Genomic DNA, 1066785 nt, shown 5'->3' with positions numbered 1-1066785 from the left:
AAGTTACGTAATATATCTTGATAGGATTGTGACCGAATCCCAAAGGATTGTGACATCAGGATTCTGATCGAATCGAAAGTGGATTCTTATCTAATTCCGAAAGAGGATTTTGTCAATCCGAAAGGGATTCTGGCCGATTCCTAAAGAGGATTTTAACCGCATCCCGAAGGAAATTTTAACCGAATCGAAAGCGGAATCTAACCGAATCCTGAAAGGATTCTGACCAACCTGAAAGAGGATTCTGAGTTTTGACCGAATTCCGGAAGGAGTTCTGATTGAATTCGAAAGGGATTCTGATCGAATCTCGAAGGGATTCTGACCGAATCCCAAAGAAGATTCTGACGAATCCAAAGGGATTCTGGCCGAATCCCAAAGGAGATTAATTCTGACCGATCCCGGAATTCTCGAATGAGAGGATCTTGACGAATCCGTAAGATTCTGATCGAATCCGAGATTCTAACCGAATCCGAAAGAGGATCTGACCGAACTCGAAGGGATTCTGACCGAATCCAGAAAGGATTTTGACCAAACCGAAAGGGATTCTGACCGGATCTCTGACCGAATTCCGAAATGGGATTCTTATGAAAGAGATTCTAACCGAATCTCGAGGGATTCTAATCAATCTTGAAAGGGATTTTGACGAACCTGAAATAAAATTCTAACCAAATCCCGAAAGGAGATTCTGATTCGAATCTGAAAGGGATTCTGACCGAATCGAAAGGATTCTGACCGAATCCGAAAGGGGATTCTGACCGAATCCCGAAAGGCGATTCTGATCGAATCCCGAAAAGGGATTCTGACTGAATCACGGAGGTGATTCCGACCGAATTCCGGAGGGGATTCTGACCGACTACGAAGAGGATTCTGACCGTATATCGGAGAGGATTTTGGCCGAATCCCGGAGAGGATTCTGACCGAATCCCGGAGAGGATTCTGAGCGATCCGGAGGATTCTGACCGAATCCGGAGAGCATTCTGATCGAAACCCGGAGAGGAGTCTGACCGAATCCCGAAAAGGGTTCTGACCCTATCCTGTAGGGGATTCTGACCGAATCTCGAAAGCGGATTCTGACCGAATCTTGAAAGGGGATTCTAACTGAATCCCGAAAGGGGATTTTGACCGAATCCGAAAGAGGATTCTGACCGAATCCCGAAATGGATTCTGACCGAAACCGAAAGGCATTCTGACCGAATCGAGAGTCTGACGAATCCCTAAAGGATTTGACCGAATCCCGAGAGGATTCTGACCGAATCTCGAGGGATTCTGACCGAATCACGAAAGGGATTATGGATCCCGAAAGGGATTGACGAACTCGAAAGGGATTCTGACGATCCCGAAAGGGAATTCTGACCGAATATCGATAGGATTCTGACCGAATCCGAACCTGAATATCCTGATTAAAGTTGCATATCAATAAAAGCCGGCATTGGTGTTGAGCCTTTATGGTTTTGATTTAAGTTGTTTGGTGTTGGCTACGCTAAAATTACCTCTTAGCATGGTTCTGAGTCTTCGAATCCCGCACAGGATTCTGTTCGAATCCTGGATAGAATTGCTGCATACCCAATGAGATTCTACTCAAATTGTCCTAGGATCCCGATGATTGCTCCAATCCCAAATTGGGCTTATGTTCGAATCCAAATGGGAAAATTCCATCTAGAATTCAAGCAAACCCCATCCGGAATTCGGGCAGAATCGCATATGGAATTCGAGTAAATCCAGTGCGGATTTGGAGAAGAATACTATCCAAGATTCTGATGGGATTTTGATCGGATCCCGGATAGATGTTTGATTATGGATGGATTCTGCTCGAATCCTCGATGATATTCTGCCTGAATCCGATGAGATTTTCTCGTATCCTTGATGGGTTTCTGCTCAAATCTCAGATTGGATTCTGCTCGATTCCTGAATAAGATTCTGCTCGAATGCTGATGAGATTGGACTGGAATTCGAGTGGGTTTATTTCAGATAGGTTTCATGGTTTATTCTGGATGGATTCTGCTCTAATCCCGGATGGAGTTCTGACAAATTCCGGTTGGGATTCTGCACAAATTACTATTAAGATTCTGCTCGAACCGGTTGGATTTTGCTCAAATCCGCTTGTCGTTCGAATCCTGGATTAGATTTTACTCTCGAATTAGATTACTCTCAGGAACTTACCAAATTCCCCATTGAGAATTTCTGGAAAGTTTCAAATTTACCTTCTGGGAAGGGGATCTTCAACAATTTCCTGGGAACTTTTAAAATTTACATCTGGGATCTTTCAAAGCTGTCCTTTGAGAACTTTTAAAATTTTCATCTGGGAACTTTCAAAATTCACTGGCATGACGAAATTCCTTTTCAGAATTTGTTAATGCTCGGCTGGAATTCAAATTCAAGGAACTTATTTTTATTTTATTGTTTAGTGTTACTAAATTTGCTAAAACTAATTCTAAACTGTCTTTCCTGTATCCCATTCCAGCTCGAAGAGAAAACCATCGAACTGAGGGTACCAAGGCGCAACTGCGGGCTTGAGTCCACAACAGCAGCAGATAGTCCGGTAAGTCTGTCGTCTGGTTTCAGTCCGGAGCACCATCCATCATCATCATTCTTCGAGCGCCGGATACCGTCATCGACCGGTGGCACCACCGGTTCCAAAGGTCCCTCGGTGGTCAGCACTTCGGCCGGTGGATCGTTAGCCATCAGCATCGATCCGTTCTACCCTGAACTCCAACTTTCCCCAGTTCATCACCACCAGCTACATCACCATCAGCAGCAGCAGCGTGAGCTGACACTAAGGCTATCCCAGAGTCAGGTTCAACGCCCAGCCGAAGGCAATGACCCGCTAGCCATGGATGAGATCCTGCATCATCTGAGAAATGACGCAGGACCAGGCCGAACGGACTTGAGTGGCAGCAGGATGGTGTCCGGAAACGCCAAGACGAAGAGCCAAGATACCACTTCCGAACTAAGGGTTACGTGGGCCAAAACCTCCAACGGAAGAAATTTCCTGGCCTCGCAGCAACGTGGGGAGAAGAGCTCTTCTTCCCCATCGGCGTCGCTAACAAGCAAGTCGCTGAACAAGAGCACCGGAAGTTTGAACATGAAATCGACCGGTCCGAGCTCGATCACAAGCAAAGACAAGAAAGACGCGAGTCTTAACTGACCCGATTCGGCCTGAGCTGGCGCTGGATACATCTCTCTCGAAAAAGCCGCAGTTCCTCTATTCCATCTTGCTGGGGCTGGCTCGCCAACGGTGCTAAAAGCGACCATGGCCACAGCAGTAAGCAGCCTGCCGCTTCCGAAAGCGAAACGGGACCTTACCGACAACGCGGAGTGAAGAATCTGGACTCACTCTCCCGGTTCCAGTCGGGGGCTTCCGCCTCGACGGGTAATCTGAGTAAGTCCAGCTCGAAGAAGGATTTGAGCTCGAGCTTTACGACCGGGCAGTTGCGCGACCGGAAACAGAGTGCTAGCGCTATCCGGCGCGTCAGTAGTGCTTCCATCGGGCGGAATCGTCGTTTGCGGGTGCCGGAGAGCAGAACATCAGCACAGTAACGGTCCCTCCGGTGGGGGAACGACCGATAGCGGGTCAAGTGGTTCCGGGGAAAACGGCAAGGTACGAAACATTCGTTCGACGTTCTGGAATTGGTTGAAGATCTAAATTATTTTGTTGACGTTTTACGTTTATTGATGTGAGTCTTCTCATCTCAAAGCTGAATATTTTCTTGAAAAATTGTGTTCCTTTTCTAAAACATAGTTCGTGAGTAGATCAGATCAGTTTTCGATAGTGCTTGGTGATATTTTTCCCCATAACTTGTTTCGTATCGTATCTCTGAACTGAAACGTGAAATATTGATTTCTTACTAAAAAGAATAAATCGAGTGCGTGCAGGGTGTAAATTTAAGGCAAATAGGAGCTGTTATCAAAAATAAAGTGATTTCATTGGTTTCCGATAGAAGCGAAACGAACCGAATTTAGCGCATCTAGCATAGATACACTCGAAGTGAAGAAGAAGAAAAATGATGGCCTTATGCACGATCAGTGTTGTTGTTCTACCATTACTACTTCCGGTTTCTAAAACTGGACATTCGTGTGTGTTTCTAAAAGCTTCTCTGTTCTACTCTGTTCTACTGTCCTAACTGATGAAAGTTGAACCCCCTCATTCGTTAGTTTTTATGTTTTCCACTAACATTTTCCTACTACTTAATTACTCGAAATATTTAAGTATTTTAAATATTAAAAAAACACATTGAAACACAAACGGAGAAAACACACCCGGCCAAAAGTATCGGTGTGATTGGCGAATCGCACTTTAGCACACAAATACTTCACTAACTCATCCTAAATGAAAACGGCGCTGCCATCATCATCGGGTAGACCCTTCAAGACCACTCATCGAGCTCCAACAACCCTCGAGACCTCAACGGGTCGAGCCGGCATAGGCGATTAACGGCGGGTAACTCATAAATATCTATCGGATGGCATGAATCCTTTGGTTCCAAAACTTGAACGACGACATCAAAAGCCTGCATTCGAAGGATTTTTACATACCCAAACTAAAATACAAAACTCTGTTAATAGTCACATACACACATAATTACACAGCAGATTAGAGCAGACACTCAGACTCACTAAAAGAACATTGCAGCGCGCAAACTCACCCAAAAATAGGTGCCACGAACAAAATGTAACATTTTAGTCCAGAGCACCCTCCGCGGACGGGAGGCACAAGCGTTGGTTGGGTTGGTACACACTGCTAGGCTACAAGAGTTCCGACGAACTTTCCCCCACAATTTCTTCCGTCGACGACCGTTTGCCGGATTTTTGTGGTTCTACTGTTTCTTCTTGTTTCGTAAGTCATGTTATATTTTTTTACGTTTTTTTTAGTTTCTATTTTCATACATACACCTCATCGTTCTTTTTAGTTCTTGTTTTTATCCTTCTCATCTTCTCATCGACACACCATGCTTCTTTTCTCTGGCGGTTTGTAGTGGCGTAGTTTGCCTTATTATTTGCGGGTGCTTTTTTTGGTTTCGTTTCAAAATTCAGTCAAAATTTTAGAATTTAGGTCACCTAAGCTTGAGGTAGATGGGTAGCGTTTGTGCTTGAGCAGTATTTCTTCACGGCTTCCGTTATATAGTTGTAGCTTAGAATTATTGTTCTCATTTTAGTGGTTTCATGCTGTGCATATGTAATTGTCAGTTTTATCCGAAAAATAAATTTAGATATACGGTTTCATGAAACAGTGAGTATTTAATCCTTTTCTTAAAACGTTAGCACGTTTATATTGTTATAATGTAATGATATTGAAAACAAGTTCAAACTTTTTCATCCATTATAAAGCTATTGGTTTACTTTAGCGACATAATTACAAATCCAACTATTGAAGATTTGCCTTCACTTTTTGCGCAACTCTATATAATGGATTCTGGCTCAACAATGTTGGATTGCAACTGAGCCTAGTCTTTAAGAAACTAGCATGTGTCGGTCAACTGTCAGTAAACAAGTTTCTACGTGTTTTAAGCTGGCTTACTGCCAGAATAAAACCATAGGAGAGGTTTATCTTTATAACGTGTATAGCTTTCCAATTTTATGGAGATCGAATGTATCGAAGCTAGAATCGAACAATTTCAATAAATCTTCTTTGGGAAAAGGCATCTCTTAAAAACGCGGTGAATTTCTCTCGCTCATCTTGGGAGGCTGTTCGCTTTAGCCTTGATCTGGTCAGATTCCTATAGACTTAGTGTAAGCGTGCTAGCAAAGTAGGCAATTGCCACTAACGCCCAAACTGGTTACGCCCCTTGGTGACCGACACCGTTATTTTTTCCTTAACAATAACTCCAATCCAACATGAAAACCTTGAGTCGTACAGACGTGGGCTTCAATAAAGCTGTTAGTTTTGTTCACTTGTTAAACTGCCTTCGTTATTCGAGTCATTGACTATTAAAAGGTTATGGGCACCATTACATGCGAGAGTCGACACAGGAATACCATATTAATATTTTAATTTTTCAATTTCCAAGATATCTGCTCTTTCAGGTAATCCCGCTATTACTTTTCATTTTCAAGTCAGTACATTCCAAGATAAATTTCTAGATAATATCATTTGGCTTTCCAAACAGCTTCGAACAGAACAGCATTGATATACGGCTCCATTTCTCTCCGATTTCGTTATATCATAGCTCAACTGGTCAGTCTCAAGTGCGTACATCGCCAAAGTGGCTTCATGAAATCTCAACATGTTTTAATCAAAATCAATGCTCGCTGGACTTAGAAATTTTCAGATCGTAAACCATATTTTCCCGTTAGTCTTCCATACGCATCTTGTAGTTTCACAAACTACAAAACATAATTTTCGGTCATTATTTTCAGACATTTCCACCGATCTTCCAGACGCGCATTGTAATTTTGCAAACCACAAACCACTTTCTTACTGTCTTCCACGGCGAGGCTTTTTTCGGATGTTCTTCAAACCACAAATCATCTTTTTCCAGCGGTCTTTCAGATGCAATTCACCATTAAACCATTTTTCGACGCAGTCATCGAGACGCGTCTTGTGATTTTGCAAAACCACAAACTATTTTCCGACGGTCTTCGAGATCGTTCTTGTGATTTAGCAAACCACAAATCATTTTCCTGACGGTCTTCGAGACGCGTCTTGTGATTTCAGTAAACTCACAAACCATTTTCCGACGGTCTTCGAGGACGCGTCTTTGTGATTTCAGTAAAACTTCACAAAACCATTTTCCGACAGTCTTCGAGACGCGTCTTGTGGATTTAGCAAAACTATTAAACCATTTTCCCGACGGTCTTCGAGACGCGCGTCTTGTGTGATTTTGCAAACTGAAAATATACTTCAATTGTCAAGCAATTTAACCACTTGAATTCTAACTCACCCTCATGAAATCAGGCGACAGGATCAAAAAATAGGACTGGCAGGATCGCCAAAATGTGTAGCCCCTAAATGACCGGAACGAAAGCAGTGACAGCGACTCTCCGTGGATGCGTGTGCACGTCATGGAGGGTCTGACTAGAGAGAGAAAAGCTATGCGCTTGTTGCTCGCCGATTGACACACTGATGATGTGAATCTATTAACACACGCTGAAGGCACTCTTTACTCAAACCCCACACTCAGCAAAAGAGATGTGGAAGGCGCTTGAAAATATAATCGCGAAAAAGTTCATTGGCACTCTGTGAATTTAGCCTCCGGAAGCAGTTAAATCGATTGAAGCTAGAAGAAGGAAATCCATGGCGCGAGCCCATTTATTAAGTTTTCGAAGATCTCCATTAGGCAGTTGAAAAGACCGCAGGTGCAAAAGATCGATAAAGCAGATGCAGTAATCTCTTTATTTCAAACTCTTCCGGATTCATATGGACCCATTAGGTAATTTGCTTTAGAAAATCTCGCTGAGGAATATCTTTACCCTGCACAATGGCTTTCAAGCAACGTTTATTATTGGCGGAGGAAATGGAAGCAAAACTGAGCGTCAGGTAGATGGTAGGGAAGACTTTAGCACAGCAGCAGTTCTTTCGGGACAAAAATTTGTCAAGTTCCCAAGTATGATCCCAAGAAGTTTCAGGAAAATGCCACAGATGCGGAAAGCGTGGACATTTCAAGAGAGACTGCATGTCAAACGGGACAATGAAGCAAATGTTGCAACAGAAGAACGCGTATTGGATACAGTAATCGAGGTACACCCCTTCACATGGAAGACGCACTTCTGGTCACGGAGCTACGAGACAATTCCTATGAGTAGCTTGCTAATGCAGGTGTGGACGTAATGTTTTCCGGTCCAGTAGCAGTGCTCAAGAAAGAAGGACAAGTGATAGCAATCGCGAAGATGAAAGGTGGACTGTACGAACTTGAAGTAGATTTGACGAAACCTTCTGCGAACGTCTGCGCATCAAGTTCGAACAATTTGTGGCATCGGAGATTAGGACACCTGAGCCAACATGGTATGGAAGTGATGATACGCAATGATCTGGTCAAGGGCATTGAATACAAACCAGAAAAGTTAGGTTTCTGTGACGTGTGTGTCTGGTTGAAGCAGTATTATGATCCATTCACAGTAGGCTTCCTGGCCTTCTCTTGAAAGTAGGCTTCCTGGCCTTCTCTCTGAAAGTTGGCTTCGGGCCTCTTGAAAGGAGGTTTCCGGCCTCTTGAAAGGAGGTTTCCGGGTTTCTGAAAGAATGCTTCCGGGCCTCTTGAAAGGAAGCCTGGCCTCCTTGAAAGGAGGCTTCTGCCTCTTGAAAGGGGAAGCTTGGCCTCTTGAAAGGAGGCTTCCGGGCCTCTTGAAAGGAGGCTTCTGGGCCTCTTGAAAGGAGGCTTCTGGGCCTCTTGAAAGGAGGCTTCTGGGTCTCTTGAAAGGAGGCTTCTGGGCCTCTTAAAAGGTTGCTTCTGGGCCCCTTGAAAGGAGCCGACCCTTTTGAAAGGAGGCTTCCGGGCCTCTTGAAAGGTGGCTTCCGAGCTTCTTTGAAGGCTTCTGGGCCTCTTGAAAGGAGGCTTTCGGGCCTCTTAAAAGAAGCCTTGCGGGCCCCTTGAAAGGAGGCCTGGCCTCCTTGAAAGGAGGCCTGGCCTCTTGAAAGGAGGCTTCCTGGCCTCTTGAAAGGAGGCTTCTGGGCCTCTTGAAAGGGGGCCCTGGCCTCTTGAAGGAGGCCTGGGCCTCTTGAAAGGAGGCCTGGCCTCTTGAAAGGAGGCTTCCGGGCTTCTTGAAAGGGAGGCCTGGCCTCTTGAAAGGAGGCTTCGGGCCCTTGAAAGGAGGCTCTGGCTTGAAAGGAGGCTTCCGGGCCCTTGAAAGGAGACTTCCGGGCCTCTTGAAAAGTGGATTCCGGGCCTCTTGAAAAGAGGCTTCCGGACCTCTTGAAAGGAGGCTTCCGGGCCTCTTGAAAGCAGGCTTCCGGAGCTCTTGAAAGGAGGCTTCCGGGCCTCTTGAAATGAGGCTTTCGGACCTCTTGAAAGGAGGCTTTCCGGCCTCTTGAAAGGAGGCTTCTGGGCCTCTTGAAAGGAGGCTTCCGGGCCTCTTCAAAATAGGCTTCCGGGCCTCTTGAAAGGAGGCCTCCGGGCTTCTTGAAAGGAAGCTTCCGGGCCTCTTGAAGGAGGCTTCTGGGCATTTTGAAAGGAAGCTTCCGGGCCCCTTGAAAAAAGGCTACAGGGCCTCTTGAAAGGCTTCCGGGCCTCTTGAAAAGGAAGCTTCCGGGAATCTTGAAAGGAGGCTTCCAGGCCTCTTGAAAGGCTTCCGGGCCTCTTGAAAGGCGTCCGGGCCTCTTAAAAGGAAGCTTCTGGGCCACTTGAAAGGAAGCCTCCTGGCCTCTTGAAATAAGGCTGGGCCTCTTGAAAGAAGGCTTTCGGGCCTCCTGACAGGGGGCTTGGGGCCCATTGAAGGGAGGCTCGAGTCTCTTGAAAGGAGGCCCTGGCCTCTTGAAAGAAGGCTCTGGCCTCTTAAAAGGAGGCTTCCTGGCCTCTTGAAAGAAGCCTTCCAGGCCTCTTGAAAGGAGGCTTCCAGGTCTCTTAAAAGGAGGCTCTGGGGCTCCTGAAAGGAGGCTCCCTGAGCCTCTTTGAAAGGAGGCTCACGGGCCTCTTGAAAGGAGGCTCCTGGGCCTCTTGAAATGAGGCCCTGGCCTCTTGAAAGGAGGCTTTCCTGGCCTCTTGAAAGGAGGCTTCCGGGCCTCTTGAAAGCGAGGCTTCCGGGCCTCTTGAAAGGAGGCCTGGCCTCTTGAAAGGAGGCCTGGGCCTCTTTGAAAAAAGGCTTCTGGCTTTTAGAAAGGAGGCTTCCTGGGCCTCTTGAAAAGAGGCTCCTGGTCTCTTGAAAGGAGGCTTCCGGGCCTCTTGAAAGGCTTTTTGAAAGGAGGCTTCCGCCTCTTTAAAGGCTTCCTGGACCTCTGAAAGGGGCCTGGGCCTCAAAGAAGGATTCTGGCCTCTTGAAAGGAGGCCTGGCCTCTTTAAAGGCTTCCTGGACCTCTTGAAAGGGGGCCTGAGTCTCTTGAAAGGAGGCTCTGGCCTCTTGAAAGGCTTTTGAAAGGAGGCTCTGGGCCCTTTTAAAGGCTTCCTGGACCTCTTGAAAGGGGCTTCCGGGCCTCTTGAAAGAAGGATTCCGGCTTGCAAGGAGGCTTCCGGGCCTCTGAAAGGAGGCTTCCGGGCCTCTTGAAAGGGGCCTGGCCTCTCGAAAGGGGCCTGGCCTCTTGAAAGGAGGCCTGGCCCTTGAAAGGCTTGCGGGCCTCTTAAAAGGAGGCTTCCGGGCCTGTTGAAAGGAGGCTCTGGCCTCTTGAAAGAAGGCCCAGGCCTCTTGAAAGGAGGCTTCTGTTCCTCTTGAAAGGGAGGCTTCCGGGCCTCTTGAAAGGCTTCCGGCCTGTGCAAGGAGGCTTTTTCGGCTGCTTGCAAGGAGGCTTCCTGGCCTCTTGAAAAGAGGCCTGGGCCTCCTGAACAGAGGCGTCTGGGCCTCTTGAAAGGAGGCTTCCGGGCCTCTCGAAAGGGGGCTTCTGGCCTCTGGAAAGGAGGCTCTGGGCTCTTTGAAAGGAGGCTTCTGAGCCTCATGAAAGAAGGCCTGGAGCCTCTTGAAAGGAGGCTTCCTGGGCCTCTTGAAAGGAAGCTTCCTATTAAAAAGAGTCTCCTGGGCTCTTGAAAGGAGGCTCTGGGCCTCTTGAAAGGGGGGCTTCCGGGCCTCGAAAGGGGGGCCTGGCCCTCTTGAAAGGAGGCTCTGAGCCTCTTGAAAGAAGGCTCTGAGCCTCTTGAAAGGAGGCCTGGGCCTCTTGAAAGGAAGCTTCCTATTAAAAAGAGGCTTCCGGGTCTCTAGAAAGAAGGCTTGCCTCTTGAAAGAAGGCTGGGCCTCTTGAAAGAAGGCTTCCGGGCCCTTGAAAGAAGGCTCGGGCATCTTAAAAGGAGACTTCCTGGCCTCTTGAAAGGCTTCAGGGCCTCTAAAAGGAGGCTTCCTGGCCTCTTGAAAGGAGGCTCTGGGCCTCTTGAAAGAAGGCTTCCCAGGCCTCTTGAAAGGAGGCCTGTTCCTCTTGAAAGGAGGCTTCCGGCCTCTTGAAAAAGGCTTCCGGGCCTCGTGCAAGGAGGCTTGGTTGCTTGCAAGGAGGCTTCCTGGCCTCTTGAAAAGAGGCCTGGCCTCCTGAACAGAGGCGTCCGGGCCTCTTGAAAGGAGGCTTCCTGGGCCTCTTTGAAAGGAAGCTCCATTAAAAAAGAGTCTCCTGGGTTCTCTGAAAGGAGGCCTGGGCCTCTTGAAAGGGGCTTCCGGGCCTCTTGAAATGAGGCGTCCTGGCATCTTGAAAGGAGGCTCTGGCCTCTTGAAAGGGGGCCTGGCCCCTTGAAATGAGGCGTCTGGCTTCTTGAAAGAGGCTTCCTGGGCCACTTGAAAGGAGGCTCTGGCCTCTTGAAAGGAGGCTTCTGGCCTCTTGAAAGGAGGCCTGGGCCTCTTGAAAGGAGCCTGGTCCTTGAAAAAAGGCCTGGCCTCTTGAAAGGAGGCTTCCGGGCCTCTTAAAAGGAAGCTTCAGGGCCTTTTGAAACCTCCTTCTGAGCCTTTGAAAGGAGGTTTCCAGGCTTTTGAAAAGAGGCCTCCGGCCTCTTTGAAGGGGCTTCTGCCTCTCAAAAGGAGACTTCTGCCTCTTGAAAGGAGGCTCTGAGCTCTTGAAAGGAGGCTTGGCCTCTTGAAAGGAGGCTCTGCCTCTTGAAAGGAAGCCTGGACCTCTTGAAAAGAGGCTTTCGGGCCTCTTGAAAGGAAGCCTGGACCTCTTAAAAAGAAGCCTGGCCTCTTGAAAAGAGACTTCCTGGTCTCTTTGAAAGGAGGCTTCCGGCTCTTGAAAGGAAGGTTCCGGGCCTCTTGGAAAGGAGGCTTCTGGACCTCTTGAAAGGAGGCTTCCGGGCCTCTTGAAAGGAGGCTTCCGGGTCTCTTGAAAGGAGGCTTCAGGGCCTAAAAGTAGTCTTCGAACCTTTTGAAAGAATGCTTCCGAGCCTCTTGAAAAGAGACTTCTGAACCTTTTTGAAAAAAGGCTTCCGAACCTCTTGAAAAGAGACTTCTGAGCCTTTTGAAAAATTATTTCGAACCTCTTGAAAGAAGGCTTCCAAACCTCTTGAAAGGAGTCCCCAGAACCTCTTGGAAAGAGGCTGCCGATTTTCTTGAAGGGAGCTTCTGAGCTGCTTATGGTTCTTCCAACCCGAGCAGCACACAAGTTGCATATAGATCACAGTAACTTATATGTGACCAGATTCAGTCACAATTAGGTTGCTGCAATCATTTTCACTTGACTTGTGTTGCTGGGGAAATAGTTTTTAAAATTCAACGACGTGTAAAATTGCATTCGATATTCAATTAAGTTTGACTGAATTTTACAAGCAAGAGCAATTTATATTTATTTCGATTTAAAAGAACAGTAAGATCGATTGATTGTTACGCTTATTTATGTGCATTAAAATACATTTAAAACCACAACATATTTTTATCTGTGAATGCTTCCGAGCTACTTGGAAGAAGGCTTTCCGAGAAACATAGGATGATACTCCCAATCCTCTTGCAACGTGGCAACCAAGCTATTCGAAAAAAGCCCTCATGCCTAGATTTTAGTTCAGAAGCATATTCTTAACATATTATTGAGTAATTCTCGCTGAAACCGGGCCACTATTTACACGAGGTTCTTAAAAATGCCTATATTTATATTCTTTCGAAAACTTTTGGCGAGTATATTAAGGATCCGAGCTAAATTCTTCAGAAAGATGAGCCCCTCGTTAGTTATACACGAAATCATTTTAATGGATCCCTTGATTTTTGTCAATTCTTGACTCACCAAAACGGTCATAACTCCAACATTTCTCAACCGATCGTAGAGATCAGCATATCGTTGGAAAGAGGAAGAGTGTATCCTCAATTTGCAATAGAAGCAGCCATATTGAATTTAACTGCCATCTTGGATTTATTTTTGAAAACTATTTTCCGCTAGGTTCTCAGCCACCGATTTTGAATATTCATACATCGATGGAGAGTTTAGCTTATATTATGCTTTGTGTTAAAAAAATTTAAGGTGCATGTTTTTTCTATCAAATGTTATGTACGATTTACCGTGAGTCAAGAATTGACAAAATCAAGGATCCATTAAAATTATTTCGTGTATAACTAACGAGGGGTTCATCTTCTGAAGAATTTAGCTCGATCCTTAATATACTCGCCGAAAGCTTGAAAAAATATAAATTTAGGGAATTTTTAAGAACCTCGTAAATAGTGGCCTGGTTTCAGCGAGAATTACTCTCATTCAACATTTTTTTCGATCAAGAAGATTAAATTGAAGAGTTTTTTTAATATGTTAATTGAAGTATTATCCTTTGACCTTTTGCTCCTCAGCCATTCGTACACTGTGCTGGTTGTTGAAGGCAGGATTCAATTGACTTTGATTTATTGATCGCCATGCATATTATCTATTAATGCAAAGTAATGAAATAAAAAAATACACAAGTATCAAAACTTTATAAATAAGTTTTGATTGGAATTGTAATTCGTCCGCCATTACGGAGTTTTGTCCGAGGTACCCCCTGGGGCCACGAGACACTGAAGACGACCACACAGTTGTGGTCGAAATACGTATTTGCAAGGATATCGAAATAATTGGTAGAATTAAATGAAAAATACTTAACTCGTCTTAGACGGTTAAATAATTCATGCTTTACGTAATCCTATGTCCAACTGGCGGTTGTCTAGGATAGAACCTTCTACTTTTAAAAAATATCTGAGATTGCGAAATATTTTCTGAATAACTTTTTGTAGAACCAACATAAGCGTCTGGAAAAACATTTGTGGGAATTTCTGAAATAACGTGTCTGAAGAACTAGAAAACTTTCAAGATCATTTAATGCACAAGTCTATTTTGACACTGAACCGCAATCAACTAAAAAATAACCGAAATTACACCGCATGTGAAACAGCGAACCACGTGATCACGTTGACAGGAAAACGAGCACTGCAGTACTGGCGGCTGCGAATGTCCGCCACATTTGCTGCCTTATCGGCCGTGTTCGGATAGAACTTCAACGCCACCCGGAATAAATCCTTCTGACGCGCAACATATTTCTTGGTCAGAAAATCATTGTTCACCGTCCAGCAGAGCAGACTCACCAGCTCGTGTTTCCCATTTTCTCGATTCTCGTTGCTGTCCAGCGGGTTATCTTCCAGTCGCTTCAAAATTCCATCGAACACCTTGTCGATCAGATTTTGATCGTTCAGTTGATTCAGAAATCGTAACGCTCCTAGGAAAACCTTGAAGTTCTTCTCCAGCTTGGTCAGCAGCTCGTCCAGCTTCTGGTCCATCATGTGCTTGGTGTAGTTCCGGATGCTGTCGGTGCTGTTCATCTGCAAACGCTCGAATATCAGTTCCGCCACATCCTCGTACATACGACGGGTCCGTTCGGCGATTTGTCGCTCCAACTCGGCCACTTTGACCTGGAGCGCCGTCATCCGGTCGATCATTTCACCTTGCATCTTTGTCAGTTCGGTTCCGGATTGTTTCTCGAAAATGTCTCGACTCTTGACGATTTCGTTGAGCTGCTGCTCGAAGGATTGCTTCAGCTCGGAAACCTGATCCTCGTGGATGGCGGATTCTTTCATCTGAAGGATTTCTGTGGCCACTGTCTGCAGGCTGTGGGTGACGTCTCGCAGCACGGGGCATTTGGCGAGGGTTTCCTCCGGGAGGATCTCATCCAGCGTTGTTTTGGCAGCCTTTTGGATGGCGATTTTGATCGAGTCGAGATCGTCATCGGTGACGGAGCATGATCCCGGGTTTGAGTGGGAGTGTGCTCCAGTAATAAGAATTATAAGAGGAACCACGATTGCAAGCGATGCTTCCATAATGGTCTTCTAATGTGTATAGACTGGATGTTTCTGCCGGTTGAAATGCTGCTCTGAGAGATATGTTTGATTTTTTTCTCTGGCCGATTGTAACAAGTGTTTTGTATTTGCTTACTAACAATTAACTTATCTTTCCTCTACTCGCAATGTGAATAAATAGATCTTTTCCATACTTGAGATTCTCTTGTCAACAGCTTTGATATTTTTGTAGAGGCGTGTGACAATGTTTTCTGAGATCCAAAAACTACAAATGTTTCGGGAGAGTAGAAGTATACCTCGTTAGTAATGCCATTAACGTATACTAATACCTAACGTATGTATGCCTACGACACGCACTCGTATTTCAAATATGTAGCTTCTTTCGGAAAAGAGAGCAAACAGAGCGGAAAAGAGAGAAACATGCGAATACCTTCAGAGGTGTGCACCTGGTCCAAAAAACGTCGGCGTTTTCCGGGAAATTGTTTACGGAAATTCTTCAAAACATTAGAACACATTTCTACAACGTCATACTCAATTTATTTATCGTCCGCCTATCCAAAAGCCTTCGCGATACTTTTCGGGTAGCTATTGCTGCACAAGGTGCGGCTCTTAACGTCCGCGCAGTCCTTGCAGCCCTTCTCCATCGGGAAGAACAACTTCATCAGGTTGAATATCCTCTGATCCTCGGCCACCGTCCCGTAGATCGTATCGGCGGTGAACTTCCAGCACAGCAGATTTACCAGCGAGTCCTTGCCGATCTCCACCTCTTCCGGTACGGCCAGCTTCAGTCTGGTCACCTGATCGATAATCGTGTTGAGCACCCTTCGGCCCAATATTTTATTCTTTGTTTTCTCCACGTAGTTCACCATCTTCCACAGTACCCAGCGATCGGTTTTCAGCTTCATGAAAAGATCGTGCATTTTGGTTTTGAACATTATTTGTGCATAACTGTCAATCGCCTCCGTGTCGTTCATCTTCAACCGTTCGAATATGTACTCCGTCATGTCGGCGTACATCTGCTTGGTTTGCTCTTCGATGTCCTGCTGCAGTTTGGCCATCTCGACTCGCAGCATGTTAATCTTGTCAACCATTTCCCCTTCGGCCTTGACGCTGTCCTGGTTGGTCTGTCTCTCGAAAATGTCCTTATTTTTCGCGATTTCGTTAAGCTTCTCTTCGAAGGACTCTCGGAGCAGATCCACCTCCGCATTGGAGACGCCTTGCGACTTCAGGACTTCCATGTCGGTGGCTACGGTTTTCAGCATCTCGGTGAAGTTCGTCAACATCGGACACTCGGCAAGGGTTTCGTTGGACAGTATGGGATCTTCGGAAGATTTGGCACTCGCAGCGCTAGAGATGGCTGCCTTTAGTTTGCCGAGGTCTTCTTCCGTTAGAGAGCACTTGTTGGTTACATCTGAATCTCCCTCGGGAACTGGATGGGAGGTGATCAGAAGAACTGGCGAAACCAGAAAGAAAATCAAGTTGTACAAGAGAATCATGGTTAGAAGGTTATCCACTACACGGCAAACTTCTAATGGCTTTTCGCTTATATGTGATGGGTTTTAACACGTTTGAAAGTCTGAACCACAATACATAAAATGATTGCTGTTTTGCAAACGTAGAAGAAGTCGTTATACAACCTGTTAGTTGTAGATTCAAGCTCAAATGAATCAAACCATGAGCAAATAAAAGACAGTTGTACAATCATATTACATTCGTTAAACACTGCCAGCCATATAATTTCGAACATTTACAATATATTAGGGATTTCATAATCGTTTCTCTGATTCTAGTAGAACACTTACAATCTGTGCCCACAGTTTGGAGTAAATTAAATTCGCATTAAGCTGGCTTGTACCAAAAATATATATCTCATTCCTGGGACAGTTGTGGAACCACAGGGGCATACTTATGAAGTATACATGAAAATTTTCTCAACTGAATTTTATGACGATTAGTACAGATATGTAGTTATACAAAACCCAATATCCAGCCCACTATAGTCTTCCACTGCTTTTGTTCGTTTATTTATGATCATTGAGAAAATTACAATCTTTGTTATTCTTGTTTTGATTCCATTATATTCTTGGAAGCTTTCTAATGTATCAGAATAAATCCACATTTTTGCCCCATGCGCGTGCAGTTATGACCGTTACCGGGAAGCTTTCTTTACACGGCTTTCGTGCTTCTATTTCTCTCGTCGTAATGGCATTGTCCCTAGCTTCGGGATAAATCACTTTAGCAAGCTCGTAAACCTGTTTATGCTTCTCCCTGTAGATTTGCTCCAGCAATCTGTTATTTATCACCCAACAGAGCAGTGTTGTCAAGTCGTACCGGCCAACGTCCTTCTGGTGTTCGTCTTCAACGTCCAGTCGCTTCAACCGCTCCAGAATGGCATCAAAAGTCTGATTGATAAGTTTTCCCTCCATAGTATTGTTTATGTGTCGTAGCGTGAAGAAATACAAACGATTGATTGTGTTATTTTTCGAACTATTCTCCATCGGCTGTTCAACAGTTGCACTTTCCAGATACACATTTGATGCGAACAGGAGAAATACTACCGCACTGAGGTACAATCCCAATGCAACCATTGCTGAGTAATGACAAGAAGCAGTATGGGTTACGAAGCCTTCCATGGTTGGTTTTTATGCCGCTAGCGGAAAACTATACTGTGCCGGTCGTTATCGAACGATGCTCATTAATCTTTCGACAAGTATATGTCAGCCTATGTACACATCTGGTGCCTTGTTCTAAGAGGTGATGCAATTCTATAACATTAATCAGATCTTCCGGAGCAGAAAGATGTTCATCGTTAAGCTACAGAGAAATAGACGTCTCACTTAGAACAAAATGCAATCATAATCATCGTAACGGAAGCATTATCGCCCATTATTTACTAAGTGCAGTGTGTGTGGCCAAGCAGCAACCAGATGGCGATAGTGTGCAAACGTCAAACACAAGCAAATTCGAAAAAAAGCGCCATCGGAGGCCGATTGAGCACCTACAAAAAAGGAATCAACCGTTAAAATGGTGAACGATGGAACATGTGTTGAGTGAGACGTCTGTTTCTCCGTGGTTAAGCTGTAAGCGCTTCTAGATTCTACAATTGTTTCTGTACTGATAAAAAAATCAAACTTTAACGGATGCTGTTCATTTGGTGACTGCTGTTGACAGTTTTGTGAAAGCCTTTTGTTGGAAACTGTACAAATTCTGCTAGCTGACGTACGGCTGCTACTGAAAAATGTTCCGTTTGGCAATCGCTTGAAGATAGCGAAAGGATCATTGTTGTGAAAAACTCAGCCCAAATGCGACTGTCAAACGCATTAGCTGCGTTCGAGAGTTGCTAATCAGTTGCGTCCGTTATGATCGTTACCGGGAAGAAGAAGGCTTCCGAACCTTTTAAAAGTAGGCTTTTGAGCCTCCTGAAAAGAGGCTTCGGAGCCTCTTAAAAGAAGTTTCCGAGCTTCTTGAAACAAGGCTTCTAAGCCTCTTGAAAGAAGGTTTCCGAGACTCTTGAAAAGATCTCTCCGAGCAGCTTGAAAGCAGACTGTCGAGCCTCTTGAACGAAGAATTTCTTAAATTTGGCATCTGAGTATCTTTAAAGGAGGCTTCCAGGTCTCTTGTAGGGAGACTCCCAAGCCTCTTAAAGAGAGCCTCTTGAAAATAGGCTTCTGAGCTTTTTGAAAGGAGGCTTACGAACCTCTTGAAGAAGGCTTCCGAGCCTTTTGAAAGGAGACTTCCAAGCCTCTTGAAAGAAGAATTAATAGCCTTTTGAAAGAAGGCTTCCGAGCCACTTAAAAGGAGGTCTCCGTGCTTCTACAAACAAGGCTTCCGAACCTGTTCAAAGAAGGTTTCCAAGCCTCTTGAAAGGAGCTCTCCGAGCCTTGAAAGCTGACTTCCGAGCCTTTTGAAAGGAGGTTTCTGAGCATTTTAAAAGAGGCTTCAAAGTCTCTTGAGGAGATACTCCCAAGCCTCTTAAAGAGAGCCTCTTGAAAGAAGGCTTCCCAGCTCTTTAAAGTAGGCTTCCGAGCTTTTTGAAAGGAGGTTTGCGAGCCTCTTGAAAGGAGACTTCCAAGCCTTTTAAAAGAAGAATTCTAAGCCTCTTGAAGTGAAACTTCCGAGCCTCTTGAAAGTAGGCTTGCGAGACTTTTGAAAGTAGGTTTACGAGCCTCTTGAAAGGAGCCTTCCGACCCTCTTGAAAGGAAGCTTGCAAGCCTTCTTGAAAGAAGCTCTGAGCCTCTTGAAAGGAGACTTCAGAGCTTCTTGAAAGGAGGCTTCCGAACATCTTGAAACAATGCTTCCAAGCCTCTTGAATGTAGGAACTTGAGCCTCTTGCAAGGAGGCTTCCGAGCCTTTTGAAAAGAGGCTTCCGAGCCCATTGAAGAGAGGCTTCCGAGTCTTTTGAAAAGAGGCTTCCGAGCCTCTTGAAAGGAGGCTCCCAAGCCTTTTGAAAGGAGGCTCCTAAACCTCGTGAAAGGAGGCTTCCAAGTCTCCTGAAAGGAGGCTCCCAAGCCTCTTGAAAAAAGGCTTCCAAGTCTCTTAAAAGAAGTCTTCCAAACCTCTTGCAACGAAGCTACTGAGCTTTCCAGAAAAAAAAAAGCCTTCACGTCTCTCAAATGGAGGCTTTCGATTATTGTTTTAGTTCAGAAATATATTCTTAACATATTATTCAACATTTTGTCTCGATCAGGTAGATTGCATTGAAGATTTTTAAAATTTGTTTATTCGACGTTTTGTGCCTTTGATCTTTTGTCCCACAGCTCTTTATACACTGTGCCGCTTGGGATAATCAGGATTCAAAAGTCTTTGATTTACTGAACGCCATGCATATTATGTACAATACAAAGTCTTAGAATCAAAAATTATCAGAACTTTATCAAAAAGTTTTTATTGAAATTTTTACACATCCGCCATTACGCATTTTTGGTTTCAAGTACCCCCTAGGGCCAGCGAAGGTACCCCCAAGAATACGTACACCCTAGGTTGAGAACCGCTGCTATAAACTATCGAAGATATTGCTATAACTGTTCAAGTTTTTGCTGAAAATAATCAAGCTTCTAGTTTTGGGAAAATAAAAGCACGTCTGGTTTCTGCTGGAAACTGTTAAAGCATAGATATAATTATCAAGATGTTGGGGTCAGTGCAAATTAGTACTCATTTTATGGTTCCAATGTACTAAGCTTTCCAGTACCCAGCGGTACCCAATGAAACAAAGCAACCTCACCTTTCAATTAGAATTAGTTATAATTTCCTGTCGTCATAGTTTCAGAATGAATTGTTTATTTATTTTAATTGGTGAAATGCGTATCGTCTCCTGATTTGAATTTCTGATTTTATTTAACATTTTTATTTCATTTTAAATCAACAATAAGACGATATAAATGGGGCGCGACTGACTTATAATCTGTAGCATATATTTCACTGGGAAGTTCAGTAGATAACCAAATTTAGGCGGAGAATGTGGCTTGATTACTGGCTTTTCGGGTACGGAAAATTAATATAATCAAATCCGGCTTTTTATGAAACGAACACATGCTTACATTCTAGCTATTTATTCGCCAATTTGGACATTCAGTATAGAGACGCGATGCGATACATTTAGGATTTACTTGTGCTCGGTGATCCTGTTTATCTTGGTGCCTAGTTTGGTGTGTAATGGCATCGTCGAGTGGACCCGTGTTTTTTTCATCTACCTACTGGGTTCATTTACCGATCCAGTGTCCGGGTCCGCAACTCGTTCACCGGGTCGTCGGTAAGATTACCTGCGAGTGGAACTCGTCACCAACCGACATTGAATTCGCTGTTTTAGGGCGACGGTGGATGTTTCCGGCGAACAGTGCCGCGTTTGAAGGCCTAAAGAGCTAACGTGTTGACGAACTTGCTGCTCGATTCGCTTTTTCGGCAACAACCTATAATGTTGGCAAATAAAACCCATTATGGATAGGGATTTGCGGGACTCGCGGCTCGGTATACCGGGTTCGACGGAGATTGGGCTTTCGATAGTATACGACAGAAAATATGCTTTCTTTGCACTGGAATGGTCATGATAGTGTCAACTTCTGTCCGCATAGAGCAGAAGACGCTCTTCATTGGCGGGTTTGAATCGTATGGTTGCAGGATTGTCAAGCTTGTCTAGGACTGATTCAGGTCTCGGACACGTCTCTCCAACGATCAACCGAGATAAGGCTTAAGGTGGAACCAACAAGCTACTAAAATGTATGTCTGCAGTTGAAAACTAGGCAAAAAATACAGAAAAAGTTTTTGATAATTGGCAGGAATTACAACCAAGGAATCTTTATCTCAATCAATCACTGGTGGTCTACTCAGCCATATATCGGGAATGATGTCTTTGGCATGTGTATTTTATAACCATGTTCTCTAGATGTACAAAGAATCAAACAATAAAAAGCAGATAGATTCCTCTTTGCTTTCCCATGCTGTTCTTCATTATACTTTTATTATTATAACCTGCAGAAAATTCCCAATAATTTGATTATTCGTTACATTCCCTTACGGATCTGCTCATGATATCAGGAGCATTTCGTGTACCTGCATCCACTCATTCGGAGTAGGACAAATAAATGATATTTATCTTAATCTATACTGCCGTGAATCGCATATTTGTCCCATCTTGCTGGGTTTCCTATTCATATGAAACAAATATACGATTTACGGCAGTATAATGCTAACAGCTAATAATAATCAATTGTTCGCTTGTATGATTATATTCTCAATCCAGTTGAAAACCGGAATTGGGGGATAGCGAAGTTGGATTTTCTCACAATCCGTACGTTAAACCTAACTTCGAAGTGGTGCGCTGTTTTCATATCGCGAAGAGCTATTGTAAACGGCTTTGAAATCAAAATTTTGATCCGTGATTCTACCACACTAAGCGAGTCCAAGACCGTATTTTTTTTTATCAGCATGCTTGAGGAAAATTTTATTTTGTTGGAGATATTATTGAGCTGAAATAAATAAAAATAACTATTAATAGTTCAATTTCAAGCCAGAGTTGGATATTCAATGGACACTTCTGTTGAAAAACGGCTTTAATTTTTGAATGTTGTTTTTGTTTGATGAAAAATATATCTGGTCTACTGGCTATGACGCCAGTTCTAAATCGCGTGCTAAAGGGGTTGTAAAAAACTACGTATTGGGTACCGAGGATTGCCCATAGCTTACGAAACTGGAACCATAAAATATTCACCAGTTTCATATTGATTGTTGGTTAAAGCTTCTGCTGAATGGTCTTCAACCTTATATGTATGATGTTGGACTTGTATCAAGCTATTGCTGGAAAGTAGTTCAGCTTCTGTTGAAACCTCTGCAAAATACCGCAAGCAGTTTCTGTGAAAAGCTTCTGTTGAACTATTCAAGCTACTACACTAATCTGATCAAGTTGATTGTTTTAACTCTTTGCTTGTAAGTTAATCAACATATGTACTCTAAATGAATATAGTCTCAAAGTAGGATCCCAGTTCAAAACCTGTTCGTAATTGCCTATGCGTATTGCCCGTAAAAGCCTATTCTAAGAAGAAAAATATATTTTTTTAAATGGGGAAAGCCTAAAAAATTTGTTCAGCCGTTCGAGAGTGTCAATAATTTTAGTCTAGTTCTAAGTGGTGGGATGTGTGATGACTTTGTTCGATCGAATTAATCAGCCATATAGGACTCCCAAAATGCTACTTCCAAAGAGCTACTCGAGAAACCTACGCAAATTGCGAAGTCCGTGTGTTCGCTGCTACTATTTGCGTCATTCTATCATCCAATCAAATAAAAATCAAGTTACAAAACTCCTGTTTCATCTGTACCATCAACAATACAGTTACGGCAATTCAGAAACGGTAGTACATGAGGTCCGTCAACTTTACTCTAAACCGAAGCTTGGTCCAGCTTCTCAGAAGAAAGCGGATTGTAGTTGCTGTTCCTGTAAAATCCGCTGTCACCACTAACGAGCATTTACACATACAGACGTGAACTACTTCGGACAGTTGTTATAGTGAAAGGGGGAAGATCTAACGTGAAACCGTGGCAACACGCGTGATTCACCTAGGAGTCGCCTACACACTGCCTACGGAGTCTTGTGTGCGTCGCTGGACATCGCCAGTCGATTTATTCATTGATAACGATACAAATTTTCAAGGAGTCGATCAAGTACTTCAATACCAAATAATCCACAAATGCACCAATGCCAATAAGAAATGGAATATCATACCCCGGAAGCACCGCACATGGACGGAGGTATGAGAACGCTTGGTACAAACTGTCAAAAAAGCTTTGAACGGAGCGTACCCCGAAAGAAAAACTGGACAACGAGGAGTTGCATACATTGGTCATGGATGCTAAAAGCATCGTGAACTCAAGGCCTCTGACGTACCTACCGCTCGAGGCCGATGAAACAGAGGCGCTCACCCGTAAGGTGTCGTACGTTCCATATAAATAAAAAATGATTTGTATAGGAAAAATCTTACATGGAGGGAGGGAGGGTTGAAACACCCAGAAAAATTGCTTACGTAATTAGTGTACGGCCCCTAACCATTTCTTGCTATTAGTATTGGTATTGAAGATAAAGTATACGAGTTAATCCAGCTCCTGCTTTAGGTATGCTGGATGCGACGGTTGACGGAATACTTGCCGGTGATACGTCGGCAATCGAAATGGTTTGAAACACGGCCGTTCAACTACGCTTAATTAAGAGCAGAGTGTAAAATAATAAAATAAAATAATGTTACTAAGGAGATGACGTTTGCTGATATTGATTTCGGTGTTGTTTTGGTTGGAACTACTGTTCGCCAGACGGTTGTACAGACTGAATTGGTCAGACTAACTTGGGGCGAAGTCAAAGTTGTACAATAGGTTGGAGCGTGTGTGGGGCCCCACAGAACGAAGGTTGAAAACCACCCCATCAGTGTGGTGGAGACGCATGGTCGTCAATGCGACCAATCAGTGACTTGCGTGGAGGTAGTGAGACGAACCATTTCGTACGGGTGGTAGGGGTCGTCATTGTGACCCAAGCAATGACTTGCACGGTTGGAATGTGACGAACTTTTTTCGTCGGTGCGGTGGAAACGCACAGTCGTTAGTGTGATTTTTTCAGAGTTTTGGGACCAAACCCGGAAGCATCATTTCGCAAAGCACACGTCAATTTTCATCCGTGCCGTTTGATGGTGCGTGCGGGTAAATGTGGAGGTGACCTTGGGCCACCCCTTCCGCCTAGGGGCCCCAGGTATGGCAATTTAACAAGCAGAATCGATGGACATTTCACCGGACGCAGACTCCCGCGCTTCATGGATCCAGACAACACGTCCGGATCTCTGCAGGTCCTGCGAATGCGGATACGGATAATGGATTCAATAAACGATTTCCGGCACTGTCATCCCGGAGTTCGTTAATTTTGGATGTCAAGATGTTCCACAAGGCACTTTAATCCGAATCCGATGAGGTGTTACAAGTGCTGGCACTTCGGACACACCAGTAAGCGATGCCCAAGGAACGAACAAATCTCGCTTAACTTTTCAAAAAGACCTAAGTAACATTTTTTTTCATGAATTAATTTAAATATTGCCGTCAATAGACCAATATGAAAACTTTTGATTGCAGTACTCAACCTCATAAAAAATGTTACTTAGACAAAAAGTACTTTCGCCAAGATCATCAGAGCTGGTAAAGATCAAGAAGTCTACAAGCTGAAAAAGATCATCGCCAAGCTGCAAGAAGGAAAGAGTGCCGGCAAACCATCCGTGAATTCCTTGATGGTATGAAGTCTGAAGTCTCCGTTCAAGTTGCTCGGAAGCTTCCTTTCAAGAGGCTCGGAGAGTGTAAAATAATCGATTTTTTTTGATGATGTCCACCTTTCTTCACTTGTCAGCTCACTTCCAGACACATTCATAGTCGGCTCTGGACTGTCAATATTCAGTTGAATATTTATGCACATTTTACAAATTGATAAATTATCTGAAATCTGAACACGTTTCAAATGATTAAATCATTAAATTAATGTATCACATAGAACTGAATCCGATTTTCATCCGCGAGGCACTTTCAATGATAAACAACAACATAAACAATGCTAATTATGTTTTTTTCTACACACAGTAAGCACACTCAGTGACAGTCAAATGAATGAGTTTGTGGAGTAGTCATCTGACTATGTCATTCTATGTTTTGAATAATCATGCGATGTTTGTCCAAATTAGGACTGAAGTTGCTTCATGAAGGTGAATATTTTATCAAATATATTGTATTAACAATATAGGTCACGTCGCTCTTCCCCATACATCGAAATAGAGTCAGCCTTATACTAATGACACACTGGTGGTATAAGTACCATGGTACAAGAATCTTGAAATGAGTACCGTATCGATTATTGTCTTTATCAAAGATAGTCTTGGAATAATTTTCTTGTCCTCTTGTACCATGGTACAAGTACCACAGGTGTGTCCTTAGGGTCTGTCTCATTTGGAGAATTAAACTGAAATTAAACTTAAAAGTGACACTTCAATAATTATCGAATAACCCTGCTGGCAGAGCAAGATTACTTTTGACAGATATAGAATCATTTTGCATCGATGTCTTATTGGAATTGCTGGGTAGCAGCAGCCATTCTTATAACCGGGTTATTTGCTTATTTTCGAACTGTCACTTTTAAGTTTAATTCTCCAAATGAGACAGACCCTTAGTATTACTAGTGAGTACAGCACCATCTGGTATCTGAAATGGTCGATAAACTTGTTTTGGCCATAATCTTTTAAGCGTTTAGATGTGACGTTTCTCCTGAAAAAGTTTGTTGACACTGGTACAGGCTATTCTCATTCTACTCATTTTTGAGTAAAAAGTAATTAAGTCAAAAAAAAAACAGTTACCTATTTTAGGGTAAACATGCTTCTACGGGTCTAAAAGTCAGACTAGAATTCGCCCAGATATTTTTGACCTTGGGTTTTGTAAAATGGTTGGAAATTGAAAGATAAATCCAATTTTCTGACGGCATTTTATCCATTTAGTAAGGTACAATGAAATCTTTTATTTTTTAGAACTGTAAAACAAGTTATGGGTACAAAAAATCCAAAAATAATTTGTAGCTTTTTGACCTAGCTATCATATTGATGCGATGCGTAGTTGATGAGAACGGATGATTTGGCCATACAAGGAAATTCATTTTACTTTTAATGTTGTGGCACCTTCTCGTTCAAACAGCACCTTTGTCTTTGCCTTATTGCTTTAGGTATTGTCGGCGTAGCACCAAATTAGAATTCGGAAGTCGGGACTTCCGAATCGAACTTTCTTCCGAAGTTTTATCTATCAAACTAATTGATGCGTTGTTTATCGCATCTTTGGGCGAATCCAGCGCAATACTTCCGGAGTTAGGTAAATTGCCTGTATCTGTATAAAAAGCGTACTAAATTTGTTCCGGATATACAATATTGAATCCCACATGGTGTACTGTTTTGATTTGCAATGAACCCCGCTCCTGGAGGAACTGGTCGCAGTGGCACACCATAATAGAAATAAAAAATACCATCTGCTGGATGGAAGTGTCCAAACTCCAGAAATCAAGTTTACTTACCCTTCCTGTCAATTGCCCATGATCGTCGAAAAATGATCGATAAAAATCTCAAACTAACTAGTAAAAAAAATCGATTCCACAGTTTTGCCATTCCGTCCTTTTCATGAAGGACTCGTGCTATTCAGATTTGACACCACTTGCGTCATTTAGGGTGCGTGAAATTTTAGCGTGTAGTAGTTGCATTTGTGCCACGGGTGGCGCCACATACGCCAAAGCATGGGTCGCCAGTATTACATGAGAGTGAGCTATATTGTTAATATAATATATTGCAGTTTGCGTTGAGTTCGCCAAATGCACGAAGTTGCAGCAAACATGCAAAAGATCTTGCATACAGTGTTGCTGGCTATATTATCTTTTAAGAAGATTATGTTATAATCGAAATCGTAATGATTTGTCATTCCATTTAAGCAAAATATAATGAGCTCTTACTCCACATTTAATATATTGTGATAGAAAGTTATTTTTTTACAGGAAAGTATCATAAAACTAATAAATAAATTGGCACTTTCTCCTGAAAAGTAAGTAAAATATGATAGCACCACTGCTCTGATGTACACATCAAACTAAAACTAACGTGAATCCAATGAATAACACGCCTAAAACAGACGAATCAGCATGAATTTTGACAGCTCGTTCCTGTGCAAGTTGCTTGCAGGTTGTCTGCAATGCTAATTTTATTTGCAAATTGCAATATTTGATTTTATGCTCTGATTAAAGGCTACACTGCCAAAAATATCTATATAAGATATATGTGTCGCCGTTATAAATTTTTGCAATAGCTCCACCCTAATATAATCGATATAAAACCACATATAAATTAAATAATTGCTAATATGAGACCACACATAAAGTTTATTTGGATATATATTTACTATATTAGTAGTTCGCGTGGAGAACGGTTATGTGTGCACTGATATACATCATAAGTTAAATCTATGGATTTTTGCCAATAAATATGTGTGGATTTTTAGTAGTGTACTTTACACCTCGGGAAAATTTTCCGCCGGATTTTTGCCCCCGTGTATTTTAAAGGGGGCCGGGATTTTTATTTTCCGTGCCCAAATTCCGAAAACATCGCATATGCAAAAACACATGGGGAAAAAATCCGCGGACCAAATTCCCGAGGTGTGAGGCTACCTCCGGCGGAAAATTTTCCCGAGGTGTAAAGGTAGCCTCACACCTCGGGAATTTGGTCCGCGGATTTTTCCCCATGCATTTTTGCATATGCGATGTTCTCGGGATTTGGGCACGGAAAATCAAAATCCCGGCCCCATTTAAAATACACGGGAACCAAAATTCGGCGGAAAATTTTCCCGAGGTGTGAGGCAGCCTTAAGGTATTGTACTTCCAGTTGAAAACCGAAGTGAGCTCTCGCGACGATTGAGTTTTCCCTTATTTCCTGATGTCGCAACTGCATCGCGACTAGTGCGCATCTATGCCATCGCTGTGCGCCATCATGCGCACTAGTCGCGACGCAGTTGCGACAAAAGGAAATGGGAAAAAACTCGATTGTCGCGAGAGCTCACTTCGGTTTTCAACTGGAACTACAATAGCCTTAAGAGAGAGGATCATTCGCGCTATACAAAATCCTGATGGTCGACATCGACAGGCGGTGATGAAGGCTCTGCTCTGGTGAGACCGGTAGCAACGTTGGCGCTTCTTGACCTGATAGAGAGAAGTGATATTGCCTGATTTTCTCAAAATTGCACGCGGCGAACCCTTCAGGAAAGGTACCGTCGTGCTTTATGCACCCCGTTTACTTGATTCTTATGGGTGAAAAGCATTGCGGTGTATCGTTTGGCGCGGCCGTATTGTCAGATTTTCTGGATATGATACACTGCGCGGCGTTTGTAATGTTCCCAAATGGGTACTTGCACAAAACTTCACGCGGCGAATGACTGTCGAAAGGTACGGCCGCGCCAAACGATACACCGCAATGCTATTCACCCATAAGAATCAAGTAAACGGGGTGCAGAAAGCGCAGCGGTACCTTTCATGAAGGGTTCGCCGCGTGCAATTTTGAGAAAATCAGGCAATACCTTTCGACAGTCATTCGCCGCGTGAAGTTTTGTGCAAGTACCCATTTGGGAACATAACAATAGTCGCGCAGTGTATTATATTCAGAAAATCTGACAATACTCAGGAGTGGGGGAAACTCCCAATACGCTCTCCTTGCCTATAGCGGATGAGGCGTCAAATCGTCCCCGCAGAACACGCCAAACACCTGACGTGTTGAAAAAAATGAATTGACAGCTAGACAACGTTTGATGGCAGGCAGACCGACATTCCCTTTGAAGTCATATTCGGAACAATCTACACATGTAAAAGTTATTGCATTATTGCAAAGTGTTGGTATTATTCAATTTGATCAACAACTAAACAAGTGAATTTGAAGTTATATTAAGGAACGTATTGGTAACAGTACAGAGCAGAATACTGTGCAGCGTGGTTTGAAGGTAGGGGAAGGGGGGGCAATATGCCCTAGCTAAGCAATTACTGCTCTGTTGTCTTATTTGTAACGTTATTCATGGGTATTTTTACATTATGCATCAGTTAAACAAGATAGCTAGTTGATGCCATTCAAAAATTGTCAAAAATCTCAATCATATTGATAATATTCACATTTCAAAAAAGTGGTGATATTTTGTTGCCGGAAAACTTATGAGGCAAAACGCCTTTCAGCTGGCGGCTCCTAGGGAACAAAGTACCACGCGTCGGCGAATCAGCATTCTAGTATGGATAGTCCGTGGAGACGCAAGTACTTTGTAGGTTATTGCCACTAGGGCGTTTTGCCTCGCCATTATGTTAGATGTTTCTTCAAAATGTGGAAATTTTCGGTTTTTCCGACCTTCCCATGCACTATTTTGAAACTTTCTTCGCCTATCCTACATAATTTTAGATCTAGTTTTGTTACGGACATATTAATGACGGTAAATATGAGGGAAACCACAAAAGGCGTTTTGCATCGGGGGGCGTTTTGGGGCCTCTTCCCCTAATAGAAACGTAATCTACAATTGTGTTACGGATTCTGATGGCTTTTCCGCAAACGTGACCTTTAAGTGGTCTTGTTGTGTAGGGGTTATCACGCCTATCTAGAGAGTAGGAGGTTGAGGGTTCGAGTCCCTCCAAGACACGTGGATTCTTTTTCGCAAATTTCATATCAATTTGTCCATTTCGAAACATATGCTGTGCATATGCACAGCCAAGATATTTAACAAAAAAATGGTTTTCGTACGGCCGAGTTGCCGAATAATATGCAATTAATTGCAAATATAAGCATTTCGAAAACCTGGCTGTTCTAAATAAGCATTCTCAAAGCAATCATGTGAGGCATAGTCTTATAATAGCATTTTGAATGCACAATGTTGTTTTTCGTTAAGTGCAATGAAGCAGCTACATTAGTGCCAGTTTAAAGCCTGTAGTGTTCATACGTCGAACGTTGTCCAATATGGAACCATATAGCGGGGACTGTTTGTCCAATGAACTTACATTTGAGAATAGAAATCGGTACGTGCAGAATGTTTTTTTCCATTCCGACCATTGACAGGAGTACTTGTCGTTAACCTAACCCTATCACTAATTACATAGTTTAGCTACATTTTATTATTCCATTGCACTATTTTCGATGGATGCATTAAAGCAGCACTACTGTAGCTGTTTCATTGCACCTGGGTATGACGTTTGTGATGGTTGCATTCTGAGATGAGTTAGATTAAGTTTCAATGTTCCTGAAGGGGCGTAATGTTTATTTTGGGCAAAATTATTCCCACTACCATCTATCTCTTATGGGCCAGCTGGTAAGGGCGATGACAACTACAGCAGTGGGTGGCAAGAGCGCGAGTTCGAATCCCTCTCGAAAAAAAAGGGTTCCATTTCAAAAATGAAAATACAATAACGATATAATATGAAAAAAAAACTGTATAAAAAAATAATTAGAAAAAAATGCCATCAAAAAACCTTTTTCTTGTTATTAAAATTAAGCATTTATTCAGCATTTCGGATGCTGAGTAAATGCTACTTAGCAAAATCTCTACTTTATCGATAAAGTAGGATTAAGCACTTAAGAAGCCATATATTGGGCCAAAACCTGCATTAAAATAGCATTAAAGGCGACTAAAGGGCTTATTGGCATTTAATGTTTTGCAGTAAAGGCGCATATAATGCCACTTAAATGCTTTATATAATGCTTACTGGTTACCTGGGCAGTCTTTCTGCACACCGGCCGCACGCATATCTTCGCGCATAAATATCTTAGTCGATTGCACACAGCCAGCGAGTGCGAGATCTACCCCGGAGCCGACGCGACGTCCTCTTCCAGGTTCTCTGTTAAACATCACTTTTACTGGACTCTTCCGACATAAGCACTAAGTTTACGGCAAATTGTAATCTGCCGTATTTTATCAGCCTGTGGGCGCTGATAAATGGCGCTTATTCAGATGAAAAAAGTGTTCTGTAGCTAAAAAAAAAACTGGCTTATCCAGCTTAAATTTTTAGTTGGATACAACTCGTGATGATGCATCGACTCACCATTTTTCACCACGCCGCAAAGTAGTGTATGTATTTTTTGTATTTTTCGCTCAAAAACTCCACGAATTCCATACTTTGCACTATTTAACGTCCATGCTTGTGGGCTTCGTGACCGTGTGGTTAGCGACGTCAATCGTCTAGACACAAGGGCTATGGAGCGTGGGTTCGATTCCCGCCCCGGTAAGGAGGACACTTTTCGTAATCGAAAAATTCTCCACCGGTCCACTGGGTGTTATGCGTCCTGCCCGTTGTCTAGGTGTTAAGTGTTCAGTCTGTACGATGGTGTTTCTGTCTTTTTTTCATGCGGCCATGTAACCGCATATCTGTTCCATATGAATAAGAAATCCAGCAAATATGGGGCAAATATGCGGTTAGAGGTACTATACGGCGACTGGACAAATCAACGATATCTACAGAGCAAGTTTTGACCGTGTCTGTAGCTGCGAGACTTTGGCTGGCTAGTGGCTACGCAAACCGTAGAGAGCCCTACTTGCAGCCGCAACACGTCTTTCACAACACTATCAGACATAACGAGTTTTCCAAAATATTTGAATTCGTCGATAACCTCAAATCGCATCCCATCCATTTCCACCTCAGGGCCAACACGGTTTGGACGGCCCCGTTCCCTGTCAGCCGCCAGCATACAAGAATTTTTGATGATGGTTCCGTTTCTTCGCACACCAGATGTTCGAATTATACCTTCCAAAGCTATGTTGAATTGCAGATTAGCGTATCGTCCTGTTTCAATCCATTCAACGTCGCAAACGAATCGGATGTCTCACCAGGTATTTTGACGCTCGATTCGGACCCTTCCAGCGCCGAACAAATCAACCTAATAAACATTGCTGGAAAGCCATGTTCTAACATTATCCGCCACAGTTCGTTCCGTTATACTGAGTCGTACCCCTAGTAGCACAGTTTAGATTGATTTTGTTGCAGCAACTCCAATGTGACTAGACTTGGTTGCATATGAGGCGCAGTGACTGGTAAGGTCCACAATCAGATAATGAGTCCGCAAGTTGAATTCCCGGAATTTATCAAGGATAGTCGACCCGGCATACGTTGTCCTGCATAGTAGGCAATAAAGAGCGTTGTGAACTGCATATGCAAAATTTCCATACAAATCATTATTTTAGTTTTTCACTCTTTTCTCAAGTTTTCCCGTGATTTTCGCATGAGGAAACATCGTATAAACTCGTCGGAAACGATAACCGTTTTCCAACCGTTTTCGAGTTATGCGGATACGAACACAGACTATTTCATTTTTATTATATAGAAGATTTGTCACTTCTGGTCGGTTGTTGATCCTGCTCAAAAACCGCTTTAGTGTTTGTCGACAAAAATCTCCGCAAAAGGGCGACGTCTGCTGAACAGCCTTTCTCATTTCGTCTAGCGTGGGTGGCTCCACTGCTGATTCTGTGTGTGCCCTCTTTGTCCGATTGTCCATTCAGCAACAATTCAAAGTGCTCCTTCCACCTAGCGGCTACCCCTGCTCAGTCGCTGAACAGATTTTTTGGAGCTGTCATTGATAATGACGAGCTCCGGTGAGCATTTCTTGCGTATGTTGTTGATCGCCCCACGTTGGGCGCCAGTGTAACAAAAACATTCAAACAAGCCTTACAACTTCGAGCGTCGTTTCTGGCAAAACTTCCTGCTGCCTCTCTCTGTTTGGCGTAGAAAACTGCCCGTCGTATCATGTGGTTTTTCCATGACCTGCTTGAGTATAATTCGAATTTCAATAAATCGTACCGTTGCGTATGTCGACTCACTTGTTGCGTATGATCGACTAAGTAGATTATTTATCATTTGACATCATACTACAGACTTCCAAACGACGAACAATAGCATCAATAAAAACGATTAATTCACCCCACACATCTCAAGTAACAATTTCCATGCTGGTTGGATTTATTTAATTCTTATAACGGTCTTATGAAAGCAATCACCATGGCTAGTTGCTTAGTTTTATTGGCGATCTTATTGCTATTAATAAACCATTCATAAATCCGCTGAAAAAACTTCAAACGTCAAATGCCGATTGATCTTATAAGCAGCTCTGCTATTAGGTTCTGCAGCGTCTGTATCCAACCTCAAACTGATGACAGATTAGTAGTACTTCGCGTTGGACTCGGGGGCAGCCAACCAATCACGAACTCGAACCTTGTCGGAGTCCTCGTCGGAGTCAGTGGAAAGTACTACTGAACTGTCAAAAAAGTTCATTTGACGAGGACCGAATTCATTCGTGACGTCATGCTGCAGAACCTAATTGTAATGAAAGGCTTAATAAATCCTATTTTCAAAGCACGATCAAAGCTACAATTTTTAGTCATAATGTGGTCAAATGAACAACCCCAATAAGTATATTTGCATTGCAAAGAGTTAATAACGGTGTAAAATAAGAGCAATATTTTTCTGATCGAAATTCATGATGGCCATGTTGAAAATGGAGAAGCATTTTCAAGTCGGTGAAATTTTATCACTGGAATTCATGATTAAACGATATTTTCACTGCATTGAGCACTTTCTAGTTAATTGATTTAAATTACAAATATTTTGTGGTGAAATATTAATAGTTTTAGTAAACTTGTATAATATTGTTATTGTAATTATTTTCAATTCATTGCCCAGAACTATATAATTTCGCTGGCGCGTGGTGTTTATGCAAATTTTTCAGCTTTCACCATGAAATCGAACGCGCACTTCTTTTCGATTGAAGTACATCGAAAAACAAACCTGATAAAATAATATTTTGTAGTCATTCTTATCATGATTGGCATCAACAATTCATTTTGTTATTATTTTTCTGCAAATCTATTTCTCTTTTTTCAAGGCACATTTTTGACAGCTGCCGCAGCCAAATTCCCTTTTTACGGGTGGTTTAAAAAGGGTTTCAATTTACTCTTATAGAAGGCTTATAGTGGCTATCTAGAGAGGGCCACTTGGCCATATCATACTCTTATAGTGGTCATCAAAAGGTTGTCGTTTAAAAGCTGGTTTTATTAGTAGATCTTTTAATTTGATCTTGAAAACCATCCCTAGAGCGGAATAAAACTTGAAATGTTACTTGGGATGCCTTCGTAACTCGATATCATCTCTAAATCGATTAAAGGTTCCCCCAAACACACGCGACGCGACAGTCGCGACGCGATTTTATCACTTGGCGACAGCGATTCTGTCGCCGTTGGTATGGAAGCGTAAATAGAACATTGCCTGCAGCGACCCAACGATAGAATCGCTGCGACTAGTTGTCGCCGTCGCGGCGATGAAATCGCTTAGGTCTGGGGGAGCCTTAAAGGCTGCCTCACACCTCGGGAAAATTTTCCAGCGGATTTTGAGCCCCGTGTATTTTAAATGGGGCCGGGATTTTGATTTTCCGTGTCCAAATTCCGAAAACATCGCATATGCAAAAATGCATGGGGAAAAAATCCGCGAACCAAATTCCCGAGGTGTGAGGCTACCTTAAAGCTCTTCCATACGAAGAACGCTGCTGATCAACTTCAAGCGTGTATAACGCTGACGGGGCGACGATGGGGATGCAAGATGCTAGTATCTAGTCGATAAATGTGTTTTGAAAAACGAAGAAGATGTGTTTTGAAGCTCGTGCAAGCAAACTTTTGCTCTTTCTACTACTAAAGTTGAACCAATATGGCGCATTCGACTGTAATTCAGGAAACTCGGTGGATGGTAAACTGTGACAATCGAAGTGCCATCAGTCTAGCGGAGACGAAGATTGTTACATTAGTCTAGCGGAGACGATTGGTTGTTACACTAAGAGTAAACAATTGGGTCCTAAGGCACTACTTCTTTGTGGTTGCAAACAATAGCGCATCGGTCAAGAATACATGAACCGATGTTATATAAATTCTGAAAATAATCTAAGTCAATAAAAATGATATTTTCGTGTTTGAGACTTTTTAAGACTGTTTTGGGCTGAGCAACGTCTGTTGTTGCAAAAGCAACATATAAAAAAAATAACCATCAGCCCAAAACGTCAGGCCCATATATTAACTGTCAAAGGTTGAGTCAAGTGCCCTGCGATGTTTTGCTAGTACGTTTGAATCACATTATTTCGTACGTCAAACAAGACCGAAAATGTCAAGAAAGTATTTTTAATTTATTTTTTAAGTTCAAATTAAACAATGTTCCTTTCGACGTTCCGTGAAAGAAAATCAAATATCGATTCTTCATTTTAGGACCTAAATAAACATGTAGACAAAATTATGTCTTGGGCTAAAGGAAACATATGGCATCGAGTGATAAATTTACTGTACGCGGTCCCAAAGTTACTGAAAGCATCTTCAGGAGTTATTAAATTATAGGTTTTCAAAAACCCAATAAACCTTTTTATTTGTTCAAACCTGTTCACAATTACAAAAATAACCAAGCAGCTAAATATGTTATGGGTGGGAAGTATAAAATAATTCCATCGTATCTGTTAACAAAATTGTAGAGTTTATTGTATGATAAGAAATGTATTGTATTTCAGTTATTTATGTTTATGCGTTCGTTTATCTAATGATTGTAAATATGGTGGTCAGCAAAATTAATCAATACACTACACTCTTCTTGATTATTTTTTTCTAGTTTGTACATAATTAACACATAGCTAATTAACGCACTCAGCTTAGCATCATAACACGCATTTTCAGCAAACCTAAGTTTATCTTTCCTTTAGTCACTCGCTTCGTACGAATTTTCGTGGTTCCGTAGCGTTAACCTGTCAATAGCCTAGTGGTCCAGTCCCGTGAAGCCTGTAAATGTCCCTGCCTGAATGTGTAGTCAAATGCTGTAGTTATTTTACTTACCATTAGATATTGTTTTTCTTTTCAGTTGCACCCACTTGCAAAAATCCCTCGAATGAAAGGCTAAGTAATGATTTCCAAAGAGTAAAATCGATCTATGATGTATGAAAAAAGAAAAGCTATCACACACATTTCACAGAACGTAAATTTAAAAAAGCGGATCAAATTTTGAGGTTAGGATTTGTCTTCCATGTTTGGAATTGTGTGATGTCCTTTGTGTCCGTAGTCTAACGCCTCGCCTTGAGTAACTGTTGAGTAGAACCTTGGTTGTTCATCGAAGAATCATCCACATTGAGTAGTTCTATGAAGAACCGTTGAGATGTCAAACCTGATAGGAAATCGAGCGCAAATCAGAACAGTACAAACGTAGTTAACGATCTTGTGGTAGAAAGCATGCGTACTACACAAAGCCAAAAAAAGCTACAGGAAATTCGTACCGAGCCCGCGTTGGTGATGGGGCACGCTAATATAATATTGCATTGCAAAATCCTCGAAAAACCAAAAAAAAAATGCATCGCACTTTAGACTCTTCACCATCCTTTACTTTACCCTTTATTCCCCTTAGTTGAGCTCATATTTCGTTTGAAGTATTTTGTTGTTGCACAACTATTTAATTTATTCATCTAATTCGTTGCCAGTTACGCTGCTCTCACTCACTCATCTATAGTTTTCTTTTTGAATTAGTCGTAATTTTTTCCTCCAAATCAAACTACAAATTCTCTTTTCTCTGTTTCCGTTTTTTTTCTCTCCTACAAACCCATACAAACAACCAATAGGCCCGAAGAACAAACACTTTCCGCCTGGCCAAACCAACGCTGGTGCCACCGCTGGAAATCCGCAGCGCCAACTTGACGCCACCACGCGGTCGCTACCCCAGCAACCTTCCAACTCTGGTATCTCCCCGGACGCGAACCGCTCCCGCATTAATCATAACCTCGTCCTCCCCGGCCACCACGTCAACCTCTCGTCAACTAAACTCCCCTTCGGTGTCTTCATCATCATCGGCAGGATCATCACCTTCGTCCGAAACCACTATTACGACGATCGAGTCGCATTCCTCGTCCACCGCCGCAACTACCACCACCACCACCACCGAAGACGCAACTCCCTCGCGGGACCTGATCGCGGAATACCTCGCTGCCAAATGTCGAAGCCAGCAGGCGCCAGCCATCCTCGTTCCCAAGCTCCCACCATCCGGTTCTCGCGAGGAACGTCAACAGTTGGCACTGGCCTACAAACATCCCATCCTTCTGATGGACGAAGAGGAGAACGTCACCTTCTGCAGTGCCGTGTCCAGCGTCGGAAACGAGCGCAACCGCGAAGTTGAAGTTCGATACGTGGACGACAACTCGATTGAACTGTTGGACGCCAAGGAGGAGATCGGCGAAGGTGAGACGGAATCGCTGATCGTACCAAAACCAAAGATGATTGCATTTCATTCGCCGAAGGTAAGTCCCGTTAAGGCTTCGGATGAAACCGATAGCAAATGCCGACTCGTTGGCAAGGTCAATCCCAACATCCTGAAGACCTGGGAACAGCTGAGCAGTGGGACGAGTGAGAAGAACTTCTTCCATCACCGGCGGAAAAACTCCAAGAACAGTCTGATCACGGTGACGTCGTCGGAGAACAGCGAAAAGCAGAGCTGCTTGATTTTCTACCGGAATCAGTACGACGGGATGGACGTGGGGGAAGAAGCGAACGATTTCCGCGTGATGAAGATTCGACACCACCACGGCGAGTCAATGAGCGAGAGTTCCATGACCATTGCCGATCTGGACGGGGAGGAGGATGAGGAAGATGAAGAGGCGGATATCGAGCAAGTGGTACCAACGGCGACGATTTCGATCACGACATCGACGGCAACGGCAACGACGGCGACGACCACGGCCACTGCGACGGATACGGCCAGTTCCGAGGGCTGTTACGATTTCTACGACAGCATCGACGACAGCAGCGCCGCCAATCGGGTGGGATGCGATCGAGAGACGGAGGATGAGGACGAGTACGCGCTGGCGGCCGGCGAAGGCCTGGCCGATTTTAACTCGCTGGACCGCAAGCGGCTGATGTGGTCGATCGACGTGGAATGAGGGTGGAGGGGTAACCGGATAAGTATCACGAGGGGAAAATAATCAGTATTGTTGAAAGTACGTGTTTGTTTTAGAGCTACTATTTATGAATCTGTTCGTGTGTATTTGTTTCCTAAAATAAAGGCGCAAGAGTTGTCAGTTGAAAGATGTTTGGGGAAAATCCAGGCGGGTGCTAAGCTGTCAAATTTTTGTTGCCACCAATCGAGCGAATGCCGACGGCACTAACACCAAGCCGTAGTCTATGAAAAATAAACACTGCAGTGAGTGAGAATGTTCTGAAACGCACAAAGTTTGGATAATGCAAGAAACAACTGTTTCTGCTCACCACAGAGTTTCTTCTACCAACATAATTATTTATCTGCATATTTCGCGTAAGGAATAAAGTGAAAACACTACATATTCACGGGTTTGGTGTATTTTTGTTCGTTGCGATCTTTAATTTAATATGTGCTTTCGACACCACTCTCTCTTGTAAAAACGGTAAACAATACAAATTTTTACAAATACCACCACAATTTATAATAGTACTAGTCGACCCGGCAGACGTTGTCCTGCGTAGTAGGCGAAAGTTCCCATGTGAAATTTCCATACGAATCCTAATTTTAGTTTTTTACGATTTGCACAACCTTACGCGTAATTTTCGCATGAGGAAATATCATATAAACCCGTCGGAAACGGTAACGAACATATCTGCTGAAGAAATGAAGAAAATCCATCCAGCCGTTTTCGAGTTATGCGGATACGAACACAGACCATTTCATTTTTATATATATAGATATGAGCATTTTGACATTGGAGTATAAATTTATGCGCCAAAAAAGAGGGTACTGTCATACTTGCCAAACTCCATATAAAAAAAAATCCGTTGTCCCCCCTCTGGGAAAATCAAGATCGAAAAAAAATAAATCTTGTTGGTCGCTTACCTCTGTTGAACTTTGACCACCGTACGCTTTTTTTGTCATTTGTGAGACCAATTTGAAATTCTTTTGGACTTCTGAACTAAATTGGTTCGGACTTCCAAACGGAATCCCTTTTGGGCGTTTTAACGGAATCCTTTTGTGATTGATTTCGGAAGCTCAACATGATTGCGTTAAAGCCCAAAAGAATTCCATTTGGAAGCCCGAAAGGATTCAGTTCAAAATCTCAAAAGGGTTAAATCCGAAAGTCCAAAAGAATTCCACTTGGAAGCCTTCAAAGATTTTTTTCTTTCGTAAAAAAGTACTTTCCGTTCGTTTTGGTTTGCGAACAAAATTGTTTTGGCTTCTTAATAGAATCCTTCTGGGCCTTCGAACGAAAAGGTTTTTTTGGGCTTTCGAACGAAACTCTTTAGAGTTTCTTAGTAGAATTATTTTGGGTTTCCGAACGGAATCGTTTTAAGCATCGGAAGGGAATCTTTTTGGACTTTCTAAAGGAATCATTTAGGGCTTCTGAACGGGATTCTTTCTGGCTTCCAAACAAAATCCTTTTAAGATCTCCGTTCGTAAACATTCTCTTCTTCTTCCTCCAATTATTCTGATCCCTTTTTACCCCACAAAGCCGAGCTCGAAGCATCCACCCCTAGTTTTCAAAGCGACAGTAATGCCGAGTACAACCATGATTTTTCATATGATGAGTTTGAATGGGCCCTAAATAAAGTCCAAGATTCGTCAGCTGGCCCCGACGAAGTCGGGTATCCACTCTCCAAGAATCTTCCTCTGATTGGCAAATCATTTCTCCTAACCATCAATAACGGAATTTGGAACGAAGGTGATATACCTGACTCCTGGAAAGAAGGCGTTATAGTCCCCATATTAAAACCTGACAATGACTGTCAGAGGGCCGACAGTTTCCGTCCCATAATTATGGTTAAGAGAGTTAACTCTCCTTAACTGCATCGGGAAGATTCTTGAAAAGATGGCTAACAGGCGGCTTATTTCTCTCTTGGAATCTCAGGGTTTGCTCGACAATAGCTTTTCGCCCCTATAAAAGTACCGATGACTACCTCACAGAACTTGAGGATATCATTGACTCACATCTGGAGGCAGACATGGCGGCATTGTCTCTCTGGATCATCTCCTATTAAAAGCCTACGACCGTGCGTGGCGTTTTCCCATCCTCAAATCTCTTGAGGAATGGGGAATCAAATGTCGCATGGGTCGCTATGTACAAAGCTTTCTGGGGGGACAGAAGATTCAGGGTCGCTATTGGAAACAACCGCTCCGAGGTGAGAAGTCAAGAGAATGGAATTCCTGAAGGTTCTGTTATAGCACCCACCCTCTTTCTCATCTGTATGCAATCGCTATTGAAAAACATTCCCCCTAATGTCCATATTCTGGTTTATGCTGACGACATAGTCATCCTCTCCTTTCATAATTTCAAATCCATCGCCAGAAAACGAATGCAATTCGCTGTAAATTTTGTCTCTGAATGGGCAGACCATCACGGCAGGCCCTGGAATCAACCCTCCCCTAAAATCGATCTTTCTCTTCTTTAACAGGGTAAAGCTGGCGACCCTAATCTAAAGTTCAGGCTTCTTTTCATGAACTCATTTCCAACAAGTACTCTAAACATAAACATACCTATACAAATGGCTCAGTGTCTAATGGAAAAGTCGGATATGGTGTTGTACGTTCAATAAGTTCGAATACACTTTCAAAAAATGTTTAAAAATTGAAATTACATTAATCCCCCGGGTTGCATTTCACTGAAAGTATTGTTTATAAGGAACGTTTGTAACATTTCTTTTGGAATGACCTCTATATTGTACTTCTTCACGAGCTTTAAACGTTTCTAAAACCCATCGCAAGCGGCACGCACGGTCTGCATGGGCATTTCGTTCCGGATTTTGAGAACTACGTCTTGAACTGGTCCAAGTTACTGACCTTGTATTCGTACAGCTTTAACATAATAAAGGACCACACAAAAAAGTTAAGAGGGTTCAAATCCGGGAAACTGTGAGGTCGCAAAGTTTTGCCCAAAAAGTCGATGAAATTGTCCCCATATTAGGCTAAAATATCAATTTCCGTGTATAAAGGGTTATCGTCCTATTGGAACACGTAGGGCTCATCTCCGTCTAAGCACCGGGCCACAGGGGGCATCAATCGTCCCCAAAACCTGTTTTGTAGTACGCCGCAATGATTTTGAAATTCAAAAATGGCTATTTATGATGCCCAATCCATTTTCACCGCGCGTAATAAACAAACAACAAGTGACAGAATGTCAACACCACACACATCCGTTAGCGTATATCTGGGACGGGACTTGCAAAGAGGAAAAAATGTAACTTTACCTGCAACCAGCAAGCGCTGTCACGAATTGTCAGATGCAACCAGCACCTTTTTGTGTAAAAGTATTGGTATCCCTCGAAAAGTATTCCGAATGATTTTGTTTTACGAGTACTTTTTCACTTTGAAAAGTATTCTAGAAAAGCCGGACAGCTTAATATTGAACTGTTATGAATACGTGTTTTATTTCCGATAGGAAAATCTTTATAAAAATAAGTTTACAAATCCGTAAATCACAAACACTTTTATTGTGCTCAGAAGATTCTACCCGGGATTTAGGTGAAACACTCAAGGAAACAGTTGAGAATCGATGATCAACTGTGATGAAAAGAAGAACAAGTGTCAAAACAAGGAAAAAGAAGCCGTCTTTGCAGGTCTCGTCTCAGGGGTATATATACCGCTAACACTGACACCAATACTAATACAGAATATGTACATTGGGCTTACAAACACAATGATCAAACATTTGTATTCGAACTTATTGAACACCCTGTAAACCATTCAACAAATATCAGTTCTTTCCTTCCCTTCCTTCCCCCAACCTGCTACATTTTTAGTGCAGAGGCCTATGCCTTGATGATATCCTCTATCCCAAACCCCACTCAAAACAATAGACCCACTGTAATTTTTAGTGACTCTGCTAGCTGTCTCCGGGAAATGAGTTCCTCCTCCCTGAGGCATCCATGGTTACATGTGGCTAAAAGGCGAGCTTTAGCCAACAATATTGTCTTCTGTTGGATCCCAGGTCACTCTGGCATCCAATGCAATGAGAAGGCTTACGAAAAGAGACACTGCACTCCGGAGAATAAAACCTTCCACCCTGCCTTGGATTGATAATAACAACTTTAAATACCGTAGAGCCCTCTCCCGATTACGAATTGGCCACACCCGTCTCACCCATAGTTACCGGATCACAAAAGAAGACCCCCCAATCTGCACCAATTGTGGTATCCCCCTGACAATCAACCACGTCCTAGTCCAATGCAATAGTTGTAATGAACAACGCTTGACCTTCAATTTGAGCGGCACACGTGAAGAGATTTTGTCACCTCCATGTGAAGAAATATTGATCCAATTTTTGGTCGGAACTAAACTGCTACGCCAACTTTGATCGACACCATCGGGGATGAATGATCCAAAGGATTCAAATCCCGTCACCAACAACAACAACAACGTTCGTAAACGTTAAAGAACTCCGTTCTATTATGTCTGAGGTTTCCGAACGGAATCATTTTGGAATTTCGTTAGGAGTACTCTTTTCGGAAGTCCAAATGATCTCCGCTCGTAAACATAAAAGAAGTGCGTTATACTTTTTTGGATTTCCAAACGGAATTAATTGTGCTTCTAAACGGAGTCCTTTAGGATTGTGAACGAAAGTATTTCGGGCTTTCGAATGAAACTATTTTGAGCTTCTGAACTGATTCCTTTTGTGATTGTTTTAAGAAGCCGAAACTGATTCCGTTCAGCCCAAAAGGAATCAGATTGAAGGCCTAAAAGAAATTCGTTCTAAAGCCTTCGAAGATTCTGTTGGAAAGTCTAAAAGATCTTCTTAAGTAAACGTGAAAAAAGTCCGTTCCGTTCTTTTGGATTTCTGAACAAAATTATGAACAAATCCGTTCGGAATCTACTTTTCATAAGTATTCGGTTTGGAAGCTCAAAGAATTCCATTCGGAAGCCTCTTTTCGGAAGTCCAAAGGAATTCCATTCGTAGACCCCAGAGATCTCCGTTCGCAAACGTTAAAGAAGTCCGTTCCGTTCTGTTGGGGTTTCCAAGGGAATCATTTTGGGATTTCGTTAGGATTCCTCTTTTCGGAAGCCTTAATGATCTCCGCTCGTAAACATAAAAGAAGTTCATTATACTCTTTTGGATTTCTGAACGGAATTAATTGTGCTTCCTAACGGAATCCTTTTGTGTTTGTTTTAAGAAGCGTAAAATGATTCCATTAAGCCTAAAAATATTCAGATTGACGGCCAAATCAATTACGTGCGATAGCCTAAAAGATCTTCTCATGTAAACGTGAAAAAAATCCATACCGTTCTTTTGGGTTTCTGAACGAAATCTTTTTAGGATTCCGTTCGGAATCTACTTTCCATAAGAATTCGGTTTGAAAGCTCAAAGAATTCCATTCGGAATCCTCTTTTCGGAAGCCCAAAGGAATTTCGTTCGACGACCCAAGAGATCTCCGTTCGTAAAGTCCGTTCCGTTCTTTTGGGTTATTCCAGCGGAATTTCATGGGCTTCCGAAGGAAATCTTTTTGGAATTTCTAATGGAATCCTTTTGGGCTTCTGAATCCTTTTGAGATCTCTGTTCGTAAACTTTAAAGAAGTCCGTTCTGTTCTGTTGGGGTTTCCAACGGAATTTTTGGGCTTTCTTACGGAATCCTTTTGAGGTTCCCGAACGGAATTATTTTGGGATTTCGTAAGGAGTTCTCTTTTCGGAAGCCTAAATGATCTCTGGTTATAAACATAAAAGAAGTTCGTTATACTCTTTTAGATTTCCGAACGGAAATAATTGTGCTTCCTAATGGAATCCTTTTGGGCTTGTGAACGAAATTCTTTTGGGCTTTCGAATGAAACTACTTTGGGCTTCTGAACTGAATCTTTTTGGATTGTTTTAAGAAGCTGAAAATGATTCCGGTAAGCCAAAAAAAGTCTATTCGGAAGCCTAAAAATATTCAGATTGAAAGCCTAAAGAAATAACGTTAAAGATCTTCTTATATAAACGTGAAAAAAGTGCATACCGTTCTTTTGGGTTTCTGAACGAAATTGTTTAGGCTTCCTAACTCTTTTTGGGCTTCCGAACGAAATCTTTTTGAGATTCCGTTCGGAATCTACTTTCCATAAGTATTCGGTTTGAAAGCTCAAAGAATTCCATTCGGAATCCTCTTTTCGGAAGCCCATTCCGTTCGTAGACCCAAGAGATCTCCGTTCGTAAACGTTAAAGAAGTCCGTTCCGTTCTTTTGGGTTATTCCAGCGGAATTTCATGGGCTTCCGAAGGGAATCTTTTTGTGATTGTTTTAAAAAGCCGAAAATGATTCCGTTAAGCCCAAAAAATTCTATTCGGAAGCCCAAAAGGATTTATTTTCAAAGCTCAAAAGAGATACGTTTAAAAACCTTCAACGATTCTGTTGGAAAGCCTAAAAGATCTTCTTATGTAAACGTGAAAAAAGTCCGTTCCGTTATTTTGGGTTTCTGAACGAAATTGTTTGGGCTCCATAACAGAATTCTGTTTGGGCTTCCGAACAAAATCTTTCTGGGATTCCGTTCGAAATCTACTTTCCATAAGTATTCGGTTTGAAAGCTCAAAGAATTCCATTCGGAATCCTCTTTTCGGAAGCCCATTCCGTTCGTAGACCCAAGAGATCTCCGTTCGTAAACGTTAAAGAAGTCCGTTCCGTTCCTCTTTTCGGAAGCCCAAAGGAATTTCGTTCAAAGGTCCAAGAGATGTGCGTTTGTAAACGTTAAAGAAGCCCATTCCGTTCTTTTGGGTTTTCCAACGTAATTTCTTGGGCTTTCGAAGGGAATCTTTTTAAGTTTTCAGATTAGACCTTTTGGGATTCCTTTCGGAAGCCTAAAATGATTGCGGTTCAAGCCTTAACGAATTTAATTTGGAAGCCCTAAATATCTCTTTTTGTGAACGTAAAAGAAGCCCGTTCTGTTCGTTTGGATTTCAGAACGAAATTATTTTAAGATTCTGAACGGGATTCCTTTGGCTTTCAAGCGGAATTAATTTGGGCCTACGAATAGAATTCGTTTGGACTTTCGAATGGAATCCATTTAGGCTTCTTTCGCAATCCTCTTTTCGGAAGCCCCAAAGATCGGAACGGAATCCTTTTGGGCTTCTGAATAAAATCCTTTTGGAATTCCGTTCGGAATCCTTTTTTCGGAATCCCAAAGGAATTCCGCTCGAAAGCTCCAAAGATTCCGTTCGGAAGCCCAAGAGATCTCCGTTCGTAAACGATAATGTAGTCCTTTTTGTTCTTTTGGGTTTCTTAACGATTTTTTTTCGTGCTTCTGAACGGAATCAATTTGGGCTTTCTGACGGAATTCTTTATGGGATTTTGAACGGAATTTTCTATTGCTTCCGATTAGAATCCTGCTAGGATTCCATATGGAAGCCCAAAAAGATTGCGTTTGGAATCGCAAAAAGTTGCCTTCCGGAAATCCTAAAGATTCCGTTTTAAAGTCAAAAATATTTTCGTTCGTAAACGTAAAAGAAGTCCGTTCTGTTCGTTTGGATTCCAGAACGTAATTCTTTTAAGATTCCGAACGGGATTCCTTTGGCTTTCAAGCGGAATTAATTTGGGCCTACGAATAGAATTCGTTTGGACTTTCGAATGGAATCCTTTTGTGTTCTTTTTGAAATCCTCGTTTTGGACGCCCCAAAGATCTCCGTTCGTAAATCCAAAAGAAGTTCGTTCCAATCTTTTGAAATTTTAATCTTAATCATGTTAGGCTTCAGGAACGGAATCAATCTGGCCCTTCGAACGAAAGGAATCCTTTTGGGCTTCTGAACAAAATCCTTTGGGGATTCCGTTCGGTACTTTTTTTTAATCCCAAAGGAATTCCGCTCGAAAGCTCCAAAGATTCCGTTCGGAGGCCCAAGAGATCTCCGTTCGTAAACGATAAAGTAGTCCTTTTTGTTCTTTTGGGTTTCCGACCGGAATTATTTGGGTTTCATTACGGAATCTCTTTGGGCCTCCGTATGAATTTCTTTTGGGTTTCCCAACAAATTTTATGTGCTTCTGAACGGAATCAATTTGGGCTTTCTGACGGAATTCTTTATGGGATTCTGAAGGGAATTTTTTATCGCCTCCGATCAGGATCCTTCTGGGATTCCGAACGAAAGCCCAAAAAGATTGCGTATGGAATCGCAAAAAGATGCTTTCCGGAAATCCAAAAGTATTCCGTTTCAAAGCCAAAAATATTTCCGTTCGTAAACGTAAAACAAGTTTGATCCGTTCTTTTGGGTTTCCGAATGGATTTATTTGAGCTTCCTAACAGAATACTGTGAGCTTTTAAAAGAAATTATTTTGAGATTCTGCACGGATTTTTTTGGGTTTTCAAACGGAATCAATTTTGGCTTCCGAACGGAATCCTTTTGGGCTTACGAAAATTTTTTTTTCGGTTTAGCAACGAAATTATTTTGAGATTCTGAACAGAATTCTTTTGCTTTTCGAGCGAAATCATGTTGGGCTTCCGAAACGGATTAAATTTGGGCTTCTGTACGGCAAACGGCATTCCGTCCGGAATCCTCTTTTTGGAAGCTTAAAAGTATTCTGTTCGAAAGCCTAAAATTATTCCGCTCGGAAGCCCAAAAGATCTTCGTTCGTAGGCGCAAAAGAAGTCCGTTCCATTTTTTGGGTTTCCGAACGAAATTATTTTGGCTTTTTAATGGAATCCTTCTGTTTCTGGTTCCGTAAATTTGTCACAAGGCCGGTTAAGAAAGCGACCTTTACATCAAATTGATAAAGATGCATTGAGAATCGCTATTGCTAGAAGAAGTCGTAATGTTGACAGTCCTGCAATAAAGGCGTCGATATTGTCATGATAGAACCCCTGTGTTGCAAAAATCCTCTTGTTTATGAATTGCGCTGGACCCGCTGGATCTTGAAAATCCATTTATTATTGAGAAGGCTCTTTTCTGAGGGCAGCGAAGTCAGAGTCCATATCGTTCTCTTGGTGAGCGAGACCATTTCCTCCGAAATGGCGGCTTTCCACTGGGGCCAATCACTCAGCGGTTTAAGCCATTTTATAACAAACAAACCACGCTGACTGTCGCGATGCTTGTTCACTTCCACTCGATGTTGTTGGTTGCTGATTATCCACACGGTCTGTATCTGAACTTAATTCAGGAGCGATGGCTTCAGCTGGAACTTATGCATTTTGACTCAGCTTATCATTAACCATTAGCTCAACTGCATTTTACAATCACAGAATAGAAAGTTTTCATCAAACACTATGTCTCTTCCGGGAGTTTTCCTTAAAAAATCATCTTATTTTGGCATCCCAAAGCCGGTAGCCATTTACAAAGTGAGTATCTCACAAGATAAAGTCAACTTCTGTCCATTTGCCATCATAATTACAATGGGAGGGTCGAGCTTTCGTATCGACGGAAAGTAATTTGTACCTCACAACATATGCTCGGTTGCCCGGAACCTTCGGCTAATTTAATTTATTTTATTCCTTTCTTTATTTATTAGGCACTCTGTGTTACTTAACCGCTACTGTGCCGATATCTACTGTGGTATTCTGCTGCACAGAACCCACATAGAATCTATTTTTAGATTTCCATTATCATCATCGTTGTCGTTGCCAGTCCATCTCATCGTGAGTCCATTGTGTTCGTTTGTCCATGTCGTACATCCAATGATCGTTGCATTGTTCGGTTGCCATTTTTCCGGGTAACGTTGGAGGAATGCCTCCAAGAAGAACAAGTAGTCAGTCGTCATCAGGTAGCCGTGACGGTAAGGCGCGCACCCCAAACGCCTCCGTATGAGCTGCGCATCCGGCGACTGACGAGGGTTTGTTGCAGGGGCTGGAATCGAACCCATGACCATTCGCTTGTAAGGCGAACGTGTAGCCAACTATGCTACGGGACCCCCCCCCCCATTTAATTTATTTTATTTAATAAAAATAGGAATTAATTTCCATTTGTTCTTCCTCGGCACCGACGTTTTTCCTTTGACTGTTCACATCTCTCTTTGTCTTCCGCTTGTTTTGATGATTCACATTTGGTGGCCCAACTTTCAGCACTAAAACATCTTTGTGAAATCCGTATTAAGCACGCACTGTCGTCCAGCACACAACGTGCTCACCCGGCAGTTCGAACACCAAAGAGGAAGACTCTTTATCGTTCAAAGCAACGCCTGCTTTGATGCGCGAAGATCAGGGATGTATCGAGGAGTGCATAATTACTATGCATTACGCATGTACGATAGGGTTATCAAGCAGCCTCTCACAATCTTGTTTTTCTTTTCCTGTATTTCCTTGCCATTTTCTCCAAAAGCTTCATCCACTGCATCCAAAATTTCCGCTTAAAATATCAACACCCAACAGACGCTTCCTCACGATGTTAATTGTTATGTCACACGAAAGCGTCTCAATCGCCGTCACTAAGGAATATTGAATGATGGCGACTGAGTCACAAGTAAATGAATGGCATGCTGTGTTCTCCTCTTCTGCTATAGACCCGCTACCTTTCGTTTTCTATTAAAAAGGAAATTTGCAAAATTAGGTACTACGAGAAATTCTTTTGATTCTTATCGGAGAGCATTCATTTCTTAAACATCTTTCAACTCACAAAAATTGCCAAATAGTATTTTTCCCTGTCACCACCAACCAACAACACAAATGCGCAAACCAACGAATTATCGAATCAGCTAAGATGGAAATGATTAAAATAATGCCGTCCAAACTAAAACCATAAGAATTGTCCTCAAGTGCACATTAGTTGCTCCAAAAGTGATTTGATTCCAGGCAAATCACCGATTTGAAGCGTTGATATGTCTTTATAAAGTCTCAAATTGTACCGAAACGGTGAAATCACATTTATTTTTGATACCGGAGTGGAACAAACTTGAGGATCGTTGATCAAATCTTTTCATAACTCAACAGAAATTGAAATTATACATTCCAAGAGTCACTAAAACAAACAAACAAATAATAATTAATGAAACAACAACGGGAAAGTGGGAACACCACCTTTTATGCAGACGTATGTATATTTTTCTAGAAAACATCAATCAAATTTCCTACCCTACCAAGACTCGATAGTGAACAAGAAGTACTACTACCGCTACTACTTATTGCTACTATACAAACACACACACTAAACTATACCAACTACTCTTACATTTTAATCGCTTCCCTAGATGCGTACATTATATTCAAACTTAAAAGTGAGAAAGATTGCAGCAAAATGCTGCAGAATCGTTGCCTACTCATCCTAAGGGGACAAAGAGCATGTCCCAATCGGAAAATGTCCTCCTCCGACAACAACGTTGGAGTATCGGTTGTTAACCGGCAAACCAGAATCAACCCACCTTTCGCAAATTCGCACCCTTATTCGACCCAACAACGGTGCGTGCTAATTGGTTCTGTGATAAGAAAACAAAACACTGAAACTATCGAAATTGTACCAAAAATTGTTTCCTACTTCTCGAGACTTAATCAAAAACGTGGATCTGATTGTGTTGTTTTATTTAGCGGAGTTGATTCTGGTTTGAACAGTGGGACTCATTTTATTTCAAAGTATCAAACTCACCACAGCATACACCACATGATATACGACTTAGTGAATAAATATCATTCTCCATTGGCAGTAGGACGCATCATAGGAAGAACAGCAAAACAAAAAAAGAAAACGTTAAATCAAAGAAGCATTCGTATAATTATCAATTTTGAGAAGGATTTTATTGAATACATCCACGGAATGGAGTCCGTCACTATGATGGTACAGTACTAGAAGCTAGTTTGAAAAACTCTTTGCGGGAAAGCAGTTTGCAACTAAAAACTACAATCACGGAGAGGAAAAAAAATAATAACGTAACTATTCAAATTTCATTTCATGTTATATATAGATATGGTGTAAATATTACAAGGCAAACAATTCAAGACAAGACAAGTTTTCGCGAGAGATAGAGAGAAAAAAAGAAGCGAACATGCTGCCCGAAATGTATAAATTTGCAGCGAAACAGTGAAGTAGAATTGAAGGTAATTGAAGCATGTTTGGTTGAGAGATGTAATGATAATAGTAACTATTATTATGATTATTAAATTTATTATTTGAAAATACAAAAAAGTGGAAAAAATGTTATATATTTCAATTAAATTAAACAAATAAAATGATAAAATAAATGGGTTACAGTGGTTTTGTTTCATGTTGTGGAATATCACAGACTTTTCTGTTTTGTTTTAACTACAGTCGCCTCTCCACATCTCGATATTGAAGGGACCATCGAGATAAGGAGAGATCGAGGAATGGAAGGAAAATTGAAATGGGTACTAGATCCAAAAAAGATCGTTGCTATGAAAAACGACAACAAAACAAATGTCGTTTCCTGTTGTTGATGTGTTTGTTATTGTCCAAAGATGGTCTAGTAGCCTAAAAATTAGAACATATCGACATAAGGAGAGTGAATCCTGAACAAAATATGATCAGAACACATCGAGATAGAGAGATATCGAGATAGGGGAGTTATCGAGATGTAGAAAGCCCAAATGTATGTAGATTGAAGGGACTGATGAAACCATCGACATAGGGAGAGATATCGAGATATAGAACATCGAGATGTAGAGAGTCGACTGTAATTTTATTTGCTAATTATCTAATACATGCATTCATCTCTTAGACTAGGTGTTCCGTGTTTTCGGTTTTTACTTATTATTTATTTATTCAGGCTAAGCTCGAAGTGGCCTTTGCAGTAACAGTCGTCGCCATTCAGCTCGGTCCACCTGTTTAACCGTATCCGTATCGTCAACCGCATCAGTTTATCCGGAAATCCGTTTTCGTGCATTAGCAGCCAAAACTGATCTCGATCTATTGTATCATATGCGGCTTTGAAGTCGATGAATAGATGATGTGTGGGCACATTGTATTCGCAGCATTTCTGCAATACCTGACGTACGGTGAACACCTGGTCTGTGGTAGAGCGTTCAACCATAAATCCTGCCTGGTACTGCCTCACTAACTCTCTTTCAATTGGTGTTAGTCGGCGGCATAAGATTTGGGAGAGTATCTTGTAGGCGGCGTGATTGCACGGTAGTTGCTACAATCCAGCTTATCGCCCTTAAGCCCCAAACGCAAAACAACGGAACGGCGACGGAAACGGAAAATTTGACAGTTAGTCCATATATTTTCTGTCAAATTTGCCGTTTCCGTAGCCGTTCCGTTGTATTGCGTTTGGGGCTTTATAGATGGGACACACGACACCTTCCATTCACTCCTACGACAGAACCAAACATGAACGTCTTAATTAGTCTTTGGCAGAACCTCATCTTCCCAAACCTTGGTAATTATCCAGTGCAGCGCTCTGGCCACTGCCCCACCCCCGTGTTTAAACCGCATGAGTACGTTAGGCATAATGGACGTTTGGCATAATTCTGCCTTCTTTATGTAATGGGCTGTACTTTGGAGGTGCTTCGTAGCTTAGTTGGTTAAAGCACCAGTCTAGCGTACTGTAGGGTCATGGGTTCGAGTCCCATCGAAAGGAAAATGGTTGCCTCCAATACATTTTCCAAATCAATTATTATTATTTATTATTTAATCAGACTAAGGCCGAAGTGGCCTGTGCGGTACATAAGAGTCTTCTCCATTCGGCTCGGTCCATGGCTACACGTCGCCAACCACGCAGTCTACGGAGGGTCCGCAAGTCATCTTCCACCTGATCGATCCACCTTGCCCGCTTGTCGAGAACCATTTTCACCGGGTTACTGTCCGACATTCTGGCTACGGGCCTGGCCCACCGCAGTCGTCCGATTTTCGTGGTGTGAACGGGATGGTTCTCCAGCAGCTCATGCAACTCGTGGTTCATTCGCCTCCTTCACGTACCGTCCGCCATCTGCAACCCACCATAGATGGTACGCAGCACTTTCCTTTCGAAAACTACAAGTGCACGTTGGTCCTCCACGAGCATCGTCCAGGTCTCGTGTCCGTAGAGGACTACCGGTCTAATTAGCGTTTTGTAGATTGTCAGTTTGGTACGGCGGCGAACTCTATTCGATCGGAGCGTCTTGCGGAGCCCAAAGTACGTACGATTTCCAGCCACTATGCGTCTCCGAATTTCTCTGCTGGTGTCATTTTCGGCAGTCACCAGTGAGCCCAAGTACACAAATTCTTCTACCACCTCGATTTCGTCACCACCGATGCAATCTCGCGATGGGTGGCTCACATTGTCTTCTCTTGAACCTCTTCCTATCATGTGCTTCGTCTTCGACGTGTTGATGACTGGTCGAATCCGCTTAGCTTCCCTCTTCAGTCTGATGTAGGCTTCCTCCATCTTCTCAAAGTTACGTGGCACTATAGGTAGTAGAATCTATAGATGAGCGAAAGCATGGCTGAGTCGATTTTTTTGACCGTTCACGCGAGCATATGACGCCACAGCCCTTAAGATTTCCATTGAAATCGTGACGTCATGCTCGTTTGGAGACACGTTTGACAGTTCGTTTGGAGACAGAGGATTTATCTTCGCTCATCTATATATTCCACTATCTATACGTGCCACTATATCTATGTCGTCGGCGAAGCCAAATAGCTGGACGGACTTTTTGAAAATTGTACCACTCATGTTAATCCCTGCTCTTCGTATTACCCCTTCCAAAGCGATGTTGAATAGCAGACACGAAAGACCATCACCTTGCCGTAACCCTCTGCGGGTTTCGAAGGGACTCGAGAATGCCCCTGAAACTCGAATTACGCACATCACCCGATCCATCGTCGCTTTGATCAACCGTGTCAGTTTATCCGGAAAACCGTGTACGTGCATTAGTTGCCATAGCTGGTCCCGATCGATTGTATCATATGCGGCTTTGAAGTCGATGAATAGATGATGTGTGGGCACGTTGTATTCGCGGCATTTCTGCAGTACTTGGCGAATGGCGAACACCTGGTCCGTGGTGGAGCGTTCGCCCATAAAACCCGCCTGGTACTGCCCCACGAACTCCCTTGCAGTTGGTGCTAGTCGACGGCATAAAATTTGGGAGAGTACCTTGTAGGCGGCGTTCAGCAATGTGATTGCGCGGTAGTTGCTACAATCCAGCTTATCGCCCTTTTTGTAGATGGGACACACGACACCTTCCATCCATTCCTGCGGCAAATTTCCTCCTCCCAAATCTTGGTAATGAACCAATGGCTCTATCAAGTGCCTCTCTACCGTGTTTAAATTGCTCTCCTGGTAGTTGGTCAACCCCAGGTGCTTTGTTGCTCTTCAGCCGGCCAATCTTCTCCTGGATTTCCTGGAGATCCGAAGCCGGTAGAATTATGTCCTGCGCGCGTTCTTCTACTTCACCATACCGCCAGCTTCGTCTGCCACATCGCCATTCAGGTGCTCTTCGTAGTGCTGCCGCCACCTTTGGATCACCTCACGCTCGTTCGTAAGAAGGTTCCCGTTTATGTCCTTACACATATCAGGCTGTGGCACGTGGCCCTTACGTGAACGGTTTAACTTCTCATAGAACTTTCCTGTGTTATTAGCGCGGTACAGTTGCTCCGTCTCTTCACGGTCTCGATCTTCCTGCTGGCGCTTTTTCCTCCGGAAAATTGCCCTCGTGCGGTGTTGCAGCAATCTCGCCCATGCTGCATTCTTCTCTTCTACTAACTGCTCACATTCGCCGTCATACCAGTCATTTCTCTGATCCGGGGGCACCGTGCCAAGTGCAGCGGTTGCGGTGCTTCCAATGGCGGATCGAATATCTCTCCAGCCATCTTCAAAAGACGCTGCGCCTAGCTTTCCAATTCAATATCTACCACATAATGTACTCACATATGAGTTTTCACAACATTGTAAATTAATGTTTGATCCCCGGAAATAGGCAATTAACTTTGTTTGAACTGTCTTTGGGTCATTTTATGCCAATCGTACTTATGCCTAACGTCTTTATGCCTAACATCGTTATGCCTTATGGATATTCTTACGGGAGAAGAAAGTGCTTCGGACTACCATTCTGCGGGAGGTTGCAAAGTAAATGCATCGCTGGCATTGTCGTTCGATACGGTATGCAGACTATCCGGTCCGATGACCGGTCTACACATTTTCTCCCTCCCTACCTGAGCGTTCATGTCTCCGATGACGATTTTGACGTCCCGTAGTGGGCATCCATCATATGTCTGCTCCAGCTATGCATAGAATGATTCTTTCTCGTCATCGGGTCTCCCTTCATGTGGGCAGTGATGATATTTACTATAGTTGAAGAAAAGGCCTTTTATCCTCAGCTTGCAAATCCTTGCGTTGATTTGCTGCCACCCAATGGTGCATATTGTCCAACACTATGAGACCGGTTCCCAGCTCGTTGGTGGTGCCACAGCTTTGGAAGAAGGTAGCCGCTCGATGTCCGCTTCTCCACACTTTCTGTCCTGTCCAGCAGATTTCCTGCAGCGCTCCGACGTCGAAATTGCGGGGATGTAATTCATCTAAACTACGAAGAAAAGTCCAACCCCGCACTGCTTACCGTTTTTAATTTAATTGCTTCTAGAATTTTTGGAAGAGTTTTAAAAACTTCTTCGTAGGCTTTCCCGTGGACATTTTTTCGATTATCATCTTTCTGCTTCTTCTTCATGCAACATCAAAGCGCTAATACAGCTGAAAAAGTAAATTGTTTACATTTTCCGTCGAATTTTTGTCCCCGTGCATATTAAAGGCTATAAGCCATTTTATATAGACCAATGCAAGATCTTGATCTAACCTCACTTATTTGACAGTTTACAGAGCTTGTTTACAAGGTGTTAGAAGATAAATCGATGAGGAGAAAATTAAAATTCATATTTCTAGTCTAAAATTGCTGCGATCCGAATATTTCAATGATATTCTTTGCATTCAACATGAAATCAATCGCAAAGGACATCTACATGCGAATAAAATGACGAAACAATTTTATCGGAAGCTTCGCCAGAGGCTAAGTCCCGGTGAAAAAGCTCTGTGAACTGTCAACCTACGTCATCATGCACTGGTCTATAGAAAGCTCAAATGACAGGAGACCAAATACTACACCCAACCAGCGGATGGCAGATTTTAATACAGTTATGCATAAGAACCTTACAGAAACTGTATAATAATTGGGCATATACAATGAATTATTGGCAGTGGCTGATTTTCTACCCGCCGCAGCCACATCCAGGCGCTATAGTATATGCACAAAATAGCCAGCAAGAGTTAATCGCCAGAAATTTGTATGGCGAAAGATATCTAACGCTGGTTTTCTCAAAATTAGGAACTTTTCATGAAAAACTATTTGGTACCGGTTATGAGGGATGGTGTCCGCTACTACGCCTACCAAATATTTTTTCGATTAAAGTGCTTAATTTTGAGAAATCGAACCTTAGATGCCTTTCGCCATACTGATTTCAGAAAGTTAACTCCTAGTGTGCCGCTGTAAGCACGCTCAAAGCAGGCGATTCATTGGGTCCTAAAATGAAGAATCGATATTCGATTTTCTTTCAGGGAACGACGAAGTTAATCATCCTGAACATGGAAATGCTAATATCATCTTCCAAACTTGGACGTACATGTTCATGATAGCATTAGAGGCGAAAGTATAGAATTGATAGTTCCGTTAGGATACGGCAGGCATGAAGAATGTTTTTATAGAAGTCGATTTGAAAGCGAGCGGAGGGCAATATTTGTGATGGCACATATCACACGACCTTCCTTCTGCCAAGCTCCCGTATGAAGGGGGAGGGAAGAATATCAGTGTGGATGCTGATTTATATCCCTTGGCAACAGGAAGGTAGTTTGACTTGCTCATATGCCATCGCGTGCGGAAGGATTTGCTATCGACGAGTACTGTCTCCTAATTGCTAATATGACATCAGCATTTAGTCGAATAGGATTTTTATTGCACAGTTCTGTTTTCTCATTGCGTCCGTCTCGTCGCAACCAACATGGCTGCCTCGGAGAGAACAAAGCACGTCAAAGGCACTTCATGCCTGCCGTATCCTAACGGAACTATCAATTCTATACTTTCGCCTCTAATGCTATCATGAACATGTACGTCCAAGTTTGGAAGATGATATTAGCATTTCCATATCATTGTAAATCGTTTAACTTCACGTAGAAGTAACACACACGAAATCATTAATTTAGTATCCTGAACATGTCAGTTTTTCTTTCGACTCAAAAATCGAAAGGAACATTGTTCAATTTGAAATTCAAAAATAGATGAAAAATGCTTCCTCGACATTTTCGGTCTTGTTTGACGTACGGATTAGGAATGGGCGATACCGATACGATATATCGGGAATCGATATTTTCGCTCCGATTAATCGATATTTCGTATCGATTTTTTTTAAGTTCGATATTTGACTGTATCGATTTTTTCTAGCGGATATCGGATTTCGATTTTTTGAATTCCAAAAATATAGCACATTAGGCACAATCTGTTAAAAACTGCGAAACAGCGAAACTTTGATGTGCGATTCGATGACCTGAAATGAAAAATCTAAACTAACCCTGTTTTTTTTTTTTTTTTGCTCTTGCTTTTAATTTTTCGGGCGTATCGATATATCGGAATATCGATGTTTCAACGCCGATATTTTTCGGCATCGATTTTTCGACAATAAAAACATCGATTCGGCAGTATCGATATTTTTCCGAAAAACGCCCATTCCTAGTACGGATTCAAACGCACTAGCAAAACACCGCAGGGCATTTGACTCAACCTTTGACAGTTAATATATGGAGCTGACGTTTTGGGCTGATGGTTCATTCGTTCTGAAATGTTGCACAGTCCAAAATTTGCCTTAAAATGTCTTAAACACAAAAATATTATTTTTACTGATTTAGAATAGCATAGCATAGCATAGCATAGCATATGTGATTGTACAAATCGTGGGTGGCTATACAATGCTCAATTCAAGCTCCATCCGGAATAAGGGCGAATGTCGCAAGAGAAGACTCTCCTGTCGACCCCTCCCTTAAACAAAAGTGACAAGCAGCAGATCTCTCTGTGGTTTATCACTTCAGAACGAAAGAAAACAATGCGAACTTGCATTCTGAGGTGATAAACTGCAAAGAAACTCCCTGCCTGTCACTTTCATTCAAATGAGGGGAAGTCGACGAAGAGAACCCTCTCCCGCGACACCCGCCTCCCCACCAGACAGAGCTTGAATTGAGCAATCTACTGTATATTGTCGCAAATTGGTACTTGGGATTAGTACCTTTTCCTATACAGTAGCAGTTGTATACCTGGCCACGTCCTTACAATCACGGAAGGAAGAGAAGGAATGTTAGTTCAACATCTACTAGTGAAGATGCAGGGAACCCATACTACCTTCATAGATGTCTCGGGAAGGAAAATTTGTGTTAGTGGGAAAGGTGAATAATAGGGAGCTCTATTCGACAATATAGAGTGTTTGTCAATAACAGTATATGCTGTAAAAATAATAAAATATATTTATCAATTTACTTACGAACCGTCCTAAGGGAAAAACAAAACAAAACACAAAATTTCTGCAAATCGCGCGATCGTTCTGCCGTCCGAAACAAGAGCTAACACGCACTGAACTAATTAACTTTATTACCGGCCGCGCAATGCAAAACACAAAATTTCGGCAAATCGCGCGATCGAACTGCCGTCCGAAACAAGAGCCAACACGCACTGAACTAATTAACTTTATTACCGGCCGCGCAATGCAAAACACAAAATTTCGGCAAATCGCACGGTCGTTCTGCCGTCCGAAACAAGAGCCAACACGCACTGAACTATTATTTTTACTGATTTAGAATTTACTAAAATTATTATAACAACGGTTCAAGTATTCTTGACCGATGCACTATCGTTTGCAACCATAAACGAGGTAGGGCTTTAGAACCCAATTGTTGAATTGAAATAATACAAATTTGTATTATTTTAATACAATATTTGTATAAAAAGCTTACAGAATTGTATATGCCCAGATTGTGTAATATTTACATTTTACAAGGAATATTTGCGAAAATGAAATGAAATGATGAAATGAAATTTCGATCAGCTGTTCGAATCTGTCTCATAAAATGGTTTATAGCCCGGCCCCATTTAAAATGCACTGGGACCAAAATCCGGCGGAAGAATTTCCCGAAGTGTATAAGGTCTACCTTAAAGACGAATCCAAGTAAAAATAAGAAGAAGACACACGACGGTGTTAACTTTGACAGATCCTACAGCACAGCATAGGAAGATCATTTTAAAATGCTTATGATAAATTCTAGACAAATTGTAATTAAAATCTGATTGATGTACGGTACGGAAAAAGTTCTGAATTACATATCTGAAAGCTTATCTCAATTTTTGGAATATTTTTCAAAAATGTATTTATCATACAGTTCGGAACTTTTTCCGTATCATACATCAATCAGATTTTTATTACATTTTGTCTATAATTTATTATAAGCATTTTAAAATGATCTTCCTATGCTGTGCTGTAGGATCTGTCAAAGTTAACACCGTCGTGTGTCTTCTTATTTTTACTTGGATTCGTCTATACACGGTTAGAAAAAAGTACCTGATTTTAGGTACTTTTTTTCTCTTGCATCTCTCTCCCTCTTCCCTTTGTTGTCATTGGCCCTGATGAAAGCGAGAAAACAAAATGGGGGCCGGCTGATGCTTTTTTATTTCACCTAGCAAGGGATATAGGACGTCAATTTGAAAATGCTTATTAAAGCGTTAAAACACATTTTAGCCTAAAATTGTTCACTTTTTTGGGTTAGAAATTCAATTTACTTTCATATAGGTAACACGAAAGTTGAATTATTTTGATTAAAAAAACATGTGTAGATGAGGAGCTTAACAAGTAGTTTTTCAAAATTCTAACCCTACGTATTTAAAAGTTTTCAACATATCACTGTCAATAACAAAAGCATTTTAAAATATACTTCCTATACTTCACCATGTTGAAAAACAGTGATTTCACGCACACGTTCGTCGCCGCTAGATGGCAACAGCGCGGCTGCGTCAAAGCGAATAAAATGAAGAGCTAAACCACTCAACAAGGGCATTAAAGTGTGGGAACCCAACGTTGAGTAATCTCATGTTTACAAGAGTTGATTGAAATTTACCTAACTTTTGATTAGTTTCTACACAGAAAGAAAAATCATTAATAAAATTAAAAAACCATTGGTAAAAATAAAAAAGTTGCGTTGGTTCTTTTCGTAGAAAGTCAGATATGTTCAAAATAAAAGTACGACAACTTTTAAGAATCGTCGATCAAAAGCTGCATTCCACTCTAAAATTAAAAGTAAGAAATTTCAAAACAAAGTTGTAGAACTGTCAAATCGAGAGTTGAATATTTTCTATTGAAAACAATTTTCATTAACAAAAAAGTTTAAACCATTCCACTTCCCTTCCTTTTCATCTCTTCCATCATTTCATCATTTCAATTTCAAACACTTGTTTGTAAATCATGTTACTTTAAGTTTATTGAATAATTTATTTAATATACATTGCATTCTATACACTATTGACACTAGAACCTTTAGTAGATAAATACCAATCAGATCCGAGCAGCACAAATGAACCAGACCAGGTGGAATAGCTGTGTGCGGCATTCTACGATGAATCACTAGAAACATAAATATATCTGTTAAGAAGAAAATCAATATTTGCGTTAGTTTCAATGTTATAATATGCACCACCCAACTACAAGTTTCACGTTTTACAAAGCTAGAAAACAAAAGTGTAATATTTCATTAAATTCCGCCACTTTAATTGAAGTGGTTGAATTATATGGAGTATTACAAATTTGTCTTATATACGTGTAACATCTTTTAATTTAATTGAAAACACCTACCTTTTGGTTGCTCCCGCTTGACGACATCGTTTCTTCCGACGCCTATGTTACTCAACCCTTACCATCTGAACTGTTAACACACAATTTATTATTATTTAAATCGGAGTCGATCCGCACTGCAGCGAAAAATTTCGCTAGCGGCTAGCTGACTGTTATATTTATCTTCGTCACTGTCATCTGTCTGTTTTACTCAAATATTTTTCGTTGGATATATTGACAGGATTACAGTTTTTTTCTTGAAAAGATGAACTTTTAAAATTACACTCAGAAAACATTAATAATACTACAGAACAAATAAAAACTGTTCTATAAAAAATTACGCACTTTCAATCAAAAAAGTCACAAATTTTCTTAAAAATAAAAGTTAAATATTTTCAAACAAAAGTTATTATTTCTTTCGAAAGTATTATTAATGTTTTCTGAGTGTAATTTTAAAAGTTCATCTTTTCAAGAAAAAAACTGTAATCCTGTCAATATATCCAACGAAAAATATTTGAGTAAAACAGACAGATGACAGTGACGAAGATAAATATAACAGTCAATAGCCAGCTAGCGAAAATTTTTCGCTGCAGTGCGGATCGACTCGATTTAAATAATAATAAATTGTGTGTTAACAGTTCAGATGGTAAGGGTTGAGTAACATAGGCGTCGGAAGAAACGATGTCGTCAAGCGGAGCAAACAAAAGGTAGGTGTTTTCAATTAAATTAAAAGATGTTCCACGTATATAAGATAAATTTGTAATACTCCATATATAATTCAACCACTTCAATTAAAGTGGCGGAATTTAATGAAATATTACACTTTTGTTTTCTAGCTTTGTAAAACGTGAAACTTGTAGTTGGGTGGTGCATATTATAACATTGAAACTAACGCAAATATTGATTTTTCTTCTTAACAGATATATTTATGTTTCTAGTGATTCATCGTAGAATGCTGCACACAGCTATTCCACCTGGTCTGGTTCATTTGTGCTGCTCGGATCTGATTGGTATTTATCTACTAAAGGTTCTAGTGTCAATAGTGTATGAATGCAATGTATATTAAATAAATTATTCAATAAAACTTAAAGTAACATGAAATGAGTGTTTGAAATTTAAAATGATGAAATGATGGAAAGAGAAGGGGAAGGGGAGGCGGGAATGGTTTACACTGTTTTTCTTAATTAAATTGTTTTCAATACAAAAATATTCAACTCTCGATTTGACAGTTCTACAACTTTGTTTTGAAATTTCTTACTTTTAATTTTAGAGTGGAATGCAGCTTTGATCGACGATTCTTACAAAAGTTGTCGTACTTTTATTTTGAACATATCTGACTTTCTACGAAAAAGAACCAACGCAACTTTTTATTTTTACCAATGGTTTTTTTAATTTTATTAATGATTTTTCTTTCTGTGTACTTTCGAAAGAAATAATAACTTTTGTTTGAAAATATTTAACTTTTATTTTTAAGAAAATTTGTGACTTTTTCGATTGAAAGTGCGTAATTTTTGATAGAACAGTTTTAATTTTTTCTGTGTATTTAAAATTAAGTATATTTTACTAAATATTAAGTGGATTTAACTTAATTTCAAGATAAAAATACTTAATTTTGGGTTCCCACACTGAACCCCCGATTTTAGTGAAAAGTACCTAAAATTTGGTACTTTTTTCTAACCGTGTACACTTCGAGAAATTTTTCCGCCGGATTTTGGTTCCAGTGCATTTTACATGGGGCCGGGATTTTGTTTTTCCGTGCCAAATCCTGAAAATATCGCATATGTAAAAATACACGGGGAAAAAATCCGCGGATCAAATTCCCGAGGTGTAAGGTATAGCCAGGGGGGGAGTAAGCCTGTCATCCACGAACAAATCAAGCCTACCTAAGATGTATTATCCGGGCCAAAAGATATTTTAGTTACTAGATAAAGATTGTCGCTTCGGTTCCCTTTGTTCTGCTGTCCGAAACATGTGTGGTACATACCTGTCAAATCGTATGGATTTTCCTTCCTTGACATTTAGCTCCCTATCCTCACCAGCAAAAGATGTTTCGGACAGCGACGACAGCGACAATCTTTATCTAGTAACTAAAATATCCTTTTCCGGCCTCGCTGCTTGGGAAAGGCGGGCCACCCTGGGCCACCCTGCTTGGCAAGTGTAACATTTTTCGAACTGGAATCTTGTAGGATATTGGTTAACCTACACCAGAGTGTATGTAAATGAGAGTGGCGACATTGTCAGAATTGGAACAAAATTCATCTGTCATTCCCATAGAAAATCGTGTTCCAAACGAGCAGGAGACCTGTCAAATGCGGCACATGTAGCCACTCTTAATTACATACACTCTGACCTACACTACTGCTGACTAACGAAAAACTTGTGGGATTGTTTATTTACATTTGCTTCATACTACATGCAGACGAGGCGCGATGCACCGCATATTACCCCCCTGGGTATAGCCTTAGGCCCGATGCCCACGTTGCGTATTTTCGACGCTGCATGCACATGGCGTTAAAAGGACGCATGTGTGCATCGAGAAAAAGCGGTAACGCAGCGTCGCCGCACCGATGCACACCTGCGTTTTTTTCAACGCCACGTGCACGCAGCGTTGGAAAAACGCTACGTGGGCATCGGCCCTAAGGTAGCCTCACACCTCGGGAATTTGGTCCACGGATTTTTTCCCCAAGCATTTTTGCATATGCGATGTTTTTGGAATTCGGACGCGGAAAATCAAAATCCCGCCCCATTTAAAATGCATGGGGTTCAAAATTCGGCGGAAAATTTTCCCGAGGTGTAAGGTAGCCTTTAAGCCCGCATAATTACAAACTGTACATGGATATTTTCCCGTGCGGTCGACAACAGTATCCTTTACTGTTGACAACTGTAAATGAACAATCTCATATAAAGTTTTAACAGTTTGTGGTACGGTTATTTGATAAATAACAATATGTTGAATGGGTTGTTAAGTTATGTCACCATAAAAAATCGTCTGTTTTCGCGTGCAAAATTTTCGCTCAACAGTATGATAAAATGTTGACATATAATGCAGGAAATAAAGAACATTTTGGAGACAGCATGTTATATGTTGACATTTAGTGATGTTGTCGAGCAGTTATGGTTTGATCGATCGAAAAGTATTCGATAACCGCAACGTAAACTGTGAAGCTATATCTTACATCGTAATAATGATTCTGACCATATAACATGCTGTTTTTTTATTATGCGGGAGGTCACTCCTGACGGAATCCAATTTTCAAAGTACAGTGATCGTTCGCTAATTGGGGCACGACCTCACCCCAACTAGCGAATGCCGTTCGCTAATTGGGGCGGTTTGACAAGCGTCAATGTTGTTTACTTTTTGCATTGAACAAAAGAAAATTTTACGCGCCAGAAAATATCGATCCCGCCAAACACGGAATCAAAACGTCAACGCGTTTTTGACATCACATTCTGACGTTTAGCTGCTTTTTAATTGGGTTTCGCCCCAATTAGCGAACCCCCAACTAAAAAGCGCCCCAACTAGAAAAACCCCAATTAGCGAACGTTCACTGTACTCGCGATTTCAAGGGCACACCATTCGATACGGAAGCAACGCACAATCGTCATTTTTATTTTTTCACGCATGCTGCGACGCAGCAAAGATGAAAAAATAAAAATGACAGTGTGATCAGAAACCGTATTGCTTTTTACACTATAGTCTTAAGGCTACCTTTAACCTCGGGAAAATTTTCCGCCGGATTTTGGTTCCCGTGCATTTGAAATGGGGGTGGTATTTTGATTTTCCGTGCCGAAATTCCGAAAACATCGCATCATGTAAAAATGCATGGGGAAAAATTTTGCGAACGAAATTCCTGAAGTGTGAGGCTACCTTAAAGGTAGCTAAGGGAATTTGGTTCGCGGATTTTTTCCCCATGCCTTTTTGCATATGCGATGTTTTCGGAATTTGGACACGGAAAATCAAAATCCTGGCCCCATTTAAAATACACGGGGCTCAAAATCCGCTGGAAAATTTTCCTGAGGTGTGAGGCAGTTTTTAAAGGTAGCCTCACACCTCGGAATTTGGTTCATGGATTTTTTCCCATGCAATTTTGCATATGCGATGTTTTTGGAATTCGGACACGGAAAATCAAAATCCCGGCCCCATTTAAAATGCACGGGGTTCAAAATCCGGCGGAAAATTTTCCCGAGGTGTAAGGTAGCCTTACACGCTTAGTTCACTTTACCTATTTATGGGTACTTGATTCACCCATATTTGGGTACACCATAGTTATGGGTGAAGTATACCAATAAAGTCAGTAAAATTCACTTATAATGTTGGTGAAGCAGCATTACCTATATATGGGTGAATTGATTTACCCATATTTGGATGAAAATCGAAACATTTTCGATCAGTCGAGATCATCATGGAGAGCAGTGTGCTCCTCCTCTCAATAGATTATTATTATAGGAATGCTTGCATTTGAAGCTGTATATCTCATTTATCGGTGAGTATTCAACTGAATAATTAATATTTATGGCCAGAAGTACTTTATTTTCACCTTCCACGTACATATTTTTTTCATAATTTCAGATGGTTTCCGGCCGGCTTTGACCACTCGGAAACTTCAGTCTGCAGTAGTGGAAGCAACCATGAGAGGAAATTCGTCCTACTGCATTGATATATGAAATTTCGATGAAAGGTGAAATTGCGACGGTCATAATAAACCGAGAGATGTTAAATCTAATCAACGGTCGGTCCAATCATCAACAATCAACAATTGTCAACTGGTTGTCGACTATTGAAATATCAGCTTGAGATGTCCAGAATAATACGCAACATTAGCTAAATTACCAGTAGATCGCTAGCAAGGACCACATCATTCTGTTTCAACAAACATAATCCGCTTCAGCTTCTTCGGTTCTGCGGTTTTACATCGGAACATCTCCCGGTGTTATATATCAGTAATTCCTGAGATAATTCTTAATTATAGTTCATTACCCCATGCATTGTAATGCACCATTAATAGTTTTTTTTTATAAATAAAAATGATTTTCATCACGTATTCTTTTAAACATTTTTGCTTGATATTAACAAAAATCCGAACAATTAATATGTAATTCTGAATCTCTCAAAAGACCCCGCGTGGAAGCTCAAAAAAGTACCTAAATTTGGGTAATATTCACCTATAAACTGTTCTTATACTGAAACACCCAAATATGGGTAAACGGTGATTCACCCAAATCTAGGTATGTGCACTTTTTGGCGATTTTAGGTACTCTTCACCCATATTTGGGTGAATTGAAGTAAGCGTGTACACCTCGGGAAAATTTTCCATGGATTTTTGGTGTGCATTTTAAATGGGGCGATTTTGATTTTCCGTGCCCAAATCCGAAAACATCGCATATGCAAAAATGCATGGGGAAAAAATCCGCGGACCAAATTCCCGAGGTGTGAGGCTACCTTAAGGTAGCCTCACATCTCGGGAATTGGGTCCGCGGAATTTTTCCCCATGCATTTTTACATATGCGATGTTTTCGGAATGTTGGCACGGAAAATCATAATCCCGGCCCCATTTAAAATGCACGGGGACCAAAATCCGGAAGAAAATTTTCCCGAGGTGTAAGGTAGCCTTTAACCCTAAAAAGTTAAATCCTCGTGTGCCGCTGTAAATAAAGCGTAAATAAGTGTGTCACGTAAATAAATTTGTTTGGCCGCACTGCATTGAACATTTTAAACTGACGTTTCTCTCTCTTTGTGCGTTTCTCTTTCTCTCACTTTAGGTAAAACACAAACAAACACAACAAAAAGCTTGCCAAAAGTGCGGCGTCTCTTCGTTTATTTTCCTTGATTTGCAGGAAAAAATGTGCTAAAATTTAGAAAATACAGTGAATCATCGTGCTAAGAAAATATACAATTAAAACTGTAGATATTAGTTATATCGGGTAGCTATTTACCTGATTGCAGCAGAGTCAACTGAGTAACAAACATGGAAACACCGCTGAAGAACAAAGTGCTGATCAAACTGCAGCAGCCGGATGGCTTTATGACCCCGGCGGCCAGTTCCTCCGCCCTAGGAACCAGTGATCGTTCCAGCCGGCATATGACCAGCGTGACCAAGCTGCCGTCGTCACCATTCCTGACGAAGCTTGGCTTCGGAACGGGTAAGTGAAGTTGACCTTGCCAAGCGTGAGTAAACGGTGCGATAGAATTCCAGGGCTGTTTGCGGGTTCTCTTTTTCATTACTATAATACCGAATTCAAGTAGTCCGTGTATTTTGACGTAGAACTACGTCTGTCTTTTCTATATTGGGGTACACTTTACGATTGCAAAAAATTGAAAATCGTCACGAAAATATGATAGACTGTTATCGTTAATATCTCAGCCGTTTCTCGATGGATTTTCAATTTTCTTGGACCATTCGATCAAGGAAGAGTCAACGCTTCATACCCGATGTACACTGAAGTCGTTTGTTACGCGGTTGTTTTTACAGAAATCGTTTTTTTGCGATTTTTTAATCATGCAAGTTTTCGGATTTCCCCGGTTCCTTCATACATACTTTGGGATTTACGCGGTTGTTTACGTTGTTTTAATTTACGCGGCCCATATCTTCCGCGTAAAAACCGACTCTAGTGTGTTACAATATCTATGTATGATAATATTTACTATTAAAAACTTGCTTGGTTTCGGTCAATCATCCAATCTCGTAAGTGCATCGCAAGCTTCTTCTTCCATAGCACTACATTCTAACTAGAACTTGCCCTGCTTTTCAACTTAGTAATTTATCAGCATTTCTTTAGTTATTCATTGACATTTTTTTTATGTCCGCCATTGCAGGGCTTTAAGCTGGTGCAGTTCGTTTATGCTAACTTTTCCTTGAAAGCTTGGGGCATTTGACGATAGCTTATTGCCTCCGTCTGCTGATGCAGTAGAGTGGCTCGGAATCTTCTTCTCTGCTGCAGTGAATTCCATCTGGTAAACTTTCTTTCTCGTTTTTGCTGATTCGTAGGTGTCTGCCGGAGTAAACGCTAAGTCCGACGCAATTCACGTGAAGGAATATTTATTATTATTAATAACGCCGTTGAAATGAGCCACCAGGGGCTAAGACTGACTTAGCGATGGGTGGTAAGTCTCTGTAGCAGTTTGCGTCGGTGATGGTTGCAGCTGTACACTATCAGCCAGGCTTGTGCTTTTCAAATTGTGTAATCGATTATCATTTAAAATAATATAAACCTAATTAATACCAATTTAATGTCAACAATGAAGTTCATTCGGATGTTTGGCATTGTTACCAATGCTTCGAATCGAGATACAATTATCGAACGATTCTTACACTCTAGCAAGTTTTCATCAATTGGTAATTTGGATATGTGAACGCTTGAGAGTGTTGTTCAACCTCAAATATTTGAAAATTTTATTTTTATCTACGTTTTCAAATGTTGGTCCAAAAATTATATACATCACATCGAAAGCAGATTTAGGCTGGGCTTGAAAAACGCTTGCTTTGGTCCCATCGCACAGAATAGTCGAAAACCTGTAGATTACATACAGCTACGTAGTTCAACGTCACCTTTGCGTACAACCCGATTGGGCTGAACCAGGGCTGAACCTTTGAGTTTTTTTTATATCAACGTGAATTAAATTTTAGGTTCGCGTACTACATAACAGTCCTCGTTCTTCTATTTGGTCCATACCGGAAAATCAGAAATCTAAATATTTGCTCGCTACTATTTTCCTCATTTCTGCGAGTAATCATAAAATATTTTGAAGTATCTGAACCTAAATTATGTCAAGATGCAGTCTTCATCAACTAGTTTCATTACATACTTTATCGTAAAGGCAGGGATACATTGTATTTGATTTACTCAATAAAAGTTTATCTTTTCCGTTGATTGATTACGCTAAACCTCTCTAATTCCAGGTGTGGAAGTACTCCGAATAAAGAGATCCCCCTCGAAGAACTCGACCCGCTCGCCGTGGGCCATCAAGATGCTATCGCGACGGAACGATCCGGAAAACGCTAAACTGTTCGGAGATCGCCTGACGGAGGAAGCCGGTATTCTGAAAAAGTTGGATCACCCGAACATCGTCGGCTATCGCGGTTTTGACTCTCTGGAAGCCGGAAAGGAATACATCGCGATGGAGTACTGCAACACTTCGCTGGGGGATTTGCTGCAGACGCGATACGACGAAGGGCGGCCATCGCTGGAGGCCGCTAAGATTCAGCGTATGTCGCTGGACATTTTGAATGCCTTGGACTACCTGCATACGGATGCGCTGATTCTACATGGCGATTTGAAATCCTTCAACATCCTGGTGAAGAATGACTTCGAGGCTTGCAAGCTGTGTGATTTCGGTGTCAGTTTGCCGTTGACGAACGAGGGTTTCCTCGACACAGAAAAAAAGAAAGACGCTCAGTACGTGGGCACGGGGATTTGGTCCGCCCCGGAAGTGCTGGAAGAAGATGTCACTCTGATCAGCTCCAAGGCGGACATTTTTAGTTTTGGACTGGTGATTTACGAAACGATCGCTTTGGTACCGCCGCACACCTTCCCGGGAATGATGGACGAAAGCATTGCCAGTTCGGCAGACTACGCAGTCATGAAATCAATAATCCGTGGGAACTCCACAGGTAAGTCTACCAACCGGAAGTTGGATGTCAGCGATGTGATCGTTCTGGATGAAGAAACCGAAGACGAGAAGGATACTTCAGTGGCCGGTTCGGGCAAAAAAAGAAAGATTCTCAAACCCCTTGTGGGTGCGCAACCAGCGAAGAAACTGGTAACGGAACCGGATTCTACGACGGACAAACAAGTAATAACCGTGGCAGATGACAGTATTACGACGGTGAATGATAGTGCGACCACCGTCGAGGACGAAGAGGGTGATGAGGAGGGCGATGAAGAGGAGGAAGCGATCGAAGATGAAGAAGAAGAGGAATATGATGAGGACGAAGAGGGCGATTACCTGGATTATGGCAGATTGGGAACGCGACCAGCCATTCCCGATGGTATCAGTCTCTCCGAGGAGTACAATTTTATTCTGGAGATGTTTTTCGTCTGTACGCAGGAGGACTATGAGGCAAGACCTTCGGCAAAGACACTGCTCGACGCTTGGCATAAGAAAACGGGAAATGGGGAACGGGTGGCAGCGACTGATGCTAAAGATCTGAACAAAGCGGACGAGAATAAGAATGAGACGACGAAGGAGCAGTAAGGTATGGCATTATTGTGGGAGTTTGTTAGCGAGTAATTTCAAAAATCAAGTTTCCAACGTTTACCCACATGAAGTGGTTAGAATATATTTTCGACAGTTCTGGACATTATTGAAATAACTGTGTCTTCGATTGTATGTTTGATAATATCACTTCAAAATCCAAAACAAACGATTTTTGACAGTGTTTGTTCCATTTTAATCTTTTGTGTAGATATTTTAAGTTTGACGCTTTAACGAAGTCTCATTTACTATCAATGAAAGGCCGGAGGGCACGGCAAATGCTGGGTAAGCGTACCATTGGTACTGCGCGTGCCTGAAGGAATAAAATAGACCCCATCTCGCGGTCCTTAGCCTCTTACCCAGCAACTCCTATCCCTACCTCCCCGCGGTGCTGGCCGGGATACGAGCAACCTTAGGGAAGATCGGGTAACCAACCCCGGTGGGAACTATGGTCGTATGCTGACAGGGAAGGGGGGATTTGCTCCTCTCCGGAGGTGCAAATCTTATTGTGCGTCTGTTCTCCATGTTAAGGCTGGTTTACAGTTTGGAAAACGTGTCCGCGGGATTTGTTACGGGATTCTGCTACGGGTATTGCCAGGGAAAATTTTCCGCCGATAAGTCTCCACTGTCAATACATTTTCCGTAATTGGGTTTTCACTTCAGAATTTTGCTTCGGGTTTTGAGAATCTGCGTATTCGCGCCCGTGCTTGAGTTTACACTTCTGGGTTTTGGTTCGGATTTCTTTATACAAACACATACGAGCGAGAAGAGGGAAAGATAGCTAGAAGGGGGAGAAATAGCGAGAAAAAGGGAGAGAGTGAGGGAGAGAGATTGAGTGGGAGAGTGAGGAAGAGAAAATGATTGAGCGTGTGAGTGAGAGTAAGTAAATGAGCGAGGGTGACTTAGTGGGAGAGTGAGAGTGAATGAGTGAACGAGAGTAAATGAGAGAGTGGAAGTGAGTGAGTGGGTGAGAACTAGTGAGTGAATGAGAATGTGTGTGTTTATGTGAGATCGAGTGAGTGAGAATGAGTGGGTGTGAAATTGAGTGTGTAAGAGTGAGTGATTGAGTGGGAGTGAGTGATTGAGTGGGAGTGAGTGAGAGTTAGTGATTGTGTGGGAGTGAGTGAGTGAGAATGAGTGAGTGAGTGAACGAGAGAATGAGAATGAGTGTGCGTGTGAGATTGAGTGAGTGAGTAAGACAGAGTTAATGAGTGAGAGTTGGTGAGTGAGTGATAGTGAGTGAGTGAGAATGAGTTAGAGTGAGTGAAAGAGAATGAGTTAGAGTGAGTGAGTATGTAAGCGAGTGAGTCAGAGAGAAAGTGAGTGAGAGAGGATGAGTGAGCGAAAGTGAGTGAGTGAAAGAGATTCAAACTTCTCAATTTTCACTGCTCACTTTTCACTTCTCACTTCTTACTACTCATTTCTCACTTTACTCTTCTTACTTCTCAATTTCCACTTCCCACTTCTCACTATTCATTTCTTCATTTCTCACAACTCGTTTCTCACTTCTCCTTTTTCATTTCTCGCGTCTCATTCTCACTACTCACTACACTACTAATTTCTCACTTCTCACTGCTCAACTCTCACTTCTCAATTCTAATTTTACACTTCTTACTTCTTATTCTCACTGCTCACTTCTCACTACTTATACTCACTTCTCACTTATCACTATTCACTTCTTCACTTTCTCACAACTCATTTCTCACTTCTCATTTTTCACTTCTAATTAGTCACTTTTCACTTTTCTTTTCTCACTCCACATAACTCACTTCACACTTTTCACTTCTCACGTCTCATTCTCAATACTCACTACATTACTCATTTCTCACATTTTGACTCTAATTTTACACTTTTTATTTCTTATTCTCACTACTTACTTCTGACTACTCATTGCTCACTTGTCACTTCTCATTTCTCGCTTCTCATTACTAAATTTCCTCTTTACACTTCTCACATTGGTTATTTTTCACTACCCACTGTAGTGATAGCAATAGGGTTATTAAAAAAAAATTAGGAAATTAAAGTTAAACAAAAAAACCCAGATTAATCCACTTAGCGTTGGTGATGCCTTTCTCGCATTTAGTTAAGACACCAACCTTATATGGAGTTTATATGGTCCGATGTACCATTTTCTTCATAACTTTTAAACGCAATGACCGATCGTTATAAAATTCAATACAGGTAAACTTCAATATAACGTACATATCGATTTCAAGTTTGTACGTCATATCGAATTGTACGTTATATCGAAGCATGAGTAATCATCCTTATTTTACACAACATAAATGTTGTACTATCATGTACCTTATGGGCGAATTTTATTTATTTTTATATATGGCTCAGCTAGAAGTGTGATACAGCTTTTCTTGTGAACAGTTCCTACAAACTTGTTCGTTGCTAAGAAAAATGACCCGAAGAATTGTATTCGTCATTTTTTTTCTATATAAAGTACAAGAAATAAGAGGCTGAGAGGCACCGGAAACACAAGGCTTGCTTTTCGTTGCACCGTTTGTTTGATTTATTGAGTATCAGCGATCTTTAGTGGATTTAAACTAGGGGGCATACGATGTGGCACGTGACTCGCCAAATTGAATATTTTCATAATTATAATTTTTTATCAATTTTAATCGAAATTTCTGATGGAATTTTCTAGAGAAGTTCCTGAATAAAAGTCTGGAGAATTTTATGATTTTTTCATCGGGAATTCCTTTGATATTTTTTTCAGAGATTTTTTTTAGGAATTCTTCTCTTCAATTAAATCATACAAAATACCTGAATTCTATCCGATACTATGTTGGATGTATTCTTCCAGAAATTTTAATGCTTCCTTGAAGGAATTTTCAACAAAATGTTTGAAGGAAGTCAAGAAAGAAAAAGTCAAATATTTCCTAAAGGGATATGCCAAGAAATTCCAAACGGCATTTCCAAACTATTTCCCAAAGAATGCCTAAAAAATCAAAAGAATTCTCCGAAGCATTTTCCGCTGGTATTACCGGAAAACATTCCTGAGAAATGTTTAAAGAAATTCTGGGAATTCTGAATAAAATTCCAGAGGAAATTCCGAAGAAACTTTTGAAAGAATTGCTGAAAAAACTGAGGAATATGAAAAATAATTTCCTGCAGAAAGATCTGAAATATTTGCTGAAGAAAGTTCTAAACGAATTTCTGGAGGACTTTTTAGAAAATCCTGATTTTTTAATTTTTTTATTAATGTCTTTTTTAATTTAGAAATTAAGTTCTACGCTAACAGGAATTTCTGAAGAAATTTCCTAAGGTATTTGCGAAAGAATCTCCATAGGGATTTCCGGTGGAATTCCTGAAGGAACTCTTAAATGAATTCCTAAAAAAAATCTAAAGCAACTTCCGAAGAAATTCCTAAGCGAATTTTCAAAACCTTAATAATTTTCCGAAGGAATTTGTAAAGGAATTCCAGAACGAATCTCCAAAGGAATTTTTGAAGGAATATCCGAAAGAATTACCAAAATATTTTCCGTAGATCTTTCTAAAGGAGTTTCGGAAGGTTTTTCCGGATAATGTTTAAAAGGAATTCGTGAATATATTTCTAAATGAATGATTCGAAGAATTTCCTAAAGAATTCCAGGAAGAAGTTTTAGGAAGATTTTGAAGTAATTCTTAAAATTCATTCTTTTCGAAAAAAAACATTGAGGAGGAATTTAAAAATGATTTTTAGATAAGAAAATTATTTTGAGCTTTTAGTGGAGTACAGAGACACTGAAGACGGACTTACTGTTGAGGTCGAAATACGTATCTGTCAAGATACAATTAAGTGGTGGAATTCAATGGGATTGTATAAACTCGTCTTATGACAGGTGATTTTTAGATTTATTTCCGAAGTTGTTTCCGGATGATTTTTCAAAGAAATCCCAGCTAGTTAACCTGTCTTTAGAGCCCCGGCCTTCCTCGCAGCACTGCACCACTCTTTCCTTCCTTCATTCTGTGACTGAGTGGGCTTACCGGTTGTATCGCCGGGTGGCTTGGAGATCTTCCTCGCTTCTTGCTTCCTTACTACTTGACCAATAAGAAGGGCGATCGACTTTCAGCAGATTGGGATTGGGCCGGATGGGGCCGACTACGGAACCAGGGTATTACGGCGGTTCTTGCTGGGGTTTTCAACGTAAAGACCGTGGGGTTGTTCTCAACGCCTTGTCTTGTCCCAAGTTCTTTCTCTCTACTCTTCAACTTCCAACTTTGGTAACATTGTTACTTTGTAACATCCGTTCGCTTCAAAATATTTTGGAATAGTGACCGCATCCCAGGGTCATGACCTCCTTTTTCAAGTCAGTGACCTCGTCTCATAGTATCGACCCAATTACGCCACCCCTTAATGGCTACTTAACGAAGGTACTTCTGGCCTTCTGGTGTTGGGTTGGAGGACTATGGTGAGTGGTTGGATGCGGTCTTATAGGGTGGTGGAGGCTAATCAAAGTACTGGGAAAACCGAGACGAGTTTTACCTGCCATTCACAAACAATTAACGCATTAGACTACATTGTCAAGAATTTCTCGGAAACACTAATCACTTTTATTTTAGATTTTTAGAAAAATCCTGGGATGATTTCTAAAAGTGTTGCTCAAGGAGCTTCTGAAGGGGTCCGGAGGTCTTAGGATTTTCTTGAAAGAAATTAAAGAAAGAATGCGATGTGAAAGTATTGACCTAATGTCTAAGGGAAATTCCGAAAGAATTCCTGGAAGAATTTTAGAAGGAATTACTGGATTCATTTCGGGATGATGTTTTGAATAAATCCCTCAGGGAATTACCAGAGTTCCTGAAGGAATTTCCGAAGGAATTCCTGTAGAAATCTAGGAATTACTTCGCAAATTCTATTCCGAGTTTCTTCCTAAATACCTAAATATTGCTTGAAAATATATTCAGGAAACTCCTTCGGAGATTCTTTTAAGAATTCTTTCAAAAATACCATTGAACATTCTTTAAAATATTCTTCCAGAAATTACTTTACAAATTAGTTTCGAAAATTTATTCAGTTTCTTTTAACCCCTTCATGAATTTAAACAGATTTTTTTAAAGAATTAATTCGGAGATTCTTTTTGGAACTATTTTAGAATTTCCTACAGGAATTTCTCAACAAAAATCACCAGAAATTATTTTAAGCGCTTCTCCAGGAATATCCTCTAGGATTAACTTTAAATAAATCTGGTACGCATTTCAAGCCTGGATCTACAATACCATTACTTCACTCTACATTAGCTGACTTAGACCTGAAAACAACCCGTCATCAATAACTTTGACTAATATCAACTGGACATGCCTAAAACCTCATTAACTCAATATCATCCAATACCTCGGGAGAATTCTGAGGATAGTGCAAAGTGGGGAAAACAGTAATTAATGCCTCTAGCTGATAAAATTAGACTCCATACAATAATGTCATCCCTACATGAATGATCATAACAATTTAGTAAATTATTTTGTAAGAACTACCCAAATTAAAATTATTTTTAAAAGTGTACGTTATAACGGGGAAAAATGTACGCTATATCGAGTGACTTTACATCGAGTATACCTTATATCGGGGGTACGTTATATCGAAGATTACCTGTAGTGATCAACGAGGCTTTGTCCCCTGTCGAATGAAACTTGTTGCGAGAAAATCTGCACCACTCTTTCCTTCCTTCATTCTGAGACTGAGTGGGCTTACCGGTTGTATCGCCGGGTGGCTTGGAGATCTTCCTCGCTTCTTGCTTCGTTACAACTTGACCAATAAGAAGGGCGATCGACTTTCAGCAGATTGGGATTGGGCCGGATGGGGCCGACTTCGGAACCAGGGAATTACGGCGGTTCTTTCTGGGGTTTTCAACGTAAAGACCGTGGGGTTGTCCTCAACGCCTTCTCTTGTCCCAAGTACTTTCTCTCTACTCTTCAACTTCCAACTTTGGTAACATTGTTACTTTGTAACATCCGTTCGCTTCAAAATATTTTGGAATAGTGACCGCATCCCAGGGTCATGACCTCCTTTTTCAAGTCAGTGACCTCGTCTCATAGTATCGACCCAATTACGCCACCCCTTAATGGCTACTTAACGAAGGTACTTCTGGCCTTCTGGTGTTGGGTTGGAGGACTATGGTGAGTGGTTGGATGCGGTCTTATAGGGTGGTGGAGGCTAATCAAAGTACTGGGAAAACCGAGACGAGTTTTACCTGCCATTCACAAACAATTAACGCATTAGACTACATTGTCAAGAATTTCTCGGAAACACTAATCACTTTTATTCTAGATTTTTTTAGAAAAAATCCTGGGATGATTTCTAAAAGTGTTGCTCAAGGAGCTTCCGAAGGGGGTCCGGAGGTCTTAGGATTTTCTTGAAAGAAATTAAAGAAAGAATACGATGTGAAAGTATTGACCTAATGTCTAAGGGAAATTCCGAAAGAATTCCTGGAAGAATATTTGAAGGAATTACTGGATCCATTTCGGGATGATGTTTTGAATAAATCCTCCGGGAATTACCAGAGTTCCTGAAGGAATTTCCGAAGGAATTCCTGTAGAAATCTAGGAATTACTTCGCAAATTCTATTCCGAGTTTCTTCCTAAATACCTAAATATTGCTTGAAAATATATTCAGGAAACTCCTTCGGAGATTCTTTTAAGAATTCTTTCAAAATACCATTGAACATTCTTTAAAATATTTTTCCAGAAATTACTTTACAAATTAGTTTCGAAAATTTATTCAGTTTCTTTCAATCCCTTCATGAATTCAAACAGATTTTTTTAAAGAATTAATTCGGAGATTCTTTTTGGAACTATTTTAGAATTTCCTACAGGAATTTCTCTACAAAATTCACCAGAAATTATTTTAAGCGCTTCTCCAGGAATATCGTCTAGCTCTAGGATTAATTTTAAATAAATCTGGTACGCATTTCAAGCCTGGATCTACAATACCATTACTTCACTCTGCATTAGCTGACTTAGACCTGAAAACAACCCGTCATCAATAACTTTGACTAATATCAACTGGACATGCCTAAAACCTCATTAACTCAATATCATCCAATACCTCGGGAGAATTCTGAGGATAGTGCAAAGTGGGGAAAACAGTAATTAATGCCTCTAGCTGATAAAATTAGACTCCATACAATTATACCATCCCTACATGAATGATCATAACGATTTAGTAAATTAATTTGTAATAACTACCAAAATTAAAATTATTTTTCAAAGTGTACGTTATAACGGGGAAAATGTACGCTATATCGAGTGACGTTACATCGAGTGTACGTTATATCCGGGGTACGTTATATCGAAGATTACCTGTAGTGATCAACGAGGCTTTGTCCCCTGTCGAATGAAACTTGTTGCGAGAAAATCGGTTAAGGATTACTATACGAAAAGTTGCCTAATGTTTTTTATAGCTTTTGTTCACACACATACACACACATACACACACATAAACACATACATACACATGGACAGACAAACATGTGTTCAAATCGTCGAGCTGAGTCGATTGGTATACAGTCCCTTCCCGATTTTGGCAACACGACCGGATTTTAATGTTGCCAAAATGGGGATGTTGCCAAAAACGGGAAAAAAATTTCATACAAAATTTCAATTTTTTTTTTGTTTCATGATTGAAGCTAAATACTTAGAATATGTACTACAAGGTATGCGGAGTGTGTTTAAGTGATGCACGTGCATCATAATTGTCATTTTTGCGATAATATTCATAACTCGAAAATTGTAGCTCAAACAAAATTGAAACAAACTCAAGAATAGTAATCAAACGTTAATGTAAATAATTAGTCAATTTTATAATACAAATTTAATAATAAATAATATTTGAAATTATTAATAGCGTCGGCCATGTCCTTACAAAAAAATGTAGTGATAAAAAAAACGTTTATATAGTAGTCCATTGAAGTGCTGCTTCAATCTGACATCTCATATAAATTTTAGTCCACCGAAAATGTTTGTTTTTATCATAATTCACTATATAAATCAAATAGCCATCCGACGGATACAAGATGACTAAATGTGCTACAAATTTCGGATTCATATATAATGGATTTTGATAGAGGCAAACTTTCTTGTGGTCGGTGTGATTGAGAGTAAAGTTCTGTGCACAATTTTTGCTGACATTATGGAAAAAAGAACGCAAGGCATAAGACGTTCCATTGTTTTAGAAAATGGTAACGGAAATCTGCATTCTGGACATTGGTCAAGCGTAGTGCGAGTATGGGTTAACTACACTCGACTCATTAAAACCAAATCCCTTTGCACAAGTCGGTCTCCTAGCACTCAAACCAGGAATATTTCAGGCGGCAATGATTGATCCATGAGCACTATGTGCACCTCGCACTACGAGTGATAGTGTGGCCAAGTGGAAGCTGGAGGACCATTTGCGGCATGCCACCTCTGACACTCGATAGCAGTCAACCTACTGGTGCTCGCTGCAGGTCATCGCACTCCAGTTCTCCATGCACTACTTTCATTATTATAACTTTTAAAAGATGGAAGAATCCTACATCAGACTGAAGAAGGAAGCAAAGCAGATCGGACTAGTGATTAATACATTGAAGACGAAGTAGGCTCAAGAGAAGACAACGGCTATTCGACAAAATCAAGGTGGTTGAAGAATTCGTGTACTTGGGCTCACTTGACCTCCGATAACGATATCAGCAGACAAATTCGAAGACGCAACGTGGCAGGAAAGCGTAAGTACGAGATCTGTACTATGCTTGTGGAGGACCAACGCGCACTTGGAGTAAAAATGGTTCTCTACAACGATCCGACAGGCACAAGAAAGCGAGGTGTGCAGCGATCAAGGTGGATCGATCAGGTGGAAAACGATTTACGGACCCTCCTTACGGATGCCAAAAAACGAGTAGGAGCGATCGTTGGCTCCAATGCACAGTGTTTTATTTCGTCATTTTCACGATCGAAATTCAAAAACTAGAAAAGTGTTGATTTTGGATATAGAGTTTGTTCACAGATGTTTCAAGATATTTAGGAGCGCATATTTCGATAAAAACAGTTTGATGATTAATCCACCTAAAAGTGAGTTGAGAAAATTATTTTTCAACCAGAATGAGATAGACACGTAGTGTCTTCCGCAAAGTTGTAGTAAATGTTAATACGAGCAACTTTGCTGAACATCAGTTTCTATCTCTTATATATAACAAACTTAAGTCGTTTTATGTAAAAACCCCATGAAAATCTTATTTTTCATTCCAACTCTTTCCAATGATTTTTCCCATTTTCCGTCTCTTCTACAAAGTTGTTAAACAAGCAAAACTACATGTTTTTGCTGAACATTGTAACATTCCATCTCACATACAACAAAAGTTATCTTTAAATTATACATATTTTTAGAGGTATTTCCACCTGTGATTACTCCTTTAATTGCAAAAAGTCGCAAATTTCTTTACGATATGCTGAAAATCGCTTATTTCATTTTCATACTGACATTGAAAACTTTTGTCGACAAGAGTCTTCTCGAATGCTGTGTTAAAAATTTGTAAACCTATGAAAAATCATAATATTTGAACAACTTTTGTTTTATAAGAGATAGATAAAACATGTAATTTTGCTGGTTTGACAACTTTGTAGAAGAGACGGAAAATGTGAAAAATTATTAGAGTTAGTTTAAGTTAAGAGAATAATTTTAAGAGGATTTCCACATAAATCATGTTAAGTTTGTTATACCAATAATATAAAAATATGTATAAGTTGAAGGTAATTTTTGTTGTACGTGAGATGGAATGCTACAATGTTCAGCAATAAAAACATGTTGCTTTGTTTGTTTAACAACTTTGTAGAAGAAACGGAAAATGGTAAAAATCATTGGAAAGAGTTAGAGTAAAAAAGGGGTTTTTACATAAAACGACTTAAGTTTGTTATATATAAGAGATAGAAACTCGCGATGTTCAGCAAAGTTGCTCGTATTAACATTTACTACAACTTTGCGGAAGACACTACGTGTCTATCTCATTCTGGTGAAAAAATAATTTTGTCAACTCACTTTTAGGGGGATTAATCATCCTGTTTTTATCGAAAGATGCGCTCCTGAATATCGTGAAACTTCTGTGAACAAACCCTATATCCATAATCAACACTTTTCGAGTTTTTGAATTTTGATCGTGAAAATGACGAAATAAAACACTGCCCCAACAAACATTCACTAGTTTAACTAACATCAATGTGATGATTTAGTTCAGCACTGTGTTGAATTATGTCTGTACTATTTCTTATCGCAACTTCTGTTCAGGCTTTGTTCACACAATTTTGGAGAAGTTATACAGCTACAACATCTCATTTTGAAAAACAACTTTATTACCTAATTCGTTAAACCTTTAATAAGCATTTTACTTAGCCTTAATTCAGCTACATGTAAATTCTTCGAAAATAATAACGCATTGAGAGTAACATGATCAAGATCTCCATTAAACGTATTGCAATTGCTATTTTCATATATGTAATCATTTTAAAATTTTCCTAAAGCGGGTCTCGAACTGCTGACATTTGATCATCCGTCGGTAACGTTGCCATCCGCGCCATCCTTGATTTGTAAGTTATGGCTTACTCAATGCAAAACATAAATAATCGTATGGCTGAATATAAATCATAATTGGACTCTTAATCAACAAGTCAATCTGTCAAACTACAGTTTGTTAATAACTATACAAGATTTTTATTTCAACCATTGTTCGGCCAGTCATAACCATTCAACACTGGGAAAAAATATAAGAAAATAATGTCAAAACGATAAAATAAAATTCGTCTCCAATGATGGGGTTTATGAAAATTTAATGAATTTACCGACCTTTCTCGGATACTCTGAATAACCGGTTGCGATATTATTCTGCCATCAATACCACACATGCAGCGAGTAAATAACTACACATATTGTATTGACATTTATTTACATATCAAAAACAACTAGTATATAGGAAATCTGTAACAAAAACAAATAAATTAAATTATTATATCATCAATTTAAGCCATCACGGTTTCTTTCAAACGGAAAAAGCATAAACATGATAATATGTTTTCTCCCACTGTGCGATAGTTCCGGTAAAGGTGAAATCCAATGGATAAGAAGGACAACGGTTAAGAAGGATGTCTAATGCTTGCTTATTAATCTACTACTCAAACTCAATTCGACCAACCTTTTAGAGCAACACATCATAGTCGAACAGAGAATTTTGAAAATCATTAGTTCAGCACATTGATGAACTTCCCCAATGTGCTGAAATGTGATAAAACTAAAACGTTAATTCGACCTCAAATAAAGGTGGTAAACAAATAAATAGGCCAAGTCGAATATTAGTTGGATTAAATGCTGAAATGAAATCTGTCTAGCGAATTATTCAGCATCCAATTTATTAAGCTATGAAGATTACAAATCAACAGTAATTCGACTTAGATGCTTATTTATAGCTTGTCGTTGTTTGTTGGGTGTGCATTGGTGAGTGTTAAAGACCATTAAACTGTTAATCATCTAACGTCCAATTTCAAAGATCTTAGGAAGCTCATAACTTGCCCCGCGGAAGAGCATCAAGTTGGCTTAGATTAACCCGATCTTTTCTCATGATCTGATCTTTTTTCAATGCCTGCTTGAGAGCCTTACGATTCCATATTACCAAACTCTTACAACTACTGTTGAACTGTTGGCAAGCATACTGGAATCAAAAGGCTCGTTATGCAATTGACACATTAGGAAAATGGATAAGCCAACAGTGTTCTGATATTAACCGCTAGATAAATTTGTGTAAATTTTAAACAATAAAATTCTTTGAAATAAAATTGTTGCTTATTTTCTATATGGAAATTCAGCAGAAAGACGGATAAAATGATAAAATGACAGTTTCTCGGCGCGTAATGAGCAAAACGACTTGATGGCTAAACAGCGCACTTGGAAAATCGAATGTGCCAATCACTAGCAATTAAACCTACTGGGATTGCTTGTTCCTGGATCACTCATGCAGTATCGGTTGCATTGTGATGTAAACAGCGGGCTTCGCTTAATAGATGGTGTACTATGTATAACGGTGTGAGTCAGCTTATCGATGACATAATCAGTGAGGAAGCCAAAAAATACGACATTCTACGGTGTGCTGGTTAGATTAGGGTAGTGTGAATAAAACGTGAATAAAAAGAGCAGAAAAGTTTCAATAGACATTGTTTGCAATGAGCGGTAATACGAGTGGTGGTTCATTATTTCAGTGGAAGTGCCCACTATCCAGCTTTCCACGCTCGGTAATGGCGGCTTGTCGGTATGTAAAAATCAATCGGTCACTGTACTGTTTGACACTAGCTGGAGGAAAGCCCACTGGCGTTCCTGGGTGAGGGGAAGGGAAAAAAGGCCTTTTCGCCAGTGAGTTTTCCTCCAGCTAGTGTCAAAAAGTACAGTGACTGATTGATTTTTGCACACCGAGAAGCCGCCATTACCGAGCGTGGAAAGCTGGATTCGTACAGAGCCCATAATACGCATATAAGCCCTAGTGACATTCACTTTTGGTTTTGTTTATCCTATTAGATATTAATAAAAAGGTTTTAGCTCTAAAAATTAATAAAAAAAATATTTTCGATGCTGTTGCCAAAATCGGGAAGAAAATGTTGCCAAAAACGGGTGTTGCCAAAATCGGGGGTAGACAAAAACGGGTGTTGCCAAAATCGGGATGGGACTGTATAATACTATGGGTCTCAGAGGCTTCTATAAAAAGTTCGTTTTCGGAGTGAAATGATAGCCTTTCGGTACAACTTTGTTGTACGAGAAAGGCAAAAATAATATTATTTAAATGTACTGACAAAAAAAAGTACATACAAGGCACTTATTATAAATCTGCCCATATCACAAATTCTTGAACATGCGATGTAACCAAGTTATGAAAGCTCAATGCGTATTACTGATAATTCGCCATAAAGTAGGCAATTATATTGCACCTAATGAACTTGAAGGCATTAATGGTAAAACATGAATGCCACGAATGGAGTGTTAACTCATCACTAGCGAACCATGTCTCATATGTCCATAGATATAAGTAAAATGGTTCAAATGATTCGGAATTTTTGGCCGATGTGTTGAAGTACATCCAGCAGCGGGACCATCGACGGGTCAAGGCGGCCCATCCCAGGATCCACAGAAGTGAATCCGAAGGAGTTCGATGACATTCCGATGGTGAGTGAGCGGATGGCACCGCCCTCTACCAATATCGGAATGTCTCATCGGAGGAAGCAGCGAGCATCCACTCCGATGCCGAGTAGTGGGTGGTGCCCTACTCGGCTAATCGAGCGCGATGAACATCAACAACATTTATGTTGTTGATGCAACGGTTAGTGACAAGGACCGGTCACGACTCCCACCTCACTAGGTGCGGAATAAATTCAAACGGAATTGTTTCCCCGCAGGATTTACATCTCTACACATGGGATTTTAAGCCATACACTTTTCCCGCGATTGGGTTTACACTTCGGAAAATTATTTTTTCATGTAGACTTCTTCTCCTGTCACGGGAAACGCAAATCCCGCACCCATTTAAATTACATGGGAGACCAAATCCCGGGACACGTTTTCCGAACTGTAAATCAGCCTTTAGGGGCGGCTGATCATCGTCCGAGTGCCAGCGAGGGACTCTAAGTGAAACTGTGCACCATGGTCCACCGGAAATAAGGAGGAATGGTCCTCCGGAAATTTAGGGGGTTTGGTGTCAGGCCCTGCAAGCCAGCCAAAAAAACTCACGCAACGAACAATCAACAAGAGAGTACGGACCGGAACCATCGGCGAAGACCACTGCGACGAAAAGGGACTAGCGATTGGAAACTCGGTTCATGGAACTGCAAATCTCTCAACTTCATCGGGAGCACACGCATACTCGCCGATGTGCTCAAGGACCGTGGATTCGGCATCGTAGCGCTGCAGGAGGTTTGTTGGAAGAGATCAATGGTGCGAACGTTTAGAGGTAATCATACCATCTACCAGAGCTGCGGCAACACACACGAGCTGGGAACAGCTTTCATAGTGATGGGCGATATGCAAAGGCGCGTGATCGGGTGGTGGCCGATCAATGAAAGAATGTGCAGGTTGAGGATCAAAGGCCGGTTCTTCAACTTCACCATAATCAACGTCCATAGCCCACACTCTGGAAGCACTGATGATGATAAGGACGCATTCTACGCGCAGCTGGAACGTGAGTACGACAGCTGCCCAAGCCACGACGGCAAAATCATCTTAGGAGATTTGAACGCTCAGGTTGGCCAAGAGGAGGAGTTTAGACCGACTATTGGAAAGTTCAGCGCTCACCGGCTGACGAACGAAAACGGCCTATGACTAATTGATTTCGCCGCCTCCAAGAATATGGCCATTCGCAGCACCTACTTCCAACACAGCCTCCCGTATCGGTACACCTGGAGATCACCACTGCAGACAGAATCACAAATCGACCACGTTCTGATTGATGGACGGCACTTCTCCGACATTATCGACGTCAGGACATACCGTGGCGCTAACATCGACTCTGACCACTATCTGGTGATGGTTAAACGGCGCCCAAAACTATCCATCATCAACAATGTTCGGTACCGACGACCGCCGCGGTACGACCTAGAGCGACTGAAGCAACCTGATGTCGCCACTGCATACGCGCAGCATCTCGAGTTTCGGAAGAGGGTGAGCTCGATGGGGCCCCTCTTGAGGACTGCTGGAATACAGTCAAAGCAGCCATTAACGACGCAGCGCAGAACAACGTCCGGTATATGGGTCGAAGTCGACGGAACGATTGGTTCGACGAAGAGTGCAGACAGATTCTGGAGGAGAAGGACGCAGCGCGGGCGGTCGCGCTGCAGCAAGGTACCCGGCAGAACGTGGAACGTTATAGACGGAAGCGGAGACAGCAGACCCGCCTTTTTCAGGAGAAGAAACGCCGCCTGGAAGAAGCGGAGTGCGAGGAGATGGAACAGCTGTGCCGTTCTCAAGAAACACGCAAGTTCTACCAGAAGCTCAACGCATCCCGCAAAGGCTTCGTGCAGCGGATGATGGAAGCCAACCAGCCCCGCCTTGAGAGTTAGGATGCTTGAAGTTAAGGATGCCATCCAACAGCTAAAGACCAATAAAGCAGCTGGTAAGGATGATATCGGAGCTGAGCTCATCAAGATGGGCCCGGAAAAGCTAGCCACTTGCCTGCACAAATTGATAGTCAGAATCTGGGAAACTGAACAGCTACCGGAGGAGTGGAAGGGAGTAGAGATGGGCAAAACAGCTCATTGCAGTGAGCGGATCTGATCCGTTCAGCTCATTGAAAAGAGTCAGCTCCTTAGATCAGCTCTTCAGTTCTTTAATGCTACATATATTAAAAAATAATTGTTAATTATATTATTTTAATTTTAATTATTGTTCAAAAATTTGAAAAATTTGTGTCATTCATTTATTTATTCATTCATTCATCATTCATCTATTTACCTCACTTTGAAATTTTTAAAATGTTAAGCTATAGTGAGGTAATAATTTCTATTGAAAAACAGACAATTTTAAACTAATAACATTTATTACGCCTTTCCTGACCGTCTAGTTTTGAAGTCTAGGAGTTAATTTAGAATCATTACATTTATTTCTATATAAAAACTAACTCAACATTATTTCCTATTCATTGTTCTAATTTACATTTTTTCAATTCAATCTTTTGTATCTGATATGTATATGAACCATATCACGTGTCATAAGTTTTCTCTTCATACTGGGTGCAGTAAATCGATGCCTTGTTTGCGCGCGCTTTTAACCATGCGTAGTTGACATTTCCATACAAGCGAGCCCATGGTTCCCGAAATGCGAGAGAACTAAAAACAAGAGAGTAACAAATACAGAGCACGGTGCTACAAACAGAGTGCACATGTAGCAGTATGCTGGCGGGAAAACCTGTTGCAAGCAAACGATCCGCTCCGTGCAAGACACAGCTCCCAGTTCGGTTCGTTTGAACCACACGGCTTGCTAGAATCGGTCGCGACTGGGGTTCTTTAAAAAAGATCCATGGTTTATCAGCTCAATGTGAGGAAGCGAATCTTTCGAACAGCTCCTGAGCGGAACGCCCATCTCTAGAAGGAATAGAGCAAAAGATCCAATAGTGGAGGAACTAAGCACGTTCCAACACTAATTTCTCTATAACACATAATCCATACTTCATTTCCCTTACCTTGAGAGTGCATCCGAAAGCTCATTATCTCTACTTTATCCGAACCGTGCCATAGTTTCTTAAAAATCCTTTATTGTTACCTAAAATCAATCCTCCAATTATTGGTACAGTGTTCCAATAGTTGCGGTATTTTGTTATTCGTGTTCCTATAGTTGCGAATCCCATAGGATTTATACGGGATTCGCAACTATTGGAACACTACCGCAACTATTGGTGCAAGGGAAAGAAAAAAATTAAGTAATTTAAAGATAATTTACCAGTTTAAATGAAATTTGAATGTTATTTTTGTTTCCATCGTGTTATGACCAGACATCATGCACGCGTACAAAAAAGGATGAGATTGAGCAGCGACTACTACGCGCACATAAAATTTAGCGCACGCGAGTCTCACGAGGCTTGTGTACCACACATTAACATTGGTGAGTCGCATTGAGACATCTCAATGCGATCAGCTCATGCGCTGCTTGCCATGGCAAACCTTTACAAACAACAGCGAAAGTGCGTAAAACAGCTTGGGCGGGAAATTTTCATTCAATAATATCGTCGCCTTAGTAACGCCAGCTATGCATTCCTAGCGCATGAGATGAGTCTCATGAGACGTACATTGAGACACGCTCACTTAGTTATTTTATGCGCGCGCTAGCTTCTCTCGTCGCACAGAATCGGTGCTACGTGAGCTTTTGTAGCTCATGGCACACTGTCTCATCTATGTATACACGAGAATTAAGAGACTCTGGTTATGACAGGTCGATTTGGGTTACTGCGTTTCATTTCTAAATTCCCTGCAAACCGTACTACCGCAACTATAGGAACACCCACGACTATTGGAACTGTTACCTTATATGTTCCATCTTCAAGAAAGGCAACAAGCCGGAGTGTGAGAACTTTCGAGCGATCAGCATCCTTAATGCCGCCTACAAAGTGATATCCCAGATCATCTTCCGTCGTCTGTCACCATTAGTGAATGAGTTATCAAGCCGGCTTCATTGACGGCCGTTCGACAACGGACCAGATCTTTACTGTACGGCAAATCCTTCAAAAATGGCGTGAATACCAGGTCCCAACGCACCATCTGTTCATTGATTTCAAGGCGGTATACAACAGTACAGACCGCGTAGAGCTATGGAAAATTATGGACGAGAACAGCTTCCCTGGGAAGCTTACCAGACTGATCAAAGCAACGATGGATGGTGTGCAAAACTGTGTGAAGATTTCGGACGAACACTCCAGTTCGTTCGAATCACGCCAGGGACTAAGCCAAGGTGATGGACTTTCGTGCCTGTTGTTCAACATTGCGCTAGAAGGTGTCATGCGGAAAGCCGGGTGTAACAGCCGGGGTACGATTTTCAACAGATCCAGTCAATTTATTTGTTTCGCGGATGACATGGACATTGTCGGCCGAACATTTGCAAAGGTGGCAGAACTGTACACCCGCCTGAAACGTGAAGCAACAAAAGTTGGACTGGTGGTGAATGCGTCAAAGACAAAGTACATGCTGGTGGGCGGAACCGAGCGCGACAGGGCCCGCCTGGGAAGCAGTGTTACGATAGACGGGGATACCTTCGAGGTGGTCGAGGAATTCGTCTACCTCGGATCCTTGCTAACGGCTGACAACAACGTTAGTCGTGAAATACGAAGGCGCATCATCTGTGGAAGTGGGGCCTACTACGGGCTCCAGAAGAAACTGCGGTCAAAAAAGATTCGCCACCGCACCAAATGTGTCATGTACAAGACGCTAATAAGACCGGTTGTCCTCTACGGACATGAAACATGGACAATGCTCGAGGAGGACTTGCAAGCACTCGAAGTATTCGAGAGACGGGTGCTTAGGACCATCTTTGGCGTTGTACAAGAAGACGGTGTGTGGCGGCGAAGAATGAACCATGAGCTCGCCCAACTCTACAGCGAACCCAGTATCCAGAAGGTAGCTAAAGCCGGAAGAGTACGATGGGCAGGACATGTTGCAAGAATGCCGGACAGCAACCCTGCAAAGATGGTGTTCGCTTCCGATCCGGCAGGTACGAGACGGCGTGGAGCGCAGCGAGCGAGATGGGCAGACCAGGTGCAAAATGACTTGGCGAGCATGGGGCGTATTCGAGGATGGAGAGATGCGGCCTCGAACCGTGTATTGTGGCGTCAAATTGTTGATTCAGTGTTATCTGTTTAGATGTATGAATATTACAAAACTATTACAATATTACAAGGTGGGTGGCGATAAGGGTAGTCGGGCGATTGTGCTGCCCACCATAGAGCACGCGGTGAGGTGATCGGCGGGCTGCCGAACGAAAATGATGCCAGAATCAGTGCTATTGAACCGAATTAGGAGTAGAAATTTGCAACATAATAATTCTGCTTTATATCTAATACTAAGTTCTGCATCTCCTCTTCACGATACATACATTAAACACTCAAATGCACGACGTTATTCGTTGAAATTAACATTTTAAAGTCTGACTGAATTCGCCCTATAGTAGACCCCCTGGGGGTCCATAATAGGAAATTGCTTCCCTATAGTAGACACTTCATTTGATTTTTATGTTCCGTTTCGGGACGTTCTTCTTCCCTATTTTGGACCCCCCAAAATATTCCTATAATGGACACTCTCGTATTTATTTTTTTATCCAGCTTCTTATGAGACGGTGTCATAATGCTTTGAATCACCCCTTTTGACATATGCTGTGTCTGTGTCTGTGTACTATAATTTTCCTAAATGTATCCTAGCAATCTGTGACTTGTTCTGTTTTCGAAAATAATATGCAAATGTCATAATATTACTCGCAATGCCTCTGGAACATGGTTCAATATTTCATCGCAAAAATTTCTCTAAAATACATATTTATAATTTTTATTTCTTTTAGGTTTGCACGACAATAAAAGCCTGCCAGGTATGTGCAGTATTCATGTGAATTAGATCCACGGTTTTGGGATACTGACCTTCCCGGCATCGTTTTTCATGGAACAAAGACACGCATGTTTCATAATACACCCAGGTTTTTTTACACGGTTTGGTTTTGGTCGTTTAAGACCTTCAGCGTCAATGAAGCACTGAGTTAACCCCACGAAAAAAATCACAAAAAATCAAAGAAAATTCAGGGGGTATTTACAAAGCTGTGAAAGTTCAGGTTAACCGAGAAATTAATGAATTCCAACCGTGTAAAAAAAACCTGGGTGTAGAATATTTTTGCGGCATCATTTTGATAAATTTATCAGTTTCGATTGATCATTATGTGTTTCTTCGGACCTCCGAAGAAGAAATCTTGTGTTAAATTATTGCTGACCATCGAATGTTTATCGATAAATATGATTAATAAAGATCGATGAAAAGATTCGAAAGATCCGTCTACTCCTGGGTAATGTACTGTATAATTCTCGCGCTTAGTTTCATAGGGGCGTAACTGTATTGATCGATTTTATATTTTGTTAATAACTCAATTGTTTTAAAAGCTACAACCGTGATTATTGATTCTGGAGCAAAATACAATCATCATTTCTCACACCAAACCATTAAATCATCGACAAACTAGCGCAATTCGGTACAATAATAAAAAGTAAACATCGACGAAGAGAAATCGATCAATACAGTTACGCCCCTATGAAACTAAGCGCGAGAATTGTTCCCAAATGTTGCTAGGGAGAAAGGCCATTGAGAAACGGTATAATCTTTAGAATTTTAGCATCAAATCCAATATACATAAATTACCGAAGGGCGGTCAGACATTTTCCTAAAATCCATTAAAAAATGTATGGAGAAATTGTACTATGAGGGTAGATGGGAACCCGCATAATCATGAACCATTAGTAGACCATTCCCCAAACTGTTAATAACGTTAAACAACATTATTCTTACTATTTGGGTTACGTCAGATACAAACGATAAACTAACCTCATCATAGACAATGTTAACAGTATGATATACAGTGCCCGTTCGATTATTGCAAAATATTTACATTGCATTTAACGAATGGCATTCGATAATTGCAACAACTGACAGATACCAAATCGAATGTCAAAAAACGAAGGGCACATCAATGTTTATTTTTATCAGTGCCCATCGAAGTGGTTTCAACGAGTCGACGGATTGCAGGTATGTAAATAATAGATTGCCTAATCCTTAATGATTCACGATTTCTTAGGCTTAGATAGCAAAAATGGCAAACGATCAGCAATAATAAGATGTGGTTCTCTTTCAGCTCAATTGAAAATGGATGCAAACGACAAAGCATCCGGCACTGCTTCATTCGGAACAGTGGCATCCGGAACAGCCTCAAATCATGTGTCCAGCGCAGCTTCGGCCCCAGTATCTGAAATTATAGATTCATCTCGCAGCTCAACCCCGGTTGTGCGTCCAGACCGGATAACAGAGACCGAGTCAAAAACATCATCCGAATCGGCGTTTTGCTCGTCATCTAAAACGGCATCCACTTTTACACCAAAACTCGTATTTGCTTCAACTTCCGGATCAGTCGCTAGTTCAACTTCCAGTTCCACGTCATTGTTTAATAAAAAATAACAGATGTCTCTATATTTCTTTAATTTAGGGATCATGTTTGTGTCGGAAAAGATATACATACATATGTACATTGTACATATCTAATAATTGAAGTAAAGTTTAATCTAATAATAAGCTAATAATTGAAGTAAAGTGTTAAAAGTTTTCCTTGTAGTTATCGCATTGCTCCAACTATTGCTTACAACATTACCGGAGATTCAAAACTGTTGGTATCCTTAATTAGTTGATTTTTGAATCTATTTTTGATGGCTTTTGTGATTATTAATGCAAAATTTTTAGAAAAATAAAAAAATATGTTTTTTCAACTAGCTTTTAAATTCTTTTATGCATTACCATTAGAAAACCCCCCGCTTAAAATGACAGACCGATATTTGACATCTGAAAGTGACGGTTATCCGCTTTTTAATTGCAACACGTTGCAATAATCGAACTTGCAATTAAAAAGCGTTGCAATAACCGGTCTTGCAATAATCGAACGGGCACTGTAATAGGCGGTTAAGTATAATTAACATATAGAAATGGAAATTTTCCAGTACATTTTTTTCGGCGAACACCTTGTGATATGGTCTGATTACAATCCACGGTTTCAGATAAAATTATACGAGGCGGAATACGGGGTATAATATGAAAACAGTTGAACCATATGCGATTTAAATCTGTTGTACCGTATATCTTACTGTTTATTAATAAGAGTATTATTTGGATAAATTTAATCAAATAAAAAAAAAATTAGCGTTTAATTTCGTTTCATATTTTATTTAAAGAACATAAATATTACTTTTATATTTAAAAACTAATGGATATTGAAAAAGTAATTAACATTTGTTAGCATATACTTGGTAGAATTTTTCTAGCGTGCAGCTATGTAGCCTGCCAGACCGCCGCAAGCCAAACAAATTTCCAGAAGAATTTAATGTCGCCTGTAAGAAGGATGAAGCGTGAAAAAATACACCATATTGCGGAGAGTGTATTAAAAATAACTTACTATTAAATCAGCCATGGCCAACATTATTGCACAGACGGCACACCGAGCATGAATCTCTTATTTCCATAGATGGTCAATCTGTGAATCAAGCATATATTTGTATTAATGGTATTGATTTATATTTATTATGATATTCAATCACTTACCTTCAAGTTTTACGCATGCATGGAAACTTCATTAAATAAAAACTGAGCACAAACAAATCAAGTAAAACAATCTGGTCTAACGAAACCATTGTTTGTCACTGCGAATCAAACATGGCTGGATGCTTGAGAAAAAATGCAAATGATAAATACGCACACTCATTCCTCAACCACAACACTTATCATATATTTAGCATGGGATAATTTGATTGATGCGTGTGTGTGATATCATGAAGAAACACTATGAGCTGTTGAGATGATACATGTATATCTCATAACCGTATTCCATGTCGTTACTATTACTCTTATTAGTCGATATTAGTTTTTTATAATTGTTTCTCATAAATCAATCAGACGTGGAATGCAAAACATTATAAGCAAACAATAAGCCGTATGTTCATCTCATATGGTAGCGTAGATCAAACATGTTGTATAGTGCTATTTCAAGATTAATTAAAAGTCGGACTGCAAGTCGACGGTAATCCAAACTGTAACAATATAGCTTGATTCGAGTTAATTGTATCTACAGTCCTGCAGATCGTTTTTAATTATGCGGGAATGGAAAACCGAAAAAAACATCAAAATAAACCGAGCCTTCATCGTGGGTATTCCCGAAAGTTTTCAAATCTCCCCGTATTGTTCTTATCTGCGTTCTGCAATGCACCTAATTCCTAAAAAGAATAAAAATAAAATCATAGGTGTTTTTTAAAAACCAGAAGCAAAGGAATCCTCGAAAGTGTGTTCTACTTTTTTCAAGTAAACATATTTTGATGACAGATACGACCGATCTGTAGGTATACAAAAGATATTTTAGTTACTAGATAAAGATTGTCGCTTCGGTTCCCTTTGTTCTGCTGTCCGAAACATGTGTGGTACACACCTGTCAAATCGTATGGATTTTCCCTCTTTGACATTTAGCTCCCCTATCCTCACCAGCAAAAGATGTTCCGGACAGCGACGACAGCGACAATATTTATCTAGTAACTAAAATATCTTTTAGGTAGACTCTAATTCATGGCTACCAAGATATTATTAAAAATTATGTACACAGCACATGTCAAATTCAATTCACCCCTTGTATATTTATGGCTAGCGTAAAAAGCTGGATAGAATTGTCCAAAATCATCTAAATTTGCTTTCCATGGCATTTCCAATGCATGTAATCAAATCATAGGACTGTAAGGTAGGTTCTCCCGATGGCATTTCATAGCAAAATGTTCACATTGTGTTGTAACAATGCAAAAATGTCTAGAGGGTCCACTATTGGTTGGGGATCCGCTATTGGACTATTGGGTTTGTTACTCTATGTAACAAACAAAAATCTAAAATAAATGTGTGTGTGAGTGTCATCCTCTACCCCTCACCCAGCTGGGGGTGTTGGTCAAGTAGTACTTCGAATAATTTGATCATATCTCATGCTCCGTGATGGTGCCCTTATTGTTACGAAGACTAGTACTAAAAAAAGGATTCACTCCTGAAGCAAAAAAAAATTCTTCAGGAAGTGTATAGGGTACGGGATGTACTAGTTGTTAATAACAGGTACATCAAAACTTCACAAGGACGCCCTTATTCGCACTAACTACTCAGGGAATAGAAGGTCGAGAAGAGCCACCGTTGCTAACTAAAGCGTGAACCGAATACCTGGGACTCCCACAATATTCGCGGCAATAGCAGCAAACGATGCCCTGTACGTATTTAGTGTTCCATTTTCAAGTTTTTAAATTTATAAAGCAATTCAAAAAGAAAGGAAAGAATTGGAACGTGCTCACCAGTTGAGTTTATCCACTATCAAAACAGATCCAGTCTGGCCGCAATTCCAACTTGGCTGATTTGGAGATTCTCGTGGTGTTCGTAGTTTAGTAAGTACCGGTAGCTGTTAATTTTGAGGCTGTCGCTATCGCTGCCGCAGTTATGTTTTATCCATCCTAGCAAAAAATCCAGTGCGTTCATCTTCATCTTGATTCTAGCATTTTTGATTTACTCCTTGGTGAAATTCCACCATACGAAATAACGTTCTCTATAAGTAAATGAAAATTCTAGCTTAACAGTGATTTTAAAATACCGTGCACCCCCGGTAATATGACCGCTTTTAATCTGAACACTTTTTAATTTGAACCCCGTTGGTTTGAACATCGTTCAAATTAAAAATGGTTCAAACGTCATTTAGCACGTGGAAATGAGAGAAGAAAAATGAAACATCGTGAAACGGAACGCAGAATCAAAACAAACCAGCAAAGAGAGCGGCCAGAAACCAGTTTTTCTGATGCAAATAGAGTAACCAGAAGTTCAAATTAAAAATGAAGGTGAATGAAAATAGGTTTCGGCTGATGCGATTCGATAAAAAAACCCAAAAATACACAAATCAGCTCCTAATAAATCAGCCGAAAATTATATAAAAGTTCATTTAATCATCATGCAATGTTCTGTGAAATTGTTCTGTAGCATACCAACTGCCGTTTTTGCAGTTCTGAGGTCAATCGAGCAATCAGAACCAATTTCCAGGTCGAATGAGTGACGGAGGTGTATTTTCCTATACATTTTGGCTGAAATCCCCATACAAACTTCAAATCAAATGCGCCAGCTTATGCAACAAGCGATTGAGCTGAAATTTTCAGAGATTGATTTTCTCACCCAAAGACACAATTCTGGGGGGTGCCCCGTGGAATTCGACAGCATTTTTTCTCCCTATAGTAATCTGGGCCAGTCTATTGTGCACCAACAACTTGCTGTGAAGCGCAACTTGGTTTATTTCAACTACAAAGATTTGCAGATCAACAAAACAACAAAATAGTATTGTAACTGTGTATTGTGCATGGGTTCAATAAAATAGTATTTTAGGATTCTGTGTGTTTGGATCTCATAATTTTAAAAACGTGTACGTGCCAATCGGACCGTGGACTGCGATGAGAGGATAATACGGGTAGTCCATCACGAAACAAGTTAAAATTTCCGTCATCAAAAATAATGTTAAGAATAAAGTAATACTCACCTGTATTTCCAGAACTTCCAGAACTACTATCGTTCTACCAGTTCAAACTCACCTCACTATTTCTGCATGCGTACCTTCGTGAATCTCCAATGACATATAGTCAATAAAGAGACTACCAGGCCGATATAGACTCCTGAAACTTATCAAACAACATCCCTATTTTCTATGTTCAGTATCCTGTTCACTATCGCCACTATCCAGGTACTTTTTCAGGGTTTTTTGAGGTAATTTCCGGATACACTTTTCAGCATCGTTTCCCAGTGTTATATTTAGGAGTGGTACAAAAGAGGCCGACCGAAAGTATATGTCGTTCGTTTTGAGCTTGAGTACTCGATCTCTTGCTTGATCCACGTATCGGCAGACCAACGATTCATATTTTATTGAAGCTTTTTTCATTTGAATTTTGATAAAATAATAAATTAGATTCTTCAAACTTATTTGTCGTCATCTCATCATCTTCGAAGGTTCCATGAGGATTAACTACTGGTTCATTTTTGAAGCGTTTCTTAGACGAAGCATAGCATTGCGAAGCTTTGGCCAGTTTTCCAATATGGTAAGGTTTGATATTTGCTTTCAGAACTTGATCTAACTTTTGAAAGTCGCTGAAATTTGGAGATTTTGCTTGATTTTTAGTTTATTCGCTCATTTTGTTTCAGCGTAAAATCAAAAAAAAAATTTTGGTGGATTTGAATTATTTTTGGAATGCGAAAAAATCGGGCGTCATGAAAACACGTCTGATGGTCGCGATGACTACTACGATTCAACCACAAACAAAAATCAAAAATAAATGAATTTAAAGTCGCGAAAAAAGTCCGTCCAATGATGCAGCCGACGGTAGGTCCGACGATTATGACCCCTGCAGGCCGCGTACGGAAGCGGATTTCGATGTCGTTCATTGGTGGCAGGACGGTGGTGATCGCAGCAAGCCATGCGCGCAGATGGTTGGTTTTAAATTTGCTGTCACGGTTTTTGTTCGTTTCCGCAAGAAAAAGATTCGGCTGATGTGTATTTTTGCATATGTACTAGAAGAAAAAAGTTTAAGTTATCTGAAGTTTGAGATTTACGAGTTTGGTGACTTTTTCTCAAGTATATTATTATTTGAGTGCGCGAAATCGTTTGTGTAGTTTGAATACGGGGATGATTTTGGTGAAAACATGTATGAATTTGTGAAAATACCAGGAAAATATGGATCAATAAAGAATTGCTCGGAAGTCGGAAAAGCGCTGGAAGAGTAGTGGTTTATTCGTGGACACTCGTAATCTGCTCTTCCTCAGTTCATTTGTACGGAATTGGATCAATTTGGTGAGATTGTTACAATATGTTTTAATATGATTCAAAAACTAAATACGCGCTGGATGTAAAAATCCGGAAGTTTGTTTATGGATCCATTATCCAATTGATAATGGTAGCATAAACAGGCGGGGCTTATTGCAAGTGAAAGTGACCTCGGACTGGACGTGAGTTACCAGGCAGTCTGAAATGGGTCACTGGAGCTGCAGTAGAGCTAACACCTTCTAACTCCCGGGCTAAAGCTGACTTTATTAAAGACAGCTTTCTTCCATAATACCACTGCCGGACAGTGGGGGTTAGATTGAAGATACACACACACGTTCATTGGTGGCAGGACGGTGATTCAGTCAAAGGCGGTTCCGGAGCCACAAAATCAGAGTCTCATACCTTGCTTAGTGGATTATGAATGAAGATTAACCCTGATGATTTTAGGTTTGATGAAAACCGTTGAATCACCATATTTGATGCAGGTCCAAACTTGGCGCACTTTCATATCAATTGATTCATAAAACTTATTTATTTGCTTTATTTGCTCTTCTTCTTCTTGCGAGCGACCATCCAACCACATCCAACCGTAGGGGCAAACGAAAGGATAGTTCAAATACCGGTGGGCGATACCGTGTACCATGCGCCCCCATCGCACTCACGGAAAAAGGTTCGTCATTACACTACCGCGCAAGTCTTTTCAAGAATCCGGCAGTGACAAGTGAAACAGTGAGTGGTTTCCTCCGTTCCAAAAATGTGTTCATACAATTATATTTTATACCGTATGATCGATTTTTGTTGGGAAATATTCATTATTTCTCAATTTATAGTTAGAACTAAGGAATCAGTATCCAGCAGCTACTAGCACACTTCCAGTCCAAGACTTTGAGCCACAGGTGATTCAATACAAATATGTTCTATTTGCGCTGCGTACGGGTTGAAATAAGAAAAAAATCATGCGAATGGCGTGAAACGAACGTCACGCGAGACACGAGTGAGCAAACAGTCTTCTGAAGAAGAAGTATTTAAAACGCTTAAAAATATTTGTGACATTGTTCGCGAACTTGATAACTTATTACATGTTTGTAAAGTAATAACAGTTTTTCGTGGTATTTTTTCCAACCCTGCAGTAAAACGGTGAAACAAGTTCCCGATAAATGAACCGACGGTTACAAAAGTGGATAAATCCGACGGAGGAGTTCAGAAACCGAGTTCAACAAATAATTCTCCGTTCAGTGGACGTTGGATCGTTCGGATTACTAACGACAACCACGCAGCTAATTTTAGTTAATTTATTTTACAATAAATTGGGCTTAGTAACAATGTTTCTTTGATTTTCTTCATCTGTTGTTTATTTTGTTTTGCTTAGTTTGCAGCAGTTGTCTTTTAGTGTTGCCTTTTTTCGGTTATCCCTCTGGGTGTTACTTTCTTTAAGTACCTTTGCTTTTTAAATGCAAAACAGTGTTGCTTCGTCTTTTCATTTTGTGTGCTGCTTATGTATTTGTGTCTGTGTGTCTGTGTATTTATTTTATCTACGTCTTCTGTGTGACTGTACTCTATATGTATGCTTTCTTCTTTATCTAGTTTTAATTTTTCTTCCAATAGACTTATGTTTGTGTGTTTTGTTTTCTTATTTGCGTTTATCAATAATGTTTCACAAAATATATTCTTATTACTTTCTTAGCATCGTTTGTTATTTTCATTTTGCAATAAATTTAAGTGTGTATGTATGTTATTCTCCCTTTCTTTTCTGTTTTAGAACTGCTGTTAGCGCACCTGTATGTGTGTGTGAGAATGCGGGTTTCTGTGTTTGTGTTTATATTTATGTAAATGCTCGGTGTCTTTTTGTTTTGCTTCAATATTTTTTAATTTCTATCAGAATAATAATTCACAAAACTATGACTGGCTGTTTTTGCTTATTGCTAGTTAAAATTAGGGTAAAGATTTATTTTCTTTTTTAGCTTACACAAGTTGAATTGCTGGGCGGGAAAAGTGTAATTTGCGTGTTCTGTTATTACTTTGCTACGTTCGTTATAAAAAGTAGTTTTTGTTGGAAACATCGCGCAATCGGATACCCTTAATTTGAAGCGTTTGTTCTCTGAAGCGTTTGTTTTGTTTTTAAGTTATCTAAAACGCTCAACTAGATGTTTTTCTGTTTAAAACACATTTTTTAATGATAGTCGGTAAAATGATGCCCGGTTTTATATTTCGCGTTTGTTCTTATTAAACAACTTGAGAGAAAACGGGAGTAAAGTGGCTATCTCGTATTTTCTTTGCTAGAATTCTAAGTTTATAACTAGTTTGTTCTCTCAAAAGCATATCATTAACTACTACTTGCCTGTGCTTGCAGCGCGGTGCAAAGTGTAATGCTTTGATTCTAGAACTGGCTTTGCGATCACTTGCAGTGCGGTGCGATTAAGCAGCTGATTATTAACGCATTTTTCTCAAATATATGAAAAAACCGAGAGTAATGCCTAATGCCTGTGTACACTTTTTCTAGGAAGTACCCAGCATCAAAAGCGTGCACGTGGCTACAAAAAAAAAACGCTACGTGAGCATCAGCTCAAATTTTCTTTCAATAGTCTAGCTAAATTGCCACTTCGAAAACGCTTGCCGTTTTTCTTCAGTTTCTGCATTCTAATCTACTAAGGATATAGTAAAAGATATTTTAGTTACTAGATAAAGATTGTCGCTGTCGTCGCTGTCCGGAACATCTTTTGCTGGCGAGGATAGGGGAGCTAAATGTCAAAGAAGGAAAATCCATACGATTTGACAGGTATGTACCACACATGTTTCGGACAGCAGAACAAAGGGAACAGTAGCGACAATCTTCATCTAGTAACTAAAATATCTTTTGATATAGTCTACACCAACACCAACTTAGGGACTAAAATCGTGCGACTAAAGTGAAGAAATAAAAAAACACGTTTTTTTAAGTACTGGTTTCCAAAATAATTAGAATCATTTTTATCTCACTATCAACAATGGAATGGTTCCACGACAGAATTCCACTTTTAGTTTTTACTCAGCTTCGGTTCAAATTCAGTCTAAGTCAAGTGTTTCCTATCGAAAGAGAAAAACAAATGTTCCGTATAGGAAGGAATTGGAATGAGCAATATCTTCGGACACAAATAACAGGAGTTTTTTTTTCGCTTAAAACAAGCAAGGAGAAATTTTGGACGAAATCTGTTTGTCGATAATACGTTGTAAAGGGTTGCGACTAGTCTTTCAGGTTCACTATTCTCATTAAGTACTCGGGATTTGTTTTCCCAGAAGTAGAACTGTCTCGCCGAAAATTGACTGCGACGGTGCAAACCAGTGCTGGAGAAAGTCACTGAAGTTTGCTCTCGCCAGGGCGTTCGTCGAAATCGAAGCGCGTATGCGTACGAATGGGTTTGGCCGCCTACTTTGGATTTTTTTTGCATTCGTTGACCTTTTCCATGATAAAATGCAAACAAACGATCGCGTGGTGTTTGTGTTGATTGACTCAAAATTACTTCTATGAGCGTTTTTTTTGTTTGCGATAATGATTTTTCGTATCTGTGCAGTGGTGGGCGCGTGTTCGTGTGTTACATCTATAACAAAAAGCAAGCTAGTTGGACGGAAATTTACGCTTTTTCTATTTCCGCGGGCCTATCTTTGGGTTGCTTTTGTGCAGCTGTTGTCAGCGCTGCCAGTTGTTCCGTCCATTGTGTACTGCGTGACGATTTGCCAATCGAAACAAGAATAAGCCAAAAGCCCACAATGCTGTAGCAGCTATAGTTCGCTTGTATTAATGACATTCGTTACGTTTGTTGTTACTTTTGCTACATGTTAAATCTGGGCAGGAATTTTTCAAAAAATGCTTGGCACGTGAATAGTTTATGTTTTCTTGATGTCATCTTAGTTTTTCAACCTTATGTGTATACAAAGTTTTGACTGAGCCATATCTGCAGCTTTGCATCTGCATGCCGCCGTATTTGTTTGGGTCAATGCAAAAATCTAGCGCTTCAGGAGATGCATTTTAAAACGATCCAGTGCTGCAAGTTCTATGCATAATGTTCGTATCAAGGTTTGATGTAAATAATTGCGGACGGATAACCTCAGAAGAATGTTTTATTTTCACTCACACCTACATCATATTACACGCTTAAAACTTGCTGCCGACGTTTCCACCCTAACGTTACTTCTTTCTCTGGGTCGATTCGATCCGCATTGCGCCATGTGCTGATTTAAAATTGTTCTCTTGATCAGTTTGATTTAAATATACATTTGGCATTCGATGGGTGCCATCTTGGGCGCGCTTCTTCCCGTCGTCTCACAGATTTCAATGCGATTAAAACAGTGTGTCTTTGTGTGTTTCTGCAGTTGTGAATACATCAAATTTGGCATTGTTTTCCACCTATCGGCTCATATTCAGCCGAACATCTCAATCTCTGTCGGTGTAATAGGATTCTGCTTATAATCTAAAACTGTTTGAATGATCTTTTTTCAATGAACTTCTGATTTTCGGTTTTCATAATTTGTAGCAGCGCCATATGAACTATTAAAAGCTTCTCTTCGTCTAAACCTATGCTTAGAATACTTTCCAGTAATTAGCGTTAGCCCTTTCTTCCTTAATATTTACCTACTAAATAAGTAACAATTGCTTACCTCTCAACTTTTGCATCCGAACCATTTAAACAAAGAAAATATTCATATTTTGGCCTCTTTCTGTTTTTTTTTCTTTTTACATGTGAACAGTGCGTTTGCATCGCTTCGCTCGCCCTAGAACACGACAACCAATGAGTCTCGATCGGTGCCGTCGCTGTTGCCAGTTTGGCGACGCTCGGAGTGCCTCGGGAACGGCTGTTGGTATTGCAGTTCGGCTTCCCCTTGGCTCGTGATCGAGACGTACCGGAGGGACGAATTTCAGTAGCGCTGCTGGTACTCGTGGTGCCAACGGTTGAAGTCGATGTGGAACACGATGATGGAACCGGTGGCCAGACCCGCCAGGAGGTATCTGAAAGGAAGCAAAAAAAAAGTAAGTTGGTGAGCAGTCGGATTTTATGCATGTATTTTATATTTTATAATTCCCTCCCGGAATTCCTCTAGAATTTTCTCCCAGAAGTTCTTCCGGAAGCTCCTCCGGGAACTCCTCCGGAAGTTCCTCCGGAAAAATTCCTTGTTCTGTGAGACGGTCGGCATTTCTCAGATGTTATCGATATGCGGCTTCCGGAGGAATTTCCCAAGGAACTTTCGAAGGAATACCCAGAGGAGCTTTCGGAGGAACTTCCGGAGGAATTCCCGGAGGAACTTCCGGAGGAATTCCCGGAGGAACTTCCGGAGGAATTCCCGGAGGAACTTCCGGAGGAATTCCCGGAGGAACTTCCGGAGGAATTCACGGAGGAACTTCCGGAGGAATTCGGAGGAACTTCCGGAGGAATTCCCGGAGGAACTTCGGAGGAATTCCCGGAGGAACTTCCGGAGGAACTTCGGAGGAATTCGGAGGAACTTCGGAGGAATTCGGAGGAACTTCGGAGGAATTCGGAGGAACTTCCGGAGGAATTCGGAGGAACTTCCGGAGGAATTCCCGGAGGAACTTCCGGAGGAATTCCCGGAGGAACTTCCGGAGGAATTCCCGGAGGAACTTCGGAGGAATTCCCGGAGGAACTTCGGAGGAATTCACGGAGGAACTTCCGGAGGAATTCCCGGAGGAACTTCGGAGGAATTCCCGGAGGAACTTCCGGAGGAATTGGAGGAACTTCCGGAGGAATTCCCGGAGGAACTTCGGAGGAATTCGGAGGAACTTCCGGAGGAATTCGGAGGAACTTCCGGAGGAATTCGGAGGAACTTCGGAGGAATTCCCGGAGGAACTTCCGGAGGAATTCCCGGAGGAACTTCGGAGGAATTCCCGGAGGAACTTCCGGAGGAATTCGGAGGAACTTCGGAGGAATTCCCGGAGGAACTTCCGGAGGAATTCCGGAGGAACTTCCGGAGGAATTCCCGGAGGAACTTCGGAGGAACTTCCGGAGGAATTCCCGGAGGAACTTCCGGAGGAATTCGGAGGAACTTCCGGAGGAATTCGGAGGAACTTCCGGAGGAACTTCCGGAGGAATTCCCGGAGGAACTTCGGAGGAATTCGGAGGAACTTCCGGAGGAATTCCCGGAGGAACTTCGCTACGTGAGCATCAGCTCAAATTTTCTTTCAATAGTCTAGCTAAATTGCCACTTTGAAAACGCTTGCCGTTTTTCTTCAGTTTCTGCATTCTAATCTACTAAGGATATAGTCTACACCAACACCAACTTAGGGACTAAAATCGTTGACTAAAGTGAAGAAATAAAAAAACACGTTTCTTTAAGTACTGCTTTCCAAAATAATTAGAATCATTTTTATCTCACTATCAACAATGGAATGGTTCCACGACAGAATTCCCTTTTTAGTTTTTACTCAGCTTCGGTTCAAATTCAGTCTAAGTCAAGTGTTTCCTATCGAAAGAGAAAACAAATGTTCCGTATAGGAAGGAATTGGAATGAGCAATATCTTCGGACACAAATAACAGGAGTTTTTTCGCTTAAAACAAGCAAGGAGAAATTTTGGACGAAATCTGTTTGTCGATAATACGTTGTAAAGGGTTGCGACTAGTCTTTCAGGTTCACTATTCTCATTAAGTACTCGGGATTTGTTTTCCCAGAAGTAGAACTGTCTTGCCGAAACTTCCGGAGGAATTCCCGGAGGAACTTCCGGAGGAATTCCCGGAGGGACTTCCGGAGGAATTCCCGGAGGAACTTCCGGAGGAATTCCCGGAGGAACTTCCGGAGGAATTCGGAGGAACTTCCGGAGGAATTCCCGGAGGAACTTCCGGAGGAATTCGGAGGAACTTCCGGAGGAATTCGGAGGAACTTCGGAGGAATTCGGAGGAACTTCGGAGGAATTCCCGGAGGAACTTCCGGAGGAACTTCCGGAGGAACTTCCGGAGGAATTCCCGGAGGAACTTCCGGAGGAATTCCCGGAGGAACTTCCGGAGGAATTCCCGGAGGAACTTCCGGAGGAATTCTCGGAGGAATTCCCGGAGGAACTTCCGGAGGAATTCCAGAAGGAACTTCCGGGAATTCCTCCGGAAGTTGCCTTGAGTTACGTCTGAGCCCTTTGGCTCCCTTGTTGGTGCCAGCAAGCACACAAAAGCGTTGAGCCCTTGAGCACTTTATTTTTCCCTTGTGCCATTCAGCACCACATCTATTTTCTTCTTATTTTTAGAGCCATTTAGCTCTCAACGTACTCGCTAGCTACTCAGCTGGTCCCCGGCGGTGGGCCTACCCTACTCCGATAACCGAGTTTCGATTGCCTTGAGCCATTCAGCTCTCACCTTATTCGTTGAGCCATTTAGCTCCCGCCCCGGTCACGATCGCGAACGACTCGGATAGTCCCCGACGGCGGATCTAACCTACTCCGACGAGAAGTTCCCCGAAAGCGGGAGCTCCTCCGAAACCGCCCGTTTCGTCTCGTTCTGAGGCTACGCGCGGTAGCTGGCGCTGGCGTTCCCATTCAATATCGACATATATATTCACGACTTCCGCGGCGGAGTACTCATGGTCCGCTATCCGTAAAGGCAGCCTGCTGCTGCTCTATTCGCCAACTTCGTTGTAGGATGTTGGCTATCCTGGACGTCGCTCTTGCGACCGCTCTCCATTGTCCTGGGTTCGGGCACATTTTTCTGACGATGTTATCGGTGGTAGTGTCCGTTCCACATGCTTCCAACATCGCACGCCTCTCCGTTTCGAACCGGGGGCACACTCAACGCCATACCCAGGCTGGACCTCCGTATCGTAGTATTGAAACCGCCACGCTTGCCAGCAACCTTCGTTTGCTGGAGCACACCCTACAGAGCTGTTCGCCATCATCTTTGATAGTGCCGCTATCGCCGTCGACGCGCGCTTGCAAGCGTAGTCAACGTGACTTTTAAAGCTCAACTTATCTTCGAGCATCACCCCCAATTGTTTCAGAGATCTCTTGGAGGTGATGTCGCAGCCGCTGACTCTGATTGTCGCCTCTTGAACCGATTACCGGTTGTTAACGACTATCATCCCCGTTTTATGATGCGCCAGCTGGAGCTTCTTGCTGCGCAACCATTCCTCCACTAGACTGATCGAATATGCTGCAGTCAATTCGATCTCCTCGATGGATTCTCCGTACACGGTCATGGTTACGTCATCGGCGAATCCCATTAACTTGACTCCTGGTGGGAGCTTTAACCTCAGCACGCCATCGTACATCACGTTCCACGTTCCACAGCAATGGGCCCAAAATTGAAGCCTTCGTCTGTCTCGTAGATCAATACTCGATTCTGAAAGTAACTTCCCAGAATCTTGTACAGCCCTACCGGTACTCCCAGCCGAAGCAACGAGTTCACGATCGTTGGAGACGAGCCAGCCTCGGGCTGAAAGTCTCCTTAATAAAGATACAAAAGAGTTCACGATCTCCATCCAGCACGCACTGTTGAATGCATTCCGCACATCGAGTGTTATTATTGCGCAGTAACGTATACCACGCCGCTTACATTCGATGGCGACTTTTGCAGTGTCAACCACCGATTCAATGGCACCCAGAGTAGATCTTCCTCTCCGAAAGCCGAATTGCTCACTCGATAATCCTCCTGCCTCCTCCACGTACGGCGACGGCCTGTTCAGGATCAACTTCTCCAGTAGCTACCCTACAGTGTCTATTATGTATCTACATGGCTAACCTAAACATGTCCGGATTAGTCATTATGGCTGCCTTCAACACCATGTTCGGGATCCCGTCCGGACCAGGTACTTTACTCGGGTCGAGAGACTTTTCCACCGTCATTAGCTCCTCTACCGTCACCCTAGCCACTGCTTCGTCATTTGCTCCTACCCTCGCTGCTGGCGGCCAATGGGTTGAGCCACGATGCGGGATTAGTGCTTCGATTATCGTCTTCAGCCTCGTTGGACATCGCTCGGGAGGTGCCAGTGCTCCTCTTGTTTTGGCCATCACCACCCTATAGGCGTCTCCAAATGGGTTCAAATTATAGACACTATAGGTTCCATAGACGAGCTGAGGCGAAGGCGAGTGTAGCCAAACGAACTGTCAGTTAGTGTAGCCAAACGAGCATGACGTCACTATTGCAACCCAAGCAACGCAGCGTGTGACGTCAAATTCGCGTGGTACACTGTGAAAAAGTGGAAAAACACACTTAATCGAAATAACCCAACCGTGCCTGCGCTCGTCTATGGAACCTATAGTGTCTATAGTTCAAATTGGCGCTCTGGCACAATCTGTCGAAGCAGGCTTTTTTGCTTTCTTTTATGGACTTGTTTAGAGTCAGAGTCGCTGCTTTGAATTGCTCGATGTGTTCCTCCCTCACTTCCGCCGAGTGTGTCTGTTGCGTTTTTCTTCTAGCCCGTAGGCAGGCTGCTCGAAGGGCTGCAATATGCTCGCTCCACCAGTATACCTGTGGTCGACAATTCCGCGGTCGTGCCTTCCTCGGCATGGTTGCGTCGCGCGCTCGTGACAGGACCGCAGTGTTTTCCTCCAGGCGCAAAGCTTCACTGAAGGTTCTTCTGTCAAAGTGGGCGACCTTCCACGCTCTGGTTGTAGCAGGAGTGGCTTCCCGACTTCCTCTCTTTGGCTCGCTGCTTATCCTGTACCGGATAGCCAGATGGTCACTATAGGTATAGCCGTCGTCGACCCTCCACTGCAGGACACCGGCCAAACTTGGACCGCAGAATGTTACATCTATTATCGATTCCACTCGGTTTCGCTAGAAGGGTGAATTGCTCTATCGGCCACCTTGGCGGCGCATAGCAGCTGCAGTAGTACCTTCCATTTATCTTAGCTATAACTGCACCCTCCGCTTTTGTGTTTACCACTTCCTGGATCGGAAATCTTTCCGTCGTACAAATCGCCGCTGATCTGGATCCGTCTGCTACCCAGTTACCGTTATCTGCGGGGATGCGGTACGGGTCCGCCAGGATAGCTACGTCTGTTCTCGCTTCTGCTGCCGACTGCCACAGCAATTCACCCAGGGCGGCCGCACAATGGTTGAGATTGAGCTGCGTTACTTGCACGGCTTCCTCGTACTAACAATGTGTGCGCATTATGACCCTCATCGCCGCATCGCATAGAGTAGAGTGGGGCAAGAGTGCGCGTGGGGTAAGAGTACGTTTTCGATTTTTTGAAGTAATAAAAAAGATAAACTAGCAGCACTGCATCAGTTTGACAGGTATTCTGGCCAACTATTATCATGTGTAATTGTAAACGATTTGAATAAACAACAAGGGAGATATGGAGTTAGATAACTTTTTGGTCATTTTGCTAAAAATAATTGGATTTCCGCAACCAGTATTTCATTACCATATATACGTTCAATCAGGTGAACATTATACCATTTCGATAACCTATTGTATAAAGTACTTTATGGTACAGAACACCAATCTGGTTGGTTTTCCAAGAAGTCAAAACCATTACTTGAATCATTTTTGGGACTGTGGGGTAAAAGTACGCAGGAATTGGTGGGGCAAGAGTACGCATATGAATATTCAAGTTATGATGTCAAACCCGTATCTCCGGCCGAAATAAGAATTCTTCCAAAGCGTAAAGATCCACAACTAAGAAAAAAGGGACAGAATTTGAAATTATCATAAGTTTTTAGGATAAGTTGAAGTAATTCGGTGTTAGAAAGGACTTAGCGAACAAAGCACTGAAGCGAAATAATGAAATTGTATTAGGACTTGTTGTACACCTAAACATAGTACGAAAACACAATTTCATCTAAATGATAATTTCATTTTATCAAAAGAAACATCCATTAATTACGCAACGTTTAGCTGGGAGGGGTTGTGAGATGTGTGACGATCCATATAATTTTTAGAGGATTCATACAAATAGTGTAAGATAGGGGGGGGGGGGGGGGAGGAAAAAGCCAAATTTTACGTTACTTTAAGGAAAATTCATTTGTATACGCCACGCGAAACGTGATATATATTTTTACCTCTGTAGTTTTTTGTATATATAAAAAACAATGGTTTTTAGTATGAAAATGCACATTTTTAGGATTCCCTCCCCCTTTAAGAGTTACGTAATCTTTAAACATTCCCTAATATATGCTCATTAAACATCAATTAAATGTTATTAACTTTTGTTTGTGTTAATATATACAGTCCATTCCCGATTTTGGCAACACGACCGGATTTTAATGTTGCCAAAATGGGGATGTTATAAAAACAGGAAAAAATTTCATACAAAATTTCAATTTTTTTTATTTACATGATTGAAGCTAAATACTTAGAATATGTACTACAAAGTATGCGGAGTGTGTTTAAGTGATGCACGTGCATCATAATTGTCATTTTTGCGATAATATTCATAACTCGAAAATTGTAGCTCAAACAAAATTGAAACAAACTCAAGAATGGTAATCAAACGTTAATGTAAATAATTAGCCAATTTTATAATACAAATTTAATAATAAATAATATTTGAAATTAATAATAGCGTCGGCCATGCCCTTACAAAAAATGTAATGATAAAAAAACGTTTATATAGTAGTCCATTGAAGTGCTGACTTCCATCTGACATCTCATATAAATTTTAGTCCACCATGTTTGTTTTTATCATAATTCACTATATAAATCAAATAGCCATCCGACGGATACAAGATGACTAAATGTGCTACAAATTTCGAATTTATATATAATGGATTTTGATAGAGGCAAACTTTCTTGTGGTCGGTGTGATTGAGAGTAAAGTTCTGTGCACAATTTTTGCTGACATTATGGAAAAAAGAACGCAAGGCATAAGACGTTCCATTGTTTTAGAAAATGGTAACGGAAATCTGCATTCTGGACATTGGTCAAGCGTAGTGCGAGTATGGGTTAACTACACTCGACTCATTAAAACCAAATCCCTTTGCACAAATCGGTCTCCTAGCACTCAAACCAGGAATATTTCAGGCGGCAATGATTGACCCATGAGCACTATGTGCACCTCGCACTACGAGTGATAGTGTGGCCAAGTGGAAGCTGGAGGAACATTTGCGGCATGCCACCTCTGACACTGGATAGCAGTCAACCTACTGGTGCTCGCTACAGGTCATCGCACTCCAGTTCTCCATACACTACTTTCATTATTATAACTTTTAAAAGATGGAAGAATCCTACATCAGACTGAAGAAGGAAGCAAAGCAGATCGGACTAGTGATTAATACATTGAAGACGAAGTAGGCTCAAGAGAAGACAACGGCTATTCGACAAAATCAAGGTGGTTGAAGAATTCGTGTACTTGGGCTCACTTGACCTCCGATAACGATATCAGCAGACAAATTCGAAGACGCAATGTGGCAGGAAAGCGTAAGTACGAGATCTGTACTATGCTTGTGGAGGACCAACGCGTACTTGGAGTAAAAATGGTTCTCTACAACGATCCGACAGGCACAAGGAAGCGAGGTTTGCAGCGATCAAGGTGGATCGATCAGGTGGAAGACGATTTACGGACCCTCCGTAGACTGCGTGACAGGTAACGTACAGCAGTGGACGGAGACGACTGTTATGTACCGTAGAGGCCACTCCGGCCTTAGGCTGAATACATAATAATAAATCCAAATGTGACGCATCACTCGCCTATCGAAGCAGCTAGAATTACACCAGCGATCTCATGGGAACTTCACAGGAGCCCCTTCTGATACTTCGCCTTCTGATACTTCGCCACCACAAACAAAACACTCGAGAGCAGAAATTGGAAATGTGAGTGAGCATTGTGAGCATTGATCTATTGCAATCTATGCTACATCCATAGCCAATGAGTGAACTGCCTCACTCAAATGGATGTCAAAAAACGAGTAGGAGCGATCGTTGGCTCCATTGCATTGGTGAGTGTTAAAGACCATTAAACGGTTAATCATCTAACGTCCAATTTCAAAGATCTTAGGAAGCTCATAACTTGCCCCGCGGAGAAGGATCAAGTTGGTTTAAGTTTAACCCGATCTTTTCTCATGATCTGATTTTTTTAATGCCTGCTGAGAGCCTTACGATTACATGTTACCAAACTCTTACAATTACTGTTGAACTGTTGGCAAGCATGCTGGAATCAAAAGGCTCGTTATGCAATTGACACATTAGGAAAATGGAAAAGCCAACAGTGTTCTGATATTAACCGCTAGATAAATTTGTGTAAATTTTAAACAATAAAATTCTTTGAAATAAAATTGTTGCTTATTTTCTATATGGAAATTCAGCAGAAAGACGGATAAAATGATAAAATGACAGTTTCTCGGCGCGTAATGAATAAAACGACTTGATGGCTAGACAGTGCATTTGGAAAATCGAATGTGCCAATCACTAGCAATTAAACCTACTGGGATTGCTTGTTCCTGGATCACTCATGCAGTATCGGTTGCATTGTGATGTAAACAGCGGGCTTCGCTTAATAGATGTTGTACTATGTACAACGGTGTGAGTCAGCTTATCGACGACATAATCAGTGAGAAGCCAAAAAATACGACATTCTACGGTGGGCTGGTTAGATTAGGGTAGTGTGAATAGGGACATGGAAAACGTGAATAAAAAGAGCAGAAAAGTTTCAATAGACATTGTTTGTAATGAGCGGTAATACGAGTGGTGGTTCATTAATTCAGTGGAAGTGCCCACTATTCGTACAGAGCCCATAATACGCATATAAACCCTAATGACATTCACTTTTGGTTTTGTTTATCCTATTAGATATTAATGAAAAGGTTTTAGCTCTAAAAAGTAATAAAAAAAATATTTTCGATGTTGTTGCCAAAATCGGGAAGAAAATGTTGCCAAAAACGGGTGTTGCCAAAATCGGGGGTAGACAAAAACGGGTGTTGCCAAAATCGGGATGGGACTGTACTTAAAGCACATGATTGGATAAATGCGTACTCTTACCCCACCCGATGCGCACTTTTACCCCACCGGTGGGGTAAGAGTGCGTTTTTCACTTGTCTTGCAATAAGGGTTCTACTAAAACGAATCTCAATAATTTCAACATTTTTTCCACTGGGTAACATAAAGGAAGAGTATATGAATCATCGACACTGATTTGATATGCAGAAGCTTGCTTCATAAGGGCCACATGATCGATTGAAAACTAAGTGCGTACTCTTGCCCCACTCTACTCTACATAGGTTACTACTATCCGGCCATTTGCACACCCACGATTTGTGTCTCGCTTCGAGGCAGCGGAAGTACTTATCGACTACCTGTGGTTGGTAGAGGCATACTGACCAGCCAACTTTCAGCTTACCAACTTTGATTACCTTGTTAGCGTCGGTGGCCGGTAACTTCACCGTGGCAATCTGCGTCCCCTGCGGTCCTCTTCGCAGGCGGATAGACACCTTTGCTACCACCACTCCACCTTGGTCCATGATGGCCGAGGCGATCTCTTCCGATGTCGTGACCTAGTCTAGCTGCTTACATTAGAGAGTCACTTCAACACTCTCGCCTAGGACTTCCTGGGCTAGCGCTCCATATGAGGTACCGTTCGCCTGTGAGCCCTTTCTTAAGACAAGGATCATCTCGCCCGCTCTCGTCCGCCTTATGCTGCGAACCTCTTTACCCAGGTCCGCCAGTTTCTCGGAGCTGCGCATCGCCTTGAACACGTCGGCGTAGCGCTCTTTCTCCGTTTCAATTAGCAGTGCTTCACCTTTCTCCCTGGCTCTCGCCGGGCACGTTTGTCGCTTTCATCTTGGGTTTTCTCAGTAACGTTCGCCAGGGACCGTCCGACCACTGGTTGTCTTGGTCGGGTTGGCTTCCCTCCTCCGGTGGCCGACTGACTCGTTTCGTCCTTGTTTTCTTCTTACGCAGTTCGCCCATGTTTGCAGCTTAGGGGTCGTACACTTATTACGTAAGCAATTTTTTTAGGTTTTTCAACCCCCCCTCCCCCCATGTAAGATTTTTTTCATACAAATGTTTTTTTTATTTATATGGACCGTAAGATATTGACCGACCCCCCCCCCCCATGAGTGCTTACGTAATATGTGTACGGCCCCTTACATGGGCCCGCTCTCCTAATTTGCGCTCTCCCGATGCCTTTTTGCGTTCTGTTTATGGCACTTAATGCCAGGCGAGTCCCTGGCTCGCTTGTATGCCCTCCTTTCTGCCGCTCTGTCGCTGAGTGCAAAGTCTAACGCATTATGTGGCATTGTTTGTGGTACTATGGAAGGTGAAGGCAGCAGTCTGTGTGCTCTTCTCCGCTTTACCACAGCCTTCCAGCCTAGCCGCAAGCACTTCCTGTTCCTGCTTTGCAGCAAGAACCAAATTGCGAAGCTTGAGCAAGTTCAGCTTCAGATCCCTCGACATATTGCCCCGTTCATTGGTGAAGTCGATAATGTCATCGAGTTGCACCATGACTACGGTCAAGCTCGGCAGGACGCCACTCGACCCTATCTCCACTGTATTGTGCTGCTGCTTGTCAACTATTGGCATATCGTTATCGCTCTCCACGACAACTACTTCGCTACTCGTGTCCTTCTGCTCCATCTCTCTCGCACCCGATGCGTTGGGTGGAGATCTCTACAAACCTTTCCTTGCGAAGGGGTTCACTTTAGGGCTGCTCTCGAACCCAACTGGAATAGTCGCCTTCTTGATCCCATGGTTATTTTTGCTGATGCAGTGAGGTCATGCAGGGGTTGACACCTCGATGTTCAGAGCCGGATCGACGTTAGCGTTAGCGTTAGCGTTAGCGTTGTTACGGTATACTTCGTAGATTGGACACTAGTGATACTCATGTTTCTTATGGAATCCTTATCCAGATTGCTATCGGAAATCAAGGTGGGGAGTTACCCTTGATTCCAATCTAAGATAAAAATGGCATAAGCATGAGGATTACTACTCCCGGCCACGCCCATCTTTACCGTAACTAGGGATAGAAAAGGAAATGTTGATGTAGAACTTACTTAACGAGAGATGTTCAGAGCCGGATCGACGTAACCCAGAAAGGAATCAACTGGTCCTACTCCTATCTGGTTGGTTAAGCCAGACGGCTGGATTGGGACGGCGTGCACCAAAAGGCCTGTCACGGTTTTACGGGACGGACGGCAGCTGTGACCCGGCTTTACTCAAGGAGTGGAATGACACATCTGTCAACCCTAAGATTCGTTGTATATCTCGATTTCCGCTCGTGTCCGTTGACGTTGCCGTTATCGATGCTCCTGGGCTGGGCTAGTGTACTTTGAGCGGCGCACGGTCGCTTTGACAGGACCTGCTTACGGATATATGCAGTTTTTGTAGAGGTTTAACAGAGCCCATTGTCAAACCCCATCACATCCTAGGCAGGCCCCCTAACTCGCAGTGGCCATAAGGAGAGGTCGTCAAGCCCTTAGACACAGTCCCTGCTGCCTAGAGCATGGTCTATCTGGTTGGAATAGTCTCTCTAGGTGTTCTTTCGGATATTTTTTTTGTGTGCAAAGTTGGTGCTACTGATGGCCATCCCTCTGGCAGCAGCGAAATTTACTATCCGTAGGCCGTTGTCCTCTTAGATCAGCTACATGAGCAGATCAGCTAGTCGAGTCCGCATTCGATAGGTTTAAGAAGATTTTGTCATTGGTGCTACTTCCAACGCACTACAAACATGTTATGGGGACTTTTTTTTTAAATAAAAGTGATCCCGCATGCATCGAGAGCGCTAACTTCTGTTATTTTAGCGTTAACGAAGTTCTACCGCATCGCTACAGAGCGAAAAACACCAGAGAAGACAGAGTTTAGCCCATCAACGATACTTGACGCTAGAGAAACCCCAACAAACAATTACATCAATATAAAAAGTCTTGTGATATGTCGAAAGACATGCTTCATAAGTTCAATATTTTTCACTTACTTTTGATCGTGCGTTAGAGCCAGCGATCGAATTCCGCTGTTGCAAGCCGGGAAGGCATACAGCGGAGCCAGGTTGAATGTCCTCCAAACCTCTACGATTCCTTTGTTGCCGGCCGTCATTAGATACTCTCCGTCTCGTGAAAGCAGCATGCACTGCAAATCGTTTCAAATTATAAAAATGGGTCCCGTGGATCGTGAAGAGTCAACGTTTTAACATACCTGCAGATTGTCGTTGTGGGACTCGTGTCGTAGCAACTTGCCGTTGATCGTGTACGCGGCTACGTTTCCTTCATCGTAGTTAACGACGATGAAACCTTCCCGCGAAAGGGTGATGTTCTCCGGTGAGATGAAATCCGTTGGAGCCTCTAGCGAACGCAGCAGATCTCCGAAGGTCGTGTGAACAAGGACAGGTCCATCTGCGGTTGAGAATTAGGAAACCGTTAAATATCTGCAAAGTCCTCCCCAATTGCCCCAAAAGATACTCACTGATTGACCCGGAAACCACCAGTCCCAACTCTGCACTAATCACAACCGATGTCACAGACGTTTCATGTCCGGTAAGTGTTGCCCGAGGCGTTGGAATCTGCAAAAAAAGACCAACATAAATAATTTTGCCTCAAAACCATTCCGACCGTCACTCACCTCTCCTTCGCCTACGATGCTCTGCGTTCGGGCGTTCCAGTGCCACAGCAGAATGGTACAGTCGGCCGATCCGGACGCAATGTAACAATCCGATGTGATATTGCACTCGGACCGGGACAGACACGTTACCACGTCAAAGTGACCGAAGATGATTTGGACGATTTTTGCCGTCTCGGTTGAAAACACGCGGAAACTGTTGTCCCAAAAGCCACACGCAATCAGGAACCGGCTGTCCACCGTGGTCACGTAGCAGTTCGACTTGATGCGCAGCTTTTGACTGAAGTTGTCCCCTAAATGGCGACGGTTCTGCTGTTGGCTGTTGTTGTGGCCGTTGATTTGGGCTGTGGAATAAATCGGAGCTTACTTGACGATCTTCATTGGAAACACGACAAAGATACTCACAAAGTAAAGGATCCATCGTCAGCGGCAGGTTGGCATTGACGTTCTGGGACGATTCGGCATAGCTGGGGCTCTGGATGCTGGCGGTGTACTGGCAGTTCCAGCGGTTGACGGCGAACTGATGACCCGCCGTGACGGTCACAACCGAAGGCAGTGGCAGCTGTGGGTACGTGTTGGCCGATATGTGGATGATCGGCGAGTTCAGGTGGAACTTGAGCGACATGCAGACGTCGTCGGGCATTGTGTTGAACATCATCGGCGACAGGTGCATGGCTGAACTTCGCGGAGGATGCGGTTCCATCAGCAGAAGGCTCGGAGTTTGGCCAAAGTTTCTGATTTGATTTTCTATGGCTTCACGGGTAACTGGATCGGTTATCGTGTCCAGATCGACGCTGCCCTCGTATGTCAGATAGTAGAATACGTTGGTGGCACGCATCGCTTCCGGTCCTCGTTGCTTGTAGCCGAAGATCAGATCGATCCATTGGTGTAATTGACAGGATACGAATTCAGACTCCAGAGCCATCCGGTTGATGCGAACGAACTCTTCTGGGGTTTTGGACCATGGAGGTAGTTCAACATCGCTGACCAGATTGCCGTCTTCACGTTGACCAAGTCGGTAGTCGGATGAGTTGTAGAACATCTCCGGCAGGAAGTACCATTCGGGAATGAGTTCTTTGACGTCAGAGGTGTCTCGCTGACAGTTTTTCCACGAGAGTGCGATCGAGGAGAATAGTCGATCGGGGTGATCGAATTTACCGCCCTGTAGCGCTAGGAACATGGTTGTGAAGGGTTCCATCCGGATCAACCAGTTCAGCACGAACGCTGATGTGGAATAGTGGGTACCGTAATGGAACGGAGGGATTCCAGGAGTGTCCCAACCCTCGTATCGCTCCTCAAAGTACTCACGCCTAGAAGGATTAAGTGCTCCGATCGGTTTCGACAGATCTCGATAGTTGGATGGTTGGCTGAGATCCAGTTCCCGAGATTCGTAGTTGGTGAGCACCCAAGGGAACACCGGGTACTGATTTAGGTCATTGTAGGTTCGACCGGCGATCGTGTTCAGGAACATCAGATACTCAAAGTTGGAAATTTCTCGCCGTTGCCACTTTTGGGTCATATTGGAGTTGCGCATCAGCTGCCTTGGAGACATCATTGATGCGCGGCGCGTTTGCGGAATGCCGTACTTGATACCGACGCCAACGCGTGGTAGAGCTTTGATTACTTTTTTAACCGTGTGTTGATCGGGGAAGGCAAACAGGATTGAGGTCCTGCTGGCAAGGAATATTTCTAAAGCCACATTTTGTAACAAATATCGACGGGAGAAGATCGCTCGAATTTCGGAGAAGTACCACTTGCCGTGTAGATGATCACAGTATTTAAGGACCTCTTGGTCGATACCCTGGAACTCAGGGTTTTCTTCGTCGACTTCGAAATACATTTCTGTCGAGGTAATTGACATCGTTCCGGGTGCCACCAAACCAGGCGCAATCAGCTTCGCTTTGGTGCTTATGTTAACCGGACCAGTAAGATCCAGGTCCAGTTCGCGATCTTCGATCAACAGTTCAGAATCGTCCAGTAGATCGGGCTGCTGCGAACGGGGTACCGCTATTTGCGAGTAGATTTCATCTCGCGAAGACTCTCTACCTTCCTCGCTTGCGCCGTTTTCCAGAGACGCTTTGAGGGTTGCCTGTGGATGACTCGACCCCCGCGGATTCTGCACCATTCGTTTCCTTCGCCGTGCGTCATCTTCCCAGGCGTCCAGTTTCCAGAAGATCTGCTTCTGGTAAGCCCCACTGCTGTCACCCCACGCTCCGTGCCGGTTACCCATAATGTTCCTAACTTTCTCAAGCAGCCGGCTGGCGATCACGTTGTCGCGCCTCCGGGCAGCCGTGATCAAGTGATCACACATTCGTTCTTCTTCGCGTCGCTCCAGGAGGGTTTGAGCGCACTGGGATTCAAAGTCCGCGTGTTTTAGAACATCGTCGGCACGCATTCGATTGAGAATGAACTCCGCTTCGTTGGCGACTCGGACGATGTGGTCCTTCATCGCGTGCGACAGTAGTCGGCCTTCGTTGATCAGCTCAATGAACGCCAATCCGGCATGCTTCTGCAAGCTGTTTTGCCACTCTTGCGAGCACAGTAACATAACGAGCTCAACAACGGAGTGACTATTTTTGAAGGTGGTCAGTCCTTTGCCTTCCATTAGCAGTTCTTGGCCGTGCGATCCGACTAGGGTCTTGGACAGGAACGGGGCGAAGTCTACCATGATTTCGCGTAGTAACGGACAGACCGGTCCTAGCGCGATCTCCAACTTTTGGGTCAAACTGGCTTCCCTAGAGGGGATGGCCATCGGGATCTGTCCGACAAATGGGGCTTTCAGGTTCAGATCTTCTGGACGACCGCGAGTCGCCGACGCCGATGATTGGTAGTTATCGGGAACGCGAACAACCGAAATGTCCGACTCGAGTTTGCTCGTGTGGTCTCCCGGCCCGATGCCGGACAGCTGTCCACCTGAGTTGTTCTGGCCGGAAATATCGGCACCGCGCATCAGTGACTTGCTACCGGGTGGCACAATCGTCGTCTCCGTTGGTCCTTCGTCGTTTAGGTTGACGTCGGTCCAGCTCTCGTCGTTGGAGTTGGTCGGCTTGTTGTCGTCGGCCATGATCTCGCTGGAGGTTTCCACCTCCGGCGCATCATTCTCCGTGGAGTTGAGATTGAGGGACGCAGCATCCGAATCAACGCTCTGTGAATAGAAATTGAGAACTCGTTAGTGGATTCCAAATATGGCACACTGTTGAGGAAGAAATGGTACACGCAGGTGGTTTTGTGGATCCAAACGGTAATCGAGGTGAACGAACGATGATGCGTGATCGGATGAGGAAGCTGTGAGTAAGACAAAATATGGATACGGTGGTTGCAAGCGACAACGATAAACTACGTGGCAACAAGCGAACGTGAAGAATCAACGGGAACAATCAAAGCATCGCATACCTTGGGCTGGGCTTGTTGCTTCGAAGGGGATTTCGTCGGCGATAGAGGTTGAGCGCCGATCGTACTTATGCTAGAGGTTGTGACTGTGGTAGTAGTGGCCGGATACCTTGTGTTAGTGGGAGTATTGTTGTTGATGTTGTTACCATTGTCGTTACCATGGAGGCTGCCCTTTGGCGATGTCGGAGACCCATAAACCGATGATGCACGACGGGAGGTCGTGGCCTTCGTTAGGTTGTCGTAGGAAATTATTTTGTTTATACAAACCCGTCACAGTTAGAAGACGTTGAAAGAAAATTAAAAGTAATCATGCAGTTACAAATAGCAAATCAAGTTAAATGAACAGTTAAAAGTTGTTTAAACTAATGTTAACGGTAGAACATATTTAAGAATGAAACTTATTTTTATGAATTGAGTTGTTTAACAATTCTAACTTTGCGGTATAGAGATTAGTTAGTCATTGTACAAGAATCAATAGTAGGTAGTTTGAAGAGCAAGCAACAGGCATGTTTGAGATTATAAACTACAGAGAAAAATGATTAAAGTCCGGAACTTTTTTTGCTGGCTGGGAGCAAAATGTCAATGCAAAATCCAAAGTGTTGAACTTTTTTTCCTTAAAAAAATCACTATAATAAACAAACACAACAACATATAAGCTGGGACCTATTGCTTTTCTTTATTTCTTGTCCGTCCTAAGGAAGGCGTGATCAGACATTTTTCGTCTTAGAAAATGCAAACGGCTAACGGATCACTGCCATGCTCACTGGAGCTCATTAAGCTCAAAGCGGGAGGGGGCGTTTACCCATAGAAATGAAACGCCTATTCGCGAATACGAAAGTAATGCCTCTACTCACTCTTATGGGAAAATCTCATTGCTATCTGTCAGACTGTGCGTGAAACATGGCCGCCAATCACCCATTCTTGTTCCTCCACAGTAAAATCCCATAAGGAACTGTCAGACTGTGCGTGAAGCATTTACCTTCGTAGTCGCGAATCATACATGGTATAATGTGACAGCACCGAAAATTTTAAATGAAAATCAAACAACGATTGTTATTGCCGGGCACCGTTTGGAGGCAAATTCCAAACATGACTCATATCATATTACGAACAGTCGCATTTCAACATTATTCGCGTAGTTCATTCCATAGGATCTTGAATTCGTTTATAATATTGGTCCTCCATACGGAAAACCGATGAAAGTTTTAAATTTTAGTACCTAGAAAAACGCTAAAACGCCAGTGTTCGGAATATGAGTCATGTTGGGGATTTGAGTCAAAATGGTAGATGGAATCCTCTAAGATCTCCTCTGCCTGGGCCCTGTAGCATAATCAGACTAATAATATTAGCTACAAGTTACAAGTTACAAGTCAACAAATTACAAGTACTTGTAATTTGCGTCGCATAATAATGTTTTGCCAACTAATAATATTAGTACTTGTATTATTAGTAAGGTTGAAATTACAAGTCCGTCAGGTTCATTTACCTGTCAAAATTCATCCGACAGTTCACTGTCAATGCGGAGGTAAACGATTTGTTTACGTTTGTTTGAAAATTTGTGGATAGAATATATATTTTGACTGCGATAGGTATCCACGGAACACTCTGTAAATTTATTGATTCCGTGGTTTAAGCCGGCTTCGTGGTATTGGCATTTAACGAAGCTAATGTAATGCACACTGGAGTCGATTTTACGTGGTCTTTGGGATTGACTTAAGTTTTAATTAAGGCGATTTGTAAGTTACGCGAACGTATGCTCCATGACAAATGGAATCCCGCTAGACTTGTTTGTTGTGGGTTTTTGAAGAGGGTTTAATTTACGTGTATTGTGAGACTTATGCGGGTTTAGGTTTTGCTTCTAATTCGATTATGAAATTTGGACGATTTCTTTTTTAGTTCAAATTACTAACTGATGAAAATATCGTAATAAATTCTACTCAGAATTTAGGTAGTTTTTCCGTTTTTCTTTTGTTTCCCATGATTGTTGTTAAACATAAATCAATATGCATGGTCTTAAATGAGATTATTTAGTATTATAATACAATAATACTACAATAAAACAATAATATAAATTTCAGTAAATTAATATATTCTCAATTTTGAGATGAATAAAGTCAACTTTGGGTAAACTAAACTCAGCTTTGGTTAATATGTTTTAAGTGGATTAAGTTAAACTACTAAGTGTTAGGAAACTCATTTCACTTAAAATTGGGTTATTGGTCCAAAGTACAAATTTGAGCTAAAAAAAAAACACTTTTGAGTAGTTTTGTTTTATAATTCTCAGTGTTATATCGGAACGAGAAATTTATTCTTATTGCACAGTATTTCATTATATGATAATTTGAAGCAACTAGAATAATAGTTTCTTTCTCTGTTAAGTCGTTAAAAACAATAAAACGATGCATAATTACTTTGCACGGCTAAAATAATAAAATAAAAGCTACTTGTAAATTAAATTACAGCACCATTCATACTTGTAAAAGAAACTACAAGCCAACGCTAATAATTTGTACTTGTATTTTCTTTATGCAACAGTTACTTGTAAATTCCACTAATATTATTAGTGCGGTTTACTTGTAATATTAGTCTTGTAAATTCATACTTGTAGATTCATTATGCAACAGAAAAATACAAGTTACAAGCTACTCTACTAATATTATTAGTAAAATTTCGATTATGCTACAGGCCCCTGGTAGTATCGCAGAACAATCTTCTTGGAAGCAAACAGTTCGTGCACGAACCGTTGGTTTGTGACTATGTACTTGGACCGTTGCCTTTAAAGTTTGTCTTTTTTCTCCGCGAGAAGGTGAGAGGCAGAGGGTCTTCCATAATCATCGTTGGCTTCACTTGTCGTTTCCCTAACTCCTGCAGCAGCTGCCTTTTCACAGGCCTCGCTTGGCACCGCCTACTCCGTCTACACTAGATTGCCGTCTGCTAGTCCAAGATACTAGTCCGGCTCTGCAGCGAGGGTCAAAAAGGACCATCACCAGTTTTTCGAGGTCCAAATCCACAAGTATGAGTTTTTCACTCATGACCTCCTCGGCACGAAGCTGCTCAAAGCTAACACAGCTTGGGCTCCACGACATGGACGAGAAGAAGCTCACCGCTGAGCTGGAGGATTGTGGCTTCAAACCTGTCGCCGTCAACAAAATCGCTCACCACGATAGGGCACGAACATATTGAGACCAGCTTTACCTGGTCCATCTACAGGGCTGGTAGCAAGTCACTTTTTAGTGACTTGGTCACTATTTTTAACCCTAGTCACTAAAAAGTCACTATTTGCATCCAAAAGTCACTAAAGTCACTATTTTTCGGAAAATGGTCACTAAAGTCACTATTTTCGCATCACCGTTTGTAAAAAAACATTCAAAATAAAAATCATTTGTACCTACCATTATCAACATCAACCAAACCAAATGTAAATCTGTTAGCAAAATATATAAAGTTTGAAAAATTGCTCCAAGGCCGTCTTATGAAAGGCAGAGTGGGTTCGAACCATGGGCTTCGGGATAGAGAGACACACAGACAGACCACACAGCGAAGCTTGGGCGCAGTTTTTGCTATTCTCGCGGATTTGATGCGGATTTACATAACGGTTGAGGCTTCGCGCGGATTTAGTTTTGGGTGGAAATTTAATAAATAAGGAGCGTAGGGTTTTGTTTTCGATAGCAAAATGTCGTTGAGAAGGGACTCCACATTTGAAGTCTATGCTTACCCATTTTTTTTATATTTCCAAGCCATTATTGAATGCATTATACTCTTGAGCACTCGTTTAACAAGCATTATAAGGGTAAGAACTTCACTTGTTGTCATTTTTCATCGTTTCTGAATATCCATTTTTTGGTTACGTCAATTTTGACATAATTCCGAGATATTTCTTAGTTTGTGATGGATTAACCCCTCTACGACGAACCACACAGCATGATATTGTCGGCGTAGCACCACATTAGAATTCGGACATCGGGACTTCCGAACCAAACTTTCTTCCGAAGTTTTATCTGTCAAACTAATTGATGCGTTGTTTAGCGCATCTTTAGGCAAATCCAGCGCACTACTTCCTAAGTTGGGTAAGTTGCCTGTATCTAGAGAATAATCCACCTTCGTTTTAAAAAGCTTCCTAACTTTGTTTCTCTTAGAGGAACTTTCACTGTAATTTCTGTAAATTCCGTAAAAATTCCGCCTTGAATTTGGGAAATAATTTTCGGAAGGTTTTTCTTAGGACATCACCAAAAAATATCTACAGAAATTCTCAAAAAGATTTCTACCGTAATTCATGAAAAAATTCGCTTGTATTTGAAGGAGTTTTCTTTTTCACAGATTCGCGGAGAAGTTTTTATAGTAATTGACGTGCAGTTTCCGCGGAAATTCCTGAAAGACAGCAGGAATGTCTACAAAATATTCTGCCTTGAATTTATGGTATGAAAGAATTTCCGGAAGTTTTTGTGCTGACATTCGCCATCGGATTTCTGTTGGAATTTCCGTTTGAACTCCTGGAGAAAGATTTCACAAGGATTGAAGTATTTTCTGCACAATTTCTGAAAAAAATCCTAGAAATTTTCACAAGGTTTTCCACAGAAAATCAACTTCCGCTGAAATTTCTGAAAAAAATTCAGAGTTTTCCAAAGCAATTTCTGCATCTAATTCAAGATTTTGGATCACATTTTACGAAACTTGAAACTTAGGAAACTTAGGTTCGGTAAAATTCATGTTATATATGAGTTAATGTTTTTAATGAAACCGAGATCAGGGTCTCGAAAAAAGCAAATGGCAAATGGACTCTATATGTATTTAAATTTGTTTCAATTAAAAATGTTATTTTTAATTATTAAAAATCGTATTTTAAAAATGTCATCATAATATTGGATTCTTTAAGTTTTTTTATCAACAATTTTTCCTTATAAAGATTCATAAGTTTTGTGATTCCAAATAATTCTCTGTCTAGTAATTGATTAGATCATTTTATTTCTTTTTTGCCGAAAAACTACTGCCGTCTAACTACATAAAAATTAGCGAAAGCTCAATCCAAAACATCGTTCTAGAACTTTTCATACTGCCTTTCAGCTGAATCATCTATATATGGTGAAACTTTTGGGAATATATTTTGACGAGGCAATATTTTTTGATCGATAGTAAAAGACAGTGCAATTTTTTTTATACTTCATTCTGCCTTTTTCATACACAAACTGCAGTTTCACGAAAAACTTCGAGCTCATGTTAAACTTTATTACCACAATGCTGTAGAACTTGCTTCAAAATCGTTGTTGAAATTATAAGCATGGTTTAGTGTAACAACTTGTAACTCGTTACCTGCTCCCGTGTGTTACGGAATAAGGTTTACCATGGTCATATTCAGTGTTGTAAAATGTCATTTGCATTCGTTTGTATAATTTTCCCAGAATTTGTTTCAGAAGGTAGCTATCAATTCATGTTGTATGACGAACTTATAGCGGTTAAATGGGCCTACAACTTTGTCTAACGAGACTTTGCTGTAAATATGTAATCTGGGGCGTGGGAGGCAAAATGTCATTCAAATGACATTATGTCAAATGACACGTGACATTTTGGAGAGTTTTCACTCTCCAGCCTTTGATGTTATACTTAGAGCAATGTACCCTTGGACAAAATATAACCCTACTCAAGCGTTATGAGTACATTCAAAATTATGGAAGAAATTTTGCTTCCAAAGAAAGTTATGAGCAAATTAGTCAAATGACATGCAGATGACATTTTACAAGCCTGGTCATATTGCTAGCCTCTTGATGTCCCAACGAATACCTTCCTCAATATCCAACTCTGTGGTATTTATGCTGGTGTCGCCAAGTCGGTTGTCCCCTGCTAAGATCCATCCTCTCCCTAGTTACGATGAAGATGCACACGACGAGCAGTAGTAATCCTCATGATTTTGTAATTTTTGTCTTCTCTTGATTTCTGATAGCATTCTAATACGGATTTGAAAAAAACATGATATCCCTAGTTTCCGATCTACTACGAGTTACACATTAACAATACGAATGCAACTCAGCTCACTACCTGGTTAGTACTTCATACAAAAGTCACTAATTGGTCACTTTTTCTGCTTCTGAAAGTCACTATTTGGTCACTTTTCGTCATCGTTGGTCACTAACTCTCTATTTTGAACGGCATTTACCGCTACCAGCCCTGCATCTAGAGCAAGGGTCCACCACCTTCAAGGACTTGAAGCTGGTCGGGATAATTCATCAGATCGTCGTCGGCTGGAAGCAGTGTAGGCCTGTATACACCGCGATGTAAGGTGCATAAACTGCTATAATTTTGGGTGTGGCACCCGGAATGGCCATATGACTCGACGTTACAATAAGTGTGGCGACCAGGGGACTGAAGAGAAGGCTAATACGCCTACCCACCATTCGTTCAATATGGCGTACAATGTTTTTGTTTTAATTTCGTTGATTGCATAATAACAAAGCTTCGGAAGTATCGACGGGCTTCTTTTCGACATAAAAAAAAGCCATACAAACACAAAAGGCTCGATATACCTTAGTTAATACTAAAGTTAATTGCCGATAATAAGTACTAACTGCGAACGAACCAATCACCCAAAATGAGCAGCTGAATTCGGGTATACCACCCAGAAACTGGGTACCAAAAACAGAAGTACCAAAAACGATGTTGGGTAGAATGCCATTGTACTGCGGATGACAGGCGCTTCACCCTCCTGGTGGCGACCCCCATCTCACCGACCAGTGCGACAAGATGGAGGTAGCCGTCCGCAAGTGCGCCAACTGTGGTGGCAATCATAGATCCACCACCTAGGGCTGCCCGAAGCTGGTGGAGTTTCTGGAAATCAGGAAGAAGGCTTGCTACCAAATAACCGTGTTCCTGCATTCAACGGGGTGAACTATCCGGCCAACCCGGTTCCCGGTCGAGCGATTTCAATCCACCCATCGTTACAAATGCACAAGTGACTGGCAACGTCAGCTGTGTCGGTTCAAGCTCCAGCACCACCGGCACCAGTGAATGGAGCAACTGATGCCAATGTCACCCTTCTCGTAGCTTGCCACTCGACTGCGTAGTCGCAAAACCCAGTTCGACCAGGCCTTCACTCCTGGCTTGTTCATCATTGAAATTGGCTGCTAGGGTGGGCCTGGTCAATTGGAACGCTTGCTCGCCTGAGAGTAAAACAATCTAACTGAAGGATTTCCTTGAGGAGAATGAAATAGACGTGGCGTACATGATCAAAACTCATCTAAAACACAGAGAACAGACTTTGAAGCTCACTGAAGTACTCAATATGTTGTGAAAGTTTTTACTGATCATTTTGAAATTACTTGCAATGTCGTCGTTATTCTGGGCAGAATCAGCACTAGCGTCATAAAAAAATGTCACAGTGCGCCATCATGTTGTCAAAATGAGATTGTGAGTTGCAATGTCGTCGTCAATGGCATTGTGATTTGGTTTGATTGTTTACACATGTTTTGCAAGAAATTTGGTTCGAACCACCATGTCTGTTCTCTGTGCCTAAAACCAGATGACAGAATCGGCCGACCAGCAGGTATGGGAAAAATCGGTTCATTTAGCGTTAATCTTTCACTCACCTCTACACACAATCGCAAATTAGACAAAGGTACACGAGCCCTTCCAATATATTCGATTTCGATTGTCTACCGTTTGGCATCAGTTAGTAGCGAATCGTGCCAAAAACAAACAGACAAAATTCATCACCGAATCTTTCCCACAGATAGCAAATAATGCATAGGCGAGTATTTGTTTACATTCGGTTCGTAAACGAATGAAATCGCAATTGAGTGGTGAGAGAGGATTTGGCAGAAAGATTCAACCCGCAAAACGAATCATTGAGTCTAAATTGAATCAATCTTCTGAGTCCAACTCAGTATTTTCTGCTGCACTCACTACACATCAATTTACCCTCATCTCTCGGTTTTCTTTCGCACTATCTTTGGTTTCACTTATTCCTGCTGGGGAGGCACTCAGTAGGTATGAATCGTTTGTTGGTTCGCTGTTGGGTTGAGTAGCATTCATTTTGCAGTCGTGTGTTCGCTGATGGATAGGGATTTGAAATCTGCGTGGTTCGTGTGAGTGAGTGAGTTTTCCCATAGCTGCCGACCAGGGGAGGTGGTGTGGCCATCGCTATTCGCTACAACATCAACTGCCTCCAGCCAACTGTTATTGACGCAGTAGGTGTCGAAGTTACCACTTCTGTAGTCACAATAACGCGCATTGCAGCGTACTGCTCAACTTAAGCCAAAGCCAGCGATGGATCCTCAGCCGCCCTTCGGAAGGACATCATCAAGCTAACACGTAGGCATAAGGTTAGTATATCATTGTCGGATATCATTACCTGAACGCAAAGCTTCAAGCCTGGGCCAACAGTCGCGGCAATCGAAACAAGATCCTGAGCACTGATTCCTTCACTCGACTGAGTTGGTCCGGAGTCCATTCAACAATCGACTGGTACATACAAACATGAACGATCATATCTCGAAGCTGGTCGTCTACCAGGAGCTCAGCTCAGAGCATTGTCCAGTGGTGGTGAAAGGGGGCTCCGTGGTTATTCGGCATTGGCTGTCCCAGCGAAACTATCATCGATTCGCCTGGGGCCGGTTCCAAAGGTGCTTGGAAGACAATATTAGGTTCTGCAGCGTCTGTACGTAACCTCAATCTGGTGACAAATTAGTAGTACTTCTTGTTGGACTCGGGGGCAGCCAACCAATCACGAACTCGACCCTTGTCGGAGTTCTCGTCGGAGTCAGTGGAAAGTACTACTGAACTGTCAAAAAAGTTCATTTTACGCGAGGACCGAATTCATTCGTGACGTCATGCTGCAGAACCTAATTGACTGCCGGCGACCGTGAACAGCCCGTGAACAACATGTGCCAATGTCTTGACAGGGAAGCAACACCCTGTGTTAAGCCATTCTGGAAAGTAATCAAAGTTTTAAAATACAAGCCACTGCCATCCATAACATAACATCCATTAGACTCCCAACGACTTTTCGGAGGAGTTGGAGATCTTAGCTGATGGGGAATTGATGGCCTATATAAAATCATCAAAAAATATGATGCCACCCGGTTTCGATAATAACATGAATCTCGAACTCAAAAGCATGAGGGACTGTTCACAAATTACGTAATAAGTAGTTAATACTTTGAAAAATTCCACTACTATATCTAGATTGTTTTGAGAATAGGTCATATGTGCAAAAGAGAGGCGCTCTTTGTTCACGCTCTCTTTCACTAAAAAATAGGCTAGTTATGGATGTTTTGTTGCTTTTTACTTCAGCACGCTATTCCAAGCTATTGTCTGTGAATATCTGCCAAGAAATCCGAAGTAAACTTTAGTATAGTGTTGTAGTAATAGAAAGAGAAAGTAAGCAAAGAGAGACTTTCTTTTGCACATACAACCCATTCTCAAAGCACTCTCGTAGAAAGATAAGATACGAGGCACTTTACAAAGGGAATAAAATAAAGCCACCCTCAGGTCCAAGCTAGGGAGCTCCATAGACAAGAATTTTCATAATTGTAAAACAATACAGGGAGACAGCAGGGATTATGTCCGAGGGCTTGACGATTCCTTCCCAGGCCATCTGCGAGTTGTGGGCCTAGGATGTGGTGGGGTTTGACAGGGGGCCCTGTTAAACTCCTATAAAAAGCTGCATATATCCGCAAGGAGGCCCCACCAAAACCACCGTGTGCCGCTCAAAGTGTACAAGCCCAAGTCCGGGTGTTAGGTGGGACACTAAACAGACCTGACACGACGGCGCTCCGAAGATAATACGACTCGATACAATCGGCAACGACCTAGGCGACGAATAAAGGATCACGATTGGAAGCTTGGAACATGGAACTGTAAGTCGCTAGGCTCCGCAAGTTGCGGCAGGATGATCTACGATGAATTACATTCCCGCAACTTCGACGTTGTAGCAGAAAATCTGCTGGACAGGACAGAAAGTGTGGAAAAGCGGGCATCGAGCGGCTACGTTCTACCAAAGTTGTGACACCACCAACGAGCTGGGAACCGGTCTCATAGTTTTGGGCAAGATGCGCCAATGCGTGGTTGGGTGGCAGCCATCGTCAACGTGCACTGCCCACACGAAGGGAGACCCGACGACGAGAAAAAAGGCGTCCTATGCGCAGCTGGATCAGACATACGATGGATGCCCACTGCGGGACGTCATAATCGTCATCGGCGACATTAACGCTCAGGTAGGAAGGGAGGAAATGTATAGACCGGTCATCGGACTGGATAGTTTGCATACTGTATCGAACGACAATGGCCAACGATGCATACACTTTGCAGCCTTCCGCGGAATGGTAGTCTGAACCACTTTCTTCCCCCGCAAGAATATCCCCAATGGCCACGTTCTAATTGACGGTAAATTCTTCTACAACATCACTAACGTATGCGTTTAGCAGTGCGAATATCGAATCCGACCTTATTGCGGTATGTCTGCGCTCAAATTTCTCGACGTGTACAACAAGATGGAGGAAGCCTAGGTATATCAGACTGAAAAGCGAAGCTAAAGGGATTGGACTAGTCATCAACACGTCAAAGACGAAGTACATGATAGGAAGAGTCTCAATAGAAGACAACGTAAGCCATCCACCATGATTTTGTATTGGTGGTGACGAAATCGAGGTGGTTGAATAATTCGGTTACTTGGGCTCATTTGTGACCTCCGATAACGATACCAGTAGAAAAGTTTTGAGACGCATTATTGCAGGAAGTCGTACGAACTTTTGACTCCACAAAACGCTCCGATCGAATAGAGTTCGCCGCCGTACCAAACTGACTATCTACAAAACGCTTATTAGACCGGTAGTTTTCCTGGACGATGCTCGTGGAGGACCAACGCGCAATTGGAGTTTTCGAAAGGAAAGTGCTGCGTACCATCTATGGTGGGGTGCAGATGGCGGATGGTACGTGGAGGAGGCGAATGAACCACGAGTTGCATGAGCTGCTGGGAGAACCATTCATCGCTCACACCGCAAAAATCGGAAGACTGTGGTGGGCCGGGCACGTAGCCAGATTGTCGGACAGAAATCCAGTGAAAATGGTTCTCGACAACGATCCGACGGGAACAAGATGGCGAGGTGCGCAGCGGGCAAGGTGGATCGATCAGGTGGAAGATGACTTGCGGACCCTCCGTAGACTGCGTGGTTGGCGACGTGTAGCCATGGACCGAGCCGAATGGAGAAGACTCTTATATACCGCACAGGCCACTTCGGCCTTAGTCTGAATAAATAAATAAAAAATAATACGACACGGAGGCGGGTCGGAAGTGCGTTGACATAACCTCAGGGGTTCCGCAAGGTTCCATACTGGGTCCGGTGTTATGGAACGTCATGTACGACGGTGTCTTGAGGTTGAAGTTCCCGGTGGACGTGGTAATCGTCGGCTTCGCTGACGAGGTCTACGGCGAATCGAAGAGGTGGAAGAGGAAGAGGTGGAGTTGACTGCAGCTCACTCGATCGCAATTCTGGAGGAGTGGATGAGTTCCAGGAAGTTAGAACTGGCTCACCACAAGACTGAGGTGGTTGTTGTTAACAACCGAAAGTCGGAGCATCAAACGGTGATAAGGGCAGGCAACTGCGCGGTCACCTCTGAACGCTTCATCAAGCTCTTGGGGGTAATGATCGACGATAAGCTCACCTTTGGTAGCCACTCCAATTACGCCTGCAAGCGTGCCTCCACAGCTATAGTGGCATTGTCTCGGAAGATGTCCAATAGCTCTGCGGTTTATGCAAGCAAGCACAAACTTCTGGCTAGTGTCGCTCTGTTCATACTGTTCATACTGTTCGCTCTGTTCATACTCATAGCTTGGGGCACGGCCCTGTGTATTAAAAGCTACAGAACGAAGTTAGAAAGTACGTTTAGGCTCATGTGCCTAAGAGTTGCGAGCGCATACCGTACAGTGTCGCACGATGCACTTTGCGTCATCACCGGCATGATGCCTATTAAAATCGTTATCGGTGAAGACATATAGTGCTTCGAAATGCGCGGACGAGAGGCATCCGTAGGACTGTCAGGTTGGCCTCAATGGTCAAATGACAGCGTGCATAGGACAGTTCCACTAAGGGAAGATGGACACATTTGTTGATACCGGAGATAGGTACGTGGGTCAAGAGGCGCCATGGTGAAATAACTTTCCACCTGACCCTGGTCCTTACAGGCCATGGTTGCTTAAGGCAGTATCTACACCGGTTCGGACACTCGGCCTCGCCTGAGTGTCCGGTGTGCGTTCAGAGGAAACGGTCTGGATGTGGTCTGGACACTACCCCGGACAACCTAGTTCGGAGGATGTGTAAAGATGAAGTCGGCTGGAACGCCGTTTTATCGGCAATCGTCCAAATCGTCTCGGAGGTACACAGAAGGTGGCGCGTGGACTCGAGGAATGGCTAGTTCAGGTGCAAAAAAGAGGTGGTCCAAGGGTTCGGAGTCGGCTGCATGGGTCATGCCGGTGCCCTGTGGTCGAACTCGATCCTTTTATCAAACAAGTGGCCGCGCGAAGATCAACATGATATCGTCGCTTTCGCGGCGTCGGTCAACCGGGCGGGTTCCGAGTCCGAGGACGGAAAGGGGTCCTCGTCAAGGCTGGGGCAGGCACCGCGTCGGCAAGTCCCTCTGTGGGTTTCCGAATAGGCCCTATCGCAGAGAGGTCATTTTGGGGTGCACGCGTCATCATCATTCTTGATACCAGTCGTGCAGAGGGAAGCAGGCGTGAAGTCTACCCTTCCCAACTTCCGAGGACAAAGGGCGTGGTAAGGCCACCTGGAAAGCCGGCAATGCGCTAGCACGATACCATGGTGTTTTTCTAAGAAAGCGAGTCATAATGTTCGGTGCTGCAAGGACACGCAGCTAGCCTCGAGGGTGCGTTGTGCACTGCCCCCCATTTGAAGCATTACTTTATGGTTGTACCGAAGGGACGATGGGCTTGGCGGCAATGGAAACGGTTTAGCGGGTCGGGGATGTAGTCCTGCCTCTCTCGTTTGCTGATGGAGGTGGTGGTGCCTGATAGACATAGTTAGGAAACTTCTGGAGAGGATTATCCTCAATAGGCTGACGAAGTGTATGGAGGGTGAGCGTGGACTGTCAAACATGCAGTTTGGATTCCGCAAAGAAGTATCGACAGTGGATGCAATCCGAACAGTGCTCGAGAGTGCTGAGAAAGCGTCCAAACAGAAGAGGAAGATCGATACTATATTGTTGATAATGGTCAGGAAATAATGCAGATAGTCTGCGCTGCTGTCTGGAGTTAAAATGAGCTCCAAATACGTCGAATTCTTACCCTCTGGTCAAAAATATACATACCAAATTTATTCGCATGTAACAACGATAATTGTCTTAGCGTGACATCGTCTGCTACCAACATCAACTTAATCTGAGCGCTGTAGTCAGGTATGCGAATGGACAAAGGAGGGGGGCATATCTGCCCTCAAACGCATACAACCAACCCTAGCCAGGTCATAAGCGCGCGTGCTTCAATAATGCAAACACTTAAACGCACACCGTCTCTAATAATAGAGACGGATGCAGAAAGAGACACCCACAATAGTCACACTCCCAGCACAAACCACTGAACATACACTGTCAAAACACACCAATGCCCACGTAAGGCATTCCCTATCAGAAAAGGCAGTCGGTATATATCCTGGCGATTCCAAGCCTAATACGGTCATACATAACAATAAAGGTTCCTGATTTATCCCACCATACTGAAGTGGCCTCACAACACAAAACTACAAATATGAAATGGGATCCAGGAAATGTTAGGCTGCTTGCTTTAGAACGCAGAAATTACGCTGGATGATTCGGTCAGTCTTAGGATCGGTTCACTTGATGGGTATGTAGTGGCGATAAAGGCCACAGCAGCTTCGAGAAAATGAAAGGCTCCAGGTCTGCCGTCTCGAATGATTTCAGAGGAGCAATGCTCGCTTAACTTATCAAAAGGACCTAAGTAACATTTTTCATGAGCTTTTGATTGCAGAACTCAAATTAAATCATGAAAAAAAAAGTTATTTAGGTCCTTCTGAAAAGTTAAGCGAGAATGCCTCGGAAGTCCGACCTGGAAGTGTTCCAGACCAGGATGTCCCTAAAGAGGATAAGGAAAAGCGAATCGTTGATAATGATACCCATCTTTCTTTTGATGCCCGGTTGCGAGCCGTAGGGTACGTAAACGTTTACCACACTGACTGGAAAGCTACCGCGGAGACGGACTCTGACAACTGTGAGCGTACGCCATACGGGTTTTCCTGAAGGACCCGATCGCCGCGGAATGCCGGATAATCGAGCCTACATTTGTGACCCAACAATAATTTTCTACGAGAGAGCGGTCCGTGGAGTCCAGAGAGATTCGATTGACCCCCTGAAGGTATAACAATAACTGTTAATGGGTTGTTCTGTTTGGCTGATTCGTTGCACCTCGATAACTTGAACCCCTTGCCGTCCGTCGGGGAAAAAATGGGTGTCCCGTTTACACCCTTGAACCAAAGGGCCCAAGCAGCACAAGTTAGACAAAAATGGTTGCATCAACTTAATTGCGACTAAATCTGGTCACATGTGAGTTGCAATAACATATACGTAGTATGTGTGCTGGGCTCTCCTTGGCCGTGTGGTAAGACGCGCGGCTACAAAGCAAGACCATGCTGAGGACGGGTTCAATTCCCGGTGCCGGTCTAGGTAATTTTCGGATTGGAAATTGTCTCGACTTCCATGGGCATAAAAGTATCATCGTGATAGCCTCATGATATACGAATGCAAAAATGGTAACCTGGCTTAGAAACCTCGCAGTTAATAACTGTGGAAGTGCTTAATGAATACTAAGCTGCGAGGCGGCTCTGTCCCAGTGTGGGGACGTAATGCCAATAAGAAGAAGAAGAAGTATGTGCTGCTAGGGGGTGTTCCTCAGACCCAGTATGGTGAGAGGGGATTCTCGATCTTTGGGGGATCTGGACTTGTTTGGTGAATCCTCGTCCACTCAGTGCCGGGGTCGACCCGGTCGTATCGGTGAGGTCATCAAGTTCATTCTACCGGTACTCCGACTACCCAGGGAATAGTGGATGCTTTGTTCGTTCGTTATCATCCTTAGACGCCAGGGTTAATCCATCAGTGGCGATTTTGGCAGGGGTTAGTTGAATATCTTGGGTTGTGGCGAATAGAAAACGTCTTGACCTGGAGAAATCTTGGACGAGTTGGCATTTTCAGTTTGTAAGATCGGGATAGTAGGGAAACAATCTATTAGATCCTACTAGTCCCTTATTCCGGTTTTCAACTTAATTCAGTCGATTCAAGTACGAGATAATGAAGACGACCTTATTGTTGAGGTCGAAATACGTATCTGTCAAGGTGCAATTAAGTGGTGGAATTAAATGGGATTGTACAAACAAGTGAACTTAATTCAGTTTATGTTTAATGCACAAACTGTGAGAATAATCCAAACTCTCAACTTAGGGCTCAGGATATACTTCCACAGTTGTTAATTGAGAGCTTTCAATGTGAACCAAACTTATGGATTTGTATTATGATACTCTTTACCCATTTATTTATTTATTACCAGACTAAGGCCGGAGTGGCCTGTGCTGCACATAAAAGTCTTCGCCATTCAGCTCGGTCCCTGGCTGCACTTCGTCAACCACGCAGTCTGCGGAGGGTCCGCAAATCGTCCTCCACCTGATCGATCCACCTTGCCCGCTGTGCACCTCGCTTTCTTGTTCCCGTCGGATCGTTGTCGAGAACCATTTGCACCGGGTTACTGTCTGACATTCTGGCTACGTGCCCGGCCTACCGAAGTCTACCGATTTTCGCGGTGTGAACGATAGTTGGTTGCTTTGGTTGGTTCTCCCAGCAGCTCATGCAACTCGTGGTTCATTCGCCTCCTCCACGTACCGTCCGCCATCTGCACCCAGCCATAAATAGTACGCAGCACTTTCCTTTCGAAAACTCCTAGTGTGCGTTGGTCCTCCACGAACATCGTCCAGATTTCGTGTCCGTAGAGAACTACCGGTCTAGTAATCGTTTTGTAGATAGGTAGTCAGTTTGGAACGGCGACGAACTCTATTCGATCGGAGCGTTTTGCGGGGTTCAAAATACGTACGATTTCCAGCCATTATGCGTCTCTTTCTCTCTGCTGGTATCGTTATCGGCGGTCACCAGTGAGCCCAAGTACACGAATTCTTCAACCACCTTGATTTCGTCACCAACGATAGAAACTCGTGGTGGGTGGCTTACATTGACCTCTCTTGAGCCTCTTCCTATCATGTACTTCGTCTTCGACGTGTTGATGACTAGTCCAATCCGTTGAGCTTCGCTGTCGTCGGCGAAACCAAATAACTGGACGGACTCCATGAAAATCGTACCACTCTTGTCAATCCCTGCCCTTCGTATTACTCCCTCCAAAGCGATGTTGAATAGCAGACACGAAAGGCCATCACCTTGCCGTCAAACTTTACGCGTTTCGAAGGGACTCGAGAATGCCCCTGAAGCTCGAACTACGCACATCACCCGATCCATCGTCGCCTTGATCAACCGTGTCAGTTTATCCGGAAATCCGTGTTCGTGCATTAGCTGCCATAGCTGGTCCCGATCGATTGTATCATATGCGGCTTTGAAGTCGATAAATAGATGATGTGTGGGCACGATGTATTCGCGGCACTTCTGCAATACCTGACGTATGGCAAACACCTGGTCTGTGGTAGAGCGTTCACCCATAAATTCCGCCTGTTACTGCCCCACGAACTCTCTTGCAATTGGTTTTAGTCGGCGGCATAACATTTGGGAGAGTACCTTGTAGGCGCGTTCAGCAATGTGATTGCGCGGTAGTTGCTACAATCATGCTTATCGCCCTTTTTGTAGATGGGACACACGACACCTTCCATCCACTCCTGCGGCAGAACCTCATCCTCTCAAACCTTGGTAATCACCCAGTGCAGCGCTCTAGCCAGTGCCTCGCCACCGTGTTTAAACAGCTCTCCTGGTAGTTGGTCAACTCCAGGGGCTTTGTTGTTTTACAGCCGGCCGATCTCCTTATGGATTTCGTTTGTATCGTGCCTCGTTGGCCCTCGTGCGGTGTTGCAGCAATCTCGCCCATTCTGCATTCTTCTCCTCAACTAACTGCTCACATTCGCCGTCATACCAGTCCAGTCGTCTCTCTGATTCGGTGGCACCGTGCCTAGGTACAGCCAATGGTGGATCGAATATCTCTCTAGCCATCTTCAAGAGAAGCTGCGCCTATCTGCCCCTCCGTTGGAAGTGCCACTTCCAGCTTCTGTGCGTAGTTTTGGGCTAGTCTACCGTCTTGTAGCCGCCCATTGTTTAGCCGCGGCGGACGACTCCGACGCGTGTTGTACACCGTCGAGAGTTTTGAGCGCAGACATACTGCAACGAGGTAGTGGTCGGATTCAATATTCGCACTGCGGTAAGTGCGTACCTTCGTGATATTGGAGAAGAATTTACCGTCGATTAAAACGTTGTCGATTTGGTTTTCCGTTACTTGATTAGGTGATTTACATGTTGCCTTGTAGATATTCTTGCGGGGGAAGAAAGTGCTTCGGACTACCATTCCGCGGGAGGCTGCAAAGTTGATGCAGCGTTGGCCGTTGTCGTTCGATACGGTATGCAGACTATCCGGTCCGATGACCGGTCTATACATTTCCTCCCTTTCTACCTGAGCGTTCATGTCACCGATGACGATTTTGACGTCTCGCAGTGGGCATCCATCGTATGTCTGTTCCAGCTGTGCATAGAACGCTTCTTTCTCGTCGTCAGGTCTCCCTTCGTGTGGGCAGTGCACGTTGATGATGCAGTTGAAGAAATGGTCTTGTATCCTCAGCTTGCACATCCTTGCGTTGATTGGCTGCCACCCAATCACGTGTTGGCGCATCTTTCCCAGCACTATGAAGCCGGTTTCCAGCTCGTTGGTGGTGCCACAGCTTTGGTAGAAGGTAGCCGCTCGATGCCCACTTTTCCACACTTTCTGTCCTGTCCAGCAGATTTCCTGCAGCGCTACGACATCGAAGTTGCGGGGATGTAATTCATCGTAGAATATCCTGTCGCAACCTGCGAAGCCTAGCGACTTGCAGTTCCATGGTCCAAGCTTCCAATTGTGATCCTGTATTTGTCGCCTAGGTCTTTGCCGATTATATCGAGTCGCATTATCTCTTATATTGTTCGTAATTATTGGTTTTCCAGGCGGCTTATTGGGCCTGCGCAAACCTCCTGTCTCGTCGGAGGGCCGTCGTGTCAGGGCTGTTTAGCGTTCCACCCAACACCAGGACTTGGGCTGCTGCGCTTTGAGCGGCACACAGTCGCTTTGGCGGAGCCTACTTGCGGATACATGCAGCTTTTTATAGAGGTTTAACAAGGCCCACTGTCAAACCCCACCACATCCTAGGCAGGCGCCACAACTCGCAGATGGCCTGGGGAGGGATCGTCAAGCCCTTGGACACAGGTTGCATTCGATTGCAGACGATTTGTTTGTGTATTGACATGATTTCAAGACTATACAAACTTAATTATGACATCGAATGGGTACCTAACCCGTTTGATGCCGATTAGAAGAATAAATTCTGTGAACGCACCTGCTAGAAAACTATTAGCGTGAGTTCTAACAGCAACAGCATATGAACCATACGTTTATATGTAGTGTAGAGTATTTCCAAATTTCTCTCACTTGCAATTATAACTCTCGATAATGTGATTATAGCAATGTACGTACATATATCTCGTCATAATTAAAGAACCAGTAGTCAGTATAAACGCTGTGTGATCGGTTGCAAACCAAAATTCGTCGCGTCAAATAAATCATTTAAGTTTCGTTAATAAAACGCTCTTGTTTTTAAAGTAATCGCGATTTCGTTATTCGATCAAAATGAAAATGATCCAGTGATAATTTAAATCCTCAACACCGTTCAAGAAAACAAAGCAGAATCTTTATTTATTGTAGCATAGACATAAAAAACTATGTCGTTAATAGAAGTTTGTAATGTTGTTTTGTTGCTTCTAAGATATAATTTTTTGACTTTTGACAGGTACTGGTCCTGTTGTTTACAGACCATTACATTTCAATTTTGAGATTTTTCTGTTCTTCTTTGGATTATCTGATCGATAATTATATAAACGTGTTTGTATTTAAATGCGGAATATGCATAAAGTCTTCAGCATCATGAAATATGGAGATTTCATTTGGATCAAAACATTTCTAAGTCCGAAACGTAAACAACAGGACCAGGACCTGTCAGAATTGTGAGGTTAGGTTTGCCGCGCGCAACGACCTATACTCACATACAAGGGGAACGGTTCGACACCTCATCCCACAGCTCCTATTTCCATCCCATCAAAAACAAAGCAATGAAAAGGAATTTAGTTTATTTCTTATTTTTATGATTTTTTCACCAGTGAGCACGCGTGTTAACAAAAAGGAGCGACGAGATTGGTGCTGTATTTCTTTGTTTTGCGATGAGATGAATATATGTTCAGTGAGATGGAAAACGTAACAATTTCCCTAGTTTTTATATTTGACAATCGTTATAAATAAGATTGAAATTTGGAATTGATTATTGAAAACTGAAATTCTGTTATGCCTTCACTGCTTGGGATACAATGAAACAACAATTATTTCATCCTTCGTTTCGTAAAATGGTTCTGCAAACTACTCTTAAAGCCCTGAATGTTATTCGTCCTTAAACGTCCGAGAGATAATCGAATCTACAGTTTAATTTACATGCAATTTATAAACATTTCGAACGTTAATAACTACAGAATTTTAAACATTTATTAGAAACGGAGCTGTTATTGATATATGAGAGAAAACCAAGTTTGTCTTCGCCTGCAATATCACTCACCTTGATCGACAGCGGGCCACTGGAGTGCGAATCGTTGTCCGCTATCACGGAAGAATTGTTCTCGTCCACCACAATCACCTCGTAGTCGCCATCTTGGAGCGAGCGGTTTCCTACAAAAACAATGGGTAACAAGAACAGTTTTAATCCATGTGCTTCTTGCAATTCTCAAAGGTTTGTAAATATTAACAAATTTAACGACGAAAAAATAAGTTTTAATCAAAATAAGAAATACTACTCAAATAAGGACTTTGTGCGAAAGGGAGTGCCCGTATGTGAGTGTGCGCTTCAAGCGTTTCCGTGTTAGACGTCTATCGTGTGCACCGTTGTGCGTGGGAGTGGCAAAGAACAATAGGAGACGTGACTTCGGTGTACGAGTGCTTGTGGTTATAAATTCCAGTGTTTCATGTTGAGGTGTGTTGCTAAAATTCGAATCAACCCAAAAGAAAACGAAACAAAAAACGAAGAGCGCACGCAAACAAAACACAAAACTGAATGCCATCGGGATCCATCGAAACGCAAATCCAAATTCGGAAAACAAAAGACAGTCAACGCATGAACGAAACAAAATGGCGACGAAACAGTACTCTGTTTTGGGGGTTGGTTCCCGCACAGCACAATCATAATCGACATACATCACAAACGCATAACAAATTAGGAAAAAAAACAGAAGTCACAGAAGAATAAATTGTCAAAATTTTAGTTGGTTTTGAAGGTGCCCAGAACAAAACACGATACCTGTCATACCGTTACAATGATAGATATGGTTATCACCGTTATTGAGTCCTTTCCCCAGCTTGCCTCCGAGGGCACTGTGGGCGACGAGACCGTTGTTGAGGCCCCCGGTTCGACCGCGCAGATGAGCCTGACCGTACGGGCCGGAGCTGAGCGCTGTCAGCGAGTTGTTATTGGTTAGGTTATGTTGGGCCACCTGCTGCTGATGGTGATGATGCCCTGTTACCGAGGTGTAGCAACCGACCACATCGCTGGGGTAACCGTTGCTGTTGCCATTGTATGCCACCATCGAACCAATGGGTCCATTCATCGTGGGGCCTGACAGACCGCCACTGTTGTTGTTATTGTTGGTGCCGTTCATCAGCCCGATCGACGACGAAGACGAAGAGGACGTCGTCTGCGAGGACGACGAAGTGATTGTATTGTTACTGCCGTGGTGCATCATCTGTAGGTTGGCCGTGTTCGGGACCGGCCCTCCACCGTGCACTGCCGAAGAGGAGGAGCTCATCAGTTGCGGTGCTTGGCCGGCGGCTGCGGCGGCAGCAGCAGCAGCCGCTGCAGTGGCCACCAGCGACGACGACGAAGACGACGGGGCCACGGCGGTCATCGCGGCCGTTTGGTGGCTGGGATGCGATCCCGGTAGGAACTGTGGATAGACGTGGTGCGACCATTGCGGGAACAGTGGACGATTGCTCGAGTCTGCATGGCGGGAGCGGCAGCAGCAACAGCGGCGGCGGCGTGTTTGTGTGTGGGGGTGTTTTGGGGTGGTTGTAATCGTGGCGGTGTGTTGGTGAGTTTTTTTTTATTAGTAGCGATACGCAAAGGAGCACGAGAAGGTTATGGTTCGTTAGCGATGGATTTGGTTTTGCCCGTTGACCAATGCGTTGATGGTGTTTGTTAACATAGGTGGTGCGGTGAGAGGGGGGTAAGCGCGCGCAGCGGTAGAGATAAAACCATTGGGAATAAAAGACGAAAAGAAAAAGAACGAGAAGGGAAGAGGAATTTGCATTTATTCTCGATTAGGTACATGTTTAGCAGTATAAGAATACGTATTGAGCAGTTTTGGGAGTGGAAGTAGAAACAAAAACAAACATTCACACAAACACATATACATTTATCTAAGCATAGTTTTGGAACAGAACATTGAATTACTAACAGAAAATACAATTAAGAAGCATATTAAGCATACAGTCTGGTATTATCTTTCTTTGCAATTCTCAGCGTTGTAAGAATTTGTGTAGTAGGAGAGCCGCCATTGTTCATCCTGGTACACACCCGGAAATAAAATGTTTGAGGATCAATATTTCGATTGAATTAGCTTGTTAATCATATTAGTCACATACATGCATATTGCATACATGCATACCAAGAAAAAAAGAAACCAAAATGAGCCACTTCCTAGTGCTATTCAGCTCTCAGCATGGTTCCGAAATTCGTAGCCAGTTCCTCTGACACCGACGACCCAGATACCACTGAGAATCTCAACATGAATGCGACAGACACTTGCCTTGCTGCGTTGTTGGGTGGACTGCTGCAAGTTTGGTCGAAATGATTATTAGTCCGAAAACGGTTCGCTGAAAAAGTTGTTTGACTGAAAGCGACATACGGCGGAACAGATAATTTGGTCGAAGAAATTGTTTACCATTACAGGTCGTTTGGCAGAAAAGGCCATTTTACCAAACAGGTAATGCGACCAGAAATGTCGTTTAGTCGAACAGGTCATTTAGCCGAAAAGGCCGTTTGGGAGAAATGATAGTTTTGCAGAAACAGCCATTTAGCCGAATTAGTCAAGTGGTCGAATGTATTGTTTGGCTCAAAAATAGTGAATGTGAAAAGTGTGAAGTGATTCATGATAGTTGAGAAATTAGAAGTAAGAAATAAGAAATGAGAAGTACAAAATTACCTGCCTCACTTCTTACACCTTAGTTATAACTTCTACATTACTTCTAGCAATAAACTTTTCATTTATCATTTCTCATTTTTCACTTCGCATTTATCACTTAGCACAGTGAGAAGTTTAAGACGTTAGAATTTGGGACGGGACTTGTAAAGAGGTAAAAAATGCAACTTTATCTGCTGCCAGTCAACTGCTGTCACGAACTGTCAGACGTAGTCAGCAGCTTTTTGTGTGAAAATATTGGTATCCTAAATAAAATATACCGCATGATTTTTGTTTTACGAAGACTTTTTCACATTAACGAGTATTCCAAATCATTCGATTAGCTTATTATTAATCAGTTATAAACGTGTGTTTTGTTCTTGGTATAAAAATCTTTATTAAAATTAGTTTACTAATTCGCGAATTGTATACACTTATATTGTGCTCAGAAGAGTCAACCCGGGGCTTAGGTGAAACATTTGAAACTCGACGGTCAACTGTGATGACAAGAAGAACAAGTGTCAAAACAAGGGGAAAGAAAGCAGCGTCTCTGCAAGTCTTGCCTCAGGTTAGAATTAACGAGCCTGGATTAAAAACAAAGAGGCGCAATACTCCTACCTTTAACAACCTTGTGCTCGATTGGAACAACCGATTTGACAGCAAATGCGTTGTTCCAATTTTGACACTTCATCTCTTTGTTATGAGTGCAGGTTCTTTAGTTAGAATCAAGAAGTGAAACTTCTCAATTCTCACTCATTATTTCTCACATCTCACTCCTTATTTCTCACTGCGAAAAGTTAGTAACACGTAGTAAAAGCTGAGCCACAAAAAGTTAGAAATGAGTCCTCATTTCTCACTTTAAGGCTCTGTCTCATTTGGAGAATTAAACTTAAAAGTGACAGTTCGAAAATTAGCAAATAACCCAGTCATAAGAATGGCTGGTGCTACCCAGCAATTCCAATAAGACATCGATGCAAAATGATTCGATATCTGTCAAAAGTAATCTTGCTCTGCGAGCAGGGTTATTTGATAATTATTGAAATGTCACTTTTAAGTTTAATTTCAGTTTAATTCTCCAAATGAGACAGACCCTAAACAGTAAGACGTGAGCAATAAGGAGTGAAAAGTAAGAAGTTTGACTTTCTTGACACTTCGAGCTGAGAAAAGTGTGAAGAACGAAGTGAAAAGTGAGCAGTGATGGAAATACTCTCTTCACGAATAAGAAAAAAGTGTAATTGACCCTACCAAAAATTCCACACTTGCGCGAACCTGCTGCCTGTATTTTTGGCACTTGCTTTGTTTGCTAGTACGGGCAGAGCAAAGACAAAAAAACAGGGCAGTATTTGGTTTGCGAGTAAAAAATATTATAAATAAATTTCACTTGAGATAAACACAATAACAATAAACAAATGTGTTCTTGCTCGAACATCCATGAGAAACATGTTCCGATGTTGCTTTCTGACATTTTGCAAATTACCCGAATGACTCGCGAAGCTTCACGAACATTTTTTTTGTGTTCACGAGTATTTTGCATTGGCTATTTCTCGTTTTATGAACAAGGGTCACAGATTTCCACCACTGAAAGTGAGACGTCGGCATTTTTTGACAAAAACTACGTGTAAGGGGAAGCCTTGGATACAGGCTGCAAAATAAAAAAATCCAAATTGGGGACCGTTACGAAATCATGTAAGATTTTAAACGATAATAGTGACATTATCTTTCGATAGAATTTAAGGATTTATATATCAATTGTGGTGGATGCGGCCCTGTATTTGATATCAACTGTTTACTGTTGATATAACCATAAAAAGTAAAATAATCAATTCAGCATATCCGCGATCACGCCACCCGGACGATGAACGCGGTTATGCTGAGTGAGCGAAAAGGGTCACGTACCCACCACCGTATGAGGCCACATAGTTAGGAATATGAAAATGAATAAATCAGTCTTGGACTAGAATTTACCAAATCCAGAAGTGTCTCAGTTATTTAAGAAAGAGTGATAATCACCACCCCGTGGGGTTAACTGGACTAAAGAAAACCACTGTGTCTGAGGGCATAACATGGCGATCCTGCCAGGAGCAGGCTTGAGTTTTGAAAAGTTGAAGTGAAGCACTTATAGTAAAGTCCAAAATGAGTGAATAATTATATGGTGTGAGAAGAACCACGGAACAGTCGCGCGGTTCAGTAATTGATTTTATGAACCGCCGCTAGTAGAATAAGCGGATACCAGACGGTTGACTGGTCAGTGCTCCGCGCGGATGGGCGAGTGAAATTGTGTTATGAACAAAATAAAACTGAGTGAGCACAGCAACAAAACCCCGGAGTGCCAAATCAGGAGGAAGAAATTTGTACCAGTGCGCGGAAAGTTGCCTAGACCCAAGAGTGCAGAAAAATAGTCAGTCGATAGTGCCGAGAAAAAATACAATCAAAATGGGATGGTTTTCTTCTGATGAGAACCTAGCCATCAACACCAGCAATTCCGCGGATGGACACCAAACTGCGCAATCGTTGGCGCTATGCGGAATGGCCCTACTGGCGGTGATCTACATCGTAGCAAAAGGAGTCATCCAACTACACAAACGAAGCACGGAAAGGCTGGCGGAGCGTGCAGCACGGCGTGCGACAGCGTTACCGTAGGACAAGGTGCAAGTCGTAATCGATCAGCAAAGAAAATGTAAGTTTTATTTCTTTGTCAAGTGCATAATTTGTAAAGTTGTTCGTTTTGTTTCACCAATTGTGTAATCCCGATATCATTTAAACTGTTTCTTGGTCGAAGTGGTGTTCAACTATGGTAGCCAAATGAGTGATGAACTAAGTAACATACAGGAGCTTTTGACATATTTAGTGAGAAACAAAGTTAATCTAGAAAAAACCCTTATCGAACATTTTGGAAAGTACTCTTAAGACTAAGAAGGAGTTTTGTACCGTAACATATATAAAGGCTCGCGAAAAACTTGATAGTATAAAGGAAAAATTAGACCCAACGCAGTATTCCGAACATTTATGCAAATTGGAGGCTGTTTATGCTGAAGTAATCAATCTTATACAAACGAAATTGCTCGCGATGGCTACAACGCTCGATATTGCATTAGCTTTGAAAATTATCGATAAGTTTGCAGGGATAGTCTTGAATTGGGACACTTCCTGGAGACTATTGATTGATTAAAGGCATATTCAGCGTCCGTTCCGGATGCCACCATAATAACCTTCTTAAAAACAAGGTTGGTTGTTGCTGCCAATGGTTCTATCGAGGGAGCTGCAACGCGAGCTGACTGGAAACAAAACTTACTACAAGATTCGCAGTAAAATTAACTCCAACAGCATGCGAGGCAGAGTTAAAGCAATCTAGACAGAAACAAAGGTCAGTTACAGAATTTGGTAAGGAAGTGGAGCAGCTGGCAGCTAAGCTAGCCACTGCTTACGTTTCGAACAAGACATTCGCCAATGAGGCCGCAGCAGATGCGATAGTTCAACCTATCGCAACAAATGCGTTTATTGCCGGACTTAATAATAACCAAACGGCTTTCTTTGTCAAGGCCAGAAATCCACCGAATTTAAACAGAGCGATTTCTGATGCACTGGAAGTAGTACCAATTACCAAAGAGGAGGTCAACTGGTACCAACCCCCAGGCGCAGGAAAGAATAGCTCACGAAATTATCGGGGTCAACAACAAAATGGAAACTATAACCGTGGTCGACGTTTCCAAGGAAGAGGTTTTAGCAACAACTACCAGAGCCAGAGAGGCTATCATTCTGGTAGAGGAAGAAGTGAAAGAGGTCATTTTCAAGGAAATCGACATAACAACCATAGTGGTAACAATCGCAATCATGATAACAATCATCGTGAAAACCAAGCACGTCACCAATGTAATTGTGTTCACAATGAAGAAGGTCGAGAACGAGAGAATAATACACGCCCAGAAGGTCAAGCTCGAGAAGAAGTTAACGTGATGCAGGAGTTATTTCGTGAATAACCCTGTAACGGCTTCTCGTGCTAATTTCCGATTGCATGGATATGACACATCTATACCTTTTGTAATAGACACAGGTGCATCTTGTTGTATAATAAAAAGAGAAGTATTATGCTATTGGAACAGTAACATTAATAATTTCTTTAAAAAGAATTAAATTTTCTTGCAGATTCCATGTTGTCGATGGATTGAAACTACTTTCGACGGAAGGCATTTTAGGAAACGATTTTTTAATGAAATATGGAGCGTACATTGATTTTGAGTCGAGTACACTGTCTTTGGGAAATACACAAGGAAGAGTGTCCACAGTTTTACAAAACACATCTAAAATGATTTCAATACCTTCGAGAAGTGAATTCATCACTTTTGTGTCAACAAATGTCGAAGACGACTATGTAATTTTTCCAAGGGAAATAGCGAAAGATGTTTTTATAGCGTCGACTATAGTTCGACCGAAGAATGGAAAAATTCCAGTAAGAATTTTAAATATTCGGGAAGAAGTGGTAAATATTAAACAATTCACGCCGCTCATGAAGCCATTATCTGAGTTCAACTTATTAGAAAAAACTGAATTTGAATCGAACCCGTCAGAAAGGGAAAAGTTGTTATTTGAGAATTTAAATCTAGAACATCTGAAAGGTAGGGAAAAAGTTAGTGTGGAGCAAATTTGTAGAAAATTTTCTGATTTGTTTCTACTACCGGGCGACAAGCTAACTTATTCTAACGTTTTTGAGCAGAGCATTCCTTTGAAGTCAGGAGTAGCTCCTATTTACAAAAAGCCATATAGGATACCTCATAGTCAACAACAGGTTGTCGAAGAGGAAATTCAAAAAATGTTAGATAATGACATAATTGAAGAGGCATCATCGCCTTGGTCCTCACCAGTCCTTTTAGTACCGAAAAAGGCTGATGAGAATGGCCAAAAGAAATGGAGACTAGTAGTGGATTATCGGGCTATAAACGATAGTTTAATAGACGATAAGTTTCCGCTACCGAACATTACGGATATTCTAGACTCATTATCTGGGGCGGTCTATTTTACGCATCTGGATTTGAATCAAGGATATTACCAAATGCTGATTGATCCGAAAGATAGGGATTGTACTTCATTCTCTACTAACAAAGGTCAATACCGAATGAAGAGATTGCCGATGGGATTAAAAATAAGTCCTTCAGCTTTCTCAAGATTAATGACGATTGCTATGGCTGGATTGAACTATTCTCAGTGTTTTGTTTATTTGGACGATCTAATTGTTTTCGGGAAACATCTTGAAGATCACAATAAAAATTTGCATGATGTGTTTCTAAGACTGCGTGAAGCGAATCTAAAATTAAATGCGAAAAGTGTGAATTTCTTAAAACACAAATGTTGTATTTAGGATTCGTAGTGTCAGATCAAGGGATATCTCCAGATCCTGCAAAATCGATGTGGTAAAGAATTTTCCAAAACCAATGTCCGTCAATGAATGTAAACGTTTTGTAGCGTTTGCAAATTACTATCGAAGACATATAAGAAATTTTTCACAAATTGCAAGTCCGTTAAACAAATTGACTCGAAAGGGAGTTCAATTTAAATGGGAAGAAGAACAGGAAAAGGCATTTGAAACACTCAAACAAAAGTTGATAGGATCAGAAGTGCTAGATTTTCCTAATTTTACACGTTGTAATATTTTCGAAGTGACTACTGATGCATCTAAATATGGTTTAGGAGCAGTGCTACACAATGGCAATGGTAAACCGGTAGCATATGCAAGCAGAATGTTAAACTCGGCAGAGCAGAACTATTCAACGATTGAAAAAGAGCTGCTAGGAGTCGTATGGGCAGTTCGCCATTTTAGACCATATTTATATGGCAGAAAATTCAAAATATTTACCGATCATAGACCACTCGTTTATTTGTTCAGTATGACTGATCCATCTAGTAGGCTAACTAAATTTCGATTAGCATTAGAGGATTACTCATTTGAAGTGTTTTATAAGAAGGGAACGGATAATGCAGCTGCAGACGCATTATCGAGAATCTCTTCTGATGAATTAAAACAAATAAGCAAAATACACGAAGACGAATGCTTAGTCACCACAAGATACCAAGAACGTCAAAATTTACTGAAAGCCGGCGAGATAATAATGAAGCTCCTATCGAAAGGATTGATCACCCTTCGATAGTCGAACTACTTAAAAACCACGAGATTCATTAGAGCTAGAGTTTCGAAAAATCCTAAACAAGGAGAAAGTAGAACCAAAGATTGCATTGGAACCGAATTCTGCTACTATGTCCCGAAAATTAATAAAATAATATTTAATTGCGCAAAATTCGTACAGAAAAAAAGTTCTTCTACGGACAGAAAAGAAAGGCTAGACATCATGTTCAGGCGGTTGTCAGCGGATTTGAAGTCCTTATGTGGAAGAATAAAACAAACCGCGGTGGTTATCGTACTTAGCGACGATAATCAAATATCAAAACTGTACGTTGAATATGTGAAGAAACACAAAATAAGGGATCCCAAAATAATAATTATTAAACGCGCACAAATTATAAAGAATCCAGAGGAAAAGGATAAGATTTTGAATAATTTCCATATTGGAAAAACAGCGGGTCACATAGGTATGCAGCGAATGTTCAAAACTATACGCCAATATTACTATTGGAATGGTTTAAAAGCGGACGTGGAAAATTTTGTTAACAAATGTATCTTGTGTAAAAGACGAAACATCATAAAACGACACGGCAACCTCTTGAGGTAACTACCACAGCTAGCCAATCAATGGAAAAGCTTTATTTGGATTTGGTAGGCCCATTACCAAAGGATAATCACGGGAAGGAATATATTTTGACTATACAATGTGAGCTAACTAAGTTCATTATCGCTAAACCTATTGAAGACAAACGAACTAGAACTGTAGCACAAGCATTTATGGAAGCTGTAATCCTACAGTTTGGAGTTCCAAAAACCATTGCAACGGATAGAGGAACTGAGTTTATGTCACAGGTTATGAAGGATATGGCAGAGTTGCTAGGTATTGAAAAACTAAGTAGCACCGCATACCATCATGAAACCATTGGGGCACTAGAAAACTCGCACAAGACTTTGGGAAATTTTTTGAGAGTTAATTCACATGGTCAATATTTTACTTGGTCGGAATGGATACCATTTTGGACCTTTATGTATAATACAACAGTTCACTCTAGCCATAACTACACTCCATTTGAATTGTTGTTCGGAAGAAAATGCGTTGTTCCATCTCTGATTCACACCGAAGTACAGCCTATTTATAACTTTGATGATTATGCTAAAGAACTTAAGTACAGATTACAAATGTCATACAATGATGCGAGACAAACATTAATGCAAAACAAAATTCGACAATGCGAAGAATCCAACAAAGAGGTAAAAAAGATTGTGTTCCAGAATAGTCAGAAAGTTTTTATTAAGAGATGTGATGTTTCTAAACTTGAGGATATTAATGAAGGTCCATTTGATGTAGTGCAAGATTTAGGGCCAAATATTTTGATAAAAAGGAATGGAAAATTTGAAACTATACATAAAAACAGAACAATCCTATTCAAGGATTGATGGTAGTGGACGTGTGGTGGATAATGTTTAAAAATAAATACATAAATATATAAATAAGTTTATAAATAAATAATAAATTACTACAAATAATTAACATATTTCGCGAAATATATTAATTCATTAAATATTCAAATATATTTACTCAAAGTATATAAGGTATATGTCATCGACTTAAAAATGAAAAATGTATGTTTATAATCAGTTTATTTCAACTACAAAGCTTAAATTACAATATGTATCTATTCAGTGAAAATGCATAAGAAAAGGTAAAAAAAAAATGTAAGTTAAAAAACTTAATTTTTTATTAAATAAGTTAGGGCGTGTGGTGGATGCGGCCCTGTATTTGATATCAACTGTTTACTGTTGATATAACCATAAAAAGTAAAATAATCAATTCAGCATATCCGCGATCACGCCACCCGGACGATGAACGCGGTTATGCTGAGTGAGCGAAAAGGGTCACGTACCCACCACCGTATGAGGCCACATAGTTAGGAATATGAAAATGAATAAATCAGTCTTGGACTAGAATTTACCAAATCCAGAAGTGTCTCAGTTATTTAAGAAAGAGTGATAATCACCACCCCGTGGGGTTAACTGGACTAAAGAAAACCACTGTGTCTGAGGGCATAACACAATGAATGTGCAAACTTTCCACAAATTTGCTAATTGTATTGAAACTATTGATTATCAACGTCAAACTATTGAAAGTTTTAGTTCTTTCACTCCTGGTAAAAATTTCAGAACCAACCAATTCCGTTCATGTACCCCCAACACGGACATCAGATTGATGTAAGGTACGCACCTTTTGGCCCACCACTACATAGGGGAACGGTTCGCCACTTCATCTCATAGCTCCTATTTCCATCTCATCAAAAACAAAGCAATGGAAAGGAATTTGGTTTGTTTATTATTTTTGTGATTTTTTCAGCAGTAAGCACGCATGTTGACAAAAAGAAGCGACGAATTTGGTGCCGTATTTCTTTGTTTAGCGATGAGATGGAAATATGTACAGTGAGATGGAGATCGAAACATTTCCCCTATTCTCTGTGCTTAAAAAAAGCCGTGTCTTGCGCGCGCGCGACATTTTCGTTCGGGTTTTCACTGGACCATTTGGTAGCGGTCTAGTAACATCGGCTCGGTGGCGATCGTGGCAGCAGCGCGTCATTTACGTGTCAACGAATCATCGGATGGCGGTCGTGGTACATTTAAAATCAATTGGTCCTTTGTTAGGACCACCTTTATACACAGAAGAGAATATGTCCAGAAAATTCACCCAACAATGGCGGCTATCGGCGGTGGTTGCTGCAAAAACGCGTCGTCAGTAGAAACATCTTCTTCTTCTTCTATGGCTCTCAACTCAGTGTTCTATTAGCATTTCCTCAGTTATTAATTGAAAGCTTTTCTATACCTGCCATTGCATGAGTATGTATCTTGTGTGACAAGTACAATGGATACACTATGCCCAGGGAGTCGAGAATGTTTCCAACCCGAAAACCCCCTAGACCGGACCGAGAATCAAACTCGCCATTTCCGGATTGGCAATTCTACGCCTTTGCTCGCAAGGCTAACTGGAGACCATAGGAACATCACTCAAGTGAAATCGTTGCTCGCATGCTGTTAGTAATTGCAAGGCGCACAATTTTGAAAATCGGTCCTTTGTCAGGTCCATTACTATACAAAGAGAAGGGTTTGATTTGGCGTGTTTGGATGTAATGCTTAAAGTTGTGAAAAGATTTATCTTTATACTGCTGAATGGTTACAGACGCTAGCGCGGCATTTTTTTTGCAGCAACCACCGCCGACGGACGGCTCTGATGTCACTACAGACGTCATAATAGCCACCACCTTAATAGCCACTGACAACAACAAAATTATTATCCGAATCTGAAGAGAAAATTTCACTACGTTTCGACGCCCAGAACGAAATGGTTCGGAGTCAAAGCTTCTTCCACATCTAACTCCAGGGGCACGTACGTCAGCACCAGGCGAATCGAAAATTGTGAATCCGTAAACTCATCCTCTTATCGTGCCTTGTTTGCTCCTTGGAAGTTTATATCGTTGTCGGAATAAAAGTCCAACAGTTCTCCTCAGCGGCATACGAACCTCCGAAAGGTTATCAATCATGCTTGAGTCGTCATACGATCGATCACACGATTTTCCAAGTCGCGTTCTTCACTGCTACTGTAGCTGGAAGTGCTTCGATCTTCCGTCCGTCTTTTTTCTTTCAACAATTCGGCGTGAACCGATAGACGCATGCTACCCTCCACTTCGAGAATCGTTGGGGACATGATCATGGCAATATCGTGGAAATCAACACATGGTCGATCTTCTTCGATAGAGGAATCGAGAGCGTTGCACTTGATCGGCTTGGTTTTATAATTATTTCCTACTAAAACAGCCAACTGCTCACCGGACAAGAAGACGCTTAGTCGAAAATGAAAATTTGTCATACGGTGAACTACTCACGCTCGGATTCGGGCTGCTTTTCCTCACCGAAAAGTACGCATTTGCTTTCGTTCTCCCACGGCCTCTAGGAACTCTCTGGAATTGGAAACCCAGTTTCGCAACTAGAAACCGCCCTTGGAATGAATGTATCGTACCTCCTTCGTCAGCGCTACCGCTTTGTCGAACAGCTCATTTCAAACCGGCCAATATAGCTAGGGGGAAGGGCCGTTTGGCCGAATACCGTTTGGCCGAATGCCATTTGGCGGAAGGCCACTAGGCCGAAAGATGTTTGGCCGAATATACCATTTGGGTCATATAGTCAAATAGGATACTTAGGAATAAGACATTTGACCGAATAGATTATTTTGCCAGAACAGATCATTTGGCTGAATGAGTCATTTGGCCGAATAAGTCATTTGAAAAGTGAGAAACGAGGTGTGAAAATTGAGACGTCACACTTCTCTACTTATTTCGGCTTCTTACTGTGAAAAGTGTGTAGTGCAAAGTGTGAAGTGAGACGTCACGCTACTCACTTTTCATTTCTCATTTTTTACAGTAAGAAGTGAGAAATGATTAGTGAGAAGTAAGACGTCTCACTTCTCACTCCTCACTTCTCACTTCTTACTGTAAAAAGTGAGTAGTGCGAAGTGAGACGTCTTACTACTCACTTCTCACTTTTGACAGTGTGCAGTGAAAAATGTGTAGTGGGAAGCCTTACTTCTCACTCCTCATGAGTAGTGAGTAATGAGTCACTTCGGGCTTCTCACTTTTTACAGTGAGAGCTGAGAATTGCTCACTGCAAACAGTGAGAGAAGAGAAGTGAATAGTGAGACGTCTCACTTCTCACTTTGTACTACTCACTTCTCACAGTGAAAAGTGAGACGTCTCAATACTCACTTCTCGCTTCTCATTGTTTATAGTGAGAAGTGAGAAATGAGTAGTGAGACGTCTCATGTCTTACTTCACGCTACTCACTTTTCACAGTGAGAAGTGGAAAAAAGACGTCTAACTTTTCTCACTTTTCAAATGACCTATCCGTCAAATGTCCTGCTCGGCCAAATGACATGTTCGTTCAAATGACCTATTCGGTCAAATGTCCTTTTTGGCCAAATGTCCTATCCGGCCAAACGTCCTATTCAGCCAAATATTCTATTCGCCCAAATGACCCATTCGGCCAAATAACCTATTCGACCAAATGACTTTCGGCCAGATGGGTTTCGGCCTAATGGTTCGTTCGCCATACTGGAATTCGGCCAAATGGGTTTCGGCCAAACGACTCTTCCTCAAGCAAAAATGGATTGTGACGCTTCTTGCACCTTGCAGCTAGCTTTCCCATGCTCGTTCAGTCAAACTTCTCCCAGTCTCGAATTCGGTGATCAACTCTGCCATATAGATTATGTACAGCCTAATCTCCTTAGCCGGCGGACTCGAATTTCTGCTCTCCGCCGCGTCGTGTGCGTGTAGCTACCCTTCACTCACTCGGCTTCTCGGATTCACTTTCTTCAAACAAACCATTAGGCCAAAACCCCATATTCTCACGTTTGATTTCGTATTTCTAACGTTATTTTCGGCCAAACGACCATATCGGCCAAGTATCTATTCCAAGTGTCATTTTTTCATAATGTCATTTGACTAAATGTCATTTAACGAAATGTGCTAAAGCCACCGGCGAAACGTCATTTTCGGCCGTATATCCATTTCGGTCAAATGACATTTTCAGCCTAATAACTGTTTCGGCCAAAGTATGTTTTCGGCCTAATAACTGTTTCGGCTAGCGGATTGAGGACTTTCGGTTTAACGTGTTAACTATTCGAGCAGGTGACAATCGGTCGAATGGTTTTCAGCGAACTGATTTTCGGCCAAACGACGCTTCTCCGTCGAAATTTAGAAATCGCATGTGCCTGTTTATATAAATCAAGCCCTAGTAGGTGCAGTAGTAGATATTGATCGTGGTAAACAGTATATGTACTGTAGGAGTAACAGCAGCCAGTTCAATTTATTGCAGGTTTAAAAATATGTAACACAAAAAAACGAATAAATTGCATAGCCTTCCCAATACTACACTGAAAAAAACTTTGTAGTAGAAATTACAATTTTGTGGTAAAATTAAGAACAGTACCGACGTTCTTCAACCGAAGGGACAAATCGCTTAATTTCATCATAAATGTAGTAAATCTGACTAATATTATTTTCAATTTTACCACAAAAATTGTTATTTAGCATAGACTCAAACAAAATAGTTAATTTTATCACACATTTTTACTATATTTTTAGTAAAAATAACCATGTAAGCTCGGGGGGTCCCGTAGCGTAGTTGGCTACACGTTCGCCTTATAAGCGAATGGTCATGGGTTCGATTCCCAGCCCCTCCACCAAACCCTCGTCAGTCGCCGGATGCGCAGCCCATGCGGTAGCGTATTGGGAGACGCGCCTTATCGTCATGGCTGCCTGATGACGACTGACAACTTGTTCTTCTCGGAGGCATTCCTCCAACGTACCCGGATAAACTGGCAACCGAACAATGCAACGATCATTGGATGCACGACATGAACAAACGGACACAATGGACTGACGATGAGATGAACTTGCAACAACAATAATGGTAATTGAAATCTAGAAATAGATTCTGTGTGGATTCGTATTCTGCACAGCAGAATACCACAGTAGATCTCGGCACAGTAGCGGTTAACTAACACAGAGTGCCTGAATGAATAAATAAAGGAATAAAAAATAATAAAACCATGTAAGCGGTTGAATAAACTATTTTTATCGTAAAATAGAGCATATTTTAGTTATTTCAAGACGATTGGCACTTCGGTTGAAAAACGTCGGTACTGTTCTCAATATTACCCCTAAAATGGTAGTTTCTACTATACAATTTTTCCCAGTGCATGCAAACGTATTGAGGTCTCCAAGCAGATTTTACCAACACTATCACAGAGTGATTTTTTTTTTGCTGCACACTGAATCAAAATGAAAATTATCATTTTCACCTGATGTCTAGTTCAAATTTGCGATATTTTTCTTAGTGTTTCCACACATTGTTTGTTGTTTTCTAACAGCAAACAAGAAAAATATGACAGTTCTAACAGCAAACAAAGGAAAATCTTGTAAACACAGCACCAACACTAATGAGGATGGAGAGGGCTATGAACGTACGTCTGACAACTACATCGTATACGAGCCCAAACATCATCCTCTAAGCGTAGGATTTGTCATCCTCCCAGTCTTCTTTATACATCATCTGGATTCCATATTACGAAAACGAGAGAATGCCTAACCGTCAATCTATCAAAAGAAAATAATCCCAGATGCGGATGATTGTCTTTTGATTTACGCGTGGTTGTTCATTTCATGCCTGAAACGGTGAGACTGCAACTGAGGTTCATCCTATATGTGGATGAATTGTTTATAGTGCACGCCCCTTAACGAAAGTCATTCGGAAAGAAAATTATGTGTTGATGCTTCTGTTGTTGCCGCCAGTATCTCGAAATTATTTGTTTTCAATCGGTAACGGTCGCGGGTGGAAAAAAAATACTGTTAATGAGAATTTAAAGTGAGTTTCGTATAATTACAGCAGAAATCTGTGGAATATACACCGATAATCTATTTTCTTTACAGATTAAAACGTAGTTCGAGGTTTTGCTGGCGTAATCTGGCCAGGTTTTATCTGAAGCTGGTAATCATGCGTATAAATCTCATAAATGGAAATGATGATGAGCAAAAATCTTATTTATGTGCATCTTTCAGGAATACGTCAAATGAATGATACAAAAGTTGCGTATTATTTGATCCGATTACGTCCAAAACCAGCAAATGATGTTGATCCAGAAGCAACACAGCGGAAAAGCGACGGAAGCTGCACCTTTCGTTTCGGAGTTTAATAGATTGCCACGTGCCATCCGGATGATTGGGAATCCGGGAACTGACCATTGTTTGCTGCCATTCTGACGATCAGCAATTATCTTAAGTGATGTTCCATGCTGTCTTCCGGTAGCGAAAATCATATTAAACTCTCATTTCTACAGTGTTATAATTTGTGATCATGATCGAAATTTTTGTTAATTTGTTGTTGGCGCGATTATTGCGTAACAAGTAATAAAATGTTTTACGTGTGAGATTGTTAGTTTTTTTTTCTTTCAGCGTTTATCTTCCAATGGTTCATTAACTGCATTATTAGGTATACTACATGAGAAAGGAATATGTATGTCATTCCATTTTCATATCTTTTCCCCCCGTATATCATTGAACAAATCATACGATTTCCCTTCGACAAACTATTTTGGTTTCGGACTGATCAGCATTCGGTTTTCGGATGATTCGCATCTAGCTGCTTGTCATTTGACTTCGACATGACCGAATGCGAATCATCCGGAAAGCGGATGATGTTCGTTAAAGGGCATGAGCAAAATACGTTTCAGTCGCTTGAGAGTTGAAGCTTTGGTTCAGTGTATGTCCGGCAATTGCGAGCGTGCTTGAACGTATGTCTTCCGATTGGGACATCGTTTGCACATCACTATCAGACCATGCACTTATTGGGCATAAATAGCCGTGCACAGACCGTAACAAGTTTCAGTTTACTAACGGATGCAGACGGACAAACAACCCCAGCAGCAGGAAAGGAGGACTATAGCACCGACAACCAAACCGAGGATGGCAGCAACCTGGCGGAGGATGGCAGTAACCAGCCGAGCAAGCAGCAGTCGGGCGAGATGCGGAGGAAGGTTTTCGATGGCTCATCCTGGCCTTTGGCGTCCGCAGCGAAGTTTTTAAAGAGTTTTCTTCGCTGCTGCCAAAAAGGATGATGCCAAACAGCAGCAGCGAGACCAGGACACCCACGGCTCACCTTCTACGGATCGTACGTAAGACTAGAACTGTCATCAGAGAGAGGGGAGATTGGGGAGACTTGATCCCCTTTTTTGATTTCCGATGTATCACAGCCAAAAATAAATAAACATACGCGATTTACACACAGACTCTCTGAGATAGTATTTGACTTTACTGATATATGACAGTCCTTAGATTATTGTTGTTATTGATATACAATCGATTTTTTGGAGTGCTGTCAAAAATCGACTTTTAAAATATTCGGGGGAAATTGATCCCTCTCCAAGAACTTGCTTTGATAAAATTAGGAAAGTGCCCTCAGATTTTTTAAATAATTTTACTTTAAACTACGCGCAATTTTCGAATGGCTATGCGTATACACGAACGATTTCCGTTATTGAATTCGACAGCACATGCAATTTTAAAATTTGGGGAGACTTGATCCCCTTTCTATGATATCTACGTAATAAATAAATTTTCCTGCCAACCCTTCATCAAATCTGTCAAATCTACAAAAAAATTAGAAGCCTGAGAACCATTTTTTCGCCAAATTATTGTATAGTTGACTAATGGACCCCGTAACGCTGGGTAGACACCTTTGCGTGGTGTGTTACGGTGTAAGATCTACCACGGTCACATTGTCAGCTACAGGCAAATCCTGACCCAACGAATACCTTCCCCAATATCCAACTCCGTGGTACTTATGAGGGTGTCGCTGAGTCGGGGCCTCTCGTTAAGTAAGTACTACATCAACACTTCCTTCCTCTCCCAAGTTACGGTGAAGATGGGCGTGGCCAGGAGTAGTAATCCTCATGCTTTTGTGATTTTTATCCTAGATTGGAATCAAGGACTACACCCACCTTGATTTCTGATAGCAATCTGAATAAGGATTTCAAAAGAAAAACATGAGTATCACTAGTGTCCAATCTACGAAGTACACCGTAACTATGCTATGCTATGCTATGCTGCTATGCTATGCTATGCTATTATTGTATAGTTGACTAATGGGGGATCAAGTGTTCCCATATAGAGGCAATAACTTCAACATCCAAATAAATATATAAAATCTAGACCATTCTGACAGTTGATTCAAACGCATAAGATTGCTAATGTAGAAGCATAATTACTAGAACCAAGGATGTTATCGATCATTTAGTAATCTGCCTTCGATCATTTAGTAGTTTGTCAATAACTCATTCCAGAGGCTATATTTCAAAATGTGTTGTAAGGTGGACTTGTAGTGCAAAGGTTTATCTACAGCTCTGCCTAACAATTCATTGCTTGAATTCCACTAATAACGGAGCTATAGCGTTAGTAGCAGTAACTTAGACTAAATGATTGCATATTTTGCTATCGTTTAGTTTAATTATAGCAACTAGCACCATAACTCCTTTAACAGTGGAATTCGAACATCGACCTGTGAGGGAGAGTTGAAGAAAAACCTTCGCACTATAAGTCCACCATACAACACATTTTGAAATTAGACCTCTGGAATGAGTTATTGACAAACTACTAAATGATCGAACGCTGATTACTAAATGATCGATAACATCCTTGACTAGAACGCTAGTGGTGCTGTAGTCATTTAAATTATTTTGCCAAATTATGCTCCAAGAAGCTTCAATTGGCCATAATGTATGCATCATGTTGTAGTGCATGTTTGGTTTCATCACCAACATCGGTTTGACACTTGTAGTACCGGTACTTTGGCAGCCAGGTCGAAGTAATCTAGATGTTAGGCACGAGAACAGGAACGACATTAGCTATCTTATTATTATCTTATAGACAAACAGACATAACACATTGAACATTAACTCATCAAATTAATCGTCATTCAAACACTAACGACATCTGTTGATTTCAAATACGATGCGCGCCATGAGTGATCGATTAACCAACTAATGATTATTTGAATCGACCAGTAAATCATTCAACGATGGAAATTTGACGAGTGTTTTGTCTGTTTGTCTGTGCTTATACTTTTGAATCAACTCGCTCGAAATTGCGTAATTAACATCTAGTTTGACGCGGCCTGACAGCCAAAGTATTGGTACTTAAAGTGTCAAACTAGTGTAGTTGACAAAACAAAACATGCTCTACAACATGGCACACAATAAGCGGTCGTATTTAGTATATTAAAGCTCTTATCAGGAAAACATGTTTAATGCTAACAGCGCCCTTAGCATTCTAGTACTTATGCTTCTACTATTCTGACATTGCAAGTACTGTTCGATAATTTTGCTTCATAGTCTGGGCTACCATGTTTGAATTATGTTGATCACTGGCTTTCTATGCAATAACAACGCCTCTAGCGTTCTTATACTTCTAGTAACCAAACTACGTTGATTTATAATGTGATTAAACTGATAATAACAATACTTTTCTCACGCACACGTTTTGTTCGAAAATTAACACGACCCAAGACAATTATTACTCAATATTGATTTTTTTTCTTTTTCAGAAATTGCTGTAAGCTATCATTTATCAAATTGTGAAGAAAGCATCTCAACTGTTCTAGTTGCTATACACAGTGATGGAGCATAAATCTTTATCAAGGTTAAATACCGAAAAAAAAGCATACGAAAATTAATCTATTTCCACACTGCCTAAGGCTGAGCTGCCGCCAAGAATCCGCTTCCGCCATCGTTATTAAGACACAAAAGTTAATTAACCGCCATTGCCATCCCCGCACCCGCAATCGAACACTTGGTTCAGCTCCCACGCCAATCCGCGGCGAATTGTGCGCATCCGGAACCGAGAAAAGAAACCTTAATGGTATCGAAAATTATGGCGCTCATTATCCATTGGCCTCCCCATCCTCCCAAACTACGCCTCCAATCAACACCACCACCAACGGGACTATTTTCGCAGAGCACGAGGCCGCTCTTGGCTTTTTTACATCCCTCGGGGTCGTTTCTTGCACGTGCCATGCAAAGAATATGAGGATTAGTCCCCATTTGGAAATGGTGGGAAAAAAATACCCTGTATCCGAATCAGTCAGGCGGAGCGAAACAAATGGCGGCCACATTTATATCCCCACTACAACTGCTGATCCTGATGCGGATACTGATACTGGTGGGAGCCGATGACACCACGATAGCTAGATGGCCGCCCGGCGATTAATGACAACACGTCGTCGTCGTTGTTGTCGACTCGACACGGCCCAGCTTGCTTTGTTGGGTTCCAGCACGGGGCGGGCGAATCATCACCGGGAGCCCCGCCCCCTACATTAACACCAACCAGTGAGCCAGCCGTTCTTCATCATTTTGCGGGATGTTTGGTTTTCTATTGAAGGGAATCGATACGGTTGCAAGTTCCCAGTATCCTCAGTCACTCTTTGGGTTACTTTCATGATTTGGGCTACTTCGAGTTAATTGGGCGCCCGCAAGTTGGGATGCAACCCAGTCAAAAGGCAAATTTTATGATGCTGCATAAAAAAAATCTTCGGAGAGTTTCTAAATATTCTTCATCTAACCTTCGCCTCATTATTCCCCCTGCAACAGGACTAGATAAAAGTGTCAAGAATACCTTTTTTCATGGAACAAGATAAACCGCATAGCTGGGGAAATCCAACAAACCGAGGGAAAAAATAAACGCTGAATAATTGATGGCGATAAATATAGGTCTGTGTATTCTCACTGAAGCGTAGATAATGGCGTTTGAGAGCGGTCGGTTCATTTAGATTGCGTCAAAATATTTACTGATACGGAGGGAAGTTTTACCGAACTGAAGAATTACAAATTCGATACCGAGCATCCTATATTTTTTCCATGTCCCCTCTTAATAAAACAAAGAAAAATATCGCTTCTAGCTGGGTGGCTTTCTATTTATTCTTATATGCTTTTAGACAGCATTTGTTGATTATTCCATTTTTTTCATGCCAAAAATTAAAAGCTGATTACGCATCAAACTTACATCGAGCGTTTTCTCTTGGGGATCTCCAGGATAACTCTGATAAGGAAAATCTTTAAAACGATGAGTTTTTTTTATGTTTCTACAAACAATATTTTAAAATTTCCAAGGGAATATTTGTCGAACTTCCAACAAGAATATCCCCGGAATTTCCCTAGTAATTCTTCGAAGTTTTCATTGGAGATAATTTGTGTTATTGTTATAAATAACATAGCACTAGTCTGATAAAGGGCTGATGTCCACGTAGCGTTTTTTAAACTGCATGCACGTCGTGTCCACGCAAGTTTCCCAGCATCAAATGGAGTAATACACACGTATACGTGTGCACGACTACATTTGATGCTGTGTACCTTGCGTGGACGCGGTGTGAACGCAGCTTAAAAAAAAAACGCTACGAGGGCATCGGCCAGAAGATCGCAGAGAGCCATCGCAGATCACAGCAAGCACCAATTTACTGTCACGGTTTCGTATGTTCGTATTCGCAAGTTAGGACTTAAATTCGGCTGATGTCTTCAATCAGCTGTCTAAATGCAAACATTTTGGTGATCTCAATTTTTTTCAAATAGGCAGGACTTAGTGTAAGTAAAAGTGACCTCGTACTGGTCGTGAGGAACCCGGCAGTCTGAGATGAATCACTGGTGACACTTTTTTTCCATTTGGAGTCCGACAAGGATTCCATTCGGAATCCGACAAGGAATCCATTCGGAATCCGACAAGGATTCCATTCGGAATCCGACATGGAATCAATTCGGAATCCGACAGGGATTCAATTAGGAATCCGACAGGCATTCCGTTCGTAATTCGATAGGGATTCCATTCGGAATCCGACAGGGATTCCATTCGGAATCCGACAAGGATTTCTTTCGGAATGCGACAAGGATTCCATTCGGAATCCGACATGGAATCAATTCGGAATTCGACAGGGATTCAATTCGGAATCCGACAGGGATTCAATTCGGAATCCGACAGGGATTCCATTCGGAATCCGACAGGGATTCCATTCGGAATCCGACAGGGATTCCATTCGGAATCCGACAGGGATTCCATTCGGAATCCGACAGGGATTCCATTCGGAATCCGACAGGGATTCCATTCGGAATCCGACAGGGATTCCATTCGGAATCCGACAAGGATTCCATTCGGAATCCGACAAGGATTCCATTCGGAATCCGACAAGGATTCCATTCGGAATCCGACAAGGATTCCATTCGGAATCCGACAAGGATTCCATTCGGAATCCGACAAGGATTCCAATCGGAATCCGACAAGGATTCCATTCGGAATCCGATATGGAATCAATTCGGAATCCGACAGGGATTCAATTAGGAATCCGACAGGCATTCCGTTCGTAATTCGACAGGGATTCCATTCGGAATCCGACAAGGATTTCTTTCGGAATGCGACAAGGATTCCATTCGGAATTCGACAGGGATTCAATTCGGAATCCGACAGGTATTCCGTTCGTAATCCGACAGGGATTCCATTCGGAATCCGACAAGAATTCCATTCGCAATCAGACAAGGATACCATTCAAAATCCGACAGGGATTCCATTCAAAATCCGACAGAGATTCCATTCAGAATCCGACAAGGATTCCATTCGGAACCCGATAGGGATTCCATCCGAAATCCGACAGGGATTCCATCCGGAATATGACAAGGATTCCATTCGGAATCCGACAAGGATTCCATTCGGAATCCGACAAGGATTCCATTCGGAATCCGACAAGGATTCTAATCGGAATCCGACAAGGATTCCATTCGGAATCCGACGTGGAATCAATTCGGAATCCGACAGGGATTCAATTAGGAATCCGACAGGCATTCCGTTCGTAATTCGATAGGGATTCCATTCGGAATCCGACAAGGATTTCTTTCGGAATGCGACAAGGATTCCATTCGGAATCCGACAGGGATTCCATTCGGAATCCGACAGGGATTCCATTCGGAATCCGACAGGGATTCCATTCGGAATCTGACAGGGATTCCATTCGGAATCCGACAGGGATTCCATTCGGAATCCGACAGGGATTCCATTCGGAATCTGACAGGGATTCCATTCGGAATCCGACAGGGATTCCATTCGGAATCCGACAGGGATTCAATTCGGAATCCGACAGGTATTCCGTTCGTAATCCGACAGGGATTCCATTCGGAATCCGACAGGGATTCCATTCGGAATCCGACAGGGATTCCATTCGGAATCCGACAGGGATTCCATTCGGAATCTGACAGGGATTCCATTCGGAATCCGACAGGGATTCCATTCGGAATCCGACAGGGATTCCATTCGGAATCCGACAGGGATTCCATTCGGAATCCGACAGGGATTCCATTCGGAATCCGACAGGGATTCCATTCGGAATCCGACAGGGATTCCATTTGGAATCCGACAGGGATTCCATTCGGAATCCGACAGGGATTCCATTCGGAATCCGACAGGGATTCCATTCGGAATCCGACAGGGATTCCATTCGGAATCCGACAGGGATTCCATTCGGAATCCGACAGGGATTCCATTTGGAATCCGACAGAAATTCCATTTGGAATCCGACAAGGATTCCATTCGGAATCCGACAGGGATTCCATTCGGAATCCGACAGGGATTCCATTCGGAATCCGACAGGGATTCCATTCGGAATCCGACAGGGATTCCATTCGGAATCCGACAGGGATTCCATTCGGAATCCGACAGGGATTCCATTCGGAATCCGACAGGGATTTCATTCGGAATCCGACAGGGATTCCATTCGGAATCCGACAGGGATTCCATTCGGAATCCGACAGGGATTCCATTTGGAATCCGACAGGGATTCCATTCGGAATCCGACAGGGATTCCATTCGGAATCCGACAGGGATTTCATTCGGAATCCGACAGGGATTCCATTCGGAATCCGACAGGGATTCCATTCAGAATCCGACAGGGATTCTATTCGGAATCCGACAGGGATTCCATTCGGAATCGAGAGGATTCCATTCTGAATCCGACAGGATTCCATTCGGAATCCGACAGGGATTCCATTCGGAATCCGACAGGGATTCCATTCGGAATCCGACAGGGATTCCATTCGGAATCCGACAGGGATTCCATTCGGAATCCGACAGGGATTCCATTCGGAATCCGACAGGGATTCCATTCGGAATCCGACAGGGATGAGTTGAATGTTACATTTGAATGTTTGATTTTGGCATTCCATTATGATGTTGGATTGGGATTAAAACTTTGTTCATATAATAAGGGAAGATCCATTAATTACGTAACGCTCAAATCGACCCCCCCTTCCCCCTATGTCACACTTTTTGTATGAAACATCTGAAAATTTTGAATGCATCGTCACACTTCGCTTAACCCTCCCTCCCCCATCTAAGCGTTACGTAATTTATGGATGCTCCCTAAATATATTGGATTTGCATTTCGATTTCGTGCATTATTGGATTTGGGTATCGGATTGGAAAATCGTATCAAATGGATGCTGGGTCATTAGGCCGAATGGTCATTAGGCCGAACGGTCATTAGGCCTAATGAGAAGTGGGGAGTGAGACGTGAGTAGTGCGAAGTTAGGAAGAAGTAGAACGGAAGAAGTAAGGAAGAAGAAGGAAGAAGAAAGAAGGAAGAAAGAAGAAGCAAGAAGGAAGAAGAGAGAAGGAAGAAGGAAGAAGGGAGAAGAAAGAAGGAAGACGGTAGAAAGAAGGAAGAAAACGGAAGAAAGAAAAAAAGAAGGAAGAAAGAAAAAGGAAAAAGGAAGAAGGAAGAATGGAGAAGGAAGAAGGAAGAAGGAAAAGAATAAAGGAAGAAGGAAGAATGGAAGAAGGAAAAAAATTAAGAAGGAAGAAGGAAGAAGGAAGAAGTAAAAAGGAAGAAGAAAAAGGAAGAAGGAAGAAGGAAGAAAGAAGAAGGAAGAAGGAAGAAGAAAGATGGAAGTAGGAAGAAGGAAGAAGAAGGAAGAAAGATGGAAGTAGGAAGAAGGAAGAAGGAAGAGGGAAGAAAGAAGAAGAAAAGAAGGAAGAAGGAAGAAGGATGTAGGAAGAAGGACTAAGGAAGAAGGAAGAAGAAATAAGGAAGAAAGAATAAAGAAAAAAATGAAAGAAGAAAGAAGCGAGAAGAGAGAAGAAAAAAGAAAGAAGAAGGAGAAAGGAAGACGGAAGAAATAAGGAAGAAAACGGATGAAAGAAGAAGGAAGAAGAAAGAAGGGTTAGGAAAGAAGAAAGAAAAGGGAAGAAGGAAGGAAGAAGAAGGAAGAAAGAGAAAGGAAGAAGGAAAAAGGAAGAGGAAGAAGGATGAGGGAAGGAGGGAGAAGGAAGAAGAAAGAAGGAAAGAGGAAGAATCAAGAAGAAAGAAGGAAGATGCAAGAAGGGAGGACGAAGAAGAGCTTCTCATCTTTACTTTTTACTTCTTTCTGCTAACTCGGCCTAATGGCCATTCGGCCTAATGACCGTTCGGCCTAATGACCATTCGGCCTAACGACCTTCGGCCAAATGGCCTGACACCTATCAAATGTAGGGTTGAAATATTTTCAAATTAGGGATGATTTTGTAAAAATAGACTTGCGTGTAATTTTCAAAAAAGCGATGTGAATAGTTGTTTATGAATATCCCAAATCAATGGATTTTTTGCTCTTTTTTTAGTTAGAGAAAAAGGGGAATGTGAGGGTGAGAGATATTAGAAATTGGGCAATCCACTACTAGTGTGCATTGATGATAGATATCATCACACAAGCGACCGAACCAACGAATAGCTCGTTTGGCGGAATCAGGCCACACAATAACAACACTGTTGTGTTGAAGTACACAACAACTGATTCTCCGTTGATAGTTTTCTCCAGATCTAGAGGTCTTCTGAATCGATCAGAAATTTTCTACTACTTTTAGGTACTACGACCGATGAAAATGAACGATCACTAAATTTAGTAGCAATATTTAATTAAAATCAAATATATTTTTGAAGTCACTATTCCTAAAATGGTAGCCACCGGTGGAAAGATGGGATGTTGAGCTTAAATAGCACCCGAGAAGAAACGATAGCGACGAGGACTCCCGTGGCGGTGCTCTGGTGTGGAATATGGTTCGCCAGTATTATAGAAATAAAAACGAGCGAAACTATTATCATTTTGCGGTTTCGTGACAACATGCAAGTCAACTTGAACAAATTAAATATCCATCATTGATTCTATAAATCGATCAGAGCACATGCTTAGTTGGTTGTTTTCTACTCATTTCGTTTGTTCACTTCATATTCAAACTATTTAAACTTCGAGTTCACAATGGCGCAGCATTTCATCATGGCAGTCGCGATCGCTTCGGTCCTGATGCTTTCCTCTCTCGTTTTCGCGGTAAACATCCAGCCAGAATTTACCTTCCAACGACTGGAACAGGTCACCGGGTTCGACATACTGCGCACCAATATGCGCATCACCAAATACAACCGCACCACTGCTGTGATGAATGGGACTGTGGATTTTTACGTTGACTTGGACAACAGCTTAACGGTAGCTCGAGAGGTTAACTGCAATTCTTACAGTTACGTATTTCCCATTAGTTCCAGATGAAGTTGGCCTACAGTCGACTCGGAAACAACCAGTTCAACCTGTATCCGCTGCGGCTTGCGGAGGCACCGTTCTGTCACTTCCTGAACGACACCTTCCGAGAATATCAAGCCGACTTCCAGAATGCCACCAACTTTCCCCAGGTGGGTCCGGAGGGGTTGTGTCCCGTTCCGGCCGGACAGTATTGGCTCAAAAACGTAGTGTTCGATGCAAGTCGGATACCATTCATCGCTCCCGAGGGCTACTGGCGGGTCACGTTCGTGACTACCGGACCGAAGAGTACGGTGCTGTTTCATATCTATGCTAAGCTTTCGAAGGAATCGTTTTGGTGATGGTTATTATAGTGAAAAATCATGGAAGCTAAATAAAATGGATCTTCGTTGCAATTTTGTGGCAACTTTTTGGAGCTTTCACAACTTCATCAAAGATTCTATGCCTTTTCATTTAATTTGTGGAAAATACACATGATAATTATTGACATGAGTCGCGATGACAGATAATCTTGTCATATTCGTGACTACACTCCATCAGGGGCCCCATACACGCTCCGACATGTTGTACAACAGGAATTTTGCTTCGATCGGAGTAAAGTCGAACCGTCTGTGGGCACAAATTTCACAACGCAAAAACACAGATTTGGACTCCCACCTACCCCTCTGTGACTTGTTTGTAAAATTTCCTTTATACCCACCCATCCCATCTGTGACGCATAACGTCTTTTTAAAATTTCACAACAAATGATAAATTGGTATTTTTGGTGAACTCTATCTTAAGTTTCTACATAGGCTCTGTCTCATTTGGAGAATTAAACTGAAATTAAACTTAAAAGTGATATTTCAATAATTATCGAATAACCTTGCTCGCAGAGTATGATTACTTTTGACAGATATCGAATCATTTTGCATCGATGTCTTATTGGAATTGCTGGTTAGCACCAGCCATTCTTATGACCGGGTTATTTGCTAATTTTCGAACTGTCACTTTTAAGTTTAATTCTCCAAATGAGACAGAGCCATAGTACATAATAAAGGCTCCCCCAGACCTAAGCGATTTCATCGCCGCGACGGCGACAACTAGTCGCCGCGATTCTATCGCTGGGGCGCTGCAGGCAATGTTCCATTTATCCTTCCATACCAGCGACGACAGAATCGCAGTCGCCAAGCGATAGAATCGCGTCGCGACTGTCGCGTCGCGTATGTTTGGGGGAACCTTAATACTGTCAAATTTGAAATTAATCAGTAATTTAGTTTTTGGAATTATTTTATTATTATAAATATCACCTGTAACGGCGTGGCCCAGATAATACATCTTAGATAGGCTTGATTTGTTCGTTCGTGGATGACAGGCTTACTCCCCCCTGGTAACAACCCACCCCTTAATGCGTTATGTAATTTGTGAATGAGTCCACATGCTTGTGTTTTAAGGCTGCCCCAGACCTAAGCGATTTCATCGCCGCGACGGCGACAACTAGTCAACGCGATTCTACACAGTACGAACAAAACCTGTAAATTTCCGTTTAAGTAGATGTACTGGAATTTTACAGTTCTTATTTTTATTGGAAAACAAAAAAAAATAAGAGCAGAGCATGGGGAATCGAACTTTGGTCAGCAGAGTGGGAGCCTGGCTTGTTATTCTCTCGGGTATTTCCGCTTCTTGATATAGAGTCGATCAAAATGTAACAGGTGTTTTGGAAATTAGATAATTCGTCATTAGGCTAAACGATAGCTTGAATTTACATGACACGGAAACTCCTTCTAGCTGAAATCGTTTGAGACTCAGTATGCTGAATGCATCACAGATTTCTCACCGGAAGAAGCAAAACACATAGAGTTGCAGCGATGAAATGCAGCGTCATAAAAGCTGCTTTATTCTCATGTGCGAAGATATTCGTTTAAGTAGATTCTTATATGAATAAAATAGGTGCCAGCTGCGGTTTGCATGAAATGCAGTGAAGTTTGTTTTGATTTATTTTGACAGCCACGTGCTCGCTCACCAAGGTTTCCTGTAGAGTCATGTAAAATAAACATATATTCAATTGAAATTTCATTGATTTTATCATTTACTTCACATAAATTTAAAATTATTATCTGGTACACATTCTGTTTCCGAATTTTACATTAAATTGTGAATTCCGTCGTGGCTAATTTTCATAATATTTTACTGTGTATCGTTGGTTCGCTGCAGGCAATGTTCTATTTTCTATTTACGCTTCCATATTAACAGCGACAGAATCGCTGTCGCCAAGCGATAGAATCGCGTCGCGACTGTCGCATCGCGCGTGTTTGGGGGAACCTTTATTATAGTCCTACACGCAAAAAATGTTGCGGTCGAAACTACCATTCTGAGGGTTAATTTAAGAATACGCACCGACGATTTTCAGCAGACAACAAACCCGTTTGATTTTACCATGCGCGCAGTAAAAATCAACTGTGGTCCTGGTGGAATGTTGTTGCATGAACTGAATCAGTGGTGAATGTGTCCGAATGCGTGGTTAATTTAACTGAAAATTTGTTGTTGGCGTAGGTTCCTTTCGTAGTAGTAGTCTACAAAATAGTAACCGTTACCATGGAATTTTTCTCAGTGTATTTGAGGTTTGTTGTTTAACGAATCATTTGTTGACAATAGCCATCTGAACTTGATTTATCAAATTATAAATTGGGAAATCTCAATTTTGAAAAAAAAAATGTCAGATCAGAATTCTCAGGCCAGGATCATTTGAACAAAATTATGGATCATATTACTGGAATTATGGACCATAATCACGATTAAAATTAAGCAAATTTGAAGTTTTATGGGTCAAAATATTTTATGAATCATTTTCCAAAGAATTATGGATCATTTGTCATACGTTCATGGGAAAATAGCAGGAATGATTTCTCGCTTAACTTTTTAAAAGGTCCTAAGTAACATTTTTTTCATGAATTAATTTGAGTACTGCAATCAAAAGCTTTCATGTTTTTTCTGTTGAATGCGCTATTCAAATTAATTCATGAAAAAAATGTTACTTAGGTCCTTTTGAAAAGTTGAGCGAGATTTCTTGATCATGTTTAACGATACATATTTTCCAATTATTTGCTAGATTTTATCTTAGTTATGGATATTAAAATTATTCTTTATGGATACTGTTTTATGGATTTATGGTAGCGTTTTAGGGAACATTCAATTTATGGATCGTTTTTCATTTTGTCATGGATCGTTTTTTTTTTTGCATTTAACGGTTCAAAGTAAGAGCTGCCTTTTAAAAGGAAGCTTCCGAGCCGCTTGACAGGAGGCTTCCTAACTTCTTGAAAGAAGGCTTCTGAGCTTCTTAAAAAGAGGCTTTCGAGCCTCTTGGAAGGAGGCTTCCGAGCTTCTTGAAAGGAGGATTCCAAAACTCTTGAAATGAGGTTTCCGAGCTTCTTGAAAGGAGGCTTTCGAGCCTCTTGACAGAAGGCTTCTGAACATGTTGAAAAGAGGCTTCCGAGTATTTCAGAAGCCTCATAAAAAGAGGCTTCTGAGCATCTTTAATGGAAGCTTCCGAGCCTCTTGAAAGGAGGCTTCCGAGTCATTTAAAAGAAGGCAGTTGAGCTTCTTGGAAGGAAGCTTTCAAGCCTTTTGAAAGGGGGCTTCTGAACATCTTGGAAGAAGGCTTTTTGAAAGCAGACTTCAAGCTTCTTGAAATAAGGCTTCCACACATCTTGAAAGGAGGCTTCCAAACCTCTTGAAAGAAGGCTTCTAAGTCTCTTTAAAGGAGCCTTCCGAGCCTCTTGAAATGTGGTGTCCGAGCTTTTTGAAATGAGTCTTCAGCAGAGCTTAAAATAATCGAAGATTTTTGGTGAAGCCCATCGGCCTTCTTTGTCATTCTCATTTCGCACATATTCATATTCGGCTGAACATTGACAATTTCCGATCAATTATCAGTCAGTGAGTATTTATTTAGATTTTGTAAACTAATAAATTACTGTAAAACTAAACACATAAATGATGATTTCAACAACTACTCACATAGATCTGACCCCGACGTTAAACTGAGGGGAAATTTTAGTGCCAAAAGTCAACATAATCAAGGCCAATTATGTTTTCTTTAAACGCAGTGACCATTCTCAGTACCAATCAAATGAATGAATATGTGAAGAAGAAAACTGAGTAAGTCATTCTATGTTTTGAATAATCATGCGACGTTTGTCAATATTCGGTCTGAAGTTGCTTCGTGAAGATGATTATTTTATGCTCTGGTCTTCCGAGCTTCTTGAATGGAAGCTTCCGAGCCTCTTGAAAAGATCCTTCCAAACCTATTGAAAGGAGGTTTCCGAGCTTCTTGAAAGGAGGCTTCCGAGCCTCTTAAATGGAGGCTTCTGAGCCTCTTGAAAGGAGGCTTCTGAGCCTCTTGGAAGGAGGCTTTTTGAAAGCAGGCTTCTGAGCCTCTTGGAAGGAGGCTTCTTGAAAGCAGCCTTCCGAGCTTCTTGAAAGGAGGCTTCCTAGCCTTTTGAAGGGAGGCTTCCGAGCCTCTTGAAGGGAGGCTTCCGAGCCTCTTGAAAGGAGGCTTCCCAGCCTCTGGAAAGGAGCCTTCCGAACCTCTTGAAAGGAGTCTTCCGAGCTTCTTGAAAGGAGGCTTCCAAATCTCTTGAAAGGAGGTCTCCGAGCTTCTTGAAATGAGGATTCCGAGCTTCTTGAATGGAAGCTTCCGAGTCTCTTTAAAGGAAACTTCCGAGCCTCTTGAAAGAAGGCTTCCTAGCTTCTTGAAAGGACACTTCCAACCCTCTTTAAAAGAGCTTTCTAAATCTCTTGAAAGAAGGTTTCCGAGCTTCTGGAAATGAGGCTTCCGAACTTCTTGAAAGGAAGCTTCCGAGCCTCTTGAAAGTAGCCTTCCGAGCATTTTGAAAGGAGGCTTCCAAACCTCTTGAAAGGAGGCTTCCGAGCCTCTTGGAAGGAGGCTTCTTGAAAGCAGGCCTCCGAGCTTCTTGAAAGGAGGCTTCCTAGCTTCTTGAAGGGAGGCATACGTGCCTCTTGGAGGGAGGCCCCCAAGCCTCTTGAAAGGAGGCTTCCCAGCCTCTTGAAAGTAGCCTTCTGAGCTTCTTGAAAAGAGGCTTCCTAGCTTCTTGAAAAGAGTCTACCAAACCTCTTGTAAGGAGGTTTCCGAGCTTCTGGAAATGAGGCTTCCGAGCTTCTTGAATGGAAGCTTCCGAGCCTTTTGAAAGGAGGCTTCCGAGGTTCTTGAAAGGAGGCTTCCTAACCTCTTGAATGGAGGCATTTGAGCCTCTTGAAAGGAGGCTTCTGAGCCTCTTGGAAGGAAGCTTCTTGAAAGGAGGCTTCCAAGCTTCTTGAAAGAAGGCTTCCGAGGCTTCCCAGCTTCTTGAAAGGAGGCTTCCTAGCTTCTGGAAGGGAGGCTTCCGAGCCTCTTGAAGGGAAGCTTCCGAGACTCTTTAAAGGAGGCTTCCAAACCTCTTCAAAGGAGGTTTCCGAGCCTCTTTAAAGGAAGCTTCCGAGCCTCTTGAAAAGAGACTTCCAAACCTCTTGAAAGGAGGTTTCCGAGCTTCTTGAAAGGAGGCTTCCGAGCCTTTTGAATGGAGGCTTCTGAGTCTCCTGAAAGGAAGCTTCTGAGCCTCTTGGAAGGAGGCTTCTTGAAAGCAGGTTTCTGAGCTTCTTGAAAGGAGGCTTCCTAGCCTTTTGAAAAGAGGCTTCCAAGCCTCTTGATGGAAGGCTTCCGAGCCTCTTGAAAGGAGTCTTCCGAGCTTCTTGAAAGGAGGCTTCCAAATCTCTTGAAAGGAGGCTTCTAAACCTTTTGAATTGAGGCTTCCAAGCCTCTTGAATGGAGGCTTCCAAGCCTCTTGAAAGGCAGCTTCTGAGCCTCTTGGAAGGAGGCTTCTTGAAAGCAGCTTTCCGAGCTTCTTAGAAGGAGGCTTCCGAGCTTCTTGTAAGAAGGTTTCCGAGCTTCTTGAAAGGAGGCTTCTAAGCTTCTTGAAAGGAGGCTTCCTAGCTTCTTGAAGGGAGGGCTCCGAGCCTCTTGAAGGGAGGCTTCCGGGCCTCTTGAAAGGAAGCTTCCCAGCCTCTGGAAAGGAGCCTTCTGAGCCTCTTGAAAGGAGTCTTCCGAGCTTCTTGAAAGGAGGCTTGAGCTTCTTGAAAGGAGGCCCCCTCGCTTCTAGAAGGGGGGCGTCCGTCCCTCTGGGGGGGAGGCGTGCAAGCCTCTTGAAAGGAGGCTTCCCAGCCTATTGAAAGTAGCCTTCTGAGCTTCGTGAAAAGAGGCTTCCTAGCTTCTTGAAAAGAGTCTACCAAATTTCTTGTAAGGAGGTTTCCGAGCTTCTTGAATGGAAGCTTCCGAGCCTCTTGAAAGGAGGCTTCCGAGGTTCTTGAAAGGAGGCTTCCCAACCTCTTGAATGGAGGCTTCTGAGCCTCTTGAAAGGAGGCTTCTGAGCCTCTTGGAAGGAGGCTTCTTGAAAGCAGGCTTCCAAGCTTCTTGAAAGAAGGCTTCCGAGGCTTCCGAGCTTCTTGAAAGGAGGCTTCCTAGCTTCTGGAAGGGAGGCTTCCGAGCCTCTTGAAGGGAAGCTTCTGAGCCTCTTGAAAGGAGTCTTCCAAGCTTCTTGAAAGGAGTCCATCAAGAAGCCTCTTGGGAGGAGGTTTCCGAGCTTCTTGAAATGAGGCTTCCGAGCTTCTTGAATGGAAGCTTCCGAGCCTCTTCAAAGGAAGCTTCCGAGCCTCTTGAAAGTAGCCTTCCGAGCCTCTTGAAAGGAGGCTTCCGAGCCTCTTGAAAGGAGGCTTCCGAGCTTCTTGAAAGGAGACTTCCAAACCTCTTGAAAAGAGCCTTCCAAACCTCTTGAAAGGAGGTTTCCGAGCTTCTGGAAATGAGGCTTCCGAGCTTCTTGAAAGGAAGCTTCCAAGCCTTTTGAAAGTAGCCTTCCGAGCCTCTTGAAAGGAGTCTACCGAGCATCTTGAAAGGAGGCTTCCAAACCTCTTGGAAGGAGGCTTCCGAGCTGATTGAAAGGAGGCTTCCTAGCTTCTTGAAAAGAGGCTCCCAAACCTCTTGTAACGAGGTTTCCGAGGTTCTGGAAATAAGGCTTCCAAGCTTCTTAATTGGAAGCTTCCGAGCCACTTTAAAGGAAGCTTCCGAGCCTCTTGAAACTAGCCTTCCGAGCCTCTTGAAAGCAGGCTTCCGAGCTTCTTGAAAGAAGGCTTCCTAGCTTCTTGAAAGAAGGTTTCCGAGCTTCTTGAAAGAAGACTTTCAAACCTCTTGAAAAGAGCTTTCCAAATCTCTTGAAAGGAAGCTTCCGAGCCTCTTTATAGGAAGCTTACGAGCCTCTTGAATGAAGGCTTCTGAGCCTCTTGAAAGGAGGCTTCTGAGTTTCTTGGAAAGAGGCCCTTGAGCATCTTGGAAGGAGGCTTCTTGAAAGCAGGCTTCCGAGCTTCTTGAAAGGAGGCTTCCTAGCTTCTTAAAAGGAGGCTTCCTAGCTTTTTAACTTCCGAGCCTCTTGAAGGGAGTCTTCCGAGCCTCTTGAATTCGAATTATTTTTAAAATATTTGAAATTTTTAAAACTAGTCGCCATTTAAGATTGTTTACATTTATCTTACCTTACTTTAAGATTATCAAAATTTCCTGATTTAAGAATAAGTGACAGGAACTTTTTTTTGTAACATTCTCTCACCCCAAACACAGCTCATGGATTTTCAATGCTGACCTAATTTTTATTGCATGGTTGAATAGTCGAATGTCGAGGATCATATTTTTTGTTAAGAAACGTAGCATTTTGTTAGTTGAAGTTCGGAATAATGGCCTCTTGAATCGAAAAGTGGCATAGAATTAGTTGCTTCTTGAAAGGAGGTCTTCGAGCTTCTTGAAAGGAGGCTTCCGAGCTTTTTGAAAGGATCCTTCCGAGCTTCTTGAAAGGAGGCTTATGAGCATCTTGAAAAGAGGTGTCTGAGGCTCTTGAAAGGAGGCTTCCGAGTCTTTTAAAAGAAGGCGGTTGAGCCTCATGAAAGGAGGCTTCTGAGCCTCTTTAAAGGAAGCTTCCGAGTTTTTTTTTTAAATAAGACGGTTGAGCTTATTGAAAGGAAACATCCGAGGCACTTAAAAGGAAGCTTCTGAGCCTCTTGGCAGGAGGCATCCGTGCTTCTTGAAATAAGGCTTCCACACATCTTGAAAGGAGGCTTCCAAACCTCTTGAAAGGAGTCTTACAATAAACTAAGATATGGTTCTTTTTAACGTTTATTTTTCTTCGTGTACAACGTAGTAAATGGGATAGTACGTTTTATAACGGGTCTACACCGATGATGAGAACATTGCAAAAGTTCTGCTTGAATCCTGGTGAACTGTAGTCTGAGTTCAAAACGTTTTGGACCTTGAACCGCTCAAGTTCATGGAAATCGAATTTTCGTTATGTCTTCCCCTTCTCCAATAGCTCCACAATCCAACTGGAACTTGGTCTGCTTATCAACTTTAACAAGAGTACTGTGATGTACATATGCTTATTAAACCTGATTATGTGTATTCCAATGATGAGGACAACGCAAAAGTTCTGATTGATCTGATTGATACTTTAGGCTGAAATCAAGGACGTTTTAAAAAGCGTTGGATACCACATTTAAATAGAATTTATGTTCGGTGAATTATATAGGCCTCTAAACTTAAATCAAGCATTTAGAAGTACTAAACCGTGGAAACACTTAAGATTCCATCGCATGTTCTTGTGTTTGTGTGTTTGTCAGCCTCTATCCCTCACCCAGCTGGGGGTGTTGGTCAAGTAGTACTACAAATCATTCGATCAGATCTCATGCTCCGTAATGGTGCCCTTTTTGTTATGAAGACTAGTACTACAAAAAGGATTTACTTCTGAAGCAAGAAAGGATTCTCCAGGATGTTTTGTGAATGGGATGTAACAGTTGTTCATACCAGGTACAGCAAAACTTCACAAGGACGCCCTTATTCGTACTAACAACTTAGGTATTAGAAGATCGAGAAGAGCCACCGTTGCTTACTAAAGCGTGACCTGAATATCTGGGCCCCTACAATATCTGCGGCAATGGCAGCAAACGATGCCCTGTACGTATTTAGTGGCAATTTAATGATTTTTTTAAGTTTATTGCACAATGAAATGGATCAAGTTAAATTTTATGACGGCATAGGCTCTCCTGCCTACGTCAGAATAAATAGCAAACGACTTCGTACTGGTAAACTGCAGGGATGGAAAATCCGACTAATTAGACACCCGAACTTTCCAATCAACCCAATGGATGCTGCAACTTCATTTCCGGCGGTCTTCTTTTTCTGATGGGCATCGATCCGTCGAGCGCAACTCGTTCGGTTTTATGAATACAATCGATCTTCAAAACTTAACACCGTAGCACTTGAGAGTCACAACATCGATCACAATATCTTCATAGTTCGCCATAACCAGAAGACCAGCCGTAATTGTAACTCACGCACTCACATGATATTACTTGCTTCAAATCGAAACTCGAAAGGCGTCTTTTATAAAAAAATTCGAGAAAATTGGAAGAACAGATGAACAAACGTGACAGGAAAAAAATGAAACTAACCGCGCCCGCCGATTGCTACGATCCAAGATTCCGTTGCATTGGACATAAATTCTTTCTTTATGCTGAAGACAATACTTTTCCCGGAACAATTTTGCTGAAGAAAGTGGGGACCATGCTCTCTTGTTTGATTTTTCACAGGCAATCAAAAATGCTGGACATATTCACCGGTAACATTAATTAGAATTCAAAGATTTTTGCAGAGGAAGAGAGTCAGATTTTTTGAGTTTCGACATACGAAAATGGAATCAACTCTCAATTTTATTTAACTTGGCATTGATTTTTATTATTTTCACTAGGTTTTTTTTATATAGGTTAACTAAATAGATTTAACTAATGTATTGCAATATCAATTCCATTCATATTTGGTCTTGATGGTTATTCAGATGATTTACAGACGAATATCGCATTTTCACAATATCGAATGCGATTTCACAATATCGAATGCTTAATAGAAAGCTTCAACATGTGAACAAGTTTCTCGACATTATGGAAGCTGATCAGTATAAATTATTGTGAATAGCAAATTTGAAATTTAGAAGATTACTTATTTCGCATCACGTGGCCGTAATTATCGCCATTGATAAAGAAAATAAGTTATCCGTTTTTCTAAAAACTCGATTGTTGATAGAAACTTCAAAAATTAATTTTTAATAGGGATTGTTAGAAGGAATAGAAAGGATATGATAGGTAGGGAATGTTGCAAAAATAGGGCAACCTTGCAAAATGGTATTCGTCGGTGAGTTAGGTAGACGGACCAGATGCAAAACGGCTTGACGAGTCTGGAGTCCAGCCGAAGTTGGAATATGGGACCGCGAACCGAGTATTGATTCAGTGTTATCTTTCTAAATGTAAACCAATAAATTTATTAATGTGAGAAGGAATTAAATATATATAAAAAAATAATAATATAAATGCCTCATTTGCTATATAAATTTGATCTGTTGAGATAAACGCTTCAGATTGACCATTTTGTACTGCATATTTGAAACGTTCAGCTCACTGTACTGGCCCCAAATAACAAGACCTACCAAGTGTTCACTATTGATAAGGTTTCCAGTACAATTAAAATTAATTACCTACTAACTTGCCGTGACAACACGCATGTGATTTAATATGATTGATTTGCATGTTCTAAAGAACACACCAAATCAGTTATCTATAAATTAATCACCCATTTTCACGTTTAAACCATACTTTCGTACCATGCTTTCTATAGAGAATGGCGATGAACACTGTGTGCGCTGCAGCAGCCCTCTTGGTGATCCTTCCATGCATTCTGTCGGTTGATATCCAACCAGAGCTCGTCTTCCAACGTACCGAGCAGACGATGGGATTTGACATTTTCAACTCCAAGCTTCGTATCACCAAGTTCAACCGGACCACGGCTGTGATGAATGGAACCATCGACATTCTGGTTGACCTGGACAACACATTCACGGTAGTAACTTATGGTTCTAATCTGCAAACCGAGATGCGCTAACTTCCATTCGCCCAACAGATGCAAGTCAACTTGGCCTACAGCCGACTGGGCAACAACCAGTTCAACAACTATCCGCTGAAGTTTCCCCAGCAACCTCTATGTCACTTCCTGAATGACACTTATCGGGAGTTTCGACCCGTTTTTGCCAGTACTACCAACTACCCGAGCGTAGGGTCGGATGGGCTGTGTCCGTTTCCCGCTGGACCTTACTGGTTCAGGAATTTCTTGCTGGCGCCGGAACATATGCCGTGGGCGACCCCTGAGGGACTGTGGCGGATTACCTTTTTGGTCAAGGGAAGGCAAAGTGAGGCGGATTTTCATGTCTATGCTAAGCTTTCGAGGGAATCGTATTGGTAGGTTTGTGGTTGGGGATTTTTTCTCGGAAATGCGATCACCGTTTTTTGTTAAAAGTTTAGTAATCTGGGTTCGATAATGTCTTGGAGACTGAGAATGGCTTTCAAGCTTCTGATAATGTTTCTAGAGTTACGTTGATCAATTTTTCCGAGTTTAGTGAAAGAACCGCCCCGATGTTTAAGAAGAAATTTTGAATTTTCCTAGTCCTTAGAATAACTTAGGAAACGTTTTTCAGGGATGTTTCCTACAGGGATGCTTTTTTGTTCGGAAATTTAAAAATCTTTCATTAAAAATCTCTACAAGTCTGTTCGGCTGCTTTCTAAACAACTAGAGGATAATTCTTTTGAATATTTTGCGTGTATGAAATATTCAAATTTTGTTGCCAAATATTCTCACATAGAGACTGCCATCTTGGGAAAGAGCCGTTTGGCCCAAAGTTATTCGGTCGAAGCCTATTCGGCCAAGTGCTACTAGTTCATTGCCACTTTACGGGTATTGATCAACCACCATGAAAATAATTACAATAATTTCAATGTTCGAAAAAAAGGCTCACAAATTCAAGGGGAATGGTCTAGCTGGGCAAAATCTTAACCAAATGGTTCATAAATAGTTGCCTTTTAACATTAATGAACACATAATGAAAATTGTTACAATTACTATGGAAAATCAGCTGATCTTTCTCGTGCGCACACTTGTCTGCGCAATGCGCACACTCACCCAAGACACGGGGCAATTATGCGCATTTGATTTTCTTCATAAAACTCTCTTTTTCTCAAATTCAAATGAAAATGTAATAAGAAGTTTCGAAGACAATACAATAGGGTTCATACCGGTTACAAAGTCAAACTTTTAAATCATTTCATCTATCAGAAATTATTCTAAGACAACAGTTAGGTGCCCAAACTTGCCCCGCTATACTCTATGGATTTTTATGGTCACCGTTGCATATGGTGATTCATTTACCTCTGGCATAATCGGTGATGAAAAAACTCTAATAAAACATCAATAGAGAAAAGTATGCAGGGGAGTGCAAGTCTGAAATAAATTTGAAAATTCAGCTAAGACCATATGATCAACGATTAATTGATGTCTCTGATGTCAGTCATCTATCCGTACTCCATTTGGGCGAATTGGACCTTTGGCCGAAATCGACATACGGCCGAACTGGTCGTTTCGCCGAATACGTCATTTGGCAGAAATGATCGTTTGGCAAACAGAATCATTTGGCAGAAAATGTTATACGGCCGAATGTGTCATACGACCAAAAATGCCATTTGGATGACATGGTTAATTGACCAAACGTGACAAACGACCGAACATATCGTTTAACCGAAGGCCATATGGCCGTAAATATCGTTTTGCCGACCAGGTAATTTGACTGAAAAGGTCGTTTCGATGAATACGTCTTTTGGCCGAACGGATCATACGACCATACCTGTGCGTCTATTGAAGTTTTTTCCGGCCGCAGCGTGATAAATCATTTTTAGGCAGCGAAGTTGGCGTCACGCCGTAGACAATCGGCGTCGTACATTGACGTGAACCTTTTTTAATGCATTCAAAATTCTCCGAAAGTTCTGCAGAAATTCCCCAGGAAAAAAAAATCTCTGGAAATCTCTCCCGAAATTACTCCGGTGGCGGCATGAATCATCGTCACAATTTTTTTTATTGCATTTTATTGTTAAGAAAATTATGGAGAAAATTTAGTAAAGTTCTTCGAAAAAATATATATTTAGGAATTTTGCGCAATGATTTATGAATTTCCACCAATTCTTTTTCAATTTCCTTCAAAGATTCTTCAAAATTAACCAGTCTTATAAACTCCTGGTTTCCACTAAAAAATCCTCTGAATTCACATGAAAAAGTCATCTGATTTCTAACGGAAAACATATTCGAATCAGTCTTGTCAGATATGTCAGTCAGATATGAAAACAAAAACCACCACGCTTTTAAACGATGTTCTTTACTGACAATCACTGCAAGCAAAAGATATTTTAGTTACTAGATAAAGATTGTCGCTGTCCTCGTTGTCCGGAACATCTTTTGCTGGCGAGGATAGGGGAGGATAGGATAGGAAAATCAGTCAAAGTTTCTAATAAAGATATCGGAAACAATTCAAATTAAGCCCCACACTGAAAAAAATCAGTTTTAAAATTAAAACTCGATTTGCAAAAAGCGCCCTTTTAAATTGAATGAAATTGTGCCTCACGATAGGTGATTATGTTCCCCGCCAACCGTCCATACATCGCAAGCTGGGTACTTTGAAGGAAACAAAGTTTTTCCAACAAAAACTTTTTCTTGTCGAAATTATTTTCAGTGTATTTTTATCCGTTGCGATTAGTTAAATATTATAACTGCTAAATATTGTACTCTGCTTGACTGTACAGGAATATTTTAATATATGTATGCATGTATGTATATTAGGTGGCTCAAAAAACACTTTTTCAATTTTTTTGATGGGCCGCCCTCTTATTCGGTTCTATTTGATGCCCTGATGCTATGGACAAAATTTCAGCCAAATCGGTCAAAGTTTGGGCAGTGCTAAACTCGTTGGAAGTTTATATGGAAAAATGTATGCAGAAACATCCAAAAACAGTGATTTGCAGTTGGACGGTACAATTTACGATCAAGAACCATGATACTCATTCAGTTCTTGTAAAATAAAATACAGAATGTTATGCTGAAAACCGCGAGAAGATTGAAGTTTATTACGCAAAGATATTAGCATTTTACTGGAGTGTTGTAGGGGTGAATTTATTTCTTTTCAAAGGTAAAAGAAACGAAATTTGCTCAAACCCCACTGCAGAGAAATGCTAATAACTTAGCCGGACAAACTCGAATCTTCTCGCGGTTTTCTGCATAACATTCTGTATTAAATTCTTCAAGATCTGAATGAGTATCATAGTTCTTCATCGTAAGTTGTGTAGTCCAGCTGCAATTTACTGTTTTTGGATGTTTCTGCATACATTTTTCCATATAAACTTCCAACGAGTTTAGCACCGCCCAAACGTTGACCGATTTGGCTGAAATTTTGTCCATAGCATCAGGGCATCAAATAGAACCGAATAAGAGGGCGGCCCATCAAAAAAATTGAAAAAAGTTTTTCCCATACTAATTTGAGCCACCCTAATGTATATGTTAAATCCACTGACACTCCTTGACACTGAAAAACAAATCAATTCCGCTAAGAAAAATATTTTGTTAGAAAAACTTTTTTCCTTTGAAAGTGTCAAGCTTGCGATGTATGGACGGTTGGTAGGGAACATAATTTCCTATCTTGAGACACAATTTCATACAAATCAAAAAAAGCGTTTTTTCGCAAATCGAGTTTTAATTTTTAAAACTGATTTTTTTCAGTGGATGGCTCAATCTGAATTGTTTCTGATATCTTTGATAGAAACTTTGACTGATTTTGCGATAGTCACCCATACAACATTTTTTTGTAGGATGCGTCGTTTTTTGATTGTACCCATTTGAAAAAATCAATAAAAAAATAATTTGGCCTTTTTCAAAAGATAGTCTGGATCAAATTTGGAAAAACTATAGTTTATATATATGTATGTACTTTTATTTTTACAGCACCTCTTAAAATATTGCACAAAAAGTCGAAATAAACAATAAGAACACTTAAGGTGGTTATACAACAAAGCCACAAATCGGCCATCTTGGAAACCACGTGCTTTTTCTAGTGATTTTTCAAGAGTACCACAACGCCCATGGGGATGAAACATTCGTAGATCGTTTCCTTACTCATGCTAAACAATCGACTTTAATTTCAGCATTGTACGACAATTATTACGCTAGATTTGAATATTTGATAATAGGAGTAGAAACTCGTGTGGTGAATTTAAAATTCACCACATGGCTTGATTGTATAATCACCTTAAATATTCCCAAAAGTTCTATTTTGGCTTCATGCATTTTCATTACAGCAAAAAATCCATTAATTTCCGCTAAGTGGATTATTCCATTGCTGACGAGCGTTTCGAACCAAACACAGCACAGGTTAAGTGATCCCGACAGTCAGGATGACACGGATATGACAACCACCAACCTCTGGAAAGTTTTCCTATCGCTCACGTTGGTGATCACAGGCAGCAGAAGTAAAGACATGGTGAGTGACCAAGAACTAGTTGCTAAAATGTCACTTTCATGGCAATCCGCACACCAAGCATGTGAGTTCCAGATTTGAGTATCACAATTGAGCACTTGACACATGACCTGGATTTTGTTATTGTCACGCTTTGCGTGACTTGAACGGTGACACTTTGCAGCGCTGATTCGAATTCCCACGGGATATTTTTCAGAATTCCCAGAATTCTCCCAAACATTCTAATCAATTTGCACTGGGTATTCTTTGCTCAATGTGACAATGTGAGCCACCCACCGCGAGTTTGCATCGGTGGTGACGAAATCGAGGTGGTAGAAGAATTTGTGTACTTGGGCTCACTGGTGACTGCCGAAAATGATACAAGCAGAGAAATTCGGAGACGCATAGTGGCTGGAAATCGTACGTACTTTGGACTCCGCAAGACGCTCCGATCGAATAGAGTTCGCCGCCGTACCAAACTGACAATCTGACGGACACGAGGCCTGGACGATGCTCGTGGAGGACCAACGCGCACTTGGAGTTTTCGAAAGGAAAGTGCTGCGTACCATCTATGGTGGGGTGCAGATGGCGGACGGTACGTGAAGGAGGCGAATGAACCACGGGTTGCATCAGCTGTTGGGAGAACCATCCATCGTTCACACCGCGAAAATCAAGGCAGAATATCGGACAGTAACCCGGTGAAAATGGTTCTCGATAACGATCCGACGGGCACAAGAAGACGAGGTGCGCAGCGGGCAAGGTGGATCGATCAGGTGGAAGATGACTTGCGGACCCTCCGTAGACTGCGTGGTTGGCGACGTGTAGCCATGGACCGAGCCGAATGGAGAAGACTCTTATATACCGCACAGGCCACTTCGGCCTTAGTCTGAATAAATAATAATTCTTTGCTCAATTTGCTCAATTTTGCCTGAAAATCTTTCTAAATTTCCTGAAAATAATCCTTCCACGGAGTTTCCAAAGAGTTCTTCTTCTTTTGTGTTTCCACGAATATTTACTTCGTATTTTCTCGGAAAAAATGTTCTAAGATATGCCAAGAAAATTGTTTTAATTGAAAAATATTTTTCCAAATTTCCACCAACACCTTGAGAAACGCTAGGAAATTTCCTCAAAAAATACTTCGAAATTTCTTCAGGAAACGTTCCAAAACTACCTCGGTAAACTCCTCAATAAACGCTCGGAAACGCTTCAAAATTTCCTTGAAAATTTATTCGAAAATTCATCGGGAAATGCTTTGAAAATTGCTCGGAAAAAGCTTAGAAATTTTCTCAGGTAAGTTCTTAATATATTCGAGAAACGCTTTCGTCACGGAGTGTTTCAAAATTACCCCGAGAAAAAAAAGACCCCGAGAAACGCTTTGAAATCGTCTTAGGAAACGCTTCAAAATTCCTTCGTGAGATGCTTGGAAATTTCCTTGGAAAACTCTTCGGAGTTTCCTCGGAAACGCTTCGAAATTGAATCAGGAAACGCTTTGAAATTTCTTCGGAATTTTCTCGAAAAACAACTCGAAATTTGCTCGAAAAATGCTTCGGGATTTTCCTTGGGAAACGCTTCAGGAAACCCTTCACAATTTCGTTCGTTCGTTCGAAACGTTGCAAAATTTCCTCGACAAACGCAACGGAAGTTCCTCGGGTAACGATTTGTTCCTTGAGAAACGCTCCAAAACTTCATCGAAAAACGCTCCGAAATTTCATAGGGAATCGTTTCAAAATTTCCTCGGGAAAGGCTTCAGAATTTCCTCGTGAAAGGCTTCGGAATCTCTGCGGGAAATGTTTCGAAATTTCTTCGGGATACGATCCGATACTTATTTATGAAACTCTTCGGAAACTCCTTGGAAAGCGCTTTGGAATTTCCTCGCACACGTGTCGAAACTTCCTCGGAAAATTATTCGGATATCCTCGGAAACATTTCGAAATTTGCTTGGAAATCGCTTCGGAATTTCCTCGGGAAACGCTCTGGAAATTATTCGGGAGTGCTTCTTAATTTTCTTGGGAAACGCTTCGAAATTCGCTTGGGAAACGTTCGAAATTTCTTCGAGAAACACTTCGGAAACTCCCCGGGAAACGCTTCGAAATTTTCTTGAAAATTTCTTCGAAAATTCATAGGAAACGCTTTGAAAATTGCTCAGAAAACACTTCAAAATTTTCCCCAATAACTTTATCTGTCAAACCAATTGATGCTTTGTTTAGCGCATATTTAGGCGAATCCAGCGCTCTACTTCCGAAGTTGGGTAAGTCTGGAAAAAATCCAACTGCAGTATAAGAAGCGTACTAACTTTGTTCCAGATAGACAATATCCTAAGGAAATGCTTTCTTCGGGAAGTGCTCCAAAATTTCCTCGAAAAACGATTCAATTTGTTTTTTCAGGAAACGCGTAGCAATTTCCCAAAATATGCTTAAAAATTTCCTCGGAAATCTTTTCGGAACTTCCTCGGAAAATACTTTGGTATTTCTACTTGTAAATATCTTCGGTATATCCTCTGGAAACGCTTCAAAAGTCCTAAGGAAACGCTTTGAAACTTCTTCGAGAGCGCTTCGATTTTTTTTGGGAAACGCTCCGAAATTCCTTCGAGAAACGTTTCAAAATTTCCCCGGGAAACGCTTCGGATTTTTTTCGGGAAACGTTCTGAATTTTTTTCGGGAAGCTCGTTAGAAACTCCTTGGGAAACGCTTCGGAATTTCCTTGAGGAACGCTCCAAGACTTCCTCGAGAAGCGATTCGTAATTTCTTCAGGGAATAGGAATTTTTTTCAGAAAGTAGTTTGGAATCTCTGCTTGAAATGCTTCGAAATTTCATCAAGGAGTGTTTCTGGGATTTCCTCGGGAAACGATTTGGAATTTCTTCATAGAATGGTTCGAAATTTTGTTAAGAAACGTTCCAAAATTCCCTCCAGCAACGCTTCAAACTTTGCTCGAGAAACGCTTAGGAATTCGTTCCGAAATTTTCTTCGGAAACTTCTCGAGAAATGCTTCGAAATTTCCTTGAACATTTCTGCCAAAATTAATCGGAAAACGCTTTAAAAATTGTTGGCAAAACATGGGACTTCGGAAATGGGAAACGCGTCGAAAATTCCTCGATTTCAAATTTCCTCGGAAAACGCGAACGAAATTTCTACGGAAAACTCTTCGGAATTTACTCTGGAAACAATTCAAAATTTGCCGAGAAAATGCTTCGGAATTTCTTCGAGAACCGCTTCGTAATTTCCTCGATCAACGCTTCGGAAATTCCTCGAGAAACGATTCGATATTTCCTTAAGGAACGCCTCGAAACATCCTCCGAAAACGCCCCAAAATTTCTTTGGGAAACGCTCCGGAATTCTCTCGCGAAACGCTTCGGAATTTCTTTGGGAAACATTCCGAAACATTCTCGAGAAACTCTTTCAAAACTTTCCGAAGATTTCTCAGGAAACTCTTCGGAAACTCCTCGGGAAACGCTTCGGAACTTCCTTGAAACTTTCTTTGAACAATAATCGGAAAACACTCGGAAAACACTTCGAAGTTTTCGCAAGTAGCTTCTTAATTTTGTCGGAAAACGATTACTTCGGAAAGTGCTTCGAAATTTCCTCGAGGAACGATTTGAAATTTCCTCAAATAGTGCTTCGAAATTTTCTCGAAAATCTAATTGGAGTTTCCCCCGGAAACAATTCATTTCGGAATTTCTTCGGGGAACGCGTCGAAAATTTTTCGGAAAACTATTCGGAATTTCCTCGGAAAACAATTCTAAATTTTGGAAAATGCTTCGGAATTTCTTCGGGGAACGCTTCGAAAGCTCCTTAGGAAACGTTTCGAAATTTCCTCAGGAAACGTTTCGAAATTTCCTCTGGAAACGCTCCTTACAAAACGGTGCATAATTTTCTCGGGAAACGCTTTGAAACTTCCTCAGGAAATTATTCTGAATTTCTTCGGGAATTGCTTCGAAATTTCTTCGGGAAACGTTCCGAAACTTTCTCAGGAAACTCCTCGGGAAACACTACGGAACTTCCTTGAAACTTTCTTCGAACATTCTTAGGGAAACGCTTTGGAAATTGCTCGGAAAACACTTTTCGCAAGAAGTTTCCTAATTTCGTCGGAAAACGCTTTCTGAGGAACGCTCCAAAATTTCCTCGAGAAACGCTTTGAAATTTTCTCAGGAAACGCGACGAAATTTCTTTGGAAAACTATTCGGAATTTCTTCGGGAAACAATTCAAAATCTTCTTGGAAAATGCTTCTGAATTTCCTCGGGAAACGCTTCAAAAGTTCTCCAGGAGACGATTTTTTTTCAGGAATCGCTTTGAAAGTTCCGCAGTAAATGCTTTGCTATTTCTTCGGGGAATGCTTCGAAATTTTATTGAGAAACTCTCCGAAATTTACTCGGGAAATGCTTCGGAATTCTTCGGGAGACGTTCCGAAGCTTTCTCGGGAAACTCCTCGTAAAACGTTTCGAAAGTTCCTCGGGAAACGCTTCGAATTTTCTTGAAAAAATCTCCGCTATTTCCTCAGGAAACGTTTCGGAATTTCTTTTCGTGATAACCTCGGAAATCTCTTCGGGAAACGCTTCGAAATTACCTCGTTAAAATTTTCGATATTTCCTCGGGAAGACTTTGAAATTTTATCGAGATTATCGGATTGAGAAATTTTGGATCAGCGGCGTGATAGATAATGAATAGCCGAACGCAATAGAGGTAATAAACTATAGAGGACGATATTGGGTACCTATCTGTCAAAACGTACTGAATTTTCCTTCGTTGACATTTAATGTCCTACCTATCCTCGCCAGCAAAAGATGTTTCGCCAGTGACGACAGCGACAATCTTGCTCTATAGTTTATTACCTCTATTCGGAACGCCGATGAGAAAATGTCGGCGGCAGCGTTCCTCCAAACTTGTCTAGGAATTTCTCTAAAAGTCTCCCCTTGGAAAAAATTCTAAATTGATTTTTTTTCGCAGGTTGCTGCTATGCATCCAAATTAACGCAAATATATTGTCGACGTAGCACCAAATTAGGAAGTCGTTCCTAACTTTTTTCCGAAGTTTTATCTGTCAAACTAATGGATGCATTGTTTAGCGCATCTTCAGGCGAATCCAGTGCAGTTGGGTAAGTTGTCAGTATCTGGAGAAAAATCCAACTTCGGTATAAAAACCGTACTAACTTTGTTCCGGATAGACAATGCTAGTTGGCCAGGGAATCCCTTGTTTCAGAAAAGGCGCAATTCCTAGCCTTGTCCAAGCATATTATCATGAAAGAATCTTCTCAAAGTACGACAGAATGGAAATTCGATATACAGATGGTTCTAAAAAACTGGATGTGTAGGTATTGGAGTCCACAGCGACAAGTATATACACTATTGGCACTTTCGTCTCCAATATGCAAGCATCCATATATTCATAGAATACAAAATGTTCTAGAGAAGTCGGAGAAGGAAATTACTTTCATCTATAGGACACTTTCAACAAAAACTCCAGGTGATGACATAAAAAAGTGGTTGAAGCACAGTACAATTTGAAACACCTGGTCCCAAGAGTGGAAAACAGACAGGAGCTCATTTTTGAGGAAAATTAAGGTCGACACAGCACAATGGAATGACCAACCATCCCGAAGAGACCAGATCACATTTTCCTTACTCCGTACTGGACACAGTCGTGTCTCCCACAACATGGGAGGGAATGGCAGCTTTAAAATACTGTGCGAAACTTTTAATTGCCCGGTACAAGATGAACTGCGCCAAAAATATAACATCACTACCCTGAGATCAGCACTGCAAAATGACAAGATCAGCGAAACTTCAACACGATCGTTTCTAAAAGACGCCGGTCTAAGAGAACCCAACAGTCATTATGATGTTACCACAGACAAACAGACATAACACTCGTCAAATTTCCATCGTCCACTGATTTTCTGGTCAATTCAAATAATCATTAGTTGGCCAATCGATCACTTGTGACGCGCGCATCGTTTTTGCTCGAGTTTGACGTTTGCTCACTACCGCCATCTGGTTCGTGATTTGCCCAACTAACTGAAATCAACAGATGTCGTTAGTGTTTGAACGACGATGAATTTAATAAATAAATGTTCAATGTGTTATGTCTGTTTGTCTGTGATGTTACAACCAGCAGTTAATGTATACAATTCAACACCATTTCTAAGATAAAACCCATTATGTTATTATGTAGTAGTAGTAAAATTCTTCTTTATTTAAAACATTTTTGGTTCTACAATTAATTTTAACATGAACAGTGATCGGGTTGGCCCTCCAACTTCAATTTCAATTATTGTTATTATTATAATTATAATGTTTGACTTAATTTTTAAAATATAATGTATCATGACGGCCTTCAGGAGGCGCTAGTGTTTTTTTAAAATTTGATAACCTAACTACTATGTACACTAATATTTACAAATGTTATTATGTTCTATTGTCCATTATCTTATATTATTTCTACGAGATGAACCAGTCTTGGGCTGAAAATCTCGTTAATATCAGATCACAAAGGGGCGGGGCTAACGGTCTTAATTTATTGAATACAAGAAATCTGCTTTCTGCGCGCGCGAGCCATTTTGATTGGTATTCCGCAAAGAGTGGTTCAATAAGATTTGATGCAGCGGAGCGGACACAGCAGTACGAAGGCGTGGGTAGCACCAGGGACAATGCTGAAAGTTTATTCCAAATGGTGGCGTCTTAGCGAAAAATCATCGAGCAGTGTCAGATCACGGACGGTTAATGGGGATCTGTCGGTATCTTAACCTAGACAGCGGCACCTTCCCTCTGAAGGATGCCTGAAATGAACCACCCAGTTGGATCGGATGGAATGTGGACTGTATCAACGCCCTTCGGCTGCAAGGCCTCCAAGTCCGTACGATAGCGACTAAGAAATTATTTCTTAACTCTTGAAGCCTTGAGAAAGGATGCTTGGTTTGGCTTGTCCAGAAATAAGAAAGCGGTTTCAATTTAGATCAATGATGTATTCTACGGCTGTCGGTGCTACTGGCGTCAACTTCATAACGGAACCTTCCGCTAACGGGACTTCGCAAGCCAAGCATGCATGCTATTAATTGCCGTTGGGATGAGGAGTGCGTGTTCATTTACAAAACATGGTTGTTAGTAGGAAGGGGACCGAAACACCCGCGGTCGACTAGGGGTTAGTAGGATGGGATGTGGGATTTTGGGTGATTAACCACGATTAACTTTAGGATTGGGACAAACATTCAATCACGTTCGCTTTGGGCGCGAACAAGCGGCTGTCAGACAATTTCAACGCAAGGTTCCGACGAGCGTTTGGATGCAGTTAGTTATTGGAAATGCGCATTGGGAAAAGAAAATTGGTTCTTCTCAGGGCTGATTGCAAAAAATAATTGTCACGGTTGGAGACTCAAAGTCCATCCAACTATTCGACGTCTTGATTCAGTTGACCTCCAATTGCTCATTGTTAATAACAAGAGACACAAATTATTTTGGCAAATACTATCAATTTCGAATAGTTACGTAGTCCTACGTCACCTTTGCGTACAACCCGATTGGGCTGCCTCTTTGAGTTTTAAATAATTTTACAAATTAATTTATCGGCTTGAACCATTTTTTTTTCAATTTCGAATTGCTTCAAAATTTCATCGGAAACTTTTCGGAATATCTTCAGAAACGCTTCGAAATATCCTCGGCAATCGCTTTGAAATTTCCTTGGGAAAAACTTTTTTTTCGGGAACGGTTCCGAGATTTTCTTTAGAATCTCTTCCGAAACTCCTCGGAAAAAATGTTCGAAAATTAACCGGGAAACGCTTTGAAATTTTCTCGGGAAACGCTTCAAAATATTCTTGAAAATTTCTTCAAAAAATCATCGGGAAATGCTCAAAAAATTACTCAGAAAACACTTTTTCTCTAATAACTTCTTTATTTCATAGGAAAATGCTTTCTTCGGGAAGTGTTTCGAAATTTCCTTGATGAACGATCCAAAATTTCCTCGATTTTTTTTCAAAACTTTCCTCGGAAAACACTTTGGATTTTTTTTCTTGGAATGCTTCGAATTTTCCTCTTGGAACGCTTTGAAATTTCTTCAGGGAGTGCTCCTAAATTTCTTGGGAAAGACTTCGAAATTTCCTCAGGAAACTTTTCGGAAACTTTTCGGAAACTTCTCGAGAAACGCTTCGAAATTTCCTTGAAAATTTCTGCAAAAAATCATCAGGAAACGCTTTGAAAAAGGCTAAGAAAACATTTCAAAATTTTCTAAGGAACATTCGCAATTTCTTCGAGAAACGTGTCTTCAAAATTTCTTCAGGAATATTTTTATAGAAAATTCATCGGAAGCGCTTTGAAAATTGCTCAGAAAACGCTTAAAAATTTTCTCGAGAAACTTCTTTATATCCTCGGGAAACTCTTCTTCGAGAGTGCTTTGAAATTTCCTTGAGAAAAGCTCCAAAATTTTCGCGAGAAACGCTTCGAATTTTCCTAAGGAAACTCTCAGTATTTCTTCAGGTCATTACCTCTTCAAATTTCGTTGAGAAACGCTTCGTAATTTTTTGGGAGTTTCCTCGGGAAACGCTTCGAAAGTTCCTCGGAAAACGCTTTTAAATTTTCTAAAGAAACTTTTGCATTTTTTTCGGGGAGTGCTTCGAAAGTTTCTCCGGGAACTATTCGAAATTTCCTTGAGAAACGGTACAAAATTTTCCTCGGGAATCGCTCCGAAATTACCTCAGAAAACGGTTCGAAAATGCTTCGATTTTTTTTTCGGAAAACGTGAAGATACTTTCTCTGGAAACTCGTCGGAAACTCCTAGGGAAACGCTCCGGAACTTCCTTTAAACTTTCTTTGAACAATAATCGAGAAACACTTGAAAATTGCTCGAAATACACTTCAAAATTTTTGCAAGAGGCTTCTTGATTTTGGCGGAAAACGCTTTCTGCGGGGAGTGCTTCGAAATTTTCTTGATGAACGCTCCAAAATTACCTCGAGAAACGCTTAGAAATTTCCTCAAGTAAAGCTTCGAAATTTTCTCGGAAATCTCTTCGGAGTTCAATTAAAAATTTGCTCGGGAAACGTTTCGGAATTTCCTCGGGGAATGCTTCGAGATTTCTCCAGGAAACGCTTCAAAATTTCCTTGGAAAATGCTTAGGAATTTCTCCGGGAAACGCTTCGAAAGCTCCTCGGGAAACGCTCCTTGAGAAACGGTACAAAATTTTTCGGGAAAGGCTCCGAAATTTCTCAACAAATGGTTCTGAATTTTTTCGGGAATTGTTTCGAAATTTCTTCGGGAAACGTTTCGAAACTTTCCCAAGAAACTCCTCGGGAAACGCTACGGAACTTCCTTGAAACTTTCATCGAACAATAATCGTGAAACGCTTTGGAAATTGTTTGGAAAACACTTCGAAATTTTCGCAAGAAGCTTCATAATTTCGTTGGAAAACGCTTTCTGCAGGGAGTGCATCGAAATCTCTGTGAGAAACGCTCCAAAATTTACTCGAGAAATGCTTAGAAATTTCCTTAGCAAACGCGTCTTCGGGAAACAATTCGAAATTTTCCTGGAAAAGCTCCGAAATTTCCTCAGAAAACGATTCGGAATTTTCTCAGGAAACGCTTTGAAAGTTTCTCAGGAAATGCGATGGTACTTTTTCGGGGTTGCTTCTAAATTTTTTTGAGAAACGCTCTGAAATTTCCACGGGAAACGCTTCGGAATTTCTTCGGGACACGCTTCGGATTTTTTTCGGTAAACGCTTCGCTAAAATTTCTATCGTAAAACTTTTCGGTATTTCCTCGGGAAAGAAGTCGAAATTTTATCGAGAAATTATCAGACTTTTAACCGTCTTGGGGAATTATAGATCAGCGGCGTGACAGATATTTATTGAATAGCGAAACGCCGATGAGAAAATATCGGCGGCAGCGTTCCTCAAAACGTTTCTCCTGGAATTCTTTCAGAAGTTCCTCCGGCAGTTCCTCTGGAAGTTTCTTCGAAAATTTGTTCAGGAAAGAAAAAAGTCTAAATTGAAAGTACATATATGAATTGATTAATTTAACTGAATCCATCCCCAATGTGCTGCTTCTCTGCGTTTTTCTTCGCATTTCAAAATACACGAGAAAGGCAAGAGCTAGCTTGGTCGTATCGCCTAATTTGGGTGATCGGTGGGTGAGTTTTTATTGCCGGAAACTGAAGATCATTTTTATGTGAAACAATAATTCGCATTTCTGCGATTTCGTGACAACATGCAAATCGACTTGAACAAATCCAATAGTATACATCATTTGTACAATTTCGTAAATCATTCATGTCAATCCCGGGCTCAAATGGTTGACTTTATTCTCATTCATATCCACTGGCTCACTTTATTTTCAAATTTCGAGTACAAAATGACACAGAATTTTGTTGTGACAATCGTGATCGCTTCGATTTTTCCGTTACTCTTCCCTCTCGTTTGCGCGGGCATCATTCAGCCAGAACTAACCTTCCAACGACTGGAACAAGTAGACGGGTTTGACATGCTGCACACCAATTTGCGCATCACCAAATTCAACCGCACCACTGCCGTGATTAATGGAACTGCGGATTTCTTCGTTGACTTGGACAACAGCTTAACGGTAACTCGAGAACATTGGAGGTGTTAGAAGGGCTGCCCACATTTACGTGTCTCCCAACAGTTCCAGGTCCAATTGGCCTACAGTCGACTAGGAAACAACCAGTTCAACGTGTATCCGCTGCGGATTGCGGAGGAACCGTTCTGTCACTTCCTGAACGGCACATTCCGAGAATATCAGGACTTGCTCCAGAATGTCTCCAATTTTCCCCATCAGGTTGGTCCGGAGGGGTTGTGTCCGATTCCGGCCGGGCAATATTGGTTCAGAAACGTAGTGTTTGATGCGGACCGGATACCGTTTATTGCTCCCGAGGGCTTCTGGCGGATTAATTTGCAAACCTCCGGACCGAAGAGTAAGGTGGTGTTTTATATCTATGCTAAGCTTTCGAAGGAATCGTTTTGGTGATGGTTTGAAACCCCGAATAATATACCTTATGGAATCTACTAAAATAAACACAAAGTCAGGGGATCCCTTTGGGGGAGAGACTCCCCATTCATAGTAGTCATGGTACAAAAATAATCGATGGTAGTCACAAGGGTCGGCCTATACCAATCTTCATGGATTTTGACATACATCGCATGATTATTCAAAACATAGAATGACATAGTCAGACGACTACTCCAGAAAAAAACAGTTTACCGTTGAAAGTGCCTCGTGGATGAAAATCGCATTTAGTTCTATGTCATAAATTACTTTAGTCATTTAAAACATGTTCAGATTTCAGATAATTTAACAATTTGTAGAATGTGCATAAATATTAAATGACTAATATTCAACCGAATATTGACAGTCCGGAGCCGACTATGAATGTGTCTGGAAGTGAGCTGAAAAGTGAAGAAAGGTGAACTTCACCAAAAATTTTCGGACAGACCCATTTGCTGTTTGAAAAGTTGCAACTTCTCTAGTAGCTTAACGACCGGGCGGCTGTTCAAGTCATGCCGTATCGTGTGCACCGGAGGAATTCCTGGAGGAGCTTCTGGAGGAACTTTCGGAGGAATTCCTGGAGGAGCTTCCGGAGGAATTCCTGGAGGAACTTCCGGAGGAATTCCTGGAGGAACTTCCGGAGGAATTCCTGGAGGATCTTCCGGAGGAATTCCTGGAGGAACTTCCGGAGGAATTCTTCCGCATCTCGCCATAAACGCCTCTGGGCGACAATTTTTTTTAAATAAAATGTATCGGTGGCCGCTCTTGTGGGTCTCACATATGGATTCAAGCTACCATAAACGCCCCTGTGTGACAATTTTTCAAAAGATTTTTTTTCGGTTACCTCTCTTGCGGGTCTCAGATATGGATTCAAATGGCAGCTTGGTGACAACGCCTCTGGGTGACAATTTTCTAAAAGAAAATTCTTCGGTTACTGCCCTTGCGGGTCTCAGATATGGATTCAAGCTGCCATAAACGCCTCTGGGTGACAATTTTCTAAAAGAAAATTCTTCGGTTATCACCCTTGCGGGTCTTAGATATGCCTCTGGGTGACAATTGGTCAAAAGAATTTTTTTTCGGTTACTGCCCTTGCGGGTCTCAGATATGGATTCAAGCTACCATAAACGCCCCTGTGTGACAATTTTTCAAAAGATTTTTTTTCGGTTACCTCTCTTGCGGGTCCCAGATATGGATTCAAGCTGCCATAAATGCTTTTGAGTGTCAAATTTTTAAAATAAAATGTATCGGTGGCCGTCCTTGTGGGTCTCAGATATGGATTCAAGTTGCCATAAACGCCACTGGATGACAATTTAGCGAAAGAAATTTTTTCGGCTACCGCCCTTGCGGGTCTCAGATATGGATTCAAATGGCAGCTTGATGACAACGCCTCTGGGTGAAAATTTTCTAAAAGAAAATTCTTCGGTTACTGCCCTTGCGGGTATCAGATATGGATACAAATCGCCATAAATGCCTCTGGATGGCATTTTCGGATCTCAGATATGGATTTAAGCTGCCATAAACGCCTCTGGGTGACAATTTGTCAAAAGAAATGTTTTCGGTTACCGCCCTTGCGGGTCTCAGATATGGATTCAAGCTTCCATAAACGCTTCTGGGTGACAATTTTCTAAAAAAAAATTCTTCGGTTATCACCCTTGCGGGTCTCAGATATGCCTCTGGGCGAACATTTTATAAAATAAAATGTCTCGGTGGCCGCTCTTGTGGGTCTCAGATATGGATTCAAGCTACCAGAAACGCCCCTGTGTGACAATTTTTCAAAAGATTTTTTTTCGCTTACTTCTCTTGCGGGTCCCAGATATGGATTCAAGCTGCCATAAACGCTTTTGGGTGACAAATTTTTAAAAGAAAATTTATCGGTGGCCGTCCTTGTGGGTCTCAGATATGGATTCAAATCGCCATAAACGCCTCTGGGTGGCATTTGCGGGTCTCAGATATGGATTTAAGTTGCCATAAACGTCTCTGGGTGACAATTTAGCAAAAGAAATTTTTTCGGCTACCGCCCTTGTGGGTCTCAGATATGGATTCAAATGGCAGCTTGATGACAACGCCTCTGGGTAAAAATTTTCTAAAAGAGAATTCTTCGGTTATTGCCCTTGCGGGTCTCAGATATGGATTCAAATCGCCATAAACGCCTCTGGATGGCATTTGCGGATCTCAGATAAGGATTCAAGCTTCTATAAACGCTTCTGGGTGACAATTTGTCAATAGAAATGTTTTCGGTAGATATGGATTCAAGCTTCCATAAACGCTTCTGGGTGACAATTTTCTAAAAGAAAATTCTTCGGTTATCACCCTTGCGGGTCTCAGATATGCCTCTGGGTGACAATTTGTCAAAAGAAAATTTTTCGGTTACTGCCCTTGCGGGTCTCAAATATGGATTCAAGCTGCCATAAACGCCTTTGGGTGAAAATTTTTTAAAAGAAGATGCATCGGTTGCCGTCCTTGTGGGTCTCAGAATGGATTCAAATCGCCATAAACGCCTCTGGGTGACGATTTTGTAAAAGAAAATTTATCGGTGGCCCTCCTTGTGGGTCTCAGATATGGATTCAAGCTACCATAAACGCTCCTGTGTGACAATTTTTCAAAAGATTTTTTTTCGGTTACCTCTCTTGCGGGTCCAAGATATGGATTCAAGCTGCCATAAACGCTTTTGGGTGACAAATTTTTAAAAGAAAATGTATCAGTGGCCGTCCTTCTGGGTCTCAGATATGGATTCAAATCGCCATTGACGCCTCTGGGTGACAATTTTTTAAAAGAAAATTTATCGGTGGCCGCCCTTGGGGGTCTCAGATATGGATTCAAATCCCCATAAACGCCTCCGGTTGGCATCTGCGGGTCTCAGATATGGATTCAAGTTGCCATAAACGCCTCTGGGTGACAATTTAGAAAAAGAATTTTTTTCGGCTACCGCCCTTGCGGGTCTCAGATATGGATTCAAATGGCAACTTGATGACAACGCCTCTGGGTGACAATTTAGCAAAAGAAAATTCTTCGGTTACTGCCCTTGCGGGTCTCAGATATGGATTCAAGCTTCCATAAACGCTTCTGGGTAACAATTTTCTAAAAGAAAATTCTTCGGTTATCACCCTTGTGAGTCTCAGATATGCCTCTGGGTGACAATTTTCTAAAAGAAAATTCTTCGGTTACTGCCCTTGTGGGTCTCAGATATGGATTCAAATCGCCATAAACGCCTCTGGATGGCATTTTCGGGTCTCAGATATGGATTTAAGCTGCCATAAACGCCTCTGGGTGACAATTTGTCAATAGAAATGTTTTCGGTAGATATGGATTCAAGCTTCCATAAACGCTTCTGGGTGACAATTTACTAAAATAAAATTTTTCGGTTATCACCCTTGCGGGTCTCACATATGCCTCTGGGTGACAATTTGTCAAAAGAAAATTTTTCGGTTACTGCCCTTGCGGGTCTCAAATATGGATTCAAGCTGCCATAAACGCCTTTGGGTGACAAATTTTTAAAAGAAAATGTATCGATTGCCTTCCTTGTGTGTGGGTCTCAGAATGGATTCAAGCTGCCATAAACGCCTCTGGGCGACAATTTTATAAAAGAAAATGTATCGGTGGCCACTCTTGTGGGTCTCAGATATGGATTCAAGCTACCATAAACGCCCCTGTGTGACAATTTTTCAAAAGATTTTTTTTCGGTTACCTCTCTTGCGGGTCCCAGATATGGATTCAAGCTGCCATAAACGCTTTTGGGTGACAAATTTTTAAAAGAAAATGTATCGGTGGCCGTCCTTGTGGGTCTCAGATATGGATTCAAATCGCCATAAACGCCTCTGGATGGCATTTGCGGGTTTCAGATATGGATTCAAGCTGCCAAAAACGTTCTGGGTTAAGAAAATTATTTTGAGCTTTTGGGTGACAATTTTTCAAAAGAAATTTTTTTGGTTACCGCCCTTGCGGGTCTCAAATATGCCCCTGGGTGACAATTTGTCAAAAGATTTTTTTTCGGTTACTGTCCTTGCGGGTCTCAGATATGGATTCAAGCTGCCATAAACGTCTCTGGGTGACAATTTTCTAAAAGAAAATTCTTCGGTTACTGCCATTGTGGGTCTCAGATATGGATTCAAATCGTCATAAACGCCTCTGGGTGGCATTTGCGGGTCTCAGCTATGGATTCAAGCTGCCGTAAACGCTTCTGGATGACAATTTTTAAAGAAGCCAAACTTGGGGAAAGAGTCGGCGGTTTGGGTTTCTAGTGAGTCTCGGAGGAAACGATAAGCATCGTCGCAATGGCAGCCGGTTTTTCCGCTGACGCTGTGATAATTAAACAGTGGTTGCTCCCGTGGAGGAATGCTGGATTTTCCTACTAGGATAAAAGAAAAAACAGACTGGCGGTGATCGCATCAATGGTGGTGGCAGTACGGCCGTTGAAGATGGTACGGGATCCTTGGTTGAGGGCCACCAGAACTGCTGCCACAAGGGCCTCTAACCACCAACACCCTTTTTGCTGGTGTGACACCACGGACTCTTACCACAGCTTGACCTCGCTGTACTGGATGACATCCAAGAAGGTACTCAGAAAGACCCCTCTCGCTACCCAATGCCAGATGTTAGTCCCAACCAAGGTCCCTACTCTATTTATCCACTTGTTCTTCTTTCCAAGTGACTGGATCATGGAGGCTCTAAACTGGTGCACGCTTTATTTTTTGACATTCGGAGATAACTTCTACCTGCTGGATGGCGTCTGGAAATCACTTCCATAATTATGGGATTCTGCATTTCTTCTCTAGAAAATTCTGGTGGTGAAGCACGAACTGAATATGTCAAACATCGTTTCATCGTCCAGCTCACTCCTCAGTCTTCTAGCCCCGACGAGTCGAATTACAATTCCAACAGTGTTCAATCACTGAGTTGCCGTGACTACATGATGATGGTTTGACATGGAAGATTCGCATGTTCCAGAAAGACAAGTGAACTAATTGACCCAATTAAAATTGTTATTCAACTACTCGTTGTCACATTTAAACTGAAACCCTGACATACTATTGATAGAGAATCACGATGAACACTGTGTGCGGTGTAGCCTTCCTGGGAATCCTTCCATTCCTGCTGTCGGTTGACATCCAACCGGAGTTTGTCTTCCAGCGAACCGAGCAGACGAAGGGGTTCGACATTTATCGCACCAAACTTCGCATCACCAAGTTTAACCGGACCACGGCCGTGCTGAACGGGACTGTAGATGTTTTCGTCGACCTGGACAACGCTTTAACGGTAATTTACCATTCTGTGCGTCGATCGTAACTGGCCAACTTTCTTCGCCCAACAGGCTCAAATCGATTTGGCGTACAGCCGGCTGGGTAACAACCAGTTCAACAACTATCCACTGAAGATTGCACAGCGACCCTTCTGTCACTTCCTGAACGACACTTACAAGGAGTATCGAGAACTTTTTTCAAATACCTCCAATTTCCCGAGTTTTGGCGATGGGCTGTGTCCGTTTCCCGCTGGACATTACTGGTTCAGAAATTTCGTGTTTGACGCGGAGCATGTGCCGTTCGCTGCCCCTGAGGGATTCTGGCGGATTACCTTCCTGATCAAGGGACGGCAAAGTGAGGCGGAATTTCAAATTTTTGCTAAGTTCTCTAGGGAATCGTATTGGTGAGGTTTGTAATTTGAGGATTTCTGCGCGGAAATATAAGCATCATGATATGCAAATGCTAAAATCATCTTTCAAACTTACAGACGTACATTTTCGTGTTAGAATTAGAAGTGAAGGTATAGATTTGATAGTTCCGTTAGGATACGGCATATGTAGAAGTGGATTTTTATTTAAAGCGAGAGGAAGGCAATTTTGGTGACCGAACGACCTCTTTTCTGCAAAGCTGCCATTTAAAGTCACCAAAATTGCAACCCGCTCGCTCATAAAAATTCAATTTCTCTAAAAACCGCATACAATTGCATGATGAAAAATACTTTAGACTTAATTTTTTTTCAACCAACAAAGTGTCAAACATTTTGAAACACAAGACGAGATATGTCATCTCTTTGACAGTTTCGGGCAGTATCGGACAAAATGGAAAAATCTCCAAAATCCGTTGAAAACCGGCCGAGTTATTGATTCTTAGTTCCTGACCTCTTTTCGTGACGGTCCTAAATTTGAAACTTTGGAATGACCGAAAACTTACCGAAAGACGAAATTCTACGTCAAAAATACTTCAACCACCAAAACTGCCGTTATACGCATAACTGTCTCATATACATAGGAAATCCCAGCAAGCATGGGACAAATATGCGTATGACTGCAGAAAAGCTACCATCCAATAAGCCTTCTTATATGTATCATCTTTGAAAAGACGGGAGATCGTAGTAGCCAGATACCTCTGTTTTTTGTGCGCAGCACCGTCACATTTGTTGTAGACTATTTAAAGATTCCCCCAAACACGCGCGACGCGATTCTATCGCCTGGCGACTGCGATTATGTCGCCGTTAGTTTGGGAGCGTATGTGGAATATTGCCTGCAGCGACTGAACGATAGAATCGCGGCGGCTAGTTGTCGCCGTCGCAGCGATGAAATCGCTGGGAGAGCCTTAACATCATATCAACCACTACAGAAAGCGTGGATCGGAAAATTTGCTCAGACATATCTCAGATGTTTTTAGGACAGTTGTTATGTGTCTTTCAAGTTACAATCTGTAGGATATCCACGGTGTCTATATGGGGAGATATTATTTTTCAAAAAATATTATCTCTGCAGCACCCACCACCCGAAAGTATATGCTTTCCTCTTTCATATAGTGAGTAAACTGAAATGTTTTAGCGAGGGATCAAGAAGTACTTTATTTTTTCACTGTTTTTAGTGCAAACTCCATAGAAATCTCAAATGATAGCCGATTAATCCCCCAAAATGTATAAAAAATGTCCCCTGATAGAACTTTTGAAAAATGCACCTACGTGAAGGAGGAAAACCTATACTTTCGTGTAGGTAGTAGGTGTTTTAGAGACACTGTTTTTTTGAAAATAAACCTTTTCGGACAAAAGACACCGTGTTCAGGACTTCGTTAGCGACAACAGATTGAAAATCCATGCACTGGTCGCTTAGAACCAGCCGGAATGTTCCGTTCCACTTTTTTTCAGCACTTACAAGTCGCATTGTGTTGCTTGTAAGTCGTACCGCACTGCTTGCATGAGAGCCGAATTGAAACCATCCAACATTTTATGGCGAATGAAATTTAACATAAATTGAGGAAGTTAGCTTGTGTATAGGTGAATTGCGTTTCACGGGCTAGAAAAATCCACTCCCATTGCGTTTGCTGTGGCTGCAGTTTCTAGAGCGTACTTCAGAGGCCGCTTTGAGTCCTCTCCGTTCTAATTGCAGTACAAGCACAAGCAGGAAAAAAGGAGTACGAACCCAATACCCAATATGGCCCAAAAAGCCGTTTGCCCCAAAAGCTAGGTCGTTTGGCTGAAATGGTCGATTGAATGAATAGGTTTTGGCAGAAAGGTCCATTTGGCCGAAAGGGTTATACGACCGAAAATATAATTGGTTGAATGAGTATATGGTCAAAGATGACGACCAAATAACATTTTCTGCAAAAGGTCCATTCTGCCGAACGATCATTTCAAGACAAAATTTTCAAAACGACTTATCTGCTTTTGTAAACAAAGATTCAAACGACGATTTGACGGAAACCTTCACCTACCTATTGATGGTGTTGGTTTGCGTGGGAGAGCTATCAGATTCGTCAAATCGTCGTTTGAATCTTTGTTTACAAAAGCAGATAAGTCGTTTTGAAAATTTTGTCTTCATTTTGGCTAAACGAAATTTTCGGCCAGAGGACATTTTCAGCCGTATGCCTATTGCGGGCAAATCACATTTTCGAGCAGATGGGTTTTGGCCTAATGGTTTATTCGGCCATACAGCTTTCAGTCTTGTGGTCTTTGGGTAAACGGCTTCTCCATCGTTTAGATGAAAGTCGTTCGGCAGAAAGCCATTTTGGCTGAATACATCACACGTTGAGCTGAAAGTCATCTAGTCGAAATTCATTTGACCGAAATGTCGTTTGCTACTTGGCTAAAAATGTCGTTTAGTCGAAATGGTCGTTTTGCAAAAAGGGCCATTTGATTCTTCCGACCAAATAACATTTTTGAAAAAAAGGGTCATTTGATCAGTTTACCAAATAGACCAAACGACTTTTTCGGCAAGGTGTTATTCGGCATCGAGGGAAACAACCCTACTCTTTTTGGACAAATTACCCTCACTTCTCCCGTGACATTCTGGTTTTATGCAGGTTCTATAGATATCATGAAGAGCATATTGTGGTTTTCAAGACTGTCATAAAACCAAAAATATTAACTGGGTTTTTAACACTGTTTACAATTATGTCAAATGACCGTTATGCCCTGCGATGTTATGCCAAATGCTTGTATGTCAAATAGCCTGCTCCACTCAAAGCCCAGGAAGAAAACATTTTTGTCAAATAGTTCGCATCCAACACCTGATCGTCGGAATTCTTCGAGGTTTTGTTTATGCTCAATGAGAATAGCTAAATGTCCTTGTCCTGATACATTTTCAGACTGAAATACCTGTCAAGAATCCGAGTTATTGCTAAACATACGCCTCTATTTGCCTGTATATTGAACAACATAGCAATGTTCTGGACTTGTATACGTAAAATTTATCAAATCAAACCATTCCAAAAATTTATTTTTAATGATTTCTATTCGATTTCGATGCTTTCATCATTTGAATAGGATGACATTGACTGACTTTAGGGCCGAATGTAGGGATCTCAATGGTAGAGTACTTTACAAATTAGTAGTTTTCAAAATTACATTTTCAATTCAGTCTGACCTACCACTCTACCAGGCCGGGTTCAAAATGGGGAGAGCAGGGTCAGTAATACCAATGAAACTGGACGGGCATGCGGCTGCTCGAACTTAATGGAAACACATTAGAATAAATTTGCTGATAAATGCCGATAAATTTCGGTTGATTAATTTAAACGCCGAATAGTAAACCTAGTCAGCATTTTTTTTTTTTCATTTTCGTTTTCCATGCCGTCTCAATTGATCAGTACCTCTCTTCAATTGAGAGATTCATTTCTACCAAATGAGATACACGTCATTCGGTGGTCTGAAAAATTTCAAACTGACGTGGTATGACACTGAAAGTCAATCGAATGAATGCATCTGCTGCTGTCAATTAAATAGACCGGGATCAAGATGAATGGAAGATGATATAAGAACCCTGACTGGGAATCGGAATACTCAATTGAGATCTACATTCGGGACAAAAGTTTAATTGACATTGAGACGGCACTGATTAGGAACACAAAGAATGATAGGGAAGAAGCCCCAAAACGCCCTCCGGGGCAAAACTATAGACACTATATAGGTTTCATAGACGAGAGCAGGCACGGTTGGGTTATTTCGATTAAGTGTGTTTTTCCACTTTTTCACAGTGTACCACGCGAATTTGACGTCACACGCTGCGTTGCTTGGGTTGCAATAGTGACGTCATGCTCGTTTGGCTACACTAACTGACAGTTCGTTTGGCTACACTCGCCTTCGCCTCAGCTCGTCTATAGAACCTATAGTGTCTATAGGCAAAACGCCTTTTGGGTATTCCATCATATTTACCCTATTTGGTATGGTCGTAACGAAACTAGACCTAAAATTATGTATGCTAGGCGTAAAAAGTGTCATAATAAAAGATAGGAAGGTTGCAAAAACCTAAATATTCCACATTTTGATGAAGCATCTAATATTTCGGCGTGGCAAAACGCCCTAGCTAGGCGGACTAACCTACAATGTACTACGCGTCTCCACGCACTATCCATACTAGAATGCTGTGGTGGTGCGACGACGCGTGGTGCGTTATTCCCAAAGAGCTGCCAGCTTGAAGGCGTTTTACCTCATGAGTTTACCGGCAACGAAATATCACCACTTTTTTAAATGCGAATATTCACCACAAAAGTTCAATTAGTGGACGCAGTGGTTTCTCGCCTCAACAAACAAAAAATGCGAATATTATCAATATGATCAATATTTTCTACAATTTTTAAATGGCATCAGCTAGCTATATTGTTTAACTGTTGCATGAGGTAAAAATACCCATGAAAATCGTTTTAGATAAGAAAGTAAAGGAGCCTTTGCTTAGCTAGGGCATATTGCCCCTCCTTCTCCTACTGAGTTTCTCCATGCGCAGTGTTTTCGCACACTAATCTCGACGTGTTGTAGGATATCTATATACATAAAAATGAATTTATGTCTGTCTGACCCTTATCCGGTTTTCCGGAAGCGGTAATGGCCACCAGCTTGTCTGGCACTGCTTTGACGTTTGTGGAGTTCAACCACCGACAAACCGACGTGCCTTCCCATATACAGTTGTTCGAATTTCTTGGCAATTACTCTCCTTTCATTACCTATCTCCATCTGTGCAATGGTTTACACAACAGCTCTCACAAGTTTAATTTATTTCATCAGCTCTCAAATAATAATCAATATTAGGTATTATAAATATCGAGAATTTTATGATAGGATTCGTTCGCCAAATGAAAAACATTCGACTTTCGAAAATGTGTGTAATGATCGTAAAGTCTTCAACGTCGATTTAAGCATCAAAAAAGATTTTTTATTACTTGGTTGTTTTTATCTACATCGCTGTGTAGATTGTTTGAAACGTACATATAGTGTTGACGTCGAACAGCTGGTGAATTGCGAGCATTTTGCTTTTTCTTCTTCTTGACTTTTCCTATCACATAAACGTTAATGTCAGTAATAACAAAACGAGTTACTACACTCGGAGTAAAACGATTGTATTATTTTTTTTTGCCAATTTTGGAATCAGAGAGGCCCGTCGGTTTGTCGGTGGTTCAACTGCACCCATTGACTGTTCCGAGCATTTTGTTCAATATGGCAAATAAGAAGGTGTGAATCCACTCCATCAGTACCTTCTTATTTAGACATTGGTCACATTGCTCGTAACATTACCGCTCGCAGAAAACTGGATAGACTCGGAAACTACTGAACCGATCGGCGTGAAAAATTGTATGCAGGGGTTTTTGAGGGGCAATAAAGGTTGTTAAGATGGTTCAAGATCCGCTCTAGAAGGGGGGCTCCCATACAAATGAAACACAAATTTCTGCAAAGCTTGAGAACTAATCAAGCAAATGGAACCAAATACCAATGAAACACAAATTTCAACATTACTCGAGAACTAACCAAGCAAATGGAACCCAATTTGGCAAGTGGAATAAAAATAAGTTTTGAAGTAAACTCTGTCAAATTAAAACGAATCACAGAGCAAACGTTATATCTTAAATTATGAATGCAAAATAAATGTTTGTGCTAACTAATTAATTTTGGGCGAGGCGAAATTCGACGGGTGATAATCAAGTTGCAACAAAACTATCACGAATACTTTTGGAGAAAGACAGCATACATCGACAGGAACACAGCAGAATCACGCAAACTTTTATTCATCTGGAGTACTCAATATGCAATGAAAATAGTGGTTCTGAAATTTGTACAAGGGTCAGATTCAAGAGTCTAAAAGGGGTATAGGTGGGGCCATAAAATCATTTACAATGAAACTAGGCACGCGGCTGCTCAAGCTTCATGAAATCACTCCAGAATTACTAATTCCATAAGATGCGAAGGACACATAAAGGCCCTTGGATTCGTTACTGGAAAAAGTTCAAGAAGATAAAATTTCTCCCTAGCATCGCCCAGGTATCTGGTCTGTGGAGGACCCCCGTTCCAATCCCAATGAACGTTTTCTAAAGTTAGTTTTGTTCGGCGGCTAGCTCAATTCCATCGAAATCATGCAGAATCCATGCCACAATGCGGCTTTGAATTTATATGCTGGTTTGATTTTCGTCTATCGCCACTGAGTTCTATTACACAAACTCCTCACCCTTCTCGATTTGTCCAATATCTTTTGAATTGCAGCACTTTTAGGATTTTATTTTTTTTATTTTTTTAAAAAGGTAAATTTAGCGGAAAAAACAATAATTGTGATTCAAAAGTTCAATGCAGATATAGAAACAGGTTTACGAAATAAGAAATACAGATGAAAAAAATGATAAGATATTGATTTTCATTTGGCAACCTCCTAAAAGATCTGTTTGATCGGTTGCAGTCCACGGATCAGGAAGTGGAAACGTCACTTAACAAAGCGTTGGTTTAGCGCAGTTGCCGGATTCATATGGTGGTTTGCTGACTTGGAGAGCTGACCAGATGCAAGTTAGTCATTCGAAACAATTTGAACGGTCATAACACGTCAGGAAAAGAAAAGTGGCCAATGTTCGAAAAGTGTTGCGATGTACATCCGACACGATATTGGTAGATTCATACTCTAATTTTCAAGCGACCGAAAGGGTCATTTGGTCGAATAGGTTATTTGGCCAAATAAGTCATTTGACCGAACAGGTCATTCGGCCGAATGTGTCATTTGACGTCTCACATGTGAGTGAGTGAGAGTAAAGTGAGAATAAAGGCGCCTCCACTCTTACTTAGCTTCTCTCACTTTACGTAGTGAGAAGTGATAAGTGAGAAATGAGGGGTGAGAAGTGAGCAGTGAGACGTCCAATTTCTCACTTCACACTAATCACTTTTCATAGTGAGACGTAAAGGATGAGGAGTGAGAAGTGAGTAGTGAGACGTCTTACTGCTCACTTCGCATTCTTCATTTCTCACATCTAACTGTGAAAAGTGGGAAGTGAGATGCCTCACTACTCACTTCGCACTTGTCACTTTTTATCTTTCTGTAAAGAGAGAGAAATGAAAAGTGAGATGTCTTACTTCTCACTCCTCACTGTAAAAAGTGAGTAGTGCGGAGTATGAAGTTAGACGTCTCACTACTCACTTCTTTCTTCTCACCAGACACAGTAAGGGTCATTACTGCGATGTGAGAAAAGAGGAGTGAGAAGTGAGAAGTATCACCACACTCTTCTATTTGCTACTCATTTTCTCACATTGAAAAGTGAAACTTTTCACTGTAAAAAGTGAGAAGTGACAAGTGAGTAGTAAAACGTCTAACTTCTCACCTCGAACAACTCACTTTTCACAGTGAGAGTTCACAGTAAGTAGTAGGAAATGAGATGTCTCACTTTTCACACCTCATTTCTCACTTTTTAAATAACCTGTTCAGCCCAATGACCATTTCAGCCAAATGTCCTATTCAGCCCACTTTCCTATTCGGTCAAATGTCCTATTTGGTCAAATGTCCGATTCGGCCAAATGACCTATTCGGCCGTATGACTTATTCGAACAAGACTTTCAGCGAGATTTGTCGAAAAATGATTTTGCTCAAAATCATCAAAACCTAATTGAGATGCATTTTATGTACAAATTGTTTAATCATTGTTATCCGTTTCTTTATGCGAAGAAAGTTAGTTCAATGCATTCATCAAAGAAGAACACGAAAATATCATTCAATGATGCAGATCGATAGTAGAATAACTAACGATTATCTGGTCATGCGTCTGGTGAGATGTGACTCGCGCTTGATTTGCATCATGCAGGAGGTTTGAGAAATTGAGTTTTTCGCTACACTGAATTTCTAAATAAATCCTGATTCTGTTTCTATCCGCTGAATAACCTGTCCTTATTGCAGTTGTGTGATAAGTTGTTTATGGAGTGATCCCCGGCAACAGACGCCTCCCAATACCGGACACTTGGCAAAAACGACCCTTGCAGAGATCTCTTCTCCATGTTATGTAGTACAAAAGGAAGCTAATGAAAAGCTCTATACCTGCATGGAATATTAGATCCTCATTTTGTGAACTTTGTACAAAATTTGATATTGATCAAAAATGCCAAAAATGTCCATGCTTTGCCTTACTTTGGAAGGTATGAATCAACAATACTAAAATGAATCGAATGGATTCTGATTTTTTGGATATGGTGAATATTGGTCATATTGACCATATATATATGTGACCAACTAGTCATTATTTGCAAAGCTGTTTTGTTAAACTCACTTGAATTCAAATGTTTTTTCTTGTTAAGGCATCAGAAAGCCACGGAACAAAAATTGAAGATGATATTGAAAAAGGTGAGAGTGTGCGGTAGGATTTAAGAAATGTAACTCGAGGGTCAAATGAGTTCCTCGAACACATCTAAATAACTGCAACTAAAAGCATGTGAAAAATATTACTTTTCTGAATGGTGTCTTTACTTATGTAACAGGAAGTTGGTCAAATTTGAACATGATGTAATAGTGTCCGGTACTAGGGGACACTTTTCTGAACCATGAACATTTTAACTAAAATTAATCTTCAAAATAAATCGTCGAAAAACGTGTTCAAATGATCAAATATACTTTGTATGTGTCATCAATGATCTTTTTTTTGTATTTGGTATAGATGTAAACATTATGAGGATATTTAGAGAATATTTCGGTAATTGGCTTAAGTATCCGGCACGAATCTATACCATTTCGTCGAATAACATTTAGTCGGATGAACATTTGGCCGAATGGACCTTTAGTCGAAAATGCATTTTTAGTCCACGATTGGTCGAAAGGACATTACGTCGAATGAACATTTGGTCGAATTGACAGTTGAAAGCAGATTTTATGAATGAAGAATCTTCGTTCATTTGGTCAAAGACATTTGGTCGAATGGACATCTAATCGAAAATGGAATCAATAATTTTGGTACATTTCGTCGAATGACATTCCGTGATTCCTCCGAATGGAATATATACATTCCCGAGAGGTTATTGACTTTTTTAGCAAAGCCCTCTAACCGACTGTAATGAATCTATGCTGCCTATGATCGCAAATCTGTCCCATATTTTCTGGGTTTCCTAATCACATGGGACACGATTGCGATTATGGGTAGTATACCACCTGGTCAAAAGACATTTAGTCGAATGATGTTTCGTGGAATGACACTTGGTCAGAAAGACGTAAAGCAATATGGCCATTTTGTCGAAATTAAATTTTCATCAAATAATTAACGAAATATGGTAGGAAGTGAATTTTATACTGAACTAATCATTGTATGAATATTGAGTAAAAGAAAGAGTAGCTATCAATGAAAAGAATAACAAAACCATCTCCATTTGATCAAATGTCCCTTCGACCAAACGTCCTTTCAACGAAATACCATTTTAGCAAATGCCATTCGACTCAAATGTCAATCAACGAAATGTTCCAAACCCGACTACAATGAAGTATTGGCAAAATAACATTGGATCATTGTATTTGTATTTCTTGATCAGTACCTAATATTTTGCTGTTTCTATAGGTTTCCAAATTTTCTACAGTCCACCAGGAACTTCAGAAGTTTCGGCTTGGTCGGGTGAAAAATCCTCATTAGCTTCCATATTGTATTTTCCGTACTTCCTTTAATCAGTTCATCCCTGTCTCTTGTGGATTATTTATTCAAATTTAATCAAATCTATTGACGAATTACCCATTTTATAAAATTACCTAGTACCGACTGAAATTCGCTTTCAACATTTAACTAAATTTTATTTCGACCAAATGTCCTTTCGACTAAATTTACATTTGACCAAATGTCCATTCGACTAAATGTTCCTTCTATCAAATGTCCTTTCGGCTAAATGTCACTCGATCAAATATCATCCAACGAAATGCCATTTGACGAACTGTACCAAAGCCGCCCGGCACTGGGGGATCTCCCCCTATATCTAATTTTGGATCAGTGTCAATTGAGTCAAACTAAATTGTATAGCTTTAAGTCCTCTTGTATAGCTCCTCATTGTTATTCTTGCACTATTTTGTGTCGATCAGTCAAAATAAATTTGGTCTAACGAATATTCGATAAAACATCTGTCAGAGAACCAATTTATCAGCTCTAAATGTATTTGAGTAGAATACGATTGATATCACGAAGTATAAAATAGAAATTACATTAGTCTGCACATTCAAAATTCTGCACAAGAAAACTATCCCTAAGTAAAGGCACCATTCCTCATAGCTTTTTCGCTCCCAGCGGTATAATTCCGCAAAGTTTTATTTTATCATTCCCAAGTATCTCGTTCGTTCCCGATGTTCAATCCAATAAACTATTCATCTACCACCATCCGAACCGCGAGACGAAGCCCATATCTATTTATACATCCATTACCGTTACTGGTGCAAAGCCCCATAAAGCTGGCCACCACCCGCACGGAAATTCCCCACAGGGGATTTCTCCGTTCGCCGTTAGTGCATTATGCCACAGAGCGGAGGGGTACCAACAAGTTCGTTTTGCTTCTATACATGGCCATCAAGTACGACGACAACCGACGAAGAAGTTTCGCTCATTTTCTTCCTATTCACAGCGGCGCCCCCGAGCGGCCCGATTTCCATTGAACTCCCAACCTTTTCTGCTGGTCATCTTACGAAAGGCACATTTCTTGGCTTATGATAAGTAGGACTGATGCAGCTAAATGAACCAAGAATCGAACAAAAGGAGATGAATTGGCGGAACGCAAAGATGAAGCTTGGGGAAAAACTGAAGATGGCGAACCGAGAAGACTGGCAACACAGTAACTGTTAGGCATGTGATATTTCGGTCGATTTAATACTGACAGTCTTCTCGGAATCAAAACAATTTTCTTGAAATTATTTGAAAGCAAAATTATATCAGCAAAGGTTTAATTACGGCCAGAAACAGCGAGGAATTATGATTCGCAGTTCAGATCGGCAAAGCCGTAATACGCGGGTCATCGAATAGCGCAACATACAGCGAATAAAGTAGCTACTCGGAAAGATACAGAGAACTCGGTTCGACAGAGTGGGAACAGAGAAAGAGGTGAAGGAGGCAATCTAACCAAGGTTTGGTAACGGTGACGACTTACCTTGGGTAGGCGTTTGGCGTTGCATCACCGGCGATGAGTTGCGGTGGATCTGCAGCTCCGGTGGCGGCTCCAGGATGTCCCGGTACTTGGACACCATCAGCACCGAGATGAAGTAGACGATGGCCAGCGAGAGGAACTGGGCCTGTTTGGTCTCCTCCTGGAACAGACGTTTCTTTAGATGAAAAATTAGGCGTCCTTCCGGTTGTCTTTCCCGAATAAAAATGTATTGTGCGGCGTTCAGGTTTAGATGTTCGGGACTATTAAAAATGGTTGGTTGAACTACGCAAAAATCTCTAGGGAATGAAGCAGATTGTGATCTGTTGATGGACTTAATTAGTTCGTGAAAAGGCGGAAGAGTTCAATCTTTGATGTATAATCCACCACCTGCATTTTTATTCGGGCTACCAAGAGGGAAGGGGGAGGTAAGGGACCAGGCAGCGACTTCAGAACAAGAATGGCAACATTTGGCGCCCAACAGCACCCACAAATGTAACGCGCCGCCTGGCTTGAAAAAACAAAAACAATCATTTTTCTCGGCAAACTTACCACGTCCCGGTAGATGACCGCCCTCAGCCGGTTGATGTCCATGTCCTGCAGCAGCTTTTCCGGGTCCTTGACCGGACTCATCGGTCCGGACAGCGATTCAATGATTGTCTTGGAGGTGGTCTGCGCGCCTCGGATCAGCGCCTGCAGATGCGCCCCGCCCGGAATGTCTTTGAGCGACATTCCGTTGTAGAGCCCGCGGGTTCGCTCCTTGCACTCGAGACAGTTCCGGACGGCGCAGGTACACACCAGCCGCAAACACTGCCGCAGGATTCCCCCGCTGGACATGTTCTTCTCGGCTTCCAGCTCGCCGAAGTTCAGACTGCTGGCGAAGATCAGCACGTCGGCCATGTTGACTAGGCGCTGCAGGAACGAGACGGCCACGTCCAGCGGCATGCCCTGCGTTGGCTCCAGGACGTCCAATTCGGACTGTGGGAGAAGAACGTGCGTTAATTGGGGTTTGATAACAGTTGTCAGAACTTTTAATAGGGTGTCATTTGGCCGAATAGATGAACAAAATATTCTTACATGGTAAGTAGCAAGAAAAAAACGCAAAGTGAGTAGTAAGAAGTGAGAAGTTAGAAATGAGACCATAGAAGTAAAAAGTGGGAAATGTAAGTCAGAAATGAGCTGTGAGCTGTGAGAAGTGAGAAGTTAGAAGTGAGAGTAAGATGTTAGAAATGATAAATGAGAAGACAAAAGTGACAACTGAAAAGTAAAAAGTGGAAAGTGAAAAATAAATAAGAAGTGAAAGGTGAGAGCCGAGAAGTGAGAATTATGTAGTTATTGAGTTGAGAAGTGAGCAGCTGAAGTGAGAAATGTAGTGAGTGATAAGTACTGAAAAGTGAGAACAGAGAAGTGAAAAATATCTCTATTCGTTATTCCCTATTCTTAAATCCTTATTATGTATTCTTTATTCATTAATTCTTATGCTTTATTCTCGGACTCAGGACTCTTCGACTCTTGGGCTTTTGGGATCTTGGACTTTTGGATGATTGAAGTTTTAAACTCTTGGACTTTTGACTCTTGGAATCTTGGGTTCTTGCACTTTTAGCGTTTTGAACTCTTGGACTATTAGACTTTTAAACACTTAGACTCTTGGACTCTTGAACTCCTGGACTCTTAGACCCTAGGACTTTTGGACTCTTGAACTCTTGCTTCGATGGCCTTTCAAACTTGACAATATTATTTAACACTATTATTTAAGGTCACTCCTGACAGAATCCAAGTTTCAAAGTGCTCGCGTTTTCGGGAGCACACCACTCGATACGGAGGCGGCGGACAACTGTCATTTTTGTTGCGTCGCAGCATGCGCGAAAAAATAAAAATGACAGTTGTGCGTTGCTTCCGTATCGAGTGGTGTGCCCCCGAAAACGCGAGCCCTTTTAAACTTGCATTCCGTCAGAAGTGACCTTAATCTTGTCCAATGGGGATCGATCTTGTGCCAGATACTAAATTCTAAAGAACGATAAGCGGAAAGGGTTTTACCATACACGAGGTGCGAAAATCCTGACTTCGTGACAATTAATGGTTCAGCAGAATCCCAGTTGAGGATAAATCTGTAAGAATTGAGTCCCTGAGGAAGGTCCCAAACGGACCAAAACGTTGGACATAATTAAATAACAGTGTTTTGATATTGTCAAGATTGAAAGGCCATCGAAGAGTTCGAGAGTCCAAAAATCCTAGGGTCTAAGAATCCAGGAGTTCAAGAGTCAAAGAGTTTAAAAGTCTAATAGACCAAAAGTTCCAAGCATTAAATTACAGCCGAAAGAAAATCTTGAACACTTGGGTTATTGGACTTTTGGACTCTTGGGTTCTTGGACTATTGAACTGTGCAACTTTTAGTCTTTTGAACTCTTGCACTTTTGGAGCCTTAGGCTTCTGCACTCTTGGACCCTTGGACTCTTGGACACTTCTTCTTTTGAACTTTCAGACTCTTGAACTCTTGGACTTTTTGAATCTTGGCATTTTGGACTTTTAGACTCTTGAACTTTTAAACTCTTAGACTAACTTAGACTTTTGAACTCTTGGATTCTTGGAATTCCGGACTCTTGGACTCCTCGAAGCTAGATACTTGGACTAGGAAGTTAGAAGTAAAAAGTGAGAAGTGCGAAGTGAGAAATGGGTAGTGAGAAGTGTGAAGTGTGAAGGCAGCAGTGAGAACAGATCAGTAAAAAGGAGATGAAAGCAGAAGTAAGAAGAAAGAAGTGAAAGGTGAAAAGTGAGATAAGAGAAGTGGGAATTGAAAAATGAGAAATTTGAAGTGACTTGCGGGAAGTAAGAAGTGGAAAGTGAGAAATAAGGAGTGAAAGGTGAGAATTATGTAGTAAGTGACGAGTAGTGAGAGGTGAGAAATGAGAGGTGAGAATTGAAAAGTGGGAAATAAGAAATGAGAAATGAAAAGTAAAGAGTTATTCATTATTCTTTAGTCCTTAGTCATAAGTCCTTTAGTCTTTAATTTTGTAGTCTTCAGTCTTTAATTTTTAGTCCTAAATCCTACTCTCTAGTCTTTAACCCTATTGGACTCTATTGGACCGACAGTCCTATTCTTTAGTCTGGGTTGGATTATATTAGACCGAGCGTCCTATTCTTTAGTCTTTGTTCTTTATTTCCTCTAATATTTAATATTTAGTCTTTATTATTTATTCTTATTTCTATTTAATTCTTATTATTTACTATTCAATTTTTGTGTTGTTTTTTTTGCATCTATTGATTTTTTTGATTCTTTGCATTCTATTAATTTTTTTGATTATTTTAATTCTTTTATTTTTTTTATATTTCTGATTCTAAGAATTCTTTTTATCCTTTTTATTTTCATGATTCATTTGATTCTTTAGTTTTATTTATTCTTTTGAATATTTTTGTTCTGCTGATACTTTTGACCCTTTTGATTTTTTTTGTTTTTTTCATTCTTTTAATTCTTTTGATTCGATTGATCCTTTCGATTCTTTTGATTCCTCTGATTTGTTTTTATTCGTTTGATTTTTTTGATTCGATTGAATCTTTTGATTCTTTTGATTTTTTTTATTCCTTTGATTCTTTTGATTCTGTTGATTATTTTGATTCTTTTCATTCTTTTGATTTTTTTGATTTTTTTATTCTTTTGATTCTTTTTGTTTTTTTATTCCTTTGATTCTTTTAACTTTTTTTGTTCTTTTGATTCTTTTGATTTTTTTATATTTTAATTCTTTTTATTCTTCTGATTCTGTCGATTATTTTGATTTTTTTTCATTATTTTGTTGCTTTTGATTCTTTTGATTCTTCTGATTCTTTTGATTCTTTTATTATTTTGATTTTTTTATTCTTTTGATTCTGTTGATTATTTTGTTTTTTTTTTCATTTTCTTATTGTTTTGATTCTTTTGATTTTAATGATTCTTTTAGATTTATTCATTCTTTTGATTCTATTGATTCTTTTGATTTTTTTTATTGATTTTTTTTGATTTTTTTATTCCTTTGATTGTTTTGATTTTTTGTCGTTCTTTTGATTCTTTTGATTTTAAAAAAAAAATTTATTCCTTTGATTCTTTTGATTATTTTGATTCTTTTAATTCTTTTGATTCTTTTGATTTTTTTTTATTCTTTTGATTCTTTTTATTTTGTTTAATTCTTTTGATTCTTTTAATTTTTTTAATCCTTTGATTCTGTTGATTCTTTTGATTCTGTTGATTCTTTTGAATTTTTTCATTCTTTTTATTTTTTTCATTCTTTGGATTATTTTGATTCTTTTGATTTTTTTTATTCTTTTGATTCTGTTGATTCTTTTGATTTTTTTCATTCTTTTGATTTTTTTGGTGCTCTTGATTCTTTTGATTTTTTTTTCATTCTTTGGATTCTTTTGATTTTTTTATTCTTTTGATTCTTTCGGTTCTTTTGATTCTGTTGATTCTTTTCATTCTTTTGATTCTTTTGATTCTTTTGATTCTTCTGATTTTTATATTCTTTTGATTCTGTTGATTCTTTTGATTCTTTTGATTTTTTTCATTCTTTTGATTTTTTTGGTGCTTTTGATTCTTTTGATTTTTTTTCATTCTTTGAATTCTTTTGATTCTTTTAATTTTTTTCATTCTTTGGATTCTGTTGATTCTATTGATTCTCTTGATTCTTGTGATTCTTTTGACTCTTTTGCTTCCTTCGATTGTGTTGATTCGTTTGATTCTTTTTATTTATTTGATATTTCATTTTTTTTTATTCTTTTGATTTTTTTAAATCTTTTGAATATTTTGATTCTCTGGTTCTTCTTTGATTACTTTGATTCTTTGGTTCTGTTGATTTTTTTCATTCTTTTAATTTTTTTGGTGCTTTTGATTCTTTTGATTTTTTTTCATTCTTTGAATTCTTTTGATTCTCTTGATTCTGTTGATTCTTTTGATTCTTTTGACTCTGTTGATTCTTTCGATTTTTTTCATTCTTTGGATTCTGTTGATTCTCTTGATTCTTTTGATTCATTTGATTCTTGTGATTCTTTTGATTCTGTTGATTCTGTTGATTTTTTCATTCTTTTGATTCTTTTGACTTGTTGATTCTTTTGATTTTTTGATTTTTTTATTATTTTGATTTTTTTGATTCTGTTAATTCTTTTGAGTTTTTTCTTTCTTTTTGTTCTTTTGATTCTTTTGTTTTTTTATTCCTTTGATTCTTTTGATTTTTTTTATTGATTTTTTTTATCCTTTTGATTCTTTTGATTTTTTTATTCCTTTGATTGTTTTGATTTTTTGTCGTTCTTTTGATTTTTTTATTTTTTTTATTCCTTTGATTCTTTTGATTATTTTGATTCTTTTCATTCTTTTGATTCTTTTGATTTTTTTGATTCTTTTGATTCTTTTGATTCTTTTGATTCGTTTGATCCGTTTGATTCTTTTGATTCTTTTGATTCTTTTGATTTTTTGTATTCCTTCGATTCTGTTGATTCTTTCGATTCTTTTGATTTTGTTCATTATTTTAATTTTTTTGGTGCTTTTGATTCTTTTGATTTTTTTTTCATTCTTTGGATTATTTTGATTCTATTGATTCTTTTGATTATTTTGATTCTTTTGATTCTGTTGATTCTGGTAATTTTTTATTCTTTTGATTCTTTTATTATTTTGATTCTTTTGATTTTCTTTTATTCTTTTGATTCTGTTAATTCTTTTGATTTTTTTCTTCTTTTTATTCTTTTGATTCTTTTGTTTTTTTTTATTCCTTTGATTCTTTTGATTCTTAGGATTTTTTTCATTCTTTTGATTCTTTTGACTTTTTTGGTTTTTAATTCCTTTGACTCTTTAGATTCGGTCGATTATTTTGATCTTTTCCCTGTTTTTTATCCTTTTTATTCATTTGATTCTTGTGATTCTTTTTATTCTTTTTTTTTTGGTGATTGTTTTGGTTTTTTTCATTCTTTTGATTCTTTTGACTTGTTGATTCTTTTCATTTTTTTGATTTTTTTATTATTTTGATTTTTGATTCTGTTAATTCTTTTGAGTTTTTCTTTCTTTTTGTTCTTTTGATTCTTTTGTTTTTTATTCTTTTGTTTCTTTTGATTTTTTTTATTGATTTTTTTTATCCTTTTGATTCTTTTGGTTTTTTTATTCCTTTGATTGTTTTGATTTTTTGTCGTTCTTTTGATTTTTTTATTTTTTTTATTCTTTTGATTATTTTGATTATTTTGATTATTTTGATTATTTTGATTATTTTGATTATTTTGATTATTTTGATTATTTTGATTATTTTGATTATTTTGATTATTTTGATTATTTTGATTATTTTGATTATTTTGATTATTTTGATTATTTGTATTCCTTCGATTCTGTTGATTCTTTCGATTCTTTTGATTTTGTTCATTATTTTAATTTTTTTGGTGCTTTTGATTCTTTTGATTTTTTTTTCCTTCTTTGGATGATTTTTATTGTATTGATTCTTTTGATTTTTTTTATTCTTTTTATTCTTTTGATTCTGTTGATTCTTTCGATGCTTTTGATTGTTTTGATTGTTTTGATTCTTTTGACTGTTTTGATTCTTTTGATTCTGTCAATTATTTTGATTTTTTCATTCTTTTGGTTCGTTTATTATTTTGATTCTTTTGTTTTTTTATGCTTTTGATTCTGTTGATTCTTTTGATTCTTTGAATTCTTTTGATTCTTTTGACTTTTTTGGTTTTTAATTCCTTTGACTCTTTAGATTCTGTCGATTATTTTGATTTTTTCCATTTTTTTTTTATTCTTTTGATTCATTTGATTCTTTTGATTCTATTGATTCTTTTGATTCTTTTGATTTTTTTATTCTTTTGATTCATTTGATTATTTTATTCCTTTGATTGCTTTGATTTTTTGTCGTTCTTTTGATTCCTTTGATTCTATTAATTTTTTATTTATTTGATTCGTATGATTCTTTTGATTCTTTTAATTCTTTTGATTCTTTTGATTTTTTTTATTCTTTTGATTCTTTTGATTCGTTTGATTCTTCCGATTCTTTTGATTCTTTTGATTTTTTTATTCTTTTGATTCATTTGATTATTTTGATTCTTTTGATTTTTTCATTCTTTTGATTCTGTTGATTCTTTTGATTCTGTTGATTCTTTTGATTCCTCTGATTTGTTTTTATTAGTTTGATTTTTTTGATTCGATTGAATCTTTTGATTCTTTTGATTTTTTTTATTCCTTTGATTCTTTTGATTCTGTTGATAATTTTGATTCTTTTCATTCTTTTGATTTTTTTGATTTTTTTATTCTTGATTCTTTTTATTCTTTTGATTCTTTTTGTTTTTTTATTCCTTTGATTCTTTTAACTTTTTTTGTTCTTTTGATTCTTTTGATTTTTTTATATTTTAATTCTTTTTATTCTTTTGATTCTGTCGATTATTTTGATTTTTTCATTATTTTGATGCTTTTGATTCTTTTGATTCTTCTGATTCTTTTGATTCTTTTATTATTTTGATTTTTTTATTCTTTTGATTCTGTTGATTATTTTGTTTTTTTTTTCATTTTCTTATTGTTTTGATTCTTTTGATTTTGATGATTCTTTTAGATTTTTTCATTCTTTTGATTCTTTTGATTCTTTTGATTTTTTTTATTGATTTTTTTTGATTTTTTTATTCCTTTGATTGTTTTGATTTTTGTCGTTCTTTTGATTCTTTTGATTTTAAAAAAAAATTTATTTCTTCGATTCTTTTGATTTTTTTGGTTCTTTTTATTCTCTTGATTCTTTTGATTTTTTTTTTCTTTTTATTTTTTTTATTTTGTTTAATTCTTTTGATTCTTTTAATTTTTTTAATCCTTTGATTCTGTTGATTCTTTTGATTCTGTTGATTCTTTTGAATTTTTTCATTCTTTTTATTTTTTTCATTCTTTGGATTATTTTGATTCTGTTTATTTTTTTTATTCTCTTGATTCTGTTGATTCTTTCGATTTTTTTTCATTCTTTTGACTTTTTGATTCTTTTGATTCTTTTGATTCTCTTGATTATTTGGATTTTTTTCATTCTTTTGGACCTTTTGATTCTTATGATTCTCTTGATTCTTTTGATTTTTTGATTCTTTTCATTCTTTCGGTTCTTTTGTTTCTGTTGATTTTTTTCATTCTATTGATGCTTTTCATTCTTTTGATTCTTCTGATTTTTATATTCTTTTGATTCTGTTGATTCTTTTGATTCTTTTGATTTTTTCATTCTTTTTGATTTTTTGGTGCTCTTGATTCTTTTGATTTTTTTTCATTCTTTGAATTCTTTTGATTCTTTTAATTTTTTTCATTCTTTGGATTCTGTTGATTCTATTGATTCTCTTGATTCTTGTGATTTTTTTGACTCTTTTGCTTCCTTTGATTGTGTTGATTCGTTTGATTCTTTTTATTTATTTGATATTTCATTTTTTTTTATTCTCTTGATTTTTTTAAATCTTTTGAATATTTTGATTCTCTGGTTCTTCTTTGATTACTTTGATTCTTTGGTTCTGTTGATTTTTTTCATTCTTTTAATTTTTTTGGTGCTTTTGATTCTTTTGATTTTTTTTCATTCTTTGAATTCTTTTGATTCTCTTGATTCTGTTGATTCTTTTGACTCTGTTGATTCTTTCGATTTTTTTCATTCTTTGGATTCTGTTGATTCTCTTGATTCTTTTGATTCATTTGATTCTTGTGATTCTTTTGATTCTGTTGATTTTGTTGATTGTTTTGATTTTTTTCATTCTTTTGATTCTTTTGACTTGTTGATTCTTTTCATTTTTTTGATTTTTTTATTATTTTGATTTTTTTGATTCTGTTAATTCTTTTGAGTTTTTTCTTTCTTTTTGTTCTTTTGATTCTTTTGTTTTTTTAATTCTTTTGATATTTTTAATTTTTTTTGTTTTGATTTTTTTTATTCTTCTGATTCTTTTGATTTTTTATTCTTTTGATTTTTTGATTCTTTTCATTCTTTTGATTTTTTCGATTTTTTTTGATTCATTTGATATTTTATTCTTTTGATTTTTTCATTCTTTTGATTCTTTTGACTTTTTTATTCTTTTGATTCTTTTGATTCCTTTGATCTTTTAATCATTTTGATTCTGTTGATTCTTTTGATTTTTTCATTCTTTTGAATCATTTGATTCTTTTGATTCTTTCGATTCTTTTGATTCTGTTCATTATTTTAATTTTTGGTGCTTTTGATTCTGTTGATTCTTTTGATGCTTTTGATTGTTTTGATTCTTTTGACTGTTTTGATTCTTTTGATTCTGATATTTTGTTTTTCTTTTGATTCGTTTGATTTTTTCATTATTTTAATTCTTTTGTTTTTTTTATTCTTTTGATTCTGTTAATTCTTTTGATTTTTTCATTCTTTTGGTTCGTTTATTATTTTGATTCTTTCGTTTTTTATGCTTTTGATTCTTTTGATTCTTAGGATTTTTTTCATTCTTTTGATTCTTTTGACTTTTTTGGTTTTTAATTCCTTTGACTCTTTAGATTCTGTCGATTATTTTGATTTTTTCCATTTTTTTTATTCTTTTGATTCATTTGATTCTTTTGATTCTATTGATTCTTTTGATTCTTTTGTTTTTTTTTATCCTTTTGATTCTTTTGATTTTTTTATTCCTTTGATTGCTTTGATTTTTTGTCGTTCTTTTGATTCTTTTGATTTTTTTTAATTTTTTTATTCCTTTGATTCTTTTGATTATTTTGATTCTTTTAATTCTTTTGATTCTTTTGATTTTTTTTATTCTTTTGATTCTTTTGATTCTTTTGATTCTTTCGATTCTTTTGATTCTTTTGATTTTTTTATTCTTTTGATTCATTTGATTATTTTGATTCTTTTGATTTTTTCATTCTTTTGATTCTGTTGATTCTTTTGATTCTGTTGATTCTTTTGATTTTTTTCATTCTTTTGATTTTTTTTGGTGCTTTTGATTCTTTTGATTTTTTTCATTCTTTTGATTCTTTTGATTTTTTTAATCTTTTGATTCTGTTGATTCTTTTGATTTTTTTGATTCTGTTGATTCTTTCGGTTCTTTTGATTTTGTTGATTCTTTTCATTATTTTGATTTTTTTTTTTTTTTTTTTGATTCTTTTGATTCTTTTGATTCTTTTGATTTTCATATTCTGTTGATTCTGTTGATTCTTCTGATTCTTTTGATTTTTTTCATTCTTTTGATTTTTTTGGTGCTTTTGATTCTTTTGATTTTTTTTTTCATTCTTTGAATTCTTTTGATTCTTTTGTTGATTCCTTTATTCTTTTGATTGTTTTGATTTTTTTCATTCTTTGGATTCTGTTGATTCTATTGATTCTCTTGATTCTTTTGATTCATTCGATTCTTGTGATTCTTTTGACTCTTTTGCTTCCTTTGATTGTGTTGATTCGTTTGATTCTTTTTATTTATTTGATGTTTTATTTTTTTTATTCTTTTGATTTTTTTTAATCTTTTGATTTTTTTGATTATTTTGATTCTCTGGTTCTTCTTTGATTACTTTGATTCTTTGGTTCTGTTGATTTTTTTCATTCTTTTAATTTTTTTGGTGCTTTTGATTCTTTTGATTTTTTTTCATTCTTTGGATTCTTTTGATTCTCTTGATATTTTTATTCTTTTGATTCTGTTGATTCTTTTGATTCTTTTGATTCTTTTGACTCTGTTGATTCTTTTGATTTTTTTTTCATTCTTTGGATTCTGTTGATTCTATTGATTCTCTTGATTCTTTTGATTCATTTGATTCTTGTGATTCTTTTGATTCTGTTTATTCTGTTGATTTTTTAGATTTTTTTCATTTTTTTGATTCTTTTGACTTGTTGATTCTTTTCATTTTTCTGTTTTTTTTATTATTTTGATTCTTTTGATTCTGTTAATTCTTTTGATTTTTTTTCTTTTTATTCTTTTGATTCTTTTGTTTTTTTATTCCTTTTATTCTTTTGATTCTTTCGATTTTTTATTCTTTTGATTCTTTTGACTTTTTTGGTTTTTTATTCCTTTGATTCTTTTGATTCTGTCGATCATTTTAATTTTTTTAATTTTTTTATTCTTTTGATTCATTTGATTCTTTTGATTCTTTTGATTTTTTTTATCCTTTTGATTCTTTTGATTTTTTTTATTCCTTTGATTGTTTTGATTTTTTTTTCGTTCTTTTGATTCTTTTGATTTTTTTAATTTTTTTATTCCTTTGATTCTTTTGATTCTTTTTTATTCTTTTGATTCTGTTGATTCTTTTGATTCTGTTGATTCTTTTGATTCTGTTGATTCTTTTGATTTTTTTCATTCTTTCGATTTTTTTGGTGCTTTTGATTCATTTGATTTTTTTTATTCTTTGAATTCTTTTGATTCTTTTGATTTTTTTATTCTTTTGATTCTGTTGATTCTTTTGATTCTTTTGACTCTGTTGATTCTTTTGATTCTGTGGATTCTTTTGATTTTTTTCATCCTTTGGATTCTGTTGATTCTATTGATTCTCTTGATTCTTTTGATTCATTTGATTCTTGTGATTCGATTTTTTTATTCTTTTGATTCTGTTAATTCTTTTGATTCTTTTGATTTTGTTGATTTTTTTTATTTTTTTCATTCTTTTGATTCTTTTGACTTGTTGATTCTTTTCATTTTTTTAATTTTTTTATTATTTTGATTGTTTTGATTCTGTTAATTCTTTTGATTTTTTTTTCTTTTGATTCTTTTGATTTTTTTATTCTTTTGATTCTGTTGATTCTTTTGATTTTTTTCATTCTTTTGATTTTTTTGGTGCTCTTGATTCTTTTGATTTTTTTCATTCTTGTGATTTTTTTTGGTGCTTTTGATTTTTTTATTCTTTTGATTCTGTTGATTATTTTGATTCTTTTGGTTCTGTTGATTCTTTCGATTCTTTTGATTCTGTTGATTCTTTTGATTCTGTTGATTTTTTGATTTTTTTCATTCTTTGGATTATTTTGCTTCTATTGATTCTGTTGATTCTTTTGATTTTTTTATTCTTTTGATTCTTATCATTTTTTGATTTTTTTTATTATTTTGATTCTTTTGATTCTGTTGATTCTTTTGATTTTTTTTTCTTTTTATTCTTTTGATTCTTTTGTTTTTTTTATTCCTTTGATTCTTTTGATTCTTTGGATTTTTTTCGTTCTTTTGATTCTTTTGACTTTTTTTTTGATTTTTTATTCCTTTGATTCTTTTGACTCTGTCGATTATTTTGATTTTTTTTTCATTTTTTTGATTCTTTCCGTTCTTTTGATTTTTTTAGTTTTTTATTCTTTTGATTCTGTTGATTATTCTGATTTTTTTCATTTTTTTATTGTTTTGATTCTGATGATTCTTTTGCATTTTTTCATTCTTTTGATTCTTTAGATTTTTTTTATTCTTTTGATCCTTTTGATTATTTTGATTTATTTCATTCTTTTGATTCTTTTGATTGTTTTTGATTTTTTTGATGCTTTTGATTCTTTTGATTCGTTCGATTCTTTTGATTCTTTTATTTTTTTTGATTCTGATGATTCTTTTGAGTCGCTTGATACTTTTTTGATTCTTTTGATGCTTTTGATTTTTTTATTCTTTTGATGCCTTTGATTCTTTTGATTCTTTTGATTCTTTCGATTCTTTTTTTTTTATTCTTTTGATTCTGTTAATTTTTTATTCTTTTGATTCTGATAATTCTTTTGAATTTTTTCATTCTTTCGATTCACTTGATTATTTTGATTCTTTTGATTCTTTTGTTCATTTCTGTTCATTTTTTATTCTTTTGATTCTTGTTATTTTTCATTCTTTTGATTCTGTTGATTTTTTATTCGTTTGATTCCTTTGATTCCTTTGATTATTTTGATTCTTTCGATACTCCCTTTGATACTTTCAATCCTTTGGATAATTTGATTCTTTTGATTCTTTTGATCCTTTTTATTTTTTAAATCACTCAATTTTTTTAATTCTTTTTTTTACTCTTTTGATTTTAATTGATTTTTTATTCCTTGGGACTCTTTGGATTCTTTTGTTTATTTCGATTTTTTTGATGCTTTTGATTCTTCTGATTCTTTTAATTCTTTTGATTCTTTCGATTGATTTGATTCTTTTGTTTCATTTAAATTTTTTGATTATTTTGACTCTTTTGATTCTTTTTAATCTTTTGATTCTATCGATTATTTTGATTCTTTGGTTCTTCTGATTCTTTTGAATCTTTTGATTCTTCCAATTACTTTGATTGTTTCCTTTGGTTCTTTTGATTTGTATGATTCCTGTATTCTTTTGATTCCTATGATTCTACCGATTAGTTTGATTCTTTGATAATTCAATTATTCGATTTTTATATTTTTTAAAAATTCTTTTGACTCTTTTTAATCTTTTGATTCTTTCGATTATTTTGATTTTACGCTCTTCTGATTGTTTCAAATCTTTTGATTCTTTTGATTACTTTGATTATTTGTTTCTTTTTGTTTTTTTTATTGCTTTGATCCTTTTGATTCCTTAGATTCTTTCGATTTTTTTTTGATTCCTTTGATTTTTCTGATATTCAAAGATTTTTTTAAATTCTTAGTTTTTTTTGTTTATTTTCACTCTTTTGATTTTTTGGTTCGTTTGATTCTTTTGATTTATTTATTTTTTTAAAATTTTTTGATTTTGATTTTTTTGATTTCTTAGATTTTTTTCATTTTCTTGATTCCGTTGAGTCTTGTGTCTTTTTTTGGGATTTTTCGATTTTTTATATTCTTTTAATTTTTTTGATTCTTCTGATTGTTTCGAATCCTTTGATTCTAGTGATTCTTTTGACTCTTTTGCTTCTTTTGATTGTGTTGATTCGTTTGATTCTTTTGATTTATTTGATTTTTAATTTTTTTAAATTCTTTTGATTTTTTTAAATCTTTTGATTCTTTTGATTATTTTGATTCTCTGGTTCTTCTTTGATTACTTTGATTCTTTGGTTCTGTTGATTTTTTTTATTTTGTTTTGATTCCTTTGATTCTTTTGATTTTTTGATATTTTGTTATTTATTTTTTGCTTTGATTATTTTTGATGTTTTCGACTCCTTTGATTCTTTTGATTCGTTTGATTCTATTATTATTTTTTTGATTTTTCCATTCATTCCTTTTCCATTCCCTCAAAAGAATTTTTGATTTCCTAGATTTTTTAATTTTTTTGATTCAGCATTGAGTCTTTTGATTTTTTTGATATTTTTCGATTCTTTTGATTCTTTTAATTCTTTTAACTCCTTTCATTCTTTTTATTCTTTTGGTTCTCATGATTTGAATGAACTTTCGAATCAAAACGGCATTCGGACAAACGGCACTCGTTAAGTGTAGAATACTCACATTGGGCGAGGTGGCACTGGCGAGAAGCGGCAGCAGTCCGCCGCAGGCAATGATCAGATTGTCAGCAAGTTGCGAGATCAGATGAACGGTGTTCACCACAAAGATTGCATTTTCGGCCGAGTTGACGAAATCGAGCACGCTCTTGGTGGAATGCGACCGCCACACCTGGATGTCGGTCTCAAGCGAGAACAGCACATCGGACAGTAACCGCTGGTGGATGTAGGACCACTTGAACTCGGGAATGCGGAAAGGAGGTCGCGTCGGTCCCGGCGAAAACATTGGACGGGTTGAGGCGGATTTCGAACGTTGCTGCTTGCTGGAACCGGTGGAGTTCCCCGCAGCAGAAGGGGCGTCGTAGTGCGCCGGTACGGGTGAGTCGGTGGCCGTACTCGTTGACGCTGTCTTCTTGGTAGAAATTGTCGGAATGGCTGCCGGTTGGCTTTGGGTCACTGCGTCGTTCATTATCACGGTTGCGACGGTGACCGGAGTATCCGGTACCTCGCTGTCCTCATCTTCCTCTTCGTCGTCTTCCGGATCGTCTTCGTCCAGTTCTTCTTTGATTTCAGCGTTGGCTGTGCTCCTGGCGATATCCGCCGAAACGGTGCCAATCTTCTCCGGACTGGAATCGGTACTCATCTGTTCCAGGTCTTCCTGGTTCGGTTCTGGTGTGGAAATCTGTTCGGCTTTTAAAACCGCGTCGGAGATGATGGCGTCAACGACCTCCTTGACCTGCGCTTCGATATCGCTCTGTTCCATCACAACAGAATCCACGGAAAGGCAGTTATCGTTGGCGTCCGGCACGCCCTCCGTCACTCTGAGACTATTATCTACCATTTCATTCACTATGCTGGAGATCATGAGTTTGACCTGTTCTTCGCTCGGTTCTCCTTCGGTTTCTTCACAGCTATTGCTACTTAGATTATTATTGTTTAAATTGTTGCTATTACCACTAGTTATTGCACTTGCTGGTACGCTATCAGTCTTCTGCGTGACATCGTCCGTGTCGCTACTACCGTTGTTGTTCAATGCGTCATCACCGGCATTGCCCGTCGTCGTTGCGCTGGATGTCTTCAGTGACAGCACTCCCTGTACCACTTCGTTCACCGCCAGTTCTATTTCTTCATCCTTGATCACAGGCGACGACGTCGTTTGTTCAGCACTTGCTTCCTGCAGCTCTTCACTTTCCTTCAACATACTCTCCGATTTGCTAATGATCTCCTCTACAATGTGCTCCACCACCTGTTTCGACACATTTTGACTGTCGTTGAGCGATCCGATTTCCATCGCCTTCTTCAGTTCGCTTTGCGATAGATCTTCTTCCTCGTCCTCCAACTCCTCGTCGCCTTGCTCTTCCTCCATTTCCTCTTCCTCTTCTTCTTCATCCTCCTCCTCGTCCTCCTCCTCACCATTTTCTATCACTTCCCTAACCTTAGCCTTACCATCCTCTACTTCCTCCGGTTCGCAAACACACTTCTTAGCCGCCTCAAGCGCCACTGCATCCCCCTTGATCTGTCCCCCACCTTCGTCTCCTCCGCCGCCTCGATCACCACCGGCACCACGTTCCCACCCGCTGATCGTGCTAATGGGCCTTTGCTGCCTCAGTGCCGGATCCGTGATGTTATCCGTCCGGTGCTTTTCGTAGTGTTCGTACATCTGGGCGAACTGCAGCTTGAACTCCTCGTACGAGACCTTCGAGTGTACGATCGCCAGCGTATCGACCCACACCCGCCAGCCGCCGTATTCGTACTTGATGGCGTGGTGCAGCAGCATCCGGAACAGCGAGTACACCATGTCGGACAGCTTCTGCTCCTCGGAGTTCTTCGGGTGGATGTAAGCCATCGCGATGAGCCACTCCTGCCAGACGCTCATCTGCAGCACGGTTCGTCGGTTTTCGCGGTTGTTGTTGCACAGCAGCGTCATGTCGGATAGGAACAGCTTCTTGACCTCGAGCAGCTGTTCGCTCTGCTTGGACTGGCGGATTAGGGTGGCGACCACCTTTAGGATCATGGGATTCTCCAGCCGGTAGTGACTTTCCGGTTCGGGGTGCTTGGCGTACAGGATCTGCTGCGAGATGTGCTCGGTCATGATCTCGTACAGGACATTGTAGGTCGGCAGCGAGAGGGATTCCTCGTACAGGAGGAGCCGCTCCGCCAGCAGGGTGTACAAATTGTGAGGAGACATCACGTCGTACTTGCGTCTAATGAAAACGAAAAAAAAACACAATTCAAAGAATAAGAACCTTGGAATGTATGATCGGGGTACTTACTTGTGCGTGCTTCGGGACAGGAAGAACCCGAGCAGTTTCAGCGCTTGCAACCGGATCAGCTGACTCTCGGCGGCCAGCAGCTTGAAGATGGTTCGGACGCCGTGTTTGACGTCGAAGGCCGGAACCATCGAGCTGGGGTGCTCGGACATGAGCGATATCAGCATCTGGAGGACGTCGTGCAGGTTCTCGTCCTCGTGCATCGTCATCAGGTAGTTCAGAATGCTTTGCAGTTCGTCATCCTTGACGCCGTTGCCGATCATGATGAGCTGCTTCAGGAACAGCAGAATGTAGGCCCTAATGGCCAGGATGTCTTTCTGGGCCGGCCGGGGACCATCCAGGCCCTTCGGAGTTATGCCGGATTTGGCTCGGGGATTGACGACCCAGTAGTAGAACTTGAGCGTGTGGACCGTTTGCAGGACCGTGCTAACCCGTCGAACGTTGCTGTAGATTTGGGTGTCCGAGAGGAACTCCGTCGCCAGGTAGGCGTACAGACGTGCCTGGACCGTGGCCGGGGTGTAGATCCAGAGCGACGGGTTGAACAGCACGTGATCTAGCAGCTGCCAGGTGAGGAAAGAGAAACAAAAGAGCTTCATTTTAACTTTGATTTTCATCTGTCCTGCCACAGGCCGATAGTACTCTCTGGCATGCAGCAAGGATTTGTTGTAATAAAATTCAGAACGGATGGTAGAAATCATAAACGAACATTCTAGGAACGAGGGCTAATCGTACTTTCAATAGGGGGATGTCGAGAGATTTTTTTTGCTTTGAATTTGTTTAACTGAATACGGGGGCTAAACCAAACGACACGTACGTGCAGAACTCAAGCGTTATTAAATTACGGCATGCAAAACACGAACATTCACTAGCTGTGACTTAATGAGGTGAATATTTATGCATAATGCTGATGGAATTGATTGGGTATGTAAGTGGGAAATGCGATTGGATGAAAATTTCTACAATTTTTCGCCCTCAAGGTAGGCAAACCGAAATCAATGGAACGGAAATAAAAATGCGCCTTCCGGGTTTACAGTCTTTCTATTAGTGCTTTTGCATTGCACTGGAGCGTGCATTTTTCGATTCGCAATTGAATCGCATCAATCTATAGCGGTGGCACTGAGGAGCGGATCAAGAGCCATCAATGACGCTGGATTGGACTTTATTGAACTCTTTTGCAACTCAAATCCGCTCGGTGTTTCGTTAATTGGATCGCCTTTGAGGCCGCCTAGCTGCGCTTGCATACCTTTGGGCGTTAATGAGTTCGAAATGGGGTCAATCTGTATGGGAAAGCGACTAATTTGTGAAGCTGGTTTGGAAGATTTACTTTGTTTTAATTTCATATTTAACTCAGCGCTTGGAAGTCGATTGGATAAGCTATAAATTATTTTGCGTTCTTATTATGTATAGCTCTGAGTGGATGGAATATTTGTTAATTTACTTGAATGTTGGATATTTAAAAGTATTCACAGCTCTAATGTCCTTCCTGATTAGATTTCCACGTTGTTTGAAACCGATGAGAACTTCAACATACCGATTGAAAAACATAGCAGCTGTCCTCATGATTTCTCAGCTTTTAAATGAGATTCTCAGGTTCAATCTCAAGTTATGCGTTCAACTATCGGGTTTACATGTAGAGTGAACTAAAATCACTTAAGAAGAAGCTGCTGCATGTTTGAATAAAACCATTTGTCTCGTGTTCTGAGTGTCCTTCGAAAATTTGAGCTGACTTGGATGAAAACTGAGCCGTTCCAAGTTTGCATGGAAATGAGTATGAGATTGAGATTGAGATTTTCATTATACTGATTACAGCGCTTGCCCATTGAGCATAGGTGAAAAGAAAACCTACAAAGTTTAACCCTCCGCAACCCAAATTTGTGTTTCCGCAGAACACGAGACAGAATCAGATGAGCGTTGTGGATCAAAATCGATTTTTTTTACCAAAATCACAATTCTGCTTTCTAAAATCGATCTAAACACTTTTTGGGCAATAAACATTTTTAATTCGCAATTTCATTAAATTCACATTTTGATTTTCTGGAATTTTGATTTTTAAATTTTTAATCCAATAGAATAATGTCTTGAATCTGATCATCTTCATTGATTTTTTAACATATTAAGAGATAAAATTTTCTCATTAAATGCAATTCCTAATGGAATCCCCACGGATTACTAATGGAGTCCACATGGATTCATAATTGTTTCCACAAGGATTCATAATATGATCTACAAGGACTCATAATGGAATCCACACGAATTCTTAATGTAATTCACATGCATTTCAAATAGGACCCACACGAATTCTATTAGAACCCACACGGATTCCTAATGGATTTTCGATTTTCACGATTTTCTAATGGAATCCGCACGTCTGAATTCCGAATGGGATTTTGTCCGAATCTCGAATGGGATTCTGTTCGAATCCAGAATGGGATTTTGTCCGAATCCCGAATGGGATTCTGTTCAAATCCAGAATGGGATTCTCTCGGAATCCCGAATGGGATTCTCTCGGAATCCCGAATGGGATTCTGTCTGAATCCCGAATGGGATTCTATCCGAATCCCGAATGGGATTCTATCCGAATCCCGAATGGGATTCTATCCGAATCCCGAATGGGATTCTATCCGAATCCCGAATGGGATTCTATCCGAATCCCGAATGGGATTCTATCCGAATCGAGATGGGATCTATCCGAATCCAGATGGGTTCTATCCGAATCCAGATGGGATTCTATCCGAATCCTGAATGGGATTCTATCCGAATCCAGATGGGTTCTATCCGAATCCAGAATGGGATTCTATCCGGAATCCAGAATGGATTCTATCCGAATCCAGATGGGTTCTATCCGAATCTGAATGGGATTCTAACCGAATCCAGAATGGGATTCTATCCGAATCCAGATGGGTTCTATCCGAATCCCGAATGGGATTCTATCCGAATCCAGAATGGGATTCTATCCGAATCCAGAATGGGATTCTATCCGAATCAGATGGGATTCTATCCGAATCCAGAATGGGATTCTATCCGAATCCCGAATGGGATTCTATCCGAATCCCGAATGGGTTCTATCCGAATCCAGAATGGGATTCTATCCGAATCCAGAATGGGATTCTATCCGAATCCGAATCCGGAATGGATTCCCATCCGAATCCAGATGGGATTCTATCCGAATCGAATGGGTTCTATCCGAATCCAGATGGGATTCTATCCGAATCCCGAATGGGATTCTATCCGAATCGAATGGGATTCTATCCGAATCCTGAATGGGATTCTATCTGAATCAGAATGGATTCTATCCGAATGGACATCCGAATTCTGGGATTTTCCGAATCCCGAATGGGATTCTATCCGAATCCAGATGGGTTCTATCCGAATCCAGAATGGGATTCTATCCGAATCCAGATGGGATTCTATCCGAATCCCGAATGGGATTCTATCCGAATCCCGAATGGGATTCTATCCGAATCCCGAATGGGATTCTATCCGAATCCCGAATGGGATTCTATCCGAATCCCGAATGGGATTCTATCCGAATCCCGAATGGGATTCTATCCGAATCCCGAATGGGATTCTATTCGAATCCCGAATGGGATTCTATTCGAATCCCGAATGGGATTCTATTCGAATCCCGAATGGGATTCTATTCGAATCCCGAATGGGATTCTATTCGAATCCCGAATGGGATTCTATTCGAATCCCGAATGGGATTCTATTCGAATCCCGAATGGGATTCTGTCCGAATCCCGAATGGGATTCTGTCCGAATCCCGAATGGGATTCTATCCGAATCCCGAATGGGATTCTATCCGAATCCCGAATGGGATTCTATCCGAATCCCGAATGGGATTCTATCCCAATCCCGAATGGAATTCTATCCGAATCCCGAATGGGATTCTATCCCAACCCCGAATGGGATTCTATCTGAATCTCGAATGGTATTCTATCCGAATCCCGAATGGAATTCTGTTCGAATCCCGAATGGGATTCTGTCCGAATCTAGAATGGGATTTTGTCCGAATCCCGAATGGGATTCTGTCCGAATCCCGAATGGGATTCTGTCCGAATCCCGAATGGGATTCTGTCCGAATCCCGAATGGGATTCTGTCCGAATCCTGAATGGGATTCTGTCCGAATCCAGATGGGTTCTGTCCGAATCCGAATGGAATTCTGTCCGAATCCTGAATGGGATTCTGTCCGAATCCTGAATGGGATTCTGTCCAGATCCCGAGATGGGATTCTGTCCGAATCCCGAATGGGATTCTGTCCGAATCAGAATGGGATTCTGTCCGAATCCAGATGGGATTCTGTCCGAATCGAGATGGATTCTGTCCGAATCCAGAATGGGATTCTGTCCGAATCCTGAGATGGGATTCTGTCCGAATCAGATGGGATTCTGTCCGAATCCAGATGGATTCTGTCCGAATCCCGAATGGGATTCTGTCCGAATCCAGAATGGGATTCTGTCCGAATCCAGATGGGATTCTGTCCGAATCCAGATGGGATTCTGTCCGAATCTGAATGGGATTCTATCCGAATCCCGAATGGGATTCTATCCGAATCCCAAATGGGATTCTGTCCGAATCCCGAATGGGATTCTGTCCGAATCCCGAATGGGATTCTGTCCGAATCCCGAATGGGATTCTGTCCGATTCCCGAATGGAATTCTATCCGAACCCCGAAGGGGATTCTGTCCGAATCCCAAATGGGATTCTGTCCGAATCCCAAATGGGATTCTGTCCGAATCCCAAATGGGATTCTGTCCGAATCCCAAATGGGATTCTGTCCGAATCCCAAATGGGATTCTGTCCGAATCCCAAATGGGATTCTGTCCGAATCCCGAATGGGATTCTGTCCGAATCCCGAATGGGATTCTGTCCGAATCCCGAATGGGATTATGTCCGAATCCCGAATGGGATTCTGTCCAAATCCTGAATTGGATTCTGTCCGATTCCCGAATGTGATTCTGTCCGAATCCCGAATGGGATTCCGTCTGAATCCCGAATGGGATTCTATCCGAATCCCGACTGGTATTCTGTCCGAATTCCGAATGGGATTCTGTTCGAATCCAGAATGGGTTCTGTCCGAATCCAGAATGGGATTCTGTCCGAATCCCGAATGGGATTCTGTCCGAATCCCGAATGGGATTCTGTCCGAATTCCGAACGGAATTCTGTCCGAATCCAGAATGGGCTTCGGGCCGGATCCCGAATCGGATCCTGTCCGAATTCCGAATGGGATTCCGGCCGAATCCAGATGGGATTCTGTCCGAATCCCGAATGGGATTCCGTCTGAATCCCGAATGGAATTCTATCCGAATCCCGACTGGTATTCTGTCCGAATTCCGAATGGGATTCTGTTCGAACTACGAATGAGATTCTGTCCGAATCGTGAAAGGGATTCTGTCCGAATTCCGAATGGGATTCTGTTCGAACTACGAATGGGATTCTGTCCTAATCCCTAATGGGATTCTGTCCGAATGCCGAATAGGATTATGTCTGAATCCCGAATGGGATTCTGTCCGAATCCAGAATTGGATTCTGTCCGAAGCCCGAATGGGATTCTGTCTTAATCCCGAATGGGATTCTGTCGGAATCTCGGATGGTTCTGTCCGAATCTGAATGGGATTCTGTCCGAATCTCGAATGGGATTCTGTCCGAATCCAGATGGGATTCTGTCCGAATCCAGATGGGATTCTGTCCGAATCAGATGGGATTCTGTCCGAATCGAGATGGGATTCTGTCCGAATCCGAATGGGATTCTGTCCGAATCCAGAATGGGTTCTGTCCGAATCCCAAAATGGGATTCTGTCCGAATCCAAAATGGGTTCTGTCCAGATCCAGATGGGATTCTGTCCGAATCCCAAATGGGATTCTGTCCGAGATCCAGAATGGGATTCTGTCCGAATGAATGGGATTCTGTCCGAATCCAGATGGGATTCTGTCCGAATCTGAATGGGGTTCTGTCCGAATCCCGAATGGGATTCTGTCCAAATCCAGATGGGATTCTGTCCGAATCGAATAAGATTCTGTCCGAATCCAGAATGGGATTCTGTCCGAATCCAGATGGGAGTTCTGTCCGAATCCAGAATGGGATTCTGTCCGAATCCAGAATGGGATTCTGTCCGAATCCCGAATGGGATTCTGTCCGAATCCAGATGGGATTCTGTCCGAATCCAGAATGGAGTTCTGTCCGAATCCAGAATGAGATTCTGTCCGAATCTGGAATGGAATTCTGTCCAAATTACCAGTGGGATTCTGCCAGAAAATCGAATGGGATTCTGTCCGAATCCAGAATAAGATTCTGTCCGAATCCAGAATGGGATTCTGTCCGAATCCAGATGGGTTCTGTCCGAATCCCGAATGGGATTCTGTCCGAATCCTGAATGGGATTCTGTCCGAATCCCGACTAGTGTCCGAATTCCGAATGGGATTCTGTTCGAACTACGAATGAGATTCTGTCCGAACCGTGAAAGGGATTCTGTCCGAATTCCGAATGGGATTCTGTTCGAACTACGAATGGGATTCTGTCCTAATCCCGAATGGGATTCTGTCCTAATCCCGAATGGGATTCTGTCCGAATGCCGAATAGGATTATGTCCGAATCCCGAATGGGATTCTGTCCAAATCCCGAATGGGATCCTAATGGAATCCACACGGATTCCTGAAGGACTCCACACGGATTCCTAATGGAATCCACACGGATTCCTAATGGATGCCACACGGTAATGGAATCCACGCGAATCCCGAATGGGATTCTATTCGAATCCCGAATGGGATTCTGTCCGAATCCCGAATGGGATTCTGTCCAAATCTCGAATGGGATTCTGTCCGAATCCCGAATGGGATTCTGTCCGAATCCCGAATGGGATTCTGTCCGAATCCTGAATGGGATTCTGTCCGAATCCCGAATGGGATTCTGTCCGAATCCCGAATGGGATTCTGTCCGAATCCCGAATGGGATTCTGTCCGAATCCCGAATGGGATTCTGTCCGAATCTCGAATGGGATTCTGTCCGAATCCCGAATGGGATTCTGTCCGAATCTCGAATGGGATTCTGTCCGAAACTCGAATGGGGTTCTGTCCGAATCTCGAATGGGATTCTGTCCGAATCTCGAGTGGGATTCTGTCCGAAACTCAGATAGGATTCTGTTCAAATCCCGAAAGGGATTCTGTTCGAATCTCGAATGGAATTCTGTCCGAATCTCAAATGGGATCCTGTCCGAATCTCGAATGATATTCTGTCCGAATCTCGAATTAGATTCTGTCCGAATCTCGAATGGGATTCTGTCCTAATGCCGAATGTAATTCTGTCTGAATCTTTGATGGAGTTCTGTCCGATTCCCGAATGAGACTCTGTTCGATTCTCGAATAAGATTCTGTTCGAAATCCGAATGCGATTCTATTTGAATCCCGAATGGGATTCTATTTGAATCCCGAATGGGATCCTATTCGAATCCCGAATGGGATTCTATTCGAATCCAGAATGGGATTCTATCCGAAGCCCGGATGGGATTTTATCCGAACCCCGAAAGGGTTATTAGGCCAAAGTGGTTATTTGGCCGAAAAGGTCATTAGGTCGTATGGGTCTTTTGGCCGAAAGAGTCATCTGGCCAAAAGGTTAATTAGACCGAAAGTGTCATAAAGTGAGAAACTTGGAATGAGCAGAGAGACGTCGCACTTTTCACTCTTCATTTTTCTCTTCTCACTGTAAAAAGTGAGAAAATCAAAATTATTAGTGAGACGTCTCACTACCCACTTCTGCACTACTCACTTTTCATAATAAGAAGTGAGAAGTGAGACGTCTCTCTTCCCACTCCTCATTTCTCACTTCTCGCTGTTAAAATTTAAAAGAGAAAAATGAGGAGGGAGAAGTGGGACATTTACCACTTCACGCTGTAAAAGTATGAAGCGCAAAGGGAGTAGTGAGACGTCTCACTACTCACTTCGTGCTCTTTATTTTTTACAGTGAGAAGTGAGAAATGAGGAATGAGAATTGAGACCCTCTCTTCTTACTCCTAATTTCTCACGTCTCTCTTCTTACTCTCAAATGACCCTTTCGACCTAATGACCCTTTCGGCCAAATGACCATTTCGGTCAAACGACTCTTTCGGTCAAATGACCCTTCCCCATCCAAACCAAATACAGGGCTCGATTCTTGTGCCAATTCTGCACCTCTGGAAATTAAAAAAAAATCTTTAGGAGGAATCTCGAGAAATCTTGATTTAAAATTTTTAGGTAAGAAATTTCAAAAGAATCCATATTTTTATTCAACAATATCCCCAAAATACCTGCAAAGATGTCCAAAAAAAAACTGAAATGATTTAGGTGATCTGTACCGCTGCCAAATCTCGTCAAAATTCTAATGAATGGACTTGAAAAAGTATGTTTGTTATGTGGGCCAAGACCTCTTCCGGTGCTTTCACAGAACTCTTAAACATGATTTTTCAAGATATGATTCTTTGACGTAAATGGAAGCTGATAAAGAGGTTTTCTTACGGCCATGGCCATCCTTGGAGCCATTACCAGCGGGATCAGCCGGTTTGCGGGGAAATATCAGACATAAAATCTGCAACCTGGGGCCGTAGCATAATCGAAATTTTACTAATAATATTAGTAAAGTAGCTTGTAACTTGTATTTTTCTGTTGCATAATCAACCTGGGGCTGTAGCATAATCGAAATTTTACTAATAATATTAGTAAAGTAGCTTGTAACTTGTATTTTTCCGTTGCATAATTAATCTACAAGTATCAATTTACAAGTCTAATATTACAAGTGAAGCGCACTAATAATATTAGCAGAATTTACAAGTAACTGTTGCATAAAGAAAATACAAGTACAAATTATTACCGTAATTTTTTTTACAAGTATGAATGGTGCTGTAATTTAATTTACAAGTAGCTTTTATTTTATTATTTCAGCTGTGCAAAGTAATTATACATCGTTTTATTGTTTTTAAAGACTTAACAAAGAAAGAAACTAGTATTCAAAATGCTTTAAATTACCATACAGTGAAATACTATGTACTAAGAATAAATTTCTCGTTCCAATACAAAACTGAGAATTATGAAATTTTTCAAATAATTCTGGAGAAAACAGGAATACTTGTGCTGACATCAAGTATTCGAATGGTGGGGCGCTAACTACTCAAAAGTGGGTTGTTTTCGCTTAAAACCGTACTTTGGCTCAATAACCCAATTTTGTGTAAAATAGCTCTTCTAACACTACGTAGTTTACCTTAATCCACGTAAAAACATATTACCATATAACCCAAAGCAAAGTTTAGTAACTTTAGTTTACCTAAAGTTGACTTTATTCAGCTCAAATGTGAGTTTTTGTACTGAACAATTTCGGGTGGGGCCATGCATATTGCCCTATATTTGACATCAATCATAGAAAAAAGAAAAACTACTTAAATTTTTAATAAAATTTGATTCGATATTATCATCAGTAAGTATCTTAAATTTTGAGATGATTTATCTTTCAAGAAATCGCCTAAATTTCATAATAATTTCAACAATTTCAATTATTGGACTAAAAACAAATTCCAAACCCGCATAAGTCCCGCAAAACACGTAAATTGAAACCCGCTTCAAGAACACGCGTAACACGAGTCTAGCGAAATTAGATTTTCATGGAAGATACGTTGAGTAAAGTACAGATCGCCCAAATTAAAACCCATATCAATCCCAAAATTCGCCTTTACAAACCATGTAAAAAATCACTCCAACGTGAATTCTTTTTTCTTTTTGATCCGCGGAATCAATAAATTAAAGAGAGAAGAATATTGAAACAACCAGAGTCTATTATATATAGAGTTACGCAAAGAGTGAAGCCAAATCTACCTATTGAACTGTCAAACCGTCTACCTATCGAGCAAAGTAAACAAATGCTTGTTGGTAAGGCGGAAGTATTGTTATCGCCTAATGATTATTATGACGAATTAAAACGCATGAATTGAAATGTATTAGATTTGTTATAGAAACAGCTTCAAAAACTTCAATACACCCCCCCAATAAAGTAGCAACAAGAAACTCACGTGTTTGCACTCTGTGGGTGACTTGGTTATCGAATTAAAAAGCTTTAGCAGTGAACACTCCCGTGAAGTCACTTTAAGGGTTGAACAAAAATGAAAGTTGCAAACACAATAACAAGAAGATTATTCAGAATAAGTGTAAGAAGATCCTCTTTGCGCAACTCTATATAATAGACTCTGGAATCAACAAATTAAAGAAGATAATAAATTCGTGTTCCGTGTATAGGTCATTGCGCGCGGCAAACCTAACCTCACTATTTTGACAGGTACTGGTCCTGTTGTTTACGTTTCGGACTTAGAATTTTTTTGATCCAAATTAAATCTGCATATTCCACGATGTTGAAGACATTCCGTACATTCCGCATTCAAATATTGGTAATTATCGATAAGCTTAGTTAATTAACGATAAGAAAATCCAAAGAATGATAGAAGTATCTCAAAATTAAAATAAAGTCGTCTGTAAACAACAGGACCAGTACCTGTCAAAAGTCGTGTGTGACGTCACTGTGCAATGGAGTATATATAGCTATCGTATGGTATTCTATGCACAAACTTGCAGAAAAACATAAACAAATCATTTATCGCCGTGAACTCTCGGATGAATTTTGACAGGTAAATGAACCTGACAGACTTGTCATTTCAACCTTACTAATAATACAAGTACTAATATTATTAGTTGGCGAATCACTTTTTTGCAACACAAATTACAAGTACTTGTAATTTTTTGACTTGTAACTTGTAACTTGTAGCTAATATTATTAGTCTGATTATGCTACAGGGCCCTGCACGTGAATTCTTGAAAGGTTCCGAACGAGAGGTACCATTTTTGAAGATAGACGGTTTCAAGCCATATAAAATTCTTACCTATGTCAGTTTGGTGAGTTTGTCAGTTGTAAATATTTATAAAGACAACAAAAGCAAATTGATTGAAAACAACTTGGACCACTTTTTGGACAGTTTTGTAGGTATTTTGGGGATATTGTTGAATTAAAATATGGATTCTTTTGATTTTTTTTATAGCAAAAACTTCAAATTAAGATTTCTCTAGATTCCTCCTAGGGATTTTTTTAAAACTTGGTACAGAGGTGCAGAATTACCACAGGAATAGAGCCCTGAATTACGTTTTGATGGACATTTTTATTTTGTAATTACGGTCTACCGGCGCACCGTGGCTGCGTCATCGTCGAATCTATCTGTTGCCAAGCCGGTGGCGCTCTTTTGTGGAAGCTGCTGGCGTTCTGTCTGAACGCTCATTCGCTCCCCAACCTTTCTGGTTCAGATGGTGGCAATGGCCATCCGAATCCACACGGATTTCTAAAAGAATCGTCACGTATTCCCAATGGAATCCATATGGTTTCCTAATGGAAATGCATTCGAATGCCAAAAATAGTTTCCTTTGAATTCCAAATGGGAACCCATTCGCTTTGTAAATTTGTTACTATTCAAATCCCGGAAGTAACCCCGTCGTAGGAATTCAAATCATTTTTAGTGAAAATACCAAGGAGGTTTTTGAGAAAGTCCAAAGAAATTTGGAAGAAAATTTGAACTAGTTTCTATTTGAAATTGGGAGAGTTTTCCCAAAGTCTAGTCTAGAAGTGACGAAAAATGTAGAGATCCCGACGAAAGGAATTAAGCAAGAATCAATTCCCGCTTAAAGCCACCGACCCAGTTTCCCAATTTCGCCTCATATTTTCCTCCTGCCGATGAATTGAAATCCTAGATATACGGGCAAGCGTAAATATTTAGATTCATTCCAGTCCAGCGACATTTTTTGGGACCACCCGGCCCGGAGCCCGAAGAGTGTTCGTGATTGATTGATTAAGTGACACGTTTTTTTTGCTTTCTTTCTTTCCGTAGAAGCCATGTCTACCGGAGGATTGCCATTTTTTCGGTTCCACGGGAAAATGCGATATAAATTACCATGGCGACATTGGTTGAATGGTCGCACGAGGACGAAATATGAGTGTACGGACGGGTGTTCATGGTGTACGGTTTCATTAATCTTGTCTGAGGTTGATCGCTTTTCCTAACACGACACAGAAATACGAAAAGCAATATATTTTTTTTTCTTTCGTGCGATATGAAGGACGCTTCGCGGAAGAGGGTCTATCGTTTCGGTTTTATTCTTCTCGGTACGCAAATTGAGTTTAGGAACGGTTGGATTTGGTTTAGCATTTGACGAAAGTGTTTTCGCAGCGAAATAAAATGAATAGTCGAAGATGAGCAGCCCGGGAGATCAGAAGAAGTGCGGTTATTTCGGCCATGTTGTAGCATTTGAACCAATTGAACACATTTTTTACAAGACATTGCATTTCACATATTTCAGAGAAAAAATCAAGAATGATTAATCGACATGACAACTAGCTTAATATAAATCAATGGATTATTGCATATTGTGTTCCTGTTACAAGAATTGAATGTTTTTTTCCTGTCTAAAAAATGTAAATCCGCAAAAGACCACCATTTCACAAAATTGCAAAATAAAAACTTGTTTGGAAGATTATCTTCCACCACTGAATAATGGTGGCCAACTGCCATTGCCACGAGAGAGCATTATTTAATCTAAACACAACATTGGAGCTTCCCACACAAAGGGGCTCAATTTCTTTGGTGTGCTCGGGCGGCTGTCCGTCAAATGTGACCGACGGAGATTTACGCCCAAAATTTCCACCACCATCATCCATTCATGTTGACTGAAAACCCAATTTCAACCGCAAAACCTGATCTGATCGCCAGGCGGAATCAGATTGCATAACCATCAACACTCACAGCATCCGCAGGTCCGGTCCGGACTCGGTTCATCAACTTTATTGTTATTATTCATTATGAACCCGGTCGTCAACAACTTCATCGCGCATCAAACGACTTGCAAATAAGCACCATCATCATCATCATCACGAGCGTCAGCATCACAATCGGTGTCACCACGAGGGGGATTTCGTACTGAATTTCCTCATTAAATATGCCACCGTAATCATCGTCGCAGCCAGTGGCCATCGCCGGGTTGTCATATGGCGACCGTGGGCCTCCCAGTGGTAGTGCTGCCCTGGTCCAGTAACCGCTTGGCCGTCGCCCAGTACTCAAACGAATTGCACAACTTACTTCCGAAACGAGTTCCGAAATGGACCATTGGGCAGAAGCAGTACTGAGTGCAGGAAAACAATTCCATCACCTCACCCGCTCACGTCTTCACCAGTAGCGGTAGAATGGCAGCACAAACCGGGCGAAAAGTGTTGAATAAAACAAATTCCGTTGCATCATCATCAACATCGCCAGCGCCATCAGGATGATGACCGGGGCTATCAACGCCGCACCATATAGGTCGTTCCCAGCAGCTTCAGCCATTTGGACAAGTGTTTTACAAATTGACGCAAGAAGGAGAAGAAGAACCGAAAGCAGGGAAAGTGATTTTCCCTCGCGCTTTTGTTTTATGGTCCGGAGGGTGGGTGGTCAGGCCACCCTTCCTCTCATCAACGAAATGGAACCGAACTCGATGAAACAATTATTGTCCGGGCGAAAAAAACCGAACGAATTGTTCTTGTAGGATGCATAAATATTTGAATCCGATCGAAATTATGGACCGGTATTAATTAGTTTCGTTTCAACAACTCTGCGGCGGTCGTGGAAATTTGGTGGAGCTTCAAGCCGAGGACCAACAGGGACCGTCCGATGGAGGGGAGGAAAAAGGAAAGCTGCTCGCTGAAATATTATTTATCATTCATTTGTGAATTCGTGAATGTGGTCTTATCGAGTGTCGCCAATCACGGGGAATCAATTTAATTTGCGTTCAATTTTCGGTTTCGTCATGGTTTTTTTTTTGTTCTGATTTATGTTTTCAAGCGAAGTAGCAACCATCAATGCCAGGAAGCGGCATCAAAATTGAAATAATGTAAAGTGCAGTAAACCTTTTATAAACTTTCGTGTTATTAATACCTGCATGTTTTGTCTTTCTCGGACACAAAGTGTACTGAAAGGCTGTATGTTCGCTCCAAAAACAAAGTTTGATAAGAGACTCGAGAGACTTAGCTCGATGGATTGCAGTAATGCCCGTGTGGGCGTGTGTGCGCAAGAAAATGTCACTCCTTTTTCAGCCGCCTATCCACCTAGGATTTGCTCACAACAAGTTGCATTCGACGGAGAATATTGCTTCATTGCTTAATCGGACTATGGGCTCCGGACATAAAGACATTTTTTTACGCACAACGAATTCAAAACAGCTCGCTCATTTTTAGAGGCTATCATTAATCGATTTGAAATCGAACAAGTGTTGTGAAGTAAAATCGATTTTTTTAACAACGCTACTGTGGATGGATCACAATTCTGCGGGAAAGATTCCCTAATTCAACTATTTCTTCCTCTGCGCTGCTGGTGGGACGCCCGTAAGCAGATCAGTTTTATTGTGGATCAATCTTCCTCTTCATTGGTGGGACGCCCGCAAGAAAAATGTTGTTATTGTGAATCGTCTTGATCACAATTCTGTGTGGTGGAACGTCCGCATTCATGAGATTTTTTCATTGTCTCAATGATACGTCCGTAAGAATAATTTTGTTGTTGTGTGTTCAAAATTCTGCGTATTGGGACGCCGCCTTCGAGAGTTTATTACTTTGCGTTGGTAGGATGCCCGCAAGAAGAATGGTTCCAAGTAACCAATAGTTCCTTAAAGAGTACGTTTTTCGCTTAATCAGCTTCACTGAGCTGCTTAAGCGAAAAAAGCACTCTTTAAGGAATTTTTGGATACTTGGGGTGTTATTATGGATCGAAATGATCACAATTCTGTAGTGGGACGCCACCTTCATAAGATTCTTCCTCTGCATTGGTGGGACGCTCGGAAGCACGGAAGCCTCCTTTCAAGTAGCTCGGAAGCCTTTTTCTAGAGACTTGGGGGTCTCCTTTCAAGAGGCTCGGAAGCCTCTTTTCAAAAGGTTCGTAAGCCTTCTTTCAGAGCAGCACAGAAGCTTCTTTTCAAGAGGCTTCGAAGCATTATTTCATGAGGCTCGGCAACCTCCTTTCAAGGAGGCCCGGAAGCCTCCTTTCAAGAGGCCCGGAAGCCTCCTTTCAAGAGGCCCGGAAGCCACCTTTCAAGAGGCCCGGAAGCCTCCTTTCAAGAGGCCCGGAAGCCTCCTTTCACGAGGCCCGGAGGCTCGGAAGCCTCCTTTCAAGAGGCTCAGAAGCCTCCTTTCAAGAGGCCTGGAAGCCTCCTTTCAAGAGGCTGGAGGCCTCCTTTCAAGAGGCTCAGAAGCCTCCTTTCAAGAGGCTCAGGAAGCCTCCTTTCAAGAGGCTCAGAAGCCTCCTTTCAAGAGGCTCAGGAAGCCTCCTTTCAAGAGGCCTCAAGCCTCCTTTCAAGAGGCCTCAGAAGCCTCCTTTCAAGAGGCTCAAGCCTCCTTTCAAGAGGCTCAGAAGCCTCCTTTCAAGAGGCCTGGAAGCCTCCTTTCAAGAGGCTCCAGCCTCCTTTCAAGAGGCTCTGAAGCCTCCTTTCAAGAGGCTCTGAAGCCTCCTTTCAAGAGGCTCAAGCCTCCTTTCAAGAGGCTCAGAAGCCTCCTTTCAAGAGGCTCAAGCCTCCTTTCAAGAGGCCTGGAAGCCTCCTTTCAAGAGGCTCAGGAAGCCTCCTTTCAAGAGGCTCGGAAGCCTCCTTTCAAGAGGCCCAGAAGCCTCCTTTCAAGAGGCCCGGAAGCCTCCTATCAAGAGGCCCGGAAGAATCCTTTCAAGAGACTCGGCAGCCTCCTTTCAAAAGGCCCGGAAGCCTCCTTTCAAAAGGCCCGGAAGCATCCTTTCAAGAGACTCGGAAGCCTCCTTTCAAGAAGCTCGGCAGCCTCCTTTCAAGAGGCTCGGCAGCCTCCTTTCAAGAGGCTCGGCAGCCTCCTTTCAAGAGGCTCGGCAGCCTCCTTTCAAGAGGCTCGGCAGCCTCCTTTCAAGAGGCCGGGCAGCCTCTTTTCAAGAGGCTCGGAAGCCTCCTTCAAGAGGCCCGGAAGCCTCCTTTCAAGAGGCTCGGAAGCCTCCTTACAAGAGGCTCGGAAGCCTCCTTTCAAGAGGCTCTGAAAGGAGCTGAGCCTCCTTTCAAGAGGCTCGGAAGCCTCCTTTCAAGAGGCCCGGAAGCCTCCTTTCAAGAGGCCCGGAAGCCTCCTTTCAAGAGGCCCGGAAGCCTCCTTTCAAGAGGCCCGGAAGCCTCCTTTCAAGAGGCCCGAAGCCTCCTTTCAAGAGGCCAGGAAGCCTCCTTTCAAGAGGCCCGAAGCCTCCTTTCAAGAGGCCCGGAAGCCTCCTTTCAAGAGGCCCGAAGCCTCCTTTCAAGAGGCCCGAAGCCTCCTTTCAAGAGGCCCGGAAGCCTCCTTTCAAGAGGCCCGAAGCCTCCTTTCAAAGGCCCGGAAGCCTCCTTTCAAGAGGCCCGGAAGCCTCCTTTCAAGAGGCCCGGAAGCCTCCTTTCAAGAGGCCAGGAAGCCTCCTTTCAAGAGGCCCAGGCCTCCTTTCAAGAGGCCAGAAGCCTCCTTTCAAGAGGCCAAGCCTCCTTTCAAGAGGCCTGGAAGCCTCCTTTCAAGAGGCCCGAAGCCTCCTTTCAAGAGGCCAGGAAGCCTCCTTTCAAGAGGCCCGGAAGCCTCCTTTCAAGAGGCCTGAAGCCTCCTTTCAAGAGGCCCGGAAGCCTCCTTTCAAGAGGCCTGGAAGCCTCCTTCCAAGAGGCTCGGAAGCCTCCTTTCAAGAGGCTCGGAAGCCTCCTTTTAAGATGGAAGCCTCCTTTCAAGAGACCTGGAAACCTCTTTTCAAGAGGCTTGGTAGCCTCCTTTTAAGAGGCCCGGAAGCCTCGTTTTAAGAGGCCCGGAAGCCTCGTTTTAAGAGGCCTGAAGCCTCCTTTCAAGAGGCCCGGAAGCCTCCTTTCAAGAGGCCCGGAAGCCTCCTTTCAAGAGGCCCGAAGCCTCCTTTCAAGAGGCCCAGGCCTCCTTTCAAGAGGCCCGAAGCCTCCTTTCAAGAGGCCCGGAAGCCTCCTTTCAAGAGGCCCGGAAGCCTCCTTTCAAGAGGCCCGGAAGCCTCCTTTCAAGAGGCCCAGGAAGCCTCCTTTCAAGAGGCCAGAAGCCTCCTTTCAAGAGGCCCGGAAGCCTCCTTTCAAGAGGCCAGGAAGCCTCCTTTCAAGAGGCCCAGGAAGCCTCCTTTCAAGAGGCCGGAAGCCTCCTTTCAAGAGGCCCGGAAGCCTCCTTTCAAGAGGCCCGGAAGCCTCCTTTCAAGAGGCCCGGAAGCCTCCTTTCAAGAGGCCTGGAAGCCTCCTTTCAAGAGGCCAGAAGCCTCCTTTCAAGAGGCCCAAAGCCTCCTTTCAAGAGGCCCGGAAGCCTCCTTTCAAGAGGCCCGGAAGCCTCCTTTCAAGAGGCCCAGAGCCTCCTTTCAAGAGGCCCAGGAAGCCTCCTTTCAAGAGGCCTGGAAGCCTCCTTTCAAGAGGCCCGGAAGCCTCCTTTCAAGAGGCCCAGAGCCTCCTTTCAAGAGGCCCGAAGCCTCCTTTCAAGAGGCTCGGAAGCCTCCTTTCAAGAGGCTCGGGAGCCTCCTTTCCAGAGGCTCAGAAGCCTCCTTCCAGAGGCCTGGAAGCCTCCTTTCCAGAGGCTCGGAAGTCTCCTTTCCAGAGGCTCGTCCGCCTCCTTTCCAGTGGCTCGGAAGCCTCCTTTCAAGAGGCTTGGAAGCCTCTTTTCAAGAGGCTCGTAAGCCTCCTTTCAAGAGGTTCGGAAGCCTTCTTTCAAGAGGCTCGGAAGCCTCCTTTCAAGAGGTTCAGGAAGCCTCCTTCAAGAGGCTCGTAAGCCTCCTTTCAAGAGGTTCAGAAGCCCCTTTTCAAGAGGTTCAAAAACCTACTCTCAAGAGGTGCGGAAGCCTTCTTTCAAGAGGTTTGGCCGCCTCCTTTCAAGAGGCCTGGAAGCCTCCTTTCAAGAGGCTCGGAAGCCTCCTTTCAAGAGGCTCAGAGCCTCCTTTCAAGAGGCTCGGAAGCCTCCTTTCAAGAGGCTCAGGAAGCCTTCTTTCAAGAGGCTCAGAAGCCTCCTTTCAAGAGGCTCAGAAGCCTCCTTTCAAGAGGCTCAAGCCTCCTTTCAAGAGGCTCGTAAGCCTCCTTTCAAGAGGTTCAGAAGCCTTCTTCAAGTGGCTCAGAAGCCTCCTTTCAAGAGGCTCAAAAGCCTCCTTTCAAGAGGCTCGGAAGCCTCCTTTCAAGAGGTTTGGACGCCTCCTTTCAAGAGGCTCAGAAGCCTTTTTTCAAGAGGCTCAGAAGCCTCCTTTTTTAGAGGCTCGGAAGACTCCTTTCAAGAGGCTCGGAAGCCTCCTTTCAAGAGGCTCGGAAGCCTCCTTTCAAGAGGCTCAGAAGCCTCCTTTCAAGAGGTTCAGAGGCCTTCTTTCAAGAGGCTCAGAAGCCTCCTTTCAAGAGGCTCGGAAGCCTTTTTTCAAGAGGCACGGAAGCCTCCTTTCAAGAGGCTCAGGAAGCCTCCTTTCAAGAGGCTCAGAGCCTCCTTTCAAGAGGCTCAGAAGCCTCCTTTCAAGAGGCTCAGAAGCCTCCTTTCAAGAGGCTTGGAGCCTCCTTTCAAGAGGCTCAGAGCCTCCTTTCAAGAGGCTCAGAAGCCTCCTTTCAAGAGGCTCAGAAGCCTCCTTTCAAGAGGCTCAGGAAGCCTCCTTTCAAGAGGCTCAGAAGCCTCCTTTCAAGAGGCTCAGAAGCCTCCTTTCAAGAGGCTCAGAAGCCTCCTTTCAAGAGGCTCAGAAGCCTCCTTTCAAGAGGCTCAGAAGCCTCCTTTCAAGAGGCTCAGAAGCCTCCTTTCAAGAGGCTCGGGAAGCCTCCTTTCAAGAGGCTCGGGAAGCCTCCTTTCAAGAGGCTCGGGAAGCCTCCTTTCAAGAGGCTCGGGAAGCCTCCTTTCAAGAGGCTCGGGAAGCCTTCTTTCAAGAGGCTTGGAAGCCTCCTTTCAAGAGGCTCGGAAGCCTCCTTTCAAGAGGCTTTCAAAAGGCTCGGAAGCCTTCTTTGAAAAAGCTGCTAAGTCTGCTTTCAAGCGGCGTGTGTTCCTACACAAAATCTCACTTCGGGCCAAAAAAAAATTGTTTTGCCCCGCTTACCCATGTCTACCTCTTTAATACTTTGCAACAACTTACGCAAGCTTCGATGCAGCGGAGATTCCGATATTCTTCCCGGACTCTCCAGATATCATCCGTTCTCTCAAGGTTTCATAGCCTCTTCCCACGGTGAAGCTGGACCTCCTTCTGGTGGAGCCGAGCACACCTCGCGACACTAGCACGGTGTCTGCCTTGAACTTCATCTTAAACCCATTACCTCCCTAAACTCGTACCGTTGTGGGTTCAAGATCTTTCACGTCGAATAGCCTCTCATAACTGCAAGTCGTGAAGTCATCGACCATGGAGACTACAATCCGGACAGCCATCAGCACCTTCCCGAAGACCAGTACAACCCCAGGACAGAGAGCCCTCCATTATTAGTGGATTAACGTCACGAAGAAAGCCATCAAGTGTAGGCGTAAGGTGCTCCACGCCTTGAAAAAAGCAAATGAACGTTTCAGACCGGCAAGCCCCGAACTGACCAACTTTCTCACGATATCAGATCGCCCAGAAAGACTTTAGGTGAACTACTCGTGAGGCTAAGGATAAATCCTGGGTCGAATTCCTTGACGGCATCAATAGTGAGCAGACATATGCAGAACTATGAAGACGCATTGGATGTTCACAAGGAAAAAAAGTGTTTTATAAAATTGTCATTAGACGATTCAAAGTCACCTGATATTGCCGTTAATTGACAGATCTGGCCTAAATTGACAGTTTCGCTTCGCAACCGTGTAGATGTTTCGCACTTGTAAGCAAATGCAGTGGCAGATTTGTCCCATGGAAAAGCCCGTTCCCCGACATTGCACACGTCAGCGAAAATTTGTTTGTGAACCCACTCGAGAGGGGGTGTTAATTTTCCGAATGGTCAGTCAGTCTGTCGTCTGTCCATCGGAATAACTATAATGTAAGATAGAGATGACTTCGATGAATTGGGACACGGGGCAATGAATGCCAGAGCACAGCATCCCCTCATCCTCGTCCTCGTCACAGCTGTTGTGCGGTGGTGAATCTCTGACTGACTGTGGGTGCGAAGCCTTTTATGACCCGGGTTTCCCCCCTATCCATAAAATGTAGATACTGACGATTGCGACTACGATGAGCTTGCGTTTGCAATTTTCATTCGTTATGTGTTATGTTCGGATATCTCATAAATATTTATGACACCCCCAGCTACTCTTATTCCGCAAACATGGTGTGGAGTTAGGGACACCATTGCGGTTGCCGGAGGTCGATCCCTCCATCCGGTTGGCTTGCTGGATTTGCCGTAATTTGGCAGAAGGTTCTGATTTAACCAGGTAGATGAAACAAGCTTTTCGCTCTCAAGTGTGCAAATTCAAATTTTGAAGCATTATACTTTTGTGTAACGAGCGGGAGGGGTTCATTCGGTTTGCGTCGACCGTTGATGCGATAAATCTTTCCGGAACAAATCTCACCGCAAGCGAACATATTTTTTTCAAAGGATCCCTGGGAAATGAATAATCCGATTTTCAAAAAAGCTGAACGGATTAGTCAACTGTCCAAGTTGAAAGTTCAACGAGCGTAAACAAATTTCGATATCGGTATAAAACTATTTCTGGGACACCCTGCTGAGGTTCCTGCGGTGTTCATTATTAATCGGATATGAAGCAGTTTTTCACGGAATGATGCGTTCCAATGATGGCACTCGATGTGTTCTCCAGCGGCATTTTTCTATGGCGGTGCTTTATGTTTTATGAAGCAAGTGAGTTGTGACACAGGCAATCGAACCAGCCGCAAGCATGAACAAAAAAGACAACATATCTACACACAAAATCATGCAACCGGAAAATGCACCATTCATGATGGATTTATCAGCCGAAGTGTGTCAAACGGCTACCTAACCTATACAGGCGGCTGGAAAAACAAAAGATGGCAAACGGATAAACCGCAAAAGCATGGAAAAAGTTTCCGGAAATATGGGAGAAGGGGTGCGGTTGTGTCGGAACAAATCGTGCTCATACAAAGGATGCATCCGGATGGATACCGGAACAAAAACTCATGCAGATACAAAAGCGATAAACAACAACATCGAGCGGTCAACAAATTTATGAATATTTGAAAGTTGATAACATTTTTGATTGCAGTTATATTGGTTTTGAGTAGGGCTAATTTATGTATTGTTTTGGTTACTCAGCGATGTAAATACGCCCAGCAATGGAATTCGTGTGTTTTGCTTATTTGCAGTCTTGACGTCTTATTTTATTTGGGAAATGTTTTCGTGGAACAAATGAGATCAAATCAAAATAAATTATAATTACAGTGAAACGCCATTCGTAGGCTGTGATTCGCTGCAACCCACGTTAATTATGATGCAGCCCATTTAGTATGAATGTAAATATGAACAAATTGCGTAAACAGTCAGAGAATTGTTTTTCCACATGGTGCGGAGCATTTAATGTCTATTTCGGTCGCCGGTTCACTTTAAATCAGTTGCCTCTGTTGCAGATATATTTAGCTGGCTACAAAAATTCGGTTACAAAAATTTCTTACAGCAATTCCCCACGATGAATCCTTGCAATAATTTATTATAAGAGTTCTGAAGAATTTCACTTCGAAAATTAAAACGTTTCTTTTCCGAAGTAATATTCTAACTTCCCAAGGTAATTTTCTTTCAAAGCAAGCGCCGCAAGCCAAAAAAAACTTTCAAACTTCTAAGGATGTTCTTTCGAATTTTCGAAAAAAAATCTTCAAAAATATTGAGATTAATAATTTAACTTTGCTGTCTCTGTCATGTTTCCGAAATGGACAAATTCATACTGAAATTGCGAAAAAAAAAATCACATTTCTTGGGGGGACTTTAACCCTCAACCTCATACTCTCTAGGTAGGCATGATAACCCGTAGGGGTTGTGTAGACAACATCCGAAATATATTCAATTTGCAAAATAGAGCGGAGTTGTTTGGTTCATTGACTTGTTCCTCCTGAAGCGGCAGCTGATTAACCACTTGCTCTTTCTCATTGGCATCACTGAAACACTCGCTGAAAAAGTTTGGTTCCATTAAATGCACTGCACTGGGCCTCTTGAAAGAAGGATTCCGAACCTCTTGAAAGGTGAGTTTCCAGCATCTTGAAAGGCGGCTTTCGAACCTCTTTGAAGGAGGCTGCCGAGCCTCTTTGAAATGAGGCTTCCGTTCCTCTTGAAAGGAGGCTTCTGAGCCTCTTGAAAGAGGCTTCCGAGCCTTTTTTTAAGAAATCTTCAGATCCTCTTGAAAAAAGGCTTCCTAGCCTCTTGAAAGGATGCTTCCCAGCTTCTTGAGAGGAGGCTTTGGAGCCTCTTGAAAAGATGGATAGCTCATAAGCGTTTTTGAAAGGAGGTTGTCCAAACTTTTGAAGGGAGGCTTCCAGACTTTTGAAAGGAGGCTTCCCAGCCTCTCGAAAGAAGGTTATCCTTTTGAAAGGCAGCCTACGAGCCTTTTGGAAAAAGGCTTCCGAACCTCTTGAAAAAAGGCCTCCCAACCCTTTTAAAGAAGGCTTCCCAGCCTCTTGAAAGGAGGCTTCCGAGCCTCTTAAAAAATAGGCCTCTCTAGCTTCTTGAAAGAAGTCTTTCGAGCCTCTTGAAAAAAGGCTTCTGAACCACTTTAAAGGTGGCTTTCGAGTCTCTTGAAAGGAGGCTTCCGAGACTTACGAGCCCCAAGGAAGGAGGATCAAGCCTTTTGAAAGGAGGCGTCCGAGCCTCTTAGAAGAAGGCTTCCGAGCCTCTCGAAAGGAGGCTTCCGAAGGAGGAGGCTTTTGAAGGGAGGCTTCCAGACTTTTGAAAGGAGGCTTCCCAGCCTCTCGAAAGAAGGCTATCCTTTTGAAAGGCAGCCTACGAGCCTTTTGGAAAAAGGCTTCCGAACCTCTTGAAAAAAGGCCTCCCAACCCTTTTAAAGAAGGCTTCCCAGCCTCTTGAAAGGAGGCTTCCCGAGCCTCTTAAAAAATAGGCTTCCCAGCTTCTTGAAAGAAGGCTTTCGAGCCTCTTGAAAAAAGGCTTCTGAACCACTTTAAAGGTGGCTTCCGAGTCTCTTGAAAGGAGGCTTCCGAGCCTCTCGAAAGGATGAGGAGGCTTCTCAGCCTCTTGAAAGCAGACTTACGAGCCCCAAGGAAGGAGGATCAAGCCTTTTGAAAGGAGGCGTCCGAGCCTCTTGAAAGGAGGCTTCCGAGCCTCTTGAAAGGAGGCTTCCGAGCCTCTTGAAAGGAGGCTTCCGAGCCTCTTGAAAGGAGGCTTCCGAGCCTCTTGAAAGGAGGCTTCCGAGCCTCTTGAAAGGAGGCTTGAGGCCTCTTGAAGGAGGCTTCTGAGCCTCTTGAAAGATGTTTCCCGAGCCTCTTAAAAGGAGGCTTCTGAGCCTCTCGAAAGGAGGCTTCTGAGCCTCTTGAAAGGAGGCTTCTGAGCTCTTGAAAGGAGGCTCTGAGCTCTTGAAAGGAGGCTCTGAGCCTCTTGAAAGGAGGCTTCTGAGCCTCTTGAAAGGAGGCTCTGAGCCTCTTGAAAGGAGGCTTCTGAGCTCTTGAAAGGAGGCTTCTGAGCCTCTTGAAAGGAGGCTTCTGAGCCTCTTGAAAGGAGGCTTCTGAGCCTCTTGAAAGGAGGCCTGAGCCTCTTGAAAGGAGGCTTCTGAGCCTCTTGAAAGGAGGCCTGAGCCTCTTGAAAGGAGGCTCTGAGCCTCTTGAAAGGAGGCTTCTGAGCCTCTTGAAAGGAGGCTCTGAGCCTCTTGAAAAAGGCCTGAGCCTCTTGAAAGGAGGCTCTGAGCCTCTTGAAAGGAGGCCTGAGCCTCTTGAAAGGAGGCTTCTGAGCCTCTTGAAGGAGGCCTGGAGCCTCTTGAAAACAGGTTCTGAGCCTCTTAAAAGGAGGCTTCTGAGCCTCTCGAAAGGAGGCTTCTGAGCTCTTGAAAGGAGGCTTGAGCCTTCTTGAAAGGAGGCTTCCTGAGCCTCTTGAAAGGAGGCTTCTGAGCCTCTTGAAAGGAGGCCTGAGCCTCTTGAAAGGAGGCTTCTGAGCCTCTTGAAAGGAGGCTCTGAGCCTCTTGAAAGGAGGCTCTGAGCCTCTTGAAAGGAGGCTCTGAGCCTCTTGAAAGGAGGCTCTGAGCCTCTTGAAAGGAGGCCTGAGCCTCTTGAAAGGAGGCTCTGAGCCTCTTGAAAGGAGGCTTCTGAGCCTCTTGAAAGGAGGCTTCTGAGCCTCTTGAAAGGAGGCTTCTGAGCCTCTTGAAAGGAGGCTTCTGAGCCTCTTGAAAAGGCTTCTGAGCCTCTTGAAAGGAGGCCTGAGCCTCTTGAAAGGAGGCCTGAGCCTCTTGAAGGAGGCTTCCTGAGCCTCTTGAAACAGGTTTCTGAGCCTCTTAAAAGGAGGCTACTGAGCCTCTCGAAAGGAGGCTTCTGAGCCTCTCGAAAGGAGGCTTCTGAGCCTCTTGAAAGGAGGCTTCTGAGCCTCTTGAAAGGAGGCTTCTGAGCCTCTTGAAAGGAGGCTTCTGAGCCTCTTGAAAGGAGGCTTCTGAGCCTCTTGAAAGGAGGCTTCTGAGCCTCTTGAAAGGAGGCTCTGAGCCTCTTGAAAGGAGGCTTCCGAGCCTCTTGAAAGGAGGCTTCCGAGCCTCTTGAAAGGAGGCTTCCGAGCCTCTTGAAAGGAGGCTTCCGAGCCTCTTGAAAGGAGGCTTCCGAGCCTCTTGAAAGGACCCAAGTAACAATTGCCAGTTGAATAACCATCAGTATGGTCAGATTTATTCAGCCAGCGTTGATTAAAAATTATACTATCATACATGACAACATTTGTTCCAGCATTGTTCGCCCAAAAATGGAGTATTTATTCAACAACAATAAGCAACCTCTCTTCAACTTTACTTCAATAGTAGATAAAAATATTTATTCATCAACTTTGTTCAAAAACCAAACATAATGTTAATTCAATTAGTCAGCAACTCACTGATTAGGCTTTTTTTAATTATGCTTTTCTAAATACATTTATTTCATTACATTGTTACACTTATTAAGGCATTGTTCAACATACTGGAAATAAGATGAAAAATAAATTATGAACAGGATACCGGTATCGATCCAACGACCTTTGAATCCCCAGCCCCCTTGTTTACCATCAGCTATATATTTGTCACCTTGGATAGTACCAAGCTGAATTAGAAATATAAACCATACGTTGTTGAACAATTTTTGTTGAACAGCTGTAATGGGGTTGTTGGTCATTACTCAACAAAATTGCCAACAATCGAACAAAAGCTTAATAAGAGTTCAATGACGTTATAGTTAGTGTAATGTCATTCCGAAAAGTAAATTATCAGTCTTGATTTTATTGTTTGATTTAGTAAGTTGTGAAGCTGCTGCCTTCTATCTGCCATCATAGAGGTAGATTTTTCCTGCAGATTTCTTCTATCATTCCTGAAGTAAGTATAAAAATAATAATTTATTCTCTAGTGAATGGCAAAGTGCAAAATGTTTTAAAAAGAATAAGTCCGCTAAAAATAAATTTATTTGTAGAGTGGAATAAACGTTCGTACAACATTTAACTAAAGCCATTGTTGTTATTGCAATAAGCAAATTATCAAACGTTTATTCAACGTTTCAAAATTATATAAATAAACAAAATTGAAATCGGATACAGAAGCAATGATTTTTACTGATAACGTCAATTATTAGACTTCTTAATAAACTCATGCTCGTGCGTAGATTGTAATAGAGTTTTCAAACGTTTGTTCGATGCTTCAAAAACAAATTATTAAAACATATGCATCACGATGAACAGCATAAACTTTACAAGTTTAAGTTGTTTGTATTTAGCTAGCTGTTCAATATACATTTCGATTTAAAAAGAAATAAGTCGGTGGCGTTTATAAAAGTATTATTCAGATACATAGCTGAAAGCAGAACAGAAGCTGTTTACAAATGTCAACGATGTTTGCCCAATTTGTTATTCCATACTACACATTGTTCAGCTACGAATACTTTAATTAAACGCTAGTTCGACAATGATGTCTATTTGTGGTAACTGATTGTTACTTGGGGAGGCTTCCGAGCCTCTTGAAAGGAGGCTTCGAGCCTCTTGAAAGGAGGCTGAGCCTCTTGAAAAAAGGCTTCTGAGCCTCTTGAAAGGAGGCTTCAAGCCTCTTGAAGGAGGCTTCTGAGCCTCTTGAAAACAGGTTTGAGCCTCTTAAAAGGAGGCTTCTGAGCCTCTCGAAAGGAGGCTTGAGCCTCTCGAAAGGAGGCTTCTGAGCCTCTTGAAAGGAGGCTTCTGAGCCTCTTGAAAGGAGGCTTCTGAGCCTCTTGAAAGGAGGCTTCTGAGCCTCTTGAAAGGAGGCCTGAGCCTCTTGAAAGGAGGCTTGAGGCCTCTTGAAAGGAGGCTTCTGAGCCTCTTGAAAGGAGGCTTCTGAGCCTCTTGAAAGGAGGCTTCTGAGCCTCTTGAAAGGAGGCTTCTGAGCCTCTTGAAAGGAGGCTTCTGAGCCTCTTGAAAGGAGGCTTGAGCCTCTTGAAAGGAGGCTTGAGCCTCTTGAAAGGAGGCTTGAGCCTCTTGAAAGGAGGCTTGAGCCTCTTGAAAGGAGGCTCTGAGCCTCTTGAAAGGAGGCTTGAGCCTCTTGAAAGGAGGCTTCTGAGCCTCTTGAAAGGAGGCTTCTGAGCCTCTTGAAAGGAGGCCTGAGCCTCTTGAAAGGAGGCTTCCTGAGCCTCTTGAAAGGAGGCCTGAGCCTCTTGAAAAAGGCTCTGAGCCTCTTGAAACAGGTTTCTGAGCCTCTTAAAGGAGGCTTGGAGCCTCTTGAAAACAGGTTTCCAGGCCTCTTAAAGGAGGCCTGAGCCTCTCGAAAGGAGGCTTGAGCCTCTCGAAAGGAGGCTTCTGAGCCTCTTGAAAGGAGGCTTGAGCCTCTTGAAAGGAGGCTTCTGAGCCTCTTGAAAGGAGGCTTCTGAGCCTCTTGAAAGGAGGCTTGAGCCTCTTGAAAGGAGGCCTGAGCCTCTTGAAAGGAGGCTCTGAGCCTCTTGAAAGGAGGCTCTGAGCCTCTTGAAAGGAGGCTTCTGAGCCTCTTGAAAGGAGGCCTTGAGCCTCTTGAAAAAGGCTTCTGATCCTCTTGAAAGGAGGCTCTGAGCCTCTTGAAGGAGGCTTCCAGCCTCTTGAAACAGGTTTGAGGCCTCTTAAAAGGAGGCTTCTGAGCCTCTCGAAAGGAGGCTTTGAGCCTCTCGAAAGGAGGCTTCTGAGCCTCTTGAAAGGAGGCTTCTGAGCCTCTTGAAAGGAGGCTTCTGAGCCTCTTGAAAGGAGGCTTGAGCCTCTTGAAAGGAGGCTCTGAGCCTCTTGAAAGGAGGCTCTGAGCCTCTTGAAAGGAGGCTCTGAGCCTCTTGAAAGGAGGCTTCTGAGCCTCTTGAAAGGAGGCTCTGAGCCTCTTGAAAGGAGGCTTCTGAGCCTCTTGAAAGGAGGCTTCTGAGCCTCTTGAAAGAAGGCTGAGCCTCTTGAAAGGAGGCTTCTGAGCCTCTTGAAAGGAGGCTTTGAGCCTCTTGAATGAGGCTTTGAGCCTCTTGAAAGGAGGCTCTGAGCCTCTTGAAAGGAGGCTCTGAGCCTCTTGAAAGGAGGCTTCCGAGCCTCTTGAAAGGAGGCTTCCGAGCCTCTTGAAAGGAGGCTTCCGAGCCTCTTGAAAGCAGGCTTCCGAGCCTCTTGAAAGGAGGCTTCCGAGCCTCTTGAAAGGAGGCTTCCGAGCCTCTTGAAAGGAGGCTTCCGAGCCTCTTGAAAGGAAATTTCCGAGCCTCTTGAAAGAAGGATTTCCAAACCTTTTAAAGGAGGCTTCTCAGCCTCTTTAAATGAGGTGGCCGAGTCTCTTGAAAGAAGGCCTCCTAGCCTTTTGAAAGAAGGCGTCCGAGCATCTTGAAAGGAGGCTTCCGAGCCTCTTGAAAGGAGGCTTCCGAGCCTTTTGAAAGGAGGCTTCCGAGCCTCTTGAATGGGGGATTTCTGAGCATCTTGAAAAGAGGCTTTCAAGCCTCTTGAAAGGAGAATTCCGAGCCTCTTGAAAGGAGGATTCAGATGCTCTTGAAAGGAGGATTCCGAGTCTCTTAAAAGAAGGCTTCCCAGCCTCTTGAAAGAAGGCTTCCGAACCTCTTAAAAGGAGGCTTCCGAACCTCTTGAAGGAGGCTTCCGAGTCTCTTGAAGGAGGCTTCCGAGTCTTTATAAAGGAGCCTTCCGAGCCTCTTGAAATGAAGCCTCCGAGCCACTTGAATGGGGGGTTCTTGAAGGCAGACTCCCTAGCCTCTTGAAAGGAGGCTTTTCAGCAACTTGAAAAGAGGCCTCCCAGCTTCTTGAAAGGAGGCTTCACAGCCTCTTGAAAGAAGACTTCACAGCCTCTTGAAAGGAAGCTTCCGAGTCTCTTGAAAGAAGTCTTCCGAGCGGCTTGAACGGAGGATTCCGAGCATCTTGAAAAAAGGCTACCGAGCCTCTTCAAAGGATGCTTCTGAGTCTCTTGACAGGAAGCTTCCGAGTCTCTTTCAAGGAGGCTTCCCAGCCGCTTGAATAGGGGTTCTGAGCCTCTTGAAAGGAGACTTCCATGCTTTTTAAAATGAAGCTTCCCAGCCTCTTGAAAGGATTTTTCCAACCCTAGCAGCACACATCTTGAAAGAAGGCTAACGAGCTACTTTGGAAGGAGGCTTATGAGCTGCTTTGGAAGGAGGCTTACGAGCTGCTTTGGCAAGAGGCTTACGAGCTGCTTTGGAAGGAGGGTTACGAGCTGCTTTGGAAGGATGCTTACGAGCTACTTTGGAAGGAGGCTTACGAACTGCTTTGGAAAGAGGCTTCTATTTGCTTTGGAAGGATGCCTCAGAGCTGCTTTGGAAGGAGGCTTACCAGCAGCTTTGGAAGAAGGGTTACGAGCCGCTTTGGAAGGAGGCTTACGAGTTGCTTTGGAAGAAGCTTACGAGCTGCTTTGGAGAGAAGCTTTCGGGCACCTCTTCGAAAATTGCCCCACATTGACGTTATTCACATAATGCTTCGAACTGGACAAATGCACGGATCCGAAAGTCGCTACGTTCGTCACGAAAATCTGCAGAAGCATCATCTCAAACTGACCAAGAATCTCTGTGCTGTTCCCTGGTTTTCTGTTTGTCCTACGATATGATGCGGATTAGGTGGTACATTTCCTGGATGTTGCCTCCAAAGATTATCGAGCGTAATCGGAAATGACAGATGACTCGCGAAAAAAAAACTGTCATATCCGAATTCAAGGAAACGCCATTCACTGATGCTGCTCCATCGCATACCAGATCGCCTGACTTTCGTGGGTTTCAGTTCAGTGGCTCGATTCGACGTCCGTTGCTTTGTACGCGTATCCTTTCTGCTGGTACTCCTCGATCTACCGACACACACATATTCTTTCTTAATTTCCGATCGGTAGCTGTCGAGGAATTTTTGGACGTTCCTGCGCCACAGCAGCCCAGTGTTTAGGCGATGCCCCACTCGATGCAAACGTTATCTCGTCCGATCTTTAAGCTCCACCCCAGTCGTTTAGTCAATCAACACACGACACTAGCGGCGCAAACAGGTGCAGGTAATCCAAACCGATGGGATGGTTGTCCATCCGGAAAGTCCTTCACTGGTATCCCAGAAAGATGCGTGTACCGTTTCACTACTACAGAACATTCTGTTTGGGTAGCTGCAACTGTCAACGATATTCTACGAGTGATGAGCAACAGAAAACTTCTTCTTCGAGCCTCTGGCTAACATCAGTATTTTATCGCAACGGGACTTGTTCTCGAAGTGGGTGATGTTTCCAGTCGACGTTATTATATCAACGGCTCCAATAACTCTTCAGTTTTGAACCGTTTGGCTACCACATCATCAAAAGGAATCGTCGGGCACGCCGATGTAGTGTGCTCGAAACTGCTGATAAACAGCAGCCGTATCTCCACGAAACATCGGATAAGATGCTAGGACGCTGCTTTTCGAGCGGTTAGCTGCTGTTTCGAGAAACGGCCGATTTCGTCAGAGTCTCGCCATCATGACCACTTTCGCTCCAAGCTGCTCTTTACCTTTCGGGGAGGCTCCCCTGAAATCCATGATCGACAACTTTTTTCCCTTCGTTGACTGCTGCTCTGACTGTCTGCTCCGGTACTCTTCCACCTACCACCGCAACGCCAACTTCGTCCTTGGACGAAAATGCAGTTGTTGATTTTCAAATTCCCAAAAAAAAATCCTTTTATGCAGCCAGTTGAGCATCCAACATTCCCTTCTCTTACTGCAACTGCTCTTTTATCTCATTTTGTAGCTGCAACTCCAGCTCACGCATCCTCCGCTCTCGCCTACGATGTTTCCCCTTCCACGCTTTCTGTCTGGCTAGAAGCTGATTGGCGAGTTGTTCCCTAACTGCTTGCTTCTTAGTCGGATTTGCAACGGCACCTGGCACTGGCCTTTTAACCGCTTCGTGTCTTGCTTCTAGTGTCTGGAAGATTCAGCTGCTGAGCAATAGCGGAAAAACACACACTTATTGGACTATGCCAGAGCAGGAGAAGGGGAAGGGTCGTTTGGATGAGAGCCATTTGATCGAATGTCACTTGGCCGAACAAAACATTAGGCCGAAACCATCTATCTAGCCGAAAGGCATTTGGAAGAACGGCCTATAAGGCCGAATATGTAATTTGGCCAAATAGGTCATTTTGCCGACTAAGTCATTTGTCCGAATAGTTCATTTGGTCGAATAGTTCATTTGGACGAGTATGTCATTTGGCCGAAAAAGTCGTTTGTCTGAATAGGTAATTTGGCCGAATAGGTTATTTGGCCGAATAAATTAATTGGCCGAATAGAATATTTGGCCGAATAGGTTATTTTCCAACAAACAATGTAATCGAATAAATCGCTTATATAGCCTAAAATAGGCTTCTTCGGTCAAAAAACTAGCTTGTTCGGCTTAAATTGTTTCTTTTGTTAAATATCTTGGTTGTGCATATGCACAGCACATGTTTCGAAATGGACAAATTGATATGAAATTTGCGAGAAAGGATCCACGTGTCTTCGAAGGACTCGAACCCTCAACCTCCTACTCTCTAGATAGGCGCGATAACCCCTACACAACAAGACCAATATGCAATTAATTTAAATTGTTTGTTAGGTTGGCCGAATAGGTCATTTGGCCGAATAGATCATTTGGCAAAATAGGTCATGTTGCCTAATTGGTTATTTGGCCAAAAAGGTCATTTGGCCGAACAGGTCATTCGGCCAAATATGTTATTTGGCCAAATACAGTTAACTCTCCCTTACTTGATGTCCCTTGAATCTAGCATACTGCGTCCCCTCCGTAAGCCGATACCTGAGTAGTGTAAACTGAGTAATGAGAAGTTAGAAGTTGGAGTGAGAAGTGGGAAGTGAGTAATGAAAAGCGAAAAGTGAGAAGAGAAAAGTGAGAAGTATGAATAAGTGAGAAGTGAAAAGTAAGAAGTGAGAAGTGGGAAGTGCTAAGTGAGATTTAAGAAACAAATAATACGAACCGAGAAGTGAAAAGTAAGAAGTAGAATGTGAGAAGTCAGAAGTAATAAGAAGAAGTGAGAAGTAAAAAGTGAAAAGTAAGAAGTGAGAAGTGAGAATTGAAAAGTGAGAATTGCTAAGTGAGCATTTTTTTCTTTATTCCCTCTTTGGTCTAATATAATTTTTCTCCCTTTTCCTTTACACTTTCCCTTATTTCTCCTTCTTTCTTCTTTTTTCCTCCCCTTTTCATCCTTATTTCCTCGTTAGAAAGAAGTGAGAAGTAAAAAGTAAGAAGCGAGAAATGAGAAAATCGAAGTCAGGAGTCAGAAATGTATAGTGGAAGTGAGAAGTGACAAGTAAGAAGTAAAAAGTAAGATGTGAGAAGTGAGAATTGAGAAAAGAGAATTGGAAAGTGCTAAGTGATAGGTAAGTAGTGAGCAGTAAGAATTGAGAGATGAAAAGTGAGGAATGAGAAGTGAACATTTGACTGGTAAGAAGTGAGATGTGAGTATTGAAAATTATAAATATAACCTTCCCAATTTATTTGATTCCTCCTTTTGCTCATTTTTTCCTTCTTTTTTACCTATTTCCATCTTTGTTCTTCCTGATTGCCTCTTCCTTCTACTTTTTTCGTTCTTCCTTTTCCTTCAACTTTTTCTTATTTTTTGTTCTTTCTTACCTCTTCCTTCCTTCCTTCTACTGTCTCCCGTTTTCATCCTTTTTTCTCTTTCTATCTTCCTTATTTCTTTTTCCTCCTGTTTTCCTTATTCCTTCGTCCCCTTTCCTTCTTCCTTTATATTTTTTCTTCTCCCTACTTACTTCTTCCTTCTTTTTTCTGTCTTAGGGTAGTGAGATACCCGCTTCTCACTTCTCATCATCGTGGGCTTCATGGCCGTGCGGTTAGTGTGAGTCTGAGTTCGATTCCCGCCACGGCAAGGAGGAAACTTTTCGTGATCGAAAAATTCTCCACTGGTCCACTGGGTGTTATACGTCCTGTCCGTTGTCTCATGCTAGGTGTTGAGTGTTCAGTCTGTACGACCTCTGGTCGAAGACGGTATTCCTGTTTTTCATTATTTTTATTATTACCTCGCTTCTCACATCCCAATCTTCCTAACTTCTTGGCTCTTGCTTCTATTTTCCTCATTACTTACTTCTCATAAAAATGAGTTTTTAGTGGAATGTCTTAACTTGTCATAAGACGAGTTCCATTTAGTGACCTCAACATTAAGGCCGTCTTCAGTGTCTCGTACTTTGACCGACTCACTTCCTGCTTTTCACTTCGCAACTTTCACACCTCACTTCTCACCACTCCCTTCTCCATTCATATTTCTCATTTGCTACTGCACACATATGTGCACACATACCTTACTACTAAGTATTCACTTCCATTTCTCAGTACTCATTTCTTACTGCCCTGTACTCACCTCGGACATGTCATTTCTCAGGTCTCACTTTTGACTGTTCACTTCGAAAAGGAATCAATTTCAACTATTCGACCAAATGAACCTTTCTTCCAAAATTGACCCTTTCGGCCAAATGGCATTCGGCCACTGACCTGCAATCATATTACTATATGTTATAAAAAGTATTTGATATTTTAGGGAAAAAATATAATGTGTTCCCTAACTCGATGGTCCCTTTAATATCGATTAAAAGAAAGAGTTTGCTGTAGGTCATTTGACGTCTCACTTCTCACTTCTCAATCATCATTTCTTACTTCTCACTGCGAAAAAGTGAGATATGAGAAGTTAGAAATAATGAGAAGAGAGGCGTCTCCTTTCCAACTTAGCTCTTCTCACTTTTTACAGTGAGAAGTGAGAAATAAGAAGCGAATAGTGAGAAGCGAGACGTCTTACTGCTCATCACTGTAAAAAGTGGGAAGTGCGAAGTGAGGCATCTCACTTCTCGCTTCGCACTTCTTATTTCTCATTTTTCACTGTAAAGACGTCCGTAATGAGACGTCACCCATCTCACTTATTATTCTTCACCTCTCCCTTCTTATTTCTCACATCTCATTTCACACTTTTCTGTTTTCGCAGTAAGAAGTGATAAATATATAGTGCAAAGTAAAGAACGGAAAGTGAAAAGTGAAGCGCCTGATTTCTAACTCTCATAAGTGAGATGTTTCTTTTCTTACTTCGTACATCTTATTTTTCACTTTTACCTACTCGTTTGTTAATCCTTTTTCTTATTTCTCACTATGAAAAAAGAAAAATGAAAAGAGAGAAATAACAAATGAGAAATGAGAAGTGAGACGTCTCACACCTCATTTGCTATCTCTCAATTCTCATATCTTACTTCTCACAGTTGAGAGTGAAAAATAACAAGTAACCAGCAAGAAGTAAGAAATAAAATATGAGTAGTGAGAAGTATAACTTCTCACCCATAACTCCTAATTTCTTATTTCTTCCTTCGCATTTTTCAATTTTGAAGCGAAAAGTGAGATTTTTTGTCTTCATGTATGTGAATTTTTATATTTGGATCAGCTCTTCACTCAGTAAGATTTTTTTTTTAAATCGACATAATTTCCTTCGGAAATTCACAAAACCACCTACTTCCGGAAATTCGAAAGAATTTTCCTCGGAGGTTCGGAGGATATTTTTTCGGAAAGTTGGAAAAGTTTCTGAATATCCGTGTGAAATGCTTTTTAGGAAGAAATTCTTCCGAATTTCTTGGTAAAAATTGTCCAAATATTCTTATGACTGTTTTCAATGGGTAGACTTCAAGCACTCTCACAGGAAATACTTGGCTTGTTTTATACTTTTTATCAAGAACACTGAGCAAGAAATGTCTGCATAAAAAGTAATTACGAAAATTTGAGTTCAAGGCTCTTCAATCCTCTTTGAACGAACACAATTATTTTTGCCTCGAATCTCAATAAAGGCGCCCACTAATCAAGTTTCCAAACTGAAACAACTGCGTTCCAGAAAACCGATATTGTCGTCCCACACTCGACCGTCTCGCTATCTAATAACGAGACAGTTAGTGATGGAATCAAGTCCCTAAAATATCCGCATGAGGCAACTGCGTTTCATCGGCGAAAGAAAACATAATACCTAAATAGACAAACCGAAAACAACGGATGACAACAGAAACAATACCCCGAAATCAGATTCCTCCCGGATTAGGGGCGGTCGTCGTTGGGGCGACGGGACGCGACGCACCATCATCGGCAGTTGACAGTGTATCTGCAGAAATCTTTCCATCCGAACGGATCCATTCGGCGGGATCCAAATAAAGCGAAAAACAATTAGGACTCCGTCGACTGGCTGGCGGGCGAACACCGAGGGCGGCCGCTGGGGGGTGTGGAAAAGCGAGATATGATACCCCCCCTTGTCGATTCGGGGAAAAGTAAACCGACCGAGTTGCTTTATTTGTGAACCCCGCTCGAGTTCAGTGGCCGTCTGTGTCGGCTGTGGGAGATCTATTTAGGTGGAACTAATAGGACGATGTAATTTTCATCATTTTTATGTTTCAATTTGAGAGAATCGTATTAAATTATCAAACTTGTAACACTGATTTCGAAACAATTGGTAAAGGGGATACTTCGAAAGGCTGTGGGAAATATGATACAAATCGTTCAATTATTGAAGCGTGTGCAAAACGATGACAACACCGATGACAGCCACTGAAAGCGTTCAGTTGTCAATACTTCTGTCGTGTTTTTTAGCTGATGGTAGCGGAAACTAAGTTTAGTGCCTATTTACATTGAGTGAATTAGTGCAAATGATGAAGTTTCGTTGCGTTGGTGTTATCCCATATAGCAATGCGCATTGTCCGTCACCGAGGGTTTTTTCTACGCGTTTCAAGCCAAAATGTGCACGAGATCATTTCTTTCAGTGTGTGTAGAGTCCATTTGCTTTCTACGTGCCAGTGACGTGTCTTTATGTCTAGCTTGATCAATCTACCATTTGACCGGAAAATAGGTTCGATTCGCATCCCATCTCCTAAGAAGAAAACCGGTTTCCAGCTACGGTGAGGTGGATTTCCTAAGATTTTCCCTAGTGGAAGTGGTGGAGTCTCCTCCACGGCTGATTTCTACTCTCCAAACAGGGGGTTCAGTGTAGAGTAGGAGCCCAAACATGTGAGAATGCTAGCACTGCATAAAGCGATACGAACCTGTTTCAGCAGCAGATCCGAATTGGCCGACAGGCACGTGACCAGATATTTGGTTAAACTGAGGAACGAGCCGAGCACTTCGGACGTCAGATGATCCCGGGACGAGCGTTGCAGCATGAACGATATCACCAGAAAGCCGCGGTTCTGAGAAAAACCAAGGAAAACGTTACATTCACGCGTGATATGATTTAGACTTGAGGATCTTACCTGAATCATGTGCTGTTGAACGGTTTGCGAACTTTCGACCAGCTCGCAGATGAATCCGAGCAGTTTTGCACTGAAGGAATACAGACCCGTTATTAGATCGATAACAATTTTCATTCGATCGAAATGAATCAACTTACCACAGGGTTGGATCCTTCTTGACGTCGGTGCCCTCGTAGGGCATATCCAGTTGGGAAAACAGCGGAAATAGCACCTGAATTCCACCGATCGAGTTGAGCGTACAGTGTATCGAGTGGGTCACTACGGCTTTGACGTCCTGTGGTGGGAACGAAAATTCAATCCAGTTTACAAATATTTCATTGAAAAAAAAAAGAAGCGAATACAAACCTGTAGCATGAGCGAATGGGGCGTATGTACAAAGAAGGACAGGTTGCCCTTGGGGGCTGATTGCAGACACAGCTGGCCATCGGTGGCCACCGGGTTGTACATGAACACGATTGCACTCGAAAGTTTGCCGTCGTACAGCACCTGCAGCATAGCGGATTGGGATTAGTTTTTACGGGGCGAAAATTAAAAATAAAACACTCATTGGCCACTAATTAATCGAACACTCATACAATGACGAACACGAAGTTATAACGCAAAACAAAGCTCATTCAACTAGAGAGAGAGATTCTACTTGCATCATGCTAAGATAACTAAGATAAATATTAAATAAAAATAAAATTTAAAGTGGAGTTCAGATATTAACGTTTTGTTTGCAAATATTTCGTTTTTTCTTCATTCTGATTTGCATGTCATTCGAAATTGTATTATGCTGATTACAAATTTGACATTTGATTTGAAAATCTGTTCAGAGTTCTATTCTAAATTCTGTCTGGTATATTATTTCAAGTTCGATTTGGCAAATTGTTTGGATTTATTTTCACATGATTAGGCTTCGATTATAGCATTCAAATTGGCTTTCTATTTGACAATGTTTTCGTTATCGGTTTCAACTTTCATTTGTCCAGGATTAGTTCGAATATGTAATCGGATTGTGATTGACATTTAGGGCATATAGCCATGGCAACTACCCCTTATTCCTAGCCGTTATCGAAGTCATCGCTTCTGCTTCTTCTCGAAATTAAATATGACGTCCACTACTTTTTGAAATTTTTAGACCCCCCTCCCCGCTCTGACACGCTTTTTCTTATACCTAGTATATGTAGTGTCACAAAATCTAAGACCCCCTCTCCCCCTAAAACCTGTGACATCATTGTTGAACGACCCCTTATGTGGAAAGCAAAACGAAATTTTGTTCTGCATTGTGCGGATGCGTAAATTAATCAGAAAACGATAATGTGTTTCTGAGTAGCCATCGAGCAAGCGTTGTGCAGTGCGTGTTTTAGTCGTCGCCAAGTAGTTAAGATATCGAATCAGTCTTCGGGAAAATTCGTAAGACATGCGTTGCATTTCCGATTTTGTATCCTCATGAATATTGCGTCGTTCAAAAGAAACAATTAGTCGCTTACCAAGCCGATTTCCAATATATTTCCTTCCCAACTAACATGCTATTCCTTTCCAGTGCGCTCATGGAGATGCAGAGGATTCATCGGTCTCTTGTAGCAATGATTGTCGAACTAATTTTCCTCCCCTTATCCTAATTGACTGTGACTGGACGTGGCCGGCATCGTTATTGGTCTTGAGTTAAAGAAACTCCGAAGCATGTACAGTCAGAATAGCTTTCTAGTCCCGAGAAAACTATTCAATTGGTGAGCTGTGCATTATTTGTTGTTTCTCGGCCAATCACGACTAGCAACTACGATGGTTACAGTCAATCAAGCTAAGCTAAGCTAAGTTAGTTAGAAGTATGACGTCATATCTCCGTGGCGCTATTCTCGTGAGCTGACAATGAGAATAACAATTTGCCACAATTTATTTTTGGCCAAATCTCATTTCTCACTTTTCACTTCTCAAACCACTTTTCTCACTTTTTACTTCTTATTTGTCACTAATCACTTCTCAATGGATGGATTCAACGGCAACCGACCCGGCAACCAAGGACACCGATTGGAAAGTCGAATTTTGGAACGTGACACCCTTGAACAAATCCGCACAGAAGGTAGGCGTGAGCGGCAAATCAAGGAAACACGGTTGCCCAAAACCGGAGAACGTGAATTTCGAGCGATAGATCCCATAGCAAACACTTTATACAAGTATGTACTACATCTAATATAGCGGCATTGGCAGAGCCGAACGTGGAATTGACGTCATGGAGAGCGGTAGGCAGATTAGGCGAGTTATCCGGTGGAAGCCGATAAGCGACCGCATTTACGTGGTGCCTTAACGAAGGAATATCCTAATGACGCGAAGAATGCGTTATAAGAGAGCCTTGATAAGGCCTAGGGAGAGTGCCTTTACACGATGTAAAGATTGACGGAACTTGCGGAGGAATTCCTGACGTAAATTCTGACGGAGCTTCCGGAGCTTCCAGACGGAACTTGGAGAGAAATTCCAAACGAAACTTTTGAAGAAACTCCTGACGGAACTATCGGAAGAATTTCTGACGGAACTTTTGAAGAAACTCCTGACGGAACTATCGGAAGAATTTCTGACGGAACTATTGGAGGAATTCCTGACGAAAGTTCCGCAGAAATTCCTGGTGAAGGAAACCTTTCAGAGGAACTTCTGGAGCAATTCCTGGCGAAATTTTTGAAGGAACTACGGGAGAATATTCTGGAGGAACTGAGGAATGCCTTGAGTAAGTTCCGCAGGAATTCCTGCAGGAACATCCGATATTCAGTGAGGAACTTCCGGGAGTATTTGTGCAGGAGCTTCCGGAGGAATTTCTTGAGGAAGAACTGCAGGAATTCGTGGAGCAACTTCCGGAAGACCTTCTGGAGGAATTCGTGAAGAAACATCCGGAGGAATTCCTGACGGAACTTACGGAAAAATTCTTGACGGAACTTCCGGAGGAATTCCAGACGAAACTTCCGGAGAAATTCCAGACGGAACTTCTGGAGGAATTCCTGACGGAACTTCCAGAGGAATTCCTGACGGAAGTTTCGGAGGAATTCCTGACGGAACGTCCTGAAAGAATTCCTGACGGAACTTCCTGGAGGCATTCCTGACGGAACTACCTGAAAGAATTCCTGACGGAACCTTCTGGAGGAATTCCAGACGGAACTTGAGGAGGAATTCCTAAAGGAACTTCCTGAAGGAATTCTAGATGGAACGTCCTGGGAAAAATCGTGACGGAACTTCTAGGAGGAATCTCTGACGGAGCTTCCGGAGGAATTCCCGACGGAACTTCCGGAGGAATTCCCGACAGAGCTTCTGAGGCAATTCTTGACATAACTTCCGAAGGAACTCCTGACGGAACTTCCGATGGGATTCCTGATAGAACTTCAGGAGGAGTCTCACGAAATTTCCGGAAGAATTCCTCACGGAACTTCCGGAGGAATTCTTGAGGGAACTTCCGATGGAACTTCAGGACGAACTTTCGGAGGAGTTCCTGACGGAACTTCCGGAGGAGTTCCTGACGGAACTTCCGGAGGAGTTCTTGACGGAACTTTCGGAGGAGTTCCTGACGGAACTTTCGGAAGAGTTCCTGACGGAACTTCCGGAAGAGTTCCTGACGGAACTTCCGGAGGAGTTCCTAACGGAACTTCCGGAGGAGTTCCTAACGGAACTTCCGGAGGAGTTCCTAACGGAACTTCCGGAGGAGTTCCTAACGGAACTTCCGGAGGAGTTCCTGACGGAACTTCCGGAGGAGTTCCTGACGGAACTTCCGGAGGAGTTCCTGACGGAACTTCCGGAGGAGTTCCTGACGGAACTTCCGGAGGAGTTCCTGACGGAACTTCCGGAGGAGTTCCTGACGGAACTTCCGGAGGAGTTCCTGACGGAACTTCCGGAGGAGTTTCTGACGGAACTTCCGGAGGAGTTCCTGACGGAACTTCCGGAGGAGTTCCTGACGGAACTTCCGGAGGAGTTCCTGACGGAACTTCCGGAGGAGTTCCTGACGGAACTTCCGGAGGAGTTCCTGACGGAACTTCCGGAGGAGTTCCTGACGGAACTTCCGGAGGAGTTCCTGACGGAACTTCCGGAGGAGTTCCTGACGGAACTTCCGGAGGAGTTCCTGACGGAACTTCCGGAGGAGTTCCTGACGGAACTTCCGGAGGAGTTCCTGACGGAACTTCCGGAGGAGTTCCTGACGGAACTTCCGGAGGAGTTCCTGACGGAACTTCCGGAGGAGTTCCTGACGGAACTTCCGGAGGAGTTCCTGACGGAACTTCCGGAGGAGTTCCTGACGGAACTTCCGGAGGAGTTCCTGACGGAACTTCCGGAGGAGTTCCTGACGGAACTTCCGGAGGAGTTCCTGACGGAACTTCCGGAGGAGTTCCTGACGGAACTTCCGGAGGAGTTCCTGACGGAACTTCCGGAGGAGTTCCTGACGGAACTTCCGGAGGAGTTCCTGACGGAACTTCCGGAGGAGTTCCTGACGGAACTTCCGGAGGAGTTCCTGACGGAACTTCCGGAGGAGTTCCTGACGGAACTTCCGGAGGAGTTCCTGACGGAACTTCCGGAGGAGTTCCTGACGGAACTTCCGGAGGAGTTCCTGACCGAACTTCCGGAGGAGTTCCTGACCGAACTTCCGGAGGAGTTCCTGACGGAACTTCCGGAGGAGTTCCTGACGGAACTTCCGGAGGAGTTCCTGACGGAACTTCCGGAGGAGTTCCTGACGGAACTTCCGGAGGAGTTCCTGACGGAACTTCCGGAGGAGTTCCTGACGGAACTTCCGGAGGAGTTCCTGACGGAACTTCCGGAGGAGTTCCTGACGGAACTTCCGGAGGAGTTCCTGACGGACCTTCCGGAGGAGTTCCTGACGGAACTTCCGGAGGAGTTCCTGACGGAACTTCCGGAGGAGTTCCTGACGGAACTTCCGGAGGAGTTCCTGACGGAACTTCCGGAGGAATTTCTGCCGGAACTTCCGGGGGAGTTCCTAACGGAACTTCCGGAGGAGTTCCTGACGGAACTTCCTAAGGAGTTCCTGACGGAAATTCCTGAGGAGTTCCTGACGGAACTTCCTGAGGAGTTCCTGACGGAACTTCCGGAGGAGTTCCTGACGGAACTTCCGGAGGAGTTCCTGACGGAACTTCCGGAGGAGTTCCTGACGGAACTTCCGGAGGAGTTCCTGACGGAACTTCCGGAGGAGTTCCTGACGGAACCTCCGGAGGAGTTCCTGGCGGAACTTACGGAGGAGTTCCTGGCGGAACTTCCGGAGGAGTTCTAGAGTTCCGCGTTCTAGGAGGAAGTTCCGTAGGAGTTTCAGGAGGAAGTTCCGGAGAAGTTTTTGGAGGATCTTCCGGAGAAGTTCCTGAAGGATCTTCCGGAGGAGCTCCTGACGAAACTTCCGGAGGAGTTCCAGCAGGAAGTTTCGGAGGAGTTCCAGGAGGAAGTTTCGGAGGAGTTCCAGGAGGAAATTCCGGAGAAGTTTCAGTAGGAAATTCCGTGGGAGTTCCTGGAGGATCTTCCGGAGGAGTTCTTGAAGGACCTATCGGAGGAATCCCTCGAGTAAATTCCGAAGGAATCCCTGGAGGTTGTTCCGTAGGAATTTTTATATGAATTTCTGGACGAATTCTGGGAACATTTCAGAAGGAACTGTTTTTGAGAAATTCCGAAAAAAATCTGTAGCAGAAAATTAGTTAACGTCGACTGATGCCGCCGCCGACTAAAAATTATCTATTACGCTGCCGCCTATGAAATTCCAATTGGTGCACATGCCGTTCACTATTCTAAATAATCACTGCTGACTTCTCACTTCTCACTATTCATTTCTCTATTATTATTACTTGATTCTCATTTCCCATTTCTTACTTGTTACTACTTAATTCTCATTTATCACTCCTCACTTTTCAGTTTTCCACTCCTCACTTCTGATTTTCAATTCTCATTATTCGCTTCTTACCTCTCATTTTACACTTCTCATTTCTCTCTGCTCACTACTCATTTCTCACTTCTCACATTTCGCTTCTTACTTCTTATTTCTGACTCCTCAATTCTTATTTATCACTTCTCATTTCTCACTACTTTTTTCTCACTTTTTCCTTCTAACATCTAATTTGTCACTTCTCTTTCGTTATTCTCACTTTTCACTTTTTTCTTCCCACTGCTCATTTTCAAATTCTCACTTCTCATTCTCAATTCTCACTGCTTATTTCCCACCACCCATTTCTCACTTCTCGCTTTTCACATCTCACTTCTAATTTTGCACTTCGCACTAATTTTTCAATTCTCACTACTCACTTCTCACAAATTATTTTTCAGCTCTCATTACTCGCTTCTCCTTTGTCAATCCTCACTTCTCACTGTCTCACTTTTTCCATAATAAATCATTTCCGTCATTTCCGCAATCGTGGGAGGTAGATTTAAGTCTTCTTTGTCATAACAGAAGAAATAAAATTTAGTCCCATCTCAACGTTACTTGTCACTAGTTCAATACCACATCCATGCATCTTGGATTGCGAGATTTGGTTCTGTTTGTGTAGAGATGGAATTTTTACCCGTAATTTTTTCCTGCGATTGAGTTTATACTTCGGGAAACTTTTTCTTTGTTCATGTAGGCTTCTTATCCTGTTACGGACAACGCAAAACCCGCTCGCATTTAAATTACATAGGAGACCAAAACCCGGGACACCTGCCTTTCACTTCAGTTTCACGTCTCAGTCTCATGTTATTTAACGTAACATACTCCGCGATACAAAAAAAACGAATACAAAACGCGATATATTTCACCAATTTGGGATAACACACCGGAGTTACAATTCAGTCCGATTTGGTTGCAGTAACGCATCTACGATTCCATTAAGTCGTCCATTAAGTTGACCAAACTCATCGTTTGCTGATGGACCAATTCAATCCATGTTGTTATTGTCATTCCATTTCAATTAATCCGCATTTCTGTTTTTTTAAACTAATGGTTCAAATTGATCTCCACTGAATCTGATTAAAATGTTGTTTGGTATTAAAATAATAAAAATAAAATCTCGTCCTATCTTCATGAAATACGCGCTAAATGTAAAGTACTTCACGATCTTCTGGAGCGTCTTTAAAAGCACCATGATTGAAAGAAATATCTTCTCTCGAAAAACAAGAAGAAATAATTTACATTTATCATGTATTTTTCTTACAAACATCTACATTCACACTTCAATCGCATAAATAATTTATTTATATGTTGTTATAAAAAATATTTAAACCTGCTTTCCTCACTTCTTCAAGCCTGCGGGACATCACAGGACAGTTAACTGCGCAGTGTAACTCAGGATATTAAACCAAACCTTAAAACTAAATCAAAAAGTAAATAACACAAAAAGCATGCTTACAGAGCCAAAATCAAACGGTTCGCCGGAAGCGTCTAGCATAATGCCACTGCCGCCGCCCAGCACGGCAACCGAGCCACCGGATCCGGCGGCAGTACCAGCAGCAGCAACAACAGCAGCTGCTGCTGCAGTGGACCCACCGCCCGCACCGCCACCAGCAGCGGTGCCAGTGGTTGTGGCCGGGCCCAGTGCCGATTTGGCGGCAGCGTTGGCCACCAAGTTCCGATGGATGTTGGATTCGATCGGAGCCGGCGGTGTCGGCGAGAGGGACGATAGGGCGGCGGAGGGTGGAACGGCCGCAGTGCCGCCGAGTCCGCTGCCGCTACCCCCGCTGGCGGCCGGCTCGAAACTCACCCGCTTGTGGTTGTCCGGCAGGTTTAGGTAGCACTCGTTGTCGAACCGGAACTGGGACTGTGGAGGGTAAATAAAAGAAAAACGTGGCCGGTTAGTGTGACTGTCATTTGATAGAATTGGGAACATGCGGCAGTTACTTACCTTATAGCCGGGTCCTAACCGGTGCATGGCGCAGATTTGCTGTGTTGTCAGAGCCTCACTGAAGAGGTAGATTGCAGCCATCTGGCCGCAGAATACCCGCTCTTCGTCCAGTTCCGGTGTAGCACCGATGTAGCACTTGTCGAAGGGCTGTGAAATTGTAAAAAAATGTTTTCAAACTCCTCCCAATAGCGTGGTTCCAGGAAGTAACTCACATCGTTGGTCGACACGAACCAGGCCATCTCGGTGCTGGACGCGAGCTGACCGTTGACCAGGCACTTGATCTCACTCTTGGTCCAGCGGTTGTAGATGTACACGATGGCGATCATGTACCACTTGCGCGGTTGAAACTCGTACTTGACGCAGTGCTGGAAACCCTTGCCCTTGACCTTCATCGACGTCAGCACCAGGCAGTTGCCGACAAAGTGCGCCGTATAGCCAACGCCTTTGGACGTTTTGAAGCTGTTTGGAAGACGGTAATCGGTAATCAAAATTTTCATGTTATTAGGTATGGGACTTACCAATAAAGATAGGGTTTCTCGCGCTCTATGTTGACCGAGTTGATCGGATCAAGTCGGAACCATGTCGTGAAGGTGAACCCATTCTCGTAAGGCCATTTCGCTAGCGGCGGGAGAACGACGGCCTATTGGAAGAGAATAATACATTGCAATGATAGAAGACAATGCGCATTTTGTTGATAAACATTTTGCGCAGGTTAGCTTTGCATGGATTGTTCAACGGAATTATTGATACCAAGTTTGTGTTGAAAACTTTGGATGAAACTATTTTTTGATACCCATTTCCGAATCTTTGACCCATCCTTTTTCGGAGGATTACTGGAGGAATCTACGAAAGTCTCCGAGAGGAAGCCTCAGAGCGTTGGTTCTTAGAAAAAATCCGCAAAAATCGACACTTACCGATCCCTTCCGCCCCGGGAAGCTGAAGAACACATCGGGCCCGTTCCGGTGGGGCATCTGCTTGAGCACGTTCAACAGTTTGGCCGAATGCCGGGGCCATTTGGCGTTGATGGCCTTCATCGCACCGAACAGCAACTTCAGCTCTTTCACTGTGATGCTGTAGCTCGCCAGGACGCCGAGCATCTCGATGAGCAGGTCTGACGGAATCGATGAGTTTGAATTTTAAAATTGGTGAGCTTGAAAACGAAAATGCTGGTCAACTTACCGGCGACGATGGGCTCGGCCCGTGGTAACCGCGCCAGCACGTGTTCGATCAGTCCGATCTCGGTGCACGCCTGCAGGTTGCGGACGCTCTTCTTGAGGATGGCGATGAACACGCTCCACACTTCGGCCTGCAGATTGGCCGGACAGTGGTCCAGCAGTTCCAGCATGTGTTTCACGTTCTGGGCGTCCTGGACGACGAAGTTCAGCTCCATGTCGAACTCGCCGCCGACGAGCTACGGGAAGGAAAGGAAAAGGAAATAGAAGAATTCGATTAGGATTTGGCTCGCAACAATGCTGGATCTTAGCTGGTCTTCCATGGGTTAGCGGTGATAACGCAAAGCATGTCTGAGTTGTAGTAGCCAGAGGCACATAACAAGCAAAAATTTCTATCTTTTTATTTTTATTTTGTCGGCTTTTCATACAAGCATGCAGGAGGACCCTGTGGAGATACTAATTCGATATAATGAAATTTAATTTATTTTTTTGACGAGACTGTGATGTGTTGAACGACATAGATTAACATACGGTATGCTGACGCTGCAATTATAACTGTCACATATTTGCTTAATTTCTTATCTATATATGGGACAGTTATGCTTTTATGGGTAGTAAGAATATTTTATATTGCTTCAAAAATGTATGCAAGACTTTCAACAGGAACCACTGGACTTTATTCGTTGGGAATGGAAGTAATTTTTGTAATGTTCGTCGTCGGCAGAAAAACGCACTTTGTGTACGTAAAGGCTCTAGGGTAACTTTTTGTAGGAGGTCTGGGGATTCGGATAATGTTAGATACCAACAATCGATCGACTAAGATCGACGAAGTGAGGACATACCGTGTGTCGGTGTGTATGTATGCTAGGCAAGGATGTTATCGATCATTTAGTAATTTGCGTTCGATCATTTAGTAGTTTGTCAATAACTTATTCCAGAATCTGAATTTCAAAATGTGTTGTACGCTGGACTTCTAGCGCGAAGGTTTTTCTCCAACTCTGGCAAATGGTTCGTTGTTTGAATTCAACTAGTAACGGAGCTATAGCTATAGTTTCAGTAACTTAGACTAAATGATAACAAAATTCCAATCATTTAGTTAAAGCTACTGCAACTAGCGCTATAACTCCGTTATTAGTTGAATTCTAACAACAAACCATTGCACAGTTATAGATAAACCTTCGCACTAGAAGTCCATCATACAACACATTTAGAAATTCATCTTCTGGAATGAGTTATTGACAAACTACTAAATGATCGAACGCAAATTACTAAATGATCGATAACATCCTTGGAGGAGATATGGCAAAAATCTGTTTTGAATTTGCTAGTTTTACCACTTGGTTCAGCAATTTAACTCATATTCTTATTGAACTGAACAATTTTTCGCTAATAAACATTGTTTTATATAGTTTTCATCGAAATAATCGAAATTTCGTATGTACAAAATAGTGCGGGTAAAATGAACACTGCCTGGTGGTAAAATGAACATCGCTTCTAAAACCCTTTTGAAACATTTAATTTTCTTTTTTCACTCTGGCACTGTATATACGACTAATTGAGATTACGAGAGCCTTTTGAAAATCTGGTATAACTTTGAAAAGCTCTTAATTATCAAAATAATAAAAGAAGGAAAAAAGTTTTAAAATATAAATTATTTTAAATTAAATTTAGATATTCAAAGTTTTATCTTGGTTATTTGATACGGTTTGTTTCTTGAACTTTCGCTTCACAATTGCACAACTTTTATCATAAATTTGTGAAAGTTTGATACAAGTGTTCATTTTACCCACATACGTGCCTTGTGATAAATAACTCTTCCTCTAACTATGCAAAACAATAATTTTACTATTTACCCCTGCAACATCTTTGTGAAGGTTGTTAAGAATTAAAGCTTGCGGAAAAATGGTTAGAAATTACATCAGACCCTATTTTTACGGCCTCGTTTGATATTTCTGATAGTACCCAAGTAACCATGAAGCTATATATACTTGTAAAAAACACAGCCCTAAAAGTTGACTTAAAGTGGAAAAGGGCAATTATAAGATCGAATTAATGGTTCATTACTTTGGCATGTTGAAATAAAGCACCAGTAATGCATCGCTGCATTCGTACTGCTGATTTAGGGTAACGTTGTCTGACAGTTGATAAATAAATGCAAAAACACATTGTTAAAACAGATCTAATGCAATTAGCATTTGGAATGCCGATTTGTGATTGATATATGTGCAATATTGTAATGCTTGGTGTTACTTGGGTATTGGTTTTTGCATTGAAACTTTTCGTTTCGTCACTGAAACCATTGACACTTGTCTTCAGCGACTGCTTCCGCGATAGAGCATTTGCACATTTTTTTTCACTCATACATCTATATTGCTGTCAAAATGTGGATTTGACAATTAAATTTTCAGCTAAAAGCTCTATTCTTTGACACCGGTGCACTCACACAACCAATCGATATCAGTGGATTATTTTAGGTAACTCATTTTGCACTCACCACATCAAAACAAAGTCGCTACTATATGTAGGTTAACATGCGAGAGGTTTTGAAGGAACTGGTCTACGGTGGCGCTATCTACTCGATTCATAGCGGCAAATTTTGCTTTTTCATTGATCCATTGTCAAAAAATCAGGAGTACCAACTTGACCACTATCTCCTTGTCGCAGAGTTTGGTGCTGAGTGCTCGGCGCGGAAACCCAAAGGTGGGAATAAAATTTTGGGGCTTATGCGCAATAATAGCTATTCGTTCGGTCTCAAAACCAAAATATTAGCTCAGGTACCTTATTTTATTTCGAGGTAAACGTGTGCAAAAAAGAAGGATGAACATACGCCTAAATAGTGTTTTAATATAAATATAGCCAACTGTTCATTTTACCACCTCTTCTCCTACACTTAGAAAATAATGAATTCACTTGGGAACTTTATTTAAGTCATAAATTAACTAAATTGAATTCATGCATGACAAATTCTTAAATTTATACCTCCAATGCATATATTTTAGTATCATTAAGAATAACTTGATATTAGTGGTTGTCTAGTACTTTTTTGAACAGCATGCCGAGAGCTGTTCTTGCTAGTTTCATTGTTAGGTACAGCAGTCGAAGTAATCAAATTTACTGTACTTCATTTATTCTTTTATTAGATAAATAGCCATACTTCAAGACGAGCTATTGTTGAAGCATAATGGTAAGTAAAAGAATATTTTCTCTACAGACCGACATTCCGGATTTTAGTTCCCACGCTCTTAATTGGGCAGAAATTTTGAATTGATTTTCCATGCTCTTCACTCTTCATGAACATGGGAGCTGAATTCCAACAAGACAACCATGATATTGGCTTGGATATAGGTAAAAAATGATCCGATTTGTTTTGTTTCCAATTTTAATTTACAGCATCAGATAACGCAGCGTACGTTCCTGCAACTATCCCACAATATACTCAGCATAGACGCTAGAAGACGGGGCATCGCAGAATATTTCTGACGAAAAAAATAGTTGCAGATCGATCAGTTTTGCAGTTTGCAGTTTTATAATAGAAAATGATTTTTTTATGATATTTGGCACTTGACTGTTTTTATTGGGAATTAATAAAACGAGAGTTTATGAATGGTAGTAAAATTACCGTTGTGTATATAACAGCAACTTTATATTTTGAAAAATAATTATAAATTTATAAAGAATGAAGCAAATATTGATACTAATAAAAAGTCATAAAATGCATAAAAACTAGCTATTTCATTCAACTGTCAAATGCACAGTTTTAGTTAAAAAATAACTAAAAAATATGCATTTGGTAACTATATAACACTTAGTTCAACTTGATCCATCTACGTTTTATTCATGTTATGCATGAACCCAGCCAAACCGTCATTTTGCATAAAAAGTAGTTATTTGGTACCTACTAAATTATTATCTGAGTGTACATGTTACTCACTCTATTTTTGCGATATACACCCTTCTTCTTGTTTACGTACTAGCGCGCTTTCGAACGAAAGCTGATGCTCATTCCCGTATACGCCAGCAAAATCAAATGGGGAAACGATTCGAACAAACTGCATTCGTTCGAAAGTTTCGTTCGTCCGTAAACAAGAATAGGGGTGATAAGCTATTTTAATCTGTCCATTTGGTGAGAATTTCTCAATGTTTTTAACAATGCCTAATTCAATATAAATAGGTAGATAAGCGATATCCTAACGCACTATCTTTTATCAATTGGAATAAGATCGAAATTAAACTTTTTATAATAATTTTCGTAATCAGGCAAGAAACTTGAAGGGTTGTTTATCATTCGATTTCTGCTGATTCATCTTCATTCAATGGTTTTAGCTGAACTGCGCCGATAACAACCCTTTCAACGCGTCCTCGCGTCGATTTATTTTGCATAGTTCCATTCACCACCAGCACCAAATCTCCTACCGCAATATCCTTCACGTCGTCGAACCATTTAGATCGTCTCGAAATCACTGGCAAATATTCTGTGAGCCATCTTCTCCACAATCCGTCGGAAAGATGCTGAGCCAATATCCAGCTGCTTCTCAGGGTCGATCGGTACTCCATAGATACCACTGGCAACGGCTTGATACCGCTGGAACTCCCAAGCAAGAAGTGGTTGGGAGTAAACGATTCTTGATCTGCGGATTCTAACGGAATGTAAGTTAATGGTCTCGAGTTAATAATTCCTATCGCCTCGATCATAACTGTTTCAAGCGTTTCGTTGTCGGGTTTTCTGCCAGTTTTGAGAAGAGTTCCAATGACTGGTGGTAGGTCATTTGGCATAAAGGTCATTTGGCATAATTTCGTTTGGCATAACGGCCGTTTGGTATAATGTTCATTTGGTATAATAGTTGTGTAATCATCAATTTCGAATCTTATGCATAATATGTTCAATTATTTATAAAGATTATCACTTGAACATTATTTTGAATTAAAGATCAGATTCTATCAAATCCAGGCTTGACAAAACTCCTCACACATGCTAGAGTTAAGGTCACTCCTGACGGAATCCAAGTTTAAAAGTGCTCGCGTTTTCGGGGGCACACCACTCGATACGGAAGCAACGCAAAACTGTCATTTTTATTATTTCACGCATGCTGCGACACAGCAAAGCTATATCAACAAAAATGACAGTTGTGCGCCGCCTCTGAATCGAGTGGTGTTCCCCCGAAAACGCGAGCACTTTGGAACTTGGATTCCGTCAGGAGTAACCTTAAATAAAATCATCATCAGCAAAATGCTGCCTTCGCATCCTCACAATTGAGTGGAAGCGTAAAAAAGCAGAGGTACAAAAACACAGAGTGAGGAAAAGCAAAATAAAAACACATGTGAGTGAGGCGTCGGGTGAAAGAGCACTCATTGAGCCTCCGGAGCGACGCTTTTTATGTGAAAAAATCTTGGAGGCAGTTTTGAGTGTGAGTGTAAGTGAGTGACGCACCGAAAGAAAAAGATGAACAGATAGAATCGCTCTTGTTTTGCGACAAACAAGCTGGGGTAATGATGCACAATGTTGGGAGTTTTGATGCTTATTTTTGCTCCTCAAAAAAACTCTCTCTTTTGCTCATTTTCTAGCGAAGAGTTTTTGGCAAGCCTGCAAATCACTGCTCGAAGGAGCTTTGGTAGATGTTTTATTATCTGGCTATTTCACATAAATTATTTTTACCTCTGGGTAAGCAGCAAGATCGTCGTTGACTAAGACAAACGACCAAATACGGAAACTCAAATAGAAAAAAAATCATTCCACGTCGAGCATCCGAGCGAGATGGTTCTAAGCAGAGTGTCAAATAATCGAAATTATTTGGTGAAGCCCACTTTTCTTCACTTGTCAGCTCACTTCCAGACACACTATGGACTGTCAATATTCGGTTGAATATTAGTCATTGAATATTTTTGCACTTTCCACAAATTTATATATTATTTCAAATCTAAACACGTTTCGATTGACTAAAGTTATGTATCACACAGAAATGAGTCCGATTTGCGCCTGTGAGGCAATTTCACACTTAAACGTCAACAAAATCAATAATAATTATGTTTTTTCTGCAAATAGTAAGCATTTTCAGTGACAGTCGAATGAATGAGTCGATGGAATAGCAGCCGGATGACACCATCTATGCTTCTGGCTCCAGCATAAAATTCACGTTATTATTTTGCTGTGGGCGTTATTTTCTGATACAATATTGTTACCAAATATTCAAATTTGTTTTGCACCGTACTAACCGTGTTGTGTTGAATGACGGTCTTATTACAATTGAATTGAAAATCGAACACATTTTTAACGGCACGGAATAGGTGGTATATAACGATAATAGTAATAAAATCATTCAAATCGCTTAACAACAATTACTCCATCACAGAAAATTAGTCCTGAAATGGTGTTTTTGTTTACTAATTTTGAATTGTCAGTGGGGCCCACCGCGCGCTAACCCCAGAGATGTTAGCCACCATTTTTCCCATTGGATAGATAGGCGATGACAGCAGGGTGTGGAATAGTCATCTGACTACGTCATTCTATGTTTTGAATAATCATGCGATGTTTGTCATAAATCGGACAGAAGAAGCTTCATGAAGTTGAATATTTTAAGGCTACCTTACACCTCGGGAAAATTTTCCTCCGGATTTTGGTCCCCGTGCATTTTAAATGGGGCCGGGATTTTGATTTTCCGTGCCCAAATCCCGAAAACATCGCATATGCAAAAATGCATGGGGAAAAATCCGCGGACCAAATTCCCGAGGTGTGAGGCTACCTTTAAAATAGCCTCACACCTCGGGAATTTGGTCCGCGGATTTTTAACCCATGTGTTTTTACATATGCGATGTTTTCGGAATTCGGGTACGGAAAATCAAAATCCCGGCCCCATTTAAAATGCACGGGGACCAAAATCCAGCGGAAAATTTTCCCGAGGTGTAAGGTAGCCTTTACGCTCTGATTCTAAGTCCACGTACGGTCTGTTTCTCTTTTGTTTTTTTCTTCCTGAAGTACAGGTAGTTGCAGTGTTGTCTGCGGCGAGAACACCAACAACAGCGTGGTTTGTTTCGACCGCACCACTGGCGAGTGTTCATCCAGCCAGTGTGTGCTGTCAGTACCGTTAGCCGGCGACACAGCATTGTGAACGCAAGTATTTACTTGAGCTCCCTCTCATTGTTCCCTCTCTTCTCCATCTTATTGGAATAGTTTTTTCCTTTTTAACTCTTCTTTCCCTCTCATTAAGGCTCTATAAACCGTAATCAATCCGATAATGACAATGATTTTATTCAAATCCGCACTAATACTAATAAAGTTTTGAAATAAATTCAATATTTTGGGTTATTAACGGACTTACCCTCTATCATAATATATTCATGGCATTTCCATATTAATTTTCCTTATCAAAACTAGCAATTACTGAGGAATTGCTGGAAAAACAAAAACTGCCTTTTCCTAAATCGATATTCGTTTGTTCATCGAACGCATACTAACGTTCGAACGTTCGGATCGAACACATACACACTCACTTGATTTTTCACTGGATCTTTTCCCATTGTTTCTTCGATTTTATCACTCCTAAAACATATTCACTAACTGAGTTTCAGATTTTCGTTAACCTTGACTACCAATTAATTCACTTCACGCCCAAAAACTGTTGAAAACTGCTTTGCAAAAATCTAAGTGAGAGACAAATTTGACGACCGTATTGTGAATGCAATAAAATACGGAAGACTCAAATTCATTAGCGCAATAAGGGAAATGGTGAGTACAAAATCTACGCGATGCAACTTCATTCAATACGAACAAAACAACGTATACGCCAGCCAACACGCAAACAAAGATGTGCATACACAAGAAAATAATCATCTCTTCGCCGTTGCCAGATTTATTTATTGGAAAAAATCATTGCTGTTTGTCGGATTGAACAATAAAACCAAAAATAAATATTTAAACATGTTACGTAAGCTTCTATTACATTTCAAGTGGTGTATAAAAAAAATTAAACCGATAAATACCCATATATTTGATACACCATGAACATGTCTTATGATATAAAATAAACAATTCGTCAAGTCTGGCAACATTATGCATCAGCTGACATATTTTTACCACCCCATTTCCACCCACCCCAGTTGTAAACAACATTTTATTTATCGCTGCTGCATTTTTCCGTACCAATTGCATCACTATTACAAACAAGTGATACAGTCATCAATTTTCAAAACATTGTGATGGAGTCTTGAGCCTTAAGGCTCAAGACCCCATCACAATGTTTTGAAAATTAATGACTGTATCACTTGTTTGTAATAGTGAGCAATTTGTACGGAAAAGTGCAACAGTGATAAATAAATTTTGTTTACAACTAGGTGGGTGGAAATGGGTGTTAAAACATGCCAGCTGATGCATAATGTTGCCAGACTTGACGAAATGTTTATTTTATATCATAACACATGTGCACGGTGTATCAAATATATGGGTTTTTACCGGTTAAAATTTTTTATACATCACTTGGAATGTAACAGAAGGTTACATAACATGTTTAAATATTTATTTTGGGTTTTGTTCAATCCGACAAACAGCAATGATTTTTTCCAATAAATAAATCTGGCAACGGTGGAGAGATGATTATTTTCTTGTGTATACACGCCTTTGTTTGCTTGTTGGCGTGGACGTGGCTGGCGTATACGTTGTATTGTTCGGAGTGAATGAAGTGGCATCGCGTAGATTTTGTTCTCACCATTTCACTTATTGCGCTAGTGAATTTGAGTCTTCCGCATTTTATTGCATTTACAATACGGTCGTCAAATTTGTCTCTTTTCAATTTTTGGAAAGCAGTTTTCGACAGTTTTTGGACGAGAAGTGAATTAATCGGTAGTCAAGATTGAATAAAAGGTGAAACTCAGTTAGTGAATATGTTTTAGGAGTGATTAAACCAAGGAAACAGTGGAAAAGATCAAGTGAAAATCAAGTGTGTGTATGTGTTTGCTCTGAACGTTCGGAGTTAGTATGCGTTCGATAAAAATGCGAATGTCGCTCTAGGAAAAAAGCAGTTTTCAGCGTTTTTCCAGCGATTCCTCAGTAATTGTTAGTTTGGATAAGTGAAAAATTAATATGAAAATGTAATGAATATGCAATGATTGAGGTAAGTCGGCAAATAGCCCCAAAATATTGAATTTAGTTCAAAACTTTATTAGTATTAGTGCGGATTCGAATAAAATCATCGTCATCATCGGATTGATTACGGTTTATAGAGCCTTAATTTGTGTGTGTGTTTTTTCTGTCCTTGTGATAATTGATTAGTTTTAAAATAGATTGTGCCTCGCTGCAGCGGCGCATTTCGTGTCCGCAATGTGCGAGTTAACGGCCGAAGCCACCTGTTCAACGACACATGACGACAACGAAGAATGCTGACTATCATAATACATTTGGTTGGCAACGAAGATATCAACACGGGGGCATCGAACGAACGAGCCACCTGATCGACGACTTCAATGACGACGATGAAGAATGCTGACCATCACCACCATTTTTCGGCTGTTCGGCCACATGAAGAGTTGACGTAAAGTCAATGTCAACTTCTCTCCCCGAAATGCCAAGATAGCTGTGTGGTGTCGGCAGCCAGTTATCTGACTAAGAATAACGCTACGGATTTCCTGTTCCGGTGGTAGAAGTCCACCATACAGGTGACCCCAAATTCTTGGTGTGATGCGGCTTTATGCTTACCGTGCCTACGAATGAATGGTTAGGGGGGGTCTAAAACCGCTAACGGAGCCTGTGAAGCACCAGGGCACCCTTCACAGTATCTAGCCCTTACTGCGATAACCGGAGCTATGGCGTAGTTGACTTTTTGCTTCTCCGAAATAATCGGCTACTCTTATCCAATCTCAACTTGAGGTTAAATAAGGGTGGAATTATGAGCATGATTTTATTTAGTTTTTCAACAAATTGTCACCTAAATGGATTCGCTTTATGCGTTATACACATTGTACTCTGTGTTTCGTCTTTGACTTTCTTAATAAGATTCCAAGTTGGTTTCATCGTTGCTGTTCATATTAATGCTGAAGTTGTGGAGTGCATTAACTTAATTTGCAATGGCTTCAGTTAAGATAGCTCAAATCAATCTTCAGCATAAAAGAACAGCAACGATTAATCTTTGTAGACTTTTGCAAAATGGCAAATCCCAAGTGGCTTTGATGCAAGAACCCTATTTTCGCAAGGGTAGCTTCTACCTAGGTAACCTAGTGAACCCGGTTTTGCTGCTTTCAGTAAAGAAATGGCAAACTCGATCAATGCTGCGTGCATGTGTGCTTGTTAACAACACTATTGTTGCTACACTTATCTGTTATCTCTGAACTAACAACCAGCGATGTATGTGCTGTCACAAATGATGCAACTGGCGGTACCCCCGTCAGGAAATACGTCTATTGTTCGGTTTATTTACCACATGATGAACCATCCCCTACGGATGCTTTCAAACGAGTTGTCATATATTGCACTTCAAAAGGCCTTCCGCTAATTGTCGGCAGTACTGCTAATGCTCATCACATCATCTGTGGTGGCTCGGATATCAATCTGAGAGGCTCCAGCTTGATGGAATACTTAAGTAATACCGAACTTAGTTTACTTAACATAGGCAATCAATTAGTCACGAGTTGACGAATTGGCATGTGTCAGATGAGGAATCGATATCTGACCATCGCTACATCTACTTTGATCATTTAAATGTTACTTCGCAATTCGCAGACCTTGCGTTTTAGAAATCCTCGTTTAACAAACAGGGATCTTTACACAGAGTTGCTCTCTACCAAATTTCATGGATATCTACCCTCTATAGAAACTCCTACCGACTTGGATGATGCAGTTGATACTACAACGTTGCACATCGTGGAAGCTTTCGAAGAAGCTTGCCCTTTGCGTTCTGTAAAAACCTCAAGAGGAACCCCTTGGTGGAATTCCGATTTGCCTAAGGTAAGGAAGCAGTGTAGAGGAGACGCCATTCAGCAGGGACGGATTCTTTCAAGTTGGCTCGCAAAGCTTACAAGAAGGCTCTACGATCTGCTGAACGATCCGGCTGGAAAAACCTCTGTACAAATGTTTCCAATTTGAGTGAAACCAGTCGATTGAATAAAATTCTTGCAAGATCTCAAGGATTTTAAGTTGGCGAAATTCGTAAGCTAAATGGTGACTACACTTTTTCTGATGAAGAATCGTTAGAGCACTTATTCCATACGCACTTCCCTGGATGTGTCGTTATAACATCTTTGGATATTCCTGATGTCTTTTCATGTAGCTATGGGTCTTGGGCTCAAGTACGTAGAATCATAACTACTGAATCGATTCAATGGGCACTTAACAGTTTTGTTCCCTACAAATCTCCAGGGGAGGATGGGATTTATCCCGTTCTACTTCAAAGAGGTTTTGAGCATATCAAACATGTTTTGAAAAAGCTTTTAGTATGCAGTTTTGCTACTGGGTATATTCCCATATCCTGGCGGAATGTCACTGTAAAGTTTATCCCAAAAGGAGGACGTGCTTCGTATGAAGAAGCAAAGAGTTTTAGACCTATCAGTCTGACCTCATTTCTTCTGAAATTCTTTGAACGTATTATACATGCCTCTTCATTTTAATCAACATGATTACCAATCTGGAAAGTTCACCGAGACTCTTCTACACAAGTTTGTCTAAAGCAATCGTGTTTGGGTGCTTTCTTAGATATTGAAGGTGCCGCACGTTGTCATGGACTACCTAATATAATTACCAAATGGATTCACCAGATGCTTAAAAACCGACACCTCTACTCGACATTACGTCAAGCAGCGATTAGGAAATTAAGTGTCTGCGGATGCCCTCAAGGGGGAGTATTATCTCCACTTTTGTGGAATCTCGTTGCAGATACGTTATTGAGGTTACTCAATAATGGCGGTTTTCCTACCTATGGATTTACCGACGACTATCTTACATTGATAGTGGGTTTGTGCATTACTACCTTATTCGACCTGATGCAAAATGCTCTTCAGGTAGTTGAAAGTTGGTGTCGCCAATATGGCCTTTCGGTCAATCCGAATAAAACATCTATTATTCTTTTCACGGAAAAACGTAACCGTAATGGTATTCGTCCATTACATCTTTTTGGTTCTGAAATCAATGTAACTGATCAAGTAAAGTATGTGGGTCTAATTTTGGATTCAAAGCTTTCCTGGACTCCTAACATTGAGTTCAGAATCAAAAAGGCGTGTATGGCTTTCGGCCAATGCCGACGAACTTTTGGTAAAACTTGGGGTCTTAAACCCAAATATATCAAATGGATTTACATAACAGTTGTACGACCAATTTTGGCTTATGGATGTCTTGTGTGGTGGCAAAAGGGGGAAGTGAGGACAATTCAGTCTAAATTATCCATCTTCAAAGGATGTGCCTAATGGCAATGACTGGTGGGTTCTCTTTAACTCCCACGGCTGCTCTCGAAGTTCTCAACGACGTGGCCCCACTACACATACATCTCAAACAAGAAGCATTTTCGTGTACTTACCGACTATGGGTACTCAGTTTTATGGAAGCGAATCCTGTAAACCGCAATTCTACACACACTTTAATTGGGTTAATTGGGACAACATTTTCCTTGCTCCAAGTGATCTCACACACGTTAGTAGTTTTCCTCATAGGACATTTTCAACACAATTCCCCTCGCAGGATGAGTGGACATCAGGCTATTTGGAGAGAAGTATGTCGGACAGCATTGTTTGATACACTGACGGCTCCCTCCTCGAAGGTAGAGCAGGTGCAGGTGTCTATTTGCGTGAGCTGAGATTGGAACAGTCACACTCACTGGGTAGACACTGCACTGTCTTTCAAGCGGAAATATTTGCCATCATGTGTGGAGTGCAATCTGCACTGTAGCAACGCATTATGGGCAAAGTAATATACTTCTGTTCAGATAGCCATGCAGCTATTAAAGCTCTCGCCTCGTCCAACCCAAGGTCGAAGTTACTAATTGCATGTCGAACTCAAATTGAGGAACTGAATTCAGTTAATACTTTACACTTTATATGGGTACCTGGCCATTCTTCCATAGCTGGGAACGAATTGGCCGATGAGTTAGCTCGTAATGGAGCATCACATGGCTTTATTGGTCCTGAGTCAGCTATTCCAATATCCAAGTGTTGGGTGATGCTTTTGATCAACTCTTGGGCTGTCACTCAGCACAAATGGCATTGGAGTAGTCTGGATTCATGTCATCAAACAAAATTGTACATCCGGGAGCCATCCCCGGTAGTAGCAAGCTATTTAGCTAATCTGTCTAAACAGAATTGCAGTGTCTTAGTCAAGGCCTTGACAGGTCACTGCCGACTGAACTATCACATGGCAAATATTCAACGCGTTGAATCATCTGTTTGTGATAGTTGTGAATCCGATTATGGAACTTCTTATCATCTAATATGTAACTGCCCAGTCTATGCACAATTGCGCTTCCAAATATTTGGTAAACACTTACTTAGTGAAATTGACTTCAGAAACCTGAACCTTCAGAGTATTTTGTTGTTCATGACCCGTTGTGGTAAGGAGCTATAAGCTCTTGTACGCTTATGCGTTGTATGCCCTCTTCAAGGGCCCTTTTCCAAACTTTCCCTTTGTTGTCCCATCCACATTCCTTTCCTTTTTGTTCACTTCCTTTTCCGTCAGGTGTGTGATGAAAAAGGCTGTGAAGGCGATGGCACAAATCTCCCAAATTGAGGTGAACGTGCCCCTGGAGCCGACGTTCTGATACCTGATACCTGATAGTCGGCAAATAGCCCCAAAATATTGAATTTAGTTCAAAACTTTATTAGTATTAGAGCGGATTCGAATAAAATCATCGTCATCGTCGGATTGATAACGGTTTATAGAGCCTTATAGGCTACACATCAGTAGCTTGTCTGCAAATCTCGCTTCTATGTGTGTGGACGATATTTATGGGATTCCGTTTTGAAAAATTGGAAATTTGGCCCGAATCCGGCGGAAATCTCCGAGAGTCCGAGCTGCAAACCAGGCTATAAATTGGCCAGGATTTTTTTCTACTTTTCGCGACAAAATTGCATGAGTTCCGCCTTTTGTGAGCAAATGGGCAAATAATCATTTTTTTCTGAAAACTATTCTTTCTTAGCTTTCTAATGTCCAAAATCGGCCTTAGGTAGGTTATTTTGAATATTGTTTGTCATTTTCAATTCTTCAGCATTGGAATTCCTCATTTTTTAATATTTAAAGGTGGGTAATTTTCTGTTCAATCGTGTTTTTGTCCGCGCCCCTTTGAAGAGTGAAATATTTGCATTTTAATATTTTTCCACAAAAATAAATTCTGTTATGTCCATAAATCTTGAAATTTCTGCAGCTCTTGAATTTTTTCACAAAGTTTTTTGACATGTCTCGTGTTGCAAGCGCGTTTGTCCCGTTTTTTCACCGAAATGATCTGGTCAGCCTACGAAAGGACTATCAGATGAACCTGAAAATATTTTAGTATGGCGTCAACGATTTGACATTGAGTCTTAGAACATCAGCTCATGGAGGGTCCACGGTAGCTTGTAATATAATTTAGTGATATCCTACAAGCTCGATAGAACTGCTGGGATTTTTAGTGATGCACATGTACATCGTTCGGGACTAAGTTGATTCTCTAGATCACATGTTCTGAGCTCAAGGACGTTTTGGAGAACCTGTAAAAAAGGCCTGTAGTAGCTTGTAGAAATAATGAGTGAAATCCCATCGGTTCAATGGACTTGCTAAGACGTTCAACGATGCACAAATACGTTGTTCAGGGTTTGGTTGATCGGGTATATCACAAGGTCTGAACTCCAGGACGTTGTTGAGACCTTGACATAGTTTACGTTTATTCAAAACTCGATAAATTTATGTCCTATTATCACATAGATATTTTTGGACATATGTTTCAGCTTAGGATATTTTGTTTGTAGACATATTTCCTGATACATTCGAGGACATGTATTCGAGAAAGGTTTAGACAGCTTAGAAGATCAGAAAAAATATTTCATCTTTTTATTTTTTCAGATATATCAGTGCCTTGGGCTGAACGTCTCGCTAATAAAGACACAAAAAAAAGATATATCAGAACCTCAGAAAACAATGTAATCCTTCACCCTGAAGTGATAAAGTGCAAACAAACCCGCATCTAATCACTTTTATTTCGATGAGAGGAAGTTGGTAAAGACAATCCTCTCTTTTTAGTTACGGCCTTAATACCGCTAGTGCTTGGAATATTATAAATACAACATTAGGCCAAAAGTTATTTTATTTTGAAAGCTAAATCTCTAAAAAAAAATGATTGAATTTTCTTGTTGATAAAAACAGAATAATTTTGTTGACGAAATCGGAGCGTGATAAAATCGGAGCGTGACATAATCGAAACGTGATAAACGAAACGTTCGAAACGAAATTCTGCGAAATTTCGTGGAATTTGAGCAAGGCGAAATCTTATTTCTTCATTTCGTTTCGTTTCGTAAAATAACAAAAATTTCGCTAGAAAAAGCTAGCTTTTAACGAAATTGAACGGAATTCCGTGGAATTTCGAAACGAATTTAAACTTAAACCATACTAGCTCCTACGGTCGTGTATTATCAAAAATCTTGGCGCCGTTGAATAAAATCATAAAACTATTTTTAAAACTTAATGTTATACAAATGTTTCAATTAACGCTAATTACATAATCCCATTCTGAGTCAAAAAATACGTATTATGTTTTCTCTTATAAAACGTTTCCAGTTTGAATTGTCTCACAAAAAACGAATAGTATTTTTAACTATTCTATGTTATCTATCAGAGTGTAAATATAATCAGATATGAATCAGATCAGTATGATTTTGTCAAAAAGGCAATGCTGTGGTGCGGATTCCCAGGGCCCTTGTGAAGTCTTTTTAGAGCGACTCTTTCTTATTAATGGCCGATTTCTTCACTTTCGCTTTGGCCTCCAACCTGGTTTTAGCGCATGGGAGCCCCGCTTAAGGGTTTAGTAGGCCTTAAGGCAAACCAAAATGCAATATTTCACTGTTTGCACGTTTGTTTGCACAAATTGAAACTTACCTAAAAGTAAAAATAATAAGTTCAGAGGTTTGAAGATACTCCACACAACAGTCAATTTTCGGCAAATCATCGAAATATACACACAGCTCCTTAGATTTAAATTCGGATTTTGTGATAGTTTTTACATATTTGAACAATACTGATAGTGTTTCTGCTAGTCATGCTCCTGTAACTAGTCGGAGAAAACGCGAACTAAAAAAATCTGCCTTGCAGAGCAGACATTTATTTAATCAGTGTGCGACCAAACGTGTTGATACTGGTCACGACATCTAGTGCGGGAAAACACGAAGTGAAAAAAAAATATTTACATCGAAGATCACAAAATTATTTAGTGCAGAATGGATTATGCCGTGTTGATTGTGCTTATTGAACAAGCACATTGATTTTGCGTTGGATTGATTCGAGACATGGTTTTCGTCTTCAAGTTTTCAAAATAACTTCGTTTATAATAAATATTTAGTCGCTTACCACGGTGGCTTCACTTGAATTACTTTTTCAACTAACGAACGATTCCTTTCCCGTGGCGCTCACGGAGATGCAGAGCATTCCTCGGTCTTTTATAACAATTAGTGTCGAACTAATTTTCCTTTCCTAATAGCAGATCGCCGAGCTGATTGTACATAAGACTGTGGGTCTCCGAGCCTCCTATGGAAAGGATCGAATTTGAAAGGAAATGATAGCCATTTGGAACAACTTTTTGTATGAGAAAGGGAAAATTATTTCTTCACACTTGGCAATGTGGATATATGAATGATGTGGATATATGAATGAGTATCCCACTAGATAATATATAAAATACTATGCATTCATTTTCTGATTTTGAGTTGGCTCAATGCCATAAAACCACGCTGATAAGACAATATACGCTTCAGCGCAATTACATTATAAGAATTATAAGAATTATAAGAATAATAGATAAGAATTTTAACAGTACTTATATCCGAACGCAAAAAAAACCTACAATTTCTATATTTTTATACTTACTGATATAAAACTGAAGTGATATAAAATTGATCAGATTCGGGAGCACACACCCCACGATGAATTCCTTAGGAAGCGGCACAAATGCTGGGGTATTATCTTAACGCCAATGGTATATAAACGGGAATGCGGCAATTTATCACAGACTGTTTCTTCTGTTATTATAACTCTGTTGGTCGCAAAACAATTATTTGATTTAAAAAAAATGAGATCAGAATTGCGTACATAATGTAAAACCAATTCAATAAAAATTCCACACGGTTAGAAAAAGTACCTAATATTAGGTACTTTTCACTCAAATCGGGGGTTCAGCGTTGGAACCCAAAATTAGGTAATTTTTTCCTGAAATTAAGTAAAATTCATTTTATATTAATTAAAATAAACTTAATTTTAAACCAAAAGCTAGGTGAATTTCACTCAATTTTTGTAAACATGAGATTACTCAACGTTGGGTTCCCACTTTTGAATGCCCTTGTTGAGTGGTTTTGCTCCTAATTTTATGAAAACAAAGGAGAGAGGAAGGGAGATGCAAGAGAAAAAAAGTGCATAAAATTAGGTACTTTTTCTAACCGTGCACTGAAAAAAAATCGTTTCGTTTCGAAAAATTTCGAATTTAATGGACCTTGATTTCGTTTCGTTTCGAAGTCTCGAAAGTAGGTCTATATTTCGTTTCGCTTTGTTTCGAATCAACATTGACATTTTAAATTTCGTATTGTTTCGTTAGGGTCTGTTCACAAATTACGTAACGCTTCTGGGGGGAGGGGGGAGGTTTAACTTGCGTTATACTTTGTTACACTAAAAGGTGGGGGAGGGGGTGGGTACTACCAAATGTTACGCATAACGCGACTAAAAATTTATTTGACTGTTTTTTTTAATCACTGATTGAAAGAATTGCTGTTTATCGTTATCGTATATTAGTCATTATCGAAATCAAGCATGCTGACATAGCAGCGAATACCAAGCGAATATTGTATTACTCGACACCACAGTTTCGTAAAACTATGTAAATGGTTATAATCGCAAATTCTATTTTCGTTTCTACTAGCTGCATTCTTTATATCCTTGTTTTTTGATCATGTGCCGTCCCTATTCAAACAGTGTTCAAAAAATACTAAAATCCAAATGCTTCTCAGAAGGAAAACAACTGCCTTTAAAATTTTCACAGTTACGCGTTACATGGGGGAGGGAGGGGGTATCAAAAATGTTACTTTTTGTTACGAGGGGGAGGAAGGGGGTCAAAATCTCGGATTTTTGCGTTACGTAATTTGTGAACAGACCCTTAGGAAAAAGTGTGTTATCGCATTAAATCAATATTCTAATACATTGAATACGAGGTCTCCAATTAACCTTGCGAGTAGGCTTCCCAATCCGGAGATGATGAGTTTTCTTCTCGACCCGGTCTAGGATGTTTCGGATGGGAAACATTCTCTTCTTCCTGGTCATATTGTCGGCGTAGCACCAACTTAGAATTCGGAAGTCGGGACTTCCGAACCGAACTTTCTTCGGAAGTTTTACCTGTCAAAATAATGGATGCGTTGATTAGCGCCTCTTTAGGCGAATCCAGCGCACTACTTCCGAAGTTGGGAAAGTAGCTTGTATCTGGAGAAAAATCCAACTTCGGTATAAAAAGCGTTCTAACTTTGTTCCGGATAGGCAATAGTGTATCCATTGTACTTGCCACACAAGATACATACTCATGCAATGGCGGGCATAAAAATGCTTTCAATTAATAACTGACGAAGTGGAATGTGAAGCCGAAGCCATAGACGAAGAAGAAAGGATATGAAACGTTGACTCTCCATTTATCGTATGGTGCTAGAAAATTGAAAATCCATCAAGCGCTGAGTAGAAATAGTCCCACGACAAAACTCCTATAAGAAAACTGGATGTTCCTCTAACAATTTATTATGTGCTGTGGAGGATAGTTTGAAGAAATCATTGAACAAATTGTGGGTAATTTCTTGAAAATAAAAACACGCATTCGAAGATTGCTAAATTAGACGAAAAACAACATAATGCTAACATGCACGGATCTTTAGTTTGGAATTGGTACAGGCTTAGTATTTGAGTATCTGACAAGCCTTTTTCAAGGCGTTTACTTCTGCAACCAGGAGAATCTATACAGTAAGATCCGAGAAAATTCTGCTTTTCCTGTGTAAACTAAACATTCCATAAATGATTGAAACTGCTCCTTGAAAGTGGTGCTTCGCGTTCGCGTAACACAGCCGAAGTGGGTGGGCCGCAGACGCAAAAAAAAGCGGAAAGTCATCAGATATCAAGTTAATGAGAAAGTCGGTCCAGGGTGGGCGAAGAGCAAATGGATTAAATTCCATTTTGCTAGACTGCTCGGTTCTCGCCCCCACGACGCGTCGGCAAACAGGAGATGCACTTCGAAACGAGTTGCTGCATTTCCGGGTCATCATGAGCTCCTATGTGGGTTGTTTTCGAGCGAAAAAGTTTGTTTATTTAATTTTTCTTCCCATTATGCTGGAAAATGTCGTTGGCCGTTTGGAGAAAGTTGTGGATGAAATGAAATATGTTTGCGCACATTAATGTTTTATAATGCAAGATAAGATAAGCCGGTCATCACCCTTCCCAAAAGTGGCATCCGCAAATCCGTGTAACAAAAATAAACGATGAGTTTTGTGTTTTGCTGATTCAACTGGTTTATTCTCGTCTTATCAAGGTCCAACCCGAATCGAAACATCACGCGATGAAGGTCGAACTTTTTTTTCTTGATTAATGACGTACAATCATTATTAAAAAAAAATCATGCGACCAATGCGATTTCAAGGAATTTTCCATGAATTTCAAATTCAAATGTCTCGAAAGAATTTCCAACTTGTCCGTTTAGCAACAACTAGATTACACTTTTCCCATTTTCCACATCCCATGGAAATGAATAAATCTAAGTGGAATAAGCTTTTCCACGTATTTGATAGAGGACGGGAAGGCATATCTCGACTCGATTTAATTTCTGTTAGAAATGGCAAGTATGCTAAGATTCATATAATTAGCTTCCTAAAAAAAGCTTTGATGCCAAGATTGCCTTCTTCGATATAGAAGCCCAGTCATCAACATAAAAGATCAATTATGCAAAACTCGAGAGGAAAGTTTTGCGTCCTTTTTTTTCCTCTTTTCTCTGGAAATTACTACAATCCTCTTCCGTCCCATCTAAGCATCGGATGACTCAGCGTTGTTGACAGTCACTCGAAAATTCACTCCAGAGTGAGATTGTCTCCGAAAGTGAAACTGCTTATTATTTCATTTTTAATTAGTCACGAGGATTGTTGACGGAAAGCGAACAGCACAAATTGATTAACAGCAGATTTCAAACTGAAATTGAGCTCCAAATTATGGGACATTTTTAAAGCGAATTTTGTTTTATGATTATGTACACGCGAATCATTCGAAATTAATCCAAAGCATGTGGTTACGACGTTTCAGAAGTTGACAATCTCTGCTCTTCAAACGTAATGACAATTTTCGCTTTTCAAACGAGAACGGAAGCAAAATTTCATTTGATCGCTTGAGACACGCTTCGCGATTTGATAGGTTCAAATTACCCGGCAGTATGGCTATCTCTAGGCCAGTGCCAGTATCAGTGCCGAGGCAGTCCACGGCAGAATTTAACCTTCGTCAGCTTTGCCATCTATCTTCGAGGTAAGACTCACGAAACGTAAATCTTCCTGAGGCTCGCATCTGTCTTGTGTTGGTGTTGAGTTTAATTAGGCCTCTGATTAGTCGAAGAGTACTTCAACATGAAGATTGATTGATTACGTTAGTAGCTCATCATGCCGTTTAAGGTGATGCAGTCAGAGTTAGTTGAGATGTTCGTTTGCTAGAGGTAGAATGGTTCCGCGGTAGGCGTGAATGCATGATAAAAAAAAGTTCCAAATAAAAGCTGTTCCTTTTTATAAAGATTCATCCAAATCTGTCAGTATTAATCACAGCTGCTCCAATTCCTCTTCCCAAAACTGCCACGTTCTACCAGCAGTGATCCCATTTTTGACAGCTCACTTCCCGCACCGAATCACTGCTGCGGTTCCACCACGCGACGCTTCGGTGGCAGTTCCTGCTGTTGCGTTCATTTATCCTCACATGTCACGCAATGAAGACACCACCTTAACAAACAAAATTTCACCCTCCCGGCAAGAACCGCAGTAAAAAATTTGCATCATAACCGTGGTGGAAAACAATTCGCCCGCCCGCGCATCAACCACCCCCAAGATTTAGATGAGAGACGATGATGACGACCGCACCGCGCCAACAACGATAACACACAGTAGCGACGGGGCGGGAGTACGACCGAAACATAACTTTCGACGCAGGAATGGAATAACGACGACGACGACGACAGGTGGGCTGAACCCCAGCTGTATGCGTGAATTCGGGCATAGGTTGGGAGCCCCTCTGCCAGCAATCTACCGGGGCTTATTTAGAAACAGGTTGATATGATGAGATGATAAGCTTACGAAGACACGCGATGTCGTTCGGGAGTTTGGGTGGAATTACTTTGTCTTCTGCTCGGTTTTTCGTTTGGTTCGAGTGGGACATTTTTGAGTACATAATGAGAAAAGCTCTGATTCATCATCTTAGGTGAATCTATAGCCAAAGAACAAGCCATTGTTGTTCGATGCACTATTTTCGCAGTAAACATTCGAATGCAAATCGTTTAATGTTGAAAAATCTAGTTTATGGAAACATTGTGAGATTGCGGAAATTCATCCGAATTTCCAAAGGAGATTCATTCGAATTTCCAGAGGAAATTCATTCGTATTTCCAGAGAAAATTCATTCGAATTTCCAGATGAAACTCATTGGAATTTCCAGAAGAAATTCATTTGAATTCATTTTCAGGGGAAATTCATTCAAATTTCCAGCGCAAATTCATTCAAATTTCCAGAGAAAATTCATTCGAATTTCCAGAGGAAAATCATTCGGATTTCCAGCGAAAATTCATTCAAAATTTCAGGGGAAATTCATTACAAATTCCGGAGCAAGTTCATTCGAATTTCCAGGGGAAATTCATTCGAATTTCCAGGGGAAATTCATTCGAATTTCCAGGGGAAATTCATTCGAATTTCCAGGGGAAATTCATTCGAATTTCCAGGGGAAATTCATTCGAATTTCCAGGGGAAATTCATTCGAATTTCCAGGGGAAATTCATTCGAATTTCCAGAGGAAATTCATTCGAATTTCCAGAGGAAATTCATTCGAATTTCCAGAGGAAATTCATTCGAAATTCCAGAGGAAATTCATTCGAAATTCCAGAGGAAATTCATTCGAAATTCCAGAGGAAATTCATTCGAAATTCCAGAGGAAATTCATTCGAATTTCCAGAGGAAATTCATTCGAATTTCCAGAGGAAATTCATTCGAATTTCCAGAGGAAATTCATTCGAATTTCCAGAGGAAATTCATTCGAATTTCCAGAGGAAATTCATTCGAATTTCCAGAGGAAATTCATTCGAATTTCCAGAGGAAATGCATTTCCCAGGGGAAATTCAGACATTTCCAGAGGAAATTCATTCAATTTCCAGAGGAAATTCATTCAATTTCCAGAGGAAATTCATTCAATTTCCAGGGAAATTCATTCAATTTCAGGGAAATTCATTCAATTTCAGGGAAATTCATTCAATTTCCAGGGAAATTCATTCAATTTCCAGGGAAATTCATTCAATTTCCAGGGAAATTCATTCAATTTCCAGGAAATTCATTCCAATTCAGGGAAATTCATTCAATTTCCAGGGAAATTCATTCAATTTCCAGGAAATTCATTCGAATTCAGGGAAATTCATTCGAATTCAGGGAAATTCATTCGAATTCAGGAAATTCATTCCAATTCAGGGAAATTCATTCGAATTTCCAGGGGAAATTCATTCGAATTTCCAGGGGAAATTCATTCGAATTTCCAGGGGAAATTCATTCGAACTTCCAGGGGAAATTCATTCGAATTGTCAAAGGAAGCTATTTGTAGGAGCAAATTCATTAGAATTTTAAGAATTCCTTCGCGAAAACTTTGTGTTGCTGGGCGCTTCCCCCCGACAGCTAGTAGAGCTGGGACAGTTGACCACCCCTCCCTTCCTACTGGTCAGTAGATACTTCGAACCGTCACCCATTCTCTCTCTCAAGACACCTCCCCTCACTCCTTCCCACCCTTCACAGATTTGATTGTGAATCTTACCACAATTTTTCCCCACTTTCACCTTCCACCGGGTTACCATAAACACCTTACCCATCCCCATACGATTGGATCCTCTAAGGGAGTCCTTTCCCTTCTACAACCCTTGAGCCGTTGCCTGACCCAGACAGTCATACCCCGACCGGAACTCTTGGACCGACCCCGGCGTTTGAGGATGGCATTGGACGAACAAATCACCCACGGTACCCTGGGTAGTCGGGGCGTCGCCGGTAGACCGAACGTCATGACACCACCGAAAGGACCGGGTCGACCCCGGCACCTAGTTAACGAAGACTCGCCAAGCATGAAGAACCTTCCACTAATTCGTTTGTTGATGTCCACAAGTAGTGGTTGAAATACGTATTTGTGTAGATACGAAAAAACGAATTAGTGGAAGTAGAAGGAAGACAATTTAAAAAAAAAACGTGTAACCTTTTCCCCCAAGACGCTCGCAAATAATTATTAATGAAGAACCTGCCCAGATCCCCCGGTAGTCGGGGCCCCCTCAGTGCGGACGTCTTTCCCACACTGGAACTAAGGAACGCTTCCCGATGCCGGGAGATGGACGGATGAGGGACGATTTATGCCCCTGCAGGCAATCTAGCAAGCGCAAGGTTTTAAGACGCTGTTACTTCGGAGGACTCCGTGAGAAGCAAGCGACTCCAGTCAGATGTGTTATCGGGACGTTTTGTTCTTCCCCGACGGACGACAGGACACGTAGGACACCGAGTAGCAGCAAGCTGATCAACCAAGACCATCGACCACCATGGGACCTCCATCCCTGGAAATAAGTTCCTTTGGCCGCTTCTCGGGCATCCCGGGGACACCAACCCGGGTTATAAGTCCCAACAGATCCAGCGTACTAGGCTCCTCGGGCACTCCAACCCGAGTGATAAGTCCTACCACTGCCAGCATGTCACCAAATTCAATTCAGCTCCTTACGTGAGACCTGTCTACGGGTTAACAGATTACCCAGGCTCGACCACCCAAGACACTCCTGTTTACAACAGTACCCAACAGTACTCGAAGCTTTCGAGGAGGCAGTTCTAGTTCCCCTAAACGATGGTTCACCCACCTTTTTTAATGGCCATTCGACCACCACCATCGACGTGACCACCATCAGCCGACCCCTCCTTTCCATGTTAAATTGGGAGGTTGCTTCCGACCTCTATGGGAGCAGCCCTTTTCAAATTTAGGTCACTGCCAAGGCCTCTCCTATCACTTCTAAGAGGCCGGGATAACGTTATGATGCCGGCGACTGGGAGTCCTTTGATGGTAGCATTCGACACGCGTTGGAGCACACTACCCCGCTTACCCGACTTCTCCAATATTGTTCTCGACGCCGCTGGTCTATCCATCCCTATGACTAGTTCTCGGCTAGGACGCAAAGCCCTTCATAGGTAGTCGGACGAAACGCGTTGAGCTGTTAAAGCCAGAAAGAAAGGGCTCCCCTTGGGCACCCGAGAAAGGTAAGTGCATTGGAAAACTACAAAAAAAAACTCTATGTGTGTCGAACGGTCATCCAAGACGCCAAAAAGAAGCAGTGGGAAGAGTTCTTTGACTTCATCAATTCGGCCCAATCCACCGGCGAAAGTCAATGCGCTTTGTGGTAAGCGTAGATCTTCCCACATTCACAAGACCGTACTATTTCCGATCCGCTGAATGTGGTCAAGACAGTAGGGGGGAAACTTTGCATCACTCGCATCAGTAAGTGGCTACCAAGCCAGGGCTTTGACGCTGCAGAACTTTCGAGTCCCGCCGGGCTAAGTTCCCCAATAGACTAGCCCTTTTCGTTCACTGAGCTGACCTTAGCTCTTGCCAGAAGCAAACGGAAGTTTTGTGGTCCGGATGGAATAGAATATTCCCCTACGAACAAAATAGTATTCCTCGATCTGGAAAATTAAGCCTCGACGAGTCAAACCTTTTCCGACGAGTGGCGCCTCAGCGTTAATCCGAGAGATTGGTCAACCGTAGGCTGCGTGAAACGACTGACTAACGACTTGGTTTTCGCCAACACGCCTTTCGCCCCGGGGTATAGGGCAAGTTCGTACTTGCCGGATTAGAAGACGTACTCCAGCAATTGAGAAATCATTGTAATTACCCCCCGAAATTTAAAATACACATATTTGTAGCCTTTTTTGTATAGAAAAGCTATCTTGAAACGAGTCTAATTTTTTTGAAAATATATTTTTTTATCTGTGATTCAAACGTTTTTAAAGTATGTTTTCGGATATTTTTTTAGCAAATTTCATTTCCGACTGCATGTTACGGAATCTAAGCTGTTACTACAAGCACAACTGTCCCATATTTGAGTGATTCCATTTATGTATGCGTCATTCATACTTTTATGGTCAGTAAGTTGGTTACGTAAGTCGTAGAAGACCGTATTCGCAACAGCAATCCACAAGCATTCTAAGGAAAACAATTTCTCCAACGCCTCAAACCACATTTATATTTATAACCACAACAATGTATTTCGTATTTGTAGAGTGAATTACGGTCTCAATCTTCATTGAGACAAAAGTTTCCACCATTTCGTCTGCACAACTTAAGAGCATATGCGTACGTACTGGCGAGATGTAGTACATGGTTGCGTGTAGAGACAGAGATAAGCTTAGTGTTTTTGTGCTGAGATAGTGCTTGAAAGGGATGTGTTTGAAGGTGAAAAAAAAACCTTTGAAATGTTTGTAAAGATTGACAATGACGTTAACTGTGAATTATTTCTGTTGCGAATAGAATTACCTCTGGCGTACATAACCAGTTTTAGGAATAAGTTAGGTCTCGTATAATACAGACGGAAACGAAATTCGGCAATTACGGAAATAAAACGTAAACAGGCAGACTAGGAAGCTTCTGATTTTTCCGAGCGGAAGGTCTACATACAATACATAATGAGGGGCCAGTAAATGACGTGTGGCGCATTGCACGAATCAAAAGAAAAATCATATGTTCACAAGAGAAAATATTATGCATCTTTTAAAATACGGCGCACTTCAGTGGGCAGGTCATCAAGTGCAAATGTCAGAAGATAAAATAGTATAAACAATATTCATCAGACAACAGTAGGTATATATGCCGGAGCAAAAATTTAAAAAAACACAAGTACTACTTGAAAAAACGCCTTTCATTTTTCATTTATTTAGTTAACATCTAAACAGATAACACTGAATCAACAATTTGACGCCACAATGCACGGTTCGAGGCCGCATCTCTCCATCCTCGGATACGCCCCACGCTCGCCAAGTCGTTCTGCACCTGGTCTGCCCATCTCGCTCGCTGCGCTCCACGCCGTCTCGTACCTGCCGGATCGGAAGCGAACACCATCTTTGCAGGGTTGCTGTCCAGCATTCTTGCAACATGTCCTGCCCATCGTACCCTTCCGGCTTTAGCTACCTTCTGGATACTGGGTTCGCCGTAGAGTTGGGCGAGCTCATGGTTCATTCTTCGCCGCCACACACCGTCTTCTTGCACACCGCCAAAGATGGTCCTAAGCACCCGTCTCTCGAATACTCCGAGTGCTTGCAAGTCCTCCTCGAGCATTGTCCATGTTTCATGTCCGTAGAGGACAACCGGTCTTGTACATGACACATTTGGTGCGGTGGCGAATCTTTTTTGACCGCAGTTTCTTCTGGAGCCCGTAGTAGGCCCGACTTCCACAGATGATGCGCCTTCGTATTTCACGACTAACGTTGTTGTCAGCCGTTAGCAAGGATCCGAGGTAGACGAATTCCTCGACCACCTCGAAGGTATCCCCGTCTATCGTAACACTGCTTCCCAGGCGGGCCCTGTCGCGCTCGGTTCCGCCCACAAGTATGTACTTTGTCTTTGACGCATTCACCACCAGTCCAACTTTTGTTGCTTTACGTTTCAGGCGGGTGTACAGTTCTGCCACCTTTGCAAATGTTCGGCCGACAATATCCGTGTCATCCGCGAAACAAATAAATTGACTGGATCTGTTGAAAATCGTACCCCGGCTGATACACCCGGCTCTCGGCATGACACCTTCTAGCGCAATGATGAACAACAGGCACGAAAGTCCATCACCTTGTCTTAGTCCCTGGCGCGATTCGAACGAACTGGAGTGTTCGCCCGAAATCTTCACACAGTTTTGCACACCATCCACCGTTGCTTTGATCAGTCTGGTTACCTTCCCAGGAAGCTGTTCTCGTCCATAATTTTCCATAGCTCTACGCGGTCTATACTGTCGTATGCCGCCTTGAAATCAACGAACAGATGGTGCGTTGGGACCTGGTATTCACGGCATTTTTGAAGGATTTGCCGTACAGTAAAGATCTGGTCCGTTGTCAAGCGGCCGTCAACGAAGCCGGCTTGATAACTTCCCACGAACTCGTTCACTAATGGTGACAGACGACGGAAGATGAACTGGGATATCACTTTGTAGGCGGCATTAAGGATGGTGATCGCTCGAAAGTTCTCACACTCCAGTTTGTCGCCTTTCTTGTAAATGGGGCATATAACCCCTTCCTTCCACTCCTCCGGTAGCTGTTCGGTTTCCTAGATTCTGACTATCAGTTTGTGCAGGCAAGTGGCCAGCTTTTCCGGGCCCATCTTGATGAGCTCAGCTCCAATACCATCCTTACCAGCTGCTTTATTGGTCTTTAGCTGTTGAATGGCATCCTTAACTTCCCTCAAGGGTTTGGGCTGGTTGGCTTCCATCGTCCGCTGAACTGACGTAGTCATCTCCTCCGCTGCCTTGACTCTCACTGCCTGAACTCTCAGCGCCATTCAGATGTTCCTCGTAGTGCTGCTTCCACCTTTCGATCACCACACGTTCGTCCGTCAAGATGCTCCCATCCTTATCCCGGCACATTTCGGCTCGCGGCACGAAGCCTTTGCGGGATGCGTTGAGCTTCTGATAGAACTTGCGTGTATCTTGAGAACGGCACAGCTGTTCCATCTCCTCGCACTCCGCTTCTTCCAGGCGGCGTTTCTTCTCCTGAAAAAGGCGGGTCTGCTGTCTTCGCTTCCGTCTATAACGTTCCACGTTCTGCCGGGTACCTTGCTGCAGCGCGACCGCCCGCGTTGCGTCCTTCTCCAGAATCTGTCTGTCCAATCGTTCCGTCGACTTCGACCCATATACCCGACGTTGTTCTCCGCTGCGTCGTTAATGGCTGCTTTGACTGTATTCCAGCAGTCCTCAAGAGGGACCCCATCGAGCTCACCCTCTTCCGGCAACGCTGCCTCAAGATGTTGCGCGTATGCAGTGGCGACATCAGGTTGCTTCAGTCGCTCTAGATCGTACCGCGGCGGTCGTCGGTACCGAACATTGTTGATGACGGATAGTTTTGGACGCAGTTTAACCATCACTAGATAGTGGTCAGAGTCGATGTTAGCGCCACGATATGTCCTGACGTCGATAATGTCGGAGAAGTGCCGTCCATCAATCAGAACGTGGTCGATTTGTGATTCTGTCTGCAGTGGTGATCTCCAGGTGTACCGATACGGGAGGCTGTGTTGGAAGTAGGTGCTGCGAATGGCCATATTCTTGGAGGCGGCGAAATCAATTAGTCGTAGGCCGTTTTCGTTCGTCAGCCGGTGAGCGCTGAACTTTCCAATAGTCGGTCTAAACTCCTCCTCTTGGCCAACCTGAGCGTTCAAATCTCCTATGATGATTTTGACGTCGTGGCTTGGGCAGCTGTCGTACTCACGTTCCAGCTGCGCGTAGAATGCGTCCTTATCATCATCAGTGCTTCCGGAGTGTGGGCTATGGACGTTAATTATGCTGAAGTTGAAGAACCGGCCTTTGATCCTCAACCTGCAAATTCTCTCGTTGATATGCCACCACCCGACCACGCGCCTTTGCATATCGCCCATCACTATGAAAGCTGTTCCCAGCTCATGTGTGTTGCCGCAGCTCTGGTAGATGGTATGATTACCTCTAAACGTTCGCACCATTGATCCCTTCCAACAAACCTCCTGCAGCGCTACGATGCCGAATCCACGGTCCTTGAGCACATCGGCGAGTATGCGTGTGCTCCCAATGAAGTTGAGAGATTTGCAGTTCCACGAACCGAGTTTCCAATCGCTAGTCCCTTTTCGTCGCAGTGGTCTTCGCCGATGGTTCCGGTCCGTACTCTCTTGTTGATTGTTCGTTGCTTATGATTTTTTAAAGGCTGGCTTGCAGGGCCTGAAACCAAACCCCCTAAATTTCCGGAGGACCTTTCCATCTTATTCCCGGTGGACCATGGTGCACAGTTTCACCTCGCTGGCACTCGGACGATGATCAGCTGCCCCTAACATGGAGAACAGACGCTGTTGTGAGCCGATCCTGACATGGAGAACGGACGCTGAATAAGATTTGCACCTCCGGAGAGGAGCAAACCCCCTCCCCCTTCCCTGTCAGCATACGACCATAGTTCCCACCGGCGTTGGTTACCCGATCTTCCCTAAGGTTGCTCGTATCCCGGCCAGCACCGCGGGGAGGTAGGGATAGGAGTTGCTGGGTAAGAGGCTAAGGACCGCGAGATGGGGTCTATTTTATTCCTTCAGGTACGCGAAGTACCAATGGTACGCTTTACCCAGGATTTGCCGTGCCTGAAAAAACGCCTTATTCACAGTAAAACAATATTCTTCAAAATTTTAGACCCATTTCAAGATAGGTTTTCTATACAAATTCTATAATATTTTGAATTTTGTGGGATAATAGCAATGATTTCTCAATTACTGAGTTATCAATTGACTTTTTATACGGTATATTAGGAAAACACGTCGATCTTGTTATCCTGGATATTTCGAAGGCTTTTAATCGCACTTGGACCGCACTAGTGGTTACATCCTAGCTTTTGGGCACAACTTCCTCACCCGTCGGTCCTTCCTGGTCTTTATCGGCAATTCTGCCTCCAGAAACTTGCCAGAGGAGACTGGGGTCCCACAGGGGTCTTTCCTGGCCGTAACCCTGTCGCTGGTTGCCATGAATGGGGTCTTCCATGGCCACCCCAAGAACATCTACATCTTCGTCTACGCGGACGACATCCTGTTTGTGGTAGTCGGAGACTCTCCGGCGCGAACGCGTATTCGAACCCAAGCAGCGGCTAGTGCAGTTCCCATCGGTTGTCGGTCGGCTTCACCATGTTGGCCGGTAAAAGCGTCCGCGGGCATGTGTGCAATGGACGGCATCGTCTCTCCGGCCCTAATCTCAAGATTAATGTGCAACCGAGCTCAAACTGGAAACTGGTCAAGGTCCTTGGAATCTCCATCGACCGAGTACTGACAGTCGTCCCCCATTTCCAAGTGATCAAAGACGGCTACAAATTAAGGATCAGACTTGTTAAAACTTTATCAAGACTGCATAGGATGAACAATAGGGCCACTCGGTATCATATCTACCAAGCAGACTGCTATACGGATTGGAACTGACTTGTATAGCACGTTGTGAGCTTTTCAACATACTCTTCCCAGTTTTCAATCCAACCGGCCACACCCGTTTCTCACATAATTTCGGCGGAAGGCCCTTTCGTACCGTTTGTGACATCTGTGGAGTAAAAAACTCAGTGGAACATGTGATATGCCGATGTCCAAAGTTTGACATTCCTCGCTCCAGCTACGGAATACCGACAAACATACGAGATGCCCTATAGCTGATGATACCGCCAGCCTATCTATCCTCATCTGCTTCCTCAAAGATGGAGGACTGTACCACCAGATCAAGATCCAGCTTGGACTTTCCGGGCACCCCAACCCGGATCCAAGTCTCACCCACGGAGGTGTGTGAGCCTCCTCCACGTACCGTCCGCCATCTGCACCCCACCATAGATGACACGCAGCATTTTCCTTTCGAAAACTCCAAGTGCGCGTTATCCTGAGACAAATCCTCGATAAATTCCGGGAGTACAACTTGCAGACACATCATCTGTTTATTGATTTCAAGGCGGTGTACGATTCAGTGAAACAGAATGAATTATGGCAAATAATGCTACAACATGGTTTTCCGGCGAAACTGATACTGCCGTAATCTGGAAAGTGACGTATACGCCATTTTCCAAAAAAGGTTTAACGAGTAGTACAAATCGAGCTCTTTTACAGAAAAATGGAAAACATGCATGTTGTTAATTGGCGCTTACGTCACTCTCTCAGATTACGGCAGGACACGGCTGATTCGTATAATGTTGGACGGATCGAAATCAAGTGTAAAGGTTGCGAATGAAATATCGACATTATTTGTTACCTTAGATAGATTGAAGCAGGGTGATGCACTATCGAATCTACTGTTTAATATAGCACTTGAGGGAGCGATTAGGAGAGCTGGTGTGCAAAGAAGCGGTACCATTAACACAAGTTCGCATATGCTCCCGGGATTTACGGACGAGTCTAGTGGAGAAGCAAACTCCATTCGGCGTAGGTTCATCGAAGAGCTGTAGCCCTTTAAGTATCAAGTAAGTATCCTTTGATTTATTTGTTATTTTTTTTTTTTTGATAGCACCAATTTAATCCCTGAAGCTTTCCGCAATAACTCTGCGTGTGTAATTCCTTCCGATTTCATTTATAATCGATTTATGAATTTTTTATACATTTGTTGGCCTGTTTTTATTTCTGAATAATAATGAAATGGAAAATGAGTGGCAGTTGTAATTTATAACAGCTTAATATTAACATTAACCCTCTGGGCAGGAAATAAAGTGAAATATCGGTCGAAAAGCTGCGTTACCGTACAAGGTGTAGAGGTAACAATGTTGTTCACTTTTATATTTCCAAGTGTGCTACAGCTTGGTCACAGAAACGCGTCGAAGACAGCTCATCTTAAATGAATTCGAGTTCATCCTCAAAGTTCAGATCTGTAGCTTGTTTTTATTATCCATAAATTTAAATGCTGACCTATCATTCATAAAGCCTAAGGATTTCCATGAACTATTACCAACATAGAATATGACAAATATGACCAGAAACAGCATCTAAAACACTGATTGATGTCTGCGAGCTCACTGCAAAACTAAACAACAGTAACTGGTAACGTCACGACAGGAAGCTTGAATTGAGCACTTGGGGAGGAAAAGTCAACCATTTTAGCAAGAATAATTATCGTAATATGTTAGCACCTCATCACCCCTCTGCAGCTCGATTTCCTGCAACACTTCGTGGGAATCTCATTAGGCCCTGCAGTAATTAATCCCCAGGTAGGGTTCTTCCTCCACGAACTTGTAGCCGATTCAAGGCCACCACGCACCATGCGAACCGTCCCTCCAACACGAACGCTCGAAATTTATGGCCTCGTCGTGTGTGTGTGAGCATGTTTGCCGAAATTAATCACGCACTGCCACTCGCCAAAAATTGCGAAATTCCATCGGAAGTTTTGCCTTCCTAACATCCTGCCTTACCTCAAATAAATTGAAACAGACAAGCGAGTGGTCTGCTCCGGATCTTCTTCGATTCTGGAAGTGCTGCTGCTGCGCGCGTGTCAAGCGGAAGTTATCGCTCATGACGATCAGTCGGGCGCATAATTAGAAAGTTCCTATCGAGAGGTACTTTTCGCGTTCTGCCATTAAGGAGGAAGTCATCCCCAGAGGGTGAAAAGTTCTTAAGCACATCTACCCCCACCCCGATTCGGCCCCAGTCATGTAATTAACGAGATTAATGAACGGGGCGAGATGATATTGACAATAGGAACTTCCTGTGGTACCGTTTCAACCCGAAATTTACCTCTGGTTCAGTTTCCGCCGAGGAGAGGAAAGTGGCGTCAATTGTTCTGCTAACTGCCAAGGTACGAAGCCGGTGCCGTTCGTCATCCGGCGGTAGTTAGTTGGCGGGAGCAGATCCCGTCGTCGTCGTCGTCGTTTCATTAAAACTCCTAATGGTGGAAATTATCGCGTCATCATCAGGAGCAGCGTTGCGCTCAGCAATGATTGAACTAATTGGGATTTTATATTTACTCCGGTGATTGAATTCCAAGTTGGTTCGATTGTTTGGCGGAGTTGATGTGATTGTGGCAGTGAATCATTAGAAAGTAGTTCATTTTATTTCTATGAAATCGATGATAAACTTTGATTGGGTTTAAATATTTAGATTTCTTTGATTATTCTGAAGGAACATTATCTTTGGAAACTAGAAGAAGAAGAAGAAATACGAACTAATATCCATCACTAAATCATTTAAATTATATCTTCAACTTACTCATCAGCATTAATTCTGTCGGTTTAATAAGAAATTCAAATTAATTTTCATCGGATTTTCTGATGAACTTCCACTGGAAATTTGAAAGTTTACCATCCGCAATTCGGATGAAATTCTTTTAGCAATTTTCATCAAAATTCCAAATTGCTTTTAATTAATTTTAAGATAAATTTTCCGAATTGCTTTTGATTAATTTTGAGATAAATTTTCCAATGGACTTCCAAACGAATAAGCATGAACCATACATGAAGCATACAAAATGAAACCCAAAAAAAAAAATTCTGACGCGCATGCACGGTCGTACGATGGAAGAAAAACGAAGTTTTGTTCCAGCGAACACTCCACTCAAATATTAAAATCCATTGGGTATGTGTATTTAATGTACCCCTGCATAGGCATTTTAACGAAGAAATATTGGAGAAAACTATAAAAGAAATTCAAATGAATTACCGGTAAATTAAAATCAATTCCTGATGAAATATAAAATGATTCTTCGTTTGTTATTCGAATAAATTTAAGACGAACAAGTTGGAACGAACCTTGTTTAGAAATTCGAATGAAGTTCATTTCAAAATTGAACAAATATCCGATGGAAAATAAAATCAGTTTCGGTAAAAAATTTAAATAAATCTCCGACGCAAACTCGATTGAACTTCCGTTTAAAACACCGAATAAATTTCCGACATAACTTTGAGTCCAAATTCATACGAATTTCCAAAGGAGATTCATTCGAATTTCCAAAGGAAATTCATTCGAATTTCCAAAGGAAATTCATTCGAATTTCCAAAGGAAATTCATTCGAATTTCCAAAGGAAATTCATTCGAATTTCCAAAGGAAATTCATTCGAATATCCAAAGGAAATTCATTCGAATTTCCAAAGGAAATTCATTCGAATTTCCAAAGGAAATTCATTCGAATTTCCAAAGGAAATTCATTCGAATTTCCAAAGGAAATTCATTCGAATTTCCAAAGGAAATTCATTCGAATTTCCAAAGGAAATTCATTCGAATTTCCGAAGGAAATTCATTCGAATTTCCAAAGGAAATTCATTCGAATTTCCAAAGGAAATTCATTCGAATTTCCAAAGGAAATTCATTCGAATTTCCAAAGGAAATTCATTCGAATTTTTCGAATTTCCAACGAAAATTCATTCGACTTTCCAGAGGAACTTCATTCGAATTTCCGGAGAAAACTCATTCGAATTTCCAGAGGGAATTCATTCAAATTTCCAGAGGAAATTAATTCAAATTGTCAGAGGAAATTCATTCGAATTTCCAGAGAAAATTCATTTGAATTTCCAGAGAAAATTCATTCGAATTTCCAGAGGAAATTCATTCATTCATTTCCAGAGGAAATTCGTTCGAATTTACAGAGGAAATTCATTCCAATTTCCATAGGAAATTCATTCGAATTTCCAGAGGAAATTCATTCGAATTTCCAGAGGAAATTCATTCGAATTTCCAGAGGAAATTCATTCGAATTTCCAGAGGAAATTCATTCGAATTTCCAGAGGAAATTTATTCGAATTTCCAGAGGAAATTCATTCGAATTTCCAGAGGAAGTTCATTCAAATTTCCAGAGGAAGTTCATTTAAATTTTCAGAGGAAGTTCATTTAAAATTTCAGAGGAAATACATTCGAATTTCCAGAGAAAATGCATCCGAATTTCCAGAGGAATTTCTAGAGGAAATTCATTCGAGTTTCCAGAGAAAATAAATTTGAATTTGTCAAAGGAAATTCATTCGAATTTCCAGAGAAAACTCATTAGAATTTCCAGAGGAAATTTATTCGAGTTTCCAGAGGATATTCATTCGAATTTTTCAAAGGAAATTCATTCGAATTTCCAGAGGAACTTCATTGGAATTTCCGGAGAAAACTCATTCGAATTTCCAGAGGGAATTCATTCAAATTTCCAGAGGAAGTTCATTTAAACTTTCAGAGGAAATTCATTCGAATTTTCATAGGAAATTAATTCAAATTTTCAGAGGGAATTCGTTCGTATTCCCAGAGGAGATTCATTCGATTTTCCAGAGGAAATTCATTCGAATTTGGAAGTTGAAAATTCGAATGAATTTCCGTTGAAAATTAGAACGAATTTTCGTTTGGTGAATTTCCGTTGGAAACTCGAATGAATTTCCGATGGAAATTCGAATGAAAGAGGAAATTAATTCAAATTTTCAGAGGAAATTCGTTCGAATTTCCAGAGAAAATTCATTCGAATTTCCAGAGAAAATTCATTCGAATTTCCAGAGGAAATTCATTCGAATTTCCAGGGGAAATTCATTCGAATTTCCAGGGGAAATTCATTCGAATTTCCAGGGGAAATTCATTCGAATTTCCAGGGGAAATTAATTCAAATTTCCAGGGGAAATTAATTCAAATTTCCAGGGGAAATTCATTCAAATTTCCAGGGGAAATTCATTCAAATTTCCAGGTGAAATTCATTCGAATTTCCAGAGGAAATTCATTCAAATTTCCAGGTGAAATTCATTCGAATTTCCAGAGGAAATTCATTCGAATTTCCAGAGGAATTTCATTCGAATTTCCAGAGGAAATTCATTCGAATTTCCAGAGGAAATTCATTCGAATTTCCAGAGGAAATTCATTCAATTTCCAGAGGAAATTCATTCGATTTCCAGAGGAAATTCATTCGATTTCCAGAGGAAATTCATTCGAATTTCCAGAGGAAATTCATTCGAATTTCCAGAGGAAATTCATTCGAATTTCCAGAGGAAATTCATTCGAATTTCCAGAGGAAATTCATTCGAATTTCCAGAGGAAATTCATTCGAATTTCCAGAGGAAATTTATTCGAATTTCCAGAGGAAATTCATTCGAATTTCCAGAGGAAATTCATTCGAATTTCCAGAGGAAATTCATTCGAATTTCCAGAGGAAATTCATTCGAATTTCCAGAGGAAATTCATTTCCAGAATTCATCCGAATTTCCAGAGGAAATTCATCCGAATTTCCAGAGGAAATTCATCCGAATTTCCAGAGGAAATTCATCCGAATTTCCAGAGGAAATCCATTCAAATATCCAGAGGAAATTCGTTCGATTTCCAGAGGAAATTCATTCGAATTTCCAGAGGAAATTCATTCGAATTTCCAGAGGAAATTCATTCCAATTTCCAGAGGAAATTCATTCGAATTTCCAGAGGAAATTCATTCGAATTTCCAGAGGAAATTCATTCGAATTTCCAGAGGAAATTCATTCGAATTTCCAGAGGAAATTCATTCGAATTTCCAGAGGAAATTCATTCGAATTTCCAGAGGAAATTCATCCGAATTTCCAGAGGAAATTCATTCGAATTTCCAGAGGAAATTCATTCGAATTTCCAGAGGAAATTCATTCGAATTTCCAGAGGAAATTCATTCGAATTTCCAGAGGAAATTCATTCGAATTTCCAGAGGAAATTCATTCGAATTCCAGAGGAAATTCATTCGAATTCCAGAGAAAATTCATTCGAATTCCAGAGGAAATTCATTCGAATTTCCAGAGGAAATTCATTCGAATTTCCAGAGGAAATTCATTCGAATTTCCAGAGGAAATTCATTCGAATTTCCAGAGGAAATTCATTCGAATTTCCAGAGGAAATTCATTCGAATTTCCAGAGGAAATTCATTCGAATTTCCAGTGGAAATTCATTCGAATTTCCAGTGGAAATTCATTCGAATTTCCAGGGGAAATTCATTCGAATTTCCAGGGGAAATTCATTCGAATTTCCAGGGGAAATTCATTCGAATTTCCAGTGGAAATTCATTCGAATTTCCAGTGGAAATTCATTCGAATTTCCAGTGGAAATTCATTCGAATTTCCAGTGGAAATTCATTCGAATTTCCAGAGGAAATTCATTCGAATTTCCAGAGGAAATTCATTCGAATTTCCAGAGGAAATTCATTCGAATTCCCAGAGGAAATTCATTCGAATTTCCAGAGGAAATTCATTCGAATTTCCAGAGGAAATTCATTCGAATTTCCAGAGGAAATTCATTCGAATTTCCAGAGGAAATTCATTCGAATTTCCAGAGGAAATTCATTCGAATTTCCAGAGGAAATTCATTCGAATTTCCAGAGGAAATTCATTCGAATTTCCAGAGGAAATTCATTCGAATTTCCAGAGGAAATTCATTCGAATTTCCAGAGGAAATTCATTCGAATTTCCAGAGGAAATTCATTCGAATTTCCAGAGGAAATTCATTCGAATTTTCAGAGGAAATTCATTCGAATTTTCAGAGGAAATTCATTCGAATTTTCAGAGGAAATTCATTCGAATTTCCAGAGGAAATTCATTCGAATTTCCAGAGGAAATTCATTCGAATTTCCAGAGGAAATTCATTCGAATTTCCAGAGGAAATTCATTCGAATTTCCAGAGGAAATTCATTCGAATTTCCAGAGGAAATTCATTCGAATTCAGAGGAAATTCATTCAATTTCCAGAGGAAATTCATTCGAATTTCAGAGGAAATTCATTCAATTCAGAGGAAATTCATTCAATTTCAGAGGAAATTCATTCAATTTCAGAGGAAATTCATTCGAATTTCCGGAGGAACTTCATTCGAATTTCCGGAGAAAACCCATTCGAATTTCCAGTGGGAATTTATTCAAATTTCCAGAGGAAGTTCATTCAAACTTTCAGAGGAAATTCATTCGAATTTCCAGAGGAAACTAATTCAAATTTTCAGAGGAAATTTGTTCGAATTTCCAGAGAAAATTCATTCGAATTTCCAGAGAAAATTCATTCGAATTTCCAGAGGAAATTCATTCGAATTTCCAGAGGAAATTCATTCGAATTTCCAGAGAAAACTCATTCGAATTTCCAGAGGAAACTCATTCGAATTTCCAGAGGAAATTCATTCGAGTTTCCAGAGGAAATTCATTCGAATTTTTCAACGAAAATTCATTAGAATTTCAGGGGCAGCAGGGACTATGTCCAAGGGCTTGACGATCCCTCCCCAGGCCATCTGCGAGTTGTGGGGCTTGCCTAGGATGTAGTGGGGTTTGACAGTGGGCCCTGTTAAACTTCTATTGAAAGCTGCATGTATCCGCAAGTAGGCTCCACCAAAGCGACCGTGTGCCGCTCAAAGCGCACAAGCCCAAGTCCTGGTGTTAGGTGGGACGCTAAACAGCCCTGACACGACGGCCCTCCGACGAGACAGGAGGTTTGCGCAGGCCCAATAAGCCGCCTAGAAAACCAATCATTACGAACAATATAAGAGATAATGCGACTCGATATAATCGGCAAAGACCTAGGCGACGAATACAGGATCACGATTGGAAGCTTGGAACATGGAATTGCAAGTCGCTAGGTTTCGCTGGTTGCGACAGGATGATCTACGATGAATTACATCCCCGCAACTTCGACGTCGTGGCGCTGCAGGAGATTTGCTGGACAGGACAGAAAGTGTGGAAAAGCGGGCATCGAGCGGCTACCTTCTACCAAAGCTGTGGCACCACCAACGAGCTGGGAACCGGCTTCATAGTGCTGGGTAAGATGCGCCAACGCGTGATTGGGTGGCAGCCAATCAACGCAAGGATGTGCAAGCTGAGGATTAAAGGCCGTTTCTTCAACTATAGCATCATCAACGTGCACTGCCCACACGAAAGGAGACCCGACGACGAGAAAGAAGCGTTCTACGCACAGCCGGAGCAGACATACGATGGATGCCCACTGCGGGACGTTAAAATCGTCATCGGCGACATGAACGAAGAGGTACGCAAGGAGGAAATGTATAGACCGGTCATCGGACCGGATAGTCTGCACCCCGTATCGAATGAGAACGGCCAACGATGCATAAACTTCGCAGCCTCCCGCGGAATGGTAGTCCGAAGCACCTTCTTTCCCGCAAAAATATCCACAAGGCCACATGGAGATCACCTAACCAAGAAACGGAAAACCAAATCGACCACGTTCTAATCGACGGTAAATTCTTCTCCGACATCACGAACGTCCGCACTTACCGCAGTGCGAATATTGAATCCGACCACTACCTCGTTGCAGTATGCCTGCGCTCAAAACTATCGACGGTGTACAACACGCGTCGAAGTCGGACGCCGCGGCTTAACATTGGGCGGCTACAAGACGGTAGACTAGCCCAAGAATACACGCAGCAGCTGGAAGTGGCACTCCCAACGGAAGAGCAGCTAGGCGCAGCGTCTCTTGAAGATGGCTGAAGAGATATTCGATCCGCCATTGGTAGCACCGCAACCGCTGCACTTGGCACGGTGCCCCCGGATCAGATAAACGACTGGTATGACGGCGAATGTAAGCAATTAATAGAAGAGAAGAATGCAGCATGGACGATATTGCTGCAACACCGCACGAGGCACGATATAAACAGGCGCGGAACAGACAAAACTCGATTTTCCGGAGGAAAAAGCGCCAGCAGGAAGATCGAGACCGTGAAGAAACGGAGCAACTGTACCGCGCTAATAACACACGAAAGTTCTATGAGAAGTTAAACCGTTCACGTAAGGGCCACGTGCCACAGCCCGATATGTGTAAGGACATAAACGGGAACCTTCTTACGAACGAGCGTGAGGTGATCCAAAGGTGGCGGCAGCACTACGAAGAACACCTGAATGGCGATGTGGCAGACGAAGATGGCGGTATGGTGATGGACCCGGGAGAACGCGCGCAGGACATAATTCTACCGGCTCCGGATCTCCAGGAAATCCAGGAGGAGATTGGCCGGCTCAAGAACAACAAAGCCCCTGGGGTTGACCAACTACCAGGAGAGCTATTTAAACACGGTGGTGAGGCACTGGCTAGAGCGCTGCACGGGGTCATTACCAAGATTTGGGAGGAGGAAGTTTTGCCGCAGGAGTGGATGGAAGGTGTCGTGTGTCCCATCTACAAAAGGGGCGATAAGCTGGATTGTAGCAACTACCGCGCAATCACATTGCTGAACGCCGCCTACAAGGTACTCTCCCAAATTTTATGCCGTCGACTAGCACCAACTGCAAGGGAGTTCGTGGGGCAGTACCAGGCGGGTTTTATGGGCGAACGCTCCACCACGGACCAGGTGTTTGCCATTCGCCAAGTACTGCAGAAATGCCGCGAATACAACGTGCCCACACATCATCTATTCATCGACTTCAAAGCCGCATATGATACAATCGATCGGGACCAGCTATGGCAGCTAATGCACGAACACGGTTTTCCGGATAAACTGACACGGTTGATCAAAGCGACGATGGATCGGGTGATGTGCGTAGTTCGAGTTTCAGGGGCATTCTCGAGTCCCTTCGAAACCCGCAGAGGGTTACGGCAAGGTGATGGTCTTTCGTGTTTGCTATTCAACATCGCTTTGGAAGGTGTAATACGAAGAGCAGGGATTAACACGAGTGGTACAATTTTCAATAAGTCCGTCCAGCTATTTGGTTTCGCCGACGACATAGATATTATGGCACGTAACTTTGAGAAGATGGAGGAAGCCTACATCACACTGAAGAGGGAAGCTAAGCGGATCGGACTAGTCATCAACACGTCGAAGACGAAGTACATGATAGGAAGAGGTTCAAGAGAAGACAATGTGAGCCACCCACCGCGAGTTTGCATCGGTGGTGACGAAATCGAGGTGGTAGAAGAATTTGTGTACTTGGGCTCACTGGTGACTGCCGAAAATGACACCAGCAGAGAAATTCGGAGACGCATAGTGGCTGGAAATCGTACGTACTTTGGACTCCGCAAGACGCTCCGATCGAATAGAGTTCGCCGCCGTACCAAACTGACAATCTACAAAACGCTAATTAGACCGGTAGTCCTCTACGGACACGAGACCTGGACGATGCTCGTGGAGGACCAACGCGCACTTGGAGTTTTCGAAAGAAAAGTGCTGCGTACCATCTATGGTGGGGTGCAGATGGCGGACGGTACGTGGAGGAGGCGAATGAACCACGAATTGCATCAGCTGTTGGGAGAACCATCCATCGTTCACACCGCGAAAATCGGACGACTGCGATGGGCCGGGCACGTAGCCAGAATGTCGGACAGTAACCCGGTGAAAATGGTTCTCGACAACGATCCGACGGGCACAAGAAGGCGAGGTGCGCAGCGGGCAAGGTGGATCGATCAGGTGGAAGATGACTTGCGGACCCTCCGTAGACTGCGTGGTTGGCGACGTGTAGCCATGGACCGAGCCGAATGGAGAAGACTCTTATATACCGCACAGGCCACTTCGGCCTTAGTCTGAATGAATAATAATAATAATTCATTCGAATTTCCGGAGAAAACTCATTCGAATTTCCAGAGGAAATTCATTCAAATTTCCAGAGGAAGTTCATTCAAACTTTCAGAGGAAATTCGTTCGTATTTCCAGAGGAGATTCATTCGATTTTCCAGAGGAAATTCATTCGAATATGGAAGTTGAAAATTCGAATGAATTTCCGTTGAAAATTAGAACGAATTTTCGTTGGGTGAATTTCCGTTGGACACTCGAATGAATTTCCGATGGAAATTCGAATGAATTTCCGTTGAATTTCGAATGAATTTTCGTTGAAATTTAAATGAATTTCTATCGGAAATTAGAATGAATTTCCGTTGGAAAGTCGAATGAATTTCTGTTGGAAATTCAAATTAATTTCCGTTGGAAACTCGAGTGAATTTTCGTTGGAAATTCGAATGAATTTCCGTTGGAAATTTGAATGAATTTCCGTTGGAAATTCGAATGAGTTTCCGTTGGAAATTCGAATGAATTTCCGTTGGAAATTCGAATGAATTTCCGTTGAAAATACGAATGAATTTACGTTGGAAATTCGAATAAATTTCCGTTGGAAATTTGAATGAATATCCGTTGGAATTCCGAATGAATTTCCGTTGGAAAGTCGAATGAATTTCCTTTGGAAAATCGATAGAATTTCCGTTGGAAAAAGGATTTCCAACGAAAATTCATTCGGAATTCCAACGGATATTCATTCGAATTTCCAACGGAAATTTATTCGAATTTCCAACGGAAATTCATTCGAATTTCCAACGGAAATTCATTCAAATTTCCAACGGAAATTCATTCGACTTTCCAAAGGAAATTCATTCGACTATCCAACGAAAATTCATTCGACTTTCCAAAGGAAATTCATTCGACTATCCAACGGAAATTCATTCGACTTTCCGACGGATATTCATTCGACTTTCCAACGGAAATTAATTCGACTTTTCAAAGGAAATTCATTCGACTTTCCAACGGAAAATCATTCGAATTTCCAGAGGAAATTCATTTGAATTTTCAAAGGAAATTCATTCGACCTTCCAACGAAAATTCATTCGACTTTTCAACGGAAATTAATTCGACTTTCCAACGAAAATTCATTCGACTTTCCAACGGAAATTCATTCGACTTTCCAACGGAAATTCATTCGACTTTCCAACGGAAATTCATTCGACTTTCCAACGGAAATTCATTCGACTTTCCAACGGAAATTCATTCGACTTTCCAACGGAAATTCATTCGAATTTCCAACGGAAATTCATTCGAATTTCCAACGGAAATTCATTCGACTTTCCAACGGAAATTAATTCGACTTTCCAAAGGAAATTCATTCGACTTTCCAACGGAAAATCATTCGAATTTCCAGAGGAAATTCATTCGTATTCCCTGAGGAAATTCATTCGTATTTCCAGAGGAAATTCATTCGCATTTCCAGAGGAAATTCATTCGAATTTCCAGAGGAAATTCATTCGAATTTCCAGAGGAAATTCATTCGAACTTCCAGAGGAAATTCATTCGAACTTCCAGAGGAAATTCATTCGAACTTCCAGAGGAAATTCATTCGAACTTCCAGAGGAAATTCATTCGAATTTCCAGAGGAAATTCATTCGAATTTCCAGAGGAAATTCATTCGAATTTCCAGAGGAAATTCATTCGAATTTCCAGAGGAAATTCATTCGAATTTCCAGAGGAAATTCATTCGAATTTCCAGAGGAAATTCATTCGAACTTCCAGAGGAAATTCATTCAAATTTCACGAGGAAATTTATTCAAATTTTCGAGGAAATTCATTCAATTTCCAGAGGAAATTCATTCAATTTCCAGAGGAAATTCATTCGAATTTCCAGAGGAAATTCATTCAATTTCCAGAGGAAATTCATTCAATTTCCAGAGGAAATTCATTCGAATTTCAGAGGAAATTCATTCGAATTTCCAGAGGAAATTCATTCGAATTTCTAGAGGAAATTCATTCGAATTTCAGAGGAAATTCATTCAATTTCAGAGGAAATTCATTCAATTTCCAGAGAAAATTCATTCGAATTTCCAGAGGAAATTCATTCGAATTTCAGAGGAAATTCATTCAATTTCCAGAGGAAATTCATTCAATTCAGAGGAAATTCATTCAATTCCAGAGGAAATTCATTCGAATTTCCAGAGGAAATTCATTCGAATTCAGAGGAAATTCATTCGAATTCAGAGGAAATTCATTAGAATTTCAGAGGAAATTCATTCGAATTTCCAGAGGAGATTCATTCGAATTTCCAGAGGAGATTCATTCGAATCTCAGAGGAAATTCATTCGAATTTCAGAGGAAATTCATTCGAATTCAGAGGAAATTCATTCCAATTCAGAGGAAATTCATTCGAATTTCCAGAGAAAACTCATTCGAATTTCCAGAGGGAATTCATTCGAATTTCCAAAGGATCGGAAATCCATTCGAATTTCCAACGGAAATTCACCCAACGAAAATTCATTCAAATTTCCAGAGGAAATTCATTCAAGTTTTTAGAGAAAATTAATTCGAATTTCCAGAGGAAATTCATTCGAATCTCCAGAGGAAATTCATTAGAAATTCCAGAGGAAATTCATTCGAATTTGGAAGTTGGAAATTCAAATGAATTTCCGTTGAAAATTAGAATGAATTTTCGTTGGGTGAATTTCCGTTGGAAACTCGAATGAATTTCCGATGGATTTTCGAATGAATTTCCGTTTAAAATTCGAATGAATTTCCGTTTAAAATTCGAATGAATTTCCGTTGAAAATAAGAATGAATTTCCGTTGGAAATTGAAATGAATTTCCTTTAAAAATTTGAATGAATTTTTCGAATGAATTTCCGTTGGAAATTCAAGTGAATTTCCGTTGGAAATTCGAATGCATTTCCGTTGGGAATTCGAATGAATTTCCTCTGGAAGTTAGAATGAATTTCTGTTGGAAATTCGAATGACTTTCAGTTGAAAATTAGAATAAATTTCCGTAGGAAATTCGAATGAATTTTCGTTGGAAATTCGAATAAATTTCCGTTGGGAATTCGAATGAATTTTCGTTTTGAAATTCGAATGAATTTCCGTTGGAAATTCGAATTAATTTCCGTTGGAAAATCGAATGAATTTCCGTTGTAAAATCGGTTGAATTTTCGTTGGAAATTCGAATGAATTTCCGTTGGAAATTCGCATGAATTTCCGTTGGAAATTCAAATGAATTTCCGTTGAATTCAAATGAATTTCCGTTGAAATTCAAATGAATTTCCGTTGGAAATTGAATGAACTTCCGTTGGAAGATCGAATGAACTTCTGTTGAAAGTTCGAATGAATTTCCGTTGGAAATTAGAATAAATTTCCGTTGGAAATTCGAATGAACTTTCGTTGGAAATTCGAATAAATTTCCGATGGGAATTCGAAAGAATTTTCGTTGGAAATTCGAATGAATTTCCGTTGGAAACTCGAATGAATTTCCGTTGTAAACTCGAATGAATTTACTTTGAAAATTCAAATGAATTTTCGTTGGAAATTCGAATGAATTTCCGTTTGAAATTCGAATGAATTTCCGTTGGAAACTCAAATGAATTTCCGTTGGAAATTCAAATGAATTTTCGTTGGAAATTCGAATGAATTCCCGTCGGAAATTCGAATCAATTTCCGTTGGAAATTCGAATGAATTTCCGTTGAAAGTTCGAATGCATTTTCGTTGGAAATTCGAATGAATTTCCGTTGTAAATCCGAATGAATTTCCGTTGAAATTCGAATGAATTTCCGTTGAAAGTTTGAATGAACTTCCGTTGGAAATTGGAATGAATTTCGTTTGACGTTTGACTCAATTGACTAAGCCGGATGCCATAAATAGTTTCAAATGTTACATGATAAAAAAATATATGCATTTAAAACAGTATTTTTTTTCGTGTTTTACAGTACAACAGTTATCCATGACTTAATGAAAATAACAACGATGACTTTTTTCCCGATTTTTTGTATAATTTTAGGAAATTCCCGACTTTTTCCCGCATTTCCCGCATGGAATTTCAATTCCCGCATATTTCCCGCATTTCCCGATTTCCCGACTCACTGGCCACCCTGCATTGGAAATTCGAATGAATTTCCTTTTGAAATTCAAATGAACTTCCTTTGGACATTCGAATGAATTTCCGTTGGAAATTCGAATAAATTTCCGTTGGGAGTTCGAATGAATTTCCTTTGGAACTTCGAATAAATTTCCGTTAGAAATTCGAATGAATTTCGGAAACTCGAATTGTTTTGCTTTTGAAAATCGGGTGAATTTTCTCTGGAGATTCAATTAATTTCTACATCAATAATATTCGAGTCCTTTCATGTACATCAATCATGCAAATTCATCAATTCAATGATTTGAACAGTCTGCTTGCACAAGATAAGCCTCAATGACGACTTGAGAAAATCCATTCCGATTTTCTTTTTTCGGGTATCTGATTCCAATAATGGAACGGTATAAGCAAAAACCAGAAGGGAAAAATACCCTTCCCAAGAGAAAGAGACTGCCAAACTTCCGGAAGCTGACAGACAGCAGCCAACAAATGAACAAAGTAATCAAACACGGACAAAGAAGCATCGTGGAACGGCATGTGAGCATACGAGTCCCGTTCGCTGATCCCATTGGGTCGAGTTGGGACTTAATGGGAGCACGTAGACGTCAATCAATTCCGGTTAACTTTTCACGTGACCCAACTTTCTTATTCCTGATAATCGATATTCGTGTATCTAATCAAATACGGCAAGAATTTCGATTGCTGATTGTCAATCATTAGCATTACTGTTATTCGTTTCTGAGGGTAGAACCAACGCAACGCTACACCACTGAAGGAAGATCGAAAATGTTTCTTCTCCTTCGGGTGAATAAATCCTGAACCACTTTTCACAGGTTGAACAATGAAGCCGCGAAGCGTTTCGTACCTTTACGGTTCCCAAACGAAGCTTTTCCGTCAAGTTCATAAACGAAGCCCGTTTGGCGATGATTGCCTCCCCCGTTAGGGACATTTGCTATTCTGTGCTTTGTGTATTCTTCAACATAGAACGGCGATGACGACGACAAGAGAGGAGCCAATTTGATTGTTATGTTCTTAGTCAACTGCTGCTGCCGCCGTCGCCGCTGGCTTCCATCCCATCGACACGGCTGCTGCCCGTTAACTGAGCTCTGACAAGAGAGGGGCTTCATGAGAATGGCCGATGGAACTTCCACTGAAAGATGCAATGAATGGGAATCCTTTCGTTTCCTGCGCACGAGGACCGATGGAGGAGTTTCACCAGCTCAAGAACAATGCCGGTTCGGTAAGACTGCGGCCCCTGCGACCGGGGGTTCAGAAGCGGAACCTCTCTCTTTTCCTCGAGGAGGTGGATGTATCGTTCCGACAAGAAAAAGCATTATGTAATCAAGTTGAGTGTTCCGAGCGAACAAGTTGCCGTTTTGGGGCAAGTGCCTTTCGCTGGAAATGGGGATTTAAAATTGTTACGCTTCCGAGCATTCCTGTGTGGTTGGTGTTGGTACGGTTCGGAGTTCTTAAGCCACTCACCTGAAATGAAAAATGGAGAAAATGTACATTTGACATTAGTGTCTTTTAGGGTCAAGAGGTATTATATTTAATATGTAGGTAGTTGATGTATATTCCGAATATTGGAATTAGGTGAACTGAGACATTTTGTAAAAAATGCTGGAAAATAGACTTTTTTCCATTTGGTTTTTATCTTTCAAGCTATTACTTTTACGTTTAACCCTTAAATGAGCAATGTTGTTTTAAACAACAAACCGAAAATACTTTTAATGTTAATTATTTAAATGGTTGTTTACGTTAAAAATATTTCCAACGATTTCTAAAAAAATCGCCTTGCGCCTTTAAGGGTTAAGAATCTATCAATTTCAGGTTTTAGCAGGTGCTTATACAAAATTGTGAGAAAATATCATGCAAGTATAACCTCATTTGACCACAATTTAAAAGAAATTCGGATCAATAATAAAACAACGTTTTTCTCGTGTCTACATTACTTGATGATAATTACCCCGGACCGTTTAATTTTGTTTCTGCTAGAAACACAATAATGGTCTATATTGCAACCACTTCTCATTACCTTCTTACAAAGGAACACATTGTACAAATCCTTAACAAATTGCTACCCCTTTAATGAATCTTAAATTCCGTTCCGACCACAAAATTAATGACCCACGATTGCACCTCATTTTTCGCGGCACAACTCTCACGAAATACACACCGACGACGTGAAGTGCCCTTCATCCGCCCCGCCGCTTTTACGAACGAATGCCGGAATCACTTGAAAGCTCCCTCCCATTCCGCAACCCCCTCTCTCCCCTCTGCCCCACCAGGAGAGCCTGTAGTTGCATCGCCCGGAAAAAGCCACTCGACATGTAATTTCAGACACATTCCGAAACCGCACTGGCTGTTGCACAAAAGTGCATTTCCGTCTGACCACCGACCGTGCCATGGCGCACTATGCAGGGAGCGAGGACGAATCCACTCGAGTGGGTACCGAACCAAGTCGCTGTTGCTGCTGCTGCTGCCGTAACCACTACTGAAGTACCCACCGGTTTTATTTTCGAGTGTGGTGTTGGTGTTCTTCGTAGTCGCGTTCCAAGTGTGTGCCTTTCTGCTGCGGTTGCGCTGGATGTTCAACCACAAGTGAATCTTGGTAATTTATGCAGAGTATAATAACATTTTCATATGAAACAAATTGTAAAAATATTATTAAAAAGCAGATCTGGACAAATACAATTCGAAGGTATTATATTGAATTGTTTTTGAGGTCGGATAACGCCCTTAGGGAAGATAGGGAGGTCATTCTGCAGATTCAAATTTAAGATCGGTCAGGAAGTATGGGCTAATAACTCAATCGTCTTCCAACCGATTTAGGAGGTTTTCATTTTGGTATCAATTGATCGACGAACTCTTTAATATTTTGCTAAACTTTTAATCAATGTGTTGAAAAAGCTAATCTATTGAACAATTGAATTTAGCCAGGCACCGCAAGCACAGACATCAGAATCGTGCAACTTCCAGACTAATCTTCAGTAGGCAGTACGTAATTTATTGAAATCGCCAAAATATCAGTTTTATCTCGACAATTGCAAAATTTTGACCACAATTATACCATTATTCTTGCTCATCAACACAGAGGAAGAGAATTTTGCATACGGACGTCAAATCTCGCAGAATATATTCAGATGCGTCATCATGCAGAATTTTAATCCATCTGACTCACAATTATCATTCTTTTTGCGGGCGTCCCACCAACGTAGAGGTTTGAGCGTCCCACCACTTAGAATTGTGATTAATCCAAACCGTAGTTACTCCAACGCCACTCTTGCATGCGTGCGTCTCATCTCGCATATTTATGAATCACCCGTTCCTCTATTACAGCGTTTCTCAACCTGGGGTACATGTACCCCCGAGGGAACCTTCGCTGGCTCCAGGAGGGTACCTCGGACGAGAATGCGTAATGGCGGATATAAGGTCTGTATACAATAATCCGGACACCTCAAAATTTCAAAATAATTGTTTATTTCAGATTCGTGGAATATGATTTAGCAATTCACGAAGACAAAACATAGTTATTCGGTATTTATATTAAAATTTCGAGCTTTGCGCTTAACTCCATAAGGGTTTGTACAGACTCTTCAGATATCGTGGTGGCCGTCTTTGTCCAAATTTATTGGAATCTCATTGTTGATTGTACCTACTGTGTCAAAAGAAATACTTTTTTTAACTACACGTGCAAACTGCTTGCCACACAAGCTTTTTTTTGGGAAATAGCATTTCTGGTCATAGCCTGGAAAGCCAGCCCTGGCAGCTGCTTGAAATCCTCAAGGACATACGTTTCATCGTCCAGAACAACGCATGAAAACTTCGTCAAATATCCGCAGTTAAATCGTCGAGCCCGTGATTTTGCTGCCAAGTTCTGTTGGTCGTTGCGATTTGGAACTGTCTTTACTTTATACGACCTCAGCTCCAAACGCTGTTTTGGTTTTTAGACAAAACCAGGCGACATCCCTATTGTGCGAGTCACCGTTCGAACAGAGAGATTTGGGTTTTGTTTCAATACCCTCTTCACAGGATGACAGGATCGTTTTTATCACTTCTCGGTTTCCTCTCAACTGTCAAAATGAATGAAAATGATTTGAGCACATCGTGAACAGTGGATTTAGTCAAATTCAATTTATTTGCAATACGGGAGCGCTGCGCTGTTATCGACCATCCAAAATACTAGAGCTCTCGGACTGTCCACATAGAGGTTGGGAAGCAAATCCCATGCTTCAATCCGTTGGTTCCCTGTACAAACACTAAAGATGGAATGTAAACACCAAACATTATCTTTTTCATCAGAGGCTCGCAAGTCTCCTTGCAAGAGGCTCGGAAGCCTCCTTGCAAGAGACTCGGAAGCCTCCTTGCAAGAGGCTCGGAAGCCTCCTTGCAAGAGGCTCGGAAGCCTCCTTGCAAGAGGCTCGGAAGCCTCCTTTCAAGAGGCTCGGAAGCCTCCTTTCAAGAGGCTCGGAAGCCTCCTTTCAAGAGGCTCGGAAGCCTCCTTTCAAGAGGCTCGGGAAGCCTCCTTTCAAGAGGCTCGGGAAGCCTCCTTTCAAGAGGCTCGGGAAGCCTCCTTTCAAGAGGCTCGGGAAGCCTCCTTTCAAGAGGCTCGGGAAGCCTCCTTTCAAGAGGCTCGGGAAGCCTCCTTTCAAGAGGCTCGGGAAGCCTCCTTTCAAGAGGCTCGGGAAGCCTCCTTTCAAGAGGCTCGGGAAGCCTCCTTTCAAGAGGCTCAGGAAGCCTCCTTTCAAGAGGCTCAGGAAGCCTCCTTTCAAGAGGCTCAGGAAGCCTCCTTTCAAGAGGCTCAGGAAGCCTCCTTTCAAGAGGCTCAGGAAGCCTCCTTTCAAGAGGCTCAGGAAGCCTCCTTTCAAGAGGCTCAGGAAGCCTCCTTTCAAGAGGCTCAGGAAGCCTCCTTTCAAGAGGCTCAGGAAGCCTCCTTTCAAGAGGCTCAGGAAGCCTCCTTTCAAGAGGCTTGGGAATCCTCCTTTCAAGAGACTCGGGAAGCCTCCTTTCAAGAGACTCGGGAAGCCTCCTTTCAAGAGGCTCGGGAAGCCTCCTTTCAAGAGGCTCGGGAAGCCTCCTTTCAAGAGGCTCAGGAAGCCTCCTTTCAAGAGGCTCAGGAAGCCTCCTTTCAAGAGGCTCAGGAAGCCTCCTTTCAAGAGGCTCAGGAAGCCTCCTTTCAAGAGGCTCAGGAAGCCTCCTTTCAAGAGGCTCAGGAAGCCTCCTTTCAAGAGGCTCAGGAAGCCTCCTTTCAAGAGGCTCAGGAAGCCTCCTTTCAAGAGGCTCAGGAAGCCTCCTTTCAAGAGGCTCAGGAAGCCTCCTTTCAAGAGGCTCAGGAAGCCTCCTTTCAAGAGGCTCAGGAAGCCTCCTTTCAAGAGGCTCAGGAAGCCTCCTTTCAAGAGGCTCAGGAAGCCTCCTTTCAAGAGCTCAGGAAGCCTCCTTTCAAGAGGCTCAGGAAGCCTCCTTTCAAGAGGCTCAAGCCTCCTTTCAAGAGGCTCAGAAAGCCTCCTTTCAAGAGGCTCAGGAAGCCTCCTTTCAAGAGGCTCAGGAAGCCTCCTTTCAAGAGGCTCAGGAAGCCTCCTTTCAAGAGGCTCAGAAAGCCTCCTTTCAAGAGGCTCAGGAAGCCTCCTTTCAAGAGGCTCAGGAAGCCTCCTTTCAAGAGGCTCAGGAAGCCTCCTTTCAAGAGGCTCAGGAAGCCTCCTTTCAAGAGGCTCAGGAAGCCTCCTTTCAAGAGGCTCAGGAAGCCTCCTTTCAAGAGGCTCAGGAAGCCTCCTTTCAAGAGGCTCAGGAAGCCTCCTTTCAAGAGGCTCAGGAAGCCTCCTTTCAAGAGGCTCAGGAAGCCTCCTTTCAAGAGGCTCAGGAAGCCTCCTTTCAAGAGGCTCAGGAAGCCTCCTTTCAAGAGGCTCAGGAAGCCTCCTTTCAAGAGGCTCAGGAAGCCTCCTTTCAAGAGGCTCAGGAAGCCTCCTTTCAAGAGGCTCAGGAAGCCTCCTTTCAAGAGGCTCAGGAAGCCTCCTTTCAAGAGGCTCAGGAAGCCTCCTTTCAAGAGGCTCAGGAAGCCTCCTTTCAAGAGGCTCAGGAAGCCTCCTTTCAAGAGGCTCAGGAAGCCTCCTTTCAAGAGGCTCAGGAAGCCTCCTTTCAAGAGGCTCGGGAGGGAAGCCTCCTTTCAAGAGGCTCGGGAGGGAAGCCTCCTTTCAAGAGGCTCGGGAAGCCTCCTTTCAAGAGGCTCGGGAAGCCTCCTTTCAAGAGGCTCGGGAAGCCTCCTTTCAAGAGGCTCGGGAAGCCTCCTTTCAAGAGGCCGGGGAAGCCTCCTTTCAAGAGGCTCGGAAGCCTCCTTTCAAGAGGCTCGGGAAGCCTCCTTTCAAGAGGCTCGGGAAGCCTCCTTTCAAGAGGCTCGGGAAGCCTCCTTTCAAGAGGCTCGGGAAGCCTCCTTTCAAGAGGCTCGGGAAGCCTCCTTTCAAGAGGCTCGGGAAGCCTCCTTTCAAGAGGCTCGGGAAGCCTCCTTTCAAGAGGCTCGGGAAGCCTCCTTTCAAGAGGCTCGGGAAGCCTCCTTTCAAGAGGCTCGGGAAGCCTCCTTTCAAGAGGCTCGGGAAGCCTCCTTTCAAGAGGCTCAGGAAGCCTCCTTTCAAGAGGCTCAGGAAGCCTCCTTTCAAGAGGCTCGGAAGCCTCCTTTCAAGAGGCTCCGGAAGCCTCCTTTCAAGAGGCTCAGGAAGCCTCCTTTCAAGAGGCTCAGCCTCCTTTCAAGAGGCTCAGGAAGCCTCCTTTCAAGAGGCTCAGGAAGCCTCCTTTCAAGAGGCTCAGGAAGCCTCCTTTCAAGAGGCTCAGGAAGCCTCCTTTCAAGAGGCTCAGGAAGCCTCCTTTCAAGAGGCTCAGGAAGCCTCCTTTCAAGAGGCTCAGGAAGCCTCCTTTCAAGAGGCTCAGGAAGCCTCCTTTCAAGAGGCTCAGGAAGCCTCCTTTCAAGAGGCTCAGGAAGCCTCCTTTCAAGAGGCTCAGGAAGCCTCCTTTCAAGAGGCTCAGGAAGCCCCCGTTCAAGAGGCTCAGGAAGCCTCCTTTCAAGAGGCTCAGGAAGCCTCCTTTCAAGAGGCTCAGGAAGCCTCCTTTCAAGAGGCTCAGGAAGCCTCCTTTCAAGAGGCTCAGGAAGCCTCCTTTCAAGAGGCTCAGGAAGCCTCCTTTCAAGAGGCTCAGGAAGCCTCCTTTCAAGAGGCTCAGGAAGCCTCCTTTCAAGAGGCTCAGGGAAGCCTCCTTCAAGAGGCTCAGGAAGCCTCCTTTCAAGAGGCTCAGGAAGCCTCCTTCAAGAGGCTCAGGAAGCCTCCTTTCAAGAGGCTCAGGAAGCCTCCTTTCAAGAGGCTCAGAGCCTCCTTTCAAGAGGCTCAGGAAGCCTCCTTTCAAGAGGCTCAGGAAGCCTCCTTTCAAGAGGCTCAGGAAGCCTCCTTTCAAGAGGCTCGAAGCCTCCTTTCAAGAGGCTCAGGAAGCCTCCTTTCAAGAGGCTCGGAAGCCTCCTTTCAAGAGGCTCAGGAAGCCTCCTTTCAAGAGGCTCAGGAAGCCTCCTTTCAAGAGGCTCAGAAGCCTCCTTTCAAGAGGCTCAGGAAGCCTCCTTTCAAGAGGCTCAGAAGCCTCCTTTCAAGAGGCTCAGAAGCCTCCTTTCAAGAGGCCCGGAAGCCTCCTTTCAAGAGGCCTCGGAAGCCTCCTTTCAAGAGGCTCAGAAGCCTCCTTTCAAGAGGCCTGGAAGCCTCCTTTCAAGAGGCTCAGAAGCCTCCTTTCAAGAGGCTCAGAAGCCTCCTTTCAAGAGGCTCGGAAGCCTCCTTTCAAGAGGCTCAAGCCTCCTTTCAAGAGGCCTGGAAGCCTCCTTTCAAGAGGCTCTGAAGCCTCCTTTCAAGAGGCTCAGAAGCCTCCTTTCAAGAGGCCCGGAAGCCTCCTTTCAAGAGGCTCAGAAGCCTCCTTTCAAGAGGCTCAAGCCTCCTTTCAAGAGGCTCAAGCCTCCTTTCAAGAGGCCTGGAAGCCTCCTTTCAAGAGGCTCGGAAGCCTCCTTTCAAGAGGCTCAGAAGCCTCCTTTCAAGAGGCTCAGAAGCCTCCTTTCAAGAGGCTCAGAAGCCTCCTTTCAAGAGGCTCAGGAAGCCTCCTTTCAAGAGGCTCAGGCCTCCTTCAAGAGGCCTGGAAGCCTCCTTTCAAGAGGCTCAGAAGCCTCCTTTCAAGAGGCTCAGAAGCCTCCTTTCAAGAGGCTCAAGCCTCCTTTCAAGAGGCCTGGAAGCCTCCTTTCAAGAGGCCTGGAAGCCTCCTTCAAGAGGCTCAGAAGCCTCCTTTCAAGAGGCTCAGGAAGCCTCCTTTCAAGAGGCTCGGAAGCCTCCTTTCAAGAGGCCTGGAAGCCTCCTTTCAAGAGGCTCAGCCTCCTTCAAGAGGCTCGGAAGCCTCCTTTCAAGAGGCTCAGAAGCCTCCTTTCAAGAGGCTCAGAAGCCTCCTTTCAAGAGGCTCAGAAGCCTCCTTTCAAGAGGCTCAGAAGCCTCCTTTCAAGAGGCCTGGAAGCCTCCTTTCAAGAGGCTCAGGAAGCCTCCTTTCAAGAGGCCCGGAAGCCTCCTTTCAAGAGGCTCGGAAGCCTCCTTTCAAGAGGCTCAGAAGCCTCCTTTCAAGAGGCCTGGAAGCCTCCTTTCAAGAGGCTCAAAGCCTCCTTTCAAGAGGCTCAGAAGCCTCCTTTCAAGAGGCTCAAGCCTCCCTTTCAAGAGGCTCGGAAGCCTCCTTTCAAGAGGCTCAGGCCTCCTTTCAAGAGGCTCGGAAGCCTCCTTTCAAGAGGCTCAGAAGCCTCCTTTCAAGAGGCTGGAAGCCTCCTTTCAAGAGGCTCAGAAGCCTCCTTTCAAGAGGCTCAGAAGCCTCCTTTCAAGAGGCTCGGAAGCCTCCTTTCAAGAGGCTCAGAAGCCTCCTTTCAAGAGGCTCAAGCCTCCTTTCAAGAGGCCTGGAAGCCTCCTTTCAAGAGGCCTGGAAAGCCTCCTTTCAAGAGGCTCAGAAGCCTCCTTTCAAGAGGCTCGGAAGCCTCCTTCAAGAGGCTCAGAAGCCTCCTTTCAAGAGGCTCAGGAAGCCTCCTTTCAAGAGGCTCAGAAGCCTCCTTTCAAGAGGCTCAAGCCTCCTTTCAAGAGGCCCGGAAGCCTCCTTTCAAGAGGCTCAGAAGCCTCCTTCAAGAGGCTCAGAAGCCTCCTTTCAAGAGGCTGGAAGCCTCCTTTCAAGAGGCTCAGAAGCCTCCTTTCAAGAGGCTCAAGCCTCCTTTCAAGAGGCTCAGAAGCCTCCTTTCAAGAGGCTCGAAGCCTCCTTTCAAGAGGCTCAGGAAGCCTCCTTTCAAGAGGCCTCGGAAGCCTCCTTTCAAGAGGCTCAGAGCCTCCTTTCAAGAGGCCTGGAAGCCTCCTTTCAAGAGGCTCAGAAGCCTCCTTTCAAGAGGCCAGAAGCCTCCTTTCAAGAGGCCTGGAAGCCTCCTTTCAAGAGGCTCAGAAGCCTCCTTTCAAGAGGCTCAGAAGCCTCCTTTCAAGAGGCTCAAGCCTCCTTTCAAGAGGCTCAGAGCCTCCTTTCAAGAGGCTCGGAAGCCTCCTTTCAAGAGGCCTGGAAGCCTCCTTTCAAGAGGCTCAAGCCTCCTTTCAAGAGGCTCAGAAGCCTCCTTTCAAGAGGCTCAGAAGCCTCCTTTCAAGAGGCTCAGAGCCTCCTTTCAAGAGGCCTCAAAGCCTCCTTTCAAGAGGCCTGGAAGCCTCCTTTCAAGAGGCTCGGAAGCCTCCTTTCAAGAGGCTCAGAAGCCTCCTTTCAAGAGGCTCAGAAGCCTCCTTTCAAGAGGCCTGGAAGCCTCCTTTCAAGAGGCCTCAGAAGCCTCCTTTCAAGAGGCTCAGAAGCCTCCTTTCAAGAGGCTCAGAAGCCTCCTTTCAAGAGGCCTGGAAGCCTCCTTTCAAGAGGCTCAGAAGCCTCCTTTCAAGAGGCCTGGAAGCCTCCTTTCAAGAGGCCTGGAAGCCTCCTTTCAAGAGGCCTGGAAGCCTCCTTTCAAGAGGCCTGGAAGCCTCCTTTCAAGAGGCTCAGGAAGCCTCCTTTCAAGAGGCTCAGAAGCCTCCTTTCAAGAGGCCTCGGAAGCCTCTTTCAAGAGGCTCAGAAGCCTCCTTTCAAGAGGCCTCAGAAGCCTCCTTTCACGCGGCTCGGACGCCTCCTTTCAAGAGGCTCGGACGCCTCCTTTCAAGAGGCTCGGGCGCCTTCTTTCAAGAGGCTCGGAAGCCTCCTTTCAAGAGGCTCGGAAGCCTCCTTTCAACTTAGGGGCGGGATTCCGGCAATGAACGATGAGAAAGTCATATCTCCTGAAACCATTTAATGTTAAAGTGCTTCCCTGACACAAACATCAAAATTGAGGAAGTGTTGTAGATGCTTTTGAGCGTATAACGAGTTTCGGTGTACTGAGTAGAAAATAAGTGAGAAATAATTTTAAAATTTATGCAAAATCATGAATTCGAAGCATTTGTGCAAAATCGACATTGATACTCTGCGTATTGGATTGTGTTTGGTTTCTTACCCAACACAAATGTTCTGATTTAAGAAAATCTCTCTCAATTCGGATTGGGATATCCATAATTTCTGTCAAAGTCATCCATAATTGCTGGGGAAGTCATTTCACGTGGAGCTTTCTGGTTTCAGTGTTACGGTAGTTTTTGTATTATTGTGCAACAACGTCTGAGCAATTATCTAGATGCGTTATCGATGAAATGCCTTCCACTCAAGGTAAGGCTTTTCAAGACGGAATGGATTTGCAATACAACACTAATCTAAACAAATTTCACTGATCAAAAAGGAATTTTTAAAGGAAGATAAAGATCAACCTAATTGTGACGTGTATATTCCACAATTTACAACATGTTTGATCAAAATGTGTCTCAGATACTCATACTTTAACCATACTCATATTTTAACCAACAAAACAATAATACTTTAGTTAACACTAAAATCATAACCATAATAAACTACAATGTGTATTGTGTTACAATAATATCCTTACGTTGTCCAACGTGTACCTTACGGTCGTGTCTTATACACAACGAATAAGGTATTAAAAACAAAAAGGCGTTAGATTCTAATTACTTTTCTTTTTTGTACTGTACTGCAGCTATTACCACTTAGGCTAAAATACTGATGCACTTCTACACAAGGGGAAAGGCATCAGTAATTTGGCCGAATGCCACTAGGATGAACAAACCTGTCCGAAAGGGTAATTTGGCCGAAAAGATCAGACGTCTCACTACTCACTTGTGAGTCACTCAGTGAGAAGCGCCACTTTTGCAGCGAGAAGTTAGGAATGAGGAGTGAGAAGTGAGACGTCTCACTTCTAACTTCTCATTTCTCACTGTGAAAAGTTAGTAGTGCGAAGTGCAGGGTGGCCACTGGAATTCGATTTTCAAATTCGGTTTTTCCCGCTTTTCCCGGTAATTTTTGTCAAATTTCCCGGTTTTAATTTAACTTGAAAAAAAATCAGGGAGATAGTTTTTATACTTTAACTAGATATTTTATTGTCTGACCAAACTGGAGGTCAGTTTTGAATCGAAGCAACTGTTAATGAATTATTGGCAGTGGCTGATATTCTACCCGCCGGTTCCCCATCCACGCGCTATTATATATGAGCAAATAGCCAGCATGAGTTAACCGCCAGAAATTTGTATGGCGAAAGACATCTAACGCGGGTTTTCTCAAAATTAGTAACTTTTCATGAAAAACTATTTGGTACCGGTTATGTAGGAAGGTGTCCGCTTCTACGCCTATCGAATACTTTTTCGATGAAGTTGCCTAATTTTAAGGAATCGAACCTTAGATGCCATTCGCCATACTGATTTCAGAAAGTTAACTCCTAGTGTGTCGCTGTAAGCACGCTCAAAACAGGCGATTCATTTGTAACGAACCTTTGAAATAGATACATTAAATTACCAACAACATGTTATGCGAAATTGTTTTTATCAAAAAGCACACTGAATTTGTGCGCTTCGTTGCCATGCAGTTAGTGTTAACCGGCATTTCATCAATGTCGAATTTTAATTCTACAATGGCACTTAATTACAATGATTTAATTCTTTTCTTAGTTGCAAAACATTCGTATTTTTTTCTTGGATGCACAACTTTCGTTAGTTTCTGACAGTGCCAATGGAAATTGTATGCCAGTCTAGTGTGGTTCTTCCTTCTAAAAGCATAATGTTCGCAGAAAGCAATAAAGTTATAGTTATAGTATAGCCGACATCTTTTTAATGTTCAGCTCTCGGTTTGATTCTAATCAGTCTATTTCAAAGAATACCTTCCTGCCTGGGTAACTGATGGAGCTTTTTAAATTATCGCAAAATTATGTGAGTAAAGACACAATTCTTTCTTATAAAGTAAATTAAATTCAATTACAATTTTAAACTTAGGAACTTTGCAATTAAATAAGTAAAGCATTGTATATTATAACCTCATTATAGTGATTGGCATTACTTTTCTAAAAATCTACAAAATTATCAAACAACTAATTTGAACACAGATTTAACCGGAAGACAATCATCGTTTCCGAACAAAATAATTATTAAAGATTTAAACACATTTTAGGCAATCAAAACATATGTATTCGATTCGTAATTAATTCAACTCTACTATTTTTTAAATTAGCCGTGCTGTAAGACGCGCGGCTACAAAGCAAGACCATGCTGAGGGTGGCTGGGTTCGATTCCCGGTGCCGGTCTAGGCAATTTTCGGTTTGGAAATTGTCTCGACTTCCCTGGGCATAAAAGTATAATCGTGTTAGCCTCATGATATACGGATGCAAAAATGGTAACTTGGCTTAGAAACCTCGCAGTTAATAACTGTGGAAGTGCTTAATGAACACTAAGCTGCGAGGCGGCTCTGTCCCAGTGTGGGGATGTAATGCCAATAAGAAGAAGAAGAAGATTTTTTAAATTATAGAATTAATGTCTAGAAAGTAAATCTTGGATTTTTTATTGAAAACTTTGAACGTCCCCATTCAATATTAGTATATTGAAATGTTCTTAGCTTTGGAACTTATTTATTATTCCGTGTTACAAATCAGAAAACTATCTTAGAGTAGCTTTTACACCGTCATAACCTTCTCTAATATTAGGTTAGTTGTGGAAAAATAGTAAACTAAAGATATTTTACCCTTTAGAATAGTACGTAGTATTAAATAATTACCATTTTCAATGATTTGTAGAATTTTCAAATATAATTCCAAACTACTCTTGGACATGCCTTATAACAAAATATTTATGATATATGGCCAGGGCTCTACCAAATCACACCAAGCGCCAAAAAATTACTCATATTTTGCCCAAGTTTTTGTTATCAGATTTAATTGATCACAAATCGTATAGGTCCAATACTGTAGGATATCCCTCAACACCATAACTGAAGTTATCCTACAACAAATGTACGCATGAATTGATTTGAAATAATTTCCGGTTTCCTTTCACGTACAAAATATTACAAATCAGTCAAAAAGCCGCTTACTCGAAATTGGAATAAAAATGATCTAGAGACAATTGGATCTGGAAAAAAACTACTTATTTTTTATACCTCACACATTATGTACTAAAATCAAATAACTCATATAGAATGCGATTGAAGAATGACTATCGAAAAGAAAATCTTTCCTTTTTATATCAACTTCATTAAAAACTTTGAAGAATTTTGAATGTAAGTTATCAAAAATTTATTTTCTCCCGGTTCATGTTCTGAATTCTGGTTTTCCCGCTTTTTTCCCGGTGACTTCAATTTCCCGTCTTTTTCCCGCTTTTCCCGTTTTTCCCGGTTCGGTGGCCACCCTGGAAGTGGGTAGTGACGTCTCACTTTTCACTTCAAGTTTCTCAGTTTTTAAAGTGCGAAGTGAGGAATGAAGAATGAGAATTGAGACGTCTCTTTTCTCACTCCTAATTTCTCACTTTTCAAATGACCTATTTGGTTAAATGTCCTATTAGGCTGAATGTCCTATTCGGCCAAACATCTTTCGGCATAGTGGCATTCGGCCGAACGGTATTCGGTCAAACGGCCCTTCCCCCATTTCAGCTTCGGTTGAGGAGATCACTCACCATGTTTGCAATGCTTGCACTCGCGACTCAACTCTGCACGGAAGAAAAAAAGTACCCAGCGTTGAGTTTTTTTAAACTTATTTAAAAATATTAACGAAATTTTTGTACAAAAAGTTTCCCAACAAAATTCAAGAAGGTTTTCTGAAGAAATCGAAATGACATTTTCCTTCGCTTATTTTATTATTGCTTCAGGCTTCCATTGCCGACAGAAGATAGTCCAACTCATTTGGATGTCGTAAAAGTGTGTTTTTTTAGTTTTCTGAGTGAGCGACCCTGTTTCGCTGTTGGTTCGCTTCTACATTTCTAGACTGAAAAATTCATGCTTAAAAACCAATTCACATGGCTATCGCATCGATCTGACTTCAGAAAAAGGGTGTCTTCAGTATGGGTAACATCGACTTTGATTTACTGAGATAGTTTGCGGTAAGCTCATAAAATTTAACATTCCCAACAACTACCATCCATTTTAAATTAACTTTCTTAACTATAATCATTTGAGGCTACTGGCTGCAAAGTTTGCTCTATGGAACTTTGAAAAACTGTACAACGAATCTGTTTCGGTTCCCAACCGAACCGAACGCATCTTAATGAGGCTCACTCCCGTCCCGACAACAAACCATAATTTATGATCCCATCTGCTAGCTCCTTTGGCTCCGGCCGCAGAGCCCAGTCTTTCCGAGGAAAGTTCCACAATTCACTTTCGAACGCAAACCGTTGTTTCTTACCCCATTACCCGGAACCGGACCGAGTACATCCCGGTCCCCCATATATTGATTTGCAAATCGACATCCGTGACGACAACGCCGGCGAGCATCCGAGAGCCGGTACGGCCATTTATCATGAATCTGGGCTCCGGAATTCGAATTCGGCCACCGGCCTACTTTGCGGTATCACACAACTCTCAGACAGAGTCAACAACATCCGACTACTTAGACCGGGGAAATCACATCCAATCAGCTCCTAAGCGCGTTGTTTGGGGTTGGGGGGTTGGGAAAAACTTTCATCATTATTCATCCACTCCTCCACCCCTTTCCATCCAGCGCCGAACGCGCACCGATGACGATTATTGAATGCGACAGCCATGGAAATATAAACATAAACAGCTTCCGATAAAGTTCCGTCACGTTTATTGCGACCCCACATATATGAGTGCGTTAGGCTTCACGGTGACAAATCATATTTTATTGCGTCCCGAGCCACCAATTTGCCGTGGCCTCCGGGGCTTCATTCCGATCGGAAAAATATTTATGATCGCACGAGTAATGTGCTGGGAACGGTTTTCGTGTTCGGGGGGTGTGGGGTAACCCCGAGGAAAAGCTATACGATTCCGCTGAAACATCTTCAACATTTTCAAATCATCGTACAGTTCACGTTCGGCAGAATACTGGATGGTCTTACGTATGGAATTCAACTCGGGTAGCAGTTCGCCGGTGCCAATCAAGCCAGTAAGCCGTATCGAGCCGGACCACAGCACGCACGGTCATAAATCGTGGCACCAATCATCGATACGGGTAAAAGTTCCGATGGAACATTAGTGCTGACCGGAAGATGACAGGTTTAGGGCTTGATTTGGGGGAATCAAAAATAAGTTCATGCTGGGTGATATGGAATGTGAAATCTAATAGTCTTGACAGGTTGCTTCAAGTCCACGCACGAGTGGAAGTGATGCTTGCTCATCCATATTATTGGGAAGCGTGATGCTGTAGAAAATCAAGTCCCTATACTTAACATCATCATGAACTACTATCAGTTTCACAGAAAAATTATGATTGAATATTATCAACATTTTTTATTGATATCCAAGAACAAATAACGAATATGCGAGTATTATATTATTGTTTTCACTAGCTTTGACTAAATTGCTTTTCCAAGAAACCACCCTTTTGTATAATAATGAAGTAATAACTGTATGAAAAAATATTGAACAGACACATTGATTTAGACTCCGTAGCGAATAAAGTTAAATAATCCTCCAAAATAAACAAACGTTTTAAACCAAGCATAGGCACTTTCACGAGGAGCTATAGAAAATATGAAAAAACAGTAAAAGAGCTGCACAACTGCTTTCCAAACATTTGCATATTTTACCTTTCATTGATCTGAACCAGAAATCATAAACCTACTAATGATGATAAAAAAGAATTACCGTAGATCTTCCTCCCGGAGTTTGCAACTCAAACAAACCCACCCCTGTCAGCATCCGGTTCGAATCCAGCTTCCCTCGGTGATATTCATTCATTCATTTCTGCTGCTCTCCCGTTCATCATCTCACTCCAAGCAGCCTGATTCGGTGCTCGTACTCAAACCCAGCCATCAAATTCGAAGGATGTTTTCCAAATGTATAACATGAGCAAATTATTTCCACGTTTTCCCCATTCGCATCCGCGCGGTTGGTTGGTACTGGTCCGCTCCAATTCACCTGACTGTATTCCGGACGGTTCGATGTGCGCTGCTCGTTCCTGGTGGCATGTCCAGACCTACCAGAACCAGATATGAACAGAAGAGAAACAACCTTACCTTAAAAATATAAACCCCGGATGATCGAAATTGAGTTTGCATGGATAAAAAAACTGTACGCAAATTCATTCGAGATTAATCCAATGGCTGCCTGAATTGTGCTTTTCTTCACCAAAGCATTACAAATGGATTTCAAAACCAAATAAATTAGCTGTTTTCTCAATACAGTCGAAGCTTGTTTTTCTATTTCGATAAATTATAAACTTTTTGATAAAAGAACATGTTTTTCCATTGAAGCCACTGCCTTTCGGGGTACACCAACAACAGAAAACGGGGTTTTCTGCGGTTTTCGTAGCTGGAAAATTTCATAAATTTGCGCTCGAGTGGTTCGCCGAATTATTTGAATACCAACTCAACCGCTATCGGCTACGATAGCAGCCGTGCACGGTCGTGGCATGATCGCAGCAAAAAAAAAAGTGAATCAACATTAGTATGTTCTTCCAAAATGGCGGACTGTGGCCAATGATAAATTAAGGAATCGCTAGCTGCGGTCGTTCCGCGCCGCTACCAAACATCCAACCAGAACATAGATTGGTACAATAAATTACGATTGTCTGGAGTTGTTTCGAATGGTGCGTTCGGTTTCGCGGAGCAGCCGAAGCACGGCGGATGTCGGTCCTACCATAGAAGGTCTCGAACGAAGGGAATGCATTTTTCTGTTGCGCCCCTGCTTGTGTATATTGCAACTCGTCCTAGAAGTAGGTTCCTATCAGCAGCGCCAAGCCTAGAAGAGCTTGCATCCTCGCGATAGAGACCCATAGGAAACGTGAATTGTAATTTATTGTGAAAGTTCGACAAAAAGTTACGATTCAATTTCGAGCTCTAGTTCCCCGCGATGCGGAAAGTTCTGCGGAATGTAGTTCCGCGTGTTTTCAGTCGATTAGTGCCGGGAAGGAGCGCAATCTAACAGAAAGAAGATCGATGTACCTCAATACGTGATTTGTGTAAAAATGATGAATACTGAAATTCCATTGGTAAGTCATTCGATTTTCCGTTGAAAATTCAATCGAATTTTTTCTAATAAAAAAATATTTGAGTATTATTAGGATGTTCAATTAATCAACGTGTAATCATTGAAAATTCATTCCATACGAAGCTCCACCGTCAGCTAAATTTATTATTTGTTTTCTAATTTTACGTTGGAAGTCATGGAAAAGCATCAAGTTTTTCGATAGATGATATGGAAATCAGATTCTCCAGGGTACGAAAGTATCTTAACCCGGTGACAGATTGGTATTCCTCTTCCTCCTCCTCCTAGGACGATTAAGCAATCAAGAAAATAGAACCTTGTTGGATTCAGTAGTACTGAACTGCCGAAAATGTTCATTGGACGAGGATCGAATTCATTCATGACGCCATGCTGTAGTATCTAATTCATTCGAATTTCCTATGGAAGAGCGGAATAAATCTGGAAATAAAATTAAATTTCGGAATTTGTGTGAATTCCTTCAATTTTTGTTGAAAATTTATTCTGACTAGATTTTCACAAGAACGTGAAAAGAGCGATTTCTCAAAAACGAAAGGATAACTTCTATATAGAAAATTGTACATAGACAAATTTCCTTAATACGTTTTATGTAGTGTGGCTTCCTGCCTCATATTTTTTTTCCTTTCAACGTTTAACAGCACTATTCGTTCGATAAGCTCGCGCTTCTTATTTATACGTTCCGGAGTTTTTGTTCGGCTTTGGGAAAGATTTAAAACTACGTGTTTTCAGGATATTGGGAAGAGCACAAGTCGAATTCAAGCAGAAACATTTTGGTTAGAAAAATTATAGACTTTCGAGGAAACTTAGACCACTGAACTCCGAATATTGTCTCGTGACTTCTTCAGATTCTGGATTAATTGAAATACTTCCTTCGGACGAATCATCCCGAAGACTTCCCTTCTTCCAGATTCGTGACGTCAATGGAACCAACCAAACCATCTACCGCAGTAAAAATTCAAGATCGGTTGGTATGTGATTAGTATGTACCTGCCCTTTGCCAGTAGTTGAGCCTTCTCTGAAGAGGCAGCAATCGCTCAGAGCTTTTAGTCGTCGCATATTGCCTGGAATTTATGCAGTTTGATATGGTCATTAGCTGACTTCGGGGATCGGTTTCAACTTTTGTTATCCAGCTTTCCACGTTTGCCATAATGGCGGATGCTATAATAATTTTGACATTAACTGCTTCCCGACACTGAACTGAAATTTTAGTCTAAGCAAACATTGATATTTGCCGTTACCAATAACAGCCAATGCATTGTTTGTTTATTGTCAACAATCAAAAAATGGTGATGAATGTCTTCCGAAAAATATTATTTACAACTATAAAACTAATTTTATTTCTAGATATAGAGTTCCGTAATAACACTGACTGATGTCACTGTCACACATTAATAGAATTATAAAGGACATAAAAAGATGCAGATTTTGGTGTGCCACTCACTGCTCATGGTAATAACATCGTAGATCGTTTGCTCTTCGCGGCTTGGGCTACGGTCTGGATTTCGAAGGTGAAGCTCCACAATGCTAAATAATACAACTTTACATCCTATGTGCGGAACAAATGGTTGAAGCATTCAAAAATCAGATATCCGTTCTTCCTTTTCGTTCTTGTCTCAAAATCAGAACTAATCTTGAGCCATGATGACACCAAAAATCGCATGCTGAAGTGAAGAACTCGTCTGAATTAATGATTACATATTACATATTACATTCAAGTTTCAATTTTTAACTTCTCGTTGGCTTGGAGAAATAGTTTTAGCAAACTCGGATGTTCGCAAACATTTGCATTTCTGATGACATTTTTTTAGTTGATTTAACAATCTCCAAAAAACAATTCCATGTCTGACAAGAAATTAAATGAAGCTGTGTAGATAAAGTTGTGAGGGCATCACCTACGGAATCGCGGCTTTACCCCAAGCCCCGAAGAGCATTTACGATCTATTTACAATTGAAATTTTCATGAGCAGTGACCGGTTCAGAACACAGAAATCTGGGTCTTTTTTGGGGACCTCAATCAATTCGGTTCAGCATTATAAAATTATGCTAATGCCATCTAAATATCGTTTAAATTAGTCTAAATTCATTCTAGAACCAAAAGTATGATGTATACAGCTGGTACAGCTTGTTTCCTTCGTATGCATCACAGCCTTGCGATCAACCGGTACCATCTTTTTTAATTGCGCAATCTCTATCTATTAGAGTGTTAAAAAGTACAATTTTTATTTTAATATTATGGAAGGGATTGTACCGTGCGGGACCGAAATCCGTACAGCACCGAAATCCGTCCACCTCATGAGATATCAATGAAATAAAGGGTGTTAAAGGTAATTAATGTAGAAATAATTCATCTTATCCTGTTCAGATACTTGGCAGTAAGCTTCTAAGGGAAAGAAATGGAAAGAAGGCTTTGAAAATAAAACAGCAAAAATCAAAAACAAATCGCCACCCACCAAACGCGGAGTTTTTGCCGCCATTTTGTTTTCGGGTAGAGCATAATTGCACCTAAAGTAACTGTGTTTTAATTGTTAATTGCGAATCATTACATAAGATAAGCGGAATACAAATTGAAGGAATCGCTTCTCAAGGTGCTTATCGAACTATTTACATTGTTAATTTAGTTAATCAGACTGCTTCAATTTAAATATTTAGTTAAATAATAGCTGTACGGATTTTGATCCTTTGATTCGAATTCCGTCCACGGTGAACGGATTTCGAGTCAGGAGTACCGTGGGGCATCGAAATCCGTACACTTAAGCACCTTAGTATATGAAAATGTCATTAGAAAATAGGAATCGAATGTAAATAAAACGTTTGTCAGCGACACAGGAACATGAAGGCCTCTACTTTTGAAGTGTTTCACATTTACTCATTAAAAACTACGAAAAACATGATAAAATAATAAAATAAATCAACTACTCCTGACTCGAAATCCGTCCACCGTGTACGGATTTCGAATCAAAGGATCAAAATCCGTACAGCTATTTTTCAACTAAATATTTAAATTGAAACAGTCTGGATGACTAAACTACCACTTGTAGTATCCTAGAACAGGTATGCGTTACAGGGTTACTTCAGATGAATTTGAATTTGAATTTAGATATCTAAGTAGGCGAGATAATAAATGGGTCTTCTGTGGATTACTGTACTACCGACAGGTTGGCTTTTATTTAGTGCTCCGATACTTCATTGGCAACGAGGAGAAAAACTCCTAATTGTGCTTAATATTTTATATATTAATATTTGATCATAGTGAATTGAATTATATCACAACGTGTGGTGATCTTGCTAACGTGGGAGTTGAACAACTGGAATTTGAGGTAGAAGAGTAGAATCTAAGAACAAATGGAAATTATGCATAACCACGTGCAAACGCATATGTGGGAGTGTTTTAATTGAGGAGGATGGATGGGAAACAGTCCCTTGAAAATAAAAATAAAAATAAATCTTTGCCCATTTATTCGTTTCTGTTGCCATGGTAACACTGCAAAACGTGCTTTACACACGCAAGCACAAAACTATGTTCCATTAATTTAACAGTGGGGTGAGAAATGTCATTCCCATCTTGCCGTCGACTTTGTAGCGGTTGTAATTGTGTTGTTGTTAATGTTTGCTTATTCTCTGTGATAGATATCATAACGGTACCTCCCAAAGGAATATCAGTTTTTTTTTTTTCAGGGAAATGTTACAGTTTTTTTTTTATACCGCTGCCCATTTAATCATTCAACATGAGAGAAATATATACACTCGAAGGTAAGTTTATTTCACTTATGCAACCGTCTGTAGCAAAAATAAGCAGTGAGCAAGTTCCCCTATCTACTAAGACGAAATGTTTTTCTATCCCGAACCAATACTCACACATGTAAGTGTTACATCTGAAACAGTTATTTGTTTTCAAGTCACTGCTGGGATAGAACGGTAAAATAAATTATGAAAATAAAGTGCCGTTACATGACAGGATAACGAGTGCAGTTCAATAATCGAATGTGTATAATAGTATAGGTCGACCGGAATAAGAAGAGTAATTGACTGTTGAATCATAACGTGTCGGAGAAAAGTAATTGAATAAAATGAGTGGGGTGGAAAGACAAACGAAATGTTGGTGTACTTGGATAGCGACTATGTGCTATGGAGACGTGACAATGCAGTCTTGGAGAGCAACTGTGTGCTACGGTGATAAATTGTCAATATTTGGCAGATATGGAGACCCAGTCAACACAAAGTCGTATATGATGCCACATAAGATGCTAAAGTCGAGTCCATATACGTACATCCGCATGCAACTTGTACGTATATGGCCTCCACTTTAGCATCTTATGTGGCATAATATACGACTTTGTGTTGACTGGGGAGCAACTGTGCGCTATGGATTGATGTACATTCGAGAGCAACTGAGTGCTATGAAGGGGTGGCAGTTTTGCCTTGGAGAGCAACTGTGTGCTACTGAAAAAAAAAACATATGGAGAGCAACTGTGTGCTAATGGAAAATTAAATACATAATTGGAGAGCAACTGTGTGCTATTGAAAAAAAAATACATTGGGAGAGCAACTGTGTGCTATGGGATGGAATGCAGGAAAAGGCATCTTGAAAAGCATGTGATAATAAAAACAAAGATATACAATAATTGTGGTTAATACTTGATAATTGATTTGAACACGAAAGAATTAAATATTTTCTAGGTAACCAAGCAGTAATTAAGGTGTATCATTGATAATATATATATAATATATATATATATATATATATATATATATATATATATATATATATATATATATATATATATATATATATAAGTTTTCGTAGGGATTACGAAGAAAAGGTTTTTAAAAAACTAAACTACCAGTTACAAGGCTAACAACAGAATGAATGAATTCTCTTTATTGTTCCGTATTTATTAACTCTAGCACTTCGTTATCACTACTATTCTCCTAACATCATTATCTATGCAGCAAGTCGTTGTCGTCTTGTGCCGGGTAGGCATCCGGTTAGTTGAACTCAGAAGCGTGGGCGTGCACTTCTTATACTTATCTCTTATGCTGTGCACTGGTCCTTTGCCTTCTTGGAAAACATGTTGTCTCGTGTTCTCAACGTTCTTCCGTTGATCGGCTTATCTGCTTATGCTCTGTGAATTGAGGGTATTGTGATGTTGCGCCTCCTATGCTACCCGTGCTGTAACTCGTTATCTGGATACATCTGGTTATTGGTGCCAAGTGGTGAAAAGGGGCAATCTTATTTGTAACTTATATATATATATATATATATATATATATATATATATATATATATTTCGTGGTATCTGGCAATGGAAACGAATTGTTGATAACTTTGAAAGAACCAGCAACTTTTCACTTTTCCATTCATCCTTCCTATCAAGCTTGACGGTTTCGTTTTGTGTATGGATACAATTGTACTATTTAAATAGAATGGAATCGTCAATGCATCGTGTGAAGCCATTTGTGCTTGGAGCGGATCGATCCCAACTGCCTACCGCGTGGCAAAAATGGAAGCGAGAACTTCAAACATACTTCGACGCGTGTGGAATCATCTCGCAACTAGAAAAACGTTCTCAGATGCTCTATCTAGCTGGTTCCGAAATACAAGAGATTTTTGACCATCTTCCTGGGGTAGATGAATTTTTTCGTGTTCTTGCTGATCCCCCTCCTTACTATGATGTGGCAATTCAGCGGCTTGATGAACATTTTGAGCCAATGCGTAACAGAAATTACGAACGTCATTTGTTTCGCCAAATAATCCAGAAGGCGGATGAAAGATTTGCAGATTTCGTATTGCGGTTGCGTATCCAAGGCAAACGCTGCGAATGCGACAGGTACGATTCCCGCGAAAGTGATGATAGAATCGTCGAACAAATTGTGGAAGCTTGCAGATCATCGGATCTTCGCCGACAAATTTTGGCGAAAGATATGTCACTGGAGGAAATTGTAACTCTTGGGACCACTATAGCGGACGTTCATCAACAGGTTAAGGAAATGGATCGAACTCCGGTTGAATATGGAGGAGGTATGCCATTTAAGAAAAAAAATGCTAGGCACATTACTGATTGTTTAGCCCTATGGGTTGGGAATTATTAAGTTTTTTGTTCGTTTCGTTTCGATTTATTCGTTTCATCTTAGGTATGAATAAGATATTCAAGCGTCCTCTTAACGTGAACTTCCCTTCTACCACCAATCATCCTCATCAAAGCTCTAGTAGTGCTTACAAAGTTCCTGGTAAGGCATACCGCGCGCCCAGCACAAATGAACGAAATCTTTACAAAGATAACCGTACAGCGGCCAAGGCCTGTTTCGCATGTGGCCAAAGAGGGCATTTCAAAGGAGATTCAGTTTGTCGTGCACGAAACTCAAAGTGTATGAAATGCGGTGAGAAAGGTCATTATGCAAACCGTTGTATGAAACGAGCTAGCTCCAGCTACGATGGGTTTAAACCGAAACGTGTACGCTTAGTGGAAGACGACCGGAGCGATAAATGGAATGATGAGATTTTCTACGCCATGGGAAAGAATGCGTTCATCGTAGGAGGCGTTAAGATTCCGATGATTATAGATTCCGGTGCTGACGCTAACGTTATTACTGCAGAAACATGGCGGAAGGTGAACAATGAGGGTATGGAAGTTTACTGCGTATGCTGAAGAGGTCGACCGTAATTTGACGGCTTATACTACTAATAAGCAAATGAAAATGGCAGGAATGTTTCGTTCAACGATTAAGGCAGGATCTAAAGAAGTTAAAGCAACGTTCTATATTGTGGATCAAGGTCAACGTAATCTGCTTGACGATAAGACCGCCAAGGAACTGGAAGTTCTCAAAGTTGGTTTCGATATTGCATCAACCGAGCTTAGCCCTACCAGTTTTCCGAAAATTAAAGGGGTTATTGTTGAAATCCCCATCAATGGTGCGATCCAACCAATACAGCAAGGTTACAGGCGTGCACCAATTGCTCTGGAGGGAAGAATTCATGATAAATTAAAGGCATTGCTGGATAAAGACATCATCGAGAAGGTGGACGGCCCTTCTGCTTGGGTATCACCAATGGTACCTATCTTGAAAGGATCTGGAGAAGTAAGAATTTGTGTCGACATGAGGCGAGCGAATCAGGCTGTTCTACGAGAATCTCACCCATTGCCCCTTATTGAGGAGTTGCTGGGAAGCCTTGGTGGGCGGTTAAATTTTCCAAATTAGATGTTAAAGAAGCTTACCACCAACTAGAGTTGTCCGAAAAATCCCGCGAAATCACTACCTTTATAACGAAATATGGCCTGTTCAGGTAAATTGTGCTAAACTGTGCTAAACATAATCTATAAAAATATCTAATAAATGATATAAATATATCTTTTATAACACCTCAGATACAAACGACTAATGTTTGAATTTGCTGTGCTCCAGAACTTTTTCAGAAAGTAATGGAAATTATTCTGGCAGGTTTAGAAGGAGTAGTGGTATATTTGGATGACATTTTGATATTTGGTCGTTCTCAAGAAGAACATGATCGACGACTCAAAGCTTTGATGGAGCGTTTAGAGCAATATGGGGTTCTATTGAATATGGCAAAATGCTTATTCAACATGGACAAGTTAGAATTTTTGGGCCATGAACTTTCAGCTGAAGGAATCAGACCAATAAAAAGCAGAATTCTGGCTCTTCAACAGTGTCGTGAACCAGCTAACACAGCGGAGCTAAGAAGTTTTCTCGGCCTGGTTACTTATGTGGGAAGATTCATTCCCCACTTGGCGTCCAAAACAGATCCACTTCGAGCTCTGTTGAGAACAGGCATTAAATTCGAGTGGACGTCCAAGCAGAAAAATGCTTTTGAGGAGATAAAACGAACCCTCTGCAAAATCAGTCATCTGGGTTTTTTCGATGTCAGAGATCAAACTATTTTGATAACCGATGCCAGTCCTTATGGTCTTGGGGCTGTGCTGCTACAGGAAAACAAACATGGAGAATGCAGAGTGATTGCATATGCAAGTAAGTCATTGACCGATTTAGAACGCAAATACTTCCAAACGGAAAAGAGGCCTTGGGCATAGTTTGGGCAGTTGACCGTTTCAGTTTATACCTCCAAGGAACCCGTTTCAAATTAATCACTGACTGTAAGCCACTTATGTTTCTGTTCAGTCCACGATCAAAGCCCTGTGCTCGTTTGGAACGTTGGGTGTTACGGTTACAGTCCTATAGCTACGATATAGTCCACGAACCAGGGGTCACTAATTTAGCTGATGCTCTCTCGCGACTCTCACTGTCCGAACCGCAACCTTTCGACATCGAAAATGACAATTATATGCATTTTATAGCGAACACTTCCACACCAATTGCCACACAACTTGAAGATATTCGAGAAAAGTCTAGGGAAGATGATACTATCAGCGGGGTAATTAGGGCACTCGAAGGAAAAGATTGGTCGAAACAAGCATTAGTTTTCAAACCTTATGCCTCTGAACTTTGTGTGCTGGAGGATGTTTTACTCCGTGGAGAAAGAATTGTCATCCCAGAGTTATTGCAGCATCATATTTTACAATTGGCTCATGAGGGGCACCCTGGAATCGTGGCGATGAAAAGACGATTAAGGCAAAAGGTATGGTGGCCAAACATGGACAAGCAAGCCGAAAAATATGTAAAAAGTTGTAGGGAGTGCACCCTGGTCTCTGCTCTATCACCTCCTGAACCTCTTGTGCGAACAAGAATGCCTGAGAAACCATGGACCCACATTGCAGCTGATTTTATGGGTCCATTACCATCGGGGCACAACCTGTTAGTACTCGTTGATTATTTCAGTCGATTTGTAGAGGTAGTTGTTATGCGTGAAATTACGGCAAAATTGACAATTCAGGCGCTTCATGAAACTATTTGTCGATACGGCATTCCGGAATCGATGAAGACTGGGCCGCAGTTTGTAAGCGAAGCACTGAGTAAATTTGGTGCTGAATTCGGCATAGAGTTGGTTAAAACCTCCCCTTATTGGCCGCAAGCAAATGGAGAAGTAGAAAGGGCCAATAGGGCTCTGAAAAAACGCTTACAGATTAGTCAGGAAACACCTAATTCCGACTGGAAGTGGGATTTGAGGATGAATCTTTTGATGTACAATTCGACCCCTCATTCAACTACCGGCGTTGCTCCTTCAGCGTTGATGTTCGGGAGAGTACTCCGTGACAAGCTGCCCACAATGCCTTCGGCAGGAAATATCTTGACCGAGGAAGTAATGGATAGAGATCGTGAGAAAAAAGTGAGAGGAGCCGAATATAGCGACAACCGTCGTCAAGCTAGGCCGAGCTTGATAAAAGTGGGAGATACTGTGGTTGCTAAACGCATTAACAAAGAAACCAAGCTTTCCAGCAATTTCAGCCCTGAAGAACTGGAGGTCATCCAACGAAACGGACCCGACGCAACTTTAAGATGTAAGGACACAGGAAGGACATTTCATCGAAACGTAGCTCACTTGAAACACATGGCAACGGAAGCAAATCTAGCCGATCAAAATATATCGTTACCACATACAAGGACTTCAGGAATCAACAGCGAATCTCAGTCATCATCTCCACAGTTACTTTCAAGTAATAACCAACCATTGGGGTCGCAACCCACAGCGGACTTGGCGGTTCCGCCGCAGCGAAGGCCTCAACGAAGTATTCGACAACCGGGATATTTGAATGACTTCCGTTTAGATGCAGTTCAGGACATTTAAGAAAAGGAGGAGTTGTAGTATCCTAGAACAGGTATGCGTTACAGGGTTACTTCAGATGAATTTGAATTTGAATTTAGATATCTAAGTAGGCGAGATAATAAATGGGTCTTCTGTGGATTACTGTACTACCGACAGGTTGGCTTTTATTTAGTGCTCCGATACTTCACCACTGAAAATAGTTCAATACGCACCTTGAGAAGCAATTCCTTCGATTTGAATTCCGCTTATCTTATTTAATGATTCGCAATTAGCAATTAGAACACAGTTACTTTTGGTGCAATTATGCTTTACCCGAAAACAAAATGGCGGCACAAACTCCGCGTTTGGTGGGTGGAGATTTGTTTTTCATTTTTGTTGTTTTAATTTCAATGCCTTTTATCCAATTCTATGCCCTGAAAGCTTACTGCCAAGAATCTGAACAGGATAAGATTAATTATTTCTACATTAATTACCTTTAACCCCCTTTAATTAATTTATATCTCATGAGGTGGACGGATTTCGGTGCTGTACGGATTTCGGTCCCGCACGGTAATAGATTTTATCCATTATTTTATCATGTTTTTCGTAGTTTTTAATGAGTAAATGTAAAACACTTCAAAACTAGAAGCCTTCATACTCCTGTGTCAGTGACAAACGTTTTATTTACATTCGATTCCTATTTTCTAATGACTTTTTCATATACTAAGGTGCTTAAGTGTACGGATTTCGATGCTCCACGGTATATATCTTTTTGAAGATGGAAGAACGTCCACTTTAACACTGGAAGTGAGTTATGCTGAAGCATCAATCGTCGTTCCTGAAGGTTTGTTGTGCCAGCGAATGTCCACCCTATTAATTTGTGGGCCTCATAAATCAGTGGTATTAGGGACCTCAATATCTAGAACAAAACAAAAATTAGTAATATAAATAGTATTAGAAACATAAATTTAATTTTTCAATTATCATCATTCATCACCATTTTTTTCTTGTTGATGATAAACAAACAACGCGTTGGCTGTTATTGGTGACGGCAAACATCAATGTTTGCTTGGACTGAAATTACAGTTCAGTGTCAGGAAGCAGTTAATGTCAAAATTATTATAGCATCGGTCATTATGGCGAAAGTGGAAAGCTGGATACGATTACGGCAGGTATTTCCGTACGTTCCCGTCATAGGCTCCAAAACCAATTGAAGTAATGTCTATTTGTTATAACTCCACCACATCAGAACGCTACAGCAAAAATGTGTCAATGTTACTGGTCTATAATGGGAATCAAGGATGTTAACACGTACGTCCCCAACCCCTATTTTACGACAAAACTCAAAATTCAAAACCAGCGTGCTCAGCCAATTTCTAACGGATTTTCAAGCAATCTTGTGGAATCGATCACAAATTTCCTATAATTTTAGGAACTGAGGTCATTTTTTGTGCAATGACCATGGTTCCTGATATATTCCGGGGAGTACTGGGGTTACCTCCCTCTCGGAAAAAATGGTCACTGGCAGATCGTAACGATCGGAACGATTTTCGATCGAATTGGCCACCCTCCGGGTACTTCCAGGGCCTGGTTCCTTGGGGAAGTGGCCAATTTTCATTCAATCTTGGAACCCATCTTGCGAAATGTCAAATTTCTTGCCTTTGCAAAACAAGTACACTGGAGTCCATTTCGGTGATTTTCGATCGAATTAACCACCTTCCGGGTACTTCCAGGTAGATCTGTGCGCTGATTGAAATTTTATCGGCGGTGGCGTGATGGATCATTTTCAGGCAGTAGCGGCGGCGTCACGGCGTTTGGTGATTAGCGGTGGCGTGGATCGGCGTGAACCAGTTGCAAACACCAAAATTTCTTCAGAAGTTCGTCAAGGAATTCTCCAAGAAGTTCCTCCACTAGTTTTTTTAAAAGATCGTAAAGAAATTCCTTTGGACATTCCTCCGTAAGTGCCTCTGGGAAGTTCCTCCAGATACTCTTCCCGGATTTCATCTGGGAATTCCTTCAGGAATTCCTCCGGAAGCTCCCCCAAAAATTCTCTGGAAGTTCCTCCAGGAATTCCTCCGGAAGTTCCTACAGGATTTCCTCCGGAAACTGAAATTGGCCACCTGGAATTCCAGGAATTTTTGGAGGATTTTCCGGGTGAATTCCTGGAGGAACTTCCGGGGCAATTCCTGTTCCACCAGGAACAGGATAAATCCTAAAGGAACTTTCGGAAGAATTCCCGGAGGAACTTCGACAGGAATTCCTGGAGGAACTTCCGAAAGAATTACTAGAAAAACTTCCGGAGGAAGTACTGGAGGTACTTTCGGAGGAATTACTGGAGGAACCTCCGGAGGAATTATTGGAGAAACTTCCTAAGGAATAACTGGAGGAACCTCCTGAAGGAACTTCTGGAGTAACTCCTGGAGGAACTCCTGGAGGAGCTTCCGGAGGAATTCCTGGAGGAGCTTCCGAAGGAATTCCTGGAGGAGCTTCCGGAGGAATTCCTGGAGGAACTTCCGGATGAATTCCTGGAGGAACTTCCGGAGGAATTCCTGGAAGAACTTCCAGGGGAATTCCTGGAGGAACTTCTGGAGGAATTCCTGAAGGAACTTTCGGAGGAATTCCTGGAGGAACTTCCGGAGGAATTCCTGGAGGAACTTCCGGAGGAATTCCTGGAGGAACTTGCTGCTTGGTATTCGCCGACGAAGGACTCTTCAAGCGGTCTCAATCTGTTGAACAGAATATGGTACATAATTTTGTACGCCGAATTAAGGAGGGTTATTCCTCGGTAATTGGCGCACTCCAGTCTGTGCCCTTTCTTAAAGAGAGGGCAAATGAGGCCGTCCAACCAGCTAGCAGGCATTTCCTTGTCTTCCCATATTTTCGACATAATATGGTGCAGAACTTCATAAAGTTCAGCCGGGAGCTGGTCCTTCCCCGCAGCCTTATTGTTATTCAGCTCTTTGACAGCTTTTTTAACCTCATCTAGTGTAGGTGACTCCACAGCTTGTCCATGGTCGCTAATATGTATTCTGTTCAACGATGCACCGTCACTTCCTCTATTCAACAAAGTCTCAAAGTGCTTCCACCTGGCAGCCACTTCGGTTTGTCTGTCAGCAAATTCCCTTGTTGGTCGTTGCACATGACGGGAGATGGCGCTGTCTTTCTCCGCACGCCATTGACAGACTCGTAAAACCTCCGCATATCGTTCTGCTCCATTTTTCGTCTGCTCTTGCTTCCTTGTACCGATCTCTATTCGATCGGGTACCCGACACCAACATCCGGCTTCTGGCAACGTTCTTCTTGTCTGTCACTCTCTGACACTCCACATCGAACCATCGAACGGCTACTCTTATTCAATCTCAATTTGAGGTTAAATAACGGTTGGGTTATGAATATGTGTTTTACTTAGTTTTTCAACAAATTGTCACCTATATGGATTCGCATTATGTGTTTTTTTACAATGTACTATAATAATAATAAGGGTAATAAGGATGGGGTTATGAATATGTTTTTTTTAAATTGTCACCTATATGTAATGTGACCAGATATATTTTGTGCCAGCGCGGGACAAAATTTTGTAAATCCTTGTTTTTATTCAGAAATATGCTTAAGTCAAAACTTTAAAATTTGATAAACCCCTCTTGGACTCGCTTGGCCCTGGATCAATCACACAATCCCACCTCTGTTGTGAATGAATCTGTTCAACTTTTTACAACGCTGCGAGTTCCTGATAGTTAAACTTATTTGTATTGTTTGCATGATTCATTTAGCTAACATTCAAAGTGATCGTATTATTCGTTTTATGCAATTACCGTCGTGCGGGGCTTCTTTTGATTCCGGGGGCTACTTTGGATTTTTGATTTTTTGAAAAAAATAAACGGAAAAAATACCAAATTTGAAACAGAAAGTTACCATCCAACTATCAACAAGACACCCGATTGGTGATAATGACAATTTTATAGTAATTTTCGTTATAATTCTTGTTTTAAAATGTCCAAAGTAGCCCCTGATTTATCAAAAGAAGCCCCGCACGACGGTATGCAGAGTGCTCAAATTTGCTTAAAATCCTCCATCTTACTGAGGTTTTATTTATTATTCCCCGCAAACTGACAGACGATTTATCATAAATTTTTCCATAAGCTTGAAACAAAAAAAGATCCGAGCTACATAAAATTCGTCGAACTTGCTCAGATTTCAAGTGAAGTTTTTACTGAAATAATAACAACATATGAACACGATGTAAGTTGAAATTGTTGATCTAGGGATCCTACATTCAGAGATCTTGAGCCAATCAAGCATTGAATACTGTCAGAATCTGTGCCAAAGGAGCATTGTTGTTTTTCTTATTATTTCTAGTTGTTGACTTCTACTGTAGTGTTGATTTTCGAGATTTGTCGGCTAGTCTGATTTATTAGAACATATAAGTCTGATTTATTAGAAGTCTGATATTAGAACATATTTTTAAATTTTGTCCACATCGGGACATCGGGGTCAATGTCTTCTTCCAGGAGAAAAATAAAGATCGCTTTTTGTTAAGTATGGTAGGTGTTCCATTACAAAGAGCAAACAATTTTTTACCTGAAGAAGACATCGCACTCGATGCCGAAACGTTGGACAAAATTTAAAAATTTGTTCTTATAAATCAGTCTGTATAGCCGAAAAATCTCGAAAATTTATTATTTCTGTGAATTTTGAAATGATTTCAGTTCTTCACTTTAAAAGCATTGTTATTGTTGCAGATTGAGTAAAATATTCCTCAATAGCACGTTCAAATCTTCCATTTCACTTATTATAGTTCTTTTAGTAGGTATCCAATTAAATATCTATCCTCGTTCTCGTGTCCATGAGGATTTGACTAGGATCACTAGAATACACCAAAGCAGGCTTGTCGAAATTCCTCAAACTCGCTAGAGTTTAGGACGAAATAAAATTGGAAACCAACAAACACGTGTTTTAAGTGAGTGCTTGTGCTGCCGCTCAGCGTTGCACTATCACAGTTATAATTTTGTAGGAGACGGAAAGATACAATTGACGTTGATGACAATATGAGAAACCCTTGAAGAAACCTCTTTTCTGCGTCCAAATTATATTTCTTACATCTTAAATAAAATTATCATTAGTAACGAACAGAGTAAGGAAGAGCTAAACAAATAAGTTCTATGCTTTGTATGAGACGAAAATCGAAAATCATTAATCAATATAATAAATTTTCAAAATCTTATAAGTTCTTGAAGAACGTTTACTAAATTACTGCTATTTATTAAATATTTCTTTATTTTGCGGGACATTGTCTTAAAATAAGTGAAACGCGGGACCTTTCGCGGGACGTCTGGTCACCTTACCTATATAGATTTGCATTACGCGTTTTTCGCAGTGTACTCTGTGTTTCGTCTTTGACGTTCGGCTTCGGCTACTCTTGTTCAATATCAACGTGAGGTTAAATAAGGGTAGGGTTATGAATATGTTTTTACTTAGTTTTCCAACAAATTGTCACCTACATGGATTCGCATTATGCGTTTTTCACAATGTACTCTGTGTTTCGTCTTTGACATTCGGTTCCGGCTACTCTTATCCAAATCCACTTGAGGTTAAATAGTGGGGTTATGAATATGTTTTTTTACTTAGTTTTTCAACAAACTGTCACCTATATGGATTCGCACTATGCGTTTTTCACAGTGCACTCTGTGTTTCGTCTTTGACGTGTATTTGTGACACCTCTCTTTAGTCTCTAGTTTAATGCGTGTCAGCCTACATCATTGGCTTTCCTATAAATGGTATATCATATGCATTCCCGACTAGAAGGTCATATCAAAATTATATCAACCTATGTTATTATGTTATACTAAATTTTTATAACAAAATTTGTTAGAAACGTGGTTCAGGATGTTGTTAAAATATCTAAATTTCTATCAAAAATCAAACTACTGGAAACAAAAAACTATCAAATTTTGTTACAATTTTATCATAAAAATAACATATTTTGTTAGAAATTTATAACAAAATCAGATACAAAATATATTGTTTCTGTGCAGTCTGTGCAGTTGCAATTTTTACAGTTCGTGATAGGTCTCCAGATTGTGATCAATCATATGAAACTTTTGTTTTTGTCTGAACAAAAATATTTGTCGAGAACATAAAACTAACAACATTACAAATAAGGCAACCTTTGCAAATTATATCAGCGTTGTGATATCTATATATGGCTAGAAGACTTTGCTACATATATTTTAATTGCCTACTGTTGGGCAACTCGGTGTTAAGCATTTTTTAAATCATATTATGATAAAATCCTGTTACAACATTTGAAAGATAATGGCTACTAAGAACAAAATTGTATCAAAATAAGTTATAAATATCACAATATGTTAATATTGTGTTCAGTTTCTGTTATGCTCTTCTAGTCGGGTTAGCATTGTGTGACTTATCCAGTATATTTTATCATTCGCGTTTCGTTTCGTTTTACAAAATGCATCGTATGTATGTATTATTGTATGTATCCTCCTTCTTCAGAAATCTGTTCCATTCTCCTTTCCAACTTCACTTCCTCTTCCTTTTCATTTTTCACTTCCTTTTCCGTCAGGTGATGAGAAACGCCAGTGAAGGCGATGGCACAAATCTCCCAAATTGAGGGGAATGTGCCTCCGAGTTCTGATACCTGATTCAAATTTATTGCATCATCTCCCTCGGACGCGCTATCAAATTCGCTAGTTACAATTGAGTTTTGCACTTTGAAGAAAGTTTATTTCGGATATTGTATAAAATGGTGGCTTTTGTATAAAATCGATGAAGACGCCACCTCAGTGGAAACTATCTACAGCAACCACCCATCGGCGAGCTCAGACAGACAGATTTCTGTTATTATTCTTCACAACAATTTCATAGAATTGAAACTTCTGAGATAAATGTCATAGAATTTGTCATTCTCCGAACGGTCTGTTGTCTGTGGAATCCCGATCAAAATGGCTCGCGTGCGCCGGAAAGCAGCTTTCTAATATCTAATTGCCATCGAAAACCTAACAAACGGCTCTTATCAGGGCCACCAATCTTTGATGAGGAAGAAAGAGCTTATACTGAGATTTTCGGAAGAGTGAAATATCAATGTTGATAAAGAGACACAAACTATGGAATCTATGACAAAAGGTCGAAAGACAAAAGGTCGAAAGACAAAAGGTTGAAAAGACAAAAGGTCGAATGGGCAAAAGGCCGAAAAGACAAAACGTCGAAAGGGACAGAAGGTCGAAAGGACAAAAGGTCGAAAGACAAAAGGTTGAAAAGACAAAAGGTCGAATGGACAAAAGGCCGAAAAGACAAAAGGTCGAAAGGTACAGAAGGTCGAACGGGACAAAAGGTTGAAAAGGACAAAAGGTCGAAAGGGACAAAGGTCGAAAAGGAAAAAAGGTCGAAAGGGACAAAAGGTCTATCAAGAACAAGTTAATAACAATTTGGGTGTATTCCAAAAAAATTCATGAAATGCATTTAACTTTAAGCAGAAATAATCAATCAAAGTAGAAGAATGAGCAATTTTCTAAGAAGGAGAAATTACTATCCAGTAGCGCAACTCCATAATGGCGGCAGAGTGAGTGCCTTTTGACAGTCAAGAGATAGAAAATATTTACATATTTTAATCAATGTAGGCCTAGATTAATTGAAAAACATTGGCATTGGTGTCTACAACAAAAAAATGTCAAATGTTTACTATATAGTATACCCGTTTTCAAGTATTTGATAGCTTTCGCGTATATTTTTGAATTAATTTTATATTATTTTCTAGGAATATGTGCCACAACATTCCTCTACCTTAGCGTGGTGACAATGGGATGCTACAAACTAAGAAATGAGTGTATATCAAACGATATCAAGCCATTCGTTATGATATTTGTACATGAATCCACTTAACATATCTTCTTTCAAAGCAAATGCAACCAGCTGAAAACGTTAAAATGTTAACCCGTGGTAGCAATATGCCAGTTAAAATTTAAAACATATATAAAACAAACTATTTCCTTCACAATTATCAACCTTGATTATTTTCGCCAAAGCAGTCAAATGTTGATAGACAATATGCAGTTTTCATGCATTCTCAAAATATTTAACCCACAAATCACGAGTGTTGAATAGACCATTACGAGCTTACAACCATTTACAACCATTTAAAAACATAACTGCTCAAGGTGGCAAGAATAGTACAATTCGGTTAGACTGCCAGCAGTCTTATTACTCCGCATCGATTTGCGAACTCCGGAGGATTTATGTAAGGGATTGATGAAACGGAATTGACTATTCGATTTATAAAAAAAGCTTCCGTGAAACAGAACCAATAGTGGTTTGTACCACTAGAAGCGATCAATAAGTCCAGTGCGACGCTTAGATTGAAAATGTGTGAACAAATATTGATTCATAAAAGTTAGGTATTTGCGTTTTTTTCGTCTCCAGCTCTAACATCCTATGGCCAAGCTGTAAAATAAAAACAATTCTTTAACGAATGTCAGTATAAATGATTTGATGGACTTAACGAGTAGATACAATATTTTTTCATGATAGCTTCGTGTAAGGTTATGGCTTTCAAATTCCTAGGAAATAAAAAAAAATGTTACAAAAAAAAGTCATGGGAAAACTATTTATACCAAAACATTAAATAACTTGAAGGATTTTTTTTTAAATTGTTGTTTGTTTGAAGAGTTCCGATGCTTCTTACTGAATCAAGGCCTACATTGATTAAAATACGTAAATATTTTCTACCTCTTGAATGTCAAAAAGGCACTCATCGGAACTCACTCGACCGCCATTACCGAGCGCAAAATACTGGATAAGACAATATTATGAATATCTAGATAGTTCTGAAATAGACAAAAAAGATTGTTAATAAGAAATGAATAAAGCTTGTATTTCGCGAGACAGAGTGTCCTATACCACGCAGGCGCTCGCATTGAAAATACACCGGCGTATAATACACGCCGGTGTATTTGATCGAAGAGACATTTAGAAAACTCATACATCCATCTATTAGTGGTACTTATTGAATGAATTTTATTTAATTGTTAAAAATTGTAAAAACAAAAGAGCAGAGTTTTTTTTTCTTCTTTATTAAAGAGGTTTTCAGCTCTTGGCTGGTTCACCTCTGGTCATTTTTGCTAACTGCAAGATTGATTCTCTCCGTTTCAGTTTCTTGACAATTTCAAACTTATGTCCCTTTCGACCTTCTGTCCCGTTCGGCGTTTTGTCCTTTCGACCTTTTGTTCCGTTCGACGTTTTGTCCTTTCGACCTTTTGTCCCTTTCGACCTTTTGTCCTTTTCGACCATTTGTCCCTTCGACCTTTTGTCTTTCGACGTTTTGTCTTTCGACCTTTTGTCCTTTCGACGTTTTGTCTTTCAACCTTTTGTCCCTAACCCCAAACTATGATGATATACAATACATTTCGAATAGCTACGTAGTCCTACATCACTTTTGCGTACAACCCGATTGGGCTCCATCTTTGAGTTTTTTCCCAAAAAATATAGTTTGGGCGTTAAATGCATCTTTCCGCGTAAAACTGTATCCAGGACCATAGTGTACTGCACAGAAACACCGAGGAAAAATATACATTACGAGCAACAATTGGCCAGGTTGATTAGATTTTATTCTACGATCCACGCATAAGTTTGAATCAACCCAAAGTTGTTGATGCAAATAACCAAAACATTTCCGAATCTATAAATTTCTGAAATATTGTCACATTAGACCAACCTAAATTTCTCACTCAACATCGTTATTCAGACCATTCAATTTCATCAAATATCAAATCAATTAGGCAAGTTAGATACCATTGTGACTAAACAGCACCATCTCAATTTTGTTGACCCTTCGTTTGTGTTATGTAATATTTTCTATTCCATGCAACAATTGTTCAATAATGCAACACTCAGTACAGTTCAATGGTGGAATATTTTAAGCAACTGCATAATAAACTTCCATAACAGATTTGCAAATGTTGCAGCCGAGCCCTTCCTGTGCAAATATTCATTACCAAAGAACAAGAAACTTTTGATGAATGTTTTAAGAAGCAAGGACTCAAAAAGTAATTGAACAGAGAACCATGAATAATAGAACGGTTTCGGTTGGCCCCGGCAGATCCAGAGGATAACTTCCATGCAGTTCCACGAACAACAGTCATCATCTAACGAACCATCATCGCCGGCTTCGTGAAAGTGCATCGGAATGGCAACATTTCACAAGTCACAAATCACACAAATGGAAGTAAGCTGGAAGAAACCATTTCCAGGTTGTTTCCTAGAGTTTACTGATTCCTTGCGGGGCCAGGCGATGGAGGACACGTACAGCGGCTTCAACTGGAATAAACAACCACAGTTCACTTCATAAGCTCCAAGTCCAAGCCAAAACGGTTGGAAGGAGGCACCACCGAACGGATGGGAGGGAGGTGCATTGTTCAACGAGATTGACGAAGAGTCCTTTTTCTTCCGTGGTGCAATGTTTCTTGAATGGCTGCGGTGCGGTTGCTGCTGGAGATATTTCTGTGTTGTACCTTCGTCGTCGTCGTCAGGTGGATGCACTGCCGCTCTGCCCCCGCCCATGGATGTTTGTTGCTGACTGACTGACTGGGGCTTACGAAGACAAACGGCGAAAAGCTACTTGAGGGAAAATGGGATAATAGGATTTGCTTTGTGCACTCGATGCATCCCAACCCAAGGTATACGAATGTGACAAACTTTCAGGTGATTCGTTGCGGTTGCATTAGGAAAGTTTTTCAATTTTTGAAACACGGGAAATGTTGGGAGGGAGGAGGTCTACGGATGATGGTTGATTCGTTAAAGTTTATCCGCAATCTTTGAAATCAAACGTTTGTCTTGAGTATTGAAGGAGATTTGGAGACGTAATGAATCGACTACAAAATGTACAGCAAAGTTTTGGGGAAATTGTAGCAAATCGGAGTTCTACACCCAAAAAATAAATATTACAATTATTGTATAAATTCTTGGCATATACAATTCTGCAAGCATTTAATACAATGTATGCAAGCTTTTTATACAGATACTGTATTAAAACAATACAAAATTGTTAGATTTTAATATAATGGTTATCATTCCGTGCCGATAGTTCGAACGAGCCAGACGTGTGTGCTGTGTCTCATCGCGGGTGTTGTTCGGTAGTGCGAGTCTATTGTGTGGTGCCTACCTACGGATCCAAGGCGATCACTGTCGGCGAGCGAAGTAGCTGCTTCTGGCGACGCCAGTAAAGCAGGCTATTGTTTCTGCTGCTACCTACAGCAGCAGCACAGATAAGTGGCAGATTTTGTTTTATTGTTCTCCCTTTTGGAGCGGGACTGATTGAAATCAATTGAATTAGTTTTTTTTTCTTATTTTTTTTTCTGATTTGCTAATAGTTTTAAGTTAGTATAAGACAGAATTGTCCTTCCACCTCTCGGGGTGAGAATGGAAGCAGAGACTATGGGAGGCGGTGAGCCACCAAAAGAGGTTCGCACACGGTTTTACCAGGCATCTTCGCCTGGCCCTTGGGTTGTTTACTTTCGGCAGAAAGCGAAAAGCCTAGATTTTCTCGGCATCAAACGAGACTTGACGCGTCGTTTTACGAAGCTTGAATTCAATCAAATCAACAGAAACAAGCTACGCTTCACCGCACCTACATATCAGGTGGCGAATGAAATTGCTGGCGACAGGGCGTACAACATTGAATATTTAGTTTATGTCCCCTCGCGGGAGGTCGAAATCGAAGGTGTGATCAACGCAGCGAGCCTGACTTGCAAGGATGTACTTGCGGGAAAAGGCCGCCTTAAGAATGCAATGGAGTCTACTGTGGATATCCTGGACTGCAAGGAATTGCATTCAGCAACCACAGTAGATGGTAAAAAGGTATATGCTAAGTCAGGCTCGCTTCGGGTGACGTTCGCCGGTTCGATGCTCCCAAAATATGTAGATATCGAGAATATGTTGTTTCCGGTGCGTTTGTTGGTACCAAGGGTATTTAATTGTGCCAGCTGCAAACAGTTAGGGCGCACTGCCGAGTTTTGTGACAACAAACCACTTTGTGGTAAATGTTTCCAAAGACATCGGGAGGATACCTGCCAGCAACAAGCCACAAAATGTGCTTATTGTGGTTTGGATCCTGCCCATGGTTTGCAAGATTGCCCGGTGTACAAAAGACGCACCCAAAAAGTGAAGCGCTCGTTGGTACAGCGCTCCAATCAGTCTTATGCGGAAATGGTTAAAGCGCAAGACACATCCGCCACTGCCACCGCAAAGACTGCTTTTTCAGCTGCCGTTCAAGTAAGTGACTATTATGATTCCATCTCCATTGATGAATCGGACTCTGACGCAGCCGACATGGATGATTCTTCGAGGTACACGCGCCCGAAAAGAGGAAGCAACCGTCTTCCCTGGATCGCGCCGAAAGAAAACAAAAGTCATCCATAAAGGCTTGGCAAAATCTGAAGGTAATGGGGATTATTTAAAATCCTGAAGCAACCAGTCTTCACTGCAGATCCCTGCTGCTCTAAGACATTCCCGCCATTGCCTAAAACCGATGTTCCTAAGAAACATCCGGCTAGGATTATCAATGAAAAGGAAAATGCTACTCGCACTTCCGAAAAGAGAATCTCGTCCAAGCGAGGATTGATATCCTTTAAGGACCTCGTGGACCGCTTTTTGAATCTTTTCAATATTCCGGATTCATTGAGGCCAATCATTGACCTCTTTATTCCAACAGTAGAAAGTTATCTGAAGCAATTGACTGTTTCATGGCCCCTTCTTGCAGAAATTGTATCTTTCGATGGATAATACGGCCATACAAGATACAATCACTGTGCTGCAGTGGAACTGTCATAGTCTAAAAAATAAATTGGACGTGTTCAAGTTTTTGATTCGCAATTCCGATTGCGATATATTTGCGCTCTGTGAAACATGGCTTTCTTCTGAAGATGAAATCAACTTCCACGATTTTAACATTATTCGCCAAGATCGGGATGATCATTATGGTGGCGTTCTTTTGGGGATCAAAAAATGCTACTCCTTCTACAGAATTCCCATTCCGACTGTTCCCGGCTTAGAAATCGTCGCATGCCAAGTAAATGTGAAGAATAAAGATCTTTGCATAGCTTCAGTGTACATTCCTCTAAATGCCTCTCTTAATCGTCGACATTTTTGGTGCGCAGTCTCCCTTTAATCATCTCCAGTATTGATATTGGGAGATATGAACGCACATGGTATTGTATGGGGCGAAACGTATGACGATTATAGAGCGCCTATTTTCTATGATTTGTGCGACGATTTCAACTTGAATATTTGGAATACAGGTGAAGTAACTCGAATAGGACCAAATGGTCAACAAAGCCGTATTGATCTGTCTTTATGTTCTAATTCACTATCGTTAGATTGCACGTGGAAGGTTATCCAAGATCCCCACGGTAGTGACCATATGCCGATAGCCACCACCATTAAAAGTGGCTATCAAGAATCTGAGCCAGTTAATGTTCCTTTCGATCTCACGAAGAACATTGACTTGCAAAAATTTGCATCGGCGGTAAAAATTGGTATTGAATCAACTGATATTCTTCCGCCACTGGATGAGTATCGATTCCTTACCGAATTGATTCATAAAAGCGCACTGGAAGCTCAGAAACGACGCGTTCCAAGTACATCTGTCATAAGAAGACCAGCCACTCCTGGATGGGATGATGAATGTACTAAGTTGTATTCTGAGAAATCTGATGCCTTCAAGGCCTTTCGTAAACACGGAAGGTCCGAGCTTTTTGAAGAGTATTTGAGGCTTGAAAGAAAGCTCAAAAATCTTCTCAAGGCAAAAAACGTAGCTACTGGCGACGTTTTGTCGAGGGACTATCACGAGAAACCTCAATGACAACACTTTGGAAAACGGCCCGCAACATGCGGAACCGTATTTCCACCAATGAGAGTGAAGAATACTCCAATCGATGGATATTCAACTTCGCAAAAAAGGTCTGTCCAGATTCCGTACCAGCAGAACCGCTATTTCGAGAATCAGTCACTGATCCCGGTTCTTTGGGTGGACCATTCACAATGCTGGAACTTTCTATGTCTCTTCTTTCATAGAATAACTCTGCTCCGGGATGCGATAACATCAAATTCAATCTTCTTAAAACCTCCCAGATATCGCAAAAAAGACGATTACTTGACCTGTACAACTGTTTCATGGAGTACAACATTGTGCCACCTGAATGGCGACAAGTCAAAGTAATAGCTATTCAAAAGCCTGGGAAACCAGCGTCTAATCACAATTCATACCGACCGATTGCCATGCTATCATGCATGAGAAAGTTATTGGAAAAATGATCCTTTCAAGAGTCGACCATTGGGTCGAGCAAAATGCATTACTGTCAAATACTCAGTTTGGTTTTCGAAAAGGTAAAGGAACAAACGATTGTCTAGCGTTGCTCTCTTCAGATATTCAGCTGGCCTTTGCGCACAAGGAGCAATTGGCTTCAGTATTCTTGGATATTAAGGGCGCTTTTGATTCAGTTTCCATAGAAGTACTGTCAGACAATCTGCACAGTAGTGGATTACCCGTTATTTTGAACAATTTCTTGTACAATTTGTTGTCAGAAAAACAAATGAATTTCACACTCGGCACTCTGACAACTTCCAGAAATAGCTACATGGGCCTTCCCCAAGGATCATGTTTAAGTCCCTTGCTTTATAATTTCTATGTTAAAGATATTGACAATTGTTTGGAAGGACAATGCACGCTCAGACAACTTGCAGATGATGCCGTGGTCTCTCTAAGAGGTCCATGTGCAGCTGTCTTGCAAGGACCATTGCAAAGTACCCTAGATAATCTGACTGTTTGGGCCAGACATTTGGGGATCGAGTTTTCACCGCAAAAAACTCAGTTGGTTGTGTTTACTAAGAAGCGGTACCCTGCTCAACTGAAACTAAAGCTGTTGAATGATGACATCAACCAATCTTTATCTTCTAAATACCTTGGGGTCGTGTTTGATTCTAAATGCACCTGGAGACTTCATATTGAGTATTTGATAGAGAAATGCCGGAAAAGGATCCATTTTCTACGTTCTATCTCCGAAGCATGATGGGGTGCTCACCCAGAAGACCTCATCAAACTCTATAGAGCGACTATACTCTCTGTTTCAGAATACGGCTCTTTCTGCTTCATCTCAACAGCTGAGTGCCACCTTATCAAATTGGAACGAATTCAGTATCGTTGTTTGCGTATTGCCCTTGGCTGTATGCATTCAACGCATAACATGAGCCTGGAGGTGCTTGCTGGAGTCACTCCTTTAAAGCACCGTTACTGGGAGCTCTCATTAAGAATACTAATCAAATGTGGAACAAGTAACACACTTGTCTTACACAACTTCGATAATATGCTTGAACTGGTTCATCGGTCAAGATTCTTAACAGTTTATCTCAACTACATATCGTCAGATCTTTGTCTTCCATGTTATACTCCCCTCGAGTTGACTTCACCAATGACAGTTTCTCAATTGAATACGATCTGTCCATGAAACACGCTATTCAAGGAATACCAGATCATCTTCGAAATCTTTCAATTCCCTCCATTTTTCTGAAAATATGAACATGTCAATTGCAACAACAGATATTTCACTGATGGTTCTCGCATTAACGGATCCACTGGCTTTGGTGTTTTCAATGTAACTTCAACCACCTTCCGAAAACTTCAGGAACCGTGTTCGGTTTATGTTGCTGAGCTGGCAGCAATTAACTTCGCTTTGGGGATAATTTCCAATCAGCCCGTAGACCATTATTTCATCTTCTCGGATAGTCTTAGTTCCATCGAGGCACTCCGGTCGATGAAACCTGTTAAGCACGCATCTTACTTTCTTACAAACATAAGAGAGCAGATGCGTGTTTTGGTCGAAAGATCATTCAAGATTTTGGGTTTGTTTGGGTCCCTTCTCACTGCTCAATCTACGGCAATGAGAAGGCAGACTCGCTGGCAAAGGTGGGCGCACAGGAAGGTGAGGTTTATGATAGACAATTCTCGAGCAACGAGTTTTTCCCATTAGTCCGTCAGAGTACTCTTCAAAGTTGGCAAAGAAATTGGACACACAACGAACTTGGACGGTGGCTATTTTCTATAGTTCCAAAAGTTTCTGGGCGAGCGTGGTTCAGAGGTGAGGACCTAAGTCGAGGCTTCATTCGCGTGATGTCGAGACTTATGTCTAATCACTATTCACTAAACGCACATCTGTACAGAATAAACCTTGTCGATAGCAACTTATGTAGGTGCGGAGCCGGTTATGATGACATCGATCACGTAGTTTGGTTCTGCTCGGAAAACGACGTCTCCAGAGAGCAATTATTGGATACCCTAGTAGCCTGAGGTAAACAACCCTTCTAGGAGATAAAAGGTGTTCTGGGGGATCGTGATGTGGTCTATATGCAAGCCATTTATAGTTTTCTTTGTTCCTCTGACATAAAAGTCTAATACTTTTGTTTTTTTCTTTTCTTCAAAGTTTTTTTGTCCTGTCTCTGTCTTTCTGTCCCGTAGAGCGCCGTAGCTCTGGCCGTCCGGAAGATGCTCCCATTCGAACCATTCTTCGAGCACGACGACACACCACATCGTCCCCGACGCCAAATGACCGGATGAGCTGCTGAAATTCCTTGATTATGATGACTCCCTGATTCCCGAATCCTAATCCCCGTCCATCCTTAAACATTGTAAACCTAACCTCGAGTCACCACGAGTACGTTGGCTTATTTCCCTCTCTTACTAATTTAATAATAAGATTATGTCGATTGTACATATCTCAAAGAAACGTGGCTCCGTAAAGTGTTATACATGCCTGAGCCTACCAAATAAACGAAATTGGAAAAAAATATAATGGTTATATACCTACATATTAAAACCTTCCAAAATTTAATACACCAAAATTTTATACAGTTTCTATAAGGTTCGTATCCAGAACTATATTAAATACTTTGTTTACTATTTGAGTAAAAAGAATAATTTCAGAAAATTTGGAAAGGGAAGAAAATCGAACATGGCAACAATTTGTGAAATAAGGGCAAATCAAATGATTTGAAGAAATTGAGTAAATTAGTCATTTTTTTGCAAAACTTACTGTTTACTATAAATGCTCAAGAAAATGACATACCTGAAAGTAAAGAGAAAAAAAAATACAAGTTATTTAATATTAAATATCATTTGATTTTATTAGATTGTATCAAATTTGTCAAAGCCAATTCAATACATGTTTTGTATAATTATCGTAAGGAAATGTAAGAAGATATGACATTCACCGGTTGGGTTCATATTCCAGATTCAGGTCCGTGATTTACTTTCGACCGAATTTTGATCGACGTGCCATTTAAGCCACCAGCATCGCAAATCTAATCAGCAAAAGATATAAATCCTGGACGGGCCTCCCAAAGCGAAATTCATCAGTCCTTTTTTTCCTGACAATGTAACTGTTCCACCCGACTGATCAACACGAAAAAAAAAGCGAATCTGTTTTATCAGAAAATCCCCTGCCAAGGTGCCTGATGATGGGTCTACTATAGAAATCCTGTTGTCGTCGCGCTCCGTTTCCTAATCTGCAGTCCCATCCGGGACGCTCACACTGCTCGCACATAAACGGGTCCGGGCTGCAGCAGGAGGGAGTGATTTAGTCTGTTGGAGCCGTCACACCCACCTTCACATTCGTGCACTGACTGACTGACTGTTGCCGACTGGGGATTCCTCCCCGGTGCGTAAATGAAGAGGCTTGAAGGATGAATGGCGTTTTTGGGGCGAACCTGAGGAGTCTCTACTTATGGCATCAACAGGCCATGGGTGTAAATCTGAAAATCTGGAGAGCTTTTTTTTATTTCGAAATAGAGTGTGGGCGTGGTGTCTTCATCAGGATTAATCTTGATCTGCTACGCTCCCACGCTGGGATGAGCCGGCTGCTATTTTTAGATTCGGGTAACATCGCGTAGGATGGAAAATTGTTGAAGGTGAGGCGAAACTGGCTTTTAAATGTTGCTTTTCAAACCAGATTATGCCACAGCTGTTGAACTAGTGGCTGTGTCAGAGAAATTATTAATTAAACAAAACAAAAATCGATTTATAGTTTGTCAAACATTAACTGAATACTGCCAGTGGATGAATCTTGACTTTGCTCTCAGACTTCCGGAGAATTTACACCAGCGGTCGGAAAATTTACATTCAAACAAGATGAATTTCCCAAAAAATACGATTATTTTCCATCGAAATTTGAAAAATTCTCACCAAACTTCAGGGTATTTCCATTGAAATACGGAATTCGGTGAAATACCGTAGGTGGACTTCGAATCAGAATTATGAGTTTGGTTCAGATTCGAATCACAGAACTTTCGGAGGAGTTCCTCACGGAACTTCCGGAGGAATTCCTCACGGAACTTCCGGAGGAGTTCCTCACGCAACTTCCGGAGGAGTTCCTGACGGAACTTCAGGAGGAATTCCTGACGGAACTTCAGGAGGAATTCCTGACGGAACTTCCGGAGGAATTCCTGACGGATCTTCCGGAGGAATTCCTGACGGATCTTCCGGAGGAATTCCTGACGGAACTTCCGGAGGAGTTCCTGACGGAACTTCCGGAGGAGTTCCTGACGGAACTTCCGGAGGAGTTCCTGACGGAACTTCCGGAGGAGTTCCTGACGGAACTTCCGGAGGAGTTCCTGACGGAACTTCCGGAGGAGTTCCTGACGGAACTTCCGGAGGAGTTCCTGACGGAACTTCCGGAGGAGTTCCTGACGGAACTTCCGGAGGAGTTCCTGACGGAACTTCCGGAGGAGTTCCTGACGGAACTTCCGGAGGAGTTCCTGACGGAACTTCCGGAGGAGTTCCTGACGGAACTTCCGGAGGAGTTCCTGACGGAACTTCCGGAGGAGTTCCTGACGGAACTTCCGGAGGAGTTCCTGACGGAACTTCCGGAGGAGTTCCTGACGGAACTTCCGGAGGAGTTCCTGATGGAACTTCCGGAGGAGTTCCTGACGGAACTTCCGGAGGAGTTCCTGACGGAACTTCCGGAGGAGTTCCTGACGGAACTTCCGGAGGAGTTCCTGACGGAACTTCCGGAGGAGTTCCTGACGGAACTTCCGGAGGAGTTCCTGACGGAACTTCCGGAGGAGTTCCTGACGGAACTTCCGGAGGAGTTCCTGACGGAACTTCCGGAGGAGTTCCTGACGGAACTTCCGGAGGAGTTCCTGACGGAACTTCCGGAGGAGTTCCTGACGGAACTTCCGGAGGAGTTCCTGACGGAACTTCCGGAGGAGTTCCTGACGGAACTTCCGGAGGAGTTCCTGACGGAACTTCCGGAGGAGTTCCTGACGGAACTTCCGGAGGAGTTCCTGACGGAACTTCCGGAGGAGTTCCTGACGGAACTTCCGGAGGAGTTCCTGACGGAACTTCCGGAGGAGTTCCTGACGGAACTTCCGGAGGAGTTCCTGACGGAACTTCCGGAGGAGTTCCTGACGGAACTTCCGGAGGAGTTCCTGACGGAACTTCCGGAGGAGTTCCTGACGGAACTTCCGGAGGAGTTCCTGACGGAACTTCCGGAGGAGTTCCTGACGGAACTTCCGCAGGAGTTCCTGACGGAACTTCCGCAGGAGTTCCTGACGGAACTTCCGCAGGAGTTCCTGACGGAACTTCCGCAGGAGTTCCTGACGGAACTTCCGCAGCAGTTGCTGACGGAACTTCCGGAGGAGTTTCAGACGGAACTTCCGGATGTGTTCCAGACGGAACTTCCGCAGGAGTTCCAGACGGAACTTCCGGAGGAGTTCCTGACGGAACTTCCGGAGGAGTTCCTGACGGAACTTCCGGAGGAGTTCCTGACGGAACTTCCGGAGGAGTTCCTGACGGAACTTCCGGAGGAGTTCCTGACGGAACTTCCGGAGGAGTTCCTGACGGAACTTCCGGAGGAGTTCCTGACGGAGCTTCCGGAGGAGTTCCTGACGGAGCTTCCGGAGGAGTTCCTGACGGAACTTCCGGAGGAGTTCCTGACGGAACTTCCGGAGGAGTTCCTGACGGAACTTCCGGAGGAGTTCCTGACGGAACTTCCGGAGGAGTTCCTGACGGAACTTCCGGAGGAGTTCCTGACGGAACTTCCGGAGGAGTTCCTGACGGAACTTCCGGAGGAGTTCCTGACGGAACTTCCGGAGGAGTTCCTGACGGAACTTCCGGAGGAGTTCCTGACGGAACTTCCGGAGGAGTTCCTGACGGAACTTCCGGAGGAGTTCCTGACGGAACTTCCGGAGGAGTTCCTGACGGAACTTCCGGAGGAGTTCCTGACGGAACTTCCGGAGGAGTTCCTGACGGAACTTCCGGAGGAGTTCCTGACGGAACTTCCGGAGGAGTTCCTGACGGAACTTCCGGAGGAGTTCCTGACGGAACTTCCGGAGGAGTTCCTGACGGAACTTCCGGAGGAGTTCCTGACGGAACTTCCGGAGGAGTTCCTGACGGAACTTCCGGAGGAGTTCCTGACGGAACTTCCGGAGGAGTTCCTGACGGAACTTCCGGAGGAGTTCCTGACGGAACTTCCGGAGGAGTTCCTGACGGAACTTCCGGAGGAGTTCCTGACGGAACTTCCGGAGGAGTTCCTGACGGAACTTCCGGAGGAGTTCCTGACGGAACTTCCGGAGGAGTTCCTGACGGAACTTCCGGAGGAGTTCCTGACGGAACTTCCGGAGGAGTTCCTGACGGAACTTCCGGAGGAGTTCCTGACGGAACTTCCGGAGGAGTTCCTGACGGAACTTCCGGAGGAGTTCCTGACGGAACTTCCGGAGGAGTTCCTGACGGAACTTCCGGAGGAGTTCCTGACGGAACTTCCGGAGGAGTTCCTGACGGAACTTCCGGAGGAGTTCCTGACGGAACTTCCGGAGGAGTTCCTGACGGAACTTCCGGAGGAGTTCCTGACGGAACTTCCGGAGGAGTTCCTGACGGAACTTCCGGAGGAGTTCCTGACGGAACTTCCGGAGGAGTTCCTGACGGAACTTCCGGAGGAGTTCCTGACGGAACTTCCGAAGGAGTTCCTGACGGAACTTCCGAAGGAGTTCCTGACGGAACTTCCGGAGGAGTTCCTGACGGAACTTCCGGAGGAGTTCCTGACGGAACTTCCGGAGGAGTTCCTGACGGAACTTCCGGAGGAGTTCCTGACGGAACTTCCGGAGGAGTTCCTGACGGAACTTCCGGAGGAGTTCCTGACGGAACTTCCGGAGGAGTTCCTGACGGAACTTCCGGAGGAGTTCCTGACGGAACTTCCGGAGGAGTTCCTGACGGAACTTCCGGAGGAGTTCCTGACGGAACTTCCGGAGGAGTTCCTGACGGAACTTCCGGAGGAGTTCCTGACGGAACGTCCGGAGGAGTTCCTGACGGAACGTCCGGAGGAGTTCCTGACGGAACTTCCGGAGGAGTTCCTGACGGAACTTCCGGAGGAGTTCCTGACGGAACTTCCGGAGGAGTTCCTAACGGAACTTCCGGAGGAGTTCCTGACGGAACTTCCGGAGGAGTTCCTGACGGAACTTCCGGAAGAGTTCCTGACGGAACTTCCGAAAAGTTCCTGACAGAACTTCCGGAGGAGTTCCTGACGGAACTTCCGGAGGAGTTCCTGACGGAACTTCCGGAGGAGTTCCTGACGGAACTTCCGGAGGAGTTCCTGACGGAACTTCCGGAGGAGTTCCTGACGGAACTTCCGGAGGAGTTCCTGACGGAACTTCCGGAGGAGTTCCTGACGGAACTTCCGGAGGAGTTCCTGACGGAACTTCCGGAGGAGTTCCTGACGGAACTTCCGGAGGAGTTCCTGACGGAACTTCCGGAGGAGTTCCTGACGGAAATTCAGGAGTTCTTCCGGAAGTTCAGTCAGGAGTTCCTTAGGAAGTTCGGTCAGGATTTTCTTAGGAAGTTCCGTCAGGATTTTCTTAGAAAGTTCCATCAGAAATTCCTTAGGAAGTTCCATCAGGAATTCCTTAGGAAGTTCCGGCAGGAATTCCTTCGGAAAATCCGTCAGGAATTCCTTCGGAAGTTCCATAAGGAATTCCTTCGGAAGTTCCATCAGGAATTCCTCCGGAAGTTCTGTAAGAAATTTCTCCGAAAGTTCCGTCAGGAATTCCTTTAGAAGTTCCGTCAGAAATTCCTTCGGAAGTTCCGTCAGGAATTCCTTCGGAAGTTCCGTCAGGAATTCCTTCGGAAGTTCCGTCAGGAGTTCCTTCGGAAGTCTCGTCAGGAATTCCTCCGAAAGCTCCGTCAGGAATTCCTTCGGAAGTTCCGTTAGGAATTCCTTCGTAAGCTCCGTCAGGAATTCCTTCGTAAGCTCCGTCAGGAATTCCTTCGGAAGCTCCGTCATGAGTTCCTTTGGAAGTTTCGTCAGGAATTTTTCAGAAGTTCCGTCAGTAATTCCTTCGGAAGTTCCGTCAGGAGTTCCTTCGGAAGTTCCGTCAGGAATTCCTTCGGAAGTTCCGTCAGGAATTCCTTCGGAAGTTCCGTCAGGAATTCCTTCGGAAGCTCCGTCAGGAATTCCTACGGAAGTTCCGTCAGGAATTCCTTCGGAAGTTCCGTCAGGAATTCTTTCGGAAATTCCGTCAGGAATTCTTTCGGAAGTTCCGTCAGGAATTCTTTCGGAAATTCCGTCAGGAATTCCTTCGGAAGTTCCGTCAGGAATTCCTCCGGAGGTTCAGTCAGGAATTCCTCCAGATGTTCCGTCAAGAATTCTTCCGGAAGTTCCGTCAGGAATTCCTCCGGAAGTTCCGTCAGGAATACCTCCGGAAGTTCCGTCGGGACTTCCTTAGGAAGTTCCGCCAGGAATTCCTTCGGAAGTTCCATCAGGAATTCCTTCGGAAGTTCCGTCAGAAATTCCTTCGGAAGTTCCGTCAGGAATTCCTTCGGAAGTTCCGTCAGGAATTCCTTCGGAAGTTCCGTCAGGAATTCCTTCGGAAGTTCCGTCAGGAATTCCTTCGGAAGTTCCGTCAGGAATTCCTTCGGAAGTTCCGTCAGGAATTCCTCCGTGAGTTCCGTCAGGAATTCCTTCGGAAGTTCCGTCAGGAATTCCTTCGGAAGTTCCGTCAGGAATTCCTTCGGAAGTTCCGTCAGGAATTCCTTCGGAAGTTCCGTCAGGAATTCCTCCGGAAGTTCCGTCAGGAATTCCTCCGGAAGTTCCGTCAAGAATTCCTCCAAAAGTTCCGTCAGGAATTCCTTCGGAAGCTCCTCCGGGAATTCCTCCGGAAGTTCATCCAGGAATTCTTTCGGAAGTTCCGTCAGGAATTACTCCGCAAGTTCCGTCAGGGATTCCTCCGGAAGTTCCGTCAGGAATTCCTTCGGAAGTTCCGTCTGGAATTCCTCCGGAAGTTCCTTCAGGAATTCCTGCAGAAGTTCCGTCAGGAATTCCTGCGGAAGTTCCGTCAGGAATTCCTGCGGAAGTTCCGTCAGGAATTCCTGCGGAAGCTCCGTCAGGAATTCCTCCGGAAGCTCCGTCAAGAATACCTCCGGAAGTTCCGTCAGTACTTCCTTAGGAAGTTCCGCCAGGAATTCCTTCGGAAGTTCCATCAGGAATTTCTTCGGAAGTTCCATCAGGAATTCCTTTGGAAGTTCCGTCAGAAATTCCTTCGGAAGTTCCGTCAGAAATTCCTTCGGAAGTTCCGTCAGCAATTCCTCCGGAAGTTCCGTCAGGAATTCCTCCGAAAGTTCCGTCAGGAATTTCTCCGGAAATTCCGTCAGGAATTCCTCCGGAAGTTCCGTCAGGAATTCTTTCGGAAGTTCCGTCAGGAATTGCTCCGGAAGTTCCGTCAGGAATTCCTGCGGAAGTTCCGTCAGGAGTTCCTTCGGAAGTTCCGTCAGGAATTCCTTCGGAAGTTCCGTCAGGAATTCTTTCGGAAGTTCCGTCAGGAATTCCTTCGTAAGTTCCGTCAGGAATTCCTTTAGAAGTTCCGTCAGAAATTCCTTCGGAAGTTCCGTCAGGAATTCCTTCGGAAGTTCCGTCAGGAATTCCTTCGGAAGTTCCGTCAGGAATTCCTTCGGAAGTTCCGTCAGGAATTCCTTCGGAAGTTCCGTCAGGAATTCCTTCGGAAGTTCCGTCAGGAATTCCTTCGGAAGTTCCGTCAGGAATTCCTTCGGAAGTTCCGTCAGGAATTCCTTCGGAAGTTCCGTCAGGAATTCCTTCGGAAGTTCCGTCAGGAATTCCTCCGGAAGTTCCGTCAGGAATTCCTCCGGAAGTTCCGTCAGGAATTCCTCCGGAAGTTCCGTCAGGAATTCCTCCGGAAGTTCCGTCAGGAATTCCTCCGGAAGTTCCGTCAGGAATTCCTTCGGAAGTTCCGTCAGGAATTCTTTCGGAAGTTCCGTCAGGAATTCCTTCGGAAGTTCCGTCAGGAATTCCTTCGGAAGTTCCGTCAGGAATTCTTTCGGAAGTTCCGTCAGGAATTCTTTCGGAAGTTCCGTCAGGAATTCTTTCGGAAGTTCCGTCAGGAATTCCTCCGGAAGTTCCGTCAGGAATTCCTCCGGAAGTTCCGTCAGGAATTCCTTCGGAAGTTCCGTCAGGAATTCCTTCGGAAGTTCCGTCAGGAATTCCTTTGGAAGTTCCGTCAGGAATTCTTTCGGAAGTTCCGTCAGGAATTCCTTCGGAAGTTCCGTCAGGAATTCCTTCGGAAGTTCCGTCAGGAATTCCTTCGGAAGTTCCGTCAGGAATTCCTTCGGAAGTTCCGTCAGGAATTCCTTCGGAAGTTCCGTCAGGAATTCCTTCGGAAGTTCCGTCAGGAATTCCTTCGGAAGTTCCGTCAGGAATTCCTTCGGAAGTTCCGTCAGGAATTCCTTCGGAAGTTCCGTCAGGAATTCCTTCGGAAGTTCCGTCAGGAATTTTTTTTCGGAAGTTCCGTCAGGAATTCCTCCGGAAGTTCCGTCAGGAATTCCTCCGGAAGTTCCGTCAGGAATTCCTCCGGAAGTTCCATCAGGAATTCCTCCGGAAGTTCCGTCAGGAATTCTTTCGGAAGTTCCGTCAGGAATTGCTCCAGAAGTTCCGTAAGGGATTCCTCCGGAAGTTCCGTCAGGAATTCCTCCGGAAGTTCCGTCAGGAATTCCTCCGGAAGTTCCGTCAGGAATTCCTCCGGAAGTTCCGTCAGGAATTCCTCCGGAAGTTCCGTCAGGAATTCCTCCGGAAGTTCCGTCAGGAATTCCTCCGTTAGTTCCGTCAGGAATTCCTCCGGAAGTTTCGTCAGGAATTCCTCCGGAAGTTCCGTCAGGAATTCCTCCGGAAGTTCCGTCAGGAATTCCTCCGGAAGTTCCGTCAGGAATTCCTCCGGAAGTTCCGTCAGGAATTCCTCCGGAAGTTCCGTCAGGAATTCCTCCGGAAGTTCCGTCAGGAATTCCTCCGGAAGTTCCGTCAGGAATTCCTCCGGAAGTTCCGTCAGGAATTCCTCCGGAAGTTCCATCAGGAGTTCTTCTGGAAGTTCCTGAGGAAATTTTTCTGAGAATTTATCTTGTCAGTGTTTTGCTGAACTCTTCTTAAACCATAATGATAAGTGTTTTTTAGCTAAGTTACAAATTTATGACATTATCAGATACAAAACATTGTTTGCTGTGCAGGTCGTTTACAAACCGTAAGTTTTGTTTTTGTCTTAACAAGGTTATCTTCCAAGAACGTTAAGGTTTCGTGGTACGAAGGAAAAAGGGTAAAAAAGTAACGATAAGTGCCTCGAATCAAGATATGATTTTCTAAGGACTCATAGTGGCTGGCAAGTTTTAAAATTGGGTATATACGAATGTTGATTAACCTCAATTTCTTGAAAAATTGATGTTTCCCACGCCTGCTGGTTGTTCCTCCAGAAATTTCTTCAGGAACTCTTTCGTAAATTTCTCCAAGATCTCCCCCAAGAGTTTCCCAGAAAATTATTTCAGTAACTTTTCAAAACATTCCTGTCGTGTAGCAACTTCTGGTTAATTTCTTGAATAAATTCCTGTTGGAATTGCGGATGGATTTTTCCAGGGACTTGCTGAAGAAATTGTCGAAGAAGTATATAAAAGAGTTGTTAAAGAAAATTCGAAAAGAATTCATAATTTGGATAAATTCATGAAGGAATTTTAGATGGAGTTTAGAGTAGATCTCTGGAGGATGAGATTCAGGATATATTTTATCATTTTTTATGTAGACATCAGGTCATTGTTAGTTGTAGTTGAGGGTAGGTCACCAGTCGATGCCAGGTCTGCTCCTCACAGCATCTGCTTTGTAGAACCACGCAATAAAAATTGTTTCCCACCTGAGGCCCTCCGTAAATGTCCCTTTCTTGTGTGTTTAGTGATCTTAAATGGACCGAACTGTGGATTGCTACAGCATCAACAATTTTCTCTTGGAATCGACTAAAGATGCTCTGACTGCCCTGAATAATTAATACTCAACAAACCATTTACTCCATCCCATTCCGTTGGCCTTGTCAATTCATGAATGGCGAATTTGTGGAGAAAAAAATGGAGCTTTATTCTGAACATTGCCCACTTAGCATCGTTGAACGCTCGAAAGTTCTCGTTAACTTCAATCTAACACAGCTGGAAAACCCCTTTTTCCCCGGCAGGATGGTCGTTCTGCACGGCGCCGAATACGTAGGCATAGGTCATCCCCCGAGGGGTTCGACAACATGGTCGCAATTTTACAAAATCCTGTTTATGTGGACTAGATGACGGCACACATTCTGCTGCTGATGACGGCGACGACAATCCATTCGAGCCGAGAGTGTGCCTTTCAACGCGGCACGAAGGGTAAACTGAATTATTTATCAAGCTCTCTAGGAGGCCTGGGGTAAACGACCACATGCACAGCGCACAGATACGCTATCTGCTTACTGGAATCGATTTTTGTTTCTTTAGGATTTCTTTTTGGGAAAACGAAGAGACGGAAAATTTTAGACATGTTATAAGTTCGAAAATGTCGACTAGGTTTTCGCAGAATAGACCTTCTATTCATTATGATTCCGTGAACGTTGTTAATTCCAGACTTAATTTAAAAAGGAAACAAAATCATTATCTGGTATACCAGTCAAATCAAATCCACATCAAGAGCAGAAATTACAACTCCTAATGGAAACTCTGCAACGCGATTAAATGAAATGCATTCAAACAATGCAACGGGAACGAGCAAATCTCACTTGACATATCCCTGCGGATTAAAAAAAACTGAAACCCGAGCAACGTTCTGAGCCACAACACTAATTAGCTTTTGCGGTGTATCCTCAACCAAATGTTGCTGCTCACTTTCGGACAAGCTTTGAAAATTTCCAACCCTCGACTGAGTCATTCCATCCTGAACAGCAACACACACCGCCCCGAAGCAGCTTCTTTCGTTCTGTACCACCCTATACCGGTCGGTGCTTAATTTAAAACTACTCAAAAGAACCGCATCACACATCAGACCCAGCTGGGCGCGTTGAGATTTCCACCATCATATCCCATAATTTTCACCCTCCACGCTTCCGCCATTTGTTCATCCTTTTATGGCGACTAACCGTCATATGTTCATGATTCTGTTGTGTATGTATGTGTGCTCATGTGCGTATGTACGTACATGCGAGTGGTGTGACAACAATCACTGTCACACACGCGTTCGCACATGTTCACACAGATTCGCCTGGACACGTGTATGCTCCAAGGAAAGCGATTATTGTTAATCAAAGAGACTTGTCGAAAGAGGGGACGAAGGCGGAACGGCGGAGACAGGGGATCTTAAAAACTTGTTTCAGCCAACAACACAAAAGCTCTTGCCATTTTTCCTTGGTTTTGTATTTCTCTGCGCTCGGCGCCGCCATCGCATCGTCATCATAGTCGCAGCCAGCATAAATATGTATGTACGTACATCCAGCTGAAAGAAAACGCTTTTCGCCTGAAAGTCGCCACCATCCGAAGTTTTCGTTTTCGTCATGAATGGATGTCTGTTTGTGTGTGTGTGGGTCCTTCCCCAGCTCCATTTCGTTTGGTGAATGACACAAGAATTGCTCCTCCGCATCGTTGTGTTGTTGTTGTTGCTGTTCAGCGGGTGAAGGATTCTGCTTTGAAGAAAGCGGTTCCTAACCCCTAGGTATGGGGCGGATGGCGCGAATCTGTGATGGCTTTTGTTTGCTGCTAAACGGGAGGGTTTATGCACTCATATTTCATTCATATTGCATAGAGAGGTCGGAGCTGGTACAATCTTAACAAAGTGCGATACAATTCTTCCAGGTGGTTTGACTGTTTCCGGTGGGAGAGATGTGTGATTCGTTATTGTTCGGTTTAACTGCCAGAGCTCATAGGGGAGCCGTATTTTTGTTGGATTGTCGAGATTTCTAAAACGCATTTGCTGGATGAGGTCAAGCACTTAATATTTAGCAATATCATAAGGGACTCTTCCTATCAATGCAAGCTTTAAACCCAAGCACGCTATTCTAAGGTTTTTTGGAGCCCATCAAAGACATTCTTTTAAGAATCCAAGCAGGGTTGATCTTGTTCTGTATCATGAAGAAGAGAGTGTCAGCCCATTCGGCCCAATGCCGTTTGGAGCTCGCCGAATAGTTAAAAAATTTAGCTTAAATAACGAATAGTGAAAAATGAGAAATGAGAAGTGAGTATTGATAAATGCAAAGTATGAAGGGAAAAGTTTGGAATGAGACTTCACATAAGAAATAAGATCTTATTTGAAGTGAGAAGACGGAAGAGTATTGAGGAAAGAGAAGTTAAAACTCAAAGGTGCAGTCCAATCGAGTTGTACGCAAAGGTGATGTTGGGGAACCGCACTTCCTCTAACTTGCCTTCGATAGTTCCCTTTCGTGGTACACTCTCCAACACTCGCATGCAGATCTAATTAGTTGCATAACATTCCTTATCGGATATTTTTCAGTCCAGGACTTGATTCACACACGCGACATTTTAGAAACACTACATTTATTCACGGACACAAATTTGTATTTGGACTTAATCTAACATTTATTTTCCTAATTTTAACACCGAACAGTAAACAATATAAAAATTGTAGCGTACTCCCTCCGCGCACGATATGAGGCTATAACTAACTAAAAAAACTGATCTCCTACTGGTCATCTGCAGACACGATCGCCTATGCGATGTTATCGATCGGCCCCAGCAGTCCACTGAGAGTCGGCTCCATCTCTTATCTCCCATTCCTAGTCGTATCACACAGATTACTTGACCATAGCATTGCTGGGCGACGAACGAAGCTGATATCCATACATATGCAGCAGGGCACAATCATTTGTTGCCTAATGGAGTTTGTTTTGATTCTCTATCGTTCGTCCAGTAGTGATGAGAATAATAGATATGGTGCTGCAATTTGATTCCCCAGATGTAGGTCAGATTTGTGCATCTTGATCGAAGGGTTGAAGTCTGATGGGTTTGGTGTCACTCTTAGACAGGTGACATAGGACTACGCAGTCTCACGATATATTTTATGCGAAACAAACCCTGGATGTATTGCTGAGGGGCTGGCAGTAAGTGTTACGGATTGTTTAATGTTTGCATCGCGGAACTTTAAATCGATTTCTATATGTTTGTATTTGAATAACATCATTCTAATGCGCATTATAGAAAATAAATCATTTTAGCAAACACCAGAACAGCAGAAAAATAATCTGGAATTGAGTAGGTTCACTGAATAGAAAATTAATTCAGAATACCAGAAATTTTAAAAATATCCTTTCCTTGCTAATTAAAATTTTAAGTTTTGCGCCTTTCACGAGTTTGTTGTGGCTATCCTTATAAACTAGGCCAGATTTATTTTTATAATGCGCCTTTCCAAATAGGCTTGCGGTCGAGGGTCAAGCCAAGATAGTCGGCCTCATTAGAAATACTAGAATAATAGATCGGCAAAGACGCCATCTTGTTTCCAATCGAACCGTCAAAAGCGGTTCCATTTCGACTTGTTTACTTTTTGCATCCATAAGAAACAAGCAAAAAGTTCAAGTGCTGCCAGTATCATTTTCGCGATTTCATGCATTTTCATACGTTGCCATTTCGACAGTTTTTCACTCCGCCGGTCTCTGGTTATAGGGTTGCTAGGCCTCATTTGCCCATCCCACAGTAGTGCCATTGAGGATGATTTTGCAGTCCCCATCAGGCGGAACATGTTTAGGGGATTTGGATCATTCCAGTACGAGACAGCAACACGTACGGGCGTGTTTTTTGCTTTCGCTTTTTTTCTCGTTCGTTCGCTGTTTACGTTTTCGCTTCGTCGCATTGGCGTTATTTTCTCCCGGACCCGTCATGGGAGACTCGGTGGCCGATTCGGTCGCAGGAAAAGTGCCTAAGCGCACTGCTCTTGGAGGCGCGGGTAACCCCTCCAAGCAGCTTTTGCAGAGCAACGTGTTCTCGCCGTTGCCGCTTGATGACGCCGGCAATCCGCCGAAAAAGAGGAAGAAGCAGCAATCGCAGCTGCCGCAGGTGCAACCGGAGCGGAAGGAGAAGTGCCCGCCCGTGTTTGTGAAGGGCGATCCGCCGGATTTACGCCCAAAAATTCGCCAGCTGATCGCTAAGGGGCTGAAATGTACTTTTTGGCTCTGCAGCGAGGGCGTGAAAGTGATGCCAGCAAACAAGGACCATCATCAATCCGACGTGGAGCTCCTTGAGGTACACAAGTATGAGTACTACACTCATGACCACCCCGGCACGAAGCCGCTTAAGGCTTTGCTGCGAGGACCCCACGACATGAAGAAAGAGGAGCTAAAAGCTGAGCTCGAAAGTTGCGGATTGAAGCCAGTGGCCGTGCACAAGATCGCTCGTCACGACAAATCGAGGAGATATCGCAACCAGCTTTACCTGGTCCACCTGGAGCACGGCTCCACCACGTGGAAGGACCTAAAGCTGGTTGACGTTATAAATTACACCGTCGTTGACTGGGAGCGATATCAGCCAGTGCACAACGACGTCACGCAGTGCTCAATTTCGGGCACGGCACCAGGAACTGCTGCATAAGCCGCGCTGCAACAAATGTGGCGAACTCCATCCGACCGAAGAGTGCGACAAGATGGAGGTTGCTGATCCCAACTGTGGTGACAAACATCGGGCTACAACCAAGGACTGCCCAAAGCGCGCGGCGTTTTTTTGGAAATCATGAAGAAGGCCTCCACCAGATCCCTTCCGAAAAAGAACCGAGTTCCTGCTCTCAACGAGGTGAACTTTCCGGCCATCCCGGCTCCCCGGCGTGCGATACCAATTCTTCCACCTTTGCAGCCACACAAACGGCTGGCGGCTGATGCAGCATCAGTTCAAGCTCCAACACCATCCACCAGCGAATGGCCCCCGCCTCCTCCCCCTGGATTCCGTCGTCAGGATAATGAGCCCCTTCCGGCCGAGGGCGACCCACCGCTCTACACATCGGAGCAGCTAGTTCCGATTTTCACCCAACTGGCAACGCGACTACGCGGTTGCAAAACTCGCTTCGACCAGATCTTCACCCTGGGCATGTTCGTCATCGAAAATGGCTGCTAGGGTGGGTCTGGTCAATTGGAACGCTTGCTCACTAAAGAGCAAAATCATCGAGCTCAGCGATTTCCTTCAGGAGAAGGAGATTGACGCGGCTTTCATCACCGAAACCCACCTGAAGCCCGAGGTAAGTGCAACAATTCTGGGTTTTAGGCTGGTGAGGTTCGATCGAACAAGCTCCAGAGGGGGGCTAGTGGCAATCGCCTGCCGCCTGCTGCCGGACTTCAAGCTCAAATTCATCAAAGCCGTTGGAGTGGAAGTCACCACTTCCGTCGGAGTCGTCACTCTCATCGTGGCTTACTGTCCCACACAAGCCAAAGTCGACGACGGCACGTCGGCCGAGCTACGAAGGGATATAGTCAAGCTCACTCGGCAGCAGGGGCAGTTCATCATCGCCGGAGACCTGAACGCGAAGCACCAATCGTGGGGAAACACCGTCTCCAACCGGAACGGAGTCGTCTGGTCCAACGACGAATTAGAGGGCCACTACACCATCCTGAGCCCTGACAGCCCTACCCGGTTGACACGGTCCGGGGCCCATGCTACGCTCGACATCTACATCACGAACATGCACGACCACGTCTCTCAGCCGGTCGTCTTCCAAGAGCTTAGCTCGGACCACTATCCGGTGGTGGCGGAAGTTGGAACTTCAGTAAATCGGCATGAGCTAACAAGGCGAAACTATCATCGAGTGAACTGGCAGCGGTTCCAGCAGTGCGTCGACAACTCCGTCGATTACGAGGTGCGTCCGGAGACGCCGGAAAGTATCGACCGCCAGCTGGGCGCTATCGAGGAGGCGATCTCGATGGCCCGTGAGCAACATGTACCGACGGCTCGGCAGGTAAGCAACTCCTTAAACATCGATACACTCACCAAAGATTTGATTCGATTGCGGAATGTCGGAATGGTGGACCTCAAAAATAACGACTTCTCGAATAAAATCCGCACTCTCCCAGATTATGCTAAGCCTTTCTGGAAAATGACCAAAATTCTAAAATCCAAGCCTCGACCTATTCCACCTTTGATCCCACTAGACAATAATGGCTCTAAGGATCGCTTGATAACTCCTGCAGAGAAGGTCGCTGAAATAGGTCGTCACTTCGTCAGCTCACACAATCTTGGGCAGAACATCGTCAGTCCACACGAAGCAGCCGTCAACGAGCATGCCAACAACATCCATTTGATTCCCAACGACGACTTCTCGGAGGAGTTGGAGATCTCAGGGGCCATCCACAAAGTACGTCACGCTCCTAGGGGGGAGGGGGGGTTCCGAGCAGCGTGACGACTCATACAAAAATTTTGGAGTTTTAATACAAAAAGTGTGACGAAGGGGGGAGGGGGGTTGAAAATCGCCAATTTTTGCGTGACGTACTTTATGGATCTTCCCTCAGCTGGCGAATTGACGGCCTATATCAAATCATCGAAGAACATGTAGGCCCCAGGCTTCGACAGCATCCTGAATCTCGAGCTCAAACACATGAGTGCTCCGTTCTTTGAGCACCTCTCGCTGATCTTCAATCAGTGTCTCCAGCTCAGCTACTTCCCATCGGCCTGAAAGTCAGCGAAAGTTATCCCCATCCGGAAGCCTGGGAAGGATCCTTCCTCCCCCAAAAGTTATCGTCCCATCAGCCTTCTTCCAGGATTATCCAAGCTATGACTCGAGTTACCAACGTCCTCAGACGGAACAAGTTTGTCTCTAAAACACTTATTCGATGTCGAATAATCCTTCCTGTGGTTTTTGTGGAGACGCAGAGGTAAACACGGTCTTCGAATAGCAAAAACCACCTACTAATATTCCTTCCCTCTTCCTAACTGAAATCACCTAATCAAGTAACGGAAAACCAAATCGATCACGTTCTAATCGACGGCAAATTCTTCTCCGACATCACGAACGTACGCACTTACTGCAGTGCGAATATTGAATCCGACCACTACCTAGTTGCAGTATGTCTGCGCTCAAAACTCTCGACGGTGATCAACACGCGTCCGAGTCGTCCGCCGCGGCTAAACATTGGACGGCTACAAGACGGTAGACTAGCCCAAGACTACGCGCAGCAGCTGGAAGTGGCACTCCCAACGGAAGAGCAGCTAGGCGCAGCATCTCTTGAAGATGGCTGGAGAGATATTCGATCCGCCATTGGAAGCACCGCAACCGCTGCACTAGGCACGGTGGCTCCGGATCAGAGAAACGACTGGTATGACGGCGAATGCGAGCAGTTAGTTGAGGAGAAGAATGCAGCATGGGCGAGATTGCTGCAACACCAAACGAGGGCCAACGAGGCACGATACAAACGGGCGCGGACCAGACAAAACTAGATTTTCCGGAGGAAAATGCGCCAGCAGGAAGATCGAGACCGTGAAGAGACGGAGGAACTGTACCGCGCTAATAACGCACGAAAGTTCTATGAGAAGTTGAACCGTTCACGTAAGGGCCACGTGCCACAGCCCGATATGTGTAAGGACATAAACGGGAACCTTCTTACGAACGAGCGTGAGGTGATCCAAAGGTGGTGGCAGCACTACGAAGAGCACCTGAATGGCGATATGGCAGACAACGGTGGCGGTATGGTAATGAACCTAGGAGCACGCGCGCAGGACATGCGACTCCCGGCTCCGAATCTCCAGGAAATCCAGGAGGAGATCGGCCGGCTGAAAAACAACAAAGCCCCTGGAGTTGACCAACTACCAGGAGAGCTGTTTAAACACGGTGGTGAGGCACTAGCTAGAGCGCTGCACTGGGTGATTACCAAGGTTTGGGAGGATGAGGTTCTGCCGCAGGAGTGGATGGAAGGTGTCGTGTGTCCCATCTACAAAAAGGGCGATAGGCTGGATTGTAGCAACTACCGCGCAATCACATTGCTGAACGCCACATCATCTATTCATCGACTTCAAAGCCGCATATGATACAATCGATCGGGACCAGCTATGGCAGCTAATGTAATAACACGGATTTCCGGATAAACTGACACGGTTGATCAAAGCGACGATGGATCGGGTGATGTGCGTAGTTCGAGTTTCAGGGGCATTCTCGAGTCCCTTCGAAACCCGCAGAGGGTTACGGCAAGGTGATGGTCTTTCGTGTCTGCTATTCAACATCGCTTTGGAAGGGGTAATACGAAGAGCAGGGATTAACACGAGTGGTACAATTTTCAATAAGTCCGTCCAGCTATTTGGCTTCGCCGACGACATTGATATCATGGCACGTAACTTTGAGAGGATGGAGGAAGCCTACATCAGACTGAAAAGCGAAGCTAAACGGATTGGACTAGTCATCAATACGTCGAAGACGAAGTACATGATAGGAAGAGGCTCAAGAGAGGTCAATGTAAGCCACCCACCACGAGTTTCTATCGGTGGTGACGAAATCGAGGTGGCAGAAGAATTTGTGTACTTGGGCTCACTGGTGACCGCCGATAACGATACCAGCAGAGAAATTCGGAGGCGCATAGTGGCTGGAAATCGTACGTACTTTGGACTCCGTAAGACGCTTCGATCGAATAGAGTTCGCCGCCGTACCAAACTGACTATCTACAAAACGCTTATAAGACCGGTAGTTCTCTACGGACACGAGACCTGGACGATGCTCGTGGAGGACCAACGCGCACTGGGAGTTTTTGAAAGGAAAGTGTTGCGTACCATCTGTGGTGGGGTGCAGATGGCGGACGGTACGTGGAGGAGGCGAATGAACCACGAGTTGCATCAGCTGTTGGGAGAACCATCCATCGTTCACACCGCGAAAATCGGAAAACTGTGGTGGGCCGGGCACGTAGCCAGAATGTCGGACAGTAATCCGGTGAAAATGGTTCTCGACAACGATCCGACGGGAACAAGAAGGCGAGGTGCACAGCGGGCAAGGTGGATCGATCAGGTGGAGGACGGAGGTGGAGGTTGGCGAAGTGCAGCCATGGACCGAGGTGAATGGAGAAGACTTTTATGTGCAGCACAGGCCACTCCGGCCTTAGTCTGATAATAAATAAATTATCAAACATGGAGTTTACTATCGGTTCTTGGTTTAGCACTACTTTAATGACCGAAAGCCTTTGAATGAGTTCAAATTTGTGTCATTTGTTTATTTACGCTCAAAAGGAATTATTCGTATTTGAAAAAAAAAAATGAGAAATACTCTCACTGACGGGAAATTTTTCACTTGCCCCACACGTGGTAAAAATCAATCAAAGTAATACAATATTTAGCGCCGTAGCGTGTGGTTGGCCAGGTTGACCCCCGCCAAGGGGATTTCACTTCACAATCATACATAGCCATTCAAATCAATGCGTTGATTAAGTAAAACATGAATTATTGAACCATTTTAATGAACGAGAGTATAAGTTTTTCAACCTGCCAAGTTTATCTTTTACACGAATCTGTGTCAAAAGGTCGAAGGTCAAAAGGTCGAAGGTCATAAGGTCGAAGGACAAAAGGTCAAAAGAACAAAAAGACAAGAAATGAGATGGGAGTTATCAATAGTGACAAGTGAGATATAAAATGGAAGAACTGAGCATAGATAAATGAGAAGTGAAAAGTGAAAAGTGAGAAGTGGAAAGGAAGAAATAAGAAGTAAAAAGTGACAAGTGTGAAATGTGATGTGAGAAGTACGGAACGGAGAAGTAAGAAGTGAGATGTAAATAAGAAGTGGAGAGGAAGAAAGAAGAAAGGTATAAACATATATAGTAAGAAAGAGAAAGGGAGAAAGAAAAAAACGGAAGAGGAAAAACGAATAAAGAAAGAAAAAAGAAGGAAGATGGAAGAAGAAAAAAAGGAGGAAAAGGGAAAATAGAACAAGGGAGAAAGAAGGAGGAAGAAGAAGGAGAGAAGGCACAATGAAGTAAAACAAAAGAAAGCAGGAGGAAGCAAGTAACAGGAAAAGAGAAGAGTAAAAAGTAAGAAGAAAGATGGAAGAAAACCAGGAAACAATAAGGAAGAAAAAAAAGAAAAAGAGAAGAAATAAGAAAGAAAGAAGGAAAAAAGAAGAAATAAAGAAGAAAGCAAGTAGGAAAAAAGAAGGAAAAAAGAAATAAGGAAGAAAAAAGGTAGAAAGAAGGAAGACAGATGAAGGAAAGAAGGAAGATAAAAGGAAAAAGAAAGAAGTTAGAAATAAAGAAGACGATATATGGAAGGAAGAAAGTGGTAAGAAATAAGAAAAGAAGGAAAAAGAATTGAAGGAAGGAAACATATGAAGTAAGAAGGAAAAAGGAAGAAGGAAGAGAATAGAAGGGAAAGGGAAGAAGAAATAAGAAAGAAGGAAGAAAAAAGAAAGACCTTTCGTCCTTTCGACCTTTTGTCCTTCGACCTTTTGACGCAGTTTTTTGTTTCGACCTTTTGTCCCTTCGACCTTTTGACCCTTCGACCTTTTGTCCTTTCGACCTTTTGACCTTCGACCTTTTGTCCTTCGACCTTTTGACCTTCGACCTTTTGTCCTACAACCCTTTCACACAAGTTGTTTTGCTTGTCAATAAATACGGATATTTTTTACGTTGGTCCTCAAAACACGTTAGAAATTAGATAAATTGATTTTCTCTATAGTTTTGAATTCCAACAACAAACATATTGATATGAACAACAAAAATCTTGAAAAAAAATATATTCAGAGCCGTAGCGTGGACTCCCAGCGCCCTTGGCGAAACCGTTATTGGGCGCCCCTTACTTTCATGCATGTTCGAAACAAATGCCATGATAAGAGCTGGTTTTTTTTTTAAATCAACATTTTTAGCGTGGTGGATTTAAGAAATGTTTGCTTTATGAATTCCTCTATGACTTGCATGTGTTCCAATATGTGAAAAGATTTTAAATAAAGGCCAGAACATTTCTAAAAATCCCTTTTATAGAGATTTCATTGATTTTCTGAAAGATTATTAAATAAACAGTGGTGGAGAAAGTGCTTTCATGTTTGCTTTTTGTAAAATTTAGGAAAAGAGATTTTAAGATTGGGTTTGTTTTCTAACATGGTTGGACTCACGCACGCTCTCCAGCCAGATATTTGGCAACGATTATGAGGTTTTCCGATGTGACTGGTCTGCGGATAATAGTCAAAAAGCTACAGGCGGCGGCGTATTAGTTGCTGTTAAGAAAAAACTTCACTCCAAATCAATCGAGAATCAGGAATGGAACTGCTTGGAACAGTTATGGGCTTCAATCGAATTCGAAGATCATACATTGTTTCTCTGCGCGCTGTATATTCCACCCGACAAAATTCGCGAACGTAGCGTTATTGAAACTCATTGTCAATCTGTTTCCACTATTCTGGAAAAAGCGGAAGCCTCCGATGAAATGATTGTGATCGGCGATTTCAACCTCCCAGGATTTTCTTGGGTGAATTCTTTCAATGGATCTCTCTTTCCGGATGTGCGCCACTCTGCCATTCATCAGAACACCTCGTACCTTCTAGACAATTCAGCTCTGCCACGCTCTCGCAAATAAATCACGTAACTAACCAGAATGGACGTAGCTTAGACCTATGTTTTGTCAGCGTTCAAGATGTCGCGCCGTTCATATGCGAGGCTCCATCACCACTGGTAAAACCAGTTAACCACCATCCTCCTCTGCTGGTTTCTCTACACCGAAAGTTAGAAAACTACACAGATAAAAATATGTTGTGATTTTAAATGTATTTTCATGCACATATTTGGAGCATGCAAATAAACGTAACATTCAATCGAACTTACTGTCCCTTTAAATCGAAATAAATTTAAACCGTGCTTGCAAGTAAAAATCAATCGAATTTAATTGAATATCGAGTGTGTATTCGTTTCTTGGAACTAGCTGCAATTTTACACGTCGTTGAATTTTCAAAATTATTTGCTGTGTATGTCGATACCTCCTCCGCTGCATTCTTCTATGACTTCAGAAAAGCTGATCATCGCAGTATTTCAAATCTCATATCTAGTTTAGACTGGGGTAATATTCTGGACAATGACGACGTCGACCGAGCAGCTGAAACGTTCTCCCATGTACTGTCATATATCATTGACAGACATGTTCCCAAAATAGTGAAGCATAACCCTCCCCACGCACCGTGGCAAACAAGTGGTCTGCGACGACTGAAGTCGTATAAAAGAGCAGCGTTAAGGAAGTTCTCAAAGTACCGTACATTGTCACTGAAACGGCACTATGCACAAATCAATCACGAATACAAACGGACTGCCAAAAGTTGCTTCTCGCAGTATCAGCGTGGACTGCAAAGGAAGCTGAAAACACATCCTAAAAAGTTCTGGAAGTACTTTAAAGAGCAACGTAATGAATCTGGCCTTCCTTCGCGAATGACACTTAACGGAATTTTGGCGTCTAATTCTCAGGACATCAGTAGACTGTTTGCTGAAAAATTCGCCAGTGTTTTCAGTAATGAAAGATTATCAGAAGACCAAATACGAAATGCTATGAGCTCCGTTCCTATCTCCGGCCAAGCTATGAGCAGGGTTGATATCAATGTCGGAATAGTTCGCGAAGCTGCATAGAAACTGAAAGCGTTTTACAACCCCGGACCAGATGGAATTCCATCCTTATTTCTGAAAACGCACATCGATGGCATTATTACTCCGTTAGTCCATGTTTTCCAACTTTCTATTACGTCAGGAATTTTTCCGTCTTGTTGGAAGGTAGCGCACATGTTCCCTGTTCATAAGAAAGGTAACAGACGGGACGTTGCAAATTACCGTGGTATCACCTCATTGTCTGCTGTTGCCAAGTTGTTCGAGCTAGTCATCATGGAACCTCTACTCGCCCATTGTAAATCATACATTAGTGACGACTAACATGGATTTATGCCCGGACGTTCTACTGCTACAAACCTTTTGTGCCTTACCTCCTACATCAATAGCAGCATGGTGTATCGCAGTCAAACGGACGTTATTTATACCGACCTAACAGCAGCCTTTGACAAATTGAATCATCGAATAGCTATTGCTAAACTGGATCACCTCGGAATCAATGGTTCTCTCTTGCGATGGTTCCAGTCGTATTTAACCGGTCGCAGCCTTACCGTGGTTATTGGAGATCATCAGTCGAACCATTTTGCCGCTACCTCAGGCATTCCTCAGGGTAGTCACCTGGGACCACTGATATTTCTGATCTATTTCAACGACGCCATTCTAACAGTCAAAGGACCACGGCTCTGCTATGCAGACGACCTCAAACTGTATCTCCGAATTTGTTCCATTGAAGACTGTCACTCTCTCCAACACCAACTGGATGCCTTTGCAAGTTGGTGCGTGCCTCACCGAATGGATGTTAAACCATCTAAATGTTCGGTAATCTCTTTCACGCGGAAAAGGGAAACAATAATTCACAAGTATATCTTGTATGACACAGAACTTGAACGAGTCAATCAAGTTAAGGATCTGGGAGTTATTCTAGACTCAAAACTCACCTTTAAGCAGCATGTTTCCTACGTTGTCAGCAAAGCATCAAAGGTTTCAGGTTTCATCTTCAGGATTGCCAAAGAATTCACGGACATTTATTGTCTAAAGTCGTTGTACTGTTGCCTGACTCGTTCCGTTCTGGAGTACTGCTCGGTCGTCTGGTCTCCACACTATAATAATGGCGCCGAAAGAATTGAATCCGTCCAGCGTCGTTTTCTGAGATTCGCATTGCGCAGATTACCGTGGCAAAACCCCTTCCGTCTTCCAAGCTATGAAAGCCGTTGTCGTTTGATTGATCTGGAACTCCTTTCCGTCCGCCAAAGCACAACGAGGGCATCACTGATAGCAGATCTACTACAAGGACGAATCGACTGCCCTTCTCTTCTGGAACAAATTAACTACCACGTGGAACCCCGATCCCTTAGGAATAGTTCGATGTTCAGGGCTCCTATGCATCGAACGAACTACGGTATGTTCGATGCTATCGGCAGTCTTCAAAGACTATTCAACAGAGTTGTATCTCTTTTTGATTTTAACTTGTCCCGTCAACTAATTCTCGAAAGGTTCAATTCTTTTTTTAGGAATAGTTGATAATGATACTTGACCATATAATGTAATTTCGCATTTTGTAATTAATTATAAGTAAGCATCATTGGGGCCAATACAGCCTGTTGATGTATCATATAAACAAATAAGTAAAAAACTACTGGACTTTAAATGAATTGGTAGAAAGTAAGAATAGTGATTTGACCAAGTCGTATAAAAAAGACAACTCCGGGCCTATTTGGATCAAGATATATCAATTCCTAGAGTGGGCCTATCGGTAGTTTGGTGGCATTGGTTGACTTGTTTAGGCCAATAAATATCAACTTTGAAATAGATCAGTTGCCATCATTACTGAGATCCGTCGATGCAGATTCTCGTATTCAGCATGTCAAATCAAATTTAAAATATCATCGAATATTGAACGCCTTTGTATGTTTTTTCACCCTTATACAATTGTCTGGTTTAAAGGAATCGAAAATTTCACAGGATCAAATGCGATCGTTATGGTCCGATTTTTTTCTTAAATTAAAATAAACTCCATATCACTACATCTATTGTTTGGAAATAGCTTTGATTTACTATTCATAAACAAATATTATACGCGTTTTTTACAGTCTACTCTGTGTTTTGCCTTTGGCGTGCTTAAGTCTTCAACTAGGGCTTCCTCTTCAGAAACTTGTTCCAATCTTCCAATCCAATCTTTTCATTTATATTTCCTGTTCCTTTCTATTTTCACCTGTTTCTCCTTAAGGTAAATGATAAAAAATAGTCAGTGAAGATGCTCCCTGAGCCTACGTTCTGTTACCTGTATCAGTTATTGACGGAAAAAGGCCTTTCGAAAATTAGTTCAACGGTTGATTGCGGATGTAGTCCCCGAGGGAAACGTCTGTTAAAAGCTTGAATCTGAAACACTTTGAATCGATAAATTTGAGAATATACCAAGGTTTTAAACACGGTTTGATTTTAGCCGATTGAGACCCTCAGCATCAGTAAAACAAGGAATTAACCTCACCACAAAAAATAACAAAAAAAAATCAAACGAAATTCAAGTGGTAGGTATCCATCCAACCGCGTAAAAAACCTTGATAAGATTTGTCATCATTTCCTATAGTTCAATTCTGGATTTTGGCGCCCCCATAAGGCTTGGCGCCCTTGGCGGGGACCAACCTGGCCAACCACACGCTACGGCGCTGCATATGAGTGCAAAGGTCCTAATCGGCGTCGGCTTTACCGGAGGTGTGAAGCTGAAGGTCACGGAGGGTTCACGAAGGGTATACTGCTAGTGACCATCAGGAAATACGTTTTCTGGTCAGCTATACCCCCAACAGAACCACAAGGTTTCAAAACTGATCTTAACGAGTACTACTCATCGAGCTCTTTAACAGAAAAATGGAAAACATGCATGTTGTAAAATGGCTGTTTTCACTTTTCCAGATTACGGCAGTCCATGGGGGGATGCATACAGGATAGTGATGGCTAGGACCTCCTGAGAAACCCTGGAGATGTAAAGGCCGTTCTACCATCGAAGCAGTTCGGCCGGTAACGGAAACGGCTAAGATAGCGCGTGGTTTGAATAGGAGAGGTATCAGGTACTGTGCATTGATTACACTAGATGTAAAGAATGATTTAATAACGCTAGCTGGGCAGTTATAGCAATTATAGCGAGGATAAACGTAGACACCTGCACAGTTAGCTCCATGAGGTCATTAAAGCATCTGGGCATGATGATCGACGATAAGCTCAATTTTACGAGCCACGTCGATTATGTATGCCAAAGGGCTTCATTGGCAATACAATCTTTATCGCGAATGATGTCCAACGGATCGGCGGTGCAAAGTCAGGTGCGTAGGCTTATAGCGGGCGTAGCATTGTTTATTATCCGATACGGCGTACCAGCATGGTCCAAAGCACTAGAGGCCGGGTGCAATGCTAAGAAATTAATCAGGAAAAAAACAATTCCCTGTAGAAAAATCCAGAGAAATTCCTTTCGCCGCTGGTTAAAATGGCATTTGGTGTGAAAACGCCGCCGCCGCTGACCAAAATTCTGACAAACGCTGCCGCCGCCGGTTTTCAGACCGGCGCACACCTCTAAGAGGAACTTTCGAAGGAACTCCTAAACGAATTTCAGATGAAACTGCTGAAGAAATTGCGGAGTAATTCCTGGAGAAATTTCTGAAGGAATTCCTGGAGTAGTTTCCAAAGGAGCTTGCAAAAGAATTTCCAAACGGGTTTTTGGAGGAGTTTTAGGAGAAATTTCAAAGGATGTCCTCGTGAAGTAAATCAAACGTTGACATAAACAAGACCTAGACCACGATTGTAATCATTCTCTTTTATTTTTTGTTTGTTATTATGCCTGAAAACCCAACATAAAGTATAAAATGCTTCATTTATAATCACCCAACTGTGTATTACCAGCCAGTAAGCACTAACTCGCTGAATGAAGAGTTGCAAATTACCCTTTTCTAGAGAATATTTTCCTTCTTTCAGGACCTTTTCATCGAAAATCACAGAGAGAGCAATGGAGAAAAGCATCTCAATGGCAAAGATACCTTTCAATAAAAAACACTTTTCTACTTTACGGTCTGCAATGCATTCTACCTATCCCGATTCAGATCACCTAAGTAGCAGCGAATGCACACAGACCACCTACGGAGTGAAGATAACTGAAAATATCGTCGGGTTTTCCTCGGCTTATCCATTTTCCAATAAAAGAAACACGACGAGCAAAGAAAGCAGCACAGGTCCTCCTCCTTCTATTCACATTTGCTCCTTTCCTAATGGCAGACCTCAGACCATGAAATGGGATAAAATATGGATCCATCGGTGTTTCTGCGCTGCTGGTGCTTCAATAGTTTCAAAGCCCGTCAGTGACCGCCGTCGGACTGAAAAATAGTCAAAGAATCCATTTGGCCAATTGGTTCAGCTCGGTTACGCCGCCTGGTCGGTCGAGTACCATGCTGATGTGTTGTTGGTTGATCCTCTCCCTTGTCGTGTACATCGACCGACTGGACAGCTGAATGAACACCTCATGGTCACAGACATAGCGGACCAGTTCAACTGGTGGAGGTGGAAAAGTGTGTTCAGATTTTTACGAGCGATTTGAAATTAATTCAATTAGGTTCTTGGTAATGAAAGATTCGAACCTTTTAATTTCAATCAACGAATATGACAGAATTCAAAAGTTCGAGAAGTTCTCACATCATTATGGGGCGAATATATTTCGATCAATCCACTGCTACCAAACTGAATCGGTTTGGCGGACACGGTTAGTTCAATCGAAAATACCACGTTCCACAAATACCGAATAGTGCGGTACGGTCGTGTTATGTGTCATGAAAAAAATACATCGATTGACCTCTGCTTTCTCTATCGGGCAATACATACAGTTGGGGTTTGTTTGTTTGTTTGTCCGCTCCCATAATTTTCCGATGCCAAAGGTAGGTTCGCGCTCAAGGTGTTGTTCTCTATATTTGCAGAATGGGACCATTATTTGCCCGGCAGTGAAATAGCCGTTTTTATTTCTTGGGGACAGTGGGAATTAAAGTGCCGAACCCTGCTGGTTCTCATTTAAAATTTATAGCCCGAAAAAAACAACCGTCTGAGTCGTTGCTGCCGATGGTAATTTTAGTTCGGTTAGTATGACCAAATTTGGATTTCAAGCTTTGAAAATATTGATTCGGAGGTATTCGGAATGCCACAATCGATCCTAATTTGGTATACTCAGATTTGAAATTGTTATTAGAATTTAACTCAGATTTAGACCTTAATTCTGCTTTGTATGTTATCAAATCTAATCTATTCTGGACTTCAGATTATGATTCGAATACGGCTCGCATTCGAGAAACAGAATTAGGATCTTGGGTTCAAATTGGATTAAAATATCGGAATCAAATACCTTGTCTGGATACAAATTCTTATTTGAATTTGATTCGAATATCAAGACCGATTCTAATTTGGGAGCATATTCGAATTCATTATATTTTGATTAAGAAGAAAAATCTTGCTGCAGTCCCTATCTCTAACACAGCATTGCGGATAATCCAGACTTTCATTGAATTAGATGACTCTCATTAAAACTATTTCCTATCTTGCAGCTGCCATCCACCGTCCGTTTATCTACGCTGAACGACTAGCCCCCTGTGCATCGTCCTGTCGTTTTTTTTTGTCTAAGTGTTCCACGTGAAGTAGAATTTGCTTCCTTTTCGCAATTACCACCGCTCTAGTGCCTAGTTTAGAACGAACTTCGAGTGAACATGAAGCATATCGTATTCCCATCTGATGTCTCCGAAGCTTTCCTCCAGCTGTTGGCCGGGCGATAAGCCAATCCACAGTTCTCGATGAGAGACGACTAAGCAAAAAAAAACTAATTATAACCTGCTTTTCATACTGCAGAGGATAACGATCTGTGTCAACGCCGACGACGCCAACCGTCAGATTCCAACTAAATCCGACGTTAGAAATCGCTGCTACTCTGACGTCTGTCGAATCCCGTCATTACTACTCACAGGATAATGCGAGGCAGGAGGAGGGTACACTTGAAAGTCAGCGAGCGCTCCCAAAAGCGCGCCTTTGATCCTGACGAGCAGCGGCGGATGTCTGACGGCTGACTGGAGTCGGTGTGCACGGTTTGCTTTTTGGAGTACGGCGAAATTGGTTCGGTTCGTTGGACACGGAGTTTGGCCGTCAACAGCCAGACAGCCGGTGCAGATGCGACTCAAGTTGGCTTGTAATTATGCCGCTAAGGAACCGAGTTCCCAAACTGTTTCCGGCTGTTGACTTCGCGGAAAAATCATTTGCCAAGCCAAACGGAAGGCAGCGATACAAAGTTGTTGCATATGTGCTTTTTGCTTAGCTAAAATCTTTAGTGAATGAGTATTTCAAGGCAGTCGGTACCTACTTGTCGTGGTATTTAGTAATTCAAATCACTTTTCATATAACTCGGCAATTATGGCATGGAACTCACCTGAAAAATAAAGAGAAAAAGATGAATTAGTAAAAGGATATTGGTTAAAATGATAATCTCTATCAATAGGAATTATGACATCTCAAAAAGTGGAGTTATTAGGTACCCGCAAGAGTAACCGTGTGCGAAGCGACACGACACAAATAGCGCAAAAGAGTAACAATGAAGCTTCAGAGAAAATTGGATAGCCTTTTCCGGGGAGTTTTTCAGAAGCTAGGCAAGTTTTTTCTGAAAGTCAAAGTGTTATATTCTATTCAGATTACGCCATTTATGATAATAAATATCATGATAAAGAGTAACTTGATGCAAGATTCAATTTTTTTCCAATATTTGACACGACAATAATCTCAATAAATGAAGTAATCTGAATAGGTTGTGATCGATTCCTCAAATAAAACTCCAGGGGTAGTCTCTTCAAGTGGTAAAGGTTGAAATGACAAAAAAAATATCGTCATAAAAAAATGCTTTCCTGTTCTAGAATAATTTTTATTCTATTAATAGAGAAAAGTTCATAGATTCGTGGCTCGAATTTCCACAGATAACTCAACCGATTTCCAGTGGAAATTCATCCGAATTTCCAGTGGAAATTCATCCGAAATTCATCCACAGGAAATTCATCCGAATTTTTAGAGGAAATTCATCCGAATTTCCAGAGGAAATTCATCCAAATTTCCAGAGGAATTTCATCCGAATTTCCAGAGGAAATTCATCTGAACTTCCAGAGGAAATTCATCCGAACTTCCAGAGGAAATTCATCCGAATTTCCAGAGGAAATTCATCCGAATTTCTAGAGGAAACTCATCCGAATTTCCAGAGGAAATTCATCCGAATTTCCAGAGGAAATTCATCCGAATTTCCAGAGGAAATTCATCCGAATTTCCAGAGGAAATTCATCCGAATTTCCAGAGGAAATTTATCCGAATTTCCAGAGGAAATTCATCCGAATTTCCAGAGGAAATTTATCCGAATTTCCAGAGGAAATTCATCCGAATTTCCAGAGGAAATTCATCCAAATTTCCAGAGGAAGTTCATCCGAATTTCCAGAGGAAATTCATCCGAATTTCCAGAGGAAATTCATCAAAATTTCCAGAGGAAATTCATCCGAATTTCCAGAGGAAATTCATCCAAATTTCCAGAGGAAATTTATCCGATTTTCCAGAGGAAATTCATCCGAACTTACAGAGGAAATTCATCTGAATCTCCAGAGGAAATTCATCCGGATTTCCAGAGGAAATTCATCCGAATTTCCAGAGGAAATTCATTCGAATTTCCAGACGAAATTCATTCGAATTTCCAGACGAAATTCATCCGAATTTCCAGACGAAATTCATCCGAATTTCCAGAGGAAATTCATCCGAATTTCCAGAGGAAATTCATCCGAATTTCCAGAGGAAATACATCCGAATTTCCAGAGGAAATTCATCCGAATTTCCAGAGGAAATTCATCCGAATTTCCAGAGGAAATTCATCCAATTTCCAGAGGAAATTCATCCGAATTTCCAGAGGAAATTCATCCGAATTCCAGAGGAAATTCATCCGAATTTCCAGAGGAAATTCATCCGAATTCAGAGGAAATTCATCCGAATTCCAGAGGAAATTCATCCGAATTCAGAGGAAATTCACCCGAATTCAGAGGAAATTCATCCGAATTTCCGGAGGAAATTCATCCGAATTTCCAGAGGAAATTCATCCGAATTTCCAGAGGAAATTCATCCGAATTCCAGAGGAAATTCATCCGAATTCCAGAGGAAATTCATCCGAATTCAGAGGAAATTCATCCGAATTCAGAGGAAATTCATCCGAATTTCCAGAGGACATTCATCCGAATTTCCAGAGGACATTCATCCGAATTTCCAGAGGAAATTCATCCGAATTCAGAGGAAATTCATCCGAATTCAGAGAAAATTCATCCGAATATTCAGAGGAAATTCATCCGAATTTCAGGAAATTCATCCAAATTTCAGAGGAAATTCATCCAAATTTCAGAGGAAATTCATCCAAATTCAGAGGAAATTCATCCGAATTTCAGAGGAAATTCATCCAATTTCAGAGGAAATTCATCCAATTTCCAGAGGAAATTCATCCAATTCAGAGGAAATTCATCCGAATTCAGAGGAAATTCATCCGAATTCAGAGGAAATTCATCCGAATTCCAGAGGAAATTCATCCGAATTTCCAGAGGAAATTCATCCGAATTCAGAGGAAATTCATCCAATTCAGAGGAAATTCATCCGAATTCAGAGGAAATTCATCCAAATTCAGAGGAAATTCATCAGAATTTCCAGAGGAAATTCATCCGAATTTCCAGAGGAAATTCATCCGAATTTCCAGAGGAAATTCATCCGAATTTCCAGAGGAAATTCATCCGAATTTCCAGAGGAAATTCATCCGAATTTCCAGAGGAAATTCATCCGATTTTCCAGAGGAAATTTATCCGAATTTCCAGAGGAAATTCATCCAAATTTCCAGAGGAAATTCATCCGAATTTCCAGAGGAAATAATGTCTCGAAGTTGGATCCCAGTACGAAACCCTTTTGGAAATTAACGAAAATTCTTTTAAAAAAAACCTCAAAAACCAATTCCAGCGCTTAAAGAGGGAAATAAAATTTTATTAACAAATGGCGAAAAAGCTCAAAAACTTGCTCAGCAGTTCGACAGTGCCCATAATTTAAGTCTAGGTCTCACTAGTCCAATTGAGGATCAGGTTACATGAAGCTTCGAAGACATTCTCAATCAAGAAAATGTTTTTGACCCTTCAGCCTTTGTTAAGAACTAATTTGGATGAAGTGAGATCTATTACTAAAAAATTTAAAAATAGCCCCGGGTGATGATGGTATTTTCTACATACTTATCAAACAACTTCCTGATAGCTCTTTATCATTTTTGGTTAATTTATTTAACAAATGTCTTCAACTGCCATACTTCCCAGATAAATGGATAAACGCTAAAGTTGTTCCAATTTTGAAATTCGGATGAAAATTCGGATTAATTTCCTCTGGAGATTCGGGTGAATTTCCTCTGGAAATTCGGATGAATTTCCTCTGGAAAATCGGATGAATTTCCACTGGACATTCGGATGAATTTCCTCTGGAAATTCGGATGAATTTCCTCTGGAAATTCGGATGAATTTCCTCTGGAAATTCGGATGAATTTCCTCTGGAAATTCGGATGAATTTCCTCTGGAAATTTGGATTAATTTCCTCTGGAAATTTGGATTAATTTTCTCTGGAAATTCGGATGAATTTCCTCTGGAAATTTGGATTAATTTCCTCTGGAAATTTGGATTAATTTTCTCTGGAAATTCGGATGAATTTCCTCTGGAAATTCGGATGAATTTCCTCTGGAAATTCGGATGAATTTCCTCTGGAAATTCGGATGAATTTCCTCTGGAAATTTGGATTAATTTCCTCTGGAAATTTGGATTAATTTTCTCTGGAAATTCGGATGAATTTCCTCTGGAAATTTGGATGAATTTCCTCTGGAAATTCGGATGAATTTCGTCTGGAAATTCGGATGAATTTCCTCTGAATTGGAATGAATTTCTGAATTGGAATGAATTTCCTCTGAATTCGGATGAATTTCCTCTGAATTGGATGAATTTCCTCTGAAATTCGGATGAATTTCCTCTGAAATTTGGATTAATTTCTCTGGAAATTTGGATTAATTTCCTCTGAAATTTGGATGAATTTCCTCTGGAAATCGGATGAATTTCTCTGGAAAATCGGATGAATTTCCTCTGAAATCGGATGAATTTCCTCTGAAATTGGATGAATTTCCTCTGGAAATTCGGATGAATTTCCTCTGGAAATTCGGATGAATTTCCTCTGGAAATTCGGATGAATTTCCTCTGGAAATTTGGATGAATTTCCAGAGGAAATTCATCCGAATTTCCAGAGGAAATTCATCCAATTTTTAGAGGAAATTTATCCGATTTTCCAGAGGAAATTCATCCGAATTTCCAGAGGAAATTCATCCGAATTTCCAGAGGAAATTCATCCGAATTTCCAGAGGAAATTCATCCGAATTTCAAAATTGGAACAACTTTAGCGTTTAACGTATCCATTTATCTGGGAAGTATGGCAGTTGAAGACATTTGTTAAATAAATTAACCAAAAATGATAAAGAGCTATCAGGAAGTTGTTTGATAAGTATGTAGAAAATACCATCATCACCCGGGGCTATTTTTAAATTTTTTAGTAATAGATCTCACTTCATCCAAATTAGTTCACGGATACAAATTTCATCCATTTGCTTCAAAAATATACATGTTTACTTCCAAAATGGTAAAATGTTTGAATCAAACATATTTATTTTTAAAACCAAATTAAATCCCTGTTTGTTTTATACGAACACTAGTGGGCAACCCCTCGCTCGCTCTTGCAAAAGTAAACAAAAACTCGAGTTCGGATCGGATCCGATCGGAGGTCAACAGAGAAGCAGGAGCAAGCGTGGAATAATATGTTTTCTTGCTTCCAAATTGATGATAAGGATGTTTTCAGGTACAGAAAGGTAAGTAAGTGAAATATGAACGATTAGAATTGTGAAATCTGGTAGTCAAATGCTACCAGAATATGAAAATTGGTAGAATTGATAAGAAAATATTATGAATGGCCGAACCATAACAATAATATCCATGTTTGCTTCAAACATTTAGCTGGTTGAAACAACTTGAAACGCACATTTGATTCAAAAAAAAGTTTTCGTTCGCTTCAAATGCAACAATATGTTTGATCCAAACATATTTATTTTTGATGCCAGCCCGCATAATTAAAAACTGTACATGGACATTTTCCCGTGCGGTCGGCAACAGTATCTTTTAGTGTTGACAACTGTATATGAACAATCTCATATAAAGTTCCAACAGTTTGTGGTACGGTTATTTGACAAATAACAATATGTTGAATGGGTTGTTAAGTTATGTCACCATAAAAAATCAGCCGTTTTCGCCTGCAAAACCGCGGAACTCCCGAAATTCGTGTAAAAAAAATCGCATGAAGAGCAATTTGTTTAAAAAAAAAACGCGTAAAAAACGACTTCAGTGTACATCGGGTATAAAGCGTCGACTCTTCCTTGATTGAATGGTCCAAGAAAATTAAAAATCCATCGAGAAACGGCTGAGATATTAACGATCAAAGTCTATCATATTTTCGTGACGTTTTTCGATTTTGTGCAATCGTAAAGTGTACCCCAATATTGAAAAGACAGACGTAGTTCTACGTCAAAAGACGTAGAGAACTTGTCAGCATTAATGGGCAAAGGTAATGTAACAGAATTATTTTTATATCTCAGGTCATTGCATGTCATGCCTAGTACTGGTGTTGTACACATGAACAATATTTGTACGAATTTGATCTCTTTGATCTCGGGCCTTTATTCTGTGAGTTATAAGTTGCACTATTAAGGGTTTTAGCAACATAAAATAACCGAAGTTCAGGCAAATCGCTCCAAGCGCCAATGAAAATTTATCCATTCTTTTTACCTAAGTTTTCATGTAGCAGATCCAATTGATACCAAATTTTATATCTCTCAACCCCATAACTGAGCATATCCAACAGCAAATGTACGCATGGAATAATATGAATTATTTTTTTTGACCGATTATCTTCTACGGGCAAAATATTTCAAGTCAGTAAAAGGGCGCTTGGTTTCCAGAACCCCGACCAAATATGATATTTATTTGATCAGTTTACTTGATTCCATAAATGTAAATAATGTAAATGTTTCCAAGAAGATTATGTATATAAATGCGAGCAATAAGAATTCAATAAATATTTTGAACTCTAGTGCGGAATCGTAATAGAAAAATGACGAATCTTGGGGCTTAAAAGCTCGCGCCTTTCGAAAGGGTAAATTTAGTTAGGTTTCTTATTTTGATTATCACTTTTTCCTACTACCTATCACTTTCTAACTCTAACATGAGATTTTTATTTTAAACTCTTTGTAAATAACTACTTGGAGACATTTGAATAAGTAAGTAAGTGAGTAAGTTGTTGATAATTGTACCACACGTGTCAATATTTTATCTTCATATTGTTTTCTCAGAAGTGATAGATATTGAATAACTAACATCATGCCTCATGAAAAGAAGTTTCAGTTGTTAATTTACCGAAATCGGTAGTCTGAATAGTTCACGATCTTTGTCGGTCAAAAAAAAAATCCGTTTTCGGTAAAATCGCATAAAACTAACGAAATTCGGTAATATTATTTACAGTTTCAGTAGTCAGCCGGAAAATAACCGAAACATTTGCAATTTTTAGGATTTCCGACTAGTTAGGTGATTTTCTTCACCGAACTCCTAGAATATTTTAAGTGTGTGGAATATTGTACTGTAATTAAATAATAGAGTTTTGTTTTGCGTCGGGTTTGTGCCCGAGTTATTCAAAATCTCTCGCCATTTACCGTTTTTGGAGCTGCTGTAAGTATAATTATATTTACTTATATAAACTTATATATACTGTAAGTATATCAATAAATGCGGTATATTTTGATCTTTTATGTTTCACTTTTTTCTTTCTTTTTCTCGTTCCAGAGGGCGAGTAATGGCGCTTGATCCTAGGCTTATATGACAACATCCCAAGACGTTGAAGACCCAAGGAGTGTACATTAACCATCTTAGCTAAGTCACTCCCAACAATTCATCAATTATCACTTAATAATACAAACGGAGCGGTTGGTACGAGATGTCCTCGTTCTATGGCTTAATTGTGAAATCAATTCTCACAGGTATTTTCAACAACGCTGCACAGTATGCCTGGCCGCTTCTATGTTTGAACTACATTTATGATGTCCTTCAAACATAAATATTGACAAGAAAAGTGATAGATGTAGTCGAATCTATCACTTTCCAGGATTCTTTCACGAACTGGCTGTGTATGTGTAGACTAGACTAGACTAGACTAGATTAAAATGAAAACACGCGAATAGGAAGACCAGCATTTTAATATCTAGGGACACGGCAGGTATTTCCGTCCTTCGTCGTAGGGGCTAAAACCAACGAAAGCAACGTACATTTGCTAGAACTCCACTATAGTAGAATATTTCTCCTGAGCTTACGATTTGGTACGTATGAGTTTTACAAAAAAGCGTCTTTTTTATTGGTTTTCGAGACTATGACGAACAGACGAAAATACCTGCTGTGTCCCTACTCTCGTGATCTTTTCACTCCGACACATGAACGGAGATTAATGTTGATGGTTTTTGCTGGCTTGATTAATGATTATTTATTAATAATTGCAATTATTGCATGTAGACAGCACCAGTGCTGCCAGAATCGATGCCAGCATATTTCGGTTTTGTACATCTGTTTTATGTTTGAGGCCTTCGATGGTAAAAGCTACCTGACATCCCCATTCCACATTTGCGTGACAACAAGACATGACAATTTTTCATTTTTTCCGGTTCAAATGTTCGTCCACGCAATTCCTATCATGTGGCTTCTGCGCTTGCTGTGCGGAGAAAAATCAGGCAGGTTTAGAATAAAACAGCGCTTCATTGGGCGGCAGAACGCATTGCGGCTAACAATGCTCAGTTCTGCTGCCGGTGTTTTAATCCTCCTCTCGATCGTCGCACCGGTCGAGATCGAACCGGAAGTTACTTTGCAGCGAGTCGAACAAACCGATGGATTCGACATAATGCGAACAGACGTTCGGATTACAAAGTTCAATCGGACCTGCGCCGTGATGAACGGAACCGTGGATGTATTCACCGATCTGGACAACTCCTTCACGGTAACGTTGAACCAAACCGTGCAGAATCTTAGTTCCTAATTTTAATTTCTCCCGCCGACCAGTTTCAAATCAAATTGGCACACAGTCGTCTTGGCAACAACCAGTACAATGAGTATCCGATGGGGATCGTGGAGCAACCGTTCTGTGACCACTTGAACGGATCGTACCGGGACTATCAATCGATGCTGCTGAATAGCACCAATTTTCCGCAGGTTGGACCGGAAGGGTACTGCCCATTCGCCAGGGGACAGTACTGGTTCCGGAACTTTGTGTTCAATATCAACTTGGTGCCCGCTTTTTTGCCAGAAGGATTATGGAGAGCCACAATGAAATGGAATAGCACAGCGGGTGTGGTGGAAATTCACATTTTCGGGAAACTTTCCAGGGAATCTTTTTGGTGACACATTTTAAACATTAGTACAAAAAAAGACAAAAAATCGTATTCAATAAATGCGACAGGAGAAACGTACAGCGAAAGCTTAAAAATCGACATGAGATTCAAATGATAATCTTCGATCTCTTCTGAAATCACCATAGAAAGTGCTCGAAATTTACATGAATTGATGACTTTCCTATACTTTCGAATCTATGACAAAAGGTCGAAAGACAAAAGGTCGAAAGGACAAAAGGTCGAAAGACAAAAGGTCTAAATGACAAAAGGTCGAAAGGACAAAAGGTCGAAAAGACAAAACGTCGAAAGGGACAAAAGGTCGAAAGGGACAAAAGGTCGAAAGGACAAAAGGTCGAAAAGCACAAAAGGTCGAAAAGGACAAAAGGTCAAAAAGAATAAAAGGTCGAAAAGGACAAAGGGTCGAAAGGGACAAAAGGTCGAAAGGGACAAAAGGTTGATCAAGAACAAGTTGATAACCAGTTGGGTGTATTCCGAAAGAATTTATAAAATGCATTTAACTTCGAGTAGAAATAACACACTCATCACATCAATCAAAGTTGAAGAATAAGCAATTTTCAAAGAAGGAGTAATTACTATGAAACAATATTATGAATATCTAGATAGTTCTGTTAAAGATAAAAATAATGTTGATTTAGGAAATGAATAAAACTTGTATTGCGCGAGACAGAGTTGTCCTATACAGTTGGCAAAAGAAATTTCTCTTTTATTTTAAACTATGTTTAGCAATTAAATAAAATTTATTCAATGAGTGCAAATAATATATGAAAATCTAGGTTTTATGAATGTCGCTTCGATCTGTCAAAATAGTGCACTCCGCAGCCACGCAGGCGCGGCGTGCACCATTTTGACAGATCGAAGTGATATTTAGAAAACTCAACATCCATCTATTAGTTGTACTCACTGAATGAATTTTATTTATTTGTTAAAAATTGTGAAAAATAAAAGAGCAGAGTTTTTGCTAACTGTGTAGGGCAACTCTTGTGCTAGATTGACTCTCTCCGTTTCAGTTCCTTGTCCATTTCGACCTTTTGATCTTATTGATCTTTAGTTTATTCCGACCTTTTGTCCCGTTCGACGTTCTGTCCGTTTCGACCTTTTGTCCTGTTCGACGTTTTGTCCTTTCGACATTTTGTCCCTTTCGACCTTTTGTCCTTTTCGACCATTTGTCCCTTCGACCTTTTGTCTTTCGACGTTTTGTCTTTCGACCTTTTGTCCTTTCGACCTTTTGTCTTTCGGCCTTTTGTCCCTAACCCTATCATTTTGCCATGTTTTTGCCTTTCTCGTACAACAAAGTTGTACGGGAAGGCTATAGGATTACTCCAAAAATAAACTTGATCCGAATTTCCAGAGAAAATTCATCCGAATTTCCAGAGGAAATTCATCCGATTTTCCTGAAGAAGTTCATCCGATTTTTTTCCTGAGGAAATTCCAGAGAAAGTTAATCCGAATTTGGAAGAAATTCACTCGCATTTCCAGAGTACATTCATCCAAATTTCCCGAGGAAATCTATTCGGTTTTCCCGAGGAAATCTATTCGATTTTCCCGAGGAAATCTATTCGAATTTCCGGAGAAAACACATCCAATTTTCCATAAGAAGTTCAATTTATTTTTTCTCCAGAGGAAATTCATTCAAAATTCCAGAGAAAATTCATCCTAATTTCCAGAAAAAAATAATCCAAATTTGCAGAGGAAATTCATCCGAGTTTCCAGAAGCAATGTATCAGAATTTCCAGAGAAAATTCCTAGACAAATCCTAGAAAAATTTCAACAGAAAAATTAATTTCTGGAAGAAAATCATACAAATCTCCATAGATAATTCTTTAGAGAAATTTCTTCCATTTTCCCAGAAGAAATTTATCCGAATTTCCAGACGGAATTCATCCAAATTTCCTGAGGAAATTCTTTCGAATTTGCAGAAGAAACTCATTCTAATTTCCAGAGCCTTTGCTTCAAAATTTTCATAGAAAATTCATTCAAATTTTCAGAAGACATTTATTACATTTTCAAGAGGAACTTTAATACGAACCTTCAGAAGTAATTTGAAAAAATATTTATTAAAATTTTCAGCATAGAAAACCTCATGTTCCAAACGTGTGCCTACGATTGGTATTTAACACTCCGAGCCAGCTGAGCAATGGAAAAAATTACAAAAAATCTGTAAAATAATTACCGAACAGTTCTGCAGCAGGGGGCAGCAGGGACTATGTCCAATGGCTTGACGATCCCTCCCCAGGCCATCTGCGAGTTGTGGCGCCTGCCTAGGATGTGGTGGGGTTTGACAGTGGGCAAAAGATATTTTAGTTACTAGATAAAGATTGTCGCTGTCGTCGCTGTCCGGAACATCTTTTGCTGGCGAGGATAGGGGAGCTAAATGTCAAAGAAGGAAAATCCATACGATTTGACAGCTTGGTACCCAACATGTTCTGGACAGCAGAACAAAGGGAACCGAAGCGACAATCTTTATCTAGTAACTAAAATATCTTTTCAGTGGGCCCTGTTAAACCTCTATAAAAAGCTGCATGTAACCGCAAGTAGGCTCCGCTCAAAGCGCAAAAGCCCAAGTCCTGGTGTTAGGTGGGACGCTAAACAGCCCTGACACGATGGCCCTCCGGCGAGACAGGAGGTTTGCGCAGGCCCAATAAGCCGCCTGGAAAACCAATAATTACGAACAATATCATAAATATAATAGCTCTGTTTGTTTGTCCGGTGACTAACCAACCAGACGCAGCACGCGGGGAAATTCTAACAAAAAATAAAATTTTTAACAATTCAATTCTTTTTTACTATCAAATGCAGATAACAAAACCAGTGACAACCTTAGACAACCAGGCACAGAATTTGATAAAAAAATCACAGACAACAGACGTTGAAAACTATGATTTTTTTAATGCATGAATTAATGAATAAACGATTCGATTGAAAAAAAAAACAATTGCTACGGGCGCTACTGCGTCCACAAATAAACTAGTAAGAGATAATGCGACTCGATATAATCGGCAAAGACCTAGGCGACGAATAAAGGATCACGATTGGAAGCTTGGAACATGGAACTGCAAGTCGCTAGGTTTCGCAGGTTGCGACAGGATGATCTACGATGAATTACATCCCCGCAACTTCGACGTCGTGGCACTGCAGAAGATTTGCTGGACAGGACAGAAAGTGTGGAAAAGCGGGCATCGAGCGGCTACCTTCTACCAAAGCTGTGGCACCACCAACGAGCTGGGAACCGGTTTCATAGTGCTGGGTAAGATGCGCTGAGGATTGAGGCCGTTTCTTCAACTATAGCATCATCAACGTGCACTGCCCACACGAAGGGATACCCGACAACAAGAAAGAAGCGTTCTACGCACAGCTGGAGCAGACATACGATGGATGCCCTCTGCGGGACGTCAAAATCGTTATAGGTGACATGAATGCGCAGGTAGGAATGGAGTATAGGAAATGTATAGACCGGTCATCGGACCGGATAGTCTGCACACCGTATCGAATGACAACGGCCAACGATGCATAAACTTCGCAGCCTCCCGCGGAATGGTAGTCCGAAGCACCTTCTTTCCCCGCAAAAATATCTTCAAGGCCACATGAAGATCACCTAACCAAGAAACGGAAAACCAAATCGACCACGTTCTAATCGACGGTAAATTCTTCTCCGACATCACGAACGTCCACACTTACCGCAGTGCGAATATTGAATCCGACCACTACCTCGTTGCAGTATGCCTGCGCTCAACAACACGGTGTACAACACGCGTCGAAGTCGGACGCCGCGGCTTATTATTGGGCGGCTACAAGACGGTAGACTAGCCCAAGAATACACGCAGCAGCTGGAAGTGGCACTCCCAACGGAAGAGCAGCTAGGCGCAGCGTCTCTTGAAGATGGCTGAAGAGATATTCGATCCGCCATTGGTAGCACCGCAACCGCTGCACTTGGCACGGTGCCCCCGGATCAGAGAAACGACTGGTATGACGGCGAATGTGAGCAGTTAGTAGAAGAGAAGAATGCAGCATGGACGAGATTGCTGCAACACCGCACGAGGCACGATATAAACAGGCGCGGAACAGACAAAACTCGATTTTCCGGAGGAAAAAGCGTCAGCAAGAAGATCGAGACCGTGAAGAGACGGAGCAACTGTACCGCGCTAATAACACACGAAAGTTCTATGAGAAGTTGAACCGTTCACGTAAGGGCCACGTGCCAAAGCCTGATATGTGTAAGGACATAAACGGGAACCTTCTTACGAACGAGCGTGAGGTGATCCAAAGGTGGCGGCAGCACTACGAAGAGCACCTGAATGGCGATGTGGCAGACGAAGATGGCGGTATGGTGATGGACCTGGGAGAACACGCGCAGGACATAATTCTACCGGCTCCGGATCTCCAGGAAATCCAGGAGGAGATTGGCCGGCTGAAGAACAACAAAGCCCCTGGGGTTGACCAACTACCAGGAGAGCTATTTAAACACGGTGGTGAGGCACTGGCTAGAGCGCTGCACTGGGTCATTACCAAGATTTGGGAGGAGGAAGTTTTGCCGCAGGAGTGGATGGAAGGTGTCGTGTATCCCATCTACAAAAAGGGCGATAAGCTGGATTGTAGCAACTACCGCGCAATCACATTACTGAACGCCGCCTACAAGGTACTCTCCCAAATTTTATGCCGTCGACTAACACCAATTGCAAGGGAGTTCGTGGGGCAATACCAGGCGGGTTTTATGGGCGAACGCTCCACCACGGACCAGGTGTTCGCTATTCGCCAAGTACTGCAGAAATGCCGCGAATACAACGTGCCTACACATCATCTATTCATCGACTTCAAAGTCGCATATGATACAATCGATCGGGACCAGCTATGGCAGCTAATGCACGAAAACGGATTTCCGGATAATCTGGAAGGAGATTCTCTTTTCATCCCGTGGATTCGCATAAATGTCTCTGCTTATGGAACCACCCCACCCATTTTTGGCCCTTCATACAGGAGTTTGATGAAATACAAACAATAGTATAATCATGATCAAATCGTAGTAGTAGTGGTAGTATCATCATCATCACGTGTAAGATTACTAACGCTACCAAACGACAACTCGCCTCCTATGAGCGAAATATCGCGGAGGCAACCCGAGAACCGGCGGCGAAGAAAAGAGAGAATGAAGATGCAAAAGAGAATCGTCGCATCGGCAGTTAGTCAGTCAGCGAGACGTGCGTAATTGCCAGTGTTTTTGAAATCGACACCAACTCCGTGAAGTGACCGCTTTTCCGCTGCAGTAGCCGAGCCTGCTGTGAAAACCGGAGACGTATATTGTCGAAGGCCGCAGGGAAAGGTCCTAAAAGCGATCACCGTTAGAAGCCAGTCTCCCCTCCTTCGCGTCCCGCATCGGGTTATTCGGCTTCGGCTTCGCGGGTTATCGATAGCCACCGCCATTGTCGTTGTGCCGGCAAACTTATAACAGCAGCTGAAGGTGCGCACGGAAATCGTTGTTGTTGCGTGTACCCCAGGAGAAGGTAAATTGAAAATCCCATCGACAACGTGTGGAGAGTTTTCCGTAGAGCCAAACCGACGTGAGAACCCACACCGTCCGCGATTCCTATATCGCAAGATTACCGGCGGAAACCACGGAAACGCAATCACCATTCTCCTCCAGAGTTCGTACGGAAGCACCCGTGAACTGGTCCGAAGGTCCAAGCAAGTCCGGTGAAGAAGGAATCGCCTCGCATTCCCATCAGGTCCACGCCGATACCACGAGGATTCATTGAGCTTTTTCCTGACGCTAACGAACGGGACCAGGATCTCCGACGAGCAACTCTACAGTATCTCGGAAGCCACGTGACAATTCTAGACGAATCTTCAGCATCGCTGAAGCCCAAGGCTGGTGTGGGATACGGACCGAGTCCAGGCGACCCAGCGATATCGCCATGCAAGCAGTCGGGGCAATACCGACAAGTGCTCAAGGTATGTTTGGACTACGTTCTGCGCATGACACCGTAAGGGCCCCAACTTCTCCGATCGGCCGCAACATAAACTAACCCCAACCCACTAACCCTAATTTAAAAATGAAACAAAAATAAAAGAAATTAAAATGTATCTCACTCTTATTTTGCTTTGTTGGAAGTCGTCCTATGCATGCAAGTGGTTGGTCCTGACTATTAAAGTCCGCTTCTGAGTCGATTCGTGCGTGTGTAGCCTAAAGCAGGTTGATTGCCGACCCTGAGACCTATTACCTACGAGGTGAGCTAGTTTGGGACGTGAGGACGTCCACTCTCCAGACGTGTGGACGTCATCGAGAGTTACAGGATTAACACGAGTTGTAAAATTTTCAATAAGTCCGTCCAGCTATTTGGCTTCGCCGACGACATAGATATTATGGCACGTAACTTTGAGAAGATGGAGGAAGCCTACATCAGACTGAAGAGGGAAGCCAAGCGGATCGGACTGATCAACACGTCGAAGACGAAGTACATGATAGGAAGAGGTTCAAGAGAAGACAACGTGAGCCTCCCATCGCGAGTTGGCATCGGTGGTGATGAAATCGAGGTGGTAGAAGAATTTGTGTACTTGGGCTCACTGGTGACTGCCGAAAATTATACCATCAGAGAAATTCGGAGACGTATAGTGGCTGGAAATCGTACATACTTTGGACTCCGCAAGACGCTCCGATCGAATAGAGTTCGCCGCCGTACCAAACTGACAATCTACAAAACGCTCATTAGACCGGCAGTCCTCTACGGACACGAGACCTGGACGATGCTCGTGGAGGACCAACGCGCACTCGGAGTTTTCGAAAGGAAAGTGCTGCGTACCATCTATGGTGGGGTGCGGATGGCGGACGGTACGTGGAGGAGGCGAATGAACCACGAGTTGCATCAGCTGTTGGGAGAACCATCCATCGTTCACACCGCGAAAATCGGACGACTGCGGTGGGCCGGGCACGTAGCCAGAATGTTGGACAATAACCCGGTAAAAATGGTTCTCTACAACGATCCGACGGGTACAAGAAGGCGAGGTGCGCAGCGGGCAAGGTGGATCGATCAGGTGGAAGATGACTTGCGGACCCTCCGTAGACTGCGTGGTTGGGTGCCATGGACCGAGCCGAATGGAGAAGACTCTTATATACCGCACAGGTCACTTCGGCCTTAGTCTGAATAAATAATAATAACAGTTCTGCTGTTGAGATTTCGGTAAAATTTACCGAATATTGTGAAATGAGTCAAGTGTGTACAAATTGAAACAAATTTCCAAAAGGAATTGCAAGGAATTACTACAAGAAACTGTTAGCGTTTCTCATGGGAAACTGTGGCCAAATACAATGCATGCGTTTGCGTGCGTTTTGACAGTTTTCCCATGGGAAATGTTGTTATAAGGTCTTCAATGTTGTTATAAGATCTTAGGAAGAGTTAATGCTGACAATATTTGAGTGTTACTCAAAATATGCTAGGATAAAAATGAATTACGAAAAATTCGGTTTTATGCGTATCAACCAACTCAGGTTAGGACCGCAAATAGATTCTACTATCTATAGTAGACATTTAATAGTTTTCTCAAAAGTATAAAATATTATCATTTTTGTTTCTTTGTATTTTATTATTGTCCACAAATCAATCACCAGAAAAATTCCCTGGAAAGTTTAGCAAAAATGTGGACTTTGACTTTACCCGCAGGGCCACTCACCGTAAATGTCATTCTCCACAATCCTTCAGGCGCAAAAACGGTCACAAAGTTGGCAGTGAAAACGAAATTACTGAACCAGTACTGTCCGGAGGCGAATGGACAAAGCCCTTCCGGACCAACCTGTGGAAAATTGGTCGTATGCAGCAGTAACGATTGATACTCTCTGTATGTTCCGTTCAAGTAGTGACAAAGCGGTTGCTCCAGGATTTTCATCGGATACTCATTGTATTGGTTGTTGCCAAGGCGGCTGTGCGCAAATGTGTATTGAATCTGGTTGGTAGGATAAATTATAATTAGGTCTTAGTTTTTCCACAAATTGGATCAAAGTTACCGTATAGGAGTTGTCCAGGACGAAAAGCATATCCATAGTTCCGTACAGTACGGCACAGGTTCGGTTGAACTTTGTAATCCGTAAGTCCGTTCGAATTATGTCGAATCCGCTAGTTTGTTCGACACGTTGCAACATTAATTCCGATTCAATCACAACCGAAGAGACGGCCGACAAAAGAATCAAAACACTTCTAGCTGATCTGGGCATCGTGGTTTGTGTTGTGCTCTGTCGCTTTGGTGAAGCGCTGTTTTATTTTAATTTCCACGATTAGCTGTCAGATTATCTTTGGCAAAACAAGAGCAGATGACACACATAACAGGAGTGTCGGCGCAAAATTACGTAAACGAACATTGCAAAATCGAATATTTCTGATAAATTGTTATGCCTTGCAGTCACGGTGGTAGAGGGAGTAGGGAGCAGACGGGCAGTGGTAGTTGGGTTGACGACTCACCGGCTACGTACGTTTTCCGAACAGATACGAAGGCCCGTCGTTTCGGGTTGTGCAATTACCGAGAGGGGAATTTACTGACAGACAAGACTTTGTGGCAATCAAGTGGAAGGAGCACTTCAAATATTTGTTGAACAGTGAAAACAAAGGTGTATTGTGGAGCAGGGTGGACATAGTCGGCGACGATCAATCTGTGGAACCTCCAACACTCCTCCAGCGGCCGACCTTCTCAATCTTGGAAGTGAGCGGCTGCATCAATCGATCCACCATGTTATTCAAATAATATGAAAGGATGGATATCTGCCTGCTGGCTGGTTGGATGGATTTCATATGCCCGATCTACAATTACAAAGCGATCACCCATCTGAACTCGGCAACAAAATTCTGTCGCGTATTTTGTTTAACAGGCTGAGGCCATTTAAGGAGTGCTTCGTAGGCGAACACCAGGCAGATTTTCGTGAGGGCCTATGAACGACAAATCAGACGTTTTGCCAGCAGATGATCCCTGAAAAATTAATGTTATACGCTAGCGAAACATGGTGTGTATCAGTGCAGAACACTCAACGGCTGCAGGTGTTCATTAACAGATGCCTGCGATATATATTTCGGGCCTGGTGGCCTCACAACTGGATTTCAAACAACGAGCTCCATCGTCGTTGTCACCAGAGGCCGATAGCAACAGAAATTCGGGATCGGAAGTGGGGCTGGGTCGGCCATACTCTACGTAGGGGCGAAAACGAAATCTGTAAACAAGCATTAGACTGGAACCCAGCGGGACATCGCAGCAGAGGCAGACCCAGAGGGTCATGACAGCGATGCCTCAATAAAAAAAAAAAAAGAAGTCGACCGAAATCTAACCTGGCAACAGGTTAAAGTGATAGCCGGGCAACGCTCAGGATGGAGATCTTTCAAGTCGGCCCTTTGCACCACCGGAGGTGTACAGGATCCATAGGTAAGTAAGTTACAATAAAAGTTCTACTAAAACAAATTTTTATCTTTTTCTTTTAGTTCCGTTGTATTTTACTATTCTCTAACTCTCGTAACGTCATTCGAAATCAATTACCAGAACGATTCCCTGGAAAGTTTCGCAAAAATGTGCACGTCGACCGTACCCGAAGGGCCAATCAATCTTAATGTAATTCGCCACAATCCTTCTGGCAAAAAGGGGGACACGACGTCGGCACTAATAAAAGCATTCCTGACCCAGTACTGTCCGGAGGGGACCGGACAAAGCCCTTCCGGTCCAACATGCGGGAAATTTGTTGTATCCAGCAATCTCGGTTGATAGTCTCGGTAAGAATCGTTCATGAAGTGACACGTCGGTCGCTCCAGGACTCCCATCGGATGCTCATTGTATTGGTTGTTGCCGAGCCGACTGTGCGCAAATCTGATTTGAAACTGGCCAATGGAATAAATTAAAAAAAAAATTAAAATACAATTCAAAGTTACCGTATAGGAGTTGTCCAGATCGCTTAATACATCCATAGTTCCGTTTATTACGGCACAGGTTCGGTTGAACTTTGTAACCCGAAAGTCCGTTCGAACTATATTGAATCCGCTGATTTGTTCGATACGTTGCAGAGTTACTTCCGATTTGATGAAGCTCGACGAGACGGTCGACAGAAGGATCAAAACAACGATAGCTGATCGTAGCATCGTGATCTGTATTGTGCTCTGCCGTTTTGGTGGAGCCCTATTTTATTTGCAATCCGATGATCATGTCGAAGATTATTTTTCGCAAAACAAGAGCAGAGGACACGTAACAGAAGTGTTGGCACAAAATTACGTGAACGAACATTGCAAAACCGAAGATTTGTGATAAATTGTTATGCCTTACAGTCACGCAAATACGGTACAGGGATCAGACCAGCAGTGGTGGTGGGTCGACGACGTACAAGTTTTAAAAGGAACATTTTTTTTTAATTTCAATTTTTTTGGATTGCGCATGCGAAACAAGCGACAAAATGGAACCAACGACAAAGCTGTATTTTTGTCGGAGATAATAATGACAAAGATCCGAAAATTTTTGTCAGCACAAAAAAGAAGACAATCTTATTGCTAACTTTTCATCCCGTTATTTTGCATTATTTCTGGAGCAAATTTCGGTTTTATGCTATCATAGTTTCTGGTTTTATGCAACTATTCGAGAATCGAACAATGATTATAAAATTAGCAATATCAGAGCATGCAAGGCAACGGATTCTTGTCATATTGTGTTCGGGTTCTGATAAAGGTTTGTCGCTAGGTACGTTTGTCAATCACAAACTCTGTTGATGTTGATGACAAAGAGTATATTGTTAGGCGTTGCTCGAATATTGATTCCATGTTCACCATTCTTAAAAAAAGTAATTTTTCATTTTATTGAAGGAAAGGAAAGAGCAGCTAGTTTTTTTTTCTCAAACTTAGATAATGACCTCTACCTTTTTTATGTGAGTTTGTCAATCAATCTGGATCTGGCGCAGGAATTAAAAAAAAAAATTTTTTATGAACAACCCAGAGCCGCAATTTTCTACTCAAAAGAATACTTGGGATGAATAAGGATGCTAGATAGGCGTCTTTTATTCTCGCAAGCTACTTTCAATCTGCATAAAATGATTTAATTTCTTTGCATAGGGAAGCAAACGTAGTTAAATGGAAAAAGTTGGATAGCAACTTTCTATTTCAAATTTGGTATTTTTTCGTAGACTTTTTTTTAGACAATCAAAAATCAGAAGTAGCCCCCGGAGTCAAAAGAAACCTCGCACGATGATCTGGAGAAAAAGTTTCAATTACTCAAAGGCTGTTTCACAAGTTTGTCAGGAGCTCTTGAAAGCATTACCAATTACGGAGTTACCAATTAGGGGAGAACAGTCCAAAATGCATCCTGTAGGGATATCGGGCCTTTATCTTCGATTGGCATTGATTCCGGCTAATTGTTGGGTTTGGATTGGTGAGTTTTTAGGTTACTTGGTTGGTTTGGATATCCTTCTTCGGTGTTCTCGCCTTTGCCAAATGATCCGTACGTAACTTTCTCAATTTGCCAAAACTGCATTTATTTGCTCACAATGCAACACGTTTATTAATTTACATTATAGTTCGCATTTTATTTAACATCACTTAACACTTATTACGTCTCACAGACTAGACATTTAAAGTTTGGCCATTCGGCATGGCGATCCATTTCTAGCCAATCGATGTTGATTTTTTTAGGTGATGTGTTCAAACTGTTATTTCGTCCCTTTGCCAGTTACGTAGCCATTGGCCGAATATACCATTTGGTTGGAACAGATAGTCATCATAGAACAAACTGCAAGTTTCAAAGTAGGCTCTTTGTGTATCAACAATCGACGAACGGCACTACCGTATATCCAAGGCAACAGAAAGAGGCAGCAAAGCATGCGATGCAGCACTGTCTTATGTGCGTTGTTCAGTAAAACTTGACTTCCACCGCTAGGTTCGCTAGCGTTTCAAAATCATGGAAGGACCACATTTCATGGTAAAGGTGCCTATATGTTATGTGCCGAAAGTCATTTGGCTTAAACGGTCATATACATAGTCGAAAAGGTTATTTGCCCGAATAGGGCATTTGGGCGAATAGAGAGTAGTGAGTTCTGCGAAGTGAGAAGTGAGGCGTCTCACTACTCACTTCTCACTTTTTACAGTAAGAAGTGAGAAATGAGTAGTGAGTAGTGAAATATCTCACTTCTAACTTCGCACTACTTAATTTTCATAATGAGAAATGCAAAAATCTGACGTGTTTCTTACATATCTTTTTTAAGTATTTAGGAATATCGTATATAGAATAGCCCTGTTTGTGACTAGCCAACCAGACGCAGCACGCGGGGAAATTATCACAAAAAAAAAAAATATTTGACACTACAATTCCAGTGACAACCTTAGACAACCAGACACAGCATTTGATGAAAATAATCACAGACAACAGATGTTGAAAATTTTGATTTTTTTAAATGCTATTATATTAGTTATATTAAAAAAAAAAACACTTGCCACGGGCGCTACTGCGTCCACAAATAAACTAGTTATGAAATAAAAGAACAGTTATGAAATTAACGAATGTACAGCAGAATTGTTAACAAATATTCCAGGAATACAATTTAATTTTATTACTTTATGACAGTCATAAACTCATTAATACGAAGGAAAAACATAAATGAACACGCAAACGAACTCGTTAACACGATAGACAATTAATAAAGGCTACTGATCCTCATTCTATCTTGAACGCTTCTGGTTCATATTGTCCCAAGAACAGTATGCACAGGTTCAGACCGTGAAATGTTGAACTCTCGCCCAACGTCAGAATTTCTTACAAAAGTTCACGTTGCGTTGGTCTATTGTTCCATGAACTACTGTTTGATATTTCTCCAAAAATACTAATGGTTCTTGTTTCACCATGAGCACATTTGATTCAGACTTCCCCATGAACGCTACTGGTTCATTACAAAGGCGGCTGGTTCAACTCCCCCATGAACGCTACTAGTTCAAATTTCTCCATAAACGCTGCTGGTTCTTTTTTTTTTACCGTGAACGCTACTGGTTCAGACTTCTCCATGAGATAGAATGGTTCATATTATCCCATGAACGCTATTGATTCTTATTCCACCATGAATGCAACTGGTTAAGACTTCTCCATGAACGCTACTGGTTCTACTTCTCTATGAACGCTACTGGTTCAGACTTCTACATGAACGCGACTGGTTCTTATAATCTCATGAACGATACTTAGTTCATACTCGTTCCGTCCGTAAAATCATAATGTTTATTGAGTTCTCCAAGGCCTGAATCACCAACATCCAAGTCAATAGGGTGTATAAAATAAAAGTGGTTGCACCCTTGATAATATAGTTGCAGCAAAAACATCTTCCAAACTTAGAGAGAAATCATGAACACTATTATTTGTTTGAAGATCTAAATTATTATTATTATTACTTTGAATATAGAAAGTTCCCGAATGCTAATTTTTTTATGCAGAGTAAACAAAACCATTATAACAAATGTCGGATTTAGTCATTGACCTCTTATTTTAAAATTGCATTCTAACAAACTGCGAGAAGGCTATAGTAATATAAACTACTTATTTTTTTAATTAAATTTCTTTTTCAAGCTTGCATTATACTCAACAATTTATACTCATTCTGCACAAAAACAGTGTGTGAAAGGAAAACCGATGTGTTCCTTATGTGCGCAACACCACAATGCAGCTCGCTTTCGATATTCACAGTTGCTGTTACAGTTACAGCCTGATTGTGCACACTGTTAGTAACCCGCCCGATGGGTAGGTGTTCCTTTCATGTCATGTGAAATAGTGTTTTGACATCGAACTGGTAACAGCACTTGCTTTCCTGGGTGAATTTTCTTAACCTTCGTTCATTCACTTTTAGTTAAAAAATGGCATGCACTTGTAATACCACAGACAAACAGACGTAACACTAGAGAAATTACCATCGACCATGACTTCAACGATCAATTTGAATTTGATTGATTACGCCTTTCACAACTAGAATCGCTAGCGTCATAATCCTTCGAGTTTGACATTTCACTCTACCGCCTTCTGGTGAAAATGTAATACGAAAGATTGTTTCGTGTAACATGCTCGCAAGGTGGTGGTAGAGGAGTTGAGCGATGGATTTTTCAGCAAGATGTTCAAGCTGTTACGTCTGTTTGTCTGTGGTAATACCCATTGGCGTAAATAAGGGGGGGGGCTGGCCCCCTCCAGACCTACTTGTGGCCCCCCCAGAAAATTTTAAAAAGTAATTCCAACTTAGTCAGTTTTTATTTCATTTACATATTTCCTACATATTTCTTAGTTTTGATATGAATTCTATAAACATATTGTTTGTTGCGTTATCACATCTATGACCATTTGTTCAGCAAAGCATCGAAATATTTAAGTTGGACCCCCGGGAACATTTTCTCGATTTTTAAGCTAAAATCAATGCCGCTTCTAGATTACACACTTATACACATTCAGTAACATGGAGAAGACAAGTTGACACAGACACAGCGTTTTGAAGCAATCGCAGCATCATTGAAAATCAATTGTATTATTCGCGATTTTTTTATTGTTAGTTCTAGGACGAATAAGCGATATACTTAGTCAAACAATTTCTATTGCAATCCATGCGCACAGTGCTTTAAATCGCCTTTGAAAATTACATCCCACCAGCTGGGGCCATGGCCCCCCCTAGACCGAGACTCTAGTTACGCCTATGGTAATACCATTACCCTGGAAACAGGAACAGGTCTGTTTTTTTTTCACGAGAAACACAGATTTGAACTCACTGAAAATTTATCACCTTAGCAACCCTTCCTTTTCTGCAAACAAGAACGTGTGTGCTTTTTCTTTTTAATTAGGGGGAATGACGGCTTTGGCAGGTTTTGTTCTATTATTGGCAGGGGTTTTTTTATGACTGACTAGGCTCAAATTTGGCCTAAACATTATTTGCATATCAAAGAATATTGTGGCCAAATTTCATAAAATTTGGTCAACAAAAACCCCCCTGCCAATAATAGAACAAAACCTGCCAGAGCCGTCTATCCCCCTATATTTTATCCATTTACATTAAATTGACAAATCTTCACTTTATTATTAATAATTTTTACTAAGCTTTTAACCTTTGATCCTCGTCGCCATTTGTAGTTTTTTCATACTTTCGTTTTTTAGGAAGGCTCATTTGTCGTAAAGCGTTACGGAGCCGAAATCAAGTTTAACAATACGTTTCTTCCATTCCACGTCGAGCATCCGTTCCACCACCGACAGTTCGACAGTTCCACCACCATCATCACTGATCGTGCGCCTCCACCAACACAGGCGCTGTTGTTCCGACACCCGCAGCTGTAGCCTCGATCGCGGCACGCGGCCTCTCTCTCTCTCTCTCTCTCTCTCTCTCTCTCTCTCTTTCTCTCTCTCTCTCTCTCTCGTTGCAACCCCTTTCTTCCCCTCTTTTGATAATTTTAACCACGTCTGTCTTTGATAATCCGTTTTCCCTGTGTGTTTGTTAATTAGTTTTGTGTTATTTTTCCCCTGTAATAAGTGTTTGATTGTGTGTGCCTCGCTGCTGCGAGACATTTAAAGTCTGCAATGCGCGAAGGCGATGATGGCGGGGGTACATCGTATTTCTCGTCAAATAATGCCTTGTTGGCTTCCCATGCTCTGCGTCTAAATAAAATGGACACTACACCAATGTTGGACACAGCACCAATGTTTCCCCCACGACCCCCCGCCTCAAGGCCTACCCTCCCGATTCTAGTGGGCCGTATGTTGTTTTCTTCCGACCCAAAAGCAAGCGGTTGAATATAAGTCAGATCAGCAAAGGTTGGGTCCAGTAAGCTTCGCGTCACGGTCAGTGATCGTAAACAGGCCAACGAGATTGCCACCTGTGAGCTTTTCACTCTCGAATATAAGGTCTATTTACCGTCAGCAGTTTGTGAGATCGCGGGGGTGGTGACGGAGGGAAGTATGACATGCGACGATTTGAAACAAGGTTTCGGTCGTTTCAAGTACGCTTCTTTGTCTCCTGTTGCGATACTGGATTGCAAGCAAATGTATTCGGTGTCGCAGGAGGGAGAGAAGCGGGTTTATTCGCCGTCTGATTCTTTCTGCGTCACCTTCTCCGGGTCCGCACTGCCTGACTACGTAGTGATTGGCAAACTTCGTCTACCTCTTCGGCTGTATGTACCGAAGGTGATGAATTGTGTTAATTGCAAGCAGCTGGGCCACACCGCTCAGTACTGCTGCAATAAACCTCGTGGATGGCGCGTGCAAAACGCCACCGAAATGTGTCTATTGCAACGAAGGCCCTCCACATGCTCTTGAAGCTTGCCCGACGTACATACAGCACCGAATCCACCAGAAGCGTTCTCTTCAGCAGCGTTCTCGACGTAGCTACGCCGAAATGCTGAGGAAGGCCGCTTCACCAGTTGTATCTGACACCATCTACTCGTCTCTTTCTTTGGACGATCAAGGTAGCTCTGACTCCGAAGTTGGAAATGGGGCCTTTGTTTTCAAAGGCTCAACGAGGAAACGAGTAAAACAAAGCCAGCGTCCCTCGAAAAAGCCTAGGAAACAGCCTCAAAGAGAGCCTCATTCCAACATGGCGAAATCAAACGCAGGTGGAAATCAAAAACGTTCGACTTTTGTGGTTTCACATCAGGATGAACGAGAGTCCGGGGACATCTAAAATCCCAGATGCCCCATTTTTTGCGATTTCTCAGCCAGAAAGAGAGCATAGAGAGCGAACACAACAACCTCCGAGCGCTCCAATGTTCACACTTTCTGGCATCGTGGAGCTCATCCTCAACTTTTTCGATGCTTCCGACCCCGTGAAGAACATGGTCAAAACTGTTCTTCCTATTCTGACTCCTCTCCTGAAGCAGCTGGCTTCAAAAATGCCCCTCCTCGAGTCATTCGTATCCTTCGATGACTAATTTCGTCGATAAGGCTCATATGATTTCGATTCTACAGTGGAACTGTCGAAGTATTCTTCCAAAATTAGATATTTTCAAATTTTTAGTTAACAAATTACAATGCGATGTTTTTGCTTTATGTGAAACATGGCTAACATCAGATGTAAACCTTCATTTTCCAGATTTTAACATCATTCGCCGCGATCGGGCAAATCCATATGGAGGGGTGCTTTTAGGGATCAAAAAACAGCACTCCTTCTATAGGGTCGATTTTGCTCCGATGTCAGGCACCGAAGCTGTCGCATGTCAGGTGACTACTCGAGGAAAAGACCTCAGTATCGCCTCGATATATCTTCCTCCAAACACCGCGATATCTCGTAGAGATCTCTCGCACATCTGCTCGGTTATGCCCGAGCCACGGTTGCTCTTGGGAGATTTTAACTCCCACGGAACAGGCTGGGGGAAACTGTACGACGACAACCGTTCAACAATGATATACGACCTCTGCGACGACTTCAATATGTCAATTTTGAATACAGGAGAAGTTACACGAGTGGCACCTCCAGCAAGAGATAGCCGTCTAGATCTTTCCATTTGTTCGAGCTCATTATCGTTGGACTGTATTTGGAAGGTGGTCCAAGATCCCCATGGTAGTGATCATTTGCCGATCGAAGTTTCGATTTCCAATGGACATAAGCAATCTGCTTCCATCGATCTCGCATATGACCTCACGAAGCACATCGATTGGGGCAAATATGCGGACGCCATCATTGATGGCATACAGTCGATAGAAACACTTCCACCGCGGGAAGAGTACCAGTTTCTATCTCAGTTGGTTATTGACAGCGTTCTCCATGCACAACGCCGGCCGGTGCCAGGAGCTTCGGTTCGTAGGAAACCACATAGTCCGTGGTGGGACACCGAGTGCACACAGCTCTATCGTGAGAAATCTAACGCGTTTAAGGAATTTCGGAAACACGGATCGAACGTTCTTCACAAACGGTACATCGCGCTCGAGATCCAGTTCAAGAAACTGGTCAAAGTGAAGAAACGTGGATATTGGCGCACTTTTGTTGAAGGTTTATCGCGCGAGACCTCAATGAAAATTTTGTGAACCGTCGGGAGAAGAATGCGCAACGCGTCGCCCGTAAACGAAGATCGTGAAAGCTCGTCGCCGTGGATACTCGATTTTGCGAAGAAAGTTTGTCCGGATTCGGTGCCGGTGAAGCAAGTGTCACGTGATGCTTTTGCTGACAGGGATGATATAGATCGGCCCTTTTCGATGATTGAATTCTCGCTTGCTCTCCTTTCATGTAACAATTCTGCTCCAGGGATGGATAGAATAAGGTTCAATATGCTCAAAAACCTCCCAGACGTCGCGAAGAGGCGCCTATTGAGCTTGTTCAACCAGTTACTGGAGTGCAACATTGTTCCGGATGATTGGAGGCAAGTGAGGGTGATAGCCATCCAAAAGCCTGGAAAACCCGCGTCGGATGATTGGAGGCAAGTGAGGGTGATAGCCATCCAAAAGCCTGGAAAACCCGCGTCGGATTGTAATTCGTATCGCCCCATCGCGATGTTGTCCTGTTTTCGGAAGTTGTTGGAGAAGATAATTTTCTTACGGCTAGACGAATGAATTGAATCGAATGGTTTGTTGTCAGATACACAGTTTGGTTTCCGCAGGGGTAAGGGAACGAACGACTGTCTTGCGTTGCTTTCTTCAGAAATTCAGCTTACCTTTGCTAAAAAAGAGCAAATGGGCTCAGTGTTTTTAGACATTAAGGGGGCTTTTGATTCAGTTTGCGTCGATGTCTTATCCGACAAACTACACGAGTGTGGACTTTCACCAATTTTGAACAACTATTTGTACAATTTGTTGTCAGAGAAGCGTATGAGTTTTTCTCATGGTGACTCGGCAACTTCAAGACTTAGCTACATGGGTCTCCCTCAGGGCTCATGTTTGAGTCCTCTTCTTTACAATTTTTACGTCAGAGACATTGATGAATGTCTCATGCCAAATTGCTCGTTAAGACAGCTTGCAGATGATTGTGTTGTATCTGTTTCGAGGCCAACAGCGGTTGATCTGCAAGGACCATTGCAAGATACTTTGGACAATTTGTCTACTTGGGCTTTGAAGCTGGGTATCACATTCTCTCCGGAGAAAACTGAGATGGTTGTCTTTTCAAAAAAACATAAGCCGGCAAAGTTTCCGCTCCAACTGATGGGTAAGGCAATCACTCATAGCATGTCTTCTAAATACCTCGGGGTCTGGTTCGACTCTAAATGTACCTTCGGGAGGCACATTGTGTATCTGACACAAAAATGCCAGAACAGAATCAACTTCATGCGAACGATAACGGGAACATGGTGGGGAGCGCATCCCGAAGATCTTATCATGTTGTACCGAACAACTATTCTGTCGGTTCTCGAATACGGTAGTTTCTGCTTTCAGTCCGCGGCTAAAACACACATGCTGAAGCTTCAACGGATTCAGTACCGCTGTCTCCGTATCGCGTTGGGTTGTATGAACTCGACTCATACGATGAGTCTGGAAGTACTTGCGGGAGTACTGCCTCTGACAGATCGTTTCGCGGAATTATCGCTCCGGTTCCTCATCCGTTGTGAGGTTCTCAATCCATTGGTCATTAACAACTTCGAGAAGCTGCTTGAACAAAACCCTCAATCTCGTTTCATGAGTATTTACCACTGGTATATGACGCTGGAGGTAAGCCCATCTTCGGTTGACACCAATCGTGCTAACTTTTTAGACTCTTACAGTTCCTCTGTTACTTTTGATCTGTCCATGAAGCAGGAGGTTCATGGAATACCAGACTTTCTTCGAGCGGAGGTCATACCTCTATTATTATACTCTATATTTAACAAATCGCATCCCTACCTCCTGACCACTTTTTCATCTTCACCGACAATCTAAGTTCATTGGAGGCTGTTCGGTCAATGAAACCGGTGAAGCACTCAGCGTATCTCCTAAAGGGGATAAGGAAAGCTTTGAGTGCTCTGTCGAAACGGTCATTCACAATCACCATGGCTTGGGTCCCTTCTCATTGCTCGATCCCGGGAAATGAGAAAGTGGACTCTTTGGCTGAGGTGGGCGCTATGGAAGGTGATATTTACGATCGGCAAATCACCTTCGATTATTTTTCTCATTAGTTCGTCAGGAAACCTTGATCAGCTGGCAGCAGAAATGGACAAATGGGGAGATGGGTAGATGGTTGTATTCTATTCGCCCGCAGGTGTCGAAGCGTCCATGGTTCAAAAAATTGAATATAGGACGAGACTTCATTCGAACCATGTGTCGTCTAATGTCCAATCACTACACTTTAAACGCACACCTTTTCAGAGTGGGACTTTCGGAAAGCAATCTCTGTGTTTGCGGCGAGGATTATCAGGACATTGTTCATGTCGTGTGGGCGTGCGAGGAGAATCGTGGCCCCAGATCTGCATTAACTGAACATCTCCGGGTCCGAGGAAAACAACCAAAGCCTATTAGGGAAGTGTTGGCGGGCCTTGATCTCGAATACATGTCCCTCGTCCACCAATTTATGAAAGTTGCTGATGTGAGATTGTGATCTTAGTCTGCACACCCCCTTCTCTGTCGTACCCCATATCGAATGTCTTCCTCTTTTTGTCCATTTCAATGTCTGTCGTTAACCCCTTTCGTATGTCTTCCTCTCATTGTTGTCTCCCAAAAAAATGTTTGTCCCGTTACAGATGTGAAACATCGCCAAGAATGTCAACTATGTGAACATCAGCATCGTAATTATTTAAGCACCCTAAATTTCCTTTCTTTCCTACTATATTATTGTATTCCCTAACCTCGACTAAACTGCGAGTCTTTCGGTTCCCCAAAACTAACATTATGTATAAGATTTAAGTAATGAATTGTTAAACTTAATTTCGGCTCCGTAACGCTTCACGGCAATTGAGCCTCCAAAATAAACGAAAGATTAAAAAAAAAAAACGTTTCTTGATTCTTCAACATAGTGTTTGAGGAACCGAAAAGCTCGCCGTTTGATCGAGGTTAGTGAATACAATAATACAGCAAAGTAGTTCTACGTCACATTTGCGTACCACCCGATTAGGCTGCACCTTTGAGTTTTTAATTTTCCCTGTCGAAATTTCGTCATATCCTAAGATGAGATTTGTCGCTGATAGGGCAATTTTGACTACTGTGGAAAGCTCTGTCTGGTACCGCCAGTGTCCATAATACATGACTACGTTTCCAAGTGCATCAGCGAATTGTTTAATTCCGCGGAGTCGCCGCTTGTGGAAAACTACTTTTGGGGTGATACGAAATTATTTTACTTCACTTAACGTGAATTCCCTGGCATGTTCTACCATTTCTGTCAGCGTCCGCAAGGTCGTCTATCCAATGCTCCTTTGATAGTGGACCTTTAGATGGTGGCAAAGTTGTTTCACCGTATTTCCGAGCAAACTCACGAGTAGTTGCTCAGGACGACTAAAATGCGGACGCAGCTTCTCCAGGACCATTAAGATCGACTTTGGTAGTAGTAGCTGGTCCGACACCAGCTCGAGCGCTTGCTGCAGCTTGATTAGGTTCTTGTGGTTCACAAAGCCACAGGCATCGTTGGACGCTCCGGGTAGAACAATGCAACTTGAATATCAACCATTGGATTAAACAGAAAATTAAGTGCACGCAGCTGATAGCGTCAAGAGTAACGTCGGTCACCGAAACGTGAATGTCTTCATTACAGAGAGGTTGAGGATCGAAGGTTAATAATCTCAGGATCTGCTCCGAAGGCGCTGATAATAATAAGTGTGTGGCCTCGTACCATCGGAAAGGGACCAGCCGAATACGTTAGATAACTGTCCGGGGCAAAATAGTACTTTCGTGTCGTCCGTAACTAATCAAGATCAAGAAAAACTGGTTGCTTAGCAAACGTGTTGTAAGTCATGGCCTACTGATGCTCGATTCTCGTCTCAATTCAAATTATGCCGCGTTTGCGCGGTTACGTATGGCGAGTCACTTGAGACGTAAGATCGACAAGGATAGATATCGGCAATGGACATTATGCATATTACACACTTCCAAACGAGAATTCAAATAACTATATATTTATGGGCACACACAATAAGGAGCTTAGGCAGTTTTTTCCTGGAATCTTGGAACGATTCCCCACTTCCGTTTTCAGCACGCAAACCTATTGAATGTTTATCTTCAATCGACAATCACCAGAACGATTCCCTGGAAAATTTCGCAAAAATGCGCATGTCGAGTATACCCGCAGGGCCACTCACTCTAAGTGTAATTCTCCACAATCCTTCCGGCATAAAAGCGGGCACAAGGCGAGCATTGAAAACATAATTCCTGTACCAGTACTGTCCGGAGGCGAATGGACAAAGCCCTTCCGGACCAACCTGCGGAAAATTGGTTGTATGCCGCAGCAATGATTGAAAGTCCCGGTACGTTCCGTTCAAGTAGAAACAAACCGGCTGCGCCAGGATTCCCATCGGATACTCATTGTATTGGTTGTTACCAAGGCGACTGTGCGCCAATTTGATTTGAAACTGGTTGGTGGAAAAAAAATTAAAATTGGTTGCCTAGCTACGAAAATTTGAAGTTTCTGCACGACTTGCTTTCAAGTTACCTCATAGGAGTTGTCCATGTCGATTAATACATCCGCAGTTCCGTTAATTACGGCACAGGTACGGTTGAACTTTGTGACCCGAAAGTTCGTTCGGGCCATATTGAATCCGCTGATCTGTTCGATACGTTGCAGAGTTACTTCCGTTTCGATGAAGATCGACGAGACTGTCGACAGGAGGATCAAAACACCGGCAGCAGGTCGGAGCATCGTGAACTGTATTGTGCTCTGCCGTTTTGGTGGAGCGCTGTTTTATTTGCAACCCGATGATCATCTCAATGATTATCTTTCGCTAAACAAGTGCACAATACACGTAAGGGTCTGTTCACAAATTACGTAACGCAGAAAAATCGATTTTCGACCCCCCCCTCCCCCCTGTAACAAAAAATAACAATTTTGAAACCCCCCCCCCCCCTGTAACGCGTAACTATGAAAATTATGACTTGCAAAAATAACACTCAATTTATAGTTTTATAATTGACCATTTATTATCGATAACAGGAATGTTTTAACATGTTGTTTAACATAGGTTTCATCAAAAACAGGCATTGTTCGACGATAGTTTTCACTCATCGGATGCTGTGTCACTCTCCCAACGGTTTCTGAAATGTTCTGCATAGTTAACCGTAGGTATAATCTCCTCGTCGTAAAAATCGGGGACAGTTACGCCATCAAGCAGTAATTCGTCCACTTCGACCCATTCTGCTTGCAGCGCCTCTTCATCAGCCATATCAAAACTGACAAGAAGCTCTTCGTTTCTCTGAGATATAACTTTCACGGGTTTTCGTTTTTTGCTGCTTAATTTTTTCCCATGTACTTTCTTATGGGATTTTAGAAGTGTGGTTGATGCAAAGTAAATTCCACAGTCCTTGCAGCTACGATCCGTTATTTTGTCATGTACTGATGGGCAATAGGTATCATAAGGAATGTCTATTCCTTCGAAAAACGCAAGGTTTTGGAACAAATTACAAAATTTTATGTTATTTCCTGTGTTTGTTAACCCTGATTTTTCAGGATCGCTTAGTGATGTGATCAGTGGATCATAGGTCAATGGTACAGGAGGAGTCAAAAATCTGTACGGGAAATAGGTACCGTACTTACTGCGGAACGGTGTGCAGCATTCAGCGTCCGTGCATTTCACCACTTGCAGCAAATACTGAGAAGTCCTCACATGAGAAGCTATCCAGTGTTCGTCAACTGATACCATCTCCGAAATGCAAAGTTCAGATTTATCGGGTTCTACATACTCAGCAACAACATTAAAGCCATCAATAACGAGGTTCCTCCAAACTTCACTGAGAGTTTCACCAGCGTTAGCAAAGTTTTTTTTCTCTAACATTTCGTCTGTAGTTCGGCCTTGGGAATCCAGATGAGATCCGAATTTGTCATGTGGAAGTATCAGCCCTGAAAGCTCCCGACTCAAAGGTGCCATTCTTCGTTCTACCGGATTGAATGCAGATCTTCCGGGCGCATTCGTTGCAAGAAATAGAGCGTCGAGATCAAATGATTTGAAAGTGTGGATGGCAACGGAAATCGTTTTACCAAATCTCGGATTCTCATCCGGTCCGCCATCAACAGTTGTAATCATAACTGGCTTAACAGTGTTAAAGTCAGTTTTGAGTATTTGGTCGAATTCAGGTAGCTGTGACAACCGCTGGATATCTAAGGCATGAGCGTATGCCGAAGATTTGGAATGTTTTGCAGATCGAATCGCGATATATGTAGGTCCTGATGGACTGATATAATTAGGGTCACCAAATCCACCTTTTCTTACTTCAAGTCCTATGAAAAGAACGTAGAAATCAATATTAAGGTTGATATTTGAAGTTGTAAAAATATTCTTTTTGAACCACTTGGTGTGAAATATCCAAACGGTTGCATTATGCACAAAAGTAAGAATGTAGGTAAATAGACTAAAGTAAAAATTGAATGGAAATACCAACTTGAAAGTCCATCATGACTCAATATGTTCAATGCACACGTGTACATCGAAAAAAAGGATACCGCGACGCTGCATCGACACTAGCATGTCTGTAGGTTTGAAATTGATACTGATAGGTACTTGTTTCAATTGACACATACAATTAGGAAGACCAATGTGATGACACTATTGACCACGACCGTGACGATGACTAGGACGAACATGACTACAACTTAAATGTACACAACCAGCACACTATTATGCAACACAACGAGGACGGCGATTATGACGATTCTGTAGACCACGACCGTGACGACGATGACGAACATGACGATGACTCAAATGTTATTAACGTTGACACTATTATGTAGCACAACGAGGGAGACGATTATGACGACTCCATAGACTATGACCGCGACGACGACCATGATCATGATGACGACTCAAATGTTTACAACCTAGACACTATAATGCAGCACAACGAGGACGACGATTATGACGACTCCATAGACTACGACCGTGACGACGACCATGCGCATGATAACGACTCAAATATTCACATCCAAGACACTAATATGCAGCACAACGAGGACGACGATTATGACGACTCCATAGACTACGACCGTGACGACGATCATGAGCATGACGACGATTCATATGTTCACGAAAAGGACTCCGTTATGCAGCACAACGAGGACGACGATTACAACCATTCTATGGAGCACGACCGTGACGACGATGACGAACATGATGACGACTCAAATGTTCAAAACCTTAACACTATTATGCAACACAACTAAAACGATGATTATGATGACTGTATGGAGGACGACCATGACGATGACCATGAGAATAATGACGACTCAAATATTCACCTCCAAGACACTATTATGCAGCACGAGGACGACGATTGTGACGACTCCATAGACTACGACCGCGACGACGACCATGAGCATGACGACGATTCAAATGTTCACGAAAGGACACTGTTATGCAGCACAACGAGGACGACGATTACGACCATTCTATGGAGCACGACCGTGACGACGATGACGAACATGATGACGACTCAAATGTTCACAACCTAGACACTATAATGCAGCACAACGAGGACGACGATTATGACGACTCCATAGACTACGACCGTGACTACGACCATGAGCATGACGACGATTCATATGTTCACGAAAAGGACACCGTTATGCAGCACAACGAGGACGACGATTACGACCATTCTATGGAGCACGACCGTGACGACGGTGACGAACATGATGACGACTCAAATGTTCACAACCTAGACACTATTATGCAGCACAACGAGAACGAAGATTATAAATACTATGTGGACCACAATCGTGACAAAGACTCAAATGTTCACACCCAGGATACTATACTAGGACATTTAATATGACAATGACTGTAACAGAATTTTCAACTATGATGGCAGTATTTGGCACCAGCACAATCCCGAAGACAATGGCAAAAAAAACCTCACGACTCAATAAAGCGCGGTGACTATGACGATCGACAACAAACATAACAAAATAGCCTACGTTGATGACAACAGAATGGAGCATGTGGGTGATCCCGTGATTCCTAGTTTGAAACCAAATGAATATCTATAAACGTTGTTATACCTATGTGAAAAATACAAATAATGGTTAAGCTATCAGTACACTGTTTGTCATAATGACAAATATTTGTCAAGTCAGCCTGACATCCATGTCGATTTCTGGTCAGTCTGATAGATATTCGGATAAACTTGACAAATAGTTGTCATCATGACAAACAGTGTACTGAGGGCTTTAGCCGTATTCACAATTTACAATAAGATAAACTTATCGACGCAATACTCAACGTGAGTTTGTTGCCAGAAAGTGACTTTGTTGTTTATCCTTCTGAGTCAAAATTGTCGATGTTACATATATAATGAAGATTAAATTAAATATAAAATACCTGCATAAACTGATGGTATGAGCTTGTGTCCCTTAGCAATAGCAAAATCATGATCCGGTAGCTTAACACGGTAGTCAAGATGCATAAGAAGTGGTCCTTGGCGAGTGGCTGCCGTAGTAGCTAGCGGAACACGCGCTTTATCGTCCTGGCTAAGGCGCGCCACTTCAGCGGGACCAAGGAAGCTAGCAAGCTCATCTAGCATTGCGATTGAAGCTGCACAAAAGCGCGTATCTTTATGGAATTTATGGTAGTCATTTGCAGCGCGGACCAAACGAACGGGGACTGTTTTTATGTGCTTCATCCCATCCAAACTACGAGCTCGTTTTGGCATCAATCTATAATAGACGTATGATCGAGAGACTTTGAATCCTCGCTCACTAGAAAAAGGTAAACGAATATATTAGCAGAATGTAAACATATGATTACTACTCAATTTACTTACTTGAGTTTTTCAACCAGATCGTCCAAGGTTTTTACAGTTCGGAGCTCCTCAAACCTTCGTTTTTCCTGAGCTGAGGCACCATATTGAGCAATATCTACAATTGCTTTCAATACTTCGTCTTGCTGCTCATATCGTGGTCTACCAGGCGATGGTATCGACTTCTCATTAAGGTTAAGCCATTCCAATTTCTTTTTACGTTGCACTGACCGGAACTGACGCTGTCTTTTTTGATTATTCTCCAATCTCTTCAGTTGTTTCCGCAAACATATTTTCGACTTCTTGGCTTTTCTCAATATTATTGCCTGCTCTGTGGTGATCATATCATTATCTTCGCGCACTACAAGACCAGCGATCTCGGCATCGACAATTTGCAGCTTTTTTCGCACTTCTGCCTGCTTTGGAGCATTATGCTGTGCGCGCTCGATGTTCAACGGCTCTGAAGTACTGGCAGTGCTGTCCGTTTTGGAAGTAATTGTCGTTTCCGCTACATATGAGTGGTCGTCACCTCGGTCGTTACATCCTCCTCTCGGATTCGTTGCACCGTTACTTCCCGAATTCGCATCCTTTTTTTCCGTTGACAACTTCTTCGCAAAGAAGCGCTGAATGTTGCATCCTTTATTCGCTGAAACCTTTTTCAAACGCTTTTCTTCCAGAGCGAATGATCGCTGGAAGTCATCAGCACGCTTGATTCTGCTCCATGAAATATTACACTCATTTTGCAATTTTTGTTTCGGCCGATCCGGATAAGCAGCACAAAATAATTTGAATAGTTTCTGATACAATTCAGATTTATCCATCCTGAACAGCTATTTCTGTTAATCCTCAAATGAATAATTTGCAATACTGAGTGCGATATTACCGACGGAAACTTATTCGAAAAACCTTTTCACGTTAGCGGTGTAGTAACGACGGAAAGTGAATTCGATTGCTTATAACCAGGGTAGCAAACATAATAAAATAGTAAACGTCATCCAGATTATGAGCGAAAACGAAGGGGCGAAAATGAGTTGTGCTATGTTTTGTTGCACACTTCAAAAATTTTTTTGATACATTCATTTTATTGCAAGCTGTATTTGGAAAGTACATTAATTTTTCGTGTTACGCGTAATGTTGGACCAATACCCTCCCCCCCCCTCTATAAAGTGTAACAAAAAGTAACACTCAGTTAACCTCCCCCCCTCCCCTAACTGCGTTACGTAATTTGTGAACAGACCCTAACAGGAGTAATTACGTGAACGAATATTGCAAAATCGAATATTTGTGATAAGTTGCTATGCCATGCAGTCATGCAAATATAGAACAAGTGTCAGACCAGCAGTGCAGTGGTGGTGGGCCGACTCCCAATCTGACAAAATTTTGAGTTTCAAAGTCGGACCACTGACCTGCAGCTATGTATATGATCATTAAGCTTGGAAGATGTAGAATTTGAGGAACGGGTTGCAGCAGTTTGTTCAGTTTCGGCGAACAAGGATTTCAACGACTGATACATTTTGAGAAGTTTAGGGGGAGAGGAGAGTGTCGAATGGCCCAGTTTCATACAAATGTATTTGCCGTGCCGTTTGAATACTTATATGAGCAATTGTTCACGCGGGGGGAGGGGGTAGGGGAGAACGGTCCAAAATGCACCCCTTAAGCTTTTTCGATGTTTTCGCCCATATAAACATAAAAACCCAACCATTTCAACGTATAGGCGCAAAATTTGAGTGAATATGAAGGGATTTTGCTAATTGTTTCCAATGGAGCTCAATGATGGATAACTAATCATGAATTGTAATGGTGATATTCGTTCATAAATGTATTACAACAGATTATATGAGTGATTTTATGAGTGAAGCCATTTTGTCCCAGGGGTGCATTTTGGACCGTTCTCCCCTATCTAAGACTGACCATAATCTGTTGACGTGGTATATGGACAGCCAGTTTCTTATTTTTGTATTAAATTTTTGTACATTTTTATTTTCATGTTTCTATTGAATATAATACGGCGAGACGAATATGCACTACGAAAGCGCGACAATAGACCGACGACGTACCATGCGTCTCCACTGAACTGATGGGAAAGTTTAACCGTACTCGATTGCACTAAGTCCCTGCTGGAAGGAAAAAACGGTTAGTTAACTCTGGCACCCGTGACCAGACCCTGCCGGTTCTTGGCCGTCCGCACTGACCAATTTCGTCCGGATTCCGGTCTCAGAGTGTGAATTAGCAGAAAGGTGCTATCGAGGGCTAAGGGAAAAGTGGGAAGAGTCCACTTCCCCAACAATGAATCAACGTTCACAACCCACAATCCGGAAGCACTGATGAGAGGAGTTTGGATTTTTCTCCTGGAAGCTTGGAGCTCCAGAAGTTTGTGTTCCATGATTCTGACTTGACATTCGAAAATGATTTTGAGAGTACTAAATTTTGTCATTATCTCATTGTATTTCATAATTCCTAATTTTTGCTACTGCCTTCGATTTCAGTCACCAGAAAGATTCCCTGGAAAGTTTTGCAAAAATGTGCTCGTCGAGCACACCCGCAGGGCCACTCACTCTAAATGTAATTCTCCACAATCCTTCAGGTACAAAAGCGGGCACAAAGTTGGCACTGAAAACAAAATTCCTGAACCAGTACTGTCCGGAGGCGAATGGACAAATCCCTTCCGGTCCAACCTGTGGAAAATTGGTTGTATGCAGCAGCAACGATTGATACTCTCTGTATGTTCCGTTCAAGTAGTGACAAACCGGTCGCTCCAGGACTCCCATCGGATGTTCATTGTACTGGTTGTTTCCCATACGACTGTGCGCAAATTTGATTTGAAACTGGTTGGTGGGCCGAAATTAGGTACCTTGAATGATTTGGAGTTTCTCTGAGTTGAATCAAACTTACCGTATAGGAATTATCCATGTCGATTAATAAATCCATTGTTCCGTTCATTACGGCACAGGTTCGGTTGAATTTTGTGATCCGAAAGTCCGTTCGGGCTATATTGAATCCGCTAATCTGTTCGATACGTTGCAGAGTTACTTCCGTTTCGATGGAGGCCGTCGAGACGGTCGACAGGAGGATCAACAAACCGGCAGCAGATCGGAGCATCGTGAACTGTATTGTGCTCTGCCGTTTTGATGGCGCGCTGTTTTATTTGCACCCAGACGGATATCTGCCAGATTATCTTTCGCATTGATAGCGCAATAGACACGTAACAGGAGTGTGCTGGCATAAAATTACGTGAACGAACATTGCAAAATCGAAGATTTGCGATAAATTGTCATACTATGCAGTCACGCAAATGCGGAACGGGGATCAGAACTGCAGTGGTGGTGGACCGACGACTTTCGGCGACGTTTCAGGATTTTTTTTTCGAGTCGCAACAATACATCACCCAGTAAACCAATAACGAGATTGGAGAAACTCCTTGCGACATTCGACTTGGCAAGAAACAAAAATACAGATCCTGGAAAAGTCGAGGACGGGTTGAATCGAGGCTGGGTTTTTGACCAAATAATTTTGGGATAAGGACAAACGGTGAACGTTCGGGACCATACAATCTAAGGACTCGGCGTGAATGGAAGAACACCAGGGATAGGCAGCAAAGAGGGTATTATGCAGATTCTGTATGAGACTTTTGCGGAATCAAAGGACACATCAAGAGAAAGTATTTTAAATTGAAAAACATGGAAAGAGACGCGGTTAACTTCGCGGACCATGGAAATCCAACACCAAACAAGGACGACAGCTTGGAGGAGCTCTTCAACAGGATGAAAGCGGACGATTTCGCTTCATTCGTGAGGATGATTGGATTGCAGGTGATTTTTAATGTATGAATGTGACGTCTACTAAATATACTTACTTACTTACTTACTTAAGGATCCTGTACACCTCCGGTGGTGCAAAGGTCCGACTTGAAAGATCTCCATCCTGAGCGTTGCCCGGCTATCGCTTTAACCTGTTGCCAGGTTAGATATCGGTAGACTTCTTTTATTTCTTTATTGAAGCTTCTCCGCCATGAGCCTCTGTGTCTGCCTCTGCTACGATGTCCCGCTGGGTTCCAGGCTAATGCTTGTTTACAGATTTCGTTTCCGCCCCTACGTAGAGTGTGGCCGACCCAGCCCCACTTCAGATCCCGAACTTCTGTTGCTATCGGCCTCTGGTGACAACGACGATGGAGCTCGTTGTTTGAGATCCAGCTGTGAGGCCACCAGGCCCGAATTATATACCGCAGGCATCTGTTAATGAACACTTGCAGCCGTTGAGTGTTCTCCACTGATACACACCATGTTTCGCTAGCGTATAACAGCACAGATTTCACGTTAGAGTTGAAAATTCGTATTTTGGTGCGTTCACTTATCTGCCTGTTTTTCCAGATATTTCTTAAACTCGCAAAGGCAGTCCTTGCTTTCTTGATCCGTGCGCCTATGTCGATCTTGGTACCGCCGTCTGACGCCATTTGGCTACCAAGATATTGGAAGCTTTCAACCTTCTCGGCTCGGCAAGATCGTTGAGCTTACTCTGCATATCAGAGCACCGTTAAAGTAGTAGTGCAACCATCAGCCAAATCGTGCCAATTAGGTGCTCCATGATTATAAGCTGCCATAGCAGCCCACGGTTTGGTTCAGGTCAATCGCATCTACCAGAATCTCGTCGATTACGATGAGGAACAGTAACGAGGAACAGTAACTACGACCCGGATAGGGTCGGACAAGACCCAATTGTGCAGCACTCTACACGAGAAGGCCTCGTACTGTGCCTCGATGAGGCCGATGATTTTCTCAGGAACTCCCAGGGCGCCCCACATATTCTCTACTAAATATAACCCTTGTGAAATAGATCTGCTTGTGAAGGGTAAAACGTTGCAAATGGAGGTGAATTGTGGTGCCTCAGTGTCAATTATTGGCAAATGTGACTATATGAGAACAATTAATTTATCAGAATGCAAAAGGAGACTAATGGTGACAAGCTTAAAATTGAATGGGAAACTAATGTTTCTGTTGAATCTAGAGGAAAAAAAGAAATTTCTAAAATTTTGGTTTTGAATAGAGATTACAATTTTATTCCAGTGATGGGCAGAACATGGATTGATATTTTTTTCCGAGTTGGAGGAGTTATTTTACAAACTCTTTACTTTACTAAACTTTACAAACTGGTAATACACTCAACCCTCTTTTTACGGCTTTTTTTTTTACGTCACTTCGTTTTACGGCCTTTTTTTACGGCACGTGACGTAAAAAGAATTTGAAACATTATTGACATCCAAAAGTATATTGCGATCTTCCGGTAGCGGGTAGAGCACAACTATAAAAGCGGACACAAATCAAACAAAACTGGAGGCTAAAGCACCAATTAGACACAAATCACAAATTAATACATATATTTGGGGCACTTGCCCTAATCTTCCTCTTACTACCTTCTCATCCCTACTCTCTTCGTCTTACTTCTTCTTCTCTACTTATTCCATCATACAAACTAATTTGTTCAGTATTCACGGTACCACCTAACGGGGCGTCCCCCTACGTTTCGCCTGTGCTGCGATCATCTCGCCGCCGCGAATCTTGCATGCCGCTCCCGATGTTCGTACCGACGATACTCCTCTGCTGGAGACCCCTCTGGCCGTCCAGTACGACCGGGTTGCTGGATGAGGTTCCTCCGAGGCAGTCTCCGATGTCTCCGTACACCACAGTCACCAAACTTGCACCAGTGCACACCACTCGACGGTTTCGAAGCCGGTCCCCACCGATTGCTACGATGCCCACGTCGAATCTATGACAAAAGGTCGAGGGACAAAAGGTCGACGGACAAAACGTCGAAGGACAAAAGGTCGAAGGACAAAAGGTCGAAGGGACAAAAGGTCGAAGGGACAAAAGGTCGAAGGAACAAAATGTCGACGGGACAAAAGGTCGAAATGACAAAAGATCGAAGGGACAAAAAGTCGAAATTACAAAATTGGTTAAAATTGAAAAGCCATAGTATTGAGAACAATACAAAGGAAAACTATGATGTAAGTACCCTCATCGGGGGTGACACTTGGCCAAATAAGGGTCATATTGGCCCATGTTTTCAACAAATTCAGCACATTCATTCATTTATTTAGCTTACATCTAAACAGAAACCACTGAATCAACAATTTGACGCCACAATACACGAGTTAATAATTCGAGAACACGGAGTTCTGTTAAACGTCTCACTACCTTCACTGTACACAACCAACTGATTTATTATCCTTAACTTAACTACATTACAAGTATGCTAAGTCTGCACTGGCTCGGTAGGTACAGGTTTGATGATCGCCCTCGATATCGTTCGCCTGGTTCTGCTGATGCGCCTTGATGTTGCCAACTCCAAAATGCTGACACCGATGGGAACGTCGATGGAAATTCACAAAGTCCGGTCGGCAACGACGTTAACTCACGGTTCGATACCGCATCTCTCCAGCCTCGAATGCGCCCCACGCTCGCCAAGTCGTTTTACTTGGTCTGCCCACCTCGCTCGCTGTGCTCCATACCGTCTCGTATCTTCCGGATCGGTAGCGAACACCATCTTTGCAGGGTAGTTGTACGGAATTCTTGCAACATGCCCTGCCCATCATACCCCTTCTAGCTACCTTCTGGATATTGGGTTCGCCGTAGAGCTGGGCTTGCTCGTGGTTCATTGTTCGCCGCTACAAACCGTCTTTTTGTACACCGCCAAAGGTGGTCCTCAGCACCCGTTTTTCGAATACTCCGAGTGCTTGCATATGCACAATCATGATTTTATCCTGAAACACTAATGCAGGATCGTTCATGCTGTGTACCATGAGAGAGATTTTTTCGTTAATGTTGTACAATATACAACATCACGCATGTTTGAGTGTTAAAATGATTCGTACGGTTGAATCACCGAATAATGTGCATAATGTAAACTGTTATGTACGGCTTAAGGCCAGTCTTTGTGTACATGATTCAGTGTTTATTTCTTATTTAAAACCAATAATAACGTCACGTTGAATTAAAACCAATAATGTTCCCATCTAATACATGATGATGAGTGGAAAATGAATTTGACACACATTTATACAAGAGACTTCTGATTCTCCATGATCGACATCGGAATGTAATGTATAGGAATGTATAGGAAGTCGCGTTGGTGAAATAATTAATTATACGACACTGAATCAAAGATACCAAAACCAACGTATTTCACTCAAACATGCACTCGAAGCGACACGTGTTACAAGAGCACGATCTAACAAGTTTTAATTTTTCAGTTCTCGAACTAATCAAAATCATACAATGCTCGCCCTGGCTGTTGAATATTCACCGTAAATTGGTTAAAGAACTGCCCATGAAATAAAGAAGGAGAAATCTCTGGGAAATGTAACAAGCTAAATTTTTTTTCAGAAACATGTTTTCAAACTTGTCGTATATTTAGTATTTTTCATGTATACAGAAGTATAGATTTTTAAATTTTGTCCATTCGACTTTTTGTCCCTTCGACCTTTTGTCCCGTCGACGTTTTGTCCCGTCGACCTTTTGTCCCGTCGACTTTTTGTCCTTTCGACCTTTTGTCCCTTCGACCTTTTGTCTCTTCGACCTTTTGTCCGTCGACCTTTTGTCCTTCGACCTTTTGTCTTTCGACCTTTTGTCTTTCGACATTCTGTCCCAAAGCCGCCCACGTCGAGGCTAGCACGCACCTTTCCTTCAGCCAAACAGCATCGATCGCACACCGACGGCTGACGAATTTGATCAGGCACAAAAACAAAATCCGGCACAAAAACCCTGTGGATGTATGTCCACCGTTAAACGACTGTTCGCACATTGTTTTAGAGGCACTTACCCAATCAGTGGGGTGATTTTTGCGCTGCCAAGATGCCTTTAGACTGAAACGATGGCCTCCAATGCGACAGGTCGTCGTCGTTTGCTGTGTCACGGGAACCGTCTTCGTCAAATCTTCGGAATGGAGTTCTATTGCGAATTGGCTTGATGTTAGAGTCTTATTCCCCAGAATCCACTAGAGTACTATTTACCTTCTGTCCGCTGAAACCTGTTCAGATCGACGAATGCTCTTGGCGGCTTTGGTCCACCGGAATGGATGGAAGATTGCTTCTGCCGAACGGAAGAAGGGGTGGTTTTCACACGTTTCTACGAAGCAAACGCTCGAATCTGTTTCAAGGGATTGAGGTTAGCATAATTCCTCTAGCACGACGATTGTTCCTTACCTCTGAGTGCGTTTTCTAGCGGTCGGGATTTGCGCGAGTGCTTTTTCTGGCGGTCTGGATCTGCACCGCACTCCCCGAATCAGTTTTCGCCACTCGCTTGCTAAAGCACTTTTGCACCTCGTGCGTTTGCCAGAAAACTTTTTCCGACGACGCGATGGCGGTATGAAGCCGGTTACCGGTATTACGCCTTGCAAGAAAAATTTGGAATGCTGGAAAATTCAAATCGCCCCTAATGAATATTTTCCCGGTATTTGATCATAGGTAGCTATTGCTAAATTCGCAATTTTATGTTTATATTTATTGAGTACTTTGCACTCAGACTCCTGAGCGGAAATTATTTGCTTAGTTACGATCCCTCAGCTCAATATGAAACGCGTGATTGCTTTTTCTTGGGTTTTTTTGATCATCTTCGGATTATTCGTATGTCAAATTTCGTAGAATGCTTGTTAATTTGTTGTCGTCGTAATGAGGTGTATTGGCCATTTCGGAAAGCAATTTCTATAGATATTATAGTTAAACGGAGGTAGGCCATATGAAGCGATTGATACTTTTGATAGCTTTTCTAACCGAATACCTTTTTCACAGCTTTTATTAACATTTAAAATTAAATAAAACTCTTTAAAAATGATTTGATAAAAACATAGAACATTTGTAGATCTGAATTTGATTCGGTTCGGTAATCAAAGTGGATGCTTGTAAACCATTCTTTGACATTACTTAAGCACCACAATTCGAAGTGTATAATTTAATAAAAGTTGTTAATGTTAGAATTCATGTGTAGAATACTTTGTACCAAGACTCAAAGCACAACACAAAGGCTATTGTGGACACGCACAAGATACCTAAAGTAAGTGAGTATTGAATACTGCTGATAGCTGGCGAATTATTGCTAATAAGGTACACCGGGGCAAGTTGAAACGGTTTTTTGAAAGTTTAACTTAGAAGTGCTGTAAAAAAATCACCATTTGATAAATTTTTAGTCCGTCAAAATCAAAATCAAAAACAAAATCAATAACAAAGTTCCCACCCGCAGAATAAAGCAAAGCTTTGCTCGCCGGCGTCTGTCAAATCGCCCAATAAAAATTGGTCTTTTCTGACAGGCAAATGGTTTCAAAAAGGGACAGTGAGATGTCTCATCTCATCTCAGCTCAAAACTAGATCATGCAGCTTAAACATGGCCCCTTTTTATTCTATTCTTCAGTTTAGATTGTAGGAGGGTTGCGTTCACGACGAAATTGGCAGAAATTTATTAAATTGATTTTCAGAGTTTTTGACCTTTCTAATTATTTTTGTTTTCCGAATCTATTTACGGACCATGTTGAATTCTGGAAATTTTAATTGCGAGGGTGACGTTTTGAATCGTTGTTTCAACTTGCCCCGCATCACGCATTTTTATTTGCCCCGATGAGTTTAAAATGCGGAGCAATATCAAACTACCAAAATGCAAAAATTAAAACGTATCTTCCATCGATTTTTCATAATCATTATGTTTATTCAACATTCAATGATTACCTACCGTGAAAATTTAATGCAAAAACACTTTCAAACATCATTTTAAGACCTGTTTCATTAACACGTCAAAAAGTTGGTTCGAATTTTGGAAAGGGCGAAAAGTAAATAATGGCAGGGATTGCTTTTTGTAGCTGCAATCTTCCGGGAATGGCAGTCAGAAGGTGCGTTTAAGGGAGTAATTTGTAAAAAAAACAACCAGGGCATTCGGTCATTGCTGATCTAAATTACAGCTTCCGTTTCAACTTACCCCGCATTTCAACTTGCCCCGGTGTACCTTAGTACCTCCCCTTTTGAAAGCTATCCTCACAAGGATCTCTGCTCATCTAATACCAAATGCTCACCTACGCTGATAAGCATTTGTAAGATGTCAAATTCTCGAATTTGTGTGACCAATGGTATTCGACAGATTTATTATGACCCGCCATCAAAAATTTTCACAGAAGTCTAAATATTGATAGCATAAGCAATATATTGATGATATTACTTTATTCGAATCCTTTTCGATCAGTGGGAATGTTTCAAAGAATGTTGATAGTTCTGGATAACGCGATAGGTGGGAAATAGAATACAAATGATTTAATTAAATCGCAAAACTTCAATCAATCAGTTTAGGAATTTCCCAGAAAGTCCTATGCTTTTAGTTTTTCCAATACCCCTCTCTAAAACAATAAGGGGTATAACGATTCTGAAATAAAAATGTTTTACTGACCGGGATAGAGGATGCCGTACAAGGTCTAGGCGACATCTCCTCTGACCGCTGAGAATTGTGGGGCTTGCCTAAGATGTGATATGGTATCACAACGAGCACTGTTGAGTAGGGTGGCTCAAATTAGTATGGGAAAAACTATTTATTTTTTTTCGATGGGTCGCCCTCTTATTTGGTTCTATTTGATGCCCTGATGCTCTGGACAAAATTTCAGTCAAATCGGTCAACGTTTGAGCGGTGCTAAACTAGTTGGAAGTTTATATGGCAAAATTGGACAGCTCAACTTACGATGAAGAACTATGATACTCACTCAGATCTTGAAGATTTTAATACAGAATGCTATGCAGAAAACCGCGAGAAGATTAGAATTTGCCCGGCTAAGTTATTAGCATTTCTCTGAAGTGGGGTTTGAGCAAATTTCGTTTCTTTTACCTTTGAAAAGAAATAAATTCACCCCTACAACACTCCAGTAAAATGCTAATATCTTTGCCTAAAAAACTCTAATCTTCTCGTGGTTTTCAGCATAACATTCTGTATTTAATTCTACAAGAACTGAATGAGTATCATGGTTCTTGATCGTAAATTGTACCGTCCAACTGCAAATCACTGTTTTTGGATATTTCTGCATACATTTTTCCATATAAACTTCCAACGAGTTTAGCACCGCCCAAACGTTGACCGATTTGGCTGAAATTTTGTCCAGAGCATCAGGGCATCAAATAGAATCGAATAAGAGGGTGGCCCATCAAAAAATTTGCAAAAGTGTTTTTTGAGCCACCCTACTGTTGAGCTATTATAAAAAGCTGTATGCATCAAACATGTACCTAGGTCCTACCGAAGTGAAAATTTTTCGCTCAAAGCACGCTAGCTTGTAAACCATTCTTTGACATTACTTAAGCACCACAATTCGAAGTGTAGAATTTAATAAAATTTGTTAATGTTAGAATTAATGTTAAGCAGCCGTTCCTTTCCTGGTCATCCAAGAATTCCCTAGACACATCAGCCGTGGATTCATCCCAAATATGTCCTCCGAGTATTTGTCTTCCACTTGCGTTTCAAATGTAGGCATATGAGTTGTTCTAAGATCTCCAAATTGCCCTTGAGTTTGTATCAAATGGTCTGCCGAATCAACCAAGGCTTTCATTATGTCCCCAGCTGCGGTATCAACCCAATTATGTCCTCTGAGTATTTTTCTTCCACTTGATCTCCAAATTGTCCAGAAGTTTGAATCAAATGGTCTACCGGATCAACCAAGGCTTCCATGATGTCCCCAGCAACCCCAGTAAAAACCCGAGCAGCACAAGTCAGACAATCATCCCTAGGAACATTTTTAGTTCTATAACGGTCATTTGAGCCATTACTTGCTCTACATGACTTCGGTAAAATCAGCATAAAACTAAAATGTTTCTAGGGATGTTTGTAGCACTTTGATTGTGACTAAATTCGGTCAATTCATATGGGATATGCCCTTTTTGATCCATAGAACCAAAGTGAATACGGCTTCAACTATTGTTCCATTGCAGATCATCCATCCCTGAAATATAAGCTTTATGGTCAACACGCGTAACCAAAAGGCTGTTATCTCTTTAAAAAAAACTTGCTCATACCCGTTTTGATCCATAGGACTAAATAGGATACCTCTTCAACTATTGTTCTATTCCATAAAGTCATAGAGTACTGGTCTTTAGGTCTACAGGATTATTATTTTTGAATGATTCATCCCATTTTATCCATAGATCCATATTAGATACGCAATCAACAATTATTTCATTACAGGTCATATATATTTAAAAAAAATATTAAGAGAACATATTGGAGTTTATACCATGGCTTAGGACATCATGAAATCTTTGGTTGTTTCGATAGATCATTTGATTTAAGCTTCAGGACAATTTGGAGATCTTAGAACGTCTCATATACCTGTATTTGAGACGTTAGTAAAAGACCAATGCTCAGAAGACAAAATTGGGTTGACACCGCGGCTGGGGGCATCGTGAAAGCCTTGTTTGATTCGGCAGAACATTTGATTCAAACTCCAGAACAATTTGGAGATACTAAAACATATCATATGCCTGGATTTGAGACGTAAGTGGAATCTGAAGACATAAATGGTTTGATATCGAAGCCTTGGATGAATCATCATTACACCATTTGATTCAAACTCCAGGACAATTTGGAGATCTTACAATATCGAATATGTCTGTATCTAAGACGTTAGTAGAAGACCAATACTCAGAAGACAAAGTTGGGTTGACACCGAGGCTGGGGACATCGTGGAAGCCTTGGTTGATTCTGTAGACCATCTGATTCAAACTCCAGGATAATTTGCAGATCTTAAAACATCTCATATACATGGACTTGAGACGTAAGTGAAAGACAAATACCCGAAGGGCATGAGTGGGATGATACCGCAGATAGAAGCACCATGAAAGCCTTGGTTGATTCATTAGACTATTTGATTCAAACTCCAGGACATTTTGGAGATCTTACAACACCTCATATACCTGGACTTGAGACGTTAGTAAAAGACCAATACTCAGAAGACAAAATTGGGTTGACACCGCGGCTCTGGACATCGTGGAAGCCTTGGTTGATTCATTATAACATTTGATTCAAACTCCAGGACATTTTGGACATCTTACAACACCTCATATACCTGGACTTGAGACGCAATGGAATGACAAATACTCGGAGGGCATGATTGGGATGATACCGCTGCCGGGGGCACCATGGAAGCCTTGGTTGATTCATTACACCATTTGATTCAAACTCCAGGACAATTTGGAGATCTTACAACACCTCATATATCTTGTTTTGAGACGCAAGTGAAAGACAAATACTCAGAGAACATTATTGAGTTGATACCACAGCTTAGGACATCATGAAGGCTTTGGTTGATTCGATAGACCATTTGATTCAAACTCCAGGACAATTTGGAGATCTTACAATATCGAATATGTCTGTATTTAAGACGTTAGTAAAAGACCAATACTCAGAAGACAAAGTTGGGTTGACACCGAGGCTGGGGACATCGTGGAAGCCTTGGTTGATTCTGTAGACCATCTGATTCAAACTCCAGGATAATTTGCAGATCTTAAAACATCTCATATACATGGACTTCAGACGTAAGTGAAAGACAAATATCCGGAGGGCATGAGTGGGATGATACCGCAGATAGAAGCACCATGGAAGCCTTGGTTGATTCATTAGAGTATTTGATTCAAACTCCAGGACATTTTGGATATCTTACAACACCTCATATACCTGGACTTGAGACGTTAGTAAAAGACCAATACTCAGAAGACAAAATTGGGTTGACACCGCGGCTCTGGACATCGTGGAAGCTTTGGTTGATTCATTACACCATTTGATTCAAACTCCAGGACAATTTGGAGAACTTAAAACATCTCATAAACCTGGACATGAGACGCAAGTGAATGACAAATACTCGGAGGGCATGATTGGGATGATACCGCGGCTGGGGGCACCATGGAAGCCTTGGTTGATTCATTACACCATTTGATTCAAACTCCAGGACAATTTGGAGATCTTACAATATCGAATATGCCTGTATTTGAGACGTTAGTAAAAGACCAATACTCATAAAACAAAATTGGGTTGACACCGAGGCTGGGGACATCGTGGAAGCCTTGATTGATTCTGTAGACCATCAGATTCAAACTCCAGGACAATTTGCAGATCTTAAAACATCTGATATACATGGACTTGAGACGCAAGTGAAAGAAAAATACTCGGATGGCGTAATTGGGATGATACTGCAGCTGAGGACATCGTGCAAGCCTTAGTAAATTCGGTACACCATTTGATTCTCCTTCTCTGAACTCCTGAACAATTTGGAGATCTTAAGACATCTCATATGCCTCGATTTGAGGCCCAAGTGAAAGGCAAATAACCGGTGGACATAATTGGGTTGATACCGTGGCTGGGAGCACCATGGAAGCCTTGGCTGATTTATTAGACTATTTGATTCAAACTCCAGGACAATTTGGAGATCTTACAACACCTCATATGTCTTGTTTTAAGACGCAAGTAAAAGACAAATGCTCAGAGAACATAATTGAGTTGGCAGCACGGCTTAGGACATCATGAGCGCTTCTTTGACCATTTGATTTAAACTCCAGGACAATTTGGATATCTAACAAATTCTCATATACCTGTCGTTTAGACGTTAGTAAAAGACCAATACTCAGAAGACAAAATTGGGTTAACACCGCGGCTCTGGATATCGTAGAAGCCTTGGTTTTTCCTGTAGACCATTTGATTCAAACTCTAGGACAATTTGGAGTTACATTCAATATTCCTGGACTTGAGACGCAAGTGGAAGACAAATACTCGGAGGGCTTGATTGGGATGATACCGCGGCTGAGGACATCATGCAAGCCTCAGTAGATTCTATAGACCATTTGATTCAAACTTCAGGATAATTTGGAGATCTTACAACTTCATACACGCAAGAATTGAAGACGGAAGTGAAAGACAAATAATCGGAGGACAAAATTGGGTTGACACCGAGACTGGGGACATCATGGAAGCCTTGGTTGATTCGGTGGACCATTTGATTCAAACTCCAGGACAATTTGGAGATCTTACAACACCTCATATGTCTTGTTTTGAGACGCAAGTGAAAGACAAATCCTCGGAGGACATAATTGAGTTGATACCACGGCTTGGGACATCATGAAGGCTTTGGTTGATTAGACAGACTATTTGATTCAAACTCCAGGACAATTTGGGGATCTTATAACATCTCCTGGATTTGGAGAGATCTTACAATACCTCATGTAAGACACAAGTGAATTATAAGACCTCTTTTTGACCCCAGAACCGCTGGGCTCGATTTTAGAGGGAAATCGGCATAAAACCCCAGGCTGCTGGTCTAGAGCCAACGGCAGCCCCAGGGGAGGGTACACAAGACCTCTTTTGGCTCCGGGTCTCAGGGTGTTGAGACGCTGGGGAAGTTTTCGGAGTACGGAAACCTATCTGAGAACTGGTACTTACGGTCAACTCAATCGCTTTATTCGGCTTTCCAAAATAGCACTCGATGGTTACTGGTTATGCGGTTGCGGGACGCAACTTGGTGGTAAGGCGATAGCGGAAGGCGGCTACTGGCGGGATGCGGTAGCGGGACGTAGCTTGGTGGTGAAGCGATAGCGGAAGGCGGCTACTATGGCGGGATGCGGTTGCGGGATGTCGCTTGGCGGTGAGGCGGAAGCGGACGATGCCTTGGTGGTGATACGATGGCAGGACGCAACTGGTGGTGAGGCGATAGCCGTTTTTGCACATTGATCGGTGCAAAGTAAAGGCTGCCTAGCGGAAGGTGGCTAGTATGGCGGGATGCGGTTGCGGGACGTCGCTTGGCGGTGAGACGGAAGCGGACGATGCCTTGGTGGTGATACGAGGCGGTTTACAACTCGGTAATGGAACGACAGTGTGAGGTGGCTTCGATGGCTCCTCTCGTGGCTTGGTTGCTCGGTTGGAGGGCGAGATTGGTGAGAGAACCAGAGTTATTCCGAATCGGTGGATGACACCAGATTGCTGGACACGCGGAACGGTAATCCCGGAGCGAGGCGGTTGCTAGGGTTGGCCCAGATGGCCTCTCGTACGCCGGCTAGGCGGCACGTGGTTTATATCTGAAGTAATTTTTGTGGGTTGAGCTTCCTTAGAACCCGGACCGAAATTTTAATCCACTCCACTGCTGTTCTCGGGACCGATCTTCCGAGGGAAAACGATTGGCCTGCAGATGACCGTGCAGCAACAACCAACAAATCTCACGATCAAACTTCTTTTTCATCAAAACTCGTCTTCGACTCACTTCTGGCAATTATCACCATCTACTGACTCCTCGTTGCCAATTCGTACGTTTTCTTTCGTTCCAAACTACCCGACGGTCACTCTCCAACGCTCGTTTATCCATTTCCTCTATTCAGTTCAGTGGCGATCCATCACCCACCAATCACCCAGACAGAGGCTCAGTTCATTCGCGCGACTTTGTCGACTGCGCTCGGGTAGCCATCTGAATTGACCGTTTATTTAGATGTGCCTATCTTTATAATAATGATCCCTAATTTTCCGTACTTATCATGTATTAATGCACAAATGCTACCCGCCGGTAACAGAATATACTTGAAAGTATCCTCACGATCAATAAATTAAGTGAAATACTAGAAATTTCAGCAAAAATTCTTTTTACGTCACATTCGGTTTACGTCCCCCAAATAAGTGACGTAAAAAGAGGGTTGAGTGTATTCCGAACCTGGCCATCAAAGCGGCCATTGCTGAGGCTCCCGAGATGTTCAGACTGGGTCCGGTGTTATGGAACGTCATGTACGACGGTGTCTTGAGGTTGAAGTTCCCGGTGGGCGTGGTAATCGTCGGCTTCGCTGACGATATTACGCTGGAGGTTTACGGCGAATCGATCGAAGAGGTGGAGTTGACTGCAGCCCACTCGATCGCAATTGTGGAGGAGTGGATGAGTTCCAGGAAGTTAGAACTGGCTCACCACAAGACTGAGGTGGTTGCTGTTAACAACCGAAAGTCGGAGCAACAAGCGGTGACAAGGGCAGTCAACTGCGCGGTCACCTCTGAACGCTCCATCAAACTCTTGGGGGTAATGATCGTCGATAAGCTCACCTTTGGTAGCTACGTCATTACGCCTGCAAGCGTGCCTCCACAGCTTTAGTGACATTGTCCCGGATGACTGAGGTATGGGGGACCAGCTTGGGGCACGGCCCTGCGTATTGACTGCTACAGAACGAAGTTAGAAAGTACGTATAGGCTCATGTGCCTAAGAGTTGCGAGCGCGTACCGTACCGTGTCGCACTTTGCACTTTGTGTCATCACCGGTATGATGCCCATTGACATCGTTATCGATGAAGACATAGAGTGCTTCGAAATGCGAAATCGCGATCGTTTAAATCCGATCCGTTCACCGGTCGACCAGCAGGGAACTACCCGTCGAGGTGCATATAAATGTGGACAATATTGTAACAATGTGTCATATTATTGGTATGTGGAATTGATTAATTTAGCAAAAGCTTCACTCGTAAAAAAACAAACGCATTGCTTTCGAAATATCTCAATCTTCTTGCAAGCATGGTTGCATCTTTCCTTCCCGTCTACAGTTCACACCTTCCCGGGTGTCAAATTCCAATTCCAGCGTAGAAATGCAACTGATACTTTTACCAGTCGCACATTTCTGGCGGACGGAAAGTTTCCATCCGGTTTCACTCATCGCTCGACAGTTTGCCGGCTCGCTCGCCATCAACACGCTAATCAGTGAACCAATAATTCAATCAAAACCGCACGTTCGGAGTGCCACTTTCCCCCGCTCCCCCCCCTCCGGTCCCGTTCCGCTCAATATGCCTACCGTCCCTCCCCGTCGGCCACCGTTATGACTCAATTATCATCCATATATAGGAGTTTGGGTCCATTCGGTTTTCCGGCCCTGTTGGCTGGGCACGGCGCCATCCCCCGTGCGTATCGAGCGAACACCAAATACCGGTGGGAGAATCAGCACAACAAACAGCTCGCAGGAATGTAGGCCTGCGATGCACATTGTGGAAAATTCCGATGCTAAAAGGTGGGCAAAACTAATTGCTGGTCCAAGAGTAATTTTGATACGTTTCTCGTGTTCAAAATTTGAGATGATCAAAAGTTGGAAGACAGCTGTCCTCAGGACACTTGTCCAATAGGTGAACAATTTACGCAATTTCTCGACTTTTCACCACTCGTATTTCCGCTGTACCCATTGTACGTGCCATCATCTCTCGGAGTCGAGCTCTGGTCCCGAAAATCGAATCGCTGGTTTCGGTGTGCCCAATCAATTTGATTGATGGATGACCTACAACAATGATGCCATCTCACCCAAGCCACCCTTCTTCTCCTGGTATGGTGGCCCGACGAAGCTCGACCGAATGCAATATCAGCTCCATTCGAGCGCGTATATTCGTTCGCCTGAAAGCACGTGCTCCTGATGAACGCGCGCTGGCTGGCGCCAGGCAGTGGTTTTCCACAACACCTCCTCCGGGCTCCACCTGTCAGATTCCCAGGAGGATGCTCGCACGCAATACACAGTACGATTGTTGCCGTGATTTATCACCTTTTCCTACCCCCGAAAGCGGGAAAGCAACGCATAAGACGGGGCGTTTCGATAGCGATTGTACCGCCAGCAGGGGAGCTCTGACATTGTAACTGCAGCAACAGAGCTGAATCCGTCGATTTGGGAATCGTTCTTCTGTTACCCTGATGGGAGGACGTCGCCGAAGAAAAGGCTCGGAAGCAAAATACCAGTCGGAATCGAATTCCAATTTGTGGAATTGTTGTGGAGTGGAGGATAACGTAGGGGAAAGTGATGGAACCCCCGCTGGCACATTGGCAACAAATGAAGGTAAATTGGTGTAACATTGTCGAATGAATTTAAATGACCATTGAATTCGATGGACTTTTGTGCTTCTATCGTTTGAAAAGAATCGGCACAAAAAGGCACTTTTGAAAAGATCTTAAGTCATACAAAAAGACTCGATTTGTTGACACTTGTAAAATCATTCTCAAATCTTAATCGTCGAGCTCTCATGCATGAGCAAACTGGTTTGCGATTTAAATTGACTAAAAACGGATTTTTTCTGCACCCCATATCTGCTCAAAAGGTTATGCAAAGCATGAAAAAGTAGATGTAAGAATAAACATATTTTTAAAAAGATTTTCCAAACCTTCCTTGATTTTTGATTTTGCTGTTCTACATGATCAACAAAGCATTTTGTGGTCTCTTGGCAATAATTTAACATTGAAACATCTTCTACATAATTACATAGAAAGTTCAGAATCTCCGAAACTTCAACGTTCAATCAATACTCTAAACTATCCTTGAGTTCAGATCTTGCTCGTCTGAATAAACTACGGAGCGCTTTACGGGTTCTTGTTCAAACTTTTGACAGACATGGAACATCATTTCCCTGTCACATCATACCCTGGACTTTTACAGTATTCCAAACTATTCTACAAGTTATTTTACTGTAGTGGGGTCGACTGTAACGTTGAATCATGAATAATAGTCATAAGGCTACACAGTCTCATGTAATAGAAACGAGTTTTATTATTCGCCCAACGATTCGACATGGGTTTAGTGTCTTCTTCAGGGAAAGAGTAATTTGTTTGTAAAACGAACCAACGAGAACGGGTCGATTAACCGAAAATCATTGGACCGAAAGCCGTTTAACCGAACAACATGATAGGTCAATCCGTCTAGCCGATTTCCGTTTGACCGAATTGGATGTTCGGCCGAAACCTAGTTAGCCGAACAAGACGTTTGGCCGAAGAAGCCATTTAGCCGAAGAAGTCATTTGACCGACCAGGCTTTATGGCCGAACTGGTTTTACTGAAAATGACGTTCGGCCGACCTGGTGATTTAACTGAAAAAGGTGCTTGGCCAAGTAGTACAGGGTCCGGCAATTGAAGTGCTACATTAGGATAAACAGATAAATTGATCAAAATAAAAATATTTAATTTCAATTTCATTCAATTTTACAAGAAAACATATCACTTTTTAAAAGCTTACTGGTCAAGTTCGTCTTTTTCGTCCTTGAGTTTAACCACTCGTCGCAGACGATCAAAGAACGCATCATACGAGGCCCGCAGGTAGTTTTGTGGCATTTTATCAGATGCCACCAGATGTCGCTTTGGGGCTGGCACAAAAACATGATGTTTTAGAGCAGACGTGGCCTCCAACATACTCTAGACAGTGAGATTTTTAGGGTTCTGGTCCGGCGAACTCGCTGGCCGCTTTTAGCTCGTAATGAACTGTGAAAAACACTTTGTTGGGTTTTCTTCTCTTTTTGAGCCTGCATCTACTCCTTTCGTGAGACCCAACCCCTGGTATCAAAATAACGACGTACCCAAGGTTCGACGACGTTTGTAGAACTTGTTCCCAATAAGTATTTTGTATTATAATATTTTTACTCACTTTTGTAGCAGTTCAATTTCCGGACCCTGTAGTTTGGTAATTTGGACGAAAACGCCGTTTGGCAGAATTGGTCATTTGGCTGAACAGGTCATACGATAGAAATGTCGAAAATCGAGTTGTTTTCTTCCGTTGCAGTCTCGTAAAGCAGCAAAATCAAGTTTACTTCTGCAGCCGTCGGGAGCAGAAGTAAACTTGTTTTTGCTACTTTACAAGACTGCAACGGCCGAAAACGATTTGATTTTCAATTAAGTTACCCACAGTCGCCAAGAGTTGATATAAATGTCGTTTGTTGAACAGATCATATGGCCGAAAATGTCGTATTTGCGAAAAATATTGTATGTAAAAAGTGTAAAAGGAATACATCCGATTCTTTTTTACACGGGGGATGCGCTCCGTGTAAAAAAAGTTTTCAGTTCAAAATTTGAAAATCCGTGTAAAAAAAGTTTTATGATTTTTCGACGAATCATGAAAAATGGAGCAACTTTGCAAAAATTTTGTTTGGGATTTTTTTACACGGCCGTGTAAAAAAATCCGTGTAAAAACAGAATCGGGTGTAATGATTTTTGAAAAGTGATTAGTTTAGATGAGAAATGAGAAGAAAGAAATGGAAAGTGAAATACAAAAATGAGTTCCAAGTAAGAAGTGAAATGTTTTGCTTTCCATCTCTCACATTGCATTTCTCAAGTCTCGTCTGTTACTTCTCACATCTCATTTCTAATTTTTACTTACTGACTGTAAGAGCTGAGAAATGATAAATGAGAAGTAAGAAACAATAGGTGACGCGTTTTTTTTTTGGTCTTTATTAAAGTGATAGGTGAGACTTCTGATTTCTTACAGTGAGACGTGAGACATGAATAGTAAATAATGTGACGTTTCAGTTTTCACTTGTCATTCCTTATTTCTTACATTTCTTTTCTCACTTCATATTTTTTTTTCAGTAGTAAGTGAGAAGTGAGAAGTAAGTCATCTCTTATTTCTCTTACTTCTCATTCATCATTTCTCACATCACAAATCTAATTTTTCACAGTAGAAGCGTGAAATCGTCTTGCTTCCCTGTACTATCTTCTAACCGTGAAAAGTGATGAGCTCAGAATGAGGAGTGAAAAATGAGAAGTCTAATATTTAACTTCTCTCTTCTCAGATTGTATTTATTATTTTTTACTTCTAACTTTTCAATTCTCATTTTCGATCCTCACTGTGAGACGTGGTTCTTCTCATATCACATTTCTTATTTTTTATTTGTTGCTTCCTACTTCTTATCCTCACTTTTCACTGTGAAAAACGAGCAGTAACAAGTGGAAAAAGAGAAGTAAGAAGTAATGCTTTCCACATCTCACTTCTTACTTTTAAAACCTCAGAGCTTACTTTACATTTATCATTGATCATAGTGATAAGTAAGAATTTGGTAAGAAGAAGTAAGTAAGAATTCTGATTAAGGAAGTGAGCCATATCACTTCTCATTTTTTTTATTTCCATATTCTCCCATTCAGTAGTGAGAAATGAGAAGCGGAAAATAATAACTGAAAAATTAGAAGTGAGTGTTGAGACGTCCCATATCTCACTTCTCACTTTGCAGTAAGAAATACGAATTGCGTCTTCACAATTCTCACTTCTTACTTCTCACTCCTCATTTCTTACTTCTGATTTCTCACTTCCTCCATCATACATTTCCCAATGAAAAGTAAAAAATGGGGTGCAACAAGCGAGGAAGGAGATATCGAACGTTTCTCCTATATTTTTTCACAGGGAAAAACTTCTGCTTTCTGCTTCCCGAGGATTTTCTATTCCATATGTCGATTTTTCAAACCATCCATGGTCCTACCAATATCGACTCATGGTGGTTTTGCTCAGTGAGCAGTAAGAATAAGAAGCGGGAAGTAACAAGTGAGATTTGGGAAATAATATATAAGAAGTGATCACATTTTTTTTTACTGAATATAGATCGACTGTACGTTTTAATTGGTATCAGGCATTAGGCCGAACGGTCATTAGGTCGAATGGTCATTAGGCCGTATAAGAAGTAAAAGGTGGGAAACGAGAAGCGAGAAGTTAGTTCTTCCTTTCCTTCTATCTTCTTTCTTACTTTTTAATCGATCTTCCTTCCTCCTTTTTGCATTTTTCCATATCCTCCTCCTGAGAAGTAAGAAGTTAGTTCTTCCTTTTTTCTTCTCCCTCCTTCTATCTTCTTTCTAACTTCTTTTATCTTTCTTTTCCCCTCCATCTTATTTTTTTATTTGATCTTCCTTCCTCCTTTCTGCTTTTTTCATCATCCTTCTTTAATTTTAATTTTTCCTTCTTCATTTTTTTCTTTTCCTCCTTCATTTATCCAACTCTTCGCCACCTTCTTCTTCACTTTGAATTTTTAATTTTTCCTTCATTCTTCTTCTTTACTCTTTCTTTTTTCTTCCTTCTTTCACTTTTCTTCTTATGCCTCTTCCTTCTTTTTTCTTTCTTCCTTCTCTTCACTTTTTCCTTTTCTTCTTTCTCTCTTCTTTTTCTTCCTTCATTTCTTCTTCTTCTTTCTTATTTCTTCCTTCTTTTTAATTACTTTTCCCTGTTTTGTTCTTCGTTCTTGGTTCTTAGTTCTTCTTTATTTCTTTGTTCTTCTTCCTGCTTCTTCTTCATTATTCTTTGTTTCTTCCTTCTTTCTTTTTAGTTAGAAGTTCGTTCTCCTTTTTTTCTTCTCCCTCCTTCTATCTTCTTTCTTACTTCTTTTATCTTTCTTCTTCCTTCCTTTTTACTTATTTTTTTACTCGATCTTCCTTTCTTCTTTTTCAATTTTAATTTTACCTTCTTCATTTTTCCGTTTTCCTCCTTCATTTATCCAACTTTATTTTTCCTTTTTTCCTTCCTTCTTCTTCACTTTTTTACTACCATCTTCTTCCCTTTTAATTTTAAATTTTTCCTTCCTTCCTTTTTTTTACTCACGTTTTCCTTTTTTGTTCTTCGTTCTTGGTTCTTAGTTCTTCTTTATTTCTTTGTTCTTCTTCCTGCTTTCTTCTTCATTCTTCCTTCTTTCTTCTTCCTTGTTTCTTCTTCTTCTTTTTAGTTAGAAGTTCGTTCTCCCTTTTTTCTTCTCCCTCCTTCTATCTTCCTTCTTACTTCTTTTATTTTTCTTCTTCCCTCCTTTTTTACTTATTTTTTTACTCGATCTTCCTTTCTTCTTTCTGCTTTTTTCATCATCCTTCTTCAATTTTAATTTTTCCTTCTTCATTTTTTCGTTTTCCTCCTTCATTTATCCAACTTAATTTTTACTTTTTTCCTTCCTTCTTCTTCACTTTTAATTTTTAATTTTTCCTTCATTCTTCTTCTTTACTCTTTCTTTTTTCTCCCTTCTTTTACTTTTTTTCTTATGCCTCTTCCTTCTTTTTTCTTTCTTCCTTCCTTTCACTTCTTTTCTCTTCTTCTTTCTCTCTTCTTTTTTCTTCCTTCCTTTTCCTTATTTTTTCTTCTTTATTATTTCTTCCTTCTTTTTAATTACTTTTCCCTTTTTTGTTCTTCGTTCTTGGTTCTTAGTTCTTCTTTATTTCTTTGTTCTTCTTCCTGCTTTCTTCTTCTTTCTTTTTAGTTAGAAGTTATTTCTTTCTTTTTTCTTCTCCCTCCTTCTATCTTCTTTCTTACTTCTTTTATCTTTCTTTTTCCCTCCTTTTTACTTATTTTTTTACTCGATCTTCCTTTCTTCTTTCTGCTTTTTCATCATCCTTCTTCAATTTTAATTTTACCTTCTGCATTTTTCCGTTTTCCTCCTTCATTTATCCAACTTTATTTTATTTTTTTTCCTTCCTTCTTCACTTTGTTACCACCATCTTCTTCCCTTTTAATTTTAAAATTTTTCATTCCTTCCTTCTTTTCAATCACGCTTCCCTTTTTTGTTCTTCGTTCTTGGTTCTTAGTACTCCTTTATTTCTTTGTTCTTCTTCCTGCTTTCTTCTTCATTCTTCCATCTTTCTTCTTCATTCTTCCATTTTTCTTCTTCCTTGTTTCTCCTTTTTTTCTTTTTAGTTAGAAGTTCGTTCTTCCTTTTTTCTTCTCCCTCCTTCTATCTTCTTTCTTACTTCTTTTATCCTTCCTTCTTACTTATTTTTTTACTCGATCTTCCTTCCTTCTTTCTGCTTTTTTCATCATCCTTCTTCAATTTTAACTTTTCCTTCTTCATTTTTTCCTTAATTTATCCAACTTAATTTTTCCTTTGATTCCCTTTCAATTTTTAATTTTTCCTTCATTCTTCTTCTTTGCTCTTTCTTATTTCTTCCTTCTTTCACTTTTCTTCTTATGCTTCTTCCTTCTTTCTTCTTCCTTCTGTTTTCTTTCTTCTTTCTCTCCACTTCTTTTTCTTCTTTTTTCTTTCTCCCTTTTCCTTCCTTTTTCTTCTTTCTTATTTCTTCCTTCTTTTTAATTACTTTTCCATGTTTTGTTCTTCGCTCTTGGTTCTTAGTTCTTCTTTATTTCTTTGTTCTTCTTCCTGCTTTCTTCGTCATTCTTCCTTCTTTCTTCGTCATTCTTCCTTCTTTCTTCTTCCTCGTTTCTTTTTCCTTCTTTTTAGTTAGAAGTTATTTCTTCCTTTTTTCTTCTTCCTCCTTCTATTTTCTTTCTTACTTCTTTTATCTTTCTTCTTCCCTCCTTTTTACTTATTTTTTTTACTCGATCTTCCTCTCTTCTTTCTGCTTTTTCATCATCCATCTTCAATTTTAATTTTACCTTCTTCATTTTTCCGTTTTCCTCCTTCATTTATCCAACTTTATTTTTCCCTTTTTTGCTTCCTTCTTCTTCACTTTTTTACCACCATCTTCTTCCCTTTTAATTTTTAATTTTTCCTTCCTTCTTCTTTTTAATCACGCTTCCCTTTTTTGTTTTCGCTCTTGGTTCTTAGTTCTTCTTTATTTCTTTGTTCTTCTTCCTGCTTTCTTCTTCCTTCTTTCTTCTTTCTTCTTCTTTGTTTCTTCTTCTTTCTTTTTAGTTAGAAGTTCGTTCTTCCTTTTTTTCTCCCTCCTTCTATCTTCTATCTTACTTTTTTCATCTTTCTTTTTCCCTCCTTCTTACTTTTTTTTTACTCGATCTCCCTTCCTTCTTTCTGCTTTTTTCATCATCCTTCTTCAATTTTAATTGTTCCTTCTTCATTTTTCGTTTTCCTTCTTCATTTATCCAACTTTATTTTTCCTTCACTTTTTTTACCACCTTCTTCTCACCCTTTAATTTTTAATTTTTCCTTCATTCATCTTCTTTGCTCTTTCTTATTTCTTCCTTCTTTCACTTTTCTTCTTATGCTTCTTCCTTCTTTCTTCTTCCTTCTGTTTTCTTTCGTCTTTCTCTCCACTTCTTTTCTCTTCTTTTTTCTTTCTTCCTTTTTCTTCTTTCTTATTTCTTTCTTCTTTTTAATTGCTTTCCCTTTTTTGTTCTTCGTTCTTGGTTCTTAGTTTTTCTCTATTTCTTTGATCTCCTTCCTGCTTTCTTCTTCAGTCTTCCTTATTTGTTCTTCCTTGTTTCTTCTTCTTTCTTTTTAGTTAGAAGTTAGTGCTTCCTTTTTTTCTTCTTCCTCTTTCTATCATCTTTCTTACTTTTTCATCTTTCTTTTTCCCTCCTTCTTACTTATTTTTTTATTCGATCTTCCTTCCTCTTTTCTGCTTTTTTCATCATCCTTCTTCAATTTTAATTTTTCCTTCTTCATTTTTTATTTTTCCTCCTTAATTTATCCAACTTTATTTTTCCTTTTTTCCTTCCTTCTTCTTCACTTTTTTACCACCTTCTTCTTCCCTTTTAATTTTTAATTTTTCCTTCATTCTTCTTTACTCTTTCTTATTTCTTCCTTCTTTCACTTTTCTTCTTATGCTTCTTCATTCTTTCTTCTTCCTTCTGTTTTCTTTCTTCTTTCTCTCCACTTCTTCTTTCTTTTTTCTCTCTTCTTTTATCTTCCTTCCTTTTTCTTTTTTCTTATTTCTTCCTTCATTTTAATTACTTTTCCCTCTTTTGTTCTTAGTTCTTCTTTATTTCTTTGTTCTTCTGCCTGCTTTCTTCTTCATTCTTCCTTCTCTTTTCTTCCTTTTTCCTTGTTTCTTCTTCTTTCTTTTTTCTTCGTCGTCCCTTCTTTCTTTTACGTTCTTCTTTCTTCCTTCTTTGTTCTTCCATATTCCTGCTTTCTTATTCCTTATTCGATCTTTATTTTTCTTTCTTCTTCCTTCTTTCTTCTTTCTTGCTTCTCTACTCTACTTTTTTCTTCCTTATTTTCTTTTCCTTGTTTCCTTATCTTTTTCCATTTCTGCTTTCTTCCTTCTCCCTTCTTTCTTCTTCTTTTTTTGCTCTTCGTTCTTCATTCTTGGTTCTTATTTCTTCTGTCTTTCTTTGTTCTTCTTCCTTCTTCTTTCTTTTTCTTTCTATCTTCCTGCTTTCTTATTCCTTATTCCATCTTCCGTCTTCTTTTGTCATTTTTTCTTCTATTATCACCCTTTTTCCTTCTCATTACTTCCTTCACTTTTCTTATTATGCTTCTTCCATCTTTCTTCTTCCTCCTTTTCTCTTCCTTCACTCCACTTCTTTTTTCTTCTTCCTTCTCTAATCTTTTTTCTTCTTTCTTTTATTTCTTTCTTCCTTCTCTATTCTTTTTGATTACCTCTATTTTTTTGTTCTTCTTTCTTCTTCCGTCTTTTTATTTTCTTATTTTATTCTCTTTTTCTCATCCCTTATTTTTTTTATTTCATCTTTCTTCCTTCTCCATTTTTTATTACTTTTTCTTTTTTTGGTCTTCATTTTTTGTTCTTGGTTCTTCTTTCTCCAGTCTTTCTTCGTTTTTATTCCTTCTTTTTTCTTTTGTCTCCCTTCTTCATTTTATGTTCTTCGTTCTTCCTTATTTCTTGTTCCATCTTCCTGCTTTCTCATTCCTTGTTCCAGCTTCCTTTTTTTGCCATTTTTCCTTCTTTTATCACTCTTTTTCCTTCTTCCTTTACTTCCTTCATTTCTTCTTCTTTTTTTCTCTACCTTATTCCTTCTTCATTTTACGTTCTTCTTTCTTTCTTCCTTTTTCTTCCATCTTCTCCTTTTTTATTCGTTATTCCATCTCTCTTTCTTTTTTCTTCTTTCTTTCTCTTCTTTCTCTTCTCTACTTGTTTTCTTTTTGCTTCTTTCTTCTTTCTTTTTTCTTCCTTATTTTTTGCTCCTTTTCTTTTTTCTTTATCTCTTCTTCTTTCTTCTATCTACCTTCTCCCTTATTTTTTAATCCTTCTTTCTTCCTCTTTTTTGTTTTACGTTCTTGGTTCTTCTTTCTTCTGTCTTTGTTCTTTTTCCTTCTCTTTCTTCTTCTTTCTTCCTTTTTTATTTTACGTTCTTCGTTCTTCCTTCTTGCTTCTTCCATCTTCCTGCCTTCTTTTTTGGTCCACCTTCTGTCTTCTATTGTCATTTTCCTTCTTTTCACTCTTTTCCCTTCTTAATTTTTCCTTCCTCTTCTTTTTTCTTTTTCCTTTCTTCTATTCTTTTTCTTCTTATTGGCATTACATCCTCACACTGGGACAGAGCAGCCTCGCAGCTTAGTGTTCGTTAAGCACTTCCACAGTTATTAACTGCGAGGTTTCTAAGCCAAGTTACCATTTTTACATTCGTTTATGATGAGGCTAACACGGTGATACCTTTATGCCCAGGGAAGTCGAGACAATTTCCAATCCGAAAATTGCCTAGACCGGCACCGGGAATCGAACCCAGCCACCCTCAGCATGGTCTTGCTTTGTAGCCGCGCGCCTTACCGCACGGCTAAGGAAGGCCCCTTCTTCTAATACTTATTCCTTTTTCTATTTACTTCACTCTTCTTTCTTCTCACTTTCCACTTCTTCCTTCTCATTTCTCACGTCCCTCACGTTTCTCACTTTTATCTTCTCATATCTTACTTCTTGTTTCTCACTTTTCATTTCTCACTACTCGCTTTTTATATCTCTCTTCACACTTCTCATTCTTACTACTCACTACTCACTCTCATTCTTCACTTCCCATTTCTCGCTTCTCAGGTCTCACTTCTCACGTATCACTTCTCACATCTTAGTTCTTGTCATTCGGCCTAATGGCCATTCGGCATAATGACCTTCGGTCTAACGGTTCTCGGCCTAACGTCCCAGCATCGTTTAATTTATATCCCTTAGTATGGCTACTGAGCCTAACAAGTTCGCAGCGAGTTTATTATTTACCCCAAATAATAAACTCGTTGTGAAATTGTTAGACTGAGTTTCCGCTCAATAAATAATATTTTTACTCATTTCTTGCTTAGGAATTCTTTTAGGAATCAGTGGTGAAAAATTAGTAGTCTGATATCTGACGTCTCGCTTTTTACTTTTCACTACTAACTCTCATTTCTACCCATGAGAAGTAAGAAGTGAGATGTAAGACGCCTTACTTCTCGTTTCTTAATTTTTTATTTGTTGCTTCTAAATTGCCATTCTCACTTCTCACTGTGTAAAGCGAGAAATAACAAGTGACAAGTGAGAAGTTAGACGACTCACATCTCACTTCATACTTGCTTACCACTTTTGATTTATGACTTCTTACATAGCACATTTCATAATGAAAAGTGAGATGTTGGAAATGAAAGATGAGATATGAGACGTCTTACTTCTCTCTTCTCACCTCTCACTGATTTTGCTCTAATGTTAGGCGTTATTATTTGGCTCTAAAATTATCGATTTTCAAAAAAAGAAAGGTACGGGTTTAACTTCGAGAAGGTATTAAAAGGGACAGAACTTGCGGCTTAATTCTCCAACAAATGTCGACACATTCCTCAGTTCACACATCAATCGAATTGTTCGGATGATTGGACCGTAAATGTGACAACCCGTTCACTTTCTTCAAACGACCCACACGCAAGACAAATCGATCACAGCTCATTACTCACTGGATATTGGTCCCGTTGAAGTCCCTCCATCTCCGTGAACCCTTTCTTCAATTCCTTCCACTCTTCCCACCAAACATTCAAACCCGTTCCTACGACGCGAAAAGGACACTGGAACGGCTCTCTAGCCCAGATGTATCGCACCACAACAGATGTGATACGCTCGACAGTAAACTCGATATCCAAACACATTTCTGAGTTGTGCAAACCGACTCCGCAGTGGGACCCGTTTCCATCCGCACCGGATATTTCCGTACCGTCCCTCATTGCTTCCCGCCTCACCAACGCAACGCACGGTTCCAATCGCCGGGAAAAGGCCATCATCGACGGAAAAATGCACACAATCATCCCAGCACAACATCGGCAACAACGCTTTCAGCCGGGAGCAGCCCCACCAGGATTCCGGGCTCCAAGCGGGACCTGCACCACCACCGATTCGATCGACCGTCCGACGGACCGAGCAGAAGGAGAGCAAAAATTTTCAATTTTACGCCTCACCGATGCTATCGATTTTTCCCAACACTGCTACTGGCGCAATCCGACGCAGCATCGTCATCAGGGAATCTATCTTCTTGATGGGGCTTCCGGTCTCTTCCTCTTGCTCCCACCATCTCTTGGTACGGCGCGGAGGAATGGCAAAAAGAGCATTCCCAAAGTTTGTTTTGACCGCAGGAAATTTTTCGGAATTCCGTGAAGTTCGTTGAATTTGGATTTTTGTTGAATTGAAAGCACCAACGTGAGAAGCACGAACGAAAAACGGAAAAACTCTTTCCATGGATACAGTCCCGGGATGCTTGGAAACCCCCATCTAATCGATATGCTGTTTGTTTTTGATTCTCAATATTTGAATATTAGATTCCAGGGTGGAGGGGACTTTCGATAAACAAATTTATCATTTCTTCCGAATTGGATTCGAATTTCCTGTTTGCTTCATCCTTCTAAATTGAGGCGAGTCAAGTAGTAGGAGTGTATGGTTTCCCGAGGGACCAACGTGGGCTTCATAAATATTTACTTGTGTTTCGGGTATTTTTAAAACGAATAATTCACCTAATAGATTTTAATTTTTATAACATAAAGAAAGTTTCATTTGGTGGAGCATAATCGTGTAAGGACAATCACGACAGAGTCCAAAAATGGCCATCCTAGCTCTCATCTCGCGTTTTTCCTCGCACTATTTTCAATTTGTAGGTGATTAGCACATTTGAAAACCATATTTTCGTGTACGGCCCGTGAATAAGTGAGCAAAGGTGAAGTACTGCTTTCTACTGTTGCCTGTAGTTTACTTTTGGAGTTAAGTGGCCCTGAAAGCACCAAGTAGTTTTAAAATTGGATTCCCTTATTACGATTGCAGAGGAAAGCTTTGCCAGAAACGACGCACGGAACTTCTGCAAAACGATCAACAACATGCGCAAGAAAAACGCACTGGTGACAATCATGATCAATGACAGCTCCGGAAATCTGTTGACCGACCGAATAGGGGTGGAAGCAATCGGACAGAGAGGACACCAACAGAATCAGGATTAGGGATGATGGACAAGCAGTGGAACCACCAACGTTAGATGAAGTGAGAAAGGCTGTTCGAGAGCTAAAGAACGGTAGAGGCGACTGAGGAGACTTGATCCCCTTTTCTCATTTCCGGTGTATCACAGCCAAAAACAAATAATCTTACGCGGTGCCGCACAGACTCTCTAAAAAATATATAATTTAACTTCACTGATGTGTGACAGTGTAAATTATTGTTGATAAATGTAGACATAACCTCAGCATCATCGTCCAAATCAAACGAAATCCGAATCAATGTGTCGACTCCTCACCTTCAACCCATAGAGTCAATCACCCGGCCAATAACATCGATTTCGTACATTCCTCCAAAAGCTTTGGCAGCCCCAACTTACATAATCTGGAAAATGATTCGCAAGCTGTCACCAATAGAGACGAAGTAAGTCCCAGAAATCCCTTATTAAGAGTTACTGATCCAATTCTCAACCTATCGATGTCGAGTAATTCTACATTACACCTTTCGCGCCGGAGCAGAGTAAAACGATGTTAAATAGCATGTCGTCGACATCTGTAATGTAGATTCATCACTAATAAAAGTGATTAAATTGGTTCCTCGAGGAAAAATCACAGCCGATCTCTTCTTTGTATCGTTCAAAATCACCGTCCGTAAATCCTTTTCGAATGTCATCGGCGATGGGAGCGGGCCATTTGGCATAAAGTCATTTGGCATAACGCCTTTTGGCATAAGGTCATTTGGCATAAAGGCCATTTGGCATAACGGTCATTTGGCATAACGGTCATTTGGCATAACGGTCATTTGGCATAACGGACATTTGGCATAATTGTAACCAACGTCAAAAGTGAGGGTCTTTTGGCATAACGGACATTTGGTATAATTTTTCTTTGCGTTCGCTAAATGGTGACTAAGAGGTGCGGGAAACACCCCGCAATAGTTAATATAACACCCGTCGATAACAATATTAAAAAGACATTATCCTCTTGTGGAAAGAATGCATTTGCAATGCAAAAGTAGGCGCATGCCCGGATTATAGCATTGGTGGATGTAATCCCCTCTTAAAAAGTAGGCGTGTGGCCGTATTAGGGCAATGAAGGATGTGATCCCTTCTTTAAAAGTAGGCGCTTGCCCGGATTAAGGTCATGGTGGATGCGATCCCTTCTTTAAAGGTAGGCGCTTGCATGGATTATGACAATGGTGGATGTGATTCCTTCTTTAAAAGAAGGCGCTTGCCCAGATTATGACAATGGTGGATGTGATTCCTTCTGCCCGGATTGAGGCAATGGTGGATGTGATCCCTTCTTTAAAAGTAGGCGCTTGTCCGGATTATGATTACTCAGATTGGTTTGATTATATGTGACTTGAATGGTTTTAGTAACTCGTCTACGACAAGTGTGTTGCTTGAGTTTTTAAAGTAAGGCGCTTGCCCGGGTTGAGGCAATGGTGGATTTGATTCGGTCTTAAGGCGCATGCCCAGATTGAAGCAATGGTGGATGTAATCCCTACTTTAAAAGTAGGCATGTGCCCAGAATAATTCAATGATGGATGTGATCCCTCTCTCGGAAGTAATTCTGCCGTTTTGTTATTTCGTTCTTGCGGAATATGTCTGCCATCAGTCTAAATTTATCGGAAAACAGCCTCGACCTACTATATCTACGCTGAACATTACATGAAATGTCCCTTTCGCTTTCACAGTTCGAAATTATGCCAAATGACCCACTCTTTTCTTGCAGTTCAAAATTATGCCAAATGTCCGTTATGCCAAATGGCCTTTATGCCAAATGACCTTATGCAAAAAAGCGTTATGCCAAATGACTTTATGCCAAGTGACCCAGACCTATCGGCGATGCCTGGTATTGGCCGGAAGGAATTACAGTGCTATCGTTCGAACTGAACCAAACAAATGGACCTACTGTACACCTGCCGAACAACAGATAAGCTTTAATGCAAATCCATTCTCCGTTACAACATTCCCAGGACGGAAGTCCCAACGCCCCCCATCACAGTCGTGACCCTCCAGCCAGCGTTCAACAGCCGTCATGGTCCTGTGTTTGGATGTGGTGAGAGGGGCTTCCAGTCTGCACCATCAGGCAAGTACAATCGATTCTCTCTGATTCTCTCTCTCTCTGATGACATCTCACCCAACAGCCACGAAACAATCTCCGACTCGGTTTCCATATCTGCAATCCACCAAAGATTCATCAACCAGGACGCACAACGAAAAGCACTTTGGAAGCCCTGGAGCCCCCCACCATAGTCGCGACCATCCAGCCAGCGACCATCAGCCGTCCCGGTCCTGTGGTTGGGTCCGGTGTAAGGAGCTTCCAGTCTGTGCGATCAGGCAAGTACAATACCCTCGAGAACATTGCTTGCTCTGATGATGTTTCCTCTAGCAGCTGCCCTACACACGAATGAGTAACCGCCAGCGCCAGTCAGATCCTTGGGACATAAGGCTCTCTCACTCTACTACCAAAACGTCAGGGGAATACGTGCAAAGATCGAAAGTCTACGAATGTCAATGGGGAGTTGCGACTACGACGTGATTATTTTCACATAACCTTGGTTCCATTCCGACATCACTAGCGCAGAAACTAGTTCGGGCTATATTATTTTTCGGGGATATCGGCGTGAATCAACAAGGCTACACTCACGTGGCGGGGGCGTATTGGTTGCTGCCAAAATCAATCTCGATTGCGACACAGTATCTCCAATGAACTGCGACAACCTTGAACAAGTCGCTATCCGCATCAGGTTAGAAAAACGCTCAATATACATAATTGCCATCTACCTTCCGCCTAACTCTAGACCTGATCTCTATTCTGCTCACGTCGAGGCGGTACAAAGTACTATTGAGAAATCTTCTAATTCCGACGTTATCTTGCCAATTGGGGATTTCAATCTACCAAACTTACATTGGCAGCTGGACCACGACATCAACGGATACGTCTCCTCAAACATGTCCACCGATCCCGAAAGAATCCTTATCGAAACTTTGTTCTCCATTAGCAGGCGCCAGGTGGAAATCTCATAGGCGCTATTTCCGGTCAAAATCCGTTCACGACAGAGACATTGCTCGTGAAGTGGTAATGTCGTACAATTCGCTTCTCTCCCCTCATACAACGACTTCATCGCGAAGATAGCACCAATTTTCACGAATGAAAATTCCACCATTACAGTTTCTGTAATTCATTTAAACATGATTTGTTTTGGAAAATCATCATTCATCATTTCTCCAGAACTTCCCCAGTGTAGCATTCGGTAAAATAGCGCAACCCACAAGATGGGTACTCAGAGTTGTATAGAAAGATGAGATCTGTAAATAACAGGAGGAATAAATGAGTTCTTGACTATCTGTGAACTAAACCAGTTTCTTTACTTTTTCCGAGAAAACCTTTTTATAATGTTTTACTAAGATAAAACAGTGGCGACGAGGAGAAATATTTTTTCAGCATATTCCGTTTCCTTTCACGTCCACCGGTGAATTTTGTAACTTTTGGCGTGATTTTCTGCGGTATAAGTTGATTTTAGTGTTTAGTGAAAGGTTGCCGTTTTTTGAAAAAGTGATTCACCAGAACGGAGGTGCATTGGTGATTTTGTTTTCTCATTTTCTCGATCTATAAGTGCAACAAAATTTTCACTCCCCTGTGTTATTTGGCGATTTTTTATTCCTTTTAATGGAATTCGCACTTTAACATTCTGGAGAAATAGAAGCGTACTTTTATTTTGTACGATTATCTTATGAACAATTGAGATAAAGGGCTTTTGATTGTCCTCCATTAAAATTCATTGTATTTTATTACAATTAACATTTTTTTTTCTCTTTTTATCTGCAGCGAAAATCGGTTCAACACTGTCATTATCTACTGTGGTAGCGAGGCGGTAAAATACATCCACACCACTTTGCCGATTGACACTGCGGTTACAAGAGCTTGACATTACGCTGTGCAGCAAGTGAACGTATCCGGAAAAGAGCACACTTTGTTTATGTGAATTCGTTGAGCTGCCTGCCGTTGGCGATTGACCTTTTTTCGGTTTGGTGGCCATTGTCGGTGACCTGGAGGCTTCGGATTCGGAAGTTCGTGGAAGTTTGTTACTGCTGCCAGCTAGAGAGCTATTGTTGTTACTTGAGGTCTGTTGTTGCTGCTGGAAGGTTGTTGCTGCTGGAGGTCTGTTGCTGGTGCCCATTTTTGCCATTCTTATCGGTCTGTTGCAGTTACACGCTTTCGCCGATAAATTTGGTGTTTTTATTGGAGCAACGTCTTATTCGTCTGTGATTTTGTTAGATCAGCCGTAGACCGTAGACCTAAAGGGTAATTTGGAATTATGTGTGCTTTTATAATCATTTTTGGACTATAGGATGTCCTTGACAACTACTACCGAACCATATGTGCCGGGTACAATCCTTTTTGCCTTTCTCTTAGCTTAGCTTAGAGCTTAGCTTAGCTTTAGCTTAGACTGACTGTACATATCAATGGTTGCTACTCCGTGATTGATCAGAACTGGTGCAAATTGCACTACGATCCAAGTGAATAGTGGTTGGGATTTACCAACTATTCTCGAAGTGCACGTTTCAGCAGCTCGCAAATGTTGATCAATAACGGCGCTGGCCACGTCCTTACAGTCAGTTGGGAAAGAAGGAATGTGAGTGTGTGGTAATTGTTGCTACTAGAGACCGAGAATACCTCTGCATCTCCACATTTACCACGGGAAGGAAGTAGTGTTAGTTGGGTGGGGTAATCAGTAACATAGATCGGGATTCACCATGGAAAGTGATGTGACCTATGAAACTTCTACACAGCAGTATTAGCATTTCCTTATTTTGTTCAATTGTTCATTCTTCGCGAGAATAAACAATCAACCGCTCAAAGTGAGTGATTGTTCATTTGAATTTCGGATTAGGCGCCCGCGTTATCATTTCATTAACGTAAGAAAAGTAAAAAAGGAAAGGGAATTTAAATTGAAAATAATTGATAGTAATCGGAAAGCTAATGTTATTCAGCAACCCTTATTTTATCTCTATTTGACGTTAAGTAAGAATGTAAATTTACGTTCATTTTACATGTCGTTTATTTTGCATTACTTTCGCGCGCGTGTGTGTGTCACTTGCATTGACCAGTATACCGTAATCAGGATCTCACTGGTATTAATCCTGATGTGCCGGTTGGCACTCGTGTTGGGCTTGTGCGCTTTGAGCGGCACACGTTCGCTTTCCAGTCTACATAAAATCGCACATGGTGCAATACAAGATGCTAAATTGGAGACGATATACATACATGTTGTGTGGAAAAGTACATCTATCGCCTGCACTCCAGCATCCTACACGGCACCATATACGTTCATGTGTTGACTGGGCCTGCTTATGGACACATGCAGCTTTTTGTAGAGGTTTAACAGAGCCCACTGTCAAACCCCACCACATCCTAGGCAGGCCCCCTAACTCGCAATGGCCATGGGGAGGGGTCGTCAAGCCCTTGGACATAGTCCCTGCTGCCGCTTTACAATCCTTTTTGCCTTTCTCGTATACTAAGTATACGGTAAAGGCTATATGATCGCTCCAAAAACAAACTTTTTATATAAGGCCCGGAGACCCATAGTGTTTTATACCAATCGACTCAGTTCGATGAATTGAGGTGATGTCTCTGTGTGTGTGTGTGTGTGTGTGTGTGTGTGTGTGTGTGTGTGTGTGTGTGTGTGTGTGTGTGTGTGTGTATGTGTGTGTGTATGTGTGTGTGTATGTGTGTGTGTATGTGTGTGTGTGTGTGTGTGTGCGCAAAACTACTCAAAAAATGTCACTCATTTTTCGGGCACTTACCCTCAACCGATTTGCTCGCAACAAGTTGCATTCGACGCAGAATCCTGTCCCATTGTTTCCTATTGGAAATTGGCCAGATCGGACTATGGGATCAAAAGTTATGGTCACAATACAAATTCATACGAAAAAATCGCGTAAAAAATGTCACTCATTTTTCGGGCACTTATCCTCAACCGATTTGCTCGCAACAAGTTGCATTCGACGTAGAATCCTGTCCCGTTGCATCCTATTGAAAATTGGCCATATCGGACTATGGGATTGAAAATTATACCATTTTTTATGAAAAAATCGATAAAAAAAAAAGGCCACTCATTTTTCAGGCACTTTTCCTCAACCGACTTGCTCGCATTTGCATTCGACGCAGAATGTCTCATATTTTCTTATTGAAAATTAGCCATATCGGACTATGGGCTTAGATGTTATGGTCAAATTACTATTTATTATGAAAAAGAGTTCAAAAAAGTCTAGCTCACTTTCTTAGCACTTATACTTCATCTATTCCCCAAGCAACACAATTTCAACAAATCTGGTTGCTGTAACCATATTGTGACTGAATCCGGTCATATATAAGTTACTGTGATTGATGTGCAATATGTGTGCTTCTCAGGTCGCTCGCAACAGATTGCATTCGACGCAGAATCTTGTCCCATTGTTTCCTATAGAAACTTGGCCGGATCGTACAATTGGGTCAAACGTTATGCCAAAAATACTAATTTTAAAACTACTAAATAAAATGCCATTTTTTGCTCTTATGCTCATCCGATTTGTTTGCAACAGATTGCGTTTGGCGAGATTTTTTTATGCATATAAACAAATATGAAAAATAAGACCAATCCAAACCTTTTGAACGAACGAGAAAGGCACCATCACCGCTAGGTGGATTAATCTGGGTTTTTCACAATATTTGGAGCAACTTGAGTTCTTATTTGAATATAATAACTATTCTCAGGATAAATATAAAATATCATTTTTGGCCGTGTGTGGCACGGAAGTATTTAATCAAATAAAACTTCTATTTCCTGGTCAAAATGTCTGGGATTTGACCTATAAGCAAATAACGGATGAATTAAAAAAAGATACACGCCCGTTTGAAACCACTCAAAATTGAGTGGAAAACCACTCATTTTCAGTAAAAGTGGAACAACTCAAAAATTGAGTAATCCAATGTTCACTCATTTTTGAGTAAAGACCGAAAGATGTCAAAAAATGACTAAAATCTACTCAAATTCGTCATCAAAGAAAAGTGTAATATTGATTACTTTTCACTCAAATTGCGCAATTTTTTTCAATTTTTGCAATTTTACCTGATTGAATAATATTCAAATTGTGTTTAGAAAAAGAATAATCTTTGTATTTTATTAAAACAAAAAATATTAAAAAAAAATTCATCTACCTACGATTGTTGAGGATTACATAAAGTACATATTCAATTTTATACTTGGTGTATTTGTCGGAGCTGTATCCATTCTTTGTTCTCCAGTCCCGTCGTCCAGCGTAAAGATCTGAGAACTCCTGGTTACGACTCCGGTTTCACGCCAGAACTCGATCACGTTGTCGTACTGGTTACTGGCGATCAGTGGCGATACGCCGGCCTCCGGAAATTGTCACAATCAATTGATTGATTATGGGAGTAGTGGCTGGTCGACCGCGGTGCTGCTGGCGTTGACTGATCTTGGGTTTCCTTCCACTATTGATTTTTTGTCGTTGATCATATTGTAGGACCAGTTTTTATCGGATTCGTGGTGCTATGTATTATTTCAGCGTGAAAATCCGGAATTGAAGAAGTTGGGATAAGAAATCGTATACTATAGCAGGTAAAGATTACACAAACTGGTCCTCAATAAACTGATATCTATGCTCCTTTGGGCTGCAATATCAAGAGATTAAAACATGTTTAAACGTTAGGAGGATATTTCTAGCTTATTCTTGATACAACTTACCTTTGGTATCCACGACGATCTCCGGTTAATGCCTTGGTCATTTCAGATTTATTCAAAATTGTAGGAATTTTGAAACTATTTCTTTATTTCCTCGCTTCAACGACAACTTGAAATTTTTCACTCAATTTATCTTTTCTGCATTCATTTTCAATATGACTATATATTACTCAATTCATAAAATTAATATATACATTTTTTGACATATGACGCGAATTTACAAATTTGAGTAAAAGTTAAACATGAATTGAGTGGAATCAAATGGGCGTGTACGACAAAAAGGATTCAGACGTTATACATACGTATAGATTTTGGACCCGCAGACAGAGCCAGCATGAAAAATCTGAAGACTTTGTGCTTTCTATAAAACAATTGGCTGAACTTTGTGGTTTTGGAGCTTTTAACCCTTTATAAGGCAGTGGCAACTATATTGCCACCAACAAATTATATTTTTTTCTATTTATTAACAAGAGCTCTGCTTATAATTTCCCATGTAGTAACTTTATTTGCTTCCTAGTAACACCCCAGATGAATTTGAGCCATAAAAAATTGAAATGTAAATTTGAGAACAGTTTTTTTACGAACAGATCGTAAGTTTTGAGTGAAAGAAGGATTTTCAGTTAAAATTCGTTAAAAAAACGACAAAGATATATTTTTTCCCGTTGGTATTAATTATTTTGAATCTCCTGTGTTAGATTATTACGTGATTAGCGTGAAAAAAGCTTTGCCTTTCTGTATATTTGGTTTTTGGATTTTTGACGAAATTGTGTTTTTTCCCAAGGGTCCCCCCTTGGGAACAAAAGCGCAAAAAATTTTTTTTTCACTTATAATGCGTTTTCCGACTAGGACTCTTCACCAAAAAATGTAACGTGCCTTAATTTGACTGGTTTAACGTAAAACCTAATTTTTAAAAATCTTTTATTTATTTTTGTTGTTGCCTGTTTTCCCGCTTGCCGGGCAGTGGCAACTATATTGCCACCAAATTTTCAATGTTTCTGAACTATTTAATGTATGACAAACATACATTTGAGTTCAATACCATGTCAACATTGTGTCCTATTGTTGTTTTTGTTAATTTATTGTTTAGATTCGTCTGCCTTATAAAGGGTTAAAGATCGTGCTATCCGTGATGCCCTGGTGATAGGGACATATGACCGCCAAATGCAGAAGAGGTTATTCGACGAGGAAGATTTGACAGCAGCGAAAGCAGAAAAACTGATAGTCAATCAGGAGTTGTCGTCCGATAGGACACGGTTCGAAAATCGTGATGATGAGCAAAGAGGCAGTATAGTAGCCAGGTTGGGTAGAAGAGTAGAGCGAGGTCCATCTCAGCAGATGTATAGCCACAGAAATAAGAGCTTTGATCGAAACCGACCTTACTATTCCAGGAGCAGAATTAATGGTAGAAGAGATGACGATGTTAACGCGGGTAAACCTTTTACCTGTGAGGCATTCCACGGGGGCATGTCAGTCGATCCTGAGCGACCATTTCGAAAATATTTGAAACTCTGCACAGTTTTTCAATTTCATCTAAATCGTCATTTTTCGATATCAAATCTTCATATTGAGTCACGACTAACTTTTCAAAAGGGTGTATGTGAAAATGGTTCAAAAATATTTAAAAAGCTGCACAGCAAAAACGGAATGTTCGATTGTTATGATTTTTTCAGCAAAGTTAGACAACTAAATGGTGATTCTTAAGAAAATGTGCACAGTAAAAAAAAATTTTTTTTGCCTTTAAAAATATCATTTTTGTCACAAAAACTCAAATATCTCAAAACCCTATCTTTTTTCGAACGTAATTTTTTCAGGGAAAACGGTCCATTATATTAGCTATCTACCATAAAAATTTGGTGATGGTAAACTAATAAACAAAAAAGTTATGACATTTCAAACATTTCACAATTTTCACATTTAGTAAAAAACATTTTTTTTCTGTGTAAGTTATTTCGAGAATTGCAGTTTGATGCAGATTTTATTGTTAAGGGACGTGATTTAAACAAGTTGTTTTCATGATATTTTGATTTAATTATTCATAGCATCTATAAGAAACTTAGACACGATCCAGTGTTGTGATCAAAAGTATTGATAGTGTCATAATTTTCATTGCACGTGACTGGCGAAAAATTCTTTTAATAGTGTTGAAACCTGTTGATAATAACGTTGATAGAAACATATCAGAAATGTTATTTTTAAGACAAAAGCTGCAAAATCAAAGATTTATATACACGTGTACGTCTATAGTTTACCTGCAAAAATATACCTCTTAGAGAATAGACTTTATGATCGGGAGGAAACGGGTATCTTCAACAACAACAAATGCATGATAGGTACATACCATGACAATGTTTCACGAAAAGCAAAAAAATTACTACTACTAAGGTTGTTAAAGATCTTATAGTAATTTTTTTCTTCAGTCAAGCAAATGACACCAAACTAGTCAGTAAAAACTAAAAAGTGATTTTGTTTATTGAAATATTACGAACAACATGAGTAGCCGCTTTCTCAACTGTTGTAGGCCGTTTGATGGAAAAAAGTGTTCAAAAGAGTTACGAAATCTCACCGAAAGCACCATAGATAAACTGAAAGCGACTGGTTATGCTCCAATGTCCACATTGAATACAAATTTACGCATTTGCACGTCCTGCCGTCTAAACGTTGACAAAAGAGCAATCTGTATATCATCGGTTGAGCAGAGCGCAGGAAGTTCGAAAACGACAGCAACTGAGGAATTGCCAGATGTATCGACAACAACTGAGGAATTGCCAGATGTATCGACAACAACTGAGGAATTACCAGAAGTATTAAGTGCTGAGAGCCTTGCCACCGTACCATCAGCGAAATCTGTTTCAACAAATCAATCGGAAGATGAGTGTATCCAAAAGGTCAACATCGAACGCTTTAACGAGGGCATAGCTGGGATAAAAGTGACTCCGATTAAATGGAGTAAGATGGACTACGTTTATTACCCGGAGAAAAAATACCGTGAAATAAACGAAGCTGTACGAAGAAACCTCTTCAAATTAGGACCTGATGATGTGGAAAATACAGACTACGATGAGGTAATTATAAATATGAAGGAAAGGTTCTCGAATGCAGCCACGACAAGGAAAGAAAAATTATTGATTTTGTCGATGCTGCCAAGTTCGTGGTCTATTCAGGATGCCATTGATGAGTTCAAAACCAATAGAAATACAGTAAAAGAGGCAAAACAATTGAAGAATAACTGTCTTTCAACCAAAAATACTTGGTCTAGTACTGCATTAACAGATGATACAAAAGAAATAGTAGTTCAATATTTTGAAGATGATGAAGTAAGTCGAGCTATGCCTGGTCAAAAGATTATGTATCAGTAAAAAAAGATGGAAAGCGTCAAGCAATCCAAAAACGATTAATGATGACGACTTTGAAAGAAGCGTACACACGCTTCAAGGAAATTCACGATAATATTAAATAGGTTTTTCCTCATTTGCAAGCCTTCGGCCAAGGCAATGTAAGCTTCTTTCCAATTCAGGAACACATAATGTGTGTGTGCACAACCCATGAGAATATTAATCTTATTTTACATAGTTTGAAAAGAATCAATTTAACAAAGGATATTAAAATGTTAACTGGTAGTCTTTTGTGTGAAAATACAACATCAAATTGCTATCTACGATCTTGTTCGGATTGTCCAGATTCTTCATCATTGGAAAATACTTTATTCGCTGAGTTTGAAGAAAAATATATTGATCAGTTATCATTTGAGCAATGGGTGACCACGGATAGGTGTGACATAGAAACTATTGTAAAACCTGTAGATAAGTTTGTGTCATATTTTTGCTTGAAATTAGAAAGTTTAATCCCTCACGATTTCATTAAAACAGAACAATCCAGCTTTTTAAAAAATACGAAAAATACATTACAAAATGGTGAATTTTAGTCATTTGTGATTTTTCTGAAAATTACAGCTTTGTATTGCAAGATGAAGTGCAGTCCCATCACTGGAACGTACAACAAGCTACAATTCATCCATTCGTTATTTATTTTAATGGAAGTACGCAAATTGAACACTTAAGTTTTATTATAATTTCCGAAGATTTAAGACACGATTCAGTATCCGTAAACTTGTTCATTGAAAAAATGATTAACTTTTTACGCGTTGATAAGCATAAAGAAGTCAAAAAGATATATTTCATGTCTGATGGAGCAGCGTCGCAGTACAAAAATCGTAAGAATTTTTCGAGCCTATGTCAATTTAAATCAATGTGTGGAATTGATGCAGAATGGCATTTTTTTGCTACATCACATGGCAAAGGTCCTTGTGATGCTATTGGAGGAACAATAAAGCGCATGGCCACAAGAGCAAGTTTAGCCAAAGAACGTGAGCATCCAATTAAAACTGCGAAAGAACTTTTTGATTGGGCAAATCGTAGAAAAGAAAAAGATTTAACCAAATTATCATTTTGTTTTACTACTAATGAAGAGTACGAAATAAAGGCTTCAGAGCTCAGCGAGCAATTTAATAACGCGAAAACGATCCAAGGAACCCAAAAATTTCACTGTTTCATTCCATTGTCGGAAAATAAAATTAAAGCAAAACTATACTCAAACTGTGCTGATAATAATTCAAAAGTGTTCGATATTTTAAAAAATTTGAATAAAAAAAAATAAAAAATAAGTATTAATAAACTGTTTTCATGATATCATAACCCATACCAAAATTCAAACCCAAAACTCTTAGAGTTTCTATAACAACATTGTGTAACTGCCACATTTAATTTAATGCTTAGGATAATATTAATTCATTTTTATTTATTTATACATATAATATTTATACATATAATATACATAATATCGATGAATACATAAATATGGAATATCATACAAACAACTTGTTTAACTCACGCAAGGCCCTTAACAATAAAATCAGCATCAAACTGCGATTCTTGAAAAAAAATACACGGAAATTTTTTTGTTTACTATATGTGAAAATTGTGAAATGTTTGAAATGTCATAACTTTTTTGTTTATTAGTTTACCATCACCAAATTTTTATGGTAGATAGCTAATATAATGGACCGTTTTCCTAAAAAATTACGTTCGAAAAAAGATAGGGTTTTGAGATATTTGAGTTTTTGTGACAAAATGATATTTTTAAAGGCAAAAAAATTTTTTTTACTGTGCACATTTTCCTTAAGAATCACCATTTAGTTGTCTAACTTTGCTGAAAAAATCGTAACAATCGAACATTCCGTTTTTGCTGTGCAGCTTTTTAAATATTTTTGAACCATTTTCACATACACCCTTTTGAAAAGTTAGTCGTGACTCAATATGAAGATTTGATATCGAAAAATGACGATTTACATGAAATTGAAAAACTGTGCAAAGTTTCAACTCAATAGAAAATCATGAATTAAAAATTTTCTTAAATTTTGATGCTGTTGCTTGGAATCGCTCAAATACTAAATCGTGGAAATTCAATTGAGCACGTAAAAGAATAACATATCAATAATGAGCATTTTTGTTTTCATTACATATATCTTTGCTTACGAAATCGATCGTTTCGCAACAACAACCGTCTAGTAGATTAGGAAATATTCTTCGATGTCTTCGGGCTGATTATATTTAGGGGGAGATCCTCCAGTGCCGGACACATAAGCCATTTGACAAAAAAAAACTTCTTACTATCCGGATTATGTTTACTTTTATACCTTATACATAAAATATGGCCATTGATGATTCATACAAGCTATATTTGATCATTTGAACACGTTTTACGATGATGAATTTTGGAGAAAAATTTCACGGTTCAGAAAAATGTCTCCTAGTACCGGACACTATTGTATCAAATGTTCAAATATTGTTCAAATGTGACTAAGTTCCTGTTACATGAGTAAAGACATCATTCAGAATAATCATATTTTTCACGTGCTTCAAGCTGTAAATATTAAACATTGTAAGTAGAGCTTATATGACACTTCAGCTAAATTTTTTACATCTTAATCCAAATTCTCACCTTTTTGAATGTGCTCTTCAATTTTAATTTCTGTGGCTTTCCCAGCAAGAAGAAACAATTGAATTAAAGTAAGTGTAACAAAACAGTTATAAAAAATGGCTATGAAAAATCTCAATGTCCGAACACCACAATTACATGGTAGATGTACCAAATCATCATCATTATTTAAAATATGGCTAATATGGACCATCTTCACATAATCAGAATGCATTAGATTGATTTTAATATTGTTGGTTAAAACCATCTAAGGGAACATCCATAAATTACGTAACGCTTAGAGGGGGAGGGGGGTTGCCCAAAGTGTGACAATCCATACAAAAATTTCAGCTGCTTCATACAAAAAGTGTGACATGCGAGGGGGTGTTAAAAATGGCCAATTTTTGCGTTACGTAATTAATGGATCTTCCCTAAAATAACGCGAAACATCAAAACTTTGAGCATTTTTATTCAATTTCAAATTTTGTACAAAGCTTACCACATGAAGATCTGATATCCCATGCCGTTAAAAACCTTTTCAATAGCTTCCTTTTGTACTTAATAAGTTGAAGGAGGGAGCTCTGCAAGTATCGTTTTAAGAAGTGTCCGGTATTGGGAGATGTCGTGCGCTGGGAGATCTCCCCCTAAATAGTTAATGAGCCACCTCACGAAACGATCTTTTACATACGGGGCGATTTCCATACAAACTTCAAACTGCTCGTACTAAGTTAAATTACAACCAACTCAAATGAAAATTTTGGAGGTTCATCAAAACAGCAAATGTTATCGTTCAAGCATAGGGGAGCGAAAAGTCAAATTTTTAATCACTCTAAGCTCTAAGCAAATAAATTATTATCTTATGATCTGCTTTACGTAGTTTACGTCGGGCGGTCGTATCTTGTATATAACCCTTCTGATTTTTTTTAACAAACTACTCCCCTAAACGCACCTTCTGACTGCGATTCCCGGAAGTTTGCAGCTACTAACAGAAATTCCTGCCATTGTTTATTTTTTACCCTTTGCAAAATCCAAACATACTTTTGACGTACCAATGAAACAGGTCTCGAAATGATGTTTGGAACAGTTTTTTCATCAAATTTTCACGGTAGGTAATCATTTAATGTTGAATAAGCATAATGCTTATGAAAAATCGATGGAAGACCCGTTTTAAATTTTGTATTTCGCTTGGTTGGAATTCCTCCGCTTTTCCAACCCATCGGGGCAAATAGAAATGCGTGATGCGGGGCAAGTTGAAACAACGTCACCCTCGCAATTAAAGGTAATTTTTTTTTCCAGAATTCAACATGGTCCGTCATTATATTCGGAAAACATAAATTTTAAAAAGGTCCAAACTTCTGAAAATGAATTTAATGAATTTTCGCCCATCCCGTCATGAATGCCCATCCAGTCCTACATTCTCATGTTTAAACTGCATGGTCTAGTTCTAGGATTCTTAATCTACTTTTCCTCGTAGTGAGCACTGGCTCTCAAAAAATAAAACTTAAAGCATGTAAATATTTCGTAAACTCCCCCTTTCACTTCCCCAGCAAACTGTTTATCCAATCGAGTTTTATAAAAAGTTTATAAGTGAAACGCTGGTTAATTAATGTGCATTTAGGAAGCAGTCCCAACCGAATTTATCAAGCGCACAATTCAAGTTGACCAAATTAAATGAACCATCCTGAAAAGTAATCCGAGTGGTCAGCAGTAGGAGGTAATCAATCTGATAAATTTTCAGCGTAGTGTGTTCTCTAGAATTTGGTCCCCCAAAATTATGCTTGTGACTTTGTTGTATACTGCCCTTATTCGCATAAGAGCCCCATGTCAGTTTTCTCCGACTTGAGTAATTTGCCGTTGAATTTTTTTAACTTCATTTATACGGAGAATTTTGTATTTTTTGTAATCTAATCAATAGAAAAAGTTGCAATCTCTCGAAAAATTTGACATAATATTCTTTATCTGTACATATTGCTATGAGCCAATAAAATGGACCATAATAGAGTTTTTTTTTTGTATAAAAGAGTGTCAAAATCTGGAATGCGACTTTTATGCGAGTAAATATCAAGATGAGGCAACACAAGTGGAATTTGATTTTCCAATTTTTAAAACAAAAAAATACTATTTAACCAGTTTTTTTTCCTAAGCAGGAGACAATCTTAAGCTATTTTTTGTAAGAAAATCAAAATTGTCAAAATTTTACTTGGGACTCTTATGCGAATCTTGGCAGTATAGTCACCTTTACAATTTCGTGTATCTTGAGCCTCACTGAGTACATATATTTTGTTGTTAATACGGAAAAATTAGCTTATGCCTGTAAAAAGCGCAGTGTTTCAACTTGCCCCGATACGCGGGGCAAGTTGAAATGATGTATATAAAAAAGTAATTTCAGTATACAAAATATTTATAACTTTTTTTGGTAATGTTGCTTATTTTTTATGTATAGTCTTTGGCCCGAACTAGCAAACACCGCAAACGGATTCAAAATTTATCAAAGGGTGATTTTTTTACAGCACTTCAAAATTCAACTTTGAAAAAACCGTTTCAACTTGCCCCTTTGTACCTTAGTTTTGAAATTGGATTTCCTTATTACGATTGGATTTATCTTAATTTTATCTGCATGATTCAAGGACAATCTTCTTCCATTTAAGGTTACTAACAACACATGTTTGACTAATTTCGACTGATTTTCGATCCTATACCGGTGCACTTATAGTCTACTAAGTAGGTATTTAGATTAACATAATCATCGATGATCATGTTCGAAAAAGACGCGCAGTTCTAACCCGGACTTTAACAAACAATGTTGGACTTTTGCGGTGCGGAACCATTCGCAACAATCTCAGGAAATCTCATAGGCGTTTCCATCTCATGCTCGTGAAGTGGAAATGTCGTACAAGTCGCTTCTCTCATCCTTATACAACGACTTCATCGCGAAGATCGGAAGATCCAATTGAAAGTTTTCTGGGATTTTGACAAGAAACGAACACCCACCAAGTGTGAACTACGAAGACAACATCGCCCACACCAACACTGAAGCTGTCAACCTTTTTGCGGATTTCTGTGACCAATTCGTCATCTGCACTGCGGTAACAACTTCTTCGCACACATTCCCACTCATGACATCGCTTTGCCCATCATTCAGTTTTCCTCTGATGAAGTTCAAGATGCCCTCTTGACAGTAATAAAGGCGCTGGCACGGATTTTTTGGATCTAGTGCCCCATTTCAAATCCGCGAAGAAGTAATTACAGTAATGGATCAGCTATAATGAGGAGCAATGCGCACCGGCGACCTCTAGAGTCAGAAATATTCATGGAATTTTCGCGAATGAAACAACTTTTGCAAGTTGTTCCAAGGAGGAGGTCTTCTAGGAATCCTCAGAAGGTTCCTTTAGTAATTTTTGAGTATGTTCTTCAAGTAGTTCATCCAGAAAATCTCCCGCAAGTTTCTGTCATTCATTTAAACATGATTTGTTTTGGAAAATCATCATTCATCATTTCTCCAGAAATTCCCCAGTGTAGCATTCGGTAAAATAGCGCAACCCACAAGATGGGTACTCAGAGTTACATAGAAAGATGAGAGAGCATTGGGCTTAGATCTGTAAATAACAGGAGGAATAAATCAGTTCTTGACGATCTGTGAACTAAACCAGTTTCTTAACTTGCTCCGAGAAAACCTTTTTATAATGTTTTACTAAGATAAAACAGTGGCGACGAGGAGAAATATTTTTTCAGCATACTCCGTTTTCTTCCACGTCCACCGGTGAATTTGGTAACTTTTGGCGTGATTTCCTGCAGTATAAGTTGATTTAAGTCTTTAGTGAAAGGTTGCCGTTTATGAAAAAGTGATTTACCGTAACGGAGCTGCAATGGTGATTTTTTCTCATTTTCTCGATCTAGAAGTGCAACAAAATTTTCACTCTCCTGTGTTATTTGGCGATTTTTTTATTCCTTTAATGGAATTCGCACTTCAACATTCTGGAGAAATAAAAGCGTACTTTTATTTTGTACGATTATCTTATGAACAATTGAGATAAAGGGCTTTTTGTTGTCCTCCATTAAAACTCATTGTATTTTATTACAATTAACATTTTTTTTTCTCTTTTTATCTGCAGCGAAAATCGCCTCAGCACTGTCAGTATCTACGGTGGTAGCGAGGCGGTAAAATACATCCACACCACTTTGCCGATTGACACTGGTTACAAGCTGAGACGAGACCTGCAAAGACGGCTTTCTTTTTCCTTGTTTTGACACTTGTTCTTCTTTTCATCACAGTTGATCATCAATTCTCAACTGTTTCCTTGAGTGTTTCACCTAAATCCCGGGTAGAATCTTCTGAGCACAATAAACGTGTTTGCAATTTACGAATTTGTAAACTTATTTTTATAAAGATTTTCCTATCGGAAATAAAACATGTATTTATAACTGTTTAATTTTCGGTTTCGGTTTGGTGGTCATTGTCGGTGACCTGGAGGCTTCGGATTCGGAAGTTCGTGGAAGTTTGTTACTGCCGCCAACCAGAGAGCTATTGTTGCTGGTGGTCTGTTGGTGCTGCTGGAAATTTGTTGTTGCTGCTGAAGGTCTGTTGCTGGTGCCATTTTTGCCATTCTTATCGGTCTGTTGCAGTTACACGCTTTCGCCGATAAATTTTGGTGTTTTTATTGGATCAACGTCTTATTCGTCTGTGATTTTGTTAGATCAGCCGTAGACCGTAGACCTAAAGGGTAATTTGGAATTATGTGTGCTTTTATAATCATTTTTGGACTATAGGATGTCCTTGACAACTACTACCGAACCATATGTGACGCGAGGGCCTGATTTAGGGGGGGGCGGGGGGGCCATGGCCCCGGGCCTCCACAAATCTTATGTACCAAAACCAACCTATTTTGTACATTTTGGGGCCCCCACATACTGTCGGCCCCGGGGCCCCCTTCCGGCTAAATCCGGCCCTGTGTGACGGGTACAATCCTTTTTTCACAATATTTGGAGCAACTTGAGTTCTTATTTGAACATAATAACTATTCTCAGGATAAATATAAAATATAGTTTTTGGCCGTGTGTGGCACGGAAATATTTAATCAAATAAAACTTCTATTTCCTGGTCAAAATGTCAGGTATTTGACCTATAAGCAAATAACGGATAAATTAAACAAAAGATACGACAAAAAGGAGTTAGACGTTATACATACGTATAGATTTTGAACTCGCAGACAGAGCCAGCATGAAAAATCTGAGGACTTTGTGCTTTCTATAAAATAATTGGCTGAACTTTGTGGTTTTGGAGCTTTTAACCTTTTATAAGGCAGTGGCAACTATATTGCCACCAACAAATTATATTTTTTTCTATTTATTAACAAGAGCTCTGCTTATAATTTCCCATGTGGTGGCTTTATTTGCTTCCTAGTAACACCCCAGATGAATTTGAGCCATAAAAAATTGAAATGTAAATTTGAGAACAGTTTTTTTAAGAACAGATCGTAAGTTTTGAGTGAAAGAAGGATTTTCAGTTATAATTCGTTAAAATAACGACAAAGATAAATTTTTTCCCGTTGGTATCAATTATTTTGAATCTCCTGTGTAAGATTATTACGTGATTAGCGTGAAAAAAGCTTTGCCTTTCTGTATATTTGGTTTTTGGATTTTTGACGAAATTGTGTTTTTTTTTCCAGGTTCCCCCCTTGGGAACAAAAGCGCAAAACAATTTTTTTCACTTATAATGCGTTTTCCAACTAGGACTCTTCCCAAAAAAATGTAACGTGCCTTAATTTGACTGGTTTAACGTAAAACCTATTTTTTAAAAATCTTTTATTTATTTTTGTTGTTGCCTGTTTTCCCGCTTGCCGGGCAGTGGCAACTATATTGCCACCAAATTTTCAATGTTTCTGAACTATTAACAAACATACATTTGAGTTCAATACCATGTCAACATTGTTGTTTTTGTTAATTTATTGTTTAGATTCGTCTGCCTTATAAAGGGTTAAAGATCGTGCTATCCGTGATGCCCTGGTGATAGGGACATATGACCGCCAAATGCAGAAGAGGTTATTCGACGAGGAAGATTTGACAGCAGCGAAAGCAGAAAAACTGATAGTCAATCAGGAGTTGTCATCGGATAGGACACGGTTTGTAAATCGTGATGATGAGCAAAGAGGTAGTATAGTAGCCAGGTTGGGTAGAAGAGTACAGCGAGGCCCATCTCAGCAGATGAATAGCAACAGAAATAGGAGCTTTGATCGAAACCGACCTTACTATTCCAGGAGCAGAAGTAATGGTAGAAGAATGTTAACGCGGGTAAACCTTTTACCTGTTCGTTTTGCCACAAAACTGGTCACACAAAAAAGTTTTGCTTCAGACTGAAGAGAAAGAGTCCTCGTAAAAAGAAGCAAGGAGTAAAGTTTATTGATTCACCCAATCCTGCTTCTCATACGTCCGGGTTGTTCAAAAGGCTTAAGGCCGAAATGTTGAAGATTCAGATGAGGAAGACTCGCCCTGTATGATGATCGCGGCTAAAGGGTATGCAAATGAACCATGTTATGTAGAAGCGATTATTGAGGGGAGAGGATTGGCTTTGGAGGTGGACTGTGGCTCAGCTGAGAGCGTCATTTCTGAGAAACTTTTTATGCGTCATTTTAGTAAATATCCCATTGGGCGTAGAAGCTCTAAAAAAATCTACAATAAACAGTATAATAAACATAAATTACAAAGATCTCAAAACATTTTTCTTCTGTTTTGATACACTACAATGTTTCACCAGCCTGTTATATACTTTAACGCTAAAGCTGAATTCGCCGATTCTGAACATATGTGAGAACCGCGCGATCTCATTATAAAAATCAGCATTGTAAAAACCGTACTGAGCACCTTATGCGAGCACCACTCGCGCTCATTACAAAATCAAGCAACATTTAGTCGCACTGAGCACTTTATGCGAGCACCACTCGCACTCATTACGAAATCAAGGAACACTAAGTCTGCATGTTGAAGATAGTCATTTTCCAATAGAGTCCTAGTTTTAAAATTGGTACTACAATTAATATAATCGGCGTAAATAAGGCCCAAGGTGTGTCAGGAGGGCTTGGCCCTGCCAAGACCCACTTGTGGCTACCTTCTGAAATTTTGAAAAGCGAGTTCAAAAACCCAACTTAATCCACCGAGTAGTGATACTGCCTTTCTCGCACTTAGCCAAGACACCAACCTTATATGGCGCTAATATAGTTAAATGTACAATTTGCTTAATAACTCAATAAACGCAACGGTCAATCGTTATAAAGTTCAAAAATGATCAACTCGGCTTTGCCCCCTTGTCGAATGGAACTTGTTGCGAGAAAATCGGTTGAGGATTACTATATGAAAAGTTGTCTAATGTTTTTCCTAGCTTTTGTGCACATACATACACACATACATACACACGGACAGACAGATATTTGCTCAGCTCGTCAAACTGAGTAGATTGGTATATAACATTATGGGTCTCCGAGGCTTCTATAAAAAGTTCGTTTTCGTAGTGAAATGATAGCCTTTCGGTACAACTTTATTGTAAACGATTTTAATTTTTTTTATTCAGGTTTGGAATTTTATCACCATTGTTCTACATACATTGAATCGTATGACTTTTAAGAAAAACTCCCGAAAGCTATAAGTTTTTTTTATTACGTGAAATATTTATGATTTTCTATTTCAGAAAAAGTCCTCACAATCTCTTCGTATTTTGTAGAGAAAATTCTTCCAGAATATAATAAACTCACAATCTCCTATATCTCTTCAAATAACCTAATTTCGAAATTATAGAAAAGTATCCTAATCTGATTCCATAAGACTTCGCAAATACTGAAAAATCTATCCTTCTCGAACTTCAACATCAGATTTTATTTTTTTAAATTATGAATTCACATTTGAAATGTTAAACGTAGTTTCACTGTTATGACCAGGTAGCATTAATAAATCCTCGGGAATCCATAATTATTATGAAGCTTCATGGAATTAATTCCACATCCATTCCACAAAATCTGCAAATCTGATTCCGAAAACCTTGTGCATAATTCGTAAAAATGCTATAATAAACCACATGCAGTTTATACGCGATTACAAAGCCTCAAACTACCTCACTCATTTATTTACAATTATTACAATGCGATATGAAAAGTAGTCACCGTATTTTTTGCAATCACACCATTATTGAAAACTAGTTGATTTTTTTTCTCAGTTGAGTAATGTTAATAACAAAACAAATGACCAACAAAAGAATTAAAGCAGTGTCCTATTCCTATATCGACTAAGAAAATTATCTCTCAACAGCTGGAGTCATGCTCCCCATAGACCGGGACTATATATAAACTATAGTTACGACTATGAACAAAAGTTACGTTTGATAACTAGTCAGCCTAATGCCGACCTATGCCTTTTCTCTGGTCCGACTTTTCAAAAAATAAGTTTTCACCTCTCGTAAAATAAGTCTTTTAATATACAACTTTAAAATTTGGGGAGACCTGATCCCCTTTTTATGATGTCTAGGCAATAAATATTTTTTTCTGACAACCCTTCATCAAATCTGTCAAATCTACAAACATTTAGAAGCCTGAGAATTTGCCAATTTTTTTGAATTTTTTCGTCAAATTTTTGTATGAGTTACTAATGGGGGATCAAGTGCCCAAATTGATGGAATGTTGACATTTTCATCAGTACAAATCATTAAGCATTATTTATGGCTTTGTGCTGTGAAAAAACAAAAGCATTTGGCCATTGTTATGAAAAGTTGTTCAAATTTTGCGTGGCCAATAAAAAAATCTTAAGGAAGGTCAAAACATACAAACCAGAATAAATAAGGTTGTCAATCTACAAAATGACTTACCACATAAAGGTCATTTATCTAGAGGATCTATACTAAAAAATACGCTAGAACAAAACTACTTTAGTCCCTGATAAAACAGGGGGTGATCAAGTCTCCCCTGGGATCAAGTCTACCCACCTTCCCCTATTGTGGGAATAGGTAAGCGGGAGTCTGCCGGAAAACTATCACTCCTGTCTGCGATGGTTCACCACATGTATTTGACTGACGGCAAATTGCCACGATTGCTTTGATTGATATTTTGGTGGCTCTCCGTTGTCGTTCATATAAAGCCTACTTCGATACTTTCAAATCAAGATATTTCCTTTCCATACTTAGGGTCACTCCTGACGGAATCCAAGTTCCAAAGTGCTCGCGTTTTCGGGGGCACATCACTCGATTCAGAGGCGGCGCACAACTGTCATTTTTGTTGATTTAGCTTTGCTGCGTCGCAGCATGCGTGAAATAATAAAAATGACAGTTGTGCGTTGTTTCCGTATCGAGTGGTGTGCCCCCGAAAACGCGAGCACTTTTAATCTTGGATTCCGTAAGGAGTGACCTTAGAACAGTAGAAGCATAAGTACTAGAACGCAAGTGGCGCTGTAGTCATTAAAAGTTTTTTGCTAAAATATGCTTGCACAAGCCAAACTTGTCGGTTTGTTATGCATAATGTTGTAGTGCATGTTTTGTTTCATTACCAACATTGGTTCGACACTTGTAGTACCGGTACTTTGGCTGCCAGATCAAAGTGACCTAGATGTTAGTCACGCGAACAGGAGCGACACTAATACTTATGCATCTACTCTTAAAACCCAGTGCCATTTCACTGCCACACAGGACTAACGGAAGATCTTTACTTCATTGTGTTGCATTGCGGAAAGGATTTTGTGCCCCTAATGGGTCGTAGCTTGATGTCTTTTTCAGCGGATGGAGGAATACTTTTGAGAGGCCAGTTGTGACAAGACCATTTGTAAATGCGTTAACAGTAGATGAAGCGAAGGAGGATACTATAGCTGACGTGAAACATTTCTTTGGGTGGACGGATTGTTCGGCGCAAAAGCGCCAGCTCAAAATCCCAGCAGACCCTCGCCGACAATCAGCTAAACGTTTTGGTTTAATCGGAGAGGATTCCAACACAGAAGTCCAGCCCTGTTGCAGCGATAATGCCAAGTCAAACAGCATGAAGCGTAGAAGGATTGACGACGATGAGTCTGGAGAATCAGACTTGGTAAGTAAACGTAATGCGAAGAAACGAAGGAAAGATGATTATATGTATTATTGAATTACTTTTAAGATTATTAATATTTTCGAATTGTATAAGTTAGTAAATGATTGAATTCATGATCGATTGAAGCTTAAAAAGCAAAATATTGCGTTCTGATTAAGATTTTATGGGCCTAGTTTCTTTATGCGCGGTAGATAGGAAAGATTTCAGTATAATTAGGTACTTTCGCAATGGGAAAGAAGTTGTAGCATTCGGTAAAATAGCGCAACCCACAAGATGGGTACTCAGAGTTACATAGAAAGATGAGAGAGCATTGGGCTTAGATCTGTAAATAACAGGAGGAATAAATCAGTTCTTGACGATCTGTGAACTAAACCAGTTTCTTTACTTTTTCCGAGAAAACCTTTTTATAATGTTTTACTAAGATAAAACACCCAGCAGTCTTTAAATATTTAGCAGTTCTCCGAGAATAGTTTCGAGATTTCTCCCCGAATCTCTCGGGATTTTTTTTATTGGAATAACCCCATAATTTCTTTTGTGGTTTAATTTTAAAAGTTATTCCAAGAGAATTCTACGGATTCTTTCAGATGTTGTTATAACATTTTTTCTCCGGGAAATCCTTCTGAGAAAAAAAATCATTCCTGCAGGATTTTGTCAAGAGATTCCTGTAAGAAAACTGGTGGGAATTTCAGGAGGAATTTCTTCGACTGCAAGTATGAATCCCCGAAAGAAATTCAGAAGATGGCGAGTTCTATTTACGATTCGGTCAAGGATGTTTTCGAGTGGGCTCCTTGGGCGTAGTTGTCAAACAAAATACATACTCTTGCAATGGTGAGCACAGAAAAGCTTTGAATTAATAACTGAGGAAATGCTAATAGAATACTGAATTGAGCAGTTAGCCAAGTTCCATCTAGAATGTTCTTCTTTTTCTTCTTATTGGCATTCCATCCTTAAACTGGGATAGAGCCGCCTCGCAGCTTAGTGTTCATTTAGCACTTCCACAGTTATTAACTGCGAGGTTTCTAAGCCAGATTACCATTTTTGCATTCGTATATCATGAGGCTAACACGATGATACTTTTATGCCCAGGGAAGTCGAGACAATTTCCAATCCGAAAATTGCCTAGACTGGCACTGAGAATCGAACCCAGCCACCCTCAGCATGGTTTTGCTTTGTAGCCGCGCGTCTTACCGCACGGCTAAGGAGGCTCGTTTGCTATTATTAAGATTATTTTTGGAACTCATTATTTAGGATTAGTACTTACGTTTAGCTGCTGTATATATTTGAATTGGGATACGTTTAGGAACCATCTTTTGTTATTGAATTCGTTGATCGGTCGGACCTACAATATAAATTTAGTATTAGTGCATTGAATTTTGGAAAGTGAATTGGAAGTTATTTAGCATTAAGGGTGTTCATATTTTCATTAATTTTTAATAGAAAAGTATATAATTCTATCGCCACCATGGCGAACGCTTCTTGCCATTGTGGTCTAGGGTCGTACATTAATCCTAACGATCTTCTACCGGATGAAGTACAATACGAGTTAGAAATACGCAATATTAATATGACTCAAGCACCAATGCAGGAACAACGGGGAGAGTTACGAAAAATCCAGTTGGAAGAGCTTCAACACCCACGGTTGATTACAACTCACAAGACCATAGAGGATCGGAAGTATCGGTAATCCAGGTGAAGTTAATAATGCTTAGACAAGATTTTGAAGTTCAGGGGGGGGAGCAGGCCTTGATTTCGTGACTACGTCATATTCGTATACGGGTTAATCGCCGTAACGCGTTTAACGAGAGGCAGTTAAAATTAAAGGAAGAAGTCCTCGATGAAATCGAATTTTTTTTTGACACTTTTGGTCATCCTGAGGACCGAGTTCCAACGATGACCACTGCTAATAATCATCAAACCATGCCACTGAGGAATGCCTACCGAAGGAATTTCCTGAAGTATTTCCGGAGGAATTTCCTGAGAAACTTCCGGAGGAATTCCTGATGGAACTTCCAGAGGAATTTTTGGAGGAACTTCCGTAGGAACTTCTGGAGAAACTGTGGGTGGAATTTCTGGAGGAACAAACGGAGGAATAACTGGAAGAACTTCCGGAGAGACCCTTGGAGGAATTCCTGGAGGAACTTCCGGAGGAATTCTTGGAGGAACTTCCGGAGGAATTCCCGGAGGAACTTCCGGAGGAATTCCCGGAGGAACTTCCGGAGGAATTCCCGGAGGAACTTCCGGAGGAATTCCCGGAGGAACTTCCGGAGGAATTCCCGGAGGAACTTCCGGAGGAATTCCCGGAGGAATTCCCGGAGGAACTTCCGGAGGAATTCCCGGAGGAACTTCCGGAGGAATTCCCGGAGGAACTTCCGGAGGAATTCCCGGAGGAACTTCCGGAGGAATTCCCGGAGGAACTTCCGGAGAAATTCCGGGTGGAACTTCGGAGGAATTCCCGGAGGAACTTCCGGAGGAATTCCCGGAGGAACTTCCGGAGGAATTCCCGGAGGAACTTCCGGAGGAATTCCCGGAGGAACTTCCGGAGGAATTCCCGGAGGAACTTCCGGAGGAATTCCCGGAGGAACTTCCGGAGGAATTCCCGGAGGAACTTCCGGAGGAATTCCCGGAGGAACTTCCGGAGGAATTCCCGGAGGAACTTCCGGAGGAACTTCCGGAGGAGCTTCCGGAGGTACTTCCGGAGAAATTCTCAGAGGAACTTCCGGAGGAATTTCCGGAGGAACTTCCGAAGGAATTCCCGGAGGAACTTCCGGAGGAATTCCTGGAGGAACTTCCGGAGGAATTTCCGGAGGAACTTTTGAAGCAATTCCTGGAGGAACTTCCGAAAGAATTCCTGGAAGAACTTCTGAAGGAATTCCTGGAGGAACTTCCGAAAGAATTCCCGGAAGAACTTCCGGAGGAATTCCTGGAGAAACTTCCGAGGAATTCGGAGGAACTTCCGGAGGAATTCCCGAGGAACTTCCGGAGTAATTCCGGGGGAACTTCCGGAGGATATTCCGGGGGAATTTCCGGAGGAATTCCCGGAGGAACTTCCGGAGGAATTCCCGGAGGAACTTCCGGAGGAATTCCCGGGGGAGATTCCGGAGGAATTTCCTGGGGGACTTCCGGAGGAATTCCTGGAGGAACTTCCGGAGGAATTCCTGGAGGAACTTCCGGGGGAATTCCTTGAGGAACTTCCGGAGGAATTCCTGGAGAAACTTCGGGAGGAATTCCAGGAGGCACTTCCGGAGTCATTCCTGGAAGAATTCCTGGAGGAACTTCCGGAGGAATTTCTGGAGGATTTCCCGGAAGAATTCCCGGAGAAATTCCTGGAGGAATTCCTGAAGGAATTCCCGGAGGAATTTTTGGAGGAATTCCCGGAGGAATTTCTGGAGGAATTCCCGGAGGAATTTCTGGAGGAATTCCCGGAGGAATTTCTGGAGGAATTCCCGGAGGAATTTCTGGAGGAATTCCCGGAGGAATTTCTGGAGGAATTCCCGGAGGAATTTCTGGCTGAATTTCTGGAGGAACTTCCGGAGGCATACCGAGAAGAATTTCCGGAGGAATTCCTGAAAGAACTTCCTGGAGGAATTTCCGGAGGAATTCCTGAAGGAACTTCCGGAGGAATTCTTGGAGGAATTTCCGGAGGAATTCCCGGAGGAATTCCTGGAGGATTTCCCGGAGGAATTTTCGGAGGAACTTCCGGAGGAACTTTCGGAGGAACTTCCGGAGGAATTCCTGCAGAAACTTCCGGAGGAATTCCTGGAGGAACTTCCGGAGGAATTTCTAGAGGAATTCCCGGAGAAATTCCTGGAGGAATTCCTGGAGGAACTTCCGGAGGAATTCCTGGAGGAACTTCCGGAGGAATTCCTGGGGGAACTTCCGGAGAAAATCCTGGAGGAACTTCCGGAGGAATTCCTGGAGGAACTTTCGGAGGAATTCCTGGAGGAACTTCCGGAGGAATTCCTGGAGGAACTTCCGGAGGAATTCCTGGAGGAACTTCCGGAGGAATTCCTGGAGGAACTTCCGGAGGAATTCCCGGAGGAACTTCCGGAGGAATTCTTGGAAGAATTCCTGGAGGAACTTCCGGAGGAATTCCTGGAGGAACTTCCGGAGGAATTCCTGGAGGAACTTCCGGAGGAATTCCTGGAGGAACTTCCGGAGGAATTCCCTGGAGGAACTTCCGGAGGAATTCCTGGAGGAACTTCCGGAGGAATTCCTGGAGGAACTTCCGGAGGAATTCCTGGAGGAACTTCCGGAGGAATTCCTGGAGGAACTTCCGGAGGAATTCCTGGAGGAACCGGAGGAATTCCTGGAGGAACTTCCGGAGGAATTCCTGGAGGAACTTCCGGAGGAATTCCTGGAGGAACTTCCGGAGGAATTCCTGGAGGAACTTCCGGAGGAATTCCTGGAGGAACTTCCGGAGGAATTCCTGGAGGAACTTCCGGAGGAATTCCTGGAGGAACTTCCGGAGGAATTCCTGGAGGAACTTCCGGAGGAATTCCTGGAGGAACTTCCGGAGGAATTCCTGGAGGAACTTCCGGAGGAATTCCTGGAGGAACTTCCGGAGGAATTCCTGGAGGAACTTCCGGAGGAATTCCTGGAGGAACTTCCGGAGGAATTCCTGGAGGAACTTCCGGAGGAATTCCTGGAGGAACTTCAGGAGGAATTCCTGGAGGAACTTCCGGAGGAATTCCTGGAGGAACTTCCGGAGGAATTCCTGGAGGAACTTCCGGAGGAATTCCTGGAGGAACTTCCGGAGGAATTCCTGGAGGAACTTCCGGAGGAATTCCTGGAGGAACTTCCGGAGGAATTCCTGGAGGAACTTCCGGAGGAATTCCTGGAGGAACTTCCGGAGGAATTCCTGGAGGAACTTCCGGAGGAATTCCTGGAGGAACTTCCGGAGGAATTCCTGGAGGAACTTCCGGAGGAATTCCCGGAGGAACTTCCGGAGGAACTCCTGGAGAAACTTCGGGAGGAATTCCAGGAGGAACTTCCGGAGTCATTCCTGGAAGAATTCCTGGAGGAACTTCCGGAGGAACTTCCGGAGGAATTCCTGGAGGAACTTCCGGAGGAATTCCTGGAGGAACTTCCGGAGGAATTCCTGGAGGAACTTTCAGAGGAATTCCTGGAGGATCTTCCGGAGGAATTCCTGGAGGAACTTTCTGAGGAATTTCTGGAGGAACTTCCGCCGCCGGTAAAATTCTAATCGGCGCACAGGTCTAATAAGTGTGGTCCACCCTAGTGCACCCCACTGTAGAAAACACAGAAGTAGTACTACGTCAAAAAATCGCTGGTCACCTTTCTCGTCAATGACGCGCTAATTACGATTGTGCAACGCTACATGGTGACGTCGCGTTATTTGCTTTTCTGCCTCTAAGGCCAAACTGGTTTCTCGTGCTTAAATGGACGGGGAAGGGTCGTTTGGACGAAACCCATCCGAAAATCATTTGGCCAAATGAGTCATCCGGCCGAATAGGTTATTTGACCGAATATGAAATTTGGCCGAAAAGGTCATTTGGCCAAAAGGGACATTTGGCCGAATAGGACATTTGGCCAAACAGATAATTTGTTTGTTCAGTCAAATGACCTTTTCAGCCAAATGATTTGTTCGGTCAAATAACCTATTCAGCCAAATGTCCGATGTGGACGAATGTCCGATACGGCCAAATGTCTTATTCGGTGAATGTCCTATTTGGCCAAATGTCCTATTCGGCCAATTGTCCAATTCGGCCAAATGTCCAATTCGGCCAAATGTCATATTCGGCCAAATGTCCTATTCGGCCAAATGTCCTATCTGGCCAAGTGTCCTATCCGGCCAAATGTCCAATTCGGCTAAATGTTCTATTCGGCCGAATTACCTATTCTGCTATATGACTCTTTCGGCCTAATAGTCTGTTCGGCCAATTCGTATATTCGGCCAAACAACTTTCGGCCTAGTGGTCTTCGGCCAATCGACCCTTCTCCGATCTGAGCAGGAAATCCCATAGGGTAACCTCCCTGTGTGTTTGCGAATTTTGATTGAGCTTTTTCCTTGGCTTGACTGAGTGCGTTAAGGTTTCGTTCGTGGGTATAGGATCGAAGAAAGATCTCGCCCTGAGAGGATTCCGGGCCGGGTACGGGACTTTCTATTAGGTTTGAAACGCTTCTTCGCGGCAGTGTATCCAATGTCTTGCGCTTAAGTGCAGGTTGATCAGTTGGTTCAAAACTTCTTTCTCCCATTACCCTGTCCTGTTACAGCTTTTTCCAGTGTTTAAAACTGCGGAACAATGTTTTAACTGATTTTTTGTTTAGCTTAATAAAATGGGATGAAATCAACCTTAAAAGCATACAAAGGGTCTTGAATAGAAGTTTCACGAGGGAACTAGAAGTAGATGGTAGTCAAAAGTTGTAATTGGTTCTTACAAAATATCTTAGCAATCAAGTTTCAAACCAGGGAGTTTTCAGCGGTGTTGAATCCTTCCCGGGAATGAAAGTTTTAAATCTCATAAAGGGTTTTCTTCTTAAATCGAACAAATCATCCTTTTTATTTAGACAGTCAGTGTGTCTGCCAATAAATCATATAACATAAATTTAAAGGTTCAAGTTACTTGCGTTGCTTCATGATTATGATCCTTATTTCATGGGTACATACCTGAAACGAAACAATAAAATAAAATATTAGTCAAATACAATATTGGAATCCTTAAATCGTTTACTATTTGAAATGGATTCCACCGCCGTCGACTTGAAGCAACTCAAACCCACAACGCAAGACTATCTGCTGCAATCAAATCAGTGGAGGAATAACTTCCCTTCCTTCCATCGAAGAAATATCCAATGAGTCTCCCCTCTGCGACGACGTCTTATTCACCATCCAATAATCGACACTAAAAATCAGTGAAGATTCTCACTGCATACTATACGAAGAGCAGTTTCCGATTGACGCATGTGTTTACCATTCGATTTTCCAGCTCACTGCATCGAATTAAAGTTCGGATTCCCTTGGGGGGAAGAGGACTTATCAGCTCAAATCGGATGAGTTGGCACCCGAGCAAAATATACCACCTAATAAGGGTCGTTGAAAAGTGATTTAAAAGATTTCGAATTGTTATATTGAACAGCGATGTAATCGGAGTATCGTTTTATATTTAGCAATGTTGTTCAAACGCCGATTATTACTTTTTTTTAAGTACTTTAAAGTAGAATTTTCACGTTTTTATTTCACGGGCCACCAGACATGGCAAAGTGCGTGGGAGTAATTCTCTTCATAGTTGATCTCAGAACCCGACGAAGACGATGAACGGGTCAAGAGCTTACATAAATAGGTACTGTGTCCGCCAGCTCTCTAGAGTTAGGAAAAGGAGGAGGAAATCGAAAACCGTAAAATGTTTGATTAAATCCATCGGAAGCTACTGCTGGTGCTGCACTGCACCATAGATTAGGGATGGCGCTATGCACTGGTTTGGCAGATTATTCACTTTCGTCGAAATCAAGCCTTTCTCGAGTTGTAAGAAGCAGAACCAAATTCCTCGATTTTCAGAACAACTATTCGAAAGCATAATTGGAATAATCGTAGAAGTAAAAAACTTGCTCTTTCCGGGCCCTTTTGCGTCACGACCAGATGCTATCCATCCCCAATACCAGCCAGCGCCCAGATTGTGATCAGTGAAAAGGGGTTGACATCTCGGGCAAACTCATGCCAGGCTCACATTCCCCCGACCGAGCAGGACGGATCGCAAAACTGTTGTCTCACGACGACGATAACGGACCGGGGAATCTTGCCCCGGTAATCCCTCATCTTGCGCAAAAAGCCAAGATAAAGCTCTCGGCAAACAGCAAGCGACGCAAGAGGAAGTTGTTTCGATACACAGCGCTGGAACTCCGACGAGTCCCGGTGCGGTGGAAGCGATAAGCCCTTGTGGATGCGGGCTGGAAGCGGATCCTCAAGTTGTCACGACTTTGGAAGATTTAGAACGTAGTGCTTGCGGTTCGGTATTTGACTTTCGAGCCAACCGGGAGCGGTGACGAGACTGTTGAAGTTTGATTCGGGAGAACCGGCGGTTTTGATTAGGTGGCAAGTGGGTGGAATCAATCTGTTTGAACGCACGTGATTTTCCTTTTCCGGTAGATTGCTGATGTTGTGTTGGATTCAGAGTTTCATAAAAATATACAAAACGAAAAACGACAACCATTTTTCAGTAACATATTCTAAAAGTTTCCCGCCTTTACAAAAACGTTGATAAAAATAGTAACAGTTGAAGATTTATAAGAAACTGTTTTGGAAACTTTATTGAAAACATCTTAAAAGGTCTTCATGAAGCAGCAGTTTCGCTGGAAATATATACTTAGGAAAAAAACTTCTGGGAAGTTACTTCCCAGTGTCTGAGAAGAAATTTGTCTTTTTCTCGGAATCTTTTTAGCTTTCTGCGAAAAGGTAAATGCTTTTACTACGACAATGTCAAAGCTTCGCCTCATTCATTAATAAAAAGTTATTCGTATCTCGAAGATAGTCACTTTCTCATTGATAATGCAACGAATCCAAATTGTCATTAAAGAGACCCAACTTTATTTTCGTTTTGCCAAAGTAACAGACGATCCCATTAGAATGCTTCCTGGAACGCATTCAAGTCCAAACCCTAAAACATTCAAACAACTCAAGTGGGCTCGGTTGGTTAGCAGGTTTGTGCTGCTGCTGCCGCCACTACTGTCGCTCGCTCGGAACTGTCCCAGTGCCCTTTTCGGCAGAAATGTGCAAATATTTGAACAGGACCGGGAGGCCAGAGGAGCGCGCCCGGCCGTAGCGATGGAAAGTCGGGCGCTTTCGAGTCGGTTCCGTTCTTCGGGGCTCGTATTTCAGGACAAAGCTGCAGAAGGAAGAATTTGGAAAGTTTCCTTCGGTGGAATTTTCCTCCATTTTCAATATGCAAACTGGAGCCCGTGTGCGGGTACGGCAATGGCGGTGGAGCAGTGGGGTTCTCCGTACCGAAACTGGAGCGACGGAAGCAGGATTCATTTGTTTCAATGATGGAAATAAACACGTGCGACAGCTTTTCGGTGCATTCTGAGGAGGAAATTTATGGGAAACCAGACAGGCGTATTTCGGAGCGGATATATGAAATTCCTTGTATTTTGTAAGTCGTAAAGTATCTTTAGATGAAGACATTTTTGGTATATGAACAAATTTAGCTTTATTATTCATTCCGAGAGATGAATCTAACATCTGTTTTTTTATTAAGCTCGGTGAAGATAGGAAAAATATGCATGACGCTTAAGACAAATACCATTCGACATAAATCATCTGGAAGTTGATTAAAATCATATTTGTGGGCAAGAAGGCTTAGCCATGAAATGAAACTGAAAGCAGATCTGTGCTCCGATTAAAGATTTGATGTGACGGCGTCTTTGAACACGAATAGCGTTTAATTGGCCGCCCTCGACGGTCGTCCGGTTGTTTGGCCGGATGCCGTTTGTCCGAAAAGGACATTTGGCCTAACGCCATTTGGCCGAATGCCGTTTGGCCAAATAGTTGAAATCTGTGGAGTGGGAAATTAAAAGTGCGAAGTAAAAAGTGAGAAGTGAGATTCTCACTTGAATAGTGAGACGTGAGATGTTCGATGTGAGTTGTGAGAAGTGATTACGGAGAAATGGCAAAAGAATAGTGATAAGTGAGATTTTCGAAGTGAGAAACAAGGTTAATGTCTTAAGTAAGTAGTAAATAGTCATCAATGAGAAGTGAATGGTGAGAGCTAAGATGTGAGAGGTGAGAAGGGAAAAAAAGCAAGAAGATAGAAATATACGGAAGAAGAAAGAAGAGAGAGTAAGAAAAAGAAAGCAAGAAACGAGTAGTAAGAAAGAATAAGGGACAATAAAGGGCAAAAAGAATGATGAAGATCAAAAACTGAATGAGAAACAAGGAAGAAGAGAGGAGCAACGAAGAAGGAAGTAATTAGGACAAGGGAAAATGGAGAAAGAATAAAGGAGAATCAAGAAGAAAAATGGAAGAAATAGGGATGAATTTCTCATTTATAAATTCTCATTCTCATTCAGAAGATACACTTTTTTCCTTCTGACTACCCACACCTTATTCCTTATTTCTCACTTCTCACTACTTTTTTCTTACCTCTCGCTTTTCACTTCTTACTATTCACATTAAACTTCTTAAAATTCTGCTTTCTCATTCATCATCACTGACTATTCATTTTTCATCCTATTTTTCTAATTTTCCAATCCTCATTTCTATCTATTTTCCTATTTCTCATTTCTCACTCGATTCTTGTCTCTTACTTTTCCCTTCTTACATTTCAAATCTCACTTCACCCTTTTTTCACTTCTCACTTCTCACTCTTCAAATCTCACTTCGGCCCTCTTATTCCTCACTTTTTACTTCTCACTCTCTTTCGCTTGGAAGCTGAAAACCTATCTCCAGGAAGTAGAAAAGCTTTCTCCTGGAATATGATAAGCTTCCTCTTGGAAACTGAGAAGCTTTTTCATAGGAGCTGAAATCCTATCTTGTAGAAGCTAAAAAGCTTCCAGGAGGAAGCTTCTTGCTAGAAGCTGAAAAGCTGTCTCCTGAAAACTAAAAAGCTGTCTCCTGAAAGCTGAAAAGCTGTTTCCTGAAAGCTGAAAAGTCTTTTCCTAGAAGCTGAAAAGCCTTCTCCTGGAAGCTGAAAAGGGGTGAAAGCTTTGCAGGTTTCCAAGAGGAAGCTTTCCAGCTTCCCGGAAAAGCTTTTCCAGCATCCAGGAGGATGCTTTTAAGCTTCCAGGAGGAAGCTTTTCTGCTTCCAGGAGGAAGCTTTTCCACTTCCAGGAGGCAACTTTACAGCTTCCAGGAGAAAGCTTGTAGGTGGAAGCTTTTCAGCTTCCAGGAGGAAGCTTTTCAGCTTCCAGGAGGAAGCTTTTCAGCTTCCAGGAGGAAGCTTTTCAGCTTCCAGGAGGAAGCTTTTCAGCTTCCAGGAGGAAGCTTTTCAGCTTCCAGGAGGAAGCTTTTCAGCTTCCAGGAGGAAGCTTTTCAGCTTCCAGGAGGAAGCTTTTCAGCTTCCAGGAGGAAGCTTTTCAGCTTCCAGGAGGAAGCTTTTCAGCTTCCAGGAGGAAGCTTTTCAGCTTCCAGGAGGAAGCTTTTCAGCTTCCAGGAGGAAGCTTTTCAGCTTCCAGGAGGAAGCTTTCAGCTTCCAGGAGGAAGCTTTCCAGCTTCCAGGAGGCACCAGCTTCAGGAGGCTTCCAGCTTCCAGGAGGAAGCAGCTTCCAGGAGGAAGCCTAGCTTCCAGGAGGAAGCTTTCTCCAGCTTCCAGGAGGAAGCTTCCAGCTTCCAGGAGGAAGCCTAGCTTCCAGGAGGAAGCTTCCAGCTGCCAGGAGGAAGCGTTCCAGCTTCCAGGAGGAAGCGTTCCAGCTTCCAGGAGGAAGCGTTCCAGCTTCCAGGAGGAAGCGTTCCAGCTTCCAGGAGGAAGCGTTCCAGCTTCCAGGAGGAAGCGTTCCAGCTTCCAGGAAGAAGCTTCCAGCTTCCAGGAGGAAGCTTCCAGCTTCCAGGAGGAAGCTTCCAAGCTCCAGGAGGAAGCTTCCAGCTTCCAGGAGGAAGCCCAGCTTCCAGGAGGAAGCTCTAGCTTCCAGGAGGAAGCTTCCAGCTTCCAGGAGGAAGCGTTCCAGCTTCCAGGAGGAAGGAAGCGTTCCAGCTTCCAGGAGGAAGCTCTAGCTTCCAGGAGGAAGCTTTCCAGCTTCCAGGAGGAAGCTTTCCAGCTTCCAGGAGGAAGCTTTCCAGCTTCCAGGAGGAAGCTTTCCAGCTTCCAGGAGGAAGCTTTCCAGCTTCCAGGAGGAAGCTTCCCTAGCAGCACACATGTTCCACATAGGTTACTGCAACTCATATGTGACCAGATTGAGTCACAACTAAGTTGCTGCAACCATTTTTGTCAGACTTGTGCTGCTCGGGTTTCCAGCTTCCAGGTGGAAGTTTTCCAGCTTCCAGGAGGAAACTTTCCAGCTTCCAGGAGGAAGCTTTCCAGCTTCCAAGAGGAAGCTTTCCAGCTTCCAGGAGGAAGCTTTTCAGCTTCCAGAAGGAAGCTTTTCAGCTTACAGGAGGAAGCTTTTCAGCTTCCACGAGGAAGCTTCTCAGCTTCCCGGAGCTTCTAGGGGGAAGCTTTTCAGCATCGAGGAGGAAGCTTTTAAGCTTCCTGTAGGAAGCCTTTCAGCTTCCCGGAAGAAGCTTTCAGCTTCCAGGAGCCTTTCAGCTTCCCGGAAGAAGCTTTCAGCTTCCAGGAGAAAGTTTTACAGCTTCCCAGACGAAGCTTTACAGTTTCCAGGAGGAAGCTTTTGAGCTTCCAGGAGGAAGCTTTTAAGTTTCGAGGAGGAAGCTTTTCAGCTTCCAGGAGGAAGCCTTTCAGTTTCCAGGAGGAAGCTTTTCAGCTTCCAGGAGGCTTTCTCAGCCCAGGAGGAAGCCAGCTTCCAGGAGGCTTTCAGCTTCCAGGAGCAGCTCAGCCCAGGAGGAAGCTTTCAGCTTCCAGGAGGAAGCTTTCAGCTTCCAGGAGGAAGCTTTCAGCTTCCAGGAGGAAGCTTTCAGCTTCCAGGAGGAAGCTTTCAGTTTCCAGGAGGAAGCTTTCAGTTTCCAGGAGGAAGCTTTCCAGTTTCCATGAGGAAGCTTTTCAGCTTCAGCTCCAGGAGGAAGCTTTCAGCTCCAGGAGGAAGCTTTTCAGCTTCCAGGAGGAAGCTTTCAGCTTCCAGGAGGAAGCCAGCTTCCAGGAGGAAGCTTTTCAGTTCCAGGAGGAAGCCAGCTCCAGGAGGAAGCTTTCAGCTTCCAGGAGGAAGCTCCAGCTTCCAGGAGGAAGCACCAGCTCCAGGAGGCACCAGCCCAGGAGGAAGCTTTCAGCTTCCAGGAGGAAGCTTTCAGCTCCAGGAGGAAGCCCAGCTTCCAGGAGGAAGCCCAGCTTCCAGGAGGAAGCTTCCAGGCTCCAGGAGGAAGCCTCCAGCCAGGAGGACAGCTTTCCAGCTTCCCAGGAGGAAGCCAGCTTCCAGGAGGAAGCTTCCAGCTTCCAGGAGGAAGCCCAGCTTCCAGGAGGAAGCTTTCCAGCTTCCAGGAGGAAGCCCAGCTTCCAGGAGGAAGCGTTCCAGCTTCCAGGAGGAAGCGTTCCAGCTTCCAGGAGGAAGCCTAGCTTCCAGGAGGAAGCTTTCCAGCTTCCAGGAGGAAGCTTTCCAGCTTCCAGGAGGAAGCTTCCCAGCTTCCAGGAGGAAGCTTCCCAGCTTCCAGGAGGAAGCTTTCCAGCTTCCAGGAGGAAGCTTTCCAGCTTCCAGGAGGAAGCTTTCCGGCTTCCAGGAGGAAGCTTTCCAGCTTCCAGGAGGACGCTTTCCAGTTTCCAGGAGGAAGCTTTCCAGCTTCCAGGAGGAAGCTTTCCAGCTTCCAGGAGGAAGCTTCCCAGCTTCCAGGAGGAAGCTCCAGCTTCAGGAGCTTCCAGGAGGAAGCTCCAGCTTCCAGGAGGAAGCTTCCAGCTTTCCAGGAGGAAGCCAGCTTCCAGGAGGAAGCTTCCAGCTTCCAGGAGGAAGCTTTCCAGCTTCCAGGAGGAAGCTCCAGCTTCCAGGAGGAAGCTCCAGCTTCCAGGAGGAAGCTTTCCAGCTTCCAGGAGGAAGCCTAGCTTCCAGGAGGAAGCTTTCCAGCTTCCAGGAGGAAGCCTAGCTTCCAGGAGGAAGTTTCCTAGCAGCACACATGTTCCACATAGGTTACTGCAACTCATATGTGACCAGATTGAGTCACAACCAAGTTGCTGCAACCATTTTTGTCAGACTTGTGCTGCTCGGGTATCCAGCTTCCAGGAGGAAGCTTTCCAGCTTCCAGGAGGAAACTTTCCAGCTTCCAGGAGGAAGCACCAGCTTTCCAGGAGGAAGCTTCAGGAGCTTCCAGTTCCAGGAGGAAGATTTCCAGCTTCCAGGAGGAAGCTTTCCAGCTTCCAGGAGGAAGCTTTCCAGCTTCCAGGAGGAAGCTTTCCAGCTTCCAGGAGGAAGCTTTCCAGCTTCCAGGAGGAAGCTTTCCAGCTTCCAGGAGGAAGCTTTCCAGCTTCCAGGAGGAAGCTTTCCAGCTTCCAGGAGGAAGCTTTCCAGCTTCCAGGAGGAAGCTTTCCAGCTTCCAGGAGGAAGCTTTCCAGCTTCCAGGAGGAAGCTTTCCAGCTTCCAGGGGGAAGCTTTCCAGGGGGAAGCTTTCCAGGGGGAAGCTTTCCAGCTTCCAGGGGGAAGCTTTCCAGCTTCCAGGAGGAAGCTTTCCAGCTTCCAGGAGGAAGCTTTCCAGCTTCCAGGAGGAAGCTTTCCAGCTTCCAGGAGGAAGCTTTCCAGCTTCCAGGAGGAAGCTTTCCAGCTTCCAGGAGGAAGCTTTCCAGCTTCCAGGAGGAAGCTTTCCAGCTTCCAGGAGGAAGCTTTCCAGCTTCCAGGAGGAAGCTTTCCAGCTTCCAGGAGGAAGCTTTCCAGCTTCCAGGAGGAAGCTTTCCAGCTTCCAGGAGGAAGCTTCCAGCCCAGGAGGAAGCTTCAGCTTCCAGGAGGAAGCTTTCCAGCCCAGGGGGAGGCTTTCCGGCTCCCAGGAGGAAGCTTTCAGCAGCACACATGTTCCACATAGGTTACTGCAACTCATATGTGACCAGATTGAGTCACAACTAAGTTGCTGCAACCATTTTGGTCAGACTTGTGCTGCTCGGGTTTCCAGCTTCCAGGTGGAAGCTTTCCAGCTTCCAGGAGGAAACTTTCCAGCTTCCAAGAGGAAGCATTCCAGCTTCCAGGAGGAAGCTTTCCAGCTTCCAGGAGGAAGCTTTCCAGCTTCCAGGAGGAAGCTTTCCAGCTTCCAGGAGGAAGCTTTCCAGCTTCCAGGAGGAAGCTTTCCAGCTTCCAGGAGGAAGCTTTCCAGGAGGAAGCTTCCAGGAGGAAGCTAAGCTTCAGGAGGAAGCCAGCTTCCAGGAGGAAGCTTTCAGCTTCCCGGAGGAAGCTTTTCAACTTCCCGGAGGAAGCTTTTCAGTTTCCAGGAGGAAGCTTTCAGAGGAGGAAGCTTCAGTCCAGGAGGAAGCTTCAGCTTCCAGGAGGAAGCTTCAGCTTCCAGGAGGAAGCTTTTCAGCTCCAGGAGCAGCTTTTCAGTTTCCAGAGGAAGCTCTTCCAGGAGGCTTCCAGTCCAGGAGGAAGCTTTCAGCTTCCAGGAGGAAGCTTTTCAGCTTCCAGGAGGAAGCTTTTCAGCTTCCAGGAGGAAGCTTTTCAGCTTCCAGGAGGAAGCTGCTAGGAGGAAGCCTTTCAGCTTCCAGGAGGAAGCCTTTCAGCTTCCAGGAGGAAGCTTTTCAGCTTCCAGGAGAAAGCTTTCAGCTTCCCGGAGGAAGCTTTTCAGCTTCCTGGAGGAAGCTTCCAGGAGGAAGCTTTCAGTTCCAGGAGGAAGCTTCAGCTGCCAGGAGGAAGCTTTCAGCTTCCAGGAGGAAGCCTTTCAGCTTCCAGGAGGAAGCTTTTCAGTTTTCAAGATTTCAAGAGAAAGCTTTCAGCTTCCCGGAGGAAGCTTTTCAGCTTCCTGGAGGAAGCTTTTCAGCTTTCCGGAGAAAGCCTTTCAGCTTCCCGGAGAAAGCTTTTCAGTTTCCAGGAGGAAGTTTTTTTTAAGCTTCCAGGAGGAGGCTTTCCAGCTTCCAGGAGGAAGCTTTTAGGCTTCCAGGAGGAAGCTTTTCAGCTTCCAGGAGGAGCCAGCCCAGGAGGCTTCAGCTCCAGGAGGAAGCTTTTCCAGCTTCCAGAGGAAGCTTTTCCAGCTTCCAGAGGAAGCTTTTCCAGCTTCCAGAGGAAGCTTTTCCAGCTTCCAGAGGAAGCTCCAGCCCAGGAGGAAGCCCAGCTTCCAGGAGGAAGCTTCCAGGAGGAAGCTTTCCCAGCTTCCAGGAGGAAGCCAGCTTCCAGGAGGAAGCGTTCCAGCTTCCAGGAGGAAGCGTTCCAGCTTCCAGGAGGAAGCGTTCCAGCTTCCAGGAGGAAGCGTTCCAGCTTCCAGGAGGAAGCGTTCCAGCTTCCAGGAGGAAGCGTTCCAGCTTCCAGGAGGAAGCGTTCCAGCTTCCAGGAGGAAGCGTTCCAGCCTCCAGGAGGAAGCGTTCCAGCTTCCAGGAGGAAGCGTTCCAGCTTCCAGGAGGAAGCGTTCCAGCTTCCAGGAGGAAGCGTTCCAGCTTCCAGGAGGAAGCTTTCCAGCTCCAGGAGGAAGCTTCCAGCTCCAGGAGGAAGCTTCCAGCTTCCAGGAGGAAGCTTCCAGCTTCCAGGAGGAAGCTTCCAGCTTCCAGGAGGAAGCTTTCCAGCTTCCAGGAGGAAGCTCCAGCTTCCAGGAGGAAGCTTCCAGCTTCCAGGAGGAAGCCCAGTTTCCAGGAGGAAGCTTCCAGCTTCCAGGAGGAAGCCCAGCCCAGGAGGAAGCTTCCAGCTCCAGCTCCAGGAGGAAGCCTAGCCAGGAGGAAGCTTCCAGCTTCCAGGAGGAAGCTTCCAGCCCAGGAGGAAGCTTCCAGCTCCAGGAGGAAGCTTCCAGCTTCCAGGAGGAAGCCAGCTCCAGGAGGAAGCTTTCCAGCTTCCAGGAGGAAGCTTCCCAGCAGCACACATGTTCCACATAGGTTACTGCAACTCATATGTGACCAGATTGAGTCACAACTAAGTTGCTGCAACCATTTTGGTCAGACTTGTGCTGCCTGGTTCCCGCGTCCAGGAGGAAGCGTTCCAGCTTCCAGGAGGAAGCGTTCCAGCTTCCAGGAGGAAGCGTTCCAGCTTCCAGGAGGAAGCGTTCCAGCTTCCAGGAGGAAGCGTTCCAGCTTCCAGGAGGAAGCGTTCCAGCTTCCAGGAGAAAGCGTACCAGCTTCCAGGAGGAAGCGTTCCAGCTTCCAGGAGGAAGCGTTCCAGCTTCCAGGAGGAAGCGTTCCAGCTTCCAGGAGGAAGCGTTCCAGCTCCCAGGAGGAAGCTTTCCAGTTTCCAGGAGGAAGCTTTAGTTTCCAGGAGGAAGCTTCCAGCTTCCAGGAGGAAGCGTTCCAGCTTCCAGGAGGAAGCGTTCCAGCTTCCAGGAGGAAGCGTTCCAGCTTCCAGGAGGAAGCGTTCCAGCTTCCAGGAGGAAGCTTTCCAGCTTCCAGGGGGAAGCTTTCCAGCTTCCAGGGGGAAGCTTTCCAGCTTCCAGGGGGAAGCTTTCCAGCTTCCAGGAGGAAGCTTCTTCCAGCCCAGGAGGAAGCTCCAGTTTCCAGGAGGAAGCTTTCCAGTTTCCAGGAGGAAGCTCTGAAGCTTCCAGGAGGAAGCCCAGCTTCCAGGAGGAAGCTTTAGCTTCCAGGAGGAAGCTTTCCAGTTTCCAGGAGGAAGCTTCCAGCTTCCAGGAGGAAGCCTCAGGAGGAAGCTTTCCAGGAGGAAGCCCAGCTCCAGGAGGAAGCTCCAGCTTCCAGGAGGAAGCCAGCTCCAGGAGGAAGCTTCCAGCTCCAGGAGGAAGCTTTCCAGCTTTCCAGGAGGAAGCCTAGCTTCCAGGAGGAAGCCTAGCTTCCAGGAGGAAGCTCCAGCTTCCAGGAGGAAGCTTCCAGCTCCAGGAGGAAGCTCCAGCTTCCAGGAGGAAGCCCAGCTTCCAGGAGGAAGCTTTTCCAGGAGGAAGCTTCCAGCTTCCAGGAGGAAGCTTCTCAGCTTCCAGGAGGAAGCTTCTCAGCTTCCAGGAGGAAGCTTCTCAGCTTCCAGGAGGAAGCTTCTCAGCTTCCAGGAGGAAGCTTCTCAGCTTCCAGGAGGAAGCTTCTCAGCTTCCAGGAGGAAGCTTCTCAGCTTCCAGGAGGAAGCTTTCCAGCTTCCAGGAGGAAGCTCTGAAGCTTCCAGGAGGAAGCTCCAGCTCCAGGAGGAAGCCCAGGAGGAGGAAGCTTCCAGCTTCCAGGAGGAAGCCTAGCTTCCAGGAGGAAGCTTTCAGTTCCAGGAGGAAGCTTTCCAGTTTTCCAGGAGGAAGCTCTAGCTTCCAGGAGGAAGCTTCCAGCTTCCAGGAGGAAGCGTTCCAGCTTCCAGGAGGAAGCGTTCCAGCTTCCAGGAGGAAGGAAGCGTTCCAGCTTCCAGGAGGAAGCTTCAGTTTCCAGGAGGAAGCTTTCCAGCTTCCAGGAGGAAGCCTCAGCTTCCAGGAGGAAGTTTCAAGCTCCAGGAGGAAGCCCAGCTTCCAGGAGGAAGCCCAGCTTCCAGGAGGAAGCTCAGCTTCCAGGAGGAAGCCCAGCTTCCAGGAGGAAGCTCTAGTTTCCAGGAGGAAGCTCTAGCTTCCAGGAGGAAGCTTCCAGCTTCCAGGAGGAAGCTTCCAGCTTCCAGGAGGAAGCTTTCCAGCTTCCAGGAGGAAGCTTTCCAGCTTCCAGGAGGAAGCCCAGCTTCCAGGAGGAAGCTTCCAGCTCCAGGAGGAAGCCTAGCTTTCCAGGAGGAAGCTTCCAGCTTCCAGGAGGAAGCTTCCAGTTTCCAGGAGGAAGCCTCCAGCTTCCAGGAGGAAGCTTTCCAGTTTCCAGGAGGAAGCTCTAGTTCCAGGAGGAAGGCTTCCAGGAGGAAGCTCTAGCTTCCAGGAGGAAGCTTTCCAGCTTCCAGGAGGAAGCTTCCAGTTTCCAGGAGGAAGTTTCCAGCTTCCAGGAGGAAGCTCAGCTTCCAGGAGGAAGCTTCCAGCTTCCAGGAGGAAGCCCAGCTTCCAGGAGGAAGCTTCCAGCTTCCAGAGGAAGCTTCCAGCTCCAGGAGGAAGCCTAGCTTCCAGGAGGAAGCCCAGTTTCCAGGAGGAAGCTTTCCAGCTTCCAGGAGGAAGTTCCATTTCCAGGAGGAAGCTTCTCAGCTTCCAGGAGGAAGCTTCTCAGCTTCCAGGAGGAAGCTTCTCAGCTTCCAGGAGGAAGCTTCTCAGCTCCAGGAGGAAGCTTCCAGCTTCCAGGAGGAAGCTTCCAGCTTCCAGGAGGAAGCTTCCAGTTTCCAGGAGGAAGCTCTAGCTTCCAGGAGGAAGCTTTCCAGCTTCCAGGAGGAAGCTTTCCAGCTTCCAGGAGGAAGCTTCCAGCTTCCAGGAGGAAGCAGCTTCCAGGAGGAAGCTTCCAGCTTCCAGGAGGAAGCTCCAGCTTCCAGGAGGAAGCTTTCAGGAGGAAGCCCAGTTTCCAGGAGGAAGCTTCCAGCTTCCAGGAGGAAGCTTCCAGCTTCCAGGAGGAAGCTTCCAGCTTCCAGGAGGAAGCTTCCAGCTTCCAGGAGGAAGCTTTCCAGCTTCCAGGAGGAAGCTTCCAGCTCCAGGAGGAAGCTTCCAGCTTCCAGGAGGAAGCTTTCCAGCTTCCAGGAGGAAGCTTCCAGCTTCCAGGAGGAAGCTCTAGCTTCCAGGAGGAAGCCCAGCTCCAGGAGGAAGCTCAGCTTCCAGGAGGAAGCTTCCAGCTCAGGAGGAAGCCTGAAGCTCCAGGAGGCAGTTTAGCTTCCAGGAGGAAGCTTCCAGGAGGAAGCTTCCAGGAGGAAGCTTTCCAGCTTCCAGGAGGAAGCCCAGCTTCCAGGAGGAAGCTTCCAGCTTCCAGGAGGAAGCTTCCAGCTTCCAGGAGGAAGCCTGAAGCTCCAGGAGGAAGCTTCCAGCTTCCAGGAGGAAGCCCAGCTTCCAGGAGGAAGCTTTCCAGCTTCCAGGAGGAAGCTTCCAGCTTCCAGGAGGAAGCCTAGCTTCCAGGAGGAAGCTTTCCAGCTTCCAGGAGGAAGCTCAGCTTCCAGGAGGAAGCTCCAGCTTCCAGGAGGAAGCTTCCAGCTTCCAGGAGGAAGCTCAGCTCCAGGAGGAAGCTCTGCCCAGGAGGAAGCCCAGCTTCCAGGAGGAAGCTTCCAGCTTCCAGGAGGAAGCTTCCAGCTTCCAGGAGGAAGCTTCCAGCTTCCAGGAGGAAGCTTCCAGCTTTCCAGGAGGAAGCTTCCAGCTTCCAGGAGGAAGCCCAGCTTCCAGGAGGAAGCCCAGCTTCCAGGAGGAAGCCCAGCTTCCAGGAGGAAGCCCAGCTTCCAGGAGGAAGCTTCCAGCTTCCAGGAGGAAGCTCCAGCTTCCAGGAGTGAAGCTCCAGTTCCAGGAGGAAGCTTTCCAGGAGGAAGCTTTCCAGCTTCCAGGAGGAAGCTTCCAGCTTCCAGGAGGAAGCTTCCAGCTTCCAGGAGGAAGCTTCCAGCTTCCAGGAGGAAGCTCAGCTTCCAGGAGGCTTCCAGGAGGAAGCTTTCCAGCTTCCAGGAGGAAGCTTTCCAGCTTCCAGGAGGAAGCTTTCCAGCTGCCAGGAGGAAGCTTTCCAGCTGCCAGGAGGAAGCTTTCCAGCTGCCAGGAGGAAGCTTTCCAGCTGCCAGGAGGCAGCTTTTCAGCTTCCAGGATGAAGCTTTTCAGCTTCCAGGAGGAAGCTTTTCAGCTTCCAGGAGGAAGCTTTTCAGCTTCCAGGAGGAAGCTTTTCAGCTTTCAAGAGAAAGCTTTCAGCTTCCCGGAGGAAGCTTTTCAGCTTCCTGGAGGAAGCTTTTCAGCTTCCTGGAGGAAGCTTTTCAGCTTCCCGGAGGAAGCTTTTCAGCTTCCAGGAGGAAGCTTCCAGTTTCCAGGTAGAAGCTTTTCAGCTTCCAAGAGAAAGCTTTTCAGCTTTCAGGAGGAAGCTTTTCAGCATCCAGGAGGAAGCTTTTCAGCTTCCAGGAGGAAGCTTTTCAGCTTCCAGGAGGAAGCTTTTCAGCTTCCAGGAGGAAGCTTTTCAGCTTCCAGGAGAAATCTTTTCTGTTTTCTGGAAAACTCTTGGGAAACATTCATACTTCACTTATTTCTTATTTTATTTGTTATTCAATCCCGGACAGAAGCCATGAATAGAATGCCAAACCTTAATATGGACTTGATTGACATGAGATATAAATTAACAGGCAATAATATCAAAAAATTTGCATTGAAATATCATTTAAACATCCAGATATGTCATGGATAAGCATAACATGATATTGATCACTTCTTACAAATATCATAACTTGATTTCCTCTTGATCTTGTCCATATTACATTTTGCTATCTAATCAAAATTCGATATTTTTATGCAACGGGATACAACTGGATTTTTATTCATGATGTGTTCTAAATATGAATCAGTGTAACCACATCTATTTGGAACTCAACTAGCTTTTTGCAATGAATACTCACACATGAATTTTAATTTGTTGAATTTCAGCCAGCATTTTGTATTAATATTTCAAGCTACTTCTCATGAACTATGACCTCCATCCATTACGAAAATCTTCCCAGTTTCTAATTAAAACCCATTCAACATTTAATTAATTGTTTTAGTCATACTTCCTCAATTTCAAAAGCTGTCTCTGATCACAAACTTCCTTAGTTACTACTCGTATGCATTAACTTATTTTCGGAGTAGCTAATAACGATAATACTTCCCCTTCGTCACAGGCGAACGCCCACGGTTCGCAAAATCCCACTCCGGCAGTTCCCGGTGTCGAACTTGCTCTCCCCCTTAAAACTAGGTCCTTCCGCATCCATTTGGAACTGGTGTTACAGCCCGTGTCCTTGCTCCGTGTAGTCGACGGGATTCATTTACATAAATACATGCCTACATGGGCGATGACGATGATGGCGGTTGCTCTGCTGTCAGGTCGAACCGGAGTGAGGGAGGGAGTGCAGCCCGGAACCGAGGGAAGCTCCAAGTACCTGCTGCCAGAAAGCGGGATATTACATTTATTTAAAACGAGCTTGAAAAGTTTCTCTCCCTCCCAGTTCAAAATAAAACTCGGATCCCCATATCGGATGGAAACGGTGCGGTGGAAGCTGGAGCAGGGAGGCGAGCGGTGTTTGCTATGTAAATTTGTATCTCTTTCTGTTTGGCTTTGGAACTGAATTTATAGCCGGATTTGGGTCCTTTACATGGTGAGATACAAGGGCCGCCTTTGGCTTCGAAGCGAATCCTCCGGTAGTGAAGGAGGGTCGCCGGAAGGGAGGAATGGGCGAGGATAAATTATTGGCCATTCCGTTGACCAATGACCGGAGAAAATTTCATTTTGTTGACACCAACCGACGGTGACAGCGAAACACCCTGGATGCAATTTGTAAACGTTTCTTGATTTACATTTAGAATTAGAGAAAATAAGAATGGGAAGGTCCTATCGACATGCTTCACTTCGCCGAAAAGCTCATCAACTTATATAAAATTTCATTCAAAGTTTATTTTTATTCCCCAAAGTCAACTGAATGTCCCGTCACCAGTTTTCACTTGGGTGCACATGATTCCCAGATTGGACCGAAAAGCCAGATAATTCCGCTAAACTGATCGCGAAGAATCGATTTAACTTCGTTAAACCCATCGAATTGCCAGCAAATATGCGGTTGTTGACGCGCAGTGCGGTGCCAATCTCCGCACTTTGATTCCACCGAATTTGTACGAGATAAATGGGGAGAATCGCACAACAAACAATAGCCTCGGCTTTGCAAAACCAAAATCATTGCATCACCACCATCATCAGTAACCGAGCATCAACAAATGATAATTCGAGCATAATTTTTGAATTCGATTCATTCGGTGCGATTCTATCGAAAGGCGGACCAGCAAACCACATTGTACCACCACATTTAATTTCCCATACCAAGTCAGGAATGATGCACTGATGGTGGAATGTATTCATCCACAATGTGCCGCGGGAGGAAGTCAATTGCACGTGAGGCCATGTATTGAAGACCGTAATAAAGGATGATTTATCAATCCACATGGAATTGATGGTAGACGATAAGGACGAATTATGCTCATATTGACATTTTGAACACACTTAATCTCCACTAATTTAAATTAATGCTCCAGTTGAGATTAAAACAGCGTTTGATGACATAATTAATAATAACAATTCATATGCTTTGGTGAAGCAGCAAAGTTGTATCTTAGACAATTTTTATTTCCCGGATCTGAGTTGCTTTCGAGATATAATTAAGCTGTTGTTGAAGCAAATTGAAAAATTTCCTTTAAGCATGTCTCAGAAAAATGCAAAGTATTTAGTGGCGGCTTAGAAGTTAATTTCAAAAAGATGAAAAACTTCTTCTAACATGCTCACAAATTCCCTCAATGAAGTAGGAGAGTAGTATACTTAGCGAAACATACTGGGTAATTACGTGGGACCGCATTCTAGTACGAGTGTTAAAGAATGTAAGTAGAAGAAATGAAGAAAACATGTGTTAATATGCAAAAACAAAAAAAAATGTCGATTTTGAGGTCATGCTGAAATTTATGGCTGGGGTTAAGGCCAAAGTTCGCGCATTCTGATATAAAGTCGAAATAAATAAAATGAATGATGCCAAAACTAACTTTTAATTTTTCTTTTTACTCCCTGAAAATTTGGTGGTAATCGAAAAAAAAAACTTGAATTATGGGAATGAATTTTGTACGTGCGAATTTCAAGCGGTTGACCTTCTTGCTTTCAAGTAGTTGGTTTTGAAGGCGTGAGGTTGTTGCATCCAACGGAGAATCTGGTCCCATTGTTTCCAATTGAATATGGTAAAAATGCACATTTGGTTAAAGGCACGTGAAAGTGATTTTCACTATAACTGTAAGATAGAACAATCAGACCTTTTTTGTGGGAAAGAAAAATTTCTTCACCTATTCGCGATTTGGGTGTAACTTATTTCTTAAACAAACAGTGGAGGGTGAATTCTTGCTAAAGAAAGCATTTACTGAGAATACCGCGGTATGTATCCGACAGAATAATGTTTCCTCTATCAGATAAGGGAATAAATTTTGGAGACAAACAGTTGAATTCCATGGAATTCATAAAAGAATGTTTGTTCGCAAAACCCTAATCGCAAATCAGTCCCGAATTATTCGGATTGGTGAAGGAGCCAGCAAGTAAGATATGCAACCAAAAGGCTATACAATGCGTACCAGATCACTTACTTTATAGGGATAAACTTTAATATAAGTTTTATAATTTGAAAACTTGGTTGAAAACTAGAAGAAAAATTAAGATTTTTAAATACATATATTTAAAAAGTAGTTTTTTTTATTCTTTATTATCGTGATTTTTTATCATTATATAAAGTTTATCAAAATGAATGATTATAAAGCTTGAAAATTTAAAAATTCAAATTTAAATTTAAAAATTTAAGATTCTTTTTTGAATTTTGAACACTCAAAATTTCAAAATTTCAAAACTCAAAATTTAAAAAAAATTAAATTTTAAGAATAAAGTATTCAAAATTTCCATGTTCAATAATTTTGGACATCAAATAATTTAAAAATTTGTAAGCCCCCTTTGAATTAAATAATTTAAGAATGTTATACAGTCAAACCTCCATGAGTCGATATTGAAGGGACCATCGACTCATGGGAATATCGAGATGTGGAATAGGAAATCCTTGGGAAGCTGTTTGAAGGGACCATCAGAGTAGCCCAGAAAATATTTTTTAATATGGCATAATTTGCTTCCATGTGTCGATATCGAGTCATGGAACATCGACTCATGGAGGTTTGACTGTAATTCAAAACTTTCAATTTCAAAGTCTCAATACTGCAAGATTTCAAAATTTGAAAAACTTTAAATTTATTCATTCTTTTTTTGGTTTTTTTTTTAATTTTAGTTAAAAACGGCTACTCAATCTCAATTCAGTAAAACGAACTGTGGGGATTGTGTCTTCCTCGGGAGGAAAACATCCCCGATTCCCGTGTCGAAACGTTGCTTAAATAACATACTCGCTTTACTAAATTGAGACTGAGTAGCCGTTTTTTACTGAAATACAAATGACAAAGTCGTCACACGTACATTAAAAAAATAAAAAAATAAAATAAAATAAGGTTTAAAAGATTTAAAAATTTGAAAAATTAAAATTTAAGGTTGAAAAGTTAAAAATTGGAAAATTTGAAATTTAAAAATTATAATAATTGAAAATTAAACAATTTCTAAATAAAAGGTTTTAAAGATTCAAAGTTTTTAAAATCACGAAGAGTTGAAAATTAATAAATTAAAAACTTAAAATTTTTTTTTTTTTTTTTTTTTATCTTTCGTTTATTTGGAAGGCTCATTTGCCGTGAAGCGTTACGGAGCCGAAATCAAGTTTAACAATACATTTCTTGATTCTTATACATAGTGTTAGTTTTGGGGAACCGAAAGACTCGCGGTTTAGTCGAGGTTAGGGATACAATAATACAGTAGGAAAGGAAAGGATTTTAGGGTGCTTAAGTAATTACGATGCTGATGTTCACAAAGTTGACGTTCCTCGCATTTTACATCTGTAACAGGACAAACAAACTTTTTTGGGAGACAACGACGAGAGGAAGACATACGGAAGGGATTAACGACAGAACTGGAAATGTACAATAAGAGGAAGACATTCGATATGGGGTACGACAGACAAGGGAATGGGCAGGCAATGATTACAGTTTTACATCAGCAACTTTCAAAATTGGTGGACCAGGGACATGTACTCGAGATCAAGGCCCGACAACACTTCCCTAATAGGCTTTGGTTGTTTTCCTCGGACCCGGAGATGTTCAGTTAGCGCAGATCTGGGGCCACGATGCTCCTCGCACGCCCACACGACATGATCGATGTCCTGATAATCCTCGCCGCAAACACAGAGATTTCCTTCCGAGAGCCCCACTCTGAAAAGATGTGCATTTAGAGTGTAGTGATTGGACATTAGACGGCACATGGTTCGAATGAAGTCTCGTCCCATATTCAATTTTTTGAACCATGGACGCTTCGACACCTGCGGGCGAATTGAATACAGCCATCTACCCAACTCCCCATTTGTCCATTTCTGTTGCCAGCTGTTCAAGGTTTCCTGACGAACTAATGTGAAAAATTCATCGAAGGTGATTTTCCGATCGTAAATATCACCTTCCATAGCGCCCACCTTAGCCAAAGAGTCCGCTTTCTCATTTCCCGGGATCGAGCAATGAGAAGGGACCCAAGCCATGGTGATTGTGTAAGACCGTTGTGATGAGGCACTCAAAGCTTTCCGTATCCCATTCAGAAGATACGCTGAGTGCTTAACCGGTTTCATTGACCGAACAGCCTCCAAGGAACTTAGACTGTCGGTGAAGATGAAAAAGTGGTCAGGAGGTAGAGATGCGATTTGCTCGAGTGAATAGTGTATAGTTGCTAGCTCAGCAGTATACACGGAACAAGGCTCTTTGAGCTTAAAGTAGGGGCTATGAAAAACGTTGAAAATACCGAAACCAGTGGAGTCATCAATTTTTGACCCGTTTGTAAAAAAAGATTCTCTCCTCACTGGCGTGCCCGTATTTGCTTGCAAATAATGGAGGTATGACCTCCGCACACAGAAAGTCTGGTATTCCATGAACCTCCTGCTTCATGGACAGATCAAAAGTAACAGAGGAACTGTAAGAGTCTAAGAAGTTAGCACGATTGGTATCTACCGAAGAAGGGCTTACCTCCAGCGTTATGTACCAGTGGTAAATACTCATGAATCGAGATTGAGGGTTTTGTTCGAGCAGCTTCTCGAAGTTGTCAATGACCAATGGATTGAGAACCTCACAGCGGATGAGGAACCGGAGCGATAATTCCGCGAAACGATCTGTTAGTGGCAGTACTCCCGCAAGTACTTCCAAGCTCATCGTATGTGTCGAATTTATACATCCTAACGCGATACGGAGACAGCGGTACTGAATCCTTTGAAGCTTCAGCATGTGTGTTTTAGCCGCGGACTGGAAGCAGAAACTACCGTATTCGAGGACCGACAAAATGGTTGTTCGATACAACGTCATAAGATCTTCGTGATGCGCTCCCCACCATGTTCTGGTTATTGATCGCATGAAATTGATCCGTTTCCGGCATGTTTGTGTCAAATACACAATGTGTTTCGAAGGTACATTTCGAGTCGAACCAGACCCCGAGGTATTTAGGAGACATGCTATGAGTGATTGCCTTACCCATCAGTTGGAGCGGGAACTTTGCCAGCTTATGTTTTTTTGAAAAGGCAACCTTCTCAGTTTTCTCCGGAGAATTCGATACCCAGCTTCGTAGCCCAAGTGGACAAATTGTCCAGAGTATCTTGCAACGGTCCTTGCAGATCAACCGCTGTTGGCCCCGAAACGGATACAACACAATCATCTGCAAGCTGTCTCAACGAGCAATTTGGCATGAGACATTCATCAATGTCTCTGACGTAAAAATTGTAAAGAAGGGGGCTCAAACATGAGCCCTGGGGAGACCCATGTAGCTAATTCGTGAAGTTGCCGAGTCACCATGAGAAAAACTCATACGCTTCTCTGACAACAAATTGTACAAATAGTTGTTCAAAATTGGTGAAAGTCCACACTCGTGGAGTTTGTCAGATAAGACATCGACGCAAACTGAATCAAAAGCCCTTAATGTCCAAAAACACTGAGCCCATTTGCTCTTTTTAGCGAAAGTAAGCTGAATTTCTGAAGAAAGCAACGCAAGACAGTCGTTCGTTCCCTTGCCCTGCGGAAACCAAATTGTGTATCTGACAACAAACTATTCGATTCAACCCATTTGTCTAGCCGGAAGAGAATCATCTTCTCCAACAGCTTCCGAAGACATGACAGCATCGCGATGGGGCGATACGAGTTACAATCCGACGCGGGTTTTCCGGGCTTCTGGATGGCTATCACCCTCACTTCCTCCAATCATCCGGAACAATGTTGCACTCCAGTAACTGATTGAACAAGTTCAATAAGCGCCTCTTCGCGACGTCTGGGAGGTTTTGAGCAAATTGAACCTGATTCTATCCATCCCTGGAGCGGAATTGTTACATGAAAGGAGAGCAAGTGAGAATTCAATCATCGAAAAGGACGATCCATATCATCCCTGTCTGCAAAAGCATCACGTAGCTCTTGCCTCACCGGTACCGAATCCGGACAAACTTTCTTTGCGAAGTCAAGTATCCACCGCGACGAGCTTTCACGATCTTCGTTTACGGACGACGCGTTGCGCATTCTTCTCCCGACGGTCCACAGAGTTTTCATTGAAGTCTCGCGCGATAAACCTTCAACAAAAGTGCGCCAATATCCGCGCTTCTTCACTTTGACCAGTTTCTTGAACTGGATTTCGAGCGCGGTGTATCGTTTGTGAAGAACGATCGCCCCGTGTTTCCGAAATTCTTTGAACGCGGCGGATTTCTCGCGATAAAGTTGCGTACACTCGATGTCCCACCACGGACTGTAGGGTTTCCTACGAACCGAAGCTCCTGGCACCGGCCGATGTTGTGCCTGAAGAGCGCTTTCAAGAATCAACTGCGATAGAAACTTGTACTCTTCCGCGGGGAGTGCTTCTATAGACTGTATGCCATCGCTGATGGCGTCCGCATATTTGCCCCAATCGATGTGCTTCGTGAGGTCATATGATAGATCGATGGAAGCAGATTGCTTATGTCCATTGGAAATCGAAACTTCGATCGGCAAATGATCACTACCATGGGGATCTTGGACCACCTTCCAAGTACAGTCCAACGATAATGAGCTCGAACAAATGGAAAGATCTAGACGGCTATCTCTTGCTGGAGGAGCCACTCGTGTAACTTCTCCTGTATTCAAAATTGACATATTGAAGTCGTCGAAGAGGTCGTACATCATTGTTGAACGGTTGACATCGTACAGTTCCCTCCAGCCTGTTCCGTGGGAGTTAAAATCTCCCAAGAGCAACCGTGGCTCGGGCATAACCGAGCAGATGTGCGAGAGATCTCTTCGAGATATCGCGGTGTTTGGAGGAAGATATATCGAGGCGATACTGAGGTCTTTTCCTCGAATAGTCACCTGACATGCGACAGCTTCGGTGCCAGACATCGGCGCAAGATCGACTCTATAGAAGGAGTGCTGTTTTTGATCCCTAAAAGCACCCCTCCATATCGATTTGCCCGATCGCGGCGGATTATGTTGAAATCAGGAAAATGAAGGTTCACATCTGGTGTTAGCCATGTTTCACATAAAGCAAAAGCATCGCATTGTAATTTGTTAACTAAAAATTTAAAAATATCTAATTTTGGAAGAATACTTCGACAGTTCCACTGTAGAATCGAAATCATGTAACCCTTATTGACTAAGTTAGCCATCGAAGGATACAAATGACTCGAGGAGGGGCATTTTCGAAGCCAGCTGCTTCAGGAGAGGAGTCAGAATAGGAAGAACAGTTTTGACCATGTTCTTCACGGGGTCGGAAGCATCAAAGAAGTTGAGGATGAGCTCCACGATGCCAGAAAGTGTGAACATTGGAGCGCTCGGGAGTTCTTCTGCTCGCTCTGTATGCTCTCTTTCTGGCTGAGAAATCGCAAAAATGGGGGCATCTTGGATTTTAGATGTTCCCGGAAGCGGTGGAAACTCTCGATCATCCCGATGTGAAACCACAAAAGTTGAACGTTTTTGAGTATTTCCACCCGCTTTGAATTTGACCATGTTGGATTGGGGCTCACTTTGAGGCTGTTTTCTAGGCTTTTTTGAGGGTCGCTGGCTCTGTTTTATTCTCTTCCTCGTTGAGCCATTGAAAACAAAGGGAACCCCATTTCCAACCTCGGAGTCAGAGCTACCTTGATCGTCCAAAGGAAGAGACGAGTAGATGGTGTCAGAAACAAGTGGCGGAGCGGCCTTCCTCAACATTTCGGCGTAACTTCGCCGAGAACGCTGCTGGAGAGACCGCTTCTGGTGTATTCGCTGCTGTATGTACGTTGGGCAAGCTTCAAGAGCATGTGGAGGGCTTTCGTTACAATAGACACATTTCGGTGCCGTCTTGCACGCGCCCTCCACATGCTTCTCTCCGCATGATGCACAGCGAGGTTTATTGCAGCAGTACTGAGCGGTGTGGCCCAGCTGCTTGCAATTAACACAATTCATCACCTTCGGTACATACAGCCGAACAGGTAGACGAAGTTTGCCAATCACTACGTAGTCAGGCAGTGCGGACCCGGAAAAAGTGACGCAGAAAGAGTCAGACGGGGAATAACTCCGCTTCTCTCCCTCCTGCGACACCGAATACATTTGTTTGCAATCCAGTATCGTAACAGGAGGCAAAGAAACGTTCTTGAAACGACCGAAACCTTGTTTCAAATCGTCGCATGTCATACTTCCCTCCGTCACCACCCCCGCGATCTCACACACTGCTGACGGTAAATACACCCTATATTCGAGAGTAAAAAGCTCACAGGTGGCAATCTCGTTGGCCTGTTTGCGATCACTGACCGTGACACGGAGTTTACTGGACCCAACCATGTCAATGGTCGTGACAGACGAAAATCGCTTTTCCAGATCTTTGCTGATCTGGCTGATATTCAAACGTTTGCCTTTGGGTCGAAAGAAAACAACATACGGCCCACTAGAGTCGTGAGGGTAGACCTTGGGACGGGGGCTCGTAGAGGAAATTTTAGCGTTGCTGGTGTCCATTTCATTTTGGTTTGGAACACCGGAATGCAACGAAACATCTGACATGGAATACGAAGTACCCCCGCCAACTTCGCCTTCGCGCATTGCGGACACGAAATGCGCCGCTGCAGCGAGGCACAATTTATTTTAAAACTAAACACTTATCACAAGGACAGAAAAAACACACATACACACAAATTAATGAGAGGGGAAGACGAGTTAAAGAAAAGGAAAAAACTATTCCAATAAGATGGAGAAGAGAGGGAACAACGAGAGGGAGCTCAAGTGAATACTTGCGTTCACACTGCTGTGTCGCCGGCTAACGGTTCTGGCAGCACACACTGACTGGATGGACAATCGCCGGGGCGGTGGTGCGGTCGAAGCGAACCACGCTGTTGTTGGTGTTCTTGCCGCAGACAACACTGCAACTGGGTGGATGGATGGCGGCAGGACGGCAGCGTCTGTGTTGGTGGAGACGCACGATGGATGATGTGATGACTGTCGGCGTGGGGCGATGATGCCTGCGCCTGCGATGGACGCCGAAGAAACTGCAAAACTTTGCGTTGTCTTGCAAAAGCAACGAAATGGCTACTTAACTGCTTCAGCTAAGCACCACTTCCACTCAAGCACTATGCTTCAAAACACTTTCGGAAAAAACCTCTACCTGTACTTCAGGAAAAAAACCAAAAGAGAAGCAGACCGTACGCGGACTTACAACCGTCTCGCTCGGATGCTCGACGTGGAATGAAACTTAAAAATCGAAGGAAAAAAAATCAAAAAAATTGAGAATTTAAAAATTTAAAAATTTAAAAATTGGTAATTTAAAAGTTTGAAATTTAAAAATTTACAGATCCATATTTTTTAAAATTTTTAGGTTTAAAAATTCAAAAATCTAAAAATTTAAAAATTTACGAATTTAAAAAGTTAAAATTCAAAAATTTAAAAATTTAAAAATTTTAAAATTTAAAAAATTTAAAATATAGAAATTTAAAAATATTATGGAAATTATATTAAAATAAAAAAAAATTGAAACTTCCTCCTGGAAGCTGAAAAGCTTCCTCCTGGAAGCTTAAAATCTTCCTGAAAAGCTTCCTTCGGGAAAAATTTATAAATTCAAAAATCCAAAATTTTAAAATTTTAAAATTAGGAATTTAAAAATTTAAAAATCTAAAAATTTAAAAATTTGAAAATTAAAAATTTAAAAATTTGAAATTTAAAAATTTAGAATTTAAAAATTAAAAAATTTAGAAATTAAACAATTTAAAAATTTAAAAACATAAAAAAATTGAAAAAATTAAAAATTTAGAAATGTAAAAATTCAAAATTTAAAAATTAAAAAAAAATTTAAAGTTAAAAATTTAAAAATTAAAAAATTTGAAAATTTAAAAATTTAAAAATTAAAATATTTGGAAATTTAAAAATTTAAAAAATTAAGAATTTAAAAATTTTAAAGGCTGAAGAGCTTCCTCCTGAAAGCTGAAATGCTTCGTTCAGGAAGCTGAAAAGCTTCGAAAAGTTTCCTAATGGAAGCTTGCAAAAGCTTTCTTCTGGGAGCTTAGAAAATTTTCATACTGTAAGCTTAGAAAAGCTTTCTACTGGCAGCTTAAAGAAGCGTCCTCCTGGAAGCTTATAAAAGCTTCTTCTGGAAGCTTAGAAAAGATTGCTCCTGGAAGCCTATAAAGCTTCCTCCTTGAAACTTAGAAAAGGTTTCTCCTAAAAGCTAAGGAAAGCTTGCACCTGGAAGCTTAGAAAAGCTTGCTCCTGGAAGCTTAGAAAAGTTTGCTCCTGAAAGCTTAGAAAAGCTTGCTCCTGGAAGCTTAGGAAAGCTTCCTCCTGAAAGCTAAGATAAGCTTCCTCCTGGGAGCTTAGATAAGTTTCCTCCGTAAAGCTTAGAAAAGCTTCGTACTGTAAGCTTAGAAAAACTTCCTCCTGGAAGCTTAGCTTAGGAAGCTGAAAAGCTTCCTCCAGGAAGCTGAAAAGCATTATCCAGGAAACTGAAAAGCTTTCTCCAGGAAGCTGAAAAGCATTCTCCAGGAAACTGAAAAGCTTTCTCCGGGAAGCATAGAAAAGCTTTCTCCGAGAAGCATAGAAAAGCTTCCTTCTGGAAGCTTAGAAAAGCTTCCTCCTGGAAGTAAAGCTTCCTCCTGGAAGTAAAGCTTCCTCCGGGAAGAAAAGCTTCCTCCAGAAAGCTTAGAAAAGCTTCCTCCAGAAAGCTTAGAAAAGCTTCCTCCTGGAAGCTTAGAAATGCTTCCTCCTGGAAGCTAAGAAAAGTTTCCTCCTGGAAGCTGGAAAGCCTCTTCCAGAGTAAGCTGAAAAGTTTCCTCCAGGAAGCTGAAAAGCTTTCTCCGGGAAACTTAGAAAAGCTTCCTCCTGGAAGCTTGGAAAAGCTTCCTCCTGGAAGCTTGCAAAAGCTTCCTCCTGGAAGCTTGGAAAAGCTTCCTCCTGGAAGCTTAGAAAAGCTTCCTCCTGGAAACTTAGAATAGCTTGCCCCTGGAAGCTTAGAAAAGCTTGCTCCTGGAAGCTTAGAAAAGCTTCCTTCTGGAAGCTTAGAAAAGCTTCCTTCTGGAAGCTTAGAAAAGCTTGTTTTTGGAAGCTTAGAAAAGCTTGCTTCTGGAAGCTTAGAAAAGCCTTCTCCTGGAAGCTCAGAAAAGCTTCCTCCTTGAAGCTTATAAAAGCTTGTTCTTGGAAGCTTAGAAAAGCTTGCTTCTGGAAGCTTAGAAAAGCTTTCTCCTGGAAGCTCAGAAAAGCTTTCTCCTGGAAGCTTAGAAAAGCTACCTACTAGAAGCTTAGAAAAGCTTCCTCCTGGAAGCTTAGAAAAGCTTTCTCCTGGAAGCTTAGAAAAGCTTCCTCCTGGAAGCTTAGAAAAGCTTCCTCCTGGAAGCTTAGAAAAGCTTCCTCCTGGAAGCTTAGAAAAGCTTCCTCCTGGAAGCTTAACTTAGGAAGCTGAAAAGCTTCTTCCAGGATGCTGAAAAGTTTCCTCCAGGAAGCTGAAAAGTTTCCTCCAGGAAGCTGAAAAGCATTCTCCAGGAAACTGAAAAGCTTTCTCCGGGAAGCATAGAAAAGCTTCCTCCTGGAAGCTTAGAAAAGCTTTCTCCTAGAAGCTAAGAAATGCTTCCTCCTGGAAGCTTAGAAATGCTTCCTCCTGGAAGCTTAGAAACGCTTTCTCCTGGAAGCTTAGAAAAGCTTTTTTCTGAAAGCTTATAAAAGCTTCTTCCTGGAAGCTTAGAAAAGCTTCCTCCTGGAAGTTTAAAAAAGCTTCCTTCTAGAAGCTTAGAAAAGCTTCCTCCTGGAAGCTTAGAAAAGCTTTCTCCTGGAAGCTTAGAAAAGCTTCCTCCTGGAAGCTTAGGCTAGGAAGCTGAGAAGCTTCCTCCAGGAAGCTGAAAAGCTTCTTCCAGGATGCTGAAAGGTTCCTCCAGGAAGCTAAAAAGCATTCTCCAGGAAACTGAAAAGCTTTCTCCGGCAAGCATAGAAAAGCTTCCTCCTGGAAGCAAAGAAATGCTTTCTTCTGGAAGCTTAGAAAAGCTTCCTCCTGGAAGCTTAGAAAAGCTTTCTCCTGGAAGCTAAGAAAAGCTTTCTCTTGGAAGCTTAGAAAAGCTTTCACCTGGAAGCTTAGAAATGCTTCCTCCTGGAAGCTTAGAAAAGCTTCCTCCTAGAAGATAAGAAAAGCTGCCTTCTTAGCTCAGCAAAGCTTGGAAAAGATTTCTCCTGGATGCTTAGAAAAGCTTCCTTCTGGAAGCATAGAAAAGCTTCCTTCTGGAAGCTTAGAAAAGCTTCCTTCTGGAAGCTTAGAAAAGCTTCCTTCTGGAAGCTTAGAAAAGCTTCCTCCTGGAAGCTTAGAAAAGCTTCCTCCTGGAAGCTTAACTTAGGAAGCTGAAAAGCGTCCTCCAGGAAGCTGAAAAGCTTCTTACAGGATGCTGAAAAGTTTCCTCCAGGAAGCTGAAAAGCATTCTCCAGGAAACTGAAAAGCTTTCTCCGGGAAGCATAGAAAAGCTTCCTCCTGGAAGCTTAGAAAAGCTTTCTCCTGGAAGCTAAGAAATGCTTTCTCCTGGAAGCTTAGAAATGCTTCCTCCTGGAAGCTTAGAAAAGCTTTCTCCTGGAAGCTTAGAAAAGCTTCCTCCTGGAAGCTTAGAAAAGCTTCCTCCTGGAAGCTTAGAAAAGCTTCCTCCTAGAAGCTTAGAAAAGCTTCCTTCTGGAAGCTTAGAAAAGCTTCCTCCTGGAAGCTTAGAAAAGCTTCCTCCTGGAAGCTTAGAAAAGCTTCCTCCTGGAAGCTTACCTTAGGAAGCTGAGAAGCTTCCTCCAGGAAGCTGAAAAGCTTCTTCCAGGATGCTGAAAGGTTCCTCCAGGAAGCTAAAAAGCATTCTCCAGGAAACTGAAAAGCTTTCTCCGGCAAGCATAGAAAAGCTTCCTCCTGGAAGCTTAGAAAAGTTTCCTCCTGGAAGCTAAGAAAAGCTTCTTCCTGGAAGCTTAGAAAAGCTTCCTCTTGGAAGCTTAGAAAAGCTTCCTCCTGGAAGCTTAGAAAAGCTTTCTCCTGGAAGCTTAGAAAAGCTTTCTCCTGGAAGCTTAGAAAAGCTTTCTCCTGGAAGCTTAGAAATGCTTCCTCCTGGAAGCTTAGAAAAGCTTCCTCCTGGAAGATAAGAAAAGCTGCCTTCTTAGCTTAGCAAAGCTTAGAAAAGTTTCCTCCTGGAAGCTTAGAAAAGCTTCCTCCTGGAAGCTTAGAAAAACTTCCTCCTGGAAGCTTAGAAAAGCTTCCTTCTGGAAGCTTAGAAAAGCTTCCTCCTGGAAGCATAGAAAAGCTTCCTTCTGGAAGCATAGAAAAGCTTCCTTCTGGAAGCTTAGAAAAGCTTCCTTCTGGAAGAAAAGCTTCCTCCTGGAAGCTTAGAAAAGCTTCCTCTTGGAAGCTTCCTCTTGGAAGAAAAGTTTCCTCCAGGAAGCTGAAAAGCCTCTTCCAGTTAGCTGAAAAGTTTCCTCCAGGAAGCTGAAAAGCTTTCTCCGGGAAGCTTAGAAAAGCTTCCTCCTTGAAGCCTAGAAAAGCTTCCTCCTGGAAGCTTGGAAAAGCTTCCTCCTGGAAGCTTGGAAAAGCTTCCTCCTGGAAGTTTGCAACAGCTTCCTCCTGGAAGCTTGGAAAAGATTCCTCCTGGAAGCTTAGAAAAGCTTGCTCCTGGAAGCTTAGAAAAGCTTCCTCCTGGAAGCTTAGAAAAGCTTCCTTCTGGAAGCTTAGAAAAGCTTCCTCTGGAAGCTTAGAAAAGCTTCCTCGTGGAAGCTTAGCTTAGGAAGCTGAAAAGCTTCTTCCAGGAAGCTGAAAAGCTTCTTCCAGGAAGCTGAAAAGCTTCTTCCAGGAAGCTGAAAAGCTTCTTCCAGGAAGCTGAAAAGCTTCTTCCAGGAAGCTGAAAAGTTTCCTCCAGGACACTGAAAAGTTTCCTACAGGAAGCTGAGAAGTTTCCTCCAGGAAGCTGAAAAGTTTCCTCCAGGAAGCTGAAAAGCTTTCTCCGGGAAGCTTAGAAAAGCTTCCTCCTTGAAGCCTAGAAAAGCTTTCTCCAGGAAGCTGAAAAGCTTCTTCCAGGATGCTGAAAAGTTTCCTCCAGGAAGCTGAAAAGTTTCCTCCAGGAAGCTGAATAGCATTCTCCAGGAAACTGAAAAGCTTTCTCCGGGAAGCATAGAAAAGCTTCCTCCTGGAAGCTTAGAAAAGCTTCCTCCTGGAAGCTTAGAAAAGCTTCCTTCTGGAAGCTTAGAAAAGCTTCCTCCTGGAAGCTTAGAAAAGCTTCCTCCTGGAAGCTTAGAAAAACTTCCTCCAGGAAGCTGAAAAGCTTCTTCCAGTAAGCTGAAAAGTTTCCTCCAGGAAGCTGAAAAGTTTCCTCCAGGAAGCTGAAAAGTTTTCTTCCGGAAGCTGAAAAGCTTTCTCCAGGAAGCTTAGAAAAGCTTCCTCCGGGAAGCCTAGAAAAGCTTCCTCCTGGAAGCCTAGAAAAGCTTCCTCCTGGAAGCTTGGAAAAGCTTCCTCCTGGAAGCTTAGAAAAGCTTGCTCCTGGAAGCTTAGAAAAGCTTCCTCTTGCCTCTTGGAAGCTTAGAAAAGCTTCCTCTTGGAAGCTTAGAAAAGCTTTCTCCTGGAAGCTTAGAAAAGGTTGTTCCTGGAAGCTTAGAAAAGCTTCCTCCTGGAAGCTGATAAGCTTCCTCCTGATATTACGGAAAATTAAAAAGTTATCAATATTGGTCACATTTTCCATAATATTTTTTTTCAATAAGCATTGTTGCATCTATTTTCAACGCTGTTGCTTTTGTAAACAATTACTGCTGCGCAATTTCTTCCTTCAACAAGGATGCATTTTTGCTTAATTGTAGCATGATTTTGTTTTCACTTTCTGCAACTTTACTCTTTGCAGCTCTCGAAACTCAAAGATATTGATTTTTAGATTCCCAATTTTGCAAAGAACTGAATAGTTTTTTATGCTTTCAACATTCTGTTTGGTCTTTCCGCATTCATCAGCACGAAAGATTATCAGATCACGCTTAGTTCTCTGTCTCGAAAACAATTAAAATTTTCGAATTCATAAACCATAAACCCATAATAAGTTCCCAGCGACATCTGTTCTCAGTTGGAAAGCTTCTCCAGCCACCGCAGGACGGACTCTGTTCCGCAGAAGCAGATTGAGAGATTCTCCGGTCCATGCTTTATGAAACGCTGCTACCGGTCTGGCGGTGGGTGCCACTATCCATTGTTTGCTTTCCGGGCGCACCAAACCGAGATAAGCACATTAGGAAACCTGCCGCAGCGCAGACGAAGCGAAGCGAACGACGTCGGACGGAACTAAATGAATGGGTGGGGAAAAAAAAGTTTAATTAGATTTCGGAAAGAAGTTCTTCGCAAGATGACAATGAATCCATAGTTGTACACTGTCGAATGTCTTTGCTTTCGCATCCTTGTTGCGATTGCAGAATACTTACGCAGACTTCGAAATGAGATAATTATTTTGCAATGGAAGCGAATCGGTTGGAGGCGATTTGGCGTCCGATGGAACAAGGAACTTCAATGAGACAGTCCTTCGCTGCTGATTCCCAAGTGGTTTCCCTCACAGCTAGTGGAATTAATATGTCAAAATTGAATCTAACTTCGTAGTCGGGGTTCGGTGGCGAGGTGGTTGGTCATGCCAAGGATGCCACGCTGAAGGGCAGCAACATGCTCCTGAATTAGACTGGTGGGAAGTCCGTAACCGCAGAACTAGCTGCGACAAGGACGGGGCTGGGCTGGCGATGGGCTTAAAATAACAATTGCATTACCATATCCGTCCTTTGTTGGCGAGTATCGTGAATCGTGTTTCGAGCTTTGGTCCTGTCGATGTGCGTGCGGACGGGGTGTTGCCCGAACGTGCTCTTTGGTTACGGTGGCGCCCAAGCGAGCGAGCTCTTCCCAGCCAGCGGTCGCCCATCGGCCTGTCGGTCGGTCAGTGTGTTACACATTGACTCTGCGATATTGGCTTTTGTCCGAGAGCTGGGGTGACCGATCAGCTTATTGAATTTTAATTGCTTCATACTGTTATTCCCTTTCGGGACTTTGGGATTGCAACTCGGCGGTCGTCGTGGGCGAGATGCACGCGCATCGTCGTCCTCTGTGTGTACCGGCGATGGCGACATACATCATAAATAGGATTTACGAGATTGGCGGTTGTGCTAATTATGGTTGGCTTTAGTTCGCTCTCGGGAAATTGGGTTTGACTATTTTGTGTAGACTCCCGGTCACGATTGGGATTTAGGTCTTTACACTATCGGGATTTAATGCATATTCGAACAAGGCTTACATATTTAAACAATTTGATTTCACAGTGTAGTGACTCTGACAACAAAGAAAAGGAACACTGAAGCAGTCTCAAAAGATATTTCAATTTCTGACTTTAAATAGTCCGTGACGGCAAACTCGCCATTTGGGTCACTAAGGCACCATATCCGCCCCTATTCATGAAAATTCCAATATCGAACCAGGCCAGATGCTGCTGGCTGCTCGTGCTGTGTGCCGAACTCGGCCGCATTATGACATACTTTGAACCCAAATAGACACTTGGTCTCGGGCGTTGCGGTTTAATAAAGCAGCAGGGGAAGATCGACGCATGATATTTAATTAAAATCTGATTTATAAAGCAAATCCAAAATCCAGAGGATTAATAATCGATAGTTCAATCTAATCAACCGTTTTTGATAGGTATTTAGTGAAACGCAACATGCACAAATACCATTAGATAAGTAGGTACTTATTGTGCGAATATTTAATAGTGGTGGTGGTGGTTGTCGACTGTAATTGACTCGATGTATTGTTTATCGGCTATGCAGTCTGATGACCAGCTAAAACTAAAACGCAATATTAATTCTGATTCGATGTTTCGGTTCCTTTATTGGTTCATTTTAGTCCATTGATAAAGGACCAATAAAGGCACCGAAACGTCCAATTAGAATAAACGATAAACACTGAAAATTTAATACCATTTTTAGGGAGTACATAACTGACCAAATAGTTTATTAAAAAGCTCCTCTATCCTTCTCCGTGTCCTCTTTAACAGATACTTGAAAGCCAACAGAATGGATGGATTGGTTTTAGGACTGATCTACGCAGCGTTGCCCTTCTCGAGGTTTTTCAGAATTATGGCTCCACCATGCCACCCTCTTGTACGGTGATTCTGCTTTTTCCATCGATGCCACCGCAGCCAGTATACTGAGAAAAGGTCGTATGGTGGATGGAGATTGGGATTTTCATGAGAAGACCATGCATGAAAAATGTTCATATGCAAATCATAAGTCCATCCAATTTAATGAGACATTGAATGATGCTCATTATCTCATTTATGAAAATGCTTGTCTTCCCAATTAGCTTACCCTCAGATTGATGCTTCAAGAAGCCTAACCCTGGAGCATTTCTGGGTCCCGTCAGATCGTCAAAACCTTCAACATCTTCCTCTTGCCGGGAAAACAACATTTCTCAACCCAAGCAACAAATTATGAAGTGAGCAGATTTTTGCGGAAGATTGAATAAAGAGAATAGTTATCCCGATTCCGCAAAAACAGGTCCCAGGTCCGGATCCTTCCAGCTTCAGACTCATCTACTTTACCTCCTGCCTCTCCAAAGTCGTTAAAATACTTGTTAAGCGGCATATTCGGGAGAATTTGAAGGATGCCGAAAGGTTTGGTCTTCGACAACATAAGTTTCTTCCTAGCTACGGTACCAGCACTCACTTTTTTGGTGCAGGTGACGTACTGCAGAACGCTTCCGACCAAGGGTAACACACCGATCTACTCTCATTGGACATTTCGAAGGCGTTTAATCGTACGCTGACAACTCTGGTGCTCAGATAGCTAGTGGACTGGGGCATCTCTGGGAATATTCTGCTTTTCATCCACAACAATCTCTACCGCCAGTCTTTCCAAGTCCTAATTGGCAGCTCTACGTCCAGAATCTACTTGGAAGAAATTGGGGACCCACAAGTTTGCGTCGTCCATCGCTAGTCGTCGTAGTTTGACTTCACTATGTTCAATGGAAAAAGTGTCAACTTATTCATAATCAAAAACTTATTAAGGTTCTTGGGGGCTTCCCTTTACTTTCGCCGAGGCTGCCTGCGCTGGTAAATTTTATAGAACAAAAAATGATCTCCAGGCATCGAGACGTAGACACAAGGAGGAGGAGCTTTCCAGCACCTTGGGAAGGAGCTTTCCAGTTCCTTGGGAAGGTGCTTTACAGCTCCTTGGGAAGGAGCTTTCCAGCTCCTTGAGAAGGATCTTTCCACCTCCTTGGAAAGGATCTTTCCACCTCCGAGCTTTCCAGCTCCTGGGATGGACCTTTCCAGCTCTTTGGGAAAGATCTTTCCAGCTCCTTGGTAAGAAGCTTTCCAGCCCCCTGAGAAGGAGCTTCCCAGCTTCCTGGAAAAGAGCCTTCATGCTCCCTGGTAACGAGCTATCCAGCTCCATGAAAAAAGCCCAAGAAGCTTTCCAGCTCCCTGAGAAGAAGCTTCTCAGATCCCTGGAAAGCAGCCTTCAAGCTCCCTGGTAACGTGCTTTCCAGCTTCCTGAAAATAAGCTTTCCAGATCCTTGGGAAAAAGCTTTTCAGCTCCTTGGGAAGGAGCTTTCCAGCTCCTTGGGAAGGAGCTTTCCAGCTCCTTGGGAAGGAGCTTTCCAGCTCCTTGGGAAGGAGCTTTCCAGCTCCTTGGGAAGGAGCTTTCCAGCTCCTTGGGAAGGAGCTTTCCAGCTCCCTAGAAAAGGGCATTCTAGCTCCCTGGAAAGGAGCTTTCCCGCTCCCTGGAAAAAGGCTTTCCAGCTCTCTAGCTAGTAGCTTTTCAGCTCTCTGGAAAGTAGCTTTCCAGCTCCCTGAAAATAGCTTTCCAGCTCCCTGCAATTGAGCTTTCCAGCTCCCTGCAATTGAGCTTTCCAGCTTCTTAGAATGGAACTTTCCAGCGCCCCTGAAAGGAGCTTTCCAGCGCCCTGGAAAAGAGCTTTCCAGCTCCATAGAAAGGAGCTTTCCAGCTCCCGAGAATGAAACTTTGAAGCTTCCAAAAGAGGAACTATTATGCTGCCTGAAAAAGAGCTTTCAATATCCCTGGGAAGAAGCTTTCTTGCTCTTGAAAGTTGGAAAGCTTCTTTCCAGGAAGCTGGAAGGCTTCTTCCCAGCAAGCTAGAAAGCTTCTTTCCTGGAAGCTAGAAAGCTTCTTTCCAGGAAGCTGGAAAGATTCTTTCCAGGAAGCTGGAAAGATTGTTTCCAGGGAGCTGGAAAGCTCGTTTTAAGGAAGCTGGAAAGCTTCTTTCCAGGAAGCTGGAAAGCTTCATCCAGAAAGCTAGAAAGCTTCTTTCCAGAAATCTGAAAAGCCTTTTACCAAGAAGCTTGAAAATTTCTTTATAGGAAGCTGAAAGCTTCTTTCCAGAAAGCTGGAAAGCTCCTTTTCAGGAAGCTGGAAAGCTGCTTTCCAGAAAGCTGGAAAGCCTCTTACCAAGAAGCTGGAAAGCTTCTTTCCAGGAAGCTTGAAAGCTCCTTTCCAGGGAGCTGGAAGGCTCCCTACCAGGGAGCTGGGCAGCTCCTTCCCAGGGAGCTGGAAAGCTCCTTTTCAGGGAGCTTCTTTCTCGAAAGCTGGAAACCTTCTTTTCAGAAAGCTGGAAAACTTCTTTTTTGGACGCTGGAAAGCTTCTTTCCAGGAAGCTAGAAAGCTACTTTCCATGAAGCTGGAAAGCTTCTTTCCAGGGAGCTGGAAAGCTTCTTCCCAGGGAGCTGGAAAGCCTTCTTTACCAGGGAGCTTCTTTCCCGAAAGCTGGAAACCTTCTTTTCAGAAAGCTGGAAAACTTCTTTCTTGGACGCTGGAAAGCTTCTTTCCAGGAAGCTGGAAAGCTTCTTTCCAGGGAGCTGGAAAGCTTCTTTCCAGGGAGCTGGAAAGCTTCTTTCCAGGGAGCTGGAAAGCTTCTTTCCAGGGAGCTGGAAAGCTTCTTTCCAGGGAGCTGGAAAGCTTCTTTCCAGGGAGCTGGAAAGCCATTTTCCAGGGAGCTGGAAAGCCATTTTCCAGGAAGCTGGAAAGCTCCTTTCCAGGGAACTGGACAGCTCTTTTCTAGGGAGCTGGAAAGCTCCTTTCCAGGGAACTGGAAAGCTCCTTTCCAGGGAACTGGAAAGCTCCTTTCCAGGGAACTGGAAAGCTCCTTTCCAGGAAGCTGGAAAGCTTCTTTCCAGGGAGCTGGAAAGCTCCTTTCCAGGGAGCTGGAAAGCTTCTTTCCAGGGAGCTGGAAAGCTCCTTTCCAGGGAGCTGGAAAGCTCCTTTCCAGGGAGCTGGAAAGCTCCTTTCCAGGGAGCTGGAAAGCTCCTTTCCAGGGAGCTGGAAAGCTCCTTTCCAGGGAGCTAGAAAGCTCCTTTCCAGGGAGCTGGAAAGCTCTTTTCCAGGGAGCTGGAAAGCTCCTTTCCAGGGAGCTGGAAAGCTCCTTTCCAGGGAGCTGGAAAGCTCCTTTCCAGGGAACTGGAAAGCTCCTTTCCAGGGAACTGGAAAGCTCCTTTCCAGGGAACTGGAAAGCTCCTTTCCAGGGAACTGAAGAGCTCCTTTCCAGGGAACTGGAAAGCTCCTTTCCAGGGAACTGGAAAGCTCCTTTCCAGGGAACTGGAAAGCTCCTTTCCAGGGAGCTGGAAAGCTCCTATCCTGGAAGCTATAAAGCTTGTTTCCAGGAAGCTGGAAAGCTTCTTTCCAGGAAGCTGGAAAGCTTCTTTCCAGGAAGCTGGAAAACTACTTTCTAGGAAGCTGGAAAGCTACTTTCCAGGAAGCTGGAAAGCTACTTTCCAGGAAGCTGAAAAGCTACTCTACAGGAAACTGGAAAGCTTCTTTCCAGGACGTTGGAAAGCTTCTTTCCAGGACGCTGGGAAGCTTTTTTCCAGGACGCTGGGAAGCTTCTTTCCAGGACAATCCAAAGCTTCTTTCCAGGGAGCTGGAAAGCTTCTTTCCAGGACGCTGGAAAGCTTCTTTCCAGGACGCTGGAAAGCTTCTTTCCAGGACGCTGGAAAGCTTCTTTCCAGGACGCTGGAAAGCTTCTTTCCAGGACGCTGGAAAGCTTCTTTCCAGGACGCTGGAAAGCTTCTTTCCAAGACGCTGGAAAGCTTCTCTTCAGGGCGCTGGAAAGCTCCTTTCCAGGAAGCTGGAAAGCTCCTTTCCAGGAAGCTGGAAAGCTCCTTTCCAGGAAGCTGGAAAGCTCCTTTCCAGGAAGCTGGAAAGCTCCTTTCCAGGAAGCTGGAAAGCTCCTTTCCAGGAAGCTGGAAAGCTCCTTTCCAGGAAGCTGGAAAGCTCCTTCCCAGGAAGCTGGAAAGCTCTTTTCCAGGGAGCTGGAAAGCTCCTTTCCAGGAAGCTGCAAAGCTCCTTTCCAGGTAGCTGGCAAGCTCCTTTCCAGGTAGCTAGAAAGCTCCTTCCCAGAAAGCCGGAAAGCTCATTCCCAGGGAGCTGGAAATCTCCTTTCCAGGGGTGCTGGAAAGCTCCTTCTCAGGGAGCTGGAAAGCTCCTTTTCAGGGGTGCTGGAAAGCTTCTTTCCAGGGGTGCTGGAAGCTTTCTGGAGCTGGAAAGCTCCTTTCCAGGGAGCTCGAAAGCTCCTTTCCAGGGAGCTGGAAAGCTGCTTTCAAGGAAGCTGGAAAGCTCCTTTCCAGGGAGCCGGAAAGCGCCTTTCCAGGGAGCTGGAAAGCTCCATTTCAGGGAGCTGGAAAGCTCCATTCCAGGGAGCTGGAAATCTCCTATCCATGGAGCTGGAAAGCTCCTTTCCAGGTAGCTGGAAAACTCCTTTCCAGGGAGCTGGAAAGCTCCTTTCCAGGGAGCTAGAAAGCTCCTTTCCAGAGAGCTGGAAAACTCCTTTCCAGGGAGCTGGAAAACTCCTTTCCAGGGAGCTGAAAAGCTCCTTTCCAGGGAGCTGGAAAGCTCCTTTCCAGGGAGCTGGAAAGCTCCTTTCCAGGGAGCTGGAAAGCTCCTTTTCAGGGAGCTGGAAAGCTCCTTTTCAGGGAGCTAAAGCTCCTTTTCAGGGAGCTAAAGCTCCTTTTCAGGGAGCTAAAGCTCCTTTTCAGGGAGCTGGAAAGCTCCTTTTCAGGGAGCTGGAAAGCTCCTTTTCAGGGAGCTGGAAAAATCCTTCTCAGGGAGCTGAAAAGCTCCTTTGCAGGTAGCCTGAAAGCTTCTTTTCTAGGTAGCTGGAGAGCTCCATTCCAGGGAACTGAAAAGCTCCTTCCAGGGAGCTGGAAAGCTCCATTCCAGGGAGCTGGAAAACTGCTATCCATGAAGCTGGAAAGCTGCTTTCCAGGAAGCTGGAAAACTTCTTCCCAGGGAGCTGGAAAGCTCCTTTCCAGGGAGCTAGAAAGCTCCTTTCCAGAGAGCTGGAAAGCTCCTTTCCAGGGAGCTGGAAATCTCCTTTCCAGGGAGCTGAAAAGCTCCTTTCCAAGGAGCTAGAAAGCCCCTTTCCAGTGAGCTGGAAAGCTCCTTTCCAGAGAGCTGGAAAGCTCCTTTCCAGAGAGCTAGAAAGCTCCTTTCCAGGGAGCTGGAAAGCTCCTTTCCAGGGAGCTGGAAAGCTCCTTTCCAGGAAGCTGGAAAACTCCTTTCCAGAGATCCGGAAAGCTCCTTTCCAGGGAGCTGGAAAACTCTTTTCCAAGGAGCTGGAGAGTTCTTTTCCAAGGAGCTGGAAAGCTCTTTTCCAGGAACTGAAAAGCTACTTTCCAGAGAACTGGAAAGCTACTTTGCAAGGAGCTGGAAAGCCATTTTCCAGGAAGCTAGAAAACTACTTTCCAAGGAGCTGAGTAGCTACTTTCCATGGAGCTGGAAAGCACCTTTCCAAGAATCTGTTATGCTCCTTTCTAGGTAGCTGGAAAGCTACCAGGGAGCTGAAAAGCTCTTTTATTGAGGTAAAAAGTGAGTTCAAAAGCATTTTTTAAGGACCTGGAAAGCTTCTTTAAAGGGAGCTGGAAATCTTATTTCCAATGAAGTAGAAAGCTCCTTCCCACATAGCTGGAATAATCCTTTTCAGAGAAATGAAAAACTCCTTCCCAGAGAGCTAGAAAGCTCAGAATGTCGAAAAGCTCCTTTCCAGGAAGCTGGAAAGCTTCTTTCCACAGAGAGCTTGAAAGCTTTTTTTCGCAGGGAGCTGGAATGCTCCGTTCCAAGGAGCTGATAAGCATCTTTCAAATATCCAATATTCAAATATTTTCTCAAGCATATGAAAAGCTTCTTTCAAGCAGCTTGTCCCATACATCTGAAATGCGTGGTTTTAAGCAGATGAAAAGTTTCTTCTCAAACAACTGGAAAGCTCTTTGCAAAGGAACTGGAGAGTTCATACTCAAACAGCCAGAAAGCTTATTTCTGGGCAGTTCAACATCGCACATATAAATCACCCGTAATGTTTGCATTGCTTACACTCGCGACTCAACTCGTGAGGACGGTAGGATTGACTGACTGCGAATGTGTATCTTGTTTACGATGAATCTGTCATGTGTCTGTGTACAGAGGTGTGTTAGGCTTGCTCGTGTTTATAGGCCTGTCCAATCCCACACAGTTTCCAAACAACTGGAATGCTTCTTCTCGGAAGATGGAAAGATTTTTCAATAATTAGTTGGGCTGAAAAGCATCTTCCTAATAGTTTTGTAAATTTCTTCGACAAAATGGGCTGATTCTTTCTTGACTCAGATCTGCTTCTTCCCAAAGCTGGAATGATCTTTTCCAGAAGCTTAAGATCTCATTCCTGGAAATTGGAAAACTGACCTGTCTGATCATCATCAATCATATCCTCTGTGAGTCACGTATAAAAAAGTTAGATGCATGGAAACCCTTTGCCAATATTTAAAAGGGCAAAACCTGCCTACGTCCGAATTGTTCTCTTTTAATTTTACCATGCTGAAGTAAGTTCGACCTGAGCCCACAAACGGCCCAAATTTGGCTGCTCGATCAAGGGTGTTTCCCTTCCAGAACAATTTTGCCCCGTACCAAACTCAATTCACCACTTGCACCAAATTCGATTATCATCTTCTGAGAAGAGTCTTTCGACAGTGCGGTATCTGAGCTTCTTTTTTTCGGTACCAGACAAGAAAAGTGAGAAAAGTTGAATCGAATATGGAAATCAGTTCGGTTTCTTCGGTGCCGAAATTGAAGAGCTTGTTATTGATTAAGGTCCCCGGTGAGATTGGTGGGCTGGGCTGATTGCTGAGCAAGGAGGAAGCCGAACTTTGAAGCAAGGAAAAAGTTTCCCGTTCTGTCAGTCGGCAATGGCGGGCGTGTAGCATTTCGAACCGGCTGTGCGCATATGATTGACGAACGAGTGGTGGGTCGCAGATGGGAAATCCGTCAGGTATCGGATTTGTTGAGAAGGTTGTCTTTCGCCAGAACGAGTTGATCGTATTGATACGGAATTTTTTATGCGCTTTAACAAGTTTCGTTTTTTATAGTTTGCATAAATGAAGCTTTGCATAACATGGTAAATGTGTTTAACTTTCACATTATATTATTCATACTTTATAAATTATGACGTTTTTAGATAAACACATTTTTTCGACGGTTTTGGCAATTGATGTTCAATTTTCGGCAAACATTATTCTAATATTATATACCTTTAGAATTGGGGTTTCTTGAAAAGTTCCTTAAATTTGAATTTTCCAAAATGTCCAAATTACTGTTGAGTAGTTAACGTGTTTGCCTACCAGCCCAGAGGGTCTGCATTTTACGCCAGTCTGTGTCGTTTCTGAGTCTAAAAATGTCTGGTCATGCCTTCCCTCAGATGATAAGCTGCTAATTGTCGAACGGGACTGACGAGCAAGGTTCATCACTGGCTTTTCGTCGGGCTGATTCGTGCATAGAGAAACTTCACCAAAGTCTACCAAATTGTGTTGACAAAGTATCATGCTGAATAACCGGTTCATTACCGATTCATCCATTCAAATTCCGTAAGTAAATCACTGTCCCACATAAATACCTTCCTGCCTGCTCTTCATTTGCTCAAGATAATGAAGATTATGGCAAATTTGTTGCAAGTCATTACTCCTTACACCGCACAATGGACCCACGCCACGCAACGAAAACATATTCCATGGCTGACTAGGATGAAACCGACGATGGAAGCCGACCGCCAAGACGCACTACTTTGGCGTGCGGCGATCCCAAGACAGATGAAGCAATTTGCATAATGGCGCAGCAGCATAGAAGTAATGCCGTAGCGCCGCCATGCCATTCGTTACCAATTGAGCAACAACGACGACGCTCTGCGTTGGTCCTGTCCCGATGCTAGTCAGGAGCAAATTTTCCGCTAATTGCAATCAGAGTGGTCGATTCAGTAGATGTTGGCAATTTGGCGGTTGAATGCAAGCGGAGTCGGAGTCTAGACGAGAGCTAAAATTGGAACAGGGATGGACGGCGCGGTCTGTATACTAACTTGCCTTCGCAAGTGATCAAGGGACAGCCGAACATCATTCATGAAGAAGTCACACAAGGAGTCTATATTCCTCATAAGTCTCAAGTAATAAATATAATTTGTAATTCAAGCGGTTTAAACATTATAAAAATATTTCAAGTAATTAGAAGCTTTAAAGTCAAGCCAGTAGGTAACTACTTCCTACACGGTATTTACATCCAAATGATGTGCTTCACCCCGGTTCCGGATAAAAGTTACATACAACACCTCCACGCCACGGTATCGCTAATTAGGTTAATTATATTATTTTGAAAACGATGCCACCGTGCAGCGATCCGATTACCGACGGACGGCTGCAGCAAACAACCGATTGGGAGACAGAGAAAACTTTTCGATAGAACACATCATCACCATCACCCCACGGTGCATCCAATTATTCCAATTAGTGCAGCCATGTTTGCGCTTCCTGTTGGTTGGTAAGCAAATGTCATTCGGCACTATGGACTATGCGGAAGTAAATGTTTAGCGAAAGGTTAATTTAAAGTTTGCACACTTTTCATAAAATTTGCTCGGAACTCGAACATTATTTCCAAGTAACAAGTGAGAAATGCGAGTTAGGATATGAAAAGTGGGAAGTGAGAAATGAGAAATGAGCAGTGAGTACAGACCCCATTTGATTTTGGCAACATTCAATTTTGGCAACAAAGCCATTCGATTTTGGCAGCACAAATATGTTTTTATTTTTTGCCTTTCTCGTATACTAAGTATACTAAACATGTGAACCTTCATGTATTCACATTTTAACAGTAGATTTCGAACTGTGGTTTTAGAAGTTGGAGATTCAATCTCTTGGATTCTCAAAAAATTATCTTCGACGAAAAAAAAGAAAGAAGATAATTGTAATAGATGGATTTTATTCTGTTTTGCATTTGACTAATCGCCATTCGCGTTGGACTAACAGCGCATAGTCGCTTTTCTTGTACGGACTGGAAATTAGTAAGCGGGATCCCGTTCATTCGTCGCGGATTGTAGAGTGATCAATCCAGCTCAAGTGTCAGCTAAGGCCCGGCTTTCGAGGCAAATAAACGGAGGGGAGTGAAGTTATCTAATAAGTTTAACGAAACTTACCCGACAGTCGCCCTAAACTGTCGTTGATCCATCAAAACGCTACGGACGGAACCCATACTTTGGACAGAATCCGAACCGAGAATTAGTAGCTTTCCTTTAGTCCTCGCCAGGTGAATCGGAAAGGTACGTGAAGGCGGGTCGAAGGGAAAGTGGGCTACTAAATCGTGGAAATGGGTTTTCCAGACGCTCTTTAATTCGGCTCACTCCGCACCTTTAATTCGGCCATTTTGCACAAGAGCTCAAGATGCCATCTTGTGAAGCAGCGATCGACACTGGTGAGCCACCGGTAACTTGAGGTTTATGGAAACTTTGTAATTATGATCATAGAAAGTTCATCGTAAACCAGATATGCCCATTTAGGTTATTGTCCAATCCGAATGAACTCTTTTATACTATTAAAAGTTTAATTATTTTATCTGGTTCTCAATGGATTTCATGTTCAGCAATTACGTAAATACCACAATGTTCTAGTATGTTCTCAGTCATTTCGTTGGTAGATCGTTTTTCTTTTTTTTTAAGGCTTCTATTCCTCTACGGTAAGCGAGAATCGGGTTGATGGGAATACGATAGGCAACCAGGGAAAAGGAGAGCAGTTTTTGTTTTCTGTTGATTTGAAAAATTTAGGATGTAGACTCGCTTTTAAAACATTTTTCTTGCATTCTTATAGAATTTTGGTCCTCTTTGCTTTTGTATGATTCTATGTTATTTGACGTTTAGAATCTCAGTGTCTTTTTTACAAAAGAAGTTTAATTAAAACATATAAGCAAACACTTTGCATAATTTGTCATTTCATATTAAGTGTAGAGACGAATGTATATCAAAAGCAATAAACGTCACGTCCTCTTACATATATTAAAACATTATAAAGTTATTGTCCCTTTTTGCTAAATAACAATCCTTAAATATAGTTGTTTTGTTCTCATCACGTTTATAAATACTCCAATTACCATGATAAAAAAATGAAATGGTTGTGAAAAAAAAAAAATAAGAATACATATTCATTTTAATCAAGACGCTCACGTAATTATCTATGATACTGCCATCTGTCCTGTTATTTCATCTCCCTCCTTCGTCGATTTTGTTGATTTTACTAGGTTACTCATTTCTGTTGGGTCCCCCTTGCGGCTGCTGTCGAATCCTGTTGGTGTAGTCGCCTTCGCGATCCCATGGTTATCTACAGCTACCAGCTGAGCCACAGGATTGTACCGCGAGCCACAAGGCCTGCCACGGTTTTAGGGGACGGAAGACAGCTCATTCAGAAATCAAGAAGTCTATTTTACAATTTATCCAAGAATATTCCGAACTATTGGTTTTCCATCTCTGAAGACAGCACAAATCTAAAACTAGCTGATGTTGAAGAAAGGTCCTCCCTCATCCAGGACATGCGAATTAAAACTTGGTGAGAGAATTCCATTATACATGATATATATACATATATATATATATATATATATATATATATATATATATATATATATATATATATATATATATATATATATATATACATAAATATTTACCAAATTATATGACCACTGACAAAAAATCAGGGCACCCGATTGAAGCGATTTGGATAGGAAGAGTGGAATCGCCAACTTCCTATTGTTAACATTTCGTGGGTAAAGGGCGGGCTCTTCTCCCCATCTATTGGGTCAATCTGGGAAACGAGGGCTAGATTATAATTTTGTATGTACGAACTTTCTTCTGGAAGGAGATTCTCTATTCATCCCGTGGATTCGCATAAGTGTCTTTGCTTATGGAACCACCCCACCCATTTTTGGCCCTTCATACAGGAGTTTGATGAAGATGAAATACAAACAATAGTATAATCATGATCAAATCGTTTGTCAGATATGGCCAGTGCTATCGGCAGGTGCCTTGCTACAATAGATGGTAGTATCATCACCATCATCATCATCATTCTCGTATACTAAGTATACCTAAAAGCTATATGTCTCAGTTTGACGAATTGAGGTGATGTCTGTATGTATGTGTGTCTGTGCGCACAAAAGTGTCACTCATTTTTTTGGCACTTACCCTTAACCGATTTGCTCGAAATAAGTTGCATTTGACGCGGAACCCTGCTCTATTGTTTACTCGCAACAGGCTGTATTCGACGCGGAATCAAGATGAATACAAACAGGTGTTGCAGTGTGGGCAGCAGGGACCATGTCCAAGGGCTTGACGACCCCTCCCCAGGTGTCTGCGAGTCAGGGAGAACTGCCTAGGGCGTGGTGGGATTTAGCAGTGGGCTCTGCTAAAATCCCTCCCAAAAAACCACAAGTGCCCGTAATCAGACTCTATCAAAGCGACTGTGTGCCGCTTCAAAAGCACAAGCCCAGGGAGTGCTACTCGCACATCAGGGTTGATACCAGTAAGACCCTGATTATGGTATACTGGTTGCGTGTATTGGTCTTGTATTTGGATATTGAAATATTGTGAACGCGAGGGCTGGTAGTCTGGTTATTCTATTCTCTTAGTAAGGCCGGGTGACACCGACCTGAAACGGCGAATGGGCTAATGGCCAGGCTGTCTTCCGTCCCCTAAAACCGTGGCAGGCCTTGTGGCACGCGGTACAATCCTGTGGCTCAGCTGGTAGCTGTAGATAACCATGGGATCGCGAAGGCGACTACACCAACAGGATTCGACAGCAGCCGCAAGGGGGACCCAACAGAAATGAGTAACCTAGTAAAATCAACAAAATCGACGAAGGAGGGAGGTGAGGTGAATGGCGACAAAGAGAACCCTTTCGCCAGGCGCTGTGGCCTTGATCGGTCACCCCAAAGATCGCCGGGGAGGCGATGGCGGAGCACGTGGAGAGTCGGAAGAGGTGCCGGTGGATGTTAATATGGACGGCCCCACTCTGACCAAAGTTATTAACTCGGTGATGACTAACCACGGCGAGGATGGAGTCCAGACGATGGAAGTGATTACGGACGTTTCGAACGTAATCATGTCCTTCCTGGACAACCGAGTAAATTCTAGTAAGGACTTGAAACAGGCCGTACTGACCCTCTGCGCTCTAGTCGTGGAGGCGAAGTCGGAGTGGAAGTCCTTGCTGGAAGCCAGTAAGGAGGCGGAGCACAAGATCCGTCTTCTTACTGAGGAAAAGGAATTGGCGGTTAGCCAAGCCAAGAATTCCTCGAAGGAGGCCGAATCGAAGATTCGGTTCCTTGCAGAAGGGAAGCAGCTGGCGGAGAGCCAAACTGCAGAACTTAAACGGCGTATGGCTAACAGCGGAGCAACTCCTAAGCTAAGTAGGGTCACGCAGGAGGCGGACCTGAAAGTAGCTAATAAAGCCTCGGCACGGACCGTAGAAAAGGTCCGAGTGGAGACCGAGAGGAAAATGGTACCTCCACCTAGGAAGATACCGGAGGACCGCCGGGAGGAAGATCTACCATGGACAAAGGTAGTGAATCCCAAAAAGGCGAAAGGAAGCCGTCAGCAGGTCGCAAGGAGTGCGACCAAGGGAAACGATCCAGTCACCGCCAAGAAGGGTAGAGCCCGTGAGAAAAAGGGTGCGCCTTCTAGTGGGAGTGGCAAGCGGAAGGATAGAGGTGAAGCGATCATTGTCAAGGCTGACGATAAAAGCTACGCCGAAGTCCTAAAGACTATGAGAGGCACCGAGAAGCTCTCTAGTCTAGGAGGTGATATCAACTGCATCCGAAGAACGCGCAAAGGCGAGATGATTCTCGTCTTGAAGCGGGATGCTACTCGGAAGAGTTCCGAGTATAAAAAGTTGACGGAAGAGGTCCTGGATGACAGGGTCCAGGTTAGAGCCCTGTGCCCAGTCCTGAACATCCAGTGCAAGGGCATGGATGAAATAACCGAAGCGGGAGACCTGGTATTATATTCGGCATAGAAGTATCCGACAATATCAACATAATCTTAACAAACATTTCATCTTGTGACGAAAATCTATATTGTCGCAGAATTAGCGAGAATGAAACGGGTCAACATTTTCAATTTATTTCTGAAGGTTTTTTTTTTTTCGAGAAATCTAATATATTTAGTTAGGGAGCTATCCGTATAGCATGACAAATTAGGAAGTAGATGGAGTACGTCGATGGACGAAAAACTGTTCAACATCTGTCTAGTCCACAATATTGATCAAAGAAATAAATAGTAAATAGAATAATAAATATTCTATTTACTATTTATTTCTTCAACCAATATGATCAATAATTATTATTAATTATGAAGAGTTAAGGTTATGAACTTCATTGTACAGACTTGATTTTTCTGATATGACATGCTAATTACAAATTATTATTTGTAGCTTAGCATGATTAATGTATTCTAATTTCCTTTTCTCTATTTAAAACTTCGTCTCATTTTACCAAATAACTCAAATAAGAAATAAAAGTGCCAGCTCAATAATTCCCGAATAGATAAATGTCTTATTTGTCACATTGGAAACGATTCTGATGATAGTAATTTTAAATTTTACGAAATATCACTTTTAAGCTTAGCTCAGTTTGAGTTAATTCAGAAAATAAGAAATAGCTAAGAACCAGCTAGATTGTTGCAAAGCAAACATAATGAGAAACGCGCTGGAAAATGACTCGTTTATCACTTCAGGTTCCTTCTATGTGTTTTTCTCGAAATATTAAAATAGTGCACAGGTTGAAGAATTGATCACGCGACGCCTCTGGAAATTAGCCGTATCGAGCTATGGTATCAGAAGTCACTCATTTTCTGGGCACTTACCCTTAACCGATTTACTCGAAACAAGTTGCGTTCGACGCAGAATCCTAGGTGACATTGCGTAGCTCGACTCAAAACGGTCAAACCATGCAAACTGTCATACGAAAGAGCTATCGAAAGGAGATGCGCAATGATGCCCCTGTTCAATTACTTCCTATTGAAAATTGACCGGATCGAACTATGGGATCAGAAGTTATGGCCACACTTTTTGCCTTTCTCGTACAATAAAGTTATCATTTCACTCCAAAATCGAACTTTTTATAGAAGTCTCAGAGACTCATGATGTTATATACCAATCGACTCAGCTCGTCGAGCTGAACAAATGTCTGTCTGTCCGTGCGAATGTGTGTGTGTGTGCACACGAAAACCGAAAAACATTAGCCACTTTTTTATATAGTAATTCTCAACCGATTTTCTCGCGTTCGACGGGGGACAAACCCTAGTTGATCACTATTGAATATAATCACGATCAGTCATTGCATTCAAAAGTTATAAAGAAAATGGTGTGTTGAACCCTTTACGGTTGGTTGGTTGTTTGCCTTACAGCGTTTGCAATTACTTATGATGTGTATCATACTAAAACAAAATCAAGAATCGAGAAAGGCATCGTCACCGCTAGGTGGATTAATCTGGGTTTTTTTTTAAACAAAAACGCGTACGATAGTGTCATTCATTTTTCAGGCACTCAGGGTGAAGTGAGTAGTGAGAAACGAGTGGTAAGTAGTGAGATGTGAGAAGTGGAAGTAAGAAGTGCAAAGTGTGAAACGAGAGGAAAATAGTGAGATGTAAGAAGTGCAAAGTAAGAATAAAGATGAGTGCAGCAAAAGGGAAAACAAACAAAGGACAAAGGAAGAAGGAAAAAAGGAAAAAAGAAAAAAAGTAAGAAGGAAGGTGGAAGAAGAAAGAAGGCAGAAGCAAAAAGCAAGAAAGAAAAAGGAACGGGGGAGAAGGAAAACGGAAAACAGAAGAGGAAGGAAAAAATAAATAAGGAACAATGCTGAATTAATAATGAAGAAAGAAGAAGAGAAAACGAGAGAAAAAAGAAGAATAAAAAAGGAAGAGGGAGAAAGGAAGAAGAAAAGGGAAGAAGCAAGTAGGAAGAGAGCAAAAAAAGAAGGAAGAAGTAGCAAGAATAAAGAAGAAAAAATAAGGAAAAACAAAGAAGAGTGAAGCAAGTAGGAAAAAGGAAGAGAAAACAGAAAGAAGGAAGAAGCAACAAAAAGGTAGAAGAAGCAAGAAGAAGCAGGAAAAAAGGAAAAAGGAAGGAGGGAAGAAAGAAGAAGATGAACGAAGTAATAAGAAATCATAAAAATTAAGGAAGAAAAGTGAAAGCACAATGAAGTCAGAAAAAGTAAACAAGAAAAATCAAGTAAATAATAAAAATAAAAATGAAGAAGGAAGATGGAAAAGAAAAAAATGAAGAAGGAAACTATGAAAATATAAAAGTATGATGAAAATAGAAAGGGTAAGGAAGTAAGATGCAAGAATTAAAAAGTGAGATGGAGAAGGGAGCAGGGCAGCAGGGACTATGTCAGCTTGGAAGCTTGGAACATGGAACTGCAAGTCGCTAGGTTTCGCAGGTTGCGTTCTATGCACAGGTGGAGCAAAAATACGATGAATGCCCACTGCGGGATGTCAAAACCGTCATCGGCGACATGAACGCTCAGGTAGGAAAGGAGGAAGACCGGTCATCGAACGACAATGGCCAACGATGTATAAACTTGGCCTTCCCTGGAATGGTAGTCCGAAGCACTTTCTTCTACCGCAAGAATATCCACAAGGCACAATGGAAATCACCTAATTAAGAAACGGAAAACCAAATCGACCACGTTCTAATTGACGGTAAATTGGTCCCGGTATCATGACCGTACGCACTTACCACAGTGCGAATATTGAATCCGATCAATACCTCGTTGCAGTATGTCTGCGCTCAAAACTCTCGACGGTGTACAACACGCGTCGGAGTCGTCCGCCTTTTCTCCGTTTTTTCTTGAACAAATTTTGCCTTTACAATACAATTTATTGTGATTCTATTGTCAAAATTTTTCTGTTAATAGATTTTATTGTTCTTTTATTGGAACAACAATAAGGCAATTTAATTGGTACAATAGAAGATCAATAGAATTGATTGTTTATTCTATTCGGGACGTGCCACAGCCTGATATATGTAAGGACATAAAAGGAAACCTTCTTACGAACAATCGTGAGGTGATCCAAAGGTGGCGGCAGCACTACGAAGACCACCTGAATGGCGATGTAGGAGACAATGGTGGCGGTACGGTAATGAACCTAGGAGCACGCGTGCAGAACATACGACTTCCAAGTCCGAATCTCCAAAAAATCCAGGAGGAGATCGGCGAGTTGAAAAACAACAAAGCCCCTGGAATTGACCAACTACTAGTAGAACTGTTTGAACGTGGTTGTGAGGCACTGGCTAGAGCGCTACACTGGGTCATTACTAAGGTTCGGGAGGATTAGGTTCTGCCACAGAAGTGGATAGAAGGGGTCGTGTGTCCCATCTACAAAAAGGGTGATAAGCTGGATTGCAGCAACTATCGCGCAATAACATTGCTGAACGCCGCCTACAAGGTACTCTCCCAAATGTTATGCCCTCGACTAACACCAATTGCAAGGGAGTTCGTGGGGCAGTACCAGGCGGGTTTTATGGGCGAACACTCCACTACGGATCAGGTGTTCGCCGTTCGCCAAGTATTGCAGAAATGCCGCGAATACAACGTGCCCTCACATCATCTATTCATCGACTTCAAAGCCGCATATGATACAATCGATCGGGACCAGCTATGGCAGCTAATGCACGAATACGGATTTCCGAATGAACTGACACGGTTAATCAAAGCGACGATGGATCGGGTGATGTGCGTAGGTCGAGTTTCAGGGGCATTCTCGAGTCCCTTCCAAACCCGCAGAGGGTTACGACAAAGTGATGGTATTTCGTGTCTGCTATTTAGCCACTCTTGCCTCTTCCACAATACGATTCGAAGTGGACGAGACTAGGAATCGTCCTCAGAAAAACCCAGTTTGTGATAATAAATTCTGGGTTCGCGAAATTGGACGAAGTTCAATTTCGCGAGCGGTACAATTTCAGACTGACCTCTCTTTCCAGCGGCTGTATTAAAACGAACAGTCAAATCGCTCCCAAGTTCGGTTGGAGTGGGCTTAGCCGAAAGGGAAAGGTCAACGGTTCCTGAATGGAAAACTGGACAGGTCGATGCCCGCTAAAAGCATAGCAAATTTGCATTCGCTCGTGATCGAGCGATTTTTAATTTTTGGCGCTTGTAACTGAGTTGGGGACTCATTTAAGCAATTGTATGCCAGTTGCAACTCTATGAAGAATGTGATCTAGTGCGGTGGACAAAGTTTAAAGTTTAAATTAAAAAAACAAATGAACATACAGAAACGTGAAATAACGAAAACCAATAAATATTTACAGTGAAAGGAAACATTTAAAAAGCGTACTTGTTACACCGTATCCTAACTATCAAATCTATACTTTCGCCTCTAATTCTATCATGAATATGTACGTCTAAGTTTGGAAGGTGATATTAGCATTTTCATATCATAGTTTTAAGTAATTTGCTAGTTTGTTATGTTTCTAGGGACCATCATTTTTTTTTGTTGAAAAGCTGGAGTACGCATGCTGTCATTTAAAATGTAGAAAATTTCGATTTACCAAATTCAATGTAAGTAAAATTTACCGACCCAGAAGAGCTTTATAACGGAAACCAACTCAGATTCTCCTCACAAGCCCCTTAAGCCCTTGCTTATTATGTGCAGCCAAAATAAGTTTGAAGCAGATGTTCCAGATTCCCCAAATTGTTCTGTAATTCATTTAATTTGGCCCATCAGGTCAACTACGCCGGGATTCAAACCGAAATCAACTCAGCAGCTCCATACAAGTCCCAACAGCTTTTGCGTATTATGTACGATCCAAATTAGCTCTAAATAAAACTCTGATTATACCATTGGCCCTTTATGGACACGAAGCATAAACGTTACAAGAGGCAGACCGGAGGCGGAGAGGTTTCAGGGTTTTCGAGCGAAAAGTGCTGCGTACAATATTCGGGAAGAAGTTGAAAATGCACACATTAATCATGAGCTATATGAAGAATACGACAAAGAAAATATTATGAATCTTTTGAAATACGACACCACACCGTCCCTGAAGCCAAATGCCCGGATGAGCTGATGTAGTTCCCTAATCCTGAATCCCAAGCTCCATCCATCCAAAAAATATGTTAATCTAACCTCGAGTCACCACGAGTACGTTGGCTTCTATCCCTCTCTTACTAAATTAATAATAAGATGATATTGATTGTACATATCACAAAGAAACGTGGCTCCGTAAAGTGTTATACACGCCTGAGCCTACCAAATAAACGAACTTGGAAAAACAATACGGCATACTTCAGTGGGCTGGTCACTTTGGGAGAATGTAGGAAGAAAGAACAGCGAAAACAATATTCAACCGTAAACCGGATAGAGGCCGGCGATTTCGTGGAAGGCCATAATCACGATGGCTGCACGCGGTGGAATCGGACCTAGTGACCTAAGCGATCGGTGCAACTGGAGGAACATCGCCCAAGACCGATGACTATGGGGCTCTACAATACGCCAGACATAGGTGTATTGACGCTGTAGCCAACCAGGTAGGTAGGTATCCAAATTAGTTTGATGCAGATGTTCTAGGTTCTTCAAATTGTTCTGGAATTCAGATCATTGGATCTAGCAGGTCAACTACGCCTGGTTTCAAAGCAAAATAAAACCCTGGTATCAAACCAAAATCGGTGCAACACACGAGCTGGAAAAAGTAAGTGCAGGCAAAAACTGTATGGACGAGCGACACGAAACTCTCATGCATCAACAAACAGTCTGCTTATAAAAAAAAATAGTGTGACAATGTTGCCGTACACTTTTTAGTCTCGATGTGTCTCGATGTGCACGGAGCACGGAGTATTATCATAGATACAAAAAATATAAAAGAGTACGCATTGGTTTATGTTAGGTTTTTTTTTATTGTTGAAATTGCAAGCAAGTTTATAACCCGAAGTCTGTTATATCTAGAAGGAGGAATCCACAGAGAGATGTGTTGTTAAAGAAGTCAAAGAGGCGGGTCAGAATTGGCAGCAAAATCGTAGGCCCATAAGATTTCCGAAATTGCTTCAACATTTTCTGCTTGAATGATTGTTTATGATTGCGAAATAGTATTGTCAGATCAGCTAACATATATGAAAAATTGGAATCTAATTTCGTATATATAAATAACGTTTTAAATAATAACGAACTAGTTTTTAGAAAGATAATATGTGTCTATTATAAAAGATCGAACCTGCCGAAAATGAAAACGAAAGTTAGAACTGTAGTAAATGGGATAGAATCAATTCTCGGGTACTTATTCAAAAGGACGTATGTGATTTTGTAAACAAAGATTCAAACGTCGATTTGTCCGATCTGATGGCACTCCCACGCAAACCAACACCACCAACAGGTAGCCGAAGCCTTCCCCTATCTGTCTATGGTGATGGTTTGCGTGGGAGGGCAATCAGATCGGACAAATCGACGTCTGAATCTTTGTTTACAAAATCACATACGTCCTTTTGAATAAGTACCCGAGAATTATTCATTACGCAGCACAAATGCAAAAAAAAAATGAACTGAGTTGTATCCTGTTATTTAATATCCACAATAACAGGATCGTTAAGTCATTTTGGCATCACTGTCATATTACAGCAGCGTTATCTTTTACCGGAAGCGTAACGCCGCTGAACGCAAACATTTGAACATTTTGGAAATTCATACAAATCGGTATGAGTGTATATGTGAGAAAAAAATATAAATGTATATGTGTTCATCAGCACACACGCCATGCAGGCGAAAACCAGAGGCATTCTTTAGACTATCTTTGCGGAAGACGGATGTCTTAGCGGTCGTCGAATTGTACCAAGAAATGGAAGGTCACGAGGACTCACCCAGCGGATCCCACAAGAACAATTTGAGAATTCGTTGCTAGCACGTATTTACGCGATACCACTAAATCCGAGGAAATGGGAAGGAAAATGGAGGAAAATGAGAGGAAAAATGGACGATGAACGCGTAAGATAAGGGTAAGGTAATAGTCAATTGATCTAACACAAATCGAGAGTCAAGACACAAAATCAAAAACTGTAATTGTCCAAAAGTGCATAAAAAAGTCACGACTTCGGTAAGCCGACATCCCAAGTGATGGCTTCAGTGGGCTGAGGCAGTCCTAGCGCCCAGTGATTTTCTACTCCTGCGGCCAGCATAAAGCCGTGTCTGGTTGTTATCTGGCGGAAAACCTCGCGCCCAACCCTAACCCTATCTGCGGCGGCTCGCCGTGTTCGGCCAGACTTTGGTGACGCCCATTCCGGGAACGATCTTGGCGTCCAACCAAAACCCACACCCGCGTTGCCTCGTATCGTGTGCAGTCTCCACCTGTCAGGAAATCCCTCGCCCAGGACACTCCCGTCGTCCATTCGAAACAAGCTGCAATCCGACAAGTTTTCGATCTTCAACAAGTCTACGGTGGCACCAGTAAACCCGCCATTCTCATTCTCTCAGGCTCCATTTTCCATTATATTATAATATATTCATTACTAGCTTTATGTACCCGGCCTTGCTCAGGAATTGCCAGTTTGATTCGCAGTTTTTTTCACAATCGGAAAATGAATAAACCAATTGGTCAACAGGATAATTGCGTTTTCTTATCGATACTTCATCATTTGATCAAAAGAAGGCAGATTTCATTTGAAAACATTGACTGATTTTGAAGAAGGGAGCAAACCCATAATCGCCATATTCCGGGCAAACGTCAATTTCTAAAGAAGGAAAAACATCCACCGATGCCTTATTCCGGGCAAACGTCTATTTTTAAAGAAGGGATCACATTCACCATCCAGAAGGAAACACATTAATCATTGCTTTTCACGTTGGGCAAACCATGATTTCGATAAATGGTTGAATTGATCGATAACTAAACAATACAATAATGGGTTCAGAAGTTAGGCTGGAGCATACACACAAACATACAAACATTGAGTTTTATATATCTCGGCAACTTATTCAAAACGACGTATGTGATTTTGTAAACAAAGATGCATACGTCGATTTGTCAATATGATGACACTCCCACGCAAACCAACACAACGAACATGTAGCCGAAACCTTCCCCTACCTGTATGTGGCGATAGTTTGCGTGGGAGTGCTATCAGAAATCAACGTTTAAATTTTTGTTTACAAAATCACATACGTCACATACGTTGAATAAGTATCCGAGATATATAGATAGCTAATAGCTATATGTATCCGGCTTTGCTAGGGACTGAAAAGTAAATTATAGAATTAAAATGTCCAATGCTGTAGCACGAAACCCACAGAGGTAGATCTACCGGTCATAGAATTGAACCTTTGTATCAATATATTTTTATATCTTTGTTTGGCCCTTCCACCTTTTCAATAAACATCTTCCAAAAATAGAGAATAAGTGTACCAAATCTGGTTGAAATTTATCCTGGGAGTTACACTGAATTGCTCATTTTTTAAAGACAACCCCTTCCCCCATAACTTCCCTTTTTCCAAAATGACCCTCCCACCTTCTTTGTTATCTTCTCCTTAGGATAGAAAATGTGTGCACCAAATTTGGCTGAAATCGGTCCTGGGAGTTGGGTGTTACACTGAATTGCTCTTTTTCTAAAGACAACCCTTCCCCTTACCCTCCCTTTTCCCAATGATCATCCCACCCTTTGTTATTTTCTCCTTAGGATAGAGAATGTGTACCAAATTTGGATGAAAGCGGTCCAGGGGTTCAAAAGAAACACTGAATTGCCTGTTTTCTGAACAATACCCCTCCCCCCCGACCCCTCCTCTTTTTCCCAAATTACACTTCCATGTGATCGACTTCTCTTAGTGAATATGTGTACAATATTTGGTTGATATGGGTACTGGAAGTTGGGAGTAACACTGAATTGCTCGTTTTATAAAGACAACCCCTCCCCCCCATACCCTCCCTTTTTTTACAATGACCGCCCCACCCCCTTTGTTATCTTTTCTTTAGGGTAGAGAATGTGTGTATCAAATTTGGTTGAAATCGGTGCAGGGGTTCAGAATTTACTCTAAATTACCCGTTTTCTGAACAATACCCCTCCTCCAGACCCCTCCCCTTTCCCAAAATCTCTCATATGATTGTTTCCTTATAGTGAATATGTGTACAAAATTTGGTTGAAATCGGTCCTGGGAGATGAAAGTTACACATAATTGTTCGTTTTCTAAACAAAACCCTCCCCTTTCCTAAATGACCTCCCACCCCTTTGTTAACTTCCCTGAGGATAGAGAACGTGTGTACCAAATTTGGGTGGATTCGGCCAAGTGGTTCAGAAGTAGTTAGCGAACATACATACATAGATTGGTTTTATATATATTCATTATCATTATAAATATCATCTGTATAATATGCCCTCTTCTGCCTTATTTAGTTGCTGAAAAACAAAATTATTTGAAAATACATTCAAACAAGGAAACTCAAGTTTATTCTTTCGTTATCATCGTGAAGAAATCATTCAAGATCCAACTTCCAATTTTCACATCTTGTTATTGTTTACTGAAAAAAACTCGTGGAGTGTTGCCATGGTTGCAGTCAGTGCTAAATCTTGTTCTAAGTGGCTAACCATAGCTTACGTATTGGGTATCGAGATGACATTTCTGGGGACCGAGGATTGTCCATATTCTGTGTAACTGAAACCTTGAAAAAATCCCCAGTTTCATATTCATTGTTGGTATTATCGGATAGAATGTAAATATTCGGAGAATCATAGTGTTTTACTGAACTTTTCCCAACATTCTTTGTTAGTTGCTGGGTTGCTTTCAGTTGGATACCAGAATTTGTTGACTATGTAGACTAATTCTAGACCAACATTTGAAAAGGGCGTAACAGCCAAAACTTGTTCCTTTTGATTCTTCGTCCACATATAGAGCTATATATGTAGACGAAGAATCAGAAGGAATAAAATTTGGCTTTTACGCCCTTTTCAAATGTTGGTCTAGAATTGTTAATAATACCAGAACAATTTGAAGAACCTATGCAGTGTTGTGCTGAATCATTATCAGACGATAATGATTGCAATTTTCATGTGAAAACTTTTCACGTGAAAACAGTAGGCGAGTTGTCGCCGGTGACAACAATTCTTCAAAAGTAAGATCGCGGGTGAGTTTTGATCATACACGATTTTTTAAAAAAATGATTTTTCCTATCCCTGAACCTAAGACGTCTGGATCAAACTAACTTAAACAGCATATAATATACAAGGGCTTTAGAAAATTCTTTGGATATACTGAATTGATTTTGGCTTTATACCCGGGGTGGTTAGCCAGGCGAACCAATTATTTATTTATTTATTTATTTATTTATTTATTTATTTATTTCGTCAACCGACGTAGACTAGTACAAATACATATACATGTTTTTGCCTTTCTCGTACAACTAAGTTGTACCGAAAGGCTATCATTTCACTCCAAAATCGAACTTTTGATAGAAGTCCCGGAGACCCATAGTGTTATATACCATTCGACTCAGCTCGATTAGCTGAACAAATGTCTGTCTGTCCGTGTGTGCGTGTGTGTGTGTATGTGTGTGCGTGTGTGTGTGCACAAAATGCCATAAAAAACATTAGCCAAATTTTCACATAAAAACTCTTAACCGATTTTCTTGCAACAAGTTGCATCCGACAGAGACTAAAACGCTGTTGATCACTATTGAATTTCATAATAATTGCAAATTGCAAAAAATAGATAATATTAAAATAGTGATGAGACATAGTCACATAGAACAATAATGTGTTATGAAAAATGCCTTGAATCTATGAATATTTTATCCGTGGCTTCCCATTAAGAGTTTTATCGTACTATAAAGATGCTCGTATTGCACGCATTAAGGCGTAAGTATGCTCTTCGTTCAGTTTCATAGTACTATAAAATTGTCCGAAAGTCAAAATTCGAACATAGGAAATTCGAGAAACTTTTGGCAGCGCCATCTGTCGTCTACTAGTGTAAATTTTCTATCATAACATTAGACGGTGTAACTGTTTTGCCTTTCTTGTACATCATCGAGGTGTAAGCGTAAAGGCTACATTTATTACCTTTTGCGCGAGAAAGGCGCCATCACCGCTAGGTGGATTAATCTGGGTTTTTTCTTTCGTAATGCTATAGTAGATTATGAAATACAATAAAAAACATTTAAAAAAATATTTTTTTGCTAAAGTTGTTTGTAATTATGAATTTAAATTGTTGAATTTCTTATGTTTGTTTTTTGAAAATATTGTTTAATGTTATGCCGAGACATTGTTAAGTCAATAGCTTCGCAGTGTTGATTATAAACAGCCATCATTCGGTTAAGAGGTCCAAATTTGGCATAATTTGTTCGGCGGTGGTTAGTGAAAAATAATGTCCTATGTCGAAGTAGCCGAGAAGGTATGTAAAAATTTAATTTCGACAAAATTTCAGTTGAGTCAACACGTTGAGATACTATATCGTTAACAAATGAAACTGTTGCAAACTCTCGACGCTGTTTCAATGTTTGTATGTTTATAAGCATGCAACGTGATTCATAAGATGGAAGAGGAAATGACGTCCAACCTAATTTACGAAGAGCGTATAGTAGAAATTGTTTTTATACTGATTCTATTCTTTCTTCATGTGAGGTTAAGTAAGGCGACCATACAATGCTACAATACTCCAGTATGGATCGTACATATGAAATATATAGTGTTTTGATTGTGTAGGGATCCTGAAAGTTGAATCAGAAGCGCTTGATAAAGCCTAGCATATTATTAGCTTTGTGAATGATTGTGTTATAGTGATCAACAAGAGTTAGTTTTGAATCTAAAATCACTCCTAAATCCCTAACTCTTTCACTTCTTTCTACAGTTTTGTTTCCTAGTACAATTTGTGTATTTGGTGTTGTTCTTTTTCTGCTGAATGATATTATGTTGCATTTCTTTACATTTAGTTGCAATAGGCTTTTTCTGCACCATGTATAAAACATCTGTATTTCATTCTGGAATACGATAATGTCGCCTTCATTTTTTATTTCCATAAATAACTTTATGTCATCGGCATAAATTAAAAGCTTTATATTTTTGAGAATGAGAGAAATGGCATTTACATATAATATAAATAAAAGAAGGCCAAGATGGGAGCCTTGTGGAACTCCTGAAGTGACTTGAATGGGATTGGATTTCTTTCTATTAAATTTAATTATTTGTTGCCGGTCTGTGAGGTAAGATTCAAGCCATCTAAGGAATCCTGGCTCAATTCCATTTTTTTGCAATTTGAAGAGTACCAATGCAATGGAATGTCAATGCGATCAAACGCCCTGCTAAAGTCAGTGTACAGAGCTTCCACGTAGTTACCATTATCCATCGCATGAAGAGTATAATCAATGAATTCTATTAAATTTGTAGCGGTTGAGCGACCTTTAGAAAATCCGTGCTGTTTATTTGTAATTCTGTTTTTAAGTTGTGAAAATAGTTTTTCATTAATAATAGATTCAAAAAGTTTGGGAATGCAAGAGATAATGGCTATTCCACGGTAATTACGAATGTCCGATTTTTGCCCGATTTGAAGATGGGCACAAGGTAAGAGCTTTTCCATACCCTGGGAAAATTTCCGGATTCCAGTGACAATCTGAAGAGCCAAAATAAAGGAGCCTTTAGATGCATCTATGCTTTTTAAAGCGTTTAGAATATCGTTTACCATGATCTGATTCACACCAATATCCCTTAACACCAACACCACCTAGGTGGTGTATATTTCTTGGAAGAAATCTCCAAAGAGATTACAGATGTCTTCAGAGGAATTACCGACGCGTTTATCTAAATACATGGATGGCAGAAAATTTTATGATTTTGATTTTACGTTCTTTGGGCATGACTTTATTTCGTTTTGTGCTCTTTAAATGCTACATCAATTGCAAGTTTTAATTGATCGCAGATGTCTAATATTTTTTTCAAATTTTCATTCGTATTGGCTAGCTTGTAAGTTTTATACAATTTTTGTTTGCGATTCTTTAAATTTTTTATCTGTCTATTATACCAAATTGGATATTTCGAATTTCCGTTCCGCATTTTTTCCTTATTGGAACCTTTTCAGCAATAATAGAAAAAATGATGTTATAAAAGACTTCAACGAAAGATTCGATATTCCCTTCATTCTCTAAAATTTGCTTCCAGTTTAATCTACTTAGCTTATGTCTTATGTTGTCATAGTTTGCTTTATGGTAATCAAGAACTTCTTCGAAGTAACAGTCGCTGGGTTTTTGATAATCATGAACAAACAGAGAGTATTCAATAGCTGTGTGGAATGTTTCGTTTTTCCATAAGGGATTCAATGATTCTGACACACAAAAATCTTCCTGTATATTCGTTAATAGAAGGTCTAGGTAGCAGTTCTGTTGATTCTTAATATGATTGATTTGGTTAAGCCCTAAGCTGGCAATTCTATCAAACATAAACAGTAGTGTTTCATTTTCCGCAACAACTGGAAGTAGGATTTGCTCATTCTCTGAATTCGGAATAAAGTCAGCGGTGCGTTGATTAAAAGCTCCATAAATATGTACTTTGACTTCAGGTGGAAGATGCGATAAAATTTCTTCCGCAGTTTTTAAAAAGCTTTCATAAGAAATTGTTTGCGCATGGTCCGGTGGAAAATACACAGAAGAGAACCCATGTCCGGTGGAAAATACACAGAAGAGAAAACATGGGTTTCTCCTGCAATATTAGATTTCACCCAGACGTGTTCAAAGTTCTTGTATTTTTTTGGTAGTTATTATTTCTGAATTAAAAATTTGTGGAGATTGCAATTAGAACTCCACCGCCAGACTTTTTGTTATATTCTGAGAAATCGCGGTCATCCCTGAATACATTGAAGCTACTTCCAAAAAGTTCTTCATTCCTAACGCTTTCATCCCAGCTGATTTCAGTTACCAAAATAACCGAAAAGGACGTGCTTAAAATGTTATTATGAATTTCCTTAATTTTGGCTGGGCTTTTCATGCGATTGAAATTTTGACAATATATCAAAATTTCAGTCGCATTCTGTTTTGGTGAAGAAGTTTTTGGAAGTACGTCGGTTGTGAAAATATTTACCTCTTTCTCGTCGAAATGAGTCGTTACTTTTGAAAATTTAAATTGTGAAATTTTTTGACGCTGTCCCGTATGTGTGGCAGATGTTGTATTCACAGGTTACTAAGATGACGACGGTAAGATTCCAGATCATCAATTGTCGCCTTCTTAGAAACGCCATACTCCGCATGCAGATCGAAGAAGATTTTCCGAAGTTCCTCATCTGGAAGCCCTTGTGATGCCAGGTTGATTTTGATGCTGATGGGTGTCATTCCTTCATGGCAAAATGATGACTCCTTGTCATACAAAAATGCCAGATAAAGACGCATGATATACATTATTTTCGGGTCCCGTAGTCGAGCCTTCAGGAAACGTCCGTCTCCGTCAGCTGATTGTTGAGTCAGGCTAACTATAGGTGGACGCATTGGGTCAATTGACCATGCTGACGCTAAATTTGTCGGTGTTGTCGTTGCATCAGCAATTTCCATTGGTAGCTGTTCGAGGTTGTTGTCATTTGAAATTTGTTTGTTTTGCCGGTATGGATTTATAGTCTCGCCCTTCCTGAAGTTGATGAATTTGGGGATCGAGAGGCCTGCTATTGGATGGTCGATGGTTGATGGAGGACCTGCAAATTGTTTCTTTGCATTGGCCAACAGTTGTTTGTCCGAATCATGAAAGCGTCCGTGAACAGTTTTCCATTTGGATTTTTGTTTGATTTATGCTATTTTTTAATGATGAAATTGTTGTTTTCTTCGTTTTCGGTTTCGTCTAGCCTTTGCTGCAGCCTTTTCCTGAAGTCTACGAGTTCGTTGTTTGGCATCATACGTAGACCAGTCCGGCATCCAGCAATATTTGTTTACAAAATCGCCAACCAGATAATGATTGGTCATTTTCTGGCAGGTCCAAGTTGTTTTTACAGTCTGATCCTCGGTTAATTCCTCCTCTAGAGTCATCAGATGTGGTGTATGAGTATCTTTGACGTAATTTTGTTTAATATCAGACACAGTTGTGGCAACACATTTTACTTCCTCGAGAATTTCCAAAAGCTTCGAGTCAGATGGAGGCGATGATGATGTTTCGGCCAAATTTGAAAAAGCTGTTATATTATTTGCTATACTCGATAGCCGTACGTCCAATAATTTTGTTATTTGACCTGACCGAGTTAAATGCGATTCTCTGATGCCGGTCATAGTAATTTGAGCCTGTGAGTCATTCGACTGGTCAATTACACTGCATATGTTCGCATTGTTTTTGGTTATTCCTACCAGCGTGTCTTTTACGTCGATCAGCTGGTGCTCTATGTTGTCGAATAATTCTGCCACTAAGCTAAACTTTTTAAGGTCAGCAGCGATGCAGTGGTTGGTGTTCGTTTACGCATGAATAGCATCCACCAGTTGTTCTTGTTGATAAAGTAACTTTCTCACATCGGCTTCTTTCCGTAAGATGTCTTGACAGTAGGCGCACATGGGCACCATAAATGCGGTGATTATATGTTCGCGATGTCGTTGCACACCGATGCATGGTATTTCTTCTCACAAAATTCACACTTCCACAAAAAGCGGTCGTCGCTAATGTTGCACGAAATTACACCGCACGACATAATTAAAGATTCTACGTGACACAATTACTTAAAATTTACGAACGCGGTTCAGTTAAAGTGGATTAATCAGAACTCTAGAGCAATTTATAAAACCTAGAACATCTGCATAAATCTTTTTTGGTTTGCATATAATAGTCAAGGGCTCTAAGGACTTATATGGACATGCTGAAATGATTCCAATTGTAAACCAGGCGTAGTTGACTTTGTAGACCAATTGATTTGAACTCCAGTACAATTTGGATAACCAAGAACATCTGCCATAAACTAGTTTGGACTGCATGTAATACGCAAAATCTCTAGGGACTTCTACGGACATACTGGGTTCATTCCGATTGGATATCATGCGTAGTTGACCTTTGGAGAGCCTAGAACATCTGCATGAATCTAATTTGGACTGCATATAATACGCAACAGCGTTTGGGGCTTGCAGGGACAATCTGGGTTGGATTTCGTTTTGAAGTTCTTCTTAATCGGTGAATTTTACTCGCCCGGGAACCTGCTATTTGAAATCAAGATTTATAATGATTTCTTGATCGCAGTATTCGATATGTTAACCAAGAAAATGTACTTCCTAACAGAGTGTATGTAATTAAGAGTGGCGACATGTGCCGCATTTGACAGGTCTCCTGCTTGTTTGGAACACGATTTTGTATGGGAATGACAGATGAATTTTGTTCCAATTTTGATAGCGTCGCCACTCTTAATTACATACACTCTGCTTCCTAACATGCAATTAGATTCAGGTTTCCTATATTACAAATTCTATACAAATGCAACACTTTATTTTATAAAACGGATAATACGAAATGTGCATAAAAGTTTAGTAACAAGCTGAATCATCACACAAATGTACCATGCGTCTCCATAAGGTATTATGCTGATCGTTTCCTCTGGTAGGTCCTTTTTTGTCTGAAAACCATTATCATGGGACATTCAGATATCGTAATAACTTAGTATTTTAACTTATATGAACATGCAATCATGCAAACATGCAAGTGACTTCAACGCCGTTAAAGCGATGATCCCTTCCTACTTTGTGACCAAATAATCTCGGAATTTTCCCAATCAAACAACAAACGCCAGTAACCAGTCGATTTTAGAGGTCGAGAACTACAAATGCAACACATGAGCATTGCGAATACAAATTTACTGTCGACCAGTGATTACCATTACCTGGCCAAGGTTATTTCCACTATGCAGGGCATTGGCAAATTTGTGCAGGTATACTTTTTGCCCCAATCATTATTTGAAATGTGATCCGGGCACATCTAACTATTGATCATAAATATAATTATAGAAAGTTACTTATGACGCTGTTTAGCAACCATACACATAATTTGCCTGGAAATTGCTACCGAATGGAACGGCGCTTATTCGCTTATACATTCTGTTATATTGAGATAATCGTAATTACTTTATTTTCAAAAATTTCTTATTCAATATCGTCTTTGGAAAAAATACACGTTTTGGGCACTTATAATCATCTAATTTGTGCGGAGCAAGTTGCATTCGGAGGTGGTTCTTGAATACACGAGAAAGACACAACACCGCTAGGATTTCGATTTTATTTTCAATACCTCACAATGCGGAATTTCACCGTTACATCTACGCTTACTAGCGTGTGTCATCATGGATAAAAGTTGAACAGCGAATGATAAATAGTGTGAAGTTTTCTTTAAATGTGAATCTCCTCTTCATAACCCAACAAGCAACCATTTTCTAGCCCTACTGTAAACAAATCGGATTTCCTTACTTAAAAAATGTATCCCGTTTTACATTAATTTCAAGGATTAACCTTAATTACAGCAATCTTTTTCGTGCGGCTAATCCCTCGGAAAACCTTTTTCCTCCTAGTGAGGACTAAAAAAATATAAAAAATCATCTCTGTCGAAAGCACTCAAGCCCTAGAAAGGACGACAGAATATAAGGGCTTCGCTTGGGCAAAATAAAGGAAGTAAGCCACCACCCCACTCCTCCCCCCACTGTTCAGCATCCATCCAGCTTACACAAACTGATTTCAACTTCCCATCATTCTCCACCCGTGTTGGACACAGGATAAACCCCAGGAGAGCCGATAGTAAATACACCGCCCGCCCGGTATGGGGGCAGCAGTAAGTCAGTCCACCCGGTCCGGTCTTTTCATCCCAGGTCGGTTGAATGTCACACGTTCACCGTCGAAAGTTCATCGTCGATTGAATCCGTGCGGCATCGTCGTCGTCGTCGTCATCGCCAGTTTCAGAACCCAACCAACTCAGCTGGAAGAGTCCGGATGACGATATCTCGTTTCGATGTGAGCATCATTGTGCCACGTTGTAGGTCACCGAGGAGATGGTAATAATTTTGCAATCAGATTACGCATTCACGGATGAATCGATTCTAATTTGATTTGCCTGGTCACCGTATCGATCGGGTGAAAGAAATGGGTGGTTGACAGCAGTGATGCCAAATTGAGAGAGATTCGCATGCAATGGAGAAAAATTGACGTTGAAATCAATTTCATGTTCATTCCCCCGCAAGACAAACAAACATTGCATTACCGTTTCCCCAATCAAAACAATCGCCGGAGACATCACGTCGTCAACTGCCGAATGGTGGTCCACAAGGACGGCGGAGTCGGGGATGAATGATGATTGCTACCATTTGCGACAAAGCGCAATCATCTGTTTGGATTTCAGGCCTTGGCTCGGTTCGCAACCTTCCTGCACTTCTGAACCGGGGCGGCGGCGGCGGCGACCACCCCGACGGACTGTATTATGTATGTATGGGCCGTCTAACTCTGCCATCGTCGGATGAGGACAAATGATGACTGTCTGTGGGTGGACCCGGCAGTGGCAGCGCGTAGGCGAGATAATATTTTGCAATCAGTCAGCGGAATGGATGCTGATAAAGCTGTGGACTTGGTGGCGCACTGGTTGTGGGTTTTACGAAGTGGAAGCTCGAAGGATATTTTGCGGAACAAAGGCGCATTTTTTTTCAGCATGAGTGATGCCGGATTAGCCGCGGCCCCCGGTGGAACGTGGATGAACGGAAAAATTGACACCCGTTTGTAATGTGAACGTGGCACATTGTAATCAAGATGTTGCGAAATGTACTTTGAGCGGGGTGCAAGGCGTTATTTGAAACATAAGTTCTGGGTGTCAATTTGAGTAAATTTAGCAACTTCCTTAAAGGCTCCCCCAGACCTAAGCGATTTCATCGCCGCGACGGCGACAACTAGTCGCCGCGATTCTATCGCTGGGTCGGTGCAGGCAATGTTCCATTTATCCTTCCATACCAGCGACGACAGAATCGCAGTCGCCAAGCGATAGAATCGCGTCGCGACTGTCGCGTCGCGTGTGTTTGGGGGAACCTTAAAATCACTGAGTCGCAATGAGTTCAAGATCGCGGGAATCAGTGATGCCAAAATTGCTTCAACATCAACTCTGTAGATTCACTCAAAAATTTTGGCTGGTCCAATTTCGGCGCTCAGTGCATAGAAACTAAATAACAACAACAACAACCTATATCGTCAAAATTTATAGTTACTGGTCTTGTTATATCCTAGTTTTCATGAAAAAAAAAACTAAAAAAAAAGATATTCATAGGTGCAGTTCCCAATACAGTTTTCCACACTCGCCATAATGGTAGTTGCTATACATATTTTTGATGGGGAATGGTCGTATGACCGAATGCCAGTAAGCCGAACAAACCATTAGTCATTTGGCCGAATATGTTATTTGGCTAAATAGGTAATTTGACGTCTCACTTCTCACTACTCAATCATCATTTCTCACTTCTCACTGCAGAAAAAGGGAGTAAGAAATGATGAGTGAAAAGAGAGGCGTCTCCCTTCTTACTTCGTGAGAAGTGAAAAATGATCAGTGAGAAGAGAGACGTCTCACTTCTCACTAACCATTTCTCACTTCTCACTTTTTACTGTGAAAAGAAAGTAGACGTTTCACTTCTCAATTCACACTACTCACTTTCCACAGTGAGGAGTGAGAAGTGGGGCGTCTCTTTTCTCACCTCGCTTTAATAATTTCTTACTTCTCACTGTGGAAAGTGAGAAGTGCGAAGTGAGTAGTGAGCTGTCTCAATTCTCACTTCGCATTACTTACTTTTCACAGTGAAAAGTCAGAAGTGAGAAATTATTAGTGAGACGTCTTACTTCTCACTTCGCACTACTCACTTTTCACAGTGAGAAGTGAGAAATTATGAGAGAGAAGTGAGTAAAGAGACGTCTCACTCCGCACTAATAATTTTTCACAGTGAGAAGTGAGAAGCGAGAAATGATTTGTGAGAAGTGAGATGTGAGACATATCTTTTCTCACTTCGCATAACTCTTTTTTCACAGTGAAAAGTGAGAAATTTTATTAGAGAAAAGTAAGGAGCGCAACGTCTAACTTCTTATTTCTCACTTCTCGTTGTGAAAAAATGTTAGTGCGAAGTGAGAAGTGAGACGTCTCACTATTCATTTCACAATTCTCATATTTCACAGTGAGAAGTGAGAAATTATTAGTGAGAAGTGTGAAAAGTGAGGTTCTAAATGAGTAGTGAGACGTCTCACTCTCACTACGCACTTTTTACTGTTTTACATTACTCACTTTTTACAGTGAGAATTGAGAAGTGAGACGTCTCAATTCTCACTTCTCACTTCTCATTCCTCATTTATCACTTATCACTTCTCACTGTGAAAAGAGGGAAGAGCGTAGAAAAAAGAGAGTTGTCTCTGAGAAGTTGAGAAGTGAGACGGGAGACGTCAAATGACCTGTTTGGCCAAATGACATATTGGACCGAACGACCTATTCGGCCAAATGACCAATTCTTCAAATGACTTGTTCTGCCAAATGACGTAATCGGCCAAATGACTTTCGGCCTAATGGTCTGTTCAGCCAAATGGTATATTCGGGCAAACAATTTTCGGCCTTGAGGCCTTCGGTCAAGTGACATTCAGCTGAATGGTTTTCTACCAAACGGCCCTTCCCCATTTTTGACAGTAACATTTTACTAATTGAACTCTATTAAAAATCTCAACATAGAATCAGTTTAATATTATGGACTTCTTAGTTTTCAGAATATTTCAAATTATTAAGTTAATTGTTAAACTGTTTAGTGCTGAGAGGTTTGAGCGTTCTTGAATATCGACGACCCTACATGGGAACAATCCCGAGAAAAGTTGTCATATTTTAAAGAAATGTTCCGATGACATTAAGCAAGCCACTACGAAATAAGCAAGGATAGCGATGGACCGAGCCCAACGCAATTCCTAAATAGGATTATAAGAGTGAGACTGTAAGGATAAAAAAATGCTGGGTCCTTCCTACTGATTGTGCCTGTTGAAGTTGGGCTATGTCACTGGTAGTTTTGTTTTCTCAAATTCAAGCAGATCTCTCTTCAGTTTAAGTAAATGATTAAGTTTTTATCACTTAGGAGATCATTTGGACCCTTGTAAATTAGCGCTGGCGGTGCCAAAGTTGTGGTAATGTTGGTTCACCAGACATTTTGACCTAATTAGTTTTATTTATAATTTGGAGTCAGCATTAATAACTACACGCAGAATGAATGATGAAGGCTTGCATATTTGCTTAACTGATAACGCTGTAACGTCTCACCCAACTAATTCAATAATATTATTGTCTTAAAAATGTAGTTCGTAGTTTCTATTGAAGCTTCGATATTAAATAAAGCAATAATATTGTTGTTTCAAAAATATTTTTGTTACACATTTTTCATTAAAATTTAGTTACCAAAACTTTGATTTCAAATGTATTTATTTTTCAGCAACAATGTGTTGCTATATTTTCTTTAACCATCACTTCGTATGATAACCAATTAAATATTTTGAAATTCTTTAAAAATTGCTTTCCAGTTTTGTACAAAAATGTGGGATGCGGTCGAAAATATCGTTCGGCCAAAATGGTTGTTTAACAGAAAGGCCGTTTGGCTGAAAATGTCGTTTGACAGAAAGGCTGGATGTAAAAAATGTAAGACTGAGTAGCCGTTTAAAAAATATAATTAAAATATAATTTATATTTTAATTATTATATAGTTTTAATTATATAAATTATTATATAATGAAAACGTACATTCGATCCATAATCAGTCAAATAGCCGATAATGTAGTTCGGCCGAACGGCCAAAATGAAACTACTCACCGCGAAAATGAAACTACTCACCTTTCACAGTGAGAAGTGAGAAATAAGGAGTGAAAAGTGAGACGTCTCGCTACTCACTTCTCACTTCACAATATTCACAGTGAGAAGTAAGAAATAAGTAGTGAGAAATGAGACGTCTCATTTCTCATTCCTTACATTTCGTTTTACTTCATGGCCCTTTCTGCCAAACGATTTTTGGCCATTTTCAGCCGTATAACCCGTTTGCCCAAATAACATTTTCAGCCGAATGGTCCTTTCTGACAAATGTCCATTTTGGTCAAACGGCATATTCTGCCAAAGGGGAAAGGCCGTTTGGCCGAATACCGTTAGGCCGAAAGTCATTTGGCCGAACATACCATTAGGCCGAAAGATTCATATAGCCGAATAGGCCATTTGACCGAATAAGTCATTTGGCTGAACAGTAATTTGGCCGAATAGGACATTTGACCGAATAGAACATTTAGCCGAATAGGACATTTGGCCGAAAAGAATATTTAACCAAATTTTGTCAAACTTAAAAATCACTCTAATAAAGAAATAAAAAAAAATTAATAAAATAGGACAAAATCATTTGGCCGAACAGACAATTAGGCTGAAAGTTATTCGGCCGAAAGGGTCATTTGACCGAATAGAACATTTAGCCGAATAGGCCATTTGACCGAATAAGTCATTTAGCCGAATAACCATTTAACCGAAAAAGTCATTTGGCCGTATAGGCCAGTTGGAAAGTGGGAAATGAGGTGTGGGTATTGAGTCGTCTCACTACCCACTTTGCACTACTCACCTTTCACAGTGAAAAGTGAGAAATAAGGAGTGAAAAGTGAGACGTTCCACTTCTCACTCCTCATTTCTCACTTCTCACTGTCAATATTGTGAAGTGAGAAGTGAGTAGTGAGACGTCTCACTTTTCACTCCTCATTTCTCACTTCTCACTGTGAAAGGTGAGTAGTGCAAAAAGTAAGAAGCGCGAAGTGAGTGGTGAGACATATCACTACTCACTTCACGCTTCTCACTATTTACAGTGAGAAGTGAGAAATGAGGAGTGATAAGTGCAAAGTGGGTAGTGGAACGTCTCACTACTTACTTCGCACTTCTCACTTCTTCTCTCACTTCTTAGGATTAGGAAGTGAGGCTTCTCACTTCCCACTGTAAAAAGTTAGAAGCTAGAAGTGAGTAGTGAGAAGTGAGAAATGATGAGTGAAAAGTGAGAAGTCTCACTACTCACCAGGGTTCAAATATGTCAAAGTCAATGCAGTGAAAAACAAGGATCTACAGGGGATGGACAAAATAATTAGGATAGGCAAATTTTGGGTAAAATTAGATGTGTTGCAATTACCTTAGTTATCATTCGATTTTGACAATTCAGACATGTCCGAACTAGAAAATTAATGCAGTTTGACGGTATGTCCATGGAACCGACTATGGCCACCGGGTTCCGGAGATATTCCGGGTTTTTCGGAGGTAGGTTCAAAACCGTAAATTTGAGGTGGATATTAGGAGAAGTTGTGGTTAAAAATTGAATAATATTAGTAACCACAAATGAAGTAGAGCTCTTGCTGATTGGAACCTGATATTGAGATTTGGAATCGGACCAGAATCAAGTGAGATATGACCATTTCTTTATAATCTGTTCCGATCGATACTTATCAAAGGCGTCAGGCCACAACTTCATTTGAATCTCGCTTTTTGATAGATCGTCCATTTAGATTTTATTCCAGAAGGCTTCTAATGTGTCAAGATTGAAAAACCAATTGAATAAACGGATCCTGGAGTCGCTGGGATGTCCCCGGGGAACCTGGGAATGGGGACTTTAAGTTTTTGCACCAAAATCAGTCATTCGACGGCTCTATTTTCATGGTTTTCGATCAGGAAGCGAAGTATGAATATAAAATGGTCCATTGACGGCTTCGACCGATTTCAACACCTACGGATTGGCCCCGGGGAACGTGTGGAAGGGGACATTTTAGTTTTACCACCAAAAACCGCCATTCGACGGCTCTTTTTTCATGATTTTCGATCAAGAAGCGAAGTATGAATATAAAATGGTCCATTGACGGCTCTGACCGCTTCCAGGACCTACTGGTTGCCTCCGAGGAACCTGTGGAAGGGGACATTTTAGTTTTAGCACCAAAACCAGTCATTCGACGGTTCTTTTTCATGGTTCTCGATCAAGAAGCGGAGTATGAATATAAAATGGTCCATTGACGACTCTGACCGCTTCCAGGACCTACTGGTTGCCTCCGAGGAACCTGTGGAAGAGGACATTTTATTTTTAGCATCAAAACCAGTCATTCGACAACTCTTTTTCATGGTTTTCGATCAGGAAGCAAATTATGAATTTAAAATTGTTTATTGTCGGCTCTTCCAGGACCTACGGATTGGCCCGGAGAACCTGTGGAAGGGGACATTTTAGTTTTAGCACCAAAACCAGTCATTCGACGGTTCTTTTTTCATGGTTCTCGATCAAGAAGCGGAGTATGAATTTCAAATGATCCAATCACAGCTCTGACCGCTTCCAGGATCTACGGATTGGCCCCGGGGAACCTGTGGAAGGGGACATTTTAGTTTTACTACCAAAACCAGCCATTCGACAGCTCTTCATTCATGGTTATCGATCAGGAAGTGAAGTACGAAAATAAAATGGATCATTGACGGCCCTGACCACTCTGAAGTCGAGTCAAGTACAAGACACTGAAGACGGCCTTACTGTTGAGGTCGAAATACGTATCTGTCAGGATACAATTAAGTGGTGGAATTCAATGGGATTGTTCAAACTCGTCTTATGACAGGTGATGCCTGAATTGTCAAAATCGGATGATAACTAAGATAGTTACAACACATCTAATTTTACTCAAAATTTGCCTATCCTAATTATTTTGTCCATTCCCTGTATGTTGTCTGTCAAATGTTACATCGGGGTGCTGACACCCGATCAGGGATATATTCTATGGTCAATCTCATCGTCGTGAGTGGGACTGTAGCGTCGAGAGAAAATCATTGCCAGCATCAACTTTAAAGTAACAATTCATCCACACACAACTCACCCTGACAGGCAGCTTATTTCGAGCATTACCGCGTGAGTGGCCCATTTAAACGCGTTATTTCCTGGGTGAATGTGAACATTTTCCTGTGGAGAATTTCATATTCGTTGTGCACTAGGTGATGTGAGTTCCGTTGTTTACTCCTCTCCCTATTGAGGAATGAGAGATCGATTTCTTCAAGGAATAAAATTTAAAAAATTAAATCAACAAACATCACCTTCATTCAGTGCTGCCGAATATTTACACACCTTCTACTCACTTCTCACTTTACACTTTTCACAGTGAGAAATGAGAAATGAGGAGTGAGAAAAAATATGTCTCACAATATGTTTCGGCCGAATGACCTTCTCGGCCAAATAACCTTTTCGGCCAAATGTCGTAATCGGCCTAATGACCTTTCGACCAAATGACCTATTCGGCCGGATGACCTGTTTGGCCGAATAACTTGCGGCCAGATGGGTTTCGGCCTAATAGTTTATTCGGCCTAGTGCCATTCGGGCAAATGGGTCTCGACCAAACGACTGATTTCCCTCAAATTCCTTATCAAATTAGGCATAGTTCGTGCGTAGTTTTCATTCAAAATACGTAAAAGAATCTTTCCCGAAGTATGCGTTTTTGAAGATAGCCAAATACTTACACCTGTTTTAAATCTGGATTAATTCCAGAATAAAGTGTATCTTTTGATGGTAGTTGCGGAAAAAAATGTTGAAATGCAAAAAAGCTTCAGCCAAAATGATTTTTATTCTCGTTGTAAAAAAGGGGGTTGGTAACGGAAGTGCTACGAGTGAAGTCGGCCAAGAGCTACAAACCTTACTGATCCTTCTGCAAGACTATCAATTTCTAAACCCTAACAATTCGATGACGAAAATGAACGGTTCAAAAGTATCTACCCTAGTGGCAACTTCCGTATCAGAGGCAGTCACTACGCAGTAACCAAAAGTACATGATGGAAAGGATACGGTTTCTTTCTTGTGAGAAGCGAGCTTCTGATTGTGCCAATGTCTTTCCGGGCTCGAATTCTCTAACTCGCTCCTGAGTTACACCCGGGAGTAACATCAATTGGTTATCGCAGATTTCGCCGTTAGGGCAGCAGGGACTTTGTCCAAGGGCTTGACGATCCCTCCCCAGGCCATCTGCGAGTTGTGGCGCCTGCCTAGGATGTGGTGGGGTTTGACAGTGGGCCCTGTTAAACCTCTATAAAAGCTGCATGTATCCGCAAGTAGGCTCCGCCAAAGCGACCGTGTGCCGCTCAAAGCGCACAAGCCCAAGTCCTGGTGTTAGGTGGGACGCTAAACAGCCCTGACACGACGGCCCTCCGGCGAGACAGGAGGTTTGCGCAGGCCCAATAAGCCGCCTGGAAAACCAATAATTACGAACAATATAAGAGATAATGCGACTCGATATAATCGGCAAAGACCTAGGCGACGAATAAAGGATCACGATTGGAAGCTTGGAACATGGAACTGCAAGTCGCTAGGTTTCACAGGTTGCGACAGGATGATCTACGATGAATTACATCCCCGCAACTTCGACGTCGTGGCGCTGCAGGAGATTTGCTGGACAGGACAGAAAGTGTGGAAAAGCGGGCATCGGGCGGCTACCTTCTACCAAAGCTGTGGCACCACCAACGAGCTGGGAACCGGCTTCATAGTGCTGGGAAAGATGCGCCAACGCGTGATTGGGTGGCAGCCAATCAACGCAAGGATGTGCAAGCTGAGGATAAAAGGCCGTTTCTTCAACTATAGCATCATCAACGTGCACTGCCCACACGAAGGGAGACCCGACGACGAGAAAGAGCAGACATACGATGGATGCCCACTGCGGGACGTCAAAATCGTCATCGGTGACATGAACGCACAGGTAGGAAGGGAGGAAATGTATAGACCGGTCATCGGAACGGATAGTCTGCACACCGTATCGAATGACAACGGCCAACGATGCATAAACTTCGCAGCCTCCCGCGGAATGGTAGTCCGAAGCACCTTCTTTCCCCGCAAAAATATCCACAAGGCCACATGGAGATCACCTAACCAAGAAACGGAAAACCAAATTGACCACGTTCTAATCGACGGTAAATTCTTCTCCGACATCACGAACGTCCGCACTTACCGCAGTGCGAATATTGAATCCGACCACTACCTCGTTGCAGTTTGCCTGCGCTCAAAACTCTCGACGGTGTACAACACGCGTCGAAGTCGGACGCCGCGGCTTAATATTGGGCGGCTACAAGACGGTAGACTAGCCCAAGAATACGCGCAGCAGCTGGAAGTGGCACTCCCAACGGAAGAGCAGCTAGGCGCAGCGTCTCTTGAAGATGGCTGGAGAGATATTCGATCCGCCATTGGTAGCACCGCAACCGCTGCACTTGGCACGGTGCCCCGGATCGGAGAAACGACAGGTATGATGGCGAATGTGAGCAGTTAGTAGAAGAGAAGAATGCAGCATGGGCGAGATTGCTGCAACACCGCACGAGGGCGAACGAGGCACGATATAAACGGGCGCGGAACAGACAAAACTCGATTTTCCGGAGGAAAAAGCGTCAGCAGGAAGATCGAGACCGCGAAGAGAAGGAGCAACTGTACCGCACTAATAACACACGAAAGTTCTATGAGAAGTTGAACCGTTCATGTAAGGTCCACGTGCCACAGCCTGATATGTGTAAGGACATAAACGGGAACCTTCTTACGAACGAGCGTGAGGTGATCCAAAGATGGCGGCAGCACTACGAAGAGCACCTGAATGGCGATGTGGCAGACGAAGATGGCGGTATGGTGATGGACCTAGGGGAACGCGCGCAGGACATAATTCTACCGGCCCCGGATCTCCAGGAAATTCAGGAGGAGATTGGCCGGCTGAAGAACAACAAAGCCCCTGGGGTTGATCAACTACCAGGAGAGCTATTTAAACACGGTGGTGAGGCACTGGCTAGAGCGCTGCACTGGGTCATTACCAAGATTTGGGAGGAGGAAGTTTTGCCGCAGGAGTGGCTGGCAGGTGTCGTGTCCCATCTACAAAAGGGCGATAAGCTGGATTGTAGCAACTACCGCGCAATCACATTGCTGAACGCCGCCTACAAGGTACTATCCCAAATTTTATGCCGTCGACTAGCACCAATTGCAAGGGAGTTCGTGGGGCAGTACCAGGCGGGTTTTATGGGCGAACGCTCCACCACGGACCAGGTGTTCGCCATTCGCCAAGTACTGCAGAAGTGCCGCGAATACAACGTGCCCACACATCATCTATTCATCGACTTCAAAGCCGCATATGATACAATCGATCGGGACCAGCTATGGCAGCTAATGCACGAAAACGGATTTCCGGATAAACTGACACGGTTGATCAAAGCGACGATGGATCGGGTGATGTGCGTAGTTCGAGTTTCAGGGCATTCTCGAGTCCCTTCGAAACCCGCAGAGGGTTACGGCAAGGTGATGGTCTTTCGTGTCTGCTATTCAACATCGCTTTGGAAGGGGTAATACGAAGAGCAGGGATTAACACGAGTGGCACAATTTTCAATAAGTCCGTCCAGCTATTTGGCTTCGCCGACGACATAGATATTATGGCACGTAACTTTGAGAAGATGGAGGAAGCCTACATCAGACTGAAGAGGGAAGCCAAGCGGATCGGACTAGTCATCAACACGTCGAAGACGAAGTACATGATAGGAAGAGGTTCAAGAGAAGACAATGTAAGCCACCCACCGCGAGTTGGCATCGGTGGTGATGAAATCGAGGTGGTAGAAGAATTTGTGTACTTGGGCTCACTGGTGACTGCCGAAAATGATACCAGCAGAGAAATTCGGAGGCGTATAGTGGCTGGAAATCGTGCATACTTTGGACTCCGCAAGACGCTTCGATCGAATAGAGTTCGCCGCCGTACCAAACTGACCATTTACAAAACGCTCATTAGACCGGTAGTCCTCTACGGACACGAGACCTGGACGATGCTCGTGGAGGACCAACGCGCACTCGGAGTTTTCGAAAGGAAAGTGCTGCGTACCATCTATGGTGGGGTGCAGATGGCGGACGGTACATGGAGGAGGCGAATGAACCACGAGTTGCATCAGCTGTTGGGAGAACCATCCATCGTTCACACCGCGAAAATCGGACGACTGCGGTGGGCCGGGCACGTACCCAGAATGTCGGACAATAACCCGGTGAAAATGGTTCTCGACAACGATCCGACGGGCACAAGAAGGCGAGGTGCGCAGCGGGCAAGGTGGATCGATCAGGTGGAAGATGACTTGCGGACCCTCCGTAGACTGCGTGGCTGGCGACGTGTTGCCATGGACCGAGCCGAATGGAGAAGACTCTTACATACCGCACAGGCCACTTCGGCCTTAGTCTGAATAAATAATAAATAAGATTTCGCCGTTTTGGGATTCCGGAGACCCTAAAACCGACATCGCTCTACAATTTAGAAACTTTTGAATTTCTGTCAGCAGTACGGTATCTAAGATCGTAAAAGAACTGGGGAGGTTGACCATATAAATGGCATGATAAAAAAAACATCCGAGGGTCAGGCAGATGATATGGATTGTAAGTGGGACCTTCGGATTTGTCTACTAATGTACAACTGTACATTTCGGTAAAAACTCCTGAACAAAACGGAAGAAAAGTGTTATACCTAAGCTTTATTTACTGTGCACTCAATATACTACACCTGCTTTGTAAGACACCTTACTACTTACACCTGACAACACACACACACTTTGCTCGCCCCTTAATTAACAGTTAGAATCAGCCTTCCCGGGTGCGAGCATGTGTTCATTGTAAACCTAACCAGTATCCTTATTAAAACTAATAAAGTGAAATAAACAAAGTTAGCTGTTGTGGAATTTATCTCGGCCAGTCACAACAGTTCTGGCGATGAGGATGCTGCAAGATCCGAACGCTGTTGCTGGTGCTGGAGGTGGAATTTCCGGTGTGAATGTTGCTGCCGGAGGAGGCGCAAGGGCTGCTGCTGCTGATGCTGGTGCTCCGCCACCAAACTTCGCCATTGATCCCTTCGATAGAAAAAAGTTGAAGTGGATGCGGTGGGTGGAGCGATTGGAGAATGCTTTTGTCATTTACGGCATCGCCGATCAAGCGATGCAGAAAAGTTTGCTGCTGCACCATATGGGGTGCGAAACTTACGACGTCGTCTGCGACAAGATCGCACCAGCTACGCCTCGGAATGAAACGTATGCCGAGATTGTGAACCTTCTCGAGGGATTTTTCAACCCCCAGCCGCTGGAAATCAGCGAAAATTTTCGATTTAAGTGCCGCCGCCAAGGCGATAAGGATGTTGCTTCTCCCGACGAGACGGTCGACGAGTATTTGATGGCATTGCGGCGAATAGCCGTTACGTGCAATTTCGGTGCATATCTCGAAACGGCCCTGCGGAATCAGTTAGTTTTCGGTATCAAACGGAACGATATCCGGAGCCGGCTACTAGAGAGGCGACAGCTGACCCTTCAAGATGCTCGAGACGTTGCTGTAAGCATGGAGCTTTCCAGGAAAGGAGGTGCGGAAATTGAAGGGAATCTGGCCAAGCAAGAGGTAAACGCCGTGCATCGATCGACCGGACAAAAAGGTAAACAAGAGAAGCAAAACAAAATAAACGCTGGGGTGAAGTGGGGCGAAGTGCGAGCGTTTTCGCTGCGGGGAAAAGTCGCACTTTGCAAATACATGCCGCTATAAAGACACTGTGTGCTCGTTTTGCAAATTGAAGGGACATCTCGCAAAAGTCTGCATGAAAAATTTGACCTCCGGAAGGTCGGATGCTAGCAGCTCCGGGAAGAAAACGAATGCGGTTTTAACTATAACAAACTATTTGCATCAGTCCGGTGATGGTGACGATCGCGGAAGTGCACCAGTGCGGGAGGTGTGCAACGTTGATGCAGGATCCGGTAGTGCTCGTTTCCTGTTGGACGTACTAGTGAACGGGAAAATCATTCGGTTCGAAGTGGACACTGGATCGCCGGTCAGTATCGTAAGCGCGAAATGCAAAGACAGATATTTTTCTGGACTACGAATGCGTGATTGTAGCACAAATCTCGTGAGCTACTGCGGAACCAGTATCGAACTTCTGGGTATAATCAACACGCGGACGGCGGTGAAAAAGTTACGTTACCGTTGTACGTTGTGCAATCCGAAAACATCCACTTCTCGGGCGCGAGTGGTTAAATACGATTCCGGTCGACTGGAACACCGTGTTCCTCAATCGCGGCGCGGTGAATGCGATTTCGAATGCTACTCCCTGTCGCACGGCTGCTCTCAAGCAGATACTGGAAAGATTTCCGAAAGTGTTCGACGACTCCATCGGGAAGATCTGTAGTGTTCAAGCCAGCCTACCGTTGAAGAAGAATGCCAGGCCGGTGTTTCTGAAGGCGAGGAAGATTCCATTCAATCTACAGAAGACGATGGAAGATGAATTAGACAAGCTCGAAGCAGAAGGTGTGCTAACGAAGGTAAACCAGAGTAACTGGGCTACGCCGATCGTTCCAGTGAAGAAGTCCCAAGGCCGTGTGAGAATTTGCGGGGACTATAAACAAACGGTCAATCCAAATCTTCTCGTAGACCACCATCCACTGCCTACGGTGGATGAACTTTTCGCGTCGTTAGCTGGAGGACAGAAATTTTCCAAAATTGACCTCGTGCAAGCATATTTGCAGCTTGAAGTAGCCCCGGATGACAGGGAAATACTTACCTTGAGTACGCATCGTGGCTTGTATCGTCCAAACCGACTCATGTACGGCGTCGCGTCGGCGCCAGCAATCTTGCAGCGTCAGATAGAAGTGATTCTACAGGGAATCGAGGGAGTGCGAGTGTTTCTCGACGATATAAAGGTCACGGGACCGAGTGATGAAGTGCATCTTCGGCGTTTAGAAGAGGTTCTCCTGAGACTAGACCAACATGGTATTCGAGTAAATCGGAGCAGATCGACTATTGCGGATATGCCATCGATAAGGAAGGAATCCAAGCGATGCGGATATGCCATCGATAAGGAAGGATTACAGCGATTCAAGATATGCGTCAGCCCAAGAACAAGGACGAAGTCCGGTCGTTCGTTGGCCTGATTAACTACTACGGAAGATTCTTTGAGAACCTCAGTACGATTCTTTATCCTTTGAACAACTTTCTGAAAAATGATGTGCCGTTCAAGTGGACAAGGCAGTGCGAAGTATCATTCAGAACCGTGAAGATGCAAATGCAGTCGAATAGTTGTCTTGTTCATTATTCGCCGGAACTACCGTTGCTTCTTGCAACCGATGCGTCACCCTATGGTGTTGGTGCGGTGCTTAGTCACCTAATGCCGGACGGAACGGAGCGTCCGATACAATTTGCTTCTCAAACGCTCAACCGAGTTCAACAAAAGTACATGCAAGTTGACAGAGAAGCTTATGCCATCATTTTCGGCGTCAAGAAGTTCTTCCAATTCTTGTACGGCCGGAAGTTCACGCTTATCACTGACAACCAAGCAATATCCAAAATATTTGAAGAACACAAGGGGCTGCCGGTAATGTCCGCCATTCGAATGCAACACTATGCAACATACCTGCAGTCGTTCGACTATGAGATCCGTTTCAGGAAGTCTTCTGACCATGCTAATGCAGATGCAATGTCCCGAATTCCTCTGGATGAAGCGGATCCGGACAATTTGATGGAGGAAGCTGATGTCATCGAGTTGAACCAAATTGAAACACTGCCGCTGACTGCTGCAGAACTTGTCCAGGCCACAGCTAAAGATAAGACGGTGCGGAATCTCATCCAAGGGATCAAGTATGGACAACCAGTGGATGGCAAGGAACGTTTCGGAGTGGATCAGACCGAGTTCTCACTCCAGAAAAGTTGTTTGCTACGCGGTATACGGGTCTATGTTCCACCTGTGTTACGAAAAAGAGTGCTGGAAGAATTGCATTGTACCCATTTCGGTACGACACGGACAAAGTCCTTAGCCAGAGCCTACTGCTGGTGGGTAGGAATGGATCACGATATAGAGGAGATGATATCCAACTGTGCCGAGTGTCAATCGGTCCGACCCGATCCAGTGAAAACCAGAATGCATTGTTGGGAAACGCCGACGATGCCGTTCCAGAGAGTCCATGTGGATTTTGCTGGACCTTTTCAAGATACCTACTTCTTCATATTGGTTGATGCGTACAGCAAATGGCCGGAGATTAAAGTGTGCAAGTCTACTACTGCGAAGAGTACGGTGAAGATGTGTCGAGAAATATTCGCTACATTCGGAATTCCATCGGTGCTAGTTAGCGATCACGGTGTGCAATTCACTTCGGAGGCGTTCCAACAGTTTTTGCGGATGAACGGCGTAGTGCACAAAATGGGAGCTCCATATCATCCATCGACGAATGGGCAAGCGGAACGCTACGTGCAGACTTTCAAACAAAAGCTAAAAGCTATGAAGTGCCCGAAATCCGATTTCAACATGGAGATCTCGAACATCCTGCTGACATACCGGAAGATGCTGCATCCTTCCACAGGTTAATCGCCGTTCTTGCTGATGTTCGGCCGTCAAATCCGGTCTAGAATCGACCTCATGCTACCGAAGAACTAGTCGTCGTCTGCAAAGGATATTGCAGTACGACTTTTCAAGGATGGAGACCGTGTTAGTGTGCGAGACTTTTGTCGCAAGATGAGTGGAAGTTCGGGAAGATCGTCGAGAAAGCTGGTCTACGGTATGGTACTGCGGTACCTGGTCCGCCTGGATGACGGAAGAGTTTGGGAACGCCACATTGACCACATCGCTGGAGTAGGTGCGCATTTGCGTGAAGAATTGGTGAACACTCCTAGGGAGGAGGTGAACACTGAACGAATGGCCTTTACGGTTCCTGTTTCTGCTCCGGTGGCAACTGCTATCCTGCCTGCTGATGAAGTGGCTATTGGTGCGAGCCCAATAGCGCGTCCTCAGCCTGTTGCATCACCCATTGATCCTATTTCCCAGCCGCCCTCGTGTTCTACGGCGATCAGGACGCCCCAATCAGCAAATAGGTTGCCTCCGCAGCCTCTAAGACGTTCAAATCGAGTGATTAAACCTCCCCAAAAATTAAATTTGTGATTTTAATGTCCCTTTTCTAAAAAAAAAAGAGAGTTGTTATACCTAAGCTTTATTTACTGTACACTCTTACTGTACTGTACTTACACCGGACAACACACACACTTTGCTCGCCCCTTAATTGACAGTTAGAATCAGCCTCCCCGTGTGCGAGCATGTGCTCATTGTAAACCTAACCAGTATCATTATTAAAACTAATAAAGTGGAATAAACAAAGTTAGCTCTTGTGGAATTTATCTCGGCCAGTCACAACAAAAAGATTAAGGACAAAGAAACTTAACAAAAACACAAAAAAGCGGGGTATTACGCTCATTCGACACTATTTAATTCGATACACAATAAGGAACAAATCGAACTGCTTTTCATTTCTATACTGTGAGATAAACAATAGGAACAGTCATCCAAGATGCTTACCATCAAAAATACTCTTAATTAACGTTTCAAAAACATGTTCAATAAAAAGGCAAACAATTGTGAATTGATGCATTCGAATTTATAGCATTGACTATTTTTGTTTTATTGTTGGCAGTTTTTCTTCCTACTTAAGCGTTTAAAGTTGACACAAAGATTTTTTGCATACGTTTCCCTCAAATATTGTAAATCTCATAACAGCCGTTTTCAGCTGAAATCGTTTTCTTCCATTTTCGGAGATATGTTCTTTGGTTTTATGGAAAAAAAAAATTATATAAAGCAATTCCTTATATAGAATTAAAAAAATTAGCCACGTAAACTAAATTTAGGACGTAAACTAGATGATCACGCAATCCAAATCCGTAATAGCACAGACAAATAGACAAACGGTAAAAGCATTTTGCAATGAAAGTCATCATTATTGTCCAATACGCCATCTGTTATTTTAGTTCGGAAACCAGTATCGGATAACGATAGAGAAACAATATAAAATAATTTCACTATTACAGGCATTGTTTCCGAAGACACACGCATTGCATATTGGAATTCGCCGTTAGAAAGGCAAACGATAATAAATCTTGCCGTGTAACATCTGTTTGTGCTTGCTAGCCAGGGTCAACCACACGTAATCGCCCGTAAAATCCCTCGGCCACTGAAAATTATTCCCCAGCTGCTTTCAAATGTATGTATTCGTTCTTGGGTTCCATTTTCTTCCAATTGGCCGGTGTCCTTCACCTTTGTCGCCCGTCGATCGATTGAAGGAGGTCACAGCCTGCTGGAAGGCTTGCTAATGCGAGTGGTCCGACCGACTGAAAAGATTCCAATTAGAATCATGCGAGCCCACGGAGTTACATGTACACGTTTTCTCCATAGTGTGGCAGGCATCCATCCATGTGCCCGTATTTGATAATGGTGATGGTGATGATGACGACGACAACGCTGTTTCGAATGCACTGCAGAAATCGCCATCCTTTCAACATTCTTCGGTTTCAAAATATGATGGGGATTAGCGCTAATGGGTGCTTAAATATCCAAAACAGCGATATAGTATTTAAAAGGATCGAAGTGGATCCGCTGTTTGCGCTACACTCGAGAGTCTTCGACTCTCCTATAGCACAGCACCGAGGCAAGTTGCTGCCTGCGTCAGGCAAGTGTTATTTACTTTTTACATTGTTGTTAGATAACAGAAGTGTTGCCAGCCGACGTCCCAACTAACACACGATGAAGGAACCCAAAAGGGAAAATTATTTCTTATCGAGAGAGCTTATGTAAGCTTACCTGGGCGACAAAGGTAGAGCACAAACAGAGGTGGCAAAATAATAGCATCCATTTATGGCAGTCTGATTGGAATTGAAGTGTGGATTCTTCCGTCTTTCATTCATGCTTCCATAGACCACATACGGCGTTGCGGCGGCGCCTCATTTATTTACCGAGGTACCATCGACGACAGATGACAATAAAGGCTCCCCCAGACCTAAGCGATTTCATCGCCGCGACGGCGACAACTAGTCGCGGCGATTCTATCGTTAGGTCGCTGCAGGCATGTTTCATTTACGCTTCCATATCAACGGCGACAGAATCGCAGTCGCCAAGCGATAGAATCGCGTCGCAATTATCTCGTCGCGTGTGTTTGGGGGAACCTTAACAGAGACAGGAGGCGTCGTCGTCGTCGTCGGCATTGGAGGCGGCTTACGGCTGCAGCAGTGACGATGAATGGCATATGAAGTTTACCTGTGTTCGTCATTTTTCTTAACTAATGATAACACATGGCGAGTCGTTTCTCGTCAATGGTATGCGATAGGGAGGGGCTGATGTTCGAGAGTAATGAGAAATAGGAACGGCAGTATTCTATGGCTGTCCATTAAGTAGGGGAGAGTGAATTGGACAGGTAAATATTTGGAATTAGTATCAACGGCTTGGTTCAAATTGTAATCGGATGACATATTGCGCACCTTAATCGATCGAAACACCTCGATTAAACGTGTCAACCCTGCGTAGTGGCAAGGACGATGCACCTAAGCGAGAAACTTGTGCGATGAATACCTACGGAGGGCTTTTTTTAATTTTAAAATTCATACGCAGAAAAGGTTATGTGAATTTTCTGTTCATTCATTAGGTAAAATTAGAGCTAGTTTCTGACTCGTTTTCAACCGTAAATACAGCTCCAACAAAAATTTCATGCCTCAATAAACCTTACCTACCAAAGCGATCCCGCCCCTACCAGCTCAATAGAAAAAGCCGTTTGAAATCTAGAAGTTGTTCAAGGTAACTGATGCTGGGTCCCTTGAAACTCACTCCACTCAAGAAAGAGTGCAAAAATAGTAAGCCCAATTGCTCAAAAAATCCAGCATGGTTTATTTGCGAAGATCGACCGCTTATTCAACCATGAAATTATCGAGGTGCCGAATTCTCAGTGGTCGTTGATATCATTGATCAAGAAAACAGTGAGCTGGTACGGCGGTGTCGATCAAGATTTTGTGGATCGCCGACGATAGCTTCCGGTAGCAGTCCCAGCGACAATGGCTGCCACAACCATAGTGGAGCGGCGGTCGGGCCTCCTGCAGTAACGCTCAAGCGGAAAATTTCACATCTAAGGCGTCCGGAAGTCTGGAAGCCGCTCTTAAAACGAAGTTGTCTCGCAATATTCAAACTATTAGGGTATCCAATCATGGTTTGAACTAGTGAAAAGCGTGTCATGGTTTGAACCATTTTGAAATCAGTAGAAATTACTATCTCATTGGCAGGAAATGAACCTAAAACAGTATGAATAGCATATTTAGGTATACTGGAAGTGATAAGAGTTTATTTAAACATTCGTACATATTGTTAGAGTAATAAAATAAAGCGATTCAAAAACGTTCTGAATTTACGCTAAATCCCCCCCGCCAGTGGCATAATTTCAAAAAGCTCGTAAAGGACGCATTTTATGACACAGGAGTGAGATCAATATACCAAAAGAACGCTATTTTTATCTGTAATCGATAGACATCATCATACAATTGAGAAACAGTTTTAAATAGTTGAAATAGTAACATTTATACATACAAGGTAAAAACTGATCATGGTTTGAACATGTAAATGCAGTCGTATTCTGCTGTTGTCCGCTAGGAGCGCTGCATGTGCCTAGCTGGAGCATTTTATTTACATTTCCAATACACTGCTAAAAATATCTATATAAGATATATGTGTCGCCGTTATAAATTTTTGCAATAGCTCCACCCTAATATAATCGATATAGAACCACACATAAATTAAATAATTGGCGATTCGAGACCACACATAAAGTTTATTTGGATATATATTTTATTAGTAGTTCGCGTGGAGAATGGTTATGTATGCGCTGATATAAAAGATATTTCAGTTACTAGATAAAGATTGTCGCTTCGGTTCCCTTTGTTCTGCTGTCCGAAACATGTGTGGTACATACCTGTCAAATCGTAAGGATTTTCCTTCTTTGACATTTAGCTCCCCTATCCTCGCCAGCAAAAGATGTTCCGGACAGCGACGACAGCGACAATATTTATCTAGTAACTAAAATATCTTTTGCTGATATACATAATAAGTTAAATCTGTGGATTTTTGCCAATAAATATGTGTGGATTTTTAGTAGTGTATGATAAAATCGCAATTTTCATATCGATAATTTAGACGATTTTCACACGTTTCGTGTTACTAATCTAATGCGAGAAGATGAATAGTAAAACAAATTTGCTTTTCTATAGATTTCCTCAGCGTTTCATGCATGTGATTCGTATTATATTTAGGAGCTGCTGGTTGCTGCAGTAGTTCAAACCATGGTACGAATCAAAGTTATGTAATTATTAAGTTTTTTCAATAAAACTAAGCATAAATATGTGCACCCAGGATGTTTTTAGAAAGATAATGTACTAAGCTTCCATATAAACTAGAAATCGCAGTTCTAACATGTCCCTTTAATGAAATAAATTAACTTTGTTTTGCCCGCTCATCTGAAACCCACCATTTGGTTCAAACCATGATTGGATACCCTAAGTCAGTGATCCCCAAAGTGCGGCCCGCGGGCCGCATGCGGCCCTCCTAGCCTTTTCCTACGGCCCGCGAAGGATTTCAGAGAATACACTACATGTGGCCCATTGTTAGGCGTTATATGACAAGAGAAGCTTTTCATTGTACCATTTTTTTTTCGTTGCATTCGGGTATTCTGTCTAGATTGCACCATTGTTGAAATATGAAGAATGAATCGTGTTATCATCATGATTAATCAAATTGATCACTACATCACTGCGAAGCCCGACAGCAAACATACTTCGTTGTTATTGCATTGTTATTCCAATCTCTGCTATTGTTGAAGAAATGGTTTCAGAAAACTCAATTGATAGGAAAGCATGAAAGCAAAGCTCGGAATGCAGATTTATTCGATTTCTATTCAACACTGCTGCCATGATCACCTGGCTTCAAAAACACTTTTGAAACATGCTATCGTTATTAGCAGCAAAATAAAACTTCCATGAAGAATAAGAAATTTTCCTCAAAAAATTAGAAAATTGGCAAAATATTTATTTTGTGAGAAATTTTGTAATTGTTTATTGCTAATATTGATTTATTTATGGAATTTTTTTAAATTTTTTTTTTCGTGGAACATTTAGATTTTTTTATGGAAATTTCTTCTTTTATAATTGCAATTTTTGCTTTTAAAAGGGTTATTTTTTTTTGGAAAATTCTCAATTGTTTGTGGAAATTTTGCATTATTTGTGGAAATTGTATATTTATTTATTGCTCATACCCTGATTTCTTTATTGACAATTATCTATTTTTTTTATGGAAAAAATTTAATTTTTTAGGTGGAATATTTATTTTAGTCGTTGTTACTAGCGCGACAACTTATAGTGAACATTATATCCTTGAAAATAAATACATAAGGTCATATTATCATTTGGAAAAATGTAGCTCAGAATATCTTATGCTATATGAGCCGAAAAAATGGTTTTGCAAAAGAATTTTCTCGAATGAAGTCTGTAAGAAAAGAAACAGTAGTATCGGCTCATAGTCAGCTACGGCGATAAAACCTGCAGAATTAAATGTTATTCGAAAAAGATTTCCGGAATAAAATATTCTGTTAAAATTTTATTTTACTTATAAAAAATAATGTTATACTAAAATTCAATTTGAAATAAAATACAAATATTGCAAATATACTGCGGTCCGCTTCAACAGCTCAAAATCGCAATGCGGCCCTCAATAGTAAACATGCTGGGCACCACTGCCCTAAGTGGTCAATAGTTGGAGACATTATTTAAAATAAATCAGTTCTTTTCAGAACCACTATTATATTCGGAAGATAGTTGAGCTGAGATTTTGAGCTGAATTCGGTTACATTTGAGTTGCAGCAACCCAATCGGTTCGACTTGTGCTGCTAGGTGCTGCTAGAGTTTTCCTCTCCACTAATGTACATACATGTATCTGTAGTATATTAGATCAAGATTACAAAGCTACCAGGAAAAAAACAGAATTGATTCTCTTTACTAAAACTTGGTTTATAAATCACTTAATTTTAAATTAGAATATACTCTTCTGTGAAGTATTTCTAACGCACGTGTAGCGAACTATTTTGGAATGCGAAAAAATTGAATTCAATCCACTGTGTAAATATTTCAGAATGGTCGTGTAGAAGAGAAGTGACATTCAGCGACATTGTAGCGACGAACGGTCGAGTCTGAAAAACTCGCCCGGGTCACGACAATGACGCAGCCGGTAGAAATAGAACCGTTATGTTTTAAAATTTTGATTGTGCTCCCTGTTGATCCTGTCGGAATATTGGTGTCTTTGGAATCAGGTGAAGTAAGTGATAGAAAATAATTAAAACAGTGCAAAGAAAATGGTGCAAAACAACATTGAAAAAAAAAAAATCTAGCGTCTCCCGGTAGGCTCCCTGACGGAAGGGCAGAGGAGTTGGCCGGGTGACAGAAAAAAGGTGCAAAAGAAAAAAAGGCACGAAATGAAAATTGAAAAAATCCTAGCGTCCTCCAGTAGGCTCCCTGTCAGAAGGGCAGAGGAGTAGGCCGGGTGACAGAAAAAAGGTACGAAACAAAAAAAGCACGGAAAAAAACATAAATCGCAAAGTAGGCCCGAAATATGAAACAATGGTACTTTCAAAAACAAAGGAATAACAAAAAAATCCTGATTAATCCACCTAGCGGTGATGGTGCCTTTCTCGTGCATTATAAAAATAGTATTTTGGCCATTACTCTTGAGCCCATAGTCCGATCTGGCCAATTTTCAATAGGAAACAATGAGAGAGAGGGGCCCTCCTTAGCCGTGCGGTAAGACGCGCGACTACAAAGCAAGACCATGCTGAGGATTCGGATTGGAAATTGTCCCGACTTCCCTGGGCATAGAAGTATAATCGTGTTTAGAGGTGTGCGCCGCCGCCGGCAGTTTTTGGCACGCCGCCACCGCCGACATTTTTGCATCGGCGCGCCGCCGTCTAAAATTTGTTACGATCTATAATTTTCCACGCCGATTCGAATGTTCAGTGGAAACTCCAAAGATTCAGTGCAATTTCCGTATCATCTGATACCTGATAGATCTCTACAACATCACGTTGAAACACCCGAGAATTTTCCATGAATATACCAATTATTTCCATGAAAATTCCATACAATATCTTGTTAAAATTTTTAAGAGCTCTCCGTAAATACTAAGCGTGAAAATTGTTCCGTTGAAATCCAAAATAATCTAATTTTGAATATTAAACAGAAAAGAGTGGTCGGCAGAAAGCCACAAGGCTGACAGTTATTAGGCCGAATATGTCGTTTAACCGAAGACTATTTGGTAGAAACCTTAACTTGTCATAAGCAGGGCTGACAGTAGTCATTCTCGTCGTATGAAGAAACCGAAAAAAAAAATAGTCTTCGTCATAACATTGCACGACGCAACACCTATTCGTTTTCTTCGCGCCGCATGCGTACCACGACGATAGTCGCGCAACCAAAAGTTATGACGATTTTCGTCGTCACTTCTTCACACAATTGATTGCACGTCATTATAGACGGACAGGTTAAAAACAAAATGGCGTCTCAAATAAACAAACAATCGGAACTCTGGTAGCATAAATGTATCGATATCATTTGTGTGGCATTGGACATGACATTATCATGGACAGGCCTAGCATGCATGTGTTGCATGCACATTCGCGGGCAGTCGATCCCACCTTCCTCGCGAGTGCAGCAGTGCAAACATGATGGGTGACAAATATGCGCGATGTTGAATTGCACATTTGGCGATCCTGCCAGGAGTGCATAAACATATTTCGCATAAAGTCACCCATCATGTTTATAGAAGTGTGTGAAAAAAAAAACAATTTCGGACGCAGCCGAAAAAGTAAAGGCAGCGGAACTTTTTGCATTGGTAAGAAGAGTGACGATTATGTTTTAGTTTTTTGTAAACACTCTTAATTACTATGTCAAACCGAGTTTTTTCTGCGGAAAAGGGAACGCAAAAAGATATGCTTGTTTGCCAGTCTCTTTCAATTTGTTAAGAGAAGTAGTTTCTTAGATACGATCTCGCCGATTTGATTCGATTGTTAATGGATTAATCAAGTGTGTGATTGGAGATAAACTTAAATACACCAATAAGAACTTCTGAGTTTTATTTTGTTATAATTATTTAATGTTATAATGTTTAAATGTTTTTTATTACAATAGTTTGAATTATCAAGAACACGTATTCGTACAGTTCTTTGAATGTGCAATGGATTGGAAAGTGTTACAGAAATTTTCTAATTTGTTGATGGCTAGTGTTGGCTACGAGGTTGGCAAAGTTTCGAAAGATCGGGGTACTCTTTGAATGTTTTCCAACTATCCTTTGGGAAAATTTAAGGTGCAATTTGTGATGGGATTTGCGAAGAGAAAATGTAATGTCATCTGCATTCAGCCAAAAGCTACCACGAACTATCAGATGTATCTAGCAGCTTGAATACAATATTCTGAATTACCTTTGATTATCGAAGATTTCTCCCTTTTGAAGAGTATTCGAATATAACCGTGATGCCTGATATTCTATAGTTATGAATGTGTTTTACTCCGATATGAAAACCATCGTGAAACATAAAAACACTTTCGCGAATTGAAAACACTTATAGCGCTATGAAAAGTCGGTCAACTGTAATAAGAAGAAGAATAAAAGACAAAACTATGAAAAGGAAGAATCGTTTTCGCATGCGTTGTCTAGGGGAGCGACAGAGTTCAATAAAGAGAGCTTGATTGGCATAGCTGAACATAAATCACAGTGCTGCGCGGTGAATGTTCGCATTCAAGTGTTTCTTCCTCTGTGTTTGTGGAACGTACGCAAGAAGAATGGTGTTATTGTGGATCAAAATGATCATAATTCTGCGTAATGGGACGCCCGCATTCAAGTGTCTCTCCTCTGCGTTGGTGGGACGCCCGCAAGAAGAACGGTGTTATTTTGGATCGGAATGATCACAATTCTGCGTGGTGGGACGCCCGCATTCAAGTGTCTCTTCCTCTGCGTTGGTGGGACGCCCGCAAGAAGAACGGTGTTATTTTGGATCGGAATGATCACAATTCTGCGTGGTGGGACGCCCGCATTCAAAAGTTTCTTCCTCTGCGTTGGTGGGACGCCCGCATTCAAGTGTCTCTTCATCTGCGTTGGTGAGACGCCCGCAAGAAGAACGGTGTTATTGTTGATCGGAGTGATCACAGTTCAGCCAAGCAAGAGTCTCTTGCTTAGCGATGGTCGATGACCTACAAGTAGTTTGGTGTTGTGGATCCGAAATGTCACAGGTACACAAGAGGATTGATTTAACTGATATTAGATATTCGGCCATGATTTGGAGCTGTTCATCGACCTTTTTTTTTAGTTACGGTATCTGGTTTTTGTTGCTGGTTGTTTCACAAATGTGAATGCACAGTACATTGGACGTGTGTTCGAAAAAAGCAGAAGTAGTGGTAGTGATTTGTAGTACACGTGAAATGTTACTTCACGAGTTGTGAGTACAATTGCGAGTCGAGACACCCACTGCATGGGAGTTCCTTGAGAGTGGTTTCCCATATTTATGTGAGCCACCATTTAAATGTGTTCTTCGATTATGAAATGAGATGCACGCAATACAATGGAGTGTCGGGAATGATTGTTTGCTGCAAGATGCTTTTGTATCATGATGAGAGCGTAACCGGATGATACATAATATGTCGTAGGTGTTATTTTTTTCATACAGAAGAAAAGGACTAATGCATTTTTTTGGAGAAGAGGGGAGATGTGTGGCATTGGACAGGCCTATTATCATGAACAGGCCTAGTATGCATGTGTCAACATTCGCGGGCAGTCGATCCCACCTTCCTCGCGAGTGCAGCAGTGCAAACATGATGGGTGACAAATAGGCGCGATGTTGAATTGCACATCATTCATAACGCTTTCATACTATACTCCAAACTCATTATTACAAAGGATTAATAAAAAGCTTCGCATGGCAGCTGCCGTTTGAAGAATGACGGTATGAATTCTTCGTGCTTCGATGTCGTCATGACGATTTGGTTACACGACAACAGCCAACGTAGTGCTCGTCATTGACGATGTGTAGAGTAGCAATGAGGCCCCTCCTTAGCCGTGCGGTAAGACGCGCGACTACAAAGCAAGACCATGCTGAGGGTGGCTGGGTTCGATTCCCGGTGCCGGTCTAGGCAATTTTCGGTTTGGAAATTGTCTCGACTTCCTTGGGCATAAAAGTATCATCGTGCTAGCCTCATGATATACGAATGCAAAAATGGTAACTTGGCTTAGAAACCTCGCAGTTAATAACTGTGGAAGTGCTTAATGAACACTAAGCTGCGAGGCGGCTCTGTCCCAGTGTGGGGATGTAATGCCAATAAGAAGAAGAAGAAGAAGAGTAGCAATGAAGACACAGCAACTCATCGCTACTGTGGCATTTCGTGCTATGACGATGACTATTGTCATCCCTGGTCATAAGACGTGTTTGTGCAGTCCCATTTAATTCCACCACTTAATTGTACCTTGACAGATACGTATTTCGACCTCAACAGTAAGGTCAACTTCAGTGTCTCGTACTTGACTCCACTAGGTTTGACTAGTTTTGGTTAATAACAATTGGACGAGAGAATCTTTTGAATTTCACCTCAAAATGTTAACGAAAAATTTCCTGTTTTTCCAGAATATTCATTTATTTGAAATTATTCCCAGATGTTCCACGAGAACTACTTTCAAGTTTCGAGGACTCTATGGAATTACCAAGAGGAGCTCTTTGGATTTACCAAAGAAATTTTTTGGAGATTTACATGAGAATTCCTTGGGATTTTTACGGGAAGTTGTTCTAAATTTCTACAGGAAAATATTTGTAATATCCACGGAAAGTTCCTTTTGAGTTTCTGTTGAGTATTCTTTAAAATTCGCACAGAAAACTGTGAATGGTAAAAGAGAAGATTAAACGTTGAATCCCCCAATCTAGATTAATTAAGGCGATTAGTTTTTTTATCCTTTATAAGAGTGATTTCATCACAAAACATTGGAAAAATGCTCGAAATTTTTAAGGATTTTTTTGGATTTCTTCAGAAAATTCTTTCTATTTTAGATTAGAAATTCTTGGTAAGTTCCATTGACCGGAAGCGACAGACGGCCGAACTAGTAATTTGGCCGAAAAAGCCGTTTGCCCTAACATGTTGTCCGGCCAAATCGATCGTTGACCAAAAGTGCCATTTAGCAGAAATAGTTTTTTGTCATTTGAACCCACGTAACTGAACGGGTAATATGGCCAGAAATGGCAATTTGTTTGGAGAAATTGTCTTTTTGTCAATTGACCATTGAACAAATTCCGTGGCCTCTCTATTAAATCGATACTGTAAAGGCCAGTATAACATTAAACCAGGTACCATTTAGCAAAACTAAACGGAAAAATATATTAAGCTCTTTTAGTGGAATGTATTAAACCGTCTAAGACGAATTAAGTAAGGTACTCCGGGGCAAGTGAAAATACGGGGTAAGTGGGTACTATGGCTGCCGATTAATCGGTGAACGTTTTTAATGGTAACAATGTTCTAGAAAGATGAAGCAGAATTATCAACGAATTCGCCTGACACAAAAATATTTGAAATCAAAACCATTTGCGGCACCATACTAATGGTATTGTTTAATCATGACTTTAAACTACCGGCAAAAGCTATTACTTTTATTTTCATTCAATGGATTCCCAACTAAATAGTCGTTTTCAAATTAATCATTGATGTGGAAAGCGAATACTTTGAGCAATGAAATAATTGTGTGACACCGAAAACGATTTAAAAGTTTTGATTAAAAACGAAATCTGCAATTTTCACTTGCCCTTGAGTTTTAACATACATGGGGCAAGTGGGACATATTTGAACAACATTTTCGATAGAGCCAGTTTACCTGTTTTTAGATTGTTGACTAGTGAAAAATAACTTCGACACTCATATATTATATGGATCTGAATGAAATGCAGTTGATATCGTTGGTTTCGTTGTTTAGAAGTAGTATACAGTTGATTTACCAAATGTGTAATTTACTTTCTGAAAATTATCTCCCCCATGGAAAAGAGCAATGGTTATAACTATGCGAAATTTTCCGTTTACAGTGCAAACAATATATTCATTTAACAATAGATTAACAGGTTTTGTCTTGTGTTTTGTTATTTTTAAACTTTGCATCAGATTGACAGATTTTCAGATAAATAAAGTTCTTAAGACATAAATTGGCCATTTCGATCTTTTAAAAATTTACAACACTGCGCATAGCCTGAATAAAAACGTTCCCTTTAAAGCTCTAATTTATGTAATAATTTGTGTTATAAACAGAGAAACATTCATTCGAAAAGTGAACAAAGATTTGCTTATCCTTTCTACCAAACACATTTGGTAAGAAAGTAAGCGAATGGAAAGCCAGACAACAACCAATTAAACAGTAAACCGGATGTTGTCTTGTTTTTATATCTGCTAACCTTGAAATCCCTTTCTTTTTGCAAAAACAAAAGTCTGACAAGCAATAAACCTCCATCCATGCTCTGAAATACTACGATTCAGAAATTACATGAACATTATATCTACATTCTTCAAATTAGTTTCGTTCGACAGTTTAAAGCAGAATAGGTCCCACTTGCCCCGTTTGAAGGGGTAAGTGGCCCACAGGTAAATTTATTTATATCACTACCAATATTTTTTGTAGCTGAATAAATGGCTTACAACACGTCTACACTTTAACAACGGAAGCATATAATGATGTATCCGTGGTTAATGTTCTGAAATACCCTGTTTTCTAAGTAAGCGTTTACAATTTTGCTGAACTAGCGTTTTTTTAGGTCCCACTTGCCCCGGGGTACCTTACTGTCCATTTAATTCCACCAGTTTCCAGTTTCCAGATTCCAACTGGTGGAATTAAATGGACAGTACTTAATTCGTCTTAGACGGTTTAAAACTAAACGTTTAACGGAAACTTTTATCATGTCAAAACTGGTTCGACCGAAAATGTAGTTTGACCGAAAGCAAGGACAGCCAAAAGGAAAATTTGGCCGGATTCGTAAAAAGTTGTTTACCCTAAACAGGTCATTTGGCTGAATATGCCGTTCGGATGAAAAAGTCGTTTAACCGAATATAGATCATTTGACAAAAAATGCCGTTTGGTAAAAAAATGTCATTTGTCAGAAAGAGCCATTCGGCCCAAAAATGTACTTTTTGCAACCTTCTTTGAAAAGTGTCGTTCGGCTGAATTGATCATTTTGCTCAAAAGACGTTCATCCAAAGCTTCGGATAAACGTTCAATTCGGCTTAATAGGATTTGGTTAGATATGGCTTTTGGCTTAAAGGCCAGTATCGACTTAAAAAGTAGAGAGGTTACAAAATATCGTTCAACGGTCGTTTGACAATAGGCTTTTTCAACGTAAATGTCAAGGCCAAACGGATGAATATTTTTGATTAAATTACCCGTTCAGTTATTGACATTTGGCCGTATAAGCTGTTGACCTAATTGATATTTTCGGACAAACGTTCCATTCTGTCAAACTATTATTTCGGGCAAACAGCATTTTTGGGCCGATGACCTATTCGGCCAAACGACCTGTTAGAGAAAACAACTTTTTCGGTCAAATTACCAGTTCGGCCAATGGAATTTCCCAAGAATTTCTTATGGACAATACACTAGTCGTTCGATAACTGCAACATGTTTTCGTTTCAGTTAGCGAATGGCGTTCGATAATTGCGACGCATTCTAGACGGCAAACAATTGTCAGACGACGTCAGAACAGAAGTGCACCTGATTATTCTGCGCTATGTAGCTATCATCGACTTTGACATCGATTTGAAGCTCAGCTGTCCGATAACTGCAAAACTAATGTAACCATCGGAATGCAGTTAACAGCATTTCAGTAAAATGACATTCAGTTATCGAACGTCTACTGTACGAAGAATTTCCCGTAGAAATCCAATAATTTTTTGTTGAGACATTTTGAACGATCCTCCGCAAAAAATCCTAGAAAAGTTTCCGTTAAAATTACGGAGAATTTCTCGTTAACATTCCAGAGAGTTTTTCTTGAAAACTCCTTAGGCTGATGCCATACTGGGAGAGAAGAGAAGCGATTAGAAGAGTTGAGAGGGAAGCGAAGCGTCCGCGTGAAAGCTACCTCAATGAGCGATATATGGAAATCGCTTATACCTGTCATAGTGGAAGCGATGAGAAGAGGCGAGAAGCGGTAGCCAAAGAGGCGAAGCAGTTCGTAGAGTGCTTTGCCGCGCGAGATCACGAAGGATCACTTCTGTATGTTTGTTGATTTGAATTTACCCTCGTTCGCAGTTGTGGGTGAAAAGTATTGCGGGAGCGGGAGAGGAAAGCAACATTGTTTATTTTGTTTATTTGGTTAATTAAAACCTTAAAATATGTATGGTTTTAGCTACATGTATAATATGATGTATTTCATAGTAGCGGTACTCATTAAAATTGGGAATATTCTGGTGCAGTCCATACATTTAGAAACACTTTGAAACAAAAAACACGTATTTTGCTGTTACCACAGACAAATGGATGTTGAACTTGTTATTTTAATATCGTTATCGTATTTAGGATTAGTTTCAAATGATAGATTTTTCACGCATCTGTAATGCGCGTTTGAACCGAATGAAATTGTTGTGTTCAATCGCTTTGATATTTGATTTTTTACGCGGGAGATACGTACCGTGTATCTTGAAAAGCCCTTCAACTTCAACGAAAATCGGGTTTGCGTAATTTTTGCTTATGTCCGGATATGTAAACTTCGGGAACAATCCGATAGATAAGGAAATTGTTGTCCCAATTTTTAGCCGGCAATTGGTGGAAAATGGTTTCCCTTTTTTCTGCGGATTTTTGGGATTTGCGTTTGTTTACGCCGTTTTTCAAAAAGGTTGCCGAGACAAAACGATTTTTGTGGAAGTTGTTTTCATGATGTGCGTATCTCCCGAGAAATCAACTTCAGTGTAGAGAAATGTTGTAAGAAGAACATCTATAAATTACGTAACGCTTGAAGGGGGAGGGGTGTTGTCGGCGAAGTGTGCGATCCATGCAAATTTTTCAGATGTTTCATACAAAAGGAGGGGGGGTCGTGTTGAAAATTTCCCGTTACGTAATTAATGGATCTTCCATAGGAGCAAACGTAAAATAGGAATAAAACATGGCCCAAAAAGTTTTACCCCTACGTCTGATTGTAGTGGTGATAATCTATCGCTCACATCATAAAATCGGTTTTCAATTGCGACATTCTATAAATCTCCCCAACACTCTCCTCTTTGTGCTAAATATGCTTGGAGAAGCAAAATATTCTACATCTGAGGAAATCCATGTTTTTACACTTGTATTTGTTGCGAGATCAACACTCCGAAAAACGCTTTCAGTATGTCATAGCTCGCTTTGATCGCCGCTTCACTTCGCTTTGTTTATCACCAACCTCTTCGCTTCGCTTCTCTTCGCTCCCAGTATGTCATCAGCCTTAGAGTCTCCCGCGGAAATGCTTAAGAATTTACTGTTTTATCATTGACCAGTGGCGTCGCGTAACCTCACTTTTTACCTGTGCACTGATACAAAAAATAAAAATTTGGATATTTCTACAGCCCAAATGGAAAATAAATTTATCAGAGTCGTTTAAACTAATCAAAACCTAGTTATTCTATACATTATTAGCGCGGTACAGTTCCTCCGTCTCTTCACGGTCTCGATCTTCCTGCTGGCGCTTTTTCCTCCGGAAAATCGAGTTTTGTCTGTTCCGCGCCCGTTTGTATCGTGCCTCGTTCGCCCTCGTGCGTTGTTGCAGCAATCTCGCCCATGCTGCATTCTTCTCCTCAACTAACTGCTCACATTCGCCGTCATACCAGTCGTTTCTCTGATCCGGAGCCACCGTGCCTAGTGCAGCGGTTGCGGTGCTTCCAATGGCGGATCGAATATCTCTACAGCCATCTTCAAGGGATGCTGCGCCAAGCTGCTCTTCCGTTGGGAGTTCCACTTCCAGCTGCTGCGCGTAGTCTTAGGCTAGTCTACCGTCTTGTAGCCGCCCAATGTTTAGCCGCGGCGGACGACTCCGACGCGTGTTGATCACGTACGTACGTGCGTACGTTTGTGATGTCGGAGAAGAATTTACCGTCGATTAGAACGTGGTCGACTTGGTTTTCCGTTACTTGATTAGGTGATTTCCATGTGGCCTTGTGGATATTCTTGCGGGGGAAGTGCCTCGGACTACCATTTCGCGGGAGGCTGCGAAGTTCATACATCGTTGGCTGTTGTCATTCGATATGCAGACTTCCGGTCCGATGACCGGTCTATACATTTCCTCCCTTCCTACCTGAGCGTTCATGTCACCGATGATGATTTTGACGTCCCGCAGTGGGCATCCATCGTATGTCTGCTCCAGCTGTGCATAGAACGCTTCTTTCTCGTCGTCGGGTCTCCCTTCGTGTGGGCAGTGCACGTTGATGATGCTATAGTTGAAGAAACGGCCTTTAATCCTCAGCTTGCACATCCTTGCGTTGATTGGCTGCCACCCAATCATGCGTTGGCGCATCTTTCTTAGCTCTATGAAGCCGGTTCCCAGCTCGTTGGTGGTGCCACAGCTTTGGTAGAAGGTAGCCGCTCGATGCCCTCTTTTCCACACTTTCTGTCCTGTCCAGCAGATTTCCTGCAGCGCTACGACATCGAAGTTGCGGGGATGTAATTCATCGTAGATTATCCTGTCGCAACCTGCGAAGCCTAGCGACTTGCAGTTCCATGTTCCAAGCTTCCAATCGTGATCCTTTATTCGTCGCCTAGGTCGTTGCCGATTGTATCGAATCGTATTATCTTCTATGTCGTTCGTAATGATTGGTTTTCTAGGCGGCTTATTGGGCCTGCGCAAACCTCCGGAGGGCCATCGTGTCTGGGCTGTTTAGCGTCCCACCTAACACCAGGACTTGGGCTTGTGCGCTTTGAGCGGCACACGGTCGCTTTGACGGAGCCTACTTGCGGATTCATGCAGCTTTTTATAGAGGTTTAACAGGGCCCACTGTCAAACCCCACCACATCCTAGGCAGGCGCTACAACTCGCAGATGGACTGGGGAGGGATCGTCAAGCCCTTGGACATAGTTCCTGCTGCCCCAAGAAGTTTTGCTACTTTGCATGAATATTACAGTTTGCAAATCATATCGCCAAGCGATTATGATTTGCACTTTGAAGTATGTTCGTCTCGGCTCAACCTCCTGTGTATCTGAGAAAAATCGATTTGTTTTCAATAATGTTCCTTTTTAATAAACAGAAATAAAATCTGAATTTTGAAAGAAAATATCACTTGACTGCTACTGACGCCAACGATTCTGCAGCTTTGCTCTCCGACGAGCGTTTGTGATTCTGATACTGACGGAAAATTGTTTCAGTACCGCGGGAAGGCAACCGACACCATTGTTTGCTATCAACCCTTTCTTTTTATAAAATGCTGGTCTTGAAAAGAGTCAATCCACAATGCGTCTTTCGAATCACTCACAGCAATCAAACGTTAATCCGAACCTTGCGTTAAAAATTCACTGCTGCTGCTGTACGACAGCCACTCGATGCTTTGCCGCTAAGACGCTAAGAATAAAAGTATAGCACCGCCACTGATATGCCGAGACTGCAATCGACGCCTAAGAAGAACAGATTTTCTTTTCACAAAGCGCCTTTCTTATCACTGATGGAAGCGAAACGGTAGTCTGGTCATTGCGTGGATATTTCTCTTGGGTACTGCTACTTTCGGCGACGATCAGCGTATGCTAACCCATTGTTTTTAATAGTTGGTGAAAATCTTAAAGCGTTCGTCGATCGATTGATACCAAAATCTCGAAAATCGGAACTTTTCGTGAAGGTCTCAAATTTGAATATTCAGAATTACCTCCCTATCTTCGCAAAGGACGTAATCCTACGTCAAAAATTAGCCCCGCCCTAGAATTTTTCGTTAGTTACGCCAATGCATGATAGTACTGGCTTCCAAAATACCGTTTTTCATTGTCGATGGCAGACCTGTCTGCTTCTGTTGGTCGTTCACGTAGTTCCAAAAACTTTTAGGGTCGAACTTAAGGCAATCTTGAATGTTGATTTGATGGGCAGCATATAGTCGATCATTGAGCCAGGAATAATTTTGCTTAGCTTCGAGATAGGCAACTCTGGTTTCGTCGGTGTGATACTTGTTGTACTTCTTAAGAGCGGCTCTTTTCAACCTTTTCAAACTTTTCAGATGCGAATTTGACCAGACGGGCTTCAATGGTTCACGACGAATAATCTCCGGAACGAATTGATCAATAGCATAGACTAGAACGTTCGACAATGATGAAGCAGCTTGATTTGCATCCGTGCCGTGTAGTATCTCTGTCCAGTTCAAGTTCTGTAGAAAGTCATTCATGCTATTGAAGTCAGCCTTACGGAAGTCGTGATAGCTACTGTTGAAGGTGTCCTTGAACCGCAGTTGAGTCCTGGCATCCAGTGATATAAGCAGAGGGGGATGATGTCTGCATTATTTCACAAGTGGGGGAGGTGCGCGCATGACGGCACAAGTGCGCCACAGATCTTCACTGGCAAAACATAAATCCAGCGCCCGATTGTTGCAATGTACCTATCACTGCATTTAGTTGTTTGAGTCCCGCTGTGTCATATGCATCAAGGAGTGTTCGAGATGGCATGGTGCTGTATGATGAATTCGGAAAATGAGTGCCATTCGAGTCACATTGCCAGACAATACCGCGAAGGTTGAAATCACCCAATATAATTATGTTATCATTGGCTTCCATTTGAGATACAATCCAGTCTAACGAGGCCAGATGCATGTCAATTAGTGCATCGTTACTCATCATGTCTGGAGGAGTATAGATCACACACATGTAGATTGTGTTGTCTTGCAACCCACAATTGTTCAACCGCAGCGCATTCTGGAGGATTCAAAATGTGAGATTTGATGCTAGAGCGAACAGCAAGTAAAACGCCACCACCGGTGTTTTTGCGACTATTTGAAGATGAGCGATCTTGGCGATACACAGCGAAAGTGTTGTCGAAAAGCTGACTGGAAGAAGTATTTCCATTAAGCCATGTTTCGGAAAAAGCATAGACATCATAAGAAGCATCGCTAACAGCCAACTTATAATTCGCGATCGAGCTGTTGATGCCTCCTACATTTTGGTAGTAGATGAGGACAGGCGAAGAGATGATTGCAGCCGATGTTGCATTCGGATCATTGCTCCGACGACAACTGGAATTAATATTTTTTACTGCAAGAGTGCTGTTCGAACTGTGTGCGGACTTGCCTGCGTGCTGAGTTTGGAAGCCCCTTTTTCCTTTCTCGAACACAGTCCCGGGATGGTATTGAAGGGATCGGAATCGGTTCGCCTAATCTGTGATGCTGAGCTGAACAGGATTCGTTTCGAAACTTGGATTTGATATCCTTGGAACGGTACACTTGCTTGTTTCTCTACTTAATTATTTGGTTATCAAGATTGGCCATTATGAATCACTGAGTCGTAGTGATTTCCGGTAAAGCTTCTAGGCAATCTGATTCATAACACTCGTCAATTCTCCTATATAGGAAATTTCTTGGTCTCTCCATTCGTTGGTCACTTTCAACTTTTTCAGGGATATTGATATAGTGAATTCATTTTCTGTCGGACCCAGGTACTGTGTCCATAAGTGGTGGAAGGTAGTCAGCGATATTGCTTTCGATGGTTCAGGCATTTTTTCTTGACCAATTCATCTCCGCTTGGTGGATTTATCAGGGTTTTTAATTTATTCGTAGAATTCAAAGACACAATCGGCATCGAATTTTAAATCGAAGTTTTTTATTCATTCAACAGTTAAATTGAATATATTGCCTTGTCATAAGACGAGTTTATACCATCCCATTGAATTCCACCACTTAATTGTATCTTGACAGATACGTATTTCGACCTCAACAGTAAGGCCGTCTACAGTGTCTCGTACTTGACTCGACTTAAGTACGAGTCAAGTACGAGACACTGAAGACGGCCTTACTGTTGAGGTCGAAATACGTATCTGTCAAGATACAATTAAGTGGTGGAATTCAATGGGATGGTATAAACTCGTCTTATGACAAGTGAAGACATTCCACTAAAAAGCTCAAAATAATTTTCTTATGAATATATTGCTTGGCAAGGATAAATCGCCTCGTCAGTATTTGTTCTAAGAAATTTTTGAACATTTTTTTGTTCTTTAAATCCATTTGGATTCGTTCTATTTTGTAGGAACAGTCCAATACTCTTTCACATGTTTTTTTTAATGAAATTCAAGCATACCATATAGAATGGACGATAGAAGATTCCGAGTCTCATTCTTGAATTAAATGTATTACATAAAGTTTCATCCAACAAATATGCTTCCTAATCAATCCCAATGCTTTTTATTAATCATTCCTAAATGTTGGTTCCGAGATTGCATCTAAACTCTAATTTCCAATTTGATTCTCCAAACCAAGCACGCTCATGTCTTCCAACGTTGGCACCCTTCTTATCGAACAGGTACTTCAAGCTGCGCTCGCTGACGCTGTCATCGAGCTTTTCTCTGTATTGCTTCGTTCCAATTAGCCAACAACAGTCCCGACACACCGGGTAAAAACCCACCGGGCCGTGGAACGACAATGTAGTTAAGGTATTTGTAGATAACAAACGCCAACTCGACGACGGTGGTGATGAGTTTCTGCGATAACAGCGAGTGCTTACTTCGCTTTGAAAAAAACAACGAGCTGGAGAGTTCTTCACATTCACACTTACCAGGTGCAGTACGGTGTTGACCACCTCTCGGTTCGAGACCTGCCCGACCTCGATCAGCCCGATCAGGACGGCGAACTTGAGATTGTCCGTCATCGACATTTTCACCACTTCCTCCGGCCGTTTGATGTCGCTAAAGGGCGGCCTCGTAAGGTCCGCCGCCATCCTGCTCGCCAGTCTCGCTGGTTGCAGCACTTCCTAGCGATTGCCGAAAAAAGTGTGTATTTCTTCTGCTTCTTCCAACTCTGCTTTGCACCGTTTTCACAATTCTTCGTCTGACTTGCAGCGGAACTCACTCATATGTAAACAGACCTATTTTTCAGCACTTCTCGTGGGCAATCAAATTTTTACACTTCTCACCTCCCGGAGGATGACTTTTTGTTTTTCCTCCGGAACAAGAACAACGACATCCGACACTTTCCGAGCACACTTTTCTTTTCCTTCCGTGGAAATGCCTTTTTTCCGAAGTAGTTGAAGCTTCAAAAACTCCCCAGCGTGGAACGCTGGCACTTTCACACAGCACTTTCCACCTCTGGTCCCATAGCGGGTTGCGAAAATGGTCACGAATTTTCCTTCAATCACCCATCCGGACGGGAAAACACTCTGGCCAGGAAAAGCTCTTCGTTTTCCAAAGGTGCTGCTGATTCACATTTTTTCACACGCACACACACACACGCGCGCGACTCGGATCGACCGACGGAACGGTTCGTGGGCCAGCGGTTGCCAGATTTATCTTGAACGACCCTCTCTGTTTTTCCTGCCTCACCAAAATACGCGCATAGAATTCAACCACTTGGGGCACGTGCCCGACGAACGATAATCTACTTTTTCTCTTATTTCGAGATTGCATGCCTTTCCCGAACTAAGATGGCATCACTGTCTCCGTGGGGCTCCTCTTCTTTGCAGCCCGATCAAATCGCAGCAACTTCTTGAGCACCACCTCCTACCCCCTTCGCACAGGGGGTAACCCTGCAAAGTGCAGCGAGACCAATTTTTCAAACCGAATTTACTATTCAATCACAATCACCAGCCGCCGCCATTCGACGATAATGAACTTTCCCGCACGATTACCGTTGAAAAAACGCACGGAAAACCCGAAAATTTCACAGAAACCGTCGACGTCGCCGTGTTGCAGCCCGTCCGTCCGTAGCCGTGAATCGACGCGAGCAAAATCATCGATTTTCGCTTTTTCCCGTTGGTGCTAGGTGGGCTCTCCTGCCGTGGCTCTTCTTGGCTGGAAGCAAGGGAGGCGACGGGCTGAGAATGTGTGTGCGCAGCGCACGCTTAAAGTAAATTACACATCGCATGAATAATTTTCACACATGACGATGATGACCCGAGAGAATAGCAATCTGTGTGAAAATTATGTGTAAGACATGCACAGTCGCTATGTAATGTCTTTTATTCTTTTAATATGTGTAAGAAATTTTGCTTCGAACTGTCAAGTCCATTTTGATCGCCATGATGGCGGTTGCGTCCGGCATGCATCGCAACGAAAATTACTTTTTCTGAGGTTTTTCGTCATGTTTCGATACGATACAACTAAAATGTGCGACTATAAACATCGCACTTTAGTTTGGTCATATCGAAACAAATGGGGACTCCTCTGAAATAGTATAAAAATGTTGCGATAATTTTCAATTTACATGAAAAAATATAATTGAGGTTAGGTCCGTTTTCCGACCGCTCTCACTGTGTGAAATGAACTCATCGGAAATCGTTCACCGTCAATTACACTAAAATGAGTAACATGGCAGTTACTCATAATATGTGTTGTTCCAGGTTAGGCCCGTTTTGTGTGAACGAAACACAAAATTGTGTGAATGACTTTAAGCGTGGGTGTGGGTGGCGGAGAGCGCAGATTTTTTTTCTTTTCTGGAGAACTGACAGTTGTTGCTGGCTTGCTCGCTCTCGTTGGTGATAAGCACTGCCGGGGAGCGAGACGGCGAAAATTGGGAGAACCCAACGAGGGAATGGTCACTGCCGGGAGAGAGAATGTTTGGATTTTTGACGGTGTGTGCGTGAAAAACTGACAGGTGCGGTGGCAGTGGCGGCGCTGTCAGAACTCGATGGGTGGTATAATGGTGAGTGGTATAAAAATCCAATTGGATCGAGGGACCACTGTTTTGGTACAGCAGATTGCATACACAAGGGCGCACCATGCCACAAGTTTGTTCTTTGTTGAGAATTATGTCGTTTTCGGTTATTGCTGGGTCGAACCTAGTTCTGCACCGGATCCGCTCTAACAGCTGTCAAAACGTTCGGTTATTCGTTCAGGTTGGATCGCGATCCGCACCAGATCCGACCCAAAATGAATGAGGTTCGCTCTGTCGATTTATCGAGATCCAACCTAGGTTCACCAATACATTCAAACACACATAAATTACATTCCAACGATATGATGTTTTGTATTAGGGATCGTTCAATAATTACGTAAGCACATATGGGGGGCACGGCAAATGCTGGGTAAAGCGTACCATTGGTACTTCGCGTACCTGAAGGAATAAAATAGACCCCATCTCGCGGTCCTTAGCCTCTTACCCAGCAACTCCTATCCCTACCTCCCCGCGGTGCTGGCCGGGATACGAGCAACCTTAGGGAAGATCGGGTAACCAACCCCGGTGGGAACTATGGTCGTATGCTGACAGGGAAGGGGGGGTTTGCTCCTCTCCGGAGGTGCAAATCTTGAAGAGCGTCTGTTCTCCATGTCAGGATCGGCTCACAACAGCGTCTGTTCTCCATGTTAGGGGCGGCTGATCATCGTCCGAGTGCCAGCGAGGGACTCTAAGTGAAACTGTGCACCATGGTCCACCGGAAATAAGGAGGAATGGTCATCCGGAAATTTAGGGGTTTGGTGTCAGGCCCTGCAAGCCAGCCTTTAAAAATCATAAGCAACGAACAATCAACAAGAGAGTACGGACCGGAACCATCGGCGAAGACCACTGCGACGAAAAGGGACTAGCGATTGGAAACTCGGTTCGTGGAACTGCAAATCTCTCAACTTCATCGGGAGCACACGCATACTCGCCGATGTGCTCAAGGACCGTGGATTCGGCATCGTAGCGCTGCAGGAGGTTTGTTGGAAGGGATCAATGGTGCGAACGTTTAGAGGTAATCATACCATCTACCAGAGCTGCGGCAACACACACGAGCTGGGAACAGCTTTCATAGTGATGGGCGATATGCAAAGGCGCGTGATCGGGTGGTGGCCGATCAATGAAAGAATGTGCAGGTTGAGGATCAAAGGCCGGTTCTTCAACTTCAGCATAATCAACGTCCATAGCCCACACTCCGGAAGCACTGATGATGATAAGGACGCATTCTACGCGCAGCTGGAACGTGAGTACGACAGCTGCCCAAGCCACGACGTCAAAATCATCATAGGAGATTTGAACGCTCAGTTTGGCCAAGAGGAGGAGTTTAGACCGACTATTGGGAAGTTCAGCGCTCACCGGCTGACGAACGAAAACGGCCTACGACTAATTGATTTCGCTGCCTTCAAGAATATGGCCATTCGCAGCACCTACTTCCAACACAGCCTTCCGTATCGGTACACCTGGAGATCACCACTGCATACAGAATCACAAATCGACCACGTTCTGATTGATGGACGGCACTTCTCCGACATTATCGACGTCAGGACATATCGTGGCGCTAACATCGACTCTGACCACTATCTGGTGATGGTTAAACTGCGCCCAAAACTATCCGTCATCAACAATGTTCGGTACCGACGATCGCCGCGGTACGACCTAGAGTGGCTGAAGCAACCTGATGTCGCCACTGCATACGCGCAGCATCTCGAGGCAGCGTTGCTGGAAGAGGATGAGCTCGAAGGGGCCCTTCTTGAGGACTGCTGGAATACAGTTAAAGCAGCCATTAACGACGCAGCGGAGAACAACGTCGGGTACATATATGGGTCGAAGTCGACGGAACGATTGGTTCGACGAAGAGTGCAGACAGATTCTGGAGGAGAAGGACACTGCGCGGGCGGTCGCGCTGCAGCAAGGTACCCGGCAGAACGTGGAACGTTATAGACGGAAGCGGAGACAGCAGACCCGCCTTTTTCAGGAGAAGAAACGCCGCCTGGAAGAAGCGGAGTGCGAGGAGATGGAACAGCTGTGCCGGTCTCAAGATACACGCAAGTTCTATCAGAAGCTCAACGCATCCCGCAAAGGCTTCGTGCCGCGAGCCGAAATGTGCCGGGATAAGGATGGGAGCATCTTGACGGACGAACGTGTGGTGATCGAAAGGTGGAAGCAGCACTACGAGGAACATCTGAATGGCGCTGAGAGTACAGGCAGTGAAAGTCAAGGCAGCGGAGGAGATGACTATGTCAGTTCAGCGGACGATGGAAGCCAACCAGCCCCCACCTTGAGGGAAGTTAAGGATGCCATTCAACAGCTAAAGACGAATAAAGCAGCTGGTAAGGATGGTATCGGAGCTGAGCTCATCAAGATGGGCCCGGAAAAGCTGGCCACTTGCCTGCACATACTGATAGTCAGAATCTGGGAAACCGAACAGCTACCGGAGGAGTGGAAGGAAGGGGTTATATGCCCCATCTACAAGAAAGGCGACAAACTGGAGTGTGAGAACTTTCGAGCGATCACCATCCTTAATGCCGCCTACAAAGTGATATCCCAGATCATCTTCCGTCGTCTGTCACCATTAGTGAACGAGTTCGTGGGAAGTTATCAAGCCGGCTTCGTTGACGGCCGCTCGACAACGGACCAGATCTTTACTGTACGGCAAATCCTTCAAAAATGCCGTGAATACCAGGTCCCAACGCACCATCTGTTCGTTGATTTCAAGGCGGCATACGACAGTATAGACCGCGTAGAGCTATGGAAAATTATGGACGAGAACAGCTTCCCTGGGAAGCTTACCAGACTGATCAAAGCAACGGTGGATGGTGTACAAAACTGTGTGAAGATTTCGGGCGAACACTCCAGTTCGTTCGAATCGCGCCTGGGACTAAGACAAGGTGATGGACTTTCGTGCCTGTTGTTCAACATTGCGCTAGAAGGTGTCATGCGGAGAGCCGGGTGTAACAGCCGGGGTACGATTTTCAACAGATCCAGTCAATTTATTTGCTTCGCGGATGACATGGACATTGTCGGCCGAACATTTGCAAAGGTGGCAGAACTGTACACCCGCCTGAAACGTGAAGCTACAAAAACTACAAAGTACATGCTAGTGGGCGGAACCGAGCGCGACAGGGCCCTCCTGGAAAGCAGTGTTACGATAGACGGGGATACCTTCGAGGTGGTCGAGGAATTCGTCTACCTCGGATCCTTGCTAACGGCTGACAACAACGTTAGTCGTGAAATACGAAGGCGCATCATCTGTGGAAGTCGGGCCTACTACGGGCTCCAGAAGAAACTGCGGTCGAAAAAGATTCGCCACCGCACCAAATGTGTCATGTACAAGACGTTAATAAGACCGGTAGTCCTCTACGGACATGAAACATGGACAATGCTCGAGGAGGACTTGCAAGCACTCGGAGTATTCGAGAGACGGGTGCTTAGGACCATCTTTGGCGGTGTGCAAGAAGACGGTGTGTGACGGCGAAGAATGAACCATGAGCTCGCCCAACTCTACGGCGAACCCAGTATCCAGAAGGTAGCTAAAGCCGGAAGGGTACGATGGGCAGGACATGTTGCAAGAATGCCTGACAGCAACCCTGCAAAGATGGTGTTCGCTTCCGATCCGGCAGGTACGAGACGGCGTGGAGCGCAGCGAGCGAGATGGGCAGACCAGGTGCAGAACGACTTGGCGAGCGTGGGGCGTATCCGAGGATGGAGAGATGCGGCCTCGAACCGTGCATTGTGGCGTCAAATTGTTGATTCAGTGTTATCTGTTTAGATGTTAACTAAATAAATGAAATGAAATATGGGGGGAGGGGGAGTCTGCCATTTTCTTACTCTTCATGTAAACAAAAAAAAAATGTATGGTAAAAATCTTACTATGGGGGTCCGAAAAACCCAGGCAAAATGCTTACGTAATTAGTGAACAACCCCTTAGAAATCTCGTAGAATAAGAAAATTGTTGATTTTAACATTTTGTGGAGAATAAACACGAGTGTCCATTAAGGTCCGATGCCGACGTAACGGCTTTCCAATTGCACGTACACGCAGTAAATTGGTTCGCATGCTTCAATCGCAGAATGTATTTTTTCAAGGTGTTTTAGGGTGCAAATGAAATGTAATGGGAGAAAATTGTCATCGAATTTCAAAAAACGACATTTCTCACAAGTTTCATTACCCCAAAATATGAAACCATGCCAAATTCGAGCTCAATTGGACATGATTTGGGGCTGTCTAAAATTCAAAGTTTTGAAATTTTTACCCATGAAAATTTTCCCAAAGGAAAAGTCGAAAATCGAATTTGGATTTTGATGCCAAATGACTTAAAAATGCATTAAACGTCGAGATCTGATGTCATTAAAAAAAGTTTTTTTTAATAGAGTCGATTTTTTCTTTTAGAATATTTTTAGGAATTTTCAGATGATACAAAAAAATTTTATCGAATTTTAACACCGGGTGATACGCAAACGTTTTCGTAGCCATAAATATGCAAAATTTGAGCTAAATCAGACATGATTTAGGGGAGGTCAAAATTGATCAAAAAACTTTTTTTTTCTCCCTTGTGAGAAAGAAATATTTTTTTTGTTTTTTGATGCCAAAGGACTCAAAATGCATGAAACTTTGAGATTTTTTTTTTTTTTGAAAAAAATCGACTGTTGTGAGATTTCAAAAATAATTTCTTATGGCAAAAACAATTTTTCATCGAATTTAAAATCCGGATGATACGCAAACATTTCCTGAACCTTAAAATATGCCTCTTTGCATAATTTGAGCTCCATCGGACATGATTTAGGGGTGCTCAAAATCTTGCTAACAAAGTTTTGAATTTTTGTAACCTTCGAGATCAGATTTACGAGGAAATTATCAGATTTCTAGGCAATATTTATTACACTGAGATTTATTTTTACGCTATTATTATTAAGCGGTACCGCATGGAATCAAAACACAACATGTTAAGTTCAAGTCACAAAAATTCAAAATTTTGATAGCAAGATTTTAAGCACCCCTAAATCATGTCCGATGAAGCTCAAATTTTGCATACTGGCATATTTTAGGACATAGGAAATGTTTGCGTAACGTCCGGTTTTTAAATCAGATGAAAAATTGTTGTTGAAGCCGGACCTAAGTGTCACCGCAATTAAAATATTAGACTGTCCCATTTTGTACTATAACTCCCCTAACTAAATCGTCTCATCGCTGCTCTCGTCAGCAGTGAGAGAGTGCAAAAAACTGCAGCTTGTGGCGACCCAAGTCCCTGGTCAGTACTCCGCATGTGCTTTGTTACTGGACTAGTACCACATGTGCTAGTCTTTTCGCAACGAAGAAAGTCCTTCGATTACCGGAAATGTCGCGTTCGAACATTTTTTGGTCCTTCGAACCGGATCGAAGGCCAAACCGCGGTCGGAAAGTCTATAAACTGCCGGTAAACGAACAAAGCCATTGTATATTGGCAAGCAAGCGCCATCGGGTTCGGAGGTTGCTACCAAGGCGGGTACACCTCAGTGATAGTGTGTGGAGAGAAAGAACCAAACGATCGCAGTGAAAGTGATATTGCGCGCGCTCGATAGCAACACGCTGTTGGCTAATTGATGAGACCGTAATCAAAGCGATCGATCAGTGGGCGAAGAAAATTTGTGTGTTTCATGGAAGAACTTTTCCGCTTGAGTGAGTGTCAAGGCGGACACTACTCTGTTGGTGCAGGAGAAGACAGAACCCCCAATTGCCGTCATCATCGAAGCCATTTTCGAAGCTGGTAAAGCGTCCTCTTCGATCAAAGCTGTTGTCGGAAAGCTGTTTGCCGGTGTGTGGTGAAGCTAATATCACTACTAGGATTTTAGCGAGCATCTGCATCTGAATTCAACTTCATTTGGTTGACGAAAGTTGGGTGACTTTTTCCGAATTTGTTAAGTCATTGTGGCAATTGGTGGGAAACGGTACACAATTCAAGTGGAAACCGTTCGTGCCCTTGATTGTGTTACCGCGTTGGATTGGGTCTGTTCGCGACGGGAAGGAGCAATTCGTTCGATTAAAACAACCTTTTCCCATCGATTTTTTTGTCGCGAAGGCCAATACACCACGACGGGAAGGATCTGATTCGTTCGATTGTGTGTTCGCCTCGCCGGTTCGGTATCGCGAAGAAACGAGTAGCTCGCGCCGGGAAGGAGATCCGTTTCGATTTGCTACCGTTTCCGTACGTTTCTCGTGTTTGTGTGGTCGCTGACAATGCTGCCCAAGGAAGAGAATTCTTGCGGTGGTCCAGCGGCAATCTTTGATCGCTATGCGAAAGGCGGTGTCAAGGTGTCAAGTGCAAGTGAGAATCGACTCCCTAGACAAAGTGAATACTGCGTTTGCGGAGGTTCAGGATACCATCGATCTGGAGAAACATCTTGCCGAAAGAGTAGATTTCGAACATCGGTATTGTACCGCAAAAGGATTCCTGCTTTCAAAACTCACCACCGAAGGTGGTCAAGGTGGTGGGCTACTCCGCCTGTCAACTTCCACCTCCGCTGACCACAGATCGACCTCCCACGTTTCAATGGCGATTTCTCACGTTGGTTGTCGTTCCGTGATACATTTTCGTCCATGGTTCACTCTAATGCGGACATACCAACGATCGCCAATCTGCAATACCTTTTGCTGTCTCTGGAAGGGAACGCAAAGAAGCCCCACGAGTCGGTCGATATCGAAGCCGACAATTACGCTTGTACTTGGGACGCACTCCTCAAGCGATACGACAACCGTCTATTCCTCAATCGGCAACTTTCCCGGGCACTCTACGATTTGCCAGCAGTGAAGCAGGAGTCTACTAATCGCATCCTGATCCTGATCGACGATTTTCAGCGCCATGTGAAGGCCTTGAAGAAGCTGAACGAACCTGTGGAGCACTGGGACACACCGCTGGTGAATATTTTGTCGTACAAGCTGGACCAACCCACTTTGCGAGCCTGGGAGGAAAAGACTAGTACGCAGGATGACGTGAAGTATAAGGAGCTGTTAGAATTCCTCTATCAGCGCATACGAGTGCTAAATTCAGTAGGCTCCGAGCATTATCAGCATTCAACGCCGTTGGCAAAGGTGGTCGGCAACATTCCAAAACCCACCAAAATCAAGTTCGCAGCCAACACTGCTGCATCCTCCAATTCCTCTTCTCCATGTCTGCTGTCCTGTTCCGACAATCACGTCCTACGCAACTGCCCTATCTTCCTCGGGAAGGATGTATGCCTTCGCCGAGAATTCGTCACGTTGAAGCGGTTGTGTTGGAACTGTCTGTGCAGCGGACATCAGTCGAAGAAGTGTACGTCGAAGTTCTCATGTCGTACGTGCCACGAAAGAGACCATTTGCTGCTTCACGATCCTGCTTTATCCAAGTCGTCATCGAGTTCAACCGTGTCATCTACTATTCCCGTTCAACAATCGTCTTCGTCCACTAGTGTGGGCACTCGGAGCTCCGCTCCTCCCAATGTCAGCATGGCAGTCCAAACTGCATGCAATACTGTTTTATTGGAAACGATTGTCCTCAATGTCGTTGATGATCACGGACACGAGTACCAGGCAAGGGCCTTTCTGGACTTGGCTTCAATATCCAACTTTATTTCGAAGCCACTAGCGAAGCAACTGTTCAACCGCGGTCGAAAGTTGACATATTCATAGCAGGGATCGGCCTCTCCACGCACAATGTGAATCGCTGTTGTCGCCGACAATCCAGTCGAGAACACAGGAGTTTTCGACGAAGCTACAGTTCCTCATTCTTAAAAATCCTTCGGCACAATTGCCGACCATACCACTCAACATCTCGTCGTGGAACATTCCCAGGGTCTCGCCGACCCTCAATTCCACATTCCAGGGAGGATAGACCTCTTTATCAGCAGTGAAGCCTTCTTTGAGATTCATAGTGGTCGGAAGATTCCGTTAGGGGACGGACTTCAATGGTTAACTGGAACACCATTCGGATTTAGGGGTGTCTAAAATTCATCAAAGTTTTGAAATTTTTTACCCATGAAAATTTTCCCAAAGGAAAAGTCGAAAATCAAATTTTTGTTCTTGATGCCAAATGATTTAAAAATGCATGATACGTCGAGATCTGATGTCATTAAAAAAAGTTTTTTTTAATAGAGTCGATTTTTTCTTTTAGAATATTTTTAGGAATTTTCAGATGATAAAAAAAAATTTTATCGAATTTTAACACCGGGTGATACGCAAACGTTTTCGTAGCCAAAAATATGCAAAATTTGAGCTAAATCAGACATGATTTAGGGGAGGTCAAAATTGATCAAAAAACTTTTTCTCCCTTGTGAGAAAGAAATATTTTTTGTTTTTTGTTGCCAAAGGACTCAAAATGCATGAAACTTTGAAAAAATTTTTTTTTGAAAAAATCGACTGTTTTGGAATTTCTTATGGCAAAAACAATTTTTCATCGAATTTAAAATCCGGATGATACGCAAACATTTCCTGAACCTTAAAATATGCCTCTTTGCATAATTTGAGCTCCATCGGACATGATTTAGGGGTGCTCAAAATCTTGCTAACAAAGTTTTGAATTTTTGTAACCTTCGAGATCAGATTTACGAGGAAATTATCAGATTTCTAGGCAATATTTATTACACTGAGATTTATTTTTACCCTATTATTATTAAGCGGTACCGCATGGAATCAAAACACAACATGTTAAGTTCAAGTCACAAAAATTCAAAATTTTGATAGCAAGATTTTAAGCACCCCTAAATCATGTCCGATGAAGCTCAAATTTTGCATACTGGCATATTTTAGGACATAGGAAATGTTTGCGTAACGTCCGGTTTTAAATCAGATGAAAATTGTTGTTGAAGCCGGACCTAAGTGTCACCGCAATTAAAATATTAGACTGTCCCATTTTGTACTATAACTCCCCTAACTAAATCGTCTCATCGCTGCTCTCGTCAGCAGTGAGAGAGTGCAAAAAACTGCAGCTTGTGGCGACCCAAGTCCCTGGTCAGTACTCCGCATGTGCTTTGTTACTGGACTAGTACCACATGTGCTAGTCTTTTCGCAACGAAGAAAGTCCTTCGATTACCGGAAATGTCGCGTTCGAACATTTTTTGGTCCTTCGAACCGGATCGAAGGCCAAACCGCGGTCGGAAAGTCTATAAACTGCCGGTAAACGAACAAAGCCATTGTATATTGGCAAGCAAGCGCCATCGGGTTCGGAGGTTGCTACCAAGGCGGGTACACCTCAGTGATAGTGTGTGGAGAGAAAGAACCAAACGATCGCAGTGAAAGTGATATTGCGCGCGCTCGATAGCAACACGCTGTTGGCTAATTGATGAGCCCGTAATCAAAGCGATCGATCAGTGGGCGAAGAAAATTTGTGTGTTTCATGGAAGAACTTTTCCGCTTGAGTGAGTGTCAAGGCGGACACTACTCTGTTGGTGCAGGAGAAGACAGAACCCCCAATTGCCGTCATCATCGAAGCCATTTTCGAAGCTGGTAAAGCGTCCTCTTCGATCAAAGCTGTTGTCGGAAAGCTGTTTGCCGGTGTGTGGTGAAGCTAATATCACTACTAGGATTTTAGCGAGCATCTGCATCTGAATTCAACTTCATTTGGTTGACGAAAGTTGGGTGACTTTTTCCGAATTTGTTAAGTCATTGTGGCAATTGGTGGGAAACGGTACACAATTCAAGTGGAAACCGTTCGTGCCCTTGATTGTGTTACCGCGTTGGATTGGGTCTGTTCGCGACGGGAAGGAGCAATTCGTTCGATTAAAACAACCTTTTCCCATCGATTTTTTTGTCGCGAAGGCCAATACACCACGACGGGAAGGATCTGATTCGTTCGATTGTGTGTTCGCCTCGCCGGTTCGGTATCGCGAAGAAACGAGTAGCTCGCGCCGGGAAGGAGATCCGTTTCGATTTGCTACCGTTTCCGTACGTTTCTCGTGTTTGTGTGGTCGCTGACAATGCTGCCCAAGGAAGAGAGAATTCTTGCGGTGGTCCAGCGGCAATCTTTGATCGCTATGCGAAAGGCGGTGTCAAGGTGTCAAGTGCAAGTGAGAATCGACTCCCTAGACAAAGTGAATACTGCGTTTGCGGAGGTTCAGGATACCATCGATCTGGAGAAACATCTTGCCGAAAGAGTAGATTTCGAACATCGGTATTGTACCGCAAAAGGATTCCTGCTTTCAAAACTCACCACCGAAGGTGGTCAAGGTGGTGGGCTACTCCGCCTGTCAACTTCCACCTCCGCTGACCACAGATCGACCTCCCACGTTTCAATGGCGATTTCTCACGTTGGTTGTCGTTCCGTGATACATTTTCGTCCATGGTTCACTCTAATGCGGACATACCAACGATCGCCAATCTGCAATACCTTTTGCTGTCTCTGGAAGGGAACGCAAAGAAGCCCCACGAGTCGGTCGATATCGAAGCCGACAATTACGCTTGTACTTGGGACGCACTCCTCAAGCGATACGACAACCGTCTATTCCTCAATCGGCAACTTTCCCGGGCACTCTACGATTTGCCAGCAGTGAAGCAGGAGTCTACTAATCGCATCCTGATCCTGATCGACGATTTTCAGCGCCATGTGAAGGCCTTGAAGAAGCTGAACGAACCTGTGGAGCACTGGGACACACCGCTGGTGAATATTTTGTCGTACAAGCTGGACCAACCCACTTTGCGAGCCTGGGAGGAAAAGACTAGTACGCAGGATGACGTGAAGTATAAGGAGCTGTTAGAATTCCTCTATCAGCGCATACGAGTGCTAAATTCAGTAGGCTCCGAGCATTATCAGCATTCAACGCCGTTGGCAAAGGTGGTCGGCAACATTCCAAAACCCACCAAAATCAAGTTCGCAGCCAACACTGCTGCATCCTCCAATTCCTCTTCTCCATGTCTGCTGTCCTGTTCCGACAATCACGTCCTACGCAACTGCCCTATCTTCCTCGGAAGGATGTATGCCTTCGCCGAGAATTCGTCACGTTGAACCGGTTGTGTTGGAACTGTCTTTGCAGCGGGCATCAGTCGAAATAGTGTACGTCGAAATTCTCATGCCGTACGAGCCACGAAAGAGACCATTTGCTGCTTCACGATCCTGCTTTATCCAAGTCGTCATCGAGTTCAACCGTGTCATCTACTATTCCCGTTCAACAATCGTCTCCGTCCACTAGTGTGGGCACTCGGAGCTCCGCTCCTCCCAATGTCAGCATGGCAGTCCGAACTGCATGCAATACTGTTTTGTTGGAAACGGTTGTCCTCAATGTCGTTGATGATCACGGACACGAGTACCAGGCAAGGGCTTTACTGGACTCGGCTTCAATGTCCAACTTCATTTCGAAGCCACTAGCGAAGCTACTATTCAACCCCCGGTCGAAAGTGGACATATCCATAGCAGGGATCGGCCTCTCCACGCACAATGTGAATCGCTGTTGTCGCCGACAATCCAGTCGAGAACACAGGAGTTTTCGACGAAGCTACAGTTCCTCATTCTTAAAAATCCTTCGGCACAATTGCCGACCATACCACTCAACATCTCGTCGTGGAACATTCCCAGGGTCTCGCCGACCCTCAATTCCACATTCCAGGGAGGATAGACCTCTTTATCAGCAGTGAAGCCTTCTTTGAGATTCATAGTGGTCGGAAGATTCCGTTAGGGGACGGACTTCAATGGTTAACTGGAACACCATTCGGATGGGCTGTCGGTGGCACCGCATCCAGTCAACACAATTGTATTACTCGAATCTGCATCCTTTCTACGAAAAATGATCCGTTAGAAGCCACGTTTCAGAAGTTTTGAGAAATCGAGGACATCTCCGACGGACCAGTTGTGAGAAGCACTTCAAAGCTACTACCACCTGTGATCCTTCTGGAAGGTATATCGTCAGTCTTCCTCGAAACGACAATCCTGATATTGTCCTAGAAAGCTCAAGGGATATCGCAGATCGCCGTCTTATGAGTGCCGACCGGCGTATTAAACGAGATCCTGCCACCAAGGACGCGTACCATCGTTTTATGGACGAATATCTTCAGTTAGGTCATATGAAGAAGCTCATCGATTCAGTAGACGATAATCAACCGCGCTGCTTTATACCGCACCACACCGTCTTCAAAGAGTCGAGCACATCTACAAAGGTTAGAATCGTTTTTGATGAGTCGTGCAAGACATCCTCCGCATAATCATTAAACGACACTGGTCGGACCAGTCATTCAGGAGGATCTGCTCCCCATCGTGCTCCGTTTTCGCATTCGTTGCGTCGCTATTGTCGCAGACGAGGAGAAAATGTATCGGCAGATGCTCCACTCTCCGGAAGACCGTAAATTCCTGCGGATTTGCTTCCGGACAAACTTCAACGATCTTATTTCCACCTATGAGCTGCAGACGGTGATCTACGGTACCACGTCTGCTCCGTATCTTGCAACGAGGACTCTTTAGCAAATTGCACGCGACAGTGAGCACCAGTTTCCAGCTGTAGTGGATACAGTCATTAACGATTTCGACGTCGATGATTTCCTTTCGGGCACTGATGACATAGAATCTGCAATTGAAGTGAGGCAACAAGTGACGTCGATGCTGAAAATTGCAGGCTTACCAATCAAGAAATGAGCATCGCATGTTCCGCATGTTCTACATGGTGTTCCATCGCCAAGATCTAGCTGTTCAACCGCTGCATGAACTTTAGGACGAGCAGGCAGTTTGAACCCTGGGTCTCGTATGGGAGCCAAGAACCAACGCACTACGGTTCAAAGTCCAGCTACCTCCATCGGCTATAGTCCTGACAAAGCTAAAAGTGGTGTCTTACATCGTGCAAATCTTAGATCCACTTGGTCTTGTGGGTCCTACAATTAATAGTGGCCAAACTATTCATGCAGCGTTTATGGGCACTGAATCAGAATGGGGAGCCCTGTGAGTGGGATACAGCATTCCCAACCAAGCTACAGGAGGAGTGGAAGACGTTTCATAACGCTCTACATTTACTGAGCGAAGTTCGATTTGTTTCGCTTCCAAATGCCGTCAATCTCCAACTCCACTTCTTCGCCGACGCCTCTCAAGGAGCTTACGGATCCTGTTGCTACGTACGAGCAGAAACCAGTGGCGGAGTATCTGTTCAGATACTTGCGGCAAAATCAAAGGTCGCGCCGTTATCCAGTCGACATTCCATTGCCTGGCTCGAACTCTGTGCTGCACGACTATCAACGCAGCTATACGAGAAGGTGATCTTCGCCTTGAAGATTTCACCACCTGCTTATTTCTGGACGGACTCCACTACCGTTCTTCATTGGCTACGATCTCCTCCAAGCCGTTGGAAGGCTTTCGTAGCGAACCGAGTATTACAAATGCAGCACTCGACCGATGGCAGTCACTGGCAGCACGTATCTGGTTTCAACAGCACCGCTGACAATATTTCACGTGGACTTAGCCCTGTCAAATGCTACAATGCAAGCGCTTGTGGAACGGCCCAATCTGGTTATCACTCGATTCAGATCACTAGCCGATTCTCATTCCCACCGACGAAGAAGCAGAAATTATCACCGAAGAATGCAATGTGTCACACGTTACGATGAGCGTCATACAGAACGATTTCCATGACAATCTGTTTGCACGTTACTCCAGTTTCTCCAAGCTTCGTCGCATTACTGCGTTCTGTTTACGATACCTGCAATCCTTGCAAGCACGCGCAGTACTGCGCCGAACGGACGCAGACAGCTACCACCAACTAAGTATTCGCAACAATACCGTTTCTCCAGTCTTTACCGAAGAATTACAACGTACTGAACTTCATTTGTGTCGGCTATCTCAACAACAGTCGTTTCCTGCAGAGATCTCTCAACTATCGAGTGGTGAACCAGTCATCAAATCATTCGCCATGAAGTGGCTGAAGCCATACATCGACGAAGATCGTATTATTCCCGTGGTGGTCGGCTGCGGAACGCCACACTCTCCGATTACCTCAAGCATCCTATCGTACTCTCTGCGAGACACCCGCTGTCGACTCTACTGGCTAGTTTCTTTCACTTGAAGCTACTGCACGCAGGGCCGCACCTCCTGCTAGCCATACGGCGCCAGAATTTTTGGACTCTCTGCGGCAGAAATTTGTCCAAATCCGTTTTCCACCATTGCCACACTTCCAGCATCGCGAGTCTCACCAACTCATCCATTCTCCGTCTGTCTGTGGAGTCGACTACTGTGGACCGTTCCTGCTGAAGGTAACCGTCCGCAATCGTGCTCCAACCAAGGCTTAAGTGGCAATTTTCTTTTGCTTCGCCACGAGAGCCGTCCACATCGAGCTTGTTAGCGATTTCACTACAGCTGCTTTCCTGGCAGCCCTCCGTCGTGCGGTTGTTCGAAGAGGAAGAATCGCCGAGCTGCACTCGGACAATGCGACATCTTTCAAGGGTGCGCTAGCTGGCCACCCTCCTGCTGGCGTATTTTGAAGCTGCACCCGGGCAAGGACAGAGTCGTTCGCGTCGTAACTCTACGCACTGCCCCAGGGAATGACATCGTTCGTGCCGTAGCTAAGATCGCTCTACTGCCATCACCGGATCCAAGCATCTGAGACCGTCATTCCAGGTAGAGCAACCCGCAAGGGAGAACTTGCTCGAAGCGCACCTGCGCTTAGCACAGGTAATTGCAGTTCCATTCTTTTCAAGCCAAGTCGTTCGATCTACCTGGTCTTCTTTTTTGTTCCCGGTCAACTAACTGCGAGGATCTACGGCAGAGCGATCACCAAACCGATGTCTACAACAACCACCAAAAACAACATCTGAATTCGTCCAACGCTGTATTTTTGGAACCCCTACGTGACCGGAATGTTGGAGCCGGATCCAAGTGTCACCAATTAAAATATATTAGACTGTCCCATTTTGTACTATAATCCCTAAATGATGAACTTTGTATATACTTAAAAATCACTATAAAGAAAAAAAATACTATAATCCCTCCAACTAAATCGTCTCATCGCTGCTCTTGCCAGCAGAGAGAGAGTGCAAAAGCACTGCAGCCACTACTGTCCACAGTTGGTGGACTATTCGTAAGAATAGCACAAAGCGAATGTGCTCAAATTGTACCTATCAATCAGTTCAATATAGGGACGTTCCGATACTTCAAAATATCGATATTTGATTCGATACGATAATCGAATCAAAGTATCGATATCACCGATATATTGAAATGAAAATATCGATATATCGGAAAATCATATGATATTTCAAAAATGAACATATTTAGAATATATTTGTTCTATTTATCCAATTCAAGCATAATTTTTCATAACAACGTATGTAACAAAAGTAAACAAAACGGGGTTTTTAATACAACGTGACAATCACACGCGGCTTTATATAATACGCATCGATTTTACTGATTTCAGATCTTAAAATTCTTTAATTCAATCTTTTTGCGAATCGACGTATGTAAAAATTTCTATTTTTGAAGTCTCACTGTTACACACGTCGCTTTAACATATGGGAACTAAGAGCGACCTATGTAACAAAAATGGCAAAACAAAACAAAACTGCAGTTGCGTCAATCGTGCACTATGGAAAACCGACCAATGTACACCGACGTACGTGTAGCATACCGGTGTATGTATAATTTTATCGTTTTTCACAATGAATTTGAATGAACTGAGCTTTACTGTGAAGCACGCTTATTACGTGTCATGTAATGATGCATGCCAGCGGAAAAAAGTATTGAAAAAAGATTTAGTTTTAAAACAGTTTTAGAAAAAGTTTTGCCAACTTTCTGCAAAGGATTTCTCGAATCATCATAATTGTTACACACTTCGTTATGAAAAATTATGCTTGAATTACTATAGTATTACCGTATTCTTCTTCTTGTTCTTCAATGACTCTACATTCCAACTGGAACTTGGCCTGCTTTTCAAATTAGTATTCTATTAGCATTTCCTCAGTTATTAATTGAAAGCTTTTCTATGCCCGCCATTGCATGAGTATGCATTTTGTGTGGCAAGTACAAGGATACACTATGCCCAGGGTGTCGAGAAAGTTTCCAACCCGAAAACATCCTAGACCGGACCGAGAATCGAACACGCCATCTCCGGATTGACAATCCTACTGTAGACCCATTACCGTATTACCCCATCACAATAATTATTAGATTTTTTTCTATTTCTTAATCCAATTTGCTTATATAATGTGCCAGTCCAACAATCATCGGCAGCGGCTTTCGTCGTAGTTTTAACCGGTAGTAACGGCGTTTTCAGCATGATACCAACCTTACACGCAGAAAAAACTACGTTAAAAACAAAAATATTCTAGGTAAATTCAAACAATATTTCAGTTTGTTCTGGCATCAAAAATAAATATGTTTGGATCAAACATATTGTTGCATTTGAAGCGAACGAAAACTTTCTTTTGAATCAAATGTGCGTTTCAAGTTGTTTCAACCAGCTAAATGTTTGAAGCAAACATGGATATTATTGTTTTGGTTCGGCCCTTCATAATATTTTCTAATCAACTCTACCAATTTTCATATTCTGGTAGCATTTGACTACCAGATTTCACAATTCCAATCGTTCATATTTCATTTACTTACCTTTCTGAACCTGAAAAACATCCTTATCATCAATTTGGAAGCAAGAAAACATATTATTTCACGCTTGCTCCTGCTCCTCTGTTGACCTCCGATCGGATCCGATCCGAACTCGAGTGTTTGTTTACTTTTGCAAGAGCGAGCGAGGGGCTGCCCACTAGTGTACGTATAAAACAAACAGGGATTTAATTTGGTTTTAAAAATAAATGTGTTTGATTCAAACATTTTACCATTTTGGAAGTAAACATGTATATTTTTGAAGCAAATGGATGAAATTTGTATCCGTGTACTATTTTCCATTCGCTCAACTGAAGTTTCGAGAAATTTGCTAAAATTCCAATGAATTTTTTTCTGTATTTCTCCTCGGATTATTCTGATTCTTGACAAAAGAAAGTTCTCTCTTCAGAAATTCCAAGGAAGTTTTTTAAAGATTGAATTCAATTATCAAAGAAAAGTCAGAACTTTCAGAAAATCCATTCCATAGAAATATGTTTAACTAAAAACTTCACGATAAATTGTCTTTTCGCTTCAAATAAAATTTTCCCGAACTTTGACAAGAAATTCACTTCAATTTTATCGGGCATTCTTCAAAATTTACGCAAAAATGCCATCCGAAAAAAAAGCATTATTTTAAAGGAAATTTTCATATGTTTTCCAAATCTTCATTTCCACAAATCTCTTCCTAATTTATAAAGTTTATTTATCCGTCCGTCAACTATGTAATTAAATTCGCATATGGATTCAAGGACCAGCGGCATGACAGATGTTGCACAAAGGCGCGTTAATGCAGTGTCGAATTCCCAAAACTATTTGTGATGGCAGCACACACTTCACACCATCCACGCTACCGGAAAAAATCCTCTAAAACATTAAAAATACCGCATTTCAGATCCATTTTGAAGTATGTTCTTTCAAAAAATACAATGTTATTATTATTCTTGTGTTACTTTGATCTGATTCAATATATCGATATCGAAAGCAATAATATCGATATGACCGATATATTGAAAGCAAAATATCGATACAAAAATATCGGATATCGAAACAAAAATATCGATATTCCGATATATCGGAACTATCGGAACGTCCCTAGTTCAATATAACAAACGCATTCAAACCAAGGGCCTCATACGCCTGTCACTGGCGAACAAAGCTCGTGTACTCTGCATCGAAGCTTAGAACCGGTGTTAGGGCGCAATCGTTAATGTAAGCATTTTTATATTCGGTTAGTTACTGCAAATAAATTCTTTTTCGAGTCCCTATAATCAAGCAGGTATCTCAAGCATACCACATCGTTATATTGCTGCATGATTGAGTTTTTAATTTTGATAAAATATCGAAAACAAAAGTGTGCATAAAAATTGCCTCGCCATAACAAAAAACGAGCAATGGGTAATGTTTTCAACATAACCGCGAGTAGACGTAGGACTTGTATAAACGTAGCGTATTTACATTTAACTTCTAACTTTTGGATCTATGGAATTTGATTATAGTATTGATATTGGAAACGACCACTTCCATGCTGTGTAGAATTATTAGCAATTTGTTTATTCAAAACTTCTGGAAATAAAACTAATAATTAAATACATAATTAGAATAGCTTCGTTTCTAACTTTTAAGCCCTTATTTGCTCAAGCAAATGTAGGGCATTTATAGATTTCTTATTGATGATAATATTTGAAGTTTAAAAACACTATTTATAAAATTTTCAAACGTGGGCAAAAAGTGCTATTTTGGGGGAACTATCCTGTTTTCCAAACAAAGAAATACAGCACCAAATTTGTTGCTTCTTTTTGCTAACATGCGTGCTTACTGCTGAAAAAATCGGAACAATAAGAAACAAGCCAAGGAGCAGTAACCTTACTAAAATAGAGGAGGTACTGCTAATATATCAACGAAAAATTATTGAATGTTTTGATTCCAAACTCCGAGTCTACGTCAAATTTAATAATACAATTTATCAGAAAATAAAAAAACAAAGAATAAGATAAAGTTTTTTAAGTATTCTTCTGAAAATTATTTTTTGCGGACTTTTTTAAAAGATTTACATGTAATACAGCAAAATTTTCTAATCTAAAATGGATATTAACACTATTGTTGATTGTGCATCTTTAAATGCTAATGACTTCTGCAAATAAATGAAAGTAATTATTTTAAACAAATTTTTATTTTCATCAGTGTAGTTGATTTTTTTTTGCTGTGGAATCAGAACTGTTATAGTCAGGCTATAGACATCCCTATCTAACTCCCTTAGCCTAAAAATAGCCACCATGTCCCGGGCACAGTGTGCAGATAGACCGCTGTCAGTTGCATGAGATGTCAACAATCGTCAACAACACCAATGATTGTAGCTTGATAATTAAAAATATCCACAACAATAAATGAGCATGATTTATTTTTAAATTCTGCTCAAGCTTTTCACGGTGAAATAAAAGACAAATTGTTGTTCTCCATGTAAATAAAATCAAAATTGATCATGTAGATAAGTTTTGAATCAATTAAACTCATTAGTCATATTTAATGAATATTCCCGATTAAAGTTGCATATTGAAGAAAGCTGAATTTGGATGTTTTATGATGTTAAGCTTTTTTAGATTTGACGTACGTTGCTCGGCGTTGGTGTTGGTGTTGACTACGCTAAACATGAGCTCTTAGCATAGGCCTGGTTATAGTATTACCATGTTTAAATGTACGTGTCGTTTAGTACCAAGCACAACTTAACATATGGTCAGTCATATGACATGACTCGTACCCATCCCGGGATCATGTGGATTATGAAACCAATCACTTCTCATGGATGAGCAGACCAAATCTCTCTAATTTTCTTCTTGAAGCACATAATGACAAAAAAATGCGCCCACTTCTTTCATGCATATTCGCAGACCCACCGGCACTTCTACCGCTGGTGACTGAATGCCAAGGGGTGGGACGCTGAGCACAATGTTCCAAGCACACATTTTAAAGATTTTACTCATACGTGTGGCACCGCGTGGCACACACTGTGGCACACTTTTGGCATTTGAATGATCAAAATAAAAGTACTGGCAACATTGCTAAATTTTTGTTTTGACTTATGAAACAAATGTAGCGTGACGTCACCTGACGTGATATGAGGACAATATTTACATTCTTTCAATCGCGTTTAATACGATTGAATTCATACGAGGGCAATGTTTACATTTCTTTATATGGAGCATGGGAACAAAATAATGAAAGAAAATGTCTTTGTGTTTCAATGCTGGAGAAGACTGAAAGTGCAGATAAATATTTGCCTTTGTGTTTCATTCAATGCAAATCGTTTTGCCAAAAGAACTGTGCATTTGCTCAACAAAAAATAGACAACATAGGATTGGCGTATTCGTGAAGCTTGAAATGATACCCCCAATTGGGGAACAACGTAACGCTAAAAATGGCAGTTTTCAACCCCCTCCCCCTGACACAATTTTTGCATGAATCATCTGAAAATTTTGTAGGGATCGTCACACTTCAGGCAACCCCTCTCCTCCCTCCAAGCGAAACGTAATTTATGGATGTTCCTGTGTCATTTTGAGCCTATATTTTTGCCACGCCAAATAGTTGAGGTATATTTACTGCTAAAGATGCTAATTCTTTGGAGATGTAATTTCTTTAAAGATGTAATTTCACTGGTTGTGTAGCAGCGGTACACAATTTCTCTCAAATTGCCGTTACCGCTGCGTTCTACTGCGTGCGAAGCTTAAGGAAACACCACCTAAATATTCGCTGTTTCCATTCCAATCCGGCTTCTGATATCTGTTGGTTGGAACATTTCGAAATCCCATCGTTAACCCAATGTGCGACCACGACTATTTCAATAATTTTGATTTTTCCCCCATCACGCGGCAAGCAGTTCACTAAAAACCAATGTTGGGAAGAGTTGTATCGCAGACAACCCCCCCACAAGATGACAGAAAGGTTTAGTTTCGCGTACCCACTTGGAAAATAGCAGATGGCGCCACACAACGTAAACAACGGGCCATCCTGCATCGCCGACACGGTTTTGTTGTAAGGGAAAATATATTTTTGTTTCGTCTTTTGTTGATGCCAAACCACGGACAAGAGTTGCAGTACAAAAAGGCGTAGAGATAATTGGAACCATTAATTGAACTAAATTAAAACAAAACTAATTTGATTTCATAATTTTTTTTCTTGTGTTGAGTTTTTGAAGCGCAGAGTATAATATACAAAATAAAAGTGGGTGGTAATCCAGTTGCGACAAAAATACTACTCGACTACGATAGAAGATAAAAACGATACCGATGTTCCGGTTATTGAAACGCTTGCGTACGCCACTGTGGTTGATGACTTTTCGCTTCAATCATTGATTTATTCAGCAGTCCACGTTCAAAACAGTTTATTGGAAAAATAAAATGTGAGCATTGTAAACATGAGCTTGTTCAGACTTCAGAACATATTGAGGCCAACAAATATGATCTTTTAATTTGCAAGATCTCGGAGACGGATAAATACTTATTAACGATTAACCAAAACACGAACTTCAACGTCGGGAAACATTATGCGCAGCTTGGATATCGCATCGTTATGAACATCTACAACACCCACCAACATGTTTTCTTAACAAGTTAGCTTAACACATTTTAGCACAGGAACCATTAATAATCATCGAAGTATTTTGATGAACTTAGGCATTGATTTTAACCTGAAATATTGGCTTGAACAATATGTCTAACATTTCGAAGGCATAAAAAATTTATCCGTCATAAAACTCATAAAACTGATTCTTTTCCGCGCCGAAAAAAGCCCCAAATACAATGTTAGCGGAACAGCAACGGAAAGGGCAAGTTTGACAGAAAATATATGGGCTAACTGTTGTTACACGTTGTCCTATTTCGATAAAAATATAATGACTTAAATGAGACAAATATAACCATTTCTACTAGTGTCAATATTTGCTATTTAAAGTGAAGAACTGAATTCATTTCGAAGTTCACAAAAATAAAGAAAAAAAATATTGCTGTTTGCTTTTATCACACCCATCTGAAATCAAACGAACAACAACTATCGCAACAACAACTTTCTCAACAACAACACAGTAACCACCGAACTGTCAAATTGTAACTAAAAGTTAAACGAATCGGTGAAATGGTTCACAGTCTAAGTACTCCTTTAATTGTTTCCATTATTCCAGCGCCAAACCAGGTTGTGATGATATCTATATAACTCATCACCCAGCTCCGTAGAGCTTGTGTATATACGAGCCTTTATCAAACTAACTAATGAGTAATGTAATTGTGTGATAAATGAATAAAAAAAAATATAATTAAAATTTGGGGTTTATTTTTAATTTTTTACGCCATATTCAGGAAATGCTCACGAAATAATCGAGTTTGACAGAACCACCTGAACCAATTTTTCGGGGTACACTGACAATGTACTGGAGCTGTCAAGTTGCTCACGGGTTGATCGCAGATGACAGACGTTTCATCCTCTTGATGTTTACAGTCGCTAGTGTTGCCAGATATTTCTGACTGTCAATATGACAATGTGCCATACTTAAGGTGAGGCATAATTTATGGCACACTGTGGCACCAAGAATCACAAGAAGTGTGATGAACACAAATTAAATTGTGCTTAGCGATCCACCCCTTGCTGAATGCTGTCGCTGTGTAGGTAAACAGCGAACGAACGAAAAAAAATGCGCGAGCAAAAAGCACGTCAGTACGCGCTGCTGTCACAAATTGTAATGACTCGCACACGGCAGGCACTGCTTCTTTTATACACAAAGAAAATCTTCCGGTAGACTCGAAGGCCCGTGACATACCGCATTCTGATGTCCGTGTTAGGAATGCACGGGATTGGTTACAAATGAAGTTTTTACTAGCTTTGGCAAGAATTGAAATTTTCAATAGCTTATCGTTAATAATCTTAAGTTTCAATAAAATAGGCAAAATGGTGGAGAGTGTCCGAGTCGATTGATATATTATTTTTAAAAATCCATCGAGAGATAAAGGCGTTAGTAGCGTTCAAAATCTTCCCTTCCAGCGTAACGCTCTCGATTTCCAAAGATCTAAATGACACCCAGTATAGTAAAGAAAGACGTAAGTCCTACGTCAAAAATGGTAGAGAATTAACACTGTTGTTTACACTTTAGAACCAAATCCAGATGTCGCACATGTTGGGGTAGGGATTCAGTGCTCCACCTTCTCCCCCTGATTCAAACGGACGTACGGTCGATCTCAGTGTCATTATTCCCTCTATCGCACATCACGGTCAAGGGAAATTAATTTCTCTTCGCGGTGGAAATTTTGGTGGTATTTTATAACAAGTGCATATGTCGGACCTTAGTGAAAAGGTGGACGAGCTTCTTGGGGCCTACTTTTGAAGAACCAGTGCGTTTTCCTGGACACAAAGGGCTTGTGGCGACCCAAGCCCCTGATCAGTACTCCCGTGTGTGTTTTGTTACTGGATTAGTGCTTTTCGGTGGCTGCTAAGGCAGCGAAGAAAGTCCTTCGATTACCGGAAAATTCGCGTTCGAACAATTGTTTTCGCCATAAGATTTTTTTTCAAAGTCCCAAAACAATCGATTTAAAAAAAACGAACAGTGGGTAATGTCTGTGACATAACCGCTAAGTGGACGTAGGACTTGACTTGACCATGCCTTTAAGATACATAATATGTCCAAATTTCTTACATCAACTATTTTGGATAAATAATCGGCGTTGCATACCATTCCTTGGCAAAATCTTCTCATCAAACCGACACAGAAATCAAATCTACATCGAACAACAATCATCAAAAAAAAATTCAGGAGGTATCTGTCCGGTCACGAAATATTAGCCTCGACAGTGGCAACCTTCCCACTGAAGGACTGCCTGAAATAAACCACAAGTTGGCTCAGCAGGGGATGTAGACTGTATCTCAGCCCTTCCACTGAAGGGCCTTCTAATCCGTGCGATAGCGACTGAAGGAGAACATTATTTTTAACTCTTAGAGCCTTGAAAGAGGCTGTTTGCTTCGGCTAAGTGCAAAAAGTAAGAAAACGATCTTTTCAAATAACCGCGAATTTCTAGTGATGGTATAAAAAAGACTGAATGCTCTGCGAGCGAATGCACTTTTCTTTTATACTACTTAATTTTGAATCTTCTCTGCTTCCCAATTGGTGGACCAATCAGCTAGTATCTTGTATCCCGCTTCTTTGTCAGCCAAAGCGTCATTAAGGCTGGTTTACAGTTTGGAAAGCGTGTCCGCGGGATTTGTTACGGGATTTTACTCCGGGTTTTGTCGGGGAAAATTTTTCGCCGATAGGTCTTCACTGTCAAAACATTTTCTGTGATTGGGTTTACACTTCAGGATTTTGCTTCGGGTTTTGAAAATCTGCGTATTCACGCCCGTGCTTCAGTTTACAGTGCTGGGTTTAGGTTCGGATTTCTTTATATGTATAAGAGTTGGAAAGATATAGAGGGAGATATAGCGAGAGAAAGGGAGAGAATGAGTGAGAGAGAGCGATTGAGTGGGAGAGAAAGAGGAAATGAGTGAGCGAGTGAGTGAAAATGAGTAAGTGAGAGTGAGTGAGTGAGTGAACGAGTGATTGAGTGAAAGCGAGTGAGTGAGAATTCGTGAGTAAGTGAGAATGAGTGTGTGAGGTTGAGTGAGTGAGTGAGAATGAGTGTGTGAAAGTACGTGAACGAGAGTAAGTGAGTGAGTGAGAAAGAGTTAGTGAGTGATTGAGTGAGAGTGAATAAGTGAGTGAGCCAGAGTTAGTGAATGTGAGTGAGTGAGTGAGATTGAGCGAGTGAGTGAGAATGTGTGTATATGAGTGAGATTTGGTGAGTGAATGAGAGAGTGAATGAGTGAGAGAAGGTGAGTGAGAATGAGTTAGAGCGAGTGAGTGAGAATAAGTCAGAGCGAGTTAGAGCGAGTGGTGAGAACGAGTTAGAGTGAGTGAGAATGAGTTAGAGCGAGTGAGTGAGAATGAGTTAGAGCGAGTGAGTCAGAATGAGTTAGAACGAGTGAGTGAGAATGAGTTAGAGCGAGTGAGTGAAAATGAGTTAGAGCGAGTGAGTGAGAATGATATAGAGCGAGTGAGTGAGAATGAGTTAGAGCGAGTGAGTGAGAATGAGTTAGAGCGAGTGAGTGAGAATGAGTTAGAGCGAGTGAGTGAGAATGAGTTAGAGCGAGTGAGTGAGAATGAGTTAGAGCGAGTGAGTGAGAATGAGTTAGAGCGAGTAAGTGAGAATGAGTTAGAGCGAGTGAGTGAGAATGAGTTAGAGCGAGTGAGTGAGAATGAGTTAGAGCGAGTGAGTGAGAATGAGTTAGGGCGAGTGAGTGAGAATGAGTTAGAGCGAGTGAGTGAGAATGAGTTAGAGCGAGTGAGTGAGAATGGGTTAGAGCGAGTGAGTGAGAATGAGTTAGAGCGAGTGAATGAGAATGAGTTAGAGCGAGTAAGTGAGAATGAGTTAGAGCGAGTGAGTGAGAATGACTAAGAGCGAGTGAGTGAGAATGAGTTAGAGCGAGTCACACTATGCACTTTTTCTCAATTATCTTTGCTCACTTTGCACTTCTCACTTCTTAGTACTCATTTCTCACTTTACTCTTCTCCCACTTCTCACAACTCATTTTTTCACTTATCATTCTTCACTTCTTACTTCTCATTAGTCACTTTTCACTTTTCTTTTCTCACTCTTCATAACTCACTTCATACTCTTCACTTCTAGCGCCTCATTCTCACTACTCATTACACTACTCATTTCTCACTACTCAACTCTCACTTCTAAGTTTACACTTCTCACTTCTTATTCTCACTACTCATTGCTCATTGCATTCGTTAAATAGTTTTCTCTTCACACTCACATTTTTCAATTTTCACTATCCACTTCACTAAATTCTTCCCATAATAAATTTCCGTCATAGATTATACATTTCCCGTGCGGAATCAATTCAAACGGAATTGTTTCCCGCGGGATTTGCATCTCTACACATGGGATTTTTAACCGTACACTTTTCCCGCGATTGGGTTTACACTTCAGGAAAATATTTTTCCGTGTAGACTTCTGCTCCTGTCACGGGAAACGCAAATCCCGCTCCCATTTAAATTACATGGGAGACCAAATCCCGGGACACGTCTTCCGAACTGTAAACCAGCCTCAACGCGTTCGAGAAGGGCTTCTTTTTTTTACGCTTGTTGCTCGCTGCTGGCGTCTATTTCTTAACGGGACTTTTCGCTTGATACAGGCCAATAAGCCGGGCAAGCGAGCTTAGAATTGCAGTTCAGGTGGGAAGTAGGGTGTTCTTTTCTGAGACTACATTGTTAGTAGTAGAAGGAAGAAAACACCCGGACATGGGATTTCGGGTGATAAGATTTAGAATTCATAACATGGGACGATCATTCGATCACGTTCGCTTTGTGTGCGGTCAGTATCAAACAATGTTTTTCTACTTGTTTTTCTACATATTTTTTTTTATCAATGCCAATATTGCATTGATATTTAACGTGTATTTGCTTAGAATTTAGTTTTGGGTCGCGCGGATTTGGCGCAGAATGGATTTTCATGTCGCGCGGAAATGGCGTGGATTTGATTTTAGTCGGCGCGGATTTGGCGCGGAAAATATTTCAGGACCTCCGTAACAACCCTGGAATTTCTATCCCGAAGGGAATTGAAAGCTTTGATATTGATCTCTATCATTGGCTCTCTGAAGAACCGTTTGTTTTTTGGACAAACATGCTGCATCATGTGGCTTTTCTTCAGCCTGTCTCGGCTCATCACCGATGCCGGCCGGTCTCGGCTCGACTCTGCTGCTGCTGCCGGTATCTGCTCAGCATTGCTGCTTTGTCGGGTTTGTAGGGTGGACTGCTGCTGTACTGGCTAGGTTTCGGTTGATGATGGTGGCTTCGATGACTTCATTCCCTGCTAAAAGGTGTGAGTGCTGTTTAATCGATGATGCGGTTGCTTCGCTTGTCCTTAACGTTTAAAATCTTTCAACACAGCGTAACGCGGTCGATTTGAATATTTTGAAATTACACCCGGTATAGTAAAGAGAGACGTAAGTCCTACGTCAAAAATTAAAGCTCAAAGTTTCATGCATCTTGAGTAAAAAAAAAATTACCATACGTGAGAAAAAAAAAATTGGAATAATTTTGAGCACCACTAAATCATGTCCGATTTAGCTCAAATTTTGCTAAGGGGGATAAATATTGTTGGCTACGAAAACGTTTACTCAAATTTTGGGGTCATATTTTGGGGTAAAGAAACTTGTGAGCAAGATCGTTTTTAGAAATTCGAAAATGTCATTTTCATTGGCACCCTAGTATATAAATAGCAGAGTGAAAAAAAGTTGAGGGCTGTATCAAAGATACGACTGTAATTTGAACGTAGAATTACGTATAGTGCGATACTGGATGCGAAATTTGATCATCAACATTCTATGCCGGATGGCCATTAGCCGAAATGTAGGCAATTTACAGTTAAAGTGGAATTTCAAATTGAATTTTTCAATAATTAAATGCATTGAATCATTCCGTTACAATAGTTGTATGGAATCTTAGAGGGTTTACTGATCGATTCGTACTAAGATCTTCTAAGATCCGTTGAAAAACGGCTGAATTATTGACTTTTACTTCCTGACCTCTTTTCTTGACTGTCTTAAATTCGATACTTTGGAATGACTTCCCTATCTTACCGAAGGACGTAATTTTACGTCAAAATCCCGCACAAATTGCTGGTAATTACTCTCATTCAAACACCAGAAATCTATATCTTGAAAACAATTAAAAGGAGTGGTTAGTGGTGTCCTTACCAATTTGCGTAGATCGGCTGCGTTGAGATGTTGTGTCGCCATTTTGATATCCTGCGGATATCAAATAAACTAAGTTTATTGAAACCAAATATACCACAGAGGATTTTCTCATTCACTTTTGCCTTGTTTTGATGTTGATGCATCAGGAACCTTCCGTTTCGGTGGCATTTTGAAATAGATTTTTGGATTTATAAAAGGATATTTATCACGCTGTGAGAAGAAAACCTGCTGTCTGAAAAAAAAAAACTGTTTGCTGGCGACAACGCAACTCAATCAAAAGCTGATGCTCTGAGCTCTGTAGCCACTGCTGCTGCAGCGAAAGTAGGCACTCATGCTGAAGCACTGTGCCATTTGTCATACTGTCGACTTATTGTGACATATTTTGGGGTATGACTGTGTGTACACGTAAAAAAACTATTTGTTTTATTTATTAGATTTGATTAATATACATTATTACGCGTACAAACATGATCTTCATTATACGTCTAATAATCATCATGCCCCATTTGAATACAATGTATTTAGCGTGTACATATATTATATTGGAAAGTTCAGCGCTCACTGGCTGACGAACTACTTTCAACACAGCCTCCCGTATCGGTACACCTGGAGATCACCACTGCAGACAGAATCACAAATCGACCACGTTCTGATTGATGGACGGCACTTCTCCGACATTATCGACGTCCGGAAATATCGTGGCGCTAACATTGACTCTGACCACTATCTGGTGATGGTGGAACTGCGCCCAAAACTATCCGTCATCAACAATGTTCGGTACCGACGACCGCCGCGGTACGACCTAGAGCGACTGAAGCAACCTGATGTCGCCACTGCATACGCGCAGCATCTCGAGGCAGCGTTGCCGGAAGAGGGTGAGCACGATCGGGCCCCTCTTGAGGACTGCTGGAATACAGTCAAAGCAGCCATTAACGACGCAGCGGAGAACAACGTCGGGTATATGGATCGAAGTCGACGGAACGATTGGTTCGACGAAGAGTGCAGACAGATTCTGGAGGAGAAGGACACAGCGCGGGCGGTCGCGCTGTAGCAAGGTACCCGGCAGAATGTGGAACGTTATAGACGGAAGCGGAGACAGCAGACCCGCCTTTTTCAGGAGAAGAAACGCCGCCTGGAAGAAGCGGAGTGCGAGGAGATGGAACAGCTGTGCCGTTCTCAAGAAACACGCAAGTTCTACCAGAAGCTCACCGCATCCCGCAAAGGCTTCGTGCCGCGAGCCGAAATGTGCCGGGATAAGGACGGGATAAGACCGAGCGCGACAGGGCCCTCCTGGAAAGCAGTGTTACGATAGACGGGGATACCTTCGAGGTGGTCGAGGAATTCGTCTACCTCGGATCCTTGCTAACGGCTGATAACAATATCAGTCGTGAAATACGAAGGCGCATCATCTGTGGAAGTCAAAAAAGATTCGCCACCGCACGAAATGTGTCATGTACAAGACGCTAATAAGACCGGTTGTCCTCTACGGACATGAAACATGGACAATGCTCGAGGAGGACTTGCAAGCACTCGGAGTATTCGAGAGACGGGTGCTTAGGACCATCTTTGGCGGTGTGCAAGAAGACGGTGTGTTTTTTTTTTTTTTTTTTTTTTTTTCTTGAGCAAGGGTAAACGGAAATCTGCAACCAGACACCTGAGGAGGTACTCAGGTAGTGTGGGGATGGGTATGTCATGTAACTCTTACCCGACCCACTAAAACCAAAACCCTTTCGCCAGTCCGTACCCCCGGCCCGCAATTGAGCAATACATCAGGGGGGGACTATTGAGAACGCTCACGCCTATGCTAACGCACTTGACGTCAATACACACAACATCGACTTCAAGGGTGGCTACCTCACCACCCGTCGATCGCAAGCTATGATAGTAACCTAACGGTCCGTATCATAATCTCACGTTGGAGACGAGCACCCCGACAACAACCACCGCGCGTGAACCGCAATGACCTCTATATCTACATACTGAGGTCCCCGCAGCCCACCCGCGACATGTTGGTTGTCGGGGTGAGCAAGGTGTTCACTGCATCACAGGTGCCCTTACTGCACTCGTTGGTTTTGTTCAAGACGCCACCACCGCTGCAGTTTCGACATGATCTGTTGAGATGCTGTGTTCACCGCATTCCATATAGCTTCTTCCCGGCACATCCTCTCGACGAGGTTGTCCGGGGTTGTATCCATACCACTAATAAGCAGCATGGTATTGCGTTCTACCTCGAATCGCGGGCATGCGAACATCACATGCTCTGCCGATTCTACCTCACCTACACATTCAGGACACTCCGCAGAATCTGCGAAGCCAAACCTGTGTAGGAATTTCTTAAAGCAGCCATGTTCAGACAACACCTGTGTTAGGTGGAAGTTGACTTGACCATGCTTCCTATCAACCCAGTTGGACACATCTGGAATCAGTCTGTGGGTCCAACGACCTTTGACTGCGGTGTCCCATGCTCTTTGCCATTTGAGCAACGAAGCTGCTCTCTTGACACGTCGCACTTGCACCGAGTCCCTTTCGTTGTAGCACTCCACATCCTCCTCTAGGAGTGTGTCGATCGGCATCATTCCAGCTATAACGCACACCGCCTCATATGATATGGTGCGATATGCGCTCGCGACACGTAAGCACATCAGCCGGTGTACTCTGATCAATTTCTTTACATTGTACTCGGCTTTTAGTGCTACGGCCCATGCCGGCACGCCATAACGGATGATAGACAATGCTACGCCAGCTATCAGCCTACGCACTTGACTATGCACCGCCGATCTGTTGGACATCATTCGTGATAAAGATTTTATCGCCAATGAAGCCCGCTGACATGCATAATCGACGTGGCTCGTAAAATTGAGCTTATCATCGATCATCACGCCCAGATGCTTGAGAGACCTCACGGAGTTAACTGTGCAGGTCCCTACTCTTATCCTCGCCTGTTGCAGCCCATGGCGGTTATGCACTACCACGACTTCCGTCTTGTGATGTGCAAGGGACAACCGTCTCGAGTTGAGCCATTCCTCCACTCTGCCAATCGCGTATGAAGCCTTCAATCTAACTTCGTCGAGAGTGTCACCTGCTACTTCTAGCATTACGTCATCCGCGAAGCCTTCTATCTTCACTCCGGCCGGAAGACTCAGGCGTAATACTCCATCGTACATAATATTCCACAGAACCGGTCCGAGGATCGATCCCTGTGGAACACCCGCTGACACTACGATCGACTTTCGACCGGCATCAGTGTCGTATAACAGCACCCTATTCTGAAAATAGCTTTTCAGTATCCTGCACAGGTAATCCGGAACTCTCAATCGGTGCAGGGAGTCAGCAATTGCTGCCCAGCTAGCATTGTTAAACGCGTTTTTTACATCAAGTGTAATCAACGCGCAGTACCTAATACCTCTTCTGTTTAAACCTCTCGCTATCTTGGCCGTATCCGTTACCGCTCGAATTGCTTCGATGGTAGAACGGCCCTTACGGAAGCCATACTGGTTGCTAGATAAGCCACCAGCACACTCTGTATAAGCCGACAATCTATTCAGAATGACCCTCTCTAGCAGCTTTCCAGCTGTGTCGAGTAGGCAAATTGGTCTGTATGCCGAAGGATCCCCCGGCTGTTTGCCAGGCTTCGGTAATAGCACCAATTTCTGCCGTTTCCATCGATCTGGGAAGTTTCCTTCGTCCATGCATCTCTGGAGGCAGCTCCTGAACATATCTGGATTGGCAAGAATGGCGTGTTTAAGGGCCAGGTTTGGAATACCATCCGGGCCTGGCGCCTTATTGAGCTTAAGTTTTCTTGCGGCTACGATAAGCTCTTCGTTAGTCACTAGCGGTACCACGTCGACTGACTCGTACGGTGTAGCGGGCCAGTCCGATGGTTCATGTGTCGGAAACAGTCCCTCTACTATACTGGCTAACAGCTCTGGGGATCTTTCAGGAGGTGTGCTATTGGTCCTAGACATCACTATCCTGTATGCATCGCCCCACGGGGTGTCATTCGCCATCCTGCACAGCTGTTCGAAGCAGGCTCGCTTGCTACATTTAATCTCGTAGTTCAGAGCTCTGCTCGCTGTCCGGAATACCCCTCGTCTATCGAGTCGCTCAGCGTCTGTTCTAGCACGTCGCAACCTTCTTTTAGCTTTAAGACAGGTTCTACGAAGATCTGCAATCGTGTCAGACCACCAGTACACTGGTTGTCGATTTCCTGGGGGCTGGGTCTTCCTTGGCATCGCCACGTCGCAAGCACGTGTAAGTACTTCCGTCAGGTCGTTACCGCTTAGTCCTGTAGTCCTACTCTCCCAGCGCAGCGCCTCCACCAACAGCTCTTGATTGAACTGTGACGTGCGCCATCCGGGATCCGTTGCACCACCTCTTCTCGTCGTAGTTCTCCGGGTATACTCGACCATAAAACGTACTTCCTGATGGTCGCTAGAAGTATGACCCTCGTGGACCATCCATCTCGGTTCTTCAGTCCATCCTGCGCTGCAGAAGGTGACATCGATACATGAATTACCGCTCGGTCCTCTGAACGTTGGCACTTGACCTTCGTTCAGCAGAACTACGTTCAATACCGCTAGTGACTCTAACAGGATATGACCTCTAGCGTTAGTAAACCGGGAACCCCAGTCCACTGCCCACGCATTGAAGTCACCTGCTACAACTACTGGTTTAAGGCCAGTTAGCTTCGCCGCAAGAGTATCAACTACCCTAGTGTACTGCTCTATACTCCATCTAGGAGGACAGTAGCAGCTACAAAAGTAAACACTGTTTACCTTTGCTATGACGAAACCCTCATCGTTAGGCGAAGATATTATCTTCTGGATGGGGTAGCGCCCACAAGTCCAGATTCCCACCATACCGGACTTGTCCGCAATCCAGCTGCCGTTTCCAGCAGGGATGCGGTATGGGTCAGACAGCAAGGCAACATCAGCTTTACACTCGATAACCGACTGTTGTAGCAGCAGCTGGGCCGCCTCGCAGTGGTTCAAGTTTAGCTGTGTTACTTGCATGTCTGGACCCTTCTAGAGGCCGGACAGGCTCTGCGCACCGGTGAGATGCCTGTTGTCTGCCCCCGTAGGACAGATCAGGCATCTCGGTGTAGCCTGGCAGGTGCGAGCCTGGTGGGTTCGGCTCCGCACCTACGGCACAGCTTACTACGGTCAGGTCCCTTACAGTCATAGGACTTATGACCGTGGCCAAGGCACCTGTAGCAGGCCTGATTGGGTTGGCTTGTGCTCAGCGAGCACACCGACCAACCCACCTTCAGTTTTACCTTATCCAGCACCTTCTTGGCCTCAGCCATAGGTACTTGGAATGAGGCAACCTGCATTCCCGCAAATTTTTGCGTAACCGAATCGCGGATTCCTGGATCTCAACATTACACTGATCCTTCAGTGCGTCTACCAGGTCTCCGGCTTCGGTTATTTCATCCATGCCCTTGCACTGGATGTTCAGGACTGGGCACAGGGCTCTAACCTGGACCCTGTCACCCAGGACCTCTTACGTCAACTTTTATACTCGGAACTCTTCCGAGTAGCATCCCGCTTCAAGACGAGAATCATCTCGCCTTTGCGCGTTCTTCGGATGCAGTTGACATCCCTCCTAGACTAGAGAGCTTCTCAGTGCCTCTCATAGTCTTTAGGACTTCGGCGTAGCTTTATCGTCAGCCTTGACAATGATCGTTTCACCTCTATCCTTCCGCTTGCCACTCCCACTAGAAGGCGCACCCTTTTCCTCACGGGCTCTACCCTTCTTGGCGGTGGCTGGATCCTTTCCCTTGGTCGCACTCCTTGCGACCTGCTGGCGGCTTCTTTTCTCCTTTTTAGGATTCACTACCTTTGTCCATGGTAGATCTTCCTCCCGGCGGTCCTCTGGTATCTTCCTAGGTGGAGGTACCATTTTCCTCTCGGTCTCCACTCGGACCTTTTCTGCGGTCCGTGCCGAGGCTTTATTAGCTACTTTCAGGTCCGCCTCCTGCGTGACCCTACTAAGCTTAGGAGTTGCTCCGCTGTTAGCCATACGCCGTTTAAGTTCTGCAGTCTGGCTCTCCGCCAGCTGCTTCCCTTCTGCAAGGAGCCGAATCTTCGATTCGGCCTCCTTCGAGGCCTTCTTGGCTTGGCTAACCGCCAATTCCTTTTCTTCAGTAAGAAGACGGATCTTGTGCTCCGCCTCCTTACTGGCTTCCAGCAAGGACTTCCACTCCGACTTCGCCTCCACGACTAGAGCGCAGAGGGTTAGTACGGCCTGTTTTAAGTCCTTACTATAATTCACTCGGTTGTCCAGGAAGGACATGATTACGTCCGAAACGTCCGTAATCACCTCCATCGTCTGGACTCCATCCTCACCGTGGTTAGTCATCACCGAGTTAATGACTTTGGTCAGAGTGGGGCCGTCCATCTTAACATCCACCGGCACCTCTTCCGACCCACCACGTGCTCCGCCATCGCCTCCCCGGCGATCTTTGGGGTGACCGATCAAGGCCACTGCGCCTGGCTAAAGGGTTCTCCTTGTCGCCATTCGCCTCACCTCCTTCCTTCGTCGTTTTTGAAATTTTTAATGGGAAACTCATGTTTGTTGGGTCCCCCTTGCGGCTGCTGTCGAATCCTGTTGGTGTAGTCGCCTTCGCGATCCCATGGTTATCTATACATACCTTGCGGCATGCAGGGAGGCCATGCGAGGGTTGACACTTTCGTGTTCAGAGCCAGATCAGCGCTAGTCAGGAAGGAGCATCTTTTTTTTTTTTTTTTTTTTTTTTTTAATCTTTATTTCTGTGTTTTTTTAATCTACAGATTAAGTTCAACACCAAGGAAGGAGCATCTGAGCCTACTCCCACTCAGCTACCAGCTGAGCCACAGGATTGTACCGCGTGCCACAAGGCCTGCCACGGTTTTAGGGGACGGAAGACAGCCTGGCCATTAGCCCATTCGCCGTTTCAGGTCGGTGTCACCCGGCCTTACTAAGAGAATAGAATAACCAGACTACCAGCCCTTGCGTTCACAATATCTCAATATCCAAAAACAAGACCAATAACATGCAACCAGTATACCATAATCAGGATCTTACTGGGATCAATCCTGATGTGCCAATGGCACTCCCTGGGCTTGTGCTTTTGAAGCGGCACACAGTCGCTTTGATAGAGTCTGCTTACGGGCACTTGTGGTTTTTTGGGAGGGATTTTAGCAGAGCCCACTGCTAAATCCCACCACGCCCTAGGCAGTTCTCCCTGACTCGCAGACAGCTGGGGAGGGGTCGTCAAGCCCTTGGACATGGTCCATGCTGTCCCTACTGTCCCTGCTGCCCCCAAGAAGACGGTGTGTGGCGGCGAAGAATGAACCATGAGCTCGCCCAACTCTACGGCGAACCCAGTATCCAGAAGGTAGCTAAAGCCGGAAGGGTACGATGGGCAGGACATGTTGCAAGAATGTCGGACAGCAACCCTGCAAAGATGGTGTTCGCTTCCGATCCGGCAGGTACAAGACGGTGTGGAGCGCAGCGAGCAAGATGGGCAGACCAGGTGCAAAACGACTTGGCGAGCGTGGGGCGTATCCGACGTCAAATTGTTGATTCAGTGTTATCTGTTTAGATGAAGACTAAATAAATGAAATGTACTGCGAGATTAAAAACGCAATGGAATCTTCAATTCTCATGGTCATTTGGTTTCTAACTGCTCTTTACTCATTATAACTTTATTCGATCCATCTCTTTGTTCTGCTCATTCTGGACGCACTCATACTCTCCTCGGGCATCCCCGTTGACAACGGGAGCACTATTAGCTTTGCTCTTCCGCTGCGTCGCCCGAATGACGCACTTCAGCCCTATCGCTAGCATTGCCATCACCAGCCCCAGCACTGCAACGACAAACCCTCCCAGGTAGCCCAGCTGGGAAACATCCAGCAGGCTTCTAAGCTTGACGATTTCCTCCTGGGGAAGATCGAAGCTCTTCGAGTACCACAGTAGCGGTACGTACGACCGCGGTGCGTCTTGGTATAGCCTGAAATTTGATAAATGTTACTCATCTTACTGATCTTGAACTATAACAACCTTACTCACGCGATTCCGCCATACCGCTGGAGCAAGGCGTTTATCTGCAATCGTATGGAAGACCTCAGTACGGTCCCGCTTTTCGGCTCAATTGTTATGAACGACTGATGTCGTGCGCCGTCCGGATTCATTCCCTCGATTCCACTGCCGTAGAATCCATCCGCCGCATAGAAATGTGGAAACGACGCATAGAACGGGGCACCATCCCTACAATCCGTTATATTGATCGCACCTCGCGGAAGCAACTGCTTATCTTTGTTGCACACATCATCCACAGTTCGCTCATTGGCCACAAACCGGTAGCCCACAACCCCGAGGATCTCCTCTTCTCGATCGAACTCAAAAACCACCGCGCGACAAAGCTCCATCAGAAAAACCCTCAACACCTGATCGCTGCGGATTTTCGTCGGAAACAGCTCCCCGGCGAATCCTTCGTACGTTGCACAACTCTCGTGCCCAATTGTCGCCCGATCTCTGTAGTTCCACTGACGGATCAACCCGTACCGACTGGCATCCTCCTTACCGGAGTCCATGTTGAAGAACCCGTGAAACTTTTTCGATCCGTTCATAGCCCGAAACCAGCTGAACCGATCGTCCACTTCTTGTCCATACTGCGGAGTGGCCTCCAGCACGTGCAGCATCTCCTGGATCATGGGCTCCGGATAGCCATCGAACAGCAGCTCGCTAGCCCGCTGGGTCACCAGAACGTTCTGCTCCAAGTTGTACAGGGCAAAGGAAATGCCCCTGGCCGGTCCGTAGCCGCCCGAGTTGCCACGATTGGCAGCGGTCAGCGCCACCACATTGATGTTTGTGACACTCTGCTCGAGGAGGTTCCCGTCCAGAAGCACGTCCGGGGTGAAGTAGCTGCGCCGGCGAAAGCTGATGGTGGAGTTTTTCGTGTTGAAGCGTGCGTCGATCTTCTCCAGGATTTCTGCAACAATTGAAAGCAATTAGAACATCACGTGTACGGAATTTTAAAATGACGGTTACCTGAATACAAAAAAGGTCCAACCTCGGAGAAAGCCGGTTTGGTGGCTTCATTCGCCAGGTACGCTTCGGCGTTGGTCCAGTTGAAGAGGGTGAAGGTCCACTTGATCGGTACCGTAGGCCTTCGCCACAGTTTGAATGTTCTCGAGGTAGGCGTGAGGACTTTTTCCTGCAAATGAGAACCACTTGAGTTGAGTTGTATTGTCATTTGCATCGTTGACCTAAGTTCAACGGCGTACAGGACTGTGTGCGGAAATTCCCTTCCCGAGCGTGATTTGCATTCGAAGTATCACGTGCTGCGTTGTCGGCACAGACAAAGTCATAGAGAGGTTACCACCTTTCTACACGATTAGTGAATCATGCAGTTCGCTTGCCGGCGTTGTTTACCGCTGGCTTGTGGAGAGCAGCTCACGATTGTCGGCTAGACAGGTATAGCAAGTGAGGAACCGTTGAACAAGGTTCACGAGTGATGGCATCTTGATTGCTACTCTTCCGATCGAGAATGATAAATTAGCTTTGCTAATAGATGTAATTAGATTTAGGTAGATTTATCATTTGTGTAACGAGAAGATCGCCAGTAATTAGTTTGCGGTCAATTGTTTGCGTTAAAAATTAATCGAACCTGCATGAACCCAGCTGCACAACCGGCTTCGCAATATTCAATGTATGAATAATAAAATCCATCTTTCCATAAAAATACAAATTTTGTGTGCAAATTACCAAAGCTTTAAAAGTCATATAGGAGTTTCAGGATACACATCAGTAGTTCAGGTTCCCTTTGTTCCTTCTCAAAAACGTTCCAGATCGTTTATCAATTATTATGGTAGTTTCCTGAAAATCGCCTTTCTATGCATCTTCCCCTTAAAGTCGTTGCTTTTGCAGAGAAGACGTATAGTCTTGTAAGATTCCCCATATGCAAAATTTGAGCAAAATCGGACATGATTTAGGGGTGCCTACAATTCATCAAAGTTTTTAAAATTCTGCCCATGAAAATTCCATCAAGGTCCCCCAAGGAAAAGTCGAAAATCGAATTTTTGTTTTTGATGCCAAATTACTTAGAAATGCATGTAACGTCGAGACCTGGATGTTATTAAAAAAAAATCGGTTTTTTATCTTAGAACATTTTTGGGACTTTTGGGATTTTGGAAAATATCCCCCTATGCAAAATTTGAGCCTAATGAGACATGATTTAGGGGTGCTCAAAATTAATCAAAAAAACTTTTTTTTCTCACAAGGAGGAAATTTTGTTTTTGTTTTTTGATGCCAACATGAAACTTTGAGGATTATTATTTTGTTAAAATTCAACTGTTTTGGGACTATGAAAAAAATCTTATGGCGAAAACAATTTTTCAGCGAATTTAAAAACCGGACGTTACGCAAACATTTCCCAAGCCCTAAATCATGTCCCTATGTAAAATTTGAGCTCCATCGGGCATGATTTAGGGGTGCTCAAAATCTTGCTATGCTATCAAAGTTTTGATTTTTTTGTAACCTTTGAGATCAGATTTACGGAGAAAATTATCAGATTGCTAGACAATGTTCATTACACAAAGGTTTATTTTTACGCAGTACCGCATGAATTCAAAACACAACGTGTAAAGATCAAGTTACAAGACATTCAAAGTTATGATAGCAAGATTTGGAGCACCTTTAAATTATGTCCGATGGAGCTCAAATTTTGCATAGCGGCATGATTTAGGGCTTGAGAAACGTCCGGTTATTAAATTCGATGAAAAATTGTTTTCGCCATAAATTTTTTTTAAGTCCCAAAACAGTCGTTTTCCCAAAAAATTAATTATCAAAGTTTCATGCATTTTGAGTCATTTGGCATAGAAAAACAAAAAAAAATTTCTCCTTTGTGAGAAAAAAAAAGTTTTGATTAATTTCGAGCACCCCTAAATCATGTCCGATTAGGCTCAACTTTTGCTTAGGGGGATATTTTTGGCTACGAAAACGTTTCCGTACCGCCCGTTGTTAAAATTCGATGAAAAAAATGTTCATCACCTGAAAGAAAAAATCTAAATCCCAAAAATGTTCTAAGAGAAAAAATGTTTTTTTTTTCAAAAATTATTTTTTAAATAACATCAGATTTTGACGTTTCATGCATTTTTAAGTCATTTGCCACCTAGAACAAAAACTCGATTTTCAACTTTTCCTTGTGAAAATTTTCATGGGTAAAAATTTCAAAACTTTGATGAAAAATCATGTCCGATTGAGCTCAAATTTTGCATGGGTCATATTTTGGGATAATGAAACTTGTTAGCAATGTCGTTTTGGAACATTGGCGCCCTAGTGGGCACCTCTGTTTAACCTACAACAGGGATCATTTATGGGAGCGGAAAAAACAAGAAGGAAAAAGAACGATGGAATAAGGAAAAAATGAATGGAAGAAGAGAGAAGGAAAAAGAAAGAAGAAAGCAACGCGAAGGAATAATGACGATGAACAAAAGAAGGAGACATTTCTCTCTTCTTATTCGGCTAAATGATAATTTTGGTCTAAAGACCATTCGACTCAATGAGTATTCGGGCAAACGACCATTTGCTCTAATGTTTTTTGTCCCAATAGCTATCAGACTAGTGGCTTTCGGCCTAATGGTCTGATATCGCTTGAGAACGGCTTGCCAGAAGCTCGAGAAGCCTTTTCCCCCAATTCGGGAGTTTTTTTTTCAGATGGTCAAAAAGCTTCTCAAAGAAAATTGAGAAGCAACTTCCCATAAACTTGACAATTTCTTTCTTCTATGTAATTTCTAAGAGAAATTTTTTTCGGATGCTAGAAAAGGCTCTACCCAGAAGCTTTAAAACATTCGTCTCAAAAGTCAAAAAAACTCGCGTCAGCAGAGAGTACTATTTCTTCTCTAGGACTTGGAAAACTTCTTCCCAAAGATTTCTAAAGTTTCGTCCCGAAGGCATGAAAGCTTTTTCTCAGATGCCTTTTGCCTTTCTCGTACACTAAGTGTACCGACTCTTCCTCGTCCACTTTTCGAGCCCTTACCCTTAAACAATTTGCTCGCAACAAGTTGCATTTGACGGGGAATCCTGTTTCATTGTTTCATTCCTATAGAAAATTGGCATGATTGGACTGTTGGCTTCCAAGTTATGACTAAAATACTTTTTTATATAAGGCACCATCACCGCTAGGTGGGTCAATCAGTTTTTTTCCAGAAATTGGGACAACTTCTTCTCGGCTTCGATTTAAAAGCTTATATGAAGAAGCTTTGATTTTTGTTTACAGAAGTTCCAAAAATTTCTTTCACTCAGCCCTCAATTCTTTCCAAAAGTTTTGAAAGCTTCTTCCCAAAAGCTTTGAAAGTTTTTAAAACTTTTTCCCAGAAGCTTATAAAGCTTCCCCCTGTAGCTTGGAAGGCTTCGGTCCAAATGCGTTGAAAACTTCCTCCTTAAGCTTTGACCTTTGACCAAAACCTCCGAACGAGCCCTTCTAAAAGCTTTGAAAGTTTTTTCCTAAAGGCTTCGAAAGCTTATTCGCAAAAGTTTTGGAAGGTTTTTTCTGAAAGTTTTCATTGTTCTTCTGAGAAGTTTGTTTCCTGTAGTCAGGAAAGACTTCGCCCAATAGATTGAAAAGCTTCCTCCCAGAAGCTTAGAAATCTTTTTCCCAGAAGCATGAGAAGGTTCGTCTCTAAAACGTGGACTTCTTCTTTCCTCCTGAAGCGTTCGAGTGCTGCTTTTCAAAAGTCTTGTGAGTCTTTTTCCTAGAAAAGTTGGGAAGCTTCTTCCTAAAAGCGGCGAGAAGCTAGTTTTGGGGAGCTTGGAAGTCCGAAGCTTCTTCCTAGAATCGAAGAAAGCTTCTTCAAATAAGTATGGGTAGACTATTTCCTAAAATATTGGAAAAAGTATGCCATGAATCTTGAAAAGCTTCATCTTAAAAGACAGAAAAAAATCTTCCCAGAAGCTTGGAAAGTTTCATCTCATACGCTTAAAATAATTCTTTCCAGTTGCTTGGAGAACATCTTTCCAGAAGCTTGCAAAGCTTATTCCCAGGAAATTGGAATGTACCTTCCCAGAAATTTGAAAACCTTCTCAGACCTTGGGAAGTTTCTTCCCAGAAGCTTGGAAGACTTCTTTCCAGAATGTCGGAAAGCTTTTATCCAGAAGTCTGGAAAACTTCTTCCTAGAAGCTTGAGAAGCTTTTTTCAATAAGCTTAGAAAACATTTTCCACGAAGTTAACAAACCTTCTTCTCCGAAATTTGGAGAACTTTTCCCCAAAAGTCAGAAAAACTTTTTAACAGTTAATTTGAAAGCTTCGACCCGAAATTTGTGTGAAGATTTTTCCCATAAGTTTGGAAATTTACTTCTGATTACTTACTTACTTTACTTCTGATTACTTCTACTTACTGATAAACTTATTTCAAGCAGATGGGCCCGAGCAACACAAATTAGACAAAGATAGTTGCAGCAACTTTATTGTGACCAAATCTGGTCACTTACGAGTTGCAGTAACCTATGTGATACATGTGTGTTGCTAGGGGGACAAATTTTTGCTCGATGCTTTAAAAAGCTTAAATTCAGAAGCTTCAAAAGAATGTCTTTATAAGCATGAAAAGCTTCTTTCCAGAAGCTGGAAAACCTTTTCCAAAAAGCTCTAGAAGCATCTCCCAGAGGCTTGGAAGCTTCCTCCGAGAAGCTTGGAAGCTTCCTCCGAGAAGCTTGGAAGCTTCCTCCGAGAAGCTTGGAAGCTTCCTCCGAGAAGCTTGGAAGCTTCCTCCGAGAAGCTTGGAAGCTTCCTCCGAGAAGCTTGGAAGCTTCCTCCGAGAAGCTTGGAAGCTTCCTCCGAGAAGCTTGGAAGCTTCCTCCGAGAAGCTTGGAAGCTTCCTCTGAGAAGTTTGGAAGCTTCTCCCAGAAGCTGGAAAGCTTCTCCCAGAAGCTGGAAAGCTTCTCCCAGAAGCTGGAAAGCTTCTTCCCAGAAGCTGGAAAGCTTTTTCCCAGAAGCTGGAAAGCTTCTTCCCAGAAGCTGGAAAGCTTCTTCCCAGAAGCTGGAAAGCTTCTTCCGAGAAGCTGGAAAGCTTCTTCCGAGAAGCTGGAAAGCTTCTTCCGAGAAGCTGGAAAGCTTCTTCCGAGAAGCTGGAAAGCTTCTTCCGAGAAGCTGGAAAGCTTCTTCCGAGAAGCTGGAAAGCTTCTTCCGAGAAGCTGGAAAGCTTCTTCCGAGAAGCTGGAAAGCTTCTTCCCAGAAGCTGGAAAGCTTCTTCCCAGAAGCTGGAAGCTTCTTCCCAGAAGCTGGGCTTCTTCCCAGAAGCTGGAAGCTTCTTCCCAGAAGCTGGAAGCTTCTTCCCAGAAGCTGGAAAGCTTCTTCCCAGAAGCTGGAAAGCTTCTTCCCAGAAGCTGGAAGCTTCTTCCCAGAAGCTGGAAGCTTCTTCCCAGAAGCTGGAAGCTTCTTCCCAGAAGCGGGAAGCTTCTTCCCAGAAGCTGGAAGCTTCTTCCCAGAAGCTGGGCTTCTTCCCAGAAGCTGGGCTTCTTCCCAGAAGCTGGAAGCTTCTTCCCAGAAGCTGGAAGCTTCTTCCCAGAAGCTGAGCTTCTTCCCAGAAGCTGGAAGCTTCTTCCCAGAAGCTAGGCTTCTTCCCAGAAGCTGGAAGCTTCTTCCCAGAAGCTGGGCTTCTTCCCAGAAGCTGGAAGCTTCTTCCCAGAAGCTGGAAGCTTCTTCCCAGAAGCTAGGCTTCTTCCCAGAAGCTGGAAGCTTCTTCCCAGAAGCTGGGCTTCTTCCCAGAAGCTGGAAGCTTCTTCCCAGAGCTGGAAGCTTCTTCCCAGAAGCTGGGCTTCTTCCCAGAAGCTGGAAGCTTCTTCCCAGAAGCTAGGCTTCTTCCCAGAAGCTGGAAAGCTTCTTCCCAGAAGCTGGAAGCTTCTTCCCAGAAGCTGGAAGCTTCTTCCCAGAAGCTGGGCTTCTTCCCAGAAGCTGGAAGCTTCTTCCCAGAAGCTGGAAAGCTTCTTCCCAGAAGCTGGAAGCTTCTTCCCAGAAGCTGGGCTTCTTCCCAGAAGCTGGGCTTCTTCCCAGAAGCTGGAAGCTTCTTCCCAGAAGCTGGAAGCTTCTTCCCAGAAGCTGGAAGCTTCTTCCCAGAAGCTGGAAGCTTCTTCCCAGAAGCTGGAAGCTTCTTCCCAGAAGCTGGTGCTTCTTCCCAGAAGCTGGAAGCTTCTTCCCAGAAGCTGGAAGCTTCTTCCCAGAAGCTGGAAGCTTCTTCCCAGAAGCTGGGCTTCTTCCCAGAAGCTGGAAGCTTCTTCCCAGAAGCTGGAAGCTTCTTCCCAGAAGCTGGTGCTTCTTCCCAGAAGCTGGAAGCTTCTTCCCAGAAGCTGGGCTTCTTCCCAGAAGCTGGAAGCTTCTTCCCAGAAGCTGGGCTTCTTACCAGAAGCTGGAAAGCTTCTTGCCAGAAGCTGGAAAGCTTCTTCCCAGACGCTGGGAAGTTTCTTTCCGGACGCTGGAAAGCTTTTTTCCAGACGCTGGAAAGCTTTTTTCCAGACGCTGGAAAACTTCTTCCCAGAAGCTGGAGAGCTTCTTCCCAGAAGCTGGAGAGCTTCTTCCCAGAAGCTGGAAAGCTTCTTCCCAGAAGCTGGAAAGCTTCTTCCCAGAAGCTGGAAAGCTTCTTCCCAGAAGCTGGAAAGCTTCTTCCCAGAAGCTGGAAAGCTTCTTCCCAGAAGCTGGAAAGCTTCTTCCCAGAAGCTGGAAAGCTTCTTCCCAGAAGCTGGAAAGCTTCTTCCCAGAAGCTGGAAAGCTTCTTCCCAGAAGCTGGAAAGCTTCTTCCCAGAAGCTGGAAAGCTTCTTCCCAGAAGCTGGAAAGCTTCTTCCCAGAAGCTGGAAAGCTTCTTCCCAGAAGCTGGAAAGCTTCTTCCCAGAAGCTGGAAAGCTTCTTCCCAGAAGCTGGAAAGCTTCTTCCCAGAAGCTGGAAAGCTTCTTCCCAGAAGCTGGAAAGCTTCTTCCCAGAAGCTGGAAAGCTTCTTCCCAGAAGCTGGAAAGCTTCTTCCCAGAAGCTGGAAAGCTTCTTCCCAGAAGCTGGAAAGCTTCTTCCCAGAAGCTGGAAAGCTTCTTCCCAGAAGCTGGAAAGCTTCTTCCCAGAAGCTGGAAAGCTTCTTCCCAGAAGCTGGAAAGCTTCTTCCCAGAAGCTGGAAAGCTTCTTCCCAGAAGCTGGAAAGCTTCTTCCCAGAAGCTGGAAAGCTTCTTCCCAGAAGCTGGAAAGCTTCTCTCCAGAAGCTGGAAAGCTTCTCTCCAGAAGCTGGAAAGCTTCTCCCAGAAGCTGGAAAGCTTCTTCCCAGAAGCTGGAAAGCTTCCTCCCAGAAGCTGGAAAGCTTCTCCCAGAAGCTGGAAAGCTTCCTCCCAGAAGCTGGAAAGCTTCCTCCCAGAAGCTGGAAAGCTTCCTCCCAGAAGCTGGAAAGCTTCCTCCCAGAAGCTGGAAAGCTTCCTCCCAGAAGCTGGAAAGCTTCCTCCCAGAAGCTGGAAAGCTTCCTCCCAGAAGCTTCCTCCCAGAAGCTTCCTCCCAGAAGCTGGAAAGCTTCCTCCCAGAAGCTGGAAAGCTTCCTCCCAGAAGCTGGAAAGCTTCTCCCAGAAGCTGGAAAGCTTCCTCCCAGAATCTTGGGAGCTTCTCCCAGAAGCTTGGGAGCTTCTCCCAGAAGCTTGGGAGCTTCTCCCAGAAGCTTGGGAGCTTCTCCCAGAAGCTTGGGAGCTTCTCCCAGAAGCTTGGGAGCTTCTCCCAGAAGCTTGGGAGCTTCTCCCAGAAGCTTGGGAGCCCAGAAGCTTGGGACTTCTCCCAGAAGCTTGGGAGCTTCCCAGAAGCTTGGGAGCTTCTCCCAGAAGCTTGGGAGCTTCTTCCAGAAGCTTGGGAGCTTCTCCCAGAAGCTTGGGAGCTTCTCCCAGAAGCTTGGGAGCCCCAGAAGCTTGGGAGCTTCTCCCAGAAGCTTGGGAGCTTCTCCCAGAAGCTTGGGAGCCTCCCAGAAGCTTGGGAGCCTCCCAGAAGCTTGGGAGCTTCTCCCAGAAGCTTGGGAGCTTCTCCCAGAGCTGGGAGCTCTCCCAGAAGCTTGGGAGCTTCTCCAGAAGCTTGGGAGCTCTCCCAGAAGCTTGGGAGCTCTCCAGAAGCTTGGGAGCTTCTCCCAGAAGCTTGGGAGCTTCTCCCAGAAGCTTGGGAGCTTCTCCCAGAAGCTTGGGAGCTTCTCCCAGAAGCTTGGGAACTTCTCCCAGAAGCTTGGGAGCCCCAGAAGCTTGGGAGCTCCCAGAAGCTTGGGAGCTTCTCCCAGAAGCTTGGGAGCTTCTCCCAGAAGCTTGGGAGCTTCTCCCAGAAGCTTGGGAGCTTCTCCCAGAAGCTTGGGAGCTCCCAGGAAGCTTGGGAGCTTCTCCCAGAAGCTTGGGAGCTTCTCCCAGAAGCTTGGGAGCTTCTCCCAGAAGCTTGGGAGCTTCTCCCAGAAGCTTGGGAGCTTCTCCCAGAAGCTTGGGAGCTTCTCCCAGAAGCTTGGGAGCTTCTCCCAGAAGCTTGGGAGCTTCTTCCAGAAGCTTGGGAGCTTCTTCCAGAAGCTTGGGAGCCCCAGAAGCTGGGAAGCTTCTCCCAGAAGCTTGGGAGCTTCTCCCAGAAGCTTGGGAGCTTCTCCCAGAAGCTTGGGAGCTTCTCCCAGAAGCTTGGGAGCTTCTCCCAGAAGCTTGGGAGCTTCTCCCAGAAGCTTGGGAGCTTCTCCCAGAAGCTTGGGAGCTTCTCCCAGAAGCTGGAAAGCTTCTCCCAGAAGCTGGAAACCAACTGTTGCTTTCTAAAGGTCTGAAAAGTCTTTCTCGTTAGCCTGGTATGTTTTCCCTCAGATGCCTGTTCGGAAAACTTTTTCTCATTACCTGAGAACCATGTCGCAGAATTTTTCCCGGTGGTGTAGCACCGCTTGGCGCAAGAACAACAGCTTTTTAGAAACACGAACGAATTCGCTCAAATTTATTTTCTGCACTTCGATGCAGAAATTTTGTTTTCACCTCGCGTTGTCCGACACTTGCTGGCGTATCCAGCATCAACATGATCGATCGTACTTCAATGGACGCATTCTATTCGATGCACCGCACAGGGCATGTAGCACTTTTGAAACATTCTAATCCCTAGTAACATTTTGGTTTTAAGTTGGTTTTATAAGACTCTTGTAGAGTAAATTATGGTCTTCAAGAGCTTGAGCTTGATTGACTGCTCGTAGTTGCTACTACATTATGACCAGATCAGCTGTTCTTGCACAGGGAACCAACAGATGTTTGCTTGGGTTGGGACTAGCACACATCTTCAATGTATAAGTACTGGTGATCTCATTTGCTAGGTCATACTGGTGCCTGCCACGTCAGAATGCAAGTCAATGTAGGGAAGGGGGAGGAAATGATGATACAATCACTCGCCCACTGCAAGCCGAATATACCTCGGCACTTGCCACGAGTTTATGCGGAATTTGTTGGAATTTTTGGGTTAGGTTCGAGAGGCAGAGGTCCGTCTTGGTTAACGTGCTGCCAATGTGATAGATAGGAGAAAGCAACTGATGGAATTTCTAATTGGATATAGGAAACGAGCTTTTTTTATGTTCATTCCCAATTCAAGCAGATTTACTGCTAGAATATTCAAGTTGAAGGTATAGGAATAGAAATGGAAACGGTATGGAAGTCCATTTCCAGTTCCACGACCTCCTGCGTATGAGGCAGAAGCAGTAGCCATATGACTACCAAGCCCGCTCAGTAAATTATGGTCTTCAAGAGCGTTATAAAAATTAAAATGTTACTTGGGATCTCTGCTTACGGGTGAAGGCCAGTTATTTCTTGGATTGCCATGAACTTATAACATAAACGAATTCTATCCTGTATATCACAAAACATAGGTCCAAGCTCTAGGAGGTTCTCGAAAAAAACTTTAAATACTTGAAAATGATGATGCGTCATCATGGATCTGTAGCACTTATGAATACGCCGAAAATGCTTTCAGATAAGTTGTTAAATCTGAACTCCATTGGCGTTATGTATTCATACATCAACATGGACCTATAGCTGTCGTTAATCCACTTAAAATACTTGTTGTTCAGTTGCTAAACCTTCAGTACTATTTCACGACTTCTTAGCGCACCAAGAAGACCTTAAGGATTCAAAACTCAAACTATTGGACGACCATGATACCATAAAGAATTTGGATGACCTTAATGTCTAAATTGTTAAAAGATACATGTTTAGTCTCAAATTAAGTTTTATGTTAAACTTTGCTTGCAATCTTTTAAATTCCCTTTTTTTAGGCGCCAAAAGAGGTTTTGCAGTTCATACATCCAAAGCGCAACTGAGGTAAGTGCTGGCACTGAATCTGGACTGGCAGGAATACACAAGAACTTGCGTAGGGGTTCTTATTGTAGATTTCAAAGCACGACAAAGACCCAAGTGCCAAGTGGGAGAATCTGTCCTTTCAATAAAATGAAAATTAATAAAATAGGGGAACTGTTCCAATCTCCATCTCACTGAATAACATATAGGGTATCTGTTCCATTATTAATAACATGCTCCTTTATCAATAACATTCGCAAAACAGGAAATTTAGGCTCAATTTGTGTCGTGTTTTGTTGAAAAATCACAAAAATGAGAAATAAAACAATTCGCACACCAATTCCTTGTTTTCGATTGGTATTGGGTACATGGTATGAGTTCAAGGAGCAGTTCCCCTATCACTATATAACATTTCACTATATAACATAGAACTAGAAACAGTCTACCAACCAAACTGTAGATAATTTTAAAGTACTACAGGAAATGCTGTATGATCTTCCAAACACCCCATTAAAATTGATCAAACTGTTGATCTAAAAAAGTTATTAACGCATTAACGACTACTGTGTGTAGATAATGATGTGAAAACACATGTAGGGCCATGTTAACGTACGCTTAATATGTTCAGCTCAGATTTAATTAACTGATCAAACTTTTTTTAATCTTAGGAAAATTTAATCACTGTTGTTTAAATTTCAAAATGTTTCATTTTCTTCCTTTCATTCCTTTTTACATTTACTGCAGCAAGAGCTCGTTTTCTAGGCTGCTTAAATAGTAAACACAATACTTTAAACAAATAAACAATAGTAAAGGATCGTTTGGCTACACTATTCAGATGCTGTGTTGGATGGATTTCCATTTTATTTTCGCAAGCATAATAACTTCAAGTCCGGCAAAATTTGGTAATTTATTAGATCGTCATTCGAACCTAGCCATGATCTGCATAGGAAGGAATTGAATCCATCGCACTAGAAGATAGATAGCGTTAATGCTTGTGTTGAAAGTTGCAACACCTTTTCAAACAAAGTACCTACGCCCATAAATGAATCGCGTTGCACAATCGATTGCTTTTTAACTGCGTTTGAAGGCAAAGCCGTTTTTCCCCTATCATTTCCTAGAGCATTAATTAGCCTTCACATTCAAAGCCACGTTCTGTTTAAAATGCAACTCTCAGTCGTAAAATTTATCCGCTCCCACTGAAATGCTGACAGTGTAATTATTATGTCCCTAAAGGGATTTTCCTGACTCACGGATCTGAATGCACTTTCAATGTGTTACACAACAACCCCGTCGTCTGCGCCAATCAAAAACCACTTAATTTCCTTTTTATTATCGCAGCAAGCCAAGTTCCATCCACTTGCTGACACTTCCACTGCTATTAAAGTCTTCTTTGATGGATACTCTTCGACGCCTTTCCCTCGTCCTACACACCTTCACAATGATCGCATCCAGTATGTCGCCCCAAAACAGTGCGAAAATGGCTCCTGCCAACGTCAGGACTCCACCGACCGCGGCCACGCAGAGAAACTTGTCCACCCGCATCGTGTTCCAATCGAATGATTCGCGCCTGCGCCACGCACACGAAACGCGATCCGACCGCGATCAAGCTCAACGCGAGAATAAGCGACGAGCCACCTCGAACTCGATCGAGCGCCGCTCGCTGATGCTGTCGGCCGCCTGCTGCCTGAATTAGCGATCGAACACGCGATTCTGTTTGATTTGTTTACTTCTCTCCCCATAAAACGTTACAAGATCAAGGCCTGCTACTCTCACCACCCGGCATGAGCGGGCAAGCAAGTGCAATTGGATACAGCAGCAGCGGACGGATGGCGCCTGTAATCGCGGCCTCGCGGTGAAAAAGGGAGTCGCGAGTGTTGTTCTGTTTTGATCGCGTGGGAATTAGTCACGCCGCTAAATGCAACAGTCTCGGGACCTGCTCGGAAGACGGTAAGACTTGTCGTGCAGTGATATGAAATGATGGGCTGATGCACATTAGCGTGGGACACGATTCTATCAAATGCGAAAATTGATTAATTTTCTTTGTAGTGCGAAAAAACGAACATGTTGAAACGACACAGTAAAAAAATGCAATGTGTGATTACATCTGTTTTGTGTGACAATTTGACTTCAAAATAAAACGATTACGAATTTGTACATTTTTACATCAGTACCAGGGAAGCGCATCGATAATAAGCGTTTTCTCAAAAAACAACTTTACCGTATGCTGCACGATCCTCCTCCAATCCTCAAGAATAAGCACAGGATCTCCACAATCTTGTAGATGATTTTCAACGCCATGTAAAGGCCTTGGAAAAACTGGGCGAGTCCGTTGAAACATGGGATACTCCAATAGTGTGCATGCTTTCATACAAAATCGATCCAGTAGCCTTTCGAGCGTGGGAGGAATATGCATTGACAGCAAACGACGTAGGTTATGACACATGCATCGAGTCCCTGTACCAACCTGAGATGAGATAAGACATCTCACTGTCCCTTTTTGAAACCATTTGCTGTCAGAAAAGGCCAGTTTTGATTGGCCCATCTTTCCAAGGCATGGTAGTTGCCAAAAGACGTGAGCTCGTATCCCAGAAGTGACTCTGTTGGAATTGCTTCAAATCCGCACATATCGCCAACAATTGTGACTCCAAATACACCTGTCGCCATTGTCACAAGCGGCACCATTCATTGTTGCATCAACCTTCTACCACAAGAACCTCCAGCAGGTCAAACGATTCTTCGGCAGAAGTTTCCCAGCTCACCGTAGTTCATCGACTACTGTATTCCTTGCCACTGCTGCACTATGGGTAGAGGATCGATTCGGCAAGCATCCCTCCGCCCGCACATTGATTGATTCGGGGTCGCAATCAAATTTCATCTCCAGGACATTCACTCGACGTATCTGTCTCCGGCCAGAAAAAGTTGATGTTCCTATCACGGGTATTGGGGAATCCATTGCTTCCACCATTTTTGCCTTTCTCGTACAACTAAGTTGTACCGAAAGGCTATCATTTCACTCCAAATTCGAACTTTTGATAGAAGTCCCGGAGACCCATAGTGTTATATACCATTCGACTCAGCTCGATGAGCTGAACAAATGTCTGTCTGTCTGTGTGTGTGTGTATGTGTGTGCGTGTGTGTGTGCACAAAATGCCATAAAAAACATTAGTCAAATTTTCACATAGAAACTCTTAACCGATTTTCTTGCAACAAGTTGCATCCGACAGAGACTAGAACGCTGTTGATCACTATTGAATTTCATAATAATTGAAAATTGCAAAAAATAGATAATATTAAAATAGTGATGAGGCATAGTCACATAGAACAATAATGTGTTATGAAAAATGCCTTGCATCTATGAATATTTTTAAGGTTTATCCGTGGCTTGCTCCCATTAAGAGTTTCATCGTACTATAAAGATGCTCGTGTTGCACGCATTTAGGCGTAGGTATGCTCTTCGTTCAGTTCCATAGTACTATGAAATTGTCCGAAAGTCAAAATTCGAACATAGGAAAATCGAGAAACTTTTGGCAGCGCCATCTGTCGTCTACTATTGTAAATTTTCTATCATAACATTAGACGGTGTAACTGTTTTGCCTTTCTTGTACATCATCGAGGTGTAGGCGTAAAGGCTACATTTATTACCTTTTTGCGCGAGAAAGGCGCCATCACCGCTAGGTGTATTAATCTGGGTTTTTCCAAGAACGATGACTTTTCAAGTGAACTACAATTTCTAGTACTTCCGAAGCCTACTGCAGAACTACCTTCTACAAATGTGGATGTGACCTTCTGGGAAATTCCGACCTACATTTCTCTAGCAGATTCAAAGTTCAACGTTTCAGGCCCAATTGACGTGATTTTAGGCATCGAAATGCTTCACGAGTATCTGAAGAGTGACAGAATACACCTCGGCGAAGGCTCACTAGTCCTATTCGAGACGGTTTTTGGATGGGCAGTCATCGGTCGTTGGTACGGTTTAGTTACACCATGCTCTCTGGTCTGCAACACAGCAGCCATGCAACGTAGCCTAGAATCCATCTTGGAAGAGTTCTGGAAACTTGAAAACGTAGAGCCAGGCCAGCGTCATACAGTAGAGGAAGCAACTTGTGAAAAATTATGCGAATCTACCACTACTACCAATATCAACGGGCGTTGTCCGCCTTCCAAGGTCGAATGAACCTAGTGTCTATATTGGTGAGTCAAGAGCCATTGCCGTAAAATGCCTATTAAGCCTTGAGCGCCGAATGCAACGAGACGAATCAATAAGACCAGCATACCTACAACTCATGGACGAGTATTTGCGGCTCGGCCACATGCGGAAGATAGCCGACCCACCGAATGAAACTGTTGACCACTGCTACCTGCCCCTCCATGCAGTCTTCAAGACCACAAGCACCACAACGAAGATCCGTGTCGTATTTGGTGCATCCGGTCGTTCCCAAAATGACACGCTCCTAGTGGGTCCGGTTGTGCAGGAGGATCTTCTGTCCATCATATTGCGTTTTCGGACCAAACCGATTGCGCTTGTGGCGGACATTGAAAAAATGTACCGCCAAATTGAAGTTCAACAAATTCTTTGGTGGGAACATCCCATCATCTGAACCCATTTCCACTTTTGAATTGCAAACGGTAACATACGGCACCACCTCAAATCCTTACCTCGCCACTGGTACCACCAATCAGCTTGCCAAGGACGAAGGCGATAGATTCCCGTTGGCAAAGACATCTTTACTTGAAGATTTTTATGTCGACGATTTCATCAGTGGTACAAAGGTTGTTCCCACCGCAGTCCAAGTACGCCGACAAACAAGTGCCATGCTAAGTACTGCAGGATTTCCTCTGCGGAAATGGGTGTCGAACTCGCCCGAAGTTCTGGCAGAGATTCCTGTGGCTGAACGCGGGATTCATTCAGTCTACGACCTTACTGATAATCAATCGTTGACTACTCTTGGATTAGTTTGGGAACCAAGTCCCGACATCCTACGTTTCAACATCCGGCTACCACTTCCGGCAGTTGTACTCACCAGGCGGAATGTCCTATCGTATATCGCCCAAATTTACGAGCAGCTTGGCATGCTGGGACCTGTGATTTCCACCGCCAAACAGTATATGCAGCGCTTGTGGATGCTATCGGCGAATATATTAGATTTTTAGATGTCTACATTTTTAGATTTCAAGGTTTTTTGTTTTTAAGGTTTTCAGATTTTTAGATTCTTTTATTTTCAGATTTGAAGATATTCAAGTTTTAAGGTTTTTAGATTTTAAATTATGAGGTTTAAAAACTTTAAAATCTGCTAAATCTTGAAAGTTTTTTTTTTTTTAAATTTCAGATTTTTAAAATTTTAGATCTATAGCTTTTAGGATTTTTTAAGATTTTAGGTTTTTAATCCTAAATTTAGTTTTCTAGATTTCTAGTCTTTTTCAGTTTTAAGATTTTTATATTTTTGGATATTTTTATTTTAAGATTTTCAGAATTTAAGATTGCTATCACGTCAAATTTTTCAAATATTTATATTTTATAGATTTTTTGGTTTTTAGACCTTAGATTTAATTTTTTTTTATTACAAAATTTTGAGAAAAAAATACCTGTTTGAATTTCTTAAATTTCAATACTTTCTGATGTAAGAATTTTTAAATTTTACAGATTTGAAAACTTTAAATTCTTAATTTTAATTTTATTTTTCAATTAAATTTTTATTTTCAAGTTTCTAAATTTAAAAAACTAAAAATCTCGAAATCCATTTTTTTTAAATCTTAAACTCTGTAAAACCTAAAATCTAAAATATAAAAAATTTTAGACATTAATAATCCAAAAATCTAAACGTTCAAAAACCTAAAAATCTTACGATCTTCTTCTTCTTCTTCTTCATTGGCATTACATCCCCAAATTGGGACATTGCCGCCTCGCAGCTTAGTGTTCATTAAGCACTTCCACAGTTATTAACTGCGAGGTTTCTAAGCCAGGATACCATTTCTGCATTCGTATATCATGAGGCTAACACGATGATACTCTTATGCCCAGAGTAGTCGAGACAATTTCCAATCCGAAAATTGCCTAGACCGGCACCGGGAATCGAACCCAGCCACCCTCACTATGGTCTTGCTTTGTAGCCGCGCATCTTACCGCACGGCTAAGGAAGGGCCCCCGATCTACAAATCTGAAAATTTGAAAATTTATAATTTCAGGCGAATAGAAATCTAAAAGTATGTATATCTAAAAAACTAAAAATGATGATTTGAAAAAAAAAATTAAAAAAGTAGATTCAAATCTAAAAAATGAATATCTAGAAATGAAAAACCCTGATTAATCCAAAAAGCGGTGATGATGCCTTTCTCGTGCATTATAAGAATAGTATTTTGGCCATTACTCTTGAGCCCATAGTCCGATCTGGCCAATTTTCAATAGGAAACAATGGTAGAGTATCCTGCAACTTGTTGCGAGAAAATCGGTTGGGTTGCGCATAGACACACACACACACACACACACACACACACACACACACACACACACACACACACACACACACACACACACACACACACACACACACACACACACACACACACACACACACACACACACGATGGGAGCACGCAAGATTGCGAGAGTCGATTCGATGCGAAAGTGGCAGCAGGATTGGGACAGTAGTTCGAAAGGAAGGTGGACCTATCGGCTCATTCCGAACCTGCAGTCGTGGGAGGACAGAAAACACGCAGTTCCTATCAGGCCATAGTATTTGCATAGATTCGGACACGCAGAGTCTCCACTTTGTCCGGCCTGTCCGAACTGTGAAGAAACACCGGAGCACGTGATATTCGACTGTCCATGATTCAGGGCAGAACGGAGTTGGATCTCAACGGTCAGCACTCGAAGCATAAATCCCGACAACATCGTTCAGGAAATGTGCGAAAATGAAAATACGTGGAACATGGTGAACAGAGCAGTAACGCAGATCATGCTGTCGTTGCAGCGAAAATGGCGTGAAGACCAGAGAGCACTGGATAGTGAGCGAAGGAGATGAATAGTAGCCGAGCGTGGGAAAACGACCGGTTCCGGAGTCGTCAGGGCGCCAGTGAACCGGAAGCCATCCTTCAACCGGAATCACTGGACCGACCTCGGCACTCAATCGGTACGCCCAATGATCGATGTAACCGTGCCGTAATTAAGAAGTGAGAGCAATTGTACGAGCGCCAAATGCAAAACGTATCGTAGTGGAGATACGCAGTCATACTTGCATCAGTAATGATGAGGAGAATGCAGCGAACTAGCAATGCTTGCTAGAGGCTGGACAAGTGAAGTGCATGAGCACAGCCCCTCTCCGAAGTATTGACATCCAGTAAGTCCCGGAGGGACCAGGGCATTAGAAGAGAGGGTAACTCAAGTGACCTTCTGTTGCTTGGGTGGGTTTAGTGGGTTCGGCGGGCTGGCCTTCTGCTTTCCGCGCCAACCCCACTCCCTGAGTGTTAATTTCAGGTGTCTGTAAGCAGATTTGCCTTCATCCCTCTATAAAAAAAAAAAATACACACACACACACACACACACACACACACACACACACACACACACACACACACACACACACACACACACACACACACACACACACACACACACACACACACACACACACACACACACACACACACACACACACACACACACACACACACACACACACACACAGGGGGCAGCAGGGACTTTGTCCAAGGGCTTGACGACCCCTCCCCATGGCCACTGCGAGTTAGACCGGGACCATCGTCCTTAACCCCTAATCCCAAGGCGTCAAGCGACCCGTGCAGAGGGGAAGCATGGCCAGGGTGGTGAAATAATGAGCTAGGCCTTTAACGGAGCCTAAGGGGTACCTGGGCACCCTACACAGTAATTGTCCCTTACCGCGTCATGCTGGGCTCTGGCGTGGTGGACCTCTTTTCCCGAGCAACTCGTGGGACCAAAATGGAAAACCAAGTCAATTCTTCAATTAGTGGTAGTAGTGTAGGCGACAACCCTTTCGCAAGAGGTGGGTTGTTCAGGTCTCCGCCTAGGAGGCCAGAGGCAATAGTCGGCAGCTCAGTGCGCAGCGCCAGCGTGGGTCACTCAACCTTCCTCTCGGCTAAAAAACGCCGGTAGGGGTTATTGACGGCCCATAGCTTGTGGAGGCGATGAACCGCAAACGCGATGGGCTTTCGGCCTTCGAGTTGGCGACGGAACAACAGGACGCCATCATCGACTTTGCGTCATCGAAGCATAATATCAGCATGGACCTCAAGAGGAGCTTGCAGAAACTTCAAAAGTCGATGCTGGACGCCAAGCTGGAGACGCCAAGAGAGAGCGGAATGATAGTCCGAAGCACTTTCTTCCCCCGCAAGAATATCCACAAGGCCACATGGAAATCACCTAATCAACCCAAGTAACATTTTAAGTTTTATAACGCTCTTGTAGACCATAACTTACTCTACAAGAGCGTTATAAAACCAGTTTAAAACCAAAATGTTACCAGGGAAGTAACGGAAAACCAAATCGACCACGTTCTAGTCGACGGTAAATTCTTCTCCGACATCACGAACGTCCGCACTTACCGCAGTGCGAATATTTAATCCGACCACTACCTCGTTGCAGTATGTCTGCGCTCAAAACTCTCGACGGTGATCAACACGCGTCGGAGTCGTCCGCCGCAGCTAAACATTGGGCGGCTACAAGACGGTAGACTAGCCCAAGACTACGCGCAGCAGCTGGAAGTGGCACTCCCAACGGAAGAGCAGCTAGGCGCAGCATTTCTTGAAGATGGCTGGAGAGATATTCGATCCGCCATTGGAAGCACCGCAACTGCTGCACTAGGCACAGTGGCTCCGGATCAGAGAAACGACTGGTATGACGGCAGTTAGTTGAGGAGAAGAATGCAGCATGGGCGAGATTGCTGCAACGCCGCACGAGGGCGAACGAGGCACGATACAAACGGGCGCGGAACAGACAAAACTCGATTTTCCGGAGGAAAAAGCGCCAGCAGGAAGATCGAGACCGTGAAGAGACGGAGGAACTGTACCGCGCTAATAACACACGAAAGTTCTATGAGAAGTTGAACCGTTCACGTAAGGGCCACGTGTCACAGCCCGATATTTGTAAGGACATAAACGGGAACCTTCTTACAAACAAGCGTGAGGTGATCCAAAGGTGGCGGCAGCACTACGAAGAGCACCTGAATGGCGACATGGCAGACAACGGTGGCGGTATGGTAATGAACCTAGGAGCATGCGCGCTGGACATGCGACTTCCGGCTCCGAATCTCCAGGAAATCCAGCAGGAGATCGGCCGGCTGAAAAACAACAAAGCCCCTGGGTTGACCAACTACCAGGAGAGCTGTTTAAACACGGTGGTGAAGCACTGGCTAGAGCGCTGCACTGGGTGATTACCAAGGTTTGGGAGGATGAGGTTCTGCCGCAGGAGTGGATGGAAGGTGTCGTGTGTCCCATCTACAAAAAGGGCGATAAGCTGGATTGTAGCAACTACCGCGCAATCACATTGCTGAACGCCGCGTACAAGGTACTCTCCCAAATTCTATGCCGCCGACTAACACCAATTGCAAGAGAGTTCGTGGGGCATTACCAGGCGGGATTTATGGGTGAACTCTCTACCACAGACCAGGTGTTCGCCATATGTCAGGTATTGCAGAAATGCCGCGAATACAACGTGCCCACACATCATCTATTTATCGACTTCAAAACTGCATATGATACAATCGATCGGGGCCAGCTATGGCAGCTAATGCACGAAAACGGATTTCCGGATAAACTGATACGGTTGATCAAGGCGACGATGGATCGGGTGATGTGCATAGTTCGAGTTTCAGGGGCATTCTCGAGTCCCTTCGAAACGCGTAGAGGGTTACGGCAAGGTGATGGTCTTTCGTGTCTGCTATTCAACATCGCTTTGGAGGAAGTAATACGAAGGGCAGGGATTGACACGAGTGGTACGATTTTCACGAAGTTCGTCCAGTTATTTGGTTTCGCCGACGACATTGATATCATGACACGTAACTTTGAGAGGATGGAGGAAGCCTACATCAGACTGAAAAACGAAGCTAAACGGATTGGACTAGTCATCAACACGTCGAAGACGAAGTACATGATAGGAAGAGGCTCAAGAGAGGTCAATGTAAGCCACCCACCACGAGGTTCTATCGGTGGTGACGAAATCGAGGTGGTAGAAGAATTTGTGTACTTGGGCTCACTGGTGACCACCGATAACGATACCAGCAGAGAAATTCGGAGGCGCATAGTGGCTGGAAATCGTACGTACTTTGGACTCCGTAAGACGCTCCGATCGAATAGAGTTCGCCGCCGTACCAAACTGACTATCTACAAAACGCTTATAAGACCGGTAGTTCTCTACGGACACGAGACCTGGACGATGCTCGTGGAGGATCAACGCGCACTGGGAGTTTTTGAAAGGAAAGTGCTGCGTGCCATCTATGGTGGGGTGCAGATGACGGACGGTACGTGAAGGAGGCGAATGAACCACGAGTTGCATGAGCTGCTGGGAGAACCATCCATCGTTCACACCGCGAAAATCGGAAGACTGCGGTGGGCCGGGCACGTAGCCAGAATGTTGGACAGTAATCCGGTGAAAATGGTTCTCGACAACGATCCGACGGGAACAAGAAGGCGAGGTGCACAGCGGGCAAGGTGGATCGATCAGGTGGAGGAAGATTTGCGGACCCTCCGCAGATCCTCCGTGGTTGGCGACGTGCAGCCATGGACCGAGCTGAAAGGAGGAGACTTTTATGCACTGCACAAGCCGTTCCGGCCTTAGTCTGATAATAAATAAATAAATTATTTAATTATCAAACTTTATCAATTAAATCATTGTATCATACAAACCATCAACGACGAATCAATCCTGCATTTTTTTATGTGATATTGCATAGGAAAACAAGCGACAACTTATAAAGTTCTGCTGCCCTTGTGAACAGATTCTTTTGGAACTTGGTCTACCTTTCACAGGTCACTGGCATCGCATTTACCAAGGGCACTTATTATGCACTTACATTGTTATTAGTCGTGAGGTTTCTCGACCAATTAAGAATTACAACATCATTACTCAAACTGAATAGATTGAAAGGGATTTAATTAAAAAAAAACTAAGAACAAGGATTTGAGCCCACTGACATTCAGCATGGTCAGCAACGCACTTTTGCGACGAGCTACACAGAAAGAAAAATCGTTAATAAAATTAAGAAAACCGTTAGTTAAAATAAAAAGTTGCGTTGGTTCTTTTTCGTAGCGAGTTGCGCACATTAGAAATAAAAGTACGCCAACTTTTACGACAACCATGGGGGAAAAAGCTGCATACCGCTCTGGAATTAAAAGTTCGAGCATTCAAAACGAAATTGTAGTATACTGTCAATCCGAATAGTAGAAAAACTATGGAAAAGGAGAGTATATATTTTCATTTGAAAATTATTTATTTAACCAGAAAGAACCCACTTATTCTTCACCCTCCGTCCAATAATAATAATTCTTTTTAATTTCATTATTTATTTAAATCCATTAACAATTGTCTTCTATTGTCGCTCCCACGTCAGGATGACCGCTGACCGAGTAATGTAGCCACTCGCCGGAAGCGCATTTTAGGCACAACATTGCGAAGTTGTTTGACGCCAGTTTATGTCCACCCTTGTGTCCACCGGAACATGCAATTCATCTGCAAAAAAAGTAAGAATATTGCATAAATACCTCGATATGCTCTGAATAGGTACCAGCATAAGCAACGCCCAACGGCGAACTTGTTTTTGTAACACTTCTTGTAAGACGATGTTCATGATAGACAGGCTTATTCTCCGGTATATTGATTTCATCTATTCTACGACTTACCATCCGGTTCAGTGTGATGAATAGGACTTCGATCGTTCTACGCCACGTCGCCATATATTTTCATAATGGCGATAGAAGCACTACAGGACGTAACCGAAACCATGTTCGGTTACAAAACTCTATACTCCTGTTTTGTTTATTGTTATGCGAGAGATGAGAGTGACAGTTGCGAAAAAGTGGCACTATGAAACATGTTTAAGCAATAAATGGACAAAGTATAGTTTTGAACGTGAGAAATATTTTCATGCCTGCCATCGTAAACTCGAAGTGCAAAGCGTGACAAGTCCATGCAAAGGAATTAAAAAAACAAAAACTTTACAGGTTATAAATGATTATAAATAATAATTGCAATAATTATTAATGAAGTCATGTTGTCACATCGTACCGCATCGTACCGTCCTGTGTAAAATAATTGTTCTAACGTACGGGTTTAAAAAAAATCAATAATAAGGGCCAAATGACAATCCAATGAAATTTGGGGTAATTTTTTTGACCTCCTGATGTTCTATAGTGCTATAGCAATCGTTTCATTTCTTTTTGCCCAAAGGTTCGTGGTTGATTAATTTGACAGTTTTTCAACTTTTCGGTTGAATGGGAGAACTTTAATTTCCCAGTGCGAACAAGAAAATCAACTTTCCAATGAAAAAATTACTTTTACTTAAATCATGTTTACTTTCATTTTTAAGAAAACGAAGTACTTTTCGATAGGAAAGTGCAAAACATTCTCTAAAACCATGTTTGTTTTTTGTGTGTACCAAATTCCCTTAGCTCATGAATTCGTAGAGAACGCATTCCCCGAATGAAAAATATTATAGAAAAACAATACAATTTATTGTAACATTACTATCAAAAATAATAAATTGACCTTAGATTTTACTGTAGATTAAATAATAGAAATACATTAGAATGTATTGTTATGAACTATTCAATTAATTGTAAATGAAGTTTTTGCATTAGAACGTACGGGTTGTTAAGTATCGTAACTATACAAAATCTGAGATTTTTTCAAACACTTGTTTTTGTCAAACAATAGAGTGTATCGTAATTATATTGTTGAAATATCCGAAGAAAACCGTTCGAGTTACATTAGATTTAACTGTATTTTTATAGTAAAACAATACGATATTGGATTTCTAAATTATGACGGCTTTAACGTTCAACAATTAAATTTAGAAAAAAAATAATGCATTTTTTACGCAATGGGGTAAATATTGTTTAGCATTTTGAATAAAGTTTTCATAAGTTATCAATAATTAAAACTTATGTACTAAAATGGTCCAAAAACAATTGCAAGTACTATTACATTAGAGAACTATGTTGACGTATTATGTCCACGGTGTTGATACAATATGTGTAACCGTCAAAACACAATATATCCTATTGTATACCGTAGAGCATATGGTAATCCAATTGTTTACACTATTGAGCCTATGGTACTGTTTTATCCGGGTCCCATCCCTTCCGATATGCACTTTCACAACCGGGTAGCATGTTTCACTTTTTTCCCGTGTAAGTTCTCTACTACCCAATACACCCGGTTCTTTTTTTACACGGGTGGGTTTTAGCCAGCCCCCTGAAACGGCTGTCATCTGCATACAATGTGATTGAAGCCGAAAACTTGGTGCTGAACTTGGTGCTAGCTGTCAAGCGATGGCTTTAAGCACGGGACACAGTGACGCATGCGACAATATCGCTCGAGGGCAGATTTAATTCGAATAAAAAACAAAATAAACAGTTTTATTTTATTTTAGGCTCGATTTTAAGCTGTTGTTAAAAGAAAAAGCGCACCATCTAAAATATGTTTCAAAACTTTATTGCTATTATCTCTATAGCTGATTCGTTCATTTCAGATACACATGTTTCGCTATAGCGCAAAAGTTATCAGCACTGTCTTTGTCACAATAACAAATATCAAATTAATTATAATAACAAATTTGTCAAGTCTGCCTGATACCCATATCGATATTTTAATTTTAAGTTTAATTCTCCAAATGAGACAGACCCTTAGAATCCGGAATCATTTATTGTATTGCAGCGGCACGAAAAGTAACCGCTGCAAGAATTTTTATTACAGCTATTTGTCTACCTAGGCGCCCACTTGCTGTGGTATAAATTTCACGAAGTTTCGTGCAGCGTGTCAAAAATTATTCCAGATGGAAGCCGAAAGGAGAGAAAAAAGTCTGCACACCCACGTTGATAATCCTGCTCATCGATGATGGAACCTACGTCAAAATGGATTTCGGACAGCTTCCTAGCCAAAAATTCTACATGGTGACGGCACGAGGAGTAGTTCCTGCGAAGTTTAAGTTTGATTTTTGGACAAACTTGCAAAAAAAAACGGATGATTTTGGCAAGGGATATGCAACTGTGGGGCAAAGACCTAAGTGTTTGTGACGAATAAGACGATGGACTCGAAGCTGTACAAGGAGGGATGTCTCAAAAACCGTGTTCGACCTTCCATAAAGCCCATATAGGTCCCGTGAAGTTTTGGCCAGATTTGGCGAGTTGCCACTACAGCCGGGAAGTCATCCAGTGGTACCGCGATAATAACGAAGATTTCATCGATTAAAACATAAATCCACGCAACTGCCCACAGTTCCGGCCCATCGAGACATTTTGGGCAGTAATGAAGCGGAAGCTTAAGAAAAGTGGAAAAACAGCTCGGGTCGCGACTCAGATGACCAAAATGTGGAACAAACAGGTATCTGGCAACCCCAATCCTACCCACTACGTTTAACAATCGCCAACATCTTTGAGTTTCCCATTGTTCTATTGAAATTGGGTTTCCCACTGACAATTCTATTTTGTAAACAAACCACTATTCCGAAGTGATTTTTTCCAAATAGACGTAATTATTTTTCATCATTTTTCAAGAACTTGTGCGAAAGTATGAATGCGAGGTGCTATTTCAACAAGAATATTGATGCCTTTAATAAATTTTCATATTTCAATCGGCACCAACACGTAAAAAAAATCAATTATTTTATTTATTAAATTTGATTGATATTATCATTTAAACATCATACATGTTCTTCATTTTCCATTATATGATTGTCATAATGAAACTGAATCGTTTTCATCTAGAGTTTGCATATCGATTATTATCGTATTGAATGAAAAGTATAAGTTTCGCCTTATGGCAAAAATGTATTAAGCGAAACTTATACTTTTGATTCGCATTTAACAATGGAAAAGCAGCCGTCGGATATATTCTTCCTGCAGCCAAACTGTTGTGTAAAAAAATAAACTTTTTGTTGTTCCCGTTGTTTTAATACGGCCTACATGAAAACGAGCATAAACACCAGGAAAACAGGTAAATATAATATTTAGCCGCATCATTGTATTTATTCCTATCAACTTTGTTATTTTGTTTTCAGAATTTTAATTAATTAATTCAGTTAATTCAGAAAAAATCTGCTCATATTGGCGGCGATTGTGATTGTCTCGGTGGTTGCAATGACGACTCGTGGAAGGAGGTGCCGCCGGGTCACCAACAACACTGTAATGCGTTGTGATGCTGGGACATGGAAACTTCACGTCTGAAGAATGCTATCCAGCTGATCGGTATATCGGTATGTATATCGGTATGAAAGTTTCAATAAATGAATTTAATATACTAAAGAACCTAACAATTTTATTGGTATATCTCTAATAAAAATCATTCGTTAACTTTATACCGATTATTTCAAATTTTTAATAATGTATATAAACAATTGACATAAAAGGTATAAGTTTCGTATTATGATTATCTAATGAAGTGCTGCATACCTGTCATTACCTATAGATATATATTCCATACAGAAAACACAATGGCAAAAATATATGTATTTTGCCAAATACATTCATTGTGGATTTTTCTTTTCGTGAAGCGCTCTACTTCGCCAAAATATCACGATATTCAAAATACATTTTCAATGGCAGGTTTCAAAGATTATGATTACGCCTTCGTATTAAATTATTCGATGATTTGGATGCTGGCATCAAAAACATGGCCGCTTCGCAGACCCCTGGGAACAAATGTGCCAAGGAAATTGACTGCGGAGGTGTGCAACTTTTGATGAGAGGAATAAAGAAGAAGGTGCAAATTTTTACTAGAAACAAGAAGAAATTATTTGTATCAATATTTTTTTCTTAAAGTACAGTGAATTACCCTTGTTTTGATGTATTAACCCTCTTTGTACGTCAATCCGTTGCCGAGATACAGATGATTTTATTATTCCGGACTCTAAATGGACATAGCTTTAATTAGGTTTCTTGTCATCCAAAAGAACTTTTTCCGGTGCATGATAGTTATTATTTTTAATCTCCAGATGTTTACGCTAAGTCCATTATGTTTCCAAAAACTATTATTCTAACAACACACAAATGGTCCAGAGTAAAGCAAAATTTTATCCCAAATGTGACATCCACTTCCAGTTGGATCAGGAAGGAAAAGGTTCAATAGCGTTTCATAAAACACCTGTCGATGATACGTACAATGACTAAGTAGATTAATTTATCTTAGTTTCGACGCCCATATTATAGTGTGTTCAAGTTTGTAACCAAAGAGTTTATGCATCAAGATCAAATAGATGAATTGATTTCGTCAACTGGAAAGTAGGTGTGATGTCTCATATCTCATAGTGGCAGTTCAATAATTATCGAATAACCCTGCCTGCACAGCAAGATTACTTTTGATAGATTTATGTTTTAATGGTTTTGGAGGGTGCTCCAGCCTTTTTGAAGACTGGGTATTTATTAAATCTTTGAACTGGCACTTTCAATTTTAATTCGGTAAATGAGACGGACCTTAATGTGTGTTTTCATTCGGATTCTGATAAACTTATTTTACAGAGAACAGACGTGGATGATCGAACAAAATTTCGTGGAAATCGTTTGTAAAGATTTAAATCGCGCCTTAGCACCGCGAACACAGGCTACCGACATGAAAACTCAATCTCACTAAACGATGGTGTTGGAATACACAACATAAGATTGAAGATGAACGTCTGTTCTCTGTACTTATTTCTCGGAGGACCTTAGCCGGCCCGGGGTCTCCAGTCTCCTTGCGAGCAAATGCGTAGGATTGCCAATCCGGAGATGGCGAGTTCGATTCTCGGTCCGGTTTAGGATGTTTTCGAATTGGAAACTTTCTCGACATCCTGGGCATAGTGTATCTATTGTACTTGCCACACAAGATACATTGGCATTGGCGGGCATAGAAAAGCTTTCAATTAATAATTGAGGAAAGTTGAAGCAGGCCAAGTTCCAGTTGGAATGTTAAGCTATTGAAGAAGAAGAAGACCTTAGCCGGCCCTGTAAACATACTGTGAAAAAATATTAAATCTCCGGTTCAGGCATCCCTAAATTGTCAAAATCGGATGATAATTAACAGAGTAACAATATATTAATTTAATTTCTCTCAAAATTTGCTTATCCCAGTTAATTTGGTCATGTACAGCATTTTACGAGCGCTAATGACCGCCTCAAGTTTCCCATGGACTAAACCACGATGACGTCATGCGCCGATTTCCAGTAAGAAGAAAGCATCCGCTGCGGGTAATGTTTACAAAAAATGAACCTCGACATGAACATCCGGTGAACTAAAATGCTCCGAGTTCACTGAAATATTCCGATAAGATATAACGATATAACCGATAAGAAGAAAAATCGTGGAAAAAGAAGACGCTCGTTGTAAGGCGATTAAAAGTTGCAAGAAGAAGAAGAGGCCGAAGCATGATATTTGAAAAAAAAAACGAGCAATGGGTAATGTTTTCAACATAACCGCGAGTAGACGTAGGACTTGTATAAACGTAACGTATTTACATTTAACTTCTTACTTTTGCATCTATGGAGTTTGATTATAGGTATTGATATTGAAAACGACTACTTCCATGCTTTGTAGAATTATTAGCAATTTGTTTATTCAAAACCTCTGGAAATAAAACTAATAATTAAATACATACTTAGAATTGCTTTGTTTCTAACTATTAAACCCTTATTTACTCAAGCAAATGAAGGTTATTTATATATTTTTTATTAATGATAGTATTTGAAGTTTCAAAAATCTATTTATAAAATTTTCAGACCTGTGCAAAATGTGCTATTTTAGGGGAACTGTTCCGTTTTCCAAACAAAGAAATACAGCACCAATTTCGTTGCTTCTTTTTGGTAACATGCGTGCTTACTGCTGAAAAAATTCTCAACAATAAGAAACAAGCCAAGGAGCAGTAACCCTACTAAAATAGAGGAGGTACTGCTAATACGTCAACGAAAAATTATTCAATGTTTTGATTCCAAACTCTACGTCAAGTTTATAAATACAATTTCTCAGAAAATGCAAAACAAAGAATAAGATAAAGTTTATTTAAATATTCTATTGGAAATATTTTTTTGTGAACTTTTTTAAAACATTTACAAATAATACAGCGAAATTGTCTAAGCTAAAATGGATATTAACACTATTGCTGATTGTGCATCTTTAATTGCTAATGCCTTCTGCAAACAAATGAAAGTAATTATTTTAATCAAATTTTTATTTTCATCAGTGTAGTTGATTTTGTTTGCTGGGAAATCAGAACTGTTATAGTATAACCATGTTTTAATGTACGTGTCGTTTAGTACCAAGCACAACTTAACAAATATGACATGACTCGTACCCATCCCGGGATCATGTGGACTATGAAACCAATCACCTGGATGAGCAGACCAAATCTCTCTAATTTTATACTTCTTCATCCACCGCCACTGCCCTGAGCTGCTGAGGCAGCAGCCATCATCGGCCTCTAGCCGTGAACTTCGAGCGATACGATGGGCGATTGCATCCATCTCAAACGACCCCACTGCATCCAACCATCATAAAGCACAGAATGACAAAAAATGCGCCCACTTCTTTCATGCATATTCGCAGACCCACCGGCAGTTCTACCGCTGGTGACTGCATGATGTCGCTATGTAGGTAAACACAGCGAACGAACGAACGAAACGAAAAAATGCGCGAGCAAAAAGCACGACAGTACGCGCTGCTGTCACAAATTGTCATGACTCGCACACGGCAAACACTGCTTCTTTTATACACAAAGAAAATCTTCCAATAGACCCGAAGGCCCGTAACATACCGCATTCTGATGTCCGTGTTAGGAACGCACGGGATTGGTTACATATGAAATTTTTACTGGATTTGACAAGAATTGAAATTTTTAATAGATTATCGTTAATAATCTTAAGTTTCAATGAAATTGGCAAATTGCTGGAGAGTGTCCGAGTCGATTGATATATAAGTCCTAAAAATCCATCAAAAGATAAAGGCGCTAGTAACGTTCAAAATCTTCCCTTCCAGCGTAACGCTCTCGATTTCCAAAAATCTAAATGACACCCAGTATACACACTTAACTCATTTCACCGTATTCGGTAAGTTTTACCGAAATCTCAACAGCAGAACTGTTCGGTAATTTATTTTACAGACTTTTTGTAATTTTTCTCATTGCTCAACTGTCAAAATCACCGAAAATCAGTTAAATTATTTACCGAACAGTTCTGCTGTTGAGATTTCGGTAAAATTACCGAATTCGGCGATTTATTTTAAGTGTGTAGTAAAGAAAGACGTAAGTCCTACGTCAAAAATCACCGGGAGGCAAACGGGAATTTTTTAAAAACTCTTCCTAAAAATTCTAGAAGTATACGAAAATTATTTGAAGCTCTTTTGGTGGAATGTTTAAAAGTAATTTGATTAAAAACGGAAAGTAGTATGTATAAAAATTGCGTTTATTATGCAGTAGAAGGAAAGTACAGCTCCGTAGTGCCAAACGTTTTTAATTAAATTGCTTCTAAAATTTTTCTGAAGAGTTCTAATAAACTTCCCGTATGCTCCCCGTGCAATTTTTTTCAAATATAATCCTTCAACTTTTTCTTTTTCTTCATGCAACCTTTATTGGTCAATAATGATAAAGTCATGAGGATTATGATGATCGCTGCGATGTCAAACGACACAAGACAATCGTCAAATAGATTGCACCTTACCAGAACATGTTAAATTGTGGCGGCCCGAGAGTGGTGGCTAAGAAATTAATTTATTGGCTTTTTTCGGTGATAATTTCGGCTGATTTCGATGATAATTATACTGTGGCGGCTATTACCGCACGTAAAATGCTGGATAACAGAACAATATAACTTGAGTTATTGAAATTTAAATGTTTACGATCGATAATCATTTTGCGATCATTAAATACCCGCGCGAAATGTAATCAGTGCAATATGAACGGAGCTTTAAACTTCAAGAACAGCACTAGCGCCACACCAACAAACGGTGGCTTCAAGAACTAGTGCTTGTTTCACGGGGTTGGTTTTAGCTGATTACGACCTTCAGCGTTGATGAAACTATGAGTTAACCCCATGAAAAAATTCACAAAAAATCAAAGAAAATTCAGGTGGTGTTTTAAAAGCTGTAAAAAATCAGGTTAACCGGGAAATTTAAGAATACCAATCGTGTAAAAAAAATATTGGGTGTAATCAGATGTAATAGCCGGTTCTCTCGCATATGCAACGTGCTGTAGACGAGCATCGGCATCGATCAGCTACTTATTGTGCTGTGCCCTAAGCAACTTAGTATCTGGCCCAAGGTTTACCGGCATCCAATCAATGCGCTGTTGCTGGCTGTCGTCGCCATCTCGCCCGTTCTACTCGCCGAGCATAACCGCGCGGGGCCAGATTGACACTTACTTCCACACCAGCAGAGACCGATAATAATCACGCGGCAAGCGAACGGCTTATGGAGTTCCGTTTCTTTCAGTTCTGTCGACAGTTAGGATCACCGGAGAAAAACAGTTAGACCTGATCGGCAGCACCGAGTACCTAATTTAGAACGCATATTCTGATTGGCGTTCTTGGAATCACTCCATCAGTCAAGGCTGACCAGTTCGCGTCTATCTGTGGCACACGAAGGGGGTTGGACTTGCGCTTAGGAGAGTGCGTGTTCGGAGGCTGTCCGCCCGGACTGGTCAAATCAACTTCACGACTTAATTGTGATAACGCTCGGCGCACTTGTTGTACGTCAAGGTTCCAAAAATTGCATATTCTCCTCCGTTAACGGCACTCAATATTTATGAGCAAAACGAGAGTGGGCTTGACGGGGAAGATCGTTTTAATTATCCGGCTTGGGGGTTCATGCGGTGTGGTGTTGATACAATGCAATTTATTTGCCGATCGAGCTATAAAATGATGTGCAAGATAGCTTTGCAGCGCTGGGAAGTTACTGTACTCAGTAAATTTGACGCATCGTTACGCAAAGTTCTTCTACTATTTTTTATTATTGGGGATTTTTGTTCGATCAGGCAATGAAGCAGTGATCGAATCATCTTTACTTGACAAAAATTCAGACATAGGTAGGGTATCTGTTCCCATATTAATAACAGCCCGTATATTAATCCCAACCGTCGATAAACCAAATTTTACAATTTACAATTGCTCACATCGTATGTACACAATAATGGATGGAACACATTCTTGAATGTTTGGAATAATATTCAAGATTTTGTTTAAGTAATGTTTAAATTCACAAGAATCAGATAATTAAAAGATAAAATCATAAAGCACTTTTATTTTCATTTTCCTACCTCTGAACTGATGGTTTGATGCACTGCTCCATTGCTACTAGCAGATTCATCTGTTTTCACGCCGTTGTTTTCCACTCAATTTCAAGCTAAAACAATTCTATCTCTTCAAAATTCACTTCACAGCACATAAAGCACATCACATTTTCACTATGAATATAATTATATTTTAAAAACCAACGCGATTTCATATAGTTTGATATAGGTTTATTTCGGACAACATCTAAATTATCCTGGTCCGTATTCCAAACTGTTTACATGGCTTGCAGTACTCTCAAGGGTTGCCGACTTAGATTTTTATTTCAAAGCGCTTGAATGAGCTTTCACTGTGAAATTCAACTCTTATGTTTGTAAAATAAATGATGTCGAAAAAGATAAATTATGACAAACACAAAATTGAACGGATAAGATGGAAAACTGCAACAAAAACAGCAAATTTGTAATTATATTTCAACTCAAATACAAAACATTGAAGAATTCGGCATCACTGCAATCATATCGTTACGTATACACACAAGTATTAGTGTGCGTATTTTATGTTGGAAACAGTATTATTGATATAGGTACAGGCATAGGATTAACTATTTTTGAATGTTATTGAAATAGGTGCATGGCGGTGATGATGTTTTTTAGCTAAATACTTCTATAATGTGATGAAAATTTCATTTTTGTAGTTACCAAAATGTTTTCAATTAAAAATTACATGAGCCGAGCATAATTATTCTCATTTTTCTTGATTATTGGGTGAGAAATCAATGCATTTCATATGCGCATTGCCTTATTGTTATTGATATAGGAACAGATACCCTATTTAGTTTTTTTCAGGCGTCTTATTTTTCTTCGAACACCGTAAAACAAATTGCATAACTTCAGACAGCGACCATGTGGGAAAACAATGAGATTACTTAGTTTGTAGATACTACAAACTCTTGATTCTTGAATGAACTGTCCGAACGGGTACAAGCAAACACAGATGATCGTTGTTTGTTGAAGTCCGTTGCAGACGACAGATCGTAAACATTTACGTACAGTGTTGCGATCTTTACAACCCTTGAAGATTGTGAAAAACCACTCAACAGCAATCTATCAGCCAGCTTCTAGTAGCGTCATGTCCATGCCAATGTGTCACTTACCTAATCAACATATTGTCGGGCCGCCACCAAACCGGACCGCGCGATCGAGCACTCGCGCTGCGACGCGAGTCGCGACAATTTGAAATATTTCATTAGTAGTGCGCATCATGCACGCATGGATGTACTATTATGCGCACTAATCAGAAATGAGTTGCGACGTCTGATAACTGTAGATATTTCATTTTATTGAAAACAAATTTTCGATTTTCTACTATACACGGAATAATGTTTCAGTTTTGATTTGGTTTGCTGATCGCCACTTTCTCCTCTGATATTTTCATATTCAATCGTCGAAATAATTCGATGAATTCAAACTTCAGTCGGATTCATCAACTCCTTCGAATTTTCTTCTGACGAATTCGATTTATTTCGTTTTATTAGCTCACCTACATTTACACAGAAAACACTGAATCCCTGCAACCCCCGCAGCCCCACCCATGCCACTTGAGCCACTCACCCAGCTGGCTGCGCTCCGGACCGGATCTGAAGGGTTGCTGACCATCTTTGCCGGGTTGCTGTCCGAAATTCTTCCAATATGCCTTGCTCATCGCATCCTACAAGCGTTAGACACCTTACCAGACATATCTCAGCAGCTCGTATATGACTAGATTTGATTGCTTTTGAGTCACAGAAATGTTTGAGTAGCACGTGTTTTGCTCGGGAAAGTATGAGGGAGTAGATAACCGAAAGTAATTATTCAAAAATCAACTAACAAAGCCGTTAGCTAGGGTGCGGACAAGTATGAAGCGACAGAATGTGAAAGGAATGCATAGAGACCATCTAGTGAATAGCATACAATCGAATCGCGAATCTTCTTGCCTAACGTCCTGGTTGTGGGCAGCTTGGTTAGTGGTATAGAAACCACCACGCCAAGACAGGCCTGCCATAGCCGATAAACGAATCAATCATAATCACGATCGCAAAATCTGTTTTAAATTAGGAAATAAGTGTGATAGTTTTCCCCTTTCGACTGGCCGCTCTTGAATTTCGGCTGGTCCGCCATTTTGATTACGGACACAAAAATTGATACGTCCGTGCGTCGCAAAGTTGGTCGAATGAATACCGCTCCTGAAAAATTTGCTGCCTGGAAAAACCCTCAAGAGTGCTGCCATTGCGTTGATTATCCCCTGATTCTGGCACTCAACGGCACCATTTGATTGAGGCCACAATGGTATAGAGTTGCGCACTTTAACCCCCTTGTTCTCCCAGAACTGTATGAAAGTGGAGCTTTGGAAGGGGGGTCCGTTATCGCTCTGAAGAATCAGGGGACAACCCCACATTTTAAAAAATTCGCATAAGGCTTCATTCGTACTATTTGCGTCCTTGTACTTCATTTCCAGAACCGAATGAGCCAACGTGAGTGGGTGTCGATCAGAACCAAGAATTCAATTGAGCCGCAACCAGGTATAGAAAGAAAGTCGACCTGCAAAATTTGCCAGGGACCATCTGGAAATTCTCTCGATGATAGTGGAAGAGGACGATCCTTGCGGGACAACTGTGTACATATATCCAGGGACAGGAATTATCAATCTACCTTCACTAGCAATGAGAAGCAGCTGGTCTTAGTGTAGATGATTATTCCTGAATGAATATTCATCATCATGTCTGGTACGACCCTAACTAACACTCATTATTATTCATCGATTGAGTAATGTTTCAATGAAGTTCATATTCTACTTGCGATGTCAACAAACATCTGTTAAAATCACAAAACGAATATCAAGCTTTCGCAGAATTTCAAAAATCAAACGTTTTGAATATCATTTCGCGTTGGTTTTAAAATGGATAACGAAGATAGTTTTCGGTCCATTTCATTCACTAAGACTGCAGGTATCCAAACGTAAAGCTGGTAAATATATAGAGTAGAGCAAGCAAGAGTACGCACTTTAGGTTTTCAATCGATCATGGTGGCCCTTATGGAAGCAAGCTTCCGCATATCAAATCAGTGGTCGATGATTCATGTTATATACTTTTCCTTTATGTTAACCACAGTGGGAAAACATATTGAAATTATTGAGATTCGTTTTAGTAGAACCCTTATTGTAAGATTAGTGAAAACGCACCTCTTACCCTCACCCGGTGGGGTAAAAGTGCGCATCGGGTGCGGGGTAAGAGTACAGATTTACTATTTCAATCATGGTGCTTTAAGTATATATTAATACAAATAAGAGTTAATAACATTTAATTGATGTTTAATGAGCTGATATATTAGGGAATGTTTGAAAGCATTACGCAACTCTTAAAGGGAGAGGGGTCCCAAAATGTGCACTTCCTCTATACGAAAAACCATTGTTTTTATATATACAAAAAAAAAAACTACAAGAGGTAAAAAATATATATCAGTGTTTGCGCGTGGCGTATTCAAAGGCATTTTCCTTTGAAGAAAGTTCTACCTCAATCACGTAACGTAAAAATTTGGCTATTTCATCAATTTCCATTTCATTGACACTGTTATTGGTATGGAATCCTCTAAAATTATATATAGATCGTCACACAACCCACAACCCCACCCATAGCCAATGTTGCGTAATTTATGAAATGTTTCTTTTGATAAAATGAAATTATCATTTAAATGAAATTGTGTCTTCGTACTCATGTTTAGGTAGTAACAACAAGTCCTAATACAATTTTGCATTATTTCGCTTCAGTGCTTTGTTCACAAGGTCCTTTCTAACACCGGAATTACTTCAACTTGTATCCTAAAAACTTGTGATAATTTCTGAATTCTGTCCCTTTTTTCTTAGTTGGTGGATCTTTACGCTTTTGATAGAAGGTCTTATTTCGGCCGGAGATAATGGGTTTGACATCATAATCTTGAAGATCTTATATGCGTACTAGTTCTACCGGTTCCCTTGCGTACTTTTTACCACCCACAGTCCCAAAAAAATTATTCATTGAAGTAATGGTTTTTGACTTCTTGAAAACCAACTGGATTGGTGTTCTGTACCATAAAGTATTCTATACAATAGGTTATCGAAATGATATAATGTTCAAATCTAGATTGAACGTATATATATGGTAAGGAAATACTAGTTGCGTAGAAATCCAATTATGTTTAGCAAAATGGCAAAAGTTAACTAATTCCATATCTCCCTTGTTGTTTATCTCAAATCGTTTACAATTACACATGATAATAGTTGTCCAGAATACCTGTCACAACTGATGCAGTGCTGCTAGTTTAATTTCCCTTTTTTATTACTTCAAAAAATCGAAAACGTACTCTTACCCCACGCGCACTCTTGCCCCACTCTACTCTATATTCTTTTCTAGAATTTGTCGTCGAAAGTAGGTGATTACTTATGATTTCTTGCAGGAAAACCAACGCTTCAGGATATCGCTGCTTTTCGCTTCATAAATCGGAATGGTTCTACCGGCCAGTGTGCGATTGATGCTTCAAGTAAGTGTACATATACACAAACACTTGTGGATGTTGGCAATTTCATTCGCCACTTCCGCACACGCCATCCTGAAGCTGCTAACAAAAATGGATTGCTGAAGGATGAAATGATACCGGAACAAAAGCCAAGAATCATAACGAAGCGATTGGTAGCTATGGATGCTTAACTACTTGTTGATTCTATCATCAAAATGGTTACCTGCAACCGTCTTCCACTGGAATGCGTTGAATGGGAGGGATTTAGACAGATTCTGGACCCTCTTTCTGCCGCTGTTGGAGTGACCATTAATAAGAGCACCATTAAGTCTCATCTGCATGGAATTACCGGTCTGGTCCGAAAAGCGATAGCCCTTGAAATGCGATGTAAACTAATATCGTTAAAAGTCGATAGTGCCTCACGATTGAACCGTTACATTTTGAGAATAAATGTCCAATATATGCCAAAGGCGGTGCAGTTGTGATTCGCACACTAAGTAATATTTTTGTTGCAAGACCATGTATCGTCAATATAATATTTACTTCTATAATCTATGTATGATTGAGCTCAGGCAGATTGCAGCGGTTACAAAGACTAAAATTTTGAAAGTGCTCTCTACATATGGCGTTACAATCGAGCATATCTACCTGTCACGGTTGATAACGGAGCCAATATGTTGGCCGCCGTGCGAAAGCTTAAAACGGACCTGGATTGCATGCTACTGCAGCAAATAGAAGAGCTTCGAAAATGGAAGTGGCAACAAGTGATGCAGACGAGGACACTTATGTGGATTTTGCTGGTGATCTTGAGCTAACGAAGGACATATCGAACAGTTCCAAGAACAATTGAATTTAATAAGATATGCCGCACATAAACTTCAATTGGCAATCAATGACGTGCTCAATAAATCCGATGAAACATCGAAATAAATCACTAACTGTGGCCAAAAAATGCGAAGGAGATAAGTACGCACAATTTTTCGATAATTACAATGCGTCGCTTCCTTCCAGTTTGGTGTCCAACGAGATGGGTGGCATTTTTGAAATGATGGATAGCTTCACAGTCAGAAGCAGTTTTTGAAAAACTCGGACAAGAATTTCCAGAACTGGGTGAGTATAGAGCATTTTGAATATCATTTCAATCATAATTACGACTACAAATCATTCTAGAGCTGTCTTCGAGTTTCTGGACTTTCATTATGAACTATGTAAGCGCATCTCAGACACTCATACATCTGTACCATCAAGATGCAGGAGAAACATGTGTCTCTACCTGACTTTTATTTGGCTTGGTTGATGACATTGAGTGAAATTCGGAAGCTTCAGGCAAACCCTTTTTCAGCACGGCTGGTATCATTAACGGGGCGGCTGGAGAACTTGAAAGCATCGCGAGCTTTTCAAGCAGCACTTTATTTGGACCCACGTTTGAATTTTTTGAACTCAAAATTGTTCAATGACGACGAAAAGCTAACCATACAGGTAAAAAATGAGAAGTTGAACCGTTCACGTAAGGGCCACGTGCCACAGTCCGATATCTGTAAGGACATAAACGGGAACCTTCTTACGAACGAGCCTGGAGTGATCCAAAACTGGCGGCAGCACGTCGAAGAGCACCTGAATGGCGATGTGGCAGACAACGATGACGGCATGGTAATGAACTTAGGAGAACGCGCGCAGGACATTCGGCTTCCGGCTCCGAATCTCCAGGAAATCCAGTAGGAGATCGGCCGGCTGAAAAACAACAAAGCCCCTGGAGTTGACCAACTACCAGGAGAGCTGTTTAAACACGGTGGTGAGGCACTGACTAGAGCGCTGCACTGGGTAATTACCAAGGTTTGGGAGGATGTGGTTCGGCATCAAGAGTGGATGGAAGGTGTCATCGACAAAAAGGGCGATAAGCTGGATTGTAGCAACTATCGCGCAACAAATTTTTTGCCGCCGACTAACACCAATTGTAAGAGAGTTCGTGGGGCAGTAACAGGCTGGATTTATGGTTGAACGCTCTACCACAGACCAGGTGTTCGCCATACGTCAGGTATTGCAGAAATGCCGCGAATACAACGTGCCCACACATCATCTATTTATCGACTTCAAAGCCGCATATGATACAATCGATCGGGACCAGCTATGGCAGCTAATGCACGAAAACGGATTTCCGGATAAACTGATACGGTTGATCAAGGCGACGATGGATCGGGTGATGTGCGTAGTTCGAGTTTCAGGGGCATTCTCGAGTCCCTTCGAAACCCGTAGAGGGTTACGGCAAGGTGATGGTCTTTCGTGTCTGCTATTCAACATCGCTTTGGAGGGAGTAATACGAAGGGCAGGGATTGACACGAGTGGTACGATTTTCACGAAGTCCGTCCAGTTATTTGGTTTCGCCGACGACATTGATATCATGGCGCGTAACTTTGAGAGGATGGAGGAAGCCTACATCAGACTGAAAAGCGAAGCTAAACGGATTGGACTAGTCATCAACACGTCGAAGACGAAGTACATGATAGGAAGAGGCTCAAGAGAGGTCAATGTGAGCCACCCACCACGAGTTTGTATCGGTGGTGACGAAATCGAGGTGGTTGAAGAATTCGTGTACTTGGGCTCACTGGTGACCGCCGATAACGATACCAGCAGAGAAATTCGGAGACGCATAGTGGCTGGAAATCGTACGTACTTTGACCTGCAAGACGCTCCGATCGAATAGAGTTCGCCGCCGTACCAAACTGACTATCTACAAAACGCTTATAAGACCGGTAGTTCTCTACGGACACGAGACCTGGACGATGCTCGTGGAGGACCAACGCGCACTGGGAGTTTTCGAAAGGAAAGTGTTGCGTACCATCTATGGTGGGCTGCAGATGGCGGACGGTACGTGGAGGAGGCGAATGAACCACGAGTTGCATCAGCTGTTGAGAGAACCATCCATCGTTCACACCGCGAAAATTGGAAGACTGCGGTGGGCCGGGCACGTAGCCAGAATGTCGGACAGTAATCCGGCGAAAATGGTTCTCGACAACGATCCGACGGGAACAAGAAGGCGAGGTACACATCGGGCAAGGTGTGCACGATCAGGTGGAGGACGTGGACCCTCCGTAGAAAGCGTGGTTGGCGAAGTGCAGCCATGAACCGAGCTGAATGGAGAAGTCTTTTATGTGCAGCACAGGCCACTCCGGCCTTAGTCTGATGATAAATAAACAGGTAAAATCAGTGTACGATCGAATGATATAATATGTTTAATGTGTATCGTAACGTTTACAGAACTACATCGTGGAAACATGGGAAAGGATCAGTAAGTTGAGTCCCCCAGCAGAAGCTGAAGCCGATCCAAGTGGTACCAGTGAAGGCTGTAATTTCGACGACTTCATTACCGATCTTTTTGGTGGTACCCTAGATGAATCATCTAGTTCTAACAGTTCAAAATTCGTTCAGCAACTCAGGGCTCAAGACGCAGAACCCCGTCAGAGTTTCAGTCACGACGTTTGGGATTACTGGCTGAAAAGAGAGAAAAGTCACCCAGAACTATTCGAAGTAGCGATGGTGGCGCTTGCGGCTCCATCAAACCAAGTAAGTGTCGGTGGAACGTGGTTTTTCTGCGCTTGCGTTGGTGCTGTCTCCACAGAGGACAAACTTAGGTCCGGAAACATTGGAGAACATACTATTGATAAAGCTGAACCAAGACGTATTCAAACGAGAGATATCCAATTATGATTGGAAAGGCATATAGAAAGTGTAATATGCTATTTCTGCATCGTTGTGCAGTTCATTTTAACATGTATTCATTTATTCTACTACAGCTTTCATTATCACATTGCTTAATTCGTTTGAACGAAGTTCACAAGTAGTTTTGAAAACTTTTATTCATTTTAACTAATTTGTTATGAGTATTACGCTAAATTTCAATCTTTTACAATTTTTACTAAACAACTTAATACCAGCGTACTTGCAGACTATGGGATTAAAATATAGTCATTAATAAATAAACACTTAAATAAACACACAAAATGTTGTCAATTATTTTCAACTCTATTCCATTCATTATTTTCCATTGGGTTATTTTACTGACTGTCTGAGTTACGTAAGGCTTAATGCGTATGATACTGTAAAAAATGACTAACACTGAAAGGCTGTGCGCTAGTTCATCCAAACTGACTATAAATCCAGAACTATACCAATCAACAGTCACGACTCTTGATTTTTCGTAACTCACGCTTTTATATGTATTCAATATGGAGACTAAGACCGGAGTGATCTGTGCACTCTTTCCATTCAACTCGGTCATAGTTCATAGATCAACAGGCATGGTAAGATAGTTGTGGGAGATGTGGGAGGATCATTTGAGCTTCTCAAGATTAATTGGATGGGTGCCTAACGACGCCCGATTATATCGCTCGAATCAAGTTCGAATTCCGGTAACGGCATGCATTTTTTTTTCACTGCGTGACGAAGTTGTTACAGTAGATTATACTATTTTTGCAGTAAAAGAGTGACGAATGATAACTAAATGTGTTAAACTCAACCCTCTTTTGAGACGTACTTATTGGAGGGACGTAAACCGAATGTGACGTATGAAGAATTTCTGCTAAATCTCTAGTATTTAACTTAATTTATTGCTCGTTGGATACTTTTAAATACATTCACTTGCGTCTTAAATTAGGTATGTAAGATCTCTCCAAATCCAGGCATATGAGATGTTATAAAATCTCCAAATTGTCCTGGAGTTTGAATCAAATGGTCTGCCGAATCAATCAAAGCATTCGTCCCATGCCGTGGTATCAACTCAATTATGTCCTCCGAGGATTTGTCTTTCACTTGTGTTCCAAAACAAGACATATGAGGTGTTGTAAGATCTCCAAATTGTCCTGGAATTTGAATTAAATGGTCTGCCGAATCTACTGAGACTTCCATGGTTTCCACAGCCTCGGTGTCAACCCGATTCTGTCCTCTGATTATTTCTCTTTCATTTGCGTCTTCAATTCTTGCATGTATGAAGTTGTAAGATCTCCTAATTGTCCTGGAGTTTGAATTAAATGGTCTACCGAATCTACTGGAGGCTTACATGATGTTCTCTGCCGCGGTTTGATCCCATTCATGCCCTCCGAGGATTTGCCTTTCATTTGCGTTTCAATTGCAGGTATATGAGATGTTTTAAGATCTCCAAATTGTCCTGGAGTTTGAATCAAATGGTCAAAACCAAAATCAACCAAGGCTTCCATGGTACCCACAACCGCGGTATCAACCCAATCATGTCCTCCAATTATTTGTCTTTCACTTACGTCTCAAATCCAGGCATATGAGATATTCTAAGATTTCCAAATTATCCTAGAGTTTGAATCAAAGGGTCTACCAAATCAACCAAGGCTTCTATGATGTCTATTTGTCTTTCCATTGTCTCAAATCAAGGCATATAAGGTGTTGTAAAATCTCCAAGTTGTCCTGGAGTTTGGATAGCTTGCGAATTGCGTCTCAAATTTTGGCATGTGAGATTTCCCAATTGTTCTAGGCTTCCATTATGTCCCCAGCCACGATACCAACGCCATTATGTCCACTAAGTGTATTTAGATTACCTACCAAATGAACAACGACTTGCATGATGTCCTTAGCAGCAGTATCACCCCAATTATGTTCTCCTAGTATTTATAGTTTACTTGCGATCCTCCAAATTGCTCTAGAGTAGTAACCAAATAGTTCACCAAATCAATCTCGCCTGGAACTATGTCTCCAATGACAGTGGGTTCCCAATTTTGTTTTATATTTATTAGCGAGGCTTTAAGCCATAGGCTGGCTCACCTCCGTTCCCAATTGTGTCATCCGAGCACATGCACATATTTTATTCATGAAGATACCATGGTCCAGGTTCTTCAATCTGCCCTATGTCCCCAGCACAGGTATGTACCCATTCGCGTATTCCAAGCACATTTTTTGTACATGAATCGTGATCTTCTAGGCCCTCTAAATTGACCTGGAGTGGGGACAAATAGTCCTCAGTCCTCTAGTCCGCATTTTCAGAGCCCATACACATGTTTCTGACATGAGGATTCGACGTTCTACGTCCTCCAAATTGTCCTGTAGTGTGAATCAAGTAGTCTATCAAATCTCGAAACACATAATTGGGTTGATTATGCGGCTGGGTACCATCATGGAAGCCTTTGATTGATTCGGTAAAACCATTTGATTCAAAACTCCAGGACAATTTAAAGATCTTACTACGTCTCATATGTCTGTACTTGAGACGCAAGTGAAAGAAAATACTCAGAAGACATAATTGGGTTGATACGCGTCTGGGGACATCATAAAAAGCCTTGGTTGATTCGGCAGACCATTTGATTAAAACTCCAGGACAATTTGGAGATCTTACAACATAACATATGCCCAGATTAGAGACGCAAGTGAAAAACAGATATTCGAAGAACATAATTGGGTTGATACCGCGGCTGGGGTCATCATGGAAGTATTGGTTGATTCGGCAGACCATTTGATTCAAACTCCAGGATAATTTGAAAAACTTAGAACAATTCATATGTCTGGATTTGAGACGCGAGTGAACGACAAATACTCGGAGGACTTAATTGTATTGATACCGCAGCTGAGAACATCATAATGGCTTTGGTTGATTCGGCAGACCATTTGATTTAAACTCCAGGACGATTTGGAGATCTTACTACGTCTCATATGTCTGGATTTGAGACGCAAGTGAAAGAAAAATACTCAGAAGACATAATTGGGTTGTTACGCGGCTGGGACACCAAGGAAAGCCTTGGTTGATTCAAGGCAGACCATTTGATTCAAACTCCAGGACAATTTGGAGGTCTTACAACATACAACATATGCCCAGATTAGAGACGCAAGTGAAAGACAGATATTCGAAGAACATAATTGGGTTGATACCGCGCCTGGGGGTCACTCATTGAAGTCTTGGTTGATTTGGTAGATTATTTGATTCAAACTCCAGTACAATTTGGAGATCTTACAACATATCACATTCCCAGATTAAAGACGCAACTGAAGGACAGATACTCGTTGAACATAATTGGGTCGTTACCGCGGCTGGGGTCATAATGGTTACCGCGGCTTGGTTGATTCGGTAGACAATTTGATCCAAACTCCAAGACGATTTGGAGATTTTACTACATCTCATATGCCTGGATTTGAGACGCAAGTGATAGAAAATACTCGGAGGACGTAATTGGGTTGTTACCGTAGCTGGGGACATCATGAAAGCCTTGGTTGATTCGGCAGACCATTTGATACAAACTCCAGGATAATTTGGAGATCTTAGAACAACTCATATGCCTGGATTTGAGACGCGAGTGAACGACAAATACTCGGAGGACATAATTGGGTTGATATAGCAAATGGGAGCATCATGAAGGCTTTGGATGATTCGGCAGACCATTTGATTCAAACTCCAGGACAATTTGGAGATCTTACAACATATCATATGCCAAGATTAGAGACGCAAGTGAAAGACAGATACTCGGAGAACATAATTGGGTCGTTACAGCGGCTGGGGTCATCATGGAAGCCTTCGTTGATTCGGCAGACCATTTGATTCAAACTCCAGGACGCTTTGGAGATTTTACTACATCTCATATGTCTGGATTTGAGACGCAAATGAAAGAAAAATACTCGGAGGACATAATTGGGTTGATACCACGGCCGGGGACTTCATGAAGGCCTTGGTTGATTAGGCAGACCATTTGATTCAAACTCCAGGACGATTTGAAGATCTTACTTCATCTGATATGTCTGGATTTGAGACGCAAGTGAAAGAAAAATACTCGGAGAACATAATTGGGTTGATACCGTGGCTGGGGACATCATGGAAGTCTTGGTTGATTCGGTAGACCATTTGATTCAAACTACAGGACAATTTGGAGATCTTAAAACAACTCATACGCATGGATCTGAAACGCAAGTAAAAGACAAATACTCTGAGAACATAATTCAGCTGATACCACGGCATGGAAAATCATGGAAGCCTTGGTTGATTTTGTAGACGATTTGATTCAAACTCTAGAACAATTTGGACATCTTAGAACATCTCATATGCCTACATTTGAGACGCAAGTGAAAGACAAATATTCGGAGGTCATAATTGGGGTGATACCGCGGCCGGGACATCATGAAAGCTTTGGTTGATTCGGCAGACCATTTCGTTCAAACTCAAGGGCAATTTGGAGATCTTAGAATAACTCATATGCCTGGATCTGAGACGCTAGTGAAATAGAAATACTTGGAGGCCCTAATTGGGTGGTTATCGTGGTTGGGGACATCACGCAAGCCTCAGTTGATTTGGTAGACCATTTGATTAAAACTCCAATTTGTAGACCTTACAACATCTCATATGTCTGGATTTGAGACTTATTTGAAAGACAAATACTTTGAGGACATATTCAGGTTGTTACCGTGGTTGGGGACATCAGGCAAGCCTTGGCTGATTTGGCAATCCATTTGATTCAAACTTCAGGATAATTTGGAGATCTCAGAACAACTCATATGCCTATATTTGAGACGCAAGTGAAAACAAATACTCGGAGGACATAATTGGTTTGATACCGTGGCTGGGGACATAACGCAAGCCTCAGTTGATTCGGCAGACCATTTGATTCAAACTCCAGAGCAATTTGGAGCACTTACAACATCTCATATACCTGGATTTGAGACGCAAGTGTAAGACAAATACTTGGAGGACGTATTTGGATTGTTACCGCGACTGGGGACATCAGGAAAGCCTTGGTTGATTCGTCAGAACATTTGATTCAAACTCCAAAGGCAATTTGGAGATCTTGGAACAACTCATATGCCTACGCAAGTGAAAGACAAATACTCAGAGGACATATTTGGGATGAAACTGGGGCTAAGACGTCTAGGGAGTTCTTGGATGACCTGGAAAGGAACGGCAGCTTAAGACATATTGATATTGGTTTATTGGATAGCAGCCCTTCGGTTACGCGGGTTGATCTCAAGACCTATACTGCAGGGAATTCTTGGATAACCTTGAACGGAATTTAGTTCAATATATCAAACAGGGCATGAACCATTTATAAAAAGAAATAACAGCTCTTTCGTTACGCTTGTAGACCTTAGGTCCTCGGTTACGCGTGTAGACTCCAGGAAATTCTTGGATGACCTGGAATGGAATAATTTTTGAAGGCAAATGATGAATATACAAAGCATCTACTTTGTTTTTTTGGGTTTCTAAGAGTACCTTCTTATAGGCTTACTTCTGTATGTCAATAATGTTCAAATTCTTTTTACGTCACGTGCCGTAGAAAGGAGGCCGTAAAACGAAGTGACGTATAAAAAACTGCCGTAAAAAGAGGGTTGAGTGTATTTGCAAACGCGAGCACCGAACATAAGAACAGTTTTGGTCAACAATTATTAAAATTACCTACCGATGTCTGTTGACCTTCCAGGAGATGAGATTCGCTATTGGTTGATTACATATCTAAACTTTAAGAAGCAAAAAGGCTTTAAATCAGTTGTAGAACTCAAGTAGCAGCAGAGGCAGACCCATAGGTCCATGGCGACGTACCTTCCATAATAAAATAAAAGAAGTCGACCGAAATCTAACTCGATCAGGGGGAATATCATTCAAGTCAACCCTTTGCAACACTCGTGGTGTACTGGTTTCATAACTAATCAAGTAAGTGGAACACCATAGACGGAAACGGAGACAGCAGACCCGCTTCGCAAACACTCCAGTTCGTTCGAATACCTTCGGCGACCTCGCCGAGAACTACGACAATAGGATGGTTTTTCGTGCCTGTTGTTCAATATTGCGCTAGAAGATGTTATGCGGAGATCCGGGTGTAACACACATGGCACATCAGAGGTAAAAAAAGGTGGATTGGTGCTAAACGATCCGAAGACAAAGTAAACGTTATAGTGGGTGCATCCGAGCGCGACAGGATCCACCTGGGAAACATTTTAACGATAAACGGGAATATCAATACATGGACTAAGTGTTTTAGAAGGAAATAAATGTTGACAAAGCTTATTTTTACTTTTTTTATTCGACATGTTTCTTAAAAAGTAGGTCGTTTTAATCCAACTCTTGTGTCTCTTATTAAAAACATATCAGTGTCCAGTTTAGATTGGTATTCGCTTCGATCTGCAACCGTCGGCAACCAACCGCTACACATGCACGCAATCCCGACATCCAGATCAGTATCCGGTTCGAATCAAACGTTCGCTTGCCTTCCTATTTCAACCAGCTTTTCTGATCAATGTAATAATGTAGGGATACTGCAGTCAAAATAAAATGCCTTTCGTTATCATGCCAAATTTACTCCTCACTTTACATACTGTTTAGCCAAGTTAGGTTTATTGCACTACTGATTCCGTTGCAACGGGATTAAAACAGCATGCAGTGTCACTGTTTAAGTAATATCCTGCCTTTATCGTATAAAACTAAAACTCAAATTGCTCAATAAATGATATTCAATTTCCCGACTTTTGAAATGATTATCGTTTTTGTTTTTCGACAATGAATTTTGATTTTGACATTAGTGAATTTAGGAATGAATGAATCTGAATGAATGAACCAAAACAAGAAACGAATTTGAGGATCATTGTTTATTCAATCGGAGATAGGTTGTCTTGTCAAATATCAGGTTCAGATGTGTAGTAGTATATTTATTGTAAGTTGTCTCAAAATTCATCCGATTTGAGGATTGTGTTGGTGATTTTTGCTGTCCCTGCATATATCGCAGTTCTTTATGGAAGAAAATGCCCGCCGTGTGCAGTTACTAATGCTTTAGTGCGCAATGACTTTGGAAGGATTGTGCGATCCCCTCGGAATAGTAGACTACCCAAAACATGAATATCCTTTTTCTGTGCCTCGTATCTGCGTAGATCTTTTGGCCGATCGTCGGTGAGTAAAGCATCTAGTACCATTTGAAGTTCGTCATCCGTTTTAGAAGCTTTCTCAATCTCATCCCAAGTGATGTGCATTGATCCCGCACAGGCATTGAAAGCGTGAGTGAAGCGGACGAGCATTGATCTAATTCAATCATAGCATCCTATTCCAGTGAGTGAACAGCCTTGCTTAGATGGATACCAAACAACGATTATGAGCGATCGTTGCTGCGTAAACAACGAGCAACCGAGTTCGCCAAGCCCAACTTAGTATGGTATCCAGCGAAGCTACGACTGGAGCTACGACTACGCTTGCTCTACCAAAATAAAACCAAAACACATCAGGCGGTCTGCTTTATTCACTCTGCTTTCAAGTTGCTGGGATGGAGGAGAGAAAGTAGCAAAGCCTCCCATGCAGTGTATCAGAGTTCCATTCTCATAGCGGACTTAATTTTCCTAATGCCGAAAAGATTTTACTAACAGCGTGTGGTGACAACACTCATTGTTAGGCTACCAAGTGATTTGCCTCGCTCAGTTGTCTCCCATTGGTGAGCGATGAAGATCTTTAAACATTGAATCAACGAACGCAAAATTTCAACGATCTAGAAAGCATCTGCGATTGGGCCGCAGCAGAGCATCAAGTTGGCATGAATCTAGCCGAGTTTTACTCATGATCTGATTTTTTTCAATACCTGATCCCGCATCTATCAAATACAGAAAATGTCTGCCGTCGTCTTCTTCAAACGGCTTCGCCTTTTGAGATTTGTGGATTAAGCGTGACAGAGTGTCGGCTAGATTTTCTTTGCCACTTACTCCTGTTACGATGAAGTCATAGGGCTGCAGACGTAGTGCCCACGATTCCGCGCGAGTTACAGCCCTTTTTCCAATTCTTGTGACGAAGTCGAGTCGTACTGAAAATGAATTCATTCACCTCCGCATCCGTTCGTACGATGAATGGCCTTCCAAGTAAATAAGAGGTGAAACGCTCCACCCCCCCCCAAACGACTGCTAGAGCTTCTCGCTGTGTTTGGGGGTACCGTTGTTCGGTGGGCGTGAGTGCTTTAGAAGCACAGGATATTATTCGAGGCATATTTTCAGCATTATACTGGACCAATACGGCACCGAGTCCTATGGGACTTGCATCAACGTATAACTACGTGACATCGGTGGGGTTATAGTACCCGAGAACATGGATATTCTTAAAAGCCTTGTCCTGTAGGTAATAGAATTCTTCAGTACATTAAATGCCTATATGCCGGGTATTAAGCCACCCGGAGTGGAAATTAATTACTATGTCTGAAACTTGATTATGCATATGTACAAATATGTGATAGATTTAGTTCGGAAAAGGTATTGGAGGATAACCGCCCCTTCGGTGGGCTTTGATCCCACGACCCCAGTTCACATGACAGGTGCTTTCCCTACTAAGCTACGAAGGACATCCGTCGTCCACCACAGAAATAGAATTCTTTCTTTTCCAATTATGTCCAATAGAATTTATTCGAATTTGCGAGAGCTCTTAAGTGTTGTGTCAAATCTGCTCTACTTTGAATAAATCTATCAGCAAATGTGACTAACCCCAGAAAACTTTAAACTCCAGAGCATGAACTTGGTGTTCTGAAACTTTTGATAGCACACATTTTCTCATCTGTGACACTCCATCCTTCTGGAGCCAATTTGAATCCAATGAACTGGACTGATGGACTGATGATGGTTAAACTACGCCCAAACCTATCCGTCATCAACAATGTTCGGTACCGACGACCGTCGCGGTACGACCTAGAGCGACTGAAGCAACCTGATGTCGCCACTGCATACGCGCAGCATCTCGAGGCAGCGTTGCCGGAAGAGGGTGAGCTCGACGGGGCCCCTCTTGAAGACTGCTGAATACAGTCGAAGCAGCCTTTAACGACGCAGCGGAGAAAAACGTCGGGTATGTGGGACAAAGTCTACGGAACGATTGGTTCGACGAAGAGTGCAGACAGATTCTGGAGGAGAAGGACACAGCGCGGGCGGTTGCGCTGTAGCAAGGTACCCGGCAGAATGTGGAACGTTATAGACGGAAGCGGAGACAGCAGACCCGCCTTTTTCAGGAGAAGAAACGCCGAATGGAAGAAGCGGAGTGGGAGGAGATGGAACAGCTGTGCCGTTCTCAAGATACACGCAAGTTCTATCAGAAGCTCAACGCATCCCGCAAAGGCTTCGTGCCGCGAGCCGAAATGTGCCGGGATAAGGATGGGAGCATCTTGACGGACGAACGTGTGGTGATCGAAAGGTGGAAGCAGCACTTCGAGGAACATCTGAATGGCGTGGAGAGGGCAGGACAGGCAGTGAAAGTCAAGGCAGCGGAGGAGATGACTATGTCAGTTCAGCGGACGATGGAAGCCAACCAGCCTCCACCTTGAGGGAAGTTAAGGATGCCATTCAACAGCTAAAGACCAATAAAGCAGCTGGTAAGGATGGTATCTGAGCTGAGCTCATCAAGATGGCCCCGGAAAAGCTGGGCCACTTGCCTGCACAAACTGATAGTCAGAATCTGGGAAACCGAACAGCTACCGGAGGAGTGGAAGGAAGGGGTTATATGCCCCATCTATAAGAAAGGCGACCAACTGGAGTGTGAGAACTTTCGAGCGATCACCATCCTTAATGCCGCCTACAAAGTGATATCCCAGGTCATCTTCTGTCGTCTGTCACCATCAGTGAACGAGTTCGTGGGAAATTTTCAAGGCGGCTTCGTTGACGGCTGCTCGACAACGGACCAGATCTTTACTGTACGGCAAATCCTTCAAAAATGCCGTGAATACAGGGTCCCAACGCACCATCTGTTCATTGATTTCAAGGCGGCATACGACAGTATAGACCGCGTAGAGCTATGGGAAATTATGGACGAGAACAGCTTCCAAGGGAAGCTTACCAGACTGATCAAAGCAACGGTGGATGGTGTGCAAACTGTGTGAAGATTTCGGGCGAACACCCAGTTCGTTCGAATCGCGCCGGGGACTAAGACAAGGTGATGGACTTTTGTGCCTGTTGTTCAACATTGCGCTAGAAGGTGTCATGCGGAGAGCCGGGTGTAACAGCCGGGGTACGATTTTCAACAGATCCAGTCAATTTATTTGCTTCGCGGATGACATGGACATTGTCGGCCGAACATTTGCAAAGGGGCAGAACTGTACACCCGCCTGAAACGTGAAGCAACAAAAGTTGGACTGGTGGTGAATGCGTCAAAGACAAAGTACATGCTTGTGGGCGGAACCGAGCGTGACAGGGCCCGCCTGGGAAGCAGTGTTACGATAGACGGGGATACCTTCGAGGTGGTCGAGGAATTCGTCTACCTCGGATCCTTGCTAACGGCTGACAACAACGTTAGTCGTGAAATACGAAGGCGCATCATCTGTGGAAGTCGGGCCTACTACGGGCTCCAGAAGAAACTGCGGTCGAAAAAGATTCGCCACCGCACCAAATGTGTCATGTACAAGACGCTTATAAGACCGGTTGTCCTCTACGGACATGAAACATGGACAATGCTCGAGGAGGACTTGCAAGCACTCGGAGTATTCGAGAGACGGGTGCTTAGGTGCCATCTTTGGCGGTGTGCAAGAAGACGGTGTGTGGCGGCGAAGAATGAACCATGAGCTCGCCCAACTCTACGGCGAACCCAGTATCCAGAAGGTAGCTAAAGCCGGAAGGGTACGATGGGCAGGACATGTTGCAAGAATGCCGGACAGCAACCCCTGCAAAGATGGTGTTCGCTTCCGATCCGGCAGGTACGAGACGGCGTGGAGCGCAGCGAGCGAGATGGGCAGACCAGGTGCAGAACGACTTGGCGAGCGTGGGGCGTATCCGAGGATGGAGAGATGCGGCCTCGAACCGTGCATTGTGGCGTCAAATTGTTGATTCAGTGTTATCTGTTTAGATGTTAACTAAATAAATGAAATAGACTGAGCACGCGCAGTTTCAAGTTTGTATGAAAATTACTATGAAAACAGTCACTTTTGTGGAAAACCGTTCCGCAACGTTGCTCATTAGGCTCTAAAAACATATAAATATGTTGCCAATATAGAAAATTTTGCAATGAAACTGATCGTCTTTGTTGCAAAACGATTCTATGCTTGCAAGATAAGTTATTAGAGAAATACTGAATCGTGGTAAATTCAATTTAACACGTAAAAGAATAACATCAATATCAATAATGAGCATTTTTGTTTCATTAATAACTTTGCTTACAAAAGTCAAATGGCTTCGCAACAACAACTGGCTTCTCGCTTAGGAAGTATTCTATGAATGCATCGTGTCGATTACATTTGAATAGTTAATGGGTCGCAACACGGAACAGTTTTTCACTTATGTGGCAATTCCTATAGTAATTTCCATACAAACTTCAAACTGCGTGTGCTCAGTCTAGTTACATCCAAATTAGATAAAAATTTAGGAGAGTTAATAAAACATCAAATGTCATCGTTTAAGCATAGGGGAGCGAAAAAGTGAAAATTTGAATCAGTCTAACAGTGTGCCATGAGCTATAGGGCACTGCACGGAAATATCTCTTTCTCTTTTGTTCTTCATAAATTTTGACGTTTACTGGCCTTGTTGTTTTCTAATTTCTTTGCAGCAAGAAAGAGACAAAGCAGTCCGTGCAGTGCCCTATAAAAGCTCACGTAGCACCGATTCAGTGCGACGAGAGAAGCTAGCGCGCACATAAAATAACTGAGTGAGCGTGTCTCAATGTACGTCTCATGAGACTCATCTCATGCGCTAGGGCTGCATAGCTGGCGTTACTTAGGCAACGATTTTATTGAATGAAAATTTCCCGCCCAAGCTGTTTTACGCTGCTTCGCTGTAGTTTGCAAAGGTTTGCCATGGCAAACAGCGCATGAGCTGATCGCATTGAGATGTCTCAATGCGACTCACCAATGTTAATGTGAGGTACACAAGCTTCGTGAGACTCACGTGCGCTAAATTTTATGTGTGCGTAGCAGTCGTTGCTCAATCTCATCCTTTTTTGTACGCGTGCATGATGTCTGATTGCATTATTTAATGAAGAATATAACTTCTGTTGTAAAATTTTCGACGAAGCAAAATAAATACTAACATTCAAATTACGTAAACATTTGCAAAAACGCAGTCCCAACCAGATTTATTTGTTATATAAAAGCTTTCCTCTACATGCCTTTCATATATGACGAAAATACATTTCAATTTGATAATATTCCTTGAAAATTGAGTTAATATGGGCAATAATAGTGTGGTATCCTACAATGATGTACAGGGGTTGGACAGAATGATCGGGACAGGCAAAAATTTATCGAAATTCAAATAACCATAAATCTGTGAAAAATCAATCGTTTTCAATCGTATTCTTACTGGTTCAAATTCATGTTCAGACCACTGGACACCGGAGATAATCCGGATTATTTGAGGGCATGTCAAAAATGCTAACGGCGCACAATGGTCGGATTCGTCAAATTTAACGACATAATTCGATAACACGAAAACCATCAGTGCCAGAGTTTTTACGTCTTCAGACGAAATTATCTACAAGAAAAGTTCTATTTTTGATGTAAGTTGTCATTAAGGTGGCCCTTTTGTGACAAATTTTGTAAAATGTATTTTCTTAATCTTTCAAATTAGAGGGTTGTACTGTTCTACAAAGTTGTAGAAAATTTAATTCTAAGCATTTTTGCCGAAATAATATTAATTTTATCTCATACAAAATTACTAAATTTAGATAGGGTGGTCCCGAGAAAAAAAAAACAATTTTTAACTTCTACTTTTTTCAATTCAAATTGTTTTCAAAAACTGTCAAAGCATCGCTTCACGGTCTTTGGATTGCGCATCTTTTGGTTATAGAATATGACTGCTAGCTTCATTTTAAAATATGTTATTTATTTTTGGGTTTAGTCCAGTTAACTAAAAGACACGCAATCCAAAGACCGTGAAGCGATGCTTTGACAGTTTTTGAAAATTATTTGAATTGAAAAAAGTAGAAGCTGAAAATTGTTTTTTTTTCTCGGGACCACCCTATCTAAATTTAGTAATTTTGTCATAAAACATTACCAATATGAGATAAAATTAATATTATTTTAGCAAAAATGCTTAGAATTAAATTTTCTACAACTTTGTAGAACAGTACGACCCCCTAATTTGAAAGATTAAAAAAATACATTTCACCAAATTTGTCACAAAAGGGCCACACTAATGACAACTTACACCAAAAATAGATCTTTTCATGTAGATAGTTTCGTCTGACAACGTAAAAACTTTAGCGCAAATGGTTTTTGAGTTATCGAATTATGTTGTGAAATTTGACGAATTCGACCATTGTGCGCCGTCGCCACCGACGATTTTCGGACCGGCACTCACCTCTACTGTCGTTCTACGCATAATTGTCCCATGTACATAGGAAATCTCAACAAATATGGGACAGATATGCGTATGACGGGAGTCTAGGAGAATTGTGATTTAAATATTTGCTCAGAACCACAGGATACCACTTGGTGCAAGAACGCTGCCTGCTAGAACAATTGCGTGCATGCAACAATTGGTGGAACCGGTTTCACAGATTTTACGGAAACGGCCTTATCTCAGGTTTTTTTGTCCGATCTGTGACATCAATATAGTAATCAACTCAGGAAGAGCTCTAGTTTATGTAAGAAATATAAAAAGAGTCAACATTTCAGCAAAGCTAAAAATACAAGCGCTCAAAAAATAGCATCTTTGACATGTTATCAAATAAACCGAATAATCTCCGGTTTCCAGCAGCCTGAACATGAATTTGATCCAGTTTTCCAAAACTTGATAAATTTCCCGTCAAACACTGTAAGAACCAAAGAAATCGGTTGATTTTTCACAGAGTTATGGTCATTTGAAATTCGATAAAAAAAAAATCCTGTCCCAATCATTCTGTCCAACCCCTGTATATCAAAATCAATTTGATTCATTCACGAGTTCCTCAAGAAGTGCTTGAAGTATTTTCGTGCTACGTTCGTATATGTTTAAACCATGTGATCAATTTGGTTGATTGCAAACTGAATAGCTAGTTTATATATATAGTAGAATGCATGAACTCTTGTAAGAAATATGCATATAAGTATCTTTTTCAAAACGATACTTCCCAAAAGTATAACCTTGTTTTTTTTTGTCTCAGTCGATTCTTTGACTAATTTATTGTCAAATTTCCCAAAGAATCATATTATTTGATGCCTCTAAATATTTTTAAAATTTAAACAAAATAAAAATAAAAAATATTTGATTTTCCGTTGGCATTCGATTAACTTTAATCGATTATGTGCACGAAAAAACATCAGGCATCCCTAGTTTTTTTCTGATGACATTTTGAAGTGCGTGTGTTTAACGATCCTCATATTTTGGGTAGTTTCGTTTTCGTTTCGTAGTATCGATCCTTTTGGGCACGGATGGGGCCACATGCGGTGTCGCCAAAATTTCGCGAGAATGAATCATATTGTTAATGTTGTATATTTGGCTTATGTCTTATGTTGTCATAGTTTGCTTTATGGTAATAAAGGACTTCTTCGAAGTCACAGTCGCTGGGTTTTTGATAATCATGAACAAACAGAGAGTATTAAATAGCTGTGTGGAATGTTTCGTTTTTCCATAAGGGATTCAATGATTCTGACACACACAAAAAATCTTCCTGTATGTTCGTTAATAAAAGGTCTAGATAGCAGTTCTGTTGATTCTTAATATGATTGATTTGGTTAAGCCCTAAGCTGTCAATTCTATCAAATATAAACAGTAGTGTTTCATTTTCCCCAACAACTGGAAGTAGGATTTGCTCATTCTCTGAATCCGTAATAAAGTCAGTTGATTAAAATCTCCATGAATATGTATTATGTGTGCAGCTCAAAACCGAATTTTTGAACTCACGACAATCAATTTTTCTCCTATAAGTCGCAAGTTTCATTACTGCGCATCTGGTGCACTGTATAGCGCATCTGGTTGCGAACAATGTGTACTAGTTGCGCAATGATGCGCTATAAGTTGAACGCGAATAAAATCGTTTTTCGCGAGTTCGAAATTCGATTTTCAACTGGAACCATAATACTTTGACTTCAGGTGGAAGTTGCGATAAAATTTCTTCCGCAGTTTTTAAAAAGCTTTCATAAGAAATTGTTTGCGCATGGTCCGGTGGAAAATACTTCTTCTTCTTCTTATTGGCATTACATCCCCACACTGGGACAGAGCCGCCTCGCAGCTTAGTGTTCTTTGAGCACTTCCACAGTTATTAACTGCGAGGTTTCTAAGCCAAGTTACCATTTTTGCATTCGTATATCATGAGGCTAGCACGATGATACTTTTATGCCCAAGGAAGTCGAGACAATTTCCAACCCGAAAATTGCCTAGACCGGCACCGGGAATCGAACCCAGCCACCCTCAGCATGGTCTTGCTTTGTAGCCGCGCGTCTTACCGCACGGCTAAGGAGGGCCCCCGGTGGAAAATACACAGAAGAGAAAACATGGGTTTCTCCTGCAATATTAGATTTCACCCAGACGTGTTCAAAGTTCTTGTATTTTTTGGTTGTTATTATTTCTGAATCAAAATTTGTGGAGATTGCAATTAGAACTCCACCGCCAGACTTTTTGTTAGATTCTGAGAAATCGCGGTCATCCCTGAATACATTAAAGCTACTTCCAAAAAGTTCTTCATTCCTCACGATTTTATCCCAGCTGGTTTAAGTTGCCAAAATAACCGAAAAGGACGAGCATAAAATGTTATTATTAATTTCCTTAATTTTGGCTGGGCTTTTGTGCGATTGAAATTTTGACAATATATCAAAATTTCAGTCGCATTCTGTTTTGGTGAAGAAGTTTTTGGAAGTACGTCGGTTGTGAAAATATTTACCTCTTTCTCGTCGAAATGAGTCGTTACTTTTGAAAATTTGGATTGTGAAATTTGTTGACGCTGTCCCTTATGTGTTGCAGATGTTGGATTCTCCGGTCACTATGATGACGACGGTAAGCTTCCAGATCATCAATTGTTGCCTTCTTAGAAACGCCATACTCCGCATGCACATCGAAGAAGATTTTCCGAAGTTCCTCATCTGTGGTTGGAAGCCCTTGTGATGCCAGGTTGATTTTGATGCTGATGGGTGTCATTCCTTCATGGCAAAATGATGACTCCATAGTCCTTGTCATACAAATATGCCAGATAAAGACGTACGATATACATTATTTTCGGGTCCCGTAGTCGAGCCTTCAGGAAACGTCCGTCTCCGTCAGCTGATTGTTGAGTCAGGCTAACTATAGGTGGACGCATTGGGTCAATTGACCATGCTGACGCTGAATTTGACGAAGTTGTGGTTGCATCAGCAATTTCCATTGGTAGCTGTTCGAGGTTGTTGTCATTTGAAATTTGTTTGTTTTGCCGGTATGGATTTATAGTCTCGCCCTTCCTGAAGTTGATGAATTTGGGGATCGAGAGGCCTGCTATTGGATGGTCGATGGTTGATGGAGGACCTGCAAATTGTTTCTTTGCATTGGCCAACAGTTGTTTGTCCGAATCATGAACGCGTCCGTGAACAGTTTTTCCATTTGAATTTTTTGTTTGATTTATGCTATTTTTTGAATGATGAAATTGTTGTTTTCTTCGTTTTCGGTTTCGTCTAGCCTTTGCTGCAGCCTTTTCCTGAAGTCTACGAGTTCGTTGTTTGGCATCATACGTAGACCAGTCCGGCCTCCAGCAATATTTGTTTACAAAAAATCGCCATCCAGATAATGATTGGTCATTTTCTGGCAGGTCCAAGTTGCTTTTCACAGTCTGATCCTCGGTTAATTCCTCCTCTAGAGTCATCAGATGTGGTGTATGAGTATCTTTGACGTAATTTTGTTTAACATCAGACACAGTTGTGGCAACACATTTCACTTCCTCGAGAATTTCCAAAAGCTTCGAGTCAGATGGAGGTGATGATGATGTTTCGGCCAAGTTTGAAAAAGCTATTATATTATTTGCTATACTCGATAGCCGTTCGTCCAATAATTGTGTTATTTGACCCGACAAAGTTAAATGCGATTCTCTGATGCCGGTCATAGTAATTTGAGCCTGTGAGTCATTCGACTTCATGTGCTGGTCAATTACACTGCATATGTTCGCATTGTTTTTGGTTATTCCTACCAGCGTGTCTTTTACGTCGATCAGCTGGTGCTCTATGTTGTCGAATAATTCTGCCACTAAGCTAAACTTTTTAAGGTCAGCAGCGATGCGGTGGTTGGTGTTCGTTTGCGCATGAATAGCATCCACCAGTTGTTCTTGTTGATAAAGTAACTTTCTCACATCGGCTTCTTTCCGTAAGATGTCTTGGCAGTTGGCGCACATGGGCACCATAAATGCGGTGATTATATGTTCGCGATGTCGTTGCACACCGATGCAGGCTGCATGGTATTTCTTCTCACAAAATTCACACTTCCACAAAAAGCGGTCGTCGTTAATGTTGCACGAAATTACACCGCACGACATAGTTAAAGATTCTACGTGACACAATTACTTAAAAGTTACGAACGCGGTTCAGTTAAAGTGGATTAAGTTAAAAGTAAAATATAGTTACTACGCCGCGCTACTGCACGAGTGGTTACGCGGCGATAAAAAAAATAAAATTAAATAAGTGCGGAGGAAGTTGAAAACACAACCACACTCGTCAACCACTCGTGAGGAAAAGAGCTGGTCATTTTTAGACAAACGTGGAGTACTTCGTCTTCGTAGCCGAATTGGTGCTGCCACATTCGCACCAACCGAAGCTAAGTACCCTGCGATTCTTCCCCGACAACACATAATCACCCTCCTAATTACAGACTGGTACCATCGTCGTTTCCGCCACGCCATACGCGAAACCGGTGTCAACGAGATGAAACAACGCTTCTAAATCTCCAAGCTACGCGCCTTGGTCGAAAAGGTCGCGAAAAACTGCATGATATGCCGACTGAAGAAAGCCGCACCAAGTCCTCCCGCGGTGTCAGGCCATTAGGCCGAAGGCCATTTGGCCGAAGGTCATTAGGCCGAATGGTCATTAGGCCGAATGGCCATTAGGCCGAATTAGCAAAAAGAAGCAAGAAGTGAAAAAAAATCCTTCTACATCCTTCTTCTATCTGTCTTCTTCCTTCTTCTTTTTTCCTTCTTTCTTCTTCCTTCTTCTTTCTTCCTTCTTCCTTCTTCCTTCTTTCTTTTTCGTTCTTCCTTCTTCCTTTTTCCTTTTTCCTTCTTCCTTATTCTTCCTTTTTCTTCTGCTTCTTCCTTCGGTCTTACGTCTCCCGTCTTTCTTCCTTCTTCCGTCTTCTTTCTTCCTTCCTTCTTTTTTTTCTTTTTTTTGCTTTCATCCTTCTTTCTCCCATCTCCTTTCCTTCTTCTTTTTCTTTCTTCTTTCTTCTTTCTTCTTTCTCCCGTCTCCCTTCTTTCTTTTTTCTTCCTTCTTCCCTCTTCTTTCTTTCTTCTTCCTTCTTTCTTCTTCTTTCTTCCTTCTTCCTTCTTCTTTCTTCCTTCTTCCTTTTTCCTTCTTCCTTCTTCCTTCTTTCTTCTTCCTTCTTTCTTATTTCCTTCTTCATTCTTTCTTCTTCTTTCTTCTTTCTTTCTTATTTCTTCTTCCTTCTTTCTTCTTCTGTCTTCCTTCTTTCTTATTCCTTCTTCCTTTTTCCTTCTTCCTTCTTCCCTCTTCTTTCTTCCTTATTCCTTCTGCCTGCTTCTTTCGCCCTTCTTCCTTCTTCCTTATCCCTTCTTCTTTTTTTCTTCTTTCTTCTTTCTTCCTTTTGCCTTCTTTCCTTCTTCCTCCTTCTTTTATTTTTTCTTCTTTCTTCTTTCTTCTTTCGTTTTTCTTCTTTCTTCCTTCTTCCTTATTCCTTATTTCTTATTCCTTATTCCTTCTTTCTTCTTCCATCTTCCTTCTTCCTTCTTTCTTCATTCCTTCTTCCTTCTTCCTTCTCCTTATTCCTTCTTCCTTCTTCCTTCTTCCTTCTTTCTTCTTCCTTATTCCTTCTTCCTTCTTCCTTCCTTCCTTCTTCCTTCTTCCTTATTTCTTCTCCCTTCTTCCATCTTCCTTTTTTCTTTTTTCTTCTTCCTTCTTCCTTCTTCCTTCTTCCTTCTTCCTTCTTCCCTCTTCCTTCTTCCTTCTTTCTTCTCCCTTCTTCCTTCTTCTTTCTCCCTTCTTGCTTCTTCCTTCTTCTTTCTTCCTTCATAATTCTTCTTCCCTTTTCCTTTTTCCTTCTTCCTTTACTCACTTCTCACTCCCCAAATCTCATTCGGCCTAATGGCCATTCGGCCATTTCGGTCATTAGGCCGAACGGCCTTCGGCCTAATGACCCAGCATCTCCTCCCGCAATGGCTCCACTTCCTGCGGCTCGTTTGCAACCATTCGTTCGGCCATTCAGCTACGTTGGGGTGGACTATTTCGGACCGGTATTTGTCAAAGTGAGAAGGAGCCAGGTGAAGCGGTTGGTAGCTCTGTTCACCTGCCTTACGATTCGTGCCATACATTTGGAGGTAGTACAGAGCCTGTCTTCTGAATCCTGCATCATGGCAGTACGACGCTTCGTAGCTCGTTGCGGGTACCCGGTCGAGTTCTATTCGGATAACGGAACATGCTTCCAAGGTGCGAGCAAGGAACTGCAGAAAGAAGAGATAACGAAACGGAATAACACATTGGCCACAACGTTTACAACCGCTCAAACTCGATGGTGCTTTATACCACCTGCCGCCCCTCACATGGGAGGTGCATGGGAGCGCCTCGTTCGCTCTGTAAAAGAAGCTATAGGAACCCTAGCAGAGGCCCCATGTACACTGGACGACGAAGTCGGTGCTGCCCGAAGCTGAGGCTCTCGTCAACTCACGCCCACTCACTTATATTCCTCTGGAGTCGGCGGATAAAGAAGCCCTCATCCCCAACCATATTCTTATGGGGACTTCCAGTGGCGACAAATGTCCAGCCAATGAACCTGTGAGCATCCCGGCCGTATTACGAAGCAGCTGGAGACTATCTCAAGCAATAGCCTAACGGTTCTGGTGTAACCGTCTCATCTTTCCTGCCGTAAGAAAGCCGCTAACGCAATGGTTTATGCGCCACTCTCGTTTCCGAGAGACCACTGGTCATGTGTTTAATCTCGTTGCCCGACTAGTCTGAAGTATGAGTGCTAATCTCTAGGGATTTTCAACGGTTGTTATGAGCTAACGTAAATAGATGGTCGCAACTACATAGAAGTGAACCTAGTGACGCACCGTTTCCGTGCGATGAATTGGCAGCACAACAACTAGCGTACTAGATGTCGATAGGTCCTGACGTCTTATAACCGTTGCGTCACCGGGGATCCTCGCTACAAAGGTAGGCCGAAATAAAGTTGCGGGGGAGGGCGTCGGTCTTCTCGGTACTCTACCCGATCATCCGCGAGCGGACGCAGGCAGGCCGGTCTTCCTCTGTCCCCGTTTGTCTACCAGTCACTGGCGGGCCGTGGCGAGGTCCTCTTCGGTATGGTACCACGTGCGTTTTAAATGCGCCAAGATGGCGGAATGCGATGGCTAGCTTGTAGCTCAGGCTAAACGGCGTCCGCTGGACGCTTTGTAATTGAAATTACAGCTCACTAGAGCAGAGTTTTCGCCCTTAGTGATGGGTAACACCTGATTCTTGAATTATAACTTTATAAAAACTGAGATCACCGGACTAACTTCTACTCTACGACCGACTTAAATTGGAAATGACGACAATTTCAGAAGTCTTTTTTCCTTCGTCATCGTTTTGGCGGTTACTAATATATTTTTACCAGTTTTAGACGACTTCCACAGTTGACTTCTATTACGCATTTTGTTGGCCATCTATCAATAATCCGTGAATTATTTTAGTGCATCTAGCTTAATTACTAATGGTTCTTAAAACAATTATATATTTTATTATTATTATATTTTACTTTGAAATATGAAATTGAGCGGAAAGTAGCAGACCGTTACAATGGGTCAAAGAGTATCTGCCAGTAATCACACGCAGATCAAAGTGGTTTGAAGAGGTTCGGGACATTTAACCAGGAGATTTGGTGTTGGATGTTGGTGGAACGGCGAAGGACTAGTGGATCCGCGGACGAGTAGAGACGGTGATTTCTGGACGAGACGGGAGAGTACCCCAAGCAACAGTCAGGACGGCAACTGGAGTGCTACGATGGCCAGCAGTGAAATTGGCAGTACTCGACGTTCTACATAGGGTTCACGGGAGAGGGGATGTCACTTCACCCCCCTGCCAATCATCCACTGTGGTGAATTAGTGCTGCGGTCATCATTATGGTCACTCAATCGTTGACCAATACAGCGATACATTGACCACCAGCGAAAAGAAGGATGGAATAGATGATGAACTAAACAAAAATAGATTGTTCTTCGTGAAGTTTCATGCTAAAGTTGTTACAATAAGTTAATTTCTATCTTAAACGTATACTTAAAACTATTGTGCTATTTATATTCCTAAGACTAAAGTGCCAATAACTGCATACAGGTAACGAACGATACAAATGCTAAAGTAGAAAACATGCAATTATGATATATTAAAATTAACCGAAATTGATTGCAGACCTATGTAGATTTTACACCCGATCTATAGCTGATAGCTCGGAGACAATCAGGAAACTTTGCACCGTGGTTTGCACAGAAATGTGAGTAATAATATTAATTTAAACAAGCATCAGTAAACACATTTATATTGAATTTGTAGCCAAAGTGTGAAGCATAAGCATAGACAGATCCCAGAGGGTGATAAGATCCCACACTCTAAGGTGTTCACCAAAAAAATGTAAGCTAGTGATAGGGTAGCCAGATTGATTTTTTTCGCTAATAAATTAATTGCTTAGCTTTTAGCTTACCATCACAAAATCGGGTTTGCTTAAAGGAATTTGGAACCTTTCCCCACCACAACACTTTTTTTTCGTTTAGTTGTTTCAATTGGTCTGCGTAAGTATTCGAGCTTTGATCTTCTATCATTTTTCGGGCTTCCCAGAATGACAAATTTTTATCCACTTCCTTTTCTCTTTTTAAGACGGGACATCCATAAAAGAACGCTCCGTGCTCGTTTCCGCAATTTATACAATTTTCTAGATTTTCACATTTTTCATGATAGTTATTTCCACTTTTTCTCACTTGAACAGTTTCTTCCAATGTGGCCAACCTTTAAGCCTTTGAAGCATCGCATCGGATTTGGATTTGGATATTTGGTCTTGTTTCCAGCACAGTGTACCTGGAGAACCAAATTTCGGACACACTCAAACTTCGGACGCTTCAATTCGTATGGGAAATTTTCTGAAATATTTCATCGAGATGTTTCGTCAAGCTGAATCGGAAGGACTAATAGTTTTAGCTTGTTTTAATATACAGTGAACGTTCGCTAATTGGGTTTTTTCTAGTTGGGGCGCTTTTTAGTTGGGGGTTCGATAATTGGGTCGAAACCCAATTAAAAAGCAGCTAAACGTCAGAATGTGATGTAAAAAACGCATTGACGTCTAGTTTCCGTGTTTGGCGGGATCGATATTATCTGGCGCGTAAAATTTTCTTTTGTTCAATGCAAAAAGTAAACAACATTGACGCTTGTCAAAGCGCCCCAATTAGCGAACGGCATTCGCTAGTTGGGGTGAGGTCGTGCCGCAATTAGCGAACGATCACTGTAGTTACATTCTAATAAGACATGTTAAAACAATGCGACAAAATTATTAAAAGACAGTTTGAGCTGTGCAGTGAGAATTGTTTTCAATTATTCTTCCTGGTACTGTATAATCAGGTGTCCGAAGTTTGAATCTTTGTGTCCGAAGTATGAATCTAACCTCACCGGTGTCCGAGGTTTGAATCAAACTGAAGCCGGACATTTTCATAAATTGCAAACATTATTTGCAATATCTTGCACATATTATATACGCAGTTCAAAGAAGAATACTATACTTAGTGATTGCAATGGTGATTTAAAATGTAGGAAAACAGGATGATTGCATATCAGAAAGTGCTTAAGCGTCCGAAGTTTGAGTTTGCACGGTATCCAATTTTAACTTCTTTGGGGGGTGTTTTTCCTTTAAGCGAAAGTACGGAAACTCCCATCGGGCTTGAAAAACGCTTGCTTTGGTCTCATCGAAAGGAAAAGTCGAAAACGTGTACATTACATATAGCTACGGGCTGCCCCTTTGAGTTTTTTTGTTTGTTTTTTGACCTTTTTTTCGGACAAAGATTTTTTCCCGTCCGTTCTTCATCATGGTATACTTTACCATCCCTACTTTCCCTCCAGTAGTTCCAGAACTTATTTCAATCTTAAATAATGTGACCAGACGTCTATTTAATTTTCCAAAGTTTTACCAATGGGACCAGTGGGACCGTATACCATAACTATTTTTAAATATTTTTTGTGGCCAAACTCTACGCGGAATGGACTTTTTTCACGTATATTTCCAAGCCAGTGCCGTAATACTGATAGGTGTCCCACGTTTCAAAGGACGCTTGAAATGATTATCGCCAAATTGCTGCTGATTCCTATAAAAATGAATAAATTTGAATTTTATTTTAATTAAATGAAAATCTAGCGCAATACTTATAATGATATCGTAGTTTGCAAAAATTATATTTTTTTGCTTCTTACGAAGTTCTGGAATTTTGCTTTTAATACCCAACCTCTTTGAAGCACGTTTGGTTGATGTATTTGCCAGCTCCCGAGTGCTGAATCGCTTCAGCAATATTTTTCATACTTTTGAGCTGAGCTTTTGTAAATACAAACCTTTTAGGGTTATCTTCATACAATCCGAAAAAAATCATCGGACTCTTTGGATTTCTGAACTTTTTCAATCTAAAAGTTCTCATTTCTTGTTAGGTTAAGATCGGTATCAGTGAATTCTCCAAAAAAGTTCGTTGCTGAGTATTCCAGCAGATCTAATACGTTCTTGACCAAATCCGATACAATGCCAATATCCTTTTGGATTCTGTTCTTTCACTTCACGTTCACTTCATCGCCCTCTCGAGACATTGAAATGATTCCGTGCGACCATTAAAACAATGGAGTCATTATAAATTAAGTTTAGCTTTTGGGCACTGAGCAACAAGTTAAACAATTTGCAATGGTCTCTGTGTTTGACATGGCATACTGACATATAAATTTCTTGAATTGACGTTTTAGATGCGTTGCAAAATCGATCAGTAAGGACATAATCACAATAGCTCTAATACTATTCGCTTCAAATCGACTTTATTTCGATTTGAATTCGCTGTGGTTATTATCTGTGAGACTCCCCTTGCAAGATGGAATTACTCCAGCCCATCACATTGCAACCACTTCTACAAAGTAAACGTTCAAACAGCACCGCAACGCGCATGCTTCGATCGAAAAGCTCCTACGCCACGTCTCTCACATTATACCAGTTTATACCCAAATATAGGCACATCGCCGTCACAGCAAACAGCATGCTAGTCGAATTATAGCGAACAAAAGCTCACACACCAGTTTTATGGCACTTTCGGAAGTTAAATGTTTCAATCGGGAGAGAACATTTTTGCATTAATAAATCATTTTATTAGACCCTATTAAAATTACATTTTTGGTTTCGATCGCATTACTAATCCTAAAGTGATAAATTCGATTTCTTTAGTCCTAGACAACACAAAGGTTAACGACAATAAGTTACTGTATTGTAGAAGTAGATCAGAAAAAATAGTACAAATTACGACTTCAAAGTAGATGCATTTCAAGCCATAACTGCTTTGTTCCTACACTGAAACAAATATCACCTTTAATATAAGGGCGAAGATATTGCAGCGTTGGTCACTGGTACCCAACGGGCTACTACTAACAAGTGGAACCGAAGTCACTATTTACAATTGCTGGTTTTGTTTCCGTTTGTGAGATTCATGTAACGTTGCTTTCCCCTTCTTTTAATAGTCTTTCATGGTTTCTATGTACAATGCTTAAATACTAGTAGGAAAATTTTACACGGAAACTCCCACCGACAGCGGAAGTTGGAACGACCGAACTTCCGCGCGCGGAAGCCCCTTTCATTTGGCGACGAGAACACTGACATTTCGGAACTTAAACCTGATTTTTTTTGCTCCTAACTAACTACGACTACTTACGCTTATTCTTACGGGTACGTCTTGCTTTGTTCTGGGTTTTGGTTCATTCTATTTACATGTGATTTTTTTTTCAATAAAAATTAGACTAAACTTCGTACGTGACAAACAAAACAGTTTGAGATTCGGTTCGACGTAGGTCTACGTCTTTCTCATTGGTTCGAGCGGTTCACTGCTCTGTCGAACGTTTCTTTGGAATGTGACTTTTGTTTGAGGTTGGATTGTCGACTTTTGTTTGCTTTCATGACTGATAATGGTTCAGACCTCTTCAACACTGGATCCCGTTGCGGGTAGCGACGGCCCATTAATACTAGTTTCGATCGTCTCGCCAGAGTCCGATGCACCGTAGACGTGGCCATTGCTGTAGTCTACGCCTTCGAGGTTCGGTGATTCGTCTTCGCTGGGAAGTTTCACGGTGAGGATTGAATTCATTGGAAGTAGTGCCTCTAAGCTGGAGCAGTCGTCCTGACAGTGGGAGGATGACGCGCCTGTTGGAGTGGTTACCGTCGGTAGCGCACTGACGTTGCTCACCGTGGACGAACTGGAGAACGTTCGACCTTTGATACTGTTATTGGAGTGCTTCCTCAGGAGGATCTCGTTGATCGGAATTTCGTACCCGTTGTCGGTGGGCATGACCTGGTTCTGCTGGGGCGAAGCCGGTGGCAAACCGACAGTCAGCGGGACGTCCTCGCCGGTCGAACATTTGCTGTTCTGGCTGTGGCTGTCATCGTAGACCAACTCCAGATACTTGGGGATGGTCGTGGTCATGACGGTGGCGCCGCTACCACCGCTCGATGAAGTCGGTGGAGTGATGATAAAGTTTCCACCGCTTCCGCTGTTTCCAACAAATTTGATATCTGTGGGGTGTGGTTGGGTTAAGAAGAAAGGTTAATTACAGGCGAACAGCTGTTCGAACACTACGTGTCTTGTGAAATGGAACTCGAATATGTACCTGCCATGAACGGGTTGTGATTGATGTCAGAAAGCAAATAGGATCGGTTAAATACCGCACCTGGAATGCGCAACGGGAGACAGAGAGAGAAAGAGCAAAGCGAATTGTCGGATTAGTGTGATGCATTTTTAGCGCGATGAGCGTGGGTGAGAGTTAGTGGTGACTTGAAGTTTGTGGAGGAACGGAAGTGACTTACCATTTTGAACCTTACAAGGGAACTGGGAGGTTATTTTGATCGAGTCGCTGGTTCGTTCTTTAAGAGATTTCAGTATTTCCAAAAGGTAGCGGAACGTTGGCCGATCTTCCGGCGAATAGCTCCAGCATTTCAGCATTAGTTGATATCTATAATAAGAGTTTGGATTGTTAGTGATTTGTGGTGGCAATTAAAGTTCGAATCTTACAGTTCTTCCGGGCAGTCCTGTGGTCGACCGAGTCGACCACCATCCCGTACGTAATGCAGCACTTCTACATTATTTCTCGCTGGATACGGTTGCTGTCCGAGGGTCATAATCTCCCACAGAAGCACTCCGAAAGCCCAAATATCGGACTGCGATGTGAAAACTCCATCAACGAGACTCTCCGGAGACATCCACCTCACAGGCAGAAGTCCTTCGCCTTCTTTTCTGTAGTAGTCATTTTTGTAGATGTCTCTGGCCAGCCCGAAGTCCCCAATCTTAACTACCCGTTCCTTCGGATCCATTGACGAAACCAAACAGTTCCGGCAAGCCAAATCTCGATGAACGAAGTGCATCTCCTCCAGATAACGACAACCCGTCGCCACATCCACGCACATCGTTATCAGATCCAAAAGGGAGAGTACCGAAGGATTACCCGGCGTCGGACGATTCGAGCGTAGATAGCTCAGCAGGTCACCTCCCTGCATCAACTCCATGATGATGTACAGTGAATCCAGATCCAGACAAACGCCAATCAGCTTCAGAATGTGTTTATGTTTGAAGTTGCTCATCAGGTGGGCTTCCTGCAGGAATTCAGCCTTTTCCTGCTCGGTAGCTCCCTTGCGCAGAGTCTACAAAACGGTTTGCGTTGACTAACGATTACACTGAATATGGTTAGTCTAACTTACCTTGATAGCAACTCGGGTCTCAGCCTCGCCTCCGACTCCTTTGACAATTCCTTCGTAAACCTCACCAAACGCTCCACTTCCCAAAAACGGTGAACTGGTCATCGAAATCTACAAAAAAAAGTAACCCCATGACGAAAACTGCTTCTTGTCTACCCTCCTTCCCCGCCAACCAACCTGTTCCCGGCGAATCTGCGGCAGCAGCGCTATCTCCGAGTCCGTCAGCGGACTCGAGCTGTACAGGATGTTGTTGCTGTGAATGAAATTGCCTCGGCGTGGCAGCTCGCGAAGGTTCGCCAGCTCCACATCTGGAATGCGAGTAGTGGTTGCATCAATTAGAATTTTCTTTTCAAGCTCGGCCCGACGGCACGCTGCAAAGGAGAAACACAATGGAAATAACACAACATGAAGCATGAGTGACGATGAACGTGGCATGATTCCGGGATGGAACGGAGCGGATGAAGCGCAAACGAGAAGCCACCGGTACTTACCGCAGACGCAGATCAGCAGGATGAAGATGATCACGATGATGGTGAGGCTGACCCCGCCGATCATGAGGTAGCTTTTGGTCTGGTTGGACAGCAGCGGCTCGCTGATGGGGTCGCTCTCTCCGCTGAACGGACCGAAACCGCACGAGTTGCGGGCCCGTACGCGAAACTTGTTCTCGTGGAAGGTCAGCTTGTCCGGGATTATCCAGTAGTTGTCGGTTCCGTTGTACACCTGGACCCAGCGCTCGGTCATGTACTCCTGGCTGTCCGTTGGAATGACGTCCATGTGCAGCGGGATCGTGTTGTTCATTTCTTCGGAACCGCCGTCGTCGAACTGTTCGACGCTGCGTTCAACGCGATTCGTAAGGCGGGATGATCGCACCAGCACCTCCAGCGCGTATTCCAGGATGACGGCTCCGTTGTCCTTTGCCGGTTCCCAGGAGACCTTGTAGACGTCCTGTCGAAGTTGCGTCACGAGCGGGCGACCTGGGGCACTTGGATGATCGGCGTCGGTTTCGTACACAAACCGGGCGTCCGGAGGCCACACGTACGGATCCCTTCGGTTCGGATAGAACAGCAACACAATGAAGCGGTACTGCGTTTTCGGTTGAAGCCCCGTTACTTTGAGCTCGTCGTTCTCCGGGGCGGTTTCATTGGCACCGTTCTCGAAGATTGTAACCCAAGACTTACTGCCAATGGCAGAGTACTGGATTTTGTATCTGAAGGGAGGTGCGAGAACTGGCATGATTTTGTGAATTTTTGCGAAGCGATGGGTTTGGAACTTACCGAGAAATGTGTTGGTGCGGAACCCAGCTGATACTCAGCTCCGTGGAGGAATTGTACACCAGGTGGATGTCGTCCGGCTCCGGGAAGGTAACGATTTTCGTTTTGTCGCTCACGGTGAACATCGTTTCGGTTGAGTACGCCTGGACCCAGATCGTGTACGCGTGATTCGGTTGAAGGCGATTGAGGCTGATCGAGAGGTTACCCAGCTGTTCGTCATAGTCTGCGCAAGGTAAACCAAAATTAACAAAAGGTTTCAAGCGAATTTTGAAAAAGAGGAAGGGTCGTTTCCCGAATTACGCTTTAGACCAAAACGGTTATTAGACCGAAAAGTGTAATTTGGCCGGAAAAGTCGTTTAACGGAAATGGTCGTTTGTTCGAAAATGTTGTATGGCCAAACAGGTCATTTGGCCGAAAGTCGTTTGCCCGAAAATGTTATATTGAAGAGCCAGATTTCCAAGAGGGCGAACCTCCACCGTTACCACCGGTTAAACAACGATTTGTGTCATAAGAGTTCTAGAGGGGGTGGTGGACTTGCGAGCCAGCCAACAAAGGTCTCGCCACCTCTACCGGTAGTAACTATTAGCTCATGTTGATTCTTACTGTGCAATGACGATCATTCCTGAACTAAATTGTAAGAAAATGTGATCCGTGCGAACTACGACAAGGAATTGATTGCATTCTATAATATGATGAAAAGTGCAACTTCCCTATGACAACCCTGCAGAGAACGTTGTGACTTCCGAGTTTCACAATCACTACCCTGATCGATTAGCCGTCACTGGACTGTTTTACCTCGTTTCTTACGAGATTCCAATGAGCGCGATTCCGATAAGAATCCATTAGGGATTCCAACGGGAATCCATCAGGAATTCCGATAGAAACCCATTAGGTATTTGAACGAGAAGCAATTGGGGATTCTGACGTGAATCCATTAGGGATTCCGATGGGCGTGATTCCGACGGAAACCCATCAGCCATTCCGACAAGAATCCATTAGCGATTTCGACAGAAATCCATTGGAGATTACGACAGGAATCCAATAGGAATGTCGAGGGGAATCCATCAGGGATTTCGACGGGAATCCATTACAGATTCTGACGGGAACCCATAACAGATTCTGATGAGAATGCATTGGGGATTCCGACGGCAATCCATCAGAAATTTCGACGGAAACCCATCAGGGGTTCCGATGGGAAGGCGTTAGGCATTCTGAAGGGAATTCATTCGGCGAATTTTCAGGAGGAACTCCAAAAGGATTTGCTGGAAGAATTGCAGAAAAATTTACTGGAGGAACTGCTGGAAGATTTGCAGGAGGAACTTCAGGGGGATTAGCTTAGAGAACTTCTGGATGATACGCTAGAAGAATTCCATAAAGATCTGCTGAAGGAACTCCAGGAGCAGTGGCAGAAGGGATTCCAGTAAAATTTGCTTTAGGAACTCCAAGAAGATTTGCTGGAGAAACTCAAGGAAGACATCCTCTAGGAGCTTCAGGAGGATTTGCTGGATGAACTCCAGGAGGATTCGCTGGAGGACCTTCAAGAGGATTTGATAGATGAACTTTAGGAGGATTAGCTGAGCAAGCTCCATGAAGATTTGCTGGATAAACTTCAGGAGGATTCGCTGGAGTTAATCCAGGAAATTTGCAAGAGGATTTCATGGAAGAATTCCAGGAGGATTTGCTGGAGGAACTCTAGAAGGATTAGCTACAGTTACTTCAGGAGATTTGCATGAGGGTTTGATGGAGGAATTTCAGGAGAAGTTTATCTAGGAACTCAGGATGGTTTTCTGGAGAAACTTCAGGACGATTTTCTGGAGGAACTCTAGGAGCATGGGCAGAGGAAGACCAAGTGGATTTGATGAGAAAATTCAGGAGGATTTGCGAGAAGAACTCGAGGAATATTTGATAGATGAACTTCAAGAGGATTTGCTCGAGGAAGTTAAGGAGATTTGCGGGAGGAACTCCAGGAGAAATTTTGGAGGAACTTCTGGAGGATTTGCTGAAGGAACTCTAGAAGGATTTGCTAGAGAAACTTCAGGAGACTTGCAGGAGGATTTGACGAAGGAACTCAAGAACGATTTACTGTAGTAACTCCTGAAAGATTTGCTGGAGACACTCTAGGATGATTTGTTGAAGAAATGCTGGAGGAACTTTTAAAGGATTTTCCGGAGGAACTTCAGGATATTTGTTGAATGAACTCCAGAAGGAATCGCTAGAGGAGCTCCAGGAGGAGTCAGTTCTTCTTCTTCTTCAATTGCTTCACATTCCAACTGGAACTTGGTCAGCTTTTCAACTTAGTATTCTATTAGTCAATTATGATTTGAAAGCTTCTCTATGCCCGCCATTGCATGAGTATGTATCTTGTGTGGTAAGTACAATGGACACACTATGCCCAGGGAATCGAGAATGTTTCCCAGCCGAAAACATCCTAGACCGGACCGATATTTGAACTCGTCATCTCCGGATTGGCAATCCTACGCCTTTGCTCGCAAGGCTATTGGAGGAGTCACAATAGATCTAAATACTAGTCGCAGTGGTAATAAAGTTCTAACAACAAAAAAATCCAGTAGGATTTGCGGGAGGAACTACAGAAAGATTCGCTAAAGCAACTCCAGGAGGATTTGATTGAGGAGCTACAGAAGGATTTGTTTCAAAAACTTCAGCAGGATTTGCTAGAGGAGCTGCAGAAGGATCAGCTGAAGGACCTTCAAGAGAATCTGCTGGAGGAGCTCCAGGAGAATTTGACGGAAAATTCGGGAAGGATTTAATGGAGGAACTCCAGGACGATTTGTTTGATAGACTTCAGGAGGATTTTCTGTAAGAGCTCCAGGAGAATTTGAAAGAGGAACTCCAGGAGGATCAGCTGAAGGACCTTCAGGAGGATTTGATGGATTTGATGGAGAAGCTCGATGATTATTTCTTAGAGAAACTTCAGGAGAAGCTGTTTGAGAAAATTGGGGAGGATTTGTTGGAGGAGCTCCAAGGGTATTTTTTGAAGGAACTACAGAAGGATTCGTTTGGGAAACCTCAGAAGGATTTGTTCTAGAACCTTCATAACGATATTGTTGAGGAGCTCCTGGAGGATTTGGTGGAGAAATTCCAGAATGAGCTGTTTGAGAAGCTTCAGGAAGATTTTTTGGAGGAATTCCAGGAGAACTCGATGGGTGAACTACAGAAGGATTAGTTTGAGAACCTTCAGAAGGATTTGCTGGAGGAGCTCTAGGAAGATTCGCTGGAGGAAATGCAGGATGATTTTTTGCGGGGCTTCAGAAGGATTTGATGGAAGAACTTTAGGAAATAGGGACGAAGGTATTTTGGACATCTGAATATATTTTGGGCTTTTGGCTATATTTTGTTTATTTTGTTACATAAATGTTGTTAGAAATGTGATTATGAAAGAGGCCAAAGAGACACGTAATTCCTATTTATTTGATGAAAGCTAAGTCGTAAAACACGCAAATATAATCAAAAGTCCAAAATATATTCAGATGTCCAAAATACATCATTTACCCTAGAGGAATTCGAAAAGGATTTAATGGGGGAAATCTCGGAGTATTTAATGCAGGGACTACTGTTTATTTTGGATACATACCAATGAATATTGTGGCAAATCCCCGCTAACTCTTTATTAACACCAGGAAGTTCATTTAGAATTGAAAAGATCTTATCTTAAAAATTTAATTCACGCTATTTAATTAGAAAGTTTTCGAAAAAGATCTGTAATTAACATTATGAGCTTGCGAATGTATTTGGATTCTAGAGTCGCTCGGTCCCTTCAGCTTACCGTACAAAATAAAAATTCACAAATAATGCCATAAAACCTATTCAGTAAACTTCAGCTGAAAAGCTACTTGCACTGGCACTTGCAAGTACGAAGAAGTTAAGAGCGACTTTCGGGCCAACAAACCTTCCGAGTCCTAGATCACTTATGCAGTCTCACCCCTCTTGTGGACGACAAGCAAGCTATTTTCGAAGGTGTTGTACTTTTTGAACGGTTATGCGTTCGATTTTTCTAGATCCATCATTTCATGATTATGCAAAATATTATTCAATGGGTACAGAGAGCATGGATCTTTTTTATTTTTTCCCATTCTAGCACGATGTATTTTACTAAATCTGAATTTCGATACATCCTGGATGGTTCAAATAGTTGAAAATTGTGACTTTTTGCTAGTAAAAGCGACTTTAGTGACTTGACTTGAGCTCGAAAAAAGAGACTTTTAGTGACTGACCCGAAAAAAGTGACCAAGTCACTATAAAGTGACCCACTATCATGCCTGCAGAAAGAGCAATTTGGCCAAAAATATAATTTTCTAAACGAATCGGATGGCCAAACTTCCTGCTTGGCTGAATAATAGTGAATAGTGAGAAGTATGAAGAGATGAGAAGTGAAAAATACGATGTGAGAAATTAGAAGTGAAACGTTTTATTTCTCACTTGCCACTGCGAAAAGTAACGAAAGTGAGGTGAGAAATAAGAAATGCGAAGTGCGAAACGAGAAGAAAGACTTCTCACTTCTCATTTCTTACATCTCACATGTACTTTCTGCTACTATTTCTACTCCGTATTTGTTACTTTTCCTCTTCTCATTTATTACTTCTCACAGTGAGAAGTGAAGTGAGAAGTTATTAAAAACTAACAAGCGAAAATTAAGAAGTGAGGAATGGAGTAAGAGCGTAAAAAGTGGGACATCTCCCTTTTCATGAGGCCCTTTTTGGGAGAAATGAGAAGTGGGACTTCACACTTCTCATTTTAGACATGTCACTTTCCCAGGTGAGAAGTAAAAAGTTAGACATAAGGAGTTGGAAGTAAGAAGCAAATCGTCTCCCTTCTAATTTCTCACTTTGCATTTCTTACTTTTTGCTATAACAAGTGAGTAGCGCAAAGTAAGAATTGAGAAATGTAATGCGAGAAACGAGACGTTTTACTACTTAAGTCACGGTGTGCCTGTCACCATTATTAACGAAAAAAATTTCCATCCATTCTGAACTAGCCTTTCGAAAGATATAATATCCAGGCGTCTGCTATGAAAATTTTGAAAATATTTCATCTAGGGAATCGAAAGTTATAGCAGTTACAAATTTAATGATTCTTGCGTTCGATTTTTCACTAATATGCAACAATATATACCGTGAATTTCCTCCTCCTTCTTCTTCTTCTTATTGGCATTACATCCCCACCTCCTGATTACATCCACATTAACTATTATCAAATATGCAATTTGCAACCTCAATCAACTATAACCTAAAACCTATTCTTTGAATAATAGAAAAAAATAGCAAAGGATGTTAGAGATGACATTGTTCTAATATTAATGACAAAATAGACAATACAACCACAATACAGTATTCTACTTACAGAATTATTGCACTTCAATCTCCTAATCATACCAAAGTGTGAATATTGTCTATGACAGACAAGTAACTACTCTCTGTATGATGATTCTGCTTTTATTAAATATGACAATAGTTGGTAACATAGAATACCGCGCTGAAACAATTTTGTCTTTCATGAGATTTAAACAACAATGTGCATCATTTGTTGTCAATTATACAACCATCATCCAGTTCGATTCAAGCAGTGGTACTAAAACGAGTTCCATTTGGAAAAAAAAGGGAACGGCTAGATCACACGAGGAAAACCGCCTTTTCCGAGAACGGTACTCGGAAAAAGCATATATGCACCACTTCGGAACGTCTCAACAATTTAACTGACTTGCTGAACTACGATGCATTTACTTCATACATTAATGCATTTACTACATAAACTACTAGAAGAGGGAAGCCATCGTATTTGCATAAAGCCAGGTAAGAAAATATTTCAGTCAAATGACCTTTTCGATCAAACAAAATTTTTGGCCAACCGACACTTTCGGTCATATGACCCGTTCGACCAACCGATCAATCTTCTTCTTCTTCTTATTGGCATTACATCCCCACACTGGGACAGAGCCGCCTCGCAGCTTAGTGTTCATTGAGCACTTCCACAGTTATCAATTGCGAGGTTTCTAAGCCAGGTTACCATTTTTGCATTCGTATATCATGAGGCTAGCACGATGATACTTTTATGCCCAGGGAAGTCGAGACAATTTCCAATCCGAAAATTGCCTAGACCGGCACCGGGAATCGATCCCAGCCACCCTCAGCATGGTCTTGCTTTGTAGCCGCGCGTCTTACCGCACGGCTGAGGAGGGCCCAACCGACCATTTAAATTAGTTGCATATTATTCGGCATCTCGGCCGTACGAAAATCATTTTTTTTTTGTTAAATATCTTGGCTAAATATCAAGACTCGTGGATTCTTTTTCGCAAATTTCATATCAATTTGTCCATTTCGAAACATGCGCTGTGCATATGCACAGCCAAGATATTTAACAAAAAAACTCGGATAATTGACTTTTCAGCCAAATGACCTGGTCGACCAAACGACAATTTCGGTCAAACTATCTTTTTGGCCAAATGTAATTCACCTGGTCAACTATTTCGACCAAATTACCTATTCGGCCTTACGACTATTTTGGTCATATGACCTGTTCGACATACGACATTTTCGGTCGTACATCACATTCTGCCAAATGGCCTATTTAGTCAAACGATTTTTTCGGCCAACTGGCCGGACAACCAAACAAACGACATTTTCGAACAAACGACATTTTCGATTGACTGACACTTTTGGCTATATGAACTGTTCGGCAAAACGATATTTTCCGGCAGTAAGACCCAAACGACCATTTCGGTCGAGCAAGTTTGCTCGAATATGCAAACGACTTTTTCGGCTGAACGACATTTTCGGCCAACCGACACTTTCGGCCATATGACCTGTTTAGCTAAAAAACACTTTCGGCCAAAAAATCGAAGGTCGAAAGGACAAAAGGTCGTAACAAAAAAATAGTCAAAAGGTCTAAAGAACAAATGGTGGAAAATCGCACATTTATATTTATTAGTGTTTAACGTGATTTTCATTGTTTAATTTTTCCTTCTTTTAATCATACGCTTTTCTTTCGAGTTTCGCAAATTTATATTTATTTGTGTTTCACCTGATAATATTTCATTCCAGAATTCCCCCTTTATTCAAACTTAGGGTATTGCTAGGCTTTATTAACTTAAATCTTAATTCCTGAAACTAGAATATATATCATTTTTGGCTTAACGTACCATCTTCTAGCAATAATAATTTTATTATCATGTGCTCAAAAGATGTTTTAAAGAAAATATAAACAAATAGAATAAATTTATTTTTATAATTAGAAACCCTCACACTTATTACTTACTCACTACTTTTTCGCCGAGATCTCAGCATTTTTGTTTATTTTTCCGAAGTGTTTTCAGCAAACATGGCTTTTACCGAAATTTCAGTAAAAGTGACATTTCGGTTGCTGAGTTACGGTAAATATTGTGCTGAACATCAGTAATGAACGAAATTTTCTGCCGAGAATAAGCTTTTAAATTTATTGAGCTACAGCGGTACCCGATTTTGCCGAGCTCGAAAAAGAAAACTTAGTGTGCGTGATTTAAACCTTAACGTACCTAAAAATACGGACCCTTATTATTGTTGCATTTAATGAAGTCAACTAGTAAGCCTCTAACGCCCAAGACTACCTATAGACGGCGTACTTTGATAATTTTTTGTAATTTTCAATTGTTCTTCTTCTTCATTGGCATTACATCCCCCACTGGGACATTGCCGCCTCGCAGCTTGGTGTTCATTAAGCACTTCCACAGTTATTAACTGCGAGGTTTCTAAGCCAAGTTACCATTTCTGCATTCGTATATCATGAGGCTAACACGATGATACTTTTATGCCCAGGGAAGTCGAGACAATTTCCAATCCGAAAATTGTCTAGACCGGCACCGGGAATCGAACCCAGCCACCCTCAGCATGGTCTTGCTTTGTAGTCGTGCATCTTACCGCACGGCTAAGGAGGGCCCCTAATCCCCTTTCAATTGTTCAGGGTTCAAAAAGTTTTTCAGGTCGGTCAATAATATAAACTAGACAAACAAAATTATAAAAAAGGAAAAATTGATGAAATCGATATTTTTGTTTGTCTAAAATATGTGTAGATCGGTTTTTAAAATCAAAATAGTGGTTTTGAGCGAGAATACAAATTTGGGTGTAATATGGTTAAGTAAACTCTAAAAAAAAGCGTCCGTTTATAATATAAGATATAACTCGTAAGAACAGCCTTCTTCTTCTTCTTCTTATTGGCATTACATCCCCACACTGGGACAGAGCCGCCTCGCAGCTTAGTGTTCATTAAGCACTTCCACAGTTTTTTTTAACTGCGTGGTTTCTTAGCCAGGTTACCATTTTTGCATTCGTATATCATGAGGTCTCAGCATGGTCTTGCTTTGTAGCCGCGCGCCTTATCGCACGGCTAAGGAGGGCCCAGCCTGTCTATATCTATATCTATGCCTATATATATATATATTATTTTTTTAATATATAAAAATCAATGTTTGTATGTTTGTATGTATGTTCCAGCATAACTTCTGAACGCATTGACCGATTTAAACCAAATTTGGAACACACATACTTTATCTTAAGGAGACGACGATAGGGGGGTTATGGATGCTATTTGGAGAAGGGGGAGGGTGTGGAGGAAGGGGCATTGCTTAGTCATCGATCAACTCAGTGTACCTTCTGAACCCCTTGGCCATTATCAACCAAATTTGGAACACACATTCTTTATCTTAAGGAGACGACGATAGGGGGGTTATGGATACTGTTCGGAAAAGGGAGAGGGTGTGGGGGGAGGGGTACTGCTTAGTCATCGATCAACTCAGTGTACCTTCTGAACCCCTTGGCCATTCTCAACCAAATTTGGAACACACATTCTTTATCTTAAGGAGACGACGATAGGGGGGTTATGGATACTGCTCGGAAAAGGGGGAGGGTGTGGGGGTGGGGTACTGCTTAGTCATCGATCAACTCAGTGTACCTTCTGAACCCCTTGGCCATTATCAACCAAATTTGGAACACACATTCTTTATCTTAAGGAGACGACGATAGGGGGGTTATGGATACTGCTCGGAAAAGGGGGAGGGTGTGGGGGTGGGGTACTGCTTAGTCATCGATCAACTCAGTGTACCTTCTGAACCCCTTGGCCGTTCTCAACCAAATTTGGAGCACACATTCTTTATCTTAAGGAGACGACGATAGGGGGGTTATGGATACTGCTCGGAAAAGGGGGAGGGTGTAGGGGGAGGGGTACTGCTTAGTCATCGATCAACTCAGTGTACCTTCTGAACCCCTTGGCCGTTTTCAACCAAATTTGGAGCACACATTCTTTATCTTAAGGAGACGACGATAGGGGGGTTAGGGATGCTCTTTGGAAATAAGAGATGGTATGTGGGGAGGGGTACTGTTCAGCAATCGATCATCTCAATGTAAGTCTTGAGCTCCATGACCGATTTGAACCAAATTTGTATCAAATATGGTCTGTCGTAAGGAAACGATTTTAGTAGATATTGGCAGGTCCTTTTAAAATGGGGAGGTTATGAGAGAGGGGTATTGTTTAGTTAGCGATCAATTCAGCATAACTTCTGAACCCATTTACCGATGTCCACCAAATTTGGAACCCATATTCTCTGTCTAGGACTGTCATAGCTGAACGAGAGAGGGTATATTTATTAAACGAACAGTTTAGTATACCTTTTTATCGCATGGGTAAATTCAAACCAAATATTTAAACATGTATTGTTCACGCAAAGGAAACTATTTTAGAGAGGCTGGGAGGAGTTTTTGAAATGTGGGAGGATGTTGGGGTTGGGTATTGTTTAGAAAACGACTTAATTTAAAATCCCTCTTATTTAGTTATTCCGAGGTTTTTTGACATTATACAATGATCCGAAAACAATTCTTCAAAAATAGCAAATTTTCGACAATAACATTTCCCTGCAAATGACATATCACTGAATGAAGCAGGCCATTAACATAACACTATTTGGCCTAAAGGTCATTCAACATGAAGTGAATTTGGGATAATACTGAACAGCACCAGAAAAATCTTTCATAGAAAGCATGCATTTGCTGGGTATAAAGCAATGATAATTGTTACCCTTCATCGGAATCATAGTTTGCCCAGTGAAAAGCAATGAATAATGTGTTTCCTTCTGGATGGTGGATGTGATTGCTCCTTTAAAAGTAGGCATTTTCCCGGAATAAGGCAATGGTGGGTGTGATCCCTTCTTTAAAAATATGCGTTTGCCCGGAATAAGACATCTTTAGAAATAGACGTTTGCCCGGAATAAGGCTATTCAAACCCACAATCCCTTCTTCAAAATCAGTCAATATTTCCAAAAGCCTTCTTTTAATCAAATGATGAAGTATCAACAAGTAAACACAATTACACTGTTAACCAATTGGTTTTATTATTTTCCGATTGTGAAAAAAAAAATTGCGAACCAAACTGGCAACTCCGAGCAAGGCCGGGTACATAAAGCTAGTGATTGATATAATGAAACCTCCAATCTCTGCATATTCGACTTTTTCTTCCTGACGACCTTTTGTATCTTGGATCCTTTCAACCTTTTGATCCAGTTATTTGTTTCAACCTTCTCTTCCTTCAACTTTATGTCATTTTTCGACCATCTTTTACTTTTGTCCTTGTTATGACCATTTGTTATTTCGACCTTTTGTTCCTTCGACCTTATGTTTTAGACCTTTTGTTCTTTCAACCCTTTGTCCTTTCATCCTTTCAACCTTTTGTCCTTCAACATTTCGATATTCGATCTTTTGACCTTTGACCTATTGACACAGATTCTTGGCCGAAAAAAAATGGCATTGAAATGGCCTGAAATGGCCGACCAAACGACATTTTCCACCAATTGACACTTTCGGCCAAATCACTTGATCGCCTAAACGACAATTTCGGCCGACCGACGCTTTCGGCAATAGACCAGTTCGGTCAAACGACCATTTCGGTCAAAAAAGATTTTTGGCTAAATGACTTATTCGGCCAAATGACATATTCGACCAAACGACTTTTTCGTTCAAAGACATGACCTGTTTGGCCAAACAACACTTTCAGCCATATGACCCGTTAGACTAAACATCCATTTCGACTAAATTACCTATTCGGTCTTATTTATTTTTCGGCCAAATGACCTGTTTGACCAGACGACTTTTGCGGCCGACCGATATTCGGACATATGACCTGTTTGGCCAAAACGCATTTTCGGCCATATTAACCGTTCGGCCAAACAAGCATTTTAGCCAAAAAAAATAGTCGACCGAATGATCTGTTCGACCAAACAACATTTTACACCGACTGACACTTCCGGCCATATAATCTGTTCGGCCAAACGACTATTTCGGTCAAACAAGTTTTTGGCCAAATGACAAATTCGACCTAACGACTTTTTCGGTTGAACGACATTTTCGGTCAAAAACGCTTTCGACCATATGACCTGTTTGGCCTTATGACACGTTCGGCCAAATGACCTGTTCGACCAATCGACATTTTCGGCCAACCGACACTTTCAGCCATATGACCTGTTTGACCAAACAACACTTTTGGCCATATCGCCTGTTCAGCTAAACGACATTTTAGGCCATATGACCCGTTCGGCCAAACAACCATTTTGGCCAAACAAATTTTTCTGTCAAACGACATTTTCAATCGAAAGGCCTTTGACCAATCGGCCCTTCCCCCACGCTTCAACTCACCTCCAATCATCTGCTGCTGCTTGTTCTTCACCCCGTCGTGGATGTTCTCCGTCTGCCAGTGGATCTCGTACCAGACCCGATCGCTGTTTTTCACCGCCGAAAGTGTCCACTGTACGACGGCTTCGGTCGGACTAATGGCTACGGCGTGGATGTGTTCCGGCTTGGACGGTGCCCCGGCTGCCGTACTAAACACCGCGATCGAACCCATCCGTGGAAGATCCAGCTCGGCCACCTCTTTGTAGTGCTCCTGGTAGTAGTTGATCAGCATGACCTGGAATTTGTACTTGGTGAAGGGTTCCAATCCCCCGATCGTCCGACTGCGGTCATAAGAGCTGGCGTGCAGACACCTCCTTGGGTCGCAGTCGATTGTTCCGTTCAGATTCGCCTCGTTTAACTCTTCATAGAAGATCATGTATCGGATTCCGCTCGGTTGAGTCGTACAATTCGGCTGGACCTCCGCTTTCGGAAGCAGCAAGGTCAACGAATTCTCCGTTCTCTGAAGCAGATTTGCTTGATAGTCCTTGTCCTGCTGCAGCGGAATCAAACAGCGTCGCTCTGGGAAGTACTGCAGCTGTAGAGGCAGCAACGTGCTCGCGTGCGATATTGCGATCGTCTCTTGATAACCGGATTCGTCCATCCGTACGATCGTGTCGTTTCCATCCAGCCAGTAGAAGTGATCGCTGTCCTTGGCGATGCTCGTCATGTTCGGATAATACTCCAAACCGAAGTTGACGCAGGTTTTGTTACTCAATCCGACGTAACGCAAACCGGTCTCGCCCCAAAACAACTTAGCTTCTTCGTCAACCGAAGTCTGCAGCGTTAACATCGGGTGGACCGTAATGCCGGCCGTCCGATTGGGACATTCCTCGAAACTGTCATCGAAAAACTCCTTCGTTTTGTTCTCGTCGAAACTGTGCACAAAAATCACATTCTCCGGCACTTTCTCCACCCAAAACAGCAGTCGGTCGAAAGGAGACACCACCAAGTTACTGATGAACCCTTCCCGGTGTTCGATCTTCTCCAAATGCACCCCCTCGTGCTCAAATCGGCTCAGATCGAACGCAAAGATCGCACTCCCCACCAGCTCCCGTTGCGACCAGTACAGTATCCGCTGGATCCAATCCACCGTCAACGCCGTCACCGTGCCACTTATCGAATACAACTTGACCTTGAACTGCCCGTCATACTGAAACAGCTCGTTGTTCTCATCCACCCAAAACAGCTTCCGTTCCCGGGCCAATCGGGCCAAGAACTTCACCGGCGTTGACGTTCCCACCACATAGGTCCAATTCTTGGTGTCAAAATCAACCTCAATGATATGATCCCTGGTTCCGATCAGTGCCTGCGGGATCGGGTGATCCTGGGCCGTGTCCACCGAACGCACCGGAGTCATCTCGCTGTCCCGAGCCGTCGTCGACGCCTGCACCCGGAAGAAGTACGTCACGTTGTGCACCAGATTGCGCACGATCCGCTCCGTACCGTTGATGCGTTCGCCCAGCAGAACTTGGTTCGTTGCGCCGCCTTCCTCTTCGTACCAGCAGTGCACCTTGTAGGCGATGATGGGACCGTTCGGGGTTTCCGGCGGCGACCACCGGAAGGTGGCCTCAATGTTGTGCGTGTCCATGATCGGATCGACAAAGTGCCGCACGTAGACTCGGGGCTTTGTCGGTTGCGATGGTTTACCCGAGGGGCTGAATAGGCGGGTGAAGGACAGGGGGGATGATCGCCAGTAGGTGAACGCACTGATGGACACTTTGATTTCGGTGTGAGGGCTGATGTGGTTCGCTCCGGTGATGGTGAACGGGTGGGAGGGTTTCGAGAGTTCCAGCGTTTCTTCGGGTCTACCGGCGACCTTCATGGTGAGCTTGTAGAACACTTTGCCGTAGTCGACGTTCGTGACCGGGTCCCAAACGATTTGGAACTTCTTCCAGGTGCCTTGGATGCGGATGGAGGCGTTGTTGACTTGGGTTGGGAGGACGTTGATGTTGCGGTTGTCTTCTGGGTAGACGTGGTGGGCTGGATCAACGATCGTGAAAGCTCGAGTGCCGTTGAGCTTTTCGTTTTTGATGTGGGCGAGGTTTTCCGCTTGGAGGTCCCCAACGACGATTTCGTCTTTCTGGAGCCAAAGCAGGCGATCGCTGAAGTGAGTTAATGGGCCTACCGAGTGCTGATCGGAGAGTACTGCCACCGTGGAGATTACTTTGGGTGAGCCAGTGCCGGCCATGTTTGCGCTGAACACTTCCAGATTGTTCATGGCACGCACAATCCAGTAGATCTTTTTGCTGTCCATGTCCAGCGTCATGCCGATTACTTCTTTTCCTGCAAATCGGTTGTTCTCCATATAGTAACTGTGACGATCCTTTCCGTTCAATCGGAATGCTTCCACGACATACGCCGTGAAGTGGTAGATGAATCCCCTCAGCGCATCAAACTTAATTGCCCGTACGTTATTAACATTATGAATAGGCTCAGGCTGCTCCCCGTGCAAGCTGCTCCTCATGATCATCTGTTGAGACGGGTTGTAAAAATACAACCTCCGTCCGATCCAATCCACCGCCACGCACTCCACGGACTCCAGTTCCCTCAGCTTAGACACGCCGCCCTCACTCTGGTTGTAAAACAACAACGTCGAACTACTGACCACGTACAATATGTCCTCGAACCAGGCGATATCCGTCACTTCTCCATCCTCAAGCTCCGTCCGACCGACCAACGTTTCCACACTGTCCCCGATCACGTCGCTCCGTAGAATTCCATCGCTACCGGACCACACCAGATGCCGGTCGTGTGTGTCCTTCAACGTACGCACCCGAAACTCGGGACTCCACGGTCCCTGGCCGGCGTCCGTGTAGGCCGCCGCCTTGATCAGGTACTCCTGTCCGGGGCTGATCAACGCCAAATCCTCCGAGGTGAAGGTGGTCCCGTTGATGTTCCGGATCTTCTGGCCGTCGACCACCTCCAGCACGTACTGCCACTCCTGCCAGGCTCCTTTGCCCTTGATGCCCAGCAGATGCGGAACGTTCCAGAAGATTTTGATCTTGCGGTTGGTTAGAAGTGCTTGGACGTTTCTGGGTGGGTTGACCGGAGTCGGAACTGGCTGCGCAGATGAAAGATTGACGTAGATGCTCAGATAGGTGATGTTGGTTTCGATGGAGATCGTGTTGTGATAGTAGCGGTCGTAGGTTTTGTGATGATCCTCGACGAACACGTCCTTGCCGTTGGTCCAGTAGAAGAGACCGTTGACGAGGACGATGGACTTGACCTTGCCGAAGCGGGCTTGTTCCGTGTTCTTCCGGATGTCTTCGGTGATGGAACCGTCGAGTGAGATCGACAGAACGGTGTTGTTGGTTTGGTCGGAGACCAAGACTCGAAAGTTGGCGTGGTTGACCGTGAAGGCGCCCAAGTTATGGAGGCTGTTCAGACGATGGGGGCTGATTTCGTGCTTGACACCGTTGGAGATGTCGCCCAGGTCAAGGCGGAAGAGTCCCGCGTCTTTGCCGAAACCGCTGATGACCCAGAACAGGTATCCGTTGAAGGGATCCACCTCGAAGTGGGCCGGCTCTCGCTGGAGGCCGGCGTAGGCGACGGTCATGCGTTCGCCGTTCAGGTCACAGCGGGAGATTTGCCACAGGTCGGTGGCTTTGACGTACCCGAGGATGTAGAGATGGTCGTTCAGCCAATCGATGGAAAGGAGCGTGGGACGAAAATTGTGGTCCGCTTCGGGGCTTAGAATAGCAGTTCGGTTTTGGTCCCCTGCTTGGAGAAGCGTTTTGTAGATGAAGCCAGCGTCGTCGGAGATGAAGATCAGGTTCCGGCGGATGTGGATGGCGGTGCCGCGGATTTTGTGCACCTTGCTGCGGTAGAAGTAAGAGGGTCGATCGGTGAACATGTTGGAGCTTTGAAGGAGGACGGTGCGGTCGGCGCACAGGATCAGGGTGGGGTTGATGGCTTCCTCTTGGTCCGGCGGTTGTTCGGGAGTTTTTACGAAGGTCGTTGACCGGGGACCTTCGCCTTCCGGATTGCGCATGGACACCGATAGGGAGTAGTTGCGCTCGGGTTTGAGCTTTTCGTAGATGTAGTAGCGGGATGAGTTCGACTCGGGGATGTCCTGGAAGATATTGAAGGGTTATTAGGAGTCTGTTGACAAGATGGGAAGTCCGGTTAGTTTAGAGTGAAATGAAAGATAGATGCGAGGGCATGCATGAGCAGGTGCTGTTAGCAAGGCTGTACAACTGAGAGTAAATCAACGGAGTGAAGCAAATTTTGAACGGTTGCAAAAAAGCAGTGCGAAATACAGGGAAGAAGAGCAAACAAATCGACGGAGAAGGGGAGTTTCTAAAACCTTCAGGGCACTGTTGTCTTCGGAATCGAGATCTGTGATCTGGAGCACGTATGAGAGGATGGGACCGTTCGGGAACGGTCCGGGTTCCCATGAGATGGATATTCGTGAATGATCTACCGCTACGGCTCGTACAATTTTCGGCTCGGACATCGGTACGCCTTGGGGCAGGGTCAGGATGATAACGCTCTGCTCCGAGATGAGGGCATCGTCACGGTTCGGGGACAGAATCAGAGCAACTCGAAACTGAAAAAAAAAACATTCGATAGATATCATTCTATTTGAGCAGAAGTTAAGTGAGATCCTACCCGATATTTGGTGTAAGGCTGCAGATTGTCAACTCGAATGGTGGAGTTGTCGCCCATGCTTTGGTTCCGGCAGAACTTCCAGTCACCGGCGACCTCCTCGTAGCGCCACTGCACCAGGTAGCTGCGAGGTCCATGGCTTTTGTGCCTCGAAAGCTGCACCAATCGCTCTGGAATTTCCCACTCCAGTGACAGTGAAGTCGCTGTCAAACTGTCGGCCACCAGCGCCGGCGCCGGTGGTGACCCAATCTCCGATTTGAGCCACTTGAAGTACCGCTGCAATGCATCGTTGCATCCCATGACGCAGTAGAGCTCCTTCGGCTCGAACAGCTCCTGGTCGGTTTTGTTCTACGGAAACGAAATCGTGAATGTGCATTGAAAACATTCGAAAGATATTTTTAAACAACTTACGCAAACATTCTGACACGAAGACTCCAATGCTAGCTCCCACAACCGACAGCCGACTCCGCACTGCAAATAGACGAGATGAGGAAACGATCGTTAATTCATTATCTTTCAACGCAGGATTGATAGCGTCGCATCAATGAAGCACATTTAACTCAAGATTTGATTTAATTACTTTATTAAATGGAGTCGACCTTGCCAAATTTGCGTCCCAAATACGTTCTCTTCTGATAAGAGCAAGCCATAAAAAAAAGTGATAGATGCGAAATGGCTAGCCCTAAGTCTTCGGGTTCAACGCCGTCAAGCAATCGACGGAATCGCTCCGTACGTCTGTGGCTCAGCAGCACTACAATCTTCTCTAAATCATTGCCGTTAATAGACCTAATGCGCTGATTGCGCGCGGCTCGTCTCCGTCCACTAACGAGCGCTACTGTCTCAATGGGCACTTCTTGTTAGCGTGCGCGACAACTCGGACAAATTCCGGAAGGCGTAGGAGTTCCCCAGCACGCGTGCCATCCCGACCGAGTGCAGTTAATCGACGGTCGAAAGCTACGCAAGCCAAAGAAGCCTCAATCTAGTGGCGGCCATTTGATGCCACCAAATCAACTCGGCACAGCCAACTGAGCAAATATACATTCGAGCTGCGCGCCTCCTGGCCAGTGACAGTTGCTTTGTTTACGTCGTTAATTGAAACGAAATTTGGGCGACACGTGTTCGGAATCTGGTCCGGAGACGTCACCATCACAGCAGCCAGCAGCCAGCGGTTGCGCAACCACCTCATGAGCTGAATTCAATGACAAAGCTATTTCGCCCGGCAGCATATGTGTGCTGTGTATGATCCCATTCATATGATAAGATGATCTCCGGCAGCAGCGGCGGATGCTATTCATAAGATGCTTTGAGAAAAATTCTCACAGCGTAGTACTGGACCAGAACGCAACGTTTCTAACTAGCGAATGATGGATTGAATAGGAATTTGCTTCTTGGAAAAAGGCATTTCTCATTCGAGAAACATTTGTTCGGCCCTGCACCCAGTTCGATTCATTTTAGCGCCAGTTTTGGTGATTGGTTTATTAATCAAAACTGTCGGTGCGTTTTACATCATATTCCCTCTCAAGACCTTATAGAGAGTGCGCTTCCCAATGTAAGTCAGTTTATGACCAATGAGCTGTAAATGAACCACCCACGATCGCAATTTTTAACTGAAATTGGGATCCAAAAGCCGCACGAGCCTTCCAAAACAAAAACAAGTAGGGATGTGTGTGGTGTCAACAACATTCTGAATATGCACAAGCTCGTGCAACAATTCCTAGCACGCATTCAAACATTGTACAATATCGGAGAAAAAACTGACCGCAAGTTAAAAATCGTTCACATGTTTGTTGTCGTCTTTGTTTTTTGTTTTCCTAAACCTTGGTCCCATAAATCAGACGCTATCTGCACAGGGTCTTCCCATCCCATCGGGTGTTTATTTTGATGCAACCCTTCGCGTTTATCTGATGGCCATAAAACAACCCAAAACCGAAACGCCATGTGTCCTAGGACGGACGGACGGTCCACACACGCATATAGGGAAAGACCGCACCCGAATCGACCGACTGGAAGCCACTTGCCAAATTGTAGGCATTTGTCGTCATCCTCGCGCTGTTGGTTCTCTTTCGATTTTGTTCCTCATTTTCTCAAATACCATCGCCGCCACTAATCATCTAATCCTCAAGTGGGTTTTGCGACGGCGCGCTGTAGAATCGGCGCCGATCATCTGCTGGATGAAAAGAAGCAGTAGGCCCACATGAGGTAGTCACATCACATCCATGGCCTACTATGTAGATACGCGCAACTTACTCTATTTGCTGCACTTGAGTTTGAGGTTGTTTACGGATTGCTTTTGAAATTGTAAACAAGGAAAGTGAAAAGTGACGTTTTAGGAGGAATTTCCCACCCATTTCACTGCTGGCGCTGGCTGGCGCAATGAATTACAATTTGTTTACAAGTGCAACTGTGCAACGGATCGGGTGCGTTAGTCAAGTGCAGCATTTTTTACTCCGCGTCCTAATGATGATTAACAGATAATCTTCTAACAAATTAGATCTGTGTGTCACTGCGCCACGCTGCCGCCGCCACCGGCAATTCAAGAAGTGTTACTGATCAGGGATGCCAGAGAATATTTTCAAATGTCTTCACAGTCGTTTAAATATGTCTTCAAATGTCTTCAATATAAAAAGGCATTATAGGCATTCAATATAAAAAGGCATATAAGGGCATCTTTAGTAATGTTACAGTTATAGTTATATTTATTTCCCGAGTTTTACTTTTTATAACTGTCAAAGATATAAAACAAGAAATGCATCTTCAGTAGCAGTTATAAGCTGCACATGTTTTATACTGGAAAACGTAAAAATAATCTTCCGAGGCCAATTCAAATGTCAAACTGTTATGATGTCGATGAAATAGTATTTTTGTAGCTGATGACGTCATCTTCTATTGTTTTGAACGAAATAAAACTCGAGTAAATTCTGTTGCAAATTTGTGCAAAAATACAACTGAGCAGTATTCCAGTTATAAATTTCCCGACGAAACTGTTCGAATTTTTAAAACTATAACGTCTGTTGAAGATGGCATTTTTACAGTTTCAATTATATTTCCTAACTCCCATACAATTTATAACTCTACTAAAGATGCCCTTAGCGAGAAATTTAAAAATCCAATAGGTTTGTAAATTCAATCATGTCCTTATTGTATAGATGTGGAATAAAGTTATTATTTTTAAACATTCAAATTGATAGAATTCAGGAGAATATTCTATAAAATTTTCACGAGATAGTGTATAACGAGTTTCTCCTGGATTTTAGTTAAAGTCTGGTTAAAGTTCCACCGGATTTTTTAACTGAATTTCCATGTGGAATTCTTCCAAATTTATTTTTAAAGAACATCCAGACGAAATTTCCCGAAGAATTCCTGTTGGAAAACCCAGAGGATTTACTGAAGAAACTTCTGGAGAAATTTCTGAAGGAACTTACGGAGGAATTGCTGAAGGATTTTCAAAAGGAATTCTTGGAGAAACTTAAGAAGATATTTCTATAGGAACTTCGGGATGTATTCCGGAGGGATTTTTTGGAGAAATTTCTGAACGATATTCCTGAGGAATTACTGAATATACGATGGAATTCCTGAAGAAATTTCTAGAGAAACTTCCGAAGGAATTCTTGGAAGTAGTTCCGGAGGAATTCCTGAAAGAACTGCTGGAGGAATTCGTGGAGGAACTACCGGAGTAGTTAAGGAGGATCTTCCGAAGGAATTCTTGGATGTTCTTTCACTGGAATTCTCGGACGACCTTACGGAGGAGAAAAGAAGAAATTCCAAAGAAGAAATTCCAAAGGTATTCCTGAAGGATTTTTCGGAGAAATTCCTGAAACTTCCGGACAAATTCGTGTAGGAAATTTGGGAGGAATTTCAGAAACAACACTAGAACGATTTTTTGGAGAAATTCATAAAGGAATTCTCAGATAAAATACTGGAAGAATGTCCAAAGATATTTCTTGAAGAATTACCAAAGGAATTCAAGGAAGAATTTAGCGAAGGTGTGTAATAAGTTTCCTCCGGATTTCTTTTAAGAGCATTTTCCTGTAGTAATTTACCATGGAAGATCTGAGAAATATCTATTTAACACCAAAACAATTTCAATTTCTTGTCGACATTCGTAAGAATTTCATATGAAAATTAATTGAGGCTAATTTCTTGTGGAAATCAAAAGGGATTTGGGAGCTCAGTAAAACTTGTGAAAATTAAGAAGAATTTCCCGTTTAATATTTGGAGTATTTCCTTTATTTCTTTTTAACGGAAATTATTATAAATTTCCACGATAATTTTAACTGAATTTTCAATTTCAATTCTCTTAAATTTAGAAAAGAAATTCGTCATCGGAAATTCTCCTTATAAAATTCACGAAATATTCTTCTAAATTTTCACTGAGAAGTCTTTCAAAAATCCACGGGAAATTCAAAGAGTTTCCCGGCGGATATTTAGAGGAATGTGGAATGATGGTATGCATATACCATTCAGAATGAATTTAGAAAAAAAAAACCTGGTTCTAGCTCAAAAATTGAATAGATTAAATCTAGTCATAGAAGAATTTAGTCTATGTTTGCCGCAAATTAGATAGGTCATTGCGATCCGAAATGATCGAAATACCTTTTTAAAGACGCCGCCAAGAAAAATACAAACGAATGCTACCATCGGGATTTTTTTCACCAGCGCACAGCTCAAAGTTAAGTGTGTATGAGGTCTTAAATGCGTTGCAGTTATCAATCGGCTAGTGTGAATGTATTTAATGTTTGAGATTCTAAGCTCGAGACAAAGACTATTATAACTTTTGTAATATTTATATATCTAGTTTACATAGAGGTCGCAGAATTTATAAGCTTATAAGTAAGTAAGTAATGAAATTGTATTTTATATTCGCTGGCTTATTGATTGTCTTCAAATAAGTAGATAAGTCTTCAATTTTTTTGAAAAGTCTTCAAAATGTCTTCACGAAATAAATGTCTTCACAGAGATTCAAATGTCTTCAAATTGAAGACATGTCTTCAAATCTGGCATCTCTGTTACTGATGATATGCTGCTGAATGGGGCTTTTCACAAATTACGTAACGCTATAGGGGGGAAGGAGGGGGTCAGGTCAATCGTTACGATCCATACAAAAAAAAATAACCTTTCATACAAAACCTTTGTTACGAGAGGGAGGGTGGGGATCCAAAATCATCAAATTTAGCGTAACGTACAGTATCCCCCCGCTTATCCGGACCTCACTAATCCGACGACTCGTCAATCCGGATCTCGCTAGTTCGGAATTTTCCGGATTAAAAAGTATCAACACTCATTTAAACACATTATGCTGTCAGTTTTCAATTTTGTACTGTGATTTTGTTTTGGTTCATTCGTATTGATCTGACAGTCGGATAAACGAGAGAAACCTCGATAGTCCGGCCATACATTTGTCGGATCAGCGGGGGTATACTGTAATTGGTAAAAGAACCCAGAAAACTTAATCGATTAGTCGAATAAGGCCATCACAAATCTTTAATGAAAACTATGTTCTAGTGGTCTCTGAAAAGTCATGGGGAGGGAGGGGGGGTGGTCGGTTGTTTTACGGTGGAGTAATAAGAATAAATAAAATTAAAAAAAAACTAAAAACTTCTAGGATCTGTTATATAGGGTTTCTTACCCCATTCCCGGCCTAACATGCGTACGACTACATTATTTAATTGATATTTATGACAGGAAGCAACTTTTCCTGAATTTTGTGAGCTGAATAATACTGCATTGGGGTTCACTTCTGTTAAAAAAAATAGCTATTCGTGCTAAATGTCGCTCAAAAAAGCTTTTATTTGATTTAAATTAACGAGGTGCAGCACTCATTTCAGTTATAGCGATTCCCATTCCGGCATACAAAAAACCAGTTCCCGGCCTAAGCAAAATTTCACTCAATCTCTCAACATTTTACTCTCATTCTCTCTCGGGACGGTAGAAAATGCGACGTAAACAAAAATATTCACGTTCCACGACAACAAGATGCCACATGATATTATTCATAATCATTTTTATTTGGTTGAGAAGATATATTTACTCATCCAAATGTCTTCCAAACAATATATTTTTCGCTTTTTAAAATCGAGAGAATTATAAATAACATGATAGCGTCAACGTATTAGACAATTTTCCTATTAACGATGAAGGATCATTTTCATAATCCTGGCCTTTTGGCAGCACGGTGCGGCTAGAAGTTTTTGGGCCGAGGTGAATTTTTGTTCGGTCCGAGAATACATTTAAAAATGTATTCTAATATGTTTCAATAAGTTCTAGTGAAACGAAAAATTAAGAAGAATTGAAGCGCGTGTGTTTAGAATTATGGTGTGGTGATTAGCAGCTTCAAGCGATGGTTGTATCGAGTACTGTGACGATTTTCAGGTAGGTGTTTATTCGATGATACCGTTTTGTAAAAGTGGAAAGAATCACTCCGGCTCAGTGGTGTGGCATCGGAGAGCGAAATTTTGAATTCTACATTTTTATTTTCTACAATTGGATCAATTAGGAGTAAAACAAGTGATAGAAAAATATTGAGTATTGTGAAAAATAAATGGGAGACTTTTTAAAAATTATCAACCATAAACCTACGACTTCCAAACAGTATAAATCATTAGTTTTCTGTGCAGTGAGCCGGGAACCGGGTCCATAGGCCCAAGTAGTGATTTACCCTAATGTTTTAAAAATTCTCAAAATTAAAAAAAATAAGAGGAGGGAAGAGACAAAATTGTTTTTAAATATTCGTATCGGCCTAAATAGAAGAAAAAATTCTTCCGAGACCAATGCTTTCCATAAATACGCATTTTGTTTATTACTTTCGCTCAAACGCGCGTTTTTAAGTTATAATATTAAGGTGATTATAGAAGGAATCCCGTGGTGAATTTCAAATTCACCACACGTTTATCTACATACATTTCCAAAAGCCCGAATCTGGCGTAATAGTTTTCGTACAGTGCCGAAGCTCAAATAATGATTGTTCAGCATAACTAAGCAAAGGATCTACCAATATTTCAGCCCCATACGCGTTATGGTTCTTTCATCTCGTGCTCTTGAAACAAATATTGGAAAAGCACGTGGTTTACAAAATGGCCGATTTCTGGCTTTATTGTATAATCACCTTAAACACCGTTATCGCATGAGAGCAAATGTGACTGTGACTGTTTACAGACGACTCTCCACGTGTCGATGTTCTATATCTCGATATCACTCCCTGTGTCGATGGTTTTGTCGGTCCCTTCAATCTACATACATTTGGGCATTCTACATCTCGATAATCTAAAAACACCTTAATAAAGATTAAAAAAAAAATCTCTATAATCTCCCATCTCGATATCTCGCTATCACGATGTGTTCTGGTCATATTTTGTTCAGGGTTCTCTCTCCCTATGTCGATATATTTATTCATATTTCTAGGCTACTAGACCATTTTTGGACAATAACAAACACACGAACAACTATAGCTGACATTTGTTTTGTTGTCGTTTTTTATAGCAAAGAGATTTTTTAAATCTAGTACCCATTCTATTTTCCTTCAATTTCTTGATCTCTGCTTTAGCAACCCTATAACCAGAGACCGGCGGAGTGAAAAACTGTCGAAATGGCAACGTATGAAAATGCATGAAATCGTGAAAATAATACTGGCAATACTTGAACTTTTTGCTTACTTCTTATGGGTGCAAAAAGTAAACAAGTCGAATCGGAACCGCTTTTGACGGTTCGATTGGAAACAAGATGGCGTCTTCGCAGATCTCTTATTGTAGTATTTCTACTCTCCTTATCTCGATGGCCCCTTTAATATCGAGATGTGGAAAGGCGACTGTAGTTTCAACGAAAATAGGATGACGGACTTTGTAGGAATTGTTGAATATTTGGTAGCACTGCTGCAAAATTGGCCAAAATATATGTTTTTGACTTCGAATCTCTAAATGATCGCTGAACTATCGTTGCTATTAGCAAAGGATAAGGCAGAAATAGCGGAGACATTATTTTCAGTTCAGAAAACAAGCATAGCCAGTCGGGAAATACCTGCGGAACTCCCTCAAGTAGTTCCTCCGGAAGATCCACCAGAAATTCTTTCGAAAGTTCCTCGAAGAATTTCTACGAAAGTTCCTCGAAAAATTCCCCAGAAAGATCCTCAAAAAATCCCCCGGAAGTTCATCAAGGAATTGCTCCGGAGGTTCCTCCAGGAATTCGTCCAGAAGATCGTCCAGCAGTTCCTCCGGAAGCTTCTCCGGAAACTTCCTCCGAAAGTTCCTTCAGAAATTCCTTCAGAAGTTATTCCAGGAATTCCTTCAAAAGTTCCTCCAGGAATTTATCCTAAAATCCATCAGCAATTTCTCCAAAAATTCCTCCAGAAATTCCTCCGGAAGTTCCTGATGGAATACCTTGGGAAGTTCATCCAGGAATACCTCCTTAAGTTCCTCCAGGAATTCTTCCACAAATCCTCCAGGAATTCCTCCGGAAAGTCCTCTAGGAATTCCTCCGAGAGTTCCTCCAGGAATTCCTCCGAAAGTTCCTCCAGAAGTTCCTCCAGGAATTTCTCCGGAGGTTCCTCCAGGAATTCCTCCGGAAGCTCCTCCAGGAATTCCTCCAGAAGTTCCTCCAGGAATTCCTCCGGAAGTTCCTCCAGGAATTCCTCCGGAAGTTCCTCCAGGAATTCCTCCGGAAGTTCCTCCAGGAATTCCTCCGGAAGTTCCTCCAGGAATTCCTCCGGAAGTTCCTCCAGGAATTCCTCCGGAAGTTCCTCCAGGAATTCCTCTGGAAGTTCCTCCAGGAATTCCTCCGAAAGTTCCTCCAGGAATTCCTCCGAAAGTTCCTCCAGGAATTCCTCCGGAAGTTATTCCAGGAATTCCTCCGGAAGTTCCTAAAGGAATTCCACCAGGAGTTCCTCCAGGAAATTCTCCGGGAGTTCGTCCACGAATTCCTCCGGAAGTTCCTCCAGGAATTCCTCCCGAAGTTCCTAACGGAAATCCTCCGGAAGTTCCTCCAGGAATTCCTCTGGAAGTTCCTCCAGGAATTCCTCTGGAAGTTCCTTCAGGAATTCCTCTGGAAGTTCCTCCAGGAATTCCTCCGGAAGTTCCTCCAGGAATTCCTCCGGAAGTTCCTCCAGGAATTCCTCCGGAAGTTCCTCCAGGAATTCCTCCGGAAGTTCCTCCGGAAGTTCCTCCAGGAATTCCTCCGGAAGTTCCTCCAGGAATTCCTCCGGAAGTTCCTCCAGGAATTCCTCCGGAAGTTCCTCCAGGAATTCCTCCGGAAGTTCCTCCAGGAATTCCTCCGGAAGTTCCTCCAGGAATTCCTCCGGAAGTTCCTCCAGGAATTCCTCCGGAAGTTCCTCCAGGAATTCCTCCGGAAGTTCCTCCAGGAATTCCTCCGGAAGTTCCTCCAGGAATTCCTCCGGAAGTTCCTCCAGGAATTCCTCCGGAAGTTCCTCCAGGAATTCCTCCGGAAGTTCCTCCAGGAAATCGTCCAGAAGATCCTCCAGGAGTTCCTCCGGAAGCTTTTCCAGAAACTCCTTAGGAAGTTCCTCCAAAAACTCCTCCAGAAATTCCTCAGGAAGTTCCTCCTGAAATTCCTCCGGAAGTTCTTCCAGAAATTCCTCTGGAAATTCCTCCAGAATTTCCTCCGAAAGTTCCTCCAAGAATTTTTTTGGAAGATCTTCCAGGAGTTCGTCCAGAAGTTCTTCAAGGAATACCTTAGGAAGTTCATTCAGGAATACCTCCGGAAGTTCCTCCAGGAATTCTTCCAGAAAATCTTCCAGGAATTCCTCCGAAAGTTTCTTCAGGAAATCCTCCGGAAGTTCCTCCAGGAATTCCTTCGGAATATCCTACAGGATTTCCTCCAGAAGTTCCTCACAATTTCCACCAGGACTATCTCAGGAAGTTCCTTGAAGAATTTCTCCAGAAGTTCCTCCAAGAATACCTCCGGCAGTGCCTTCAGGAATTCCTCCGAAAGATCTTCAAGGAGTACTTCCGGAAGTTCTTTGAGGAATTCCTTCAAAAGCTCCTCGAATAATTCCTCCAGAAAGTCCTCCAGGAATACCTCAGAAAGTTCCTTTTGGAATTCATCCGAAATTCCCTCATGAATTCCTCTCGATGTTCCTACAAGAATTTTTCGGAAAGTTTTCAAGGAATTCACCCGGAAGATCCTCTACGGATTCCTTCGGGAGTTTCTCCACGAATTCCTCCGGAAGTTGCACCAGGAATTCCTCCAAAAGTTCCGTCAGGAATTCCTCAAAAAGTTCCTCCAGCAGTTCTTCGGAAAGTTAATCCAGGAATACCTCGGGAAGTTCCTCCAGGAATACCAGAGATTCTTCAGGAATTCGGATGCTCCTTTAAAATTTCATCCAGATGTTTCTCCAAAAATTCCTCCCGAAGTTCCCACAGAAATTGCTTGGAAAGTTCTTCCAGGAATGCGTCCGGAACTTCCTCCAGGAATTCGTTCGAAAGTTTCTCCAGGATTTCCTCCGAGAGTTCCTTCAATAATTCCTTCAGAAACTCATCTAGAAGTTCCTCCAGGAATTCGTCTGGAAGTTCGTTCCTCCAGGGATTCGTTCAGAACATCCCACGGGATATCCTCCGGAAATTTCTCATGGGCTTCCTTTGGAAGTTTCTTCAGAAGTTCCTCAAGGAGTTTTTCCAGAAGTTTCTTCAGGAATTCCCTTGGAAATTCGTCCAGGACTTCTTCCAGGAGTTCCTCCGCATGTTCCTCCAGGTATTCCTCCGAAAGCTACTACAGGAATTCATCCGAAAGTTATTCCAGAAGTTTCTCCAGGAATTCGTCCGGAAGATTCTCCGAGAATTCCCCCAGGAAATTCCGTCAAAAATGTATAGGGGATCCTCCAAGAATTCCCCCTTCTCGAAGTTTGCTCACGAAATAACCTGAGAAGTCCAGTAACTTCTAAAATAATTACCCATGGAATTCCTTCCGATATTCTCTTTGAAATTCCTCCAGAAACTCCTCCAAGAACACTTCATAAACTACTTTGCATAAATCTACACCAATTATCACGTAATTTCTTCAAATATTTCTTTTGAATTCTTTCCGAAATTCACATGGAATTCCCCTAACCCACCTTCCGGAAATTCTTCGGAAAATTTGTCAAGGGGTTCTTGAAGTACTTCTTATGAAAATTAAATTTCGAAATCTAGATCTAGAAAATCTCACGCACATTCTTCTGAGAATTTTCATCATCCACCTCATACTTGGTGTGGGTAGCATTAACCATAATCAGCACCGGCTTATTGATGGTTCCGGTCTGTGTGCAATTAGTTGGTGCTCCTTACACTACGCCCTTGCCTGGAAATCTCATCAGTAGTAGACGCTTTAATGATTCCATGTTTATCACTGGATCTCACTAAACTTTGGCGTGAACTATATGTGGACCGGAAAAAAGCTCATAGGAAAACTTCAAAATGATACGTGTCAGAACATTTGTTATGCTGCTATCTGGCAATTTTGCAAATAAGACGAAAGTTCTTCACCAAGGGGCTTGTGGAACAACTTGAAGTTTGTTGAACACTTCTCAATTCGGTGGAGCATTTTATTCGAAATGCTGAGCCGTGTTGGCGCTCACTTCCAATAGAGATGATTAGATTGCTAGAAAAACAGGGAAATATATTGCAATAGATAAAAAAAAATGGTCGCAGTAATGAAAATACCCTGTATATCGATGTAAAAAAGGAAATCCTATAGCATCGCTGTAAGTATCCAACTGGAAGCAAGGTAAGGGCCAACTATCGAGAAGTATAACGGCCAGAAATATCAAATACCTACTGCTAAAACGTAGCGTGCCTCCACTTCTGGTCATATATTTCTCAACTTAAACTTCTGCTCTGGCTTTACTTCGGAAAAAACGGCAAATTGTTTTCTCCGTCTGGTTTCTTTTTTTCAAACACATGTATTGTTTACGACCAATATTGATCACCATGATCGATAAATGCAACTTGATCTTTCACCAGCAAGCTGCTGCCCATCAGCTCTCAGTAGACTCAAATTAGCCATTTCGTCATCAGACAGCGAATTGGCTGGTCATCAATTAATTTATGATCTTTGGTTAGCCAGTGCAGATCATTGGTTCGATTTGCCTATTCGAACGACGAATGGAACCACTTGAGTCGGAAGATGATTAATTTCCTCACAACCGGCTGGCCGCACTCCGGTTGGTTCGGCAATTCCAAACACAAAAAATAGAGCACGGCCATCTCTCCAGTTCCCACCGGATCCAGCCAATTAAGCACGTGTCCCAAGTCAATTGGCGGCAACCATTTCGGAAGACCATGGGTCAACGTTCAAATCTATTCTAAATTTCCATTTGTTTTTTTTTGTATGTTTAAAAGGAAAACAGATTACCCCGAAAACGAACGAGTTGAACACCCGCCGCCAGCCAACTGATGCTGTTCCAACAACGTTGACAATAACGCACAGATTCAATTAGGCAACTCTTCCCGTTCCGAATCCGACGGCCTATCCAGCATTAAAACATGCGTTAATTGAACTTAATTTGTTCCACTCTGTGTCAGACGGATCGTCGTCGTTTCCGAAGCAGAGAATTGACAGCTTACCGTAAATAGCATTCTCGATTTCAGTGTTTATTTGTGTTTCACTCCTGCGGTTTGTTCTAACGATAAATCAATTTTATCCCTAAAAGTTGGGGGAGAATGTCCATCCGTCGATGATTGAAAGGGAGCCGCAAGGTATCCAAACGGATTACGTTAGTTCAGACAATGCAGTGCGGATGATTGATGGGACGGGTTACACCGTTGCCGGGTCGCTCTCGGCTGCTCTGGAGTAGAGCGTTCAGAGGGCGACAAGCGACGACATCGAGAAAGAGCAACATGTCAGACGTTAATGTTATGACAGACCAGCATCAAGGTTGACACATGTCGCTGGATGTTGCGTCTTTGCTAGTGCTGGTTCACATCATCCGTCACCTTGTTTTCGTCACGTTGTTGGTTCGATGGCTTGCCTCGCTGGTTGAAAAAAAATCTTTGGTGGAAACTGTTCGGCGTATGTGTGTTTTGTTTCCATGGCAATGATAATTTGTAGAATCGGGCAGAATTCCCTCATCTTCCATGCGACTCGCAGATAAATCTAACTTCCTAATTAGGTCGGGTTTTGTTCCTAAATAAGAAGGGGAGTTTTTTATTTCTTGTTTTTTTGTGGTTTTCGATCTTTGTACACTTTGTTAAATTGTGGTTGAAAGTGGAAGCTATTCTAAGATGTTATCTGAAAAAGTCGTAGCTCTTTTTGTATCAATCAAAATAGGAAGCAAACGAAAAGATCCCCTCTTTTAACCGTTTCAATGCGGATGGGTCATATATGACCCAAGACGAAAATAGGCTGTCAAAAATTGGTTTTAAGAAATAGAGCCATGGTTTCTCCAGCAAAAATGTTCAAAATTTACTGTTCCATCCAGGAAAAATATTGAATAGGTCATGTTACGGGCACCAGGACGATCTAGAGCATCCAAACTATCCTTGAGTTGTAATTTTGATGTGTTAAGCAATAAACACCATGCTTTACCATATTCTGGTTGAATCTTCAAATCTGAAAAACGTTATAATAAAATTCTGTGCCTGTCTAGCGGTATAACAGATCTATTTCAATATCTACGAAACTCCAAACAGCCCTTGAATCTAGATATTAATATTCAAATCGATTTACAAGAAGATCTACGATGTCCGACTAGCTTTATGAGTTAAAATAGCTCCACGGGACTTCGTTACACCATTATAGACACATGACAGATTTCGTTACAAAAACAGGAACATTTCTCGAAAAAACAATCACCATTTATCGTGCGACTACCAAATGTTTTTTTTATGAAGGAGATTATTATTTAGAAAATAAACTATTGATACCTTTTGGTACACTGCTTCCAAAAAGTTTACTCCTAGTGTGCCGCATGTTTTCGGCCGTGCACCAAAGCTTAACGTTTCGATTCGAATTTTATTGTTTTTGATTATCTCACAACTAAAATGAAAGTTTAACTGAAGCGATTTTTGTTGACGATCTCGCAGAATCACATCACATGGTTGCAGAAGAACAAAGAGATATTTTTTTAAGGCAATACATTTAATTTATTTTAGGATAAGTACACGCAAAAAAATGTTGCGGTCGAAACTACCATTCCGAGGGTTAATTTAAGAAAACGCACCGACGATTTTCAGCAGACAACAAACCCGTTTGATTTTACCATGCGCGCAGTAAAAATCAACTGTGGTCCTGGTGGAATGTTGTTGCAAGAACTGAATCAGTGGTGAATGTGTCCGAATGCGTGGTTAATTTAACTGAAAATTTGTGGTTGTTTTAAAAACATGGCGTAGTCTACAAAATAGTAACCGTTACCATGGAATTTTTTTCTGTGTATGGTTAAATGCGTTTGACGTAAAATACGTAGGTTACTTAACTTTTACATTTAAAAACCCTTTCAAAGACCAGTAGGATATAAATTTTGATTGAATATTTGTAACGGCCTAAGTATACAGCAAGTAAGTGTGAGAGCGCCAAGGCTTACGGGGTGCAACTTACTGCAGTTCTGATCGATTATGTAGTTGCAACAACTCTCATGTACAGCCGGTTATCAAGCTATATTCTATAACACTATAGACAATAGAAGAAACAAAAAAATGTGGATGCCATTGTGATCATAATACATAACACGTTTTTTTCGTACGTACGTACTGTGTAATGATGTCCATTGGAGCAATTCCAACTAACAAACAAGTTTCTGAACCTATGCCTTACTATGTTAAGGAATTCTGGTGTTCTAGAGTGATTTTCATATAATGATGTAAAGATGTTTCAACTAACAAACAAGCTCAAGAACCTATGAATTACTCTCTCTCCAATATCTGAACTCAAGAGTGATTTGGAGTACCATAAATATTATGGAAATGTTGTTTTTTTTGTATATACTGCAACCCCACTTGCCAACGGTAAGTGATCGCCCAGCAGAGAACGAGGTGGTAATCGCTGCGGTGATCGATATATGAGTTATGGTGGGAAAAAAATGCTTTGTTTAAATGTGAGGTTTTGTTCCAAATTAGTGTAATCTAATTTATGTTTATTCTTCTTTGTTTATTTTCTTGAATATAAATAAAATAAAAAGGCGTCTGAAGATGGTCGAGACAAAGCAGTAGACCGAAACGTCACGCAGAATTAGTTGTGTTTTTGTTCCCTGAGAAAAACCAACAAAACAACTCCATACTGAGTAACGGTGATTAAACCAATTAAATAATGGTGTAATCATGTCCCATGGGGCTTTTCCAATTAATACACTAGCTTGGAATGAATCACTCTGTTGATCTTGTAGACCTCCAGGATTTGAACTAAAAAAAAAGCTTGGAGTACCGTTGATGTTCTGGTAACACTGCGATTTCATAAAAATAGAGTAATCTCAAGTAGCAACTTCAAATAAGAATTGAGGCCTCGTAAATCGCTTTGGGGATGTTCACAAATTACGTAACGCAAATGTTCCTAGTTCCCTCCTCCTCGTAACAATGTTTGTATGAAAGATTTAATTTCTTTGTATGAACTGTAATACTTGGGCTGACCCCCTCCCTCCCCCCATAGCATTAAGTAATTTGTGAACGACTTCTTTGTTGTTAATGTACATGAAGATCTGAAATTAAGGAAGGTTTGAAAGCCCTGGGAGGTCTAAACTAAAATATTTCGATTATTATTTCATAACCGAAATATTTCGCAGAAATGAAGAATTTTCTTGAGAAAAATTGAGAAGATATTAGCAATTTAAAATGCAGAAAATGCCATCGAATACTGCAAATGTTTCAAAGAAATATAAAAAAATCCGTGAAGATAATATATTCTATATGTAAATATAATCAAAAAATCATATGGATTATTTGTTTACATCGCATTAGTTTAAATAAAATTTCCTTCTTTTATGATTTGATTTTTTCGTTTGAAAATTTTATACTTTCATAAAAATTGATTTAATATTAATTGATATTAAGGAACAATAGAATTTCTAAAATTTTTAAAGAAAATATCTAATTGTCTATAGAGAAATAAATTCCCAGCCGTAAAACGTTTCTCGTGTCTTTACATAGTTGGCGTTATGTTTGTGCTGACTCTTGGTTCATCTAACCATAAGAAATTCTGTTGGAAGTCGATGAGGCAATCTGTCCGAATTCTGAATAGAATTCTGTCGAAATCCCAAAGATAAATCAGTAAGAATTATATTTGGCCAGAAAATTGGTCTGGGGGGGGGGTCCTTAGAACATTTTGTTTCCCCTAAAAAAAATTTCTTCTAAAAATTTCGTCTCTTGGGGGGATTTTATGTCCAAACCCCCCTCCCCCCTCCCCTGGCTACACCACTGCCTTCAACAAATGTACGTATGGATTGATATGAAATGATTTCCGTTTTATTTTTGTGAACAAAATATCACAAGTCAGTCAAAAAGCCGCTTGGTGCGGTTTGGCTGAACCCCGACCTGCGGTAAGCTTTCTGTCAGAAATCCGATGGGAATTATGGTCGGGTTTCTGTTGGAAATCAGGAAGCAATTCTGTCGGAATTTCGAAGTGAATTTTGTCGGAATTCGAAATAGAAATATGTCATAATTCAGAAAGAAATTCAGTTTGAAAGCCGAAAGATTTCTGTCGGATGAATGAAAGAAATTTTGTGGGAAGTACATTTGAAATTTTATCCGAGCTTTGTATAGAATTTTTGTCGGAATTCCGTAAAAAAATCAGTCAGAATTCCAGTGGAAATTCTGTCGGAGCCCCGGCGGGAATTTCACCGAGTACTAGCGGGGATTCTGTTGGAACTCGGGTATACATTCTGTCAGAATTATGATGGACATTTGGTTGGTGGCAAAGGTGGCAATTATGTCGTCAGAATTCTGTTGACAATTTTGTCGGCATTCCGGACGGAATTGTGTCGGAGTTTAGGTAAAATTTCTGTTGAAATACCGGAAGGGATTCTGTCCAAATTCAGAAAGAAATTCATCCAGAATTCCGAAAGGATTCTTTTCGGAACTATGAAAGGTTTTCTGTCAGAATTGGATCCTGAAGCCCAACCAGGTTTGTGATTGCAAACGATGTGCATCGGTTAAGAATTCATGCATTATGATATTTAAATTGTTATACATTCAAATTCTGGTAATAACCTCAGTCAGAAAAAATAATGTTTGATACATTTCAAACAATATATGTTTTTATATCATTTCAGGACCCTATTTCGAAAGAAATTCTGTAGGAAGTGCAAAAGAAATTCTGTTGTGATTCCGAATAAAATTCTGAAAGGAATTATGATGCAATTTTGGATCGAATTCTGTTGACAGAGTTTCATTTCTTTTGGAATTCCGGGTGGGTATTCTGTCCAAATAATCTTGGGAATTTTGTTGGAGCTCCGCAGGAAATTCTGTCAGGATTATTGTGAGAATTTTGTCGGAATTCTGATGGGGGTTCTGTCAGTGAGTGCTTGATTGAATGTGTTTTGTATCGGACGCAGAACTTTCGCGAGATGCGGGTGATTAGCTCTGTTGCGTGCGGTCGGAGAGTAAATCAATCACTGCGCTGTCGATCGAGTGCGCGCTAGCTCGTGTTTTCCATCGAACGCAGAACGATCGTACGATCTTCGAAATGATTGGTTCTGCTTGTGCGGGTAACTTCGCACAAAATAATTATTTAGTTTGCTCACCAAACTTGCTATAGACTACCTTCTCATCTAAACAAACAATCCCTTCCTCGTGACGCTCATGGAGATGCAGAGTAATGTAATCAAAATAATTTTTTTTTTCGAGACGTACACACTTAAAATAAATCGCCGAATTCGGTAAAATTTTACCGAAAACTCGACAGCACAACTGTTCGGTAAATAATTTTACTGATTTTCGGTGATTTTGTCAGTTGAGCAATGGAAAAAATTACAAAAAAATCTGTAAAAAAATTACCGAACAGTTCTGCTGTTGGGATTTCGGTAAAATTTACCGAATACTGTAAAATGAGTCAAGTGTGTATACTGAAAATAAAGTGTTTTGTTCCCAGAAGCTACTGTAAAAATTTCAGCCAGATCCGTCAAGTCTAAGTGGATGCTCAACGAGCATGAAGCTTATATGGGAAAAATTGACTAAATATATGGGATGTGGTCATTTAATCCTGCTCATTAGTGACATTTAATATCTTTACAGTATTACGAAGAAGCTCCCGAAAACCGCGAGTGAAAAAAAAAGGTAGAAAAAGTAGTTCCTGGGAGCAAAAAACTTTATTTTCAAGGGGTATACGTCTCGAAAAAATATGTTTGATTTTTTTTTCATATAAGTGTGCTTCTCCCTAATGCAGAGGATTCCCTGGTCGCTTGCAGCCATCGGCGTCGAAGTGATTTTCCCTTCCTAATTATAAGGGACGTTGTCGGCATTGTAATTTATCTAGAATTATTGAAGCTCCAAAACATGTGATAATAGTTTTCTAATCCCAAAAAGTCTATTCAATTGGGTCTTGAAAACAATAAATTCTGATTATAGTAATCGTCAGTAACAATGATATTTTTATGTATGAGAAGGAAGGAATGCTGATGGCAATTTTTGAAAGGATCCAGTTGCTGTAGGAATCTTTTCGGATGTCACGAAGGAAATCGTTCAAATTTCTGTCGGGCATCCTGGCGCAGTTCTGTTGGAATTCTGATAAAATATTTGTCGAAATCATGATACGAATTAATGTCTAAATACCAGCATGAATTATGTTGGAATTCCGAATCACATTCCGTAGAAATTATTGTATGGGTTTTGACGATATATTGTGGTGGACATTTTGTCGAAACTGTTATATGAATAACGTCAGGTGTTCCTCTGTTTTTTTAGAGACATTCTGACAGTATTTTATGATGGAAATCCATCAGAACTTCCAATGGTTTTAGGACACCATTCCTTCGATAATTTCAGCAGAAAAATTACTGGAAGTACGTTAGAACTCCTATATGAATTCCAGCAGAATTAATCTACCTGAATTCTTCCCGAATTCGTCCAAGAATTCTGACAAGAAATTCATCAGAAAGAATTCCGAATTGTAATGATAGGAATGCTATCAGGATTCTGATAGTAGATATCTCGGAATATGCTATCAATCAAATATGCGATTTGGTCGCTTTAATTCGTCACTGTGCTCAAGTTCTCGGTGTATCGTACAAAATGGCATGTTTTATTGGAAGAACTAAGCACAAACGTTACGAAGATTATAACTGAAACATGAATAATTTGATGTCATTTTAAGTAGCGTAGCAAATGCGCACGAGCTATGCTACCGACCCTCCACACGATACTTCACTGCACGCGTATGACTAGATAGTTTATTTTGAAATAATTCCCCAAAGGATGCACTTAATTTAGGAGCTTAAGTGTCGATAATTAAAATGCAATTTAAACAACGGGTAGCCCATACTGCGAATGGATAAACATACGAATCAAAGTCAACGCGTCGGAACAAAGTGATTCATGTGGAATGCATCTTAGAATAATGCTTTTCCGAACAAACTGCACCCGAAAGCTCTTCATAACCTCGTTTTCCAACGACATTTAATTCATGAGAACAAACAAACGTCGCTTTGACCGAACCGAATCGTCTGTTTGTGTGTCCGCGGGGCGGCAATTTTTTTATCATCATCGAGAACAGCGCAACGATTTAATCGGAAGCACCCATTTGCATGCAGCCCTCAATTTCATTGTTGCTCGCCTCCCCGCACGCCACGACAGTTGTTTAGCCGCCACCCGGCAGCGATGGTTGGCTTCAGTGGAAAACGATTATTATAAGCGCGCATCATTTCGTTGGATGACAAGCCCACCCCGCGCCGCTGCCACTCCATGATGCTTCCAAGTCGTGTTTATATAAATTGTTCGTGCATAAAGTCGTCGGTCACCGTCATAATCACCATCAGAGAAGCTGCAGCCGGGCGGGCGGGATGAGTGCATGCCGTCGTCATTGCCGCCATATGACGATGAAAGTTCTCAGACATCACCATTCCACCCGCCCGACCCACACTTCCAGTAGTGGGTGGTGGACCACAGCTGAGTTGAGATGAAATGAATAAAATAATTATTATTGCACTTTTCAACTTTTATGTGCCTCATGGGTAATGGCTGTTTTGTTCAGAATATGTTTGTTGTCGGACAGCTGGCGACGGACTACTGTGTCTGTGCTGTTATCATCAAAGTGCAAGACAAAACATCTATCTGCCGGAAAATAATTCCTTCGTGCACTCCATGTAGTGTGATTTTGTTACAAATGTTTTGACACGACGACTGAACTACCGGTGATCTAATTCTCTTTTGTATAGCAAGAAAAGAGGGAAAAGTACGATGCGATAGGATTATGAACATTGTTCCAACACGATTCGGGGATTTAAATCTTAGGACTATGTAATGGCACCAACGAGGATAAAACAATATTAAAATCGATTCTGAAAAGATCTCGGGTAGAATTTAGTACCTTATAGGGTACGTTGGAAGCCCCAAACTCGTCTTAAGTACGTCACTTGAGTAGGTCAAATGCAAAATTGTGTAGTAAGTGACAAAAAACTTAGGTTCCAGATCGTTTTCAGTTGTTTTTTGATCCAAACAAATTATATAATGGTGTTAATTACGAATGTTCTGTGCAATATCACATTTTTTGTGATTGACGAGCTATATCAATATATTATCGCAAAGATTTGAAATCAAAACATTTTTTTCATACTAAATTGCTCAAAATGTTGCTTGCCCTCCTCTGTTTCAAATCCTCAGTTCTTCGTTGTGCCTTGGTACGACTAAATCTGGAAAACTCAGCTGTTGTGTGGAGTCCTTATCACATATCGTGGATTGCCAGGATTGAACGTGTTCAACGAAGATTCATCCGTATTGCGCTAAGAGATCTACCGTGGAGAGATTCACTAAGTCTAAATCTTGTTTAGCACCTTTGGTAGACAGCTGCGATATTCGTCTTTGCTGATGACAAAATTCCATCGAACGGCTTATTCCGTGAGAGCGTTTCGTCTCTTTAGAAGACGATCTCTTTGATTTTGGGGGAAGTGCTTGGAAGAGTTTTCATGACTGCTGAAGGAAGCCATCATCTCGAATAGAAATCGATCTAGAGTGCGACGCTGCAATCAAATAAAGGATTGACGATTTTTAGTCGAAAAAAAGGGGGGAAGGAAAGGTTTGACGTTAGTAATAAATAAATCTTCACATGTTTGCTGTCCGACGTTCTTTTAATATGCCGTGCCCGTCGTATTCTTTCCTTGCAGCTTTTGCCACCTTCTGAATACTAGATTCGTCGTAGAGCTGAGCGAATTCATGATCTATACTCTTAACATCGTCAAAGACGGTTCTAAGCACACATCTCTAGAATAACCCAAGTCCTTCTAGTGCATGACATTTTGAGGACATGAGCGACAAGCGGCTGATTATCTATATACTATCTACATATATAATTTATGTCTGTCTGAACCTTATATACTCAGAAACTACTGAACCGACCGGCGTGAAAATTAGTATGAAGAGGTTTTTGGGGCCAGGAAAGGTTTTTAGCATGGTTCGAGACATTAACATTAACAGGGACATTAATTTCTGCATAACTCGAGAACTAATCAGCGAATAAATTAATTTCAAGCGAAACGAAGTTCGTCGGGTCTGCTAGTTTTATAATAATAAATCCCGTTACGCCGGGAATTGAGATACTTTAGAGCATTGCGTAACGATACAAATCGGGGGTGGGATTGCGCACATTGACTCGAAACCATGCAAACTGTCATACGATAAAGCTATCGAAAGAAAATGCGCAATGAGGCCCCTAATCATATTATCAGTAGCACTTCAGTGAAACTAATAATATTGTCGGCGTAGCACCAACTTGAAATTCGGAAGTCGGTCCGAAGTTTATCTGTCAAACTAATTGATGCGTTGTTTAGCGTATCTGTAGGCGAATCCAGCGCACTACTTCCGAAGTTGGGAAAGTTGTCTGTATCAGGAGAAAAATCCAACTTCGGTATAAAAAGCGTTCGACCTTTGTTCCGGATAGACAATAATATGAATTAAAGAAATAAATTAAAGACCCCTTACCCCATGTTCGGAATTAGAAGAGACTCACAAGATTTTCATAGTAGCTTTGCGGCGTACTTAAACTAGAATGTATTTTATATATAATCTTGAGCATATGAACAATAAATATTTACTCACAAGAGATAGTTGCTTCTTCGCCCTCGTACAATGATCCCGGATTATAGTCACCACGGTTACTATCTTTGTTAGGGCACTAATAATAATAATAATCCAGCTAGGCCTTGAATACAATTCAATTGATCGTTCTCAATATCACTCATTTACTTGTCATAAGACGAGTTTATACAATCCCATTGAATTCCACCACTTAATTGTATCTTGACTTGAAGAAAATGATCGCAGCTTATACTATTTATACTATGCGTAGGTATAATAATTTATCTAGGTACTTATCTAGTTACATATACTACTGTGCTTACTTCTACTCGCTTGTTGCGCTTAATGCTTAGGTATAAACTTGAAGAGCCAGGAGCTACCATTTCCTTGATCTTTATTCTTTATACTCATAATTTAATCCCTTATCAGTTTCCCTCTTAGCCTTACTTACTTCTGCAATATGTTCTTTGAACCTTATATCTAACGATCTTTTTGTTTGACCTACATATACTTTATCACACTGTGAACAATTAATTTGATAAACCCCGGCCTTATTTAACATTTCTACTCTATCCTTTGTGGAGCCCAACAGTGTCTTCAGTTGATTGCTTCTGCTGGAGAATACTAAATCGATGCCGAATTTCCTCAGTCGATGGCGTAGCTGGTGGGTGATGTGTCGATTACAGGGGACCGATACCCTCTCCAGCGGTTCATCGATCGGTGTCAGTGTTGTCAGTTCGTTTTTCCGTAGATTCCTCTGCTTCTTGTTGATGATTGCTTGCATTGTTCTTTCCTTGTATCCACTAAAAAGCTCAAAATAATTTTCTTATCACTCATTTACTGCTATGTCGTTCAATCTATCTGTTTATGTTTACATCGCATATTATCAACGACGTCTCCTACAGCTGTAGACTGGCCACGCATATTCCAATTACTCACGACTCAGCTTTCACCTTTTTCCTCGTATATTTCCTGGCAAATCAGCATACATACCACAGAAGGTACCGCAATGGCTCGAATGTCGCCAACACCCCAAATAATCCTACGGTGAAGCAACCCATGCCAAGGCGATGTATTCTCTGAGGGGTGAAGGCAAGGATATGGGAGGCCACTAACCGAGCTTGTGTGGTACCTGGTCTCTCCCTTCCCCCACAGTAAACGTCCCGTATTACGTTACTGTGGAGCTGTGGCGTGGCAGACAAACTTTCTCGCGCAACTCGTGGGACTTTTACGACCTGTAAACCTAAAAACTTTGAGTAAAGTGGAAGAGGCGACTAACGATAAGGTGGATCATTTCGTCAAACGAAGTGGCCTTAGCAGGTCGCCCCATCAGTCGCCAGGGGGAGGCTACAGCGAGCAGCGTAGTAGGACAGAGAAAGCACCCATCGATACCAAGATGTATAGGACTACACTAACCAAGGTCATTTACGGAACTATAGCCGTCCACTAGGATATCGGGGCCATATAAGGGAGGTGATTACGAACGTCATAACCGCGGGAACTACATCAGAGACCTATCCCGCGCTGTCCCTCAGCAGTATCGTTTTAGAGACAAAGCAGGAATTGAGGTCCCTCCTCAAGTAAAGAGGTAGGATGGAAGACCCACTTAGGAAGGGATTCAGCTCTGCACTAAAAAAAGCTGCTGAATGTCAGACTTCGGAGCAATGCTGTCACTAGTGCAACTCCAAATCCAAGTAAGGTCGTTGTGGCAACCGACCTGAGAGAGCTAGTGCCATTCCGGATACAGATATCGACCGGTAGAAGCTTGAGTAGGCTGTCGATCCTAAGAAACGGCGGAAACCAGTGGCTCCATCAACAAGGGATGTCGAAGTTCGACGGGAGGAAGGCCTGTTCTGGAGGGATGTCATGAATCCCAAAAAGGCAAAAAAAACAGCGTGAACAGCCGCAAGAGTGACCAAGAAGCCACCAGTGGCTAAGGAGGGGGAGTTCCCGTAGATAAAAGGGCCATCTACCAAAGGTTACGGCAGAAAGGAAAGAGGCGACATCTTGAAGGTTATGCGCGGCGACGCTGCCCTATGGTGAGGTGTTAGGGAAGCAAATCCAATCACGACGCAGTTTAATATATAGTTACTAAATATACTTTCATTGAAACCACCGACCGCGGAAGGAGATGTAACTAGTTGGGACCAAGGCGATCAACGCGAAACGACGGATATTTTACAGAGAAATACCAATATATCGGAATATTCCGAAATGTAAAAAGGTAAAAAAAGTACCTACCTTCGAATTGTTCACATAAACTTATTTTTAAACTCATGATGTTTGAGACGTCACTAACCATAGTTTCCAATTCAATAAAGAATACTGATTTACCCGATACTGCAGTTCTTTTAATTAATATTCCTGGCTGATTTCTAGAATAATATCATTGTCCCAAATACACTGGGGTCGCTTTATACGTGACTTTTTGATGGATTTTTTTTGACGTAGGACTTACGTCTCTCTTTACTATACCGGGTGTCATTTCAAAATATTCAAATCGACCGCGTTACGCTGTGTTGAAAGATTTTAAACGTTAATAGCGTTCGTCTGAGTGGACGAATTTCTGCGGTAAGTAAGATTTCAAGTATGCCTTTCATGTCCTTGCTTGATAAGACCCGAAAAACTTGTTTCAATAGGCATGAAACTGTTTTCAATGAAAAACATTGAGATCAAGAGAACCTATAAATATGGGTACCGCATATTTTTTGCATCATTCCATTACCACGTTCTCATTGGTGCAAACACCAGCGAATGAGCAGCCGCTGGGTCTGCCGAGAAGCCATAAAGTAGCGCAACGCAATTTTTTCCATTCATTCTAACCGGGACAAGCGAAGCAACCGCATCAGCGATTGAAAAGCAATCACACCTTTTAGCAGGGAATGAAGTCTGCACCGACCGCTTTTTCGGCTCGACACCATCGAAGCCAACATCATCAGCCGAAACCTAGCCAGCACAGCAGCAGTCCACCCTACAGACCCGACAAAGCAGCAATGCTGAGCAGATACCGGCAGCAGCAGCAGAGTCGAGCCGAGACCGGCCGGCATCGGTGATGAGCCGAGACAATCTGAAGAAAAGCCACATGATGCAGCATGTATGTCCAAAAAACAAACAGGTCTTCAGAGAGTCAATAATAGAGATCAATATCAATGCTTTCAATACCCTTCGGGATAGAAATTGTACTTGGGTGCCAAATCCAATATTCTAGAGATAAAATTTCATGCGTGATTTTCATAAATAGCGTCAAAACTAACAGTGGATAATTTTTATGATTTAACCGCGAAGTGGTCTTCGCTTGACCATGCTTTTAAAGATTCATAAGATGTCCAAATCTCTCACATAATCTTATTTGGATAAAAAAAACACCGATAACAGCTCAAACATTAATAAACTATCAATCGATTTTTCATCAAAATGTTGGATTTTTTGGCATTGATAAAAAAATATGTAGATAAACATTGTTTGATACTGACCGCACACAAAGCGAACGTGACTGAATGATCGTCCCATGTTACCAATTCTAAATCTTATCACCCGAAATCCCATGTCCGGGTGTTTCCTTCCTTCTACTACTAACAATGTTGTCTTAGAAAAGAACACGTACTTCCCACCTGAACTGCAATTCTAAGCTCCCTTGCTAGCGAAAAGTCCCGTTAGGAAATAGACGCCAGCAGCGAGCAACAAGCGTAAAAAAGAAGAAGCCCTTCTCGAATGCGTTGATGATAATGACGCTTTGGCTGACAAAGAAGCGGGATACAAGACACTAGCTGATTGGCCCACCAATTGGGAAGCAGAGAAGATTCAAAAATTAGGGGCCCTCCTTAGCCGTGCGGTAAGACGCGCGGCTACAAAGCAAGACCATGCTGAGGGTGGCTGGGTTTGATTCCCGGTGCCGGTCTAGGCATTTTTCGGATTGGAAATTGTCTCGACTTCCCTGGGCATAAAAGTATCATAATAGAAGATAACAATAAGAAGAAGAAGAAGATTCAAAATAAGGTATAGAAGAAAAGTGCATTCGCTCGCAGAGCATTCAGTCTTTTTTATACCATCACTAGAAATTCGCGGTTATTTGAAAAGATCGTTTTCTTACTTTTTGCACTTAGCCGAAGCAAACAGCCTTTTTCAAGGCTCTTAGAGTTAAAAATAATGTTCTCCTTCAGTCGCTATTGCACGGATTAGAAGGCTCTTCAATGGAAGGGCTGAGATACAGTCTACATCCCCTGCTGAGCCAACTTGTGGTTTATTTCAAGCAGTCCTTCAGTGGGAAGGTTGCCACTGTCGAGGCTAATATTTCGTGACCGGACAGATACTTCCTGAATTTTTTTTTATGATTCTTGTTCGAGGTAGATTTGATTTCTGTGTCGGTTTGATGAGAAGATTTTGCCAAGGAATGGTATGCAACGCCGATTATTTATCCAAAATAGTTGATGTGAGATATGTGTGGACATATTATGTATCTTAAAGGCATGGTCAAGTCCTACGTCCACTCAGCGGTTATGTCACAGACATTACCCACCGTTCGTTTTTTTAAATTACGCGTTGTTCCTTCCCGCGGAATATGGAATTCATGTCAATTCTGTAAAACATCCATTGATAATCATTCAGAAAATTTTGTATTTGGCTAAATCATAGGTCTGGTGTAAGTGTAAAAAAGACCCTGCACACGTTGTCTTGCACAGTAGGCGAGAATGCGTGTTGTGATCTACTTTTTTTTTAAATTTTAAATGTTCTTAAGGTGATTATACAATCAAGCCATGTGGTGAATTTTAAATTCACCACACGGTTTTCTACTCTTATTATCAAAAGTTCAAATCCAGCGTAATAATTTTCGTACAATGCTGAAATTCAAATTGATTGTTTAGCATAAGTAAGCAAATGATCTACGGATGTTTTTATCCCCATGGGCATTGTGGTTATCTCAATTCGTGCTCTTGAAAAATCACTAGAAAAAGCACGTGGTTTCCAAGATGGCCGATTTGTGGCTTTGTTGTGTAACCACCTTAACGAACAACGATAAAGGAGAGGCAAAAACTGTTCCGAATCATAACAAGCCATGATAACAAATTTATCAAACTTGTATACAAGTGCGAAAAAATAGAATCGGATAGGCAGCCTCCACAGAAAAATGGTGATTTTAGCTTTGTTTTCGCTCATTTCGTGTTGATTACTGCACAGCTGTGTAGAACAAGTTAAAATGCATCATCAGAGCCAGTGCTCCCCGCATTTGGAGCTTTCTAAAAGAAATTTATCATCCGAATCAGTTCTCTATCATGACAGCTTGCGAAAAAAGTTTCTCGCTGTATGCTACATATCATATAAGGTACACTGGGGGAAGTGGAAAAGGAAAATCGATAGTGCATGTTTGAATTATGTAGTGTAAAACCAATTTAAATGATCTAAATGCGTTCTATCAAAATGGGTTATCAAAAACAGTCAATTTTGCACCAACTGTGCGGTAATTTATACCGTTTTGGTCGCTTGAAATTTATGGAAATAGATTTTGAAATTAGGAGTTGTTTTTCCACTTACCCTAGTGGGATGGGGTAAGTGGAAAACCCATATTACCTTGACCTTCAATAGTGATGAGTAGTTACATATAACTAAAATCAATACGATAATTGCTCTGAGTATCTTTTGTGGAATAATTTCATTACTTATTTACTTTACTTATGGATCCTGTACACCTCCGGTGGTGCAAAGGGCCGACTTGAAAGATCTCCATCCTGAGCGATGCCCGGCTATCGCTTTAACCTGTTGCCAGGTTAGATTTCGGTCGACTTCTTTTATTTCTTTATTGAGGCTTCGCCGCCATGAGCCTCTGGGTCTGCCTCTGCTGCGATGTCCCGCTGGGTTCCAGTCTAATGCTTGCTTACAGATTTCGTTTCCGCCCCTACGTAGAGTGTGGCCGACCCAGCCCCACTTCCGATCCCGAATTTCTGTTGCTATCGGCCTCTGGTGACAACGACGATGGAGCTCGTTGTTTGAGATCCAGTTGTGAGGCCACCAGGCCCGAATTATATACCGCAGGCATCTGTTAATGAACACCTGCAGCCGTTGAGTGTTCTCCACTGATACACACCATGTTTCGCTAGCGTATAACAGCACAGATTTCACGTTAGAGTTGAAAATTCGTATTTTGGTGCGTTCACTTATCTGCCTGTTTTTCCAGATATTTCTTAAACTCGCAAAGGCAGCCCTTGCTTTCTTGATCCGTGCGCCTATGTCGATCTTGGTACCGCCGTCTGACGCCATTTGGCTACCAAGATATTGGAAGCTTTCAACATTCTCTACTGGTTGCCCGGCTACTGTGAAATTGGAAGGAGTCACCGTGTTTACATCCAACGATTTGGTTTTGTTGACGTTGATGACTAAACCTGCCGAGGAGGAGCGATCGGCAAGGTCGTTGAGCTTACTCTGCATATCAGAGCGCCGTTGCGCGAGTAGTGCAACGTCATCCGCCAATTCGAAGTCGTTTAGGTGCTCCATGGTTATAGGCTGCCATAACAGCCCGCGGTTTGGTTCACGGTCAATCGCATCTACCAGAATCTCATCGATTACGATGAGGAACAGTAACGGTGATAGAATACATCCTTGCCTCACACCAGCTACGACCCGGATAGGGTCGGACAGGACCCCATTGTGCAGCACTCTACACGAAAAGGCCTCGTACTGTGCTTCGATGAGGCCGATGATTTTCTCAGGAACCCCTTGCGTCTCAGGGCGCCCCACATATTCTCGTGATTGAGACGGTCGAAAGCTTTTTCGTAGTCAATGAATACCAAGTAAAGGGACTCTTGGAATTCGTTGACCTGCTCCAAAATGATGCGGAGCGTGACAATATGGTCCACACAGGATCTTCCGGCACGGAATCCGGCTTGCTGCCGCCGGAGAGTCGCATCGATCTTCTCCTGAATCCGGGCTAGGATAATTTTGCACAGAACTTTGAGAACGGTACACAGCAACATAATGCCTCGCCAGTTATCGCATACAGTCAGGTCACCCTTTTTGGGCACCTTCACTAAGATACCTTGCATCCAGTCGACCGGGAAAGTTGCGGTGTCCCAGATATTACGAAATAAACGATGCAGTAGTTGAGCAGATGTCATGGGGTCAGCTTTGAGCATCTCGGCTGATATGCGGTCGACCCCTGGGGCTTTATTCGATTTCATGCTTTGGATGGCTGTTTGAATCTCTAGCAGTGATGGAGCTTCGGTATTGACACGTGTTATACGTCGGATCCTAGGCAGATCATGCCGAGGTGGTGATGGCCTGGTTGGCACTTGAAAAAGTTGTTCGAAGTGCTCGAACCAGCGTTTCAGCTGGTCAGTTGGGTCGGTCAATAACTGATCATTCGCGTCTTTCACAGGCATCATTGCATTCATCTTCGCCCCGCTTAAGCGTCGTGAGATTCTTAGAGGAGGCGAATGTCCCCGGATGTTGCGTCTCTCTCTCTCCTTCGTCGGCCAAAGAGTCAACCCACGCTCGCTTGTCCCGTCGACATGAGCGTTTTACTTCCTTCTCAAGAGCCGTGTATCGTTGACGGGCTAAGACTTTGGCTCCTCTGGTTTTCGATCGCTCTATCGCGGCTTTGGCTTCTCTTCGCTCCTCTATCTTCCTCCAGGTCTCATCGGTGATCCATTGTTTTCTCTGTGTGCGTAGTTCACCCAGATTGTTCTCGCTGGTGGCGATGAAGGCATTCTTGATGGCGGTCCATTGGTCTTCCACGTTGCCACCTTCCGGAATATCTGCAGCACGCGTCTCCAGTTCTTCAACGAAGGACCGTTTCACCGTGGCATCTTCCAGTCGGCGTGTGTTGAATCGTCGTCCAACTCTTTCCTCCTGCCGACGAATCCGCGCAATGCGCAGGCGTATTTCGCCGATGAGGAGGTGATGATCAGACGCGATATCGGCACTACGTTTATTCCGTACATCAAGAAGGCTCCGTTTCCATTTTCGGCTGATGCAGATGTGGTCGATTTGATTTTCTGTAAAGCCGTCACGGGAGACCCACGTGACCTTGTGAACCGGTCGATGAGGGAAGAGCGATCCCCGATCACCATGTCGTTATTACCACAAAATTCTGCGAACAGCTCTCCGTTTTCGCTCATTTCTCCGAGACCATGGCGTCCCATAATGCGCTCATGGTTCGAGTTGTCGGATCCGATCTTCGCATTGAAGTCGCCCAAACAGATCTTGATATCACCCTTCGGAATTCTATCTACGACGGCATTGAGTTGACTGTAGAAGTTCTCTTTGTCTTGCAGATCGGCAGCATCGGTTGGCGCATAACATTGGATTATAGTAAGGTTTCGGACCCGTGTTCTAAATCTGGCAACGATTATCCTTTCACTTATAGGTTCCCACTTCATAAGCGCAGAGTGTGCCTGAGCGCTTAGTAGGAAGCCAACTCCGCGATGCCGGGGAGCGTGTTCACCTCGTAAACCAGAGTATAGCAGAACTTGTCCCTACGGCGTTCTGTGTTCTCCAATGTTTGGCCAACGGACTTCACTCAGTCCCAGGATCTCAAGCTTCATGCGGCGTGCCTCATTGGCAAGTTGTGCCAATTTACCCTGCTGGGCTAGGGTTAAAACGTTCCATGTTCCTATTCGTGTCCGTTGTTTCGCGCTAAGAGTCGTCGCCATAAAATCAGTCCGTATTCTTTCATTATCGGATTCTCGAACAAATTGATGTTTCGGGAACAGTAGGTTGTTGGCCCATCCACCGGGATGGGGCTGCCATCTTAGGTATAGCTTCCGGGGAATAGCATTTCATACTCAGCCGCTGGATGCCAGAACAGACGCTGTTGGAGCCGCACCTCCTTGGTGGACAGACGCTCGATCAGTCGGGTCAAATTTGTTTAAAGTCCCACCCAACACCAGGACTAGGCTAGTGCGCTTTGAGCGGCACACGGTCGCTTTGATAGGGCCTGCTTGGGGACACATGCAGCTTTTTATAGAAGTTCAACAGAGCCCACTGTCGAACCCCACCACATCCTAGGCAGACCCCACAGTACGCACCCTCTCACTCTAGCTGATGTCAGAAGGACAACAGTGCCCAGGCTGCACTACTAGCTAAGTACGCAACCCTTAGCTGGCGGTCAATTGTCATCGGAAGACCCGTGGAAGCGTGAGTATTGGAACTTGTGAGGACCAGAGCTATGTTAGGCGCCCCTTCCCGGATGTCAACTCACCATTTCATTACCTTAACGGAATAGATCCTCAAGGAATTCTCGTAATAACTAGAGGAGGGCTGGTTTTGCCTTCTCGAACACTAAGTGTACGTGAAATCTATATGCTCGCCCCAAAGATGAACTTTTTAAAGGAAAAATGGGACTTACAGGGTTATAAACTAATCAACTTAGTTTAACGAATTGAGATGATGTCTGTATGTGCGTATTTGTATGTATGTGTGTGCGCAAAGCACGTACAAAATTATCAGCTATTCTTAAGCACTTGTCCTTAACCAATTTGTTCGCAAAAAAAATGCATTCAACGGCGAAACTTGTTATGAATAAAAATTAATGTGAATTATAGAATATATTTACCTATCAGTGCTATTTTTAACTTTCTTATACATTTTTTTCATATGTAAAACATGTGAAAAGCATCAATACCGATAGGTGGATTAATCAGGCATTTTCTCATTTATATTAGTACTATCACCACTGGCATCACAATGATAACAAAGAAGGGACATATTAAGATTCACAGCTATCGAAATAAACCCTGGAAGGAAGAAAAAAATTGCGTAATTGGAACATTATCCACTTCCCCCGCAGTGTTTTATATATGGGGTAAGTGTAAAATCTTTGAATTATTTGCTTTCTTGGTACAAACCACTACCAATTGAATGAGTTTGGTTTGATTGCATTATAATGGTCACCTGTGATATAAATTCACTTGAAAAAAGGACAATTGGTGCATATAAGAATTGATTTTATGAATGCAAAAATCAACTTTTCGCGAAACCTAAAATTACAGTTCAAGCGTTAACCGTGCTCGTGTATGTATTAAACAAATTTCCACATAGTATTAGTCTGAGCATCAAAGTATATTCTTGCATAATGTTATGATGTGGTAAAAACTGTAAAGTATGTACAATTCCAATTTTTCTAGTCGATTTTTACACTTACCCCCTTTTTCCACTTCCCCCAGTGTACATTATGGTAGGAACACGGCAGGTATTTTCGTCTGTTCGTCATAGTCTCGAAAACCAATAAAAGAGACGCTTTTTTGTAAAACTCATACGTACCAAATCGTAGGCTCAGGAGAAACGTTCTGCTATAGTGGAGTTCTAGCGAATGTACGTTGCTTTCGTTGGTTTTAGCCCCTACGACGATGGACGGAAATACCTGCCGTGTCCCTATATGTATACAGAGATGATAAGTGAGAGACTTGCTCTTTCTCTTTAGGATTCAATCCCTGGCAACGGGCGAGTGCGACGATCGGGTTGCTGCTGAAGAGTATCCAACACGGACTCATTAAGTAAACGACCACGGCCAAAGCAGCCTGGGGGAAGCTGAAGACTCATTTCGCGAAACTTACCCTTACTTTGAAAGTCTCGTACCTGAGAAATGTCATATAGAAACGGTACTCCGAAGACGACAATATGGAGCGACATGTCACTGAAATGGAAGAAGCATTCGAACGACTATCTCTAGCTGGACTTGAACTCGACAAGAAACTACAAGTTGCGTTAGTATTAAACATACTTCCGAAGTCATTCAACACATTAACGACAGCTCTCGAAGGACGTGCAAATGAGGAATTTACCTTGGAACTGATCAAAATGAAACTAATCGATGAAGTCACGAAGCAAAAAAGTTTCAGCGACGAAATCTCAAGGCAGGCACGAGTAAGAGAAGTTTAATTTGCTATTATTGCCAAAAGCAGCGGAAATGCCGCAAAATGATGAATAGTCGTGAAATAGACACAACGAAAGATGATCGCAAAGGACGGAAGAATTTTTCAAGAGCAAAACTGTGCGTGAGAACGCTGGTTACGATTTCATGATGTTCGATTCCGGAAAGTCTTCAGAAAAATTGATTGGTGATTCAGGCGCCACCTCGCATATGTGTGGAGATAGAAGCTACTTCCAACGAAGGCGAAAGGTAGAGGAACCTGTGGCTTTTTGTGCTATGACTCGACAGGTAACGAGAACAACATCACTCTTTCTGAAATACTGTTTGTCCCAGATCTAGAAGCAAGCCTGATATCGGTTCGAAAGCTTGTTGCGAAGGGAGTGAATGTTGCCTTCGACGCTAGCGGTTGAAAGATCATGAAGGGAAAGCAAGTAGCGGCCTCTGCTACTTCAGTACGTGGATTATACGAGTTGAATATGGTAAATGGAAAATTGGGACATCGTAACAATGACGCAGTTCAAAAAATGTTAGAATAAATTAGTCACGGAAATGCAGATTACGTATTGCAGATTGCGTGCTGTCTGTAAATGCTGTTAGGAAGCAAAATCAGCTCGTTTTCCATTTCCGAAACAATCAATGACAACGAGCGGACAAACTTTGGATTTATTACACGTGGACGTATGCGGACCTATAAACACAGTTACACCTGGAGGCTGTTGAGTGTTGCTATTTTCTTACGGTAATAGATGATTATTCTCGTTATGGCATTATTTATTTTCTCCGCGAGAAGCCGGAAGCAGAAATACGTTTGAAAGAATTTGTGAGGGAGATGAAAACGATTTTTGGACTTAAATAAAGATAACCTAATTCAATTCATTTTTGGACGGAATTGCTGAAAGGAAGAATCGGACGCTGAAGGAAATGGCCAGATGTATGATGCTTGATGCTAAGCTACCATTGATTGAAGCTCTGGGCAGAAGCCGTGGGTACTGCCAACTATCTTCAAAATAGGCTTCCATCGATGGACCTACACCATGTGAAATGTGGTAGGGAGAGAAGCTATACATTTACAGATTTTCGGATCCGAAGCATATGTGTGGATTCCGAAGGCAAATATATCTGCAATGGAATCAATAGCACAGAAGCTTGTTGGATATTCGACGAATCAGTCTCCTTAATATGAAGAATGTGTGTTCCAAATTTGACTGAAATCGGCTAAGGGGAGATCAGAAGTTACACTAAGGTGATTGAGAGCTGAACAATGCCAGTCCCTCCACAACCTTCCCGTTTTCTAAATATCATCCCTATCATCTTCGCCTTCTTAAGAAAAAGAATGTTTGTTCCAAATTTGGTTGAAATCGGGCAAGGGGTACAGAAGTTATGCTGGAACATTGGATCATTGCATACCTTGCTTTTATTCATTAATCTTTAATCATAATCATATAATTTTTATACCTTTTAAAATTTAGAATAAAGGTTACTCGATTATGATCACTATGCAAATCATTCAATTTGATCATTCATAATCATTAATCATTAATCATATCGATCGTTAATCAATAATCATACACATAGTGTGTCAACATTTGATCACGATCGGTAATCGTTAATCATACTCCAACGGTTTTTTTGGTCATTATTCACAATCGTTAATCATTGTCAAAAATGAATTTAATCGTTAATCATTATCAGTCATCATTGTCAAAAATGAATAAATCATTAAACATAGAGTTGAATGATTTAATCATTTAATCTGGTTGGAATTGGTCCTGGGAGTTAGGAGTTACACTGAATTGCTTGTTTTCTAAAGACAACCCATTCCCCCTTACCCTTCCTTTTTTTCTCAATGACCATTTCTCCCCCTTTGTTATCTTCTCCTTGAGATAGAGAATGTGTGTAACAAAATTGGTTGAAATCGGTACAGGGGTTCAGAAGTTAAACTAAATTGCCCGTTCTCTGAACAATACCCCTCCCCCTTTGTCCAAATTATTCTCCCATACAATTGGCTCATCATAGTGACCATGTGTACAAAATTTGATTGAAATCGGTCCTGGGGGTTGGGAGTTACACTGAGTTGCTCGTTTTCCAAAGACAACACCTCCCCCTATATCCTCCCCTTTTTCCCAATGACCATCCCACCCCCTTTGTTATCTTTTCCTTATGATATAGAATGTGTGTACCAAATTTGGTTGAAATCGGTACAGGGGTTCATAATTTACTTTGAATTGCCCGTTTTCTGAACAAAACCCCTCCCTCCAGACCCCTCCCCCTTTCCCAAATCCCCTCTCATATGATCGCCTCCTCGCAGTGAGTATGTGAACAAAATTTGATTGAAATCGGTCCTGGGAGTTTTTTTTTTTTTTTATTATCTTTATTAATGAGGTTTTCGGCCCTTGACCGGTTCACCTCATGGTCCTGGGAGTTGAAAGTTACACAGAATTGTTCGTTATCTGTATAAAACCCCTCCCACCACCCCTCCCTCTTTTCTAAATGACCATTCCACCCCTTTGTTAACTTCCCCTAAGGATATAGAATGCGTGTACCAAATTTGGTTGAAATCGGCCAAGTGGTTCAGAAATAGTTAGCGAACATACATACATTAGGGTGGCTCAAAAAACATTTTTTCAAATTTTTTGATGGGCCGCTCTCTTATTCGGTTCTATTTGATGCCATGATGCTCTGGACAAAATTTCAGCCAAATCGGTCAACGTTTGGGCAGTGCTAAACTCGTTGGAAGATTATATGGAAAAATGTATGCAGAAACATCCAAAAACAGTGATTTGCAGTTGGACGGCACAATTTACGATCAAGAACCATGATACTCATTCAGTTCTTGTAAAATAAAATACAGAATGTTATGCTGAAAACCGCGAGAAGATTAGAGCTTATTACGCAAAGATATTGGCATTTCACTGGAGTGTTGTAGGTGTGAATTTATTTCTTTTCAAAGGTAAAAGAAAAGAAATTTGCTCAAACCCCACTGCAGAGAAATGCTAATAACTTAGCCGGGCAAACTCGAATCTTCTTGCGGTTTTCTGCATAACATTCTGCATTAAATTCTCCAAGATCTGAATGAGTATCATAGTTCTTCATCGTAAGTTGTGTAGTCCAGCTGCAATTTACTGTTTTTGGATGTTTCTGCATACATTTTTCCATATAAGCTTCCAACGAGTTTAGCACCGCCCAAACGTTGACCGATTTGGCTGAAATTTTGTCCAGAGCATCAGGGCATCAAATAGAACCGAATAAGAGGGCGGCCCATTAAAAAAATTGAACAAAGTTTTTCCCATACTAATTTGAGCCACCCTAACATACATAGATTGGTTTTTATATATATAGATAGAAGATAGATTACCCCAATTTATTTAAAATTTACTTATTTTTTGTAATCATAGGTTTACTTATCGTTCACAGAAAAAAATATGTTGTGATTTTGAATGTATTTTCATGCACATATTTGGAGCATTCAAATAAACGTAACATTCAATCGATCTTACTCTGCTTTCAAATTGAAAGGGTATTTGCTTGTAAAATTCAATTAAATATTATTGAAAATCGAATGTTAATTCGCTTGATTTGAATAGCTGCAATTTTACACGTCGTGGAATTTTCAAAACTATTTGCTGTGTTGGGTTTCAAAAATAAGATATAGAGTGCAATCAATTGTTACACAAACACTACTAAAACGACAACAATTATATGAATGAAATTCCGAATGCATTATGAATTCCAACATTACCCATTTTATTTGAACAAAAACCTTCAATTAAAACCGAAAACAATCTCCCATTCAAAATATCTGTGCCTACTCCGATCGCTCGTATTTGAGACTGTCATCCGGCGCGGCACGCATATTGCCGCGTAAGCCCAGCGGAACCCAACATCAGAGCAGCCATGTGAGGCCAACAACAACGCCGAGCGCGCAGAACGAGCAAAGGGAACCCTTCCTGTCCGGACGTACGGTCGAGTGGTTTTGTAAGTCATCGCCCGCGCCCGGTTCCGCGCCATGTCGAAGCAGAACAAACACCATCGCCATCGGCGGCATGGCACAAACTCCCAACATGTGATGACGGTGAGATGACAATCGCCAAAAACTAGATGGAGTCAGGTGTTGGGCTGAGTTTTTTTTTCTCTCCCTGATGGTATTTGTTGGCCGGTGATGAGTTTCCTGTTGGGAGAAGCCGCAAAATTACCTGCGTAATGTAACAATCACTGCCACAGCTGACGTCGATATGCTCGTTGAAGGTGGTTCGGTTCTGGAAAGATGCGAGAAAAGAGGAAGACAAGGATATTAAAATCAATTTCAAGCTCGATATTGGCATTGAGTAACAGACGAGCTTCCACTTCGACTATTCCGCTTTGATTGGACCTTCGTCGTGTTTAATTTTTTGTTTTATGACCAAGAAGGCTTGTATTTTACAATTCCTTGGTTCGAGAATGACGCTCCGGGGAGAGAAAGAGGCACGCGCGACTGCGCATCTTCTGCCGCCAGTCAATGTAAGAAGTAACAAAACAAGTGCAAGTGCAAGTAACCATGAGCTCGCGTGCCACCGACAACTGCCTGTTGTTGTTGTACACTTTCTACATCCCCCTTGTCGCCGATTCGCCTTCGACAGTCTTCTCTTCAGCGATTATCATTTACGGCGCCTACTGCGATGCCTTCGACCAATAATGGTGGTCTTATAATCTGGAATAACAGTCATGCTGCGAAGACAAAATGATCGACGACGGGCTGTACAAGTTGTTACAATCAAAGTAAGCGTCTGTAGCGACGAGGACCGTCGTTGGACCCCTCGACCAAAACAAACCGAACCAAGCGTGCGGAAAGCAGCCGTTGCACTGCCGGCCGCAGCCGGACGGACACTTCAGCTAATTTACTCTTGCGCATCTGATGAAGGGCCAATTTACACGGAACCCTCTCTCTCCTTGCAGCAATTGGTGCACTACTGACTGGTGCTTTCTTCGGAAGCATCTCCAGCCAAGCGCAAATCTGGCTGACCAGCAGCGGTAATTAATATTTACCTTTTTACCGAGTGCAAACGGATTGCGGATGTATTCTAGCGTGCACGTCCGTTGGCAACTGCCAGTTCGCCATAATTTTTATGGCACCGAGCCCATCGGCATTTGGAACTAGTTTTAAAGCGGAACGAATTGCCATCACGGTTCTGAAACAAGGGCTGCTGCAGCAGCAGCAGGAGCAACCATCCAGTCTGATGGCAGCGACTGTGCCCGATGACGACCGGGGACCGGAAGATTTAGTTTAGGGTCAATTAGAATTTATAATGCAACTCGGACGGTGGATGGTACTGCTAACGCAGCCGTTCGCGCTCGTATTTTGTTTGCGATTGTGTCAGCCACAGCATAACATCAGATATGGAACAGAGCGAAAGTTGTTTCCCGGGGAAAGCCAGAGAAGTCCGATTTGAACCCGTTTTTTCAATGTTTTTGTGTTGAACTTTTAAATATCATCTGTATTTGAGATTATACTATCAAATGTTACTTCAAGCAGGCGAATCATTGATTTTTTAATATTTAGTGGATCATATTCTAAATAATGATGGTATGGCGCCCAATTGGGCGCCCGACCAATCCTCGGATGATAATTTTAGTCCGAAACACTATAAAGCTGTCTATTTGTCCCTGAAATAATCAGTTAACTAGAATTTGACCCATAAATTATTGCCACAAAGTCGTTAGACGTTACTCAGTCGGACAGTACAGCTAATCAAAAAACAACTCACAAAAAGTCAAAAAGGGTCCCCGGTGTTTCCCTTGGCCATCCGTCGTCATCATTGCACTTGTTCGTTCCCTCTTCTTTCCTCATTCTTCCATGACTTATTATTGCTTTGTTGACAGGCAGTTCGGACGAAACAGATCCTGCCACCAATGCTTTGTGTGTCTGTCTGGGAACCTTGTTCTTTTTTATCGCCACGGACATCGTTTTTTTACAGTGTTTATATTTATGTGCCACTTTTCTTGTTCTTCCTTTAGTTACCATATTTTAATTTGTCGATTTATTTTCATTACTGATGCACTTGTTTCCCCCTTTTCTGTGGATGATGACCGTTAGTAATAAGTATGTAGCTTCGCAGCAGTGTCAGTGGTCAGGAAGGCTTACAAACCATTTTTTGCCTTCCCATTCATTTGGAGTTTGTTTTCATTTTTTTCTTCCGTCCATTCATTCATTCACTCTCCCAGGCAGGATCTGTTTCACAATTTGCGGTGAGGTTTGCTTCCGTAAACTAAAGTTTTTTTTTCTGATCCGCATAATTTCATTCCACCCTCCTTCCATTGGTTTTGCATAACGATTTAATTTGAATTAATGAGATTGTCGGTCAAGCGAAGGGTCACCTGAACTCGGTGGGAAAATGTGGTCTTTGGATAGACGATTCCATCGGAACAAGTGCAAAGTGGTTTCCGATGTAACGATATAGGAACAAAACCGAGGAACTGATTGTTCCCGGTTGCAATAAAATGAGCAATCTGTCTCGAACTTTTCAGCATTTGTCGTTCGAAACTGTGTCTGGATTTCGGAGGCTCGGATGCCTCCTTTCAAGAGGCTCGGAAGCCTCCTTTCAAGAGGCTCGGAAGCCTCCTTTCAAGAGGCCCGGAAGCCTCCTTTCAAGAGGCCCGGAAGCCTCCTTTCAAGAGGCCCGGAAGCCTCCTTTCAAGAGGCCCGGAAGCCTCCTTTCAAGAGGCCCGGAAGCCTCCTTTCAAGAGGCCCTTCTTCTTCTTATTGGCATAACATCCCCACACTGGGACAGAGCCGCCTCGCAGCTTAGTGTTCATTAAGCACTTCCACAGTTATTAACTGCGAGGTTTCTAAGCCAAGTTACCATTTTTGCATTCGTATATCATGAGGCTAACACGATGATACTTTTATGCCCAGGGAAGTCGAAACAATTTCCAATCCGAAAATTGTCTAGACCGGCACCGGGAATCGAACCCAGCCACCCTCAGCATGGTATTGCTTTATAGCCGCGCGTCTTACCGCACGGCTAAGGAGGGCCCCATAAATTAAGCCTCCTTTCAAGAGGCCCGGAAGCCTCCTTTCAAGAGGCCCGGAAGCCTCCTTTCAAAAGGCCCGGAAGCCTCCTTTCAAGAGGCCCGGAAGCCTCCTTTCAAGAGGCCCGAAGCCCCCTTTCAAGAGGCCAGGAAGCCTCCTTTCAAGAGGCCCGGAAGCCTCCTTTCAAGAGGCCCGGAAGCCTCCTTTCAAGAGGCCCGGAAGCCTCCTTTCAAGAGGCCCGGAAGCCTCCTTTCAAGAGGCCCGGAAGCCTCCTTTCAAGAGGCCCGGAAGCCTCCTTTCAAGAGGCCTGGAAGCATCTTTTCAAGAGGCCAGGAAGGTTCCTTTCAAGAGGCTCGAAAGCCTCCTTTCAAGAGGCCCGGAAGCCTCCTTTCAAGAGGCCCGGAAGCCTCCTTTCAAGAGGCCCGACGCATCCTTTCAAGAGGCCCGGAAGCCTCCTTTCAAGAGGCCCGGAAGCCTCCTTTCAAGAGGCCCGGAAGCCTCCTTTCAAGAGGCCCGGAAGCATCCTTTCAAGAGGCCCGGAAGCCTCCTTTCAAGAGGCCCGGAAGCCTCCTTTCAAGAGGCTCGGGAGCCTCCTTTCAAGAGGCTCGGAAGCCTCCTTTCAAGAGGCCCGAAAGTCTCCTTTCAAGAGGCCCGAAAGTCTCCTTTCAAGAGGCCCGGAAGCCTCCTTTCAAGAGACCCGGAAGCCTCCTTTCAAGAGGCCCGGAAGTCTCCTTTCAAGAGGCCCGAAAGTCTCCTTTCAAGAGGCTCGGAAGCCTCCTTTCAAGAGGCCTGGAAGCCTCCTTTCAAGAGGCCAGAAAGCCTTTTTTCAAGAGGCCCGGAAGCTTCCTTTCAAGAGGTCCGGAAGCCTCCTTTCAAGAGGCTCGGAAGCCTCCTTTCAAGAGGCTCGGAAGCCTCCTTTCAAGAGGCTCGGAAGCCTCCTTTCAAGAGGCTCAAGCCTCCTTTCAAGAGGCCCGGAAGCCTCCTTTCAAGAGGCCAGGAAGCCTCCTTTCAAGAGGCCAGAAGCCTCCTTTCAAGAGGCCCAGAAGCCTCCTTTCAAGAGGCCCGGAAGCCTCCTTTCAAGAGGCCCGAAGCCTCCTTTCAAGAGGCCAGAAGCCTCCTTTCAAGAGGCCCGGAAGCCTCCTTTCAAGAGGCCCGAAGCCTCCTTTCAAGAGGCCCGGAAGCCTCCTTTCAAGAGGCCCGGAAGCCTCCTTTCAAGAGGCCGGGAAGCCTCCTTTCAAGAGGCCCGAAGCCTCTTTTCAAGAGGCCCGAAAGCCTCTTTCAAGAGGCCCGGAAGCCTCCTTTCAAGAGGCCCGGAAGCCTCCTTTCAAGAGGCCCGGAAGCCTCCTTTCAAGAGGCCCGGAAGCCTCCTTTCAAGAGGCCCGGAAGCCTCCTTTCAAGCCTCCTTTCAAGAGGCCCGGAAGCCTCCTTTCAAGAGGCCCGGAAGCCTCCTTTCAAGAGGCCCGGAAGCCTCCTTTCAAGAGGCCCGGAAGCCTCCTTTCAAGAGGCCCGGAAGCCTCCTTTCAAGAGGCCCGGAAGCCTCCTTTCAAGAGGCCCGGAAGCCTCCTTTCAAGAGGCCCGGAAGCCACCTTTCAAGAGGCCCGGACGCCTCCCTTCTAGAGGCCCGAAAGCCTCCTTTCAAGAGGCCCGGATGCCAGCTTTCAAGAAGCCCGGATGCCTCCTTTCAAGAGGCCCGGAAGCCTTCTTTCAAGAGGCCCGAAGACCTCCTTCCAAGAGGCCTGCATGCCTCCTTTCAAGAGGTCCAGAAGCCTCTTTTCAAGAAGCCCGGAAGTCTTCTTTTAAGAGCCCCGGAAGCCTCCTTTTAAGAGGCCTGGAAGCCTCCTTTCAAGAGGCCTGGAAGCCTCCTTTTAAGAGGCCTGGAAGCCTCCTTTCAAGAGGCCCGGAAGCCTCCTTTCAAGAGGCCCGGAAGCCTCCTTTCAAGAGGCCCGGAAGCCTCCTTTCAAGAGGCCCGGAAGCCTCCTTTCAAGAGGCCCGGAAGCCTCCTTTCAAGAGGCCCGGAAGCCTCCTTTCAAGAGGTCTGAAGCCTCCTTTCAAGCGGCCCGTAAACCTCTTTTCATGAGGCCCGGAAGCCCCCTTTCAAGGGGTCAGGAAGCCTCCTTTCATGAGGCTCGGACGCCTCCTTTCAAGAGGCTCGGACGCCTCCTTTCAAGAGGCCTGTAAGCTTCCTTTCAAAAGGCTCGGAAGCCTAATTTCAAGAGGCTCGAAAGACTCCTTTCAAGAGGCTCGGAAGCCTCCTTTCAAGAGGCTCGGACGCCTCCTTTCAAGAGGCTCGGAGGCCTCCTTTCAAGAGGCTCGGAGGCCTCCTTTCAAGAGGCTCGGAGGCCTCCTTTCAAGAGGCCCGGAAGCCTCCTTTCAAGAGGCCCGAGAGCCCGGAAGCCTCCTTTCAAGAGGCCCGGAAGCCTCCTTTCAAGAGGCCCGGAAGCCTCCTTTCAAGAGGCCCGGAAGCCTCCTTTCAAGAGGCCCGGAAGCCTCCTTTCAAGAGGCCCGGAAGCCTCCTTTCAAGAGGCCCGGAAGCCTCCTTTCAAGAGGCCCGGAAGCCTCCTTTCAAGAGGCCAGGAAGCCTCCTTTCAAGAGGCCCGGAAGCCTCCTTTCAAGAGGCCCGGAAGCCTCCTTTCAAGAGGCCCGGAAGCCTCCTTTCAAGAGGCCCGGAAGCCACCTTTCAAGAGGCCCGGAAGCCTCCTTTGAAGAGGCCAGGAAGCCTCCTTTCAAGAGGCCCGGAAGCCTCCTTTCAAGAGGCCCGGAAGCCTCCTTTCAAGAGGCCCGGAAGCCTCCTTTCAAGAGGCCCGGAAGCCTCCTTTCAAGAGGCCCGGAAGCCTCCTTTCAAGAGGCCCGGAAGCCTCCTTTCAAGAGGCCCGGAAGCCTCCTTTCAAGAGGCCCGGAAGCCTCCTTTCAAGAGGCCCGGAAGCCTCCTTTCAAGAGGCCCGGAAGTCTCCTTTCAAGAGGCCCGTAAGCTTCCTTTCAAAAGGCTCGGAAGCCTTATTTCAAGAGGCTCGAAAGCCTCCTTTCAAGAGGCTCGGAAGCTTCCTTTCAAGAGGCTCGGACGCCTCCTTTCAAGAGGCTCGGAGGCCTCCTTTCAAGAGGCTCGGAGGCCTCCTTTCAAGAGGCCCGGAAGCCTCCTTTCAAGAGGCCCGGAAGCCTCCTTTCAAGAGGCCCGGAAGCCTCCTTTCAAGAGGCCCGGAAGCCTCCTTTCAAGAGGCCTGAAGCCTCCTTTCAAGAGGCCCGGAAGCCTCCTTTCAAGAGGCCCGGAAGCCTCCTTTCAAGAGGCCAGAAGCCTCCTTTCAAGAGGCCAGGAAGCCTCCTTTCAAGAGGCCCGGAAGCCTCCTTTCAAGAGGCCCGGAAGCCTCCTTTCAAGAGGCCGGGAAGCCTCCTTTCAAGAGGCCCGGAAGCCTCCTTTCAAGAGGCCCGGAAGCCTCCTTTCAAGAGGCCCGGAAGCCTCCTTTTAAAAGACCCGGAAGCCTCCTTTCAAAGGCCCGGAAGCGTCCTTTCAAGAGGTCTGGAAGCCTCCCTTCAAGAGGCCCGGAAACCTCCTTTCAAGGGGCCAGGAAGCCTCCTTTCAAGAGGCCCGGAAGCCTCCTTCCAAGAGGCCTGGAAGCCTCCTTTCAAGAGCATTGGAAGCCTCCTTTCAAGAGGCCCGGAAGCTTCCTTTCAAGAGGCCAGGAAGCCTCCTTTCAAGAGGCCAGGAAGCCTCCTTTCAAGAGGCCCGGAAGCCTCCTTTCAAGAGGCCCGGAAGCCTCCTTTCAAGAGGCCCGAAGCCTCCTTTCAAGAGGCCCGGAAGCCTCCTTTCAAGAGGCCCGAAGCCTCCTTTCAAGAGGCTCAGAAGCCTCCTTTCAAGAGGCCAGGAAGCCTCCTTTCAAGAGGCCCGGAAGCCTCCTTTCAAGAGGCCCGAAGCTTCCTTTCAAGAGGCCCGGAAGCCTCCTTTCAAGAGGCCCGGAAGCCTCCTTTCAAAAGGATCGAAAACATCCTTTCAAAAGGATCGGAAGCTTCTTTTCAAAAGGCCCGGAAGCCTCCTTTCAACAGGCCCGGAAGCCTCCTTTCAAGCCTCCTTTCAAGAGGCCCGGAAGCCTCCTTTTAAGAGGCCCGGAAGCCTCCTTTCAAGAGGCCCGGAAGCCTCCTTTCAAGAGGCCAGGAAGCCTCCTTTCAAGAGGCCCGGAAGCCTCCTTTCAAGAGGCCCGGAAGCCTCCTTTCAAGAGGCCCGGAAGCCTCCTTTCAAGAGGCCCGGAAGCCTCCTTTCAAGAGGCCAGGAAGCCTCCTTTCAAGAGGCCCGGAAGCCTCCTTTCAAGAGGCCCGGAAGCCTCCTTTCAAGAGGCCCGGAAGCCTCCTTTCAAGAGGCCCGGAAGCCTCCTTTCAAGAGGCCCGGAAGCCTCCTTTCAAGAGGCCCAGGAAGCCTCCTTTCAAGAGGCCCGGAAGCCTCCTTTCAAGAGGCCCGGAAGCCTCCTTTCAAGAGGCCCGGAAGCCTCCTTTCAAGAGGCCCGGAAGCCTCCTTTCAAGAGGCCCGGAAGCCTCCTTTCAAGAGGCCCGGAAGCCTCCTTTCAAGAGGCCCGGAAGCCTCCTTTCAAGAGGCCCAGAAGCCTCCTTTCAAGAGGCTCGGAAGCCTCCTTTCAAGAGGCTCGGAAGCCTCCTTTCAAGAGGCTCGGAAGCCTCCTTTCAAGAGGCTCGGAAGCCTCTTTTCAAGAGGCTCGAAAGCCTCCTTTTGAAAGGCTCAAGTGATTCGGAAGCTTTCTTTCAAGAGGCTCGAAAACTTTCTATAGAAACGTTCGAGTTCTTTTCTCGATTGGCGCCGTGCCCTTTTCCTAAGAGTTATTGAATCCCCTCCCGTTCCAACAGGATTAATGTTTTCAGTGAGTACGGAAACCTTTTTAACGAGACTTGAAAACCTATACTGAATGCTCGGAAATTTTCATTCAAAATTGTAAAATCTCCTTTCAAAGGGCTTGGAAAAGTTTTCTCACTAGGCTAAAGAATATAATGCGAAATGTATCGACTCTGTTGAACTTTAATCACTATGATATTTGAATTAAAAATCCAGTAATCTCATTATTTTTTATGCGACTCAATGATTGTATCGTTTCTTTTTCCTCACATCGCACGGCTTCTCTCAAGAAATAGGGCACAACATATCGGCCAAGTGTTTATCATAAAAAATTTCAATGATTCTTCTTTCTGTAATCTTATTTACGCTTTTTGGCTTCGTAAACTGCTTAGAAAGGAACCGCGCAGGCAAAAGTGACAACATTGGCGACGATTAGGAAATTATATGCTTGCTGCCATCAGATGTGGTTGCGTTCCATAAAATTCGGTGAATTTTGACGCCAAAGTTGTGGCCGGCATCGTATCGTCATACGTCCGTACATGTGCAGTAGGCTTTTGTTGGGTGTTAGCATCTGATTAGTGGCAAGATGTTTCAAATTCGTGACACATGTGCTTCGTAATGTTTTATGTTTTGTCATCTACGCTTAGTACGTCGCATTCTTGAATTGGGTAATTTGGATTTCCAAAATTTGAAATAATTTAGTTGTTGATTAAACCATTACTGGATGCTCTTATTATGATAATCATTTTCCCTACGCAAAACCGTTGTAACGAACGTTCTCCTCGCAATGTGATGACCAAAAAATACGGGTCCCATTTATCAAGCACTCAATTTGATCACAGTCGGCGAGCAAAAGATGCACCGAAGGGTCGCAGACGGTCTGATTCACGAAAAATTCTGGATTGGTCCTCTCGGCCAGGAAGTGCAAATTTAAGCTTTCGTTATGGGCCAATCAGAGTGCTCAGTCAACGGCGCACCCAAACAGGATACCACAATCTGTAATCTGGCCAAATTTGTATTTGCATGCTCTTGAGAGCACGACGCAACATTTGTGAAGTGCACCATGGAGTGTCGATCTTCTTTTGACGCATGCGAAACCGATTTTTTTGCCCGTTAATCCAATGATGATGATTGATGAATGGACCATTTACCGGATTGCGTCTGCGGCGAAACAACCCCCCACGATCGCGAATGGGGGGAATGACATTAGGTTTGTGACAACAAAAAAACTTAGTGGGCAATAATGTGATGGACGTCGAAGATGACGTTTGACAGTCGCAGTCGCATCGCAACCGACCCACTTTTTGTTTACTTTTCTTCTCGAACGGCAGCAAGAGCCACTATCTCGGTGTCCTACAGAAAATTGTCAACGAATGTTCATCTATAAATAATGGGTGGGTGCAGAAAAAAGAAATACCAAAACAAAAAAATCGAATACATGCGGTAGAAGGGGGGTGGCATGACAAAATCGCAGCGCGTGAAAAGTATTGTCGCAAATGCGCGCACACGGAGGATGACACAACCCGTGCGACGGGGTAGAAAAAGTGCAAGATAATTAATGTGTGGTCGCGTTTTTTAACAGTTTTTTTTTATATCTTTGCATATTTGTCGATCATTCTTTTGGCGAGTTAATTATACGATAATTTATGAATGGAATGTGATTTCGTGTACTTCAGCGAGATCTGGTGCAAGTAAAAACAGGAATTAGGGGAAAAAGTCTTAGCTTCTGCAATTCTCAGAATTAAAAAGTTCATCTCTTCATCTCTATAAAAACTGCTCAGTTCTCAGAACAGAAATTAGTACGTGTTGAAGTCATGAAGAAAATATTGTGATTTGTATAAAATATCAAAGCCCCGGATAGAGGTCGGTGACTCCGTGGGAGGCCACGAACACGCTGGCTTCACGCGGTGGAATCGACCCTAGGGAACCTATTCGTTCGGGGAAACATCACCAAGACCGACGATTATGGAGCTATACAGTGTGCCATGGACAGGTGTAGCCTACCAGCTATCCAGGTAGATATCAGTGGCGTCCTCGGTGCTTCTTTGCTAAGCCAGAATAAGTTCTTAGAGGGCCAATCATAAATATTCTTCTCATATTTTATGAAAGCTCCGGAGAATGGCCGCTTTTCTTAGTAAACTACGAGAACTGGACGAGAATTTGTTAATTTGGCAACAATGAGAATATGTTGCGACTTCAAGGAAGCCCGTGAAGTGAAGCCCAACGCCCATCATTCTGTGTGGGGATGTATGACAACAAATACATTTGGTCGATTCATCACCGAGAAAATGATAACTAAACAAGTGATTATATTGAACGATGGATCACATATACGTATTGACCCAGCAACTGGATCCACATCAGCTTTAGATATTTTAATATGTTCTGAGATGCTAGCGTCCCGATTCATTTGGAGGATTCTTCCGGATGCCCACAACAGCGATCATTTTCCTATCACGGTGTTGGAAAAATATCCCCAAAGAGCACAACGGCAGAAATGTGGCAGGCAGTCATTAAACGGGCCCGATGGGCGATGGATATACATATAATGCGGGAGAGCTTGCAAGACACTACTGTGAGAGATCGGCGACCTCAAGCTATCCTATCCAAGCTATTATTTCAAATGGCAAAGGAAAAGGCCGAACGAGTTCGCTTTGATTTACTACCAGAGACGGATAAAGACTATGACTCGGACTTTACCCTTAACGAACTTCTGTGGTTACTCGATAAAGAACGCAGTAAATCTACAGGACCAGACTCAATAGGATACCCGATGCTACGACGACTGTCTCTGTCTGTAAAGACTGTATTGTTGAAGCTACTGAACATGATATGGCGAAGTGGTGTCTTCCCATCCAGCTGGCGAACCGGTATAATAGTACCAATACCGAAACCAAAAAAGGGCTGCAAAATGGTGGGTTGACATCAAGGAAGGAGCGCTCAACAGAGCTCTGGTCCCCACAAGTCCCTATCTCACGCTTCCACGGGTCGTCCGATGACAAAAGACCGCCAGCTAAGGGTTGTGTACTTAGCTGGTAGTGCAGCCTGGGCACTGTTGTCCTTCTGACATCAGCCAGAGTGAGAAGGTACGCCTCGAGCGTCTGTTCATCAGGAGGTGCGGCTCAAACAGCGTCGGCCTGGTACCCAGCGGCTGATTAACGAAATGCTGTATCGCGTCAGCTATACCTAAGGTGACAGCCCCATCATCGCGATGTAGGTAACGCGACCACGGTAAGGTAGCTAACTGAAGCCTCTCAAATACCACGAAAAATGGAGATAGAAGAAAAAGAGAACGTTATTTTTGGCAACCGACCCGGCAGCGAAATAAGGACTATGATTGGAAACTCGGTACCTGGAATGTCAGGACCCTAAATGAACTTGGACGAGTGAGCCTTCTGGCTCGCGAACTGCAGAAGGTTGGAGTGAACGTGGCCGCTATTCAAGAAGTCCGATGGCCCAGATCCGGAGAACGTGAATTCCGAGCCGTGGACCCCACGACCAACACTGCATTCAAATATAACATCTATCACAACGGTGGCGGAAAAGCAGAGCATGGAGTTGGTTTCGTAGTGATGGGCAAGCAGATCAAGCGAGTGATGCGGAGGAAACCCATTAGCGAACGAATCTGTGTGTTGAGGATACGGGGCAAATTCTTCAATTACAGCCTAATTAACGTTTACGCACCGACAAACGATAAATCCGACGACTTGAAGGACACGTTTTATGAATGTCTTGATAAAGCCTATGGAGAGTGCTCAAAGCATGACGTGAAAATTGTTATCGGAGACGCTATCGCTCAGGTCGGTAGAGAGGACTTTTTCCGTCCCATAACCGGTAGGGAGAGCCTTCACTCCGCTACCAATGACAACGGCCTACGGCTAGTAAATTTTGCTGCTGCCAGAGGGATGGCCATCAGTAGCACCTACTTTGCACGAAAGAACATCAGAAAGCACACCTGGAGACACCCAAATGGTGAAACTTGCAACCAGATAGACCATGTTCTGGTGGATGGGCGCCATTTCTCGGATGTTATCGATGTGCGGACATTCAGAGGTCCGAACATTGACTCTGATCACTACCTCGTTGTCAGTAAAATTCGATCACGGTTGTCAACTGTATCGAACGAAAGATCACAGCGAACGATGCGTTACAATATCCAGCGATTGTCGGCGGAAGGAGTATCGGTTGAGTACCGCCAGAAGCTCGACGAACGGATAAGTGCAATCAACGTTAGCGACAACATCAACGATCTATGGGAGTCGATCCATGGAGCGGTGAGCACAACAGCACGAGAAGTGGTAGGCACTGCACAGAGGCGACCCAGGACGGGTTGGTTCGATGTGGAGTGTCAGAGAGTGACAGACGAGAGAAACGTTGAAAAAAGACGGATGTTGGTGTCGGGTACCCGATCGAATAGAGATCGGTACAAGGAAGCAAGAGCAGCCGAAAAACGAAACCACCGTAGGAAAAAAAAGAGTACGAAGAACAAGTGATTATTTATTTATTTTATTAACGAGGTTTTAAATTCATTCAAATTTATTCACCTCTTATGAAAAGAAAAGTTCGTGGATTGCTAAGATACAATTTGTTGCGGGGTTCAATAATTTAAAGTTTTACAATTCAATCATATTTTATCAAATAATTGGCTTTCTTTTAGAAATGTTAATAATTTATCTTCAGCGTTGGGTTCGTTGCTTAAAATATCTCGAATAGAACTTGGCAGTCCGGCAGTATCTCTGAGCTGTTCGTAAACTGGACAAGAAACAAGCACGTGTTCAACTGTGAGCCGACATTGACATATTTCGCACTCGGGAGGATTTCTATCACTTCCGATGTAGTGGGCGTGTGTTAGCTTGGTATGTCCAACTCTAAGCCTTGATAGAGTCTTTTGTTCCCTACGCTTTTCTCTATCGATCCATTTCTCTGTGGTGCCCTTTACTTTCCTGAAGAATTGTTGGGTTTCACTGAACCATATCTTATTCCAGGAGCTTTTTATGGTTGCTTCTATGTGATTTCGAACGTCGCCGCCGGGGGTTTTAGTTTCTTGGCGCTGATTGGTTCTCCCCGAAGCAGCAAGTCTGTCGGCTTCTTCGTTGCCAGCAATTCCTTTATGTCGAGGAACCCAGCAAAATGTTATGTTTGGGTTTCCGTACTTGTCCAAAGCTTGAATACAAGTGTGGCCGGATTTACCACTTTCCAAAGATTTCAGAGCGCTGGCTGAATCAGTGAAAATTACTACAGGACGACTGCAAGGGATTATTGTTTCTACGGCTAGCTTTAAGGTGATTATAGAATGAAGCCCGTGGTGAATTTCAAATTCACCACACGTTTATCTACATACATTTTCAAAAGCCCAAATCTGGCGTAATAGTTTTCGTACAGTGCCAAAATTCAAATTATGATTATTCAGCATAACTAAGCAAACAATCTACCGTTATTTCAGCCCGGTACGCGTTATGGTTCTTTCATCTCGTGCCCTTGAAAAAAATATTGGAAAAGCACGTGGTTTACAAAATGGCCGATTTCTGGCTTCATTGTATAATCACCTTAAGGCTGCTGCCTCTGCGGAGAAGACTGAGCAACGGTTAGGTAATCTAAAGGATATAATAATATCTGAACCATATATACCGAATCCAACTTTGCTTCCGATTTTAGATCCATCTGTATATAATTTGTAGTGGGATTTGTACTTGCTTGAATGAAATTCTGCTTGAGCTTTCAATGAAGAATCTGAAGTTGATATTTTTTGCTTCAGTCGCCAATCAGTTCGAGGTTCCGATTCAATCCAACTCCGGTCACTCACTCTGCTTAAAGGTGCTGCTCTTGGAAATCGACCTCCTGTTAGAGTACGATAGACATATTTTGCTACAGTAAAAAGAAGGCATACAGGAGGGTTTGGGTTTGATCTTTCGATATATGAAACTGCACGTTTAGCAACTACAAGTGTCAACAAGTAGTTGAATGGTAAAACTCCGGCTTCGACGCAAACAGATTTGATTGGTGATGTTGATTGGGGAGAACGCCTGAAGCTTCATGGACCATTTTATTATAAAATGGTGCCAGCGTCTTTATAAAAAGATCGTAGTTACGACATGTAATCTCTACAGCGTAGAAGATTTTTGAAAGAATTAGACTATTGCCAATATTTAAGATAGTGTTACGGTTACTGGTTGTCTGGTACCGACTAAATTATTCTTCCGAGATTATTCCTTTTGTGTAGATCTGCTCGTATTTGCTCAAAATGGTGGTTAAATGAGAGGTGTCTATCTTAAAATACTCCAACTATTTTGATTGTTTTCTTGTAGGGAATCTGAGTGCCATCTACGGTAATGATTCGAGACCAAGGGTTGTGTCTATGCTTACATAAGTGAGAAATACAACATTTTTCTGTGGCCATTTGGAATCCCATCTTGCAACTGCTCTAATTGCTGCTTGCATTTTGATACGGACACGCGTCGCGTTTTTTCCTATCACGATCCGCACTATATCATCTGCATATAGAATTATACGCACCTCTTTTGGGAGGCATTTGAAGATGGACTCCATGGAGATCAAAAATAACGATACTGCCAAGACCGATCCTTGTGGGACTCCATTTTCCTCTACATAAGAGCGTGAAAGTTGGTTTCCGATAGCTACTCTGAAGCAGCGAGAGGACAAAAATGATCTAATGAAGGCGGGTAAATTACCTGCAAATTCCCATTCCTTAAGTTGACGGAGAATGCCTTCACGCCATACACGATTGTACGCTTTTGAAATGTCAAGAGTGGCTATATCTACATGGAGATTTTCCTTCAGCGCTTGGTCAAGTACATTTCCCAGCTCTATGAAGTACGTTGATGTTCCGCGACCTTGATGAAAGGCGTGTTGATGAAGATTCAAGAGATGTCGCTCTTCAAGGCATGTCATCAGGCGACGATTCACTATTCGTTCCAAAATGTTCCCATTACAGCTTGTCAAACTTATGGGACGGAAATCGCACGCTTCTTTTGATCTCGCTCCTAATTTTGGAATTGGGATAACGGTGCTTTGTTTCCATTCTTCAGGAAAGTGCCCTTTGCTCCAAAGATGGTTATAGCTGTCGAGGTTATGTTTCACGTGAATAGGAAGTCGTTTTAACATTGGGTACGCTATTAGGTCTGGTCCGTGGGATTATCCTGTAGCGTGATCTAATGCCCATAGGAGTTCAGACATCGAGAAGGGTTTGTTGGACAGTTCACAGGGGTGATTTGTATTGATAGGGAAAAGTGTTGGATTCTGCTCAATTTGTTCTTTTTTCCTTAGGAACGAGTCTGGGTATAACGATGTCGCCGAAATAGAACTGAAATATATTCCCAACTCGTCAGCAATCAGTTTAGGATCGTCGGTTTGATGGCATCCAATAGTTAAATTAAAACCAGTGTGGCGTCTTTTCCCTCTTAGTGCATTCAGTCTATGCCAAACTTCTTGCGTGTTTGAAAGGGGGCTTATACCATCAATAAATTGCTGCCACGAGTCTTTTTTAATCTTCTTTATTGTTGACCTACATTCCCTACATTTGAGGAGAACCCCATGCCACGTGATGCGCGTTAAAGTCCCCCAGTATCAATAGAGGTGGTTCTAGTTGGGAGATTAGATGGTCAAAGTCATGTTCTAGATTTGGTGATGACTGAACAGGAACATAGAGACTAACGACTGTACAGCGAAACTGTCCCATAAGTTTTGTTGCAAGTGCAAGAATTGGTGTGTTTAGCTGGATGTCTAAATGTGGTTCATCGATTCGTACCGTGAGAGCGGTTCCTTGGAAAGTGTTGTTGCCAGTCACAGTGCGCCATGTGTACTTTCCACGAAGTAGAGGTGATAGATTGCGTGTATCATTGTGTCGAAGGTGGTGTTCTTGTATAGCCAAAATTGTTGGTACGTTGTTTCCGTTTATTAGGTGGTCTAGATCTGGAAGATTTCGGTACAAGCCATTGATGTTCCAATGAAATGCAATACGGCGGCGATTCGCCAAATTATTAGTGCATTGTGTACTCGTTGAAGTAGTAGGAGATAATAGTGATTCGACAGAGGTCCTGGAGGTCCTACTTCTTCATTGGTAAGATGAAGTGAGGAGTTATCACTTCTCTCTCTCTCTCCTCGAGCCAGCGGGGTGTAACGACCGATCGAGAGACAGCTGTATCTGAAAAGTAGTATTCCGGTGTAGGGTTCATTGGATAACTACATGTGTTCAGTTGTGAAATACTTGCCCTTGTTGGAGGGCAATCCACGTCGACTGCCGCCAGAGGCTCATCGAGCGAACTCGGAACATCCCTGGTCAGGGTCGACGTGGAAGGCCTCGCGCTTGGCGAATCAGTTGTTCCAACTACAATTGTTTTCCTCGATGACTGTTGAATTTGAGACTTTTTGGATATGGCGTATTGCAATCCCAATGGCCTTGATGATTTGTGTGTTGCCCTTAAAAATAAGCTGTCTACGCTGACTGCTGCCAGAGGCTCTTCGAGTAAGCTCGGAAAATCCCTGGTTGATGTGGATAGCTTTGCGTTCGGCGAGTTGGCTGGATAGATGAAAATGCTGTTTGACGATGTACCTTGTTGCACTTGTAGATTGCATAGTTGATCATAAATAGTTGAATCGGTTAGAGCGGCAATTGGTAGAGAAGTCCTTGGATTGGCGATTGTGTCGAGGGATTCATCATGTCGCAGTTGAGCCTGTTGATTAGCTTTTTCACCTCGTCGTTGTTGGTCAATATTCCTTAACTGGATTTCTTTTGGCATGGCGTGTTTGAGGTTCCGTTGAATGTCCATTATCTTGTCAGTTTGCATTGCAGGGTCAATATTACTGGAGGGTGGATACTGTGATTACTCGTCTATGTCTATATTATTTTCGCTGGTGTCAGGTGGCAAGGCTGGTCGTTTGAAGTGATTGTGCCTAGCTTCGGTCGGGGATACTTCCATTGCGTGTTTTCTGCTCTTGCTTCGCGTCCGTTTGTCGCAATCATTTAAAGATATATTCTCGCTTCTTTTCATACTGCTTCGTGTTGATGGAGGCGATTTCGGAGTTTGATCATTTCTCGATTACCGTTGTGGGAGCTGGCTGTATTCAGCAGAACTTGTTGCAGATGTCGCTGGTTTTGTTCGCGAATCCTGTTGCCTATTCTTTAGTGAGTCACCTCGGGTCCGTTTACGAAATTCGTTTGTGATAAATGATAATTTTGATCTTAGGGATTTCACTTCGGCACGCAGTTCAGTAATAATTTTGTCTTTTGCTAATTCGGACTGATTTAACCGTTTTTGAATCTCGCTTGCCATAGTATTCTTTCTGTTCTCTTCTGAATGAATCCGCCGTGCCTCAGCGCTTGAAACTTTGCGATCGATTCTCAATCGAATGATGCTCTCTTCGTCCTTGTATCGTGCACAAGATCGTGAGGTAAAAGAATGAGATCCCTTGCAGTTCTTACAGAAAAATTTGCCATCACATTGCTCTCCGTCGGTATTATCATGCGTTCGTGAACATTGTTGACAACATCTTGCTTGTCTTCAATATTTGGCCAAAAGTGCCGCAATTAAAGCAAATCATTGGTGCAGGATAATACACACGAACGGAAACTCGAAGTCTTCCGAAATATACAAAATCTGGCAGAACAGTGCCATGGAAAGATAATACTATTAGTGGAGTATTTCGAATGTCTCTGTCAACGCGCTTAGTGATTCTGCGTACAGACTTCACACCTTGAGACTGGAGGTATTCCAAAAGTGCTGTATCATCAACATCTGTAGAGTCTGGTTCGTAGACTATGCCTTGCACTGTATTCAATGTGGGGTGTGATTTCACTTCAACTAAAGAACCATCGGTTAGTTGGGATATAGTGATCGCCTTATTGTACACTGTTTTTGAGCTAGTGCGGATAAGGTAACGAGTTCCACGACCTTCCTTGCTGATTGAGTATTTTATTGTATCACTCACCCCAACTGCCAAATCAATCGATGTGCTAACTATGAATGGATTAGGTAGTGGTTTTGGGTGTTCGTTACCCTGGGAACCCATTTTGCGGCGCATGAGTAATATCATAGATTGGCCGAGTTCATCATCCAGTTAGGTAGGCGCGTCGTTCTTATCGTACCTCCAGGATCGTCGGGGTGCGTTCCAGGAGGACTAGGTTGGTTCCTGGCCATTTGGCCAGAATAATTGTCAAACTTAGCTACCCGTTGGAGTTTTTGACCGTTAATAATAATATAAGTAGACCACTGTTTTGGAATCAATTACCATTCGGGCTATCGATATGCGATGAACGTAGTTTGCGAAACAATGAACGATGCGAAACAAGCGAAAAAAAAGGCAAGACCACGCTAGTTTGCTTTGAGTCTGTGCACCCGCGGACCTCACTGATTAAGATTTTGTCGCACTGTATGCCACCGATAATCGATTCTATACGATAGGATACGTTCACTGATCGATATTTCACTAATCGTAAACACTTCTAGGAATATTTCCAACGAAAAAAAAACGTGAAAAATCGAAAAAGTACGAGAACTCCAGACAAACGTATTTATATTAACCGTGGCCCGAACTCAATGTGAACAAGTGAATAGCGAGGCGCAGGAAAAAAAGGAGCAGAACGATATGCGGAGGTTTTATGAGTCTGTCAATGGCGTGCGGAGAAATACTCTCTTGAAGAAAGGGCACAGACTGGAGTGCGCCAATTACCGAGGAATAACCCTCCTTAATTCGGCGTACAAAATTATGTCCCGTATTCTGTTCAACAGATTGAGACCGCTTGAAGAGTCCATCGTCGGCGAATACCAAGCAGGTTTTCGAAAGGGCCGATCAACGACGAATCAAATGTTTACCCTGAGACAAATCCTTGATAAATTCCGGGAATACAACTTGCAGACACATCATCTGTTTATTGATTTCAAGGCGGCGTACGATTCAGTGAAACGGAATGAATTATGGCAAATTATGCTTGAACATGGTTTTCCGGCGAAACTGATACGGCTGATTCGTATAACGTTGGACGGATCGAAATCAAGTGTAAGGGTTGCGGATGAAATATCGACGTCATTTGTTACCTTAGATGGATTAAAGCAGGGTGATGCACTCTCGAATCTACTGTTCAATATAGCGCTCGAGGGAGCGATTAGGAGAGCTGGTGTGCAAAGAAGCGGTACCATTATCACAAAATCGCATATGCTCCTGGGATTTGCGGACGATATTGATATTATCGGGATTGATCGCCGTGCCGTGGAAGAGGCTTTTGTGCCTTTTAAGAGGGAGACAGTGAGGATTGGACTCACGATCAATACCAGCAAAATGAAGTACATGGTCGCTGGCAATCAACGTGGGTTCATTAGGCCTGATGTCCACGTAGCGTCTTTTCAACGCTGCGTGCACACGGCGTTAAAAGGACGCAGATGTGCATCGGAAAAAGGGGTAACGCAGCGTCACCGCACCGATGCAAACCTGCGTTTTTTCAACGCCACGTGCACGCAGCGCTGAAAAAACGCTACGTGGGCATCGGCCCTTAGTGGTGGTGGTAGCGAAATGGTGCTGGATGGTGAAAAATTTGAAGTGGTAGAAGAATTTGTGTATCTTGGAACATTAGTGACGTGCGATAATGATGTTACCCGCGAGGTGAAAAGGCGTATTGCAACTGTAAATAGGGCTTATTACGGATTTCGCAACCAGCTTAAGTCTCGTAGTCTGCAAACGAGAACAAAACTCGCGCTGTATACTACTCTGATTCTTCCGGTGGCTTTATACGGCCATGAAACATGGACGTTAAAGGAGGCTGATCGGAGAGCTTTCGGAGTGTTTGAGCGTAAGGTGCTGCGGACAATACTCGACGGTAAACAGGAGAACGGTATCTGGCGGCGTCGCATGAATCACGAATTGTACCAGGTGTATAAGGGGCTGGATATTATTAAGCTTATACAACACGGCAGACTACGGTGGGCTGGTCACGTTGTTCGTATGCCGGAAGAACGTCAAGCGAAGTTAGTATTTAGTAGAGAACCCGGAAGAGGCCACAGGCTTCGAGGAAGGCCGCGTACACGATGGCTTTTTGCAGTTGAAGAGGACCTGAGGGCGCTCAATGATCAGGGCGACTGGAAGCGATTGGCCCAGGATCGAGTCCAGTGGAGAAGGATACTCCATTCGGCGTAGGTTCATCGAAGAGCTGTTGCCCATCAACACAACACACGCAGTCTTGAATTATTGAAACAAGATGTATATTTATCCGACGTTTCGACACACGTTTCTTCATCAAAGGAAAATTACGGTGTTTGTTCTAGGACTTTGTTGTAGACTAGGAACAAACACCGTATTTTTCCTCTGATGAAGAAACCATCCCCGTGTCGGATCGTCGGATAAATATACATCTTGTTTCAATAACTCAAGACTGCGTAGCCGTCCACAAAATCGAGATAAAAATAACGTTGCTAATTCCAGAAGAATAACATCATTGTGTACCTGCTCCAAACTATTTGAGAGTATTATTATTAATCCCCTTTTTGAATCTTGCAAGTATCATATTTCCTGAGCCCAGAACGAAAGAAGACGGAAGAAAGAGGAAGGAAAGTAGAAGGAAGAAGAGAGGAGAAAGAAAGAACAAGGAAAAAGGAAGTTAAAGGAAAAAAGAATAAAAAAAGAAGAAGGATGAAGGATAAGGAGGAAGGAGAAAGGATAAACAGAAGAAGAAAGAAGGCAGAAGCAATAATGAAAAAGAAAGAAAATAGAATAAAGAGGGAAGGAAAATAGAAGAACCAGGATAAATTCAACAGAAAAAAGTAGAAAAAAAAAACAAAAAGATAGATTGCCGAAGGGCGCAGAAGATGGAAGAAGGGAGAACGAAATGAGAAGGAATAATGATTAATTGTACAATTTTCAATTCGCACATCTCACCTCTCAGTTCTCTCTTCTCATTTGTTACTTCTTACTTGTCACTTCTCAATTTTTACTTCTCACTGCTCACTTCTAATTTCTCACTTCTCACTCTTTACTTTTCACTTCTTTCTTCTTTCTTTTCACTTCTCACTTCTAATTTCTCACTTTTCACTTCCAACTTATCATTTACCATTTCTTTACTCTTCACTGCTTTTTATTGATCACTTCTCCTTTTTTACTTCTCATTCCTCACTCATCACTTCTCGCTTCTCTCTTCTCACGTCTTACTTCGCATTACTCACTTCTCAATTCTTACTGCTCATTACTCACTTACTTTTCACTTCTCACTTTTCATTTCACACTTCTCACGTTCTCACTGTTCTATTTTCATTTTTAGCTTCTCACTTCTCACTTGTTACTTGCCACTTTTCACTTTCCTTTCTCACTTCTTTCTTTTCACTCTTAATTTTTCGCTACTTCTCATTTCTCACTGCTTACTTCTCACTTTTCATTTAACAGATAGCTGGCTCATTTCTCACTACTCGCTGTACACTTCATGTATAATTCTTTACTCACTTCTCATTACACACTTTTCACTCTTCGCAATATAATGATTCTTTCAAGCATATTCGGCCAAACGGGCATTTTGTCCAAATGATTTGTTCGACCAAACTGCGATGCTTTTTCTTTGCGAAGTTTCGGCTTTTCAGTCTGGATATTTTGAGACCAACCGTTTAAGATTTGTCCCAACGATTCGGCAAGTTTTTGTTTCCTGCATCAGGGGGAAAACGGACGTCGACGCTTTTTCTCGAACATCAATAGACATGAACAATTGCCGTTGAAGGAGGTGAGAACTTACTTGTAGTGTTTGCAATTCATCTGGAACGGATTGTTTATGACCCTTGTGAGATGGAGCCAAACGTGATGTGATCAAACGGTTTGATGGGTCGATACAACTGTAGATCATGGCTGTGGCGAACTATCTGACATATTCTTCTAATTTCTTGGATGTGCGGTGTGCATATACTGAGAATTAACTTCGAGCAACAAAGATACAAAAATGCAATTTTCCCATCGCATGATTGAACTTGTAATGGCTTCCATGCAGTGTGAAGGTATATCATCGTAGTTCCACATACCGTCGTGCGGGGCTTCTTTTGATTCCGAGGGCTACTTTGGATTTTTAATTTTTTGAAAAAACTAAACGGAAAAAATACCAAATTTGTAACAAAAAGTTGTCGTCCAACTATCAACAAGACACCCAATTTGTGATAATGACATTTTTATAATAATTTTTGTTATAATTCTTGTTTTAAAATGTCCAAAGTAGCCCCTTATTTTTCAAAAGAAGCCCTACACGACGGTACTGTACCGCAAATTAGAGGTACGTCCAGCATCAAATTGATTGCAATCGAAATGAGGAAGCTTCTGTACTTAGCCACTCATAGCTCTACACGACTCGTATAGCAACTGTAGATAGAATGGCAATTTTCAATTCAATTGTTGACATTGGCCTATGAGAAGCGACACCAGGCTGCCGATAGGTCACCTGCCTGAGGGGCTTCTGTAATTGGATCGGTGTTCGATTCATGAGCGACCTTCATCCGGCGGTGATGGGATTCAGTCTATTAGTAGGTTCAAGTACAGACTCTGGAATGGAAGCATGATGTCACTAATTTCCAACCAATGTGGAAGAAATGTTCTCCTCGTAGATGTGGTAGTTCTAAATCCGCGGCATCTCTATTGCAGTTGATACTTGCGGCTTAGCATTTGCTGCTAAGTCGCCGTATTGTGTCCGCATTTTAATGGATAATAATAGCGCGGTGAGCAATCATAAGCACCAGAATAAGCTCGGTCACATTCACGGTTGACATACATTGTTTAGTACTGGACATGGACACGCCACACAAAACAGCAAGCAAGCGCGCTACATCGGAGAAATGAATCGTAGCTGGGGCGGATTGCGATTTGCATGACGGCGAAATGTGACAGCAAAATTGTATGGCCTACTGAGACTGTTGGAGTCAATAATAGTAATATCATCAAATTTGGTGTAAAATATTTAAAACAACAGCAACAAAATCATTGGTAAAAGTCATAAATCATTGAATCAAAAACCGAATGACGTTTACATAGATCATCACTAAACGCCAAAACTTTTTCACGAAAAAACAAGCGTCACGTATTGCTAGATCATTGGTTAAAATTGTTTTAAATTCGTGACAAGCCTCATCACACCATTAAAATTTTAGCCCAGAAACAACTCATCCTCTGCCGTTGCTGCCTGACCACCGTAGTTAGCTGGAAGAGAAAACTCCGATGATGAACCCCTCTAATGACAGTGCTATGCAATCCAGTTCCAGCAGCCAAGTGTCAGGCACTGTGGACGGCCAGTCAGTGGCTGTGCTGTTGTGGATTATGATTAAATAACTACCGGATACATCCTTCCTGCCTGGCCTTCTCGTGAGCTCCCCACAATACACTAACTAGGTCTTTGCTGTTTGCCATGGTAGTGATTAAAGGGAAACTTACGCGAAATGTAAAATGCCGTGGAGTGAGAAAGCGTTCAGTCTCCTATGTTTATTATCATCTAATCAATGAATGATTAAGCCTTTTTGCGTTAACATAAAATGATAACAACACCTCAAAAATAAGAATTATATTTAATAATTCCAAATTCAGAGATTGACTTTCCATATGTAAAAGTCGATAAAATTATTTTAGACGTCATTTCTATAATTTTTGAAACCTGGTGGATCAATTGCTTAAGTCACTGTGAACTACTTTTATCAAATTTCCATTTTAGTGTAATTTTGACTAACTTTTAACATTATATGCTCTTGCATTATCGATTAGCATTCTCTATTTGAAGCAAAAATACATTCCGATTAGCGAATGTCCACTGCATTCAATATTACAATCGTGGCATCCAATCTCAGTGTAACGCTGAACAAACGAAACCATTGATTGATTAGATTCCATGGGATGGCACGATTGTTCCCCCAAAATGATGCTAAATGATTCACGGGCTGAAAATCCAATTGAATTGATTCCAACGGTTCAACTGGTGTCGGTCGGTAGTCAAATGTGAGGTGGCGTAGTCGAGAACTAGCGGGCGCTATTCCATTCAATGCTTCCAGCTTTGATCTTGTTTCGCCGACCGAAGTGATGTGTTTGATGTGTGTCGGTTTGGTTGCAAACGAGTTAACCAATGACCAGACATTCATAAAATTTAATTAGAGTGGAGGCAATTTGTTTGATTGTCCAACATTGAATAATTTTTGCCTAGTTGAAATGCTGGCTACTAGGTACACGATTTAAAATTGAGCTACATATATACCAGACGAAAAATATTTATATTTGCCTTTCGAAATAAGTGGAGCGCCCGAGCCTCCTAAAAGTAGGCGTCAAATCCTCTTGAATGGAGGAGGGAGGCGTCCGAGCCTCTTGAAAGGTGGGAAAGGAGGCGTCCCAGCCTCTTGAAAGGAGGCGTCCGAGCCTCTTGAAAGGAGGCGTCCCAGCCTCTTGAAAGGAGGCGTCCGAGCCTCTTGAAAGGAGGCGCCCGAGCCTCTTGAAAGGAGGCGCCCGAGCCTCTTGAAAGGAGGCGCCCGAGCCTCTTGAAAGAAGGCGCCCGAGCCTCTTGAAAGGAGGCGCCCGAGCCTCTTGAAAGGAGGCGCCCGAGCCTCTTGAAAGGAGGCGCCCGAGCCTCTTGAAAGGAGGCGCCCGAGCCTCTTGAAAGAAGGCGCCCGAACCTCTTGAAAGGAGGCGCCCGAACCTCTTGAAAGGAGGCGCCCGAGCCTTTTGAAAGGAGGCGCCCGAGCCTTTTGAAAGGAGGCGCCTGAGCCTCTTGAAAGGAGGTGTCCGAGCTGTAAGAAAGAAGGCGTCCGAGCCTCTTGAAAGGAGGCGCCCGAGCCTCTTGAAAGGAGGCGCCCGAGCCTCTTGAAAGGAGACGCCCGAGCCTTTTGAAAGGAGACGTCCGAGCCTTTTGAAAGGGGACGCCCGAGCCTTTTGAAAGGAGACGCCCGAGCCTCTTGAAAGGAGGCGTCCAAGCCTCTTGAAAGGAGGCGTCCAAGCCTCTTGGAAGGAGGCGTCCAAGCCTCTTTAAAGGAGGCGTCCAAGCCTCTTGAAAGGAGGCGGCCAAGCCTCTTTAAAGGAGGCGTCCAAGCTTCTTTAAAGGAGGCGTCCAAACCTCTTGAAAGGAGGCGTCCAAGCCTCTTGAAAGGAGGCGTCCAAGCCTCTTGAAAGGAGGCGCCCAAGCCTCTTGAAAGGAGGCGTCCAAGCCTCTTGAAAGGAGGCGCCCAAGCCTCTTGAAAGGAGGCGCCCAAGCCTCTTGAAAGGAGGCGTCCAAGCCTCTTGAAAGGAGGCGTCCGAGCCTCTTGAAAGGAGGCGTCCAAGCCTCTTGAAAGGAGGCGTCCAAGCCTCTTGAAAGGAGGCGTCCAAGCCTCTTGAAGGGAGGCGTCCAAGCCTCTTGAAAGGAGGCGTCCAAGCCTCTTGAAAGGAGGCGTCCAAGCCTCTTGAAAGGAGGCGTCCAAGCCTCTTGAAAGGAGGCGTCCAAGCCTCTTGAAAGGAGGCGTCCAAGCCTCTTGAAAGGAGGCGTCCAAGCCTCTTGAAAGGAGGCGTCCAAGCCTCTTGAAAGGAGGCGTCCAAGCCTCTTGAAAGGAGGCGTCCAAGCCTCTTGGAAGGAGGCGTCCGAGCCTCTTGAAAGGAGGCGTCCGAGCCTCTTGAAAGAAGGCGCCCGAGCCTCTTGAAAGGAGGCGTCCAAGCCTCTTGAAAAAAAAAACTTCCCAGCGTCTTGAAAGGAGGCTTCCGAACGTCTTGAAATGAGGCTTCCGAACGTTTTTGAAAGGAAGCTTCTAAGCTTTTAGAAAGAAGCTTCCAAACCTCTTGAAAGGAAGTTTCCGAGCCTCTTGGAAGGAGGCGTCCGCGCCTCTTCAAAAGAGGCTCCCAAGGCTCTTGCAAGAAGGCGACCAAGTTTGCAAGCATTCAAGGTCGGGTTTTTTAAGATCATGCCACCGTCACCTGCGAAAAAATGCAAACAGCGTCTGAGGATTTCTAACAGATGATGATCAACACGTTTCGATGATTTGAACGATTCGGATTTTAACTTCAAGAGCAAATTATAACACTTACGGTTTGGGTGAGAAAGCTTTTGAATTTTTCGGTAATCTGCAATAGATCTATATTTTTAGTTTTTTAAATTTGATTAGTTAGGTTTCAGTCAGAATGATTTGTCTTCTTTTTTCTTAATTCACTAATTGGTAGAAATTGGGTGCATCAAGTAGAAATTGCTATTCATTGTAATGATGTTCTCGTATTAAAACCTGGAATTTGATACCTCTTGAATGAGAACTTTCTCTAATATCTACCCTAGAAGATTTACGGCAGTACAAGTGAACCAAATTAACTTTCAAGCTTAACTAACCGTTCTGCTCTCAGCGGTGATGATGTTTTCTGTACGCAACACACTGATCAGCTCCCATCGACAGTTGGCTGAGAGGTCATCGAGGTTGGTTGGATGCTCGCTGACTGATATGCCATTGGCCCGGCGAGTTGAACAGTCACTACGCTATCGATCCGTCCGTATCAACTTCGAACACTTCTCTCGCTGCTGGCTATTGTTGTTGGAGTTCTGTCTCGCAATCGCGGAAAGACGCGCAACGCAAGCCAGCCCGTAGTAAACACCCGTCAAACCGGTGACCGTTAACACGCGAGAAGATTCGATTTCTTCGAACGGAGCTCCGTGCCCTGGCCGGATTATTCCTTCTTCAAAACACTGCGATAAGACGACTTATCTATCGGTTCGGTTTTTTTTACTTGTGCATGTAGCGCCATAAAGTCCACAATCGTCTCGTTCGAGTTAAATCCCAACAGCGAAAGGATGCTACCGCTCGCTCGCGCACGTTGGAAGTAAACAAATGGAAGAAAAGACTTCGCACTCCGTCGAGTAATTGCGAGCGGCAGTTTGCGAACGAGAAAAAAACATTAAGCTCATGAAGCGTGAAATATGCAAAAAATTTACAGCGGTTTCGGTCTGCACTGGTGCACTCCATTTCACACCGACGCGACGCGACGACGAAGAAAATCACCGCGGCTTGATACGGCCGGGCTGCCACGCGCGTCGACTTATGGAGGATGCTGATCCATGCCCAGTAGGCGGTGTGTGGAAACGATGAACAAAATCATTAAGCCAATCAAGCGTGCGGTGCAATTAATTTGGCTTGATAATCATGAACGGTGGACAAGGCTTGCGGACTGATACTGCTTTCCAAGAAAAAAAAAATCTCGGGAGCTGACGGTTTTTAATCATTGGCGGACAGATATCCTACTGCAGAAAATCTATGCTATGCCACCAAAGAAGGTGGAATCTTTCCAACAGGCGCAAACCCTGCCTACTGTGATGCTCTACAATCGGTAAGAGTCAAGCGTTGAAGCGATTGAAAATGTCGCATGCCTGCGTGTGGTACGGTGCGGTATTTTACAGATGTTGTCGAGATTTAGCGATTCTTTCTTTACAATACATCATTTGTTATGTAAATGACACCTTTCAACGAGCGAATTCTTCTCCCACCGTTGTTCGCACTTTGCCGTCAGCAAAGATGTTTTGTTTCTTTTTACCGCTGCTACATATTGACACCGGTAGTTGAATCTCTTCTATAAGTAGGTACTTTCGGTATGTAATTTAAGTATGTTTGAAGGAAGGTACAGCGGTTCATTGTGTGCATTACCAACCTTTGAACCAGAGGCCGGAGCTATCGAAGTGATGACAAAGTCAACATCAAACTAAAGTTGACATAGTTTTTAGCACCCTCCCTGAACATGTGATCATGGAAATTTAAAAGGTTATCGAGAACAGTTCGATAGGAATTAAAATCGCGTTTTAGCGCCATATCAAAAGAGTTAATGAAGGTTCGATTCTTTGTGCTGCAATTACGTTGCTGAGTTCAAGTAATTTCAAATCCGATAGTGTACATAATATATTGAATAAGATCTTTGTGAAACGCGAGGAATCCAAGCATATTCGAAAGGATGCTTTCACATCTACCAAGAAGAAGAGCGCATGAAAAACAACAGCTGTTCCAAAAATACGATCTTCTCATTCCAGTTCAGTGTTGGTAAAATAATTCACAATCATCGAGGCCTCCCGCGCGAGCAAACTCGTTTACGAATTAGACGAACCGGTTAGGTTCCTTGTTTTCATATCTGGAAGGAAAAATGAGATTGGCCACATGGTTCCGGAATAATCCCGGGGTCTAGTGGGGTACCTTTTTTTTTGGATGAAGAAACACATTCTGCAAGCCTTGAAACTCATCCTGGGGCATATCAAACTTCATGATTTCACAAATCATGATCAATAGAGTATGTTTGGAGCAATGAAGTCTAATATGTCGCAAGACGTGTTTCGGAATCTGTAAAAAAGTTTGCGTTATCCACAATAAATTCCTGATTAAGATCGAAGTGTGCTGTGCTATGATGTAAAATTTTTGTTTACAATGAAACTTTAAAAGTTTTCTTTATCGAAGTTCTATGTTTCAATTCCAAAATTAAATACTGTAATCCGGGGGAACATTGATCATTTTTTAAATTTTTTTTAATCTTTCGTTTATTTGGAAGGCTCGTTTGCCGTGAAGCGTTACGGAGCCGGAATCAGGTTTAACAATACATTTCTTGATTCTTATACATAGTGTTAGTTTTGGGGAACCGAAAGACTCGCGGTTTAGTCGAGGTTAGGGAATACAATAATACAGTAGGAAAGGAAAGGGTTTTAGAGTACTTAAGTAATTACAATGCTGATGTTCTTCACATCTGAAACGGGACAAACAAACTTTTTTTTGGGAGACAACGACGAGAGGAAGACATACGGAAGGGATTGGCAACAGACATTGAAATGTACAACAAGAGGAAGACATTCGTAATGGGGTACGACAGACAATGATTACAGTCTTACATCAGCAACTTTCAAAAAGGTGGACCAGGGACATGTACTCAAGATCAAGGCCCGACAACACTTCCCTAATGGGCTTTGGTTGTTTTCCTCAGACCTGGACATGTTCAGTTAGCGCAGATCCGGGACCACGATGCTCTTCGCACGCCCACACGACATGATCGATGTCCTGATAATCCTCACCGCAAACACAGAGATTTTCTTCCGAGAGCCCCACTCTGAAAAGATGTGCATTTCAAGGGTAGTGATTGGACATTAGACGACACATGGTTCGAATGAAGTCCCGTCCCATATTCAATTTGTTGAACCATGGACGCTTCGACACCTGCGGGCGAATTGAATAAAGCCATCTACCCAACTCCCCATTTATCCATTTCTTTTGCCAGCTGTTTAAGATTGCCTGACGATCTAATGTGAAAAATTCATCGAAGGTGATTTTCCGATCGTAAATATCACCTTCCATAGCGCCCACCTTAGCCAAAGAGTCCGCTTTCTCATTTCCCAGTATCGAGCAATGACAAGGGACCCAAGCCATGGTGATTGTGTAAGACCGTTGTGATAAGGCACTCAAAGCTTTCCGTATCCTATTCAGAAGATACGCTGAGTGCTTAACCGGTTTCATTAACCGAACAGCCTCCAAGGAACTTAAACTGTCGGTGAAGATGAAAAAGTGGTCAGGAGGTAGGGATGCGATTTGCTCGAGTGAATAGTGTATAGCTGCTAGCTCAGCAGTATACACGGAACAAGGCTCTTTGAGCTTAAAGTAGGCGCTATGAAAAACGTTGAAAACACCGAAACCAGTGGAGTCATCCATTTTTGTCCCGTCTGTAAAAAAGCTTCTCTCCTCACTGGCGTGCCCGTATTTGCTTGCAAATAATGGAGGTATGACCTCCGCACGAAGGAAGTCTGGTATTCCATGAACCTCCTGCTTCATGGACAGATCAAAAGTAACAGAGGAACTATGTTCAGAAGTCTAAGAAGTTAGCACGATTGGCGTCAACCGAAGATAGGCTTACCTCCAGTGTCATATACCAGTGGTAAATACTCATGAATCGAGATTGAGGGTTTTGTTCGAGCAGCTTATCGAAGTTGTCAATGACCAATGGATTGAGAACCTCACAGCGGATGAGGAACCGGAGCGATAATTCCGCGAAACGATCTGTCAGCGGCATTACTCCCGCAAGTACTTCGAGGCTCAGCGTATGAGTCGAATTCATACAACCTAACGCGATACGGAGACAACGGTACTGAATCCGTTGAAGCTTCAGCATGTGTGTTTTAGCCGCGGACTGAAAACAGAAACTACCGTAGTCTAGGACCGACAGAATGGTTGTTCGGTACAACGTGATAAGATCTTCGGGGTGCGCACCCCACCATGTTCCGGTTATTGATCACATGAAGTTGACCTGTTTCTGTCATTTTTGTGTCAGATACACAATGTGCTTCCCGAAGGTGCATTTCGAGTTGAACCAGACCCCGAGGTATTTAGAAGACATGCTATGAGTGATTGTCTTACCCATCAGTTGAAGCGAGAACTTAACCGGCTTATGTTTTTTTGAAAAGACAACCATCTCAGTTTTCTCCGAGGAGAATTCGATACCTAGCTTTAAAGCCCAATCAGACAAGTTGCTCAAGAGTATCTTGCAATGGTCCTTGCAGATCAACCGCTGTTGGCCCCGAAATTGATACAACACAATCATCATCAACGAGCAATTTGGCATGAGATATTCATCAATGTCTCTGACGTGAAAAATTGTAAAGTAGGGGGCTCAAACATGAGCCCTGGGGGAGACCCAGAGTCACCATGAAAAAAACTTATACGCTTCTCTGACAATAAATTGAACAAATAGTTATTCAAAATTGATGAAAGTCCACACGAGCGGAGTTTGTCGGATAAGATGGATGGCTATCACCCCCACTTATCTCCAATCATCCGGAATAATGTTTCACTCCAGTAACTGGTTGAACAAGCTCAATACGCGCCTCTTCATGACGTCTGGGTGGTTTTTAAGCAAATTGAACCTGATTCTACCCATCCCTGGAGCGGAATTGTTACATGAAAGGAGAGCAAGTGAGAATTCAATAATCGAAAAGGGACGATCCATATCATTCCTGTCAGCAAAAGCATCACGTAGCTCTTGCCTCACCGGTACCGAATCTGGACAAACTTTCTTTGCGAAGTCGAGTATCCACCGCGACGACGACGGACGACGCGTTGCGCATTCTTCTCCCGACGGTCCAAAGAGTTTTCATTGAGGTCTCGCACGATAAACCTTCAACAAAAGTACGCCAATTGCCGAGTTCATTCACTTTGACCAGCTTCTTGAACTGGATACGAACCGAAGCTCCTAGCACTGGTCGGCGTTGTGCCTGAAGAGCGCTGGCAAGGATCAACTGGGATAGAAACACGTACTCTTCTAGCGGGGAATTGTTTCTATCGACAATATGCCATCAATGACCTCGGCATATGTTTTTTAACGAAGGTAATGGAAATCTGCAATCAGACACCTGGGGAGGCGAACCCAGATAGTGTGGGGACGAGATCACCGCTCCCGACCCACTTAAACCAACTCCTTCCTTTCTAGTCATTCCCCGGCCCGCAATTAAGCAATACTTGGGGGGATGACTGTTAGGCATTGCGCCCCCTCCATGACATACACAATTGCACGCATGCGCCTTGCCTCTCCGACACTCCCCAAGCAACACATTTGCACAAGACACACTGCATCCTGCAGAAGGTATACCCCATGCCGCCATCAGTATGGTGTGAACCACGTCCTGCAATTCCCATTGTGTACAAGGGAGAGAGAGAGAGAGAGAGAGAGAGAGAGAGAGAGAGAGAGAGAGAGAGAGAGAGAGAGAGAGAGAGAGAGAGAGAGAGAGAGAGAGAGAGAGAGAGAGAGAGAGAGAGAGAGAGAGAGAGAGAGAGAGAGAGAGAGAGAGAGAGAGAGAGAGAGAGAGAGAGAGAGAGAGAGAGAGAGAGAGAGAGAGAGAGAGAGAGAGAGAGAGAGAGAGAGAGAGAGAGAGAGAGAGAGAGAGAGAGAGAGAGAGAGAGAGAGAGAGAGAGAGAGAGAGAGAGAGAGAGAGAGAGAGAGAGAGAGAGAGAGAGAGAGAGAGAGAGAGAGAGAGAGAGAGAGAGAGAGAGAGAGAGAGAGAGAGAGAGAGAGAGAGAGAGAGAGAGAGAGAGAGAGAGAGAGAGAGAGAGAGAGAGAGAGAGAGAGAGAGAGAGAGAGAGAGAGAGAGAGAGAGAGAGAGAGAGAGAGAGAGAGAGAGAGAGAGAGAGAGAGAGAGAGAGAGAGAGAGAGAGGCCAGGGTTGTAAATTTTCGGCAGCACTGGATGAAGGTGATGTTTTTTTATATCATGTTTTTATTTTCTTCCTGCTTTGAAATCAACCTCACATTCCCGGAGAGGCGCCGCGAAGATGAAATTTACCACAGCAAAATGTACATTCACCCAGCAAATTGAAAAAACACCACACGTTTTAATGGGCCACTCACAGTCACACGGTAAGGCGCGAACTGAGCAGCCTGTCAGAGCGACTTGTGAGTGGCTGAATGCGAAATTGAACTGTCGGTGTTGCAAATGATTTTACGGCTGCACCCAGTCGCACTCACCACGGCGGCGATGAAGGCGACTGCAGATTATACTGAGATCCCTGTTTTTCACTGCATTGACTGTGAAATATTTCTACCCTGGTGGAGACTCACAACTTGTTGTTAACCCTCAAAGAAACAGGACGAACGAATTTTCTTTCGAAAGGCTCGCATTCAGCACCTGATCGTCGTAATTCCTCGCGGTTTCATTTGTACACAATGGGAATAGCTGTATTTTCGCCCTGATACATTTGCATACTGAAATACTTGTCCAGATCCGAGTTTATTGATAAAAATAAGTGTGTGCGGGGTCTTTTTTTCCTGTAATTCGAACATCACCTCAATGATTTGGTCTGGACGTGTTCTGTGTGTGTGTGTCTCCAATCTAACCCCAACTGTCTGGCAGTGATGTTATGGAAGAAAGCTGTCTGTATTACATGATTTAACAGTCAGATTTAATAGGAAATCAATCCATTCTTGAGAAAACAGAACAGTGATACTGTTTTTGGCCATGCATCGGAGCCCTAGCCACATCCTTGTCTTGCTTCTACAATATCACCAGTAAACAATGAAATGTGTTCCTCTCACTACCATTGTTCACCAGTTCAAGAAGAGTTAGTACGTATTTCAACCCCTAACTCGATTTTTCCAGCAGTCAGTTCAGCCTAGGACCGTGTACCGAGGTTTTTTTAACTAATTGCTTGAAAAGTTGTTTCCGCTGCATACAGTTTAGCCTCAAACAAGAGGAATTCGAGTCTTTCAACTGTCTGCAAGGTAACATTAATTATGTTTTATTTCTGAGACTGCTGTTGGTAGCGAGGACTAAATACGATGAATCCTTAATTATCACAACTTATTGCCCTAGCTAGAAAAATGGATTAGGTTAGGGCTCTGTTTGGTAGGTCTTACACTGCAACACACTACGTCAAAGTGATCTACCGTGTTACGGGATAATCCGGGAGTTAGAAGGTGCTAGCTCTATTGCAGCTCCAGTGACCCGTTTCAAAGTGCCTGGTATTTCATGACCAGTTTCAAAGTGCCTGGTATTTCATGACCAGTCCGAGGTCACTTTTGCTTACAATAAGCCCCCGCCTGTTTATGCTACCATTATCAATTGCATAATGGATCCATAAACCAACTTCCGGATTCTCGAATCCAGCGCGTATTTGGTTTAGAAATGAAAATTCGTTGAAATGAGATAGTAGTAAATCCATAATGAAACAATTTCACCAAATTCGGTCGCAGGTTGCGACTGCGAATCCTGATTTTACATGCGGCGAATTATGACAAACATACGACACTCATCAGCCGAAGTGGATAGAGGTTCCTCGGAAATAGTTTAATTTTTCACTAAAACAGCGTACCACCACAATCACAAACGCATATTATAATTCGAACTATGTATTGTAAAACATCACTACACAAATTGGCTTTAGTTTTATAAATAATCAGCCAAAACGGAAAAAAATCGAGTAGCGAAAAAAATTGACATCCGTCGCGCGCGGCACACTACGATCCTTTCTGATCTGGACGTGTTCTGGACCATATCAAAAATATATTTGTAAAGATTTCGATAACAAAACACTGAAAAAGATTTCAAGTATAAAACGAAATACGTATCCGTTGATACAAAGCGATTATAGTGGAAGTAAATGCAATAGTGAAGTCTTTCAACTTTGTAAAATTTCCCTTAAGATGCTCAATGATAATTAATCAAAAATTTCTGGTCAATTCCGATGGTTTCGCCATTTGAGTAGGACAGGATTGACTTAATTCAGATCCAGGCTCAGGGGTCACAATGATAGAGTATGGAATGCAAAATCAATTACAATGAAATATGCAAGCGGGAATGGGAAAACTTTATAAATCAGGAGTTTTATAATTTCATTTTCTATTGACATTGAATATTTTTACCAAATCCCGATTCAGGGGGTCAAAATACATCAGGAACTCAAAGAATGCTTTTTGAAATTGAAATTGATCTTTTGAAATTTCGACCAGAGCCGGATTTAGGGGTCGAAATGGGGGAGAGCAGAGGACATATCACCAATCAAAATCCTACTGGGCATGTGGCTGCTCAAACTAATAACTAATAACATCAGGAATGCAAAAATAACCATTTCAATTTAAAATTAAATGAATCATTCGGAATGATGTCCAGTGCCACATTCAGGGTTCATAATTGCTGGACCAGAGGTAACAAAATAACACTGAATTAGAAATGCAACTACTCAAACTTCACAAGATAACATCTTGAAAATAAAGCACCAATTTTGCCGGTTCTTTTGCAAACATGTGATCTTAGCGCAGAATAAAAATCACAAAATTCGTATAGCGTGAAGAATATTGTCTATGATCGCATATCAGTCCCATCTTTGCTGGGTTTCCTATTCATATGGGATTGTGGGGAGTATAGCTGATAATGTTAATTAAGGAAATTTCTAGAAACTCTTTTAAATTCATTCAGTAAACAAAGATTTCAATTGTTATTAATTAACGACTGGAAAAATTGTTGCATCAAGGATCTGGCTATCTCAGTCACTGGGTTGATCAAAACGGCTATATTTTGAATTGCCCGACGTTTCGGCAGGATGTATTCTGCCTTTTTCAGGAGAAAATTATCAATCAACCGTTTTTCGTTTTAAAAGATATGCCTGTTTCATGTTTTTGGGCTTCTTGTATGCACCACAGTTTTGGACATTAAAAATAATAAATTAATTAACAGAACGAAAAAAACACTGCACACTAAACAATACTCAACGACTATTTTCCCTTGAAAAAGGCAGAACACATCCTGCCGAAACGTCGGGCAATTCAAAATATAGCCGTTTTGATCAACCCAGTGACTGAGATAGCCAGATCCTTGATGCAAAGATTATAATAATTTTCTGAAGACGACACAGTCAAGTATAATCACATCACAGTTAAAAAGAAGACCGTTTTTGTTACCTGTTGAAAAATTAATCTGGAACATTATGTGAAATGGGGAAAGTAAACTAATTGTGCAAGGTTGAATTGGACAAAAAACAATTCAGTCGAACTTGACAAATCAGGCAAATTGAGCAAATTGTACAAATCAGATGAATTTGAAAAATAAAACCATATTAGAAAAATTTTCAATTTAAAATCAATCTTAGAGTTCACAAAACTGTACGAACCAAACCACGCTTAAAGATTCAAAACATATCATTTGTCAGAAGGAAACTCGCCGCGACTTCCTGATTTCTGAGAACCATTTGAGATGCCCCTGCACTGCGAAAATTCAATTTGGAAAGGTTAGTAACCATTCCAGGAACGGAAGCAACCAGATTGTATTTCGATTCTCAGTATCACCAAGGCATCACTTATGAAAAAACGACGAATTCATCGCCAAATGGGCAGCTTTATTCCGCGAACAAATAACATTCATAGCAATAATAAGGCATCACATCATGTTGGTCGAAGTGCCATCCTTCATGGTTGGAGTGCCGTCCAGTAGCTTCCTTGCTTGAATTGTGTTTCGCTTATTTAGTTATGGTTGCTAGTCCTTATCGAGCGTTCTCCCTTTTCCTATACACATGACAACGAAGTGCGATTAAGATGAGCATATGCGGAGATAGATGAGGGATGCCCGATTGGGAAATTTCTTTTTTACATTGAGACGTAAGTATTACAGCCTTCTAAACATTAGAGGAAAGCAAACTTGTCTACAATATTTTGTTGTGTAATCAGACAAGTGTAATTAATGTTCAATTATAACGAATAACTTTTACTCGGGCCATCGGTAGCAATCGTTTGTTTTCATGATTTGTGGTAGCGTCTTCGAACTCTGATTAAGCGTGTTTTTTAATATTATATTTAGTTCATCTTTATCTGCTCAAACCGTGCAAGTCTGAGCTTATTTTCCGAGGGAGCAGAGCTCCCTCTTATCACCCTTATCACCTTTTGGAAGTCTCGGGTTCAACTCAACTTCAAGCAGCCAACTAAACTCAACTAACCTGGTCTGGGCATCGGTGAACGCACTGCTGCTCGAATTCCTTAGTCGCGACGAGATAGTCATCCTCCAATTCAACTTCCGTCAGTCCTTCCACCAATCTGCCACTAAGTCCCACCACGATCAACCCGATCAGTACCGTTGGACAGAAACCCCCCTTGTTGGGTCCTCCCAAAATCCGTTGCATTTTTCAAATCTTCACACCTTTTAATTCACTTGACTTCGATCTCTGATTCACAGATCACTTATGATCATCATCTTTCACCTGTTTCAAATTTCTCACATACTCAGAGTCATCGGGATCGCCTAACACCTGATGTCTCCGTAGGTCACCCACCGCAAAATCTTTTCTCACCGTCCAGACGGTGACCACGACGACCACCGTTCGTAACTTGGACGACACTGACCCCTCTCGAATCCCTTCATGCTTCCGCTATCCAATCACCTTCGAATAACTTTCTTGGTCTGGAAACCACAAAATCTTCCAATTACCTCACTCCGAATATCACTTCTTTCACTGGAATTTATTGTAACTTAATCCTTTTTCGTTTCGGACGCAGAATGGATCGACCTTTCCAAAGTCGTTGTAGACCTTTGCTCTGTTAATCCTTCCTTCTTATCTCTGTCTTCTGGCACACCACACTCTTCACCGGCACACACAAACGCTCGTTCCCCACACTCGGAACTCGGACTCGGACGACTTAATCCCACGACGGTCAAACTACAACTGGCGATCCGATCCAATTCAATCGAGTAACCCGAGTTGTCGAACGTTCCACTCACGCGATCTTCAAAGGATCTGAGCGCGCGCGCGATCACTGAACGGTTCCAAATTTCAAACGTAGGTGGCGGCTTCGTTCCTCTTATAAGTTTTCAACAAAGTAAATCCCTTCACCATGTGGACGTGACTAACCAACGTACAAACAACCACGCTGAACAAGTGCCGATGCACGACTGACTGACTCAGTTTCTGTTTTCCCGTCTCAATTGACTTGATCCGGCAGAATTGACTTTTTGTCGGTCGGAGCGGTATAGGATTGGTAGCGCGCAGAGTTAAGCCAAATGAGTGCCTGCCTACAATAGCGTGTGTGGCTGCTGTATGTTCTCCCTCGTCACGTCAAGACCCCGCCGCCGTGCTGTGCGGTTCATTCTTTATATTGGGGCCCTACGCTACTCGAACTGAACTGCTTTTATTGTTCTGGCTGAGTGTCACGGTGGTGGAATTGCCACCGCGTAGTCGGTGGTCAACATGTGCGCCTAGCGTCAGGTTGGATGAATGAATGAATGAATGAGGCGAGAATGGAAGGAAAACGTTCGCGAGTTTGGAGAACAGGGAAAATGCGAAAATGCAGTAGCAGCAACAAGTGATCGTGCGTGAAATGATGATGATGACAAACGATCGCACTTGTTGCCACCAGTGGCATTGCCGGTGGGTGGTTTTTCAGGTGGCACACGAATCATTTGGCATTCTCAATAAGGCTGTTACTGCAAATATTTAATTAAAATTATGCCCTAGTGGTTTCCGAAAGGTCAAGAGGGAGGATAATAAAAAATAAATATTGAAGTGGAAAAAATCGATAAACTCGGATTTGTTGATGATTTTTTTTAAATCCTCAAAGTTATCAAAAAAATTTTGTTGTCTCATCAAAATATCATTTTTGGGCAAAAAAAAAACCAGTAGGGCACAATTTTTTTACTCAATATGTGTATCGGTCTAAATATTAAGTCATTATCCGATTGATTTGTATTGTGAATGATTTAAGCATTGTATTCTGCTGAAATTTGCTGCGACGTAACGAATGGTTGTTACCGCATTGATTAGAGATTGTGACGATTGGGAAAATCAAGCATCCGAAAGATATTCAATTTGCAAAAGAAAAGCTAAACGCGATGGAGGTTGGTTGGTACTCGGATTCTGATGGCTTTTTGGCAAACGTGACCTTTAAGTGGTCTTGTTGTGGTCTTGTATCTAGAGAGTAGTCGAGTCCCTTCAAGACACGTGGATTCTTTTTCGCAAAATTTCATATCAATTTGTCCATTGTCCAAAAGATTCAACAAAAAAAATGATTTTCGTAGTTGCCGAAGTAGTGGTTTCCTTCTACCCACTAGGTTCGACTATATTTCCAGGTGTCAACTATAGGATCACCTACCCTACTTGGATCTCGCGAATTTGGTTGGACAGTTGGATTCACTCAACCGTTACAGCGATTCTACGGCGGTTTTCCAAAAACTTCCCAAGGTCGCACTATCCAACAATCACCGAATTTGGTTCTTTCGATACCACTAACCGACGATTTATCCGGATTATTTTGTAGTATTTTTCACTACCAAGCTCACAAATTCAATTTCGGAATAAAACTTTATTATCACCGAACTAAACACTCTCGACTTTACTTTTCGATCGCAAAAATCTTTATTTACCTTTTCTGCCCTTGTTTGCGTCTTTTCTCTCTACTACTTCTACATCCTACACTCACTCTCTCTCTATCTACCACTACTGTCGCGCGCAAGCTGTCATGTTGCAGCTATGTTGCGCGTTAGGCCTGTTCACCGCTAGTCCTGTTCAATGCGGCGTCGCAACACCCCAGCCCGTAACATCTGGCATTTCCGGATTTACTTAATCTCTAACGCCGCTAAGTTCACTACACCTCGTCTTTGTACCTTACCGTCAGCCATCCTTACGTCCGCTTATCGTACTCGTCCGTCCGTACCTTTAATCACCGCTTCGATGACGCCTCTCCTCCAAGACTTCCGGTTCTTCCCATCGACCACGAAGACCAAGTCGCCATCCTGGAGCGGCTTTTGCTCGTCGAACCATTTCGACCGTTGGTTGATCGTCGGGAGGTACTCTTTACACCATCGTTCCCACATTCGGTCTGCGAGAAACTGTGAGCGCTTGAGCATGTTCCGCAGAGTTTTTGCGGGATCTGTTGGCCTCCCGTCCATCTTCACATCTGCACCAGATACCGTTCCCCGAATTAAATGGTTTGGCGTCAGTGTCTCCGTCTCATCGGAGTCCTGCGGCAAGTAGGTCAGCGGGTGCGTGTTGATTATATTGGCCTCTGCCAGTGTCGTCACCAGGATCTCGTCCGTCAGCTTCCTTCCATCGTCGAGTGCCCGCATTGTTTCTTTCACCGACCGCACCATTCGTTCCCAGACACCTCCCATGTGTGGAGTTCCCGCGGAATGAAATGCCAGGCGGTAGTCGAACTGCTTACGGCTTCGGCGCACTCTTCGTTGACTTGGCCTGCCAAACTTGCTTTGGAAACGAGTGATGGCCATTCGACACGACTCGGTCGAGAGACTGTGCACAACTTCCAGGTGCACCGCACGCACAGCCATACAAGTGAAAACTGCCACCCAACGTTTTCCATTACGCCGTCCAACTGCAACTTTCACCGGACCCAAATAGTCGACACCGACGGAGCTGAATGGCCGTTGACGAGCCGTGATTCGTTCGACGGGAAGTGGAGCCATCCTCGGTGAGCATGGCCGACACTTCTTCACTCTACACCAGAAGCATTTGTTTACTACCTGTTGTATCGCCGGACGCATTTTCGGAATCTGGAACCGCTGCCTCATCTCGTTAAAGACGGTCTCCGAATTGGCGTGTCCGAACTGGTTGTGGTAGTGCTGGATTAGTTTGTGTGTGACGTCGTGGAACCTTGACAAAATGATCGGGTGATTCTTATCGAAGGAACTCTCAGCAAGCCGACCATCCATTCGCAGAACGCCTTCGTCGTCCAATACCGGCGAGCTTTTGTATACCGGGCTGCCCTTTTTCAACGTTTCCATCCGTTCTCCCGGTTTGCGCTTCAGGTTGTTCGTGAGCGCACTCATCTCATCCGGGAAACTATCCCAGCCTCTCGCCAGAGAAACGTTTCTGCTTGCTGGAGCTCTTTTGGTCCGAGTGGAGCCTTTACTGACACGTAGTTCACTGCAGTCGCTTCAATCAGCTGCCACTGCTTCACCGTAGCTCGTATGGTCACTATCGGCTCTCCTCTCCCCTTTCGTCGGCAGTTAGCGATAAACCGTAATACGCTGGCGGTCACCCGCAACAGTTTCGTCCAGCGGGAAATCGGTTCGGCATCGATCACCTCGTGGATCAGTACAACCCCTCTCGCTGCTACCTCCGTCTCTTTGGTCTCCGGCTCTAGCTCTGGCCACTCTTTTTTCGGCCGATACAGGAAGGACGGTCCATTAAACCATTCACCTTCGCTTTGCAACGGCGGATATCCTTTCTCCCTCTTTGTCACCACGTCTGCGATGTTGAGATGCGTTGGAGTCCATCGCCAATCTGCCACCTTCGTCAGTTCTTGGATTTCTCCGACCCGGAAAGCAACGAATTGCTTGTAGCGGTGTTGGTCGGAATTGAGCCAGCTGCACGCGGTGCTGGAATCGGTCCAAGAAACGGTTCGGCTAATATCGTAGGAGTGAGTGCCCAGCACGGTTTGGCTCATCCGGGCTCCTAGCACAGCCCCCATGAGCTCCAGACGGGGAATTGACTGGCGTTTTATCGGTGCCATTTTTGCCCGTGACATTACCAGACTGCAATGGACTTCTCCTTGGATTACCGCTCGCAGATATGCGATGCAGCCGTATCCGTGTTCGCTAGCAGCATCGGTGAAAATATGCACTTCCAGCGAATCAACTTCGGCGTACCTCGCACCGCCGAGGTAGCATCGGGGGATCCGGATCTCCTCTACTTGCGGCAACAGTTTTGTCCACCGCTTCCACAGATCTCAGGAATCTGTGTCGATTTCTTCGTCCCAGTCACATTTGGAGCGCCAGAGATGCTGGATGATTATTTTGCCGTGAATGGTGAACGGTGACAACAGTCCGAGCGGATCGAAGAATCACATCACGTAGCTTTCTCTCCAAGACTTCGTAGAACTTCGGGCGAGTTGGACACCCAATTCCGGATCTCAAAACCTGCTTTTCGGTGGACTAATCTAACCTCTTGTGCTAGGGAAACCGCCTCTTCTACGGTGTCGACACTGTCGAAGTAGTCATCCACGTAGTGTTTGTGAATGATGGCCGCAGACGCTTTGGGGTATTGTGCGACGAACTCTTAGGCATTCCGATTCTTCACAAATTGGGCCGAACAGGGAGAGCTTGTCGATCCAAATGTCGCTACGTCCATGACGTAAATGCTTGGTGGATCCTCCAGCGTTTTCCGGAAGATGAGCCGCTGCTTCTGCTTGTCCTCTGCGCGTATCTTCAACTGGTGGAACATCTCCTTCAAATCTCCACCGAACGCAATCCGCCGTTCACGGAAACCGAGGAGAACCTTAATCAGCGGTACGAGCATGTCCGGTCCTGTTAGCAGCTGAAAGTTTAGAGAGACTCCTTGCACCGTCGCTGCGGCATCCCAGACGAGACGGATCTTTTCGGGCTTCTTCGGGTTTTGGACGACGTTGATCGGGAGAAACCACACTTGGTCGGCGGCAGTGCCCGCTAATTCCTCAGCGGTAGCGAGATGTGTGTACCCTTTCTGCTGGTATTCCTCGATCTGTTTACCGACGTTATCTCGCAGCTTCGGATTCTTGTCGAGGCGCTTCTCCAGTTGCTTCATTCTCCGCAAGGCCATTGGATAGCTGTCCGGGAACCGTGGGTCGTCTGTCTGCCACAGCAACCCGGTCTCGTAGCGATCGCCGATACGTTTAGTAGTGCGTTCCAGTATTTGCCGGGCACGTCTTTCCTCTTCCGCTTCCACCGACTCCTCCAGCGCGTAGTGGCTTTTGAGAAGCTCATGTAGGTCATCATTGGTGATCTGTTGATGGTACCCGAGGTAGAACGAATGTTGTTAGCCCCGATTAGCAGCTGCGGCTGTCCGTCGTAGCACTCGATCGGCAATCCTCTCATGTGACCGTACTGCGCAGCAAGTTCCTCATGGTTCAGCTTCTGATGCGGCAACATCAGCTTTCCAACTGTATGGACCGTATGCAGCAACAATTTGTCGCCGGCCGCTGGACTTGTACCCGACGCCTACAAACTCATTCTCCGGGACTCTTCCACATGCGAGACATTTCCCGTCTATTTGATGGTCAGCCGCTCTCGTACTCCGATTGCGCCCAGGCGATTAGCGAGCTTTTTCTCCACCAACGTGACCGAAGCACCTTCGTCCAGGAACGCCAACACCGTCGTCGACTTTCCTCCGCAGTGTAACTGGACTGGAACAATCCGGAACATGACTGTGCAGTTTGTCCTTATGTGCGCACTCAATCCGACCATATTTCCCACCGGATGCATCAGTGGATTGTGGAATGCCCTACATTCGCCAATGTTGCAACGGATGTTGAATTTGCGTTGAAATTGCACTGCCCTTTGTGCTCGTTGAGACAGACGTGGCACAACTTCTCCCGATTCACCAACTTCAGCCGCTCAGCATATCGCAGCTTCCTGAACTCTGTGCAGCGCCGCAGACGATGATCGGTGGCTCGGCATTGTTGGCACGGTTTGAGCCTCCTTTCTTCGTTTAAGTTAGCCGCCGGACTGCTGCTCTTGCCATGGCAGTACAGCGCACCCTTCTCCTTCGGCTTGGTCTTCCCAGTTGGGAAAACTCTCCTCGACTGATACGACGGCTGGACCTCGACGTCTACGTTGGCTCGGCAGGCGTCCACCACTATGTCCATGAGGAAATCCGTCAGCGTTCGCAGCGTGGCTTCGCCGTGGCCTCTTCGGTAATGAACCCATTCACGCTTCTCACGATCCGGAAGCTTGGCGACCAGCGACTTAACGAGCAGCGGATTGACGAGGTGTTGCTGTAGATCCGCAGCCTCCAGGTGTCCGCAAAGTTGTTCCACCGTGTTTCCGAAAGGACAAAACTCCGGAGGTTGTTCGGTTTCTGAGGCTCCAAACGATCCACCTTGTCCAACAGACTTTGTAGAAGCTGCTCTGGGCGGTCGTAGTGTCGTAGTGTAGCTTCTCGATGACCCTCGGATTCGATGCCGGCAGAAGTAGCTGCCCCGACACTAGCTCGAGTGCATCACCTTCGAGCGCTTCCTGTAACCTAATCAGGTTTTCGTGGTTCATGTAACCACAGGCATCGTTGGAGGCATTGAACGCTGCATAAAACAATGGCCACTGTGCCGGTTTGCCCGAGAATTTGGGAAGTTTGTAGGTCAACCCCTTTCTCGCTGCTAACTGGGCCTTTGTCGGTCTGACCTGCTGTTTCCCCAGCCCGTCTTGGCTCACGTTGCCGACCATCCTCCTGCTCGATTGCAAGGCGCCCGCCTTTGCGCTTTTTTTGTCGCGACGGTGGCTCGTTTATTCAGCCGCTTTCCTCCATCGGACTCATCGTATTTACCCTTTTCTTCTTCGCTGCTTTCACTTTCGTCGACGTCCTCATCATCCTCGTCGCTATCGTCGTCGTCCTCCTCTAGCCGTTTGACGTTTTCCTTTGTCAGTGTCGCGACCGAACAATCCAAGTTCCGAATGAGGGAGGAATATCAGTTATCCGCCTCTATCGGCTACCTCCGATGGCAATCCAAAGGCAGAGTAGATAGCGGTGCTACCCGCGTACTCTCCAATGGCTACAATCGGGAAACTCTGCTTCCTCCGGTGACATTTTGACCAGCAGAGGGCGGTGCCACCCGCTTACTGGTTTTGTAATGTCACCGGGAACTGCTCCGCTGGAACCTACTCCTGTAGGTCGCATCCTGGTCCTGGATGCCTCCTTGCCGGTCCACCTGCGATGTGCCTCTCTCTATCACATCCGCCGAATAAACTCAAAATTTTCTGGTCAATTTTCCCATATCTATAGACATATGAGATATGCCACGCTAGTGATGGTTACGTAAGCTCATACAACTTTTATGGGCTCAGGTGCCACATTTTCGAATACACTGATTATTAGCGTGGCGTCGTAATAAATTACCTACGTGATAGCTAGCATCGAGCTTTTCAAAGTTTTATGCATTTATAGACTTTTGTTTCTTTTTAATGCTTTTTTTATTCACTTTCTGGCTATTACTACAGTCAGCTCCAACACTTTCCTATTAGTATTGCCGGAAGGACCCGCCCGTAATCCGCTAACTGCGATCTTCGACTTCAACTCATTCGACGCCGGACTACCCGAAAGCTCCTGCTTCTTTCGCAGCATCTTCTCCTCTGTCTCCATCTTCTTCCTTTCGTATGCGCGCTGTATCTCCTTCTCCTTCTTTCTCAGCTCAGCCTCCAACTCCCCCATTTGCCGCTTTTGACGTTGTTCCAGCGCTCGTACTTTCGCATCTACGCTAGACGTCCCGGTGCGGGAAGTTGTGCTGTATTTGTCGGACTCGTCCACTTACTTCCTGGGACGGACCGACTTTTTGGCGTCCTTCTGCTTCTAGTACACCTGAGCCTTCTGCCTACAGCACATAACATAAGTGGATCTTCGAAGAAAATCCAATCCAAAAGTTGACCCCCTTTTGATGAGCCAAAACTGTTATAATTGGGAACGGGAACATCGTTCTGTCATTTTCAAGTGTAAACAAATACCATATGATCAGAAAATTATAACACTTTTTTCCAAGACTACAAAGAGCAAGATCTGTAGCCAAAGTATAATGATATTTATTTTTCTATCATCAATTTTTTACATTGTTTTTAAAAATGACGGATTGCATCCACAAGAAGGTCTCTCCTATGCTGTTACTAACTAATTTATATTTGATGAAATCTAATTTGATTTATTTGTACGGTAAACTTCTATTTTCAGGCGATTTTTGATGAAATGTTCGTCTTTTATCCATTTTAACTTATTTATCATACGAAAATAAAATTTCTCTAAAATTGATATAATATTTTCGAGTCAGCATGGAAAAAAATCTAGATTTTATTCAACATGTGTAGAAAAGTATATTCCTTAGAACTGTTCTACATTGAGAACGAATCTTTGTATACGCAGTCTTCGGTTTTTTCGAAAGGATGACGAGGGATACACCAATGTTTGTCTACGATGCGCAACAATCACAAAATAGATAGATTAGAAGCAACATTATAAATTATCAATCGTACGAAAGCAGGAGAGTATCGCAACTGTGAGGTGCTTCCAATTTGGATATCATATTAAATGAAAATGTGATGATTCAACATTGAAATCAAGATAATCTTTATCATGCAATGAAGCACCTAATCTGAATATTGATATTTCTTCAAAATAAACCGATAAATGAAACTCTACTTGTTGTTAAAGAAAATTATTTTAAGCTTTTTAGTGGAATGTCTTCACTTGTCATAAGACGAGTTTGTGGTGGAATTCAATGGGATTGTACAAACTCTACTTGTTGTTATTGATAGCTTAAGGAAACATAGTGTAGAAGACTTTTGAAAGTCAAAAAGTTGGTTACATACATGTTAGAAAAAAAAAGTCAAATTCGGGTGCGATGCCACACCACTGGGAGAGACGCCACACATGGGAAATGTTTGAGAAATGCCGTTAATAAATATGCTCATAGTAATGAAGGGGTATTTGATATGCTTTTCGAATAAAAACATAATATTTCAACCAAGCACCAAACAAATTCATCGTTTACTGGTTAGGAGCCCGTGCGCGGTGTACGAATGGATTTTGTTCGAGTTTGTCGAATCAATATCAATACAATATTAAATCAGTTACATACCTTAAACTCCTTGCTTTTCTACTTTAATATTGTTTACCCCAATCTCCAATTAATTATAAAAAAACAAATTCAGCTCCTAAACACCCAACGCCACTAGGGAAAATCTTTTGTAGAATTCCAACGCGAATCGTATTCAGATATACAATATAAGTCGCGTGACCCCTTGTTAGATCAAATACTGTTATACTATCTTCTGACGTTTCGATGTTCCGTATAACAAATAAAAAGTGTTATAAGGGTACAACTTTTGCTACCCGAGTTACACATATGTTATGTGCTACAGGCTTCATTTTGGCAGTACCACATCCTTGGTAGTTTTCCTTCCGGTAGTCCCACGCAGCGTATGTGGAACCACGCGGAACATCCATCACAACCGACCATCTTTTCGTCGCATCTTGATTCCACCATGGTCTTCCGGAAATTTAGGGGGTTTGGTTTTTCCGTCGGGACTTCATCGGACTTCATCTGGAGCACACGCATACTCGCCGATGTGCTCATGGACCGTGGATTCGGCATCGTAGCGCTGCAGGAGGTTTGTTGGAAGGGAGCAATGGTGCGAACGTTTAGAAGTAATCATTCCATCTACCAGAGCTGCGGCAACACACACGAGCTGGGAACAGCTTTCATAGTGATGGGCGTTATGCAAAGGCGCGTGATCGGGTGGTAGGCGATCAATGAGAGAATGTGCAGGTTGGGGATCAAAGGCCGGTTCTTCAACTTCAGCATAATCAACGTCCATAGCCCACACTCCGTGATGATAAGGACGCATTCTACACGCAGCTGGAACGAGAGTACGATAGCTGCCCAAGCCACGACGTCAAAATCATCATAGGAGATTTGAACGGTCAGGTTGACCGGCTGACGAACGAAAACGGCCTACAACTAATTGATTTCGCCGCCTCCAAGAATATGGCCATTCGCAGCACCTACTTCCAACACAGCCTCTCGTATCGGTACACCTGGAGATCACCACTGCAGACAGAATCACAAATCGACCACGTTCTGATTGATGGACGGCACTTCTCCGACATTATCGACGTCAGGACATATCGTGGCGCTAACATCGACTCTGACCACTATCTGGTGATGGTTAAACTGCGCCCAAAACTATCCGTCATCAACAATGTTCGGTACCGACGACCGCCGCGGTACGACCTAGAGCGACTGAAGCAACCTGGGGTGACATTGTGCATCTCGAATCGAATCACTCGATTCGTACGTTTTTGCATTCGTTTCGAAAAAATTGCGGCATTATGTATTTCGTTCGACTTCATTCAGTCGCAGTACAAGATTTCGAATGGTGCTGTACTAGCTCAATCGAGTATGTTCTGTCAAACTAAATGTAAACAGAGAGAATAAGAGATAGCTGTCTCCGTGTGCCGCCCGCTGGAGAGACAACCTTCAGCGCATGGCGAATGTGAGTAAACAGAGAGAATAAGAGAAATTTCATTGTGCCTGTTGAAAAGGCATCCTTCAGGGCATGAATTGGCAGTTAATTTATAAACAAGCAAATTATGCTCAATGACTATAAAAAGCAATATAATTTATTGAGCAGTTGCAACCGATTAAAACATTATGCCGATACGATATGTTTTGTAAATTGAGATATTATTACGACACAAATTATAAGTTTTATGTTTATTCGAGTTTATGCCACAGATCTAATTTTGAGCTAAATAATTTAAAGCTAAAGAAGGATTCGATAATAAATTACTTTGTTTCCATGTGTTTTAGTTAAATGCACTTGGGTCATCTTTTGCGCATTTTTTTATTTAACTCAACTATTTTTACGTAGATTTTGGAATATACACGTTTTTACGCAGATTTTCCCCATAGATTCTTCACGCAGTTTATCAAAATCGTCCAGAAATACGTGAAAACTGCAAAAAAAAAACTTTTTAGTTGAAGTCGTTTTTACGCGGATTTCGCGATAATTAGAGATTGCATTGTCTGGAAACTATAAAAGTAGGTATACTAATGACATTCTTTCCTTCAAGAAACAATAATGAAACATTTATTCTCTTCCCGTAGAGAAATAATAACAAATATAATTGAAAACTTTCAGCAAGAAATGATTCTCGAACAACATTCGAAAGCTATAAAGGTGACGAGTGTTTTTCATTCGACTTGAGTCGTTTTTCAGTGTGCTATCGAGTTTCCATAATGCCAAAACATCTCGTTATTCTTGTACCTCCTCGAGCATACTCGAACGATGAGTCGTTTTCGAGATCGAATCGAAAGCCGTAATGCCAAACATGTTCGACTCGATAGAATTACGTTCGAATCGAGATGCGCAATGCCACCCCTGATGTCGCCACTGCATACGCGCAGCATCTCGAGGCAGCGTTGCCGGAAGAGGGTGAGCTCGATGGGGCCCCTCTTGAGGACTGCTGGAATACAGTCAAAGCAGCCATTAACGACGCAGCGGAGAACAACGTCGGGTATATGGGTCGAAGTCGACGGAACGATTGGTTCGACGAAGAGTGCAGACAGATTCTGGAGGAGAAGGACGCAGCGCGGGCGGTCGCGCTGCTGCAAGGTACCCGGCAGAACGTGGAACGTTATAGACGGAAGCGGAGACAGCAGACCCGCCTTTTTCAGGAGAAGAAATGCTGCCTGGAAGAAGCGGAGTGCGAGGAGATGGAACAGCTGTGCCGTTCTCAAGAAACATGCAAGTTCTATCAGAAGTTCAACACATCCTGCAAAGGCTTCGTGTCGCAAGCCGAAATGTGCCGGGATAAGGATGGGAGCATCTTCACGGACGAACGTGTGATGATCGAAAGGTGGAAGCAGCACTACGAGGAACATTTGAATGGCGCTGAGAGTACAGGCAGTGAAAGTCAAGGCAGCGGAGGAGATGACTACGTCAGTTCAGCGGACGATGGAAGCCAACCAGCCCCCACCTTGAGGGAAGTTAAGGATGCCATCCAACAGCTAAAGACCAATAAAGCAGCTGGTAAGGATGGCATCGGAGCTGAGCTCATCAAGATGGGCCCGGAAAAGCTAGCCACTTGCCTGCATAAATTAATAGTCAGAATCTGGGAAACTGAACAGCTACCGGAGGAGTGGAAAGAAGGGGTTATATGCCCCATCTACAAGAAAGGCGACAAGCTGGAGTGTGAGAACTTTCGAGCGATCACCATCCTTAATGCCGCCTACAAAGTGATATCCCAGATCATCTTCCGTCGTCTATTACCATTAGTGAATGAGTTCGTGGGAAGTTATCAAGCCGGCTTCGTTGACGGCCGCTCGACAACGGACCAGATCTTTACTGTACGGCAAATCCTTCAAAAATGCTGTGAATACGAACCATCTGTTTGTTGATTTCATGGCGGCATATGACAGTATAGACCGCGTAGAGCTATGGAAAATTATGTACGAGAACAGCTTTCCTGGGAAGCTTACCAGACTGATCAAAGCAACGGTGGATGGTGTGCAAAACTGTGTGAAGATTTCGGGCGAACACTCCAGTTCGTTCGAATCGCGCCGGGGACTAAGACAAGGTGATGGACTTTCGTGCCTGTTTTTCAACATTCCGCTAGAAGGTGTCATGCGGAGAGCCTGATGTAACAGCCGGGGTACGATTTTCAACAAATCCAGTCAATTTATTTGCTTCGCGGATGACATGGACATTGTCGCCCGAACATTTGCAAAGGTGGCAGAACTGTACACCCGCCTGAAACGTGAAGCAACAAAAGTTGGACTGGTGGTGAATGCGTCAAAGACAAAGTACATGCTTGTGGGCGGAACCGAGCGCGACAGGGCCCGCCTGGGAAGCAGTGTTACGATAGACGAGAATACCTTCGAGGTGGTCGAGGAATTCGTCTACTTCGGATCCTTGCTAACGGCTGACAACAACGTTAGTCGTGAAATACGAAGGCGCATCATCTGTGGAAGTCGGGCCTACTACGGGCTCCAGAAGAAACTGCGGTCAAAAAAGATTCGACACCGCACCAAATGTGTCATGTACAAGACGCTAATAAGACCGGTTGTTCTCTACGGACATGAAACATGGACAATGCTCGAGGAGGACTTGCAAGTACTCGGAGTATTCGAGAGACGGGTGCTTAGGACCATCTTTGGCGGTGTGCAAGAAGATGGTGTGTGGCGGCGAAGAATGAACCATGAGCTCGCCCAGCTCTACGACGAACCCAGTATCCAGAAGCTGGCTAAAGCCGGAAGGGTACGATGGGCAGGACATGTTGCAAGAATGCCGGACAGCAACCCTGCAAAGATGGTGTTCGCTTCCGATCCGGCTGGTACGAGACGGCGTGGAGCGCAGCGAGCGAGATGGGCAGACCAGGTGCAAAATGACTTGGCGAGCGTGGGGCGTATCCGAGGATGGAGAGATGCGGCCTCGAACCGTGCATTGTGGCGTCAAATTGTTGATTCAGTGTTATCTGTTAAGATGTATACTAAAAAAAGAAGTAAATGAATGGGAGCTGCTATTCGGCTTCTTGATTCGGTTGACCTTTGATCAGTTTGCTCAAACTATTTCGAAAAAATACCATCCATTTCGTATAGCTACGTAGTCCTAGGTCCCCTTTGCGTACAACCCGATTGGGCTGCACTTTTGAGTTTCTCATTCTGCTTTGGATTCAAATCCTGACACCAGACCGTATCGTGCCAAACATTACCATTCCAACACTTAGTAGGGCCATGGCAAATGTTTCGGAAGCAGACTTGTTCCGACTGAGGATATTCTTGACTCGAAAACCAAGCTGTTTCTCGCGTAAGATTTTTTTTGTACATTACCTAGATCGTGTCGTAGCGAAGGCAGAATTAACGATATTATAGCTAACGCCACGCATCTTCCCAGGTCTCATTTTCGCAAAGATCTACTCATTGAATGGAATCTAATGACCACATAATGGATGATACCTCGATGACTACGGACACCACTCGATCGATTGTCTCGCAAATCAACAACTTTTGAGATTGAGATGCACAAATCCAAATATTTTAACTTTCAGTTTCAACGACTCGCAACCTAATCAAACTCAATTCTAATCGCCGGCTTCGCAAAAAGCAAAATTGAAAAATTCGGATCAAGCTGACCCCGGAGGACCTGCGGGCCGTCATCGCGCATTTTATTCGGAACCACACCGACCAAATCTCCCAACCATCATAGGGGCAATTCCGCATATTTATTAGCTCCTCCGCCCCATAAACTACACTTGACGGTGACCTGATCCGATTTCTATATTTTCGCTGCTGTTTGCATACGCCATCCTGCAGCGGTCGAGTAGCTACAATTTCATTCATACACATATTGCAACCGCTTGGGCCCGGTTGTCGTTGCCATTACCGTCATCGCTCCTCGTTGACCAACCAACCAACGATATACTCTACTCTAAACTGACTGACTGGCGGTGACTGCTGATCCTGAAAATGTCCGAGCCCCAACGACGACACGGCGAGACGGGGTGTGTGCGCGCTCGCAAAATATGAAATATGATCAAATTTAATTCGACTCCACTTGTTTTCATTCACTTCAATCAAACGCACCATCAAAGCTGATGCTGACTTCTGCCCGAGATGGGCACAATGCGAAGGGGAAGCGATTTGTGCGGATTTGGATACTGTGTAGCGCTCCCCCTCTTCCGAGTTGAATTATATGAATAATGGAGCAGCGAGCGCGACTTACTGGGCCGTTGGGGTGTTACTGCGCTAATTCTAGCGAAAGGGTGCATGTGGGTAGTGGCCGTAATAAAACGAGGCATATTCGTAGAGTACATTTATTCGTGTGTAAGGTTTGTCTGTTTCAGCTTAGCTGTAATTCCTTTTTTTTTGTTTATTTATTTATCGTCTTTGTTAAAATCTTCTTCCTCAAAACTGAAACTTTCTTCCTGATGCTGAAGGGCTTCTAATCAGAAGCTAAAAAGTTTTTTTTTCAGCTCCTCCCTAAGGTTGAATTGCTTTTTCCCAAAAAACAATAAAGGTTCTTCCCAATGTTAAAAAGCTGTTTTCCCAGAAGCTGAAAAAGCTTGATACCAAAAATTACAAAAGCTTCTTCCCAAAAGCTGAAAAGCTTCTTTCCTGAAGCTGGAAAGCTTCTTCCCCGGAGCTGGAATGCTTCTTCCCTGAAGATGGAAAGCTTCTTCCCTGAAGCTGGAAAGCTTCTTCCCTAAAGCTGGAAAGCTTCTTCCCTGAAGCTGAAAAGCTTCTTACCAGAAGCTGGAAAGCTTCTTCCCAGAAGCTGGAAAGCTTCTTCCCAGAAGCTGGAAAGCTTCTTCCCAGAAGCTGGAAAGCTTCTTCCCAGAAGCTGGAAGCTTCTTCCCAGAAGCTGGAAGCTTCTTCCCAGCTGGAAGCTTCTTCCCAGAAGCTGGGCTTCTTCCCAGAAGCTGGTGCTTCTTCCCAGAAGCTGGAAGCTTCTTCCCAGAAGCTGGAAGCTTCTTCCCAGAAGCTGGAGCTTCTTCCCAGAAGCTGGAAGCTTCTTCCCAGAAGCTGGAAGCTTCTTCCCAGAAGCTGGGCTTCTTCCCAGAAGCTGGAAGCTTCTTCCCAGAAGCTGGAAGCTTCTTCCCAGAAGCTGGAAGCTTCTTCCCAAACTGGAAGCTTCTTCCCAGAAGCTGGCTTCTTCCCAGAGCTGGGCTTCTTCCCAAGCTGGAAGCTTCTTCCCAGAAGCTGGAAGCTTCTTCCAAGCTGGCTTCTTCCCAGAAGCTGGAAAGCTTCTTCTCAGAAGCTGGAAAGCTTCTTCCCAGAAGCTGGGAAGCTTCTTCCCAGAAGCTGGGAAGCTTCTTCCCAGAAGCTGGGAAGCTTCTTCCCAGAAGCTGGGAAGCTTCTTCCCAGAAGCTGGGAAGCTTCTTCCCAGAAGCTGGGAAGCTTCTTCCCAGGAAGCTGGAAAGCTTCTTCCCAGGAAGCTGAAAGCTTCTTCCCAGGAAGCTGAAAGCTTCTTCCCAGGAAGCTGAAAGCTTCTTCCCAGGAAGCTGAAAGCTTCTTCCCAGGAAGCTGAAAGCTTCTTCCCAGGAAGCTGAAAGCTTCTTCCCAGGAGCTGAAAGCTTCTTCCCAGAAGCTGGGAAGCTTCTTCCCAGAAGCTGGGAAGCTTCTTCCCAGAAGCTGGAAACCTTCTTCCGAAAAGCTGGAGCGCTTCTTCCCAGAAGCTGGAAAGCTTCTTTCCAGAAGCTGGTGCTTCTTCCCAGAAGCTGGTGCTTCTTCCCAGAAGCTGGAAGCTTCTTCCCAGAAGCTGGAGCTTCTTCCCAGAAGCTGGAAGCTTCTTCCCAGAAGCTGGAGCTTCTTCCCAGAAGCTGGAAGCTTCTTCCCAGAAGCTGGAAGCTTCTTCCCAGCTGGAAGCTTCTTCCCAGAAGCTGAGCTTCTTCCCAGAAGCTTCTTCCCAGAAGCTGGAAGCTTCTTCCCAGAAGCTGGAAGCTTCTTCCCAAGCTGCTTCTTCCCAGAGCTGGAAGCTTCTTCCCAGAAGCTGGAAGCTTCTTCCCAGAAGCTGGGCTTCTTCCCAGAAGCTGGAAGCTTCTTCCCAGAAGCTGGAAAGCTTCTTCCCAGAAGCTGGGCTTCTTCCCAGAAGCTGGGCTTCTTCCCAGAAGCTGGAAGCTTCTTCCCAGAAGCTGGGCTTCTTCCCAGAAGCTGGAAGCTTCTTCCCAGAAGCTGGGCTTCTTCCCAGAAGCTGGAAGCTTCTTCCCAGCTGGAGCTTCTTCCCAGAAGCTGGAAGCTTCTTCCCAGAAGCTGGAAGCTTCTTCCCAGAAGCTGGCTTCTTCCCAGAAGCTGGAAAGCTTCTTCCCAGAAGCTGGAAAGCTTCTTCCCAGAAGCTGGAAAGCTTCTTCCCAGAAGCTGGAAAGCTTCTTCCCAGAAGCTGGAAAGCTTCTTCCCAGAAGCTGGAAAGCTTCTTCCCAGAAGCTGGAAAGCTTCTTCCCAGAAGCTGAAAAGCTTCTTCCCAGAAGCTGAAAAGCTTTTTTCCAGAGGCTTCCCAGAAGCTGAAAAGCTTTTTCCCAGAAGCTGAAAAGCTTCTTCCCAGAAGCTGAAAAGCTTCTTCCCAGAAGCTGGAAAGCTTTTTCCCAGAAACTTCTTCCCAGCAGCAGAGAAGCTTCTTCTCACAAGCTGAAAAGCTTCTTCACAGAAACTGAATATCTTCTTCTTTGTTTTCTTTGCCTTCTTCGTCTTCTTCGTCTTCTTCGTCTTCTTTGTCTACTTTGTCTTCTTTGTCTTCTTTGTCTTCTTTGTCTTCTTTGTCTTCTTTGTCTTCTTTGTCTTCTTTGTCTTCTTTGTCTTCTTTGTCTTCTTTGTCTTCTTTGTCTTCTTTGTCTTCTTTGTCTTCTTTGTCTTCTTTGTCTTCTTTGTCTTCTTTGTCTTCTTTGTCTTCTTTGTCTTCTTTGTCTTCTTTGTCTTCTTTGTCTTCTTTGTCTTCTTTGTCTTCTTTGTCTTCTTTGTCTTCTTTGTCTTCTTTGTCTTCTTTGTCTTCTTTGTCTTCTTTGTCTTCTTTGTCTTCTTTGTCTTCTTTGTCTTCTTTGTCTTCTTTGTCTTCTTTGTCTTCTTTGTCTTCCTTGTCTTCTTTGTCTTCTTTGTCTTCTTTGTCTTCTTTGTCTTCTTTGTCTTCTTTGTCTTCTTTGTCTTCTTTGTCTTCTTTGTCTTCCTTGACTTCTATGTTTTCATCTCTTTTGCCATAGTTTCTTCACCTTTTTTCATGTCTGTCTTTTTCTATTTATTTGCCTTATTTTTCTCAATTAATTGCATATTATTCGGCAACTCGGCCGTACGAAAACCATTTTTTGTTAAATATCTTGGAATAAAAATGATCCACGTGTCTTGGAGGGACTCGAACCCTCAACCTCCTACTCTCTAGATAGGCTTGATAACCCCTACACAACAAGACCACTTAAAGGTCACGTTTGCGGAAAAGCCATCAGAATCCGAGTACCAACCTCCACCGCGGTTAGCTCTCTTTTTTGCAAATTGAATATCTTTCGGATGCTTGATTTGTCCAATCTCCACATGTGCTTTACTGTTGTATATCCACAGTCAAGCGAGTGCACATTGTTTATTAATCGAGAGGATCGCACTCCATGCCTCCCAACAACAGGCTGGGCGGGCTGGTATAGAATGCGAATCAATCGCACTCTGCTGTGCCTTACGTAGGCGGTCGCGTGTACTCAGGCGACTAATGACGGTGAAAGACCGACACTTGATTAGAATTAATTGCATATTATTCGGCAACTCGGCCGTACGAAAACGAAAAAGATATTCAATTTGCAAAAAAGAGAGCTAACCGCGGTGGAGGTTGGTACTCGGATTCTGATGGCTTTTCCGCAAACGTGACCTTTAAGTGGTCTTGTTGTGTAGGGGTTATCACGCCTATCTAGAGAGTAGGAGGTTGAGGGTTCGAGTCCCTCCCAGACACGTGGATTCTTTTTCGCAAATTTCATATCAATTTTCGAAACATAACATAACATTTCGAAACATGTGCTGTGCATATGCACAGCCAAGATATTTAACAAAAAAAATATTTTTCTCTCCAGCCAAAACTTCTTCTATGCTTCTTATTTGCGTCTTATTTCTCCACATTTTTTATACTTTTCTGCCTTCTTCTTTTTTCGATATTTCCTTTTATCGTTTTCTTTATTTAATTTTTCTTGCTTTTTCATTTTAATCCTTTTCGTATTTTTCGTCTCCTTCGTTCTTTAATATTTTTCACAGTCAATGTATATTTTTACGCATATTTCCATTCTCATGTTTTATAACATGATTCGATTATGTTGTAATGTGATCATTTATCCATCACAGTTGCAAGTTGCAATTATCAGGTAGCCTCACTAGAGTCCTTATTTTTCTAACTAGAATCCTTCATCTACATCCTGGTCATGAAAAATGTATCAATTACAAACCGATAAATCCTCCTTCTCACATCAATAACTCGTTCCTCGTTCCTAGAAAGCACTTGATCCGGTGTCTGTTTTTGTCGTTCCATTCGTTTGACAAGTCGCCGCACTTTCGTTTCGAACGAAAGGGTGAAATGCAAACAGAATGCATCAAGTCAACATCCCAGAACAGAATGCCTATCGTTGTCAAACGATTCATTACCAGTTGAGATTACCCGACAGAGAGAGAAAAAAAGGGGTTAAACATAAACCCGAACCAGGTCTCAATTGTCAACGGACGCGAACTATGCATTCATATTGACTTGTCATTTTGGGAAACCATCTGCATCGACTAATGCAATAATAATTATCTTTATTGTTCCTGTCGTCGGTCCGACCGATCCAGAACCCATGCCACAAGTGGGTGGATCCAACGAAGCCGACGACATCGATATCGCGTTCACTAATTCGTTGAAGTGCTTTCGGAACATGGTCGGACTGACACTTGACAAAATCCTGGAAAAATCGTAATCGCTTTGACGTTTTCCGTTCGAGAGCGTGAAGGGGACGTCTGGTTATTGGTGCTGGTCGCGAAGCGGAAACGAGGCTATTGAGGGCCCGTCAACGGCGATCGATGCTCGCTTCGAATGCACTTGTTTGTTTTGAAATGGAGGAAAGAATTTCTAACACCTTTTGAACGTTAAGAGGGCCGCACAACAGAACGCAGTTAAATGGTCAATATTTGCTTCTTTGCGAGCTTTGTTTTACTATCAACAAATTTCAACCAACGCTGGCTCAATCCTTTCTGTTCAAAAAAGATAGGGGAAAATACCTATTCTTGGCAGTCTAAGACATTCGCCAAATTGAATGGTAAAAATAATTAATAATTACACTAAAACACAGGTATAGCTTAACTGGTATACATTTGTATGCTCTTTCTTTGATGATTGGTGTTCACTAAATATAACAGCTTTTACCACAAACTCAGTAAATTTAATATAAAGAAACAGGTCAACGTTTCTTCTATTGGCATAGCAATTTCTATTATCAGCAATGGATTTGCTCCCTTTAGCAACTAGACATGGAAGTGAAAAACTGGTAATGTATTGGTGCCAAATGCTGGTTGTTTATATCCTCCAGTAGTAAAATTCATTCATATTAATCGGCCGCACGCTCATCTCGCTTTACTCAATTTTGGAAAAAAATTTATTGTTTATCAAAACTGGCTTAACACAAAACATTAATTTTTAGCCTTGGCATAAATTTTATGTCATGTACACAGATAGGCAAAAATATTTAAACACATTGTAAAACAAATTTAGCCCTTATGAAGCCAACAAAAATCAGACGTGAATGGCAGATAGGGTACCCGTGTACCCAGATATTGATATTTTCATTACTTTTACCATTTTCAACCTATTTGAATAATGTTTGCCATTTAGGAGAAGGGAACTTATATGCTTTTTGTCCGCTGCCAAGATTTACATCTTTTGTCTTTTGTAATGCCTTAGAGTCGCGTAAGCAAAAGTCTATCAACCTGTTTCAAATATACAACTTGCTCTTTGCGGTCCTTACATGATATGTTTGTTTCATAAAAAAAATTATGGTGGTTGTGTACAAGACACGACCGCTTGACGTAAACTACGTGAAACCAAATCCATACACATAAGAATGAATATTTGTCTGTCTGCCCTTATAGACTAGGAAACGGCATGAACATTTGTATGTAGAGGTTTTAGCGAACGATGAAGATTCTTATGATGATATTAGACCCCTCCTCTTCTGGAAGAGGGACTCTCATACAAATGAAGTACACATTTCTGCTTTAATCGAAAATTAATCTAAAAAATGGAATCCAAAATTTGCAAAAAAATATGTAAAAAATATATATTTAATCAATTTTAGGTAAAACGAAGCTCGTCGGTTCTGGTAGTATAGTATATTAACAATATATTCCACCTCGTGAGTCTTCATATGTTGAATAATGGACAGCACTGTCCTATCCAGCCGCTGGAGCCACCCCATTCTTACACTACGTTTCACAGTTGAATAATAGATAATACCCTAAGTCCCTAATATACAGTCCCGATTTTATTTAGTGAAACATAGAGCAAATATTGCATAAATTTGCTCTTTGTGGTAATAATCAAGTGGTGATAAAGTGTAAAAAGTAGTGTACGTACTTAATTTGTCGTGTCAAACGCAATAAAGAGGAGAAACAGGCGATCCAAAAAAGTAAGTAACAGTTTGCTATTCGTGCGCTGCTTTCTTTGGCAATGCAATAATGGCAAGGATTTCGAAGGTGCAAATTTGTTTCGATGATTAACTCATCAAATCTTGCTACTTTTACACAAACAACTTATTCAAATGAAAGCTAAGATTTGAAAATGTTTGATTGAATCAAAATTATGTTCATGAATAGTGTATGTTTGCTGGAAAATGCAAATATTGTTGAGGGTGCCAACAACTGTCGCACCCTGCCAATGCCGTATTCTACCCTATCTGAAATTCTTTTCTTAGATAAAAAAAATCTGAAGGGTTATGTACAAGACACGACCGCCCAACGTAAACTACGTAGAACAGTTTGGTGCATTGAGGAATGTAGTCATATTTTAAGATAATTCATTCGATTACTTATGTCACTGGTTTGAAACAAAATTACCATAACTTAAAATATAAAAAATTGTTGGATACCGTAGTCAGGGGTGACGTCCGAGCCCTCGCCGACAGTCTGAAGGTCGGACAACAAAATCGTTCAAAAGGTCACTTATAATTCAGTTTTATGGTTCTCGGATACATTAAATCTATTCCACAAGCATTCTATGTATTTGAAACAGTGACCCATTCTCACCCCCATTTAACCCGTTGTATCCCCGACGACGGTACGATAACTTAAAATTTTGACTTTAAAACCCCAAGTGGCAGTGGCGTAGCCAGAAAATTAGTCTGGGGGGGGTTTTCAGAACATTTTTTTTTTCGAAAAAAAAATTTGTTTCTAAAAATTTTGTCTCTGGGGGGGGGGGGTTATGCCCAAAACCACCCCCCTGGCTACGCGGTGGCCTAGTGGTAATATTGCTTTTTGCAATTCCAACTGTTGCATTCGACTTAGAGTAAAATTAGTAGGGATTCAGTTTCATTCCAAATTTTCGCCCACTATTCTAGCTTATTTGTAGTAATATATAGGTGGATATAGTGGAGTATGTTTATTAAATAATACTATTCTGAAATAAAAATAACTCACTAGCGTTACATGGTTATTATATCCCAAGCAGCACACGTTGAGCCAATCTTGTTGAAGTAACCATATTGTGAGAGAATTCGGGCATATATAAGTTACTGTGATCGATGTGCAATATGTTTGTTGCTGGGGGTGTATACTGGTGAGTGCGTGTACCACGATTTAGCGATTTTACGACAGACAGAAGAATCTCTGCTCTGGCTACGGACAAACAGGTACCTCTGTCCAATGGTAGTCAGAGCATCGAGTCATCACTGGTGGAAGAATACGAGCCTTGGACCTTTGGCAGAATCTCAGCCTTCTGTTATTTGGAGTGACCAGGAATAGTTGGCAGAGAAGGGATAGTCGTATTGTTGAGTCCGACAAAGAAGCGCGAGTCGATAAAACCCGGTTGCGCCAACTAGAAATCAACAAATACTAGCCATGTACCGTTTTGACTCAAATTCCGAACATGACTCATATTCCGAACTTTAGATTTTAAAAGCCCATTTTAACTTTATCCGTGTAATTTTCTCCACAGGAGTTTGAATTTGTTTGTTATCTTGATCCTCAGTGTGGAAAACCAATGACAGTTTTAGTTTTAGGGCGCTAAAACGTCAGTGTTCGGAATATGAGTCATATTCGGGATTTGAGTCAGAACGGTACCAAAAACCAAACCATTCTGTTGAGATGCGCCAGAGTAGTAAACACTGCGGACGGGAATAGGGTATTTCAAGCTCTATCTGGTAAAAGGGCGAATGTCGCAAGAGAGGATTCTCTTCGTCGACTTTCCCTCTTTTAAATAAAAGTGACAAGCAGAGGATTTCTTTGCAGTTTATCACCTCAGAATGCAAGTTCGCATTGTTTTCTATCGTCCTGAGGTGATGAACCACACAGAAATCCACTGCTTGTCACTTTTATTAAAAAGAGGGGAAGTCGGCGAAGAGAATCCTCTCTTGCGACATTCGCCCTTATTCCAGATAGAGCTTGATTTGTGCTATTTTATTACAATCTAACTTCCACTATCTGGCAGTGGCATTATAGATAACATATTCGTGCAACCATATTATTAATATGATTGCAAGAATCTTAGATCCGGGAGCTAGAAAGTAATAGTTCTATTGTAACCTATAGCCCGTTTCAATAAAGTATGCGTTCCGAAGCTATAGCCGTATACAATAAGCCCCGCATGATTGTACCCACAGAGTATCTGAAGTGCATTCAAACTTCCTGAATTAAAATTGAAATCTTTTGATTTTGGTGCATATTTAATAATAAACATATAATTCACAATAGACCTGTGCGCCGGTCATATAATCGGCGGCGGCGGCGTGGTGGTCACTTTTGCCCCGGCGGCGGCGGCGGCGTGGATGAAAAAATCAATGACTGGAAAAATCAATTTTAATGTGGGTTTTTGGAGTCATGCGGTTTTGATTCACACGGTAGAAATCGCCCGTATACAAATCGACTTCAGTGGTTTAAAATTGCAATATTTTACTTTTGCTGATCATCAAGCAGCACATTCAAAATACAATAGTCAATTGTCGGCGACACTAATCAATACCTGATTTTAAAATGTTATTTATGTTAAAATGTTATGAACAACATAAATAAAAATAAATACTAGCTGAGTAAGACTGGGGATGACCAACCAAATTCAATATTTTTCCTGAAATTTGGTTAAATATGCCAAAAAAGTTCTTGGTGTAGTCCCTGAAGGAATTTCTAGAGGAAACTACAGACATTTTAACAGACTTTTCTTATTAAAGTTCATAAGGAATTCCTTCGTAAAATTCTATGAGAATTCCTACAGAAATTTGGTTATTCCTTTAGTAGAGCTCATCATGCAGGAATTCATTCGGAAATTTATTCAACAATGAACTAATTTCCGATGGAGTTCCTAAAATAGTTTTCCAAAGGATTTCCTGAAGTAATGTCGGAACAAGTTTATGAAGGCAATCCGGCATGATTTTTGAAGAAATTTCCGAAAAAAAAACTTTGGGAACTGGATGAATTCCCAAAGAAAAATCAGTAGGAACCCTTCAGGAAATTTTCGAAAAAATCCTCACAGACATTTTCAAAGTAATTTCTAACAGAATTTCAAATAAATTTCCGAATAAATTTGTTATAGAGCTTTGAATGAATATCTGAAGGGACCCTAAAAAAAATCAAAAGAAATGGAGAATGTTGTGAGGGAATTCCTGAGGAAAATGTCCAAAAATTTCATTCTAAATTTACCTATATCTATTCTGGTACATTCCGTGTTATCCGGAGGAAAACCGTATTTAATTTCCTATTCCAGGTTGCTCGTTCTTGGGCCGCCAGTCGCCAGTCTCCCTGCACACCAGCTGCACGAGCATCTTCCTCGATTGCGCACTGTCACCGAGTGCGGGGTCTACCCCGGAGCCAACGCTCTCTTCCAGGCTCTCGGAAGGTTTTTTGCTGGTCTCTCTTCCAGCATACACAGTACATGTTCAGCCCACTGTAATCTGCCATATTTTATTAGCCTGCCTTGGTCTGCATTTTTATAAACTTGGTACAATCGTGATTCATTCGTTCGTCTGCGCCATTTACTATTTTCCACCGCGCAGTATTTTCTGCTCAAATACTTCGAGAATTCGATACCATCGTCGGGGGTGTTAATGGGTCAAATGGGGATGAGAATGGGTCACTGTTTCAACTACTTAGGATGCTTGTAGAATGGATTGAATGTGTCTGAGGGCAAGAAGACTAAAATATAAGAAACCTTTTTGAACGATTTTGCTCTACGACCTCCGATGATGACACATTCTCACCCCCCAGACCCATTGTCACCACCGATGACGGTAGTTTGCATCTTTTTACCAATGTCATTTGGCCGAATATACCATTTTGCCGAACAGACGAAAGGGTCGTTTGGCTGAAAGGGTCGTTTGACTGAAATGGTCGTTTGGCAGAAAGGGTCATTTGGCCGAAAGGGTCGTTCGGCCGAAAGGGTCGTTTGGCCGAAAGGGTCATTTGGCCGAAAAGGTTGTTTCATCGAAAGGGTCGTTCAGCCGAAGGGGTCATTTGGCCGAAAAGGTCGTTTGGCCGAAGGAGTAATTTGGCTGAATAGGACATTTGGCCGAATAGGACATTTGTCCGAATAGAACATTGGCCGAATAGGACATTTGGTCGAATAAGACATTTGGCCTAACAGGTCATTTTGCCGAATAGGTTATTTGAAAAATTAGAAATAAGGAATGAGAAGAGAGACGTCTCAATTCTCATTCCTCATTTCTTACTTCTCACTGTAAAAAGTGAGAAGCATGAGGTGAGTAGTGAGACGTCTCTCTAGCCACTTCGCACTACTAAGTTTTCACAGTGAAAAGTGAGAAGTGAGACGTCTCACGTCTCACATTCTACAATGAGAAGAGAAAAATAAAAGAGTGAGAAGAGAGACGTCTTACTATACACTTTACTGTGAAAAGTGAGTTATACGAAGTGGGTAGTGAGACATCTCACTATTCATTTCATGCTTCTCATTTTTTACAGCGAGGAGTGAAAAGAGAGACGTCTCAATTCTCGCTTTTTGCAGGGAACAGTGAGAAACGCGAAGTGAATACTGAGACGTCTCACTACTCACTTCGCACTTCTCATTTTTTTAGTGTGAAGTGAGACGTCTCTCTTCTCACTCCTCATTTCTCTTTCCTCACTGTGAAAAGTGAGTAGTTCGAAAGGGGTAGTGAGACTTCTCACTACTCACTTCACGCTTCTCTCTTTTTACAGTGAGAAGTGAGAAATGAGGAATGATTTTTTTCTATGTCTTTATTTGTGTGTTTTTTTTAAATATAACATTAAGTTCAACACAAAAGAAATGAGGAATGAGAATTGAGACGTCTCTTTTCTCACTCCTAATTTCTCACTTTTCAAATGTTCTATTCGGTCAAATGTCCTATTCGGCCAAATGACCCTTTCGGCCAAACAACCGTTCCGGCCATATGACCCTTTCGGCCGAATGACCCTTTCAGCCAAATGACTCTTTCGACCAAACGACCCTTTCGGTAAAATAACCCTTTCGGCCAAATTACTCTTTCGGCCACATGACCCGTTCGGCCAAATGACCCGTTCAGCCAAATGACCCGTTCAGCCAGATTGGTTTCGGCCTAATGGTTTGTTCGGCCAAGTGGAATTCGGCCAAACGACCCTTCCCCTTACAGAGGTAGTTTTGTCAGTGTCTGTAGGTAGCGTAGCTTCCTAAAGTAACCAAAGAATTTACTGGAAGAATTTTCAAAGGATTATCCGGAAAAAAATCTCTAGAAATTGCTTAAGGAAGATTTGAAAGAATCCCTAAGGTAATTTCAGGAAAAATGACAAGGAGCTTGCTCAGGAACACCTAGAGAAATTAAAAAAAAAAATCCAAAATGTATCTTTCGCTGGAAATTAATAAATTAATTTTCAAATAAATTCCTAAGCTAATTTTCAAACCTTGATGAAATTTCCAAAGTAATCCGTAATTGAATTTCTGTAGGAGTTTTCAGAAAGTTTTTGGAGGAACTCTGAAACAATTTCCTAAGAAACTCCTCAAACATTTTCCGTAGAGATTTCAAAAAGAATTTGTGAAGCATTTTCAGAAGGTGTATCCGTGTTTCTGAACGAAAACTTGACGAAATGTCCAAAGAAATTTGCGGAGAAATCTAAGACTTTCAGAAGTTCCTTCAGAAGCTACTTTGAAAAATCCTTCAGGAGTTTCTTGGATATTCTTTCTGAAACTTGTTCAAGAATTCTTAAGGCAATTTTGTCCTAGAACTTTGCAAGGTATACCAAAGGAGTTCTTAGAAGAAATTCGAAATTTTCGGATGAATATCTCAACGATTTTCCCAAGGTTTTCCTTAACAAATTTCTGAAAGAATGCGTGGATGAATTTCCGAACTAATTTCTGTGGGAAATTCCAAGGAATATCCGAAAGAATCCGAAAGACTTTCTGGAATTCTTTTCCGGAAGAGTTTTTGTAGGACTCCCTGATGCAAATTCCCAGGGAAACTGCAAATCGATTTCTAAGAAAAAATCCAAAGGAATTCCTGGATTTATCTAGAAATTATTTCAGACATGCCAGTAGGCATTTCCTCTAAAATTCTGTTAGGAATATATTCATATTCAATTCTTTCAAAAACACCTTCAGACATTTCTTTATGGATTTCTCTGTAAATTCCTTTAGGAATTCTTTGGGGAAGTCTTTTAGAAATATCTTCAAAACCTTTTTTAGCAGTTCCAACGGGAATTATTTTTGAAAATCGATTCAGGCTCTCTTTTAAAAATGCCTTCAAAAATTCATTTGGAAACTCGTACACTCTCCAGGAATTTATTCAAAAACTCCTCCAAAAATTCATTTGAGAACTCCTCACGATTTTTTTTTCTAAATCTAAATTTTTTTTCTAAAAGATTCCGCCAAGAATTCCTTTTGATATTTCTCCATAGATTTTTTTAAAAGTTTCTTCGAAGGCCTCCAAGATTCCCTTGTAGATTTCTTCAGAAATTCTTTCGGAATTTCTTTTAAAAATATTTCTCTTTGAAAAATAATTAGAGAATGAAATAGTTTTCGATGGAGTTACTAATTGAATTTTCGAAAGAGTAAAACAAAAAAAATAACAACATACACTAAAAAGTTACCAAGGTATTACTGAAAGAATCTCGGAATTAACTTAACGAAGAATGTTTTAAAGGAATTGCTGGAAGAAGTTCCTTGAGAAAATTTATGATTTAATAACTTCATGGAATAATTGCTGAAAAAAAACAAGGATGTTATCGATCATTTAGTAATCTGCCTTCGATCATTTAATAGTTTGTCAATAACTCATTCCAGAGGCTAAATTTTAAAATGTGTTGTATGGTGGACTTTTAGTTCGAAGGTTTTTTTACAACTCTCCTGAACAGGTCGATGTTCGAATTCCACTGCTAAAGGAGTTACGGTGCAAGTTGCTATACTTATACTAAATGATAACAAAATATGCAATAATTTAGTCTAAGTTACTGCTACTAGCGCTATAGCTCTGTTTTTAGTGAAATTCAAACAACGAACTGTTAGGCAAAGTTGTAGATAAACCTTTGCACTAAAAGTCCACTAGTTATTGAAAAACTACTAAATGATCGAAGGCAGATTACTAAATGATCGATAACATCCTTGAAAAAAAATCATAAGGAGGAATTTCCGAAGCAATTCTTAAAGAAACTTCCGAAGGAATTGCTTAAAAAAAGTGTTGATAAATAATTTCCGAAGAAATTTTTTATAGAATTTCCAGAGGAATTCCTTTTTTGTAGGAATTCCTGAAACATTTTTTTTCAGTGTCTTGTACTCTACGCGACTCGACTTAAGTTAATTGATTTTTTTTATTGCGATTAGTCATCGGCGTGGCAAAATTATGATCGGCGGCGCGCCGACCCAAAATCGTCGGCGGCGGCGGCGTGAATAAAACCACCGGCGGCGGCGGCGCACAGGTCTAATTCACAATTTGCAGTTTATCATAGAATGGCTTACCATTTTCCTAAGTTATCTTTGAATCGAACATGTTTGTTCATTTGCATTGCGATTATCGCATAATGACATTGCAATGCCATTGCTAACAATCGATCATCCTATCTTTGCACAAATATGCGCTTGTATGTATATCGCCGACTGCGGTCACTGCTCTGGCCCTACTTTTTGTGACAAACTGGTGCGAAGCACCGCACAAAAAGAAGAGCCCAAAAACCAACTACACTGAACGACGGCCGAATGAGACTCACATTGCGAACGGGAAAAAGAGGTGCTGCCAAAATGGTCCAATACCCTACTTTAACGTTGATAATCAAATGTTTCAATATAACTGGAAACTTGGTAGAGAGTTTCCGAGTCGATTGATATATAAATCTCAAAAATCCATCGAAAGATGAATGCGCTATTAACGTTCAAAATCTTACATGATTTCGTGACGGTCTCGGATTTGGAAATTTTCATTTGTCACTGTAAAGTGTTTTATCACTTTTTACAAACATTATTTATTTCTTTTTACAAAGATTCAATATTTATGTAAAAATAACATTGCATTTGTCTTCTCATTCTCCATTCTAAATTATTTTGACAGTATTTGTTTTTAAACTAAAATTTTGCTTCTCAACAATCCGTAATTTTTAAACTCGTTTAGTGTTATAAGACGACTTTAGTACTTTTTTTTTTTAATTCCACTACGTTGTAGTCTTTACAGATACGTATCTGGACCTCAACTGTAAGCCTGTCTTCGGTGTCTCGTACTTAGCTCGACTTTGACAAGTCGAGTCAAATACGAAACCACTGTCAGTTAACTGAGTGGGAGTAATTTGTTTCGTTGCTGGAAAGTGATTCGAGCTGAGATCCTGGTAGACGACCGGCTGCGAGATGTGATCTACAGGTCTAGTGTAGCATGGGCTCCAGACCAACTCATTCGAGTGGGAGAATCCTGGGTCAGGATCGTATGGCGTCCTTTCTCCATGTCGTTGCTTCAGCTTGGACTCGATGTTTGGCATTCAGCTCACCGGCAATGATGTACTGACCTTACCGACGCGTTAGCTTGATGATATCTGTTCGAAAAGTTGGATCGGAATCAATAAAAAACTAAAAACATTAAAAAAAAATCCAATTGAAAATAAAAGAAAAGTAAACCTTTTCATGGAAATATCGACTCTTGCATGCAAATTCTTGTTTCCTACTTATTCGATCATGCACAGCTATTATTTGACAGATGTCGCTCAAAAGACAAACATTATCTCAAATTTTGCGCAGACTTCTCTCAAAGCGAGCTGCAATAAGTTAGTTCACTTCTCACTACCTCAAATCTCACACGCTAAAAATCTACAACACAGTAGTGTATTTGCTTCATACAAAACGGACCTCTCCTGGAATGGAACAAGAGATGGCTCGTACAATCCCGTTAATCGTAGCTTTCAGTATATAAACGTACGTACAGGTTCCAGAGTTTATAAGAAATAAACAGTCAGTGAGTCATTTTTGTGTCTGTGTGTCATTCATTCTAAATATTTATCTTTTGTTACTGAAGAGGGCCATTTAGTAAGAAGAAAACACATATCTGTATTATTGATTTTTAGCGTGGATACAGCGTGAGATGCAAACATTTTACGCTCCCTTCAACTATTTATTCTCTTGATTTTTCATTGGCTCTCTTTGTCGTTTGTTTGAAGCACTGCCGACTCGCTTGTACAAGTGCCCCTATGCTGTATATTTTTGAGTTTGCATCAACATGGCTCATATATGTGGTACGCGCGTGGTAGTTTTGAGTACATGGGGGAAAAAGGATCACGGATTTCCAGCGCTGATGGAAACTATTAATCACTCAATCTTGGCCTGAATACATAAACCGAATTCACAACATTTGGGTTACACTTCTCCACTATATTTGTCTTGTAGTGCTTTGACGTGCGATAATAAAGTAAAATGATTGAATGCTTTTCCTGAAGGCTGGTCATAGTATATGCACATTATTTTAAGTTTTGATGGAAAAGATAAGATACAATGGGGATACGAAAAATGTGTTTTATTCTATTCTTATTTGGCTCGTGACAAGCGAGGTATGAGCGAATTGATCTTACTCTTTCTGGTTTTCGACAAATTCTTTTCTTTGGAGTCCTGCCGAACGGATTAAAATCCCAACTAGAACAGAGTCATAACATACCAATGATTAATTGAACAATCTTTAAGGTAAAACTGTACATAATCCGAATAAATTACACCTCGCGTTTTCAGAGGCATCAATCTCGATAAATAAGCAACGAATATTTATCATCTTTTATTTTAGTTTTGCTGCGTCGCAGTAAGCGTAGAGTTAAAAGGTGACAACTTTTTGTTGCTTCAGTATTGATGGTGGTGCCCTTAAAATGGCGGGGTGGAACAAAATTGGATTCTAAAAAGTTCGTCCTTAAATTATGAAGCATGATAAAACTTGTCCAAGTTGAGAAGGTTCTAAATTATAAACATTTAACTGACGAATACGCAATTTCCAGCTCTTTGCAACAGTCAAAACGGGCATGACCAACCACCAGCACCAAAAATGACTCTACCGGCTCACCCAATGCGGAGCGAAAGGTGAATGCCAACGTTGGTCTTTTTGCCCATATCTCGTTTAATAATGTCACATTTGGTCCCTCCAAAGAACTTGCAAAACATTTTCTATTCCGCATTTCGATATTTCGAAATTCGAAACTAAGGCAACTGTTCCAGTTGGACATCCTTGTCCAGTTGAACATCCTTGTCCAGTTGGACATCCTTGTCCAGTTGGACATCCTTGTCCAGTTGGACATCCTTGTCCAGTTGGACATCCTTGTCCAGTTGGACATCCTTGTCCAGTTGGACATCCTTGTCCAGTTGGACATCCTTGTCCAGTTGGACATCCTTGTCCAGTTGGACATCCTTGTCCAGTTGGACATCCTTGTCCAGTTGGACATCCTTGTCCAGTTGGACATCCTTGTCCAGTTGGACATCCTTGTCCAGTTGGACATCCTTGTCCAGTTGGACATCCTTGTCCAGTTGGACATCCTTGTCCAGTTGGACATCCTTGTCCAGTTGGACATCCTTGTCCAGTTGGACATCCTTGTCCAGTTGGACATCCTTGTCCAGTTGGACATCCTTGTCCAGTTGGACATCCTTGTCCAGTTGGACATCCTTGTCCAGTTGGACATCCTTGTCCAGTTGGACATCCTTGTCCAGTTGGACATCCTTGTCCAGTTGGACATCCTTGTCCCTCCAACGAACTTGCAAAACATTTCCTATTCCGCATTTCGATATTTAAAAATTCGAAACTAAGGCAACTAGTCCAGTTGGACATCCTTGTCCAGTTGGACATCCTTGTCCAGTTGGACATCCTTGTCCAGTTGGACATCCTTGTCCAGTTGGACATCCTTGTCCAGTTGGACATCCTTGTCCAGTTGGACATCCTTGTCCAGTTGGACATCCTTGTCCAGTTGGACATCCTTGTCCAGTTGGACATCCTTGTCCAGTTGGACATCCTTGTCCAGTTGGACATCCTTGTCCCTCCAACGAACTTGCAAAACATTTCCCATTCCGCATTTCGATATTTAAAAATTCGAAACTAAGGCAACTAGTCCAGTTGGACATCCTTGTCCAGTTGGACATCCTTGTCCAGTTGGACATCCTTGTCCAGTTGGACATCCTTGTCCAGTTGGACATCCTTGTCCAGTTGGACATCCTTGTCCTCCAAAGAACTTGCAAAACATTTTCTATTCCGCATTTCGATATTTCGAAATTCGAAACTAAGGCAACTGTTCCAGTTGGACATCCTTGTCCAGTTGGACATCCTTGTCCAGTTGGACATCCTTGTCCAGTTGGACATCCTTGTCCAGTTGGACATCCTTGTCCAGTTGGACATCCTTGTCCAGTTGGACATCCTTGTCCAGTTGGACATCCTTGTCCAGTTGGACATCCTTGTCCAGTTGGACATCCTTGTCCAGTTGGACATCCTTGTCCAGTTGGACATCCTTGTCCAGTTGGACATCCTTGTCCAGTTGGACATCCTTTTCCCGTTTCTCATTCCTGTCCAGTAGGACATCCTTGTCCAGTTGGACATCCTTGTCCAGTTGGACATCCTTGTCCAGTTGGACATCCTTGTCCAGTTGGACATCCTTGTCCAGTTGGACATCCTTGTCCAGTTGGACATCCTTGTCCAGTTGGACATCCTTGTCCAGTTGGACATCCTTGTCCAGTTGGACATCCTTGTCCAGTTGGACATCCTTGTCCAGTTGGACATCCTTGTCCAGTTGGACATCCTTGTCCAGTTGGACATCCTTGTCCAGTTGGACATCCTTGTCCAGTTGGACATCCTTGTCCAGTTGGACATCCTTGTCCAGTTGGACATCCTTGTCCAGTTGGACATCTTTGTCCAGTTGGACATCCTTGTCCAGTTGGACATCCTTGTCCAGTTGGACATCCTTGTCCAGTTGGACATCCTTGTCCAGTTGGACATCCTTGTCCAGTTGGACATCCTTGTCCAGTTGGACATCCTTGTCCAGTTGGACATCCTTGTCCAGTTGGACATCCTTGTCCAGTTGGACATCCTTGTCCAGTTGGACATCCTTGTCCAGTTGGACATCCTTGTCCAGTTGGACATCCTTGTCCAGTTGGACATCCTTGTCCAGTTGGACATCCTTGTCCAGTTGGACATCCTCCCGAACAGCACCAGTTAGACAAAAGTGGTTGCAGCAACTTGATTGGGACTCAATCTGGTCATATATAAGTTGCAGTGGCTCATGCGGAACATGTGTGCTGCTAGGGCTTGTCCCTCCAACGAACTTGCAAAACATTTCCTATTCCGCATTTCGATATTTAAAAATTCGAAACTAAGGCAACTAGTCCAGTTGGACATCCTTGTCCAGTTGGACATCCTTGTCCAGTTGGACATCCTTGTCCAGTTGGACATCCTTGTCCAGTTGGACATCCTTGTCCAGTTGGACATCCCTGTCCAGTTGGACATCCTTGTCCAGTTGGACGTTGGACATCCTTGTCCAGTTGGACATCCTTGTCCAGTTGGATATCCTTGTCCAGTTGGACATCCTTGTCCAGTTGGACATCCTTGTCCAGTTGGACATCCTTGTCCAGTTGGACATCCTTGTCCAGTTGGACATCCTTGTCCAGTTGGACATCCTTGTCCAATTGGACATCCTTGTCCAGTTGGACATCCTTGTCCAGTTGGACATCCTTGTCCAGTTGGACATCCTTGTCCAGTTGGACATCCTTGTCCAGTTGGACATCCTTGTCCAGTTGGACATCCTTGTCCAGTTGGACATCCTTGTCCAGTTGGACATCCTTGTCCAGTTGGACATCCTTGTCCCTCCAACGAACTTGCAAAACATTTCCTATTCCGCATTTAGATATTTAAAAATTCGAAACTAAGGCAACTAGTCCAGTTGGACATCCTTGTCCAGTTGGACATCCTTGTCCAGTTGGACATCCTTGTCCAGTTGGACATCCTTGTCCAGTTGGACATCCTTGTCCAGTTGGACATCCTTGTCCAGTAGGACATCCTTGTCCAGTCTGACATCGTTGTCCAGTGTGACATCCTTGTCCAGTTTGACATCCTTGTCCAGTTGGACATCCTTGTCCAGTTGGACATCCTTGTCCAGTTGGACATCCTCCCGAACAGCACCAGTTAGACAAAAGTGGTTGCAGCAACTTGATTGGGACTCAATCTGGTCATATATAAGTTGCAGTGGCTCATGCGGAACATGTGTGCTGCTAGGGCTTGTCCCTCCAACGAACTTGCAAAACATTTCCTATTCCGCATTTCGATATTTAAAAATTCGAAACTAAGGCAACTAGTCCAGTTGGACATCCTTGTCCAGTTGGACATCCTTGTCCAGTTGGACATCCTTGTCCAGTTGGACATCCTTGTCCAGTTGGACATCCTTGTCCAGTTGGACATCCTTGTCCAGTTGGACATCCTTGTCCAGTTGGACATCCTTGTCCAGTGGGACATCCTTGTCCAGTTTGACATCCTTGCCCAGTTGGACGTTGGACATCCTTGTCCAGTTGGACATCCTAATCCAGTTGGACATCCTTGTCCAGTTGGACATCCTTGTCCAGTTGGACATCCTTGTCCAGTTGGACATCCTTGTCCAGTTGGACATCCTTGTCCAGTGGGACATCCTTGTCCAGTTGGACATCCTTGTCCAGTTGGACGTTGGACATCCTTGTCCAGTTGGACATCCTTGTCCAGTTGGACATCCTTGTCCAGTTGGACATCCTTGTCCAGTTGGACATCCTTGTCCAGTTGGACATCCTTGTCCAGTTGGACATCCTTGTCCAGTTTTCTTCAATGAGATAATTTGTAACTTTGATCTCTCAATATCAACATTGCTTCAATTATAAGTTTTCCATTTCGCCTTGAATGGCAACACTTGGTGAATTACAAGCACAACTTCTCACAACACTCGTTATCTTCTCATAGTGAGAGTAATCGATTCCTCTCACCGAAAAAATTCTAAAATTTCTCACTCACTCTCAATCAACATTATAACACACTTAAAATCAAGAACACAAAGATGATCATGATAAGAAAATTATTTTGAGCTTTTTAGTGGAATGTTTTCACCTGTCATAAGACGAGTTTGAACAATCCCATTGAATTCCACCACTTAATTGTATCCTGACAGATACGTATTTCGACGTATTTCGACTCGACTTGTGGTGGTGGAATTCAATGGGATTGTTCAAACTCGTCTTATGACAGGTGAAGATGATCGTGTTAATAAATGTTTGTAAACGTATGTACATTGTACTGATTCCTGATTTTGTAAGGATTTCGGAGTATTTCGAAGTATTGGATTCCGAGCTATGATAAAACCACAAGAGCAATTTTTATATCTGTGAAACTTCAACTTTATTTGTTTGTTGCCCCAGCAGTGGTCCGTTTTGTGTGAATCAAACACATCACTGTGTTATTGACTTTTAGCGTGTACCCAGCTGATTGCAGACAATGTTTTCTCTCTCTATGTCTTTCTCTCCTTCGTTGATTGTAAACATACGCACTTACACACACGCAGTGTGTAATAATACTCTTGTTATGAACGGCCTCTTGCAAAATAATATCCAGCTAGAAAAACTTGTACAAACAATCTTCGAACTGGATTCTCCCTACATGAATCATAAAATCCCATTGGTAGTGGTTCGGCTTTTCTCTCTCTCAAAGCGTATTCTTATTTTCAAGTGATTTACCGTCTCTCCTTCTAGCGATGCGACGACGAACGCCACGGACATCGGTAGTGAGGTGTAAATAAGTGAGTGAGTGTTGCGAATCGCTCGCTGTTGAGTGTTGATGCCTTCTTGCCTTGCCAGCCAACGCCGAACCAGTCTGCCTCGGTGCGGAGATCTGTCGAGCTCGTGCGCGGTGTCGGTGTGGTCCGGTTGATTCGTTGTTGTTTTTTTCTGCATTTTGTGCAACCAATTTTCTGCAAGAAAACACAGCCTGAGCGCCGGGGAAATTTGGGGTGAAATTTGTCCGTCGATTAACGTCGCGGGTTGGCAATTGGCCGTCACGTGTGCGGTTCGCCCGCGAAGGAGTTTCCCCGCACGGAAACAGCCACCGGAGGCGGTTCAGTGTTCTCAGGTTACTTGGATGCATTGGGGTGAATGCATTGTTTGTAGTGCCTACTGCGGTGATCATGGCAGGCTGTGCAGCGTTATTTTAAGTGATCTATCGCGAATCGAGTGGGCGCTGATGGTGATTGAAAATTATTAGTGGGAAGAAAGGCATTGTGGTCGGCTAATGGATGCCAAGTGAAGGGAGCTCGGTTTTAGAGTGTGCCTCGGAAGATTGCTTATCGTCAAAGACGACGGTTCCAGTGCAAGTGTCTGTGTGGTGAAAGAGAGTGCAAACGGTGACGGGGCGAAGCAACGCACTGCTTCGATAAGAAAGAAGCGAATACCGCGGTGAAGAATCGTTTGAATAAGAATACATCTGTCCTGCTTGTGTGGAAGAGTTTGTGCATTTTGTTGGCAAAGCAAACAGCGGAACAACGGCGGGATAGGTCATCGTTATCCAGCGAAAAAGAAGTGAGTTCCAATCAACCGGACTGGGCGATTAATCAATTTTCGCTTTCACACCGATTGTGGATATTGCGAAACATTTGCTTCCAATTTCGATGAAAATCTACGTCAGTGGAAACGGCATTTCCCCCCTTTCATAATTTTGAGTTAAAATAAAAATAATAATAACAGTGGAAACGGCGGTAATCGTCGTTAATCACAATAAACAGTGGTTCAAGGCTGGAAGGTACCGTGCCGAACAGGAATACAGCGAGGAAGAGACGGGAAAGGGAAGAAAGGAAGTTTACTCGCACTGGGAAAAATCGATTTTCCAATGTTCTCTGTTCTTGTCCCTTACGCTCGGGCTCACGATGATCTAACGTGGATGGAGGACAAACAATGTGCGTGCGATAGAAAAGAACTCTATCGCGTCGCCAGAGGAAAAGCACTTTCTGACACATGGTGAATCGAAGGAACCCGTTCCCCGTATTGGCACCGACGACGTCGACAAGTAGTTGATCAATTACTGCGGCAGCAAACGGTGGACTACTGTGATGTAAATTCACGTGCGGACGCGATTCCTTCCCCTTTGTGAAAAACCGAAGGAAAATATGTACCTACATAGTGGACAGGGTGCAGCACGCCTGGCCTTATGCGCTGCAGCTGCAGCTCTAACAATAGAATGCACAACCTGAATGGGATAGCGAATGCGGTGCTTCTATAAACAAATACTGATGTATAGGTTGGCTGGTGATGGTTGCGTAGATTGCGACATGGCTACGCAAAGGAGCAAATACAATCTTATTACACTTTTCATTATGCAATTTTTCAAAAAGATTTTAGGACAACCTCCAAGATAGAATAGTTGAAGACATCTTGGAAAAATGCTGAGAGGTCCGTCAAAGGACATTTTGAAATTGATAAATGTCGAATCTTTACGAAAGATTTGTAGTGGATAAAATCAGATCACAATACACCACCCCCAGCGAGGAGGCCCAAAGGTTCTATCAACATCTGACTGCTGACAGCGTTCTATTTAATTTGATTGAGTCACTAGTTACCATGCAAGTCATTGCGCGAAATAAGAACGACCGTGCCGATTCCACATTTTGACAAATAGTTCTTAATCTATCTTAACTCAATAAGTTTGATTCTGGTAAGTTTCCCCGTGTTTCCCCTTCGGACCATAATGTAGCGTATCCCAACTAATGATCGGCATAGTTTACGGTTGAAACAGGGATATTATCTAATCGCCTTAGATCGTATAACTTTCGTTTTTGATTAATGAAACTATCTACGGTAAATGCTTTCATGAATCAAAACCGAAAGTTAAGGGGTCGAATGTGACCAAATACCATTTTTCTGGTGGGAGCTTCACCATAGCAAAGGAAGGGATTTTTGCACGCAATTGATAGCAATAACTTGCGGGCGTCCCACTGCGCAGAATTGGGAACATTGTGATCCTCAACAATACAATTATTATTGCGAACGTCCCACCATTACAGCTGAAGAAACTTTGCCCATGCTGGCGTCCCACCACGCAAAATTGTGATAATTTTGATCTCCAGTAATACAATTCTTCTTGAAGGCGTCCTTACCACGCAGAATGGTGATCATTTTGATCCTCAATATTACAATTTTTTTTGGGAGAATCCCACCATCACTGAGGAATGGATTTTTGCACTAAATTCGTTGATCCAAATTGCAGGCGTCCCACCACGTAGAAGTGAAATCATTTTGATCCACAATAACATCATTCTTCTTGCAAGCGTTCTACCAGAGAGGAAGAAACTTTTGCACTTATTTCATGGCAATAACATGCGGGAGTCCGAACACACAGAACTATAATCAACGTCATTTTTTTCTTACAGGCATACCAAAATCATAGAGGAAGGAACTTTTGCATTTTATTCAGTGGATTAACATGCGGGCGTCCCACCACGCAGAATTGCTATCATTACTATCTACAGTAGCATCATTCTTCTTGCGAGCGTCCCACCATCGCAGAGGAAGAAACTTTTGCACACAACTCATGAAAATAATAAGCGGGAGTCTCACTATCCAAATTTGTGATTATTTTTATCATCAATAACACAATTCTTCTAGCGAGCGTCTCACTAACGCAGAGGAAGAAACTTTTGCACTTTATTCACTGCTATAACATGCAGGCGTCCCACCACGCAGCATTGTTAACATTTCGATCCACAATAGCATCATTCTTCTTGTGAGCATTCCACCATCGCAGAGGAAGGAACATTTCCACACAATTCATTGCTATAATATGCAAGCGTCCTAAGCCTCATATGAAAAAGCATTTGCATTCAATTCGCTGCAACATGCGGGTGTCCTACCACGCAGCATCGTGTTAATTATGATCCACAATATCACCATTTTTCTTGAGAGCGTCTCACCATCGTGAAGAAAGAACTCAATTCGTTGCCATAACATGTCAGCAGTCCGTCACGCCGAATTTTGATCCACAAAAGCATCATTTTTCTTGTGGTTGTTCAACTAATAATTCAATAATTATAGAGTATTGGACTTTTGTGCATCATGATGCTTTTTTTGATTGCTTCATTTTTTCATATTTACTCTAAGTAAATCGTATTGCTAAGTAAATTGTAGTATTACAAAGCAAGACCATGCTGAGGGTGGCTGGGTTCGATTTCCCGTGCCGGTGTAGGCAATTTTCAGATTGGAAGTTGTTTCGACTTCCCTGGGCATAAAGTATCATAGTGTTAGCCTCATGATATACGAATGCAGAAATGGTATCCGGGCTTAGAAACCTCGCAGTTAATAACTGTGGAAGTGCTTAATGAACACTAAGCAGCGAGGTGGCTCTGTCCCAGTGTGGGAATGTAATGCCAATGTAATGTAATGTGTTTAAGGCAAAATACATCCAAAAATTCCCCGAAGCACATGTTTTCAGGTCTGCACGCATCCTCAAAGGTCTCTTTTAATTTTTGAAAAATTTTTGATGACTTAGTGATCCATAGAATGGATATGCTTTGGATGTATGGATATCTTCTTCTTCTTATTGGCATTACATCCCCACACTGGAACAGAGCCGCCTCGCAGCTTTGTGTTCATTAAGCACTTCCACAGTTATTAACTGCGAGGTTTCTAAGCCAAGTTACCATTTTTGCATTTGTATATCATGAGGCTAACACGATGATACTTTTATGCCCAGGGAAGTCGAGACAATTTCCAATCCGAAAATTGTCTAGACCGGCACCGGGAATCGAACCCAGCCACCCTCAGCATGGTCTTGCTTTGTAGCCGCGCGTCTTACCGCACGGCTAAGGAGGGCCCATATATGGAATATATGGAGAATATATGGATATACCTTCAACAAATGTGGCATTCCAGTTTATCCAAGAATTTTCTGAAGTACACGCCTTGAGCACATTGAGATTCACAGGATTGAAATAGGTGAGTACCAAATTGGATATGTCCTACATGAAAATCCATGCCAGGTCATCGAATAATTTCATGGATCATACGCGTTAATGGTTATTAGATGTTTCCAATGATGGGTCATGCACTATGTCATCCGTAGAACCCAATTGAACATGCATTACGCAATAAATCGAATCCTATTGGACCTAATTCAAGCATACATACACAAGATTCTGTTTTTAAACGATTTACATTTTCCTAATTTTGCGCTCACCTAAAATTGTTATCGTACATATATAAATTGTCATCTGATTTGCAGATTTTGGTGGCAAATTGAAGACACACGATCAAAAATTCGACCAAAAATCGTGTAAAAACAGAATTTTGTGTATTTCCTTTCTAGAAGGAGCAAAAAGATCTTTCGTTGCGCGTATTACCTTAAAGCATGTACTTTGTACTCTTGGAATTCTTGGATTACCAGGAATGGAACACATGTTGAAGGCATGTCCAAATTGATTCAAGAATCGTTAGGAATATTGATGAATGGATCGCTGGGAGCATGTTTCATATGAAAAAGGTCGATAGATGTGAAGGACTAAAAGTCCAAACTCCAGAGAATTCTTGGAAAACCTTGAACAGGTAATGACGACATATCCAATTTAGGATTGCTATGGAACACAAACCTTTTTTTACGTTCCAGAAAAAAACGCCACAAGTTTACTTTAGTCAACTAATTTCGTATTTCCGCCAGTCCGATCCAAACTGGCGACAACGTATCTGTGAAATAATTGACATATGAATAAAAAAATAGCAAAAAAAAAAGATGGCACGAATTTTAAAGCAGGCCAAAAAAAGGTATTATACTAACCATGATCAAATCGCCCATCATCTTCCCGCATAATTCTAAACTGTGGGGTTTGAGTAAGTTACCATCAGCGTGCACAGCAAAAAATATTTAAATTTCAACGTCATGTCGTTACATGCATGTAAACAGGCCCAGTCGTAAAAACACAGTAATTGTATTTGTTATTTGATTGAAACTTCCATCGAAATCAATGCACATATTAAGAGTATTGAAAAAGATATAAAATTACTCGAATCGTCATTCCTTTTTTAATTGATGTATAAATACATCGATATGCATTTAACTGTCCATCAATAAAACTTTAGTTTTACACGATCGTGTAAATTTCAACCCGTTTACTTTGAATGTGAAAACAAGATGGAAGCAGAACTCGTTATCGCATTAAGATCAAGAGTATCTGAACTGTGTCTCGAAAACGGCTTATTAGTGAAAAAATTTAATGTAAACAACGGAGTGACTACGTGAATGGTAAGAATAGTTTTGTTGAATATTATTTCTGCCAAATATAATTGAATATTTATTTTGCAGCCTATTCGTTTGATCTTGCGGCTCTGAAATTCGGTTACAGACCATTCCGCGTATTTGTTTTAGATAATTAAAAATTCCTGCCTGAGTTTACCGGGTCATGTCATTACCATGGCATATTGAATTAATTGATATATTTGATGTAATTGTAAATATTTATATTTTTTTCAAGCGTAAAATAAAACAGTGAGAAATGAAACTTTATTCATTTTTAAGATTAATTGTATTTGGGAGTGGGAGCGGACGTTAGATTTTACATTCATGTAATTTTAAATGCGTCCTCCAAGCCAAACGTGTAAAATTCTACGATCTCAATTGAATTTTAAAGTGATGTAAATTTAACATCTAACTTAATTTTAGATGTATTTCCATGCTCCAAATACGTGCATAAAAATAAACGTAAATTTACTCAAAAATTCTAACTGTGTGCGATCATACATTAATGCAACGTACACACCAGTCAAGCAGTTTGACGAACATTTACTTCGCCCCCAAGAAAACGCTTCGGTTGCTGCTTTGTTTGAACGTGTGTGAAGTTGTTCGAACAACCATTTGACAGTTGGCGGTTCGGTTGGAAAAAATTAAAACGGTTTGATTTTGGTTTGAGTTGTTGGGGGTGGAGTCAAGGTTCGCCGAACATGTTTGGGCATTTGTAGTGAAGTTGCTCAAACCCTCATATATTTTTTGATGGTTGGTGCTCAAGTTGTTGCTTCGGTCGTTCGTGTGTGATATTGTTGGTGGAATAAATTGATTGTTCGTGAAGCTGTTGGTGAAACTTGATGGATGTTTGAATAAACGAGAGGTGGGATCAATGCTGGCCAAACTGCTTGACCGTGTGTACGTTCCATAACACCTCAGCGTGTCGATCAGTGTGCAGCAAGCCATGACTCGGCATCTTCTGGTCAGACCTCCGCGGCGTGCACACGCATTTTGGTTCGGAAAATCACAAAGCGCGTCTGGAAGACCGCTTGAAAATGGATTGTGGTTTTGAAAATCACAAAGCGCGGGAGATCGCTGGAAAATGGATTGTAGTTTGCAATACCACAAGGCGCGTCTGGGAGACTGCCGAGAAATAGGTTGAAAATATAGAAAATCCCAAGGTGGGTCATGGATGCATTGATTTTGTTTGCAATGTACAACTTGGTGACTTTAGTATACATGAGACTACCAGTTAAGCTAGTTCTAACGAAATCTGAGAGATATGGAGATCTATCGTATGTTACAAAGTTGTTTGGAAGACTTAATATATTATCTTGAAGTTTATTTTGGAATTTACTGACTTAGTAGTCGTAGCGGAATTACCCGATGAATGAGATATCCAACATTCACGAAGCTCAAAAGCGGTGCCAGCATTCACAAAGTCATAATTTTGGAGTTAATATATCTCTGCGAAATTTTAGATAAATATCATACCCTAGGCCAGATGTTCCTTAACTATTTGTACGTGCAACCCACCTAGTAGAATCGTATATTGCTTGCGACCCTCCCACATTGGCTTTTAGAATTTGGATAAAAAGGAGTTCGCACTAGATTGAACAAAGCATTATGAATTGCTTCATATCCCACCATTATAATAATTTGAAATTCGAACGGATTTAGATAGTATTTGGATTAGATTTTGGTTGGATTTGGACTTGATTGGAATGGATTTGAATTGGATTTGGATTGGATTTGAAATGGATTTGGATTAGATTTTGGTTTGATTTAGATTTGATTTGGACTGGATTTGGATTGGATTTGAATTTGATTTGTATTAGGATTGCATTTGATTGGATTTGGATTTGGAACGGATTTAGATAGAATTTGGATCGGATTTGGATTAGATTTTGATTGGATTTGGAATGGATTAGGATTGGATTGAATGTGTTTTGGATTTTTATTGGAATTGGATTGAATTTGGTTTGTTTGGATTTCATTGTATTTGAAAAATCTCAAATTTTATAGTTCTCCATTTACTACATAGATCCAAATCTAATGGCTGGTACAAAAGTATAAATCAAGATTCGTCTTTCGCAGGTTCTCGACTTTTCTGTTCGATGAGACCAAAGCAAGCGTTTTTCAATCCCAGGGTGAACGGCTGAATCTGTTTTCCTTGTTTATCCTGTGCTCCTGAGATTGAGTGAGCACTGCGATCCCTAGTGATGTATATTATTTTAAGACCAACATTTGAATTTAAGACCAACAATAATTATTATTCCTTCAAGTGAGTTGCGTTGGACTTTGCGTTTACTCCGGCAGACACCTAGGAATCAGCAAAAACGAGCCAAAGAAAGTTTACCAGAACTGGCATCAATAGACGTAAGCGAGAAGCTGTCGGCAAACGCACCCAAACTTTCGAGAGAAAACGCGCGTGTAACTTAGCAGAAATGGACTGCATCAGCTAAAAGCCCTCTAAGTTGCAATAACTTGACGTCTATGCTGGCTTGAGGTTTCCAGTTAGCCTTGCGAACAAAGGCGCAGAATCCAGAGATGGCGAGATCGCTTATTGATCCGATCTAGAATGTTTTCGGATGGAAAACATTCTCGACATAGTGTATCCAGCGCTGTAGCGTGTGGTTGGCCAGGTTGGCCCCCGCCAAGGGCGCCAGCCCTCAGGGGGCGCCAGAATCAAGAATCACGGTATGGGACACAGAACAATTTTATTCGTTACATGGCCAAATAATAACAAACCAACCATAAAGTCTAAAGGTCCATGGCGGAGAAATTTCAAGAAATCTAATCTTTCTTCTATCTCAAATAAACAAGTCGAATGATTTGTGTTGACCAAAATTGTAAAAGACCTTTTGCGCTAATGACTTATATCGGGATGAGGTACAGATAAGGATGGTGTAGATTTAAGACAACTCCCATTTCATTCAGAAAAACTTCATTTAGTCCGAAAATATATCATCATGGACGCATTTGACTTGGCGGATTACGATAAGCAGTGATAATGTGCCTTGATTGAATGACTACTGATTATGGATCGACTGTGCGTTTGAATTATATTTATTAAACGGCTATTTAGTCTAGCAATTATTACGAGTTTTTTTTTATTTACCCGACGTTTCAACACGGGGATTGTGTCTTTTTCAAGGGACAAACAACAAAAATATTTTCCCCTTGAAAAAGACACAATCCCCGTGTCGAAACGTCGGGTAAATAAAAAAACTCATTGTAATAATTGCAAGACTGAGTAGCCGTTCAATAAATATAATTAAATTACTACTTTGGTTATCATTTATCAAAGCTCTCATAGATTAGCAAAATTTATCCGCAATACATACAACATGTGCCAAGGCATGTGCTATCAAAGCATTCATCGCCTCATTTCCTCACTTCCTGGCCCTCCTGCTTCCGATGTCGATTCCGACTACTTCAAAGTTGGATGTTTTTGACCCAACATCCATATCCATCCATTTCTTGTTCCTAAATTCGATAGCGATTTCGATCATCGATCGATCCACTTCAGAGTTGGATTTTCTTGTTCCAACCATTAGACATTAGTATATGATTTGTCACCCAGCAACTCCTATCCCTACCTCCCGCAACCCAGCAACTCCTATCCCTACCTCCCCGCGGTGCTGACCGGGATACGAGCAACCTTAGGGAAGATCGGGTAACTAACGCCGGTGGGAACTATGGTCGTATGCTGACAGGGAAGGGGGGGTTTGCTCCTCTCCGGAGGTGCAAATCTTATTGAGCGTCTGTTCTCCATATCAGGATCGGCTCACAACAGCGTCTGTTCTCCATGTTAGGGGCGGCTGATCATCGTCCGAGTGCCAGCGAGGGACTCTAAGTGAAACTGTGCACCATGGTCCACCGGAAATAAGGAGGAATGGTCCTCCGGAAATTTAGGGGGTTTGGTGTCAGGCCCTGCAAGCCAGCCAAAAAAAAAAAAAAAATCACGCAACGAACAATCAACAAGAGAGTACGGACCGGAACCATCGGCGAAGACCACTGCGACGAAAAGGGACTAGCGATTGGAAACTCGGTTCGTGGAACTGCAAATCTCTCAACTTCATCGGGAGCACACGCATACTCGCCGATGTGCTCAAGGACCGTGGATTCGGCATCGTAGCGCTGCAGGAGGTTTGTTGGAAGGGATCAATGGTGCGAACGTTTAGAGGTAATCATACCATCTACCAGAGCTGCGGCAACACACACCAGCTGGGAATAGCTTTCATAGTGATGGGCGATATGCAAAGGCGCGTGAACGAGTGGTGGCCGACCAATGAAAGAATGTGCAGGTTGAGGATCAAAGGCCGGTTCTTCAACTTCAGCATAATCAACGTCCATAGCCCTTACTCCGGAAGCACTGCTGATGATAAGGACGCATTCTACGCACAGCTGGAACGTGAGTACGACAGCTGCCCAAGCCACGACGTCAAAATCATCATAGGAGATTTGAACGCTCAGGTTGGCCAAGAGGAGGAGTTTAGACCGACTATTGGAAAGTTCAGCGCTCACCGGCTGACGAACGAAAACGGCCTACGACTAATTGATTTCGCCGCCTCCAAGAATATGGCCATTCGCAGCACCTACTTCCAACACAGCCTCCCGTATCGGTACACCTGGAGATCACCACTGCAGACAGAATCACAAATCGACCACGTTCTGATTGATGGACGGCACTTCTCCGACATTATCGACGTCAGGACATATCGTGGCGCTAACATCGACTCTGACCACTATCTGGTGATGGTTAAACTGCGCCCAAAACTATCCGTCATCAACAATGTTCGGTACCGACGACCGCCGTGGTACGACCTAGAGCGACTGAAGCAACCTGATGTCGCCACTGCATACGCGCAGCATCTCGAGGCAGCGTTGCCGGAAGAGGGTGAGCTCGATGGGGCCCCTCTTGAGGACTGCTGGAGTACAGTCAAAGCAGCCATTAACGACGCAGCGGAGAACAATGTCGGGTATATGGGTCGAAGTCGACGGAACGATTGATTCGACGAAGAGTGCAGACAGATTCTGGAGGAGAAGGACGCAGCGCGGGCGGTCGCGCTGCAGCAAGGTACCCGGCAGAACGTGGAACGTTATAGACGGAAGCGGAGACAGCAGACCCGCCTTTTTCAGGAGAAGAAACGCCGCCTGGAACAAGCGGAGTACGAGGAGATGGAACAGCTGTGCCTTTCTCAAGAAACACGCATGTTCTATCAAAAATTCAACTCATCCCGCAAAGGCTTCGTGCCGCGAGCCGAAATGTGCAGGGATGAGGATAGAAGCATCTTGACGGACGAACGTGTGGTGATCGAAAGGTGGAAGCAGCACTACGAGGAACATCTGAATGGCGCTGAGAGTACAGGCAGTGAAAGTCAAGGCAGCGGAGGAGATGACTACGTCAGTTCAGCGGACGATGGAAGCTACCCAGCCCCCACCTTGAGCTGAGCTCATCAAGATGGCCCCGGAAAAGCTGGCCACTTGCCTGCACAAACTGAAACTGGGAAACCGAACAGCTACCGGAGGAGTGGAAGGAAGGCGTTATATGCCCCATCTACAAGAAAGGCGACAAACTGGAGTGTGAGAACTTTCGAGCGATCACCATCCTTAATGCCGCCTACGAAGTGATATCCCAGATCATCTTCCGTCGTCTGTCACCATTAGTGAACGAGTTCGTGGGAAGTTATCAAGCCGGCTTCGTTAACGGCCGCTCGACAACGGACCAGATCTTTACTGTACGGCAAATCCTTCAAAAATGCCGTGAATACCAGGTCCCAACGCACCATCTGTTCGTTGATTTTAAGGCGGCATACGACAGTATAGACCGCGTAGAGCTATGGAAAATTATGGACGAGAACAGCTTCCCTGGGAAGCTTACCAGACTGATCAAAGCAACGGTGGATGGTGTGCAAAACTGTGTGAAGATTTCGGGCAAACACTCCAGTTCGTTCGAATCGCGCCGGGGACTAAGACAAGGTGATGGATTTTCGTGCCATTGCGCTAGAAGGTGTCATGCGGAGAGCCGGGTGTAACAGCCGGGGTACGATTTTCAACAGATCCAGTCAATTTATTGGCTTCGCGGATGACATGGACATTGTCGGCCGAACATTTGCAAAGGTGGCAGAACTGTACACCCGCCTGAAACGTGAAGCAAACGTGAATGCGTCAAAGACAAAGTACATGCTTGTGGGCGGAACCGAGCGCGACAGGGCCAGCCTGGGAAGCAGTGTTACGATAGACGGGGATACCTTCGAGGTGGTCGAGGAATTCGTCTACCTCGGATCCTTGCTAACGGCTGACAACAACGTTAGTCGTGAAATACGAAGGCGCATCATCTGTGGAAGTCGGGCCTACTACGGGCTCCAGAAGAAACTGCGGTCGAAAAAGATTCGCCACCACACCAAATGTGTCATGTACAAGACGCTTATAAGACCGGTTGTCCTCTACGGACATGAAACATGGACAATGCTCGAGGAGGACTCGCAAGCACTCGGAGTATTCGAGAGACGGGTGCTTAGGACCATCTTTGGCGGTGTGCAAGAAGACGGTGTGTGGCGGCGAAGAATGAACTATGAGCTCGCCCAACTCTACGGCGAACCCAGTATCCAGAAGGTAGCTAAAGCCGGAAGGGTACGATGGGCAGGACATGTTGCAAGAATGCCGGACAGCAACCCTGCAAAGATGGTGTTCGCTTCCGATCCGGCAGGTACGAGACGGCGTGGAGCGCAGCGAGCGAGATGGGCAGACCAGGTGCAAAACGACTTGGCGAGCGTGGGGCGTATGCGAGGATGGAGAGATGCGGCCTCGAACCGTGTATTGTGGCGTCAAATTGTTGATTCAGTGTTATCTGTTTAGATGTAAACTAAATAAATGAAATATGATTTGTCATGATTTTCAAATCTCTTTTCTCCGCTATGTATTTGCAAGTACGTCAGTTCCTTTCATTGAGAGCAAGAAACAGCCGTTAGGACACTACGAGCTGTAAGTAAATAACTTTTAGCAATATTAATGATCTTTCAGCCTGGATGTTCCAACAGATTTTATACGAGGATCCAGAATTGTCCACGACTCTACCAAGTTCTACCATATTTTGCAAATCAGTGTAAAAGGTCATAAAATTTTAAAACTCTCCAGGGACATACCGCCTAATATATTGCTTGTTATATGAAGCATCTTCAATCCACTAAACTTTTTAATCCTATTGTTCTACAAGATGAGCCAACATAGTGAAGAAAATCTCGTTAATAAAAATGTTTAAAACTTTAATGTGAGATTCAAAATGTTATTGGAATTTGGAAATATTGCACATTTTTCCTTAATACGAGAGGGGCGCCCAAAAAAGATTTCGCCAAGGGCGCCGGGAATCCACGCTATGGTTCTTGTTGTGGCTAAACTAGCCTCGAGTTTTTCTCGTGCATCTGAAGTGCAGGTGATCGGTTATAGCGCCCCGCGTATTCGGAGGTTGCCATTCTGTAGTCTTTCACGTGCCTTTGAATTGTATATGTAGCTAAGTTGGTCCATCAAACGGAGCCCCCGATGGTAGGTATACGATCTGAACCGCCTCCACGGTCGTAATTCTCAGCACTCCGGTATTATCAAACCTGCTGCTGCGAGCTCCGTCGAACGTGTTTATCAAACCCTTCCTAGCATCCATGCGGCCGCCATTGGGATCGCAAATAGACGCCATCACAGTTAACTTTTGTTATTCCCATTTGCGGTCTACATGCCCCGACGCTTACAAAGCCCCAGCTCCCGCGGCTAGTAAGATAAACCGACGCCAGTGAATAGCCGATCGAGACCTCCGTTCTACGGCATTATTCGATGATACGGAGTCATATCCACGCCATCTTCCTCGCCGTTGACTCGCTCCGGTGAATCAGGGGGTTCTGGGGTTCTGGCCAAGTAGGTCTTATAAAGCAGAAACATGCTTGTAAATTTGCAGTTATGCTAGAAAATAAAATAAAATTATGACCAAAAATCCATAGGAGAATTACCAATTCCTTGAATGATATAATGGAACATATTTGACATATATTTGTTGATAACAGATGAGTGCCAATGTTTTCCAATGAATCAAGGCCTACATTGATTAAAATATGTAAATATTTTCTACCTCTTGAATGTCAAAAAGGCACTCACTCGGCCGCCATTATCGAGCGCAAAATACTGGATAAATTATGGCCAATGCAAGCTTGTTGAAGCATAATTTAGCAGAAAAATTTAAATGATAACAGCACCACTAGCGTTCTAGTACTACTTTGAGGATCGCCAAATACGTAATTCATTTAACATGTTTGATATGCTTACACTCGTCTTTCAGAATTGACTGATTGCGATTCATTGTGTGCCTTGTACGATGGTTGCTATGATCTGTCATGAGACTGGGGAACAGATGTATGATAGGCTTGTTGATTTAATTGGCTTGTTCATGCCACACAGAATTCACTGTGGAAATCTGGCCGATGTTTCCCGTCAGCTTTCATTCTGATGTTGTTTTCTTTAGTCAAATCACCGTTGCTAGTACACTAATAAGAGACCCCAACATTGTGTCCCAGTGATCTGATCTACTATTAGATCCTTCCGATAATCTACCGGGTGGCCACCTGGAAGATCCGGAACATCCGTAAAAATGGTCAATTCGTGAATTCCATCGTAAAGCGACGGGATTTTTTTAGAACCATTTCCTGCCGAACCCTGAGTATGGAATAGATGGATAGATAATCTATCTAGCCAGTTTTCCATCGAAATTCGGAAGAATTCCTTGCTTGAAACTTCGGATAAAAATTTCGAATATAAATTTAGAACAATTTGTTTGAGAATTTTCCCTGAAAAATAGAAAGAATTTCCACGGGGATTCCGATCATTATTTCTCGTTCCAAAAAAAATTCCGAAGATACTGTAAATTTCTCATGGAAGTTTCAAATAAACTGCCATGGAAATTTCCATAAAATGTTCAATGCAAATGTCTCTTGTAAAATAAAAAAAACCTCGGAATTCGAAATAATTACTCATGGAGATTTAAAAGCATCTTTCATCCAAATTCAGAAAAAAAAACACTCATGGATATTCCAAAGGATTTCCCATGAGAATTCAGAAGAAATACAAAGGATTGATAAACATATTTTGCGAAATAGACACCGAGTAAATTGATTCTATTTTTGTGATTGCAACGCATGCATAAAATCGATTCAACGGCTACATCGACAAATTGCGACCAAAATCGTTCGACGTTCTAAATAAGAAGAACTGAATCAATTACAACTGGAAACAGCTGTTCGCTCAATTTCTTTTCTAGTAATTAGCCAACCAGTAGCTCAATCAAGTTTATTGTACATTCCAATCTCTGTCATTCAAGCCAGAACTTCATATCAATCACCCACGTGGACCACATAAACTAACAAGCGATGACTCAAATTCCCACTTGAAAGTCTTCTTCCGTCGAGCGGCAGCATCTCCAATTAACCTTCCCGTTTACATCTTTGTATCGTCTAACGCTTCCTCTTCTGTCTGGTCTGGTGGGATGCAAAATAATCTCAAATCGTAATTTATCGAAAACTCCCATTCATCAACCGTTTCGAGTTTTGCCTTAATCCGTGGCCCACGCCATCCATCCGCGGTAGTACCAAATTGACGCAATTTCATCTTCCCTCGTCGCAGAACCGATGTGCTGCGACTAAACCACTTGAAAAAATTCAAAACTCCGCGCGGAAATCGTCGGAGTAGATTCGAAAGTCTATTTTCCGTTTTTTTCCTCCGGACGGTCGGTCGGTCGTGAGATGCACGATTTGCTTCCGTCTGCTTTATTTTGAATTCTTCCGACCGGCGGCTAAGCAGACACAGTAGCAGCAGTGCAGTCTCAGTGTAGCCGCACATCAATCAACGCATGTTCTCGGATCGAACTTCAGATCAACCAACATTCAATGGCAGGCAGCAGGCGTGCTTCCCTCGCACCGCGCACGCTTCACGGACAGAACAAGGTTGTTTATTACACCGCGCCGAGGCGGCCGCTCTCGAAGGCTCTTCTTCCTCTGATTTATCCGTTGTTTGTTGTTCTTTGATTACTTCTTCTTGGTAGTGGTGGTGGCAGTTAAAAGTGATTTTTTACCTTCGTCGTATAGCTCGCGACTCGCGCCTCGCGCGATACATTTCCATATAGAAGCAAACCAGTCAGTGTGTTGATTCATATCGAACAGACGGCTGCAGCTGCTTGTATCGGGAGCGCTGCACGCGCGCATACACCGAGACCGTCTCTGTGCGTATAGAATGCAAGGAGATTGCAGATAGATTGGTTCCGCGTTATTTACTTTTTCGCGGCCGGCTATTGGAAGAAGACAACAGACGTTGGAAGACTGTTACCGACCGGTGAGATTAGTTAGTCGGCAAGACACGCGGCATCGCGGCAGCCACTTTTAGATAATTTTGTCAGTCATGGTTCGATTCAAAACGGGGTACCTTCAGAAAAAAACCAAATAACTTCGCAAACTTCGTTGTTATAAATTGCGTATTAACACAAGTGTTGGATCACATTGAAGTAAAATATTTCTCAATACAGTGTCTTTATATATTCAAATCGATCTTTCGAATGTGAACTGCTGTTTACACCCCACTATCATCTTATTCAAAGGTTTAAATATAGATAATTTGTAGATGGCTACCATTTCCAAAAATGCGGTTACGTAACAGTCCTGTGACTACTTTCTTCTTCATTTTCTTCAATGGCTCCACATTCCAATTGAAATTTGACATGTTTATCAACTTAGTGTTCTATTAGAATTTCCACAGTTATCAAATGAAAGCTTTTCTATGCCTGCCATGCCTGCCATTGGCATTAATTGTGGCAAGTACACGGGTACACAGAGTCTGAAATGGTTCCAACCCAAGAACATTCTTGACCAGACCGGGAATCGAACTTTTCTCTTTTCTCGAACGGCTAATTAATTTATTGGACCAATGCTGCATTGATTTATATAAAATGTGGTTTTTTTTTTCCAACTGGACGGTTAGAAGTGACAAATTAATGTTCGCCAAAATATCAGTACTACTAATTCTTTGTACAATAATATCGTTTATGAAAGCTATAATTGAGAATTCCCTGCGCTTTTTGGATTTTTCTTGGTTATTTAACAATCAGTCGGAACAGTCGGAACGCTATTTTCAAACCGCCGTTAGTGAACTGATTTAGATAATTTTGGGACTTCCGTCCTCCAAGATTTGTTTGAGACGTTGAGACTTTCGATCGGACAAAACATGACCTTTCGGGGCCACAAAACGTCGGATCAATTCTTGAATTTTATACAATTTGCATGGTTGGTGCTCACCAGCTCGATGTTCATACTGATGCAAGTAAGATATTTCAAAATCCGTAGTATTCAGAAAGTTGCAGTCTTCTACAAATTTGTTCAAGAGGACAGAAGAAAACTGTCACAGATCATATTTAACATTTCAAGTTTTATTCCACTCTTGGAATGGTTCTCAAGATCAAACTATAAGAACTACAGTCGATTCTCCAAATCCCTATATTGAAGGGACTATCGAGATAAGGAGAGATCAAGGAATGAAAGGAAAATTGAAATGGACACTAGATCAAAAAAGCTCGTTGCTCACGGTATACAGACAACAAGGTAGGCTTATAAGGAAAAGGGACCGGGGAAACCATCGACATAGGACGAGATTTCGATAGGTAGATAGTTGAAATTGACTATAAAAATAAAATTGACTATAAAAATAAATTTGACTATTTTGACGACTACTATAAGAGTAAGATGTGGCCAAGTGGTCCTCTATACTACCGTAATCTGAAAAATAGCGTAAGTGCCAAATTACAACATGCATGTTTTCTATTTTTCTGTTGAGGAGCTGGATAACTACAACTTGTTAACACCATTTTCGGAATATGGCGTATACGTCACTTTTCCAGATCACGGCATAAATAACCACTTTAACCCTTTTTTATTGTCTTTATTAGGGAGACTTTCAACCCGAGGCTGGATCCTCTCCGAACCACTATAAACCTCTTATAAGAGTATGTCGAAACCCTCTTCAAGCCCTTTTTAACCCAAAACTGCAATAAGAAATTCAAGGAGCAGTTCCCAAAGGATTTTTTGTGGAGAATTCCTTGACCAATTTCATAAAAGAAGTAAAATCCGGAAGAACTGAAGGATGATTGTGGAGGGAATTTTTTTTAAATATTTCTGGAAGAATTAGAAGTTATTTTCAATGAAATTCCTGCAGAATTTTTGTACGAGTTTTGTGGGATAAAGCAGACGAATTTCCGCATGAATAGTAATCCCCAAAGCAGCGGTTCTCAACCTTTTTCTTTAGAGGAACCCCTTCGAACTTTTTCATTAATTGAGGTACTCCCGTTTTTGCTGTAAATGAATATATGAAAAATGGACCTGAAACCCTGAGACCTGAAAGGAGGCTTCCGGGCCTCTTGAAAGGAGGCTTCCGGGCCTCTTGAAAGGAGGCTTCCGGGCCTCTTGAAAGGAGGCTTCCGGGCCTCTTGAAAGGAGGCTTCCGGGCCTCTTTAAAAGAGGCTTCCGGGCCTCTTGAAAGGAGGCTTCTGGTCTCTTGAAAGGAGGCTTCCGGGCCTCTTGAAAGGAGGCTTCCGGGCCTCTTGAAAGGAGGCTTCCGGGCCTCTTGAAAGGAGGCTTCCGGGCCTCTTGAAAGGAGGCTTCCGGGCCTCTTGAAAGGAGGTTTCCGGGCATCTTGAAAGGAGGCTTCCGGGCCTCTTGAAAGAAGGCTTCCGGGCCTCTTGAAAGGAGGCTTCCGGGCCTCTTGAAAGAAGGGTTCCAGTCCTCTTGAAAGGAGGCTGCCGGGCCTCTTGAAAGAAGGCTTCTGGGCCTCTTGAATGGAGGCTTCGGGCCTCTTGAAAGGTGGCTTCCGGGCCTTGAAAGGTGGCTTCCGGGCCTCTCGAAAGGACGCTTTCGTTCCTTTTGAAAGAAGGCTTTCGGGCCTCTTGAAATGAGGCTTCCGGGCATCTTTAAAGGAGACTTCCGTGCCTCTTGAAAGGTGGTTCCCGGGCCTCTCGAAAGGAGGCTTCCGGGCCTCTTGAAATGAGGCTTCCGGGCCTCTTGAAAGGAGGCTTCCGGGCCTCTTGAAAGAAGGCTTCCAGGTCTCTTGAAAGGAGGCTTCCGGGCCTCTTGAAAGGAGGCTTCCGGGCCTCTTGAAAGGAGGCTTCCGGGCCTCTTGAAAGGAGGCTTCTGGGCCTCTTGAAAGGAGGCTTCTGGGCCTCTTGAAAGGAGGCTTCCGGGCCTCTTGAAAGGAGGCTTCCGGGCCTCTTGAAAGGAGGCTTCCGGGCCTCTTGAAAGGAGGCTTCGGCGCCTCTTGAAAGGAGGCTTCCGGGCCTCTTGAAAGGAGGCTTCCGGGCCTCTTGAAAGGAGGCTTCCGGGCCTCTTGAAAGGAGGCTTCCGGGCCTCTTGAAAGGCCTCCGAGAATCTTGAAAAGAGGTTTCCGGGCCTCTTGAAAGGTGGCTTCCGGGCCTTGAAAGGCTTCCGGGCCTCTCGAAAGGACGCTTTCGTTCCTCTTGAAAGAAGGCTTCCGGGCCTCTTGAAATGAGGCTTTCGGGCCTCTTGAAAGGAGGTTTCCGGGCCTCTTGAAAGGAGGCTTCCGGTTCTCTTGAAAGGAGGCTTCTGGGCATCTTGAAAAGAGGCATCTGGGCCTCTTGAAAGAAGGCTTCTGGGTCTTTTTAAAGGAGGCTTCCGGGCCTCTTGAAAGGAGGCTTCCAGGCCTCTTGAAAAAAGGCTTCCAGGTCTTTTGAAAGGAGGCTTCTGGGCATCTTGAAAAGAGGCATCTGGGCCTCTTGAAAGAAGGCTTCTGGGCCTCTTGAAAGGAGGCCCTTGGGCCTCTTGAAAGGAGGCTTCCGGGCCTCTTGAAAATAGGCTTCCGGGCCTCTTGAAAGGAGGCTTCCGGGCCTCTTGAAAGGAGGCTTCCGGGCCTCTTGAAAGGAGGCTTCCGGGCCTCTTGAAAGGAGGCTTCCGGGCCTCTTGAAAGGAGGCTTCCGGGCCTCTTGAAAGGAGGCTTCCGGGCCTCTTGAAAGAAGGCTTCCGGGCCTCTTGAAAGAAGGCTTCCGGGCCTCTTGAAAGGAGGCTTCCGGGCCTCTTGAAAGGAGGCTTCCGGGCCTCTTGAAAGGAGGCTTCCGGGCCTCTTGAAAGGAGGCTTTCGGGCCTCTCGACTTTTGAAAGGAAGCTTCCGGGCCTCTTGAAAGGTGGCTTCCGGGCCTTGAAAGGTGGCTTCCGGGCCTCTCGAAGGGACGCTTCCGTTCCTCTTGAAAGATGGCTTCCGGGCCTCTTGAAAGAAGGCTTCCGGGCCTCTTGAAAGTAGGCTTCCGGTCCTCTTGAATGGAGGCTTCCGGGCCTCTTGACTGGAGGCTTCCGGGCCTCTTGGAAGGAGGCTACCGGGCCTCTTGAAAGGAGGCTACCGGGCCTCTTGAAAGGAGGCCTGGGCCTCTTGAAAGGAGGCTACCGGGCCTCTTGAAAGGAGGCTACTGGGCCTCTTGATAGGAGGCTTCCAGGCCTCTTGAAAGGAGGCTTCCGGGCCTCTTAAATGGAGGCTTCCTGGCCTCTTGAAAGAAGGCTTCCGGGTCTCTTGAAAGAAGACGTCCGGGCCTCTTAAAAGAAGACTTCCGGGCTTCTTGAAAGGAGGCTTCTGGGCCTCTTGAATGGAGGCTTCTGGGCCTCTTGAATGGAGGCTTCTGAGCCTCTTGAATAGAGGCTTCTGGGCCTCTTGCATAGAGGCTTCTGGGCCTCTTGAAAGGAGGCCTGGGCCTCTCGAAAGGAGGCTTCCGGGCCTCTTGAAAGGAGGCTTCAGGCCTCTTGAAAGGAGGCTTCCGGGCCTCTTGAAAGGAGGCTTCCGGGCCTCTTGAAAGGTGGCTTCGGGCCTCTTGAAATGAGGCTTCGGGCCTCTGGAAAGGAGGCTTCAGGGCCTCTTGAAAGGAGGCTTCCGGGCCTCTTGAAATGAGGCTTCTGGGCCTCTGGAAAGGAGGCTTCCGGGCCTCTTGAAAGGAGGCTTCCGGGCCTCTTGAAAGGAGGCTTCCGGACCTCTTGAAATGAGGCTTCCGGGCCTCTGGAAAGGAGGCTTCCGGGCCTCTTGAAAGGAGGCTTCCGGCCCTCTTGAAAGGAGGCTTCCAGGCTTCTTGAAAGGAGGCTTCCGGGCCTCTTGAAAGGAGGCTTCCGGGCCTCTTGAAAGGAGGCTTCCGGGCCTCTTGAAAGGAGGCTTCCGGGCCTCTTGAAAGGAGGCTTCCGGGCCTCTTGAAAGGAGGCTTCCGGGCCTCTCGACTCTTGAAAGGAGGCTTCCGGGCCTCTCGACTCTTGAAAGGAGGCTTCCGGGCCTCTCGACTTTTGAAAGGAGGCATCCGGGCCTCTTGAAAGGTGGCTTCCGGGCCTTGAAAGGTGGCTTCCGGGCCTCTCGAAAGGACGCCTTCGTTCCTTTTGAAAGAAGGCTTTCGGGCCTCTTGAAATGAGGCTTCCGGGCATCTTTAAAGGAGACTTCCGTGCCTCTTGAAAGGTGGTTCCCGGGCCTCTCGAAAGGAGGCTTCCGGGCCTCTTGAAAGGAGGCTTCCGGGCCTCTTGAAAGGAGGCTTCCGGGCCTCTTGAAAGGAGGCTTCCGGGCCTCTTGAAAGGAGGCTTCCGGGCCTCTTGAAAGGAGGCTTCCGGGCCTCTTGAAAGGAGGCCTTCGGGACTCTTGAAAGGAGGCTTCCGGGCCTCTTGAAAGGAGGCTTCCGGGCCTCTTGAAAGGAGGCTTCCGGGCCTCTTGAAAGGAGGCTTCCGGGCCTCTTGAAAGGAGGCTTCCGGGCCTCTTGAAAGGAGGCTTTCGGGCCTCTCGACTCTTGAAAGGAAGCTTCCGGGCCTCTTGAAAGGTGGCTTCCGGGCCTTGAAAGGTGGCTTCTGGGCCTCTCGAAGGGACGCTTCCGTTCCTCTTGAAAGAAGGCTTCCGGGCCTCTTGAAAGAAGGCTTCCGGTCCTCTTGAAAGGAGGCTTCCGGGCCTCTTGAATGGAGGCTTCCGGGCCTCTTGAATGGAGGCTTCCGGGCCTCTTGAAAGGAGGCTTCCGGGCCTCTTGAAAGGAGGCTTCCGGGCCTCTTGAATGGAGGCTTCTGGGCCTTTTGAAATGAGGCTTCCGGGCCTCTTGAAAGAAGGCTTCCGGGCCTCTTGAAAGGAGGCTTCCGGCCTCTTGAAAGGAGGCCTCCGGGCCTCTTGAAAGGAGGCTTCCGGGCCTCTTGAAAGGAGGCTTCCGGGCCTCTTGAAAGGAGGCTTCCGGGCCTCTTGAAAGGAGGCTTCCGGGCCTCTTGAAAGGAGGCGTCCGGGCCCCTTGAAAGGAGGCTTCCGGGCCTCTTGACAGGAGGCTTCGGGCCTCTTTAAAGGCGGCTCGCGGGCCCCTTGACGGGGGGCTTCCGGGCCTCTTGAAAGGAGGCTTCCGGGCCTCTTGAAAGGAGGCTTCCGGGCCTCTTGAAAGGATGCTTCCGGGCCTCTTGAAAGGAGGCCTGGCCTCTTGAAAGGAGGCTTCCGGGCCTCTTGAAAGGAGGCTTCAGGGCCTCTTGAAAGGAGGCTTCCAGGGCCTCTTGAAAGGAGGCTTTCGGGCCTCGACTCTTGAAAGGAAGCTTCCGGGCCTCTTGAAAGGTGGCTTCCGGGCCTTGAAAGGTGGCGTCTGGGCCTCTCGAAGGGACGCTTCCGTTCCTCTTGAAAGACGGCTTCCGGGCCTCTTGAAAGAAGGCTTCCGGGCCTCTTGAAAGTAGGCTTCTGGTCCTCTTGAAAGGAGGCTTCCGGGCCTCTTGAATGGAGGCTTCCGGGCCTCTTGAATGGAGGCTTCCGGGCCTCTTGAATGGAGGCTTCCGGGCCTCTTGAATGGAGGCTTCCGGGCCTCTTGAATGGAGGCTTCCGGGCCTCTTGAATGGAGGCTTCCGGGCCTCTTGAATGGAGGCTTCCGGGCCTCTTGAATGGAGGCTTCCGGGCCTCTTGAAAGGAGGCTTCCGGGCCTCTTGAAAGGAGGCTTCCGGGCCTCTTGAAAGGAGGCTTCCGGGCCCATGGAAAAGAGGCCTCAGGTGCTCTCGGTAGGAGGCTGCCGGGCCGCTGGAAGGGAGGCTTCCGGGCCTCTTGAAAGGAGGCTTCCGGGCCTCTTGAAAGGAGGCCTGGGCCTCTTGAAAGGAGGCTTCGGGCCTCTTGAAAGGAGGCTTCCGGGCCTCTTGAAAGGAGGCTTCGGGCCTCTTGAAAGGAGGCTTCCAGGGCCTCTTGAAAAGAGGCTCCCGGGCCTCTTGAAAGAAGGCTTCCGGGTCTCTTGAAAGGGTGCTTCTGGGCCTCTTGAAATGAGGCTTCCGGGCCTCTTGAAAGGAGGCTTCTGGGCCTCTTGAAAGGAGGCTTCCGAGCCTCTTGAAAGGAGGCTTCCGAGCCTCTTGAAAGGAGGCTTCCGAGCCTCTTGAAAGGAGGCTTCCGGCCTCTTGAAAGGAGGCTTCCGGCCTCTTGAAAGGAGGCTTCCGGCCTCTTGAAAGGAGGCTTCCGGCCTCTTGAAAGGAGGCTTCCGGCCTCTTGAAAGGAGGCTTCCGGCCTCTTGAAAGGAGGCTTCCGGCCTCTTGAAAGGAGGCTTCTGGGCCTCTTGAAAGGAGGCTTCCGGCCTCTTGAAAGGAGGCTTCCGGCCTCTTGAAAGGAGGCTTCCGGCCTCTTGAAAGGAGGCTTCCGGCCTCTTGAAAGGAGGCTTCCGAGCCTCTTGAAAGGAGGCTTCCGAGCCTCTTGAAAGGAGGCTTCCGAGCCTCTTGAAAGGAGGCCTGGCCTCTTGAAAGGAGGCTTCCTGGCCTCTTGAAAGGAGGCTACCGGCCTCTTGAAAGGAGGCTTCCTGGCCTCTTGAAAGGAGGCTTCCGGGACTCTTGAAAGGGGGTTTCCGGGCCTATTGAAAGGAGGTTTCCGGGCCTCTTGAAAGGAGGCTTCCGGGCCTCTTGAAAGGAGGCTTCCGGGCCTCTTGAAAGGAGGCTTCCGGGCCTCTTGAAAGGAGGCTTCCGGGCCTCTTGAAAGGAGGCTTCCGGGCCTCTTGAAAGGAGGCTTCCGGGCCGCTTGAAAGGAGGCTTCCGGGCCTCTTAAGTCTTAATTTAAGTCCAATGTTCAAGGCTGATGGGACACAGTATAAGCTTGAATCCAAGTCCAATGCCGAGCATCAATATAAAAATTACATTTCTTGGAATTAAATTGGTACATATTAAGTAATAATGGAGAAACCGATAAGAATAGCAAAGGCGTATAGGAGAGTTACTTTAATTTACATAGGGAGTGAGTGCTAGTAATGGACCCCTTATCGACATTGTAGATTCAAGTGTAAACTCTCGGGTTATGTTCAGGGGTTCCATTATACGCACGGGGTCCATTACTAGCCCTCACTCCCTACATCCATCGCATGGGCTACAGTTGTCCAAATGTAACCAGCATCCGTTTCGCGTTTATATTTCTCATTCGTCTCGTTTCATAACCCATAATCTACGGACTGACCGTGCCCATCTGTGTGAGACCATGTGCTCGCACATGACCCGCATAGTCCGCAGCCCCATCGGACAAAGATGCCATGCTTAATGGTTCGAATGCAGCAGCCATAAAATTGATATTCGTTTGTGACGCTTTCCGATGTTCTTTTCTCGTTCGTCACCCATAACAGTGCAAATCCGTAAATCCGGTTTGGTGTCTTAACATGAAAAGAAACAAAACGACGCACGTGACGACTAATCGGATTTACGCCTTGTATTTTTCCGGCTTTCAAAATTTGTAAACAGAACCGCAATCATAATAATGAACCGAGCTGTCTGTTCGGTCGGTGTGCGGACTACCGCCAGTCAGTGCCAGCAGCAGCGTAAATCGATTGTCATCCGCTTAGCTCACTCGCGATGACGTAATTCCTTTTCACTTCAAGCCCTTTTTCGGCACATGACATTGAACTTTTATCTTCTTATGGCGACAATTTTTGAGTTTCTTTTTTTTGCCCAGCCTCAAGATCATATTTCATTGCTTTGCGTTCCATTATTGTGAATGTACGAGCATGTATCGTACCTATATGTAGGCATGGTTGGTTATCCATCATCGAAACGAAATAATCACCTTACGAACAATGACGGAGTCTGTCATGGTGACTGTTTTAAATAACTATTTTGTGGAAACAGGGCGAGCGAACAGAGGCGGTCCATTATGAACGTTGACACGGCTACTTTCCATACAAAATCAGTGCAGCAATGTGGCGTCTCAAGTGGCCACCAACGTTCAGCGGGTTTTCACAGGACTAAGCTCTGGCGGTTTCGTTCGAAGCCATTAGTCATCCATCCCACCGACTAAGCCGAACGACCGGTCGTTATCTGCTGGCTCCGGTGAACGTTTGTATAAAAAGCCGATGCGATGCGCACCGGTGTCACTATTTGTTCTTGTAAATATTGGAATCCTCGTTGGGTATTATGTTTTTGATAATGATCGACTGACGACGGAGTTTATTATAGGTTGAACAAACTACCTTTCGATGATGCGTATGATGCAATAATTTCAAATTTGAGAAGGCTTGTGTACATTATTAGTTTATTGGGTCAAATTTGCTTGTAGTGGAGTTTTTACAATGTGCACAATCAATATAAGATCATTTTTCTTTTCTTACTTTTGATTAAATATCTTGGCTGTGCATATGCACAGCATATGTTTCGAAATGGACAAATTGATATGAAATTTGCGAAAAAGAATCCACGTGTCTTGGAGGGACTCGAACCCTCAACCTCCTACTCTCTAGATAGGCGTGATAACCCCTACACAACAAGACCACTTAAAGGTCACGTTTGCGGAAAAGCCATCAGAATCCGAGTACCAACCTCCACCGCGGTTAGCTCTCTTTTTTTGCAAATTGAATATCTTTCGGATGCTTGATTTGTCCAATCTCCACATGTGCTTTACTATTGTATACCCACAGCCAAGCGAGTGCACATTGTTTATTAAACGAGAGGATCGCACTCCATGCCCCCAGGAACTGTCTGGGCGGGACGGTATAGAATGCGAATTCAATCGCACTCTGCTGTGCCAAAGGCTTGCTTGGCTAAAGCATTTGATGAGTTTGATTGCCTTAACGTAAGCGGTCGCGTGTACTCAGACGACTAATGACGGTGAAAGACCGACACTTGATTACAATTAATTGCATATTATTCGGCAACTCGGCCGTACGAAAACCGTTTTTTTGTGAAATATCTTGGCTGTGCATATGCACAGCATATGTTTCGAAATGGAAAAATTGATATGAAATTTGCGAAAAAGAATCCACGTGTCTTGGAGGGACTCGAACCCTCAACCTCCTACTCTCTAGATAGGCGTGATAACCCCTACACAACAAGACCACTTAAAGGTCACGTTTGCGGAAAAGCCATCAGAATCCAGTACCAACCTCCACCGCAGTTAGCTCTCTTTTTGCAAATTGAATATCTTTCGGATGTTGATTTGTCAATCTCACATGTGCTTTACTATTGTATACCCACAGCCAAGCAGTGCACATTGTTTATTAAACGAGAGGATCGCAAGCCTTTGGCACAGCAGAGTGCGATTGAATTCGCATTCTATACCGTCCTGCCCAGACAGTTCCTGGGGGCATGGAGTGCGATCCTCGTTTAATAAACAATGTGCACTCGCTTGGCTGTGGGTATACAATAGTAAAGCACATGTGAGATTGGACAAATCAAGCATCCGAAAGATATTCAATTTGCAAAAGAGAGCTAACTCGCGATGGAGGTTGGTACTGGATTCTGATGGCTTTTTCCGCAAACGTGACCTTTAAGTGGTCTTGTTGTGTAGGGGTTATCACGCCTATCTAGAGAGTAGGAGGTTGAGGGTTCGAGTCCCTCCAAGACACGTGGATTCTTTTTCGCAAATTTCATATCAATTTGTCCATTTCGAAACATATGCTGTGCATATGCACAGCCAAGATATTTAACAAAAAAATAGTTTTCGTACGGCCGAGTTGCCGAATAATACGCAATTAATTCTTTTCTTACTATTAATATAACAATTGAAACAATCTTTTGATGATCTTCATATTTTTATAGTCAAGTAATCCAGATTAGGGGTCTTCCTTAGTCGTGCGGTAGGACGCGCGGCTACAAAACAAGACCATGCTGAGGGTGGCTGGGTTCGATCCCCGGTGCCGGTCTAGGCAATTTTCGGTTTGTAAATTATCTCAACTTCCCTAGGCATAAAAGTATCATCGTGTTAGCCTCATGATATACGAATGCAATTGGCTTAGAAACATCGCAGTTAATAACTGTGGAAGTGTTGAATTAGCACTGTCCTAGTGGGGGTTGTAATGTCAATAAGAAGAAGAACAATTCAGTTTATTTCCGTTTTATAATGCGTGCTTGGGACCATCTTTGGATGTGTGCAAGACTGCAAGAAAACGATGTGTAGTGGCGAAGGATGAACCACGAGCTTACGAAACTCTGCGGGGAACCCAGTATTGAAAGTAGAAGTAGAAGCTGCCACACATCCAAACTTGAATGGTAGTCAGTGCGTCATCTCGTGATATGACTTGATCCACATAGAGGAGAAGGATATCCTGGTAGAGCTAACCAAGGAAAGAGTCATCCGAGTCCAGCGGATCACTAGAAACGAGAGCGGCAATAGAGTGAATACGCCAGCTCTTATTCTTACGTTCAGTATTACTACCAACTCTGAGCATATTAGAGTAGGTCTTCTGCGAGTTGCCACTCATCCGTATTTCCCAAATCCGATGCTCTGTTATGGATGATTTAGCTAAGGCAGAGAGGCTCCATTCTACCGGAATTGTAATGGAAATCATCGACTGACCAACCGCCAATTCCTCCGAGAATTTCTCCGAAAGTTCCTCCAGAAATTTCTCCGAAAGCTCCTCCAAGAATTTCTCCGGAAGTTCCTCCAGGAATTCTTCCGGAAGTTCCTCCTGGAATTCCTCCGGAAGTTCCTCCTGGAATTCCTCCGGAAGTTCCTCTTGGAATTCCTCCGGAAGTTCCTCCAGTAATTCCTCCGGAAGTTCCTTCAGTAATTCCTCCGGAAGTTCCTACTGGAATTCCTCCGGAAGTTCCTACTGGAATTCCTCCGGAAGTTCCTACTGGAATTCCTCCGGAAGTTCCTACTGGAATTCCTCCGGAAGTTCCTACTGGAATTCCTCCGGAAGTTCCTTCGGGAATTCCTCCGGGAGTTCCTTCGGGAATTCCTCCGGAAGTTCCTTCGGGAATTCCTCCGGAAGTTCCTTCGGGAATTCCTCCGGAAGTTCCTCCTGAAATTCCTCCGGAAGTTCCTCCTGGAATTCCTCCGGAAGTTCCTCCTGCAATTCCTTCGGAAGTACCTCCTGGAATTCCTCCGGAAGTACCTCCTGGAATTCCTCCGGAAGTTCCTCCTGGAATTCCTCCGGAAGTTCCTCCTGGAATTCCTCCGGAAGTTCCTCCTGGAATTCCTCCGGAAGTTCCTCCAGGAATTCCTCCGGAAGTTCCTCCTGGAATTCCTCCGGAAGTTCCTCCTGGATTTCCTCGGAAGATCCTCCGGGAATTCCTCTGGAAGTTCCTCCGGGAATTCCTCTGGAAGTTCCTCCGGGAATTCCTCTGGAAGTTCCTCCGGGAATTCCTCTGGAAGTTCCTCCTGGAATTCCTCCGGAAGTTCCTCCAGGAATTCCTCCGGGAATTCTTCCGGAAGTTCCTCCGGGAATTCCTTCGGAAGTTCCTCCTGGAATTCCTCCGGAAGTTCCTCCTGGAATTCCTCCGGAAGTTCCTCCTGGAATTCCTCCGGAAGTTCCTCCTGGAATTCCTCCGGAAGTTCCTCCTGGGGAAGTTCCTCCTGGAATTCCTCCGGAAGTTCCTCCTGGAATTCCTCCGGAAGTTCCTCCTGGAATTCCTCCGGAAGTTCCTCCTGGAATTCCTCCGGAAGTTCCTCCTGGAATTTCTCCGGAAGTTCCTCCTGGAATTCCTCCGGAAGTTCCTCCGGAAGTTCCTCCGGAAGTTCCTCCTAGAATTCCTCCGGAAGTTCCTCCGGAAGTTCCTCCTGGAATTCCTCCGGAAGTTCCTCCTGGAATTCCTCCGGAAGTTCCTCCTGGAATTCCTCCGGAAGTTCCTCCGGAAGTTCTTCCGGAAGTTCCTCCTGGAATTCATCCGGAAGTTCCTCCTGGAATTCCTCCGGAAGTTCCTCCGGGAATTCCTCCGGAAGTTCCTCCTGGAATTTCTCCGGAAGTTCCTCCTGGAATTCTTCCAGAAGTTCCTACTTGAATTCCTCCGGAAGTTCCTACTGAAATTCCTCCGGAAGTTCCTCCTGGAATTCCTCCGGAAGTTCTTCCTGGAACTCCTCCGGAAGTTCCTCCTGGAATTCCTCCGGAAGTTCCTCCTGGAATTCCCACGGAAGTTCCTCCTGGAATTCCTCCGGAAGTTCCTCCTGGAATTCCTCCGGAAGTTCTTCCTGGAATTCCTCCGGAAGTTCCTCCAGGAATTCCTCCGGAAGTTCCTCCAGGAATTCCTCCGGAAGTTCCTCCAGGAATTCCTCCGGAAGTTCCTCCAGGAATTCCTCCGGAAGTTCCTCCGGGAATTCCTCCGGAAGTTCCTCCGGGAATTCCTCCGGAAGTTCCTCCGGGAATTCCTCCGGAAGTTCCTCCAGGAATTCCTCCGGAAGTTCCTCCAGGAATTCCTCCGGAAGTTCCTCCAGGAATTCCTCCGGAAGTTCCTCCAGGAATTCCTCCGGAAGTTCCTCCAGGAATTCCTCCGGAAGTTCCTCCAGGAACTCCTCCGGAAGTTCCTCCAGGAATTCCTCCGGAAGTTCCTCCAGGAATTCCTCCGGAAGTTCCTCCAGGAATTCCTCCGGAAGTTCCTCCGGGAATTCCTCGGGAAGTTCCTCCAGGAATCCCTCGGAAGTTCCTCCAGGAATTCCTCCGGAAGTTCCTCCAGGAATTCCTCCGGAAGTTCCTCCAGGAATTCCTCCGGAAGTTCATCCAGGAATTCCTCCGGAAGTTCCTCCAGGAATTCCTCCGGAAGTTCCTCCAGGAATTCCTCCGGAAGTTCCTCCAGGAATTCCTCCGGAAGTTCCTCCAGGAATTCCTCCGGAAGTTCCTCCAGGAGTTCCTACGGAAGTTCCTCCAGGAATTCCTCCGGAAGTTCCTCCAGGAATTCCTCCGGAAGTTCCTCCAGGAATTCCTCCGGAAGTTCCTCCAGGAATTCCTCCGGAAGTTCCTCCAGGAATTCCTCCGGAAGTTCCTCCAGGAATTCCTCCGGAAGTTCCTCCAGGAATTCCTCCGGAAGTTCCTCCAGGAATTCCTCCGGAAGTTCCTCCAGGAATTCCTCCGGAAGTTCCTCCAGGAATTCCTCCGGAAGTTCCTCCTGGAATTCCTCCGGAAGTTCCTCCTGGAATTCCTCCGGAAGTTCCTCCAGGAATTCCTCCGGAAGTTCCTCCAGGAATTCCTCCGGAAGTTCCTCCAGGAATTCCTCCGGAAGTTCCTCCAGAAGTTCCTCCAGGAATTCCTCCGGAAGTTCCTCCAGGAATTCCTCCAGAAGTTCCTCCGGAAGTTCCTCCAGGAAGTTCTTACAGTAATTCCTCCGGAAGTTCCTCCTGGAATTCCTCCGGAAGTTCCTCCCGGAATTCCTCCGGAAGTTCCTCCTGGAATTCCTCCGGAAGTTCCTCCTGGAATTCCTCCGGAAGTTCCTCCTGGAATTCCTCCGGAAGTTCCTCCTGGAATTCCTCCGGAAGTTCCTCCTGGAATTCCTCCGGAAGTTCCTCCTGGAATTCCTCCGGAAGTTCCTCCTGGAATTCCTCCGGAAGTTCCTCCTGGAATTCCTCCGGAAGTTCCTCCTGGAATTCCTCCGGAAGTTCCTCCTGGAATTCCTCCGGAAGTTCCTCCTGGAATTCCTCCGGAAGTTCTTCCTGGAATTCCTCCGGAAGTTCCTCTTGGAATTCCTACGGAAGTTCCTCTTGGAATTCCTCCGGAAGTTTCTCTTGGAATTCCTCCGGAAGTTCCTCCTGGAAGTTCATCCTGGAATTCCTCCGGAAGTTCCTACTGGAATTCCTCCGGAAGTTCCTTCTGGAATTCCTCCGGAAGTTCCTCCTGGAATTCCTCCGGAAGTTCCTCCTGGAATTCCTCCGGAAGTTCCTCCAGGAATTCCTCCGGAAGTTCCTCCTGGAATTCCTCCGGAAGTTCCTCCTGGAATTCCTCCGGAAGTTTCTCTTGGAATTCCTCCGGAAGTTCCTCCTGGAAGTTCCTCCAGGAGTTCCTCCGGAAGTTCCTACTGGAATTCCTCCGGAGGTTCCCCCTGGAATTCCTCCAGAAGTTCCCCGGGAATTCCTCCAGAAGTTCTCTTGGAATTCCTCCGGAAGTTCCTCCTGGAAGTTCCTCAGGAGTTCCTCCGAAAGTTCCTACTGGAATTCCTCCGGAAGTTCCTTCTGGAATTCTTCCGGAAGTTCCTCCAGGAATTCTTTCGGAGGTTTCAGATTGGTTATTCTTTGCGAATATCGATTGCGATAACGATAGCGATAGCGATAGCGATAGCGAGAGATGTTTTTGGAGGTAAATCAAACCTCTCGACCGTATGGGGCATCAGACTACCTACCAGACTGCCAGTTTCTCTTGGAATTCCTCCGGAAGTTCCTCCTGGAAGTTCCTCCAGGAATTCCTCCCGGAAGTTCCCCCTGAAATTCCCCCGGAGTTTCCCCCGGGAATTCCCCCGGAAGTTCCCCCCGGAATTCCCCGGAAGTTCCTCATGGAATTCCTCCGGAAGTTCCTCCTGGAATTCCTCCGGAAGTTCCTCCTGGAATTCCTCCGGAAGTTCCTCCTGGAATTCCTCCGGAAGTTCCTCCAGGAATTCCTCCGGAAGTTCCTCCTGGAATTCCTCCGGAAGTTCCTCCTGGAATTCCTCCGGAAGTTCCTCCTGGAATTCCTCCGGAAGTTCCTCCAGGAAGTTCCTCCGGAGGTTCCTCCAGGAAGTTCCTCCGGAAGTTCCTCCAGGAAGTTCCTCCTGGAATTCCTCTGGAAGTTCCTCCAGGAATTCCTCTGGAAGTTCCTCCAGGAATTCCTCCGGAAGTTCCTCCAGGAATTCCTCCGGAAGTTCCTTCAGGAATTCCTCTGGAAGTTCCTCCTGAAATTCCTCCGAAAGTTCCTCCTGGAATTCCTCCAGAAGTTCCTCCTGGAATTCCTCCGGAAGTTCCTCCAGGAATTCCTCCGGAAGTTCCTCCTGGAATTCCTCCGGAAGTTCCTCCAGGAATTCCTCCGGAAGTTCCTCCTGGAATTCCTCCGGAAGTTCCTCCTGGAATTCCTCCGGAAGTTAATCCTGGAATTCCTCCGGAAGTTCCTCCTGGTTCTTCGTGGAATTCCCTCGGAAGTTTCACCTGGAATTCCCTCGGAAGTTCTTCGTGGAATTCCTCCGGAAGTTCCTCCTGGAATTCCTCCGGAAGTTCCTCCTGGAATTCCTCCGGAAGTTCCTCCTGGAATTCCTCCGGAAGTTCCTCCTGGAATTCCTCCGGAAGTTCCTCCAGGAATTCCTCCGGAAGTTCCTCCAGGAATTCCTCCGGAAGTTCCTCCAGGAATTCCTCCGGAAGTTCCTCCAGGAATTCCTCGGAAGTTCCTCCAGAATTCCTCCGGAAGTTCCTCCTGGAATTCCTCGGAAGTTCCTCCAGGAATTCCTCCGGAAGTTCCTCCAGGAATTCCTCGGAAGTTCCTCCAGGAATTCCTCCGGAAGTTCCTCCAGGAATTCCTCGGAAGTTCCTCCAGGAATTCCTCCGGAAGTTCCTCCAGGAATTCCTCCGGAAGTTCCTCCAGGAATTCCTCCGGAAGTTCCTCCAGGAATTCCTCCGAAGTTCCTCCAGGAATTCCTCCGGAAGTTCCTCCAGGAATTCCTCCGGAAGTTCCTCCAGGAATTCCTCGGAAGTTCCTCCAGGAATTCCTCCGGAAGTTCCTCCAGGAATTCCTCCGGAAGTTCCTCCAGGAATTCCTCCGGAAGTTCCTCCAGGAATTCCTCCGGAAGTTCCTCCAGGAATTCCTCCGGAAGTTCCTCCAGGAATTCCTCCGGAAGTTCCTCCAGGAATTCCTCCGGAAGTTCCTCCAGGAATTCCTCGGAAGTTCCTCCAGGAATTCCTCCGGAAGTTCCTCCAGGAATTCCTCCGGAAGTTCCTCCAGGAATTCCTCCGGAAGTTCCTCCAGGAATTCCTCGGAAGTTCCTCCAGGAATTCCTCCGGAAGTTCCTCCAGGAATTCCTCCGGAAGTTCCTCCAGGAATTCCTCCGGAAGTTCCTCCAGGAATTCCTCGGAAGTTCCTCCTGGAATTCCTCCGGAAGTTCCTCCTGGAATTCCTCGGAAGTTCCTCCAGGAATTCCTCCGGAAGTTCCTCCAGGAATTCCTCGGAAGTTCCTCCAGGAATTCCTCCGGAAGTTCCTCCAGGAATTCCTCCGGAAGTTCCTCCAGGAATTCCTCCGGAAGTTCCTCCAGGAATTCCTCCGGAAGTTCCTCCAGGAATTCCTCCGGAAGTTCCTCCAGGAATTCCTCCGGAAGTTCCTCCTGGAATTCCTCCGGGAGTTCCTCCTGGAATTCCTCCGGAAGTTCCTCCTGGAATTCCTCCGGAAGTTCCTCCTGGAATTCCTCCGGAAGTTCCTCCTGGAATTCCTCCGGAAGTTCCTCCTGGAATTCCTCCGGAAGTTCCTCCTGGAATTCCTCCGGAAGTTCCTCCTGGAATTCCTCCGGAAGTTCCTCCTGGAATTCCTCCGGAAGTTCCTCCTGGAATTCCTCCGGAAGTTCCTCCTGGAATTCCTCCGGAAGTTCCTCCTGGAATTCCTCGGAAGTTCCTCCTGGAATTCCTCCGGAAGTTCTTCCTGGAATTCCTCCTGAAGTTCCTCTTGGAATTCCTCCTGAAGTTCCTCCAGGAACTCTTCCGGAAGTTCCTCCTGGAACTCCTCCGGAAGTTCCTCCTGGAAGTTCCTACAGGATTTCCTCCGGAAGTTCCTACTGGAATTCTTCTGGAAGTTCCTCCTGGAATTCCTCCAGAAGTTTCTCCTGGAATTCCTCCGGAAGTTCCTCCAGAAATTCCTCCGGAAGTTCCTCCAGGAATTCCTCCGGAAGTTCCTCCTGGAATTCCTCCGGAAGTTCCTCCTGGAATTCCTCCGGAAGTTTCTCTTGGAATTCCTCCGGAAGTTCCTCCTGGAAGTTCCTCCAGGAGTTCCTCCGGAAGTTCCTACTGGAATTCCTCCGGAAGTTCCTCCTGGAATTCCTCCAGAAGTTCCTCCTGGAATTTCTCCGGAAGTTTCTCTTGGAATTCCTCCGGAAGTTCCTCCTGGAAGTTCCTCCAGGAGTTCCTCCGAAAGTTCCTACTGGAATTCCTCCGGAAGTTCCTTCTGGAATTCTTCGGAAGTTCCTCCAGGAATTCTTCCGGAAGTTTCAGATTGGTTATTCTTTGCGAATATCGATTGCGATAACGATAGCGATAGCGATAGCGATAGCGAGAGATGTTTTTGGAGGTAAATCAAACCTCTCGACCGTATGGGGCATCAGACTACCTACCAGACTGCCAGTTTCTCTTGGAATTCCTCCGGAAGTTCCTCCTGGAAGTTCCTCCTGGAATTCCTCCGGAAGTTCGTCCTGGAATTCCTCCGGAAGTTCCTCCTGGAATTCCTCCGGAAGTTCCTCCTGGAATTCCTCCGGAAGTTCCTCCTGGAATTCCTCCGGAAGTTCCTCCTGGAATTCCTCCGGAAGTTCCTCCAGGAATTCCTCCGGAAGTTCCTCCAGGAATTCCTCCGGAAGTTCCTCCAGGAATTCCTCCGGAAGTTCCTCCAGGAATTCCTCCGGAAGTTCCTCCAGGAATTCCTCCGGAAGTTCCTCCAGGAATTCCTCCGGAAGTTCCTCCAGGAATTCCTCCGGAAGTTCCTCCAGGAATTCCTCCGGAAGTTCCTCCAGGAATTCCTCCGAAGTTCCTCCAGGAATTCCTCCGGAAGTTCCTCCAGGAATTCCTCCGGAAGTTCCTCCAGGAATTCCTCCGGAAGTTCCTCCAGGAATTCCTCCGGAAGTTCCTCCAGGAATTCCTCCGGAAGTTCCTCCAGGAATTCCTCCGGAAGTTCCTCCAGGAATTCCTCCGGAAGTTCCTCCAGGAATTCCTCCGGAAGTTCCTCCAGGAATTCCTCCGGAAGTTCCTCCAGGAATTCCTCCGGAAGTTCCTCCAGGAATTCCGACGGAAGTTCCTCCAGGAATTCCTCCGGAAGTTCCTCCAGGAATTCCTCCGGAAGTTCCTCCAGGAATTCCTCCGGAAGTTCCTCCAGGAATTCCTCCGGAAGTTCCTCCAGGAATTCCTCCGGAAGTTCCTCCAGGAATTCCTCCGGAAGTTCCTCCTGGAATTCCTCCGGAAGCTCCTCCTGGAATTCCTCCGGAAGTTCCTCCTGGAATTCCTCCGGAAGTTCCTCCTGGAATTCCTCCGGAAGTTCCTCCTGGAATTCCTCCGGAAGTTCCTCCTGGAATTCCTCCGGAAGTTCCTCCTGGAATTCCTCCGAGAGTTCCTCCTGGAATTCCTCCGGAAGTTCCTCCTGGAATTCCTCCGGAAGTTCCTCCTGGAATTCCTCCGGAAGTTCCTCCTGGAATTCCTCCGGAAGTTCCTCCTGGAATTCCTCCGGAAGTTCCTCCTGGAATTCCTCCGGAAGTTCCTCCTGGAATTCCTCCGGAAGTTCCTCCTGGAATTCCTCCGGAAGTTCCTCCTGGAATTCCTCCGGAAGTTCCTCCTGGAATTCCTCTGGAAGTTTTTCCTGGAATTTCTCCAGAAGTTCCTCCTGGAATTCCTCCAGAAGTTCCTCCAGGAATACATCCGGAAGTTTCTCTTGGAATTCTTCCGGAAGTTCCTCCTGGAAGTTCCTCCAGGAGTTCCTCCGGAAGTTCCTACTGGAATTCCTCCGGAAGTTCCTTCTGGAATTCCTCCGGAAGTTCCTCCTGGAATTCCTCCGGAAGTTCCTCCTGGAATTCCTCCGGAAGTTCCTCTTGGAATTCCTCCGGAAGTTCCTCCAGGAATTCCTCCGGGAGTTCCTCCAGGAGTTCCTCCGGAAGTTCCTACTGGAATTCCTCCGGAAGTTCCTCCTGGAATTCCTCCGGAAGTTCCTCCAGGAATTCCTCCGGAAGTTCCTCTTGGAATTCCTCCGGAAGTTCCTCCTGGAATTCCTCCGGAAGTTTCTCTTGGAATTCCTCCGGAAGTTCCTCCTGGAAGTTCCTCCAGGAGTTCCTCCGGAAGTTCCTACTGGAATTCCTATGGAAGATCCTTCTGGAATTCCTCCAGAAGTTCCTCCTGGAATTTCTCTGTAAGTTCCTCCTGGAATTCCACCGGAAGATCCTCCTGGAAGTTCCTCCAGGAGTTCCTCCGAAAGTTCCTACTGGAATTCCTCCGGAAGTTCCTTCTGGAATTCTTCCGGAAGTTCCTCCAGGAATTCTTTCGGAGGTTTCAGATTGGTTATTCTTTGCGAATATCGATTGCGATAACGATAGCGATAGCGATAGCGATAGCGAGAGATGTTTTTGGAGGTAAATCAAACCTCTCGACCGTATGGGGCATCAGACTACCTACCAGACTGCCAGTTTCTCTTGGAATTCCTCCGGAAGTTCCTCCTGGAAGTTCCTCCTGGAATTCCTCCGGAAGTTCGTCCTGGAATTCCTCCGGAAGTTCCTCCTGGAATTCCTCCGGAAGTTCCTCCTGGAATTCCTCCGGAAGTTCCTCCTGGAATTCCTCCGGAAGTTCCTCCTGGAATTCCTCCGGAAGTTCTTCCTGGAATTCCTCCTGAAGTTCCCCTTGGAATTCCTCCTGAAGTTCCTCCAGTAATTCCTCCGGAAGTTCCTCCAGGAATTCCTCCGGAAGTTCCTCCAGGAATTCCTCCGGAAGTCCCTCCACGGATTCCTCCGGAAGATCCTCCAGGAATTCCTCCGGCAGTTCCTCCAGGAATTCCTCGGAAGTTCCTCCAGGAATTCCTCTGGAAGTTCCTACAGGAATTCCTCCGAAGTTCCTCCAGGAATTCCTCCAGAAGTTCCTCCAGGAATTCCTCCGGAAGTTCCTCCAGGAATTCCTCCGGAAGTTCCTCCAGGAATTCCTCCGGAAGTTCCTCCAGGAATTCCTCCGGAAGTTCCTCCAGGAATTCCTCCGGAAGTTCCTTCAGGAATTCCTCCGGAAGTTCCTCCAGGAATTCCTCCGGAAGTTCCTCCAGGAGTTCCTCCGGAAGTTCCTCCAGGAATTCCTCCGGAAGTTCCTCCAGGAATTCCTCCGGAAGTTCCTCCAGCAATTCCTCCGGAAGTTCCTCCAGCAATTCCTCCGGAAGTTCCTCCAGGAATACCTCCGGAAGTTCCTCCAGGAATTCCTCCGGAAGTTCCTCCAGGAATTCCTCCGGAAGTTCCTCCAGGAATTCCTCCGGAAGTTCCTCCAGGAATTCCTCCGGAAGTTCCTCCAGGAATTCCTCCGGAAGTTCCTCCAGGAATTCCTCCGGAAGTTCCTCCAGGAATTCCTCCGGAAGTTCCTCCAGGAATTCCTCCGGAAGTTCCTCCAGGAATTCCTCCGGAAGTTCCTACAGGAATTCCTCCGGAAGTTCCTCCAGGAATTACTCAGGAAGTTCCTTCAGAAATTCCTCCGGAAGTTCCTCCAGGAATTCTCCCGGAAGTTCCTCCAGGAATTCTTCCGGAAGTTCCTCCAGGAATTCTTCGGAAGTTCCTCCAGGAATTCTTCGGAAGTTCCTCCAGGAATTCTTCCAGAAGTTTCTCTTGGAATTCCTCCGGAAGTTCCTCCTGGAAGTTCCTCCAGAAATTCCTCCGGAAGTTCCTACTGGAATTCCTCCGGAAGTTCCTCCTGGAATTCCTCCGGAAGTTCCTCCTGGAATTCCTCCGGAAGTTCCTCCTGGAATTCCTCCGGAAGTTCCTCCTGGAATTCCTCCGGAAGTTCCTCCTGGAATTCCTCCGGAAGTTCCGCCAGGAATTCCTCCGGAAATTCCTTCAAGAATTCTTCTGGAAATTCCTCCAGGAATTCCTTCGGAAATTCATCCGGGAGTTCATCCAGAAACTCTTTACGAAATTCCTTCAGGAATTCCTATGGAAGTTTTTCCAAGAATTCCTCCAGGAATTTTCCGAAGTTCCTCCAGGAATTGCTCCAGAGGTTCCTTCAGGAATTTCTCCGGAAGCTCTTCCAGGAATTCCTCCAGGATTTTTTCCGGAAGTAATTCCAAGTATTGCTTCGGAAGTTTCTCCAGAAATTCCTCCGGAAGAACTTCCAAGAATTTCTCCGAAAGCTTCTCCAGGAATTTCTCCGGAAGTTCCTCCAGGAATTTCTCCGGAAGCTCCTCCACGAATTTCTCCGGAAGTTACTCCAGGAATTTCTCCGGAAGTTACTCCAGGAATTTCTCCGAAAGTTCCCCCAGGAATTCCTCCGGAAGTTCCTCCAGGAATTCCTCCGGAAGTTCCTCCAGGAATTCCTCCGGAAGTTCCTCCAGGAATTCCTCCGGAAGTTCCTCCAGGAATTCCTCCGGAAGTTCCTCCAGGAATTCCTCCGGAAGTTCCTCCAGGAATTCCTCCGGAAGTTCCTCCAGGAATTCCTCCGGAAATTCCTCCAGGAATTCCTCCGGAAGTTCCTCCAGGAATTCCTTCCTCCAGGAATTTCTCCGGAAGTTCCTCCAGGAATTTCTCCGGAAATTCTTCCAGGAATTTCTCTGGAAGTTTCTCCAGGAATTCCTCCGAAATTCCTCCAGGACCTCCTACGGAAGTTTCTCGAGGAATTCATCCGGAAGTTCCTACAGAAATCCCTCCGGAAGTTTCTCTAAGAATTCATCCGAAAGTTCCTACAGAAATTCCTCCGGAAGTTCCTCCAGAAATTCCTCCGGAAGTTCCGCAAAAAATTCCTACGGAAATTCCTTCAAGAATTCCTCCAGGAGTTTCTTCGGTAATTCATTCGGAAATCCTTCCAGGAACTCTTTCTGAAGTTCCTTCAGGAATTTCTTCGGAAGTTCTTCCAGGAATTCCTCCAGGATTTTTTCCGGAAGTAATTCCAAGAATTGCTTCGGAAGTTCCTTCAAGAATTTCTCCGGAAGTTTAGCATTAGCATTAGCATTAGCATTAGCATTGTTACGGTGTAATTCGTAGATTGGACACTAGTGATACTCATGTTTTACTTTTGAGATCCTTATCTAGAATGCTATCAGAAATCAAGAAGGGGAGTGGTCCTTGATTCCAGTCTTATACAAAAATAACAAAAGCATGAGGATTACTACTCCTGGCCACGCCCATCTTCACCGTAACTAGGGAGAGGAAGGAAGTGTTGATGTAGTACTTACTTAACGAGAGGCCACCGACTTAGCGACACCCTCATAAGTACCACGGAGTTGGATAATGAGGAAGGTATTCGTTGGGTCAGGATTTGCCTGTAGCTGGCAATTTAACCGTGGTAGATCTTACCCCGTAACACACCACGTAAAGGTGTCTACCCAGCATTACGGGTACAGGAATTTCTCCGGAAGTTCTTCCAAGAATTCCTCCAGGAATTCCTCCGAAAGAACTTCCAAGAATTGCTTCGGAAGTTCCTCCAGGATTTCCTTCGGAAGAACTTCCAAGAATTTCGCCGAAAGTTCCTCCAGGAATTTCTCCGGAAGTTCCTCCAGGAGTTTCTCCAGAAGTTCCTCCAGGAATTTCTCCGTAAGTTCCTCCTGGAAAATCTCCGGAAGTTCCCCCAGGAATTTATCCGGAAGATCCTCCATTAATTTTTCCGGATGTTCCACCAGAAATTCCTCCGGAACTTCCTCCAGGAATTCCTCCGGAAGTTCAGTCAAGAATTCCTCCGAAAATTCCTTCAAGAGTTCTTCCGGAAATTCCTCCAGGAGTTCCTTCGGAAATTCATTGGGAAGTTCCTCTAGAAGTTCTTCCAGGAACGCTTCCAGAAGTTCCTCCAGGAATTTCTCCGGAAAATCCTTCAAGAATTCTTCCGGATATTCCTCCACGAGTTCCTTCAGAAATTTAACCGGAGATTCCTCCGGAGGTTCTTCCATCAAGTTCTTCCAGGAATTTCTCCGGAAATTCTTCCAGGAATTCCACCGGAAGAACTTCCAAGAATTGTTCTGGAAGTTACTGCAGTAATTCCTCCAGAAGAACTTTCAAAAATTTCTCCGGAAGTTCCTTCCGGAATTTCTCCGGAAGTTCCTCCGGAAATTTCTCTGGAAGTTCCTCCAGGAATTTCTCCGGAAGTTCCGCCAGGAATTCCTCCGGAAGTTCCGCCAGGAGTTCCTCCGGAAGTTCCGCCAAGAATTCCTCCGGAAATTCCTTCTACATTTCTTCCGGAAATTCCTCCAGGAATTCACCCGGAAGTTCCTCCAGAAGTTCCTCCAGGAACTCTTCCGGTAGTCCTTTCAGGAATTTCTCCGGAAGTTTTTCCAGGAATTTCTCCGGACGTGCTTCCAAGAATTGCTCCAGAAGTTCCTTCAGGAATTTCTCCGGAAGTACTTCCAAGAATTGCTCCGGAAGTTCCTCCAGGAATTCCTCCGGAAGAACTTCCAAGAATTTCTCCGGAAGATCCCCCAGGAATTTCTCCGGAAGTTCCTCCAGGATATTCTCCGGAAGTTCTTCCAGGAATTTCTCCGGAGGCTACTTTAAGAATTTCTCCGGAAGTTCCTCCTAGAACTCCTCCGGAAGTTCCTCCTGGAATTCCTCCGGAAATTCCTCCAGGAAATTCTTCGAAAATTTCTCCAGGAACTCCTCCGGAAATTCCTCCACAGATGTTTGTTCAAGATATCTCCGAGAAGTCCTGTAACTCTTTAAATAAATACCCATAGAATTTCTCCTGAAATTCTCTCTGAAGCTCCTCCAAAAACTCCCCCAAGAACACTCAATACATTTTTCCGCAAAGTCTGCAGAAATTACCACAAGGGCTCTTCAGATCAGGTGTTGAATCGTGCAATGTTATGACGAAGACTAAATTTTTTTCGCTTTTCATACGACGAGAATAACTATTGTCAGCCCTGCTTCAGATGTTTCTTCTGAAATTCACATGGAATTCCGCTAAACCCACCTCCCGGGAATTCTTCCGGAAAATTGTAAAGGAATTCTTGAAGAACTTCTTATGGAAATTAAATTGTAGAATCTAGATCTCAAAAATCTTACGCGCACTCCTCTGGGAATTCTCCCAGAAATGCTTTCAGGAATCCTCCCGGAAAGTCGTTCATAAATAGGGGGAATGACGGCTTTGGCAGGTTTTGTTCTATTATTGTCAGGGGGGTTTTTTATGACTGATTTTGCTCAAATTTGGCCTAAACATTCTTTGCATATCAAAGAATATTGTGGCCAAATTTCATAAAATTTCGTCGATAAAACCCCTCTGCCAATAATAGAACAAAACCTGCCAAAGCCGTCTGTTCCCCTAAATGGGAATTAATTTTAATGAAATTTGTTTAGGAACGCTTCCGAATTTTTTTCAAGAACTCCTTCACAAATTCATTTCTCAGAATTTCTCCAGCTTTTTATTCACAGACTTCTTCAGAAATTCTCCAAGAATTCTTGGAAAAATACCCACAAGAATATCCGTGAAAATTTCTTCAAGAAATCTTCCAGAAATATCTCTATATGTTGTTATTATGAGAGCCTTGTAAAATGATTACAAAAATTGTCATTTTGTTGCAAGGCACAATAAATGAACATCAAAAAGATGATCCTAAATCTGTGTTGATCGGATCGAAATTTGAACTGAGCCATCTTCAGCACTATTTGCTTTGTAGCTGCGCTGTAATACTACATACGCAAGTCTCCAACGCTAAAACCGTTAACGACGTCCCATAAATCCTACCCACCACTTTGATACCATAATCGACAGTACCAGGCCAAAGATCGTAACAATAGTGGCACAGTTGGAACAATCTAATCCACTCCGACAACATCCGTGCTGAAGGCCAAACCTGTTCGTAGGCAGCAACGTCGTTTTCGTTTCAATTAAAAACGCCTACTTGATTTCGGTTGACTAAAATAATCCAATCTGATGATTGCTGCGATAGAATCTTCCCATTTTATGAATTTGTGCTCGTGATGGCATCTGATGTTTTGAGATTGCTCCTTTCTAATAAGGTACAACAACGGAAATACCGAAAACAGTTTAGGAAAGGGCACCTCGTCACTAAAAGGGACCCACTTTTAAGTTCATTAATTCGCCATCCTATGGCGACAGCCAAACAACTGGGCTGGATCCCACCGACCAGCAGTGACAGGTACCGTGACCGTATCTGCGGTGCCTATCTAAACTATCGAAGCTTGTTGTTTACACAGGCCATCATCATCGCCATTCATTCAACAGCAGCGCGCATCGTCTGTAGGCGCCGAACTGCCTCACTTCAGTCTCTCCTAGCAGTCAGTGTGTCAATTCGGATAATATTCGCTTCGAAGGGCTGATAGATGCCGTCCTGAGTGCATATTGATAGCGACACCAGAGGCAACCGAACTGGCGTTTTTCTATGTTTGACATGAAGCCAATTCTAACATTATGGGAAATAGTGAAAATCTGTTTATCTGTGATCTGCAAACTACACTGAAAAAAATCTCACTTTTGAAGGTGATTTTTAAATCATTGTTTGATTCTTCTCATTTTATTCCATCATTTGAAAATATCGAAAAGGTGATGAATATCATGCGAATGTGATTATATCAAATTACAGACTGTCATATTCTTCCAGTGCAGTTTGTTATCACCGTTCATATTCATTCAGTGCAAATGCCACATCAGTCGAGCTCGGGGGAGGCTCATTTCCATGCATGAAATTATTATTTATTAGGCACGGTATAAAAATGTATTGCTTTTCGGCGCCGATATTCATAGCCACGCAAACCCTTTCGTTCGGTACGTGGCTGTTTTACGGATTTGCCAGGCTTAGGAGGAGCAACTATTTGCCGTTTTCGATGATTAGCCCCGCCAATAAATGGACGTTGATCATAATTGAATGGAATTGAATTATGCATGTGCATATGGATTGAGTTTTGAGGGCGGCTCTGACGGGTTGAAATATTGTTCTATTACGTTAATTGGGTCCTAAAGCCCTACATTGTTTATGGTTGCAAACGATAGATACAAATTTGAATTTTATTTTCGAAGGTTTTGGAAAAATGCGTCTCCTGTAAAATTTACTCAATGTAACATGTACCACTTTTGCTGGCGCCGGTTCATGTTAGAACGAATGAACCATCAGCCTAAAACGTTAAGCCAATATATTAACAGTTAATGTTACTTTCAAAGGTTGAGTCAAGTGCCCTACGGAGTTTTGCTAGTGCGTTTGAATCATATTATTCCGTACGTCAAACAAGACCAAAAATGTAGAGGAAGCATTTTTCATCTATTTTCAAATTTCAAATTAAACAATGTTTCTTTCGACTGTTGTGCCGAAAAAAAAACTGACGCGTTTAGGATGATTAATTTCATTGTTCCCTGAAAGCAAATCGAATATTTCGTATTAATAATTTTTTTTTTGATTTATAAGATATGATAGATTCAATTGAAATACCATTTTGAAGAAAATTCTGAGTCAGGGAGTTTTGATTAAGAAGAGGGTTCTGACAAATTATTTTCTTCGCATGGTTGACATGCCTATTACAGACTACTCCGGTATCTTTATTCTGCAGATGTAATCTTGTTCCTTCTCTCTTTGTAACCAAATATTGTTGAGGATTGAATGTAGGTTTAAGTTTGTTCTTTTTGACTAAGTTTTTAACAACAACTGTGTCCCCAACATCAATGTTTGACATCTTAGCCCGTCGTTTCTTATTTGTGTAATTTCTTCCCTTTTCCTTGGCTAACTTATTATTTTCCATTGCTTGATTAACGTTTACTTTTCTCTGATTTCCTGGTATTTTGTCACGTATATTCCAGCCGAACATAAGTTCAGATGGTGAATAGTTCGTAATTGTGTGTGGTGTAGCACGATAGGCGTGTAAGAAATCTTGTAAGTCTGTTCTCCAGTTTCGACCCATTGTGACACTGATCCGAATTGTTTTGAGTAATGTGCGGTTTTGCCTTTCAACTATATAATCCATTTTGGAATGGGGCATATGGTACCGTGTGGTTTATGGTTATCCCGTTCAAGCGACAAAAATTTGAGAATTCTTCTGCAGAAAATGGCTGTTCATTGTCACAAACAAGGTTTTCAGGGTAACCGAATCTTGCAAAAGATATCTTGAAAAATAATCTGTGATTACTAGAAGATGCAGTCCGTCTATAACTTCAGTGAAATCAACTGCTACCTTTTCCCATGGCTAAGTTAGGTACTTCTATCCTTGATATTGGTTCAGTGTTTGACTATGACACTAATACACATTCTGTACAGTCTTGAACAAAGCTATCTACCATTTGATCCATGCGAGTCCACCATACTTTTGATCTCAATTTTCGTTTCATAGATGATGCACCCAAGTGAGGGTTATATGCAAGCTGTAAAATACGGTTCTGCAAAATCCTTGGTATCACGATTCTTTGGTCCTTCAGAAGTAAGCTACCGTCGCTAGTCAGAACATCTCTTATCTTCCTATATCTAAAGCTTGATCCACTTAGAATTTGGCCGCACGAAATTAGACATTTCTTTGCGAGGATCGTAGTGCGCCGTGCTTCCGATTGAACGTGTTTTTATTTCGCTCCCGTCATTTTTCTGCATATGCATTAAGATTATTTCTTTCCAAATGTATTAAAAATTTAGATTCTTTTTCAAGTGCCTTATAAAGTGAAGTGCAGTGTTTTGTATGTGTCATATAGGAAAAAGACGACAATTCGGTGAGTTTGTTCCTTGGTACCTCTGTTTAATGACAAAAAAAAACAATTAGGGCGTTAGATCCGGTGTGTAGAAAATATCCAAAATTTTACTGATTTCACTTACTTAAGAATCAATTGGATAAATTGATTTGCTTGATTTTCAAAATTTAAGTAATTTAAAATAAGCTGCGAATCTAAAGCATTATCACATAAATGAAAAAAAAAAGTTTATTTTTGTTAAAGTGAACGAACTAGCGAAGCTTTTAAATGTACAGCAGTTTTGTTAGAATTTGACATCATATAAAATATACCTACTCCCTTTGTAACAACATTTTAATACCAAAAAATTATGTTCCATTCCATGTATTTTATTACTTATAATCAATCTTAATGTATTGGTAAACTAGAAGATCACATTTATTTAACAAATAAAATTGCTGATGCATTTTGCATTTTTCTCTTGCTCAATCTCTTGTTTTAATAATTGCTTTAAATATTTCATATCTGAAATCTCTTTGAAAACTTTGCTAAGATTAACCAACAATCATAATCGTAGCGTTTGCAATCATATCATAATTATCATTATTTTTTTATATATATAATAACGTTGTTGTAGAAGGGAATTGAGTTTGCAAGTGTTTATATATCTCGTTTCAGAGAGCGATCAATGGCGCTTGAACCTAGGCTTATTAGCCAGGGCACAGATTAAATACCTTGCCCCATCCCAGGAACAGGACGACAAAGGAAAACGGAGTTACAATAACTTTCTTAGCAACGTAACTCCCAACGTATTTACGAAATGCATTCTGTTATCACTTGCTTATAGTGATGATTCCCGTACAACATCCCTCCCAACCATCCAACTCCTTGACATCTATGAGGGCGTCGGTGAGCCGCTGGCCTCTTGTTAAGTAGATGTCATATCATCATTTCCTTCCCTTCCCTTGTAACAGAGAAGATGGGCGTGGCCAGCAATGGTAGTTTTCATGCTTTCTCTTCTCGGACCTCCATTTGGATTGCTATTAATTCCCAAATAGTATTCCATAAGCATTTGGAGTAAGGAAGTTAAAGCTGGCAGCTATCAGTATGCAATCTACGAAATACTCCGTTACCAACGCAACGCAACGCAACGCAACGCAACGCAACGAAATTAGACATTTCTTTGCCGAAAAAGTTCATTAAAAGGTGGGTCAGGTTTTATTATACAGGGAATTTAATAAAATTTGAAGGAAAAAATATCGAAAAATGATTCATTGGCATTTCGGATGAAATCTCGGCCTTTTCTCTCAATACCACTCGTTATTTTTTGCACAGTAGAACGGTCAACTTAATCTGTCATTTTTTCACAACACTTCTCCATATAAGATTATTTTCTGATTGTTTTGCACCATTTCTCAAGTTTCCCTATGATAATTGCCTAATATTTTTCGTCGGAACGAAAATTTGGGCATTTTAGTGGGTTGATAGTTTTTTCAATAACGTCATTATCATTCAGTTCATACCATTCCATCACATCCCGTCTGTAATGGCAGCTTGTTAGGTCGGGCCAAAGCAACACCGGACAGTCGTGTGAATGAATGGATGGCAAAAATCGCTTCTGAAGACACTCCTCCTTGTATATTTGCCCATTTATGGTCGCTCCAGTGATGAAAACTTTATTTTCCTTTCCACAACTGCAGATGCTTTGACATACCATCAATTTGTGGGCAATCTTGCCTGCATATACATATTTCAATTTTCCTGGGGCATTACCCTTTCGTTTGGCAAGGTAAAACTTGTATCCCGGGAATTGAAAGTCCATTTTAATATTATTTTCATTGCTCATCAAAATACATCAATTGTATTTCGTCAGAACTTGCTTGACCAGCAGTCTTGCGCGATGTTTGGCAACCAGGTTCTGTTTCAGGGTCCTGTTGGGACGCTTGCTGACATCATACGACTTGAAACCTTCACGCCATCAGATTATTTGAGCTGTGCTGTACGGCGCAGTGAACTTTTTCGCTAAATCATGCAAGGAAATCCCAAAATGGCTCCGAACTGCTCTGCAGACATTCACTTGTTGTTTCTGGTCGTATGTTCCACTTCTACGATTGTTTTGTGCTACGCGATCCAGCAATAGTGTTTCCCGATAACGTTTGACAGTTTTTACAGTCAATTTCGCTAATTTAAGATACTTTGAAATTATTCCTCCTGACCACTATGGATTTCCAACGTGAGTGTGCAAAATTTGTTCCCATCTCTCGCGTTCCATTTTCGATAACTTTTGAACGTGAGCATCAATACTGATGAAACTTTCACCATAAATTAAACAAACCTTCCGCAACGATGTGATGTATTTTACTTCTTAGTACGGCCACCAGAGGCGCCGCAGTAATTGGAAAGAAACGGCCAAATACTTAGTGGACCGAGCTTTATGTAAAGTCTTGGGCCATCGTCGCGGTGGAAATGGTGACCATTTAATTAGTTCTTGTAGTTCTATGTCCATTTTTGTGGCAGCGATTATTTCACCGACGGTTATTGAAATCGGGCACGAATCGGTAGCTACAGCTCTGAAGATTTTCTCCGATTCCTCATCGAAACAATTTCCTCTGTCTGGAATGGATTGACACAACCGAGAGAATGGATCGGCTATATCGTTTTTACCAGGACGATACATGACTTTATAATCATAAGCCATCAATCGTAGTTTCTATCTTTCAATTCGTGGTGAAGGTTTTAATCTATCTCCAAAAATGGCAACCAATGGTTTATGGTCGGTGACCAATCAAAAATATTTTCCGTATAGATGATGCTGGGTCATTAGGCCGAAGGCCGTTAGGCCGAAGGCCATAAGGCCGAAGGCCATTAGGCCGAATTGTCATTAGGCCGAACGGTCATTAGGACGAATGGCCATTAGGCCGAATGAGCACTGGGGAGTGAGAAGTGACTAGTGCGAAGTGAGGAAGAAGTAGAATGGAAGAAGAAGAAAAAGAAAAAGGAGAAGTAAGAAGGAAGAAGAAAAAAGGAGGAAGAAGTAAGAAGGAAGAAGTAAGAAGGAAGAAGGAAGAAGGATGAAGAAAAGAAGGAACGAGAAATAAGGAAGAAGGAAGAAGGAAGAAAGAAGAAGGAATAAGGAAGAAGGAAGAAGGAAGAAGGAAGAAGGAAGAAGGAAAAAGGAAGAAGGAAGAAGGAAGAAGGGAGAAGGTAGAAGGAAAAAGGAAGAAAGAAGAAGGAAGAAAGGAGAAAGAAGAAGGAAGAAGGAAGAAAGATGAAGGAATAAAGAATAAGGAAGAAGGAAGAAGGAAAAAGGAAGAAGGAAAAAGGAAGAAGGAAAAGGAAGAAGAAAAGAAGAACGAAGGAAGAAGGAAGAAGGAAAAAGGAAGAAGGAGAAAAGAAGAAGAAAAGAAGAACGAAGGAAAAAGAAAGAAAGAAGAAAGAAGAAAGAAGAAGGAAGAAGGAAGAAAGATTAAGGAATAAAGAATAAGGAAGAAGGAAGAAGGGGGAAGGAAGACGCGAGTACGATGGAAGAAAACAGAAGAATTAAGAAGGAAGAAGGAAGAGGGAAAAGGAAAAAGGAAAAAGGAAGAAGGAAAAAGGAAGAAGGAAAAGGAAGAAGAAAAGAAGAACGAAGGAAGAAGGAAGAAGGAAGAAGGAAAAAGGAAGGAGGAGAAAGGAAGAAGAAAATAAGAACAAAGGAAGAAGAAAGAAGGAAGAAGAAAGAAGGAAGAAGAAAGTAGGAAGAAGGAAGAAGGAAGAAGGAAAAAGAAGAAGGAAGAAGGAAAAAGAAGAAGGAAGGAGGAAGAAGGAAGAAGGAAAAAGGAAGAAGGAAGAAGGAAGAAAGAAGAAAGAAGAAGGAAGAAGGAAGAAAGAAGAAGGAAGAAAGATGAAGGAATAAAGAATAAGGAAGAAGGAAGAAGGGAGAAGGAAGAAGGGGTAAGGTGGAGAAAGAACTTCTCATTTTTCACTTTATGCTTCTTTTTGCTAATTCGGCCTAATGACCATTCGGCCTGACACCGTATAGATAATAATGGAACTTTTCGCATGCCCATACTTTTGTTCAGTAGTTGTTAAAGTTTTTGATGCAAAACAAATAATACGATATTCTCCAGATGATTTCTTTTGTACTAATACGGCACCAAGTCCAACTGAACTAGCATCTGCAATAATGTACGTATCGTCCTTTGGGTCATAGAAACCGAGTATGTAGGGGGGTCCCGTAGCATAGTTGGCTACACGTTCGCCTTTCAAGCGAAAGGTCATGGGTTCGATTCCCAGCCCCTCCACCAAAACCCTCGTCAGTCGCTGGATGCGCAGCCTATGCGGTGGCGTATTGGGGTGCACGCCTCACCGTTACGGCTGCCTGATGACGACTGACAACTTGTTCTTCTCGGAGGCATTCCTCCAACGTTACCCGGATAAATGGCAACCGGACAATGCAACGATCATTGGATACACGACATGGACAAAAACGAACACAATGGACTCACGACGAGATGGACCGGCAACGACAACAACAATGAATAATGGAAAATTTTAAAAATAGATTCTGTGTGGATTTTGGCTGCAGAATACCACAGTAGATCTCGGCACAGTAGCGGTTAAGTAACACGGAGTGCCTATCAAATAAATAAAGGAATAAAAAAAACCGAGTATGTCTTCGTTGAGTAGGATATTCTTTATCAGATCAAATTTTTCTTGGTGTATTGTTTCCCAAACAAATGGTGTGCCTTCGCGTGTCAATAAATTAAGAGAGTCTGTTATCGTGGCTAAGTTCGGAATATAGCGATGAACAAAGTTGATCGATCCCAAAAAACTTCGTAATTCTTCAGCTGATTGCTTCTAATTTTGAACGTGAAACTGAAATACCTTGACCAGTAATGTGTTACCCTAGGGAATCAGTTTCTTCCACGCAGGTCTCTTCTTTATCCGAATTTAACAAAATATTATATTGACGAAGACGTTCGTAAACTAGTTTAGTTCGAATACGCAATTCTTCCGTGTTTTTTGCAGGTATTAATATGTCGCCAATGAATATTATAAGCCATGGCATATCTACATATAATATCATTTCCATAACTTTTTGGAATAGTTCTGGAGCTGCCGATGAACCAAACATCAACCGCCTATACCTCATTAATCCAATTGGGGAAATAAAAGTAGTACACTCTTTTTTCAATAAAATTTGATGAAAAGCCTGTTTTATGTAATGCTTTGTAATTCATTTGTTTCCACCGATTTTCCTCGGCATCTGTTCAAGAGTTGGTAAAGGATGCATCTCACGAATCACAGCTTTGTTTGCCTCTCTAAGATCAACTATAATGTGAACTTCTTTTGAGCTTTTACGTTTCACAAGTAGGGGTGAAACCCACTCGGAGGCTTCGCTAACCCATTCAATAATATCCTGACTTTCTAGCTCTTTCAATTTGTTTAAAGTGAGCTCTTCAAGTGGAAATGGAATTCTACGCAAACTCTGACGGACTGGTGGAACCTTTTTTATCAATTTTAATGCATACTTCAATTCCTAATCAGTTTAATAATTGTTTATTTAAGGATAATTACAATAAAGCTATTGCTTACCATTTATGCAAGGGAATGCACCATCATTAACTTCGAAGAGGAACTTCACCAATCCAAGTTCGACTGCTGTATTTCCGGAGAGAAGCGAGCACCTTCCATCACGGATTACGAAAAATTTAGTTCTTCTTGTCTTGCCATTGTACTTCACATCGGTTTCAACTTCTCCTAGCACTGTGAGCGGTTTGTTGCATCCATAACTGTTGAAGGTTTTGCTGCTACCCTTTTTGATCCTATATGCTTCGAATCCAACGTGTTTCAGGATTCGTCAATCCTCTTCACTCAGAATTTCTTCATCGGCACCAGTGTTGATTACAAACGCCACAGGTACTCCTCCAACATCGATTTTAGCTGTTCGTTTACCGCCAAGATGGAATAGGTCCAGGACCGGATTTAGCCGGAAGGGGGCCCCGGGGCCGACGGTATGTGGGGGCCCCAAAATGTACAAAAAAGGTGGGTTTTGGTACATAAGATTTGTGGGGGCCCGGGGCCATGGCCCCCCCCGGCCCCCCCATAAATCCGGCCCTGAATAGGTCGAAAACTTCATTTTCATTATTTTCTGGAACAGTTTCATGTACTTCACGGACGAATCGTTTCTTCTTGGGGATTTCCGCGTTTACGATTGGCCTCGCCTTTTTCTTCCTTAGGAAACAACATCGTGCAAAGTGTCCAACTACTCCACAGCTTCGACATTTCTGCATCTTCGCTGGACAGGTCGGATCGCTTGATGAGTGTTGGTTGTCACATCGGGTGCAACTTGTACGAGCATTAAACTTTCTTCCAGTGTTGACTTTAAGAATTGATTCATTAATAAGATCAGTTTTGAGTTCAGCAGGTTCCATTTTCGATTTCGTTGCGGTATCCCAGGCAGCATGTTGCAGATCAACAGACTCGTGTGTGCACCCTAAGGTTAGCACCTGATCGAGCGTATAATCTTTTTCCAGAAATTTACGTCGAAGTTGTATATTTTTCGTTGTAGCAATCACCTGGTCTACTGGCATGTTATCAGTTTGGTCACCAAAATCACTTGTTTTTGTTTTTCGCTTGTTTTTTCAGTCGAATAACAAAAGTGTCAAGTTTCTCGTTTGAACTCGGTAGCATTTGACGAAACTTCTGCCTTTCATACGCTTTCGACATTCGTGGGACAAAATATTCGTCGAGCATTCGCGTCGCTATTTGATATCGATTTCCCAAAATATGGTCTTCATCAATTTGAATGTTTGATATTATTTTGCGGACATCCGGACCACCGAACAACATCAAGGATTTGATTTTTTTCTTCTTGGTCATCGACATCCTTCCACGTCAAATACGCATCGAAATGCTCTCGCCATTTCTCCCACCGTAACGCAGTCGAGCCTTCTGCATCTTCGACAAACGGCGGTATAAGATGGTTCACCTATTTTAGGAATGTTTGGAATGTTAAATGCCACGAGGATACGAAACGGTAGACGTAAATCATTCAGAGGTTTCACACTTGTACTCTGAGATTTCATTCATTTTACAGTTTCATAGAGTTGACCACTGACTCCGGGTTCCCCAAAAAGAACATTATTTCTTAAAGAGTACTTCATCCCTAAGAGTTGTGTCAAAATTGAACGAGAAATCTTTCCGCAGAGTACCAAGTATCCTTTCCTCTCAGGAAAAACTTTGTGGTCCGTTTTTTTTTCGACAGCAGACATCGTTTTGAATATCTACCATTGGCCAAGCTATCGCTCCGAAGTAAATTTTCCAATTGATCCACGTCGCCAAAATGTAGGAGAGAAAACACGTCTTGATCGCTTGGTAGTTTGGATAATAATGATTAGTTTATTGACAATCATATTTAGTCATAGATCTTCATATAACAATGGCTACTGGGATACTACACTGATTCCCAGCTACAAAACAACAGTCTTCGTCCTGCTAAATCATCCATTTCTTAGAGCTATATTTTTTTTTCTATTTTAAACTGCAAACCAAAGTTCCAGTTGAAAATATTGAGTTGATGCAATGTCAATTTCGCTTATGGAAGGTTGGACCCGAAAGTGGTCTTGTTTCAAGCCCCCTACCCTTTCACCAGGTGCCTCCTTGGCTCTGATTCACTCACTAGCAAGTGAAGAACTGATTTAGATCAAAATTCACATAAAGATTTTAAAAAAATTGTGGGGATTGTAAAATATTTCCTGTGGAAGTTTTTTAAAATTTTGCTTGAAAACTTCGAAGAAAATTTTGTGGAATTCCGAAGAATTAGTAAATCTTAGTAAAATTGGCTGGATTCGATTCCTGGTTCGGTTTGGGGAATTTTCGAGTTGGAATTTTCTTTGGCTTCTCTGAGCATAAGAGCCGAGTAAATTCCCAGTTAATAACTGTGAAAGTGGTCAAAAAATATTAAGCTGCGAGGCTACAATGTCTCAGTAGTGAATGTAATGCCACAAAAGAGAATTTTTCCCTTGTAATTCAGAAGATTTTCTTGGAAAAATCCAAAATATAAACCCCGTTGGATACAAGCAAGGAAATTTTTTTTTGAACCACAACGTCTAAAACTGCAGTTGAACAAAGTTACGATAAATAGCAAAATCGGCAGCGTCAGTTCAAGAGTGTCAACAAAAATCGAGCGATGAGCTATCAAAGCAATAAGTGCTACTAATAGCCAGGATAGTAAAAACGTATATTTATGTGGCCATATGAGCAAAAGACATGCCAATAGCCAAATTTCAGCACACCATCTACAAACAGCTGAAATCGGTTGAATGTCATTGATACAAATTATTTTCGAATACGAGGCGCGTATCGACTACTGCAACAAAAGCTTCAAGCGCTGACGGATGATCGACACGCTTTTCAACACGATGATCTGTTGCGGCCCACTCTTGCAGATATTGCTACACCAAAACGAAGAAAAAATGGAGCGAATACCTATATCGCATTCATTGACAAGTGCAATGGATTAGTAGACGTGAATGAGCTGAATTTTCTTTTTGATATCGTACATTGAACAATTATGTAAATATTCATTTCTAATTAACTAAACGACAAATAAAGGCTTTATAAAAGAAATCATTCTTCAATTGTTTGCAAATAAAAAAATAAATACTTGTAAAAGTTTCGGAAAATTCAGTTCGTTTGAAATCTCATACTGACAAATTGAAACATTTTATTGGGATTTCCAGGCTTTTGGGAAACAGAGATGTGACATCTGTTGAACACTTGCGTGACTACTTGGCATAACAACTAATTACAATAATTATTAGGCTGTTCACGTGTTCGTTCACGCGCATTTTTTTTCCAATGTTCCTATCACGTAGCTTCAGTGCCTATTTTGAAAAGCAAAACCTGGCAGATTACTTTCAGATTCAGAACAAAACAGAGTTCCCTCAAAACGACGGAATATAATGCAGTTCATAATAATGCTCCGATCTGCCGCCAGTGCTTTTATCTTTTTATCGGCTGTCTCGTCGGTCCAGATCAAACCGGAAATAATGTGGCAACGTGTCGAACAAATCGACGGATTCAACCTAATCCGAACGAACTTTCGGATTACAAAGTTCAATCGATCCTGTGCCGTAATGAACGGAACTATGGACGTTTTCGCCGACATGGATAACTCCTTCATGGTATAACTGCGATCCAAATCGTGCCGAAACTTCCTAACTTTCATTCCTCCTACCGTCCAGTTTCAAATCAAGTTGGCGTACAGTCGTCTGGGGAACAACCAATACAATGAACATCCGATGGGAATCGTGGAGCAACCGTTCTGCGATTACCTGAACGGAACGTACCAAGACTATCAATCGATGCTGCTGGATAGCACCAATCTTCCGCAGGTTGGACCGGAAGGACATTGTCCATTCGCCAGCGGACAGTACTGGTTCAGGAATTTTGTATTCAATGTCAACTTTGTGCCCGCCTTTCTGCCTGAAGGGTTGTGGAGAGCGGCAATTAAGTTTAATGGCCCGGCGGGTGTAGTGGAAATTCATATTTTTCTAAAACTTTCCAGGGAATCCTTCTGGTGATTGATTACAAGCGCAGCGATTGACGCGTAATAAAAGAAAAGTCATTTTCATTTCGTTTATTTGTCACAATACTCTATTTGCGAGCACAATTTCATCAAGCATCGTTTTGCACCTGGCCTGCTCGGCTCGCTCGCTGTACTTCCTGCCGTCTCGTACTAATCGGATCTGAAGAGAAAACCATTTCTGCGGCGTTGCTGTTCGGCAATCTTGCAACACGCTCTTCCCATCGTATTCTTCCTGCTTTTGTCACCTTCTGAACATTGGATTCGTCAGCAAGTTGGACTGGAAAACTCCGAGGGCTTGGCCCAAGTTTCATGTCTGTAAAGGGCTATCGGTCTTGAGAGCATTTTGTGCTTTATACATTAGGTACGGGATCGAAGCGATACGAAACCATCATCATTCAATCTTTTACACTTCTTGGTTTTCCGAATAATATCGGCATCAGGTGATAGTATATAGATTATAGAATGAATTTCGCTGCTTCTTTGTTACACAAACACCATCCTAAGATATCTCCTCAAGAATCTATCGAACCGAAGAAAAGGAGATGACACCAAATGACTTTTCAAGTTCGATCCACCTCGTTTTCCCCTTGGGGCTGTCGATTTCGTCACACTTGTCAGCACGGCTGGATGGCCGTGTCTGAGCGCACTGTGGAAAATTTATCGCCATTGTCACGGTAAGTTCGTCTTGTGTCGATTTTTGGACCTATGCCACAATCCGTAATCGGCTCTCGGATCCTTACCACTTACCCCTTACCCCTTCGAATTCGATTCACGAAGGTTCGACTGTCCGCAACGAGGCGGCACCACATGGCTATACGGAATCCGGTGCATAGGTATCAGTAGCAGTGCTTTACTTTTTCGATTTTCTGGCTCACTTCCAGCGAAAACGTCCATTTCTGTGCCACTGCTTCGGCATTATGCTGGAAAAGGCGAGTTTTTCATTTCCACCTTTTGTTTAGGAAATATCAACGACACGTCAGCAACGTGTTGCAGGTGGTGAAAAACTATGAAAGCAGTGATGGTACATTTCGGAATTCTTGGCAGAATGGAGATAGGAATATGTATAATACACGAAAGAAGGTCAACGTGTTTCTTTCAATATGTGTCAAAGAAATAAAAAATATCCGTCGCGGTCGTGACAGCTTCTTTTATATCCATAGAAGCAATTCATCGCTTATACAAATAATAGAGAAGCCTGTATACTGTTCAATTTTAGATATTCCTACTACTTTATTATGGTTTTCAGTGAAACATCTATATCTGCCTGAGAAGTAGAAGCATTCTGGTATTTTGGATTATCTTGATTTTGTGGAAAAATCGAATTATCCTTGTCGTAGAACTTGGACAAGACGGGTCAAGTACGAAACACTGAAAACGACCTTACTTTTGAGGTCGAAATACGTATGTGTAAAATTACAATCATGTCGTAAAATTGGATAGGATAAACTACATCAATATAGGGAGGTTTCCACTTCATTGGTTTTACGGATTTCTTCTCCACGGTGGAGCCGAGTATCAAAAGAATAATTTTACCCATACGAAGATCCCACGAGTTTAGTTGGTTGAAATCTTTTGGTACAAAACACCGGCCGCGCGTAATTACAGGATGCCAAATCCGACCAAAATAGCGTCTCGCCTCCGTGAGACAACACATGAAGGGCAGCAGGGGCTTCTGGAGGGACTCTTCTCCACAGATGTACCCATTGATGGTACCCGTCCTGATGTACACTGGCTCATCTTGTCCCGCCTTCTTCTTCCTTATATTCTCACGATCGACCAACCAACGTAAAACTCCTGCCTCGAATATTGCTTTTTGTCCGCCGGGTTGGAAGAGATTGGGAGTTCCAAGTGGGAGTAAAATCAATTGGGAGATGGCCAAGTTGGTAAAAACACTTGGCGCAAAGCGTAATTTTAGGTTTCAGTCAGCGACCGTTCGAGTGACCCCTGAGGAAAGAAGTCGAGAAGTAGTCGGGCAAAACAACTTGACCAGTGGACTTCCAGATTCCAGAAGTGACGCTTAATCCACCGGTTATAATTAAGGTCTGAAGGAAGGGTTTTCCGTTGGAAAAGCACGTGGTAGCACTCTCTGAGAGAGAAAATTGCCCAATTCAGCCCGCCAGAATGATGCTGTCAGTGTCGCCAAAATTATTTCATCATTATGCAGTTTACAACAATTGGCTTGGTCTACAAGGAATTGGCAACAATGGGGAAGAAATTTGTAACTCATGGAGTGGTTCGGCGAGAGAACAGCAGCAGCGCCGACCAATCACGCACACGGTTAGAAAAAAGTACCTAATTTTAGGTACTTTTTTTCTCTTGCATCTCCTTCCCTCTTCCCTTTGTTGGCATAAAATGAAGAGCAAAACCACTCAACAAGGGCATTAAAGTGTGGGAACCCAACGTTGAGTAATCTCGTGTATACAAAAGTTGAGTGAAATTTACCTAACTTTTGGTTAGTTTCTATTCAAAATTACGTATATTTTACTTAAGTGAATTTTACTTAATTTCAATTGAAAGTTACCTAATTGTGGGTTTCCACACTGAACCCCCGATTTGAGTGAAAAGTACCTAATATTGGGTACTTTTTTCTAACCGTGCAATGGAAATCATTGAAGATCAAAATAAACAAACTCCAGCTGGTTTTGGAAAATGAAAACATGAGCCGTTTCTAGAACAACATTAGAAAATATCGTGGAAGGATTTCTGTACATTCCACAAAAGCTTTGAAAAGGATTTGGGTAATAGCAGTGGTGCTGGTGTAAATAAGACAAATAATACAAATAAGACAAATACGATAGATAAGACACAGAAGACAAATAAAGCAAGTTCCTCCAGGAATTCTTCTGGAAGTTTCTCCAGGAATTCCTTCGGAAGTTCTTCCAGGAATTCTTTCGGAAGTTCCTCCGAGCATTCCTCCGGAAGTTCCTCTGGGAATTCCTCCGGAAGTTCCTCTGGGAATTCCTCCGGAAGTTCCTCTGGGAATTCCTCCGGAAGTTCCTCTGGGAATTCCTCCGGAAGTTCCTCTGGGAATTCCTCCGGAAGTTCCTCCGGGAATTCCTCCGGAAGTTCCTCCGGAAATTCCTCCGAAGTTCCTCCGAAAGTTCCTCCGGAATTTCTCCGGAAGTTCCTCGGAAGTTCCTCCGGGAATTCCTCGGAAGTTCCTCCGGAAGTTCCTTCGGAAGTTGCTCCGGGAATTCCTCTGGAAGTTGCTCCGGGAATTCCTCCGGAAGTCGCCCCGGGAATTCCTCTGGAAGTTGCTCCGGGAATTCCTCCGAAAGTTGCTCCGGAAGTTCCTCCGGGAATTCCTCCGCAAGTTTCTCCAAGAATTCCTCCGTAAGTTCCTCTAGGAATTCCTCCTGGAAGTTCCTCCAAGAAGTTCCTCCAGGAATTCCTCCGGAAGTTCCTCCTGGAAGTTCCTCCAAGAAGTTCCTCCAGGAAGTTCCTCCAAGAAGTTCTTCCAGGAAGTTCCTCCAAGAAGTTCCTCCGGGAATTCCTCCGGAAGTTCCTCCGGAAGTTCCTCCGGAAGTTCCTCCGGGAATTCCTCCGGAAGTTCCTCCGGGAATTCCTCCGGAAGTTCCTCCGGGAATTCCTCCGGAAGTTCCTCCGGGAATCCCTCCGGAAGTTCCTCCGGGAATTCCTCCGGAAGTTCCTCCGGGAATTCCTCCGGAAGTTCCTCCGGGAATTCCTCCGGAAGTTCCTCCGGGAATTCCTCCGCAAGTTTCTCCGGGAATTCCTCCGGAAGTTCCTCGGAAGTTCCTCCAGGAATTCCTCGGGAAGTTCCTCCGGAAGTTCCTCAGGGAATTCATCCGGAAGTTCTTCCGGTAGTTCCTCCAGAAATTCCTCCGGGAATTCCTCCGGAAGTTGCTCCGGGAATTCCTCTGGAAGTTTCTCCGGCAATTCCTCCGGAAGTTCCTCCCGGAATTCCTCCGAGAATTCCTCCGGAAGTTTTTCCGAGAATTCCTCCGGAAGTTTTTCCAAGAATTCCTTCAGAAGTTTTTTCGAGAATTCCTCCAGAAGTTCCTCCGGGAATTCCTCCAAAAGTTCCTCCGGGAATTCTTCCGGAAGTTCCTCCAGGAATTCCTTCGGAGGTTCCTCCGGGAATTCCTTTGGAAGTTCCTCCGGAAGAATTCCTCCGAAAGTTACTTCGGGAATTCCTCCGGAAGTTCCTCCGGAAGCCCTCCGGAAGTTCCTCCGGGAATTCCTCCGGAAGTTCCCCCGGGAATTCCTCCGGAAGTTCCTCGGAAGTTCCTCCGGAATTCCTCCGGAAGTTCCTCCGAATTCCTCTGGAAATTCCTCGGGAATTCCTCCGGAAGTTCCTCCGGGAATTCCTCCGGAAGTTCCTCCGGGAATTCCTCCGGAAGTTCCTCCGGGAATTCCTCCGGAAGTTCCTCCGGGAATTCCTCCGGAAGTTCCTCCGGGAATTCCTCCGGAAGTTCCTCCGGGAATTCCTCCGGAAGTTCCTCCGGATGTTCCTCCGGAAGTTCCTCCGGGAATTCCTCCGGAAGTTCCTCCGGACGTTCCTCCGGAAGTTCCTCCGGGAATTCCTCCGGAAGTTCCTCCGGGAATTCCTCCGGAAGTTCCTCCGGGAATTCCTCCGGAAGTTCCTCCGGGAATTCCTCCGGAAGTTCCTCCGGAAGTTCCTCCGGGAATTCTTCCGGAAGTTCCTCCGGGAATTCCTCCGGAAGTTCCTCCGGGAATTCCTCCGGAAGTTCCTCCGGGAATTCCTCCGGAAGTTCCTCCGGGAATTCCTCCGGAAGTTCCTCCGGTAATTCCTCCGGAAGTTCCTCCGGGAATTCCTCCGGAAGTTCCTCCGGGAATTCCTCCGGAAGTTCCTCCGGGAATTCCTCCGGAAGTTCCTCCAGGAAATCCTCCGGAAGTTCATCCTGGAAGTTTTCCGGAAGTTCATCCTGGAAGTTCTCCGGAAGTTCCTCTGAGAAGTTCTCCGGAAGTTCCTCCGGGAATTCCTCCAGAATTTCCTCCGGGAATTCCTCCCGAAGTTCCTCCGGGATTTCCTCCGGAAGTTCCACCAAGAATTCCTCAGGAAGTTCCTCCGGGAATAACTCCGGAAGTTCCTCCAGGAATTCCTCCGAATTTTCAAATCCAATCCACATCCAAACCAATCCAAATCAAAATCCAATTCAATCCAAATCCAAACCAATTCAATCCAACTCTAATCCAAATCCAATTTAAATCTATTTCAAATCCAATCTAAATCCGTACTTCAAGTTTCGCGTAGTACACCATCAATATGAACTCTATTCGTCAATTCCCATCAATATGCACTAAATCCGTACAACTATTATTTAACTAAATATTTAAATTGAAGCAGTCTGATTGACTAAACTAGCACTGTAAATAGTTCGATACGCACCTTGAGAAGCGATCCCTTCGATTTATATTTCGCTTATCTTATGTAATAATTCGCAATTATCAATTAAAACACAATTACTTTTGGTGCAATTATGCTCTACCTGCAAAAAATGGCGACAAAAACTCCAAGTTTGTTGGGTGGCGATTTATTTTCGATTTTTGTTGTTTTAATTTCAAAGCCTTCTTTCCATTTCTTTCCCCTAGAAGCTTACTGCCAAGTATCTGAACAGGATAACATAAATTATTTCTACATTAATTACCTTTAACACCTTTTAATTCATTGATATTTCATGAGGTGGACGGATTTCGGTGCTGTACGGATTTCGGTCCCGCACGGTATATTACCTTCAAAATTTAGCTTGACGAGACTTTCGTTTTCGGCACACACTAACAGCTAGATTTTGGCTCGACTTGACACACAGACATTTTTCGTATCTTTTTTTCAGCTTTCAACAAATTCTTTTGCTGCATTGAATTGCATTGAAAAGGCAAGGCAAGAAAAGGCTGCAATAAAAGAGAATTGTCCAAAATTTGTTTCAACAGAAACTCCCAAGGTTTCGAAAACTTTGGTTTCAAACGAAGAATATAATTTATGTTTGATACGTCTATTAATGACAATGGCGACCCCACCACAGGCACTGTCAAGATGATCAAATTAATTTGGATCTCTTTTGATGAAAAGACCAGGTTTTAAATATGTTTCAGTTATAATGGCAATGTGCACATTATGAACTGATAGGAAGTTGAATCATTCATCTTCCTTACCCTTTAAAGAGCGGGCATTCCAATTTAAAATTTTCAAAGAATTATTTGGATCCATTAAAACGAAGTCCAATAACAATTCTTTGAGTAAATTTGATACCAAACTTTAGGTTCCTTCAGTTTTGGTATTGGTTTTGGCTTCAGTTTTGGTATTTGCTTTGAACATTGCATCAATCATGTGATGCAATTGTTCATTAAGAAAATCAAAGTCGGAAGCAGACATGCTACCTGAGTCGTCAAAACGAACGTTATCTCCCGTTGAAGAATGGGCAGGGCCGGATTTATGGGGGGGCCGTGGCCCCGGGCCCCCACAAATCTTATGTACCAAAACCAACCTTTTTTGTACATTTTGGGGCCCCCACAAGCTGTCGGCCCCGGGGCCCCCTTCCGGCTAAATCCGGTCCTGAGAATGGGTATGAAAGTCATTCATCGTCGTAAATTTTCAGAAATAAAATTTTGCCTGCCTGCAGCGATGCTAGCATAGGAGGGCGTGTTTGAAAAATTAGAATTCGACGAACTGCTCGTTACCCGTTGAGAGGTAGGAGCAAAATTTGTTCGTTGATTGTGGTGGGTATGAATTGCTCGACCGGCAAGTGATTACGGATTTTGAGCGTTTGAAATATGTTTGCCCGTCGAATCTAGGATCCTATTAGAATTTCCAGCTTTGCAAGGGAATTCAAAACTTTTTTTTGCGTGAAGGGCATTCCCAGAAATTGGATTTATGATTGCCCCCACAATTGGCACATTTAAATTTATTGGAATCTTCTCTCACAGGACAGGCGTCTTTGGCGTGAGAGGTTCCACCACAAATCGTGTGGCAATGTTTAGTTCCGTGACCCCACTTTTGGCACTTACGGCACTGAGTGGGGTTTTGCAAATTTTCCCCAGGCTTGCGGAAATGTTCCCATGTAACACGGACATAGGACATAATACAGGCCTTTTCCAAACTTTCCATCGAGCCATGAAGAAGATCCCATCCCTGGATCGAAACGTCGGCGATGAAATAAAATTGTCAACGCTATTATTCATGACTGATAGCCAACCCGAAAATCGAACTTTTCATATCATTTAGTTCATTTTTGTTAAAGTGAACTAAATAAAATTCTTGAGAAATACTCCTCTGGGAATTACCAGAGCGAGATTTCTTTTTTATCTTAATCACTTGGACTGGTGAAAATCCAAGTAATTGAGAAATTTCCATTTTAATCTCATCCAGTGATTTATCATCACTGGAGAGACCTTTCGACTTTGAACAATCGCTCAGTTTTGTCGTCGTATGTGAAGAATTTATGGCGCTTCTCAGTTAAATACTGAAGAAGACGTTTGCGATCGTCAAAGGATCCCGGCAAAACGCGGCAGTCACCCTTCCTGGCAATCTGAAATGAAACCTTGATCCCCTGAAGGTTACTCAAAATCTCATTCCTAAAGCCAGAAAACTCGGCAACAGATACCACAATTGGCGGAATCCTTTGCTTCTTCGCATGAATCGAATCACCTGGGCTAGATGTAGATTCGATTTGCTCAATTTCGTCATTAATCAAATCGAACTGATTGCTCAGTTCGATAGGAGAAGAATTATTTCCGATATTAGAGTTAGAAGGAATAGTCTCCAGCTTCCTTCTATTTTTTCCGCGCTTTGGCAGGACGGTCTTGAAACCTTGTTTCTGGAGAATTCAGAGACTCTCCCTTCCTCTTGTTTTTATTAATACTCATTGCTGAGCGTGGAGACGTGACCTTCTAAGAGGTTTTTTTCCCAGAACGGTGTCCCTGCAGGATTACCACCGCTTGTCGGAATTTTACTTCCGCAAACGGGTCCAACATAAAACGAAGGCACGGGTGCTTGCAAAGATCGTAACGGGATCAGTGGGTACAGAGTCATATACATAACTTCTACGTAATCAATAAGTATTCTAGGAAGATGTGGGGCAATTTTTAGCCTAGATATTAACATTGCTTTTGTTTTATCAGAGTTGATTGGCAGAAGGTTTTCCTTAGACCATTGCATTAGTTTACAAAGATCACGGTTCATTAAATGACCAATGGTAGACAGTTTAGTATTATTTTTTGTGTATATATTGTGTTAGGAATGTTTGTCGGAGTATACCCCTTGATCAGGCGAAGCATCGCCAATAACTTCACTCTAGGCCAAGCAAATTACCAACACGCACAACACCCAATCAAACGCTGCACACTGGGGATTTTCAAAACCAAAAGGCTCGAAATTCAATTACTCCAGCTGACGCTGCAAAATTTCCAGAAAGTAGATGTTTCGTCAAGGGAAAAAGTGCGATAAATCGATTGCGCGGGGTTTCGTGCTGGTCAGACCACTTTAAAGTGTCCATTTTGCCCAAATTCCCCTGAAAATCACAATATTTCTACTATGCCTTGAACTGACGCTGATATTTTTTCAATAATTATAAGTTTCCTGAAGCGAAAAAGCGTGATAAATCGATTGCGAGGGGTTTAGTGCTGGTCAGACAACTTTGAAGTATCCATTTTGCCCAAATTCCCTTGAAATCACAATATTTCTACTATGTTTCGAACTGACGCTGATATTTATTCAATAATTATAAGTTTCCTGAAGGGAAAAAGTGTGATAAATCAATTGCGATGGGTTTCATGCTGGTCAGAACACTTTGAAGTGCCCATTTTGCCCAAATTCCTCTAAAAATCACAATATTTCTACTATGCCTCGAACTGACGCTGATATTTTTTCAATAATTATAAGTTTCATGAAGGGAAAAAATGTGATAAATCGATTGCGAGGGGTTTCGTGCTGGTCAGATCACTTTAAAGTGCCCATTTTGCCCCAATTCCGATGAAATCACAATATTTCTCCTATGCCTCGAACTGACGCTGATATTTGTTCCATGATTATAAGTTTCCCTTAAAGAAGCAGTACTATGAATCGATCGCGTGGGACCTCATGCTGGTCAGACCACTTAGAGGGGCTCATTTTGCCCCAATTGCCCTGAAATCAAAATATTTCTGCTGTGTTATGTGCGAACTGACGCTGATATTTCTTCAATAAATATATGTTCCCTGAAGGAAAAAAGCGTGATAAATCGATTGCGAGGGGCTTCGTGCTGGTTAGATCACTTTGAAGTACCCATTTTCCCCAATTACCCTGAAATCACAATATTTCTGCTACGCCTCGATCTGACGCTGATATTTGTTCTATAATTATAAGTTTCCCTAAAGAAAAAGTACTATAAATCGATTGCGCGGGATTTCGTGCTGGTCAGTCCACTTTGACATGCCCATTTTACCCCAATTCCCCTGAAATAACAATATTTCAGTTGTGCATCGAACTGACGCTGATGTATGGAACTCTGAGTCTTCATTCGAGACATGTGTTCTCTTCTAAGACAAGACTGATAAATGCTTAAAAGTAAGGAATGACAGAGAGGGGAAATGCATGTTTCATATCCTACCTTACCGTCAGCCGTAAAAATGCATTCTTCGGAAAAAGAGATCATATTTCCTCTTGCCTTAAACCGAGAAAATATGAATTTATAATAAGAATCATATTCTTTCTTGCCTTCCGCCAGGTAAATGAATCCCTCAAAGAAGAGATCATATATCCCCTTGCCTTAAACCGAGCGAAAGACTGAATTCAAAGAAAAAAAAACCCGAATTGATCCACCTAGCAGTGATTGCCTTTCTCGTGCATTATTAAACAACCCAATCAAACAATCAAATGCATTATCGGAAAATTCGTTGAAAAATGCTGAATTATTTGTCACATTAATTTTAAAATCACTAAGTATTATTTAGTATTTTAGTATTATTAGCGTGCGCGTTTTATGCGAGCTTTTTTATTATATCAGAAAGCTGCAGAAACGTTCTGGTGTTATGCGTCGTAACTTGCATGCAATCAAAGCTTGCGTTTCAATTGTTGTACATACTAAACTGCCGTTATACGCATAACTGTCCCATGTATATAGGAAATCCAACCAAACATGTGACAAATGTGCGTATGACGGCAGTAAAGTCGTGTACTAAATCGAGTAGAAGAGCTTGCATGGGTTGATACTTCAAGGCATTTTATGGCATGCTATAACTTAATTACTATGTTTCATAACTATTTTAATATTTAGATTTTTTTGGAATGCGCAATCGTTATGAAATTCAATAGTGATCAACTACGCTTTATTCTATGTAACTTGATGCAAGAGAATCGGTTTAAATTAGTATGTGAATTTACACGCACGCACACACACACATACACACGGACAAAGAGACACTTACTCAGTTCGTCGAGCTGAGTTGATTGGTATATAACATTATGGGTCTCTGTTCTCTGAGCTTTCTATAAAAAGTTCGATATTGGAGTGCAATGATAGCCTTTCGGTACAACTTTGTTGCACGAGAATGGCAAAAGCCATATTCCCTCTTGCCTTCTGCTGGGCAAATGCTTGACTTGCCTTAAACCAAGCGACTACACGAATTAAAAGAAGGAATCAAATATATCTTATATCTTCTTATTATTATCTTCCCTTGTCATAAACCATAAAAATACATCAATTGAAAGAAGGAAGAATCAAATTGATTAACATTGGTTCTAGTTAAAAAAAATTACTTTGGAAGCATTCGAAAAAAGGATTCATATCTTCGTTTTCCATATGCCGGGAAAATGCATCCTTTGAAGAAAGAATCGCACAAGACAAAGTGTGTTTGAACAATATGTTTCTACCTCCTGAAGAGTGTTCTTCATTGAATTTTATTGTCTTTTCCGCAACATTTCGTAACATTTTTGTTGAGAAAATATCAGCGTCACTTCAAGATGAAGGAAAAATATTGTGATTTTCAAGAGAATTGTCCAAAATGGACACTTCAAAGTGGTCTGACCAGCACGAAACCCAACTTAATCGAATACTCGCACTTTTTTCTTCAGGAAACATATATTTATTAAAGAAATATCAGCGTCAGTTCGAGGCATAGCAGAAACATCGATTTTAAGGGAAATATCGGCAAAATGGGCACTTTTAAGAGGTCTGACCAGCACGATACCACCCGCAATCGATTTAGCGCACTTTTTATATTTATTTATTGAAGATTTATTGAAGAAATTCAGCGTCAGTTTAAGGCATAGTAGAAATATTGTGATTTCAGGGGAATTAGGGCAAAATGGGCACTTTAAAGTGTTCTGACCAGCACGAAACCCCTCGCAATCGATTTATAATTATCGAAAGAATATCAGCGTCAGTTTTAGGCGTAGCAGAAATATTGTGCATTCAGGGGAATTGGGGCAAAATGGGCCCTTCAAAGTGGTCTGACCAGCACGAAACCCCTCGCAATTGATTTATCACACTTTTCCCTTCATGAAACTTATAATTATTGAAAAACTATACCACCAGCACGATACCACCCGCAATCGATTTAGCGCACTTTTTCCCTTCATGAAACATATATTTATTGAAGAAATTCAGCGTCAGTTTAAGGCATAGTAGAAATATTGTGATTTCAGGAGGAATTTGGGCAAAATGGGCACTTTAAAGTGGTCTGACTAGCACGAAACCCCTCGCATTCGATTTATCACACTTTTTCCTTACAGGAAACGAGGTATAGTTCGAGGCATAGCAAAAATATTATGATTTTCAGGGGAATTTGGGCAAAATGAGCACTTTAAAGTGGTCTGACCAGCACGAAATCCCTCGCAATCGATTAATCACACTTTTTCCCTACAGGAAACTTATAATTATTGAAAAAATATCAGCCTCAGTTCGAGGCGTAGCAGAAATATTGTGATTTTAGGGGAATTCGGGCAAAATGGGCACTTTAAAGTGATCTGACCAGCACGAAACCCCTCGCAATCGATTAATCACACGTTTTCCCTTCAGGAAACTTATAATTGTTGAAAAAATATCAGCGTCAGTTCGAGGCATAGTAGAAATATTGTGATTTTTAAGGAATTTGGGCAAAATGGGCACTTTAAAGTGATCTGACCAGCACGAAACCCCTTGCAATTGATTTATCACACTTTTTCCCTTCAGGAAACTTATAATTATTTAAAAAATATCAGCGTCAGTTTGAGGCGTAGCAGAAATATTGTGTTTTCAGGGGAATTTGGGCAAAATGGGCACTTTAAAGTGGTCTGACCAGCACGAAACCCCTCGCATTCGATTTATCACACTTTTTCCCTACAGGAAACTTATAATTATTGAAAAAATATCAGCGTCAGTTCGAGGCATAGCAGAAATATTGTGATTTTTAGGGGAATTTGGGCAAAATGGGCACTTTGAAGTGATCTGACCAGCACGAAACCCCTCGCAATCGATTAATCACACGTTTTCCCTTAAGGAAACATATATTTTCTGAAAATTTTGGAGCGTCAGTTGGAGTAATTGAATTTCGAGCCTTTTGCTTTTGAAAATCCCCAGTGTGCGCTGTATCAATAATTGTCCCTTTGACATTATCTATTTGCTATTCGTTATCTGTTACTGAGCAAAACACAGGACAGTGCAGACTTAGAACTATTTTTAAACTTAAAACGCAGTAATGGATTTCTAATTAAAATTATGTTTGTTACTACTTACACCTCATTCGTTCTAGAACTAGGATACTTAACCCTTATCCGATATACGTCTAACGGTAGGAGTAAAAATTAACTTAAAAATTGAATATCTCTGGCGTTTCTGAACCGATTTGAATATTTTTTTCTCAGAAGAACCGGGTAGAAAATAAAGTTTGGCTTCTTGGTCCCGGAGTTATCCCGGATCGTACCGGGGTAGTTTTATTTTTACTGGTGGGTAACGGCGACTGAATATTTAGTCTATGCTGTTAAAATTACCTAATACTGTGAGTGGGGGATCTATATCAGACATGTTCTGCCCGTAATGGAACTTTTTCTAACCAGTCCACAATAGGAAAGCCCCATATAAAGGTGTGGCCAAAACTACCAAAAGGCCAATTTTCGATTTGGGCGACTAAAATGTGATGAATACACAGCTTATAACCTATATTTCTATAATCAGGACGGTTTTAATTTTTTAGATTTTTCAGGGAGGGGTGGGGGCGTTCAAACTAGCCCCTCCTAAAAAAGATATTTTTACATTTTTTGGAAAAACGGACAGCTTTGCCATGTTTTCGTCTCAAAAGTAACATATTTATATACCGTTACAAAGCTCTTAAACAGATCTATGCAATAGGCTTGCTATTGTAATAATAGATCCGTCCAGAAATTATTTTTTAGTAGTTTTGTAAAAGCATATTTTACGCAATATTTAACGAACAAAACAGTTTGGTACCCCGCAATACCCCGCAGTAAAACATCATGCACTACACTTAAGCTTAAGCTACTCTTAAGCTTTGAGGACCATGAATAAAATTCTGCCCAAATTCACAACTTTGTAAGATACATGAATTTTAAAAATTGTGCATTTTTGCCTTTCTCGTGTACTCGTGTACGTAGAAGCCATATGATCGCTCTAAAAGCATTAAAAAAAGCCTATACACTCATAGCGTTGTATACATATCGACTCAGTTCGAAGAATTAAGATGATGTCTGTGTGTACGTGTGTGTGAATGTCTGCATGTATGTGAGCAAAAATGGTCTTAACTCTTTTTTAAGCACTTACTCTAAACCGATTTACTCGCAACAAGTTTCATTCGACAGAGAACGTTGTTCCATTGTTCCCTATTGAAAAAAGGCTGGATCGGACTATGGGCTCAAAAGTTATGGCCAAAATACATTTTCTTATAATGTACGAGAAAGACAACATTACCGCTAGGGGGATTAATCAGGTGTTTTGGTGAACTTTTTATTTTTCAATTTTAATCTGAGTTACTTAATAATGCCACTTCAATTGAATTTGGTGACGAACACAATTTACATAACATTTTTGGGGAGGGTTATGTTTTAACGTTGCGCATATTTCGAGAAAGAATCATCTACATATCATATAAAAAGCGTTACTCAGTGAGAAGGGAAGTTTTGACATTACTACATTATAGGAGCGAGTTATAGATTTAACCATAACGTGTCATAACGTGTTGAATGAGTAGTGTGTTGAATAACTCCTTGGCACAATACCTTTTTATAATTATGAAAGAAATCTTAATGAAATATCAAATAAATGAAATTCTATTTCGTTGACGTCACAATATGACGCTGATTGAATCTGTTCTACCGTCCTTTGATGGTTTAATAAGTTCTGCTCAGTGAATTTTCAACACCAGAAGCAGATAGTGCTTTTTTGATGATTTTAGGAAATCTGTGTTGCGTCCATTTGTCTGTGACACGAATATACAGTTTATATGACCATTAGTATTTTATCCAGCATCAAACAGGCTTATTGCAAGCCAAAAAGTGACCAAATTCCGTTGGTTTTGTACAATATGACAAAAATCGATACTATGCCGAAAATTGGCCCCATACCCCATTGAAGGCTCAGAAAAAATATTTTTCTTTCCTATCTATGTTTTAATGATGAATACCACTGTTTATTGCAGGATTCATAATTTTGGCCAAAAATACCTCCTTTTTTTCTATTGTGGCAGTCTAGGGATTTTCCCGTCTTCCGGAACCGGTTTTTAGGGATCTATATCCCGTGAAGGCCAATTTGGAAAGGAAAGTCTAAATATTGCTTGCGACACATCATATGTCATAATTTTACGATCAGAAGCCTGAAAATGATCTTCGGAAATTGATATTGCCTAGACTGGCCACATTGGCATGGTCCTAGGGCATCAGGAATCCGGTTCCGATGGACCAATTTTGCGAATGTTCCAAATATAACTTGTGACACATCTTATGTCATAACTTTGCGATCAAGAGCTCCAAAGTTACCTCCGGGAATTTATATGGCCTAACATGATCACATTGGCATGGTCCTAGGGCATCCGGAATTTAATCCCGGCTTCCGGAATCTAGTCCCACTTTTGCGAAAATTCCAAACATGGCTTGCGACATGTTATAAGTAATTGTTTTGCAATCAGGAATCCGAAAGTGATTTTCGGGAATTGATATGACCTTACTTGTCTCCAGTTAGCCGTGCGAGCAGAGGTGTAGGATTGCCAATCCGAAAATGGCGATTTCAATTCTCAGCCCGGACGATTTTGGGTTGAAACCCATTTCAATGTGGTTTGGTTAAGTCATATCAATTACCGGAAGTCATATTTGTAATTTTCGCAAAAGTCATTAAAATTCCAAGATGTCTTTTTATAACTCATGATCACAAAATAATGACACATCATAAGTCTCAAGTCATATTTGAAATTTTCGCAAAAGTAGTAAACCGGGACCGGTGTCTGAATGCTTAGGACGATGTCAAAGTGATCAGATTAGGACATATCAATTCCACGAGGTCACTTTCGAACTCCTGATCACAAAGTTATTACATATGATTTGTCGCAAGTCATACTTGGAATTTTCGCAAAAGTGGTCTACTGGGACCGGATTCCGGATGCTCTAGGATTATGCCAATGTGACCATGTCAGGTCGTATCAATTCCACGAGATCACTTTTTAACTCTTGATCGCATAATTATGATATATGATTTGTCACAAGTCATATTTGTAGTTTTCGCAAAATTTGTCCACCGGGACCGGCTTCCGAGTGTCCTAGGGCTAGGACCATGCCAATTTGACCAGGCTTGGGCATATCAATTCCTGTAGATCACTTTTAAGCTCCTGATCGCAAAATTATGACATATGATATGTCGCAAGTCATATTTGGAATTTCCTTTCACGGGATGTAGATCCCTTATAGCCGGTTCCGGAAGGGCGAAAAATCCCTAGACTGGTTAGAAGAAGTTCTATTACGGGCTGAACATGTCCGGAATACGTCCCAGAGTTGACCAATCACAGTATTAGAGAGTTTTAACAGCATAGACTAAAGATGCAGTCGCCAATACTCACCATTAAAAAAAACTACCTCCGGAACGATCCGGAATAACTCCGGGACCAAGTGGCCAATCCTAATTTTAAGTTACTTGTCATAATCTAGAAATCTATCCGGTTCGTCCGAGAAAAAAATATACAAATCGGTTTAGAAACGGTTTAGAAACTCCTTCCTTCAGACCTTATAAGGGTTCTAACTACGTGTCTAAAGCGAATTTGTTGCTGAAAAGTGAAAAACGTGGAAACTAAATGTGAGTTGTACGAAAGCATTATCTGTAGCGTGCAAAATAAAAAATAAATACAATTTACAGCTCTTCTAGCTAACTTCAGAGGAAAAATCCGATGTTGAATGTGGAATCGTTTTTTTTGTCGTTTTTTATCTCTCAGGTGTACCGAAAGGCTATATGTATATTTACACCCAGTTTTTTTTACGCGGTTGGAATTCATTAATTTCTCTTTCACAGGTTTTAAATAGCCCCTGAATTTTCTTTGATTTTCTGTGATTTTTTTTTCGTGGGATTAACTCATTGTTTCATTGACGCTGACGGTCTAAAACGAAATTTTGACAGCAAGTCTGCAGGGCCGACTTTCATATACCAGCTCGATGATGAAGTGATGTCGGTATGTGCGTGCGCGAAAAAAACCACTCACGTTTTAGGCACTTTTTCTTCTCCGATTTACTTGCAACAAAATGCATTCGACGTGGAATCCTCAGGCACAGGTGCCACAAGAGATTCAATAAAAATTCCCTTTAGTGTTTCTGCGAAAGTTTTCAGAAAAGTTTGTGCAAGATTTGTTTTCTTTAACATGTAAATTTTCTAAAAAATATTTCAGAGCATTACCAAATGATTTTTGCTAGAAAAGCTTTCAAATGCAGTCGACTCTCTACATCTCGATGTTCTACGTCTTGATATCTCTCCCTATGTCGATGGTTTGCTCAATTCTTTCAATTTATTCATTTTTGCTTTCTACATCTCGATAACCTCCGTATCTCAATATCTCTCTATCTCGAAGTGTTCTGGTCATATTTTGTTCAGGATTTAGGGAGATATATTCAAAATTTCTAGGCTACTAGACCACCTTGGGACAATAACAAACACATTCGAAACAAGAAAATACATTTCTGTTGTACCCATATAAATTTTCCTTCCATTTCTCGATCTCACCTTATCTCAAAGGTCCCTTCAATATTGAGATGTGGAGAGGCGACTGTAATACAAATACAGCAAATACATGTCATCGAAGTAGTCGATGGGTGATGTCGCATCGAAAAAGAAAGTGAAAGAAGCAGCCCAACCAAGACAAGTAGATTAATCAAAACAAATCGAGTACACCCATTCCCATAAAGCACCAAGGTTTGGAACGCATATGGTTTTATTGCTTGTGTTTACAATTTTCAGTTCCGGTGTGGAAGCGCGTGCCAAATAACTGACTTTTTCGGCTTTCGCTCCAGTTCGAGGGCCGTTTGATGCGTTGATCGAGAGAAAGCACCAAACTTGTGAGATTTAATTAACTTTGTTAGGGGCCGTACACTAATTACGTAAGCAATTTTTCTGGGTTTTTCAACCCCCCCTCCCTCATGTTAGATTTGTCCTATACAAATCAATTTTTATTTATAAGGAGCGTAAGAAAATGGCCGACCCCATCCCCCCATAAGTGCTTACGTAATTAGTGTACGACCCCTTACCTTTATCAGTTTTTGAAGCAGAAAATCACCTGGAGTGGCATGTTTTGTTTTCTGCAGAAGTGCATCGTCACCCTTTTTTTTGAACATTTTTCTCTATTCAAAAAATATTTTGAAGGGTGAAATTCAAGCACTCATTTCGATCGACAAAATGTTTAGTTTTTTGACAAGCGTTTTGAGAAAGGAATAATAAAAATAGTTTGACTGGAAGCGACAATTGTTTATTTATGAGAATAATTTTTATAATCAATCGCTTTCTTTCAATTTTCAGGGCCACTCACTATAGAAATGTTCAAGATATTAGCGAAGAATGCTCGCTTAAGCTCAAGCGAGGGCTACATGCTACATGCGAATATTTCACTAAATATGGATATTCCCTTACCAAAAACAATGAAATGGAATTTGATTAGTTTCTTATTTTTGTGATTTTTTCAGCATTGTTAGCCTGTTAGCATGATATAGGTCAGTGATCCCCAAAGTGCGGCCCTCGAAGCCTTTTCCTGTGGCCCGCGAAGGATTTCATAATATACACTACATGTGGCCCATTGAAAAACATTACATTCAGGACAAAACTTTTTATCATGACCTGTTTTTCGTTGTTTATTTATTTATTGTACATGGTCTTCAACTTATAAATTACACAGAGTGATTGTTTGACTTAATCCTATTTTAAATACTAATTTAGTAACATTAAAGTCGAAAAAACAACACACTTCGTTGAATAGTCTGCAGCATAAGTCCAATGGATTATTTTGACCGTAGTGTGTGCGGTGGCCATGGATCCATAACAGTTGACGATTCCTGAGTTGACGAGAAATGAAATGAAATGTTGCATGAAATCGAACATTCTCCAGGATGTAACGGCAGTCGATGTTGAACGTTATGACGTCGAAAACAAACATCCTCTGAAGCATCAGTCGACGGTCTGCCATTGGTTGTAAGTCAATCAAAGCACAACGATTTCGATATGGAGGCAGGTTTGATGGATCGTTCCATGGTAAGCGGCGCAAGGCGTAGTTGATGAAGCGTTTCTGTATTCTCTCGATGCGTTCAATGTGAACGGAATGATATGGAGCCCAGATTTGCACTCCATACTCTAGTATGCTCTGAATTAATGCACAATATAATGATTTGAGAGCATGGATATCATCGAATTGTGCTGTATTCCGCCGTAAGAATCCAAGCAAAGCATTGGTCTTAGCGATGGTAACTGATAAATGTTCCGTAAAACGAAGCTTGCTGTCGAGAACGATTCCAAGGTCTTTGATCGATGTAACCCTCTGAAGCGCTGTGTGATTCAGACAATAGTCATAGGTTATAGAAGATCGGCAACGAGTGAATGTTATGGCTTTGCATTTAGTCGGGTTCATCTGCATACCGTTGATCTTGCACCAGTTTGCAACATTCACAATATCAGTATGTAAAGCTCAACAGTCTACAAGCGGTTTTATGACACGGTATATTTTCAAATCGTCCGCATAAAGCTGTTTTCCGGAGCTCAGGTTGCTACATAGATCATTGACGAAAAGAATAAAGATGAGCGGACCTAGAATACTGCCCTGCGGTACTCCAGAGGGAATGTCATAGGCATCAGACTTGGCGCCATGTACTTTGACGAAAGCCTTGCGAGAGGATAAGTACGATTTTAACCACCGAATGATCCAAGTTTGTAAGGCCCGTCGGTCAAGTTTTTCTATCGCTAGTGTATGTGGCATCTTATCAAACGCCTTTGAAAAGTCAATATAAATAGCGTCGACCTGGCTACGGTTCTCCAATTCGTCTAGCACTGTATGAGTGAATGCCATTAGGTTGGATGTCGTCGAGCGCTTTTTCATGAACCCATGTTGATACTCGGAGATGATAGACTGTACTGCTGGGTATAACACTTCGTGCAAAAGAATCTCAAAAACTTTGGCGAAACAGTTCAAGATTGATATCGGACGGTAGTTCTCAACACTATGTATGTTACCGGATTTGTACACGAGAACGATCGAAGCAAGCATCCGGGAAAACACTACCGCTTATAGATCGATTGAAAATTGAAGCAATGGGCATTGCCAGCGATGAAGCACATTGTTTGATGAACGTGGGCGGTGAGTGATCGGGTCCTGGTCCTTTTGATGTGTCCAGCGAGCTGAGAGCTTCAAAAATATCTGCATTCCTAAAAGTGACTTGAGGAAGCCGGACGGAATACGACGGAAGACTTTCGATGTAGCTTTGATCCAATGAAGCAGGACTGTCGTCATGTACTGAGCGGAAGAAGCTGGCAAACAAATTTGCTGTTGCGTCAGGTGATCGAGTAGAAAGCGTAAGATAAGTGAGGTCAACAGAGATATTGTTCGACCCCATCCGTTTTTTAATGTAGACCCAGAACGATGAAGGATCATTTTTCAAATTTGCTTGAAGGCTTTCCATGTACTAACGGAACCGACAATGCTGCATACGAGGATATTCTTCTTCAGCTAAGGTACATTGGGGCAAGTTGAAATGCGGGGTAAGTTGAAACGGAAGCTGTAATTTAGATCAGCAATGACCGAATGCCCTGATTATTTTTTTCAACCATGTACTTCCCTAAACGCTCCTTCTGACTATCATTCCCGGAGAATTGCAATTACTAAAAGCAATCCCTGCTACTGTTTATTTTTCGCCTTTTGCAAAATCCAAACCAACTTCTTGACGTGCCAATGAAAGAGATCTCAAAATGATGTTTGGAAGAGTTTTTTCATCAAATTTTCACGGTAGGTGATCATTCAATGTCGAATAAGCATAACGATTATGAAAAATTGATGAAAGATACGTTTTAATTTTTGTATTTTGCTCGTTTCATATTGCTCCGCATTTTCAACCCATCGGGGCAAATAGAAATGCGTGGTGCGGGGCTAGTTGAAACAACGATTCAATACGTCACTCTCGCAGAATTCAACATAGTCTGAAATACATTCGGAAAACAAAAATTAACAGAAAGGTTCAAAATTCTGTAAATTAATTTTAATAAATTTCCGCCCATATTGTCATGAATGCAACCCAAGATGCAACCCTTCTACAATCTTCACAAAAAAATAAACTGAAAAGGGGCCATGTTCAAGCTGCACGGTCTAGTTTTGAGAATCTTAATCTACTTTACCTCGCTGTGAGCACTGGGTCTCAAAAAATAAAACATAGAACATGTAAACATTTCGTTAACTCCACCTTTCACTTCCCCAGCCCATTTTCTCCAATCGAAAGTCTATGAGAGATACGCTGGTTGATTAATGTGGATTTATGAAAAATCCACAGCCGAATTAATTAAGCGTACAATTCAAAAAAAGAGTATAGAATATAAAAATCTGGAATGTGACTTTTATGCGAGTAAATATCAAGATGAGACAACACAAGTGGGATTTGATTTTCAAATTTCTAGAACAAAGCCTACTTTTCTATTAGGGTTTTAGGAGACAATTTTAAGCTAATTTCTGATATCAAAATCGTCAAAAATTTACATGGGACTCCTATGTGAATCTTGGCAGTATAGTCACCTTTACAACCTCGTGCATCTTTAGTCACACTGAGTACATATATTTTTTGTTTTTAATACGGTACAGTTAGCTTATGTCTGTATACAGCGCAGTGTTTCAACTTACCCCGATATGCGGGGCAAGTTGAAACGATGCATATAAAAAATAATTTTAGTGTGCAAAATATTTATAACAAAGTTTTATAAGGTTGCTTATTTTTTATGTATAATCTTTGGCCCGAACTAGCAAACACCGCAAACGGATTCAAAATTTATCAAAGGGTAATTTTTTTACAGCACTTCTAAGTTCAACTTTGAAAAACCGTTTCAACTTGCCCCGGTGTACCTTAACCGCAGATTAGCCGCGTTCACTTCAATCCTGTTTCGGAAGAACTTCTTTCTGCATTTCCGCAGGCGATTGGGAAGATTCCGAAGCTGTGGCATTCACCAGGGTTGATTGTACTTCTTAGATGGTCGGAAAATTTTGACCGGTACGTTTTCTCGGCTGATCTGTTCGATGGTGCGATAAAACGCGGTAACAGAGTCGTCGATTGAGGCATAATTCATAACATGATTCCAGTCCAGGGCAGCAATCCGTGCATTGACGATTTGATAATCACACCTGTTGAAGTCGTAGTCAACGGTAGATATTGGCACTGATCTTTCATCGCGAGAACGGACGTCAACGGTTAAAACTAATGGCTTGTGATGAGGGTCAATTTTTAAAAGAGCAGATGGCGACTCGAAGAGATCTATGATGCATGGATCGCTTACGAACACCAAGTCAAGAAGTTTGCCGTTCGCGTTCAGAAGATCATTGATCTGATGCAGACCGGAGGATAACAAGGACTCTGATAGGGCAAGCTCCTGCTCAGTTGACGCGTTGATAGGCAAATATCCGTTAATTTCATCATCGAAATTCGGCAGATTGTAACCTCCAAGGCAAACAATGACGTCGCAGGAATCGGCACGATTCAGTATCAGGCTAATAGAATCCGCGTGTTTCGTGTAGATATCAGGGCAGCTGTTTGGGCGAATGTAGATGCAGCTAACGAAAGCGAAAACTGAGGCAGAATAATGCGAACAGGGACTTGTTCTAGGCAATCACAATCGACGAGGTTTACCGAAATACACTGCAGTTCCGATTTGACAGCAATTAGTACGCCGCCACCTCTACGGAGATTACTAGTAGAAGCGTTACGATCGCAACGGTTAACAACATAGTTACTAGCAAATTCAGAGGAAGCGATGTCACAGTGAAGCCATGTTTCTGTCAGAACAACGATGCGATGTCCAGATCGCAATCGAGTAACGACAGAAGCAGAGTATTCGTTTTTGTTCTCAGACCACGAACGTTCTGATAGTACACTTTCAGTGGAAAAGAAGCGGGTTGATTCGGTTCCGATGAGGGGGGCACTGCAATCGAGGTTGAAGTATCTGAGGCAATCACAGGGAATGAAAGGACTGGAATCGAATTTGTGCTGGCTGTTATTGCTGGATCTGTGCTAATGTTGATGCTGGGTGTTGATGAACTTCTAAACCGTTCGATGTACCGGGGTCGGTTCTCTGGCCCGGCTTCCAAAAATGTCGAACACTGGAGCTAGTTTCTACAAACTCCCGAAATTCGATTTCAGAAGGCCAAACTGATGGGTCCAGCGCTTTTGATTTCCATTCTTGACTGACACCAACCTTGAAGGAGACGAACGATAACGTCGATAGTGGCCGCCCTTTTGGTATTAGCGATTTGACTACAACATCATCCACCTGCAAACATTTCTTGGTCAGATCGACAATGTCATAGAAACTTCATCCCGATCGCGAAATCTCTTCAAAGTCGGTCTGTTGTTGAACTGGAAGCGATTAGAAGCTTGGGACATAATTGCCGGAGAAAGCATATTGAACCCGCCTTGAATTTCTCGCCTTTGTTCTCGAGGCATATGTCAAGTTCACATCATTGTGATGTTCAATTTCTTATTTCATGAATGTTATGTAAGCTATCTGCAACATAGTTACTTTCATGCATTTCCCCTAGTTATAAAATAGCAAATGTCTATTTTTTGGTGCATATTAAAGCGTGTTAAATGTTGTATGGCAGGTAAAAATAATAATGTCATACACTGCTACACATATTCATACGTATTTAAGAATTCTTTCAGTTTTATTCATAATTAGGTAAGATGTGGCAAATTTCTACTAAAAAATCCTTGATTTTTAACTCCAGAAAATTTGTCATGCTAACGTACTTCACGCTATGAAAATATTTAACAAGCGGTCTTACCGCACGGCTAAGGAGAGGTAAACCACATACCAACTAAATAGTTCAAACTGATTCATTGTTGAACCTTTTACTATGTTTTTATATGCCAGGTAATAATTAAATTTTTAACTTTTTGAGACCGATATTTTGTTTATAGTCAATTGTAGTTTTCTAACTCACCCAAAGAACAGACTCACTGCGACCCACCAATGCAACAGAAGAAATCCTAAACTCCTGTCCCGGTGTTGTAAAAAACGCCACAATCACAAACCGCAAATCTTCTCGTCTTCAGCGTGTGGTGTCGGTGGCAGTTCGCTCGCCACATGCAGCGGAGCTGTAAATTATCTGCTTCACCGGTTAACCGGTGCCATTCATTGATTACGTAACGCGTCTCCGTATCGAGAGCGTTACGGTTCGTGCAAAATTTTCTTAGAAGATATATAAAAAACACGCAAAAGTGGGAGTAAGTTAATATACCTAAATTAAGAAAACACGTAATGTATGGAGACAGTCGTTATTTATAATACGATGTTTATCAGCCGGCGCCGCCGCCAAGTGGCAAAACCGGCGGAATCAGCTGGTGGCTGTTTCCCGTCGCGAAGATGAGTCACCGAGGCAGAAGACACCAATTATTGCGGTGGGCATCCGGGCAGAGAGCATCATTGTTTGAGCTTCGAGGCACAGAGATTTTCGTTTGTTTATATTTTCTTTCGGAGCAGTAAAAATGGTTTTCTTCAAACATTGATACTACTTATCTCTACTTATGATTAAATGGTTAATCGTACGCTTACGTTTCACTAATCATTTTATTCATGTGATGATTGTGAATAGCACTTTCGGTAAATACTATTGTAAATTTGCTTTGAATTTCCAAATGAACATTTAATAAAATGGAATCTAGGAACCATCTGAATTTCTAATGGAAATAAATTCAAATTTTCTCTTGAAATTCTTCCCAATTTAACCGAAATTTCCACAAAATGTCACCCGCACAAATCTAAGCAAAATTGAATAACTCTGTTAGAAAGTCCGAAACTCCTATAGAAATTGATACGAATCTCTTTCCGAATTTACAAAAGAAATTTATTCAAATTTTTATCGGATTGCTATAAATAAGAATAATTTTCTAATCATACAAATCTTAACTTATCCTGGATTTTTTTTAAATATCGCAAGACCAAAACTACCCACGGAAATTCATTCAAATATGTGCAAAACTGTTCGAGATTCCATTGCACATTCATTGTAGCTCTCAACTGAAATTTTAATGAACTTTCGTTGAAAAAAAAAAAGATTTACCCATGAAAATTCGTCTGCATTTTCTTTGGTAATGAATTCCAATTTCCTATGGATATAGTTATAAAAACTACGAGTGGAAAGTCTTTCAAAATGTTTTTTCAAATTCATTTAAAGTTTTCATCATTGTTCTTCCTCATTCTTTGTAGAAAACTATTTGAAAGTCTCATGAAATGATTCCAGTTTTTCGAATTTTAGTCGAAAATTCATCCGAATTTGTGGCAGAAATTAATTCAAATTTGTAACAGAAATTCATTTCAAATTTCTAACGAAATTAGTCCCTATTTTCAAAGAAAATTCATTTGTTTTTCGAACAGAAATTCATGTCAACAGAAATATATCCGAGTTCAACAAAAATTCATCGTTATTTCCTATTTTTAAAAGGAATTTATTCCAAATTTTGAAAAGAAATACATTAAAATTTCCAACTTAAATTCATCCGAATTTCCAATGGAAATTCATCAGAATTTTGAACAAAAATTCATTCGAACTTCAAACAGATATTGATACGAATTTCCGAAAAAATTCGAAATTCCAGCGGAATTTCATCAAAATTTCCAAAGGAAATTCATCTAAATTTCAAACAGAAGTTTATCCAAATTTCTAACAGAAATTCATTCAAAGGAAATTCATTCGGGAATTTATTCAAATGTCCAACAGAAGTTTATCCGAATTTCAATCAGTTACTCCGCATTTCCATTGGAAATTCATCCGAATTTTGGACAGAAACTCATTAGAATTTTCTACACAAAAAACATACGAAGTTTCAGTAGAAATTTGTCTAAATTTTTAGCCAAAACAATCCAAATTTCCCATCAGAAATTCATCCTACAGAAACTCATTCGAATTTTCAAAAGAAATTCACTCAAATTTCCAATAGAAATTCATCAGAATTTCGAATAAAAATACATCAGAATTTCAAACAGAAATTCATCAGAATTCTAGCAGAAACTCATTCGATTTTCTCGAAGAAGTTCATTCAAATTTCTAATAGAGATTTGGCGAATTTTCGAAAAAAAAAAAAATCGTCCGAATTGCCAGCGGAATTGCATCCAAATTTCTAAAAGAAATTCATCTTAATTTCCAACAGAAGTTCATTCAAATTTCCAACAGAAATTCATTTAAAGAAAATTCATTCGAATCTCCAACGGGAATTTACTTAAATGTCCTACAGATATTCATCCGAATTTCCATCAGATGATATTTCGCATTTCCGACGGATAATAATTACGCAATTTTCTAACTGAAATACCGTTGGAAAGTTCAAAAGAATTCGGTTCGAAGGAGAGGCACAGAACTAAGGAATAAATCCGTTTGGAAACTGAAAGAACGGAACGAATATCTTTTGGGTTTACAAACGGGGAACCTTTGGTCTTTCCAACTTTTTTGGAATTCGGAACGAAATGGTTTTTGCGCTTTCGAAAAAAAAAATTCTATTCCTTAAGAAAATCTAAAAGGAATCCGTTTGAAATTGAAGTCCAAAATAATTTTGTCCAGAAGCTAACAAGGTTCCGTTCGGAAACCCAAAAGAATTCTATTTTGAAAGCCCAAAAGAATTTCGTTCAAAAATATAGGTAGAATGTCTTTCGGGAATCCAAAATAATTTCGATTGAAAACCCAGATAAAGGACTTGTTTTAGATTTACGAATCGAGATATTTTGGTTTTCTGAACGGAGTTCTTTTGGCTTTCAGAAGGAACTCTTCTAGGTTTTCGAATCGATTCCTATTGCGCTTCCGAACAAAATACTTTCAGGTCCTCGGAATGCCGGTTTGTTGAGGTTGAATGATCTGCAGCACCCACGCGATAGTTTTCCGTTGAAAATAATACCAAAACGCCTTCGTGCTACTGTGTCCGCTCTGCGTGAGAACTTGTTCGAACTGAGGATTAGGTCCAAACCTGCAAGTTGCTTGATTTTGATGTTTGTGCTTGCGCTGCATGTACGGGATTGGTTGTTTTACTATTTCTAAACTGTTTGCCAAATTTCAATAATTAATAGTTAAAAGTCTGGAATCCATCGAGAAACGGCTGAGATATTAACGTTCAAAGTCTAACATATTTTCGTGACGGTTTCCGATTTTCGCAATCGCAAATTGTATCCCAATATAGATAAAACAGACGTAATCCTACGTCAAAAATCACTTTATGTTGAAGTTCGGCAGCATTGCTTGATGTGCAATGAGAATTCTCGAATTGATGAATATTCAATACGATTCAATACGGATGGGTCATATATAACCAAATACGAAAATCAGCTGTCAAAAATCAGTTTTAAGAGATAGAGCCTTGCTTTCTTCAGCAAAAAAGTTCATCAACTGTACCATCCAGGAAAAATATTGCACAGGTCAGGTTACGGGCACTAGGATGATCTAGAGCATCCAAACTATCCTTGAGTTGTAATTTTGATGTTCTAAGGAATCAACACCATACTTTAACATATTCTGGTTGAATAATTAAAAGTGAAATGCTTTATGATAAAATTCTGCGCCTGTACAGCGGTATAACAGATCTTTTTCAATATTTACGAAAAACTGTCCTTGAGCTCAGATCCTAATATTCAAATTGATCAACATGAAGATCTTCGATGTCCCCACTAGTTTATGAGTTGAAACAGCTCCACGGTTCGTCATTACAACATTACAGACTCACTACATAATTCGTTGAACATCTACGACACTCCAAACTGTCCTTGAGCTCTGATCATAATATTCAAATCGATCAACAAGAAGATATACGATGTACCCACTATTTTTATGAGTTGGAATAGCTCCATGGTACGTCATTAGAGCAATACAGATACACTACAGAATTCGCTGGACATTTACGACACGCCAAACCATCATTGAGTACAGATCCTCATAATCAAATCGATCAACATGAAGATCTTCGATGTCCCCACTAGTTTTATGAGTTGGAATAGCTCCACGGTACGTCACTTCAACATTACAAACACACTACAGAATTCGTTCAACATCTACGACACTCCAAACTGTCCTTGAGCTCAGATCTGATTATTCAAATCAATCAACATGAAGATCTTTGATGTCTCAAATATGTTTATGAGCTACAATAGCTCCACGGGATTTCGTTGCACCATTATAGAAATATGACAGAATTCGTTAAATATTTACGACACTCCAAACTGTCCTTGAGCTCAAGATCTTTATATTCAAATAGATCAGCAAGAAGATTTTTGATATCCCCACTATTTTAACGAGTTGGAATAGCTCCATGGGACTTCGTTACACCATCACAGACAAACTACAGAATTCGTTCGACAACTACGACACTCCAAACTATCCTTGAGTACAGATCTGAATATTCAAATCAATCAACATGAAGATCTTCGATGTCCTCACTATTTCTATAAGTTGAAATAGCTCCACGGGCCCTTCTCAGCCTAGCGGTAAGATGCGCGGCTATAAAGCAAGACCACGGTACGTGGAGGAGGCTAATGAGCTGCTGCGAGAACCATCCATCGTGCACACCGCAAAAATCGTACGACTACGGTGGGCCGGGCACGTAGCCAGAATGTCGGACAGTAACCCGGTGAAATTGGTTCGCGACAAAGATCCGACGGGCACAAGAAGGCGAGGTGCGTAGCGGTCAAGGTGGATCGATCAGGTGGAAGTTGACTTGCGGACCCTCCGTAGACTGCGTGGTTGGCGACGTGTAGCCATGGCCCGAGCCGAATGGAGAAGACTCTTATATACCGCACAGGCCACTTCGGCCTTAGTCTGAATAAATAATAAATAATAGCAAGGCGGCAACAGACCAGTGGGGGATGTAATGCCAATAAGAAGAAGAGAAGTTCCACGGGCGTTACACCATTATAGCCACATTACAGAATTCGTTGAACATCTACGACACTCCAAACTGTCCATGAGTTCAATTCTTTATATTCAAATCTATCAACAAGAAGATCTACGATGGTATAGCATGAATTTACCGCCAAAAAACGTGTATGGCGAAGGATATCTAGGGAAGATCCATAAAGTACGTCAAGCAAAACAATTACCATTTTCAACACCCCTCTCCCCTTCGTCACACTTCTTGTAATGAACCTCTAGTTTTTTTTATTCGTCACGCTGCTCAGACCCCCCCCCTCCCAGTAAGGACGCACTTTGTGAATGGCCACCTTACACAAATTTCATCAAAAATAGGAGCGTTTCTCGAAAAAACAATCCAGCTACCAGTCTACTAAGTATTTTTTTCGATGAAGAAGATTATTATTGAGAAACGTAATCATTGATACACTGCTTCCAAAAAGTTTACCCCTAGTGTGCTGCATGTTTTCAGCAGTGTACCAGAACTTAACGTGTCGATTCGAATCTGATTGTTTTTGATGATTTCAGAACTAAAATGAAAGTTTTACTGAAGCGCCTTCTGTTGACGATCTCCCAGAATCACATCAAATGGTTGCAGAGGAGCTGAGAAATAGATTTTTTTAACAACATGTTTCAGATATTAAATTTAATTTATTTTGGGATAAGTATGGTGAAAAGCATTTGAAGTAAAATTATTCACACATAAATTACTTTACTCTTACTTGTAAATGTTAGTATTAGTACCAACCACTTTCGTGCGATACTGAAACCAATTATATTGTCGATTGAATGTGTTGCGAGCTTTACTCGGTTCTAGGTATTTACGCAATCCTCATTTATTGGTAAGACTGTCATCTCATGATACCCCTTGGTGGTTTCAATGCTTATAGAAATGTTAAACATATCGTACAACGTACGTGATCATATAGAACCTCAAGCTCAAACTCAATTGCAGTTCTGACTGAGGATACTGTAATATGTTTAAAATATATAATATGTATAATAAGTTTGAAGCAAGTACGGGGACAATCCGTTGGTCCCGGAATCGGTCAAAGCCGTCAGTGGTCCATTTTATATGCATACCTCGCTTCCTGATAGAAAACCATGAAAAACGAACCGTCGAATGACCAGTTTTGGCGTTAAAACTGAAATGTCCTCTTCTACAGGTTCCCCGGGGACAATCCGTAGGTCCCGGTAGCGGTCAAAGCCGTCAGTGGGGGGCCGTACACATATTACGTAAGCACTTATGGGGGGAGGGGGGTCGGTCAATATCTTACGCTCCATATAAATAAAAAATCATTTGTACGAAAAAATCTTACATGGCGGGAGGGGGTCGAAAAATCCAGAAAAAATGCTTACGTAATATGCGTACGACCCCTGGTCCATTTTATATTCATACCTCGCTTCCTGATAGAAAACCATGAAAAACGAACCGTCGAATGACCAGTTTTGGCGCTAAAACTGAAATGTCCCTTTCTACAGGTTCCCCGGGGCACCCCAGCGACTTTAGGATCCGTCTTTTCAATTGGTTTTTCATTATTGACGTATCAGAAGACTTTTGGAATGTAATCATAATGGAAGATCGGTCAAAAAGCTTGATTCAAATGAATTTGTGACCTGGTCCCTTTTAAAACTCCCGATCGGCACCGATTCTAAACAAATGGCTATATCTCACTTGATCCTGGTCCGATTCCGAATTTCAACATATGGTTCTAATCAGAAAGAGCCCTACTTTATTAGTGGTTACTAATATTATTCTGTTTTCAACCACAACTTATCCTAATACCCACCACAAATTCACGGTTCTGAACCTACCTTCGAAGAACCCGGAATATCTCCGGTATCAAATGACCATGGTCGGTTCCATAGACATATGGTAAAACTACATTAAATTTCTAGTTCAGGCATCCAGGAATTGTCAAAATCGGATAATAATTGACATAGTTACAAGATATATAGATATTCTGGGAATGTTGTAATTTTTATATACTGGTGTAATGATGTCTCCTGGGGGTTTTTGCAACTAACACATAAGCTCAGTAGCCGTTGAATCAATCTATTGGTCTTATAGACCCCCAAGATCTGAATTCAAGAATGGTTTGGAGTACCGTAAATATTCTGGAAAAATTGTATTGTGTATATACTGGTGTAATGATGTCCCGTCTTCACCAACTTACACACAAGCTCGGAAACTTATGAATCACTCTGTTGGTCTTGTAGACTTCCAATATCTGAGGTCAAGAATGCTTTGGAGTATCGTGGATATACTGGGTATGTTGTATTATATATATACTAGTGTAAAGATACAAATAGACTTCATCAACTAACACACAAGCTCGGAAAACTATTAATCACTCTGTTGGTACTGTAGACCTCCAATATCTGAACTCAAGAATGATTTGGAGTGCCACAGGAACTCTGAGAATGTTGTGATTTGTGCATACTGGTGTAATGATGTCCCGTGGGGTTGCTCCAACTATCACACCAGCTCAGGACCCTATGAATCACTCTGTTTGTGTTGTAGACCTCCAATATCTGAACTCAACAATGGTTTGGAGTACCGTAGCTACTCTGGAAATGTTGAATTTCTTATATACTGATGTAATAATGTCTCGTGGAGCTTCTCCAGCTAACACACAAGCTCGGGAACCTTTTGAATTACTCTGTTGATCTTGTACGTCCAGATCTGAACTCAAGAATGGTTTGGAGTACCTTCGATATTCTGAGAATGTTGATTTTTTTATATACTGATGTAGTAATGTCCCATGGGACTTCACCAATTAACACACAAGCTCGGAATCCTATGAATCACTCTGATAGTCTTGAAGATCTCCAATATCTGAACTCAAGAATGATTTGGAGTACCTCAGGAACTCTGGGAATGTTGTGATTTGTATTCATTTCATTTATTTAGCTAACATCTAAACAGATAACACTGAATCAACAATTTGACGCCACAATTCACGGTTCGAGGCTGCATCTCTCCATCCTCGGATACGCCCCACGCTCGCCAAGTCGTTCTGCACCTGGTCTGCCCATCTCGCTCGCTGCGCTCCACGCCGTCTCGTACCTGCCGGATCGGAAGCGAACACCATCTTTGCAGGGTTGCTGTCCGGCATTCTTGCAACATGTCCTGCCCATCGTACCCTTCCGGCTTTAGCTACCTTCTGGATACTGGGTTCGCCGTAGAGTTGGGCGAGCTCATGATTCATTCTTCGCCGCCACACACCGTCTTCTTGCACACCGCCAAAGATGGTCCTAAGCACCCGTCTCTCGAATACCCCGAGTGCTTGCAAGTCCTCCTCGAGCATTGTCCATGTTTCATGTCCGTAGAGGACAACCGGTCTTATTAGCGTCTTGTACATGACACCCCAAGTAACATTTTGAGTTTTATCATACTCCATTAGCAGTTTTGGAGAGCAAATTTTGAAGACTAGCAATAAAACTAAGATCTACATGACAACCTCTTGAAGACCACTACAAGATTATGTTATGACCAAGTGGACCACTCTTGAGAACGTCTTCAAAGCAAGCTCGAGGTTGTTAATAAAGCTGCCATAAAACCGCTGTCAAAAAAGGGAATTTCTCTTTTGTTATTAAACTGGAGAAAAAGGAAAATCGTAGGAATGGAAGAATGAAAAAAAAAACAACATTCAATGGAAGGATAAAAAACAACATTCATGGATATGGATGTAAAATAATATGGAATCATCGGAAATTGGATGCCCCAGAACTCGCTCGCGTGCATACAATTTTGGTGCGCCTTCGAATTTCTGGTGAAACCAGGTAAGAAAAGCAGTTTATTTAAATGCGCCGTCGCAATATCGTGATTTACGGAAATTAAATTTGAGCAAATCAATAATCAATATAGGGTGGGTGTACCAATTGTCGCCATACATAAGAACAACTATTTTTAAAAAAAATAAGTAAAAGGAATGTGGGTGCACTTTATATATCAAGCGAAAGGTTTTACTTCCTGCTCCTTAGAACAGCTGTGAAAACCACAATAAAATTTGTTATTATTCTCAAAATAGATTAATCCATAATAGGAACGCATGCACCAGTTGTGGCACTATTCTTAATTTTGGTTCCTTATTTGGCAAATCCCATTGTTTTCTTATGGGGCTGGCCAAATAGGGACCACTAGTGCGACAACTGGTGCAAAGGACGTCAAAAATTAAGCAAAATCAATTTTTACAATTATGCTTTGCTTGTTTTGGAGAAAATCAAAGGTGTTATCGTATCATATGAATATGCTTTATCGATATAAACTTGGTTTGCGGTGATTTGATTGGCCATTTGGCATATAAAGCACTAGTGCGACAACTGGTGCTATAGCCACAACTGGTACATCTAGCCTACTGTTTTTTTTACTTGTGGCATTTTGATTCGCACCGAAAAATTTCTTGTGCTCATAGATGTATGAATCTGAAATGTAACGGTTGCTTCATATGGTTGTGAATATCGCAAAAGATTTTTGCCTATATGAAATCAATTCTATACTACCATCATGGCTGCTACTACACCGTGGGTAGTTGTGATGGTCAAAATACAGTTTTGCGTATCTTTCAAGTATAATAAATACTTGCTAGAAATTGCTAATTAATTCATTAAACAAGGAAAATGAATGCAATAAAAGTACTGTGAGAAGATGGAGAGAGGAATCAAGTATACGTGGACTCCAAGTAACTTAAATGGTACTTCAATCAAATTAACGGCGTTCATTTCTAATTCGATCTTTTAATAACTATATAATAAGCATCAGATAAACAGTTTCTGTCTGACGTTTTTGGTGTTTGTTTTGATTATGCGTTCTTTTTCAGGATGATCCATTTTCATTTTCGCCATTCCTCGTGCTGAATGGCGTCTGAACTATTTTTAATGTGAACGATGTTCAAGCCATCAAACCACAAATTCAAAAGTGTTTAGGTTATAAGCGATCAAGTTACCGGGGTCCACAATAATTGCAATTGAAGTTATGCTTCCACCAGCGGCAGTAGAATATCTCAAATATTGATTATCGCACTATTTGTTGCGTATTCGTATTTATACTATCTTAATTTAACGGAAATAAAAAGACATATTCGGTTAGTTCACTCGATTCTATTCTATTCCATTCTCAGGAGTGGGATTTGACCTATGGGTTTTATTGTCAATAAACAACAAAATTTCAAATATGCGAATGCCCAATTTTCATTGTGGGGGAACAGCTCCTACATACTTGATTTTTTTTACCGGGATCTCAGCAAAATGTTGAACTTTTCCGAGATTCGCACAGCCGTGCCCCAGCAAACATGTTTTTTGCCGAGATTTCTGTCAAAATTGCTGAAAATCAGCACATATTTTGCTGAAATTCAGCTAACAAACGTCATTTTTGCTGAAATATCAGTTTTTTTTATTTTGCTGGCGCACGGCTGTGCGGATTTTTGCCAAGCTGCAGAAATATAAACTAAGTGTGTAGATTTCATCTCATGGCTCCGATGTTCATCTCATCAAAAACAAAGCAATGGAAAGGTATTTGATTTGCTTCCTATTTTTGTGATTTTTTTCAGAAGTGAGCACGCATGTTTACCAAAAGAAGCGACGAAATTTTTGCCGTATTTCTTTGTTTCGTGATGAGATGAAAATATGTTCAGTGAGATGGAGATCGGGACATTCCCCTATTTATTGTTTTCTTTGTTTAAGTTTTCGAGAAACTTGTAGCAGAAACATTATGATAGAAACTTTTGTTTTTGGCCATTCGGTTGGCCATAGTGCATGAAGTTCAACATAAGCATTATGTTCTTGTATAATCCCATTATAAACCTAGAAAAAACCACTAAGTTTTTTGGAGGTTATGCGTAAGACAAGTCTATGACCAAAACATCCGGTTTTATTACAGTTTTCAGAATTGGTTGTATTGGAGTCCTCAAGATAATCATTAGCCCACTCATAAGTTTATGAAGCTTTTGACATTTGTGGTTTTATTAGACGTTTTATTATGGTTTTGGAGATAGCTATAAGTCTTCAAACAAAGCTAATCTTGCAGCATTGAACAAAGCAGCGATAAAACCGTCAAAAAACTCAAATAAATCCATGAAGTCTTGAAATTGTTACTTGGGACATTTGGTGCGGTGGCGAATCTTTTTCGACCGCAGTTTCTTCTGGAGCCCGTAGTAGGCCCGACTTCCACTGATGATGCGCCTTCGTATTTCACGGCTAACGTTGTTGTCAGCCGTTAGCAAGGATCCGAGGTAGACGAATTCCTCGACCACCTCGAAGGTATCCCCGTCTATCGTAACACTGCTTCCCAGGCGGGCCCTGTCGCGCTCGGTTCCGCCCACAAGCATGTACTTTGTCTTTGACGCATTCACCACCAGTCCAACTTTTGTTGCTTCACGTTTCAGGCGGGTGTGCAGTTCTGCCACCTTTGCAAATGTTCGGCCGACAATGTCCATGTCATCCGCGAAGCAAATAAATTGACTGGATCTATTGAAAATCGTACCCCGGCTGTTACACCCGGCTCTCCGCATGACACCTTCTAGCGCAATGTTGAACAACAGGCACGAAAGTCCATCACCTTGTCTTAGTCCCCGGCGCGATTCGAACGAACTGGAGTGTTCGCCCGAAATCTTCACACAGTTTTGCACACCATCCATCGTTGCTTTGATCAGTCTGGTAAGCTTCGCAGGGAAGCTGTTCTCGTCCATAATTTTCCATAGCTCTACGCGGTCTATACTGTCGTATGCCGCCTTGAAATCAACGAACAGATGGTGCGTTGGGACCTGGTATTCACGGCATTTTTGAAGGATTTGCCGTACAGTAAAGATCTGGTCCGTTGTCGAGCGGCCGTCAACGAAGCCGGCTTGATAACTTCCCACGAACTCGTTCACTAATGGTGACAGACGACGGAAGATGATCTGGGATATCACTTTGTAGGCGGCATTAAGGATGGTGATCGCTCGAAAGTTCTCACACTCCAGTTTGTCGCCTTTCTTGTAGATGGGGCATATAACCCCTTCCTTCCACTCCTCCGGTAGCTGTTCGGTTTCCCAGATTCTGACTATCAGTTTGTGCAGGCAGGTGGCCAGCTTTTCCGGGCCCATCTTGATGAGCTCAGCTCCGATACCATCCTTACCAGCTGCTTTATTGGTCTTTAGCTGTTGAATGGCATCCTTAACTTCCCTCAAGGTGGGGGCTGGTTGGCTTCCATCGTCCGCTGAACTGACGTAGTCATCTCCTCCGCTGCCTTGACTTTCACTGCCTGTACTCTCAGCGCCATTCAGATGTTCCTCGTAGTGCTGCTTCCACCTTTCGATCACCACACGTTCGTCCGTCAATATGCTCCCATCCTTATCCCGGCACATTTCGGCTCGCGGCACGAAGCCTTTGCGGGATGCGTTGAGCTTCTGATAGAACTTGCGTGTATCTTGAGAACGGCACAGCTGTTCCATCTCCTCGCACTCCGCTTCTTCCAGGCGGCGTTTCTTCTCCTGAAAAAGGCGGGTCTGTTGTCTCCGCTTCCGTCTATAACGTTCCACGTTCTGCCGGGTACCTTGCTGCAGCGCGACCGCCCGCGCTGCGTCCTTCTCCTCCAGAATCTGTCTGCACTCTTCGTCGAACCAATCGTTCCGTCGACTTCGACCCATATACCCGACGTTGTTCTCCGCTGCGTCGTTGATGGCTGCTTTGACTGTATTCCAGCAGTCCTCAAGAGGGGCCCCATCGAGCTCACCCTCTTCCGGCAACGCTGCCTCGAGATGCTGCGCGTATGCAGTGGCGACATCAGGTTGCTTCAGTCGCTCTAGGTCGTACCGCGGCGGTCGTCGGTACCGAACATTGTTGATGACGGATAGTTTTGGGCGCAGTTTAACCATTACCAGATAGTGGTCAGAGTCGATGTAAGCGCCACGATATGTCCTGACGTCGATAATGTCGGAGAATTGCCGACCATCAATCAGAACGTGGTCGATTTGTGATTCTGTCTGCAGTGGTGATCTCCAGGTGTACCGATACGGGAGGCTGTGTTGGAAGTAGGTGCTGCGAATGGCCATATTCTTGGAGGCGGCGAAATCAATTAGTCGTAGGCCGTTTTCGTTCGTCAGCCGGTGAGCGCTGAACTTTCCAATAGTCGGTCTAAACTCCTCCTCTTGACCAACCTGAGCGTTCAAGTCTCCTATGATGATTTTGACGTCGTGGCTTGGGCAGCTGTCGTACTCACGTTCCAGCTGCGCGTAGAATGCGTCCTTATCATCATCAGTGCTTCCGGAGTGTGGGCTATGGACGTTGATTATGCTGAAGTTGAAGAACCGGCCTTTGATCCTCAACTTGCACATTCTTTCATTGATCGGCCACCACCCGATCACGCGCCTTTGCATATCGCCCATCACTATGAAAGCTGTTCCCAGCTCGTGTGTGTTGCCGCAGCTCTGGTAGATGGTATGATTACCTCTAAACGTTCGCACCATTGATCCCTTCCAACAAACCTCCTGCAGCGCTACGATGCCGAATCCACGGTCCTTGAGCACATCGGCGAGTATGCGTGTGCTCCTGATGAAGTTGAGAGATTTGCAGTTCCACGAACCGAGTTTCCAATCGCTAGTCCCTTTTCGTCGCAGTGGTCTTCGCCGATGGTTCCGGTCCGTACTCTCTTGTTGATTGTTCGTTGCTTAAGATTTTTTAAAGGCTGGCTTGCAGGGCCTGACACCAAACCCCTAAATTTCCGGAGGACCATTCCTCCTTATTTCCGGTGGACCATGGTGCACAGTTTCATAGAGTCCCTCGCTGGCACTCGGACGATGATCAGCCGCCCCTAACATGGAGAACAGACGCTGTTGTGAGCCGATCCTGACATGGAGAACAGACGCTCAATAAGATTTGCACCTCCGGAGAGGAGCAAACCCCCTTCCCTGTCAGCATACGACCATAGTTCCCACCGGGGTTGGTTACCCGATCTTCCCTAAGGTTGCTCGTATCCCGGCCAGCACCGCGGGAGGTAGGGATAGGAGTTGCTGGGTAAGAGGCTAAGGACCGCGAGATGGGGTCTATTTTATTCCTTCAGGTACGCGAAGTACCAATGGTACGCTTTACCCAGCATTTGCCGTGCCATTTGTACCATTTGTGATTTGTATATACTGGTGTAATGATGTCCCACGGGGTTGCTCCAACTAACACACAAGCTCAGGACCGTATGAACCCCTCTGTCGGTGTTGTAGACCCTTGGTTTGGAGTATCATAGCTATTCTGGGAGTGTTGATTTTTTTTAAATACTGATGTAATGATGTCCTACGGAGCTTCTACAACTAACACTCAAGCTCAGGAACTTATAAATCACTCTGTTGGTCTTGTGGACCTCCAAGATCTGAACTCGAGAATTGTTTGGAGTACCATTGATGGTCTGGTAACACTGAGATTTGATAAAAATAGTTTAATTATGTCTCAAGTACCATTTCCAACTTCAAAATAGGATTGAGGCCCCGTAGAACGCTTTGTTGTTTATGTAGATCATCAAGATTAGAACTCCAAGAAGGTTTGGAAGCCCTGGAAGATCTCAAAAAAAATATTTTACCCCGTATTTGAACTTTTTCATGAATAGCGTCCGTTTTTGAAGCAGTTTGTCTAAAATTTATGCTGAAACAAGACGTAAAAAAATCCGTATTGAATCGGTTAATGTGCTAATGATCTCACTCCTGTGTCATGAAATGCGCCCTTTAATAGCTTTTTAAACATTCCACTGGTGGGGGAAATTTAGCGCAAATTCAGGACGTTTTTAATTCGCTCTATTTTAATACTTAAACAATATGTACGAAAGTTGCCATTCATACTGTTTTAGATTCCTTATCTGCCAATGAGATGGTAATTTCGACTGATTTTAAAATGGTTCAAACCATGATTGGATACCCTAGTTTTATTGCCGAAATTTTAAGATTAACTTAGAGCACGTCTATGCGAATTTTGTCGAGCTGTGAAAATTAACACATTATTTATTAATTTCGATTTAAGTTTGAATATAATTGTAAGTAACGAATTAAATCATTGCATTATTTTTGTTCTATTTCACAGATGTTATCCTCAGGGCTTTCCATCACCAGCAAATAAGTGAATAAGTGAATATGAGGCGATTGTGATTGAAGTAGTGAAGTAATCGATAATCCAATCAGTGTTGTATATGAAATCTGTAAATAAAATGTGATAATTATCGAAGAAGCTTTGTAGAATCATCGCAAATTTCTCAAATAGCCCAAGTGAAAATAATATGCCACTGAAAAACGCCCATGCTCTCCAGCAGTAACCCCGCGATCACTGCTGTGAATGCTCCGAAAGCGCAAACGCAAACGCATCCTCCTCACCTGCGCGTCTAGTCATCCATCGCCGCCACCGGCCGAATTTCGAAATGGAGCTGCTACAGCGAGTCATGTTTCTGCTGGGTTGGACCCTGGCACTCGGCTTAGTGGAAACCACCAGCCCGCTCAGCGTGGTCCATCATCCCCAGCACCAGCAGCAGCAGCAACAGTCGCCACAACCGCAACAACCTTCCGGAATCGGACAGCCCGAGGGACTGATCATCGAGGATTCCCCGATCGCTCCCTCCTCGCAGTACATCGTTCAGAAGGACGTCTGGAACGGAGGAGGTGCCAGCAGTAGCCATCACTCTCACCACCATAGTAGTAGTCAACCCCAGTCACCGCCATCATCATCGTCCTCTTCCTCATCCTCGTCCTCCTCTAGGGATAGTGATAGTAGCGATAGTGGCCCCAGCGATGTCCCCCATCGATCCCCGCTGCATCCCGGCGCAAGAAGTAACGACACTTTCCGTTCCTCAGGATCGGGAGGAGGATCACCGTCGGCGGCGAGCGGAGGACTCGCGAGCTTCTTCGGCTTCGGCAGTGGTGGTGGTGGCGGCGGCAGCGAGTGGACACTGATGGAATGCTTCTCGCTGCGGCGGACCCACCACCTGTACTATCAGCTGGGGAGTGGGTTGTTCTTCCTGGCCTTTCTGGCCCCGAATGCCCCCTTCGGGATGCTGTGGCTGCGCTGCATGGTCATTGCCGGCAGTGTGCTGCTGATTATTTGGGGCTGGCAGGTGGAGTGCACGATGGATGCCGTGGTGTGGGCCAGCCTGTTCCTGATCATAAATGCGATCTACGTGGGAGCGCTGCTGTGCAAGCTGCGGCCGGTCAAGTTCGAGAAGGAGATCGAAGCGGTGAGTAGGGAATATTCTGTGGAATGTGTTCTAACTGCTAAGAATCTTATCATTGCAAACAAATTCTCCAATCCAATCTTTCCAATTCTTTCGGACACGCCGCATAACTTTTACTAAAACTAATTTAACATAGATGAAAGGAAGTGGAGATAAAAAAGTATAATTTGCGTATTTTTAGCTTCCTGCTGGAAGTTTCCGAGTTGAATGAAGTGTACCAAAAATTGGGTTCTGTTTTTCTATCTTTCAGGAAAAAGGGTATACGCATTTCTTTCATAGCCGGTTTTAAATGAGTCCTTCCTCGAATAAACCTGCCAGTTTTTGTTTGCGCTGTTTTTACTTTTTCCCGCCTCACTCAATGACAAACATTTCACACCCAGAGTGAATGAATGCTAAAAACTTTATCCACAACCCATTACCAAAAGTTCATTAACCTTTCTCATCAAAACGTGCCAACCAGGTCATTTATTAGAATGCGTTCATCACCGTTGTTCTGACTGTCGGTTTTGCGAAACATTTTACGATTATTGTTATTAACATTTTTTTTGGGGTCTCGCTTCCATCCCCAAAGTGGGTGGAAATGATCTGAATCTCGGATTTTATTTCATCCAGGGCCCCATTTCGCTCCGAAGGCCAAAACCATTTCGCTTCCAACCAAAGGTAGACCAACGCCGGCGGCGACGATATAAAACCAAACGTGGGAGTTTTCCGGCTTTTATTGTCTTCGCGAACGAGAAGCGGGTCCGCTTCTTTGACTTTCATGTCAGGTCGAGCCAAAAAATTGAATTATTAAACAGGTAAATTGGTAGAACGTTGTATGTGCGGGTTCTACTTTGTCTTGCGAGAAACGGATAACTCATCTGTTGCGCGACTTGTTAGTCTAATTGCAGCCGTCATCGGCAAGCGATCCGTATCTTGAACGGAGATATTCATCATCATGGCTGAGACGGATTATTCGCCGCTCGAAAGCAACAGGCGAAATGATTTATATTTTAAAGGAAAAAAAACAAGTTGGTAACTAACTTCACATTTGGCAATCCGGATGCGTCCGCATAATGCTTGCTGATGCCATCAGTCCATTGTCGGTTGTTTCAATTCATGGAAATTAGTAGACAGTTTTATAATTGATAATTTTCGTGTGTCTTGATCCGAATTATGCAAATGTTTCAAAGAAAACCTTCTTATTTAAAACGAAGGTTATACAACCTATTTCACTCAACGGATACAGTACGATCCCGCCGATACCATGTTCCAGACAATTTCTCATTTGTGTCTATGATTCCACACTTTTAATTTAACAATGTTATCATTTTGGGTTCAAGAAGAAGAGCATAGACCGCGTTTGATAGGTCTCCTGAAAAAGAATCCGTTACATAAACTTAGGGGCCATTTTTAAATTCTGATGCGTTTTCTTGGGAAATTCACAACAAATTTCTGCGGAATTTCTTTTAAAGTTCCCTCGAGAAAGAACTTCAAAATTGCTACGGAAGATTCCCCAGATTTACCAAAGAAAACACTTCAGTATTTTCATGGGAATTTCTTTCACTTCGAGAATGTGTTATAATCTGCAACACATTGTTAAACCCACCATGAGATCTAGTATTATTTTGCCCATTGGTTATGTGCGCAGAAAGTTGAAACTTTGAAGTTCACTGTAAGAAAGATTGCAAAGTAATACATAAATGTTACCCAATAAATGAAAATGGTCTCAGGTGCCAGAAGCGGTGAATCGGAACACACTACAAGCAATGCCAATTCGTCAAAACCAAGGACACAAGGTTCATTGGAACAGAGAATGTTGGATTACGGATTTGGGCCGAAGGCTCTGCGGTTCTTGTGAAAATCGATGCTTTGATCGTGAATTATTATTTTTTAGAGTTGAGGGAGTCAGGGAACTGGTCTCCAGTAGCATTGCAAGCAAAGACGTAAGATTGGCAATGCGGAGATGGCGAGTTCGATTCTCGGTACGGTCTAGGATTTTTTTTTTTTTTTTTGTCTTTATTAAGGAGACTTTCAGCCCGAGGCTGGCTCGTCTCCGGAGATCCGGTCTAGGATGTTTTCGGGTTGGAAACTTTCTTGACATGCTGGGCATAGAATACATACATGCCACACAAGATACATACTCATGCAATGGTTGGTATAGAAAAGCTTTCCATTAATAACTAACAACATCCTGGAGGAACATGGAGGAATTCCTGGAGGAACTTCCGGAGGCTGTTCCGTCGTTTGGGAACAGCTGAATGACTACCCGAAAGAATAAAAATCTCCAAATAATTATACGATGGGACTAACCGTACCGCATTCGAAAAATAAGCAAATGGTTTATGCGCCACCTCAGTATGAGGACCATTCGCCAAGATGATTTGCCCGGTGTGAGACCTAACCTCAGGTAGGTTCAGTTTGTTCCTTTAAAAAGGATAAGAAAACGGTCCGGATGTCCCCAACTTTCTTTACCCAAGTCTTATTAAAACTTCCCTCAAGCAAACGACCATAGCTAACGACTCTACCCTAATTGAACCGGTTCAAAAGCTTTCCACCAGAAGCTTTCCGTTTTCATCATCGGAAGTTTTCCCATCACTCACACCAAATATCGAAACCGTTCTGGAAACCGGTTCAACCTTCATACGAACTTCACATCATTCAAATTCAAATCTAAGCGCGCGGAATGAAATCTTTCTGAACACTAAAATCATACTTCACTTCAGCGGATAGGGGACATTAGCCAATTTATTATTCTACGGCGTGAAAAATGTGACTTAAGTCTACAATAGGGTTCACAATAGTTTTGGGTTCACAATTTATTTATTCGATCTGTTTCTATCCCTATTTCCTATCCTATTCTGTGCGTGTCTTACGAAATCACTCCATATCTCCACTCTATTGTTTCTCCGACGATCAAAAACGTTAGCACAAAGCAACGATGCAAAAATTCGGGAACGCCGCAAATCGAAGCCGGTCGTTCATTAACAAATATTCGTCGGTCACATGTGCACACGGACAAAAATTAAAGAGCTCTATGCAGTAGTACTTACAGGCGCCTGTTTTCGGTGATCTTCGATGTGGTTGATCGGTGTTACCTTCGTCGGCTACATGCTGCCCTGGTTGGCGATCAGCTTTGCCGTTTGGGTTCGGTGACGTACGACCACGCGCTGGCTGGTACGGTAGAAAGGTGGAATGCCTCCTCACTGGACTGGCTTCTCGATCAATCGACTGCCTCCGGATGGTGTAGGGGAGAGCTTCTTCTTCGTCGATTTTGCTTGGCTGGCTACTAGGACTATTAGTAGTCACCTAGTGCAGCGGATAAACGCACCAAAAAAGGGGGCGCAGTTACCGCGATTAACCCACGTGAATGACGTTGGCGTGGGTTCTGGCCTCAGAAACGGTTGGCCAGCAGATTTGCTCACTAGAGGACCCGATGGAGAGCTGTGGCTTGGATGATGGCGGTTCGATCCTTGGCTTCAAGCTGGGAATAGAAAGCCGTCGCACGGCTGCACGCACGACAATGGGGATTAAAAGACACGCACTTGCACGCACAGAATTATTCTTTACCTTTCTATCTTCTTAACTTTTACACACTTTATCTATACGGGATTGGTTTTTAAGCTTGTTTTAGCTAACTGAAAGAAGCACAATGAATTAGCACCAGAAAGATTTCTAAGTTGAACAAATATCTTTACTTCGAATATCGCGATCACAGGCAGAGCCACACTTCCAACACTTTTTCGAGTCTCCAGGCAAATGAACGAGTTAACATTTGTCCTCAGATAGGAAAGCTAAGAAATTAGATAATCCGGAAACGCGAAATCGCCGAACAATTGGGATCTAGCCGTTAATTATAATCCTTTGAAATAAAGGCATCTCGCTTTGGCAAGTTTCTGTTGGATCATGTCCTCTCATTTCCCTATCTTTTCCATATCTATAAGACCCGAACTGAGTTATCAGTTCCGAAATAATTTCAACCTTCGGAATCGTTAATTGATTTGCTTCTTGACCTCGCGAATCGAATGCGGTAAAGCGTGTCCATCCGTTTGCCTATATTTCAGGTGTAATTCGGTTTTTAAGCTTTCTTAGCTGGTATGAAAATAACAGTAATGACTCGATTTATAGAACTCGGTAAATATTGGAATTTTATTGAAAGTTTCTTAATTTAATTGAACTATGACAATTAGAGAAATACTAGACATTTAACAACAAGATAATAATAACGAAAAATAAAATAGACGCTTCGCGTACCTGTTACAAATTCCTGGAGGAACTTCCGGAGGAATTCCTGGAGGAACTTCCGGAGGAACTTCCGGAGGAACTTCCGAAGGAATTCCTGGAGGAACTTCCGGAGGAACTTCCGGAGGAATTCCTGGAGGAACTTCCAGAGGAATTCCAGGAGGAACTTCCAGAGGAATTCCTGGAGGAACTTCCGGAGGAATTCCTGGAGGAATTTCTGGAGGAATCACTGGAGGAACTTCCGGAGGAAATCCTGAAGGAACTTCCGGAGGGAACAGGAATAGTCCACGTGGGTGTTGAGTTTCAACTTATCATCAATCATCACACCTAGATGTCTCAGAGTCCGCACCGACGGGATGTCGTGCCCTCCGATGGTAATCTGCATCCGCTGGATCATTTTGCAGTTGCTGACCAGCATCACTTCTGTTTTGTGATAAGCCAGCTGCAGCTTGACTCCATTCATCCAGGTTTCTACTGCGTCGGTCGCTTTCGCCACCAGCATTTCCACCTCCTCTAGTAACTCACCGGTTAATCATCCGCCATCATCCACGAATCCGTAAATCTTTATACCTTTGGGCAACTTCAGCATCAGCACTCCGTTTTACATCACATTCCATAACGTTGGGCCTGGTATGGACCCATGTGGGACGCCGGCCGTAACCCTGATCGATTTCTGCCCCGAGTTCGTGTCGTAAACCAGAATCCGATTCAGGAAGTAGCTCCTAAAGATCTTACACAGGAAGTCGGGGCTTCGCATTCCATGCAGCTCTGCGGCGATGTCCTCCCAGCTGGTACTGTTGAACGCGCTTTTGACGTCAATCGTCAGTACCGGGCAGAACTGATTGCCGCTCCTCTTTTTCTAGAAAACACTCTCTGCAACTTCAATGACTGTTCTGATTGCACCCACAGTCGATGTGCCTTTACGGAATCCAAACTGCTTTTCCGATAAGCCATAGTCTCACTGTGTAAGCCCGTTCGTGAACTGTGTAAGCCTATTAAGGATAACCTTTTCCAGAAGCTTCCCCAGTGTATCCAGCAGACATATGGGCCTTTACGATGCTGTATTTCCGGCGGTTTTCCAGGATTCGGCAGCAGCACCAGTTTCTGGATCTTCCACGTATCCGAAAAAATACCATCTACTAAACACTTCTGAAGCACCATCCTGAAGAGGTCCGTGGATTTCGCGCGGATCGCGGATTTTAGAACCTGACATTTGGAATTCCATCCGGACCCGGAGCTTTCTTCATCTTCAAACCTTTCGCCACTGATAATAGCTCGTCATTGGAGACTTGCATACCTGCAGCGGTTACTCGGTCTTCGCGTACGCGGCCACGTTGTACAACCATGCTACGGGAAAAAGGCGTCCACGATGATCTTCAGATTGTTAGGAGACATTTCGACTGACGTCGCAGGACCCCTGATCTTCTTTGTCACGACTCGATAAGCCTTACCCCAAGGATCAGCGTCACCCTAGCAGCACACATATTCCACATAGGCTACTGTAACTCATATGTGATCAGATCTAGTCGCAATCAAGTTGCTGCAACCAGATTAGACTGACTTGTGCTGCTCGGTCAGCTTCCCGGCACAACTCCTTGAAGCAGTTGGACTTGCTGATTTGGATCGCCCGTTTGAAAGCCGCTCTAGCTTCACGGAAAACTATCTTTCGCTCCTCTCTGACCATTTCAGACCGTGCCCTCTGAAAGTGTCTCCTAGCTCTGAGGCAGGCAGCGCGAAGGTTGGCAAGATTTTCGTTCCACCAGTAACTTGGCCGCCGGCTTTTCTTTGGCTCTAATTTTCTCGGCATCGTCGCATTGCAATCCATCGCTAGCGTTTCCGTCAGCTGGTCTGCTTCAAGGTTTGTAGCGTCGCTGTCCGCTCGAAGTGCTTCGATAAAAAGATCCTTATCGAAGTCCTTCGTCTTCCATCTTCGCCAACTAGACCTTATCTCCCGTCGTACCGTCGGCGTTCGTGTTCCAACACTATATCGGATCGCCTGGTGATTGCTATGGGTATAGTCTTCACAAACTCTCCAGTTCATGTTCCTCGCCATCGACGGACTGCAGAACGTGACATCGATGATGGACTCCCTGCCATCTCTGCGAAATGTACTAACGGTACCTTCGTTGCCCAATCTTACTTCCAGCTTAGCCAGCGCCTCCAGCAAACTGTAACCTCTGGCGTTAGTCAGTCTGCTTCCCCAATCCACTGCCCAAGCATTGAAATCGCCTCCGATGATCACCGGTTTTCGGCCGATCAGCTTTTCCATTAGTGAGTCCAGCATACGGTTATACTGCTCCAAAGTCCACCTTGGGGGTGCGTAACAGCTACACACAAAGATCCCGTTAATTTTGGCGATTATGCAACCCTCGCTTGAACTGTCTACCACCTCTTGGATAGGAAATCTGCCCATCACTTGGATAGCCGCAATCCCCGTAGCATCCGCCACCCAGTTGACGTTGTCAGAAGGAATCCGGTACGGCTCAGCAATAATTGCCACGTCGCACATTGCTTCTGTTGTCGACTGCCACAACAGCTGCTGTGCGGTGTCGCAATGGTTGAGATTCAACTGGATGATCTCCATTAATCTCGGCCCGCCATCGCCTTCTTGTAGGCAGGGCATTGAAAGCCACCCGTCATGTGGTCGTTTCCATCCTCCGGTTTGCAGAGCAGGCATCTTGGTTGCTTCGTGCAGTCCCTAGCAACGTGTCCTTCTCCACCACATTTCCTACAAAGACCGGATCTGTCTGGGCCACTGCAGTTTCGCGCCTGGTGCCCAAACGCCATACATTTGAAGCATCGTTCCATCTGTTTGGTGATTCGAGAGGTGAGTCTCAACGGGCACATTGACCATCCGACTTTCACCTTGCCCACCTCCACCATTTTATTGGCAGCGTCTACCGTTAGTCGTATCGCTGCTATTTGTGTACCTTCCTCAACCGAATCTTCTTCTTCTTATTGGCATTACATCCCCACACTGGGACAGAGCCGCCTCGCAGCTTAGTGTTCATTGAGCACTTCCACAGTTATTAACTGCGAGGTTTCTAAGCCAGTTTACCATTTTTGCATTCGTATATCATGAGGCTAACACGATGATACTTTTATGCCCAGGGAAGTCGAGACAATTTCCAATCCGAAAATTGCCTAGACCGGCACCGGGAATCGAACCCAGCCACCCTCAGCATGGTCTTGCTTTGTAGCCGCGCGTCTTACCGCACGGCTAAGGAGGGCCCATCCTCAACCGAATGATCATCTGAATTTCGCCCAGCGTGCATTGTGAGGTCAGTGCCTCCCTCAGTTCGTCTACCGTAGTTATCTCGTCCAGGTTTCTGCATTCGACCACTGCCTCCCTCGTTAAAGCCCTTACGTTTCCTTCACTACCTAAGGAATTGGCTATGAGCTCCCGGAAGGCCGAGCTCTTGACCGTGGGATCCTTCTTCAGCTCGAACAGCAATTCCCCCTACTGGGTACGCCTAGTCTTCACCATTTTTTCACCTAAATCCTTGAGCACCGGGTCCTCTCTCACCTTCCGTAATATCGCTGCGTATGTCGTCTTGACGCTCACTTCGACTATCAAGGCTCTATGACTATGACCCTCTCACGAGAAAGGCGATGTTTTTCTTTCTTCTTCTGCTCTTTCTTCTTTTCCATCTCCCGCTGACTTTCCACGCTTTGTTTGCGTGGGTGTGTGAGTGTTTTTTTTCTTCCTAGGCAATGGAGGGGGAATCTGATCAACAGACATCCTGGGTTGTCCATGAAGTGCGGGGTAAGGGACCACCTCCAACAGAAAACTAGGGAGGCAGGACTATATCCCCGACCCGCTAAACCGTTTCCGTTGCCGCCAAGCCCATCGTTCCTTCGGGTACAACCAGAAAGTAATGCTTCAAAGAGAAGCCTGTGGACAACGCATCCTCGAGGTTAGCTGCGTTTCCTTGCAGCACCGGACATCGTGACTCGCTTTTTTAGAAGAACACCATGTTATCGTTCCAGCGCATTGCCGGCTTTTCAGGTGACCTTACCACCCCCTATGTCCTCGGAATGTGGGAAGGGTCGACCTCGCACCTGCTTCCCTCTGCACGACTGGTATCAAGAATGATGATGCCGCGTGCACCCCAAATTGACCTTTCTGCGATAGGGCCTATTCGCCAGCACACAGAAGGACTTGCCAACGCGGTGCCTACGCCTGCCCCAGCCTTGACGAGGACCCCTTTCCGTCCTCGGGCTCGGAACCCGCCCGGTTGATACTATGTTGTTCTTCGCGCGGCCACTTGTTCGATAAAAGGGTCGAGTTCAACCAGCTCCGAGACGATTTGGGCGATAGCCGATAAAACGGCGTTCCAGCCAACTTCATCTTTACACGGAACTAGGTTGTCCGGGGTAGTGTCCAGACCACATGTGGCAAGCATGTGGTCACGCATTGCGCGAAAACGTGAGCACACGAACAACACGTGTTCGGCCGTTTCCTCTAAACCTGCGCACACCAAACACTCGGGCGAGGCCGAGCAAGCCAGCTGCGTTACCTGCACTGTGATTTTGCAGCACGCTTAAACGCTGGGCACATTGAACCCCCCATGGGGTGCTTGCTGTTCACAGCTTTGCTGGAACAAATCAAACGTATTTTTTCTATGGCAGCTCTACTTAAAAACGGATTGTGGCTCACTACTTCTATGTTTTCTGATGCTTATTCGGTAAACAATACGTATGGTGTATATTCCGGCCCTAGATCGTGACTGGAAGTGGCTATTTTGCCCCACTTTCCTCTAAAAGTAGCATTTATTCTATGGAAGTTACGATTTAAAACCGATTGCGTATAACTGATTCTATTTTTTCTTATACTAATTTTGTAGAGAATACGATTGGTATGTATTCCAGCCCAGGATTGTGACTGGAAGTGCACTTTCCTATAAAAATGCATTTTTCCGCGACAGCTGCATTTTAAAAACTATTATCATTAATATCTTTTATGTTTCGAAATGCAAATGCAAATTCAGTGTTTAATACGAATGGTACATATCTTGTTATGTCTTGACTGAACTATTCAAAAACGGGTTGTCATGATCTAAGCTGCCTTACATATACACCATACGTTTCTCTACTAAATTACCATCAGGAAACATAGAAATAAATAGACGCATTCGGTTTTAAATCGTTGCTGTCATAGAAAAAATGCATTTTGTAGAGGAAAATGGAGCAAACAGCCACGTTCAGTTTCGATCTAGATCCGGAACGTATAACATATGTATTCTCTACAAATTTCGAAATTAGAAAACAAAATAAAGTTAGTGGCAAATAGTTTTAAAGAATGATTTCTGATAGCATTCTAGATAAGGATCTCAAAAGTAAAACATGAGTATCACTAGTGTCCAATCTACGAATTACACCGTAACAATGCTAATGCTAATGCTAATGCTAAAAATAGTTTTAAAGAATAGCTGTCATAGAATAAATGCATTTTTTAGAGGAAAATGGGGCAAAACAGTTACTTCTAGTCGTAATCTTGAACCGGAATATATACCATACTTATTTTCTAGACAATTAGCATAAGAAAAAAAAAACGGTTTTTCGCAATCGATTTTAAATCACAGCTGTCATAGAGAATATGCATTTTTAGAGGAAAATGGGGCAAAACAGCCCCTTCAAGTCACGATTCAGGGCCGGAAGATATACAATACGTATTCTCTACAATATTAACCTTAGAAAACATAGGAGTAGTTAGCCACAATCAGTTTTTAAGTATAGCTGCCATATAAAAAATATGTTTATTAGGGGTAAATGGGGCAAAACAGCTACTTACAGTCATGATTTAAGGTCGGAATACAAACCATACTTATTCTCTACTAAAATAGCATCAAAAAACATAGGGGTAGTTAGCCGCAATCGGTTTTAAAGAGTAGCTGTCATAGAAAAAATGCATGTTTCAGAGGAAAATGGGGCAAAACAGCCCCTTCCAGTCACGACCCGGGGCCGGAATATTTACCATACGTATTCTCTACAAAATTAACATTAGTAAACATAGGAGTAGTTAGCCGCAATCGGCTTTTAAGTATGGCTCCCATAGAAAAAATATGTTTTTAGGGGTTAATGGGGCAAAACGGCCAGTTCCCATAATTTCCGGTGAACGAAAATAGCACCAATCGATTTGTCGTGAATTTTCCCTTAAGGAAGGGTATTTCTCTGCCGCAGCAAGTTGCCGCAATAAATAGGTACCTTTTTGGGTCACTTTTTCCCCACTGTGCACTGGGACAGAGCCGCCTCGCAGCTTAGTGTTCATTAAGCACTTCCACAGTTATTAACTGCGAGGTTTCTAAGCCAGGTTACCATTTTTGCATTCGTATATCATGAGGCTAGCACGATGATACTTTTATGCCCAGGGAAGTCGAGACAATTTCAAATCCGAAAATTGCCTAGACCGGCACCGGGAATCGAACCCAGCCACCCTCAGCATGGTCTTGCTTTGTAGCCGCGCATCTTACCGCACGGCTAAGGAGGGCACTTCGTCCACATATATATATATATATATATATATATATATGAGAGTGATTCAAATTTTGACTTTTTTGCTCCCCTATGCTTAAACGATGGCATTTGCTATTTTAATAATCCTCCTAAATTTTTAGCAAATTTATAAATAATGACTGAGCACGCGTAGTTTGAAGTTTGTATGGAAATTACTATAAAAAGAGCCGCTTGAGTAAAAGACTGTTCCGTGTTGCGACCCATTAACTATTCAAATGTAATCGACTCGATGACTTCATAGAATACTTCCTAAGCTAGAGGACAGTTGTTGTTGCGAAGCGATCTGACTTTTGTAAGCAAAGTTATAAAGAAAACAAAAATGCTCATTATTGATATTGATGTTATTCTTTTACGTGTTAAATGGAATTTCCCACGATTCAGTATTTCCTTAATAACTTTTCTTGCAAGCATCAAATCATTTCGCAACAAAGACGACCTATTTCCTTGTTAAATTTTCTATGTTGCCAATGTACTCATATATTTTTAGAGCTTAATGAGAAGCACCGGAGAACGGTTTTCCACAAAAGTGACTGTTTTCATAGTTATTTTCATACAAACTTCAAACTGGGCGTGCTCAGTCTAGTTACATCCAAACTAGCTAAAAATTTAAGAGGATGAATAAAACAGCAAATGTCATCGTTTAAGCATAGAGGAGCGAAAAAGTCGAAATTTGAATCACTCTAATATATATATATATATATATCTATCTATATATATATATATATATATATATATATATATATATATATATATATATATATATATATATATATATATATATATATATATATATATATATATATATATTAGGGTGGCTCAAATTAGTATGGGAAAAACTTTTTTCAATCTGATGGGCGGCCCTTCTTATTCGGTTCTATTTGATGCCCTGATGCTCTGGACAAAATTTCAGCCAAATCGGACAACGTTTGGGCGGTGCTAAACTTGTTGGAAGTTTATATGCAAAAATGTATGCAGAAACATCCAAAAACAGTAAATTGCAGCTGGATCTTGGAGATCTTGGAGAGTTTAATACAGAATGTTATGCAGAAAACCGCGAGAAGATTAGAGTTTGCCCGGCTAAGTCATTAGCATTTCTTTGAAGTGGGGTTTGAGCAAATTTCGTTTCTTTTACCTTTGAAAAGAAATAAATTCACCCCTACAACACTCCAGTAAAATGCTAATATCTTTGCGTAATAAACTCTAATCTTCTCGCGGTTTTTAGCATAACATTCTGTATTTAATTCTACAAGAACTGAATGGGTATCATGGTTCTTGATCGTAAATTGTGCCTTTCAACTGCAAATCACTGTTTTTGGATGTTTCTGCATACATTTTTTCATAAGAACTTCCAACAAGTTTAGCACCGCCCAAACGTTGACCGATTTGGCTGAAATTTTGTCCAGAGCATCAGAGCATCAAATAGAACCGAATAAGAGGGCGGCCCATCAAAAAAATTGAAAAAGTGTTTTTGAGCCACCCTAATATATATTGTATATAACCCCGGACAACCTCGTTGAGAGGATGTGTCGGGAAGAGGTTATATGGAATGCGGTGAACACAGCGTCTCAACAAATTATGTCGAAACTCCAGCGCTGGTGGCGTCTTGAACAAAACCAGAGGTCATTGCGGCTCACGCGTGGCGTTTGTTGTGGGGGTGCTCGGCTCCTATGCGAGTTTATGATACAGACCGATAGGTTACTAACATAGCTTGCGATCGACGGGTAGTCAGGTTACCACCCTTGAAGTCGATGTTGCGTTATAACGTCGAGTGCGTTAGCATAGGCGTGAGTGTTCTCAATAGTCCCCCCCTGATGTATTGCCGGCCGGGGGTACGGACTGGCGGAAGGGTTTTTGGTTTAGTGGGTCGGGTGATCCCATCCCCACACTACCTGAGATAACTTCCTCAGGTGTTTGTTCGCAGATTTCCGTTTACCCTTACTAAAAAAATAAATAAAAAATAAATTCTAGGTAGATGAAGTTTTTTCAAGATTCCTAATCAAGTTGGTACGAAAATTCTCGCTAATATTCCTTTTTGTATTCAAATTTCTTACAGCAAATTTCGTCCAGGATTTTTTCAGTGACTTCTACCAACATTCATCCGGATATTCTTGTGAAAATGCATTCGCGAACTTCTGAAGGAATAAAGCAATAAAACCTCCAGGAACTCCTACGCAAATTCTTTAGAAAACTCCAGCCAAAACTCCTCTGAGAATACCAGCAATTATTGCTACAAAAACAATGTGCAGATTTTTTTTCAAATTCTGAGATAATTCTTCGGAAATTTCTGCGGTGAGAGGAAAGGATACTATTTCAAATGATTAGGAAACGAAGACGCTTTGCACAACATGGCATTTTCTATACTTTAATCTTTAAAAAGTCTAAATTCCAAGTTCCAGAAACCAAAATCACCAAACAACAAAAAAGCTCTGATCCAATTAGCTGTTGCTCTCAACTGAAATTACATCACCCAAGTGATTTGCACCCACCAGAAGAAAAAAAAAAGTAAACAGCAAATCACTTTCATGTGTCGCCGAAAATTCAGCTCACTGCGCTAGCGGGGCCGACTCACAACGAGGAGTCGGCCGCCTGCATACGAATGAGACTGCAAATAAATAAACCACACACACGAGAGGTTCGCCTTACTCGCCGGTGGCAACCAGTACCGAAACCACGAATCAGACTGACTTGACGTTCCGCCACATGAATTGTTGATGAGTTTGTGAGCTATACGATGTGGACCTGAACTGATGCCTACACCAGTTGAGCGTCCCAAGCGTTTCCGAGAGTTGGAAGCTAGGGTGATAAACTAAATAGGAATGTGGGAAATCCTTTTTCTCATGCAAGTTTTGGATGCAGAACATCTACATTTTGGCATCAATTAAACATGAAGATCTTCGGTAGAGTTGAAATGGTTCCGAAAGAACTTTATGGTAACGTTGAATGTAAATCTATCTAATGTCCATAGCTGCAATGTTAAAATTATGGCATATTTTAAAACAAAATATTCACATATTTTGATTCGACATTATCAGCTACCACTATCACAATCGAACGGCTTAACAGTTTTTGTCGTCAATGTACTCTGCTCTTCATACATCGACCGCTATCAGAAATTCAATGACCAACTTTTCCCCATGGACCCATGCAGACTAATGTCACCCTAATAGTCACCAACGGACAAGTTTAAATCCGAAACCACACTGCAGCACCACCGCCGCAGCATTCTCACAGTTGGGCAGAACCACTTCTTCACCAAACCTATTCTACGGGACGTATGCGGGCTACCGCCTGACATCGCCTCAGAATCAAAAGCAATTGCAATCTGCCGAGATGTGTGTGCTTCTCTCGTTCACTTGAAAGCAAGTGCCGGGAAAAGTGGTTTTTCATAGTACTGCAACCGGGTTTCGTTGCAATTCGATGTGAGTGCGAACGGTGGCCGGGTACTAAATTCTCAACGAGTGCGGTTTTATTTTTAAATGACGTCAAGCCACCCGACGACCATTTGCTGCTTTGATGATGCCGAGTGGATGAAGATTAGTGACTCAGTCCTTGCTGCTGGGAAGTAGGTCAACGTCACTGGTCGGAAGTATTAGGTCGTTCATAGGAATTTTGTGTCGCTTATAGGATAGGATTTAGAATTCCAGAGGAGGGTTTCAAAGGAATGATAAAGAAATCCTACAACAACAAAATTTGTAATGTCAGCGAAACAGGAATAAAATACGCCAAAGAACAGCCCATACCATAGATGCAAGTTGCGCTCTCGAAAGCTTTTCACCGGAAAATAATATAATTTCCATTAATTCCAATTCTACCCTTGCCTTTTGCAAAATTGAGTTGAATTCGCCCTCATCGCGTCATAGAATTGAAACATAATTGCAAAAGCCAAAGATGTCGCTAATATTTGTTTAGGTTGATGCATAATACCGAGATTGGAACCCGACCCCAATCACATATATTATAATTGAGAAAGTTTACCCCCAAAAGCCGGATGGATGCCGTAAACATGAACCTGACCTTGGGGGAAAACTTTTGTCATTTTACTTCATCCGAAAGTTTGCGGCGCACGTGTAGGCAACCAACACCAAGTGCCATCATCAATTCCAATTTCATTGTCTTTATCCGCTCGGCAGTGAAGTGCAGTGCGACACCCGTGTGCTGGCGCCAAGCCCAGCAACGTAAATCAAGATTTATGGCAACTTTCGTTCGATAATTAGCATTTCTGGCAGAGGATCCTCTGCTCACGTATGCTGCTGTAGTGGAGTAGCGCAGAGTCGGAGGACCTTGAGTCTTTGTTATTCGTAAGGATGTCGGGAAGGAGCCAACCAGCATCGGCAGCGGCTCCTTTAGAATTCCATTCAGCTACGACAAGTGGGGGGAAAGTTTAAGACGTTGTAATTGATCCTAGGAAAAAAAGCGTTCCCTTTCAAACATGAGAATTATAAATTCTTTTCAGGAGCAGAATTCGGAAGCCTGCATAATTGATTCCGCTCACGGACAATGGGTGGTGGGTACGTCGAAATCGACCCATCGAAAAGCTCGCGTGGGTTGCTGCTTGAGCGCTAGTTTGCCCTTCCATCCCATTATCCGGAAGCGGCACGAATAGTGGCTCCACTTCTTGATAGTGCAGAGTAGTTTACTTTTACGTTCAATGGCACCACACGAGAATACTTTCCACAATAGGAACTGGAAATCTACGGAGCCAGAGCCATTTGAAAGGACTGTTTCCTCGGGGAACGAATTAATTATGAAGAGGTGGAAGAGAGTACTGCCTTGAATCGAGGCTGGGGTTGCAATAACGAGCTATGGAAGCAGTATTTCAATAATAATTATATTTGCGATAATGGCAACTGTATGAGCTTACTGTTTGTTATGACGCAAATATGAATTCGGAAGATAAATTATGCGATAGTGCTATTAAAACATAAGCGAAATGCTGTTGAGTCAGATTAGAATAATTTGATCGTTCTAATCTTGGGAAGAGTAGCTAATCAGAGTTGCTGTGCGAATTTTGATCGTATGCCTTTCTGAATTATGCTGAACTCCTATTGGAATGCAAGTTTGCAAGTTGGTCGAATTTCTTTTGGAATGCTTTCGACTTCCGTTTAAGAATGCTTCCAAATTCATTTTTGAATGCTGACCGAATTCCTTTTGAAATGTTGTCAAATTCCTTTTGGAATGCTGGCGAATTCTGTTTTGGAATGTTGCCGAATCCCGTTTTGGAATGTTTCCAAATTCCTTTTAGAATTCCGGCCGAAATCCTTTTGAAATGTTCCCGAATTCGTTTTGGAATGATTTTGAATTTCGTTTTGGAATGTTTCCAAATTCCTTTTTGAATGCTGGCCGAATTCCTTTCGAAATATTGTCGAATTCGTTTTGGAATGCTGGCGAATTCCGTTTTGGAATGTTGCCAAATTTCGTTTTGGTATGTTTCCGAATTCCTTTTGGAATGCTGACCGAAATCCATTGAAATGTTGCCGAATTCGTCTTGGAATGCTGGCGAATTCCGTTTATTAGGGGAAGGGTCATTTGGCCGAATGCCATTAGGCCGAACAGACCATTAGGCCGAAACCCATCTTGCCGAAAGTCATTTGGCCGAAACCAATCAGGAAGAAAGTCATTTGGCCGGAACCCATCTGACCGAAAGTCATTTGGCTGAAAGGGTTGTTTGGCCGAAAAGGTCGTTTAGAATGCGCACATACCAAAACGGAATTCGACAACAAACCAAAACGGAATTCGGCAACATACCAAAACGGAATTCGGCAACATTTCAAAAGGAATTCGTCAACGAATTCGGCAACATTTCCAAAAGAATTCGGTCAGCATTCTAAAAGGAATTTGGAAACATTCCAAAACGGAATTCGGCATTTGCAGCAAAAATTGGACTAATCTGGTTTTGTGAATCATGCCGCTTAAATTTCGATTCCGCTGTCTACGATCGTGAAAAGACAATCATGAGAGCCTTGCGAGAATTGCTTATTCGTACCGATTCGATGGATACCCGGCTTGGCCACTACGGCGAAAATCTACGTAGAATCAATAAGACGATCTACGGATCTCAGCTGCTCTCGAAACCACATTCCTACAAAGTATCGATGAGCTCAACTTAGACGACGTCGTAGACGACCCGATTAACAGATCCAGATCCTGTGAAGAAACTTCCTTTTTCGAAGTCCTAGATGAGATCAATAGTTCTATCGCTCACATTCCGGAAAAAAATGTTGTTGGATCCAACAAAAGGGTCCAAATCGTCGCTCATCAACCGTCCAGCTCTGAACATGTACCATTGAAGAAATCACGGATCAACGTCTCAACCCCGGCTCCCACTACCAACACTGGACCCAGCTCGAATTACGAGACTCTTCAAGGGAAGCTGTCGATCCTCTTGAAAAGAGGCTTCCGAGGCTCTTGAAAGGCAGCTTTTGAACCACTGAAAAAGAAGCTCCTGTGCATCTTGAATGTACGCTTCCAAGCCTCTTGAAAGAAGAATTCCGAGCCTATTGAAGGGAAGCATCTTGAAGGGATGTTACCGAGCCTCTTGAAAGGCAGCTTACGAGCCACTTAAAAAAAGGCTTCTGAGCCTCTTGAAAGGATGCTTCTCAACCTCACGAATAAGAGTTTACCTGCATATTGAAAAGAGGCTTCCGAACCACTTGAAAGGAGGCTTCAGAGCCTCTTGGAAGGAGGTTTCCGAGCCTCTTGGAAAGAGGCTTCCGAGCCTCTTGGAAGGAGGCTCTGAGGCCTCTTGGAAGGAGGCTTCCGAGCCTCTTGAAGGAGGCTTCGAGCCTCTTGGAAGGAGGCTTCGAGGCCTCTTGGAAGGAGGCGCTTGAGCCTCTTGGAAGGAGGCTTCCGAGGCCTCTTGGAACTTCTGAGCCTCTTGGAAGGAGGCTTCGAGCCTCTTGGAAGGAGGCTGAGGCCTCTTGGAAGGAGGCTTCTGAGCCTCTTGGAAGGAGGCTTCTGAGCCTCTTGGAAGGAGGCTTCTGAGCCTCTTGGAAGGAGGCTTGAGCCTCTTGGAAGGAGGCTTCTGAGCCTCTTGAAGGAGGCTTCTGAGGCCTCTTGGAAGGAGGCTTGAGGCCTCTTGGAAGGAGGCTTCTGAGCCTCTTGGAAGGAGGCTTCTGAGCCTCTTGGAGGAGGCTCTGAGCCTCTTGGAAGGAGGCTTCCAGAGCCTCTTGGAAGGAGGCCTGAGCCTCTTGGAAGGAGGCCTGAGCCTCTTGGAAGGAGGCTTCTGAGCCTCTTGGAAGGAGGCTTCTGAGCCTCTTGGAAGGAGGCTGGAGGCCTCTTGGAAGGAGGCTTCTGAGCCTCTTGGAAGGAGGCTCTGAGGCCTCTTGAAGGAGGCCTGAGCCTCTTGAAGGAGGCTTCTGAGCCTCTTGAAGGAGGCTTCTGAGCCTCTTGAAGGAGGCCTGAGGCCTCTTGAAGGAGGCTTTGAGCCTCTTGAAGGAGGCTGGGCCTCTTGAAAGGAGGCTTTGAGGCCTCTTGAAGGAGGCTCTGAGCCTCTTGAAGGAGGCTTCTGAGCCTCTTGAAGGAGGCGGGCCTCTTGAAGGAGGCTGGGCCTCTTGAAGGAGGCTTCCGGGCCTCTTGAAGGAGGCTTCTGAGCCTCTTGAAGGAGGCTCTGAGCCTCTTGGAAGGAGGCTTCTGAGCCTCTTGGAAGGAGGCTTCTGAGCCTCTTGGAAGGAGGCTTCTGAGGCCTCTTGGAAGGAGGCTTCTGAGCCTCTTGGAAGGAGGCTTCCGAGGCCTCTTGGAAGGAGGCTCTGAGGCCCTCTTGGAAGGAGGCCTGAGCCTCTTGGAAGGAGGCTTCCGAGCCTCTTGGAAGGAGGCTCTGAGGCCTCTTGGAAGGAGGCTTCTGAGCCTCTTGGAAGGAGGCTTCTGAGCCTCTTGGAAGGAGGCTTCCGAGCCTCTTGGAAGGAGGCTTCTGAGCCTCTTGGAAGGAGGCCTGAGCCTCTTGAAGGAGGCTTCTGAGCCTCTTGGAAGGAGGCTTCCGAGCCTCTTGAAGGAGGCTTCTGAGCCTCTTGGAAGGAGGCTTCTGAGCCTCTTGGAAGGAGGCTGTGAGCCTCTTGGAAGGAGGCTTCTGAGCCTCTTGGAAGGAGGCTTCTGAGCCTCTTGGAAGGAGGCTTCTGAGCCTCTTGGAAGGAGGCTTGAGGCCTCTTGAAGGAGGCTTCTGAGCCTCTTGGAAGGAGGCTTCTGAGCCTCTTGGAAGGAGGCTTCTGAGCCTCTTGGAAGGAGGCTTCTGAGGCCTCTTGGAAGGAGGCTTGAGGCCCTCTTGAAGGAGGCTTCTGAGGCCTCTTGGAAGGAGGCTTCTGAGCCTCTTGGAAGGAGGCTTCCGAGCCTCTTGAAGGAGGCTTCCAGGCCTCTTGGAAGGAGGCTTGAGGCCTCTTGGAAGGAGGCTTCCGGGCCTCTTGAAAGGAGGCTTGAGGCCTCTTGAAAGGAGGCCTGAGCCTCTTGAAGGAGGCCTGAGCCTCTTGAAGGAGGCTTCTGAGCCTCTTGAAAGGAGGCCTGAGCCTCTTGAAAGGAGGCTTCTGAGCCTCTTGAAGGAGGCTTCCGAGGCCTCTTGAAGGAGGCTTCCGGGCCTCTTGAAAGGAGGCTTGAGCCTCTTGAAGGAGGCTTCTGAGCCTCTTGAAAGGAGGCTTGAGCCTCTTGAAAGGAGGCTTTGAGGCCTCTTGAAAGGAGGCTTCCGAGCCTCTTGAAGGAGGCTCTGAGGCCTCTTGAAGGAGGCTTCTGAGCCTCTTGAAAGGAGGCTTCTGAGGCCTCTTGAAAGGAGGCTTCTGAGCCTCTTGAAAGGAGGCTTGAGCCTCTTGAAAGGAGGCTTCTGAGCCTCTTGAAAGGAGGCTTGAGCCTCTTGAAGGAGGCTTCTGAGCCTCTTGAAAGGAGGCTTCTGGGCCTCTTGAAAGGAGGCTCTGAGCCTCTTGAAAGGAGGCTTCCTGAGGCCTCTTGAAAGGAGGCCTGAGCCTCTTGAAGGAGGCCTGAGCCTCTTGAAAGGAGGCTTCTGAGCTCTTGAAAGGAGGCTTCTGAGCCTCTTGAAAGGAGGCCTGAGCCTCTTGAAGGAGGCTTCTGGAGCCTCTTGAAAGGAGGCTTCTGAGCCTCTTGAAAGGAGGCTTCTGAGCCTCTTGAAAGGAGGCTTCTGAGCCTCTTGAAAGGAGGCTTCCTGAGCCTCTTGAAAGGAGGCTTCTGAGCCTCTTGAAAGGAGGGCTTCCAGGCCTCTTGAAAGGAGGCTTGGAGCCTCTTGAAAGGAGGCTTCCAGGCCTCTTGAAAGGAGGCTTGAGGCCTCTTGAAAGGGAGGCTCTGAGCCTCTTGAAAGGAGGCTTCTGAGCCTCTTGAAGGAGGCTTGAGGCCTCTTGAAGGAGGCTTCCAGGCCTTTTGAAAGGAGGCTTCCAGAGCCTCTTGAAAGGAGGCTTCTGAGGCCTCTTGAAAGGAGGCTTCTGAGCCTCTTGAAAGGAGGCTTCTGAGCCTCTTGAAAGGAGGCTTCCAGAGCCTCTTGAAAGGAGGCTTCTGAGCCTCTTGAAAGGAGGCTTCTGAGCCTCTTGAAGGAGGCTTCTGAGCCTTTGAAAGGAGGCTTCTGAGCCGCTTGAAAGGAGGCTTCTAGGCTGCTTGAAAGGAGGCTTCTGAGCTGCTTGAAAGGAGGCTTCTGAGGCCGCTTGAAGGAGGCTTGAGGCCTCTTGAAGGAGGCTGAGCCTCTTGGAAGGAGGCTTCTGAGGCCCTCTTGGAAGGAGGCTTCTGAGGCCTCTTGGAAGGAGGCTTCTGAGCCTCTTGGAAGGAGGCTCTGAGCCTCTTGGAAGGAGGCTTCCGAGGCCTCTTGGAAGGAGGCTTCTGAGCCTCTTGGAAGGAGGCTTCCGAGCCTCTTGGAAGGAGGCTTCCAGGTCTTGAGGCTCTCTTGGAAGGAGGCTTCTGAGCCTCTTGGAAGGAGGCCTGAGCCTCTTGGAAGGAGGCTTCCGAGCCTCTTGGAAGGAGGCTTCTGAGCCTCTTGGAAGGAGGCTTCTGAGCCTCTTGAAGGAGGCTTGAGCCTCTTGGAAGTAGGCTTCTGAGCCTCTTGGAAGGAGGCTTCCGAGCCTCTTTTAAGGAGGCCTGAGCCTCTTGGAAGGAGGCTTCCTGAGCCTCTTGGAAGGAGGCTTCCGAGCCTCTTGGAAGGAGGCTTCCGAGCCCTCTTGGAAGGAGGCTTCCGAGCCTCTTGGAAGGAGGCTTCCGAGCCTCTTGGAAGGAGGCTTCCGAGCCTCTTGGAAGGAGGCTTCCGAGCCTCTTGGAAGGAGGCTTCCGAGCCTCTTGGAAGGAGGCTTCCGAGCCTCTTGGAAGGAGGCTTCACTTTAGACAGCGAGAAGTGAGAAATGAGGAGTGAGAAGTGAGACATCTCTCTTCTTATTCCTAATTAGACCTGTGCGCTGCCGCCGACACTTATTGACGTACGCCGACGCCCGTCAAGGTGTTGGCGGCGCGCCATACGCCGGTTAGCTCCACGCCGCCGAATTTCGTATTTTACGCCGATGCTTGCCCAACGCAAAAATTACAGTATGCAGTGCGTTTGCATCTGCCGAACCAAGGCAACCTATCAGGCATTTATTAAATAGCTATTATACCCTTAGCAGATTTCTTTGCTTTTTTCCCTGTCACTTTAACCCGCTTTGGCGTGTTAAATGTTAGGTCATGGCTATAGACCTACAAATCCGATGAACTTTCAATCTCATATGTAACTTCATGTCGAATAACCTCATTCTGGTCGCATTGGGTGGTTCATCATCTTTTTCATGGTTTGAACGTTACATATCTCATGGTACAGTTCTTATAAAAGCGGTTACAAATCAACACCATAATGCATGTTGGATTTGGATTCCCGGGTTTGGTAGGTTTTTTTTTTAGTTTCCCGGGGCATGGAGCAAAAATGGCATTTGAAGCTGAAGCACGATGAGGCTCGTGATCCACCAAATTGAACATTTCCTTCACACTTCCTTGTAATGAAAAAAACTTAATTCCGATTTATTTCGATAAACAATTTTCAAAGAAATTTCTTGGTTTTGAAATTTGTTGAAATAGTTTCCAGGAAGTCCTAGAGGAAGCTCTGAAGGAATACCAGAAGAAAGTTCTTAGGGTCTTGAGGAGTTTCTGGATTTATCTCCTTTGTTATCCTTGTTATCTCTGGAGAAAATTTTGTCGAATTCTTGGAGGAATGTCCAAAGAAATTCTTTAAAAATTTAAGAATGTCGGTAATTCCTTAAGGAGGTCCTTCGGAAATTGCTCTAGGAATTCGTACGGAGATATTTCAAAATTTTCCCTAGAGTTTTGGAAGAAAATAGCGGAGAAAATTACGAAGGAATAACTAGATTTTTTTCCGAGGGAATGGAATATCTTATGGAATACTTGGAAAAGTTCCAGTGGAATTGTAAAAATAATTTCTGAAGGAACTTTGTAGTAATTTTTAAAAGTATGTATATATGTATGTGGTTATCCATCATTCTGGCTTGAGTGTTGCTCTGCATGCGGCTCCACCCAATAATACAATCGAATTTAATTACCATTTTGCATTTAATGCACTGCTGTGTGAAAAGCAAAAACGGAGGTATGCAGAGACACTCACGCGAAGCCCTCGGGATAGACAGAATCTCCTTTCAACAATGTAATCCAACAGACTAATAAATAGATTCGCAATTCGGCTTCTTTGAGGAAGGTTTCGTCGGAAACATTTCAACTGTGGGGAAGTGTACCCATCTACATGAGAGGAAATTTTTAAAAGTATTCCAAAAAAGAATTTCTGAAGGAATTCCTGATGGAATGGTCAGAATTAATCTTAGAAGAATGTTCTAAGGAATTTCCAGAAGACAGAGAAATTTCTTTAGGTCCAAAGCAATTCCTGAGGAGAATTTCTAAGGAAAACTTGGTTTTATTTGTGGAGATTTTTGGAACGAATTCCTGGAGAAATTCTTGATCGAATTCCTGATGGAATTTTTGAAGGTATTTTAGAATGAGTTTCTTGATGACTTACCGAATTAATTCCTGAATATATTTCCTATGGAATTATTTAAGGCATTTATGAAAAAAGTAGAAATTTTCGAAGGAACTCGTGCAGTATATTCCCAAGGAATTCTTGAGAATATCCGAATATCCGCAACCTCGATATTTTGCAAGTTTTTCTTGGTATGAAGTCTTGATTCTAGAGTCAAAACTGAGTTTGTTTTACTACTCTCCGGACTTTCGACGAAATTCCTGGAAAAATATACCAATAGCTATTTGTTCGGAAAATCCATTAAACATTTCTTCGTAAATTCCTTTCAGAATTCTTACGGATAATCCTTCAGAAATTCATTTAATTTTTTTTATTCTTTATTATAGAGTTGATGTGATGCTTTCGAATATTGTGCTCAATTTTGTTTGACTATTATCAGCTCTTTCAGTCTTATAAATCAGCTTAAACATTGTTGGGTTTGTTTTCCGACGTTTCTGTGTATATTTCACCTTCTTCAGGGTTTTAGAGGCTACATTTTGTTGTGTATGTGTGTGTCCTGTATGACATAACGTTGTCAATTAAACAGACAGATACGCCATCACTAGTGCGCGGGCGATAAATTCACTAAGAAACATTTCAAAAGCCACAGTGAAGTGCAAAAATAATGAGACGTATAAACCGTAGTGAGACGCCATTGTTAATTGACAACGTTATGTCATACAGGACACACACACATACACAACAAAACGTAGCCTCCGTCGGAAAATAAACGCCACAAAGTTTTAGCTGCTTTATAAGATTGAAAGCGCTGATAATAGTCATAGAGGTTTTTAATTATAGAGGTTTTTAACCATTGACTGGTTCACCTCTTTGAAAATCATTTAAAAATTCTGTTACAAAATCTTTTCAGGTTCTCTTTCGGTTATTCCTCCAAGAATTGAGTGGGTAAATTCATCCAGGAATGTCTTCGAAAATTTCTTTAGAAAAGCCATCAGGAATTGATTTGGACATTCACCCAGGGATTCCTTCAGAAAACCTTTCGGAAAGGCCTTTGTAATTTTATCTTCAGTAATTCCTCCAGGAGATCCTTAGGAAATTCCTTCAACCTAACTTGGCGCATTTTGCGGTTATTTTTGTTATTGGATGCGTTTAAATAGAATTTCGAAATATAAGTACAAATTGTCAGCACAATATACATGTTATAATAACAGTGCATGCATTTTGCTGCTGTTAAATGACATTTTAATAGTTGAAATTTGTACTGAAAACAGTGAAAATGTCCAATATGGCGTGTTCTTAGCACAAGTGACAAGTGACGGTCTACCCGATAAAATGTATTTTTCTAAAAATTTTTACATTCGCTGACAACTGATTACACTTGGATTCAATAATTATAGAATTGTTGAAGCCATCTCACGATAATTTGGTTTGTTATTTATATTTTTCGTTAAAATATATTATGCGCAATGTTAAGAACAATTTCCAATACAGTGCACCTAATTTTACGCACAACCGTATTTCTTCGATATTTTCAACATTTATGATATACCTCATCGGAAAAAGGTTTGCGCAAAAAAGAACTTTTGTTAGCTGTGGTTAATGTACATTAATTAGACTGTACATACACCAACAGACGAGAAAAAATACTTAGTATGTCGAATCAAAGAAAAATAATGCCGGGCATCCTCTATGCCTACAAATGGAATGAACATGATTTGTAATAGTAGTATTAGTTGAAAAAATAAAATTTAGGTGAAAAATTGTGTGATAGACGCATGCTTCGTAGAAATTTTCCAGGTTATGTGCACAAAGCTAGGCAAACAATAAAAGGTCTGCTTAGAAGTTTAATTCACTATTTATTTCAAATTTTAGTTCCAAATTTAGTTCTCAAACAATAATATGATAATAATGCTACATTTTGGAAACTATTTCACGCGGATAGCTACTTTCTGTAAGTTGTACGAGTTGATTGAATTTTGCATTTCCCTAACTGCGCAAAGTATGGTGCGTGCACGGTATTTGAGTGTTAAACTTATTTTCAATAAAAAAAAACATTTAAACAACGGTTAAAAAAAATTAAAGTTTTCAAACGAAATTTCCGAAAATTCCCAAAAGTATTTTTGAAGAGATTCCCGAAAGAATTCTTAAAGGAATTTTATAAGAAATTATCGAAGATCTACAGGAATTTCTGGAAGAGTTGCTAAAGGAATTTCAGGAGGAATGTACGAAGGAATTCCTATAGGAAATTCAGAAAGAATTCCTGGAGAAAGTTTTAAATAAATTCCAGAGGGAAATTTCGAAAGAATACAAAAAAATATCTTCCTACAGTTTCCTACAGAAGAAATTCTTTAAGGCAGCGGTTCTCAACCTGGGGTACATGTACCACTGGGGGTACCTCGTATAAGAATGCATAATGGCGGATGTGTACAGTTCCAAAACAATCATTGATACAGTTTTGATTGTTGCATAGTTTTTATTCTAAAACTTTGGGCTGTTGGACAAAGTATGAAAAGAACATCGAATAGACAAATTTTGATAATTTTATTGTAATCTATCTGATCGAGACAAAATGTTGAATAAGATGCTTAAAATATGCTTGTGAACAAAAATCTAGAACCAAAAATTTCGAAAGCCTCAAATTAAGAGACGTGAAGACCATTTTTTTTAAAGCACATTAACTTCATTGTAAGAGGCTTGGAAGCCTCCTTCTAAGAGTCTCGAAAGCCTACTTCCATGCTGCTCAAAAGTTCCAAGAGGCTCCGAAGTCGCCTTTCAAAAGGCTCTGAAGCTCCCTTTCAAGAGCCTTAAAAGCCGCGTCGCAAGATACTCCAAATTTGTCTTTCAAGAGGCTCGGAAGCCTCCTTTCAAGAGGCTCGGAAGCCTCCTTTCAAGAGGCTCGGAAGCCTCCTTTCAAGAGGCTCGGAAGCCTCCTTTCAAGAGGCTCGGAAGCCTCCTTTCAAGAGGCTTGGAAGCCTCCTTTCAAGAGGCTCGGAAGCCTCCTTTCAAGAGGCTCGGAAGCCTCCTTTCAAGAGGCTCAGAGGCCTCCTTTCAAGAGGCTCAGAGGCCTCCTTTGAAGAGGCTCGAAAGCCTCTTTTCAAGAGGCCTCAAGCCTCCTTTCAAGAGGCTCAGGAAGCCTCCTTTCAAGAGGCTCAGAGCCTCCTTTCAAGAGGCCTGGAGGCCTCCTTTCAAGGGGCCTGGAAGCCTCCTTTCAAGAGGCTCAGAAGCCTCCTTTCAAGAGGCTCAGAAGCCTCCTTTCAAGAGCTCAGAAGCCTCCTTTCAAGAGGCCTGGAAGCCTCCTTTCAAGAGGCTCCAAGCCTCCTTTCAAGAGGCTCAGAAGCCTCCTTTCAAGAGGCTCAGGAAGCCTCCTTTCAAGAGGCCTGGAAGCCTCCTTTCAAGAGGCTCCAGCCTCCATTCAAGAGGCTCGGAAGCCTCCTTTCAAGAGGCTCAGAAGCCTCCTTTCAAGAGGCTCAGGAAGCCTCTTATCAAGAGGCTCAAAGCCTCCTTTCAAAGGCTCAGAAGCCTCCTTTCAAGAGGCCTGGAAGCCTCCTTTCAAGAGGCCTGGAAGCCTCCTTTCCAGAGGCTCAGAAGCCTCCTTTCCAGAGGCTCAAAGCCTCCTTTCAAGAGGCTCAGAAGCCTCCTTTCAAGAGGCCTGGAAGCCTCCTTTCAAGAGGCCCAGGCCTCCTTTCAAGAGGCTGGAAGCCTCCTTTCCAGAGGCTGGAAGCCTCCTTTCAAGAGGCTGGAAGCCTCCTTTCAAGAGGCTCAGGCCTCCTTTCAAGAGGCCCGGAAGCCTCCTTTCAAGAGGCTCGGAAGCCTCCTTTCAAGAGGCTCAGAAGCCTCCTTTCAAGAGGCTCAGGAAGCCTCCTTTCAAGAGGCCCGGAAGCCTCCTTTCAAGAGGCTCAGAAGCCTCCTTTCAAGAGGTCTGGAAGCCTCCTTTCAAGAGGCCTGGAAGCCTCCTTTCAAGAGGCTCAGAAGCCTCCTTTCAAGAGGCTGGAAGCCTCCTTTCAAGAGGCTCAGGAAGCCTCCTTTCAAGAGGCCTGGAAGCCTCCTTTCAAGAGAGCTTGAGCCTCCTTTCAAGAGGCTCAGAGCCTCCTTTCAAGAGGCTCGGAAGCCTCCTTTCAAGAGGCTCAAGCCTCCTTTCAAGAGCTCAGAAGCCTCCTTTCAAGAGGCTCGGAAGCCTCCTTTCAAGAGGCTCCAAGCCTCCTTTCAAGAGGCTCAGAGCCTCCTTTCAAGAGGCTCAGAAGCCTCCTTTCAAGAGGCTGGAAGCCTCCTTTCAAGAGAGCTCAGAAGCCTCCTTTCAAGAGGCTGGAAGCCTCCTTTCAAGAGGCTCAAGCCTCCTTCAAGAGGCCTCGGAAGCCTCCTTCAAGAGGCTCCTCCTTTCAAGAGGCCTGGAAGCCTCCTTTCAAGAGGCTCAAGCCTCCTTTCAAGAGGCTCAAGCCTCCTTTCAAGAGCTCCAAGCCTCCTTTCAAGAGGCTCAGAAGCCTCCTTTCAAGAGGCTCAGAAGCCTCCTTTCAAGAGGCCTGGAAGCCTCCTTTCAAGAGGCTCAGAAGCCTCCTTTCAAGAGGCTCAAGCCTCCTTTCAAGAGGCCTGGAAGCCTCCTTTCAAGAGGCTCAGAAGCCTCCTTTCAAGAGGCTCGAAGCCTCCTTTCAAGAGGCTCGGAAGCCTCCTTTCAAGAGGCTCGGAAGCTTCCTATCAAGAGGCTCGGAAGCCTCCTTTCAAGAGGCTCGGAAGCCTCCTTTCAAGAGGCTCGGAAGCCTCCTTTCAAGAGGCTCGGAAGCCTTCTTTCCAGAGGCTCGGAAGCTTCCTTTCAAGAGGCTCGGAAGCCTCCTTTCAAGAGGCTCGGAAGCCTCCTTTCAAGAGGCTCGGAAGCCTCCTTTCAAGAGGCTCGGAAGCCTCCTTTCAAGAGGCCCGGAAGCCTCCTTTCAAGAGGTTCGGATTGCGAAATAAGGTTTGTAATCAATTAAATTTGCTAAACTAAAACTTGGGCTAAACATTTGGTAATTTTCTATAGCGCTTGGTGTGATTTTACAGAACTCCGGTCATATATCTTATAAGTTACGCTTATTTTCATTTATAGCCAAAAAATAAGGGGTACCTCAAAGAATGCAAAAGCTCGAAGGGGTACCTCTCAAGGAAAAGGTTGAGAACCGCTGCTTTAAGGAATTACTGGAAAAAAATCTATTAGAAATTCCTAAAAGAAATTATTGAAGGAATTTCGGGCCATTTGGCATAAAGGAATAGTAAATATAATACCCGTCGATAACATTATTAAAAAGACATTATCCTCTCGTGGAAAGAATGCATTTGCAATACAATGCAAAAGTAGGCGCATGCCCGGATTAGAACTGTGGTGGATGTAATCCACTACACTGGATTTTGTTTTTACGCGATTTTCATTTTCTCAATTTTCCACTCATACTAAATGTTTAACGCATATCAATTATCATGTGATTTTTCTTCGATTTATTCTGGATTTTTTGAAACATGTTGCGAAGAGTTTGGTGGTAAATTGAAGTCACACGATCAAAAATACGAGCGAAAAAAAATCGTGTAAAAACAAAATCCTGTGTATTTAAAAGTAGGCGTGTGGCCGGATTATGGCAATGAAGGATGTGATCCCTTCTTTGAAAGTAGGTGCTTGCCCGGATTATTATAATGGTGGATTTCATTCCTTCTTTAAAGTAGGTGCTCGCCCGGATTTTGGCAATGGAGGATATGATCTCTTCTTTAAAAGTAGGCGCTTGTCCGGATTAGAGTAATGGTGGATGTGATTCCTTCTTTAAAAGAAGGCGCTTGCCCGGATTGAGGCAATGGTGGAAGTGATCCCTTCTTTAAAAGTAGGCGCATGTCTGGATTAAGGCCATGGGGGATGCGATCCCTTATTAGAAAGTAGGCGGTTGCCCAGATTATGACAATGGTGGATGTGATTCCTTCTTTAAAAGAAGGTGCTTGCCCGGATTGAGGCAATGGTGGATGTGATCCCTTCTTTAAAAATAGGCGCTTGCACGGATTATGGCAATGGAGGATTTGATTTGTTCTTTAAAAGTAGGCGTTTGTCCGGATTGAAGCAATGGTGGATGTAATCCCTTCTTTAAAAGTAGGTGTGTAGCCCGAATTGTGGCAATGCAATGGTGGATGTGATCCTTTCTTTAAAAGTAGGCCCTGCCCGGATTATGGCAATGATAGATGTGACTCCTTCTTTATAAGTAAGCGCTTGTCGGGAATAAATCAATGGTAGATGTGATCTCTTTCCTGAAAAGCACAATTCAGATTGATTTGGTTGCAATAACTCATATGTGACTTGATTGGTTTTAGTAACTCATCTACGACAAGTGTGTTGCTTGAGTTTTTAAAATTAGGCGCTTGTCCGGATTAAGGCTATGGTAGATTTGATCCGGTCTTAAGGCGCATGCCCGAATTGAAACAATGGTGGATGTAATCCCTTCTTTAAAAGTAGGCATGTGGCCGAAATAAGTCAATGATGGATGTGATCCCTCTCCCGGAAGTAATTCTGCCGTTTTGTTATTTTGTTCTTCCGGAAAATGTCTACCATCAGTCTAAATTTATCAGAAAACAGCCTTGACCTACTTCATCTACGCTAAACATTACATGAAATATCCCTTTCGCTTTCACAGTTCGAAATTATGCCAAATGACCATTATGCCAAATGGCCTTTATGCCAAATGACCTTATGCCAAATGGCGTTATGCCAAATGACTTTATGCCAAATGACCCAGACCCTTCCGAATGTATTCCTAAAACAGTGTTCGTAGGTATTCCGATGGAAATTCTTGAAGGATTTTCCACGGATATTTTCTAAAGAATTCTTAGAGGAATTTCCAAAGAAAAAAAAACGAAAGAAAAAGCTTTCGAATGAAATATCCGAAGCAATCCTTAAAGTAATTTCCAAGTATATTCCTGAAGGAGCTTTTGGAGAAATCTTGGAAAGAATTTCCGAAGCAATACCCAAACAAATTTTCAAGGGAATTCTCGGAGGAAATTCTGAAGGAATTCATTACGGTAATTCTAATTAATTTCTTAGAATTCCTTTTTCGAATTTTCTGAGGAATATCTTGAGGTATTTCCAAACGATTTTCTGGATTTATATCCGAGATGCTTTCCAATGAACTGATGTGCTGTGATGTGGTAATGTCCTAGTGGAGAATGTAATGTAAACTTTTGCTTTGGAGATACAAGCTATAGCTATTAGCATGTTCACCATCAGCTAGCAATTGTCCAAAACCCCTAAATTCAATAAAAGCATGATATGGCTTGCCGCGTGATTTTTTTCCTCTGCCTAAAATTCTTCACGCCGATTCACGCCGCTTCCGTCGCCGCCGCCGCCAAACATTACTTACAGCGTGACGCCGCCGACGCCGCCGCCGGTTTAAAAATGGCCTTACGTCGCCGCCGTTCACAAATACTTCGGCGCACAAGTCTATTCCTAATATCTCAATTTTCTCAAAATGACCTATTCGGACAAATGTCCTATTCCGTCAAATGACCCTTCCGGTCAAATGACCCATTCGGTCAATTGACCCTTTCGGCAAAATGACTCTTTCGGCCAAACGACCCTTTCGGTCAAATGACCCTTTCGGCCAAATGAACCTTTTCGGCCAAATGACCCTTCCGGCCAAATGCCCTTTTCGTCCAAACGACCCTTTCGGCCAAATGACTTTCAACCTAATGGTCTGTTCGGCCAAGCAGCTTTCGGCCTAGTGGCATTCGGCCGAATGGGTTTCGGCCAAATGACCCTTCCCCTGAGCTTTGGAGTGCTTTCGAATTCCTTTTTGAATGCCGGTCGAACTCCTTTTGAAATGTCGCTGAATTAGTTTTGGAATGTTGCCGAATTCGGTTTTGGAATGCTTCCAAATTCCTTTTCGAATGCTGGCCGAATTCCTTTTGAAATGTTGTCGAACCGTTTAAGACGAGTTTAGCACTCTCCATTTAATTCCATAATTAGTGGAATTAAATGGAGAGTACTAAACTCGTCTTAGACTGTTGAATACATTCCACTAAAAAGAGCTTAAAATATTTTTTCAGATGTTGCCAAATTCGTTTTGGAATGGTGGCGAAATCCGTTTGTTATGTAGCTGAAGTCAGTTTTTAAATGCTTCCAAATTCCTTTTTGAATGCCTGCCGAATTCCTTTTGAAATGTTGGCGAATTCGTTTTGGAATTCTTCCAAATTCCGTTTTGAATGCTGACCTAATTTATTTTGAAATATTGCTGAATTGTTGTTTGAATGTTGAATGTTGCCGAATTCCGTTTCTGTATGTTGCCTTACCGTGCGGTAAGACGCGCGGCTGCAAAGCAAGGCCATGTTAAGGGTGGCTGGGTTTGATTCCCGGTGCCGGTCCAGGAAATTTTCGGATAGGAAATTGTCTCGACTTCCCTGGGCATAAAAGTATCATCGTCCTAGCCTCATGATATACAAATGCAAAAATGGTAACTTGGCTTAGAAACTTTGCAGTTAATAACTGTGGAAGTGCTTAATGAACACTAAGCTGCGAGGCGGCTCTGTCCCAGTGTGGAGGTGTAATGCCAATAATAAGAATAAAATGTTGCCGAATTCCGTTCTGGAATGCTTCAAAATTCCTTTGCGAATGATGACCGAATTCCTTTTGAAATGTGGCCGAATTCGTTTTAGAATGTTGCCAAATTTGGTTTTGGAATGTTGCCGAATTCCGTTTTGGGATGTTGCCGAATTTCGTTCGGGATTGCTTCAAAATTCCTTTTGGAATGCTGGTCGCATTCCTTTTGAAATGTTGCCAAATTCGTTTTGGAATGTTTGTCGAATTCATTTTGGAAAATTGCCGAATTTCTTTAGGAAAGTGGCCGAATTCCTTTTGTGAAGTTGCCGAATTCCGGTTTTGGGATGTTGCCGAATTAATTTTTGATTGCTTGACGAATTCCTTTTGAAATGTTGCCGAATTTTTTAGGATTGTAGTCGAATTCCTTTAAAAGTTGGCCAAATTTCTTTCGAAATGTTGCCGATTTCCTTTTGAAATGTTGCCAAATTCCATTTAGAGTGCTGCCTTTGGACTGTTGCCAAATTCCCTTTTGGAAGTTGGTCAAATTCCTTTTGGAATGTTGACTAGTTCTTTTTATAGTTCTGTCGAATTTCTCCCGGAAATCTGTGAAATTTTAGTAGAATTTTAAAATATATTCACAGAGCTTAAACACGATTTGTATGAAAATCCAAATGCCATTCTTCTAAAACAATTTTGAATTTTAAAAGGAATTTTGACAGAATTCCAATTGGTATTTGTGCAGAATTCGAAGAAGAATTTCACACATTTCCAAGAGGTTCAACTTTTATTGATTCAAATTGATTTTGGTTCTGTTATTCATCTGTCCGCATTGTGCTGGATGGAATCGATTTAGCCGACTGGTGCTGGTGGGTGCCGAATCGGACACATCCCGCCATGCAGCAGCCCAGTGGCGAAGCGGCGCCCACCGTCATAGTCGTGTGCTCCCCATCTGCAACTAATTAGCAGCTCCGCTTCAATAACGATCATCGGATCGGAGCTCAAACAGCGGATATGCAACGCCGCTTCTTCGGAAGGTCGCAATTTGGCTATCCAATTAGGGAGGGGGATGCTTCTTGTTTCTATTTTTCGCCACGACGACGGATTGTGGATTCGAATCAGGTGTCGCTGCGGCTGTCGTGGCGGGTGGACATTGCGTGGTCATCACGTAGGATGGATAAATTCTGCTGCTCCGACAATTGTCGATGGTTGTGACGGGAATACGTACACATGGCTTTAGTTACGCGTTGGTCGGGGAAGCACATGAACCAGAGCAGAGCAGTCGCAGTGGTGTGATTTAATGATTAATTAAATGGTGCGCCAACGATGGATGTGACATCCATACCGAATCAGTGCAGTGGAGCAAAACTTCGCCGGTAAACTAATCGCTGCTGCGTGGTCATCGTCTCGTCAGTCATGAGGAAACGGAGCGGAGGAACATAAGTAAGCCGGCGTTTGTTCGGTTGATTGCGGTTAGTCAGAAGAAGTCAAGTCAGCAATTTGAAGGCTCATTAGGTAGTCAGACCATCGCCGGAGGAACGTGATGCGGCATGTTTGCTGATAAACATACTTTTATCTGAATTAAAATCTGTTAGATAATTGGTTCGATAGACCAGAAATGTTTTGTCTTGAAAGTTTGGATGGCCTTGAGCATCTTTTTTGTGTTTGTATTGCGCGTACCAACAAAACGGAAACAGCGGGACGAGAGAGCACACATCTTAAATTACTGATAGGAGAAATGATGAACTTTTCCGTTCAACTACAGATGAATGAATGCTATTTTTATTTCATACGCTATGGTCAGTACCGTTGGCGTTTTCTAAGAATGATCTAAGAAAATGTCTTATCGCGTCTTTCTGTCGTCGGTGGTTGTTACTGGAGAGAAAAAATATGGAGAAAATAGAAGCTAAATAAAAAAATAAAAATAGTTGTAAAGTTGCTGCTAGCTCGAACAAGCAACATCAAATAAGTTCATTCTGCCTCAATGAACATGTCTGAAATGGAAGCCTCCGGAACAACCGACCATCTGCAGGAATATGTTGGTTGATTGAATGACGCCACCAACCTTCAGCTAGAAGCAGAGAGAATTTTCGTTCTGTTTATTAAATATTTATGCGCTTGCTTATGCTATGCATATTAAATAGAGGGCACCCGTGCTTGGCTAACTAATTTAACTTTTTCACATACACAGGTTCGGAAAAAGCCTCCACCAGAGGGGCACTTAGCAAAACCTCAGTCATGTCACTACCATAGACAGACCACAGTTTTTAGGACTACTCTGCGATGTAGAGATTGAGAAGGACTGCTGAAATAAAACCGCCTTCAAATCATCTAAGGTGAAAAACCACGAACTCGAAAGAGAAGAAGTTTAATTTTTATACACATAAATAGTAAAGTTTCCATGAAAGGTTTTACATGAGGTATTGCCAAAAAGGGTTTCGGCTGCCGGTGGAATTTGAAGTTACGAGAAGCTATTCCATAACCAACCAATAACGGTGGTATATAAGACAATTCATCGTATTCATCGAATCCTTCTTTTGCAACATTTTACCTATTTCTTCTCACCCTTAAAATGTGTATCGGAATTGATTAAAAATCCAAATAAGAGAGAAAAAAAATCAGACTGATTATGGATCGACTGTACGTTTTAATTTTATTTATTGAACGGCTACTCAGTCTTGTAATTATTATAACGAGTTTTTTCGAAACGTCGGATAAATAAAAAAAACTCGTTGTAATAATTGCAAGACTGAGTAGCCGTTCAATAAATTAAAAAAAAAAATCTGACTTTTCTCAGTCATAAATCAGGAAAACGAATTTAAAAAATTTTCTCGAAAAAATGTTTAATAAGTCTAGAGAAAAATAAATGTAAAATATACAAAATATACAAAGAAAAGATCTTCAATTCATTTATATTGATTGTTTTACTTTTTAATCGATCGTCTAATTGGAAATTTACGGATGCAATGATTAACTGTTTTAATCTATCTTTATTATCACTTCTTCGATTTGTAGTTAAATCATTTTCCATTTTCCATAGACTTCGAGGAGCAAGGAACTGAGAAACTTTTTGAAGACAACTCTAGGAGGACACAAAACCCCAAAATCTTAGATAGCTTCTCCAAAAAGTTTGGAAAGATTCAACACCAAGCTTTGATAGCTTTTTCGCGATTCTTAGATAACTTTTTCCAGATATGTAGAAGATTTCAAAGCTTTTGGAAAAAGCTTTCCAAGCTTCTGGGGAAGTTTTTGAAGCTTCTGAAAGAAGCCATCTGAGCTTCTGCAAAAGGCTTTCTGGGTTTTTCCCAGAAGCTTAGAAAACTTCTCCCTGAAGCATAAAAAGCTTATTTTAGGAACGAAAAAAGTTTCTCACAGAAACTTAAACAACTTGTACTAGAAGTTCAAAAGTTTCTATACGAAATCAAAAAAAAACTTCTCCACAAACTATAGAAAGCATAAAAAGCTTCTCCCAGAAACATAGAAAGCCTCTCCTAGAAGCTAAGGAATCTTGTTTCAGATGCTTGAAAAGCTTCTTCCTTAAAATCAGAAACATTCTTCCTGCGGCTCAGAAAACTACTCCCAGAAGCATTTGAGAATTTCGACAGATGCATAGAAAGAAACCCCCTAGAAGCTAATAAAGATTTTTTCAGAAGCTTTGAAATCTTCTCCAGGAAGCTCATTCAGCCTGTCCGAGAAGCACAGGAAAAAACATAAAAAAGCATAGAAAACTTTTCTTAGAAAGCTTATCTCAAAAGCTCAGAAAAAAATCTCCCAGAAGCTTTGAAATCTTACCCCAGCTTGGAAAGCTTCTCACAGAAGCTTCTTTGAAAAGCTTTCCAAGCTTCTGTGAAAAGTTTTCCAATCTTCTATGAGAAGCTTTCCAAGCGTCTATGAGAAGCTTTCCAAGCTTATGTGCGAAGCTTCCCAGGCTTCTGTGAAAAGCTTTCCAAACTTCCGTGAAAAGCTTTCCAAGCTTCTGTGAAAAGCTTTCCAAGCTTCTGTGAAATGCTTTTCAAGCTTCTGTAAAAAGCTTTTCAAGCTTCTGTAAGAAGCTTTTCAAGCTTCTGTAAGAAGCTTTTCAAGCTTCTGTAGGAAGCTTTTCAAGCTTCTGTAGGAAGCTTTTCAAGCTTCTGTAGGAAGCTTTTCAAGCTTCTGTAGGAAGCTTTTCAAGCTTCTGTAGGAAGCTTTTCAAGCTTCTGTAGGAAGCTTTTCAAGCTTCTGTAGGAAGCTTTTCAAGCTTCTGTAGGAAGCTTTTCAAGCTTCTGTAGGAAGCTTTTCAAGCTTCTGTAGGAAGCTTTTCAAGCTTCTGTAGGAAGCTTTTCAAGCTTCTGTAGGAAGCTTCTGTGGAAGCACCAAGCTTCTGTAAGAAGCTTTTCAAGCTCTGTGGGAAGCTCCAAGCTTCTGTGGGAAGCTTTCAAGCTTCTGTGGAGCTTGAGCTCTGTAGGAAGCTTTTCAAGCCTCTGTGAGAAGCTTTCAAGCTTCTGTATAAAGCTTCTGCAAGAAGCTTTTCAAGCTTCTGTAAGACACTTTTCAAGCTTCTGTAAGCTTTTCAAGCTTCTGTAAGAAGCTTTTCAAGCTTCTGAAAGCGGCTTTTCAAGCTTCTGTGAGAAGCTTTTCAAGCTTCTGTAAAAAGCTTTTCAAGCTTCTGTAAGAAGCTTTTCAAGCTTCTGTAAGAAGCTTTTCAAGCTTCTGTAAGAAGCTTTTCAAGCTACTGTAGCTTCTGTAAGAAGCTTTTCAAGCTTTTGTAAGAAGCTTTTCAAGCTTTTGTAAGAAGCTTTTCAAGCTTCTCACAGAAGCTGGGAAAGCCTTTCATAGAAGCTGGGAAAGCTTCTTACAGAAGCTGGGAAAGCTTCTCACAGAAGCTGGGAAAGCTTCTCACAGAAGCTGGGAATGCTTCTCACAGAAGCTGGGAATGCTTCTCACAGAAGCTTGGAAAGATTCTCACAGAAGCTTGGAAAGCTTCACACAGAAGCTTGGAAAGCTTCTCACAAAAGCTTGGAAAACTTCTCACAGAAGCTTGGAAAGATTCTCACAGAAGCTTGGAAATCTCCTCATAGAAGCTTGGAAAGCTTCTCACAGAAGCTTGGAAAATTTCTCACAGAAGCTTGGAAAACTTCACACAAAAGCTTGGAAAGCTTCTCACAGAAGCTTGGAAAGCTTCTCACAGAAACTTGGAAAGATTCCCACAGAAACTTGGAAAGCTTCTCACAGAAGCTTGGAAAGCTTCTCACAGAAGCTTGTAAAGCTTCTCACAGAAGCTTGGAAAGCTTCTCACAGAAGCTTGGAAAGCTTCTCACAGAAGCAGGCTCTCACAGAAGCTTGAAAGCTTCTCACAGAAGCTTGGGCTTCACAGAAGCTGGAAGCTTCTCACAGAAGCTTGGTGCTTCACACAGCTTCAAGCTCTCACAGAGCTTGGGCTCTCACAGAAGCTTGGAAGCTCTCACAGAAGCTTGGTACGCTTCTCACAGAAGCTTGGAAAGCTTTCACATAAGCTTTGAAGCTTTTCATAGATTATTGGGAGTTTCTCACAGAAGCATGGAAAGCTTCTCACAGAAGCTTGGAAAGCTTCTCACAGAAGCATGGAAAGCTTCTCACTGAAGCTGGGAAAGCTTCTCACAGAAGCTGGGAAAGCTTCTCACAGAAGCTGGGAAAGCTTCTCACAGAAGCTGGGAAAGCTTCTCACAGAAGCTTGGAAAGCTTCTCACAGAAGCTTGGAAAGCTTCTCACAGAAGCTTGGAAAGCTTCTCACAGAAGCTTGGAAAGCTTCTCACAGAAGCTTGGAAAGCTTCTCACAGAAGCTTGGAAAGCTTCTCACAGAAGCTTGGAAAGCTTCTCACAGAAGCTTGGAAAGCTTCTCACAGAAGCTTGGAAAGCTTCTCACAGAAGCTTGGAAAGCTTCTCACAGAAGCTTGGAAAGCTTCTCACAAAAGCTTGGAAAGCTTCTCACAGAAGCTTGGAAAGCTTCTCACAGAAGCTTGGAAAGCTTCTCACAGAAGCTTGGAAAGCTTCTCACAGAAGCTTGGAAAGCTTCTCACAGAAGCTTGGAAAGCTTCTCACAGAAGCTTGGAAAGCTTCTCACAGAAGCTTCTCACAGGAAGCAGGCTTCTCACAGAAGCTTGAAAGCTTCTCACAGAAGCAGGCTTCTCACAGAAGGAAAGCTTCTCACAGAAGCTTCTCACAGGAAGCTTGGAAGCTTCTCACAGAAGCTTAGGCTTCTCACAGAAGCAGGCTTCTCACAGGAAGCTTGGCTTCTCACAGGAAGCTTAGGCTTCTCACAGAAGCTTCTCACAAGCTTCTCACAGAAGCTTGAAAGCTTCTCACAGAGCTTAAGCTTCTCACAGAAGCAGGCTTCTCACAGAAGCAGGCTTCTCACAGAAGCTTAGAGCTTCTCACAGAAGCAGGCTTCTCACAGAGCTTCTCACAGAAGCTTAGGCTTCTCACAGAAGCTTGGGCTTCTCACAGAAGCTTGGTGCCTTCTCACAGAAGCTTTCATAGCTTTAAGCTTTCATAGATTATTGGGAAGTATCTCATAGAATCTTGGGAAGTATCTCATAGAAGGTTGGAAGCTTCTCACAGAAGCTGGAAGCTTCTCACAAAAGCAGGCTTCTCACAGAAGCAGGCTTCTCACAGAAAGCTTCTCACAGGAAGCAGAGCTTCTCACAGAAACTTGGAAGATTCCCACAGAAGCTTGGAAGCTTCTCACAGAAGCTTGAGCTTCTCACAGAAGCCTGGAAAGCTTCTCACAGAAGCTTAGGGAAGCTTCTCACAGGAAGCGCTTCTCAAATAAGCTTAGGCTTCTCACAGAAGCTTGGAAGCTTCTCACAAGCTTCAAAGCTTCTCACAGAAGCTTGGAAGCTTCTCACAGCTTGGAAAGCTTCTCACAGAAGCTTGGAAAGCTTCTCACAAAAGCTTGGAAAGCTTCTCACAGAAGCTTGGAAAGCTTCTCACAGAAATTTATACTTCTCACAGAAGCTTGGAAAGCTTCTCACAGAAGCTTGGAAAGCTTCTCACAGAAGCTTGGAAAGCTTCTCACAGAAGCTTGGAAAGCTTCTCACAGAAGCTTGGAAAGCTTCTCACAGAAGCTTGGAAAGCTTCTCACAGAAGCTTGGTACGCTTCTCACAGAAGCTTGGAAAGCTTTTCACATAAGCTTTGAAAGCTTTTCATAGAATCTTGGGAAGTATCTCATAGAATCTTGGGAAGTATCTCATAGAAGGTTGGAAAGCTTCTCACAGAAGCATGGAAAGCTGGGAAAGCTTGTCACAGAAGTTAGATCAAAGAGCTTCTTAAAGAAGCTCCGAAAGCTTTTACTTGGAGCTTAGAAAACTTCTGCAAGAAACTTAGACAGCTTGTAACGATCTGTTCTGTTTCACGAAGTAAGCGGCTTAAGCGCCACCCTCGAATTGAAGGACCGCAAACTCTTGTAATAACCCGGTATGAGGACTCCTGATCAGGGCAGGCCAAACAGTCGATCAGAACTTCAAAGGTACAATTTTGACCCAACCGACGCGATGCACATTAACCAAACCAATTTCAAAAAATACTAGGAATAATAGTATAAATTAAATTTAGCTATTAAACACTCTCCAACTCCGAGCGGTAGTCGTAGGATTAATCTCAGACTCAAACAATTTCGTTCAAAAAATTTCAAAGAACGACCACGGTCTGGTAGAAGTTCAAACTAAACTCGAAGTAATAATATTTTATTCAATATTTAACGAAATCAAAAAAAACTTGTTTAACAAAAAGAAAATTTAATGAGTTTTACACTTTCATTAGTTCTGATTTCTAAAGATTTCGGTTCTAATCAGATAGACCGGCTACGGACCGGAAGACGTCTTTTTATTTTATTTAATAATTTGCCCTAATACGTTGCGCATACGTATAAACTAATAGGTCTGACCTTGATCTTCGACGAAAAACCTGTCCCTCGTCGGACGAAATCGAGTTCGTTGAAACAGGCGCTGCAAATATCCGTTGAACCAGTCTAACGAGCTTATGGCGATGATACGGGATGAACCACCTCGTGCGTGGGTTGAAACATATAGGGTAAATGCGTCCCTAGTATTGGTGGAGAGTCGAGCAGTGGATGCGTTGCTCGAAACCACACGTCTTGGCGCGACGAGTTTCTGGCCACACCGAATTCACCACAATTTCGAAAGCTTCACCGTTGGATTGCTCGTTCCAAAAACACTGGTTCCTGCCTTGGCTTGGATCGGAAAAATCCACCCTGGATAAACTGCCCACGTTGGATGGGCGGCAGCCTGATCAACGTGGTAGAAAAATTTCAAAATGGGCTCTCGGCCTATTGCTCACCAGCTTACCTGATCAACTTCCTTTCTATTCACCAAATTTTCAAAACTTGTTCAACTGATCCTATCGAACTCACCAAATTTACTGGAAACTATTGGGAAAATCAACAAAATTACTTAAAAAAGCTAATTAAAATCGCGAACTTACTTCGACTTTAGTAATAAAATGTGTAGAACAATTTAATTTAAATAACTTTGATATAAATCTCACTCCGACAATAATGTCTTAACGGCTTGAACACTCCACCAGAAAGAATAATCGGACGCGAGACGAATATGGTTGAACCTAAAAATTAATACGCAATCACTACCTGATATTGTCCTTTCAAACAATAGGTATTTTTTTATGATCAGCTTTGGAGAGAGTTTCTCACGGAGAAAACGATTTTTCATTGGTTTGAATATATCTGCATTGCGTAATTATTTTTGGAAGGAAAATTCCATCACTTACCACTTTTTGAATTTAGTTCGGTTAACTCGCCTAGATTTACTCTTCTCGCTAAACACGCTACTTTTAAGTTTAAAATTATTCACCTCATACCGAAATATTTCAAAAGTGTTTCGCTATTCTCCGCTAGGTGGATTTGTCCATGATACAAAACGATGTAAAAATATTTCTTTACACACTCACCATAAAACGAGAAGTTGTATGATAATTAGGGTTACAACTCGCTTAAACAGAATTTTAAAAATTTTGAAAATAAAATTTTCAAAATTTTTAAACCAATTGTTGAATTTCACTACAGTTAAGCAACTTAAAACAAGACTTTTACATTGATTATATGAATCTAAGTTTCAGTTAAAAACAACTATGTAGACTTCTTTCCAACACACCGAACTACTTACTGGATCAATTAGACCTCATTCATCTTTAATGACTCATTCTGAAACTATTTACATTTTTTTCACCTAATATACTCCAAAAAGTTTTGGACATTGTGCTTACACTAGACCGAAATAACTTCGCAAGAAGTTCCAAGTAACTCCAAACATATTTGGAAAAGATTATCCAAGAAACCAAAGTAACTCCAGAAATATCTGGAAAATATTTCTTGCATTTAAATCTACCTAATACTTATACTAAATCGCAATCAAACAGTCTCACTCATTATTCTGAGTACAATATACTCAAAACCAAACGCGCCCAATATCTACTCATTTCGATCTACATAGCGTTTCAAACCGATACTGTTGAACACGCTTTCATTGACGGGTTCAACATCAATGACAACTAAACAACGTTACGAACTGACACGAAAAGAACTGTCAGAGGAAATGTGGCTAATTGAAAACAAATAGTTGTAGCTATTGGAATAAGGAAAATCTATTTTTGGATTATTTTAATGTTTAAAATGCTATTTGGGCTATGGAAAGTGCGTGGTAAACTGAAAATGAAGTGTAAATCTGAATTTTGTAATTGGACTAGCAAATATGAACTGAAAACTATGCTTTGAGATGACTGTTTACATGACGGTTTGCTATTGATGCTAACAGACGAGTTCTTTAATGAGACGACACAAATATAACATTTCTATAATTTTAGGACGATACTGAATTTCTATCACTGACAGTTAACGAACACTTGAGCTACTCCGAAAGTTAGGAGGTCGTAGACAAATTATTAGGGTGATTGGACACTCGACTAACTTTCGTTTCACCTAGAAGAATGACTCATTGAGTGTTTTATGCGGATGGTTTGGAGTCGTGACGAGCACCATACATAGCTGTGTGTGTTAGGCAAACCGATGGATCTGCTGCATACTTTGGGATCACCTCTAAAGAGTATTTTGTTTTGCTCTAAGCAGTTTCGTATGTATGGGACCCACGTCCCATAGTCATAGCTAGGCAATTAACCAAACTACTGTTGTTAGTTGGCTGTTGATCAACGTACGAGGAAACCGAAGGACATCTCAGTACGTGACGATGAACCGTAACACCGCTGAATTGCGTATTTTGAGGTCATTGTGGTGTATGTACTAGCCGGTACTAGTACAGTCATAGCTGATGTTTTTAAGGAAACCGATTCTAGGCCCTCTGCAAAAAGGAGCCGTGAAAGCTTCCAGGTATTCGATGTCCAGACAAGTCTTCTAGTACGTATGTGCTTGATCCTATTTTCTCTTTCACCCGAGCTTTGGAGAACTTATTTCCAAACTTTCCTACGTAGTCCTTGGCTTTGTCCGATAGATGCATATTTTTACGGTAGACTAAATCACCTGGTTTAAAATAATGCCTTGCGTTCGATCGTAGGTTGTATGGACGCGAATATCGTTCGTAAGCACGGTGCAGATTTAACCGTACAACTTCATAGAGTTTCCTCATATCCTCACTCATTCGTGCAGGATCATATTCTTCGTTTGGAGCCAGATTCCTTAGATGATCGTACTCTTTCCCACTGCTGACCATGTGGCGACCAAAGTTAATAAAGTACGGGCTGAATCCTGTACTCTCATGTACACTTGTCCGTATTGCCATGGCGATGTTTGAAATCGATTCATCCCAGTTTTTATGCGATATTTGTTTATTCAACGCACATCGAATCGCTGTGACGATCACACGATTGACGCGTTCCGTGGGGTTAGGAGCAGGGTGGTACACGGGCAGCAACCAATGCGTGACCTGATACTTTTCGAGCAGTTTTAGGAACAAGCTCGACTTGAACACTTGTGCGTTGTCTGAAATCAACACTGAGGGAGCTCCAAACAAGGTAAACACCATAGTTTCGAGGAATAAACATACCGCAGGGGCAGTTGCATTTCTCATGCACTGTGTAAGAACGAACTTCGAAAAGAAATCGCTCACAACTAGAATCCACACATTTCCATGCTTGGTCTTCGGGTAGGGGCCAAGAAAGTCAAGGGAAACGACTTCCCATGGCCTTGAGCATTCCTTAGGCTTTCCGCACGGCGGCCGGACGTTCATGTTAGGAGTTTTCGACTCTCGGCAAACTTCACATGAATAGCAAAACCTTTTAATATCGCTCGACATCCGAGGCCAATAAAACCGTTCTCGGATTTTGCATAGCGTTTTAGAATAACCCAAATGAGCTTCCTGGTGAATGTCTCCAATAATTGCCTGGCGTTCAGATAGCGGCACGACATACTTCCACCGAAAAACGGGATCTTGTACCACCGTCCCGTTTGAAATAAATTTGTAAACTTTGCCTTCGACGATCTTGAAGTCCTTGTATTTTTCGGGAAACCGTTCTATTTGAGATTTTAGTCCATCTACGTACGGGTCCAGTCCAAAAACCTCAACGATTTCAACTCCTCGAGACAACGCGTCTGCGGGTATATTCTCAGTACCTTTTTTGTACTGCAACGACAGGTCATATTTGGCGAGTTTCAACGCCCATCGGGCAATGCGCGGCGATTTCGATTCGATAGACATCGTACGCAAGAACGTCAAACTCATTGCGTCTGTTTGAATGACAAACCTTGATCCTTCAACAAAATGTTTGAAATTCTCTATGCTCAACAATACAGCCAAACACTCTCGCTCGGTTGCGCTGTACCGCCGCTGTGTACTCGATAATTTCTTCGAAAAATACGCAATCGTTCGGCGTTCACCCCCTTGCATTTGGACCAATACTGCTCCGATTGCAATATCCGAGCTGTCTGTCTCGATAATAAACGGGATGTCGAAATCAGGGTTAGCTAAGATAGGAGCTGATACTAGCGCTTCCTTCAGTTTCCGGAAGGCTAAGTCGGCTTCTTCCGTCCATACAAACTGTTTACGTCCTTTTTTAATAGATTAGTTATCGGTGTACTTATCTCGGAGTAGTTTTAATGAATTTCTGGTAAAAACCAGCAAGCCCTAAAAGGCGTCTAACATCCTTCACTGTCCTGGGTTGAGCGTAGTCCACAATAGGCTGTATTTTTGAAGCATCCGTGGACAGCCCGATTTCTGATAAGACGTACCCTAGATACCTTATCTGACGTTGACAGAACTTTGACTTCTGTAGATTTATAGTTAATCCTGCCTGGCGAAGGCGTTGAGCTACTATGCGAATTAACTGACAATGATGTTCAAATGATCTTGCAGTAATTATGATATCGTCGAGATATACATAAACAAAAGGCTCAAGATCACTACCAAGAACCTTTCGCATGAGGCGCGCCATTGTTGCCGGAGCATTCGTTAACCCAAACGGCATAACAACGAATTTAAACAAGCCTTTGTTGGTGCGAAACGCCGTCTTATCAGCTGAACCTTTCTCTAATCCCACCTGGTAGTAGGATTCAGAGAGATCAATTACGGAGAAGTAGGTAGAACGTTGAATTCGTTGAAGAATCCCGACCATGTTCGGAAATGGAAAGTCGTCACGTTTCGTGCAAAAATTTAATCTGCGAGAATCGAGACATATTCTCCACTTTCCATTCTGCTTCTTGACGGGTAACAAATGAATCAAGAAGTCCACCGTCCACATTCCTCAATTACACCCAGTTGAAGCATGCGATCAACTTCTTCGTCAATTACTTTTTCTACTATCGGAGACCACCGGTACGAGGCCATCTTCCTCGGTGTAGATCCAGGCAGAAGTTCAATGGAGTGCTTCAGGATATGAGTTCTTCCTAGATGCCCCTCCGCAGTCGCCGGAAGCTCTTGAACCGCTTCGAATAACTCCCGTTTTTGGACGTCAGAGAGTTGATGTTCGGTGTCGATATCAGTTGGATTCTGGAGCAAATTTTGTGGCAATTCAATCGTTGGCATGTCCAAGCTGTTGTCGACTTCTGGTATTTCACTCAGTTGTGTCTGTTCAGGTTGTGGCTGTATTTGAAAGCAGACCTTATGATCATCTTCACCGAAATAATTCTCCACCAACATAATCTCAATTAGGTCGCATTCCTCAACAATTTCCTCAGTTTTATTTGGATCTTGTGAAATCATCAACCGAAAATTGAACGCGTTTAAGAAATCTACTCCTAAAACTAGGGTCTTTGAAACTTCAGGTACAATAATCGTCGGTACAATCTTAGTTTTAGACTGATATGTGAATGGGATGTTCACATATCCTAAGCATGTATATGCGGTACTGTCAGCTGTTTTAATCGTAACGTTACATTTATTTATTGGCAGCCCTAACTTTTTAATCAATTCTACGGAGCTTATAACTGATACTCCAGCACCGGTATCGGCTAGACCTTCCACTTCTTCGTCAAAAATCTTCACTAATAAATGGGGACAACGACGGAAGCAAGTGTTTATATTATAATTTTGATTAAAGTAGCTAAAATTTGATTGAGGAACCCTAGACTCACTACTGACGGTAGTTAGGTCCCTTGAACTACCGTATTTATTCGTTTTTGAATTGTTGCTTTCTCGCGATTTGAGATTATGTTTTTGAGGACACTGATAAGCAGTAGTGTTACGATGACCACACATATGACAGAAGATAGTTTTCCGTTGTGAACATTCTCTCCACATGTGGCCTAGTTTTCTACAATTCCAACATAATGGTTGATCGGCCTCTCGATTCCCCGACCCTAGATTGGATCCAGAAGGCTTATCACCCTTTAGGTTCATGGTCGGACGCACAGCCATTACTGCGGCATCTTCCTCCTCCGAAACTTCTTCGACATTATCGAAATCCTCCTCAGTCACTATTTGATTGAGCACTGCAGGTTTCAATGCTGATTTCGACAGAAACATATTACTTTCAAGCGCATCGAATTGATAGCATAACTGAGCTAGATAATCCAGGGACTGTATTGGTTGTAAAGCCAATCTGCGCCTGTACGTCATCTTCATGTTCTCTACCACTAAATCAAATTTTTCTTCGTCTGACATTTTACGAATCAGCCTTTGGGACATGGCTTCGATGTCGGTCAAGTAAGCACTAAAAAGTTCGCTAGGTTTTTGTTTCCTGTTTCGCATCTCTTCTCGAATCGCTCTATCCCTGTTCGGGTTATCGTATCGCATTTTTAGCATGGTGGTCAGAGTAATCCACGAGTCCAATTTGTCGTCATAGGCGGTGAACCATACATAAGCATCCCTTTAAACAGCATATGGGCATGCATTCGCAATTCTTCATGTGATACTTGGTAAGACCGGCTCAGTATCTCTATTTGGCGTAAAAGTCCACTACGGGAACCGCGTTTGTGTCCCCAGAGAATTTGGGCCATTTCTCAATTATATTACAGGTTTGATGAGGTAACCGCTGTCGCATATAAGGGTTCGCATTTACACTATTTCCAGTCCAATTCCCAGTTCCATATGGTTGTCCTAATAATGTAGACTGGCTTGTCGGTTGTGGCACTCGCTGATTCGGTGAAATTTCATTCCTGCGATATGGATTCGGGAACGGCTCCGGTGTACCCATCGGATTGAATTGAGGCGCTGTAGACCATGAAAGCTTATTCGGTTGATTCTGACTTGTACCGATTTGAGTGGCGTCTCCTTTGTAGTTCCAATATGGCTGGAATCCTTGTTCTCTTCTGCCAGGTTCGGTGGGTTGGGCCATGGTGACTTCCGTCTTCCTCGGTTGGCCTGCCTCAGCACCGGCTATTCCTGTACTTTCGCGTTCTTTCAATCCCACATTAGCGAATCGGTCCACTAAGTCAGCTACGATCTCTCCAGTCATAATTTGATTTATACAGCTCTTGATGTATGTCTCTATTTCCGAAACGTGAACGTACTCATTCAACTTTACCTTATTTGCAGCATGTGGTTGAGTTTGGGATGACCCGTTCGATGAAGCATCGTCTAACTGCGGTGAGGGTTTCCGCGACGTATTATTCACCATGTTGGCAGCATTTTGGTGGTAGCCAATCTGTTCAACCTTCCTATCATCTTCGGATTGACGCTCAAACGGATTGACATCAAACGATTTACCAGTGAGCTGCAATAATGACGGAACAGGATTCAGCGTACGACGATTAAGCTGTACTTGAATCGAGCTTTTGTACTGTGGTGTTCCAGACGGATCCTGTTTCACCGACTCGTGTGTTTGCTGAGGATGAGGCATCTGAATAGGTAAGGCACCTCCGAGATGCTGTGCATCAGACCCCATCACTGGAAACGTATGGCGACGTGGATCAATACAAAATCCATCCCTTGGTAAAGGAGAGAATCGAATCAAGTCGTCTTGAAGTGAACGCTGTTTCGGAATGACCCCAAGTTTACTTCTCTCCGAAGTAAACTCGCTCGGAACTTCAATTTCAGGAGGCACAATCCCGTTGTCCTCGGGTTCCGTGACCAAGGTCATGAGAGGTACCGTTTGACCAATGCTATCAAGTTAACACCGAAATAGTTGAGGGCCTTTTGAGAAACTGCATTCGGGAAGATTCCTTGCTTCTCTCGCTGGTCGAAGCTCGTCACCCGATATCGACGAATGCGTTTGTGCAAATGCACCAACCGTGACAAACATCCTGTCCCAACCCTATTTTGATCGACACCTCAATTTGCTGGAGCTTCAGTGGGATGCCAACGTATTCATCTTCAATCGAGTACCAGGTTGGTCTCACTTCGGCACCTTCGTCTTCCCGCAACAAACGACGTACCGTTCGACGCCGTGCTTCCAAAGGACCATCCACTGTAAAGCCACGGATACGCAATTCGTAGTTAACCTCATCCTCTTCCAAACACTGTTCATTAATGTGATAGTAATTCATTTTCAAATTCAAATTTCAGTATCTCTTAATCAAAAAAACAAATTCACTAAAAAAAATAATTTAAACTTATAATTGCACTTCCACTTCACTAGCACCGCTATTCTATAAGAGTAAAAATATTGACTGAGACTGAATGGTAATACGACAAATTTTAATCAATGAAAGTTAGAAAAAAAATTGACTCAATTTCAAAATAAATGTAAGCACAAATCCAAACTTAGATTTCAATTCCGATTCTTAAAGCTAAATGAAAAGAAGTTTATCCTATATTAAATTAAAAGAAACCCAACTGAAACTTACCTAACTAAACCCAAAACCAAGATGAAATCGTGCTTAACTAAAAAAATAATTTCAAAACTTTTTTTTGGACAAAATCCAATAAAAATCAACTGTTTTTCGGGCCCCACGTTGGGCGCCAAATTTGTAACGATCTGTTCTGTTTCACGAAGTAAGCGGCTTAAGCGCCACCCTCGAATTGAAGGACCGCAAACTCTTGTAATAACCCGGTATGAGGACTCCTGATCAGGGCAGGCCAAACAGTCGATCAGAACTTCAAAGGTACAATTTTGACCCAACCGACGCGATGCACATTAACCAAACCAATTTCAAAAAATACTAGGAATAATAGTATAAATTAAATTTAGCTATTAAACACTCTCCAACTCCGAGCGGTAGTCGTAGGATTAATCTCAGACTCAAACAATTTCGTTCAAAAAATTTCAAAGAACGACCACGGTCTGGTAGAAGTTCAAACTAAACTCGAAGTAATAATATTTTATTCAATATTTAACGAAATAAAAAAAAAACTTGTTTAACAAAAAGAAAATTTAATGAGTTTTACACTTTCATTAGTTCTGATTTCTAAAGATTTCGGTTCTAATCAGATAGACCGGCTACGGACCGGAAGACGTCTTTTTATTTTATTTATTACTTTTTTTTTTTTTACTTATTTTATTTGCTAATTATCTAATACATGCATTCATCTCTTAGACCAGGTGTTCCGTGTTTTCTTAACACTATCATCCTTATTTGCTATATTACAGTTTTAGTTATTATTAATACATTTCAATTGCCTCTGGCAGTTAGAATTTTTTCCTCTGGTTGAATTGAACCATGTAGGAATTACAATGTTTTCAACTTAAACTAAACTTAACCTATTTTATACTAAAGGTACAAGGAGTTAATCGTTGCAATAGAAGATTGCAACGATTTTTGTCTAAAATTGGAAATTATTTTGTTGGACATTTGTTGCAATGTCTCAATATTAGAAATTCTATGAAGTTCATTGGTACTATACCACGGAGGCAACTTCAGAATCATTTTCAAAATTTTATTTTGAATCCTCTGGAGTGCCTTCTTTCTGGTATTGCAGCAACTAGCCCATATTGGCACAGCATACAACATGGCAGGTCTAAAAATTTGTTTGTAAATCAAAAGTTTGTTCTTAAGGCAAAGTTTTGATTTTCTGTTTATAAGTGGATATAGGCACTTAATATATTTGTTACATTTGGCTTGAAGGCCTTCAATGTGATTTTTAAAAGTTAATTTTTGATCTAGCAGAAGTCCTAAATATTTAGCTTCGCTAGACCAATTAATTGGAAACCCATTCATAGTGACAATATGTCTGCTAGAAGGTTTCAAATAAGAAGCTCTCGGCTTATGTGGGAAAATTATAAGCTGAGTTTTGGAAGCATTCGGGGAAATTTTCCATTTTTGCAAGTAAGTGGAGAAAATATCCAAACTTTTTTGCAATCTACTACAAATGACTCGAAGGCTTCGCCCTTTGGCTGAAAGGCCCGTGTCATCTGCAAACAAAGATTTTTGACACCCTGGTGGTAAATCAGGTAAGTCAGAAGTAAAAATGTTATACAATATGGGCCCCAGTATGCTGCCTTGGGGGACACCAGCCCTTACAGGTAATCTATCAGATTTAGTATTCTGATAGTTTACCTGCAGCGAGCGATCTGATAAATAATTTTGGATCAGTTTAATAATGTACAGAGGAAAATTAAAATTCATCAATTTTACAATCAATCCTTCATGCCAAACACTGTCAAATGCTTTCTCTATATCAAGAAGAGCAACTCCAGTCGAATATCCTTCAGATTTGTTGAGCCGAATTAAGTTCGTAACTCTTAATAACTGATGAGTGGTTGAATGCCCATGGCGAAAACCAAATTGCTCATCAGCAAAAATAGAATTGTCATTAATATGAACCATCATTCTATTTAAAATAATCTTTTCAAACAGTTTGCTGATTGAAGAAAGCAAACTGATTGGGCGATAACTAGAAGCCTCAGCTGGATTTTTGTCCGGCTTCAAAATTGGAACAACTTTGGCGTTTTTCCATTTATCTGGAAAGTATGCCAATTGAAAACATTTGTTAAATAAATTAACCAAAAAGGATAAAGAGCTCTCAGGAAGTTTTTTGATAAGTATGTAGAAAATACCATCATCACCCGGGGCTTTCATATTTTTAAATTTTCTAGTAATAGATCTCACTTCATCCAAATTAGTTCCCAACGAAGGGTCAAAAACGTTCTCTTGATTGAGAATGTCTTCGAAGCTCCGTGTAACCTGATCCTCAATTGGACTAGTAAGACCTAGACTAAAATTATGGGCACTCTCGAACTGCTGAGCAAGTTTTTGAGCCTTTTCGCCATTTGTTAATAAAATTTTATTTCCCTCTTTAAGCGCTGGAATTGGCTTTTGAGGTTTTTTAAGAATTTTTGTTAATTTCCAAAAGGGTTTCGAACTGGGATCCAACTTCGAGACATTATTCTCAAAGTTGGTATTTCTCAGAATAGCGAAACGTTTTTTAATTTCATTTTGCAAATCTCTCCAAATAACTTTCAACGCGGGATCGCGAGTTCTTTGGTATTGCCTTCTTCTCACATTTTTAAGACGGATCAGTAGCTGAAGATCGTCGTCAATAATAATGGAGTTGAATTTAACTTCACATTTCGGAATTGCAATGCCTCTGGCTTCGACAATTAAATTTGTCAAAGATACGAGAGCATTATCAATATCACTTTTGGTATCGAGAGGAATATCAACATCAAAATTCCTATCGATATATGTTTTATATAACTCCCAATCAGCTCTATGATAATTAAAAGTAGAGCTGATTGGATTATAAATGGCTTCTTGTGAGATTTCAAATGTCACAGGAAGGTGATCAGAGTCAAAGTCAGCATGAGTTACCAATTGGCCACACAGCTGACTTGAATCCGTTAAAACTAAATCAATTGTAGAAGGATTTCGACTGGAAGAAAAACAAGTTGGTCCATTGGGATATTGAATAGTATAATATCCCGCAGAACAATCTTCAAATAAAATTTTACCATTGGAATTGCTTTGAGCATTATTCCATGAACGGTGTTTGGCATTGAAGTCACCAATTACGAAGAATTTTGATTTGTTGCGAGTCAGAATTTGAAGATCAGCTTTCAACAAATTCTTTTGCTGCCCATTGCATTGAAAAGGCAAGTAGGCTGCAATGAAGGAAAATTGTCCAAAATTTGTTTCAACAGAAACTCCCAAGGTTTCAAAAACTTTGGTTTCAAATGAAGAAAATAATTTATGTTTGATACGTCTATTAATGACAATGGCGACCCCACCACAGGCGCTGTCAAGACGATCATTTCTGTAGATAAAATAGTTTGGATCTCTTTTAATGGAGAGTCCTGGTTTTAAATACGTTTCAGTTATAATGGCAATATGCACATCATGAACTGAAAGGAAGTTGAATAATTCATCTTCCTTACCCTTTAGAGAGCGGGCATTCCAATTTAGAACTTTCACACAATTATTTGGATCCATTGAAACGGAGTCCGATAACAATTTTTTGTGTGTACTTTATACCAACCTGAACAGCTTCTGGAATGGTATTTGCTTTGAACATTGCATCAATCATGTGATGCAATTGTTCAGTTAAAAAATCAAATCGGAAGCAGTCATGCTACCTGAATCGGCAACATGACCGTTATTTTCCGTTGGGACATGGGTATAAACCTCATTTTGAGAAGAGAAATTTGGTCTACCAGCAGCGATGTTTGCATACGTAGGTACATTGGAAAAATTGGAATTTACTGAAGTGCTTGCTACCCGTTGACGAGCGGCAAAATTTGTTTGTGAATTGTGGTGGGTATGAATTGCTCGACCGGTAACCGGTTTCGAAATTTGAGCGATTGAAAAATTTCTACCCGTCGAATCTGGGATCCGATTGGAATTTCCCGTCATCAATTTTGCACGGGAATTCAAAACTTTTTTGCGTGAAGGGCATTCCCAGAAATTGGATTTATGATTGCCCCCACAGTTTGCGCACTTAAATTTATTGGAATCTTCTCTCACAGGACATGCGTCCTTGGCGTGAGAGGTTCCACCACAAATCATGCATTTAGCATCCATGTGACAATGTTTGGTTCCATGACCCCACTTTTGGCACTTACGGCACTGGGTGGGGTTTTGGAAATTTTCCCCAGGCCTGCGGAAATGTTCCCATGTAACACGGACATGGGACATAATACAGGCCTATTCCAAACTTTTCATATTATTTAGTTCACTTTTGTTAAAATTAACTAAAAAAAAAATTTAGGAATGGCCCTCTGGGAAGTACCAGAGTGGGATTTCTTTTTCATCTTAATTACTTGGACTGGTGAAAATCCAAGTAATTGAGAAATTTCAATTTTAATCTCATCCAGTGATTTGTCATCACTGGGGAGACCTTTCAAGACGACTTTGAACAATCGCTCAGTTTTGTCGTCGTATGTGAAGAATTTATGGCGCTTCTCAGTTAAATAGTGAAGAAGACGTTTGCGATCGTCAAAGGATCCCGGCAAAACGCGGCAGTCACCCTTCCTAGCAATCTGAAATGAAACCTTGATCCCCTGGAGGTTACTCAAAATCTCATTCCGGAAGCCAGAAAACTCGGCAACAGATACCACAATTGGCGGAATCCTTTGCTTTTTCGCATGAATCGAATCACCTGGGCTAGAGGTAGATTCGACTTGCTCAATTTCATCATTAATCAAATCGAACTGATTGCTCAGTTCGATTGGAGAAGAATTATTTCCGATATTAGAGTTAGAAGGAATATCTGAATTCTCCAGATTCCTTCTATTTTTTCCGCGCTTGGGCAGGACGGTCTTGAAACCTTGTTTCTTTGAAGGAAGTGGAGAATTCAGAGACTCCCCCTTCCTCTTGTTTTTGTTAATACTCATTGCTGAGCGTGGAGACGTGACCTTCTAAGAGGTTTTTTCCCAGAACGGTGTCCCTGCAGGATTACCACCGCTTGTCGGAATTTTACTTCCGCAAACGGATCCAACGTAAAACGAAGGCACGGGTCCTTGCAAAGATCGTAACGGGATCAGTGGGTACAAATAGCGCTAAGAAGCACCGTTGAAATTAAAATAGCTTCGGGTAGTATTAAAAACTTCCTTCCGCAAAGAGAGAAAGAACCGCACAGCACGAAAGCACGATGCGGTCTGGATTTAGCGCATCTTTAGGCGAATCCAGCGCACTGATTTTTTTTTTTATTTAATAATTTGCCCTAATACGTTGCGCATACGTATAAACTAATAGGTCTGACCTTGATCTTCGACGAAAAACCTGTCCCTCGTCGGACGAAATCGAGTTCGTTGAAACAGGCGCTGCAAATATCCGTTGAACCAGTCTAACGAGCTTATGGCGATGATACGGGATGAACCACCTCGTGCGTGGGTTGAAACATATAGGGTAAATGCGTCCCTAGTATTGGTGGAGAGTCGAGCAGTGGATGCGTTGCTCGAAACCACACGTCTTGGCGCGACGAGTTTCTGGCCACACCGAATTCACCACAATTTCGAAAGCTTCACCGTTGGATTGCTCGTTCCAAAACACTGGTTCCTGCCTTGGCTTGGATCGGAAAAATCCACCCTGGATAAACTGCCCACGTTGGATGGGCGGCAGCCTGATCAACGTGGTAGAAAAATTTCAAAATGGGCTCTCGGCCTATTGCTCACCAGCTTACCTGATCAACTTCCTTTCTATTCACCAAATTTTCAAAACTTGTTCAACTGATCCTATCGAACTCACCAAATTTACTGGAAACTATTGGGAAAATCAACAAAATTACTTAAAAAAGCTAATTAAAATCGCGAACTTACTTCGACTTTAGTAATAAAATGTGTAGAACAATTTAATTTAAATAACTTTGATATAAATCTCACTCCGACAATAATGTCTTAACGGCTTGAACACTCCACCAGAAAGAATAATCGGACGCGAGACGAATATGGTTGAACCTAAAAATTAATACGCAATCACTACCTGATATTGTCCTTTCAAACAATAGGTATTTTTTTATGATCAGCTTTGGAGAGAGTTTCTCACGGAGAAAACGATTTTTCATTGGTTTGAATATATCTGCATTGCGTAATTATTTTTGGAAGGAAAATTCCATCACTTACCACTTTTTGAATTTAGTTCGGTTAACTCGCCTAGATTTACTCTTCTCGCTAAACACGCTACTTTTAAGTTTAAAATTATTCACCTCATACCGAAATATTTCAAAAGTGTTTCGCTATTCTCCGCTAGGTGGATTTGTCCATGATACAAAACGATGTAAAAATATTTCTTTACACACTCACCATAAAACGAGAAGTTGTATGATAATTAGGGTTACAAGCTTCTCACAAAAGCTTGGAAAACTTCTCCCTTAAAAAAGCTCAAAATGTTTTTCCTTTTGAAAAGTTTCTCCCAGATGAATAAAAAGCTTCTCTCAGATGCTTTTAAAATTTTCCAAGAAGCTTCGAAGAGCTTGTGAAGCCTTTCCTTAGACCTAAAATTTTTTTCCAGAAGCCTTGAAAGGTATTACCAAAAGATAAAAAACCTTCTTTTAAAAGCTTAGAATGTTTTCCCCACAAGCTTGGGAAGCTTCTCCCAGATGCTTTCTTCCAGATGCTTTGAAACTTTCTCCAGGAAGTTCAAAAAGCTTCTCGACGGAGCATAGAAAGCTTCTTCATGATGCTTAGGAAGTTTCTCTCAGCACCTTAGAGAGCTGCTCCTAAAGGCTTGGAAAGCTTCACCCAGTACATAAGAAAAAATCTCCTAGAATCAAAGAAAGCTGTCGCAAGAAGCTAGAAAATCTTCTCCCTGAAGCTAAGACAGCTTCTTCCATAAGCTTAGAAATTTGTTGCAGAAACTTTCCAGGAATTTGCTCAAAATCTTTTTAAAAGCTGCTTGACAAAACATAGAACGCTATTTATGGAGCATTCTCCTAAGATTTTCAGAAAGCTTCTCTCAGAAGTTCAGAAAGCAAATGTCAGAAGCTAAGAAAGCTTCTCACAGAAGCTCAGAAAATTTCTCGCAGAAGAAATTTTCTCCAGGAACTTCAAGAAGCTTCCCGGTGGAGGTTGGAATGGCTCTCGACAAAGCTTAGAAAGCTTCGCCAAAAGCTCAAAAAGCTTAGGAAGCTTCTCCAAGAAGCTTCGTAAACTTCTCCATGAAGCTTATAGACAGTTTCTCCATGAGCTTTAGAATGCTTCTTCCAGAACCTGAAAAAGCTTTTCCCAGAAACTCAGAAAGCTTCTCTCAGAAGCTCGGAAAGCTTTTGCCAGGAACTCAGATCTTTAAGCTTAGAATGCTCTTTCCAGAAGCTCAAAAAGCTTTTTCCAAGTTGCTTTGAAATTTTCTCCAAGATCTTTGTAAAGCGTCTTGACGGAGCTTAGAATTCTTTTTTATTAACTTGGTAGGCTTCGTTATTAACTAGAAGCTTCTCGCAAGAGCTCAGAATTCTTTTCCCAGAAGAAGAAATATTTTACACTGCTTGAATAAGCATCCTTAGCTTCTTGGGAAAGCTTTCTTAACTTCTTGGGTAAGCTCTCTTAGCTTCTTGGGAAGCAGTTGTATTCTATTAAGGACTATTTCGTTTTACATAAAAAATGGATTTGATACACTTGGCATCGAACAACAATTATTCTGGGTATTTTTCTTAAACTTTAAACCTCTAAATCACGACCGATTGAGCTCAAATTTCGCATACGGTGCAATTTTTTTCTTTTGTTTTATTGATATCCTAATTACTTACTATGTTGGATGAACATTCAGTAGGGAACCGCACAATTATGCCCTTCCTCATATAAAATACTTTTTTGATAAGACAATAGACGCATATTGCTCTATATATTGGGCTCTTTTTTCTCAAACATTTTGTCTCCATAATGTTGTTCCGTTATTTCGAGAAATATCACTCAAATAGCAAAAAATAACATTCCAAATTTCAAATATCCTTAAGCGTTTATATCAATTTCTAAAAATTAAAAGATGGCTCAGAATCAAACTGACGAACAAAACACCTTATGAATTGACTAAGATACTTTAAAGTGTAGAGGCTATCTGAAATCCGGAATTTTAAAAGAGTCCGATCGAAAAATTGCTACAAAAATATCGCATCGAAATATTTAATTCAATTTCAAATTGGTTTCCGTTCTGTCCTCCTTAGCGATATTATTTAGTAACCCTTTTGAATTCGAATATGGTTCCGTTCGACTTGCATCATAGCAGGGAATTCTGTAAATAATCCATGGGTGCTGCACTTGCAGTGGCACTCACACCTGACAGTAATTAAAATTTTCTGCACCAACAACGTACTACGAAAGCACCAACTACGAAAGGAGAGAGTCCCAGTTCCAGTGTCGAGTCACGGTAACAAAGTCGGAAACCTATTAAATTTTTGAGTAATGTCCCCTTGGAACGACATGCTCTGTGACTGCCGACAGTTTGCTACTCACGGTTACAGCTGAAGCCAACGTCGAGTCACTCCTGCTCGGATTTAAAGTATTTTGATCAAATTAGTTTGATGAGCGTGATTTCGACTGTTTCGGCTGGAATTGTATAATTTAATTTGAAGCACTGCTATGTGAAAGATTATCGTAAACCGATAACAGCCTATGTATGCCTTATGTCGATCCATGCGGCAGGTTTGTTCCATGGAAAGCTCTCGCATCGTTTTCCACATTCCCCGAATCCAATCAGTGAATGGAACGCGACGATATCCGCATCAATCAATTAGGTCCAACTTTGCCCCACATTCGTCCCAACAACCAAACATGTGCTGCCTCTCTTCGATCTTGCAGGCTGACGTTAACCGCTAGGTTTTTTTTCGCATGGCCCTTCGTTAGTTGCTGGTTGGTTGATGAGGGTTAACAGACGTCACACCCGAACGGTGATTCAGGTTGGCGAGAGCGGTTCTTCCATATTTTATTCGTTGTTTGTGTTAATTTCAAGTAGATTTGTTTCTGAACTATACAACATACATTAATTATTTAACAGCTCTCTATTTATTTGAATAACCCACCATGTAAATTAATTATAGTTCGACTGATATATTTGTTACTATTTTATGAATCAATTAATTCAATTACTCATTTGCAGTAATGACAAAAGATCAATTGCAATGCTGTTGTATATGTATGGTCTTAAATAGACAAAAGTCTATGCTCCAACTAGCGTATGCTCACAGTTCTTTTTCCTCAACTCAATCCGAAATCGAACGAAGACAGCAAACAACGGTGAAATAGTAGGAATACCTTAAACCGTCTATGGCGACTTACTTCCGACCGCGTGCGGGGCGGACGGAGGGTGGTGAACAAATGTGTGTGGGATAAAACGCCGAAGAAAAACTCAGCGCAACTGACCTAACCCACCACCCGCACCGCGACTGATGGAATGGTAAACAACGGAACGTGTCAATCAAGTTAATCGTTGGCGACGGTTAGTGAACCGATCGTCTCGATTTATTCAACGGCGAATTGTGAATTAGGCATGAGAGGCAGAAAATTATTGACTGTGGCATTTATTAGTCGGCAAATCGGTCTCAAGAAATATAGTAGATAGCCTCGAAAATTATCTTTGAGTAGACGCAAAAAAAGCGTTCATGAACTCGTGAACTAATCAGTTCGCGGTGTATTTTGAGTCACGGGTTCGGAAACAACAGTCACCTTTTCTGGAACGTTCACGAATTCGAGAACGCTTTTTTGCGTGTATGAACATTATATATTGAATTTCGTAGTTGCTACTCTGTGATTGACTAGAAATTGCTAAATTGCACAGAGAATCAAGTGAATGGAGCTTAAGATTTGTTACCCATTCTTAATGTACACGTTTTGGAAGCGTATGGGCCTAACACGTCCTTACAGTCTTATAGGAAGGAGAGAATTATTAGTTTGACTCTCGTTGCGATAGTCTTGGGATGGGATGTTGTCTTAGCGATAATTATTAGATCTGTGGAATGGGATTATGTAAACACTACCCTCGTTCCAGTCGATTGAACTGGCGTACCGAGTCAGTATACTGCGTACCGACCGATAATACGATTCAGCGCGCAATGATCACTTATTGTGCTCAACGAAACAGACCCATTGGCCAATGCCCCGCGACGAAAAAAAACCCAAAAAATGCATACCTACTCCCTAGTCAAAAAGTACACTCAACCCTCTTTTTACGTCACTTATTGGGGGGACGTAAAACGAATGTGACGTGAAATGAATTTTTGTTAAAATTTCTAGTATTTCACTTAATTTATTGATCGTGAGGATACTTTCAAATACATTCACTTGCGTCTTGCATGAGGTATTGTAAGATCTCTCCAAATCCAGGCATATGAGATGTTATAAGATCTCCCAATTGTCCTGGAGTTTGAATCAAATGGTCTACCGAACCTACTGAGGCGTTTAAAATCCAGGCATATGAGATGTTTTAAAATCTCCAAATTGTTCTGGAGTGTGAATCAGATGGTCTACCGAATCTACTGAGGCTTGCACGATGTCCTCAGCTGCAGTATCATCCAAATCATGCCCTCCGAGTATTTGTCTTTCACTTGCGTCTCAAGTCCATGTATATGGGATGTTTTAAGATCTCCAAATTGTCCTGGAGTTTGAATCAAATGGTCTACAGAATCAACCAAGGCTTCCACGATGTCCCCAGCCTCGGTGTCAACCCAATTTTGTCTTCTGAGTATTGGTCCTTTACTAACGTCTCAAACACAGGCATATTCGATATTGTAAGATCTCCAAATTGTCCTGGAGTTTAAATCAAATGGTCTATCGAATCAACCAAAGCCTTCGTGATGTCCTAAGCCGTGGTATCAACTCAATTATGTTCTTTGAGTATTTGTCTTTTACTTGCGTCTCAAAACAAGACATATGAGGTGTTGTAAGCTCTCCAAATTGTCCTGGAGTTTGAATCAAATGGTGTAATGAATCAACCAAGGCTTCCATGGTGCCCCCGTCGCGGTATCAACCCAATTATGTCCTCCGATTATTTGTCTTTCACTTACGTATCAAATCCAGACATATGATATGTTTTAAAATCTCCAAATTGTTCTGGAGTTTTAATCAAATGTTCTGCCGAATCAAACAAGGCTTTCACGATGTCCCCAGCCGCGGTGTCAACCCAATTTTGTCTTCTGAGTATTAGTCTTTCACTTGAGTCACAACTTTTAGCATGTAAGATGTTGTAAGATCTTTAAATTATCCTGGAGTTTGAATCAAGTGGTCTACCAAATCAACCGAGGCTTCCATGATTTCTTCACTCTTACTACATCTCATGTGTCTGGATTTGAGACGCAAGTGAAAGACAAATACTCGTAGGACATAATTGGTTGATACCGCGGCTGGGGACATCATGAAAGCCTTGGTTGATTCGGTAGACCATTAGATTTAAACTCCAGAACAATTTGGAGATTTTAGAACATTTCATATGCCTGGATTTGAAACGCGAGCGAAAGACGAATACTTGGAGGACATAATTGGGTGGTTACCGTGGCTGGATACATCATGGAAGACTTGGGTGAATCGATAGACCATTTGATTAAAACTCCAGGACAATTTGGAGATCTTGGGATGAATCCGCGGCTGAGGAATCTAGGGAATTCTTGGATAACCAGGAAAGGAACGGCTGCTTAAGGCATATTGAGTTTAGTTTAATAGATCATATAGAGCATGAACCATTTAATAAGAGAGATAACAGCCCTTCGGTATCGTGGGTAGACCTCAAGACCTATAAACAAGGGAATTCTTGAATAACCTGGAACGGAATTTGGTTCAATATATCGAATTGGGCATAAACCATTGTTTACAATAGATAACAGCTCTTTCACCGCGCTTGTAGACCTTAGATCCTTGGTTACGCGTGTAGACTCCAGGAAATTCTTGGATGACCTGGAACGGAACAATTGTTGAAGGTAAATGATGAATATACAAAGCATCTACTTTGTTCTTTGGGTTTCTAAGAGTGCCTTCTTATAGGCTTACTTTTGGATGTCAATAATGTTTCAAATTCTTTTTACGTCACGTGCCGTAAAAAGGAGGCCGTAAAACGAAGTAACGTATAAAAAATTGCCGTAAAAAGAGGGTTGAGTGTATCACAAAAATGCAAGGTACATTTTCTGCGACACACATAGACTAGATTCTAGGTTCCTGTACATCGCTAAACGACTGCATGAAACAGAACTGGTCGGACGATAACTGGAACTGTTTTAAAAGTAAAAAAGTGAATTAAACGAGCACTTAGTCATAAAAAGTGGAGAGAAAAGGAAAGTTATTCTTTCAAATTCATCCATTTTTCTTACTTACCGGAACTTTAGCGGAAACAGGATGAAACAAACAAGATTTGTTTCCGTGTAGTTTTCCATTACCATTACCATTACCATTAACATACGTTCAATCAGGTGAACATTATACCATTTCGATAACCTATTGAATAGAGTACTTTATGGTGAAGAACATTAATTAGGTTGGTTTTCCAAGAGCTCAAAACTATCAACTCTCGGGTACTTATTCAAAAGGACGTATGTGTTTTTGTAAACAAAGATTCAAACGTCGATTAGTCCGATCTGATGGCACTCCCACGGAAACCAACACCACCAACAAGTAGCCGAAGTCTCCCCCTATCTGTCTATGGTGATGGTTTGCGTGGAGGACTATCAGATCGGACTAATCGCCGTTTGAATCTTTGTTTACAAAATCACATACGTCCTTTTGAATAAGTACCTGAGAACTGTATAAATTTTGGGGCTGTGGGGTAAAAATACGCAAGAACGTGTGGGGCAAGAGTACGCATATTAATCTTCAACTTCTGATGCCAAACCCGTATCTTCGGCCGAAATTTTATTTATTTATTTATTTATTTACTTAATTCGCCTTCGACTAGGTCGCACAGACTACTTCTAATAATACAATACAACTCGAAACATAATCTTCAATATTACAGATAACAACAGAAATATGGAATATGAACAAACTTTAGATCAAAATAATGTATGAATTTTTAAATATTATCTTTCACACTGAATTGTTCGGTTCGTGGGTCTCCATACAGCATTCGCGTGGTTGACGAATTCACGGCATCGCACACCTGGTGGCCAGATCGATGAAGTCAGTGCTCTGCTTCTGTATCGGGCATCAATAACGACTTTGAATGAAACATAATCGAGTGTAGAGATGTTTTGCCATGGTGAGACCAAGCATTTTACCAATGACACTTTTTCAGCTCCGATGGCTTCCATTTGCTCTATTTCATAATCGGTAACGTCATTTCCTATGTTGGAAATGTAAAGATTCGTACTGTTGATCGTATCTTGAATTTTGCTATCGATTCTCATAGATCAGCGGTTCTCAACCTGGGGTACATGTACCCCTGGGGGTACCTTCGCTGGCCCTAGGGGGTACCTCGGAAAAAGATGCGTAATGGCGGACAATTCCAATACAAACTTGTTGATAAAGTTTCAATAATTTTTTATTCTAAAACTTTGCATTATACATAACATGAATGGCGATCAGTAAATCAAAAACTTTTGAATCCTGCTTACCCCAACCAGCACACTAAATGAAGGGCTGTGGGACAAAATAAACAAAGGGACAAAACGTAGAATAGACAATCTTCAATGTAATAAACTTGATCGAGACAAAATGTTGAATAATATGTTAAGAATATGTTTCAGATCTATAATATAGAATCTAAAGGTTCAAAAGACTTTATTCGAAGGCATTTTTCTGAAAAGCTCAATAGCTTCATTGCAAGAGACTTGGAAGCTTCCTTCCATGCAGCTCGTAAGCCTCCTTTCGAAAGGCTCGAAAGCCTTCTTTCGAGAGGCTCGAAAGCCTCCTTTCGAAAGGCTCGGAAGCCTTTTTTAAAGAGGATCGGAAGTCTCCTATCAAGAGGCTCGGAAGCCTCCTTCCAAGAGGCTCTGAAGCCCCCTTTCAAAAGGCTCGGAAGCTTCCTTTCAAGAGGCTCGGAAGCCTCCTATCAAGAAGCTCGGAAGCCTGCTTTCAAGAAGCTCGGAAGCCTGATAAACCTGATAGAGACAAAATGTTTAATAATATGTTAAGAATATGTTTCAGATCTGTAATATAGAATCTGAAGGTTCAAAACACTTCATTCGAAGGCATTTTTCTGAAAAGCTCAATAGCTTCGTTGCAAGAGACTTGGAAGCTTCCTTCCAAGCAGCTCGTAAGCCTCCTTTCAAAAGACTCGAAAGCCTCCATTCGAAAGGCTCGAAAGCCTCCTTTCAAGAGGCTTGGAAGCCTTCTATCAAGGGGTTTGGAAGCCTCCTTTAAATAGGCTTGAAAATCTCCTTTCAAGAGGCTTGGAAGCCACCTTTCAAGAGGCTCGGAAGCCACCTTTCAAGAGGCTCGGAAGCCACCTTTCAAGAGGCTTGGAAGCCTCCTTTCAAGAGGCTCGGAAGCCTCCTTTCAAGAGGCTTGGAAGCCTCCTTTCAAGAGGCTCGGAAGCCTCCTTTCAAGAGGCTCGGAAGCCTCCTTTCAAGAGGCCCGGAAGCCTCCTTTCAAGAGGCCTGGAAGCCTCCTATCAAGAGGCTCGGAAGCCTCCTTTCAAGTAGCATGAAAACCTCCTTTCAAGAAGCCTGGAAGCCTTCTTTCAAGGGGCTCGGAAGCCTCCTTTCAAGGGGCTCGGAAGCCTCCTTTCAAGGGGCTCGGAAGCCTCCTTTCAAGGGGCTCGGAAGCCTCCTTTCAAGGGGCTCGGAAGCCTCCTTACAAGAGGCTCGGAAGCCTCCTTTCAAGAGGCTCAGAAACCTCATTTCAAGAGGCTCGGAAGCCTCCTTTCAAGAGGCTTGGAAGCCTCCTTTCAAAAGGCTTGGAAGCCTGCTTTCAAGAGGCTCGGAAGCCTCCTTTCAAGAGGCTCGGAAGCCTCCTTTTAAGAGGCTCGGAAGCTTGCTTTCAAGAGGCTCGGAAGCCTCCTTTCAAGAGGCTGGGAACCCTTCTTTCAAGAGGCTCGTAAGCCTCATTTCAAAAGGCTCGGAAGCCTCTTTTCAAGATGCTCGGAAGACTCCCTGCTCGGAAGACTCCCGGCTCGGAAGCCTCCTTTCAAGAGGCTTGGAAGCTTCCTTTCAAGAGGCTCTGAAGCCTCCTTTCAAAAGGCTCGGAAGCCTCCTTTCAAGAGGCTCGGGACCCTTCTTTCAAGAGGCTCGGAAGCCTCCTTTCAAGAGGCTCGGAATCCTCCTTTCAAGAGGCTCGGAAAACTCTGTCCAAGAGGCTCGGAGGCCTCTGTCCAAGAGGCTCGGAAGCCTCCGTCCAAGAGACTCGGAAGCCTCCTTTCAAGGATTTCGAAAGTCCTCATTTCAAGAGGTTTGGAAGCGTCCTTTCAAAAGGTATGGAAATATTCTTTCAAGAGGTTAGAAATTATTCTTTCAAGAGGCTTGAAGGCCTCTTTTCAAGATGATCTTGAGCCTCCTTTTTAGAGGCTCGGAAGCCTTTATTTAAGAGGCTTGGAAGACTCCAAATGCCATCAAAGTTGTAATGATGTCTAAAAAATTTAATTGGAAACTTTCACGGAATTACGAATATTTCAGACATTTTTTTGGAGAGCAGTTAGTTCTCAGGTCTGTTTTGCATATATCTTGAGAAAAACGCTTATTTTTTACAGCGAACAAAATAGGCCCTATTTAATAGGGGGTACCTCAATATATGCAAAAGTTCGAAGGGGTACCTCGCAAGAAAAAGGTTGAGAACCGCTGTCATAGATGATAATGGCGAAACTTCTTGACGCGAAGTACTCATTTGCTGTTCTGTCGCGAATTGGTTCAATACGGTAGAATTTGATTCCAGAGTAGTAACTATTTTGCTAATGCGCTCCATCTCGTTCTTCAATTGAATGAATTCGTCCTCCGATGCCTTCAATTCTTTATTATCTGCTATTGCCGGTTGTCAGAGCCGTAGCGTGGACTCCCAGCGCCCTTGGCGAAACCGTTATCGGGCGCCCCTTACTTTCATGCATTCAAAACAAATAGCATGATAAGAGCTGGGATATTTTTAATCAAACTTTTTTGCGTGGTGGATTTAATAAATGTTTGATTTATGAATTCGTTAAGCCTCATAGCATGCATATGTTCCAATTAATTAAATTATTAAAAAAAGCCAGAACATTTCTAAACATCCCTTTTCTAGAAATTTTTACAATTTTTTGAAAGAATAAATAAATAAATAAATAAACAACAAAAAACAAAGATCAAGTAGTGCGTGTGTTACCGACAAAAACTCCAAACTTCCTTATTGTGAATTCACGCACTAGTAGATCAAGCTAGACCAATAAAATCCATCTCTTAAGTGTGCCGGTTAGTGGTTGGATCATTATTGAACGTAGTCGCATAAAAATCCTGCTTTGGTCTTCGGAATTGCCCTTAGAGCTTGATCGGTGGTTTGAAAGAACTACTGGACTTTAAATAAATTTCAACTTTGGAGAGAATCACTGAATCAAATGCGATCGTTATGGTCCGTTTGTAAACCTTAAATAGTTTGCCTGCATAAAATGACAAAATTTATCTCAAAATCCAACAAACTCCCTATCAATACTTTCGAGTATCTATTACGCGTTTTTTATAGTTTACTCTGTGTTTCGCCTTTGGCGTATTGAAGTCCTAATCTAGGGCTTCTTGCCAGAAACTCGTTCCATTCTTCTTTTCATTCGTATTTCGTGTTCCTTTTTATTTTTCACTTCCTTTTCCATCAGGGATAAAAAAAAAGTCAGGGAAGTGGCTCCCCAAGCCGACATTCTGATTCCTGTATCAGTTATTGATGGAAAGGGACCTTTCGGAAATCAGTTAAACGATCGATTACGGATGTAGTTTCCGAGGGAATCGTCTGTAAAAAGCTTGAATCTGAAACACTTTTAACCGGTGGTTTTGAGGATACACCAAGGGTTTTTACAAGGTTTTATTTTAGCTGACGAGACCTTCAGCGTCAATAAAACAATTAGTTAACTCCACCAAAAAATTCACAAAAAATCAATGAAAATTTAAGTAGTATCCAACTGCGTAAAAAAAACCTTGATGAGATTATCCATCATTTCTCATAGTGCAATTCTGGATTTCGGCGCCCCCTTAGGCCCGGCGCCCTTGGCGGGGGCCAACCTGGCCAACCACACGCTACGGCGCTGCCGGTTGTCTGAAGCGCCCGTTTTCAATTGCATGCCTACATGAGTCGCACATCCAGAATATGTTGGAATGTAAACATGCGCATCCTTCGTCGTAGAGGACTCATATAATTTTTTAGAGGACTCATATAAAAATTGTAAGATAAGGGGGAGGGGTGATGAAATGGCCATACTTTGCGTTACGTAATTAGTGGACTTTCTTTTAGGAAAATTCCTTTGTTCACGCTACGCGAAACCTGTTATATTTTTACCTCCATAGTTTTTTGGTATTTAAAAAAAACACACGTATGAAAGTTCACATTTCTAGGACCCCGTCACTCTTTCACAGTTACGTAATATTCAAACATTCCACAATATGTGCGTTTTTTAGGTGTCTTGCTGAAATGGTTCTGGAAACGATATTTTAGTTACTAGATAAAGATTGTCGCTTCTGTTCCCTTTGTTCTGCTGTCCGAAACATGTGCGGTATCAAACTGTCAAATCGTGTGTATTTTTCCTTCATTGACATTTAGATCCCCTATCCTCACCAGCAATAGATGTTCCGGACAGCAACGACAGAGACAATCTTTATCTAGTTACTAAAATATCTTTTGGTTCTGCTGAAACGAATTTAATTATATTCATTATTTTTTCCCTTGGGTAACATAAAGGAAAAGTATATGAATCATCGACATTGATTTAATATGCAGTAGCTTGTTTCATAAGGTCCCCATGTCCGATTAACAACTAAGTGCTTACTCTTTCCCCACTCTACTCTTTTTATTTATCACCAGACTAAGGCCGGAGTGGCCTGTGCTGCATATAAAAGTCTTCTCCATTCAGCTCGGTCCTTGGCTGCACTTCGCCAACCACGTAGTCTGCGGAAGGTCCGCAAATCGTCCTCCACCTGATCGATCCACCTTATCCGCTGTGCACCTTTGCCTTTTGTTCTCGTCGGATCGTTGTCGAGAACTATTTTCACCGGATTACTGTCCGACATTCTGGCTACGTGCCCGGCCCAGCGCAGTCTTCCGATTTTCGCGGTGTGAACGATGGATGGTTCTCCCAACATCTGATGCAACTCGTGGTTCATTCGCCTCCTCCACGTACCGTCCGCCATCTGCTCACCACCATAGATGGTACGCAGCACTTTCCTTTCGAAAACTCCCAGTGCGCGTTGGTCCTCCACGAGCATCGTCCAGGTCTCGTGTCCGTAGAGAACTACCGGTCTTATATGCGTTTTGTAGATGTCAGTTTGGTACGGCGGCGAACTCTATTCGATCGGATCTTTTTGTGGAGTCCAAAGTACGTATGATTTCCTGCAACTGTGCGTCTCCGAATTTCTCTGCTGGTATCGTTATCGGCGGTCACCAGTGAGCCCAAGTACACGAACTCTTCAACCACCTCGATTTCGTCACCACCTATAGAAACTCGTGGTGGGTGGCTTACATTGACCTCTCTTGAGCCTCTTCCTATCATGTACTTCGTCTTCGACGTGTTGATGACTAATCCAATCCGTTTAGCTTCGCTTTTCAGTCTGATGTAGGCGTCCTCCATCCTCTCAAAGTTACGTGCCATAATATCAATGTCGGCGAAACACAATATCACACACGAACGACCAAAGCACCAACATGAGCACCAACCATCAAATTGTATCATCAAGTACCTACAAATCCTACCTAGCATTCACCACTGCACTATGGGGCGGCTCCATACAAGTAAGTGGCCGAAAATATTTTCACATCATTTCTGCAATATTTCACACTTAAATCGTAGATTATTGTCTAAAAGATGTGAAATACTTGTTTTGCAGGTCGTTATTACTTCTAAGGTCTCCAAACTCCCTGGAATACAGACCTTTGATCTCTATGGAATATATCCCTTTTATCTACGAATGTCTCATGTACACAGCAGTCTATAGATGTGTATTTTATTGCAGCGCAGACCTGTAGAGTTCAAACTAGAAAATTGTATACTGTTTTTATGTGAATTGAGTTGTACAGATGTTCTAAGTTGCATACGTAACAGGTTGTCTTTGTAGGATTTTTCAGATTGGTTCAGGCTCTTAACCCGTAAAACAAGTAAAGGGAATACAATATAAAGCTCTATTAAAGCTAAACGAACTCCATGCAATAAAAGCTTCAAGATATATAAGTATACTGCAACAACATTTATTTATTCATTATGTACATGAGCATCCTCAACAAAATCATCATTTATTTCTTCAAGATCGATTAAAATATCTGCTATGGTATATTTTTCTGTACTCGAATCTGTTGTATTGCAAGAAGTTTCAGTCACTAAAAAATTTTGAACATCTTCTGGATATTCCAGATTAGATTTATTTTGAAGTCGCTTACCTAAGTTGAGGGAGCTTATCAAAGGATCCGACGAGTTCATAGCACGAATGAAAACGTCATGTAAATTTTCTTCTTTTGAGGCTTTCCTGGCATGATGAGTCCGACTTTTTTTTAAGTGCTTGTGTTGACACTCAGCTGCTTCTTCAGCAAACATTCCAAGTGGTGCTGGTGAATGAATAATTATATCCCCAGCATGGGCAAGGACTTTATGCACCGTATCAGGAATTTTATACCAATCATACAGCTGCAAATATATGGATTTTAATTAATATCAAAATTTTACTTGTTATGAAATAATTTCAAATGAAGCCTAGAGTATTTTCGTAACCCTCAAGAGTATATTGTTTTTTTTTTCATATTTATTTGCTTGATACTTGATAGATAATGAGTTGCCTCCTCTTGGTGAGCCTACGCCAAATGGAGTATCATATAGCTGCATAAGCTATCGTGTACACGGCCTACCACGAAGCCTACGACACTTTTCGTGTTATCTACTATCTCTATTTTAACTGTTCTTGATGCTCTTTTGTCATACGCATGGGATTTGTATCCAGCCCATCACAGTCTGCCGTGTATTATGAGAATAATTACATTTAATGTTTCAAAATTAATGAATTTTTTTTCGAAAAAGTGATCGGAATCGCAGATTTGCAGCCATAAGCAGCTGGAATTTGTTTTAATGCCTTCTGGGAGGTCCAAAGAAAGTCGTAGTGGTAGTCGCTAAGCGAAACTTTGAGAAACTTTTTTTGTATGGAACTTTTTGCATGAAAAAAAAATTTTTTTCTTCGGGTCATTTTCGGATGTTTCACTACCTATTTTCCCATAACTAACCCGCAAGTCCATGAAACAAGCTTCCAGAAACTTTTTAAAGAGTTGGAAAAGAGCTACTGTAGCCGAAGATATTGACAGTTGAATAATGCATTGATTTTTCAAGAACTAAAAAGTGCCTGGCTCTAATGCCTATATCTTGATAACCATAACCATAACCATAACCATGGCTTAGAGTGCTGATATGCTGGGGTTTAATGCTCCAAAGCATTAGCATTTAGTAGGTCAACTTGAATTACGAATCAGAGAAAGTCGATTTTTTTATTTTCGGCCACCTGATTCCCTATAGTGCACTGTTTAGTTGCTTAGGGGATTGATCAAGCATTATTACAAAATCCAACTTTTATTCGAAAAATTGTTCGGCCATCTCCTAAAGTGGTCCAAAATAATTGTAATAACAGGAAATAATATTTTATTCATTTCTTGAAAATGGTGAAACTGATCATGATGATCGGTGATGAATGTTCCCAAGTATTACTGTACCGTATTTAACGGGACAGTTACGGTTTTTAGACCTTTTTGTACTGTCCCGTCGTAATCCTCAATTTATCCTGTTTTTTCATTGATTCTTCCAAAAAGTTCCAAAATTTTATTCAAATAAATTCAATATTTTAGACAGGAATGTAAAATCAAATACATAGAAAGTGGCAATTACTAATAACATAACATCTCACACTTCTCTTCATGGGATTCGTCCACTTTCTTTGTTGGGAGATGAGCCAGTCGAGGGCTGTAAATCTCTCTAATAAAAACACAAAAAAAACCTTTCTTTGTTAAGAAAATTATTTTGATCTTTCTTTGTATTTTATTTTGTATTCCTGCCTAAAATATTGAATTTGTTTGAATAATATTTTGGAGCTCTTTGGTAGAATCAATGAAAAAACAGGACAAAGTTCGGATTACGACGGGGCAGCACAATAAGGTCTAAAAAACGGAACTATCCCGTAAAATACGGCACGTATGGTCAGCCTACCTAGACATTTGTCGGAATTCCTCTCGGAATTAGATATAATTTCTCTGCAAAATTGACAGAATTGAAACTCGTCGGATCTTATCAAAAATCGTCTCATCGAAAATCATTTTAATTCCTCTCAAAACCAATCGAAATTCTTTTCGAAATTCGTCCGTTGGAATCGCTTTCGGAATTCTTTGGAAGTTCTCCCAAAATGATTTAATGGTGCATATCTTATTTGGAATCCCTTTTAGAATATGGGTCATCAAAATGAAAGATTTAATGATGCATATCATTCGACATGACCGATTCTCTGGTACGGAATAACAAAAAATATTAAAACTGCGGATTATTTTTACGGTCCCGGATCTGATAGCTTTTCTGATGTTGATCAGATAATTAGTAAATGGCGTTTCTATTCTTATTTTGCACTTTTCAAAAGTAACAGATTCTATATAGTAGCTCTCATCCTTAAAGTTAACCGAAAAGAAACTATGTACCAGTTTTGATCGATGAAAAATTGTCTTAGCAGTATACAGACACTGGTGTTTTAAAGGTATACAGAGCCACGATGTTTAGGAGGGGCCAGAGATGCATCCTGAACAGAACATGAGCCAAGAGCGTGCCTTGGTGTTCTAAGTTTTGAACTCAGTGTACACTGAGTTGGTACGCAAGCAAAACGATCATGGTAACTAAGATTCCTTAGATTTGGAACTATGCAAAAACATACGAGCATGCTTGATTTCTATCCGTTAGATGCCCACGTATTCCATTACTAGCCGAAAAATGTGTAGCATGCCGTCGCTTGAATTTGTTTTCCTAGGATACATGTTGCTAAGTTAGGTCAGTGCTCTTGAACAGTGTGCAATGTTCAGAACGTTTTGAACACGAACACGCGTTCTCGTGTTCAGATGCATCTCTGGGAGGGGCTATAGCCCCTTACACTATATGTATATTCTTTGTCTTAAACGATGCACGGAAAAACGATAAAGCTACTTGAGAAGTTACCGACGAAACTTTCTATTGAATATCGCAACGACGCCTGGTAGATTGTTTATGATTGTTCCACCAGTTTTTTCATATATGGATGGCTTCCCTATTTCATGATATGGCTATTTTTGGTAAAGAATGATTTTATAAATTATTTAAAAAAAAACTCGCTGGAGTAACTCCCGAATTGTGTGAGAAAATATTCCAGACTCACTTTTCAGAAAAGTAAGGTCATACAAGTTCAAAACAATAATTGAGTTTATTTTTCGGTGGAATATCTGGAATATGTAATATAAATGTTTATTTTTGATAAGAAAATTATTTTGAGCTTTTTAGTGGAATGTTTTCACCTGTCATAAGACGAGTTTATACAATCCCATTGAATTCCACCACTTAATTGTATCTTGACAGATACGTATTTCGACCTCAAAAGTAAGGCCGTCTTCAGTGTCTCGTACTTGACTCGACTTGAAGAAAATGATCGCAGCTTACACTATTTATACTATGCGTAGGTATAATAATTTAGCTAGGTACTTATCTTACTGCGGTGCTTATTTCTATTTCGATTGATGCGCTTAATGCTTAGGTATAAACTTGAAGAGCCAGGAGCTACCATTTCCTTGATCTTTATTCAACAACCGCGTTTGTACCTGTCGGTAGATTTCCAAGCTCTCAGCAACATCAAGTTTCCACGGAGAAGAGACATTTCTTAAAATTTTAATGTTTGATGTTTATTATTATTTTTCCAGTGTTTTCTAGAGCTAATAACAATTCTTTAGAATTTTGAGAGACTTTCAGCACAGGCAAACAGATGTAACTCTAGAGAAAATAGCATCGACCATGACTATAACGACCAATTTGAATTTGATTGATTGCACGTTTCAAAACTAGAGGCGCTAGCGTCGTAAGCCTTCGACATTGACATCCCTAGCGCTTTCTGGTGACAATGTCATACGAAACATTGTTTCGTGTAACATGCTCACAAGATGGTGGTAGAGGATTAGAGAAATCGATTTTTCAGAAAAATTTTCAAGTTGTTACGTCTGTTTGTCTGTGCTTTCAGTATTCTGATAAAATCCAGAAAAATATCAGAAATCAAGATGTTTCGGATATTCCAATTCAGTGAAATTCTACGATTCTGCCTCAATCTTAAGTTCGAAAACCGAAATACGAATAACAAATGCTCAGTGAAAATCTTAGTCTTAGTCTCGACGGAGGCACGCAAATGATAATGCTTCCAACCAACTATTCTAGCATTCTGTTTAAAATTGACATGGAGAAGGTTCGTTTCCAATAATTGAATTATTTATTTCCTATCTAATTGGCAACCTGTTTACCAAGACGAACCTCAACCATAGAACTGAAATCCCAAATTCCAATGAGGTTCCGCATGAAATCGTGGCAAGTGCAGAGGTGCTCTCGGCTTGTAGTGGGCGAGTGATTACATTATCATTCCCTCCCCAACCCCGAAAATCAACTCCCATGTTCCATCCATTAGCTCCCAGTGCAATTTCGAATTACGACTGTTCTAGTCAACCAAGGAGTAGCAACTATGAAATATGCAGTGATCATGCTCACGCTCATTCCGTTCAGAGTTCGTCGAAATTCGTTGGAATTCCGTTCGGAATTTGTTGGTTCACACGGAATTTGTTGGAATACCGCACAGAGTTCTTCGGAGTTTGGAATTCGTTGGTTCAGTTCGAAATACATTGGAACTCCGTTCAAAATTTGTCGAAATTCCATTCTGAATTCTTAAATCCGTTCAGAATTCATCAGAATTTCGTTCGGAGTTCGTTGGATTTACATTATCCCGTTCGAAAAAATTCGGAATTCCATTCGGGATTGGTCGAAACTTGTCAAAATTTGGCATTCGTTGGAATTCTGTTAAAATTTTGCTGGAATTCCGTTCGTGCCTCACTGGAATTCCGTTCGTGCCTCACTGGAATTCGTGATTCGTTGGAATTCCGTTCGGAATTCTTCAAAATTCTGTACGGAATTCGTCGGAATTCCATTGGAAATTCATCGGAGTTCAATTCGGAACACATCAGAATTCCGTTTGGTGTAAGTCGGAATTCCTTATAGAGTTCGAATTCTCATTGGAAGTCAGACGAATACTCAACGGTTCTACGACGAATTCTGAACGGAATACCGACGAATTAAGAACCGATTCCGTCGAACTCTATATGGATTTCCGACTTATACCAAACGGTATTCTGGTGAGTTCCGAACTAAATGTTGACGAATTCCGAACGGAATTTCGAAATTTGGAACGGAATTCCGATAAGTTTAGAACGCAATTCCAACGAATTCTGATAAGAGTTCCAGCGAATTTTGAACGGAATTCCAACGAAATTCAGACGCATTCTGAACGGATTTACGAAGAGATTAGAACGGAATTCTGATAAATTCTGAACAAAGTTTCCATGAATTTCGAACTAGAGCAACGAATTCTAAACTCCAACGAATTCCGTGTTGAATTCTTACAAATTCCGTGCCGAACTCCAACAAATTCCGAGTGAAATTCCAACAAATTTCGACAAACTCCGAACGAAATTTGCTGGAACTCTGTTCGGAACTCGTCGGAATTAGATTCGAAATTCGTTGGAATTTTGTTCGGAATTCGTCGAAACTCCGTTCGGTATTCGCCGAAAAACCGTTCATTATGCGTCAAAATTCCATTTGGAATTTGTCGGAATTCCGTTCGAAATTCATTGGGATTCCGTTCAGAATTCGCCGGCATTCGTTGGAATTCCATTCGGAACTCGTTGAAATTCCGTTCGGAGTTGATTGCCGTTCGGAATTCATTGAAATTCCGTTTGAAATTTGTTGGAACTCGTTGGAATTCCGTTCGTTGGGTTCGTTGAAGTTTCGTTCAGCATTCGTTGGAATTCCGTTCGGCATTCGTTGGAACTCCGTTTGGGATCCGTTGGAATTCCGCTCGAAATTTGTTGGAATTCCGTACGGAATTCGTTGGAACTCCGTTCGTTGTATTTCTCGAGATTTCGTTCAGCATTCGTTTGTATTCCGTTCGAAGTCGTTTCCATTCGGAATTCGTTGGATTTTCATTCGGAATTCTTTTGTTGGAATTCCGTTCAGCATTCGTCAGAATTTCGTTTGGAATTTGTTGGCATTCTGTTCAGAATTTGTCGGATTCCTTTCGGAATGTGTCGGAATTCTATTTGGAATCCATCGGAAATCCATTCTGAATTTATCGGAGCTTCGTTTTAAATTCTTCCAAATTCGTTAAAATTACTTTCGGAATCCGTCGGAAATCCTTTCGGAATTCGTTGGGAAATCCTTTCGTCTTTTAGGAGAATTCTTTTTGGAATTCTTCAAAGTTTTTCGGTGACTTGTTGGAATTTCATTTTCGTTTCCGAAAATTTCCATCGGAAATTTGTATTTCGTTGGAATTTCGGTCATAATTTGTCGGAAATTTCTTTGGAATACTGCACAGAATTTGTCGATATTCTTCGTCGAGAATTTTGTTGGAATTTGATGGAATTTCGTATTTTGTTGGTATCCCGTATGCCGGAATTTCGTTCGGAAGTCGTGTTTTCTTTCAGAATACGATAGTTTTGTTGGAATGCAAAGGAATTCATTGGGATGTCGAACGGAATTTGTCGGAATAGAATTCAATTCATTAATGATGCTATTTATTTCTATTTCGCTACCAGACACTTCATCCGAGTCCAACTGTCGCTGATTGTTTCCGAGCCCATGGAACGGTTTGGAATCCGCGTTGAACATTTCAACTCTTGCACAAAAATCGTTTTCTTCGCATTCAATAGAAGATGATGTACCTATGAAGAAAACAGAGAAAGTTGGCAACACTAACGCTAGTTCACCGAGCGCGGAGAACGAGCGAGCGCACGCAAAAAATGGATCGCTCAGCAACTTTCTCGTAACGTGAAATTTGAAATTTGACTTCTGGCTCCCAGTCTACCAAAAAACTTTTCGATAAAGTTGGTTAATTTCTAGAAATCGAACCTTAGTTGCCTTTCGCCATACTGATTTCAGAAGAATAGTTCCCAAAAGAATAATCCATTTTTTTTATTTGAAAAATTCATTCAACAACTATCGATAGAATTTCAAGATGAATCTGACATTCGTAAGGGGTTTCAACAATACGACAAAACATGACTATTAGTCAAGGCCATTTCCACTTTATGACTGAAACATGAAAACCTTCAACTATCGAATGAGGAATGAGCTTCATGGAATCAGTCTCTCAAATGCTCACAACATCAAATATTGGATAGAGTGGTGACAAGGTCTCACTCTGCATTAGTGTTAAAACCTTCCCATGGCGCATTGTAGGTTTGTTCCCGCGTGCCTCACTTTAAATATAACATGACAAGGTTCTCCATTCCACAGGAAATTCCAATCCAGCAATGCTAGTGGATGACGGTAAAATCCATCACGTTCCATCCAACAGCAAAAGGATGTTTCCTCTCCATAACAATCTTCCTTTCAGTCGCAGGCGCTCGAATTTTTCCATTCCACAGTTCGAGCCCTCGCGTAACAGCAAGCTTCCGGTTGATCCCTCTGCTGCCACCGGATGAAGGCAGGATCCAAAACCTCCCCACCAGGATTTATGAGAGTGTATCGATTCTCTCAAACCGACAAAAAACGGACCAGCAAATTGTGCTGAGCAGGATGATACTGATGATGATGATGAATTTTGCTTTTCCGCTTCACTTTCATTGTGTAAATGACGGGTAGCGGCGCTTTCCCGAGGCCAAAGGTCAAACGTGGCCAAGGACGACAGCCGTCTAACTTTATTAGCCCGTAATTGAATTTTAAAGTTACTTAGGAAGAACGGAACGGCTCTCACTCCGGAAGGACACACAAAAAGGCTGAGATTAAGCTCGTAAAGTGAGACAAATTGCCGAAACGCTAAGTGGGATAATCTCTGCTTTCCGACGAACAAAGAGACGCCATCCCATAAAGTTTACGTCGAATGGCAGAGAGTTTTCCTATGGCGGATTATTTAGGATATCTTTTATTCCCAGAAATTCTCCAAATTGCCTAACATTTTTATTTGTTTTGTTAAAATCGTACCAACCAGCGCATATCCGCCAACAGCTTTCGAATAATTTGATATTGGGATTATGAATTTTGCATTTTCTGTTGCTTCTTCTACTTCATGTTTCTAACTATTAATAATTTTCCATTTTCTTCCATTCTTTTCAGGTAAGTGACTGCACCTGACCTATCTATCTACTGAAAGCCAGGTCTGTGACATAGTGCCTTCCTCAAGTGGTCATTTCCGAACGAAGTGCCTTTCGGGGTGTCATCGTTTTGAATGGGCGAAATAACGAGTCCGGTCCGGAGGACGACGGTAAGTGATGGGATAACGAACGAGATAGGCAAACAGCTTCCTTTCACTTATAAATAGCTGGTCGTCGTCGTCGTCTTTGAATCATCGCCCCTCTATCATTACGCTTGGTGAGGAAACTGATTTCCATAGAGCATCATCCATGGGAGTCCATCTCCCGTCGAGTGATGATGAGAGGGTGGAAGCTTTCATGCTTCCACCACTTTCATAGATTAGATGGTCTTTTCGATGGCAAACTGAATCTTGGAGGATAGATGAGTGAACAAGGTTAGAGCCCGATAACCTTGTTGGTGCCGATGGATGTTATGTCTTTTGAAACAAGATGCATTAGTTCTATTAGGTTGTTCATGGACGGGATGATTTTCATTTGTCAAATGCAAATTTGGCATTCCAGTTGACGAAAATATTACCGCTTGGGGTAATGCATTGATAATGGGAATATTACGCAAGAAAGCAGTAGATGGGCTTCCAGCTTTGGGAAAAGTTCTTAACATGTTTTGAGTACTGTCTTCAAGTGAAAACAATCATTACAATACACATATAGTTATTCTTTGGATGGCGTTTCTTTCTCTACGGATTCAAAAGCTTTAACTAACGAGCGTGTGATTGGATCGTATTGGAAGCACCTCCATAGCAACTTCCAATTTCATTGATTCAAATATTTTTATTTAATTCGTACTGTGAAACGATCCGGTTTGAATTTTTATTTTCGAATTCGACAAAAATTCCAAGCATTTTATTCGGAAACAATTCAAGTTAATCCCCTGTTTCCCGAAAAAAAAAACTTATTGTTTGACCGGCCATACTTTTTCGTTAGACCGTTCGTGGAAATCCAAAAAACGAACAATAAACGAAAAATTCTCCAGCATGGAAAAACTTTTTTCCCTGCAGTGGGCACCCGCTGCGCTGTGAGCCATGCTGTTAAAACAACTCTGTCTGAAGCTTGCTGACCCGGTCCCCATCTCAGATGTGATTCTCGCGCTTGGCACGGCCATCGCCGGCCTGTGAAAATCGGTTCTACGTGAGCTGCATGCAGTTGCTGTTGCTTCTTCAAAATTCTCTTGTCCTACAAAGTATCTCTTGAAAGAGTTTCAAAATTTTTATCGAATGTTTTTGAAAACTGTAGCACCTAAAGAGCAAACCCAAACAATTTTCAATAGAAGTCTATTGAAATTTTCACATAAAGAATGCATCGCGTGACGCCGAATTATTCACCAATTGAATTAGCCCCGTTGCCAGACTATATTTCATCCCCCGACCACCCAACCAAACATGTGATGAACATAAATTGACACCGAGCTGCGCCTTTCCAGGCAGACGGGTGCCAAAAGCTCACCCTCGAATTGATTCCGCTGGGATAATAGAATTGGAAATTTACGGGCTTTCTTCGGCCCTTCCCCCAATTCGTGTTCCGCTTGAATGGGTCTCATCAAAGATTTCAACACGATGCCAACACAGCTGCCAAATGTGTCACACTATTGAACAACATTGAGAACGATGATTGGGGGGCCGTTTTATTATAATTGAATTTGATACGGCACCGGAATGGGGGGAAAATATATGTTCGGTGTTTAACGATTTGCCAGACGGATCTCTTTAAGGGGGAAAGTTTTTGCTTGCATATTTTGAACGAATCAGTAGCACAATAAAATATCTAATGGAATACCCAGAAGCGATTATTTAATACGTCGCGAACTACTCGATCTATCTAGCACATTCCGACTAGAATCTCCCCGGTGGCGGAAACTCTCCTAAACTGAACTTGTCTAACCATTGAGCTATTCAGCTCCAAGCTTGATTTTCTTGTCATTCTTAAACACTTTATCGTTTAGCTAAATCGCTGACTCGCCGACAGAGAGTTCCCCGGCGTTTGAATTTCCCTCGGAACCGACACTCTTAACATCTCTTTGGTGTTTACCAGATCAGCGCAGATCTGGAGCTCTTTCTTACTTCAGCGAGTGACCGTCTAAGACGAGTTTAGTACTCTAAATTATATCCCTACTGTGAATGATTTTACAGTTTTTTGTCCCGTATAACTAATTTAAATTTTGAAATCAAATTTTGAGTATGATTGCCAAAACCACTTGGTATATCTCCTAGTAAATTCCTCCAGTTATTTCTCCTTAAAGTTTCCTTAACATAGCCTTAGAAAACTACTTTAGGAATTCTTCCGGAAATTTCTAGCGAAATTTCTCAGAAAATTCCTTCAGAATTTTGCTTACGGATTTTTTCAGAAAATCCTTTACGAATTTCTTTCGGAAATTCCTTATGGAACACATACGACAAAATTGTTTCAGGAATTCCTTCGAAAACTTCGTTAGGAATTCCTTCGGAAGCTCATTAAATATTTCCTTTGGATTCCTCCGGAAATTTCTCAAGGAACTCCTCAAAAAATTCCAATAGGAGTTTCTTCGAAAATTGTTTAGCAATTCTTTAAATTTTTTAAGCAATGTTTTTGGAAATTTCTTTGAGAATTCCTTCGGAAGTTCATCCTTATGAAATTTCTTCGGCAATTATTCCATGAATTCTTCAAATAAATTCTTCTAGATATTGCATAGGGATTTCTTCGAAATTACCCTAAGGAATTTCTTCACAAGTTCTTCCTGCAATTCCTTTAAAACATTCTCCGGGAATTCTTACAGAACTTTCTACAGAAATTCCTTTGGAAATGCTTTCATGAGTTCTTTCCGAAATTCTTTCAGTAATACCTTCGGAATTTTTTAGTGTTTGATGTTTATTTTTTTGTTTTATTCCTCGAAAATTTATTTAGTAACTCCATTGGAAACTATTCCATTCTCTGATTAATACTCAAATGATATCCAGGAAGAAATTCCAAAAGATTTTTTGAAGAAATCTACGAAAGAATCTTAGAGGCTTTTCAAAGAAATTTTAAAAGAATTTTTTAAAGAATTTTTGGAGGAGTCTTTGAAGAAATTTCTTTTGAAAAAGAGAGCCTGAATGGATTTTTGAAAATAATTCACGTTGGAGCTGCTAAAAGAATGTTTGAAGGTATTTCTAAAAGACTTCCCAAAAGAACTCCTAAAATAAGAATTCATATGGGATTTTTTGAAAGAATTTGCGGAGAATTTCTCAAAGGAATTTATGAAGACAAATGTCTACTGGTATTTCTGAAATAATTCCTAGATTTCTCCAGAGATTTCTCGGGGTTTTCCCCTGTAGTTGATTCACAATTTCTTATTGAAATTCATTTGAAGATCCGTCCAGGAATTCCCTTGGAAATTGCACCAAGGAGTTCTACAAAAACTCCTTCAGATTATTTCGGGTATTCCTTGGAATTTCCCTCAGGAGTTGGTTCGGTATTTTCTACACGCGTTCCTTCATTTTCCCTTTGGGAAAATCATTAAAGTATTCTCTGAAACTCGAACTACGCACATCACCCAATCAATCATCGCCTTAATCAACCGTATCAGTTTATACGGAAATCATTCGTACATTAGATGCCATAGCTGGTCCCGATCGACTGTATCATATGCGGTATGGAGTCGATAAATAGATGATGTGTGGGCACGTTGTATTCGCGTCATTTCTGCAATATCTGCCGTACGGTGAACACCTGGTCTGTGGTAGAGCGTTCGCCCATGAATCCTGCCTGGTACTGCGCCACGAACAAAATCGGGTTCTATCACAAACGCCCGAATGACATAAGCTCGAATTATTTTCGCCCGAATGACAAACGCCAGAATTCCATTCACCCGTATAGACCAGATGCTCGAAAAAACCAAATACCCGAAAAGACCATTGACCCGGATATAGCAAATCCCGAGCCAATCGTTTAGTCAACTTGAGTTGTTGTTCGATTAACATCATGCGAAACGTGAATGATTACTTATTCTATCTTAATTCGCATTTGGAATAAACCACATGGGAATTTGGTTTCTTCTTCAATGGCACACACATACATATAGAAAATGTATAAAGAGTGTTTTTATCAACAATTTTTGTTGTGATAGTTTTTCGCTTAGGATAGGATCATATTGCAGAAGAAATCATTTACTCTTTGCATTTCTGGACTAGAGAAGTCCTAAAGAAGCCAGAATAATGCTTTAATGCCGACATTAATGCTACCTCGATCAAAAGGCAAAGTTACAAAGAAGATAATTGGGTCCTAAAATGAAGAATCGATATTCGATTTTCTTTCAGGGAACGATGAAGTTAATCATCCTGAACGCGTCAGTTTTTCTTTCGACTCAAAAGTCGAAAGAAACATTGTTTAATTTGAAATTAAAAAATTGATGAAAAACGCTTCCTCAACATTTTCGGTCTTGTTTGACGTACGGAATTTCAAACGCGTTAGCAAAACACCGCACGGCACTTGACTCAACCTTTGACAGTAAATATATGGGCCTGACGTTTTGGGCTGAAGATTCATGCGTTCTGAAATGTTGCACAGCCCTTCAAATGTCTTAAACACAAAAATATTATTTTTACTGATTTAGACTTTTACCAGATTTTTTATAACATCGGTTCAAGTATTCTTAACCGATGCACTATCGTTTGCAGCTATAAACGAGGTAGAGCCTTAGGACCCAATTGGAACAAATGTTCCAATGAATGAAATTGGAGGTTTTATTGAAGGTTTTCATTCTTTTAATTATGGGCTGTTCTTTAGAGTTTTTCATATCAATATGAAGGTTTGTGGCTGGAGCTGTGCGCCGCCGTGCCGCGGCCACCGTCGACTTTTATGTGCCGTCGCTGCCATCACTTTTGACAGCGCCGCCGGTGGATTTTGAGCGCTGCATTGAAATAATTTCAGTGCTGTGGTTTTGGGCCTGGAGGTTGTTTTGGGAGTTCATCCTGTTCATCATCATGTGTTAGAAGAAAAAATCCGTCAAACCCTTATACATTTGAAAAATTTCGGCTGCGCCCTAAAATGAACATGTGCACTCAAACCTCTTTTAGTGTCTTTTTTTAGGAGGATGCAAAAAGATATTTTACTCAGATTATTTTGTTTTTCACTTCATTGATCTTCGAGTTCTTTTATGTACATATCCCAAGTAACATTTTAAGATTTATAACGCTCTTGAAGACCATTATTTACTCTACAAGAGTGTTATAAAGCCAGTATAAAACCAAAATGTTACTAGGGATGATGCATAATTATAGCAATCCAAGGATCCCACATTTAATTGATTTACTCTTCATGGATCGACTGTACGATTGTATTTTATTTATTGAAATGTTACTCAGATCATTTGAATCAAATATCATTTGACTTCTTGTTTGGGGCTTATCCAATTGGGTTACACGCAGTGGCGCCGGGAGTGGGTGGGACAAGTAGGACATGTCCTACGCATGGATTTACTTGGATGGGACAGCCAAAGCATTGTCCTACCCACGATTATGGTAGGATGAAATCAAGGTTGGCAAGAATCTGTGTGCTAGCAAATGATTATTTCAAAGCTTATTAGAGTCTTAACACTAATCAAAGAGATTTCTGCGATCAAGGATGTTTTATTCATTTAGTAATTTAGTTTGTCAATAACTCACTTCAGAGTAAAATATTAAAATTTGTTGTGTGGTGAGCTTCTAAGGTGAAGAGTTTTTCTAAAACTCTGCTGAACTGAACAAATTGTTGTTCGAATTTAACTTAAAATGGTCGGAGACGACCCAGCCTCGGGCTGCAAGTTTCTTAAGACAAAAAAAACTTAAAATGGAAACTAAACGATAAAATCTCAATCATTTAGTCTAAGTCTAGGGGTTTACAAGATACATACTCATGCAATGGCGGGCATAGAAAAGCTTTCAATTAATAACTGAGAAAATGCTAATAGAATACTTAGTTGAAAAGCAGGCAGTTCCAGTTGGAATGTAAAGCCATTGAAGAAGAAGAAGAAGAAGAAGAAGAAGAAGAAGAAGAAGAAGAATAAGAAGAAGAAGAAGAAGAAGGAGTCTAAGTTATTGCAACTAGCACTATAACTATAACTCCGTTATAAATGGCATTCAAATAAACACTATTTGGCAAAATTTTTCCCAAATCCCGCATGAAATTGGGATTGTAAATAATCTTACCATTTTTACGATTATCGAATATCTTTACAAACTCTCAGAAAAAGCCACAGATCACAGAAATTAGTATAAATCATCAATGGTTTCAATCAATTATTGCTAACTGCTATGATTTTAATTTATCTTTCAGACATTGTTATGGATCTAGCGATTCAAAGCAAATAATCAAGAATTCGCATGATTGCCAAATCTCGCTTAATTTTTCAAAAGGACCTAAGTAACATTTTTTCATGAATTAATTTGAATAGCGCAATCAACAGAATAACATGAAAGCTTTTGATTGCAGTACTCAAATTAATTCATGAAAAAAATGTTACTTGGGTCCTTTTGAAAAATTAAGCGAGATTTGACAATCATGCGAATTCTTGGTTATTTGCTTTGAATCGCTAGATCCATAACAATTTCTAAAGGTAAATTAAAATCATAGCAGTTAGCAATAATTGATTGAAACCATTGATGATTTATACATGACTTCTTCTGAAAGCTTGTAAAGATATTCGATAATCGTAAAAATGCCAAGATGTATGTCATGCTTCTTGGAAGGCCTTAGTAATTGTGGAAAAGCAATATGTGTCAAAAAATCGAAGAAAATGTTTGAATATAAGGTTTAGACAGACAGAAATTCATTTTTATGTATATAGATATTTATTAATATAGAACGATCATGCTTTCGCAGCAGAGCAATTCTCTGTGAAACCGAAGGTTGATTTATATTTGTATTTTTTGATTACACTGAAATTTTGAATATACATCCTTTATGGTCAAAAAATATCATCTGCATCATGGTTTGCCATTTTAACTCTGGTGTAACTTTTGACAAGGACCTAAGCAAAACCACCTTCGACACGTTCAAAAAAATATAACTTGAAAACGCATTGTCCGATCATTCTGGTGTCTTTGGCAAAGTTTCAGGTAATCAATGGGGCTATGTGAAAAAAATACACAGTGAAAAAAAAAATCAAACATTATTGAAAATAAAACTTAAAAATCGATTTTCTCAAAAACGAATTTTTCAATATTTTTTATTTTTTGATATGTTGTAGCAGGTAATATATGTATTATTTTGCACTATGGGTCATGATGGAGAAATGATGGACAAAAAAGTTATAATTTTTTTAAATGAGTTGGTTTTTCAAAATTTTTTGAAATATTATTTTTACGTTTTTATCAATTCGATTTTATGAAAGTACGTTAAATTGCAGCCGTTTCTGAGATACAACGGTTTAAAGATAAAATACACCGATGTTTTTCAAGTTTCCAGTCTTTTTCGAATGTTTTTTCGAATATATTTAACATAGAATTAAACTACTGTAATGTAGCAGTGGTTAATTATTCTGATGGTGGCATTATATGTGATAAAAATTACTTTGTAAAAACTAAATATTTTGTTTTTTGAAACACACACTTAGAGTCATATTTTTTATGAAAGAATGAGTCAACCATACTTCAATATATGTTATAGCGGAAGATTAATATGAATCTCTGCACAGTGAGTCAAGATGAGCAAAAATGAAAAAAAAAATAGGAAAAGGCAGGTAATTCCCGGAACGTAAATAAATTGATTTCAGATAATGATATGTAATATTCTAACCAAAAATAAATATTCGTGCAACGATCGCGTGTTTTAGTTAGAGGAAGAGAATGATTAATCATAGTATGGAAACAATAAAATTTAAATCAGCATCAATTATAAATTAAACTGTAATTGTATAAAAAAAACTCCAGTACTCCTGAAAATGTTGTAAGCTAAGGGGTGATTCAAGTATGACGTTTACTACTCCTCAAAGTTTTTCAACCCTCCTTTCCCCTCCAACAGCAAACGAGGCAAGACTACATCCCCGACCCGCTAAACCGTTTCCATTGCCGCCAATCCCATAGTCCCTTCGGTACAACCAGAAAGTAATGCTTCAAAGGGAGGCCAGTGCACAACGCACCCTCGAGGTTAGCTGCGTGTCCTTGCAGCACCGAACATCGTGACTCGCTTTTTAGAAGAACACCATGGTATCGTGCCAGCGCATTGCCGGCTTTCCAGGTGGCCTTACCACGCCCTATGTCCTCGGAAGGTGGGAAGGGTCGACTTCGCGCCTGCTTCCCTCTGCACGACTGGTATCAAGAATGATGATGCCGCATGCACCCCAAATTGACCACTCTGCGATAGGGCCTATTCGCCAACACACAGAGAGACTTGCCGACGCGGTGCCTACGCCTGCCCCAGCCTTGACGAGGACCCCTTTCCGTCCTCGGGCTCGGAACCCGCCCGGTTGACCGACGCCGCGAAAGCGACGATACCATGTTGTTCTTCGCGCGGACACTTGTTCGATAAAAGGATCGAGTTCGACCACAGAGCATGACCACTCCGATCCCTTGGTCCACCTCTTATTTGCGCCTGAACTAGCTATCCTTGAGTCCACGCGCCACCTTCTGTGTAGCTCCGAGACGATTTGGGCGATGGCCGATAAAACGGCGTTCCAGCCAACTTCATCTTTACACATCCTCCGAACTAGGTTGTCCGGGGTAGTGTCCAGACCACATGTGGCAAGCATGTGGTCACGCATTGTGCGAAAACGCGGGCACACGAACAACACATGTTCCACCGTTTCCTCTAAACCTGCGCACACCAAACACTCGGGCGAGGCCGATCAAGCCAGCTGCGTTACCTGCACTGTGATTTTGCAGCACGCTTAAACGCCGGGCACTTCGAACCCCCCATGGGGTGCTTGCTGTTCACAGCTTTGCTGAAACAAATCAAACAATTGGGAGGGTTCGTACAGCATTGTGCCGTATGTACCTCCAATCCGCAGCGTCGGCAGAGATTGCTTCTGTCAGGGCCTTTGCAGTCCCATTGCTTGTGCCCTGGTTCCAGGCACTTGAAGCAAACTTCTGGTTGCTCGTATATGCCCACTAGACTGGCCCAGATTACTATGGGGAGAAAAAAATGTTGTCGAATTCCACGGGGCACCCCCCAGAAGTGTGTCTTTGGATGAGAAAATCAATCTCTGAAAATTTCAGCTCAATCGCTTGTTGCATAAGCTGGCGCATTTGATTTGAAGTTTGTATGTTGTTCAGCCAAAATGTATAGGAAAATACACCTCCGTCACTCATTCGATCTGGAAATTGGTTCTGATTGCTCGATTGACCTCAGAATTGCAAAAACGGCAGTTGGTATGCTACAGAACAATTTCACAGAACATTGCATGATGATTAAATGAACTTTTATATAATTTTCGACTGATTTATTAGGAGCTGATTTGTGTATTTTTGGGTTTTTTGATCGAATCGCATCAGCCGAAACCTATATAAAAGTTCATTTAATCATCATACAATATTCTGTGAAATTGTTCTGTAGCATACAAACTGCCGTTTTTGCAATTCTGATGTCAATCGAGCAATCAGAAACAATTTCCAGATCGAATAAGTGACGGAGGTGTATTTTCCTATACATTTTGGCTGAAATCCCCATACAAACTTCAAATCAAATGCGCCAGCTTATGCAACAAGCGATTGAGCTGAAATTTTCAGAGATTGATTTTCTCACCCAAAGACACAATCCTGGGGGTGCCCCGTGGAATTAGACAACTTTTTGTTTCCTGGGCCAGTCTAATGCCCACAGGGCACACCGACCATCCCACCTTGACGCTCCCTAACTTGACTACCTTGGAGGCGTCCGCTGCAGATAGCCGAACCAATGCTACCTGCGTCCCTGCCGGACCTTTCCGTAGCCAAACGGCTGCGGTGGGCGTCTCCACTTCACACTGTCGCCGCAGTGCCGTGACGAGCTCTTCGACTTCGATGATCTCGTCCAGGTCTTTAACCCTTAGATTCCCCAAGTAACAATTGCCAGTTGAATAAACATCAGTATGGTTAGATTTATTCAGCCAGCGTTGATTAAAAATTATACTTTCATACATGACAACATTTGTTCCAGCATTGTTCGCCCAAAAATGGAGTATTTATTCAACAACAACTAGCAACCTCTCTTCAACTTTACTTAAATAATAGATTAAAATATTTATTCATCAACTTTGTTCAGTGGACAAACGATAGTCCATTCGGGCGTATGGTCTTTTCGGGCGAATGAAATTGGGGCATGTGTTACTTTCGGGCGTTTTTTATACGGGCGAATGAAACTCGTGTCTATGACATTCGGGCGTTTGTAATCGAATCGTTAGTTGATGGCATAAACATTGGGAGTGTACCTTGATTGCGCAGTAGTTGCTGCAATCATGCTTATCGTACTTTTTGTAGATGAGGCACGCCATTTCTCGGGTAGTACTCCTTGTTCCTGTAAGTTGTTCTCCTAATTCACCATAAATAGTTCGCACAAAAACGGTGACTGCGGATTTACCATCAGTGTCACTTCCGTCTGTTTTTAGTACTTTTCACAAAATGTGAAGCAGTTCTTAGTTATGCATAAACTTGCCAGATTTAGATACATTTTCAGCTTATCTCGCCATGCTGTTTCCGTTCTTTGTGTAAGCAGCCAATCCTCCAGAATATTCAGAGTGTCTTTCACTGGAACGCATGGGAACAATACCGCTACGTCGAGTGATACCATTAAGTTCTTCTAAGATGTGTCCTGTTTCCAACAGCTTTTGGGCAAACGCCTGGTTGTCGGTGGCTGAATTGCTGGGAAATGGTTTCGGCATGGGGCCGTACACTAATTACGTAAGCAACTTTTCTGGGATTTTCAACCCCCCTCCCCCCATGTAAGATTTTTCCCATACAAATTAATTTTTATTTATATGGAGCGTAAGAAAACGGCCTACCTTCTCTTTTCCTCTAAGTGCTTACGTAATTAGTGTACGAGCCTCATACTTTGGAACTCCTTTACTAATCATTTGGCCAAGTTTTGGGAAAGAGAACCCATTGCTTAAACTCCCGCATCTACTTCCCGTTTTTATGACTCTTTGGGAATTCTCTAATCATTGAAAGCACCGGGCTTACCGTCTTCACTCTGGCTTCTCCTTTATTAATACTGGCAACGGTTCCACCCCAAATGCCTGTATGGTCCTCTGTTGATTTTCGACGTCATCTGTTCGTCAAAGTCATCTTTGTCCATTATCACCACTGCATTACCCTTGTCTGCTTTCATGCATTAGACATTAGACTGATTTCTCCTTCAGCTCCTTCAAAACTCTCCTCTCATCTTGGTTCGTTTCCCTGCACTGTCCTTTTTGGGTGGCGCCTGCTACGATTATACTCGCTGTATTCTGATCCTGTAGCTCGAAGTTTCGGAAACTTGCTGTTTTCTCATCCACGATGCTCTATTCCACGTCCGATTTATGTGTTATCGCATACCCTTATCCCTCGTTGAGGTGGGCTAGTTGTTCCTTCGTAAACTGCTGCGTCGAACTACTATTGATTCGGACTCCCTCTGTTGATTTTGCTCGCAAATTGTTTAATGTTGTTTTGTACAGTTTCTTCTTCCGGTCTGATTCCGTGATTTCCTTGCAGTTTTACTGTATTAAGCTTATTTAACGCTTTTTAAAACTCCAGCGTTGGTAGTTCAACAACTTGACCGTCGTCGACTTTGTTAATCCTGTTTGTTAACACAGCTTCGCAACCACCGCACAAATCATTCGGAAACTAGCCTAAAATGTAATATTATGTCAATTAACTAATCAAATTTGATACCTAGTTGCGGTAAAATAATAGTCCAATCAACCAGAGGCGTCGCGTCCGCATGTGCAACCTGTGCACTGCACAGGTAACATTATTTCCTCCAACATTTAAACTCTCGATAGATCTCTTGTCTTTATAATCCAAACATATATTTGAATTATGTGCCTTTGGTGGATGCTTTATGCAAATTTGACAATTAGATACCTACATAAATGGAAAATATGCATGGATTGTTATAGGCGGTATGTGATGTGCGGCAACCAAATTCTGCGATGGGGGCGCGTTATATTTTTCTCTACGACCCACCCACCGACACCACATGTTGTTTCAACACGGAACTTTCAGCCGAAAACGCTTTGTCATGCATCATACACGTATTATTTTGCATGTGTGAATCATCTGCTCTAAGCGCAATCGTCTATGTATAGGTAGTCAAAGCGTTCCTCGCAGGCAGTGCACGGTTTGGTGCCTATCGAGAACCGCTTCAAACAGCGCATGCGCGATTCGGTGAAGAGAGCGCGATCGGAACAAAATCGAAAGAGAAGAGTAAAGGCTTCCCCAGACCTAAGCGATTTCATCGCCGCGACGGCGACAACTAGTCGCCGCGATTCTATCGTTGGGTCGCTGCAGGCAATGTTTTATTTACCCTTCCATACCAATGGCGACAGAATCGCTGTCGCCAAGCGATAGAATCGCATCGCGACTGTCGCGTCGCGTGTGTTTGGGAGAACCTTAAAGCGCGCGCATTTCTGCTCCATCAAAGCGTTCTATGACGAAAGTTCCGCTTTGAATAAACACCGCGAAGCAAAAGCGCTTTTGATAGACAGATATTTGATATTGAATGGGATGGCCCTTTTACATATCCACTAATCCTGGCGACAATGTGCGCTCGAACTAGTCATCTGAAATTGTCATCTGCAAATAAGCTTTGGCAATAAAGTCTATTCACAAATAGGGGGAAAGACGGCTTTGGCAGGTTTTGTTCTATTATTGACAGAGGGGTTTTTGTCGACCGAATTTTATGAAATTTGGCCACAATATTCTTTGATATGCAAAGAAAGTTTAGGCCAAATTTGAGCCTAGTCAGTCAGGGGTCCTCCTTAGCCGTGCGGTAAGAAGCGCGGCTACAAAGCAAGACCATGCTGAGGGTGGCTGGGTTTGATTCCCGGTACCGGTCTAGGCAGTTTTCGGATTGGAAATTGTCTCGACTTCCCTGGGCATAAAAGTATCATCGTGTTAGCCTCATAATATACGAATGCAAAAATGGTAGCCTGGCTTAGAAACCTCGCAGTGAATAACTGTGGAAGTGCGTAATGAACTCTAAGCTGCGAGGCGGCTCTGTCCCAGTGTGGGGATGTAATGCCAATAAGAAGAAGAAGAAGAAGAAGTCATAAAAAAAACCCCTGCCAATAATAGAACAAAATCTGCCAAAGCCGTCATTCCCCCTACGTTAATTACATTCGACATTGAAGTATCCGACAATATTAACATAATGACAATATTAACATAATAAACATAATCTTCTGATGAAAATCTTTATCGTCGCAGAACTAGCGAATATGAAAAGCGTCAACATTTTCAAAGAATTTTTTTTTTTTTAGAAGTCCGATATATTTAGTTAGAAAGCTATCAGTATAGCATGTGGACAACTTAGGAGGTAGAGGGGGTACGACAAATGTCAGTGATCCACACAAATTTATGAAAACATTTATTAGCAAATGTCCATGCTGATGGACGGAAAACTGTTCGACTTCTGTCCAGTCCAGAATATTGATCAAGAAAATAAATTGTAAATAGAATTATTAATTGAGATGAGTTAAAGCTGTAAACTTCATTGTTCTCTTTATTGTACAAACTTTGTTTTTCTGATATGACATGTTAATTGCAAAATATTATTAGTAACTTGACATGATTAATATATTCCAATTTCCTTTTCTCTATTTAAAACTTTGTCTCATTTTACGAAATAACTCAAATTAGAATTAAAAGTGCCAGCTCAATAATTTCCGAATAGATATATGTCTTATTTGTCACATTGGTAACGATTCTGATGATAGTAATTTTTAATTTGACGAGCTATCACTTTTAAGCTAAGTTTGGTTTGAGTTAATTCAGAAAATGAGAGGTAGAACCAGTTAGATGCATCAAAATAAGCATACACATTGAGAAACGCGATGGAAAATGAATCGTTCATCATTGCAGGTCCCTTTTATGTGTTGTTGTCGAAATATTAAAATAGTGCACAGGTTGCAGAATTGATCACGCGACGCCCCTGCAATCAACAGAAGCCCTATTCAACAAATCAACACAAAAAGTGGCTTTCATGCTCTCATAAATTGGAATCATATGTCATAGGTGTGAAAGTTGTATGAAAAAGAGCTTAAATTTGTCTCACTCGCCTAAATGTATGCAGTCAATGCGTTCTGTGTCCCTGACACACAAATAACATGCTTTACATAGTGCTGAATAAGCACAATACAAGCTCATATTTATTTATGCACACACCGTTCCAGTTGAGAGAGCTTACAGTGAGGCACACAAATGTTGCCACCATTGTGAGAGCTCTCCTTCTCCTCTCTTTTGCGTAATTCTTCTTTTTTCGCTCATTTATTCGTTTCGCGTTCGGTTGCGGAGAGCGCTTCGGCGCGCTTGTCGAAGAAAGACTCTCATCGTGCTCTGCCCTTCGCACCTTCTGTCGATTGAAACCGAGACTGACCAACCGACCGGCGGGGTTGTCATTGTCATATGGTTCTGCTGCCGCCGGTAATCAATTTCGTTTCGCATTCGCACCACTGCTCATATTGCGAATTTAATGTTTTATTTTTCGCTCGCATTAGCAGCACCATTGCTTCAATCGGGGGGGAGCTGGTGATAAATTGGGCCGGCACGAAAAATGATACGCGCCCCGTCGCATCGTGCAAACTGCGGCGATACCGGTTCCGTCCGGTTCACCGTGGGCTCATTCTCGAGCATGGTTGACAACACGCGTTTGCTGGGGAGAGATAATCCAAACCGCGAAACTGCGCTACCGGTCTTCCACGCCGTCGATCTTCAAACAAACACACAAAAGCCGTTGTCGAAGGTGCAAATGAACCGCGAGCTGTTTTGTTGTTATCGGATTAGAATGGCTTCGGTCACTAAGGAAAAGGCCGGAATGGTTATTTGACAAACATCTTGTTTTTCAAGTTGAATGGTCGATTTTGTATGACGAAACACTGTCAAGTGACAAACAATTTGGCAGTGATGCCAGATTTGAGAATGTTTTGTTACTTTTGTTATCTCAGCTCTTGTTTGGTAGGGATGGTGGAAAAATTCCTTTCAATACTTTCTGAAATGGAAAAGTTGGATAAATTTACAGTATTTTGATTTTTTTGAACTATTGTTCTTTGTTTTGCCTTTCTCGTACAACAAAGGCTATAGGATTACTCAAAAAAAGAACTTTTGAAAGAAGGCCGGAGGCCCATAGTGTTATTACTGTTCGACTCAGCTCGACGAACTGAGGTGCTGTCTGTATGTGTGTATGTGTACTAAATTTGTAGACACACTTTTTGGAACTTAGCAATACCCGATTTACTCGCAACAAGTTACATTCGACGGGGAATGCGGTCCCATTATTTGTTATTGAAAATTGGCTCGATCGGACATTGCATTTCGGAATTATTGAATTATTGTTTTCTCCAAGGGCTCCCTTTAAAAAAAAATCAAAATCGAAGAAAAAATAAAATTTTCAGAAATGGTGGCAATGCATATTAATTAATGTACAGCATACAAGATGATAGAAAAAATTTAATCTAACCTGACCCTATAAAGTGCTTTTGAGCTTTCTATAGTGATTTTTTCAACACATTTTATGATGCACGAGAAAGGCATCATCGCCGCAAGGTGGATGAATCCGGGTTTTTATTTTCAAAATTGCTTTCTATTTTAATCATTTGTTTTTTTTTCTACCTCTAGCCCTCCCACCTTTTCTAATTCCCCTTTTTCTCACACGACCTACATTCAACGATCTTCTGTTGAAACTAATCTCGTAGTGCAAATCATAACATGCAATAAATTAGCTTGACGAAAACCACTGAAGTAGATCAAACCAGGAAACCGTCCATTCTGCCGTTCTCATGATGACGATCAGAAACAAGAGATTACCATCGCCTGTGCCATTGTAGTCGCGGCCCGAAATGGGCTGTAAAATTATCGAATCAGCTCCGACACATTCCGCAACAAACTTGATTCGTTGTTTCGATCAGTTTATTTTAATGACCTGGGCGACGACATTGTCGTAAAACGACGTTCCAGTGTTTGTGTGCACTCCCGCTGAAGGCACTCGGTGGACCGCTTCGGGTGGGAGTGCTGCAGCACTACTGGTTCATGTGACTTTATTACCTTTTGATGGGACCCTCAATACATATGTTCTCCCCCACCCACTTTTTTGCGATGTCGAATCCGCAATGGAAGGATTATACCGCAGATGGTGGTAAAACAGTGTCACGGCTAGTCGTTGCTTGCTACAACAGCTGCGGTTTTGATTTCATAAATTAAGCTCCACATGGTAATAATTTACGGGCAAGGAAAAGAGGAAGCAGTTATCATCCAACAGTATCGTATCAAAAGGGGGTGTTATTCTGATTTCTGCAATATTTTTTGTGTAGCCAATTAAAGTGATGCTCTGTCAAAAATGATAACTAATTATTATTATTATAAGATCATCAAAATCAATGTCGTTTGTACGGCAGACCGATTGTACAAACGATCCGAGTATTATTTATGCAGAGAAATAAATTTTACAATAATTTTCCATACTTTATTTTTTGTAATAATTAATAATTTAAAAGCAGTGAACCCTATCACCTACAATTGTCATTGTACTACCAATATTTTTCCCATAGCTGTATACTAAATCGAAGCCTTTTTCTCGCCTCACCAGGGTTTTTGCCTACGTGACCAATGAATGCGTTTTATTTCGCTTCTGAAGCTCGAAGACTGGATTACCTTCACTAAAAGATGATTTATGCACAATCTGAATGCCTTTTCGTTTGTGGGTTCAATAAAGGTTGTAAATGCTTCAAAAGCAGCTATCACTGAAGGAGCTTTATTTAATTTGAAACAAAAAGCTACTAGAATATCGTTATTCACGGTGCTGCCGTGTGTCAAAATTTAGAAGAGCCATGATCTGTCAATGCCATATAAAATCGCTTTTCAATATAAATTGTAACATATGATGGTCCTTTTCTTAAAGGACTATACTTTCATCGAATGTCTGCGTGCTATGCAATGGCATGTCTTCATTCCGTAATGACAGAAATTAAATCATGCCACGCGAGTTGATTACCCGGTTATTAAATGTCGCCCTTTCCTCAGTATTGCATGCAAGCCAAAATTAGTAGTTGCGGCGTGATTTATATCTTTTGTATGTAATTGGGTGCATCTTGGCAGCATTCGATTTTGGCAACATGCAGTTTTGGCTATAGTTTTTCTTTGCATTATAACCATCCAATTTTGGCAACACATTTTTTGGCGTTGAACAACGTTTTACCCGAAGGTACTGGACCATCATGAAATCATGTAAAATTTTGAACGTTGATAGCGCCTTTATCTTTCGATGAATTTTGGAGATTTATATATTGATCTACTCAGAAACTATCCAGCAATTCGTCAATCTTATTGAGAATCAAGATTATTCACGATAAACCAGCGGTTCTCAACCTGGGGCACTTGTACCCCTGGGGGTACCTTCGCTGGCCCCAGAGGGTACCTCTGATAAAAATCCGTAATGGCGGATGTATCACAATTCCGATAAAACTGTATTATTAAGTTTTGAGATTTTTTTTATTCTTAAACTTTCTATCGTACATGCATCGCCATGCAGATCAATGAATCGAAGATTTTTCAATTCTGTCCACCACAATCAGGACTGTAGGACAAAAGATGAAAAAGACAACAGACTTGGAACCTTCGTTTCAAGAGGCTCGGAAGTCTTCTTTTAAGAGACTTGGAAGCCTCATTGTTAGAAGCTTGGAAGCTCCCTTCAAGAGGCTCGAGATTTTTCTTTCAAGAGGCTGATAAGCGTCCTTCCAAGATGCTCAGATACCTCCTTTTCGGACACTTGTAATCCTCGATTCTAGAGGCTCGCCTCCTTCCAAGAAATTCGAAAGCCCTTTTCCAAAACAGAGCGGAAGCTTCATTTCAAGAATTCTTCGGAATTTTATTTTTCATCTTCTTCAAATTTTCTAGCCATCTTTATTAGAGGCTAGGAAATCTCATTTTAAGAGGTTCAAAACACTCATATCAAAAGGCTCGATAATCTTCTTTCAAGAGGATCGTAAGTCTCGTAAGCCTCATTTTAAGAGGGCGAGAAACATCTCTTCAAGAGGCTTGTAAGCCTCTTTTCAATACACTCCTTTCAAGAGGCTCGGAAGCCTCCTTTCAAGAGGCTCGGAAGCCTCCTTTCAAGAGGCTCGGAAGCCTCCTTTCAAGAGGCTCGGAAGCCTCCTTTCAAGAGGCTCGGAAGCCTCCTTTCAAGAGGCTGTCAAGCCTCCTTTCAAGAGACGCGGAAGCCTCCTTTCAAAAGGCTCGGAAGCCTCCTTTCAAGAGGCTCAGAAGCCTCCTTTCAAGAGGCTCAGAAGCCTCCTTTCAAAAGGCCTGGAAGTCTCCTTTAAAGAGGCTCAGGAAGCCTCCTTTCAAGAGGCTCAGGAAGCCTCCTTTCAATAGGCTGGAAGCCTCCTTTCAAAAGGCTCAGAAGCCTCATTTCAAGAGGCTCGGCAGCCTTATTTCAAGAGGCTCGGAAGCTTTATTGCACGAGGCTCGGAAGCCTCATTTCAAGAAGCTTGGAAGCCTTATTTGATGAGGCTAGGAAGCCTACTTTGAAGAGGCTCAGGAACCTTCTTTCAAGAGGCTCGGAAGCCTCCTATTAAAAGGCTCGGAAACGTCCATTCAAAACGCTCGGAAGCCTTATTTCAAGAGGCTCGGAAGCCTCCTTTCAAGAGGCTCGGAAGCCTCCTTTCAAGAGGCTCGGAAGCCTCCTTTCAAGAGGCTCGGAAGCCTCCTTTAAAGAGGCTCGAAAGCCTCCTTTCAAGAGGCTCGGAAGCCTCTTTTCAAGAGGCTCGGAAGCCTCCTTTCAAGAGGCTCGGAAGCCTCCTTTCAAGAGGCTCGGAAGCCTCCTTTCAAGAGGCTCGGAAGCCTCCTTTCAAGAGGCTCGGAAGCCTACTTTCAATAAGCTCGGAAGCCTACTTTCAAGAAGCTCGGAAGTCTCATGAAAAAAGAGGCTGAAAAGCGTCCTATCTTAATGCTTAGAAGCACCCACTTAAGATGCTCGGAGACCCCTTTCAAGAAGCTTGGAATTCTTGTATCAAAGAGGCACGGTCCTACTTTCAGGATGATTGGGAGCCTCGTTCCAAGTTGTTTTCAGGCCTCTTAAAATTCTCAAAGACTTGTAGGAAGCTTGATCTATGAACTTAGTTTGAATTGCAAAATTTTGAGGAATAACAAAAAAATTCAAACATGTTTCTGGAGAGCCATGTATTCCGTTAATTTTCTGGTCTGTTTACAACCTTAGCAGCAAAATCCAGGACGATTTGGTTGCAGCAACTCAAATGTGACTATATTTTGTTGCATATGGGTCGCAGGTCGAGGAAAAAGGCCAAGTCATGGCCAGCTATTCACTAGTCAATGTTGGCAATCGACCCGTTATACGGATGATAATGGGGATTACCCATTTTCTAATATATCTCGCCCTCACATTCTCCTTCTTCTCTCACCAAAAAAGAGATAAAAAAACCATTGACTTGAGATTTTCGTAAACAACTATTTACATTGTATTTTTTTTAAATTACAGACAAGTCTAATTTTACAAACCATTATCCAATATCCGTACTCAATTCCCATTTTCGAATACATCCTAATTTAAATTTGTATCGTTGCGTTCTGCTGGATCACCGCATTACCGTTTCTTTTATTCCGAAAACAAATCATGTTAACTCGAAACAGATAAGAACAACAAATCATTCAATCTGGTACCTCCGACATTACAAGTGAAAACGGATAAGAAAACGAATCATTTGCTTCGGCGCTCTTTCAGAGCGTCTTCAACGTCTCAAGCCAAAACTGATGGCAAATCATTCAATCCGGCGATCTATCTACCACAGCATCACATATCGAAACCGATAAGAAAACAAATCATTTATGCTAGCGCTCTTCCACACATTTTTCAATCCACCACTTTTCCAAAGTGCCGTCACAAACTAAAACCGATAAGCAAATCATTCAATCCAACATTCTTCCAGAGCGTCTTCGGCATTACAAGTCGAAACCGACGAGAAAATCATTCAATCCGACGCTCTTCCAGAGCGTCTTCGACATCACAGGTCGAAACCGATGACCAAATCATTTAATCCGACGCTCTTCAGAGCGTCTTGACACTACAAGTCAAAACCGAGGAGCAAATCATTCATTCCGGCGCTTTCCCAAAGCGTCTTCGACATCACGAGTCGAAACCGATGAGCAAATCTTTCAATCCGACGCTCATCACATGTCGAAACCGATGAGCAAATCATTTAATCTGACGCTCTTCCAGAGCGTCTTCGACATTACTAGTCGAAAACGATGAGAAAATCATTTATTCCGGCGCTCTTCCCTCACGCTCGACATCGAACATCGACATCGAAGTCGAAACCGAAGAAAAAAATGTCCCAATCACGCCCACAGATACTTACAAAACAATAATTTCCAACAAGGAACAGCAGGATCGCCAAATGTGCGGCCCAATTCCGCCGAACGAGCTATCCGTTGGTGTGATCACTGGTGTGCTGTCTTATCGAACGTGCAACACCGCTCATTGCCCGGCGAGGAAAAAGGCCAAGTCATGGCCAGACTAGTCAATGTTGGTAATCGAACCGTTATACGGATGATATTTGCATATCTGTCATCACTGCACGCTGGAAGTGGATTACCCATTTTCTAATATATCTCAACCCCACAAGTAAAAATAATTCTTTCGGAAGTTCCTCCGGGAATTCCTCCGGAAGTTCCTCTGCGAATTCCTCCGGAAGTTCCTCCGGGAATTCCTCCGGAAAAAATTACTTCCCAACCACTTTAATATCTAAATAAGGCCGATACAAATATTAAATTTATTTTATGTCCGACGGCTCTTGGAAGGTACGAGGGGGGGAATAAAAAAATAACAAGGAAACAAAAAAAAGTCCAAAATGCAATTATTCCGTGCAAAATTTAATGAATTTAATGAAATATTAATGAAAACAAAGAATATGAATATTTGTAACATATTTTTAACCAGTAGTGAATTTAACACAAAATTTTATATAAATAAAAAAATACTGAAACTTATTTCTGAAGAAAATTTGGTTTTTGTTTTTGGAAAAGTGCAAGTTCTTGCACAGGTTCGGAATTGCAGACTTCCCGGGCTACATATACGGAATACATAGGTGAAGTCTGAAGTAGAATCGGTGGAGCACATCATATCAGCATGCTCACGTTCCTAAAATGATTGGAATGCCATGCTTGTTAGCGGCATAGTTATGACCTCGGACAAACCCATAGACAGGATACAGGACGCGAAATTCACCCATGCAAGAAACATGCACGGGTGTGCATTAGACTGGCCCAGATTACTATGGGGAGAAAAAATGTTGTCGAATTCCAAGGGGCACACCCCAGAATTGTGTCTTTGGGTGAGAAAATCAATCTCTGAAAATTTCAGCTCAATCGCTTGTTGCATAAGCTGGCGCATTAGATTTGAAGTTTGTATGGGGATTTCAGCCAAAATGTATAGGAAAATACACCTCCCTCACTCATTCGATCTGGAAATTGGTTCTGATTGCTCGATTGACCTCAGAATTGCAAAAACGGCAGTTGGTATGCTACAGAACAATTTCACAAAACATTGCATGATGATTAAATGAACTTTTATATAATTTTTTATATAATTTCGTGGAATATCTTAGAGGAGGCGATTATCGCCGGTTGTTGCGGCTTTCCCCCCCCCCCCTTGCATTGTCGGCTGGGGAGTCGCACCCGCTCCTCCCGTCTGCAGCAAGCGTTTGATTTACTTCTCAGGAGCTGCTTTTAGTTGGCAGGACCAAGATTAATACATTACTAGGTTTCCAATCTGCCAAATTCATGGAAGAGAAGAAGGCGGGGTGGAAAACTCATTTCTAGTGCAAACAAACTCGCTGGCTCTGCCATACTTAAATCCAAGATGGCTGAATCGTGAATCTGGCAGATTGGAGACCCGAGTAGTGGGCAGGACTAGTGTTTGGATTCTCTAGAAATAGATCAGCTGAAAACGGAGACGGTGCCTTCTTGAGTCCGTAATAAACGCAGAGGTAGCATCGCGTTTGACTATCATCTTCTAATTGACGAGATCCGACAACGCATTGCTCAGATTCAGCGGCTGGAGGAGAGGCTCGAGCAACGAACCAACATAGATCGACTAGAAGATCTGAGAAGAACTGAGATCGTTCGTTGAAGAACTTGGAACTCGGGTAGTGCATGTTCTGGAAGGTAGCAGTGTAGAAGAGAAGTGGGTGGCGAAGAATGCTTTTATCGAAACCGGCGAAAACAACTTGGGTGAGATGCGCATTAAACGAAAAGAATGGATTACGCGGCGGAAGATTTAGGAGCGTAGAGTAGCAAAGACTGAGAAACAGGGAGGACCAGAGGAGTAAATTACGAGTCCCGTCAACGGTATGTTTATCTGTAAGTGGGAGTCGGGCGCTGCTGAAAACAGGACAGTCGGGCATAGGTGGACATCCTGACCGATGAAAAAAGGATGGCTCAGCATCCGGAGATTATTGCCTCAATTACTCACTGACTTGGACAGCTAAAATGTTGGTTCGAGCACTTCAAGTCTCAGCCATCCGACGCATGAAATCTAAAGAGGCCCTCAAGGTCGATCGGCTTTCGGCAGAGGTGTTCAGAGCTGACCCTATTCTGTCTGCGAATGTTGAAGCAACTATTGTGCAATATCCGCTCCGCATCCTTCTGGAGCAGGTCGAACAGGTTGAAGTGTCCCTTTATTTGCTAAATATTTATTGACTACGGAGGGGCTCATATTGTCTGAATTACGAAAATCTGTGTGGCACCCATTAATGCAAGCGATTTACAGATAGGGTCGTAGCATCACCGACCCCATTCACATAGTCGCTGATGTGAAGTAAAGACGTATTTCATCTCCACGGTTACTTCTCATCGTAATCCATGAGATCTTGGTGGGTACGATTGACCTTGAGCTGTACATACCTTGAACTGTTTGACAGTTTATTTTTGTGAAACACCTAGACGCTCTTTTCTGCGGAGTGGGCTCAATGAGCTGCCCGTATGCTTCTTTGAGACGTCTTACCATCAACGTCAGCAGGACCATGTTGTTGAGTGTCATCGAGAACAACCCCTCAAAGTAGTCGAACGATCGAAAGATTTCAATATCTTGATAGTCTGATATCATCAGATTGCAAAATTGGGATCGACATGGAAGCACTAGTCAGAATGGCTACCTTCGCGAGTTTTCGAAATATTTGGAGACCCAATCGGATTGGATTTATACACGCACCAAAATTCGAATGTTTTACTCTATCGTGAAACGCACATGATGTCTAAAATTTATAATTTCCATGATAACAATTGGATATCGTGTGCCGAGCAACCGATAAATACTAAATACCGATAACAATAGATGTTCGAAAGCGTGGATGAAAATGGGTCGGTCACATATTGCAAGGGATCTTAGACGAATATAGAATATTTATGCCGATGGAAATATTTGCTTGTAATTTCACTTTAAAAGAGTATTGACAGAGTAGTGACAAATGTATGGACTATAAATGATATATTTCGTGCCAAAATAAAAACAACCATAATGCTCAAAATAAAAAAAAACAAAATCCATAAAAAAAAAATTTTTTTTCGCCCCCTCGATATTTTTGGAAAAATGAAGCCCCCGGTGACATAAAATAAATTTAATATTTGTATCGGCCTAATGAATTTAAGAGAATTTAGAACCGGGCAAAAAAGGCTAATTTTGAGGTATGTCACGCACAAAACTCAATGCAATCCATTTCATTAATATTCTATCAACACTTGACTGATATTTAAGTCCTATCCGGGAGCGGCAAATAAGATTTTGCTTTGATTAATTCGCTTTAATGGTGTGTTTTAAGGAAAACACAAGACACAAGAATGGGTATTTTCCGGACCTCTAAAATAGCGGCATCTAACTAAGTACCGTTACGGACCCTTTTATTCCCACTGTGGGATGTGTTCGAAGGTGTAGAAAAAAAACCTTTGAAATGTTTGTAAAGACTGATAATGACGTTTACTGTGAAGTATTTCTGTAACCTCTGGCGTACATAGCCAGTTTCTGACCTAAGTTAGGTCTCGTAATACAGACGGAAGTGATCATTTGAATCACATAGGTGTTCGATGCTTATCCCATATGGTTCTATTATGGATCACTTTGGCTCTATGAGTAACATAAACCATTCTTCAAAGAGACAAATATCCTTTAGTTACGCGTGTTGATCTTAAGGTCTATAATCCATAGAAACCTTGGATGATCTGGAATGAAATTGCTGATGTTGGAGTATCCTATTCGCTTTTATGGATCAAAATGTCATTGCATTGCGTCAAAAAGAGATTGCAGCCCTTTGGGTCGCGTGTCGACCTCAAAGTCTAAACTCCAGAGAATACATTTTAATACAATCAAATAGGGCATGAACCATTTTTCAAAACAGATTTCGTCTCTTCGGATGCGCGTGTAGACCATAAGAGTGAAATCAGTAGTTATTCAGTTTCATTCCAAATTTTCGACCACTATTCTAGTTTGCATCTGGAGCAAAATAGAACAAACATGTTGGTTTCTCCAGCAGTGTTCCATTCATGTTTTTCAAATTTTCAATTAAAAGAAATCATTATGTTGCTGCCAAGAAAGGCGCCGCAATTGCAAAGTGGATTGATCCGTAGATAAAATGACGCATTCATACACCAAAACAATTGAAAAATATTTGAATCTCGTGATTCAATCGTGGTTCAAATCTGCAGAAAATAGAACGGAGCGTTATACCAGTTTTATTTTTTTGACACTTGACTGGTATAAAAAATGAATCTAGAACAGCTGCTGGGCAAATGAATGTTCCAAGTTCATATTCAAACTGACAGCCCCGAACGATTTGAATCACTGCTGATTTTACCCTATGGCCTATACTCCAGGGAGTTCTTGGACGACCTAAAACGGAGCAGTTACTGAAGGCAAATCCAGTTTGATTCTAAGGATTAGAAAGGGCTGGACCATTTTATAAAAAGATAATGGCCCTTTGGTTAAGCATGTAGACCAGAACATAAAATATTCACTTTCATGAAGCACATTCACTCCGACTTTTGACATTCGTGTTCTGATTATTCAAAACATAGAATGACTTAATCAGTTTACTTCTTCATAAATTCATTCAATTGATTGCAACTAAGTATGGTAACTGCGCGCGAAAAAAAAACAAAATTAGCCTTGATTATATTGACATTTGACGCTAAAAATGCCCCTCAATTGAACTTCGGGATTAGATCTATGCGTGTACAGTATCCCCCCGCTGATCCGACAAATGTATGGCCGGACTATCGAGGTTTCTCTCGTTAATCCGACTATCAAATCCATACAAATGGATCAAAACAAAATCACAGCACAAATTTGAAAACTGACAGCATAATGCGTTTAAATGGATGTTGATACTTTTTAATCCGGAAAATTCCGAATAAGCGAGATCCGGACTAACGAGTCATCGGATTAGCGAGGTCCGGATAAACGGGGGGATACTGTATTTATTTAAACCATCAAACATGTGTTCAGTTTTACGATTATTTAATAATTTGTGATATTCAAATAAATACTCGCCGACCCATACCGTGCGGGACCGAAATCCGTATAGCACCGTAATCCGTCCACCTCATGAGATATCAATAAAATAAAGGAAGTTAAAGATAATTAATGTAGAAATAATTTATCTTATCCTGTTCAGATACTTGCCAGTAAGCTTTTAGGGCAGAGAAATGGAAAGAAGGCTTTGAAATTAAAAAAACAAAAATCAAAAACAAATCTCCACCCACAAAACGCGAAGTTTTTGCCGTTATTTTGTTTTCGGGTAGAGCATAATTACACCAAAAGTAACTGTGTTTTAATTGATAATTGTTAATCATTACATAAGATGAGCGGAATACAAATCGAAGGAATCGCTTCTCAACTTGCGTATCAAACTATTTACAGTGGTAGTTTAGTCAATCAGACGGCTTCAATTTAAATATTAAGTTAAAAAATAGCTGTACGGATTTCGATCCTTTGATTTGAAACCCGTCCACGGTGGACGTTGTTGATTTTATTCATTATTTAATCACGTTCTTCGTAGTTTTTAATGAGTAAATGTAAAACACTTTAAAAGTAGAAGCCTTCATGCTCCTGTGTCAATGACAAACGTTTTATTTACATTCGATTCCTATTTTCTAATGACTTTTTCATATATTAAGGTGCTTAAGTGTACGGATTTCGATGCCCAACGGTATTTATTCTGAAAATTGACGGTGCAGAGCCGAATATGAATATGTTTAGAAGTGAAGTGACAAAGAAGGCCGATGGGCTTCATAAAAAATAATCGAATATTTGAAGCTCTGATGTAGACTTTAAGGCCTTTATTTCAGGGAGTTCTTTGAATGACCTGAAACCAAACATTTACTGACGGCATATATCTAGTTTGATTCTATGGATAAGAAAGGGCATGAACCATAAAAAAAAAAGATAACAGGCCTGTGGTTACGCGTGTATACCTTGAGGCCTATACTCCAAGGGAGTTCTTGGATGATCTGAAACGGAAAGGTAATGAGGGCATATCCAATTTGATTCTACGGATTAGAAAGGGCATGAAATATTTTTAAAAAGAGGTAAGAGACCTCAAGTTTGTTACCTGTGTGTAGACTCCAGGAAATTCTTGGATGACCTGAGATGAAACAATTGTTGAAGGCAAACGATGAAGATGCACAAGAATTTCTTAGAGTGGCTTCTTATAAATTCACTTTTGAATGTCAATTATGTTTACAATTCCGCCCTACCGTAAAAAGGAGGCCGTAAAACGTAGGGTAAAAGGGTTTAGTAAAATTGTAATCCACTTACTCCGCACTCCTATCTTAGCTTACACCAAACTTGCCACACTGTGCTCGGCAGTTCTGTTAAAGATTCTTTAGTTTAAATGTACTGTTTTGAAAGACAGCGAATTATTATCAATTCAGTAGAAAACTGAAATGGGCGACTAGCGGAGTTGAATTTTTCTCACAATCCGTTCGCTAAACCTAACTTCGGAAGTGTTGCGCTGTTTTCATTTGGTGATGCACTATACAGCCAGGGGTCCATGAAATTAATTTTAATTCGTTCATTCCCTCTATGAAATCCGTCAATTTCCTCCGCAGAATCTGTGGATTTTTTTCCATCGGCTGTCCTCCATTACTTCCCTCTACGTAATCTGCGGATTTTCTCCGTATATTCTGTCGATTCTTTTCACGGAATGCGTTGTTTCCCTCCGTGGAGCCGAAACAAGTTCTTAAAACATTGGACATTCATTTCATTTGAGAGCTTTAAGAAACACTTAAAACTTCGATAACACAAGCCAGGCTCTTCAACATCTTTTTAATACGGTTCAATACAAATAAAAAAATTGTTCTCCAGAATTTTTTTAGAAATTTTGGACTTCTCCAAGAATTCTGATTTTTTTTTAAAACAATAACGATCCGCTCGTGACTGCTTCACATTATTTATTTAAAACAAACTGGTGTACAATTACTTTTTCTCTTAAACCTTGTAGCAACCATAACATGTATGGCTCATATTAAAAACACCATTCTGATGCAATTTAACACTAATTGTTTATGTCTAAACTGATTCAATGATAGTTCCAATTACTACATTACAGTGAATTAATTGCCACTAAAAACTATATTTATTCTATCGCCCATCACCCATTCGACTCACTGTGAACCAGAAAGCGTTTGTCGAAACACGCAATGCATCGATCGTACCTTCAATTCCTCCTCCCGATGGTGACGCTATTCGTCGGCCGCATCCATTCGGAAGGCATCGCCGATGTCAGCTTCCAGCGGGTTCAGCAAACTATCGGCTTCGACGTCTTCAAATCAGACCTCCGGATCACCAAGTTCAACCGAACGTGTGCCGTCATGAACGGAACGATAGACCTACTGGTCGACATGGACAACCGCTTTTCGGTAAGTTGCGCTTTCCTTCGCCGTTTGAACCGAGCTTAAAACCACCGTTCAGCTTCAGATCAAAAGCGCCCACAGCCGGCTCGGGAACAACCAGTTCAACGAGTATCCGTACAAAATAGCGGAGAACCCGTTTTGCCACGTGATGAACGAAACCTACCGGGAGTACGAGGACCTGTTCGAGAAGACCACCAATCTACCGCATGTGGGAGCCGATGTGACATGTCCGGTGCCGGCCGGGAACTACTGGTTCAAGCATTTCACCTTCAAGCCGGAAACCATGCCGCAAATGATTCCCGAGGGCTACTGGAGGCTGACGGTGCTTTTGACCGCGGAGGATGGCCGCAAGGCGGATTTGCAGATCTTCTTGAAGGTGTCGAAGGAATCGTACTGGTAGAGCGGAGGGCTTAACAAATAAGTTGCGACTTGCTTAGCTTTAACACAAATAGATAAGTTCAAGTCTAAGCGATTGAAACTACTTATGATAGCATGAATAAAGAAAGTTATCCAGACTAACTAAATGATAAAATATGAGTTTCTGAACGGACACTTTTCGTGAAAGCAATTAATTTTGTGCTCTGAAGGAATTCATTAAGGCTTTCAGTGGCAGCTTCTAGTATTCTAGTATTCAGTATTATAGAAAAAGTCGTCAACTGCAGCCTCAATTATAGAAATTTGGTTGAACATTCTTGTTTCTTCGCATCCAACAAATCCGTTTGAACAACCTTATACTGATGAATCTTGCATGGTGAACGTTAACTAAGCAACAGAGACAATTATACTAATTATGGGTAATATTCCTGCTTAATATTCAGTGTTTAATTGCTGCGGCAAAACCACGGCGTATTAGCGTCTGAACATGCACTGATTATGTAGAACAAACTGATATTGAACCGGTACAACAAACATGCAACGACATCCCGTAACAAGGTAGATCACTTTGACGTAGTGTGTTACGGTGTAAGATCTACCAAACAGAGCCCTAGCTTAATCCATTTTTTTTAGCTAGGGCAATACGTTTTGGTAACTAAGGATTCATCGTATTTAGTCCCCGCTACCAACAGCCAACCAACAGAAATAAAACATAATTAATGTTACCTTGCAGACAGTTGAAAGACTTGAATTCCTCTTGTTTGAGGCTAGACTGTATGCAGCGGAAACAACTTTTCAAGCAATTAGTTGAAAAACCTCGGTACCCGGTCATAGGCTGAACTGACTGCTGGAAAAAATCGATACGGGATTAAATACGTACTAGGGTATAGGGATAGGGGTTTAAATACGTACTAACTCTTCTTGAACTGGTGAACAATGGTAGTGAGAGGAACACACGGAAGTTCTTATTACTGAACAAGTTCTCTTGCTTGAAATAGTCTTGTAGACAGGGTTTGTAGCTTTACTGGTGATGTTCTAGAAGCAAGACAAGGATGTGGCTAGGGCTCCGATGCATGGCCAAAAACAGTATTACTGTTCTGTTTCCTCAAGAAAGGATTGATTTCTTATCGATAAGAGGCGCGCCTTCAATGGGATTGCTCTCTGTGAAGGGTCTAAATAGCGGGACCTTGTCATGGTGCTCTTGAGAAAACCAAACAACAACTGTATCGAAACCGATACTGCATTGCTTAACAATGCGACATTCCGCAACCCAGATTTCATAAAACTATAATTCCGGCACAAAACATGATTATGATAATCTACGAATGCAGTCTTAGAATTTATCAGAGGGAATGTTAGTAATTGTAAAAGAAACTATCCATGTAAGTAAAAGATAACTAGACAAAATACTTGATATATTAAGAAGAAGAAGTCCCTAACCACAGCGACGAGAAGACGGGAGTTGTGAAGTACGGCACCATATCTGCTGTGCTGATGTGTCGTTGGAGGCCAAGTACGACAAGAATCGGCAGTTTTTTTAAACTAATTTTATTTGCTAATTATCTAATACATGCATTCATCTCTTCATCTCTTAGACTAGGTGTTCCGTGTTTCCTTAACACTATCATCCTTATTTGCTATGTTACATTTTTAGTTATTATTAATACATTTCAATTGCCTCTGGCAGTTAGGATTTTTCCTCTGGTTGAATTGAACCATGTAGGAATTAAAATGTTTACAACTTCAACTAAACTTAACCTAATTTAGGGTACAAGGAGCTAATCGTTGCAATAGAAGATTGCAAAGATTTTTGTCTAAAATTGGAAATTATTTTGTTGGACATTTGTTGCAATGTCTCAATATTAGAAATTCTATGAAGTTCATTGGTACTATACCACGGAGGCAACTTCAGAATCATTTTCAGAATTTTATTTTGAATCCTCTGAAGTGCCTTCTTTCTGGTATTCCAGCAACTAGTCCATATAGGCATAGCATACAACATGGCTGGTCTATAAATTTGTTTGTAAATCAAAAGTTTGTTCTTAAGATAAAGTTTTAATTTTCTGTTTATAAGTATAGACACTTAATATATTTGTTACATTTGGCTTGAAGGCCTTCAATGTGATTTTTAAAAGTTAATTTTTGATCTAGCAGAAGTCCTAAATATTTAGCTTCGCTAGACCAATTAATTGGAACCCCATTCATAGTGACAATATGTCTGCTAGAAGGTTTCAAATAAGAAGCTCTCGGCTGATTTTTTTTTTATTTGCTTACACCCAGGTCTTTTTTTACACGGTTTTTTTTACACGGATTTTCGAATTAACGCGGTACTCAGATCAAAATTTTCTAAGTCGTTTTAAATGGAAAACACTTAGAATAATTTTATGGATATGGGAACGATTGTTTTGCAGAGTATAAAACTGCTTACATATGGGTATTGCCGGAATGGATTCGATGAGTAGAAGCCGGAAATCGATGTTTGACGCCATTTTTAAATTCAAGATGGCCGACTTCCGGTTTGATAAAAGGACCGGAAACCCATGCAATATGGGTATTGCCGGAATGAGCTCGACGAGTAGAAGCCGGAAACCGATGTTTGGCGCCATTTTAAAATTCAAGATGGCTGACTTCCGGTTTGATAAAAGGATCGGAAACCTATGCAATATGGGTATTGCCGGAATGAGCTCGACGAGTAGAAGCCGGAAATCGATGTTTGGCGCCATTTTGGATTTGAAGATGGCCGAATTTGAGTTCGTTAAAACGACTGGAAACCCCTGGAATATGGGTATTAACGGAATGAGCTCGACGAGTAGAAGCCAGAAATCTATTTGCCGCCATTTTTGAATTCTAGATGGCCGTTTTCCGTTTCGATAACACGACAGGAAACCCTTTCAATACCAATGGTCAGAAACCATTATAAGAATTCGTTCGGCATTTCTTCCAGAAAAAAGCAATGGGTAATGTTTTTAACATAACCGTTAGTAGACGTAGGACTTGTATAAACATAACGTATTTACATTAAACCTTTAACTTTTGGATCTATGGAGTTTGATTATAGGTATTGATATTGGAAACGACAATTTCCATGCTGTGTAGAATAATTAAATTCTTTATTCAAAACTTCTGGAAATAAAACTAACAATTAAATACATGATTAGAATTGCTTTGTTTCTAACTATTGAGCCCCTATTTACTTAAGCAAATGTAGGGCTTTTATAGATTTCTGATAGTATTTAAAGTATATAAATTCTATTAATAAAATTTTCAGACTTGTGCAAAATGTGCTATTTTAGGGAAACTGTCCCGTTCCCGTCCCAAGTCAGGAGCAGTAACCCTACTAAAATAGAGGAGGTACTGCTAATATGTCAACGAAAAATTATTTGATGTTTTGATTCTAAACTCCGAGTCTACGTCAAGTTTAATAATACAATTTCTCAGAAAATAAAAAAGAAAAAAAGGTAAAGTTTATTTATTTCTTCTGGAAAATTTTTTTTGCGGACTATTTTAAAACATTTACATGTAATACAGCGAAATTTTCCAATCTATAATGAATATTAATACGATTGCTGATTTTGCATCTTTAATTGCTAGTACCTACATGAAATAAATGAAAGTAATTATTTTAATCAAATTTTTATTTTCATCAGTGTAGTTGAGTTTTTTGCTGGGGAATCAGAACTATTATAGTATTATCATGTTTTAATGTACGTATCGTTTAGTACCACCATGGTCTGTCATATGACATGACTCGTACCTATCCCGGGATCATGTGGATTATGAAACCAATCACCTGGATGAACAGAACAAATCTCTCTAATTTTATTATTCACCATCCACTACCGTTGCCTTCGCTGCCTCAGCCATCATCGGCCACTGCCGTGAACTGCGAGCGATGCGATGGGCGATTGCATCCATCGCAACCGACACCACTGCATTCGACCATCATCAAGCACAGTATGACAAAAAAAATGCACCCACTTCTTACATCATATTCGCAGACCCACCGGCAGTTCTACCGCTGGTGACTGCATGCTGTCGCTGTGTAGCTAAACACAGTGAACTAATGAACGAAACGAAAAATGCGCAAGCAAAAAGCACGTCATTACGCGCTGATGTCACAAATTGTATTGACTCGCACACGGCAGGCACTGCTTCTTTTATACAGAAAGATAATCTTCCGGTAGACACGAAGGCCCGTGTCATACCGCATTATGATGTCCGTGTTAGGAATGCGCGGGATTGGTTACATATGAAATTTTTACTGGCTTTGACAAGAATTGAAATTTTCAATAGCTTATCGTTAATAATCTTAAGTTTCAATAAAATAGGCAAAATGGTGGAGAGTGTCCGAGTCGATTGATATATAAATCTTAAAAATCCATCGAAAGATAAAGGTGCTAGTAACGTTCAAAATCTTCCCTTCCAGCGTAACGCTCTCGATTTCCAAAAATGTAAATGACACCCAGTATAGTAAAGAAAGACGTAAGTCCTACATCAAAAATTCTCCGGAAGATCCTCACAAAAATTTCTTCGGGAGATCCTCACAAAAATTCCTCTAAAAGTTCCTCAGAAGAATTCCTCAGAAAGTTCCTCCGGGTTTTCCTCTGGAAGTTCCTCCGGGAATTCCTCTGGAAGTTCTCCGGGAATTCCTCCGGAAGTTCCTCCGGGAATTCCTCCGGAAGTTCCTCCGAGAATTCCTCCGGAAGTTCGTCCCGAAATCCCTTCGAAAGTTCCACCACAAATTCCTTTACTAGTTCCACCAGAAATTCCCCCAAAAGTTCCTTCAGGAAATCATCCAGAAATATTTCTTGAAATTTCTTCATAAGTTCCTCCAAGAACTCCCCTGGAAATTCATCTTGAAATTTTATCCGGGAATTCCTCATGAAATTCTACCGAGAGTTCCTCCAGAATTTCCTCCAAGAGTTGCTCCGAGTGTTCCTCAGAGAAATCTAGCTTAACTTTTCAAAAAGACCTAAGTAACATTTGTTTTAATGAAATAATTTGAATATTGCAATCCACAGACCAATATGAAAGCTTTTGATTGCAGTACTCAAATTAATTAATTTGAAAAATGTTGTTTAGGTACTTTTGAAAAGTTAAGCGAGAAATTCCTCCAGATGTTTCTCGAAGAAATTTCTTCGGAAGTTGCTGGAAGGAATTCCTCCTGAAGTTCTACAAAGGAATTCCTCCGGAAGTTCCTTCAGGAACTCCTCCAGAAGTTCCTTAGAGGAATTCCCCTGGAAGTTCCTCAAAAGCATTCCGCCGGAAGTTCCTCAAAGGAATTCCTCCGGAAGATCCTCAAAGGAATTCTTCCGGCATGTGGTCCCGTATCGTAGTTGGCTATACGTTCGCCTTATAAGCGAATGAACATGGGCTAGATTCCCATCCTCTTCACCAAACCCTCGTCAGTCACCGGCAGCGCAGTCCCAACGGTAGCGTTTGGGGTAACGCCTCACGGACACGTCTGCCAGACGACAACTGATAAAACTGATCTCGAAGGCATTCCTCCAACGTACTTCGAAAAATGGCAACTGAACAAAGCAACCATCATTGGATTCACCATATGGACAAATGGACACAAGGACTCACGATGATATCGGCAACGACAACAATATCGAACTACGGGTATCCATAGATTCTGTACAGCAGAATACTACAGTAGATCACGGTTCAGTAGCGCTTAAGAACACGGAGTGCCTACTAAATAAATATATGAATAAAAAAATCCTCCAGCAGTTCCTCAAAGGAATTTCTCCGGCGTTTTTTTCTGAAATTCCTCCGAGAATTCATGCGGAAGTTCCTCAAAGATTTTTTCCGAAAGCTCCACAGGAGATTTATCCGAAGTACCTCCAGGAAATCTTCTGGAAGGTTCTCCAGACACTCTTCAAGAATTCCTTCCAGAAATTCCTTCCAGAAATTCCTCCGATGATTCCTGCTGAAATTCCTCCTTACTACAAAAAACTAGAAATTAAAAAAAAGCGCCAAGAATGCAAGTTTCTAATAAAAATAAAATTTTACTTAATTATGCTTGTCGACGGGACAAGCGTGCGTGGGCGGACTCGCTTGCCGACGAAGGGGAGAGAGAGCCACAGCAACCAGGGACGCTTAAGCGGGGCGAAGATGAATGCAACGATGCCTGTAAAAGACGCGAATGGTCAGTTATTGGTCGACCCCTTTTCAAGTGCCAACCAGGCCACCACCACCGCAGCATGGGGCCGTACACTTATTACGTAAGCAATTTTTCTGGGTTTTTCGACCCCCCCTCTTCCCATGTAAGATTTTTTCCATACAAAAGATTTTTTTATTTATATGGCGCGTAAGATATTGACAGACCCTCTCTCCCCCCATAAGTGCTTACGTAATATGTGTACGGCCCCCATGATCTGTCCAGGATGCGACGTGTAACGCGCGTCAACACCGGAGCGCCATCACTGCTAGAGATTCAAACATCTGCCATGACATCTGCTCATCTTCTGCATCGTTTATTTCGTAATATAGGACCCTCAACTTTCCCGGTCGACTGGTTGCAAAGTATCTTAGTGAAGGTGCCCAAAAAGGATGACCTGACTGTGTACTCGTCAGTTATCAGACATGATGTTGCTGTGCACCGTCTTAAAAGTTCTATGCAAAGTTATCCTAGTCCGGATTCAGGAAAAGATCGATGCGACTTTCAGGCGGCAGTAGACCGGGTTCCGTGCCGGAAGATCCTGTGTGGACCTTATTGTCACGCTCCGCATAATTCTGGAGCAGGTCAACGAATTCCGAAAGTCCTTTTACTTGGTATTCTTGAGAATATGTGGGGACCCTGAGACGCAAGGGGGTACCTGAGAAAATTATCGGCCTCATCGAGGCATAAAACGAGGTCTTCTTGTGCAGAGTACTGCACAATGGGGTCGTGTTTGGCCCTATCCGGGTCGTAGCTGGTGTGAGACAAGGGTGTATTCCATCATCGTTACTGTTCCTTATTGTAATCGACGTTAATCTGGTAAGTGCCAAACCTATGGCAGCCTTTAACCATGGAGAATCTAAACGACATCGAATAGGCTGATGACGTTGAACTTCTCGCTCAAAGGTGCTCTGATATGCTCAACGACTCGTCTTCCGCAGGTTTAGTCATCAACGTCAACAAAACCAAATCAAAGGACGTAAACACGGCAACCTCTTCCAGTTTTACAGTAGTTGGACAATCAGTGGAGAATGTTGAAAAGTTCAAATATTTTGGAAGCCATGTGGTGTCAGACGGCGGTACCAAAATCAACATAGGCGCACGAATCAAGAAAGCAAGGGCTGCCTTTGCGAGTTTAAGTTCATCAACAGATGCCTACGGTACATAATTTGTGCCTGGTGGAGTCACAACTGGATCTCAAACAACAAGCTCCATTGTCCGATAGTAAGGCCGAGGCCGATAGTAATGGAAACTCAGGATCGGAAGTGGGGCTGGATCGGCCAGAAAGTAAGTAAGTAAGTAAGTAAGTAAGTAAGTAAGTGTGAAGTAAGAGTCACATCAATAGTAATCGAAACCAAGATGAATACACCTCTAGGTGCTCCAATCTGCCAAATTCACGATGCAGCCAACTTGGATTTTAGTATGGGAGAGCCAGCCGGTTTGTTTTCGTTTTGCACTGAAAATGAATTTTTCATCCCGCCTTCTTCTCTTTCACAAACTTGGCAGATTGGAGCACCTATTACTCTATTCATCTTGATCGAAACAATCGAGGCAAGTAGTTGTCAGTCTTACGAGGTGAGTCATCACAGCCAGGAGACTCCCGCTTGCCTATCATCATCATAAACTTTTTTTTGTTTATTAAAGAGGACTTAAACCACTAGATTCATTCGCCTCTCAAAGAAGAAGGAAAATCAAATCTTATCGTATAGATTACATAGCTTCAAAAATTTAAAAAAAATTTCTTCATCGGTTCTGTTATTGCCTAATGCTATTTGAACATCGTTGTTGATGTCTAATTCATCCCTGATATTATCATATTTGATGCAATTTACTAAAATGTGTTCTATAGAGTTTTCAGTATGGCAAGTGTCACATCTGTTCGAAATAGTTTTGTTGAAGAGGTGTTCTTCGGTTAATCTGGTTTGGCCTATTCTACAACGTGTTAATGTTCGTTGTTCGCGACGGTCTTCTCTATCTCTCCATTTTTCGACCGTGGTTTTGCACCGTTTCAGGAATGTTGGGCGAAGAGAGTTCCAAGAGCTTTGAAATATATCTTGGAAAAGGTGATGAATCCAAGAGACGATATCAGATGAAGGTAGCTCGTATTGCGTTGTCAGAGATGTTCTTCCTCGATCAGCGGCTTGATCGACTAGCTCGTTTCCTAGTATTCCTGAGTGTCTCGTTGCTTCCTGCTCTACTGCCTGTATGAACAGGTGCTTGTATTTGCTTTTCTCCAATGCGGAGATACGGCTGGCCGAATCGGAGAGGATAACTCGCTTGCCGAACATACAGCCCTATGCAATGCAGCTGCTTCCGTTGAAAACACACTGCATTGAAATGGTAGATTTTCCTCGATTGTGAAGTGTTTTCCTACGACTCCTAGACCGACCAAGTTGTTGCACTTGGATCCATCTGTGTGTAATTTTTCGTGTTTCTCATATTTGGTTTGAAAATGATGCTGAACAATTATTTTTTCTCTGAATTGCTAATTTTGCTAATTAAAAAAAACATGATCGCCTGGCTACACGATGAAGTTTGGCTATACTGGGTATTTCATGACCTGTTTCATCACGAATAGCATTGTTCGCGGCTTTGAAGAGGTGTTGATGGCGAGAATTTGATTTCTCTTCGATCCGACAGTATCTTCGGATAAGCAGTTCGGACATACATAGTTCAAGTGGAAGTTCTCCTGCTTCCATTACTAAGCTGTCTATGGGAGATGACTGTAGTGCTCCTGGTGTACTCCTTATGATTTTGTTGAATGTGGTCTGAAATGAAAATTCCGTAGAATAGCTTAGATAGACAAGTAGCTTCGGCTATCTGCCATAATGTTCTTCTATTAGCTTTTGGTGTTATGGCCTTAAGGTACTATATGCGATTCTTAAGGGTCTCCTTGGTTTTTGCTCCGTGTGCAGTGAAGTCTCCGCGTCGATTTATCCAGACGCAATTATCTATTTTTGCTACGGACTGTACGGCTGATGTCAATGATTGGTCATTCAGGTTGAAATCGAACATTTTGGCAGATGAACTAGCGGAACAACAACGATCAGTGATGTTAATTCACTTCACTGGGATGGCATTGGTTCTAGAATAAAATAACATAACTGATGAAGAGAACTATGTTTAATTCTAAATCATTAGTTTTACTTCGGGATACCGCAGGAATCGACAAAATAGGCCGGCGGTAGGAGAAGTACGTGCAGTATCTCCTGCATTCGACACTCACGTTCCTGTGCTGCACATAAAAGACTTCTCCATTCAGCTCGGTTCATGGCTGCACTTCGCCAACCACGCAGTCTGCGGAGGGTCCGCAAGTCGTCCTCCACCTGATCGATCCACCTTGCCCGCTGTGCACCTCGCCTTCTTGTTCCCGTCGGATCGTTGTCGAGAACCATTTTCACCGGATTACTGTCCGACATTCTGGCTACGTGCCCGGCCCACCGCAGTCTTCCGATTTTCGCGGTGTGAACGATGGATGGTTCTCCCAACAGCTGATGCAACTCGTGGTTCATTCGCCTCCTCCACGTACCGTCCGCCATCTGCAACCCACCATAGATGGTACACAACACTTTCCTTTCGAAAACTCCCAGTGCGCGTTGGTCCTCCACGAGCATCGTCCAGGTCTCGTGTCCGTAGAGAACTACCGGTCTTATAAGCGTTTTGTAGATAGTCAGTTTGGTACGGTGGCGAACTCTATTCGATCGGAGCGTCTTGCGGAGTCCAAAGTACGTACGATTTCCAGCCACTATGCGTCTCCGAATTTCTCTGCTGGTATCGTTATCGGCGGTCACCAGTGAGCCCAAGTACACGAATTCTTCAACCACCTCGATTTCGTCACCACCGATAGAAACTCGTGGTGGGTGGCTCACATTGACCTCTCTTGAGCCTCTTCCTATCATGTACTTCGTCTTCGACGTGTTGATGACTAGTCCAATCCGTTTAGCTTCGCTTTTCAGTCTGATGTAGGCTTCCTCCATCCTCTCAAAGTTACGTGCCATGATATCAATGTCGTCGGCGAAACCAAATAACTGGACGAACTTCGTGAAAATCGTACCACTCGTGTCAATCCCTGCCCTTCGTATTACTCCCTCCAAAGCGATGTTGAATAGCAGACACGAAAGACCATCACCTTGCCGTAACCCTCTACGGGTTTCGAAGGGACTCGAGAATGCCCCTGAAACTCGAACTACGCACATCACCCGATCCATCGTCGCCTTGATCAACCGTATCAGTTTATCCGGAAATCCGATCGATTGTATCATATGCGGCTTTGAAGTCGATAAATAGATGATGTGTGGGCACGTTGTATTCGCGGCATTTCTGCAATACCTGATGTATGGCGAACACCTGGTCTGTGGTAGAGCGTTCACCCATAAATCCCGCCTGGTACTGCCCCACGAACTCTCTTGCAATTGGTGTTAGTCGACGGCATAAAATTTGGGAGAGTACCTTGTAGGCAGCGTTCAGCAATGTGATTGCGCGGTAGTTGCTACAATCCAGCTTATCGCCCTTTTTGTAGATGGGACACACGACACCTTCCATCCACTCCTGCGGCAGAACCTCATCCTCCCAAACCTTGGTAATCACCCAGTGCAGCGCTCTAGCTAGTGCTTCACCACCGTGTTTAAACAGCTCTCCTGGTAGTTGGTCAACTCCAGGGGCTTTGTTGTTTTTCAGCCGGCCGATCTCCTCCTGGATTTCCTGGAGATTCGGAGCCGGAAGTCGCATGTCCTGCGCGCGTGCTCCTAGGTTCATTACCATACCGCCACCGTTGTCTGCCATATCGCCATTCAGGTGCTCTTCGTAGTGCTGCCGCCACCTTTGGATCACCTCACGCTCGTTCGTAAGAAGGTTCCCGTTTATGTCCTTACACATATCGGGCTGTGGCACGTGGCCCTTACGTGAACGGTTCAACTTCTCATAGAACTTTCGTGCGTTATTAGCGCGGTACAGTTCCTCCGTCTCTTCACGGTCTCGATCTTCCTGCTGGCGCTTTTTCATCCGGAAAATCAAGTTTTGTCTGTTCCGCGCCCGTTTGTATCGTGCCTCGTTCGCCCTCGTGCGGTGTTGCAGCAATCTCGCCCATGCTGCATTCTTCTCCTCAACTAACTGCTCACATTCGCCGTCATACCAGTCGTTTCTATGATCCGGAGCCACCGTGCCTAGTGCAGCGGTTGCGGTGCTTCCAATGGCGGATCGAATATCTCTCCAGCCATCTTCAAGAGATGCTGCGCCTAGCTGCTTTTCCGTTGGGAGTGCCACTTCCAGCTGCTGCGCGTAGTCTTGGGCTAGTCTACCGTCTTGTAGCCGCCCAATGTTGAGCCGCGGCGGACGACTCCGACGCGTGTTGATCACCGTCGAGAGTTTTGAGCGCAGACATACTGCGACGAGGTAGTGGTCGGATTCAATATTCGCACTGCGGTAAGTGCGTACATTCGTGATGTCGGAGAAGAATTTACCGTCGATTAGAACGTGGTCGATTTGGTTTTCCGTTACTTGATTAGGTGATTTCCATGTGGCCTTGTGGATATTCTTACGGGGGAAGAAAGTGCTTCGGACTACCATTCCGCGGGAGGCTGCAAAGTTTATGCATCGTTGGCCGTTGTCGTTCGATACGGTATGCAGACTATCCGGTCCGATGACCGGTCTATACATTTCCTCCCTTCCTACCTGAGCGTTCATGTCACCGATGACGATTTTGACGTCCCGCAGTGGGCATCCATCGTATGTCTGCTCCAGCTGCGCATAGAACGCTTCTTTCTCGTCGTCGGATCTCCCTTCGTGTGGGCAGTGCACGCTGATGATGCTATAGTTGAAGAAACGGCCTTTAATCCTCAGCTTGCACATCCTTGCGTTGATTGGCTGCCAACCAATCACGCGTTGGCGCATCTTTCCCAGCACTATGAAGCCGGTTCCCAGCTCGTTGGTGGTGCCACAGCTTTGGTAGAAGGTAGCCGCTCGATGCCCGCTTTTCCACACTTTCTGTCCTGTCCAGCAGATTTCCTGCAGCGCTACGACATCGAAGTTGCGGGGATGTAATTCATCGTAGATTATCCTGTCGCAACCTGCGAAGCCTAGCGACTTGCAGTTCCATGTTCCAAGCTTTCAATCGTGATCCTTTATTCGTCGCCTAGGTCGTTGTCGATTGTATCGAGTCGTATTATCTTCTATGTCGTTCGTAATAGTTGTTTTTAAAGGCGGCTTATTGGGCCTGCGCAAACCTCCTGTCTCGTCGGAGGGCCGTCGTGTCAGGGCTGTTTAGCGTCCCACCTAACACCAGGACTTGGGCTTGTGCGCTTTGAGCGGCACACGGTCGCTTTGGCGGAGCCTACTTGCGGATACATGCAGCTTTTATAGAGGTTTAACAGGGCCCACTGTCAAACCCCACCACATCCTAGGCAGGCGCCACAACTCGCAGATGGCCTGGGGAGGGATCGTCAAGCCCTTGGACATAGTCCCTGCTGCCCCCGAGATCGAGACATGTGCCACCCAGATTAATCGCTATAGTTGGATCCGAAGCACAATCCAGGTAGAGAAACTACTTCATGAACCAGATGAAATCTCTGTAGGTTCTTAGATTAGTAGGTGCTGGGATCGAAGATGATATTCGATTGAAAAGTTACTCAACTGTTAGCAATTTTCATATTTATTTGAATACGGCGTTGTTCTGTTGCTCCCAAGCAATTACAAATTGTACTTTGAAGAAAATTCGCCTCAGCTCAAACTTCTCCCATGTAATATGATGGTTATGATATGAACCAATTTGTTTTCCACAATACACCTATCCAATCACAAGCAGCAACAAAGCTTATGATTTGTACTTTGAAAAATATTTGTCTCGGCTCAATCTTCTCTCGTGTGAAATTATTATGCTGAAAAGAACCCATTTGTTTTCAGTAATTCACCTTCCCAATCACAAGCAGCGACAAAACCGAAGCAGAATCTAGAGAAAATTTCATTTCATTGCTACTGACCCAAATGTCAGCCACTCGATAAGTTACCGCTAAAACGCGATAGACACCATCCATGCGAATCAATTTTCGCAGCATCCCCCTCCGAAGAGAGCTTGCGCTGCTGCCGACGCACTGGCATCGAACGAACGAAAGGCGGAGCAAGCAAGCCGATATCAAGCAATTATAATTTGCACTTTGAAGAAGTAAAAGAAGAAGAAGAAGAAGAAGAAGAGGCCCTGGTTATGTACAAAAGCACTGGCATCGAACGAAAGAAAGGCGGAGCAAGCAAGCCGATGCCAATGATACGGCTCCCAAAGGGGCTCCCAAAGGGGCTCCCAATTGCTACGAGAGGCGGCAGCAACGCTCAAAGAAACATCATCAAGGGCGTCTCATCGAAGGCTCCGAGCATTATAAACAACCTCGTAAATGGCATCTTCGTGCGTGTCGAGCTGGCGAAGCCCGCCGTTTCGGAGTCAGTCGTACGTCAGCTCCTAGTGAATGAACGAGGAAGTAGGTTCACTTAAAACGGCCTTTTCCAGGGCCAAAGTCCCACTCAAAGAGGAGAGGAATTTTCGTACCGCGCACGCCGGAAATCAAAATTTTGAAATGAATTTCTACTACTGATGCCACTGTCAGCCAATTTACGATTTGCCGCTGGAACACGATAGACGTCATCCATTCTAATACATTGTTTTGCAACGTCTCTATGTAAGGAGCGCATGGGCTGCTACCGACAAAGAATTTTGCCCGCCACCAAGTGATTATGATTTGCGTTTTTTGCAGATTTAAGACCGTAATCCTTGCCGTAATCGATGCCATTTTTGCAATTAACTCTTTCTTCTCATAAAATTTTGGTCCTGAGAAGAACCGATGTTCTTTCCACAATGCGCCACTAACAGTAACTAAACGATAGTCCGAAGATTGTTGCTTTTGGCGATAGCCTCTCGATGTTCCGCTTTCTGCTGAGACTGCTGCTACGGGCGTCATCGTTGTACCCTATCTCCGAGAAAATTTAATTGAACTGAGGATTGGAGTCGAGCCCGTAAGTTGCACGATTTTGATGTCTGTGCTTGCGATGCACATACGCGATTGGTTGGTTTACCGATTTTTCAGTGCCTAGTAAAATTAAATTTTTCAATAGTTTAGCACCTTGAATGCATTTTTTCGATAGTTGTGCAAAATCTTAAAGAGTTCGTCGATCGATTAACACCAAAATTTTTAAAATCGGTTGAAAGACGGCTGAGTTATTAGCCCATAATTACTGACCACTTTCTTAGATTTGAAACTGCAGAATGACCCTCCTATGTTCCGGAAAGACGTAATCCTACGTCAAAAAAATCCTTCGCACTGTATGGACACCTTAAGAACATAAATAATTTTGGATTTCTTTTTCCTCCATATCCTTAGAGTCGACATACACTTTTCCTTGAACTGTATTTAGCGTTGGATGCGAGATGATCTCCATTTGAGTTCAATCGGCGAGCTCTGTTATGTTCAGCAACTTGTTATAAACACTTTTAGATGAAGTGCGGAGAATATATCACGAACCGCGCGCTTCTCGCGAAGCTCCCACTTTAGAGCCAATAGCTGTTTCAATTATCGTTCCAACAATGAACGCATTTGGAAGCGGTTTATTTAGGTTGCGATCGGCGTTGGCATCTGTATCCTCACTCGTTTTCCGTCGCAGTAACAATACCATGGTTCCCGTATCATCCGTGTTTCGCATCCAATGAGGCTGTCTGTGGCCAAGTGGTTCATGATTGGGTCCACCGGGGGCCGGAGGAGCTGCCGGCCATGTGACCGGAGCTTATCGACACTACACTTGAAGCTTCCTTTCTGTTTTCGATACTCTCCAATATAAGTAAAGGTCCGAAAGGTAATGTTTTTAGAATGTTCCACCACTCGGGATAGTTTGCTCTATTCTTGTCGTAATTGTATTGTTTCCGTGGCTAATGAATTCAGAATTCTTCAGATATACCACTTTTGCGTTGATCACGAATGGAACACCTTAAGAAAAAAAAACTGTAGCAGCAATTTTCGTTCTGTACTTCCTATGAAAAAATAGGTTTCGAGGCAGAGTAATTCGCGTGTGTTGTTTACCAACCGTAACCCGAGTACTCGAATGAACTGGCTCATATTAGTTTGGATCTGCAAGGCGAAATCCTGGTTCACGACGAAATATCGGTGTGCTGCTGCGGCAGGCTTGACATGATCTTTGACAATACATAGAATTGTACCTCAAAAGACGTATCCTCAGAGTTTTAGGTCAGTATTGACTAGGGTGGTCTAACCGGTAGTACCGAAACCGGTAATACCGGTATTACCGGCCAATTTTGGGTACCGAAAATACCGGTATTAGAGACGGAAAATACCGGTATTTTCGGTATTTCAAATTTTGCTGTCAGTATAAAAAATCTCGAATATTTTTTTCCTACTTACATCAGCTCAACTGCCTGTAATCGCATATCTGTCGCATGTAAACAGGAAATCCAGCATAGATAGGACAAATATTCGGTTATAAGCAGTAAAGACTCATCGAGCAAAAAACACAAAAATTAAATGCGCGCATGAGTAACTTTGCCCAAGTAAGCATCATTGACGACGTTTACGGTACAACAAAAATCGATCAAAATCGTCATTAATCATACCTGTTGCTTCATTCTCTTATCCATCTGTCAAACTGCGAATGACTTTTTCTTCAATAAACATTGTTGATATCGTCGAGAATTTTCCCACAATGTATGAAATTGTGAAAAAGGTACGAGCCGTAGTAGTTCTTTTCCGGACACCTGAAAAAAAAACGATTTTTCGCAAACATATTTGCCGTGATTCGCAATTTGTCTTATCTGAATAGGAAACCCAGCAAAGATGGGACAGATATGCGATTCACGGCAGATGTGTCCGTTCTGAATTAGGAAAAGAATTTGAATCAGTGGCTGATGCCAAGGCACGCTGAAATAATTCAAGTCCTCGAACCTGTTCAAGCTGTTGTGGAACTACAAAATCCACACACATTTCCGGCACTATTTCGATGCTTTTAAGGAATGAATCCAGGAAAGATGATCCAAATACGCCGATCTTTTTGCTTTTTAATAAATTAATATATAAATTAATAAATCTTTCCAAAAAGCAATCAATCAGAAACGATCTTGGCGTTTTCTTCGAGGCACCCAGAGCTACTTTGATTAAGCAAGCGTACGGGATCTTGAAGCGTCTTATCATTTTTGAGGCGATCGTAGAGACTGAGACAACGGATATCAACAACTTGTGAAGAAACTGTAGCAGAGCAAAACATTTGCATTGCTGGTGGCAAATACGTTGACGCCAGGAGCCTTGCATACAATCCGTAAAGAATTCTCCTACTATGAATCGGAAGGGATTAAGGGCAACTATTTGACACTGATTTTCGACAGTCTTGGCACCATTCGTCCTACTTCGGTTGAACCAGAGAGGGCATTCTCAGTAGTTGACAACATTGCTAACAAAATACAATGCGGATTGGGAGATGAGTCGTCCAGTATGTAATGTCTACTTAAGTTTCCCTTTGACCAGCTCAACAAGCAATGATTTTAACATTTGAGGTTTGTCAACAAATATTGTTTTTCATTGAAAAATCCAAATCAAAAGTTTTTTCTTTTACTACCTGAAATTTTTACAAAAACCGGTAATATTCTACCGGTATTACCGGTATTAACTTCATCAAATACCGAATACCGGTATTTGACAAAAATGGCCAATACCGACCACCCTAGTATTGACTGTAAATCAACAGAAAGGAAACCGCTCTCTCAACAGGTCTCATGGAGACGACGGAAAATCAAACTGTCATTAGACAACACGCAACAGAGAAAAATCCTAGCTTGTCACTCCAACTTGGCCTGTCAGTCCTTCGATCGCTGATTAAAGGTATACTGCTAGTATTGTCCCATAATTGCTGCGTTTCTTACGTAAATGCGACAGATATGCAATTACAGTCAGTATAGCCGATCATCAATTCCGTTGGGTTTAAAAAAAATCTAAGCAAGCGATTTTTTGGTTTGGTTTTGACAGTTGATTCAAAAGTAAATGACTACAGCGCCACTAGCGTTCTAGTACTTATGCTACTACTGTTTTGACGATGTAAGTTTGACTATGAAATGCCTGAAATTTTAAATGAAATAATTTTTTTTGAAAACTGTGCGAAATTTAAATAAGAATTGGGATTGGGATTGCATTGAGTTTTAAATGGAATTCGTATTCAAATTAAATTGGACTTTGGTTGCTCCGAATTTGAATGAATTCGGATTAAACTTTACACTATGCCAAAATATATAATTTGCATTACATTGTGATTATGTTGTACTTCTTCAACGATTTGGCAAAAGCTTGTTGATCAATATCAAAAGCCCTTGAAAAAAACCCATCTAAAACATTACTTCCCAAACGTCCCTCTGGAAAGAATCACATACACCTGAATCTCCGATACCTCAACCGGCCCACTCATCAGAAACGTCAACCGCCAATAGCCCTCGGGAACCACCGACGGTATATTGTCCAGCGTATGCCTCAAGTGTTTGAACCAGTAATGACCGGCCGGGATGGAACAAATCCCTTCCGGACCAACCTGCGGCAAGTTGGTGCTATCCCGCAGTTTATCCTGGAAGGTGCGATAGGACTCGTTCATAAAATGGCAGAACGGTTGCTCGGCCAGCTTCATCGGATACTCGTTGAACTGGTTGTTGCCGATGCGGCTGTAAGCCGTCTTCATCTGGAACTGTTCGTAAGGTGATAAAGAATGGTTAACATTGTGCTAAAGGTGGTGTGACTGATGCTTACCGTAAAAGTGTTGTCAAAAGTAACGAGGGTGTCGATCGTACCGTTCAGAACTGCGCAGGTCCGGTTGTACTTGGCGACTCGCAGGTTCGTCTTCATAATACCGAATCCCGTGGGCTGCACGATTCGTTGTAGAGTGATGTCCGGAATTACGTCCAAAGTTGCAGCCCAAACGAAGGGGATGATTGAGATGATCAGCGGGAGCAATTCGATTTGCATTGTGTGACTTTGCTGAACTGAAGCACCAAAGCAAGACGTCTTTCGGGAATATCGCACCCGACAATTCAATTCTGTTTCATACGTACAACTTTGTTTAATGATGAAAATCGGTAGTCAACAACTGTTCGTGTTGACAGATCAGCTTCAAATATGAACAGAACACGAATGTTTTCCAATTTGTTTCTACATGCCACTTGTCAAGCCAGCATTGTAACAAAAATAGGTCACGCTTTCTGAAACATGTTCGCTCTGAATCGGATGTCTTCTTCTTCTTCTTATTGGCATTACATCCCCACACTGGGACAGAGCCGCCTCGCAGCTTAGTGTTCATTGAGCACTTCCACAGTTAGTAACTGCGAGGTTTCTAAACCAGGTTACCATTTGTGCATTCGTATATCATGAGGCTAACACGATGATACTTTTATGCCCAGGGAAGTCGAGACAATTTCCAATCCGAAAATTTCCTAGCCCGGCACCGGGAATGGAACCCAGCCACCCTCAGCATGGTCTTGCTTTGTAGCCGCGCGTCTTACCGCACGGCTAAGGAGGGCCCCATAATCGGATCGGATGTACACAATAAATATTCCCTATGGCATAGAATTGAGAGGATCGTCAAATTGAAGGGATTCAGGTCAACCTTGTGAGGTATGTTTTCTGCTAATTTGTTAATTGATTTCGGATTAGAAGTGTCACGTTTTTATCCAACGAACTCATGCATTTTCAACGTGAGTGACACTGTTCTAAATCTTGTACACAATTATTCAAAGTAGCGGCGCTAATGAGCTACATGGTCGTTATCGAAACCACTGTCACGAAATCATTTGGATTTTGCATTCGCCTGTCAACTGACTTTCAGATCACGCAGGTCAATGGAACCTGAGTCGTTTTAAACGAAGCTGTAAGCATCCTGGTCGATATGGACAACGATCTCCGAAGATTGTTTTTACAACATATGATTCTTCACAACAAAGATTCTTCACGTCCCCTTAAGCAACAACTAGTTGGTCCTCCAATCTCTTTAAGATCACGGATATCCCAACGATGAGTTTTATTTGAAACCATAACAAATCGGGTCGAAAGCATTTCTTCAGATTTCCTCAAGGAATTTATTCACATTTCTTCTGGAGACTCATTTCAATTTTCTCAGAAAATTACCCAGGAGATTAAATTTTTTTACCGGTAAATCTATTCGATTTTTTACGAGAAATTAAATGGAATTAGCTCGAAGAATTTATTCAGATTTCATCGGAAATTATTTCAATTTATTTGACGCACAGACAAACTGATCACGATTTCATAACAAAAGGCGGCACTCAAGAAACCGTTCAAGCACTACTGGCGAGACGTAGACCATCCAGTCAGTGGGGAGCTATCCGAATTCTTGGCCAAGGCAAGGGTACAGTTAAATATTGAGCATCACTGATGTGCCTTATGGAATTTAAAAATTAGTTAAGATACTTTTCACAAAAATAAAATGCAAAAAGTAATCAGTTGTATGTATAAGGGACTTTTCTATGTTTTGGAGGCCTACGCCTCTTATCAATAATATTGTGAAGGTCAACTTTCACCAGTAACAGCAGAACAACAACAACATTCGTGATCGTAATTACTTTACGGTAGGTGTAGCAAATCGCATTAGACAATTATCGACAACAATTTTTGCATTCCTGTCTTTCCCACGGATCTCGCCTGGTTTAGTCTCAATTCAAACCACAATACGAACATAATGCAGGCCATTTCCCTCGCGTTATTTTCCATACTCATCCGATTTACGATCAGCCAGGTAATCGAAACCGCCACCGAAATCACCCTGCAACGGATAGAGCAAATCTCCGGTTTCGGAATGTTGAAGGCGAACCTGCGGGTCACCAAATTCAATCGAACTTGCGCCGTCCTAAATGGCACCGTCGACATATTCGTCGATTTGGACAACAGCTACTCGGTAATTACGAACTGTCTCTAGCAATCTGACCCACGATTAACCCCGACAGAGCACACAGTTCCAGATGAAGGCAGCCTACAGCCGGATGGGGAACAACCAGTTCAACGAGTACCCGATGAAGATTGCCGAGCGGCCGATGTGTCACTACATCAACGACACGTACCGGATCTTTCAGGACATGCTCCATGACACCACCAATCTGCCGCTGGTGGGGCCGGAGGGGTTGTGTCCGATGCCGGCCGGGAACTACTGGTTCAAGCAGGTCAAGAACATCATGAACGATGTGCCCCCGATGGTCCCGGAGGGGTACTGGCGGTTGTCGTTTCTGATCAGCGGTCGGCAGGACATTGCCGAGCTGCAGGTGTTTGTGAGTTTAACGAAGGGATTCTTTGGGTAACACAACTGTTGGGAATGAAGTTTTGTGAACGTTTTTAGCGTTTTGAATAGAATGATCTTTAAAGAAGGCCAACTATCAGAGTGGGGATTAGTCCCGAAAAAACTGCCTCTCAGGTCGGTCGATTGTATTGTTAAAGTATCGTTGGTAGATAGAATGTCTGCTTTATGAACTTCATGCTAAACATGAGTTATCTCGGTGGTGGTCTCAAGGTAGCCAATGACCTCAGAATCATATCCGGATATCTTAATTCTACTTGGCTTGCAAAATGCTGAAGTTTGATACCCATATTGCAAATATGGAACAAAAATATCGAACTGGCCATTTTGAGGTTCCCAAAGAGTCACTTCAAAGAAACCTGTTGTTAGCCATTTCTGGATCACGTGTCACCATGATTTTTGGTTCTAATATAACCCCTATATACAAATCTATCAAAATGGTATAAATAGGGACAAAATAAACGTCATTTTCTTGGACTTATATCGCTAAAAAAGGAAGTTGTGGTCCAAATTACTGCAGGTCCAGTGACCCGTTGGAATAACTCTGGATAGGAGCACCACATCACAAGTCCCAACATATATTCTAAACTCTGGGATCCGTACGAGCAGAACAGTAATAAAACCAGGCCAATACGTCATATAATGACGAAATGAAATTCAAATTTGAACTTTTTGCTTCCCGATGCTTAAACGATTGCATTTGCCATTTTATAATCCTCCCAAAAAAATTGGCAAATTTGGATGTAGGTAATTTGATTCCGCACACGTCATTTAAAGTCTGTAATGAATTTATGCCCAGGGAAGTCGAGACAATTTCCAATCCGAAAATTGTCTTGACCGGCGATATAGTTATATTTTTATTATTGCAAATTGAGGATACACTCTTCCTCTTTCCAACGATATGCTGATCTCTATGATCGGTTGAGAAATGTTGGAGTTATGACAGTTTTGGTGAGTCAAGAATTGACAAAACTCGACAAAATCGTGTATAACTAACGAAGGGTTAATCTTTCTGCAGAATTTAACTCGGATCCTTAATAAACTCGCCGAAAGCTTTCGAAACAATATAAATTTAGGCACTTTTAAGAACCTCGTGCAAAAAGTGGCCCGGTTTCAGCGAGAATTACTCATGAAATTACTCTGGAAATTCGAATGAATTTCCTCTGGAAGTTCGAATAAATCTCCTCTGCAAATTCGAATGAATCTCCTCTGCAAATTCAGATGAATTTGCTCTGGAAAATCGAATAAACTTCCTCTGGAAATTCGAATGAATTTCCTCAGGAAATTCGAATGAATTTGCTCAGGAAATTCGAATGAATTTGCTCAGGAAATTCGAATGAATTTCCTCGGGAAATTCGAATGAATTTCCTCGGGAAATTCGAATGAATTTTCTCGCATAATTGAATTGAATTTCCTCGGGAAATTCGAATGATTTTCTTAGGGAAATTCGAATGATTTTCTTAGGGAAATTCGAATGAATTTCCTCGAGAAATTCGAATGAATTTCCTCGGGAAATTCGAATGAATTTCCTCGGGAAATTCGAATGAATTTCCTCGGGAAATTCGAATGAATTTCCTCGGAAATTCGAATGAATTTCCTCGGGAAATTCGAATGAATTTCCTCGGGAAATTCGAATGAATTTCCTCGGGAAATTCGAATGAATTTCCTCGGGAAATTCGAATGAATTTCCTCGGGAAATTCGAATGAATTTCTTCGGGAAATTCGAATGAATTTCTTCGGGAAATTCGAATGAATTTCTTCGGGAAATTCGAATGAATTTCTTCGGGAAATTCGAATGAATTTCCTCGGGAAATTCGAATGAATTTCCTCGGGAAATTCGAATGAATTTCCTCGGGAAATTCGAATGAATTTCCTCGGGAAATTCGAATGAATTTCCTCGGGAAATTCGAATGAATTTCCTCGGGAAATTCGAATTAATTTCCTCGGGAAATTCGAATTAATTTCCTCGGGAAATTCGAATGAATTTCCTCGGGAAATTCGAATGAATTTCCTCGGGAAATTCGAATGAATTTCCTCGGGAAATTCGAATGAATTTCCTCGGGAAATTCGAATGAATTTCATTCGAATTTCCCGAGGAAATTCATTCAATTTCCCGAGGAAATTCATCTGAATTTCGAGGAATTCATTCGAATTTCCCGAGGAAATTCATTCGATTTTACAGAGGAAATTCATTAGAATTTCCCGAGGAAGCTCATTCGAATTTCCCGAGGAAACTCATTCGAATTTCCCGAGGAAATTCATTCGAATTTTCCGAGGAAATTCATTCGAATTTCCCGAGGAAATTTATTCGAATTTCTCGAGAAAAGTCATTCGAATTTCTCGAGGAAATTCATTCGAATTTCCCGAGGAAATTTATTCGAATTTCCCGAGGAAATTCATTCGAATTTCCCAAGGAAATTAATTTGAATTTCCCAAGGAAATTAATTCGAATTTCTGAATTTCCCGAGGAAATTTATACGAATTTCGAGGAAATTCATCTGAAATTCTGAGGAAATTCAGAATTTAGGAAATTCATTCAATTTCCCTAGGAAATTCATTCGAATTTCCTGAGGAAATTCATTCGAATTTCCTGAGGAAATTCATTCAAATTTCCCTCAGAAATTCATTCAAATTTCCCGAGGAAATTCATTCGAATTTCCCGTGGAAATTCATTTCAATTTCTCGAAAAAATTCATTCGAATTTCCCTAGGAAATGCATTCGAATTTCCCGAAGAAATTCATTCGAATCTCCTGAGAAAATTCATTCGAATTTCCCGAGGAAATTAATTCGAATTTCGAGGAAATTCATTCGAATTTCGAGGAAATTAATTCGAATTTCGAGGAATTCATTCGAATTTCGAGGAAATTCATTCGAATTTCGAGGAAATTCATTCGAATTTCGAGGAAATTCATTCGAATTTCGAGGAAATTCATCTGAGTTTCGAGGAAATTCATTCGAATTTCCCATGGAAATTCATTCGAATTTCCCAAGGAAATTCATTCGAATTTCCAGAGGAAATTCGTTCGGATTTCCAGAGGAAATTCATTCAAATTTAGAGGGGAAGTTCATTCGAATTTCCAGAAGAGATTCATTGGAATTTCCACAGGAAATTCATTCGATTTCCCAGAAGAAATTCATTGGAATTTCCAGAGGAAATTCATTCGATTCAACAGAGGAAATTCATTCGAATTTCCCGATGAAATTCATTCGAATTTCCAGAGGAAATTAATTCGAATTTCCCGAAGAAACTCATTTGAATTTCCCGTAAAAATTCATTTGAAAATTTCCTCGGGAAATTCGAATGAATTTTCTCGGGAAATTCGAATAAATTTCCTCGGGAAATTCAAATGAATTTTCTCGGGAAATTCGAATGAATTTCCTCGGGAAATTCAAATGAATTTTCTCGGGAAATTCGAATGAAATTCCTCGGGAAATTCAAACAAATTTCTTAAGGAAAATCGAATGAATTTCCTCGGGAAATTCGAACGAATTTCCTCGGGAGATTCGAATGAATTTCCTCAGGAAATTGAATGAATTTCCTCGGGAAATTCGAATGAATTTCCTCGGGTAATTCGAATGAATTTTTTCGGGAAAATCGAATGAGTTTCCACGGAGAATTCGAATGAATTTCTTCGGGAATTTCCAATGAATTTCCTCGGGAAATTCAAATGAATTTCCTCGGGAAATTCGAATAAATTTCCTCTGGAAAAACGAATGAATTTTCTCTGGAAAATCGAATGAATTTTTTCGGGAAATTCGAGTGAATTTCTTCGGGAAATTTGAATGAATTTCCTTGGGAAATTCAAATGAATTTCCTCGGGAAATTCGAATGATTTTCTTAGGGAAATTCGAATGAATTTCCTCGGGAAATTCGAATGAATTTCCTCGGGAAATTCGGATGAATTTCCTTGGGAGATTCGAATGAATTGCCTCGGCAATTTCGAATGAATTTCCTCTGGAAATTCGAATGAATTGCCTCGGGAATTTCGAATGAATTTCCTCTGGAAATTCGAATGAATTGCCTCGGGAATTTCGAATGAATTTCCTTGGGGAAATCGAATGAACTCCTCTGGAAATTTGAATAATTTTCCTCGGGATATTCGAATGAATTTCCTGGGGAAATTCGAATGAATTTCCTCGGGAAATTCGCACGAATTTCCCAAGGAAATTCGAACGAATCTCCTGAGAAAATTAAATCGAATTTCCCGATGAAATTCATTTGAATTTCCTAGAAATTCATTCGAATTTCGAGGAAATTCATTCAATTTCGAGGAAATTCATTCGAATTTCCCTAAGAAATTCATTCGAATTTCCGAGGAAATTCATTCAATTTCAGGGAAATTCATTTGAATTTGAGGAAATTCATTTGAATTTCCCGAGGAAATTCATTTGAATTTCCCGAGGAAATTCATTTGAATTTCCCGAGGAAATTCATTTGAATTTCCCGAGGAAATTCATTTGAATTTCCCGAGGAAATTCATTTGAATTTCCCGAGGAAATTCATTTGAATTTCCCGAGGAAATTCATTTGAATTTCGAGGAAATTCATTTGAATTTCTTCAGGAAATTCATTTGAATTTCTTCAGGAAATTCATTTGAATTTCTTCAGGAAATTCATTTGAATTTCTTCAGGAAATTCATTTGAATTTCCCCAGGAAATTCATTCGAATTTCGAGGAAATTCATTCGAATCTCGAGGAAATTCATTTGAATTTCCCGAAGAAATTCATTCGATTTTCCCAAGGAAATTCATTCGAATTTCCGAGGAAATTCATTCAAAATTCGAGGAAATTCAATCGAATTTCCCGAGGAGATTGATTCGAATTTCGAGAAAATTCATTCGAATTTCCCTAAGAAATTCATTCGAATTTCCCGAGGAAATTCATTCGAATCTCCCGAGGAAATTCATTAGAATTTCCCGAAGAAATTCATTCGAATTATTTATTCGAAAATTATTTAAATTTCCCGAGGAAATTCATTCGAATTATTTATTCGAAAAATATTTAAATTTCCCGAGGAAATTCATTCGAATTTCCCAAGGAAATTCATTCGAATTTCCCGAGGGAATTCATTCGAATTTCCCAAGGAAATTCCCGAGGAAATTCATTCGAATTTCCCAAGGAAATTCATTCGAATTTCCCAAGGAAATTCATTCGAATTTCCCAAGGAAATTCATTCAATTTCCCAAGGAAATTCATTGGAATTTCCCAAGGAAATTCATTGGAATTTCCCAAGGAAATTCGTTCGAATTTCCCAAGGGAATTCGTTCGTATTTCCCAAGGAAATTCGTTCGAATTTCCCAAGGAAATTTATTCGAATTTACCAAGGAAATTCATTCGAATTTCCAAGGAAATTCATTCGAAATTCCAAGGAAATTCATTCGAATTTCCCAAGGAAATTAATTCGAATTTCCCATGGAAATTCATTCGAATTTCCCAAGGAAATTCATTCGAATTTCCCAAGGAAATTCATTCGAATTTCCCAACGAAATTCATTCGAATTTCCCATGGAAATTCATTCGAATTTCCCAACGAAATTCATTCAAATTTCCAAGGAAATTCATTCAAATTTCCAAGGAAATTCATTCAAATTTCCAAGGAAATTCATTCAAATTTCCAAGGAAATTCATTCAATTTCCAGAGGAATTTCATTCAAATTTCCAGAGGAAATTCATTCGAATTTCCAGAAGAGATTCATTGGAATTTCCTGAGAAAATTCATTCGAATTTCCTGAGGAAACTCATTCGAATTTCCCGATGAAACTCATTTGAATTTCCTGAGAAAATTCGTTCGAAAATTTCCTCGGGAATGAATTTCCTCGGGAGATTCGAATGAATTTCCTCGGGAATTTCCCGAATTTCCCGAGGAAATTCATTCGAATTTCCCGAGCAAATTCATTCGAATTTCTCGAGGAAATTCATTCGAATTTCCCGAGGAAATTCATTCGAATTTCCCAAGGAAATTCATTCGAATTTCCCAAGGAAATTCATTCGAATTTCCCAAGGAAATTCCCCAGGAAATTTCTTCGAATTTCCCGAGGAAATTCATTCGAATTTCCCGAGGAAATTCATTCGAATTTCCCGAGGAAATTCATTCGAATTTCCCTAGGAAATTCATTCGAATTTCCCTAGGAAATTCATTCGAATTTCCCGAGGAAATTCATTCGAATTTCCCGAGGAAATTCATTCGAATTTCCCGAGGAAATTCATTCGAATTTCCCGAGGAAATTCATTCGAATTTCCCGAAGAAATTCATTCGAATTTCCCGAGGAAATTCATTCGAATTTCCCGAGGAAATTCATTCGAATTTCCCGAGGAAATTAATTCGAATTTCCCGAGGAAATTCATTCGAATTTCCCGAGGAAATTAATTCGAATTTCGAGGAATTCATTCAATTTCTGAGGAAATTCATTCGAATTTCGAGGAAATTCATTCGAATTTCGAGGAAATTCATTCCAATTTCCCGAGGAAATTCATTCGAGTTTCCCGAGGAAATTCATTCGAATTTCCCAAGGAAATTCATTCGAATTTCCCAAGGAAATTCATTCGAATTTCCAGAGGAAATTCGTTCGGATTTCCAGAGGAAATTCATTCAAATTTAGAGGGGAAGTTCATTCGAATTTCCAGAAGAGATTCATTGGAATTTCCAGAGGAAATTCATTCGAGTTCCCAAAAGAAATTCATTGGAATTTCCAGAGGAAATTCATTCGATTTTACAGAGGAAATTCATTCGAAGTTCCCGATGAAATTCATTCGAATTTCCAGAGGAAATTAATTCGAATTTCCCGAAGAAACTCATTCGAATTTCCCGAGAAAATTCGTTCGAAAATTTCCTCGGGAAATTCGAATGAATTTCCTCGGGAAATTCGAATGAATTTCCTCGGGAAATTCGAATGAATTTTCTCGGGAAATTCGAATGAATTTTCTCGGGAAATTCGAATGAATTTCCTCGGGAAATTCAAATGAATTTTCTCGGGAAATTCGAATGAAATTCCTCGGGAAATTCGAACAAATTTCTTAAGGAAAATCGAATGAATTTCCACGGAGAATTCATTCGAATTTCCTCGGGAAAATCGAATGAATTTCCTCGGGAATTTCCAATGAATTTCCTCGGGAAATTCAAATGAATTTCCTCGGGAAATTCGAATGAATTTCCTCGGGTAATTCGAATGAATTTTTTCGGGAAAATCGAATGAGTTTCCACGGAGAATTCAAATGAATTTCTTCTGGAAATTCGGATGAATTTCCTCTGGAAATGCGGAATGAACTTCCTCCGGAAATCCGGAATGAATTTTCTCCGGAAATCCAGAATAAATGTCCTCTAGAAATCCGGAATGAATTTCCTCGGGAAATTCGAATGAATTTTTCGGGAAATTCGAGTGAATTTCTTCGGAAACTTGAATGAATTTCCTCGGAAATTGAAATGAATTTCCTTGGGAAATTCGAATGAATTTCTTAGGAAATTGAATGAATTTCCTCGGGAAATTGAATGAATTTCCTCGAAATTCGAATGAATTTCCTCTGGAAGTTCGAATGAATTGCCTCGGCAATTTCGAATGAATTTCCTCTGGAAATTCGAATGAATTGCCTCGAATTTCGAATGAATTTCCTCTGGAAATTCGAATGAATTGCCTCGGGAATTTCGAATGAATTTCCTTGGGAAATCGAATGAACTCCTCTGAAATTTGAATAATTTTCCTCAGGATATTCGAATGAATTTCCTCGGGAAATTCGAATGAATTTCCTCGGGAAATTCGAAGGAATTTCCTCGGGAAATTCGAACGAATTTCCTGAGAAAATTAATTCGAATTTCCCGAGGAAATTCATTCGAATTTCCCGAGGAAATTCATTCGAATTTCCCGAGGAAATTCATTCGAATTTCCCGAGGAAATTCATTCGAATTTCCCGAAGAAATTCATTCGAATTTCCCGAGGAAATTCATTCGAATTTCCAGAGGAAATTCATTCGAATTTCCCGAAGAAACTCATTCGAATTTCCCGAGGAAATTCATTTGAATTTCCTGAGGAAATTCATTTGAATTTCTGAGGAAATTCATTTGAATTTCGAGGAAACTCATTTGAATTTCCCGAGGAAATTCATTTGAATTTCTAAGAAATTCATTTGAATTTCCTGAGGAAATTCATTTGAATTTCTGAGGAAATTCATTTGAATTTCGAGAAATTCATTTGAATTTCGAGGAAATTCCTTCGAATTTCCCCAGGAAATTCATTCGAATTTCCCGAGGAAATTCATTCGAATCTCCTGAGGAAATTCATTTGAATTTCCCGAAGAAATTCATTCGATTTTCCCGAAGAAATTCATTCGATTTTCCCAAGGAAATTCATTCGAATTTCCCGAGGAAATTCATTCAAAATTCCCGAGGAAATTCAATCGAATTTCCCGAGGAGATTGATTCGAATTTCCCGAGGAAATTCATTCGAATTTCCCTAAGAAATTCATTCGAATTTCCCGAGGAAATTCATTCGAATCTCCCGAGGAAATTCATTAGAATTTCCCGAAGAAATTCATTCGAATTATTTATTCGAAAATTATTTAAATTTCCCGAGGAAATTCATTCGAATTATTTATTCGAAAATTATTTAAATTTCGAGGAAATTCATTCGAATTTCCCAAGGAAATTCATTCGAATTTCGAGGAATTCATTCGAATTTCCAAGGAAATTCGAGGAATTCATTCGAATTTCCCAAGGAAATTCATTCGAATTTCATGAAATTCATTCGAATTTCCCAAGGAAATTCATTCGAATTTCCCGGGAAATTCATTCAATTTCCCAAGGAAATTCATTCAATTTCCCAAGGAAATTCATTCGAATTTCCCAAGGAAATTCATTCGAATTTCCCAAGGAAATTCATTCGAATTTCCCAAGGAAATTCATTCAATTTCCCAAGGAAATCCATTCGAATTTCCCGAGGAAATTCATTCAATTTCCCAAGGAAATTCATCTGAATTCCCAAGGAAATTCATTCGAATTTCAAGGAAATTCATTCGAATTCCCAAGGAAATTCATTCGAATTTCCCAAGAAATTCATTCGAATTTCCCAAGGAAATTCATTCGAATTTCCCAAGGAAATTCATTCGAATTTCAAGGAAATTCATTCAATTTCAAGGAAATTCATTCAATTTCGGGAAATTTATCTGAATTTCCATGGAAATTCATTCGAATTTCCCAGGAAATTCATTCAATTTCCCAAGGAAATTCATTGAATTCCCAACGAAATTCATTCGAATTTCCCGAGGAAATTCATTCGAATTTCCCAACGAAAATCATTCGATTTTACCAAGGAAATTCATTCGAATTTCCCCAGGACATTCATTCGAATTTCCAGAGGAAATTCGTTCGAGTTTCAGAGGAAATTCATTCGAATTTCAGAGGAATTTCATTCAAATTTCAGAGAAATTCATTCGAATTTCAGAAGAGATTCATTGGAATTTGAGAAAATTCATTCGAATTTCCTGAGGAAACTCATTCGAATTTCCCGATGAAACTCATTTGAATTTCCTGAGAAAATTCGTTCGAAAATTTCCTCGGGAATGAATTTCCTCGGGAGATTCGAATGAATTTCCTCAGGAAATTCAAATGAATTTCTTTGGAAATTCGAATGAATTTTCTCGGGAAATTCGAATGAATTTCTTCGGGAAAATCGAATGAATTTCCACGGAATATTCGAATGAATTTCTTCGGGAATTTCGAATGAATTTTCTCGGGAAATTCGAATGAAATTCCTCGGGAAATTCGAACAAATTTCTTCAGGAAATTCGAACGAATTTCCTCGGGAGATTCGAATGAATTTCCTCGGGAAATTCGAATGAATTTCCTCGGGAAATTCGAATGAATTTTCTCGGGAAATTCGAATGAATTTCCTCTGGAAAATCGAATGGATTTCCTCGGGAAATTCGAATGAATTTCTTCGGGAAAATCGAATGAATTTCCACGGAAAATTCGAATGAATTTCCTCGGGAAGTTCGAATGAATTTCATCGGGAACTTCCAATGAATTTCCTCGGGAAAATCGAATGAATTTCCTCGGAAATTTCCAATGAATTTCCTCGGGAAATTCAAATGAATTTCCTCGGGAAATTCGAATGAATTTCCTCTGGAAAAACGAATGAATTTTCTCTGGAAAATCGAATGAATTTTCTCGGGGAATTCGAATGAATTTCTTCGGGAAATTGAAATGAATTCCCTTCGGAAATTCGAATGAATTTTCTCGGGAAATTCGAATGAATTTCCTCGGGAAATTCGAATGAATTTCCTCGGGAAATTCGAATGAATTTCCTCTGGAAATTCGAATGATTTTTCTCTGGAAAATCGAATGAATTTCCTCGGGGAATTCGAATGAATTTCCACGGGAAATTCGAATGAATTTCTTCGGGAAAATCGAATGAATTTCCACGGAGAATTCGAATGAATTTCCTCGGGAAAATCGAATGAATTTCCTCGGGAATTTCCAATGAATTTCCTCGGGAAATTCAAATGAATTTCCTCGGGAAATTCGAATGAATTTCCTCTGGAAAAACGAATGATTTTTCTCTGGAAAATCGAATGAATTTCCTCGGGGAATTCGAATGAATTTCCACGGGAAATTCGAATGAATTTCTTCGAAACTTGAATGAATTTCCTCGGGAAATTGAAATGAATTTCCTTGGGAAATTCGAATGAATTTCCTCGGGAAATTCGAATGAATTTCCTTTGGAAATTCGAATGAATTGCCTCAGGAATTTCGAATGTATTTCCTTGGGAAATTCGAATGAATTTCCTCTGTAAATTCGAATGGATTTCCTCTGAAAATTTGAATGAATTTCCTCCGAATATTCCTCTTCGGGATATTCGATTGAAGTTAGTATGCATTGTATGCATTTTACAAAACATATTTATGAAAATCAACCCGTTCTCTTATCTCAAAATTCCAAAAGAAAATCTTATGATGCTCACATGACCAGTTTGTCTTATGTACACATAAGGTAAGACGGTATAATATGCCCCCCCTAAGGCAACTCCTTGACAACTTTTTACTTTTCAACCCAATTTATGCAAACTTTGTGTTATTTGGTAGTCCAGGAAGTCACAAATGCATTGCCCGTGAGTAGTCATTTAAAAATATTACAGATAACACGTAATACACCTTTTTTGAAAATTCGTAAAAAATGGATTTCAAAAAGTGCCTGGACAATACGCCCCACCTTAACCAAAGACGTTTCATAGCCCTTCATTAGTATTTTATCAATCACATAATAAAAAGGTTACAAATTCTTATGTGCCTGACAATAGAAAAACCAACATAAGTCCATTTAAGCTGGTTGGAATTACATTCCAATAGTTTCCATATAATTTGGAAGCAACTGATGCAAGCTCGCCGCGCTTGTGTCCAGTTGGTAAGGGCATATTGTCCTGTCTACACTGGGGCGTTTTGACCAGCGAAACATGTTTTTGGAAAACGTTACATTTTTGAAGATGGCAGCAATTTTATATTATATTAACCAATGAGAAAAGTTATTTTGCTGCCCAATTAAGTGTTCCAGTGCAAGTTTTGCGGACAGTATGCTAGCGTCGCTCCAGAATGTTCAGCAAACAAACATTAAAAGTTACATCAAAACTGTGACTTTTTGTATTTTGCATATATTTTCATTATGTAATACAAAAATATTCCCATATTCACATAGGATAATGGTTTTACAAATATTTATAGGTACCAACTGAATTTGATCCTTAGTTAGATATAGTTTTCTGGAAATCGGGGCGTTTTGGCCAGGTGGGGCGCATGATACCGTCTTACCCTACATTTATATTTCATTTTTTGGAATATCCAAAGATTTCGATGTTTCTATGAAATCGAGTAATTAGCATCATGGATGTTTTGGTTGAGAGGAGAATAATCCGTTCTGAAACGATTTGTTACGCATTCTAAATTTATAGTGCGTAATGTTAAGGTGTCCCGGATTGGCCCAAAAAAGTTCTAGCCACTTTATCATAGTGAAACCGATTTTTTCTTTGTTTGCCCCTCCTAAAATCTCAATGAATAATATTGGATATGACCGATTACAGTCCTTACAGTTAACACAATAGAATCAAGAAAAGAATCTGCGGTTAATTTTTAACAAATCAATTTTCTTATTTGTTTTCTAGGCTATGTCGGGAGTAAACTCCTGCCTAAAATGGCCTGTTATTACCCTATTTAACAGATTCCTTAGCGACGCACATTTGAAAAACAATTCAATGAAGCAACATCACGAGAAGCGTATTTTTCTCCTTTTAAGCAGGTGATATTTTGAGCAAAACACTTGACTTCAACGCGAATTGAACGTGCAAACATCACTAGACATGTGTACATGTAGGGATGTCCAATATTTTCGCTTGATCAAATGATTCAGCGGGATTGAATCCATTTCATGAACAATCATGATAGAAAACTGAAAGAGTTATTGAAGGATATTTTCCTGAAGTCGGGAAAAAATCCATCGTTCACAATTATGAAGCTTTTTTATTCTGGGATGACAAACCCTAATACCAATAAATACTGACTTCGAATAAATCGACTTTGAATAAATATTGGAATAAATATCTAATCGCCAATCAGAGCAGGGTTAACGGAAGATATCGCCACTCTTCACGATACGGCACAGTTCAGCGGCATTGTAATTATTGTTTACGGTCTTTTATGGCCGATTATCGCCCCCAGTCGCACCTCCGTCTCCCGACCGTCGCACTCTGTACCAACCGACCCCATAAAAATGTATCGGGGAAGAATAGAAAGAAAGTCACCGCCAAGAAGAAATAGTGACGTCCACCAATCACGAGTTTCTTCGACGAACGTCTTCTTCTATAAATGAGATTACAGCAAACGCAATGACACGACTGCTGTCGTGCTGCTTTTGGGGCGGCGAGCCGGATAGATCCGGTTGGGGTGTGATAAACTGCGGATGGAAAATTCACTGGAGTTCAATGCGAATTATTGCTTTTCTAATTTATTCTCATGTGAATGGTGCGCGGCACATGACCGTCGCACCCTCAGACTGTGACGGTGCCCTCCTATGCGGGAGTACCAATTTTCACTTATAAATTCGTGTTTTCTACCTAGTGTAATTTTCGTTGTTTTCAACAACTTATGATCTAACAGGATGTCGCAACAATAAATATTTGCTTTTTAATGGCAATTTGCATTATTTGACTAAACTATTGTTATTTCTATCTCTTAACGAACACTACTTCAGATCTGAATTCCTTAGTTGATCTACCCTGTTTCGGTATCCGACACGGAAATTTTTTCGACCATTGCTGATGAATATCGTGAATCGTAAAATGGCTTAACAGCTAATCTATATTAAACTAAAAGGGAACTAGTTTTGCAATAATCTCCAAAAATTCAGTGCTTTTTCGCGGCCGGCCGCCTGGGATCTGAAGTAGTTTGCTATGGTTGCCCGCTAAGCTCCGGCTGTGCGAATCGAAATCGACTTCAGTCTCCTGATTGGTTCCTTTTTCTCTCTCTGCCCTACTAGCCTAGGAAATAAAAACGACTAGATGCTCTCTCGGATGATTCTGATTTTGATCGCTAGGCTTTAAACATACAAACGGAAAAGAACACCACTTAATACTGCTCCTCGTCGCCAGGGTTGGAATTTTCCGCATTAATACTTTGGCTTTCGCAACACACTTGTCCCTTTCTGTCGCTAATATCACAGTTCTCTCGTCAGATTCCGCCGAAAAACAAAATGGCGGTGTCCCTCTACAGCAGCTGAACTCGCGAGGCAAGGTAGTGTAGGTGAACAAAGGTGCACAAGAGGGACACCATGTTGGCCATCGCCGTGATCATGTGGATCTGTCGGAAACGTTTGTGCACGTTCTGGTAGTTATTTGAGCGTTTCAGCTGGACGTTTTCCGATCCGCTGAAGTGGCCGACCTCCTGGCCGACGGTTTCACTGGCTTCGAAGTGGTACTTTTGGTGCATCAAGCGCAGCATTGGAGGAGCCAGGTAGAGCCACACAATGAGCTCCAGGGCGGCACAAAGCGCCAGACTGACGAGCTGGAGCACGATCAGAGGGTCCCAGCTGCTGATGCTGGCGGACAGAAGCTCCGGATGCGCCGTCTGTTGCAGTTTGATGAAGGTCAGCAAAGTCACAATGCTCAGCGCGGTTCCCATGGAGAAGTACTTGGGGAACAGAATTTCCTGGATGCGACCAAAGGTGTGTCGTGGCAGGTTGAAATAAAGGGCCAAACCGGACACAAAGGTCATCCACATCTGGGCGCCGAAGTGTGTCGCGAAGGAACCAAAGTACGCCAGGGACACAAGAACGCTTTTGGTTTGCGTCACAGGACAGGCGGTGCTTTTGGCTCCAGCCTCCGCTGCAGCTTCACTGCTAGTGATTGGTGATTGCCCTACAAGGTTGGGCCACAGCACCAGCAGGATGAAGGAGACGAACAGCATCGAGATTGCATGCGATGGCTGCGTGGTGCGGGTGAGGATTCTGCGAACAAAAAGAGAAAAATATTTCTGTTAGATAAGTGACCCTAATCCATGCTTCCCCCGTTTCCCAATTTAGTCAGGTCATCGACTTTCGGTTCTGGTGCCGTTGATGTAGAGCAAAACCTGGTTGCAGCAGGTTGGCAGACCGAGGGAGCGAGCGGGACGGCATTATGCTCTGACGTTGAACTCGAGTGGCGTACGTGATTTTCGCACTGCCTTCTCCGCTCGCATTCCCTGCCCGCCGCGCTGCTCCGTTTTGCATCGCTACTTCATCGTGCAGCAGAACGCTTGTGTCAAGGTGATAGGAAACCGCTGATAATTATGGCCCATTGTTGGATGAACTTACTTGTAGGTGGTACTTCTTTGAAATCTCTCTCGCAGCTCCCTAATGGAATCGAACACCTGCCGCGTGGCTTGCGTGGCACCGACCAGAGGATCTTTGTAGAGCACTTCCTCTTTGGCTGCATTCTTCCCTTCCGGTGGCACTTTCTCCAGCAGGCATTCCTTGATCACTTCCTGCCTCTTTTGCATAACACATAACTCACTCAGCGTTGCGCCTTCCAACAGCTGATTGCTTTCTAATCCGATCACGCGATGTTCCATCTTGTGAAGACACATTTCCTTCAGTTCACTTTTTTTTAATCTGCAGTTGCACTTGTGCAGCACTCTCCAATAATTAATTGCCGTTTGGCAGACTTCTGCCAAAAAATGTGCTACTCGTTCGACTTTCGAATATCGTTCTGCGCTGTGCAGCGTTCCCGCACTGTTTATCGTTTCGTTTGTCTATCGTGCGCGTCGAGCAACTGAATGACGGTCCTCTCGCGCCACCGATCGTATATATAAGTCTCACCATTCACCACTACAGTCAAAGGGACGCGCCCGCGGAGATAACGCGTGTGCACTGTGCGCACACGGCACACGGCGTACGGCTCACTCTTCTCTCTCCGTATGCTCCGCGCACTGCTGATGTTCTGTTCGCGATTTCGCGCGGCCGCGAGAGAACGGACCAAAGCTCACCCGAATTGACCAGCCGCAGCCGTCCGGTTGCGTCGACGTCGTCGGCCAGCACGGGGACGGTGGGTGTGTGTTTCGTAATTAGTGCGATCGACGCTCACTGCACCCGGGAGTCCCGTGCTCCGCCAAATACGTCGCGAAATCGGCAATATATCATTCACGGCGGTCCGGAAACGGGGAAGAAAAGAAAACCGGAGACCTGTGACGTCGTCGATTGGCTGGAAGCGCGGAGAGCACAGCTCAGTTATCCACCGAACCAATACCAACGGCGTGACGTGCCCTACGCAGCGCTGGGATTGACCGGCTGACTCGGTGTCGGGGGCTTTCTGCGCTTCGCTCGCTGAACTGAGTCGCCGGTGGAGCCCGCACGGCTTCGGACGCACTCGCTTGACCGTTCATTCGTTCGTTCGTTCGCAATTAACCCGACGAACGACGTCAATCGGCGTCGCTCGACGATGCGAATGGAAATGAAGAAGCCCCGAAAAAAAATGTGAATAATTTTGGCTAGTCAGTCGGTCGGTCATTATTGGCCGATATTATTGTCTGTTTGTTTTTCATTCGACACGATGCAACGGCCAAAGGTCAGTTTTATTGCTCTGATGATTGAGGGGAAACTTCGACGGATCAAGAATCACCCGTTACGCGCGGCTTAAAGTCCAGCGTGGTGTGATGCGGCATTTCGGTCTTTGATTGGGTCCGATGATGATATTTTGAGTCATTAAGATTGGCAGTAGATTAAGATCGAATGATCTTCGTTTGCCTGACACCGAAGCTCTCAGGATTGTCACCAATTCTGAACATTTGAGCCTTCGTGGCGTAATAATTCACGAAACTGAATCCACTGCAACGGAGAATCATATTGACCTGTGAAGGTCACAAATCACATACGAACTGTCTGTTTATGATCAGCATATGCACGTAACAGCTTCGCAGTTAAGAATTTGTGAGTTACTTCTACTAAACACTATCTGCTTGCTTTCACATGTTTTTATTAATTTCGCAAATCGAATATCATGTGACCAGCCAGTGTGACGCTCAACCACTCTCCTACCAGAGGAAAATGAAATTATTCTCCGACGAGGGCTGAGTATTTTGTACTCAGTTTACTTACATTGATCTTATCTCAGAGCAATGGTCTGGGGCAGATCTACTGCGTCCAATAATCGTTAATTAATTGATGTCTTTTGACCATTAAAACCTTTAAGGATTGATATTGACCGCTCGACGATGTACGCATGGGGTACGATTCAGATGGTTTGATTTTTTTTTCCTGTGGATGATTTTGATACGTTTGGATTGATTAATAAACAAACTTGCCCTATCTGATAACGTATACCCGTGTTATGTGATTGATAGTTCTGAAGTATGGCAAGCGCCAGCTGAGGCTGTGATTTATGACTAGCAAAATATTTTCAATCCGCTACAATATTAATTCCCTGTCTGTTTTTGTTTGAAACCCATCGTGAGAGTGCCGTGGGGCGACTCTACACAATGATGTTTCGAAAGAGCAGAGAAATAGCGATAACCGAGGAGTTCACTTTTTGCCCCGGCTTCGGCTGGGAAAGCTTCATGCATCGAAGACTACAGAAAATCAATAAATGAAATCATACAAATAAAGCTGAAAAAGTTAGAGGTTGTAGGTTAAATCCCAAGCATGTCGTCTTCTTTGTTTCTCAGTTTTTGTTCATTCCAAGATTCACGTTCTACCAAAAATGATCTACTATTATATCTTTTCGTAGTAACGAATTGAAAACATCTCGTAACACTAATGCGAGATCCTAATATTCCTAAAATCTTTCTTACCATCCCTTTCGAGCCTTGGCATTCGCAAGAACGTATTTGGACAAGTTGGAGGAAGTTCCGGCTGTTGAGGAGCGGCTTTCTTTCTGGCTAATTTATTTATTATCAAGCTATTATCAAGGTGGCATGTGTAGTACATAAAAGTTGTCTTCATTCTGCTCAGTCCATGGCACACAGCAAAAAAAATTAATATTCCGCGACGTAAGTCTTCGCGATGTACCTTATAATTTGATGTAAAAATGGATTTTACTTAGTTTTACACCGAATCGATGCTTATGTACATGGCTAGACGTAAAATATGAATGATGAAAATATTTTATGAATGTGTAAAACAATCACAATATTACCGTTCATTTATGGTAATTCATTACATTGGATGAGCTGCACATCATGTAAGTTTGAAAACAAACATGCTATTAGATAAAAAAAAGCGATATATTGCGTGTAACCAATGTAATATTATTGAAACCGAATCACAACTGTCAACACCATCGAGCTACAAGTTTTCACTGGCTGCAGTAAGAAGATGGCCGCGGGTAGAAAACAAACGAACGTTCAGTTGATAAAAAATATGTACCTCTGCGAAAAAGTTAAGTGGCAGTGACAAGTGATAATAAACAAATCAATGATTCGAAAATTGATTGAGTTAGAGAACAATTGATTCACTAAAAATTAATCGGAGTGAATTAAGCGAAATAAATCGCCGTGCCTGACCAGCAGCGATGACAAAAAAAATCGATTCTGCTTCGCAAATTTCAACAGCAAACCAGTTTTTTCGGTGCGTAATGGAACGAATTTGCCGTATTATAGGTAAGTTCGGATTCGGACAATTCTAAACTACCTTCCGGATTGCTCATTTTGGACTTCTTAGTGAAAAGGATTTGGAAATTAACCTAACATCTTGCAAAACTAAACGTTTTTTGGTAGAACATTCGGGAGGTGTTCCGATAAACAGGGAACGAGGAGCTACCTGTTCGAACCGTCCTAAAACATAGGGTAAAATGCCCAATAGGGGACCCCCTAGTAGCGGAATTTTGCTCTTCCTGTCATAAGGAGTAGAAATTTTCAACATATTAATTCTGCTTGATATCTAATACCAAGTTTTGCATCTCCTCTTCACGATACATACATAAAACACTCAAATACACGACGTTATTCGTTGGAATTAACATTTTAAAGTCTGACTGAATTCGCCCTATAGTAGACCCCCAGGGGGTCCATAATAGGAATTTGCTTCCCTATAGTCGACACTTCATTTGATTTTTATGTTCCGTTTCGGGACGTTCTTCTTCCCTATTATGGACCCCCCAAAATATTCCTATAATGGACACTCTCGTGTTTATTTTTTATAGAATTGTAAAAAATCATTGAATTTTACTTTCCATAGCATTTCCAATGCATGTAATCAAATCATAGGAATGTAAGGTAGGTTCTCTCGATGGAATTTCATAGCGAAATGTTTACATTGTGCTGTAATAATGCAAAAATGGCTGGAGGGTCCACTATTGGTTGGGGGTCCACTATTGGCCACTTTACCCTAATCTACGAGTGATTTCTTTCGTAATGGATCGCTAGCAGAGTGAGCGCCAAAATGGAAATTTCGTTGGAGAAGATCAGGGCTGTTTTAATCATTAACAGTATTATTGTGAAAGCAGGGCTGTTCATAGAAAACATTTACATTGAAAAGTTTCATCATGTGATATCGAGAGTTTTATAGATATATATTTCAATTTAGAACACTGAAAAATTGAAATCAAAATAAAAAAGAAAATAAAGATTTCAAAATTGGAAATCAAGAATTTGAATCATAAATAAGAAATAAAAAATTTAAAATCTAACTGAAAAAAAAAAATAAAATTAATTATTAAAATTGAAATATGGAAATAAAAAAGAACAAAATGTATATTAAAACTTTTTTTTTATTTTCATATATAAATTCAATTTATATAATTTATTATATATTTTATTATTATTTTTTATCGGCGGCAGGGGTCACGCTGTTGGTGATTGGCAATAGAGGCGACGGAATTAAATGGGAGGTTTTTTAGGAAGTCCTCCGGAAATTGCTGCAGGAATTTCTTCGGAAAATCCTCCAGGAATTGCTTCGGAAGAGATTTTTTTAAAGTTCCTTAAGGTGTACCCCAGAAAGCTCCTCCAGCAATTCTTCCGAAAGTTCGTCTAGAAGTTCCTCCAGAAGTTCTTTCAAGAATATCTCCGGAAGTTTCTCCAGAAATTCATCCGAAAGTTCCTCTAGGAATTCTTCAGAAAATTCCTCCAAGAATTTCTCCGGAGGTTCTTCCAGGAATTCCTTCAGAAGTTTCTCCAGGGGTTCCTCTGAATGTTTGTCCAGAGATTCCGTTCAATTATACCCTCGGAAGTTCCTCCAGAAATTCATCAGAAAGTTCCTCCAGCTATTCCTCCGGAAGTTCTTCCAAAAATTGCTCCATAAGCGATTCCAGCGATTCCTTCCGGTATATTATCGGAAGTAAACTATTGAGAAATCAACTGAAAATTTTTATTTCGATTTCAAGGACGGCTACGCAGTCTTGAATTATTGAAACAAGATGTAAATATACAGAAGATAAAGACACCATCCTCGTGTCGAAACGTTGAATAAATATACATCTTGTTTCAATAATTCAAGACTGCGTTGTCGTTCTTAAAATCGAAATTATCGGAAGTCTAACCATGAATTTCCCCCGAGGTTTCTCCTTGAATTCCTTTGGCTTCGGAAGTTTCTCCACGAATTCCTTCCGTAGTTCCTGCACAAATTCATCCGGAAGTTTCTCTAGCTATTCCTTCGGAAATTCCTCCGAAATTTGCTTCATAAGTTAATACAGCAATTCCTTAGGAACCTTCTGGAATATCTTCGGAAGTTCCTCCAGGAATTCCTCCAGCAGATCCTCCAGGAATTCTTCCGGAACTTTCTCTGAGCATTCCCCCGGAAGTTCCTGAAGGTATTCCTGTAGAAGTTCCTCCGAAAGTTCCTCCAAGAACTCCTATGGAAGTTTTCTGGAAATTTCTCCAGGAATTCTTCTGGAACTTCCTCCAGGAATTCCTTCGGAAATTCCTCCGGAAATCTATTAGGAGATGGATTCAACTGCTACTTCGGAGTAACTTCCGGAGGAATTCCCAGAGGAACTTCCGGAGGAATTCCCGGAGGAACTTCCGGAGGAATTCCCGGAGGAACTTCCGGAGGAATTTCCGGAGGAACTTCCGGAGGAATTCCCGGAGGAACTTCCGGAGGAATTCCCGGAGGAACTTCCGGAGGAATTCCCGGAGGAACTTCGGAGGAATTCTCGGAGGAACTTCCGGAGGAATTCCCGGAGGAACTTCCGGAGGAATTCGGAGGAACTTCCGGAGGAATTCGGAGGAACTTCGGAGGAATTCCCGGAGGAACTTCCGGAGGAATTCCCGGAGGAATTCGGAGGAACTTCCGGAGGAATTCCGGAGGAACTTCGGAGGAATTCGGAGGAATTCGGAGGAACTTCCGGAGGAATTCCCGGAGGAACTTCCGGAGGAATTCCCGGAGGAACTTCCGGAGGAATTCCCGGAGGAACTTCCGGAGGAATTCCCGGAGGAACTACCGGAGGAATTCCCGGAGGAATTGCCGGAGGAATTCGGAGGAATTTCGGGAGGAATTCCCGGAGGAACTTCCGGAGGAATTCGGAGGAACTTCCGAGGAATTCCCGGAGGAACGTTCGGAGGAATTCCCGGAGGACCTTCCGGTGGAACTTTCGGAGGAATTCCCGGAGGAACTTCCGGAGGAATTCCCGGAGGAACTTCCGGAGGAATTCCCGGAGGAACTTCGGAGGAATTCGGAGGAATTGGAGGAACTTCTGGAGGAATTCCGGAGGAACTTCCGGAGAAATTCCGGAGGAACTTCGGAGGAATTCCCGGAGGAACTTCCGGAGGAACTTCGGAGGAATTGGAGGAACTTCGAAGGAACTTCCGGAGGAATTCCCGTAGGAACTTTTGGAGGAATTTCTGGAGGAATTCCCGGAGGAACTTTCGAAACTTCCGGAGAGATCCAACATAGGGCCAAAATATTGTGCTACAATGGTTTTTCTGGGTAAGATTACCAAATACCAACACAAATTGAAATAACAAAATCAGATTCCGGTAAAGCTAAAATCGGCGAAATTCAGCGGAGTTTCGATTCAAATCAGCTAAAACGGATGACCGTCTAAGACGAATTAAGTACTGTCCATTTAATTCCACTAGTTAATTTTCGTAATCTTTGCAGATACGTATTTCGACCACAACTGTGTGGTCGTCTTCAGTGTCTTGTACTTGACTCGACTTGTCAAGTACAAGACACTGAAGACGACCACACAGTTGTGGTCGAAATACGTATCTGCAAAGATTACGAAAATTAACTAGTGGAATTAAATGGACAGTACTTAATTCGTCTTAGACGGTTTAATACATTCCACTAAAAGAGCTTAATATATTTTTCTTAAAACGGATGGTTTTTTTTTCGGAATACCGCAAACATATTTCAAACATTTAAAACTTTGCCTCATCAATGGGACCGAGCAATCTTTGACTCGTATGGAATATGGAAATTAGAACGACTTTTGAGGCCCAACCGAAAACTTATGGATACTTACAACCTGAACATGAAGAATTGCTGTCAAAGCTATTTCAATGACATAATAAATATGTGCTTTAAAGTTAATTTTGTCAAAAAGAGGATACCAACTAGTAAGCCTAGCTGAAAAAGACTAGGCTGAAAAAAAAAACACTCGGAGGAACTCCTGGAGGAATTCTTGGAATGGTTTCCGGCCGATGGTAATTAAAGAATTTCCGGTCATTTTATCTAACCGAAATAGAATTTCAAAATAGCGCCAAACACCAATTTCCGGCTTTCACTCATCAAGCCCATTCCGGCAATGCCCATATTGCATGGGTTTCCGGCCGTTTTAACAAACCGGAAGTCGACCATCTTAGATACCACATTGGCGCCAAACATCGATTTCCGGCTTCTACTCATCGAGCAAATTCCGGTAATACCCATATTGTATGGTGTTTGGTACTCACTCTGCATAACGATCATCCCCACATCCATAAAATTATTCTATTAAACACTAAGCTGCGAAGCGCCAATATTCCAATGGGGGATGTAATTCTAATAATAAGAAAAAGATGAAGAAGTGCTTTCATACGCATGTATTCGGAACTAAATAAAAGTTGTTCCAATCTCTGAACCACTTTGTAGACGATAGCAGCTTTCTGTTTCTCGCAAATCCCTAAATGGATTTTTTTCCAAATGTCTGATATTCTGCGCCTGACCATCGAAATTCCTTACGGTTTTGTTTGAGATGAATGAGATTAATAGCAATACTTTGATATTTATGTTACCAGACTGGAAATCCGGTTTAGACCTGGAAAAAAGTAAGTCTGTAAAACTATCATCCTGCACGTGTTCGAAATTCAAATAAGTCAACATCGATTTACATGTTACCCGAGCAAAGGCAGATAACTGAAATGATATCAAACTGATAACAGGATTAGTTATCCTTATTATCATCTTGATATTTAGTTATCAATCATGTGATTAACTGATAACTGAATAATAACAAAATGTATTATCAATACAAATTTGGTATTTTCTTCTAAAATTCGCGTCATTCAGATATCGGGCTATAAGCATTCTATTCTTTTAAACATATTGTACAGCGAATAAAAAAATCTACTCATTCGCTTATTTTTCGACGCAAACAAAAATTAGCGCCAGATAGTCTTTAAAGAAAAACATACCTGTAGCAAAAAAGCTACTTTGATAATTTTGAAAATTTGACCGCCACGTGGTGGTTTGTAGCAATGAATACCAGATCTGTAGAAGCCTTGAAAAAATGATCATGAAAGATGTCATTTTGTTGCAAGGCACAATACTTACTTCTGCTAAATGTACCCGGCCTATTCTATGAATTGAATATGAATATGAATAGTGTGACAAGAGCTGTTTTCAAACACTTAACTGAAATTTTCGTCTAAGCAGACTGTGATTTTCCTCGTTACTAACGATATCTACTGATTTGTTTATTTCTCTGCCAACAAAGGAATTAACACAAAAGTTGAAATATGTCGGATAATCGAGAAATTTTAACGATCTGGTGTGTTGTGGAGAAAACAATCATGCTCGCACTTTAGTCGATTTAGCAATGTGCTCAACCAAAGACTAATTGTTCAACTATTGACAGTTTAAACCTATTAGGTTTGAACGCAAACGAGCAAGATCACCTCCATGTTGAAAGGACGGTCGACTCATGGGAATATCGAGATGTGAAATAGAAAATCCTTTGGAAGGTGTTGGAATGGACTATCACAGAAGCCCAAAAAATATACCCGCCAGACATTGTAAGCGAAAATGGGCGTTGTGGACTAGGTACCTACCCATATGACATTTTCATACGAATCCTAATTCCGCGTGGCCATGGCCCCGGGCTCCCACATAACCTTATGTACCAAAATCAACCTTTTCCGTACATTTAGGGCCCCCGAAAACTGTCCGGCCATGGATCCCCACCGTATAGCAACATTTTTTCACGGAATAATTCTTCCTGGGATCAGCAGTGTTTATGTTTATATATGCATATGAAAACATGAAAGATTTTGGTTTAGTTTGAATAAAACTTATAAACGAAATCGTTTTATAGCATGGCGCTGCTAACAACCTAATGATTGATAATATAAGAGAGAAAAACTAACCTAAGCCTATATTATTTAATTGGTCACAACTGAAAACAAAATGTATTCAATAAAAGGACGATGAACCGTATTTATGCTAATTGATTGCCGATTCGGTGTTTTGAATTAAATCCATTTCGGTTATCATTTTTGTTATGGTGACCTGTAATTCAACCAGAAAGATAACAATTCTAGTTATCAATATAACTGGATAATTAAGTTTGTTATTAATAAGTTATTCTGCTTTGCACTCTGCAGAGTCCAGCCGACTGTTATTTACATAAATGCTTATGGCATCATGATGTGATTATAAATAGTCTTCGGTAAATGCATGATCGTAGAAAGCGTAGTGCTCTTCTCTCCTGCTCCTCAAGAAAGCGTAAATGGGTGAGTGCCTAGAGACGACGCCGTGCAATCATTCGATTCGAGTTCGAATCCCAGTGAATGCCAACATTTTTTTTTAATGCGTAACGAAGTCGGTAAAGAAGATTTAATTATTTTGGTCGATAAAACAGAGATGGCTGATAACTAAATAATAACTAAATTAGTTATTTGAGTGAATAACATGAATAACAAAATGTGTTATCAATTTGGTATCAGTGATAACCTAATTTGTTTTCAGGTAGTTATTTCAGGAACAAAATTCTGGTATCATTTTTGTTATGTTGGCTGTTAATTCAGCCAAAATGATAACAAGTTCAGTTATCAATATGTTCGATAACCGGATAATAGAATTTGTTATCAATTAGTTATTCATTTTGCTCGGGTAAGCTGATTTGCATGGCATAGAGTTGATTGAATCGAGGACCGGATTTCGAGGTAACAGCCAGTGAACCAGGCTTCAAAAAATCAAATCGGGAACTTGAAGAATGTTTTAGTATATTCCCGTGGAATTAATGGATTTTGTCGGTCACATTTAAAATTAAAATTAATCCACCGGTAGAAGCCAATAAAATTCAATTATAAAAGAGTTTTATCAACCATATACGTTTCAATGTAATCTTCTTCAATCCGCATTAGGCCGATGACATAGTGACGCGTGTGCGTGCGCGAACGCGTCTAAGCACTCGTGAAGCAGAATATCAGCAAGAGGATTCCTTTTGTCTTGGACGCGTTCGCGCACGCACACGCGTCACTATGTCATCGGCCTTAGGTGCCTGCCAGAGTAGACGAATCTGCACGACGCCGCGGGAAAACTGCACGCAAAGGAATAACAATCAATAATTATGAGCTGTCAAATTGTATGGACGCATCGCTTCACATCGCACTTCGCGTCTACCTTGGCCGCACCCTTAAGGCCACCTTACACCTCGGGAATTTGGTCCGCGGATTTTTCCCCATGTGTTTTTACATATGCGATGTTTTCGGGATTTGGGGACGGAAAATCAAAATCCCGGCCCCATTCAAAACGCACGGGACCAAAATCCGGCGGAAAATTTTCCCGAGGTGCAAAGTAGCCTTTAAGGCAAGGCAGCCTCACACCTCAGGAATTTAGTTCGCGGATTTTTCTCCATGCATTTTGCATATGCGATGTTTTCGGGATTTGGGCACGGAAAATCAAAATCCCGGCCCCATTTAAAATGCACGGGGTTCAAAATCCGGCGGAAAATTTTCCCGAGGTGTAAGGTGGCCTTTACACTTTGCCTCGCAGAATTTTGAATGCTTAAATCTCGCGGTTAAATGTTCACGGTCTTTACTGTGTTGAAAATATTGCCGTTTCGAGAATTTAGGTATCGTTCCTCTATTATTTGTCTTCAAGTACAGGAATCAAAACGGATAATTCCTTATGGAACGTACACACGGTCAAGTAGTTTGACCAACATTGACTCCACATCTCGTCTATTCAAACATCCATCAAGTTTTACCAACAGCGGCACGAACAATCAATTTATTCGACCAACAATATCACACACGAACGACCGAAGCACCAACTTGAACACCAACCATCAAAAAATATATAGAGTAGAGTGGGGCAAGAGTACGCACTTAGTTTTCAATCGATCATGTGGCCCTTATGAAGCAAGCTTCTGCATATCAAATCAGTGGCGATGATTCATATACTCTTCCTTTATGTTACCCAGTGGAAAAAATATTGAAATTCTTGAGATTCCTTTTAGTAGAACCCTTATTGCAACACAAGTGAAAAACGCACTCTTACGCCACCAGTGGGGTAAAAGTGCGCATCGGGTGGGGTAAGAGTACGCATCTATCCAATCATGTGCTTTAAGTATATATTAACACAAATAAGAGTTAATAACATTTAATTAATTTAATAATTAACAGCATATATTGGGAATTTTTTTAAAGATTACGTTACTCTTAAAGGGTTGGAGGTACTAAAATTTATGAATGTTTCTTTTGATTAAATGAAATTATCATTTAGATGAAAGTATGTTTTCGTACTATGTTTAGGTGTACAACAAGTCCTAATACAATTTCATTATTTCGCTACAGTGCTTTGTTCGCTAAGTCCTTTCTAACGCCAAATTACTTCAACTTATCCCAAAAACTTGTGATAATTTCAAATGCTGCCCCTTTTTTCTTAGTTGTAGATCTTTACGCTTTGGAAGAAGTCTTATTTCAGCCGGAGATGCGGGTTTGACATCATAACTTGAAGATTCATATGCGTACTCATATGCGTACTTGCCCCACCGGTTCCTGCGTACTTTTACCCCACAGTCCCAAAAATTATTCAAGTAATGGTTTTGACTTCTTGGAAAACCAACCGGATTGGTGTTCTGTACCATAAAGTACTCTATAATATACTCTATATTGTATACAATAGATTATCTAAAAGGTATAATGTTCACCGGATTGAACGTATATATGGTAATGAAATACTAGTTGCGGAAATCCAATTATTTTTAGCAAAATGACCAAAAAGTTATCTAACTACATAGCTCCCTTGTTGTTTATTCAAATCGTTTACAATTACACATGATAATAGTTGGCCAGAATACCTGTCAAACTGATGCAGTGCTGCTAGTTTATCTTTTTTTATTACTTCAAAAAATCGAAAACGTACTCTTACCCAACGCGCACTCTTGCCCCACTCTACTCTAAGGGTTTGTGCAACTTCACTACAAATGCTCAAACATGTTCGGCGAACCTTGACTCCACCCCCGACAACTCAAACCAAAATCAAACCGTTTGAATTTTTTCCAACCGAGCCGCCAACTGTCAAATAGTTGTTCGAACAACTTCACACACGTTCAAAAAAAGCAGCAACCGAAGCGATTTCGTGGGGGCGGAGTCAATGTTCGTCAAACTGCTTGAATGGTGTGTACGCTGCATAACACATGACTGATTAGTGATCATAAAGATTTACATATAAAAGTAATACCACTGACTGGAGCTCAAAAAAGACATATTTCGAGATTTTTTTTACAGCCTCTCTTAGGTCACCGAAATTGGGTGCTCTCGGGGTGAATTTCTAAACGATCCTTGCTGCGCAATTTCGTTGGAAATTTCTACATCCGTATGTGAATTGTGGAACAGATCGTAAAGTTCCCGGAGATGGTTGCTGGCTCCTTTGAAATTGAGACCATTGTCCAAATGAATCACGGAAGGTAAATCTTAACGCGTAATGGATCGCCGTAGTGCAACGAGAAAAGCTTAACTCGTAAGGTTCGCTATCAGCGTGCTGCAGCACAGGAAAACCAAGATTAGTAAACTACTAGGTGTCCCAATGCGCCAACCTGCTGATGTATTCATTTTGAGGAAAACGGCATTATACACGCTAACTTTCATATACAGTCACTGAGTAGATGAAAGTTAGAGTGTATGCTGCTCAACTCGGCGATGTACGCTTGAAGTAGATTATTAGTATTTCGCCTTTTGTAATTCCTCTATGGTGAGTCCAAGTGTGGAGTTCAGTGCGTGTTGGCTCTTGTTTCGGACGGCCGTACGATCGCGCGATTTGCCGAAATTTTGAGATTTGCATTGCGCGGCCGGTAGTAAAGTTAATTAGTTCAGTGCGTGTTGGCTCTTGTTTCGGACGGCCGAACGATCGCGCGATTTGCCGAAATTTTGTGATTTGCATTGCGCGGCCGGTAGTAAAGTTAATTAGTTCAGTGCGTGTTGGCTCTTGTTTCGGACGGCCGTACGATCGCGCGATTTGCCGAAATTTTGAGATTTGCATTGCGCGGCCGGTAGTAAAGTTAATTAGTTCAGTGCGTGTTGGCTCTTGTTTCGAGTCAGCGGATCGACCGGTCGTCAAAGTTTAGTTTTGCTTTGTGCGGAAGGCAAAACGATCGGCCGGTCGCCGTAATTTTGCTCTGATTTGCGCGGGTGAGTAAATGAATCAGAAAGTAAAAGTTTGTTTCTTGTCCGGTCGTGTTTCTCCAGTCAGCGGATCGACCGGTCGTCAAAGTTTAGTTTGGCTTTGTGCGGGTGAGTAAATAAATCAGAAAGTGAAAGTTTGTTTCTTATCCGGTCGTGTTTCTTCAGTAAGCGGATCGGCCGGTCGTCGAAGTTTAGTTTTGCTTTGTGCGGAAGGCAAAACGATCGGCCGGTCGTCGTAATTTTGTTCTGGTTTGCGCGGGTGAGTGAATAAATCAGAAAGTGAAAGTTTCAGACAGCGAGAGTGTTATTTCCCATCCCATAGATCGCATCACTTACCGAAGTGAATCCAGATAAATTATCCTTTGTAACTAAAACGATATCCTATCCCAAGACAATCGTGGAGATGCAGAGGTGTTCTCGGTCTCTAGTAGCAACGAGAGTCGGACTAACAATCCTCCCCTTCCTATATGATCGTAAGGACGTGGCCGGCGCCGTTATTTACTTTAGATATTTGAGCTCCCGAAACGTGTACATTGAGAATGGGTAGCTAGTCCCAAGCCCCATTTATTGTGTTCTCTGTACAATTTCGCAAGTTCTAGTCAATCACGGAGTAGCAACTACGAATTGTGCGGTCATAATGCTCATGCTCATGCTCATGCTCCTCTATGGTGAGTCCAAGTGTGGTGAAGAGCTAGTCTGGTGCTTTACCAGTTCGGATGAATCGCATGAATGCGATGATCCGAAAAAGTTTCGATTAGTAGATCACGCAACTTGATCTCATATGACATCAAACAGCCTCAGTACAAACTCTGCACCAGTCTATCCTCTGCATAGGAACCACTGGAGAAGCAAAACTTTATTCAAAATACCCAGTAAACCACATATATTATAACAAAGAGCAAATAAAGTCGCATTTGCTAAAATCATAAAAGGCACTGCATATCAAACTTTGACAGATTATTGTCGAAAAATGTTGTATTGAATGCATAGTATACGATATTTTTACCGTAGGGAAAATCAGTCGTTATTGTGTAAATAAAAATTCGTAATGACTTATATTCCTTGAAATATCCTATATCAGTGCGAATGAATGTCTATATGAATCGTAACGCAATCTAAACCACTTTAGTTAAAATAGATTGTAGAAAATTGATAGATTGTGTAAAGTCGAGTCAAGTACGAGACACTGAAGACAGCCTTACTGTTGAGGTCGAAATACGTATCTGTAAAGATACAATTAAGTGAATTCAATGAGATTGTACAAACTCGTCTTATGACAAGTAAAGACATTCCACTAAAAAGCTCAAAATAATTTTCTTAACAGATTGTAGAAGTTTCAAGCATTTGTAAAGACATAGTTTATGTTGGACAAAAATCATATTCTCTTCAAGATGTGCAGTATGGTGCGGTGGTAGAGTATTCGACTGCAGATCCAAAGGTCGCATGTTCGAGACTTGGTGCTGATAAGATTTTTTTTTAAATTTTTATATTTTAATGTTTAATCGTAATACTGTTCGTATGATGTTCTTAAAAAATCGTGAAGTAAAACTATAAACTATAAACTATAAATTTTATATTTGCAGAACGATTTGAATCTTACCAAAAGAAAAACAAAATAAGATGGATTTTAGGATTAAATATGCTTTAAATAGCTTTCAATATTCAGGGGTGTACAGGTATATACATAAAAGTCTCACAGATAAAAACATGTTGAGATTTTAAATGTATTTTCATGCAAATATTTAGAGCATGCAAATAAACGGAAAATTCAATCGATCTTAATCTTCTTTTTAATCAAAAACAATTGAAATTGTGCTTTCTTGTGAAATTCAGTCATATTTAAATGAACTTTGAATGTTAATTCGTTTGTGGGTTGGTTGAAAGCCGTAATCTTCATAGGCATATTCGAACCAAGGAAATTCAACTCTGGAGTAAGTCTTTGAATGGTTTGGAGACACCACTCGACCTAGTTGGGTCAATGAAATTCAAATTTGAATGATGATCGATGCTCGGAATTGCAATTGAACTTGGTCGGATAACAAAAATCAAAATCTGGCGTGCTGTGGTATGTTAAGGTTTTTCTTGAAGGAACTAACGGACTTAGTTGGGTCAATTAAAACCAAATCTGGAATCGGAATGGTTATTAGACCTTGTTCGATTTGTTGGAAAGGATCTATTCGGATCAAGGTCAATCCAATTCTGGATTGGGTACGTTGATTGTTTGGAAGCACTTATGCACATAGTTGGGTCAGCAAAATGCAATTCTGATGTGGTTTGGTCGACGGTCGAAAGCGCCATTCGAAGCAGAAGGGTAAAGAAAAAAATCTAGCTGTGGATTTGATTAAAACATATCAAAACAAATTACCGAAATCCCTCGATACAGATGCCGATGAAACTCTATTTAGCCATATTATTTGGACTACCAGGAGTTTTTCATAATTAAACGAGCAAATTTATCTCAATTGTACATAAACCCCTAACCCTTATTCCTGGTGGCAGTCGTAGGAGCAAAAGGGCTCTTCGGAATTTGATCAATCGGTTGAAGTGGTGGCCGTAATAGTGACCAAAAATTAACCAATTACAATGTGGGTATCAAACTTCATGATTGTCAAATAACTTTTTAAATAAGATACTCTCAGATTTTTTTTGCCGATCCTGAAGGTCCCTGAAAATCCGGAATAGCAGTCAAAACCAGGGAATATTTTTTCATGGATGCGATTGCGAAACAAGCGACAAAAGAGAACCAGCGACAAAGCTTTGTTTTTGTCGGAGATAATAATGACAAAAATCCGAATTTTTTTGTTAGCAACAAAAAAGAAGGCAATATTGTTGTTGACTTTTCATCCCGTTATGTTGCATTATCTCTACATCAAATGTCGGTTTCAAGCTATCATCGTTTCTGCTTTTATGGAAATATTTGAGAATCTAACTAAGATTAGAAAATTAGCATCGTATTCGCGGAAATATCAGAGCATGCAAGGCAAATGATTCTTGTTATATTGTGTTCGGGTTCTGACAAAGGTTTGTTGCGAGGTGCGTTTGCAGTAACAAACTCTGTTGACGACAAATGGTATATTGTTAGGCCTTACTCCAATATTGATTCCCTGGTCAAAAGTAATACCACTTCATATAAAATGTTGATGTGGAAAAAAAGAAATATTTTTGTTTGCTCTTCACCTTTGGATCAATAAGACAGTTTGGATATTCCTTGAGGCTTGATGATCCGGTATCCTTGCGTTTCATGTCGAAAATTAATTGTAAAAAGAAATTGGTGCGCGTTTCATCGTGTTACTACTCGATGCGCAGGTAGTTAGGGGAAGAGGGGGCAATATGCCCTAGCTAAGCAAACACTGCTTTATTGTCTTATTTGTAACGCTATTCGTGGGTATTTTTACATTATTCAACAGTTAAACAAGATAGCTAGTTGATGCCATTCAAAAATTGTCAAAACTCTCAATCATATTGATGATATTCACATTTCAAAAAAGTGGTGATATACTGTTGCCGGAAAACTAGGGAACAAAGCACCATGCGTCGGCGAATTAGCATTCTGGTATGGATAGTGCGTGGAGACGCAAGTACATTGTAGGCTAGTGCCACTAGGGCGTTTTGCCTCGCCAAAATGTTAGATGTTTCTTCAAAATGTGGAAATTTTCGGTTTTTCCGACCTTCCCATACACTATTTTGAAACTTTTGTCGCCTAACCTACATAATTTTAGATCTAGTTTTGTGACGGCCATCTAAATGACGGTAAATATGTCGGAAACCACAAAAAGCGTTTTGCCTCGGGGGGGCGTTTTACGGCCTCTTCCCCTAATTCGTTCTGCTTTGTGCGGCCGTTCGTTAAAATATTTGTGTAAAAAAAAACTAGCACAGTCGCATATCGCCTATTAGAGTGAATCCAGATCCAACAAAGCCTACCGACTAATTGATTATCCTTCCTGTGGTGTTTTGTGGAGACGCAGAGGAAAACACGGTCTTGAAATAGCAAACATCACCTACTAATATTCCTTCCCTTTTCCTAGCTGACTAAAAGGACGTGGTCGGCGCAGTTATCGATCATTTTAACATTTCAGTTACTGAAACTAGCTCATTGATATTTGATACTTGATGGGCTACAGCTCTTCGATGAACCTACGCCGAATGGAGTATCCTTCTCCACTGGACTCGATCCTGGGCCAATCGCTTCCAGTCGCCCTGAACATTGAGCGCTCTCTGGTCCTCTTCAACTGCAAAAAGCCATCGTGTACGCGGCCTTCCACGAAGCCTGCGGCCTCTTCCGGGTTCTCTACTAAATATTATCTTCGCTTGACGTTCTTCCGGCATACGAACAACGTGACCAGCTCACCGTAGTCTGCCGTGTTGTATAAGCTTAATAATATCCAGCCCTTTATACACCTGGTACAATTCGTGATTCATGTGACGCCGCCAGATACCGTAGCTCATTGAGAATGCTTTAAATCTTGATTTAATTTCACTGATTCTGGTCAATCACGGAGTGACAACCATAGGCTATTACATGCCCCCTACTAATAAATTTGTTTTATTCATTATTGAGTATTGATTTTGATGCTCCCTGAAGACTGGCGTTCTTGTCTGGGTCCAACCTGACCAACCACACGCTACGGCGCTGCTTGTATGAGACCGCATATTATTTCTTTACAGAGAAACATCTTTAGCTCAGATACTCCAGATTCAGATAGGGGAATGACGGCTTTGGCAGATTTTGTTCTATTATTGGCAGGGTTTTCTTATGTCTTACTATGCTCAAATTTGGCCTAAACATTCTTTTGCAAATCGAAGAACATTGTGGCCAAATTTCATAAAATTTGGTCGACAAAACCCTCTGCCAATAATAGAACAAAACCTGCCAAAGCCGTCTTTCCCCCTACTACACACGAAATTACATACAATAAAATTAAACGTAGTTTTGGGATGCTGTTCGCTACGTAACGCATAAATACTTACTAGATAAAAATTTCAGATCACTTTCGGTAAACCGTTAGTGTCAAACTTTTCATAGCATCCGCCATTATGGCGAACGTGGAAAGCTGGATATGATGGAGTTTCGATTTGAGCTTTTCCAAAAGTTTTTATGTTATAAAAATAAATAATATGAATCTCGAAAGGTTGAGGAGTAGTTCAAAACCTAAATATATCCAATAATTTTAATATCAACGATGCGAAAGAGATACTGTATAAAAATGAGGCATTAGGATTGATGGGAAAGGTTATTCATCTTTCAAAGAAACACATATAATTGAAGACAGTTTGTCATATTAATTGGCGCATTAATGTAATTAAACATTCCCAGTAAATCTCTTATAGGTTCGTAACCAGGACTCAAAACACCCGAGCAGAAACCAAAATTGAAGCCCGTGAATAATTCAGCAAAGCAATAACCGTTTAAAGTTAAATTTGACACCTCAGTAGTCAGTGAACCACCGGACAGGTGAAATCGTTTCCAAGAAACCGATAAAATTAATTAGTTTTTTCGGTGAGCAAGCATGCTGCGTCCAAGGCCTACTTCACCCTCGTGAATGCATTGCTGGTTCAGAGTGATTCAGTCTGTTCGTCTGTTTCAAATATCACCGATTGAGGAAAAAAAACCCAACGAACAACTGGTTCATCGATTCGTACGTGACATTCGTAACATCTACCGATGGGCTTCTCATCCCATCGCGGACTAATCTCCGCCTGTAACGGATTCCCTCAATCACATAAACAGTCCCATTGAGTTCAAGTGGGCTTCACAAGTGGAGAAGCGTTGCCTTGCAAAGTCCTGCGGTAGAGGTTGACACAGGATTAGAAGCGCTAAAAATATCGGAACCCGTGTGCTTCCAAAGCAGAAAAAATTAAAAAGGCAATGCACAACAATGGCAATCAAGTAAAGAAGGGAGGAATTTTTTAAAGTGTTGGATCTTTTCGGGATTAAACCTGCAGGGCAGGATGATCGGAATCAAGTGAGAACCGACCAACACCGATTGCACAAGAAATAAGGTCCTTTCAAGTGCCGCTCGGTCGCGCACGTTTCGTGCCGCGCGCCTGTTACCGCTTTCGAGGTTTAGAACGTTTCCGCGCTTATTTGAGGCTTACTTTTCTTCGTTTGGCACTTGGTGAAATCAACCGCCGCGCACGGCGGCACGAGTTTGCGGCAGGGATAAGCCTTATCGAGGTCGGCTTAGTTCCCCCACGGCAGGGGAATGGCTTTCGATGTAAATCGGCTATCTCGCCCCTCGCTCTCCCACCCGCCAATACTTCGTTTCGAGTTCCATCGGTAATCATAAAGTGAACGGAAGACGATCAATGTTCGAGCAATTTATCCAAAACAATGGATTAACATTTCCGTTTCGGTTTTTTTGATTTTCAGCTGCATTAATTCTGATTTATTTTTATATATCAATGGGTGCGTCGCGTGGTTGAATCGAGATCGAAATTCCAATTTTACGACAGATTTGGAAACGGATGTCTTGTGGCAGACAAAAAAGCCTCTCGGTATACAGAACGATGATGATTTCAGTCTCTAAATATGATTCATCGAAATCAATCAAACACGAGGGTCACGTAACGCAAATTACAATGTTGCGAGCATGAAAAATTATGATACGATTTCTTGGAAATTAAGCAGATTTCGGAAAAGAGTCAAGTTTAGATGAAATCGTCAGAGATTCAAATTGAATTCCTCAGAAAATTTTAAACAGACTTTGAGAGAATTCCAATTTTCAAACCGAGTTCCGTAAAAGTACAGACGGTATTCGGCTGAATTAGGAACAGAATTCAGCAGAACTTCAAACGCAATTCGATAGAGTTTATAACGGAATTCTATAAAATTCCATATGGAACTTGCTGAATTTCAAACGGATTTTGAAAGATTTGCAAACGGAATTAGGGTGGGACAGAATTCAGCAGACTACAAACTCAGCTCGGCAGAGTTTCAAACAGAATTCAAAAGAATTTTAAAAGCAATTCCGCAGAATTTGGAACAAAATTCGGCAGAATTCCAAACAGGAGTCAGAATATTTTCAAACGTGCAGCAGAAGTTGGAACAGAATTCAGCAGAACTTCAAACGCTGTTCTGCAGAATTTGGAATAGAATTCGACCGAATTCCAGGCAGAAGTCAAAATATTTTCAAACTAAATTGTTCAGAAGTTCAGACGGAATTCGACAGAATTTGGAACATAATTCAGCAGAACTTCAATCGCAGTTCGGCAGAATTTTCAAACAGACTTTGGTAAAATTAAGAACAGAATTCAGCAGAATTTGAAGGGCGATTCGGCAGAATTTGGCAGAATTTTGGCAAAGTTCAGAAGATTTTCAAACTGACTGAATACGGCACAATTTGAAACAAAATTCAGAAGACTTTAAAACTGAATTCGGCAGAATTTGAACAGAATTTGGCAGAATTCCAAACGTAACTCAGCAGTAGTTCAGACGGGATTTGGCAGCATTCCAGACGGAATACGGCAGAATTTGGAACAGAATTTGGCAGAATTTCAAACGGATTTTGAAAGATTTTCAAACGGAATTAGGGTGGAACAGAATTCAGCAGAACTACAAACTCTGCTCGGCAGAGTTTCAAACAGAATTCAGAAGAACTTTAAAAGCAATTCGGCAGAATTTTAGAACAGAATTTGGCAGAATTCCAAACAGGAGTCAAAATATTTTCAAACTGAATTCGACAGAATTTGGAACAGAATTCAGCAGAATTCCACACAAAATTCAGAGGATTTTCTTCTGTTAGACTGAATACGGCAGAATTTGAAACAAAATTCAGAAC

The 1066785-nt window shown here is 42.1% G+C and overlaps 17 protein-coding genes, 3 long non-coding RNA genes and 1 pseudogene across 46 annotated transcripts in view; 8 read left to right on the top strand and 13 right to left on the bottom strand.

The window, feature by feature from the left end:
- Positions 1-38596, top strand: part of LOC134207182 (uncharacterized) — a 64213-nt pseudogene extending 25617 nt beyond the window's left edge.
- On the bottom strand, positions 13791-14839 carry LOC134212499 (uncharacterized). 2 transcript variants are annotated; one of them, XM_062690445.1, is made up of 2 exons: positions 14077-14839; positions 13791-14013 (listed from the first exon to the last, which is right to left on the bottom strand). In XM_062690445.1, exons 1-2 carry the CDS (start codon positions 14803-14805, stop codon positions 13867-13869), a joined length of 876 nt encoding a protein of 291 aa, XP_062546429.1. In that variant the 5' UTR covers positions 14806-14839; the 3' UTR covers positions 13791-13866. The 2 variants fall into 2 exon arrangements, with proteins under 2 accessions (XP_062546429.1, XP_062546420.1); XM_062690436.1 differs by having other exon boundaries at positions 13791-14839.
- On the bottom strand, positions 15311-16387 carry LOC134212493 (uncharacterized). The gene has a single exon (XM_062690424.1). The coding sequence runs from the start codon at positions 16278-16280 to the stop codon at positions 15336-15338; it is 945 nt and encodes a 314-aa protein (XP_062546408.1). The 5' UTR covers positions 16281-16387; the 3' UTR covers positions 15311-15335.
- LOC134212492 (uncharacterized) lies at positions 16793-17417 on the bottom strand. The gene has a single exon (XM_062690408.1). It carries the CDS (start codon positions 17415-17417, stop codon positions 16887-16889), a length of 531 nt encoding a protein of 176 aa, XP_062546392.1. The 3' UTR covers positions 16793-16886.
- Positions 38597-65237: 26641 nt separating the features above from the next.
- LOC134212486 (lymphokine-activated killer T-cell-originated protein kinase homolog) lies at positions 65238-68792 on the top strand. The gene is made up of 2 exons (XM_062690393.1): positions 65238-65622; positions 67380-68792. Exons 1-2 carry the CDS (start codon positions 65448-65450, stop codon positions 68672-68674), a joined length of 1470 nt encoding a protein of 489 aa, XP_062546377.1. The 5' UTR covers positions 65238-65447; the 3' UTR covers positions 68675-68792.
- A 27219-nt stretch (positions 68793-96011) lies between these two features.
- LOC134206396 (neurobeachin) lies at positions 96012-582091 on the bottom strand. 17 transcript variants are annotated; one of them, XM_062682098.1, is made up of 25 exons: positions 580860-582091; positions 475585-475662; positions 266814-267045; positions 266549-266745; positions 266153-266274; positions 265847-266093; positions 265635-265781; positions 265143-265550; positions 258163-258303; positions 257955-258091; positions 257818-257887; positions 257611-257754; positions 222016-222602; positions 219750-221946; positions 206047-206472; positions 205501-205672; positions 136145-136840; positions 135410-135519; positions 115578-115799; positions 112590-115329; positions 112188-112528; positions 112032-112128; positions 111765-111961; positions 111547-111698; positions 96012-99714 (listed from the first exon to the last, which is right to left on the bottom strand). In XM_062682098.1, exons 1-25 carry the CDS (start codon positions 581019-581021, stop codon positions 99624-99626), a joined length of 10113 nt encoding a protein of 3370 aa, XP_062538082.1. In that variant the 5' UTR covers positions 581022-582091; the 3' UTR covers positions 96012-99623. The 17 variants fall into 17 exon arrangements, with proteins under 17 accessions (XP_062538082.1, XP_062538085.1, XP_062538083.1 ...); XM_062682101.1 differs by having other exon boundaries at positions 136181-136840; XM_062682099.1 differs by having other exon boundaries at positions 205501-205657.
- Positions 151318-152136, top strand: LOC134206400 (uncharacterized). Its single transcript, XR_009978277.1, has 3 exons — positions 151318-151572; positions 151638-151695; positions 151767-152136. It is a non-coding gene; the product is annotated as an uncharacterized LOC134206400 (long non-coding RNA).
- LOC134206399 (uncharacterized) lies at positions 162053-162699 on the top strand. Its single transcript, XM_062682116.1, has 2 exons — positions 162053-162241; positions 162292-162699. Exons 1-2 carry the CDS (start codon positions 162062-162064, stop codon positions 162628-162630), a joined length of 519 nt encoding a protein of 172 aa, XP_062538100.1. The 5' UTR covers positions 162053-162061; the 3' UTR covers positions 162631-162699.
- LOC134206398 (uncharacterized) lies at positions 193282-194387 on the top strand. The gene is made up of 2 exons (XM_062682115.1): positions 193282-193953; positions 194009-194387. The coding sequence occupies exons 1-2, from the start codon at positions 193744-193746 to the stop codon at positions 194342-194344; spliced, it is 546 nt and encodes a 181-aa protein (XP_062538099.1). The 5' UTR covers positions 193282-193743; the 3' UTR covers positions 194345-194387.
- On the bottom strand, positions 415989-418923 carry LOC134212476 (uncharacterized). The gene is made up of 3 exons (XM_062690382.1): positions 418830-418923; positions 417430-417521; positions 415989-417272 (listed from the first exon to the last, which is right to left on the bottom strand). The coding sequence occupies exons 2-3, from the start codon at positions 417446-417448 to the stop codon at positions 416056-416058; spliced, it is 1236 nt and encodes a 411-aa protein (XP_062546366.1). The 5' UTR covers positions 417449-417521; positions 418830-418923; the 3' UTR covers positions 415989-416055.
- Positions 427437-428055, bottom strand: LOC134212471 (uncharacterized). The gene is made up of 4 exons (XR_009979285.1): positions 427980-428055; positions 427788-427923; positions 427598-427725; positions 427437-427539 (listed from the first exon to the last, which is right to left on the bottom strand). It is a non-coding gene; the product is annotated as an uncharacterized LOC134212471 (long non-coding RNA).
- A 35822-nt stretch (positions 582092-617913) lies between the features above and the next one.
- On the bottom strand, positions 617914-631237 carry LOC134212464 (protein peste-like). The gene is made up of 4 exons (XM_062690362.1): positions 630941-631237; positions 619272-619437; positions 618291-619212; positions 617914-618231 (listed from the first exon to the last, which is right to left on the bottom strand). Exons 1-4 carry the CDS (start codon positions 631049-631051, stop codon positions 617919-617921), a joined length of 1512 nt encoding a protein of 503 aa, XP_062546346.1. The 5' UTR covers positions 631052-631237; the 3' UTR covers positions 617914-617918.
- Positions 631238-641018: 9781 nt separating this feature from the next.
- On the bottom strand, positions 641019-641511 carry LOC134212458 (uncharacterized). The gene is made up of 2 exons (XR_009979283.1): positions 641375-641511; positions 641019-641204 (listed from the first exon to the last, which is right to left on the bottom strand). It is a non-coding gene; the product is annotated as an uncharacterized LOC134212458 (long non-coding RNA).
- A 42303-nt stretch (positions 641512-683814) lies between these two features.
- On the bottom strand, positions 683815-778143 carry LOC134206372 (proto-oncogene tyrosine-protein kinase ROS). 4 transcript variants are annotated; one of them, XM_062682072.1, is made up of 14 exons: positions 777208-778143; positions 741190-741252; positions 704417-704476; positions 704009-704353; positions 703704-703946; positions 699362-703469; positions 687699-687918; positions 686916-687631; positions 686602-686795; positions 686428-686535; positions 685745-686370; positions 685540-685685; positions 685344-685403; positions 683815-685248 (listed from the first exon to the last, which is right to left on the bottom strand). In XM_062682072.1, the coding sequence occupies exons 1-14, from the start codon at positions 777388-777390 to the stop codon at positions 684650-684652; spliced, it is 7671 nt and encodes a 2556-aa protein (XP_062538056.1). In that variant the 5' UTR covers positions 777391-778143; the 3' UTR covers positions 683815-684649. The 4 variants fall into 4 exon arrangements, with proteins under 4 accessions (XP_062538056.1, XP_062538058.1, XP_062538059.1 ...); XM_062682074.1 differs by having other exon boundaries at positions 686602-686732; XM_062682075.1 differs by having other exon boundaries at positions 703836-703946.
- Positions 778144-779891: 1748 nt separating this feature from the next.
- Positions 779892-781043, bottom strand: LOC134207181 (uncharacterized). The gene has a single exon (XM_062682907.1). It carries the CDS (start codon positions 781041-781043, stop codon positions 779892-779894), a length of 1152 nt encoding a protein of 383 aa, XP_062538891.1.
- Positions 781044-809907: 28864 nt separating this feature from the next.
- Positions 809908-812341, bottom strand: LOC134207180 (otolith matrix protein OMM-64-like). Its single transcript, XM_062682906.1, has 5 exons — positions 812139-812341; positions 811736-811994; positions 811173-811628; positions 810090-810988; positions 809908-810046 (listed from the first exon to the last, which is right to left on the bottom strand). The coding sequence occupies exons 1-5, from the start codon at positions 812339-812341 to the stop codon at positions 809908-809910; spliced, it is 1956 nt and encodes a 651-aa protein (XP_062538890.1).
- A 1309-nt stretch (positions 812342-813650) lies between these two features.
- LOC134206369 (uncharacterized) overlaps positions 813651-1066785 on the top strand; it is a 446638-nt gene continuing 193503 nt past the window's right edge. For 6 of the 7 annotated variants that reach the window (XR_009978273.1, XR_009978269.1, XR_009978271.1 and 3 more), the window contains exons 1-2: positions 813652-814373; positions 905865-907005. Coding sequence is in view for 2 of the 7 variants with exons in the window: in XM_062682069.1 (XP_062538053.1) it covers positions 906196-907005 (810 nt within the window). In the remaining 5 variants the exon portion in view is untranslated. Of the gene's footprint in view, positions 814374-905864; positions 907006-1066785 lie in introns of all 7 variants that reach the window. The other variant, XM_062682068.1, reaches the window with a different exon arrangement.
- Positions 1009654-1010386, top strand: LOC134212449 (uncharacterized). Its single transcript, XM_062690330.1, has 2 exons — positions 1009654-1009886; positions 1009939-1010386. Exons 1-2 carry the CDS (start codon positions 1009668-1009670, stop codon positions 1010278-1010280), a joined length of 561 nt encoding a protein of 186 aa, XP_062546314.1. The 5' UTR covers positions 1009654-1009667; the 3' UTR covers positions 1010281-1010386.
- Positions 1027786-1028546, bottom strand: LOC134218841 (uncharacterized). The gene is made up of 2 exons (XM_062697735.1): positions 1028190-1028546; positions 1027786-1028127 (listed from the first exon to the last, which is right to left on the bottom strand). Exons 1-2 carry the CDS (start codon positions 1028403-1028405, stop codon positions 1027786-1027788), a joined length of 558 nt encoding a protein of 185 aa, XP_062553719.1. The 5' UTR covers positions 1028406-1028546.
- Positions 1030132-1030744, top strand: LOC134218825 (uncharacterized). The gene is made up of 2 exons (XM_062697734.1): positions 1030132-1030347; positions 1030406-1030744. The coding sequence occupies exons 1-2, from the start codon at positions 1030132-1030134 to the stop codon at positions 1030742-1030744; spliced, it is 555 nt and encodes a 184-aa protein (XP_062553718.1).
- Positions 1043694-1046018, bottom strand: LOC134212444 (transmembrane protein 205). Its single transcript, XM_062690316.1, has 2 exons — positions 1045563-1046018; positions 1043694-1045217 (listed from the first exon to the last, which is right to left on the bottom strand). Exons 1-2 carry the CDS (start codon positions 1045832-1045834, stop codon positions 1044479-1044481), a joined length of 1011 nt encoding a protein of 336 aa, XP_062546300.1. The 5' UTR covers positions 1045835-1046018; the 3' UTR covers positions 1043694-1044478.

The sequence above is a fragment of the Armigeres subalbatus genome, chromosome 1 (genome assembly GCF_024139115.2).
Source record: "Armigeres subalbatus isolate Guangzhou_Male chromosome 1, GZ_Asu_2, whole genome shotgun sequence".
NCBI classification, from domain to species: domain Eukaryota; kingdom Metazoa; phylum Arthropoda; class Insecta; order Diptera; family Culicidae; genus Armigeres; species Armigeres subalbatus.
The sequence above is the reverse complement of the archived record's forward strand: the minus strand, read 5'-3'. Positions and strand labels throughout refer to the sequence as shown.

Bases quoted from the DNA above. Each gene is read 5' to 3' on its own strand.
- LOC134206396 (XM_062682098.1), bottom strand. From the start codon at position 581,021: ATGGCGGCGGACCTTACGAGGCCGCCCTTTAGCGACATCAAACGGCCG. The intron at 475,663-580,859 runs GTAAGTGTGAAT...TTTATATTGTAG, and splicing joins TCAACACCGTACTGCACCTG to GTCCGACCGATCAACGAATT. The intron at 222,603-257,610 runs GTTCGTATCGCT...GTTAAAATGAAG, and splicing joins CGGATCTGCTGCTGAAACAG to CTCTTTTGTTTCTCTTTCCT.
- LOC134218825 (XM_062697734.1), top strand. From the start codon at position 1,030,132: ATGCAGGCCATTTCCCTCGCGTTATTTTCCATACTCATCCGATTTACG. The intron at 1,030,348-1,030,405 runs GTAATTACGAAC...CAGAGCACACAG, and splicing joins ATTTGGACAACAGCTACTCG to TTCCAGATGAAGGCAGCCTA.
- LOC134206372 (XM_062682072.1), bottom strand. From the start codon at position 777,390: ATGCAACGGATTTTGGGAGGACCCAACAAGGGGGGTTTCTGTCCAACG. The intron at 687,632-687,698 runs GTAAGTTCCAAA...ACCTCCCTTCAG, and splicing joins CCGCACCAACACATTTCTCG to ATACAAAATCCAGTACTCTG. The intron at 685,686-685,744 runs GTAAGATTCGAA...CTCTTATTATAG, and splicing joins CAGGACTGCCCGGAAGAACT to ATATCAACTAATGCTGAAAT.
- LOC134207181 (XM_062682907.1), bottom strand. From the start codon at position 781,043: ATGAGTGCGCTCACGAACAACCTGAAGCGCAAACCGGGAGAACGGATG.
- LOC134212492 (XM_062690408.1), bottom strand. From the start codon at position 17,417: ATGGAAGGCTTCGTAACCCATACTGCTTCTTGTCATTACTCAGCAATG.
- LOC134212493 (XM_062690424.1), bottom strand. From the start codon at position 16,280: ATGATTCTCTTGTACAACTTGATTTTCTTTCTGGTTTCGCCAGTTCTT.
- LOC134212464 (XM_062690362.1), bottom strand. From the start codon at position 631,051: ATGCGGGTGGACAAGTTTCTCTGCGTGGCCGCGGTCGGTGGAGTCCTG. The intron at 619,213-619,271 runs GTAACCGTCATT...CAATTGTTGCAG, and splicing joins TGGACCTTTTTTGTATTCAG to AAATCCTGGAGAAGATCGAC. The intron at 618,232-618,290 runs GTGAGTAAGGTT...ATCAAATTTCAG, and splicing joins CAGCGGTATGGCGGAATCGC to GCTATACCAAGACGCACCGC.
- LOC134212449 (XM_062690330.1), top strand. From the start codon at position 1,009,668: ATGCATCGATCGTACCTTCAATTCCTCCTCCCGATGGTGACGCTATTC. The intron at 1,009,887-1,009,938 runs GTAAGTTGCGCT...ACCACCGTTCAG, and splicing joins ACATGGACAACCGCTTTTCG to CTTCAGATCAAAAGCGCCCA.
- LOC134212486 (XM_062690393.1), top strand. From the start codon at position 65,448: ATGGAAACACCGCTGAAGAACAAAGTGCTGATCAAACTGCAGCAGCCG. The intron at 65,623-67,379 runs GTAAGTGAAGTT...CTCTAATTCCAG, and splicing joins GAAGCTTGGCTTCGGAACGG to GTGTGGAAGTACTCCGAATA.
- LOC134206399 (XM_062682116.1), top strand. From the start codon at position 162,062: ATGCTTTCCTCTCTCGTTTTCGCGGTAAACATCCAGCCAGAATTTACC. The intron at 162,242-162,291 runs GTAGCTCGAGAG...ATTTCCCATTAG, and splicing joins ACTTGGACAACAGCTTAACG to TTCCAGATGAAGTTGGCCTA.
- LOC134212444 (XM_062690316.1), bottom strand. From the start codon at position 1,045,834: ATGTGTCTTCACAAGATGGAACATCGCGTGATCGGATTAGAAAGCAAT. The intron at 1,045,218-1,045,562 runs GTAAGTTCATCC...TTTTGTTCGCAG, and splicing joins CAAAGAAGTACCACCTACAA to AATCCTCACCCGCACCACGC.
- LOC134218841 (XM_062697735.1), bottom strand. From the start codon at position 1,028,405: ATGCAAATCGAATTGCTCCCGCTGATCATCTCAATCATCCCCTTCGTT. The intron at 1,028,128-1,028,189 runs GTAAGCATCAGT...CCTTACGAACAG, and splicing joins CTTTTGACAACACTTTTACG to TTCCAGATGAAGACGGCTTA.
- LOC134212499 (XM_062690436.1), bottom strand. From the start codon at position 14,805: ATGGAAGCATCGCTTGCAATCGTGGTTCCTCTTATAATTCTTATTACT.
- LOC134206398 (XM_062682115.1), top strand. From the start codon at position 193,744: ATGAACACTGTGTGCGGTGTAGCCTTCCTGGGAATCCTTCCATTCCTG. The intron at 193,954-194,008 runs GTAATTTACCAT...TTCGCCCAACAG, and splicing joins ACCTGGACAACGCTTTAACG to GCTCAAATCGATTTGGCGTA.
- LOC134207180 (XM_062682906.1), bottom strand. From the start codon at position 812,341: ATGTCCAACGTCCAACTGGGCAAGGATGTCAAACTGGACAAGGATGTC. The intron at 811,629-811,735 runs GTCCAACTGGAC...CAACTGGACAAG, and splicing joins ATGTCCAACTGGACAAGGAT to GATGTCCAACTGGACAAGGA. The intron at 810,047-810,089 runs GTTGCCTTAGTT...AATGCGGAATAG, and splicing joins AAGGATGTCCAACTGGAACA to AAAATGTTTTGCAAGTTCTT.